The sequence below is a fragment of the Lichenostomus cassidix genome, chromosome 18 (assembly GCF_008360975.1).
Source record: "Lichenostomus cassidix isolate B80296 chromosome 18, HeHo_3.0, whole genome shotgun sequence".
Lineage (NCBI taxonomy): Eukaryota > Metazoa > Chordata > Aves > Passeriformes > Meliphagidae > Lichenostomus > Lichenostomus cassidix.
In genome coordinates this window covers 5083969-6201563 of record NC_139498.1, presented here as the reverse complement: position 1 = coordinate 6201563, position 1117595 = coordinate 5083969, and the positions used below count along the sequence as shown (strand labels likewise).

The 1117595-nt window shown below is 47.4% G+C and overlaps 45 protein-coding genes, 11 long non-coding RNA genes and 5 other non-coding genes across 122 annotated transcripts in view; 37 read left to right on the top strand and 24 right to left on the bottom strand.

Moving 5' to 3' along the window:
• Window positions 1-7392, bottom strand: part of SLC16A5 (solute carrier family 16 member 5) — a 9177-nt gene extending 1785 nt beyond the window's left edge. Inside the window, exons 1-4 of the mRNA XM_085077720.1 lie at window positions 7173-7392; window positions 3833-3976; window positions 1978-2844; window positions 1-390 (exon numbers count right to left, since the gene is read on the bottom strand). The exon at window positions 1-390 is cut by the window's left edge and continues 1785 nt beyond it. Coding sequence (XP_084933846.1) covers window positions 149-390; window positions 1978-2844; window positions 3833-3976; window positions 7173-7392 — 1473 coding nt within the window. The 3' untranslated portion in view covers window positions 1-148. The remainder of the gene's footprint in view (window positions 391-1977; window positions 2845-3832; window positions 3977-7172) is intronic.
• LOC146429565 (uncharacterized) overlaps window positions 1-19628 on the top strand; it is a 22838-nt gene extending 3210 nt beyond the window's left edge. Inside the window, exons 2-4 of the long non-coding RNA XR_014855600.1 lie at window positions 290-509; window positions 5293-9028; window positions 19375-19628. This is a non-coding gene — a long non-coding RNA (uncharacterized LOC146429565). The remainder of the gene's footprint in view (window positions 1-289; window positions 510-5292; window positions 9029-19374) is intronic.
• Window positions 15945-24997, bottom strand: KCTD2 (potassium channel tetramerization domain containing 2). The gene is made up of 6 exons (XM_085077723.1): window positions 24740-24997; window positions 23244-23352; window positions 22576-22667; window positions 21853-21948; window positions 19981-20106; window positions 15945-19287 (listed from the first exon to the last, which is right to left on the bottom strand). The coding sequence occupies exons 1-6, from the start codon at window positions 24995-24997 to the stop codon at window positions 19258-19260; spliced, it is 711 nt and encodes a 236-aa protein (XP_084933849.1). The 3' UTR covers window positions 15945-19257.
• A 25-nt stretch (window positions 24998-25022) lies between these two features.
• Window positions 25023-27615, top strand: ATP5PD (ATP synthase peripheral stalk subunit d). The gene is made up of 6 exons (XM_085077726.1): window positions 25023-25160; window positions 25600-25729; window positions 26279-26375; window positions 26852-26923; window positions 27231-27293; window positions 27408-27615. The coding sequence occupies exons 2-6, from the start codon at window positions 25608-25610 to the stop codon at window positions 27537-27539; spliced, it is 486 nt and encodes a 161-aa protein (XP_084933852.1). The 5' UTR covers window positions 25023-25160; window positions 25600-25607; the 3' UTR covers window positions 27540-27615.
• Window positions 27616-28263: 648 nt separating this feature from the next.
• LOC146429560 (5-hydroxytryptamine receptor 3A-like) lies at window positions 28264-34884 on the bottom strand. The gene is made up of 9 exons (XM_085077722.1): window positions 34576-34884; window positions 32095-32252; window positions 31587-31631; window positions 31383-31492; window positions 30566-30732; window positions 29624-29784; window positions 29253-29463; window positions 28924-29043; window positions 28264-28768 (listed from the first exon to the last, which is right to left on the bottom strand). The coding sequence occupies exons 1-9, from the start codon at window positions 34622-34624 to the stop codon at window positions 28542-28544; spliced, it is 1248 nt and encodes a 415-aa protein (XP_084933848.1). The 5' UTR covers window positions 34625-34884; the 3' UTR covers window positions 28264-28541.
• TRNAR-UCG (transfer RNA arginine (anticodon UCG)) lies at window positions 33626-33698 on the top strand. The gene has a single exon. It is a non-coding gene; the product is annotated as a tRNA-Arg (tRNA).
• On the top strand, window positions 33929-34001 carry TRNAR-CCU (transfer RNA arginine (anticodon CCU)). Its single transcript has one exon. It is a non-coding gene; the product is annotated as a tRNA-Arg (tRNA).
• An 847-nt stretch (window positions 34885-35731) lies between the features above and the next one.
• On the top strand, window positions 35732-35804 carry TRNAR-UCG (transfer RNA arginine (anticodon UCG)). Its single transcript has one exon. It is a non-coding gene; the product is annotated as a tRNA-Arg (tRNA).
• Window positions 35805-36736: 932 nt separating this feature from the next.
• On the top strand, window positions 36737-36809 carry TRNAR-CCU (transfer RNA arginine (anticodon CCU)). The gene has a single exon. It is a non-coding gene; the product is annotated as a tRNA-Arg (tRNA).
• Window positions 36810-37826: 1017 nt separating this feature from the next.
• TRNAR-UCU (transfer RNA arginine (anticodon UCU)) lies at window positions 37827-37899 on the bottom strand. The gene has a single exon. It is a non-coding gene; the product is annotated as a tRNA-Arg (tRNA).
• A 629-nt stretch (window positions 37900-38528) lies between these two features.
• Window positions 38529-40757, bottom strand: MRPL58 (mitochondrial ribosomal protein L58). The gene is made up of 6 exons (XM_085077719.1): window positions 40573-40757; window positions 40116-40152; window positions 39949-40008; window positions 39267-39349; window positions 39002-39171; window positions 38529-38766 (listed from the first exon to the last, which is right to left on the bottom strand). Exons 1-6 carry the CDS (start codon window positions 40735-40737, stop codon window positions 38682-38684), a joined length of 600 nt encoding a protein of 199 aa, XP_084933845.1. The 5' UTR covers window positions 40738-40757; the 3' UTR covers window positions 38529-38681.
• A 2898-nt stretch (window positions 40758-43655) lies between these two features.
• CDR2L (cerebellar degeneration related protein 2 like) lies at window positions 43656-63427 on the bottom strand. The gene is made up of 5 exons (XM_085077718.1): window positions 62876-63427; window positions 50507-50619; window positions 49004-49152; window positions 47965-48129; window positions 43656-46440 (listed from the first exon to the last, which is right to left on the bottom strand). Exons 1-5 carry the CDS (start codon window positions 62952-62954, stop codon window positions 45555-45557), a joined length of 1392 nt encoding a protein of 463 aa, XP_084933844.1. The 5' UTR covers window positions 62955-63427; the 3' UTR covers window positions 43656-45554.
• A 2630-nt stretch (window positions 63428-66057) lies between these two features.
• On the top strand, window positions 66058-92997 carry HID1 (HID1 domain containing). Its single transcript, XM_085077717.1, has 19 exons — window positions 66058-66271; window positions 73414-73563; window positions 75862-76032; window positions 78770-78883; window positions 80420-80526; window positions 80999-81115; window positions 81835-82057; window positions 82439-82495; window positions 82593-82733; window positions 83126-83216; window positions 83853-84004; window positions 85227-85305; window positions 85924-86088; window positions 87218-87445; window positions 87930-88063; window positions 89356-89436; window positions 89817-89908; window positions 90204-90362; window positions 90824-92997. The coding sequence occupies exons 1-19, from the start codon at window positions 66206-66208 to the stop codon at window positions 90885-90887; spliced, it is 2391 nt and encodes a 796-aa protein (XP_084933843.1). The 5' UTR covers window positions 66058-66205; the 3' UTR covers window positions 90888-92997.
• Window positions 92998-94220: 1223 nt separating this feature from the next.
• On the bottom strand, window positions 94221-101670 carry OTOP3 (otopetrin 3). Its single transcript, XM_085077716.1, has 7 exons — window positions 101500-101670; window positions 100359-101320; window positions 99176-99312; window positions 98369-98427; window positions 97680-97798; window positions 95965-96887; window positions 94221-95241 (listed from the first exon to the last, which is right to left on the bottom strand). Exons 2-7 carry the CDS (start codon window positions 100741-100743, stop codon window positions 95071-95073), a joined length of 1794 nt encoding a protein of 597 aa, XP_084933842.1. The 5' UTR covers window positions 100744-101320; window positions 101500-101670; the 3' UTR covers window positions 94221-95070.
• A 4848-nt stretch (window positions 101671-106518) lies between these two features.
• On the bottom strand, window positions 106519-131727 carry OTOP2 (otopetrin 2). 2 transcript variants are annotated; one of them, XM_085077714.1, is made up of 8 exons: window positions 131517-131727; window positions 112438-112640; window positions 111402-111827; window positions 110807-110943; window positions 110149-110207; window positions 109359-109492; window positions 108013-108899; window positions 106519-107515 (listed from the first exon to the last, which is right to left on the bottom strand). In XM_085077714.1, the coding sequence occupies exons 3-8, from the start codon at window positions 111793-111795 to the stop codon at window positions 107345-107347; spliced, it is 1782 nt and encodes a 593-aa protein (XP_084933840.1). In that variant the 5' UTR covers window positions 111796-111827; window positions 112438-112640; window positions 131517-131727; the 3' UTR covers window positions 106519-107344. The 2 variants fall into 2 exon arrangements, with proteins under 2 accessions (XP_084933840.1, XP_084933841.1); XM_085077715.1 differs by lacking the exon at window positions 131517-131727 and having other exon boundaries at window positions 112438-112650.
• Window positions 115241-125367, top strand: USH1G (USH1 protein network component sans). 2 transcript variants are annotated; one of them, XM_085077711.1, is made up of 3 exons: window positions 115241-115594; window positions 123022-124263; window positions 124969-125367. In XM_085077711.1, exons 1-3 carry the CDS (start codon window positions 115431-115433, stop codon window positions 124970-124972), a joined length of 1410 nt encoding a protein of 469 aa, XP_084933837.1. In that variant the 5' UTR covers window positions 115241-115430; the 3' UTR covers window positions 124973-125367. The 2 variants fall into 2 exon arrangements, with proteins under 2 accessions (XP_084933837.1, XP_084933838.1); XM_085077712.1 differs by having other exon boundaries at window positions 123022-125367.
• A 7958-nt stretch (window positions 131728-139685) lies between the features above and the next one.
• FADS6 (fatty acid desaturase 6) lies at window positions 139686-147068 on the top strand. Of its 2 annotated transcripts, none has more exons than XM_085077710.1 (7): window positions 139686-141864; window positions 142114-142466; window positions 143203-143369; window positions 143604-143784; window positions 144596-144783; window positions 145332-145511; window positions 146416-147068. In XM_085077710.1, the coding sequence occupies exons 1-7, from the start codon at window positions 141827-141829 to the stop codon at window positions 146563-146565; spliced, it is 1257 nt and encodes a 418-aa protein (XP_084933836.1). In that variant the 5' UTR covers window positions 139686-141826; the 3' UTR covers window positions 146566-147068. The 2 variants fall into 2 exon arrangements, with proteins under 2 accessions (XP_084933836.1, XP_084933835.1); XM_085077709.1 differs by having other exon boundaries at window positions 142111-142466.
• Window positions 147069-149580: 2512 nt separating this feature from the next.
• On the top strand, window positions 149581-159680 carry FDXR (ferredoxin reductase). Its single transcript, XM_085077708.1, has 12 exons — window positions 149581-149963; window positions 150319-150416; window positions 151546-151641; window positions 152606-152728; window positions 153225-153338; window positions 153851-153952; window positions 155232-155339; window positions 155554-155638; window positions 156259-156467; window positions 156748-156919; window positions 157364-157537; window positions 158219-159680. The coding sequence occupies exons 1-12, from the start codon at window positions 149933-149935 to the stop codon at window positions 158347-158349; spliced, it is 1443 nt and encodes a 480-aa protein (XP_084933834.1). The 5' UTR covers window positions 149581-149932; the 3' UTR covers window positions 158350-159680.
• Window positions 159681-166118: 6438 nt separating this feature from the next.
• Window positions 166119-180843, top strand: GRIN2C (glutamate ionotropic receptor NMDA type subunit 2C). The gene is made up of 13 exons (XM_085077703.1): window positions 166119-166576; window positions 170626-171049; window positions 172514-173109; window positions 173617-173731; window positions 174248-174459; window positions 174553-174721; window positions 175073-175226; window positions 176500-176625; window positions 176710-176939; window positions 177127-177287; window positions 177796-177983; window positions 178488-178720; window positions 179081-180843. The coding sequence occupies exons 2-13, from the start codon at window positions 170642-170644 to the stop codon at window positions 180488-180490; spliced, it is 4002 nt and encodes a 1333-aa protein (XP_084933829.1). The 5' UTR covers window positions 166119-166576; window positions 170626-170641; the 3' UTR covers window positions 180491-180843.
• A 3226-nt stretch (window positions 180844-184069) lies between these two features.
• Window positions 184070-228040, bottom strand: SLC38A12 (solute carrier family 38 member 12). 3 transcript variants are annotated; one of them, XM_085077706.1, is made up of 11 exons: window positions 227933-227954; window positions 226805-226911; window positions 226506-226630; window positions 224563-224684; window positions 222538-222619; window positions 221524-221626; window positions 221054-221134; window positions 216653-216752; window positions 215764-215872; window positions 199422-199515; window positions 184070-187672 (listed from the first exon to the last, which is right to left on the bottom strand). In XM_085077706.1, exons 3-11 carry the CDS (start codon window positions 226548-226550, stop codon window positions 186912-186914), a joined length of 1497 nt encoding a protein of 498 aa, XP_084933832.1. In that variant the 5' UTR covers window positions 226551-226630; window positions 226805-226911; window positions 227933-227954; the 3' UTR covers window positions 184070-186911. The 3 variants fall into 3 exon arrangements, with proteins under 3 accessions (XP_084933832.1, XP_084933831.1, XP_084933833.1); XM_085077705.1 differs by lacking the exon at window positions 226805-226911 and having other exon boundaries at window positions 227933-228040; XM_085077707.1 differs by lacking the exon at window positions 226805-226911 and having other exon boundaries at window positions 215764-215869; window positions 227933-228040.
• A 432-nt stretch (window positions 228041-228472) lies between these two features.
• NAT9 (N-acetyltransferase 9) lies at window positions 228473-234498 on the top strand. The gene is made up of 6 exons (XM_085077702.1): window positions 228473-228813; window positions 229506-229615; window positions 230564-230698; window positions 230918-230977; window positions 231154-231248; window positions 231340-234498. Exons 1-6 carry the CDS (start codon window positions 228737-228739, stop codon window positions 231484-231486), a joined length of 624 nt encoding a protein of 207 aa, XP_084933828.1. The 5' UTR covers window positions 228473-228736; the 3' UTR covers window positions 231487-234498.
• NHERF1 (NHERF family PDZ scaffold protein 1) lies at window positions 234361-244373 on the bottom strand. Its single transcript, XM_085077696.1, has 6 exons — window positions 243901-244373; window positions 237668-237829; window positions 236745-236898; window positions 236168-236208; window positions 235572-235670; window positions 234361-235454 (listed from the first exon to the last, which is right to left on the bottom strand). Exons 1-6 carry the CDS (start codon window positions 244297-244299, stop codon window positions 235290-235292), a joined length of 1020 nt encoding a protein of 339 aa, XP_084933822.1. The 5' UTR covers window positions 244300-244373; the 3' UTR covers window positions 234361-235289.
• Window positions 244374-246488: 2115 nt separating this feature from the next.
• On the bottom strand, window positions 246489-262445 carry RAB37 (RAB37, member RAS oncogene family). 4 transcript variants are annotated; one of them, XM_085077698.1, is made up of 10 exons: window positions 262224-262445; window positions 256503-256613; window positions 252194-252304; window positions 250150-250191; window positions 249944-250010; window positions 249806-249858; window positions 249218-249283; window positions 248455-248511; window positions 248109-248185; window positions 246489-247995 (listed from the first exon to the last, which is right to left on the bottom strand). In XM_085077698.1, exons 1-10 carry the CDS (start codon window positions 262281-262283, stop codon window positions 247890-247892), a joined length of 750 nt encoding a protein of 249 aa, XP_084933824.1. In that variant the 5' UTR covers window positions 262284-262445; the 3' UTR covers window positions 246489-247889. The 4 variants fall into 4 exon arrangements, with proteins under 4 accessions (XP_084933824.1, XP_084933826.1, XP_084933825.1 ...); XM_085077700.1 differs by lacking the exon at window positions 252194-252304 and having other exon boundaries at window positions 262224-262444; XM_085077699.1 differs by lacking the exons at window positions 256503-256613; window positions 262224-262445 and adding an exon at window positions 254224-254361.
• On the top strand, window positions 252300-253377 carry LOC146429544 (uncharacterized). Its single transcript, XR_014855599.1, has 2 exons — window positions 252300-252546; window positions 252947-253377. It is a non-coding gene; the product is annotated as an uncharacterized LOC146429544 (long non-coding RNA).
• LOC146429543 (uncharacterized) lies at window positions 254525-259366 on the top strand. The gene is made up of 3 exons (XR_014855598.1): window positions 254525-254614; window positions 256422-256626; window positions 258107-259366. It is a non-coding gene; the product is annotated as an uncharacterized LOC146429543 (long non-coding RNA).
• Window positions 262446-267221: 4776 nt separating the features above from the next.
• LOC146429541 (CMRF35-like molecule 5) lies at window positions 267222-269437 on the top strand. Its single transcript, XM_085077695.1, has 5 exons — window positions 267222-267273; window positions 267407-267793; window positions 268187-268522; window positions 268723-268810; window positions 269021-269437. The coding sequence occupies exons 2-5, from the start codon at window positions 267742-267744 to the stop codon at window positions 269394-269396; spliced, it is 852 nt and encodes a 283-aa protein (XP_084933821.1). The 5' UTR covers window positions 267222-267273; window positions 267407-267741; the 3' UTR covers window positions 269397-269437.
• An 837-nt stretch (window positions 269438-270274) lies between these two features.
• Window positions 270275-271563, top strand: LOC146429540 (CMRF-35-like molecule 4). Its single transcript, XM_085077694.1, has 3 exons — window positions 270275-270364; window positions 270472-270813; window positions 271154-271563. Exons 1-3 carry the CDS (start codon window positions 270325-270327, stop codon window positions 271411-271413), a joined length of 642 nt encoding a protein of 213 aa, XP_084933820.1. The 5' UTR covers window positions 270275-270324; the 3' UTR covers window positions 271414-271563.
• A 152-nt stretch (window positions 271564-271715) lies between these two features.
• LOC146429539 (CMRF35-like molecule 8) lies at window positions 271716-272457 on the top strand. Its single transcript, XM_085078050.1, has 2 exons — window positions 271716-271755; window positions 271868-272457. Exons 1-2 carry the CDS (start codon window positions 271716-271718, stop codon window positions 272455-272457), a joined length of 630 nt encoding a protein of 209 aa, XP_084934176.1.
• Window positions 272380-277529, top strand: LOC146429538 (uncharacterized). The gene is made up of 7 exons (XM_085077693.1): window positions 272380-273140; window positions 273254-273592; window positions 274295-274430; window positions 275449-275555; window positions 276080-276153; window positions 276729-276863; window positions 277136-277529. The coding sequence occupies exons 1-7, from the start codon at window positions 272615-272617 to the stop codon at window positions 277268-277270; spliced, it is 1452 nt and encodes a 483-aa protein (XP_084933819.1). The 5' UTR covers window positions 272380-272614; the 3' UTR covers window positions 277271-277529.
• Window positions 277321-293265, top strand: XYLT2 (xylosyltransferase 2). Of its 2 annotated transcripts, none has more exons than XM_085077692.1 (11): window positions 277321-277448; window positions 285627-286098; window positions 286559-286734; window positions 287044-287246; window positions 287632-287712; window positions 287873-288089; window positions 288493-288669; window positions 289499-289761; window positions 289863-290058; window positions 290459-290792; window positions 291157-293265. In XM_085077692.1, the coding sequence occupies exons 2-11, from the start codon at window positions 285759-285761 to the stop codon at window positions 291477-291479; spliced, it is 2310 nt and encodes a 769-aa protein (XP_084933818.1). In that variant the 5' UTR covers window positions 277321-277448; window positions 285627-285758; the 3' UTR covers window positions 291480-293265. The 2 variants fall into 2 exon arrangements, with proteins under 2 accessions (XP_084933818.1, XP_084933817.1); XM_085077691.1 differs by lacking the exon at window positions 277321-277448 and adding an exon at window positions 280862-281044.
• A 605-nt stretch (window positions 293266-293870) lies between these two features.
• On the top strand, window positions 293871-299657 carry LOC146429536 (uncharacterized). The gene is made up of 5 exons (XM_085077690.1): window positions 293871-294005; window positions 294601-294722; window positions 296582-296680; window positions 297138-297302; window positions 298660-299657. The coding sequence occupies exons 1-5, from the start codon at window positions 293918-293920 to the stop codon at window positions 298804-298806; spliced, it is 621 nt and encodes a 206-aa protein (XP_084933816.1). The 5' UTR covers window positions 293871-293917; the 3' UTR covers window positions 298807-299657.
• Window positions 299658-300171: 514 nt separating this feature from the next.
• On the bottom strand, window positions 300172-303700 carry MRPL27 (mitochondrial ribosomal protein L27). Of its 2 annotated transcripts, none has more exons than XM_085077687.1 (4): window positions 303568-303700; window positions 301792-301914; window positions 301003-301070; window positions 300172-300567 (listed from the first exon to the last, which is right to left on the bottom strand). In XM_085077687.1, exons 1-4 carry the CDS (start codon window positions 303587-303589, stop codon window positions 300361-300363), a joined length of 420 nt encoding a protein of 139 aa, XP_084933813.1. In that variant the 5' UTR covers window positions 303590-303700; the 3' UTR covers window positions 300172-300360. The 2 variants fall into 2 exon arrangements, with proteins under 2 accessions (XP_084933813.1, XP_084933814.1); XM_085077688.1 differs by having other exon boundaries at window positions 303552-303663.
• Window positions 303701-303732: 32 nt separating this feature from the next.
• On the top strand, window positions 303733-308578 carry EME1 (essential meiotic structure-specific endonuclease 1). Of its 2 annotated transcripts, XR_014855597.1 has the most exons (9): window positions 303733-304474; window positions 304558-304685; window positions 304864-304956; window positions 305374-305495; window positions 305685-305817; window positions 306325-306440; window positions 307460-307649; window positions 307966-308246; window positions 308302-308578. XR_014855597.1 is itself a non-coding variant. In XM_085077685.1 (8 exons), the coding sequence occupies exons 1-8, from the start codon at window positions 303790-303792 to the stop codon at window positions 308140-308142; spliced, it is 1644 nt and encodes a 547-aa protein (XP_084933811.1). In that variant the 5' UTR covers window positions 303733-303789; the 3' UTR covers window positions 308143-308578. The 2 variants fall into 2 exon arrangements, 1 of the variants encoding a protein (XP_084933811.1); XM_085077685.1 differs by having other exon boundaries at window positions 307966-308578.
• Window positions 308579-310045: 1467 nt separating this feature from the next.
• Window positions 310046-314317, bottom strand: LRRC59 (leucine rich repeat containing 59). Its single transcript, XM_085077686.1, has 7 exons — window positions 314074-314317; window positions 313679-313738; window positions 313004-313162; window positions 312597-312701; window positions 311948-312020; window positions 311379-311552; window positions 310046-310843 (listed from the first exon to the last, which is right to left on the bottom strand). Exons 1-7 carry the CDS (start codon window positions 314176-314178, stop codon window positions 310602-310604), a joined length of 918 nt encoding a protein of 305 aa, XP_084933812.1. The 5' UTR covers window positions 314179-314317; the 3' UTR covers window positions 310046-310601.
• A 3729-nt stretch (window positions 314318-318046) lies between these two features.
• ACSF2 (acyl-CoA synthetase family member 2) lies at window positions 318047-353908 on the top strand. Its single transcript, XM_085077679.1, has 16 exons — window positions 318047-318225; window positions 323511-323706; window positions 325427-325555; window positions 326547-326600; window positions 329157-329275; window positions 329502-329664; window positions 330072-330167; window positions 331064-331212; window positions 331789-331880; window positions 332995-333071; window positions 351250-351357; window positions 351465-351616; window positions 352072-352213; window positions 353261-353371; window positions 353532-353600; window positions 353691-353908. The coding sequence occupies exons 1-16, from the start codon at window positions 318137-318139 to the stop codon at window positions 353739-353741; spliced, it is 1797 nt and encodes a 598-aa protein (XP_084933805.1). The 5' UTR covers window positions 318047-318136; the 3' UTR covers window positions 353742-353908.
• Window positions 334300-342447, bottom strand: CHAD (chondroadherin). Of its 3 annotated transcripts, none has more exons than XM_085077682.1 (4): window positions 341572-342447; window positions 337774-337937; window positions 337472-337617; window positions 334300-335247 (listed from the first exon to the last, which is right to left on the bottom strand). In XM_085077682.1, exons 1-3 carry the CDS (start codon window positions 342349-342351, stop codon window positions 337476-337478), a joined length of 1086 nt encoding a protein of 361 aa, XP_084933808.1. In that variant the 5' UTR covers window positions 342352-342447; the 3' UTR covers window positions 334300-335247; window positions 337472-337475. The 3 variants fall into 3 exon arrangements, with proteins under 3 accessions (XP_084933808.1, XP_084933807.1, XP_084933810.1); XM_085077681.1 differs by having other exon boundaries at window positions 334300-335244; XM_085077684.1 differs by lacking the exon at window positions 334300-335247 and adding an exon at window positions 335444-335989.
• Window positions 353909-354316: 408 nt separating the features above from the next.
• LOC146429525 (uncharacterized) lies at window positions 354317-411447 on the bottom strand. 2 transcript variants are annotated; one of them, XR_014855595.1, is made up of 3 exons: window positions 411434-411447; window positions 355471-355658; window positions 354317-354779 (listed from the first exon to the last, which is right to left on the bottom strand). It is a non-coding gene; the product is annotated as an uncharacterized LOC146429525 (long non-coding RNA). The 2 variants fall into 2 exon arrangements; XR_014855594.1 differs by lacking the exon at window positions 411434-411447 and having other exon boundaries at window positions 355471-356071.
• Window positions 356122-358933, top strand: RSAD1 (radical S-adenosyl methionine domain containing 1). Its single transcript, XM_085077680.1, has 9 exons — window positions 356122-356363; window positions 356797-356930; window positions 357009-357213; window positions 357287-357652; window positions 357743-357806; window positions 357892-358039; window positions 358109-358163; window positions 358567-358670; window positions 358744-358933. Exons 1-9 carry the CDS (start codon window positions 356193-356195, stop codon window positions 358913-358915), a joined length of 1419 nt encoding a protein of 472 aa, XP_084933806.1. The 5' UTR covers window positions 356122-356192; the 3' UTR covers window positions 358916-358933.
• Window positions 359215-371376, top strand: MYCBPAP (MYCBP associated protein). Of its 2 annotated transcripts, XM_085077675.1 has the most exons (19): window positions 359215-359503; window positions 360172-360317; window positions 361242-361389; window positions 361491-361594; window positions 362084-362258; window positions 362583-362698; window positions 363379-363529; window positions 363697-363812; window positions 364502-364605; window positions 365236-365347; window positions 365690-365879; window positions 366660-366847; window positions 367401-367547; window positions 367722-368003; window positions 368801-368922; window positions 369658-369773; window positions 370235-370353; window positions 370543-370758; window positions 371232-371376. In XM_085077675.1, the coding sequence occupies exons 1-19, from the start codon at window positions 359302-359304 to the stop codon at window positions 371295-371297; spliced, it is 2820 nt and encodes a 939-aa protein (XP_084933801.1). In that variant the 5' UTR covers window positions 359215-359301; the 3' UTR covers window positions 371298-371376. The 2 variants fall into 2 exon arrangements, with proteins under 2 accessions (XP_084933801.1, XP_084933802.1); XM_085077676.1 differs by lacking the exons at window positions 370235-370353; window positions 371232-371376 and having other exon boundaries at window positions 359287-359503; window positions 370543-370671.
• Window positions 370103-375772, bottom strand: LOC146429528 (uncharacterized). The gene is made up of 2 exons (XR_014855596.1): window positions 375643-375772; window positions 370103-374658 (listed from the first exon to the last, which is right to left on the bottom strand). It is a non-coding gene; the product is annotated as an uncharacterized LOC146429528 (long non-coding RNA).
• EPN3 (epsin 3) lies at window positions 374924-384276 on the top strand. Of its 2 annotated transcripts, XM_085077678.1 has the most exons (10): window positions 374924-375185; window positions 377713-378369; window positions 378729-378847; window positions 380432-380515; window positions 380803-380910; window positions 381001-381085; window positions 381327-381635; window positions 382519-382620; window positions 383005-383226; window positions 383361-384276. In XM_085077678.1, exons 2-10 carry the CDS (start codon window positions 377799-377801, stop codon window positions 383678-383680), a joined length of 1920 nt encoding a protein of 639 aa, XP_084933804.1. In that variant the 5' UTR covers window positions 374924-375185; window positions 377713-377798; the 3' UTR covers window positions 383681-384276. The 2 variants fall into 2 exon arrangements, with proteins under 2 accessions (XP_084933804.1, XP_084933803.1); XM_085077677.1 differs by lacking the exons at window positions 374924-375185; window positions 380432-380515.
• SPATA20 (spermatogenesis associated 20) lies at window positions 384563-395754 on the top strand. Of its 4 annotated transcripts, none has more exons than XM_085077649.1 (16): window positions 384569-384653; window positions 385733-385870; window positions 385954-386018; window positions 386360-386514; window positions 386739-386882; window positions 387142-387343; window positions 387442-387572; window positions 387665-387769; window positions 388277-388351; window positions 388542-388754; window positions 388908-389100; window positions 389826-389994; window positions 390418-390626; window positions 390723-390922; window positions 391036-391116; window positions 394246-395754. In XM_085077649.1, the coding sequence occupies exons 1-16, from the start codon at window positions 384622-384624 to the stop codon at window positions 394414-394416; spliced, it is 2283 nt and encodes a 760-aa protein (XP_084933775.1). In that variant the 5' UTR covers window positions 384569-384621; the 3' UTR covers window positions 394417-395754. The 4 variants fall into 4 exon arrangements, with proteins under 4 accessions (XP_084933777.1, XP_084933775.1, XP_084933776.1 ...); XM_085077650.1 differs by having other exon boundaries at window positions 384630-384694; XM_085077651.1 differs by lacking the exon at window positions 385954-386018 and having other exon boundaries at window positions 384563-384653.
• CACNA1G (calcium voltage-gated channel subunit alpha1 G) lies at window positions 411138-551900 on the top strand. Of its 18 annotated transcripts, XM_085077672.1 has the most exons (40): window positions 411138-411863; window positions 454747-454858; window positions 455344-455477; window positions 464777-464874; window positions 466798-466957; window positions 468748-469039; window positions 469530-469622; window positions 471230-472040; window positions 472128-472172; window positions 473462-473826; window positions 488270-488421; window positions 488950-489135; window positions 490253-490367; window positions 491064-491219; window positions 495404-495472; window positions 496338-496364; window positions 498216-498309; window positions 498826-499013; window positions 499143-499589; window positions 505051-505151; window positions 506284-506407; window positions 509250-509318; window positions 510196-510380; window positions 516424-516550; window positions 519232-519357; window positions 519968-520057; window positions 520623-520836; window positions 523291-523341; window positions 529114-529265; window positions 531360-531469; window positions 532776-532909; window positions 534064-534134; window positions 534407-534485; window positions 534562-534683; window positions 534938-535282; window positions 537565-537705; window positions 540778-540912; window positions 543983-544172; window positions 546964-547133; window positions 550805-551900. In XM_085077672.1, the coding sequence occupies exons 1-40, from the start codon at window positions 411622-411624 to the stop codon at window positions 551651-551653; spliced, it is 7371 nt and encodes a 2456-aa protein (XP_084933798.1). In that variant the 5' UTR covers window positions 411138-411621; the 3' UTR covers window positions 551654-551900. The 18 variants fall into 18 exon arrangements, with proteins under 18 accessions (XP_084933798.1, XP_084933799.1, XP_084933796.1 ...); XM_085077673.1 differs by lacking the exon at window positions 495404-495472 and having other exon boundaries at window positions 520623-520815; XM_085077670.1 differs by lacking the exons at window positions 537565-537705; window positions 540778-540912 and having other exon boundaries at window positions 411139-411863; window positions 550805-550855; window positions 551012-551900.
• An 11254-nt stretch (window positions 551901-563154) lies between these two features.
• ABCC3 (ATP binding cassette subfamily C member 3) lies at window positions 563155-609115 on the top strand. Of its 2 annotated transcripts, XM_085077647.1 has the most exons (31): window positions 563155-563268; window positions 575185-575361; window positions 576205-576330; window positions 577206-577343; window positions 579019-579144; window positions 579996-580057; window positions 581211-581342; window positions 585272-585490; window positions 587736-587913; window positions 588686-588847; window positions 589797-589889; window positions 591223-591426; window positions 592656-592802; window positions 593203-593290; window positions 594223-594289; window positions 595441-595567; window positions 595892-596068; window positions 596931-597098; window positions 598261-598444; window positions 599060-599165; window positions 599851-600004; window positions 601420-601627; window positions 602397-602707; window positions 603429-603628; window positions 603725-603851; window positions 604114-604215; window positions 605159-605305; window positions 606224-606382; window positions 606748-606914; window positions 607849-608043; window positions 608682-609115. In XM_085077647.1, the coding sequence occupies exons 1-31, from the start codon at window positions 563239-563241 to the stop codon at window positions 608788-608790; spliced, it is 4590 nt and encodes a 1529-aa protein (XP_084933773.1). In that variant the 5' UTR covers window positions 563155-563238; the 3' UTR covers window positions 608791-609115. The 2 variants fall into 2 exon arrangements, 1 of the variants encoding a protein (XP_084933773.1); XR_014855591.1 differs by lacking the exons at window positions 607849-608043; window positions 608682-609115 and having other exon boundaries at window positions 606283-606382; window positions 606748-606884.
• Window positions 609116-610934: 1819 nt separating this feature from the next.
• Window positions 610935-619256, bottom strand: ANKRD40 (ankyrin repeat domain 40). Its single transcript, XM_085077648.1, has 5 exons — window positions 618359-619256; window positions 615792-615940; window positions 614325-614798; window positions 613318-613499; window positions 610935-612098 (listed from the first exon to the last, which is right to left on the bottom strand). Exons 1-5 carry the CDS (start codon window positions 618520-618522, stop codon window positions 611958-611960), a joined length of 1110 nt encoding a protein of 369 aa, XP_084933774.1. The 5' UTR covers window positions 618523-619256; the 3' UTR covers window positions 610935-611957.
• A 1588-nt stretch (window positions 619257-620844) lies between these two features.
• On the top strand, window positions 620845-640014 carry LUC7L3 (LUC7 like 3 pre-mRNA splicing factor). Of its 9 annotated transcripts, none has more exons than XM_085077641.1 (12): window positions 620846-621052; window positions 627567-627633; window positions 628645-628684; window positions 628914-629058; window positions 630069-630143; window positions 630232-630336; window positions 631442-631603; window positions 632058-632332; window positions 632872-633032; window positions 637880-638020; window positions 638126-638231; window positions 639565-640014. In XM_085077641.1, the coding sequence occupies exons 1-12, from the start codon at window positions 620954-620956 to the stop codon at window positions 639575-639577; spliced, it is 1389 nt and encodes a 462-aa protein (XP_084933767.1). In that variant the 5' UTR covers window positions 620846-620953; the 3' UTR covers window positions 639578-640014. The 9 variants fall into 9 exon arrangements, 8 of the variants coding, with proteins under 8 accessions (XP_084933771.1, XP_084933770.1, XP_084933768.1 ...); XM_085077640.1 differs by having other exon boundaries at window positions 638650-640014; XM_085077645.1 differs by lacking the exon at window positions 637880-638020 and having other exon boundaries at window positions 620845-621052.
• A 1447-nt stretch (window positions 640015-641461) lies between these two features.
• LOC146429520 (ankyrin repeat domain-containing protein 40-like) lies at window positions 641462-648595 on the bottom strand. Of its 2 annotated transcripts, none has more exons than XM_085077637.1 (5): window positions 648112-648595; window positions 647445-647593; window positions 645463-645951; window positions 644793-644968; window positions 641462-644066 (listed from the first exon to the last, which is right to left on the bottom strand). In XM_085077637.1, exons 1-5 carry the CDS (start codon window positions 648243-648245, stop codon window positions 643923-643925), a joined length of 1092 nt encoding a protein of 363 aa, XP_084933763.1. In that variant the 5' UTR covers window positions 648246-648595; the 3' UTR covers window positions 641462-643922. The 2 variants fall into 2 exon arrangements, with proteins under 2 accessions (XP_084933763.1, XP_084933764.1); XM_085077638.1 differs by having other exon boundaries at window positions 645463-645948; window positions 648112-648593.
• A 10549-nt stretch (window positions 648596-659144) lies between these two features.
• On the top strand, window positions 659145-667870 carry WFIKKN2 (WAP, follistatin/kazal, immunoglobulin, kunitz and netrin domain containing 2). 2 transcript variants are annotated; one of them, XM_085077635.1, is made up of 2 exons: window positions 659145-661375; window positions 665879-667870. In XM_085077635.1, exon 2 carries the CDS (start codon window positions 665948-665950, stop codon window positions 667388-667390), a length of 1443 nt encoding a protein of 480 aa, XP_084933761.1. In that variant the 5' UTR covers window positions 659145-661375; window positions 665879-665947; the 3' UTR covers window positions 667391-667870. The 2 variants fall into 2 exon arrangements, with proteins under 2 accessions (XP_084933761.1, XP_084933760.1); XM_085077634.1 differs by having other exon boundaries at window positions 659145-663722.
• A 3454-nt stretch (window positions 667871-671324) lies between these two features.
• On the top strand, window positions 671325-675421 carry LOC146429518 (uncharacterized). Its single transcript, XR_014855589.1, has 3 exons — window positions 671325-671458; window positions 671537-673516; window positions 674294-675421. It is a non-coding gene; the product is annotated as an uncharacterized LOC146429518 (long non-coding RNA).
• A 12599-nt stretch (window positions 675422-688020) lies between these two features.
• On the bottom strand, window positions 688021-692403 carry TOB1 (transducer of ERBB2, 1). Its single transcript, XM_085077633.1, has 2 exons — window positions 692195-692403; window positions 688021-689957 (listed from the first exon to the last, which is right to left on the bottom strand). Exon 2 carries the CDS (start codon window positions 689818-689820, stop codon window positions 688843-688845), a length of 978 nt encoding a protein of 325 aa, XP_084933759.1. The 5' UTR covers window positions 689821-689957; window positions 692195-692403; the 3' UTR covers window positions 688021-688842.
• Window positions 692404-694166: 1763 nt separating this feature from the next.
• LOC146429514 (uncharacterized) lies at window positions 694167-721697 on the bottom strand. Its single transcript, XR_014855587.1, has 4 exons — window positions 721575-721697; window positions 716158-716323; window positions 709727-710014; window positions 694167-701278 (listed from the first exon to the last, which is right to left on the bottom strand). It is a non-coding gene; the product is annotated as an uncharacterized LOC146429514 (long non-coding RNA).
• LOC146429516 (uncharacterized) lies at window positions 710837-712177 on the top strand. The gene is made up of 2 exons (XR_014855520.1): window positions 710837-711136; window positions 711652-712177. It is a non-coding gene; the product is annotated as an uncharacterized LOC146429516 (long non-coding RNA).
• On the top strand, window positions 715746-716442 carry LOC146429515 (uncharacterized). Its single transcript, XR_014855588.1, has 2 exons — window positions 715746-716018; window positions 716170-716442. It is a non-coding gene; the product is annotated as an uncharacterized LOC146429515 (long non-coding RNA).
• A 33615-nt stretch (window positions 721698-755312) lies between the features above and the next one.
• Window positions 755313-816115, bottom strand: SPAG9 (sperm associated antigen 9). Of its 6 annotated transcripts, XM_085077627.1 has the most exons (31): window positions 815680-816115; window positions 809330-809450; window positions 798563-798633; window positions 797226-797258; window positions 790340-790434; window positions 785551-785704; window positions 781321-781531; window positions 780734-780833; window positions 780041-780162; window positions 776908-776965; window positions 776231-776383; window positions 776090-776141; window positions 775554-775684; window positions 774316-774372; window positions 773279-773452; window positions 772486-772615; window positions 772138-772230; window positions 771733-771900; window positions 770879-771050; window positions 769791-770018; window positions 768845-769040; window positions 768290-768412; window positions 767666-767746; window positions 767134-767201; window positions 766401-766549; window positions 765147-765318; window positions 764099-764212; window positions 762319-762357; window positions 761274-761450; window positions 760785-760922; window positions 755313-758996 (listed from the first exon to the last, which is right to left on the bottom strand). In XM_085077627.1, the coding sequence occupies exons 1-31, from the start codon at window positions 815983-815985 to the stop codon at window positions 758881-758883; spliced, it is 4002 nt and encodes a 1333-aa protein (XP_084933753.1). In that variant the 5' UTR covers window positions 815986-816115; the 3' UTR covers window positions 755313-758880. The 6 variants fall into 6 exon arrangements, with proteins under 6 accessions (XP_084933753.1, XP_084933755.1, XP_084933754.1 ...); XM_085077629.1 differs by lacking the exon at window positions 762319-762357 and having other exon boundaries at window positions 815680-816114; XM_085077628.1 differs by lacking the exon at window positions 797226-797258 and having other exon boundaries at window positions 815680-816114.
• Window positions 816116-822370: 6255 nt separating this feature from the next.
• LOC146429512 (nucleoside diphosphate kinase-like) lies at window positions 822371-826272 on the top strand. The gene is made up of 5 exons (XM_085077625.1): window positions 822371-822619; window positions 823132-823264; window positions 823775-823876; window positions 824503-824615; window positions 824936-826272. The coding sequence occupies exons 2-5, from the start codon at window positions 823136-823138 to the stop codon at window positions 825051-825053; spliced, it is 462 nt and encodes a 153-aa protein (XP_084933751.1). The 5' UTR covers window positions 822371-822619; window positions 823132-823135; the 3' UTR covers window positions 825054-826272.
• Window positions 826273-827226: 954 nt separating this feature from the next.
• Window positions 827227-829826, top strand: LOC146429511 (nucleoside diphosphate kinase). Its single transcript, XM_085077626.1, has 5 exons — window positions 827227-827385; window positions 827601-827733; window positions 828246-828347; window positions 829045-829157; window positions 829590-829826. Exons 2-5 carry the CDS (start codon window positions 827605-827607, stop codon window positions 829705-829707), a joined length of 462 nt encoding a protein of 153 aa, XP_084933752.1. The 5' UTR covers window positions 827227-827385; window positions 827601-827604; the 3' UTR covers window positions 829708-829826.
• A 480-nt stretch (window positions 829827-830306) lies between these two features.
• MBTD1 (mbt domain containing 1) lies at window positions 830307-865396 on the bottom strand. Of its 8 annotated transcripts, none has more exons than XM_085077624.1 (17): window positions 865182-865396; window positions 863824-863871; window positions 857751-857952; window positions 856445-856584; window positions 855751-855865; window positions 855577-855662; window positions 850009-850126; window positions 849268-849402; window positions 848706-848794; window positions 847179-847413; window positions 845937-845992; window positions 845576-845680; window positions 844649-844796; window positions 842077-842159; window positions 841553-841787; window positions 840844-840921; window positions 830307-834206 (listed from the first exon to the last, which is right to left on the bottom strand). In XM_085077624.1, the coding sequence occupies exons 1-17, from the start codon at window positions 865200-865202 to the stop codon at window positions 834088-834090; spliced, it is 2013 nt and encodes a 670-aa protein (XP_084933750.1). In that variant the 5' UTR covers window positions 865203-865396; the 3' UTR covers window positions 830307-834087. The 8 variants fall into 8 exon arrangements, with proteins under 8 accessions (XP_084933750.1, XP_084933749.1, XP_084933742.1 ...); XM_085077623.1 differs by lacking the exon at window positions 863824-863871 and adding an exon at window positions 863279-863467 and having other exon boundaries at window positions 844643-844796; window positions 865182-865395; XM_085077616.1 differs by lacking the exon at window positions 863824-863871 and having other exon boundaries at window positions 844643-844796.
• Window positions 865397-865850: 454 nt separating this feature from the next.
• UTP18 (UTP18 small subunit processome component) lies at window positions 865851-874579 on the top strand. The gene is made up of 14 exons (XM_085077615.1): window positions 865851-866166; window positions 866271-866398; window positions 866503-866598; window positions 867344-867423; window positions 867643-867728; window positions 868304-868429; window positions 869279-869453; window positions 869778-869878; window positions 870640-870730; window positions 871046-871169; window positions 872085-872259; window positions 873017-873159; window positions 873755-873814; window positions 874431-874579. The coding sequence occupies exons 1-13, from the start codon at window positions 865873-865875 to the stop codon at window positions 873777-873779; spliced, it is 1644 nt and encodes a 547-aa protein (XP_084933741.1). The 5' UTR covers window positions 865851-865872; the 3' UTR covers window positions 873780-873814; window positions 874431-874579.
• A 5812-nt stretch (window positions 874580-880391) lies between these two features.
• Window positions 880392-885881, bottom strand: LOC146429508 (uncharacterized). The gene is made up of 3 exons (XR_014855584.1): window positions 885821-885881; window positions 884608-884726; window positions 880392-881181 (listed from the first exon to the last, which is right to left on the bottom strand). It is a non-coding gene; the product is annotated as an uncharacterized LOC146429508 (long non-coding RNA).
• LOC146429507 (uncharacterized) lies at window positions 884055-910967 on the top strand. The gene is made up of 4 exons (XR_014855583.1): window positions 884055-884137; window positions 909468-909542; window positions 909652-909745; window positions 909953-910967. It is a non-coding gene; the product is annotated as an uncharacterized LOC146429507 (long non-coding RNA).
• A 33820-nt stretch (window positions 910968-944787) lies between these two features.
• Window positions 944788-1109315, bottom strand: CA10 (carbonic anhydrase 10 (inactive)). Of its 3 annotated transcripts, none has more exons than XM_085077613.1 (10): window positions 1109080-1109315; window positions 1107950-1108456; window positions 1075506-1075580; window positions 1042339-1042481; window positions 983765-983950; window positions 957397-957492; window positions 955703-955775; window positions 950402-950556; window positions 947126-947300; window positions 944788-946009 (listed from the first exon to the last, which is right to left on the bottom strand). In XM_085077613.1, exons 2-10 carry the CDS (start codon window positions 1108008-1108010, stop codon window positions 945987-945989), a joined length of 987 nt encoding a protein of 328 aa, XP_084933739.1. In that variant the 5' UTR covers window positions 1108011-1108456; window positions 1109080-1109315; the 3' UTR covers window positions 944788-945986. The 3 variants fall into 3 exon arrangements, with proteins under 3 accessions (XP_084933739.1, XP_084933738.1, XP_084933740.1); XM_085077612.1 differs by having other exon boundaries at window positions 1107950-1108453; XM_085077614.1 differs by having other exon boundaries at window positions 1107950-1108450.
• Between the last annotated feature and the right edge of the window lie 8280 nt (window positions 1109316-1117595).

Below are 1117595 nucleotides of genomic sequence, written 5' to 3'. Positions count from 1 at the left end.
AGCCCTATGGAGTGGAAGTGCAAAAGGAAGATGACAGCTGTGGAAAGCAGACTGCTTTTATCTTGTCTGCCATCAGTGCTGGGCCATGTGTAGCTTTGTACAGACCACTTCATTGTGTTGCTCTTTTTTCCCCTTCTTTTCTTTATTTTCATATGCTCGTGATGTACTCGACTACTGGAGGGGATTGACTTTCAGCCTTTGGTTCTCTTGATGTTTCACTGTATTGATATCTGGGGGGATTGTCCAAATGTGCTTTGGAAGCCTCTCTCAATTTGTTTTTTTTTTCCAGAGCACAGAAGCTGATCCCCATAAATAATGCAGCTGATATCAGGAAGAAGCTGGAGTTGTAGAAGACATAGTGGAAATCACTAGTTATGTCCACCAGGAAACCTGAAATAGAAGCCATTGCTTAGCCAAAGAGAAGAGGCACACTAAAGGCATACATTTACATGAATGTTAAACCTGAATCATTCAGCAAACTGCCATATACACAAGAAAAGCATTCTCTGGTGAGTTAAGTTTTTAGATTCTAGGGGTTGTTTGCTTTTTTGTTTGTAGTCACCATACTACTGCTTCTGTAGAAAGTGTTTCTCAATACACAGAGAAATCAGGAAAGAAAGGAAATTGTATTCCCCAACCTGCTGCTTCATTTTGTTTGCTCAGCAGAGGACCCCTGTGCCACTCACTGGCTTTTAGAATGAGTGACCCTGTTATATCCTAGGGCAGAAAACAGAACTACTAAATAGAGAAATAGCTCAGAAATTTACATACTCAGGTCTCTAAACTGAACATTTGTCTCTAATCCTGTGTAATGAGGGATAAGGAAATTCACAGCGCAGCAAGATTATGACTAACATTAAGTAACCTCAATATAAACCATTTAGAAGCATGAGATATCAAGGGAGTCATTTAGCACTAATGTTAGAGATGGAAAAGCGATACTTTGGCCAAATACATGATGCCTTCCATAGGCTGCTCATTTACTTGAAAATACTGGAATAATATTTATTTGCTTGTATTTTTCAGTAAAGATTGGTGATGTTTCTTTCCACAGTGCACTTTTCTGTAGCAGATTTTAGGACTACAAACAGAAATGGAGCTGCCTTTACTGTGCTTTGTTTTGCCCATCTGCTGCTCCTGTCAGAGATATCAGAAAAAAAGACCTTTTTTGCACTTTGAGAAAAGTGACTGACACGTGAATGCCAGGGAGTACTATGAAATATGGTGCACGTTTCCATCACATTATTGAACCAGACATAATTTTCCTGCTGAGTAGCCACAATTCATTGTCTGGTGAAGAGACCTAAAGCCTGAACTGAGGCTGACATGCTCAGGTTGACATTTGTTGTTTGTTAGTCTTTTGAATTTGCTGCTGTACTGCAGGAGCAGGTGTGTCTTCAACAGGTCACTTAGTGGCATTTGGAGTGAACTGTGAATAATTTATTGAATTGAGGTTCATAACTAGCTCCTTTCTTGTCTCCAGAGAAAAATTAATATGCTCCAGGACTTGGAAAGAAGATTGAACAGAAGCTTTTACTATGAGGCTTTTGAATAATGTAGGGCTGGTAATAATTCTGAACACAGTTGATTTGTTTAATGGGATATTCACAATTCCTTGAGACTTCCTGGATAAAACAATGCAAACTGGCAAAATGGTGAAAGAGTTCATAGTAATTCCTGTCTGCTTCTTGCCACTCACTGGAAAAAAGCTGTCATTGCTCCCATACCTATCAGATCACTTACCAAGTGAGTAATTTTTTACTGTCTGCTCTTGATGCAGCTGCAGAAATGACATTCCAGCTATCAGAAAGGGCTGATCATTCCTTTCTGACCCTCCCTTTTACACTGCTCTCTTTGAACTCATCTACACCATAGATTTGGAAACTCCCTTATTCCTCTTCTTCATGCTCCCAAATACTTGTCACGAGTTTCCAAACCACCACCTTTCCCCCAGCCAGCTTTCACAGCCTCTCTCACCTGTGAGCGGCGGCCCGATGAGGAGGGTGATGCTCTCCAGGATGGTGAAGAGCCCTAGGGCACTGGAGAACCTGTCCATCTCCACCACATCCATCAGCACCTGGAAGGTGAGCGCCCCGATGCCACTCATGGCTATGCTGAGGATGACGCAGTAGAGGATGAGCACGTTGAACTCAGCTGAAATGACACAGATGAAATTGCTGAGCCCGCAGAGGAGTGCAGCCAGGCTGAACAGGTAGATGCGTCTCCCTGTGAAGACTCTGTGTCCCGAGAGCAGCCCTGTGAAAGGGCGGATGAAGATGTTGATGAACCCAATGACGGAGATGAGGAGGGCTGCCTTGCGTTCCTCCACCCCGTTGTGGATGGCATAAGGCACAAGGTAGACATGGGGTAGGGCAAACCCCATCATCATCCAGGTCACTCCAATAGTGTAAATCCGGTAACCTTTGTTTTGACAGAAGATGTCAAAAGCCAGGTACTTCTGCAGCACCTGGAAGCATTTTGTCCTTCTGGTGTGCTGCTGGGGCATGGGGTGGTGAGGAGATGCTCCATTGGACAGCTGTGCCTCTTCTGCTCTGCTCCCTGGCTCCTCTCCAGGCTTGGCAGACTCTGGAAGAGACCCTGATGCCAGCTGAATGGGCCTCATGATGGCTCCACAAACACAGCAGTTCAGTAGTATTCCTCCAAAGATGAGGAAGGTGTTTCTCCAGCCCATCTCATCCAGCAAGTATTGAGACAGCAGTGGCCACAGCGTGAAACCAAGGGAGATGCCGGTGGAGGCTATGGCATTGGCCAGTGTTCGCCACCGTACAAAGTAGTAGCCCAGCACAGTCACTCCTGCCTGGAAACTGAAACATGATCCCAGACCTAAAGGTGAGAATAAAAGAGTAAATGACAGCCCATGATCCCTCTGTCCTAAAGGGTGAAAAGAGCCCAAATTCAGGGTGTACCCACAGGTGACTTCTGCCATATCTGCCATTTTCTGACCTGCCAGGCCACACAGCCCCCAAGGATTGATTAATACTCAGAAACCCCACACCAGGGATGAAGGACACTGTATGTAAATTAAACTATTTGTGTTCTTGGGTATGGTAAATATACTGATCCAAAATTACATTTATCTCGGACACACTGCAATTCCCAAAGATGTTATGGAATTGTTCATTAAAAACTTGGTTTTTATACCATGTGCAATAAGCAGTGATGCTTTCCTGACACTTTCATCACGGCCTAGGGAGTTGCTTGTTTTTCTCTCTATGCAGTGGCCACTGCTTAGCTTGCAAGATCCAGCAGGATTGGTCCCAGAGTAAGGAATTAATTTCTCTGTGTTATTAAAAACCAGAGAACGTCAGTCACATAGGAGAAATATTTGGAAAGGAAAAGTTCCCATCTGTTACTTCTGTTCAAAACCAACATGGTCTTTTGTTAGAAAAAGACGTCTCCATTCTCCCCCAGATTAGGAGTGGTGAAATACAAGCCCAGGGAATCTGGGAAGGACATTATCCCAACACATTTTGTTCCAAGAATGGAAAAACAACAAAAAACCCTCCCTTCTTGAAAGACAAAAGGCTGAGAAGCTACTAAAAAGAACAGACATCCTTTTTCTCCATTTTGCCCTCTGGAGACCTGTATTTTTTTCCAGAGAGAAGCATTTCCCAGCAAGCTTGAGTGGATGAGGTGTGTGCTAAAGGGGTGTGAAGGCCAAGTCTAGTGGCTGAAGGATTCCTGCTGTGCTGGGAGGCTGTCAAGTTCTCCTGTTTCACAGATGAGTGGAAAAATGTGACCACTTAGTCGGGGCTCTCCCATTTCCCATCTTCAGCACAGCAGCTGAGTTTCCCTGCTTTCTGGTACGTACCAGTGATGAGGCCAGCAGTGAGGTACAGCTGGCTGATGGACCTGCAGAAGGAGCTGGACACCATTCCCAGCCCGCTGAGCAGCCCGCCCAGCATCACTGCAAACCTGCAGCCAAACCGCTTCACCAGGATGCTGCAGAGGGGCCCTGGAAGCAGAGAAGAAAAAGGGAAGCAATTAGGGAGGAAGGAACTATTTTGTACCTGCTGGATTGCTGCAATTATTAAATGATTTTGTCTAGACACCCTGAGGGTTGTCCCAGCAGCTTAACGTAGCGGGGGAGCCATGGAGAGAAAATATATTCCATGATCCTCCTTGTTAGCTCAGGGGAAGTCTGTCATCTGATGGGATTTTGGCCATCAAGTAGGATGTGATGGATTTTCATTAAAACCCTTGGAAATGGACTTCGGGTGAATTCAGTGAGATTGTGATAAATTACTGTTTTGTTAATGACATTTAACATCCTTCATTTCAGGGCAGGGAAAGATTAGTTCACACCTGCAGATTATCAGTGGGAATGTGCTTCTCTCTGCATGCCCTGGCAGGAGAGGATCTTAAGATAGAATTTCTTTTCCTGTTCCTTTGAGGATCCTCAAGGTTTTCTAGGTTTTATTAACTTTTTTGCCCAATTCTGAACATTTAAAGTTATGCAAGGAAATGCAAAATGACTGTAAACTGCAGAACTAGGAGTCAGTCAGAGTAGGGAACATAACCTGTGGCATATTTGTGACCTAAATCAACGTCTGGTTTGAAATAAAATCCACACAGTCAAGTGAACAGTGGAACATTATTAAAATTAGGAGTGCAGCTGTCTGTATTTTGATCTGCTTGGGAGATTTTCACCTCAGACTTCACAGGCTTTTGAAAAAGTGTCCAGCAAATGTGACTGGATTATTTTTCCTCCTGCTGAAGACATTAAGGATGGTACTGCTGTTTGACTAGCCCAAGAAGGCATAAATTGAACACGATAAAATAATGAGGTTGGCTCTAAAAACCATAAAGGTTTTTCATTATTATTTCCTGGTAACTTGTTGCCTGGGTTTCAAATGTTATTTCTCACTTGCCTGGGGCTTTTGTGCTTTCTTTAGCAAGAATAATATCAACAAAAGTGGTGCATTTGTATGAGTTAGTCCAGAGAGTCCCTTGTGCATGGATATTTAGGAGCAGGAACCTGTAAGGGCCTGAAATCCCCTTTTGGAGACAGATGTAGGACCCTGAGGCTCTCAAATTATATTGTAACAAAATAATCGTTAATGGCTTTTACCTAAGAACGTAGCACTGATAATGGGATATGTTTGTCTGAGTTATGAGCTATTGTTTGCCCTGTGCCCTTCCCTGTTTCCTGTCACAGCTCTCCTGCATGGAACCTTCTCCCAGTAATGACTGCCTCAAGAATAGGCTGCTCTGCCTATTTCCCTTTCCCTTTACCAAATTTGCAACAAATAATTTCTTTTTCCCCCTCAGTTCATCTGAATTAAAAAGAACAAAGGTGAAGAAAAGAGAGAAGAACTTCTGAGAGGTACTGGTGACAGCAGAATGCAATTTTGGGAAAGGTTTAAATGCTGAGATGATGGATGTAACCAGAGAACCTGAATCAAACAGAGCTTGGCCCCCTGCAGAGGAGGTCAGAAGTTGCAGCAAAAGCCATGCATGCTTGGCCTGAGAGGGAGGCTTTGATCTCCACTTATTTTGTTGTTTTTTCTTTCTGGTTTATGTTACTGCTGCCTTGTGCTACTGGGGGACAAGAACAAGCCCCCCTGTGCTGTAACACCCTGCAAGAGGAAGCATAACTGGCAAGCAAAGTAGAAGTCTCTGTCTGTGCCCTGACAAATTCTATTGTGAATAGCATTAACACAGGGCTATTCTTTCCTTATCTAATTTATAACTTTTGGATCTATATATTGGCTGTCTTTGTGTTACCTTTTACTGTGGTTCCAGCCTCCTACACAACAATTACTTCATTAAAGATGACAGGATAATTGACATTCTTGTGGATACTGCCAGAGTTGTCCTTCCTGGACATGGCTGGGACCAAGCTGCTTCCAAGCCCATTTCCCAGAGCCAGCAGGTCCCAGTTGGATCCTTCCCACTAATCACAGAAGGTTCACAGGGGCTGGAAGGCAGGATGGGGAATGCCCAACAGCTTCCAAATTCCAAGCCCCAAGGACACTGCCCTATTTCTGCTGACTCTCAGTGGTGATTCCTCCCCTTGTCACTACCCTTGACATCTCTTTCCATCTGCACCTTGATATTCTGGACCCAGCTGTTTCTGCTAAGGTGCAAACTCTCAATTCCATGCAGGTGGCTGCCAGCCATGTCCTGCACAGGACAGACTGAACCTGCCACAGCCTTCACATCAGCGTGACTCAGGGCTCTGGGGCTGTTTTTTTCCTTTATAATGTGTCAGCTTTCATCAGCACTGGAAGGGAGCAGGTATGAAGTCAGGGAGAAGCTCGGGTACAACACTGGGAACTTTGCTTGTGTTGCCTGGTAGGGTTTGGATTGTCTGTTTATCAAACAAGCATAAGATTTGCACATGGAGGGGTCGCAAATCACAGACCACACATTGGGAAGTCCTAGAGCTGCTGGGGGATTTGATTTTCTCTCTGCAGGAATAGAATAGGATCCCCCCATCTGTGTGTGGAATGTGGGACCACTATCCTGTACTGCTCCCACATTTTCTTTTGATGGGGAAAATCAGTGATTCACTCCACTATTCACAGAGCATAATGTTCCTTCCACCCCTGCAGCCGGAGGGTGCCGCCTGACCCACATTCTGCGCTTATCCAGCCCTGCTCACGTCCACCCCGATGCCTGCATGGGTGTGAGCTCTGTGCCACCACCCAAGGAGCTGCTTTGAAGGCTTTGCCTCAGCTGGCAGCTTGGAGGAGCTCAGCTTTTGGCATCTCTTCAGCCACAGGGAACAGAGCTGTCATGTGGCACTTGGAAGGAGATGTGCTCTTGTGGACAGAAGATGAACCAAGAAAGCACCCAGGCTCCAGCACTGCATGCTGGCTTATTCAAAGAGCTTCTGTGGGAAATAACTAAGTTCTTGCTGATCTGGAAGAGCTGGGCTGAGAAAGGGATTTGCCTTCTTTGACCAAGGGTCTTGGCTGAGTCTGAGAGTGACAAAAAGGAGCATGATGTCTGTGGATATTTAGCTTTGGACTGTGGGATCCAAGTGGCTTGGAGATGCTGTGAACTGCCAAACAGCCACTTTGCTTGGACCTCCCAGTCCCTTCCACCGCCCACCTTAATGAAATGCTAAAAGTGTCCTCATTACATCCCACCACCAGCAGCACAAGGGCAGGAGGTGGAGGAGGCCATTCCCTGCCGTCACTCACCCCCTCCATGCAGCACGGCCACCATGATGGATGGGAACCACGACGTCTGGCTGTTGCTGGCCTGGAACTCGTGCTGGAGGTCCTTGAAGAAGACACCGATGCAGCAGGGGAAGCCCAGTGTCAGCCCCTGCAGCACCACTGCAGCCAGCAGGACCATCCATGCCCATCCCCGGTCCTGGGGCTTGGCAGAACCGCGTCCTGCTGCTCCTCCTTGGGACATGATAACTCCTTTCTTCTCTAAGCCAGCCTGCTGGGGAAGGGAGTCCAGCCACCGTCCAACCCTCAGCTCAGCAAATAGGCCTTCAGGGAAGAGCTGATGGTGTTCCTGAGGCTCAGAGCACCGGTGTGTCCCACACCTTTCTCAGCTGACACTCTATTCTTGCTCTGCATTTCTTCCAGCACCTCCCTTCCTTCTCGCTACAGGATCCTGGCACCAGATTGCTTAAGAAACCACTGCCTTCTCCTTTTATATTTCACAAGACTGTGACCACAGCCAGGTAGAGGACAGGACCACACCTCCTCTGAGGTATGAATTGGCTTTACCTAGTTCCGCCCTTATTTTCCCTTTCACCCGCTTTCATCATATGGAGTCCCCTTGCTGGCAATTGCTAAGGTCACTCAGTCTCCATGCCGAGAAGAGGAAGAAAAACTACGAATGCCAAGTAAAATAGAAACCTATAAAGGTTGCGTGTCACAGCAGAGTTCAATGTAAGACTTTCAGCAAAACTACACCTACCTACAAAGTGCTGGTGGTGAAAAAACATTTTAAAAGCCATTAATTAATTAGAATCCAGTGATGGCAGATAGGCTTTTGCTTTACCTCTCTAGATCTCGAGCTGCTTCTGAGAGATTCCAGTTTGGATTTCTCTGAGATTGGCAGCATGAAATGTATAGCAATAACATTCCCCATCCTCTCCACATGAATAAACATGCATAAAATAATAACCTCTGGCAGCTGGATGAGCTCAGAAAAAGTGCCCATAAGGTCACTGCACAGCGCAATATTTACTTAGCACTCAAATAGTGTTTTTTCCCTAAACCAACAGCTGCATTTAGGTTTTGTGTGCAGCTTTATCGATGAATAAGAGTTTGATTTTGCTCATTATTTCAAATATGCCATGGTGGCAGAAAGTTAGTTTCATACCTCAGGCTGAGACCAGAATTGGCCAAATGAAGGGCAGCGCCGCGTGGCTGCGGCTCATCCCCTGTGTGCGCAGCCCGGTCAGCTCATGGCCCACGGTCAGACCCTTCTGCTTCAGTAGCGACTACAGCCTTTGATGAAGTCTTTTGCAATATTAACCTAGGCATCATTTCTGTAAACAGGGCTCTTATGCTGGCTGGCTCACAGCCAGAAAACGAGAAAAAAAAAAAGGCTGGGAGCAGAGGGGGCCCGTGGGAAGGGGCTCTGAGATGCAAATCACGGTGGTGGTGCTCAGCACACTTTAATCCTTTGTCCACTTTAGCTGGGCGCAGATAATGCAACTAATTCAAGTGCTTGTCTCTCTGGTGTGAATTAGCTGGATGACAGCCTAAAACCTCTCCCCGGCAACAGCAAACCTGGAAAAAAAGGCAGAAGCACAGCTCCTCTCTGTTCCCAGCTGCCCTGTCCAACTCTTGAGTTTGTCCAGCAGATTCCTGGCTCCCCTCACATCTCCCCGGGCGCCTGCTCACGGGGGAGGATTCTTCAGTGGGGCTGCAGACCCTATGGCTTTCATCCGCCTTCTGTCCCTGGCTGCAGGACACCTTTTCCCCTGGGCAGCCCGACCTGCGCAATCGCTGCAAGGACCCTGGGGATGTGCTGCCAGGCTCCCCACGACCTCCTCGCTGCCTCCTCGCTGCCTCCTGCCTGCACAAAGGTAAAGGAACAAGTTTGTTCCAGCGCTGGCTTAGCCGGCTGTGCCACACCGAGCAACAGCAGCGCTGCAAACCCTCGGATTAACCCTTCCAAGGTATCCAGATAGGATGGACGGTGTGAAAGTGGAGGGCTGGTGTGTGTTGTCCTGTTCCTACAGCCTTGATGCTCTCAGGAAACTGCTCCTGGTGTTGAGCAGTGAATGTGACAGACCAGGGACACCTGCAAAACACGGGCAGATTTTCACATTCACGTGATCATCCCATATTAGTAGGGTTGGGAATAGGATTGGAGTTCACTGCAATAGCCACACCTGAGTGCCTACTGCAAACAGTGTGCTTTTGTTGGGAGCAGGTGAACAGTGCAAAGGTGCTTCTCTCCACCAGCCTGTGGAGCACCTGGGGACACACTAGTGCCCTGGATGGGACACAGGGAGAAACTGCCTGTTTCAGTCTTTCTCTCTGGTCACTCTCTGCTGGTCACTGTCTGCCCTGATGAGTTATTCCTCTCTTGTTCATATCTGAATATTGTTTCTTCTTCCTCCAGTGATTCCCAAGACACCAACATTCAAACTTTGGATTTCCCTAGATGTGGAGCAGCCCTGGTAGTTGTCGTTTATGGGAGCAGACCAGGAACACTCACACAGTGATTCTCCCTACTTCTGTGCCTCAGTTTCCCTCAGCACCTATGGGGGACAAGCAGCTGCTGGCATGAGGGCTCCTGGCTGCTCCCTGCAAGGACAGGGAGCCCCTTAAGCCAAGAGACACAAGGGCCTGGGGCATTTATGTAGCTCACCTTAAAGGAAGAGGTTTATATTTCACAAGTTCAGGTTTATGTTATACAAATAATGATGATATTTATATATAGTCTTCAGTAAGGATGTGTAACTAGTGGCACCTGTGTGGGGTGATGAACAGACCACTTCTCTGAATCCACTCTGGAGGGAGACCCAGTCACAGGGTCCAGCAGAGGAGTCAGGAGTGTGGCTGGGGGGAGGCAGAACTGCTGCCCAAAGCAATGGGGCTTGGAGGCATGTTCAGAGACCAGATGATGCCTGCAGCTTGGGAGCAGGAATGGAAATGAAGGTTTCTTGCACCCTCCTTCCGGCCAGCTCAGTCCTGGTGTGTGCTGGACACATATTTTATGAATGTGTAAAATAAGCTGCGTGTGCAGAAATGAGATGTTTAATGTAAACTGAGCAGGTAGTAAACTGCTTTTTGGAGTCACTCAGTGTCTGTTGGGGGTAGGAAAGCCAAGAACTTCTCTCTTCATAAATACCTTTATAAGTGACTTTTTAAGTACCTTTTCATCCTGAGACCTTGGCTTGCTTGGTGTAACTTATATTATATCCCATCTGACTTTTCCAAGGTCATCCAGTAAGGTGACAGCAGAGAATCCAGATTTAGCTCTGATTGCAGCGTCAGCCCAAGTGGTGCAGCCTGGCCCAGTGGTATGGGCTTGTCTCTGCTGGATGTCACTTGTCATCAGGCGCTTGCAACCCTCAGGGGAGAGGCTGTGCCTGGGGCACAGTGGAGGTGGCTGCAAGTCCCCTGCTCTCTGCCTGTCCTAACCAGCATCTTACAGCTTGGTAAACCAGCCCCATGCTCAGGAGCCTCAGCAGCAGCTTTGGGGCAGGCCACATCTTAGGGACATCGTTTAGTGGTGGCCTTGGCAATGCTGGGTTAACAGTTGGACTCGATGATCTTAAAGGTATTTTCCAACCCAGATGGTTCTGTGATTCTTTGTGGCTGGAAACCAAAGCGCAAACGCCTCAGAGCTTGCAAATCACACTTGAGAAAGACCAGTTGAATTTGTTCCAGAGATCCAGATTAGCAAATCCTCTGGCAGATTGATTCTTGCAGAGGAAGTGGAGGGTGGGGGGAGGGGGGGGTTTTTTTGGTTTTGAGTTTTGTTTTTTGTCTAAAGCAACGGAAATGAAGTGACATTTTAGCTGTGGGATTGCAGAGTGCTTTGTGGCAGGGAGCTGTTCCTGCCCCAGGCTCAGTCACAAATTAAACTCCTGCTCTGGTCCACCTCTGGAACCTAGACATACCCAACAGAAACCAAGCTCTCAGAGCACCTGAAAACAGATTCCTGAGGCTGGGACAGGATCTGAAAAACTCTGGCAAAACCCCTTCAGATCAGCTCTGCTGGTACTGAGAAAATGGTGCTGTGCCAAGGATGGAGGAAGTGCAGGTTTATCCTTAGTTTCCCAAGCAGTTCCCATAGCATCACTCCCACATCCTCCCCCTGCAAAAGGTATCAGGGTCCTGCCTGCACTAATTGGTCTTAATTAGCCTGACCAGCCTCATCTGTGTCCTCCTCCCACGTCTTCTCCACCCTGTTTGTTCCCCAGCTGCATTTAAGTCCAGCTCTTTACATAGCTTGGTTTTTGCTCAGTTTCACTGCTGCTTTCAGCTCTCCTGGGCTGGCTTTGGGTCTGCCTGGCTGCTTTGTGCGCATTAATCGGTGATAATGTGGGTATAAGACCAGGTGAGAAATCCCCCTTTTGGGACCAGATTTAATGGCCATTAGCCAGTGCTGGGGATAACACGGTTTAGCCTGGAGATGGGAAATGGGAGCTGAGGAGGCAGCTGGCACCAGAGCATGCACTGACAGCTCCCATTGGCCTGCAGGAATTCAGCAAGATGTGGCTTGTCCCTGCTCTTTATCCAGGTGGTAGATCTGTGGCTGGTGGGTGACTGCAGATGGTTTGTGTGCATGCTGGCCCTTGCCCTCCTGACTGCCACCATCCCCCCTGGTCCCTGACTGTGGCTGTCCCAGAGCTTGGGCTTTGTATAGAAAGTGTGGTGCCACGAAGGGCAGCATTCCCTGAGGCAATGGCAATCAGGAGATGAGTCTGAGGTAGATATTGCATAAACTCACGCTGGAGGTGGCTTTGGAAGCGGCTCTTGTTCATGCTGTGTGACACCCTGACCTGCCACACTGCTTTGGCAGTGGGCAGAGAGAGGGACCGATGGCGGCATGCTGTACCTGAACAGATGGAGGTCCTTGATAGGAACCTGGCCGAGGTTACTGAGGAGATCTGGAAGCTGCTGGTGCTTTTCTTCCAGTAATTACCAGCATTTCTGAAGACGATGCAGGGGGTGTGTTCCTGAGAAAGTGGGGCTTTTCAAGAAATGAAGTTACCTTGTCATTAGCTGCAGGAAAACTCCTGGAGTAGGTGAGGATGTGACAGAGCATGGGGGCAATGTGATGTGTTGCAGCTAGGGGTACAATCTAATGCTACTGCAGGTCATCTCTTTCATAGATTGACATTTTAACCCTGAGCAGTGACTGAGGGTTCCCTCTAACAAGCTCTTAATTGTCATTTAAATTGCCTTTTATTAATGAGGAAAAAGGGACTCAGTGGGAGAAGGACCAAGAGAAGGGTTTCCTTGTGGCTTACTGCTTGACCTGTGTAGCAGGTGGAGGAGGTTGTGGGGGGTTGAAAGTGTTCAGCCAGAAATTTTGGAGTCTGGTTTGTAGGAAGCCAGCTGGGTTTTGGGCTCCAGCTATTCAGCTTTGGCTCTCTAGATCTCAGCAGATGCTCTGCCATCCCAGCCAGGCCCTGCTTGGATCTCCTGTCCAAGGAAGATCTGCTCTGAGGAAGGTGTAGGTGATTCTTAGAGGTCACAACAGGGTAGGAGAGAAGATATAGCAACTTAGTGCTGACACTTAGGCTCTTCCCAACTAGACCAAGAGGGCTCACAATGTTCCCTTTTGTGATTCCTGGAAAAGGAAAGGCAGATGGTCTTTATCCCACTGGGAAGCACAGGTTCCTGTGCATCTCAGCATATTGTGCATCATATTGTTGGGAGGGGGGGTTTGGAAACAGCAAAACATGGCCTTGAGCAGTTGTTTCATGGGCAAATCCCCTTTGGTTTGGCAAATAGAACCATCTTGTTCTTACTTTTTATGTGTTTCTTTGTATTCAAATTTTAGATGAAAACACACTGAACATTAGGATGAAGATGACCATTTATTAGGTGTTTTTTGTCCCTTTAGTGCCTAATCTGCCTGCTTCTTTTGGAGAAATCTTGAACTCAGTGCCTGGGTTAGTGGACTGTCTCCTTGCTTGGTTGCCCAAATGGTTTTCCTCATTTTTAGCTACTGTCATTTGAATTCATTGAGATCACTGGTGCATGTTTTCCTGGCTGTGGTAAAGGACCTGCTGCCCAGACTGCCCTGAGCTCAAGGATTTTCTTGGTGACACAGAGACCAGTGGAGCTCTCTGTTCACTGAAGGTCTGTCAGAGACACATGAAACTTGAGGACGCTGTGTACTTCCTCTGATGTACAGAGTACATCAGTAAAGACTGATGATGGACTTGGGTCACACTCCCATCTGCTGAAGTCTGGGGAACACCTAGGAGGAATGGAGGCCTCTGATAGGAAGTATTCCCAGAAGGTCAAATACCTCTTGAGATAAGCCTTTGCTCATGTTACATCACAATCTGAAGGCAATTACTAGGGCATTGCAGCTCTTTCTTTACAGTGGTTTGTAGTAACCAACGTGTTTCTCCAGCCTGGGAAGCAAGAGGGTATGTGGCAGTTATTTACCTGTGTGAAAGTTGGGTTAAACCTTCAATAACTGCCTCAAAACCAGATCTAGGTGGAAGGACATGGCCAAGGTCCTTGTTTCCCAAACAACTTAGCAAACTGGATTGAAAATATCTGCAGGCTTCCTGTCTGCAGACAGATCTGGCTTGATTACTTTGTTCCGGGTGAGGGTGGGCGGGTGAGTGACGAATTGACCTTCGTCTGTGTGCGACAGCCTGAGGCAGAACAGAAAACGTGTGGAGGGGTTGTGCAAGATGCACGTATGGCTGTGGCAGGACCGCTGCACCGCTGGGTTTCACCCTCCCATGTGTGCAGAGAGGGGAAATGCAGCCGCAGTTTCCACTGCATTTTGCTGGAGCCTCGGGCCAAGCACCTGGATGCTGGTGGGTGCCTGACAGTGCTAAAACCCTTTCCTATCTTTAATGTCAATTATGGTTTTCTCTTTGTCCACAGACACGAGCAGGCAGGCCAGAAAAACAAATTAATTAATTGCGTTCCAGGCAAAACTGTGAGGAGCATGGTGAGCTTCCAGCTGGGGTGACTAATGGGTGTTGTGGGGAGGTGAGCACCACCCCCAGGGAGCCAGGTGGGCCCTGGACACAGCCTGGGGTACAAGAGAGAGCCTGAGCCTCTCTTTTCCAGAGGAGGATGTGGAATTTTTTCAATTTCCAATGCAGAAAAGTCTGATGGTGTGATTTTCAAGTTGCTCTGCCATAGCTCAGTGCATGCACCACCTACTGACTTTATCAGAAAATCTCTGTGAAGTTTTGTTAGTCATCTTTCCCCCAAACACCTGGCAAAGCCACCTGGAGAATTTTTTCCCTCTAGTTGTTTCTGGGAGTAGGAGGGACCAAATCCTGCTATGGGCAGGTACTAAATCCCTTGGGCGTTTTTGTGGTGCCATTCACCTCCTGCCTTGGGGGTGGCACAGCAAGGAGCTGCTTGTCCCTGGGGAAGTACCTTCACTGGGCATCCCATATCTTCTTTGGGCAACAGCATTTGGAGGCAGCCTGGGGTGCTCTGACCAACCCAGACAAGAGTCAGGACCATAACCCTCTGCTGAGGCCAGTTCTGCTGCAAACCATCCCCCTTTCCCTTCTGCTGCTGCTGCAGCAGCTCTAGAGTGGCCTGGGTTTGGCAACAAGGAGAGCCAAGCTTTGGGCTGGCTCCTGGCAGCAGCAGGACCTGCACATTAAGAGCTGGTGTACAGGGTTCAGTTTTATTTTGGGTGAGTTAACACATGCTGCCAATCCCACACAACCTCTCGCTGCTTGGTAATGCTGAGGCATCACCTGTTTCCTGCAGCAAGTAAAGAAATTAATTTTTAAAGGAGTTAATGGGCTGCACAGTGTTGGATGGGAAAGTGAAGGATGGTGCAAAGACCTAGCAGCTCTAGCCTGTGGTTTCTGTAGGAACCACTGAGGGATCATTGTGTCTCCTGCGTGGTGACATGGCATTGTGTTAGAGGAACCGCCTGCCTGGCAGATCTGGAGCTGGTTAAAAGCCCTGCACAAAGGCTTTTGCAGCTTATGTGGCCTCGTAGGACAGCCCTAAGGTGGGGTAGCAGGGTGTTATGGTATTATGGAAATGCTGGCTGTAATCTGAGTTACTGCTGACAAGTCCTCCCTGGTGAACAAATATGTGTGTGGTGTCAGCAGTGCCAGCCCTGCGGTTTCCACCTCTGCCCAAGACTGCTGGCACTTTATTGTGCCTTTGCTTTGGGCCAGTTCATTGGCAGTGCAGACCTGCTGTCAAGTCTGGGATACTGAGATGGGTCAAGAGGTTTGAAAATACTCTCTAATCAACTCATGCTATGTGGTGACTTGGCTCAGTCATGGTTTCTGGTGAGCTCCCTGTGTGGGGAAGAGTCTCATCCTCTTCCACTGTGCTGGTGGTATTAAATTCTGGCACCACCAAAGCTGAAGTGGTCAGACCCCTCCTCCATGTAGTCTGGAGTTAAGTAGGGGTTTAGCAAATGACAGCTCCTCTTCTTAAGTGATTCACATTTATTCATTGTATTAATGTTCTACTTGCTTGTCATTGTCAGTGGAAATGGTAAGATAAATGCAGAATTTGAGATTATTTTATAGAAAAGCATCAGAAACAAGATTCAGTTGTACCTTTATCCCTGAAAGCAGTCTAGGAGGACTCCAGAATCTCATTAGACTCTCCTTTTGGCAAGTCATTGTTAAAAGTGAACTGAAGCCAGACACAGGTGCCCAATGTGCACATTTCCTCCCCCATAATGCAATATCAGGGTGGCGAAGGGAAAGCAGCAGGCTGCAGACTGCCCTTCAAACTTTTCAAACCCATTTCAGAATCTTTATTGGAAAAAAAAATTCATCACAGCATCTCAACTGTTATTCAAACACATTTAATAAACAAAGAGAAACAGTAGCAAAGGGCACTGACACGTGACAAACTGTACAAAACCTCCGGGTAGGAGCCCATGGCCCAGCTGCTCCAGCCCCTGCAGCCAACCAGGCCCCCTTTGCCTCAGCCCACTCAGTCACCCCTGAGAAAAATCAGTTTTTAAAAATGTGCAGAAACAAAGACACTTCAAGAGGTTATTTCCAGTCTTGCCATAATGGAACAATTTAGGCCACTGGGAAAGTTTTTTAAAAAACCAAAGTGTCATACGCTCCATTCCCAGGATTAATGCTTTAAAGTGAACCTTCCCAAGAGGCACAAGCACTCTTGGACAGTCAGTAGATCTACCCCTGCTCTCCTACTCTACTCACCACAACATGCTACTTCTTTAGAGTGAATGGGACAAACTTCATCCTAATTCAGCACTAATTTTGATATAGTTGTGACTGAGTGAAAGGCAATGGAAGGAAAAGCCCTGTTTGAGCACAGACGGGATGCAACCGGTGCATAATGCTGAGACCAGCCCTGGTCTCAGGGTAAAGGTGACCTAGCACAGTCAGGGAAGGAGAAATCCCTCACTGGGAATGTACCTGCTCTGGATGGACTTCATGCCTGGTCCTAAATATTGCCTAAAAACTTGAGCATCCAGTACCAGTGATTGGTTTTCTACCATAAACTTGCTCTGCTGAACTTCTTGAAAAGACCCTGCAATGGAACCCAAAGAGTCCATGGTCCCCTGGCACCTCCTCACTGCCAAAAGCAGCACAGAAGGGAAAACCAAGATGCAACTCTGATCTTTCTTGTGCTCATCGGTTAAACAGCTGTGCAATTCACCTGGTAATGGTCACTTTTAGGCTCTCTGTGGCTCAGAAGAGAGAGCAATGGCATCACTCCGCATCAAGCAACCCTCCAGTGGGCTTCACCGTGTGTGGTGTTTTTAGTGACACAAAAAAGCCAAGGAGGTGTTTGTTATTCTTATCTACTTGAGTGGCACTGGACAGTAAGTCTCCCTCTGCAGCCAGTGCTGCTTTGAGCTCCATGGCTGAGCAAGGTGCTCAGCTGGCATTGATGTGACAAAAGCAGCCTGACCAGTTCCCAGAAACTCCCTCCTCTGAGGAAGGGACAAGCAATAAGACAGATGAGAGTGTTAAAGGGCTTTTTAGGCTGCTAACTTGCATACATGTGCTTCTTGATTTCTTAGCTGTGAGCACAGACAGTGACTGAGGCTACAGGATACGGACAGAGGAGGGAGATCTGTACACATCACAGTGTTGTTCAGGCCCAGCCAAGGTGTGTGGTCTGATCACATCAATACCAGCTCACCACATTATAAACAGGGCAGGTGGAGGGAAGCAGAGCTGGGTTTTTCAGTGTGATGGCAAGCCAGCTGTGATTCAGCCTGTCACTGACACAATGTGAATTCAAAGACATTTGGCACGGTCTGTTGTTACCAGGACTAATCTAGCACAGACAGTTAACCAGTCTGTCTTGAGAATGAGGCAAAGGCTCCACCGGAGGAGGTACACTGGCAAAGCAGGATGGAGAGGACAGGCAAGAGGACGTGCAGAAGGACTGGAGAGAGGCAGAGCACAGCACTGCCACTGTCTTTGCTGCACGTCTTGGTTGCTGAACTGGTTGTTGGACTGTCAGTAGGACCCTGTCAGCAAGAAGTGGTAAGATGGGAAACCTGCCTAATTCTATGTTAAAACTTTCAGGAGAACACGGGTAGCTGAAGCCCTCCAGAAAGGAGCCCAACTCCTCAGTACAGGTGAGGAATCTTCTGGTAGCTTATTGAGAAACATCTGCTCTGAGCTTGTCAATGTCTGAATTCCAGCATCACTGAAGCTTTGCTGTAATGTCAGTTTGGGACTTGACTGAAAATGACCCAAGTGCCAGGACACTCGGGCTACAAAGAACAAAGCTAGGATGAAAGGGGAAAAACATGCAGCAAATTCCTGTGAAATTCCATTTACCAGACTAGGAGGGACATGCCCTTGGTTAGGGGTGGCACAGAGTAACAGAGGGGAACCAGTGACTGCAGTTTGGCTAAGATTAGAATTCAAGAGAGGCACAAACGAACATTTTGCACATCCACCCAAGGCATTCCAAAAAAAAAAAAAAAAGGGAAAGAAAAGTCACAAAAGTTGACACATCACTTTGGACAAGAAACATTACAACAGTTTGGCAACTTTTCACCAAACCCCCCCACCCCAGCTCTGTGATGTCCCTCTGTAATTTGAGGTGATCTCTTAAAGGTGGGGACATGGGGGGGGCTGCAGGTAAATCACCTGTTTGTAAATAGGGGATCTCTTCCGCAAAGGATCTCGTGGGGTAAAACAAACCTACCTGCTTGGTACAGTACAAATTAAATTCTGCCTGAAGCCCTCCCAGGTGAGAGGGAAGGAGACAGAGCCCACGCTGCTAGAGACAAACAAGGCAAAGCTGAACTTGGCAGCAGCAAGTCCCTAAACCTTGTGACTTCGCACCAGGCTAAGATATGGCCAGGCAGGGTACTGGAGGGGAAGATGTCACCACTCTTCCTCTGTGGAGAAGTGTAAAGGACAGGACTATCACTCTAGCACTATATTGGGTGAACACAGGCCTCTTTGTTTATGCATGCAAAGTAATGGACTTTGGAAAATACCAGGAGCCCACTTGTAATAGTGTTAACAGTGAGACCTGTGTCAGATGGACACACAACTCCCCTCCCCTTAGATCAAACTCAGCTCTTAAGAATTGAACAAGGAACAAATACAAAGCAAGAATGGAAAAGTCTGTGTGGGTTTTTTAGGAGTGGTTGTTTTGTTCCTCCTTTTAAAGCCCTGTTCTTCAGATCTGGGGGGAAGGGGGGAGCATTGCAAGGTCCCTGCACTTTTCTGGTGGCAGACCTGGGTGCAAGAAATGGCACAGCTCAAATATGGACCTTCCCACCCACAGCAGCCTGTGGAAGGTGGGATTGATTACAAGGGCCTGAGGACCTGAGCAACCTTCACAAAGGCTCCGACTGGGAATCCAGCCCAGCCATTGTTGGAAAAATTCAATACAGCGCTGGCCAAGAAAATAAAACAAATACTTGTGGAAAGGACTATCCAACTGGAAGAGTCTTTTCCTTCCTCAGTTTCCAGGGTAAGAGGAAAGCCTTTGGTTATGACCAGAATTATTTGCCATTGGCAGGACAGGCTCAGCTTTGCTTTGCATTAGCTTGGTTACTGTACAAGGGCTGGGCTGCTCTGCGGAGAGATGCTCTGCCCAGCTGGACTGCCCTGTGACATCTGGGAGTTTAATGGAGTGGACACTTGAACTACATCCGGGATCCTCGCTCCTGAAGAATCTGAAACAGAGGAGACCTCCTATGAACACCACACACAAGTTTAATTGCAAAAGTTCCTATTCAGAATCCTTGTGGGTTTTTTTTGAGAGAAAGGAAACATGGACTGAAGTGAGAGCAGCTTGCAGGCTTTTATGCTACCACAACTGACAGTTTGGTTAAAGCTACGTGAGCCCCTTCTCTAGAAATCCTGCTCAGCTGCTTGCCAGGAGGTAAGGATGTTGCCTTTTGTTTCTATTCTCGGAAAAAAAAGTAGATTCATAGAATGGTTTAGTTTGGAAGAGACCTTAAAGCTTATCTTGTTCCACCCCTCTGCCATGGGAAGACACCTTCCACTAGACCAGGTTGCTCAGAGCCCCATCCAACCTGGCCTTGAACACTTCCAGGGATGGGGAGAAAAAAATCTTGTTTCTCCCTGTGACATCATTCAACCACAAAACCTGACTAACTTCAAAGGTCCTTCCTACTCTATTCTCCTTTTTCAAGTTACTCCTTCTTTCAGTTTTTTTGGTCTTAATTTGAAGTGCACAAAGAGCTTAGTTCTTGTCCTACAGTAAAACATGAAATCTTCCTAGAGGGGATGATAGAGAAGGCAATGGGAAAGCTGATTCATAGAACTGCTGCTGCAGCTTGGTGCAGGAAAGGCTTTTCTTTCCTAGGGGAATTCAAGTTGATAGATCTGAGCAGGTGCCTTACCTTGGCCTTCTCACTCGGCTCCTTGACAATGCCATTGGTAGAATTGTTGAGCTCCCTGGACACAACACAGAGGAATTCTGCCTGGTCTTCATTTCCATAGTTATAGGAAGATCCGATGCTGATCAGCTGTGCAACAGGAGACAACCAAGGTAGCTATCAATAAGTCTTGATTTTGTTCCTACAGTTAGGAATATAGATAGGACTGTGAAATAGGACTATTTCCCAGGAGATCTGCTCTGGACCCAAAGTGTCCCCTGCAGCCTCCTCTGTGTGTGTGTGTAAGGCAGGGACATAGCCGAGCTCCACAGCCCTCTAGTGGCACCTGGAGCCCCGGGAAGGAATTCCAGCCTGAAACTAATGCTGAACACAGCAAAACATTGCCCAATTTCTGACGGTGGAAAAAGGGAAAACAGATTGTGCAATATACAATATCCAGCTCATTTAGACGTGGGCAGGCATTGCAAATTGCCTGGTCCTTGTTGAACTCAGCTTTCAACCTGCCTTGTGACTGATGTGGAAATGGGAATTCTTTACCCCAGGCAGATGTTGGATTAACTGGGGACATGTGGCAAACAGACACTGTCCTTTATGTGGATGTTGCCAAGATGGAGTCTGGTATCTGTGTAAACGGGATTATATTCTATTACTGTTGTGTTGAGGGGGTCTGGACTCGATCCAAGAAATCCCATCTGTCTCATTTATCATTATTACATTAAAAGGACATCCTGGAGTGCAGAGCTAATTTGTCATTTACAACTCAGTACTGCTTTCCAGAAAATAAATTCAAGTCATCTGAAGAAAGCACTGTGGCTCTTATCAACTGTGCGTACGCAGGAAACTTTAATGTGCAGCTTGCACCTTAATTTCTATGTCCTAATGATTTTAGAAAAGCCAGCTCCATATTTATATATTATAGATTTGAAAAGGAAGATTAGGAAAGATCTAAGGGTGCAGTTTCCCAGGAAAGGCACTGCCTGTAGCCTCAAAGGTTTGGGGGTGTAGATATGGATGTATGAAAGGCAGATTCTGTAAACTGTTGGACAGCAAAATCTGGGTGTTGGAGGACTGCATTTCCATGGAGCAGTGAGTGGTTATCGGTCACAGGATTTCACTGTTTCCTCACAGGGGCAGGTTTTTGGCTGCCTCTTCACTCTGAGATAGTTTTCAGGCATTACAGAACAGATTCATAGGAACAAAGGATGGGAAGTGCTGTTCCTAATCCTTTGCTTCACTTCATGTCAGCACATTCCCCGCACTATCCACTTGCACTGAAGCTGGACTAACTGGGAAGACACTGCTGTAATCCTCAGAGCCTATTCTGTAGTTTCTTAATATAACATAACACACAGGCTGGCTGGCTCCAGTTCTCCTTTCTCAGAAATAAGAGAACTGTGTTTGATTCCAGAAACCAAACCTGGAACTAATGCCATATGCAACTGCAGCGACACCAGCCCTGGAACCAGCTGCATTGCAAAGACATCTGCAGGAATTCTCATGTCATTCAGTGCCTCTTTAGAAAATGCAGCAGTTGTGGCTTTGAGGTTCCAGGAAGTCATGCTGTGTTTTTTCATGGCTCTGGTAGTTTTCCTGGATAGAACTGTTATACTGTGGCCTGGTGTATATGATGGAGGAAAATGGAAGAATTGCTCTGGGATTTGACAAGAAGACAAGTCCTGAGAGAAAATGAAATCTCTCTGGCAGCTTGAGTGACTTCTGCCCTCCCCTGTCAGAGACTGGACACAAGTGGATTGCTGCCCAGGTCAGGCTGCTTATTCAGAAGAGCAGAGCAGTGTGAAGTGCAACTGAACAGGAAACTCTGCTTATTCCATAGCCAGCTTTCAAAGAAATTCTGCCATTCTTTGGTAACAGTACCTGTTCAAATTTCCATCCGTCAGACATGGTGGACACCATCTGTGTGAGCTCTTCCTCTTGGCACTGCAGCACTCTGTACACGTGTTTCACAGGTCCCTGGAGCACAGAGAACAATTGCTGTAGTTTAGTAGTTGCTGTACTAATATCTAGAAAATTAATAAGCCTCTCCTGCTCTTGTCTTAGGAAGTCAGAGCCCCATAGGCTTTCTAAGGTTTCATCCCACTGATTCCAAACCAGATCCATATGCCTGGCACACTTCTCTTAAAAGCTTTCCAGGGGTCTAAGCAACAGTGAAAGCAAAACTTCTTTGGCTTTCAAAGCCATTTGCTGCTTTTTGAAAACATTTCTGAAATTGAATCTACTGGGTGTGCTGGTATCAGCTGAGCATCAATGGGAAAAATGCCATAGAGAGACAAAGGGAAGAAAGGATTTAGAGAAGGAAGAGTTTGAGCTGTTCTTTACCCATGCAGGATGTTTTGCTTCATAACCACCCATTTCTGCTCCTGGCCCCTCTCCTTTCCTTGTGTCCCTTGCCTTTCCCTACAGTGCTGAGATGACTCAGTGGTCTGTGCTTTATAACACCACACTGGAGACTCTTTCCTAGCCATGCCCTGGATCCACCTAACAGCAGTTACTGCTCAGCCAAAGAACTGCTTCTGCAAGTCTCTGCAGCCATGCTTGTCCTGTGCACAGAACTGACTCCATAACTCCAAAGGGCATTACTTGAGAGGTTCTGTTCTCGTTGTCCCGTATCCGCTCCTTCACCAGCCGCACAAGGGACGCGATGTTGTAAAACTCAGCCTCTTCCAGCACCCCTGAGAGAGGAACCCAAAGGAGACACAAATTCTGTTACTTTGCACAGGGCAGAATGAAGATGATTCTGCCACAAGGATGCAACACCTGCTCCTGACTCCAAATCTAGCCCAAATGTCAGAATCCCAAATGTGCCACCCACCTCTGCTCCCAGGCTGGGGGAAAATGCCTGACTAGCTGTCACCTCCTTTTGTGACTTACAGGATCTTTAAGAAAGATTATTCCCCTTTCCCTGGGATTAGCATAAATCTCATGGTTCAATGTCTATTTTTTCACCCAGCCCCATCAAGGGAAAGCCCTCAGAGCTGCCTGCTCAGGGAGAACTGTGGTCTCTGAGGGGCAGATGGGCTGTAACAGACCTTGGGCTCAGCAGATCAGTGACAGGGTGTGCTGTAAACTGCAGCCTCTGCTTTTGGGAATACACAGAATCTGATGACTTAATCCCCATTAATGAGCAATTAACAGTACTAACAGCACTCCTGGGAAACTTGCTCACACCCTCACACCAGCTTCTGGTGAGGGCTCCTGGATGTGCTATCAAACAGCACTGACAGCCTTTTTTGGTATTTTTCTGTTACCTTCCTCTGCAAGCTCTTTGTTTATGATGAGCTTCCCGTGCCGGAGGTAGTTCAGTATCGGACCGAAGTACGTCGGGTCTCTGTCGATCAGATAGGCTCCTGTCTCATCCTGAGAACACAACAGGGATGGTTCAGTGGCACCAGGAAAAAATAATTTCAATCTAACACAATAGGCTCAACAGTTTCTCTTTGAGGACCTGGATTCATTTGCCTGTGGGAGGTGTACAAATAATGCCACATTTAAACCATTTTTCTTTTTCAGTATCTGATCTACAAATGTTGCAGCCTGGTAATGCTGGCAGATGCCTCACAGGAAGCACTTATACAGTTTACAGACAAAAAGAGAAAAGCTAGGCTTAGGAGGGTTTTTCTCCACTGCAATAACAAAAGAACCAAAACCTGGCTGTTGTGTTCTGTCTAAACTTGTCCTCCAGACTACTTTAACTAGCAGGCTCTGGAGAAAAATGGGATCTCCAGTTCTACCTATGGGCACCTGACAGGCAAAATAGTTCTTTTTTTCCCTTTCCACTACTGCAAACACACATTGCAATGCTCCAGCCATGTCTCCAGCAATACAACTATTGGTATTAAATAACCAACAATTCACAGCCAAAAGCATCTCTTAGGCAGCTTTGAAGCACTGACAAACCCTCTGCAGAACTCTGTCTCTCTCTTAATGACTTTAAAGCGTTGTTTCTCCTGCTAATCTACTCTAAAGCAACCAGAAACTGTGCAAACCCGCTCTGAAATATCTCCTCTCCTCACTGATACTGCTGACTGATATTTCAATCACAACCAGGATTTATCTTGTGATTAAACTCTGAATGGAGCAGCAACCGACCTGATTAATTCTGTCTGACCCACCTACAACATATTTGCAACACCTTGTGCAGCAGATCTTATGGAAAATCTGTAATTGCAAGAATAACTGTTTGCAGAATCATTACGATAAACTGCAGTGACTTCAAAACTGTCCAGCCATGCAAGGAACGCACACTGCGATCTTTTATGACAGTGAAGTGAAATGCATCAAAAAACCAAAACAACAATCATGCTCAGCGTGAGAAATTGTAACATTCGTGTTTCTAGGAGTTTCCTTCCCTGCTGTGACCACTGTGGAAAGGTGGGCTGCTCATTCAGTGGAGTCAAGGGACAACTGGAGAGAGAGGGAGCAGAGCCTGTGGCACGTGGGTGTTACAGGCAGAGCCCCGCCCCGTTCCTGGGGATGTCACCGACTCCGTGGCCGTGGGACACGAGGGACACGGCGATGATATGTGTCAAGAGCAAAGTGCCCCGGGACTGCGGGAGATCGGCCCATCCACACGCCGGGGCCGCACAGGAGCCTCGGGGGTGCTGGCCCGGGGGACAGCGGCAGCCGGGGGTGTCACCCCGCGCGGGGGACAAGCCTGGGCACCCCGGTGACACCGGCTGCCGCGGCGGCTCAGGGAGGGGCTGTCCCGGTGCGGGGGGGGAGCCCAGCCCCGCCGCGGTCTCACCTTGTCGGAGCCGAGCTCGGGCCCGTCCTGGCAGCAGAGGCGGCACAGGAAGGACTTGGGCTCCCGGCACAGCGTCTGCCGGGTGCTCACGAAGTACGTGCCGCCCACGTTCAGCCGCACCCACTTGGAGGCGGCGGCAGGCGGGGACGGCGCCCCGGCGGACCCCGCCGCCGCTCCGGCCGCGCGGGGGCTCGGCGGCCCCGGTGCTCCCCCGGGGCCTGGGCTGGGCGTGCGGCCCCTCGGCGGCCCCTCGGCCATGGCGGAGCCTCAGCGCCCGCCCGCCGCCATCGCCGCCCGCACCGCTTCCGGCCCGCGCCGCTTCCGGGGATGATGCCTTCCGCTGGGGCCGCGTTCTGATTGGGCGGCGGGAGCAGAGGGGGCGGGGCTTCCTGCGGCGGGGCTGCGGTGTCGGTCAGTGAAGGTGAGAGCAGGGCCGGGAGGGGAGCGGGAACAGGGAACCGGGAACTGGGAACCGGGGACGGGAGGGGATGGGAGTCTGGAATCCGGAATCCGGAATCTCGGGACCGGGGGACGGAGCTGGACGGGGCCGGCCTTGGTGTTGGGAGGCCGCTGGAGAGGAGCGGAGGCGGCGTGGGGCTGAGGAGCGACCGCTGTGCCCGGATATCCCGTGTCGCGATCCGCCGTGTCCCCATCTCCAGTGTCCCCATCCCCCGCGTCCGCAGCCCCGCGTGTTGCCCCGTCCCCCCGTGTCCCTGTCCCCCCCGTGTCCCCATCCCTCACGTCCCGATCCCCCGTGTCCATCGCCCCGCTCCGTGCCGCGCTCCCGGCCCGAGCCGCCCTCCCCAGCCCCGCTGCCGCTCCCCGCCGGCGCTGTCACCCACCGCTCTCTCCGGGGCCAGGCGGCGCCATGGCGGGACGCAAAGCTGCCCTCAAGGCCGTGGACTGGGCTGCCTTCGCCGAGCGGGTGCCCCCGAACCAGCGGGCCATGTTCAACGCGCTGAAGACCCGCAACGATGCGCTGACGACCCGGTGAGTGCTCGCCCCGCTGCTGCCCAGCCGTGAGTGCTGCTGCCTGCCGCTGCCTGTGGTCCCGCAGGGCTGTCCCCACAGGTATTAAAGCAGGTCACCTTGAGGCGGCTGGCGGCTTTTTTTGGCAAATCACCTTTAGTTAATCCTCCCCAGAGTAAACCCGTAGCTGCAGTTCTGTGAGCGCACTTTGCTTTGGCACAAGCTTTGTCACTCTGTTAAATGCTCTACAAATTCATGTGCAGTTCTTGAATTCTTCAGCATCCATTGCCTGATACAAGTGCTGGCTGTTGCAGGGAATGTTGCTGATTTCCTCTGGTTCTGTGTTGTAAAACAGCCTTGTCCTTCCTTCAGGGCTGCACCCAGAGGGGCTGAGTGAAGCAGGGCAGAGCTGCAGGCTGAGCTCTGCCTGTCTGTCCAGAGGAGCCTGTTCCAAGGGCAGAGGGATTTGTAGAAATGGCTTGTTTCAAACCTGAAAACATGTAAACTAAACATAGCAGGCTGTGCTGATAGTCAGGTTGCTGCTCATGTCTGCTGTGCTCCATCCTTCAGGTTGGCTGCACTGCCAGAGAAGCCCCCGGCCATCGACTGGGCTTTCTACAAAGCTCATGTTGCCAAGGCTGGAATGGTGGATGAGTTCCAGAAGAAGGTCAGTCTCCTTGCCAGCTGAGTGTTGCTCTTTGGAGTTTTATTGGGGAATTGAGAGGAAAACACCAGGATTGGCAGAGGAGGTTGGTTTTGTCACTGTGAAAATTTGCCTCCCAAGACTGGGAGTACCCACTGAGCTGAGATGAGCCTGGGAGCTTTGTGCTGGGGACAATAACTCTGTGATAAGGTAAATCTGTGGTGTTGGACCTTCCTGCTTCCTTACAGTGCTGTGAGGAACGGGTGGTGCTGTGTGTCCTGGGGGTGGTGGGAGGACAGAGAAGATGGCTGGAAATTCCTGGGCAGGGAAGGGACTGGGGACAGCTGCACTGATCACTTTTAGCTCACTAACTTACATGGTTGTGAGCAAATCCTAGGAAGAAAGGAGGGAATGCTCCCTGCTGCTAGGGAAGATGACCTCGATGTGAAGGATTGTTTCAGTCAAACAAACCTTATAAAAAATTGTCTTCCAATTTACAGTTCAGTGCACTAAAGGTTCCTGAGCCAGTGGATACACAAACTGCCAAGATTGATGCTCAGGAGAAGGAAGCTGTAAGTGAGCCATTCCAAATGCTGGGGTTGTCCCTACCTTCTGTGGGGATGGGAAGGGGTGAAAGGGAGGGTCTGGATGTGCCAGGGCACAGCTCTGCCCTTCACACTTATCCCTGGCTTTCTGGGCAAGGGGATCCCTGCACAGGGAAGGGTTTGGCTGTTTGGGATCTGGTGGAGATTCCATCACTTGCCCAGCATAACAGTGATTGATTTTAATGCCAGTTTAAAGCATGGGTGGATGCAGGTTCACTCTGGGTCACTCTGTCTTTATCATAACCACACTCCCCACATCCTCTGCTCTCCCCAGGCCAAGAGCACTGCTGAGTACATCCAGGCTTCCAAAGCCCGGATTGCCCAGTACGAGCAACAGGTGAGGGAATATTCTCTGCACCCCACTCTGGCACACCCCTTGCTCTCACCTGAGTGTGCTTTGCTCCTTCCTGTTGACCACTGACTTGTGATGTGTCTGTCCCTGCTTCCACAGCTCCAGAAGCTCAAGAGCATGATTCCCTTTGAACAGATGACGTTTGAAGACTTGAGTGAAGCCTTCCCTGAAACTAAACTGAACAAGGAGAAATATCCATACTGGCCCAACAAGCCAATTGCTGATCTGTAAACTGGTCTGGGAGCAGTTTAACAATTGTCAGACTCCATGAGCTTATAAATAAAGAGCTTTCTCTGTCTGTGGCTTAGATCTTAGTCATGAGTTTTGAGTGGCATGGAGCAATACAGTAATGTGCAAACATCCCTCTTTTCCTGGATTTTGCCTTTTCTACCCATGAGCTTGTTTTTGTAGCAAGGACCAAGCTCCCAGCCTGACCTGCTGATCAGACTGAGTCTTGTCACATCCTCTGAAAGCAAATAATCCCTCTATCTAACCATAAGGTGCAGGGAATGGCATTCTCCTGCCCTTGCAGGCAGACATATGATCAGAAGTTGAGTGTGTGAAGCCCTTTGAGATGCTGGAGTGTATTTAGCAGCATTTGTGTGTATCAGGACGTCTACAGGCAAAAGTCTGGGGTTGTTTTCTGGGCTGATTGTGATTGCTCAAGAGTAAGCAAATGCAAAAGGAGTTGAAGGAGTGTTGATACGTTGAGATGCATTTAAAAAAAGTTGGTTTTTTAGTTATTTTTAAAAACATTTAATCCTGCTTCTCTCCTGGATTTCTGAATGCTGCATGATCTCACAGAAGCAACTGTACAGACCTCAGACTTGCATTGTTCTACTTAAGTATCTGAAGTGGAATTCTTAAACACCATTCCTCAAGATGGAAACTTGTCTAAGAGAAGGGAATCAACTCCCTTTCCTCTTGGTCATGTTTGAGGTAAGAATTACAGATGAGTAGAATGAAATCCCCAGATTTCACAATTGTTTTATTCAAATACCTTAGTAGCCCACAGAATACTTCAAGAACATCTGTATTTCTGCTGAACCAGAGTACAAAGCAGTACACATGCAGATCTCAGGTCATGTGGGTTTGGATTTTAATTTAATTTTATTTTATTCAGGCAACTGAAACATCTGCAACTCTGTGAACTGAGCAGGAGCAAATTTCAGCAGAGGGGTTGGAAGCAACAGAGTGGAGAACAACTGAGCTGGCACTGGGCAGAGCTGGCCTTCAGCTGCTCCATTTTACAGAAATCACAGTAAAAAAAAACAGGGACAGGAAAAGGTGGCTGTAGAGGAGCACCTTCTCCAGAAGTGGCAGGAACGGGTCTAGCTCCTGCAGCTGCCAGAGGCGCTTGGTTGGCTGTCCTCGTCCCTGGGCCCTCCTGGGAGGCTGCAGCAGTGGGGGATCCCCCTTGGCCAGGGGTCCTGGGGCTCTCTTGGGCAGCTCGTGTGGCTCTGCAGGGAGCAAAGGGCAGTGTCAGCACAGGAGGCCACCACGGGTCACTCTGCCTGGAGCACTGCTTCCCCTGAGGAAACCCACCCTGGCTCCAACAAACGTGCAGGAAGACACCCCAATCCCACTTTGTTAAAGATGTTATGGGTGGTTTTACCTTGCTGGAGGCTTCTGAGAACCTTGTTGAAGCGCAGGGATTTGCGCTGCTGGTACAACAGGAAGAAGGTGTCTAACACAGCCATGATCATGAGCAGGAAGGTGCCCAGGAAGAACACCACTGCAGAACAACAGGAGAACAGAGAAAGCTTGGATAATTGGCATTTTCTTACATTCCCTAGTGGGGAACAGGGAAAATAACTCCAGCAAGCTGATAAAGCTGAGCTGTTCATGACTTCAGTGTCCATAAACATGTCTATAAATACCCAAAGTCCTTCCTCAGGGCTGATACCTGTGTGAAAATCAGGGTTTATTTGATAAAGGGAGTACCTATTATGGGTGGCTTGTTGGAGGAAGTTGGGAGGCTATTGTTGAGAATCACAGCCAGCATGGAGCTGCCAAGGATGATGGCAATCTGGAAGTTGATTTTCTCCTCGAGAGAGCTGGGTCCAAACAGCACAGCCATGTCCAGCAGGTACAGGGCACACGTTGGCAGGATCAGGTTCAGAATGTACAGAGTGGGTCGTCTCTCTATGGAAATCTGTTGAAGAAGATGGGCAAAATTTAGGCGAACAGGAACTGTTTAGGTGAACTCACTGTGTTGGCAAATGCTGGTCCCCTAATGTAAAAAATAGTCTTGTTTGACACTGGGTTTTTTTGGTGGCAAATCAGTGCAATATAATATCAAAGTGCTGCCATACCACATAGGTGACCACAGAATATCCTTTGTCATCCAGCATTTCTGCGTATTCAATGATACTCAGGTTGGTGAACTTCCATTCTCCATCAGTTAGGAAGAAGCTCTGACTGTCCTCCATGATCTCAGCTGGTGTCCGTCTCGTCTTCATGACAAAGTCTGTTACTGCTTGGGCAGGAGGCAGAGTGGGGAGGGGAGTTGAAGAATTTAGGAATTTATTAGTGGTCTATTATTCCTCTCCCTTTCCCATCCAACCAAGTGTGTGTGCAGACAGGGAAGGGGAAGGTTTCATGCACTGCTTGGGTTTCTCAGCCCATGACAGAGAAATTAAAAAGGACTTTGTGAAGAGGCTTGGCTGGACCTCTGGGAATGTATCTGGAATGGATCAGAGGGAAAATGCCTGGTAAATTAGGGCAGCTGTCCTTTGTGGGTGGGACCTGTAAGATTTTGTGCCACCTCTGCTTATATTTCAGTTCTTCCTGTTGAGATGAACTCTGCAGTTTGAATCCCTGAAACTGCCCTTTTAATGGTTTGATTTGAAGCCCTTGGAAATCTTTTCCAACCTTAGAATTTTGTGAATAATTTCCTCCCATTTCCATGGCTTTCAGATGTATTTAAAGATTAGTCCTGCAAAATACTATGTGAACAAGTAGCAGTTTTGCAGGAAGCCTCTTGGTCTCTGGTCTCTAGGTTTGTAGAAACCAGTCCTGGGAGGGACTTGCCACAGAAAATCCAGATTGTTCCAGAGATGTTGCTGGGAAATGTGCCAGGACAGAATGGCAGCATTTTAACTCATTTTCCCTGGTCTCATATGACCTCAACCCCACTAACCCTGTGTGAGGCTGTGGTGCTGCTCAGGAGCCCAGGAGCTACCAGGATCCATCTCATCTATTCCTCCTTCTCCAAACCCAGCCCAGAGGAGGTAAAGCTCAGCCTGCAGCTGTACCTGGATACAGGAATGAAGCTATGCTCAAGTTGCACGTCTGGGTGTCGAAGGGGAACTTGAGGATGATCAAACTGCATGTCAGGGTGACCTGGAAGGGCCGGGTGGAGTTGAAGCTGCCATTGTGCGTGAGGACCATGTAGTTCAGCTCTGGGTTCTGCCCATTCACTCTGGAGGGAACAGAAGGGGAAAATAACTGAGCCTGAGATGCTGCCTGTGCCTCCATCCTATAAAACCAGGCTGTGAACACCCTGTTGGGGGAATTTGAGCCATCACCCAGCCAGGGGATGCAGCAGGAGGAAAGGAAACCAGAGCTGGGAGAAGGGCTCATGAGTCCCTGGGGACCAAGGTTTGCTGTAGCTCTGCACCTCCTGAGCACCTGCTGCCTCTCTGCCCTCTGCTTCCTGCCCTCACCAGGGCAGGGGCTCATTCCTGGCTCTGCCTCCCACTCCTTTCCCCTCTGGAGAGCTGGTGGAGGTGCCCATCTCTCTGCCAGACCCTCAGTGCTCTGCCCTGTATCTTTCCACACACTGCTGAAGGTCACTTTATTCCACAGCAGTGCTGGTTGCTGCTGTTTCCTTGGCTTTAGCTACAGCCCAGATGGGATATTTCGGGAGATGTTATAATCTTACAGAGCCACTAAGTGCTTTGTATAAACTGTGGTCACCATTAATCTAAATTAGGAGGCTCTTGGTTACAGAGAGCTCACCAGAACAGCTTTTAACTGTCTGAGTTTATCCCATTTCCTACAATAAAACCAACAGTTTGCATCCATTGGATTTCTCTTAAGCCAGTGGATAAAAATGAAAAGGGAACCTACCTCTCTAAGATGAAGATGGGGGGAGACCAATACGTATCCATGGGCAGAACGATTTCAGAAATGTTACAGAAGTCCTGAGGGTCCCATGTTGCAAAAGGGTTTTCCCATTCCTGAGGGAAGAAGTTGCAGGAGAGAGATGAGCTCTGGGCTGGGCAGCAGTCATCATGTCAGGCATCAGGAGGGAAATGCTCTTGAGGGACCTACCAGGTTCAGGACGAAGTAAAAACTGACTGTCTGAAGCTTTTCCACCTGGAGAAACAAAGATATTTAGCTGATTTTCTCAGATGTATCCAATGCAGAGCCCAGAAGCTCTTCCCTGAGCACAGATTGCAGGAACTCGGCATGGGAGGAGAGCTCATGGCTCTTGGTCCTACGGCTGAAGAGTGGGAGCACAGGGTCAAAAGGTTTGGAAAAAATAATAGATTATTGCTAACATTTCCATGGCAGCACCCTGCAAATGCATTGCCCACTTCAGGCAACTCTGCAGGGTGTTTTTGGAGCCTCCTACAAAGCAGGCTGCTCGTCTGGATGTGACTTCTCCTGGAAGGAGTGGGATCAAATACCCCAGGTCTTCCAAAAGTGCTTCCACACAGCAGAAAGCTGAAGTGCAAGGGGTTGATTCTCACCCCCGTGGCCTTGCTGGCAGAAGACTCAACCCCCTGGCCTAGTAATAGCCCAGTTCCCTCTATAAAGACTCATGTTGGGTTCTTACCACAGAGAGAATTGCCACCAGCATGAAATCCATCTTCACTTCCACAGGCTCCTTCGGGTTTATCTTGGGCAGAATGTACGTGTGCAGCTTGTTGTGAGAGGAGATGTTCAGGTAGTCAACAATGTCATAGTAGGTGCAGAGGTACTCTGGAGCAGCCCCTGCTAGAAAGAGAATTCCACTTGAAACACAAAATCATCAGGCAAGACCTCAACCTGTGAGAGATACACCGAAAGAGAAAGGGTGTGGAGCTGTGGATGTGAAAAACATCGTTAAAACACAAAAATTCCTTCTCACATAGATGAGAACAGAATTCCTCGAAGCTTTTCTATCCCCCTTGCACTTACCCATCCCAAGAGAAAAGGTGAGGATGGCTACAAAAACTCCCTGCATCATCTCCTGCTTCCAAATAAGGAGGAGGATGGTACTGTGCGTTTTATGAACAGGTCCAGGACACGTCATTTGTTATGGGGAAGTTGATTTGATATTTGTTAATGAGGGATGGATTTTTGTAAACAGAAGCCAAGCATTTTATGTATTTAAAAGAAGAATTTGCTAATGGTTTGATGCACTCAGCTGGCTCTTGGGAGCAGCCTTAATTGTGGTCAAGGAAAAATAAGGTCATTAAAAAAAATCCAACAATTTGAGGGAGAGGAAAAGAAAGGGCCCAACCCCACAAAGAAAAGGCAAAGAGCCAGAGCTATTCAATAGCAAATTTTGTCTCATTTTACCGGGCTGAAAGTTTGCTGCAACCCCACTGGAATGGACCAGGAATTAGTGTCTGTGTGACTGGGGACTGTGGGGGAGGTTGTTCACCTTTGAGCCCAATCCTGCTCCCCAGCAGACCACACCATGTCCTCATTTCTCAAAGCACTGAGCCTCCCATGCACCCATGGATTTTCTGGTTCTGCTTCCCTGCTGATCTCCCATGCTCCTGATGTTCTTCTCCAAGTCCTCACAGCTAAGATGAAAGGCTCAGACACTTTGGGTTTTTTTCTCTGTCTGCGTTTTCCTCTGCTGCCCTCCTCTCAATCTCTACCTTTTTTTTTTTTTTTTTCTTTTTTTCCCTGTCATTCCAGTGATTCTTGTGGGTCCCTTCCAACCCAGGATATTCCATGATTCTGTGATTCTGCAAATGGCTCTATGGCAGCAACTGCCTTCAGCAAGTCCCACACTTGATTCGCCCTCCAGCAGCAGAATTCCCCGTGGCAGCAGATGGTCCTCCCCCAGCTGTGTCCCACTGCCATCCCACGGTGTCACCTGTGTCCCCTGCCATCCTCCCTGTCCCCCTCGGACCCCTCTGTCCCCTGCAATTCCCCCATGGACCCCCGTGTCCCCCATGGACCCCTCTGTCCCCTGCCATTCCCCCGTGTCCCCCCGGACTCCCCTGTCCCCTACACGCCCCCGTGTCCCCCCACAGACCGCCGTGTCCCCCTGTCCCCGCGCGGCCGCTGCCCGAGGGCTCCGGGGGTTCCGGGACGGGCGGGGGGCGATGCCGGCGGTTGGCAGCATCACTGGGGGGCTGGAGTGTAACGACCGCGTGGCCTAATGGATAAGGCGTCTGACTTCGGATCAGAAGATTGAGGGTTCGAGTCCCTTCGTGGTCGGCCTTTTTTTTTTGTTCCCCACACTTTTACATCATCTTTTCGCCTTTCTCCCCTCGCGTCTCTCCCCCTCCGGGGGCTGGCGGGAACACGCGAGCCCAGGCTGGCTCCCGGCGCTCCCGGTGCGGCCCCGCGGGGTGGCACCGTCCCGCGGCTCCCGCGCGTGGCCCCGGGGCTCCCTCACGGCGTGGGGTCGCGGCCGTTCCCGCGGGCCGGGGCGCGCGCCCTGCGCAGCCCCAGTGGCCTAATGGATAAGGCACTGGCCTCCTAAGCCAGGGATTGTGGGTTCGAGTCCCATCTGGGGTGGATCCCCTTTTGCCTCTGCCAGCCCCGTCTCCGTGCTCTTTCTCCCCGTTGCAGTGCCGGGGGAGCCTTCTCCTCCTCCTGCCCCTGCGGCCGCTGCCCTTGGCTGCTTGGTGGGAAGACATTCTCCATGCCGGTGGGAGGTGCCAGGTGAGGAGGTTGATGCGCCGGGAGAACCCAAAAGCGTGGATAAACCAGCGCATGTGTCCCAGCGCGGCACTAGAGACGGAGCCTGAGGAGTGGAAGACCAAAGAGGGAGGTCGGTGTGGTCCATGATGCGCTTTAGGGCAGCGAGGTCCCCATGGCAGCTCCAGACTCTCTCCCTGTGCCAACAGCCACTGAAGAGGGGATGATGTTGCTGTCTGCTCCCGGCCAGTGGTCCCTGTTTGGATTTCACAGAAAAGGGAAACAACGAGGAGCAGCTACAAACTGCCCCAGGCTTTGGTGCAGAGGCGGGTGTTTCATCTGGCAAGTTGTGTGGTCCCAGTGTTCAGGTGAGGCTGTGATGGAGAGAATAACAGCCAGCTTTGCTTTTGGAACCTGTGGATAAGAAGAGAGGTGTTTATGAATGGCTGACCTTTGGAGGGATGTTGGTGAAAGGATGGCTCTGGCCAGGCCATGGACATCGTTCAAGGTGTCCCAGAAGGCACCGAGGTGGAGCAGTTGCGGTTGTTTAATCAGCTTTGTCTGGGCAGAGCTGAGTTTGTGTTGAGGTCAGGGCTGAGCAGGGAATTGCAGCTGCATTTTTCCCCCTCCAGGTGCTCCCTGTATCATCAGCTGTGTCTGAGCCCCAGCAAGAAGCCCCTTGATGCTGGGACATGTCCATCTGGCATGGGGGTGGAGCAGAACCTCTTCCCGGAGCAGGACAAGCTGGGCTGAGCAGGAAGCTTTACTCCACCAGGAACCACAGCTCCACGAGGACCTGGTCAGCAGGGTCACAGAGCTTGGCTCTGCTGCCCTGGGACCAAAGTCCTCTCCATAACTGCCTTTAGGATAATGCCCTCTCAGATTTGTTGCATTAAAAAGCTGCCTGGAGGGTCTTTTCCTGTGAAGTTAATGGATTTTAAAAGGCAGCTGTGGTCAGAGTGATGCCACACCAGTAAAACACAAAGTGAAGCTTCTTTTTAAGTAGTTTTTCTCTCTTAGGTGTGGGAGGAAATGTGTCTGCTGCCTGGAAAGCAACGAACCTGCTCAAGCCCTGGCCGCTGGACCACTGATTAAAATACCTTCCTGTGGTGAGCTTTGGGAAACTGTTTTTGGGATTAGATGAGAAACAGAGATTTTGAGGAGAGCAGCTGCAGCAGGAGAACAAACAGGAGGTTAATGAGGCCCGTGGTGTTTTTCCAGAGGTCTTACACTGTTCTGCTGTAGCAGTGCCTGTCTCTGGTGGCTCTAGTGACACTGGGACTGTCACATCTCCAGTGACCTAGTGGCACAGGGGGTCCCAGGGGAGGGGAGAACTCCATCACCAACGTTGGGTCGGGAAAACCAGCCACACTTCCAGGAGGGATGGAGGGTGGGGGATGCCCTGGGGGTGTGTGGGATGAGTGTAGGGGATGTCCAGGGGACATTGGGGGATGCCCAGGGGATACTGGGGGATGCCCAAGGGATATTGGGGGATGCCCAGGGGATATTGGGGGATGCTCAGGGGATATTGGGGGATGCCCAAGGGATGTCCGAGGCATTCCGAGACTCCCCCGTCTGTCACAGTGCCTCGGGGCACTTTTATATCTGACCACGTGGCCTAATGGATAAGGCGTCTGACTTCGGATCAGAAGATTGAGGGTTCGAGTCCCTTCGTGGTTGTTTTAAAGCCACTCGAGGTACTCCGAGGCGTTCAATTTCCCCCGGCCGGGGGTCGGCGGTGGTGAATCCTTATGGGGTGAGAGCCCCCCGAGGGGATGGGGCATCGAGCGAGGCAAACCTGCAGGGAACGTGCCAGGGCTGGGTGCACATTCAGCTTATTTAGGATGGGATTTACCCCGAGGGTCCCTGGCAGTGTGCGATGATTCACACTCAGCTAGGGTGGGGGTGACACGGAGCCCGACACCGGCCGCGGGCGGAGTCTGAGCCCAGCTGGGGCTGCTTCCCGGGAAAAGGAAAGGGCGGAGACTGGCTAGGTTGGGTTTTGCCGACTGCGGGGGGTGTTGGGTAAGTTACCTGGGGACTGCAGCCGGGGTGGGTTTGGTATGTCCTGGGGGGAAATATCAACTCCATACCCCATCTTTCTGCGGGGCGCTGCTGGATCGAGCCGGAGTGGGGGAATTTTAACTAGCTGTCACCCCAAGCGGGATTCGAACCTGCAGATATTCCCTTAGGGGACCGTTGCTCTGTCCGCTCGGCCACCGGGGCCGCGCAGGATCCGCCCCGCTCCCCAGCCCCCCCGCGCTGCCTCCGCGGGTCCGGAGCGAACGGCCCGGTCCGTTCCGGGGACACTTCGGGGCTTCACTGCACCCAAACCCGCCCCGGCAGCTCCCGGCGGGGCCGGCCGGGCGGAGGGGCTGCGCGGGGATCTCCGTACCCTGCACACATCCCCGTCTTGCGCTGCCATCTCCGAGCTGCGCCGGGCGGTGTGGGAGATGGAGGGGGCGGAGGCTCGGCGGGGGAGCGGGGCTTCGCTGTCGGGTGTTCAAACCGGGGGGAATCCCGGGAATAACGTAGGGAACCCCTATCCATGGCCATGCTCCCCTCTGGCCAGCAGAGAGTTAAGCACGGCGCCAAAATCATGCGAGTGCGCGGCCCCAGTGGCCTAATGGATAAGGCACTGGCCTCCTAAGCCAGGGATTGTGGGTTCGAGTCCCATCTGGGGTGACTCTTTTCCCTACCGGCGATCCGCGGCGGATCTCGGGGTGTCCCGGGGAATGTCCGGATCGGATCGCTCCGTTCGCTGCGGGGGGAAACGCGATGCGCCCCTCCTGCAGCCCGTGTTATCCATCGGGCACGGGCGAGACGTTTTTCCTGGTGTTAGAATCAGGTGCAGCTTCGGAATCTACTTTTAATCCCCGAAGTTCCCAGTTCCTCCACGCCCCGGTGCTCCGGCCAGGGTTTTACGCCTCAGTTTGAACCAGAATTTTGGGAATCTGAGGGAAAGGAGGCTTTGAGCAGTGGGTGATCGTGGCAGCGAAGTCTCCTGGGGATGGTAAGGCTCAGCTGAGGCTGTTGCTGTCCTGGGTGATGATGCTGTGATGACGTTTGGTGCCACAAAAACATCGGAAGCAGCGACATCCCATAATTTTTAAAGGCCAGGGCTCAGCATGGAGCTTCAGACACCTGTGCCTGTGAGTGGGGGGACAGCAGGGACCCCTGTCCCATGCCCGGGGAAGTGGTGGATTCACCATCCCCGGAAGTGTTCCAAATGTGTGTGGATGTGGCATTTGGGGACATGGTTCAGTGGGGGCAGTGCTGAGTTGGACTTGATAAATCTTAGGGATCTTTTCCCACCTGAATGGGTCAGTGATTCCATGCCGAAAAGCTGTAGGTGGGGGAAATGTGATGTCTGCTCCTGGTGCTGGGCAGGGAGTGCAGAGGTGGAGGGGGTGAGGGCAGGGCTTCCTGGGACATCAGGATGGACTGGAGTGCTCCTGCATCCTCCTGTTCATGGCAGGGATGTCAGGATGCAAGGATGTGCTTCTGCATCCCATTTTGGGGAGGATCTGGGGTTTTGAACTCTGTTTTTGCAGATCCAAACATTCTGTCAGGGGAAAGCTCAAAGCTCCCCTTCTGAAGGGGATATGACAAAGCCCCAACACCTCCCTGTGCCCCAAATAAACCCCCAGGATGACTTCCCTCTATAATTTGGGATTTTCCTAAAACAGAACCACCTCTGCCCACCCCAGGTGGGACTCGAACCCACAATCCCTGACTTAGAAGGCCAGTGCCTTATCCATTAGGCCACTGGGGCCCTGCCAGACATCAAAAAAAGGGTAATTTTGGTTTCTTTGAGCTCCCCCAGTGAACCCACTTGGTAAACTCATCACCCTACAGAGCTTCATCCTCGTTAAATAGGGTCCACTAATGAGCCTGGAGGACTCATCCAAAGGATTTTAGTGTCCCACACCTGAAAGGCCAGGAGCCTCCTGTACTCACAGAGTGGGCTCTGTCTTACAGTGCTGAGATTTCTGCCAAATTCCTGTCATGGCTTTAGTTTAACCAAATGATGTGCTTTGTTTGGCTAGATAAAAATCAGCGAAAGGAATAAAGCTGAAAGGAAGGAAATAGAAGGAAGGAAACAGTGGATACTGTAAGGGTTTGACTTGATGATCCTTGAGGTGTTTTCCAACCTTAATGCTTTAAGATTCTATTTTCTGCCTAGATTTGTTGCTGAGACTGCTTTTACTCTTCCCTTTCTTTCCCCAAAAATCTACTGTGGCTTTGTGTTCAGCAGCAGAGGGTGCTCTGATGGAGCACAGGCTGACTGAGGAACACAAAGAACATTAAAAAATCCAAAAGCTGACAAAATTCAGAATTTTTAGTTTCTCTCAGATGTGAACAGTAGTTATTCTGAAAAATGATTGACAGGCCATCACAGTGTATCACTGGCTACAAAAGAAGATGTTAAATATTTTTATTTACACTTTCAGGCTATTTTTATTCAATACAGCTCATGAGTTTAGCATCATCTACAGCTGCCAACACCACTTCTTTAGGAAGAAGGAATGCCAAGGAATTGGATCTCTGCTGTTCTCAGTCAAAATCTGCCTTCCTGCTCTGTTTTGTTGTTGAGTGTATTTTTTTCTGCCGTAGTCGTTCACGGTTCATTTTTTCCACCCTAAAACAAAAGTAAAAGATCTGTTAGTGTACAAAGAAAATAGTTAAATATTCAGTTTTTGAGATCTGATGAGCTAACAAACTCTTCCGATAGAAAACCATCAGTCCTTATTCTGGGGACGTTACCCAGGAAAGCAGTTTAAATGAGTATGAAGAAGATGGTTTAAATTTGCTGCAAATTAAATAGTGTAATGTGGTAATCTGAACCCAAATAAAGACCATTTTCATGAAGGTACCTCTCTATGAGTTTCTGTGCTGTCTCCTTGGACACCACCTTGGGTTTCTCCACGGCCTCTGTGACCATGGTCCGGATTTTTTCCAGGCAAATCGCCAGATTCCTCATTTGGTAGCGACTCTCCTCCGAGGTCACAATCAGCTCACCAGCCCGGTTTATCTTATTCCTGTGCTGAAGGGATGGCAAAATGTGATGTGATCACTGAAACCTTGGTGGAACTGTCATGGTCTGACATTGAAAGCATGGTTGGAAGGGGAGGTTGGTACCATCAGAGCCATTTTCTGCCTCACAGCTTCAGGAATCCAGTCGGCTGACTCCAGGTGGAACCGGACCTCTGCCTTGGAATTCACTGGGAGGGAAAAACAGGGTCTTTATTTCCATGTTTTTGTCTGCCTTCCTCAGATTTATGAGACAATTCAGCTTGATCTCTGTTGGCTTTGAACATGGGATGATTCCGTGATGAATTTCCTGAAAGGTCACAGTTCTTTTCCCGCTGTATTTTTTACACATCACTCGACAAGACAAACTTGCACCTGTCGTGGTATTTGCCGTTGTAGACACTACAGGATTTATTGCCAGCCACTGCCTGCTTCATTTTTAATGGCACAACAGGCAGTATTTTAAGTTTATTTGAGTTAAGCGGAGAATTTATTGCACAGTGACCTTTCAGAATCCAATTGGCTGCTATGATGTTTGATCTATGGACACAGGAGGTGTTCCATGTGGCACATGGAGCAGGAATAATCCCTGTAAGTGTTCCTGAGTGGATCAAATGTGTTACCACTGCTCTCCAGCCCTCAGAATTTGTGCTAAAATGCAGGGTGAAAAATGAGTGAAAAATGAGTGTGAGCAGCACGAAAATGCTATTTAAGTTCTCAATATTTTGCCGCGTGGTATAGAAAAACAACTGAAAATGGTGATTTTCACACGAGAGAAGCTATTCCTCACCTTTATTAACGTTCTGTCCACCAGGGCCGCTGCTGCGGCTGTAGGACACGGTGAGGCGAGCTGGAAGAGAGGGGCAGTGGCTGAGGAGGGACGGGCCGAGCTCGCAGCACGGACGCGCTGCGCGGAGCACTGCCCAGCTCCGGCACGGTGTGCGGGTGGGGACTCACCCATGGGGATGTCCAGGGCGGGCGGCTGCGGCTCCTCCTGGAACACACATCGGGGTTTGGGGGTCCCGGGGGTTTGGGAGTCCCGGGGGTTTGGGGGTCAGGAGGTTTGGGGCTCCCGGGGTTTGGGGTCCCAGGGGTTTGGGGTCCCGGGGTCACTCGGGCAGCCCCGCCCATCCCAGGGACACGGGTCCGGGTAGCCCCGCCCACCCACGGTGACCACGCCCTCCCCGACAAGCCACGCCCACATAACACAGCCATAGACGCTAAGCCCCGCCCCCACTGTGACCCCGCCCACCACCCGGCAACTCAGTGCTAAACCCGCCCTCCCCATTGGCTCCGCCCCTTGCGCTGACCACGCCCACTCACCATACCAACCTCACGCACTAAACCCACCCACTGTCAATCAACCAATAAGCCCCGCCCCAGTCCGTCTCCCTCTTCCCCCCGCCCCTCTCACCGCGGTCCGAGCGGCCGTTCCGTCCTGCCGCGGCGGGTACAGCTTGTCCAGGCTGTGGGAGCTGCGGTACTCGGTGCCGGCGGCGGCTCCCTGCGAGAAGCGGGCGCACAGAAGCGCCAGCCCGGGCCGCGGGCTGCACAGGGCCCGCAGCGTGTGCGCCGCCATCTTGGCCCCCGCGGTGCGCTCCCGCCAGGCGTCCCCGCGGAAACGGCGGCCGAGCGCCACGTTCCGGGGCGGGGCCGGCGGGAGCAGGGGGGATTTAAAGGGTTAAAGGGGCTTTTTAGGGGCTGTGGGATGGATCTGGAGCGGGTGGTGTCCGTGGGGATCTGGGATGGGGGTCTGCGGCACTAATGGGAGGTGTATGGGGGGATGTGGGGCCTGTGGGGTGCCAGGAGAGGGGATGTGGGGCGTGTGAGGGGGATGAGGGAGGTCAGGGCTGTTGTGGGGTCTGTGCACCCCAGGCCTTCGTGGTGTGCCCAGTGCTGAAAATGAAAGTACATCCAGCCGTTTTAATGTATTGTGTAGTTTTTGTACCCTGGGGTGCTTCAGTTTTCACATTTTTATCGTCTCAGGAGAGCTAAAGAATTACAAACACACACATACGTATATATACACAATTATTGCTTTGAATGCTGATAGAGCAGCACAAGATGCCGAGGTGGATGTGGGAAGCAGGGCAGTGAGGCAGTTGTGGAAATCCTTCAGCCTTTACTCCTGTTGGAGCTGTCAGGCTGGCTTGACAAGAAGGGTGTTTGTTCCAGAGGGGCAGGGATTGCTATTCCTGGCAGCAGGAAAATGCACAGGCAGGGATGGGCTGTCATCTGCTCTGCTGTTTTGACAGGAGCTGACAATCTCTCGTTTAAAACGGTGGATGGAGCCAAAGTGGGTGTTCAGAAGCTGATACAGAGACTGTGCCTGAGGATCTGAGCTGAGACCCACCCAGATAATCCATTTAAAGTCAGGGAACTCATCCCTCGGGAGGGAGCAAGTTCTGAACATGGAAGTTTCTCCGCCCTGGCTGCAGCTGAGCAGCTCAGGGCTGCAGAGAGGTCCTAACTTTGTTTTAATCGAACCTCTGAGTCCTGGGGTTCTGCTCCACTTCCCTTGTCCAAACTCAGCTGCAAACAAAATGCTTTAAGGAAAAAAACCCAGAGCTGTCAGAGGCAAACTGTGCCATCTGGTGACCTTAATTTCTAACAGGGAACAGGTAAGTGTTTGTGATTTGTAGCCAGAGGGACGGGTAAAATACTCCAAGCAGGATGACTCATTTCCCAGCTGTTGTCAAACGTGCTTGGTGGTTGTTGTGCAGGAACACCCTCCAAGGACAGTGCCACAGGGACTGGGAAAGGAGCTGGAAGGTCACACAGGTGAAGCCAGACCAGTCTAAAAAGACATTTGTCTGGTTTTGCTTCATTCCTACACTGTGTTGGTCCACAGAGCCTTGGTAAAAAGCTGGGTGATCTCTGCTTGGATGGTTGGAAATGCTCTCCCTGTCAGGCAGGCCTGGGGATGGCAAGGTCTGACTTTGCTGTGAGCCAAGGAGATCCAAACCTTTGACTTTCCAGCTGGAGAAATGAACTGCTTTGTCATTGATCCTGGCTGAGGGAGCCACCTCAGCCTGTTTGGTGGTCACTGGTGAGCAAGGGCTGTCAGGAGCCCTCCCAGAAACCCAAGGGAAAGGCAGAGGTGTCCAAGGATCTGGTTGCTCCTTGTGTGAGCCAGGCACAGGGCTGTTAATGTAGGAGCAAACAAGGCTTTGAGGGACCTTCCAGAAGGTCTCAGCTTCCATGAGGGAAGATGCTGAATCCTTCCTGTGGCAGCTTGAGCTTGTAAACCCCTTGAATTTGTGCTTCAAGTGGCCTCTCTCAGTTTATAACAACAGGTGCACTTCTGAGGGGTTATTCAGACTGGTGGTACAGTGGGAAGCCAGACCAGATCTGATGGAACTGCATGTCTAAATGCCATCTTTCAAATTCAGCGTGAAACCAGATTGTTGACAAGCTGTGCCCTTATTGATCTCAATGCTGAGAGCTGAATAGGGTAATTGATTTTGCCAAATTCTGAAATTAGGAAGTATTTCCTGTTGCATCATGCTTTTCCTCATACATTTTAATTGCATGCAGCAATTTTCCTTTCTTTCATAACCATGGGGGTGTGCTGTTAAGTAGCTGCTGCTGTCTATTACACCATTTCTCTGGCAGAGTGGTTGCTCAGCACTCTCTTGTCCCCTCTTAGTGGAGATGTGTAGCTTTCCCGGGTGTTCCAAAAACAATTGGAAAAGTTTAGATCAAAGGTGGCACCAAAGGCCAGAAGATACTTATTTTCTCCTCCTTTGATCACTAAAAGCCTCACTTAAGGCAGGACTCAAGTGACTCTGACTCACACAGTCAATCAGGACGTGTATATATGGCCACTAATATTTTTGGATGCAGAAAAAAATTGCCTTCAGCACTTTGCTGAACACGCCGCTGATACACGGCAGCTGTGCTTTTGTCAAGCCAAGTACTAATATCATGTTACTTACATCAGTCGTTTTTGGATTTGTGGTTTGCAAAAAAAGCCGAAAGAAAAATAGGATTTGAATTGGGAGCTTAGAAATTGTGTGGTTTTACAGAGACTTCCGAGCTGACAAAAGAGGGGTTTTATCGCGTGGCAAGTGTTGGCAGTCCAAGTGAACAAAAATGTGTGTTATATAAATAATGCAGCAGAATAGTTCAGCATTTTCTCTTTCCTTTCTGCAAGGGTGCCTGAAGCACTTTCTTGACCCAAATTGTACATGAAAATCAAAGAATTAACTCTTCTGCTGTTCTTAAAAGTAAAAAGAGCTGTGAGAGCTATGAGGAAACTGGTGTTTCTTTGTATTCAAGAGAAGAATAGAGCATTTAAAAATATATTTAATGTGTTGTGCACTTAACTGTGATGCTGATCCACTGGGATTGTTTAAAACAGAAAGTGAGGGTAATTCCCTTCCCACACCTTTGCAGCACCAGCTGACTGCAGGGCAAACACTGCCTGGCTTAAACCAACACTGCTACAAGTGCCAAGTTAACGGGTGGTGAACGCTCCCAGGAAATCAACAATGCTTCTCTTGCTCTTGTAGTTCATTTTTATTTATTTTATTTTATTAGACAACTGCTTTCCATTATAAATAAATAAGGCATGAAGGTTCTCCATACTGTTACAGAGCTGGTAGCCACAGCCGTGCGTGCAGCTCCTGATGTGTCTGGGGCCATGGGGCACCTGGAAATGCAGAGCGTGGAAGAGCGGAGCAGTTGGTGGTTTTGAGGAGGAGACCTCTGGAGCAGGGGTGGTTTGGGCATCCCACTCCTGCCAACTTACCTCTGTGGTACTCAGCTTAACAAAACAGGGCGTTTTGGGGGGGTATTTCTGCATTAATTCCATGGGGAGTGAAAGAAAGGTCGCTCCTTGTAGCATCAAAGCCCTGGACTCGGGGGATAATTCCATTTGAACAGTCTTCCCCTTCCAAAGCCACAATCTCATTTATTTATCTCAATGTTGCGAAAGTCGCAGCTGTTGACCCAACATTTTGGGATGTAAGCTGGTGAAAAGAGAATCCAGATGTAGCTGATGGTTTCTTCAGGCGGGTACAGAGTAGTTTGCTTACACTGAACTGCTGGGTTTTGTGGCTCAATGCTCAGGGTGTTGCCTAAGCTGTAATGAGATGCTGCTTCTCAGCCTAAAACATATCTGACCATGCAAGGTCATCATCTAGTTCATGAAAACTGGAAACTGGTGATTCCTGAGACTGCAGTGGCCTTTTGGCTGTGTGTTTGCATGTCTGTGGAAGCAAAAGTGAGGAGATTTCAGTGCTGGAAAGGGAATTGGAACATGAGAGGCGACAGTGTCTCAGCCAAGAAAGATTATTTTCAGCAGGAAGCTGAAATCTGTCCTCATGGCTGGGGAGATGTTTGGAGCAGGAGTGAGGGGTGATGTGTGATCCATGCTACTGCCAGGGCCAGACTCCTAACCGGGGAGATGCTGCATCCCCTGGCTTGCATGCACATCCCTGGGAGTCAGTTTTGTAAGCCCATGCAAGCTGTTTCTGAGGAATTTGCTACGACGGGACAATGACAACCTCTTGAAGAGCACAGCACAGAGAGCTGGTACCCAGACTGTGAGATGAAAGCGTGTCTCTGATATTGTAATAGCACTTCTTGTCTCGCTAGGGGAAGGCCCTGGGCACTGAGTTCCTACCAGGCACGGTGCTTCACCTGGGCTGAATTTCCAGGGCAGACTTAGAGCAAGCAAATCCCATATGCCTGCAAGGTCTGGAGACTGTGGACTGAAACACTGAGCGATGCTGATGGAGATGGAACAATCAGTTTTATGTTTCTCTTCAAGTTTTTCCAGTTGCAATGAGCTTGCATTGTAAAGAGCTGAAAAACCTGACTGATTAGAGAATGGCTTAAATAGCAAGACCATAGTGCCCTTTGGGGAAGGCAGAGACAGAAGTCTCTTGGGTTCAAGCGTAGGTTCTTAGCCATAAAACTGAACTGGAGGACTGAGCTGCTGTGCTGGGGCAGGCCCCAAAGTTCTGATGGCTTTTTGTTTTACTTTGAGATGCTGTGCTCCAGCTGTGGCAGGAGGCTGGAGGACATCCAGGCTTTTGCTTGCAGGTAACTGGGCTGTAGGTAGGACAAGCTGAAAAGGGGTGGAGGGGGGGAAATCGGTTTCTTTCTTTTCCATGGTGGGGTTTACATTGCTGTTGTGATGTCTGGCAGCGGCAGTAACTCATGCAGAGATCCGTCATGTGGTTTCTGAAATCCTCTAACTACAATGTACAATTGTCCCAACGAGTTGTCCAGAGCCCAAGCTTAAAAAAGTGACTTGGGTCCCTGTGACGTTCTCTCGCTTGCAGACCTCTCGAACCTTCAAAGCAGAGGGGCCACGTGGCGTTTCCTGGGGCTCAAGAGAAGACGTGGCCATTGCAATTGCACGTGGGAGCTGCGGAGAGCCAGGGCTCATTTGCTGCTCTTGTTTTTCACCTTTGTGGCGTTGATGTCCGCTTTTGTTTTCTGGATGCGGGAGAATATCTCCTTAAAAAGAGCCTTGTACTCGGGCTGGCTCTGCTCCAGCCGCTTGTCCACAGCCTCCACGTGTTTGCTGATGGTCTTCTCCATGGTTTTTCGCTCTTCCAGCTCGTGCCCCTCTCCTCGGAAGTCCCTGAAGGAGCTGTCGCGGGAGATGGGCCGGGAGGTCTGGACGCCCGTGTGGCGCACGCTGTCCTTGTGCTGCCGGCACTTGCTGAGGAGCTCCTCGTACTTCTCCAGCAGGGCGTGGTACTGCTCGTCCACCTCGCGCAGGATCGACATGCCCCGCTTGCGCACGTTGTTGGCGTGCAGCGTGTAGTTGCCCTCGTGCCGGCTCACGGCGTCCTTGGTCACGATGGCGTTCAGCGCCGTGTCGCTGCAGCTTTTCCGCACGGGGTGGTTTGGGGAAGGGGTCATGGACGTCCCGTGGCTTTTCCCTCCCTCCTCCTCGGACAGGTCGATGTAATCTGCTTCTGGGGCGTTGTTCAGCGGCTCGAGGAGGGCTTCAGACAGGTTGTCCTCTCTGCTGAGCAGGTATTTCTTGACCTGTTTCATCTGCTGCAGCTCCAGGAGCTCTGCCTCCAGCTCCTTGATGCGCAGTTTGCAGTTCTCCATCTCGCACACCCGCTGCTCCAGGTCTGAGTATTCCTGGATAACCGAGGTGTACTCACGCTCCACCCGCTCCTTCCGCTGCTTCTCCTGGTTCACCTGGGACCTCAGTGAGTTCACCATGGCTTGGAGACGCTCGTTCTCCCTCTCCAGTGGCTTCTGGTTGAATTCTGTGGAAGAGCTGTGGACCTGGAATGCGTCCTCATACCTGAAAAAGGAGAAAGATCCTTAAGAAAGTCTGACCCTTGTGTGATTTGTCCTATGACAGTCCCATGAGGGATTTGTGTTTTATTGTCATGTAAGCAATTCTACTGATGTCCAAAAAGGACATGAGCTTGTGGAGTAAGATGTGTCTCCTCCATGTGCCAGGAAACCACATGGTGTGGCTGGAGCTCTTCTGGACACAGAGACAAATTTCTGTCCAGAGAACCTGCAGTTTTATTAGACAGGAGTAACAAAAGACAGGAGGGAAATGAGACCCTAAAAGGTAAAAGACACATCAGGTTCACAGACAAGCCACCAGTGTTGCCATGGAGCAAGAATGAGCATTCAATGAGCTGAAAGTAGGTGGCTTTTGCTTTTTCCTGGTAGAGTTCATCAGCTGCTCTCTGCACCATGGACTTCACCAGTTACTCACTGCATATGGCAACAACCCCATATCCACCCAGCCAAAACCCAGAAGCACATGTGCTGCTGCCTGTGCAGCCCTGTGTCTGGGAAGTGCTCTGGAGGGAGTGGGGCAAGATTTATACAGCAAGGCGGCAGAGATTTTTGATAGAGTTGCCCCTTCTTCATTGCCTGGGAAGTAACAACAAGCACTTCCCCCTTCCCTCATGTTGCTGTCAGGAATTCGGGTTTTCCTCCTCAGTGAAGTGTCCGTGGCATCCTGTTTGTTTAGAACAGATTGGAAAAGTGCAAGCTCCATGGCTTCCCCTGGGAGGCACGGCTGTGGTGGGGGGTATTGAACAGATTTCAAGGCACTGAAGGGCAGCCTGACCTTCAGAGCCAACTGTGGAGCTGCAAGTGGACCCGAAGCCCTGTGGCATGGGGGGAGAGTGGGACTGGGGGACTGGGGGAAAAAGAACTACAGAGATATTAAGTGGATTTTGCTGGAGGTTAGGTTCTGGCCTCATAAACATCCCCACTGCTGCTGCAGTGAAAGTGTCTTTGGTTCATATCCTCTGGCAGAGGATGCTTTCAGTAACAAAGTTTATTGATTGCTTATCTATTTAAAGAAGCCTCTATTGTGGACAAAGCTGAGCAAGAAATGCCCTCACGAGGTCACTGAATTAACACAGTGGCCGTGTTTTGAGGAGGATTAAGGCTGCAGTAGGGCTGGAGGTGTTTATACAGCACTTGGCAGCACGTGGTGGATCCGGGTGTGTGACTGCTGCTCCTGGGGAGTTCTGGAGTCACACAGCACAAAATGCACCATCTCAACTGGTTGCAGTGAGCCAGAGGTGCTGGTGCTGTGCTGGAAGGCAGCTGGAAAGGGAAGATAGGCTGGGCTGGTTTGGGAAGTATCTCTGTGCTGGGACCATGAAGGCTCTGCTTTGCCAACACCACCTCAGGCAAGTGGGTTGGTGAGAGGAACATTCCCCCTTCAGCTCCAGCCGTGAGTTTCAGGCTCTGATGCCCAGCCTCGATGTCTGAGGGGTTTCTGTGCACCCCCACTGCCTCCCCTGTTTGTGGGGAGCAGCTTGGAGGGGTTGCCAAAGCCAGGGCTCCGTACCTGGGGCTGGAGCACAGCTCCTTGAGGCAGGGGAAGGTGTGGATGGTTCGGCGCCGCTCCCTCTTCTCCCGCCGGATGCGGAGCTGCTCCAAGCTCCGCATTTCCTCCACCTGCTTCTGCAGCTCCTCCACCTGGTTCTGCAGCCCCTCGATCGTTTCTGTCAAGCTGCAGAGAGAGGAGGGAGCACAGGTGAGGAGTCTGGTGCTACAGGTTCCCAAAAGGTGGTTTTTCCTACAGAGAGAGCCAGTCTAGGGAAGTGCTTCCAGTTTCTAGCACTTGCTTTTTGTTAGTCTTTCTCTGTGTGGTCACTCTCAAATGGGGATGGTTGTAAAAAAGGGACAGGGGGATTGATTTGAGTCCTTCTGTCCTCAAATCAGTTGGCTGAAACAGAAAACTCTAGGACATAAGCACTATCCTGGAATATCTCTGCACTGAAAACAAGCATCTCTTCCTCTTGTTTATCTTACAGAGAAACACAGAGACTGGGCAGAGATTTTGTTTTGTTCTGTCTGCGGATAGTTTGCTATCTGCTAAGAAATTCCTCCTCCACACAGTTGTTTGCAAACGATGCTGCATTGCAAGGACATGGCGTAGGGGGTTCTTTCTGGGGATAACCTTGATCATGGGCTTATTTTAAGAAAGAAATATTATTGATAAACTGGTTTTTCAGCATGGACTAGCCGGGGTTTCACAAGATGCTGGATCTGTGCCTGGTGTTTCTGCTGGGCTGTGTGCTGGGGATCTCCCTGATAGGATTATGTGCCTCTTCTTCAAGAAAACTCATCTGAGGAGAGGCTGCTGTGCCTCTCTCCAGGCAGCTTCAGACACTCCTTCATCCATCCCTCATCCCAGAGATGTCTGTGTTGTGGCTGACCCCTGCTAACCAACATTACTGCAACACACTTGTGTTGTGAATAGCTGCAAAACTGAGCTGATATGATAAGAGAATGGCTTAAATAGCAAGGACAGGCTGCACTTTGGGGCAGAGGAAAGGTGAGCTGAAGGCTCTTGGATCTTGAAGATCCAGAGGAGGCTGTACCACTGGATCTTCTGTTGGGAAGTCTTGCTTTCCAGCACCAGCTTCTGGTTAGCCAGTTCCAGGTCCCTTGCTGTCAGGTCCAGCTGCTCGTAGACCTTCGCGTGCTGTTCGTTCATCTGCCGCAGCATCTCCAGTTGCTTGGTCAGGTACTGCAAGGAAAAGTGAAGCATGAGCACTCCACATCAAAATCCAGGTTGTTTCACAGGCAGATATTCCTACAGCCTTTGCTTCCTCTGACAATGTGTTCTGTGGCTCTGCCTGATTGAAGCCTCTTCCACAGATGAAATACTCACCCCACCCTGTGCACTGTAAATAGTTTTGTGTCTAAAAGACTATTGAACTTCCCCTGCCCTCTGTGAAGGGCACAAACCTCAATCTCTCTCTATTCAGCTGCTTTTTTATGCCCAGTATCAAAGAAAGTTGATATCCCTGGGACTGAAAGTTGATTGAAATTGGCCACTTGGTTACTGGATCACCTGACAGATGGATTGCAGAAGCTGTGTTTCCTTGGGAATTCAGGCTGAAACTCTGAGTCTGCAAAATATGAGGAGACCTGCGGTTTCTGTGGATTTGCACACCCTTTTCTGTAAGTCTGCCACTGCAAAATCTTATCTTGGAAAGACTGGGAGAGGGGCATCTACCTAGGTGCTCATTCTCAGCTGGGACCAGATTCCAGATCCTATGGTGGATGTGCTTCTGACAGGCTGCTGGAGGGGGGATGGCTAAATCCATCCACCAGTTCCCTCAAACATCAGCTGTCTGATCCCTGCAGCATCATGTGCTGCTCTTGTGAACTTGCAGCCCTCCTCTGCCCTGTGTCCTTTTAAATCATGGGGTATCCAATCTTTTCTAACTCACAGATCCCTAGAAGGTTTCCAGTGGATGAAAACCCTCCCAGGCACAGCAGGTTTAAGCCTCTAAGATCAGTTCTGTGAGCTCTTAGAAATACTGCCCTGACCCCACAGGATGCTTGAAATGGGGGTTTAGATTGCAGCTCTTGAAGAAAGAGCTATTTTATGCGTCTAACAAAGGGGGCTGTGTTATGGGGGTGCCGAGGGGCCAGCTGGGAACAAATGCAATTCTGAATCACTGGGATCAAGAGAAAGCTGCAGCAGAGCAAAGACAAACGAGTGTGAAGGCTGGCGGATGTGCAGGGGAAGACCAAACGTGACCCAGATGCAGCCTGGCGCCAAAATCTGATGCCAAAATTTGGTGTGCACATCTGGGCAGGGAGTGAGGGTGTGAGAAGAGGGAAAATGCCAGTTATTGGGGGAAAGAGACCCTCCCCAGGGCTGGGATGAGCTTGAACAGACTTTAATCCATCCTGCTTCAGGCAGTTACAGAAGATACTTGAACTTTCATGCCCCATGGCACATCCCTGCCTCCCTGCTGGCATCTGAGCTGCTGGCACTGGTGGAAATGCCCCTTTCCCACCTTCACCCTTAGGTGACAGCAGTGGCCCAGCAGCCCCTGTCCCCACTCCTGTCCCAGCTGTGCCCCTACCTCGATCTCTTGCACTTGCTCCTCGTTGGTGGCATACATCTGCTGCAGGGAATCCTCCAGCTCTTTGTTTCGCTCCAGCAGTGTCTTCCCCAGCTCTGCAGCCAAGTGCAAGTCTGAAAAGCAGAGGGACAAAGCTGCTGCACTTCCCGTGGCTCCATGGCAGGATGTGGTGGGATCTCCCCCCTCAAAAAAGGATCCCACAGCAAGCAAAGCAGCACATTTTTCATGGCACTGGTTTTACTGGCACGTTTTGACCTGATGCACGCTCACAGGACATACAAGATCTGGCCTCTTGTCTAGCTGGGCTGCAGGAGCAAGGGGAGGCTGAGCTCAGGACTCTGCAGCTCCTCCATGCAACGAGGATTTGGTGCTTTGCTGGCTACGAAACCCTCCTGCACTCCCTGCACACTGTAACCAGGATCAGCCCAGGGTCTGGGCTGTGGCAGGTGCTCAGCACCTCCATCCCCTATCACTGAGAAGGGCTCAGCACCCTCAGAATAGAGCAAGGGTTGGTAAAGCCCTGCAGGGCCTTGGGGATGCTCTGTAAATTATGTTATTATCTCTAACGAAGGGAGTGCCTTGCCTTCCCTGTCAGCCTCCATCCATCACCTGCTAATAAACTGACAGGAGTAATAAAACCCCGCGTGGCCTGAGGGGGCTGCAGGCACCTCCCAGATGTGCCACCCTGGCAGCTCCGCAGCAGCTGAGTCTGAGGCTCTTTCCTTGGGGCAGCTCCAGGGCAAGGACAAACTGCTTTGTGTTCACTCTCTGCCACCTCTGGATGCCCTTAGGAAGCTACTGAAATAGTTGGACTTCAGGAGAAGTGCAGGGGGAAAGTAGATGTTGACAGTGTGGTCAGTTTAAAATGCTGGTTTTGCTGCTGTTGGATTAAGAAAAAGCCCCTAGGGCCTGTGAATCCTGTGTTGGCCAAAGTTTGGGCACACAGGTGATGCTATTTGTGGGGCTGGGATGTCACAGCTGGCTTTGAGAACAGCCCTTTGCTTTCACAGGAATTGGCTGTCTTATTAAAGCTTCACTATGAGCACGTGGGTTTTCTTCTCCCTAGTGCTTCTAGAGGTGAGTTAACAGCTCTTTGGATGGCAGAGTGAAAATCTGACCTTAAACCTTCCACAAGGTAAGGAGACGGGTCCTGGTGTGTGTTATTGCTCTTTCTCTCTCCAGTGTGGTTATTATGCAGCTGTAGGTAATTAAGGAGTGACAATCCTGCAGGGTGTGAGGGGACCTGGATCCTCTGTCCTGGCATTTTCTCAGCCTGTTGTAACTCTCCTCTCTGGTCTGTATCTCATGATGTGTTTTGCTAAGGCTCTGCCAGGGCTGCGAGCTGCTGTAACTTCCTCCAGTGGTTCATTTGGCCATGCAGTTGATTGGGAAAAGGAGGCTCTTGGTCACTAAAACAAGAAGAAGGGTAACCAGGACTCCTGGGATGTATTCTGAGCCTGGGGAAGCTCTGACCTCTCACATATCACAAAATGAAGCTCACACTGGCCTTGGACACGAATGCTTGCCAGGAGGTGAGCTACAGTGCTGTCAGTGCTTGGGATGGGGCTTTCCTGATGGATAATGCTGTGCTGTGGGATGTCCTGATGTGTTATTAGTTTGTGTGATGGCTGTGTTTCTTTCTGCTGGCTCCCAGATGTGGTGCTGCCAACAGCTGCTCAGTGTGTCCTCGAATCTCCCCTTTGCCATGGGAATGTGTTCTCCAGCTGTGCCCTGCATTGCAGGGTGTTATTATTAAAAGGGCTGTGACCTTTTTAATTATAATCCTCATCATTGCACAGTGACCCAGTCTGAGAGCCGCAGCTCTCCCCGCAATCAAGTTATTGGCACGTTTCCCCATGGACAGACCTCCTCCACCTCTTTGGTTTTTTTCAAGCACCAAATTTCCCTAGTTTATAAAGTGCCCTTGGGAGACCTGAGTGTTTGCTACACCAGCTGGGGCTGGGGGAACAGCCAGATGCCGGCGGAGATGAAGGATAATTTGTGCCTTTAAGCTGCTTGGGGCTGTGTTTAATGTCAGCACCACCTTGCCAGAGTCAGTGTTGTTGCTGGAGAGTGGCACCTTGGAAATCACAGCCCTGGCAGCAAGCAGGGACCTGATGTGGAGGTGTGTAGTGAGAGGGGTCAGTGATGTGCTCCAGGTAATGAGTCAAGTGTGTCCCTGTCCCTGTGGATTACACCAGTGCTCTCCCACCATATGGCATCCAATTTAATCAGCTGGGGTTGAGTTAAGTGGATTAGGCAGTGCAAGATCCTGCATTGTAATTTAAAGGGCTCTGTCAGCAATAATTTAATGGGGGAAATGGGCAGTGTTTGGGGATGAGTGGGAAAAAGGAAAGAACAGGGCTGGGCTCTGAGGAGGAAATTGAGTCTTCGTTTCCATTTTGAGCATAAGGGCCTGGGAGACTGCAGCTTGAAGGACATGGGGGAATTGATTCTTTTAGTGTCTTTTAACTGCCTCAGCTGTCGTCACACACACTCCCTCACTCTCTGCCCGCCAGCCAAAGCATCCTTGGTAATCCTGTCTTATCCACCCCCTTGTTCCCAAGTCCTCTTCCCCACCTGTTGGTCCCCCCAGGCTGTGAGACTGTGGGGAGGGAGGAGATGCTGTATGGAAGTGCTTTAATGTCATCTTTAGACCAGATCCCTCTTGATCTTTGTACTAATTGTGGCTCTGCATGGGCTGGGGAAGCACACAGCTCCCCTCCACAGAGACCTCAGAAACCTGAGGCTCAATGTGAAATTCCACCAAGTTGTTTGGGGGTAAAAAAGAACTGACTAGGAATTCAGGGATTCTTTCTGCATAGTACTATGGTTTTCCCACAATTTTTTGTATTCGTCTTTGCTTCTCCGCTGTTAGATCAGCCAGCCAGTGCTGAAGGACTTGCCCTAATTTAGCAGATATGCTGATGCCTCCCTTCCCCCTCCCCTCTGGATGCAGGAGGAGAAGTAAAGTGCTGTGTGTCCACTCGATGTGCCCCATCCCTCCACATCCTGCCTGTGCTGAAAGCATCACTGTGAAATGGCCAATGTTCAGCTTCAAAAATGGGGTCTTGATGCTGCCAGATCCTATCAAGAGAGAACTGTGGATGCAAACTGTCCCAGGCAGCACCAGCTTGGTGCCCTCTGGCTCTCTGTACTGCAAGCACTGACGTGACCCTTCTAATTAACACCAGCCAAGGAGACACCCTGTGTCCCCAAACAAAGGGCTGTGCCTATGGAGCAGTGGAGGGAGGGATGGAGGCTGCATTTCCCTGAAAGCTTCCATGGGAAAGGCATCTGAGCACGGAGGGTGGGGATGAGAAGAGAGACCATATGGTGGGAAGGGAGAGGGAGTTGAATGCAAGCAGTGCTCAGTACAGGGGAGCATGGCTGGGCAGAACATCAAGGAGACACCATCCTGGAGCTGCAGAGATCAGCAGCAGCAGCCCAGCTATAATTCTGCTACCCCTGTGCCACTGAGGAAACTTGAAAAAAACCCATCCTGATCCAAAAGCTGTAGCAGGTTGCCTTTGATGGAAAGAGGCTGAGGGACAAACTGCAGGATATTCCCTCAACGGCAGCATCCTGTGGCAGTGCTGGCACAGGCGGATGTTCCCTGCATGGGGCTGCGGCAGAGCTGGGCACTTCCCCAGCCTTGCAACGAGGCTCAAAGAGGATTTGTAGCTGTTTCTGCCTTCCCAGTGCTGGCGTGCATCTGTTTGGGCAGAGCGCTCTGCCACAGCCCCCTCTCTGGAGGGACTTTTTCCCCCCAGCACCTCCTGGTTGTGACTTTGGAAGAGCATAAGCCTGGTGCTGGGCAGGTTTTGGCTGCTCTTGGCATGATGATGATCCGGTAGCTGTTCAGATGCTCCTCGTAAATGCGGCTTTCTGGAGGAAGCCACCATCTGGCGCAGCTGCTTTGGACTTTCCCCTGTCATCTCTCTTGCAGCAAGGGATTCTCATGTTTAGTCAGTGAGAGAACACACTGGGGATGCTGCACTTGGCTCCTCACCTTTAATAAACCAGCCCTGTCCTTGTCCTGCAAGGCCAGCAGCTTGCAGGGGCACAGAAGTCCTTTGCTGTCAGATGAGCAGCGGTTTATGGATTTGCAGGTCCCTTTCCACAGAGCATCTATAAAGGAATTACTTGTGGCCTCTTCCTAAATGTGGGGCTGTGGAAAGGGCTGCTCCTGTCCCGTGCTGCACATGGTGAATGCCTCTCCTGAAGAACAGGGAGGAGGGTGTGGAGGTCTCTGGAGGAAGCTCAGGGTGCTTGTAAGCTGATGGATGGGGTACATTGAGAGTTAAGAACTGATGTTTAATGCTGTTGACGTTTAATTTAATGGCATTTGCTGTCTGCTCCATTACACACGGGTACTTAAAGTCAAGGGTGGGTGCAATTATTCCTTTCAAAGTCTAAATGAATGATGCTATGCTGGTTTACCCCGGGGTAGGGTATACTTGCTACTCATTTATTTTCCTTCTTAGTTGAAAGGGATTGTGCTGTCTGGGTATATTACAATGAAGATCAGCTTTTGTGTATCACTTACTGCTGCTCCATGGCAGGTGATGGAGGCAATCTCTCTACTTGGCCTGTATTAGGCATTGCAATGGGACTTGCTGGGGTGCAGAGAAGCAAATGCCATCTGACATTTCACAAACAGCCTGGAAAAACCTTTTCAGCGTGCTCATTCCACAGAAGATAGTGTTTCCCAAGGCCAGGCAGAGCTTACAGAGAATCACCAGTGTTACTGCTGAGATGTGGATTCCCCATCCCTTTTACACTGGCATAACTCAAACATTGCCGCTCAGTTCAGCTTTGCACTGGGTGTTCTGTGGTTTTTTGGGAGGATCTGCCATTTTGGTGTAATGGGGTGTTCCAAAAAGGCAGGGCTTGCTTTGTAAAACAGCCTCAGTGAAGCAGGTGGGGAAAAGCCTCTCAGGGCTGGGGAGAGCAAAGGGGGTGCGTGAGTCCCTGGCAGCACAGCCTCCTCCTCCTTTCAAACTGTGGCTCTCACTGGGCTGAGCTGATGTTGGTCACACTGGCATTTTTGTTACCCTAATGAGATTTGCTGGATTTCCTGCTTGGTTTTTTCCTTCCTTTTCTTTCTCTTGTGTAATCTGTTATGTGCTCTCGTGCTGCCTTTGGCTTTGCAAATGTCCCTGGTGGGGGGAGCTCAGGTGGTGGCAGAGGGGTGTTTGGCAGGGGGTCAAGGCAAGCCCAGTGCACTGAGAACAGCTCTTTCCATGCTATCTTGAGCCCCCTGAGCAAAAGTGGCACCACCAAGGAGTGGAAATCCCTGACAAGGGGCTCAGGGACACACAGTACACAGTGTGTACTGTGCTGTGCTGCAGAGAAACCCTCCAGCTCTCTCAGCCCCTGCTGCTCCCTTCCTTGCCTTCTGTATTTTTCAGCTCTATTTGGTATTTTCTTTATCAGCTGTACTTTATCCTTCTCAGATGCCCACCAGACCTTTTAGATTTGATTCCTTTTCTTTCTGCCCTCTTACCATCCTGCACCCCAAATTCTCCCCTGTATATTAATACTTGAGACCCAGGATGTTCATCTCTGCTTATGGGCTGTGTGTCTATACAAACACACAGCAGCCCATCTCTGTGCCCACAGCCATCACTGTGCTTTTTGCCAAGTTGTTAGAGCATGAGAACACAGAGGATGTTATTAGACCATGGCTGAGGCCCCATCTGCGTCTTTTCCTTTTCTCTTATCTAAGCAGTCTCGGTGCCTGTGTTTGCCTTGTAGGCTAAAAGGGTTGAAAGAGCTCGGTGACTGGTGGCTCTGATAGTGCACCTGGATCAGAATGTCCTAAATAAATATATACAAGTGGAGCTATTGAAGAGAGGGATTGAAGAAAGAGGAGAGAGAAAGGCAGCCAGAGCTTTCCTGCCTGCACTCCTCCCCCGGGCAGCAAAGCTCCAACTAATTAATTATGTTGGGCTGCAGAAAACCGTGAATAAAGGCTTCTACTCTTTTAAAGCTAAAGACACAGGCATGTGGATGGCTGCCATGCGGCAGAACTCCTCTCCTCTGTGTATTTTGGGGGCAGGAGGTTGTAAATGACCCAGGATGGACAAGGAGGATGAGCACCAGGGCATTCAGCACAGCACTGTGCACGTGCAGAGCCCCGAGCAAAGGCGCCCTGCAAAGGACAGGTCACTGTGCTCACGTGGCAGGGGACAGTGCCCACAGCGCTGGGCTGCCATGACTGTGTCAGATCTCCTGCCCTGCTCCTACAACATATTCCCCTACTCTGCTGCAGATGCCCTTGCTCCCCTCTTGCTGGGGGAGGCAGGTGGATCCTGAGTGATTTGGACACTTGTGGAGCAACCATTCCTGCCCAACTGTCACTTTGCAGCTGCAGCAGCCCCCAAGACCCCTGCCAGCACTGCCACTGCTGGTTACTCCTGTTTGCTACCTCTTATGTCCAGAGGCAAGTACGTACAGAGATGTTTCTTCCACAGCCACGTGTTCCAGCTAAATGCAGAAACAGCCTGACCCTCTGCAGCAACACCAAAAACCTGCCCACCTCTTCTCTAGCAGCTCTTTTTCTTGGCTTTGAAGAAAAGTGTATCATCTTGCAGGGTGCTGCCCCATTAGTGCTCCATTCCCATCTGTTGCTGGGGAGTTTAGGAAGCTGTCTGGGTATGTTATATTAAGTAGAGCTGTTCCTCCAGGTGCCCAGCTCACCTGGCACAGGCTGGAGATGCTGCCCATGTGGGAACAGTGATCAGTACTGTTTGTGCAGCTGCACAGGGCTGTAACCTTCCAGTCTGGGTTTGCAGGGAAGGGGAGTGATGAAATACTTGATGTACTTTCAAAATGGTGTTATGTCCATTGCTAGTCCTGAGCAGGATGCAACACAATTCTTCTTTTGGGGGCCCAACATCCAAACCAGTGCCCCTGACACAGTTCTGCTGCAAAGACTTATGCTCATGGGATGTGTTGTGCTGCTCCTTGTTCTACCTCCTCCTGCAGGGACCAGTGCTTGGCCACCTCCCAGTTCAGGTTCCTTCCCAGGACTCAACACTTGCTTGTGGACCAAGAAAACTTGGAGGATGGCGTGACCATGTCCTTGCTCCAATTGCTGTTGCTGCAGCTGCATATTTGGAAAAGGCCAGCATGAACCTGGATATGACACACTCCAAGGTCTGAATTCTTCAGGCAGGAGGCAAAGGAACTGAGCAGGGCCAGGGCAGCTGCACAGCACATGGGATAGACTACTTCCCAGAAAGCTGCAGAGGAACAGGCTGTTTGAACCATTAGAACTGTCGCTTTTTGGAGAGATGGTTTATAACTGTTTGTTAAATACACATGGAAAAAACCCAAAAAACAAACTGTAACATAAAATCCCTTTGAAATTCCCAGCAGTGCAAAGAGCAGCAGTTGTGTAACATCTGGTCTCACTCCTCTGGGGTATTTTGTATTGGAGATATTTTCCTAAATTCTTGGCCCACATACCTGTTTTTGGGCAGATTAAGTAGAAGCTTTGGAAGTCCTGAAGATCTGTTTGGTGTGAGTGCACAGATCTGTTGGAGTGAGATGAGGTGGCAATTTAGCACTGTGCTGCTCTGGGAAAGCCTTTTGGGAGAGGAGATGGAGTGTGTGAGTGCAGGAGCAAGCAAGCCCTGTGTTATCCTGAGTGCTGGCGCAGCTTTTAGCAGGAGCAGGATGGGACCCTGGTGCTGTCACAGCCCTAAGTGGTTCCTGCCTGTCACACTGAGTCAGTGCATCTGCCCTGTCACCAGCCAGCAGTGGCTGGTACAGGAGTGAAGAAAGAGGATTGGAAAATGCTGGGGTGGGGGACAGGCTCCACGTGCAGGGTGTTAGTGGCTGGTGCCTTGGCTCCCAGTCCCTCGGGCTCAGAGCTGGCTGGGGAAAAACGTCCTTCAGGATCCAGACCATAAATCCTTCATGCATGGCCTTGCCAAGGAGAATTGCCACTGTTAGCTGATTGTTTCAGGATGGGAGATATGGAAAACTCTGATTTATTTTCTTTTTGTTTCTTGTTTTTCCCTTTTCCCTTTCCCCTTTCCAGCAGTTCCTCTAATTCTGCTCCCTCCCACAGTTGGAAGTATGTGCCTGGGCTCAGCAGATGTGGAGAGGAGCTTCTGGTCTTTAACTGAAAGTTGCTGTGTGGGGCTTTTTTGTGCCCCTTTTTCTTGCTGCCTTCATGTAACAGGGGAATTTTCACTCTAGGAAAATACATCTATATATAGTCTTTTTTTTCCCCCCCATTTTTGGAACCTCTCATCCCTTCCTCAGAATAACCTAACTGTCATCTTATTTCCCTGTCTCCTGTGACTTTTCTAGTCCCTCTTGTCATTCCTAAGCAGCTCAGCAATTAGTCACTGAAAACTTTCCACTTCCATAAGCTACCTGCTGTACTGCACTGCTAAATAAATAAGTGGCTCAGCTACTGCAGGCAAAGCTCTGCCCTTCTGGCTTGCCTCTGGGGAGGGAGGGAGGGGAGTTAACTGCTGTGCTCCTGGAGGATAGGCAAGGTGTGTGCCTTGTCCCTGGACTGCATCACAAGGGACAGAATTTGGAGTTTCACCAGCTCCCCTGTGCAGTGAATCCTTAGGGGAAGCTGACAGTGGGTTACAGCTCTCTGGACCACCCCATGTAGGCTGGATGGTGCAGGCAGGGGTGCAGCACTGATCCCCTGGGCTCACCCCAGTGCCAGGATCTGGTCACTGGAGCACTGGTGACACGGTGTCTTTACATGGATGAGTTAGGAGTGGTGCAAGCTCAGCACCTTGTGTCATTTTCCTTCTTAGCACACAAGCGATCAGATGCTTGGCAAGAGGAGGAGGAATTAAAAAAGATCCTTAAATCTGGAGACCTTTAGAGGTTACAGCCACAATGTCCTAAGCCTGCATTGCAGATGGTTTGGCCCAAAAGTTCCTGTGGCTGCCCAAGAGGACAATTGGTCTCACAGTGGCAATGAGGTGATGTGCTAGTTCCTGCACTTCCTCTGGTTCTGCTGCCTATCTCAGAGCAGTGAGAGGCTGTTTATTGACATGGGAGGGATCACCCCACACTTATAGAATCCTAGAATATGCTGAGTTGGAAGGGACCCATCACGATCATCAGGCCCAACTCCTGGCCCCATGCAGGACATGCCAAGAATCCCACCATGTGCCTTAGGCTGTGGTTAGATCCAGAGATCATAAGGGTGGCTTTGAGAAGCCTTCTCTTGGGCTGCACTCTGCTCTCTGGCTGAGACCTGAATGCTGGCAGGGGCATAGGGAGGCTGGGAAGATTAGGGAATGCAGTGGGATGACTGCAAGGAGGACTCATCTTGGGAGATTGCTGCGGGGGAGATGAAGGCTGGAAGTGGCTGGCAGAGCTGCTGGGTCTGTTTGGATCCAGATGCTATTGAGTTGGCACACAGCCCTCCCAAACACAAACGCTCCTGATGAACAGGAAAGGTGCCCCCACTTATCCGCAGCTCAGACTCTCTAATTTTAGCTCTTTCATTCTCTTGGGGTCTGGCTGCACGTAGGCCCTGTGCACGGGGTGTGATGCAACTGTAGCCACATCATCAGTTCTCAAAGGCTGGAAAAAGGTTCACCAGAATTGTATTCTGCTTTTAACCCTTAGTGGCACAGACTCCTCAGCCCATGGAAGGTGGCTAGACCAAAGCAGCACTGATATCTATTCATGCTCACAAAGCAATGAGCTAAGTCATGGTACCAGGGAATTTTTACTACATTCCTCAAGTCAGAAAGCCTTCCCAGAGGGAACATCATTACAAAGGAAACCTTGCAGGACATCACTGCTGTTCTCATGTCATTGCTGAGGGTTCTGGCTGGGATTTGTGTCTCTGCTTCTATGGACTAAGGCATCTTAGTACAATGGCTTGGGCCACAGAGTGTTACAGTGTGCAAGAAACAGGTAAAGGAATCTGAAATGCATTGGCTTCATCTGAACGAGGCTAGAAGGGCCTTATGGCTGGGGACCAGATCTTGCTGCTTCCAGGGCATGTGATGGATGCAGCCAGTGGCTGTGGGCTCTTTAGGGGGAAAAAGAGTGATTGGGGTTTATTTTCTAGAAAAAATTAGTTGCTCCAGCAAGGTGAAGCTCATGGAGGATGAGGAGGAAAGTAACAGGTGCTTGGTGTGGAGCTGGAGGCATGATTTCCACTCTGGTGCTAAAATGGTTAATTAACATAATCATCACAGAGCTCCCAGTTAAGCCATCTGTTGCTTAGCAAACAGTTTTGGATGTAAATGTAATAAATATTTGATGATGCTGTGAAATGACGATAAAGGCCCAGCAACCAACTGGTTCACAGAAGAACCTACTCTGCTCTCCTGGCTGAGATTGTTTCTTGTTTCTCCCACCCCTCACTCCTAAGGAATGGTCTTTAAGCCTCTGCTTTTGTCCTCTGCCCTCCCGGCGCTGCTGCCAGGCGTGGGTTTCTGTGCGACCCTGGGCTCTTGGCATGCCAATCCTCTTAGTAACGCCTCTAATCATGCCATGCTGGATGTCTTGTGCTGCACTTCCATCCCCCATTCCCAAACCAACAGCTCCAGGGCTGTGCCTCCACCAAAGACCTCTGGGTGTCATGCAAAGGCACAGTGGATGTGGACAAAGTGTAGCACTGTCCTTCGTGATGCTTTGTGCATCATGCAAATTAATTACGGTTGTAATTACCCCGTAGGACCTTTCCACTTGGCTGATTTCAGTTAAAGCCTTCCCCCATCTCTTCTTCTGAGTTTGTGCAAGCCTGTGCAGCCCCTATTCATATACAGGAGGCTGCAAACCCACAGCTGGGCTTTGTTTTGGGTCTGTGTTTTTTTCCAGTTCTGTATGTGCACAAAAGTGGAGCCCGTCCCCAGCATCCATCCATCATTTGGAGACAGTCATTCTGCATTTAGGCTGCTGGGACAGAGCTGGGAACCTGGCCTGCAGTGGGAAGGTGCTTTTATTGTTGTGAGACAGTTGTACAGTGCCAGTGCTGACTCATGAACCTGACACCAGGGACAGCGTTAGGCTAAAAATCAATTGGTCCCACACTGTTCAACACTCCCTACATTCATCCCTAGTTCTGCTGTTCCTCAGCCTGCATCCCGCCCCTGGACCAGTGCCCAGGCCCCTTGTGAGCCATGGGAAGACGTCACCCAGAAATGTGAATTTCTGAGCATTCAAAGGCTGCACTGTTTATCCAGCTGATAGCTCCATCTCTGTGCTCTTGGCTTCGTTTGAGTGTTGTGTTTCAAAGAACAGGGCCCAGTATCCCACTGCTTCCTGTTAATTGAGAAATTGGGGTTAAAGCCCAGCTGTGACAACCCCTGGGGGACTGGTTATCATTCCTTGCTGGGCCCCTCTCCTACGGCTGAAGTTGTATAAACTTCAAATCATGACATAATGTGCTGGAGCGATGGTGGGCTGAGGCACTGCAGCTGGACTGCACATCCCTGCTGACAGTCAGCTGGGAAAAGCAAATATAAAACTGTACCTATAGTGCAGTGTGCCGGAGGGGAACTGTGTTTAGGTAGGAATGAGCTTTTGCTATGCATTGGCAAATCAGTTCAGTTCATTCCTGGGCCACTGGCCTGAAATGGGACTCCTTCCAGTTATTTACTTACTGCGTGTTGACTCAAAATATTAAGATTAAAAAAAAAAATTAAAAAAGCCCCAAATACAGGCACCAAGTGTCCAGCCTTAGGATAAACATTCCATTGAACTACGTACAGTTACTTCAAAGCAAACTACACAAGTGAACGTTTATCTTCTAACAAGGCTATTTTTGCTGTTTGAAACTTGGCCTTGATTTTTTTTTTCTTCTCCTCCCCTATTTCTCCCGGTTTTATGGCTGATTGGAAAAATCTCCAGAAGTAATTAGGTGACTAAGAAGCTGAAGATCCCTTTGGATTTGGGCTTGGATAGCAAAAGCTTTTGAGAGAGACTTTCAGCACCCTCAGCAATACATTATTTCCCATGTGCTAATTTCTAACTAATGTGCCCGGTAACTCTACCTTGGACTGCTCTGAAATAAAAGCAGTGTCATAACTATCCCTGTTCGATTCTGCCTGCAGCAAGTTTTTTGGGGAACCAGCTTCCTTGGAGATATAGCACAACAAATTATTTAACGCCCGGGTGATCAGGACAGCCTTGGGCTCCCTGCCTCTATCCATCGGCTTTAAACTTTCCTCGGCCAGGACAGTGGATTGGAGCAGCAGAGCCAGGATTTGCCGCTGCAGGACGAGGTGCTGGCTTTGCCAACCATGTAGGAGTCCAGAGAGAAGGTATCCCACCCTCCCGTCCCCGGGTTTGCCCGTTTTCTTGCCCGCGCATCCCCTGGCCCGCCATCCCTGGCAGCTTGCCGGGTACCCCCATCCTTACCCTGCTCCAGGTCCTGCTGGTCGTACCAGGGCTCCTCTTCCTCGCTCTGAAACTCCTCCATCCTGTCGGCGCTCAGCATTTAGCACCAGCGGCCCGGGGAGACGCGCAGCATCCGCCGAAGGGGACCCCGCTGCCGCCGAACCGCGGAGCGGGATGGATGCGGGGATGCGGAGAGGGATGCGGGCGGGGATGCGGCCTCGGTGCCCCGGCCGGGCCGGGAAGGAGGGGGTGGCACGACGTGGCAGCCGGTGCCTGGCCGCTGCCCCGGCTCTGCGTGCCCGGGGGGGCGGCTTCCTCCTGCCTCCAGGGCCGGGGAGGGCTCCGGAGGGGGGGATGCAGCGGGGACGTGGCGGCCGGGGCGGGGGGGCACGGCTTGCACAGGGCTGGGGGATGCACAAAGGAAGGAAGAGGGCCCGGCGCAGCCAGGCAGATCCTCGCTCCGCAGCTCGGTGGGGACCTCTAGCATGGAAATGCTGCAAGGAAAACCGGCGAGAGGGAAGGGGGAGGCGAGGCGAGGCCGGCCTCCTTCGCCTCCTCCTCTCCGCCTCCTCCTCTCGGCCCAGCCCTGCCGCGGACAGCGGGGCGGGCGCGGGGCTGCGGGAGCGGAGTGCGGGGTGCCAGGGTGGGGCTGACCCGCGCTGCGAGGAAGGGGAGCTGTCCCGCAGTCCCCCTGCTCTGTCCCTCCGGCTGAGAGGTCTGCCAGGAGCAGGGCTTGCGGCTGAGATGCCGTGTCCTGGCCTTGCCGTGGGATTCACGGTGACTTTGGGCAATTCGCGGGACCTCTCGGTGGGAGTGTCAAAGCCTGCTCTGCCTTGCTGGGTTTGTGTGGGTTGTTCTTCAAGAAGATCATCTATCCCCCCCGTAGCTGGGGTGCAGAAGGGGACACCTCATACAAACAGCCCCACAGCATCACCTCAGTGTGGTGTCCTCCTCAAACTCTATATTGTTTTGCACTCTGATGGGAAATCAGTGCCTGTGATGTGGGTTCCTCTTTTATTTTTCTTATCTCTCTGAAGGGTGGCATTAAATTCAGGGAAATGAGGATTTGTAGAGTTCTGAGGAGGGAATGTGTCTATTACATATAAGTAAATTCAGAAAATATCTTGAGATTTTGGTACTTGCTTTTCATCTTAAGGGAATAAGGATTAGAGATGGTGGTCTTTCTCCTAACTGGAGTTTGGTCCAAGGGAATTTATTTGTCCTTGTCAGCCCTGGAATCCGTCAGAGATTCTAAGGTCCAAATCAACTCCTGTGACAGTGGGTTTAGATGACGATTTTGTTTTTTGTTTTTTTTTTTTTCCCTTCTGTGTGATGGAACTCCATGGATTTATATTTGATTGCATTACCCTTGCAGTGGTGCCTACAGAAAAGGCAATATAAAGTGTCTACGCAAGAGCAGCAGACTGTGCATCCAGAAAAGATGGGATTTGTGTCAGAAAACTCTATCCAATCCAGCAGTGACAGGCAGCTGGGAGCCCCTGGATGATTAAAGCAAGGGCTAGTACTCAGCTCTTGTGTACAGCAGCAGAGGAGGGGGATAAAGCTGGGAGTAAGAGAGGAATTATAGACTATTCCTCTCCCCTTTTCTCCTCATAGACCTCTCCATCACATATACACATTCCAAAAATTCAGTGGCTGCCTGGAAAGTCATCTGCCTTAATACAGTCGCAGACCAGAATCAAGTAGTCTCTTTAACTTGGCATTTATAACTCAGCAAAAATAATCAAGCACTTCTGGTGTATCTGGGAGAAGGCCATCTCTAGCTCTTAGATCTTCTTCTAAGCAATTTTAATACAGAAATGGGAAAAATCTTAAATTTCTTATGCCCATTGAAGAGTTATTTGGATAATGCCCTTAATGACATGCTTCAACTTTTGGTCAGCCCTGAAGTGCTCAGGCAATTAGACTAAAGTTCTTCTATTATTTGTGAGAAATAAGTGCTTGTGAAAAGTATTCTGTCCTTAACAATAAATTCTTATCATTTATCTGTATATTGTAGCTGTATTGAATGCTTGGATGCAAAGCACCAGGCTGTTTGGCAGCAAAAGCCAGATTACATGATTTTGTGAAAATACTTTTTCCTGTAGGTTTTACAAGAACGTCTCAGATCTGAACTGTCACTCGATCGAATCAAACATCAATGACTCCTGTACAGGTTATATGCCAACAAATGAGAATTCCCACAGTCTGCCCCAGCTGGAGAGTCAGCACATTGCTTTCTTTTGCAGAACGATTGGAATTACCTCATTTCCTCTGAAGAAAGGAGGTTTACAGAGCTGAGCATGTGAAATGTAACTCAGGGACACCAAAAAGACCTGCTTGCAGTTCACAGAGCTGCTCGGAGCAGAAAACCGCGGCGATGGCTTCAAAGGCAACACTGAATGCCCTCAAACAGCTGCTTTGAGGTGTTCGGTGAGTGCCAAATCCTGAATTCCCAGCACCCAGGGTTATAAAACATCCTCTCCTTGTGTGTGGGTGGAATTTCATTAGGGTTAATGGGCCACCACATGCAATGAGCTCCTCCTAAGGTGCTCCAACAAGGTCTGTGTTAAAAGCCTGCTTGTTCCTGGCTCCTTCCGACCCAGGATTAGGGACAGGCTGGAGCTGGCTGTTATCCTGCTTGCACCTCTGGACCATCCGGGCTTGGGATCAGGCTCTGAGAGTGGCCAGTGGTGGCTTGACAGAGCTGTCACTGGGCTTGTGCCCGAGAGCAGCATGGCAAAAGAGCTTCAGGGGACAAAGGCTGCGGGCAGAGGAGTGGGAAAAGGGGCAAGAAAAGGGGCGAAGGGATGACATGGAGGCAGACGAACTGGATGCGGGGAGAAGGGAAAGGATAGAGCAGAAGAGAAGGGCTGTAAAGGAAAGCGAGGGGCAGAGAAGGCGGAGGGAGCATAGGCGGGAGGGGAGAGCGAAGAAGGAGAAACGAGAAAAGCCGTGCTCTGCCGACAGCGGAGATGAGGGAGAGTCTGTGGGGAGCACGGCTATGGGGAGCAAAGTGTGGGAGGAAAGTGAGGGAGCTGCGAGGAGGAGGGCGTGAAGGTAAGGGTGAGGCGGCGGAGGTATGGCAGGCGGAGGTGGGGAAGCAGGGGAGGCGGCGGGGCGGGATATAGGGATGGAGAGCTGGCGGAGGAGGAGCCGCAGGCGGAGGGAGGGAGGGATGCGGGCGGAGGGGAGGGAGGGCCGGGACCGGCGAGCCCCGGTTTGACAGGAGGAGGCAGGCAGGCAGCGGGAGCCACCGGCGCGGGGACGGGGATGGCGTCAGCGGCGGCCCGGAGAGCGGCGGCGTGAGGGGACAGCCCTGCCCGGCCCTGCCCGCAGCCGGGCCGCACCATGGGCAGCGCCGACTCCAAGCTCAACTTCAGGAAGGCGGTGATCCAGCTCACCACCAAGACCCAGGTGAGGGCCGCCATCTCGGGCGGGGGGCGAGGGGGGCCGCGCCATCTCGGGAGCCGCCGCCCTGAGGGGTTGCTCACACCCGGGCCTGCCGAGCCGCCCCCGGCGCTGCTGTGCGCGGTGCCCGAGCGGCTCCCTGCGAGCGGGGCCGGGGCTGGCGCTGCTGGGGCTGGGGCTGCTGGGGACCCGCGGGGCTGGGGCTGGGGCTGCTGGGGACCCGCGGGGCTGCGGTCACGGCCGGCCCTGGCCAGGCTCTCCGGCGAGGCCGTGCCCGCAGGCCGGTGGGGCTCGGGGCGGGCAGCGTCCATCACCGGTCAGTGCAGGGGCACCGGCCGCTCTCCAGACCTGGCCGGGCCCTGTCAGCGCCTCTGGTGACATCTTGTGCTTTGCTGAGCAGCGTCCTGTGCTAACCGAGCAGACGCTGCTGTCAGTAGGGATGTCCACAGCTCCTAATGAATTCAGCTTGCGGGTTTACATCACACGGTTTGCCGCTGCTCCCTTTTCTGTATCTTTTCCCCCACCCCCGCTCTTAATGGGTGGAGAACCTTGCTCTGTTTTTAGGTAATAGCCGATGGAAAGGGCTGTTGGCCAGCCGTGCTGTTTGCAGCAGAGGTTTCCATCTGTGGCCTGTGAAATAACGCTTTATTTCTACAGGCTGAGGAGGAGAAGGAGTTAAGTAAAAGTCAAGGCTGTGTGAAGGGAGGGTGGCTGCCTAGAGGTCTAACATATGTTGTGCCTGTCCTGGGAGCTTGCTTAATTTTTGTTTTAAGTGGAGTGCCCAGTAGCAGCAGTACGCTGGCAGAAAATTAGTAGCCTGTCCTTCTGTCTAAGGAGCAGAGGGATTTTGATCTATTGAGAAGTCACATCTTGGGTTCTTCTGAGCTACAATGGAGAGCAGCTGTTATGATCCACCTTTAATGGTGAGGAAATAACAGCTGCTAAGAAGACATGGGGATGATGGAAGAACGATAGTTAATGATGGGTAATGAATTCACAAGAAAAGGGTATGGATGCGAAGGGGTAAAGGATGATAGGAGAAAATCTGTGAAAACTCATTAGACAGGGACTGTGACTAGGAATTGAATTATAGATGGGTAAGGCTGTGGAAGAGCCTGGAAAAAAACCATGTTTATACTTTCTAAAGCAGTTTCACTTCTATCTGCATTGCTAAGGAATGGCTTTTGTGAATATATTCTCAAAAACCTCAAGGTATGGATATAGGTGAAGAAATAAGTGGGTGAATTAATGTTTTAAAGAATTCTTCCAAAGTCTCTTCTGCTCATCAGATAGTTCAGAGTGCCCTCAGCTTTGGGCTGCCCTTCCTTCATGGGGGAAATGTCCTTATAAAGTGAGATTGGGTGGGGGGTAAATCAAGCCTTTAGGGATCTGCCCAGTCTGCTGTTCACAAAGAAAATCATGTATGAGGCAATCCCTTGGATTGGCAGCCCAGGCGAGAGTGCTCCCCTCCCCTGGTTTATCGACCTGTGTAAGGGAACATTTGCTTGGGGCCCGGAAGAAAAAGGAAGGAGCAAAAGCTTCGTTCTTGGCTGGATTAATTTCATGTCTCTGTGGCCTAGGTGAGACTGACTGCATGTGGAAAAGGGTGGGGTGTTGGCGCTCCCATATTTACATTCTGTAGAAGGGCACTGGTGTTTGCTTGCGCACAACGCGTGACTGGGCTCTCCCGGAGCCTTCTGATCTCTTAGCAGCAGCAAAACCTCCTGGTCCGTGAGATCCTGGATCCAAATCCAGGCTGCAATAATGGACAGAGCCAAATCCTTCCAAGCTATTGGCTCGCAACACACTTCGCTTCCTCAGCAGCCTGTTTTGCAGCCTTCTCCTCTGACATTAGGGAGCTGGACAAAGAGATTTTCATCAAATCATTAGTAACATGAAACTCTGAGCTCAGAATGCACTGTGAGGTGTTCCTAAGGCTCTGATGGGAAGAACTGGTTGAGCAGAAGTCACTGTTCACTCACTGGTAAAGGCTTAGAGTTGGCACAGAAGCAAATTTTTTCTTAAAAATAATTTTTTGTAATCGCCAGTCTTTTGTTAATTAAGAAATGAGTGTTCCCATGTGAGCTTTTAAAAAAATGAAATAAATCTGTAAGGAAGATAACACTTGAATGCTTACAGCACACATGGAGCCCGGAACTTGAAAGTGGAACCAAGTCTGTACGCAAATGGAATTGACTTAATTGATTTTTTTAACTGCCATAGAGAAACTCTAAAGGTGTGAGAGTATTAAAAAAGAAAAATTACTTCAGAATTATTTCAGTGATTAAAAAGGGCAGTAGTACCAGAAGGAAGGAATTAACTTATGCCACAGATGCATATTTATAATCACATGGAGAAACAGGCTTTGGGATTTTATATGATATGTATATATTACATTACACTGCACACATTTATGCTGGTAGGGCCCATCCCTTTGATAATAAAACAGATGTGCTTCATAATAGAGAATGTGTGAGCCCTCCCAAATTGCCTATAAAAGTGCTGCCTATTTAACAGATGAAAGGAAACATGGATTGTGAAAATGACAGCTCGTCAGGGCTGGTCAGCTGCAGGGAACTGGGCTGGGAGCCTTAACTGCTGGGGAACCACCTTTTCTTTGCCCAGTCAGTTGGGGCTCCTGCCAGCAGCCAGCCAGAAGATCAGAAATTTTGATCTTGTGTACCAGCTTGTTAGATTTTAATGGGAGCTATGCCTTTGCTTTCAAAGAGACAGGAAGGATCAAAGAGGAGGGACAAACGTCAGTCCTTTCCTTTTCCCTGGTGTGGAAATGCAGGGAATACAACGGGCTGTTAGCTTGAGCCTGATAAAAGCACATCTTGTGTTGGAGAAAGGTTGGTCTCTGGCAGCCCATTTATGACACTGTTCAAGCTTGACTCAGCTGTCCAAGAGTCTCAGGTTGATCAAAAGCAAAGTTGTCTTAAAAGCAAAGCTGTAACTAACACTTCATATGGCTGACTTTTGTCCTGGGCTTTCTCTGCCAGACTTCTACAAATCCCATTTTCCAGTTTGCTTTGCAACACTGTCTCTGCTGTGAGAGCTGAGAACTGGTGGCAGACTTGAAGTCTCTCATTGATTCTGCACTGCTGACTGCAAAGATCCTATAGAAAAAAATATTATTGCTCTGAAGCCTATGTGAAGGTGGTGTCCTTGACAGCAGGGATGAAATCTTTCTACTAGTTATTTGTATTTAGAATAAGTCAGTCCTCAGGCTTTCCTTTTGCACGGTGGCTCACAGACAGGTGGTACAAAGGTGTGTGAATTGCCTCAAACTAATCCTTGGCCCTGCAGGGTTACCTGATCTTAAAGCTCAGTCAGGTGCTGTGTGAATGGTCATTACACACCACAGTTCTGTCACATTTGAGGCGGAAAGGAGCAACTGCTGTTACCTATCACCCGAGCTTGTGCAGTGTTGGGTGGAAACACTAGGAAGGGATGAGGGACTTGCTCTGCTGTCAAGTCCCAGGAGAAAGGAGGGCCCCACCCCCAAAGGCTTCACTTCCTTGGCTGGTGGGATACTCAGTTGTCATGTTGGCATGAAGCAAAAAGAGAACACAGAGAGCAAGACTAGTGGCTGCTTGTATCTTGGTTCTCTGCTGACAGTTTGCAGCAACTTTAGCATTAAAGGACAGTCCTCCAGTGGGGAGCGGTTGGAGTTTGGGAATGGACATTTGATCTAAGTGCAGAGAGCTCTTGACTGGGAGGAGGTGCAAACATACACACACAGGTGGAGTTTGTGAGGGACTGTGTCTGAAAGAGAAAGTAAAGGTGGTGCTGGTGTCAGGCTGAGGACATTAACGAATAGGGAATACTGTGCCTTGGGAGCTTTTCCTGTTTCTGGGACATGGTCAGCCCCTCTCTTGTTTTCCTGTTTCCTGTGAGGTATCCTGTTTGCCTGGAGATTGCCTGCTCAGGCTGTGATTCTTTGCTCAGTAACTGGCACGAGGTTTGCAAACCGTGTGTCTTCCTTTTCTAAATCCTACCGCGTGTGTGTGGTGTGCTTCAAAGAACCTGAAACACATTTACAACTAGTAGGAAACAAAGACTGGGGGTGTCCAGAAGGACTGTTTTTATTTTTGTTTGGCCAGCGTGCAGGTGGGAGGTCTTTACACCTTGCCCTGGTGAACTGAAGGCAGAAGTCTCCCGCCTTGCTCGCTCTGAGATGTCAGATCACCTTGGCTGTGCCCACTGTGTCCTCAGCAACACTCTGGGCTACAGTCACGCCTTTGTTTGGTGTGGAGCTTGGCTTGGACAGCAATCTCTCTCTGCCAGTTAGCTCTGTACCTTCAGCAGCCTCTGCTGTGAGATGTGAGTGGGTGAGGAACTTCCTTTGCTCTCCAGATGTGCCAATTGTGTTTCCAGAGTAGAGTCGAGCTACTGATCACTCAATTCTTATTCTCATTGCACTGCTGGTGCAGAGCTGGTTGTCTGCACTGTGCTGAAGGAACATGAGGTTCTTTCCTACCTGTGCTGAGGATTCCACTCCTTGTGAGCTCTCTGGCTAAAGCACTGTCAAGGCTAGCAGTGCTCTGGGATTTGTGACTGCAGCGTGTGCTGTACCAACACTTGTACCTAATCTTGACATTTCCAAATGAAGATATTCCTGGCTGGTGAACAAGGCTGTTGTAGCTGTCTGTATTTTTCTCCACTGTAAGGCTGGATACAGTCTGTTGGGTGAGCTCAGTGTGAGGAAATGGATATTTAGATCCCCAGAGATGCTGCGTGCAGAATACAATCAGCTTAAAAACAGCCAGTAATGTTCTATCGAGGAGATGAATATTACGTGGATCGAGTAGCTTCATGATGCCAGGCTGGTAATTAAAACAGGGGGGCAGTGGGGATGTGAATGACTCAGTACAGCATCCATGTCCCAGGATGGTACGCGGGATACCATCTGTTGATGAGGAGCTGATGTGCTGCAGCTATTAAAAATGTAAGGTAGCAGTGTTTTAGCGTAATCTAATTGCCAAAATGGCAGCCGAGACATGAATGCTGCTGCACGTCCTATGTTGCAGCTCAGGGAATCACCTCTGTGCTTCCCTACTCCGAGGGAGTGCAGTCAGAGCTGTGTCCCTCAACCCGTGTTGTGCTGCCATCTGTAAAACAGCGGCTGTGTTCAACCTCTGAGGAGGCCTCAGGCTAGTGGGAGGTAAAGGGATCAGTGTCTACTGGAGGGAAATGGTTTCCTGCTTCCCCTCTAGATGAGAGTGAAGGCATTATTTATGCATGATGCCCAATTAGCAGCAATTGCTGCTCGCTGTTGTCAGTGGGAGTGGCTGTGGCAGGCGGCCAGGATGTACATGTGGCAGTTCTACATGAGGTTGTGGTGTGTGGTTTGAAATGGAATTGTAGGGTGTTTCATGCATTGCATAGATCAGATTGCCAAATACTTGGCTCTTTTCGAGGAGTGCAATTAGAGATGAGATGTACAAAATAGCTTTCCTTCCATTTAAACATTTCATGCCCAGATTACAAAGAGCACAGCTCTTTCACACACTCAGGAAGCTGAAAGTCAGGCTGTGAATATTGGATTGTTCTTACACATCCCCTCTGAGGAGCTGTGATCTTGAACCATTTGGGAAAAGTTATTCTTCCGTTGGGAAGAGATTTGGTGGGATCTTGCTTTGGTGTCCAGCTGATAAAATTTGGGTTTCAGCACTATACCTGAGTTTAATAAGATGCCTGAGCACACATGGGCTTTTTTCTGGTTTTGTTTTTAAAGGCTGGAGAGTCAATTGGCCTGGTTCATTGCATGGCTGGAAGGTCCAGCACCAGCAGCACTGGAGCGTTAAGGCAGATTGCTGCAGGGCAGTAACCTGCTGTACCAGTCTTGGGCCAGCCAGCCTTTTTGGCCTTTGGTGGTAGTGACACATCACGTGCCTATGGGCTGGGGCTATTAGTTCAGGAGGTGACAGCAAGGGGGGCAATGCAGCACTTCTCTGTGTCAGAGCTGTGAATGACCTGTTCTCCCCAAGTGGCATCCGAGCTGCATTTAGACACAGCACAGAGCTGGGCAAGTTTTCTACCTGCTGCAGCAGATCTGGGAGTGGGCAGGAGTTGTTTAATTAAACACCCATTCATTCATATTTTTGCCCCTTTCCTATCTGACCTGGAAGACCCGCCCATGGAGCTAATTATGGCCTTTAGCTAGTGCTGCTGTTTGCTTTGGAGCTGGTGCTGATCGCAGGCAGGAAGCTTCTCCTTGCCCCAAGCCAAGGGCTGGGGGTGCTCAGGTGAGCAGCTCTTCTCACCTGCCAAGCATGCTCTCACCTTGACATGGCTGGGGAGACTCCTGGGAAAGCTCCCATCTTTCTGTTCTGACTGAAATAATGGATCCATCTCTTTCACACTGCTTGGCACAAGCAGGCCTGTACTTATCCCACCACTGTAGCTGGACCCTTGGGTGGGATGAGCACTCCTAGATGTGTTTGGGCAGTGCTTATCTTGGCAAGTATTAGCAGAAAATTTAATGGGAAGAGGTATTTTCCCAGGGGCTGGATGGGGGCTGGACTTCTCAGACCACAGGTTTGAAATTGATTGCTTTCTTTGGTCTCCTCCTTCCATCTCCTCTTTGAATGGCACACTTAGTGCTTTTTAAGAACAAAGCCTTGGCAGCGACCAGCTGCACTGAGTCCAGTTCCCTATAAATATTTGATTCAGAAAGATCAGTTATGTTTTATCTGTAAGTGCTTTGAGGTGGGTCTGTCAGTTGCGTGGGTCTGTTTGTGCTCTAATGTGAGATGTCTCTGATTGCTTCCTTGAGACTTTGGTTACAATAGAAGTAGTTCCAGTGCACACTGAGGGCTTCCTTGTCTTACTCTGAAGGGGGCAGAGTACACAAGGACAGCCTGGCCCATGTGCAGTGGTGAAGATCTTGGAATACTTACATCAGTTTCAGACAAACATGAAGTTTCCTGTATGTCTGAGGGAATGTTCAGTCTGAGGGAATGTCTCAGGGAGACAAATCATCCAAAGCTGTGGAAATAGAGGCTGAGTTATAAAAGCAGTACTAGTATGTTTTATTGAACCTCTTCTTGCCTCATCCCATCCCCAAGCCAGGCGTAATCACTGATGATTGGACCTTGTGGAATGGTAGTTCTCCATCTGTAACTATGCTTGTCTCTCCACAGCCTGTGGAGGCCACAGATGATGCCTTTTGGGACCAGTTTTGGGCAGACACAGCCACTTCAGTGCAGGATGTCTTTGCCCTTGTACCAGCTGCAGAGATCCGAGCTGTGAGAGAAGAATCACCTTCAAACTTGGCAACTTTGTGTTACAAGGTAAGTTTGGTGGTGTTTTGTTCCTTGGTACTGTGCTAGCAGGCAGTGTCCCCAGATAATGACACTGTGGTTTCTAAGCAATACCAGGTACCTTGTACCACACAGTGTGCTTGCTTGTCCCTGTCTCCTTCTGCAGGTAACTCTCAGCCCCTCCTCTCATGGGTTAGCACAGACCGCAGCTGGCATTTGGTCAGTTTGGAGCCTTTTTCCTCTTGTCCCCTTGCTCTGTTTCACTCTATCATCTTGTGTCTTGCCAGCTCTATAAACTGCTTCTTGCTCAGGGGACTTTGAACCAAGGCTGCATATTTGTAGTGAGGCTGATACGTCTCATTCCTTGTCTGCATGTAGTTGTACCTCACCATGTACCAGTCTAGTTTCAAGCTGAGATATCCCAGAGGGATGTGCAGACTGTCACAGCACAAGTGTCTGGATGAAGTTTGAAGAAGATCTTAAGACTTTTCTTCCTTCTACTTTGATAACAGAACATTCCTGGTGCTGCTTCTGGTGTTGCCCTGTCTTTCTGTGGAGCACAGGGACATTGAGTCGCATTTCCTACCCTGCCAGGTTTGGCAGATTGTCAAGCTGGTGAGCAGCAGCCTGAGACTTACTCTGCCTGGGAAAGTGCAGGTGTTAACAATGCTCCTGATTTGAGCCGTGCCAAGAGTAGCCTTGAATTTGTAGTTGAAAACATTTGGAATGGCATTTTTTCAGTTTTAAATAGTTGCTGCCATCCTGTTTACTTTCCTCCTCTATGATATGTGAATGAGACTTACTGAATCATAGTGAAGATACCTCTGACTGTGAATTGTGCCTCAGACAGATGCATGTAGTGGATACTTGAGGAAAAATACAAACATGATGAAATATGCAATGTTTTTTCGCCTGGTATTGGTTTCTGGCAATGAGCAGTTTGGGAGCTGAGAAGGGCTTAGGAGATCTGTAACCTGTTTGACTCTGTGTCTTTTTTCTCCCAAAACCAAGACTAAAATATTTGCTCTTCTCCCTACTGGAAACAGATGTGTTGGGAGACCTTGTGACTGCAGAATTGTTTATCCATGAGCCCTAGATCTTGGGATATCAGTGTCATAGGAGCCTGCAAGACTCCAGCAGTGCTTCTGCCAGTCTCAGGGCCCTGAACTGTGCCATGTGCAGTGTGCCACTGGACCTAGCAATGCTGTGTGTTCATGGAGAAATGTCATTCAGAGTCATGGCTGGAGACTCAGGCTGTACAGTCATAAATGTGCCTGAAGAAATTGTTCAGCTCAGTTAGAGTAGTGTGTGACAGCCCAGGACAAACAGCACTTAAATACCCATTAATGCAGTGACGCAGGCTGGCAGAGTCAGTGACCCAGGCAGTCTGCCATGAAAATAAGCAGGGGCACATGACCTCATGAATTAAAAAGCAGCAAGGTGAATCCTTGTTAAATGTTTTGGCTTTCATTTCCCCTCTGTTTCCCCTTGGGATCAGGGAGTAAGAACAAGTGGGTGCAGCCGCTGAGGGGAAGAAAGTTTCTTTTTTCTGTCTGTGGGTAAAGCCTCCTGCCTCTGCCTCCTGGCATTTGTGGTTGCTGCCTGGTGAGACCCACATCCATTCTGAAAAGCCCAGTGACTGCCACTGGATGGACTGCAGAGTCTCAGCCCAGAAACTCTTTCCAGAGCAGCAGTCCTGTTCACAGGGGCAGTGGGGAAGCCCAGGCTACCACCCTCCTCTGCAGCAGGACCTTGACAGACGCTGCTGGGAGCTGTATCCCTACTCTTAACACAGGCACCAGCTTAGCTCCCACCTCCTGAGTCAGGAGAAGTCCCTACTGTAATCACACCAGCACAGACAACTGTCAGACTCTGTGTTTCTGTGTGATCATCCTCTGCCAGCGCCTCACACGGTGCAGCACAGTGCTGCTGCCTTGGTCCTTCCTGCCTGTATCTCGGGTACTTGCTGCAGCTGATTAATCTCATCTGCCCTTTTCAGTGTGTGGTGTCATGGAGCAGTGCTGGAAGAAGCCTTCTGGTGCTCTGGCTGTCTGTCTCACGTGGTACCACACGTGTGCTGCATGGATTAGCCCTGGCTTTTGAGGTCTCTTGCACTGGAACAGCAGAAATTCAGGAAGGTCTGTTTAAAATCATTAACTCTGTTTTTGCAGTTCTAAACAGCAACAGTGCCATTAAACTGAGAGAAAATGGACTCCCAAGAACTGGTTATAACTCTGTATGAGAGTGTCACTAGCAGGACAGACCTGCCTAGCTCTTGCTAACTTGTGCCCAGACTAATGCTGCCTACCTTGGTTTTGTTTCCTTCAGGCTGTGGAGAAGCTGGTGCAGGGAGCAGAGAGCGGCTGTCATACAGAAAAGGAGAGACAAATCGTCTTGAACTGCTGTCGCCTCCTCACCCGTATCCTGCCTTACATCTTCGAGGACCCAGATTGGAGAGGTTTCTTCTGGTCAACTGTCCCTGGGGCTGGCCGAGGAGGGGTCTGTCTCTTGACACTTATTCTTCTTTTTGGAGGGTGATGGGGAGGCTGCAGTGAGGAAACACTATGTATATTTGGGGGCAACTTTATTCCAGTTATTTTTATGAGGCCAGAAATTAGTTGGCACTTTATAAATTCTTTCCCTTCCTTTGGTTCTTGCTGTTTTTCCTCACAACTTCAGCTGCTTTGTTTAGCACAGGTTGCTGTATCTTCTGAATGTTTGACTTTTGTGTATAGCTGTAGGAGAGCACGAATATGTCGGGAAAGACTTCTGCAGTACAACTGGAGGTGTGAATCTTAATGAACATGAGAGCTGTGCTGAAGGCTGTATGACCTTCTTAGACTAAAATGTCCTTGTTCCATTAATTACAGTTGATTTAAGTTTCAAGTCAAAATGCAATAGGGTGTTGTTTCCACTGATTTTACAATGTCATATTTAAAGTGAACAGTGCCAGAGAAGCTCTTGGCATCATGACTCAATGCCCTCCTTATGAGCTGAGTGATACAGTTTTAGCCAGGGGCCTGACCTGGGAAATGAAGCCCACAACTGACCAAGGGTGGTTAAAGAGTGGTTCTGTTTCTGGCTCTGACAGTGATGTGCTTAACTCTTGAGGAGTATTTCAGCCTCCCCACATTTCTCTGTCTGGAGAGCACGCACAATAGTGCTCTTTTGCATCTCTCAGAAGAACAGGCTGAAAGTGCTTTAGGATCTTCTGCAAATAGGAGGAATAGCACTGAGAACAGAGCTGAGTTATGCCAGGAGTACATATATGCTTGCTTGCTCCCTGAGCAGCTGCTTGCTCTGTGCATAGAGAGCTCTTTCTTACGAGCTTCTGATCTGCAGGTCAGTGTGGCTGTACTGAAGAGGGGTTCACCTGAGTGCTAAGTGCACTGCAGTGTCTTTGGGGACAGTTATGAAGGGTTGGCAGTGGTTGGTACAGTATAAACTGGCTCCTTGTGCTGTCTGCCTGTCAGCTCTAATCTGCTTCGCCTGAGGCCACGTAAGAAGGAAGTTCTGGGTGGTGAAAAGGGAAGTCTTTGCTAGTCCTACTCTGTGATTTGTGTGATTGGGAGGGTGGTGGTTGTCCATCCTTTCATCCCTGCAGGGGCCAGGGAGTGCTGGAGAGACTTAACAATGGAGGAACTTGTTTTGGGAAGGAACATGCAGGGTGCCTGGTGCTCTGATCCAGCCAGGCTGCTGTTACTCCTGTTTTTCCACTTTCAGCACCTAGAAGAGAGTTTCTCAGCCTCAGAGTGGTGGGGTCACCTCAAGGTGATCCAGCCCAGTCCATGTGTGCTGTGTTGGGAAACCCTCCTGCTGTGTTGAGCCTTCTGAATGTGGGTGGAGCTGCTGTGGTTCAGTGTGCTCAGTCATTTAACCGTGTGCATTTAATATGTCAGGCTGGGATAACAAATACAGCCCTGAGACGTTAGGGAAGCAGGGATCACGTCTAATCTAGGGGCATCAGCTTTGCAGTCTGGTGGCTGATTTCTGTCTGGGAACTGAATATGGTGGTATGCCCTGGACCCAGTAAATATGTCTGTGATTATCCTTCACCTACCTCCTGATGGAGTGATGGATGGCAGAGCTCCCTGGAGTCATGGATCCTCCCTCCTCTAAGGGAGTCTGTCTTGTGTTCAAATCTACTGGTTTGTTGTGTGTCACCCGTTTTGGGTGTGGTGGTACCCAGAGCCTGCAGGGACATTTTTTCTGGCAGTTGACATACTCTTAGCAAAGATCATTCTTGAAAAGAAATCCCTTTGGACCCTAATGCTTGTCATTTCACCTCTGACTTTGAACCCAAGTTGAAGCATCTTCTCTGGCTCCATCCATCATCTCTGCCTGTCCTTACATCCGGGCTCCATTTGTGGTATCCTCCCTGCTGTCACTGAGAGATTCAGAGCCACACAGAGCATTATCTCCATTGCTGCCTGCTGTGATTGAAGAGCTGTGTGGTGTTCTCAGGCTGACAGAGGCCTGGCTGAGGTAGATAAGCTCCTGCCATTCCTCCTCTCTGCCTTTCCCTCCAGCACCGGTGTGTGGTTGGAAGGCCTCCCAGGCAGGATGCTCTTTGACAGGCAGGATCTGGCAAGGTTTCCCGTGGCAACAGCTGCAGAGGAGTAGCCATGCGTGCTTGGAGAGATTGCTTTGAGCGCTGGAGATGGCACAATCCTCTCTTGCTGTCGTGCTCACTCTGCTGTGGCAGGCTGGGGCAGCCCCTTGCATGATGCACTCAGCCTTTCCAGGTTCTGTCACCTCCAGTTCTGGGCAGCCCATGCAGGACTTTGAGGGGTTTTACACCTTATTGCTGCTGATTGGCTTCTTCCTGTTGCTGTCTCTGTGCACCATCCAAATCACCCTCCGTCATGACTGTAAAACCTTCTCTCTGTCAATGCTTCCCTTTCCTTTTGTCTTCAAGAAGCCAAGCCACGTGGCAAGGTGTACCTAGTGCTACTCTTCTTTTTCCTGACATCTCCAGGCCTTTGTCTGCTCAGTTTGCTGTCATTAAAGAGCTTATTCCTGTTTAGTCATCACCACCCGGGGGGGGCAAAATTTCTTTCCTGTACTGTCTGGGATTTTTGTTCCTTTGTTCCTTTTGTTCCCTCCTGTTCCTGTGTAATGTCTTGCCTCCGTGTGTGTTTTTTGGGAGTGTATCTTCTCTTGCTATGTCATACTGGTGTTACTGTGTACTTTTGCTCACCCTGAGCTGATAATGCTCTTCTGTTTGTCACTTTAGGGAGATGAAGATGATGAAAATGCCCGGCCTCTGGCTGAGTCGTTGCTCCTCGCTGTCACAGATCTGCTCTTCTGTCCTGACTTCACTGTGCAGAGCCACCGGAGGAACACGGTGGTGAGTTGAAAATTGAATCATGAGATTTTCTGCATAGAGGCATATTAGCTGCATGGTTGGGGGAGCCCTGGGAAACCCCAGCAGCTTCCTGCAGGCAGGAAAATATGGAGTTGCTGAGCTTGAGCCCACAGTGAGTAATATTGAACATCATTTTGGATTCATTGTATGGTGTTTGTGCCTTCTAAAACAGATATTCTGAGACAGCTGGATGAGACTCAAATGGAGTGGCTGGCAACTATCCTCACACTATAGCTCACCCCTCAGGAAAAGGTGGTAGTGCTGGCAGACAATTGCTCTTTTGTTGTTGCCAGGAGAGCACAGACCTTTAGCACCTTGTTCCTTTCTCTGGCAGTTTGGTGCATTTCAGGGCAGGAAGCAGCTGTTTGCCTGCTCATGTGTGCTGTGATCTGAATGAGCAGATGATCTCTGTTGTGTCTTTCCACCTCCTCTCCCTCTCTGTATCATGACAGCAAAAGACTTTTAAATATGTTCTGATTCTTGTGGTGACTGACTGTACTTCAGAGGAGTTTCCTGAAACAGGGATCTCCTACCAGGTGTGCTAAGAACAGATTGTGGTGCATCTCCCTCCTTCTGTCTCCCCTCCAGTGACTCTTCTGTTTTTTGTAGATTCAGTCCATAAACAAAATGACAGCAAGGAGTTTTTGGGGTAGCTCTGACATGAGCTAAAAATGAGCGTGCTAAACCACTGTGTATTTGATGGCTGCAAATTTCCCTGACAAATCTGAGTACTGAACTGGTTGCTTGAGGTTTCTGAGGAGTAGAAAGAGTGTTGAAATCTGTCACCTGAGGCTGAAGGGGCAAGGCTGGATTAGAGCTACCCATGTGCTCTGAGGCTGAAGCAGATGGATTTGCTGTTTGGTGGGATAGATTGCACAAGTCAGGGTGACAATGGGTTTTCCTGGAAGAGCCTCCCTCAGCACCTGCACCTGTGATTTTTCCCTTGGCAGCAGCCAGACTGGTTTTTCAGGGCTGAGATTGTGAATGATTTATGTTCCTTGTTGTTGGCTGCTTGTGTGCTGCCTGCAGCCTCTGTAATCTTTGCTGAGCTGACTTTCCCCCTCTTGGCTTGGTCTGACTACAGCTTAAGAGCAGAGAGATGGGTGCCACCACCTCATGTTTATGGCAGAGCAGCATGTGGCCCCAGAGATACAGGTCGTGGTGGATGTTTGCTGAAGCACCACTGAGTAAAGAGGAACAACTGTGAGAGAATGGGCAAAGGAGACACAGGACTGACCCATATTCCCACTGAAGTCAGCACTAAAATTATGGCTAGAAATGTGGGCTCCCTCCATCATCCACAGTGCTTGTATCTCTGTGTTTTATCCCTTACTTGCAAAGGCTGAGCTCTTTCAGCACCTGCTTTTTCAGGCCTGGGGAGCTTCTGTACAGTCCCGCTGTCTGGATGCTTCTCTGCTGGTGTCTGCTAGAGAGAGGAGCTGAGCTGCCTTGGATACCACCAGTGCTGCCAATTCTGGCTCCTGCCTTCTGCAGTCCAACCTCTTATTTCTCCCACAGGACACAGCAGAAGATATCCACTCCATCGACAGCTGTGAGTACATCTGGGAGGCAGGCGTGGGCTTTGCTCATTCTCCACAGCCCAACTACATCCATGACTTGAATAGGTAAGAGATTCTGCAAAGGCAGAATGGAAAGAAACTGAGCTCATAAGAGGGAGGTCTGGGGGAGATGAGCTCTCTTTGCCTCCTTGAATATCCAGGATTCCCAAGGAGGTTTTCTGCTTGGTCCTTTCTGAGCTAACAGGACTGGCAACACAGAAAAATACCCAGCTGACCTTTTGAACAGCTTTTTGTAGTATGATGTGGGAGTCAGACTGTCTACTGCAGGAACTGGGTAAACATTGCTGTTCTGGAAATGCCAAGGAGCTCTATACTGGATTTCTTTCTTGTAAGGCAGCAATTGTGCTGAGCTTTGTGCCAGTGACAGCAGTGTAGCTTAGGAAATGAAATGGGCTTAGCTCTCTCTGGGAAGGACTTTCTAGATGGGACTGAGCCTTCCTTATGTGTTGTGGTGATTGTGCCTCCTGTGCCCAGTCCCTGCTCCTGAATGGCTCCAGGCCTTTACTTCTTCTTTCAGGACAGAGCTGCTGAAGCTGCTGCTGACCTGTTTCTCTGAGGCCATGTACCTGCCTCCCTCCTCTGACAGCAGCAACACCAACCCCTGGGTACAGTTTTTCTGCTCTACAGAGAACAGGTGAGGGTGAAGGGTGGGGGCCTGGGTGCCAGGGGGAGAAACACCTTCAAATCTCTTCCAGGGAGTGTGTTGGTAATGGGGAACCTCCCAACATCCCGAAGCTGTTCTTCTACTTTGTCCCTGTCTCATGTACACCCTATTAGCATTTCTGCTTAGTGAGAAGTATTCCCCAGCAGCAAAAGGAGTCTGAGCACGGTGCTCGCTGGAGTTTGCTGCAGAATTGATCCCTGCCCTGCGTGAAGTGGCAGATCCTCTTCCCTGCTGTAGACCCCGTTCCCTTGGGAAGGGGGTGTGGTGTTGGTTGGATGAATGCTGCCCTCTAGTGACATTGTACCTCTGGGACGTCAGCTCCTCAGGTGACGCTCGCTCACCATGGGGGACTACAGACCTGGCTGGGGGCTGAAGACAAGAGTTTTGTCTTTCCAGAGCCTAGAGAGCTTTGAGGTTCTTTCCCATTTTCACACTGCTTAGGATTCCTCTGGGTGTCCACGTGGCCTTTTTCACCTCCCCTCTCAGCTGCAGTGCAGGAACCCAGCTGGGAGCTGGGGTGTTGGCTCTTGTGTCTGGGCTGTTCAGTCGTGGGCACTGTCACAGATTAAAGAAGATTACTATGTTTTCTCATGGCCCCAGACTCTTGGGGAGAGACATGCCTGTCCCTCTCCAAGGCAGCACCTTTTGTTTCCTGCTTCTACCTTCTGAGAGTGTTTTCTCCTCCTCAGACATGCACTCCCACTCTTCACCTCACTCCTGAATGTCGTCTGTGCCTACGACCCTGTGGGTTATGGGATTCCTTACAATCACCTGCTTTTCTCCGACTACCGCGAGCCGCTGGTGGAGGAGGCGGCCCAGGTGCTGATTGTCACCTTGGACTATGACAGCTCCACCAGTTCCAGTCCCACTGTGGATGGCACAACCACTGGCACAGCCATGGATGATGTGGATGTGAGTGACACTGGGATCTGTATTTACTGCTCTCCTGAGCTCACTGGGGTCCTCTCACACCAGCTTGTCTTAATGTTGAGCTGTAGGGCCCAGCATAGGTCCTCTGCTTGCAGTCTGCTCTCTCTGGTCCAGTCCTGCTTCAGTCCTGTACTCACAAAACACCTATACATGACCAAAACACTAGATTTTGGTCACTGACTTGAATAAGGAGAATGGAAATGAAAAGCCTCTGACTGTAGTATTCCATGCTCTGTCTCCTTGTATTTAAAGCTGGATTATTCAGAGCAAAAAGCTGAAGTGAGAGACATTGGTGGTTACATCTTGAATTCCTGAACACAGCTTGTTTCCAGTAAGCATTTTCCTCATTTTCTTTGAATGCAGCCTCCTGGACCAGACAATCTGTTTGTGAATTACCTCTCAAGGATACACCGGGAGGAGGTAACGTGCTCCAGTCCCACACTTGTTCCCTGTCTGATTCCATGCTGATTGCATTAGCCTTGGGCCCACCACAGTCTCTTTCCTGGTCTGTTGGCAGGATTTCCAGTTTATCCTGAAAGGAGTGGCTCGCTTGTTATCAAACCCGCTGGTCCAGACCTACCTGCCAAACTCTGCCAAGAAGATACAATTCCATCAGGAACTCCTTGTCCTCTTCTGGAAACTCTGTGACTTCAACAAGGTGTGGATCTACTTCCTGCTCAGCTTCACCCCAGCTTGGCTGTTGTGGCTCTGGCTGGACTGAGCCCTGGTGAAGGGCTGTGGTGGGTAGCTGGCAGTGGCTCTGGGGTGCTGTAGTCAGTATCACTGCTCCCTGATTTAGGAGCTGGGGATCTGGGTGTGGGAACAGCCTGGGAGAGGGGCTGCAGCTCCTGAAGGTCCGTGCTGGAAGCAAGTGCTGCAGCAGGTATTATAATAACTCTACAAATAACACTGGAATTGATGAGGTAGTTCGTACACCAGCCTTTCTAATGTTCTTGAAAGATTGATTAGCTTGAGACTGCCTGTCCTGAGTCCTGTGGATGGTGCAGGGTATATGCTTATGGTTGTCTGAAATCCTTCCCTTTCTTCCAGAAATTCCTCTTCTTTGTGCTGAAGAGCAGTGACGTTCTGGACATTCTTGTCCCAATCTTGTATTTTCTCAATGATGCCAGAGCAGACCAGTGTAAGTTGGTTATTTTCAATATTTGAGATGGTTTGTGCTTGACAGTTGAGCTAGAATGTTTTTAAGATGCTTCCTCCCTAGCACTTAGATGTGACAGCATCTGGAGTGCACGTTCCGGACCTTCTGCAGACATGGAGTGGAGTGGTCCAGTAAATTAGGTGCTATAACAGGCTAGAAGTCATGAACTATTCCACAACACAAGGAAGGGAGACCCTTCTTTAGGATGTTAACACATTTTGTGTCGTTATGTTGAAAATCATGCCTTTGATCCAGTGAAGAGGGAAAAATGAGCAATCTGCTCTTGCCTTGAGAGTAAATCAGGCATAACTCCATCACTGCATAGTGAAGTAGTCAGTTCTTTCCTACTATGATGATGGGTTTACATTAAGAACATAATGAAGAAAAACATCCAAAACTTTACACTGATAAGACTTAACACAGATGTGTTTGGGAAGGACACTGAAGGACAGTGGAGGCAGCTCTGTGTGTGATGTCCCTTATCAGGATGGTTTGGTCTATGCAGTTTTATCTCAATCCCATAGTGTTTCTCCTCTCTCCTCACTGTCCCTCTGTTTTCAGGATTCCACTGGCCTCACTGTGATGTGTTTTTCTGTTGTTTTTTTTCTCTCCCTCCAGCACGAGTGGGCTTGATGCACATTGGGGTCTTTATCCTCCTGCTTCTCAGTGGGGAGCGTAACTTCGGGGTGCGACTGAACAAGCCGTATTCTGTACGAGTGCCTATGGACATCCCTGTCTTCACAGGGACACATGCAGATCTGCTCATCATAGTGAGTACAGCTTTAGCACTTCTCAGACCTTCCTAGCTCCACAAAAAATTGTTCTCCTTCAATATACTTGCCCTCCCCTAGACTGGAAGCGCACTGAATAGCTAGGGAAGTGTGTGGGATGCACACTGTTAACCTGAGGTGATGTGTCAGGCAGGGTGCATATGCATGAGATGCAATTCCATCTGCTGGAGATGATCCCAAAGAACAGGACTCCTGATGGTGCTGGGTTGGTGTCCAGAGAACTCTGGAGCTGGCATGAGTGGGGTGGGTGCATGGCCTCTATCAGACTTGATTGTAGGTGGGGAAGGCCGGAGATCTGGCTCTGTCCCATGTAACCAGGGTTGTGTGGAGCATATGTGTCAATGGGGACAATAGGGATACCAAACTCAGCCCTACATCCTCGAGTTTCTGCAAAGTTTCAGTCACCTTTCAGTCTGCCCACAACACTGCCCGTGAGCAGCTGTGTGCTTTGCAATACCAGCCTCAGGTGCTTCCCTTCTGTCATGTTCTTATTTGCCAGAGGGGAATCTCTCAGCAGCTTCTGATAAATCTCCAAAAGGAGATTCCTAGTAGAGGGAGTAGGAAGAAATCTGCCCACCTTAACTGCTCTTGACACTATTTGTTTTGCTCTTGCATTCCATTAATCTCAGATCATCTATGTTTTAATTATGCTCAGTACTTCTCTACAGACATGCCAGCTAGAGGTGGGAAGGCCAAGACTGGGAATGTCTGAACTAGTTACAAGGCAGTTGACTCTCTCCATGTGTTAGGCTATAGTTAAAAATAGGACAAACATTCGAGTTAAAAGTTCGCATTAAAATCAAATGTAAAATGATTAATTCTGTGGCATTTCAAGCAGCTATCGTAAGGGTTCAGAATCAAAATCCATTGGAGGTGAAGATGTCTCTTACTTCCTGGTGGTTTAGTTTTGTCCCAGGCTGCCTGAACATTGTGGAACAGCTCACAGTCAGTTTCTGTTTGCGGTGTTGTAGGGCCCTAATCACCTTCCCGAAGGATTCCTTGTAAATGAAAGCTTGTACTCCTGGAGCGCGAGCCTGCAGTGAGAGCAGCCTTCCCCACCTGTGTAATTGTGGAGTGTGCAGGGCCCTGCCTAGGAAGGAATGGTGTCAGGAAGCGATTAGTGTGGGGGTGGCACTGGTTTTGGTTGAGAGGGTGCTTTCAGTAAGGTGCTGCCTTGCTCAAGAGCTCCTTCCTTCCACAGGTCTTTCACAAGATCATCACCAGTGGGCACCAGCGGCTGCAGCCCCTCTTTGACTGCCTGCTCACCATCATTGTGAACGGTGAGTGAGTGCTGTGTGGAGTGAAACCACAGCCCACAGTGCTCTGACTCCCCTCTCCCTGTGCCCCTACCACTCATCAGTGTCTGCTGCTGGAAGTTAATCCCTTCCAGTCTGTGCTGGAGGGGCCAGTGCAGGTCAGACCTGCCTGCATGATCAGATGGGGCAGAGAAGGGGACAGCGGAGTCCTGGAGCTCCCCTGGGGTGGCAGTAGGGCATTTGCCAGCAGGCCTGGTGAGGGTGGTTGGCAGTGCTGTCCCTCTCTAGTAGGGAATGCCAGCTCCTCACGGTGGCAGTACTTCCCTTGGACTTGGTGAGTGGCCTGGTGCCTCCAGTTGTGAAGCTTTTGAGGAGGCACAGCAGAGGTGCTGTTAATAGTGTAAAACTAAACAAGATCCTCTAAAAGCAGCAATGCCTCCTTTTACTAGGCAATATCTCTGTTTCACTTCTTTTGTATTTGGAAATGTTTCTGTGGAACCCTGTTTGGCTCAGCTGTTCCATTAGGCTTTCTCAGAAGTGCGAGAGTGGGAAAGTCATAAAAGCAACGTTTTTAGTGGTATATTTTTGAGAATAAATACACCTTGGTTCTTTCTCTAGTTTTCTTTTGTTTGCCTTCCACAGTGTCTCCGTACCTGAAGTCTCTCTCCATGGTGGCTGCTAACAAATTACTGCATCTCTTGGAGGCTTTTTCTACCACCTGGTTCCTGTTCTCTGCTGTCCAGAATCACCATCTCGTTTTCTTCTTGCTGGAAGTTTTCAACAACATCATTCAGTACCAGTTTGATGGTAAGAGACTGACTGCTGTATTTAGTGGGTTTGCACTAGTTCAGTCCAAGGGAACATGAGATGGAAGTTCAGAGAAAGTTAATGGAGATGAGAGGAGGTGAGAAGTGTACAAATCAGCTAATTTTCTTTGGACTGAGCAGTTGGGTTAGTAGATAATCAGCATTGGGTCCTGGTGTAGGCAAATTTGGTTAGAGCAAAATGAGGTGGCAGCTAATTATCAGCATAACCTTAACCCTCCTGCAGAAGGTGAGATGCATAGAGAGGAAAAGAAACATGAAGTGAGTGTGCAGCATGTAAGTTGTGACTGGCTGGATGCAGCTGTGAAACTGCTCATGTTGCTCAGCAGTGTAGGTGATGGGACAAAACAACTTTCAAGTGCCTCTCAGTTCTGGTTTGGCAGGTCACTGGGGGCTGGAGACCTAACTGCCCCATCGAAACAAAGTTCTGACATTTACTACTTTCCAGGAAATGCCTTATGCTTTCCCTCTTAGAAGCATGACAGTCTTTTACTTCAAAGAAATAATAAACTGAAGTCCTGGGTGACCCTAAAGCTGGTCAAAATTTAGTGTTTTGCTTTAAACCTGCAAATCAAGAATGGCTGTTCTGCTTCCCTGATGGAAGTCTTGCATGTGGCAGTTGCCAAATCCAAAACCAGCCTTTGTGAGTATAGTTTGTTATATTCGAGGATGGCTTTGTTCTGTGCCATGTTACAGGCACTAAGAATTCTGGCCTTTTGGCTTTGCTATTTCAGGCTTGTTTCTCCTCAGATAGAATGCCCTGATTTGTTTTGTGAGTTCTTTTGAAGATGGAATTATGCGTAACCTTGGCTAGTAACCTTTTCTTCCAAAATAGATACTAATATATGGTTTAAAATGTCCTTTTTCTTCTCAGCTCTTTGAGTATCCCTCTCCAAGCCATTTCTTGCCAGCTTTCCAGCCTAGGAGGGATTTCACTGAATTTTCTGTGCTGCTTTGTAACGGATAAGAGGATATTGAGCTCTCCTCTTTCATCCCTGTGCCATTGCCTTTGTGGGTGGGAGCAGTCATGCTTTGTGTAGCCAGCGAGCTGTGCTGGGTTGGCAGAGCCCTTTGAGCCTTACTTCTCTGCTTGTTTCCCCTGTGATTCCCAGGGAACTCCAATTTGGTCTACGCTGTTATCCGCAAGCGGAATGTGTTTCACCAGCTGGCCAACCTGCCCACGGATGCCCAGGCCATCCAGAAGGGGCTGCAGCGCAAGAAGAAATCCCCTGAGCCCATTTCTCGCACCAACTCCCAGGATGGGGTTTCCATGGAAGGGTCACGGCCTGCTGCCCCTGCTGAACCAGGCACACTGAAGACCAGTCTGGTGGCCACTCCAGGTGAGCTTTAGTTTACCTTTGGGACAGGAGAGAGGTTTGTTTTCGCTGTTAGATATGGTGTGGACTCACCCTTTTACTGGGTGTGGAGAGATTAAGAGTTTATGTTTGTGAATAACTTAACTGCCTTTCAGTCTGAGTTTCAGATCAGTTGGCCCAAGCTGATCACAAACAAACTGCCTAAAGTTTCTGTCTTCTCAGACGTAGTGTCCACATGGCCATTTGTCCTAATCTTGACCTTTTGCCTCAGGTTAACTCTATCCATGTGAACCTGTGTTCCTCTTGCACCAGGGAGCAGTTTCCTAGAGAAAAACTCCTTTGGAGTTGTGAAATCAATGCTAAATTGTGCTTTTTCTGTTGAAAGGAGAGCTTTTCCAATACCAGCAGAGACACAGGGTATCTGTGCATAGCAGGGCAGAGAAGAACCTTCTGCTTTTAAACATATTTAATTCACTTGTGTTTCCGAATTTTCCTCTTTTGAACACAGGGATTGACAAGCTCACGGAGAAGTCCCAGGTGTCAGAGGATGGCACCATGCGTTCGCTGGAGCCTGAGTCTTCCCAGCTGTCACCAGAGGGAAACCCACCCACAGCCCTGAGTGATGGGGAGCCCTGGAGTGGGGTAAGGCCAGACACTGGTCTGCAGGGAAGGTCTAGGTGAGAAGTGAACAAAACTGAGGAGTTAGAAGAAGAGGTCTGTTGGCCCATTGAAGAAAGGCATTGTACTAAAGGCAGTGTGCACACGTGCAGGGCGCTGGGACACAGCGTGGTTCACAACGTGGCCTGTTGCATCATCTTGGGTGTTTCATGTTTGTGCTGTGACACGAGCTGGGACACGAGTGAGCTTTCTCCAACGTGAAGACTATGACAGAGCAGCAAATGCAGAATTGCAAAGGGATGTATTCCTGATCCCAGGGTTTTCAACTGAGGTTCTTACTGCTGCTTTTTTTTTCTTCTCCCTTGGGAAGGAGAGCTTTACCAGAATATTGTAGCTAGCTGGTGCTGTGAACAATGTGTTCCTATGAAGGCTGGGCTGAGGTGCTGCCCTCAGAGCGGCTTTGAATAAATTAGAACATACAGAATTTCCAAATAGCCCAGGACCAATTTTACTTACCCTTCCTGGCCTTTCCTAGTACCAGGTGAAGGCCCATGACCAGTGAGATGTCTTAAGCACACAATTAATTATGTTGTCATTAAATAAGATCTTGGCTGAGAACTTGCAGAAAAAAGGTTGGAAGGAAGTGCTGTTCCCATTTGTTTCCTAGAAAAGTCAGCTCTAGACTGTAGCACTGAATGGTCAGGGTGCTTTGCTGAAGGAAAAAGCCTCTCTGTTTTCACTTCATGCAGAGATTGATAGTGATTTTAGAATGTTATTTCCTTCCTTCCCATCATGAATATGGAAAGCCAGGTTGAGTGTGTCATTCCTCAACAGGCAAGAGTTGTTAGGTAGGAGTTACTGAGAGCCTATCCTTGGAAAAATGCTCTTTAAGATATTACAGGATGGTCACCAAAAATCCAAGAGATACTCAGTAGACAGAGGCTGGAAAAACTGTGGGCTTTAGCTAGTTAATCTCTGTGCCAAAAGAAAGAAGCATGCCTGAACAGTCTCTTGTCAGTCCTGTTTTAACTCTGCCACAGTGAATTGTTCCAGCAGAGTGTCAACAGTGGTTACTGGACCTGTGACCTTTCACAGGGTCTTCCAACTTTATTAAATACTGCCACTCACAGGGTCAGAGCATATATATTTGGTGAATGAAGGTCTGGTGGGTTTGACAGGTTCTAGGGACAGTCTTTCCCAGCAGTGGTCTGGAAAAGCTGGGGAGAATCTTAGCAGAAAATGGATTGTCTTTCTTACTTTTAAGTGTGATTTGCATTTGTTTGTTTTTATTTGTTAAAAATCATATTTATTGATAGGATGCAGCACATTCCCGGCGGGATCGAAGGCGTCTCTCTAGCGCATCCTCCAGTGGGCAGTGGACTCCAACTCCTGACTGGGTAAGGGTGTCTGGAAATAAATAATGAGGTAGAGTTGTGGCAGAAATGCCTGACACATCCCCCTTTCCCTTGCCATCAGAGACTCCCCCACAACAGCATTTCCTCACAGAGACTTGTGATGAAAGCTCTAGACCTTTAATTTACTGACATCTGCAAAGAAATATTTTGTTTTATCTGTTTCAAACAAATGCCCCACTGGTCTCACTGGGTGCCTCATAATTCCAGTACTCCAGAATTTATTGTATTGCTCCTGTGCACTCAGTTCACCCATCAGCTTTGTGAGTTTTATAAACGTCATTTGTTGCAGAGATTGCAGAGACAGCTGCAAAAAAACCAGCTAATGCAGTGCACTGATTTCCCTGCTGTTTTCCTACCTACAGGTGATGTCTTGGAAGTCAAAGCTTCCCCTGCAGACAATCATGCGGCTCTTACAGGTGCTGGTCCCTCAGGTGGAGAAGATCTGCATTGACAAGTAAGGAGATTTTTGGAGAGGAAAGTCTGTGCAGTGTGTAAGGAAGTTGGCATAGTTTGAATTTGGAGAGCCTTGTAAAGTATAATTGAAAGCATCCTGGGCTCAGCAGAGGTGTTACTTCCCTTGCCAAATGTCTTGTTTGATTCCTTCTCCACTGTTTACAGAGGAGAGGGGGTGTGTTCTCCTTGGCCACAGCTCCCTGTCTGTGTTTGTTTAGACAGATCCTTTGTGCTGCAGCACTTTTGGAGGTGTCTGTGGGACATGCTGAGGATGTTCCTGGTCTGTCTCTTGGCAGGGGTCTCACGGATGAGTCAGAGATCCTCAAGTTCCTGCAGCATGGCACCTTGGTGGGGCTGCTGCCGGTGCCTCACCCCATCCTCATCCGCAAGTACCAGGCAAACTCGGGCACTGCCATGTGGTTCCGCACCTACATGTGGGGAGTTATTTATTTGAGGTAAACCAGCTGGGTGCAGCCTGACTTGGTTTTTTCCAAACTTTTGGGAGGCCTATAGAGAGAGAATTGCATGCACTCAGCCAGCCCTGGGTTATCTCATATTTACAGGATAGAAAGATGTTGTTCCCTTGGAAGAGACTGGGGTTAATCAGCTGTTCCAGAACTTTGGGTTACATGAGGGAAGTAGTTCTGGGAGTACTACTTTTTGGGAACTGGCAGCAGCAGGGAGTAGAAAAGCTGCCTAGAGGGTCTGGTGCAGAGATTTCATGCAAAGCTCTGGCTTTGTGGGATGTTGTAGGTACTGTCATCCCTTGAAGGTACATTGTGTCTCAACCGGTGATTTCCTTTCATGCAAAGCTGAAGGCACACTGTGCAGCCAGCTCTTGTAATCTTGGCTGTGAGATTTGAATTCCATGTACCTGGCCACAGGGAGTTAAGTGGCTCTTGTCTTTCTCTGTCAGGAATGTGGATCCCCCGATCTGGTATGACACAGATGTGAAGCTGTTTGAAATTCAACGGGTCTAAAGAGAGCACTTACCTCTACTGAGAGAAATACACTGGATCTAAGGACTGCGGTGTGCTGCTTCATCACAGCTATTCCTGCATTTCATGTCCAGCTGAGAGACCAAAAGGACAATCACTTCATTTACCTCCCTGTCATTTAAAGCTTTAATTGGGACCTGCTTGGACATCCCTCCCCCCAGCTCACTTCTCTTCCCTCACCCTTCACCATGAACCTTGAGTTAAAGATATCTAAGGGATTGTCCATTGTTGTGGTTGCACTAGAAATCAGACTGTTCTTAGCTCCTCTGTTACTCTTTTGCTTCTGGATGTGGTTTGGAAACCAATCTGACCCTGTCCTTGCCCTGGTCAGAGTCAGCATTTAATTGAAAAAGACTAGCTGTAAATTGGGTGCAAGGGAGAAGCTGCTATTCCTGCAGGAGACAGGGTTTGGAAACTGCAGTTACTTCCACGTAGCTCCATAAAGTTTCCAGGGCATCCCTTCTGGCTGCAGGTGTCTCCCTGGTGTCTCAGTTGCATATAGGGAAGTCTTTCCCACCCAAATGAAAGGAGAAGATATTGAATGAAAACTTTGTGTCTCAGTACTGAATCTCTCTAGTCCTTTCCTGGAAAGCTGCTTGAGAAGTTTTGTTGGTGTGCCTCAGAAGTTTTTCCTTGGCCTGCAGGCCCAGCAGCCTGTCCTTCATGGTGGGCTGTTGCAAAGGAGCCTGTCTCACTTTGGAAAGCCCTGCTTAATCCATGTGAGCACACAGGGAGGAAAAGACTGGCTTAGTGAGAGCAAGGAGGAGAGACCTGACTGTTAAACTCTTTTAAGTCTTCTCCCACTGGCTGAAAGGACACAGTCACCTGGGTTTGAAAGGAACCATATCCTTCCATCTTTGCCTGGCAGGCTGATGCAATGCAGGGAGCAGAAAGGTCTTTTGCACACTACTGTTAAGGCAAGGGTTTGAGGGAGGCACTCAGGGAAGTTGTAGGAGGAATTTGGAAGTTGTAGGAGGAAAAGCATCTCCATGTCAGTAGGGAGTGGAGAGTGCTGAGGCAAAGTTTAATTCTTCAGGGCATTCTGCTGTTGATGAAGTTATTGGATCTTGAATATAATAGGTCCCAAGCATGTAAAATATGGGAAGCCAGAATGAGAATTGGTGGGAGATCCACAGTTGCTGGCTTGGTTCAGCATCGTGGGGTTACACATTGTAAGTAGAGACACCCTGGGGTTTGAGTCAAATTTTATGTTCTACTGGGAGAGGCTGTTGTCTTAGACCCACGAGGTCTTTAGACTGAAATGTGAGGGATCCTATTGTGTACTGAGACCTTTCCCTCTCCATCAAAGCATATCCTTGGTGCTCTTTTATTCAGGCTCTTGGGAGGATCACTGGCCATGAGCTGTTTGCCACAGGTTAGACCCAGTGGCATCACTGCATGGAAACAAGTCTGTCACGTCAAGGTACAGGGACAGTGTAACTCACACTCTGTGACTTGTAACCCTGGCCTGACCTTTGCAGTTGCAGTAATAACAACTTGACCATCCTCTCCCAGAGAGCTGTCCCAGTGTGCTGCTGGCTCCTGCTGGCCTATAGTCAGGTGGTTTCCTTTTCTGGGCACTGAAAAGGGGTGGAGTCCCAGGCCAGTAGAAAGTGAAATAAAACCAGAATGGTTTTCTGAAGGGTAAGAAATATGTGAAATAGAGAGAGGTTATTCCCCCACCTGCCTCCCATCTCCAACCCACTTTGCCACCCAGCACTACTCCCATCCTGACCCCACCTCTGTTCAGGTGTAAACAGGGTGAGGGCTCTGTTTCACTTGGAGAATCTCTCATGTATAAGAATGTGATTTGGTGGGGCCAGACTCTGATTGTATGGCACTTGCACCTCACAGCTGGAACGGGGCCTCCCGTGTCCCATGTGCTTTGCCTCTTCCCTCCCATGGATCTGCTGGTTCTCACAATCTCTTCCGTCCTCTCTTTTCTGCTTTGTTTCTTTGTGAGTTCCTCTGGAAGCCTTTTTGTTTGTTTCTTGGTGTTTGGAGTCTGATCCTTGTTCTGTGGAAATCAACTTGCACTGTAAACTCTTTGCTTACTTATGGAGAGAAAGATAAAGATTAACTGAAACATGCACTTGGTTGCTTTTTTTTTTGTATTTTTCCCCCAGAGGGAGGTTTATTATCTTGTTTGTTTTACGTTGAGGTGATTTGTGCCACTAGGGGACCATGGGCTGGCTTCCTCTGCAGTGATTTTTTTTTTTTTTTTTAATAATCAGAAATGAGGATTTGACTCTGGAAAATGAGTCTGAACTGTGTGGGTTTGGCCACTTCCATGTTTATGACATGAGACATCGTCACAGATCAAACAGGATCAAGTCTCCTGACATAGTGAACCATGTGCTAAAACCTTTGTGCAGTTGAGACCTGTAAAACAGGCACCCTGGCCCTGGGGCTTGTTAGGAAATGACATGGAGGGCCTTGGCTGTTGATCTGATCTGTGGTGGCTGTAGGTGAGAGTTGGAGCTGGTGGGCTTCATTCCTGTCCATGCTGCTCATGCCTTCAGTCATGTATTCAGGGTTCATTCCTAAGTCACCTGCTCTGTGAAAGCTCAGTGACTTAAGTTAAACCAGTGTTTTATCCATTAAATGGGATAAAATCCAGGTCATGGTTTTCCCATGAAGTGCCATCCTTCCTTGTCCCCAGGCTGTCTGTCAATCACTAGGAATAAGGTTTGAGGTCAGATCTGAGCATGTATGTCCTGTGGATCTTGTGGTAAAAACAGTGACATGAGAATAATAATTAACTTTATTGGAGCCTAATTTATCCAGCTGTTATTTCTCCTGACATATTTCTGTTGACATGGGCCCAAATACAAACACTTACTGGGCAAAGTTCATGCTCATGCTATCAGTCTCACTTAGAGGTTCACAGAAAAGTGCTATCACTGCCCAAATGCTGAATCCTCACTGTTACTGTCTTGGGAGAATTTGCTTTTCTAGGGAATCCCAAAAAAGCCTCATAAATAGGCTCTGATCCTAACCCACACTGCTCCTAGGATTGATTTGCAGAGGAACAGAAGCAATAATGAGGATGCCTTTTGTCCTTGGGTAAGAGTCATGATGGATTTTGATTGATTATAGAACAGATCTGCTCATAAATCTCATAGAATCACAGAATGGTTTGGGTTGGAAGGGACCATAAAGCTCAACAGCCATGGGCAGGGACTCCTTCCACTAGACCAGGTTGCTCAGAGCCCTATCCAACCTCTGAGTGCAAGAAGAGTTTAAGTCAGTTGATTTTGAGCCTGTTCTTTGGTGAGTGTAGAGCAGACCGAGAGATTTCACAAGACACACAGGAAAATTCAATCTCTTTATTTTCACTCCTCAGGCTCTGGATTTGGAAACCATAGTCACAAACCCCTGGCTCTACCACATGCTTTCAAAGCAAGCATCCCCTATGGAACACATCCTAATGGGTCTTTGATCAGGCACCTTGTTTTGTAGCCACCTTCCCTTGTGCATGGTGACCTCGAGAAAGGTTTGTGGATGTGTAAGGCAGCAGCACGGGCCAAAGTGTTGGGGTAGGGAGGGATTCACAGTGGATTTGGCAGTGGCTTGCCCTTGACCTAGCTCTGTGTGCAAGGCTGGGACCTTGGCTTGTCCACAGCAGTGATAACATCATCCAGCATGAGTAAAGATTACCCACAGTGTTTCACTGTTGTTTCCCACTTGAGGCTCTGGGAGTGCCTGTAGGGAGAAGTAGTATTTATTCTTAGTAAGGCAAGATCATGTTATAGCTTTTATTTTTTGATTATTTTTCATTTTCTGAACTGGTGCAAGTGTCAGTCTTTGTTACTATTGTTGAAGGCTGCCCTTGCATTCTTTTATCTGGAAGATCTCAACAGAAGCTGGTGATATCCCACTTGGTGCCAAACAGCATTCACTGGCAGACTGCTGACTGCATGCATGGTTCCTGAGAGCAGTGAGAGTTTGTTTATGGGCTTTGAGTCTATCCTCTATGGAGAAAAAGGATAATGTGAAACAACCTCCTCCTCTTCTGAAACTCACAGAGATGTGCAAGGAGAAGTCCAAGCAGAAGCCAAAGGGCAAAAATCTTAGAAGCTTCCACGTGCATATCTGCTGCTTATTGCATCTTTGTTCAGCATCACTGATTCTCCCCAGCCCCTGGGGTGGGGTCCATCTTGGCTCAGGCTGTGACATAGATTTCCAAGAGCCCCCCGACCGAGTGCATGCGGTAGAACACGCCCAAGGGGAGCCCGAAGTTCACGATCACAAACCAGGTGGAGTAGCCGTAGAATGACCTTTCCATTCCGTTCTCGAAGACAGGGTGAGCCCCAAACGTGGGCATGACCCAAAGCTGGAGAGGTGTAAGGGAAAGGAACACAAGTCAGAGGATGATAAACTATCCCCTACCTGCATCCTAATCTTAGCACTAGCTCAAGTGGTTGTAAGAATATTTCAGGAGTATAGCAGCCTCAGTGCCAGGGAGGAGAAGGAAAATCCCATAGTTATGCTGTTGACTCCCTGCTATAATTCAAACCCTACTGAATCCCTGGAAACCTAATGACAACCCCATTCCACCCCAGCCTGCTTCATCTTTCTGCAGGGTTTCACTCTTTCCTTGGGCAATGTGTTTTCACTGGATTAAGGCTGCAGTGTTGATTCAAGATCCCAAAGCACAGTGTACTTTATTGGGTGAGTTTCAAGCCTGGAGACTTATGTTTACAAAGACTTAATGCTGGTGCCTCACATTTCTCCACCTTTCTCATGAAACACCCTTAGTAAGCCTAGTGGGTTTTTTCAGAGGCTAAAATCTTGGCAAGTCAGGATTTAGTAGCTGTCTCCTCCCTTCACCCATGAAACCCAGCAATATTTGACTCTGAGTGTAGAAGAGAGACTTTCTAATTATGACAGGGGAGTATGAACAGCAAAACCAGACTTGACTTGCCTCACCAGTAGGTTGAAACTTGGTGGGCAAAGGTTTTTTGTCTGGAATACAGGAGAAAGACAAGGAGATGACATCTGTGTCACAGTTCACCATGGCTCAGCCACGTGAGAGAGAGCAGAGCAGAATACTTACTATGATGTTGCACAAAACCAAGAAGAATGAGATCTCCCTCAATACTCTTCTCTTCCAGCTCAGGTGAGAGTAAGTATGGATATAGGACAGGGAAGCTTTCCGGATCTCCTGTCCCAGCTCCAGCACGCTCACTCGTCTCTGGCTGTAGCCTTCACGATTCTGTTCTTCTTTAGCATCTTCCTCCTTGCCAGGGGGTGTCTGGGTGTGCTCCTGTTTGCTGCTTGGTGTGGTTTGCTCTTCTCCAGGCAGCTCTGCAGCCACCGTGAGCTGCCCGTTGTGTTTGGCCTCAGTCGCTGCTACAACGCGCTGCCGGTGGAGCCCATCGATGATGAAAACATTTTGGGTGATGTTCTGAAAGATGAGGAGGACGGAGTAGGACAGGATCAGGCTGTTCAGCAGCTCCCTGGGGTTAGTGGCCACAAGGGCCACAATGGAGAAGTAGGACATGCCGATTTGGCCGAGGGCTGCCCCCATCAGCAGGACCACGTCCAGGCTGCGGGTTGGGTTCTTCAGCGTGTCCAGCTCCTTTTTTTCCAAGGCGTGGATGATTGTCCCAACCACGGCACCCACACTCATCAGGGGCAGGAGCACAATGTAGTAGGAATAATAGATCACAAAGACCTGTCGGGTGGGGTCCAAGCTGGTGGCCTGGATCTGGTACATCATGAACACACAAGCCCCGACGATCACAGCAGCGGCGCCCAGCAGTGGTCCAAAGACCACTCCCTGGAGCTTGAATTTGGGCTTGGTGTGCAGCTCGTGGTGGTGGCTGATGCGCCTCCCCACGTTCTTCCACATGACATAGAGCACGGAGCAGCAGACCAGGCAGTACTCGGTGTTGAAGGGGTAGAGCAGGATGTAGCCCCTCTGGAAGACTTCGCAGATGGTGGTGTTTGGGCACATGCACAAGGTAGTCTCGTTGCCTGGAGCACGACAAGAGGAAGATGACAATTAAGAGGGACATGACCTGGATTTCATGGCTGTCTTTGGGAGTTTCTCATGTGCAGGCACAACATGTGTGTCTGTGCCTCGGAAACAGGGATCAGCAGGAAGTTAAATGGCTACTTCTCAGTCCTAAAGGATGTGAGGATTCACAATAACAGGGTTTAGCAAATGTCTTTTTCCTACTTACGGTCAACACCATAGGTGCTGGATGAGAGACACCTCTTCCTTCACAGTAAAGCCTTCTCTATCTCTACCCTTGGAATATTAGCTCCCCTTTTTCTACCCCTATATACTCAGAAAGAAGAGCACAGCAATTACATGAGCCTCTTCAAGTCTGGCAATCTTGTGTGTGCAGTTAATAGGTAAAAGTGAGTAAAAATGCTAATTTATGGTAGGCTTTTCCTTTCCCATCCCTGCCCTCCAGGTGAAGATGTTCTCTCCTTGCAGCCCATCACGTCGAGACAACATTCAATAACAGGGAAGTTGCAGCATTTGGGGGAGCTGGAGATACCTGAATCACTGAGACTCAGAGGCTCCCCAGAGAAGTGCAACCAGCACCAAGCCTGACAGAGTTCAGGAAGTGTTTGGACAATACTCTGGGGCACATGGTGAAATTCTTGGGGATTCTTGTACAGGACCAGGAATTGGACTAGATGATCCTTTTGGGTCCTTTTCAACCCAGCATATTCTTTGGTTCTATGAAATGTTGTTTCCCTAGAAGTCTCCAGTGTCAGCCTGGCACCAGTGGGGATGTTGGGAAGGAGCCTTGCCTGCGAATCGCCGCTCCACCTCGCGCAGCTGAGACTCGATCTCCATGTGCAGGGTGTCATTGGTCACAGCCAGGAGCCACAGGATGAGGTTGGTGGCTATTGTCAGCATCAGCCCACACCTGGGAGGAGACACAGGACCTGTACAATGTGTGGGGATGGTTCATGGCCAGCGTGTCCTTCTCTCGCTGGCCCACGCACAGATTTGAGCACACACTCATTGTGCCCACTCTGCCCGAGGCCTGTGGGGTGTGGCTTTGCACAAACACAGCTGAGCACATTCCCACTTGCCATTTCCAAAGGAGCAGGGCAGGCAGTGCCTGGTGAAACTGGGGTGAAACTGGCGTAAGCTGAGTCATCTCCCAGTGATAGGAATGGGGAGACAACCCCACCTCATCCTCCAGTCTATGAACTAGTCCCTCAGCCAGGCAGCAAGAAAACATTTGTGTGGAAGGAACAAGCTTTGCATCAGTCCAAGGCACAAAGGGAAAGTGAAGGGAGCTGGTGAGCCCAGGTCAGTGGAGAGAGGATGGATCTGAACAAGGCATGGCTTGGTTCTTGTATGACCCAGAATACAGAGGCTGTGTAGGATCAGAGGAACGCAGTCCTAGCAGGAATCATAAATGACATCCCAGGCAAAAAGGAAAAGTTTCTTTGGAGCAGTAGAAGGCTTTTTTGTGCCCTTTTTTTACCTGGTGAAGTTGTGCTGGACTTGAATGCAGTCCTTAGAATGATGCCAGAGAAAGTAAGCCTGCAAGTGGAGAACAATAATGACATGAGCAGAGTGAAGTTGGCAGCTGGCTGCACACGTGGTGGAAAGGGACAGCTAGGCAAGAAGGTGCAGGTCCAAGCAGGAGCAAACCTGCCTCTGTGCAAGGGTGCAGGGACATGTGTGCACCTGTACCCCAGTGCCCAAGCAGGTGTTGGAATCCCTGGGTAAGGACAGCATTTATGTGTGACTGCACTGAATGCACATCCTGGAGCCCTGTGTTCCTTTGTCCTGTCCATGTGGGTATTTGCTGCTGAGGTGGGAATTAATTTACTTTTCAAATACAGCTTTGGGTCTGCAAAGAAGAGGGCTGGTGTTGAATAACAAGGTGAAAATGGTGCAAGATATCTTTGTGTGCAAAGGATTTTGTTGGGCAGATGGATTGGCAAATACAAAGAGGGGCTGGGGCTCAGACTAGTGCAAAGACAGCTCTGGCAACACTTGGAATTTCTTCTCCTCTCTCCTTACTTTGCTTCAAAGCAAATTCCTCTGAATCCTATGGTATGCCAGGTAGTTCTAGGGTGATTTCTTTTTGAATCTTTCTCAATGTGGCACACGGGGAGTGCAGGTAGCATTTGAAGTGGCGTGTGATGCTTTATTCCTTCAATGCTCAGGAGAATGCCCCATGTTCATTCACTTCCCCAAGTCTCCCAGCTTCCCCCCAACCCTGGGGCTCCCAGGAATGGCACAGAGAAAATAAACAAGCTTCCAGAAAGGTAATGTGCAGTACCTGGGTGCAAATAAAAAGGATTCCAATGCAGGGGAACACAATTTCCACCCCGGATTTGCAGTGGATGAGGATTGTGCTGTAGCCAATCTGAAACACATTCAGGAGGATGCTGCAACTGCCAAACAGTAGCACTGACCCTGGACAAACAGCAAAGCACCAGTAAATAAACACAGACATGTCTGTGGAGCATCTGAGCATGGCTGGGGACAGGGGATGTGCTTCTTGGATTTATGTGTAGCTGGCAGTCTTTCTCCTGGAATTCTCATGGTTTTAGGAGAAGAGTTCAAAGGAGAGCCTTATTCCTGAACCTGGTTGTGTGCTTTGACTGGTTAAAGGTGTTGGGAAAATGCATAGTATTTTCTTGTGCTTGGATACCAGGTTGGAACAGGGTTTTGGGGATTTTCTGTGCCATCTGGAGTGACAGGGGTAAGTTAATGTGGGTGATGCTTTCTGCCTTGCAGAGGAAACCTGAGATGAACACAGGTCTGCTAAGGCTTGTGGCAGCCCCATCTGCAGGAGCTGGGACCTTTTGATTGTTTCTCCCTTTGCCTTGGACACCTCTCTGCAGTTTTAGATACTCAGGTACCTTGCAGATTCCTTTAATTGGTTCTCCATGCTTAATTAACAAGACAGTGCTAATTAAAAACTCCTTAATAGACCAGAGGCAGGGCTGCTAGGAGAAGGGTAATTTCTCAAAGTGGGGCAAATACTGAAGGGAAAATCTCCCAGGAAAGCCTGGGTGTCACTGGAATGTGACTCATTGGGCAAGAATCCTTCCCTGGCAACAAAGCTGTGGTGATGTTAAACAAGGGTGACGGTGACATGGGGCCACTGATGCTCTTAGAGGGAAAACAGAGTGAATCTCCTCTCACTTTTCAAAGAGGTCCTGCCCAAAACCTCTCCTATATCTTTCCCACAGTGCTCAGTTGCTGCCCTGGAGGTGGGTTGTGCCTGGATTGCTCTTTGTGAAGGGACCAGAGAGCAAAGCTGGACTGGAGGCTCAAGGCAAGCCTAGCTCCAGGCTTTCCTGGCTGCTCTGGTTCCTCTCTGTGGCACTCACAGCTCCCACCACTTCCAACAGGAACTGGGAGATTCCCATTGCCTAACTGCATATCCTAATGGCTTCTAGATCTTCCAAGCCCTTAGAAGAAGGCATGAGATAAGAAATAGAAGCAGAACTTACCCCTAATCCAGATGGCTCCGGCATGGGAGTCCCGGTAGAGCACTGCGTGTGGCTGCCGGCTGGTGCCCAGCAGGTAGTAAATAATCCAGAACAGGCACAAGACCTTGAGGATGGAGAGCAGGATCCAGACATCTGCCAGAGTGATGGCAACGTGGTTGAAGATCATGCTGCTGATGAAGGCACTGCCCAGAAACACCACGTTCAAGGCCAGCAGCCCTGAGAAGAGCTGCCCAGCCTTCTGGGCTTGCCGGTCCCTCTGCTGCACCGAGGAGCAGTGACGGTACAGCCAGAACTTCTCGTAGTGGATCTTGGAAGTGTCTGTTGGGGCTGATGCTGACCTCCTCTCGCAGTGGTGGCAGGGCCTGGAGACTTTCTTGTCAGACATGGCTCATCTGCTTGAGGGTCACTTTTCGCTGCAGTGAAAAGAGGAGAGGTTTGAAGGGGAGAGGTGCTGAGATGGGAGGTTGTGTGTTTGCTGGGAAGGCTGTTTGTGTGGTGACCTCCCTTCCTTGCTTTGCAGCTTCCCCTTCCCTCTCCAGAAGGTTGATGAAGGGAAAAAGGAGATTGGTGCTTAGCCCAGGTTAGGCATTAAAAATTTGCTGAGGGACGGAGTCATTGCAGGGCACTGGGGAAAGGCCCTTCTGCCAAAACCTGTCCAGAGACACCTGCCTTAAAGTGAGTGTTTGATGTCTCTGTCCTGCCCCACCAGGATTTGGAGCTGCTGGGACCAGAGGTGCTCAAACAGTTCCCACCCTCACCTTTCACAGCTTCTCCAGCCCTGGGTTCAGGTTTTCTCTTTTCCCTTTGTTGCCCTAAGGACTAGGTGGGAATACAGAGCAAGCTCAGACCTGCTCTAAATTCAGAGCTGTTTGATTTTCAGTTGATGGGTCCAACCTCTTCCTTGTGTTTTTGGGCTCCAAGAGTTACACGCTCCTTGAACAGTTACACAGATTGTGGCAGAGCTGCAGAGAATAAATATAGGGTCTTTAAGGTTTGGTCAAAGCTGCTGGGAGAAGATCCAACCTCCCACCCAGGTGGGCTGAGACTGGGACAAAAGTGCCCAGACAGGGCTGCACACAGAGTGACCCAAGCCCTTGACCCCATAGTTATGCTGTGAGGAGCAGCCAAACCCATCTCTTACCTGCCTGCAGCCTCCTGCTGCCCGAGGAGCCAGCACAGCCTTGGATACAGCTGATCCTAAACCAGTGGCTGGAATGCCACCAGGATGCACAGGAGACTCTGACAGCCCAAGGTGCAGACAGCAGCCGTCAGGGCTGCTCCTCACCAAATGTGGCCTCTGCTCCCGGCCCATTGATTTATTTTCCTTCCCCCTTGTTTACTTTGTGTCTATTATTGTCATTACATTAATTACTCAGTGGGAAGCTCTCAGGTCTGCCACGGGCAGCCAATGGGGAGCAGCTCCTGTATGCACCTGCTGGGTTGCCCCACGCCAACGGGCTCGGCGCAGGATGTGCCAACTGGTAAAACCACAAGCAGTGGTGACTAATTTGTGCCATGGCTCAGGCAGGTGTAGAGCTAATCTCCTGGCACAGGCTTGTGTTGGGAGTGCTTACCCACACTGCCTTGGCCAAAATCCACTTGAGCTCCCCCCTCCCTTGTTTTTAGGTAGAGCCTGAGATTTTTTTCCTCATATGTGACATTTCTTTGTGCTTTTATTCAGGGCACAAATCTGGCCCAAAAGACAAAGCTCGCAGTCCACCCCTGAACTGGTGCAGGGATGACACCACTTTGACGGATTTTTGGCAGAAAGGTGCTGCTTTTGGGGGTGATAACTACAACTTACTAATGCTGACTTCAGAGTGAGACTCAGCTGTGCCAACCCCACAGGCTTGGCTGTGTGGGGTCAGGGATGTTTCAGGTCCAAGCTGTGCTGTTTTTGATCCCTCTCCTTTTGCAAGGCAAACTGATTCTGTCTTGGGACTCTACAGTGAGCCAATGCCCCAGGTTTTGTGCCTGGCAGCAGGGATTCAGCATTTCTGAGCTGGTGAGTTTAGAGGATCCATCAGGAGAGGATGGACATCTCCATGGAAGGGGAAGACTTATTTGTGCGTCCCAGGATGAACCCCCAGGCCCTGAGGTCCTTACAGCTGGCAAACATGTGAACTGGCAGTTCAGATCCATGAAAAATTCCCAAGAAACTGATTAGGGGTAGGAGTGGGTGAGGGAGCAGAGGTTATCGTGTGTGGGGATGTGACGAAAGGGATGGAAAACAAGGGTGAAAGGGGCCCATTTCTCCTGGGTGAGAGCACCTGGGGTGTGCTGGTGCAGCCATTGTTTGATGTCTGCCAGCAAAAGGGTCATGTTTAATGTCTGACCAACCCCTTGCACCGCTGTGGTGGAGCCCAGCTGCTCCAGTCTGGGCAGGTGTTCATGAATACCCATGGCTGGATTTGTTCTGCCTTCCTCCAAAGCATCACCATCTCCAGCCTGTCTGGACAACCTGCTTGGATATCCTTGCTCCTTGCTTTCATGTGTTGAGATCCCCTGGGTGCAGCTGAGCTCTTTCAGGGGTCTGGCTCTTTTCCAGACTGTTCCAGAGATCAGCAGGGAACTGTAATATCCCAAGAGCCATTTGGTGGCCTCTGTTGACCAAAGCCAACGATTTCTGTGCAAGGCATTAACAAACCTGCTCTTTTTCAGTGCTTTGATCCTGAGCTGGGGTGGCCATGCAGAAGTAGGAAATGGAGGCCATGAGTCTGAATGTATCCTAAAGTTTGGGTGAAACTGGAGATTTTTCCTTCAAAGATAAGTCTGAAAGAAAATGCTGGTGCCTGCTGTGCCCCAGTGGTTTTGCCAACGGGACTGTGCATCTGTGTTGCAAAGATGAGGCATCCTTCCTAGCCTGACTTGCCCTATATTGGCTTTGGAGCTGAAATTGAACCCAGAGGAGTTGTAAAACCCTGGGAGACCAGTTAATCCTCCTTATTTGGTCCTTAATTTGCAGAAGAGCAGCTGTTTAACTGGAATGTATTGACACAAGTTTAACCAAGTCATTAAGTAAGCAAGCGTGCAGGAGAGGGGCAGAAAAGGAGAGGGTGAGTCCAACTCACTGAATCGATCACAGAAACCACTGGCCTGGAGAAGCTGCCTTTACTCAGAGGCTGGGAGAAAGCTGCTAAACGTTACGAGCGATGTTTGCCCCTCTGCTATCAGCAGGGTGCTTATTAATGCTGTTATCTGTGCACTTAGCATGATAACAGCCAGGCCGGGCCCGGCGGGTCTGTAAACAGCTCTCGGGAGGAACAGGTCCGTGCCCAGCCACTGTGTTTGCCCAAAGGCCACCTGAGGAACGCCGGGCTCCTCACATCTCCCCGGCCAGCCCACGCCCTTCCTTTGGCACTGATAACCATGCTGTGACGTCTCCTTGGGGCTGGGAGTGAGAGACTTTTGGGGTGACTGCAAAGAGCAGCTTCATCCAGCGTGGGTGAGGGTGAGCTGTGCTGCACTGCCCAGCTCCATCCATCCATCCATCCATCCATCCCTTCTGGATGGACTCTGTTGTCCCCACTGGCCCTTGGTGCAGGTCCTTTTGCCCTCCTGCTCCCCACTGCTAAGGACCATTGGGAAGAGCCTCCTCTGCCACCACCTCCTGACCTGGTTCTCAGCACACCCCTGGAGCTGGTCCTGCTGACAGGCACCCTGTGCTGCAATCCCATCCCTCATCGCCAGCCCTGTGACCTTCTCAATCCATCCACTTTCCATCTGCTGCCCTGACAGATAATAATTAACTTGGATTCCTCCCGTCTCGGACACACCTCAGAGCAAATCACCCAGATAAATGGTGTTTTGTTTTGTTGGGTTTTTTTTTCCCCTAATGAAACAAATCTCGCCCTCAAATAACAGATGATTGATAAGCAGAGGAGGGGATGTGAAACCTAGGTAGTGGTGGGATGATGCCTCAGGCTTGATCCTGGCTGTGCCCTTCCCTGCTTATTTCTGAACAGTGATTTCTGATCTCCTGCTCTTCATCTCTTCCCTCCTTGCTGGCTCTGGCACTGTGTCCCTCAGGCCAGGGTCTGAATTTAGACCTTTTTGAGAGTCACACAATGTCTCATGTCCTGGGACTGGAGCTCCCAAGTTCCACTAGAGCTGGGCTCTTAACCCTGCCATCCCCTGGGGAGTGATTTTTACCTGTATGGTTCCACCAAACCCCTGCAGCACAGCAGATCCCTGAGAGACCAAGGTGGATTTGGTACCAAAGTGGGTGAGTTTGGATGTCCCTGGCAAGACATAGGAGCCACAGGGCAGCCTTTGCTTTCCTGTAGCTCTTCATTTGCAGTGGCTGCCATTTAAACAGTCACCCCCAGGCACATCTCTGTCCTGGTTCCCCGTCCCTTGATGTGGTTGGGATCTCTGCTCCATAAGGATGCTCTGGCAGGAGCAGCCAGCAGGATGCTGCTGGTGGCCTTGGGGCCAGCCTTGTTCTCTGCTCTGACACAGGCTCTCTGTTCACCCAGCCCCTATGCCTCAGTTTACCTCCTTCCAGGCATGGAAGACAGAGTTACCAGCAGTGCTGTTCTGCAGGGATCTGTCATGACGATGTGAGTACAAAGGACTGAGTGGGATCCCTTCGTGTAACTCAGGTACTCTGTGTTTGTGGTGTCCTCCCCTTCCACCAAACCCTCCATCATGGAGATGCATCCTGCTCTTTAACCAGGCTGTGAGGAGCTGTGTCCCAGATCTGAGAGGAAAGGGGTATTGATGGAGCAGCTATCTCACTGGGGCAGAGGGCAGAGGGGCAGTCCCAGGGAAAGGCACAGAGCTGTGCACTTCGGATGTGGTTGATTTGGGATTATCACCTGTATCAGTGCTGCTTGGGCTGTTGGGAGGTTCTCCCAACACCCATCCTGAGTTTATTTGGCCCCAGAAGTGCCCCTACAGTTGCTGTCCAGGAGAAAAGAGCAGTTCAAAGTGTGCCCTGCTTGACCCAGTGCAGCCATTCCTGGGAACCTGGGAGCAGGCACCAGCAAGAGCACGTAGGAGGAAACCTGGTGGTTTCCTGGGAACAGACTGGGTGATTAAAAGTGTTTTCTGCCCATGAGCTCAGCAGCTTGGGTTCTAACAACGTGTGGGGCTGTACGTAGGACTGACGTCTGTGCACCCTTTGTGTCTCTTTTCTGACTTAATTTCACCTGTAGGAGCCACAGAATAATGAGGCTTTTGTTTTAGGAAAGCTAAGGTTTCTAGAGGCAGATTTTATCTCCACCAGATCAGTGGTAAAAATAGAACCAGGCCTTTGCAGGGTCAGTGGGGCTGGGAGAGGTTCCTGGGCTGGTGAGGTGAAGGATGGACCCACCTGGAGATGCTGGATGAGTGCAGCCCTCCAAGGGCAGGGGAAATTGGGGTTTCTCCCATGTTCTACCCAGCTCAGAGAAAGGCTGCTGGCAGGCAGGAACACTGGTGTCAGACCAGCCAGAGGCACTGGTCCATGCTGGTTTGGTGATCTGGGCTTGGAGGAGAAGGTGGCTGGAAACGCGTCAGCCTGGGCTGTGGGGTGGAAAATTGCATCACTCCATCTCAAGTACCATGATTTCCATTTATTATTTTTTCTTTGGCAGATGAACACACGTCCATAGGGGAAGGCTTGATGATTCCTGCCACCCCTGCAGTGTTTTTTATTGGAACGATAAACCCTGATGGAACAATAAACCCTTTATTGGAACGGTTAAACCCTGATTTCTCAGGATGCAGGCAGAGCTCAGCTGAGCCAGTTTGACACAATCCCTCCTGTCCTGGCAGCAAGGGCTTTCTGAGGCTCTGCTTGGACGCTGGGTACAGCAGGCGAGCCCAGTTCCACCTCCTGCAGCCCAGGATTCCTGCTCTGAAAGCCCCCTCAATCATTCAGTGGTTCATGGAGAGCTGCAGGCACCCCAGAAACCTCAGTCAGGGCCCCAGGCTCTGGGTGTAGGGCTGTGCTCACAGCCTCAAAACACACACAGGCTTGAGGGTGCAGCACCAGCATCCCTTCAGGGCACTGGAGATCAAATTGGCCATGGCATTGCATTGATTTCTGTGTCACAGGGTCCCTTCAGGAGTTCAGAGTTACAGTGAAAATCAATAAATAACTGCGTACAAAAATGTTCATATATTTTTTTAAAAAATCATTATCTATTAAAAAAAAAAAAAGAAAAAAAAAGAAAAAAGAAAAATCTCTTTATTATCCCTCAGACTGTATTGCCCACATCATCTTTATGATTCTTGAGCCCTGATTCAGGAAAGCTGAGGAAAAAAGTGTGCTAGAGCAATCCCATATCAGGGCCAGCCCAGGACCACAGGCACAGCTCTCCCTCCTTGGGAGGAGCAGGCTGCAGTGATGCCTCCCTGGAAAGGAAGGAAAACAGCAGGGACTGGCACAGGGAAGGGTCGAGAGGGCCCATACACACGTGCAATACAGAGAGGAAAGATCAGAAGGTTTCCCTAAGCCTTTGGTGGTCACCAGTTTGTTTTTCACATCTCTGCAGGGGAGTGATTTCTGACTGGCCATACCAGGAGATGAAGTGGTTTCCCTTTCTGTCCTTCCAGGCCTGCATCAGCGCCTTGCACTCTCCAGCTCTCTGCATGCAAGGAGGATCTGACTGCCCAAGGGTGCTGAGAACCCTCTGGAGAGCCCATCAGTGGCATGGAGTGAACAGGCTTTACAAAGGAAGGTGAGTCTCTGCATGAACCAAGGGTAATCACCATGATCCCACCCCTGGACACCTTCCTTTTTTGTTTTCATCTGTTCTCTTTTAAGCTTTAAGAACTTCAGACACACACAGGCACATCCACACACGAGTAGCAAAAATAAAATCTGGACTATGTTTGGATGATCTTCACTGACAGTTCATAAACGCCCCAACACTGCAAGGGGACATGATTCAGGCAGTGCTGGGGACCCCAGGGACATCTGGGCAGCCTCCCAGCCCTGGGGTAGGAAGGAGGTGGATTGCTTGAGGAGGATCTCATCTTCCTTGCGAGGGAGTCCTTTAGGACATGATGTAGACCTCCAGCAAACTGGCCACGGCGTGCATTCGGTAGAAGATCCCAAAGGGCAGGCAAATGTCCACGATGGCCGGCCACATGGAATCGCCATAGAAGTTCAGTTCTGTGTCATTGTCAAACTGGGGCCGAGCACCGAACGCTGGCATGATCCAGAGCTATGGGAGGAAATGGGAGAACAGCACAGTGAGAAAGGTGTGTGGTACACCAGTCACCTGCAACCTCCTGGGCCATGGGTTTTGAGATGTGCTGCCATTTCTCAAGAAAACCCGGAGTTCGCCCCGCATATTTGCACTTTACACCCTTCTTTGGGGTTGAAGGGAAAGGGTTTAATTATTTTATTGTTTTTATAAGCTATCCTACATGTCCACTAATGCACAGTAAAAATACTGAAACTCATTCTTCTCTTGCACCCACTTTTTCTGTCTGGTGATAAGTGACAGGTTTATTGATGCAGCCTAAAATATCTTAACTTCAGGGCAGTTGCCCTTTTTTTTTAAGGGACAAGGGAATCACAGCTCTGCATTTATAAATATAACTGCTGTGCTTTCTGTACAGCAGAGGCACAGAACTGACTGTTTTTCCACAGGCCACACCATTTCCTTCACAGACCCCTCTCCTTCCCCCACAAACTCCTCTCCCTGCGTGTACTCACTATGATATTGCTCAGCAGCAGGAACATGGAGATCTCCCTCAAGAACTTCCTCCTCCAGTTCATCTTCTTGGGGGCGGTGAGGGATCTCACAAGGTCAGAAGCATGCATGGCTTCCGTGCCAGAGGCAGCACCAGCAGCCAAGGTGCTGCCAGTGTCAGGGACCCGCAGGGACACCGCGTTGATGTTGACAAAGGTGAGCCCATAGAGGTCCTTCTGGTGGGACTCATGCTTGTCCTCCTTGGGGGGCTGCCGGTGGAGGCCCTCGATGATGAAGACGTTCTGGAAGGTGTGCTGGGCGATCATGAGGAGGGCGTAGGTGAGGTTGAGGGCACTGATGGTGTCCCTTGGCGTGCTGGCCACGATGGCCACGATGGAGTAGTAGGAAATGGCGTATTGCCCCAGGGCTGCCCCCATCAGCAGGGCCACGTCCAGGGTCCTGGTGGGGTTCTTGTGCCGGTCCATGTCCCTCTTGTCAAACCGGTAGATGACGGAGCCACCGATGCAGACAAGAGACATCAGGCTCAGACAAACAATGTTGAAGATGTAGTACATGGTGAGTGCTTGGCTCTTCTTGCTGGATTCGTTGCTGGAATTTACCTGCACCTCGTACAGGATGAGGACTCCCAAACCACTCACGAGGATGATGAGGCCCAACATGATGCCTACAAAGAAGGTCCTTCTGAAGAGCCTGAACTTCAGGCGCTGAACGTGGTGGGAGTGGTGGTCTATGAAGCGTCCAACGTTCTTCCACATGACATAGACCATGGCAGAGGCAAAGAGACTGTACTCAATGTTAAAGGGGTACAGCCAAAAGTAGCCGTTCTTGAAGATCTGGCAGATTTGGCTGTGGCAATTGCATTCTTGCACTGAGCTGCTTCTCATTCCCACTGAAATAAGACAAAAGCAGAGAGATGCAGAGGTGTTAAAACAAGGAGCCAACACTTATTACCAACCCTGAAGAACTGGATGTTTGGGGTCAGTGAAAATCAAGATGAAGGACAAAAGAATATGTGACCACTTTGAAAGCAAGGACACTTCACCCTCTGCTTTCTGGTACCCACCACTTTTTATTTTCTTAAAACGTTAACTGTCAGGTTAAATCATTCTTTTTCCTTCCCTTCCTCATTCCCATCCCCTTTGTACAGGGTCTTCCACCTCTCTGACTCCTCTCTGATAGAGGTCAAGAAATGAACATCCAGACTTGGCTTCTAACAAACCAGCTATGCCAAAGGAACCTCCAGCTCTAAACAGACCTTCTGAAAAGGGATAAAACCTGACTTGCTGAACAATTTCTACCTCATGGGCTCCCTCCCTGGACCAGATGGCTTTGCAAAGGGGCAGATTACCTTTCAGGAGCCACCTGAAGATTTCCTCTGTCATGTTTTTCTTCAGCTTTGAATGTGCTTTGTGGACAGACTCGTCTGTCACTGCTGACATCCACACTGCCAGGTTTGTAGTCAGCGTTAGCATCAAGCCACACCTGCAGGAGAAGGTTTGTGACATTAAAGCAGTGGCTCTTGGCCATGTTTCTCCCATCTGTGGTTTGGGTGTGCTCAGAGAGACTGTGGCATCTGCCTGAAACGGTGAGAGGATTCCAGTGGTCCATGCTAGAAATCCTGATCCTTTCTTTGCTGCCTTCACTCTCTTCCTATTTTTTTGTCCATGCTCATGAGAATTCGCAAGGCCTGATTCCCACTGTTGCTTTTGGAAGAGCTTCTCAGTAGTGAATAAATTAATAGATCTGGATTCATCTCCAGCAGATCCAATCTTGCAAGCAAGTGGACAAGATCTTAATTTAGCTTGAGGCTTGCCCACTGCATAGTTATCTCCCCCAGGGAAGAAAAGGTCAACTATGAATCATTATTTAATGATACTTATTTATTTAATACTATCTGCTTTGAGTAATGTTTGTATTCTTGAATTGAATCCCAACCCTGATAGATCCACAGGTCATTAACCACAGCTGCCTGAGCTAGGATCTAAGTCTAGCTGGAGACTGAGCAGGTTTAGTTTTGGACAGCAGTAAGGGAGGCAGGATTATCCCCTGGTTACATCTTAGCTGTGTGAGAGAGTGCAGAGAGCTTGTGGGAGCTCAGGTCTGTTGGCCAGCAGGGTTCAAGAAGCAGCAGTGCTCACCTGGTCACGTTCAGGTGCACATGGATGCAGTCTTTGGCAGACACCCACAGGAAATACGTCTGGCAGGGGAAAGGAGAGGAGTTATTTCCAGCAAAACAAGAAAGCAAAGCACATCCTCCTGAAAGATGGACTGAGCAGAGACCAAGCTGGAGCTTGATCCATCTGGGCTCAGCCTAGTTCATAATCCAGGCCCTCTGCTGGATGTTCTTTCTTTGCTCCCACTGCCATTCCTCTGTCCATGGGCACTCCTTGTTCTGTCAAAATTGTTCCTCTCTGACCTCTTCCCTCCTCTGCATTGCCCCAGAGCAGGGAGTCCTCTGTGTGGAACCTCAAACTGCAAGGCAGCCCCTGCCCTGACTGTCCTTCTCCTCCTCTGTTCTTCATGGGAAAGGAGGCCTGGCTGGCTGGGGGCTGCTCAGAGTTTGTGACAAAAGTGTCACAGGATGGGAACAAGCTTAAGTCAATGCCCTCGAGTGAGCTGAGCTGCCATAGATGGAAGCTGTTGTGGTCTGAGGGAGAAAATGTGAGCTGGGTGGGGCTGAGTTAAGCCCTTGCATTAGCTGTGGGGGCAGCTGAAGTACATCCATGAGATCAGAGCTCCTTCCACTGGTGCCTGTGCCTCTCTGCCCCTCCCCAAGACAGAGGACAACCATCTCACCTGGACAACCACAAATATTGCTTGCACGATGGGGTAGATGATTTTGATTGCAGACAGGCAGCTGTAGAAGCTTGAGTAATATCCTATTTTGAACACATCCATGACAAGGCTGAAAATGGCGAATAGGATCAAGCCTCCTGTCGAGGAACAAAAATATCTGTGGTTGGCCAGATGTGTGCACATGTGGGCTAATGCAGATGGATGAGAGGAAGAAGAGGAACTATTGTCAAGTAGAAGCTCTGCTTCTACTGCTGTTTTTCCTCTCCCAGCACCCCAAATTATCACGGCACCAACAGAATCATACAATAATTTTGGCTGTAAGTGATTTTCAACCAACCCTGCACTCTGGGGCTAACAGCTCTTGCAAAAGCAGCGGGAGAGATCCTGATGTAAGCTACCAAGAGCCTTTGTGGATACAGGGAGACCTGGCAGTGAATCCAGTGGAGGCACCAGGAGCTGACCTGAGGCAGGGCACAGTGCCATGCCCCAGTGCCTCAGCAGGAAGATGTGCCCAGATCTTTGCTGCTTCCCTTGCAACAACTGAAGCTCCCACGCACTGTCCCTCCTGCATCTCCCCTCCAGCCCCAGCACCTACCTCTCAGCCAGATGGGGCCAGCGTGGGAGTCCTTGCCTAGGATGGCACCCGGGCACCGGGAGGTGCCAGCGAGGTAGAAGATGATCCAGATGATGACAATCAACATCATGACAGTCAGCAGGAAGAAGACATCATAGTCATGCACAGCAATCTTCTCGAAAGCCCCGCTGCTCACCAGCGTGCAGGCCAGCAGGGCCAAGTGCACGGCCAGCAGGATGGAGAACATGCGGCCACCCTTCTTCCACACTTCCTTGGAGGCAGGAGTGGAGGGGGGCTGGTGGCTGAAAGATGCTATCTGGCTCGAAGCCAGGCTGGCTTTGTCATCCTTGTGTCCACAGCCCATGCTGCAGTGGTGTCCGAGCTCGCTGTCCTTCCGCCCGGGCTCCTCGGTCATGGTTCAGCCAAGGCTCTACCTGAGGGTCAGTGCTGTTGGGAGGAGAGGCCCATGAGTGAGAGGTGCTTTTGGAACAGTCCAGGACTGGGCCAAAGCAGGACACGTCATGAGGAGGACAGGACCTATCACAGGAGCGGGAAAGGCTGAGACAGCAAGTGCAAGAAGAGGGATGAGCTCATTTTCAAACTTTACTTTCCTACTTCCCTGAAGGCTTTTTTTGCTTAAGATGCTTTAGCTTGGGGAGATCCCAGGTCAGTTAATTGAAGCATGTCTAATCGGCCACACATTTACGTGTTCATTGATGCAAGATTTGGAAAAGCACCAAAGAGCTCTCAAGGTATCAAACATCCTGGGGCAAACAGCCAGTGTGGTTTGATTTCTAAATGTCAAACACTAGACATTCAGAGAAATTCTTACACTTCCTGGCTGAAGAACAGGCCACCAAATGGTAAGAAACCCCTGGGAAACTTCGGATCATCACATCATAGTTTGCAGCAGTCCCTGCAGGAAGGATGTGAACTGCCTCAGCTGTCATGTCCTCTAAAGCCCCTTTCCCTGTGCCAAATTTGGGATGTCGTTGAATCTCAATGGAAAGCCTGAAAAAAAATGAATTAATCATCCAAATGAAGCCATTCCACCAACCTGTTTTGCTGCCTGGGATCCAAATCTCTGCTCTTGCGAGGCTGAGAAGTTTCCCTGTTGCTGCAGCTTGGTCAGTTGAAGAATTTATACCCGTTGGGACAACTCTGTGATTTATACCATGTCTGGAGCTGACAGCAGGGCTCCGTTGGCTTCTCAGAGAAACTCATGTGATCCATTTTGTGCAATAGCTGATTTTGGGGAAGCTGGAGAGATGAGGAGATAAGGGTTATTTACCTATCGAGAGCATGAGTTGACAACACTGCTAAGCATGGCATGGACCGCTCGGCCACAGGGTCATGGTCACCACAGAGCAAGGCCACCCCACCAAATCCATCTCCCTACATGCAGGAGGTCTTTTCCCTTGAGAGGAGATGGTTTAGGTGACGAACTTATCCTTGGTGATAATTTTGTGCTTGGATTTCCGCTTACTGGAAGACAATAAACATTGTGCCTCACCCTGTGCTATTCAAATCAGTCCTCTCCATGCCTGGCAGGGTTCTTGAGGTAAAGGAAGAAATTTGCATTTGTACCTGTTCGGTGCCAAGGGTAACTCAATCCCTTCCCACCCATGGTGTCATCATTGAGGAAGGTTTAATACTCAAGCAGGGCAGGATTTGGGGACGGGAATTAGTGTTCTCCTTTGCTGACGCACTGCCTGGGATTTTTCAGAGTGGGATCACCTTTCTCTGGACCTTAGGACCTTAACTCCTCTCCTTCCAAAGACTGATCATGTCACAAACCACAGCACAGACGTAATTCCAGCATTTGTCTGGTTAGGGGACAGGTCTCTTTCCCCTTGCCCAAGGTCTCTTTCATGTTTTGTGGGGGAGCTACAGGGGTCCCATGACAGTTCTGGACAGATGGGGACAATTTTTAGTCCTTGAAGATGTCTCTGCCTCTTCCCCTGCCAGGGCAAGCAAAAAGCTTTTGCTGTGTGTTTCCTCAGTCCCATTCCTGCCCGCTCACCACTGCACCCCTTCTTACAGGGACAGCAGCAAACTGAATTGCGAGGGATGGGGCAGGAGAGCTCAGGATCTGCTGCAGAGCCCAGGGACAGCTCCGTGTGTCCCTCCCGTGCTGCCACCAGCCGGCTGCCACCAGCAGCACCGGCCCTGTCCTGCCTGGCCTCCGCTGATCCTTAGGGATTCCTTTCGGGATGAATCTCAGTCATCGGGATCTCTTCTCAGTCTGCAGCCCTTCCCAAGGGAAGCCCAGGCCTCCCCGAAGTAAATCCGAGCTGATAATGATGTTTTGCAGAGGCCAGAGGTCCAGAGGCCCCTCGGGCTAAACGCACTGCTTTATCATCCCCCTTTTGTCCTCACCAGCCAGCAACAGAGGAAAGAGTGTTTACCGCCTCGGGCAATTCTCCCAGTCCCCCTGGCAGCCACCGTACGGCGCAACAAACTTAATTAGTACCAGCACAATAATCATTAAAGAACGTCGGTAATGAATTGCAGGCGTTACTCTGCTGCTTTTCACCTGCAAGGATCCCAGCAGCAAATACCTCCGTGGCTACTACATCCCATCGGGACTTGCCCAGGGAGGCTGAGGTGGCAGAAACGAACCTGCTGAGGTGAGCAAACCCCGCAGGGAGCAAACCCTGGCTCTGATGCACTTCCAGGGACGGTGACGCTGTGCCGGTCACCCAGGGGTTAATCACTGCAGTTGCGTGGGTGCAGCTGGCACTGCTTTAGGGCCACCCTACTGTCGTCGGACTTCTTCTTCCTTACAAAATAAGCTGTGTTTCTTTCTGGTTTAGTTCCTGTGCTCACTGCCTTCCAAGCCTCCCTGGTGCTGTCTTAGTCTTTCCCCATTTTTCCACTCTCCTCCCATCTCTCACCCATCTGATGGCTCTGCCTTCGCCCTCTCCAAACCCTGTGCCTGTCCCAGGGCATGGTGACACACCCAGGGTCCGGCCCTGGAGATCTCCATTCCCAGAGCCAGGACATGACAGGTAAAAGGAACGAGAGAGGAAAAGGAAATTCCTCCTCCGTGACAGCATGTCCCAGGTGATACAATCCACCGATTCACCCTCGGGTGTAACACACTGGTCCAGCTTCGTGCTTCGGTCAGCATCCACGCTTGGCTCCATCCTTTCCAACAGCAGAGGGTGCCCGGATCCCGGGAATGCTGAGCTGGAGATACTGCCTGGGGCTGTCCAGCTCCGGAGGGTCTCACCCAGCCCGAATTCTGTGTCAGCATAAAAGACCCCAGAGGACACACACTGCACCCCCTGCACATCGCTGGGAAGTACCGAGTTACGGACAGAATTTGGGGTTTTTTTAGTCTCCAGAGAGGGAACGGGGGGGAGGAAGGTAATTTTTCCGGCCTTAAAGAGTTTCCTTGGTTATACATATTATATATGTATATACACATATATATATACATTTTTTTTTTTAACGGGAAAAGCTGAGCTGTGAACACCCCCGCTGTTACTTTGAAATCAGTGACCCAGCCAACCTGGATTATCCCTCCAGGTCCAGCAGGATTATCCATCCAGGTCCCAGCTCTGACAGGGCTGTCAGATGTTCGTGCTCCACTGACACACTCTTCCTCCTCTGGCTGCTGCTGCCCCTCACTTGGGATGGGAAAGCTAGGGAACAGGGGGATATTGGGCAGGAACCAATTCATGAGCCTTTCTGAGAGTCTGCTCTGCTTTGGGGACATGTAAACCGGGTGAATTGTCACTGTGTGACCCCGTGCTGAGCCGGACACGGCAATGCTGCTTAATTGGAGCTTTTAATGTGCCGTGGAGCTGCTGCGTGCTCCAAGGAGCCGGAGGATGCTTAGGACCCAGGGGAAGCGCTGTGGAGCCTGGCTGGCTGGGCTTGGAACAGCTCCTGCCTCCCCGGCCAGGACTTCTCAGGTGTCCTGCTCTGTGGAGCTGTGCGAGGCGAGCGGGGCCTTCCTGGCAGCTGCCCCTGCCCCACATCCGTGCCTATGCTCTGAACCCCCTGGGCACCCATGTGCTGGCCCGGGGACCCCTGCACACCATGAATGACCAGTACCACCGAGCCGCCCGGGATGGCTACCTGGACCTGCTGAAGGAAGCCACCAAGAAGGACCTGAACTCGCCGGACGAGGATGGCATGACCCCGACCCTCTGGGCTGCCTACCACGGCAACCTGGATGCCCTGCGCCTCATTGTCAGCAGAGGGTGAGTGTGGCAGGGCACGGAGCTGGTCTGGGGAACAGAGTAGCTGGCACCCCCTTCTTCCCCCTTCCCTGCTGGCAGATCAGTGTGCCCCAAAAAATTAGGGTCTCTGTCCATAAGACCCCTGCTTCTGTCCTCCCTGCTGTTGTTTTTCTCTGCTTGTGGTGCTTTCAATCTAACCCAACACTCCTGATAACTGCTCTGTGTTTTCCCAGCTCCTCTGACCCTATAACTGCTCCTGTCCCCAGCCCTGCTTGCAGCTCCCTAGGTGGGGATGAGTTCCTCTTTCCAAGTGCTTTGTGATCCTTTACAGGTCCTGTAAAGACAAACGCATTGTGTTGCTGACATGAAAAAAGCCCTTTTAAGTGAGGGGGCAGAGAGAATAACTGCTCCTTCTGTCCCAACAGTGCTCACAGAGGGATGTGTGCAGTGCCAGCTGGCAGTGGGTGGCACTTGTCTGTTTTACCCAAAGCAAGGTCTCAGTATGTCACCCCTGGGCAGCCTGTTCTACACTTGGAACCTGGGAAATCCAGGTTTTCCAAAAGCAGATTTCTTTAAGTCCAGTTTCCCCCACAGGGCCTGCTCCATACTGGTTTGTCTCTCTATACCTCACCTGCCAAATCTTTGGGTTTCTGGCTCCCTAAGTTTGGATGTGGTGGAGAGGTGGGAGTGGGATTTAGGGGACTTGTCAGACTGGAAGGATTTAAACTTTGGTATTGGGGGAACCACACAAGGCAGGATGTGCCATTCCTAGTTCATTCTGGGGCAGTCTGTGACTCTCCAGTTCTTACCAAGCCTCCAATGACACATCCCAGTGCTTCCTTCTGCTCTAGTAGCTTTTCTGAGCACCTCATCTAAAGCAATCCAAGGTGGAGAGGCTTCTGCCTTGTGTTGAGAGATTGATGGGGCTGGTTTTGATTTATGTCTTTCTAATGTTGAGGGATGGGACTGCTGATGTTGAGGTCAGCAGCTTGGATGGACATCACACCTCCTTGAAAGGGCTTTGCTTCTCCATATTGGGCTTGGTGGGGCTGTCAGCTCCCAGGCAGGGATTTTCTGTGTCCACCCTGGACTGTGTTAGCAGCTCTTGTACCTGATCAGCCACATCTCCACTGTGCCTTTTCCTGGGCTCTTGGCATCTCCTGAAACTCGGGTTTGCTTGTGCATAACCTTCAGCCAGCACCCCAGCTGTGCTCACAGGCAGAGCTCCTCCATCCTTTGTTGTCCTTCCCTTGTAAATCATCTCCTTTCAGACCCTGGGGTCAGAGAGGCTGTGTACAGCGTGGCTTTGAGAAGTCCTTGAGCACATGATGCAATAGGAATGTAGTCAGGAAAAGATTATTTTGGAGTCTGGAAGGGAGAGAGCAAGACAGTGCTCTGAGTGGAGCATCCTGAGATGGTCCTGGGCTGAGAGATCTGTGATACTTCCCAGGCTGGGGGCTCTGTGACTCCCTGTGCACCTCCCAGGAGAGACTGCCCAGCAAAAGCCTGTCCAGAGCTCCTGTCAGGTTGGGAATTGCCACCCAGGGCCAGAGAGACCATGGGAGGAGAGCTCAGGGGATGAGACTCTGGAGTAAAAAAATGGTTCCAAAGACTCTTTGATGGCCAAAAAGTCAATCTGGAAGGCCCAAGCAGTGGGTGAATATCCCTTGAGAAAACGGATTTACTCTGAAAAGTAAAGCCTTTCAGACTGACCTTTTAATCTCTTTATATCACTGTATCTCCTCATGTTGCCCACCTCCATCACAGGGCACCCTGCAGCACCACTGCCTGCCCTGCCAACCCCCATCCAAGACAGTAGTTTCTGCCTCTCCACAAAGCCCAAGAGCTACTTTTATAAATTCACATTGGATTAAAAGGTCCTTGTGGGCTCAATCGTGTTTGAGTGCAGCTTGGCTGCTGTTTAATTAACAACCTAATATACATTTGTTCCTGACAAGGAAAATAGCCTGGCAAAAGCCCAATGCCCTTTACATGATGGATGGTGGAGCAAGGTGTGTGGCTGTGAGACTGCAGGGTGTGTTTGCATTCGTGCATTCATCTCCATGTGTCAGATCCTTGCCCAGGGCCACACAGAGACCAGAAAACTGCTTGGTATGGAGGGAGGCACATCCCTGCTCCCTGGAGGTGGCTTTGGGTCTGGGAGAGGCTGGAAAGCCCCAGCCTGGGGACAAGGATGCCAGAGAGGTGGAATTGTGAGGGACCCAGGAGAGGCTGAGGGCAGACCCTGTAATTCTCTGCCAGTGCCCAGGATGATGTGACACACTATTTAAGCCTTGTTCAGATGAAACTTAATACTGTGTTTTATATGTTACTATTCCACCCTCACTATAACAACTGTGAGGCAAGAGGGAGGACCTCTGAGTATCCCAAAATGTCAGGCAATTGCTCTCTGGCCTCTGCAGACAAAATACTCCCCCTTTGGTACAGAAAACCCTGCACTTCGAGGCAGAGGAATGTGTAGCACGGGGCAGAGTGTGGGGAGTGGAGGCTTTGGAGCTGGGCTAGCTCTGTGCAGGGATGGGGTGGGAGGCATCTTCAGGGTCTGAGGAGGCTGCTGAGCCTCCAGCTGGGTTGCACGGGGATGTCAGGGCACAGGGGGTGATGGGGGAGTCCTGGGGCAGCAAGAAACACCAACATCTCCTTGCCAGTGGTGGGCAGTGGTAGCAGTGCCCAAACAGGCTGGGACACTGAGTGCTGGGGCCAGGCTGTTATGAAATGTCCTAGTGAGGGTGGCCAGAGGCACCCTGAGAATTCAGAGCTGTGTGAGGGGGCTGCTGGGGGCCAGAATCATGGCTCTGATGGTCGTGCCAGGCTGATGGACACTTGGGGTCGTCTAGGCTCTGTCATCATCAAAGGAGCCTCATCCATTTGTGTTCAGCTGATTGTGGTGTTGGGCTGAAATGGGGAGGGGGAAAGAAATCCTTTGGTAGATTCTTGAGGGAAGTTTGTTGCCCCACCCCACATGGAAGGGGTAATGAAGCAGGCTTATTGCTCTGCCCCTACCAGCTGGTGATGTGCCCATGCCTCTGTTCCCCCTTTGGAATGGATGGGGAGAGAGTTTGGGATGGAGGGAGCAGCAGTGGCTAATCCTTCTTGTTTGCCACACAAAAAGCCTTTTTCTTCCTCCTGGCCGGGCTCCAGCGTGGAAAACAAATTCAATTAACATGATGGCTGGGAAGAGGGAGGCGACCTGGCATTTAGCATTGCAGCTTTTCAGACACAGTAATTCTTCAGTGTGGCTCGTTAGGAGCTGCTGTGGCAGTGGCAGGCACCAGTCCAGCTCCAGTTATAGCCAGGTCTGGGGGCCTTGGCTGGGATCAGGCAGAACTTCCTTGGAGGGGACAGCAGGAGAGGTGAGGATGTGTCTGCAGGTTCTTACTCAGCTTTGTCACCCAGCAGAGCTGGTCCTCAGTTCCCCTTGTTACAAAAGCAGGGGGCACAGATGCTTTGCATGTCAGTGGCAGAGGGGACAAGTGGCTCAGCCAGGGTTTGGGGGTGACGGTGGCTCCTGACATCAGCCAGGCTGCTTGAGGGCATCACATCACCCTGACTGGGGCAGGATTGCAGCAGAGGTTGCAGCAAAGGCACGTGAAGGTGATGTGCATCCTCTGCATGCCACAGGGCCGGAGGAGCAGGGGCTGGGAGCAGTGGCCGTGTTGGTGGGGACCTTCCCTGGGTGGTGACCTGCCGGGAAGGTGAAGGAGCAGGGTGGGGCACTGGTGCAGCTTCGTGGCTTCCGGCACCTGAGCTGTCTCTGGGAGCGAGGGTGAGCCCTGGGCATGGCGAGGCGCTGAGCCAGGAGATGTGGCCCCGGGCACTGCCCAGCACAGCCACCCGGCACAGGAACTGCCAGCCTGCCTTGCTGCTGGGACAAGAGGCAGAGAGCCCTGAGGTGACCCTCATCTACAGCAGCTCTGCTGGATTTTTGGGGATATGAACTTAGAGAACTGCTGAATCCTTGGGCTACCACCACCTGGGCAAAACTTGGCATCCAAAGCTCTGCTCTGAGCCCAAAAACTCATATTTTCTGCTTTTTTCTAAGCTTTGCTTGGGTCCTTGCTGTGACTGACTATGCTGAAAGTAGTGAGGATTGTTCCTCAAAGCCATAAATTTTTTTTTTTTACTCTGCCTCTATCCCAAACCATTTTATGGGAGCCAGAGACACCCTGCACCCAGCTGGCTCCTGCCTGAGAGCCTGATTCCTCACACACACCCAGCAGCCAAGGGTGAGCCAGCCCTTTGCTATCAGAGGAACTTCACACACGCAGCCAGGGAAGAGCATATCTAAGTGCCACTGGATTCCCCAGCTAATTGGGATCCCACGGGAGAAGCAGAGGGGAAAAACCAGCAGGAAGGGAGTGAGCATGCATGTCATGGTGCAAATGCAGTGACTCAGGAGATGCACATGTCCACCTAAGGGGCCCAATTAACAGTGTTTTTAATAATGATTATTATGGGAGTTGACTCAGTGCTTGAAAACGCTTTGAAGCCGAGAAGTGCTGCACTTTACACCTGTTATTAAAATACGTTCCCACTTAGTGGACCCTGCAGTCAGCATCTCCTCATGTGCAGCACCCCGGAGGTGAAGTTTTGCTCAGACACACACCTGCCAGAGGGAGGGCCTCATGTTTATTATCTGAGTTGAATCAAACATCTCTACTTTGCAAGTCACCGTTCTTCTTTCCTTCTGATGCGTTTTTAGCGCCTGCGGCAGACATTTATAGGGCAGAGGGCCTGAGAGGTCTAATTTGGCTGTAATACTCTTGTTTCTAGACAGTGGAAATGTCCAGGGAAAGCTGGGTTTGATGCTCTTTCCCCTCACTCTCTGAGGAAAGCAGACCTTCAGGTATGAAACCCCCCAGACCTCCCTGGTTTTGCCCTCTGCTCCCTGAACTAGACAGACATGATAATAATCTCCAAAGGTACTTTATGGATTGAGCATCCACACACTTGGTTTGGGGAGCAAGGCTGTTCCCAGTGAGTCCACTATTCAGTCACTGTCCACACCATGAGTCCATGGGACACATTGGGACCCTTGTGGTGCCCTTGTAACCCTAACCCTGCCCACACTTCAGGCACACCAGTGCCCTTTCAGAGCACACAGAACAAACCAGCAGCCCTTCATGCACCAGAGTCTCTCCACCAGCACCAGCACTTCCATGTGGAACTGGTTCACTGGCTCTTTAAATCCAGCTCCATCAATAATTTACTCCTCTCTTGCAATTCATCAAATATTTATCCTCCCCATGCATTTCCCAGCCTGGACATGTCACTACGAGGGTAGAGGCAAGGGCTGGGGAGTTACTGCTCCTGGAAACTCAGCATTGCCAGAGTACTATCAGCTCCCTTATCTCCTTTTCTTGGCTTCATGGCTCCTCAACATTGTGATCTCCTGCCTTCCCCCTCCCCATCACCCATCTTTGAAACCTTTTCCTCCTTCCATAAAGGATGCCAAAGGCTCTGGCCCAGAAGTCCTGAAGGGTTTGTGGGGTTTTTTGGCCTTACAGAGTTTTGAACCTTTTGACTAACTTGCTCATTTGCCAATGAGCTCAAGGTTGTACTTACTAAGTTTCTGTAAATTTAGTGAAAACATATGCATGATGGAGTTACTGCTCATGCTTCCACAGAAAAAGCTGAGTGTACCTCGCAGCTCTCAGAGAATATGGTTAGGAAGCTCATGCTGTGGCTCCAAATAATCTTCAGCTTAAGCTCTGGACAGTCTTTACTGCTTCTGTAAAGCCTGAGGATTGCATTACAACAGCTGGGCAGCTCCTCTCTGTCTCTGCTGCTCCTTGGACAGTGTTCCAGCAGGCAGTGGGGTCCCTGTGTGGGGGTGAATGTGCTGGATGAGGCTGTTCCTGGGGTTTGTGCTTTGGCACAAAGTGAAGATGCAAAGCAGCAGGGCATCTTCTACTCCTATGAACTTCTCCTCTTTTCCTGGGGAAGGTTTTTGACTCTGAAGTGAGACAAGCCCTAGCTCAGAGCACATGGAATTTGGGAGAGCGTTCTGGGCTCTGCTGCTCCCAGGTCTTGTCAACACAGACCCTAAAGCAGCAAGGAGTTAAGTAGCCCTCACTGAAAGTCTCAAGTGTGAATTTCAGGAGCTGGACTTGACGATCCCTGTGGGTCACTTCCAACTATATACTCTATGATTTGCTTTTTGCACTGCTGGTGTCACCATGAATTGCAGCTTAGGTCTGTGTGGAGGAGGAACAACTCTGGGTTCCTCTGGAGCTCACTGAAAGGGTGATGGAGAAATGGGCAGGAGCTGTGCTGAGCCAGAGCTCTGCCAGAGCCCTGCTGCCCACAAGGAGTTGCTCCTGAGGGTGGTGGAGCTGCCCAGCCTTAATAAAAGGCTTTGCCATATCCATGTGCAGGGAGGGAGAGTGCCCTGTTGACAGATACTGCTGCTGGCTGCATATCATTAGCACACACGCTTGGGAGAGGGCTGGTGCCAGCAGGGGTGTGAACTCTCTCTTGTTTCACCTGAGCACAAATACAGAGGAATGTCAGGAGGACAGAGTTCCCTTGAACCTCAGGTTTGTGTCTGTCCTGGCACGGGAGGCAGGAGATGTGGGTGAGTGGTTGTGTCCTGCCAGCAGCTTGCTGGGGCAGGGGCTGGCACGGTGTGAGAGGAGATGCTACTGGCAATGTCCAGCTCTTGAGGAGTGCAGAAACCTAATCTCCACTTTCTCTGAAACTGGATTCTCAGGATGTGCTAATACCAATGTGCTTCCAGCCTTGCAATCGAGACCAAGCACAGTACAGCAAAATGCTCCCCAAAACCCCAATGCTGAGGCCAATGACAGAAAATCCACTCTTATTCTCTCCTGCCAACATTCCCCTTTGTGCCCCAGATTTGCCCAGGTGCCAAGGAACAGGTGGGTGGGAAGGTGCAGCAGCTGGTGGGGTTAGAGCCATTGCTGAGGATAGACATTTCATGGTGGGATCCCAAGGTGTCCCACCCAGGATATGGAGTGCAGAGAGGCATTTTGGCATGGCCCTCCACAGAGTCTGAATGAAGCCAAGATCTGAAGACAGAATCTGACTAGAATTTAATGGGATGATTGAGATTTGAAATTTTATAACAAGCTCAAGGTCTGAGCTGGGATCAGACCTGTATCTCAGTTCTGGGCTTGCCTCCCTCCAAAAGTTGGTTTGATGCAGGAACATATTTCTCCCGAGACCTAACTTTGAGTTACAGGAATTGCCACGGACTGACTTGTGGGGCACATGATTCCATGTCAGTGTTACACCCCTCTGGAAGACCCCTTAAAATTAAGTTGCAGGAACCAGATGCATATAGCTTGATATTTCAAGGAGTCAAAAGTTCACAGTGCTGATTTGCCCCTGTAGAGCTGGGAGTATCTCAGTGCAGTCTGTCCTCTATCCCTGCAGGCTAACCAGCTGTTTTTCTTGCTGTCTAGGGGCGATCCAGACAAATGTGACATCTGGGGGAACACCCCTCTCCACCTGGCAGCAGCCAACGGCCACCTGAACTGCCTCTCCTTCCTCATCTCCTTTGGGGCCAACATCTGGTGCCTGGACAATGACTACCACACCCCGCTGGACATGGCAGCCATGAAGGGCCACATGGAGTGTGTGCGGTACCTGGACTCGATTGCTGCCAAGCAGAGCAGCCTCAACCCCAAGCTGGTGAGCAAACTGAAGGACAAGGCCTTTCGGGATGCAGAGAGGAGGATTAAGGACTGCGTGAAGCTGCAGAAGAAGCACCATGAAAGGATGGAGAAACGGTACAGAAAGGAGATGTCGGATAATTCGGATACCATGAGCTTCTCCAGCTATTCAAGCAGCACCTTAAGCAAGAAGTTCCAGCACATGTCTATGGTGACTTCCCTGCCATACTCACAAGCCACCATCCACGGCACAGCCAAGGGAAAGACGAAAATACAAAAGAAGCTGGAGAAGAAGAAGCAGGTGGACGGGACATTCAAGATCTACGAGGATGGGAGGAAAAGCGTGCGCTCTCTGTCGGGTCTGCAGCTGGGCAACGACGTCATGTTTGTGAAGCAGGGCACGTACGCCAGCCCCAAGGAGTGGACTCGCCGCAATATCCGAGACATGTTCCTCACGGACGAAGACACTGTCTCCCGTGCCATAAGCGACCCGGGTTTGCACATGGACTCGGCCCACTCGGAGGTCAGCACCGACTCCGGCCACGACTCCTTGTTCAACCGGCCCGGGCTGGGCACCATGGTGTTCCGGCGCAACTACGTCAGCAGCGGGCTCTTCGGGATCGGCCGGGAGGACGGGGGAGCGCTGGGGGAGGACAGCGCCGACGGGATGGGCGTCAAACTGCGGAGCCGCCTGCAGCGCTCGCCAAGTCTCAACGACAGCATTGGCAGTGCCAACAGCCTGCAGGAGAGGAACGCGGAGGAGCTGCCCTGGGATGAGGTGGAGCTGGGCTTAGATGATGATGACGAACCAGAAACCAGCCCCTTGGAGACTTTTCTGGCTTCCCTGCACATGTTTGAGTTCATCTCCATCCTGAAGAAGGAAAAGATTGACTTGGAGGCCCTCATGCTGTGTTCAGACAATGACCTGAAGAGCATCAATATCCCATTGGGCCCCAGGAAAAAGATTGTGGATGCCATCCAGAGGAGACGACAAACGCTGGAGAAGCCAGATGTCATTATAGACACTGAACTGTAAGTAGGACATGGAGCATTGGAGAGGTTAAACTCTTCAGAAGGTGGAGATGTGGAAAATGTAAGGTCTTGTTTTCAACCTGCTTGGAAGAGTAGGAGTCCAGGTAACCTCAGCACTTCTGTGTGTGGGCAAATTCCTGCTCGTGTGGAAAGGAAGGATGAGAGTTTGGAGAGGTGGCAATAGCATTAGTTCATTACTCAACAGCCTAATGGGACTGGGCAGGACGTGAAGCCCTTGTTTCATTTCATAACCCATATGAATGCAGACTGCTCTGTGGTCTGATGCTTCTCAGTCCCTGTAGCTGAGATTTTCAACCACGCTCAGGCTTGTCCTGACTCTTCACCTTTTGAAGACATTAGGAAATCAACCGCAATTCCCAGTGGGAGCAAGCTGACGGCAGTGCCCGGTGGCATTGGGAATCCTTCCCCAAATGCTTGAGATCTTACTCAGGCCTCTGGAGATTGCGTATCTGGGTAGGAGCTATTGCTGTTTTATGGCATTTCCAGGGTTTGGTTGGGTAGGGTTGAAGGACTGTGTGCCTGTCAGAGAGGTGAAGGGAAGGCCATGTGCACTGACACCCCAATTCATTATGTTGTTTGGGCTTCCCAGCCTTCAGATATCTATGTGCTGCTTTTATAGCCTTTCAGTACAGCTCGTTCTTGGATCCTCAGGGTGCTGATAGATTTTTCTCTTTCCCTTTGCAGATAGCAGCAGCATCTTTTTTTTTTTTTTTAATGCTCAAGAAACAAACCCAGTTCTAAGTTGCCAGAAAACACAAGCCACAGACTCCCTTCCTGGGGCAGCTGAAAGCTACAGCCATCCTCACCATTCCCATGGGACTGCTCCCTTGCTCTGCCCCCTGTCTGTGCAATGCTCCTGGGTGGCTCCTGGCATGGAGGGATGGATGACAGCAGAGATTGGACCAGGCAGCTCCAACCTGCCAACCTTGAAGGGATCGTGGTCTCCCACTCTCTGCAGGAAGGAGAGAGCTGCACAGCTGGCTGGGATGCTGCTGTCACAGGCTGTGAGGCCACACTAAGCCATGAACGGAAGGAGATAACGTGATATTTTCAATGGGACCCAAAATAAATAATTACAATCCATTCTTCCCTGAGCAAGTGGTTGTTTTGGGGTTTGGGCTTGAGGAGCAGAGGGGTGGGGGATTCTGCTCTCTCTCCTGGCTCTCATTTGGTGAGAAGCAACATCTTGTGTGGTGCTGTGTTTTTGGAAGGGAGTTCTGATTACTGTGGTCTCAGTTTGAGATGTGCCAGCCCTGACTTTGGCCAGCAGGTGCCCAACAAGTCTGTGAGTCTGGTCTGTGCTGTCTTGAGGGCAAAATCCAGGATGAAGATGATGCTTTGAACATGTTAGCCATTGCCTTCCAGTGGTCAAATGGCTGTTTCACGGACGCAACATTTCTGTCCCATCTCTCCAAGGCACTGAGCTGTGTCAGCACTTTGTGTGCAAAGGACCTTGTCTCTGAAATCCAGGAAACTCCCAGGACTGAGCACAGCACCAGGCTGCAGCCCAGTTTCTCTTCTGAGCATCCCTGATGCATCAGTGTTCAAAGCACATCTCTGAACCACAGCATCAGGTATTTCCACAGACCCATCCCAGCTCCACTGCTCCATTTTACATGTGAGCTATGGATGGCTCCTGGGCAGCAAGAGATTCTGGGGTGCAGTAGCAGGATGGGCAGTGACATATCCTAATGAGGGGGAGTTGGCAGCCTGTGCCATGGGGTTTTGGCAAAGTGCCTGTTCAGCATGATGCAGAATGCCAGATCAGAAAAATGCTGCATGTTGTTACTGGTAATGCTGACCCACGTTATCTCAGGGATGCAAATGATAAGGAATGACCTGTTTGTGCTCATCCCAGGCCAGGCTGGGGTCTGGGTCATGCTAGTCCCTCTGGAGGCTATGCTGTTTGGAGGATGGGGATTTGTTTGGTGTGAAGCTGTGCTGCTCCCTGCCTGTGCTTGCCCCTGGGTGTGCAGGTGTAGGGGAGGAAAACTACGCTTTGCAAGTTAGAAACACTCAGGTGTTTCTCTGCCCTGCTGCTCCCTGAGTGACTGAATCCCCACCAGGAAAGGTGTGGGGTCCCAGCCTTGTGCCACTGCACACAGAGATGCTCTAGCACTCCCTAAACACCCCACTGAGGCTCTGAGATCTTTCACTACAGATCCAAACTGATCTGGTTTGTTTAAGCATTTTTAGACCTCATAGTGCATTTATATTTGAAATTGAAAGTTCTGCGTAACTCTTGGCCCGATTTCCAGGCAAAAGGGTGAGCGATCAGATGTGCTGAGTCAGCGAGTTCTCCACGAAGGCTGCACTGCCCCAGCCCCAGCACTGTTTTCTTTGGTCCCTCTCCAAAGCCCGGGGCTGGTGTCCCAGCAGGGAGAGCGGTGGCTTGGCTGATGTCACAGCTCCCTCTGCCGGGACAGGGTCTGGGAGAACAGGACAGGACCCACAGCCCACTGGGATCCACTGCTGCCAGCAGGACGTGCACCCTCAGGCCAATTTTCAGGTGAGGCTGTGATCACTAAATTCCCCCTCTGCCTCAGGCATGGGTATGACTGCATCCAAGCCCTCTGCCCCTTCTCTGGATTACTGTCAGAGCACCAGCTGTCCCCCAGGAACCAGTCCCCAGCCCAAATTTACCCAGGGGTGGAATGTGCCTTTGGGTCTGTGTCAGACACAGGAGGGGAGTGATTTGCAGTGGCTCACTTTGCTGTCACTACACTGCAATGGGGACCAGTTTATCCCAGTAGATGACAGAGAGAGGTGGATCTATTGGCTTGGCATCCACTGGAGCCTTTAGCAGACCAGGCACTGGGATGTGGAGAGTATTTGGGAGCTGCCAGGCACCTGGTGTGTGCATATTGCCTAACTTTTGCCTTTTTGCTTAGGAGCACCAAAGCAGTTGCTGACATTGAGCTGATGCTGACAGAGATCCTTTCTCCCAACTTGTCCTTCCTTCAAAGAGCCAGTGAAAGGTTTGGTGACATGACAGTACCCAAGTGCCACGGAACATGTCCCTGCAAAGCTAAGACCAAGCCCAAAAATGCCACTTGGGATCACCAAGCCCTGAGATCAGCATGGTTACCTCCATGATGCAGGGAGAGACCAAAACTGAGCTGTAGCATCAATGCAGCAAGGCAGAGCCCAAGAGATGGGCTCTGTGGGGTGAGGAGGGTGGTCTGTGGGCATGGGGTGGCTGGCACAGGCACCAAAAGCACCAGAACAAGCACCTGCACTTGGAGCTCATGTGTGTTCCTTGTCTTGAGGTTTGGTCCATGGTTTCCAAGCAGGTTTGTCCCACAAAGCATGAGGCCACAGCCATTGCAAGACACAGCATCCAAAGCCCTGGCCAAAGAGATGTCTCCTGCATTCCAGCTCCCCCATCCAGATAGGATGCTGCATCCCACTGGGCTCAGGATGGAGCCAGGCTCTTCTTGCCCCAGGTATGAGGAGGGCACACGGCTGTCCCCAGGTTCTCAGAGCTCAGCTTGCCCTGTCGCTGCTCTGCCCATCGGAGCTTCCATGGGGAAACCTCAACGGTGCTCATTACACTCCACAACCGAGAACAACAAGCTCCTTTTGGAGAGGGCACTTGTGAAAGCAGGGTGGAGGCCAGGGCTGGCACACCCTGGAGAACACCCTTAAATACCCTCCCAAACAGAAACCCAGCCAGGCAGCAGGTTTCCCCGACCCGCTGCTGCCAGCCAGCAAACACAGTCCCTTGTCCCTGCCTGTAGCACTGGAGCGGTGGGACACGGGGCAGGTCCTGCAGTGGATGGCAGCATGTCCCCATCAGGGAACCAGTGATCCTGGGGATGGTTGTCCTGTAACGCCCCAAGCCACAAATGCCAAACCACCCCGTGCCTGTGTTAAATGGGGCTTCCCAGCAAAACTAGTCCCCTGGGTTCAGCTTGGACACGTGTTTCCTTCTCTCTGACGGTGTAGGAGGTGATGTGCAGGGAGAGGAGAAAGGCCAGTGGGCCATGCCAGTTGTCCAGCCATGGCATGGACACTCCATCCTTGAACTGGACAGCCCCAGCTCCTGAGCTGAAGGAGCACTGCTCACAAAAGTGATGCTGATTCCCAGGCCCTGCCTTTATCCCTGCTGCAAGCAGGAGGTATGGGCACTCATAAGCACTCAGGTGCTCCAGACCACAGTCTGGAGTGGGGAGAGCAGGGGAGGTTTTTGGGGATGACCGAGGTCATACAGTGATGGTGTTGGAGGTGTGGGTTTGCAGGCACCATTGTAGTATTCCTGCTTGGCTTCTGGGTGCCACTGCTGGTCCATGGGGACATGGCTGCTGCCCCAGGCTGCTGCCCTTGGATGGCATGTGTGCTCAGCCTTGCCACGTGGGACTGACATGGGAATTGGGAAAGGACATTGACCACAGAACACCAGGTAGGTCCTGCAGGACACCAGGTAGGTCCTAAAGGCACAGAGGTTTCCTTGGGCTGGAGCACCTTGTCCTTAGCCTGGCCTGATGCTCCTCTCCGCAGGCTTGCCTGGAGTTGGTGATGGCCACAGTGCCCACACCGGAGGGTGACTCTGGGGTCCAGGACCTGCCAGGCCAGCGTGGGCCATTTCACCCCACTTGCTTAACTATTTCCTGCCCATCCCACCAGGGATTCACTTCCTGGCCAGCAGCTGAGTAATGCATGGCTGCAGGAAGGTGCATGGCCAGGATGGAGGCGAGGGGCAAGGGGGTTTTTGCAGAGCACCCCTGGCATGCTCTGGCTTTGCTGTACCTAGCATGGGGATGGATGTGGCACTGATACAGTCCTGGGAGCCTCCATGGCTATTCCCAAAGTGCCCCAAAAGGCAGAAGCATGGACACAGCTCAGCATGTTTTCCTGGTGACAAAGCTGCTGAGTGGGGTGGGAAAGAAGGAGAAGTTGAGGACCATTTTATTTTAATTCTGCCTTTAGATATTAACATGGCAAATAATTTTTTACAGTTGCAATTCATAAATTTTCTACTTAATGCAATTCGTAAATATTAACAAAATTTCAAGCAATGCCATGGGTTTTGCTACCAATTTTCTCAGGGCTGGAGTGAGCTCCCTGGTACCCATTGACCTGGTACCCATCATCCTGGCTTGCTCCCAACAAGGAAAACAGAGACACACCTGGAGATGGCACTGAGCACCCCAGGGGGAAGCCAGGCCAGAAAAAGTGTGCCCTGGGCCCACTCTGGATTCATCCTACTGGGCACTGCTGGGAAAAAGTGTGCTTGCAGCACAGGCACTGCCTGATCATCCCAGGTCACCACCCAGGTCATCATCATCCCCAGCTGCTGAACATGCCTGGTCCCCCATGCCACCAGGGCTCTGGCACAGCCCTGAAACCAGCAGTGAAGATGCGCTCATGGAAACACTGCTGCAGGGAATCTGAAACTGGGAAACTATTTTAGGAGGACTTGACTCAAGCCCAGTGATGGAGCTGGCTCAGTTCCACTCCAAGTGCTGGGGTGAGAACACTGAGCAGTTGGGCACAGCCCCAGCATCACAACATCCCCTGTGAGAACAAGGGGTCAGCTCAGCATGGACATGTGGGTCCCTGGGGTGATGGATCAGCTCAGCAGGGACACCTGGGTCCCAGGGGTGATGGCAGGTGGGAAACCCTCAGTAGCTGGGACAGTACCAACAGTGGCTCCTCAGCACTGAGTTGGTAGGTGTGACCATGCTGTGCCTGGGGCAAACACCTGCACTGCAGGATTGATGTCCTGGATGTCCTGTACATCCTGCTCTGGACACTTCAGTGGGAGAAAGCTGGCAGGGGGGAAAGGCACTGAGCAGGCTGTGTGACCCTTGGCTGATGGGTCAGTGACTGTCACTACATCTACTGTGGCACCACCTGCCCTGTGGCACTGGGGAGCCCTGCTCACAGAGCCTGAGCTCTGGAGTGGCTCTGAGGGCTGTGGTGATCCCAGCTTTCATCATTATCTCCCACTTTTTTGGAGTGACAGAGACAACCTTCCTGCTGCTCCTAATCTCTGTCTAAGCTTTAACCTTTCAGTCTCTACTGTGACAACAACTATATCTTCCCGTTGCAGGACACCAAGCTCTAACACATCAGCACTCTACAGAGCCAGAAGAGCCACCCAACCCAGAAGGTCCTGGTGGGACCAAGAGCAGCCATCACCAAAAGAGACACCCAGGTGAAGGCTGGGCCACCCAATGCCTCATGGAACTGCACTGGCTGGAGCAGCAAGTGCAGGGCTGCCAGGGTGCCAGAAATCACCTGAACCCAGACAGTAAGCAAGCATGGATGGACTTCCCAAGGATCCCATCTCCTCTCTGTTGAGGCTGCAGTTACTGCTGCCTGGGAAGAGGTAGCAGCAGGCTCAGCTCAACACTGCTCTGGCCCAAGGACGGGCTCTGCCCTCGCAGGAGGCGCCAGCAACAGTTTTGTCTGCCACAACATCCCTTTGTTCCCATCCCTTATCTCACCCCCAGGAAACAGCAAAACAGGGCTGGCATGACCATGTCCCAGCAAAACCTGGGACCCTCAGCCAAGCTCACCCAGGACACTGCCCTGGGCTCTCTGGCTGTGTTTTGGAGATGCACCCATGTGCAGGATGGCCAGGCTTCACATGTCCCTGTCCCTGGAGCGCAGTGCCATCAGCTGTGGGCAGTGCTGGTGACCAGCACAGAGGAACATGCGGGAATTCCAGAATGCTGAAAGGCCTGAACAGGGCAGGAGGCGGATTCTGGAAGCCGGCCTGGTGCTGCCTTTTACGTCTATGGTGATAAACCCACGGCTTGCCCTTCTCCACAGCCACAAACAACCCCTGAATGTGGCACCAAGGCTCAGCTGGCGTGCCAGCACCCGGGATGGCTGTGGGTCACAGCACTGGGGTCAGACAGGGATGTCACCCCCAACCCTTCCACATTGCCAGCACTGCAGACCTCCCACACCAACACCCCTTATTTCAGCACCCCAACCCCACCAGTGTTTTGGAGCAGACTTCCCAGGGCAGGGGGATCCCACCCACGAGGCCAGGGAAGGCTGAGCAGCACGGCTGCACACCCGGGGAGGGACGGGGAGCTGCACAGGGCATCCATGACCCCCTCGGAGCCGCTACCTCCGGAGGAGCAGGGAGCCCAGCCCTCGGCCCCGCTCAATAACCGAGCTAACGAGAGCCGCTGTCAACAAGTCCGCAGCTCCCCAGCCGGCGCAGGAAGGACGCCTGCTCCAGGGATCCGGGAGGAGAAACCTGTTTCACTGACCTTGCTCCATCACCGCCTTGCTGGCTGCGCCGTGGGCGTTTGGGGCTGCGGCGGGGGGCGAGCGGCTCGGCGGCCCCTCAGGGGCACGGCGAGGAGGAGGAGGAGGAGGAGGAAGAGCGGGGCAGCATCGCCGGCGGGCCGGGGGGCGCGTCGGGCGGGAGGGAGGGACGGCGAATCGCCGCTCCGTCGATGCCGAACCTCGGCGCGGCTCCTCGCCTGCCTGCGGAGCCTCGCTCCACCCCTCCGCCGCTAATAAAGCCTCCGCCGCGCCGGTCCCTCCTTTGCCACTGACTCACGAGCTGACCCAGCCCAATCCCCGAACTGCCCCGCACTTCCATTTTCTGACCTACAAAACCTGGTTCATCGCCACCACTCTCCTGCTCCTTTACATAAGAGCTCCCGGCTCCAAAGCAAACCCTGCGGCGCTGGGACACCCGCACGGGATGCCCGAGGGGTGACAGCGGCTGCTCGGCGGCGGGGTGTGGGCTCGGTCAGCCGTGCCCAGGGAAGTGGACCCCGGCTGTGGTTTGGTGGGTGCCGCACAGCCCTCGAGGGCACTCGGTGACACCCACGGACAGCATCTCCCCAGGGGCTCTGCTCGCGTTTCAGGGGTGGGAAGGGGAGGTGAGCAGCAGGTGCTGTTCTTGGCATGGCGTTCTGCCTGCCCTGGTGCCAGGGAATGCCTTCACCCCGCTGCCCTGGTGCTCTGGCACCCCTCCAGTACCCCGAAACCCGGCCAGTCGGGTTTGGAAAGCAGGCCAGGCATGGCTAGGGAGGTGGAGGCTTTATGGGCACCTGTCAGACTGTGATGGGCTGTGCTGGACTCATCTGCACTGCTGGTCAGGGAGCAGCTCTGGCCACATCCTGCCCCTTCTCCTCTCACCTGGGAAAAGGGTAAAAACATTCCTTCCCCCCCACACACCTTTTTTCCCAATTTGTTTTCACAGACAATGGCAAGAGCTTCTCCATGTGAAGCAGGACTGTTCCCCAAAAAGTCCTGATGTGGAGGATGAGCATCTTCAGGTCACAGTGGGCATCAGGTGACAGCACCTGCCAGCATCCCTGCGGGAAGGCTGCAGGGCAGTGCGTCCCCCAGGGTACTCAGAAGATGCAGTGAGAGCCCCGAGCTTTGTGTCCCAGGCCTGGATGGGTTGGGAGAGGAGCTGGCTCAGCCGTGGCCCAATGCTGCCTGACGTAAGAGGTTATACAATCCAGTGCAGGCAGAGTGCTGGGAGCAGCATCGGCATGTCTGTGACCAGAGCCCTGCTGCGGCTCCGGGATAACACCTACAGGAATGGGGACAGCCCTGCCCTGTGCTGGGCATCCCTCACGAAAACCCGGGCTGGCAGTGAGGGCTCCCTGACCCTCCCCAGGAGGCATTTTGGAGGTGCCAAGAGAGGCTCCTGGTGCCAACGGAGTACCATGGCTCCTCCCTGCTGGCACCAGGTGAGAGATCAGCCCCCGGTATTCGAGGCAGGCAGCTGAAGGTGTTACTCACCTGGCCCGGGGCTGCTCTGCTCCGCCGGGCAGAGATGCCACGTGCTCAAACTGCCTTTCCCAAGGGAGGATCAGCCAGTGCCTCCTGGGTGGCTTTCCATGCCAGGGAGGATGAGCAGGTCCCCAGCCCTCCCCAGGCATCCCACAGACACCAGGGGTTGGAGGAGGCGACATGGGATGGGTGTCTTCTTCTCTGAAGGGGACTACAGGCTCCGTTTCTCACCACCCCAGGGACAGGTGAGAAGGACCTGAAAAGGTGACAAGGACCTCATCTGTGAGAAGATGCCAAGGACTGTGCTAGCCCTGACAGCAGGAGAAGGCTGTGATGGAACTGAAGGCTAAAAGAAATACCTTTTCACACTGTTTCTTCCCCAAATTATTGTGTATGTAAAGAAGAGGGGGAGCTGACAGCTCTGACTCTCTCTCTTCAGATGTCCTTCCCACCAGCCTTGCCACTGGCAGAGCCTTCCCAAAGGACTTAGGGCCATCTACCCTGAGCTTCCATGGAAGAGAATGGGCACTGGAACCCATTCATGATATTGCTGTGGACTTGTCTTCTGGAAAGGCAGTTTTGTTGACCACAGGACTTTTTACTATGGGAAAAGGAGACCTGCTGCTAGGGGAAAGCAGAGCTTATGGGGATATTTTTTCCATGTCTGACAGCATGTTTTCTCCCACTCTGGAGAAGGTGGAGCGCATTCCTAGGTGACAGGTTGTCCCGTGGGATTGGGAAAAGCCACTGATCCGTGTGCAGGCTGAACCTGAGATTTCCCATGAGCTTCAAGGAGGCTGGTTTCACCCCCTTTTCCAACAAAACACAAGTCTTAGTCACCTCTCTTCCAGCAAATTTCCCGGCTTTTTGAGGCAACATCCTTCTTGGAAGTGGGCTCAGGGCTATTCCCAGAAGTGCCTCTGACCTCTCCAAGTAAATTCTGCTATCAGCTCCCTGCCTGGCTCCAGCTGGCCATGACCCAGCCAGGGATGTGGCCACAAGACGCCTTCTGTGTTTTCCAGTGGATCCAGCCACCCTTGGGCTCCCTGGGCTGGCAGGTGCCAGGGTGGTGCTGGTGACACCTCGTGAGCTCTCTGTGCTTTTCAGAGGAACCCTCTGAGCTGTGCCAAGGGCCCCATGACGCTCGTGGTGCCACTGCAGGCACTGCAGGAGGCCAGTCTTATCTCACCTTGGGCCAAGTTTGGCTCATTGTTGATTGTTTAATTCCCAATCAGGAAGAAAGGCAAAAATAAATCCTACTTTTTCTGTAGAAGTGCCCTCTGGGTCTCCATTCCTGATGTGTCACTGTCCACGTGTGACACTCCTGGGTCAGCAAGGACCCTTGGGAGGCACGTGGCCATCCAATGGATCAGAAGAGTCCTTGCAGGGTGAAGTGATGGCTTTAGGGCTAAACTCTTGCTCTTTTTGCACTCAGCCTCATCCCTGTTGTCCCTCTCTCCCTGTGCCCTCCAGCCCAGCAATTCCCACACTCAGAGGATGGAAAACCCTGGAAATCTGGTGAGCTTGCTAAGGATGGCCCAGAGGCCCTCAGATCCCCTGGTCTGGCAGAGCAGCCAGCTCTACCTGTCACGACAGCTTCTACACCCACAGTTTAGCCCTAACCTGGTTTCTATTATAAGCCCTATTTTTTTTTTCACAGGCCTCCTCCCTCTTTTGCTGTGCCCCACTTTGCCCTCCTGCCAGCGAGCTCCAACTGCCCCTGACCCCGATCTCAGCAGGACCTTGCTGAAGTTGGTAATAAAATGCACCAGTGAGGTGAGGTTGCTTGGGTCAGGGTGGCTCCAGATTCCCCAGGCTGGGATTAAGGAGCAGCACATTGGATTTACCTGCAATAACTTATGGTGGGAGGGGAAAAGCAGGAGGAATGGGGCCAAGGAGACTCTTCTTTCGTGGGAAAACCAGTTGGAGGATTAACAGCTTTCCTGGTGTTTGTGTTTTCTTAGGGGGCTGCAAAAATGCCAGTTTTAAGGCACTGGGGATTGAATGGAACTTCTTCACCCAGTGCTGCTGGCAGGGCCAGGTCTGAAGCCATGTGCCAGCCAGAGCTGACCCACAACCTCCTCGGGGCTCCTCCAGATATTCCCTTGGTCGACTGGGATCCAGAGCACCACTGCTCCAAAGGTATCATTAGAAGAATCGTGTTTTTCCAAGCTAACTGGTTGTATGGGTCTGGCTGTGCTGATGAAATAGCTGCCAGGCAGCATGTGAGTTATCCCTCTGGATGGCAGGGAGCATTGGGCACTTGCCTGGAAGAAGAAACAAAAACTGCCCTCTGCGAGTGCCCAGTCTGGCAGGGCCCTGGTGGGCTGCCCTTGCCCACTGGGAAGGATGTAGTGGACAAAGTGGACACACTGGGCACTGGTTGGATGTGTCCCTAAGCCTGGCAGGAAGATGGAGCTGAGACAGACCCTCTCCCCATCTCCTCAGCTCAACCATCACCTCCCGGCAGCAGCCGAAAGTGGGAAAATAGGTTACAGCTACACAAGACCGGCGAGGTGGGGATGCATTCTTGGAGCCCGGCTGGATTTGGGCAGCCCTCTGGCTCCCAACCAACTTTCCAGCCCGAACGAGTGACGCAGCACATTGGATTCCCAGCCTGGCCGGGCGGCTCGCTCCCTTCCAGCACTGCCTCCCGGGCACGGCCGGTTACATCATGGCCCTGGCTGTCCTCACCTACCCTGCGGCCGAGCAGTGTGGGATCGGGCACCTGCCCGGGGACCGTGGCACCTAATTGCTGGTTGCACCCAGGGTGGCACCTGCCGTGCCAGGGAAGAGCATGGACACATGCCCAGAGGAGGGCAGTGCCCGTCTCAGGTGCAGGGGCTGCATCGTGCAATCTCTCCTCTTGCCTATTAAAGCTTCTTAATGAGCCAGGGAGCTTTCTGTCTTGCAGGAATTCCTGGTTTCCATGAAATCAAGGCATCCTGATAGCACAAAGAACAGGAACAGAGTAAAGACAGAGGTACTGGTTGGTGCTCACCTTAGCTCTGGTTTCTTAGACTGGGCAAACGCAACAGACCTGGCAGAGCCTGTTCACAAACTCCTGGGGGAGAAAGGTAGAGGAGCTCAGCCTTGAGCCCTGTGCTCCCCCCAGCCCCTTTCCCTTCTGGCCTGTGAAGCCAGCAGTGGAAGCTGACAGGGTGACCTGTCCCCCAAAAGCAGCTGTGGGTTGTGACACTGAGCCACTGGCAAATGTCCTTGCTCAGCCACAAATCACCCCAAGGTGGCATGTGCCAGCTAATACCACCCTGGGGTCCACATCATCCCTCTGCATGCTGAGGAGGTTGGAAATGTCCCTCTTTCCTGGAGAGGGCAGAGGATGGAGCCTGGAGTTACATTGCCTGCACTGAGTGGTAAAAATTTTGTGTGGGTGTCTGATGGGCAGCTGCTGGGACATGTGTGTGTCCATGGCCTGCCTGAGGGGACATGTGTGTGGCCAGGCCTGGTGGCTCTGGCTGGGGACCAGGAGGTCACCTGGGAGCTGGGAGGGCTGGGGTTGAGCAGTACCACATTTATGAGCAAAAATATATTTAATTTTTGAGGCCTAAAAGTGTAGAGTTATGTCCAGGAACATCGTTCAAATCACTGGCACTGGAGCCACAGCCAGTTCCCTCCTCAGGGCTGATCCTTGCCAGGACAGGACAACCCAGAACTTCAGGGTTACAAAAGAGCTGCCAGGCTGGCAGGAGACACTCAGCCATCCCTTGGTGGCACCGTTGGTGGCAGGCTCAGCATTTTGGCAAGAGAGAGGGACAGAGCCCGTGGCATCTCCACTGCACACCTGCATTGGGTAACACCTGGCCAGGCGGTGACGCCAGGGACACAGGGGTGGGGGCAAGCAGTTTCGGTCGGGGCAAGAGCAGAGGCACCCAAACCAGTGATTACCTTGGCCCTGAGCTGCTAAGTGGAGGAAGTCTGTGATTAATTGACACCTCCAGCCAGGCTTTGGAAATTAAGCTGGGCTGGAGCAGGAGTGGATGACAACTGGTTTATTCACTGGTGATATATAAAACTGAAAACACAGTCTGGGTACAGTATCAGGATATGCCACTGGTGGATATGCAGTGAGGTCTTTTGAGGTGGTCATGGGGAAAGGTGGGTGTTGGTGCTGTGGCTTTGAGCCCTGGGCTGGGATGTCCAAGGGCTCAGGGCAGGACTTTGTGTGGGGTTTGGTTTTTATGTGCTTTGAATAAACCTCCCTCCACCAGCCACTGTTACAAGTCTCACACAGCCTTGGGAAGTAAAAAATTACGCCTGGTGCTTGTCCCTGAGCTTCGGGGTTCTTGTGTTTGCAGGTGCTGCTGGAAAGGGAAGAAGAGAGGTGGCTGTGTTTGTCCCCGTGGTGTAGCTGATACCAGACATGTTTGACTGCATGCAAGGAAGAATCTCCCACTCTCCAGACAGTCCCATGGGTCTGTCCTCAATTTGCAAGGGGGATGATGCTTGTGGTCAGCACAGCAGCACACTGGCCTAGCCAGGACCTAGAGAACCATTGTCCCAACCCCTAGCTGGGAGGGTTCAGGCTCTGCAATGCCATGTATCCCCTAAAGCTTGCAGGAGTTAGTTTGATGTCTCCATAGCTGGCTGCTGCTTGCAGGTAAATCCCAGCTCTCCTCATCTCAGGGTGAACATCACTGAGGTTAAGCAGAGCAACTCCCCACTTACAACCCCTCCAGCTCCCATCTTGGGGCCAAATGGATGAGAAAAATACGGCAGCAATGAAAAGGATGGTGTGAATGGGCTGCTGTGGGACCTGCAACCCCTTTCTGGGTGGACAGTGCCCTTCGTGGGGTTTTGCCATTCAGCCACTTCCACGTGGAGGTGCTGGGGCAGCACAGGGCAGCACTGGACCAACAGAGAGCCTGGACAAGACCAACCCAGAGCTTGGATAAGACCAAGCTTCTGTCCACAAAGCCTCCCCCGCAGCCAGTGCACGACCCAGGGCTCTGCCCGCCCCGTCTCGCCGTCGTCCGGTCCGTGCCGCGCAAACAGATCAGCCAGATTAGCCAGCACTGGGATCCAGTTTCTTCCCGGAGGTGCTGGGCACGAGCTGGAAGTGTTCTGTGGCCCGAAGTGGCCATTTGTGCTCTGCAAACAGTGAGACATCCCGGGAAGGAGATTTCTTTAAGGTTAAAAGCATGACCTTGCCAAGTCCCGGCAGGGCTGGGAGGACTTGGGCTAAAAACCAGCCCTGGGCAGGTCTGGCATCTCACCCTCCTGCCAGCCCCATCCCAGCCTGGCACTGCCAGAGCTCTCAGAGAGGCTGTGGCTGCACCGAAGGTCCCCTAAGAGGGGACTTTGCAACCCATGGGATGGTGCTCAGTGGCTGTGTCCCCACAGCATCCAAGGTTTTGGTCCCTGGAAGGGGACTTTGCATCCCATGGGCCAAGGCTGTGCCAGCCCTGGCATCCACTGAGGGCTTGTTGCCCTGGCACACAGATCAGGCCGGGTCTCAGATTTTGGAAGCCCATCAGCTCAGGACTAAGCATCCCTTGGGAGTCCACCAGCCTAGGGCTGAACTTCCTACACTTTTGGCTAAGTGACAGCCCGAGCAGCCGCTGCACGGAGCTGTGACTCCCTCTGGTGCCTGCCCCGTGTCTACCGACCTCGTCCTTCGCTCTTTCCTCATTCCACAGCCTCAGGGATGGAGGGTTTGGGATGCCCCAGCTGGCCTTGGAGCAGCCCCGGGGTGGGTGGATGGGTGTGTAGGGACCGGAGCTAGTCTCCCACCTTGGCAGCAGCTGTGCCATCTGCTCGGCAGTGAAACTCGGGCTATGCCAAACATTCGTGTGCCAGGGCCCGAATGTGGGGGGAGAGAGATGCTTTCGGGGTGATGGAGGCAGGGCTTTCTTTGCCTGCAGGTGGAGCTCCTCGCTCGGCCGCTGGGCTCGGGGAAAGGGGTGGAGTGAGGTGGTGAATCCGGAGAATTTCTCCTCTTGAGGACCCCGCGGCTCTGCCAGACCCCAAAAGACAAAGAGGGGAGGTGCTTTAGCTCTCCCTGCTGGGCAGGGGATGGTGGTAATTAATCCCTTATTAAGTTAATTACCCAGACGCGCTTAGTCGGAAAGAGGTGGGAAGAAGTGCCGCCCAAACCCAGCTGTTATAAAAGTGAATCTCTGTAGACCCAGCGATGGGAGGGGAAGGGGAGATGGTGGTTTTGGGGTGCCTGGCTGAGGCAGCCAGGGGATCTGGTGGTGCCCCAGTACCAGCTCCTGCAGCCTGAGCCTTCCTCCCCCGAAGAGGAGGAGGGTGTGCAAGGTGGGAGGCTGAAGGAGCTTCACCTCCTCACCACAACCCTGGGGTGCAAATACTGCAACTTTTCCAAACTCCTGGATTTGGGCTGGAAACTGCACTTCTGGGGCTGCAGCAGGTGCTGTCCCACAGCCTGGGGGGACCCTGGGAGGGCTCAGCAAGGAGGCACTTGCAGCTGCTGGGTCCTGATGGCCTGACATGCCTCTCCTTGTGCCAGGGTAAAATGGCCCATTTTCCCCTCTTTTGGGAGCAGGAGCAGGAGAGCAGCTTGCTGGGGACAAAATTTGGCCTTCCCAGGGGCTGGGCTCAGTTCTACGGGCAGAGAGGGTCAGGTGAGGACAGTGGTGGGGGTCTGATTCCCGTGGGGGGGTCTGGCAGATGCCTGGGGAGGCAGTGGGGGCTGCATGTGAGACCCTCACACTGCCCAGGGCAAGGGATGGCCACAGGGTCAGCAGCTGCTGGCCAGAGCTTGCTGCTCCAGGGATTATGTTGATCCCCTCCAGCTGCCCTGCTGTGTGCTGAAGGATTTCTGAGTCTTACACATGTTTTGCCTGCTAAATTGGAGGTGTTTGTGTCCACAGTGCAAGGACCAAGTCAGGGTTTGCTTTGATCCCTAAAATCTCAGCAGGGTCAGGGGAATTGTGTGACTTGGCCTGTGCATGGTGGGAAATCGGATGCAACTTGAGGTTTAAAAGTTTCTTTTGGAAATGGAGCTCTGTAAGGCAGCAGATATAGGGCTACAATCCTGAACCTGCTGACTGTCCTTACAGCTCTCCCTATGCTTTCTGGTCTGCTGTCAGCACTGTGACTCTGACCTTGGCTGTACACTGAAGGAAGAAACTCTGTCTGGGTTCAGCACTTTTCCTCAGAAGCCCAAACTCAGTCTCTCCCATGTGGTTTTCAACCCCCTATTTGTTCTCTTCTCCCAGGTGGTGTCTGGTCCTGGTGGCAGCACAGAACTGAGTGATGCCACATGCCTGCCTCTGCCTGTGCCAGCTGCAGTGGGATCCTGATGGACCACGATGGTCTTGGATATGTTTCTGATCCCCACACCTCCTCCTCCTCCTCAGCTGCCACCACATAACCAATTCTGCCCCATTGTGCAGTGGCAGCTCCACCACTGCTCACCCTTGGCCCTGTCAAAGCACCCTCAGAGCAGGGCTCTCTCCTGCCACCCTCCTGCCACTGTCCCTTGTGGTGACAACCAAGGTGAGACAATGAAGGTGTCTCTCAGGAGCAGCCTTGGCAGTCCCACCCGATGTGCCTTTGGGTCTGACACCCACCTCCCCTGGCCTGGCAGCACCCATGGGCTCTCTCCTGGCCGTGGGCAGGTGACAAAAGCCATGCTGCACACCAGAATGAGTCACTGGCTGGGCTTCAGATGCTGCTGTGACTCCTCAGTGCCCCTGGCTCTAGAAATGGTCTTTCCTAATGCAAGCTCTTACAGTGGAAATGAAACCTCAGCAGGTCTCTGATGCACTCTCAGCTCTGACCCTTTTGCAGGAGCTGGGATTTTTTTTTTTAATTGCTGTTAATTTTTTTCCAGAGGATGATGACAATTCCCTGGGGTTTGGTGTAACTTGGGTGTGAGGTTTGCTTCCCTACAAATTGCTGCAGTGATGAGACTTTACTGGAGGAGCTGAGCCCATCCCACTTTGGGGCTGGGATACCCCAGTGATGGGTGTTGTTTGTTGAAAATCCATAGGGATCTGATGGATGTCAGTGTTCATTGAGGTTTTAGTGGATCAGTTGAGCAGATTTGGGGTTTGGCAAGGAGAAATAACAAAGCAAGAAGAAATCCAGTGCCACAGCGAGGAACAACGGGATTTTAGTTTTCCTCCATAAAGAAACAGGGCTCAGGAGGTCCTGGTCTGTGCAGGGGCATCCCCAAAGCTTTTGGATGCCTGCGTTTGGGTGAGGAGTCAGGTGGCAATGATGGAAAATGGAGGAAATTCATACGGAATCAGGTCAGAAGGGATCTTGCGGGGGTCTCAGCTGGGTGCCAGAGCTGCTGGGGACAGATTTGGGGTGTCGGGTGTCCCTGGGCTCGGTGTCCCCCCGGCAGAGAGGAGGGTGCCAGGCAGCTCGGCGGCAGCAGCAGCTTGAGCAGGCAGGCACAGGCAGCCCCTCCTTCCCGCAGCCTTCCTTGCTGTGGAAAAGGCCGATTTTCTCCCCAAAACGCTCCCGCGTGGGACAGGCAGCGTTTGCTCCCTCTCCCTGACAGAAGCGAAACCCTATCCCTGCCCTCAGCGCTCCGCTTGGGTTTCTCAGGGCTATTCCTGGCGCTTGGCTCCTTCGCCTCCAGCGTTTCCACTGCCTCTCTCCATCTTTTTTCCACTCCTTCCCTCCTCCGCTGCCGTCGCTTCCCTGCGCCCTCGCCGAGCGTCCTCCCCACGGCCCGGCTGGCACGGCTGCTCCCTGAAATGGGCCACCAAGGCGGATTATTGCCATCGCTAATCTGCATTCGCCCTCCTCCCGGTCCTCCCCTGCTCCTCCCTTCTCCAAATCGCAGCCGCACCGGTGCGCGGAGCAGCCCGGCCAGCCTGGAATGGCCAGCGCCGGGAGAGCCACCGAGCCGGGGCTGCCGTGAGTAGGGGGCTGTGGTGGCCGGCTGGTGGCCAGGGTGTCCCCGTGGTGGGAGGCTGGGTGGCTGTCCGGCCGTCTCCGCTGGCTGCGTCCCCCTTGGATTGTTTATTTTTTTCCATCCCTGCCCTTCCCGTGTCCTTCGGCGGCAGCAGGAGCCGGGAAGCCTGTCCGCGGTGGGTCGGGGCGCTGGGTTGGTCCTCTGGGGATGAGCATCTGCGGGTGACACCCTGCGTGGCCTCTGCTCAGCAGGGAGATGTCGCTTGAGGATGGGGACCCGGCGAGGCCGAGGGGACAGCAGGTCAACGGTGAGGTCAGTGGTACCCCCCGGCTCAGGGGGATGGGGGACCGCTCGCTCCAGGGCACGACAGCACCTGGTGACAGTAGGACAGAGGCGATGGCAGAGGGCTGGAAGCCGGGGCCAGCTCTGGGTGACAGGGACGTGACCCCCGGGGAAGCCCCACAGCGAGCAGGGCAGCAGGAGGAAGCCCTGATGACCGAGCTCTCGGAGCTGGTGCAGAAGGTGGTGAAGAGCAGCAGCTGGTGGGAACGGCACGGTGTGGACATCAGCATCCTTGCCTGCAGCTTCCTCCTGCTCCCGGCAGGTAACCTGGCTCAGCACCCCCCAAACCACGGCCAGGGGAGTCCCCAGGGGTCCCACTGACTCCTCATGACTGTTTTGTGCTGGGAGCCTGTTGGCATCCATTGAAGTTGTGACAAAGCCACAATAACTCCTTCACCCCAGGACTTGGGGCACTCTGACCCCACTGGGGTGATGATGACACTTGGGGGGTACAGCCTGGGCTGAGGGGACAGTGGCACGTGGGGTACAGCCTGGGCTGAGGGCATGGTGCTCAGGCAGCACAGGGGGTGATGTGCCCCACAATGGGACAGGGAAACTCTGGTGGTTTGGGTGGCAATGGCCCTGGCTGTGGTGGGTGCAGGGGGACACGGTCAAGCGTGGGTCTAGGTGGCATGGCTGAAAAGCTGGGACCTTTCCCTTGCTTTTGAACTCCCTGGGGATGCTGAAATCCTGGCAGAGCCATGACACCAGTGGGATCCCACATCCCAGAGCTGTGGGGTGGGATCAGGCACCAGCAGCACCCCTTGCCATCCTGGCTGGAAGTGGCCAAACCTTCTGCACAATGATGAGTGTGGCTAGTCCAGTCATGGGGGTGGTGAGGAGGCAAACTCTGGCTTGGGTAGTTTAAATACCTGTAACTATGGCTGAAGAACAGGTTTAGGGCTGGTGTGTTTGGGTGTAGCAACACCTCCAGCCTGGCTCAGAGGGCTGCAGGACATGTGCATGGCCGAGCTCCTGCCCGGCTGGTTTCTCCACAGGGTTCCTGTGCCTGCGGTCAGCCCAGGCCATCCCTTTCCTGGTGGGTGTCCTCACCCTTGGTGTGGTGCATCACACCCTGACTGTCAAGGGCAGCCACCTGGCCAGCCACAATGCCTTGACCGAGTCCAAATCCTGGGGCAAAGTGTGGGCTATCTTCTTCATCGAGGTGAGTGGGGCAAAAACACCCCATCAGCACCTTACCATAGTGGGGGTGGTTGGAATGCTGGGATTGGTTTCTAGTGCTAACTCTTGGAAAGTCCATTTCCAGACTGGTTTGGGGTCTGTGGGGTGCAGAGCATCTCCCCATGGTGCTTTTTTATGGTTCCAGAGCATCTCCATGGGTTCCTCCCTCACAAACCCAACCCTGGCACCACAACTTCTCCTCTCTCTTCCCTCCTAGCTCTGCTCAGCTTTCACAGTTGAGCAGGCCACCTACAACCATGTGAAGATCCACCATGGCTACACCAATGTCATCGGCCTGGGGGACTCCAGCACCTGGAAATTGCCTTTCCTGAACCGCTATGTCTACATGTTCATCGCGCCGCTTGCAGTGCCCATCTTAACCCCTCTGGTTGCACTTGGTATGTGTTCCAGGTGCCTTGGCACAGGGTGCAGGGTGCAGGGAGCTTGGGACTGCCCAGGTCTCTTCCCACCCAAGGGTCCTGCTTAGTTTGGAGGCAGCATGTTAACTATACCAGCCTATGGTGGGACACTGAGCTGCAGGAAAGGCAGGAAATGCTGCACTTGCTTTGGATATGACATCTAATTTCTGCTGGTGCTGAGAAAACACTTCACCTTTTCCTATGCTGGATGTTGAAAGCTCTGGCAAAAGCCATCAAGAGCCTGAAGCGCCCCAAATTCACTCTGCTTTAACTCAGACCCATGGCCATAGTGGGGTTCAGTGTCACATGTGGGTCTCAGGCTGGTCAGAGCATGCTGTGGGGTGTTTGGTGGCTCTGGGTGAGGTGGAGGGGCCAGACACAAAGAGCTGGGGCAGGAAAAGTGGTGGCTCCAGGGGAATCATGGTGCCAGGAAACAATGAGGGAGAAGAGCCCAGAAAGCAGTAAGAGGCTGGGGAAGCAAAGCCCTCTGGGCAGCATGACCCAGCTCTGGGCAGTGCCAAATGCATGGACAATGACTTGGCAAATTGTAAGAAATGAAGATGCATGTGAATCCCCTAAGTGATGATGCTCAGTTGGATCTGCTGCTCTGGGGAGGCTCTCAGACCTGAAAATGAGCAGTTCTATAGAGTTTGGGCCAGCCTGGAGGATGGGGAAAGTGAGTCCATGGGCTGGGCTGGGCTGTGGGGTTATTGGCACACTGGGCAGCCTGCTGGGTCAGCAGGGAAACATCAACACCTCTCCCATGTGCTCCCTCCTCTTCCTTGTGCAGATTTATTGAGGAATGTGGAGTGGAAAGCAGCTCTCCGGACCCTCTGCTGCATGTTCTTGGGGTTTTACTGCCATTACTGGCTCCTGCTCCATGTCTCAGGCTTCCAGTCGCCGTGGTCTGCCCTGCTCTGCATGCTGCTCACCCGCTCCCTCCTGGCCCATCCCTACATCCATGTCAACATATTCCAGGTAGAGACCTGAAGCTTCAAGGTATTCCAGCAGTGCTGGAGACAGCCCAGCCACCACCCAGTGCTGGTGACAAAGCCCTGATGCTGCTGGCTGGAACTCGTGTCACCCTAAGGCGAGTGGGCTCAGTTGTCACCTCCCTTGTGTTGATGCTGTCACCAGAAGGATCAGGCTGGTGGTGCTGGGTGGGAAGTGGTGGCCCTTGGAGAATGTCAGGGCAGATGAGTGCAAAGGGCATGAGGAATATGTCCTCTGCAGTGGCTGGCAGGATGGGGAGGGCTGTTATAGGTGGTGTTACAGGCCCTGGGATGGGGAGAAGCTGGTGGCTCAAAGTGTGGATGTATTGGGGGAACAGAGCCTTGGGAGCTCCTTAGTGGCTCCATGGACAGACAAACACAAGATGGAGTAACTTTAGGGACAAACCCAGCTCTGGGGCTGGCGGGAAGACCCCAAAATGTGGCTCTTCATGCCCAGAGCTGCCATTGGCTCTGCTGGGAGGCCACTGGAGAGGTGATGGGTGCCACAGGGTGCCTACCCTGCCTCTCCCACAGCACATTGGCCTCCCCATGTTTGCTGCTGACCGCAAACCCAAGCGGATCCACCTCATGAGCCTGGGTGTCCTCAACCTGCCCCGCAACGCTCTCCTCGACTGGTCCTTCGGCCACTCGCTCATCAGCTGCCACGTGGAGCATCACCTCTTCCCCAGCCTCTCTGACAACATGTGCCTGAAGGTGAGATGACCCCTCAGGGTGGCTGGGAGGCGACGTGGGGACAAGACATCCCTCTTCCCCCCACCTCCTCTCCAAGACCTCTCTGCACTGCTCTCTGCTGTGTTGGAAACCTCTTGCTGCTTTGCAACAGCCCTTAACCCACCTCCTGCCATCCCATTCCTGTTTCTCCTGGGTTTCTGCTCCCTGCTCCTTCTCCTGGTCCCAGTTCAAGTCTGCAGCAGCCTTCCAGCAGTCCAGGATCCTCCCAGTTATTCCATTGGGAAAGTACCCCAGTGTTGCGCAGTCCAGTTTTTGGCTCAGACAGCATCCAGGCAAACCTCCTATCATTTTTGTCATGCCCTTACTTGCTGCTCTGAGGTGTGGGATGTGTTCAAAACATGGGCTCTGAGCACTGGCTGGGCTGGAGGGGATGCCAAGGCAGGTCCATACACTGCCCTTCAGCACAGGATCACCACTCAGTTAATGTTGTGCTCTTGTTTTCAGAGCCCTTTGCTCGAGCTCACCGAGCTGGCAGGATCTGCCTCCCCCAAAGGGGTGTGTTGCAGGGAAGGGGTTAATTAAGTCTGTGGCAACCTCCCAGTGCCATCATGGAGCTGGCTGTGTGGGCACATGGGGACAACGATGGGTGTGAACCATGAGCATTCCTGTCTGGCTCTCATTAGAAGCCTCATTAGGGCATCTCTCCTAAATCAGAGCCCTACAAAGGCGTTTTGCCAGGGTGAACTCCCTGCACTGCTGCAATTGGAAACCACCTTCTTCTTAATTTTCACAGCAAGGATATTACAGCTGGTGCTGCCTGCTCCAGCCCAGCTTTGCACATGTGGGATGTGTTTTCTGGGCACTTTTTGGGGATCTTGTACAAACACCAGGGCATCCTGCACAGAAGTTGCTTTTGCCTTTGCAGATCAAGCCCATTGTCTCCCAGTACCTGAAGCAGAAGAAGCTGCCCTACAACGAGGACACCTACAGCTCCAGGCTCCAGCTCTTCCTCCAGAGATACGAGGAGCTGATGGTCCATGCTCCCCCCATAACGGAGCTGGTGGGCATCCAGTGAGGACTGCAGGGGCTGCAGCACTCGGGGGGCTGTTTCCCACAGGGACCTGCAGTAGGGATGGTTTTAGCAGGACCAACACCTCCATGGAGCCATGGCATAGGAAACATCCCTCCTGAAATCTTGCTTTTGGCTAGAACACTGTGCACGGAGCCACTGAGAACTCCCCCAGACACTGCAGGGGGAGAGCCAGGTGGTGCAACACTGGGGATGGAAAAATTGAGGTCCTCCCACAGCTATTCCCAGCCAGGGCTTAGTTTTATCCACTCTGCTTTCACGCTTGGGGAGATGAAACCCCCCTGTCTGTGGGGGATGTGGCACCACATCCAGGACATCCAGGACTGAGAAGCACCAGGATCTGTAGGATGGAGCTGCAGCTGTGTGGTTGGGGTCTCAGGGAAGGGGTGGATGGTGGGGAGGGGGTTGTCACTGCTACTTGTGCTTTGCCTGACTTTGGGCTAAATCAGTCCCTTCTAGGAACAAAGATTTGGCAAATTCAGCCTTAACACTTCGGGGTGGATTTTCTTTATTTTTGGGTTTTGTTGCTGGAGGAAGACTTGCTGGTGTCCTGTGGTTATCCCAGGATAGGGCTGGGGAAAAGACCCTCACCCCATGGGGGTTGTCTGTATTGGGTGACCAGAGGTGACCCCAGACCTGGTCACTGCTATGGCAAGAATTTATCAGGGGAGTTATCTGCCATAAGCAGGCAGGTGTCCAGGGCTTGGGAGACTTTCCCCATTTAGGGAGGGTGAACTCTGCCCTCTGTGCTGCTGCCAGGGGCAGGGATGCTCACGTGGCTGGTTCCAGCCCCCTCTCTGATGCTGTATCTGGCTTTACCAGAGTGTTTTGCTGTCCCAGACCTGCAGGACTGATGACAAAGTCCAGCCCAGTGTCACAGTGGGGAGCTGGCAGCAGACAGGGTAGCTGGCCAAACTGGGACCAGTGTGGCTTTGCTCTGAGCCTGGAGTTTTGCTTTCTGATTTGACCCCTCCTTCCATCAGGGCTGGACCCCCACAGTGGGGATTTATAAGGCTCCACAGGTAAATGTGTCCCCAGGCACAGGAATGCTCTGCCCTGGTTCTGGCCCATGGCAGGGTGATGGCTGCAGCAGGCAGTCTGTGCTGTTTTCCACCCTTTTTCTTCCACCAAATCCAGGAATATCCTCAGATCCACTGGAGAAGTGTCCCTGTGTGGCTGCTGTGACATGAGGCTGGAGCTGGCTGGCCAGGGTGTGTTTCTGTGTAGATGACACAGACTCAGGACAGGGAATACTGGCCCTGGATCCATCCAGTGTGACCCTTTGGCATCACAAATGTTGAATTACTGATTTATCCTGGACTGGGGCCCAAGGGATGCTGATGCACTGATCTGGTGGCATTGTCACCTCTATCCAGGCCCATGTGGGTCATCGATCCAGGACATTATGAAACATCCAAAGGGCAAATTCTCATCCTTTGAGCATGGGTTAGACTGGGTTTGTATGTAGGGGAGCAGCTGGAGGGGTTTAGCCAGACCAAATGTCCCAAATGCTCCCCAGAACTGTCCCCCTGCCCCTCTGATTCATCTCTCTAGTTGAGCATCAGAGCTAAATTAGGCTAAAAGTGAAAAATTATCCTAATTCCCAGCTCCAGCGAGGGGTTGAGGGTGCATTAAAGGTGTATTTGGCTCAGGTAGGGTAATCTCAGCCTCATGAGGTCCTGCTTGTGAGCACAAAATGCTCTTTTCCCCTCTCCTGCTGCAAAGAGATCAGCCCCAAATATTCTGAGGTATTGGTCAGAGCAACAGCCCCTTTCCCAGCTGGGTTTCATGGATGTTGTTTAAAGCAGTGCCATCTAAAGGCAAGTGTTTGCAGGTCCCTCAGCCGGTGGGAGATGGCCAGTGATTTAGGAAACAGGTGGATTTTTCCCTATCAGAAGTGGTGGATACAGAAGTTAATGGGGGAAAGGGAGAATTCTGGGGAAAAGGAGGATTCCAATCCCTGTACTTGGAACGCCCCAAATTTAAACCAATTCCTTTTGTGGATGACATCTATGATGATATTTGTAGACTCCAGCCTTGCCTCTCTGAGCAGGGGCTCAATGATTGCTGAGCTGATCTGAGGATGAGGGTTTGGAGCTGTTGGAATTCCTGGTCCTCTCCACAACCCCCCTGAAGGAGTGAGTGCAGAGGGAGGCACAGAGCCAGCTGCCACTCTCAGTGTGCCTTTGCAGAAAGCCATCAACTCATTTCCAAGACCAGGAGTGGAAGAGTGTGGGTTTTATGACCCGTGTTACAGCCAGGAGCCGGTTGTAAACTCCTCATGGTCTTAATTGCATTTAAAAAGCCCCGTCAAATCTCGCCTGCATGTTCTGGCATCTGGCCAACTCTTAAATGTCTGCTGGGCCTGCTGAGTTGATTTTTCTGGCTGGTGTATTGTGCAGGGGCTGAACCAAGATAGGATGGGCTGCTCCTGCATGGCAGGTGTGAGCACCAGCCTTTGAAATGAGCTGAGTGATGTGGATTAAGGAGGAAATAAAGCAGAAACCATGGGGACGTTGAGGCAGGAGATCTGTCAGCAGCATTTATCCACTGCCTCTGGCATGAATGTTTTACCCTTTATCGAGGGATGCTGTGGGTTTATCCTGGCAGGAGGCGAGCGGCTGCGCATTGGATGGTTAAAATCAGTCTGAGCATCGGTTTCCCCCGGTAGACCTCGGCAGCTGGTCGCTTTTGGGCGATAAACGGACGCAGGCAATTAGCAGCATCATGATGATGCGGCGGGAGCGCGCCGGGTACCGCGGAGGTCTCACCATAGAGAGCGGCTGCGCGAACGGTCGCCACGCGGCCGCTCCTTCTCCGCCTCTCTATGGTATTACCTCGTTTCCGGTCAGCCGCGGAGGAAACGGCGAGCCACCATTGGCTGTCGGGGAGGGGGCGGGGCCAGGCAGCAGTGGAGGGGCGGGGTTATGCTAATCAAGACACCGTTCCTCCTCACGATTGGTAGGCGGAGAGGAGGGGCGGGGCCTGGCCGGCGAGGGGCGGGGCCTGGGCCAGCAGCGGGACCCGGCCCGGGGCGACACGTGCCTGGGGGGGATCGGGACAGCCGGGGGGACCGGGACTGCGGGCCCGAGGGGCTGCGGGCCGGAGGGGCTGCGACAGCCGCGCCCCGGAGGCCCGTGATCCACCCCCGGGCAGTGGGAGGCGCGGGGCCCCTCGGACCGGCACCGGAACCCCGGTGTGCGGAGCCGGGGTCTCGGTTCTGGCACTCTGGGGCAGTTGACCCCCCCCCCGGGCCGGCCGTACGCGCCAAGGCCGCTGTCCCTGACCTCGAGGCGTTTCCGTCTCCCCGGTGCGGTACATAAGCCCGGCCCCGCTGGGCTCCGCTGCGGCGATGGCCGGCGCGGGGCGACGAGCCGCGCTGGGTGGGTGCCGGGCTCCGGGCGGGGGCTGTGCCGGGCTCCGGGGAAGGGCTGTGCCGGGCTCCGGGCTGCGGGTCCGGGAAGGGCGTGCGGCTCCGGGAGGCTGTGCGGGCCGGGGAAGGGCTGTGCCGGGCTCCGGGGAAGGGCTGTGCCGGGCTCCGGGAAGGGCTGTGCCGGGCTCCGGGAGGGGCTGTGCCGGGCTCCGGGAGGGGCTGTGCCGGGCTCCGGGGGGTGTGGGGTGGGGGGGTGTGGGGTGGGGGGTGTGGGGTGGGGGGGTGTGGGGTGGGCGGGGGCTGTGCCGCCCCGGCAGGTGGCAGCTCGTGTGGCTTCACGCCCTGCCTGTCGTTCTCCCCCGCAGGTCTGCGGCGGTGGCTGTCCTCGGCTGCCCCGGCGCCTCGGGTCTGCGTGGTGGGCAGCGGCCCCGCCGGCTTCTACACGGCTCAGCACATCCTCAAGGTACCGGGTGCGCTCTGGCCGCGGCGGAGGGCAGGGAGCTGCCCAGCGAGGGAGGCATCTCTGTGCTGCCTGGCTCTCAGCTCCCTGTGGGGTGGTTTAGTGGGCTCCTGGCCCTGCTTCAGCCAGGCCTGTGTTGCTGGGGGGCTGCTTGGTCAGCCCAGACCCTACAGGGTCCTCCTAGGGCTCTTTGGTTAGGGTAGGTACTGCTGCCTTCATCCCTGCCCTGCCCCTGGGCTGTCCATTCAGGCCTCAGGTTGGTTGCTGCGAGTTCATCCCAAGTGATTTTTCTAGAATCAAATAAGCAGCAGGGATCTGTCTTGCTCAGAGCTGTTGTCACCCAGCAGAATGACATTAACTGTGTGTTAGAAGTGGATATGTGGGACCTGCTCTCCTCCATCCTTTCTGAATTAAGACACACAGGTGATGCTTTACCTTGTGTCTGCAAATTCCAGTGCTCTGGGCAGTCAGGTCTCTTGGGAAATGAGACCTGAACACGGAACTGGGCTGCTGGCACCCTCCAGAGACAGAGCAGCTTAACCCCGTCATTAAACTCGTGCTGTGTTGTCTCTGGAATGTGTTGGAAAATAGCTGTTACTAAGCCTCAGGGACGAATTTCAGGGCTGCTTAATCTCGGGAAGAGGCTGACTCAAAATACAAGATAACAAAAGCCTTGCAGCCAAACATCTGTCTCAAGCTCCGACCCTGAGGTGATTCAGCTCAGGCCATCTCAGGGCATGGGCATCTCTGCTGGGGACTGGGAGATGTCTGGCAGGTCCCCCAGCAGCCAGGGTGCTGCACTGGGAGCTTCCCAGCTGGCATGGGGGCTCTCTGGTCATTCCCCTGGGTGTTGGATACCTGCCAGGTTGGTGTGGAAGAGGAGCTGAGGGCTGGGTAGGGGGATGGAGTCACACAAGGTGCACTTGGTGGTGGTTGGGGTCACTCTGAGCTGGCAGTAGCAGGTGCAGTGTCATCCTGCTCATGGAAAAGCCTGGAAGAGGCTGTTTCTGGCTGTGGGATGTTGGTGCAGCCCTCCCTCCTGCTCTGTACTTCCCCCAGCAGCAGATGAGTGTTGCCAGGCCCCTGTGACCTTGCTGTCTTCACCCCTGACTGTGACTTTCTTCTCCAACAGCACCACGGTGGGGCCCTGGTGGACATCTATGAGAAGCTGCCTGTTCCCTTTGGGCTTGTCCGTTTTGGGGTGGCCCCAGACCACCCCGAGGTGAAGGTTGGTGCTGCCTCCTCCCTTTACCACAGTTGACAGTGGTTTCTTTGTCCCTGGGCAGTTTATGCCAGCAAGATCTTACTTCTCATTGCTGCTGCTGTTTGTCCCTCAATCCATTCTGGGAACACACAGATCTCCTGATGGGGACCATGGAGTTAGGCTGTAGGTGCTCACCTGCACAAGGAAAAGTTAAACCAAGGATTTCACCACCATTTTCCTTTGCCTTTCCTTTTTCAGGGAGTTGTACCCAGGGGTATCTGCTGTGTTTGAGCTGGGGTGGACGTGGTTGGAAGGGTAGGATACAGGAGATCCAGGCAGAGTAATATCTTGTGGATGTTTCCTCTAATCCCTTGAGATCCTAAGACCAAAATGCCTGGATCCCTTTGTGCTGAGAGAGGAGGAGTGGACATAAGAGATGTGTGCTTGGGGCCATGTCTGCAGTATGATGGTATCTGTCCTGTTCCCAGGCTGAGTCCAGCTGGAGCTGCAGGGGTGGGAGTGGTGGTTTTGCTGTGTAGCCCTGATCACTCAGAAGAAAAAGGTCTGGATGCCATCCTGCCCTGCATCCTCTCTTGAGGAGGTGGCTTTCAGGAAGGGTTGAGATGAGAGGCTGGTAGAGAGGGTCAGGTGGGCTGCAAACCTCACTTTTGGGAAGGAGTTTTCCCCTGCAGTGGGGTTTATTCCAAGGGGCTGAAGGTACTGGAAAGGTCCTCTCCTCCCCAGGTGGGTGCAAAATATGGACTTTCCATTCACAAAGGGTGGTGGAGAGAGTGCCAAGTCACAGCAGTGCTTATCTCCCTGTGAGTTATCTCCGGCTGTTGGTAGATAAGAGTCTCAGAATAACTTGACTGGGATAAGGCGGTGAAGCATCTCAAGGCTGGAGGGGACGGGAACAGGGATCTCCTGTCAGCTTAGCCCTTGGCCCTGGCTGTGGGACATAACTCCAGCTCTGTGATGTCTCTCCCAGAATGTGATCAACACCTTCACGCAGACGGCGCGCTCAGAGCGCTGCGCCTACTACGGGAATGTCACCGTGGGGAGGGACGTGACAGTGCCGGAGCTGCAGCAGGCGTACCACGCCGTGGTGCTGGTGGGTACCCATCCCCTCAGTGCCCCAGGAGTCCTGGGAAAGGTCTGCAGGGTTATTCCCCCCTGGGATCTTGGGAGGAGTGTTTGGGTGAGGCGTTTCTGGGTGCATTGTCACCATGGGAAACTCTTCCCGGCCTCAGGAGAGCTCAGATGCTCCCAGGCTTGCTCAAAGCCTTGCAGGGAGCACCTGCAGCAAGTGCAGGTCTCTGAAATCCAATCCTCTGAAATCCAATGCCTATTGCAGCCCAGCATGGATTTTTCCCTCCTGCTCAGTCATCAGCTTGTCATGCTCTGCCTTGGCCAAAGGGGGCCAAATTTGGCTCTGGAGCCCAGGGTGATGAGGTGGATGAAGCCCCTGTGCTTGGGCTGTGTTTAGCCCCTCCATTGAGTATCCCAGCCATGTAATGTCCCTGGCAGCAGCTGGAAGGGGAGATTGGCATTTTGGTGTCAAACCCTGCACATGGTGACATCTCTGGCTGTTTCTGCTCCCTCCTCAGAGTTATGGTGCTGAAGACAACCGGGTCCTGGGGATCCCAGGGGAGAACCTCCCTGGTGTTTACTCAGCCCGAACCTTCGTGGGCTGGTACAATGGGCTGCCTGAGAACCGGGATGTGAGTACAGCCCTGTGCTTCCCTCCCCTTCCTCCCATCCTTCTTCCCATCCCAATGCAGGCATTCAGCTCCAGATTAAGTCCTGAAAGGCCTGCAATTGGAAAAGATTAGCAGGAGCCATGTTAAATCCTTCTTAGATGGTAGAAATGTGAACAATTTGCACATCAGTGAGAGCGGATTAGCTGTCTCTGCACGTTGGCAGCTCATTTTGGCAGGGCCAGATGGGAACCTGTAGGGGTGATGCTCTGCTTCCTGAGGAGGCTTTTTGGTCAAAACAGATTCTGCTCCCAGGAGAGCAGGGAGAGTGGGAAGAGGGATCATCTGGGGTGCCTGGAGCGGCTCTGTTGCTGTGTCTGCCTGGGGAGGAGGCTGGTGTGGAGTTTCCCCATCTGCATTGCTTCTTTTCAGGGCAAAGAGGGGTGGAAGGGAGTTTGGGTGGCAGGAGCAGGTCTAGAGGGCTGGACATCATGAAGACCATGTGGATTCTGTCACAGCTGGGTCTCTCCCCACAGCTGAAGCCTGACCTGAGCTGTGAGACAGCACTGATTCTGGGTCATGGCAACGTGGCACTGGACATTGCCCGGATCCTCCTGTCCCCTCTGCAGCTCCTCAGGGTGAGTGATGAGTGCTCTGCACCATGAGGGCAGCCCTGGGCCCAAATTCCCTACCTGCTGGGTAGGTGCTGCTTCCCACCCTTCTCAGCCTCCTCTGTCTTTGGGATCTTCCCCAGGGAAGGCTGTTGCCTCTAGGGTGTCCCCATAGAGTCACTGTCTGCAGGGAGTGATCCAAGGCTGTGGCCATGCCACAGGGTGATGCTGCAGAGCCCTCTGGATTGCTCTGCTGGTATCCAAAAAGTTGGAAATGGAGCATCATCCCTTGCTTTCCCACGAAAAGCAAAAGAGGAGCCACTTTTCCTCTTCTGCCACCAAACCCAAAACTTCTGTTGGGGTTTATCTTTTTCTGCTGGAGCTGAGGGTAACAGCCTGGTTTCTGCTGGTGGCACTGGGCAGACTGGTGGACCTCATCCCAATGGACAGCTGGGAGCTGGTGTGTACCAGCTGCTCCATACAGCTGTTGTCCCAGATGTTGGCAGCAAAGGCTTTCCCTCTGGGAGAAATGCCATGAGGTTTGTTACAGCTGTGTGACAACTTCTGTATTAATATCTAAATTAAATTAAAAAAAAAAACTAACTTGGAGTCACTCCCAACCAGTGGCTAAAGCCAGCTGGGAGCAGTGCTGCAAAAGACATAGGACTGGAATGAGTGCCAGGGTGGGCAGGTAGTTCCCTGACAGGAATGTTGGTCTGGAATGGTTTATCCTGGTTACCTGGTGTCCCTCTGTATTTTCTCTGGGAAAAGATCTTGCAATCTAGATAAACACACACATGATTGAAACAGAGCACAGGATTCCTGTGAGGTGCCAGTGCTGAGCCCTGGCCATGCTTGTGCTTGTGCTGGAGCTGCCTGGGGCAGGCAGGTGGTGATTTGAGCTGTGGTTTGCAGCAGGTTTCATCCAGAGCCTGTATATATATCCTGATATCCTGAGCTGGGAATTCACCCAAAAGCATCTGCAGGCACCTCAGAATGGAGCTCCCTGGAAGGCTTTGCTCTGTTAGCCCCAAGGTCAACCTGCTGGGTGGATCCCCCGAGGCAGTCACGGGGTGCTGGCTCGTTACCTCTGGTGCATTATGGCCTCAGAAAGAACATTCAGTGATGAGGGACCAGCTGTGCAAATAGCTCTGTGCAAAGGGAGATGACTTGTTTCCCGTCCTCGCCTGGGCTCTCTGCATGCACAGCCAGCTTTTCTGCTGATTTTTCACCTTCAGAGGCTGTGCCTTCCTCCCAGCTCCCTCCAGATCTGCCCTCATCCCACTCTGCCGTCTCTGTTTTGCAGAAGACAGACATCACTGACAGCTCCCTGGCAGCTCTTGCCTGCAGCAAGGTGAAGCGTGTCTGGCTGGTTGGGAGGAGGGGACCTCTCCAAGTCGCTTTCACCATCAAGGTGAGGCCGGAGGTGCTGCTGTTTCCCAGAGTTGAGCCCCAAAATGCCCATCCCTGGTGGGGAGAAGAGATTTGGGAGTGAGTCTGGATCCCAGGCATCCTCCTTCCTGCACCCATTTCCTGGCTCCTAGCCTGGACTGCTGAGGAGGGGGGTCTGGGGCTGTTGGATGACCTCTCTGTGCTGGAGGTAACATCCTCCTGCCCACAATTCCCAGGAGCTGCGGGAGATGATAAACCTGCCTTGTACCAGAGCTGTCCTGGACCCTGCTGACTTCACAAGCCTCGAAAATGCTGTTAAAGGTGAGGGAAGTGTGCCTTGCTCCTCCAGACAGGGACTCACCTTGGCAGGCGAGTGTCCAGGAGTGATCTGGAGGTGCTCAGAGTGTACATCAGAGAAACTTTTGCCCTGTGCTTAATGCTTGGCTCATGAAAGCTCAGTGACCATGGTGTGTCACGTCCTCGAAGTCCTGGGAGGCACCAAGACAAGGGAACATTGTGTATCTCTGTTTGTGCAGCCGCTCAGTGCTTACACTCTGAGTGATGAGGGCAGGAGACTCAGGAGGGCTGAAGGAACCTTGCAGGGGAGATTCCAAGGCTGTTGATTTAAGAGCTTCCTGTAGACCTAAAAAGAAAACATTGAGTTCAAGGGTGTCCAGAGACCTGCTCTTCTCCACAGGCTGCTGCCTCCGAGCACCAGCAAGACAGTAAATTTCAGGCTTTGATTTGTGTGTCCCACTGGCCTCAAGCCTCAGGAGGTTCCCTGGTCACTTTGACTTGCAGTTTGTCATCTCAGAGGTGCTGGACTCCCACTGACATGACAGACTCACATACTGACACTGCCCTGACGTGGCCTTGGCCCCGTGCTGTGTCCCGAGGGGCTTTTGCTGATTCTTCTTGTGAAGATTTCTCTCTTTTCCTAGATGCTCCCAGGCCCAGGAAGCGACTGACTGAGCTGATGATCAAAACAGCCCTGGAGAAGCCTGGGGAGAAGCCAGTGGAGGTGCATTCAGCAGGGGCAGCAGCCCCCCGGGAGTGGGGGCTGAAGTTCCAGCGCAGCCCCCAGGAAGTGCTGCCCAGCCCTGATGGGAAGAGGGCGAGGGGTGTCCGCCTGGCCCTGACCCGCCTGGAGGTACCAGGGTGGCTGGTGTGGCCTTGGGGAGGCTGGGATGGAGCAGGATGCTATTGCATCCCTTGGGAATCTCTCCAAAGACAGCTTTGTGTTCTCTGTCTGGTTGGAGTGGCCTCTGGTAGGCTCTTGGGGAATCTGGTACCTCCAAGAGCTTTTCCCCTTCCAAAGGGAGCTCCTTCTTTGCCTTTAGCAAATACCCAGGGATCAAAGATGCCAAAAGGGATTGGAGGGCGCTGCTGCTCTGCAGTGGTCATCAGCAGTTTCTTCCTCCCTCTCTCAGGGCTCGGGTGACTCTGCCAAGGCCATTCCCACTGGAGATGTGGAGGAGCTGGAGTGTGGGCTGGTGGTCAGCAGCATTGGCTACCGGAGCCTGCCGCTGGACCCAGCCGTGCCCTTCGACAGCCAGCGTGGGGTGATCCCCAACAGCTCGGGCAGAGTGGAGGGTGTCCCAGGTCTGTATCCACAGGGATTTGTGTGGGGTCATCCCCAACAGCTCGGGCAGAGTGGAGGGTGTCTCAGGTCTGCACCCACAGGATTTGCATGGGGCATGTCAAACACAGCTGGTGGGTGGGTGGGAAGCTCCATTTGCCAAGGGCATGGATATTGCACACCTTGGAGAGTGGAAACTGAGGAAATGAGGTGCCTCTGTTGGGGTTAAGAGCTGGGCCATCTCCATCTCTTGCTAGGGGTGTCTGGTTTAGCATGGGAGAGTTTTACTGGATCCTGTTACTAAAGTGACACAGCCCATGCAGCTGCTTAGTGCTGGTCTGCAGGTTCACAAATTCCTGCCACAGCACCGTCCAAGGGTCTGTTCCCACTGCCAAGGTGGAGAACAGGGCAAGGACTTGTATCCAGGAGGTTCCAAGGCCACGTGCTGACCCCATGTGCTCCTGCAGGTCTGTACTGCAGCGGGTGGGTGAAGAGAGGCCCCACAGGTGTGATCATCACCACCATGAATGACAGCTTTGACACTGCCCAGTCTGTGCTGGAGGATCTGCAGGGGGGTGTGCTGGATATATCCCCCTGCAGAGAAGGCTTCAGGGCTGTGGAGAGCATCCTGCACAGCCGAGGTGAGTGTGAGGCTCTGTAGCAGCCAGCAGGAGGGTACAGTGCAGCCAGACTCCTCCTGGATCCGTGAGGGAGCAGAGTCTGAACCGTGGGAATGGGTTTTGCTGCTGTTTCGATGTTCCAAAGCCCGGGGAGAACAGGACTTGCATTCTCTCAAATATCTGTGTCATTGCTGAGGTTAATGACCACTTTCTGGGAAGGCCCATTAAAAGCAGTACAGACCTTGGGTAAAATGTCACTGTCAGCTGCCGAGACAGTGAGCTATTGCTCTTGAGTGGTTTTCCTAGTAATCCTTCCAAGCAAGTTAGGGGAAAGATTAAAATGCCCAGGAGAGTAATTTGCTGTAGCTGTGTTTAAAGACATTCAATTAAAGTGTGTGTGTGTGTTTTGCCTCTTAAACTGTCTGAGGTTTAACAGTGAACTGGAACCATTTTGTCCCCTGGGGTGGTTTGTGCTCGCCGTTGTTACGGCTCGCAAAGGTCTGACTGATCCAAACCGACTGGAACCTGCCATCCCTCTCCTCGTGGCGTTAGAAATTATTTCTCCTTTGCGAGGCTGAGCTCTGACACCGTGTCGGAAAAGGGCAGCTCTGCTGCCACATCAGGGCCCTGCCAACGGGGAGGTGAGGCTGAACTTGTTCTCACCTGGTTAAGTTCTCTCTCCCATCTCTCCCATCACCCCAGGGGTCCGTCCTGTTTCCTTCTCGGACTGGGAGAAGATCGATGCTGCTGAAGTGGCAAGAGGCAAAGCTGCTGGCAAACCCCGGGAGAAGATCGTGGATCCTGCGGAGATGCTGCAGATCATCGGTCACTAAGGCAGCAGTGGTGGGCAGGTGGCACTGCTCCAGTGGTGCCATCCTGGGGCAACACCAGTGGGTCATGAGCAGAGCCTGGGAGCACAGGGCTTGTGCCCAGGGCTGGTGGTGGCTCCAGAGGGGTGTGTGACACTGGGACCTCTCTGGTAATGATGAACTCTGAGTTCCCAAAGTGTCAAGACTTGAGGCTGCTGGCTGGCCCTACTTCCCTGCAGCCAGCTGCCATTCCTGGGGGTGATTCTTATCATGTCCTTGAAGCATTAATGAATCATGCAGTGCAGGTAAGGGGAAGTATATGTGTACCTGGAGGACTCTTGGACAGTCACTTTCCCACTGCAAATCATGTGGACAAGCTTCCCTGTGTCTTGCTGCCTCCCTTTTAAGCCACAAGCCAAATGGCTTTGTTGCCTTGTCATTTGTGCCAGATCAGGGATCTTTTAATAATGATTGTTTTTAAAAATAAACCCTTCCATGGAAGCCAAACTGGACCAGCTGCTTGAGTCTGGCTTCTTTGTCCTGCCACTGCCTTAACCTCGGAGCAGCTCCCAAGTGCTGCAGCTCCTGGGATGTCCCAAGGCAAGGCAGCTCCAGGTGCTCTCCACTTGGGAGCTCCATGCAGGCAAAAAAGGGCATTAATTTGCCTTCTGCTTCCTACAGTTAAGTTCCAGCAGAGCATGGGTTCTGTCTTACGGGGTGGATTGGGATAACAAGCATGTAATTGCCTTGTTCCGGATCATGAGGGATCCTGTGTCCATCGATACCTGCCAATGCTGACTGGTGCAAGCAGTGCCTTCAGCCCTTTCTCTCCTTTCACTGGTGGGGTTATTTTTTTGGCCTGTGTGTTTTGAAGCTTATTAAATGGTTCTCTTAGCCCAGATTGCCTACGGTGACGGTGTCAGGTTTTAAGTCAGATTACAAGCCGTGAGCTGTAATCTCCTCTTTATCCGTGGCGCAGGGGCAGCGTCAGCAGGGCCCCTTCCCTGGCTGTCCCCAACCCCCCCGTGCTCCCTGCCAGAGCACTGCAGGACTGCAACCCCTCCTCTCTGACCTGTGGAAATGGTGACAGTGGCTCTGTGATGGAGAATCGAGCCAGAGCAACCTCCACCTCAGCCCAGCCCTCTCTCATGCCAGACTTGCCCACAGGGCACTATTCTCCCACCTCATCTCTGTCTCGACTCAAGGAAGGGAGACCTCTGACTTCTCCCTATTTTTCCCTTTTTCTCTCCCATCCTTTTCTATTTAAATCTCATTTGCAAGCTCATTAAGAAACTCAGGAAATGTGATAATGGGAGCTCGTACTCAAACGAGCAATAAAGCTTTTGTGGAACAGCTGCTTGTGTGATGTGGCTCTCCTTACGTCTCGCGGCTGATGCAGTCCTAATGCTGAACTCTTGAGCAGGAGATTACATCAATGCTGGGTTCCGAGGTGAATCAGAGCTTTGGGAAGGGGGGTGTGGAGGTGAGGGGGGCTGCACCCACCGTGGGGAGCAGCAGTTCAGGTTGACAGCCCAGGCAGGAACGTGACGGCAAAGGGGTTATTGTGGCTGCGTCAAATCTGAAGGTTTTTGGGAAGAGAGGAGACGGCTCTTCCCCAGGGTTTTCTTCCACATCGCCTTGAATGTTGATGCCAGGGTGATTTTGTAGCCGTGGTAAAGGCCACTGTGCTCACACTGAGCCTGGCACACGGCTGTTCCCAAACTGAGGGTGCTTCAGGCTAGTTTTTGGGCTGTGGTAACAGATTAACGGGACTGTCTGTCCTTGCTGAGCTCAGTGACCTTGCTCAACCCTGAATTTGGCCAAGGCCCTGGGGTTCATGGTGGTCTGTGGGAAAATCGGGATGGTGAAGGTCAGTGAAGGGCAGGGACAGGGGACTGAGCCTCATGGGCTCAGAGGGAGGATGGTTAAAATCACGTAAATTCTTATTCAACACCTCCAGCTCCTCTTCCTCTGCTGCCTCCGCCCCCAAGTCCCAGCCCTGTGTCCCTCTTTCTCCTGCCTCCCCATCGGTATCCCTGCTCTCCATCCTTCTCGGGGCGCCGGGATGCAGCCAGCACCGGGAAGGTCCGTGTCCCCGGCCGCCGTGTCGTTAGGTGGCGCTGGGAGGCCGCACCGGGGAGCGGAGGGACCGGGCGCGCACGGGGGGTGACCTGGCACCCCCGGGCTGGGGGTCCCAGTGCTCCTGCCACCCGCCTGGGGTCCCTCGCAGGCTCCCGCTGGCGTTCAGGTTCTGCTTTCAGGCATGAATAATCTTGTGTTTGCTCCAGGTGTGTCCCCACCGAGGGGATGCGAGAGGACAGCCACCCGTCGCCCTCCGCTCTCCTGAGCTGCCAGAGAAGCAGCTCCAATGCCGTTTCCCGAAGCAGGTGAGGAGCTGGCACGGCGATGCTGTGAGTGACACCCAGCTGCTGTTGGAAAAAGGCCTGAAACACTGAAAGTCGACGCTGCCAGCTCTGCATGTGGATTGCCCTGCTCGGATGAGTTATGGCTCAGCTTAGCTTTAATGAGGCTGCACAAAGCTGCTGGAGGTCAGCATCTGGTGAGCGATGGCCTGGAGAGTGGCTGGACACGGCTCCCTGCTCCATGCTCTCCTTGCTGTCTGTGTGGTGCTCCTGCAGGGCAGCTGGGCTGGCTGTGGGGCACAGCTTGTCACACTGTGGGGTGGTGGCACATTCTCAGTCGGGTCTTGCCACCTCCTCTTGCTGCATTGCACTACTGTGCCTCAGTTTCCCTGTCTGAAGACTGTCCAGGCAAGCTCTTCACCGCCCATGGGCTCCTGCCTTGAGGCAGCAGGTCTGACACATCCCAGGAGCTCCTGTTGGTGCTGTGTTTTCCAATCACTCCCAGAAGACAAAGTGCAGATCTCTTGCTAGCTTTGCAAGTTGGCTGCCTGCTGAAGTTGGCCTTCTCCAATGAATTTTTGGAGCCCACAAAGTAGGAGGTTTCCTGCGCTGTGGAATAAGCGAAAAACCAGCTTGAGTTGGATCTCTGGCCTGGCAGCGAGGAGCTGTGTTGCTGTTTAAAAGCCAGCTCACACGACCAGAAAAATGGTTGAAAAGGCTTTTCCCCAGCGTGGCTAATACCCAATTTTCCAGCCCCATCCCCGGCGCTGGCGTGGCGCAGAGGCGGTGTCCGGCCGTACGCCGGCCCCTCGCCGCATGCATCACCGAATTGCGGCACCGGCTGCCGGAGCCTGGGCGAGTCCGTCTGCGCCGGGGCCTCGCCGGGAACAGATGGCTCCGGAGAGTGCTGACTTCAGCGCCTTGGCTGAGCACAGCACCGGCCCCTGCCTCAACCCACCCTCGCTGCTTGCTCTCTCACGCACATCCCTCATGGGTTCTTCCCCTCCAGATCCGTCCCCAGCCCTGGGCAGGGATGGAGAACAGGTTGAGGTACCAAACTCTGGGGTCACAGCTCAGCTATGCCCAGGGAGCTGCTTCACTCCAGGGGCAACATCATCCCTCCTCCCAGAGAATCCCAAACCCATCCTTGACTCCAGACCCACCACAGGCTCATGGTTTCCACTGCCAGTCTTACAGATCCAACCTTCCTGGGGTTCTGCACTTGCCAAAGTCTTGCTCACAGTTGAAGGGTTGTGCAGGGTCAGGTAGTGGTGCTGCAAGTCCAGATGTTTTCCCTCTGCTTGGGATGAATTACTTAGGAAATTGGGACTGCATAAGCCCATTTCCCAAGGTCAAGAGAGGAGCAGAGGTGAAGGAGATGCAAACTCCAAGCAGCTGTTTCCAGGAGTTATTTAGGGATACAACAGCGGCAAATACAGTTGTTGGAGGGTGATGGTTGGTTACGCCCCAGAAAGAAGCGATTTCCTTCCTTCCTGGGAAATTTCCATTTCCAGCAGCTTTGTCTGCCTCATCCCCAACCTCTGGGGCAGTCCTGCAGGCACACACCACCCCGGGGGAGGAATTATCTCTGCAGGGATGAAACCAGCCCTGTTTATTTTTGCTCCTTTAATTACTGTGAGGGTAGGACATGGTGGCAATGGAGAGGAGCTGTGCCAGATTGGAGCTGCTCCGGATCCGTGCCAGGCATGCACCACACACAGCACCATCCCCGTGACTTCTGTCCCACCTTTCTCCTTGTTCCACCCTCTGATTCGATTCCTTTTGTGGCTGTTGGGATCCAAGATTCAGGCCAGCTCTGTGTGGTTATTTACGCACTGAAGCCTTGAATTCCCCATGGGATGGAACAGACTGAGGAGGTGGGGAAGGAAGGGTGGCCCTGTGAGCTCAAGGTGGCACAGGGTGGGGGAAGATGATCTACACCTGTGTTTACTTCTTAAGTGAGACTCAGAGGAACAGAGACGTGGGTCCAAGAACAGGAGCACCTGGACTCTGACCTTAGTTTTTGGCCAGACTTCTTGTGAAGGGGAGGTTGGCAGCCAACAGGCAGGATTGGGATGGATGCAGGACCAGGATGTGTGCAGGGCAGGGAATGGGTGTAGGTCTATGGCCAAATCTCAGGTGTCACAAGTGTCACCTGCAAGACTCAGCTCTGGCAGAGAGACCTGTGGACATCTGATGTCAGATGCCATTAGTGGGATGCATGTGCCCATGGGGACAACCCAAGCAGGCTGCGTCACCCAGATGCCACCCTGCTTTTCCAGGGACAGCTCTGGCTTTGTGCTGGCAGTGCACAGACCCAGGTCCTCTCCTTCCTCAAGTCCTGGTTTAGGATGCACACGGGTTAAAAACCTTCCCCTGAATTTCTCCTACAAACACGAGGCTGATGCTGGCATTTGCCCAGCAGAGCTGGAGATACCAAACCCTTGGTGTGCCGTTGTCCTGGCTGTGGATGTGCCCTGGGGTGGGTGCTGTGGGTCTGGGGTGCAGGTTTATGCTGGAGTTGGGGGCTCCCATGGGCTCTGCAAGGGACCAGAACAGAAGGGGTTGGAGCAGGATGTGGGGCTTTATCTCAGCTTGGGGTACGAGAGGCCAGTGGGGTTTCCATGGACTCTGAGGAGCCTGCATGGAGCCCAGGGCACTTCTCCAACACTGGTGTTGGCCTGGATGGGTCAGTGCAAAGCTGGACAAACATCAGGGTCCCACCACGACCCTTCCACATCCTCTTTGCTCCCCTGGCCTCGCTGCCAGCGAGCTCTTCCCTGCAGGAGGTGGCTGCACACCAGGAGCTGTCGGAGCACAGTGCCTTGCATTTATCAACCTGCTTACAGAGCCTCCTGCAAGAAGAGATGCCAGGGAAAGGTAACGAGGCGATGGAGAAGCTGGCTGAGCTCCCTCTAGCTGGGACTGTGCCGTGGTTAAAGGACCAGCTGGGATGCTGGGGGTCCCACACTGGGGCACCACCACAGCAGTGGCAAGGAGGAGGGTGAAGCTGGGGAAACTCAGATTTGCACCCGTGTTGTCCCCACCCAGCCCGGAAAGCTGGGCAAAGAGTGCACAGCATTCCTAGAGAGGGTGGCACAAAGGGGCCAAGAGAGGCCCCTAAAAGTCCAGTTGTATTTCCTGGGGTTATGGGTTTCATCTTGGGGTGCCATTGGTGCTTTTGTTTCAACCTGGACCGTTGTAGCCATCAGGGCATTTTGTTTTTTTAAATGTAAGAAGGACTTTAGGTGTTTAAATGTACAAATAAATTATTTTGATGATGCTGAACAGCCTGCACAAGCTGTATTGTGTTTGATGGCCTGGACCCAGCAGTGGGCTGGATTTGGGGATTCAGTGCATATTCCCCCAGAAAAATGTTGGGTTTTTTGTTTTCTAAGTCACTGAAGGACTTTGCCAGGAAAACTGCAAACCTGGAGCTGGGCTCTCAGTGCTGCTGCTCACTGCAAGCCACTGGACCCAGTGGAGAGCAGATGTGGCAGGGGGACCACCTCGAGTCACCTCGAGAGGGTGTCACCTCGAGTCCTTGCCCTCCACTGCTTGTCCCCACTGCAGACATCCTCCAGCTGTGCCGAGCTGTGCACCAGACTTGTGTTTTTCTCTGTCTCATGTGTGAGAATTGGGCTGTGAGGGAGATTAAATGTCCCATGGGTTGGGGATGCTGGGGAGTCATGGATGTGATGGTGGAACTGGGTACTGTCCCAGGTGTGGGGTTGCTCTTGCCCCCCTCAACCCCAGGAAGCTCTGCTGGGGAATATTTGTGAGCCAAGACCCTCTGAGGGGTCCAGCCCAGGGAGCAGCCAGTCCTGGGAGGGATAAATGAAGCCACTGAGCTGCTGGAGGGGAAATAAGGGCATGGGAGCAGCTCAGTGCTTCTACACCAGTCCCAAGAGACCAGATCCCTGGCAAGCTGGTGCCCCAGGCCCTGTCATGCTGGCCCATGAAGGCAACAGAAAGGATTAAATGCAGCTGCTGCCTCCTTCAATGTTAAACCCAGTATCAGCCCTTTTGTCCTCCTGGGAGAAGAATTTGAGGCATTGAGGACCTGTTGCCAACCCTTAAACCTCCTCTCTTTGGGCAAGAGAGTGGTGGCAGTGCTGCCAGAATCAGGCAGAGATGGGGGAGCAGGACATGGCCAACAAGTATCCAGGACAGGATAGATCCTGCACCCCCATTGCCCTGAGCCCCCACACTGCAGCAGCCTCAGAGATTTGGCTGAGCTCTCCTGCAGAGACAGCGGGTGCTGCTTCATGGGGATTAAAATGTAGCCCTAGATGCATTTTTACCTCCCCTCATTTTTTTGGCATCTCTTTCACTCCCGAGGTGCCCCGAAGGCACCCACAAGCAGGTGGCCAGGCTGCCTCGGGGACCAGGGATGGTGTGGGGAGGTCCTGCATCAGACAGCTCATGGCTAAGCACAGGCAGAGGTTTTTAGGCAGGTTAAAACCTCTCTGGAAACAGCCTCTCCAAACCCAGCAGCCACAAGGACGCTGTTGCAGGTGGCTGCAGTGCCAGCCTGGTGGCAGACACCTAACAGCCCGTTTGGGTGGCCCTGTCCCCGAGCCAGGCATCTGTCCCTGGGGAAGGCAGAAGGGCAGTGCCTGGGCACGGGCACTGCTGGCACCCGGCTCTGTTGGAGAGGGCAGATGCTCTTGGGGTGATGCCCAGTGTTGTGGTGGCTCTGAGCCTGGACATGAGCAGGTTTGGGAGATTCTGCCCCCCACAGTGGGGTCTGAGCTGGGCTCTAACTCCTGCCAGGTCCTGCCAGAGCTGTAGTGCCTCAGCCCACAGCCTCTGGCTCATTTTGGGGCAGAGTGGGCACCCAGCCAGGGACAAGGGAGCCCCAGCAGGGCCCCTGCCTGTCTCCCGCTTGCCTTTACTGTATCTCCCCCCTTTCCTCCCCCCTCTGTCCCCCAGTCTGGCTCGCTCTAAACCAGTGCTGCGGGATCAGCTGATGCTTTAATACTGGCCCTGGCGACAGCTGGAGGATGCTGCTGCCTGCGGGGGCTTTGGTCTGTGTCACCCCCCCTCCCTGTAACCGATGGGGACCCTGGGGCTGCCCTGCACCGGCTGGGGGGCACTAGGGTGGGCAGCTGGCCAGTGCCCACCAGGTCAGCCAGCAAAGCGATGGAAGATACCGGCGGGAGGGAATGAGTCCAACCGCACTCCTCCAGCCCTCCCTGGGGCTGGGGACGGGCAGTGCCCAGAGACAGGGACTGTGCCATTTTGCCATGGGTTTTCCCTCCTGGAGATGGAGGAGAGGGGCAGAGGAAAGGCGGGGGGTCTCGCCCCCTTCTCTCTCCAGCGCTGGGGCCGGCCCCGGTGCCAGGAGAGGCGGGCCGCTTTCTGGAGGGAGGGCTGCCCGTCCCCCGTCCACCCCCCTTCCACCGGGGCTGGCGGCCAGCCCCGAAGTTGCGGCGAGGCGGGAGGACACACGTCCTGTCCTTCCACCGCCCCCGGGCTCCCCCCAGCCTCCATCCCCGCATCCCTCCCCCGCGCTCCTCCCGGCCGTCCCGCCCGGGCAGCCCCGCCGGTGCCGGGGCTGGGGGAGATGGCTGCCGGGGCTCGGAGGTCGCCGAGACACCTGCTGCCACCGGGCCCCCCCCCGTGCACACCCGCTCCGCTCCCGCTCCCTCCTTCCTCCGCTCCCGTCCCTGCCTCCAGCCGCCGCTGCAGAGCCGCCGCCGCCGCCGCCAAGGACGAGCCGGGACCGACGGCGGCCGCCGGAGCCCCCCGCCAGCCGCGGCGGGGGCCGACCCTGCCCCGGGGGGCTGCCCCGCAGGAGGAGAGGCTTTGGAAGAGCCGAGCCCCCGGTGGGACGAGCCCCGCCGGAGCCGCGGGGCATGTAGGCACCGAGCAGCGGCGGTCCCGTAAGTACCGGGCGGGCTGGGGGCAACCGGGGCCCGACGGGCTCTGCTGCCGCCCCGCCACCGCCGCCAGCAACTTTTAGGGATGCGGCGGTTGGTTTTTGGGGGGTGAGGGTTTTTCCTGTCCGTCTCCCCCTTCCTCAGCATCACCCCGCATCCCCAGAGCTCCTGTTCCCCATCCCGGGCACGGGACGGAAATGAGCCATACAGGGCTTAATCCTGGCCGCTGTTCTGGGGGGTTTTGGGCGCAGTGGGAAGCAGGGAAAATTGAGGAGACCTCCCTGGGTGCCACCAGCCCTGTGTCCCCCGCCGCCACCTTGCGTAACCCAGCGGCAGGCAGGACACTTGGCGTTTATTTTTGGTTAATCCATATTCGACCTTTTTAAGCTGCGTTTCGGTGCGTGCGTGTGTGGGGCCCTCGCCCTCGCCCCGACCCGCAGCCCCCGGCCCGCAACTGTTGCTGTCGGAGGTGTAGGCGAGGAAGGGGAGGGTGATGAGGAAGAGGAGGGTGATGCCGGGTGGTGACGGATGAAGGTTGAAAGGAGACGGTGCTCGCCGGGGGCTGCCCGTGCTTCTCTCTCCCGAGTCATCCCCCCTGCGTGGGGACAGGGATGGTGACGAGTTGTCTTTGGGGAGGTTTTGCTGCTTTCTCCTCTTCTGAGAGGCTTCATCGAGGTCTCCTTGCTCCACACGGGTGTCCCCATCGGGGCAATGACAAGCCCTGGCACATCCTGATGCCCTCCTCTGTGCCCCTTCTCGTCCCCGCATGGCTCCAGCCGGGTTTGGCTTCGCTCTGTCCTTTCCGTCCATCAGCAGCAGTTCCCCATCCCCTGGCGCAGGCTGCGTTTTCCCTCTGATTTCAGTGTCGGAGGCTTTCTTTTTTGGGGGATAAGGTTTCTCTTTCCTGAATGATATTTTGCGTTTCGGGATTTTATTTCTCCCTTTCCTGAGGTCAAAATATCTGCATGAGCTCTCCCTGTCTTGGAGCACGGGAGGGAGAGAGGGCAAAAAGGAGGTTTAAAATTAAGAGCAAACTTTCCCTGTTGAATTGAAATGACATTTCAGGGGCTGCTGGGAGGTAAGGGTTCTTTTGGTGCCTTTAGCAGGAGGTTTCTCTGAGTTTGGTCCACCGGGGGAAGTTGTGCCTGGGAAGGAGGTTAAATTGCCCAAAACTGCCCTAAAGCAAGAAAAAACAAGTGCCGAACCCACCAAGCAGCTTTGTGGTGTCCTCTGGTCCCTGGGGAGGCTGCCAGGAGGTGGCATTGCTTTGCCCAGGCTGCTGGCCATGGCCACCTTCCTCCTGACCCAGCCTGGCCACTGGCCCTTCACCCTGCTGGAAAATCTCCCTTTTTGGAAAGCTTTTTCCCGGGGGACCCATTCTGCAGTGCTTCCTTCAGGGGGGTGGAAAATGTGGATTTTCTTTGAAGTCGGCAGGGGCTTTGCTGTGTGGTGCTGAGCCCAAGAGCAGCCCCAGCTCTGGCAGTAGCTTAGGGATGGGCTCAGTTTCTCCTCAGCCTCCACCATTTCCCTGCAGTCTGCCATCCCCCCAAAGAACCCAAATTTTCCTGCATCCCTCTAGCTCAGTCTGAGAAAAAATAGGCTGGAGGAGCTGGCTGCCCTTTGCCTCCCAAATCCAGCCATTTTGGACCAGCCCTGTCTGCACCCCCTGCATGGAGTCCTTGCCAGCCATGGGCTCTCTGGCCTCAAATCCCTCCATCCTCTTCTGTGGCCACCGAGGGCTGTGGTGAGCCAGCCTGGCTCTGGGTGGTGGCACCAGACTCGTGGGAAGGATGGAAATTCATTGCCTGGTTGCCTCAGCACTGGCTGAATGATGGGATGAGCCCATGCCCACCTCCAGTTGTGTTCCAGCTGTGAGGGATGAGGATATTTTCCACCTGCGGCTTGGTCCGTGGGAAACCAGACTGCTCAGCCGTGTCCCCAGTCCCAGCCAGGAGCAGGGGGTGACAGAGCTTGGCATCACAGGGGGCATCCTCTGGTCTGTGCCTGGATTACTTGGTACTCGAAGAGGCTTTCAAGTTTGGGCAAGAGCTGTGTTGAGGAAGAGGAGGACAAGGGCCTGGAATAGGTGAGGTGCCAGGGCTGGCACGAGCAAACCCCATCAATCACCACAAGGGCCCAGAGTATATTTAAATGTCCTTGAGGAGGGCTCAGACGGGCAGTGCTGCTGGCAGGGCGGTTCTGTTTGTTTTGGGTGGCGTCTTGCTCCCCTTCCTCTCTGCTCGGGTAGCTGATGCCGGATTCCCAATGAATTATTTATCACAGGACTAAAAATACTTGGGAATTCGCAGTGAGGAGCAGGCAGTGCAGGCTGCCCTGCCACCGAGCTGGCCGTGCCAGAGCATGGGACGCTGCCAGCATGGCATGACTCACCTGCTGCCCTCTCTGGCCAAGGGGCCCTGGCTGCGGCCATCGGTGTGGCATTATGGCTCCTGCAGCTCCACCAGCTGTGATGTGGAGTGGGGTGGGGGATGCAGTCAGGTAGGGTGAACCCCCTGGGTGATGGTGGGTGCTGGGGGTGGATGATTCCCTGCCAAAACTCACCCGGTTGAGAGAGATGCTGCCCAGTGAGCATTAGTACCCAGACTGGTGCCCTAGCATTCCCAGTACCCATGGGGTACAGGAAGGAAATGTGTGGTTTGTGTCCCCTGTCTCCCTGCAGGTGACAGCCCTGGTGCTCAAATCTGCACCGAGCAGCTCTTGCAGGGTGCCCAGCCCACAGCCTTGGGTTTATATCCTGCATTTTCAGTCCAACGTGCTGGCAGCGTTTTTGCAGTGTGCCGAGGGGGTGTCCCTCACTGCGGCACGGAGGACTGTTGGGGTGCAGGTCACTGGGGCAGGCCAGACCCCAAAACCATCCATGACTCAGTGAGGAGCCTCTGGCTGTGCTGGAGACACGTTAAGCAACAGCAGCTTTTAATTGCAAGTGACGTTTCCGAGCACCAGCTGGCACCTTGCTGCATGAAGCGACACCGGTGCGTGGCTGGTGCCACCGTGGAGGGCTGCTTGTTCCCCTCCCTGCTGCCCAGCTTGGCACTGGGGTGACAGATCTGGGGGAAATGGGGCTCAGAGGGGCTTGGATGCCCCTGGCCATAGGTTGGTTTGGCTGGTGAGCTCCAGCACGGGGGTGCATCACTGTGGGCAGGCGTGTGTCCCCCTTCAGGGACTGTCACCCCAACTGCTGCAGCACCAGCACCCACTGGCAGTGGGGAACTGGGGATCTGTCAGGGGGAATGTGCCAAAACAGCCCCTAAGAGCCCAGATTTGGGGTGCAGCCAGCAGAGACACAGTGTGAAGGGTGTCCCAGCTGGGCAGGCAGTGCCAGCAGGGAACACACATTGGGGGTAAATACAAGAAGGAGGAAAGCTGAAGGATGCTGTGTAGGGGGGAGTCTTGGAGATAAGGAGCCAGATAGGTGCACTGGTTGGGATTTTGTGGCAGAGAAGGGGCTGAGGTAGGGTGATAGAAGGGAGACAGGCAGTGGGACAAGCAGGGGACTGACTGCTCCAGTGATTGTGATTTGCAAAATCTCAACAAGGGGGGTGCAGAGCTGAACCCTCCCTCAAGGGCAAAGCCTTTAAATATTGAAGGTGGCTGTCCACTGCAGAGAAAGGCACCGGGGAGCTGCCAGCCCCTCCTGGCACCTCTTGCAGCTGTCCCCGTCCCTGGCTGAAGGGACAATATGGACCAGTGTAGCAGTGGTGGCTTTTGGATGGGGTGGGAGGGCAGTGGGAGGGAGATGGTGGTGGTCGGATGGGGACAGGGTGGTGGTGGGAAGCAGGGACTGTCTGTGAAGGGTTAGTGGTTGATAGGACTGGAGACAAGTGACACAGCACAGAGGTGTGCAGTGGGTGGTGAGTACAACCCTGTGGTCATTCCTTCACCACATCCCGTGTCCGAGGGATGAAGGTCCCCTCATTCCTGGGGAGATGATGCCCCCGGTGATGCCCCAGGGCAGTGGGAGGGCTGGGGTGAGTGGGGCTGGGTGTCCTGGTGTGAGGCTGGATTTGAGGGGCTGTGTCCTGTGCCGGCAGGGACGCGCTGGTGGACATGGGCAGAGCGCCGGCGCACGCCCTGCTACTGTCGATGGTGCTGGGCTGCTCGGCTGCCTTCACGGACATCCTGCTGCCCGGCCCCGAGGAGCCAGTGGTCAACGTGGCCGTGGTGTTCGGGGGCACATCTTATCCCCTGCACATCCGCTCCCGCCTGAGCCCCCAGAGCTTCCTGGACATGCCCCTGGAGATCCACCCCATCACCGTCGTCGTCAACAACACCAACCCCAGCACCCTCCTCACCCAGATCTGCGACATCCTCGCCGGCCACAAGATCCACGGCATCGTCTTTGAAGATAACGTGGGCACGGAGGCTGTGGCCCAGATCCTTGACTTCATCTCCTCCCAGACCCAGGTCCCCATCATCAGCATCAGCGGTGGGTCTGCAGTGGTCCTGAGCCCAAAGGTGAGGCTCTCACTTGGGGGTATTCCCAGGGGGGATGAGAGAAATGAGGAGTTACTATAGAGGGGTAGGTAAGGAGTGTGGCATGCTGGAGAGCAGGGGAGCTGCTGGGGCTGCAGTATTTGGGATCAGGGGCAGGATTGGCTGTGGCAGTATGGCCAACTGGGGTGGTGGGACATGGTGGGGACTTCAAGGAGGGGCCCTGTTGATGGGACATGGGAAAGGACCTCAGTGCCCTGTAGAAGGACCTTCCTTGGTGTGCTGCTTCTTGTGCCCACCATGGGGTGCTGGGTTGGTGACACTGGGGCTACTGGGGCAGTGGCAGGGTTGTCATGACCTCATCCCCCTCCCACTCTGCTGGGGTTGGATCCAGCCCTGGAATGGCTGGGTGGACAGCATGGAGAAGCCTCGCTCAGCCACAGTGACAATCTCAGGTACATCACGGCCAAAAAAGGATTTCTGTCTTGTCTGGTCCTCACTGGCATCAGACACTGTCAGTTATTGTCACCTGCCTGCTGGGAAGTGGTGGTGACAGGGAGAACTGGAGCCAGGCTGGAGGGTGCTAGGCACGTGGCAATGGGCGAGGAAATTTGGGTTATCTCCTTAGAGATGCTCATCCCACCCTGCCCAGCCTGGGCACTGGAGGGGTCTCAGTTCTTGTTCTTTCCTGTGGCTGGAGATCCTGCCCTTCCTCAGGGCAGAGTTTTTATGCTTTTCTTGCATGGTGGTTTGGGGTCCAACCCCCTGGATGGCACCCCACAGCCCTGCCTGTACCTGCTGGTGGGTGTAGAGGGCTCAGATGGAGCCCAGAGCAAACGAAAAATATCCGTGGCTTTGCTGTGGTCTGGATGATTTTCTGCAGCTTTCTCCAGGGTGTTTTGGGGTCAGTGGAGGGATCTGTCGCCTGCTCCCTGTCTGGGACTTCCTGGGGTTCACCCCAAACTACTTCTCTGGAGGTGGAGGGGGTCTGGGTAGCAAAACCCTGCTGCCTGCACGTGACCTTCGGCAAATGCCATTCGCTGAATCATTTAAGACAGAATCAGATCAATTAAGGTTTGCTAATGAGAGGCCAGATGGCCAGGGAGGTGGGGCGGGAGGGAAGGAGCTGCACAGGCTCCGGCTGCAGGTAGTGAGACGGAGCAGGGATGGGATTTATGCTCCTGGCAGAGCTCTCACCCACCTCCTTCTCCTGGCTTAAGGAGAAACTGTTGATCTCGTTTGGAGGATGGATGAATTTTTGGTCAATAAACTAAGAAATGAAGGTGAGGCTTCAGGAATTGACCCTTTGCATGAAGTGAGCTTCTTTGGAGGAGGATCAGTCCCATTTTGGGTGTCTCCAGCCCACGGACCACACCAGTTCATGGCACACTCAAACTTTTCATGATGGCAAATTCAAGGAAGCTTGCAGGGGTGCAAGAGACCTGGATCATGATGCCAGAGCAGTCCTGACCCTTTTTCCTCCCGCAGGAGCCTGGATCAGCTTTCCTACAGTTGGGTGTCTCCATCGAGCAGCAAATCCAGGTGATCTTCAAGGTGCTGGAGGAATACGACTGGGGCTCCTTTGCTGTCATCACCAGCCTCTACCCAGGCTACAACATCTTCCTGGATGTCATCCGCTCCTTCACGGATGCCAGCTACTTTGGCTGGGAGCTGCAGGAGGTGCTCACCTTTGAGATGAGCCAGGAGCAGAGCAGCTCCAGGACGCAGCGGCTCCTGCGCCAGATCGATGCCCAGGTCCTCATCGTTTACTGCTCCCGAGAGGAGGCTGAGTACCTCTTCTCCATGGCAGAACAAGCTGGGCTTGTGGGGCCAGGATACGTCTGGATCGTGCCCAGCATGACAGTGGGCAACATGGAGGTGCCACCCTCCTCCTTCCCTGTGGGCCTGATCAGCGTGGTGACGGAGAGCTGGAAGCTGAGCCTGCGGCAGAAGGTGCGGGACGGGGTGGCCATCATTGCCATGGGGGCAGCCAGCTTCTTCCGTGCCCATGGCTACCTCCCAGAGGTGGGGCGGGACTGCTGGACCCCTGCCAGGGCCACTGCCACCAACACAAGCTTCTACCGGTGAGGCCTGGGGACACCCTGGGATGGGTGTGAAGTGGGAGGAGTGGGGAAATGGAGAGGGAAGGGGCAGGGGAGGAGGGGGATGGAGCTGGTGGGCAGGGGGGATGATGCTGAGGGCTGCAGCTGATGCCTCTTGGCTGGGATTCTCCTGGGGCATCTCCCCAGAGCAGCCCTTACCTTTCCCCATGTTTCTCGGCAACTTGGGAACCAAGGGGGTTTCAGGGAGGGTTTCACAGCTCTGTGGCACCTCAGGGCTGCTGTGGCAGTCTGTGCATCCCCAGCCCTGCCATGGGCCATCATCCTTGGTGTCTCCTTGCTGGAAGAGCTTCCTCCAGCTCCCCTCTGCCCCTTGCATGGGGGCTAAAGATGGTCCCTGGCTCTCAGCCCCACATCTCACATGGGATCTGTGGCAGCCTGGCTGAAGCTGGAGGAAGAAGAGGAGAAGGGTGAGGGCTGTACAGGGCAGGGCTGCACAGCCAGGGGCTTACAGGCTCTGTGTCCCACCAGGCACCTCCTCAATGTGACATGGGAGCACAGAGACTTCGCCTTCAATGAAGGTGGCTACCTGGTCAGGCCCACCATGGTGGTGATCACACTCAATCAGCATCGGCTCTGGGAGATGGTAGGACCCCCAGGGATGGGCAGCACACTGGAGGGTGGCTGGGCAGGGGGAGCCTGGGGGTCATCCTGGGGTGGGTTGTACCATGCAAAACCCAAGGCTGGTCCCAAAAGTATCCATGGTGGCATGGTGGGAGTTTGCAGCAATGATGGGCACCAAAGCTCTGTCAGTTTTCCTCTGCAATTTGGCTGATAAGTTCAAAAAAAGGCAAAAATGCAAATGCCTACCTCTGCAGAACAGCAGCCAAACATCTAGACCTGAAGCAAGCTGCATGGAAGGTTTTTTTGCTAGTTTGAAAGTATTTTGGGTGAAGTTTGGCCAGGCTTGTACTCACCCATGTGTGAAGCTTGGGGCTCAGGAGGAAACACCTCATCTGATGGTCCAGGAGTGTGTGGGGAAAGGGATGCTGAGATGGGGCTCACCTCGAATAAGCCCCAAAGACGTGAGGATGGATATGGGAACCCGTGTGACTCCCAGAGCCCCTCACTGGGCTGACTGTGTGCTCTCCCTCGGGGGCAGGTGGGCAAGTGGGAGAAGGGCATCATCCACATGAAGTACCCGGTGTGGCCCCGCTACGGCTCCTTCATGCAGCCCGTGGTCGACAACCGCCACCTGACAGTGGCCACCCTGGAGGAGAGACCCTTTGTCATCGTGGAGAACACGGACCCCAGCACAGGGGTCTGCGTGCGCAACACCGTGCCCTGCCGCAAGCAGACCAACTCCTCCCAGAGGTGAGCAGGGCCATGGAGTTCACCAGTTTTGGACACCACGGTGCTCAGAGCATCTCTGGTTGGTCCAACCCATCTTCCCCACTGTGTTTCCAGTGGCGATGGCCTCGTGGATCCCTACACCAAGCTGTGCTGCAAAGGGTTCTGCATCGACATCCTGAAGAAGCTGGCCAAGGCAGTGAAGTTCTCCTACGACCTCTACCTGGTGACCAATGGCAAACATGGCAAGATAGTCCGTGGGGTCTGGAACGGCATGATTGGTGAGGTAGGGGTGGGCATGGCTCAGACCCTGCTTTGACACTTGCTGGAGGGCTCCACTCACCCCTGACCTGGGGCTTTCCTGGTGGAGATAGGATCAGGGTGTTTCTGTGGTGAGGGGACTGTGGGCAGGGGGCAGTTTGGCATGAGCTCCTCCTTGGAGGAGGAGTCAGACAAACATTTGCAACATCACAGCAGGTTATGTTTGTGCCACTGGTCATTTAAGGGGCTATTTTATATTTTTTAAGGCAGAAATTAAGTCTGGAAATGCTGGGGATAAGAAAGTGCCTGGGGAAGGTGGTCTGGGTACCTCTCCTTGTCTCTCTGCCCATCCCAAGCAGAGTTGCCCCTTTTCCAGGTGTACTACAAGCGTGCAGACATGGCCATCGGCTCCCTCACCATCAACGAGGAGCGCTCTGAGATCGTGGATTTCTCCGTGCCCTTTGTGGAGACAGGCATCAGTGTCATGGTGGCCAGGAGCAATGGCACTGTGTCCCCCTCCGCCTTCCTGGGTGAGCCCTGTGTCCCCCTGCCTGTCTGCAGGTTCATCCCAAGTTTCCCACAAATGCATACGGAAATATTGTTCAGTTTTAATAACTTTCAAGAAAAAAAAGAGAAAAGCCTAAGTCATAAGGGAAGGAGATTGTGCTGTCAGCTTTGGGGCTTCCTCCTTCCCTGCCTGAATAATCCTTTTATTATGGAGATGGAGGCTGGAGACTGAGGCTGGGCTCAGTGGTTTTCTCTTCTTCATTTTTTGTGTGTAAGAGGGAGGATGGGGATGCGGGGGGATTTGCCAGCTCAGAGCTCTGCTTTGGGGACCCACCTCTGCCACCGTCACCAGAGCCGCTGGTTAAGCTGAGTGTAGGAAACCGCCAGTGCTAAAAGTTTTATTTAATGAGTTTCAAACCAGCAAAGCTGCAGCCTAGGAAGGGGAGGAGACTGGCCAAGGTCGTCAGGAAATTCAGCTCGGGCAGGGCTCTCGGCTCTCGGCAAGGGCACAGCAGCGATGTCCCGGCTCGGCTGGAGCTGGGCTCCTGTGTGGGGAGGGTGAGCGTGGGTGACATGGGAGGTGGGACACCACCTCATCATCTTCATCCTGTCCCCCCACACCGCAGAGCCCGACCTCCCCCAGGAGCAGGGTCACCTTCACCAGCCCCGGGGACAGACAGAGCACCCTGTCCCGGTTTGGCAGGGCCGGGGTCCGCGGTCCCTGTGTCCCCGTGTCTCCTGGCTCCGCGCTAATGAGCTGCATCCCCATCAGGGGAGGCCTCTCCTCCCTGACAGCGAAGGACGCGCTGACAAATGGACCTCGGCGGCCGCATGTTGACGGCTCAGATGCATCCCCACTGCTCCCGCTGCTCCATCCCAGATCATCCTGGGCAGGCAGGGGCTCATTGCTTGTCCCTGCTCATGGGCTGGTCCTGTGCCTGATGCAGGCACAGTCCTGTGGCCAGAGCCATCACAGGGGGAGAACCTGTGATCCCATGGGAAACCCTCCTACCAGTGACCCTGGAGATGGGCAGCATTTTGTAAACATCTCCCCGTTGATGAGAACCTGAGTTGGTCTAGGCAGGGATGCATGGCTGCATCCCCCAGCTCTGCAGCAACCCCCTTCCCTCCTGATTCCCTGTAGAGCTGCTTGGCCACAGTGCTGCCAGCCCCTGACTCCTCTCCAAGGAAGAGCAATATTCAGGATGAGCCCCATCCATCAGGGAAGGCTCCTGGGAGTCCTCAGAGGACCAGAGGTTGTCCCAGGAGGCTGATAGAGCTCCACTTGCCTTGCAGAGCCTTACAGCCCAGCCGTGTGGGTCATGATGTTTGTCATGTGCCTCACTGTGGTGGCCATCACTGTCTTTGTGTTCGAGTACTTCAGCCCCGTTGGCTACAACCAGAACCTCACCAGCGCCAAGAGTGAGTTGGGGAGGTGGGGACTGGGAGGGGGAACACATCCCTGGCTGGGCTGACAACTGTCCCCTCTGTCCCTTGTCCCCACAGGGCCGGGAGGTCCCACCTTCACCATCGGCAAGTCCGTGTGGCTGCTGTGGGCTCTGGTGTTCAACAACTCAGTGCCCATCGAGAACCCCAAGGGCACCACCAGCAAGATCATGGTGCTCATCTGGGCCTTCTTCGCCGTCATCTTCCTCGCCAGCTACACAGCCAACCTGGCTGCCTTCATGATCCAGGAGCAGTACATTGACACCGTGTCGGGGCTGAGCGACAGGAAGGTGGGGCTGAACCCTAAAAAATCCCTAAAAAGATAGCTTTTTAGGTGGGGTGTATTGCTATACATCACTGCCAGCTCGCTGGGCATAAGTGCATGGGTAGAGGGCTGGCTGTGGGGAGGGGACATGCTGGGGACATGGAAGGATATGGGCACTGTGTGATGCCACCTCCTGGGGCTCCCCACTGCAGTTCCAGAGGCCACAGGAGCAGTACCCTCCCTTCCGCTTTGGCACTGTCCCCAACGGCAGCACCGAGAGGAACATCCGCAGCAACTACCCCGACATGCACACCCACATGGTGAAGTACAACCAGCGCTCCGTGGAGGATGCTCTCACCAGCCTCAAAATGGGGTATGGCTCCCCTAGATGGGCTATGGTTCTCAGAGCTGGGGTACAGCTCCTCCAAACGGGATACAGCAGCCCCCAAATAACTCTGGCTCCCTGGAATGGGGTATAGGACCTTCCAGATGGAGCAGGGATTCCTCAGCTGGGGTACAACCCCCCACAAGTTGGATGTGGGGCCTCAGGCTGTGTACAGCTCTCCCAGGCAGGGTATGGCTCTGTGCATCTTCCAGATCCCCCCCAAACAGGGCACAACCTGCTGTAGATGGGGTGCAGCTCCCCTCAAAAGGGATGCACGTCGGGCATGGCTCCCCCAAATGGGACATACCTCCCCCCAGGGTTGGGTACTTCCCCTCCAAGTGTGGTTACAGCTCTCCAGGGACCCCAAAAGCGCATGGAACCCCCTCCAGATGAGCTACAGCTTTCTGAAAGGGGTGGAGCTCCCCCACATAGGCACAGACCCCCCAAAAACAGGCTTTCAAACCCCCCCTCACACTCCCTCCTGTCGGTGGGGCAGGAAGCTGGACGCCTTCATCTACGATGCGGCGGTGCTCAACTACATGGCGGGCAAGGACGAGGGCTGCAAGCTGGTGACCATCGGCAGTGGGAAGGTGTTTGCCACCACGGGCTATGGCATTGCCCTGCAGAAGGACTCACGCTGGAAGAGAGCCATCGACCTGGCCCTGCTGCAGTTCCTGGGAGATGGTGCGTGCCTGCATGAGCTCCTCGTTAGCCCTGTCCCCAGCCTCACCCCACCCCTGCCCTGCAGACTAAGCCAGGTGACAGGGCTTTGGTCCTCAAACCCTGTGCAGCCTTCATGGCTGACATCCTCACGGCAGGATGGCACTGAGGGACTTCACCAGCTCCTTGCAGGGGATATTAAATCCTGTGGGGGTCCTTCCCTCTGGGGTTGTAAAATCCTGGTGATGGCTGTGCACAGCATCTGAGGGCCATGAGAAGGAGCCTGGGAAGAGGACACTAAGCATGGCTGGCCTACATATGGGATGGGGACAGTCAGGAGAGGACTCTGGAGAGGGACAAGTGCCTGGTGGGATGCTCAGGCCATGGGCATCAGCAAGAACCAGGCGATTACAGCTCCAGGGGTTTGGAAGTCTCTTTCTCCTCCAGCCACAGCGGGGTGGAGATGGGCAGGGATGTGCTTGGCAAGATGATTCACAGGGTGGATTTTCACTGTTGTGCCTGTCTCAGGTGAGACCCAGAAGCTGGAGACAGTTTGGCTGTCAGGGATCTGCCAGAACGAGAAGAATGAGGTGATGAGCAGCAAGCTGGACATCGACAACATGGCTGGGGTTTTCTACATGCTGCTGGTGGCCATGGGGCTGAGCCTGCTGGTCTTTGCCTGGGAGCACCTGGTCTACTGGAAGCTGCGTCATTCTGTCCCCAAGTCCCACAAGCTTGACTTCCTCCTGGCCATCAGCAGGGTGAGTGATGCTGACAGGGGCTTTTGAGGGGCCCAAATGCCCCAAAAGGGCATTGTCCTTTGACCCACATGGGAGGGACTGGAGCTGTTTGTGTTGATGTGAGCTCTTGGGGAGAAAAGCCAGCTTTTTGGAAAAAGGCCTAGTCTTGGGAATGACCCTATTATTAGCATCCCTAATATGGGAAAGGGGTGATAGAGGATGGTGTTACCCATGCTGACACTGCTGGGGATGCTGGGAGGGGACATTGGTGCTCTGAAGCCATATCAGCCTCAGCAGCATGAACTCAGCTCAGCAGGGTGGGCTCGGGGGGCAGGACCCCACTGACCTTGCTGATGTTGGGGGGCCCATTTCTCCCCACAGGGCATCTACAGCTGCTTCAACGGGGTGCAGACCCTGTCGAGCCCCGGGCGGGCGCCCACACCCGACGTGACAGCCAGCTCAGCCCAGGCCAACGTGCTGAAGATGCTGCAGGCGGCCAAGGAGATGGTGACAACAGCCAGCGTGGGTGGCTCGCTGGAGCAGGCCACCCGCACCATCGAGGACTGGAGCAACCACAGCGAGCGCCTCCAGACCACCTTCTCCCTGAGGACACCCCAGCTCGTGGTGCAGAACAGCACCGGCGCACACCGGGGCCCCTCCTCCGGCCCGCACCCCGCCGAGAGGCTGGGGAGAGCCCACCCTGCCAAGGGTGCTCCCCTGGGGCTGCCGCTGCCCCAGCCCATCCCCCTGGACTCCCGTCTGCACGGGGAGGAGAACTGGAGAGGGGCAAACGAGCACCTTCATCTGCTACACCCCGTGAAGTTTCGGGGTGGCTGTGTAGGGGATGAAGCCTTCACGGGTTTCCCCCACTTCCTGGTGAAGACTGCCCCAGGAGGGGACTATGGGGAGCAGGTGCTGGTGGGGAACCATATTGGGGCTCCCCTCCCGCCCCCCACATCCCCCAGGGACCTCCCACCACCGGACATCTACAGGGAGCACAAGCGGCCGTCGGGGCGAGGGGAGAGGCTGCAAAACAATCCCGTGCTCCAGAGGGACGGCGCACACGGGGGCTCAGGGACCCTGCCCAGGCTGCTCTCGGCAGCGGAGAAGAAGCGGGAGGCGGGCAGCGCCTTCCCGCCTCCATCCTGCTCTCGCGGAGCCTTCCCGAAAGTCACCAGGACTTGCAGAGCCAGGGGCGAGCCGGCGCGGCCGGAGGCGGCGGCGATGGAGCGGGAGAAGCTGAGCCGGTGGGCGAGCTCGGCCAGGGCGCCCGGGGAGCGCGGCGAGAAGCGGTGGCCCGGGGGGCTGCGGCGCTGCGGGGCCGCTCGCCCTCCCGCCCGCGCCGACGTGCCCGACCTGTTTCCCGAAGCCGAGGCCGGCTACGGCTGCGGCTCCCGCTGCCCTCAGGCCGCTGGCCGGCTGCCGCCGCGCTCGCCCGTCACCAGGCTGCCGTCCTACCGGGAGGCTTGCCGGCAAAACCCCCGTGCCACCGCCACCGTGCCGGCGTGCTTGCCCCACGCCTGCATGAACTCCTACGCCAACCTGCCCCTCTACGCGGGGCACCTCTCGCGGGGGTCCCCGCCGTCCCGGGGACAGCCCGGGGCGCACCCCTGTGACAGGGGGTCCGGGCGCTGGGACGGCGCCTGCAGAGACTGCGGGAGGCGCGGGGAGCTGGCCTTGCTGCGGGCGGTGGGGACGGAGAGGAGGGACCCGCTGGTGGCCCGCGGGGTGGCGAGTCCCTTAGCCGGCGGGTCCTGGCGGCGGGTCTCCAGCCTGGAGTCGGAGGTGTGATGGGGGGACAGGGGGGTGTCCGCACCCCTCTGCCTGCCCCTTGCCCGGGTGTCCCCGTGGGGCAGCCAGCGGCTCCCGGCCGGGCTCCGGCCTGCCGGTGTCCTGCACCGCCGGCAGCGGGATGCTCCAAGCGGCTCGGCGGGTCCCGGTGCGCTCTCAGGGGGAGTCAGAGGAGCCTGGCAGGGGCTGTACGTGCTGGGTTGGGCTGTACGTGCTGGGTCGGGCTGTCCCCACAGGCAGGGCTGGCATCGGGGACGCCAAACGCATCGCCGCCGTGTCGCCGTCACGTTTTGGTTTCATTCAAAGGGACTCGAAACGCCATGTCCAGGTCATTAAAAAGACATTTTCAGCTGGCTGGGGACCCTTCTTCCATCCTCCGGGGCTACCCTCGGCATCATGGGAATATTCCTGGTCCCTTACACCCCCTCCCCATCCGTGTCCCTTTACTGCTGAGCCGCGGCACAGGCTCCTTCCACCGGCAAAGGAAAGGTGGAAAAGGAAAATGGCAACTGCGCTGGGGGTAATTAGGAGTCGTCAGCCTGGGCAGAGGCTGGAGCCGAGCACTGGAGCCGGAGTTCCTGCCCCCTGCTCTGGTTTTGGGGTGCTGGGCACTGATGGCCCTGGGCTCGGTCAGTGAGAGATGCTGTCACGGCTGCAGCCGGCAGCCTGGCAGGGATCTCCAGCTGGGCACAGCAGCCCCGGGAAGGTGTGCTGTGGGGAATGAGAAAGGGAAAAATTCCTCCCACCTTCCCAGGGCTGATGGAGCCATAAATCAGGTGTGATGGATGAGCCAGGTTTAATTCTTCTCTCCATGTACGTCTGACACAGCCCTTTCCCTGCCGGGCTGGGGCGCGGGTAGAGGCGGCCGTGACTCTCAGGCAGCGCTAGGCAGGGGAGAGGGGCTTTGGGAAGTGCGGATTGAGGCTCCGGGACCCCGGAGTGCAGCCAGGGCTTTGCCGGGAGGTTCCAGCCCCAGCCCAGAGCAGAACCAGGACTACACAGAGCTGCCCGTGGCTGGCTGGCAGGCTGTCCCAGGGAGATGCCAACCCTCAGCGCCTCTTCCCAGCTGGTTTGGCATCGCCTGCCTCCATGAACATCTCCCCAGGAAGCTGCTCTAGAGCTCCATTTATTTTTTTTCCGATTAAAACGCAGTTGTTGGGGGCTGCTGGCAGCCACCGAGCAGCCGGGGCAGGTGACAGCTAGGGGACGATGGGCAGGGACACCTCCGGGACACCCAGCCCTGCCCCGGGCACGGCTGCAAAGCCCCGAGGAGGTCCAGAAGGGCTCGGCCACGTGCGGTGCGGGCTCAAAAGCATTGGCAATGTCTGGCTGTCCATCCATCTGTCCGTCAATCCATGCACCCATCTGTCTGGGGTTAAATCCAGCCAGTCCCCCATCCCCCAGCCTGGCTGCCATCACACACTGGTGCCGGCGCTTTAATTCCCTTTACTTATTTATCATCGCAATTGTCTCTTAATTGCTTTGGCAGCCCCTCCAAGCCTCCTGGCGAGGGTGGGAGGTGCTGGTGTATAAATAAAGGGCATAAATAAATAAATCCGGTTACAGGGGAGGGGATTCATCCAGGCTGCCCCAGGTGATGGCACCCATTCACCCCGGGGCAGCTCTTCCTAGCTGAGTTCCCCAGATGTCCCCTTGGGTGACAAGCTGGTCCCCAGGAAGCTCCAGGGTGGCCTTGGGAACTTTCCCTCAAATTGTGGCTCTCTGGTCCGAGGAAACCAGCTCACACAGCTGCAGCCAAACCTGAGCTGGGGCTGGGGCTGTGACAGCAAAGGGGAGCAGAAAAGGGAAAAAAAAAAAGTATCAAAAATCCCCAACCCACGTTTTAAATTAATTAGTGATGTCCCTGGTGACTCAGCAGAGACCAAATGGAGCTGTTTCATGTTTTATTGAAGGGCTTTGCTGCAGGAGGCTGAGGACAGCGAGGGACAGGGCAAATGGGGTGCTCCCAGGGGAGGTGGCCCCAGGGTTGGGTGTCAGCACCCCATGTAAGCCAGGGCTATTCTGGGTGCCCCATGTGAATGCCCAGGTCCCCTGCCACCATGGTGGCATTTGCATAATCATCTTTACATGCTAATTGGGATGGAAAAGCACAGTTTTTCTCCCATTCCTGGTGCCAGGTGCTGGGCAATGGTGGGAAAGGAGGCATGTGGGGCATGAGCAGCCCAGAGCAGGTGGGATCTGTGACTCCCAAGGACAGGCTGAGCTGCTCCTGCAGCATTTCCCCGCTCCTGGATGCACCAGGGACAAGCCTTCAGGGAAGCAGCAGTCTGGAAGCACCCTCTGGCTAGGCTTTCCAAAGAGGGGTTGGGTAATTTAGTGTTTAACAGACGTTGAGGGATATTATTTCTTTTTGGTGAAATTGTCTAATCAATCACTTTTTAATTCAGCCTGCTCTGGCACCCGGGACACCCCGGGAGGCTGTGGGCTTCTATGCAGAGAGAAATATGTCTGGATCGCTGCTGGACACCCATCTCTGAGGGTCAGCCCCACTGGAGGGGGGCAGTGTCCCCCCAAACCCACCCCCTGCCTCTGCCAGCTCTAACATCACCATGGCAGGTCCTGTTTTCACTGCCCCACTGCTTGGCATCGTGAGACCCACCCTGATGAGGAGAGGGGGGCAAAGCAGGCCAGCACAGGTCAGCCACTGGCAAGGGGTTCCAAGGGCAAGGACATGCTGGTGCTGCTGTGGGGAGATGGTGACTCAGGTTAGGGCAGGAGGAACTGGTTAAATCACAAACCAGATACAGGGCCAGGAAGATGCTGGGGACAGCTGCCCTGCCTGTGCCCAAGGATGCCCGAGGGAGCAGCAGGTGCAGCCACCTCCTGCTCCCTGCCTCCTGCCAGGGCAAAGCCGTGGCACAAAACCTTCCCCAGCTGAGACTCTGCAGCAGGTGCCCTTCTCCAAGCCACTGACAGCTCCAGGCTGCCCAAATGTGTCCAGGGGAAAGGCTGGTGAGCACTTTCCCCAAACCTTCAAACAGCTGAATCCCCTCAGGGACACGCAGCTCCTTGGTGGTGGTCAAGCTTTGCCTAAAGCTTCTTCTCAAGTTCAAAGTTTTCCTTCCAAGTGCTGCAATAGACTGAATTCCTCTCCGATGCCAGTTTGGCCTCAGATTTACAGCCCAAGCCCCAAAATCCGCCGCTGCTTGTGAGGTCCTTCGAGAGAATCACAGCAGAAAGTGTTTATTTCCATCATAAAGATCTGCTTTAATATTTTAACATAAATCAAGCTGCGCTTTATGGTGATAATAAATTCGCTGGCAGAAACTGCCTTTGCAGCCTGAGGCAGCGGAGCAATTCAATTTGTTTGGCTTTAAGTGTAAGGAGCCGTAATTGAGAAGGGGAAAGTACAGATGTTTTAATTGAGTTTGCAGCTACCACCCAGAGTTACAGGAGGCTAATAGAGAAGAGGTGAGGGTCTCCATTAGCCTCTCTGCTTGCCATTTCTCCTTGGCCTGCAGCCCCCATCCCTCACAGCCACCCCCTCCAGGAATAGCTGCTCCGTGCCTGAGCACGAGGAAGAAAAGGATGGAAAAAGAAGTCAGACTAAACCAGATGTATAATGTGCATTTTATTGGTTTTAATCCCATTTTTTTAAAACTAATTACAGTCAGGACAAAGCATCACGTGTGAATCTGTAATAATGAATTGTTAGTGCTGATAACGGCCAAATAAAAATAGACTTATTCGTGATGAGCGAGAGGAGAGAGCTCGTGCCCTGCATTGTGGGGTCACCCAGAGTCCCCTCAGCCAGTGCTGGCTGCATTGAGCCATCCCCTTTCTGCTTTCTTCAGTAATTTTTAAGGCATTGCAATGTCATGTTTTATATGAAAAATGTTCTCTGCCGTAGAGCTTCTTTCTGTTAATCACCCCAATTCCTCGGATATATTTGTTTTGCTGCTGTGCAAGGACAGCAGGTGTCTGGGAATTCATGGTTATTTATTTGAGAAGCACTCGTGCTCCTTGGGGAGCAAAGTCCTTCCCAGTAAGGTACCACAGCAAAGGCTGGGGCAAGAACATGAGCCCTCAGCATGCCACTGCATCCAAAACCTGGATCCAAGCAGCTCTTGGAGGTGCAGCCCCTCAGAAGTCACTGTCACACACTGTGTTGAGGGGCAGAGCAGGACACATGGGCCAGGGAAGAGAAGGCACATCTTTAAATGGAAGAGATGGCAGGGCAGAGGGTGCCAGGCTGGGCTGCCTCCCTCCCCCTCAGTGGGGCAGCCCTGAGAAGGGAAGAGAGGATGAGAGGAGATGCAATAACAGAGAACAGCCCTGTTCTCTGGCTGCAGTGAAATGTGAAGGCAAGAGACTGAAACGGCATGTGGAGGGCAGGGGCTGAGCCAAGGGCCTTGCAAAGCATGGGCAACCCAGGGTAGAGAGCCCTCAGCCCCTCCATGAACCCACACCTGCACACTTGTGCACAGGAACAGCCCCCTCAGCCTCTCCAGCTTCCAAAGGCTCATTTCATCAGCATTCAATTCCTCCCTCCAGCTCTGCCCAGCTCCCAGCTGCCATGCAGATGGCTCCCAGCTCAGCTGCCCCATGAATCTACCCTCCAAACTACTGCTTCCTAAACGAGACACCAGCACCAGCTACCTGTAAAATACCTTCTTAATTTGGTACTGAAGATGCCACATCAGCTTCTCAGGAGCACTTGGGGATGTTTAAAGTCGCTAACAAGAGCTGCCAATGCCTGTTTAGGATCAAGCTGGAGAGATGAGCAGTCCCTCCAGATTCTCTCCAGGCAGCTCGGCAAGGACACAGTGGTGGTGCTCAGGCTTGAGAGGTGCAGGGTTTTGCTTTAAAAGCCATGAAGTGGTTTTATACAGCTCCAGGTACTTGCATATTCCCCCAGGAGGAGCACTTCAGGTCATATGGAAACCAGAAAGTCCTACTTGAAAACAGAGCTTGATTAAAAAGAGCTGCAGTTCAAAGCTTGCTTTAGTGAGTGATGACATTTAATACTGCAGCAAGTGCAGAGGGCAGGAGGATCTGACATGCACCTGGCTTTGAACCTGCTTTGATAACAGGGGGGTTAAAATAGTTCAGGTGAAAACTTTTAAAGTTCTTCCTTCTGTCCAGAAACCCCCTATGGTCTGTGCCCAAGGGCTTCTGAGCACAAGACCTGGGGACAAAGTGTGATGTTACAGTGACCACAGTCACCCTAAAAGCAGACTCAGAGCTGCCCAAGGTAAGAGCAGCCCAATTCCGAGAGAAGCAGAGCAGGAGCAGCACAAAGCCCACACTAACCCTGTGCAGAAAGACAAGAGGGGGGATTCAAGCCCAGTTCCAGCAGGGTTTCAGGTTTTGCTCCCTTGTTTTGGGAGCTGTGCTGCAGTAGGCAAGGCTGAGCCAGGGCACAGCCGCTTCCTCCTGGCACCAGCTCATTCCCCTGAGTTAACACCCACCTTGTTTCAAGGCTAATTACCCAGCGCGGGAGCTGGAAACGCATCAGTGTGCACAGCCGGAGCCTCTCGCGTGTCAGGACTGGGTAATTAGCACCTCCCCAGCCCACACCGATCCCGATCCCGGCCGCTGGAGTCAGGGCCTGGCTGCTTGCACCAGCCCCGGGCAAAGCTGAGACAGGGAGAAGGGCTCTGCCAGCGGAAAGCTCCAAGTCGCGTGTTGGTGCTGAGGGAAGCAAGGCTGATTTCCTCTCCAGTGGGAAGAGCTGTATCCCTGCATGCAGAGGGGCACTGCTCTGCCCAACTGGGCTGCCACAGCACAGCAGAACAGGATGGAAGTGTGAATGTAAACTCCCAGGCAGGAGAAATCCAGCTCTAAGCAAAATATCCCCAATCCCAGGCAATGGGCACAAACATGACAATGCTTCTAGAAAAAGAAAATGTAACAGCACAAAATTATTTCCTTCTGAATTAGGTCTGTTTCCACCCTAATTTTTTCCTTCAGCTGGCATAGGAGGTTGGTCTGAAGGAGTCTCAGCAGAAAGAAGAGACTCAGTTCTCCCAAACTCCTGCCGGATTCTGCATAGCATATTCCTGCCTTTGGGAGAAGGGACATTTAGTGAATAGTGAAGGGAGCAGCCAAGGCTGTCTCTCTCTTGTGTGCCGAGACCTGCAGCACATGGAAAGCCATGGAGGGACAGACAGAGAATGTGCTGCTCCTACAGAGCCAAAGGCAGGAATGGCTGGACACTGGTTAACGGTGCAGGCTGCCAAGGGCTCAGCCCCAGGGCTTTGTCTGAGAACCAGAACTGTAACAAGGCTGAGTCCACTCCATCCACACCCAAAGTGGAGTGAAGAAAGTCTGTGTCACCAAGCCAATAGCCTGGTAACTTCCCTTCACACTGCCTCTCCCCCTCACTGCACAGTTCCAGAGGGGGAGCTGAAATGCTGGAATCTCTGGAGCTCCAGCGGGAGCGTGCTACTAACCCTCATCAGAGCTTTGACTCGCTCAGGACAATGTTTGCAGTCACAAACACGAAGCAAGAGAAGCCCCAGATGAGCACAAACACAATCCAGAAGGTGTGCCGGAAAGGGGAGAGGTGCTTGTTCACCGTCCCACTGCCGAACACCAGCTGAGTGTCCTTCCGGCTGCAGTACGCGAGGAAAGCTGGGATGAGATACTGGATCCCATTCCCAGCATAGGCTCCCGTGATCCCCACCAAGGACTCCAGGTCGTGGGTGCAGAAAGCCACCAGCACAGGGGGAATCAGCGTGATGGCAGGAAAGACAATCCTATCCACCACCCACGGGTAGGTGCCCCCTTCTCTGTGGAAAAGGGTCTTCCAGTTGTTGCGCAGGGTCACCGCGATGATGGGGAAGTTGGTGCTGATGGTGAAGACAGGGAAGAGGCCCAGGAAGTACCGAATGAAGGCCACGCTGATGATCTCGCAGTTGGTGAAGTTGAGCGTGTACATGTCCATGAGGGTGTCGTTGCGGAAGCAGTAAATGGCAGTGAAGGACAGGAGGCTGTAGAAGGCCAGGATCAGGATGTAGTCGAGCAGCACGAGCTTGTTGACGTGCTTCTTCTTGGAGATGGGGGTGATGAGGGATGGCAGGGAGTGCTGGCACATGAAGGAGTAGACGCACACCCCAAACAGGTTGCGGATGCCTGACAGCTGGGCCATGGACGGGTGACCTTCAGCTTGGCCTTTGCTGATGCGGATGAGGGCCAGAATAATCATGAGGATGAAAGCTGGAGGGAGAGAAGGTCTCAGGTCAAGCTCAGGCCCACAGTCCCCATGACCCTCCTCCCATCACACTGGCAGTCTTGGCATCAGCTCTCTCCTGCTACGCAAGAACATCTTATCTCTTTGATGTACCACCTTATCTGAGGGTGCTACATCAAAGGCGAGGTGCACAGGAATAAATCGTGATTTGCTGTCTGTGCCAATCAGCAGATAAAGGAATCTCAGGCATTTCCCTCCAGTCTCCTTCCCATAGGGAGTCACCCTCCCACCCCCCAGAGCACAGGGCTGCCCCGAGCCCTTCAGAAGCAGAAGGCTCACATGGCTGGTGAACCCTAAGCCCTCAAGGGTTTCACTCCATGGATGCTTCTGCCACACACACACTGGCTAAATAACACCATTTAGAAATGGCTTAGAGATGTCTGAGCTTTGACTTGGCTCCAGTCAACCCCAGTAATATTCCTACACATTTGCAACTGGACTAATGTTTCCAAGACCTCCCCTATGTGCACAGGAGCAGCAGCTATAGTACCAAGCTTTCCTGTCCCTGGGATCTGTCAAGCATGATAAAGCAAGAACTAGCCAGCCATTTCCTGGGCAGGAGGAACAGGCTGTCTGCAGCTAATCCCAGGGTGGAAAAGCCAGTCTGGAAGGGACTAAAGCAGCACTGAAAGACTGCTATTAAAATTCATCATTTCTAGACACAAAGTCTGCTCGTCTACCCTTCACTTATGTCAGGAAAAAGCCTAACAACATTTTACAAAGCTTATTACAAATAACAACGTGCCAGGGACAAAATGAATTGAGGAGATTGGCTAATGCCCTTATTACTCTGAGGGTGGAAATTTGAGCCAGAGCAGTTACTGTGAGACTCTCATTTCTAGCATGGCATATAAAACCAGCAGAAAACCAATTCTGGTGTCACAAAAATTGCATCAACCTGGGAAAGATGATCATCAGCTGCTGGAGTTAACAAGCAATGGGGGGAAAAGGACCTGCCTGGCAGGGCAGCAAGCAGTGAGATTTACAGTCTGGTACTGCAATGGGTGGGCCACTGTGGCTTGCACAGAGCTGTCCTTGCAGCAGTCTGTGGCACAGGAACAGAGCTGTGAATTATCAGGTAATGAAAAAATCAACAAAATGCTGAGACAACCACTACAGACAACTTTGAATGTCATTAATATAAATCCAGAGGAATTAAACAGAGCAGTGCACAGTCCAAGTCCATAGGAGGCTGGCACGGGCACTGGGAGTGCCAAGGGCACCAGCTTGTGCCCAGTCCTGCTCCTCCCAACAGGCAGCTGGAGATGGGAAACCCTGATAGCCACAGGACTAGGGAAGACAGTTACAGACCAGTTAGTGAATGCTGCCTCTCTTGTGCCCAGCAAGATCAGATTAACCTCACTGAACATTGCCTCCCACACACCCCTAGCACTCTCTGAAACCCTCTCTCAGAAATCCACATCTCCCTGCAGCAAACAGCAGCTCCATGCTGAACCCTTCCCAAGCCACACACTGCATTTCTCCCCATGCTGCCTCAGGAAACCTCTCACTATTTCCCACTGACGAGGCACATCTCCCAGCCCTCCCCAGACAACTGGACTGATGACAGCAGATCCATTCTTTCACAGTACCATGAGGCTAGGTTGTTTTGGGAGTGCTGGGCTCTGTTTCCTCCCCCAAGAGCAGTCACAGCTATGGAAGGCAACAGCTCACTGCTCTGGGGGTGTGCAATTCCCCTGGCCTTCACTCAAGCCCAGCAAGTGAGGGGCACTGTGAACATGGGTACAGTTGTTGTGCCTCCCCCACTGCTCCCCAGAGGGGAGATGCTTGCCAGCCATATCTGCTCAGCAAGAGAGCCAGAAAGAGCTGTGTTCCAGGTGATGGGACATGGCTGCACTCCCTGGGGCTGCACAGGCTACAAGGAAGAGGAGAAGATGCCCTGAGTAGTAAGGCAAAGCAGGCTGGGCAGTTCTGGAAATGCACTGAGACTGTTCCTTTCCTTCTTGCCTGGGAGAGGGGGTCAGGCTCTGGGGCCCCATCCTGAGCTGGTCCTGTATCTAGGCTAGATGTGACTCAGAAGTCTCACACCTCTTCCCCTGCACACTAGACAGTGAATTTCCTCATGCTCTGCTAGACACAGTGATGAGTGACCTATTTCCATCCCCCAAACCCACTCTCACCGTTGGCTCAAAGCCCCACTTTCTGCACCCCTGCCAACAGGACCAGTTCAGGGGACTTTCAGGCAGGCACCCCATCCTTGGAGCATCTCCCATGGGCTCTCCTCTGCCCCAGCATGTGCTTTTCTGGCAGGGAACACTAAAGGAACAGAATTCTTGTGGACTCCCTAAATGATGGATGGTTTTTGGCTTAAGCAACTAGAATTCAATATATTTGTTTTTCATTAAATACACATTTCAGAAATTTATTAAAATTACAAGGAGCGAGGATCCAATACTAACATCCAAACTAGTTTTGCTTCCAACAAGGCAAACTCTGCTTCCCCTGCCTAAGCACTGGTGCTCTGCAGATGCAATATCCTTGAGACAAATGGTGCTGGGTAAACTGGAAACCTCCCCTGCAGAATTCTAGCCTCAGAGAGGAAAACAAAAGCCCTGCCCGATGGTTGTTTTCTCTCACCCCCTGCAGCAAAAGAGTTTCTCACTCCTGGAACTGGAGAGCTAAAACACTTGCATGTCAGATTTATCTCTCTGTCCCTGAGAGGAGGCAAGCCCAAAAATGAAACTCTGAAACCTAGATACGGTTTGGATGATAAGTCAAAATGAAAAGAAGATGACAGCATGACTGACAGGCAGCTTTGAGCAGAAAAGAGGCAGCACAGGATCCTCAGGCACACACAAAGCTCCCACTCACATCCCCTACCCAGGACAGCAGGCTAAAGCCAGAGTCACACAACACTATTTCATGTCACCTACAGTTGTCTCATCAGCTGTCCAACAGCATTCCTTCATCACAAGGATCCTGGTGAAGTAAGACGTGGGTTCATAAAAGAAGCCTTGATCTGTTCCCCTGCACACAGGACAGAGGACACAAGCAGTGTGTTCCAGGGAAGAAACACCTTCAGACACCATGATCAACAGCACCCAGAGCCACAAAGCAAGGTGGGCAGTGATGTCACCATGGATTGCTGGTTAGTTACATGAAAAATTTGCTTTAAGCCTTGTTTCATATAAATGCTTAAAAAGCAATCAAGGGTTTTGCTTGTCCTGGTTTTCCCAGAGTCAAACCCACTCCAAGCCCCCACACCACAGGCTTGGCAGTCAGCAAAGCACAGAGGCCACTTCTCTCATCTTTGCTCCCTAGATGTTCGAGCATCATTTTTAGTGATGGATGTAAGTGAGTGTGAGGAAAAAAAAAATTAAGAGGGGCTACACCATAAAGGAAAGCTTGTGATGAAGCTTATTCCCAACCATCCAACTGACTCTCCTGCAGACTCTCTTTGTTCCACTCACTGTTTGAGGAGCAAATGCTCTTCTCAGATAAAGCAGACCTTGTGATCAGCTCCTGCTCCCTCTCCTGCTTGACTCAGGAGTTGTTGATTCAGAGACAGGGCAGTTCTGCTCTGGTTCTTGCAGGTGAAGTAAGGATGAATATGGATGAGCAGACATCCAAGAAAGTACAGTTTGGGAAATATGGGAGTCTGGGGATATTAAGAAATACATTTTTGTGCATTTTGATAGAAACATAACAGAGCTGCAGAGAAGCAGTGAAGATAATTTAGCCATTCTGAGTTTAAGGATCGTTTTACAGAGTCAGAGAAAACACCTCTGTAAATGAAAAATGGTGTTTGTACATGAGCTTCATTTCTCTGCAGAAAGGCTATTCCAGAAAAGAAAATAAGTCCAAGGCTAAAACACATTTTTTTCCCCTGTCATGGTAGGTTCCTGCAAAAACTGATGCTTAGAATGAGCTTCTGGCTTAACCCCCACCCCTTGCATCCCTGCAAGACATGGCACTTGTGAGATGGTCACATCTTCTCCAACCCTGTCCCTACTCTCATTGCTCCTTCTACAAGGAAAGCCTGGAGAGAACATCACCACTCCTGCCTGCTGTCCCTTCCAGGGACCCAGAGAGGCAGTGATGTGCAGCCACCCCACGCCTGGCTGCTCCCCTACCCCCCAGCCATTTGTCTGAGCTGGTGCCCTGACACGTTTGTGGCAGGGCCATCCGTCACCGCCGGCTGACGGTGTGACAGAGCTTTCCTGTCCAAGCAGAGAATCAATATGCCAGGAAATAATGATAATAGATCACCCTATCCCAACACACGCCGCTTGCTTCCCTTCTCATACATTAGGCAGCATGATGGATTCCAAGAGGAAGATGTTTTCAGGAGCTTCCTAAACCCAGTCTCTTTGGAAAGGGGAAGATTTCTTCCCACCATGATCCTGTATCAAGCCAAAACAGAGCAGACCACTCTTAAACAGAGGAACAGATCTCATTTAGTTTAACATTAGGCAGCTCTTTCATGGAAAGGGCATAAAAACAGGAGCATCTGCTCTGTACACACTGAACGGCCCAGGAGCACGTTAACACAGTCCTACCTTCTGCACCCCCACCTGACATTTGTGCTGTCTACTTCCCTGCTGATGTCTTTCTAGGATGTTGATGCCCCTTCTCAGAGCCAGCTGCCTTCCAGCAGTGATGTGGGCAAGCTGAAGAGCCCACTGCAACTCTGGAACCACCAGGCATTCTGGATCCTGTGGCATTTGAAGTATTAAAGCACAGCTGGAGTTCAACATGCTGGCAGAACAAAGTATCTGAAATTAAGACATTGATTTTTAAATTTAAAACTCATTTAGCCAGTTTCTTTTGCAGAAGCTATATCCTGCCACTTGTTCATGACCTCCAGCTCTCCATAAACTCCAGAGCAACAACTGATTAATTTCTCCAACCTTCAGAGGGGGTTTCTATATGAATTGACAGTAAAGAGGTAACATGAAAACCAGGTTTGCTCCATCAGATGTGGGAGCTGGGGTAGTTAAGGATCGGATTTGACAATGACAGAGCCTAAAACACCATCTCTAGGAAGATGAAGGATTTATGAGTGCAGAGACTGTGGGGAAGCAAGATGGATATGTTCATAGAAGACAGCAATTCTCTGGAGAGAGACGTCAGAAGGAAAAGAGGAGGGAAATGACTTCCCAGAAGAAAGGTATGAGCAAAAGTTGTGGAACATCACTGTGGCTCCTTCCTCTAATGGAGAGCAGGGACTTGCAGGGGCAATGTTACCCTCCCTGCCCCAAAGCCTGAGGCAGGGTCCACATGGCAGGGGACTGGTACTCATACACAGAAGTGTGACACAGCTTACCAAAAAGGCAAGAAAAAGGCTCTCAGGCACCTCCATTCTCCCAGGCCTGGCTTGCTCCTGCTGCAGCCAACTCAGACACTGCTGCCTTGGGCGAGGTGGAGCCCCTTTCCTCCACAAAGGGAAACTCCATTAAAAAGTACTACCAGGACTTTTTGGCAGCCAAAAGGTTCAGTGGAGCTTCTCTGCTCTAAGGGCATAATTTCCCTGCTTTTCTTCATTAGGCTTGCAATACCATAACCAAGATTTACAAGCAGCTTCCCCTACTGTGGTAACAACTCCTGCCATGAAACCAGTGTGGCTGCCCCATCTCAGCCCACATCAGCTGGTCCCACAGACATCTGCACACCAGCAACAGTTCACAGGGAGAAAAACGGCCCTGCACTCGGATGTTTATCACAGATGCTTTTTCTCAACATATGGGAAGGAAAGAGCAGCCAGCGAGGCTTGTTTGCTTCTGGTGGAAAATTACCCGGGTAGTTTATGGTCCTCTCTCCGCCGGTCACCTCTGGCAGAAGCACCATAAAACCTCTGCAACCAGGGCTCTGCTCTCAGCTCTGCTGCTGGCTTGGCCTGTTAGCTCTGACAGTCACTTCTCTGTCTGTGTCAAAATTTACTCTTCTGAAGAAGGGAATAATACAGACTTTGATGTCACTGTGAGCCTGAGCTATGGCTGTACAGGCTTTGGAATGCACTGGCTGCAGAGCACCCATGTCCCATGAAATCCAGGTGCTCTGCAGACTTAGCCACATCTTGCCCATCCTGCCTTAGGCCCTACACAGCAAAGTTTTTTATAATCTTGTTCTACCAACATGCACTCTGTACAGAGAACACCTTTTCATTCCACAGCCCCACTCTGAAAATCTGTGTGGACACTGCCATCCAGACCCTTTTGCAGGGCTGAATGTGTCCTTGCATTTCCAGCTCTCAGACCCATCAGTGTCTGCTGCTGCCTGAATAAAGTGCTCTTTTCAGGAGCATCAGCTCCTCAGGCAGGATCTCAGTGGTCCTGTCCAGCACTGCAGATCACTCTCCATCTGCATCTGAAGCTCACAAAGCTCTTTCCCTCACACAGGCACTGCTTCACCCCACTGCCCCCCACAAACAGCCCTGAAATGAGCTCCTCAGCCGACAATTCCAAAAGCAGGCATGACAGAAGCACAGCATTTTAACTAACTCTTCATAAATATATTCACTTCTCTTAGTGAATTATTTACCCTGGGCTCTGGCAGCAGCTTCATCTGCTCCAAAAGGGATATAAGAACATGAAGTAACTTTGTTGAAGCAGCTTGTCAGAATGAACATGCAACAGTGTCCTGATTTACAGTCCAATTCCCTCATCCTCCTGTATGCCCTGCAGTGTGAAAGGAGAGGGGCAGAGATCACAATGATCCCTCCTTAAGCTATTTGCAGAAAGCTCCATTTCAGATGTGAAAAGAGGCCACCCACCTTGAGGACTGTGGGCACTGGCAGACTAATTTCTCAGAAGAAGACTGGAAATGCAGGACTTCAGATAACTGTCACCCCCTCCTAAATCAGCCTCCTCTGTAATCCTCAGTCTCAGCAGTTGAAGGGATGTAGCAGAGTGACTCCAGGTTTCTGCACTGAATCAACTGCAGCACAGCTGGTTCTGCTGCTAAGGATGGCAGTGACAGTTACCTGAGACTGCTCGCAAGGTGAGATGGTCTGAGACCAATTCTCTGCAGAGCAGCGCTGTAAAGAGCAGGGCTTTGGTGGGAAGAGCAGAACTACCAGAGAAACCAGCAGATACAGAAGGTCAGCCCCACCAACACACTCTGGAGAGCCCTTTCCTAGCTTCTTCCTCAGAGGCCTTCACTAGGTATCTTGGAAGGAGATGGGATGGAGAAAAAGGGGCTTAATACAGATTTCCTGGCCATTCTTGTCGGCTTTCTCTTCACCTTACTGGCCAGTGGAAAGAGCTAGGGGAGAGATTTTATTCCTGGGCATGTAATTGTGAGATCATTGTTTGGACAGGGTTGGGAAGGCTCCATCTCAAGGGCTGCATTTACTTGAATCGATGTGTTGTGATCCAACAGGGAGAGAGAACTGAGCCTGCTCAACCAAGCCCAGAAGTTTATTACTCTATAAACTATCTCTTCATTAAAATACAATACTTTCTAATAAGTACAATACAGCAACACGAGCAGCACACAGAGCACAGTCCCCACGTGGGAGCTGTCTGAGAACATTTGGCAGAGACAATTTAATAACAGCAGCGATAATCATGCTACCAATGTCTTTAAAGCCAGCAGTCCTCACCTATAGAGCTGGACATCTTGGGCTGCAACAGGCTGCAATTAATCGGGTTAGCTGCTTAATACACAATAGCCCAATGTTTGCTGCTGAGCTCCACCAAGCTCTGTCCTTTTGTTATCTTTCCTAATCCATATCCTATCCCATGACGCTGCTAGACAGTTATTATCCAATATTATCCAATAATAAAGAGGTAGGGCTGTGCCCCAGTGAGCTGTGTCCCCTCTGCTTTGAGAGCTGCACAGGACTGGCCTGGCTCAGTCCCTTTTGCTGGGCCATGCCCTTCAGGCAGCTCACCCAGAATACCACACATTGATCAGGATTGAAGAAATGAGGGGGGGGGAAAAACCCAGCTGGATAATCAAGTCTCTATAGAGAGCAATCCATTGCCACCACAGATTTAAACCCAAGAGGAAAAAAAAAAAAAAACGGCTGCAGTCCAAACAGCAAAACTGAAAATACCAACAGCTCTAATTTATTGATGGCTTAGTTGATTTAGCCTTCTGCAGGAAGCCCTGCTCCGGTAACTTTACAAGAGACCTGGAAACAGGCTCCAAAACTGGTAAAGGAATTGACCTAATAACAGCTCTCCACTTTCCCAAGGCTGAGATGGAAGGGAGCTGAAAGGAAGGAAGGAATTACACTTTGGGGAAGGACCCTCCTCACCCCATGGGAACAATTTGTACTCACCTGGCTCCAGAGCTGTGTGAGCCAACAAGGTTCTAACCACAACTCAAAACAAGGCTTCACTGTAAGCACCACTGTCAGGATTTAAACCAAATGATTTTCATGACTGGCCCTTTCTCCAGGGAAGCACAGCAGGCAGGCTCCCTGTTGCACCCTTAGAATGCCTGTGCTCCATCTCCCAAGGCAGCTTAGGTGCCAGCAAAAGGCTGACAAAGCAGCTTGAGGAGCTCCTGCATTGGGAAAAGGATGAGAACTTGGGTAGGCAAAGCCCTACACACCTGCCAGCTCCTGGGGAACAGAGATCTCTAAGCAAGGATAAGGCCAGCAGTTCAAGCACCAACTGCTGCACTGAATTTAACCATTGGCACTCACCCATGCCAAGTGACAATCAGTTCTGCAGCCAAGTGTGTAAGCTGCTACTCTTCAGAAGACTGGCAACAGCCCGATTCCTCTGGAAGCCCTGTCTGCCACCAGCCCCACTCCACCTGGAGACACAGATCCACCCTCTGTGCTCCTATCAGTCCTGGCAGGGAAGTGCCTTGCCATGCCAGCCTTCTTTCCAGATGAGCTGTCCATGATCAACAGGCCCAGACAAGGAGAGCCCATCTGTCTGGGCTCTCTAGCAGCACAACACTTGGGCTTGCAAGCTCCTCCTTCAACTTTCTCCTTTTAGAGGCTTCAGAAGTGCCTGTCCTGGCTTAGTCCCTGATCCTGGGAGGATGCCAGATGAAGGGTTGATCCCTGGAACATCTCCACATTCTTTGAACTGGCCCATTTTTAATTTCCAGCTCAGATCCCAGTGTTTAAGCCTATTTTTCAGAGAGAGAATGGATTTTTTTTTTTATCTGTGAGGTGTGGAAAGAGACTACTGTAGGCTTTGATAGTCGATGTGCTGCTTGTGATGAGCACAAGGCTCTGGAAGAGGCTGGTGACATTTGATTATCACTTAGATCAGGAGAAAGAGGGAAAGCAACTTTCAAAGGCAAGGCTGACACTGTTACAAACACCAGCAGAAATGACCTTCACACACAGCTAGCTCTCTCTGCTGCCAAGAACCATCCTCTCAGCCGCTATCATCTGAATCACCAGTACACCTGGGGCAGTGCTGCTTTACATCAGCTTCTGCTGCTCAGAAATCCAGGGACTTTCCACCGGGCTGGGGAAAAAGGGTGTGTGGTGGGTCTTGCAGTAGACACATTGCTAAGTCAGTACTGACCTCCCAAGCTCAAGGAGGCTTCATTTTTTCAAATCATGATGCAAAGGATGGGTCAGCTTCCCTTCCAGACCAAGCCACTGAGCTCAGGTGAGCTGAATCAGCCACTGTCCACATGGGAAGATTTTTTTCCCCAGCACAACAAACAGGTAGGCTAGAAGCTCCAGTGCTGCTCTGCTGCTCAGAGCTGCAGGAGAAGCACCCTCAGCACCACATGGCTGAAACCAACTCAGGGAAGGTGAAGAAAAGGCGCAGGTTATACCAGGACAAAGAGCTCACATCTGGCCATTGGCATGCAGGCAGGAAAAGCCCAGACGACCACAAAAGACTATCCAAGAGCATTCTTTAGGATCTAAGCCCTCTAAGCACCAACCTGCATTTAACTCCCAGCCCTGCATTTGGAGAAGGGGACAACAGTGATGTGAGGACATGGGAGAAACCAGCCTGACAAATCTCAGCAGTATGGGATTGATCCTTACCGCGGGATCTGCAGCAAGAGCTTTTCTCTGCTCCCTGCATCACATGGCTTTTTGATAAATCGTCTTTCCCAATAAATCTATCCCTCATTGTACACATACGGAATCCGTTCTTCTAAGTAGCCACTGAGGTGCTGTCAGGGTCATTAACTATCATTATCTGGGGCAGCTGTTCCCCAGCGTGCTGACGCAGGAATCAATCAGGCTAAAGCATGAATTTCCCCTACACTTCTCCAAACACTGCCTTTATCCCTCTCCATCAAGCGATGAAAAAGAGGAGCAGTTCTGCCATCTCGCCAAGGTTTAGCAATCTTTGTACTGGAAGGAGCTGGCTAAAGGGAAAGCAGTGGCAGATGAGGCAGGCATCAGGCTGTCACAGAGACAGGATGAGGTCTGACTGATGTCTTTACCAGGAAAGAGGAGGCAGGGTGATTGGAAACAGGCCAGTCAGCTGAGCAGAGATCATTCTCATAAAAAAAAAAAAAAGAAAAAAAAAACCCCAAAACTTCCTCATTTTCTTTAGTACCCCTTAATGAGATAACCTCTTTCTCTGAAGGATGGGGGGGCTTTCAAACCTTTCATGTGCTCAGACAACAAAGGAGAGAAACAGGCATTCAGGATTTTCACACCATCCAAAGTCAGGATTTATTAACTCAAAGTGTTCAACATCTGAGGCTTGAGAGCTTAAAATCCAACTTAATTTTCCTGAGTGTCAGCTGCTTAACCCCATCTCAGGAATTCTCTAGAACAGAGCATCTCTATTCCTCTGCAGTAACTGCCAGCCACTTCCAAACAGGATGAATTCACAGAAAAGGGACAATACCCAACTGCAGTCAGGTCAAGAGTATGCGTGTAATGGCAAATAGTTAGAGAAGTAGCTTTTCTTCTTATTCCAGTGATAGGTATAAACAGAGTTAATTCTTTGCCTGAATGGTCTGGATTCACACATCAGGAGACTGTTAACCTGCAGAAATGCTGGTTATTAACCTGCAGAAATGCTCTTTATTAGCCCTGAGTATCACCCACTCTGTCTAGTTTATATAAAAATAGACAAACCTGAACATAAACCTCCACAACCCACACACACCTCTCAGCCTTTAAGGTCACGTACACACACAAGCCAGACGTCAGGTAGCTGCATCTTTGAATGACAAAGGCATTGAAAAAAAAAAAAAAGAGGAGTGATGTCTTTTTTCTCTTAAGAGAATGATCTGTCTTCCCAGAAGTTCTTGTCAATATTTTGGAAAGAACTCATGGGAGCAGAACTTCCCAAGGACAACACACATTGGTTTAGGGGTTTCCAATGCAGCACATCCTACCATAAAGAAAGACCCAGGAAAATAAATGCAAGCAGATGATAAAACTAAGGGTGGAAAGTCTGGCAGAAATGTCTTTTGTTCTCAGATCAAAACAAAGATTGATCAAAGTTTGTTGTGCACATGCTGTGAGAATGAAAAACTTCCAGCTGGTGGGTATCACAGCTAGCACACAGACAAAAGACTTTTCCAAACATCTTATGCCCCTCACACAAACCAGACTAAAACTTAATTTACAAACCACGTCTGATTGAGAACAATTTGTTTTGTTTTAATCAGAATTTTCATCCTGGACTAAAACCTTTCTCCTCAAAGATTTATTAGGCCTGCACAATTGTCCTCAAAGAGGTTGTTTTGACAAGCACTTGCTTCCAAACAAGAAGATCTTGCCAAAGAGAAGCGTCAGTGGCGTGACTCAGGTTCCATCAATGGTAAAGAGGTGGCCAAGCCTCTGCCAAGACTCACCTATCCATCTCATGAGGGACGTCATGATTTGAAGATACTTGGTCTTCTGCACATTGAAGAAGGTGAAAGGACCCAGGAGGAGCGTGAATGCTGCCTGGAAGGACAACAAAATCACACATTAGGTTAAAAACCAGAAATTCTGCCAGCAAGATGAATTTATCAGTAGAACAAAGCCTGCATTGAAAGTTCACCTCCAGACATGTCCGTTTGTCATGAAGGTTTCTTTGTTGCTTAATTTTACAGCTAAGTTGGCTGAGACACAGGGGGTCAAGTAAGCTGTTGGGTATCAGAGAACATGCCTCGGGCAGAAGTAGAGCTCAGGATCCTCTTGGCTCTCAGCCGTTTGCTATCACTGCTACAGCACTCCTTTACTGACACATTTCAGTAAAAGCTCTCAGTGCAGCCTTACGGAACATTAAATATTGAACTGTGGCCTCTTTGCCTGAGTACATAGCAGTTTAGGTCTGAATAGCAATAGCCCTGACCAGTCTGCTCCCATCAACATTGATGGGGTGGCTTTGGGGTATCCCAGGCTCAACAGCAATGGAGCCAGGGCTGCCTGCAGCTTTTTCCCCCCATGCTTTACGTTGCTTGTGTAAAACATAGAGTTTTTTTAATAGATGTAAAAACAGATAGTGGGAAGCTACAGTGTAACAGTTCAGCTCTTGGAAGCTGAAAACTTGTGCAAAGTGAGGAAAAAAAAATCATCAAAGAGAAACTCATAAGAAAGAACTTAATTCAGTCTGGAAAGTAAAGGTTTTTTAATGAAGAAAGACCTTTTGTCACTGTCCTCTTGGATGTCTACTAAGAGACCAGTGTTTCAGAAAATCACAGAATGGTTTGGGTTGGAAGGGACCTTGAAGACCATCTAGTTCCAACCCCCTGCCATTGGCAGAGACACATTCCTCTAGAGCAGATTGCTCAAAGCCCTGTCCAACCCGGCCTTGAACACTTCCAGGGATGGGCCAGATTAAACTGGGGTACACTGCAGCACCAATTTGTTGCCTCTCTTCCAGCTGGGCTGCAAAATACATCCAAGAAAGATCCATCCTAGAAATCTGGACTATACAGCTTCCCATGAGGGTTTCTTGTAGCACCTCCTAGAGCACACAAGGCAACCCTGCCTAGAGGTGACATGTCCTACGTAGCACTGTCACCTCTGCCCGGGCACCAAGCAGCACTTGAGCCCTACTTACCTGAGACAGAAGAGAAAAGGTGTCACTGGAGGAAAAAAAGATCTTGGCTGCAGTCTGAACATAGATTGAGAGAAGCTACTTGTGACAGGGAAACAAAATGGGTGCTACAGAAGAGAGCCCTGCCTGTCCTCCGTGGGATGGCACTGGCTAGCAATACACTAACAGGTCCAAAAGCTGTAAGCAGGCAGTGCTTAGAAAGCTACAGCACACACAGCATAGGTTTGTAGAGCATCCCAAAGAGATTTTTAAAGACAAATATTCAACATTAATATTTACACATTGCTCTTTTCCGTGACTTCTTGAAGCAGTTCAAAAAAAGGTGTCACCAGAAGCGCAGAGCTGGGACTCAAAGGGGCAGGTCTGCCGAGCCTCAAGGTCTCTGTCGACCCCAACAAAGTCAGGACAGAACAGAATCCAAGCTATTTTAAGACTAGCACAACCCCAAGAAACCTTTTTTGAGACTGTTTCAGGATATCTGCAAGGCAAATTGGAAATGCCTCGCATCACAAGTATTCTCAGGTGACAAAAGTAAACCCAGAAGGGGAGCAGGGGAGAGAACCCTCGGTTTGACACATTGCTCAGTGGGGATGTATTCTGATCCGAGGCCATCACTTACACCAAATCTTGCTTTTTCTGCTCAGATGAAAAAAAAAGGACAGGAAGCATGCACAGAATTCAGATTTGTGAAGCAACTGATGGTTGTTGGAGGAAACACTGAAATCACACAGAATATAACGCCACAGGCATAACTGGCAAGATTAAGAGCCAAACCAGCTTTAACAGTTATGGGACTTGAGGTTTTAACTAGAAGCAAACCAGCCAGTTACAAGCCTTTTTTCACTCTTCTCCTTCTTGTTCCTTTTTTCTTATTGGGAGCTTAAATCCCCTCTCCTACCCAGTAGGGACTGCCACTCCATCTTAGGGCAGTGCACAAACCCCAAAGGACTAAATAAACCTTTGATCAAAGAGTGATGCAGGGCACGGACCCAGAGCAAACAAAAGTAGACACCAATTCTCTTACTGAAAAGTATTCTTGAGTTTGTGACTAATCTGTTTCAACCTCCTTTCCCAACACTGCTCAACACAGCCTCCCTTCAAATCAGTTTATAGCTCCTGCGTCAGAAGGCGCTGAAACACAGAGAGACGGACCGAGGATGGTGATAATTAAGGAACAGGTGTCTGCTGCAAATGAGAATGCTCCAGAACCAATTGGCAAAACAGCCCCTCAAACCATAGCAAGGATTGATACAAAATCACCAAGCATTGAAGCAGCTGTGTCTGAAACCCCAATTTGCCTCACCCACCGAGGCAAAGAGCCATGTTAAGGTGGATTTGGGGCTCAGTTGCTAAAAAGCATCCTTAAGTGCTGAAAAAACCTGAGTGTCCTTCACCTTTTGCAGTTATTCTCCCATTCTCAGAGCACCTTAACTGAATCCACTCAGCAAGGTTTTCAACTCTCCTCCTCTCTGGCCTTTACTTCTCAACTCGTGGGGAAGAGACAGAAGTTGTGCTTGAATAGTTGAATGCTCCTCCATCCTTTAGGATGATCAATGTCTTCTGTTCTTAACAAGATCCTGGTCCAAAGGAACCAAGCAAGAGATTAATTCTAGTGCAATAGAAATTTATTACCTTTTCCACTTGACACCCATTCGGGATCCAAGATGGATATCCATGGATCAATACAAACAATGCTAAGGCCTGCAATGAGACGAGGGTGTCCTGCTTTGCAGAGATTTGTGCCAACAAATCCCTTTAGGAAGGGAAGCTACAGAACACACTGGACTTCTTGGGAGGAGAAAGGCTGGGCAGAACAGGATATTAAACAGCCACATTAAAAGATCATTTTGAAGTGAAATTGTGTACAGCTCAACAGGACTGAGCATAGGGCAGGAAAAAGGGGCCAGTTCATCACTAATGGCCAGGACATGAGGACAAGGACTCAGTCCCTGGATTAGAGCTAATCTCACATCAACCATCAGAAGAATCCCAAGGCCAGGAACCCTATTTAAAAACACATCCCCAAAGGATGAGAAGAGGCCACAATGCTTAGCAGGAGGATGTCTACTTCCTCTACCTTGCTGTGCCAGACACCTCAGTGCTCTTCCAACCCATTAAGTTAATTAGTTTCATAACTTTTCCCTAAGGAAAAAGTAAGCCCAAATAAGCACTTCAGACATATACCCAAACTTTCTACCTGATGTTTTCCAAGCTCAAGTCTCTCCCAGAGGGAAATAATTCACAAAGTGCTTCATTACACATGTAATTCAAACAATTTAAAACATACACAGAAAACTGTACCAGTCAGCCCTGTCAGAAATCAAATATGCAGAGCCTTGGCACATGAAAAAAAACCTCCCAAGTTTGCCAGTTCACCTCTTGAGCTAGCTAAGGTATTTTCTAGGAGTTCATCATTCCCTTCCTAAGCTTCAGCAAATAAACCCACCCAAGGAAGAATGGGCATAGTCTACTTTGATTATGATTTTTCTGCTAGTGGTTTCTTATTAGAAACAAGCAGGCATATGGGGTTGATTCATTGCTAAACTGAAACAAGGCAAAAAAAAAGCTTCATTCAGCTAAGGAGGAGAACTGAATTTATTAAAAGCTGTTTAAATTCACAGGATGGTAGAGAGAAACCTTTACAGTGCTTTTTCACAGGGGTGGCTATTAAGAATGATTCCCTCATTTTCCTCCAAGCTCCTCCATTAAATAGGAAAGGCCAGGTAAATCACCAGGCTCATAGTGGAGGGTATGTGGAACCCACACACAGCAAGTAAATGCAAAATATTTTACTTTTCCTTCTTTTCTCTTGCTGAAAACCAGCATGAAAATCCAGCACAGTAATGACTGGAAAAAACAGTGTTTTTGTTGCTTTTACTGACATTTCCAGTCAAAAAACGAGAAACCAGTGAGGGCAGAAGAAAGAACAGCAACTTGTCACCCTGAATTACACTCTTCCCTGCAGGCTAGTAGAAGCCATGAGCAGCACACCAGCTTGCTCAACCCCTGGGAGGGTCTTCAATTCCATTCCATTCCTCCAACCAAGCCAAGCCACAGCAGTACAGGCACCAAGGTTTGGGATCTTCCCTGAGCTGGCAACTCAGCTGACACTACTTTCCCAGCCTCTGCACCTGTCAGCTCTCAGTATTTCAAAATGAAAAAGCAGGCTGGTCAACTCGAGTCTTCTTGCCACGGGGGAACTAGCTAGGGCTTACCGTTGCCTGGAATATATTTTTATATATATTTATATATTTCTGAAAGTATATTTTATTAAAGCTCTTATGTTAAAAGTTGGTTATGTAACCTTGTTTATTGGCTTATCTTATAAAAGCAAGAGTAAGATCAAGCGTTAATAGGACATCTGGCTGGTTTTTATCAGCTTACTTGCAGCCAAGAGGACCACCAAGAGAGCTCTCAGCCACTAAGTGATGGCCAGCTAATGCCAGGAGTCTTTCAGACCATACAAACATGCTTTAAGCCAGTCAGAGGGCTGTTGGACCAAACGGGTTCTTTATTGACCTGAAGGGTCCATCTATCACTCTGAACCAGTACAGTTCAATAGCTTTCATCTGCTTCTCAGCATGTGGCTTTTACAGAAGCAGCCAATACTGCTCAGGAAGCACAATTAGCATCCAAAACGTGGCTGATTCATGTATTAGATGCAGTAGTTACAGCATTATGGCTAGTGCCTGCATACATTTGCAAGAGGACCATCTGAAAAACCAGCCTCATTCATAACTGTCATCAGAACCTGCTTGTTTTCATGCTCCACAAACTCATCTGTAAGAATTGCATCTGTCTTTGGTGCTTGCCAAGTAGTGAATTAAAAACAGTAGCTATTGCTTCTTATTGATTCAGAGCCTGGAAACTTTCAGAAAGATTGGGTGGAAGCAGGATATGTACCTGAGCAAAGTGAGACCATGAGGATTAACCTTGTTAAGCAAGCACGCCAGGAGCAGCGCAGAAAGTTCAAGAGCTTTTGAATAAAATAATTTGTGCAGCACAGGCCTATCATACCAATGAGAAGTTACTAAGTTTCAGACAACAGAGCAAGGATCCCTCAGTTCTAAAGTGAAGATAGAGAAGAGGTGTTGTAGTGCTCACTCCTTAGATATCCATCTCCCTTTGGGCTCTCAGCCACCCTGTTTTTGCCTTTCTTTTTCCTCCTAACCTTTCACACCCTCATTCAAAACCAGCATCCACCACAAACCAGATCATTCCTTGAGGTTCTTGCTCCCATTTGATAGAATTGACAGCATCTCAGACAAACTTAACCTTAGGATGGTATCAACTCCATCTCCGCAGATACTGATGTTTGGATTTCACAGCTGTTGAGCATCAGTACCTCTGTCCCACAAGACAGAGCACAGCAAATAACCCTGCTCTAAAGAAGGGTAAGATAAGATCTGATAAAAAAAGTCACTGGTTTAACAAAATGCATCACTTTCCTTGGCAGACTTTGACACTTTTGCAGGAAAGCCAAGGGTTGAGTGCTTGATACTGGACTGTGGGTATATAACATTCCCACAGCAAAACCTGACACCAACAGAAAACACAGCCTCGACTGGATGAGCACTTCCCCAAGGAAGCTCTGCTTGACTCAGTGCTCAGATGCAAGGAAAGTCTCCTTGAGCACGGCAGGAAAAAGCAGACATTTCTTACATGCTGTCAGAAGTGGCAACTCTGACACTCGCTCTGCTTCTGCAAGATGTCCCTGAGCTCAGAGCTATTTCACAACTCAGATGAGCACTAGAAGGGACAGATGAAACAATCCAACAAAACCAGACTGCGCAAGTACAGAGAGCAAACAAGATGTCAGGGAACCAGGATATTCTGTTCCCACCTCAGGTGCTTTCCACTAGAGTGTGTCACATCTAGGGAAAGAGAAGTCCAAAAAGCAAAACTTGATTTATTGGCATGGACATAGGTCAGAGGTTCTATCCCTGACTGGAAGGTTGAGCCAGCCCTATTGTCTTCAGTAAGTCCTTAGGAACTGGTGTTATATTCACATCCTCAGGGCATTTTTATGGCTGACTTTGGAGAGAAACATTAAATGCATGGTGCCTTCCCCCCTCCTGCTTGGGTCTCCTAGATAAAGAAAACAGCTTCATGGCATTTCAGAGCTACCTGCAGCTCTACCAGCACACACCTGCAGCCTATGAAAGCTCAAGCTCCTCTGCACTCCAAGTTGTGGCTACTGCAATGCTACCCCTAGCAGGCTTTGGTCACTCCTGCCAGGGCCTTAGTGCTTTTCAGCTAAAACATCTTAAGAAAAAGGGTCTTGAGTGTGGTGTCCCCTCTGCCATCTCTCGTCCCCTTCACTGGGGTGACAAGGCCATGTTTCTGTCCTGCATGAGCTCATATCTCAAGCTAGAGAGCCAGATGGCCCATCAGCAAGGGCGGTGATCCAAGCTTTCCTTGGTAAAGCTTTACCCCTTGCAGCGGACAGTACAAATATAAATACATGGAAAGAGTCTGATTGTTCAGGAAGGAGCGTTTTAGAGAGCTGAAAAAAAGAGAAAAGCTGAAAATCCACAGCCTCTCAAGGCTGGAGGCAGGGCTGCAGCAGGGGCCATGCTGATAGGCAGCAAGTTATCAGCAGACAAGCTGTTATGAAGCTGAAAGTTGGTTGAAAAGAGATAAACCAGCCTCAGAACAAGGATTGCTCAAAAGAGTTGATAGGCAAGAGGGATTTTAACCTCCAGATCCCCTGCAGAGTCAGGAAGTCACAATGGAGGGAGGATGCAGCCACCAGACATCCCAGAAGGAATATTTATAGCTGAAGAAACAAGGGCAGTTATGCTTTGGGTACAGCAGGCAGCTGCCACAGCAGCTCCGGTAATTAACGTGCTGCTCTCGGGACACCTGGCAGAGCTTTATAATCATAACTCACACCAGGCATATTCCTGGCACTGAGGAGCCCTCACCCACCTCTCTCCCCAGTGCCTTCAGGCAGGCAGAAGGTATCCTCTAGGAATTAAGACCTCGGCTGCTGCCAGGCTGGTTTTTGCCAGCGAAGCAAAGTAGCCTTTCACCCACCATACCCTTTAAGCTGGATGCTGCCTCCCACAGTTCCTGTGCCACAGTGATCCCAATGCCTCTTCCAAAATGGAAGACCTTCTGCAAGAGATGGACAGAAGTACTTGTATCCCCAAAGATACCAACTTCAGTTCTAGAGATCTTCAAATGCTCTAGCCCAGCATCAGCTTTTGAATGTGACTGCCCACGCAGCAAAAAAGTGTAGTCATCCCAGCTCCTTACAAGCTCTGATCTTGCTGGGCATCCAACACACCAAAGACCAGCTGACAACTGGGCAGCCTCTACCTGCAGCTCTGGGAGGCCAAGGCAGAAGAAGCACAAGGACAGCAAGGAAGTACCTGAGGGTGCTGCTCACCTCTCCCCACCCTCACTCAGGGCCACAGTCTGCTTCTGGAGCTGGCCAATCTCTGAGCACCAGGAACTTTCCACTTTGGAAAGAATACCCTGAAATATCAGTTCTTTCTCCATTTAAATGGAAGGAATTCAGGCACAAAGTGTTCTCAGAAAGTCATTAGGTGCAAGGATTCTGTCCCTGGCATACCTGGGGTGTGCAGGATCACAGCCAGCGGCAAGCTTGCACTCTCTGGGGTAAATACACTTCCATTATCATTTTTCACAACAAGAGAGAGATAGAGGCCAGCAATAACCCCGAGGTGACTGGCATCTAATTTTTCATCATTGGAGTATTTATGGTACAGCCGTTTGCGGCATCTTGTAATCACTTTACCGCCTCCTTGACCCCTGGCTCCCCCTTATTCTGCATCTCCTAATTGCATCTGAACAAGCAGGAGGGAAGCAGCAAAGTGGATAGATGCAGGAGAGCTGAATGCTTGGGTTGTGATACTTGGAAGGACAGCAGAGGAGGTGCAGAGCCAAGTTTGGCTGTACCCCCCACCACCAGCTTGCTCTGATCACCCACAGCGTATAAAAGTAGAGCTCTCCTCCTTCCTGACACTGGGTGACCTTGAGGAGTTGTTCTCTGCCTCCCCAATTCATTAGCATGGTACGAGAGATTAATGAGTTTCCTCCAACTAAGTGTGAGGGCATCATCTTTATACACAGATACTGCCCCAAATTCCTGCATATTTGTAGCTTCTCCTGGCAGGGCATTGGCAACTACAACAATATTTATATTGACTACAAAAGCCCCTGGGTTAGACAGCACAAAGCAAGGGAGACGTGGACCAGCATGACACGGATGCACAGAGGGCCCTGCAAACATGTCAAGCTACAAGCTGCCAGGGTTAGGAGGTACTTGGGTTCAGCAAGGATGAATGTTCCTGAAGGCCACTAACCCCTTGTCTGCCACAACACCAACAGTGCCTTCGCTATTAAGCCGCTATTTTTCCGCGTTACTTTTTCCCCTACAAACTTTTCTCAGCTGAGTTTCACGGGATTCTCCAGCTGCTTGGAGGGTGCAGCTTCAGGGACAGCATCATCCTGCTCCCTGGGTCATGAAGGAGTCGCCTGAAGGGAAGAAAACGTCCCTCACTTTGTAACTACTTAGCACAAAAGAAGAGATAAAGCCTTGTTGCCCGGGGCTAGCGGTGTGTCTATTCACTCCCAGCCTCCTTCCCTGTACAGTGCACACCAAACTGGTGCAACAGGCTTGGGAGATCAGCTCTGCCCCAGAGCATTATACCGACTTCAACTTACAATATAAATCCCAGCTGCATTATTTGTATTTATAGTCCTGCTTACAGAAGCATGAGCTACATGTGGGATTTGCTGATGTAGTCCAAAAATCCACATTTTTGGACAAGAGCGTCAGTGATCTCACTCAGACGTACAGTGCAATTTAGGATGGTATTAAGTTGCAGGCTTATTTAGGAGTAAAAAGAGATATGGGTCTGTCCAGAGCTCTCCTCCACAGCTTCTGATAACGTTCAGAGCAGAACTGCACAGTTCTGCAGCCATTGCGCTTTCTACCTGTATATTAAGGAATTAACGGTAATTTCAGGGGATGAGAGATCAAGACTGCTGTCTTACTCGATGAAAACGCTGATGTGAATCAAGCAGGCAGCAAGGTCAGACCTCTGTTTAAAAACAAAGCTGGTGCTAAAACACTGAAACAACTACTGGAAAATATGCTGTTGAGAAAAAGGCTTATACTGCATTTCCCAGGGGATTGTTTAGCTGACTTAACAGGTCTCCAACTCTGGCTCCTAGGATGCTGTTACAATCACTGCAAAAAGTAACACTGCACAGGGGAAATGTATTTATTACTCATTTTCTACAAATGTTCTGCAAATGAAATATTTGTGGCTCTGCTGGAACAGCCTAGTCCAAGAAAGGAATTTTTAAAAGGCCCTTTTTAAACCTTTACCAGTCGATGTAGAGAGCGGGTGATCATATATATTGGTTCTGACACCTGCCCTATTCAGGAGAGATTGGTCTCCAGTATCAGGAGAGAACAGTGTCAGCTTTGGTACCTTGCTGCCCAAGTGAGCTGACTCCAAAGGACAGCTTTATTCAGGGAAAGAAGCAGCATGGCCTCTCAGCCTCGGCAGGGTGGCTGTGCTGGGCAGCAGGGCTGTGGTTTGAGCCCAACATCACCTCTGCTGAGCTCCCAACTGCACAAAGTGAACAAAAGCAAACAGAAATCTATCTAGAGCCACTGCTTCACCCAGTTTGTTTAGTTGATTTGTTTCCACAGTTCATGCCCACCATCAGACACCACAAAAGTCAAACCAAGCACTAAAGTGTGCAGAACATTCTTCTTTGGGGAAGCCAAGAGTGTCTGAGCTCACTGATGGCCTCTGCCCATCGCTTCACCACCTTGCCTCTCTGAAGGGCTGGTAGCACCTGCAGCACACCTGGCCATGCATTCAAGCAACCAGCACAGCACCCTTCCCTTCCAGACAGCCCTTGCCAGCCTGTTGGAGGTGCCAGAGGGGCAGGATTGGCCCTTTGGAAAAGCTCAGCATCCAAGTGACAAGCACAACCCAAGCTCCACTTAGGAAAAACCCACTTCTCATTGTGAAGTGAACAGACAGCTCTGTACAGAAAACACATTCCAGTCCCCTGCACTATTGATTTTCCAGTGAAAAGAGACAAGCTAATCCATTAATGTTAGTTGCTTCAAAGCTTAGTCTTGCAGTTGCTTCACTCTGGTCCCAAAGGCTGACTCTCCTACCCAGTGTTTGTCTTCTGGCTGATGTTTCTTTTACTCAAAATACCATCAGTTACAAGGAAGCAAGAAAAATCACCCATCAGAAGCTGAACTCCAGCTCTTAGGTCACTGGAACAACAAGTTTATATTTCACTTCCACAACACCACACTCATCTGCCTCTCCTCCTGACAGCTCAAGAAGAACCTCTTTTTCACAAGGCCAGTTATTATCTGAAGATCTCTTTGCATTAGGAAACACAAGGGGTGTGGGAAATTCCAGTAGAGCAAGTTTATCTGTCACAGGCCTATGATGAGCAAGCAATTGAAAGGATTTATTGATGAGCCCACAGAAGAACGGACCAGGATGAAGGAGGCAGGATTTATGCCATATTAACAAGGCTGTGTGCCAATTTCAACCTATTAGTTGCACAATAAAAAGAGCTGAGACTTGCCTTCCCATCCCACATCCAGACACCATTAATTTTAGCAGGACTTGGCTCCTATCCCTCTTCAACCACTTCAGACCAAAGCAACAACTTAACTGAACTTACTTTTTGGAGGCTGACTAGATGAGAAGCATGAGAAGACTCCAATCAGCCTCTGAGACAGGGCTTTTAGCCAAGTAAAGCTGTATTTCAGAGGCACCTGTAACAATTTAGCCTACTGATATTGATTATTAATGCAGTACTAATTCCTCTCCTGTCACAGCAATGCCTCAAAACTCAGGTAGCCTGCATACACAAAAAAGCCACAATATTCTGGACCTTTGAAAAGCTCTTCCCTATTTCGAAGCCTTTTAGAACTGCCTTTATGCACAGAAGTAGCAGCTGCCTTTTTTTGTACATTTGTTTCTATTTCTATATCAGTATTACAGTAAACCACATCAAAGCATTTGTGGTAAGGAATATAATGCAATACTTTTGGCAAGAAGGTCTTACCATGAATAACTTCTTATAGGATATGCAGGGTGACATGCTAATAGTGCCCCAGTCCTGCTGCATCCTTACTGCAAGCTGAGGTAACCTAGAACACAACAATGCTACAGTTTAAGCAATTTATTTAAACAAGATGATGGCTTCACACCATCAGGATAAACTTCCATCAGCTTTCCTTTCTTTTTACTGGCTCACTCTGGGAGCCCAGCACAAGCACCCCAAAGCTTTCTGACTGATGTGCTGTGAAATCAGCCCTCCGTGCTCCAGCTCCTGCCACTGAAGCTGGTTCCTTCCCCACCACTGGTTCTCAAGGTCTCTAGACACTGAGACCTGTAAGAATAAATATCCAGGAGACAGCAGCTGTGACCCATTTATTACCGGATGCTGCTGCAGGGCACAGCTGAGGAAGGCAGGGCAGAGGAAAAGCACTTTCTGCAAAGGGAATGGTGGAGCAAACACAGGTGCCCTTGGAAGAAGCACTCTGCTTGCAGCACTGCTCCAGCTCTGTGGCTCCAGCTCCCAGTTGGCAACAGACAGCTTAGATCAAGCATGGATGTTCAAGTACTGCCATGAGGGCTCCTCTCATATCACTGCTGGGAGGCAAAATACAAAACAAAAAACCAACCCAAAATAAAAACCTACAGAGGCCAACAATGGACTGAGAGAGGCCACAAGAGTGCTGTGTACCAAACCAGCTGATAAAACTGCCCCAGTGCAGGTAAATGCATTTGGAAAGATCCGTTCTGACAGTAAAAATCTGAGATACCTTTACCCAGAGAAATGCTGTGGAGGGAAGCAGAGCACGTACAGCAGGCACACAAAGCCTGGTGCTCCAGCCCACAGCCAGAGCAGGTTGGGAAGGCAGCACAGCACCGAGGCCAACAGGATCCCCATCAACACTTATCAGCACAGCCTTTGCATTTGCCGATGAAGTTCTGCCGGCACTGAGCGATGCTACAATGGTTCATGTGTCCTCAGCCCACCCCCTCACCCCCCTGCACAGCCTCCCGCAGCTGCAGCCCGGCCCTGCTCTGGTCACCGATCAGAGCGTCGGGCTGGGGTGACATTGTCCCCTCCTGAAGAGGGACAGTAAGCGCCTGCAAGCCCGCTCATTTTATTCACTGCACAAGCACGTTTCCAACTGGGATAATCTCCATTAAACCATCTGCGCTCCCATCCTCGCCCGGCCTGCACCCGCTGGGCTGCCTGCGATACTGCAGCATCTGTGAACCGGCGCAAGCGGATGCCGCGTCCCTTTCCCAATCAGCTAAAAAAACCAACGGAGACTCAGACAGAACAGATGCACCTGGTGGCTTTGACGCGCTACCGAGCCAGGCTACCAGAAGTACCTGTGCCAGTGCTTCTTCTGAAAGGCACACGGCTCCCCTTGAGAATTTAAGCCATTTCCTTTCCATCATGGGAAGACACCATGTCCCAGATTGCCAGGAGGGCTGAGAACAGAGTAGAGGTTTTAGCCAACGGGTTCTGCCCTGGTGCAGAACAGAAGCGTTGTTTGCCAGGTCATGAACACAGTTTGGATCAGACGTTCTGAGTGGCTGTTGATCCCCAGGATTTAATCTCTTATTTATCTCAGTATTTGCTTTCTAGAAACAGAGACTATCATGTCACATTCCTACATCACTTGGACAGAAGGACAAGAAAGTGTTACGATGAAAGATCTGAAACTTAAATCTGCTGCCCCTTCCTCATGACCTCCACAGCAGAGCTCAGCGGACCCTATAGAGAGCATGATAAAGCAGCTGCAGTGAAGTGTGAATTCAGCACTGAGAGAACGTGACCCTGTCCTCAGCATTGACAGAGACAGCCAAGGGACTTGGGAGTCACTCCAGCTGTTGAGGACATGGCAGGGTGGTGACGGGTCTGAAGCAAAGATAGAAAGCCATCGATCTGCTTTAACTGTGATCACTGCTTGCCTTCAACAAGGTCGCTGAGGCACCCAACATATGCCTTTCTTCCAGCCCTTTTGTCCTGCAGGGTCTTGCCCTCCCAGGCATGGAACAGCACAGCAAGGCTCACCCTTCAAACCTCCCAGGTTGTCTACAGTCCTAAAAGGGAGCCAAATATTGGCAGCAGTGATGGGACAGGAGCAAAAGTCTATTTACATATTTTCTGCACTTGCCTTCACTTATTTGTTTTGCAAGTCTTTATTTTCCAAAGCAATTTATAAACAAGAACTGAGACAACCATTTGTTCAGACAAAGGTTAATAGGGGCCTAGCGGTCTCTGAAGACTCTGCAGTCACACTAAGGTGTGAAATCCTGGAGCAGCAATAAAGATGCTGCACAGACAAGCAAGTCTCAAGAGAAGAATTTAATCTGTCTAAATATTCTCATTATGTACATAGTTTTAAGCTTCCATTCACAGTAATCAGAGCAGAGACAGCTTCCAGAAGCCTTTTTAGACAATAAGGCGTGAAAAAGGATTTTTAAGTCAGTCATTATTCTTCTCTCCATCCCCAGCTTGAAGAGTCAATGTTTGAAATGGTTTTTGTTGAAAAGAAGACACGGTGTTGGGAGAGAGAGTTGACAGGAGGAAGGCAGCACGGGTCTTTGGCAGACTGGTGGGACTTGGCACAAGAGAGCTCCCATTGGCACCATTTGTCCAGAAAACCTCAAATAGATTATTCCCCTGGTAGTCCAAAATAGGTTTTTTCTGTAGGATCATGCACAGAGTATGAAATAGAACACTACTTCCAGAGAACTGCTTCACTGGAATGGGCAAGAAGTTCCAGTTACATCCACCCATCTTGCACCTAAAAGTCACTTCAACCTAAATACAGAACTAAGATAAGGTAGGAAAACTGGAGGCAGGCATCTAGGACAAAAGGGCTGATCCAAAAACTCAGCTGCTTTCTTTTGGGATCACAGTGTCCATCTGTCCCCTTGCCACAGGGGAACTTGTCTGCAAAAAGAGACCTTGTTTGTCCACTGAAACGTGGAACCTGAATCATTCCAGCAGGCAAGAATTCAAAATAGAAAGTTAAGAAAACAGAATAAGTTCTTCATGGGTATCATACCCTGGGACCAAGAGAAGCTGTGCTCTTGATGCATCTCACCCCTCTTCACTTTCATGTTGCATTTTCCCCTTCAGACAGGCAGGTTTCAGCTTTTCTGGCGTGTTCAAAACTCTACTTCCATACACAAGAAACTTGGACAAAATGCGTACAGAGAATTACAATGGTTTACTACTGAAGTTTTTGAGGTCAAGAGGCTTACTTCCCCTGCCTTCCCATTTCCAGGTTTCTCTCAGGAAGTTTAAGAGCTAAAGTGGTCACTAGTTGTCCACATTGCAAACAAGACAACGGGGAAAATATTAACCAGGACAGCAGAGGAAAAATATTACCCTGCACAGCCACTTCAGAGGCAGCCCAGACTCAAAGCCAGGGTCAGTACTGCGGTCTGAGTGTTTTATAAATGATTGCATCTCTTACCCCTCTCTAAGGAGGTCACCACCCTCTGTTTTCTGGAGAATGAAACCACACAGGTCAAGCAGGGATTGGGACCAGCAGAGCTGCAGGCAGAGTAAGTCCCAGTTCACTCCCATCCTCACCCAGTAAAAAGCATTGGAGACCTTAACAGAAAAGTACAACTTGGAGGTAATGCTGACCCACCCAGCAGTCTCCTGAAAACAGTGATTGTGAGAACTGACCTACACCACTACAGACTGGTCTGCTCTCCCACAAACAATCCCACCCTCCATCTAAGAGGGCACAGAGAACAGCACTGAAGCCTCATCCCAGTTACTGAGCAGGAAAGGATTAACTACTAGCTAAGACTTTGCAGATATTTATTCTCCAAATCCACAAGACAAGCAGAGGGAAAAGCTCCTCTGAGAGTTATGTACACAGACTGCGAGTCTAATGCTTTACACAGTCTTAATTTTTTTAATTTTGCAAGTCCTAACAACAATTATCTTCATGAATTATAGACATAATATCCGAGAGATGCAGGCAGTAATTAATGCATGTCTGCCTTTTCTGACTAGCTCCTTCTGCTGGGTCAGGGAGAGTTATTGAAATTCAGGAAGGAAATCTTCAATCTTCTAGAAGTTTTAAAGAAACAGACTAAGACAGAATTTAATAAAGCAATAATATTTCTCTTAAATAATTAACTAGACTTTGACATTCACTAATATTTCTGAGGCCCATATCTCTTACTTTTGCAATAACACTGGATGTGATCCACTGCATTTCCAAAAGGTACTAATTCCAAAATTACCCCTGGATTTCTCTGCACACACACAGCCACCCTCATTCCTTTTACTTAAAATTCTCACTGAGACCCTTAACAGAAGCCACACCACACAGCACTGGCATCCTTCCCTCCTCCCATTTTGCCCTACCGACATCTGTCTCCAAATACGAGCGCTCAGCACTCCCCAAGCTCTAGAGAAGCCATGTTCATCATCCTTTGGGGAAAACCCTGGGTTCAGAGCAGAACCCCAGCACAGCATTAGATGCAATAGACAATCCTGAACTAGACAAAGCTATTACTAAGGCAGTGTATAGCACTGGATGTTGTCTAAGCCGGCTGTTTCCATCATCCTTCAAGTAGCAGATTCTCGTGCAGCATTAACAATTTTATTCACATAAAGAATGGACTCAATGATCCTTGTGGGTCCCTTCCAACTCAGGATATTTTATATTCTAAAGCACTCAAGTGAGTTTAATATACTTCAGTATCTTGACAACAATTACCCCCAAGCGAATATTACTTAGCCAGCCACTGAAAAACCCAGTGAAGAAAAACCCAGCCTTTGGCAAAAACATCTCACCTGCTTAAGCAATATAAAACTACACATCAGGATGGACAGAACTCAAACTCAAGACCATAAGGATCATTCTGGTGGCCAACAAGTTCAAACACAGCCATGTCACCAAGAATAGGGAGGGGGAATTTAGCCAAAATAGTCAGACTGAACCAAAAGCTTCATCCTCTGCTGCTCACTTGAACAGCATTATTTCTACAAGAAAAAAAAAATCCCTATGCACTACAAGCAGAGTTTAAATGGCAACCATGGTCAGCCCAGCTCCAGAAACTCACCAGATACAGCCTGTAAGCATCAATCCTTCGAATTGGCCCCCAGCACTTGTCTGTGTCATTGTACTTTGTGCCATCTCCAACACTGCAAGAATGGTTGCCAGTGACACTGCTGGGAAAGGAGGGAGAAACAAAAGACAGTAATTAACTCCTAGCAGATGTCTTCCCCTCTCCTGCATTCAAGAAAGAAGAATCAGCAGAGGCAGTTCCTCCCCTCCATCCTTGAACACACTCGCTTCCTTACATTTTCTGGACTGTGTAACACAGGAAGTCTCTGAGTACCAGAGGTTTAAAGGCAAATTCTTGAATTGCCTGCAGTTATTTGCAAGTTTGGTCACTTGATCATCAAGCTGGTGAGCTTAGGTAATTTCTGGATCACTGAGGTTTTCCATTTCTGAGATACAAGTCCAAATCCAGCCCGGATTTGATCAAACCAATCTTTTTCATTATCTGTTTCTTTGAGAAAGGCACTATTCCCAGTCCAGAGCTAAGGCCAGGTACCATCACCACTCACTGCCCTCAGGCTTAGTAAGCGTCACACCCCTCACCCCTTACCCAAAGAGACAGAGAAGGCAACATATGGCAGAGTATTGCAATCAAACTACAGAGCAACAATTCCCATGTCTGTAAGTGCTGAAGCTGGAAATACTTCACATCTGAGGACTTGTCTGGAATCAGGTCAGCTACTTTGCAGGCAGGGAGCAGGCACTCGGGTGGGGAATATAAAACAATTTCACCTCCCACCCATAAGAGATGAGCTGTCCTTGAGTCATTTCTCCACTCCATGCTTTGGAAAGTACAGCTGATCCTAGTCAGACTTATCCCCCCATCAAATCCAAAGCCTGCCCTGTTCCCTGGCAGCCCACAGCCCCTCAGCAGTAAGCACACTTACCAGGTCACCTGCATGAGAGAAACAGGCACCGCTGCTGCGTAGATTGCCAGGTCTCCATAGAGGTAGATAATTATGCAAAAGTAGAAGAGGTTGACACCCACTGCAGAAAAAGGAAATATTGTCCAGATTCAGCAGAGTATACAGAGACTCTTGTACTCTCTACTTCAAATATGCAAAATTTTTAAGATCTAAAAATCACCGTTTGCCTCCACGGTTTCTGCAGCGAATTCCACCCAAGCTCAGGGAACTTACCACAGAACAGGAACTGATGGGGCATGAGGGGTCTCATAGTTCCACTCTGCCTCCTTCAATACCTGGCACTGACACTTAACCCTCTAGTTCAAGCCCATCCTGCAGTCAAGACCAACAGGTCTCACATGAGTCACCTGCCAGACGAAGCTGTCAGCTGGGAACAGCCACAGGCAAACATCCAGGTGATGCTCTCAGACTCGGTGTGAGCACAGCCTGACAAAGTGAAATGCAGAGAGAATCTTTTTAGGCTCTGCTGATTCCAAACCCTCTGCCTGAAAATCTGCAGGACCTTCACAATATGGATTTGTAGGGATTTGGCCCTGCACAGCTCAGGTTCCACAGGGCTGAAATGGAGCTGCTTTGGGAGATTCCCTACCACTGGCAACTTGAGACAAGGTACAATCCTGCAAGGCTTTAAAACTGTTTCTGCAGCTCTCCTACAGTGCTGCCACCACACACACTCTTCCTGCCCCAAATCGGTTTTTTGACAGGTTTTTTCTCTCTTTTTTAAAATTATTTTTATTTTAAAGCTTGCCCTGCCTTCACCTATGAGATTAAAAAAAAAAAATCTTACACAAATTAATTGGGTGCACAGAACAGCTTTACTGAGGCACAACAGACACTGCTGTGAGGGTCTAAAATCTACAGGGATAAAGAAATATTTGATGAGACTCTGGGATTCTCTTCTTCCAAGCAAGTCTGTATAAATCTCACTAAGGAAAAGTAAATTGGAAGATATTTTATTCCAGAGTCAGATGAGTTACAGAATAAAAGCCTCAAATTGATTTAATTTAGGAAGCTGACATTGAAGGAAAACAGCTCAAGAAACCTGCCTGTACTTTCAAGTTGTGATGCCACCTGATGCTTAATCCCTGTGCAGCTTGAGCAAACCTCCTCACACTCACAGCTGTGACAACTATCAAACAAGGATAACACTGCTGCAGGAATGTGAACTCATTTCTACAGTGTTTGGGTGCCCCAAAGCTTTACCGTGTTTTGCCACTATACTGCCCCTGGATCTCTGGATGTCAGGAAACATTAACAGACATTCCCTTTATTTAAATAAATTATTCAATATGCTGAGTCTGCTTAGCATAAAAGGGGCTCTATCAGGAAAGCACCAAGAGAACTTCCCTGCTTCTGTACAGCAGCATACTAAGTCTGTGCTACAGAGTTGTTCCTGGAGACAAATGGACATATTACAGAGATTGTCAGATCATTCCATATAGTTCTCCCCTTGTTTTCTTTCTCTGTGATAGATTTCTTCACAGTTAGGGAGTGTCTGCATTGTTTTGGAGACAGCAACAAACTACCTACCAGTCTTCTCCAATTTCCCATTAAGAAGGGTTGAAGGCTTTAACAAATATCTGGCATAGGGCAGAAACTGCAGACACACGGAGCTCAGGACTACACAGACACAGACAGATATTCTGTTTTGGGATCTGCTGCTCATCTCAGGATTCAGCTGCCCCATACACACCAGGCTGACATGACCAACTAATATGCAGCAGCCCTACCCAGTACCCACCAGCACACACTACTATCCCCATTCCAGTGCAGACCTCTCTGTCTGCAGCAAGCCCAGGTGACACTCCTCTTCCAAACTCATCCTCTCCAAGACAGGAAGACTTTAGCATCAGTTCTTTTATAAACTGCTGCTGACCCTCCCTGATCAATACTTTCATTACTGGGCACAAAACGGGGTGAAAAAAAAATCAATGACTTCCTGTGAGGAAACAGCATGATAGATGTGCCTAGAATCTATTACGGCAATAAATGACTGCTCAGTCCCAGAAGAAAGCACCCAACATTGCACATTAAAAAAGAAAAAAATTAAATCAAGAAAAAAAGTAGTTTTGCAGAGCCAGATCTTTCAAAAGAGCACACAGGCTCTTCCCAGCCTAAACCTAAGTCAGCTCCCTTTAAGAAAGCAGACAATCTGAAATTGAGATTTATCCCCAGCTTACCTCCTAGGACTGCGGATTCAAGTCCTGTCAGATTGTTGAAAATAAAAATCAGTCAAGGGAAAGGAGCAGAGAACACACTAGAAATCAGGGGTTTTGAGGTCTACTGCACAGCTTTCATCAGCCTTCCCTCTGGAGGCTGTAAAGCTCTCCATCACCTTGGGTTTGGATCCGTGCTTTGTGTATCATGAGTAAACACCCAGATATTTGCCAGCTGTGAAACCTCACAGGTTGGTGCTTGGAGCTGGGAATTTCCCAGTGTGGCCCAGTTTCTCAGCACTAAGTGGTCACTGGGCAGCTGCCCTTGCTGAAGGCCTTTCTGTGCAGCCGTGGGGAGAGAGCACCTCAGCAGGGACCTGCAGAGGGAGGTCCTTCCCTCATCTGTCTCTGCAGCCACTTGCAGGCTGGAGGGTGTCTGTGAATCAGGACTCAGTGACAGGGATGTAGCCTCACTGCTGAGCTCAGACAGAGGGAAAGCAGCAAATGAGTTACAGCTGCCCCAGGCCCTTGGCTACCGGCACCTCGTCCTGTCTGAAGTCACAAGTTGGGTCAGGCCATGGTCTGCAAATGCTCCAGCCACCTTCCTGCAGATGGATTCATCCCTTTGCAACTGGCTGAGCAGACCCTGGGGAGGATCTCTAACACAGAAATCAGATAACTCTGGCTAAAGCAACATTAAGAAGAGGGATTAAGATTTAAGAGTACTAAGCAGTTTATTTCACTTTGCTCGGAAGCTCCATCAGTGCCGACAGAGAGAGGACACATATTCCCAGCACCCTCTACTGGCTGAGCACCAGAGAGACCCAGAACCTGCCTGGCTTTTGGGGGTCCTTTCCAGGAGAAAAGAAGGGGCTTCCTGAAACTGGATGAGAATACTGACTCCTGTGATCCCCAGCCCAATCCTCAGCAATACTGCTAAACCCTGTTACATGACTGCTCTCAAAGCACTTCTCAAATATTACTCCTCAGAGGAATGTCAAGAGAGAGGGATGTGTTCACCATGTTTTACACACAGCAAAGCAAACAAGCAAGAAAATTTGCCTAAGGTCATAACAACTCAGTGCTACAGGCAAGACCAGGAACAAGATGTTTCTGACACACTTCACTACTCTGACTACAAATGTGGTAGCCTAGTCCAAGGTGGATGATTTTGATAGTCCTAAGTGATTCAACTCTACAAAATCCCAGAAGAGGCATGCAGGAAAATTAAAAAGTTTTTTAAATTAACTTTAAAATCAAAAACTGAAGTTCAACGAATATTCACTCCTTAAACTCAGCTCTCCTTCAGAGACAACAGCCTTATGCTGGCATAACACTGATGTAATGTAGTGGAAAAAACCCAGCCTTCCATCACCTCTTTGCAAAGTAGCCAGTGAACAAGGAAAAACATCACTTTCCACAAGAAATTGGGCCTGACAGGCTCAAAACTGCACAGCCATGGTGTCTGATTATATTCTGGCTCTGCACAGCATTTCATTGTCCTGCTTTACAGTTTTCAGAATCCCCATCACTCTGGTTTGCATTTCTATCACATGCAGCAGTGGATGGGGCTTTATTACAGCAGGGTTACAAATTTGTTCCCTGGCATACAAAAGAGATTTAAAAGCAAAAAGACAGGGCAGCTGTCTATCATATCCTCAGCAGGGACCTCTTCAGCAGTTCATGTCCCAGCTCTCTTGATGATTCCCCAGATGCAGGCAATTCCTAGAAGCTCCCATCAGAAGTCTCTCTCCTTCAGATACTTACAGGACTCAAGGAAGCCTGAATGTCTTATTCTCAAATGCTAGATGGAACTGGAAAACACTGCAGCTGTGCTCTACTGCTTCAGACAGCAGAGATCACAGAGGACAGATGCAGTTCAGAGGTAGGTGAAGGGCAGTCAGAAAAGGCACTGATTTACATTTGCCTTTATCAAGAAACTGGGGCCATAACCTGAAGTGTTTTGCTAGTTCCATGCCCACCACAGCCCACTTGGTTCTGGCCCACCTGGCCCATAAATACTTTGTAGAAACACCATACAAGAGGATGAATACAGTCCACAATGAGAAGGAACAACACATTTGGGGGGAATTATCACCAACTCAGGATGCAAACCCACACTGGGAAGCATGCAAACTTACGGAACAGCCATATACATAATGTACAGGAGGACCCAAAGGGACTTTTAAAAATGTTCATCACTTACCTTTATTGAAGAACATGGAAGCCATCTGGCCCATTTCAACTCTCTCAGTGATTTCAAAGATATTAGCTGAGCCACGTCTCTCTGCAAGTTAAAGACAAGAAGTGTTTCAACCTGTCCCTGCAATAAGCCCTGAGGCCAGACTACCTGGACATTTGAGAAGCTCTAGCAGCACTTTGAAGGACAGTATGTACAACTCCACAGCTGCAGAGTCACTGGGACAATTACTCTGCTGAAGTTAGTCTAAAGTGTTTAGAAAATAAGATGTTCTCATCTTAGTGACCTAGAAGGAAAAGATCTTTATCAGGCTGCAGAAGGCAAACTGAATTCTCAATGAGTCTTATCTTGCAAGTGCTGAGGACTTTGGGATGAGAACATGTGGAATTAAGGGTAAAATGGACAGAGGGGTGCACTGGGACACTGTCTGCAGAGAAGAGGCCTCAAACCAGTGAAAGCATGAACTGGGTACTCACGAACTGACAGGATAGGCCGGGTCTCTGCTCGCTCATAGCCATCTTGGAGGAGAACATCACTGTCAGACACTCCAGAGGAAGAATCCTCATCCTCATCATCCTCCTGGATGAAAAGACCAGACCACTGCTGAGGTACCTGCTGCCCACAGGACAGGCTGTGCCACCACCAGTGTCATGGACACTTCCAGACACTCAAAGGAAGGTCCCAAACAGGGAGGGCAGGACGTGCAAGCAAAGGCAATACCAGGGAGCCCTTGGGATGCTGCAGAGGGCAGAAGAGGGCACTAGCAGAGCAGGCTGAAGTAAGTGACAGCCTCTGCTGTCCCAGCCCCAGGCTACACACACACACAGCAACACTGCCCAATTCATGGAGTGACACGTGGCACAAGGAAGTTGGAAACTTCCTTGAGATCTGCAGCACTGCAGAACTGGTAGCAAAAAAAAATAAATCCAAACATATCTAGTCTTAGCAGGCAGGTCTAGCTCCTAACTCCATTGCACTAATAACGAGGCAGGGGTCTAAATCAGTGCAAACAATTATGCCTCCCTCTGATCCAGTAAAGCCACCAGTAAGTTTTACAGCAAGGACATAATTCAGAACTGTCCACAACCTGGGATACAGCCCGAGTAACAGCAAGGACATCCCAGCCTGTCCCAGTTAAATGACCTGAGATCAGCAAGGATTTATAGTCCTCAGCACACTCCAAATAGCACCAATATATTGGCTGCCACCTCTCCACATTCACTGAGCAGTGCTTCTGGGCAAGGAGAGTGTGATCAGTAAGAAATGTGAACAGCACAAGAGATTTTTCAAAGCAGGAATAGAAAATCCTGTCTTTAATGAGCAACCCCACAGGGAACTAACAGCTATATTTTATATGGCAAAGTTAAGTACAGTAGAAATTTATTTCTTTAGAGTTAGTAACGAGGCAAAGCCAAGATGCAGGGGAATGCCAGGAAAACACTATGTGATTAAAGAACAGGAGAAAAAGGAAAATTAAACTCCACACAAACCTTGCGTTTTTCCATTCTCTTCCATCTCAGCTGGGCATTTGCAGCAGCCATGGCTTCCACCACAAAGGTCGTAGTCATATAGCTACAGAGAGAGGGATTCAATTGGTATCATCAGTAATAGTCAAGAACTGTCACTGAAGAGAGATGGAGAATAATTCCCATCTGTTTGTAGGAGCAAACAAACAAATCAAAACAATCTTTTTGCCAGCTCCCCACACACTGTTTCGATAGCGTTTCATCTCAGCTTATTGCTCCCTTCTGCTCTTGAGATTCAGGTGTTCAAGCAGACCACCATATGAAGTAAAATGTAACATGCCTTCAGGTATAAGATGACACTTTAGATACTTGGAAGTCACATTTCTGGTGTTTCTGTGGGTTGAAGGCAGCAAGAGGACTTTGCCCTTTGCTAGAAAGCAAGTTTCCTTCCTCTTTTTAGGACCTAGGACAAACCCAGTATTATTCTGAAGCTCATGGCAAAGGTACTCTGGTCCCTTAAATAATCTTACACAGGGTACCAGAAGCAAAGCAGCAATACAGGAACAAGGAGCAGATCACATGTGCAGTTAAATGCTGGAGGCAAATGAAAAAGCTGTCTAGGGAGCCAGCATGAGCCACTGATGGAAGGAATATCATTATCTCAGCTAAAACCAGTCCTATAATATTAATAAATAAATATTTTAAACCCCTTAAATCAATCTTACTTAAGGCTTTAAATTGGTTTCTCACTGCTTCAGGAACTGGACTCGCCTATCAAGCTCAAATGAGAGATTAGTTTTGCAAGAATAAAGGAAGTGCTGAGGCCTGTGTAGCAATTTCTGTGCAGGCTTTTCCTGCACTGAAGGTGCCCAGTGGGCACGAGGAAGTCACAAGTACCAGAACAAAAGTGACAGAACAACAGAGCTCCCAAGGCATGCAGCACTTTGAGCTTTGTCTTCTCAGCTTAATCCAGTGCAGTTCTGGTACACAGGTTTGGAGGTTTGTGCTCTTCTGCTGACCTTGAGGGATTGTCTGCCAGTGCTGAATTCCATACACTGAATTTCTGTTTTTAAACTAATGTAGCTAAAAGGAATTGCTGCTAAAGCTTCCAGTTACTGGTAACCCCACAGATTTCATTTTATCAAGCCTTTGCAGCACCCAGCTCTGAGTGGGTGGGTGCTCTTTGAGGTGGGGCACTCACAAGTATTTCTACAGTCAGTACTGATCATAGAGTCCCTCTGCACAGCAGCACAGAACAGATCCCAGAAGCTCTGCCTCCAAACCAAGGGAGCATTCAGGCTCGCAGAGCTGGTTACTGAAAAGGCTGGGATTTCAAGGCCATTTTTACAAATGGCAATGGGGTATTTTGTTTTATTTTATTTTAAAACCAAGCAAGAAGCAAGCAGGGATTCCCAGCTGGCCAGAAGATGCCAAATGTATCAGTAACTCCTTAGAAATCAGTGCTGTATCCACAGCCTTCAGCTCCACCTGCTGCTCCAGCAGGGAGGCACCTGGGCAGGGGCTCACAGTGAGCTAGCATGAAAAACAGGAGACCATCTCCAAGGTCTTGAGCAGCAAAGGTCTGGAGGGGTTAACACAGACTTGACTATATAGGAATTTGTGTTTGTGACACTCTTGCAGCTGTGAGGACATTGCCAGATGCCAAGAGAAAGTTTACACATCTACAAGTCACAAAGCAGAGATATGACCCAGTATCACCTGTGACCTGGATGGTGTTTGGGGAACTGATCTGTGACAGAGGCAAGCATGGGATGTATCCACAGTGAGGACAATGCCAAAAAGGAAGCTGGGAGAAAGGTCCCAGATGACTCTGGACTGGAGGAAAAGTCTTTCCAATCAGAGAGGAAATGGGATATAGCAGACACTCATGAAGTGCATTGCTCCAAACCAGGCCCACAGGCAACACCACTGCAGAAACCAATGCTCAAGGGGCAGAGGGACAGAGCACTGGAAAGCAGCAGAAGTCTTTACACTGTCCTTAACCAGCTGAACCCCCCAGTCCCCTAAAGACACCCACTCACATCCTACCTCATAAATCCCAGGAACATCAGCAGGATGAGGCTGACGAGCCACCCTGCTGTGGCAAAGGCCTTGGGCATGGTCAGGGCTCCTGTTCCAACGATGAGGTTGAACATGTAAACCAGGCCAACCTGCAATCAGCCACATGATCCAGAATCAGTGTGTGACAGTAATCATCCAAAACACCTCACATACATCCTGATTTAAACAGAAAGGGCAATCCCTGAGCTGGCAGGGTAGGAACAAGACCGTGCGAGAAGTAACTGGAGGAGGAGACTGAAATCCAAAGAGAACAATGTGAGTGTCAGCACCTTTCTGGAGAAACTGATACTCTCCTTCATTTTTCTAATTATTTTAAAGTACTTTTTTTATCTCTAGTTTGTAAAGTTAGAAAGTACATGAGCGTTTTGGGTTGGCTTTTTAAAATTTTTTTTTAGTTTTAAATCACTGCCTTCTACCAGAAGGTCTATGCTGTGGGTTGAGGTCTCTCCTTTTTTTCTGACCTGAACACAAGTAGTTATGACTATGCAACTTTCAGGATCTTTTATTCTCAGTCAAGCAGGAAATATCTAAACAGAATTCTAATTCAAAGCCTGCTTGCTATTTTACCAGTAAGAAGTTGAGCATATTCTGAAGAAGGGATTTTACTTTCTGAAGGGAAAGGATTTTATCTTCTCTGGCAATGAGCTATTTCAATGTCCAGAGACAAAAGAGAAGACTGCACTTGGACAGATCCCCCCAGGCTATGAATTTAGATGAATTCAAGATCAAAAACTGCTAAAGTTGTAGTACTTTGGTGGGGTGTTTTTTTAATATAGGTCAAAGTCCCTCCAGAGGAAAGCCAGTAAAGAGCTGTGTATGAGCAGACTTTTCTGGGTGTGGAGCAATTAACATCAGGAGAACAATTCCCCAGTGACCCTGAGAGCACTTCACTGGCATAAGCACAGCAAACTCATCTTTTGCTGAACATCCCGGAACAATGATTTTCCTTTGGTCAAGCAGAGATGAGAATGGTGCCTGTATGTTCAGCCTGGTTGGACACCTTCAGGGAAAGAGGAGAGTCCCAGCCTTTGAGATTACTCCAGGAAATTCATGCAGCACCAGCACAACAAAATAAGAGCAGGTGACACTAATCCTTGAGGGTCCAGACGTCCCAGTTACTGTCTTACTTCTCCATTTACTCAGTTGTGACCTATTTCTGCAGCCCAATATCCAATTCCCCTAATCATTAACAAGGAGATGAAACTTTTGAAGCATTTAAAATCCAACACACAGATTTCAGGGCTGGTTCTATATTTATTGAGTTCACTTAAAAAAAAATGTGTTTACAAAGTGCTGTTTTTAAAAGCTGACATTTTATGAAGACTTGTGGCTATGAAAACCAGTATTTCCAGTAATATAGGAAAGCATTAATTGGCTTTGCAGTTGCACAGGACACCACATTACAGGGAAGAAACACCTTAATTACTCGCTTCAAGGGAAGGTGGTTTAAAACAAATTACTGCAACAGCTGCAGCTAAGTAAACTTTGAGAAATTCAGGGCAAAATGTTTATATAAAACAACAAAAGGGAAGAAAGTGGGGTATTTTCAATGTTCCAGTCCTCCCTATTCATGCCAATGACAATTTGGGTTGACGAAAACACTAAAAAAACGTAAGGAAAGTGGGTAGAAGAATGGAAGAGCTGGTGTGGGACATGAAGTTCTTTTTAGCACTTTTAGATCTATACTTTAAGCAGACATCATCCCATTACTTTATGAAAAGTGATCTGTGATGTAAAAAAACCCCAATAACTACTAGCATTAAGCATTTTTAACCACCCTTTGACCTCCTTCCTCTCCCAAAATGCCGAGGTTGTGTCCATGAGGAAGTAGGATATGAAAATGCATAACGTTGAGGGAAGAGGATTTTGAAAAAAAACTTGTAACCAAACCCACAAGCAGCAGAACTTACATAAGGAGAGTAAAGCTCTCCAGTGTCAGTGATGCCTCCTGCCATGCTGGAGATGGAGGGGAGCCTCAGAGCAAAGCCAGGAGGGTATTTTTGAGAGGGTGTTTTCAACTTCTGTCACCTTTAACCTAGGGAAACATGGTAACACCGTGTTATCTTTGCTGGAAAAGGAGAGAACTCACAAATTAGCTTTTGTTAGACTTTTCTTGTATTTGAACAGATTTAAGCAGGACCTTGCCCTTCGGACAGACCCCCACTCATCATCACTACTTGGTTCAACACTATCTGAGAAGTTTTCATACCTGTTAAACTGGTTTAAAAGCAACCAGAAAGCCCTGTCTTTCACAGCATGTGATGACCAAACTTCACCTTCTCCAAACAGCCAGAGGGGTCTTTCAGACAGTAAAACCTCAAGAAGAAAAATGACTGCCTTGAGGATGATCTCGAACTGCTGCCTCTCCTACAGCTACTCCTTGCAAACACATGCCTCCTACAAATCAAACAGTAAAAAACAGCCTGCAGTCTCTCCTCCTAAATTCAAGCACAGAAATTAGCAGACAAATTAAAATACCAGACCTATTAAAGGCACGCCAAGATGCTTTTCACGCGTTAGCATTTCCAAAGCAGAAGCATTTGGGGAACTTTATATTGTTTAAAAAGCATTGCAGGTGGAAGGGAAAACCGAAGCCTTCTGAAAGGTTTCAATGCCAATAATTAACCATAACTGAATTGTTTAAGGACCTCACACTTCTACATGTGATCCTACTCAGCCACACCAGCTGGGACAAACCATCAGCACAGGCTGAGCTCCACTGAAAAACCCAAACAGTTACAAGCTTGCACTCCCACGCTGAACGACAGAAAGGAATCAGGCAGCACAGCTCACTGTGGTCATAACTGGACCACCCTCAGAAGAAGAGGCCAAAGGCCACCTTTTATAACAATCCTCAGCTCAAAACACTGAAGCCAAGCTTGGCAAACCCAGAGCGGGCAGCAGGACAGCGGACACGCCGGGATGCGGCCGGAGACAGCGCGTCCCCGTGCAGGGTCCCCACCCCAGCCGGGGGGAACCGACCCAGGGCCCGGGGCTCACCGAGAGCACCAGAGCCCCCCGGCCCTGCCCCGGCCTGCCTCCCCCCGGGCCTGTCCCAACGCTGGAACGCTGCTCGCCCCCGTGCCTTCCCCAGGGGAACTCCCCCCGCCCCACAGAGCGCCGACAGCCCCTCCGCTCCGCGCGGCCTTCTCCCAGCGCCCGGGTCCCGTCAGTCCGGTGCACCCCCGCCCCACACCGGGACCCTCCCCAGGCCTCTCCCCGGCCGCCGGGCCCCTCCGCAGCCCTCATGCCATGCTGTCCCTACACAGGGACAGCCCCAAACGCCCTCTGAGGGCAGCGTCCCGCCCGGGACCCGCGGAACCCTGCGGCCCCTCACCGGCAGCAGCAGCGGCTCGTGCCGGCGGCCCCGCCCCCGGCCGCGCGGGGGCACTCACGGCGCACGCGCCGCCCTCGCGCGGGGCCTTCCGCGCACGTGACCGGCTCGAGGGGAGGGGCGGGCCGAAGGCACCGACAGCCATTGGGTGAGGGGAAGGGGCGGGGGCGGGGTGGGGCGGGGCGGGGCCTGCAGGGGGCGTGAGCACGATGGGCGGGGCCTGGGAGAGGCGTGGCAGGGAAATTACACGGGTGGGGCCAGGGAGGGGCGGGGCCGTGACTGAAAAGGGGCGGGGCCCCCGGGGACGGGGGCGGGGCCAAGGGGAAAGGAGAGGGGCAGGGACAGGGCAGGGGCGGAGACAGGGTAAAATACCAACCGCGATTGGGTCACAGGAGGGGCGAGGACGAGGCAGAGGCGGGGCCATGGGCGGTGCAGTGAGGGGCGGGGTCAGGAGGGGGCGGGGCGTGAGTGTGACGCAAGGGGCGGGGTCACACGGGGCGGGGCGATGACGCCATTCATTCCGCTCCCGGGAGGCACGTGGGGCTGCGCGCACGCGCGGCAGGGGAGCACGGCAGGCACACGTGACCTCCCGCTGCCCGTTCCCCTCAGTGCCGAGTCCCCTCAGCTCCGGGGGTCCCTCGGGATGTTGGGGCAGGGATTGGCGCCTGTTAGTGCGGGGGGATTGGTGCCACCTGGCAGATCCGCACAGTGAGAGCCGCCGCTCGCTCCCCAAAGGCTCCGGGCCGCGCTGCCCCGTCCCTTGGAGACACGGAGTGGGGTGCTGGGTGTCTCTGTCCTGCAGAGGCCATGAAGATTAACCAGGACACGGTGCTGCGAGGACAGAAGGTGACACTGGTGCCCTACACCGCTGCACACGTGCCCCGGTACGTGCCCTGTGCTCTCCTCGGACACTCCTGCATGGTCTGATTCCACCTTTCCCTTTGAAGGCGGTGTTGGGGTCAGGAAGGTGCTGACGGCCAGCTGCAGGGCCTGCTTCCCCCTGGGAATCAGTCAGAGCACTCCTAGGAATGCAGTGAGGTGCCCTCCGTGCCCCGCAGCACCAGCCCTGGCAGGACTGTGCTCTGTGACAGGAGAATCTCACCTGTGCCGCTGGGAAAGGGAAATACCCGGCTGGGAGTGAACACAGCAGTTCTCCTGTTCGTCGGTGCCTCTCCCTGGTGACAGTGTGCAAAGCCGGGTGGATGTTTGATAGATAAGGCGTGCCAACAGTTTGTAAAGGAAATCAGCACATCTATGCCAGTGTTAGTGTTTTGTCCGTGTCCAGGAGGTGCGGTGTCAGTGTCACTCAGGATCAAATGCACCAGAACTCTAAAAACATCAGGTTTGCATTGGGCACTCCAGACAAAGCCACAGGACGGACAAACTTCCTAAATTTCCACAGAGAGCGCTTTGTTAGATAAGAGACAGAGGCTTGTCAATACTTTTTAAGTTGCCACACAAGCCAGGCTGGTGTTTCCAGAGCTGCTTTGTGATGGCCTGACCCCTGTAGCCCTGGTAGGGATGCTGCCGTGGTGTTGCAGCTGTGGCAGTGATGTGGAGCTGGGTCCCTTGCCAGGTACCACGAGTGGATGCAGTCGGAGGAGCTGCAGCGCCTGACAGCCTCGGAGCCCCTCAGCCTGGAGCAGGAGTATGAGATGCAGCGCAGCTGGCGGGATGACACCGACAGTGAGCATCTGGAGTGTTTTCTGAGGGAGGGTGGGAGTGGGGAGCAGGTCTCTTTCTTCCCAGGAAGGACCCACAGTGAGCTGGGAGTGCCCAGTGAGTGGGCTCCCCTGAGCCAGAGGGGTGTGGGATTTTCTACAGCAGCAGCTTTGAATTGATTTTCTCATTATAGCTGATATGGACTCAGTGAAATGGAGAATATCCACTTCCTCGAGATGTTTGTGTCCCTTTAATGCAGTTTTGCAGAGACTGTAGTGATTCATTTCCCGCAGCTTTTTGTGCTGAGCTAAAAATCTTTAGGCATCACTCCTGCACAGCCAGCACTCCCCATGTTTGATTGTTGCAAAAAAGTGGAGGGAGGTTGTATTTCTCCTTGATAAATTGAATGATTTTATGACCACCTGGTTGAGGTGTGTTGATTGAATTGGTTCCCTGACTCTCCTACAGGCAATGAATCACTGCCCATAAAAGCCTGGCAGAAGTTTAGTGAGCTGCAAAATACTGAAGCTGGCAAAGATCTCAGTCTGGAGCATTTGTCTTAGGTGGCATTAAAAACCTTACTCAGAGCAGCAATAACATGGACCAGGTGAATCACTCAGTCTTAGCCTCTTGTGCACCAAACAATTCTTTGCCCCAACTTGCTGCTGAGTAAGACAAGGCAGGGAGACCTCAGTCATGGGAAGGAAGTTTTCACACTCCTTCCACAGGTTGTTTCTAGTCTTGGCATCCATGTCACCCTCACAACAGGTTTTTCCAAGTATTTCTTACATTTCTGCCAGTGGGAGTAGGCACACCTGGCATGGGAAGTCAAATTATTAACTCTTCCTTGCTTTTAACATGTGGAAACCGTTGTTCCTCTGTCCATTACACACCTTTAATTTCATTCTTTGGTAATTTGTGCATAATTCTCAGCACACTCTGAAGATGCTGCCACGTTCTTGTTTTCCCCAGAGTGCACCTTCATCGTGCTGGACACGGAGCGCTGGCCTGGGCAGGCAGAGGAGGACTCCATGGTGGGGGATGTGAATCTCTTCCTCACCAACACTGAGGACCCAACTGTGGGCGAGATTGAAATCATGATTGCAGGTCAAGTTCTGCTTCATAGCTTGGGCATCTATCACTGTGGCTGCATGCTGCAGACAGATATTGATGTCCTGCATCAGCTTTTTGTACTCATGCTTTACTATGGCCGTTCAGCCCTGAGCACTCCATGGTGTGTCCAGGTCACAGCCTCTTCTCAGAAGTGTCTGGTGTGGCTGGTTTGTCTCCCCTAACTGGGTGCTGACCCTGTGCTGTCTCTTTCAGAGCCCAACTACCGTGGCAGAGGATTTGGCAAGGAGGCAACCCTGCTGATGATGGCCTATGGTAAGGGTGGCTCAGTGCACGGGAACGGGAGGGTGGTTGGGCTGGGGTCTGGGAGCACATAATTCCCAGTGATACAGGCAGGATAGTAAGGGGTGCATCTGCCCCACAGCTAGAGTCCTGTGTTTTTAACATGTGGCAGGTAATAGAAGCACCTTTCTCTCTGATTTCTTCTGCAGGAGTGAGAAACCTGGGGATCACCAAATTTGAGGCTAAGATTGGTCAGGAAAATGAAGCCAGTATCTGCATGTTCAAAAAGCTTCACTTTAAGGAGGTGCTGTAACAGCCCAGCTTCTCCCCAGAGAACATGAGCAATGTTTCCTCTGTGGCTGGGATTAAGCTGCTTTTCCCTCTGTGTACTGCAGGTTGCTGTGAACAGCATTTTCCAGGAGGTGACGCTGAGGCTGGATGTCAGTGACCAGGAGAGACGGTGGCTCCTGGAGCAGACAAACCACGTGGAGGAGAAGAGCTATGCTGAGCTGAAGCAGCCAGCTGGGGTGCTGGACACCTGACAGACACATCCAGACACTGCCTGGGTTTCCAGGGAGAAGTTGGATGTTGTTGCAAGGTCTGGGTGTGGAGGACACCAGTGAGCCAACACTGATTTCACTGGAACTGTTTTAATCTGTCTCCTTCAGCTGCTTTGTCATCTTGTCAACTTTGCACTTTGCTGTTCCAGCCGGGATTACTGACTGAAATTTGGACCTCGGGAACAGCCACTAACTCACGGGTTTGGCTAGGAATGACTATAACTTTAATGTGCTGTTCCAGCAGAGCCTGAAATCACCTGCATTTGATTCCTGGACAAGCAGAAACTTCTCCCACTGCCAGTAAATCAGGATTCATCAGAGAGGTGGTCGCACATACTGGCAGCTCAGTCTTTTTACTCTTGAATAAAAAAACAAAAAAACCACAAAGATCTGAGTGTCTGAGCACCATGTGGGGCTCAGCTGCTCACTCTGGCTCCTCAAAGAGTGGTTTAGAAGTTGTAAAGGACAGCAGAGACTCTTTGAGTGCAATTTCCTGGGGTGTGGTGGGTTGCAGAGGGGCACTGCTAGGTCCTGACAGGGAGAAGCCGAGGTGTGGGTGAGCACAACCAAAGGGCAAGTTAATGTGATGGAAATGGTTGATGCTGGCTGATCAAGACTAGAACTGAGCTCCACCATGATGAGGGAGCTGAGACCTGCAGGAAGCTCCCATGATAAACTGCCTTGAGCTCCAGGGCCATGCTCCAGATCTAGAAACCTCAGGCCAGCAGTGAAGCATGTTGCACTTCATTTTCCCTGACTGCTTTGATGAAAGCAAGAAGAAGCCACTGAAAGGAGACAGCTCCCTTCTTCCAGCATCTCAGGACTTGCTCTGATCCTGGAGGCTCTATTTGCTGCTCACCACTAAGATGAATGTGGGGGAAATATCTCTTACTGGGGCAGCTATATTTAGGGCAGGAGTTATCCAGCCTCTGCTGCAATAGATCCAAGATCCGTGGATGGAGAGGCACTTGCCTGACTCCCACTGGACAAAGTTCCCTGTGCAGTTACTCAGCCTGACCTCTCCTGCCCTACACATGCTGTCCACAGCAGGGAAGCTGCTAAGAGGAGAGGACAGAAGGTTAGAGGGATAACTGATGCTCCTGTGTGTTTTCCCACTGTAACAGCAGCTGTAATGGCTAATCCTAGAACAGAAATTATCTTTCTGTGATACAGGATCAGGTAGTAACTTTCAGATCTGCCTAGGGGTATTTTTATTGGAGACTGGCAATCTGTGGAATTTTTAGTGCTGCTGTGCCTGTATTTTTAGGGCCTGGGGGCTTTAGTTTTCCAATTTTAGCTAATTTAAATACATGATTCCTGTGACTAATATTAAAGCCAAGCATGGGAACAGTGTGTCATGGCATTTTAAACAACAAATATTTAGTGTGGATTTAGTTGTAGCAAAAGCTTTGTGTGGTAATAAAGTGAAGAGCAGCTCTACTTCCCGCTGGGATTACCACGATGAGGGCTACTAATCCTCCTGCTCCTCATCACCTGCTGCAGGCAGGAATGGATTCTGTACTCCACAACAAGATTTACAGAACCTGCTGGGCGAACTGCTGGCTCTGGTGCTCCTTCCATGGAGTGGTTTCATCCCTCTGCCAGAGGAGCAAGGCCAAACTGGCAGGAGAGACATAGCTGGGCTGGGATTTACTCCCCTAAAAACTGACCAAGGTGGGAAAAATAATTTCTTTGAACCTCTGCTGCCAGGGAGCAGGGGCAGGGTGATTCCTGTCGCAGCTCCCCATGCCCAGCCGGTTGCTCTGGAGCCAGCAAGGGCCCTGCTTGGCATCCCCGGTCCCCAGCAACGCCAGCACTGCCCTGGCTCCACGGGCGGCTGGGAACAGCCTTTCCCTGGCAACCCAAAACAAAGTTGGGTCTGTCCCCGAGCTCAGCCCGCCCCAAAGGCTGAGGGAGAGTCCCAGCAGGGCTCAGATGGGGTTCCCACAGAGAACCAGTTCCCAGCTGCTCTGAGCAAGGCCAAGAAGCTAAAGATGCTGCTGGGACCCACTGGGTGCCCCTAGCTCCTGCCCTGCATGGGCAGCCCCAGCCTGGGCCGTCCATCCCAGGTAGGGGTGTCCTGCTGCTCCAATGGAATGAGGATGGGAAAAGGGGGGACATAGGCTCACCTTCCCTCAGAGGACATGGCTTTGGAGGATGAGACAGGTTGGAATGGGCTCCCCCAGATTTCAGGGGGAAGTGTCAGCCTGCACATCTCCCATAAACGTGGTGGCACTTTGTCACCTGGGTGTCATTTGAGGTGCAGAGATCTGTGACCACTCGTGTGCTCAGGTGAAAGAGCTTCTTTAGGGATTTGGAGCATAAAACAAGAGTGTGCAGAAGGGGAAGAAGTGAAGATACCAGACAGAGGCCAAGCACAACCCTGTCTTGTCCCCAGGGCAGCCGTGGTGCCACCAGCCTGGCCCTGCTAAGCCACCCAGTTCCATCCATTTAGAGGGACAAGCACCCCTCTCCTCACTGATCCCCCCTGCCTTCCTGCCACTCAGGTTCACCCCAAAAACACCCACAGGGGCTGGGGTAACCTTTGGGCTCTGCCTGCAGCAGAGCTGCTGCCCTACAACCTGGCTGACAGACCTGGATTAGAGCTTTGCATCACACCACCAACCCCCCCTGCACTCCCCAGGGGATTAGAGCCCATTAATCACCCCGAGGCATTAACCCCCACTGGGACCAGCCGGTGCCTCCCCAACTTCCCCAGCCTGGCCCCACCAGGTGCTGAGGGGCACTCAAACCTTGCCCAGTGTCCCCCAGTTACCTGCCTCTTCCCCCAGCCCCTAGGCACAGCAAACCCCGATGAGCCTCTCAAGCTCTGGAAGGATTTAGCCTTAAACCAGATTCACGAAGTCAGGAAGGTTTATTCCAGTAAACAGAATTTTTCTTGAGCTCAACAGTACAACAACATCTGATTGCAGCACATGGAAACAAAACATCCACAGGAAGAATTTCCACAAAATACAGTTAAAAAAAAATAAATGGTGTGATTGGAAAAAACACTTGTTTCAGAAAAAAAAAAAGTCTATGAGAAGCTTTTAAATTAAACAGTGTTGGATTGAAACCCTGATCGGCTCTGTCTCCAGGAGTGTGCAGGAGCAAAGGAGACTATTATTGCTTGCTGTGCTGGCTCCAGACACCCTCTCCTCTCCCAGAATTGCCCCAGGGCAGGGTGCTGGGCAGTCCCCCGTGCTGGGCACCCAAACCCCTCCTTGAAGCTGATGAGGCAAAGGGACAGGGTCATTGTGGACGGAGCTTGCCAGGCCAGGGTCAAACACCCTGGCTGTGGTCAGTGACTGGGCAAGTGGGGTTTGGTGAAAAGTCACTAAAAGCCTCAGGTTTTGCAGTTAAAGGGTAATTTGGGGGTGTGGCTCAAATGGTGATGGGGTTTGGGGTGGGGAAAAAACCAGGGAACGGTAGAGACCAGGAGTGTTGGGCATCAGGTCACCCCAAATCCTAGATCCCTCCCATACACCTGCTTGTGCCTACCAGGGTGTGCAGGGCTTCAAGGCAGGGCTGGAGGAGCACCCTGGGGATGAGCTTTTGGGAGGGGGCACCCCCAGCACCCCTGGCTCTCTCTAGCCCAAACCCCCCCTGTCCAGGACCCCTCTGCAGGGAAGCTCGCTGGCCACCAAACCCCAGCACTCAGGTCAGGGCGGTGGGGAGCAGCCCCACATCCCCATCAGGAGCCTGTGGCAGGGAAGAGAGGAGTGCAGGAGAGGTGGGTACAAGGCTGGGGGGGGCTAGAAGACCCTCACCCTGCCCCAGGGCCTTCACAGGTTGCTGAACAGTTCATTTTTCTTGCTCCAGTCCATCTGGGGTGCCCTCTTGCTCGTGCGCTTCTGGTGCGCCCGCTCCTTGGCCACGGCCAGCGGGATGTCGAGGTCCAGGAGGGAGCTGGATGCTGAATGGCGCTTGTCACCCTCCTGCGTGTGGGGCTGGGGGTGAGAGGCAGTGTCAGCCCCACCATATCCCCACAGGACAGCCCCACGGTGGGGGCTCAGCCCAGACCCTGCTTTCCAGCCACTGCCTCCCCCCAGCATTCCCAGCCCTACCTCGCTGTGGGTCTCGCTGGAGTTGGGGGAGGCGGCCAGCGGCGAGGGGCTGGAAGGGCTCTCAGACACCGAGTTGGACTGTGGCTCTCCGCCGTTTTCCTGGGGGGAGCAGGGAGGGAGTGTGAGCTCCAGCCCCAGGGCTTGAGAACAGCCTCCAGAGTGCAAGTCCCACCCAGGGGGCCATGAAATCCAGCCTCCCCACACGTAATCCCCTGCAAGCTCCAGGCACATAAATACCTCCAGTGCTGCCCATCCAGGGCGGGGAAGGATTAAACCGCAGCCCGACTGCCCTGGCTTTAACGGGAGCGGGAGGAGGAGGGTGGCTGCAGGGCTGGGTGCTACTTCCCTGCAGCAGCACGAGGGGTCCCAGCCCTGGAGCATCAGGAAGCAAACGAGAGGAGGAAAACGGGCAATGTAGCCACCTCCATGACACTCAACACCTACTTCCTGAGGGGCTCCAGCTCTTGTGTGGCAGCCTGGGAGCACTGTGGTGTCTGGTGACATCACATACCCACAGGCAAAGGGGATGCCTGAACAGGAGGGTCCCTGCCTGGAGTTGGGTATAAATGGAATTAGAATCAAGACAAGGCTCTTACCTTCCCTATATCGCCATTGGCAACAGGTTCTGGCAAGGGACCTGTGGGATAAGGACAAGGGCACTGGGTGAGGATGTGTTTGCTTTGTCCCCTTGCCAGTGGGGGCCAAGCCAAGGCTGTACATGGCCAATGCTCACACTGCCCAGGATCTGGCCAGGTCCTGAATTTTTTAACCACCAGCTGCAGCCAGCCCCATGGCACAGAGAGGTGCTGCCAGAGAAATCTCCATGATGGCAGCCATGATGTAGAGCTCAGTGAGACCCCCTCCCCATCCTCTTGGGGACCACCATGGCAGCAGGGAGGGGAGCAAAGAGCAGCTGATGCCTGTTCGCTCCCCAGGCCATAAACCCTGCCAAAGTGCAACTCAGGGCCATAAACCTGCCCACGTCAGCCCCACCAGCCAAGCATGGGGCCCTCGGCCAGGCAGGGAGACACTAAAGCCAGGTGACTCTACTTGGCCCCAGGGTGATGAGACTTCCACCTCCCAGAGCTCAGCACCCTTAGGTTTGGTGACAAGGTGACACAGAGCCAGCAGAGGTGGCAGAAACCCCTGCCAGCAGCACAGCCCCCAACCCACCTGTCAGGTGCTGCTCTGAGGGCACCACCTTGCACTTCTTGAAGAACTCATCTGTGAGGACGTCCACCACCAGCAGCCTGGTTTCGTCACCGCTCGCCTTGATGGCTGCCACCACGTCACTGTGCTGCTTGCCCTCCATGCACACACCGTTCACCTGCAGGCACCACATCACTGCTGGAGCCAGGGGACATCCATCCCTCAGGAGCACCATGAAGGGGTCAGGTACCAGCCTTGGTACCAGTCACAGTCCCAGCACGGCCACCCCACAGCCCCCACAGGCATCGCTGCCTCACAGGGATTAGCAGTGAAGCCAGGAAAACCTCATTAAAAGCAGATTTTCCTCTGAGTGATTAGCATGGGATCGAACAGGCAAAGCTGGCAGGGAACTCCCAGCAGGGCATGGACCCAGGGTGGCACAAGAGATGGGCAAGAGACAAGCCCTCGCGCCATGCCATAGTCTCCAGAAACCCCAAAAACTTTCCTCCAGAAGAGGCAGCAGCCCCAAGCCCTGGTGAGCAGCAGGGTTGGGGCTCAGTTGGTCCTTGCCCTCATGGACCATCATCCCACCTGGCACAAATGTGAGCCTCACCCCAGTCACAGCTGACAGCAGGACTTGAGACCATCGCGCACCTTGTCCCCAGCCTGCCCCACCCCAGGGGCATCCCAGGGACAGGGGACAGTGCTACCGCTAATTAACCCCCAGCCAGCTAATTAGTGCTCAACCCCAGCCCTCCAGAGTGCTGCACCCCTGGGCGGGGACCAGCAGGCTGGTGCAGGTTGGGCAGCTGTGCTGTGAGTCACGGCTGGCTCCAGGGACACAGTGTGCCTTCCCGACCAAGGGCAGCTGTCTCCCGGGCATTGGGATGTGAGGGAGTGCCAAGCTTGCCAGGGACACCCCCAGACCTCCCCCCACCCCAGCACACCTCGATGATGCGGTCCTGGGGGGCCAGCCCTGCTGCCTCAGCTGGCGAGCCGGGGTCGACAGCGCGCACATACTGCCCTGGGCGGCTCTTGTCACTGTGCAGGTTGAAGCCATAGCCATCGGGGCCCTTCTTCATGTGGCACAGCCGAGGTCTCAGCTCCTCCTGCAGTGGGAACAATCTGTGGGTGAACTGCTCCCGGACCCCCCAGCACCCAGGGACAGCACCATGAACCCCAGACAGCTGATGGAGTGGCAGGGATACAATCCTCGGGTGGTCACCTGCAGCTACTGACACCCTGAGACAGGATGCAGGGTGCCAAACACCCTATGATCCTTGGCTCTAATTAATTAATTAGGTGCAGGGCACACTAATTGCAGTGAAACATTGAAGAAACATGTTGTTATGTGTGTTTTCCCAGACCACACTCTTCCTTTTGGAATCATGATTGCAACTGCCGTGAAGGTGGAGGAGGAAACAGCCCAGGCTGCTGGGAAGCACCCCCACTCCACCCCATCCTACTCGGAAAGCTTTGGCTACTGGAGACGTCTCAGACACTGGCACAGGTCCTCTCCATCAGCCCCTTGCCAGCTGTAGCCCCTCTCCATGGCAATCCCAGCCATGGGATCAGGGAGATCCCCCACCCCAGAGCACCCCACAGCCATTGCCAGCAGGGAAGGGGCACACAGGGCTCGGGCAGGCAGCTGGAATCCAGCTGGAGCAGCCGTAATGCCAAGACACCTCCATGCCCCGGCGTGACCTTCCAGGATTGCAAAACAGAAACCAGCTCCACCGGGGCAGCGCGACTGGGACGTTCACCTCTCCAGGAGGCAACACCCAGCTCTCCTGCGCCTGGTTGCACCTTGACCTGTGGATCCACCAGAGCTGGGGAACTGTGCTGGGGCAGCCACAGCCATGTGCTTGGCCTACCCAGAGCCCTTTGAGCTCCCCACATGGTGAGCAGCACGAAAAAGCATGAGCATCCCCAGAAGTCTGGCACACAGAACTCCTTTGCTCACCCAGCAGGGAGTGGGATGTCCAGGAAGCATCAGAGGAACAGGTGACACGAATCAGCCACCTGCACGTGGCACTGTCAGAACTGCTCTGACCCCAGTACCATTTATATAAAAAATTATTTGATCCCACCTTGACCACCAGACTCTGGGCTTTGGTCAGGCTCTCCCAGCAGCCAAGCCTCACTCAAACTACTAGAATATTCCTCACCAAGGGGGTTAGTATTTAATCTTTCATCCAAGATTAATTTTTTCTCTGTTGGTACCCATAGCATCACTGAGGACAGGCACTGCAGGAATTTGCCATCCCACACCTGCACTGTGCTGCTCTTTACTCTCTGCACAGCATTCTTGCTTCTTGCCATGAAATCCCCTCTGCCCACTGCCAGGAAAACCTGGGTCCTGGGGTGCTGACAGCCCATATCTGACAGCACTGGAGCGGCACAGGGTCCCACACGGGCCGGCGTGACGCATTTACAATTGCTAAGCTGAACACTGAGATAAAGCCCCGATAAAGCCCCATCCTCTTGCACAACGCCTTCCTTCATGACCAAGGCCGGCTGCCACCCCAGCAGCACTTGACAACGCCCCGGGAAGGGAGGTGCAGGCAGCACCTAGCACATCTGTAAGGAGTGAAGGTGATCCCAGGATGCCTCAGTGTTGGCATGCAGGACCCGCTCTCCACGTGTCTCAGCTCCACATGCCCGGTGAAACAGTCCAGCTGTGGATTCCCTGGCTGGTGGAGGATTGTGACCCCCTCGACTTCGCCCCGACCGCCCTTCGGTCCCCTCTGTGCCCGGGTGGCAGCAGGTTCACAGGGTGTGACAGCATCCTCCACCCAGGCAGCAATCCCAAGCAATGATGGGGACAGACAATACCCAAAATAAGGACAAAAGGCAGGAGCTGCTGGAGCCTGGGGAAAGGCAGCACCTCCCCGGATCCCTGCCCTGGCCCGACCCTGAGCAGGGGGTTCAGGCTCTGGAGCACCCACACTCCCGGTGCCCTTGGCAGCACCGAGGGATTGCTCCACGCCGATAGCTCGGGACAAAGCCGGAGGGAGCACCCGGCAAGTGGTGCTGGCAGCGCTCCCGGGAGAGGAGGAGGAGGAGGGAGGGCTTCTCTGCCACCCATACCAACAAAGCCCTGGCAGCCCGGGCTCCCTGAGATGCTGGTGCCATGAATTTTTCTGGGGAATGGGAAGCCCTGCAGGGTGGACAGATGTCTCAGGACACGGGGAGAGGTCACAGCAGTGAGGGAGGCTTTGATCCTGCAAAGGCAGCTGGCCAAGGCAGCAACACTCGGTGCGAGGGCAGCCCGGCTGAGCTGTGACCCAGCCCCTCAGCATCCCCCCACCAGCGGCTGGCAGCTCCTCCAGCCCAGCATGCCAGGCTGCCTGTGCCCTCCCCAAGTCTCCTGTGCCAGCAGAAATCCTGTGGGCAGGCACCATTCTGCCTCCCAGAGAGGAAAACAAATGCATCCAATCCTCCAGGAGCCGTATCCTGCCTTTCCATGAGGCAAGCACCCCATAGCAGGGCATCCTTGCAGCCCCAAAGTCCCATTTGGGCTGAGGAGCCTGAGGCAAGAGGGTTTGGGGCCAACACCCGGGAAGCGGAAAAGACCCGTGGCTATGGATCTGGGAGCTGGGCAGCAGGACAGCGGAAATGCCCCTAATTTCTCTAAGCTGCTGCATCCTCTCCTGCAAGGCCAGCAGCTCTCCCGCCGTGCTGGGACACGGATTAGCCAGCAGAGCCTCGTTACAAGCAATTACAACCTCTCTCGGGGAGGGCAGTGGGGGAAGCTGGAATCAGCCCCCAGCACAGGCATCCCATGCCACCCCTCTCCTCCACATGCAGGGCAGGCAGAAGGGCCTCTGTCTGCAGAGATGCCTGCTTGGGATGAGGAGCTCTGCAGCACTGCACTGCTATTCCTACCCTAGAACAGGATTTGGGGCACACCCAGATGCTTCTCCCTCCGCAGCACCTTCAGCCACCTGGCAGGACCAGCAATCCCAGGATTATGAGGACCCCAACTGCACAGTATGTCAGGACTTGCTCTCCACTTCCCAGCCCCGCAACAGCAATTTCAGGACAGCTTTTGAAGCCTCAAGTTCCAGGAAATTCCCTGCAGCCCTACAAGCAGCATCAAGCCCGGTGGCGGCAGCAGCACTCCCGGTTACTCAAAGAGACACACAACAGCTCTGAGGACGCCTGGGCCAGCAAATTCACACGGGTCCCAAAATCTGGCGCACACATTCGGGCTTCATACAAAGGGGATGCAAAGCAGCCTCCTCGCAGCATCCCTGTCACGTCCTGTTTGACTGGAGCTGCTTTTCATGCAGATGCCTTGAGAGGAAATTCAATTCATTTCCTAATTAAACACCAGCTACCCCCAGTGCAATGCTCCCAATGCCGGGGGAACTGCTCCCTGTTATACTCTGAAACCCAGCCCTGGGAGGCTCAGCCAGGTTTTACAAGGAGGGATGAGCCTTGCTGGCAGGAAGGGCTCTAATTTAGTGTTAAATTTGCAAGAAGGAAGCCCAGGGCTGGTAGCAAATGCCTTGCCCTGGTACCAGGGTGCTGTGCTGGCAGTGCCCGGTGCTGCCCTGGGAACAAACACTGCGTCATTTGCATGAAACTTTCTCAAGACACTCCCGAGCAGCTGAAGCCTCCGGAAATGAACGTGGGGAGAGACAAACTGTCACAGCTCTTGGTGGGGGAGACGGGGGGACACCCCCATGGCACAGGGCCCCAGGAAATGGGACTGGCCTCAGGGGTGTGAAACTGTCGCCGCGCTGGCTCAGCACCGCAGACAGGGGTGCAAGGATCAGCTCCCCAGGGAGGCTCAAAACCTCCACCACAGCATGGGGGGATTTGCACACCCAAGGGGTGATAGGAATGAAGAGGGAGCCCATGACGAGTCCCCCACAACTGCCTCAGGGATCTGTGGTGGTGTCCAAGCCCCCTGGCACAGGGAGTCCCAATCATGCAGGACCCAGCAGGGTTTGGAGAGACAATGGATTCTGCCGGGAGGTGGGAGACATTAAACACTGCTCACCACAGGCAGCTCTCCCAGCTTTTGAGCGTCTCCAGGCTTGTTAAACAAATAAAGGCAAGTCCAGCCCAACAAAGCAAACAGGACTCTGACACGTGCAAATCTCCCGCTTCCCCTGTGATCCCAGAGAATCCCACCAACCCACAGTGCGGGGATGGAGCTGCGGGGGGATGGGGCGGCCGGCACCGGCTGCTCGCCAGCAGCCCGAGAACAGGCCACCAGTGTGTTCCTGCCTCACTGGAGAGAAATCCCTTTCTGACTGCGCTGCCTGGCTCGGCATCCCGCCCGGCATCTTCCCACCCTGCTTGGTGGGTGCCTGGCCAGGGCGGTGTCTCCAAACCCACTTGCCTTTTCCACCGGGCCCTGCCCTCAACCGCAAGATTTCCTGCTGCTACCTGTTGAGAAACCGCCTGGGGCCTTGTGGCAATGTCACCCCATGTCACCTGCTTCCTGCTCTAGTGAGGAGGAGAGAAACTGCCAGTAGTAACTGTGCATGAGCTGTGCCCCGAGCCTGCTCCCCAAGACTGGGGGGAATCTCCAGCCAAGTTTGTGCCCCCAGAACCTGCAGGGCATCTCCATCTAGGGCTGTTCCGCAAAAACTTGTGGGGTATCTTCAGCTTCTCAAGCCTTTTCCATCACTCCAGCCAACACAGCGAGCAGACAGCTGTCCCACAGCATGTCAGGGCTCCATCCTCCCTGGGGACTGCACATCCTCAGTCCTGCAAACCTGGCAGGGGACTCACCCGAGCTACATTAACATCCCTTTTATTTTTCCCAGCCCACGGAGAGGTCTGGGAGCAGAAAGCAGAGCACAGACGGTCTCACTAGCCCTGAGGGAGAGCTGGCACTGTGACATACGGGAGAGCAGGCATGTTCCCCCTGCGTGGGGCAGCACCAGAGCCCGGCACGGGGCCAGACCTGAGGGACATGGGATGACACAGGGGACAGCGAGCAGGACAGACAGCACAGGGATAGAGCCTGGCTGTTTCCACCCAAATAAGCCCATCAAGGAGGTACTGGAGTGATGCTTTAGCCAGGCAGGGATGAGAGCTGTGCCTGCAGTGTGCCCAGCCAGGAGCAACAAGCACGAGGCTAAAGTCCAACAGGAGACACAGCTCAAAACCACCTGATCCTCAGCAAAACCGTATGTGACAACAGCTCAGTGAGGCACCAAGGTCTGCCTGGGGCTCAGCATCCACACTGGGAAGGCTCCACTGCACCAGCCTCTCTGGGAACAAGTCATGAGATTTCCCCAGAAGGTTCCTCACACTGGGGACACCAAGAGGCTGCTGCCCAGGAAGCCATCCACATGTCTGTTGTAACAACAAACACGTCTTTGCTGGGTAAATAAAAAGCAGTATTATCTCCCGGAGCCCAGAGCGTCTCTTAGGAACCGCTTGGGGCAGGAAAGGTCAGTTATTTCTCAATTCCTCACCTTTCTACATCACTTTGTTTGTGCAACTGCTCGCTCCCACGCGTGTTTAAGGCCAGCATTCCTGAGTTAGGAAGTGTCTGTGGGGACTGACTGCTAGGATCAAACCCCCAGCCCGGGAAGGGCTCTTCTATCTCCACTCCACAGCAAAGACTGGACACAGCGAGGAGTGACTGCCACCAATATCTGCAGTCTCAGCCCCCAAAAAAACTCCTCTGCCACGTTTTTTTTGTTGTATTTTGGGGTGAGTTAGTGCCAGCTGCCCTCGGCCCAGCCCTGGGCTCAGCTGCACGTCAAAGCTCGCCCTGTTGCTTTTATCACCCCGTTTTAGCAGCCTCGCAGCACAAGGATGGGCCGAAGGGCTTCAGGACTCAAAGGGCTCAGTTATGGGTCCAACCAGCCCGGTGTGCCCGTCTGCCCCGCCCGGCACTGACAGCCTGGGAGACAGGAGCATTAAGCAAAAAAAAAAAAAAAAAATATATATTTAAACTAAAAAAGGCAAAGCAGCCGGGCGCGGCAGAACCCGGGGCTTCTGGGGAGCCGCGTTTAAAGCAAAGAAAAAAGAGAAAGAAAGAATCGAGACCGAAACCACACAAGGCGCCCGGGACAGACGCGGCGGCCGTGGCTCCCGCTCGCTCGCCTGGAAGGCGACAACCGGGGCCGGTCGTGACCTTTCCACCCCGGACAATACCTCCTGCCCCGCAAACTTCCCAGCCCCAGTCCCCCGGTCGCTCGTTTACCCGCTGGTCGCCGCCGCTGGGCTCCCGCGCCGCGGGCTCCGCCGGCACCGGCACGGGGACCGCCTGCCCGCCGACCACCGCCGGCTCGGCACCCGCCCCGCCCCGCTTCGCCGGCTGATCCTCGGCCGTCGAGTCTACGACGAGGAGGCTAACGGCGCCGGCGGCGGCGCGGATCCGTTCCACCACCTGCTGATGGCTCTCCTTCTCCACGTTCTCGCCGTCCACCTCCACCAGCCGGTCCCCGGCGCGCAGCCCCGAGCGCTCGGCCGGCGAGCCCGCCTCCACCAGCCGGATGAACTGGCCCGGCTTGCCCTTCTCGCCGTGCAGGTGGAAGCCGTACCCGTCCGGGCCGCGCTCCAGGCGGCACAGCCGGGGGACGGGGCCCGCGCCGCTGCTCATGGCGGGGGAAACGGCTGGAGCAGCAACGGATCCGTCCCGCCACCCGCGCTCAGCGCACTGCGCGGCACCGAGCCCGCCGACGCCTTATATAGGGGGGAGGAGCGCGAGAACGCCGCCCGCCAATCGGAGAGCGGGACGGGACGGTGCCCGCCAAATAAGGACTGCAGGGGGCGTGTCTATGCAAATATGAGGGTGGGGTTATGCAAATTTACACGGAGGGTATGCAAATCTGTTCTCTCCCCTGTGTGGCCGGGCGCGGGTCCGCCGGGTCCTGGTGCCGGGACGGGACCGGACCGCTCCCCGGCGGGGTCTGACCGCTCCCTCGAGAGTCCAACCGCTCCCCCGCGGGGCTGGGCCGATCCCCGCGAGCCGGCGGCTCCCTCGTGGGGTCCTGCCGCTCCCCCGCGGTCACCTCCGCTGCTCCCTGCCAGCCACCCGAGCCTGCGGCAACCCCCGATCCTCGCTGAACTCCCCCCACCGGGGATCGGCTCTGCCACCCTCTCGGAGACAGCCCCGACTGTGGCCGGACGTCGGCGGGACGCTCCCTGCTGTCCCCGCATCCCGGGTGGCCTCTCGGGGAGCGTCGGTCCCATCCCCTCGCCCAGCTCTCGGAGGCTGCAGCTGGCCCTAGCGCTGCTCCGAGACAGAGGGCTGCAGGGTGCTCTAAGCTTCGACAGTAAAATAAAAACCCCAAACTGAAACTGCGTGGGAAAGCGGGCCGGGAAGCAGGCAGGTAACTCGCTTTGTGGCGGAAATGAGAGAGAAGCACTGCTCCCGCAGCAGCCTCTGAGCCCCGCTCAGCACCCCGGAGCTGGGAGCTCAAGGATGGGAGGATGGAGGGAACCCCAGGGGATTTGCTCTGCCCGGGCTCCGTGTTCTCTGCTCATGGACTGAGGAGCCAAGTGGCTGCAGGGGGTCCGTGAGTGTGTGAGACCCTTGGGTTTGTGCTCAGCCACGGCAGAGCAAGGCGGCAGCAAGCCTGGGCTGCTCCGGCAATGCCAATGGGCCACTGGTGCCAGGCAGAGTTGCCTCCTGGCAGCTGGGATTGTCTCAGAGAGGGTGGCACAGAGGTACCATAGGTGTCTCCCACTGCAGGGCCTGGCTGAAGTTCCTGGGCAAAGGTCCTCAGGTCAGCTGGGATCACGTTTAACCGAGCTGCAGCCAGGCAAGCAAGGAGGGAACAGCTGCATGTCGTGGGATATGTTCCTCACACCCGGCTCTGCCCTAAACCCCTGCTCAGGGACCCCAGCGGCCGAGGAACCCCCCGTGTGCTCAGGGTGGCCGTGCTCCAGCTCCTGGGACCCAGCTGGGAGCGGAGGGTGGGCTCATTTGTTTCCTCCACTCGGCTGAGCATTCGGCCGCGGCCGCTCGGCCCTGAGAAAAGCGGCGGGGAGGAATCCCACGGCGGCCGGGGACAGATGCCTGCGGAGAGGAAAACCAGGGCAAGCGTGTTGTGGTACAGCCCCAGGACGGGGGGATCTATCGCACAGCCCTCCCCTTGGCAAGGGGGTCGTGAGTGGCACAGCCCCACTTGTGAGCATGTTCGGAGAGCAGTTGGGGGGCACTTTTAGGGTACCCTGCCCTGAGTCAGGAAACAAAACCTAGCTCCAGCAGGGCTGGTTTGAGCACGGGACCGCGATAAGGAAGAAAGGCAGCAGCAAAGGAAACAGCTGGAGCTGCTTTTGGGTCGAACACTGCCTGCGGGATGGCAGGGCACAGGCAGGACCGTCGTGCCCCAGCTGCCTCCTCCTGCCCTTTGCATCTTGGAGTGACGTGAAAGGAGCTCAGGCAGGAGGGGGAAAAGAGAAAAGAGCCAACGTCTGTTTGTGTTGAAGCCATCCAGCATTTTTTTTGCAGACATCAGCCAAGCGGCAGCAGCAATGCCATTGGTGGGAAGACGGAGTTATTTGGGGAATGCTGGACTCCGCACCATGAGAACAGCAGGGGAGGAGGTTGGTTTTAATTTAACAGGCCATGTTTACTCTTCCCCTCTCACCTTTGGTCTGGCTGAAATGTGCAACAAAAGCCCCGGCAGGGAAGCAGGGAGGAAGGGGCAGTGGGTGCTTCCCCCGCCTCACGGCTGCTCCCAGGGCCCCCCAGCCCGGCTGCTCTGCAGCGCCTGTGTGCAGCAGCCTCCCACGTTGCAGACCCAGGGCAGGGATTTCTCACGCAATAAACAACCAGACAGATGCAAAGCCTCAAAAATACCCAGCTTTAATCTGTAAACTTGCAAAGAGAGACCCGGGAGCAGAGCAGAGGTGGAGGAGGCACCGGGGCAGGTGAGAGATGAGCAGTCAGGTGCAGGGTCAGGGAAGATGCTGATGGGGACAGATGTGCTGGACAGTCCCTGACTGCTATGTACAGCAGTACCATGCCCTCCACAGCTGCTCTCTGCATCAGTGCTTCAGCTACAACCAAATATTCACCGTCTGACCGCTCTGGGTAGTGCTCAGGGGAGTGGAGAGTGTGCTGGAGGGAGCAAAAGAGCTGGGCTGAGCACCAGGGATGTCCCAGTGCCCAGTGTCCAGTGCCCAGCAGAGCAGCATTTGCTGGCTGAAGGGTTTCAGGCATCTGCTCTCCAGAAAGTGGTTTCCAGGTGCTATTTGCCAGCAGAAGGAATACAAGGGCAGTGATGGGAGAGAAACCCAGCCTGACCTGGGAGTCGGCAGGGCTGGAGCATCACCCCACCATGGGCATCTCCTGCATGAGGCTGGAGATGGTTTAGTCTGAAGGGATTGAAAAGAAAAAGGCTTTTCTTGTTAAAAAAAATAAATTCTCTAATTCCTGTGGCTACAACATGGGGGAAGCAAAGTTTTTCCAAATTGCTGTGTGTAACAGAAGTGCCCCAAGCATCAGCTTGATGCTCCCAGGGGAATTTTTCTTCTCACACTAGCTGTGTGGGCAGGGAGCAGGTTTGGCTGGACCCTTCCCCATCCCAGCCCTTCCCTCGAGCAGAGCCACGATACAATGGGGACATCTCTGCCTTCATGGTGGCAGAAGGATAAGAGCCAATGGCAGCAACTGCAGCAATGAGGAGCCACAGCTGAGCGTGGGCAGCGGGGTGTGGAGCAGCCCAGGGGGGCAGAGCTGAGGTTCCTTGGGGGGAAGCCAGAGCCTGGCAGCACCAAGGACACAGGGGCTGGATCAGGCCCTTCCAGTTGGACAACAGCAGTGCTGAGAGCAGGGATGGCTGCAGGGGAGGACAGGACTGGGGGCTGCAGGGGGGCTCATCCATGGTACAGCCCCTCCAGCTGCTCCAAGGGTCCCTCAGTGAGGTGTGTGGTGTGTGGCTGTGTTCTGCACCTTGCTCATGTGATGGAGGTGATGGATCACCATGGCTCACTGGCCAGGCTGGCAGTCACCACACCATGGTGATTCCCATGGTGGCACACAGGTCATTGCTCCACAGGGCAGCATGATCTGGATCCTGGCACCAGGACAAGGGCCCTCCTTGTCCCTCTGCTCCACTGTGCTGTCCCATCCACCTTGGCTTGCCGGAGCTTGGTTCCCTCTGGCACTTGAGGGCAGGATTGGGCCCTGCTCTGCCTCCTGCCTGGGCCCCCAGGCCTGCCAGCTCCTCCGGGCCACCCTCAGGAGAAGGCACAGCAGCCGGATTTCTTCTTCTGTGACTCGATGTAGTCGTGGATCTGGAAGTGGGGCTCGTCCAGCGGCTGCATTGAGCGCTGCTTCAGCTCCCTGGAGTGGTAGGGCTGTGTTACACCCTCTCACACACTCCAGTGCCAGTGTGGGAGGTGGTGGGACTGCAGGGGACACCTCCCTTGCTCAGTCTCCTGACCCCAGGTACTCACTTGGCAATGGCCAGGAAGGCCAGCTCCACGTTCATGCCTGTCTTGGCGCTTGTCTCCATGAAAGGCACCCCGTACTCCTGCAAGGGCAGCAATACCCTCTTGCTGGCTATCCCCAAAATGCCCTCCTGGGCCTCTGAATAACCCCTGTTGCCTGGCCAAGGCTTGGGAGTCATCCATTCCCTGCCTTGGCCCAGATTTTGTGTGCAGGTGACTGCCATGCTGCCCCTGCAAGAGCCAGGCAGCTGTAGGCATCCATCACAGGGGATGGCACAGCTGCATGGGGACTCTGAGTGACATGCAGTTTTTGGGAGGCGGTGAAGTTGGGTTAGACCCTGGCACAACTCACCCTGGCCAGTGATGCTCCATCCTCTGTCCTCACAGCCCTCTCGCTGCTCACATCAGCCTGCCAAGGGAAGGAAAAGTCACCACATACAAGGCCAGTTAGCAGCGTTGGGTGCTCAGGGGGCTGACAGGGATGAGGGGCATGACAGATCCAGAAGCATCCACTGCCCAGAGAATCCTGGATCTGTGGAGTATCTGGGACCTGGTGGCATCCAGGATGGCAGGGGGAATCTGGGATCTGGGGACACTAGGGACCTGGGGCAGCATCCTGAGGGCATCCAGGACCCACGGAGGCTCCGGTACCCCGGTGGGCATCAAATACCTGACATCATCCAGGATCCAGGGGACATCTAATCCCAGGAAAAAGTCCAGTACCCAGTGGAGCACTGGGCATTCAGCAGCATCTAGGATTGCTTGAGAGAATCTGTGACCTTGCTGGGGCTCTAGAGCTTGGGGTTATCTGAGGTCCAGGGGCGCATCCAGGCCTGGGTGGCCATCCCACACACAACAGTGTCCCATACCGGGAGCATCCCGTACAGGGAGCCTCAGCCTCGTGCTGCCACCCGCTGGCTACCGGGAATACTGCCCCCTTGACCCCCCAAACCTCTGGGGTCACCTCTGGGCTTGGCTGAGCCCAGAAAGCAGCAGAGCCCGGCAGAGGGTGCAGGCAGAGCCCCATCCCTGCACAGCCATGAGATGGCAAGGGCACGGCACAGCACAACAAACCCCGGGGTGCAAGGGGATACACCTTGGAACCCTGCACGCACCTTATTGCCCAGCAACATGATGACCACGTCCTTCTGGGCATACTCATGGATCTCTGTCAGCCAGGCCTGTGGGGCAGCAGGGCTGTGTCAGGGTCAAGGGTACTCCTGTCCCTCCCAACTCAGCCCTTAACCCCTCAGTATCCCACTCCCTTCCCTCTCATCCCCATCTCCTCAATACCCCTGTCCCTGCCCTCTCAGCCCTTACATCCCCTCAGTACACCCATCTCTCCCCCACGAGGACAGGGATAATGACTTTTTGTCGGCACGGGAACTATTCAAGCATCACAGGCGAGCAGTCCTGAAAACGCCCTGTCTCCTGGCTACAGCCCAAGCCGTAGTTCACATCCTTCCCAAACCACGTTTTCTCCCTCCAGGCATTCACCGTGTCCTTAAACAAAACTCACCCAGCCATGCAGCACCCAGCCAGGTGCTCTGGGATGAGCTCCCAGCAGACTGGGTCTGGCCAGAACAGCCTGTGCTTATGGGTAAAACAGGCTGCCAATTGCCCCAAACACCCAGCCAGCCAAGCAGGGCACCCATGACCCCAATCCCTGGGGAGAAACACTCCCATCCCACGGCAGGACTCACGCGGATGTTGTCGAAGGACATCTTGCTGGTGATATCATAGAGCAGGAGCAGGGCTGGAGGGGAAGAGGCAGACATGTTCCCACATTGCAGGGATGTGCTCTGGATGGTCCCCCCGTCCCCACTGGACCCCAAACCCACCTTGGGCATCCCTGTAGTAGGCGTGGGTGACGCTGCGGAAACGCTCCTGTCCTGCCGTGTCCCAGATCTGCCGAGAAACCACCCCAGTGAGAGTGGGGAGAGGAACCTCCCCGAGCTGGGGATACTCCTGGAGCCCTGCTGGACTCCCATGCTCAGCCTGAGGTGCGTTTCCATCTGGGAGTTACTTCCCTTCTCCCAAAGCTCACCTGCAACTTCACCTTCACACCATCCACGACCACCACTTTGTTCTGCAGAAGACAAGGAGAGCAGGTTTATCAGTCCAAAGAGTGTCTTGGTGCATGTGCCAGCCAGCCCTGACACAGAGCTGGCATTTCACAGCCCCTCAGCTGCTCTCCCCGGGCTGGTGGGATGAAGCCAGGCTGCCCGTGGGGCTGGATGTTGAAGCTTCATTGCTACAAACCCTGATCCTGCTTGCTTGGCAGCTACAGGGACATCCCAGAGCAGCATCCCCTTGAGTCACAGTGGAGAAGAGCAGTATGAGCAAGATCCCAGCCTGCCTTGGGTCCGGTGCCTCGTTCATCTCCTACAGCCAGTGTCCTTGTCCTGTGGCTCCCGAGTTCCCTAATGAGTCAGTTAATGATGCTGGCTGCCCTGCAAATCCTGGGAACACCGACCCACTCTGGCTCCTGCCGGGAAACTCCGGGATTGCAGCAGCCCGTGGGAAGTTTGGCAGAACTGGGGAAGTGGGGAGGTCTGGATGAACCACACATAAATTTGCATTTATTAATAACACCTTGGTGTGCTTTTATGTTTGCTCGCCAAAATGCCCTGGTATATCTGCCAGGACTCTCCATCTCCATGTGCTGAGGAGCCACTGCTGCACTAAAATTTATCCTGTTTGCAGTAATTTCAGGGCTTTGGATGCTACAAACTGCCTGGGGACATGCGCTGGGTGAGCCTAGGTTATCACTCAAGTTTCCTTGCTGGTGGAGCCTTGCTTGGTTCTTACAGGTGGCTGTAAACACTGAGCTGGGGGGTTGTATGTAGCACAGAGCTTTATCCAGCATGGCAGGAGGAAATCTCCTGGGTCAGGATGGTTTTCAGCCAGGCAGCTGGGCTGGGACAGGGAAAGGAAGGAGGCATTTCCAACTGAGCTGGGAAGGCAGCTATTGAGGCTTAAGCAATTGCTGTTCTCATCTTGGAAGCGCAGGGGCTTCTCTCCAGAGGGCAGAAGAAAGAAAAGCAAAAGTTACTGAAAAGCTATTTTAAGACTCTTAAAGAATCATACTCAGAGGGATGAGTCTGGAAAGAGAAGACCCCTATAAATAATTCGGTCGCCTGGAATTGTTTGAAATGGAAATTCAGCCCATGTGGAGATGACAGCACTTGAGCAAATGGGTTGGATAAAACAAAAACGTGCCCTAGGAGACTCTGGAGATTACCTGGAGCAGTGAGCCGTGAGCTGCTGGAGGGGACGTTTGCACAAGGCAGAGCAGGTAGCTATGGGCTGGCAACACCTCTGGGGACACCAGCACTGAGCAGTGGGACACAGCAGATTTTCCTTCTTTCATGACTTTACCACAAGGACGGGCCTCATGGCCCCTCCAAAGAAAACCCACAGCCCTCTCTGCCCACCAGCTCACCAACCCCCAGTTCCACCACAACCTAAACGCAGCCAGGGCAGCAGAAGTGGCAGAAAACAGCAGCAGCTGCAGCTGTGGGGGCAGAGGAAGCGGCGACCGCACTCGACACGTGTCAGTGGCTGTGGGCAGAGCCCTGCCTGGGGACACCCCCATGACTTCCCGCCTGCTCTGCCCTGTGCTGCAAACAGCTGTGCCTCCCTGGACTCCCCCAGAGAGACCTGCAGCTGAAATTTGGTGAGCAGAGAGCAGTGGGGGAGTTTAAACAGGATATGGTGACCCTAACGACTCCTCGGCAGCCCATTTCAGCCTTTCAAGGAATGAAACTACAACAACCAGTGTTTGTCCCCCCCAGCTGTTGGCTTTAGCATGCATGGTGGGGCAGCTGGCTGCCCACCACGCACCCCCAGCCCACAAACACAGCAGGGATGGGCTAAATCCAGGCTGTTTGCTGATTTAAAGGCAAGAGGTGACACTGCCAGTGGGACCTTCTGTTAGGGTGGAAGGGTTCCTGCAAGCACCTGCTGCTGTTTGCGAGATTAGTGGGGGTACAGAGGCTGAAAACTCCCTGTTCCCTCTTCCCAGCACCCCGTCCTGGCCGAGGTGTGGGTTGAGGGAGGCGAGGGGTTGGCAGCCGTGGTGGTCTCACCCGGAAATCTATGCCCACGGTGGCTATGAACGTCCCGGAGAGAAAGGCCCCGTCTTTGAACTGGAGCAGGAAGCAGGTTTTCCCCACGCCTGAGTCTCCAAGCAACATCACCTGCAAGATGGGTGCAGCAAGAGGTGTCAGCAGGATGCGGAGGGAGCAGCACCCCTGACTGGTGCTGAGCCCTTCCCGGTTCCTTCTCTCCTTCCATTTCTTTCCCCTTGCAGGGCTGGTCCTGATGGGTCTGGGAAGCTCTGTGGGAGCTGGGCATGGGATGGAACCCCTGAGGGTGCAGCCAAGCAGTGCCACAGGGCAGGAGAGCAGCCCAGCCATGGAAGAGGGGGAGAGCAGAAGAGGTGGGCTGGTGTGAAGGCAGTTACTGCGGCAAGAAGAGGTATTTCCTGGCCAACCCCTGGCCATGTCCCAGGCCAGGAGGCTCCTGGAGAAACAGCTACAGGTCCAAACATGTGGAGCCACCTCCACCCACGTTTTGCCCCTGACCCGGGCGTGCCCAGCCCGAAGGCTGATGCATGGCTTGGGCAAACCCTGCGTGTCCGGGACTCTGTCCCTGCCGGTGCCTGCTGCAGACACCAAAGCAAACACGGAGCCTTTCCCCTCCTGCTAAGCAAACAGGCTCAGCCCAGGCTCTCCGGCCACTCCAGCACTGCTGGACCCAGGCAGGCAGCAGCCAGGATCGATGCTGGGCTCCATAAACACAGCATTTCCTGATGCTGTGTTCTTCTTGCTCGCCTGCAGCGACCTGTTCCTGCCCAGCAATCATTAACCTGACTGCATCTGGCCTCGGATGGAAAACGGCAGCAAGCAGGACACCAGCAGGAAGGTCCATCCCCACATTCTCACCCTGCCAGGATGCTGGAGCTTGAAAAACCTCACTGCCTCTGGGACAAGCAAACACAGCAAGCCATGGCCACCTTCCACAGGGATGGGACAGCGAATGCCAGAGCTGGGGGCTGGAAATGCCCTGCCTCCTGCCACCTCACTTTGCTGGTCAAATCCTTCCCCAGGACTAGAGGGTGGCTGGGAACAGTGCTCAGTTCTGCTTTCACCTCACTCTAGAACAACTTAAAAACTGGTTTTCTCCCTCAAACAGGAAAATCGCCCAACACAGAGAGGAGTTAGAGAGGGGAGGATAAAGGCAAAGCAATAAAAGCAGTTTGGGGAATGTGGCAATGTGCAGGACCACTTTGGAACCAGCTCAGCGAGGCAGTGGGAAGTGCCAGAGCTGACAGTGTCAGTGCCAGGCTCAGCCTGAGGCTCTATATTAAATTTTGGGGGTAAAAGGTTCATCAGCCCCGTGCCTCCCCTGGGCTGGCAGGAAGAAGAAGGTGCTTCCTGGGGCAACCCTCGCCCAAGATGGGAGGGGAAGAGGGTGGGTTCCCCCCACTCCGAGGCCTGGCAGGGGTGCAGAGACATTTGCAAGGTGGGTGCTGTGGGTGGGTAAGGGGGGACCCTGGGCTGGATCTGGGACACAAGTGCTGCTCCCACCTCAGAGCCCCTGGGGTGCTGCAATGGCCTGGATGGGGCCCTGCTCCCCCTGCCCTGTGTCAAGGGGGGCACTGCTGCCTTGCCCTGAAAAGGGCATGACGCGGTGATAAAGGCAGAGCTCGGCCATGCCCCCCTTCCCCCGGGAGGCCCCCAAAGCCCTGTTCCTGCAGCTGGTCCCTCCCATTGCCACTGCCCCGGGACACAGTCCCCCCTCGCCCCCGGGCAGGGACCCCCAGTCTCCATCTCCCTGGGAGGGAGGACCCCTACGTCCGGCTGCTGTATCGGGGGACTGTCGGGGCAGAGAAGGGCTGGGGGGATCAGCTGCGGCTGCCACCTCCATCCCCTTCTCCCCCCCCCCCGGCTCTCGGCCGCTTCCTGGGCGCGATCGCAGAAGTGGAGGAAGCGGGAGGTCCCCGGGACCCTTCCTGGACCCCTCCCTGTCTCCCCCGAGCTGGGGAGCAAACCCAAACCTTCCCCCCGGTACAGCTTGGAGGGTCCATCCCTGCTCACCCCGCGCCGCCTCCCACCTTGCCGGCCAGTTCGTAGTCCCCGGGCAGAGCCGGGGTGTCCCCGCTGCCCTTCGGGACATCCCCGCTGCCCTTCGGGGGTTCCCCGCTCCCGGCCGGGGGGGTCTCGATCCCGGCCGCCCCATCGGGGCCACCCATGGTGCGTCCGAGCGGAGCCGCCGAGTGCAGGGAGCTGCAGCCCCACCCGCCTTCCTCCTCCTCTTCCTCCTACTCCTCCCCTGCTAAAGCCACCCCCGACGCTGTGCCGCGGCCGCTTCCCTGCCCAGCCCGGACATGGGATGAGGAAAAAGAGGCTGAAGGGTGGAAAGCTGCCCGGCTGGACCCCCACACCGCAGACCCGGGACACCGGAGTGCTTGGGTTTGCCGGGGGCTCGGCGGCACTGGACGGCAGGTAGAGCCCTGGCACATCCCTCCGGACACATGGATGGGGAGGGGACGAGCTGCTCACCCCACAAATTAACAAGCCCTTCATCCCTCAGGGGGTATAGGGATGGAGACCCCGGTGCTGCCAAAATCCCACCCTGCACACCGGGACAGTGAGGATGGCAGCTCCCATTCCCACCCCACCAGCCCACCCCAGCCTGGGGGGTTTGCCCCATCTGCTGCAGCCCCGGTGGTGCTGAGCTGAGCCCCGGGTGAGCACCACAGCTCGGGGAAGCCGGGAGGGAAGCGGAGCTGGGGCCGTTAGCCGGAAGCCACGGGCTGTGTCGAGCCGGTTCAGCGGCGCCTGTGTCTCATCCGGGATGCCTGCCAGGCTTCCCTGTCCCCCTGGCAGCTCACAGCCCCCTGTGTCCTACACCAGCCATTGGGGCCAGCTCATACTGTGCTTCATTTAGGAAAAGCCCAGGCATGGGAATGTGGGAGAAATCCCTGGAGAGGGATGCTGTGTTATCCAAAAACTTGCTCCATAAAACCCCATCCGAGTCCATGCACTACAGCTGCCCAAGGTCTTCAGCCTTACAGACACCACTCCATGATCCTGAGCTCTCCCTGATCTATTTCCCCTGGGCTATCCCATTGACCCCATACCAGGGCTAATCCCAGGACCACCCCCATCCCTGCTCACTCCACTGGGATTCAGGGGTGCTGGGCTCCCGTGCAGAGCTGTGCCCCTTGCTGCTCTCCAGGCAAAGGCCACATGTGGCTGTGGGAGGCCAGATGGCAGAGATGCCCCCTGGAATGGCATCCACCCCCACACCTTCCTGGGCTGCTGGCTCCTGCACCAGCCAAGCCTTCCACTGCCCCCCGGGAAATAGAACCTGTATTTCCAGTCCTGTAACTGTGCTCAGACCCAGCTGGGGGATTTATAGTTTATATATGCTTTTTGGCCAGGAAAGTTCCCATGAGCTGCAGGCTGGAGGCACTCAGAGGTCCTGGAAGAGGCTGAGCTTTCCTGCAGCAAGATGGGGAGTGGGCTGGAAAGATATGGCAAACTGTGCTGGGGCTCATGGAGCTTCCTGGGCAGGAAAAACTCCTGGCTGAGCATCAATTCCACACGCTGGCATTTGCTTTGGGAGAAACAAGGCAGCTGGGAGCTGGCAGAGATCAGTGGTGTGGTTGAGCCTCCTCTGCCTGCCCAGGGCTGGGCACTGCCTGCAGGGGCACCCCGGTGCTGGTCCCCGAGCTTCTTGGCCTCAGATCCACCCCCACTGGTACCACATTTCCCTACTTCCCTGGCCTGGATGAAAAAGAAAATCCCTGTGGGTAATAGCACCCCATGGGTAACAGCCCCTTGCTGAGCCCCAGCCTTGCCATGATGCTGAAGGGATGTCAGTCTGTCTGGAGTGAGGTCCCAAGCACTGTCCCTGTCCCAGGCTCCCCCAGGAGAGGGGACACACACATCAGAGCCACTTGAGACCCCGCGGCAGCTCTGCAAATAGCTCTGGATGGCAGCCGAGTGCTTTTCCCCAGCACTGTCACCATCTGCCTGACTTCTTGCCAGGGCCCAGGGCAGGACACAGGCAGGACACAGGCTGGCATCTCCCTGGCAGAGCAGAGCTGATCCAAAGGCAGCTTTCCGAGTGTGAAGCAAAAGGCTGCACTCAGACACAGCCCCACTGAGGGTTTTGGGATGTGGAGCTTTATCCATCCTTCATCCCTCCCCGCAGTCCAAAGCATGCCAAGAAGCACACAGCCAAACCTAACCCATCATCCAGCAGCACCAAGGTGAACTATCCAATTATTTGTGCTTACCACAGGTTCATAGATTCTGGTTCCCCAAATAAAGCTGCTCCCCAAGGGTGAGTGCACAGCCCAGGGACCAGGGATTGGGCTCTTACCGTAAACCCAATGCCCACAGTGGCCGAGAAGGAGCCAGGAATGAACTTGCCCTGGTCAAACTGGACCAGCAGAGATGTCTTCCCCACGCCGCTGTCTCCAACCAGGATTGTCTGCAAGGACCAGGTAAAGAGATGTCAGTGCAGGTACAGGTGATGGGGGAGTTGCAGTACCAGTGTGCAGCTGGAGGCCAGACTTTTGGGTAAGGGTGCTGGGGGGATGTGGCAGTGAATGCAGCAGGATCAGGAGGGCCCAGCCCAGCCCCAGATCTGTTGGTTTTGGTCCTGCCACCTGCCCAGGGAAGAATTTCCACCCTTCTGTCCATCTCTGTAATTAATGAAATGTGTTCTGGGATGATCTTCAGGCCTGAGCCCCACTGTACCCTGTCCAAGAGAGGAGAGATGGAAGGGAAAGCAAAGCACAGCCTGTCATGGACAGTGAGCAGGAGAGATGCTCCTGCCCGGGCCTGGGAAGAACCAGCCTTGGCTCACACAGCCCTGTTGGAAAAGCTCTTTGGGAGGACTTTGGAGTAACTGGATTAGGGCCAAAACTGTTTAGTAAAGAGTGCATCTCCTGCAGTTGCTGCACACGGTTGCTGCCACAGCCACGCAGCCTCTCTGGGTCACTGGGCTGCCTTTGTGCTGCCTTAACACCAAGGACCCACAGCCCTCTTTCCTGCAAAGGGATGGGTTTGAAGTCACAGAGTCCCTCTGTTTCTCCAGCCTCCATGGGAAGCCCCAGACCCCTCCCAACCCTGAGCAGAAGGGACAAGAGAGCTGTGCAGCTCCCAGAGCTGTCACTGCCTGAGCAGCTCCCACACTGCCAGCCCATCCCCTGGTACCTACACTGCATCCCTGGGGAGCTCATCTTCCCTTCTGCTCCTGCCTGTGTCCCTCCAAATCCCTGACCTTAGGGAGAGCTGCCGTGCAAACCAAACCCCCCCCTCCCCTCTGGTATCTGGGTTTTGTTCACAGAGCCACTGGTGCAAACATTCCCATCCTTTCAGGAAACTGAGGCACTTTCAACCCTTTCACAGGACACAAGTTAAAATAAACACTCTGCTAACAGGCTTCTTGCTCAGAAGTGGTTTTGGCTCTGTCTTTCAGGACATGGGTGTTCCTGAAGCTGCAGCTCTGTCAAACACTGAGTGTCCCCTCTGTCACTGGTCCCCTGTCACCCCTGAGGCTGCAGGGATGAGCCAGTGAGGTGCTGGGGCTGAACCTCCCCACTCTCTACATCCACCTCTGCTGCACTTGGCTGGATCTGGTTTTTTCCCTGCTTGACTTGTGTTAGTGCAGCTCCAGCAGCCTTGCTCCTTCCTGGGACACCTCAGCCCTTCGTCCCCCCCTGAAGATGCTTCAGTACCTCCCCAATAAGCAGAGGAGACTCTGTGCATGTCCAGTCCCATCCCTGTTCTGTCCCAAAGTGCCCCAGGGTGTGACCAACCCTGGCACCACTTCAGGCACTGAGCATCCCCCCTTGTGAAGTGCAGGATGAGTGTGAAGGAAAGTGTTTAATTAAGTGCCTGAGCAGCCCCAGCAGATGATGATTCCATGCCCTGGATGGGATCCACAGCACCTGGAACCGTGATTCCTGCATCCCACAGCTCCCAAAGAAGTGGGCTGAAACTAAGAGCCAGGGAGCTTGAGGACCACAAACACCCCATGGGCATGGTCTGGCAGGAGATCAGCATCCTGCCTTGCACAAAGCACCACCCCACAACCTGCCTGGAACCTGCTCACTGATACGCTTCAGTGAGTGTTTCCCTCGGTGAATCAGCACTTTCCCTTGGAAAAAAAACATCCCAAACACCAAACCTCTTCTGAGAAAAGGCCGACCTGCTGAGCAGAGCTGTTGGCAGGAGGGAGCCCTGCACCTCTGCCAGATGCATGCTGCTGCACAGACCTGTGTGCTGAGAGGCAGCAAGCTGTGCCCAGATCCACAGCCAGAGATTTCTCCCTCCCCCCTGCCTGGGCTGTTTGCACGTCACTTGTACATTCAGAGCAGCCTCGTGAGCTGGGAGCCTGCAAGGGGTCTGGGGGGATGATGGGAGGCAGAAATCTCTGGGCCAGAGGATCTGGGTCACCCCTTCCCCAGGGGAAATTTCTCTGCCCAAACTCCCCCTTGGCTTTTCCCCAGGGCCCAGAACCCTTCCCTGTGCAGAGAGGATATGCCCAGAAGCAGTTGGATATGAAAACACTCCAAGAATTCATTGCCATGGAGTGTCTGCACCCCAGTGCTGCCTGTTTTGGTGTTACACACTATTTCCAGTAAAATACTGGTTCTGGGATGTGCAACAAGCCTGGGTGCACCCTGCAGCCCTGTGTTTGGGAGCAGTTAATGCAGAGAACAGCATTAATTATGGAGACAGAAGAGCTGGTTGGAATGAGCACCAGAAAGCCTCCAGAGCCCAGGGTTTACAGAGAACATGTATAAAAGGAAGATTCCTCTATTAATAATTTAAATGGGATTCATAGTAGAGACAACTCATGAATTGCTTCATGACTTAATAATAGTAGTAAAAGTTGGCCTGGATCAGCCTAGAGATATTCCTAATGACTTTAGGAAAAGCTCACAGGCTCTGTGGAGGCACAGCACAGTGGAAATCACTGTGGCCTTCCTGGTTACCAAATAAACATAAAACAAGAATAAAAACCCCACAGTGGGGAAGATGTGGCTAGCCAGCACTCAAAACCTCAGGCTGGACATGACTGAGTCATGATAGCAAGAAGTCTCCCAGTGACAAAGTTCAGACTGTTCTCCCATCCTCAGCCACAGACTGACCTCCCCTGCACCTCTCAGCCTCCCAGGTTTTCCCAGGGGTACTTTTTTGCATGGGAAACTTTAGTAAAATGTTGAAAGATTCCTTTTGGTGCTGTTATTCTTCTCTGTGTGGTGGTGTTGGGTTGGAGCAGTGCCAGGGCAAGGCACAGAGGGAAATCTTCCCAAGATCTGGAGGATCACTTGATGGCAGTCCCACATCACCATTGCTGATCCCCAGCACATTCAGAGCAATCCATTTTTCCCATTAAAGGAAATAATTTCCACTGAGTGGGCAGACGTAATCTGACATCACCACCCCACAACCCCACAGAAAAGCAGATACAGCTTTAACACCTTCCTGAGAAGACCTGTCTGCCTGCTCTGCCTTAAGAAAAGAGCAAATATCCCTCCCTGCACCTTGGATTAGTAGTTTTGTGGCTAATTCAGACAAATTTGGAGCTAGAAAGACGAATCACTTCCAGTCAAAATCACTGCTGGCTCGGCATGAGCTGCAGGAACAAGGCAAAACTATTCAAATTTCCCATACCCTTGCTGGCAGCCAGCAAGCAAAAGAGATATTTTGGTGTAACCTGCTGAGGGAAGAGAGGTTTTGCACGGCTGTCAAGGCAGCGCAGGGAGGCGACCGCTGCAATTCCGGTGCCAGCCAGGCGGGAGGAGATCTGGGACAGCGTGTGGGTTGAGGTTGTCTTCCCAGTTCATTCTCGAGATTTAACATGCAGAACCTGGACCTGAGCTAAATATAGCCAGTGGAAGCCTAACGGGGTAAAACCCCAGTCAGAGGGATGCAGGGAAGGGAGAAATGCCCTCCATGGACTATGGTGTTGCTCCCAGAGAGCTGCTGAAGCCCCAAACGCACAAGTTTTTGCCCAGGTGAGCAGGATTTATCACAAAAAATTGTAACAAATGCATACCTGCCCCCAGCACAGCTGCCTGCAGAGCTCAGTTGGGACATGGCCCTGGGAGAGGTCTGAGGGTGAAGCTGTGGTTGCTTTCAGCCCCTCAGCACCCCATTTTCATGTTCTTTCAGGGTGAGTTTCTCAGTCCCTGAGACTTATTGTTAACCTGCTCGCTATACAAAATCGTGCTGCCTCCCCCCTGCTCCAAGCAGTGTTCCAGGACAGCTTGGATGCTGCTGGATGCTGCTAGAAGCTGTCCTGTGCCTCAGGGACAGTTCAGGGCTGTCCCCACCTACCCAGGCACTATTTCACCATGGCCAAGACCCTTACACTGCCTTGAGCCAGAGCCTGGGGCTCTCTGCCAGCCCAGCTGAGCCTTTGCCCTGGCAGAGGCTGTACCTCAGCCCTGCAGACATGAGCTCTAGGGCTGTGCATCAAACAAATCTGGCTCAGGTTGTGCAGGAGATCCCTGTTTGCAGCCCCCTGCTAACACCTTGGACCAACCACAGCTGATCCACCACGTCCCTCTGCCCCTGGGTCTTGCTCCAAGTAGATGGATCCAAGAATCATGCAGGAAGATGAATAATTTGGCAATGGGTCAAACCACCTTGAAAGCAGAATTTGTCATTTTATATCAAGTGAAACTTTTCTGGAACAGCCCAGAACAAATCTGCTGTTCCTGCTTTGGTTTGCTCCTGGCCCATTTCCTGCCCATGCCTGGGTTTAATCCTTGTCTCCAGACTGCAAAGCTCTCTTGGGGTTTCTCAGTACATCTGAAATGCGATTGCTTGCTCAGACACAAGATCTAGTGAGGTATTTGCTGCCTCACTTCCCTAGACTGAGAGCAGCCTTTTTTCTGCAAGACAAGAAGCTCAGCCAGGAGCAGCAGAAAAATTCCAAGGGAAACAACAGGGATCATGGGACTGGGATGGTTATTTTCCTGGACAGATCTTCTGCCCAGAGCCTCATTTCCACCAATGATCTTCCATAACTGCAGCAGTTCATTGCTGGAGAAGAGAGAGTTAAGGCTTTGCAAAGAATCAAAGTTTCTCAAGTCATCTCTGGGGGGATGTCCTATGTATTCCATGTACAACAGAAATGAGACCTGCTAGTAATTGATGTTTTTCTGCTAATCAAGGGCTGGCATATTGCCCTGAGTACAGCAGGATACAGAACAGAGTGGGATTTGTGGAGAGGGATCCACAGAGCCTCAGCCCTTCCCTCATCTTGTCCCATCCCTGCTTTTCCCCTAGAGTGCCAGTTCCTGCACAGTCACCGGGGACTGCAGGAAAGCAGTGTGAGGACAGCAGGAAGGAGTGATGGGTGGATCTGTCATAAATCAGCATCTCCTCCATGACTCCAGGAGTTGCAGGGCAGCACCTGACTGCAGAGAGCAAACAGCCCTGCTGCTGCTGTCCCCGCAGCACAGCCTGAGCGCCCCACGCCTTGCAGGGACACCACCAGCCCCGAGCACCCTCCGAGTTACAAAACACAGTCCCACGAGTTACAAAACGCAGTCCCAGGAACGCCGCAAAGGAGAAGGATTTCAAAGCAGGAAGGGCAGGAATGGACGTGTCTGGGACAGCGCTGTTTCATGGCAGGGAAGTCGCGGCTCCTCAGGCTGCTTCTGGCAGACAGATCCCGGGTTCAGCTGCCCCCGACCCGCCCTGAGCACGCTCAGGACAGCGGGAGCGGCTGAAGGGCGGCTGCGGGCTGTGCCGCGGGGCTGGCCCCGTTCCAGCCCTCCTGGCTCCCCAAACACGCCGAACCCTGCCACCCCCTCCCCACCATCACCCGGGATGTGGCTGGGACCGGGGCCAACCCCTGCGGGCTGCCCATCCCTGCGAGGGGGACAGAACTGCAGCCGTGTCCCCGCTACCGCCGCGCCGGGATGGGGGTGACAGACGGACCCCACCGGGGGACGAGAAGCAAGGAAAGCAGAGGGACGGAATTTGTCGGGAAGTTCAAGCAGGCGCTCAGCTCGGTATCCCCGCTCTGCAGCCCTCTCCCCGGTGCCCCCTCCCATCCCATCCGCAGCCGTACCTTGTGCAGCAGCGCCTCGTTGTAGCCATCCCCCCCCGGGCCGGCGGCTCTGGCCCCCATGGCCGGGGGGGTTTGCGGGAGCTCCGGGCAGCCCCTGCAGCACCGCGGACAGCGCCCGCCCCGCTCAGCACCGCGGGCAGCTCCCGCCCGCCCGGCACCGCCCGGCCCGGTTCGGCCCGCAGCGCCCGCCCGGTGCGGCACAGCCCGCTCGGTGCCCGCAGGACGGCAGTGCCCGGTGCTCGCCGCCGCCGCTCGCAGGGCTCCCGAGGAGGAGCGGGGGGAGAGCGGGGAGAGGCCGGTCCCGCCCGGGGGCGGGCAGACGGTGGGAGCGTCCCCCGCGCCGGCAGAGCCCGCCGGACTCTCCGCACACCCGCTGGTCCCTCTCACCTCCCCATCCCCATCTCTGGGATAGAGATGAGGGTCACAGACGGATCCCCCGACGCTGTAGAGCCCGAGGGTTCCTGCTCTCGCCGCCGGGAATCGCTGCCCTTCTCTCCGCTGCGGTAGGCACGGCCAGCCCTGGCAGAGGTTTTCTGACCCAGCTCCGAGCAGTGCCGAGCTGAGAGCACCGAGCCAGGCCCGCTGTGCTGCTCCAGCCCGGCTTCACAGCGGGCTCGTTGGCGCTTAAGGAGCTTCATGCCCACATCTAAGTGCCTCCTGCTCCGTCTGACACTATCCCAGCCATCAGCCCACACAGCCCAGGGGCAGGGGTGAAGTGCAGAGCTGTGTGGTCACAGCCGTGTCACCCCGGAGAGGGGCAGCAGCTCTTGCTAACCAGGCCATTTCAGCTTCTTTACCACACTGGTGCTGAGCCTGGTTTACCCCAGCAGGTCCCTGTTGGGATCCCACTGGAATTACAGAGCCCTGTTAGGACCCTGCTTGGAGTGAAAAAAAATTGTATTTTGAAGCAGGAGGAATATGTGCTTAAACCTGAAGGTGACAGTCGATATCTCATTGAGATCCTTTTGCTTACGACTCCCTTTGGAGCAATCTGATGTTGCTGATTGCACTGTGAAAAAAAAAATTAATCTTTACTTAGAAGTTTATTTAAGAGATACTTGATTCAGTCTCCAGTTCCCTCTTCCAGATCAGCAGATGGCCCCAAGCCAGAGGAACAGACCATGCTTCCAAGGGCCATCTGCACCCATCTGATTGCTGTTTGACTGCCTGGGCCTGACATTGCTAATTATATCTGCCCCTTGTTTCCTCTGATTTCAGAGACAGATCTGCTGGGTCAGATGGTTGAACTTGGAAGCAACAGTCAGAAAAAAATTTAAAAACCAATAGGGACAGTGGGGTTCAGGCTGACCGGAGGCCAAAAAGCCTAATCCAACCTGACAGAGACCATCCTGCAGCCAGGCCATGGCCTCATGCACTAGAAGACAATCAACAGCACAAAAATAAATTATATCACGAGCTCTGGTGTCCAGATCAGGTAATTAACAAGTGGTTAATCACAATGCACAGACTTCACACCAGATAAGGCCAAGAAGAAGAGAGCAGCAAACCTCAGGGGAGCTTCAACAGGCCCAGGTCAACTCTTTAATACACCAAGAACTTGTCAAAACTCCCATGGATGTTAGCACAATCCCTTCCATGCATGTCCCATGGCTGCCATGGCCCCTTGAGGATGGAGACCCCAGCAATATTTGTTTCCTATCCTTAATCACAAAGGAGAGCAGGGAGGAGCTGCTGCTGAGCAAGAAGAGCCTCACAGAGTCAAGTTATCCATTCTCTGCAGTCACTGGTGTTGCACCAGCCACACTTGGCTCTGCAGCTTTAACCTCGCTCAGGAGGAAGACAATTTTCCTGTCTATCATGATATCTCCAATTGTAATGCAGCCTGATGAGACAACAGAGATTGCTGGCAAAACACAGGCACCAGCACAGCCTGGCCCTGCTCCAAGGGCTTTATCCCACTTTATGGCGCTGCAGGACCTGACCCATTGTAGATAAGTGATATCTGCAGCTTTATCAGAGCCCAGCAGCCCAACACCTTCATCCCTGCCTCGCCTCACACACTGAGAGATGCATTTCCCCACCATCCAGAGCAAACCACTTGCTCTGCCAGACTCCCCCAGACCCGGCAGAGGCTTCTGGCAGCCAGTGAGCAGTTTATAGCCCCGAGCAAGAGCTGACCACTTGAAATCATTGCAGAGCAATGAAATCAGAGGAAATGACCTGTAAACGGCAGGAATGATTCCAAATGAAGCTGCAATTTAGATCCATTGTTTGGTCTGTTGCTGGTAGACTGTATCCCTGGTACCTTAATTACTTGTTTATTTGCCTTGGGAAGTACAGCTCTAACAGTGGAAGATTTAAATCCAGCTCAGGACTTTCTGCTTCACTGTTCTCCTCGCCTGCCCCTGCTCGTTCTCTGCTGCCCAATCCCATTAACTGCTGTTGTATCTCCCTGGATTTGCCTGTACAACACATTTGGGGGAAACTGGAGCCCTGCTGAAGTCATTCCTTCCCCGTGAGCTAGGAAGGAATCTGAATTTCATCCTCTGATTCACCGAGAATGAATTCTTAATTTCCTTGCATTAAATAACTCCTACCTTATCCCTTTTTGGCTAAGTCCAGCCTAAGGCAAAGCCCAGAGGAAATCCTTCACCACCAGTCGGCAAGTGTTTTGTGCTGCTTTTACTGGCTTTGTTAAATCAGGAAATCTGGAAATGATCTGGACTTATCTTGGTTATCTGAGATGGCAGCGGGAAGGAGAGATCAGACAGTGCCTGCTCAATCAGCCAGCACTAAAGGAGCTACATTTGCAATTATTATACTCAGTCTTATCTCCTAAGGACAATTTCACCAAACTTGTTAATCTGCCCGTGAAGAACAGACCGAAACTACTTGATTATTTTTCAAAGGCCCTATATTAAATAACAGAATCGGGGATTGGAAATATCATTGTAGTCCAGAGCAGACAGGACTTTGGAAAGTGTCTGACCCTCTCCTCAGTTGTGGGGGTGGATAATAGGGTGGGGTGAGAGGTGGGGAAGATCTGTTCCTGCTGAGCCTTGAACTAAGGAGATGCACTGATTGAGTCAATTACAGCCTGTTCAGGAAGGCTTTAAGTCTTTTTCTTAGCCAACACCAGAGAGCAAACCCAGACCTATAATCTTGCAGGACCAGAGCAAAAGCAGTGTCTGATGGTGTCCTGTAGCTGCTGGGCAGGGACTGGGAGTGCTGCCCCGGGGCAGGCAGTGGGCAGGGGCTGCAGGGGCACAGGTGCCAGCTCATCTCACCCCCTGTGCCGTGCCCATGTCACATCACGGTGGCGCTGCCAGGGCTCTGACACACTTTGCTGGCTGGCACAGCCACCGAGCCACGCGCGAGTTCTCTCTCCAGCCCGGCGAGCGGCGCAGACGAAAAGGCAAACTGATGTGCTCCTGTCAGGCTGCATCAGCAGCATTCCTGAGAAGCGTTCCAGCAATGTTTTTGCCCTCACAGAGCAGCCTTGCCTTGTGCTTCCCGGGCCTCTTGCTGCTAAAAGAGAGAGGTCTGGTCTCACAGCCCGCCAGAGATGCTGGTGCAGAGCAGGGCATCTTCTCCAGTCCTATGCTGGGAACTGTGTTTGTTCATTCCCTCCGGGCTATCTGGACCACCCCGCGCCCCGGCTGGAGGATGTTGCAAGGGCTCTCTGCAGGGCTCTTCCTACTGAGGCAGAGTGATTCCTCCTCACACTCTGCTGCACTGGCTCTGTCAGAATTGCTCTACTTCCTGTCTGATTTCTCTTTCCGACTGACATTTTAATTGGGATAAACATCACAACCCCTCCTGTGACAGACTCCTGTGTCAGCACTCTGGGGTTCCTCATTCCTGCCTGCTCTCAACTTGACCTTCCCCTCCTGGAGCATGTTCACACGCTGCTGAGCTGCTTTGGGGCTGAGGCACTGAGCACTTTGCAAACACCTCGTTGACAGCCCCCAGTCAGTGTCCCCCTTAGCCAGGGCCCCTTCATGCAGCAGGTGAGAGGAGAAATATCAGAATAAAACCCCACGTGGGAGTCACAGTGCTGATGTTGTGTGGCTGTAAATCTCTGCAGTATCCTCAGGGGCTGGAAGGAGATCTTCCTTCAGCCACTGACACAGAGTGAGGAGCTCTCCAGGGTGTAACACATTCCTGGGAACTGCCGTGATGGGGAGGAAGTGGCCCAGTCCGTGCTGGGAGTCTCAGCCCCTGCACTGGACTGGGCAGCTGCTTTTCCTGCCCAGGAACCAAACCTGGGAATTGCGGAAATGACACCTCACATCTGACAGTGATGTGATGGTGATGTGATAGTGATGTGATAGTAGTGACACAGCATGGATGTGGCTTGAAAAATTCCCCAGCAACTTGACCAAAGTGGCTCTTTGAAGAAGTACTTCTGTCTGCTTTCAGGTAACAGAGCTGCCCTCGAAATCCTCATGCAGCAAACACCTTTGTAGGCTCCTTCCCTGTGCACATTCCATCCAGAGCCTCTATCTCTGGGCCACTTCTCCCAATCCTCCTCTCACTCTGAGGGAAGGGTGGGAAGGATGCATTGTGCCTTGCTGGACACCCCCAAGGAAGATGAGGTGGCTAGAGTGGGAAGCTTCTCAGCACAATGCAGGTTTGCCATCTCCAGAGGTTTATTGAGTTTAGATCTTGCTGTTATTTGCAGTAACTCAGCTCTCAACCAGTCAGCTGGGAATGCAGGGGTTACTTGGTGACCAAAAAAGGAAAACTCAGAGCTTCCTCTTGCCATGGTGAGGTACTGAGAGAGAAGGGGATTCTGGAGGTTTGTGCTTTCTGCTCTTTCCAAGGGGCATACTGTAAGAAAGCCATCAGCAAGGCAGCTGCTGGGGAAGCTGCTTTGCTTTTTGTGTTTGGGTTTCTGAAACTTTTAGTGGAAGCATTTGCTTCTGGGGGAGAAACGGCATTGTCACTCAAAACCCCACAGCTGTGCCAAAAAAAGTGGTTTGGGGAGGAAACGAGAGACTTGTGCTTGAGAAAACAAACAAAAGCAGCCCAGCTCAAGCTGGCAGCCCACTCGGGAGCTGGGGAGCAGCAGTGCAGGGGGATGGAGGTCTGTCCATCATCCCAGAGCATCCCAGTACCCAACCAGTCCATCCACAAGGGCTTACTTGCACTCCCTCTACCCCAATCCCTGCATCCCTGCTCTGGCCTGGCCTCTCTCAAAACTCCCCAAAATCCTTTAGGCTCTGCTCCCTGCTGGAATGGTCATCACGGCAGAGCAACCTGCTGTATTTTGGTGTTTTCCTGGGAACCCAGCAACTATTTCAGAGGAAAAGCTGTGTCTCTGTCATGGAACACCCCAGTGTGAGTCATGAGCCCTGGGTGAAGGGGAGGAAGCAACTGTCTTAAAAAGAAGACGTCCAGGGTCAGTGGGTAAGCACTGCCCAAAGAAGCAACAGGAGAAGGCAGCTTGGAAAACTCCTGGGACGTCCATGTGAATGTGAGCCAGGCTCCATACTGAAGGATTCTTTGTGAAAACCACGGGGAAAATTCCACCTTGGGAGCAAGAAGCTGGAAAATGAGGATTTTCTTGGTTTGGACCCTTTTCCTCCTGAGAGCCACGAGCGCAGGTCAGGAAATTCCACCTCAGGGGTTCTGACAGAGCTGTGGAGAGGCTGGGGTCAATCCAGACCAGGAAGCTCACTGTGGTCCTGGCAAGAGCCCAGCTGATCCCAGACTTTTCCTCTGGCATTTACAGGGTGTAATCTCTGAGATTTTCTTGTTCACTGACTTGTGAACCCTGGGGAAAAGGCTTTTCACTTTTTTAATGACACACAAGCTTGGTGGGGTCTCTTTTTTTAATGACTGGGGACATCTCACCTCAGCACTGCTCGCCAGGATAGTGGGTTCACAGGCACAGCCTCCCTCAGGCTGTGCCCCCAAGAAACCTGGGCTCAGATCCTTCCTGGCTCCCTGAGGCAATGCCAGGATGGGTTTACAGCCCCTGTCTCTGTCCTCTGCAGGTGGCCAGGCAGTGACAGGCCCCAAGCAGGTGACAGTGGAGCAGGGCAGCTCCCTGGCAGTGTCCTGCAGCTACAAGCCACGCTATGAGCTCAGCTCCAAGTATTGGTGCCGCAAAAACTCCCTCCGGTTTTGCTTGACCCACATCATCCAAACCGATGGCTCGGAGGTGACAGTGACACGGGACAGGGTGTCCATCAGGGACAACCACACGGCACACTCATTCACAGTGACGCTGAGCAGTGTCACACTGGGGGATGCAGGCCGGTACTCCTGCGGGGTGAAGAGGAAACTGGGGATCAGCCGGTGGCACAGCACCAAGGTGATGGTCTCTGCAGGTAAAACGGGGCTGGGAGCAAAGCTGGCAGTAAACTTCCCCCTTTTTCCTCTTCTTCCTCCCCAGTGCTCAGGGCATTGCCTGGATACCTCCATCTCCACCCCCTGCAGCTTCATGGCTGAAGTCTCAGAGCAGAGAATGCTGTGCAGAGTGCAGCACAGGGGGTGTGGGGGTCTCCACTTTGCTCTGTTTCCTTTACAGCTGTTTCAAACACAACTGAGGACAGTGATGTGAGCCTACTGACCAGCAACCCTCTGTGTCCAAGAGGCTGTGGGGAGCCTCCAGTGCTGTGAGTCAGGGCTTGGGATCTGGGCAAGCACCCGACATCATCCCCTGGCCAAAAACATCCTTTCCTCTGCATGCATCTCCCAGCTTTGGTTCCCCAAGGGGCATCCTGGGGGAAAGCAGGGCAGTTGGCAAACGTGCAAGTGCCCCAGTCCCCATCCTCATCCCCTAGACCCTACTAAAGCTCTAACATAACCTCCTTTCTCCTACACAGGTCTGAGCTCAGCGTCATCCACTTGCTGCTTCTCCTCAGCATCAAGGTGCCCATAGCACTGGCCGTGCTTTGTGGGGCAGAATGGGTGAGGAGTCGATGCAGGAGCCATGACCAGGAAAACCTGCAACTCTTGCAGGCGTCCAGCAGCACCAGAGCACAGAGCTGCCCGCCCATCCCAACCCCCTCAGAGCCGCAGGGACACCTTCCTGTCCCCCAGCCTCGCATCCTGCAGGGGCCATGCCACCCATCAAGGCCACCCCGTGCTGGGAGGTGCTCAGCTCTGGGTACTTCTGCCCCTGGGAAACCTCGGTCCCTCTTGGCAACCCCTGTGCTGCACAGAGAAGGGTTTGGGGTGCAGAGATCCTGTGTCTGCTGAGCTGGAGCTGCCAAGTGAAGACAACTTTGCAATAAAGGCTGGGTATCTGCAGGTCCTTCTCTGCCTGTCTGTCTGTCCCTCTGCTCCATCCTTGGGATGCCAGCACTGCCCAGTGCCTGTAGCAGCTGCTGCTGATGCACATCTGTGTAGGGACACGCTGCATTGTGGCTGGGGGGGACATGGGGACACAACGGGCATGGGGGCACCTGCGCCACCACAGCCTCACTGAGCCTCATCATGGGGAGGGGAACCCTCAGCCACAGGAGCCTCAGCTCTGCCACCTCTGCCTGATCCACCAAAAACCTATCTGTAGCTGAGCAAGAGCCATGGAAGAGTGTCCTTCCACAACTGTGCCCCTCAATATAGCAACTGCAGGGACTGGGGACACAGGAGGAGGTCTGGAGGGACCTGATCAGGGCATGGGGATCCTGACCACCGAGGGGCTGTGCTGGGAACAGCCTGGGGGTTGTGCTGGTGAGAGGAGTGGGTGCTCATACCCATGTACAGTGGGACGGGAGGCTGGGGCTCCCCCTTTGCATTCCCATGGCATGGACAGGGTGTCCATGCAGGAGCACTGACCAGCCTGGGGGATTGTCTGGGGTTCAGGGGGTCCCTGTGCCATGCTGAGCCACCTACCCCACTGGGTGCCCTGCCTGTCCAGAGGGGCTGAGCAGGGTAGCAGTAAGAGGCAGGCTGTCCCACCGTAGAGGCCATGCTGGGGGCAGAAAGGGAAACCCCTGGGTCAGGGCTCAGGGGACAGTGCCCAGCAAGTGCTCTCAGTGACCAGGAAGAGCTGAGATTGGAGGGAACAGGAAATGCCATGAACTTGCTGAATCTCCAGCAGTTACAGAGGTGGTACCAGAGGCACAAGAGGAAGTGAAGCCCCGGAGACACAACGAAGAACAGCGAGGGCTGCCCCAAAACGTCCATGTGGCTCCTGCTGGTGCTGGCCTGGGCACTGCTGCCAGGTAAGACTGAGTGGAACCGGGGCTGGAGCTCTGTACTGGATCTGCCAGAAGGGTAGGAAGGTGTCGGTGACGCAGCAGCACTCCCGAGGCTTCCTGTGTCTCCACAGGCTGCGGGGCAGTGAAGGGGCCCCGTACGGTGCAGGGACTCCTGGGGGAATCCCTGTCTGTCACCTGCACGTACCGGCCTGGCCAGGAGAATTTGCCGAAATTCTGGTGTGAACCGGCAACACTGATTGTCTTCTGCGCTGAGGACCTCGTCATCACCTCGGAGTCAGAGCCCGAGGTGCGGCGGGGCCGGTTCTCCATCCGGGACAACCGCACACGCCGGGCATTCACGGTGACTGTGGAGCCGCTGTACAGACGGGATGCGGGCTTCTTCCGCTGTGGGGTGCGAATGGGAAAATTCGAGCTTGATGAGGTTGCTAATGTGGAGGTGATCGTGTACCCAGGTCAGTCCCTGCATATTCCCTGGACAGCAACAGTGACTACAGGGTCGGGGGGCGGGGTCCAGCCTCAGGGAGGAGGTGTCACCCTGGCCTTGGGGAGATGGAGAGGGACGAGGTGCCCATCTGGCACTTCCTGCATCCATCCCTCCTTCCCATCTGCAACCCCGATTTTCCAGCCGGGACAATCACACTCCTGTTCTCCACAGTGACTGTGGAGGGTCTGGCCAAGGAGGACAAGGGCACTTTCTGCTGCGGGGTGTGAATGGGAATGTGCTTGTTTGATGCCAGTGCTGCTCTGAAGGGGGTCGTGTTCTTGTGTCAGACTCTGCACGTTCCCCCACAGCACCAGTGACCACCACGCTGGGGGGCTGGGGACACACTACGGCAGGAGGTGTCACCCTGAGCGTGACAGGGACACGATGCCCGCCTGGCAGCCGCTGCTTCCATCCTTCCTTCCTATCTGCAACCCCGACGCTCCCGCCGGACGCTCCGAACGGGACCCGCGGCACTTTCCTCTACTTCCCGGTGCTGGCCGGGCTGCAGCTGCTGGCGCTGCTGGCCATGATCGCGGCCGTGCTCTGGGTCAGCCTGCGGGGCCGCTGAGCCCCCGCCGGGACCCCACGGCTCCACTCGGCTCCGCTCGGCCCGGGACAGCCCCGATCCCGACGGCGCGGGCGGGGGCGGCAGCACCGGAGCCCCGCGGGGCCCTTCCTGCCACCCCCGTCCGCTCCAATGAAGTCTCCTCGCTCTGCACCCCCGCCTCATCTCTCTGGCAATCCCCACGGTCCGGCAGTCCCGGGGGTCCCCGCGCTCCGCCCCAACGGGGCGGCCCCGGGGCCGGGCGGGGCTTTGCGGAGGGGAAGCGGGAACGGCAGCGCTCCGATCCCCGGTGTGCCCGAGCGGCCATGCAGCTCCTGCCTCTGCTCGCCTGGGTGCTGCTGCCAGGTAAGGTTGCTCTGGAGCCCCCGACTCCCGGAGCTGTCCCGGGCTGCGGCCCCGACGGGCGGGAGGTGTCGGTGCGGCGGCAGCACTGCCGAGGCTTCCTGTGTCTCCACAGGCTGCGGGGCAGTGAAGGGACCCGGCACGGTGCGGGGATTGCTGGGGGAATCCCTGTCGGTCACCTGCACGTACCGGCCTGGCCAGGAGAATTTGCCGAAATTCTGGTGCAAACCGGCAACACTGATTGTTACCTGTGCTGAGGTCCTCGTCATCACCTCGGAGTCAGAGCCCGAGGTGCGGCGGGGCCGGTTCTCCATCCGGGACAACCGCACACGCCGGGCATTCACGGTGACTGTGGAGCCGCTGTACAGACGGGATGCAGGCATGTTCCGCTGTGGGGTGCGAATGGTAAAACTCCTGCCTGATGAGAGTGCTTATGTGGAGGTGATCGTGGACCCAGGTCAGTCCCTGCACAGCAACAGTGACTACAGGGTTGGGGGACTGGGGCCAGCCTCAGGGAAGAGGTGTCACCCTGGCCGTGGTGAGATACAGAGGGACGAGGTGCCCATCTGGCACTTCCTGCATCCATCCCTCCTTCCCATCTGCAACCCCGATTTTCCAGCCGGGACAATCACACTCCTGCTGTCCATAGTGACTGTGGAGGGTCTGGCCAAGGAGGACAAGGGCACTTTCTGCTGCGGGATGTGAATGGGAATGTGCTTGCTTGATGCCAGTGCTGCTCTGAAGGGGGTCGTGTTCTTGTGTCAGGCTCTGCACGTTCCTCCACAGCACCAGTGACCACCACGCTGGGGGGCTGGGAACTGACTACGGCAGGAGGTGTCACCCTGAGCGTGACAGGGACACGATGCCCGCCTGGCAGCCGCTGCTTCCATCCTTCCTTCCTATCTGCAACCCCGACGCTCCCGCCGGACGCTCCGAACGGGACCCGCGGCACTTTCCGCTACTTCCCGGTGCTGGCCGGGCTGCAGCTGCTGGCGCTGCTGGCCATGATCGCGGCCGTGCTCTGGGTCAGCCTGCGGGGCCGCTGAGCCCCCGCCGGGACCCCACGGCTCCACTCGGCTCCGCTCGGCCCGGGACAGCCCCGATCCCGACGGCGCGGGCGGGGGCGGCAGCACCGGAGCCCCGCGGGGCCCTTCCTGCCATCCCCGTCCGCTCCAATAAAGTCTACTCGCTCTGCACCCCCGCCTCATCTCTCCGGTGGTCCCCATGGTCCGGCAGCCCTGGGGGTCCCCGCGCTCCGCCCCAACGGGGCGGCCCCGGGGCCGGGCGGGGCTTCGCGGAGGGGAAGCGGGAACGGCAGCACTCCGATCCCCGGTGTGCCCGAGCGGCCATGCAGCTCCTGCCTCTGCTCGCCTGGGCGCTGCTGCCAGGTAAGGTTGCTCTGGAGCCCACGACTCCCGGAGCTGCCCCGGGGCTGCGGCCCCGACGGGCGGGAGGTGTCGGTGCGGCGGCAGCACTGCCGAGGCTTCCTGTGTCTCCACAGGCTGCGGGGCAGTGAAGGGGCCCGGCACGGTGCGGGGATTGCTGGGGGAATCCCTGTCGATCACCTGCACGTACCGGCGTGGCCAGGAGACTTTGCCGAAATTCTGGTGCAAACCGGCAGCTCTTCTTACCTGTGCTGAGGACATCGTCATCACCTCGGAGTCGGAGCCCGAGGTGCAACGGGGCCGGTTCTCCATCCGGGACAACCGCACACGCCGGGCATTCACGGTGACTGTGGAGCCGCTGTACAAGCGGGACGCGGGCTTCTTCCGCTGTGGGGTGCGAAAGGGAAAACTCCTGCCTGATGAGAGTGCTGATGTGGAGGTGATCGTGTACCCAGGTCAGTACGTGTGGGTTGTGGGTCCCGCAGGTCCAGCCCTGATGTGTCCCTCCCCCGGTGCTTGGAGCAGGGGCTGCAGTGGGGGCATCCTGGCGGCGGTGGGTGCCCTTGAAGTTGGGGCAGCCCCAGGATGTGTCACCAGAGTGCAGCAGGTGCCACCATCGCTTATTCCCCTGCCCAGTTCTCCCTCCTCGGCACCCGAGGATCACCCACTTCCATTACTGGGGTACACTGTCCTCTCTGTGTCCCATTGTCTTCCTCATTAGCTCTTGCTGGCCCTGTCTTTGCTCTCCTTGCCTTACTGTATAACACTGGGGAGTTCCTCACCCCACTGTGCTGCCCCATTTCCCACTTGGGAGAGGCAGTGCCTGTGAGCACCAGGCCCTGGGCTGATAGACTAGCTCTCTCTGTTGCCTTGCCAGGGATCAGTCCCCATGGCAGGACAAGATATATGTGGGATTGTTGTGTTAGTCCTAAACTGGGCATGGGGTGCCCAGACCCCCTTTCTTTAGCATGAATCTGTTTTGTGCATGTTTTGGGGGGAACTGAGACTGTGAAAAGCCTTGTGGTCAGGGGAAGGGTCTTACAACCCTCCTACCTCGAGATGTGGCAGAGGGGACCCAGCTTCTCCTGCTGTGACAGTAAATGGGTCACTTCTGACTCACTGCAAAAACCCACAAGCCTCTCCTCCTTTTGTTACAGCTGCTGCACCCTCCACATCTGCAACCTCCACCACAAAAAAGCTCCCTGATCTCACTAGCTCTGTAACACACCCCACACAGACAATTCACCACGGGGAAACTGAGCAATCAACGTCAAATCCCTCCACCCCTCAACCGTGAGTAGCAGCTCCTGCTTACAGAAGCCGCTTCCCTGCATGAGCTCTCTTTGGTGCAGCTGAAGCCCTGCAACCATCAGGCTCTTCACAGCTCCTTTAAGTATCCAAACCTCCTGCTTTTCCCTTTAGAGACCACTCCACATGGAAAAATTCTTGCCTCTGAGGGTGGTGAGGCTCTGGCACAGGTTGCCCAGAGAAATTGTGGATGCCCATCCCTGGGAGTGTTCAAGGTCAGGCTGGATGGGTCTCAGAGCAACCTGGCCTAGTGGAAGGTATCCCTCCCCATGGCAGAGGGTTGGCACTGGATGATGGTTAAGGTCCCTTCTGACCCAAACCATTCTCTGATTCAATGACAGTAATTCCAGTGCTTCTGGTCACATGGCCTCGGCAAAGCCCTGCTTGTCCCCCATCCATCTTGCAGCTTAAGCAAGACATGAATTATGGCCATGGGAGAAGTGGTTTCTGCATGCAACACCGACCCCATTTCCTTCCCCAAAACTCAGAGGGACTGTTTGTGGGAAGCCAAGTGCTGCCCAGTGTCCTGTTTGTAGTCACACACAGCCCAGCAGAGACAGTTGATGAAATGTGAAACCTGAGTGTTAAATCTTGTCCCCTTCTTTCCTGCATGTGGGAGCTGGTGCCAGCAGCAGATGAAGCTGAGGCTCCCCACCATCACACTCAGGGGTGTGCTGGCTCACTGACCTTGCCTGCTTTCCCATGACAAACAAGGTTAACAAAAAGTGGAGTTAAACCAGAGCAAATGCAGGAACCTATCCTAAACCCACTGAAGACACAGCAGCTCTCAGATCTGAACATCATTTTGCCTCTGCAGTTTTTGGTTTGCTTTGCTCCATGCCCAGCTGGCAGCCTGACCACCCCACACCTGCTGTCCTTCTCCCAGGACAAACCCTGCCATGCACAATTGCTCCCTGTGTCATCCACAGCTGCTTCCTGCAACCGTGCTCCATGCTGGTTCATCCTGAGAAGTGTGACAGCATAAACTCTATTTTTCTTGCAGCTTGAACGTAGTTGAGCATGTCCTCACTCCAGCCATCGTTGTGGTTCTTCTTTTGCTTGCAGTGGCTGCTGGTGTTCTGGTAATACTGTCCAGAAAGAGGAAGAAGGGTGAGTGAAGTTGTCAGTGCCACACACATCCTGTTTCTGTACCAGAGCCTGCTCTGCTTCACTTACTTTTCACTCTGTATTTCTTTTTTCTCCTTCATTCCCTTCCCGATCCATCCATTTCATTAGTCTGTCATTGAGACCTCTACTAAGGAGGACTCCTTCCCCTGAAGGATCAGTGGGACCATACCATGTTTCTTGTCCCCATGGGAGCAGGGAATGACAGCCTTTGGGCTGGATGCTGCCTGGCACAGCACCTGCTTGAGTTTGGGCACCATCAGCTTTTCCAGAAAGGCTCACTTGCATGGGCCAGGCTTGATGCAAAGTTTAAGGCTAGTGTGAAGGGTGAGGAGGGACAGGAATGGGACACTGCCAGCTGGCAGGAGGGATCTGGCTTTTCTTGAAGAACTGCTCCAGTTTAGATGGCTCATGGAACATCAGGTTCCTGTCCTGCTTTATGGCAAGATTTGCAATGGCAGTGAAGTTTCTCAGTATGTTTCCTTTTCTTTGTTTTCACTCATGTCCAGCTGCATCCATGCTTCGTCCAGCCCTCTCCAGAACAACCATAGAGATGGACAGGACTCGCAGTGTGTCACCTACAGTAAGGAAAACCTCATGAGGTCTTGGGATCCCATGTCCCAGCTTCATGAGGAGAGGGGAAGTGTTGTACCCTGAGCTGCCAGAGCTGCTGCTTTCAGCCAGGCTCATGGCATTTTAGGCTGGGAGGGATCTTTTGGCTTCGGTTTGCCAACAGAAAGACACAGCCAGGGACTTTGTGTGAGTATCACAGAGTGTTCCTGGGAAGGGAATTTAGGATTGAGCTGAGAGGTTTCTTCCCAAGCCTCTCCAAGCATGAGAGCTGCTTCTCTGGGTGAAACAGCAATGGGAACTTGCAGTAAAACACACCTGAGGTGGCTGCAGGGTAGCTGCTCTTTGCTCAGTGCTTAGAAAGTGTTTTCTGATGTTTTCTGCCAGCTTTCAAGGAGGGGCTGGTGTCACTAACTAGAATTCCCCTGGGGAATGTTGAACCAGCCCTTGCTTTAGCTTTTTTTCACCCAGTGCTCCTGCAGCCGTCTCAGCACCCATCAGGACAGGCAGCAGGGTGGGAGATATTCCTACCCCTGTGGATGCAGGCAGGGAGCTGCAGCAGGGTAAGAGCTCATCCTTCTCCATCAGGGAGCAGATGCTGTGAACTATGCAGACATTGACCATGACCCGGGCACAACTGAGAGTGAGTACAGCAATGCCAAGGCTTTCCATCACCAGGAAACCCCCAGAACAGAGTACATGGAGGTCAGGCAGAGTGCTCAGGTAGGAGAATGCCAAGCATTGCCAAGCTGGAGGTGGTGGGGGGAAAGCGGGGTGGGTGACAGCATGGGCAGTGATATGGGCTGGGTGGAGAAGGAGAGAACTTCAAAGGGATGTGCCAAACTGGGGTGCAAGTGACCCTGCTAATGTGGGTTCCCTCTCTGGTCCATGTGGCTGCTCCTGGGTGTTTAAGCAGCCCAGAGAGATTCCAGCAGAGTGTTTCCCCGGAGCAGCCCCACAAAGGATGTTTTTTGTTTATCCCACTTCTTTCCCAGCCTTCAGCAGAGGAAACAGAGCCGTTATATGCCAAGGTGCAGAAGCCTGTGCGGCAGCAGGAGCAGATCTATGCCAACGTGCCATCAGCTCCACCACCCAGTGAAGAGCTCTACAGCACAGTGTGGGGGAGATGAGCCAGCAGAGAGCCCCACGGGCTGCTCCTGCCACCAGCAGGACCTGCACAGAGGACATGGGGTTGGTGTTCTGCTCAGCAGGGACTGGCTTGACAGCAGAGCTGCTGCTCTCCCAGGCTTGGATGTTACTTTGAAGCAGCATCGGAGAGGATGAAGTTGTGCTGAGGCACAGAGCAGGGTGAGGATAAAATCATCCCTTTGCATTTGGAGTCCTCATCCATACGGCAATGGTGCTGGGAATAAAACTCTCCCGCTCGAAGTGGGGTAGTCCAGGCCAGAGACCTGCCAGGCAGGGCTTGGGGGAGGTGGGCAGGGGGGTGAGGCTGGGCTGGGGGCTGTGGGTGTCTGGCTCCCTGTGCCCACCACCCATCCCTTTGCTCCTCGGGCTGCACTATTCATGTGGGTTGATGCTCCCAAACCCACTGATCACCTCAGACTGACATTTTTCTGTGCTGATGCCAGCTGGCAGCTACTGGGAGCCAGAACAGTAGGAAATGTTGCATCCAAGTGCATTTGCATGGGGTGCCTGGGTGGAGAGTGAGGTGCAGCAGGCTCTTGGTGCAGAAATGGCATCTCCCCCCAGCCTCTGGTCCCACAGGTCCTTAAGCAGGGTTTGCTTCTGCTTTTTGTCTCCCACCACCCCTAAGGACCCCCTGACTTGGGAACACATGGATGGGCTGTGCTTTGCTGATAACTTTGTTTCTTGCATCCACTAAATACTTTCTGTGGGAAGTGTCTCTGCTTTATCAGGGACACCGAGAATCTGATAGCATTGACTGTGGTGCGTGACTGTGTTTGTGCATCAGGTTCCCACCTGCTAAAGGTGCCACCCTGCAAAGTGTGCCAAATTGCAGAGGGTCACTCTGAAAGCAGGTCCAGACCTTCACTGGTGCCCAGCTGGGCTGCAGCAGTGTGAGAACTCATTTAAGGACTCTTGTGGCTCCAGCACAAACCCACAGCCCCACTGCTGGTTGCTGCAGCATCACTCCCTGCTGGGACATCCCATGGGGCTTTGCCCCTGGTGTGCTGGTGCCCTTCCCATGGGTGTTCACTCTGCTTCTGCCCAGTGCCAGGCAATTCATCCATCCACTCCCACAAAAAACAGGCCATGGGGATGGGTATCTATTTATGATGGGCTGGGAGCAGAAAACCTGAGCTCTCACATAGACATGGTCCCATGCAAGTGGTTTTGCACAGAGAGGTGAATCTTCCCTTGCCTTGGGAATTTGGGCACTGTAGCTCTTTGCAGCCAGGCTGGTTTCAGAGCAGGGATGCTGATTTACAGGAAGAGGCTGAGGTGGGAGCTTCTTATTCTCTACAAATACCTGAGAGGAGGTTGTAGTCAGGTAGGAATCAGACTCTTCATCCAGGTAACAAGTGACAGGACAAGGGGAAACAGCCTCAAGTTGTGCCAGTTGAAGTTTAGATTGGATATTAGTGAAAATTTCTTCACCAGAAGGGCTGTGAAGCCCTGGAACAGGCTGAGGGAAATGGTGGTCACAATCCCTGGAGGGGTCTAAAAGATATAGATGTGGCACTTGGGGATATGGTTGAGTGGTGGCCTTGGCAGTTAATGGATCGACTTGACATTCTTAGAGGTCTTTTGCAACCCAAAGGATTCTACGTAGGGAGCCTTTTCCTGCTGGTGTGGAGTTGCTGAGGCAATCTTGCAGGTCTCAGCTCTTCAGGCAGGGACCAAATAGCTCCTGTACAAGGGTAAGCTCTCCCAGAGTTCACCAAGCTGCTCAGAGTCCTTCCACAGCCTGGGGAGTCCCTTTACCAAAACCTCTTCTTCTTAAAACCCCCAGGGCCCTGAGGCTGCAGTGTTCCCTTGATTTTATCAGCAGAATCTGCCCACATAGCTCACAGGAGGCCATGGAACTCCCGAGAAATGCTATCGCCACCCAGCCACTGCTTCCTATTTCCTCTGCTGAATGCTTCCCCCCCCAGTAGCTTTCACAGGGGAAAGGCTGAGAGAGCTGGGGGTGTTCAGCCTGGAGAAGGGAAGGCTCCAGGGAGACCTCAGAGTCCCTTCCAGTGCCTAAAGGGGCTCCAAGAGAACTGGAGGGGAACTTTGGACAGGGGTCTGGAGCTCTAAATCAAGGGGAATGACTTCCCACTGCCAGAGGGCAGGGCTAGATTGGGAAGGAATTGTTCCCTGTTAGGGTGCTGAGGACCTGGCACAGGTTTCCCAGAGCAGCTGTGGCTGCCCCATCTCTGGAAGTGTCCAAGGCCAGGTTGGACAGGGCTTGGAGGAACGTGGTCTGGTGGAAAATGTCCCTGTCCATGGCAGGGGGGTTGGCAGCAGTGGTCACAGGCACACACTGCGGTGCACAGGTGGCCACACAAACGCTTATGTGCACCCCAGTGCACACTCACATCCCAGTCCACACTCACACACACATCCCTGTGCAAACGCACATTCACTCAAACTCACATCTCGAGGTGCACACACACACTCTCACATTCACTGACTCACTCACTCACTCCTGTGTTCACGTACACCCTCACATTCACATTTATTCACCCTTAGTGACTCCCACTCACATTCATTCACACACACTCACATATCCATTCTCTTTTACACTCACCTTCATTCACACACACTCACATTCATTCACTCTCACTCTCACATTCATTCACTCTCTCACATTCACACTCACACTCACTTCATTCCCTCTCCATCCATTCATTACTCTCACTCACATTCACTTAAACGCTCACACTCACATTCATTTACTCATGTTCATTACACTCACTCCCACATTGACTTACACGCTCACATTGACTTACATGCTCACACATTCACACTCACATTCAGTCACTTATATTCATGACACTCACACATTTATTTACACGCTCACACTCACATTCATTTACTTGCATTCATTACTCTCACATTCACTTACGCTCACACTCACATTCATTTACTCACATTCATTATGCTCACTCTCACTATCACGCCCTCACACTCATTCATTTACTCACATTCATTACTCTCACTCTCACTTACACGCTCACTCTCCCATTCATTACGCTCATGCTCACACGCTCACAATTCATTCACACACATTCATTACTCTCGCTATCACATGCTCACACTCATTCATTCACTCCCATTCATTACGCTCACTCTCACTCTCACTGACACGCTCACACACACATTCATTACACTCACACACTCACATGCTCACATTCATTCACTCCCATTCATTACGCTCACTCTCACTGACACACTCACACACACATTCATTAGGCTCTCACACTCACACACACATTCCTTAGGCTCTCACGCTCACTCACACATTCCTTAGGCTCTCACGCTCACACACACATTCATTAGGCTTTCACGCTCACACACACATTCATTAGGCTCTCACGCTCACTCACACATTCATTAGGCTCTCACGCTCACACACACATTCATTAGGCTCTCACGCTCACACACACATTCATTAGGCTCACACGCTCACACACACATTCATTAGGCTCTCACGCTCACATTCATTCACGCTCACTGTCACACCCATTCACTCCTGGCCCCGCCCCCATCCCCGCCCCCGCGCCAAGCCCCGCCCCATCTGTGCCCGCGCATGCGCGGCGGCGGCGGCGCGGCGGGCGATGGTGGCCGGCGGGGCGATGGTGGCCGGCGGGCGGGCGCGGAAGCTGGTGCGGCGCTACCGGCTGGCGGCCGCCACGGCCCTCGCCATTCTCCTGCTCCAGGGGCTCGTCCTCTGGAGCTCCGCCGGCCTCGACGAGGAGGGCCCGGCCGAGGTGCGCCGCGGGAGGGAAGGGGGGCGGCCCGGGGCCTGCCGGGGTGACGGTGAGGGGAGGGGGGCGGTGAAGGGGGTGGCGAGCGGTGCTGGAGGAGGGCGGTAAAGGGGCTGCGGGGGCCGTCAGGGGGCTGTGGGCGACGCGGGAGACAGGGGAGGCCTGGGGGTCTCGAGGTGGGCTGAGGGCCTGGGGGGTCCGGGAGGGCGGTGGGTGCTGAGAGTGGGCTTTTGAGGGGCAGCCCTTGGGAGGGACAGTGCCCTGGGGGAGCTGGAGTGTCCCCTTGCGCAGCAGCTGGTGAGGGGACAAAGAGGGTGGGCTCTGTGGGGTTGGCAAGGCCCCAGGATGGGTTTTCTGGGGTGGGGGGTCCTGCAGCCCCAGGCTGCTGGAGGTGTTCGCAGTGGGATGTCGCCTGGGGTGCCTCTGGCTGCAGCAGTGCAGGCTCACAGCACCTGAGAATGGGGCTTTGTGCCGCAAGGAGGTTCGTTGGGGTCTGGTATGGAACGAGGAGTGTGGAGGCTTGATGAGGGTCTTGCACTTCTCTGTGGTTTGGGGGAAGTTGTGGGAAGCTGGCGCTGGGGACGCTCAAACCAGAAAATACAGAATTTAGAGAGCTGGGAAGTTTGTGTCAGCTCCTGTGTAGCTGTTCAAGGCTACAGGGATATCCCTATGAAGCGGAAGAGTACAAGGACCTTTTGGAGTCATGGATGTCTTTATACCAGCACACTCTGCTGAGGCCAAATGTGTCACTTCTTTCTTGTGAGTGTGGGGAAACCAAGGCGCAGGCTGGTGAAGGAGTTTGCCAACCCATCACCAACACAGAACCAGGGAATGAACGTGGCAAGGAGAGGGGACATGGAGTTGCTCATGATCTGGAGGCACTGGAAGTGTGAGAGCAGACTGATCTGGCACCAAGGTGTCCCACTGTTCCTTCCCCTGTTCTGTGACCTTGATCAAATTACTTCACCCATCCCAGCTTCTCCTTCCCTCTGCACCATCCTGCACTGCTTGTCTGCTTTTCTCTGCTCCTGCCCTTCACAGCCTCCTGGGTTGGCTCATTCTGCCTCAGTGCTTGCCTGGCTTGCCCACATCTCATCCCAAAACTGAGCTGGGCAGCTGAACAGGTTTGGCCATGGGTCCCCTTTTCTGGAGAGGGGTTGGTTCACCACCAGCAGTCCTGAGAATTGACAAGCATCTTTGGAGAAGACAAGAACCATGCTTAACTTCACGGACAGTCCAAACCAATTAGCAAGCTGGGAAAAGTCCAATTAGCTTTTATTTCTTATAAAATGCAAAGCTCTTGGTTTCTGTGCCCTCCTGCAGCTTCTGATTTTGGCCAGACCTAGAGGAGACACCATTCCCCTAAGGGCATTTCTGGTAAAGCCAGAGGAACACTCCCAGGAGAGTCTGACCTTGCCTGGAAGGATTTGTGGAAGTTTGGAATTTCTTAATTGCTAAAGTAAATAGCTCCTTCCCACTAATGGACACAGCTGATTCCTACCACGAATGGGCTGTGACTGGCTGTGGAGAGAGAAAGAGACTCAAGTCCTGGAATCTCTGTGGAGCCAGCTGTGCCTGTTGGATCCATCAGTTCTCTTCCCAAGCCTGATTTTGGGGTCCTGCAGGCTCACTGTATTCACCAAGCAGATGCTTTGTGGCGTGCAGACCAGGAGCAGCTGGATCTGTCTCCATTCACCTAAGTCAACAATGAGTTTCCTACCACCTGGAAATGAAATTACCTTGGTCTACTGGGATCAAACAACACAATCCCTGTCCAGACTGATGGATGGGAGAGAAAATTCCCATTCCTGCTGTGGACAGTGTGAATGTCTCCCCACAGAAGCGGCAGCCCGGGGGACCAGAGTGATCCTGCCTCTGTCATTGTGACACTGACAGCTCCTGCATGAGCACATGAGTTTCCTGAAGCTCTTGGTTCATGGTGGAGCTGGCACCAGGAAAACCCAAACCACAAAGTTTCCTTGTGGGGGGAGAAGAGGATCTGTCACTGCAGTTGAAGTGTTTTAGCCACTTAGTCTCCTGTTTTAGTCTTTCCAGGCAGGAGGTGGCACCTTGCTGGGGTCTGTGTATTGGTGTCCTCTGTGTGCTATGGGTGCCAGAGAAGCTTCCTATGGAATGTCTTTTCTTCCAGAGAAGAGATTCCTTGATTGTTACTCTTCCTGCCAGAGAGCTTGGTTTTAGGGGGCTGATTCCAGCCATTTTAGTTCTGGATTCCTCTGGTGACTTTGGAATGTTTTGGTGCCTGTTTTGCCTGATGGGTGCTGGTATGTGGCAGACACCAGAGTCAGATAGGCAGAGAGGCAATCCTGCAGAACAGCAGGTGCTATTAGCTCTGCTCCTCCCAGTGGCACAGTGGGACCTGTACTGGGGATAGGGTGCAGCTAGATACCCAACCCACAGCTCTGTGTCACTCTGGGGTGGCAGTGTCACATTGGAACAGGACAAATCTCTCGAGTAATGAGTGACAGGACAAGAGGAAATAGCCTCAGGTTGTACCAGGGGAGGTTTAGGTTGGATATTAGTGAAAATCTCTTCACCAAAAGGACTGTCAAACCCTTGAACAGGCTGGGTGAGGAAGTGGTAAAGTCACAGTCTCTAGAGGTATCTATAGACATGTAGATGTGGCACTTGGGGATGTGATTTAGTGGTGGCCTTGACAGTGGTTTAACAGTTGGGTGATCTTAGCAAGTCTTTCTAACCTAAATGATTCTGTGATGCTGTTCTGTGATTTGAAGCGAGCTCTGCCTCGAACCTGGAGTCATCTGTATGTGTAAGGAGGGGATGGGGTTGGGGAGCCTCACTGACTGTCCCACACAGGTCTTAAATACAGCAGAACAACGTGGCCAGAGCCATTCCATGCCAGGCTGGGGTGGAGGGATCATCCTGTTGTGGTGCAGTAATTAGAAACCCTTGAGTTCGTTAGCTGGCAGCTCCGGAAAGGCTGGCGATGCTTCTAACAACTTCCCCACTGGGAAAGGCAGCCAGGCATGCTCCTGAGCTGGGAACAGGGCTCCTTCCAGGGGGATGAGCAGGACTGTAACCAAGTGTGGGCATCAACTGGGGGGTGTCCCCAGAGTCAGGTGTGTTGGGGAGTGCAGGATTTCAGTGGGATCAGTGAGTCTTATCCTGGAGGAATGGGGCTGAGCCCACGGAAGAGACTCTCTCCTCACTTGTGGCTTCCTGGCTGCCCTCTCCTGTGATGCTCTGTGGGGAAAACAGGTTTATAGCTCTGGAACAGATGGTGCTGCGCGGTGACTAATGAAGGTTCACTGCCTGTCTCGGGCTGCCCGTGACGCCTGTCTGGGTGGAAACAGACTTGGCTGATCCCCACTGAACCAACCCCTCGGGATTCAAGCAGTGGTTTGAATGTGGTTTGCAGCACAACATGGGTAGTTTGGGAACTCTGGAATGGGCAGACCATGCCAACTGGTCTCCAGCCTTTTCACTGTGTGCTTTCTCCTACCTGTGACCTTCCCAGCAGCTACATCCGTGGGGAGTCTTGTGCCGGGAGCTAGTTCAGTCGTGCTGTCCTTGTGAGGCATCTGTCCATCCTTGTGAGATTTCACTGCTCAGGAATTCCCCTGGATGTTCCTTATAGCTCCTCGTTGTGCCTGGCACAGCCGCTGGGCAGTCAGGATTTGGGGATGCTTTGAGAGAGCCCTGGGAGGCTGGGCTGGAGCAGGCTTCCAGCCTGTCATCCGGGAGTGCCTGCAGTGGGCTGGGGGCACATGGCTCCCACAGCTACCACTCACTGGGAAAGTTCTTTCCCACGAGTGTGGCATCCAAACTTCCCAGCTCCCTTCTCTCCCCAAGGCAGTCTGTTTCTGCTGGTCAGCCAGCCTGGCAGAGGTAACAAAGCGTAATTAACTGCTCCCTTTACACATCCGCTTGGCTCCACAGGAGAGTTTGTGACTGGATTTCTAGGGAAGGTGGTGATGGCAGTGCCTGCCCAACCACAATGTGGGGAGCCATGGTCCAGGGAAGGGAGCCTCTGTCAATTCCTGTCTGGTGCTTTCAGCCCAGAGAGCACAGCTCAGCCACCTGGGACTCTTGCTGTGCTGGGCTTGGGCTCACAGTGTGGTCATGGCAGGGAAGAGCTGGTCCAGTTACCTCCTGGTGAAATAACCACCGCCTGCCAGTACAGCCCAGTGCTCATCTCCAGCTTCAGGGATGTCCCTGTGTGGGCAGGACCTTGTAGGGTGACTGGTGTGGACATGACCCACTGTGGCCATTTAGTCTGCAGCTAAACCACAGAGAGTGAGACCCTCTGGGTGTGTCAGAGTGTTGTGATGATGGCGTGCTGGCATACAGGGGCCTATCCCCGTGATGGGGCATAGGCAGGGGGATGCTGTAGGGTCTTAGCTTGGGGTTTCAGGTACTGAAGGGGCTGTGTAATGCCCTTTGCTGCACAGTGGTTGCTCCTGGAGCACCTGCCAAGCTGCAGCATTGAGCTCTGTGGGGACTGGGAACATGGGTGCTCCAAGGAGCGTGTTGGCAGAGCCAGGGGAAGCAGGCCTGAGTTAATGCTGTCTCTCTTGTCTTCTGCATCCACATGGATCTGCACCAGGAGCGGCAGAAAAAGGCTGGATTTCCTGAGAGCAGCGATGGCTCCAAGGACTCGGACAGCTCTGCCGGGCGCCGGAGCAGTGCCAGCCGGAAGCACGGCCGATGGCGGGGCCGGCCGGACAGCCCTGGGGCCATGGTGTCCAAGGTGGTGAGAGCCGTGACGGCCAGGCACAAACCAGGCTGGAGGCTGCCGGCCGCACCGGACTCCTCCAGCCGCAGGAACTTGACAGAGCTGCGTGGGGAGGCCCAGCTGGCCATCTTCCAGCAGGGTGACACGGGCAGTGTGGAGGGGGCTCCCCAGCCCACCGAGAACAGCTTCACCCCCAAGTGCGAAATCACGGGCAAGGATGCCCTGTCGGCTCTGGCCCGAGCCAGCAGCAAGCAGTGCCAACAGGAGATAGCCAACGTGGTGTGTCTGCACCGGGCTGGCAGCCTCATGCCCCAGTCCGTGCCTCGCCACTGCCAGCTCTCAGGTGAGTCCTGCTGGGGTGCTCCTGGTCACCCTGGGCATGGGGAGTATCCCAGCAGGTCACGTAGGCTACCTTCCTTATGTCATCGAGCTGTCCCACCTGGCAAACAGCGGCCTCAATCTGTCACTGATTCCCAGATTACTGCTGCCTCTGTAATCCAATCAAAGCTGTGCCAGCCTACTTAAGTTGGGCTGTTCATCCCAGCCTGCAGTGCTGCAGGGGTCAGAGCCAAGTCCAGCTGCATTTTCTGATTTGAGGCACCAGAGAAGAATACCCCCTTTCCCAAAGCCCCCTGTAAATATAACACAAGGGGCTAAGTGTGCCACTGTGCCCTGACACTGCAGCCAGTTTGGGATTTTTCTGAGGCTGAGTGCTTCCCTGTTGTCCCCTGCCTTGCTCAGGAGCTCTGGGTGGAGGGTGCCAAGGCCAGGGGTGGCTGACAGCCCTCTCCCTCCCCGTGCAGGCAAGGTCAGCCCTGTGATCCAGTGGGACGAGAGCCGGCTGCAGCAGGGACCCCCCAGCAAGCCTGTGCGCATTGCCTACATGCTGGTGGTGCACGGCAGGGCCATCCGCCAGCTGAAGCGGCTCATCAAGGCTGTGTACCACCAGCAGCACTTCTTCTACATCCATGTCGACAAGGTGTGTGGCAGGGGTGAGGGGGTGGGTGCTAATTGCTCCATCCGTCACTGGGAGAGGGAACAGAGCTGGGGCACGGGTGGTGGTGAGTGGGGAAAGTGGCTGGATAGCGTTAGTTCTCTCTGCTGTGGAGCTGTGACCCTCCCACCCCTGTTTCTGCAACCCCATGGAAGCAGACTATTCCCCCTACCCAGCTTGCTGCTTCCCTCACTGTGGAGGCTGCTGCAAGGGCTGACCCTGAGCTGGTGGCAATGAAGGCAGGACCCCGGGAGGATGAACTCCTTGCTAAAAGTGAGCCATGTTTCCTGGCAGCGTTCCAACTACCTCCATCGTGAGGCCGTGGAGCTGGCCCGGCATTACCCCAACATCCGTGTGACTCCCTGGCGCATGGTGACCATCTGGGGAGGTGCCAGCCTGCTGAAGATGTACCTGCGTAGCATGAAGGACCTGCTGGAACTGTCCGAGTGGCCCTGGGACTTCTTCATCAACCTGAGTGCCACTGACTACCCCACAAGGTGGGGACCTTGCTGGGACAGGAGAGGGTGCTGGAGGTGTTGGGGCTGCGTAATGTTGCAGCAGCGCTGGAAGGGGCAGGGAGATGGGGTTGGAGATTGCACCCACGTGCTGGTGATGATGCTTCGGGGCCAGGCTGATCCCATGCGTGCAGAGGAGCCCAGCCAGTACCTCGGAGGCTGTTCTTTCCTGCGGCCTGGGTGTTGCAGGGGAACATGCATGTGAGGCGCCAGACAGCAAAGAGGCTGCGTCTGTGTCTGCCCAGTGATGGGACAAGCATTTGAGTCAGCAGCTGTGGGCTCCTTGTGTCTAATGGCTCTTGCAGAATAAATGTTTACTGGGCTGGTTTGCCCCACGGGCATTAATGATTCTTAATTTGCACCTCAGGACCAATGATGAGCTGGTGATGTTCCTGTCCAAATACCGAGATAAGAACTTCCTGAAGTCCCATGGCCGAGACAACGCCAGGTAATCTTAGCTAGAGGCAGAGCTGAACTAGAAGAACAGAAAAAGAGGAATTTTAGAAAAGAACTGAAACAGCTATGGCAGGGAGAGGATGTTCTGCATGTAGCTGCACGTAGCAAAGCGGTTGTCACTTCTAACACCTCATCCTCATCCCCCTGCCCAGGTTTATCAAGAAGCAGGGCCTGGACCGTTTGTTCCACGAGTGTGACTCCCACATGTGGCGTTTGGGCGAACGCCACATTCCCGAGGGCATTGTGGTGGACGGGGGCTCCGACTGGTTCTCGCTGACACGCAGCTTTGTGGAATATGTGGTCTATTCTGATGACCAGCTGGTGTCCCAGCTGCGCCAGTTCTACACCTACACGCTCCTGCCAGCTGAGGTAGGTGCTGGCTGTGGGCCACGGGTCAGATTTTCTTCCCATTGTACTTAACATCTCTGTTCCACTTCATCCCTGCTCTGGGGAGCTGCAAAGAGTGTTGCTTGTTCTGCTCAGGCAGCTTAGTGCCTCCCGTTTTCCTGACTTGAGTATGAAAGAGGGAAGAGAGGAGCAGACAGGTCAGGGGTCATGTTTACATACTGCCCAGATTTAGGTCCAGTCACCCTGTCGGCCAGGTAAGGACTGGTGCAAGCCTGGTCCCTTAAGTGTGGCCCTGTGCTCGGAGCAGGGATAAGTTTCTGTTTAGGAGCAGTTGAAGTCTGTGCTTTTCCTCTGTGGGTGGGATCTCCATCAGCCACCTGTCCTCCATCCCACTGGGTGCCTGTCCCTTCTCTGCCCTGCACAGTCCTTCTTCCACACGGTCCTGGAGAACAGCCATGCCTGCGAGACGCTGGTCGATAACAACCTCCGAGTGACCAACTGGAACCGGAAGCTGGGCTGTAAGTGCCAATATAAACACATAGTCGACTGGTGCGGGTGCTCCCCAAATGACTTCAAACCCCAGGACTTCCTTCGGCTACAGGTGAAAAAGATCCTCCTTTCTCTTCCCGCTCTCTCCCCTCCCTGTCTTCTCCTCTTTGAGCTACCCTGTGGGCACCCCAGGCTGCAGTACCAGCGGCTGTGCATGTCCCCATAAGGGACTGGAGCAGGGTCAGGTCCCCAGCTGCTGTGGGGCTCAGTGTAGATGTGTCTGTAAACAGGCACTGGGATTATCCTGACTGTCCTGCCCTGCAGCCAGGCTTCTGCTTGCAGCATGGCTCCTATTCCCAGACTTTCTCTCCTGTCTTCTTGCTCTTTTCCTGCAAATGTATCACTTGGGGCAAATACCTTTTAGTGAAACCCCTTCAGAGTGCTATTTCTTTGGCAGGTCAAAATACCTTGTGACAAAACATCTCGCATGCTCTTGGTGCATGGAGATGTGGACTGAATACAGGAGATTTGGGGGACATAGAGCCAGCCCTGAAAAGAGCAGTTGTGGCAGGATTTTCCAGCAGTCCCAGGCTTGCAGCGCCCAAGGCTGTGCTGCATGGCCAGGGCTAATGCAGGGCTCAGCAGTGGCTCTGCAGGGTGGGGTCTTGCAGAACAGAGATTGCAGTGAAGGAGCCAGATGATACATGGCTGCTTCTGGGCATGGAAAGGGGGAGGCAGTGGGAGACATGGGAACCCATCTGCATTACCAGTAACTGTTGGTGTGCTCCCACTGATCCTGTCATAGAGGATCCCACATTCAGGCTGGCTGTGCTGTGCTGCTCCTGAGCCTGTGCCCTCAAAGTGGGCAGGATGGATCCTGCTGGAGTGGGAGGGCAGAGTGGGTGCAGCCAACACTGCTAGAAATGCCTGTGCTCTTCCAGCAACTGTCCAGACCCACCTTCTTTGCCCGCAAGTTTGAGTCGACGGTGAATCAGGAGGTGCTGGAGATCCTGGACACACACCTGTATGGCAGCTACCCCCCCAACACCCCAGCCCTCAAGGCCTACTGGGAGAACGTCTATGACCGTGTTGATGGGCTCAGTGGCCTCAGCGATGTCACCCTCACCTTCTACACAGCCTTCTCCAGGCTGGGGCTCCACAAAGCTGCATCCACGCCAGCAGCCAAGGCTGACAAGCTCTGCAGGTGGGGTATTTGCCATGGTCTCAATGCAGGCTCCAAGTGGTGGCCTTCTGCTGGGTGGATTCTGATGCTCAGATGTTCAACCTCTCTTTTTATCTCTCCAGATTTGAACCTCGAGGCTTCCCCTCCAGTGTGCACTTATATTTCTATGACGACCGTTTCCAGGGTTACCTGGTGATGCAGGAAGTGCAGAATTTGGCAACTGGGCAGGCAGAGTCCTTGGAGGTGTGGATGATGCCCCAAGGAGCTCTAAAGCTGTCAGGTCATGGAGGACAGGCAAACCGCTTGCAAAACCTTGAGGTAAATGGTGTGCTTTCCTCCCTGGCATTCCCACACCTTGCTGCCCTTCCTCCTCTCCCCGACCTGCATGCCATGGGAACAGAGGGATGCAGTGCTGTGGTTGTGTCTGAGAACGAGCCTTTGTCTGGAATTTTGGTTCTTTGTGGTGAGCTGATCATTGGAGAACAGGCCTGCAGGGTATCTTTCAGGGGCAGCTGAGGCTGCAGTGCCCAGTGCCTGCAGCTGCACGAGACCTTGCACAGCTGAATTAGTGCTGGCATATGATCCATGGAGGGTGGGGTGTCCATTGCTTGGACTCCAAGGTTTATGTGCTCTGTTTTGGGGAGGTGAAACACAAAACCTCAGTTGATAGTGTCTCCTTGCCCAGTATCCTCACTGCTCGTGCCTCCTGTCCCTCTAGGTTGGCACGGAGTGGGACCCCAAGGAAAGACTCTTCCGCAATTTTGGAGGCTTGATGGGGCCTTTTGACGAGCCAGTGGCTATGCAGAAGTGGTCCCGGGGCCCCAACCTGACCGCCACAGTGGTGTGGATCGACCCCACCTATGTCATTGCCACCTCCTACGACATCACGGTGGATGCTGAGGCAGAGTTCACCCAGTACAAGCCCCCCCTCAATCACCCCCTGCGCCCCGGCATCTGGACCATCCGTCTCCTCCAGTTCTGGGAGCTTCTGGGGGAGAACCAGTTCCTGGTGGTGCCCCAGACCTTCAACCGCAAGCAGCCTCTCAGGAAAGGTGAGGACGCTCTGGAGTTTGGGGCTGGACGGGAGGGTCTCCTGGTGGGCAGTCCAAATCACATCCCCCTGTGCTGGCCCCTGGGCTGCAGCTGGTGACCAGGCAGGAGCCCTCCTTCCACTGGTGCCCCCTTGCCCATATGAATCCTTAGACTGGGCTGTTCCCTGGGCACATGTGGAGGACCTGTTGGCAGGTCAGTCAGGTCCTTCCTGCAGCAACATCCTTTTGCCTTGTGCTGGAGGGGAGCTGGGGTTGCAAAGGGGTGGAGTGCTGTGCCTCAGTGGAGTCAGGATAGGACCTGCAAGGGTGCCAGAATGTTGCTGCGCCACTCATCCCCTCTCTCTTCTCTCTCTGTCCTGCCCAGATGACAGCAACTGGCTGCATGGTGGCCCCCCCCACAACGAGTACATGGACCAGAACTTCCAGGGCCTGGGGGGCATCCTCAACCTGCCACGCTCCGAGGCGGCGGAGGAGGATGCAGCGCGGAAGGCACGGCTGACGGGCAAGGAGCTGGAGGACTGGGCAGACGCTGCCATCGGCACCTTCTGGTCTGCGGTGAATGTCTGTGTCAGCAGCCCCTCCGCCTGTGCTTCCCTGGAGACCTGCAGCAAAACCTCATGGAGCTCCCTCTCCCCGGACCCCAAATCAGAACTGGGGCCCGTCAAACCCGACGGGCGGCTGAGGTAGCAGGAGCAGCCGGAGGGCGGCCTTGGGAGCAAGGAGCATCCTCCATTTCTGGTGTGGGGGGTGTCTCTGGACTACATCACCCTGTGCCATTTGCACCGTAGTCACTCGAGGAAGACAAAGGAACCTCCAGGCAGTGGGAAACCTCCCGTGGGGTATTTTGGGTGGAGGGAGAGGCATGAGGTGGGTCTTGCCCATCTCCCCAGGAATGAGTCCTTGTTGGCCAGGGAGAGCGTGCTGGAGTGCCCATCTCTGTGGGGGCACGGCTGGTGCCTGGGAAGAGCTGTGTGTATGTTACTCCAGGCCTTGGAGCCTCAGGAAAGGGTGATGTGGGAGGGAGGGATGGCTGGCAGGCAGGCAGGCTCTGGACCAGCTCAGCGCCCTACCCAGCCCCTGGCTAGAACTTGGCAGGATGAGCCCTTGTTGCTGGCTGCTGCCCTGGTGGGCTGAGGAGGGACTGGGGACAGGCAGAAGCAGAATGGGTCAAATCCGGCCATGTGCACGGAGCTGCTGCTGGCCCAGGGCTTGCATCTCATCTCTTCCACCCCAGTCCTTTAGTTTGTATTTTTATAAATATATATATAGAAATATATATGATGCAAAGTGCAATAGAGACGAGACCCCGCATTGGCCGGGAAGTCCTTGTGTCTCCATCTCCCCTATGACTGTAACATACCTTGTTCTCTTGGATGTCCTGGTGCTACAGGACAGGGTGCTGGGTCGTTTACATTTTTTTTTTATTATTATTAATTTTTGTTTTGCCGTTTGCCCATTTCCTGCTGGGGGCTGCTGGCGACCTGTAGCCTGCTGGCCTGGGGCAGGGTTGCCCACACGTTGTGGGGCAGCTGCCTGACTGTGCCAAATGTCTGGAGCCCCTGGTGTGTTGTGTGACAGCGAGCAGGGAGTGCTCAGTGTGTGATTCAAGTCCGACAAGCCGCTGTAGACCCCTCCACTTCTGTCTCCACTTCAGCAAAAGGACGCCCTGATCCCCAGCCAAAATATCATCCACGGGGCCGACGTCCTGCTGCGGATGAGCTGTGCCTGGAGGGCTGCCCCGTGCCACAGCTTCCTGGCCCGACCTTTTCCTTTCTCCTGCATCGGCAGAAGCTCTTGAGACCTGCTGTGCTTCCCTGGCCAAAAAGCAAAGAGGCGAGACAAGGTCCGGCCGGCTCCATCCGCTCTCTGCTGTTTCTGATTCCCACTGCTCCAGAGGGCAGAGGCGCCACCTCCTCTTGGGAAGGGTTGCAGTGGAACATCCCCCTTCCCCACAGTCTCCCCAGGATGTCCTTGGAGTCTGCCTCCAAGATTCTTCTCTCCAAGACTGATGCTGCCTGGAGAAGTCTGGGTTTTGTTTCACCCTGGCAAGACACTTCACAGCTGTGGACAATCTGGAGCCTGTCTAGCCCAACCCTCTGCTCAATTCAGGGTCTTGGGAGCTGGTGGGGTTTTGCTGTCTCCATGGATCTGTGCCATCCTCACTTTTCTCCCATGCCCCAGCTCTCCCTGCCTGGCAGGTCTGAGAGTCCCAGTCTCCAAATTTAAGGATGTGGGTGCTGCAAGATGTGTACTGTGAAACGGAGGGGGCTGAGACCTCGGTATGAGGGCAGGTACCTGCTGGCACTCAGCCCCCCGTCCTGCACCCACTCCTGCCTGGGGTGCTTCGGGGCTGTGGAGGAATGTGGGAGAGAGGGGCCACACAGGGGAGGACGCCAAAACTCTGTGTCAGAAGCATTATGTAAAGTTGTCTTAAATATGCAACATCTCCACAAATATATCTATATCTCTACAATGTGGTGTGTCGGGTTTTTGTGGTGTTCTGGAAGGGGTGAAGGGTTGGGGAAGAAGCTTGGCATCACACGGTGAGATTGTAAATTTCTCCTGGGCACCGGGGCAGGAGCTGAGGGTATTGGGGCAGGGTCACCTTCCTGAGATGCCTGATGTGTGACCCAAAACCAGCCTCGGGCTTTTCAAAGTCTGTGGCTGGAGAGTGAGAGCCCGGGAACGACGCGGAGCCACGGCCTGAGTCCGGTTACACCCCAGCAGCGGGTGCCCTGAAGGTATCCGCATACTTAACCTTGACATGGCTCTTAATTAAGGTGTTAATCAGCTAATGAGCGGCCACCTCCTGGTGCCTGCGGGGCCGGGAGCCGCCCGGGAACAGCCCAGCTTTCCCTCCGCAGGAGCGGGGCAGCGCTGCGGTTGTCCCGTGCCCCTGACCCCGGCTGTGACACGCGGCCTGGCTGTCGCTCGGCGGGGACCGCGAGGCTCCGGTAACCCCGGGGCACGGAGGCCGGTGCACCCGGGGCCGAGCCGGGCTGGCCGTGCCGTGTGTCCGGAGGGGGAGCCCCGGCAGCCCCGCGGCTGAGCCCGCCCGCCCCGAGCCCCGCCCCGGGCCCGTCCCGCCCCTCGCGGGCTGTGGGGCTGCCGGCGGCGGGGTCGGGATGGCGCAGCCCGGGGAGGCCTCGGGCAGCACGGCGACCACCAGCGCCAGCATGGACAGCAACGTCCTGGCCATCGTCATCGCCGCCAGTGAGTGGCGGGCGGGGGCTCCGGCGGGGCCGGGAGCGGAGCGGGGGCGGCCGCCGGGCGGGATCGGCCTCTGCCGGTGCCTCCCGGGCTGTGCCGGTGAGGCGATACACGGGGCGGGAGGGGAGCGGTGGCTGCAGCGGCCGGTCCTGATCCGGGGGAGTGGGGCCCGAGCGGAGCGGCGGCGGGGCTGGCGGTGTCGGCGGGGCTGGCGGTGCCGGTGGGCTCCGCAGAGCCACGCGTGGGCTGGTGGGGAGCCGCGGGTTCCCGGGAGACTGGAGAGCTGGCGAACCGGCGACCTGCCGTGGTGCTGAGGGAGCCGAGAGCATGGGGCTCTGGGTGCCGGTGCGGGTCCCCGCAGGTCGGTCCCTGCCGCCGCGGTTCGGGATGGGGTAAGCCCCTCCCGGCTCTGCAGGTTGTTCCCAGTCTCGTAGGGAGAGAGAGACGTTGGGCACAAAGGGGCTCTAGCGCTCCTGGGACGGGCAGCAGGTGGAACTGGCTTCTCCGAGCGGCAGCCGGGGGGCGGGAGCGGGCGGCCGGAGGAGGCCCGCGGGCCCGTCGGGCCACCGGCTCACTCGCCTCTCCCTTGTCTTGCCAGCGGTGTCCACCTCCGTCTTCATCGTGGCGATCCTCATCCTGCTGCTGCTCCTGTACCACCGGGACCCCATGTGCTGCCAGTTCCTCTGCTCCTGCCGCCTGTTCCAGACCCCCAGTCAGTATGTGAGTGTCCTCTGAGTCCTCCCTCTCTTCCTCCTGCCCCCGAGCTCCTGTCTGCCCCCCGAGTTCCTGTTCCCTTGTGCTGGGTGTGTGGGGCTGCACTCCCCTCCTGCAGCCTGGCTGGGGTTGCTGATGGACATGGGACCTCCAAGCAGAGCTGGCCTCTGCTGCCTCCTTGCTCCCACTCTATCCCAGAGATTCATCCATCCATCTACCCACCCACCCAGTCCTGCCTGGCTGTGCCACTGGGGTTTATCTTCAAGGCCCAATACTAATAGGCTTCCCTGCTCCCCACACAGCTCAGAGGGGGAGGTCCTCCTCCCCTGCACAGTCATGTGTGGGGTCGGGCTCTGCTTTATAGGGAAGGGGCCCAGCGGGGACGGGGGCTGGAAGCTGAGGGCAAAGGCAGACAAAGCCGCTTGCATCCCTGACAACTGGCTCTCTTGTGCACAGCTCCTGGGGAAGGAGCAGTGAGACACAAAGCCCTTTCGCTCTCATCTGTAATTTCCTGGGGCTGGCTTTCAACTAGGGAAGCTGATGGAAAAAGAGCAGCGTGTGCAGCCGGCACTGCTTTTGTGGTGGTGACTGCCTGGGGAACGCTCAGCCTCCAGAGCTACAGGGATAGCTCTTGAGGGGAGGACTGCAGGTACCACTCTGCAGTCCCCGGGACAAGAGGGATATGCAGCCTTGCTAGCAAGGGATGGAGAGACTTGTGCTGTGAAAGGCAAATCTATTAGTCCAGCACAGGCTGGGAAGTCCCCAGCAGAAATCACAATGAAAATGGGCTGTGTTGTTGGTGTCCCTGTCTGATTCATTGCATCCACTCCTTTCCATGTCTTCCCTCCTGTAGCCTGCCCATGGCACACGTTTAAGTGTGTAGCCTGCCCATGGCACACGTTAGGTGCTTGGGATTAGCCCTGCTGCCATGCTCCTGGCCTTGCAGAGAAGTTCCCTGAGGCAATGCAGGGTGCACTCTGGGGTGGGAAGTTTAGCAACATGTAGAACAAATACAGGGTGTATCTCCACCAGAAAAAGTGAAGCAGTTGTAGTGTGTGAGGCAGCTTTCAAGCAGGTGGAGTTTGCGCTGGCTTTGCTCATCAGTTACTGAACCAACAGTTGGGTGCTGTTTTCCTGCACCCTCTGTAGGGCCAAGACAAACAGTTCCTTGGTTGTTAAAAGCAAAAGTAAATCTGTCATTTGTAATCCTCCCTGTGCACCCCTGGTTGCCCTGGAAGTCTCTGGGCTGGTTTCTGCTGGCAGAGATGGGGTTTTCTGAGAGCAAGGAACAGACATGGCTCAAGTCCTGGCCCTGGCTCGAGGGGCTGTTCTCTGTGAACAGGATTTCTGCTCACTGTTGCTCAACACCTTGACAGGGAATCCAGTTTAACTGGAGTGAGACAGCTTGGGAGCAGCCCAGCTATTGCCCTGCAGATTTGCTTGCTGCATTATCCTGAAATGACAGCCTCAGTAGATAAGAGCTTACAAATTCTGTAACCCTGAGCATGTGATGGAGCTCTTATCTACACCAGTGGAATAGTTGGGTTGGTTTTTTTGTCCCCCAAAAAGAGATGGTTCTGCTGATTCTCAATGAAACCCTGCCCCAGGGCCCAGGTTGTCCCTCCAGCTGTGCTATGGTCCAGCTGGCTCCAGCCCTTGGGAGGAGGAAGGATATCCCAGAGTGTTGGTGTCACTGAACAGGCAGGGGCTGCTGCCAGCAGCGAGAGCTGCAGGAACCACATGGGCAGAAGGAACAGCTCTTCCTCTGCCAGGGTCCCACTATCCCATGTGAGCTGGCTAAGCTCTGCTCTTTGCTGGGCAGGACGTGAGGGATTTTGGCTTTGCTCATGTCCTCCTCATTGCAGGACCGCCCCCCGCCCTACTTCAGCAGCAGCCAGCGGCTGGTGGGACCCCAGCATGGAGCCTCACGGATGGAGAGCGCTGCTGAGAACCCTGGCATGCAGGTGATGGCAGGATCCATGCTGGGAGCTGGGCAGGGATGGTAGCAAGGGTGCTCATAGCTTGCAAAGAGACTCTGTTTATGGGGTTCACCTGGGGCAGAAGTGCTGGACAGCATCTTCTGGTGCTGTCCCACAACTTTGGGAAGTGCTGCCAGTATGTAAAAACCCTGAGGGGAGGCAGGGTGTGGAGGGCAGGAATATTGCAGAGGACACCACAGTGCCCTGAGGTGTTTGGGCATGAAGTACCAGTGGTAGATCCTGGGGGTTTTGGATCCTGCAAAGCTGGTTGAGGTGTAACTGCCTCCTGGAGGGAGAATTTCCTCTCTGGGGGTTGAAGAAAAGACTCATAAAACTTTGAACCCTGAATTAACTCTCGGTGGCACCAGGCCATAAACTTCTAATGAAGAGAGCCACCATCACGTCCCACTGACCCTTCTTTTCTGGGGATGGGCATTTCTAGGGAGATGAGCTCTTCTGTGTCGGACCCCCCAGCACATACCAGCTTCCATCCTGGGAACAGCCCCGCCTGCCCAGCTACGAGAGCGTACGGAAGAAAGATCGCCAACGGGAAATCCACCAGATGATTGCTGACAGATTTGGGCTGTGGGCAGAGCCATCCCAGGAGGTGAGCTCCCCTCCCTGCACTGGGGGTCTGGCAGAAGCCCATGGCAGTCCCCACTGTGGTCTGTATTTGTGTCCTGCTTCAGCAGGTAGCTGAGGACTCTGTGCTCTGATTGCCTTTCCCTGATAGCTTTTATCTCTGGGAAAGCACAAAGTGTATCGGGAGGCTCCTTTGGTGTACATCTGTGCTGGTTAATGATCCATCTCCCCTCCCCCAGTGCATTTGCAGAAATGCCTGTACCAGGAGGCAGGACAGAGCCCCAGGGAGAAAGGGCAGGCTCTTCAGATCACCTGCTCCATACAAGTCCAGGCTGGGAGTGTTATTTTTGGATCTCTAAGGCTTTCATGGGTTCTTGGTCCCTTCTCCCTGCAGGACACTCCTGGGATGCCCCTTGCTCTTACCCTGAAGTGTTTATGGCTTATTTATGAGCAGAAGGCTTTGCTTGTTATGATATTTAAGATTTGCACTCCCACAATAGAACAGGGAAAAGTGAGTGCATCTGCCAAGTAGGTCCTGTGGCAGCGTCCTGAAAGGCTCCTGTTCACAAAAACCTCATTGTCTAAAGCAGAACAGAAACATCTGAAACCCTGAACAAAGATTGACTGATTTACCTGGATTTTGATTTCTTAAAGCTGTACGATAAAGTCTGGCAGAGTCAGCACCTGCCACTCAGTGTTTGGACCTGTATCTAATGATACCTGCCCCAAAAGTACCAGCCTGGTACAGTGGAAGGTGTCCCTGCCCTTGGCAGGGGTTGGAACTGGATGGTTTTTAAGGTGGGACAGTGAGGGCACAGGAGAGTAAAGCCCCAAAGACAAGTAGTTGGGAAACTGCAATGGAAGCTCTTCCACAACATCCTCATGCCACTTCCTGTCACTTGTGGGAAGAAAGCTAGCCCAGCTCTGCCAAAATAAATGTGACAAGGTTTGGAGGTTCCTCTCTGCTTGCTGTGCAGTGAGACTCACTGCCAAAAGCTATGTAGAAAGCCTGTTTTGCAGGTGCCTGTGTAAATCCCAGTAATTTTTTTTTAGTCAAGGGACAGTGAATGACAGCCCTGTCTTAACAAAAGTCAAGTCTGTTCTGGCCTTGTGCCAAGTCCTTGAATGGGAACAGGGAAGAGCAGGAACCTGGCACAGAGTGTGAGGGAGGAATGTGTCTCTCAGCAGGTTTGTGCCATGTTCCAGACTGATGCTCTCATCTCCAGGTGTTCCCCAGCCAACAGCCGGCGGTGCTGGGGGACTGCGGGGGTTTAATTTCAGGCTGGTGGTGGTTGTGAGCCTTTTCATCCGCTCTGTAAGAAGAGGTGGGATAATCTCCTGGTTATTTCTGATCCGCTGTAATGCTCTTCCTCTCTCAATAGATGCCGCCTCCCTACGAGCATGCTCTGAGGCATCCTCCAGCTTTCCCAGAAACAGGAATAAGCTCAGAGACCTTGGACAGACGTGGTGTTCCAGACCCTTTCCACGCCCCTCTCAGCTACCCAACTCAGCGAAACACTGCGGTGTAAGGCCTTGGCCTCAGCATACTCAGCAACAGAAGTGCCTGGGACACTGTTCTCCTCGGCAGGGAATGGACAAACCTTCACCCAGATCAGCCAGGACACAGCCAAGCCCGACCCAGCCATCAGTGACATCCCTCCTACAGCACAAAGACAACCACAAAGCCATTGCTGGGTACCGTGCTGAGCTGAGTAACCACAGACATCTGCTCTCTTCTCTGGCAAACACCAAAGGCAAAGGTGCAGCTGCTGGAGCTGCATGGGGCAAAGCCAAGGGGAAGGTGTGCTGGGCCAGAGCTCCTCAGGAGCAGCATTTCATACCTCTGTGAGGCAGCACTGCTGGCTGTACCAAGGACCAGACCTCAGGCACTGGTGGTGTCATGCTGCTTCACTTGTTTCTAATGTTATCAAGTGTTTTACTGTATCTGGATTGGCAGCCAGGTGGGAATCCTCACCTGTGAACGGCAGAATGGGATGTGTGGCAGAGCATTGCTGTGTGCTCTGGCATCAACAGCCTGTGACCAACAGTGGTTCTGTACAGATCTGAGAGACACATTTGGAGGAGCTCCAAGGGGTTATACCCAAATACTGACCACTGAGATGAACCATGGGACTGGATTTGCAGGCTGGGAAAGGACAGACATGTGGACTGAACAGCTGGTGGTCTCCACTGAGGCTGTGAAGCACAGGTGGACATGTGTGGCTGACCCAGTTCACCTGGTCTTCTGCAGAGCAGAAGAATTGTCTAATAATGTCAACACTGGTGTCCTTACACCAATTTTGATAACCTGTTTTCTACTGCAGAGTCAATGTTTGAAATTGTTTACAAACCTGTAGATAAAGTGAGATTGGTTTGGCCACGAGGCATTGGGGCTCCTTTATTTTGAGCAATTTTAGCTCAAAAATGTCTTGTAATGACTCAGAGATAAAACAATGAGTATCCTGATTAATGCTTTATCATAGACCTCCAGCTGCTGAGCTTCAAATACCAGCCCAGACTTGGGCATTTTACCAGGCCCTCAGAACTTAGTCATGAGTTAGTTAGGCCTGTGAACTTGCTTCACGTTGCCAGTGAATGGAGCACTGAGATATTTGAGTTAATCATTGAGGTGAGTGAGGTAAAGGGGAAAATCCAGCTTCCTGGGACACAGCATTAGCTCAATGTGGACAAGGATCTGTTCTGCAGTACTGTAAATTAAGGTACAAACAGAATAGTAATGACTAAAAATGAGTAAAAATAGAGGGAATTATTAGTGGGACAAGTACTGACAAAAGAGTCATTGTAGAGGGAACTCATCCAGTACCACAATGGAATAAACAGGCTCTCCAGATACTAAATGACCATAGTAACACATTCCATGAGCAGCCAAGTCCTTCAGCTGCCCCACAGCATTTATTACACACTCTTAAAAATGCCAGCAGGTGATCCCAGTGCCTGAACACAAGTGCTTCAGGAGCAAAACCAAGTCCTAAACTGATATCTTCAGAGCCATTCTTGTCCTCAGATGCCAGTACAGCTGCATGGTCTGTCCTTCCCATCCGTGCCCATGTGACACAGCAGGCTCACAGCATGGTGACCAGTTTGAAGCTTCCTACCTCCGTGGTAGGGACGACACTGATAAATGTTTTATAAAGGATTGCTCCTTTGGGCAGCTGACAGATCACATCCCTGCTCTCACTGCTGCGGGGTGGGGGCACGTAGACCTCTTTGGTGTATCTTACAATCCCATCCTCCAGGGCGTAGAGTGTCTTGTTACGGCCCATCCCCACCTGGGAGAGGAGGAGGAGTGTTAGAAAGGAGAGGCTGGACATCCACAGCTAAAGCAGATCTGATCATCGGTCTGCCTCTCATATTTGCTGGTTTGCATTTTAAAATAAAACCACACAACTTGCTTCCAGCGACCAGTCTGCAATGGTGCTCAGTATGAGACACAAGACACCCACTCCCCACTGAAGCACAAGTGCCCAGTGAGATCACAAAGTGTTTTGGGATATCCATAACTTGGAGACTTTCCCTGAGTCCCATGGACACAGGTGTGGCTCTGAGCAGGCTCTGTGACTAGTATCAGGTCATGAAACCCAATGTTGGAATATACAGAACACAGAGATGAGCATTAAGAATGAGACTGAAAGAGGGGAGGCAGTGAATGTGGGACGCTGGGGGGCTGCTGTTCTCTGAGAAAGAAGAGAAACAAAAGGCCTTACATGAGCGCCAGGATGCCAGCGAATCAACCGCTGTGTAGCCAAAATGTTTCCTGCATGGACAAAGGCACCTGCAACAGAGGGACACAGTCAGACTGCAGAGAAACAGCTCCCCAGAGTCCTGGCAGAACACAAATGATGGCAGGACTTACAAATCCTAGCTTTCTGTAGGCATTTTCTAAGGAAAAATTACTTCAAATGCTAAAAGCATCTGAACAAATTGCTGTTAAGCCGGAAATAAAAGGGCAGCTGATAGACAATGGCAAAAAGTCAAATCTCTGCACAGATTGCTACAAGGCATTTTCTGGCTGCTGAAGGTATTTGCTGTATTACATTTACATCAACATGTTTCCATCAGCAAAGCTAATAATTATTAAGCACTCAACTGCAAGAATCTGCACTTTGGCTTCTGCTAAGCCTCGTAATTCTCTCCTTTGTAAACACTGGAAATGCTCAGTTTTTCCACCCGGCGTGGGGGGAAAGTGCAGTGCAGTTATGAGGTGTCCCACAGCGTTCCCTCCTCCCGGGCTCTGGAGAGGCAAACTTAGAACCAAAGTACATTTTCTGTAGGCAATTTTGGCTGAGGGCCGGCAGACTCGTGCGGGGGGAGCTGACTCACCCTGCCCTCCCACCAGCGACCCTTGATCATGAGGTTTTACTGATCCTCCCCTTCCCTTTCTCCTGGAAAAGTGCCCTGCCCACCTCCTCCCAAAACACTCACCAACTGACACGTACCAGGGGAGAGAAGCTGTGAAGAACCCAGTGAAACGCAAATAAAATACTCAGACCTACCTTCGACTTTTTTATACCCGTAGCGTTTCCCAGGGCTGCGGCCACCTAGGTTTTTTGAGCTGCCCCCACTTTTCTTAGAAGCCCATCTGACAGCAACCAGGCTTGTCTGGGGAGTGGTTAGAACTAGGTTGGGAGAAAGAACAACACCAGTTGGAAAAACTATACGCATAATTTCTTCTATCAGATGTAAAGGATATCAGTTAAGACAGGCTTTAAAACTAAAAGCAAAAGGAAAGCCTGGGAGAAAAAAAAAAGTACTTCCAAGATAAATTAGACCACCATGGCCTAAGTTCCCTGAAAAGAGGCCACACCTCAAGTGCTGCTGCTGCCCAGGTAATAATGAAACTCTCAGCAATGATGTTAAAGGACCTGCACAAATTCCTGTTTCATTCTTTTAAAATGTTGCACAGATACCACTAGTTTCTGTGGATTTCTCTTACAGTGCTTTGAAAAAAGATGAGTTGTGATCTGTTTCAGTTATCCCTTTGGCCAAATGGCATTTATTCACAGTTACATCCTGAAATCTTACAAATGAGAAGACTCCAATTCTGGACAATATATAAGCATCTATCACCAGCCAGGAGCAGTCTGAGGAGTATCCAGAAGGAGCATGGACTTGCTGATATTGGAGGTCTTTTTCAAACGCAGTGATTCTGTGATTCTATGATTAATGGCTCTAAGAAGGATTGCAGAGCCCTGGGAGTGGCAACAAGGGAGTCAGCACGGTTTTTTCATGAATCCTCCCAGTTTAAGGGAAGTGTTCAAGGCCAGGCTGGACAGGGCTTGGAGCAACCTGGTCTAGTGGAAGTGTCCCTGCCCATGGCAGGAGGTTTGACTAGGTCATCTTCAAGGTCCCTCCCAATCCAAATCATGATAATCTTAAAAATCTCTTCAGTACCTCCTTTCATGCAGTGAGGAGAAAAACCTAATTTTTCTGAATCCCTCTATTCAGTCTCTTAAGCAGCAGGTTAATGCACAACAGTGGTTATCTTATTTCCTTAACCTGAGTAAAACCACTGGTTTAATTTAATTAAATTTTCAGATACTCAGTGAGCTAGAAACATGTTCTACCCCTGGAAGTGTCCAAGGCCAGGTTGGATGGGGTTTGGTGCAACCTGGGCTAGTGGAAGGTGTTCCTGCCCATGGCAGGGAGTTGGAACAAGATGATCTTAAAGGTTCCTTCCAATCCAAACCTGTCCATAATTCTATAAAATACTGTTGAGGAAAGGGTACAAAACCCCATTAATTTCAGGAGATCACATTTTAAGTAAATTAAAACCTCCGAAACTTGACAAACTACAAGAAATTAGGCAATGACGAGTTATAGCTCCAGTTTCACGCACACAAACCCGCCCATTTCACCACAGTTCCGTCACAGCTCCAGGCCAAGGCGAAAGGTTCGGCCCCGCGCTACGGGCGGTGACATCCCACCGGGGACACGACATTCCGCGGGGTGGCTTCCCTGGGCACCCCCTCCCAAGCTCCTCCCTCCCGCCCGGAGGCCAGCGTCCCGCTTCCCACCCCTTTGAGGGCAAACAGCAGACACAGCCCCGCACTCACACCGCCCCGCACTCACTCACACAGCCCCGCACTCACACAGCGCCTCACCGACACAGCCCCGCACTCACTCACACAGCCCCGCACTCACACCGCCCCGCACTCACACAGCCCCGCACTCACTCACACAGCCCCGCACTCACTCACACAGCCCCGCACTCACACAGCCCCGCACTCACTCACACAGCCCCGCACTCACTCACACCGCCCCGCACTCACACAGCCGCCCCAGCGCCGCCATCTTGATGGCGCCGCTTCCCCTTCCTCTGCCCGCTGGGAAGGCGGTGCGCGCGCGCGCATTGGGCGGCGATTGGTCCGAGCGCGCGCGACGGCACCCGTTCGGACCAATCACCGCCCGCCGCACGCGCCTCCGGGCCAACCAGAGGCCGGCGCGGGCTTTCTCCTCAGGCGGGCGCGGGTGGCCCTGAAGGGACGGCCGGGATGGCGGAGAGCGAGTCGGGATCGGAGAGCAGCGACGAGGAGGAGAACCTGCCCTCCTTGGCCTCCCTGCTGCACCGGTCCCGATGCCTCGGCGAGCCGAGCCGCCCGCGGCCGCCATCTCCCGATCCTGAAGCAGCGGAGGATGTGGAGATGGTGAGCAGCGAGAGCGAAGAGGTGGATGAGAAGGCGACGGACGTCATCCCTTTGCGTGCGAGGTTAAAGATGAAGGTGGGAGCGGAGCCTGAGTCTTTCAACCCGGGCGGTGGCGATGCAGGAGAGACATCTGGGCTTTGTGCTGGTGGCAGCCTGATGGCTGCTGGCAGTGAAGGCCTGCGGGAAGACCTGTCGTCATCTTCTTCTCCAGAAGTGGCGTGTGACAGTGACAACGATACCCGCGGTGCTGAGACACCCTCCTTGTGCTCGCTGCCAGTCGACTCAGACAGGCCTAGCAGCCCCCCGGTAAGCAGAGAAAGGCCAGAAACATCGCTCCCTCTCAAGAAGCGACAATATAGTCAGAAGGAAGGGGAGGCAATCTGCCAGAATGCGTGGCAGAGAAGGAAAGAACAAGAAGCAAAAAAAAGGGAGCAGGAGGAGGAGAAAGAGAGGAAGAGAGCCGTTGCCAAGATGCTGAAAGCTCAGCGTCCAGGAGAGTGCCAGAAATATATAACAGTGGTGCTAGATCCAGGTAGTTGTCCTCACAGCCTGCACCTGCCTTGTATTGACTGTTGTCTCCTACCAGTGGAGACCTGACCCATGCATCGATTTCAGTCATCTTACAGGTAGAAGGTGGTGAGCAGATCCTTAGTGCTTTACAGGCTGCCAATTATTCCTGTGTGTTGGAGAATCACGCTGTTCCTTGCAGCATCACGTGGAGGAGAAAGACAGTGTCATCACAGGTATGCAAGCAAAATCTTGATAATCTTGCCCTTTTCTTCATGTGTTATTTGCAGTCGTTAGTAACTGTATTTAGCAACCCAAGTAAACACCCTCTAATCTCCCTGCTCAGAGCTCTGAGTGGGAGTCTGAGTGAATTTTAAACAGACTGTTGGCCTGTTTGTTTTCATATCTGAACAGATGGGAGGAGGAGATGAATGGACAGAAGAACCAAATGTCCTGGTTCTGCTTGGCTTGAAGGAATTTTTGTCTATGGTGCACAGCTACAAACAAGTGAGAACGCTTATGACTTTTGTGCTCCTGAACGTGCCTTGATGCAAACCTGGTGTTTTGTCATCCCTCTTAGTGGCTGGAAGGGTTTGGTGTGGGATGAATGTAGGGTTTCAGTAAAACAGAAGTCTGGGTTTAGGAACCATTAATGGGTTGTATAATGTAAAGTTCTGACAAGCTTTCTTTCCTAGTTAAAATTTTTCACACATTTCTGAGGAATCACATTACTGCATCAAGTGGGATTGTTTTTTTCTTTCTTTCTGCTATAATTTTACATGGGGTCAAGTATTCCTGCTTGCCCTGAAGAGCAAGGTTGAACAGACTCATCTGGAAACCTACAACCAAGGCCATAGTTTGCTGTGCTTCTTTGTGTACCTCAAAATGGTTTAACTCCTTTTTTTCCCCCATTCATCTTTGTAGAATGCTGATGGCTGTGCAGAGAGGCAGAAGGACACCCTGCAGAGCTACGTAGCTCATGTGATGGAGCAAATACCTGGGAGAACTCTGGCTCTGGCAGTAGTTGGAGTAGAAAATTATTTCAGGTCAGACTGCTTTCCCTCCAAACGTTTCTGTTTTCTCTGGCTTTGAAAAATGCTGTAGGTGTTTGTATTAATTCTTTCTAGCAAAGACTGGGGTATGAGATGTATTCCTGGAATTGCTCCACTTTTTTTAGTACAGAAACAGAGGTAAAGGTCCATTCAGTCACCTCAGTCTTAATTTACTCTTTTTAGGTCTCTCCGAGGTCAGCCAAAACAAAGACTGCGACAGACAGCAGCGAGTGGGAATAAAGAGAAACGGGGGGAAAGGAGAAAAAAGGAGGTGAAGGATTCTGGCCTGGACTTAACCAGAATGGATGTGGAAGAAGTGAGTGCCTTTAAAACAGATATGCAGCCATCATCTGTTGTTTGCCCGTTTTTGAACATTTGACCCAGTCACACAATTTTTTGGATGGGAGTATGCATCCTTCATTATTTCTTAGTCCATCAGTCTGTGGACAGATCTCTTTGGGGTCAGCTCCCCACCTGCACCCACACAGACTGATGAGTCTCGTTCACTTGGATACTGATGTCAGTCTCAGCACCTCTTGCCCTTCATGGCACATTGGCAAAACCCACTGGTGGTGGCCTGTGCATAACAAGAGCCATGGAGGAAATGAGGCAGCTCAGAGGACTATTAACAGAGGAATATTAACTGTTGGGAGACAGACGGTCCCTAAATACTTCACTGCCTTAAATTAACTGTTCCCAAAATGGGGAGAGAGCGAATGTTCTTGTCCTACAGCAAGATGTTTTTGATCCTCTTCTGCTTCAGACAAAAGTGGGGTTTGATGCAACATGACTGTCCCATTTGCTGTTCCCTATGGTGATACAGGCACTGGTGGATCTGCAGCTGAGCACACAAGTCCAAGTCAGCATTTTTGAGAGCAGTGAGGAGCTTGGAGAATATGCCACTATGTTCACAAAAGCTGTGGCCGAGGCACCGTACAAGTGAGTAAGAAGAGGAGCTTTGGTCCTACCTTTGGAGAGGCTGGACTTTAAGTTACTGGGAGGAAATAGCAGGTACCACACAGGGTATAATGGTTTTTAAAGGAGCAGGCGACAGAGCAGCTGCTAATGCAGCTCCTTCAACACAGGACTTGTTCTTGAAACTGATGTCCTGCCCACAGAGGGGTGAGGACAGACCCTAGTTTCATGGTCACAGGCTGATTTGGGTTGAAAGTGACTTTAAAGATCATCTAATCCAATCCCCTGCCATGGGCAGGGACACCTTCCACTAGACCAGATTGCTCAGAGCTCCATCCAAGCTGGCATTGAGCACTTCCAGGAATGGGGTATCCACAACTTCTTTGGGCAATTTGTTCTGGTGCCTCATCACCCTCAGGTTTCACACTGGAGCTTGAGAACGAATAGAGCTCTTGTTCTCAGTCAGATTTTTGGAGTGGGAAGGGAATGCAAGCAGAGTTGGGTTCTTAAAGTGCTAGCTTTTCTTCAGTGTGTAACCAAGAGATGTGCCTGAGAATGAACCCTTTGGCTCTTTCTGTTGATAAAGGAGGACAGCAGTTTGTTGCACAGTGACAGCTAAGAAAGCCATCTTGTGCAGTCTCACACAATCCTGGCATTCCTGTCACAGCAGCTGCTGGATTTTCCATGTCAGCCATGAGAAGAGACAAGATGTCATTGAAAATGACATCTAGAAGTGTTTTATTATGGTTGACAGCCAGAAGGTGAATTCTTGTTTACCACTTTGTCTGCATGTTGGCTTGTGTCAGGATTGCTGCCGAGTACAGGATTGTTTATTTTTCAGTAGCAGTCTGGGTCTTAAAGAAATTGGTAATGCATGTAAAGAAAACAGGGTCAAATTGTTCACATTTCCTTTGATGCCAGCGGTGTCTCTGACAGCTCAAGTGAGGGATGGCGCTCTGGCTCTGTGACAACAGATGGCAGGGGTAGGATTTTCTTCACAGCCTCATTGTCTCATTTGTTTCCTCATTCCTTGTTCTCCCCAGGCGAGAGCGAGAGAACACAGGGTTCTCTTTCTACTTGGAGAAGGGCCCTTGTGGAGCAGTGAAGGTGGATCCTTCTGGAAAGGGTCTCTTGAAAGTTTGGAAGAGGCAGATACAGCAATTTAACCGTGTCAGCTCTGAGATGGCTGAGGCTATTGTGTCTGCCTACCCTTCTCCTCAGCTTCTGATCCAGGTGAGGATGCCTCAGGAATACCCAGCACTGTGTGCAGGCAGCCAGTTCATGCCAGGGGTGGAAGAAGTAATTTAATCAGCATTAAATCAGACACAGTGATTCTGTATGAGTGGTTCAGTAAATTAGTGAAGGAACTGATTCCTTGGCATCCACTGTTCTGGCTTCCCACTGAGGGAGCAGCATTGGTTCGACTGGCAGCGATCAGGTGAAAAATGAGTGGACATTATGGAAGGGCAAAGCAGTCACACGTCCATAGCTTTGACTGTTTTTTTGGATGCAAATGGGTGATCCTGTTGTTCCTTTGTGTTGCTTTTAGGCCTATGAGAGATGCTCCTCGGACCAGGAGCGGGAGAACATGCTGGCCAACATCCCCGTGCACCGTGGGGAGGGGGTGACAGCCACCTCCCGGCGCATCGGGCCGGAGCTGTCCCGACGCATCTATCTGCACATGACTTCCCACGATCCTGACCTCTGCCTGGATTTCACTGGGTAGCTCCAGGGAATAAGGGTTTTACTGTTTGTCTGGTTGAAGTGTTCACTTTTGGATTTCACTGGGTAGCTCCAGCGAATAAGGGTTTTACTGTTTATCTGGTTGAAGTGTTCACTTTTGGATTTCACTGGGGATAAGGGTTTTACCGTTTGTCTGGTCAAGTGTTCAGTTTTCTTCTGTGAAGAAGTGCTTAGATGACACTCACTGATCCTTGTTTAAAGACTTGAAGCCATTTAGATTTTAGCTAAAGCTAAAGTCATTTGGCTAAAGCTAAAGACATTTAGACTTTATTGCAGCAGTTGCTGAATGGCAGGAGTTCACACAAGATGGTGAAGGTCTTCCCTAAGCGCACAAGTTGCATGTAGCTTATAGTACTGAGGTTGTTTTATTTGTCTTTCTATAAAAGAAATAATTTTAAAGAATAATTTTTGCTTCTTAATGTGTTGTCTTGAATATAGACAGGCATGTCCTCTATGAAAGTACTTCCTGCTGCTTCCCTGAACTGCAAGGATTTATCTTCCTCCTTTGGCACAAATCCTGATGCTAGAGCAACATGGTGCTGCCCCCCCAGTACCTGCTCTAGCGAGGTGAAAGAACTTTACCTCACAAAACAGCCTCTCATTGTTCCACTGTGGCAGATGGGAATGAGTAAGACTTATTTCCAGATATAAATTTAGAGTGCCCTGATTCAGTCTCGAGACGGCTTAATCTAGAGAGGGTCTTGAAATCTGATTATATGTGCTGGAATTATGAGGTCTAAACAGTTGGCAGAAAAAGCCTCCTTTTAATTAGATTGGGGAATGTGGCCTGTCTGTGCAACCATCAGCACTTGTGTGCACACAGGGACAGTTCAGGGCTTTTGTGACAGCAGCACTTACCTAGATGAGTGCTCAGAGAATTAAACTGCATCCCATGTATGGAATTTAACTCTTTGGAACCCTGCTGCCTCCAAGAGAAAAATCCCCACCTGCCCTGCTGGTTCCAGGCATCCAGCAGGAGCCCTGGTCTGGCCAGCAGTGCTGCTGACCTGAATGTATAAATTGTATAAGCTTGGCACTCACCAACCTATGCAACACTTGCATGGATGCTGGCAGGAAAGGCTGCATGGAGGAAACAGTGCTGTGGATGTTGTTTTGCTGTTTTCCTGAGTATTTCTGGACAGGGAGCAAGGATCTTTTAAAGAATGGGATGAACTAGACACCAAAAGCAAAGCTTAAAGCTGTTTGAAGGAAGCTTTGAAAATATGCACCCTGCTAAGGCAGAGACAGCCCTTCCTTCCTTTTATCTGATACTTTTGCTGCTGGTCTCTCCTGTGTCACACTCAGGGAACCACAGTCTTATTGTCAGGTTACAGAAAGGTGAAGGTTTACTGCCGTGATAGTGACCTTGGTGTGAACTACTATGGATGATTTTCCCTTGGCACTGCTCCTGGCAGCAATAATCCCAGGTATGAGAAGAGGGAGTGGTCCTGGAAACCAGTGTAGGATGTCTCAGTGGAGGCTGTAGCACAGATATTCTCTGAAACCTGCACTTAACTTCATTTTAGTACTCACAGAGCCCTTAAGGATATGAAAAACTTCTGCTTGGTGGGTTTTTTTTAAAGGAAAAAATTAAAATTAATTAATTTAAAATAACCTTTAAGGGAATTATAAATAGTTCAAAGACCATGGCAGAGGCAAGTTTTCCTCTTGAGGTGTAAACCACCAAACCTCCCAGCCCTCCCCCAGCCCCGAGGCTTCCCCTTTCCTGCCAGCAGTGCTCCCACAGTGCCACCCAGTGCTGCCTCCGTGGCTGCAGCAGGCAGGAATTACTCCCACACCTACTCAGAAATCGTTTGTGGCTGTTCCTAAAACACCTAATTTAAGTTCAGACCGTGTTAACAATATAAACACCCAGCTCAGACAAATTGCTGTGAAAACTGTTGTATTGAAAATTTTCAGCTCCTTTCAATAGCCCATCAGCCTCTTCGCTCCAACATGGGGATGCACAGCCATCCTACACGCCTGTAATTGGTCCTGGAGTGGGGCCTTAGTGTATTATTCCCATACAGCCATACCACCAATTTTAGCACAAACAGAAATGAGAGCAAGGAATGGATATGTATTAAAAACCTTCCACCTCCAGCTCAGAGCTACAGGTACCCAGGTGACGTGAGGGTTGCTTGTTCCCACTCTTCTAGACTGGCAGCTTCCTGTACCTCACGATCCTGGTGGACACCACTCGGAGGCAAGGAGTGGTAACAAGTTTAGGTTAATATGCACAAATAATGGGAGTTGCAGGCCGACTGCGAGACATGCACAACAAAGATGGTTTGAACAATAGCTCTGCTCTGCGGAGTGGACCAGCAAACCAACGCTGACTGGTTCAAAGCAGTTTCATCAGAACACAATTCCATAGGAATTCTGGCTGTGTAGATGGTGGAAGGAGATGCTGACGAAGCAAGTGCCCGTCCGGGACAATCACTACTGCGAGTTGTGCTGTAGCATGTTCTGCAGGGTTTTGTGGTTCTGCAGAGCAGCCACCACATCCTCGTAGAGGGTGTTCACGCTGACGCACAGAGGTTGACGCTGCAGCTCTGTCAGCTTGCAGGCAGCCAGAGTACAGAGGATGCAGAACAACACGAAGAGCAGGACTCTCAGCACTGACCGCGACCACGACGGCTTGTGCCGGGCGGGCTGAGGGGGACGGGAGCTGGAGGCTGGCTCTGTAGTGAGAACATGAACAGGACAGAATGTGAGGAATTAATCAAATATCTTTAATAGGCTATGCTCACAAACAAACTGTTCAGGTAAGATAGTTAATCCTCTCTTGTAGCTGGCTTTTGTCAAGAATTTTCATCACTTAGCTCTGATAAATAAGTAGATGTGCAGGATTTAAATGCTTAGGATGAAAAGTTTCAGATCCAGTTTCACGGGAAGCAGTGAAGAGGGTGTAAAGCACCCCTGTGTTGCACGAGATCTGATTGTGCAAATGTAGTTCAGTAGACTTAAGAGAAAATGAGTGAAGTTCTCATTAGGAACAGCTGGAGAACTTCCTGACTTGCAGCTCCACAGTTCATGGGAACACAGGCAAAGGGGAAAAGGGCACAGCAGCTGAGTTTATCAGAACTCCTACAGGTTCCCCCCTACCCTCTCCCACTGTCTCCCAGTACCTGGGCTGAAAGAAAATAATTCTGGCAGCATCAAAATCTGATTAAGATGAAACCTGACACAATCCCACCCAAAATGGACACTACTTACTTCGGGTGTGCACTGTTTCTTTCTTGGTTTTCTTTTCCATCTCCTGTTTTGCAGCTTTCTGAGCATCATACTCCCGCCTTCTGCGCTCCTTTTCCTCTGCCTTCTCTCGCTTCCGCAGTTCTCTCTCCTGAGCCTCCTTTGCTCGCTGTTCTGCTTCACGCTTCTTCTCCATTTCTGGGGATTAACAGCAAGATTTTCCCTTTTATGTAAAGGTTATCATTGCCATTTCCTTATTACCTGCTTATCTGATCCCATCTGGAATAAGGAAACCAATTAAATAACTATCCTCTTTTTTATAGTTTTATTTAGTATTATGCACCTTAGATTTTGCTGTGCTTTTCCTTCTTGTTTTTATAGGTAACCTATAGTACATTCCATTTAGAGTTTTACCTATTCCTCAGGCCAAGAAATCACATAGTTACCCCCCTGCTATCTTTCTTCCTCTAGCCCTTTTACCCTACTACTCCCTGAGTATTTGTGAGATGGCAATTTGTTAGATCAGAATGTTTGGGGGTGTTAGAGCAAGGGCAGTCCTCAGCAGACAGCACGTCGGGGCTCTTTGTGCCTACCTCTCTCTGCCTGGAGTTTCCGCTGCCGTTGTCGATCCTGCTCGGACTGGATGGCTTTCATGTGCTGCAGTACCTTCAAGGGCCAAGAAAACAACCTGAGGGCTGTGCAGAAGGCTCATGGCACAGGCAGTTCAGAACAGAACAGCTCGAGTGTGGCTGAGGACAGTCAACTGGGGCTGACCCCTATCCCTGACCTACCCCTACAGCTACAGCTCTGAAGAGCTCACAACTTCCTTTGCAAGTCTTTGCCATTAAGAAATAGATCTTCCTGCTAAAAACAAATGTGGCAAACTGGTGCTTGATGATACAGAGGATCACAGAATGTTCCCATTTATGTTTGCCAGAACTTCCCCAGAGGTTTTTGTACTATCGGCACAGGCATGGGTTATTACGTCTGATTATGCCACTTTCTTGGCAGCCACCATTAAATCCTCTCTAAACTAATGGAGAAGCATCCTCCTCAGTAATGTGTTTGCTCTCCACAGGCATAGCAGCAGTGGAGTCAGTGCAGTGGACCTGCACCTCACTGCCTGAAGAAACTTCATGCTGTTGCAGCATCTGCCCAGCTTGCTAAGCAGAGGGAGAATCACTGGCAAGGCCATGAAAGAAAAAAAAAAAAAAAAAAAGAGAATAAAAGTAGATTCCTTACCTTGACAGCAGCCTGCTTACACTGCTTCTCATCCAGACAGTCTCCTGCCACTTTAGCCAGGACAGGATCCAGGGGATTGTCCTTCAGATCCAGCCACTTCAGGTTCTGCAGAAAGGCACAACAAAGGGGAGGCTGTAAGAGCACAGCAGTCTTGGAATTATTTAAGACATTCAGAGCAGAAGCAAAGAACTTAGTTGTTGCATGAATGAAACAGATACAGAAGATGAGCAGAGATGTTTTCAATAGATTGAGAGGATTCTCACTGAGCTGCAGTGCAGAGCCAGCTGAATTTTGGAATGGGTAGTCAGCAGGATGGATGCTTTACCAGAGAAATCAACTTGAGCAGGATCACAAGACCCTGGGCTGCATCCCAAAGCTTTACGTAACTGCCCAGCAAACAGTTTTACCTTGAGCTGTGCAAAGCTGACTGGCAGGGTGACCAAACGGTTGTTCAGAAGGTCCAGGTGCTGCAGATTGACCAGGCGGCCAAAATCCACGGGCAGCTGTTGAAGCCGATTTTTACTCAAATCCAGTTTCACCAGATGCATCAAACTGCAGAAGTCTGACTAAAACCCAAAGAAAGAAAACTCAGAGAGAGCTGGTCAGCACATTTATGGAAGAACCTCAGTGGGAAGTATGTAGAGATCCTAAACCTCACATCAGCCACTGATCTTTAACTTACTCCAGGATGTGATGGAGGAAAATCGCTGTCCTCCTTTGCTTTGGAAGATGGAGGTGGGACACAGCGGGACAGATAAGACAGACTGACAAGGTGATGGATGGCAATACGACAGGAACAAACCCAAGTCTCCACTGCTGATGAAGCTCCTCTGTATTCACCTGGGGATGCTCTGGCAGGAATGCACTACAATCTTCACACAGTTCAACCCTTTGCTCTCTCTTGCCTCAGTCAAACCCACTGACAGCACTGACCCATCACTGACAACAGAGTCATTCAGCCACACCACGGCAGGGAAAATGCCAGTTCCACAGCTCCTGGTGAGCTGCTACTGAAGCACCAGCTATCTTTCCAAATATTTTCCCAGCAGACTCATCCCCACTGAGGCTCTTTAGCACCTTACCGGCAAGGAAATGAGGTTGTTACAGGACAAATCCAACACAGTAGCTTTTGGAAGAGCGGCCTGAAAGAGAAATAAGGCACTGAATGAACACGGAGGTTGCCCCGAGCCGCTCTGACACCTGCTAGTTCTGCTTCGGCCTCTGCGGTTTCTCCCGCGTCAGTCTGTCCATCCCCCGCGGCTGCTCGGAGGTCACGTCATCTCCGGATCCATCTCTGGCTCCAAAGGCGGTTCTGATCCCGGGATAGCAGCGAGCAGCGGCTGCCGGGCCCGCGGGACACAGAACCCCGGGGTTTAAACGCCTGCAAACCCCCACCACATCTGGCTCCCCTCCGCTGCCCCTTCCCGGGGACCGGCAGCCGCTCCCCGCACCCACCGGGCGGCCTGCGGAGACTCACCAGCTCCCGCACCGGCACCTCGTTCAGGTCGCAGAGGCTCAGGTCCAGCTCGTTCCCATCCAGCTTGTCCTTCAGGCTCAGCCCCTTCCCGCTGCCCCGCGACATGGCTCCGCGGGCGGCCGCGCACGGGGGATGCGGCTCGGTTCAGCGCGGCTCGGTTCAGCGCGGCTCAGCCCAGCCCGTCCCGTCCCGGCGTGGCACAGCCCGGCCCCGCCACCCACTTCCGCGGCCACGTCTGCGCGGGCCCCGCCAGCCTTCCCCGCGGAGCCCAGCGCGCCCGCTGCCGGCCCGGAGCAGGGCAGCACTGCACCGCACCGCGCCGCAAAACACCTGCAAACTGTCCTAAGAACGGACCTTATCTGATGTTTGATCTCTGCATACTTTCAAGCCTAAGCAACAAGAAAGGAGATTTAATCCCCCGAAGCAGGGTGCAGCCAATAAGGTCTAAGCGCTGAGAGATGAATTACTTGTTGGTGGAATTGCTTTGTTAAGGTTTAAGGCTTGATCCAATGGTCTCAGACTTAGTGGGAGGTTAACAAAGCTTGCGGAGAAGGATGTACTGCTGATAGTGGGTACAAGGAATGCAGGATTTATGGGCTACAAGGATGTTTGGCAGAATCCCCAAGATAAGGAAGAAACTAATAAAGCCAGCTCAGCAATGGGGTTGAATCTGCTCTGAGTGGGTTAAAGGTAATTTTGTCAGGGGCAGATTGTGATCACTCATGGCCACAGACCCAAGAAACCCACCAACCCAAAAGAAGAGAAAGATCAAGCATGTGGACTAATTAGTATGAGAAGCGAGAGAGTCATTAAACAATGGAAGATAGAATATTCATTAATATGAGAACTAGGTAACTTGTAGCTAACGAACATTAATGCCCTTGTTTGCAAAAACATACAAATAGTGAAAAGTTTTGACAGTCGTCATGCTGCCTTTGTGGATTTGCCATCCAACCCCCCTTTCTGTGCAGAACTGTAAATAAATCAAACACCTCGACTCTGGGTATGGATTGGACTCTTGCACACTGGGTGAAAGGACCTATTTTGGGACACACTGGCAGAGCTCGGGGCATCCCCGTAGCTGTCCCACTAGCCCTGGGCCCCTGGCCAGGCTGGCAGCAGTTCAGATCTGGGCTAAATGAAACAACCCTGCAGAAGGAAGGAGAACTCCCAGTCCAGCCCCATGGATGGGTGAGGTTTGCATCCAGTCACATCACCTGTCACACACCACCCCTCTGAAAAATAACCAGCTAATGGCCAATAATACCGACAGAAACCCGGTGATCTACACCTCATTTTACAATATCTGATACAGCTGCTTCAATCTCCACAGTCTCCCTAATCCAAGAGGTGAATTCCCCCTCAGTTGGGCTGTTATCCCACAGCTTCTCTTCACAGGAAGAACACTTAATGGATATTCCTTCTTTACTCCCAAGGCTCTGGTGCTGCAGGAGCAGAGCACTCTCCTAATCCTCTGTGGAGAAAGTCAGTGAAAGAGAAAAGAGCCTGGGGCAGAGCCAAATTAGTGTTACCTGTAATGGGATTACAGCAAGGACTAACCTTGAATTTCCTGACCCCTGTGCTATTTGTGATGTACAGGACGTTACAAAGATGTTTTCACTGCTGCAGCACATCTACCCCGTGGATGCATTAATTATTTTTTAAGCTGCCAGTGAATCTCTTCCAACATCCAGAAAGCAGCATTAGCTCAGCGCTGAGGTAACTGAGCCCACAGGAGTCTCTGAGCAAAGGCACCCCAAAACAGCACACAAGGATTTGCCTCATAGAAAGTACAACAAAGTCTGCCCAAAGTTGAGGTGCTCTCATCCAGGAGACTATGAAAGTTTTTTGGAGCATGTTATTGTTCCTCCAAAGATGACCAGAAATTACAGAGCCCTTATTTGAGAAGAGCAAGGTCTACTTACCCAAGAACCTCTCCCATCCCTCAGCTTTTCACAGCAGTGTTTTTGGAGGGAAGGGCCAGAGAAGACTTGCTCCAGGGAGTGGTGGAGAAACTTCTCATCACCAGATCTCCAAGGGAGGCAGCTGATTGCTGAGGCCCTCATTACCCTGAGGGAGTGAGGGACTCACTGAGGTGCTGTGCAGTTCCCTTCCATGGCTGGGAGGCACCAAATACAGTCCTGCTCTAGAGGGCAAAGGCCTGACCAAGACCCTCTGCATCTCTGAGAAAGATCTTTGTCTGTGCAGTGCTACAGAGACTGAAATCTGTGTTTGCAAAGATCCAAGAACCTTTAGCTCTTCTTTAGAACAAATGGGTGTAGATGGGCTACACCACCTACCTTCTTGTTTGTGATTAAAATTAAGGCAGATTTTAAAATCTTAATTAGAAGGAAATGATACCTTATGCAATGGTGTATGAAATACTACTGCTTCAGGTGTCCTTTGTTTTGATCTCAAACAAAGATACCCAAATGTCAAGGTCACATTAATTTCTGCATAATTATTAGTTTAATTCTTTCTTTAATGAGGATTCACCCTGCGGGCTAATGATCCTAATGTCAAAAGTAATCTTTATTTTAATTTATTGACGGTGGGAGGTTTGCATCTCAGACATCAATTTTTTTTTCTCCTGTGGTTATACAACACCAAGCACTCTGATGCTCCATCAGCACAAAGATAATTGTTCTGTGCTGTGCTGAAACGGTGGAAGGACAGCTTCTGGCCACGAATGTCACACAGCCTTACATCACCTCTGGGAATCCGTAAACTCGCCTCACTGCTGAGTTCAGCGGGGCTGACTTGAAGAGGTATCTGTGCATGTAGGCTAGAAAGACTTTGCAGCTCCACAAGACAGACAAACCACAGCACAGGGCACAGCTGTGCACTCTGCTAGGGGCTGCAAGAACATTAGAAGGAGAAGGGAGCAGGAACTGCTGAGGGAAGCGGGATGAACACTTGATGTAATTGTGATCTAATGATCCTTACTGTGGCTCTGGGGCTCTGAGCTGGCCATGCCAGCCTGGGGCCGAAGATCATTCCCAGACCCTCTGCAGATCTCTGTGTCCTTTCTGCAGCCAAGGCCAATTTTTTATTTCACATAAATGAAAGCTCCCTTTCCCTACCAAAGAAGACACTGTCACTGCTTCCACCAAACAAATTCCTTGTGAACTAGATGCACATTGGGGAAAATCCTCCCTGCTTCTAGAAGCAAGTGTCAGACACCCGAGGTCTGGTGGCAGTTGGTATTTCACTCTGTTACAAGCATATTTATGGCTTTGATGTCTAAGATTCACCATTCTGAGGTTGCCCTTGTTCATCAGCACCATTGTGCTTGATGTGATACAGATATACTGTGTCACCTCTTCAGCATAAGTGCTGCTGCAGAGCTCAGCACCACCATGCTACTTAGCTGGTGCATGCCCACACCTCCACCCTTAGGTGAGGGGATCTCAGCCTGTGCAGCTCTGGAGCAGCTCTGGAATCCCCAGCTGATCTCTTCTCCTCCACAGGGAGTGCCTAAAGCTATTAGGGGCTGGTAACTGGTAACTCATTGAGGGGAAAGGGCTGCACACCAGCTGGTGACTCACAGGGCTCAGGCACCAAGTGGTACAGGAGGAGATAAGTGGAAGGAAATGATGGTGGTTGTCTTGCACCTACGTCCATCTCCACTCATTTGGCTGGAGGGGCTTATTTGGGATGTAGCAGTGTGTGGGTCAGGCTGATGGAACAGGCTGGGAAGAAGAGATAATGGAGTGGGACTGTACAGGGAGTGAATTGTAGTGCAGGGCTTGGGCTGGGGACCGGCAGAGGAAAGCGCAGCTGCCCGGCGGGACTCTGGGGGTTCCCTCTGAGCCTCCAGTCCCTCTCGCGAACCGGGCAGGGCGGGCACTTTCTCTGCTCCCCGTCCCACCGGAGCTCCCCCGGCCGGCGCAGGGTCCTGGGGCCGCGGGGAGCCGCAGGCGGGGCGGAGCGGAGCGGGACCGGGGCGGGCCATGGAGCGCACCGCCCCCCAGCACCGGGACGGACCGGGACGGACCGGGCCGGGACAAAACGGATCGGGTCGGGTTCCGCTGGGTGTTGGGGTGCTGCCGCCGCTGAAGGAATGGCCACAGCCCGTCTGGCAGCGCTGCCCCGGCATGGGCTGCGGCTCCTGCGCCGGGCGGGCGGGCGGCAGGGAGCCCCGCCGGGCAGGTAGGGATGGGCTGGGGAGCGGGACGGAGTGAGGGACGGGGGGTGTGGGCTGTAGAGAGTGGAGGGCTGTGGGGCTATAGGGGATGGGTAGCTATAGGGGACAGGGGGGCTGTGGATGAGAAGGTAGGGGGCTATAGGGCGTGGAGGGCACTGGGCATGGGGAGCTGTAGGGCACAGAGGCTGCGGAGGATGGAGACCATGTGTGATGGGGACAGAGGCTATCGGGCAGCTGCAGAGTGCTGTGGGTGTCCAGCCAGGCCGGTGGCTGCATGCAGGGAGGGCATGTTCATGTCGCTGTATAACTGTCCCTTGGCTCCCCTAAAGCCCCTCCAAAGTGGCAGAAGGCAGGCTGCATGCCCTGGATCTGCTCTCCCTCCAGCTTGGAGTGGGCCAGGGGCAGGGACGAGCCCTGCGCAGCGTGCAGAGGGATGTGAACGCATGGCGAGGGCTGAACTTTGTGCAGCAGCTCCATCCTGATTGCAGCAACGTGAAATGGATCAAATGGTTTCCCCATCCTCCTTCAGGGCTCTGACTTGTAGGCAGTGTCCCTGTCCCCCTGCCGACCCCCAGAGCGGTGGGTGACACAGCAGGTCCAGGGCACCAAGGAGCTTTGGGGCTTGGGGGATTCAGGCCAATTCTTTGCCTTGCTTTTCTTCGGTGCTGCCTCTTGGAGCAAGTTTGTGTGAAGAAACAGCAACGAGAAGGCACCTGGCTTTGGGAAAGGCTCTGAAAGATTAGCTGATATTCAGAGTAATAATTACTGGGACAAATGACTTCCAGAGAGAATTCCAAGAACCAAGTGGGGTGTTACTTGTTTTTCATAGAAAGGGTTTGGGTGTTTCCTTTCAGCTGGTTTGACATTCGGGATGAGGTGGTTGAAGCCACTTCACTACAGGTGTGCCAAGATTGCTTTCTCAAAATCTGTTCTTAGGAAAGAGGATCAGAAGAGATGCATGACAGAGAGTTTATTGCAGTTCATTCCAGCCCAGAACTGAAACTGAGGGACAGGAACACAAAGCCCTTGGAGAAAGAGAGCATGTATTTAGACAGTAAACCCTTTCTAGTAATGTTATTAAAAAGTTTATTAAATTCTACTTCTAGGCTTGTTTATCCTTTTGGTAGGAAGAGTGCAGAGGGCAGAGAGGCACAGTGGAAAGCATAACCAGAAAGTTGCTGCAGGAAGAGTCTGAAAACCCTGGGAACTTCATCTCTCTTTAAACGAAAATAAACAAAAAAAAGTAGTAAGAATCCGGTTAACTCCTTAGTCAGCAGATTAGAAAGGAAGTGAGGACAGAGCGGGGTTAACTTTCACCACCCTTTTATTGCAGTCATATTACACAAAAGACCTGAAAGCTCTTGCTTTGGGGCGAGAAGCTCCTGGTAGATATCCATAAGCAAATGAACTGCCAGAAGGGTCTGTGAACCTCTCTGAGTATGAACTCTGTAGCTGGGACTGTTCCCAAGTCCTGGGAGGGCAGGGAACCTTTCCCAGAGGTGCAGAGGTGATGGCACCATGAGCAGGTCAATGTCCTTTGCACTGCAAAGGGGACATGAGGTTACACTGCCTTGTGCTCCTCTCTCACCCCTTTGGATAATTTCTGTAGAGACTGATTAAGAGTTAAAGGTGAAAACAGAGCTGGTTATCTTATATCAACAACTGCAGACTGTTGATTGGGGCTGTTCAGAGAAAAATACAAACAACTCCAAGGATTAGTCCAGAGTGCTTGCTTCAGTCTGATAATTTCTACTTCCTGCCATCAGGCAGGAGTGCTCTGGGATTGCTGGATTTGGCTGCTCTCCTGCCTTTTGCAGGGAAGAGGAGGATGAGGATGCATTTTTCTTGGATCTCTGCTGTCTCTCTGTTCAGGTGTGCTGCTGAACTTCAGGATTTCAGAGTTTTGCAGGAGCAGCCTGTGGATGAAGCTGCCTTATTTGCAGCCTGTCTTGCTGCTGAAACGTGCTGCTAACAAAAGGCATGTGCTCTCCAAAAGTCGTGGTTTGCAGTCTGTGCTGACACCCAAGAGCAAGCAGAGTTTTATTTGCTCTCTTCCAACTGAGTCAGGGAAATGAGAACTGGTGTAATATCGGACCGTTGGTCTTGTTTTATCTCCAGCAGCACCAGATGCTTTGTAGGAAGAGGTGAAGGGTGAATTACTTGTTTTCTGTAACAAAGATGAACACAGAGATTATTTCTAAATCCTTTGGACTCTTTCTTTGTAGAAGTCTCTTGGTACATTCTCTCAGATCAGATACATGCATTTGCTCCTGGCTGTAGGCAGGAGGGAGACCAGCCCTATGTGATTTCCAGCATGATGCTGCTGATAATGAACCTATCTTGTGTCTGCCTCCCTCATTCCATTCCTGACCCCCAGTGCTTCCAACAGCCTGCTGTGTTTTATCTCACACTTTTCACTTCTGTCAGTCTCGATGTGATACAGAAATGCTGAAGCACATGTGCATGTCAGACCAGAATTTGGGGAGCTGAGACTTGAGGGCAGCTGTGAATTTTGCTTTAATACATTTTAAGAAATGATGTGAGTTAGTGCTTTGAGATGGGTCAGTGACTGAGTTATGAGCATGAGATATCTTATCCTTCTTCGCCTCTAATTTCAGTGCTGGTGATGCTTTAATTTGAAAATGTGAATGCTTGGCACCTCTGAGAGCAAGCTGGGTTCAGACAGTGAAATACAGCAGTATTTGCTCAGTATTTTGGAGCATGTGGAGTATGCACTTTCATCCTCATGCCTGGGGGTAGGGAGGAAGCCAAGCCATGAAACCTGGAGCTTTGTGCCTTCTTGTATTTAGTGTAAAAGTGTGGTTCTGAAAAGTCAGTAAAATCTTTTGGCTTTTCAGGTCTGGAAAATATTGAAATAGTAAGCCCAGAGAGCCTGACCTGTGTAATGTTTTGCCAAGATATGACAATATAAGATATTCTCCTTTTCATTGGCAATGCAGGGTTGTGCAAGTACCTCTTTGACTGCAGAAAATTCAATCAGAATCCAAAGTATGCAGCTGAAACAATCTGAATTTTGTAATATTTCTTCCCCTCTCCAGTCTCTTTTTGTGATGGTCTTTTGTTGTTCCTTTTTCCCAGTGCCCCTTGAGACCATGCTGGGGAGAAGAGCTCTTGCGCAACCAGGTCAGCAGCTGCTCCCTGCCTGCTCCAGCCCTTCCCGGGCAGGGAATTTAGGGACAAGCTCTGCTGACACTGGAGACGACTTGTCCTGAGGGAAATGTCAGTGTGGCTGACCCCACTAAACGTTTTAAAAAACAGCCTGAGGGTTCCTCATCTGCCCTCGTGAGCTATGACAAGGGACAGGGACTTCTCCGGTCACTGTTGCAGCCAGCAGTGGCTTTTACTGCTCTCGCAGTAGTGTTCATCCTCCCCTTGGGTTAGGGAAGAGTTTTTTTAGCCATTTATTTTACAGAACCTATATTCGTAAAGGCTTTTCTTCTTCAGAGCGTTCTTTCATCTCCTTGTTTATCAACATGCTTTGCCCGAGAGTTTTCAAACAGTAGAAGGTAGTTCAGTTTAGCACTTGTCCTGCCTCCTCCTGGGCAGCCCTACAGTCTTGATGTGAGTTGCCCAAGAGCTCTGTGAGGAGGGATGTCTGAACAGAGCCCATGGGAATTGCACAATCTCCATCTGCAGAAAAGCAGTGGGGCAAAGAGGGTCAGGTCATTTGCTTGGCTCTTGGAGCAGAACTCCCCTGAAGGTAAAAATCTAGGTTTTTGTTCTCTTGACACTGAATTTCACTCCACAGAGGACGCAACTCCGTGCTCAGGCTTGTTTCTTGTGGGCAGGAAAACAAATCTTTTGTGGTAATAACACCAAGTCTTGTCAAAATACTGATCCTGTACTGCATGGGCATTTAGGCTGAGCTGTTTTTCCTCTTTAGGGCAGGGATTTCCCCATTATACACTGAATTACACACAGCCTCTGAGCTATGCACCCCACAAGTGTCCCTTAGCCCTGTTCCTCCTGGTTGTCTCCTAAGCTGGGAAGGGAGGAGCTGAGGTTATGGAGGGGGACAGGGAGGAAATGAGGAGGGACAGAGATTCTGGGTGGCTGCCTGGGGAGGAGGGCAGCATGAGGAGGTGGCTGCTGGAGCAGAGGGAGGCCATGTAGGAGACGGAGAGAGAAACCAAGGTAGGAACTGCAGTGCTCAAATGGTCAGGAGCTGCAGTTTGAGGGGAGATTGCAGTTTGAGGGGAGATTGAGACTGATGATCAGACCTCAGGGAAAGCCTTAATGATTTTTAAATTATTTTCCTGACCACATCTTCTCATTGCTGCCTCTGTTGACTCATTGTTCCCTCTTGACCTCCAGCACAATGTCTCAGTGCTCCTGCCCTGCCTGGGGCTGCTCTGCTCAAATCCAGCCCTGCTCTCTTCTTCCCCTCCTGTCCCAAGTTTGCAGTGGGGACCTTCTCCTCCCTGATGGGAACCTGCTGTGGTATTGCCTCTGCACTGCTCCCCCCTCATCTTGCTGATAGCTCCTCGTTTTATTGATGCTGTTTCAGTCCCATAAACTCTTTGCATTCCAGCTGTCAGAGAGAGAACATGTCTAGAGATGAAACAGCTGCTTGCTGTTGTGTACTCAGACCATTCCTTTGCAGATGCCTCAGTTACAGCTAAACTTCTCTGAACTCTTCTAAACAGTTTTTATTCTGCAGGATTAGACTCTCCTCTGCTGATCATTTTGGAGACTGTTCTCTGACTTTAATTTTAATTTTCTTCATTGTCTGCTCTTTTCAGACATTTGGGAGGATTTATTTACAAACTGGTTTGATTGTGTTACTTCCCAGCTGTTCACAATTTTTAATGTTGCAGAAAGACCAAACCCAGTTGCCATCTCAGTAAACTGCAGAGCCCATGGTCTGTGCAGATATCCCAACGTGTCCATGTAGTTTTCACTGCAGGTGAATGATGGTAGGACCAGGCTGTGCCTGTTATGCAGGGCTGCTGCAGGCTCCTTTCCCACCAGGGAGCAGCATCCTGGTTTCCCATGGAGGGATGGAGGCTCTGCCCATTCTGCCTGTTTTTGTGGACACCCATTTGGGTGCCCTGGGGGTACCAAGGTTGTCCATGTGCCCCATGCCACTGCACAAGCTTTCCAAGTCCTCTTGAAAGTCTTCCTATTTTTGACCCAGTGAAGCAGATGCCTGTGGTTCCCACTGGTGCAGGAATGTGCATCAGGTACTCCTGGCAGGCTGGTAATCCCTCCACATGGGGAGAACTGGATTGACAGATTACATTAAATAGCCTCTTCTTCTCCTTCTCAGTGCCCTGCACACAAGGATGCCCTCTGCATCTCCCAAGGTGACCAACAGCTACATCCAGGGGCCCTCAGACATTCCCCTTCTGGACAAAACCACGGGCCAGTGCCTGGAGGAGACTGTGGAACGCTTTCCTGACCGTGAGGCTTTGGTGTTCTGCCGGGATGGCGTTCGGAAGACGTTTGCTCAGTTCAAAGAGGAGGTGAGTGCCTGGGTCACCCCTCAGGTGGGTGGATGAGAGCAGCAGGTGTGATGGAGAGATGGAAAACAGGTTCATTGCTGCACTCAGGACTGAGGTGAGTTGCGTGTGGACCTGCATCCTGGCACAGAGGGAGCAGCATGTTCCTTGATGTTGCCTCATCCTTCTCAGAAACTTGGGCTGAAAGGGAGGAGGCAGCATGTGCAAAATGCTTGTTGAATATCCCACAATGAACGTTTGTACTTTAAAATTGTCACGCTTATCTGATGGGTTATGGGCTGAGTCACTGTGGTTTTCTCTACTGGAGTAAACTCCACCTTCTGTATTACTCACTCTGACTATCAGATGTCCTAAATGGGGGGAAGATTTTTATCCAAGCATGAAGGCAGTGGAGGAAAGTCAAGGACTAGAGCTCTCTATCACTTGCACAGATGTGTGAGGATGTATCTCTGTGTATGTAAGTGTGAATATACAAATATGTGTTTATCTGGTTTTGGAAAGGAGGGACTCACTGCCTGGAAAGTTTCTAGTAAATGTATGATATGATCTCGGGTGGCAAAGAATTGTTTGGTCTTTTTCTAGTCTTACTATTGTTTTGGTCACATCCATTCAGATAATCAAGATTAGCTATGTTCACTGTGATTTTAAGAAGTAGGCTGTCATTCAGAGCTAAATCAAATTGTTCCTCAAATTCATATCTCCTAAAAGGTAGATTTCATAAATTCATTTGAGAACAGAGTATTTATACATATATTTGTGCACCTGTAACACGCTTACCATCTTGTAAAATAAAGTAGTTGTTAATATTGTGGCTGAGTGTGAGTTAATGAATCACAGAATCACAGAATCATTAATGTTGGAAGGTACATCCAAATCTGAGTCCAACCTTTGGCCGATCACCACCCTCTCAAGTAGATCAGAGCACCGAGTGCCACTTCTAGTTGTTTCTTCAATGCCTACAGAGATAGTGACTCCAACACCTCCTTGGGAAGCCCTTTCCAGTATTTAATAACCTTTTTGATGAAGAAATTCCTCCTGATGTCCAGCTTGACCCTCCCATGGTGCAGCTTGCAGCCACTTCCTCTCATCCTGTCAGTTGTTCCCTGGGAGCAGAGCCTGAGTCCCCATCTCGCTGTCCCCTCCTGTCAGGGAGTTGTGGAGAGCCAGAAGGTCCCCCTGAGCCTCCTTTTCTCCAGGCTGAGACCCCCCCCAGCTCCCTCAGATGTCCCTCAAAGGACTTTAGAGGACAGGAACCCAAAACTGGTCAAAAATCACTTGATAGGATTTTCTTCACCCGAGTCCTTTTTGAAGTAAGTGGTATCCCGAAAGGGAGGCAGATCCAACAGTGTGGCTGGGCCCAGCCTATGGGTAAGGCTTGGTCCTAAGTGGAACTGATGAGGAACTTGGCAATAAATACTCTTTGGGCAAGAAGTAACTTGCAACAACATAATTGCCTATTTTGATTTCCTTCCTGCTGGGTTGTATTGTTCCAGGCTTGTTATTTTTATGCTTTCAATCAGCCTGATGAGCAGGGGTTGCTCTGTGCTCCAGGCTCAGAAGCTGCTCCAGCCATGGGCTGATGGACTCTTCTGGGGAGGTACATTTTCTCCCATTTCAGTTACAAAGATGATGCTTTTTTTTCCCCAGAAAGCAGTGCCTGGAGACCAATATCCCCCACTGCATCATGTGTGTGACCCTCAGGCTCTTGTGTTGTATTTTCCAGGTGGACCAAGCAGCAGCTGGACTTCTGGCCCTTGGCCTCAAGAAGGGAGACCGGCTGGGGATGTGGGGACCCAATAAATATGAGTGGGCTCTCATGCAGTTTGCAACTGCCCAGGCAGGAATCATCCTGGTAAGGAGTTTGCTGTGTCTGGACTTTTAGCAGTCTGTTTAGAAAGGAAATGGAGACAAAGGAGCAGGAAATACTGGATAATAAAGTTTGTTGTCTCCTTTTTCCATGCTTTTACCTGGCATGTCATCTATAACTGAATCAAGTATTTAGGGAAGGTCTGTGCAGATCTCTGTATCTTTGTCCTTCACTCTCTAGGGAAGCAGACTGCAGAGGGAGTAGCAGCGAAAAAGTGCTTGCAAGAGCTGTTAATAGGGGGAGATGTGCTTTTCTCTACAGAACCATATTTATGGGGGATGCTGCTGTCCTAACCAGCTACCAGCTGGTTAGATCCCTTCCAAATGTATTGCTCCATGGAACAAATGCTCGCTTAAAAATCTAGTCTGATCTGCATGTCCCTAAAAGCTAATTTTTATTTGATAGTGTGACCAAAATGCACCTTATTTAGGCAGTGCATGTGTTAAGGTCTGTACCCTGCCTTCTGCTCCATTTTCTTCATCCTGGTTCATTCCAGTGTCTGCAGGAATAGGGTGGGGGAATGTGGCTCAGGAGGAAGCTGGGGGTGAACTCAGCTTCAGTGGCCAATACTGCTTGTGTGGAGGGCTGGGTAGAAAAAGGTGTTATCATGGTTGTCCATCAAGAAACCTGACTTGCACAAGAGTTTCGATCTAGTTTATTTGATTGGATTAACTGGATCAACTCCTGTAAGACAAGAAGTCTGGTTTCTGTTCCTGAAACTCTGTTTTGAATGTGTGGCCCCACATAAATCTCTCCTGCAATTGTTTTCTTTCACACAAACACAGAATTAAGTTTTTTTTTTTTTTTTTCTGTGAATGTGGAATCCCTGTGGTGATGAGCTCTTAGTTCTGTGGTGGAGGAGAAGCTCTGAGCGTGGCTTATCCCTGGAAGAACTTCTCTGTTGGAATCTGTGCTGGGAGAAGGGTTTTCAAGGCAAGGGCAACTCTGATCTGATGTTTTGTTTCTCCCTCTTCAGGTAGCTGTGAACCCAGCCTACCAGGCATCTGAGCTGGAGTTTGTGCTCAGGAAGGTTTGTATGGCACAAACACTCTGTTAGAGGGGATGGTGGGGACATGGTGCAGATGAGCTGTTTAAGGTTTGGGTGTATGGGGAGAGCTGGCTGGAGAGCAGGGCTGGTGGTGGAGGTATAGAGGGGATGAAGCTGCACTTCAGTGGTCACATTTCTTACTGTTCCCTGTCTGATGGAGACTCCTGCATCCTTCTCATCCCTCTCTCTCTGCTAACAGCCATGTACTGCCAGAACTACCCCAATCTGAGCATCCCTGTCAGAAATCATTTACCAGGCAATGAGAGAAAAAATGCAAGACTAGATATCTTCTCTTTGCCCTTTGTGCTCAGGGCAAAAATCACCATCTGGGATCTCAACTTTGAAAGTAGAACCTCTGAAAGGACCTCATTTTAACCTCAGGAAGGACTATTGGTAGGCTGATTTCTCCTCCCCAGGTTTGTCTGAGGCCTGGCTAGCCTTGGATTTAAGCTGGTTTAAGTCCTAGGTATTGCCAGTGTTTAACATCTCTCTGCTGTGTGATCCTGGCTACCTTGGCTGCCCTTGAATACCTGCCTGGGTTTGAGTTTTCAGTGTGCAGAGCACTGATCAATTTAAACTGTTCAGGCTCCCTGGCTCAAATAATGAGGAATTCAGGTTATTAAACAATTGATGGCAAAAAATTAAGATTGAGCAGCTAATTTTTTCACTGTGGTTTGTTCAGCTATAAATCAAAGGCTGATATTAGAAGAGAGGGAGTCACATCTGAGTGTTCCCAGCACCATTCAAATTATTGTTTTACCTATAAAAGTGCATAATTCTTAGCAACTTTTCTCTTGTATTGGTACCTCTGTAATTGGGTTGTTGGGCTGCAATTTGAATTCTTGTTTCATCCTTCATTTAATCCTCTCAGCAGTCTCCTGGTCACTCCTATTCTCATGCATTGGGGTTTAACCCAGTGCTGCAGCAGAACACCATCTTTTCCAGGGTGGATGTCCTTGGGCTTCTCTCTCCTGCTGGAATGTGTAACTCAGGGCTTCCCTTTTTCCCCAGAAAAGCTTTTGTTTTCCTTTCCACCTCTCTGTTAGTCTCCTCTGATTTTTCTCCTCTGCTGTAATCTGGATTGTCCATGGGGTAAGAGCAGAAATGTGCTTCAGCTCCGTGGGGAATTGCTCCTGTCTTGCCTTTCCAGGTTTGCCAGCATTCCCAGCTTTTACATGCACCTTTGACACTGGGATCTCTGGAGTTCCTCACCACCCTAAGGATTCGTTTGTATTTGTTTACTTGCATTAAAAAAATTCCTGAAGTCTTTAGGGCTTTTCCTGTTGGATCCTGTCTGTCTGTGCAGTCCCATTGGGATATACGGAAATCTGTGTGGAATAACCATTCCTTGCATTCCTATGCTATTTCCAGGGCTTTGTTAAAGCAAACTGAAGACAAGTTTTCATCTTTTAGGTTATTTGAAGACAATTCTGCTGCCATTCAGGTTAAGACCAAGTGGGAGATACCCAACCAGAGACTCTTATCTCATACAGCATCAGCCCTGCAAGCTCCTCTCCCCACATAGCATCTGTTTTTCAGAGCTGGTTCAACCAGAATTGTAGTTTGAAGGAATTAATAGTAAAAAGTTACAGAGGCCCAAAACAGCCTGAGTCCCCTGGGTTCTGGGCAGCCTGTTCCAGAAAACAGAGCAAATGTTTATCTTCCTTTCTGACAAAGCCCAGAGGGTACTTACAAATAATTTATTGGCATAGCCTTGGTCTCCTTATTTCTCAGACTTTGGGAAAATAATGAGAACAGCTGAGTAAATCATTTATGTAAATAGTTTATTCGATGTGAATGCATTTTTTGGAAGATGAAAGCACTTTGCAAATCTGGGTCAAATTCGGCAAATCTCCTCTGCTGAAAAAGAAATGAAAATTCTTGGAGTAATTAAGGCACTTTGTTTTGGGATTATGTAAATATAAGGGTTGAATGAAAAATGTTTTAATTTTCAAAATAGCTAATGCTTTAAAAAAGGGTGGGAAAATCTTAGGAAAAGGAACACCTCAAAAAAAATCCACAATAAAAATCTTGGCTTGATCTTAGTGGCAGATTTTATATTTCCTTGTTTTCCCAAATTTCCTCAAAAACCCTCATTCCAGATCAACATAGATTAATTTGTTTTAACTTTATTTATTTATTCATACTTTGGGACTGGGCTTTTTGTTAGTGTTGAGACTCATAATCCGAAAAAAATCACTTGTTTGCCTTGTGCTCACAGCAAGAAGTGTTGATCCTGGGCAAAGAGGGAGGCTCAGGCTGCAGCTCTGCTTTCTTGACCAGCAAAAATCATCCTAAATCTATCACTGGGGAGGAGCAAAAGCACTATCTGCACAGCTGGATCTTGGGGTGCTGGATGTGCAGTGACAGCACAGCCCTGCTCTTGGAGGGTTTTAGGAATGCACAGCTGTAAAGGCTTATTTGTTTTTGTCCTTGGAGAACCTGCCTGTGGCTCCTGTGATGGTGGTGGCTGCTCTTTGTCATGTTCTGACCATCAACCCAACGTGACTTTTCATGAGTTTCTGTCTCCCTTCACAGGTTGGCTGTAAGGCACTGGTGTTCCCCACTCAATTTAAAACACAGAAATACTATGATATTCTAAAGCAGTCATGTCCTGAGCTAGAAAAATCCAGTCCAGGGGGAATAAAGAGCAAAAGGTGAGTTAGGAACATCTGGTGTCTTTGCACTGACCTCACAGCCATGTCCTGCCTCATGTCCCTCAGCTGCACAACACAGGCTTTGCTGAAGGAAAGACCCACAGGGGTCTCATCTGAGCAGAACAAGCTAGGCTGCCCCAGAGGTTTGCCCTGACCAGTGTGTGTGCCTGTCTGGGCACTTTTCTCCTTGTTTTGTCATTGTTGATGGTATTTTTCTCTCCACCAGGCTCCCTGACTTATCCATTGTCATCATGTGTGACTCCAAGCTGCCTGGCACGTTCCACATGGATGAAGTGCTGCAGGCTGGGGACAGCAGCCATGTGAAGCAGCTCAGGGCTGTGCAGCAGACCCTGTCCTGCAACGATCCCATCAACATCCAGTTCACTTCAGTAGGTGCCCTGTTTACTCCAGGCCTGGGCTTGGATTCCTCACTGGGGATGTAGGGAAAGATGTGTGCAAAGCCAAGCTTCCCATTTCCTTCCCATTTCCCTCTGAGACCAAAATTCCAGCTTCTGCAGCAGGATGGAAGAAGTGTTCTAGCATTTCCCCTTCTTCCATTTTTCCTGCTCAGCCCTTTGTGAAGGGCTGATGGATGAGAGTGTGCCAGGCGAATTCTGTTCAGCTGAAGTTGGGTTATTTTTTTGGTGTGGTTAGGGATTCAGGTGCTGTTAATGAAGTAAAAACAGTTCTCCAGGTCTCACTGGAGAATGAAATGCATCATCACCCCAGAGTCTGCCTAGGAAGTCTCCTAGAGCTCATCCTCAGGTGTCATTGCATGATGCCCTGTGTCTTCCAGGGGACAACAGGAAGTCCCAAAGGAGCCACCCTGTCCCACAGGAACATTGTGAATAATGCCAAGCTGATTGGGCTGAGGCTGGGAATCACAGACCAGGTGGGTCTTGGTGGGAACAGGGTTTGGGGAGGACTGCACTGCAACACGATCACGTGTGTGGGGAATTCTGGTGTTTTCTCAATGGAAGGGCAGGATGTTTTGCTGCAAATGACATTGAGGGATATTAATGCATAACATTTTGCATTTCAATGGAGTTCATTGATGTTTCATTTTAGCTTCATGTGAAGCTTTTTTGTTTTAGGCAAAAAAAGCTATCTTTTTGTGGGGGAAAAACATGAAATTAATCACTTTTCATTTTGGTGAATACTCATTTCAAATAATTACAAGACTCTGGATGTTCACTTTGAATTCTGTTGAATGAGGTTTTAATTTGATTTACATGACTTTCATTTTGTGTTATGTTTACAGTCTTATAACTCTTATCAGGGTACGACCTCTCTATGTGTGGTTTCTTTTAAAAATCGTTAAAGACAAATATTTTCTTTTGAAGTTCTGAAGTACTTATTTCTAACATATCAGCTTTGATCCAAAGAATAGATGAGTTGTTTCACTCAGTCTTCAGAACCTTTGGTTTTTCAAAAAACAAAGTAAAATGAATAGCATGTGCCAAGTCCTGCATATTTCATGTCTCTCACAGCACTCCTACTCCTCTCTCTTGGCATGTAATGTATAAGCAATACCAGACCAAAGAGTCCAGCAAAGAAGAGACATTGCAAAATTACAGGATGAAATATTTACATTAAAATCTTCCCAAACTGATTTTTATTAAAGGCAGGACGTGCCAGTTACGTTTTCTCCTAACAGGAACACAGCGCAATGTCAGATTTCCAGCCAAGGAAAAATGTCTCTGCTCAGATCTTTGCTCTTCATCAGGGAGATGGGCTGGACATGCCCTGGGAGGTCTGATCTCCTCACTATTGTCTGGTTGATCCCAGGAGAGTCGCTGTGGGCTCCCTGCGCCCCTCTACCACTGCCTGGCGTCGGTGGGAGGCTGCATGGTGATGGCTCTGCACGGCACCTCCTGCATCTTCTCCTCGCCCAGCTTCGAGGGCAAGGCTGCGCTGGAGGCTGTGGCTCGAGAGAAGTGAGGTCTTGTTTTGTACACAGCAGCTCTTGGCCTCCTGGCTCTGCTTCTTGCCTTGCCTCACCTGCCAGGACCTTGCTTGTGCTCTTCCTTCCCACGATGGGAGAGGCAGGTTTGCTGCTGCACTCAATTGCATAGGCACTTCAGGAGCCAAAATCTGCCTTTTCAGCTGTGCTTGGGGGTGTGTTACCCTTCTCCTGAAATTAAGGGATCCTTCAGGTCACCATAGAGCTTTGGCTGGGAAACGCAGTGTTTTTCACATCTGAACACCTCTCCAAGCCCAGCTCTGCTGCTGATTGATGTAGTTGTGTTTCCAGATTGTTCCTCAAGTGTAGCTTGGGAAACAAAAGACCTGTTGCTGTGTCTGCATCATACATGTACATATGTCTGATGTCTATATATTTTTATGTATATGTATATCTATGCGTGCTGATGAAGAGCACATCTGCTGTGCCTGCCTTTGTGCTGCTGCTCTGCGGGATGGGATGGGATGGGATGGGATGGGATGGGTGCTGAGCTGGGGCTGCCTCTGGTTCCACCTCTGCAGCTTTCCCTTTTTTCCCCTTCTTCCCCAAGATGCTCCTACCTCCTCGGCACGCCCACCATGTTCATAGACATGCTCTCCCAGCCAGACTTTGACTCCTATGACCTGTCCACTCTCCGGGGAGGTAAGTCTAGGAACTCAAATAGAAAAATCCTGAGAAACAGGATACTCCTGGTTCCCTGCTGGGAGGCTGTATTAAGTTTTGTGAGCAAACAGCTCTCCTGGTGGGAAGAATTTGGTTGCATGAGCCTTGTGTTTCCCCTGTTAATTTGATGCTACATTTCCTTTCCTTGGGAATCCTTCCATCATTGTGTATTTTTGGACTCGTTCATCTTGAGGCAGTCTAGGGAAAGACCTTTCTATTTTAGCTGCAAGGGGAGGTGTCAGGAATAGCCTGATTTTCCTCAACTCCCATCTCTCCAGCCACCACCGTGTGGCAGCAGATGCTTTCTGTGCCTCAGGCTGGTGCAGCCCCTAAAGCAGAGCCATGCTCAGATTTCTCTCTCTGACCTGAAGTTTCCTGCTTGTTTCTGAAGTCATTAATTCCAGTACTGCAGGTTATGATCCCATGTGCTGGAGCTTCTTCTCTTGTCACAGCCCACTGTAGAAACAGCTGAGCTGAAACAGGGAGACCACCAGCCCTTTTGAGGCCAGAACAGCAGGGAGAGAAGGTGTTGCTGAGGCATAAGGAAATATTTTAGCAGGTTACCTAATCATCTCTGCTATGTGCAAAATGATCCTGTCTCATCCTGTTCCCCAGCAAAGCACATATATTACCCTGCTCTGTTGCTCTGTCATCCTAGGTTGGAACAGGTGGCAATGGGATTTTACCTTCCCCCAAAAAGGCTGCTGTATGCAAGGCAGGAGGAAAGAATTTTTGGTTTATGGTGGTGATCGATGGGAGTGTTTGTCCCACTAAAAATTTGTGCCTCTTTCTGCTCTGAATCTTTCTTTTTTTTTTTTTTTTTTTTTTTTTGTGGGGGGGAGGAACTGCAGGTTTGACTATGTTTGTGCTACGGAGTTTATTTTCCCATTGAGAAAGGCAAATTAGCTTTGCTGGAGCCTTTGCTTCTAGAACAACTAGGGCCTGTATCCAAAAATTTAGGAAGTATTTTGACAGGAACCAGTGTATCCCACAGGGTCTTGCCAGCATTGAAATCTGGGAGTGCAGAGCCATTTGAGGGACCACTCCTGGCAATAAATAGCTGGTTTCCAAGGTCTTTTTCTCTTTCTTCCAGGAATCATTGGAGGTTCTTCTGTTCCCCCTGAGATCATGAGGAAAATTATGACCAAGATGCACATGCCAGAGATTGTGGTGAGTCGTGGTTGCTGTGACCAGAGCTGCAAGGGATGTTTGTCACGGTGAGACCCCAAGTCTGGGAGTCTCTGGAACACAGTGATACCTGGTGGTGCTGGAGCTGCTGGGATCAGGCTGGAGAGGGAAGGTGCAGAGGAGCTGGAAGGCAGAAGAGGAGGTTCTGCCTGGTTGCTGCTGGGGTGTCTGGGGAGGAAGCTTTGGAAGAAGACAAGACATCCCATTCTATGTCGTTAAGTGAAATTCTGCTGCTCATTTCCGAACTTTCAGCAACATTCAGTTGTACACACTGCCAGGATGGTGATGGCAGAGGCAGTGCTGGCTTGTATCAGTGTGGGTGGGTGCTCGTATTCCTCTTGCTGTGGAACTGTCAAGTTTCTTTCCCCATCCTGGATTTCTTGTGGATGTAAAGCCTCGTTGTGTGGTTTTTGTTGTGTCTGAGTTGGGTGGTGGAAATGGTGCCATCCACATGTGCAGCACCAAATGTTGCCTTGCCAGAAGGGCAGAACGTGCTGAGCCACGTTTTCTGCTGCTCCACCACATGTGCCACCACCCTGTGCTGCACGTGGAGGGACAGGCCACCAGTGAGGGGCTCAGTGTCCCTCTAGGTGACACATTTCCCAGGCACGTCCTGCCATCTGTGTGCAAATGGCTGAGCCAAAAAGGATATTTTGTTTTACCCCAAAGGAAATTAATTTGGTGCCACTCTGCTTCCCAAGGCTGAGGAAGCAGCCAGTAGTGATGGATGAACACGTGGGGCTGGGAGTCAGATTAGGCTGTTGTTGTTGGCAGACCCTGACTGCACCAACACCAGGGTTTTGCAGGGACAACTGTGTGCTCTGCCACGGACCAGGGGAATCCAGGGCATCTGTCCTGGAGCTGCCTTGGATGCAGCCAGGGTTTTTTTCCTGGATATGATGCTCTTAATGCCGAGCTGAAAACACCAGGGACAGCCCTGGTACCGCTGCTTGAACTCTGTCAGGTGACAGCTACCTATTTTTATAGTAAGCATGAGTTTGGCCTCACAAAATATTTTCAAGCATTACTGTGAGATCTCAGGACTCATTAGGTGTCACATGTTCCTGTTTTGTAGAGAGAGAAATAATAAAACCCTCCCAAACAGTTGCTCTGCCCATGGGATAAAGAGGATTAAGTCTATATTTGTGCCACTGGTCTCATGTTACTCCTGATCCCTCCAGCCCTCAGACAGACACAGAGACTTGTTGAATTCATCTTTGCAGCAAGAGCTTTATACAGAAGATGTACATAAGAAAATATACAATTTGATTTCTATATAGGAGGCAGAGGAGCTTTCACCCTCTTAAAGGTCATTTACACTCAGTTACAGAGGAATAAATATACATATATTTATATAACTCTTTAGGATTAAAAAACGTAGTTGAATTGCAACTGTGGCATTGGAATAGCTGTGACAATAAACCACAGTCAGCCTGGTGTCCTGCTAGATCCTGGAGTGTGGACAGAAGAGGAGGAGTGCCTGAGCCAGCTGCACCATGCACACCTTCTCCTCTGGCACGTCTTGGTGACCCCACAGAGTGGGAGTGAATCCAGACTTCAGGTGGCTCCAGCTCTGGGGGTTCCCAGTACTGCTGCCCTTAAAGGATTTCTGGCTGATTTTGGGACATTGCTGCCTCGGGGCCACCAGCTCTTGGTCGCTGCTTCACCTCTCCCCTCAGCCCTGGCCTGCAGGGATCCCCTCCGTGGGAAGGCAGAGGAGTCTCTTTGCATGGGTTGAGACCAATTTTCCTTATCAAGCAGCTGGGGGAGGGATGCTCCTACCTTCCTGCTTGCTCCCACTCCTCTGGAATGGGAGAGACAGCAACCAGCTGGTTGATCAGGGATGTGGGTTATGTTTCTTCTGGGAAAGGTGAGTGTGTTTTACCAGCAGGATCTAGCTTAGCTTGTCTTAGTATGGTCATGCATAGTTTAGTTTTTAAAAAGGCCTCTTTTAAAAGACATAGATGTCGGAAAAGATTGAAAAGGTGGATTCCATCCTTGTGATCAGCAGAGAAGCAGGGCTTTGGAGGAGGCTGGATGTGTTCAGATATATCAGAAGTGTTTCCTGACGGGTAGAAGCTCAAGGAAGGACTCGGAAGTCAGTAGTTTTCTGATGGTTGGAGTGACCAGTCACCAGGACGGGCCATAGCAGAGCCTGCTAGGGTTAAAAAAGAGAGAAGGCCACATCTTTAAGGGGATTTTTCAAGCAGAGCAGTAAACTTGTAGAATTTGTTTATTTTTAAATTAGTGGATGAAGTCATACTTGAAAGTGAAGAGTTTGGAGTCAAGGAGCTGTTACAAGTTCCCACAGCAGAGGAGGTGGGTTAGTCCTGTCTCTGAGCTACTCTGACAACTCAGGGACTCCTGAGTATCTTACCTAAAGTGCTGATGGTCAGGGAGCACTATCTTGGTCAAGGAAGCAAACCCAGACCAAAATTTTTCAAGAGTAGTGAATTATTTTGATGCCCTGGTTCTGAAAACCCAGGGCAGGTAGAGTTTTAAAAACTACCAAGCAGGTTTTCATCGTAAATGTAGTCAGTGACCCAAGTCAGTGGTATCCCTGAGATCCAGACCCCTGTAGCTGACAGCTGCCTGGCTCTCAAGAGGTGCCTGATGAAGTCAGATGTACTTTCACAGAATTCATGCTCACCACACTGGAGTGGGTTTGTGTGCCTGCACTTTGGCACTGACACCTGAATGCACCGAGCTTTGTCTTCTGCAAGACTAGAAAAAATAGTTTTCTATTTCATTAGCACTTGTAAGCTTGCTTGAGGGAGCTGGATGGAAAGTGCTAGAGAGAAAAACAGATATTGTTGTCATGGTTTTCTTACTCTCACCATGGAGGAGTGAACTGGGATTGAGTTCAGGCAGGGAGAGAAGAGGATTAAGAAGGGTCAGACCTGTAAATGAAATATGTTTAAGTACTGTGGTTTAGAAAACTGAAGTTTTGCCATGCTTAGAGCAGAACTTTTCCTGCCCTATATGGAATGACTGGTATTTCCATCTCTAATCCATAAAACCCTCTGGCACTACAAGAGAAATAACCACTTTAGAAAGGCACAGAGCAGCTGGCATAATCCCTGACATTTTGGTCATAAGTTTCCTTTCTCCATCCTGTTGTGCATATCCTTTGTGAAGTGGGGACCAAATGGCCAAACATGGCACAATGACACCCCCTGTTCACAGAATGCAGTGTAGGATCACTGAACTTTCCTTAAAAAATGAGCAAAAGTCCCTTTCCGAAGAGCTTACAAACTTGCAGGCTCGTTCGAAGTCGTCTGGAATCCGTACAAACTCCAGACCTATTTCTGGGATGGGAAAAAGTAAAATGTTTGGGGTGGAGTGATGACAGTTGTGGCTTTTTTGCTCCTCTGTGGGCTGAATTTAATACCCTTGGTAGTTTCCAGCTGTGGAAGGTGTTTGTGTGATCAGTTTACACAGTTGGTGTTTGCCTTGGTCGCTGTCAGCAAAAGCTCATTGCTGGAGGGAAAGGCAGCCCTGTCTGAATCACCTCCTGGCCCAGGATACCTTTCCCAAAGAATATTTGCTGTCCTGAGCCTCCCTCTTCTGGGATACTCATTTGAAGGCATCAGCCCTTGTTTTTAAATACCTGACAGTCTTGGATGGGAGTTGTAGTTGTGGAAAAGGCAAGTGCTGGAGCAAGAGCTGCTCCTGATGGAAGATACCTATTTTCCTATGGGCTCAGCTGCCTGGGGCTGGACTTCCCAGCAATGTCCTGCCCTGGATTTCACACCAGACCTGGAGGACCTTTACAGGGTAAAGGGCTGAGCATCTCCATCTGGTTGGAAAAGTAAAGCCTGTGTGGTCCCAGCTCAGGGTAAGAGTGGGCTGAATCCACCCTTGTTTTGATATATGGTGTTTATCCCTTTTGCATAACAATTACACCTTGACTTGATATGGGGCTTTGTTGACAGGACAGGGTGCATATCACCACGGTGCCTGAACTGATGCTTAAACCCTGTTACAGTGTAGAGCTTCTGATTTTATTCCTAATGTACAATAATTGCTGCAAAAAGAGATGGAATTTTCCCCACATTGCAATAGGAGCTCTGAAGATTTCAAAGCTGATTGCTATTCTGTCTATATTTTCAGGGTCCTTGCATCTCTGTTTCATATTTATTTACATGTTTTGCCCTTACTCTCTGCCCCAGACCTGCCTTTAGCCCCATATTTTACAGAGCTGACCCCATCCCCGATGCTCCAAGCAGGCTCTCTGCCCTGGGAGCTCCTGCAGCCAGGAGATGAAGCAGCTCTGAGTGGAGACATCAGTGGGTGCATGGATGAGCTGCTGTGAGCCAAACCCTGGTGACATTTCAAACTATTCTGGGGCTTCTGGTATGCCTAAAAGTGACCCATCTTACGTGTTTAATGGCGGCTCCCCTTCCTGGACCTCTTGGTGGGCAGCTTGCAGGAGCGGAGGGCCGCGGTGTCCCTGATGGGCTGTCCCCGGTACTGGGCTGGCGTGGAGCAGCTGTCCTCAGCACGGGTGCGGTTGCCCTTCAGCCACCTGTGACACGGGGAGGAAGGAAAACAGGAGTTAAAAAAAGGCAGAACCCATGGATATCAGAGGGTAGGAGCTGCTGAGTGTGGCAGCAGTGTTCTGGCACAACTCGGGGGTCCAAGGAGCCCCAGGGAGCAGGGGACAGGGGGAGCAGGGCCGTACTTGCGCAGAGGTGCCAGCTGGCAGTTGCAGTGCCAGGGGTTTCGGGAGATGGTCAGCGTCTCCAGTTTGTCAAAAGGGAAGTTTCTGGGCAGCTGGGTGAGCCGGTTGTTCTCCAGGTGGGCAGTTTTCAGCCCAGTCACCCCGGTGAATGCGTTGTCTGCAAACTGAAGCACAATGGTTTCCCGTGAGGAACGTTTAGCTGGAAAATTAGGACTTCAAACCTGAGGGTCTCTGTTGCAGGCTTTGAGGGGTGTAAGCACAAGGCACTGGGACATGCTGCCCAGAGAAGCTGTGTCACCCCTGGGAGTGTTCAAGGCCAGGTTGGACAGGACTTGTAGCAACTTGGTGTCCTTGCCCATGGCAGGGGGTTTTGGAAAGGGATGATCTTTAATGCCCCTTCACACCCAAGCCATTCTATTATTCTGTGAAGCATGGAGAGAGCAAGAGAAGGAACTGTGAGCAAAGTCCTGACTTGCTGGAAGCTTTGTACACTTGAGAGGCAACAGGCTGACGGGTGATGGAGTCTCCTACAAGGAGAGCTATGTCCCAAATCCGCATGGGATTGTCTTTGCAGCCACATCCCTAAATAAATTGAAGTCTGGCAGCCCTTTTTATTTTTGAGCCATACTTCTCCATCCTAAATGAAGATATTTTCTGGTGTGTTTCTTTCCAAGGCTGGAAATCCTCCCAAGGCCTGCTGCCTTGCCTGTCCTGGAGCGACTGAAGGAGGGAGTGTTTGTGGCGTCTGAAGGGGCTGTAGACTTTGGCACTGCCTGGGGGCTCTGGGTGGAAAGTTACACTTGGCATCTGAGTAATGCAGAAATACAGGCAGGTTTCCAGCACCTCAACCACCTCCATTTTTTTTCTCATTTCCAGCGGTTTTTTTTCAAGGGATGCTGCAAAATTTGTCTTTTCTTGGTTGACGGGGAGGCTTTAAGGTAGAGCCTCCCCTAAGAAAGCTGCCAAAAAGCAGAGAGAAGCTGTAGACCTGGCTCTGCAGCCCTCTCCTCTCTTCCCTGAGGCCTCATCCCTGCCATTTTTCAGCCCATGGTTACTCATGTTGGAAAGATGTTGAAAGCAAACCCCTCAACACAAACTTCCTTGGCAGTGATGGATTGGAGAGGGGCTCACTGACAAAGCACAGAGCTCCTCTTGGCTATGACAAACCATTTCTCCCACCTCTCAAAGTGGAGGGGAAAGCTTTCTCTGAAGGTTGGAGATTCACTAGGTCTTCCCAAAGCCCCTCAGCCCAGGACCTGAGCTCCCATTTCTGAGAAGAACCTTGCTTTTCACACAGACCATCAGGGCGTGTTCACGCTCTCTAAGCTGAAAAGCTCGACAGAGGAAACACACTATTTTAAGCTGTGAACTTTTGTCATCTTCCAAATTAAGCGTTGCTGGATGGGATTAGAGCTTAGCTAGGAGACTCCCAGATCCCTGTAGCTGTTGGACAGTCAGCATTGCTGGCCTTCTCTGTCCAAAGCTGACCTTGGGAGGTTGGCTGTGCTGATAGTGGAGCTGCTCTGAGGGATGCTGGCACGCTGTGCACGGGGCGGGAGGGTTGGACAGTGGTGTTACTGTCTCAGCTGCTCATTCCTCTCCCAGCCCCATGAGAAGAGTTCACATCTGCTGCTAACAGCTGCCGAGCCGCCTGCCAGAGCGTGTCTTTGGGAAGAAAAGGGTGATTTTTATCCCATATTTAGATGGAGGGTTGCTGCTGTTAATTTATTTTACGCTGAATACGCAGACAGGGGTGCCTGTCTCGTGTTGAGGTACAAGGAGAGTCCTGGCTTGTGCAGCACAGCCTGTGGGGTCTGGTGTACGTCTGTGATGTTGGGGGAGGTAAGGGGAGATCTGTGCTGGAGCCTGAGGTCTGTCCTTCCTTCTGCTCAAGTGCCAGCTAGGCTGGCACAGAATTGCGTGGGTTTACACTTGATCAGCTCAAAAATCTCGCAGCCATGCGGGGAACAGCTAAGGACAACATGCTTGTGAAGGGGAAGGAGCTGCAGTCAAGGTGCCAGCAGCACTTAGAGCATTTGGTGGTGATTTCCTGCATCACGCGGCCTCTGTGATTAGATGTCTCTCAGCAGTGCAAAGTTCACATGTGGGCTGTTGGGTATGAGGCCTTGGAGGATTTGAAGGGAAAATGCTGAGCTGGGAGCTTTGTATTTGCAAGCCCTAAAGCTGCAGAAGCCACCCCTGTTAGTGCTGATCCCATAAACTAGTGTCCTGTTGGGCTGCTGGGGAGGAAAAGAGGCACTGGCTGCACAGGAGTTTCTAAAGATCGTGTCCACAGGTGGTCACTGTGAAAAACTAAGTCCTTTTTTCTGGCTAGAATTGTTAACCATTGCTTCTTGGCCAAACCAAGGATGCTTGTTTCCCTGGAACATCCCAGAGTCTAATTTCTTCAACATGTAACTTGGGACTCTGACATCTCTAGCTGGTATAACCTTATGTGGCAATATCTGACTGAAAGTACCTTGAAACTAAGTCTACAAGAGTGCTGTGACAGCACATCTAAGGTCTTGCCTAATGAGGTCAGTAGATTCTTTTCCAGTGCTGAGTTTGCTCAGTCCCATCCTGGAGAGGTTATGCTCAGAGTGGACAAGGGCTTCAATACTGAAGTATTACTGATTTAGTTAGTATTGTTCTGCACCTGGACAAGCTGTAATGCCAGTTTTTGTGCTTTTTGGGATGCTATATCCCCTTTAAAACTCTGATGTGATGCATTTCTTGTAGCTTTCATGTGATCTGCTCATCTCTGTGACACCCTCTGAGTTGCCCTTTGCTGTGAAGAAGTTCTCTTTTCCATTACATCTTCCTGTGTGTGTGGTGGGTGTTGCTTTACTGTGAAGTCCCAGCCTGCCTCACCTGGATGCTCTTTGTCTCAGTACTTCCTGGAAAGGCATTATCCCAGGTGGAACTGTTCTGCTCTGCCTGCAGCACCCTCCCTCTCCAGCCAGGGGGGTTCCACCCAGCACATCAGGCTGCATCAGCGTGCTGTGCTGGGCTCTGTAGCACTGCCTGGCTTTCCAGAGGCCCTAACACAAGTGATTCCCTGAGTGTGACGCTCCTGCTTATGGATCCTCCTCACAGAAAAAGGAGGGGGTTGTTTTGCCCTTCGGGATACCTGCATGTCCCTCCTCCCCTTTAGTGGGAACAGGGCGCCTTTGTAAGATGCTGCGAGAGTTCCTTTCGAGAGAGCATCAATAAACAAACCTTTCTTTGTAACGTGTCAGGTTGGGAGGCAGCAGGGAGGTGAAGGTCTGTATCCCTACCTGTCTGCAAGGCAGTGGTAAGAAACCAGGACTATTCACAGCCCCTCTGAGGAGTCTCCCTCTCCCAGCCTACAGCAGGGCTGAGCAAAGGAGGCAGAGCAGCTCTGCAAGGTGGAAGTGCCCTCCAGTATGAGGGACATGCTCACCTCCCATCCCTCACCTTGTTTCTGGGAGGATGGAAGGTTCCTGATTGTCCTGGAGCATCCCAGATACCTTTCTCAGTGTCTGGTGTCATCTCCAGCTTGGGAGGGAATGCACTGCCTTGCATCCATCCAGGGGGTTTAATCAGCTCCAGATAAATTGGTTTTGCATAAATAACAGGAGGGTGGGGTTCTCTCTCTCATCCCTCGATTGAGCCATGTCAGGGTGTTGTCAGTGCCTTGCTGCCTGCAGATCCTGCAGACCTGCATCTCCTCTCTCCCCTGCAAGGCAGGGACAGCAGACCAAGGGCTTTCTAAAGGGGAAGAAAACCAAGCCCCATGCTTCTGATCTGGAGCAAGGGGAAAGAGAAAGAACTCACCTTCTTCAGTTTCATGTTGTCCAGGTGGAGTGTCTGCAGGTATCGCCCAAAGGACTGGAAGGCGTTGTCAGGGATCACCTCAATTGGGTTATGGGAAAGTTTCAGTTCCTCCAGCACTCTCAGCTTACTCATTGCATTCACGGGGTAGCTGCTGAGCTGGTTCTTGTCCAGGTGGAGGACAGCAAGGTTTTCTACATCCTCCATGGTCCCAGGTAGGAGGTTGGTGAGGGAGTTGTCAGAGAGGAAGAGCCAGCGCAGGTCTTTAGCCCCATTGAAGACCCCTGGTTTCAGCTCTCGGATTTTATTTCTGCCCAAGTGCAGGATGAAGAGGTTGACAAGAGGGGAGAGGAGTCCTTTGGGTAGGTCTGGGATCTTGTTCTTGTCCAGGTACAGGTAGGTGAGATCAGAGAGGTCCTCGAAGGCTCCTGGCTTTATGACATTGATCTGGTTGTCGGTGAGATAGAGGTAGACCAGGCTCTTGAGCCCACGGAAGGCACCAGTGGAGATCTCCTTGATCCGGGAGCTCTGGAGGTGCAGGGACACCAGCTTTTTCATGTCACGGAAGCCGTTGGTCGGCAGGACAGGGAAGTTGTTCTTCTGCAGGTTGAGAAGCCGTGTCTGCTCAGGCACCTTGGGGATCTTCTTCAGCCCCGCGTTGTCACAGATGACGTGCTGCAGGTCGCCGCCGTGGCAGTGGCAGCTGGGGGGACATGCCTGTATGGTGGAGATCAGACATGCCAGCAGGCTGAGGACACCGAGCAAGAAGCCTGACCCATTCATGGTCAGATCTGGAATTAAGTGTGGTGGGAAGGGAAGCGGGAGGAGGAGAGAGATGGGTGGGAGAGAGAGAGAGTAACTGGGTTTGCAGCATACTGAACACAGCCCTATTTATAATGTTATTAAAAAGCAAAATCCCTTCCCACAAACCGCAGGCAGCAGCCAGTTGGAAACAACTGGCTTTGGGAACTTACTGTGAGCTTAACCCCTTGGCACCAGGCAGAGGAGTGTCCATGGCCCTGCCTGGCCCTGCTGCTGAGCGATGTGCAGAGGTAGCTTTCCTCTCAGGAGGAAAAGGGGAGGCAAATAATCAGGAAGAACCCCTGCAGACCTACTCTGTGGGGACCCTCCCTGGTGCCTGCTGAGCTGAGCAGGGCCCAGATTCTCTAGGAGGGAAACAGCCTGTATTGGTTGAACAGCATAGCAGGGAGCACTGCTAAGCACAGCCACCTTGTGCTGGAGCTTCTATTTATCCTCAGCTGGTTTGGGGAGAAACACCTAGTCCTGTTCTCACAGAGGAAGGTCCTGGTGTGGGAGGGGTCTTGTTTCACTGATTCAAGAGGAGTTTGCCTTAACAGGGATTGGAGAAGGTGGGAGTGATGTGGGGTCACGCCAAAGGCCAACAGTGCTGCAATTGCTCTTGTAACTCAAAATTTTGGTTGAAGACATCCAGATCTAGGCAGCACTGAGGAGCTGGCTGAGAAAGGGAGTGCAAAGAGTCTTAATTTCTGCTGTGTCTTTTCTTATGAGCAGTTGAGGATAGCATGGTCACGGTCAGGACACCTGTGCCTTCCAACAAGGGATGGGGCAGCATCAGAGCCTGCAGGGAAGTGGTGGGATGTAGGGTGGTGGATATGAAATGCCAGGCAGTGGTGTAGAGGTTGGTGGCAATGCCTGTGGTTCTTGAGACAGAGCTGTGGATAGGGAAAGGCATTGGTAAAGGGATGGAGAGGTAGCAGAGCGAAGAAATCACTGCTGGAGCTGGGATTAGGATCTGCCTTGGCTCCTGTCTTGGGGTAGCAGTGGCAAGGGTGAATTAACACCACAGGGGATGTTCCCTGCTCTCCCAATAAAGAAGGCTAAAGCAAAGCAGTTAAAAGCTCCAGTGCCTGCTTCTGTGAGTGTGAAGAGAGAGATCCAGGGGTTGTGGGGTGGGGTTTGGAACTGGAACATTTTGAACTGATTTCCAGCCAGTTCCTGGCTGCAGCAAGCAGCAGAGAGCCGAGCACATAACTGTGAGCTTGTTGAGATCTCTGCTCCTGAGGCTGGCTGCAGAGCCCCAGTGGAGCCTGTGCAGAGGCGAGACGGGCTCAAGAAAGGGAGGAAATCCAAGGGCTGACTTAGGACACAGACTGGCTTATTCACTGAGATTTCTGGGTTTTTCCATTGTTGCAGTGAGGAATGAGCCGGCACTGCCGAGCGTGCTCCGGACCGTGTTATGCAAACAGCCTGGCAGCCCTGCTCTGGTCAGCAGCTGTCAGCCTGAGCACTGTTTGCACTGCAGGACTAATTTGGGGGAGAAAATAGGTTTCTGGGGTGGGAATGTGGTTCTGGTGAGCCTGTGGCCGAACGATGATGTAATGTGGGTGCAAACCAGGCCATGTCAAGCTCCCAGTGTTTGCCAGCCCTGAGGTGTGGTGCCGTGATGTTGGGCAGCTCACCTCAGCACCAAGAGCTTTTCACCTTTAGAGAGATGCTCTGACCTTGAGAGCTCCAGGCTCCTGCTGGAGGGACCTCCTAGTTACTGTCAGATTTAAAATTTGTTGATCAAAACAATGGTGCTTTGGCTTGTGCCTGGTTCAGGAGGCACCACAATGCTCTTGCACATGCTTTGCTCTCTGGAGGAGCTCTTTGAGCGTCTTGGTCAGGACCTTTGAGACAGAAAAACAGCAGGTGGACAGAACCTTCTGTGTTTTCCTTCTTGCCTTCTCCAGTTTGCTGTTCCATGATCCTCTGACTGAGAGTGCCCCTGAGTGTGCACTGCTCATAAAGCTGAGGCAGGCAGCTGGGTGAATGATTGGGAAAGAAAGAAAATCACCTTTAAAGCATCATCTTCTATTCACGGATTGATTTCATTTTTTTTCCTCTGAGGAGGTTCAACCACTCTTGTTTTTACTGTAATCATTTGATGAACAATTCCTGCAGCTATGTACCAGTTATTCCGTGCAAGAGCAACTCGTGGGTGAAATTTAAAACCCAACCTGTTTCTGCTGGGCACAGAATCTGGGGACTGTATCTGTGTTCCTTCCCTGAGTGTCTGGTACTTGGATTTCCTGTCCCCTTGCAAAAAATATCATCTAACAGCTTACTGCTTCTGCAGAGATTTCAGCCAGTGTGGGTCGGGTTGGAGCAAAAAGTTGGTGAGGTCTATGCAAACCCCATCCATAAATACATTCTACCCACGTGTATTTCTGGAACAAGACCCTTTTCAGAGGTTAGACTGCTCAAACATCCTTCTCTTTCTTCCTCTGAGGATAAAATTCCCTTTCTTCCACCCTTTATCTGTTTGCTGGCTGAGGCTGCAGATTCTGGGGGACAGGGACACTCTCTCCCTGCAGGGATGTGTGTGCTGTGGCTGTGGACACCAGGGAGACCTGTAGCTTCCTTGTGAAAATGCTGGGATGTAGCTGCCATGATGCTGGTGGGAGGTGGGAAGCTATCCCTGCTCCAGGACTCCCACCAGTCCCAAGCCTGGAGAATTTAGGTGGATGCTGGGTTGGTTTTGGGGCCACAGTGGGGTGGCAGCAGGGAAAAGGTGTCTGCTCCTCAGATCCATTTCTCCAGGCACAAATGGTGGATAAAAGGAAGTTCTTTCCCCATAATATTTTTTGATTTCCATGCCTCGGTGAGCACATTCCTGTGGTGGGAGCTGCTTGGCATCTGCCACAGCTGGCACTTTGCCCCTGGGCTCCTGGCTGTTTGTGTTTTGAGCTGCTCTCTGGACGGCTCTGCTCTTCCCACACCGGGTTTTGCAGACCTCAACCGGCCAGCAAATGTCCAGCCATCCTCAAAAGCCCGCTCGTGGGTGGTTTGCAGTCTCGAGGTGACAATGGAGCAGTGTCAGTGTCCCTGTGCTGTGGTCACAGGGTCCTGGCCAGCTCCTACCTCGCACATCCCCTGGGACCAGTGCTGCAAGGACATTGCAGAAGAGGTAGGATTATCCTGTCACCCTCTCTTTCTTAATTGATTAACAGTTCTGCAAACATTCCCAGTGATTTGCAGATGCCAGGCTCCCCTCCTCTCCTTCTTGGAGGCATTGTGAGCTAAGCAAATACAGTTTTTGAAGCAGTATAAATATAGATTTGGGGTGTTTCTTTGATGCTGCAGGTCTGAACTGCTTTGGTACAATATTGGAGATGGTCTTTCCCATGTTTAATCTTTATTTTTGTTAGTATGAACAGTTCTGGTACATCAAGACAGCTCCATGTTCAAATATTCCATTGCCTTTAGGGGTTCCAGGTCTGGTTTCATGTGTCAGTGCAGACTTACAATCACCTTCTTGAAGTGGCACCAGTGCAGCTGGCCTTGGGTTGCAGCCCTCCTCCTTTTGGCTGGAGTTGAGGGCTCAGGCAGTTTCTGGGGGTGTCCTGGGGTTCCCCAGACCTTGTGAAGCTGAGCCCCTGCCTGGCACTGGGGTGGGAGCAGAGCTGGGAGAAGGTGGAACCTCCCGGGATTTGTCCCAAGGGCAGAGTGCACTCCAGGCAGAGTTCAAGGAGCAGTGGTGGGTGGGCAAAGGGGAGTCCCAGAAGCTTTCCTGGGTTCCCCCCTCTTCCAGGCAGCACCTGAGGGTCCCAGCAGTGGCATCCAGGGCTCTGAGTTCAGGCCTGAATTGCCATTTTTATTTGAAATGCTTGAAGAATCCCCATCACTGCAGTGTGGGGGCTGCTTGTTGAGCTGGAGGAGGTGGTGGTGCATCCACCTCCTTCCTTCTGATGGTTTTCTTCCACTGTAGCATGGCCTCCACCCACTGATCTGCTGCCAGTTTGGCTCCCTGTTGATGTCCACCCACCCTTCCCTTCTGCTGATTCCAGCAGCTGCTGGATGATGCTCTTGGCCTCTCCTGTGAAGTTCACCCAGCCCTTGCAGCCTCTCCCAGCCCTGCCGTATCCTGTAAGGCACCAGACGTTCCCTAGCATCCCAGTGCTCTGGCCAGGGCTCTTGTCCTGGATTTTGGAGCCTTCTTCCCTTGTGGAGCACCACTGATCTGTGCAAGACTTCTGACTTTCCCACATGCTCCCCAGCCATGAGTCCCCTCTGTTCCCAAAATGGAAAATGGGCTCCATGTGGTGACAACTTCTCCACTTGTCCTTGGCCTCCCCCATCCCACCCTACCTTGTTTTTGGGGAGAACCTGATGAGAAGGTGGTTTCAGTAGCTGCAGAAGCTTTGGGAATGGGCTGTGAGAACATTTAAAATGAAGCATGGAAACAAGAAGATCCTTGACTTCCTGGAGCTGAGCCGAGCTCTCCAAATCCATAGGGATGTTACCTTTGCCCCTAGATTTTTACTGAGTTTCCTTCTCCAGCTCTGAGCATCCAGTGGTTTTCTGTCTTCACATAACACTTTGTACATTTCCTCTCCCTTTCTACTTTAAATTCCACTTTTCCCAGATCCATTGGCACCACCAGTAGGGAGGATGGAGTTAACTGCCCAGCAAAGACCTTTTATCACACTGTGGCTAAACCAGTCAGGAACTGCCCATGCCTTTGCTGGTTGCCAGTGGGCAACACTTCTGCACTGCTGGCAGGATGGGGGAAATGCTTCCAAGCCTCAAGGCTTCTGCTTGGCCTGGAGAGAAGAGAGGCAGCTTTAACTGCAGACCACGAGGAGCAGCAATAACAGGAGGTTCATTCCCAGATCAGTCTCAGCCTGGGCACACTGGGTTGTCCTTTTGGTCTCCTCCCGAGGCAAAGCCATTGCGTGCCACAGCACAAAGAAGGTGCTTTGGGCACCTAATATTTTTGGGATCTTTTTTAAGCCCCATCCAAACTGGGATTGCCTGGCAGCTCTCTTGGTGGGGATAGATGCCAAGAGGGTGGCCACCCTTGGAGATTTGTCCTACAAGACCCGTTTGTTTGTGTCCTGACGTTTTTGACACAAAGATGGTACTGTTGCTGGGGAAGGAAATGAGATCTCAGTGTGACACAGGCTGGATGTGATAGAAGTTGTTTTTTTGCAGCGGCAAAGTTGACCTAAAGGTTCAGGAATATTCCAATTCAATTTGGGGTAATGGGATATCTCCAAAGCGAGGAGACACATGTCGTCAGAAAAGTTTAGGGTGATCTTGGCAGTGAGCAGCTAGTGAGGGAAGGTTGTTGCTCAGTTGAGAATGATTTGGGGCTGGCTGTGATGGGAAGGGCTGGGGTTGACTTTGGGGATATCCGAGACAGACACACTCGGCACGGGTTTAGGGATAATTAGATCCATCCAGCATGTTACACTGAGAGGGGTTCAAAGGGCCTCTTAGAGGTCCCTGAGCACATCTCTTGGGTTGCCAGTCTGTTTTCTGTTGTTCATTACGCCCTCTTTGAAGTCTGAAAATCCCTATTATTTCACGGTCAATTTGCTGCTTTTTTTCGAGGCCAATATTGTCTCCAGCTAAGCTCAATTTCTGTAGGCTTTAGTTTGGCAGTTCAAGCCCTGCCATCATCATCCTGCAGCGTGGCACAACCAGAGGGTGGTGACAAGGGACGTAAAGATCCTCCCCGAGCAGTGCTCAGGCCTGGGGCTGGGTGTCCTCCAAGGACCTCATGCCCTCCTGCAGCCCTGACCTTCTACCCCAGTCCCACCTAGTATAACCCCTCTTGGGGTACTGGTGGTACAAATTCCAGCCTTTTCATCACAGCTTTTCAGCAGCAGTTGAATTTGGAGGGTGCTGGGTGTTTTTATTGCTGTTGAATGCAGGGGAAAACCAAGGAGCAGAGAGCTGATGTGGCTTGCTCCAAGTTATGCAGTAAATAAGTGGCACAGCTGGGAAAAACCCAGGGTCTTCAGAGTCCCCACTGTCCCCACCAGATCAGCCTGCCTCCCAAATGTTTACTAAAGAGACTGGAGTCTGATTGTTTTTACTTTATTTTTAATTTTTAGACGCTTCCCTCTTGGGGCTGTTTTGCCTGTCCCACAGTGACCAGTATTTGAACAGCACTAGCAGGAAATGTTTGGGAAATGTGCTTTAAAAAACACAGTCCTGCTAAGATGCTCTTTTTATTCCTGGTTTATACAGAGGCTTAGGATTCACAAAGAATGAATCTCTTGTTGGTAGGAGCAAGTTAGGCAGTGGTTTGTTTTGGAGCTGTCCTTGTCATCACTGAGGGCAGGACTGATCTGGGTGTTGGGAGGTCACTTGTGGTCCTACAATAAAAAAAAAAGGTTTTACAGTTAATTATATTCTGTATTCTTGTAGCTCCTCTCAAAGCCAAGGGTCCAAGCTGGAAAAGCTCTGCTTTGACACCAGATACAGCTCCAGTGGAAATTATGGAGCTGATGCTGAAATTATTGGGTGAGGTTTTCTGGACTGAATTACACCAGATGACAAGGCTGAACGATGCTAAGTGTCCCTTTGGGTCGTGAAAGCTAGGAATCTTCACGGTTATCTCCAAGTTCAAATTGGTGTGTGGTGTTTTGTGGAAGTGTTGTTTTCATCTGCTGCTGACACTGGAGATGTTGGATGCTCCACGTGTCAGATAAGGGCTGGGAAGGACAGCACTGCTGGCACAAGGATTTCCTCCATCCCCTGCCTCCATCCTGGGAATACAGCTGGGGAAAACCATCCCAAAACGGAAATAACATCTTGGAAAGATCTGGAGCAGCATCCCTGTGTCTGGCTGCAGAGTGATGTGCTGGTGCAGGCAGGGGAAGGCAGTGAGTGGGAAGCAGACCAGGGGCTGGAGGGTCAGAGCTGTGTTGCCCTCTGGGCTGGTCAGGAAGCCCATTCCTGAGGGTGTGAGGGTGTTTATGGGGACAAGCCTCGGGCCAAGGCAGCAATAGCTGGTGTTTGGGGTACAGGGCTCAGTGCCAGGCATCTGGAGGAGCCTGGTGAGCCATGGCACTCACAGCATCATCCTGCCAGGGAGCTGCCTGTCCTGCATCCAATTAAACCGCTGGAGCGACCCGGAGAGGCAGCAAGGATTGACTCAGGGCTTGGCTGGGATCCTGGGACCAACACTGCAATTCATCCAGCAGAATGAAACAAAAACACAAAGGCGCTGGGATTTTTAATCAGTGTTTAAGGTCTTGGATTTGGGTCTGGTCAGTCATTTGATCCAGCCACAGGACTCCTATTAGTGGGTGGGAGAGAAATGCAGTCTGAGCATGAGACGCTGTGGGTTTGCACCCGGCTGGGAAGCTGTCCTTGTGTCTGGGAGCAGAAGCTCTGTTCACAGTCTCTCCCTGGGGGCTGCCAGGCTCTGAGCAGAGCAGTTTGCACCAGATGGTCCCTGCAGCATCCTGGAGAAGTTCTCCTCCAGATTCCTGGGTAATAGCAGGCTCCAGCTTGGATTCATGCTGACCCTGGTGCAGTCAACAAGAGCATCAGCCGTTGTGACAGACTGTGCCCAACATGAGATCCTCCAGCAGCTCCAAGCAGTGGAAAGCGCCAAGCGCTCCAGTGTTGTTACACAGTGTTGTACATCATAGCAGTGTTGTGTTCAGCTTATTCAGGATATTTTCATGCTTGTTCAGATGCTTCACCGTAGTCCTTTGCAAAGCCCCATGTACATTTGGGGCACAGTGCCTGGAGTTGGGTGAGCACCATGCAGAAGCCATGGCCATGCAGGCTTGCCCAGATATTTGCTGAAGGAACTGCCCAGATCTGTGTGCCAGGGCAGTTTGGAGGGTCAGAGCTGCTCACATGTCAGTCTGGAGAAGTGGAGGAGAAATGGGGAAATACTCCCCACATCAGCCCTTTGACAGCTGTGCTCCCCCAGCAAAGCAGCCACCGGTGACATTACTGGGGTGACATTACTGTGAGTGGGTTAAAGACACCAGAGCAGTGTGCCAGCAGCTCCCACTGCTGAAACACAGCTCCCAAGAGCTGGAGATGTAGCAGCAATCCCAGCAATGGTGCTGTTGGTGCAGCTCAGAGCTGCTCAGAGCACCTCCTGGGCAGCTTCTGCTTCCTCAGTGGGGCCAGTGAGCTGGGCATAAAGAGTTGGAATTTTCCTCTGAGGAGGAGTGACCTTCAGCTGAGGTGGCTCAGAGCCTGCCGTCGGGATTAGCGGTGAGGGAGGTTTTGAGAAGCTTTTGTCCCGCTGTGAGGCTTTGGGTCTGTGAGGGCAGCTGTGCCGAGTGCTGAGCAGCCTCGTGATGCCCTTACGAGGGTTACAGGGGCTGATGTCTGCACAAAAGGATCTGCAGCAAGCAGCCACGCTGCAGGACATGCTGTCTCCCCCAGGAGCTTACTGCTGCCTCCAGGGTTTTCCAAAGTAATGCCCTGTGTTCCCTGAGCTGTTAGAGACACAAGGTGAACTCAGCACCTTGGCTGCAAGGGCATTAAGGCAAAGTCAGTGTCTGTAAGAGGTGGTGTGGAGGCAGCAGGATGGGGCTTGGAGAAACAAGGGTTAAAAGGGAGGATGGTGAACCCTTGGGTCCTCTAGGGATAGTAGTTTGGGAGTCAAAATATGTGAGAACCCAAGTGCTGTGGGTGAGGGAGGTGAGGAAGGCCATGGCAGGCAGTGCTGTGCTGCTTTAGCTCCTGTTTCTCCAGGACTCCCTGGCAGGAGTGTCTGGAGAGCACCATCCATAGCCAGGACAGCAGGGCTTCCCTGTGACCTGAGCAGCTTGGGAGAACATCCTCCTCCCTCCCCACTCTTCTCTGCAGTTGTCACCAGCTTCATCTTTCCCATGCCTGGAGCTGTGTGGTCCCCTTTCCCCTTGAGACACGTTTCCTCTCCTGTGTTTGCAGGTTGCCTATGGGACCACAGAGAACAGCCCTGTCACCTTCATGGGGTTCCCCAATGACAGCATTGACCGGAAAACCCAGACAGTGGGATACATCTTTCCCCACACAGAGGTGACTGTGACCCTCCCCACCTGCTCCAGGTCCTCTGCCAGCAGCACACCTTAGTCTATACTCCCTATCTGGTGCTGGGCTCTGACTGAGCCCTTCTTCACTTTCAGGCAAAAATTGAGGATCCAGAAACAGGGCAATCTGTGCCTCTGAACGCTCCTGGGGAGCTTCTGATCCGTGGCTACTGTGTTATGCTGGGCTACTGGAATGACCCTGCCAAGACAAGTGAAGTGATCTCTGCTGAGGGGTGGTACAGGACAGGGTGAGTGTGGGAACAGCCCTGCTCCTCCCAGACCATCCCATGGGGTGGCACTGGATGGGGACGCATGGGTGTGTCTAGGAGTGCTTGGCTGGGATTTCCAAAGTAGGGAAAACTCTCCTAATTTATCCCTCTGATCTGCCTGTGACACTTCAGAACAGCTTTTAGCACAGAGCCCTTGGTGCTGAGTGTCCCTGGAGAGGGGGATTGTCACTGACCACTGCTGGATGGAGGGATAGTGGGGGTACAGGGCAGGGGCAGGAATTGCCTCCTCCCTAAACCCTGGTGCTTGTGTGGATGCTTCCAATTTCTGCAGCAGGAGCTCTTTGACCTCTTCCATGTGTTCAGGTGGCATCTCAGCCATTACCCTCTGGATACCCTGGCTGGGTGGGAGCAGGGTGAGGTGTCCAGGTTTAGTGTCCAGCTGGGACAGGACTAGGAGGGCATTGTCATTTCAGGGACCTCGCGAGCCTGGATGAGCATGGCTACTGCAGAATTATAGGGCGTTGCAAGGACATGATCATTCGGGGAGGAGAGAACATCTACCCAGCAGAACTGGAGCAGTTCCTCCACACCCATCCCAAGGTTGAGGAAGTCCAGGTGAGTGGGAGGAGGTGGGGTGGGTGAGCAGCTGCCTTTGGGGATCCTGTACATAAAGCCTCTGGGATTGCTGCTTGGAACCTGGTTGTCATTCCCTGTTTTCAGCATCTGGGTATTCTGGGTAATATTGGTTGTGAAGGAGGAGGGAGGGTCTTATGGGATGGAAGGGGTAGGCAGAGCTCCTGGCATGGGGCATATGGATTGGGGCAATCTCCTTGAGTTCCAGCTGCACATCTGCAAAATGCCTGTCATTCTTCAGTTTTAAACTGCCTGTCCACTTTCATATTTCCCTCTGAAATTCTTACTCAGAAAGCAGTCTGGAAGGACAGATTTTACTGATAATTGCTCAATTCAGGCTCTTTCAACAAGTCCCTGGAGATGAGGAGTCAGACTTTGTTTCACCTCTTCCCATGACAGCAAAGATTTCCAGGACTGAGCAGCTGCTCCCAGTCTGCTGGGATTGTTCTCCTCCAGTTTTTTTTGCCAGACAAGTTTCCCCATAAATAAACTGGTTATTTAGTCAGAGTTCTGCCTGTGCCAGGCGAGCATCTCTCCTTGGAACAGTCCCAGTGCAGATGGGTTGCAAACCAGCCCTGTTTATGTGGTTTCTAGGGCTTTATGTCACTGCTCTGGACTCAAAAGGATCGACGTGTCTCTAGGATTTTGAGATACTGGTTCAAGGCAGGGAATGACAGAAGGATTCTTGTGGAATAGTAGGAGCAAACTTTGGAGAGAGCTCAGGCTTGGGACGCTCATCTCCTGGTGTCATGGGCAGTGGTCAACCAAGATCTGTGATTATAAGGGTTTCAAATAATCCTTTAATTCGACCTCATCCCTCCTCTGCCATTCCATCTGGAGATCCCAATGCATTCGTGGCAGCCTACAAAGTCTCCCTGCTGTTTGAAAACCTCTTGCTCCATTTTTTTGGGAAGCAGAGGGATGACAGGTCCATGTTGCACCCATGATGCTCCAGCAACCTGTGATATGGGGTCAGGGAACATGACAGGGATGTCCCCATGGGTCACACTGTCCATCTGTCCTAACCAGGTGGTTGGTGTGAAGGATTCAAGGATGGGAGAAGAGATCTGTGCCTGCATCCGACTGAGGGCTGGGCAGGACTGCACTGAGGAAGAGATTAAATCTTTCTGTAAAGGAAAGGTGAGTCCCCAGTCCTCAGTTCCCTTCCAGACCAGTACACCCAGTGGCTGCTGAGGACTGGTGGATGAAAGCCCATGGGTTTAAAGCACTGGGGGACCCAGCCCTGACATTACCAGGCTGTTCCTGGTGGGTTGTGTAGCCATTGCTTTTCTCTTCACAGATCTCTCATTTCAAGATCCCACGTTATGTTGTGTTTGTGGGCCAGTACCCACTCACTGTCTCAGGCAAGGTAAGAGGGGCTGGGGCAGGGCAGGAACATTGGTGTCCTGTCCCAGATCCTGCCTGAATCTCTCTCCCTCCTCTCTGCACTTCATTCCAGATTCAGAAATACAAGTTGAGGGAGCAGATGGAGAAGCACCTTCAGCTCTGAGATTGGGAAGGCAGAGCAAAATCTGGGATAAATCAGCCCCATTTCAGTCAGCTCTGAGTCTTCCTTTCACCTGTGCCTTGGGCTAAGCAGTGAAGACTTTTTCCCTCCCTGACATCAGGGCTGATGGCACTTTTAGTCAATAAAACAGAGCGCCTTTTTTTCCCGGCTGGGTTTGTGTCTTTGCCAACAGAAATATTGTGGTGTGAGGAAGGGATGCTTATTTCTGGAATTCTGTCAGGTTACCAAAAGACCTTATGAAGGTTTAAAAATCTTGTGTGTCTGAGCAGTTTGGCTGCAGCCATTTCAGAGGAGTTGAACAGATGCTGGTGGGTATTTTACTGATATTTTGAAGTCCAAACACCCTGGCCTGGCTTCCCAGGGTAGGTGATGCCTTTTCTCCATGGATGTTGTGAGATTCCTGGGTCATATAACAGTGACTGAACTTGAAATTAAGGGCAGGGGGTTCAGAGAATGAGACTTTGCATTGGAAGGGACTCCCTAAACTGGCTGGAAAAGCTCACTCTGTTCCCACACTTCCCCCAGCTGTTTCCCCAAAAAAAAAAACTTCTCCGAGGTAGACTTGGCTTTGTTTATTTTGTTGCTTTGGACAAGACAGACAATAAGGTTGTTGCAGAAATACCAAAATTCCTGTCCCATCGGCAGTGTGAAGCACAGCAGACCTGGGACAGCATTTTACGGGAGTTATTTGGTACCTCCCAACCATGAACCACTCCTGTGAGCAGGGGGAGAGCAGAGCTCCTCTTTGCCAGCAGAAGTGTCCCACCCCAGCTGGAAAGCAGATAATGTTGCTGCCAACTCTCGCCGACCTCCCGCTGTCTCTCTCCTGCTTCCTTCCCGAGCAGGGCTAAGGCTGAGCCCCTTCCATGCTGCAGCTTCCTCTGGTGAGTGGAGGGAAATGGTGTGATGGGGAGAGAGGGGAAGATCAGCGAGGTCTCAGTGCTTCATCTCGCAGCTGGACGGTGGGTTCTACCCATGGAAGCAGATGGCAGGGGCAAGCTCCCTGTTCCCATCTGCTCTCTGAAGGAAAAAACATGGATGGTTTGTGTCAGAGTTTTTCTATACAGTGCCTTTCCAGTAAGTTCCTCCCCTGTTCCCAAACTGCTCTTGGGGCTGGTGGCAGCATTGATCCTTCCACATTTCACTCAGGTCTCCTCCCTGCCTGAGTTTTAGGACCCCTGTAGCCTTCCTGAGGGAAGAACTGTTACCCGCATGACAGTGGCCTTGGGGACACAGTGGACCTCCATGACTGATACCTAGGGAAGGAGTTTACCTTCTTTTGCTTCCTTCAGTACTAACCCAGGTGCAGGACAGGCCTGCACTGAGAGGAGCTTCTCCTCCCATCCCTGTTCAGTACCTCCACCCTTGGCACAACCCCTGCTCTGGCCACAGGTGCCCCACGCACTCACTGTAGCTGGGGGGCAGGGGGTAAGAAATGAAGGGGATGTCAGCTCTGACTGTGAGGACAGTCACACTGCTGAGAAACCCAGCGAGTCCTGGTCACAACCAGCACAGAAGTGACAGCCCCTGTCATTCCAACCCTGCTTAGTGGGTCTGAGCCCTGGCAGAGCCTGGTCCTAAAGCAGCTTTCCCTACCATCCCATGCCTTCCCTGGGGCATAGCCAGCCCTCACCAGCCAGGACACCTCCCGAGTTGCCCCATGCCCCTTCCAAACCCCTGGGATGATGCAGCCCCGGCTGTAAACACTCACCGTAAATGAAAAGCTGGCCGGGCCTGGCTGTGCAGTCTCAGCGTCTGCAGTGCTCCAGAATCCATCCATGGCTTCTGCCCTGCCCGTGCCTGAGTCCCACTATTATAGTCCTTGCTGCCCGCTCGGAAACTCCCCAGACTGGGAAGGTGACATCAGGGGTGGAGTACTCTGAACTACGTGTTTCTGGCCTGGAAACGGGAACCTGCAGTCACAGCTTTTGTCATGGGCATTTCGGAGTTCCCCGTGGCTATTAATAGAGACAGCTAATAACGTCGGGGTTTTTGCACGGCCCTGTGTGGCGACAGACCACCTCCCTCTGCCGAAAGGCTGGAAAACCCTTCCTGGCTTCGGGGAGCAGCGGGGGAAGGATGCGGGGGCCGGTCGCGGAGTGCCTAAACTTCCTTGGCACCGTGTGTCCGCGGAGGACACCGGGAGAGGACACTGACCCCGGCACCGGGGGAGAACACCAGCCCCGGCATCCCCGGCACCGGGAGAGAACACTGACCCCGGCACCGGGGAAAGACATCGGCTCTTGGAAAGGACATTGACCCCGGCATCCCCGTCACTCACAGCGAGAATCCCCCGCCCAGCCCCGTTGGGAGCGGAGGGTTTTGTCCCCGGTCCCTCCCCCGTTCCCCGCGCCCCGCCCCTGTTCCGCTCACGCCGGGGCGGCCCCGCTCGGTGTCCGCCCGGTGCGGGCGGTGCTGCGCTCCGCGGGCCCCATGGCGGCGGCTCGGGGCTGGCGGCGGACCCTGGCGGCTGTCGCTGCGGCGCGGCCCCGCGGGGGCGGCTCGGGACAGGCAGCGGCCCCGGGAGCGGGTCCTGCCGCGGAACCGCCCCCGAAGCCGGCCCCGGAACCGACCGCCCCCGCCACAGCCGCGCTCTACGTGCACGTGAGCGGGGACACGGGGGGACACCGGGGCTTGTGTATGTGCGGGGTGCACGGGGACCCCCGGGTCTGCACACCTGGGGGGACACGGGGACCTCGGCTTGACACACGGGGGTGCACGGGGACCCCGGGGCTAGCACAGGCGGGAGGTGAATGTGGCTGCTCGGGGCTCGTACACACGTGGGGGCATGTGGGACCCCCGGGGCTGGCACACGTGGGGGACAGGCCAGCCTGGCAGTGTCACCGGCACACGGGGCTCCCCTGAGCTGAGGGGCTCCCCGAGCCGTGCACATCAAGGGCCGCACCCGTGGGTTGTGTGCCTTGTGGGGCGGTTGGGGGACACTGGGCTCCGTGCACCAGCCTGGGGCTGTTCTCCCTCAACATGGGGTGGCAGGGGGTGAGGGCATGGCCGTCCCCCACACACCCCGTACCCACAGTGGCCCTACTGCCGCAAGCGCTGCTCCTACTGCAACTTCAACACGTACGTGGTGCCCGCGGTGGACGAGGCGGCAGTGCGCGCCTGCCTGGTGCGGGAGGCACAGACACTGCTCCGCCTCAGCCAGGTGCACAGGTGAGTGCCCACGGGGAGCTCGGGGGCAGTGCTGTGCCCTCCAGTGCCCCCCTGCAACTTCCCACCCTCTGCTTACAGCGTCACCTCCGTGTTTTTCGGCGGGGGCACCCCCAGCCTGGCCAGCCCCCACACTGTCGGGGCGGTGCTGGAGGCTGTGGCGGGCGCTGCCCATCTCCCTGCTGGCGCTGAGGTCACTCTGGAGGCCAACCCCAGCTCCACCAGCACATCGCGCCTGGCTGGCTTCAGGGCGGCCGGGGTCAACCGCCTCTCCATTGGCGTCCAGGTGAGCGGGGCTCGTCCCCACCGCAGCCTGCGCAGCCCCCCGTGACCCCATTGTCACCGTGCTCCCTCCACAGTCGCTGGATGACGCTGAGCTGCGGCTGCTGGGCCGGGAGCACACGGCGGAGGAGGCACGGAAGGCTGTGGAAGGGGCTCGGGGGCTCTTCCCCGGCCGAACCTCCATCGACCTCCTGTTCGGGCTGCCGGGACAGAGCCAGGATGCCTGGGCGCAGCGGCTGGAGGCGGCGCTGGGGCTCTGTGACGACCACATCTCCCTGTACCAGCTGACGCTGGAGCGGGGCACGGCGCTGGCGGCACAGGTCCGGGGGGGAGCCCTGCCCGCACCCCCGCAGGACCTGCTGGCTGACATGTACCACACTGCCCGCACTGTGCTGGTTGCCGCCGGCTTCCGGCACTACGAGGTCTCCAATTTTGCACGGAAGGTGGGATGGCCCTGATGCTGTGCCCCCTCATGTCATGCTGCCCCCCAGCAGGCTCAGCCCCCTCTCACTCCATGCCATGCTCTTCCCCAGGGTGCAATCAGCACACACAACCTCTCATACTGGCGGGCTGACCAGTACATTGGTGTGGGGCCAGGTAAGGCGGCGATGCAGGGCTGAGGAGTGGGCTTGTGTGGCCTTGTGCCCCCTGAACTCCATTGTCCCCTCCCTGGCTGCTGCAGGGGCACACGGGCGCTTTGTGCCGCGGGGCGAGGGTGGCCACAGCCGGGAAGCTCGTGTCCAGACCCTGGAGCCTGTCGCCTGGATGCGGGAGGTGCAGAGCCAGGGACACGGCACCAGGAGTCGGGCAGTGCTGAGCCCGCTGGAGCAGTGAGTACTGGGGTCTGCCCCATGCCCCCCCCTGTCCGTGCTGCTCCACAGCTCTCCGTGTCCCCACAGGCTGGAGGAGCTGCTCAGCCTGGGACTGCGCACGGATGAAGGTGTCACACACGAGGTGAGGAGCACCCGTGGGGACATCCCCATCGATCTGATGCTAATCGTAGAATGGTTTGGACTGGGTGGGACCTTAAAGCCCATCTCGTTCACCCCCTGCCATGGGCAGGGACACTTTCTGCTAGATCAGGTTGCTCCAAGCCCCATCCAACCGGGCTTTGAACACTCCCAGGGGTGGGACATCCACAGCTTTTCTGGGCAACGTGTGGCAGGGCCTCACGACCCTCACGGAGGAGAATTTCTTCCCAGTATCTAATCCAAATCTGCCCTTTGTCATCCATTCCTCCCTAGTCCTGTCACTCCATTCCCTTGTCCAAAGCCCCTCTCCAGCTCTCCTGCAGCCCCTTTGGGCACTGGGATGCTGATGCCCCATCACTAACATCCTTCTCCCTCCCTGGGCACAGCGCTGGGAGCGTTTCTCCCCTCAGCTCAGCCTGCAGGACGTGTTCGGGGCGCCGGGGGAGGCTCGGGCACTGCAGCAGCAGGGCTGGCTCGTCCTGGACAGCGGGTGAGCCCGGGGAGCGGTGCGCAGGGCCGGGGCTGTCCCCGGGGCACCGGGGCTCACTGTCGCCTTTCCCCAGTGGCCTGCGGTGCACCTGGGCTGGCCTGGCCGTGCTGGACTCGCTGCTGCCCGACCTGCTCTGGCAGCTGCAGAGGGTGCTGGGCGCTGCCCGCCGCCCACCGAGGGGGACACCGGCGGGGGACGGAGCCTGTGGCCGGGAGGCGAGGGCTGTAAGCGGTGACAATGGATAATAAACCACGAGAACCGTGCGCTGGCTGAGCGGTGTTGGAGCGGGGACACTGGCCGAGGAGAAGGGCAGGACTGTCCTGCAGGACAGGTCCCTGTAGCCTGGTGTCCCCGGTGTCCGAAAGCTCTGGTGTCCCTGTGTCCCTGGTGTCCCGGCGCCCTAGTGTTCCTAGACGCCCAGTGTCCCAGTGCCCGGTGTCCCGAAGCCCCGGTGTCCCAATGTCCCCACTATCCCGGTGTCTCCGGTATCCCAGTGCCACGGAATCCCAGTGTCTCGGCACCCTGGTGTGCCCAGTCGCCCGGTGTCCCTCAGCCCCAGTGTCCCAATGTCCCGCTCTCCCGGGCTGTCCCTCCATCCCGCTGTCCCCACCGTGTCACAGCCTCACGGCGCATGCCTACGGACAGTGGCGCATGCGCGCGGCGCGCCCCGCCCGGCGGCGCAGTACCGCGGAGCTCCAGGAGGAGGCGCTGCTCCGCCGGAGCCGCTCGGTGCCGGGGCGCTCTATCGCGACATATCGCCACCGGCGGCGGGGCTGGCGGCCGGGACATGGCGGCGCTGCGGGGGAGTCGCCCCCGGAACCAGATCTCCGCGGGTACGGCCCGGAGCAGAGCAGAGCAGAGCAGAGCGCGGCTGGGCGGCAGGGCAGGGCCGGGCCTGAGGCCTCGTTGGGGCCGCGGTTGAAGCGGCCGGAGCCAGCCCCTTGCCCAGCCAGTCCCCCCTGGCATTGTTGCATAATTTATTTAAAAGGAGAAGGTCCCAGCGGGAGGGATGCGCATTGAAGGGGGAAACAGCCCCCGGTGGGATGCCCTGAGCTTGGCCCGGCCCGCAGCGCCCGGGGTTTGGCTATTTCAGAGCTTTCTGCCACCGAGCAGCTCAATCCAGTGGTTTGTTGTCCGAGTCGTGCTGGGTGAGCACAGGGAATCTGAGCGATTGCACCTGCAGCTGGAGCAGGAAACTTCCCGGGAATGTGGTGTTCCACCTGCAGGGAGCTGTGTTTATTTGCATTTATCTTACCCATTGTCTCTTATCTAGAATAAAGTGTGAGACAATTCACTCCTGCTTGACCCACTTTGGTCTTTGCAGCCTCTCAGAGGTTGATTTTTTCCAATTATAAGAGATGCTGAATTTATTTGTTCTGTGCAACCTTAAAGAGAAATTATCCCAAAATGTAGTTCAGCTGGAAATCATTAACCAGGCTGAAAGAGGAAGATGGTGTTTCCTTGGGAGACTGAAGAAGAAGTCTCTTCATCTGTTTTTTAGGCAAGAAGGAAAAGACCTTGACCTTTGAACAGCCTCCAACAATTGCAGAAGAGTCCGAGCCCGAGCCTGAGCCCGAGCCTGGTCCATATGTTCTGCAAGGAGAGGACATCCAGGCACTTGCAATTAAGTTGGAGGACCTGGAGAAAGTATGTATGAGTATTTTTACTGGTAGAAACAGCTGCCTTAACTGACACTCTCCTTTTGTGTGTTTAACAGAGGGTGCTACCCATTTGCTTAAGCCAAAACTCACTCTTGCAGCTGAGTTCTGATTCCATTTTGTCTGTCCTGCTTTTTATCGTGATAAAATATCAGCTCATCAGGTTCAGTTGCTAAAAGTAAAGGATTATAAGTCCCTATACAGTCCTTTCAAATTGTAAGATAAATCATCTGCCTCTTCAAAATTACATCTTCAGCTTTCTGGTCTAATAAGACCTGTAAGTTGTTTAGTTCATGGCTTTCCTTCCAAAACTCAGGTCACAGTGTGTGAGTGGAAGCATTTGAGTGACAGAGCAGCAGAAATCTCTTGGGAAAGTGATTTAAAACTCTCCTTTTTGTGCCCCTGTTATAAACCAGGATCCAGAGGACTAAGACACTAACTGAGTTGGTATCTGCCCAGCTGCACAGCTGTGTCATTCCTCTTTTAGGGGAGGAATCATTGAAGATTGGGCTTGGAGAGGACCTTAAAACTCATCTGTTTCCACCCCCTGCCATGGGCAGGGACATCTTCCACTATCCCAGGTTGTTCCAAGCTCCATCCGACCTGGCCTTGGACACTTCCAGGGATGGCACAGCCAGAGCTTCTCTGGGCAACCTGTGCCAACCTGGGCCTCACCACCCTCACAGGGAACAATTCTTTCTTAATATCTAATCTAAACTGACTCTTCTAGTTTGAATCCATTCCTCCCTTGCCCTGTTGTTACATGTCCACGTGAAAAGTCCATCTCCAGGACTCGCGGGACTCTTATAGGAACTGTACTGATATGACCTCTGTGCATATCCTAAGAGGATCAGATGGAATAAAGGTGAGTCAGTATGTACCTAACTGCACTGTGACTGTTTATTTCCTGCAGCTTCATGCTCCACGCCTTCCCCATGATGCTGGGAGAATTCTAGTTACCAAGAGTTACCTTGTCCGAAAATACCAACCCAAGGAGGTGGCACATGTTGTAGCACATCCTGTGCCCCGCAAGGCACCCAGGGGACCACTGACTTTTGCTGGTAGGGCTCAACTTTACATCTTATCTCTGGGTTTTGGTTTTGCTAAGCCAAACTTTAGTGACCTGGCTCTGGGGTTGGGTATTTTTATGTGTGTGTTGTAGGACCAAGACAGTTTGATGATGGCTCTGAAGAGATCCTCCCTCACCACATTTTGGGAAGTGTTGAGGAGTTAAGGGTGGAAGCCTTGGCCAGAGGAAACACTCAGGTTGGTTTGTAGAGTCAGGAAAATGCTGCTGCGTGGCACTTTTCCAGAGGTGGAGTGTGGTGCCTGCAGTACCTTTCGATGCTTTCCAGCACCTATCAGGAGCAGGGCAGGCCTGAGGTGTGGTTTTCCCAGTCTCGTCACACTCTGGGGGAGGGTTTGCCTACAGAGAAACTGCACCAGCAGGTTTTGGAGTCCTGTGTGCAGGACCAGGTCATGGAGGGAACAATTACACAGGCTTCCTCTTCTCTCTGTGCCCTGCTGATGGTGTCAGGGAAGAGCTGGTGTTGCAGCAATGCTGTTGCTGGAGTCTAATTACTCAGATAAATACTTCTGTTGTTTCCGACTGTGTCCCTACCTGCCCTGGTTTCCTTCCTCTCAGAGTGCTAATGTAAAAATCCTGTCAATCTGAAGAATTCTTCTCTCCTCCCCTCTCCCATTGCTGTTTTGGTGTGCATGGAGAGGTTTATTTCACGTTTCCTTTCTCATCAGCTAGCAGAGGCTATTAAAGTTCCTTGTCCAGATGTTACTGTGGCAGCTTTAAAAGAGGAGCATGAAGGAGAGAAGGAAGAAAAGGCACGTCAGGTCCAAATAACAGAGCACAAAGCTTTCCAGAACTGGAACCATCATATGGCAATGAGGAAAAAGCAGGAGAAACACCTAGGAGGTGAGAAAAGCAGAGGAGGACTCATTCTGTGAAATTCTGTGTGCAGGTAGGGGAGTTTGATGTCCCCACACCAAACTGCAGTGGTCACTGCCCACCAGGATTAATTCTATTGCCACTGCAGTTTATTTCCATGTTCTCAGAGCTCCCACACTGCTTGTGCTGGTGGCTCTGGCTGTGGTGGGAAGGTGAACTGGTGGCTCTGGCTGGGGGAAGAACAGTGGATTGGGCAGGAGACAGTGTAAGTGGGTTACAGGTGAACACTAACAGTGGCAAAGGGTGTGCCCAGGAGTGCAACAGCAATGATGTGACGTTTTGTATTTATAGAAATTCTTCACAAGCCAGAGAATGAATTGCTGATGAACAAGTCAGACGATTACAGGCAAATCCAGGAAGAACGTGACCTCATTGACCGGAGTCTCCCTGCCCTGTTTCCTGGAAAGGTGAGAGCCCCACTTCCTGTGTGTCCTGATTGTGCTGCTCTTGCAAAACAGCACAGACACCGCTCTGAGTAACTCTCTGAAGAGCTGTCAGGAGATGTTTATCAAAGCCACTCTGAGTTCCTCAGCTTGGTGTGTGAGCAGAGCTTTCAGGGACATGAAAAATAAAAACCTGAACTGTGCTATCTGTACTAGTCAGGGGAAAGTGGTGATGAGCAAGTGGTGTTTCCTGATTCTCCCCTAAGACTGTTGTGCCCTGGGAAGTGGCATGGGAACGGGTCACAACTGCTGTTCCAGGGACAGAAAGATCTGATAGCTTCAGGCTTGGATTTTAGTGATTGCCATGGAGAAAAAGGCATGGGGAAGGCAGGAGGGTTATGGGAGTATCATGTTAATTTTTTTTTTTTTTTTACATTTATGCACCATCAAAGAATTGGCATTTGTGTGAGGCTTTATTTTAATATCATTCAACCTTCACATGCACTAGATAGAAGAAAGTTCTTTTGCCTTTGACAGCAGCCTGATAGAAATTTTGGCTTGCTCTGCAGGAAAGGATAATTCATAGAGTTTTAAAATCTTCATATTGGCAGTGTTAGACCTCTTCATTTTAGCTTCTCATGCCTGTGAAAACAGCATGTAGCTGCATGACTCTGTATCAGTGGAAGCCTTGTTTCCCACCCTAGGGATACCGAGTGGGAAGTGAATTCTGGAGCCTTCCTGACCAAATTGGGGATGAACTCACCGGGCTGAGAACCACCCTGACCCGGACAGAATGTGGGAACCCAGAGCCACTCATTCATGTGGGGAAACCCCGCACTATCCAGTGGGAAACAGGTAAGGGAGCACTGCAGAGAGGTGATTCCAAAGAAATGGGGCACGAGTGTGGAGGGAGCAGCTCCTTCCCTGTTGAGCCTTCTCTTTAAAACACCACTAAGCCAAAGTTTGGCAGAGAGTGAAATCTGATAGGCCTGTGGTGAGCTCTTGTATGGGTATTTCCACAGGTGTGAAGCCTCCAAAGAGGATTCCTTGCCACCTCTACTGGGATAAGAGTCCTTACCTGAAACATCGACGGCAGGAGCTGAAGCCTGTCCTAGAGGAGATGGAGTTTCATAAGCCAGTAAGACCAGAGGAGCAAGAATGTTTTTTGTATCTCGTCTGGTGCTTTAGAGTAACAAAGTTGCCAAGAGCTGAATCTGAAAAAAACATTAGAAAACTAAAACTTGGTCCCACAACAATTTCCCTGGAAGTTTCCACATTTCCAAAGGGCCACGCCTGTGAATGAGTTGTCTGGCCTCCTGAAGTGTTGCATGGGGTGGTCTAGGGGGCTCAGAAAAGGACCCCAAACCAGCAGCATGCAGCTGCCAGGACCTAGGCAAAGAAAAACCTGCCAAATACTAGTGTAGGACTTTGATTTAGTGTCCTGGAGCAGAGGGAAGAGACCTTTACCCATGTGGAAGACTCACATCTGAAATAATCTCCTGAAGGCAGGTGGCTTCTCCTTCTAAAAACAAAACAAACCTGACTTTTTTCTCTTTGAAACCTGTCTCTGGGGATGAGAAACGTGTGCGAAGAAGACTTTTTCCATGCCTCATTGATAGTGAGGAATGCAGTCATCTAGGATTCTTGGGAATCTCAGAATTGGTTCCTTCCCTTGTTCCTTGAACATTCTTCGGATACCTCTACAAACAATTGTAGGAGCAAGATAACTTCACTTTCCTTGACTGAGTTGATGCATTTATCTGTTATTTTAATGCCCTTTCTATAGTAAAGAGCAACTGTGAGCTGGTTATTGTTGTGTATGTCTAGGAGCTGGAAGAGCTGGAGGTGATTGGGAAAGGGGAGCCTGTCACATCTGCCTCAGCCAAGGCTTTTCGACAGTCCACCATTTTCTCTGAAGATATTGAAACCCTGTAAGTTTTACTTTGTGGCAGAAAGAAAGAATTTTGGGCTTGCACCAGCAGTTTGTGAGGGTATCCTTGGCTGTCCTTATCCAGAATGGAGAGGGGTTTCCACTGGGACACAATAAAAGGCATATTCTTATAGTATAATCACCAGATTTAGGAATCTTTGTTCTCTGGGGCCTTGTGTCTAAGGAGCAAGAATCAGAGAAAAGTTTTGTTGAGGCTCTTCCTCCAGTCTTCTCTCTGTGTGGTTCCAGAGCTTACATCAGGCAGGGTGGGATCCTACTCTCAATTGCCTCCATTTGGTTGTCTTTCTCTAGCCTTCCATCACTAATTTCCTGGTTTTCCCTGTCCTGTCCATCTGAAATGAGCACAACCTGAGGGCCTCTTGTCCTTTTTCAGTCATGTACCTCAGACAGATCTCATTTTTTAATATTCTGGCTATCCTGTCCTCTTTGACAGTGACATATAGCCAGCTGGAGTTCACCACATCTGCAAGGCGCTGTCCCTGAAGAGATGACTGTGTGGAAAAGCATTAATTTGGTTTATTTCTTACAGGGTCTTGTAAATCACTCTTGGCTCTCCCCTCTCGGGAAGTGAATTTCACTCCATGAAAATGCCTTTTTTTGTTTTCATTAGCAGTGACCCCTTAGATGACTCCTTCACTGTGGTTACAGAAACTGAAAGGGTCCCATCTTTAGTTTTCTGTGGCCAGCCTGCTCGTTGGATCAAGGGTGTCACTGCTAGCAAGGTAATTGCTGGATTTTAATTGTTTAGTCAAGCTAAGCCTATTTGAGTTCCCAAGTCACTGCTGTACACTGAGTGTCACTCCCAGGCCACAGAATGGGGGACTTATTCTGAACATAATCAAGTTTCCCTATGTTTGCTCCAGAGAGATCTAGGAACAGAAGGGCTCTGGTTGTGGTGTGAGGTTCAGGTTGCCAGGCTCTCTCTGTATAATAGCCACTTCTCTGGACCTGCCTTACAAGTTCTCCTACCAAGGCTCAACCCCTTATTTGAGCTATGAGTTCATTGCAGGATAAATCCTTCCAGATAGAGTAGAAATTGTTATCTTTTATCCTCTTCCTTGTAGGATGAAATTGGCATTGCTGCCCGGCTCACCTTTCAGGCTCTGGTTAGTCAGAAGGCTGAGAGCTTCCTGACAGTGACCAATGATGGCAGAGCTGCCATCTGGTACAACTGGATGAGGCTTCCCCTGCAGATCCCCTCCAGAGAAGCCAAGGGGGGAAAGATGCCCTGTTTTTACTTTGATACCAGACCAGGTATGAGACCTGCTGGTCTCTAAGACCTTTGTACTGTCGCTGTTGAGCAGCTAGCAGAGTAATGAATGCATCAGTTCTCAGTGGCAAGAAGGAATGACCTTTATTGTTTTGATTTCATCACATATATAGAGTTCTCAAAAGTCACCCAGATTGGTCAGTCAGAAGCCTTCCCCCAGGCCTGATTGGCCAGGCCTGCACTGCCCAAGTTCTGGGACACTGTTCCAACAACATCCAAACTTTATCTTTATTTACAAAACACAAGAAAATTTCTCATGAGAAAAACCTGTGCTAGCCACATTGTACCTTGAGCAGGGAGCAGGAATTTGGGAGTTACCTGGGAGTCTGACTAATGGCAGAGCACTGCTGGGTGATTCTCCTGAGGAAGCCACCTGGGCTGCCAGAGCTGACTCACCCAAAGGAGCTGTGCAAGGCAGATCACTCTCAGGGAGTGTAAAGGAAAGGAGGTTGCTCCTACTCTGAGTGTAAATGTGTGGAATATTGAGAAGTGAATCATTTTCTGATGGCAAATGGGGTGTAATCTACTGGAGAGAGAACTGAGCTTGCTGTAGAAGGAGACTGCAATGAGAATAACACCAGTACAGGAACATAGGGACTGGGAGTGAATCTGGAAGGAGAAAAATAACTGGATGAAGTGTGATAACCAGCTAAACTATGGGGAAAGTCTCTTACAGAGATAAGGACACTCGAGGTGGAGTTGGAAAAGGGTCAGGTTAGCGAGGTGGTTTCTTGCAGACCAATGCATTTTCTCATTTATTTCAGGTGTCATTTTGCCTGGAGAAACTCGGAAGTTTTCCTTTATTTTCAAGTCAGAGAGAGCAGGCGTTTTCAGCGAGCCCTGGGAATTTAGGACACATCCTCTGTTATTAGGAGGAGCTCTGCTTCAGGTGACCCTTTGGGGAGTTGCTGTGTATGAGGATAAATTGGCTGACTTCAGAGAGAAACTGGAGGTAACCAAGCATGTAACTGGGTAACTGAGCTTTGAACTTTATATGCAAATAGAGGATAAGGGTGGGAGTGGACAACATGGTATTTTTATTGCTGTGCAATTACTGCTGAGAGTGAGATTTACAGAACGTCTGCATATATTTGAGCAGGTTTGCTAAATAACGTAAGGAACTCTGCAGTCTATTGTAATGTTGTTACTAAAGACGTAACTGTGTTTCCTAAAGTGTTCACACTGGTCCTTTAAAGAGTGAAATTTCTGTTGGTAATTAATTTCATTAGTTACTTAGTGGGAAGGGGATTGACTGTTGTACACTATGTTAGCAGTTAAGGTATAAATTGAGAATTACCCTGTGATTTGAAAAGTATAGTTTGGGGGAGGATTTGTAGGGTTTATTTGAAAAGCTGTTGGAAGTCTTGCTCTGCTCGGTGGGGTTTGCAGTTGTTCATGTCCTTGTAACTCTGCATAATGAATACTTGGTTACAAGAGGGACTGAATTTGTTTGTTTGTAACTGGAATGGGGACTCACACATGTTGCTCTTGTTGTGGTGCCTCAGAGTGAGCTGGCTATTCGAGAAGGTGCTGCTATAGTGCAGGAGAGCCTGAATGAACTTCTTGACCAAGTTCGGACCCCCGAGCGCAGCCCATCTCCTGTGGATTCCTGTGTCACAGAGGAAGAGCTGTTCTACAGGAAAAATCCTCAGGTGATGCCTGCTATTGGATGGGCTGCACAAATGAAATAAGTGGGGAGGGCAGACCCACAGGGCTGCTGCATCCCTGGGATTCTGGAGCTGGCAGAATCTGCCATGGAGGCTTTAACAGTTGGGTTTGAAGAGGGAAGGTGCAGCTGATGTTTACTTTTCCCCCCGTTATCACAGTTGCATTATCATCATCAAGTGGTAAAGCAGCTGCATAAACTGTGGAGACAGCACATGGCTGTGCCTTCAGTCTTGGAGGAAGAGGTGCCCTTGGACCAGAGGAGCACTGTGGAGGACACAGAGTACCAGGAGAGCACCTTGGAGCCTCTCTCTGCCCGGAGCAGCACCACAGAGCTCCCAGGTGGAAAGTACACATTAGAGGAGGCTCCAGGGGAAAAGAGCATTGAGGAGGAAGAAGCAGGACCTTCAGGATGGAACCTTTCCCTCGAGGACTTGAAACAGGTGGTCACCTCCGTTCCCACTGGTGCTGTGACAAGCTGATGGTGTGTGAATTCCCCTAGAAACAGCCCAGTCTGCCCCAGTGTGAGCCCACCCAAAGAACAGCTGCCAATGTGCTGGGAGTTAGAGAGATTTATGATGTGTGTTGCCTCTGCTGACCACACCCTCAGTGCTCTTGTAAAGAGATTCCCAAGAGAGACTTTGTGGGCTGTTGTGTGAAGAAGAAAAGAGAACCACACAATATAATAGATATTTTAAGCTCTTACCCCGTTAGCTTTCTGTCATCCCAGGACTGAATGCGGGGGGCAGGCTGGGCTTACAGCCTCCTGTGGCTCCCCCAAGGGCTCCTCTCCTTGGAGAGTCCTTCCTATTCATCAGAGAGCTAAGGGGGCACTCATGACAGGCTGTGGATAAAGTACAGACCTCCCTAGATTAAAGCAAGAGTGGTTTGGACTCTGTCAGCGGTTTTTCTGTTGTGCTCTCTTGGAAATCTCTCTGCTGCTTTTGTAATTAAGCTTTACTAGGGAGCCTTCTAGCTCAATAGAATCCCTGTTCCCCAGCACACCTCAGGTTGCAAAGGGACTTAATGTCAGTCTGATGGGGGAATTTGGGATTGTTCCCCAGGTTTTGGGTACCTTGGCCAAATCCCAGCTGTGTAGGAAGCCATATGTGGGTGTGTAAGTGCCCAGTGCAGCCTGGCTTCAGACTGGTGTCTGGGAAGAGAGCTGCTCCACTGAGCTCAGGAACTGGGAATGAAGACTGAGAAGTGCTCCACAGCCCCTGTGTGTTCTCTCTCACAGGCTATAATGTCAATCCCCAGGGAGGAGCAGCAGGAAGAAGCACTGACCCAGCTCAATAAGGCAGCTCTGGAGCTGTGTGTTGAACAGAGGCCAATTCAGTCAGACCTTCTGTATCCACTCTGGTGGGTTACCTTAGCATGGAAAACCTTGTGAAAACATTGTGTGATCAACTGCCTCAGCGAGCTCTGTTGCAAGTGTTGTGATTCAGAGTGCACATAATTGTATGAGGTCTAGAAGTCATCTTTACACTCCGGTTTTTTATAGCTTAATTGTAGCAGCTGTCTAGGACCCAAATGCCTTTTTTTTTTTCTGGAGATAAGTTTAGAATATTAAATGCATGTAATTTTGGAGAGTGTACAAGATTATTTCTGGCAAGATAATTCCAGTCTGTATTTATGAAACCTTTGGGTATTTTCTGTACCCTTTTACTCAGATAACTGTCTCCTCCCTCATACAGTCTCTCTGTTCTTTGCTCAGGCTTTCAGACTGTAAACATATCAACAGCTTCGAGTTGCTTCTAAATTAGAAGGATGCAGGTTCCTCTTGGTAAACACAGAGCAGGTTGATGCTGATTTACCAACGTGTGTCATGTTGAAGAGCAGACCTAGTTTCACAGTAATATTTATGGGTCCCTGGGAGCCTGTTGATTTGCAAACCACTGAGACCTCCGAGGGATCTAACACGAGGAAAGCAATTTAGCATCCCCCTGCACAGATATTTAGACAGTGGGTGCTGTTTTGTTGGTTTAATGGCACAGGGCAGCTCTCAGCTATGAGTGGCCTTCATTTCTGGGCACAGGGTAAAACAAGGTGGCAGCTGCTGCACTGTCTCCCTTCTGATCCTGTTCCTTTTCTCAGCCTCCAGCTGTGGCGTGGAGCAATTAATGACCTGGTGAGTCACTCTGTGAGGCTGAAATCCCTGCTTGGTTTGATTGAGGAAGACACTGATGTAGAAGCTGTTCCAGAGGAAACAGGTAAATGGTGGTTTTAGCACAGCAACTGCTTTCTGTGGGCTGTTTGAAATACAGAAAACATGATGAATTTGAGCTGAAATGTCAATTTCAGCATGTCCCCCTGAGGAAAATGCATTTCGAAAAAACTGGCAGATTGTGTGACAGTCACAATACTAATTGGGATCTGTGGTTTGGCATCAGTAAAAAAACCACCCCCACAAAAAAAGCCTTTTAATTCAGCTAGGTGTAGCCATGGTTTTCACATAGATTGACCTAGCAAACACTGCCTCAGTGAGAGTTCCTAATTCCTTATTTAAACAAAGAACTCTTCAAGGTATTGTTTTTCAGTGCAGTGCAGTGCAGCTCAGATGAATAAAAAGAGGAAAACACATTGCAAAAACATTCCCACTGTGTTAGTGCAGTGGGCTGGTCTTTCTGGATGTGTGGATGCTTTTGAGTAATTGAAATCCTTTCTTTTGTAGAGGAAATAAAGCAAGGAGAAGCAAAAAAAGGAGGAAAGGAAGACAAAACAGCCAGTAAGAAAGAAGAGAAAAAAGATAAAGAAGGCAAAAGAAGTGGAGTGTCAGGGAAAGAGAAAGTGGTAGGTGTTGGGATGCCTGGTGAGCCCTGAGTGCTGGGGATAGTGTGATCCATCCTGAGGTTTTGTATCCTGAGTTTGAGCTCATTTCCAACCCAGTGAAAGAGGTGCTGCTGCTGGGAGGTGCACCTTACAGCGGTCTGAGCAGTGTCCTGACCTGTGTCCCTTTTTTCTTGGTCTGTCCCTGATTAGGATCATTCAAGCAGCAGACACCTGAAAGGAAAAGATGAGAAGCGACTACTTTCCGTTTCAGGGCAGGACGTGAGAGGAAGAGCAGAGTCCAGCAAAGGAAGAGATGAGAAGCAGCAGGTGAAGGGGGAAGCTGCAACTCCAGATGGGGCAGAAGCTGCTCAGGAGCAAGTGGACCGTATTTTACTTGATACATACCGGGAAAAGCTCTGCCTTGAAGTGAGTCTGACCAAAGCTTGTATTCTTGGTTTTGTGCTTTGCTTGTAAGGCACACTGAGGCTCAGGGGGAGAGGTAAGCATTTTGTTCAGCTCAGAAAACTGGCAGACATATGTCCCTCGTGCTGCAGCAAGGTAAGTGTGAAATCCAAATTAATTTATTTCAGCTTGGAATCTCTTAGCAGAAATCCAGCCATCACATAGCCACATGCGGCACTTCTATCTGGGATGTCTTTAGCATTGCTTGCAGACTCTGGAGGGATCACCTGAATTAATTGTACCTCGGATAATGTTAAACACACTTCATAGCCAGGGAAGTTATTACTAGAGCTGTGTTAGCAGCAGGCTGCCACTTCTGTGTGGTTGTGTGTGTGCCCATATGATAATGTACCTCAGAAACCATCTCTGTCAGTCTCAGCCTCAGGATTTCTTCATGTGTTCTCACTGCAACTGTCTTCTCTGAATTTCTGCTGCAGGTTTACAGACTGCTGGGTTCAATGGTGAGTGAAATGGTGTCTTTATTTGAGGATCTAAAGCAGTAACGTGCTCTGAAGTGGGAGAGTGGAGGCCTTTGTGTGTAGAAATAGACTTGCTTTTAAAAAATAAATAACTGTATTTACACAGATGAAGTGGAGATTCTTCTTTCTGAAGTGATTCAGTGATTACAAATACTGGGCTGCCTCTTTTCTGACACACTGTGATGTGAGACTATTGCTAGATCATCTGTTACTGCTACAGATGATGCTTGCCAAGAAGAGACAAGGCAAGAAATATCACCACCTCAGAAAACGTTAAGACTGGAAAATACTGGCATTTCTGCTAAAGGAGAATTCAAAAGTGTCAGTCAACATGAGGTGTGTTTTTTGTGTCTCGATCATGCTTGGCTAGCAGGTGAGTGAGCAGGGTGTTCCTTGTACTCAGGAACACTGGTACCAAGACAGTAGACAAATCCATCCTGGTTTTGATTATATTTTTGGCTGCTTGTCCAGTCTCCCCTCGGGACTTGCTGACAGGAGGTTTCTCTGAGGCATTCTGGATCCCAGTAAAAGCACCATCCCAAGGGGTGTGCCACCCTGTCTGGTTTTGCACTCACGAATTTCCTTCTTGTGCTGATCTTGCCATCTCTTTCTATTCAGCTCCAGGTACCCATGCCCCATTCTCAGACAAGTCTTACGTTGTTTTCTGCCAAGACTAATCACTCTTGAATTACATGAGTGAAATTTGTGGAATAAATATTGTGAGCATGGTAAGGCCTTGAATTGGAGCCACCCCTCCTGCCTGTCCATCTGCCTTTGTGCCTGGGCTCATCACCATCTTCCATCTGTGTGCATCACAGCTGGAATGGGGCTTTTTGTGGGGACATCCCAGCCCTCCACGTGGCACACTGGGCTTCCCTTGGAGCAGGTTCCCAAGGCAGAGGGAGCTGGGCACAGGGTCTGTCTTGGCCTGCTGTCAGTGAAGTGCCACCTTCCTGCTAAAGCAGCTGGACAGCATTCCCCAGAAAGGCTTTGGCCCTGCAGAGCAGTGACATCAGTGTAGATCACTAATTGGGGATGGTGATCCCAATGGAGCTCTTAGGCAGCAGATGTCTATCCGTGCTGAGCGTCGCTGTCACGAGTTCAGTGGCTCCAGGTGTGTCCCTCAGGCACATGCTGCTGTCCCTGGGCTGGCACACGGCTTGGAGCTGCACACGTAGCATGAAATGACTGCTCCTTCTGCTGAATTGGTGTCTTCTGCTTTCTCATTTTAACTCCTGTGCTGTCCCTGGGGAGAGGATCTGTTCCTCCCCTTGGTTCCCAGCAGCACCATAGCAAAGCACAGCTTGTTTTTTTCACTGGCCAGGTGAGACCCCTCATGTTTTGAGATGTTTTCTCTTAGTGGGGTGTGGGGAAGCATTTTGGCTTCTGTGGCAGCAGGAGTCTCCTCTGGCTTAGTGGGCACAGACCCACAAAGGGAATGTCTCTGCTCAGCATTCCTGGAGTGAGAATTTCAGCAAGATTTTGAGAATTAGGAGGAAAAAGGCCTGAAGTTGGGGTGTGTCTCACAGGCTCTGACAATAGCTCCTGCCTCCCTGGAGATGATTATCAGCTTGTGAATCTGCCCAACTCAAACTGCTCAAGCCATCTGTTTCTAGGAGAGAGGGAGTCTGCACGTTCTGGAGGCAACGTGATTGTCTCGAAGGCAAGAATCCTTTCATTTGGTGGCTTTACCTTAAAGGATGGCAAAGCCCATCCATGTCTCCATGGATCCATGCCTCCAATCCAGCCTATGGAAACCAGGCTCCATTGTTCATCTACCCACAGGAAAATCTGTTAATGCAACACCAGGTAGATGAAGGTTTTACATCAGTCATATAAAAGGGAAGAATGTCCTGTGCTGGCATTTTCCTTTCCAAAGGAGGAGGCTGGTGGCACAGGGCAGGTGGGTGGCATAAGAGTTGTGCAAAGGAGAACAAACCTGGGAATAGTCTAATTTCGTGGCATAATTTTTTGTCATCAGTATTGCCAGTGCCTCTTCCAGCCTTGGACAAGAGTGTCCTCAGGGACAAGGTACAAGCAGCATGCAGGAAGGGATGTGCTGGGCCAACAACTGTGATACTCTGCTGTCTGGCTGCTGCAGCTTTTTCTGAGCCAGCTGCTTTTTTTTTTTTTTTTTCCCTTTTGCATTGATTTGTGGAAGTTACACGACGGGAACTGCAGTGGAATTAGAGCCAGCTTCCACAGAGCAGCTTTAGAAACATGTACCTCTCATTTACAGGCCCAGTGTGAGATGTGGGCTCTGTCCTCAGCACAGAGACCCTCAGGGCTGTCAGCCCTGCACTCTGCAGGACCCTGAAAGGCCCAGTCCTTGCAGCCAGGCAAGGAAATTATTCCTTCTCCTCTCCCATTATTTGTATTAGTGTTAATAATTTGTGTTGTGTTTGCTAAATAACCAAGGTGAGCGACCTTCCTGGCCTTGGGAGTTGCATTCCAAATCCATCACGTGAGTGAGGCCTGAAGACACCATCATCACCAGAGAGGATGGGAAGAGGGGGAATTGCAGGAAAATGCTGCAAGCAGAAGGTGACAGTGCATTTCCAGAGGTTTCTCAATGGTACAGGGGGTCTGGGTGAGCAGCCAGGCTCTGCTGAGGGCAAGCAAAAGGGTCCCATTTCCACAGTGGGGTTGTGGGCCACACAGCAAAGAAAACCCACATTTGTACAGCTCCAAAAATACCTTGTGGGGTGAGAGGTTCACTTTGCTTATAAAAAAACTCACTGCCTGAAGAAAGGCAAGCTGTCTGCCTCACCATCTGACACAGTGAAGCAGCAGCATTGGGAATGGAGGACGAGGAAAGCCTGAATCCTGGGCAGCCATGGAGAATGCCTGCCACTTGCCGAGCTGGGATGTTCTCCGGGCTGACCTGCGGAGGGTTGGGATGCTGGAAATGCTCTTTTCCCACACTGCAGCTGGGAGTGGGACTAGATGCTTATTCAGCTTGCATGGCTAGAGCTGGTTGGGAATGCCAGGCTGCTGAGATCTGCAAAGCCCCTGGAGGCACATGGCTTCCCCTGAGACCCAAGGTAGGACCCTCGGGTGAGATGGATCTCAGCTGTGTGCTTTGTGTGGCGGGAGCAGTGGCAGGAAGGCACGACCTCCCCCCTCCCAGAATGTCTCAGCACCCCCGAGATGCTTTCCATCGTGGAAAATGTCAGCGATATTAAATAGATTATATATATCCATAATACTTGAAGGGCTGTCAGTGATTAAAATGGAAGGCAGAGGCCGGGAGAGAGGGGGAGGCATTGAAATGATCGAGAGACATGACTTATTTTGTCATGTCATCTGATGCCTCCCTCTCTCCCCCCAGCCAGGCTCCGGGAGCTGTTCAGAGCAGGGGAAGAATCCGCTCCAAATTTAGATCCTAGCAAAAAAAAAAAAAAAAGAATAATAATTTAAAGAATCCAAATTGCGAGCACGGCCATGGGTAGCAGAGAGGGAGCTGCGTGGTGGGGAGGGTCGACATCCCTCAGAGCTTCTTCCGCGCCCGGGGACGTGGATTTCTGTCTAAAAATAATGGGGGGGAGGAGGGAAAAAAAAAAAAAAGAAATACAGGCGCGCAGGCAGCAGCGAGCGCCTGGCTGGCTGCCAGAGAAGGGGCAGTGACTGAGCATTTATACAGCATCCCCGCCTCCCGCATGCGGCGGGGCAGGGGCTCGGCGCCGCATCCCCCGCGGCCGGTACCGCACCGCGCTGCGCCGCACCGCACCGGGGGGGGCTGAGCGCCTCTGCCGGTGCCCGGGCGGCCCCGAAGGGGTTAATCCGAGCTCTGCCGCCGGGACCTGCCCAGCCAGCCCGGCAACTCGGCGGCGCGCAGCAGGAGCGGGCGGCTGCGGCCGCCTCCAGCCCGCGCTCACCGGCGGCGGCGGCACCGGCGGCGGCACCGCGCAGGTAAGCGGGGCTGCGCGCCCCCGGCACCGGGCTGCGGGGGGAGGCTGGGGAGGAGGAGGAAGGTTCTGGACGGCGGAGCATCGCGGGCTGCGGGGGATGCCGGGTCCCGGCGGGCAGCTCGGTGCCGTGACGCCTCCCGTGCCGGGCTCGGGGCCCCGCGGCGGCTGCGGGAGCGGCATTGCGGCCGAGAGCGCTGCGGGGGCTGTTCCCCGCTGCTCCCCCCATGGCGGGGCTGCTCCTCCCAGCCCTGCACCTGATTAGGGATGGAGCTGTAATCTCCCCCCGGGCCCCCCCTCGCTGGACCCTTCTGCCCCCCCGCAGCCCCCCCATTCCTCCCGCTCCCCCTCCAGGCCGTTCCTCCTCGCCCCACCGCCGCCCCCGCGTCGCTCCCGCAGTTCCCCGCACCGGGCCGCGGGCGATGGGGACCTGGCCCCGCAGCCGTGTGTCCTTCTCCCACCTGGCCACCTCTTGGTCAAGGTCACTGCAGTAATTCCATATGAGCTGCTGGGTGCTGCCGCCTTATCTCCCACACGGCTTCTGTTTCACTGCCTTTATATTCCAGAGGAGGGGGGGATGATACTGTGTTTGATAAACCCGCAGCTCTTAACCCCGCTGGCAGCTCCAGCCCTGATTACGTTCCTCTCATCCCTGCCCCAGCCCATGCGTCCCATCTCTTCCCATTCAGACTTCCCAAGCCACCTCATGGCAGGCAAAGCCCAGCTGGGGTCAGGTTTCTGGCCGGGATGAGCAATGCTGGGAGCCCGTCACCGGACCTGGGGTTTGTCCAGCTAGGAAACCTGTTGGAGGCAGAAGGAACCATCCTGCCTCCTCCTCGGACTGCCAGCGTGTTTGCCGGTGCTTTCCAGGCTGGTGGCACCTTTGGAAAACGCGACTTTATCTCCACCTGGGTGTTGGTGGAAAGCAGAGCGTGGAGCCGAGTCCTGGAGGACTTTGCTGCGTTGCTGCCCTTGTCCCGGAGGCATTTCCGTGCCAGGCGGGCAGCGGCGTGGCCGGCTGCACCATGGGCTCTCCCGGCGGGATCCAAAGGCCGCGCCGGCAGGCTGCATTGCGAAAGGGAATCGGTGCAGGGAAGCGTCTCGAGAGAAACTTCGTCCGCCCGCGAGCGTGGCGGTGCCAGGCTCCTCTCTGACTCACGGGAGATGTTGCCGGCGGAGCCGTGGGGCGCCTGGCCGCTGGCCCACGGGAGCAGGAGGTGCTGGACTGGTCGCACGGGTTGTGTGGGAGCATGGTGGGCGCTGTGTATGGCTTGTGGGGACATCAGCACGGCCCTGGCCCAGCTCCGGTGGGATGGAGTGCTGTCCCGAGCTGGGAGAGGGCTGGAAATGGCATGGCAGCTGCGGTCCAGGGAGGTACTGACACTCGAGGTGGGTGGTGGGATGGACGCTGCTAACCGCTGTCTGCAGACACTGCTACGTGGGAGAGATGTTCCTCTGCTCACACGTGTTATCTTAGATGGGGGAAAAATTGCCACCAAGTTTTGTCACAGCTGCAGTGGGGCTCTGGGAGCTCCCCAGCCCCATGGTGCAGCCCTGCAGCAAGGCAGCTCCAGGCAGCCTCTGCCTTGGCTTGGCCCTCTGACAAAATGAGGGTGAACAGTGTCTTCTCACTGTGCAGGGAGAAGGTGAGGGTTTAGGACAGCATGCAGCAGGGCACAGGGGTTGTGATGGGGTCATGTGAAGACAGGTCCAGACTGCCCCATGTCACTGCATCCGTGTCAGTGTCGTGCATCCCAAGGACAGGCATTGCCCATGGGGAGGTACCAGGGCAGCTCCCAGCCATGCCAGCCCTGTGTCTGGGCACAGAGGAGGCTCAGATAACTTGGGGTTTTGGAGAGAGGAGCATTGCATTATCCATCCTGCTGGCTGACCTGGTGCTGGTTGTTAGCACCCTGTATTTGCCAGCCTCTCGCAGGAGCAAAATTGTTGAATTTGCTGGGAAAACCCACCTGACGAGCTGCCAGCACTAGTGAGTCGCGACAGGCTCTGACTCATGGCAGGGTTTTGGGTTTGCACGACGCAGCCTTGGCAGCACTGAGAGCCTTGGGCTGACAACTGGGACAAGCAGGGCTGTGTGCAGCTGCAGGTAGTGCATCTGGGGGTACAGGGGAGCTGCTGGCTGCACAAGGGCTGGGAGGGTCTGAAATCAGCTTTGCCAGGACAGTGGAGCTGAGGCAGACGGGATCTGGAGGAGGGAGCTGCCATTTTCAGATGGTTACTTTTAGAAGCAGAAATGCAGGGTAAAATCTCCAAATGTTGCTGAATCCAGAGTCAAACCTCGTGGTGGCTCTGCAGTGCTGGTTATCACTTGCCATGAGAGGATTTTTCCCCTTGAGCATCCTTTGTATCCAAGTTACTGAGCGGTGGCATCCCGGCAGGGTGTACCTGATGCTCTGATGATGGGCACGTCCACCTTGAGAAGTGTCCCTGGTGCCAGCTGAGGGCTCTGGGGATGGCTCTCCATGGTTGGGGTGATGCTGAGGTCTCTGTGTCACTGTTCCCTGCTGCAGGCGCCGGTGAGGCTCGTGGCCGTGCTCACTCAGCCCTTCTCCACTGTTCCCGCCTGCCACTGGCAGGTCTCCGGCACCACACAGCCATGACGACCTCGGCGCTGCGCCGGCAGGTGAAGAACATCGTGCACAACTACTCAGAGGCAGAGATCAAGGTGCGAGAGGCCACCTCCAATGATCCCTGGGGACCTCCCAGCTCCCTGATGTCGGAGATCGCCGACCTCACCTTCAACACGGTGGCCTTCGCCGAGGTCATGGGCATGATCTGGCGGCGGCTGAATGACAGCGGCAAGAACTGGCGACACGTCTACAAAGCCCTCACCCTCCTGGACTACCTCATCAAAACTGGATCCGAGAAGGTCACCCACCAGTGCCGGGAGAACCTCTACACCATCCAGACGCTGAAGGACTTCCAGTATGTGGACCGTGATGGCAAGGACCAGGGCATCAACATCCGGGAGAAGGTGAAGCAGGTGATGGCGCTGCTGAAGGACGAGGAGCGGCTGAAGCAGGAGCGAGCGCACGCGCTGCAGACCAAGGAGCGCATGGCCCTGGAGGGCATGGGCAGTGGCAGCCACCAGGTCAACTACGGCCGCCGGGCATCGCCCTACGGGGAAGATTATGGCCGGGCACGGGGATCACCCTCTTCATTCAACTGTGAGTGTTGGTGGTGGCTCACTCGGGCTCACTCGGGGGAGGCAGATGTCGCATTTGGTTTGCATCTGCTGGCATCTGCCATTCTTCAGCATCTTTTGGGATGGTGGTGGTGGTTAAGCCCATCCTGCACCACTGGGCAGAGATTTGGCTGGGCCAGTGGTGAACCCCAGCAGCAATGGCAGCTGGTGGTGCCTCCAGCCTTAAACTCATGGCTTGTTTGAGGTGGGGAGCTCTAATGTGGGGCTACATTCCCTGGGGAGGCTGGGCATTGGGACAGAGGCCTGGAAACTGCTGATGTTCTCCCCAGAATACCTCAGTCCTGATGCCACTCCTTACTCTTTTCCTCTTTTATCTCCCAGCATCATCCTCATCCCCACGGTTCGCCTCTGACCTGGAGCAAGCGCGGCCCCAGACAACAGGCGAGGAGGAGCTGCAGCTGCAGCTGGCGCTGGCCATGAGTCGGGAGGAGGCAGAGAAGGTAGAGTGGCCCTGCCTGTTCTGGGGCGTGAGGCATCTCCCTGCGCCTTGCCTTGTCTGTGGATACAGTGGGTCAGTTCCCTGGGAGTAGGCAGGATTTTGGGGGCTGCCTGAGGCTGGTGCATGCACCTGCAACCCCAGCAGGCTGTTTGCGTTGTGCCTGGCATCCAAAATTGCCAGGGGCCAGATTGAGGCATGGGCTACCCCTGCTCCCTGTCCTCATAGCAGAGAGGACAGCACCAGGCTGGGATCTGTCCAGCCTCCCAGACCCCAGGGTGAACATGGGGGGTCTTCTGGATTTACCCCAATGCCCAACCCCCAACCTGGCTGCCCTCTTCTGCTGAGGAATTCTGATCTAAGCTCCCCCATTTTTCCTTCCCACAGAGGTTTTAGGAGGCAAAGTCTTGCCCAGCGCTTTGTGTGGATGTGGGGTGAGCAGCTTTCCCAGAGCTGAGGGCTCACTGCAGGCAGGTGCTCCTTCCCACTGTCTGGTCCTTTCAAACTGGGCTAGAAGGAGCACTGGGAAACAGCCCCAGGAGGAGCCAAGCAGGGATGCAGGCAGCAAGACTGTCCCCTCTCCTATCTGCTGGCCCCTTTTCCACCCGGGATGGATTATTTGCTCACCGGCCAGGATTGCCACCAGCTGGGATGGCCTGCATGAGCCTGTGGGTACAGCCAGTACACAAAGTCAGAGGGATGTGGGGACCAAGGGGCTGTGTGCCTGGGCTGGTGGGCATCCCCTGGAGCTGGCTCCAGCACCATGAGCCCAGTCCTGCCAGGGCAGGGTATGCGCTCCAGAGATGGTGCTTGCTGCTGCCAGTCTTCCCTGCCTGATGGAGGCTCTTTTGGAGGCAGAGCAGGGTGTATATCCCTATTTTTGTCCTGGAATTGGAGTATTTTTAGCTTCCTCATGCTGCTCTGATGAGCACTGTAGAAACATGCTCTGGAAAGTGTTGCCTGTTTGTTGGAGTCTGTCTGGGCTGCACATGTGTGTGCACACGTGTACAGGCATGAACACATGCACACCCCCACCGGGGTTACCATTCCCAGCCCCACTGAGTTCCCCACACTGCTGGAAAAGTGTCACAATGGAGTGATCAGGGCCACCATGGTGGCACAGGGACAGCCTCTCCCCAAAATCTGCTCAGGTCTAGGTGTGGGGCTGGCAGGAATCCTAAACTGTGACCAGTCGATGTCACAAACCCTCCTCCCCAGCAGGCTGCCAGGGCAAGGAGATGCCTAATTCATCTCCTCTCCTCCACTGACTGCATCAGGGTCTGCAAAAAATCTCCCAGGGGAGATGCTGGCTGCCTAATTTAGGGTCATCCCAGTCTTAATCCAGCAGCAGTGATGGGATAAGGAAAGGAACTGGGCAGGGGCTGCAGGGAACCTGAGCAGGAGCTGGTTAGAGAGCACAGGGACATTGGGCTGGGGGTCTGCAGGCAAGGCCAGCTGGATGGGCACACATGCTGTGCAGGCAGGCAAGGGGCCGCAGGAATGGCGGTGGCAAGGAGAGGGACGACCTCCAAGCAGTCCTGCAAGCTGAGGACAAGCTGAAATATCACCCAATTTCCTCTGTTGCCAGAAGCCACTTCCTCCACTTTCCAGTACAGACGAAGAAAGGCAATTGCAGCTCGCGCTCGCGCTGAGCAAAGAGGAGCACGAGAAGGTACCTGTGTCCTGCAGCCTTGGCGCTCCGCTCTCCTTGCACTTGGCCTTCTCTCTGTGGCACTGGAGCCCAAAACATCATCTTGCTCCGGTGCCCGCTTTGCTTTCGCTGCTCCGGGCTGTCTGCTGAGTGCTCTTCTGGGGAACCTGGCCCTGGAGGAGCCATCTGCTCGGATGCTGGGACTTTTCGGGGATGCGGTGGCAGCTCCTGTGCTGGGTGTGTTTCCTGGAGAAGGTGCTGGCTGAAGGGTTGCTGAGCTCACAGGCCCTGTCCCTTGTCCCCCACAGGAGGTGAGAACTTGGCAAGGGGAGAACTCCCTGCAGCAGAGACCTGTGGAGGAGACTGCCCCAGGCAGGGAGGAAGAGCAAGAAGAAGATAAGATGAAGAAAAGCCAGGTACAGCACTGGAGGCTGTGTGGCCACACGGGTGATCCCGCAGGTCTGCCCCAGGCTTCTCTCACTTCTTTATTCCCTTTTTGTTTGCAGTCATCTATTCTGGAGCTGGCAGATATATTCGGGCCGGCACCAGCCCCCTCCAGCCACACGTCTGCTGACCCGTGGGATATGCCAGGTGAGGACAACTTGCAGGCTGCCAAAACTGGGGACAGTGGGAGGAAGCTGTCTCTTGCCTCTGTTCCTCCCCAGTCCCTAGATCAACAGTGAGGACCTCTGGTTTCTCCCTCTTCTGCCCACTCTGTTGCACTCCAGGTGGTACTGCTGGAAGCCATGATCTCCTGGGCACATTCCCTCCACTCAGCATCCCTCTGTGCCCTGCATCGTTCCTCTCTCCCACAGCTTCCCTTCTCTTCCAGATATGAAACCCAAAGTGGAGCCAGCCTCCGCCTGGACCGGTGCAGCAGATCCCTGGGTGCCAGTCCCGGACCCTGGTGGCGAGCCCCTCTCCCAGGCGAGCGCCTCAGCCCAGCAAACCTCTGCTGGGCCCTGGGATTTTGCCCCCAGCACCACTGCAGCCTCAGACCCCTGGGGGAAGGCGCCCGTGTCTTCTGGCTTCCCTCCTGCAGACCCCTGGGGTACAGCATCCCCCCCAGCCCCCCAGGGCTCCGGTTCTACACCAGCTCCCGACCCTTGGGCTGCTGTGCCTGAGCAGCCTCCGACCCCTGGTAAGAGGCTCGATGGACCTTTTGGCTTTGCTGAGGATTGAGGACAGCCTTGACCATCACTACCCTCCTGCAAGTGGGCATCTCCGGGTTCTCCCCCACTTCCTCCTTCAACCAGCTCCCCAAACAACCCCTCCCCACTCTCCTGCCCCACACCAGAACCTCTCCTCACCCCTCGGCATCCCATAGATTTTCAAGGAACTTTTAGGCTTTTATCTCTGTACAGAATAGGCTGCTTTAATTAACATGGCAGTTAACGGAGCCCTCCTGTGGGAGCAGATGGCAGCCCCACAGCCCTCCAGCAGCACGGTGACGCTGTGTCCCTTTAGTGATACCTGTTTGCTCACCCCAAGTGACCCCTGTACACCCTGCCAGGACCAGACGGGACCGTTGCTGGTCACAGGTGCCACGTTGCAGATGGGGAAGCAGTTGTAGGAGCAGCCTGTGTTTCAAAGCTCAGTGCCACTCTCAGTTCCTCCTTGGTGTTTCCTCCAGCCCCGTGCAGGTCCCGTGTGTGCTGCTCCCAGTTTTGGTCCCCTGGTGAAGGGCGCAGAACCTGGTCTGGGGGCCAGTGCTGGTTGCTAAAGCATTCCTGCAGACCTGTCCCCTCCACCTGTCCCTGCTGGGGATGGGAAAGTGACCTGCTTGGTGTGGGGGAATGGCTTGGCGAGCAGTGGGGGTGTCTTGGTCTGCAATGATCCCATGACCTGGCTCATCTAAGCCTTCCCCAGTGCACATTCCTGACCCCCAACCCCACACCCCACACTGCACCCGCTTTTCTCTGTCTCCTTGCAGGCAGCCACCCCTCCCTCTCTCCTGCCTTTCCATCTCCTGCCTCCCACCTCCCCGCTTGCTCCCCTCCTTGAGTGTCCCCTCTTCCCCCCAGCTCCAGGGGGGAACGCTTTCGACCCGTTTGCAAAGCCGCCTGAGCCGCCGGAGCAGGAGCCCTCGCAGCCACCCTCCTCGGCCAAGTCCAGCAGCCCCGTGGGTAAGAGCTGGGAGTGGGCAGGTGGGGACGGTGCCCTGTCCCTGCCTGTGGCAGGGAGGCATTTCCAGGGCTGGCTGGGCTGTGTGTAGCTGCTTGCTGGCGTGGCCAAAGCTTGTTTCCACATGCACGTGCTGTGGCCTCAGTCTGCCCCACAGCTGAGGGAGCAGCACCAGTCTGTGTGTGTGTACCTGTGTCCCCAACTCTGCTGTCCCCCGCGGTGGCTTGGGGGATACTTGGGCAGGCCATGCCACAGGCTCTGCCCCACTGCATCACGCTGTGACCTGGGTGAGATGTGCCACCCCATGTGGTGACAAGGGAGGGTGCTGTGACTCTCAGTGTCTCCCACCTCGCTCATGTGTCTCATCTCCCTTCCCTCCATCCCAGAGCCCGACCCCTTTGGCGACCTGTTCCCCAGCACCAGGCAGGACGGGGCAAAGAGCTTTGACCTCGCCAACCTGGCTGACTCCCTGCCTGAATCCGGCAAGGAGCGGAAGGACTGTAAAACCCCCGAGGCCTTTCTTGGCCCTGCCGCCTCCTCCCTGGTCAACCTGGACTCCCTGGTCGCACCTACTCCAGCCTCCAAGACCCGCAACCCCTTTCTCTCGGGTAGGTGCCGCAGGGCTGCTAGCCAGGGGCTTCCTTGGGCTGGGCAGGTAGTGGGCAGGGGAGGAGGAGGGGGAGGAGGAGAAGGGCTGAGGATGGTCTGTCTGCCCTGACGTGTCCCATCCTCTCCTTGCTAGGTCTGAGCACGCCGTCCCCCACCAACCCCTTCAGCCTCTCTGAGCAGCCCAAGCCGACGCTGAACCAGATGCGGACCAGCTCGCCGGTGCCCGGCCTGCCCGCCGGCCACCCCGCCAACTCCATGACCTACAGCGCGTCCCTGCCGCTGCCCCTCAGCAGCGTCCCCGCTGCCACCGCTGCCCTCCCCGTCTCCGCCAGTGCCTTCCCGCAGGCTGGCACCTTCCCCGAACTCCCCAGCACCTTGCCGCAGCCTTTACTGCCGCTGAGCGGCCCCCCGGCCCCGCCGTCCGCGCCCGGGGGGCTCAACCCCTTCCTCTGAACCCTCTGGACATGTGGACTCTCGCCCCTTCCCCGGCTGTTACAATCCCCCCCGATCTTTCCTCCCACCGAGACTTGGGGGTTTGCTAAGCTGCACGGGAGGGTGCCCCCCACCCAGCCCCCTCTCCGTGCCCACTGCGGGGGGCAGCCAGCATGAGCCCCCGTGCTTGACGGGCAACAGGGGACCCCTTCCCCTGCGAGGGACAGCGTGGGGGGCCGCGGTGGGGCTGGCCGGGGGGCAGCCAGCATGAGCCCCGGTGCTTGACGGGCAGGAGGGGAGCCCTTCCCCTGTGAGGGGCCACGGCGGAGCCCTCGCGAAGGGCTGTGGTGTGGGGCTCCGCTCAGCGGGCCAGCGGGCTGCGCGGGGTCGGGCTGCTGGGTGGGCCCCGGCGTGGAGCTGGGGCAGCGCGGGGCCGGGGTGGGAGCTGGGGGTCCTCCCACCCCGCGTGGTTCGCGCTCCTCTGGCTGCTCCCCCTCGCCCCCGACCCGCCGCCCGCTGCTGGGCGCCGCTCCGGGTGCGGGGGGCGGCGGTGCTTGGGCGCTGCGACGGCGGCGGCGGCTGCGGGTGCCCGTGCGACAATAAACTGCGCTGAGCGACCCCGGTGTGCGGCTGTGGGTGCCCCGTGCGGCAATGAACTGCGCTGCGCCATCCAGTGTGCGGTGCGGGGAGGGACCGGGGCTGGGCCGGGACCGGGCTGTGAGGGGAGGGGCGGGGCTCAAGGGCAGGGGCGGGGCTGGAGGTAGGAGGCGTGGCCAGGGGAGCGGCGGGGTCGGTGATTGGAGCGGCGGCTGGTTGGGGGCGGGGCCAGGCTGTGACAAATGACGGCGGTGGCCCCGAGGGCGGGACTGTGGGCGGGCCCGTGGGCGGGGCCGGGCCGGTACAGGGGCGCGGCTGTGGGCGGGGCCTGGCCGGTACCGGGGCGGGGCTCGGGAGTGGCCGCCATGTTGGCGGCGCCGCTGCGCTGCGCCCGCAGGTACCGGAGGGGCCCGGGGGGCGGGTCTGGCCCCGGGCGAGGTGGCTGCGCACCCCGCCAGCCCCGCTGCGCCATCACCGCGTCCCCGCCACCCCCGGAATCCTCCCCGCACCCGTCCCGTGCCCCCCGCGCCATCGCTGCACTGCCTGCATCCCCCGAATTCTCCTGCAGCGCCCTGTGCCCCTCCTGCATCTCCAAATCCTCCCTGCGCCTTCCTGAATCCTTCCTAAAGCTTTTCCGCACCCGTACATCTCTCTTGCTTTCGCCGACATCCTCCCCGCATCCTTCTGCACGCCCTGTATCCTCCCTAAATCTTGCTCGCACTCCTGCACCCCTGCACGATTTTACATACTCTGTACTCCCGTTCTGCACCCCTTTCCCACCTCCTGCATCCCAGACCTGCATCCCTCCATCCCTGACCGGCATCCCTTCATCCCTCCTGGATCCCTCCACCCCAGACCTGCATCCCTCCATCCCTCCATCCCAGACCCGCATCCCTGCATCCCTCCTGCATCCTTCCATCCCTGACCGGCATCCCTGCATCCCTCCTGCATCCCCACACCCCAGCAGCACGGGAGTCTCCCTGGTCCCCTCCTGCCCCTAGCTCCCCTCACCATGAAGAGCTTGTGCAGCTCCTGCCCACACCCACCCCACGGGAGGGGATTTTCCTCTCTGAGGGAATGTTCTCCCTGAGGACACGCAGGTCAAGTCCCACTGGTGCTTCTCCTGCACCCCCAGCTGTTGGGTGTGTCCCCAAAGTGTGCTGGAGTTGGTAGCAGCCCTGGGGGATGGCTTTCACCCCACCATGGTTGTGCCAGACTGGAGGAGAACAACCAACCTCCTCTGAGCTTCCAGAGAGTGGGAAGGACTTGTAAGGTCCTGGGGGGAATGGGGTGGACTGAGAGTGATTCCCTTGGCTTGGGGAGCGAATAGTGGGGAGCAGCACCCTGTCCTGGGGCACCATGTCCATCACCGGACATGGGGTGGTGATGCTACTGCTCTGGGCTGTCATGGCTCTGTCTGGAAGCTGAGCTTTGCTGTGCTGAGCAGGGAACCCCTGGGCCTGTTTGGTGTCACAGGTGCACGTTTCTAACGGGGATTGTAGCCATGGCCACGGGGGGGACACCCGGACCCCCCAGCGTCCCTCGTCACACCAACCACCTGATTAACGAGAAGTCCCCATACCTCCTGCAGCATGCCCACAACCCTGTGGATTGGTAAGAGCAACGAGAGCCTTTCCCCTTCTCCTCCTCTCCTTGTGCCCATGAGGCTGAGGGACTCTTGTCTTCCCCCCCCACAGGTACCCTTGGGGTCAGGAAGCCTTTGATAAAGCAAAGAGAGAAAACAAGCTGATATTCCTGTCAGGTAACCAGAAACAAGGCATATTTCACATCCCCACATGTTGTTCAGTAGACAATCAGATGAGTTGGGCTGCATCTCATGGTATGTGGATGGCCACCAAGCAAGGGAGGGCCAAGTGCTGGAATAGCTCTCTCTGAAAATGGGCTACATCCTGGACCAGAGTCCTTGGCCAGATTTTAGGAGCAAGAGCTGGAAAACCCAGGAGATTTTTCTCCTCCATCTCTTCTCCAGGGAGGCAGCAGCTGTGGTCCAAAGCAGGGCTCCCCATCTCTGAGTGTTCTCCCCATCACACACTTCCTGCTCCTTGCAACAACCATTCCTCACTCACCTGAGCTTGTTTGCAGTTGGCTATTCTACCTGCCACTGGTGCCACGTCATGGAGGAGGAGTCCTTCAAGAGCAAGGAGATCGGGGAGATCATGAATGAGCACTTTGTGTGCATCAAAGTGGACCGTGAGGAGCGGCCAGATGTGGACAAAGTGTACATGACCTTCGTGCAGGTGAGGGAGGCACAGGCAGGGCCCAGGAGGCTTTGAGTGGCTCCCTCAGGGTGTGGTTCATTGTCATGTTCCTCTGACAAGAGGAACAAGTATGTGGGGTGGTCTGGATGGGTCACAAGGGTGGAGAGAAGCACACATCTCTCTTGGAGTGAAGCTCTTGGGTGTGCTGGAAGCTGCATCTTGTCACATATGTGACCTTGGTGCACCCATGATTTGTCTTTCAGGCCACCAGCGGTGGAGGTGGTTGGCCCATGAGTGTCTGGCTGACCCCAGACCTCAAGCCCTTTGCTGGGGGGACATATTTCCCTCCTGAGGATGGAGTTCATCGTGTTGGCTTTCGGACTGTGCTGCTCCGGATCGCAGAGCAGGTGCGGGGCAGGAATGGTGTAGCAGGCAGGGCTGAACCAAAGGGGCACAGGGAAATTGGTATGGGCTTGAAGGGTGACTGAGGTAGGAGATACGACTGGGAGAAGGAGTAGCCCAGAGAACAAGCCAGAGCTTTGGCTGATTTAGAGGTGGATTTGAACTGATCTGGGAAGGGTGATGGAGAACTGGAGGCGTGGTTTGGACTGATGCAAGAAGAAGAAAGTTCTTCCCTGTTTTTATCCTTTCCCCTTTGCATCTTAGTGGCAGGAGAACAAGGATGCCCTGTTGCAGAGCAGCCAGAGGATACTGGAAGCATTGAGGCACACATCTGAGATCCGTGTGCAGGGCCAGGAGTCATCCCCGCCCCCCAAAGAGGTGATGGATGTCTGTTACCAGCAGCTCTCCAGATCCTATGATGAGGACTATGGTGGCTTTTCCAAATCCCCCAAGTTCCCCACGCCAGGTCAGTCTGGTCTCTGCTGCTGACACCTGCTGTGGGGCAGGCAGCATCATGGGGGCAGAGCCCATCCCACAGCCTCCTGCTTTCTCCCTGTGTTTCAGTGAATTTGAATTTCCTGTTCACATACTGGGCCCTGCACCAAACCACTCCAGAAGGTGCCCGGGCACTGCAGATGGCTCTGCACACCCTCAAGATGATGGCCCATGGGGGAATCCATGACCACATTGGTCAGGTAGGAGAAAATCCTTGAGGGTAACCTCTGGCATGCCCTGGAGGTGTGGGGTGGAGATGTGGGATGGAGATGTGTCCACATGGTCTCTGCAGGGGTTTCACCGCTACTCCACCGACCAGCACTGGCACGTCCCTCACTTTGAGAAGATGCTCTACGACCAGGGGCAGCTGGCAGTCATGTACAGCAGAGCCTTCCAGGTACAGCTCTGGCATCCCTCTGTGGTGCTCCCTCTCCTGCAGGCTGGGGAGGACTGGTCTGGTTTAGGGACCACCTTCATAGCCTGTTCCCCAAGATACTGCCCATCCCACGGGCTTGGAACAATCCAGTGCTCTCCTGCATCTCCTGGTGTTTATCCAGAAGTGCTGCACAAACCCGTGACCATGTAGCCCCAGGGTTTTGAGCATAATGGGGGAGGGAACAGCCTTTGAGCTGGTCTTTGCAAGTCAGCAAACAAATTCTGCTGCCTCTGACCTCTGTGTAACTCCAGCATTGCTTTCCACTGCCCTTTGTAGATAAGCAGTACTCAGTGATGGTAGATTATTGTTGGTGATCTTACTCTGAATCCATCCCATATTTAAAATCCCTGGACTTTCAAATGCTCCTTTGCCAGCTCTTTAAATTGAAATCTCTGACCATACCTTGATGTATCGCTTGCCTCACCCTTGCCCCTTGTGACACTGATGTCCCCCTTGTGCCTCCTGCAGATCTCTGGTGATGAATTCTTTGCTGATGTTGTCCGAGACATTCTGCTGTATGTCTCAAGGGACCTGAGTGACCCGGTAAGTTGTTCCCTGAGCTGAGCCAAAAGGAGCCACTTACCCTGCCCTGGGATGTGGCTCAAGGCTGTTCTTCCCTCCCTTCCCTCCCAGCTGAGGCTCATTAGCCAGACTGCCAGCATAGCAGTGATGGCGAGATGGCTGAAAGTGCTGTCCTGGTAGCTGGAGGGTCTCTGTGTTGCTCTTTGCCCAGGCAGGAGGTTTCTATAGTGCAGAAGATGCAGATTCCTACCCGACTAGCACATCTGGAGAGAAGCGAGAGGGAGCTTTCTGTGTGTGGACAGCCGAGGAGCTCCGGGCTCTCCTCCCTGACCCTGTGGAGGGAGCCACAGAGGGGACAACCTTGGGGGATGTCTTCATGCACCACTACGGAGTGGAGGAGACTGGCAACGTGGACCCCATGAAGGTGAGGGAGAGCAAAGACTTGCCTGGTATCAGAAGCATTGGTGGGGGATCTTCATCCCACATGGAGGGATGGCAGAGCAGCCCCAAAACACTCAGAGTCTGACACCTCCCCAGCCTGGTGGCATTCACAGAACGTGTCTCCCTCTCCCTTCAGGACCCCCATCAGGAGCTGAAGGGCAAGAACGTGCTCATTGCCCGCTGCTCCCCAGAGCTGACGGCTGCCCGGTTTGGGCTGGAGCCGGGCCGGCTGAGTGCCCTGCTGCAGGAGTGCCAAAAGAGGCTGGCCACAGCCCGGGCACAGCGGCCACGGCCACACCTGGACACCAAGATGCTGGCAGCATGGAATGGTGAGAGGCAGCTCAGCTCTGGAGGCACATACCTTGGCTGGAGCCCCACCAGGGCCTGGTAGCAGCGAGTCCTGCTGGCACTGGAGAGCTCCCACAGAGGCAGGGATCCCAGGGTGGGCTGGGATCAGGGGCTGTGGGGAAGCAGCTCCACACCCGCAAACTTTGGGAGCATCAGGATACTGTTCTGGCTTTATTTCACTCCCCAGCTGCCAGCAGAGAGCAGCAAAACTCCTCTCCTGGCTCAGTCCAGCTCCTCTGGCTGGGCTGTGGGGAAGGGGACTGAGGTGGGGACCCAGGACCCTGGTGGGCACAGATCCCACCTGCATGAGTGGGGGGATCACAGTTCTGTGTCCATCTCTCTGGGGGTCCTGCAGCTGGGTATAACTGCAGAACCCCAGGCATTGTTCCCAGCAGTAACCCACTAGGTATTTGTATCTGGAGCTGGCATGGACTGGACTTACCCTGCAAACTGGAATACTCCTGAGCCCTGTATCTGCCTGTGAGCAAGGGTTCAGCTCTTGCTGGCCTTGCAGCACTCTGCCTGTTTCTTTGGTGACAGCAAATGACTTGATTAGTGATTTAAACTGAGCAGAAGAGCTGAGCCCTGACCTGCTGGCATCAGGGAGGATGAGCTTCACGTTGAGCATCCTTCAAAGGACTGACAGTAAACCCCTCACCAGTTCCGTGTGCCCCTCTGACCTGTCCCCGTTTCTCTGGCTCCACAGGACTGATGATCTCGGGCTTTGCCCAGGCTGGAGCTGCCCTGGCTGAGCAGAAATATGTGAGCAGGGCTGCACAGGCAGCTGCCTTCCTGAGGACACACCTTTTCGACCCCAACAGTGGGAGGCTGCTGCGGAGCTGCTACCGGGGCAAGGACAACTCAGTGGAGCAGAGGTGAGGGTCAGAGAGTCCACAGACTTGGCAGGCCACCTGCAGGTGCTGCCCAGACCCCCAGTAGCAGTCTCTTTCCTCCTCTCTTCCAGGCAGCACTGAACTGGGGGTGAGGGAGGGAGGCTGTTTGTTTTGTACTGAGCTCTGGTGCAATTTAGGAAGGATTAGTGTCCTCTAGCCCGTGAGGAGCAATTCAGGTCAAAACTTTTCCTGTGCCTCATCTTTCATGCTGGCAAGTGTCTTCCCCTACCTTACCCTCCTGTACAGAGCCCAGGGGCTGAGTTGTGTGATGGCACAGCCACTGCTTTGCTTGGTGGCATCTCCTTCAGTAACAGAGACCAGTAAGCAGGGCTTTGCTGGGTTGGAGAACATTTCCAGCCTCTCAGTGTGGAGATTCTAATTGTCCTTCCCTGTCTGCCACTGCAGCGCTGTGCCCATCCAGGGCTTCCTGGAGGACTATGTCTTTGTCATCCAGGCACTCTTTGACCTGTATGAAGCCTCGCTGGAGCAGGGCTGGCTGGAGTGGGCCCTGCATCTCCAGCACATGCAAGACAAGCTCTTCTGGGACCCCAAAGGCTTTGCTTATTTCTCCACTGAGGCTGGCGATCCCTCCCTGCTCCTGCGCCTGAAGGATGGTGAGCTGGCCCTGCTTTCCCTGGGCTGTGGTGTGGGGAGGACAGGGCTGTGGGGTGGTGAGGCACTGGGCTGATGGCAGCTGTTGTCCCTTGCAGACCAAGATGGAGCTGAGCCCACTCCCAACTCTGTCACTGTCACAAACCTGCTCCGAGCAGCTTGTTACTCTGGTCATACGGACTGGGTGGAAAAAGCTGGGCAGATCTTGGCTGCCTTCTCAGAGAGGCTGCAGAAGATCCCAATAACCCTGCCAGAGATGACCCGGGCCACTGCTGTGTTCCATCAGACCCTCAAACAGGTATGGGCTCAGTGTCCCGTGCAGGACCTGCAGCAGGGAGCTGGGCTGGCAGTGGTATGGTGCACTCACAGCTCTCTTTTCTCCCTCCTGACACCCACCCTCCCCATGGACAGGTTGTCATCTGTGGGGACCCCCAAGGAGAAGACACCAAAGAGATGCTGCACTGTGTCCGCTCTGTCTTCAGCCCAAACAAGGTAGAGGTGCCCCTGTGCCTGCCAGCCCTCCCCTGGCCTCTGCTGCCTGCACTGCTGGTGCTTCATCCTTCCTCCCAGTGCAGCTGTTGCTGCTCCTCTCTCTCTCCTGCTTTTTTTCTGGGAAGCATCCTGTCCTTTCCGTATTGAAGCACAGCCAGCGGAACCACGGCTGAGCCCCTGCACCCCTCTCCCTGCACAGAGCATGGGCAGCTCTGCCCAGGAGTGGCTGCAGCAGTGGTTATTGCTGCTGGCTGTTTATGCTGCTCTCAGCCTGAGCCCAGTGCTTTCCCAAGGGAAAACCTTTCATTCCGGTGTGGATGTGTCATGATCCAGCCAGTGTCTGGGTCACCTGGAGACATCCTTGCATCCTTGGAAGGGGTGAGGCAGTACCTCACTCTAGCTGTGGGTGCCACCAGTCAGGAGAGGCTTTTCCCAAAGCTTTGCCCCCAGACAGCAGCTGCTGCTGTGCACTGGGGTTTGTGCCTTGCTCTGCTTGTCCTCATCCCTGCTTTGAGATGTGTCACTCTGTGAATCCCACAGAAGAGCTGGAGCTGTTGGCTGCGTCTGGAGCTGGCAGGGAAGGGCAGCAAGGCAGCTGATGTCCATCAGGTTTGGTGGGCAGTGTCCTTGTCCTGGGGATGATGGCTTTGACCTCAGCAAAGCTGTGGAGCCAAGGGAAATAGAACTGGGCTGCGAGTGAGTGGCTCAGTGTTTGGACTGCATTCATCCCTGCCTGTTGGGTCCTGCTGCCAGGGACTGGTGTGTTCAATCTCAGTTGTGGGGAGCTGGCTCTGAGGCCAAAGCACCACTTTTCTTCTGTAACCCCACCTAGGATGGACTGGGGAGGGCTGAGCCATCAGCATGAGATCCTCTGGTCTGTCCTCACATTAGCTCAGGCCACAGGGCTGTCACCCCTGACCCTCTGCCTGTGTGCCCAGTGGTGTTTAATGCCAGTGCTGGAGAAGGGATACAACTTACTCCCAGGAGCATGAGTGGGGCACATAGCTCTCTGTCCTTCCTCTGCCATGATCTGTCCAACAGCCTATACTTGGCCCATACTGGTCCATCTCTTCTCCCACACTCTTCCTCTGTCCTTTGAAGGATTACATTGGGTGACCCAGTTTGCAGGGACAGGAAGTGTCGTGGTGAGCCCAGCACTGCTGTTAATAACCCACTCCCTCTGCCCACAGCTGGTTCAGCCTCACGTTGGCTCTAGGGGGTCCAGCCAGCAGCTCTGGGATCTTGAGGAGAACAAATAGCACGACCACATCCTCTCCTTCCTGCAGTCTGGCTCCTCACCTTGCAGAGGTGATGGGAGGAAGGGGAAGAGAATCCCACTGCTCAGAGGGTTGCACTGCCTTTGGGAGCAGCCCACTGCCTCCTGACAGCCATCCCTCTTCCCATCCCTCATCAGGCACCTCGGGAAGCTGCTTGGAGCAGAGCAGCCTTGGGTCACCTGCTCCAGGGACATGGCAGCTTTGGGAATTGCCTTTGCCACAGAGTTGGGGGAACATCGCTGTGTCCCCTGCTCCCCACTCCCTGTGTGCCAGCAGGGTGCTGGGGGCCAGGCTTGTGTGCAGGAACACAATTAATTAGGTCGTTCCAGTAATTAATTCCTTACAAACCTCACACTGAAAAGCTTGCTGTAACGAGATGATGATGATAAAATGGCATTGAGGTCGTGATTTTAAATGGACCCTGAGCCTGGAGGAGCCCTTTGCTGCAGGCAGCTCTGTGGGGATGTGAGTGCTCTGGGGGGTGATGCTGATAGCTGTTCCCATGGGTGTCCTGGTGCTGGCAGCAGAGAGGGTTGGGTCCCTGCTCTGGGGCTGGATCCCAGCTCCTGGTATAGATCCCTGCCCTGTTAATGGTCTTTAGGGTAATTATGAGGGATCCCATTATCTCCTCGGCTGCAGAGCGCTCGCCTGCCGCTCGCCTTCATCTTGGCCCCGTGAGAGGACCTTGGGGAGCTTGTGAGAAAAATGAATAATGAATTTCAGATTGGACATGAATTGGTAATTAATCACTCCTGGAATTAATTCCAGACAAAGGCGAAGGGGGAGGAGGTTGGGGGGAGCAGGAGGCAGGCAGGGAGACAGGCTGAGCCAGAGCTGGGTCAAGCAGACGTGGGGTGATGTGGTGGGGGCAGGGACTTGGGGATGTGGTGGCCCTGTAGGGACACAGGGGTGTGGGCAGCCCCTGCCAGCCATGAGTGAGGTTGTGTGGGTGTCCCTGGGTGTTAGTGCTGGGTCTTCTGCTGGCCCTGCTGTAGAGGATGCTGGGTGCCAGGTGAGCTGTGCCATTGTGGGAGATGTGTGTGCTATGAGAGGTGGCAGCATTTGGTATCAGCATCCCTTGGTGGCATTAGCGTGAGTAGCAGGGACATGTGGTGAGTGTGTCTGTGCTCTGCAGCCACAGGCAGGGCTGGGATTGGGGCAGGCAAGGGAGAGCTGTGTGCTCCAGATGCAGCAGGATGTTCCCTCCGTGCCTTGGGAAGGGCCAGCCTTTTGCTCAGCCTTTTGCATCTGTGTCGGCATGAGGCTCACTGCCAGCTCCTGGCCTTTCTCCTGATTAGCCTGCAAGCCCTGAGGCTTTAACAAACATTTTCCCTTTCAGAAAAGCTAATTATCCTGGCAGCCCGGTCATCACCCGTGGCTGGTGCTGCCGTGTCAGCTGGAAGAGCCCCTGACCCACTGATCATTGCTGCCTGCGTTTTTTTGGGAAGTGTGGGGAGGGCAGGAGGAGCTGGGCTGCAGGTGGGATGGGGTGATGCTGCAGCTGCTTCTGGGGCTGTCCCTGGGCTGGGCAGGTGTCCCCAAGGAGCTGGCTGGCTCTGTCAGCCCTGTCTGGGCTGGGATGTGCTGATCCCAGTGCTTCATCCTGGCTGCCAATGGGGGCAAAGCTGCCACATCTCCATCACACTCCCTCCAGCACAGGCATTACAGGGATGTGACCACCACGGGGCCCTGGCAGAGGGCTGGAGTGAGTCCCTTCAGCTCTCTGTCCCCTCCCCATTATGGGAGAGCATGGTGGGGACACTGGCAGCTCTTGGCTTGTCAGGGGGTGGGAAGGACCAGCTGGCTGGCACTGGCTGCATTCTCTAGCTCTCACAGCTCTTTCTCTGGGCAGGTGCTGATGGTCGCAGATGGAGACAGCGCTGGGTTCCTCTACCGCCAGTTGCCTTTCCTCGCATCCCTGGAGAGGAAGGATGGCAAAGCCACTGCCTATGTCTGCAGCAACTTCACCTGCTCCCTGCCTGTCACCTCAGTCCAGGAGCTGCGTGGGATGCTCAGCCCATGAGCCCCTCAGTCCTGCTGCCTGCAGGAAGGCCAGAGGGGGACAGATTGGATTGGGACCACTGGAGAACCCCATAGCAGAGCCACCCTGAGCGCCATCCCAGATGGTTCCTGGCAGTGCATCAGGGCTGTGCCCTTCTCTTGGCATCTCCAAGTCAAGGTCTGCTTGCACTGTTGCTCCAGCAGCATCTCAGCACAGCTGCCTGTGGTCCTGGGTGCTGTTTTTGGCACAGCCAGGAGTCACCCACTGAGGAGCATCTCCTGTCCCTGCACTCACGCTTGCTCCTCGCCTCTTCTTGCTGAGGAAAAGGAAAACAAATTAAATATAAATCCCAGTGTTAATGGAGAAGTCAGACGGGAAAACTATTAGGGTTCCTATAGCAACCCAGGGTAACACTGTCAAAAGCACCTGGATGACTTGGGAGTCAAGTGTTCTTGAGAGTGTTACTGGCTATGACAGCTGTGGTATTTTTCCATTACAGAGGAGATTGTAACATACATTAAGTTAATATATAGTGCATGAAAAAGACCTGCTGATTACAACTGATGAAAACTTTATTCTCCCTTCCCCTCCTACCCTCCTTGTCCTCCCTGCTTACAAATGGGTGAGTACCAGATTTTTGGCATCTCTCTGACACCCTGGGCTCCCCCAGCATAGCACCCCACACCCTGGCTGGCTGGGTGCCATCATCTGGCAGCAAAATGGCACTGCCCACTGGCTTTCCAGTGGGTTGTGCCAGGATTTGGGGGTAACTAGCCAGGAGAAATGCCTTTGAAGTCAAATTGGAATTTTGCACTTCATCTGAATGCTTTCTATGCTTGTGGAAGAGGAGGGGTTTTGTTTTCTCTCCTCTCTTGGTTTTAAAAGCTGAAGTGTTTCTGGAAATCCAGCTGAAAATTGCTGGTATGGCAGATGGCTGCCTGCTTTCCTCTGGGTTTTTTTGCCTTTTTCTTCTTTTTTTTTTTTTTTTTTAACTTGGCATCTCTGCTGCAGGGATTGATTTGACACCCGTCCTCAGGAGTGCTCAGAGCGGGTTGGTTTGTGCCTGCTGGGAGAGCATCCTTGGGGAGCTGGGCTGGTGCTGAGTGCCTGTGGGGAAGCCCACGTGTCTCAGATGCCACAGTGGCAGCTGTCCCCGAGGTGGCACGGGGCTGGGGGTGACATGCTGAGCCCATTTTGGTGCCCACCAGCCCCCTGTGGCACAGACACAGGGCGCCTTCCTCCCACGCTGTGTTGCTTTTTGGTGTGTCTGTGAGCAGCCCCTGGGCAGAGCTGTGCTGTGAACCTCTGTCAGGATGAATTGGGCTCACCTCTCAGTAAAAAAACAACAACAAAAAACAATGAGACGTTCTCTGTGATGAATAACTGCTGTTGTGGCATCTCTGTCCTCCTGGCATCCCTGGGTGCCCATGTGCCCATGGCCCTGTTCTGTGCTTCCCACGTGTCCCTGGAGCCACCCAGCTGTGTCACCCCTTTGGCTTTATGGCCTTAGCAAGGGCTGGTTTTGCTCAAGCTCTACTGCAGCCACCCTTGCTGGACACCTCAGTACCCCCTGGCCAGGCTGGGTGCTGGGGCACCCAGGGGTGCTGCTCCTCCTTGGTGGCCACAGGGGTCAAACCCTCCCAGAGGTGCTTCCTGTCCTATCCTCCTCCCTTTCCTGTCACCAACCCCAAGATTTCACAGCAAATGCTGTTGTTTTCTGGGGCAGTTACCAGGAGACAGGGCTGGTGGGTGCTGCCTAGCCTCTTGGGAGGGTGATGCAGTGGGAGCTCCAGGCTCAGGGATCCCTTGCCACTTCCCAGTGTCTGTTTCCCTGATCTCCTCCTGCATTCCCTTGGGTGGAAGATGTGGGGGTTGCTGGGTGTTATCCCTGGGCAGCATGGGATCCCCTTTTCCCAGCAGTGGCTCAGGGTGGCTGGAGGGAGCGCCCTGCACTCCCCCTGCTCCTTTCCAGCTACAAAGCTCTCAAAAAAGCTCTCCAAAAACACATCAAATAACTGATGTGCTGCTTTTTGCCCACAACCACTTGGGTTTGCCATCAGGGCACAGGGGGCTTCTTCCTGCCTGGGGCTCTGGGCTCACCTGGGAGCCCCAGCAGACATGGATGGGGAAAAACATGTTTTTGCTTGGCTTCCTTTTAATATTAGCACCTCCTTTAACATTCAACACTTGCTCTGGGGGATGTGCAGGGCACCTCATTGCTTGGCCCACCAAGGTTGATGGGAGGCCTGACACCCAGCATGCCCCTCTGGGGGGTCTGGGACACACAGGGTGGGGGGGAGGCAGCTCCAGCAGCCACCCTTGCTGCACTAATGAGGCTTTCCCTCTAATTAATATTCCCTGGAAAAGCCAGCACTGGTTCTGGATCTCTCAGCTTTTATCTCCTGTGGCATTGATGTGACATCAATGGGAGAGAGGCTTTGAAAGCTGTTTGTTGTGGGGGATGTTTTATCTGGGGGAGAGGAGGATGGAGAGGAGTGTCCCAAGCCTGGATCAAACCCTGCTCCAGTGTCAATATCCCCATCCAAAACACGTGTGGGGCTGCAATTTGGGCATGCCAGCCTTGAAGAAGGTACATTTGGCAAAATAATGAGGTTTCTTAACCCAGGCACGTGGTTCATTCACACATGAGCACCCAGGTCTGGCACGGCTGAGCTCCTCATTGCCCTACGCTTGGGTGGCCAAATAGGCAACACCTGAGCACTGCTCATGCCTGAGTGGCTGATTAGCTCCTGCCTGAGGGTTATTTTGGGCATAAACAGGCAGGTTTTGATAGCTGGGGGCTGCTGCAGGAGAAGGTTGGGAAGTGCTGCTCTGAAACTGATGGAGAGGCTCCAGAATGCCCCAAAATATTAGGGGAGCCTATGACAGGCAGGTGCAGGGGGGCAGGAGATGTGGGGTGCTGTGAGGAGTCCCTCCATGCCAGTCCTGTGCCGTTGAGCCCAGTTGCTCCAGTATCCACCCAGAGGGAATTTGCAGCCAGCAAGCTGCCGTGGTGAGCCCCTGAGTCCCAGCCTCCAGTCCTGGGTAATTTGGGATGCTTTCAGGGCTCCCCTTGCACCAGGGGGTGGATGGGGGTACATGTTGGGTTGCACCAACCCTCTCTGGCATCCCATGGAGCATCTGCAGGCAGTGGAGGGGGCTGGGGGCTCAGCAGCTCCTGCTGCCCCTCCCTGCCCCAGTGCTTGCCTCGCACAGATGTTCACTCCATCCAGCTCCGAGTCATTCCAATATTCCTGACAAGTGAATTTGCAGCTGAGGCTGGCTGACACTTGCTCAAAATGTGCTTTTTTTTTCTTTTTAAACTGATTTTCCGTGCAGGTGGGTGCCAGGGAGCAAGAGGACACAGCCAGGCGGCGGTGTGGGGACTCTGTGGGGGTGTCCCACTTGGCTCAGCTGCTGCTTTAGTTTCCCCTCCCAGCAGTGTGTCCTGGCCATTCCTGTCCAAACCCTGCATGGCCCTGGAGGATGTGCCCTGTCTGGCCTCTCCCAGAGCCCCTGTGTGCTCCAGAGCTGTGCAGGGGAGCTCACAGCTCTCCCCAAGCTGGCTGCCTTTGCCAGCTGCACTGGCCAAGGTATTTTGGGGACCATCACCCCCACCCGATGTTCAGCTGCTCCAAACAGGCTCTGTACCCACGGGCTGATGCTTATAACCAGTTTAACACTTGGAGGTCTCCCATTCCTGCCTGGCAGCTGCAGCAATCCCATCAATTTCTCCAGGGACTGCCAACCTCGGCCACGGCTGGGGAGGCAGGGAGGGATGGCCTGAGGCCCTGTGGCACCGATTAAGGGTTATGCAATGGACACTTGGCCATTACAGGGCCATTAATCCTCCTCTAATATAGTTTTGGTATTTACTGACTGTGGTAACTGTTGCATTAAATCGAAATTAAATGTTTATTTTGGAGGCTTCACAGAAGGGTGGAGGAGGATGTGCAGCGAGGAAGGTGCAGGTTGGTGGGTGCCTGGGTGGGAGGGGGATTTTGGGGGTGTACAGAGGGATCAGGACTGCAGTGGAGGGATGGCCTTGTCATCAGCGTGGGGATGTCCCCAGGTGCTGTGCCAGGCTGTCAGTCCAGGTGAGGTGACAGTGGCATCTCCACTGCCTTCAGCGCTTTGTGAGCTGCTAAATGAGAGGCGAGAGATGCTGAGGGCTCCCAGGGAGCCTGGGCTGCTAATCAAAGGGGAACAGGCTCTGCTTTCCATCTGGGGTTTGATCCAAGGCTCCAGGAGGGCTCAGGCTGCTCTTCTCCCCATGGCTGGATGGAATTTGGAGTTAACTCCTTGTGTGCTGCTCCTGGCTGGAGCAGCAATATTTCATTTTATCAGCTGAGGCTGAAACCCACATCAGGAATGCTGAGGCTTGGGGAAAGCTGGAGCTGGGAGGCAATGCCCAGGTTTTGGGGCCAAACCTCCTGCTGGAATAGCAGCTCCCAGCCATAGGAGCCAGAATTTCTGGCTGCAGCATGGATGTCCTGAGGCAACTTCGCTGATGTCTGCTGGCTTGTTTGGGGTTTTTAGCCACAGAGGAGAAACCTGACTGTCCCTGGGTGACCCAGCACTCTCCTCCCCGTCCCTGACACCCATGAATCTGGGACAGACAGAGCTGGGCTCGCTGCAATTATCCATGGATTAACGGCAGCTAATTTAGTTTGAGTCACAGAGGCTAAATTGGATCGATACAGGGTGAAGAGTATAAAGGAGGAATCAATAGGTATTCAGAAATGCAGAAATCGGGCTGCACATCCCCGTGGGATGATGCTTTTGGGGCAGTGCTGCTGCCTGAGCGCTGCGGGGCTGGCAGGGAGCGCTGGGGACGGGGAGAGGGTGGCAGGCGATCCCCGGGGCGATGCACGGCAGAACTGCAACTCAGCACAAGGCTTTCGGTGGGTTTGTGCAGCTCAGCAGAGCCCAGGCTGCCGTGACAGGCGGGATCTGCGGCTCTGCGGGCTCCGAGGAGCGGGTGTGACAGCCGGGAGGGCTGGTGAGCTCACCCCCGCTCTCCCGGGGACATCACGGCCGCCAGGAAAGCAGTTTGATGTTCAGCCACAGTTTGGATACGAGCTGGCTTGGGACACCTGCAAGGTGTGCACCGAGCGGGCATCCTCACAGCAGGATGGAAACTGGGGATGTCCCAGTGGCCTCGGGGGTTTCTGTGCTGCTGTGGCCACCAGCAGGGCTTGGTCTGTGTCCCTCCTGGCAGGGCAGCAGGGCAGGAGGCAGGGTCCTTTTTCATAGCTGACAGCCCATGAATATTTATGGCAGCATATTAAAAATGGCCACTGCATCCCAAATTAGTGCTCTGGCCTTGGTTAGAGGCAGGGAGCTGGGTACAGTGGCACTGATGTCACCCCTGGCTCTGTGGTCAGGTGGCAGTGGCATGGCCCCTCAGCTGGGATGGGATGGGATGGGATAGGATGGAGCAAGGGCTCCCTGTCCCTCTGGGGCTGCATGAGAAGCTCTCAGCTCTCTTTCTACACCTCTTGGTTCCTCTTCCTCACCATCTTATGCTTAAAAACTCTTTTTTTTTTGGCTGTGAATGAAGTCTCCATCAGCTGCTGAGGGCTGTGGGAGCTGCTACCCCCACCAGGTGCTGGGGATGTGCTGCCTCTGGGATGTGCAGTGCAGCCACTGCAGGTGTGTTTATCTCCCAGAAAAGCAAACAAGAAAGGGAATCCGTGTTTTGGTGAACAAGTGGAAATTAAAGGGGAAAAAGATGGAGATAAAGCTATTTCCCAACTCCTAAGGGGTTGGCAGGGATAATAAAAAGCAGAATGTAATTTAGAAGGAGACTACAAAGACAGAAGTGCTGGAGGGGTGCTGGTTGTAGTGTGGAGCTGCAGCCTGAGCATTGATGGAGCAAACCCATGGGGACTGGATGTGCCTGGGCAAAAGTGGGTGTCCCATAATGTTTGGAAACCCTTCAGCCCATGGGCAGGCTTGGCCAGGGGCTAAACTCTGGCAGGGGAAGAGTTCTTGGTCTGCTTTTTTGGTCAGTGCTGGCGAAGGGCTCAGGAAAGGCCCAGCCTGGGAGGAGGGATGAGGAGAATCCTGTGCTGGGAGCAGGCAGGCAGGGGCAGTGAGGCAGAGCAAAAGGAGGCAGCAGACAAAATGAGGAGGTAATCAGGCTGGAAACATACCCTGGGGAGGGAAAGCACTGAGCATGGCTGGGTTAACCCAGGTCGATGCAGGGCAGAGGGTCAGTGTCACCATCGCTGTGACTGCAGAGCACCCTGAAGGGGTGGAGGGGACAGCAAGGGCCGGGTGTCCTTTGAGACTTGCACATCTGAGCAGCACAGGTGAAAATGCCTCCAGGAAGGTGCTGTTCTTCCTCCCCACCACCTCCCCATCCTCCTGTCTGCCCTGCTGCTCTGGGCTCCCTCTCCACATGCTAATGATGGTCCTGGATGCTGCCACTAATGAAGGGCCTTGGCTTTGATCGCCAGCACAGATCCTGTGCTCATCTCTGGCTGAGATCCTTGTGGCACTAATGAAGTCCCCAAATCCCTTTTATCTCCCAGGACAGCCAAGGGGAAGGGCTGTGGTGCAGTGGGGGTCCTGCAGCCCCCCCAGAGGAGAGTAGCACCCAGGCTGCTCCTGAACCCTATCTCCATGGCAACGCTGGGGATGCTGCTGCTGGATGCTCCTGCTGGATGCTCTAGCAAGGCCACCGAGGGGAATCCCAGCAGCCTGGGGACTTTGGCAGTGCTAGGGAGAAGATGCCTGTCTGGTTTAAGAGCATGCCTGCCTGCCTGTGTGCTCTGTCCACCCACAGCAATGTCCCTGTAGATTTTGCTCTGAGGCTCTGCTTGATCCCAGCAGCAGCCACTTATAACTCACATCCACGCAGCCTTGCCAGTGATGACGAGCATCTCCCAGAACAAACAATTACAGAATTAACCCCAAAGGCCTTTCAGTGCCTAATTTTCCATCCCTGACCATGTCCTTAGCTTGGCTTTGATGAGCCAAGGGATACAAAATTCCAGCATTTCCGTTGCATGGCACCAGTGCAGAATTTGGCCCTTGATATATATGTCTCTTTAACATCTGTCTTTCTTTTTTATTGTGGTTTTTATTACCAGGCACAGTCAGATTTAAGCAAACACAGCCCAGGCATGGGAGGCTCAGGAGTTCTTGTGCCCTGGGAGGGGGAAGTCTGAGGCAGTTTCAGGTGAATGCACCATCTGGTTTGCTGTGAAATGGGATCCATCCTGCCTCCCTGAGGGTCACCTTCAGGATGTCTTAGGGCAAAAATCAGCCTTGCAGAGGAAACACATCACTGTGTTGTTGCTTGCTGGCTGGGATGGAGGTGTCTTTGGGGGGCTGCCCTTTTCTCTCACAGTTGTCCCCCTTGTTCCCCCAGGCTGTGCACTGGGGAGCTCAGGCTGCTCCCCTTCATTAGTTGTCATTTATCTATAATTTAGAGCGGGGTTTAGTTATATTCTAATTGAGTTTCATGTGTCACAGCGTGTCTCAAACAGAAAATAAAATATTTAACAACCTCCACTGGTAATAAAGATTCACATTTGCCTCGTTCTGGTTCACAGTACATGAATATTCTGCACCGCACTCCGCAGGTATTAACTTCATTCAGATTTCTCCCTGGTTATGCAATATAACAGCAATGACAGATAGAAGCCAGAGCTTAAAAAAATTATAATCAAAACCAAAACCAACAACCCAGTTTGATGTCATTAACTCCCCTCTCTTGGTTAGGGGAGCATTAATATGTTCCTTTCCATTGCTGGATCCTCTGTGTGTGCAAGAGCTCTGTGTCTGCTCACACCATTATGGGCAAGGACTGGGGCAGGAGGAGGGCAGGAGAAGCTCCAGGGGTGGGAAAAATCTGGTCTTGGAGAGCCAGGAGTGAATTGGGCTGAAATAAAGCTGGGATTGTGTCCCCACTATGCTGCTGCTCAAGTGGAGATGCAGATGGGGCTGGATGTGGATGTGCTGAGGGTGACTAAGTGCCACAGCCAGGTGTGGTGTGCTGGGGGAGATGTGCTTGCCCAGGGCTGTGCTGGGGGAGACGAAGCCACTTGGGACACAGCCAGGTCCAGGCTTTCCACTGCAGCACCTCCCAGGAGGCAGGGACAGGGTTTGATCCTGTTGATGTCCTGTGCTTGGCTGTGGAGCTGCTGGGAGGATGGTGTGGGGCACCTGCCGGTTGTTTTCCCAATCCTTGGGTGGTCTGAGGACTTGGGCTGCTCGTCGGAGAGCTCCCATGGGAAAGGCTGGGGCTGTGATGCAGTGGAATCTCCAAACCCACTCATTACCCCAAGAAAAGGGAGGGTGATGTGACACACTGGGCTGATATCAGAGTCCAGAGCATGAGAAGCTGCCTGGGGCTGGCCCTGGTGTTGTGGGGCTTTGCAGCACCACACTCCCTCATCCCTCGTGCTCCCTGCATCCCACAGGGCAGCCAGATCCCTGTCACCTCTGCCCTTCTCCCACTGACAGCCCTGACCCACCAGATCCAGCACCTCCCGCACCTCAGCATCTCATTTTGTCCGTGCTGGCTCTGTTCCTGTGTGCTCACAAAGGGCTGGGCAGCCCCAAACCGAGCGCTGCCCCTCACAGCCACCACACGGGTTAATCCCAGCAGCAAATCTTATGGATTCGCTAAGGTAATGATGATTCACGCCGGGGAAAGGCCACACACGGGCGGTGTGATCCAGCTGAAATGTGTGGAGCTGCCTAAAAGCGCCCCGGGTGTCAGCAGCACCTCCCCGCTGGCACGGAGGAGAGACCACACGGAGCTGCAGTGGTTCACACCCGGAGCTTGCCTGGGTCACCCTGCTGCTCTGCCGCCTCTCACAGCACACCCCTCACTCTCTTCTTGCACATCCCCTCGCCTGGCATGGCTCTGGGGCACTGCCTCTGCTGCTTGGGTTCCTGTGCATCCTGAAGGTGCTGCGAGCTGCTGAAAATTCAAAGTGCTGTTTTAATTATGTGCCGTGAGGAGAGCAGCCTCGATCTTGGAAGGAGGTTAATGATGGGACTGCCAGGATATTTTCGGTGGCAGAAACCCAGAATCCGTCTTTAAAATGTGTCTTTAAAAGGGAAAAATGTCATTTTTGCCTGTGAAATAACAACTAATAACTTATAAACAATGACATCACCGTGCACCTCGCTGCTGGGGAAGTGATTTAGAGATGCCTTGCCGATGGGAAGCGAGAACATCTGCTCTCTGCTGGAAGGAGGAGGAAGATCTCCTCATCAGCATTAAATTTAAATGAGCTAGTCCTCATTTCCACACTTCTGCAGCCCTCAGCTCCTGCAAGAGGATGACTGGGGAGCAAAGGCTTCAGTGGGGTTTCAACAAGCCATTTCTCCCTGCCTGGCTTTCTAGGAGTGTCAAAATCAGACTTTTCTATCCAGGAAGGCTCCCTAGGTCTGTAGGGACCCATTGCAGGGTGGGATTTGGTCTCCCCTTGCCCCAGAACTTTGTTCAACATCTTGTCCCAGCAGAGCCACCCCATCTGCCATGGGAGGGTGATGAGATGAACCCCAATGTCCCCACAGGTGGGACAGGGATGTCCAAGTGCTCTTGGTGATGTAGAAATTGTTTTAGGGTGAAGAGAGAGCAGGATGAGCCCAGCCCAGCATATTGCAGGGGGTACCCCAACACCCCAACCTGGGCATCCCTGTCTGCAGCCACCCAGCTGTGCTGCTCCTCATCAGCCACCCCCACTGCCAGCTGCTGGCTGGCTTTGTCGTGCTCCACATTATTTTTAATTATATTTTACTTTAAAGGGCTATTAATTACAAAGATTTCCCAGCAGAGGCCTTACATGAAAAAAAAAAAAGGAAGGAAAGGTGTAAAAAACACAACCCTTTCCACATCAAGGGTTCTTGTGGGTGAACTGGAATGTGAATAGTATCAAGAGGGGTTAAGCAGTGAAGGAGCAAAGTTTGGGGTGTGTAAGGGCCAGTGGCACCCAGGGGTGCACCAAGTTCATGGTCAAGATAATTTGTGGGTGCAGAGCTTCTTCCCTGGAGGAAATGCCTGCCATCCCAGCCCTTCCATCCTGCAGGTGCCAGCTTGGGGATGAGATGCTCAGTGGGGTGGAGGGCACAAGCTCCTGCTCGTGACCCAGCATCCTGCTGGCTTGGCCCCTGCTGGCCCTTGACCTCCACAGGCCCTGGGTCAAAGCCCCACTGTCCCTCCTGCTCTGACCCCTCTCCTCCTGCTCCCCCCAGGGACAAGTTTCTCCATCCCCCTGTCCTTGCTGCTCTCTGCTCCTCGGAGAACCAGAGACATTTGTGCCATGTCAGTCGGTCACTGCTATCAGTGCCACGTGCTCGTTTAATATTCATTTATTTTAAAGCCATTTGGGTCACTTTCTCCCCAGCTGGAGGGGGTAGCTGCTGTTTCAGGACAGGGGAAGAGGCATGGAGGGTGCAGTGCTCTCCTGACCTGCCATCAAGGGCTGGCAGTTTGGGGACAGAGTTGGCCTCATTGGGGAGGGACTGTGATCCCCTTCCCCACAGCAGCACAGCCCTTGCATGGAGGTTTAACGAGTTTGACCTACACAAAATGGGGCTCAGCTGCTCTGTGGTGGAAGAGGTGGCAGGAAAAAAACTTTAATAGGGAAATCTTAATTTTTATTTTTTTTTAATATGGGCCAAGATCTGTTTTGCTCATGCCTGGCTACCAACACTAAGAGGTACTGATCTCTTCTTACCCTCTCCCCCTCCCAAGTCCACCTTTTCTCAATTAGCAATTTGCTCAATTGCTCACAGGTGCCATAAAGCTCCAGCTCCTCCCTTCCCCTCACCAGACCTGGGGCAGGAGGATGTTTGGTGCAGTTCTGTGGTGAAGCTGTTCTCTGGCTGGAGCTCCTGAGCACTCAGGTAAGAGCCCAAGCAAAATTGTTGTGCTGAATTGCTCTTTGTCTTGTGCCCATTGTGCTATAGGAGAGAGGTCAGTGATGACCTTGGGTACCTCTGGCTGCTGTGGGATCTCAGATGGAGACAACGGGTTTGCTTTTCTTGTGCCTGGAGCCACAGTGAAGGCAGGGCAGTAACTTGTGGGTGTGCTGCTGCTGTTTGGAAGGTTTCTTTTCTTGCCAGCCTGTGTGTGCTGGGAGAGGCCTCAGTGTCCTGAGCCCTGCTGAGCCCAAGGCTGAACTCCCCAGCTTGTCCTTAGCCATTCCCCTGGCTTTACCCTTTCACTTGCCTGACTCTCTTTTACCTTCCTGGCACCTTACACCTTTCCTTCCTGAGGATTCCCATCTCTGGGGATACATTCCCAAGCTTCCTGGGGTGCTGGAAGTGCTTTCAGCAGTGCTGGGGCCAAGGCTGGTGCTCTCTGCAGCACCATGTGGTGCTCACCAGCATCCCAGAGCTCGGCAGAGCTGGCAGCAGCAGAGCTCGGGGATCCAGGGCCTGGCAATAAGCATCTCATTTCCCTCCTGTCTCTTCCTGTCAGAAAGATTTGAAGATTCAATTAGAGGGGGAGTCGCTGATAGCGGCAGGGCTGGTGTGCCTCTTGTGCCCTGTGCTCCTGCTTTGTGGGAACTCGGTGAAAGCCAAAGAACTTTGGGAGAAAAAAGCAAGAAATGCAGATTTGAGGGGGTTGAGAGATGGTTTAGAGCAAAATCTTATGAGGAGCAGCTGAGGGAGCTGGGGGTGTTTATGCAGGAGAAAAGGAGGCTCAGGCAGGACCTTGTTACTCTCTACAGCTGAAAGGAGGTTGGAGCCAGGTGGGGGTTGTTTGCTTCTCCCAGGTGACAGCAAGAGGGTAAAAGGAAATAGCCTTAAGTTGTGCCAGGAGAGGTTTAGATTGGCTATTAGGAAAAATTTCTTCACTGAAAGAAAGGGTGGTCAGGCACTGCAACAGGCTGGCCAGGGAAGTGGTGGAATCACCATGCCTGGGGGGATTTAAAAGATACGTGCATGTGGTGCTTGCAGATATAATTCTGTGGTAGGCTTGGCAGTGCTGAGTTAATGGTTGGACTTGATGGTCCTAGAGGGCTTTTCCAGTCTAAATGGCTCTATGATTCTATGGTTGGAGGCTGTCTTTGTGAGTGTGATGGACCTTTGTGCCTTTTGAGGGTTGGAGACAGGATGTGGCCACTAAAATACATGATCTGCCCAACCAGAACAGCCTTGAAAGGGTGCTTCCCCCTCCTCTCCATGTTTCTTGGAGGTAATAGAGGTTGTAAAGGGAAATGTAAATTTTTTAAAGACAGCAGGGGCAGACAGATTTTTATTAGAAATTATATTTTTACTATAAACGATATTCTGAGCCCCAGAGCTGAAACTTGGGCTCGGCTCAGTTCTTGCCAAGTCAGGAGAATGAGCCACACTGGAGCTACAGCCTCAAGCAGCTCAGCCCTTGCAGACATAACAATTCCCAAAACTCAGGCCATGCTCAGGCATGGATTGATTGTGTACCAAAAAGTCAAGGTGCAAGCATTGATCATGCAGAAAAGTGCTGGTCATCAGCCAACAATAATCATTCCCCAGCCTAAATTATTAATTCCTTCATGCACACCAAGTGGATTGTGCTGGTCCTGTATGTCCCCTTGCACAGTGGTTGTGCTTCATGCCATAGTATATTTTCCCTCCAACTACTTGTCTGGCTCTTCACTTAATAAAGATTGAGAGAGACAATAAAAACATTCATTAAAGAGGAAAAAAAAAAGAAAGATGAAGTCCTGTTTGTAGCCTCTAGCTGTTGGTTTCATTAAGATTCTCCCAAACCCTCCACGGTGATTCCCAGTGCCTGGGGATTTGTGGATGCAGCACCTGACTGGGAAACCCTGGGATGTTTGGGGTGAAGGCCATGGCATTGAGGGAATAACTGGGAGGAGCAAGGAAGCATCTGGATGATGACAGGGAATTAGCAAAAGGAGCTCTTGGGGGGAAAGCAGCTGTCTGGATGGGGTTATGCAGGGTTAAGATGCTGTTTTGTGCTGTGTGGAAGGTGGGGCTGTTCTGCAGATCCTCCACTGCTGTCCAGAGAGGGGAAAATATTCTTTCTGCTGTGGGTACTGAGGATGGGAGCATCCCAGCAGGGCTGTGCTGGGACTGGGAAGAGCAGCCAGGGCACTGGAGGTGGCAGGGCAAGGGAGCTGGGTGTGCATGGGCTGGCTTGGGCTGTGTCTCTGCTGTAGCTGTGCCAGCTGAAATACAGCAAATGGTGATTCTCAGGGGGTCAATTCACTGCTGAGACAGCCAGGAGCTCCTTTGCTCCATCCCACAGCACTGACAGCCACTGGTGGGCTGGGGCAGCAGGGGCAGAGCAGATTTGCTGCTGTCAAAGTGCTCTTCCACAGCACTAGAGTCTGAATCGGTCGTGGGAGGCTTGCTCTGCCCCCAGACTGTGACATCCGAAACAAAATGTGTGTTTTCCCTCCAGTTCCAAGGCATGAGAAGAGCTTTGGACCTTGCTGCGGTTAATCACTCAGCCCCGAGCCAGATACTATATGGGTTCCATCTATAGCTCCCAGAACTGATAGAAATATTATCCTGCCTTATTAAAATCACCCACAGCTACTGCAGCTGTATGTCAACAGCAAAACAAATAGCGACTGGTTCCCATCGGGTTGGAGCCTCTCTGCTGAGGCTGTCTTCAATCCTCCTCCTGCCAAAGTGGTTACAGATGTAGGATTTTCCCATTGCAGCTCCTGTATGGCTGAGTCCAAATCCCATTACCACGCTGGAGATGTCTTTGGTGAGCACCAGCTTGGCTAAACCTCCACCCTGATGTGAAATGTTGCTCACAATGCTTTTCCTAGAAGGACAGCTAAGGAAGAGAGTGCAGGGCTGTGCTCTTCCATAAAAACCCTAAAAGGGGTGGTAGAGCAGAGCAAGAGGGCTGTGCTGGGATGAAATCAGGGCTGCTTCCTCTTCTTCCTCTTCCTCAGGTGTCCCTGCTGGGGGTCTGCTGAGTAACTTGGGGCTCATCTCAACTGCTCTTGAGGGCATAACTGATGTTGCAGTGCACGAGTCTCCTTCCTCTTGCCCCTCCAAAACCACCACAGCCCTAAAATTCCTGCCAGAACTTAAGCTGTCCCTGGCTCACCCTCACCCCTCTCTCCTGTGCTATCTTCGGTCTAATTAGAAGGCCAGGACTATGCATGTGAGGTGACTGTGACCTCGTTAGTTTCTTATGCTGTATTGAAATCTCTACTCATTTACATCCCAAATCCCTAAATGTGCAGCTCTGGTCTCCGGGGTCACTTTTTGCTGCTTTCTAGCCTTCTCCTGGGCTGCAGCTCTGTTCCCTCTCCTCGACAGATTGCTCCACTTCTGTCTGGAAGCTGAGCCCCCCTCAAATGAACCCCCTTGGTTGAGGAAGACAAATTCCTGGTCTAACCTGGGTGTGTGGGAAGAGCTCCCTGGGAAGATGCCATGGGCTGGGGCAGTGCTGGGTGGGGCTCCTGGTTTAATTTCTCTGCCCACCCAGGACAGGGGGTTAAAAACAAATATCCTGGCTCTGTGTCCTCATCCCTCTGAGATCCACAACCAAGATCACTCTTCCCCTAGCAAGAATACCTTTTTAGTTTAGTGTTTGCTGCTGCCAAACTCCTGTTAGGCTGGTGGTGCTGGCTTGATCCTCCTTCGGTGCTTCACTTTAAATTTAGGCTTGACAGAGCCATATATCCTCTTCCTTTTTTCCTGTCCTAGTTGAAGGGAGAATGCTATTGGAGATGGGAAGGTTTGCACCGTCTCTCCTGTGTGATGTTGGATCCCTTTATAGGGCAGGTATCTTCTAAAGCAAAATGCTTTCAATTCTCACGGCGAGCATAATTCTTGAAAATGTATGCAATAAACAAAACGAGCCAAATGTAATTAAAATGGAGACAGCATATAATCTGGTAACCCACTTAGAGGCTCAAAGCTTCGGCTTTTAAAAAATGTTTGCTCCAAATCCATTTAAATAAACAGACCGACACACAAAGGCTCTCTGTACATTATCAGGATACAAAGAGAATCGGATCAAAAGCAGCTGTGACCAGGCTGTACATATGTAGTGAGGAAATTGCTTGATCTAAGGCTGCACCTTGTACATGCAAATGTGTTTGTGGACTTTCCCTGGAATTGCTTTTGTGCCACAGCCGAGCTGTTGGGCTGTGCTCTGCCAGGGAGCAAGGGCTGCTGAGTGCCCCACTGCGGGAGGGTTGGCTGGGGCTGAGGGAGCTCTTGGCGTGCTCGGGTGTCTGCTCTGTGCTTTGGCTGTGGCACAGAGAGGCCAAAGACAGCTGAGCTCTGCCCTTTCTGTGCACACACTGCATCCAGAGGGGGGAATTGCTCAGGAACCAGGGAAAGAAATGGGACTCCCCATCCTTAGCACCCGTGCTGCGGGCTCTCCACCCTGCAGGTGTCACACATGCCATGTGCTGTCACACTCGTGTTCCTCTGGGCTTGCAGGAGGGTCTCCTGGCCCTGCATGGGGGGTTCTGGTGTTTGCATCTCCTCCTCTGCCTGGACACTGTCGCTCACGGCTCTGCAGCAGAGCCTGGCTGGCCTTGAAGTTTTGCCAATAGCCATGTGATTTGTATCGGGTTGGACAGCACAGGCTGTGAATCCAAGATCAAGTGTGCTCCCAGGCCAGCAGGATTTGGCCAAGAGAAGGCATTTTGGGTCAGACAGGAGCATCTGCCTGTTGTTCTCGCAGGTGTTTTTGGACTAGCGGGAGCTCTTGGGAAGGACATACTCATATTTTTATAAATATGATGCAGGGGCTATTGGGGAGAAAGCTGTTTCTAAAGTGGAAAAAATCCTAAGCATTAAGAAGCAGCGTTCTGGCTCAGCCTGAGGATGCCTGCATTCAAAATAGGGGGTGCCGGCAGAAAATCCTTTACTCTGGCTCCGCTGGATGAAGGTCTGTCTCGGCCGTGGCCGGGAGCGCCCAGCGGGCTGTGTGTCCCCCGCCTGTCCCCCGGGGCGCTGGCGGCTCGGTCCCCGCCGTCGGGCCGGCTCCCGCCGCGGCCGGGACTCGCACCGGCAGAGGGAGCTCCGGCCGCGTCCTCCGAGCCGGGGGGACCGGGGGGGACCGGCTGCTCCCACCGTTAGGGCACAGCGGGTCCCCTTCCCCTCCTCGGGGCCGGACCCCCTGCGAGCTGCTGTCCGGGCTCGTGTCCCCAGCCAGCCCGGGGTGACCGGCTGGGGACGCGGTGACCACTCTCGGGGTGGCGAGGGGGAGCACCGGGCGGTGACCCACATGCGCCGAGCCCGGTGGCACGGTCTGCGCTCTAAGGCGGTGGGGACGGGGCAGGGGGCAACCCCGGGGACCAGCAGCAGGGCTCGGATCTCGTGCAGGGCTCAGGCAGCGCTCAGTACCGGCTCCTGCAGCCCTCGGCACTCTGGCCCGGCTGGCCTTGCTCTCCTGGCGCTCTGCCCTCCCGCAGGAGAGACGCGCGGGGTGATCTCTCCGTGCTCCATCTCTCCCCCTTGCCTCCCCCCCGGCTTCCCCTTCTCCCGGTGCTGCAGTGTCCCACCGGGGGCTGCCTGCTCCTAACGCGCCGCGGGGCTTCCCCGCTCCTCCCCGCCCCCAGCGCTCGGCTCTTCACGCCCCCGTTGTCCCCCCGCAGGGCAGAGGGTACCCTGCCCCGGTGCCCGGGCGGGTGCGCCCCGTCCAGCCCCGGCGGGGACCGCGCTGCCCGTCCAGCTGTGCCCCCGGACGGACACGGGCGGCAGCCAATGGAGAGGCGCTGGGGGGCCGCGGGTGAGCCCCAATTGGCGGCGGGGGGAGGAGGAGCCGGGACTTGAAGTTGGAGTGAGGGATCCAGCTGTGCGGAGCGCTCGGCTCGGCGCGGCCGCCGCGGGAGCATCCTCCTCCGCCGCCCGTCCCCGGGGCGCCGGGCAGCACCCCCCGCCCCGGGCAGATGTTGGGGCGCGGAGGGGGCAGGCAGAGCCGCTAAGGGCGGCCCGCCCCGCGGGTGGGGGCCAGCACTGGCAGCGGGGGCCGCCCCGCCGCCGCCTCCCTGCCCGCGGCTCGGCCGGCTTGGGCCCCCGGAGGCACGGCGAGGAGGAGCTACGGAGCCCGCAGACGGCAGGGCAGGACGAGGGGGGCGGCCCGGCCCCGGCCCCGGCGGGGGGCGAGGCAGCGGCTCGCCCGGCCATGCCACCCCGGCGCTGAAGCCGCCCCGCCGCAGCCCCCAGTCCCCCGGCCCCGCCATGGCCGCGCCACTCTAGGCGTCCCACCGGCTCGCCCCGCGTCGCCCCGGCTCCCCCGGGGCCGCCGGCCGGAGGATGGACGAAGATGGACCGCGAGCGGCCGAGGAGGATCCGGAGCCGGGCAGAGCCAAGACTTTCATCCGCCTTAATGACCTGTCCGGGGCCGGGGGCCGCCCGGGGCCGGGGGACAGGGAGGCGGGCAGCGGCGACTCGGAGGCGGAGGCGCTGCCCTACCCGGCGCTGGCCCCCGTCGTCTTTTTCTACCTGAGCCAGGAGAGCCGGCCGCGGAGCTGGTGCCTCCGGCTGGTCTGTAACCCGTATCCTTTGCAGGTGTTCGGCGGCGAGGTAAGCCCCGCGGGGCCCCCACGCCCCCGGAGCGGCCGGCAGAGCGGGGGACACCTCCCGTCTGGAGCCCGCCGGGCGATGGGGAAGGAGCCGGGGTTTGGGAGGACTCGTCACCCGGGGGTAGCGGGGGGCACCCGGCCATGCTCGCCCCCTCCCCGGTACTCTCCCGGGAAGTTTCCCGGGCTGTTGCAGGGTGCCTGTCGGGGTGCGGGGCTCCCCTCCTGCAGGGCTCCCCTCCCCTGGCCGCGATGCCGCGGCTCCCGCGGGTTTCAGCGCTCCGTTCTACGGGGAGTCGCAGAGGGAGCAACGGGCGGGTCATCCTTCCCCGGGGATCGACGCTCTCCGGTCCCGCTCCCCTGACACACCGAGGGACCCTAACCCCGGCCTCTCGTCTTGCGGACCGGTTCTTCCTCCCTGACCCCGTTTATTGCCCATTTTAGGCTCCCTGGTCCCTTCCCCGAGGGTTTGAGGGGGGGTGCAGTCGGGAGGGAGGCGGAGGTGTTGGGGGGTTGGGTTGCTGCCCAGCTCCAGGGTCCCTGAATAATTCAGGGTGCTCGAGGCCCGTTCTCTGCTGCTCCCCGGGGGATGCTCCTTGCTTGGAGGGGTCGGGGCAGGGTGGGGGTCACGGTCCCCTGCGTGTGCATCGGCCAAGGGCAGCTGTTTGTCACATCCTGGGGTGAGCCACGACCCCCCAAAGCCTTCTGGTCTCCTTCCAAGCTCCCTATCTGCTCTGGCACAGGCCGAGCCCCTTTAGTCAAGTTTAAGCTTTCAAAAGAAGGGAGGGAAAAAAAAAAGAAATAGAGGAGACAATAGAAAAATTTCTTCTTGCCACAGTCTTGGTGTCTTTAAAGCTTCCCTTTGGAGTTGAGTTGCAACCAGCACACGGCTTGTAGCATTCCAAGTATTTTACCATCCCCAAACTCCGGTCCCATTTATTATTTGCAGAAACAAAACCCCGAAATGAAATAAAACGAAGCGATGTGGCTTCCAGCAGGGGCTGGTGCAGGAGAGGCAGCCGCTTCCCGGGAACTTCCCGGGTCCGTGCTGCGCTGCCGGCGCAAGAGGCAGGCGAGTAGGTCTGGGCAGCAGCCCCACATCTGGAGGGGGAGAGGCTGTGCAGCAGCAGGGAGGACATGTTACATGGTACAGAGGGCCAGAATACCCTGTGCGAGTCCTCCTCCACTCCTGGTGTGAGGGAACTGTTAGGAATTACATCTCAGCTGAGGTCGGTGTGCTTGGGAAGAGCAGCGAGGGTCTGCTGGAGTTGTGAATATTGGCTTACTTGAGCTTCAGCGGTGATTTCTCTGATAAACAGGCTGCCTTCTCTCCTAAAATGTCCCCCAGGAGGGAAAAATCTGAGATTTCTCTTCCCAGTCATGAATACTCCCAGCAGCTTCTCCCCAGATCTCTTTCAGACCAGCAAAGCAGTTCAAAGCTGCCTTTATTTAAACATCTTAGGAAATCTTGCAACTTTGTGAAGCCTTCTGTTTTGGAAAGAAATATTAACGAAGGCTGCAAGTCAGTGTGTTCTTGTTGCCTACTATGACTAATATTATTTATGATTGCTGGTTTAAATATGTTTCCAAGTCTCTCTGTTCCTTTTTTTTTTTTTAAATTTTAATCTTTGAAATGATGTTTTGAATCTGGTGTTACCACCTGCATGGTTTTAGTGTTTTCAGTGAAATTCCTCACCCCAGTCATGGTTTGAAATGTGTTTCCTCCTCTGTGGCTGCAAAACCAAGCTGATTAACTTTTGTCCTTGGAAAATTAGTGGTATTGTGGGCACCTGCAAGCACCGCTGCGAGCCAGGGATGAGCATTAAGTGCAGTCCCGCGAGCTGGGATTTTTCTTGTCGCCAATTTTTCACTTGTTACCGACAGAGAAAGGCTCTTGCCGGGAGCCCTGGGGCCATGAGAGCGATGCTGTGGGTCTTTGAGTCGTGTGGCTGCATGCAGCTGTTTGTTTTCAGGGTCACTGACCGAGAATTGGGGGAGTTTATTTAAAAACAACACACAAAAAAAAGCAGCTCAGCCTACAGTTGAGAGGAAGGCAGTGGCTACCTTGGTACCCACACTGTGTCCCATCACTTGCTGGGCTGTTCAGCAGAGCATTGTCTTGCTCATCCCTTCGCCTTTCAGCCGCTCCAGTGCTGGAGCTGAGCCTGTCCTTGTTTATATTTATTACTTTTATTGTTTTTCTTTAGTGTGGTGGCCCTTCTCAGGCTGTAATCTTCTAGGAATGGTGCCCCGGCATTAAAACCATGTAATCACATTGCTGGAAAGTCTTTGTTGCCACCAGCTGCCCTGCAGAGGAGTGACAGTGCTTTGGCTGACATGGCTGGTGAATCCTGCCCCAGCTCTGGGGGTTTGCAGATTTCACTGCCTTCTGCCACTCTCCCGGGTGGCTTTTACCTTTCTGCATCTGCTCCTGCAGAAACTGGATGGGAGTGCTCTGGTTTGAGCCATGCTTGGGAGGATGAACAGCTTGGGGCTTGGCCAGGCGGGTCTGTGGTGCTGTAATCTCACTGATAAACTTTGATGGGGTGTTGGGAGGAGGTGCAGGACGAACTCTTGCCTGGGAAGGACAGTTTGTACCCTCGAGGTGCAGCTAGAGCTGCTGGGATTCTGCTCTCTATCCCCGTCCAGGCAGTTTGTGTGGTTGTGGTACCTGAAGCTGGCTCAGGGGAGGGTGATGGTTGAGGTGCTGAGTATCCAGCAAGGATGCAAAGTCCTTGTCGAGGTGGTTTGTTGGGATTTTCTGCCATGATTCTGTTCAGAGCATCCTCTGCCTGGGGCAGGGAGCTTTATCTCTTGCTGTCTGGAGCAGAGATGTGGGGTACTGTGCTGCTCTCCTGCTCCTCCTCTCCCTTAGGGCTAGAAAGAGGTTATGAAGTTTGTCCTGATCCAGAAATTTCCCAGAGCCTGAAACCTTGGGCTTTTTAAACATGCACCAGATGGCCAACCTGTTCTCCCGCTCTGTTCCATCCTGGTCTTTGAGTGAAAATCCCTCTGGGTGCCACAAGGACCTGTGAGGATGAGCCTGCTTGCCCCACCTGCATATTCCTGGTGGCTCTGGGATGGAGAACTGCCTGGACCAAAAGGAAAGAAAGAGCAGGGACAGGTTGAATGGTCACAGCGCTGCACCCAGAGGCTCACAGTGGGAAGGGCTGTGGCTCATGCCAGGTGTCCTGGTGTGCTGGAGAGGTGGTGAGAGGACAGGCAGGAGTCTCTGAGGGGGAGAAGAGAGGAGGCAAGCTGGTTACTTGACTTTCACTTGTAAAATAAAAGCTCCACGAAGGCTGGGAAGATGAAAGGCTGAATCAGGGTCTGTGCCAGGCTGCTCCTCTGATCAGAGACAAGAAACGAGGCTATTTCTTGAGAGTTGTGGAGTGATTGAAGAGCGGGCACAGGGAAAGTGGGGAGGATGCTACCTCTCGGCGTTAAGAGCTCTGAATAGAGAAATAACAGTGTAGCTGAAAGGGCCTGTGATATCTATTGTAGTACTGAGCGCTGCCTCGTCCCCCGCGCCCGCCTGCCTGCAGAGCGCTGCTGCCTGGAGAGCAGCACGCGGCAACGGGAGCTGCAGAAACCTGCTGGAAGGTGCCATTCCCGGGGAAACGTCCCCAAATTGGCTGAAATCCCATTTTTTCCTCCTGGTTTGGAGGGCGAAGGGCAGCCCTGAGGATTCCCTAGCTGGGAAGGGGAGGTTTGGGTGGTGATGGGAGGAGTGCTCCCATCCCGCCTGGCTGCTCTGCAGTACAGTCCCTGGGATTTGGGGTTTGGGGATGGCTTTGGGAAAGAAATATATCTTGATAGGGTCACGGAAACCTGCCCTGCCTTCTGTCTGCAATAAAAGAGTGAGGACTCTTCCAGCAGCCTCCTCACATGGCTCTGCTAGCCCCCAGTAGGGAGAGGTGGGTGACCAAAGCTAGGTCCTGGGGAGGTGCTGAGTGACCCCAAATCCTGTTGGAAGTTGCGGATGCCCAGGCACATCCAGGATCCAGGAGGGTGTCTGGAACCCCCATGGCCTCATGGCAAGGTGAAGCTGAGGTCTGCACCAGGCTGGCTCCCAGGGTGGCTGGAGCTGCCATGCCAGAGCTTGGTGCTTCATGGAAAGCAGTGCTGGCCATGCCAAGGGCACCATCAACCTCTGCTGAGCTCACCCCGAGCCCTGGTCTGTGTTGGGACCATTCTGTGCTGGCCTGGCCACATCCAGCTCCTCAGGAGAGGCATGTCCATGTGTCCAACTGCCCCAGAGCCAGGACCCTCCTGCCTGGTGGGGTGAGAGCTGAGGCTGCTGAGTTGAGTTGTGTTTTGGGCTCTGCACCCCCAGCAGTGCCCCAGCAGGACCCTATCCCATGAGAATGCCTTGTGATGAGGACAATGGGTGAATGGAGCTCCTGTCACCTTGTGGGACATTGGGGTCCTCATCCCCTCCTCAGCCATGCCAGCTCATGGGGACAGCCAGGCACTGCTTGTGCTGCTCTTTGAAGAGTTCAGTGCGGCGCAGGGTTAAAAATATAATTTTTTTTTTTGTTGTTATCAAACGGGTGTGTTTTTTGGGGCGAGCGCACGTGGTGTCCTTTACACTTCTATACATTTGTTCCAGCCTCACTTCTGAGTTTAACAAAGCAAAACGCTTTGATTTGACAGGTCAGACCTGAAATGGATCTTATTTTCATTTAAAAACCCCACAAAGGAGGCAGAATCCATTTGCTTCACCTGTGTCTGATCCATCCCAGGGCACCTGAGCTTGTTTCTCTCCCATGACCCAGTTCACTGCTGGTGCTTCCTGCCCCTCCCTGGACAGATGGAATTTCTCCCACTGTGGCTGAGCCTCTGCTGTCTCTGTGCCACTTCCCTGGCTCCTGGGGAGAATGAAACATGCCTTGTCTCGCTGATACCAGGCCGAGAGAGCTCCCACAGCCCCTTGGCCCTCCTGGCTGGGATGGAGCATCCTGCTGCTCCCAGGGCAGGTGCGGAGCATCCCTGGGCTCACTCCAGCTCCTGTGCGAGGATCTCGTGGAGAAACAGGACCCATCACCTTTTAGCAAGGGCAGCACAGGGGTGCCGTGGTTATTTCCCTCCTCCCAGGAGACAAATAGCTGCAAATCCTCTTCCCTGCTGTTGGCAAAGCCTTCGGGAGCTCAGCAGGAGCGGCAGACGGTGTTAGCTTCCCAGAGCTGGGCGCATCCCTCTCATTCCTGCCTCCCTGGCCGAGCCAGGAGCAGCTCGATCCTAATCTCGGTGACACACCTCATGTCGCCAAGGATCCCTGGACCCATCCATCGCCTCGCCGTGCCGGCAGCCAGGCGCTTCCTTTGCTCCCTGCGTGTGATTGTGTTTAAGGAGATCCTTCTGCGAATTCCCTCTTCCAGGCTGTTGTGTCACATCTGGAAGTTTGTGTAGGAGTTTATCCAAGCGCTGGAGTACAGCGCAGCTTTTTCTCATTTAAAAATCATAGGCTGGCATTTTGAAGCGGGCTGGGGTGGGGGGAGGAGGGAAGGGGAGAGGGAAGCTGTCTGCCAAAAAGGAGACTGGAGCAGTGGAATCGTAATGACTTCCAGAAGTTTTCTTTCTTTCTTCCTCTCTTGCTTTCCCTCCCTCTCTCCCGGCGCGCAGACAAAAGGCTCGGCCTCATGCAGTTCGTGGTTATGTCATCTCGGCGCGGGGAGCCCCAGCCAGGAGGGGTGGCCCCGTCCTGCCCGGGGACCCCGCGCTGCTCGGGGACAGATCTCCTGTAGGAAATCCGGAGCAGGGGCTGGGGGAGCATCTCTGGAGACCTGTGTGGTGTCAGCTCACAGAATATTCTGAGCTGGAAGGGACACACAGGGATCATGGAGTCCAGCTCTTAAGTGGATGGCCTTATGGGGTTGCTTTTCATCTGGGGCCAGGAGATCCCAGCTCTCCCCCAGCCCCTCATGCCCAGCACAGGGTGGGTGGTGATTTGGGATGGGGCTGGACCACCCCAGCCACTCATCCATGGGGCTGATGTGTCTCCCATCAGACTCCCTGCTCTCGATTTGATCGGCTTTTGTGTTCTCTGCGCTGTTCAGTAGCGCGGGCTGCTGGAGCCAGTCTGGAAATGCCCGGGATTTTATGATGCACAGGAAATTTTCTGCTTTCTTCTCCCCCCTCACCCCCTGCAGAAGCTTTGCCGTCATGCTGAAAAGCACTGCTTTCTCTTTTTTATTTTAAACTCTTTCACTTTGGTTTTTTCCCCATGCAGAAAAGACCAAGTTTTGGATTACCCCACATTCCCTGCCCAGGTTTCTCTCAGCTCTCCTTTTTTTTTTCCTACTGTTTTGCTGGAAGGGAGCAAAACCTTTGGCCAAAATGAACCTCCCTGATGGCTTTTTCACTTGGATCATGAAATCATTTTCCCTTGGCAGAGGACCCATGGGGAGCCTTTGCCCCCGGCAGCTTTGCTGGCTGGGAGGAGGGTCTGAGGGAACGGGGCCGTCCTTGGGGAACTGGGGAAGGAGCATCCGGAGTCAGGTTGGGAGGGCTTTGAAGCTTCGCTGTGGTTTGGAAGGGGTTGAATTTCCTAGTTAATTAGGAGGCCTAAGTGTTTCTGGGTTTGTTACGAGGCCAGATCGTGGCTTTCCCTTCCCCGGCGCTTTGGCTCTCCGCTGAGCGACCTAGATGTGAAATGTTCCCTTTGGATGGTGATGCACGCAGAGGTTTCCCCCAACCTGGGTTCATTTGGCTTTGGCTTTCGCCAGCCTTGGCCTCTCACCCAGGAATCTGGCCTGGTGCTAAGAAATAAAACAACAAAAAAAAACCACCCAAAAAACAAGGGAGGAAATTCTCATGGTTTTATATAACGGAGTGAGTAACGACTGGTCGTGCTTTGGGATGCTCTCACATCTGCTTCCTACCAAAGCCCCAGCAAAGAAGCTTCGAGCAGATGGAAAAAACACATTTTTCAGCCTGAATATTTGCTGAGAGAAGCTTTGAGGCTCTCTCCCCGTGCTGGCTGCCGTGGTGCTGGTTACTGCCTTACGGGAAAGGGGCTGTTGGGGTGCCAGGAGCAGCATCCCATGCCCGAGGTGTGGCACTGCCAGGCAGGTCCTGGATGGAGCCACGGCCACTCACACGTGCGTGGGACCGGGATGTGCCTGTGACTCAGCCCTCAGAAGTTCACCGGTTTAGTCACAAGTAGATGGAAATTGTCTTTTGGTTTGGCTCCCGTGCCTGAAATGTTGTTTTGGTTGGGATTTTTAGCGTGTTTCCTAGGCGCAAGGGACTGGTGGCTGTTTGGTGTTGGTTTTTGTTTTTTTTTTTTGTCACCCATGTCATCCCAGTTTTCTCTCTCTCTCTGCCGGGATGCTAAATCCAAGGGCGAGGGCAGGAGAGGGCTGAAAATGGGAACAAAATGCTAAAGCAGGTGATGACTGAGAGCTGGGATCTTGGCACAGATGAGCTTATAAAGAAAAAGACATTTATTTACTGTAATCCAGGCGCTAGCCCCACACTTACAGAGTTCCTGGTGCAAAGCATCCTTATATTTATCTCTAATTTGGTTCTCTTCCAAGAGGTTTCCCCCAGTGCATCCACCACCGTACCAGCCTCGAGATGCTCCCTAACCCTTGGAGCTGAAAGCAAACCCACAGCCAGCAGCAGTGGAGCTGGGCAAGGGAATTCACAGGGATTTACCCACCTCGGCAGCCCAACCACCCCGGGGGGCTTTATGCCTGCGGGATTTCCTGTGATTCATAACTTAATCAGGTCAGGTTTCTCACTCCCTCCTCCGGAGTTATTGACCGCCTCTGCACTCCCTCCCGAGATGCTGGTGGCCAGAGCAGCCCAAGGCAGAGCCCTCCCCTGCCCAGATGGCGAACAGGGCTTGCTAATGATTTGTTAATTCAATTAGAAAGTGCTCGTTAACCCACGGCGAGGCTGAAGCTCCGTTCTGGAGGGCAGGGCTCACCCCCATGCCTGCGACTCCTGCTGCCAAAACATTTATTTGGTGTTAAGCTGCCAGCCACGCTATGCAAATAGAGATGTTAATCATGAATAAGGTTCATTTTTAACTCCGGGTTGAGACTAGACTTTGCAAGAACCCTGCTCCAGGGAGGGGAGAAGGTGGTGGGAGCTCTGCTGTGGCGGATGTGCAACTCCCAGGGCCGGGTTGGCTGGATCCTGTGGAAAGGAACAAATGTCTCTGCTCCTGCTTGGCCCCAGGGTCTGCAGGAATAAAATGTTCCTTCTGCTGTGCGTTGAACGAGGTTTCTAAGTGTGTTTGATGGGCTACACTTTAACCAGCCTTCTCTGCATCGGTGTGAGCTGCTAATAACACGAATCCCAGGTCTGGGCTGGTGGTCCCCGTGCCTGTGTTGGATGCAAAATGTCTTTAATTTGGGAACCATCATGTCTAGATAGCCTGGCTGTAGCAATTCTGCCTTAATGGGAGAAAACAAACTCCAGTAAGAATGATAAATAATGGAGCCCTCTGATGCTCCATTGAATTAATGCTTATTTGGGCAGATAGGGAGGAAAGGAATTAAATTAATATCTGACTTGTAACTGCTACTGTATGTGGTTATTGACTTATCTTGCTTTGGAGGGCCATAAATATGTCTCAGGATATACCCCTGAGACCGTAATCTGCTCAGGGTCACGGTGCAGGTCTGTCTCTGATGGTCCTTCAGAGATTTGTCATGACTTCTAGGGTCAAAAATCCAAATTCCTCTGACAAAGGACCCAGCCACGTGTGGAGGGGAACGTGTCTGCACTTTATGGCAAGCATACAGCATAAATCTCGAAGGTCTCTGCCTCATATAAATTGCTTTATTGTTTGTGATCCATGGCTGGCTCAGCATTGGAGGGTGTGGAGCCCAATTAGACTCAGAGGAGAGGTGCAGGTGAAGCTTCTTGGCTCTGGAATTGGGATGGATCAGAGCTGGAGCCTCATGCTCTTTTCCTCTCCCTTTTCCCCTGTGCCTGGGATTTTTTGCCCCTTAGGCAGTGGTTTGGGGGTTGAGGATGGCCTGGTAAGATGAGCTGAGGGGTCTGAGCCTGCCCCTCAGTAGCCCTGGCCAAGGATTTGGGTATCTATGAGCCTGGAGAGAGGAGTAGGGTCTTCCCTTTGAGCCCTCGATGCAGTGTGGATGCTCTGGCTAGATGATGCAGTGGAAGTGATGCTGACCCTGGGCACTCCAAACCGTGCTGAACATGGGGCTAGCACAGGGCAGTCTCCAGGCCAGGGATAGTGCTCTGAGCCCCCAAACCTCCTCTTCCCCTCACCCATTGCTTCAGGCCCTGTTGCATCCCCTTGCTTGGGTGAGGCATTGCTGTGGTGAAGGTATTTTTTAGGATGCTTCTGTTTTATCCCTCCATCCTGTCCCTTAGTATGGTGCACATCCTGCCCCACAGCAGCTCCCTCCAGACACCAACATGCTGTTCCCATGGGAGCAATTTCCCCTCAACTGTGGGCAAATCACAGCCCCTTCAGAAACTGCTCATGGCAGCAGCACAGGGGAATCCTGTCTTTTTCCAGGAAAAAAGAGCAGAGGAGCCCAAGGCCAGCGCGGGGTACCCACAGTGAGGGTGGAGACACTTCAGCCTTCATCTCAGTAAATGGGCTCTGGCTCCTCCAGCAGCGGATGTTCACATCTCAGCTGGGTTCTGGGCTTGGCTTTGTGCTGGGTTTTGTTTTCTCTTTTCTCGTAGCCCCAGGAAGCTGGGCTGTCTCAGCTGTGGGAGCTCAGAGGGTTGGGCAAGTGAGGGTCAAGCTGCAGATCTCATGGTGAACTGGGGGACAAAAGGAAAGTGCTTTGCTGTGCCTCCCACTTTCCCCCCTGCTATCTCCCCTTTTCATCTTCTGAACACCTTGATTTTTTTCACCTCTGGTTATTTTTTTTTTTTTTTACTATTGCCTGTGTTTTGCATGGGGGGCAGGCTGGAGGTTGGGGGGGAGATGTGTGTGTGCTGAATCTATTCGAGGAGTTGTGATCTCTGCATTTCATTTTGCAGTTCAGCTGGAAAGATCTCGTTTCCAAATACACCCACACACAGGCACAGCGGAGAGGAGAGCGCAGGGGAGGGAGGGAGCTGCTCAGGGGGGATGGGGCAGCATGGGGAGGACTGGGGGGCCATGGCTTGGGCACTGGGAGCCTTGGCAAGTCTGACTGGGAGTGTCCACAGCCTTTATCCGAGGACAGGAGATGTCTCTGCCCTGTATCTCAAGGCCATGCAGGTGCTTGGCTGCCCTGTGGGTGCTTTAGTTCAGAGCAAAGAGGGGCTGGGAGGAGTGAGGGTCCCTGAGCAGAGCCCCTGCCCTGAGCCTGGCAGTGGCCCTAAGAGCATCCAGGAGACTCCAGGGCAGTTTTAGGGTAGCACACACTGTGTGTTCATACTCATGTCCCCACTGTGGGCTGAACTGAGCTTGGGACATGGCTGTACCACGGTGAGACCTCTTTTGCAATGGAAGAAGAGCAAAGGCACAAAAGGGACTCACAAAACTACTCTTGCAGTGATCTTCAAGCCAAAATCATCTTGTTTCCAAAGACAAACGAGTGCTAGAGTGGTTCCTTTAGCCTCTCTAAACTCCCCATCCATACAGTCTCCCTCCAGTGCCTTCCTTGCCAGTTCTCTGACTCCAGCTCTTGGTTTCTGGAGGAGCTGGCAGTAGGGTGGATGCATCCTGCATCTCCCACTGCTGTCAGGGATGGGGATAGCAGAAAGCTAATAAACCATCACCCTGGTGGGCATCTAGATGTGCAGCATAGGGTGAGAGTGAGGAGCAGAGCAGATAGGGACTTGGTGGTGGTGGAAGGTTTTGGAGAGACACCTCAGCCTGCCTGGGCTGGGAGCTGACAGTGACCTTGCCTTTATACCAACATGGCAGGGCAATGTGGGGCAGTTACCTGAGCCCCCAAATCTGGGTCCTTCCCCAGCTTCAGGGCTATGGAGCAGCTTGGGGTGCTAGGGTGTTGCCACAGGTACCTGCACCCCCACCCAGCTCCCCTTGGGCCCCTTGGGTGGATGCTGGTGGCACATCTCAAGCTCAGCCCCTGCACACCAAGTCCTCCCGCCACCCCTTCGGGTCACTGCATGATTTTTTCCATGGCTCTGAAGCGGCTGAGCTCATACAACAATATTCCCTGGGCCAACACCGCTCCTTTTTGAAGTTCCTTGTTTTGGTATTCCTCAAGCTCCGTATCCTCAGGCATGAAACACAACACCCCTTGGCGCTGGAGGCTTTTCCCCCGACGCCGTGGCTTTGGTTATCCCCAGCATCCTGCTGCCAGGTGAAACCACTGCCCCGTCCCCGAGCTGCTGCTGGATGCCATCACCTCCCAAACTCACCACAAGGCTTAAAAGGTGGTAAAACAGGATCCTTTGGCCACCTTGGCCTGCCGCAGCGTGCTGCCAGTGGAAAGGCAGCCACTGGAGCGTGCTTGGAGCTGTGTTTGTCTTAGCCAGCGGCCACGGCTGCAGCCGGGGCTCTGCCAGGCAGTGAAAATGCCAGAGCAGTGAGTTTATCCCACGGTGTTTGATTTGTGGTCACGGTGGAAGCCGGGTCAGGAGCGAACGCGGAGGATGCGGCAGAAAAGAGCAATTCCGAGACAGTCGCGAAAACATCTCGTGGTGCTAAAAGTTGGGATTTTCTCCTTTGTTTTTCCTCCCCCGCTGCTGGCCGCGCTGGCGGCGAGGTGAAGTTTATGGGAGAAATAGCGCGGTTCTGGGAAATATTTTGCCTCACTTGTATTGTTGAATTTTATTTTCTTTTTCTGGCAGCTGATGAAGGAAACGGGAACACAAACAGCTTGGCCGGTGGGGTATTGGTCCAGAATCAGCCTGGGCAGAGAGAGGCTGCTTTGCTGGGGACAGAAAATACTCGAAAGCGGACGGGGTTTTCGTTGTTGTCATTCCTCTCCCTTTCTGTCCCTGCTCTCAGCTGGCTCTTAGGATGCTGTTAAACGAGGGGTGAACACATCTTGCTGTTAAGGCAAGGATGTGCATTGATGCTCCTGGCCTCCCGTGTGCTCTCACTGATTAAAATCTTAAATTCTTCCATTTTTTACAAGATTTTGGGTTTCTGTGCCGAGCTGGAGAGTCTCTATGGCAACAGCTACAGGCAACTTTTATCTGTAACCCTTTTTGGGTTTTTTTGGCAGAGGGGGGAAGAGGGATGAGTGCATGATGCTGGAGCATCGATAACTATTTGGATACCCCAAATATTTGGGATGGTGACTGCTGGGAGAGAAATGGGATTGAAATACAGAATTGCTTCATGCCTATGAAGCCAAGGGGCTGGGCACTGACTGGACCCCTCTCCCCTCTGCTAATTTTGGTATTTTTTGACTGTGGAGAGTGCAGGGTTCCATCCATCTTCACACCCATCTCACCCCAAAGCCAGTGGTTTCCCACTTGGGTTTGTCATTTCGGGAGGAGTTTACAGCTATTCTTGGAGTGTGATTGCAGCAGCATTTCAAGGCACAATTAAAACCTGAGCATTTTAGGAAAAGTTGCAGCATGTAATAGAAAGGAAACCAGCTGGGCTAGATTGAGGCATAATAGGTTTTGGGAGTAATTTTTAGAATCCTATACTGTAGGTCTTTCTAGAAAGATACTATACAATTTAATAACACGTTATATTCCTATATGTTATATTTAAATCATCCTATAGTATCATGTGGGAGGAATCTAATTTTCCACTACAGTGTAATATACCTTTCTATAGGTTTTTAGTTGTGTTTTTTTTCTTTTTATTTTGGTCCATTGGAGCTAAATGAAAAATTATATCCTTCCTAGAAAATCGAACAGAATGATGAGAAAATAATACCCTTAATTTATTTAATAGAGCATGTGAGCATAAACCCCTATTTTCCATAAGGGTTTATATGGCTGCATAAAACCCAGTTAGGGCCTGTTGGGGAGGTGATTTGAGATGGGTTTGGATGCTGTCCAGGCCAAGCACCCTGCTTTTTGGGGTCAGTGTCAGCTGTAACCCCACCAGTAAGTGCCTGTGGCTGGGATGCTCTGCTCACTCATGGAGAAAGCACTCCCTGGGCTGGGGCACGTGTGGCTCTCCTGGAAAAATGCAGGACTGGGTTCCCTCTTCAGCGTAGGTGGAGTTGCCCATCCCTGTGGTGACAGAACCTGTCAGCCAGGTCCCCACCGGGATCCCAGGGAGCTGCTGCCATCCCAGAGAGAGAGGAGGGGAAGGTGGTGGCCTTGGTCCTTCCAGGTCCCCAGAGGACAAGCGCCTTTTAATAGCCATGGCAACTAATAAGCCCTGCGTGGTGACAGCCCTGCTGTCGCCATGGAAACGGACCGAGTATCACATAGCAACATGTGCCTCACGTACCCATGGAAACGGCCCGGTAGCTTTTTAGCATCCTCTGTTAAATCTCCGCTCTGGGAGGTGGTGGTGGGGTTTATCCCGAGGTGAACCCACCGCTGTGGGGAGGGGGGCAGGGGTCAGACTGGGAGGGTCTCAGGGGCTGCAGGAAATTGGGGGATTTGTGGGAATCAGGCTTGTAAGATGTCCCAAGGGAAGGCCAGTGGGGTGTTCCCAGGCTGAGGAAGATGTGGAAGGTGCTTGCTATCCAGTTTTTGTCTTCCTCATGACAGCAGCAGGTCCTGGGGTGGGGGGGAGGCGCAGAATAATTTGAATTTGAGTCTGATGGGCTTTGGGTTGCTGAAGGAGGAGAAAAAGAAAAGATGCTCGAGGCTGGAGGGCTGGAAATCACCTCACCACAGGCAGAATGATGTCACAGTAGGATAATCACAGGTGGGTTTTCTTTGTGGTTTCTGGAGTCACCTCATCCTCAAGCTGGGGTTTTCCAAGCCATTGAAATGAGGTGGAGAGGCTGGGAATGCCCCTCCTTGGTGGGCAGCACTCAGCAAGGGGGAGGCAGCAGGACATGTGCTGTCACTCAGTGCAGTCTCTGCCATTTCTTGCTCATCAGCTCGTTAACCAGCCTGAGCTGTTACGGGTTAATTAGGATTTGCAGCCAGTGAGTGAGGGGTTTGTTGGGGTCACACTGTGCTGAGGTTCTTGTAAAACACTCTGGATGTCAAGATGGGTGCAGCAATCACTCTGAACCTCTGCAGCAAACTCAGCCTTCCCCGAATTTACCCATTAAGAGCCTGAAAATGTTAGGAATTTATTTATTTGGAGCTGTTGAAGCGTTTCTTGCAAATGCATTTCAGCCCTTTCTTCCCCCGTTGTCGCAATGTGTTTTTAATGGGAAGCCTGCATGGACACTTAGGAGTATCCCTGGTTTCTGTAAACATCCATGTGAAAAAATGTGATGGCTTTGGGAAGGTTTTACAGGTTTGGGTTTTTAAAGGCTGTGAGCTGAGATGGTTAATATATATATATTTATTTTTTTGTGAGCTTTCAGACCAGCCTTTTGTCTCTTACATTTTTTTCTCACAGCTTTTGCTTGGTCTGTGGGAGGCTGGGAGACACCTTTAGGTGACACCTTCAGCAGTGTCCAAATCCCACTGTTTTTTGGGGGAACTTGAGCACTGACTTTGCTCAAGTGCTTTTTGAGTGGGTCAGGGGAGCTTTGAAACTTCTAGAATTTTCCGTGTGGTTTGTGTGCTATGGGAAGATAAATGTGAGTTGAGGGCAGGTGCTGTGGGAGAGGTGTTTGCTGTGGGAGAGGTGTTTTCTGTGGGAAAGTTTGGGGTTGTGGGTCCGTCCTGGCCAGACATGAAATTGGCCACGATGGATGAATACTAAAACTGGAAAATCTGTGCTGAAGCTCTTCTGGCTCTTGGGGCTGGCAGCAAAGGAGCACCTCTGCATTTGTGGTGTGCTTAACTGATGATCTCAGGGCTCCATTTGGTTAAATAAATAAATAGGTAATAGTGATAAAATTTCCAGCTATCGGGTTTCTTACCCTGACAAGTGTTTGCTTCTGGTATGGGAGTTAGCCCTGGGGTCAGAAGTGGGCTGGATTTGCCTTCTCTGGGCAGGATTTGGCCTCTCTGGCTCCCCAGTGCTGGAATGGGCTCATCCTGCTGCATGCAGGAGGTTCAGTGATAACAGCAGCAGTGCTGGCCTCTGAGGAAGGCTGCAGCCTGCTCAACGAGGTTTAATTAAATCTGAAATCCCGGCTGTTTTCTCCTGGGCTTTGGCTTGGGATGCCACGGGTAGGGAATCAGTGGAAGGAAATAAAGAGAATTAGAGCAACTTCAAGGGCTGTTGCGCTCCTGGTGAGCAGGGGGCTGGAGCTGGGTGGGCTGCAGTGAGACAGAGCTGTGGTGCTCCTTTGGGATGTGCAGGGATGGATGGGATCACTCCTGGGGAAAGGCTGAGCTGTCACACCAGCTGAGTGCTGTCCAAATCAGGGATTTGCTCAGACCCAGAGCTCAGAGCTGGCACTGCCATCTCTGAATCCCCCTGAATGACTGAGAGGCTCCAAGCTGGCAGTGGGTGTCTTTTCCCCCCAATTTTTTTAGGGACCTGCTTATTTAGGTTGTGAAGAGCCTGGCTATAAATGAGATACAAATGTACAGTTATCACCACATCTCCCTGAGGCCAGTGTAGGTATTCTGGTATTTAAACTAGCAGAGCCAAGGGGAAGCAGCCAGCAAAGGGGGAAAAAAGAGGAAAAAAGGAAAAGTGGCTCTAATTGAGGTCGGTATTTGAACAGTGAAGACCAATTAATGCTCCTGAATCAATAGGTCTGCGTGACTGAGCTAACATATCCCCACCAAAGGCTGGCACAGGCTGAGAGCTGGCCTGGGGTGAGCTGCTGCTGTGGTGGAGGTTTCAGTGCTGGCAGAGACTTCACTGTTGACAGAGGTTCTGGTGTTGGCAGAGGTGTCATTGTTGGCAGCCCTGAAGGACGCTGTGGGCTGGAGCTCTTGGTTGGCTGCTGAGGGCATGGGTGGGCAGCTCCTTCTGCCTCCAGCCTTGCAGGAACCTGTGAAAATCCACATATACCCCCAAACTGTGGTCTCTTACCTGCTACTTTTATCACCCTGTACTTCAGGCTAGAGTAGATGGAACTGGGGGAGGGAAAGGGGGTGTGCAGCCACAGTGCTGAGCAGTGCTTCCCCCCAGGTCCCCATCAGGATGGACAGGAGCTGTGAACATCCCTCCCCTCAATTTTTGGCTGCGTGAGCCTTTCCGGGGCGGTGGCTTAGCAGACGTCCAGCATTCCCAGACTCAAAAAATCTTTTCTCCTTTATTGCTCTTCCAAGAAAACACGTGTGTGCGTGGGGAGAGGAGATTATCACGTTAGTGTTAAATACCCCGAGGGAAGGTGGGGAGGGTGGGTTGTTTTTCCTGGTCTATCTCCCAAGGACAGCCGGGCTGAGCAGCAGCACGTGCTTGTGGAATGTGGCACCCATGGGTGCAGCCGTGCTGGGCAACACGGTGTGCAGGCAGCCAATGCCTTCCCGGGGAGCCTGCACTCCCAGCAGGCAGCAGAGAGCAGCAGGGAGGAGGGAAAAAAAAAAATCCTCGTTGTTATTATTCCACGAATTTTATACACTGAACTGATGCATATGGCAGATGAGATGATTTGCCTCCAGGCATACAGGAAAAGCGACGTGAGGCAGGATCTTTTTGGCAATCCTGCGTCTTAAACGTGAGATGAAATTTTTCTGGGATGGCAAGGGGGTGGAGGAGCTGTGGTTTGGGTCCTCTGGGGTCACTCTGTCCCTGCACCACAGAGCCGGGTGGTGCAGCTCGCCCCAATGGGGCTGCTTTCCTCCCCATCCCTTCAGACGAGGGGAGAAAGTCGCTGCTATTTCTCACTCCATTTCCAGGTTAGGAATCCAGGACGCTCTCAGGTTTGCCGGAGGAAGGTGGGGGAAAGGCTGTAAAACCTGGCTGTGCTCAGGAGATTATTTATGGCCGGGTTCGGTGCCACGTTCGATGCTTTTCGCTGCCTCGTTCCCACCTCCCACGGCCCCTCGCTGCAGCTGGGCTGGAGGAGGGGGAAGGGGAAAACGCCGTCGGCAGCTCCCACAGGGTCTGATCCTGCCCTGCTTGGGCAATGAGGAGATGAGCACATCAGCTCTCTGCAGGGTGCTCAAACAGCGGCTCTCACCTGGCGCCTCACCTGGCCTGGCTGGAGGAACAGAAGGGACGGGAGGCTGGTGTCAGTGTCCCCATGCCAGCTCCCTGCAGGTGACACAGATCCCGGGGACCCCCCAGCCCCTCCCGCTGTGGCAGCCGAGGACGCGTGGGCAGCCGGGATGAATGAGCGGTGCCTTCGGAGACGCTCCCGGCAGGTGCTAACGAGCGTGCCTTGAAATACCTCATCGCCGCTAAACAGGAGGGGTTTACTTTGTGTATGAAAAGGTAGAAAAAAGCCTGTTTGCTGGCCGACAGTGTCAGTGGGAGCTTCCTCCCCCTCTTCCTCCTCCTCCCTCGCCACCTGCAGTGCCCTGTGAGCAGCATGAGGCTGAGGATGCTGCAGGTTGCGAGGCCGTTGAGGTACCAGGGCGGGTGGAAAATGCTGCGGCTGCAGCAGCATGGGCAGGCTGCGGTGCTGGAGGGGTGTCAGGGCTCCAGAGCTGGTGTGACTGTGCTCCAGCTGTGTCCCTTGGAGCCAAGCACAGCTCCTGAAAGTGCCCGTGGTCTCGGTGCTTCAGCCCCTGCCCTTGGCTGTCGTTTCCCTCCATGCTGGTAGGGAGTCAGTGAACCCAGCACCGACACAACGAGTTTAAAATGGGCACAAACGGCGGCTTCCTTTGCCTCCAGCCTCATCCCGAGCTGCGGATGAGAAGTATGATTTATGTTTTCATGCTTTTCTAGCGATTTCTGGTGTGTTCCCACGACTCCAGCTGCCGGGACAGCCGGGGAAGCAGCTGGCTGGGCGAGCTGGCATCGCCGGGCACTCCTCGCTCCTCGTGGCTGGCCCACGCCTGCCCAAATAAAAGCTGGGGAGAACACGGAGCTTGCAGGCTGCTGCTGGAGGTGCGGAGGGTGCTTCAGCAAAACTGGCTTGTTCTAAAATTACCGAGGCTGGCTCCCTGCTGGGGAAACTGCTCGCAGGGTGCTGTGTGCCCCATTTCCTCGGCAGCTCCTCGCTGCTGGAGAGGCTGATGGCACAGCATCTTCCGTGGATAGACGGGCACCAGGATCAGATCGGGGCAGCTGGCGCTGGGTGGGCTGTGGGGACCCACGGCACGCATGTTTTTGGGGAGTGGAGGGTAAATCCTGTCGTTTTGTGTCCCCGCTCTCTGTCTCTGCTGGCGCTGCCTTGCGCCCACCCTGCTGGCAACCTGAGCCCGAGCGGCCACGGCCAAGGGCAAGCGCTGGCCAAACCCGAGAGGCTCCGCCGTCCGCACGGTGCGGAGAAGCTCCATTGATCAAGAAATTGTTGCATAACCCTGAACGAGGCTCCTCTCCTCTTTGCAGCCACTTTCCTCTCTCCCCTCTAATGAAGCTGGCGTGCGATTCCCGCTGGGTTTGCTTTCCAAGGAGGGCTGCTGAGTGGGTAACGGGGCTGGGGCTGCTGCTCGCCACCTCGCCTGCCCCGGATTAGAGTGGTTTTTTAAATGCTGGCTCAGTGGTGGGGTTGGGGACAGGGACACTTGGGATCTTGCCCAAGGCATCAATGAGCACGGCCGCCGCACTGGGCGCGGGGTGAAGCGGCTGCTGCTCACCCGCTGGAAATACGCAGAGGCGCTGCTGCCTGGAAGGAGGAAAAAGCTGAAATATTTTTCTTGGAGAGAGGAGAGAGGCAGGACGGGAGGGCAGGGAGGCACCGCAGCGTGCCGGCAGCAGCCGAGGGGGATGGCTCCTCTCTGCCGTGACCCCGAGGGCTGGGCACGGTCCTGCTGGCCCGAGCTCGCTCTTGCTGTCACGGACCATTGGCAGCAGCCGCCGGAGCTGGGGATGCTGCGGGGAAACCCGAGAGGCTTTGGCTTTGCTGGAAATGAAATGAGGAGAGGGCAGGGGCCCCCGTTTGGCGGGGGGGGGTGGGTTCTGGCTCTCCCGCTTGGGGCTGAGGGAACAAAAGAGGAACCCACAGTGACATTTCGAGTGTTGCACAACTTGGCACAGTTGACAGCCAACCAACAGGGTTGGTTTTCTCATGCTGTTCTCTCTGTGCATGGCCTTCTTCTTCCCTAGCCCCAGCTCTCCCCTTCCTCCCTAGGGGAGCAGCTGGTGCTGGAAGCTCCTCTTGGATGCCAGCTCCAGGGAGGATGTGCCCCATGAGCCCCTTTGCCACCCAGGGAGGGAAGGACGTGATGGAAACCCCTGGCCAGAAGGCTGATGGTCCTGCTTTGCCTCCTGGGGGTTACAGAGGGGCAGTGCTGAGCCCCACGGGGTGCTTGCTCCTGCCTGGAGGTGGTAGCAGGGAGAGGGGGACATCCCTGGGGTGGTTCCTTTGAGATTGAGCCAGCTCTGTGATCCCGCTCCCGTGGGGTGGGTGTTGGGTGGCTCTGTGTTCCCATCCTGCTGTCAGGGTGTCCCCAAAGGTCCCTGCAGCTCAGCTGGGGGAGCCCCATGAAAGCAGCCTGGTTTGTCCCTCTGCTGCAGTCCCCCTGGAATGCCTCCCTGCATGCCAGTAGCATTAGGGGCTGGGATCTCATGGGATCTGGCTCTGCAGTGGCAGCTCCTGGGCACTTGGGATCACAGGGGGCTCAGGAAGTCCCAAAGTCTGTCCTGCCTCGGTGTCCACACCAGCAATGCAGGAATTGCAGGGAGAGTGTCATCCCAAAGTAGAGAAGTGAAGTGAGTATTTGGGAACTGGCAGCTTTCTGGCTTTTCTCCCACCACTCCCGACCTTCCTCTTGCTCACGCAGACAATTTTTGTATTTTACTTCTTAAAATACATATACGTGCATATAAATACTGTATCTTGGCAGCCACTGTTCCTCAGCACCTGCTATTTCCCCGGGAAAATGCGGATTTGGTAATGGAACTGCCTCCCTGCTCCCTGGGGCCTCACAAACCCGGCTGTTGTTTATGGCACCGTGCAGCAGCTTTCCTGCTGCTGTTCTGCTCTCCTCCTCTGAGCATCTCCCTGGCTGGATCCTGCCACGGAGGGATGAGCTCCTCAGGGGTCACCTTCCCCTGCTCCCCACTCGGGTTTGCTGGGGGCTCTTTGTGGTGGTTGAGTTGTTTGAAGGTGCAGGGCAGAGCTGCTCCTGGATCAGAGCTGGAGCATCCCCTTGCTGAGATTACCCAGTGGGTCCCTGAGCATGGAGCTGCTGCTTTGGGTTTAGATTCTCATTATTTGCTGGCTTCTAATTAAAATAACTTGAGTGGGCTCGTGGTCTGTCCATGGACTGGCCAAGGGCACTGCTCTGGGTTTCAGTAAAGGTGGGGCAAAGGCATTTTGCACCCTCGCAGGGGCTTTGCAGCTTGTCCCCACACCAGCCATGCTCTGCCTTTTGCCGTGCCTTTGGGACCATCATCCTCCTGCCAGCACCCGTGGAGCTGGCAGCACCCTGCCATTGTCACTTGTCCCTTTGCCGCTGTGACGGAGGCACAGGACATCACCACCTCCCTCCTCTTCCTCTCCATCACTGCTGGGGTGAAAGGCTCGTGGGGATGCTGGGCCCTGACAGAGGGAGCTCCTGCCCTTTGCTCCCTGCTGCCGGATTCCCAGCATGGCCCCGTGGAGGGAAAACCCAGCCTGGGGGCGGCTGCGGGGTTTTACAACCCTGAGAATGAATCCCAGCGCCGTCCCTGCCTCTCGGGGGAGCAGGGTCATGTCACTGCCCAGGAAACCACTCCCTGGGAGCGACAGCTTGTTAAAAAGGAAAGAAACCTGAGGGGGCCGGGTTGGCGCTGGCTAGGAGAGGGGGCTAGGGAAGGCTGGCGGTGGATGTGCTTCCTGCACGCTCCTCACAGCTCTCAGCACATGTTCGAGGTTTTTCCCCAGTTCAGGTGTGAGACCGTGGCGTTTTGGGGGGGATTTCTTTGCACATGGAGCACAGATATCCTGCTCTGTTCCTGCAGAGTCTTGGGCTTTGTTGTTCACCCCCATATGGGATGGCTCTGGTTTGAGGGAGCCTGAAAAGTGACGAGCTGTGGGGTGATGGGGTATGTGAGACCCAGATTCCCCTCTCCCTCCATGGACACACCAGTCTGGGGGTTAATTTCTGTATGGTGCCTCAGGGGATACTCGGTGAATCCAAGTGTCACCAGCAGGGATGGCCCCACTTTTGGGGGAGCAGCAGTGGGACAGCAGCTATGGCCTCAGGGGCTGAGTGCAGAGTGCTCTGCCCACCCTGGCCATACCTGCTGTGATGCTGCAGCACCAGTGACCCAAAGGAGCTGTGCCCTCCTCTGTCACCCATCACGAGAACATGTGTGAGGTCCCTGGCACTTGCCACATCTCCTGCCATGACATCCCCAGCCTCTGTTGTTCCCCACTCTGTCCATCACCAGGGTGAAAACTGCCCAAATGCTGGCCCTGCCTGGAAGCATTGGCAGCAAATGTCCCACCTGGCTCTCTGTCACCCATTGGGGTCCCTGGCCCTTGCCTGGTCCCTGCTGCACGCTCAGCACCTCCTCAGGGCGATGGAAAACCAGGCGAATAATTCACCCTGAATTATTCAGCTCGCTAATTTATTAGCTGGACAGACGTCACTGCATTCCTTCCCTGGGCTGCCCACCAGCAGATCCCAACCTTCTGAAAGCGGAGAGCATTCCTTCCCCTGCCGTTTCCGCTGGCTCGCTCTGTTTATTTGCAAATCGCCCATTTGCGTGTTACTTGGATCCCTCTGATTGCGCCTGCCTTTGATTCGGGCACGTAGCTCGCCCCGGGGGTGGCTGACCCCCCGGCAGGGTGGGATGCTGCTCTGAGAACCGGGGCTTTGCCACGAGCAGCTGCAGCCTTTTTTAATTCAGGATTTGTTTTCTGCAGCCGATCCCTGATTTTTCTCACCGCTGCTGCTCCCGCAGCCGGGAGGATCCCGTGGGAAGCAAGGGGAGAGCAGGCAGAGGGGACAGAGTGGAGTGCAGGCTTCTGGTTTTGGTCGTGGTTGCTGCTCTCCTGTTCTCAGCGCTGTGAGATGGGGCAGGAGCTGCTTTTCTCCAGACCTCTATAAACCTCTCACTTGGCCCAGCTGTGCTGTGTTGGGGTACAAACCACCCCAGGCACCCCACGCTTGACTCCTTTTCCAGCATTTGGGTTTAGGTCCATCCTCTCCAGTGCCTGTGGGATTTGCTCAAGTGATTTCCCAGAGAATGACCAAGGCCAGCTGGAGTCCTGTTCCTCTTGGCCCCACCTGGGTACAATGTCTGGGCAGTGCAGAATTCTGGACCTTTCCCCTGAGTTATTTAGGGCTGCGTTGCAGGGCAGAGTCTCTGTGCAAGTATGGGGGTTGCAGGCTGAGCAGAGGGTCCAGCAGAAGAGATAACCCAGGAGATGCTAGATCCCAACTCTCAGGTTAGAGTCCATCCTCAAAAATCCCTGCTGAGAGCACAGGTTTCTGTAGAGAGCAGCAGCCTCCTCCATCCCGTGGGAAGTGCAAGCTGTCCTGTCACCTCCAGAGACATCTCTGGGAACAGAGTGTGGAAGGGAAAGGTGCCAGAGTCAGGGAAAACCCCCTGAAAACTGGGAGTGAAGCAGCCAAGCTGCTTCCTGAGCTCTGGCATGGGCACTGTCACCTTGTGGCAGGGGAGGAAGGGCTGGAGGAGGATGGGATGGCTGGGGGGTTGTTATCCCACAGCACCTCTTCTGACCCCCATCTTCCCACTGCAAGGAAGCATCTGGAAGGAATGGGAGGCTGTTCCCTCTGCCAGGATGGCTCTGGGATGTGCATCTGGCATTGGCAGTGGGAGTCTGTTCCCCACAAGCATTTCCCTGGCAGCTCTTGGCCTTGGCCATCACCCCTGTGCAAAGAGGAGGTGCAGGGCAGAGCCCTTTGTGTCTGTGGGGTTTTAGGGCAGGTGTTTTCCCCAGGCAGAGGGTCCCGGTGTGCCTGTGCTGGGCTCTGGCAAGTGAATGGCAGTGGCTCTAATTGTGCCTGAATTCCTCTGAACCACAAGTGAAATCTGCAAAAATACAGAAAATAAACAGCTCGGGGCCGAAATTCCCGGCGCTTTGGGGAACCTTCCACTAGGAAAAGTTTCCAAGCTGCTAACAAAAGGTCTGCCTCTCCTCCAGCCTGCCTGTGTGGGGACCCCCTGGACTGGGAGGGATGCAGCCACAGTGCCATGGGGACTGTGCTGGGAGCCAGGCTGACTTTATGCCTTGGAGCAGCTTGAATTTTTCTTCTTGTTGTTGTTTTTTCTTTTTTTTTTTTCCTTTTTTATTATTCCTTTGCTGCTCTTGTCTGCCAAACAGGGAGGTTTTAATCTCCTTCTTGCAGACTGTGAGAACAATTGCCCAGGATGCTGCGGTGACCTTTGCTGCACAAATAGGGAATGGGAAGATGGCAGTGGGAAGCAGCCCCCTGCTGCAACCTCGCTGGCCTGCCCTGGGGAGCTCTGCTCTCCTCCAGCTGCAGGTGCTGCAAGGGGAAGAGGCTGTGACAAAAGGGCTGAGCTGGCAGGGTCTGGGAAAGCTGCTGTGCCCTGGAGGGGGTGGGACTGTCCCCGATGGTGAGCATCTTGCATGCTACCCCCATCCTCCCTGCTCTGGTGCCCAGCCCCTGGGTCACACTGACCCCGAGGAGCCCTGCTTGGGGCTGTGACAGTGACAGAGACCCACAAATGTCTGGAGCTCCAGCTGCACCCATGCTATTCCCTGTCAGCTCCATCCCCATGAGGCTGGGTGGCTGACAGAACATGAAAGGTGGTAAATTTGGGCGAGGAAAACCAAATTATGCAAGGGTTTGCATCACGATGTTTTTGGGATGATCTACACAGGAGAAGCCTGGCTTTCCTGGGAAACATCCCCTGGCTGGACCCACTCTCCCACCCACACACAGATAATTCCCAGTGACCCCTTCCCCTCCTACTAGGGATGGTCCCAGCACCTCCTGACCCTGCAGCTCTGCAGGGCAGCTCTGGTTCCCTTGGCCTCTCCCTGCAGGTCAGGCTTTTCTCTGGCTCTCCTCCAAGTGTTTGGATCAGCTCTTGGAAAAGTAAAGCCATAAAGTTCGCCCCAGCTGGAGCAGCAACCAGCAGTGGCTGGCTTGGGAGGCAAGCACTGGGCCTGGTGGATATTTATAATGCAGCAGTGAGGTTAAAAATAACAGAAATTTAAGCTCGGGAAGTTGTTTTGGAGGATAAGAAACTTTTGCTTTGGTATTCACATGCCAGGGCTAGTGCTGGCCATCCTCTGTCCTCATGCTGTGTCCCTTGGGAGTCTGCAGTCCCTTCCTTCCTCCCAATGCTTTGGGTCCTGTTTTGTGTCTGCGGGAATAACCTCCATTCCCAGAAGGAGTGAGGGCACCGTGGGAAACCCCAAAAACTGTGCTGTGCCAGCTGGTGGTGCAGGGGTGAGCCGGGTGGGGCTCTGCTCAGGGGTCCTGGTGGCTGTGGGGAGGGGACAGTGTGTGGTCACAGCTCCTGTGCATCCCCCTGGTCACGGTTATTGTCACTACAGCTGTTTGTTCCCTTGCCAGGGGTCACAGGGGCTCTCACCCCCCTGCTCATGGTGTCTCTGCTGCTGACAGGCACATCTGGACCCACTGGCTGCCCCATTCCTGGCAGCTGGAGCCCCTTCAAAGCCTTCCTGGGGGCATCTCTGGCATTTCCAGTCACAGGTGGGATGTAGGGTGGGAGTCTGATGCTCCCCTGGGCTCTGCCATGTTCCTGGCACAGCCAAAGGGTTTTGCCATCTACAGCTGGTTGGTGACAGTGTCCCCTGTGACCCCCCCTTCCAGCCCACTGCTGACCCTTCCCAAAGCCCAGTGCAGGCACGTTTCTTGGCATCAATGTTTTATTTTGCTCCAGCTCAAACCTTTTCCCTGTTGACACAGTGGCGGTTTTGCTCCAGCTCGCTGGGCTGAGCAGGGGTGACCTTTGCTGTGTTTGCTGTCTGGCCTTGGGATCCATCTGTGCTCTGCAGCCCCAGTGAAGCCAGCGGGCCATGGGGAGCACCTGGCAGGAATTTCTCCCTGGCAGGTCTGCTGCCACTTCCCTCTTTTCATTTCTGTCCTCCTGGCTTTGGGCCTATCTCCCTGGTCCCAGCTGTGTCTGGCTTTCCTGATGCAGAGCAGTGTGGGGAGCCAGGCTCCCCCTCACCTGTGCCTCAGAGCCAGGGAGTGTGTCCCCAGCCAGCCTCCCTACAGGGAATGAATTTCCCAGTGGAGAACCAAACAGAAAGGGCTGTTCTATCCCATCTCTGCACCACCACCAGCAGCACAACCCTCTTCTTGCAGGGGAAAAAATCCCATTTAGGGGGGAATTTCAAGTTTTATCCTCAGGGTCACATCCTCACATCCTGGATCCAGGGCTAGGGACACCCAGTCCTGCCCTGCTGAGTGAGGAGAGCATTCCCTCTCTGGCCTGGGGAGCAGCCTGGGACCCACCACAGGTTATTCTACCAGGGTGCTCATTTTGGGGAGTGGAGCCAGCGGCCACACAGCCACTTTGGCAGCATTTCCAGCCGAGCAAAACAAGGCAGGGATGGAAACTGGAGATGAGCTGGAGGCTCTGCTTGTGACAGCAGTTCCTGTGGGATTCATGTGGACTCGCCTGTCTGGTTCTGGGTAGCAAAAGCGATGTGCTAAACCCTTTGGGGGCTGTCCCAGAGCATCCCCAGCCCCTTTCTTCCCACCAAGCCCCAACAGCACATGAGGCCAAACTTTGCCATTTGTGATCTGCGAGGAAGAGAACTCGCTAATGTTACTTTTTGGCAAAGTCTTGCTGAGAACTCCTCGAGGGTGAAATGAAAACGGGGTCACAGAAGGGTTTAATTCGGTACGTTGTCCTTCAAGGGAAGGAAAAGTCAGACGAGAAGTTTTAAACATTTTATAAAAATATCCACATGTGCTCAGCGCAAAACTCACCGTCTTTACCTAATTTAGAAAATGACTTTATATGGAGAAAGATTTAACACTGCTCCATGGAGGGGAAGAATAATGAATACGTCTGCACCAAATCGCACTGTCATCTGAAGATCTCCAAGTGCTTTCGAAAGGCTTGGAGAGAAATAATTGTTCTTCTCTTCCCTGGTTTTAGAAACTGAGGCATGGGATGAGAAAGCCTGAAAAGTGCAACTTTCCTGACTAATTTTAGCTATTTGAAGTCCGGATCTAAGTACCTAAATAAATGACCTGATTTTAATAGACTGCTGGTCAAGTCTCCAGGGTGAAACCTGGAACGAGTCAGGCTCCATAGGTCTGCAAAGGTGGCCTGGGTCTGGAGAGGGAGCCTCCTTCCTTTAATTTGGCACTGTCACCACAAGCCTTGCTCAGATTTAGGGTAAGATGGAGCTAATGAGAAGGAATTTATCTGAATTTCTTTCAACTTAAGAGACAAATAGAGACTTTCTGCTTGGGCCAGCCTTGTTGTAGCCAGGTGGGTTCAGTGCCTTTGGTGGCTCTTGGGGACAGGGACTGGGTCCCTCTGGGTCTGGGAAGGAAAAGCAATCCAGGCTTTTCGCCCAGTTATCACACATCAACCTCTGAAATTTATTTAATCATAAATAGTGCAGATGGTAGAGGAAAAGAGGGAAGAGAATGAAGCACCTGCATTATCCTGAGCAGCTGAGCTGCTCCTGGGCTGGGGAATTGCACAAGGATTCTCTCACGGACCATTTCCCACCTCTGCAGCCGTGGGGAGGCTGAGGCTGCTGCTCTCAGCTCCCATCCTGCTCCTGCTGCCCAAACATAACCCCAAATCCCTTGAAAGGAAAACACCATCTCTCTTGCCCAGCTGAGCAGTCTGCCAGGTCTCTGGGGTCAATCTCACTAGGAATGAGCAGTGAAATACCTGCAGAAGTGGAGCTTTGAATTAGGTGGGCTCAGCTGGGATCCTAAAGCTGAACAAGTTGAACCTGGGGGCAGAGGGGGCTGGTGGGTCATGCTGGGAAGTGAGACTTGTTCCCAAAATGCCTGCCCAGGGTGGGAAATGCTTCCCAGAGCTTGTGGTGCAGAGGCAGCAGGGATCTGTGGGGAGATGCTGGCTGGGTGGCAATATAAGAAGAGGGCAAAATACCTGTATTTGTGCTTTGCATCCTTGGACAGACCTGTGCTCACTTGTGTTCTCTGCATGCAAGAGCAAATTGCAGTTTAATTATGTGTCTACACCACCAACCCCTTTTTTTTGTTTTTTGATCAGGGTCTGTCTGATGAGTGAGAATTGTAATTAATGAATATTTCCTGTGACCAAGGGCTGGCCCCAGCCTTGGCACCTGCATCTTCTGCATCCTCTGCATGCCACAGCTTGCTTTGTTTTGGTTTTGTGCCTGGCTTGTCCTCCTGCAAAACCACCTCCCTCTGGGGAGGGATAGCTGGGCTGGGCATGTCCAGAGCTGCAAGGTGCCTCTGAGACTCCTCCATCTCAAATCTGCATTGCTTCAGGATGGAGCTCACAGTGTGACAGGCAGGGCTGGCATTAATCTGGCTCCTCTGGTCACTTCTGGTGCTGGCAGATTCCTGCCTGAATGTCCCTGACAGAGCCCTGGGGACCCTCAATGCAGAGCAATATTTGCCCCCAGCAGGGGCAGGGTGCTGAGCACCCAGCAGTACTGGCAAGGAAAAGGCACCTAGGCTTTGGCATTTTGCTTTCCACTTGCTTGCCCGATGGCTCTGTGCCTGATTTTTTGCTCTCTCCCTATTTTGTTCGGTCTGGACATGATCCTTGGTGCTGCAGGACCTTGGGCATTGCCAGCAGGGCTGCCTTGTCCTTTTGGTGCTCAGTGGGAAGCAATTCCTCTTGCAGGTGGCTGCTCTTGTGGGAAACCCACCTGCCTTTGCTTTTTTGTCATTTAGGGATGTCTCCTGCTCAGAGTGCCTGAAATGCACCTGCTGGCACTGAGGGCAGGAGGAACTGTGGCCATGGCACAGATGGGATGGGAAGGACCAGATCAGGGGAAAATAGATTAGGACACACAGAAGTCCCCTTGATGGGGACAGTAACCTCTAATCCGGCTCAGTTCTCCTTATTTACGGTTGCTGGGAGGGAAGGCAGGAGAAAAGGAGCCTGGCAAGATGCACAGAGCTGATCTGCTTCCCCCCCAGCTGCTTTGCTCTCACTAATGTATCTGCTGGCAGTGCTCTCTGTCCCCAGAGCGCTTTGAGCTCGGTCGGAGCAACTGTTCACAGCCAAAGCCAGGAGTGTGGGAGCAGACACAGCCCTGGGAACGGCTAGGGGGGTGATGGGAGCCCCCAGCCCCTCAGGACAGGATGGTCGTGAGGAAATGAAGTGCTGAGCCCTTCTGTGTCCCCTCAGCTGGCAGGGATGGAGATGCAGCAGGGAAACCTTGCAGCCCCTGACTACTGCAGAGCTCCTCAGCACCCACAGGGTGCTCCTGCTGAGGGAAGGGGCTAAGTGCTGGGGTGGTTCCCCTGGGTCATCCTGCTTGGAAATATTCCCTGAGAAGCCCCAGGGCTGCTTTTCTCTAGCTCAGCACTCAGTAAGAAGAGCAGAGACACCTGAGAGTGCTGCCCTGTACCGGGACACGAGGAAGGACAGAGTCCTGAGCGAATCGATTTGGTTGCACTTTGCAGCATTGCAGAGGAGATCAAAATCTCCCCCAAAATCTCCTACACCATAAAATGAGGCATTTGATACCCCGGGTTGCAAGCACGTGCTCCTCTCCTGAGCATCCCCAGACCTGAGCCGTGCTGGGCCAGCGGCATTCCGGCGCCCGCTGTGGACTATTCTGGCATTTTCAGTACGGCTTGGTGCGGTCACTGCGCTTGTTCCAGGCAAAAGCAATGAGAATTTTATGAGGTGTAAATGGATTGTGCCTGAAAGCATCCATGTCCCACTCAGCTCCATACATGCACATGCTTCTTCCGCACCTCCTCTCCTCAGCCAAAATATCTTGTCTCCTTGCAGGCTCAGAAGAAAGATAAATATTAGCACTGTGAGATGCTCTGATTTGGGTTTCTGTCCATGTTGCTGTTGTTGTGGTTAAAAAAACCCTTTTTCTGGCTGCAAAATTCATTAGGGTCCAGTCTCCGGGGTTCAGAGGGAAACCAGAGCAGCTGTTAATGAGGGAGCAATAATATCTAGAGCTCGTTTCAAAGCAATAATGGGATTAGAAAGGAGACAAACATACATCGGTCCCGTGCTTGATGGCTTTATTTTCGGCTTCTTTGTTGCTTTTCACTTTATTAGTTAGAATTAGAACATCCATTTTGCATTAGAGGGCAGATGATGCAATCACATGTGATCAGAGAGAGGTACCAGCGATGGGCTGAGATGGGGAAGTTTGAGCTTTCTTGGCCGTTTCTAAGAGTTTTCACCACAGAGAGCAGGAGTGAGAAGTGCACAGGGAGCAGGATGGGATGATGAGGCTGTGATGGAGAGGGAGACAGGACAGCGAAGGGCAGGAGCCTGGAGCCTGCAGCCTCTTTGGCGAGGCTTGTAATATCTTATTAATGGAAGAGAAACTGCAATTTTTATTTTGTGGAAATTCTTTTGTTCCACATTAAATTTTAAAGCGCTTTGCTCCCATTACACCCTCCTGCCGGCGCGCGCTGCTGGCTGGGAGGAGCTGCCCTTTGAAAGGTTTTGGGAGAGCCCAAGTTTTGTCCAGGCTGGGGGAGCAGGGCAGGGGGGCAGAGTCCTTCCCTGGGGCTGTCACCCCAACCCCAGCACTCCTGTCACACCCGCTGAGCGTCACCCAGGGTCTGGGGCAGGGCTGTGGAAGGTGCCAGGGGTGGGCTGCATGCCCTCGGTAGGTGCTGGGGCTTGAGGAAGGTTTGCCTACACCCGGAGCTCTTTTTTAATTAACTCCATGTGTGGGGATAAGCGGGTCCTGGAACGGGAACAAGGCACCCTTATTCCCCAATAAGCTTGTCCGCACATGGAGTGAATCAATAGCAGCTCATCAGGAGCTGTGTGCTGGCTGGAGATGCTGCCTAAGGATGAGTCACATGCAGAGAGGGGGGCAAAAATGTTAAAAAAAAGGAAAAAAATCTGAGTTTGAGGCCAGACCTGGACTTAGGAATGCCCATGGTGTTTCTGGAGTGCCAAACCAGAGGGCTGGCCTTTGTACTCTGTCCTTTCTCCTGCCTGCTAATCCTTGTGGGTGGTTGGAGCAGAATTTTTCACCTTGAGCCCATAATTATATGCTGGGCTGTGAGTGCCTGACTATCAGGACCCTTTGTGGCTTTGACCTGGTTGTGGGTTGGTCCCCACTGAGCTCCAAACTAGTGGTGCTGGCCTTGGGCTCCCAGAGAGGAGGCGACTGAATGGGCTGGGACTGAACAGCTCCAAGGGTATTTTGGAATAACAAAGGTTGTTGATGTTGCTTTTCCTAACTGAAGTGAGTGGAGCTTGGATGAGGTGCAGAAGATTGGAAACCTGGGGAGCTGGGTACATTTTTCATGAAGCTTTTTGGGAGATCAAAAGCATTAGAAATCATTCTGTTTAAGGTTCCTGAGGTGACCAAATGCCTTGAGTGAGGCTTCTTCAGGGCAGCCTGGGGCTGTTCCAGAACACAGCAGTGTGCAGGGCCAGATCCAGCTGCAGGAGCAGGGTCTAGGAAAGGTTTTGGAGAGAAAAGTATTGCTTCTTACTAGGGGCTGAGTGCCAAGAACGTTTCCCATCTCCATCCCAGTACTGCAGTTGCTGATGGTGAGGAGCAGGATGTCCAGACTGAAGGTGCCCAGTCCCTTGGCAGGGCTCACAGCAAGATAAAAACCCCCAAAGTGACAATTTCGACCCAAATGTGCTCAAACCAACCTTGTTCCCATCTCTCTCAGTAAAGATGAGATGTGGAAAGGATATGGAAATGGAGCCTCTGCAGCTGCCAGGGTCTCTCTGCCTGATTTTTCTCCAACACTGAGCAGCTCCCAGGGCAGTGGGCACCCAGCAGGCTCTGGGGCTTATTCTGCAGGAATGAATGAATGGAACAAATCCATTTTAAATGCCAGGTTTTGACACAGGTGACAGGCTGTAGGAGGTGGCAGTGGCTCAGTCCCTGCTCTGCCTTTGTAGAGGTTTGGCTCGGTGACACCACACTGTCAGTGCTGCCAGCACAGGAGGAGCTGCAGGGGTCAGAGCTGATCCCTGGCTGCTGCCCGAGCCTCTCCAAGGCATTATGGATGACGTGCCATCCTCTTGCTGAGCTTCCTGGCTATTGTCAGCTGCTGTTGATGCCTGACGCTAATTAAATGGGGTGTTTTGTGTTTAATAAATTCCCACTTGAGTCATGCCAGTGGGAGGGCACTGGCCAGATCCCTGCCAGTGCCACTGTGGGGTGGCAGCACTGGAATGGTTCCCCCTGAGAGTCTCCTGCACCCCTCAGCCCTGGGGCTGCTACTCCACATGGGTGAACATCCCTTCACCCTGGCAAGCTGATCTACCTGATCCTTGGGAAGAAATCCCCCTTGCTGTGGTAGCAGCACCTTGGGGTACCCAGAAAGGTCTTCAAATGCTGGGAGCAGGATGAGCACCCCGTGTCCCCTCTTGTCCCCTTTCCTGCCACCCCAGGCAGCCAGCCCTGCGCTCACCCCACTCCCTGTCTGTTCCCACTTCCCATCTTTGCAGGGAGACGTCAACGGGCTGTCAGGAAGCTGAAAGCATCAAACTGGTGTGATGCCCCAAACCCCCGGGAAGCTCTGCAGCGCTGCCTGCATCTTGCCTGCTGGGGAGGTGGGAAGCTGCCCTTGCTGCCAGCCAGGCCTCCTCCTTCTCCTCCTCCTCCTCCTCGGCTTTCCATGCCTGGAGGGAAGGCTGGACTGGTCTGTTTCCCCTGGGAATGCCAGGATCACAAGGAGCACAAATTGGGCTACCACCAGCAGCAAGCAGGTTGCTGGGAGGGAATTACAGGAGTAGAAGACATGATTAATTCTGTGTCCTTCTCTGGCTGCTGTCCTTACCTGGGGAGAGGAAACCAGGGCCAGTGCCATCCCTGCAAGCAGATTCCATAGGATGCATCTTAACTTTTACAAAAGAGCTGCTTTTGTCATCTTTTCTAAGACTTGAGGTATTCCACCTAACATCCATCATGCAAACCCTGCAGAGGAGCCCCTGCTGTTTCTCGGGGCTGTACACCTTCCCTCCGTGTGTACCTTTGGTTTTTTGGGCAATGGGGTGTATAGGACATCACATCTGAGTGCAGGCCAAGGTTTGGGCTGGAGCACAAGGCTGCTGTGAATCCTGCTTTTAAGCTGCTCTTGCCCTGTTTGCCCTGGCCGCAGCTGTGTGAGACTGGAAGGTGTTTTGGGGTGTTCCTGTTCTTCCTCCCTCTACCACCTCCCCCCTCCTCCTCTGCCAGAGATATGCCAATCTGTGAGTTCTGGCCATGGATTTGCCTGCAGGGTTTGATTAAACCAACCACCCACCCCTGCTGAGCCCCCTAAGCTGCTCCAGCTCCTGTTGCCCACGATGGCCCAGCCCTGGGGAGAGCAGTTTCCTGCTCCCTGTCTCTCCACATAAGCCTGGGATGGATTTTAGTCACTGTGGGATTCTGACATGGTGTCAGGATGTTTCCATTCTTGCAGACGAGCGTTCCTTGCAGAGACCTCAAGAACTGAGTCAGGCTCACCAGCATCTCCCAGTGCAGTCACAGACTGGGTGCAGCCTCTTCCATGCAGGGAAAAAGGCAGGGATTGTGGGCTGGGGTAGCCTTGACCTCCATTTCCTCACTTGCAGAACGACCTCCTTTGCCACTCATCCTCCTTGTAAAAGCTCTGTGTTGCTTTCACTGAAAACCACTATTTTTCTTATTTTTATTGATCGTAGACTTTGAAACCCAAAGTGTGTAAGATGGTTCCAGTCTAATTAGTACTTAACCTGCAACAAAATATTGTATTTTACATCGATTTTTTTTTTTTTTAGAAACGAAACATTGGCTCGGTTTCCAAATGAAACACTTTAGCAGGCCATTTGGAAAATCATCATCATGTTCAGACTTTGTAAACATAATTTCTTTAATATTCCTTTTCCCTCAGCTTGCAGCTGGGTAAGAAAACATACACAAAAATTGATGGGTGGTTTGAGTCGCCCCAAAGCTGTATTTCCCCAGCAAAACTCTGAAAGGAAGGTTGTACCCAAAGCTGTATTTCTCCAACAAAACTCTGAATGGAAAGTTGTATGCAGCATTGGATAATGCCAACCAGTAAGTGGGAAGGGCTTGGCTCTCCAGAGGACAAGTGCAGTTCCCAGGGAAGGATTTCCTCAAAGGAGGCTCTTTGATCACAGCAACTCAGGCATCACCCTCCGTAACTCCTGGGGACACCCCTGGCCAGTGTCCCCAGGTCAGGGCAGCAGTGAGTGGGAAAGGAGGAGGTATGGGGACATGGGGTCTGTGTCCCCCAGCCCTGCTTTAAGCCATTTGGACACTGCAGAAGTGGTGATAAGGGGCTCTCCAGCCCTTCTGGCCTGGCTTGTTCCATGGGGTTAAAATGATTCTGGGTTTGTCCTTGGATTTGTCCTCTGAGCTTTTCGTGAGGCTTGGCCAGGTTTCCTCAGGGACTTTGAGCTCGTGCCCTTCTGCAATCAAAATATTGTGCTGGGGACACAGGAAGGGCACAGCTGCAGCAGATGTGGCTGAGAGCTGGATGCTTTTGGCTCCTCTTGGAGCCACTGCAGCCAGGACTCTGCATCTCCTCGTGCCTCACTTTTTCCTCCCCAAGCTCCATGCTGCCCATTTGGGGAGTGCAAATGGAAAAACCCCAGAGCCTGGGCTTCTCTAGAGGCCTTGGGAGGTGTTTGCCTGGGTAAGGTGGACACTGTTTGGGGAAATAGGGCGGATGGAAGGTGCTGTGGAATGTCCCCATGTCTCCCTGCCCTTTGGGACATCTCAGTGGTGACTGTGAGTCTGGCAGTGTGGGGTCTGCTGGCAAGGCCTGTGCTGTGCTGCCTCTCCAGGAGGATTCCCTCCAGGGCATTTCTCCTGCCCCAGGCTGTGATTTCCCTGCCTCTCACATTCTGCCCACGAGCATCCCTTGCCCAGTGTCTGTGGATGAACAGGAATGGGCTGAGTAGAGGGCCAGGGGGGTAGGAACAGGTCACACATCTGGGGTGGAAATGGGGTTGTTTGTTTAGCTTGCTCACCAACAGCTCTTCCTTCGAGGTTTCCCCTGGCCCTCAGTCAGCACAGGGAATTCCCTCTCCCTCTGCCCAAGCTCCAGCTGGGATTGCTGCAGGGAACATGCAGACCAGCTGTGATTTCTGTCTCTCCCTGTGTTCACCAGGTTTTGTGGTCCTCCCTCGGTGCCATCCTGCCATCCACATGTTTGGGTGATCAGGGCTGTGCTGGATTCATCAGCAGAGGTGGCAGTGACCCTGCAGGGCTGTGCTGCCCCTGCCGACACCCCCTGACCTGGATGAATCTTTCATGCACTCGCCTTGTGTATATTTAACGGGCTGGGATTGGATTTGAGCTCATGTGGGAGTTTGGGGGGCTCAGGGGGGGCTGCATCCTCCTGTGGGATGTGGCTGGGAGGGAGAGAGTGGTGCCAGGGGAGAGATCTGTGGAGTGAGGGGAGGCAGAGAGCCTGTTTCACTTGTGCCAGGCAGGGTGCTGATCCTCACAGGGAATATTTTGGCTCCACAAGGAATATTTTGGCTCTGCAGGGAGGGGCACAGAGTTTTCCTGGCCAAGGAGGGTTAACCCAGCGCTGGTGGGAGCAGAGAGTGAGCTTGTCAGGCATCGTAAGGGAAGCGGAGGAGCTGCCAGGACAATTAGCACAGGCTTGTTCTCCCCGGCACGTCCCTGGGATGCAGTGGGACTGTAATCAGCCTGTCGCTTCCCTGGCTTTATTAATACATTGATTTTTGGAGGTTTTGGCTCCGTGCAGCGTGGTGCCTGCCAGCCAAGCCTCTGCGGGAAGCGGGGGTTCAAGGTGGCACGTCTCCGGGCATGGCAATGCCTCGTTTTGGAAGCTGTTCGGGCTTCTTCCTTGGGGACTGATGGCGGAGGAGGAGGAGGAGGAGAGACATCCCCTCCATCTGTGCGCTGCCCTAGGAAGGGATTTAAATCACAGGTTTGCAGAAAAGAGGAAATGTGCCTGATTTGCTCAGGCTTTGAAGCCTGCTGGAGCCTCCCGGCGATGCTCCCCTTGCTGCTTCAGGCAGGGCTGGCTCGGAGGGGATCTGTTTCCCTGGCCATGGAGCCTCCAGTGCCTCCATCCTGGGGCTGGGGCAGCAGCAAGGACCAGGCTGGCATCCTGCAGCTCCCATTAGGGCAGAGAGGAGAGTTTGTGCTCCCAGGATCAGTGCCCTGGACCTCATCTACCCTCCAGCAACAGAGGGTGAGAGATGCTCTTCAAGGAAAGACATCAATATTAAAATATAAATAAATAAACATAGATAAAAAATTTATATAGATATGTATGCCTAGGGCAAGTTTTATCCTAATCCATCTTTGCATGAGTCTGGGATCTCCTCCTCCCTGTCCTGTCATTCTTTCCCACTCCGGTGTGAACTTGCCTGACCAGCACAACCTCCTTGGCACAGCAGCCCTGATGCCACATGTGTGGCCATGCAGAGCCATCCCTTCAGCTCCTTCATTTCACCAACTGTTACATAAATCCGCTTTTATACTGAACTTGTGGACGTCACTGGAGCTCTGTCCATACCCATAACATCACTGTTTCCATGGGAACCAGCGTACTTCCAAGGGGGAAAAAGTAGAAGGAGACTAAAAAAAGGACAAAGAAGGAACAAAATAAGACAAATATGTGACATATCCCAACTATGTGTCGGTGTAGGATGTTACAAAGATTTCAGTGCAACTTGTTTAGGCAGCCTTGCATAACAGTTTTTGTCTTGAGTGTAGCAGCAAGCAGAATCGGGGATGGCAGAAACTTAATAGTATCCCAAATATCCGGAGTCTCTCAGCGAGGGAGAGGTGTCTCTGGCAGCTCTGCACGAGGTGCTCCTCTGTGTGAGCAGCAGGGGAAGATGCATCTGCCAGTGCTGCAGTATTTTCTTGGGTTTCCATGGGTTTTCCTCTGTCCTGGAGCCTGACTGGGGCTGTGCATGGGGAGGGGGTGGCACTGCTGGATGTTGTGGATGTGTCCTGGAGAGCAACTGGCACTGCTGGGCTTTAGGGGCAGGGGCTTTAAGGGACAATTTACAGTGAGTGAGTTAAAAAATAGATATATTTGGGGGTTTTGTGCCCATCCACTGCACACTTTGTAAGGCGTGGTGGGAGAAAAGGTCTTAAATAAGTTATTGAGCCTCAGCAACAGCTTTGGCATATTTGAAAGTATCTTAACTGCTAGCCCTGGTCCCCCTGTGGAAGAGCTGGCCATTAGGAAGGATTTTACTGTTCATGACAACACTGTTAATGCCATGTGTGAGCTGCTGGGAGGGAACCCATCCCCTGGCTCTGTCACAGGAGGTGATGGCTGTGCGGAGGCTGAGCTGGGAGCTGGGAGGGACAGGTCTGGGAGGAGGATGGGACAAGCTGCCACCTCTGCAGCACCGCTCTGCTGGGGTGGGTGGGAGGAGAGCCCATCCCTGAGCCACCCAAATGTCAGCTGAAGGTGTCAAACTGTTGTGAGAGGGAGTTTGGGGGAAGTTGAAGCTTCTGCAGAGCTTGGTTTGGGAGAGTGAGGCTTCACCTGCTTCTTCTCTGCTCTTTCCTCCAGGAGAGGAAGGGCAGTGGGAGTTGGGGTCCCAGCAAATGGCATCTGCTGGTGAAAGAGCTGGTGAGCTCCGTGAGGCTCCCCCCTGACCCATCCTGCTGGCCACCCACTGACCCTTTGCACCAGGTCATTCTGGGCTGTTCTTTTGGTCACTTCTCTTGGTGCTGAGACAGGCGTGAGGAGGAGGCAAGGATTGGGATGAGAAGCCAGAATAAATTCAGCCTAAAGTGCTCTTGCTTGACATTTTATTACTTTAAATTATATTTATTTTATTTTATTTTATTAAAGCACCTATCCTTGCAGATGCTGGTCCCAGGGCTGGGCTGCCAGCAGCAGAGCCCTCCCAGCTCAGGAGTTAATTGCAAGCGATATGTAGGGCTTTTCTTGAAAGCTCCAGCTCCTGAAGTTTGGAGATTATGCAAGTCACTCAGCTTGCAGGATTTTTTTATCTTCATTTTTTTTCTCTCTCTCTTTAAGCAATAAGATTTTAAACCCTTTTGGTTGCTGGGAAAAAAACCCTTGAAGTAGAAATCTAAAAGGTTACAAGGAAACAATTGTGAAAATGTAAGACAAATAAGAACCTCATCAGGTATTGATTTTATTTTTTTGACCAAACGACTTTTTTTGTCGCTCTTCATCCCCTCTAATATGGCATCACTCTCTGCCTCATCACCTGGGTGGCTGAGCAGGGCTCCTCCACACTGCTGAGCAAATCCTGCCTCTTCCTTCTGCATTTCACAGGCACAGGAGAGCCTCTCTGCTTGCAGCTGACTGTGCTGTTTCTGAGTCCTTGGGAGAAGAATGATAGGATGATTGCTCCCTGAATTCCCCCTTTGCCTCCACTTTTGGGCTTTGCAATCCCTGTTATGTGTCACAGGGCCACCGGGGACTCCATGGTCCCTCCGGGATGGGAGCAGAGTGCTGCTTTTCATGGCAAGGGAAGCAACCAGCGGTGCATCCCTTTGAACATCTGCAAGACAAAATGAATTAGAGATGACATTTCCAAAAAACACTGCCATGAATAATCGCGCTGTTTTGGTTTCCCAGGTTTAATTGTGAAGCTGCATGAATTAAAAGAACCTCCTGGGTCTGTCTGTGCCGGGAGGGAAGCGGTTTTGAAGAGCTGCAGAGCAGTGACGAGGCAGGGATGCTCCTGCCTGGCTTTTTCCCGGCTCAGAGCCTGTGGATGGGGAGGTGCCAGGCTCGGTGGGGTCGTGCCAGCTCCTGGCAGTGTGTCCTCAGCCTGCCAGCTGTGGTGACCCAGCATGGGGTGTGTGGTGGAAATGGAAACGCTCTCTGAGCAGCGCTTGAATTTTTAAACCCCTTTGTGCAGCCCCACTGGAGGAGCCTCTCGGCTTTGCTTTCCAGGAATGCCCTGGCGATGGGACTCGCCTGGCAGCAGTCCCTGCAGACCGCAGGGCAGGAGGCACACTCTCCATCACACATGTGCCATGAGGCTGCCCTGCCTGCAGCAGCTTTTCCATCCTGCCAGGGGAAAGCAGCTCTGCTGCTGCTGTGGTGCTGTGATGCTGCAAACCTGCGGCATCTCCCCTGCTTCATCCTCCCTGCTTCATCCTCTCTGCTTCATCCTCCCTGCTTCATCCTCCCTGCTTCATCCTGTGCTCGCATTCCAGGCCTGGAAAAGCATCTGGGAAGGACAAATCTGTGGGGTAGAGACCTTGCTCAGTGCTCAGCTGCAGGTCAAGGTGGATTCACTGGGTGGATTGCTGCATCCACAGAGATGGAAATGCTTCCCCCAAATGCTGAAAGCAAAATAGAGGCCAGTCTTGCTTTTGAAGGAATGTGGTAGGGAAAAAAAGTAAATCTAATTAAATGTCCAGGGTTGTGATGGGAATCCTATAACCTTTAACTGGGCATGACATGAAGAGCCTTTTCCTTTTGGCCTGGTGCAGTCAGAGGCAAAGCTGGGAAGGGGTTATTATTTCCATCTGTGAGGCAGATTAATTCTGAGGACTTTTAACTTCCCTTGCAAACGGCCTAAATTAATGTTTTAGGATTTTAGTCCCTGCCTCCTCCCACCCCCACAAAGGCCAGGCCCTGGAAGTGCCATTATGCTCCTGTCAAAGGGGCTATTTCTGGAATTGATGATATGAATGAAGCCTAAAACTCCGCTCTCATTAACGTCTGCAGCTTATCCCGGTGTCACTCCTAAGCTGGTGGGACTTGGTGACACTGCAGGGGAAGGCTGTCATTTCAACCCAATTTTCACATCACATTTGCACAAAAATTTCCAGGCCTTGCCAGCGCTTTCCACACATTTGTCAAATCCCAGCCGCTGTCCCAGTGAGTGAAGGCTTCTCCTGGCACAGAAGAGATGGCTGTGGGTGCTGATGGAGGACTTGGTCCTGGATGTGGCTTTGATTTCTGGGTCTGAACAACCACTCCTTGCCCTAAAAAACGGGCAGCAGAGAGAGCCCAGTGTCACCTGGGCAGATCCAGGGGGTTTGATGCCTTCCTAGGGTTGAGTTTCACTGCGTGACATAAACCTGCCAGGGTCAGGGAAGGAGAGGAAGGGATGTAGGGAAGGAGAGGGGAAATGGTGGGAACTACCTGGGAGTAGCAAGCAACAAGGGAAGAAATCAATATTAATCCCATGGAAGGGTGTGTGTCCCTGTAGAGCAGCACCAAATGCTCCCTCTGTGCTCAGCTCAGGCAGTGGCACTTTCCCCCATCTCTGGGGCACAGAGGTGCCTCTCTCCTCATCCCCAAGCCAAAGAGCCCTCCAGGAGCAGTGACAGTATTCCAGCTCCTTGGAGAGAACCTGGGATGCAGATGGACAGAGCATCTCACCTGGGCACTGCTGTCCTCAGGCAACAGCACCCGGTTTAATTCACGCTGGTGAATTTGATCCAAACTTCTGCAACCAAATCATAGCGAGTGTAATGCAATATCTTTCTCTTTTAATTATATTAGGCTGGGTAGTGCTGGCTAATTGAATCTGGGGCTCTTGCCTCTTAATTATGAAAGGTCAGGTGCTGTGGAGCACAGGCAGGTGGCACTGGGAGTGCTGGTGGTGGGAAGGGGCTGAGGGCTCTTGCTCTGTGAAAGAGCTCCTTTCCTAACAAGTGAGTGGCTTCTGGACATTTTTCTTCTTTTTTTTTTTTCTTCTGTTCTCTTTGTCTTGTGAATTTTAAGAGTCAGGTTACAACAGAAGTGTTACTGCAAATTTCTGTGTGGCAGAAACAGATTTTTTTTTAGTTGAAAGGAATCTGCGAGGATTTTGGCTGCCTGCCTTGAGCGCATTGATGGTAAAAATGTAGATTTTTAAGAATACGCTGGGATGAGTGGCTGAACCTGAAAAGTAGTGACTTTCTGACACCCATGGGGTGGAGTGGATGGGGTGATCACCTGCTGTGTGGGCATAAACCCCATTATTAATCCTTTTTCTTTTAAACATCAGCCCTGCTTAGCATGAGGAGGGAGCAGGAGCCTCAGGGAGAGCTCTGCTTTCAGTAAATATTTATCTCATACAGCGAGGGCTGTGGGCTGGGGTGACACTAGGGTGGTGGCAGTGCCACCACTGCCCCTCCCTTCAAGTGTTCTCCTCCTCCTCCTCACCTGAACTGCTGGCCAGGGACCAACACTTGTCTCTGGTGCTTCCCAAAGCCCCTTTGCCCCTTGCCTGCCTGCGCTGCAGCAGTGAGAGGCATTCAAAGAGGCACCTTCTGCTTTTGCTAATTGAAGAGTTTCCCTTTGTCAGCCTCTCGGCTCAAAGGAGGGTCGGTACAAAGCCATAGCCAGCAGCACTTTGTGTGCCTCAGAAAATCCCATTAGCAGAAGAAAGAGCTTGAAGTTTCATTCAGCTGGAAAAAAAAAAGAGGGCAAAAAAAAATTAAAATAACACCCCCCCCAGCCTTCTGATCTATCAGCTGCACATTAACATACTGCCCTTGGCACTGCCGGGGTGCCTGTCCTGGGAATATTTAATCAGGGTGAAGTGTTATATTGGACTGAAATGTATGTGCTCCTGGGAGCGATGTGCTGCTAAGTGGGTCTGCAGTTAAATTTGGGGAAAAAAAAACTCTGCTGTCAGCAAATAAACATCCCTCACAGTCCCTGGGTCCCCCTCCCTCCCCAGGCTTTTTTCCTGCCTGCAGATGTTTGTTCCTGCAAGGGGAGCTGGGGTGTGGGGAGGGGGAGGGCAGGATGGGATTGGGGGACCTTCCCCATTGCCAGGGTGGGCAGCATGGGCAGCCAAGGCTGGGCCAAGATAGGGGTGCTGACTTAAGGTACTGTGTCTTTGGGCAGCTGGGGACCCTCTGGGGAGTGCAGATGTGGTGCTGGTCCCCAGATCTCCCACCTGGCCACATCTGGTGCTGTGTGTGGCAGGCTGTGGCATCTTGGGGGCTGTGCATTCCTGGCTTCCCTCCACTTGCAACCAGTCCCTGGTGGCAGTGCCAGCACTCCAATGAGCACTGAGGGGCACCTGAGGCTTTGCAGACTGTGGCTTGCCAGGGAAGGACAGGGAGGATGTCTTTGGTGCCATCCTGGGCTCCTCCATTCCAGCCCCTGCTCATCCCTCTGTGCCAGACATGGGCTGTGGTGGGCTTGGCTCTGCTCAGCTGCCCTGGATGAGCATTAGGGCTGTGCTGGGTCCTGGACAGGGAGGAGATGAGATCAGAGTGGCTCCAAGCTGATGCCCACCATGGCTGTCTGCCCATCCCTGGTTGCCCAGGACTTTGCAGTCCCCAGACAGCATTGGGGTAAAAGCATCCCCAGCTGGGATGGAGTGTGTGGAGGAGATTCACACCCAGTGCAGGCTCTTGTCCACTACCATGGAAGAATTTGAATAGATCTTTACCCATCTGGGCAACTGTCCATCTGTCTCTGCAGGTTTTGACCCAACCAACCCGGCTGCCCTGGGACCTCCTTGCTTCCCTGCTGCATATTTGCACAGCCCATGCAGGAACACCCTCCTTCTGCCGCCTGTTTGGGATCTTACAGGGCGTTTTTTAATTCTTTATGTTCCCAAGGGCTTTGCAGGTCCTTGCTGGCAGAGCCCTGGTTCTGCTGAGGGATCTTCCCAGCCCCACAATTTGGGAAACACCTATGGATCCCCCCCAGCATCTACCCCCTGCGCTGGCTTCACGTCTGCCCTCACAGGACTATATTTAGGCTCAATATACCAGCCCATATCCCCAGCCTGACCCTTGGAATGTCTGTCCCCATATCCTGTCAACATTCCTCCCGATTAAAAGATCCAGATTGCCGAGGACCAAACCGTGACTCAGCCCCATGCGATTTCCCAGGAATTCGCCCAGGAAGGGTGGCAGGAGCTGGCAGCCCCAGCCCCGTGTGCCTGGCTGGGGAGGCACCTGCTGATTCATCCTCACCTTCCCCTTCCCCAGGCAGATAACGCTACAGCACAGGCTCCCCAACACCACCCGCTGCCGCGTTGCAGTGAAAGCCCTCGTCTGACAAGGGCCACGCTTATTTTCCTGGAGCATGGAAGCTGCTGCTGGCACCCCGGCAGGAGCATGGCCCTGCTGCCTGTGGGTTCTGGCAGTCGGCAGGGTGTTTTTCATGCTAGGCTGGAAGGTAACCCTAGCACCACAATGAACCAGTTCCTGGGTTTCCCATCTCTGTGCTCCAGGCAGCCTGGAAATGTCCCCAGAAGGATGCAGGAACTGGGTACCAGGTTTGAACCATCCCTGTGGGGATGTGCTGCAGCAGCACACTTTATTCTGCCCCAAAAGTGCATCCAACATCTGTCCCAGCAGCTCAGCTCTGTAGAAATTGTTCTGAGAGGCAGCAGGCAGGGTAGGTAATGGGCTCTGCTGGCCCTCACTTAAAAGCTTTTAGGCAGTTCATTAATGGTTTTGGCGGTCTTAATTTGGATTGGGAATGAAAGTTCAAGCAGTGGCTTCAGGGAAACGCCCCTGGGATAAGCTGTGACATGGTTGATAGAAATTGTAATGTTGTTAAAGTGCTTTTCTGTAAAACGCCAGGAGAGGAAATTAATGGTGTGGAGTTTTTCAGTTTTTTCCTAAAAGTTGATATTGCTCATTTAATTTAATGTTTTAATCCATCACATCAGCACTCAGCACTCTTGCCATGCAAACTTCCATTTTAGAGTGGTTTTCACATCAGCTGTAGCCACTGAAGGCAGCATGGGGAGAACACGTGCAGATATCTAAACATGCAAACCCAGACAGCACCTAATGTAGGGAAGCTGGCCTGCTCCTGCCCTTAAAGCCCAGGCAAACCTTTCCAGTTCAGCAGTGGCTACTTGTGGATGCTCCTCTGGGTCCGTTGCCTCCTTGACAGCTGTGTGCAGGTGGTTTGAGAGGGTCAGCATGCTGGTGATCCTGCTCAACTGCGTGACGCTGGGCATGTTCCACCCCTGCGAGGACATCGCCTGCGACTCGCCGCGCTGCAGGATCCTCCAGGTATGGCTCTGGTGCTGCTGGGGGCTCAACAGCAGCCTCTGGTTGATGTGGAGAGGGAAGGACTGAGCTGGCTCCAGCCGTGGTGGCCTTGTGTCCCAGGATGGCAGTGCTGTCTGTGCTGTCAGCACTTGGAAAATACTGATTTGGTGCTCGGATGAGAACACTCAGCACCATCAGGCAAAGCCCTTGCCAGGCTGTTCCAGCTCCAGCATAGCTCAGCCTTTCTTGGTGTGCCTGGGGAGGGTCAACCAACTAGTGGACAGTGAAAGCAGAGCCCAAAATATACTTATCCCATTATCTTGGCACTGTGGGTGCTGTTGGGCCATCCGGGGTGGGAAGACACAGGGCTGCTCCCAGTGCAGCTTCTTCCCAGGGATTTAGCTCTTGGCGGTGCAAGAGGAGACCATGCTGGACTCAGGTCTCCTAATTCCCTCCCCTGGTGCAAGTGTGCAGGAGCATCCCTCCTCCCTCCCTTTCTTTTGCAGAGCTTTGACGACTTTATCTTTGCCTTCTTTGCTGTGGAAATGATCGTCAAAATGATTGCGCTGGGGATTTTTGGCAAGAAATGCTACCTGGGAGACACGTGGAACCGCCTGGACTTCTTCATCGTCATTGCAGGGTGAGTCTGGGGTGGCAGTGCCCCTCTTCCTGTGTCTCTCTGCTGTTATTGATGGCTCAGCTGGCCAAGCACTGGGTTTGGGAGAGCAGCTGAAGGCTGGGGGCTGGCGGGGTGTTGGTGCCACTGCTGGTGTCCATCCCAGCTTCCCAGCAGGAATCATTCCCGAGCTGCAGCCACCCTTCTGGTGCTCTCAGCAGCCTGAAGGAGATGCTCAGCTCACGGAGGGAGCAGGGCAGGGTGACAAAAGCTGTTTGTGGTGGATTTTGACCAGCCCATGCCCTGGGGCTCCTGGCTGGGTGCTGGGCTTGGCTCTCCTCCCTCCAGCCCAGCAGAGGTTTCAGTTTCCATGGCTGGAGTGGGCTGTAGGGAGCACGAGGGCTGTGCCAGGAAGGATCATTGACTGAAACATGCACGATTGCCCTCATTATGGTACCTTTTCTTCTGGAGGGAAAGCGACCAAGTTCGCCTTTCTGAGTGTTTTCCTTTCAGAGGCACCTGGTTTGAATTAAGGGCTCTTCCAGCACCCGAGAGTCTCCTGGCTGAGGCTGGAAATCCACATGAAAAGTCCTTGGCCACCAGCCAGTGAGCTGAATTTCTTTGACACACGAATCTCTTGCTGGCCCTCACCTCCCCTCCCTGCCTCAGGAGCCCCAAGACCTTTGGGAAAACAATGGGTTTTTTCCTCCTTTGATAGAGCTAGGGATCAAATTTACTAGATTTTCCTGGAAAGAAACAGGGCCCCCTCCCAGCTTGTTTGCCTGGCATGGGTTTGCTGTGCCCCAAGAAGGGGCAACACCTTGGTGAGTTTTGCTTGGCCCCATTGCTGGCCCCATTGCTGGCCTCACAGGGACATGGCACACACCTCTGCTAGTCAGTTGAGACATGCAAAAAAGAGCTGCCAGCTCTCCCAGGGCATCCTTGGCTTGAAAAAATCATTGCTGCAGAGATGAAAAAAAGCAGTGAGCTTCAGGCCCAGACTGGGGGTGGAGATGGAGGGTAGAAAGGCCAGGAGCTGTAATTGTCCCCATCAGCCTGTTTTCTGCAGGAGATCACAATGTCCTGCTTTCCAGCCCCACCAGCCTCTAGCTCCTCAGTTTAGGAGAAGGCTCAGCTGAAGTCTGAGCAATGTCAGGGACAGCAGTGATGGGATGTTGGACAAGAGGGGACCGCAGGTCCAGTCAGGTCTGGTAGGGTTGTAGACACCTGCAGCACAGCCAAGGGCTGGAGCATGCTAAGCCACCTTTATTTCTTCTAGTTTATTATGTCTTAAAAGCCTTTGGAGCCAGACTTATCCCTGATATGCTTCTGTGGGGACCACACTGTGATAGGACCTCCCTCCAGAGGGATGTCAGCAGCGACCATCCTCATTCCTATGAGGAAAATATCACTTCTCTTTGCTTAAACTAACAAATCTCTGCCCACCTGCTGTACCTGGCCTGGTGTTTGGGTGTGTGAGAGCTGCCTCCTTCCTGAAAAGAGCCAGATCAGGGCACAGATCCTCCCCTGCAGCAGCTGCCCTCCCATCCCTGACGTGCAGAGACTTTTTTTTTGCTGCAGAGGTTTTTTGCAGCCTGGCAGCCTGACCCTCTCGTGCCTCCTGCCAGCTCAGCTTTGCCTCTTGCTAAGTGATGGCTCTTTCCTTCATGTGCATGAACTGCTCCCATCTGGGTCCCGTCAAAACCAATTCGGCTGGCGAAGGATCGAACTGGATTGAAACACAAAGCAGAGCCTCTCCTCCCCCAGAGCTAGCTTTCTCTGCTCCCTTTTGTGCCCTTGTGCTCTCCTCCAATCCTAGCCCATCCATCCTGGAGTGCTGCATCCTGCTCAGAGAGTTGCTGTGATCTTGGAAAGCCAGGGAAAGCCAAAGGGGCTGCAGGAATGGGCAGGAATGGGCTACTGGTGGAGCTGAGGAAAAAATAAGGACTCAAGCCCCAAGTAGACTTAAGATATAGGTAAAAACACTGTAAGGGATAAGGGATAAAAGTGTTTCAGGGTCAAACCCTAACCAGACAGAGGGAAATTCCTCAGGTTGCTCTTAGTGTAGCTCTTTGGTTCCCAGACAGGGCAAATTACCTGACAGTGCTCACAGCAGAGCACAGGAGCAAGGGATGAGCTGAGCTCTCTGTGGAGGAGTCCTGCATCTGATCAGGTGTCAGGAAAGAGGCCAGAGCCAAACTGGGGCCCTGGAGAGTGTGTGCCAGGGCAATCCTCAAAACCCAGCTGTGTTTGCTTAGATACCAGATAAAGCAAGTAATGTTTTTATGTCAGTCTCATGTAAGGGCCTCAACCAGGTTCCCCTGTGAAATGCCAGGGGAGGAGGCTGAGGTTTCCTTGTGGCCCTGCTGACCACAATGAAGCAACTCTGTTTCTGCCTTCACATTTTTTCTCTTCCCTTTATGCACAAGGCATGGGAGGAGGGAAGCAGCAGCAGAGTGTGAGCTCCTCAGAGCCCAGCAGGATTCTGGGCTGCTGCTCTCCTGATTTTCCTGCCACTTCCCTTCCCATGGGCTGCTGAAAGTGATGTCAGGGGAGAGAATAAGCAGCAAACCATGTCTGTGGGGCATCAGGTGGGGAAAGCAAGCCATGCTGGGGCTGTACACTCCCATGGGCACAGAATCCACAGAAATCCTTCCCAGCCACCAGTCTAGAACAAACTTCAATATGCCTCCCAAAAAAACCTGTAGCATTTCATCCTCCCCATTCTTTGAGAACTTTCTAGACCTGACAGAGGTTATCATTGTGGAGAAGCCTTTTTGTGTGTTTTTGCCCCAAATCTGCCTCTTGGAGGGCTGGGAGAGCCTCTTGGATGCTGTCCTTGCTCCTGCTGGCCACTTCCTTGGGATGCCATTAAGTGCTTCTCAGCTCTGTTAAACTGTCCAGACCAATCTCATGAGCTCATGGAGAGTAAATGACTTCTTTGTGACAATGTAATGCAATTAGTGCTAATTGTAGAGTGTGTAATGTCTGCAACACATCTCTGTAATTACAGTAAAACTTGCCGGAGATGAGAATAGTGCTGTATTATCAAAACTCTGCTTGGTGAAACACGGCTTTGGCTGTAGGTTACGGAGCTGCGTGGGGAAAAAGGGGAGGAAAAAGAAAGTGATGAATGGCATAATTATGTTGCATTATTTTTAGAGGAGGGGATTTGGGGAGTTTGCCTGCAGGAGAACACTTTGAAGGTTAGCAGACATTGCAATCAGCTCTTGCCCTCCAAAGTGGATTCGATATGATTTCGACCTCTCCCAGCATAAGACACAGCTGTACTGAGGATGGATGCTTGTTTACATCCCAAAATATGTGGAGTGGTTTCAGTTTAATGCTGACTGCCAGAGCTGTGGGATGGAGATGTGGCCTGACTTGGTGTCTCCCTGGCCACTGCAGCATCTGCTCTCCTCCCTGTAGGGCGCAGGGACTCTTTGCTAAGTCCATGGGAAGAGCCACAGATTTGAGATCTCCCTCCTGCTCAGCTGGACCAGCAGCAGCCCCACACTTTACTGCAGTCCCAGCAGCTTGCAGGACAACAACTCGTTCTGTCTTTGTTCAGATAAGGACTTCCCTGAACCTCCACATCCATGTGGATTGGATTGGGCTTTAAGCCATCCTCATCAAAAAACCCCATGGTGTGATTTGGAGTTATCCTGCACAGGGCCAGGAGCAAGACTTTGATCTTCGTGGTTCCCTTCCAGCTCAGGAGATTTTATGTTTCTATTGTATGATTCTAACCCCAAAACAACAAAAATCCCTGATGGTTTATTGTTTTCCCGTGAGAGAGCTTTACACCAGGGGATAATTTGGTGCTGTAAGAGCTCACAGGGTTCCTCTCTGCCTTCCCATGCCCACGTTGTGCTTCCCACCGAGCAGGGCTGTGCATCATCCCCTGCTTGAGCTGGGTGGGTCTGTGGTTACTCCGGGCTCAGTCAGTTCTTTGGCCAAGGCTGCAGAATCCTGTTTTGTGATTTGCTCATTGTAATGGTAACAAGCCTCTTCAAAGACTTTGCAGGAAAGTGAAACACTTCTGGAATATTTTGCTTGCTATTGAAGAGGAGCTGGGGCTGGAGGTGGTTGGCAGGCTGCTTTATTCAGGAACAGACACCACTTCTCTCTCTCTTTGCTTCCTGAACGTTTCTAATGTTTGTTATGATTTTTTTCTCCCTCCGTTGAAGGCTGTATTAAACAGCGAGCTCCGCTGAAGCCTTCATAAACAACCTTTAGGGATGTCTTTCTCCCTCCCGGTTTTGAGGGCTGAATTTCAGGGATGAAACAGCCTGCAGGAAGGCCTGTCGTGTTCACAGGTGACAGGAGAGAAAGGGATGCTGCAGCCCCCACTCCATCCCTGCTCCATCTAAACCTTGACGGGGCCTGGAAAGCTCTTTAGCTCAGAAATTAGAATGAGGGCTATGGTGCCAGAAGGGTGTCTGAGGGGAGCTGTGATCCCATGGCTGCAGCAGGCAGAGCAAGATTCCTGCTGGGTGCTCTGGGTGAAGCTTCCAGCATGTGGCCTTCACCCCACAGTGCCAGATTGCTCACAGGCAGGCAGGATTCCTCTGAAGGGCATTTTAGCTGCACGAGGCTGATCAAGGGCTGTTTCACCCCCTGGTTCAGACACAGAGAAGAAAGAGCTGCTGTGGGATTGCCTACAGGAGCCCCTGCTGCAGCCTCCTGCTGCTCTTCCCCCATATATTAATCTCTTCATCCCTTAAAAACATAAAGCTAACAGGGAGACAGGATGAATGTTGCTTTTTCATCCCCTCTCACCCGAGCAGCAGCACGTGGGGATGTGACAGCAGTGCCCTCTGTGCTGCCTGGGCACCCCGAGTGAGCACAGGGGGTAATTGCCCGTGTAAGAGGCTGATTTGCACACACAATTACCCAATGTGCAGCCACAGCCACAGCTCCTGTGGGCCGCAGGGAAAGCTGCACCAAACCTGCTCCTAGGAGCCTGGCCCTCTCCTGGGCTTTCCAGGTTGTGTGTGAGTGTCCTGGAAACTGGGAGCCTCCTCCACGGCCCCGCTGCCTCCTGACTAATCCCAAATTAGGTGCTTTGTGCTCTGAGCAGAGGTGCCAGAACAACATCAAGCCAATTCTTGTCATCACAAACCTCCAGAAATTCGATATCTGGGGCTGAGCTGTGCAATTTAATGTTTTAAGATACTTTTGGGTGGTTAAAGGGCTGCCAAGACCTGGGCACTGACGAAATCCGTGGCTGTAGATGCTCTGTGCTGCCTTCCCACAGCATTCAGAGCAGAGCATCCCGAGCAAGCTGCATCCCTGACTCACAGGAACCTGCTGGGTAAAAGAAAGCCCTCAGCACTCTCCCTCGCAGATGAGCTGACTCAAATCCACCTGTGAAAAGCCTGGGGTTTTGGGTTTTTTTGGGTTTTTTTAAGTTTCAGGAATTTAAAAAAGGTAATTCTTTAGTTTCTTTCAGTTCTTCAGCTGAACTTGCTGCTGCTTCAAAAGCCTCATTAGTCAAGTGTCCTGGCTGGGACACACGGTGCAGCCAGCTCCAGCAGGCTGCAGGGATCATGCTCTCCGTGTACCATTCTTTTTCTTCTGTTCAGCTTGATTGAAATGAGTATTTTTAAAATTAAGCAACACCCACGAATGCAGTGAGACTCGCGAGGCTCCAAACGCAGCCCCTGAGTGAAAGCAGAGCACAGCCAAGCTGGCGAGAGCTGGGGGGAAATTTCATTCCAGCTTTCTGAACATACAACACCGCCTAAATAATTTCCCCTTGTCTTTTCCAGCACCGATGGCTTAATATCACCCACTGATGGCTGTGCTTTGTAGATAAAGGGTGTCTCTGTGCCCAGTTTTGGAAGCATTTTTAATGCTGAATAAATCTCAGCCTATCTCTCGCCGGCAGTGCAGGGCTCTGAGTGTGCAGGGGGTGGGCAGCTCTCGGGGGTGGCCCTGCCTGCAGCCACTGCTGCTTTGTCACCGGTTCCTCGTGTGACCTCGGCACATCCCCTGGCTGTGTAGCATCCCCAGCACTCAGCTGTGCAAGGGGAGAGCTCAAGCTTTCCTCAGCACAAACTCCCTGGGTGGGAGTTTTCACACCATCTCCTGCTTCCCGAGCAGGAGTGATCCTGGGGATGGGAGCAGAATCAGGGTGCTTCAGAGAAGAGATGCTGGCTAAGTGTGGGAAGGACTTTGCTGGAATTTCTGAGCTCTGTTGGAGGCTCTCTGCGTAAGCAGAGCCCCTTGAATTCTTCCTGTGATGCCCTGAGCATCACTTCTGAAAGTCCTTTGCCTCAGGGTTGCTGCCTGGCACATTGCACTCAGGAAATCCTTCCCGGTGCTTTGGGTTTCACATGAGACAAACCACAGCATGCTCCAGCTCACTGTCTCCAGGCAGAATAGGAATGAATTTCACCTGCCTGGTCCATCCTGAGCCATCCCTTGTGCCTGTCTGCTGAGCCCTGGGAGTTTTCTTGCTTGGAGAAGCATTTGCCAAAGGTTTGCATCAGCTCCTTCTCTACATCCCACCACCAGCCCGTTGTACGTCTGGCTTTGCAGATGCTCCACTTTTATTCTTAGAAATTCCTAAATATTTCCGCTTTCCTTCTGAATAACTCCAGCGATCGGGGGCTGCTGATCACTCTGACGAGCTGTGAATCCATCCTATTTAATGCTGAGTTTCTCTCTGAGCCTCTAACTTGGCTGGGCACCAGGTCGGTGGCAGTGGCGCTGACAGGCATCGCGCCTTCCCCTCTGAGCAGAGATGACATTTGAATTGAAGCTTCATCAGGAGCCTTTTACACTGCAGATTTCCTATGCATAAATGCTATATATGCTGGTAAATGTACCTGTCACCTCACCAGCTGGTGACATCCTGACATTTGCTCTCCCTGGGTATCTTCCCTTGCCAGGGATGTGGATTGATTCTTCCCGTGCTTCCCCTTGCCTTGGGAAGTGACCTTAGAGCTGGGGACTCGTGGTGTTCTCACTGGACTTGCTCTTTAGTGGCTGAGCTTTACTGACATTTTTTCTCCAATACTGGGTTCTCTCAAGACACTTGAGCTGTTGGTTACCAGCAAGGTGTGGACGCTGTAGTTTCTGTGTCTGGGGCTGAGCTTGGCAGTGCTGTAACACTGCAGTGTCCAGCAACAGAGGCAGGAGAGCACCTTCTTGACCTTGGTCTTGGTGTTCAAGTGTTTGCTCAAGTCTCTGGGTTGCTGTTTGGCTTGTTCCTTTAAATCTGGCATGATAATTGTTCTTTAATAAGTTAAATCAAAATGCATTTTGCAGCACGTCCTTTACAGCTTACAAGCACTCGCATCTCTGGGAGTGCGTCTGGAGCTGTCATTAATCAGAAAATGATTTGTCTTGGTGCAAGTAACCATGTGCTGCTCTGAATTTTGCTGGCAGCCTCTGTTTTAATAATGGATGAAAGAAAAGCTGTATGTTTGATATGGGCTTTTTACCTGAATATTGCCAACCATACAGAAATGTTTTTGAATGGTGAGTGAAACTTGGAAACTGTGGAAGGCAGGGAAATCACTGCTCCTCTCCTCACCTTAGCCAAGGCTTGCCCAATGCAGGGAGTCCTCTGAACTGAGGAAGGGGCTGGTTTTCTACCCCCAGGCCAGGTGGGATTTCATGGAAATGCTGCCTTCCTCTCTGGTCAGAGGCTGACAACAAACCCCTACCATCCACATGTGCCTGTCCAACCTCCATCTGCTCAGACTGTCCCATGGCTGTGGGGTCAGCTAAACAGAGAGGGATATGCTGAGATTATTTTAATCTTAGACATGGTTTGTCATCATTTTTCTCATTAGAGTCTATCAGGTAAAGTCTCACTATGCTACACATGGAGTCATTTACATGGGGGCTGAAAGGGAAGTCTTCTCACCTGCTGGAGGCCAGGAGGGAGGAGAGTGGGTTTGGCTGATCCAGCAAGAGCAAAAGCCTCCAGAGTGCTGCAGCCATGAGAAACCCAGCACAGGGTTTGGATCCTGTGGGATTTGCAGCAGGGAGGGAGGGGACAGCACTGATGCCTTCATGCAAGGAGCCACCAAAGCCTCCTCCAGAATCTTGATGCCTAATCAGGTGAGATTAATTCAGGCCAGGGCAAGAGGGAGGAAGGTTGTGACTGAGAAACAGAGAGCCTGTCTGTGAGATGGGGCTGGAAGAACTTGATTTGTTTGACTTTGCAAAATCAAGGCTGAGAGGAGATGTGATTTGTCCTCTGTAAATACATGGGTGGGTAAACATCAGGGACAAATAACAGCTAGAGAAGCTACTTAAAAAGACGGTGCTGCCATAAGAACGAATGGATATGAGCTTGTCCTGAATAAATTCAGGCTGGAAGTTAGGCTTCTAGCCATTGGAGTCGGAGGGAGGGAACCACCCAGCTTGTTTGGAGATGGAACTTGATAATTTTCGGAAGAGATTAATATCCTGTGGTTGCCGGTGGCAGTGGGAGCCTGGCTGTGTGGGGAGCCTTGGGCTTGTCTTCCTTTCCTTTCCTTGGCTCTGCCTCCTCAAGAATATTCTGGGCAGAGCTCTTGGATCTTCCCACAGCCAGAGAGCAAAGTCCTGGAGGTGTCATGACTGATGGCTCTGCTGTGCTTGAACAAAGGATGAGGAGAGTGAGAGGTGCTGGGGTACCCCAGGGACTTGCAGCCTCCAGGTGCATCCTAAGCCCTGTGAAGGTTCCCCTCCATGTCCTGAGCTGTGAAATAACCATGTCACACACTGGGGGAACTGGGAGGTTCCTTGGTCCATGTTTGCCCCATTTTTTTCCTACAAGTGTCACCAGTTTTGGTCCCACCTGCTGAGGATCTGTGCTGGGCAGAGGTAGCAGAGCTCAGACAAGTGCTCCTTGTCCTCAGTGTCCTGTGCTGCTCATCTCCTGTGCCCCATGGAATGGTCTGCACCAGGAGATGCTCTACTTTCTTTCAGGATTGTGGTGGTGCTCAGCACAACAAACTCAGATTCATCAGAGTATCCCTAAAATTGTTAAAATGAGGGCTGTGTCTGGAAATTTCCCCTCTGGAACTTGCAGGGACTTTCAGAAGCTTCTGCCTGGCCCTGTGCAAAAACAGTAACCAAAGCAGATGAGAGATCTGTGGCTGTGTGAGCTGGTGGATCACATTCCCCCTCATTGACTTTATCCTGATACGCAAACAACCCTTAATTAATTCCTCTGGCAAACTTTCCTGATGGGAGAGATGCAGTAACAAGTCCCTCTGCGAGTGGTTGGCATTTAATGTTTGCTTTATAATGTTTGATAATCTAACATTTCTCCACCGGATCCGTGACGCTGCTCCCTGTTTTTGTGTCTTTCTCAGGATGCTGGAGTATTCCCTGGACCTGCAGAACGTCAGCTTCTCAGCCGTCCGCACTGTCCGAGTCCTGCGGCCACTCAGGGCCATTAACAGGGTCCCCAGTAAGTCAGATCCGAATTTCTCCCTGTTGGGGTTAGTTCTCTGGATCTGTGCCCCAGAGATGGAAGGGCAAACACAAATGGCTCAGTCTGACATGGCAGCTCAAAGGTTCACCCAAGCCTGGCAGTGCTGGGTGCTGCCACCACTCTCTGGGTTCCTTTTGATGGCTGTGGCATCAGAGATGAGGCACTAAGTTATCCAGGGCTGTCTGCAGACCCTTTCCTTTCTCATCTGGGGAGGCTGCTGAAGGGATGCAGGTGATAGGGACTGACTGAGCCAACAGCCTTTGCCAGGCTGTGCAGGCAGAGGGGTCTGAGCCGTGCTGCTCCCACCCTCCCTGGGATACTCCATCCTCCCCTGGAGGGATTGGGGTGAGGAGATCTCATTGTGCCTGGAGAGAGCCCCTGGGAGGTGCTGAGCACCCCAGATCTGATCCACACAGCTCAAACCCCCAGCATCTCCAAAGCAGACCTGGGTGGGATGGCTGGTGGCTCTTAAGCCCTGATTTATTAGGACCTCAGCCTCCCTTTAAGCAGCAGTGAGTGGCATTGCCTGCTCCTGAGGCAGCCCAGCCCCAGATGGCACTGGGCATCACAAACCCTCCCTCTGCCCCATGCTGGGCAAATCCCAGTGCTCTGTGAGAGACACCAAGCTTCATCCCACTCGGAGGCTGTAGGGATCAGATATGTTAACTGCAAGTACAACTGCACCAGAAGCATCCTTTTCCTGGTCCTACAATCCTGGTCATCAAATCCAGTATTGTTTTAGCCAAATTAAATCCAAGTCTGCATTCCGCTATCTGAACTGGCCCAATGCCTTGATGAGAACTAATCAGCTTCAGTTCTCTCTGCTGATGCTGGAAGTGCCTGGGATCTATTTATTTTCCTGCTCCTGACTCTTGAACTTAATCTGGCTTTGCTGCTGATGTTTCAATCATTACAGAAGCTTCAGAATCCTGTTTGCAATGCGTTTTTTTTTTTTTATCCCCAGTGCTGAACTGGTGGATAGCTGAATTTATCCACCACTGTCTAACTGGGGATGTAATTCACTTAATGTGTTTTGAAATCCTGGGTAATTTATCTTTTCTCTGCAGCGTAGTTACAGTGGGATAGAAATGCAAGGTGGGAAAAATAAAAAATGAGCTTTGTATGATGATCAATGCAATAACCACAGAAAGTAATTTTAGTTAATTAGGAGTTGACAGAAGGTGGTTGTTCCCCCGTAAAGGAGTAGAAGAAAACCTCTGATAGAGGAGATGACAGCATCAAGATAAAAGAAAAAATCTTCCTGAAGTATCAAAGTAAAGGGTGCAACAGTAAAGCTTTCTTTACATAAAAGTCAATATAAGCAAGTGAGAGAATGCAGAACATGGGGAAAGATGGAGAGTGAGAGATGAGCAGAATATCACACAGATGTCAGATGAAATCAATTTTTTGTGTGTAAATGTCAAGTTGAAGTCACCATCAATTTGTCTTTGTTACAGAACTGGTTGTTCCTGAACTTGTGAGAATTAACTGCCAGAGAGAGTCCTGTATTTTAAAGAAGAGAGGGCATTTAGGGTAGATGAGGGGAGATAGGGAGGGAAGGGAATTTTGAAATACACTGAGTGGAAAAAGAAATACAATTGAGCAAACAAGGATGCCAGAATTTAGTCTCAGGGAAGAAAGGAAACAACTGCTAGAAAACTTTGTAGAAGAGGACTTGAGAAGCAGGGAAGGTAGATCTGGTGTCCAGGAGCAAGGCACAGATGGAGGGGGCTGTTCCAGGGGCTTTGGGGGGAAGCCAAAGGGGATGGGAAGCTGTGAGTGTTCACAAGCCACATGTGGGTGATGAGGATAGAAGGAAAAGTATCAGTGGGAGGAAAAGGTCAGGAGGACATGGCTGGAATAAGAAGATTCAACATGAACTCTTCCTCTTTGCCTCAGGTATGCGCATCCTGGTGACGCTGCTTTTGGACACGCTGCCCATGCTGGGGAACGTCCTCCTCCTCTGCTTCTTTGTCTTCTTCATCTTTGGCATTGTGGGAGTCCAGCTGTGGGCAGGTTTGCTCAGGAACCGCTGCTTCCTCCCTGAGAACTTCAGCATGTGAGTCTGTGTGGGCAGCACTGGTGTCACCCCAGCCTGGGGGAGTCTGTCCCTCCAGGAGACAAGGATGTCCTCCAGGAAAAAGCCCTTCTCTTCTGCTCCCTGCTCCTAAATGCCACCACAGCCCCTGCTTGGGCACACACAGTGGGAACAGCGAGCTGTGACAATTTGCATTTGCATTTGCAGGCTGTCCTTAATGCTCAGCTGGCACTTGGGAACCTGTCTGATTGATAAACACCTCCAAAAAAACCCACTGAGAATGGGAGTTCAGGCTTTCTAAATTCAGCATATCATTAATGTGTGACCTTTTCCATGTGGAGATGCTCAGGTCTGCATCTCCTTCAGTGGCTGCAGGTGTTTATTGACAAAACTTTTGTAGTCCCACCTAAGCCCCAGGGAAAGCTGGTGGAACTACCATGCACTTTTGATGCTAGGTGCTTTTCAGCCTCAGAGCAAGAGATAGCCCCTATCCCAAAGCATTAATTTTCACAGATCTCTGGATTTTAAGGCCAAAAGGACTATTGTGATCAGTTTTCTGGCCAGATGTAGCACTGTCTGGACAGTGGTTGAAATATCTGGTAGCTGACAGCCTCTTTCAGGTTTCCATGTCTGTTCTACCTGCCTGCTTTTCCCCACCACCTCCATCCCTTAAAATGCTTGGAGAAGGGCAGGTGACAGCAAACCCTTGATGGCTCTGCCAAGCTCTGGCATCCTCATCACCTTTCAGTGGATTGCTGACTCTCCAGGGTTGATCTGGCTGGATTCACACCTGGGTGGAGGAATCCTACAAGCCCAAAGCCTCTTTCCTGCACACAGCAGGACCACATTGCTGCTGCTGCTGTGGCCAAGCTGGCATGAGGCACCTTCCAGCCTCTCCCACCCAGCTCCTAATCAACTCCCACCGCTCTTTAGGGAGTGCCCTCCAAGGGTGGTCACAAGAGTCATTACCAGGACAAGTCCCTGTTAAATAAATGTCAGCAGAGCAGGGGGACAGCTTCACCACGGAGCAAATCCAATAGAGCCACAGGTTTGGGTGCTGTTTAATTGAGCCAGAATTCCAGGGGTTTAGATAGGCTTTGAAGGGTATTACAGGCAATTCTGCAGGAATTAACCGGGCTGAACTAGGCTTAAAAATATCTTTGCAAGCTTTAGTGGGAGTCCTGGCAGCATTAAGGAGATAGTGTGTGCAGAGCAAGGAGCCAGTTTCTGGCTGGCCATGGGTTGTTTCATCACCCTGAAGAGTATTTTTGCCTGGTTTGCTGTGGTAAGGCCACCCTCGGAGGGAATTTAGAGCTTATCTGTGGGCTGAACTGACACGGTGAAATGCAGATGAAGGCCCTGTCTCTGATTTTTAGGAATTTTGGGAGGTCCTTGTAGATAGAATCTTCCTAAACAATTCTCAGCATCTCCAGAAGGACAGGAGATACAGAAGCTTAAACTGACTGATTTCCATCTTACTGCAGCAAAGACATTTCAGAGAAGCCTTGTCAGGCTCAATCCTGCTCTTAGTCTCCTAAAGTCAAAGCCAGACTCCTTCCAGGTGGAGTAACTCTTAACGATGCCATCAGAGGGGTTACCAAGGGGCTGAGTGCACTGCCTCAGTTTCTCAGAACCCAGTTAGGGACACCACCTCCCACTGTGGGGCTGCAGAAACTCCAGGGTGATTCCTTCTTTAAAATACATCTTTAAGATCTAGCAAAGTAGATATCAGACTGTGCTGCTACAGCTGTCTCCTTGCCAGATTGCCTTCAATCAGTGTGCAAACCCCAGCCCTGTGTGGACTCTTTCAGCCCCTACACGGTGGATTTGGAGAGGTACTACCAGACAGAGAATGAGGATGAAAACCCCTTTATCTGCTCCCAGCCCCGGGAGAACGGCATGCGCTACTGCAGGAGCATCCCGACACGGAGGGAGGAGGGTCTGGAGTGCACCCTGGATTATTATTCCTACAATGACACCACCAACACATCCTGTGTGAACTGGAACCAGTACTACACCAACTGCTCTGCTGGGGAGCACAACCCCTTCAAGGGAGCCATCAACTTCGACAACATTGGCTACGCCTGGATTGCCATATTCCAGGTGAGCCCTGTGTGCCACACAGACACCTTGTGACAACAAGGTGGGCAAACAGCAGGTCCTGCCCCCAGCATGTTCCCAGGGGCTTTGTGATTGCACACCTGGGGGCTGTTTTGCACCAGTGAGCACTTCTATAGTAGAGCTCAAACTGTTAGGGATACAGTTTGATGCCTGTTTTGAGAATGTCTCTGTGGACAAAACCCTGTGTGTGTGCAGTCAGACGATGCTGGTGTGGGGCAGAGCCTATAGACTGCTCTTCTCTCTGCAAAATGCAGTGGTGGTCCTTAATTCCAGGTGGAAAAGGGCTGGATTCAGCCTGGGCAGCTGTAAATGTGGCTGTTGGCATTGGGAGGAGCAGGATTTGGCTCCTCATCTTCTTGCACCAAGACCAATTGTGGGGTGTCAGAAATGACCCAGCCAGAAGAAACACTGCCTGTGCACTTTGTTGGAACTGAGCCTTGAGGGGTTTGTTTTCCCTTCCTGTCTCCACCAGGTCATCACACTGGAAGGCTGGGTGGACATCATGTACTTCGTCATGGATGCACACTCCTTCTACAACTTCATCTACTTCATCCTCCTGATCATTGTGAGTGGCCTTAGGGGAGCAGGGGGCTTCCTCCTGGCATTTGGAGAGAGCAGAGTGGAGTGACCCAGAGGAACAGGGCAGAGGATGTAGTGATTATAAAAGCTGTGGTAGCAACCAGCCTGCTGGGAAAACGCAGCTTCCCTACGGAATTGTGCTGCAGCTGCATTTTGCTGCAGACATGAGGAAGGGAAGAAAGATGTGCTCAAGCTGTGGTACATACACTTCTGTTGCTGCTGCTGCTTCCACTACGTCTCTCCTTGTGCTCCAAGCTTCTCTCTTACTTACCACCTTGAATTTAGGTTTAAAAGTAGGCAAATCACACCTGGTCAGTTTTTGAGCACTGGAAGATGAAGGGACTGCCCAAAAGTTCCCCCATATTGAAGAATCCATCTGGCTGGGTCCTTGGTGCAGTGGGGATGTTTTGGGAAAACAGTCCCAAACTTCAGAGAGCACATTAAGAAAGGAGGGAAGAGATTACTGCCCACAGCCCACCCACACTTCACGGCATCATCTGAGACCACCCACAAAGGAGCCAACAAAGAGTTTCTGTGGGGTGGGCTCCATGATGGGCTTGATCTATGCAAGCAGAATTGTCTCCAGTGACTGGCTGAGCTCGTTGTCTAGACTCCCTTTATCGTCAAGGGAGAAAAATAGGTGCTTTAAGGGGGTGATTCATCTCCTCCGAAGGTAGACATCCAAAATAAATTAGATGCATTGCAGACTTGATGCGCCTATTTCTCTCTTGACTCTAAAGGATCATTAGGTGCCTCACTCAGATGTAGCTAAGTGAGATGAGTCCCTTTCTTGCTGTGCAATTGGTCTAAGTCCAGAAAAATAGCTGCACCTTGTCAGTTAGGTCATTGTGGGGATTTCTGCTCCTCATCACACCAGGACTCAAACCCTGACGAGAAAGTAGATGGTTGTTTAGTCCATGATGCTGTTTTCTTCTATTAGCTTCCCCAAGAGAGAAACAAACCCTTGCTCTCAGCATCCCCGAGATGACGAAGAGGAAGAGCAAGCAGTACTTTTCCAGATGCCGTGCGAGTGCCGTTAGCAGTGTGTGATAGCCCGTTAGCACGTCAGTAATTCCCTGTGATCCAGGCTGGGCTCTGCACAAGGCAGAACCTCATGAAACCCTGGTTGGAAAGAAAATCTCCAAGCTGTGGGTACAGGCTGCTGATGCCCTTGCGTAACAGTCACCCGCAAATCCCGTTAGCAGGGGAAAGGGATCTGCTCACAAGCTGCCCACACACTGCCAGAAAAAAAACCCGCTGCTATCAGGAAGGCTCAGTGCATTCATCGTAATGCCACTAATTGTGATAATTACAACCACTGTCTGCGAGAGAGAAAAACACCATCTTAAAAGAGCAAGAGCTTTTTGTCAAAATAATCTTCTCTCATCTTTGATCTCTGACGTCCTCCACGGAGGGCTGGTGTGGGAGTCCCTGGGGCGGGAGATGGTGGGGTGAGTCAGCCCGGCCAGTGGTCCCCACTGGGTGACACAGGGGGTGGGGCTGGCTGGGGTTTGCCCCCCATTCTTTGTGCGTTGCACATCTGCCGGATGGGCACAGCCACCCCGAGGTGGCTGACATCTCCTGTCCCCTCAGGTGGGCTCCTTCTTCATGATCAACCTGTGCCTGGTGGTGATAGCGACGCAGTTCTCCGAGACGAAGCAGCGCGAGAGCCAGCTGATGAAGGAGCAGCGTGTGCGCTACCTGTCCAACGCCAGCACCCTCGCCAGCTTCTCGGAGCCGGGCAGCTGCTACGACGAGCTCCTCAAGTACCTGGTTTACATCGCCCGGAAAGGCAGCAAGCAGCTGGTGAAGGCTTACAGGGCGGCAGGAGTGAGGATGGGCTTCCTCAGCAGCCCCACAAACAAGGCAGGGGCAGAGCAGCACGGCAGGAAGCGCCGGAGCAGGAAGAGATCCTCCGTGCACCACCTCATCCACCACCATCACCACCACCACCACCACTACCACCTGGGGAATGGCAACCTGCGGGCTCCCCGTGCCAGCCCAGAGATCAGCGATGTGGAGACCAGCTCGCTGCACAACGGGACCAACCGGCTGATGCTCCCTCCCTCGGCCCCCAACTCCCTGGGGGCTCCCAGTGCCTCTCCCAGCAACACTGAGTCGGTGCACAGCATCTACCACGCTGACTGCCACTTCGAGCCGGTGCGCTGCCGCTCGTCCCTGCCGCAGCCGAGCCTCGGCTTGCCCAGCCCAGAGGGGATCCCCAAGAACATTGTGGGCAGCAAGGTGTACCCCACAGTGCACTCCAGCACCTCCCATGAGATGCTGAAGGAGAAGAACCTGGGGGAGGCGGCGGTGGGTGCTGGGAGCAGCACCTTGACCAGTCTCAACATCCCGCCTGGGCCGTACAGCACCATGCACAAGCTGCTGGAGACACAGAGCACTGGTGAGCCGGGGCTGGATCTGCCTCTGGGGTTGCTTTGCAGAAATGTGAGCCATGCCCTAATTGTTTTCTCTTTCTGAATTTTTGCAGGGTTCTTTTCAGTCCATGTTACAGAGAAAGGTGATGGCTTTCCAGGTGAGATGAACAGGAGTCTGCTGACCTACCTAATGTCTCTTATAGCCAGATTTAGAAGAGAGGCTTCAACATCCTAGACTTCATACCTGTAATAATCCAAGGCATATGAGGGTTTTCAGTGAATCCATTTTCTTTGCAATCCCCATCTTGTAGATTAAACAAGTACAAGAGAGCTGGAGAGGGATTTAGACAAGGACATACAGTGATAGGAAAGGGGGAATGGCTTTAGACTTGCAGAGGATGGTTTAGATTAAATGTTAGGACAAAATTGTATGATTTCCCCCCACTCCCAAACCAGTTACAGGGAACACTTCCTAAATCCTGTACTCCCAAAATCAGCTAGAGCTTGCAGATGGACACCTTCCGGATCTGAGTCCTATCACACCCCTGAGCACTGCATAGCTCTGCTCCCGTGGGACACGAGGCTCAGGGAGATTGAGTGTCTGCTTTGTGTGAGAATTCAAGGGCAATCACAGATGCTGAGTATTAAAAATATGTGATTTGCTCAGGAAGCCTGTAAGAGTCAGACACTGAATGCATCTTTCTTGGATCAGGGGTTTCATATCCTCACTGCAAGATGCTCTTTCCCCTCCACATCTTCAGATTTGGGAATTTGGGCCAGCCTAATCCAAACACTCTCAGCCTTCAAGAAGTGTTTCTGGCAAAGTTTTCCCAGGCAGTCAGTGCCTTTTCCACCCCACTGCAGTGGCATTGACCTTTCTATCCAGGAGCTGTGCAGGGAAGAGACCAAATCCTGCCCCCAGCCCAGCACTGCCCAGAGACTAAACCCACAGAGCTGGGCTTGGAGTTGGTTTAGCACAGGGTTTGCATTCTCACTGCTGGATGCTGCCATGCAGTAGTCAGGTGCATGCATTGCCTCTCTCCTCACAGCCAGCTGGTGTGAAATTTGGGGAATATCCTGCTGGTGTTTTCACCCAAGAGACACCTGGCAGCTGCCATTGAGGGCAGCGTGTGGAGAGGGAAGCTGGTGGTTTTGGAGCATCAGCAGAGGGAGCAGGAAAGGAGGCTGCTAACAGTGCTCCTGATAATTACACCCTGCCGGGGCTGGGGGAGCCAATTACTTCCTCCTTCCTGTAATGGCCAGAGGTGGAACGAGATAGGCTCGGGGTCCAGGGCTGGGGTTTTAACCCAGCAGGAGCCCTTTTCCCATTAGGAAATGTCATGTCAGAGCCAATGTCTCAGTGCCAACAGGGACTGGGGGTTGCTCCCGTGGCTGCCCCCTGTCCCAGCTAACAAACTGCCCTTTCCCTGCCCTGCTGGCATTTCAGGTCCCTGCCAAAGCTCTTGCAAGATCTCCAGCCCCTGCACCAAGCTGGATGGTGGCTCCTGCAGCCCCGAGAGCTGCCCTTACTGCCTCACGGCGCTGGCAGGTGAGGCTGAGCTGTCGGACAACGAGACGGCTGACTCGGACAGCGAGGGGGTCTATGAGTTCACACAGGATGCCCACTACAGTGACCAGCGGGACCCTCAGAGGGGCAGAGCCCGGGCCAAGAAAGCCAGCCGGGTGTTGGCCTTCTGGCACGTGGTGTGTGAGACTTTCCGGAAGATTGTGGACAGCAAATATTTCGGCCGTGGGATCATGGTGGCCATTCTCATCAACACTCTCAGCATGGGGATCGAGTACCACGAGCAGGTGAGTGCTGTCCTGGCAGCTCCTGGTGCAGAGGGGCTGTGGGTGGGTTTATGAGTCCGAATCTGGCTGCTGGTGGGATGGTTTGGGGTGGGAGGTGCTGGAATGCTCTGGGAAGGGTCCCAGGATAAAACAAGGCATGATTTTTTCTCTGAGCCTGCTTCCAGTTTGCAGCAATCACCTTAACTGGTACTTGGTTTTGTGAGCCCTGCCAGGGATGCTCAATGCTGTGCTGAGACCACCTGGACAGCCCCAGGAGGAGCTGGGGTTTGTGCTGAGGGGACCAAGGACAGGGAGCAGCCCTTTGCCACTGGATCAGAGCAAGCCTGGCAGTTCTTGAGGTGCTGCTGGGCTCTGTGGGTTCTGGTGTTGGTGCAGCTGCAGGCAGGGAACTCTATTGAATTTGCACTCCCTGGAGAGGAGGTAACAAATGGCTTTGCCTCCTCAGTGAACGCTCCAGCAGCAGCATGATGAGTCCAAAATAGACTCATTGCTGGCTATTCCTCCTCTCGATTATCTGAGTCCTCGCAGGCAAGAGGCTGCCTCTGCTCCAGCCTCTCACCGCTTGTCACCTAGCAGAGCTTTCCCTATATATAGTCATTAAGGAAAGGAGTTGCCACGTTCCTCTTGAAACGTCTCCATGAGGATGACAAGAACTCTGCTTTCAAAGAGGCTTTGCATGCTCTGGCCTCACGTGGGTTTTGTGGCTTGCCATGGTGCCCTCGATCCTGCCTCAGGCACAACGTGTCTTGGGGCTGCAGGTGCATGCTTCCTTTGGGGTGAGCAGTTTATTAGTGGGGATGCAGAGATGCTGCAAAACCCCGTTAGACCCCTTCCATTCTTGAGAGCTCCCAGAACTGTGCTTCTCCCGGGATGCCAGAGCTCCATGCTCCCAGAAAGACACAGCCACCCCTGTGCCAGTGCCAGTCTTGGCTGGGAGCTCGTTGCATCTCGAGTCGTGACTTCACTTTTCTCCCTTCCTGGCGTGTGCCATGTTTGCTGAGTTGCTCATGGCTGCACGCAGAGGTGTCTCTCCCACAGCTCCCGGTGGAAGCGGTGGTGGCTGTGGATCAACTCGCGGTTCCCCTGTCGTCCTGTGGCATTAATGCCTCAGTGACCGAGTACCAGGGAGACGTGGCTGTGCTCAATGTGTCCCTTCCAGCCAGCGCCTTCCCCCTGACGCCCTGATGCAGTCTGGCTGGCTAAGTGTTGTTTTCAGTACACATTAAACAGCGCCAAGCTCCAAAGTCCTGCTGGTTTCACCTTCATTTGCTGCCCTTGGTGGGAGCTCTGCGGGGAAGCTTGAGTGATTCCACCTTTATTTAATAATCTCGGGAAGATCATCTCTGAAGAAGCAGGGGGGAGGTGGCTCACAGAAACCAATAAACACTTTCATTCCTCCTTTGGCTGAAGGGTGAAAGCAGATCCACGGTGTCTTTCCTGCCTGAGGGGTGGATTGTCAAACTTGTTGCCCTTTACCAGGAGCACCTTTCAGAGATGCTGGTGTGGGGTCCCACCAGAGATGGGTGGCTGAGCAAACTCCCATCATCAAACACCCTAAAGGCATCACAGATCCTTAATTCTTTGCCTTGGGAGAAATAGGGCAGGGGGTTTCTGGTTTGTGCCTTGGCCAGTGGTGAGTGCCAGCAAACATCTGGATGGGAAGAGGCAGATTTTTGTGTGGTTTTCGGGTAACAAGGGTGAAGGAAGCTGATAAGCGTGGGGGGACTCCAGACGCGGTGGGTGGTTGCTTTCTTTAACGGTATTTTGAATCTACTACTGTTCCAGATTCCTTTCTCCCAGGCATTTGGAGGCAATAGCAGAGCTTGTTTTTATTAGTTCATCTGCTCACAGTGGCGGCAGAGAACAGAGAGGTGTTTCTTTGTAACCTCGGAAGGCTTAGAGTCGGCAATTTCATAATCTGACAGTTATGAGAGCAGGAATTAGAGGGGTGAAATGCTGGACCAGGCCTTCCTGCAGAGATTATAAACACTGAAACATGATTTTTTTCTTTTAGAAGAGCCTTTCCTAAAAGTGCAAGTGATCAACGTCGTCAAATTTATCTTTACTGGCTGATGTTTGCAAAGACGTGAAGGGGCTTGAACAGTACTTGACTCCATGACTTTCTATATTAAGCTGTCTGCTTATTTAGACAATATTTACCTCTTGGGCTTTCCACATGCTGCCCTGGGCACAGTGGGCTATATTAGGGTAAATATTTTGAGGGCCTATTTTAAGGTGTCATGTCAAAACCTTGTGTTATTTAGCAGCCCCTTGGCAGAGGGGAGAGGAAGGATGGGTTGGAAGGTAGTCAAAAAGGAAGAGGCTTCTGCCTACCCATCTGTTCCCAGCAATTCTGGGTGGGATTCAGCCCCTCTGGGACCACCAGAATCTCCTGGACTTCAAGACAGAGCTGAGATCATCATTATAGCAGGGAGAAAAGTTTGCTGTTCTAGAGGTTTGACATCTCTCCTCAGGCCAGGCAGCCTGGAGGGACCCAGAACAGTCTTTCAGCCACTTGCTTAACACTCAGCCACCAGAGAAGGCCAGGTTGGGATATCCAGGATGAGAGTGGTTCTCTGAAGGCACATAAAAATGAGTGGCAATTGAGATTGTGTTGGACACACTGGCCCTCACCTCCTGCTGTTTATTTGTATTCACCCGTCAGCCAACCTGGCCAGACTGAGCACCAGGGCTGCTGGATGAAGCTCCTCCTCCACCCAAAGCTCTTTTCCACAGGCCACCTTCCACAGTAGATTGCCAACACACATTTTACCATCACACAGCCAGGGCTGGGTTTCCTCTAAACTCCTTCTGACCTGAGCTCACTGACTTTCTCACTCCACACCAGGTTGTTTCCACGTGGTTTGTGCACGTGGCTGAGCTGTAGGTACACCTGACAGAGTCCAATTCTGCATTTCCTCCCCACCCCACCCATCCAGACCCACCTCCTGCTGTTCTCCTGGCTCTGGGTGCAGTGGGAGGCAGGCAGAGGTGCTCGCAGCACTCGCCACGTCGCGGCTGCTGGGCAGCAGTGTGAAATTTTCCATCAGGGAAATGACAACCAGATTGCCACGGATTATTAATGTGGCTGCTAAGTAGCTTGTTTTTCTACAGAGATGAAGCAAAATGCAGGTAGAAACTATTAGCTTTGGGTAGAGGAATATAAAGGTGATTTAAAGGTAGACTCGGGGGGATTTTAAATACACTGTTGAACCAATTGACTGATTCGCCTTAGGGAAGCTGAGCCTCTGCAGCACTGCGGGTTCAAACAGCTGGGGCTTTGCAAAAGATTGTTCTGCCATAGAGCAGGAGTAAAATGTGCTGCTAAACCAGAGGGTTTCTGTGCTGCTTTCCCCCCAGCCCTGGCTGTAAGCCAGGCTCTGTTCCATAATGTGCTGCTTTTATTTTCCTTTTTTTCCTCCAAGTCCTTTCTTGGAGTGAAATGCAAAGGCTTTAGTACAAGGCGTGATGTTGGACTCCTCAGCAGGGGAAAGAATTCGGCAAGGGCTTCCTTGAGGAAGGGCTTTGGGGTTTTGTTTTTGTTTTTAAAATCTGGTTCATATTGAGCTTCCTGGCTGTTCTGAGTTTCCTTGTCTGAACTCGCATTGTATGAACTATACCCTACATATTCATTTGTTTAAATAGCACTTGAATTTCAGCCGCCGTCTCTGCGGTGTTTTGCCATTGTTAACATAACAAGAAAGAGACTGGAGAGTCCTTCACTGGCCTCCCCAAAGCTGCAGTGGGTTGAAATCCCTGCCTGGATCTGGTGTGGACTTGGATCTAGATTGATCTAAAAACCCTGCTGTCTCTGAAAGAAGGAAGGAGAAATCAGTTCAGACCTGTGGGGAGCCTTTTGTTCATTTTTAAGGGCAAATTGGAGAGGTGACGGGGTGAATGACTCCCTGGGACAACACCCAAGGAAAAAAGCTCATTATCCATGGGAGGCAGTTCTTGAAGGAAGTGGGATGAGGCAATGCCTGACATTCCCCCATCATGATGGAGGACCCATGGAGGTCCAGTGGAGGACCCCCAGCTCCAGCAGGGTGTTTTAGGGATCCACAAATCTCTAGTGCCATGACCCAAAGGTGTACAAACCCCTTCTGCAGGAGACAGGAGCAGCCTCAGCCCATGGCAGCATCTAAAGCTGAATTCCTGGTGCATCCTGCTGCAGGGGAGAGAGCAGGGTACAGATGATGTAGAGTTGTCACTGGTAACATTACGATCTAATAGCTCCTACAGCACAGAAATATCAACCATCTGTGCCAAGGAGTCAAAGGAAACCTTGCTGGCAAAATGCATTAAAATGTCTTTTTATGTAAACAGTCAGGGCTCGAGAACATGAGGGTTGTCTTAATCAGCATCAGAGAATGCAAAATTTTTAGGTATCCAGGATGATGGAGAGGGGAGGTGAAGGGTTAGAAAACCTGCCTGCGTGGAGCAACCATTAGGCTGCAGGTTCAAGCATTAATAATAGTCACCCAAATGGTATTTATGTACTCCTGCTTCTGCCTGAATTCAGTGTGCAGGGAAGAAGGTAACTGGAAATTATTAGCTGTCATGACACCCACTGATTAATTTCTCCATGTGGGAGGAAAATTGGATTGTTCCATGGAGAAGAGGTGTAAGGGAGCTGGGCAGTGGCATTGGGCAGGGCTGTGCCCCAGGTCTTTGGGTGTTGGTGTGTTCAGAGTTCTGGGCAGACTGGAGAGCAGCAGGTCTGGATCCCTGTATGAACACTGCCTCCAAACACAAGGGCATCTTTGGGATCAGAAGGACTTTGCTCCCAGAACTTGGTGGTCAAGAGCATCCCAATTCCCACCAGTTTCAAGCCCAGCTGAACGTTTTGCTGCTGGTAGAAGGCAGCTGCAGATTTGTCAGGTGGGAGGAGGCTGCTCCTTTGACCACCCCTATGTGCCAAAATGAGATCTTGCCTCCTGAGGAGGCTGTGGGAGATTTGAGATCAGCTGCAGCTCAGCCTTGTGTGGCTGCACAGGGCGGTCATGGACAACACCATGTCCCTTCCAGCCTCTGTGGCTCCATGCCAGCTCAATCCAGGACATGCATATTTTGGCTCCTTTTATGTTCATGGATTTGTGTCAGGTCTCCAGGTCAGGAAGGAAGGGAATCCTTTTGTTTTGTAAAATAATTTTGGTATCTCTTGCACTGTTTCTGAGTTGTTTGCTGTGAGTGCAGGGACTCGAGCTGTCCCACATCCAGGCAGCAGCTGGTGCTGCACCCCTTAACCCTCACTCCAACTGAATGGTACAGCCCAGCTTTGAGGTGAAATTTCTGATTTTATGTTTCCCTGGGAGTCTGATTCACCAGGCTTCATTTCAGAAGGGCACTTAGAGAGGTGTGTGCATCCCTGAATCAATGAGACAGCCTTTTCCTGGACAACCTCCATCTGCCCTGGGCTCTTCCCAGGAGCTCACAAGGCCTCACGTTCATGCACTTCCTAGAGGTATCTCCACTTCCACTCGGGTGCACATCCCACATCTCTATTTAACTCCATTACACATCTCTCCAGCCCCGTGCCAGCTGCTCTTAGCCAAGCAATCAAAGCCTTGGCAGCTCAGTGAGGCTTTTCCCTCCCTCGGCGCCTGCTGGCTTTGCCCAACGTAGGGCTTGGAGCTACTGTCAGCTCAATTCCTCGGCACTCCAGCTGCAAAGGGCACTCCCACGGCAGGAAAATGAGGTGCCCTATAGGTTTGCAGGCACTGTGTTCAATTAGCTCCTGCTTATGGAGAAATTACTCTTATTAATGGCTTGTTGTTGGAGACTGGAGGAGTCAATGCTAATGGAAGTCATTGGAGCTGTTAATCGCTAGGATCACTGACTTCAAAACCAGCTCTCTGTTTGTTATTGGGGGTAATTCTTTTTATGGACCTTTGGGGTTCTTCTGCTTCTCAGGGATTTGAAGGGTTTATGAGGTCTTGTAGGAACTTGTGTGTTTTAATTGACTCCCTCGTGAAGCTCTTCCAGGGGTAAAAAATACAGGGATGCCATGGCCCTCTTAGTCACTAAAACATGGGCTGTGCCTACAAAGCAGACCTTATCCTGGTTCTGGAGACTGCATGATTTGAAAATTAAATGAGATTTCATCCAACTGGAATTTTTTTTTTTAATCAGATAAATCAGTTTTCTGCCTGCTTTAAGGATGAGCCTGTATAGATTCCTTGACACCTGCTAAAGTTTCCTTCAGCTCCCTGGTTGGGGAACCATAAGTGTCAATCCTTTCCTGTTAATTTAGTTCAGGGGCTGGAAATACTCGGGCTGCATTAGATCCTATCATTACAGCTGTTGTTTCAGCTGCCATCCATACCCTCGTGTTATCTCTGCTCAGGCAGCGTTGAGAAGAGACTCCAGCTCGGTGAAATGGGAAAATGATGTGAGCTTTCAAAACTCGCTTCATCCCTGCATGGATGAAAAATCGCTGCTCTCTGCAGATAGCCAGGCATTTCTCTCTGTTCCTTCTCTGATTATTGTGGTTGTTCCCCTTGGGTGAGAGCCAGGAAATTCAGCTAGAGCATCTGGAGCACCCTCAGCTTGCACCAGCAAATGCTTTCATCCATAAGCACTTCTGGTTGTTGGTGTTTTCCCAGGGATCAGTCCACATTTTTCCCTGGCTCTCCTTGTAGAGGTTTGTCCCAATGCTGTTGGCACCCACGACTCTGCCCTTCTGTCACCTGTGTCCTCACAAAGCCCCTTCCCACCCTGCTCAGCCCCCAGAGGAATCAGGGACAGGAGCTGAGCACTTTTCCCCTCATCTCTGCTGGATTTCAGCTCTTTGTTATAATTGGTTTTTTGCTGATGTTAGGAAACGAGCAGCTTTTCCCCCATGGACGTCTGTCAGCATTAGAGATAGTGTTACCAGCATCAGAAACCCAGGTTCAGCAGAACTGTGCAGGAGCCCTACAGTGACAGCGTTTTTCTTTCCCTCTTTTTATTTCCTCCCTCCCCCTGGTCCCTTCTCAAGTACTAATGGGGAGATAAGTTTCAAACTTGGTTTAGATTAACCAGAAATAGAGGGCTTTAAATCTCGAGTACTTACAAGGTGTGACCAAGTGGAAATGCAGCTTTTGTTCAGCTTAAGCTCCTTCGAAACCTGGGCAGAGGGATGAGCCAGTTCATGTTTTTCTTGCATTTTCTGGGATAATATTCATCCAAAAATCTCAAGCGGAGAGAGATAAGGAGCTCAGGCAAGGATAGCTGCTGTGCCTCCAGAAACTGATAAAGAGAACCCAGCTGGTGAAGGAGGGTGTGGTCTGGAGGTCCTGTTTATGGGCCTGGGCATGGTCACTTCAGGTGGGTTGATGAGGTTCCTCATCAAATTTTGGGCTCATCCCCTCATTTGCACCCCAGTCTCAAGGCAGACAGGGTGTGCATGGGGACACAGCCCCAGATGGACTATCTGGAATGGGGAATTTAATTTTTGGTCATGGTTCCTCAACAAAGATGTGCTGGAGAGGAAGGTCTTGCACCAGAAGGTGCCATGTCCACAGGACTCAACTCCTTCCCTCTGCAGATGTGGGGTGGAAGGGACATTTGTTGACTGGAATGGGGAAGGCTGGGTGGAAGAGAAGGAGATTAGCAGAGGTGGTGGAAAGGGGAATCCCTCCTGTGCAGACAGCTCTGATTTCTCTAAAATGAAAGCTTCTTTCCTCCCTTTCTTACAGCATTACTTGCCGTGGCATGAAATATTCAGCCTCCATTCAGCCTGTAAGAAAATCCTTCTTTCCCATGCAGTGAAGGGATGTAACTGGACTTGTTCACTTGTCTGTCAAAGTCATTTCCTTATAATAAATGCCTGTAAATCCTGAACATCCCAGCAGTCCTTCTCCAGCCCACTGAGCAGTGAGCACGCTGCCCTTTTCCATGTCTCCAGCCCCAGGAGGAGCAGAGCAAACCTGCTGCAATCCTGCTACTTTCTGAATTGTTTTATTCAAGCAATTTGGCAAAGGATGAGTAGAGGAAGCCTATCAGACCCCGATTAAGCACTGCTCAGGTTTGCACTGCTGGACTCAGGACAATAGTTAAAGCCTGATACCTTTTAAGGAGCCCCAAAGACAATGAATGTCATTGCTGGAAATATGCGTGGATTGGGTTTCTATTTATAAAGTCGCAAGCAGCTCTGGAGCCAACAGGAGCTGTATTTACTGAAGGGAACCAAAGTGGTGTTTTGGATGGTCGTGGCTCGGTGGGTGCACTGATTCAGGGGGATTAACGTGGATGAGATGAGGGCAGCACATGGAGAAGGCTTGTGGGTCGACTGAGGACACAGCTATGAGCTATCCGTGATGGGGAACTCAGCGTGGGAGAGGGCAAAGAAAGGGCACCTCATTTTGTTAATTAAGAGCTGCTTCTGTTTGTCAGAATTTCTTGCATTTTGCCCCAGGGCTTGTGGTCTGGCTCCTGTTTCGAGGTGGACCTGCTGTGCGTCTGCACCCACGTGGAGAGGATCTTAGCAGAGCAGTGTCAGGTTGAAAATCCTATCTTTGTGTGACCCATTTGATTTTTTTTTCTTATGTATATATATTAGAAATCTGCAAGTGATGAGTCAGTAAAACGTTGCTGGTGTTTCCTGTGAAATAGCTGAGGTCGCTATTTTCTTTCTGTGTTATTTTTCCCAGTTGCCATGGTAATGATTTCAGAAAGGTTTTATTCTTGCAGCAGTTTGAATGGGTTAGAAGTTTTCACGTCTTTTGGATCCGCTCAGAAGCAGAGCGATATCCCAAAGATAACCCTTGGGATCAGGAGGGATCTGCCTCCTGCCTGGTCATCCCATCCCTCCCTCTGTGCTGTGGCGAGACAGAGCTGTTTTTTCTGTTTTATTTTATTGTTAGCAAGATAGAGAGGAAAGACCCTGGGGTGCTTCTGCTCTTTTGTGTTGGCATCCCAGGGGCAGGGGCTGGGCAAGGTCAGGGCTACAGCCTGGGGCTTATTATTTGGGCAAGGGGAATTTGGGATGGATGGATCTGTGCCAGCCATGCCCACGGCGCTGGGCGAAGGTCTGATGATGATGATGAAGAGCCTGTGCCCTAAATGGGTCACAGCTGGAGGAAGGCAGGAGTTGGAAGATGTGGGCATCGTCTGCTGGGGTACTTCATCCAGCAGCTGGGCTTGTTTTTCAGGAATTGGGGATCATAGGCCCCAGGGTTTGCACTTTTCATGGCCCCAGCCCCTATCCTCACCTTGCCCCTCACTCAGAGGACACCTTTGAGCTCCATGCAGGGAGGAGTGGCATGTGCCCACACAGAAATGGAGACATGTCCCTTCTGCCATCAGAAACCTCACTCATGAGCTTCTACTCCGTTTTAAAATAGGGGGAAAAGGAGAAAGAAATGTGTTACAGCCTATTTCTGAATGCTGACAAAGGGCAAGGTGCTGGTCCAGCTTTGAGATGTCCCCAGAGTGCCTCGAGAGATATCTTCTCTTGCCTCCCCCTGTCCCCCCCGGCAGTGCCCTGCTTGGTGCCAGACATCCCTGCCCAAATCCTCGGGGCAGGGGGCAGAGATCTTGCCCTCCTGGCTGCCCCCCTTTCCCCCTGGCAGGCAGGGGCAGCTCTGGGTTTGTTCCCAGGGCTCGTATCCTCCTGCTGCCCCTGTACTGCGCGGTGTCTTGCGAGCGACGCTGCCCTGTCTGCTCCGATTTCATGTGCTGCCACAACTTGTCAATGTGCTGTTTGGTGCATCAACAAATCGACACTACACAAACAGAAGGCTAACAGGGAATGATTTATCCAGGACAACACGTCTGTGTGTCCAGCAAGGCGAGATGTCCTGGAAACAAAATTCAGTATTTACCGAGGACTCATTGGCAGAGCTGGTGTTTTGTGCCACAGCTGAATCGCGCTTGGATCTTGCTCTTTCTGGGTGTTGCTCGTTTAATCATAGGATGCTTTCCTTTTAATTAGGCACTGCTGCTACTGATGAGAGAATTAGCAGACTCTTCTTTTAATGGAGAAGCTGAGGCTGTGGCAGCTGTGCTGTAATGGGGGTGTTGGGCAGAAGCTTTGTGCTGCATAGAAACCCTGGGCTCTGCACCTCAGGTTCTGCTTCCTGAAAAATGTCCTTTTTAGGGTGGTCCTGGAGGGTTTTTTTCCCCCCACAATATATAATTTAGTCAAAGGAAGGATGTTACTTCCCGCAGCTGCTGTGTTGTGGCCCTCAGAGAGAAAATCTGAGTGATTTTGGCAGCTTTTTTCCTCCCAGCCCAGTGAGGATCTGTGGAGCTGGTTGTGTGCCAGGAGTCAGTGACTCTCTCAGGTACATCATGTCTCAAGCTGGTCGATAGTGTTTTGATTAGACAGTTATTGTCAGAAAATGGCAGTTTATCACATTTGAAGCTCTTCGTGGGAGAGGAGCAGTTCCAGTGAACTGGCCTCAAAAAACCCTCCAACTTTATTGGAATATGTTGTCTGAGGTGTTTGAAATGTCCATTTGGACAGTTGGGGGACAAAAAGTTCCATGTTCTTATTCAATCTCACTTTTCTTTATGTTTTTTAATTTTGGTTGATGTGCAGTACAGAGCAAAGGGATAAAGGAATGGGGACTGAAACAGAGGGAAGAACCTGCAAGATTTTCTGCAGTGTTTTAGTTTGCCAAGTCTGAAACCCTGAATTCCTGTTTGGGATGGGATGACAATTTCAATTCCCATGGGAGAGAAAATCACATTCCTGCTGTACTGTAATGATGTCTCAGGAAAGAGGTCTCAGACATATTTGTGATTTCTCTAGAGTAGGAGCATCTTATAAATAATCTTATTATCTATATACATGTGTGGCTGAATGAAAATCCCATAGCTGGCATTCTCAGAAGGGTCTGAATCCCCACTGCCTGGCTGGGATTCCCTGGGGCAGGATCATGATCACAGCCCCCCTCTGTTGGTACAAATAAATCCCAGTGTTGCCCATGGCAGGGATGCCCCATGGACCAGCTGCAGCTCTGTGTCCCTTGAAAGGGATGTTGAGCTGCTTCAGGGGACTCATGAGCTGCCCTGGGGACCCCTGAGTGGGACTGAGGGTCTTGGGGAGCTGTCCTGCTCCACAGATGGCTGTGAAATCCCCAAGCAATTTGCATCACCCCATCTCAACTCTTTAGGGATGTGTTGTTTCCAGAAGTAAAATAACTCGGCTGATTTCAGCCAGGTCTGACTGGGGTGCGCTTCCAGTAGATGCTCAGCTTGGCCTCCCCAGCAGAGCTCCAGGCTGTTCTGGAGATTCTTCTCTTCTCCTGGATGGATAAAAGGGAAGTTTTCCCTTTCTCTTTCAACCCACTTTGGCCATTAATCTTAGATTTTTTGATATTAATTCTCACCTCTGGTTCAGGAGTTCCCACTCTTCATTTTTATTATGTCTGCCCAGTGTCTCAGATATTAAAAACTGTTTCCTGCAAGAGGAGTGGAAAAGAGTGTGTGGAGGAGGAGCGGGGGGTCAGGCAGCTTTTTTGAGGTGAAGCAGGGGCAGGCAGATAGATTTGGTGCTGCTGTGGGTGCTGAGCATCACCTCATTGCAAGGGCTGACTGATAGCCCTCACAAGCCAGTGCCAGGGGTATTTGGGTATTGGATGATGGGAATTGGGTGGTCTGGGAGGAAAATTTCATGGGCCTGAGGGGTCATGGCCCTTCCAGTGGGTGCTGGGGGTCCTGGCAGAGCTGCAGTGTAAATTCTGCTTCTCCTCTGCCTCCCCACATCACCCAGCTGTGCCCTGCCAGCATCTCCCATCCAGATTTGCACATCCCATCAACACCTCTGACCAGAAGGTGCTCATGAAATCCAAATTTTCATTAATCCATGCTATTAGCATGTCATCCCTTCCAGGGCTGTTGGATTTTCCATGTCAGCCCCACGAGGAAGGGATGCTGTGGCTCCAGGAGATGTTGGGCAAGGGGTTTAGCCCTGTGTGCCCAGATAGATTTGACAGGGCCACAGCACAGAGGGTGGAAATCAGCCTTCAGGGCCAGCTCAGTGGTGCTGATGGATGAGAAGGAAAGCTTCCAGGAACACATCTCCTTCCCAGCCGTGTCACTGACGTACTGATAACAGCACAGCCTGCCTCGGCACTGGGGCACTCATGAATGAGTTGGCATTTTTTTGTGAGTAATGTAGACTTTCAGCGATTTCAAATTGTCCTGAGGTGCAGCTTGACATATAAGTTCTTGGCCTATTTATTACCCAGTGTCTGAGTGCTCCCATAGGTATTACGGCTTTAAACCACAGCTGAATTTAATATCAGGAGCTGCAGCATTTGTATTTTAGCTGTAGATCAGCAAGCAGGTGACTTGGGCTGTGTGCATGGTGTGTTTGGCAAGCTCTAGCCAAGGGATCTGTTCCTCAGCGGGGATGTTTGAGGTATAAGTTGTGTTCTTTTTTATTACATTTTCTTTTAAATGCTGCTGTTTCCCCTTCGCTATCCTGTGTCATCACAAGCTCCCACCAATATCAGCGCAAGTCCACAGGGATTCACTGCCAAGCTGAGACAACATCACACCAATTTGGATCCCTATCTACCCTCACACAGGGCTGGAGGAAGTTGCAAAGGCTGGGGCTGGGTGGTTTAACTCTTGGAAACAAAGAGTTGAATGTCTGCATGGATTTATCTGTTCATTTGTCAGTGTGTATCTATGAAGCCTTTGGTCACTGCAGGTTTTGGGGCTCCAAAATGCAGATCAAGTGTTAATCCTGCCCCTGAGCCTTCTGGTCTCATGGTGTTGGGGTCACCTCAAGTCAAACCCCACAGTCCATGCCGTGGTGTGGCAGCTGCTGGTCTGTCACAAGAGGTTTTTGGCCAGCCTTGAAGGTGTTTCATGTCAGTGACAGGCACAGTCACCAACATGTGCCACTCATTGTCCCCTGCTTGTGGTATGGCTGCTGTGAATGGGCACCTCTGGCCATAACCCACCGTGGTGTTGATACCTTAAGGATTTTTAGCTTCTCTTCTTCATGTGTCTGTAGGTTTGGCATGTAGTTCTAGGCTTCAAAGAAAATGCTAAAAACCTCTGTTCCCAGCACCTTTAGCCAAAACAATTCCTCTGAGTGGAAATCCAAGGACACTTTTGCTGCCTCAGAGCCCCAAAATATGTAAACAACAGTAAATTGGGGAGAGCAAGCTTGGGGTAATTGACATCATCACCTGAAGGTATAATTGGAGAATTAAGGCCCAACATGTTAATAGACAGAAGTTATAAAATGTGGAGACCTCGTGACTTGGTGTCCATTTTTGGGTGTAGCCTCACGAGTGAGCTCTGTCTGCCCTAAATGTACCTAAAGGCCTTTAATAAATTTGTCCTCTTTTTATTCTCCCAACCTCATCTGGCCTCTGTTCCAGGTAAGCCCAGCTAAGCCATCAGTGCCCAGGCCCATAAAACCACTCACAGGTGGTTAAGTGCCAAACCAGCCCAGGGTAGCCCAGCAGGCGCTGTGTGTGAGGTGTTTGGTGAGCTGTGCCAGCCCACTGCTAGCCCTGCACTGCTGACGTGACCCCAGAGCCATCTGCCAGCGGGATGTCAGTCAGGTTTTAATGAAGCCTCTCGGCCCAAACACGCAGCCATGTGCTGAGGTTAAACGGGGAGAAGGGATCTGAGATGTGGATTCTGTCTTTGAGTGATCCTACACAGACTACACCACCGGGTTTTGTCTGCTGCCATATGTTTTCCGATAATGCTCGCCCACCCGTCGGGGAAAGCGCAGCGCTGGGCATCTGCAGGCATTGTTGGGAACCCTCTGTGAAACATGCTAAAAAAACATAAAAGGTATTAATTTAGGTCCAGGACTACCGGGAGTCTGTTTGTTAAGGGTGTTTTATTTTTTCTTTTTTTTTTCTTTTTTTTTTCTTTTTTTTTTCTTTTTTTTTTCTTCCATATTTTTTCATACCTCTGATATTTTCAGATTGCCAGTCTGGAGCACCAGGATCAGGTCCTTCCTCAGTTGCAGATTTGGGACCTCCTGATAATGAGATTTCTTTTTGTTTGAGCCATTCCGGTTAAATCACCTCAGATCTCTGCTTTTGAAAAATCTTAGCTCAAATCTTTTGATGAGCTAATAAAGAAAAAGACAGGCCCTAAAGGGATATTTATGTGAGAAAATGGTCTGACTTTCCCTTCTGCATAAGGAGAGCTGGTGTGGGGGATGTCAAAGCATTAAGCCTCAGTACATGCCACTCCTGCCTAAACCTCCTGAGGTGGTACTAAAGCTCTGATTAATGTGAGGTCCATGTCTGGATTTACCTGCTGAATTTACAATGGATTTCTAAACCCTAAGCACTCTGATAGTATTTTTCTTCCATCTCCTGGGCTTTGAGCGAGTTTTTACCATTTTCTCACCACACCATTAGCATCAGTATTCTCACACTTGCGGTATTGGGGCTTGTTGTGTTTCCATGTGTGGTTTTGGATATGGAGCTGTGCTGTTTATTTTCTCTATTTCCTCCTCTTCTTTCCCCAGCCAGAGGAACTTACCAATGCCCTGGAGATCAGCAACATCGTCTTCACAAGCCTCTTTGCCCTGGAGATGCTGTTGAAAGTCCTTGTTTATGGTCCTTTTGGCTACATTAAGAATCCATACAACATCTTTGATGGGATCATTGTGGTGATTAGGTACAAACCTTGAGCTTTCTTTATGTGTGTTTCTCCTCATTTGGCTGTTTAATTAAACAGAAAGTAATGGAGAGTTGGCATAAATACCTTCCCGTGACACTTTACACTTCTCTCTATAATTAATGCATTTAGACATGATTGCTAATACATATCTTGGGATTATTTTATGGTCATTTTAGAGAGAGGCCGAAGCAGAAAGCTATCAGTCCCGATGTCCTGGGACAGTCTGGGATCCAAATGGCAGAACCAGTGCCTGATTAAATATCTCTCTGTTTTTTTGGCACATGCAAAGGCTATAATTGCCCCTGCAGCTGCAGTCACTGATTTCCAGGCATATTTTTGACACTCAAGTGGGGCTCTGCTCTTTGCAAGCCTGGACAGACTCCAGATGGCCACGGGCACTGGCAGCACATCTCTGCCCACTTCCCATCGCTCTTCTCTCCAAATTCACCTTCCCTTCGCTCCCTCACCTCCAGACCTTTGCATTAGGCTTTTTCCTGTCACCCTGACCCTTTTTGTCCTCCTCAGTGTGTGGGAGATCGTGGGCCAGCAGGGCGGGGGGCTCTCGGTCCTGCGCACCTTCCGGCTCATGCGGGTGCTGAAGCTGGTCCGCTTCATGCCAGCCCTGCAACGCCAGCTCGTCGTCCTCATGAAGACCATGGACAACGTGGCCACCTTCTGCATGTTGCTGATGCTCTTCATCTTCATCTTTAGGTGAGAATTTCCAGTTCTCCCTCCTGAGGTGCTGTGGGTTTTTAGGTGGATTACCATGGTGGGATGAGGAGGTGACAGAGTCCATCCAGGACATGGTTGAGATGGTCAGTCCCAGCATTGCTGGCCAATGCAGGCAGTGGTTTGCTGCCCTAAATTCTCTCAGTTGGCCAAATGGGAGGTTTGTCCTTGCAAAGTGGTTTACAAAGAAAATCTTCAAGGCTGGATGATTCCTTGACATCACCCCATGACAGCAATCCCATTCCTTACAAAATATCAGAAAGCCTGGTGCTAAAAATGTTGTCAAGGAGAGGATGATGTTCCTAAAAAAATGTCAGACGTGGTGGTGCTCGTGCTTTTGCATGGCCTCGTCTTCAGACAAGTAGAAATGTTAGAAACAGGGTTGGCGTAGCCCCGTATTTTTAGATTTTGGTCTAGATTTTGAGAAGAGCCTTTCTCCTTCTACAGCCAACTGTGGTGTTTGAGCAATGCAGGCACTGGGAAAATTGAAGAAAGTCAATCTCTTCCAGGGAATAATGTTCCTTCTTCCAGTAAGACTCCAAAATTGCCATTTGCAGCTGTGGTGCTCAGTAGAGCTGTAAATAATTTGATTATTCAGGTTACTAGCAGAGAGCAGGGAAAAGCAGATTATTCTTTTAGTATCTATCCATAATGAAAGGTATTCTGTACTCCTGTCAAAATTGAAAAAGATGTTTCGAGTCCCCTGATATGTCTTATTCAGGCATTTCACAGAAACCCTTTTTGTCTTCCTAATTCAATTGAAGCATATTTTCCTGAAAATGTGTCATTGCAAAACAGAAAGTCAAAACATTTTGTTTAGAAAATGTTGAAAGACAATGTTTTGACTTACAAAAAATGAAGCAGAAGAAAAACAAGGAGCAGACATACTTTTTTGGTTGAAACTCCTTGACAGATTTGACCTAAATTCACAGCTGGTTTGCGTGATCTCAAGGCATGTTTTTCGGCGAACAAACGATCTGTCTTTTTAAAAAAAAAACATAAAAAGCATTGCCCAGGTGAAATCAGGAGACAATCAGCCCTTCTGATTGCTGATTTGTGTGGTGGTCCCATTGCTGAGCCCCTGTCCTGTCCTCTGCAGCATCCTGGGGATGCACCTCTTTGGCTGCAAGTTTGCTTCAGAGCGAGATGGTGACACACTGCCCGACAGGAAGAACTTCGACTCCTTGCTCTGGGCCATTGTCACTGTTTTCCAGGTACAAAATGGCAAATGTCACAACTGATGGGCATTTTGGGGTTGCAAAGACTGGGGTTGTTGTCCAAAGCATCCAACAAGGCTTAGCCATTTCCATGGCTCCATGTCGTGGAAAGGAGATGACCCAAAACCACAAGTTCAGGTCTATGGGGGTTTCCAGACTCTTTTCCAGGTTAAATCAGAGCCCTGGTGAGATGGGGCTGCTTAGGCAGAAGGTTCTTGTGTTTGCAGGGCATGAACTGGGTGGATGAAGGTAAATGTAAAGGGAAAGGATGGAAAGAGGAGATCAGGACCATTTGCAGTGGTGTTTTGACCAATAATGGAATCTGGTTTGTAGCTGATATGTGCAGTTTTTGTTTTAGCAGCTCTGGGCCCTGTAACCTTGGGACTGTGAAGGGCTTTTGGTCATTGTGGCTGGCCAAAGGAAAGGTCTGAGTAGTGTGAGGTTACCCTCCCTTATGGCTGTCCCTGGACATGGGGGACAGTCAGGGCAATGTGCACAGGGTCCTTGCTGGTGGTTGGGAATCACAATCCCTCTGGTCCTGTCTCTTCCCAGCTCAGAAGGGATTTATCCTCCTGTGGTTACAGCTACCATGGATACCCTAAAAGCAGGGTGCTTGTGTGGCCTATCCAGAGCATGGATATGGAACATGCTATCCTCCAGCATCCCCATATTCCTCATACCTTTCCTCTGCAGATTTTGACCCAGGAAGACTGGAACAAGGTCCTTTACAATGGCATGGCATCCACCTCATCCTGGGCTGCTCTCTACTTCATCGCTCTCATGACGTTTGGGAATTACGTTCTCTTTAACCTGCTGGTGGCCATCCTGGTAGAGGGTTTCCAGACAGAGGTAATGTCCTCATGCTCGTGCCTTTGCTTTCTTCTCAAGTTTCAGGGCCTCCAGATCCTGGAATTTGATTTCTGAGGCAGACAGCAGTACCTTGACAAAAGTGGTATGGGAAAAAAGTGGGGTAAAATATTAGGTCTTCTTCTTTTTATTTTTTTTCCCTCTTTTTTCTTTTCTGTAGCCATGGTGCAATTTAATACAGCAAACCCTCTAAATGAAGGGCTTAAATGAAAAGCATTGTTAGCATTAATGCAGGAGTGGGAATTGAGTGGTGAGTCAGGCACTGCGGATGGGATCGCTGCTATGACAATCTCTTTGAAACAGTTTCCACCGTGTTTGTCAGCCAGATTAAAGGCCCCTCCTGAAAACTTACACAGGCTGGTAAGAGATTAGTGACACGATTATCTTTTTTCATGGTATGCATTCATGGAGCTCTTCCAGTTTCCAGCCCTGCAATGCTCTGCATATTTTAAAGAACATGATTCCTGGGCTTTGCCATCTGCTTCCTCCCAATGGGAGCTTCCATGAGATATCCTGGGTTGCTGGAGGCTTTGAGGGGCATGTAGGTTTGAGCTCAACCCTTTTTGGCATCCTACTGCCAATCCAACTGTCCAGCTTGGAGTGGGTGTGCATGTCACCTAGTCCCCCTCAGAATGGAGGACTTGTGGTGCCTACCTGCTCCCTGCAAAAATTGTCCAGCTGTTCAAGAACATCCATACCAGGAGGAGACCCTTGCACCCTGCCCAGGGGGTTGGTTGGAGAGGTAAATATAACCTAAAACTCCTCACTGGGATCTGCTTGTATGGGCTGTGCTTCTACACACTACCTCTGATTTTTATAAGCATTCTGGGGTGACTAAATATTATTTAAGATTTGTTGCATGTGTATTATAATATCCTGTCACACTATGAACAGAACTGTTTTTACTATCTTTACCGTTTTTGAAGTTTGGAGTTAAATTAATGGAGTCATACCAGGACATAGCAAGAAGAAATTTTTTTTTGTATCGTCTCTCTCTCTCCATGTTGGTGCTTTTCTTTTGTAATTGTTATTGTTGTAGCTGTTTCTGTCTGTAAATTCCCCCACCATTCAGCCACAGGGACAATCACCACCGGGTTCTCTTGCAGAGCAAAATGTTCCCTTGCCCAGTTCTCTCGAATAGCAAAAATGTTCCCTTGCCTGAGTGAGAAGAGGTACAAAGCTCCTTGTCTGCTCCTGGTGACAGCTTGGAAACCCAACCTTTGTTCAGTCTGGCAAATTGATCTTTGAAGGTCACCAGCGCAGGAGATCACCTGGTGGCCCTGCTGTGCAGAGGAAAGGATGCAGCCTTTAAATGCAGCAGCCCCTTTGCCAGCCCCATCCCTCGAGGGAGGCTGGCACCTCTGCTCCTTGCCTCAGCCCAGTTTTCCATGCTCTGCTGCAGGGAGCCTCTTCCCTGGGCAGCAAATTATCCTTGGCCTTGTGGCCAGCTGTGCCACGGTGCAGCTCCCTGTAAAGTCATGTCCTGGCTCAATGTGTTGTGGTTTTATTGCAGTAATAATCTCCTCGAGGGTATGGCTGCCCTGGAGTCAGGGAAGTGCCTGCAGCACTCCTCAGATTTGCTCTTGGCTGTTTCCTGCAGCAGGGCTGCCCCATCAGCTGCTCTCACATCTCCTCTGCCAGGGCAGTGCTGGGCTGGTCTAAGCCACCTCCAGGGTATCTGTGTGAGCTGAAATGTGCTTTAAGTGCTGTGTAAATCAGGGAGATTTGGGGCAGCACTGGGGCAGCCTGAAGCCAGCGTTGCTCACACCAGTGTTGAGGTGAGCACAGGGACCAGGAGCAGAGCAGCTCCCGAAAATCAAACCCTGCCTGCCAGCCCTGCCCAGCCATGGACATTCTAACAAACTCACACATAACTCTGTAATTTGTGACTCTAATTGTAGTGCTGTTTTATATCTCAGCCTTTGATGATAGCTTTTTAATAATAATCCTCCTTCCACATCCTCATTATTCTGAGTTCCCTACATTCTTCCAGTCAAGTGCAATGGCACCAAGAGATCCCTCAGCTCAACCCAGGTTTCCTGCAGCAGACAGGGAGCAAATATCTCTGGAGGTCAGGCCCCGGGTCTGGCCTTGCTGGTTTATGTTTGTTCAGCTTTGCTGGTGTGTAGCTTTGTGAACAGATCACGTTCTGGTTTTTGCAAGCCAGCACACAGAGGATCCTCTCCTAAGCAGAATTAATAGAGAGATCATCTCTCGCTGTAAACAAACCCCGGCGTCTCCTGCCTGTGACTGCACTTGACTCTTCTGAGTTGAATTTGTTGGTTTGGTAGTTTTGGTTTGGGTTTTTTTTCCATTCTCCTTCAGATTTCTGGGCTGAAACATAATCCTGGGGCTGCTGCCTTTATCTCCCAGGTCCTTGAGTGCCTTTCCTCAATCCACAAGCACCTCGTTAATTTTAGTGCATGGCTTTGCAGCCCCAGTTGCCAGGCAGCAGATGACTGTAAGCAGCTGAAAAACTAAAAGGGCCTCTTCCAAACTTTAAATAGGGAGCAATATATTTTGCAGGATTGAGTTTATTTTTTTTCCCCTGTTTTGTCCTTTTATTTGGTAACCAGCTTCTCTCATGCAAGAGGCACAGGCAGGACTTTTTACCACGTGGTTATTTTTGACTGCACATTCCCTGATTGAACTGGAACTTGGTGTTGGTGTGGGGAAGATGAGCAGGGGACTCTGTTTGATCGAGCTGCTAACTGGAAATTGCTGCCTGACCTCTCAGGTCCCTGCCTTGGAGACTTCTCTCTGAAGCAAGGAATGACTCCTCTTAGTCAGGCATAAAGCTCCTCTCCCCAGGGAACTCCTAATAGTATTATCTCCAAGGCATATTCTTCCATTGGTAATCCTCCCAGTTGGTGTCCCGTTGTCCCCATCTGTCCTGGTTTGTGGGTTTTATCCTTCCCCTCCTTTGTTCCCCCCTCCCTCCCTGGCACCCCAGGTCCTCCAGCCTCTCCATCCTTTTCTCTACAGGTCATTACCTGCTCTCTGGAGGTAGAGTCCTTGGGGAAATATGGACATTCAGCTTCTGGGCTTTCACCAGAGGGAACAGTCCCTCCTCCTGCAGTAGACATTTTGGATGGTTTTTCTTGCATCCCTTGCCTGTTGCATTCCTATCGGCTTCAGTGGGATTTTCCTTGTGAAAGGAAAAGTTTCCATCTTTTCCCTTTCGATGGCTTTTCCATGTCTCTCTCTGTTACAAGCAAAGTCTTTAAGTTAAGTGTCCATCACATAGCTGGCAAGTCCTTAAACTCTTCACCCCAGCTTTGGCTGGGATGAGTTTTGTAACCATTTAGCAACCAGAGGAAAGATCCATTGCCCTGTAGGCAAGAAATAAGGCTGGTGGGACCATCTGTGCCCTCCTGCTTCAGCATGGAACCTCCTCTGGCCCCATGGGGTGGGACCAGGCACTGCCACACTGCTGGAAAGTGCTGAGGAATGTCGGGAGAGCTGCCCCTGAGCGAGGGGAAGCACAGCAAGGTGAAAAAGGATGTGTGCTTTCCAAGTGGGCAAGGAAAGACTACCTTCTGGTGCTGTGAAATGATGTGTGGCAAAGCTTCCCAGGATGGGGCTGTGCTCCCCTGCCTGCAGAGCCCTGGTTTAAACTGCTGGTTTAAGTGGGTGTCTCCACTAACAGGGCTGAGAAGGGATCTGAACTCACAGCAGATTGTCTCTCTTTAAGTTAGGTATTTCACCTGCAAGAGCGCTGATATTGTGTTAATCAAACATTCATTAAAAGCCTCCATTGCTGCTTAATGAAGGCATAATAAATAAAGATGCTATTATACAGCTGCCAAAAAAAAAAAAAAAGGAAATCATGTTTTCAATAATTAGCTGGTGTTTCATTAGCACAATTATCACTTAAGAGCTGAAGCAAGCTCTGTTCGAAACACTTAATTTAAAGGTAAGGCTGGTCCCTTCAAAGGGCTTCTCTCTACCTGAGATCTCCCACTCCTTCCTTGTGCTGAGAGGAGAAGAGCCACTGCCTGGCTCTCCATCACAGCCACACACTGCCCTCCTCTCCCTCGCCCTCTCCATCCCTGCCTCTTCTCGTGTGTTTTTTGATTCCCCACTCGGTCCTGCTGTTGAAACTGTGAAAATTGAACCCCACCTTCCCCTTCCTTCCCCCCTCCCTCCCCCCATTTCTCCTTCAGGAGATCTCCAAGCGAGAAGAAGCGAGTGGGCAGTTAAGCTGTATTCAGCTGCCTGTCGACTCGTCGGGGGTACGTACAGCACATCCCACCGCCACCGTGCTTGTCTCTCTCGTGGTGCCTGGTCACACACCGTGCTGCTGTCCTCATCGTAGTAGCTGTCATCCTTTTGGGGTTTATTTGGGTGTTTTGGACGTGTTTTTTGCCTTTTCTTTCCTTCTTGTCACCCTCATTGTCGAGTCAGCCCTGATTTTAAGTCCCTTCCTTCTCAGAGGGGGCCAGGTAAATTAAGGTGGGCGCTTCTAAGTGGCTGATGTGGCTCCTTTCTGGATGCCTGCCCTGGGGAAGGCTCCCCAGGGGGCTGCCACAGCCCCATGACACTGTCACATCCTGGGGAGCTCCCTGGGGATGTGGATGGTGATGCTGATTGCTGGGCGTGCCTGCCAAGGCTCCCTCAGCAGGCAGGGGAGGATGCCCAGGAGTGAAGGGACCTGGAATCAAACCTGTTTTGATAGGTGTGTGTGTGTTGACGTGTGTGTGGGAGCCCTGTGCTCTGCAGGACAGGGTAGGATGGCAGCAGCTGCACCGTGTTGTGTCCCAGAAAGGCTGGTGGGAATGCTGGAATGCCACCTTACAGGATGTGAAATGGTCCCACTCAGGTCCGAGGAAGCCGTGGATCTCCGAAGCACAGCACACCCCAAACCTCACCCTCCTGCCAACCTCATCTCTCTCTTCACCACTCCCTTCCCCTCCTGTCCTTTCCAAGGAGCCTGGCTTTCCCCTCAGCCCAAAAGCCCTTTCCCCTCATATCCTGGTGTTTCAGTCCCTTTGGGCACAGGCTGCTTTAGCCATGGTGCCGTCTGGTCCAGCTTGTGGTACCCTCGTATCCCAAAAGGATTTTAACTCCCTGTTCTCTCATAACCCCTTTTCTATCCAGAAAGGCAAACTGGGAGTGCAAGAACAGGTAACGGGCAGCAGCGCCAGCTGCGAGATGTTTGCCTGCAGCGTCCTGAGTCTGGCACGTGGTGTTTGGGAGGGAATGCTCACTGCCCTCCAGACGTGGGGTTTGGTGCTGGGGAAGGGGGTGGGAAATCCCCACAAAACTCTGCCTTTCCCTCTCGGCACATGTTGCATTGTGCCCCCTTAAAACTTTCCTTGGGGCTGCTGACAAGCACTCCAGGAATACAAATCACGTAAAATTCTTCCCATTATTTATTTCTTTTTAATAACCCATTAGGGAGGATGAGTAATTCCTGGCAGGCCCGCTGACAGGCTGAGCTGGGAGCCTCTGTGGGGAGCATACCTGGAGCCAGCTGGAGCCCCTGGTCACACAGAGACTGTGTCTGACTCCAGCAAAGCTCAGGCCAGCCTGGCTTTACTGCTCCCCCTTGCAAGGTGCATTCCTGACCTTCTCAGACTGTGTCCTGCAGGAGGAGCTTCCCTGAATAGCACAGAAGTCCTGGATCCTCAGGAGGGGAAGTTTTGAGCCAACACTTCACGTCACATTCTCTTTTGCCTTGAAAATATCTCTGAGTGTCCAGCCTGCCTGGAAAAAATATCTTTAACAGTTTAGTGACCCTGCACTAAATAGGAGGGGAGCATTGGAGCTCATCCCTCTGGGGTTTTCTTAACGATGGGGTGCAGGGCACTGACCTGTGCTAGATCCATCTCTTCCTCCTGTCCCATACTGGGGTCCTTCTGGGATTTTAAAATCAACAGGTACCCCAGCACCAAACCTCAGCAGTGCTGGCCAGGGCTCCTGGGGACGCAGCTTAGCCTTGGTGGGGTTTTTTGGGGCTCCTGGGCTCTCACTGCTAAAGAGAGGGTCTGCTTGGCTTCTCCCATCCCAGCATCTTCCCCCCCTCCCACCTTTCCTCCATTGTGACAGGGCTTGGTGCCCTTTGCCAGAGCAGTGGTTTCAGCCATGAATCCTCCTCTTTTTGGATGGGTATCGATCGTTCTGGCGAGCACCTCCGCCCCTCTTAGGTGTATCCTGACTATACCACACCCTAAGCGCCTTTCTGCAGTGCCAATGGACAGAATCAGGGTCTGTGCCACAGGACTGAGCAAGAGCCTGGGCACCACACTGAGCAATGGTCAACATCATCTTCCTCTGCCCAAGGATGGGCACCTGTCAGAGCAGGCAGGTCTGGCTCAACCCCTGACGTTCGAAACGATACAGCAGAATTTAAACCCTCCCAAATGATCCAGCGTAAATCCCCAAAACTCCTGCTCCTCTTGTGTGTGGCAGCTGGGAGGGAAAGGGCCCCTCGTGGCAGTTGATGTTGGGTTCTGCCACCTGGATCCTCTCTGTGCTGATGGGGTGTCCATGGACATGTGCACATTTGTCACACTGGAAATTCGGGGTCTGTTGTGCCCTTCCTGAACCCTGGATTGCTCCATCAAAGCACCTCTAGAAACAGCCACACCTGGGGAGTTTTAGGTGCATAAATTCAGAGAGATTAGTAGGATCATCTTTTGTCCTCAAATTGCTCATCGATATCTGTCCTTCCCTAACATCTGCCACATATGCAATTCCAGCAGCAAAAATTAGGCAATAGTTTGGTTTCTTTCCTGATCCCTTTCTGGGACCGTGTTTGGAGCCAGAGGCAATCCATCTTCCTGGTAGGAGGTTAATTAGTCTGTGGTATAAACCTGTGCATGCATCATTTTGTGGAAGGTGATGTTGCATCGTGGTACCAAGTTCAGTGGATCCGTAGGTGTGGTGTTGGACACGGGAATCCATTTTTGGAGAGGGCTGTCCGTGCTCTGTGGCCCCTCAGCCTCCTTGCTGAAGCCTTCTGTTTTGCTCCAGGGTGATGCTTCCAAGTCTGATTCCGAGGGGGATCTCTTCCCCCGCAGCCTGGAAGAGGAGGGAGGACTTAAGAAAAACTTGTCAAATCCAGCCTGTGAGTAATAACCCCAGGAGGATGGGCCCTTCCACAGAAACCTTGCTCTGCTGTGAAAACAGTGTGTCCAAAAGGAAAAAAACCCTCCTAGAGGGGATGCTGTAGTCCCCATTGTGTCATGCTTGGCTTTGCAGCAGGCTTGGGGTGGGATTGTGGGATGCAGGCAGGGAGACATGATTGCATTTGAGCTGTAATTTCCCCACCAAGCCTGAAGTCTGGGCTTTTGGGGTTTCTCTGCTGGGGGAGTTTGGAGGAGGATGGAGGAAGCGGACAGCAGGTTCCTAGGGTTGGAGGTTGAGGGGCAGCAGGTGACACTTTGGGTGTGCTGTCCTCTACCATTGACACCTGATCCCATTGATATTCCCGTTGGACATGCCCTGGTGGGCTGAACAGCCACATTCTCCAGAAGGGCTTTCTGACCCACATCCCCCTGACTGACCCTCCCAGCACAGCTTTGCCCACCCGTAGATGTTCCCCCTTACGGTATGACACCCCAAACCCTCCTGTCTCTCGCAGTGATGGCCCTGAGCGAGCACCCGGAGCTGAAGAAGAGCCTGACCCCTCCGCTCATCATCCACACGGCCGCCACACCCATGCCCATGCCCAAGAGCGCCGTGTTCGGGGACACCGCGCAGGGCTACGAGTCCCGCCGGGCCAGCGGCGTCTCCGTGGAGCCCGTGGCCACCTACGAGCTCAAGTCCCCGGTACTCTCATCACCACCTCCTGCGGATGTTCAGTGCGTCCGTGGGGCTGTCCGTCCACGCAGCCGCCCCCGCCGGCCCGGGGCGGGTGGCACGGGGCTGATGCGCTCCCTGTCGCTGTCCTTCCCGCAGCCCAGCGCCCGCAGCTCCCCGCACAGCCCCTGGAGAGCCAGCAGCTCCTGGAACAGCCGCCGCTCCAGCTGGAACAGCATCGGCAGAGCGCCCAGCCTGAAGCGGAGGGCGCAGAGCGGCGAGCGCAGGTCGCTCCTGTCCGGGGAGGGGAAGGAGAGCTCGGAGGAAGGGGACAGCTCGGATGAGGAGCACTCCAGCCGGGCTGGCAGCTTCAATGGCTCTTTGCCTCACCGCATGGAGTCGCTGGAAACAAAAGGGTCCTTTGACCTCCAGGATACCCTGCAGGTGCCTTCGCTGTACAGGACCAGCAGCATGCACAGCACCAGAACCACTGCCTCCGAGCACCAGGACTGCAATGGGAAAACCTCTCCGGGTCTGCTGCTGCACCAGCTCCACCTGGATGAGCCCCACCCGGAGGGTGATGATGGCGATGACGAAGGCAACATGGTAAGGAAGGGCCACGTGCTCATTTTGGGCTTTTTGACTTGTCATAACGAAGGTTGTCCCCATCTCAGGAGTGCACAAGTGGGTGTAAAAGGGATTAGATCTCACTGTCACCACCAGATAAGACTGAGAGTCACGCAGGAGGTGTCTGGGCAGTGGGTGCTCTCAGAAATGGGGCTGGGATCATATTAAGTATTACAGTGCAGTATCAGATGGCTCATGATGGAGAGATAAGGGTAAAACTCCCCAGGTTGCACTAAACCATGCAGAGTGAAGGCTATCTGTTGGAAATATATGCTTTTCTGGGTTCATTTTTCCATTGTTTTTTGGTTTTTTTGGTTGGTTTTTTAAGTGAAATAACTAATTCTCCCTGCTTTCCAACAATTATTCAGTTTTCTGCCCCTGCACAAGCAGCAGAAAATTTCTATAGGCAAGGAAAGGGCAGGGCTTGGCCCTCCATTCCCATGGCACTGATAGTCCTGTGGAGAAGGTGGTAATTTCAAAGGCTCTGCATTAATTTCCATCTGAAGAGGCATTTCACCGATGAGTGTCTCTTTCACGAGCCTGAAAAGTGCCATTTAGGAAATATTAGCTAAAAAGGCTGGAAGTGCAGGGAAGGGATGAGGGTTCCTGGTCCTTTTTTCACATGGATGTTTGTATCTTAAGGGGAAAAATGGGAACCTGGCTGCTTTTCCAGAGTTGTTTGCATGACTGGCAGAGTGGGGCTTGAGTTGGGCACAAGGGTGTCGCAGTTCCGGCTGTCACGTGTACTTTGGGGCCACTTTTGGAGTGATTCCTGCTCTCCCCAGGTTATTTCTTTGATTAAACCCTGTCCTCAGGCTTAAAAATGTGATGGTTTGATGTGTCATCCCCAGGGGTGACTCTGTTTCTGTTGGGGTGGAGATGGGGTTTGGGTAGCACCATGTTATGGTAACAGGGGCTGTTCTGAGAACAGGGAAGCTGCAGCTTGTGGGCATGATTTTACTCTTTTTCTCTGAGTTTATTGAATGAAAATGGAATTGGGATCATGTGAAGGGATGTGAAAGGCAGGGTTGACTCCAGAGTCCTCTGCTCCTTATGGGAGGAGAAGAGAGTTAGTGCTGGCAGAATGGAGTCACTCAGCCATGAACTGCCTTTGCAAAAAGCCATTATCCCATTACATCTCCAGCATGGATCCTCAGCCTGGGATTTTTACTGATTGTCTTAACCTGCTTTTTTAACTTCCATAAAATAAATTGAATTTTTAAGAAAAGGAGCAGTAATTATTTTTGAAAAAAAAATATCCACTATTAAAAGTGTTAAAGAGACCATGCTCTTTATTGCTAGCTAGGGATTTTTTTCTCATGCTCCAACATCTGCTGCTTTTCCAGATCACCTGGTCCAATCATCCCACAGGATCAAAAACCAGCAGTCCCCCTTGTGCTGGGCATGGTGAGATGGGATGTGTCCTTCCTCTCCCAGCCCCCAGCCAGTGCTGGCAATGAGCTGTTGAATAAGATTTTTAATCCACATTATGGCAGCTGCTTTTAGCATAAACCAACCATCATCCTCTGTGTGCTGGGGTCTGGCCATGGGGGGTGTGATCACCTCATTCCCCTCATGGAATGGTCAAAAGCAAATGCCAAGGGGAAGAATTGACAGGATACGGGAAATAAATTGTGTCCCAGCCCATGGGATAGCCACAGCTAGGACACCTGCAGCTGGCTGTGCCTTTCCCCATGCTCTGGAATGTGTCTTCACTGCAAATCACTAAACCAGATGGATCAGAAAATATTGCTCAGATTAGCAAAATGGGACCCCAGGATGCAGAGCTTCCCTTTGGGATTCCCTCCTGACATTTAGGGGGAAGCTTTGCTCCTAAATTAGCCTTGACAAAGGCTATGAAAAAAATTGCATTTTAAATGGGAAAAAAATGAAATACAAAACTCCCCATCAACAAAAGAAGAGGAGAACTTGACTGTTACTCAGATCAAAGTAATCCTCAATATGCCCTTCTGCATCAAAGCTTCACATCCCTCCTTGCTGCCTGGATTTGATTGTCTCTGGGCAGAAATTAAAGGAAGTGCAAAGGCTTCGTCTGGATTTCCCAGGCTCCCCCTATATTAGTGCTGCTCTGCTGCCTTCAGTGAATTTATTCTGAATTTCCATCCCTCCGAGGGGCCAAAATCAGACCCCTGACAGCTCCTCTCCCCAGAAGTGTGAAATCAGGGGGCTGAAATCTGTTCTTCATTGCATCACTGCAGGCAAGGAGTCTCTCACAGAGAAAGCAATCCACAGCCTGCTTGGGTTCATGTGGCTGTGACTGGGATCAGAGACCTGCTGCCAGCTCTTTGTTGTTTCCAACCACTGGATTTTAGGTGCTTTTGGTTGTTTTCTACCCAAATTGCTGAGTACTCAGAGCAGAAAGTAAGGGAAATATTGAATATGCAACCAACGTGTCCCCTCCTCCCCAAAACCTCACTGCATTTCGCAATTTCAGCTCCTTTCCCTTTGCCTACTCCACTTTTTCTCCATGGCGTGCAGTCCAGCCACTCCCAAACCCTCTCAGCCTGTCCCTGTTGCATATTAAAATTAAATAATCAGGTCCCGAGCGCCTCTGTGCAGCTTCCAGCTTGCCTGGAGGTCCTCTGCTGCTCACAGAGCGTTTTTCAGCAGTTCCCCCATCCTTATAATAAATCTTTAATAAATTGAAGCCTCTCCCTTACTCTGAGGAGTGCATCAGTCATCTTTTATTGCCAACTGCCTTTCATCCTACCCTCAGAAGTGCATAAATATCTGAAATTCCTTTATAAAAAAAAAAAAGAAAAAAGCTATTTATCAGCAGCTCTCCTTGCTGTGGGATTGAGAGGCTCTTTTTTAGCACCCAGAACCATCCCACATCCTGGCTCCTGCTGCCTCTGGATGGGCTTACCCAGGGAGATTTTGTCCAAGTCACTGGCAACTGAATTAAAGAGTAGTTTCCTTCTCCCCCCACATCTTTATTCATCCTGCCCAGGTGTGTTTTATGAACAAATAGATGTGATTTATATAATTGATCTCTCACTTTGAACATAATGCAGGCTTGAGCAGCAATCAGCCCCATTGTCAGCACACAGAGCCTGCCTGGACCTCGCTGGGAAAGCCTTGGATGGGGCTGGGGTTGGAAACTCTCAGGGTTTATTTCACAAATACCTTACATTTGGCTCAAATTAACTGAACTGTGCTGTTCCACTGGTGGAAATATGGAGTAATTCCTTGGAGTTTGGATTTCTGGGGATGTACTTGGCTCTGCTCAGAGCAGCCCCGGTGCTCACCCTCACTGTAACCCACTGAATAGAGACATGATGGAAGATCACTTTTTGCCTTTGTTATCTGATTTAGCCCATGAACTGCAAGCTGCAACAATTAGCCAAACCCCAAAATATCTTTGGCATTAAAACTGGACAAAAGGAATATGAAGAAGCATTCTGTGCTGCTGACGCATTACCATTCACTACAAATCCCCTTGATAAATACCAGAACTGCTTTGAATAATAGATACTCCTGGAAACCTTCCAGCTCACAAAAATGAACTGGACTGAGTTGTAGCTATTACTCCATGTCCAGAGGCTGGGGTAGCAATCACTGCTCTCACCACAGCTTTGAGCAGGAACCCAATTTTTATCCATTTATTTACCTTCGTTAAGACGATGGATAATTGGGCTAACCAGGCTGCTCAAAGGGATAACACAACCCCAAGGATGCATGCTCTATTAAATACAGTTTAGAGAGAAGGGAGCAGTTCTTACTCCTTGCCTGAAGCTGGAAAAGGGATGTGAGAACATCCAAGACAACCGAAACCCCACTGGTGTGCTGTGCATGGTCTGTGTGTAGAAGTTGAGGGAAGAAGGGATGGCTGAAGGAGCAGGGTAGAAAGCTCTAACTTTTCTTTTTGTTACTTAAACTTTTCTTGTTATTTGCCCAAGGCGATTTTCATTTTCTGAAGGGTTCAGGTTGTCACCAAGAGCTTTCATTAAAACAGGTACTACACCAATTATTCTCCATCACTAATGAGACTCCTGGCTGGGTGTCTATAGGAAGAGAAAGCACTTCCTCCATTCTGCTCAATTACCCTAACAAATCCCATTTTTACAGTCTAGAGTCCTCCAAATGCTGAGAGTTTGCCTCAAAATGAATCCCCCTCTCTGTTTCCACGATGAAACAAATAAAAGTGCCTCAGTCCTGGAGTGTGGGTGCTCCTGGGCTGTGAGGGTGATTCCTGCACTGTTCTTCACACCCCTCTGTGTCCTCACAGCCCTGAACATCTCTAGAAGAAGCTTCAAAGAGCTCACACAGGCACATTCCCAGGCCTGCCCTTCCCAATCCAGGTGGTGGCAGAGAAATAGGAGTGATGAAAGAGCAAGAATTGGTTTTTATTTGTCTGCAGACTGCTGTGGTGACAGCAGGCACACTGCTCTGTGGGTTTATCTCCTGGTGCTTTGCTGTGGAAGGGTTGGGGAAGCTCTGGTGTGGTGGACAAGATGTTGACCTGGCTTTTAATGGTTGTGCATGCACAGGGTGCTAATACTGCTTTGCCAGTGTGGTTAAAGATCCTGACTTTCCTTTGGAGGTCTGTGGCTGAGAAGGTGATAAACATAAGTCAGAAGCCGTTGCAGCCAGGATGAGGCTTCCCCTCGGTGTCCAGTTTTTGATGTCTTCAGTTGACTTCTTGGCTCAGGCTTTTGCTTGTGCCCTCCTGACCTGAAATGACCTTGCAGACAGTCTATAACCCAAGTCTGTGTGGCTGAGGATGTGCTGTGGTTTCAAGTGGGAATTAATTTGCAGGAATTGGACAGCCCATGTTCATGCAGGTCAGGCTGACCACGATGCTCCCTTCTGCCTTTATAATCTCCCATCTAATCTGTTCTTGCTGAATGAGGGGCAGACACTCACCATTGTGCTCCTGGACCAAAACTTGGGTCTCAAATTATTTCTTCAGCTTTCCAGTGGTGCATGGACACGCAGCCAGCTGCAGGAAACCCTCCCTCTGCTCCCTTTATAACCTCTGACACAAGCGTTCTATATTGTTAAAAAAAACAAGAAAAAAAAACCCCCAAAAATTCCCCAAAACACCTTACAAGATTCAGGCAAGCATCTGATGAGTATTTGGAGGGACTAAGTGGGTTATCATTCCTCTGGGCAAAGGTTTTATTTATCATATTTGTCCTCTTGAATAACTGTGTGCCAGGCACAGTCACCCTGCAGAAGAAGAAGCAGGACCAAGCCCTGTGAGCTCACAGGGTTGGCACAGCCCTCATCCAGCTGCCAGAGCTCCTACCCCTGCCCAGCAGGGTCTTTTTTGGGGATATTATTTTCTTTCAGCTTTACTGAGCCCTTGGAGATACATGCTTAGTGAAAAGCTGCCCCAAGTCCTTCACTTGGAAGTTTTGGGGGTTTGCTGTTTTAACAGTTCTGTTTTCCTCCCGCTCTGTCTGTTTCCCCCCAGAGCAAAAGGGATCGCATGAAGGCCTGGCTGAGGGCTCGGCTCCCCACCTGCTGCAAGGAGAGAGACTCCTGGTCCATCTACATCTTTGCCCCTCATTCCAGGTAAGGCAGGGCACTGGGACAGTGGTGGTGTGATAGGATGGATGGGAGCAATGGAAGCTTTCATTACAATGGCTCACCTGCCTGTTTATCCTGGATGGGTCTCTGTTTGTCAGTCCCCAAAACTCCCAGCCCTTCCCCTGCCCCAGCAGGACATCAGGGTCACACAGCAAGCAGGCTGCAGAGAGCACAGGAGTGTCCAGTCAACACCCATGGCCAGGGCATGGTTGCAGCTTCATCAGGTTCCCTATTTACTTTGCAGTTTACTGCTCTGCAGGATTTTCACTTGGTGGAGCCTGGTGGGTTTGGAGCAAGGGGGAGGTGCTGCACCACACAGAAAAATCTGAATTTGCCCCACAGCACACTTACAGCACAGCAAAGGACCCCCTGACCTCCTCAACCTGCCTCTCAAAGGGACTTCTCCATCCTCCCCTTCCCTTTTTCTCAGAGAGCACCCTCTCCTTGCTCGAGGGCTCTGCCCTTCCCAAATCCTGGCCATGTGGAGCCAGCTGGGCTCCGTGCTGACCGACGCGTTCCTCTGGACACTCACCGAGGGTTTCCCGTGCTGCAACCGAGCGCCCTGGACAGCGTTCAGGTTCATTCATACAAAGATTAGAGAGATTTTCAGAAACAGACTTTGGGAAATGTAATACGGTATTATAAATCCTGGGTCAGTGTACAGCCATCTGTCACAATAAATAGCTTCTGTCCCTTTGTTCCACGTGTGCTCAACCCTTACAGGCTCACTGGGAATTTTTCTTCCTTAATTTAAGCTAAACCTGAGCACTAGGAACCAGGTAGGGGGGCAGATCCAAACCTGGCTGTGTGTCCAAGTCGTGGAAGCAGCTTCCCCCTTCCCAGTGAGCAAAACCCCCTATGAACATTCCCAGGGCTTGAAATTTGTGGCTCAATCCCATAGCTCAGATCCCTTTCTGTTCATACCCCAATCTGCCCTCAGCATGAGGCTCTGCCAGGGAGGGGATTGGGGGATTGGAGCTCATCTGCTTTGCAAGCAGAGCGCTCGATTTCCCTGCCATGCGCCGAGCTGCTGCGTGTCTCCCCAGCCAGTCGAGCATTAATAGCTAGTCTGTGTCTACTCTTCTTATTTTTTTTTTTCCCCTCTCTCTCTCGGCAGATTCCGTCTGATGTGCAATAAAATCATCACTCACAAGATGTTTGATCACGTTGTCTTGGTGATCATTTTCCTGAACTGCATCACCATTGCCATGGAACGGCCCAAGATTGAGCCTCACAGCGCTGTGAGTTTCGGAGGTTAAGGTTTTCCTGTGCTCCTCGTGGAGCAAACACCTGTGGCTGGGACCTCACTGCTGTTCACTTGGTCTTGTTTTCTTTCTCTTTTTAAAATGGGAAGGTGCCAGCACCCCTGAGTATCCCTTGAATTAGGTGCAGCAACTCTCCTGGCCCCCACCCAGTCTCCTTTCAAAGCACAAAAGCAGAGATCGTGACCTGCAATATATCCAATATCCCATTTCTGCAAGTACGATCAAGGTTTTAGCACATGACATAGCATGACATCTGTCTCAGTTTCCTTCTCTGAGAAACCTTCAAACACTTCTCCTCTCTCAACACAATGTTCACTTCTTCCATCTGTTCCCCACGGGCACGTATGTGTGGTGCGAAGGGAATGGGGGAAACTGTTCATTTCATACTCTGCTCTCCCCTTTGTGTACCAGCTTTGTTGTGACACCAGAAAAACTGAATTAATGCAGGCACTGCAATGCCAGTTCTCGTAATGGCTTTGTTTTAATACATAATAATAAGGATTCCTCAAACTAGACCCTCACAGCACCAACATCTGGCAATCAGAGGGGCAGAATCACCCTATTGCTCTTTTATTTTAGCGTAGATTGGGGTGAGATGCACTGGGCTCTTGCTGATTTATCGCCCAAGACTGCTCATATCACAATCGTATAGAATCCTGTTTTGTTGATGTAGGCGTGTCAGGCTGTTCATTTTTGTGGATTTTCAATGTAAGACCTTAAAACTGGAGTCTAGGCTGCTCTGTGCCTATTTTAAGCATTCCCTAGTAGTCCTCCTTACTGTAACAGTTTGCCCAGCAGTCCCTCCCCTAAATCAATTTTTTTCTTTCAGTTCCCATGCAGTCGTGCACCAACTCCCAACTGAAAGAGAGCAGGGCTCCCTGCCAGCTGATCTAGCAGGAGATCACCCTGCTGCTCCCCAAATGGGGCACCCTGAGAACATCCCTTAAAACCCTAAATGCTTCTTTGCAGCCCCATGCTGTGTCCTGTGAGAGTCACCCCTCACCAAGGCTGGCTCTGAAAGGAGCTGCAGTTACACAGATGAAAGGAAATAGGGGACATGTGTGAGCTGGAGCAATCCAAAGCAAAGAGCTGTAGCACACAGACCCAGTGCTTCACCCAGGAGAGGAGCAGCTGTGGTGTCCCCTGGCTTTGGGAGAGTGCAGAGAGAAGAGGAGACAGAGACTGGTGTGAGGTTCAGGGGGATGGACCATGGCCTGGGAGCTGCAGAGGAGAATGGGATGCAGAGCAGTGGGGCAGGGGAGCCAGGGGGAGTTCACAGGCCCTGCCTGTGCTGATGGAGCTCTCATCTGGAAACCGAGAGTTAGTTTAGGTTGAGTTGTTTAAAATAATTGTTCTTTGCTTCCCTGAGCTGTGGATTTTCGAGCTGCTCCAAGCGAGTTCTCTGTCCCTGTCCCAGTTTCAGCTGGCTTATCAGAACAGGGGCTGCTGTTGCAAGCCAGCATGTGCTCCCCACTGCAGAGTGCACGACATGGGCCGGGGAGATTATCCTTCAAAATAGCCTCATGCTTGCCAGGCAGGAATGCAATATCCTCAGCCTCACCTCCACGCTGTTGCTGTTTTATCTCCAGCTGCACAAGCAGGTCCCTACCCTGTCCCTCCTGCCCACTGCCTGCCCCCCTACAGCAGCCTTTGTGTGGCAGTCAGCTAACAACGGAGATGTTTCCTATCACAGCTCACGCAATCACAGCACAGGTCTAGGACCTAATTAATTATGGACCCAGTATGGAAACAAGCTACTGTGTGGTTCCTGAGTCACTTCCAGTAAATCATGATCTGGCAAGCGAGAGAGTTGCCAAGGTGTTTTGTCTTGTTTAAATTGCATCTCATTTTGAGCGAGAGATCTGCATCTCTTAGGGGACTGCTCTGTAGGGAGAGGCAGAAATAAATCCAAAATTGTTACTAGCAGGACTGGGGCCAATTGTATGTGCTCATACATACGTGAGCACACATCATCATTTCTCCAGCCCCTGCCTTCTGCTGCCCATTTCTCAGTGCAGGGAATCAGAGGCTGTCCGGGGATTAGGGAAAAGTGTAATTTATTTAATAATCATCATTAAAATAAAGGTTTCTGCTAACTATAGATAGGGAAGCAGTTCATGGGCTCATCTGTAATCACTAGAAGCTCTTGCTGAGCGGTGGCACTGAGGAGGGTATGGTCTGGTGGGTAGTGCAGGGGACTGGGAAATGAGGCTGTTGGGCTTCATGCCAGGTGTAGCCTGTGGCTTTTGGCAAGAGAATCGACCTTTTGGGGGCAGATCTCAGCTGGCACAAACCCCCAGAGCTTTGCTGGCTTCACTGGAGCAGTGACAACTCAGGCCAGCTGCGCTTCAGCATCTCATGGGTCCTGCAGCTCTGTCACTCTAATATTGACTTAATTTCTAGGAGAATTGGGAGCTCAGTGATATTTACACTGTGCAGTGGTGTCGGCAGGTGAGCGACAGGTAGAGATTTGTCAAGCATGTTTCAAGGAGGGCACATCACCCTGTTTCTGCTCTGCGGGGAGGGGAATTTGGGGGGAATCAGGGAGGATTTGGAGGCAAAGGGGGGATTTTGGGGGTAGGTGCCGGCGGCTGTCCCTGTCCATGGTGCTGACACAGAGCCGGGTACTGGCAGGACTGGAACGTGCAGTGTTATTGTCTAAATATTTGGATTTTTCCCTCTTTGCAAGCAAACAGTCCAAGGCTTGTTTCAGCACAGAATCTGTAGAGCATTTATCAACCACCCAAATATGCACGGGGGGATGTACAACTGCAGAGACCAGGCTATAAAACATTGTCTCTCATTTTCTCTTTCATAGGAACGGATTTTCCTAACACTCTCCAACTACATCTTTACAGTCATCTTCCTGACTGAGATGACAGTTAAGGTAAATGAAGGTGGAGGATAAGTGTGCCTGTATTATATTAGTGCTTTTTTATTACAGTGGACTCACAAAACCCCTGGGTCTACCAGCTGTGAGTGAGGTGTACATTTTCCGCTTCTGAATCACATTCAAATGCCCACCACACGCCTTATTCCAAGCACGTTTTACATCAGAACAATTTCACTGAAGTTGCTCTTGATTTACACCATTATAGGAGCAACGGGATCCTTCAATTCAGCAATCCTGCCCTATTCAGCAAAGCTCTTGAGCACATGCTTAACTTCAGCCATGCATGTAAGTCCCATTGTCTTCAACAACCAGTTGTCCTCAACAACCTAAGCTGCTGTGTGCATTCCTGAGGAGGGAGAGACTTAAGCACGTTGAAACACTTTGCTGGATTTGAGGCAGGAGGCTCAGAAACCCATGGCTGTAAATCTCTCTTGTGTAATTCATAATCATCGCACTGAACAATTGCTCTTTCTTTGGAAAGTTTTTCTAGTTTCTTTATTTGCAAAGCTTGTACATGATTGCTTTGGGTCAGCCACTCTGAACCTTCTCTCCAGCAGTCCATAAGAATAAAATATAATCAAAATTTTTTATGCCGGAGCTAAACACGTTAGGAAGAGTTTTGTGCAGGGAGGTTTATCTGCATTAAAAGTACATCAGCTGTAAGGGACGACCCAGGATGTTTCTGCACTGGTATTTTCATAATTCTTCCAGCAGAACACTTTGCTGGTTTGTCTAATTAGGCTTCTGTACTGGGAAGCAAATGGACTCACAGACTGGTGTCTGTAAATAACATGTTCTCAGCAGGCTGCTAACTGCAACAAACACCTTGGATGCCACAGTCATAATTTGTTGTAACTTGGTGTCCGGGCAGGTGGTGGCACTAGGCTTGTGTTTTGGGGAGAAAGCCTACCTGAAGAGCAGCTGGAACGTGCTGGATGGGGTGCTGGTGCTCATCTCCGTCATCGACATCCTGGTCTCGATGGTGTCAGACAGCGGCACGAAAATCCTGGGGATGCTGAGGGTTCTGAGGCTACTGAGGACTCTGAGGCCCCTGAGGTAAGTACAGGCAGGGGAAGTCTGAGGGGTGTAGGGTGTGTGTGCCAAAGGTGTCATCCCAGCCTCCCGTGGCTCTGAAGACAATGAGACCCCGCAGGTCCTGCCGAGCTGCGAGAGCTCTGGGACCTCGCTGTGTTTTGGGATCAACCCCAAGTGCAATAGGAAACTGATCAATACCTCTTCTGCTCATTAAAACACACATCCCCTGCTATTTGTGTGCTCATTTGCGCTGTGTAAAGTGCAGCTTAACAGCTTCTTCTCCCCCTTTCCTTCAGGCAGTCAGTGGCTTTTGTAACAAAGAAGGAAATTAGTAGCAGGTGGCAGATTATTTTTAAGGAAGCAGAGACTCAAGTGTTGCTTAACCTGGAATGCAAAGAAGCCTTTTTTCCCCAGCTCGCCATTAATTTTAGAGAGACATTTATTTTGAAAATGACCCAGACAAGAGGAAAACAATTGTGCTGCTAACTTGGCCCCCCCAACTGTGCCAGCAGGCAGTATCCCATGCTCCAGGGACAGCTTCCACTCCGATAAGAACCTGCCCAAGGACCAACCTCCTCTAAACAGGCATCTGTTTGTGACCTGTACCCCAAGGCATGAAGGTTTCTCTCCATGCTAAATGCAGTTCCTCTTTAATACCATTGTTGCTGCTCCTGTTAGCAGCAGCTAATAAACCTTCCTGCTCAAAGCATCTTTGTGTGCCTGTCATATCTTACCGCTGCTTCCTCCATAAAAGGTTCACTTTGAGTCAGGATTTTTCTCTTTCAGAACAGAAAAATAGGGCCCTGCTTCTGACAGAAGATGTTGTTTTACTACCCCTGTGTGAATAATAAGTCTAAATAACAATGGCCATGCCTATACATATATCTTTCAAATATTCTCATCAGCTATAAAGGACGTTCTGTTCAATTGGTCTGTATGTGTGTGTTGCACCTGGTGAGTTTTAGGACGTGAGCTGCTTTTAATCATTTTTATCTGGACAGCTGGCACCACTGGGGTAGTTCAGCTCCCTCACCATGTAAGTAGACTATATTCCTATGTGACTCCAATTCAGACTCTTCTCTCTTTGTGTGTCCCCTGGTATCTCACGTCAGCTGCAGTTTCTGGGATAGTTTCTGCCCAGTTGCTGGTTGGGTGGATTTGTTCTGCTCCTATGCTTCTGCTGATTTTTGACCCATGTTGAGAAAGCCTATAAAATAATCTAGATGGCTCTGTGTAAAAGAAGGATTGATTTCTCATCTCTGAACTGTGGCATGCAAGCTTCTCTTTTGATGGTTAAATCAGGTTTAAAGGGAGATATTTGGGTTGTGCTGAGCTCTGCTGGAGTCACCTGTGTGACCTGGTCAAAGCCATGTGTGCTACTTTGTCGATCTGTAGGGCTGCCTGGCCAGGACCTGGGTCTTTTTTAACTGGAGCCTTTCTCTGTAGTCACCTGTGTCCATGAATAATCTGCAGTTAGGGAGAATAATCCACTCAGTAACTGCAGGCTGGAGGAAGAGCTGCTATCTGAAGCATGTGTGGGATTAGGCTATTCCATTGCTATTTGATATTTGATTTGTTTTCTCAAGAGACTACGTGAATGTTTTCAGCCAACACACTGCCTTCTACTACAAAGGAAACGTAAAAAAAAAGACAGCAGCAAGCCCATTCCCTAAATATGTTCAGAATCAGTTAAGTTCCCCCGTAATTAGATTTGTAGGAAATGAAAAAGCAGCCATCAAACTGGGGGCTTTCCAGTAAGTCATAAATCTCTGCCTGTGGACTCCCATCTGCCTCTGTGCTGCACATCTGGGCTGCTCCGAGCAGCCTCTGCCCACAGCTGCCCACAGCTGCCCACAGCTGCCCACAGCTGCCCGTGCTGCCTTTGCTGCAGGCTCAGTGTGGCTCAGGGATTCCTTCCTTGCCACACAGCCGGGATGTGCAGCTGCACAACGCGGGGTGACAGCTGGGACAGGTGACCTGAGGTCTTCCTGCGCCACAGCTCTGGCTCCCGTGTCTGGGTGAAGTCTCCCGTGGAGGCTGAGACAGATTTCTTTCCTGGGGAAGTGTGAGGCAGAGAGCAAAGCAAGTGCTCCACTGACACCACAGAGGAGCAAGCCTGGCTCCTTCTGTCCTCCCTTTCTGGGGACACTCGGGGACACCCTCACAGAGCAGCCAAGCCACAGCTGTCTGTGTCACACAGCTCCAGAGCAGGGACAGCCCTTGTCATCTCTGCATTGGCTTTCCCACTGGATGGCCTGGAAGGGGGATCCTTGCAAAAGATCTCCCTCGTTCTGTCTCTGATTTTCTCCTGTGGCAACCACCCCGTTGCTTTATGCAGCCCACAAAACCCCACATGCTTCTGCCTTCTACCCAGGCCTTAAAAAAACCTGGCCTGCGTGCCAATCACGGGGTTTTGATTGCATGATTGATTATCAGCCTCCAAATTGAATCCATGCGGATTCAAGCCCAGCTTTATGACCAGAATTCCAAAAATAAATTCAAAAAGGAGTGACATTTAAAGATGTTTCCATGACCCTCTGATGTTTCAGCCAGTAAAGGGATTGCTTATACAATAACATTCCTTCCTAATGCGTTCAACCTGCTGTTGTTGGGATCAAGCGGTGTAGCTTAAGATACAAGAGAAATCAAAATTGAAAATGTATTCAGATTTAATGTGTGTGGAGTTCAGGACTGTTTTACTCGCTACATAGCCTGGACTTTGACTTCCAAAGCACACAGATAAATTATTCACTTTTATACCATTGTGGTCTAATAGTAATTTCATAACTCTCTTCCATCTGTCATATCATCACCTTTGCTAATTTTTTTTTAATCGGTGGAGGAAGGTCTTCATTAACATTGATCTGTTGCTTCATCTAAGTGCTGCTACTTCTGAGAGCTCTCATCAGGCTGTAAGGCTTAATGTTGGTAATGAATCCAACTGGGATGAGGTTAACAGTGGGTTTGGAGCATCTCACACCAGGGGTTTAACAGCATTGGGAATGCTCAGACCAGCAGGACCAGGGGGAATTAAGATTTCTTCTCACCAAAACAAAGAAGAAAGAAGGTCTCATTTCAATTTCCCTGTTTGTCATATGCCTAATGCAGACTGGAATTGTGCTGAATGGAACCTCATCACGTCTCCATCTCTGGCACAGCTGCAGGGCTCCAAATCAGTTGCATCCTTCAGCCATAAATTGCAGGGGTGTGGGTCAGATAATCAGATTTTACAAGCCTGATAGCAGCAGGACCTTGGCAATGCTGATGAAGTGTGGGGATGCTGTATGTTGACATATTGGATGTGATATTAATAATCTGGAAAAGCTGAGAATTTCATTGACACCTCTTAGAGAATTATCAGACTCTCAGGAGAGTATCAGGAATCTTTGCACGGATTTGCCTCAATGTTGGATCAGATCCTTACTCTGAGGCAGCTCCAAGGTCTGAAGGTTTCCATTAGTAAGAACTATTATTTTTCAAAATCTTTTCAGAGTCTTTTCTCCCTGTAGTGCTGAAAACAGCACTGGCATGGAGCTAAACTGGTGGCAGCTTTTACCCTAATGCATTCTCATTTGAGGAATTCCCAGGTTGATCAAAACGCTTAAAGCAGCCAAACGCTGCAGTTTTTCAGCCCTTTTTTTCTTCAACACACACATGACTTTGCAAAGTCAGACAAGTAACCTCCTATTTTCTCTCTCAGCTGGATACCAAATAGTATCTCACAGGGGAAATCACTTTATTATTTCTAGAACAGCATTTCTTAATAACTGTTGGAGAAAATCATCAACTTTAAACTCTGGAGACTAAATTCTTTCCTCGTCCCCCAAAATTTAAGGATGCTCCAGTAGTTTAGACCACAGACCTTCCATTCAGAAGACTTGAGTTTAGTTCTGTCCCACTTGACAATGGGTGGAAGTTCAGGATCCCTAAAGACAGGATCCCTAAAGCCACCAAAGAGCCTAATTTACATCTAAATCATTGGAACTGAATTGCCTGTCACCCTCTGAGAACATGGCTTGCTCTCCTCCCCTGCCTCAGTTTCCCACCTGTAGGCTGGCAGGTGTAGCATTTCCCCTAGGACTGTGTGAGGGATGTGAGGGGTGTGGAGGTCTTTAGTCCATCTGAAGAGCTGGAAGAGATGTTCAACCTGAGCCTGGGCTGATCCCACAGTGACCAGTCCCCATGCTGCTCATGGGCCACTGCATCCTTCATCTCCCTCAGCCATCTGCCCCTCCAGCTCCTTCCCTAAAACACACAGAGGTGTCAGAAATAGGGATTCACAGCACCCACCTGGCAGAGATGCCCACCGTCAGGAACTGCAGCATCTGCTCTTTGTGTTTCACTGGTAAGGGAGTGGATGAAAATACCACCATCTGTTTCTTTCTGAAGGTGATAACTGATGAGTTACCCTTGACATTTCGAGTAAATATTTAACCAGGAAAAAAGGGAAATAAGCTTTAGCTTTTCCGGATACTGTTTAAAGCCAAGGTTTTGGTAAGAGCTGGTGGGTGTGCACTGGACACTGCAGGTCACTCCACCTGCAGGCTCTGGGGCAGGGGAGGGCTGGTGCAGGTTGGCTGTGGTCCCAGCTGAAGCCACATGTGATGGGTGTGTGGATGTGTCCGTGGGGACATCTGCTGGGAGCACCATGGCTGGGAGAGGGAGAGGAGGAGAGCTTGGACCCTGTCCAGGCAGCAAAACTCAAACAGTGCTTCAGGTGGTGGAGCCAGACTTGGGAGGGAATGGGAGAGGTGGTGAGAAGACTCCCATGGCTAAAGAGACCCAGGGAGAAGCTAGAAGGTGAGAGATTTTGGGGCACATTGGAGTGCTGAGTGTTGAGAGGAGTCACCAGCAGCACCCAGAAACACACAGGCATTTCCCTTCCCTGACTTTCACAGCGTTTAACTGCTTCTGACTCATGAAAGCACAGTTTCTATGGCATCAGTACAAACTGATTTACAGCGCTAGTGAAATGCTTAATTCCGGTTGGCATCAAGAGGAGGGAGGCATGTAACCTCTTCAGATGCCTCTCTTGGTCTCCACCTTCAGGTCAGTGAGACTGAATACCTCATTCATCTTGCCCAGCATGGTGAGATGGCTTCTCTAAATCACACAGGACTTGTCCTTTCTTTGCAACACTGTCCTTGAGAGTATAGGTACAGTTTCTGGTTTATTTTTTTCCTTCAGTCATGAAGTCCACATTTTTCTTCTTCAGCTTTCTGGTATGATCTAATCTCCCGTTATGAAATTCTGTGTGATACCAGACAGAGAGGAGCTGCAGAAATTAGGTTAGATGCTTCTGGTCCTGCCAGTGAGGCTTCACCTGGATGACAGCACTGGTTCAGAGCTGAGGCTGTACCGTGGGTGTAAAGCAGAAATGGTGATGATCTGAGGGGTAGCTCAGGTCTCTGTATACAGCAGCACTGTAAGTACAAGTACAGATTATTTTTTAAGATGAGAGTGGTGAAAAAAAAGGGCACAGGTTGCCCAGAGAGGTGAGAGATGCCTCATCCCTGGAAATATCAGGGGCTCTGAGCAACCTGATCTGGTGGAAGGTGCCCCTGCTCATTGCAGAGGGTTGGATTAAATGACCTTTAAAGTTCCTTCCAACCCAAACCACTTTATGATTCTGTAATTGCTACAGATGTGCAGGCAGATGTGTAAGAGTGGCAGCTTCATTTCATGGACTGAGACAGGAATATCAGGAGTCTTGCCTAAATCTGTGCAGGAAGGGACAGTGGGAGGCCCTCTCTTTGCAGCCCTGAAAGCCTGTGTCTGTGGATGGCCCAAAGAAAGCAGCTGAATTTTCTGGCCTCGTATGTTTTCTCCTCCTCCTCTTTAATTTATGCAAAGCTGTGCATGTTAGGCAGAGACCTTTCCCCTCCAAGACCTCTATAACTTCACAGGTCAATCTTCCAGAAGTGCTTTTTACATAATTATTTTTGAGTTACTCATCATTCTAAAAATTTTTCCAATGCTCTATTCTTCATATCTTCTGTCTTGATAGGGGGCAAAACTGGGCAGGAGCAGGACTGACAACTTTTGTGCTTATTTGCCCCTACAGAGTCATTAGTCGAGCCCAAGGACTGAAGCTGGTGGTGGAGACTCTCATGTCATCCCTGAAGCCCATTGGGAACATTGTGGTCATCTGCTGTGCCTTTTTCATAATCTTTGGGATCCTGGGAGTTCAGGTGAGTCCTCTGTAAGCCTCAGCACTTAACCTGAAAGCTGAACGAGCCCCAGATGGCCTCACATCTGGGTCTGTGTGCCCATGGCACAGGAAACCTTTCTGAAACTGAGGTCAGCATGGGTGGGGTGTCCCTGGTCACTGTGGGGAGCTGGACTAGGTGACCTATAAACATCCCTTTCAATCCAACCCATTCCATGATTCTGTGATCTCCACCTTTTTTGTAGTTACAAACTGATGGGGAAATAGAAACTCAGAGCTGAAATTGTTGGCTTGTAAACTCCAGAGAGACCTTGCCTTGGAGATTCATTCAGATTCTGACAGTTAGTGTGACGGAAAGCTTGCAGAAAAAGAGATTTCTGAGTCTGTTTCCTGCCGGCTCTGCTGGCAATATCCTCAGTCTCAGGAGTGCAGCAGCCCAGGGGAAAAGTGGCAGTTTCCAGTGCAGTTGGTTTCTCATTACCTGGGAAGAAGAGATTACTTCATATAAATATTCCGACATAACACTTACTTCTTTCTGAAGTTTATCTGATCTGTCACAGCCATCTTTTGGAAAGCAATTCCATTTTGCTTTGTTTCGGAAAGGCGTCTTATATAATGATTTACACTAACATACTGTTTAAATAATAAATACAGCATTGGAAATAAACAGGGAAGAAAATCATGCCATCCATAACCACCTCAGCAGCTAGATTGGTTTAGCATTACAGCATAACAACATCCATCCATTATATTAAACCGATTCATAAAACTAAGCATATCCCGTAAAACAATCTAACACTCAGACATGGGAAAATTTATGCCAGACAACAAAACTTGCAGTATGCTCTTTGAATTTCATCCCTGCTAATTGCAGTGCTTTCCCTGGTGACTTGCAGCCTTACGTTAAATTGTCATGACTATTGATGTGATTCGGTGGTAGATACAAGCAAGACTGATCCTGTATTCAGGATGCAAAATTCTCAGTTAATATTTATGTCTAATTAGGTGTAAGATGAGGCCGGAGGTATTTTCTATAAAAAGATGATCTCTCAAAGTTGCAGTTAGTTTTTCCATTTAAATGTAAGCTGGGGATCAAACTAGAGGTTTGTAAGGCTGTTAAAATCCAGACATTGACATTTCTAACAGCACATCCTGTTAGCAAGACTGTTTTGGTTGTAGAGCTGCCCATGGGTGAATAGTCATTAATAAGACACAAGAAATAGGTGGATAAAACAAGTCCAGTAAGAAACACTGGATTTTCTCCTTTTGTAAGTGCTAAACTGTGAAGCACTGACAGGGACCAGCGTTTTTGCAAATTGGACTTTGTATTTCCAAACCCTGTTACTGCTCCCACCTGAGTGACTTTACAGTGCAGCTCCTGGAGAAGTCATATTTACAGACAATATACTGAAACCAGTTATTTACCTTCCTGCTTAATTAAAACTTTCCTCTGTGAAGACTATATCTCCCTAGTCTGCCTTACCACAGATAGTGTTTCTCCATGGAAAGATCAGGGAATACTTCTTGCATCCAAAAATTCTGTGATTGCGTTGAGCAGTGATTAATTTTGCATGCCTAGAGACCATCATCCTGCTGTTGATTTGTGAAGGAAACCCATGGAGTAATGCGTGGGTTTATCTTGTTCACTATTATTTCTACTGATATTTGTCTAGAACAACAGATCAAACCCCACCAGCGTCTCTTCTCTGTATACCCAGGTGGTGTTTTAAGGAGCCTGGAGAGCAGGTTGCCATTTCCCCCCCTTTCCCAACAGTAATGTCAATAGCTTCTGTCAGCAAATAAAACTAGATTTGTGGCTGTCTCCTGGGCTTTGATACCATCCATCCTGCTAGCATCAATCACCCTGTCTGAAGCAGTAATCATCCCCTGCCACTCTCTCTTCCAAGCGTGGGAAGCACCAGGTCTAGAATTAAGCACGTGGAGGCTCCTGTTCCTCGTGCAGGTATAAATCAGGGGCTGACTCTCCAGGAGTGGCATCTCCCCAGGCTTAAACCAAAGAAAATAAGCTCAGGATCAGGTGCCCAGCGCTGGCTGGGCTTGGCTCCTTAAGCTGTGCACAGGGAATATTTTCAGTGGCCCTGCACAGACTGCAGAGCCTTGTGACAGCTGGGGCTCAGCACCCAGGATCAGAGAGCAGAGCAGGACTGACAGCAGCCTTGATCCAACAAGAACATCACCCCCAGGGGCTTGTCTCCCCTCTGAAGTGTCCCCTTGTGACCTCTAAGAGCAGAGATTAGTCCATCACTGGGCCTCTTCGCTGCCACCTTCTCTCTGCTGACAGAGGGCTCCTGTTACACTCCATTTGTCGTTAGCCAGGCTGAGACTCACCACAGTTGTTCCACGTGTGGTTAGAAGCCATTAGCTGCTCTGGGCTGTTGGCTGGGGCTGCACTTGAGCTGGCAACCCAGGAGCAAAGGCCTTTATGGCAGTCTCAGATCACTGAACCAGACAGCCTAATGCATGAGGTGGGTGTCCTAAACGATGTGGAATCATGCATTTGCTCATTAGGTGTGTATTACAGAGGCTGCTTACTCTTAATAACCTGCATGAATGAGGTCAGTTCCCTCAACAGCTCTGGCTGGCGTGGGCTGTGCAGAGAACCCTGGAGAAATGCCCATCACCTGTGGAGAAACCCTGCGGACTGACCCCTGACACATCCTCTCTTCTTTGTGTGTTTTGCAGCTTTTCAAAGGCAAGTTTTTTGTCTGCCAGGGGGAGGACACCAGAAACATCACAAATAAATCGGATTGCACAGAAGCAAGCTACAAATGGGTCCGGCACAAGTATAATTTTGATAATCTCGGCCAGGTATTAATAGAACGGTAATCTGCTTCTTTGCTCCTTTACCTCCTTGACTTAAAACCTGTGCATTATTATCCCATGGGATTTTCTTACAGGGCACTGCCAGCCTCAGTAAATATTCAGTTCACATGCACAGCATTCTGTCTCTGTAAATCCCAAAGGTAGTGTTTCCGAGCAGGCATACACTTCTTTTCGGAACAGAACAAGCACATGTGGCTTCGTGGAGCACTTAATTGCTTCACTGCTACATAACAAACCAAATATATCTTGCAGAAGGGCTTGTCTAATAGAGCCGGACATTTTCAGCCATCTCTGCCACGCAGCCTTATTTTAGCAGTGTGGTAAGAACTAATTAGTTGGGAGCAGTAGAGACCCGGAGGGTGGAAATGAAGCTGCTTTTGTCTTCAGCACTGTGGTTTCCGAATTACGGTTCATTGCTGAGCCAGGCGTTGGCATTGATAGGTTTTGCTGCCGAGAGAAATCTTGGTCATCAAAGTGTCCCATTATCAGACAGGTAATGACATTCCTCAGGCAGGAAAGGGCAAAGAGGAGTAAGATGTTACAAGTAAGAGCTTTAGTGCAGCTGTGCCTAACTTTTTTTCCATGCATTTTCTAGGCCCTGATGTCTCTCTTTGTGCTGGCCTCCAAGGACGGCTGGGTGGATATCATGTACGATGGCCTGGATGCTGTGGGAGTCGACCAGCAGGTAGGAGCTGCAGCAGAGCTCTAACAAATGACTTGTCAAAGGTCACACTTTTCAGCTCTCATTTTGTGAAGTACTGTGGTCTTCCACAGTCAAAGGGGTTATGGGGTTAGGATCCAGGGTGGCGTTTAATCCAAGCTGTGGGATGTGATGAGGAGTTCACTGAAAGGTCTGGGTTTGTACTCAGCCTTTTCCCTACAGATTTTGTGACATGTCTGGTGTAACTCGTGTCAGGAGAAGTGCACCTATCAAAGGATGGTTTGACTTTCTAAGCAGTTTGGTCCTTTCAGGAGAAAAGAAGTGCTTTGTGTAGGTGCAGGTTTTCAGTGAGGGACTTACAGAGCTGCTGTCCTGTTGGCAGAGCAGAAGTGGTGCTTCTGTCCTCAAAGCACTTTTTGGTTTGAGAGCAGTCAGTTAGCTCTCAGAAAGCTCTAATTTTCAGGAGGACCAGAGCAGCCTGAGCTGCCTGAAAGGGCCACAGGTTATGTGGATGACACAGCTGTATCAATTTGCTCTCATTCCTTTTCTTTTGACGCCCAGCTGAAATTTGCCTTCCTCTACTTTGCAGCCAGTCATGAACTACAACCCGTGGATGCTCCTCTACTTCATCTCCTTCCTGCTGATCGTGGCCTTCTTTGTCCTCAACATGTTTGTGGGGGTGGTGGTGGAGAACTTCCACAAGTGTCGGCAGCACCAGGAGGAAGAAGAAGCCAAGAGGCGCGAGGAGAAGAGGCTCCGCCGCCTGGAGAAAAAGAGAAGGAGTAAGGAGAAACAGATGGCTGGTCGGTAGTCTTTCCACATCTTTCTGAGTCCTGCTTGACCTTCCACACAATCCCCTCCTCCATCCCCTCCCTGCCTCGCGTCTGGTGATCATTCTTCTCCCAAAAGCATGTCCAGCTATAAAATTTGCATGAAGGAAATAGTGTTGTTTTAGGCTGAGCAAGGAGCCATGGAAGCCTTTTTAATGGCTGCATGATTTGCAATGACCTTTCCATTGGAGGTTATTTAAATTAAAAAATAATGATAATCAGACCCGGAGCTTCTTGGATAGCAGAGCTCAGTGTTACACAAATAGTGACAACTGCAAAGATCAGCAGTGCTGGATGGCATCATAAATCTGAGTCATGAGCACTGCAGCTGATAACTGGATTCACTATTTGGTTTATTACAGTCTTGTAATGCCACAGTGATGTTACCTGTCCCATTTATCAAGCAGGTTTATTTATTGGCACAGTAGCACCACTGCTATTCAAGAACGTAATAAAATAATGGAGCCATCTCGTTCTAGTAATGCTTTAAAACTCCTTAGAGAAACATATCAATGCATTTGCTTGAGAAATACAGATTAGAAGAAAAAATAAACAGATGAGGGGAGTGACTAACTAGACAAAATAGTGCTGGTGCAAATGGAACCAACTCCCAACTGGATGTGCAAGTGTGCAGCCCTGCCTAGAGGAGGCTCTACAGGTGAAAGGAGGAAAGACCCCACTCTGCCAAAAGTCTTCAACCTGACGTTTGTTTATTAGTCTCTTTTTGTTTTAATGCAGTTGAATGAGTCAGAATAAGTTAGCCAGAGGCCACAGGTCAGAGGTGCTCTTCTTGTTGCATGCTCTCTCTTCTGACTGAACTTTCCCCATTGCCCTTCCTGTCCATGGCCTCGCACTTTCCCTCCCTGGTCAGTCTGCCTGCTGCTCTCTCCCTGTCCCCTTTCACTTCTCTATCCTTGACAGGCTTCAGGACTGTTTAAGAGGCTGCCTGATCAGGTGCTTGTTCCCAAAGCTGGTGATACTAAGTCTGTTTTATTTTTTAATAGCCTGAGAGGTGTTTAATAGCTGTGACAGGCTTAATCACAGAACCACGTTACCACAGCGCTGCCTCGGCCTCTCTCAGCTCAGCACTCACCCAACCATTTCCTTTGGTCACATCTTTCAGCCCCACGAGCTTCACAGGTTTTGTAACCACTAGGATGTGTCACATCAGCCTCTGGACATCAAGGTTGGGCTTATGCTGAGAGCTGGCTCCCTCACTGGCCAGTGGAAAGATGGAGGCTTCCCTCAAGAGCACTGGAGGACACATTAGACTGTTCTCAGTTAAGTGGGATACAGATGGAAAGAGTCTTTTTTGTGTTGTTGGGTTTTTTTGAGGTTTTATTCCCCCTCAAGAAAATGCCTAGAAAGCTCTTTTGCTCAGTCCAAGTTCCCAAGTACAGTTTCAGGCTGATGAGCTGGAAAAGGATTTTAAAGGCTGGATAGAAAGATCGCTATTTAAAGTTGCAGTTTTGGAATGCAGACATTTCTGTAGAAGAAAAATAGATGTTTAGTTATTATTAATTACCTTATTTATAATGCTAGAGGAACTAGATGAAGAAAAGACGTAAGTCTGGGCAATTTCCCAGCGGGAAGGAATCACAAACCATCCTTGGAGATACAGTTATTCATTCAGTGCTATGAAATGCCTAATTAAAGAGGCAATAAACAGCTATTTTACTGAGGATCAAATATTGCTGAGTATTCAATCGCCATAAAAACCTTTCAAGAGCAAAGTACGAAGTCCTCCAAATCGCTTCAGAACAGTTTTCCCAATCCGTGCTCAGCGAAACATTAGTTTTAATTGACCGTGTCCAGCTTTGCCCTCGGAGGCAACAGATGTCATTGCTTAACTTGGTTCTGCACAGTGGGAACTTGCAGATGAAACCAAGACTAGGGCTGGGATTGTGCCAGCAGCTGCATGGGGGTTCCTTTCAGCTGGGCTTCCTGAGTGACCTCAGATGCCCAAACCAGCACAGGGATGTCAGATCCAGATGCAGACACCTGACTGGTGGCACGGTGATTTTTGGTTGTAGGCTCTTCCAGCGCGTTTATCCAACCAGGTCTCTGAAAAGCAGGGAAGCATGTGAGACCCAAGATGTGGGCAGGTGCAGCAGTGGTCACTGTGAGGTGTTGCTGTCCCAGCAGGAAGTGTCCCAGACCGTCCTTCAGCAGTGCCACCTTCTCCATCATCAGCTGAGGAGGTCCTCGGGGATCTCTTGGGCTTCCACCCGTGCCCGTGGGAGAAGCACAAGAGCCCTTCCTTTTTCACCTGTGCCTGAGCCCACCCTCCACGAGGCACAAGGATCCTGCAAGGAAACCCTCCTGGCAGAGGCAACGGAGAGCCTGAGAGCCATAGGGACTCCGAAGGGGCTGGGGAAGTCGTGCCGTGTGTCCTGCCGGGTGATTAATGCCGTTTCGTTCTTTTAGATCTAATGCTGGATGATGTATTAATGGAGAGCTCAGCCAGTGCAGTGCAAGGTACTGGGAAGCCGGCACGTCTCGTCCCCTGAATGGCAGTGCTGTGTCACTAACGGTTGGCCACCGCGCCTGAGGCATCCCACTAAACCGTGTGTGTGGTGCAAAGCTCGTTTGCTTCCTTCATGGCACACGCATCTCAACCTGGGCTGCAGGTCTGCAGACCTGCCTCAGCACTGACACTTGCAAATCCTTAATTTACTCCTCGATCATCTTATGTTATTCAGCATATTTTTTTTTTCCCCCCTCTGGTTTTCATTAAGGCACTGTCAGACTTTTCATGGCTTTTTTTTTTCTCCTTTTTTTGGTTCTTTTAGTTTTTTTTTTTCCTAAGAGAATAATGACTGGACTGTGAAATGGGTCCTCTACTGTTGACTTTAGCTTTGCAGCCACCAGCTTAGGAGTCTGGATAATTTGCAGGCGTGTCTTTTGAAAGCTTAGGGAGGATATTTCATTATTTCTTCAGCCCTTGCTCATTGCTCCACAAACACTGTGCTCCAGGGAGTATTTTTTCCAGCAGGGTAAAATTCAGTATAGGGCAGAGCCTCAGTGCTTTGACAGGGAGCTCAGTCCCACACCAACCCTCACTGTGGACATGAGGTTTAGTCACTGTGCTGCCCAGCTTGTAAATTCTGTGTGTTGATTAACAGTCGCTCGACTGATGAGGAATCTTGTAAATTAAAAGAAATCAAGATGCCACCTTAAAGCCTTTCCAGGTCCTAGTGGGGATGGACCAGCTGGGCTGAACACTAATGGGGTCTGAGCTGCCCACCACTCTCTCAAAAACTCCCTTTCCCTGCCCCCTTCCCAGGATGATGCTCAGGGCTGCAAATCTGTCCCTTGCTCTTTTTATTTTTAGGAGGAGCTTTGATCTGGCAAGCATTTTGTTTAATTCATAACTTAAGAATATTAGCCTGAATAATTAAAGAGGCACCAACATAGAAACAAATATAGCTGTAATTTTTGACAAAAATAATACAGTAGGAAAATTGTGCCATTAAAACTCTCACCTGTGCACAGGCTCCCACTGCTTGAGATGGGAGCAGGGCTCCATCCATCTCTCTTAGATTGCAGGGAGTTCTGATTAAATAAAAATTGGCTTTCACTGCAGAGATAACTCAAGGAGACAGAGGTTCTACCTTATATTTCTAAGGCCTTATTGGAAGTTATCACAACATGCTTTAATAAATCCTGAATCTCCTTCCCATTGCCATTCCTGATATTTATATTTCTTTGCTGTCTTTCTTGCTGCTCTTGCTGGGCCTCCTGGCCTCTCCTGTGACATGGGGGCAGCACGAGGGAGGGGCTCTCACTGGGTTTGGTGATCTGGTTATTTTTTCTTCTTTTTACTTGATTGTGACTCCTCTCCTGGTCCTGCAGAGTTGCATCAAGGCTGTCTTACTTTATGCTATTTTTAAGGCACTGAACTCATTCCAAACCCCTCCGTTATCCCGTGCAGGCTCAGAAAGTCTCTTAGAGTTTGCCCTTAAAATGTGTGCAATTGTCAGGTCTGTGCTTTGTGTTCCCTTTTGTCGTCTTTTCTTTGGATCCAGTGGTAGTGAATGTGCCATGCTGCTCTTCAGGCACCAGCGTGAGGAAATAGAAAGGTTTTATTTCTGAACCTGACTGTTGGGAATTTAGGGAATCAGTCCCAGGTGCTGTAGCCGAACCTCCTGTGGTTCAATGAGGAATCTGGAGCTGTGACCCAAAACTCTCCCACATCTCTGCACTTCCAGAGGGCTTATTTTCTCTTTCTGTGAGGCCAAGATGGAATATTTTGAGTGTGTGTGTGTGTGTGTGTGTGCATTGCTGCCTGGTGCCTAGTGAGATATTTTATAATTTTATTTTTTCCTTCTTTTTTTTTTTTCTCCAAGTCTACATTCTATCACAACTGGAATCTTCACAGTGGAAATAATTTATCATTTTTCCATTTCACTTTTCTTTTTTTTTTATTTTAATAAATCCATTCAGTACAATAAAAGCCAAGTAAAACTCTGTGTTTAAATAAAACAAGTTCCTTCAGTGCAAACTACTTTTTAACCTAATAATATTCTTGATACAGTTTGTAAATCCAGCTGCCTCACGGGCTCATTGCTCACTGGTTTTCCGCTGTCCTCTAGATATACTCAAACCTGCAAAGGAGTTAATTCCCTTATTACAGGAGAAGGAAGAAGCTGAAGGAGACAGTAATGGAATTGTCCCACTCTCGTGAATTCCAATTTCCCGTGCCCACGCACCTCCGGCTCGAAGTCACCTCGGGGAAAGTGGCAATTTCTCTCTTGACAGGGCTATATTCGGAGGCAGATGCTCCTCGGAGATATTTTGGACTCGGCCCAACTCCCTCCCAAAAAAATGCACTTAATGGGAAGAAAGCTGCCCAAGTGCCACTCCCTGCTGTGCTGGCAGAGAGTGGCCAAGCCTTGGGAGCTGTGAGTGGCACTGCCCAGCAGGAACAGGGGTGTCCCCAGGGCTGCTGGTGGTGTGTCACAGGTGACATCCCACAGCCAGCAGACAAATGCAGCACAGGGTTTAGCACCCCATACCCAGTCTGGGATCACTGAACACCAAGGGCACCTGGTTTGGGAGAAGTTAGACAGGGATTAGGAGTGGGAAATGTTTATTCTGCAACAGCAATGGTTATTTCTGAGCAAACAGGAGAGAACAGCGGTGAGTTCCCAGCCCTTGTCAGGGGGATCAGTTATAATCCTGCAGAATGATGCCAGGAGTCGAGTACTTGGGCTTGGGATACAACCTGAGTTGAGAGCTCACAGAAATGATGAGCTAAAGCCGAGTCCCCCCTGGTCCAGGCACTGCTTCTTTGGCCAGCATGGTTGGTCCCCTTGTCACCCAGGATGGAGAGGCAGGTGGGATGAAGGGACACGTAGGATGAAGAGGTAGGTGGGACTTGCTCAGACCAGCTCCCAGCCATCTGCAACATCCCCTTCCTGCCTGGGTTAGGAGGAGATTTCTCAGGATCCCCTGTCTGAGCCAAGTTTATCCTGTGTAATGATCTCCAGATCTGACCCACTTCTCCCTCTCTCTTGGCTTTCAGCCCCAGTGAAGCAGCTTGATTTACACCCTGTTTACCAGCCTGATGTCTCGTAGTGGGCTTTTGCTGTATTTCCTCATCTTTTCTCATTCTGCCAATTCTTCTTTGTTGGTTTGCTCTCCTCCTCCTTTCTTTAACACCATGTGTGCCGGGAAGCCACATTAACCTTTCCAGTAATAACCAAGACTAACCCAGAGCTCTTGTTGTTCTTGACACAGTGTATTGTAACAGTACAGTAATGTGGTGTTGTGTTAGTTGTGAAGTTCAGCACCCGGAGTTTAACAGATGTCTGTATTTCCCAAGATGTTGGTATTGTTAAGCTCTTTATTTGCAATAATTACAAATGGCACTGTGATAGGGGGCACGGGCTTTGGGCTGGGGGAATCACACTGGAGCTGTCCCCAAATTTTAACTCAAGGTAAAAAAATGGTATTTTTAAATAGATTAAAAGTGGTTTATCTGTTCAGAAAGTTCCCTGCCCACCTAGACACAGTGGGGATTGATCTATCCCTGGCCCTCAGGCAGCACGTTAGCCTGTGTGGGGTCATCCCACGGGAGCATCAGTATGGCACCAAGATGCATGGCCAGCATGGGGACACTGGGGAAGTGAGTGATAGCATGATTTATAAACAGGGTTGCCAAATCCCCTCTTAGCAAAGGTAACAGGGGAGGATGGAACATTTATCACTGGGAATATTCGAAGGGCATCTGCGGGAGCAGCATCCAGAGAGGTCTGGCTGAGGAAATCTGGGTGCTGGGAAAGGTGAACAGGAGGTTTGGGAGAGGGGAAAAGCCTTTGCAGATATCTGAACAATTAGCAACCCTGCTTATAAGGTCATGCACTGGCTAATCCAGGTGCAGGAACCCTGCACAGGGAACATTTACAACCTCTCTCTAAATCCTCTCTCTGTTCTAACAGCATCGGTGATATTCTGTAGGATTTGGAATTACCTGTCAGTCAAAGCTGAGAAAAAAAATTGAATTCCAGTGTAATTATTCATAAGTAAATCCGTTGCAGGAAAAGGTAGAAACATTGACATTTTTCTTTTTGAATGTGAATTATACATAAATGTGGAAAAAGTAAGTGATCCAATTATGATGGTGTTTCTTTCCGAGATGATAAGTTGGTTCATAAAAATAGGTCCTGTTCCTAACCTAATTGTATTCAAACATTTTAGTTAATTTGCTACTCATAATTTAGCATAATGTGATCGAGATATCTTGACTTTATGGAGATTTATGCAGATTCTGAGATATCTGACAAAGTCTTATGAGTGAGTCAGCAACTACCAGTCTGCTTTTTTTCATAAGCACTCAATAGATTCAGCATGAAAATTAATTTTATAGACCTTTTCATCAATACTGTGCTTTAGCACTCAGGTGCAGATCACCTAAAGCCCACTGCAGATCAAAAAGTGAATATTAATACTGCCTTTCATTTGATGACACTGAAACAGAATTTTCGGCCTTCCAAACCCTACAGAATAAAACTGCTGAGTGTTTTTTCCCTTTGGTCCCTGGGCTGGAAGGGAAAGGTCTGTCTCTATGGAAAAAACCAAAACTCTAATTTTTCAGGATCCTGTTATGAAGCAGGGAGCACAAAAAACCATTAAATCTGTGGATTTGATTGCAATGTCATTGGCTATTGACAAAGTGAACTCTATTTCCAGGAAAAATACAGTCTTCTAAAGTTAGTTATCCCATAGGACAACCCAAACCTTTGCTTCCTGGCATCATTCTCGCCCAACTTTTTTTCTTGGGCTAATGTATCAAGCTGTACATTTGCTCTGGAGCACTAAGCATCAACCGCAGAATTCTTACAGCTCAATAATTTTCATAACCAGTTGATCATCTAATTATGAGGGTAATATTACACTCTGACATCTTCAAGACAGCCCTTTCCACTTCAATCTGCATTATAATGCCTCCTTGAAAATTGTACTGAATTATATACTCAGCCTTGGCATTCCCTCATTAGAGATTAGGTGAGTAAATGAGTTTATCTCTAGGAACACTCGGGTCTACAGACCATGTGTCACCCCTGAGGCAGCCAAACACAGGAATGAGCTGGACAGCGAAATCTGCACTTTGATAGTCTCATCTAAATGGAGGATCATCATTTTCTGATCACTAAGGCTCATTGATCAGTTTTCCTTGGTACTTTTATGGACCATTTTTCAGGGCTCTGGCAGCCAAAAGTGTTGAATTCTGTTCTCTCTACAGTTTATTGCAAAGAACATAATATCCCTGAACACTTTCTCTTTCAAAGGCCACCACAAACTCAATAACCTGTATTTTTAGGCCATTGTTAGTAAAATCTGATCACAGCATCTGATCATTAATTGGATTTTCAGATGCTTTGGGGACTTTTAAGATCAGCAGAAACAAAAATTGTTGTTTTAATTTAAATTTAACTAAAATTTCCCCACTGAGAAAAATGATCTTTAGCAGCACACTAGTCCCAGCTCACCTCATCCCTGATGTCACAAGGCTGAGTATAGAGCATGTCCCACTGAAGATATTTAATGGATGTAAGATGACGGGAGCCCTGCTGAGTATTAAAAATGGTAACATGCCAGCAAGGAAAAAAAGGGAATAAAAAAGACAGCATGTTGCTCTGATTGGTCTAGAATTTATCACCCCAGGAGTTGGAGAGTGAGGGTGCATTGAGAAAGATGCAGAGAAATCCCTTGATTTGCCTCTTGCTCTCCTCCTCCCCACTGCAGAAGCTCAGTGCAAACCCTACTACTCGGATTACTCGCGCTTTCGCCTCCTGATCCACCAGATGTGCACCAGCCACTACCTGGACCTGTTCATCACTGGTGTCATTGGCCTCAACGTCATCACCATGGCCATGGAGCACTACCAGCAGCCAAAGGTATGGGACAGCCAGTGGTTTGCTTTGCTAGACAACATCATCACTGATATCGTCCATTTTACTTAGGTTTCCCCCACCCTGCCAATAAAAAAAGAAGAAAGGATAGAAGAATTCTTGAAATGGGGTTTTTTTTGCAAAGTTTCATCTAAATCCCCAGTGTCTCATAGGACCCAGTTTTCACAGCCATTGGATTCCAGCTGGTCTTTAAAATGCATTTTAATGTATTAGTGTGCTTAAGTTCCTGGGTCTTTGTCATACTGTGAAAATAAAAACAGCCTGTCCTGGGATGTCAAGTCTTTTGTGCATAAGAATGAAATGGAAATAGCTGCCTCTGCCATATAACTTGTACTTACTTTTATTAGCCACTTTCAGAATGAATAAATGTAACACACAATAGGAGGAAATACTCTTTAAGACTAGACAGGACTTGAATACTTAATATAAAAAACCCCCAAACAACTAAAACATGCAAACGACAGGGGGGAAATATCCTCCAGCATCTCATAAGCCAAAAGTGAAAGGGAACAAGCCTAATTTATTTTTTTCTGTCCAGGTCACCTTTAAATACCCTGGAAGGCTCACTGCATGAGTCAGTCATTTGGTGATGAAAAAGGTTGTTGGCGAAGGAGCCTGAGCTGGAGTCGCTCTAGTGCGTGCGCCTTACCGCAGTCGCTTTGCAGCTCCATTTTCTCTCTTCTTATGAAAACGTTGGACAGGCTTTTGTTTTTAATTTTCTTTAGGAAAATAGCATTTTGTGTCTAAGCCTCTGGTTTGCAGTGTCTGGGTAGTAAGTGCAAGCTGGGGTTGTGTTGGGATGACAGAACAGTCAGAGCTGTGCACAAGCTTGAGTCCTGCTGAACTGGCGCCTGGAAATCCCTCTGGTCTGGGTGATGGATGGCTGGGATCCTGGAGATATTTGAAGGCTAAATGTACCAAAGAGATTTCCATCCAAACTAGTGATTGCTTGATGCCTGGGTGCTGAAAGGGGTTGGTTGTGGGATGTGCCAGGACACCCTGGGGATGAGACCCCAGCTGGAGATGCTGCAGCTCCTGCCGAGGTGGGGATGCTGCAGAGTGCGGAGAGGGCTTTGAGTAAAGAGCTGCTGGACAAAATCTGCTTCTGCCAGCTAAATGTGCTCATTTGCTGCAGAGCCCAAGTGCCCTGCAGGATGGCAGGGAGGGTTGCTCAGAGCTATGGCTTCCTTTGGCAGCTGGGCTTGTGCTTCTCAGTCAGCTGAGGTGATTTTTGTCCGTGGGTGCTTGAAACTAAACTGTAGCACAAAGGCAGAGTGCGTGACTTAAACTCCTTCTGCTATGATTTCTCCCACTCAAGGATCAGTAAATGTTGGTTTTGGTCTGTGGGCACATCTTGCCTGTTCCCTAACAGTGCCCTGGACATTGTTATTACCATCCTGATTGCCAGCAGCGAGAAATTCAATTCACATTACTTAAGAGGCCATGCAGGATGCTGCTACCACAGTGCTCCTTCATAAGTGAGGCTTTTGGGGATGAAATCACCTCTGATGTAGCTTAATGCCTGGCTGTGCAAGAGTTGTCCCAGCCAGGATGCACTTGGATTAAAGACCAGACTGACTTCTGCAGAGGGAAGGGGGGCAGAGGAAAATGCAAGGCACTCTCTTCTCCTGGCATGCCATCCCTCTGTCCCGCTCCTTGCCAAAAGCTCAAGGTGAGGAGTAATGGCAGGCTGTCACCAGGAGCCATTTGGCCAGCATTTGCACAAACGAGCAAGTGGGATGAAATTCAGTTCTCTGACGAAAGCACAAGAGGTCTTGTGCTGCTGAGACCAGCAAATGCAGCAGCTCTGACTGCTCACCCCAGCAATCCCAGCTGCTGCTGGGGAGGTGAGCTGTGCCTTGGGCCTGTGTCACCCCCTCCTGGGATTCTGTCACCAGGCAGCAAGTGCACTCCCTGAAGCCCTGGGACTTTTTCCTGGGACATTTTTCATCAGAGACAGCCCATGTTTGATGACTTTTATCTGTAATGACTAACTGATGACACAAGAGTCAGGTTTGGAGGCAGAAAATCCCCTCTGAAGAGCTGACATCTAACCCCAGTCCTGTGTCTACATCCCAGGTTCTTGACGAAGCCCTGAAGATTTGCAATTACATCTTCACCGTTATCTTTGTCCTGGAGTCTGTTTTCAAGCTTATTGCCTTCGGGTTTCGCCGCTTCTTCCAAGACAGGTAACAAAATCTCCGTTGTGACCACAGGGACAGCAGCAGGCTCTGGAGACACCTGCCCACATTCCATATCCTGAATTCCCATGCTCTTCCCAGTGGTGTCAGTCTGGATGCTTTTTGGTGTGACTGGTTGAGAGCTGGGTGGGTGGAGGCTTGGGGTGTGAGCTGGAAAAGGGATCATGGGTGCCAAGAGTGGGATTGCAGCACTTTGGCCCTTGGGAGCAGGTGAAACAGGGACAGGTCTCACATCAAGCCAGTCCTCTTCTCTCACCAGTTGCATGTCCATATAATCAAGAGGACCTGGTGAAGTGACAAAATCTATGTCAAGAGAGAGAATCTGGCCCTGAGTGAAAATGGAAATGAAAGGGACCTCTTTTGATGCAGATGAGGAGCAGTGGATGACATTGTGTCTTCATTTAGATTTTCACTCTTATCTCACAAACACAAATTTTATGTCCTTGCTGGATCTTTCTCCCATTTTTGCCTTCTTCAGTGTTAATTCCAAGAACAGGGCACTGAGCAGGACTTCACATGAGCCCTTCACATCCAGTGGATGGTTCCACCCCTGTCCCCACATTTTTGTGTGCCTGTGCTGGAATTACCACTCTCTCCAGCCTGGCCCAAACCCTTGGAGTCTTCCCTTCACCTGTGGCTAGCACAGTTTTTCCCATGGGAAGTTTTCTTGTGTTTTTGTAAATAAAGATAAAGTTTGGATGTTTTGGAACAGTGTCCCAGAACTTAGATAGTGCAGGCCTGGCCAATCAGGCCTGGGAAAAAACTTCTAACTAACCAATCTGAGTAACTTTTGAGAACTCTATAAATGTGATGAAATCAAAACAATAAAAATCATTCCTTCTTGCCACTGAGACCCGATGCATTCATTACTCTGCAAGCTGCTCAACAGCAACATTCACCCAACACAATTTTTTTTGCAAGGACTGGACATAGGGTCCTGTTCTCTCTGGGGCAGATCTCACACTGAGGTCCACGAGTGTCATGTCTGGAAGTGGCTGGACAGACACCACAGTGTCTCTCCTGGGGTCTGCAGCCTCTGGGTAGAACACTGACCAGCTTTTGTTTCTCTTTCCCCTCAGTCAAGGATATCTTTGGAACTGGCTGGTTTTCTAATGAGATGCATTAGTTATAATGATTTCATAACATCACTGCTTTTGTATAATACCCTCAGAAAAATGCTGCAGATTCATTTGAGCGCTCAAACCATTGAAATGACTGGAATTCATGTGAAACAAGCTGCCTCCCCTTGCCAGCTTCTTGGTAGATGTTAAACTTCACTTTGTGTTGTCTCCAGATGGAACCAATTAGATCTGGCAATTGTTCTGCTGTCTATCATGGGCATCACTTTGGAAGAGATCGAGGTGAATGCTTCACTACCAATTAACCCCACGATTATCCGCATCATGAGGGTTCTCAGGATCGCTCGAGGTGAGAGGGATAAAGCACAACTGACTCGTGTCTGGGGTACAGAGTCCCCACCAGGAGAGAGTTAAGCATTGGGAAACAGTCCCGGGGCACATCCCCATCATGATGTGCATAGTTCTGGCATCAACAGGCTGTAAACAAATAAAAGAACAATGGGGGAAAATACTTGCAAGGAGCCAAAAAGCTGAGCCAGCTGACCATGTGTTTCTGCCTTAAGAGGACTTGGAGGCTGAGAGCTTAGAAATAAAGAAGTAGCTGTGGCAGTAACTCCCAGAGATGTACCTGGGAAAATCACTCCAGTCAAATCAAAGTCATCTCTAACAGGGATTAGAGAACACAAGCTTGGGTACATTGGCTTTAAAAGACAAGCATCTAATAAATTTGAATTCCCACGAGGCTTTACATCACACCACTTGGTGACAAAGCATACCTCGTCACTCTGCATCCATCTGTCCCCTCAGACACGTTCCCGAGTCAGGGAGCCAGCTTCTTCAGGGCCTGATTTTTCAGAACAGGGAGGTGCCAGGGCCAAATGATGAAGATGTAAAATGTGAGTGCTCAGGCCCTTAATGAAGTACTGCCAGGCCCTCCTGAAGGGTATTGTGCTCTGAGGAATAATTGTTTTGATTACAGCCCTCATCTAAGCAGAGAAGGAGCTGGAGGAGAAATTAAATGCTGCTGCGTCTCGAGAGGGTGAAAAAGTGGCTTTTCTGTGCATTGGATCCCTTTCAGAATTAAAAATACATGTGGCTTCCAATTGGAAAGGCAACCTTCTGGAAGAGATGTGTAAATCAGTTCCTCAGTGAATCATGGACAAAAGTGGGTAGCCTATGGAAGTGGGAAAGTAGCCCCAGGGCTGGGGAAGTAACTGCTCATGATAACCAGAGGAAGGAGATGAGTCCAACACAGATAAAGTGGGGAAGGAAGAGCCAGGCAGAGTGATAAGGCTTTCTCCAAGTCTCAGGGTAGGTGATGCTGCTATTCACAGGATTTTGATAGTATCCAGGCAACGAGGAGAGATGTAAAAAGGCCAGGGACTGTAGCAGCTAATGGAGAACACTTGACACGATTTCATGTTTCTCTCCCTATAATCTGTGGCTCCTGGGAGAGGGACTGAGTTTGTACTGGTTGCCACATTGCAAACTTGTTTTCCACAGTGCTGAAGTTGCTGAAGATGGCTGTGGGGATGAGGGCTCTCCTGGACACCGTGATGCAAGCTCTGCCGCAGGTAACCCACTGCCATATCAACCCAGAGCTCCTCTGGCCCACAGCTCATTTCCTATTGCAGAGGAATGCTAATCATTTTATCTTTGCTGTCATTAGAGAATCACATTTCCCTCCCGAAGCACTGAGATACAGTCCTCACATTGAGGTCATTTTTGCCCCGAAGCAATTTAAGTTTTGGATTAAAGAATACAGCAAGAAACAGGTCTGGAACAAAAAAATCAATGAATGTTCTTTTTTTGTGTTTTTTCCCCCCATTTCTTTTTCTCTTTTCAGGTGGGGAATCTGGGTCTTCTCTTCATGTTGTTGTTTTTCATATTTGCAGCTCTTGGGGTGGAGCTGTTTGGAGACCTTGGTGAGTGTTCCTGTGCCGGTGGGAGGGGTGGGAATGGTGTGGGAGTGAGGGTCTCATGGTCTGCTTGGTCCCACAGAGTGTGATGACACACACCCCTGCGAGGGGCTGGGACGGCACGCCACGTTCAGGAACTTTGGGATGGCCTTCCTGACCCTCTTCCGAGTATCCACAGGAGACAACTGGAATGGGATAATGAAGGTAATTTTAAAGTTTTTATCAGCATGTTGCTGTTCTAGATGTGAAGTTTGCCAAATTTTCTCAGTGTTCTTCATGAAAGGAGAGTCCATTGCAGACTGAGGTTCATGCTGGAGTCTCTTCATGTCTCTCCATTACTCAGTGCCATGGTTTAGTTGATAAGTTGGTGTTAGGTCATAGGTTGGGCTTGATGATCTCCAAGGTTTTTCCAACCTGGTTGACCCTGTTATTCTGTGATAATTCCTGCCTGTTTCCAGGACACTCTGCGTGACTGTGACCAGGAGTCCACCTGCTACAACACAGTCATTTCCCCCATCTACTTCGTCTCCTTTGTGCTCACGGCGCAGTTCGTGCTGGTGAACGTGGTGATCGCAGTGCTCATGAAGCACTTGGAGGAGAGCAACAAGGAGGCAAAGGAGGAGGCAGAGCTGGAGGCAGAACTGGAGATGGAGATGAAGACAATCAGCCCTGGCCAGCACAGCCCCTCGGACATCTTTGCCTGGACAGGCAGCACTGGTGCAGAGAGACCCGAGAGCCCCCGTGGATTTACCAACCCCATGCAAATCGAGGTGGATTCTCAGCTCTCTCTAGCTTATCATATGGTGAGGATCTCGGTTGGAGGGTGAGGAGGGCTTGACATGCATTTTTGCTGGGGGAAGACTTGCACGAGTTGGTAATGAAAGAGACATGTACCAGATGTCCTGGGCTTGCATTCCCCGCTGTCTGCTGCTGACTGGTGTGTGGTTTGGGAGCCAATGCTGCAGGGAAGAGACCCCAGGCAGCTCTCCAGACCACCTTGATGCATCTGTTTGTGAGGTAGAGTGTTTTGCAATTTACTCTGGAGGTGAGCTCAAGCCACCAAGTTCAGAGCTAGCTCCAAATTTGATCTAATTCAGAGTTTTGACTGGTCCTTTGTGATAGCAAAATCATGAGCGTAATGTGTTTGCTTTTCTAATACAGACCATGAACCACAACATAAAAGAGGAATAAAACTTGGCTAATCTTTGCTTCAGTATTAAATTTGTTTTATGTAACCTCAATTTAAAATCCATCCCCACAGTCAGGCTTGTTAGACAAGATTCTTTTAACAATGGAATAATCCAGAGGAGACTCAAACCTGAGCTCACCAGAGCTGGTGGCAGAACTCCCACCAGCAGGAGCAGGGCTGTAATGTGGGAGCTGCTATGAGCTGCACCACATCTCCCCAAAGCACAGTTTTTGGATGAAGATTCAGTTTGAGGAATGAGAGGTGAGGTCAAGCCCCAGACAAGTTCTTTGGGAGGTCACTGAACTGAAATTACTCAAGAAATACTGTCCAGCCTTTTTTTAGTCTTAGCTGATTGCAAATTGGGTTAAACTCTACGCAGACCTCATTAACTTTTATTACATCATGATTTCACAACAGCATATCTTGGCCTCAGCCTGGGGTGGACTAATGAGTATTCTAATGCATGAAAACCTCATTTATGCTCTTTAGTCCAAGGGTGAAAGAGAGTAAATCCCTGTTTAAGCTTTGTTTGAGTTCCTAAACTACTGGAAATTTCTGGTGCCATTAGAGCCTCTCCTGTCTGAGATGGAGTCCAAAGCTGCTCTTTGGCACAGGAAAAAGGAGTTCAGGGCACTGTGGGGAAATCCAGATTTACTACGTCCTCTAGGAAGAAACAGCACATCCCAACTGTTGTAGTATGTGTTGAGCAGAGTTCTGGCAAACTGTCCTCAGCTGTGCTGTCCTGCACAAGGACTGACGCTGGCAAAAGAAGAGAAATTGCAAAACTGTGCGGCAAATCAGTTGGAATGACACCCTCCCCCTGCAGCCTGCTAAACCTGCCCTCTCTGAAGGTGGCCTGGGAAGGGACTTATTCCAGTCATAACCTCCAGAGTGTGTTTCTTGCTCTTTCCCTCAAACAGAAGCCTCAAAAAACTCCAGGGGATTTTATTCTGACTATTTATTCTCCCAACCAAAATCTTCAGCACAAATCTGATGCTTGGGCATGACAGCAGAGGAATACAATTCCCAGGACAGCACCCTGCAAGGACAGCATGCTCTTTTGCTTGCCTGTCTCCCGGGATTTTTGCACCGTGTGCTGTTTGACTGTAGTGCCAGTCCTCATCTCATTGTACACACTGGGCATTCCCTACATGGAAGAGTCACCCTGAAATTGCTCCCCTGCTGCCTGCAAAAGCCAGACTCTGCTTGGTACAACCCCTGTGCTCTGGTCAGCTGGTTTGACCTTGGCCACAACACCAGGGGCACCCCAGCCCATGTCTGGCACATGAATTGGTGACCTGACACGTGTCCATCCCACTCTGCTGCAGCTTCCATGGACAGGACGCTCAGCTTCCCTCCAGTCCGATTATTTTAATTTCTGTGCCCTCTGGATATGGATTTAGGTGTCAAGGATGAGGTCCTGTGGCTCAAAAGTGGTGACTCTGTGTGTGTAGAAGCCTTGCAGCAAGTAGTGTCCTGTAGAAGGTGAGACCACTGATGGGAAGATGCTGCTCAGCCCCAGGAGGGATGAGCTGTGTTTGCTGAGAGGGAGATTGTCCCCAAGGAGGGCCCTGGATGGGAACAGCCACAGTCCTGGGGCAGCTGCTGTGGCCCCATCTCTTGTAATGTCTGGGAAAGCTGTCTCTGCTCACTGTGATATTACTGCACTGTTCTCTCTCCTCTTCTCCTGTCCTGTTGTTCCTGTTACTGCTGTTCTCCCTGAACGTTTCCACCTTTTTCCCCCCCTTCTCTTCCATTTTTCCTCCCTTTGTTCGTTGGGTTTGATACACTGTCCTTTTTTTTTCTCTCTGTCTCTGTCCCTCACCTTTTTCCTCCTCTCCTTTTGGCTTGCTCTCTCTCTCTCTCTCTCTGCATGCTACACACCCACCCTCCTAGGAAAGGCACTTGTTTGATACCATATCACTGCTGATCCAGGAATCTCTGGAAGGAGAGCTGAAGCTGATGGACAACCTGTCAGGCTCTGTGTGCCATCATTATGCCCTCCCAGCTCCCGAATATTACAACTCTGAGAACCAGGTTAATATTCCTAATTTCCTGCAAAGTCTCCATCCAAACTCAATTTGACTGAGACATTTAATAGCAAGTTAAAGTTCTTTATGTAATGCAGTCACAGGGATTTTGAAGCATAAGTCACTTTGGCTTTTTCTGTGGGAGTTGATGATGTTGTATGTCAATGCAAGAGGAAGAGATCAGGCTTGGAGTTTCCCTCATCAACACAATAAGAAGTTTTTCATTGGGATTTACAGGGTGTTTGAGGGGAAATGCACAAAATTCCATCTCCATCCTTCAGTGGGGTTCTTGTCTTTGGCTTCCTGCTCCTAAGCAGGGCTCCACAGCAATGTCAGGGCAGAGCCTGGAGCATGGCGTGAGGTTTGCCCAGAGCAGAGCCTGAGCTGCTGGGATCATCAAATGATCTCTGTGTTCCATGCCTACTTGGACTGTGTGAAAATCCAGTTTGAAGGGTTTTCCTAAAGAGGCTTCTTGCAAATGGGTCACTGTAAACTAGATCCTCATGCTGATCTAGTGAATTTAGAAGGGGAGGCAGGCCTTAATGATGCACAAAAGTAACCCTGGGCTCCAGTGCTTTCTCAAACAGGCAACACTTGTTTAAAATTAGTTCATTTTCTTCCTAAAATAAAATACCTATTTTTTAAAGTGCGTTATTCTTTAGAGCAAATATTTTCCCTAAAACACAGCAGTGACCATAATAATAATTCAAGCACACCTATTTTTTTTCTGCAGTTGAAATTGAGCAAATTCCATATGTCTTGATCTATTTCCCCCCCTTCTTTCTGGCTAAAAATAGCAGAAGTTTTCTTGTTAAATCAGTGTGCTTATTTATGAGCTCACTGACACTCTAAATTACCCAACTCTCGGTGGTTCATTAGAGAAAAGGAACAAGCTTAGGTAAAATGAAACCCTACTGCAGATCTTTATATAGCAGGGTAACATGTCTCCCTCTGATTGCTCCATATTGCATCCCAGAGTCTATTAAGCTATAGGAAGTGGTTGCCTCGAAGAATTGCCAGAGGAATAGAGACAGTAGCTTTGGCAGGGAAGGCAGAGGGTCAGTAGGAAACTCAGGGAGAGCTGGTTGAAAATTTTTTGTCACAACATTTTTCATCGGAAAGTGCTGCTGCAGCAAAAAAAAAATGGGTTTGTTTTGACATTTCCATAATGAAAAAATATAGCATTCCGGTCTGCAATGGCTTTTTCTGTTAAAATTTAAGCTTTTTTTCTTTTTTTCTTTTTTTTAATCCTCTCTCTATAATTAAAACTGGTCTAAATCAGTTGGATGTCTCCAACAAAATGTTTTGACGGCTTCAAACTCAATTCCAGGTTTGGGAAGGCTGAAGGGGGCTGAGGTTTTGTTTACATTTCGGCTTTTCTGTTCACACCATTTATCATGTTCTCAGGCGAGTCAGGAATTCAGAGCAGATCTGGGACTTGCTGAAAGCAACCTGATTAATAGCAGCTCCCAGCGGGGCAGGAGCTGCTGGTGTCCACCTCGCTCCTGCACAGCCTTTCCTGGCTCCAGCCATTGGTCCCTGATTGGGATTCCTGTCCTGGCAGCCTTTGCAGTGATGCCTTTTTGGGGAGCCTCATATGAAATCAGGAGCTCCGAGCATCTCTCTCATCCCCTGCCAGCAGATGGCTGTGCTGGAGGAGATATCAAAGCCAAGGTTAGATGAGAGGAGCCCGACCCTCTTACTTATCTCGGCTGCATTTTGAGCCTCTCCAGACTCACTCATCGCTGGGTTTGTTCCACCCGGCGGCTGCCATTTCTGAGAGTGAGAAAACCCAGTCCTTTGACAACTTCAAGGCAAGAGATCTGGGCCTCTGTGTTTTCTCTTGGAAGATTTGCTGCTGCTGAAAGACTTTTTAAGCACGGAGGATGGCAAAAAAAAAGAAAAAAAAAAGAAACCGCACAGTGAGAAGTGGAAGCAGCAGGGCAGATGGCCCCTGTGGGTGTGAGCCAGGTGTGGAGGTTACCTGATGAAATGCCATTCCTGGTGCCATCAGCACCATCCAGTCAGGAAATTTGGGAAGGGTTGATGCCACTACAGGGCAAACACCTCCTCTTAAATGCCTGGCAGCAGAGCTGCTGCCCTGGGGGAGACGCTGCAGTCACATTTCCTCCTCTTTTTTCCTCTAAAATCCGAAGTGACATTTTCACATTTCTTATAAAAAGACCTCCGTGTCTAGGGAGAGAGCTTCATCAATGTTTTGATAAGGATTTTTATCGATTGTTTGAATGCCTTCAGTGGGGATCCATTTGTGCAAGACGTGTGGGAACAGAGGGAGTGTGGCTATTCAGCACCAATTCCCAGCTTGGGATTTCTCAGTGCTGGAGGACACAGCTGGGGCCAGGGCTGGGGGACATTTGGGGGCTGAAAAATGCAGGTGGCTATTTTAGCAGGACAGTTATTGGTGGCACTGGAGTCTCTTTAGCCAGCCAGAACACGCTGAAAGCACCATGGAGGTTTTTGCTGACCAAAATCAAGCTTTAAGTTTCTTTTAGCCATGAGGAAATGAATTATGGTCCCACCTGCAGCCTCCCTGGGGCATAGGGAAAGGCACACTCCATACCCCACCTGGAAATAGGCTTTGTTGTTGGGGGATCTTTGCAGACTCAACAAATTTAGCTTAGAAACCAACATGGTTATTTGGGGGGAACAGCTTCAGAGATATCAGATCGTGGAGCCTCTAGGATTTGATCACAGCCAAAAGGATAAATCTCTCCAGTATGAAAGTAATGTTACTTTTGCTTCTTTATGTAGACAGGAGAACAACAAAGCACAATGCTAGCATTAGTGTATGGTTTTAAACCCCTTCCCAGATCACTGGTAAGCATTTAAATATTAATATCCCACTCTTTTTTAATTTCTTTGTTATATTTCATTTCTTTAATGTTCTGTCCCTGGTAACAATGTGCATGATGTAGCTTCTCCCACTGCAAGGATATTGCTTTAGTGTCTAGGAGTATTTAGATTATGATAATTTCTTTTTTTTCTTTTCTTTTTTTTAATTTTCTTTTCCGAAAGATTTGTGTCCTGGTTTCTTATGTTTAATCATCTCTCCCTTTAGATACCTCTAGCTGAGATGGAGGCTCTGTCTCTGACGTCAGATATTCTCTCTGAAAAGTCCTGGTCCTTAGCTCTGACGGATGACTCTTTTCCTGATGACATTAACACACACTTACTTAATGCTCTGGAAAGCAATGTACATACACTGGTCGCTGTGTAGTCTGATGTTTACAGGGTTCGAAATACTGCTTTCACCTCCCTGCACCTGCCTAATGGCATTTCCAGCTCCAGCCCTTCCCAAACAGCACCAGCCTCTTCCCATTGATGCCATTAGGTCCTGGGTTTTGTCACTTTTGCCCACAATCTTGGCTCCTTGCGAGGAACGAGTGGTTATTTCAATTTTTCTTCTGGTGTCTTATGTATAAACAAAGTGTTTTCTACAAGTAAAATGAGTACTAAAAAAAAAACGCTTTGGAAAGCGTCAAGGTTGAAATTTCCTCCCCATCTGAAACAAATCAGTGATGCTGCACAAAGAGACACCCTTGAGCTAATGGCTCGTGTCCTCTGCTGAGGGGTCAGCCCCAACCCCTCGGTTTGGAGTGGATTTTTGTCTTTATGAGCACAGGCACCACAAGGCTTCTTGCATGATTGGTGCCAGACTGTTTATTTTACAAATATCAGATGGGGATCTCTCCGAGATGATGCTTGTTTTGGGAATTCTTTCTAGCAGTCACCATACTGGAAAAAAAAAAAATACTTTTTGGACTATTCAGTGTCTTTTTGACTGACATAACCAGTATTTTGAACCCTGCCTTAACCATCTCCTCTTTGAAACATTAGACATTTTTAGCTGTGTAGCAGTCGAGTGCTTTCTTTCTGCTGTACTACAGACATAACTCCTTTCCCAACATTTTTAGATCATTCTTGTTTTCTTTGTTGTTGTTCATGTACCTGCCTTTGGATGTTTGTGTTGTTCATAAATTTTCTGCCATATTAGCTGACTGTCACCCTAATTAGCACTTATTTGGGAAACATCTCTTAAACCGTGACAATATTTCCCATCATGCTTCACGGCATCCTGTGCAAAAGATTTTGTAAACTCAGTGTTTAACTTTTTGTATGAGGCTTTTTGTTTCAAAATTAGTCTGGAGAGTTGGACAGAGGCGAAACCCTTCTGGTTTCGAATCAGATTAGACAACCTTGTTTGACAGCATTGCAAAGTCTCAAGGGTATAGCCAGGAAAGATGGTTTTTCTCCCTGCTCCAAAAAAAGCAAAACTATGTGGAACAAAAGATTCTGTGAATTTTTGTCAATACCTACCAAGTGTTTGGTCACAACAGTTGCCCAGACTCCTGAAAAACTGCAAGCTTTCATTGAAATCTCTTCTAAATGCAATATTTTTACACTTCGTTTAGACGTGGCTTCAGTTGAAAAATATCTCCCAATGTTTTGTTTGACTCAAAATAGATTTGGATTCGGATTTTTTTTTCTTTTTCCTTTTTTTTTTCTTTTTTTTTTTTTTGGTTCAAGGAAAACTTGGACTTGATTTTCAGTCAAGCCAAAACAACATGTTTTTCAAAAGGTGGTTTTTCAAAAGTACCACTGAACCAAAAAGTCACGTGCTCCCACTGCTCTGTGGGCTGGACTGGGAAGATAATTTTACAGCCATTTTCAGTGGTTTTCATGAATTTCACTCATGAGATTTCCCTCACGATAATCCAAAATTGGAAACAAGCCCACTGTGGTATTGGATCCTGTCAATGAACCTAAAGGTTCACTGAAGGTTGGATTGGATGGGATTTTGGCTCCAAGTTCTCGTGTTCAGATCCAAACAGGGCTGAGTTGGACATCTCAGGTTTCAGGTCACCTTTTCTGCTTTAGGCTCAGTAATAAGATGGCTAAACAGCCTGAATTGGGCAGAAGGGGAAGGCAGGGAGGAATCCCAAACCCAGAGAGGTTCCCAAACCCAAAGTCTCAGCTTTACCAGCACAGGTTTTGCTCTCCTTCCCTGAGCTGTACCAGGAGACTGCAATCTCCCTTTTCTAGGCTCTATCCAAGCTCTATCCAAACCAGCAGTTTCACAAGGACTGAAACAAATGCTGCATGGCAGTGCAGACCTGTTTTGTTCATTAAATTTGCAACAGTGGTATTTTTTTTTCTTCCCTGTCTTTTCTTCTTTTTTTTCCCCCTCATTTGTTTTTCCTTTTTGCAAATTCCTTTTAATCTCATCATGTTTCTTGTGCAAATGAAATGCCGTAGTGAAATTTTGGTTTTATGACTGAAGGATAAAATTGGGATAAAAAAAAATCTCAGTGTTGATTCCGGAAAACCTATAATGCCCTGAGTGAAAGGAAAATTTGTCGGAAAATAAGATTTAAAGTCTTCTAAAAATGATCAGCCAAATATCAGCCTACAGTGGCACAAACTTATTTCTGTGCTTTTCAATTGAGACATTTTAATGATTAAAAAACTGTTTCATTAGAAATACACTGGGAAGATGACTTTGCTTCCGTTTTTGCTAATACTCTCCAAGACAATAACACCCAAGAACATTTCTGGGATGGAGATGTTTTGTTATGAAATCAGACCTGAATCCACTCAATATTGCCTCTGGCTCTGCCCACTCCAAGAGTCTCTTTGGCTGTAAAAATTCCACAGTCAACATATATACAATAACCCTCGCTTGCATTAGATCCCTTCTAATTAGAGAATGACTTTCACCCTGAAGCAGTAGGTTTAGATATCCTTTTCAATAAAATAGGTTTAGTTATTCATTACGTGAGAAGAAAATCCAATAAAATTGTGCTGCGAGCCAGAACGGGAAATATTTTTGGTAAACTCGTTTTTGCATTCGGGTTGTGGGGTTTTTTTGTTTGTTTTTTTCCCTTTCTTTTATCGTCAGAAGAGGAAACGACTCACCCTTCCAAAGCCTGCCTTGCTGATGAGGGCACCTAGGGAGCAGAGGGTCAAAGCTCTGCCAAGCATGTGACCTTTGCTGGCCTTGAGGCATGATGCCTTCTTTGCATATCCCTGAAATAGTCATGGTTTATCCCTATGGTGTGGCTTCCTCTGTTTCTGTGGTCCATCGTGTGAGAGTTTCTTGACAACCCCAGTGGAGGGGATGGCTCCCTGGTAGCTCCATTCGTGCACCCTGTGCATGCCCATCGTGCCATCCTGGTTGCAATGGCTGTCGCTCGCCTTTCTGGGCACTTCTCCTCTTTCCCACCCTCCCAATCCTGCTCTCCTCACGTTTTTCTTCCCCCCAGGCTGATCTCCGCTCCAAGGACGACGTGCTGGCCCTGTCCCCCAGCAAGGACCTGCTGAGTGTGAGGAAGCCCTCGGTGGGACGCACCCACTCCTTGCCCAACGACAGCTACATGTTCCAGCCGCCCTACTCCAGCCCCTGCCCAGCCTCCCTGGGCGACAGGAAGCCACCACATCACAAATCTCAGTCAGGTACATGTCGCTGTTGAACCGCTAGCAGAGAGAAGAAGTCCAGGTTCTCAGTGTGGCATAAAGATGATATTTTATTAATTAATTCCAACTTATATAGACTTTCAAAGGTCACCCGGATTGGGCCAATTCAAAACCTCCCCTCAGGTTGATTGGCCAGGCTTGAATCATTCATATCTTGAGACACTGTTCCAACAACATCCAAACTTTATCTTTGTTTATAAAACACAGAAAGAAGAGAGAAAGATTTCTCACGGGAAAGGTCTGTGCTAGCCACAGGTACACATCTCCCAGCTGGGGCAGGAGCAGGGTTTTCCCAAGTTCTTCAGTAGAAGGGGAAAATTGCCACTGGTTTCCAGTTGTGTGTCTAGAGCTGTGGGATGGCTTTGAAAAGACACTCCACAACTTGAAAAGTCCCATCACAACTTGCAAATTCCCTCCACCATTTACAAAGTCCAGTTAAAGATAGAAAGATAACTGTTAAAGATAACTCCTTTCCTCAGAACCTTTTGGCAATGTGGCAGTGGCCTGGCTCAACACTAATTGTCCCCTGCCTGGTGCCCTAAGGTAACTGTCCCTACAGCCTGGGCTTCATCTGTCCCACCTGGTGAAATCCCAGTAGAGAAATATTTCCTCCTGTTCCTTCCTTCCTGCTGTTTTTTGCAGCAGCCCCTGTTCTGGCAGGTTTTGGAAGCTCTATCTGGGAGCATCTGTGAAGGATGGGAAGATGGTGTCTCTAAATGCCTGTAAAATGAACATAAATGTGCTGAATTGGGAGACATCTCGGTGTGAGATGAATGGGAAAATGAGAGAGTGTGGAATTGTTCTTCCCAGTGTGCGTGGTTGGGATATACATCTCGGAGCTGAATTCAGAGATATTCTTGGGTACAGGGAGAGCTCTCCCTGCCTGAACCTCAGTCCCTGTCCTTGCAGCTACCTCCCAGGGCTTTTCCCTGTGCCCCCATTTTTTCTACCTGCCAGGGGTTACCTGGGGCTGGGAAGGGAACAGAGACACCTTTAATTCGTCTGTATGTGCCATCATTTTAGACATTTGTCACAGATAAGACAGGGAGGTTTTTACAAGCATTGCCATTTGAAAGCCTCTAAGCAGAACATCATTTCGGCACTGTTCAGAATGGTAGGAGATTTGAACAGATTAGAAATAAGATGTTGAAATTTGCATAGTAATAAGAATTTGGATGAATAGCTACTGTTGAACAGAAGCAAAAAAAAAAAAGATATGGGCACAAGGGAGGAAGATGAATCTGGTGTTGTGAGAAATCTCTGCCACAATACACAATTTTCAAGGTCAAGAGTGGTGCTTTGAAGAAACCTGTTTGCACATAATGCTAATGGTGCAGCTAAAATCCCATTGAAATCAATAGCAAATCTCCCATTACCTTCAACTGAGCCAGAATTTATGGGTCTCTGTAACAGTCAAGAAATTCCTGACCACACAAGAGAATCATGTTTGCTTCAAAGGGAATTTCCAGTGCTTTATTGTTGACCCTTAATTTGGATGTATTTGTACTGTCTTGAACAAAAACTATGTCAACAAGGGACTGGGGAATTTCTGAGTCCCTTCTTTTTTAAGATTTCACTTCCCAGTTTCAGCTTGGAGAATTGAATATCCCTGTCTAACAACCCTGGCTTGCTGGGAACAAGCATTGCACCCTTGTAAATCCACAGGAAAAGCTGTTCCACTGAGGTGTAGCAAAATTACTTTAGAGAGGTAAAGCTGGCGTCTTATAACCACATTAAGCAATTAAACCTTTTGTGTTTTTCTCCTGCTGGTGAAATTCCAGTCCTCTTAGCAGGCCAGAGTGCCAGGAGGTGGGTAAGGTGCCCAAATTCTGACGTATCACTGTCCTCTTCCACCTCCAATGTCACTGCTTTTCAGGGTGGGGGAAGTCACCCCCACCTGTTTACAGTTTGTAATATTATAGAGTGCAGTGAAGACAGCAAGAGGTGCCAGGCGCCTCTAATAAATCACCACAGCCAAGCCATAATATTTCAAGCTGAGAAGGTTTTGTTGTCAGAAACATTGGCGCTTGCAGGAGGTATTTGTTTGAATACTCCTTCGTAATGGGGCTGTTGTTCTGGGAAGGATTCCAGGACAAATGAGATTCTCTGGGATGCAGTCCAGGTTAAATGAATTGTTTTGAAAAACGTTGAGCCTGTGTGTGGGGGGAGCACGCAGTGTTTCAAACCTCTCAGAAGAAGTAGCCAGCAACCACAAAGGGTCAGGAAGAGGCTGGAGAGTATGTGTTTTCTTCTCCTGGGAGGCTTTGTAAAACCAGCCTTGAAAGCTGCCAGGTGCTGTTCCCTTCCACTTCATTGCCAGTGTGTGTCCATGCTGGTTTGGAGATCCCAGTTGGGCTCCATGCAGGCTCAGGCATGGAGACATGTCCAGGAGCCTTTCAAAGTGAGATGCATGTGGTGTTCAGAGGTGAGGCTGCCTGCAAAGTTGTTGGCCTGAAAGCAGGGATGCAGGAATTGCCAGTTCAGATGAACTTGTAGTTCCTAGCCTTCTGTTCTCAACAGGAGCTAGTCCCAGTTGTATCAGGGGGAAATGCCAAGAAAAATGAAATAATAGACAATGCTGGAGTAATTTATTAGACGATGGGAGTTTTTTTTCCCAGTTGTGGAGAGCCAGCTGCTGAATTCAGTGGTTTTGCTGTGCGTGTCAGATCCAAGGTGCAGCAGAGCAGTTTTCCCTGGGAGGTCACCGAGGTTAGGACACAACCTCTGGGTGAACATGTCCCATTTTTCTGCCTCTTCTCCCCCTCCCAAGGTTCCAAGGCGTCGGTGCAGTCGCAGCCAGCAGACACCAGCTCTCTCCTGCAAATCCCAAAGGACCATTTCCACCACATAAGAGCTCACGACCGTTTGGTGGGGGACAGCAAACCCCAGGTCTCCCAGCAGGCTCACTCTCCTTCTGCTGAAAGGCTGCTCCGCAGACAGGTAAGCAGAGTTATGATCACAAACCTGCTGAGCTTTTATATTGATGCATTTCCTGGTTAACTGCGCTTTAAATTCAAGGAGGGATTCGCAGAGAAACCTCCGGAGAACTGTAATTCTCCTGCAGAAATAACAAAAAGGTTGATGGTTTTTGATCTGAAAGCCATCCAGGAGTCTCCAAAGAATGTGCGTGATGAGTATCATGTCCTTTGGCAACATGCCTAAATGTTCTCCACATTGTTAGCACTTTATTTTTTTCAATCCTCTTCATAAATGCAGCCAAATGCTCCCCAGGGGCTCGTTGGGGTTGAGGAACTAATTCTTAACTGCTGTGATTTTTCGGTGCTTGAAAGGACACAGGGATTGCAGGCTCCATCCCAGGCCACCCCTTCTCTGACTCCTCTGGTTTCCCAAAAGAGGAGAAGTGTTTCATGGAAATTTGTTATCTCTTATGCAAAGCCATCATGGGAAGCATACTGGTGTTAGAGTGAGAATTGAAAATTAAAATCTTTTTCCATCAGCTGTGAGCTTTTAAAAAGTTTGACTATATGCAAAGCAGAACACATTTTGTTTTGCAACTGGTTTTATCTCTGGTTTTTGCCTGGCATTGATTTAAATCCTGATTCAATCAAAGATCTAAGAGATCTAATCAAAGATTCCAGTCTGGTTGATTGGAAGCATAAGTTTAGACTTATCTTTTTTTAGCAAAATACTGAAACTTGTGCTTCACTCTCACATTTTTAAGCATATTTCAATGATTGTGCAGCTGGACCAGGACCAGAAGCACGTCTGATTCAAAAACTCTGCTTTCTTCAGTAGTTCCATGCCTGATTTTACATACACAAAGGGGATCGGTTCTATTTTTTCAAAAGCAATTTCTTCCCCCTATAAAAGTATTCTTATTTCTTTCATCTTTTAATCAACATTGACAAATTAGACAGTTGATTCATTAAGCTCTAAAAATGGATGTGAAGTACCAAGGTTAACAATTACATTAGTCTGTAATGCTAAATTGACATAAGAAATTCCTTGCATGTATTCGTTTGCACGGGGCTGGCCAGCTACCCCAATCACCACTAATGGGGAAACTAATTGATGTCATGATTCCAGTTCATAACCACTCTCTCTTGCTTTCTAATGAATAACAGACCCATCCTTTTGAACCGATCTAGCTGGAATAAATTACCATGTTAGCCATCTTCTCCAGTCTAATTTTGTTCATATCTTTGATGGCTTCTTTCTCTAGACCTTTTCATATGTTTAAGTCAATTTATTGCCCTCCCTCCCTCTCCCTGATCATGCAGTGACTTGAAAATGCTCTTGGAGTGGCAGTTCAGAGAGCAAAGAGCCTTGTGGCAGTGAGCAGATCAGTCCATGGGCAAACCCAGGAAGGTTGGCTGCCTTGGGCAAACTCCTGAGCCACAAGGAGCTCCCAGTCTGGCTAATGGGAGCAGTGAGGTTTTTCCTGGTGATATTGCTGTTACTGTTAATTGCAGTCTTGATGGCCAGACACTGGGAATCTTGGTCCTTTAAGAGGCCAAATTCCCTTTACAGCCCCAGCACTTCTGCTTGCTCAGGTGCTCTATGCTTGGCTCCTTTTTATTGCTACCACTAATTTCTCACTAGCACATCAAAGAGCCCAAACTGGCAAAGCAGTTTGGTTTTCAGCACCCATTTCTCCTTATCATTACAAATACTGCATGCGATTCTGATTTGTTTTTTCTTTTTCTTTTCTTTTCCTTTCCTTCCCTTCCCGCTCGTGCCTTTTCCTCTCCCAAATCCGTAACAGATAAACCTTGTCCACCACATACCTGGTCCTTGCACTTTCCCTGAGCACTAAAACCTGTGTGTTTAACCTCCCTTTCCCTCCAGAGTGCTGGAGAGCGAGCACAGCCCCCACAGTAACGTCCAGTTTAGACTGCGGGATGTTTGACAATTAGCGATGCACTCGCAGAGGAAGATGAGTGGATCGGATGCTTTGGGAGAACATTCCTGCTGAGGACTGCGCTCCTCGGCAGTGCATGGCACTTTTCACCAGAGGAATTCTACCTGAAATTAAACCTATATTGATTTTGTAGTTCCAGGACTGTGTATCCAAGGTGTAGCCCACACCAAGCTGTGGCTGCTACAGGTGTACACCCCACTGGGATGGCAGAGGGTCCTTTTATTTTCAAACAAACCAGTAAAACATTTGTACAGTTACTGCTCACAACAACCACAGATGCCTGTATCATAGGCAAAGAAAGAGCTGGTGGTGACTAATACTGTCGTGGTGTGCAACACAGGTTGGTGTGCAAGCAAAAGTAATGATAAGAATTACTTTTTGCTTCTGAATTCGACTTCTGTGTGGTCTGTGTCTCTTTTCAGGATATGAACATGATTTCTTCTCCCAAACACTCACTAAAACTACTGGTGCTGAGGAGACCAGAATAACTTCACTCCTGACTGATTAGTTGCCAGTGTTTTGCTGTGAAATTTTAACTAGAAAGGATTCACCAGCACTGGATGAAATTGTTTGCCATATTAAACATTCTCTGAGCTGTCCCCGTTGACAAAGGGAGCGCGATGTGCAGATGCAGCAATAGACTCTGGTGCTTCTGTGCACACATGGACACACTGCAGCTGACGAGAGCTTTGCTGAATAGAGATCATTTGGCTCAAACGATCCTTGCGGGACAATATTTATATAAAGCGTATGATCATTTCGGGGTGATTTGTCACAAAAGTATTCCTTAGCATGAGGAATTTCATCATTTCATCTCCTTACACTTTTCTAAAGGACTGGGACCAGCTGTATGCGTTTCCTCCAGATTTCCCTGTGAAGATTTTTATCTTTAAGATCATTTAAGAGTCCTCTCAAACGGAGACTCTGCCTTTAAGGCCAGTTAACGTGGCTGATTTATAAAGCCTTTTGACAAGGAGCGCAGTGCAGTGAAAAGGCAAAGCCTTCAAAACATGCCCGAGGTTCCCTCTGCCAGCAGGCACTGATGCTGCGTAAGGCTCCAGACAGCCAAGGCAAAATGTGCCTTAGGAAGCCTGAACTTCAGCATCAGAATGAATTGAAATAATTACAGATTATTATTAGTCCAGCTTTGGATTCCAGCGTTTCACCACAGGATGGTGCAGAGTGGTGGCTCCAGCCTGGGGACCACAGCCAGGGACAGGCTGTCGCCTTGAGGCTGGCACAGAGCGGGGTTGCTCTGGTGTTGCTGTCTCTGGGGATCCTGTTCCAGGTCCTCAGCACCACCTGAGCTAGAGAAGGGAATGCACAGCCTCACCTGCACATCCTCCCTCTCCTGCTCACACCTGGGCTGCTGAAATTCTCGAGGGCTTTGCTGCAGACTCTCACATTTTGCAAAACGAGAACACATATAATTTTGGGTGGGGGCATTGTGGTTTTGCAGCCCTCCATCCTCAGAGGAGAAAGCTGAAGGTCAGCCATTGAGAAGGGTGGAGGGCTGTCACACAGGGACAAACCCACAGATCCCTGGTGATGGGAAGTGGGAGAACCCACAACTCAGGTCATTCTAGGAGTCAGTGGGTCTGTGCTGAGGGATCTCAGCAGAGCTGAGTGCCCTGTAAGTTCTGTGCCTTGCCTGTACTAACCTTTGTTTGGTCTGTCTTTCTCACCTGGCAACTCCTCTCCTCCCCAACCCCTCTGCGCTCCGATACAGATGGCGATAAGGAACGACTCTCTGGATAGCAAGGAGAATCTCCACACCGAGGTGAGTGAACTCTCTGACCCAAATGTCCCCACTGTGCCCAAGGAGGAGTCACCAGTGGCTCTGACGCCCTCAGAAGCGAATGAGTTGGCTGCCTGGAGTCGGGCGAGCGTCCACACGCAGCAGCATTCCCACAATCAGTATAATATTTCAAAGCAGGCACCAGCATCCTGTGCTTGTGCAGACTCGTATCAGGAGACCCCTGGAGATTCAATGGACCAAGAAGTATCTGAAATAAACAGCTCCTCGGAGCCTTTCACTTCAGAAACTTGCACAGCCTCGAGTGCCTGTTCAGAGGGTCTCACTCCTAAGAGGAACGTGGGCAATGCCGGCAACGTGACGCTGAAGGACCTGAAGAAATACCACAGTGTAGACACCCAGGGTCTGCTAAAAAAGCCACCCTCGTGGTTGGACGATCAAAGGAGACATTCAATAGAGATTTGTTCCATGGAAAACAGCCCTCAGCACCATTCCACGTCCAGCTCCTCTGGCTTCATAAGTCAGGTGGTCAGTGAAATGGAAGGCTTGCAAGGAACGCGGCAGAAGAAAAAACTGAGCCCTCCCTGTATATCTATAGATCCACCTGACGGGCAGAGTTTGGGACCTAGGGGACCTCACAGCATCTCACCTGCCAGTGGAGACGTTTGCTTGAGGCGGCGTGCTCCGTCCTGTGAGTCCAAGGATTCGATGGATATAGGGGATTCGCTGCTTCCAGACAGTATGTCAACATCTCCCACCCCAAAGAAAGACTTGTTGACACTTCCTAGCTTTTCCTTTGATCAAACGGAAATGGACCCCTGAGTTACTTTTCTGTTGGTGCCAAATGTTTTCTTCCTTTCATGTAATAGGGAAAAAAAAAATTATAAAAACTCTGTACTCCACAATGGCACTGGGTAAAAAATTTCCAAAGAAAGATTAAAGAACCAGCTGGTTAAAAGAGTGGTTAACCTATATCACGCTTACTTAAGCATATGTTCTGCTTAGGTAAAAGCAATACAATGTGCAGAATCTATATGTATATTATATTTTATTAAATTAATTGAATCTAGTATTGCGGGATGTAGTACATTTTGTGACTAAAGACTCATTTAATTTTCTTCTATTTTATGTATCTCAGAATATTTCTGAGATAAAGTTGGTTTTTATGAATATTTTAACCTAAAAAAATATATATTTAATCCCTTCTCTTTTTTTTTTTTTTGTTTTGTTTTGTTTGGGTTTCATTTTGTTTTGCAAAGCACAAAATGTAGCCAATTAGTGCATTACAGAGGAAATGTATCCCACAGTCAGCAGTGAATAAGGATTATTTAATGTAATTTATTTTTCCCCTCGGACTTCAATGACATTCTGGGAAAACTATTGTTTGCATAGTAGAGAAACACAGTGGCAATTTTTAAACAGAGTATTCCAATCTTGCATAAAATTGACATCCAGGGTGTGAAAGCAAGTGCTCAGACCCAGGAAGGTCCAACATGCTGACAGATGTCTGAGGATGGTGAAGGCAGAGCCATTTGACAGTACGAGATATATTGAATATATTGAATATTGAGAGGATGTTATAGATCATCCACTGTTAATCACATCAATGGTTCATTTTCATACGTGCCTAGGAAACAGGCAGCAAAGGCCTGTGGTCACTTCTGAGATGTTTTTCCAGTGTCTCCAGGATGGACTGTTTATTTTGCTGAGTTTCACACCTCCATCATCCCTCTGTTTGCAGCAGAGCTCCTCCTCTCTGCTCTGTGGAAAGGAGATGAGGTCACATTTAGGACTCACAGTGGGTGAATTCGGGGCAGACATGGCACAGCACTGGGCTTAAGCACACGCCTAAAGCTAAGCTCTTGCCTAAAATGCCTGGAGGTTGATCATATTGAAGTAATTATTGAAAATTAAAATTGTATGCTCAAGTTCTACAGAATCCATGCCCTTCTGTGAGTTATTTTACAGGTTACATGGAAGGAAATCTGCAGGTACTGAAATGACTGCTGATTTTCAGAAAAACTGCCAGGTATTTCGCTATCACTGCTAGAGTTAATTTCCATGACCCTAACTGCAGTTTTATTTCCAATCTATCAATAGCCTTAAGCAGCAACATGATGATACAAAGCGGATAAACCCAGAATTCATGTCCTTACTTTATAGCATCAGTCATCTCAGAAATTACCTGTTTACTCCTGTGCTAACGCCCTCTGCCAAAAGCAATCTGTAAAACAGGACAGCACAGCCCGAAAACCACAAGAGGTTGGCTCTGTTCGACACATCCCCCTCCTCACATGACTGATGGAAATCAGGCATTAACTCCACTCCACTTCCATAAAATCCCATTAAGATGGAGACTAAATTAGACTGCAGGCATGCTTTGAAGTGTGCCAATAGTCACAGGTTTGAAGCCACGTCCGTGGATCGTGCCTCTGAACCAGCACAGGCAGGAGGAGGATTTGTGCTAATTCTGTCAGTCGGGAGTTTGTAACTTCTTGAGATCTTTTCAAATCACTACAACATGCTGATGCACAGCCTTTTATCCATTCAGAGATTAGGCTGTTTCCACCACGTGTATCTGCATTAGTTTGGAGTGCACACATGAGGAGAAGGTGCTGTTTGTACCCCACAGCCTATGTGAGGTCCTAAGCCCCTTTATTTTCACTCAAGGACCTTTACTCCATAAACAATCCCTATTGATTTCCATGTCCTGGAGAAACGTAAGGGCTTTCAGCAGGAAGTCAGGCAATCGGTGTATTTGAAGTAGGAGGATTAACATTCTGTACTATTTACTGCAGTTAGATTAATTCTTGTCTGGGACATTTTTCCCCTCTTCACCACGGGCCCATACAGAGCCCACTCTCTTTGATATGCCAGCCCAAATCCAGAGTTAAGCCTGTCTAAAGCAATGATTTCAAACAAACCTTTCATCAGCTCTTCCCCCAGATCATATTTAAGGAAATAATAAAATTACAGTGCATTAAGCCTGAGAAATAATCCCTTTTTTGGTTTTACACTCATAATGAGCCCTAGCTTTTCCTTTCACATGTGCTAAATAATTTGGGAAACTAGCTAGGCCACTAAAATTGCCATCTCTAGCTCCTTAATGATTAGGATTGTGTTCACATAGTTGGAATGACACTACTCTACAGATCCTTCCTTACAAAAAACCCACTGAACATTCTAGCTAGAAATCATGGCACAAAACAGTGATGTGAAGTTAATCCAAATGCTCAACCCCAAATGTAACAGAAAGCCTAAAGGCTCTTCTATTTTCACGCTTGGGGTTTTGCCCACTGACAAGGTTTGTGGAAGTAACAAAAAGTTTACATCATACGTGAATATTCCGTAAAGAGCAGCCAATAAAAGGTACTCTATGGTGATGCATTCAGGAAAAGAAATCCATGTAAAATAGGTTGTTTTCTAAACCAGATAAGTTTTTTCTAGATGCCCTTTTGAAAGTCAAATACAAATGTACTGCAGCGCGTGCAATAATACTCAAACCATTTTAAATACCTTCGGGGGGGTTTTATAGAATTTGACTTTTTTAAACCGAGTGTACAAAATCCACAGGAATTCTGTAGAATGGTTATGTTGATAGAATTTTTTATATTTTTGTAGAAATCTATAGAGAAATTGTTAAAAGTCTGCGTAGCATCTTGGCAACAGAAGCAGCTCTTATTATCTACGAGTTTCTTTTCCTAAACCTGGAGCCAAGCCTGCTGTGTTACACCCTGCAGAGCATCCAGGTCGTGTTCAGGAGGCAGCAGCTAAGCTCAAGTCGCACGATATTGCAGTGCTATTACTGTCCTAGAACTGTACCCACAAAAAAACACCTCCCCCAGAGCTCAGCCCCTGTCCATGGTGAAGTAGTCGCATGGCTCTCCAGCTCATTCAAGCACACCAGCACTTTATACTGTGGATTTACTGTATGCAGGTGGGAGGAGGATGTTTTGTTATTGCCAGTCTTGACACAGTGGGGGAAAAGGAGATTGCAGACGTGTCTGGAAAAATGTAAATTCCATTCTTGCAGCCCCTCGCACATAGAAGTGATTTTTCATAACTCGGTTACAGGTTTGTACTGTAGATATTTTAGAGGAGGGCAAAGAAAACACTGTTTTTGACTTCTGTGGATTGCACTCAGCACTAGGTGTGTTCAAGGAGAAAAAAAAAAACAAGAAAAAAAAAAGAAAACAAAAGCATTAGCACTGTAAATTAGGCTATGCCCCAGTCTCCCCTTTTCTGCCCCTTTGGCTATAATAACCCATGTACACTATTACACGAGGTGACTAGAGTAGGCACAGTACCATTGCAATGTCCGTAACAACCTAGTATATATGATAGAACTTTGTATTTAATAGTTAATATATTGTTATACTGTATCAGGTATATAGGCCAAAACGAGGTCTTTTGGTCAGGGCAACAAAAGGTGGTACTCATGGGGAAAATTGGATTAAAATGTTCCTTTTTAAAAAAAAAAAGAAAAAAAAAAGAAGACAAAAAACGAGTGTAAATCTTTACAAATGACAAAAACAAATGTGTCCTATTAAAAGCTTTTGAAAAGAAAAACAACTGTGTGTTTCCCTTTTTTTGTTGCTGTTGCTGATGATAATCTGTATCACCCTGAGCGGTCAAGCCTTTGGTCGTGTTTTAATTGCAAACAGTTGGAGGAGGAATCAGATAGCAGCAGCGGCTGGGAGGCTGGGAGGAAGATTGGGAAACGCTGGCCCTTTGTGGAGCAATTTGGTGTGACCACGAGCAGATCTGGCCCTGGACACTGCCCAGGGTGTGCAGAGTGACCAGCAGGACCATGGGCTGTGTCCCTGTGGATCCTTCTGCAGGAACAGCTCTGCATGAGGCTGAGGATGTCAGGACTGCAACAGAGAGAGCTGCAGTAAAGGAGGAAAGGATGGAGGAGAAGGGGCAGATCTGATCTGTCTGTGAAGAGGAAGATGCTGGACTTTTCCACTCATTCACATCTTTGGGGTTTCCAGCCTGAAGTCCAGCAGCGTCTCCTGCTGTCATTTAGCTCCCTGCAAAGCAGAGCTGGTGGGGATAGCACTGCCTGGGGGCTGAAGGGCAGCAGGGGCTCAGAGCCCAGGGGCTGCTTAGGTGCCACCAGAAACATTTCACAGAATCATAGAACGGTTTGGGTTGGGAGGGACCTTAAAGCTCATTTCATTCCATTTCCCTGCCATGGGCAGGGACACCTTCCACTATCCCAGGTTGCTCCAAGCCCTGTCCAGCCTGGCCTTGGACACTGCCAGGGATCCAGGAGCAGCTACAGCTTCTCTGAGCAACCTGTGCCAGGGCCTCCCCACCCTCACAGGGAAGGATTTCTCCCTACTGTCTAACCCAAACCTGCCCTCCTTCTGTTTGAAGCCATTCCCCTTTTGTTCTGTCACTACAGCACTTTGTTAAAAGGCTCTTCAGGGTTTTTAGTGGATGACCTGTGTAGCTCCTGGCATGAAATCTTCTCTCCCCTGGGGAAAAGCCACTGGAGGGAGGAACAAGGCATTGGGCACTCTGCAGCCCTGCTCCTCACTGCCTGCAATGAGCTGATTGCTCTGCAGCAGAAGGAACCCTAAATTGACAACCAGAGCAGTTCTGTTGTCTGGAGGATGATTTGATAAAGTCATCTCTTAGCAGAAACAGCAGGAAGGGCGCTAGTCCTTAAACAGAGGGGAAATGTGGATCTGTTTAAAATCCCCTGCAAATGCACCCAGAGCAGGGCTCCAGGTGAGCTCTGTGATCCAGGCTGTGGGGCCAACCCCACCAGGCTGGAACCACTGGAATGCCTCCCCACCCCTCCCAGGCTTCAGGATCCTCAGGGCATTAAGGCAGCTGGGCTGAGCCAAGGAAGCTGAGAACCTCACAGTCCTGGAGCACTTCACACCTCTCTGCTCTCAGAGTTCAGCTCCTCATGGGCAACAGCAAATCACTCCCTTTCCAACCCTGGGTTTCAGAGGAGCTTGGCAAAGGGCTTGTTTCTCTGCTCTGCTTTGTGTATTCCTGGATGAAGCTCTCCTGCTGAGTTTTGCTGTGGTTTTTCAAAGGCTCCAACCCAGGCTGCTGCTTGTGGATGTGCTCAATTTCCTGAGCTTGGGCACGGCACTTTGTTATCCCTTTGTGGAGAAACTGGGATGCCACATGGAACCAGGCTGCTTTCTATGGAAAGGAAGCCATGCCTAGGGAAGCAGCAGCTCGAATTTAATTTATTTCTTTGTTCAGACGGGTGAACATGGGTCCTGCTCCCTCCAGGAGAGCAGTGTCCCATTGTGTGCTCAACATCCCTCAGCCAGAGCTCTGCTAAGCCCTTCGAGATGATAAATAGGAAAGGCCTGTTTGTACCTTCTGTATTTCAGGTGTTCCAGAGTGACAAACCGAGACGCAGAAACACATCATAGGTGCGACCTGCACTAGAACCCCCCGAAACAAGGTAGGAAAAAGCAATATAGAGATGTGCCTGGCTCCCTTTATCACTCCCAGCACTCACGCTGACAGGAGTGAGGATCCTGCAGATTAAAGGGTTAAGGCCAGGGAGGTTTTGGGGGCCAAGCCCCGCTGGCTGGAGGTGGACAGGGTGTGATGTCGGCGGTGTCCCCCGGGCACAGCGCATCCCGAGCCGCCCCGAGCGCGGAGTTCTGCTCCCACCTAGTGGGCGTGGGGCGAGGGGTCTGGCGAGCTACCCCCCTTGCCGGGCTCTGAGCCCCCCATTCCCGGGGAGAAGGCTCAGCAGGGCGTTGTGCTGCCTGCCAGGTGGTTTGTCCCGAGAAACAGCGCGGGATTGGTGTGTCTGTGGTGGGAATCACAGAACTGGTCAGGTTGGAAAAGCTCTCTAACATCACTGACCTGACCCGCCACCACTAAACCGTGTCCCCAAGTGCCATATCTGCGTGTCTTTCAGATGGCTCCAGGAATGGTGACTCCACCACTTTCCCAATTCCAGTCTCTGAGCACCTTTTCAGTGAAAATATCTTACTTAAGGTCCAATCTAAACCTCCCTGGCACTACTTGAGGCCATTTTTTCTTGTTCTATTTCTTGTTAGCTGGAGAAGAGACTGGTCCCCGCCTGGATCCTCCCTCCTGTCAGGGAGCTGTGGAGAGTGAAAATGTCCCTCCTGAGTCTCCTTTTCTCCAGGCTGAGCCCCCCAGCTCCTTCAGCCACTCCTGGTGCTCCAGACCCTTCCCCAGCTCCATTTTCCTTCTCTGGACATCCTCCAGCACCCCAATGTCTTTCATGCAGTGAAGACCCCAAAACTGACCCCAGGATTCAAGGTGTGGCCTCACCAGTGCTCAGGTCACTGCCCTGCTGGTCCCACTATTGCTCACACAAGCCAGATTTGACCTTCTTGGCCAAGCAGTTTCTACTTCTAGCGGATTTTCAACCACTGAATTTATAAAAATCCCAGTAATGAGAGGAGGAGAGGAAGGCTGAACGCCTGTCACTAGATGGCAATGCCGCGAAGTGGGAAGTTCCGCTGGGAGATTTGTGAGCTCAGGCTGCACCTGAGGTCCCTGAAACCTGCTGGTCCTGTTTGCTTTGGTGTGGTCAGCAGAGAAAGCCTGGCATTTTCACCTTTGAGGGTGATTGGACTTTAAGTTGGTTTTTACATGTTGTATTCGATGCTTTAGTTGTGTTTACAACTCACTATTATAATCCTGCAGCATCCTCTGGCGTTTTCCATTATTGTTTGGGTCCCTGGATGCTATCATTGGCAAGCTTTCAGAGGTCCTGAATAGATTATCTTTCCATATCTATTTAATGCTCTAAATAATGCAGCCAAAGACCCCTGCAGCTCCAGCTGGGAAATGGAAAGGATGGTTAAACCACTTAATTACTTACTGAGCTAACAGTTATTTTGTGGAAACAGAAAGCAGAATCCAGCTGTTTTGGGGGAAACCAGGAAGAAGTGAGCATGAGTCATTCTCCAAAGAATACACACTGAAGTGGGCAGCATGTGCTGTGCTGACACCTGCAAAGGCAGCACAGAGCTGCTCTGCCATGTGCCACCAGCTCAGGGCTGGTGACAACCCCATGTTTGTTCAGACAAAGCAGGACCAGGTGTTTGCATTCATGCAATCACTTTGTGCCCGTTTTGTGCTGAAATCCCCAACAGCTTCAGCCCATTAAAAGTAGGAGGGGTTGGTTGGGTGGGAGAGTTGGCAGGGGGAGAGGATAAGCCTTCTCCTGCCAATTGTGTGATGGGCAGGGAGGGATATTTTAGGGCTTAGCTCCAGAAGGTCAAGTGCTGCTTGTCTGTGGCTGTTTGTCCATCAGCCTGAGCTCCACCTGCAGCCAAGCCACCCATGAGCCAGGGTGTGTTACACCTGCCATGGCTTCTGCCAGCCTCTGCAGGCACCTGAGGGATTATCCAGCAGGTGACAGAGACACCCAGTGCATTTAGAGTTCAGCTGCTTGCAGCTGGAGCAGCTCTAGGATGACTTTGGGGTGATCTCGGCAGCTCTCAGCATGTCTGGATCCTTCTCCTGCTCACTGCTCTCCGTGTGAAGTGCAGGAGCACTCCTGGAACGGGGGAGGCTGGTATTACACACGGTGTCCTGGAGGAGTCACACAAACACCATTTTCTCCTTTCACAGAGACTGGATGCACTAAGTGGACCCCACCTCACCCTGAACATCCTTACAGTGCAGCTCCAGGCCATATTCATGGTGCTCCCAACCCCCCCGTGCTGGCTTCTCAGGGAACTGCCACCTCTGTTCTTCCAGTCAGGGAATCTTACCTTCCACTCCTTCCCTACAAAGCCATGGAGCTGAAATGTGCCCAAAAGCAGTGAGTAAAAACTGGGCCTGCAAATTCTCAGCCTGCTCCCTCATCTGTTTCATCGTGGGACTTCTAAACTTCTCACTGCACATTCCAGAAATGAGGAAACTAAATTCTTTCCTGCAAGAAGGGAGATGCACACATTTGCCACAGCAGTGAGAAGAAAGCCCAAGTCTGCTGCTACTCATTCGGCGCTAACTTGAAGCAGAGTTTGTTACAAATTCCCATCTTATGTGTGTTAAAACAAGGTGTCTCCCCCTTTTTTATGAAGTAAATGTATAGGGCCTTGCTGTAAATGCACCCTCTTTGGCAGGCTCTTCTTCTTACCATCTGTAAAATGTGACACCTCTGTGGGTCTTGGAAAGGAAGCTGAGCCTCTGCTGTTCCAAGCAGAGAGTGAAGGTGATATTTATAGTCAACTAACCACAAAACTGCGCCTTCCAGAGCTGCACATGCCCAAGACATCCCCAACCCTCAGCTCTGAATGTGCTTCTTTATCCAGATCTCCTCAGCAGCCAGCCACACTCCATCCTGCTGCTAATGCCCTGGGAATTAGCATGAGGTGTGATGTGGAAAGCAGCCTGCCTCATAGCTGGCACTATGCTTACACAAACAGCTTCTCCCTCACGTTCCCTTCCTGTCCTGCCCCAGTCAGAGGCTCCAGCTGATATCCAGGCTGTGCTGCACAGCCCGGGTGTGCCTGGAGGTGCTTCCTGATTGCTCTGGCTTGACCTGCTCGAGGTGTTAGCAGGTGAAAAGTCCCTCGCTGTGCAGCTGGCGTGAAAAAGAAGATTTGAATACATTATTGCTGAACGGATCCAGATCAGATCTTGCCACTCCCCGGAATGAAGGATAAACGTCCAGTGAGAGAAGGTGAGTTTGTGACTCCCTGACATTTGCACCAAAGGTGCCATTTCGTTTTCCTGCAGAGCCAGCCTGCTTTTGGGGAAACATCACAGGATTAATGACATGTTCTAGGTACCTCCATCTCCATTCCCATCATTAAAAGGAAGCAGGACCAAAGTGAGCTGCCTAAGATAGTGCTCCAGGCTCTGCTTTGCACCAGTTTCAGCAGAATCCTTTACCATGGCCCTTCCCAGGACCTTTTAAGCTTCCCCTCCATCTTGTCTGTCTGAGAAGTTAATATTTCCTTAATTCCTGCCTTTGATTTTTCCCTCTCTGCTTGTCTGCTTTGCCAGACACCACATGGAAGTCAGTAATTAGAGCATAAAGCCAGTGCAAGTCACAGTGTCTGCTGTGAGGTCCAGGCTGCCCAGTGGCTCTCCTCGAGCTCAGGAGGGGTGCAGGGGAAGCTGACACCCCAGCTGGCACCCACTGATCACTACCATCCCTCTTTAATGGCACGAACTGCTACTGACAGCAGAAGTTGCACATGATTAATTAGGAACTTGAAACAAATAGAATTATTTAGGGCTCCTTACTTTAGAGTCTTGTGAGACCAAGGGAAATACCCTAATTCAGGACTTTCCTCTGTGGATATGGTGGAAAAAAACTGAGGTTCAATAGAACCACCAAAGTCAATACTTTAATTGGGAATTAATCCACATGTCAATTGGAGTGTGCAGCACACATTGATAAAATAAACCTCTCCCCTCCTGTACACACAGCCCACAGCAGCTGTTTGTGAGGTGCCTCTGTACCTGTGACATCTCATAATGTCAGAGCTGGTCTGAATTTTGGGCACATTCTCAAACTGCACCAAATCCTGCTCCTTGGTGCAAGAAACCCAGCGGAGCATGTCTGTGTGTCAGGAGACATCAAATTCTCTACACTTCTCTCGGAGCAGCTGCTCTCACAGGTTGTTGCAGGAGAGGAGGTTTTAAGAGCCATAAAGGGGTAACTCCCACCTATTACTAAGTTTTCTTAGAACTTTTATTGCAGTGCAATTCCACGGAACAGAAGTTTCGCTGTAAGACTTGCAAAGCCACCCAACCCACTGTGTCCTTAGGAGATCTCGTTCACCCAGTTGGCTAGGGCTTCTCTGGGGTTTCCTCCAGAGGCTTGCAATGGCATTGTGTTGATTAGTCTGGCTCAGTCTGACAGTTCAGACCTTGTAGGCAATCACCTGAGAGCCTTATCTTGGGCAAGAGCTTATCTTCCCACACTAATGAGAACAGCACACCTTTAGCCAGGTTCTAGTAAATGTCTAAAGCATGTTCTTAGCAATGCTCACGGCTTCCTCTGATAGTTCTTTGGGTGGGAAACAATCCCAGCGTCTCCACAAAAGATTAGCAGAATATTTTTTATTCAGGGATGACATATTTTTGGGACACAGCAGCACTGCCCTTCTCTGAGGCACTGAAGTTGCCCAGAGAAGTTGTGGATGGCAATCCCTGGAAGTGTTCAAATCAAGGGGCCCTGAGTAACCTGATCAAGGGGGTGGAATTCCTGCCCATGGCAGGAGTTTGGAACTAGATGAGCTTTAAGGTCCTTTCCAACCCAAATCATTCTGTGATTCGCTGATTTATGTTTCTATGATTCTCTGATTTATGATTCTATTCTTCTCCTTTTCGTTCCAGTGAACATTTCTGACCACACCCTTCTCCCTGAGGGCTCCTCACCTTACAGCAAGGAGAGAAACTCAACCCCTTAAAATATTGAAGCAGGGCTGCTTTGCGTGAGATGATGTTAATTGAATCAGATGCTGCAGCAAGTGGGTGAACAAACAGCACGTGTTGGGAGGTCAGTAATACTGCAGAAGTCCTAATAAAGAGGAAAGCAAACAGTGTTTCTACATCTCGGGGAGGTGAAATCCAGATTGTGTCCAAGGTGCTACACTATAAAACCTATTAGTTACATATAATCATGGAAATTTATTGACTGAAGGCTTTTGAGAACGGATGTGTGCCACGGGTTTAGCCATGGGTCTACAGCAGAAGCAATCAGCATCAAGAGAGGGGCTGGAAACGGATGGAGAGGCGATATGATGCTCACCTGGGGCAATCACGCTCCACACTGCTGTGCAGGGCAGACAAGAAGCCTCTTCAGGATGAGAGGAGCTCCACTCAGCATGAGCCTGAGTGGTCTGGATGGACAGACACGGTCAGCCCAAACTCAGTGGGTGCCCCAGCTCTGCACAGCCACCTGGGTGACCACCCCTGAGCACACCCTCCACTTGAACCACAGAATGATTTGGGTTAATAGGGACCTTAAAATCGCATCATCCAGACCCCTGCCATGGGCAGAGATGCCACTCATCGCACCACGTTGCTCAGGGCGCCATCCAACCTGGCCTTGAACACATCCAGGGATGGGACATCCACAACTTCTCCTTAACACGTGTGTCCCACCGAAGCCCTCCCTTCCACCAGCAGGGCTGTGGCTGTCCCGGCAGCTCACCCACGGTGTGCGGAGCACAGCAAGGGCAGCCCCCCATCGCAGCCCGCTCGGCCACCGCCCAGAGCAGCCCCCAGCCCGTGTCCAGCCCCTCCCGGCCCGAGGGGTGCGGCAGGGCGGTGCGGCTCCTCCCGCCGCCCGCGGGGAGGGTGGGACAGGGCGCACCGCCCGTCGCCCCCGCCCGCCGCCCGCCCAGCGGGGCACGATCCGCCCGCTGCCCCGTGTCCGCCCGCTGTCCGCCGCAGCTCCGCGCCCTGCCGCGGCCATGGAGGCTTTCTGCGGCTCCCGCTTCTGGGTAAGCTTCTCCTGCGCTCCCCGCCCCGCGGAAGGACCGGGGCAGCGCCGTGCTCGCTCCGCCGGAGCTTCCCTGCCGGCTGTGCTGCTCTCCCCGCTGCTGCGGCTGCCCGGGGCTCGGCGGGGCTGTCCTGGAGCCCTGGAGCTGAAGGGCCGCTCCGTGCTGTTGGCCCTTCAGCATCTCCAGGACCACCCCAGAGCATCCCACGGGGGATGCAGCTCTCCCGGCGTGGTCTGCATGGACCGCACAGCGCTGAGCGCTTTCTGTCCTTTCTGTTCCCTTCTGTTCCTTTCTGTTTCTGCTCTTCGGAGTCACTCCCATGACTGGCGAAGCGCTCCCCGTTCGGTTCTTTGTTACTGCTAAAAGAGGGATGGGTCCTTGGCAGCCAAGGTGGTCACCAGTTTCGGAGGGTTGCGGTGACTTCTGTCAGCATTTGGGGCTCTCAGCCCCTGGGGAAGGCTGATTGCAGCGGGCTCTGGGTTTGTAAGCACAAAAGTTTGGAAATTGCTGCCGTGCTCTGCTCTGATGGTGAGAGTGTGTAAGTGCTGTTCCTGGGTTTCCCCAAGGTGCAGAAGCTCTCTGCCTCTCTGCTGGGCAGGCAGACACTCGGGCCGTGAGAAGCCGTGGGGAATTGAGCATGCAGGGTGAATCTGGAACTGCCCCCGATGAATCAGGTTTTGTGTGTCACTTTCATTTACACTGCTTTAGCTCAAGGGAGATTTTTTTCAAATGAGGAGCTGGAATGAAAAGGAATGTCTGAAGTTGCATCACTGCTGGAAAGCTGCTACAGGACAGCACAAGCAGTTGGCTCCGAGCACTTTATGCTGAGTTCCATCCTCAGATAACTAATTATCTTTCTATATCTGTCCCAACATTACTATTTAAAAGAGGAGTTTGGCTCCTAAGCCCCTTGGTTATATTTCTTTGTTTGTATTTCATTTCCAAGCACTCTGCACTCTCTCTGCCACAACAGTTGGCGGATAAGCTTGCTCAAACAAGTATTTTCGTGTATTATTTCTACTATAAACACTTCTAGAGCAGGAACAAGCACAAACAGATCGACCCTGGTCTGTTGGCTGCCTCCAGAAGCAGATCTCAGCTTCCCAATGAAGGCTAGTAGTGCAACAACTCTTGCAGCAGTTTATTGAGACATTAATGCAAATATCCAGGCAGTTTTCCTGGTTTGAAATATGAAGTAAGTGCATCGTTCTGTACTTTATGCTGTGCTGTTACACTCCAGCACCAGCACAGTGCCCTCTGTGCTGCTCTCTGGGGTATCTGTGCTCTCTGTGGACCTGTTTTGTTTCTTCTTCCAGAGTTGTTTGGAGTCAGAACAACTTTCCACCTGTTTAATTGTTTTAAAAAATGGCACTCAACAACTCTGTGAAATGTAACACTGTGACTCCATGACCAGCAGGTTGAACTCAGTGACCACCCTATTTTTGGCAGTATTTTCTCTTAGCAGGACTGTACACAGTGCACTGATTTTATGAGTGATGACCAGGTAGATGACAGCCACCTTGAAATTATTTTCTGTGCAAATAAGTTGTTCCATAAGAAAATATAGGTAGAGGCTTCTATTTGAAATCTGCCCACAAAAGTTGGAGTTTCTTCTGCTGTATTTGAAGAAGGGAGAATGAGGTGAAAGGCAATTTCCAGCCTGTGCACCAAACTAATGAATGGTGCCCAGCTTTAGGGTTCAAAACAAGAACTTGATAAAATGTGAACCAGTACTAATGTTCAGTTTTTCACAGCTGATGAACTTAGACTCCCCATTTTTTGTCAAAGAAAATCTAGACATTTTTGGAAGCTGAATGTCATATTGGTGTCAGTTTTAAGACTGTTTAGAGTGAAAGGAAACATGCTGTTCCAATTTAAACAGTTCTTTGTTTTGGAGTTTAAACCAGCTACAATACTTTTCTGTTAGAAGGGGATCAGAATAAAAACAAAATAGTTCAGGATTGGCTAATGAAAATGTTTACATTGAAATATATCAGCTTTAACAGATGATTGATTTATCTTGGGGTTTTTTGGCTTTTTTAAAGTGTTAAGGTTTCAACTCCTCACCCTGATTCAGAGTGGGGGAATTTTGCTGGTTGCATTTTTTTGTGGTTTTTTGCAGAGACAAAATAATTTCCTGTTCAACCCATTTCAGAAATAAGAAATGAAAGGGAACACTGTAGATCACATTAGAAATCTATAAAAGCTTTTGGCTTCAAGCTACTGCTTCACCTGCAGAACATGGAACCAGCAAATTGCTAATACAAATGTAGGTTATTTATATATAAAAGAGGAACAACTGGAATATTATGTTTCCATAATGCAGTGTGAACAATCTCTTCATCTGAACACTTGGAATCCTACTGTCTGCTTCAGCTGTTAATGTCTCCTAGCTGTGTTCCCATGCTGGATGCCTTTGGGGAGGAGATGGATGTGATAGCACATACCCACACGAGGCAGTGCCCCTAATTACCTCCAATTTATTGTGCCACATATTTGCTGTGTGATAGTAAGAGTGCTAACTAGGTGTGCCAATTAACGTGACCCACAATCTCTGTTTTGAGAAGCAGATACCAGTGTGTTTTCTCTTTTTTTGTTATCCTTTTTTTGTTGGTTGTGTCCTCTGCAGCAGTAAAATGTGAGCAGGGTGATCTCCTGGGGAGTGTTTTGGCCTGCTGATTGAAGAGCACAAACTTGGAAACCCAAATTCTGTTCAGGGGAAAGACACCTTGTCTTCCTGCAGCTCAGCCTCTCTGGGGAAGAACTGGCACAGTGGCTGCTGTGAGATGGAAACTCTGGGTGCTCAGCAGTGCTGCTGGGATGAGGAGCAAACAAACACCTTGGTCTGTAGACAGGCAAAGTGCCTGTGGCCTTAACCAGCACCTTGTGTTTCGGGTGGTGTGGGTTTTTTAACAGCATAAATGGGAAATGAGAGAACAAGTGATTTTAAAGGGGAGAACACAACCTCTCAGTTCCTTTTGATCCTGCTCAGCTGACAGCTCGGTCTCCTTGCTCACTCTCTGTCTTGGTATCCTGACAGATGTCTTGTTTTTCCCCATCCCACGTGGAGTGCTGGCTCGTTCTCCATCCAGCAGCTCTTGAGTAATCCAGCAGGAAGTTGCAGCAACTCTCAAGAGTAAACAATACCTCAGTCTGGGCTTTGGGATAGTCCTGAGCAAAACACCCTTTTAGCCTTTAGGTTTGTGGGTATTCCTTCACCTTGAGTCATCCTGTCAAATTTTGGTAAATTGGGCTAAAAGTCATGCTGCTCCCTGGAAATGCATTTTCCTGCTCTGCTGGTTCAGAGTGCCACAAGTTTCCCCTCTGCATAACTTCCCCTTTTGCTGCATCATGCTTAGTTTTTGTAGTTGAAGATGACTCAGGATAGCTGTAGTAAGGCTTTGTATTTCTTTCAAGAAAGATGACAGTGTACTACTTGTGACGTGTGTACAAGTTTATTTAAACCCCCCACAGCTTATGTGCTTTGGCTCTAAATTAATAATAAAACATCTAATTTTAATGATTCCATTATATTTTCAGCTGAGTCTGTTCCAGCAGAGGATGAGTGAAGCAGAAGGTGGTAGGAGATCACTGCCAAGGAAGGATCCTGCAGTAGGGTGGTATGGTCCAGACTGGCTGTTGTTTATATTTTAGCTTCCCCTTCTGCCACCCTGTGCTAAACACAGAATGTTCAGTGTTTATAGATATTTAAACACAATACAGATCTCCACATAATCTTTGTTAACTGTGTCCAACTTCAGCTGAGTCCCACTCCTGTAAATCTCTTCACAAATAACTGCATCAGGTATCTGTGTTCTTTCTCATGTCAGGTGGGAGATCACACTAAGTGACTTTACAGTCCCTTCAGACATCAGATCTATGAATTTATGTTCTCTCAAAGGGTAGCTGGGTTGGCAGCATCCTGAACTTAGAAGCAATTAAGTACTCAAGCTCAGATTCTCTGAGATTTTCAGATTCTTGACATGAGCTGAATGGAAGCTGTTGCTAATGGATTTGGGCCACAGATTCTCAATGTCAGGAGCAGTATAAATATAAATATTTAGTGTTGGATTTGCAGTATTAGCCAGGACCTGTCACCATTCATCTGTGTGTAAATGGCATGGACTGTGTAGTCAAATAGCCTGGATTTGATGCTCTTTGGGAAAGATAAAGTCTGGATTTGTGAGCTGTGAGCAAAACTTGATACCAGTGAAAGCTGCCAGCGCCAAGTGAGTCCTTTGGTGATGGTGTCAATTAATGAAACTCTTCAGCTTTCAACACAACTGTTCCTCCCTGGGCTGTTTAGCTGTGGTGTCTGGGACTTTGGAATTTGGGGAATTCTGGGCTGTAAAGTTTGCCTCCTGAAAAGAAATGATACTGGAACTAAATCCGAGCGGCATGAGGAGCTCCTTAAAATGAAGCTAAAATTTAATGGCTGTACTTAGGGATATAAAGAGTTCTGAGATGGGCCTCACCTACCTGGTAGGCAAATTGCTGTGTCACGGGAGAGATAATCCTTTCCTTTCAACATGTGCAAATTTGTAATGTATTAAAATGAGGAGACTATTAGCGTTTAAAATTTAATTCTAGAAAAATTCTTTTGAAAAACCCATTAAATGAGATCTTTGATTTTTTTCCCAGTAAGCTCATGCTCGATTTGTCTCCTGATCCCACCGTGACTGTGATGGGCCATTATCCAGTGGCAAGTTCCTTGGCTGAGCTGGAGGAGAGCTGAAGGTGGCAAGCAGCCAGAGATCTTCCCAGGAATGTGGCCAGGCTTTTGTAAAGCCACCAGCCCTGATTCTGTGCTGGGTCTGTGAGCTGGCACCTTGTCCCTGCACTAATCTCTAACGTGGCAGCGGGAGAGGTGAAGTCAATGCAATGAAATTCAGGTCATTTACAGTAATCTCACGTGCCCTGAATTAGAACAGAATGAGGAATGAAGGAGAGAGATGGAGAAGAGAAAGTGTTTCACGGGAGTTGTTCCAAAAGTCAAAAGTAATTTGCTTTCGGAAGTAATAATTTCTTTTTTCTCTCTCGAACTTTCTGAGAATGCATTTGACTTTTATGCAATTAAAAGAAAAAAATCTCTCCTTTTTCCCCCAGTTGAATGATTTTTATTCTAGAATCTCCTCCAGCTGCTCTCAGAGCAGCACTGATGGCACAATTTTTTTTTTGTGACAATCCCTTTTATTAGAAGTATACAGCAGCCTCACTGGATGGGCTGGCTTAAAATGGAGTTACAGTGAGGCTGTCTCACTTGCAGCTGTTTGAGCTGTTCCTGTCTCTTCTTAATTGAGCTCCATTTATGATGATCCTTGAATCAACCCAATTTCTTTAAATAAAAGGGAATGGGATAGCTCAAATCAAGGATATTCTCCCTACAGCCATTATCCCACTGGTCTGCAGCAGGGCACCTCACTCCTCTATTTGCACTTGCACAAAGCCGTAGGAAAAACCTTTGATGATGCCATTAATAGGAAGTTTTCTACACAGTATATAGCTTAGGTCAGTTTTAAAAGATAGCTGAGAACTTTCTTATGAAGGAACGAGCCTTTTTTACATTTTCCTCTCAACCCTGCTTTTGATTCTTGATCATTTGTACCTCTATGGTTGTACTGTGCCTTCCCCTCTGCAAGTCAAAAAACGTCCCTCTGTCCAAGCAAAAGGACTGAGTGTTACTAAAACAGCTGAAGTAGATGGATTTTATTTTTACTTTAGGTGTATGTTGTCTTAGATCCATATATTTAGTGTGGTCTCCTTCCCTGAAGCTAAAGGTGTTTTTCTGAAAGCCCCATGGCCTGGGCTCCTGTGGCTGTGGTGGATATGAACCTGCCTTTTTTCATCTTGTCTGATTTTTTTACCTGACAGCAAAGAAGCTCTGAACTTCTAATCTTAAAACTCAAAAACTAAAAGCAGTATAAAAAAGGAAATTACTGTCTAGTACTGATGTCTAGCCTGCAGTTCTCAAGTGCATGGTGTGATTGGTACCATTTGTATCACGAAACTCAAGCAAAAACCTGTGACTGGTTACTCCACAGTCATAAACTAACTCAAACAGGCTCTGGCTTTGTGCCAAATCTGTTTGATTCCCCGAAAATAAGCAACTAAAGATCCTTTTACTGCTGGGAAAGAAAGTTGAGCATCCAGCACATTGTCCTTCACTTATGTAGAGAACTGGGGCAGTGTGGTTTGTAAAACAGAAAAACACAATTTCTGGTTATAAATTAAGAGCTATAAATGCTTCTGTTCCTCAACCCCACCTTTTTTCTGTGCAGTGTTGCTGCAATGAAGAATGTTGTTACCTCTTGCCCTTACCAGGTGGGGGAAAGGTTGTTCTGTAATCATGAGAAGGAACTGAGTTGTGCAGCAGCCACTGGGGATTAATGAAGCATCCAACTCCTTCTGGAAGGGTGACATTGTTCCTCTGGAAATGTAAATGGATGATGGTGCTCTGAAAAGCCCATTGGAAGCTGGCAGCCTCCTGGAGCTGTGCTTGCTGGCATTTATATTCTAAAATGGTTACTAGAGCTGGTCCCAGAGAGTTTATTATCAGGGACCAAGCAGAGCAGATGGACAACAGGTAGAAGTGGGAGGTGAGCCATGGAGAGGCTGAGGTGAAGCCTGTGCTGGAGCTAAGACTGAGCCCTGCTAGTTTTTAGTGTTGCTGCTCAGAGCACCACTGCAGAGTCATCCTCATTCCTGGGAGGAGGCATTTGGGTAGAGCCAAGAGAAAGACAGCCTTTTTATTTCTTTCCTTTCCTTTTTTTTTCCCCAGGCTGTGCAAGTGAAACTCCCTGGCAAAGTATCGACCAGACCTAAGGGCAAAAGAAGGGCAGGAAGAGTTTGCTTTGCATTTTAATCCCCACTAACGATCTGTTCTCCACGAGAAACCATTCCCATGTTTATGTACCACAGGGAAGCATTGTTGCTTTCAGCCATTCACTTCCCTATCTTTCATTCTGGATGTGTACCTTCCTGGCCAGCCTTCCAGTTTGATTGTTAATCTTACATAACATGCAAAGCAGTGATAGCTGACTCAGTGAATCACTGATAGGGTTTGTGTTAGCCTTGGGTAGGGTGTGAGTGACGTGAGCCCAGTGGCCTTCACCTTCCAGCAGATAAAGGTTGGATTTGTGTTTCCTGTGCTTTTCCCCATCCTTTTGGAGCTGGAATTGAGAGAGCAGCATGTATTAATGTATCCCTTTAAGGGAGATAACTGCTTGGCACTGCAGAGGTGCTGTAACTTCTCCAGGGGTCTGGATGCTCTCTGTTGCTGTTTGAGGAGCATTACTGCAGCATCAGCAATTATTTTTAATGCTGGGTAAAGCCAATGTGGGGCAGCTTTATTTTAAGCTTCTGTAGTGGAGTAGGAGTTGATTTAGACAATAACTCAAGACCAGAAACCCAGCTGGTCCTTTTCAGCAGGCTCATCTGGGGATTTTGGGAAAGGGACAGACAGGAATTTCCCTGTTCCTGTTTCTCAGCCTAGCTTTAGGTTTTCTGTTTGTTTCCCCTGTTCTTTCAAAGCTGCAAGGGATGATGCCAAGCCCAAGATGCATGGCACTGAACTTGTATTTCTTTTAAAGGCATTATCAGTTTTAAGGATGGCTTTTTCAATAGCAATGTTCTTTTCCAGAGGGGAAAGCATAATAAAAAGTATTAAGTATTAGAGCAGATTTAATGCTGCTCAGAGCTTCCCCTGTCAAATACTTCCCCTTAAATGAAGACGATGTATTTTAAACTGGCAATTTAAATGCAAGTCCTGCTGCCCAGATGGCCTTTAATGCAAAGATTGTGTTTATGCAGAGCCTGACTGGAGTGATGGGTGTGAGTGAAAGCTGTGCAAAGGACCCTGCCAATGATATCCTTGACTGATCAGCAGAAAACCCCACTAATTTGTAAGTTTTAGACTCCAAGGGACCCCTTCTCTGCTGGGAAGCTGTAACAAGCATCTCTAATCTCTTCCCGTGGGTGTTGGCATTGTGTTTCAGTACTGGAGGATTAAATTGTATTCCCAGGGAGTTCAGTACGGTGGGCTGGTGATTCGTGCAGTGCTGTGTCTCACCAGCAGAGCCTCCAGCATCCCAGCATCCTTCATGCAAGGGAATGCTGCTGTGCTTGGCAGTCAGAAGAAGCCACAGAGCATGGTGGGAGGCTGGATTAATAACAGGTCCCAGGTTGTTGTTCTTTAGACTTACCTGTGGGGAAGCAGGATGACAGTGATGCTGGCTGGGATGGACATGCTGGCTCTTGCGGTTTCCCTGGGATGAGTTTCATGGAGAAAGTTGTGTTTCCCAACATTTGCTGCTGAGTTCTTCCCCTTGAGAGGTGCCTGTGGATGGTTCAGCACAGCCCAGGGTCACTGAGCTGCCTGCAGAGGGTTTGCTGTGGGCTCTCACTGAAGGGCACAGCTGGGATGTGCAGGGGAAGGTGAGCAGCTCTCGGGAGCCAAGGGACAGGGGTGCTCCCCAAAATCAGTGTGTGAGACCTCTGTTAACAGTAAATCCAAAGAAAACCATCACTCCCAGACAGCCCAAGGTGGGTATTTTCACCCTCAACCTGAACAGGACACAAGAACCATTTCAGCTTGCTCTGCTTCCCAGGATGGAGTTCAGAATGTGGAAAGGCAGATTAAAGCAGGAGCCCTAAAGACAAGAGGCCAAGGGCTGATGTGTCCCTCCAGCTATTGCTTCTTGTGTTTGTTCTCCAGGGTGGAGTTCTGTGATTTTACTGCTGCATTGAAGGGTATTTAGCAATATTAACAAAGTTGGCTTAGTCACGAGAGATTGTACTGAGCCTTTGTGTCATATTCTGACTCAAAATGGGTTGTTTAGGGTTGGAGTGGATATTGGAATATGTGCTGGGAGTGTGGTGATTATAAAGCCATAAAGTGGAACTTCCAGCTCTGTGAAAACAGATCCAGCTTGGTAAGAAACGCAACTTGTGGATTCGTGGATTTAAAAGTAATAATAATTCATAGTATAGTCCCTGCAGCACGGCACATGGAATCATGCATGGTTTAACCCCAGCCAGCTGCTGCTCACTCATCCCCTCCACTTCCCTGGTAGCCTGGGAAGAGACTTGGAAAACAGGTAAATCCCATGGGTTGAGACAAGAATAGTTTAATAATTGAAATAAAGTATAATAATAACTTAATTGTAATGCAAAGAGAGATGACAAAAAAGAGAGAGACAAAGCACTGTGTCAGCTACTAGGGAGAAAATAAAAATAAATTAAAAAGAACAAATACTTAAGAACTCAATCCCAGGACACATAGCAACATTAGTCCACTCTGGTCTGGTCTTAGGTAGGCCAAATTATTAGTGTGGAATTCCACTACTTAAATGTTTTAGGCACTGTGTCTTCTAATAGGGACTCCTCTCCTATGCAGGATGGGAACAGTCTGCTCTCAGAGCAGAAACAGATCTTTTCCAGAAAAGCTTATTTATCTGGTCTGGAATGGAACTGGACCTGGAAAAACGTCACTGAGAAGGCACTAGTCATTCCTGTCACCTTGGCCATAGATCTCTCCTTCAGCCCACATCCCTTTTCCCATGTGCCATGGCAGTCGTAGGCTCTTGTTGGCCATCATGTGGGTGCTGCTTCTGGTAGTTTCACATAATTTTGGACAGGTTCCACTTTTATGCTCAGGGATAATTCAACTGAATCTCAAAATCTTACTCTTTTTTTTTTTTTTTTTTTTTAAGCACAGAATTTTTGTTTTCTGGCCAGCTGCATTTTTACGTTCAGAAATGCAAACCCTTGTTTAAATAAGAGTTAATGAAAACCTTCCAAAGGCTTGGCAGCCCTGCAGTCTGTGTCTTGGATACAATAGGCAGCTTGTGTTCAGTTCAGAAGTTAATGGACATCTGGGGCAGTTTCTAGGTTGCTGTCAGACAGAAACCCATTCCCGGACATTTTGGTCTTACAGGAAAGGTTTAAATTAAAAGTGGGGTTTTATTCCTCCCCTCAATAACTTGTCCCTTAAACAGAGCCTTTGTTTCATTCTGTGCTTCAGTTATTGCTATTCTTCTGCTGCTTTCCTTTTCTAGGATTTTTTCCAGCAAGCGAAAGGAATACAATTGCAAACACGCTCAAGACATCGCTAAACCACATGTAATTTAAAGAGGAAATTAGTATTTTGTTGAATAAAGGAGAGTAGATAAGCTCCTACTTGGGAACTAAAGAGCTCCAAACTTCTGGAGGGCATCTCCTGCCCCAGGCAGGGTAGCTGCTGGAGGAGCTTTTTATGTTAGAGATGCTGAAACGTTTTGATGATGAGCCAAGAAATGGGTGCTCTTTAAATGTTATCATCCAGTCTGGTGCCAGAGACCTGCTCGCTGGAGGAAAACACAGAAATAGTTTGAATGTGGGGCTGGAGTTTGGTTTTGATCTTGTGTTTGAATTGCTGTGTAATTGCCCCTGTGTTGTTGATTTGTGGCTGAAGTTTGCCCGAGGTCTGGACAAACCTGTTGAGGTAATTGGGGCTGTTTTTATCCCTCTGGCCCACGCCGGGTGCCTCAGTGCCTCCAAAAAAAGCCATTTCTTGGCTGGAGAGGCCCCAGCTGCGCACAGGGCGCAGTTCAGATGTGGAGCTGGTGGATCTGTGCCAACCTGCACCGCTGCCAAAGCTGAAGCACCGAGTGACAAATGTGTCACAGTTCAGCCAAAGCATCCTGCGTGCGGCCAAGGCTTTGTAGCCTCGTTACACTGAACGAGCTCAGTGGTGTTTGTGGACAGGTTCAGTGATGCACGTCCCTTCTGACAGATCATCACTGACATGCAGAGATTCTCTGCAGATTTGGCTCTTCAGTCCTCCTGAAATCAACCACTGCTTTCAGCGTTCGATCTCTTTTTGTGTTGGTAAATAAAGGAAGGGCTGGAAATACTTTTGAGGAATTGGTTTGCAGAGTAGTCTGTCACTTACATGGGATGAGAAGTGGCTCAGTGTAACTGAAACACTTCTGTTGAGAGCTCACACCCAAAAATAATTACATAAATTGTTCTAGCACAGAGATAAGGTATATTTGAACCAGAGATATCTTAGTTTTCTCATCATCTTGTTAATGGCGGTACAACAAAGTCATTTTACATTCCCTGCAAGTAGGTATTTATCTACCACAGTTAAGATGACACATCAGATGGCGAAATCCAAGTTGTGAATTTCCAGTAGGTTTGATCAAAACCAGTTCCCTGTCACCACACTGAAGGCTCTATTTTAGTCTGAACTTGTGTAACTGTGTTTGCATGTGGTGCATTCAAATCCTTAGGTCCAAGTGGATATGTGGATTGTGGTGGCCAGGGGCACAGAGGGAAAGCATTGCTTGAAAGGTTTCCAAGAAAACCTGATTCCTACCTGCATGTTCAGTACATTCCTCTTGCCTTTGTTTAGAATAGGGAAGTAATTAAAGTTGGAAGCAAATGAGTAAGAAGGACAAAGTGTTAGTCATAAATGGAGGGGATTTTCCCAGGTCAGTGTAAGGTTGATCTAAATCTGATCATTTTCTCCAGTGCTGGACGAGTTCTTAAGTGGAGGGTTTTGCCTCAAGGGTGTTATTTAGCAGAGGCACTCCAGGCTGGGAATGCCTGAGGAGCATCATGTTATCATCTGTAACTGAGCCTTGGCAAAGACACAAACACAAGGAGTTTGTCTGCTGCAAAATGTATGTCCAGCTCTGAAACACAGGAGGGCAAAAATCATTATTTGTTAGATTCTGCCCAGTATTTATAGCTGCACTTAGCCCTTTTCAGTGCAGCAGATTAACCACAAGTGCTTGGGATAAGTATTTTGGGGAGGCTCTTGGGCCATGTGCTACCTCCAGCAGGGTCTGGACGCAACTTCATTCAAGCAGATGTTCCTCTTGGCAGCACTTCTGCCTCTCTGTTAATAAATGTGTCTCGTCCTTCTTCCAGGACTCAAACCTCACGATCCACACGGATAATCCAGACCTGACCCCGTGCTTCCAGAACACCATCCTGGCATGGATCCCCAGCATTTACCTGTGGAGTGCTTTGCCCTTCTACCTTCTCTACCTGAAGCGCCACAAGCGGGGCTACATCGTGCTGTCTGTGCTCAGCAGGTTCAAGACGGTGAGAGCTCTTTTAGGGTTCCTTTTTACTAGTTCAGCATCCAAGGAAGTGCTGCAGGAGGGTTTAGACAAATTTCCCTCTGATTTGTTTTGTTCAGGAGCTTGCTCATAGGAATAAGCAGTGTACATATGGATTTCTGAGGAAGGAAATCCATCCAAGCTCACCTTTCTGGGTAGAGGGAGGAATTGATTGCTCTGCCCTGAGCAAACCTGCTTTGTAAGCCAAAATGATGCTTCTTCACCCTTGCTTAAGATTTAAACCACTGAAAGCTGAAAAAAAAAAAAAAAGACCTTAAGGTAGGTCTGGTGGGAATTTTATCTCATTGTGAAAGTGAGCAAGAGAAGGTTTTTTTCAAGCCACTCTCCCCACCCAATAGCAACGTGATTTCATCTGCACCTTGTGCTTAAGAGGTTCCTGGTATCAGCAGCCCCTCAGGTCTGTAAGTGGCTGAGTCTAAGAAAAGAAAGGAAGTCACTTTCCCTAGGCCATTAGAGAGCTGGGATTATTCCTGGAGAAAAATACCAAGCTTTTGCTTCAGGGCATGTCTGCCTTTACTCTGGATGCTGCCTGTGTTTCCAGTCAAAACGGAATAGAGGGAAAAACCTGTCAAGTACATTAATGTTTCTACTGGTTGTGATTGCAAATGGCTCAAAAAGCAGTTGAGATGAGATCTGGTTTGAGTGCAGTGGGACAGTTCATCAGACTGCAGCTGATCAGGGCTGTTATTGTGTTTACACAGCTTTGTTTTGCTGGGAATTTGTGAATCAGAATGGGTTTTTTTTGCTCTCCGACTGCCCCTGGAGAGGAGTTTACCAAATGCTGTTTCTGTTTGCCTCCTGTCAGCTGTTTGGTGTGCTGCTGTGGTGTGTGAGCTGGGCAGATCTCTTCTACTCCTTCCATGAGCTCCTGCAGAACAGAACTCCTCCACCAGTGTATTTTATAACTCCTCTGGTCATTGGCATCACTGTGGTTCGTAGCTGTTTCTGTTCATTGTGACTGATATGAATAATTTTTGTTTTAGACAGATGAAGGATGAAAAGTCCCTTTGCATTTGCTGCCTTACTCTGACCTCTTTTAACTGAATTATTGGTATTTGTGTTACTGAAGCAAATTTTGCCACCGAAAATAGAGTCACAAATACCTCTCTTGAGTAGGTTCAGCTGTGCAAATTAAAATATTTATAATGGAGAGGTTGTTCTGCCTCCCTACTTGCTTTCACCTATTTCTCCAGGCTTGTGATCCACATTTGGAGAGAATTTGGATATGACTTTGCCTAAACAGGGAAATACAATGGAGCATTGCTTGTGCATTGTTCAGTATTGTATTGGACTTTGTAAAGCTGTGTCTATTGTCTGGTGCTTGTTCCTCCATTAAACAAAACAAGTTGGCTTTGCCTAGGATGGCAAACAGCCTTGTGGTTGTTCTTTGAAAAATAAAGCAGTAAAATTTGCCCATTAAGTTTTTTAATTCCCTTGGTTAATTTTTTTTTAATCTCATTTTCTAGACAAATCATGCTGGTCCATCTGGACTGGAGAAACAGCAGCTCCTACATTTGTTTAAAATGTTTGCAGCTTGTAATATTTAGTTGTTCCTAGTGCTAGGTGCAAAGGTTTGGAAATGGAATTGTGGAGATGAGGGTCTGAAAACAGCAAAACAAATTATTTCACAGTTATTCACTGCTGTCCTAAGATGAGAGAGGTTTTGCCATTGACCTCTGAAGTCCTGGTGGAGCTCAGCTCAGAGATGTCCTGCTGTCCTTCCAGTCCATGGTGGCTCTGAGAGTGCAGAGAGGGGGAGAAGTGGGATGGAGTTGTGTTCATGTATTCCTGTTCTTCCTTTCACAGCTCCTAGCCACACTGCTGATCCAGTACGAGAGGCTGAGAGGAATTCAGTCCTCTGGAGTGCTCATTATCTTCTGGTTCCTGTCTGTGCTCTGTGCCGTGGGGCCTTTCCGGTCAAAGATCATCACCACAGCAGCACAGGTAACGAGCCAGCCTTGTTAGCACTCGGAGAACAGGAAAGGTAGCATCCACATCTCTGTGAGAAGAGTGAATCACCCGAGTTTGGAGGCAGATCTGAGCCCAGGTGTTGCCAGAGAGAAAGAGGAGTTGGGTTCTGTTGCCTTGACGCAGATCTGTGTAACTAGAAGGGAACTGGGTTTCTCAGGCAGTGTCAAAAAGCAGATTTTGCTTAGCCCAGGGCTTTACTGGAAACCTGAGAGACATGAGAGAGCAATACCAACACTCTGGATATGTGAACAGACTCCTGCCTTTTTTTTTTTTTTATCTCTTCCCCTTTTGCAGCCTTTTGCTTAAATAGGCATGAGAAGTAATTGGAGAGGACACAATATATAAAGTTCCTTTTTTTTTGCTTAGGCAGCTTGGCCACATTAGACAGCTCCATGAGCTTCCTTGTGCCAATGCCTGATGTGCTGAGGGCAGCGTTTGGACTCCACTGGGGCTGCAAATAGAGAACAGAAAGTTGGAGGGAGAGGAAAGAAGCCTGGGCTGTTATGACTCCTGTTTGAAAACATAGCAGCTTCTCCCACAGCAAGAAACTTGTTAAGTTTTTCACAGAAACAAATTTCACTAAGTAGGGCAAGGCAGATTGCTCCAGTGATTAGATCATCAAAGGCTGGGAGAGAAAAAGAGTGCTTGGAAAACATTAAGGTGATTGCTTCCCCTCAGTGAAATCAGAGTTGATTCTGTTTGGTGATTTCTTGGTTTTATTCTTGCTTTTTTTGTAATACTAGCAGCATTACCCTGTTAACAAGGATTTTCCTGTACCAGGCTGTTGTAAATATTCCAGCGGAGATTGAATTAAACCTTAAATGAGAGTCTGGGCAGAACTTTGTCAGATAATAGCTGCAATCTACTGAGACCAATTCAAACACCACTTAGAGGCAGTTTTAATAAGTAAAAATATTGGGCTATCAATGTTTGAATCCGTAATCATCTTGAAACTCTGTGTGCAGAGCCTTAGAACAAGCCTGGGTAACATTTCTCCTCCTGTGACTGCCCAGAACCAAATATTCCTTCTCTGGCACTCGAGGCTTAAACATTTCAAGTGAACAACGAGAACGTTCAAAATTACATTAGGGCATGAAAAACCTGTATAAAGGGCATACCCTCACAGCAGGAAGTTTTAGCTAAACTGCAGACTCATGATTAGGAAAGGAAGTATCTCCAGAGCAGATGGAACTCTTGTTATGCAATGCAGTGGTTTTTCTGCTGCTTCTCCTGAAAGTGTTTAACACTCACTGCTTGTCAGTGACAAGATGTTAAAGTGAAAGGATGTTCTCTGATCTGGGTTGACAATTCCTGTGCTTAAGACATGATCTTGTGAGAACCCCCAGAGGTAATTTAAAAGGATGTTATGTAGACCTGATTCCAGAGGGTGTCTGCATGCAGTGAGGATGTATAAGCACTTTGAACTTGACATAATTTAATGAAAAGCTTGGAGATAAGCATGTTCTTAGGCACTTGTCAGAGCAGAGCATACTTTTGTGAGATTATTCCTGCTAGGAGCTACTTTGCAGTATTCAACTGTAGAGGAAGAAAGGAATTGCCAAAAGAAGCTGTGAAAAAGGAGAGAGAGTATTGGGGAGCTTGGAAGTACAATAAAAACAATCATTTACAGTGTTTCTTTTCCCTCTAGGGCCATGTAAATGAAAGGTTCAGGTTTACCACGTTTTACATCTACTTTGCTTTGATAATCATTGAGTTGATACTTTCATGCTTTAAAGAGAAGCCTCCGTTTTTTTCCCCTGCTAGTACAGATGCTGTAAGTATTTTTCACTTTGCTTTATTTGAATTTTACAGACTATATGGTGTTTTGAGAGTTCCACTGAGAGTACTTGTCATTGAAAGCAGCTTTGGATTGTCATAGGGATGGCAGCACTTAGTGACCCTCTTACAAAACTCTGGGTATGGAGAGTAATTTTGGGGTTTGGAGCTTTTTCCCATTATCTGTGCCATCAGAAATGGTTGGAAGCTCTGTGGTAAAAGCAGCTCTCCTGCTTGCTGCCTCACAGCAGTGTAAATTATATTTATGAGCATTGAAGTGTAATATTAATTATTTCAAGAGGGGTTTTCTGAGGAGATGGTGGTCTGCTTGCTTAACATTCATCTTGAGTTAGTGATAAGCCATGAGGTTTGTCTTAATAAATGAGTTCTATGTGTGTAGAGAATAGATATGGAAAAACATTAATAACAGAAGATATTAGTGGTGTCACAGGTTAAATTTCATCTCCAATTCATAAAATAGTCTCTGTAATTGGATTTGTGATTGAACCAAGGTGAGAGAGAAGTTGAGTTCATGTCTTAAAATGAACAACTCAGAAACTGTAGAATGACATTTCACTTTATAGATGTGATTTACAGGCAGTATATGAAGCAATTTTTAGGGATAAAAGGAGTTCAGTGTGACATGGGAAATGAAAGAAATCCATTTTATGTCTTATGTCTCATTAGGACATAGGTACAGACATATAATATACCCTATAATGTGCCAAAACTGATCAAAGTAAATTGTTGTTGTATTTAAGTAATGGTAAATGTCTTGCTTTATTTATTTTATTTATTTTATTTATTTATTTATTTATTTGGTTTTTCCCCCCTGTAACTTCATTATAGAATCCATGTCCAGAGTTAAATTCAGGCTTCCTGTCAAGACTGACATTTTGGTGGTTCACCAGGTGAGTTTCTCTCCTCAAGCTATCAGGCAGTTAACAAACCCAAGCCCTGCCTGTGATCTGTGCTGCACAGAGTGAGCAGTGCAGAGATTTTCCCTCTGCGAGGAGCTGATGTTGGATGCTCTTTCATCCCCAGTGGTGTCAGCACTTTGAGCATTTGCTTTGTTAGGAACACAGAGCCCCAACTTTTTCTCTGCAGAGCAGTGGCAGTGACTGTGGCATGACAAATAGGATGTGCAGCCTGGTTGTGCTCAGCACATGCTGGAATATAACCTGAACCAGGGTGCAGCTCTGTGCTCCACAAGATTAATCGTGGCAGCCTTTCACCCAGCTGAGGGTGCATTTTGTTTCCTGCTGAGGTTCATGGGTGAATGCTTTTTATAAGGCTATTTTCTGTGCAGAAGGGAAGGTAAACTAGGTTGTGTATACAAATGACTGCCACCAGCTGAGGCTGCTGACAGAAGGTGTGTGTATTAAAGATGCAAATTTGGGACTGGGCTGCTGCTCCATGATAAAGAAGACCTTACCACTCAAAGGTGGTGGTAAGACTCAGTTTTTCCAAGTGGTTGGGATCTTCATTCTTCTATCCATGTAACTCTATCGTCCTGGTAACATCCCTGTAAAGTTCTTTTTAGTGAGAGGGTGAGATCTTTCTAAACTTCCAAAATGCTCAGCTTCCCCATTGAGATTCTTGGCAGCTATGATGTTTGTATCCCTTGACAAAACTCCTCTTACAGCTGAAGAACTGAAGTTTTCAGTGAAATCCCATTTTCCTTTAACTCCGGTGAGCTCCATTTTTGCATTTTGTTCACCTCTGACAGTTATTCCAGATAGACTTTATTATTTTCACTTCTAAAGCTTGACTGTTTCCATTTAACACCACAATTTCATCCAAATGCTTCTGGTAGTTGGTTTTTATTGTCCCTTCTTTTTTTCTGAAGTGTTTTCAATAAAATACATGTAATCAGAAATACGTCATGTCCTGTCCTTAATTGCAAACATCAATAAAAGGAACAAAGGGTGATAATTATTCTCCCATCTCCCTTTTTGTGGAGCATCTTCTCGCTTTTGTTAGCTTAATAGTCCTAGAGTTACTGGCAATGCTTTAAGTACTGTTTTCCAAACTGAATTGGACTGTTTTTCTCCATATGTGCAGCATGGCAATCCATGGGTACAAAAGGCCCCTGGAAGACAAAGATCTGTGGTCGCTGAACGAAGATGACACTTCCAAAACCATCGTGCAACAGCTGAGTAGAGAGTGGGACAGAGAAAAAGCAGAGTGCAAGCAGTGAGTACACGAACAAGTCTGCAAACACAGATTGATCTGATTCATCACTTGCTCATCCGTGAAAACGAGACAGCTAGAAATGCACCCACTTCTTCAACCTTTCTGTTCTTAATAGCCAGATTTGCTTGTTTTAATACGTCGAGGCAGAGGCAGGCAGGAGCCCTGGGGGGCTTGTGTGCCACCAACACGCTTTTTGGGTGCTTAAAATCTCCGTGGGCAGGTGGTGCCACTTCCCATGTGGAGAAGGGCTGGAGATGTGTGAGGAGAAGCTGTTGAGTTGGTTGGGTGGTGGAAAATGAACAACTTTTCGCCACTGAGCTGCTAGTTGTCTAACTGCGTAATTGCATCCCTCCCAGGCATGTTGGAGCACAACTTCTGGGCACATAAAGCAAAAGGAATTCCTCATCAGCTCCATCAGGAGTTTTTTGGCCTGGCAGTATTTTTAGCCTCGAGGCTCTCAGCAGTGAGCAAGTCTTCACTTCCCAGCAGTAACGATGGGAAACTCAAAACATGTGAAAGGCAGGAGGGGAAGAGATATCTCACTTTATTGCTGAGACCCTATTCCTGTTGCCTAGGAAATTAGCAGCAAAATGCTCCTAATCTCTGATGGGAATGGGATGAGGGTCAGAACTTGCATGTAGTTGTATCCCTGCTGGAGAGGATTTCCTTCTTATTGCATGTTCTGCCCTAATCTGATCTAATCTTCAGAAATTATCTATTGTGCAACTCTATTTCCTTCTCCCACTGGTTGGTGTCCAAAATGTTTCCAAGCAAATAGATGTGATAATAGTGTGTTTCAAATGAAAAATGTCAATAAGGAGGAGGCCTGTGCTTCCATTTCCTTTCATTGTGGACATTTCTTCTCTATGTGGAGGCTTTCCTCTGTTCTCTTCTGTGCAGGTCCTTGCCAAATTGGAAAGACCCTATTATGTGATAATATTAGGAGAGAGTTCTAATTTTCTTGGCAAGGCTAAATATGATGTGGAGAGTTCCACTTCGCAGCTGAAATTTGAAATATCTCCAGCAGCTGTCCACCAGTGCTGTGTGTGGATGGGTTATGGTTCTACTTCAGGGTTTACTTGTGGAGTTTTTTGGGGTTTTTTTTCATTTTCTCAATGTCTCTGTTTTTATGGTGTGGAATAACATGCATTGTCTGGGTTCTGGTCTTTTTGCACAGACATAAATCTCATTCCCCCAGGCTATTTTACAGTAAGAGTGCAGGAGTGCTTGGGGTCCAGGAAAACTTTTGCTAGGAAACCAGAAACCGTGCCTGGAGTTTTGTCAGGGGATTCATTGCATTTTGGAAATTATTCATACAAACTGGGGCCAGTTGGCAATGGATTCAGCTGTAAATTATGACTCGTATTTAGCTCAGGTAAAAATTTGTGTCAACTGTATTAATGATTCTAAGATGGGGAAAAGAGTAAAAACAAAGCAAATCACCGTGCTACAGATTGCTGGGTTTCACAGAACTCTAAAACTCTGCTTATTCTTCAGTTATAAGTAGGTATTCTCTATTACTTCATGTCAAATAACATTAGTGGTAGTTGCTTGTGCACCATTAATACCTTTTTTTCCCTTTTAACTCACATTAAATCTGCTCTGAGCAAGCTTTTGTGACATTAAAAATGCTGTGTCAAGTTGTGCACATATTGAAAGTGTCATGAAAACTATTTGCAGTGTACATAGTAGTAATTTATCTTTAAAAACTTAATCAGTTGCAGCTCTGACATAGCTAAAGCTTTACACTTGTTTTGTGGTAATGATTATCACATTTCTGTTGTTCCCAAACCTTTTTCTGCTTCACAGCTGTCTTGTGAGTTACTGTTAAATAATTGCTAAAAATGAATTTGTTTCTAATGAGTTGCGGGAGAGACCAGCATGGATTTAAACTGTTATTAGAGATAATAAAGCACACAAAGAGTATTTTTCCTTTCTTTTCCTCTCCTTGCTTGTATGGCTGAACTTTGTTCTGAGAGAATTAGACATGTGCTGGATGGAGAGGAGAGAGCTGGAATGCATTTTCCCTCATTTTGAGTTAACTTCTGATTTTGGAGACTTCTTATGAAGACATATTGAAGATGCAGAGCCTTGTCACCATGGAGTGTTTTCCCATGAGATAAATCAGTACCTATTATCTGCCCTACTATAAATAATGGCAACCAGACCCATGCTCTTTGCTGTGATAAAAAGCTGGGTGTGAGCAGTCCCACACACTGCTGAAAACCTGACCTCACCTAACTACGAGTAGTAAACACTAAAAGTGCATTTTCTCCCTTTGGGACTCTTAGCTGCAAAAGAGAACCATTGCTTTGCTGTTAGCTCAGTGTAATAAACATTTTTTAATAGCACAAAGCCAGGGGCAAGTAGTCTTGTTTCTTCAAATCCTTCAATGGGTTTAACAGTCTGGTTGCCAGAAAAACAAGGCTTTGCTCATAAACTCTCCAGGTTTGATCTGGGAGACAAAGACAACGCTGTTTGTTCTTGTCTGGGGGGAAAAAATTAAATTGTCTGGTTTAGGTTCTCCCCCTGCCCTTAAACTTTATTGCAAAGACATTGGGATTTGCAAATGGCTTTTTCTGAAAGGATGTGGACAAGTTTCTACATGTGGACTGTTAGCCACAGTGATCACAGGCTGCTGGAATTATTTGCTTCTGCAGCCAGCCAGCCTCAAAAAATCTGCACAGTCTTTATGAAAAATCATAAATTCAACCTCACTTGGTAGTACTTACAAGTTATTTTTCAAATGCCTTCTGGTAAGTCTTCACTCTTTCTAGGGTGTCTTTTCCATCTGTTTTTTCTTGTAAAGCTTATGTGCCCCAGACTAATTTCCTTCTCCCTGCTCCACCTGGACTTAACTTTCCTGTCTGACATTCAGGAAATTGTTCTCTAGTCCCATAGCCCCCAGGAAACAGCAGCAATTTGATATTTGCAGGCGGAAAAGTTGCCAGGCTGATGTTTGAGAGCAATTCATGGCGGAAATAATTTCCCAGAGCACACCCTTTGTTGATGGGCAGTAGAAATCAGGCACCTAAACCCCAAAGGGGCTTCTGCAAAACCCACCTGGAGCCCCAGAGAGCAGTTTGGGCATGCTGGGCCCATTTTTCTTCCATCAGTCTAAAAGAGTATGTGGAAGAATCGCTTTTGTTAGCTTTTTTGGCAAGAGGGAGAGAGGCAAAAAGTACAAAAGGATTCACAGAATCCTGGAATCATTAAGATTGGAAAAACTGCCTAGGGTTATTGAGTCCAATGGTTAAAGAAATGGATGCAGACAAACAGGGTTTAAATGCTTAAATTGTCAACTGAGTAAAATTTAGGCACCTAAAGCCAAGGTTTCTGTCCTGGCAGAATCTCAGCTGTGGTTCAGATCTCAGAGATCAGCTTTGGAGGTGCTGTGGTCTGTACTCTATTTCAGGTCTCCAGGAATGCAAAACTTTGTATTTTGAGAGGGTTTCAGTGCCTGTCTTCCCAGAGGGGTTCATTCTGTTTCTCTGGCAGCAGCTGTGAGATCAATAAGGGTAAAGGTAGCACAGCCCTGACTGAACAATGAGCAAAGGCTCAGGAGGAGCAGGTGAGGGTGCCTTGTGTGGGATGTTCATAGCAGCTGTTAGAGGATTCCTGTACAAGAAATTGGAGATCAAGGTCAGCTCTGTCCTCTAAGGAAGTCGAGCCTTCCTCTCCTCCTTTGGGCCACTTTCTCATCCCGTGGTGATTGATTTTCTGGCCATAAGTACTGCAGAAAAAAGGAAACAAGACTCAATTGCAGGAGAGTGGCTGATCCTGAGCACACCTGGCTGGTGTTGACAGTCTTGCTGTAGGTCAGGAGCAGAGGAGGGAGCAGATTTTTGGGTGTTGCCACAGTACTGCTCACACAGGGCAGTGCCATCCTTGCTGTCACTTGTCTCCAGTGACTGTTTTTGTTTCCCTAGGAAAGAGGATGTGTCATACATGAAGAAATCCAACCATGTGCTGAATCATGTTGCTGACGGCCCGGAGGAAGCAGAAGTTCTGATCAAAGACAAAAAGCACAACAGGAAACCTTCCTTTCTCAAGGCTTTGTTAAGGACCTTTGGGCCATACTTCTTAATTGGCTCCTTCTTCAAGCTGATACAAGACCTACTCTCTTTCGTCAACCCCCAGCTGCTAAGGTTGGTTTACTCTGGGAGTAGTTTCTATGTGCAATCCCTGTGGAGGCTTGGCTTTGGCACGAGGTGTTTGTTTTTGAAATGCAGAGCTAATTTCCCCCACAGTGCCACATGTGTGTGCTCCCTCACCTTCCCCCTGCAATGCCTGAGACAGGAGCTCTTTGTTGTGGACTCAGCTGCGAATTGGACAAGCTTCACCCAAATGCAGCATTTGCAAATCACCCATCACCAGTGGGCAGCTTTGAATTACAAATTACCTGTTGCTCATGCTGGAGTCCAAAGCAATTTTTCCCCATTTCTAAAGGATTAGCTGTGAAATCCCAGCAAAGCAGTGCTGGCTGGATCCAGTGGTCTCTGGACATCTGATACCCTCGTGTGAGGATGGTGAGCAGATGAAGTGTGATGCTTGAGTTTGTGGTGCTCTGGCCACGCTGCTGTCACCTGGGAAAGGTTTAGGACCATTGAGATGAGTCCATGTGCTCTTAGCTGTGCTCAGCAAGGAGAATGGGAGAAGTGCAGTTGCAGTGAATTTCTGTGTGGAAGAAAATTATTATTCTATTTAAAAAAAAACAAAGCAGAGTAAGAGGTCATGACAGAAGTGGTGCTGTCCTCAAATTCTCTTTGTATGAGGAACACCTCTACCTCCCATCCCCAGGGGGGCCATTTGCTCAGCCTGGTCCATGAAGGAATTTGCACAATCCCCGCATTTTTTCTCTATTACTATTATTCTTAAAGCGAGGAATTCACCAGATAATCATTAACTTGGAAGAAAACAATAGTGGAATAACCAGCATTTCTGTCAAACAATTATTGATGGAAAAGCACACAGTCCTGTTAAGGCACGAGAGAAGAATGGAGCTTGGATGGAGGCCACAGGTGGATGTAGGCAAAGGAAGAAGAGAAGGCTCTGCTCCTGTTTGAGTATCTCTTAAAATAACCAGAGCTCTGAGATCATGTTGTTCTGTGGGTGGTTTGTGACATACCCAGAAATTTGCTAAAAAGAGGGTCTGACCCAGTATGGTGACATTTAATAGCTGACAGTCTGTCTTCTCCCTGAGCCCCTGGTGCAGAGGAGGCTGCTGGCTGCTGAGAACACATTAACTACAACCTATTCTGGGAATTTCTCAAATTTGCATAAATTCCTGAATACGTTGTCAGTGATATCTCAAGGCGTATTATGGGGAGTTTCTTCTCAAGTCTGAATTCCTGCAGGCTGGGAAAATGCCCTGCTCATGGTAAGGGGAAGATGAAAAAGCCATGGCTGTCTGGCAGGCTGGATGTAAGATAGTTCTGTGTTTCTAAAAAGATTGGTGAATCCTTGGGACTGAGAGGAAGAGGTTTTCCTGAAGCTGTTCACTTGCAGAGTGAATGAATGGAGCAGTGCAGAAATAAGGTCTCTCTGGAAGAAGGAAGATGTAGCAACCTCCTGCTTTTACCACAAGGTTTTTGCCTGACTCGTAGTTTCCAGGTGCATTTTTCTCCTGCTGGTTGTTTGAACCATGGAGCCAAATCTCTGTGCCTCCCGTATTTTGAAAATGCCATGCTCTGGTCGGTAGGCTGAGATCACAAATGTAATTTTTGAGAGCACTGGACACTGCCATGTGTCACTCTGCCTGTTTACTGTGTCACTGTGCAGCTCTGGCAGCCAGAGCAGCTGTGAGGAGCTTGTCAATAAAAGATGCTCTAGCCAGCTTAATGGTACCATTTTACAAAAAAAACTAGGAGTGAAGAACTCTTTATGCATCCATCCAGGAGGATGTCTTTTAATTTAGCTTTTTTTTTGTGGGAAAGCACCCCAGGCAGAAGCACTCAGGCTGCTTGAAGAGGATTTGGGTAAGAAGCTGGTTTTGCCTGCTCTGCTGCACTGCCCTACTCTGTCCTATCATTCACCTCCTGCCCTGGGGGGCTGCCTAGCAGAGCTCAGACAGTGAGCTGTGTGTTTAAACCCTGAATCTCAGGGGGAACCAAGAGTTTCTCTTCATATTTCATTTTCAGGCTCATTTACAAATGGACTCTCTCAGTGGCAGAGCTGAAGGTTTTGCAGTTGGATCTTTGCAATGTTGTTCAACTGAAATCATAACTCAGCCTGTGTCCTGGAGAGCTGTTTGCTTTTTGTGGTTAGGGAGAGGATGTGGCAGGATGCTGTAGCTGGGACAAGCTGTGTTATGTCCCATTAAATTTGCTGGATTTTTTTTTTTTTAATTCTTGTTTCTTTTTCCTTTTCCTTCCCTAATCTGCTGACAAACAGTGTATTAATCGCCTTCATTAAGAACAAAGACGCCCCAGCCTGGTGGGGATTTCTGATTGCAGCTCTGATGTTTGTGTGTGCTGTGCTGCAGACACTCATCCTTCACCAGCACTTCCAGTACTGCTTTGTCACTGGGATGAGGCTGAGGACTGGGATCACTGGGGTGATATACAGAAAGGTAAGGCTGGAAGCACTTTGTGGGCTGGCACAGCAGTGTACAGCCAGGGAAATGGCCTCAGTTCTCACATTTCAGGGAGATAAGGTGTATTGGACAGTAGTAGCCCTTGGAATGTAAAAGATTGGGGTTTTAGTGTGTTTTTAGGAGTACCTCTGTCATACTTTACAGAATGTTCCAGTGATCAGTGCCTTGATGTGGGTGTACTGGTTACCAGACATACTGCAGGCAGATACTGGGTGACTTTAAATGCTGAAAGAGGAGAGATTTAGGTTAGATGTAAGGAAGAAATTCCTCCCTGTGAGGGTGGGAAGGCCCTGGCACAGGGTGGCAGAGGCTGCCCAGAGAAGCTATGTCTGCCCCTGGATCTCTGGAAGTGTCCAAGGCCAGGGTGGACAGGGTTTGGAACAAACTGGGATAGTGGAAAGTGTCTCTGCCCATGGCAGGGGAGTGGAGCTGGATGATCTTTAAGTTTCCCCCCATCCCAAACCATTCCATGATTTGGAAGAGGAATCTAGAGCATGTTTATGCTGTGAGTGGATTAGACCCAGCAAAGTTTTCTTCAGGGTGCTGCACACTGCTGGAGCTGGAGATGCTCATGAGGAAAACCATCTCAGGAAGTCTTGTTATTTGGAGATTATGAACTGGTGTAGGTGAATTCTTTTATCCTTGTTGGAGAAGCACAGTCTTGGGGAGTGTGGTTTTGCTAATAACCAAAGGGTTTGTCCTCCATGTGTCTCAAGATTGTGAAGGCACTGAACTCTGTCCTTGTCAGTCCTTAGCCATCACCAACTCGGCCAAGCGCTCATCTACTGTTGGAGAAATTGTCAACCTGATGTCAGTGGATGCCCAGCGTTTCATGGACCTGATGACTTTCCTGAACATGCTGTGGTCTGCACCACTCCAGATATTTCTGGCTTTGTATTTCCTCTGGCAGGTACAGACATTGTCACGTGGGTTTTTTTCACAATATATCTAAATTATGTGCAAGCTTTTTCTTTTTCCCTTTTTTTTTTTATTTGTCAGTTTGACCCTCCACTGTGTTTTTACAAACTTCATGTTACAGTTCTGTGCTATAGTAAAATAGCTTTTACTGCTGTACACACTCAGTGTTTTAATTATTTTGTTCAGCTGATAGGCAGTATTTGAAACAGAACATTTCCTTTGTCTTTCCTCTGTCCTTACTATACTTTGATGTGCTCAGTCTTGGACTCTTGTTCCTAGCAGCTGATACAAATGAGAGCTTGAGGGAAATGGTTTAGAGACCAAACCAAACACAAACCAAACAAACCATTTCCTGGACATAGGAAATGCCATGTGAAGAGATTATATCCTGCTACATAAAGGAGTTCTGTGCAAGTCAGTGTGAAACAAATCTCATGTGGAATAACCATAATTTTTCCTTTGCTGCAGTGACATTGCTTCAGGTTTATTCCAGGTTCAATTTGATCACTGCCTTTCAGACTTAAAATGTTTCTGTGCAATTAATGTCTTTTACTGCATAAAGCAGTAGCACCAACTTAACCATATTGATTTAGACTCAGAAGCCATTAAATGGCAGCAGCTTTGAGTTACTGCTCTGCTGGAAGCTGAGCTCTGGCAGCCAGCAGTTTGTATGTTTGTATTCACACCGAAGGTGCTGTGTTAATTCAGTAATTACAGTTCCCCTGGTTAGACAAAAATCACCAGTACTGGCATGATAATTCCAACTGGTTCCTGTCCTGTTTTTCTGTCTCCTCTTCACAGTTTTTTGTGGGATCATAGCACCTCACTGGGAGAACTCAACTTGTCATCATTGATTTCTGTTTCCATCACCTCCTGTTGTTTTAATTTTGACTATAGGGAGCACTTGGGTACAACAACTTTCTCTTTCTTTCTATATCAAGACTTTAGGGCCTTCTGTGCTGGCTGGAGTGGCTGTGATGGTCTTACTTATCCCATTCAACTCTGCAATAGCAATAAAAACCAGAGCATTCCAGGTAAGGATCCCAGCATCCCAGCAGAGGAGGTTATTTGAATTGGCAGCTGTGCTGTGAGAAATGAAGACATCAGGGGTTGTTAATAAGATGCCATTTGCAACAATTTACTTATGAGTAAGAATGTACTGATATATTTAATAACTGTATCCTCTTAGATAGTTTTTCCATAGTGAATTGAATGCTGTTCAAGGGGAAGGTGTGGCACCGAGCCAGTGGTTTCTTCATATCCCTGGAGCAGCTTTTGGGATTAGCAGGAGATTTCTTTCTCTCCCTATCCCTTCACCTGGTATCTCCCTCTAGGAGTATCAAGAGAAAAGGCAAATGAATGCTGTTCTTTAAGCTGCAAATGAATGTTTTCAGAGGTGGCAGCTAAAACCTGGCAGTTTGAGTTTTATGCTAATAGCCAGTGTTGATGTTCACTGCTACTGAGCTGGGCCAAATTTCATTTATTATCTTAAGGTAAAATGATCCTTGCTTCCTTTTTTTGTAGTCTGAGTTGTTTCTAGTCAGGGAAAGCTGAAAAAATACCAATATAACAGTGCCCTCTGGCTTTGTGCTAGAAAAAAATCTAATAAGTGGTTTGTGCTGTGCAGCCTGTGAGACTGTTAGGAAGATTTAAATTTAAAAAAAAAAAATTAAAAGTCAATCTGCTGGTGTAAAAAAAAAGGTAAGAGCTGGGAAATGAATATAAATTATGACATTTAAACACAGCCTTAGTAACAGAGTGCTATTATTATATGCCTTAAAGAGACATACAGGCTTTCCTTTAAATCTCTTGGATGCTGACATGTTAGTAGTAACATTCCTTTTTTCCCTAGCCCATTATGTGGTGCTCAGAGCTGCATAACTTGCTGTGCATGTGTGTGTGAATTTTGTCTGTAAATCTAAGCAGGGATGTTTTTATTTTTATAACCGAATGAAGCACTGTATTCTAATACATAGGGAAAAACCCTCTGGGAGCAGCCACAATTTTCAAGGGATAAGAAATACAACTGTGCAAACAAGGGGGAAAAAAAAAATCTGAAGAAATCAAAGGAAGTGGTAGGGTAGTATTTTTGTGAAGTGCCTGAATCTTTCTTTAAGATGCTTTAAAAATGCATCCCGTAAGAGTGAGGATGAGTGGAAATCTTTTGTACTCCTCTTCCCAGGCATTCCCTTTGATTTCTGCTGCCTTTGGAGGTATTGCCTTGCACAATAAGCTGATAACAGTCTGGCTTTCTGTAATTACCTTTCTCATCCTCTTCAGAAACAGCCCGAGGGGAGCACAGCTGTGAGCCATGTGTTGGAAGCTCTCCTCTCGTCCCGGCTGTGACTCTCTGTGTTTACAACCCAGGTGGAGCAAATGCGCTACAAAGACTCTCGGATCAAGCTGATGAACGAGATCCTGGGTGGCATCAAGGTGCTGAAGCTCTACGCCTGGGAGCCTTCCTTTTCAGAGAAGGTGCTGGAGATACGGAAGAACGAGCTGAGGGTTTTGAAAAAATCTGCCTATCTCAACTCCTTGTCCACCTTTGCCTGGATCAGCGCCCCGTTCCTGGTAAATTGAATTTTCATGGCTCTCTAAGCTGTACAAGTGCACCCTTGGAGGATAAGGCTGAGGCTTTCTGCTTGCTCATGTACATAGGAATAGAATGTAAATACTTTTTGAGGAAATTATTCGCATGCTTTGAATCAGAGTTCCCTGTTCTCGAGAGCCCGTTTGTTAATCGGTATTAAAGTGTTTCGTGATAAAGCCTGCCAGTGGAAGCTGGGAATAGCTGTCACAGGAGAATTTCCAACCACTTCAAAGTACTTCCCATAACAAATTGAAACTAGAATTTGAAACCTCAGAGAGATCTGTGAATAGCAGAAATAGCAAAAGAAACTTTAATTGAGTCAGTCAGGACAACGTCTGTCTTTAGCTCTCATTTCTACCTTCATGTTACAGTGCTCTGCTTGTTTTACTGAGAGAGGGAGTTGTTAAATGATTCTACATCCTAAAAAAGTGATTGATTTAATGTGAAAACTAAAGCCCAAATGATACATTGCCATCTCTAAAACGCTTTTTCTTCAATTTTGTCCTTTCCTCTATTTTCCGCTTCATTGCACTGTGATCCCTTTTGCAGAAAGGGTTTCAGTGAATAAAACCATTCAGGTAAGTCCTTGGTCAAAACTATTCCCAGCCAGCTTTTCTTGAGATCAGAGGCCCAGCCCTGCAGGAATGATATGAACAGGCTCCAGGTCCTGCCCCTTCCCTGGTTCCTTAAAGTCACTGCAGTTCTTTTAATGCAAATTCCAGTTTCTGCTCACCTGAGTTGGCTGCACAGGATGCTCCTCGCACACTGCCTGGCCCCTGGCATACAGCATGCCAGCAAATACCTTGGATTGCACTCCCTTTTCTATTGATTAGTGAATCTTGTTTGCCTAGCCTGCAGTTTACAAAGGGAAAATTTGCTTGGGTGGAGCTGGAAGAAACCACAGCCTGATAACTGCTTTTCCTTTTTATTTACCCAAGCCCTGTAGTTCAACCTCTGGAACCTCTTAGTTCAACTGAATGTAGCCATTAGGAACCTGAAAGTTATTTTATTCTGTGTGCCCTTTTTCTTTGTAGCAACTTGTCCACAGGATTTGTCATTCTTGAAGCATGTTGAAAAGGTCAGAAACAAGGAATTTTCCCTGTTTGGGGGTTGATACTTTTATTTCCAAGATGCCTATCAGGCCTGAGTGCTTTTTAAAATGTCAGATTGTACCACACAGCTTGCAGTAAACTCCCTTTCTGGCTTTCAGGTAGCACTGACAACATTTGCTGTGTATGTCTCTGTGGATGAGAAGAATATTCTGGATGCAGAAAAGGCTTTTGTTTCCCTCTCCTTGTTCAATATCTTGAAGTTTCCCCTCAATATGCTTCCACAAGTCATTAGCAACATCGCACAGGTAAGGAGGGCCTGGAGCACAGGTTGTTCTGAAAAACCAGATCAGAAAGGACATATCCTTGATTTCTGGAATGCAGAGATCCCTTGCATCTGCTTGTTAGCTGCTTTTCCTTTTCATATCCTTTCTTTCCTGCTGCCCTGCACTGGAAAGCCTGACATCTTCTCAGTGAGCCTGTCTGTGTGAATTTTGCTTCGCTCAGACAAACCCAGCTTGGTGTGAGAAATTTCACAGTTAAAAGCTTGAATTTCAGCATAAGACTCATTGCAGGGAAAGAATGACTCACTGCTCAGGAAGCCCATGGGGGGAAGCTCAAGGCATTGTGCATGCTTGCTTCTGCAGTAGTAAGAGCACCAAGTCCTCATTAAAAGAATGATGAAATAATGCCACATTCTTTTCTTAGACAAGTGTTTCCCTAAAGAGAATTCAGCAGTTCCTGAGTCACGATGAGCTTGATCCAAATTGTGTGGAAACTAAAGTGATTGCACCAGGTAAAGATGTTGATATTTTTCTAAACTATGCTGATGCAAAAGACATATCTGTTTTGGACTGGTTGAGTTATGAAAAAAGGCAAAACGAAAATAACAATGGTAATGTTGGGTTAAAAAGAAAGGAAAAGGCTGCTGCTCTGAAAAGTATGTGGTGTTCAGGCTGTGTGGAAATCAGAAAAGTTTCTGACAATATTTTTGAGCTTGCTGGGCCTGAGTTTGCATCTGCAATGTGCTGGATGCTGACAGCACTGAGTGTGGAGTGCATCCAGTGACTGCAGACAGCAAAGCTTGTTCAGACCTTTCACACTGCACAAATGCTCAGGAACTTTCTGACCTGTTTTGATTTCTTCTGTTCAGAGCAATATTCCAAAACAACTGATCAAGCCTCAAAAAAGTGTATTTTATCAAGTAACTGTGGCTTGAGACTTGTGTGTGATGCTGTAGACAGAGGAGGAGGGATGGCTGTGTGGCTGTCATGCAATTTCTGTTCCACTCCACCCCACCAGGAGGCAAAGAAAACCTGTGGATCTCTAACTTGTTAAGTGTGGCAAGCAAAAAGCTGCAGAGAGTCAAATTTAATCTGATACATGAAACTCAACAGCATGCAGTGATCTCCTGCTGACTTGAAAGGAGTTTGTGAAGCAAAGTTGTGCTGATGCTGAGCAGCACACCAGGGCAGGGTGAAGCAGGGCAGCTTTTCAGCTCCCCAGCTCTGTCAGCTCACAGTCTATAGCTTAAATTGCAATCAGTTATTTTCCCTCTGAACAAGCCTGTCTTGTGACCCACAGGCAGCAGCCTGTGCTTCCCATGCCAGCAGAAAAGGGAAGTGCAGTGTGTGTGTAAATAAAGATCCCTCTGTCAGCCTGTTCTCAGTTGTGCTGTTGTGTGTAACACATTTCCTGCCTCTCTCTTGTTGTGTTTTTGCCACACAGGCAATGCCATCAGCGTGAGAAACGCCACGTTCAGCTGGGGAAAGGAGCTCAAGCCAACCTTGAAAGAGTAAGATTTCCTTGTGCTCTTGCAGTACAACCTCTGCCTGGTTTCTGGCTGCTGGCAGGTCTGTTTGGAAGGTGTCTGGTGAAAAAACATGCATCACATGTCTGCATCTCTTCTGCCTTTGAAACATGGAGCTAATCCTCGTGCATTGTGGTATTGAGGCTTTATGAAATGGGGCTGTGAGGCTTTAGCTCCACAGCAACCAGCATAAAATAGTTACCTATTGAAAGACAGAAAGGCTACATAAATTCCTTAAACAGACTTTTTTTTAACTGAAGGATTGGACAAATCAAATGAATCTGATGGACTTTGAGGACAGTTTAGAGGTCTGGGTTTGGAGCTGGGTGTGCCAGCAGTGGGCTGTTCTTTGAAGAGTTGTGGCAAAGTCATCCCTGTGGCAGGGCTGTCTCCAGACTGTGGGGGTGAATGTTTTGCTCATTTGCCTATTTGAATGAATACAAACAAAATTCGCCTGGAAGAATATATTCCTTCTGTTATGCACCAGGATCTGTGTAAACAGATTTTTGGCTTGATTCCATTAGTGAAAGCCACTTTGATGGCAAAGAGACTGTGTCTTTCAGTCATTGCTGTATCAGTTCACCTTCAGGACCTAAAGCAGCACCTTGAAGAACACAGTGGGGAAAACAGTAAAGGATTTTAATTGGTGAAGTCTTGATTTTCTTGTGCCATTGTGAACCCTATTTACCAGCACTGGGAATACAGTTCTAAAGTGGTTTGAATATTTTTAGATGTATTCACTCGCTGCTTCTATACAATTGCTCTTGGGGTTTAAAATTAAAACCCCAAAATACTTCTGCAAGATTGTCTGCTTTCAAAATGCTTATTAACCCAGTTTGACTTGCTGATTGGATTGATACAACACAGCAGAGAGTCTTAGAAGGCTTCTTACCAATCCTGCAGCTTTAGCAACCACCAAGATAAATTAATGCTAAGTTTCCATTTGCTCTTCAACTTCTGGTTACAGCTGATTGTATGCAAGAAAGGGAGGAGAAAACCAGTGAGAAAACCAGTGACCAAGCTTTGCTTACTGTATCCAGTCAGGCTGTGACTGTGAATTTCAGCCCTGGATTGAAGACCCCTGATGTCTTTAGTAAACTAATGTTTAATTAATTTCCAGCCTGTTTCCTCCACAGTATAAATATGTTGGTCCCCAGTGGTTCTTTGGTTGCCATTGTTGGCCACGTTGGCTGTGGAAAGTCTTCTCTGGTGTCTGCTCTCCTGGGTGAGATGGAAAAGCTGGAAGGAGAAGTGGCTGTGAAGGTTGGTGTTGTTTATGAAACCATTTAATGATGGTAGGGAAATGTGCTGCTTGTGCCTTTCCTTGCTTAGAATGCACCTCAGGCTCCAGAGGGAGTTCTGCTTGCTCCTCTGGCAGTTTGTCTGTATGTTTGAGTTTTGTCCACTTTTATATTAAATTACTCCCGTGATTTGATCAATGATACATTACCAATGAGCACACATGTGCATGGTGTGGATGTATAGGAACCAGGAGCTCTATATGTGCTGAAGATCTTACTCAGAGCTGTAAGCATGAATTGCTGCTTGTTTCAAGTCAGAGGTTTTCTCCCTCCCTCCATTTTCTAGGGTTCTGTCGCTTATGTGCCTCAACAAGCCTGGATCCAGAACGCCACGCTGAAAGATAACATTTTGTTTGGCCAAGCTCCTAATGAGGAAAAATACCAAAATGCCCTGGAGGCCTGTGCTTTAAAAACTGACCTGGAAGTGCTGCCAGGAGGAGATCAAACTGAGATAGGAGAGAAGGTAATTTTTTTAGGTAATTTTTTTTTTCCCAAGTCAGACCTGCCTGGTGATTGCTGCTCTGGCTAAAGAGAGAATACTGTAAAGTCAGCACTTGATTTGATTTGATTTGATTTGATCTTCACAATGGCATCCCTCTTACAATCAACACCTAAACATGCAGGACAGTTCTGTGGAAGGCAGCTGTGCTTAAACTTTTTCCTAACTTCAGGGTTGTGTGTATATTGTGCTGCAATATTGCACATCCAGCCCTGGAAGATCAGAGCACCCTCTGTTTGTCATGAATTGTAAAGGTAAAAAAATCTGTCCAGAATCAGTGAAAGCCTTCCTTTTCCTGTAGGGATAAAAAGGGAGGGAACATATGCTTGTGCTTCAAGTGGAAAAAAAAATTAGATTATATCCCTTAACACATTTTAATGAGAAACATTTACATCTGTGATTACCAACAAATACATTCTTTTCTCATAGGCCACTAAGTTTGAGCTAGATTTCATGAAATGGGGTGGAGATGTGGATTTGTGTGTGAGATGAAAGACGTGGAAGATGTTCCAGGTGCCGCAGCCCCTCTTTGAAATTTACATTTTTACATCCCGGTTGACAGTTCTGCTTTTTATAGTTTTGTGTTTTAACAGCTCCCTTTAGGAGCTTATTAAAAAGAGCTTTACTCCATCTCCAGACTGCTGGGTGAGGGGAAAGCTTAGCAGCCAACAGGCAGATCTCGAGGCGTTCCCTGCCTGTCTCTGGGTGGGTTATTCTCTCCAGCATCTCATATTTCAATTTAGCACCCGACTGCTGGGCTGGGTGAGAGCCAGGAGGAGTCAGAGCTGGTGTGTGACACGTTTTGTCCCCTGCTGTGTCCCTGCAGGGCATCAACCTGTCGGGGGGTCAGCGGCAGCGCGTCAGCCTGGCCAGGGCAGTGTACAGCAGCTCGGACATCTTCCTGCTGGACGATCCCCTGTCTGCTGTGGACTCACATGTGGCCAAACACATCTTCGACAAAGTCATCGGCCCCGATGGGCTCCTCAAGGGAAAAGTAAGCTGGGGGTTGGATCCTCTTAAAAACACACACAACCTCAGCTGTTTCATCACCCTAATGATTTTTGCCTTTTTTATATATCCTTTTACATATTTTCTGTACCCTTTATACATTCTTTATACCCTTAGCCTACATGCTTGTAGTTTTTGCAGTCTGATATTCTAATTCAGTTTTGGGGTTCTGCAAGGCAGAAAGGCCAAACATTCATAGTAGGAGGATGGAGAGTCCTGTGCTATCAAAAGCTTGAGGTTTTAACCTTGGTTGAAACCTCCTCTCTGCAACATATTTTGTAAACTGAGCTCTGGCCACAACTGGGGGTGTTTCTGCAGAATAGAAAGACATTACTTCATTTGTTAAGTTTCTTATTGGGGGATTCTAGACAGATATGCTAATTTTCAAGGTCCATAAAATTGTATATGTGTTATAAGTGTGTGCATCCTGGCGTGTTCCACCTTTGAAGATATGTGCATCTCAAATCCTATTGAAACACCAAGATAAAACCCTTCTACCCCTTTAACCATGTCTGCCTCATAATTCTAAGACCAACCAAAAGGCAGCAACCCAGGCCTGAGTTGCTGAATTTCCGTGTGTAGCTGGCATTGCCCAGGCTGGGTGAAGCGCTGTGGTTTGGTCAGAACGTGTAGAGGCAGAAACCTGCTCTGTCTGTAAAATCCCTGCCGTGAGATCTCCCAGAAACAAGGCATGTGCTGGGACTTGCTCAGGCTGGTGGTGTTAATTGCTGTTATTGAGAGGCAGCACAGCCAGGAAGCTGCACCAGATGAGGATGTTGCAGAGGATTTTGGCAACAACAACCAACCTGCAGTGGCTTTGCTGCACCTTCCACTGCTGCTGCCATCTTCCCAGAGCAGCTCAGGGCTCAAAAGGGAAAGGGGGGATGATAATTCCCTTTTAGGGAATTATTATTAGGGGTTATGTTCCTATACATTTATTTCAGCAGTAGGAGTATAGTGAGTTCTGTACACAATTCCAAGCTCATTTGGCTAACAAGGACAGTGTTATTTCACTGGGCATTTCGCCCTGATACATTAATTCACTCACTGTCTCAAAAATGTGGTAATATTTAGCTTGCTGAGTATTTTCAGTCCCAACAGTGCAACTCAGGGATTGGTGGGATTTTTTTTTCCTTTTCCCTATCCAGACCCGAATTCTGGTGACCCATGGCATCAGCTTCCTACCTCAGGTGGACCACATAATTGTCCTGGTGGATGGCAAAATCTCTGAAATGGGATCTTACCAAGACCTTCTGAAACAAAACAAGGCCTTTGCAGAATTCCTGAGGAATTATGCACTGGATGAAGACATTGAAGAGGACGAACCAACAAGTACAGTGTTGCTTTTTCTTAAAACATGTCTTTTTCTGTCAACAAGATTACAGATATTTTCTCTGTAAAGTGTCCCCTGGCTCTTCAGGGCAACCTGGCATTTGCCTTTCCATACTACCGTGAAAATTATTGTCTTTGGCCAGGTCTGTATTACTGAGAAATGTTTTCACAAATTTCTTTCAAATTTTCATGTGGTTTGTTGTGGAAAAAAAAAGAATTCTTGTCTTAGAAATTATTTTAAACTTGGGAATTTATTTTACAATTAGCAAGGTCAAGCTCAGCAGAAAGACAGAGTAGCCAAGAACATACTGGTCTTGCTATCAAAGGGGCTACCCAGAGTCTGGTGTGTTTTCTCTTTAGCCTCACATTCTGATGGGATAAAGGGGTGGGATATAAATGCATTTGTTAGCCAGCTTGCCTCACAAGATCTTTGCAATTTCATTAGGAGAACTGATGCACATAAGGAAAGTAAGAAAAACTTGGGGGGAGTTTATGCACTGTGATTTTCCTGCTGGGGTTTTGTTTCTCATGACTCTTGCTTTGTACAGCCACCTTTCCCCGTGCTCTCTGTGCTTTTCTGTGGCAGAAAAGCTGAGGTGTGATCTTGTCTTGCAGTGCTGGAGGAGGAAGAAGTGCTGCTGGCTGAAGACACCCTCAGCATCCACACAGACCTGGCTGATAACGAGCCTGTGACAAACGAGGTCCGCAAGCAGTTCCTGAGGTAAACACGAGGTCCATGCATTTCTAGTCTGTGTCTGGGATGAAAAACATCTTTCAGATGTCAGTCACATGCTGCTTCTCCATCTGGGCTTTGGTTTTCTCAGCTTCGTCTCATAAATAAGTTGGTTTATTGTCCTTTTGAAAACAAACATGAAAGAACACACGAAGAAGGTAATTTATCTGATCAAACATCTATTCCTGCAATCCTCTTTTTAATCTGGACTGAACCAATGTCTTAAAGCAGCTCTCTGGTTCTCAGGTAGCACCACTGCATGTATTTACCCACTCAACACTGAACTGCTGCCAGGTGTGGGATAAATAAACCCTTTGCATTGCACTTTTCCACTGGGAATTTGGGAATCTTTAAATTTTATAACCATATCCCTAGGTGCTGTCCAACTAGTCTGATATGAAAACAGAGAAGCTCAGGGTTTGGTTTAAAATATCTGCCTTGCCATGAAGCCTCAAAAGGCCTTTCCCAAAGAGCTCAGGCTCTGCCACAACCTTTCTTAGATCCTGTATTTCTGGCATCACTGAACACGCAGAGCACCCACAGCTGTGAGTGAGGCTGGCATGGGAACTCGGGGGAAGAGCTGGGAATAAATCCAATTCACTGCATCCTAGCCTTGCCTCAGCACTGCCACAATATGCCCTTTTTCTCCTAATGACTCTTTTGTTTTAACTAGGCAACTTAGTGTGGTGTCTTCTGAGGGAGGAGAATGTCCCAACAAAATGTCAACGAAACGAAGAGTCTGTGAGAAGAAGCCAGCAGAGCCTCCTCTGCCAAGAAAAAATGCTAACGAGAAACTTACTCAGGCTGAAACCACTGAAACAGGCACGGTATGGTTTGATTCCCCCCTCCCCTTTTCTACCTTTTTTTTTTGTGTTTGGAAAAAAATGTCGTTTTTATTTTAACATTTGATCCAGTTCTGTTAAATGTGTTGTATAAATCACAACTGCAGGCTTTAGGCATCGATCTGGTGGCCATTGATCGTTCAGATTAGGGATTTTGGCAGAGGTTTTGGCACCTAGCTAGAGCTATATACTTCGGGGGAAGAAGAAAAAAAGAAAAAAGAAAAAATCTCTTCCAGCTCCCTCCACAGTCACCCGATACTGCAGAGCCCTGCACTCCATCAGCATTGCCTTTGCCTCCCAGAGCTTTCAGCACTGTTTTTAAACTCTTTGGCTGCTGCTGAGTCCAGCTGCAGCTCTGGGTTCCTCAAGCCAGCTGCCTCTGGGTGCCAGCAGGGCTGTTGTGCCTCAATACCTGCCACCCCAACTGAGGGCATTGTGTCCTTGTTGGGCACAAAGGGGCTGTGTTCCTCCTGAGCGAAAGAAGAGAGAAATGGGAACAGGGAAAAAGAGATGAGAACACAAAAGTAGAAGAAAGGGGCCAAAAGGAGCAGCAGATGGAAGAGGAGCAGGGAGGGTTGATTAAAAAAAGCCCCTTTCCTCCACTTCAGAAGGTTCACAGTGTCCTGTTTAGTCTGATGTATATGGTCCATGGCACAGACATGCAGTTAACTTTTTCTGTGGATTATTTTAGCCTTCAAAGTCCCTAATCAACAACACTTGTTCTTTTAATTATTCCATCTTATGCTTTTTTCTAAGGGCTGAGTTTTGTCCTGGGTCTCTTGTCTCTTTTTGCTTCTCTGCCTTTTTGCACTGCCTTAGAGACAGCACCTTTACTTATTGCCATAAACATCATCTGTTTATGTTCCTGTTGGGGTGCATTAGCATTTGGTACCTCATTTAAGTTGCTGTGAAGACACAGAATGGAGGCACATTCAACACTTTTCCTTAAATAGGCCATTTCAAGTAGTCTTGAGTACGATACACTGCCAAGTTGCTTCTTCTGCCTGAAAATCTTGGCTCCTATTCTTGTTACCCATCTTTTGCTGCTATTTGATCAGCCTCTTTCTTTCCTTTTTTTTTTTTCCTCCCCCTGCGGCATAGTCTTAAAAACTAAAACCCCACAAAACTAATGAAATACAGATCCTCAACGTGGAGGAGAAGAGTATTTCAGAGAAGTTTCTGACTTGTTTTGAAAGCTGTCACCCTGACAGGGAGCTCAGGCAGATGAACCTTTTTCTGTGGTGTGTTAGAGTTTGGGCAGTTTTGAGTTAGAGTGGAGTCAGAGGGTGTTGAAGTTCTGTCAGCAGTTCCTCTGACAAAGAATTTTTCTTTCTCCTAATTCTCTCTAAACTCCTGCTTGTGTGAGTTGCACAAAGCAGCTTTGCTGTGTGATTTTGCAGGTGAAGCTGGCGGTGTTCTGGCAGTACATGAAGGCTGTTGGCCCTGTCATTTCCCTGGTGATCTGTTTCCTGTACTGCTGCCAAAATGCTGCTGCCATCGGGGCCAACGTGTGGCTCAGTGACTGGACCAACGAGCCCGTGGTGAATGGGACTCAGCACAACACAGCCATGAGGATTGGGGTCTATGCTGCCCTGGGCCTCTTGCAAGGTGAGGGCAGATAAAACCATCGTGTCCAGCTGTCTAGGAAAGATGTATTAGGTCAGAAAGCCGTGGCACCAGTTGCCAGTGGTGCAAAAGGATGGTGGGGTTGGATTATATATTAGAAAGGAATTATTTACTGTGCTGGTGGTGAGACCCTGGCACAGGGTGCCCAGAGAAGCTGTGGCTGCTCCATCCTTGGAAGTGTCCAAGGCCAGGTTGGATGGAGCTTTGAGCAACTGGGTGAAGTTCCAACCCAGTGGGATTGGAACTGGGTGGTTTTAAGGTCCCTTCTGACCCAAACCATTCTGTCACTGTATGAAAATTGCCCCCCAGCTCCCATCCTAAGCACGGGAACTCACATAACTTGGAGCTAGAAAGTCTGAGCTCATCCCAACCCTTTCAATTTTGTTGTGAAGCCCTTGGAGGGGGTTGGATAGGTGACATGGAAGCTTGAGACAGGCAAGTTAGAAAGAAAATACAAGAACTTCAGTGCAGAAGGGGATGAAGGGTTGGGGTGAAGTTGTGAGCATTAGGACTTGTAGGAAACAGAGGGAAGATGGCTGTGTGTGTGTTTTCCATGGACAAGATGGTGAATCCTGCAGATATTCCTGTGCCTTAGGCAGGAGTGGATGCAATGCTGGCATGCACAGGAAGAGAAGTGTGGGCAGGGAATAAAGTGAAGCAAAACAAGCATGGAGCACAACAGGTGCTGCCAACAGGGTCAGGGAGCTGTGACTCGTGGCCACCACGGGGTGACACATCTCCTCACTGCCAGGGCTCATGGTGCTGATCTGCTCCTTCACCCTGGCCATGGGTGGCATCAACGCTGCCCGCACCCTGCACGCTGCACTGCTGGAGAACAAATTCCACACCCCACAGTCCTTCTACGACACAACCCCCACCGGCCGCATCATCAACCGCTTCTCCAAGGACATCTACGTCATCGACGAGGTCATCCCACCCACCATCCTCATGTTCCTGGGGACCTTCTTCACCTCCCTGTCCACCATGATCGTCATCATCGCCAGCACCCCGCTCTTCGCCGTGGTTATAGTGCCCCTGGCCATTCTCTACTTCTTTGTTCAGGTAACTGGGAAAATATCTGACTGCTGTCGCAATTATTTCATTCCTTCTCTATTTAGGAGAAGCAGCATTGATTTGGGGGGAAATGAGAATATCTGAAGTAGCTGTGTGTTTATGTAAACAAAACGTTACTTGCTTTTCTCAGAAATGTCCTGTGAGATGTGGCCATGAAATAAATAGACATAACCTTTTTCAGCTTTTAAGTAATGAGGAATAAATCTACTGCTAAGGTCAGAGCTGCAGTGCATGTCAATATATTAAAGTGTGTATACATTTGACATACTGATAAGTTTTTAAGGTAGTGAGAAACTAAAATGTTGCAAATACAAAGCATCTATTTTATTGATTTCTGAGCAACAATCAAGCTTTTTTTACAGACTGTAAATAGATCCACGATAATGGAGGTGCAAATGCACATTTTGTTTTCTTGGAAAATGAGGCTCCTACAAATGGATCCATTCTCCTAGGTTACATTAACTAAATTTAAAGGGACACAGATAAATTCAACTTACAGTCCATAGAAATTTCAGTTACCCAGTGCTCTTTTGCAGAATGATAAAAAGGTAACTTTCAACGATATTCTTCTTAATTACAGACAATATTTCAGAGGGTTGAAGTGCATTAGCAGCAATCTCCTTTAAACCCTTAACCTAAGAAATTCCTGACTGTTAATTAAAAGTGGAAGTATTTAATGAACCTTTCAATTTTCCGTGAAAAATGGCAGCGGTTCTACGTCGCGACCTCCCGCCAGCTGAAGCGCCTGGAGTCGGTGAGCAGATCCCCCATCTACTCCCACTTTTCAGAGACTGTGTCAGGGGCCAGTGTCATCAGAGCCTACAGGAGGGTGAAGGCTTTCGTGGACATCAGTGACATGAAGGTGGATGAAAATCAGAAGAGTTACTACCCCGGCATAGTGTCAAACAGGTAAAGCGTGAGTTCTTCTTTCCACGTAGATAACTGTTTGCAAAATTGGTCCCAAGCAACATTTTTTCACTCTGCTTACACCTGCCTTCTTCCCAGGTGGCTGGGCATCCGAGTCGAGTTTGTGGGGAACTGCATTGTCCTTTTTGCTGCCCTTTTTGCTGTGATTGGGAGGAACAGCCTGAATGCTGGCCTGGTGGGACTGTCAGTGTCCTATGCATTACAGGTACGTGTTACAGCTTCATTGGTGGGTTTGTATTTTTGCAGACGATGTGGATATACTAGCAATCATTTAAGTGCTTGCTAAAGCTGGAGTTAATAAGGAAATAATTAAAATGAGTTGTGGGATGTCTGGAAAATAGAGATTTATGCTGAGTACTGAAACCATAAGCAAGCTCACATGAAGTGTCTGCTGCTGTTGTTGTTATTATTTTTATCATAACTGTTGTGCCTCTGGGGGTGACATTTTGTTCCTTGTCTTCCCCAAGGTGACCTTGTCTCTGAATTGGATGGTCCGAATGACTTCTGAACTTGAAACCAACATAGTGGCTGTGGAAAGAATAAAAGAGTATTCAGAAACTGAAACAGAGGTCAGCTGCCACGAGTCCAGCATGCTCAGCAACAAGCTGAAAATTTTAATGCACACATTTACATGGTCTTTCTTCAGGCTCTTGAGAGATGGCTCCTGCTCTGAGAGTTATCGTTTAACCTGAACAAATGTCACGCTCTGAACTGTAATTTATGCTATCACAGCTCCAAATTATTATTGCCATCATGCAGCCTGTGCTCAGCATCTCATTTTCTGCTGCTGCGAGTGGCTGTAGCACAGGGGATGAGTTTCACATCAGAATATTGGTCCCTTTGGGTCTGAGGTGTTTGAGGCACAGTCTTACCTGCATGGCTGGTGCCATGGTGCTGCTCGTGAGCAGAGCTGCAGTACAATTATCAGGCCTTGCACATGTTTTCAATAGTATTTCTGTTTAATCAGCTTAATCAGTCCTCACCTCCCCTGAGGGAACATCTCTAGGAACACTGTGCTGCTAATCCAGGAAAATCATCCAGTTGCCTACCTTTGCTGGCAAAGACTTTTGAAGGTGGCAGGTGCCAGGAAAGCTGCTGCTCTCTGGACATTCTGCTTTGTTAGCCCTGTGTACATACTCAGAATTAGGAAATGGAGGAGAGCTGCAGTGAACAGTTCTGGAGATCAAATATTTAACCTGGAAGGAGAAAAGTAGCCTAGACACAATGTGTGATATGTGTTATAAAGCAGAGCTTGGGCTGGCAGGAAATTGGCAGTGTTCTAATAAAGCTGATGGAAAAATATTCATATCCATTGAGGATTTCTCTCTCTGTGCTCAGTTTTTTTTCTTTAAACTTCACAACAAATGCAAATGCATGGATACTTAGGAAGCCATGTTTTTCCCCCATTATTATAAATTTATTTGATCATGGTGATTTGGTTTATCAGCTAAAAATCTGAATTTTTTTTTTTCCTAACCTCTATGACACATTTCTAACTTGTGTTTTCCTCAGGCTCCCTGGACCATTGAGGGCAAGAGTCCCCCAGAAGATTGGCCATCCAAGGGAGAGCTGGAGTTTGTGAATTACTCCGTGAGGTACAGGAAGGGCCTGGATCTGGTGCTGAAGGGTCTAAACCTCCAGGTGCACGGTGGGGAAAAGGTGAGTTAGCAGCTCAATGTTTTGACCAGAACTGTGCTGTGGGCCAGCTGTGGAGTGGAGGAGAGGGTCTAACAGAGACACTGACCCCAGGGCAGGAGCTAGCAGTGACAGCTGGGCTGTACCTGTGCCAGCATCCTCCTGGCTGGAAGCAGTAGGGTGAATTTCATGGGATTTTCTGGACTTCCCCAGTTCATTTGGCTCCTGTACACCTCATAGGAAGCGCCAGCACAAGTGACAAAAATTCAGTGACAAGAATGCTTTTCTGAAGCACTGCAGATGGGAGAAAGAATTCCAGCTTTTTCTGCTTTCTGACTTTCCCTGTGAAATTTTTGGCATGGAAGGAAATGACATTCTTTGCTTCCTTAATCAGGAAATTGTCTTTATTCTGGGAAGTTCATTTCTTCATGCTTCGTTGGAAAGTTCTGGGGTTTGCCTGCTGGTGACACAACAATTAGCATGGGAAGGTCCTTCCCTGAACAGGCTGTTGCTAAAAAAGAGAGTTATTCTTGTTCTTAGCAGACAGGATACCAGCATCCTTCTGGCATGGAGATACATGTGCTTACCAAGAAGTAGGAATTACCCTAAAAAGCCTTTATTTCTTGGTCCTGGAGTGACTGGACCTACCATGGGTGTTCCAAATCACCCAAACTTATGTAGGATGGCTCTAGGCCTGTGATATTTAATGGAATAATAATAATAATGTGATATTAATATGGAATATCTTTCCAATTACAGCAATAAGTACATTACAGTGTTTGACCCAGGGTTTCCAGTGAAGGCTGGTAAATTCTTTCTTAGATTCAGATCTTGTGTCAAACCTCTTAGAGGAATCTGGGAGGGTTGTTTGGGAGGTTTTTTGTTGTTTTTTTTTTTCTTCTTAACTACATGCTTTGCTGTTAAACCTGCAATTTGTTGTAGATTGGAATTGTTGGCAGAACTGGAGCAGGGAAGTCCTCCATGACGCTCTGTCTCTTTAGGATCCTGGAAGCTGTAAAAGGAGAAATTAAAATTGATGGCGTGAAAATTTCAGAAATTGGTCTCCATGACCTTCGGTCAAGGCTAACAATTATTCCTCAGGTACTGTTTCTGTGTGTCACGATGAAGGAAGGACCTCTAGCAGCTTAACAAACCATAAATAATGGTTTATCCAAAGAGGAAAATGTTTTGTTACACTCAGGAAATTGTTTCAGAAAAACAAACTATTTATGCTTTAACTGGTCCCATCCTGCCACCTTATAAACTGGGTGATGAAACAGGATTTAGGATAAACCATCTTTAGAGCTGGAAGTTGAGTTTGAATTGTGTATAATGTGTTTTCAGAGAAGGTGCAACTGGGAAGTGAGCTAACTGCAGTGCAAGGGAGAGCTCAAAGCAGCAGCTCATAGTATCTGTGCTTAAAACAGCTAAAGCACTTGCCTAATGGAAATTGGGTTTCTATCCAGGATCCTGTTCTCTTTTCTGGAACACTGAGGATGAACCTGGATCCATTTAATAAGTATTCAGATGAAGAAATATGGAAAGCCCTTGAACTGTCTCATTTGAAGAGGTTTGTCAGCAGTCAGCCATCCATGCTGGACTACGAGTGCTCTGAGGGTGGAGAGAATCTCAGGTAAGGAGTGGTTGGAGTGGAACATCCACTGAGCTGTCATTCAGCTGTGGCAGTGGGTGACACCTGAGCACAGGCTGACCCTGGTCTGTCATGTCTGAAATGATTCAGCCACTTATTTCTGTTCTAAGAGAGCCACAAAGGTTCAAACACTTGCCTCCTGTTCTGCTTCTGCCACAAATGATCTGATTCTTCTCCCAAACCCAAATCCCATCATGTCAGAAAGAAGTTTCAGGATGACAGGGTATTGGAGACAGGCAGTCCCTTTAAGCACATTTTGGTAGGAAGGGAAATGCCATGATAACATAACTTCTGTGCTGAGTAAGAGTCCTCTGCCTAACAAGCCACTTTAGCAATGTTTATTTTCCATTATTATTTGGAAGACCCATGAAGACATGACTGGGGATGATAAAATGCCATGTTTTGATATGCTTCATTGCCTTCTGAGGCTGTGGTGTCAGCAGATTATGTTTGTGATGGATGTTTGGCTCCTTCCTCATCCCACAGACACTCTGGCACTGAGTCTGGGCTGTGCTTGTGGCAGGGGAGGAAGTCTGGGTTGCCCTGATAGATGTATATATTTTATTTTTTTATGGTAGAAAGGACTTGAAGGCTCATAACATAACCTTTTTATTTTTTTCCCCCCTAAGTTTGCATATACTCAGTGCTGTCAGAGCTGTGAGTGTTTCTGAAAGCTGGGGCAGAAACGTTGTCACCATTAGCTGCCCTGGCTTTTGTCACAGTGCTAGAAGGCACATTTGGTGGCTCTGCCAGCACAGGGTCAGGCAGTAAGTGATGCTGTCACCGTCAGTGTTGGCATGCTGCAGCCTGTGTGTGTGTGTGAGCTGGGCTGACAGAACAGGCAGCTTGGGAAATATTCCGAGGTTTTTTGGGAAACTCCGGCTGAGCAGGAGTGACAAGCTGTCTGTGCTTGCAGCGTTGGCCAGAGGCAGCTGGTGTGCCTGGCCAGAGCTCTCCTGCGCAAGAGCAGGGTCCTGATCCTGGACGAGGCCACGGCTGCCATCGACCTGGAGACAGACGATCTGATCCAGATGACCATCCGGACACAGTTCGAGGACTGCACGGTGCTGACCATCGCACACAGGCTCAACACCATCATGGATTACACCAGGTAAAAGCTCTGAGTGCTGCCTGGGGGGCTCCGTGGGTTTGCTGGGGTTGTGAAGCAGCACCTGGAGGGATCTGGTTTGTCTCCAGACATGAACACTGATGCTCCTGTGGGGCAGTATGTAAGCAGTGATGTTTAAACCATATAATCCCAGCATATCCAGCCCTGCCTTTGCCTCTGCTGGCATAAGAAATAGGTTCTGTATGCAGTAGCCAGAGCTGTGCAGGGGACACTGCCATGGGGCACTCTTGGCACTGTCAGGAAGCTCATGGAGCCTTGTCAAACCAGCAGCTGCTGTAACTTCTTCACTAACAGCATGTCATATTAATTACTTGAAAATATATTAGTATTCTTCATGAGCTTTTATCTCCTTGGCTTTCTGGAACTATAGTTTGAATTCCAGATGCTTTTTCCCCCTCTTTTACAGGGCACAGTGACTGCCCTGTACCGTTTTTTAGTCAAGCAGCAGCTCAGGGAGAATGTTTATCATCTGTTGTGTTTTAACATGAGAAAATAATTGAGGAAAACAAAGGCAAGGCAAAGATGAGAGCAGTTTGCTTTGTGACACAAACAGGTACTACGTTCCTTTCAGGGATTCTCTGACACATCTTCCCCCCACCACCATCTTTTGTTTTGCACAGGGTTCTTGTTCTAGACAACGGGACCATAGCTGAATTTGACACACCTGCAAACCTTATAGCAGCAAAGGGTATTTTCTACAGTATGGCCAAAGATGCTGGACTGGCATGAAGAGAAGACCCCTTGGGGTTTTGGTTTGGTGTTTTTTTTAATATTACTGACTTGCCACAAAAGTGACTTGTGAATGTACTGTAATTTACAAAAACAGTTTTTGTAGTAGACTCAACTTGTGATATGTGAACATAGTATTTTGCAATTACAAGGACCAGAAAGTGAATTTTATATTTTTAAATATTTTCTATATACATAAAGTATTTTATTACATGCTTTTTTCCCAAAGAATGACAAACATTCTGCCAAGAAAATGTATGTCACACAGGGCAATTATGTACTGCATTCAGGTTTGTAATTAGTAAATTATATTAATGGTACAAAATACACCTGGTTTGTGTCTTTTCTCCATAAGGATTCATAGGATTTGAAGTGGAAAGACAGGCCCAGCTAAGCTGTGACTCAGCTGGATAATAGTGAAACACTGTAATCTCTGAGTGGTTCCAACCTGTTCTTTTCATTTTTTCCCCAGGACAAAGGAGTCCTGGAACCTTTGGGATCCCTGCAACTTTGGCATTATAAAAATCCTCTTCAGCATAAGAAATAACATGTATTTAAAGCTAAACCTACAAATGGTTTCACATAAAACATTAACTACACAGGTTTTTTTTCCAATTCAGTAGATGCCACACAAACACAGGGACATGACTGGCACAGAAGATTCAGAATTTTGCTGAATGTCTTTGGGTAGGAAGTCAGTCTGAGTAAGTCTCCACTCAAGCTGGGAATGCATGGTGAGCAGGTGTGTATTTGGTTTATCTTGTCCAACAATTCATCACCTGAAATAATGGGTGATTTGTTTTGCAGAAATAACTATATTGTTTATTACTTATAACCAGGCCTCCTCAGATAAAAGGAGTTTTCAAATAGCATTTGCAGCTGGAATCTGCTAGAAACTACTTTTAGTTGTTTGCTTCTTACATGAAGCACTCCAGAAAACCACCCAGCAAGCAAAAGTTCCTGTGTTTTACCAGAAGGAAAGCGCAGAAAAACTTTGAGAAGACAAAAATAATCATTTATTAATTTTTACAAATTATGCTTCTTAAATAGAAACACGAATCTCCAGCCAAGCATTTATTAGGCATTAACATTTCATGTGGCAGAGCACAAAGTAATGAATTATTTATCACACACAGAATGTAGTGGTTATACACTGATGGGATTGGGGAGTGTTAATAGTATCTTCCTGGTATAAACTGCACAAGGTATAAAAATATTCCTGGGAATGCACGGATAGGGATCAGTATCTGTGCAAGGCTGCTGCCCCAAGAGCTGAGCTTTTCTCTAGGGGGGTCTGACTGGTCAACCCTGTATCCTCCTGCATTCAGCCAATGCCTGAAGCATCCTGTGCTGTGTGCTGGGGAGAAGGCAGCAGCAGGGGTGATGTGAGGAACCATGATTTTATTATTCCATTACACAGAGCTTAACATTCCACCAGCAATCTGCTATAAAAACTAGACATTGCCAATGACTGGGACTATGCTTGACCTCGGGCACTTTGCAGAAGAGGCTCTTTGAGTGTGACAAACCCTTCTGTACTCACCTGGGGAGACTGAGGCTCAGTGTGGTGACTCTGCACAGAGAAATTCGAGTTTGCAGGGATCTGTGTGACAGCTCAGCCCTGGCTCTGCCCGACGGTGGGTTGGGAGCTCCCTCTGCTGAGCTCAGTCCCTGCGCTCTGAGCGCTTCCAGAGCTGAGAGCAGCGAGCCCAGGGCACCCTGGGGACAGTTCCTGTGCACTGACGGTGACACGGGTGGTGACACAGGCAGGGACACAGGTGGCTGCTGTCCCTCACCTGCTGCAGCCCCAGGACAGGTGGAGGCTGTGCTTGGTGCCCAGCTCCAGGCACAGGACTCAGCCCAGGACTGCCCCACGGACACTGCTCAGGCTCTGAACTCTCACACAAGACAAATCCCTGTGGCAGCTGCAGTTTGCAAAGAAACTGGGGAGAAGGAGGGGGGAGATGAAACAGGAAAATTCAGCCCAGTTTGGTACCTTCTGTTTGTCTGTTATGTTTTACACTTTAGTTCATCTAATCCACAGTATCTGCTTTTCAGTTGGGCTACCAGAGCAGAACTCCCTCCAAATGCAAGTGACTAAATACTAAAATCAAAACAAACCCAGATAAAATCCAGCTCTTAAATACTTTTCAATTTCTTTATTCCAGAATTTCACAGCAAAGTAGTCAAATGCTGAATTTTAAGTAACTGTGATTTTTTTTTACAGTAAACAACATGGGTAAACACAAGTCACAGGGGAAAAAAGGAAAATACATTGCATAGGAACATCAAGATTGGGTATCAGCCCAGAAAACACTGGGCACTTCACTAGTTTCTTTTTACCCAGGCAACTTTATAGGTTCAAGATGCAATTTTTCTCAGGAATGTAGAGGTCAAAGAAAAATAAAATTACACTTTTTGTGCTTTTAAAAGGGGAAATTAAAGCAGCATTGAAGAGATGTCAATACAGTAACAAAAATAGTATTTTAAATTGCACATGTCAATACATGTCAATTGCACATGTATATACTGACAGACAACAATAAAAGGGGTTTTGGTTGAGAGCATATTTATTATTTGGATAATTACTATCACTTTTATTTTCAACCTGAGAAATAGGGAAAAGTGTAAACAGGGATTAAGAAACCACAGGTAATAAGTCACTTGATAGGATTTAAACTTGACATATTTTTGTGCTTCCACAGATTTAAACCCTTCTGGTTTTTTCGTTCTAACTAAGGTAGGACTTAATAAACACGATCTAAAAAGAGAACATTAATGGTAATGGACTCAGTACAAATATTAAATGGGCTTCATGGCAGGTTCTTTAGCTTGAGTATCTGCTATTTTATAGCAAACAAATTATTAGAACAGCTTAAGGTAAGCCTTTCCCTGAGAGCTGCTAACTCTGCAGTATTTCAAGATTATCTTTTTGTAAGGAAGTGTTGCATTAACAGATAGTTCTACCCATACTTCCTGTGCATTGAGCTACTTTTATACCAGACTCACTATTCTTAGATTAACTAGAAGCTGTAACTGTGCATAACCACTTTAGTTTATTTCAAGGTTAACAAAATAGATTTTATCACATCATTAGCCCTTATAGATACTGTATTTCAACTGTAATTGTATAACCAGAGACACAAATCTTTTGTTTTATTCCTTAACTAGTATGTAAGTTCTGATGCCTTCTTGTTATATCCACTGTGTTCAGAAAGTGTTGGGACTCTGAAAAGTAAGTTTTTGTCGCTTACTGTTAGAACAAGCTCCAGTTCTTGGAAATCCTGTAGCCTTGCAACATCCTTGTCCTTTAAACAAATACAATAAGGAGTTAGGTGATAGTGTCTGCAAATTTTGCAGAAGTTAAAATAGTAAGCTCATACTAGCATAACGTATGTGTCTAGTCATAAATATGACAGTTCTTTACAGGGAACTGGAAAGCAGATATCCTGTTGCACCTTGTATTAATTCTGAGATCTAATTCAGCTACTCCCTTAAGTCTATTTTTGGAAGGAATGCAACATTGAGGGTGAGTGCAAGTGATTAGTGGAATTATACTTGTCAAGATCTACTGCATGCCACCCAAATCCTCTTTTTTTTTTTTCCCCCTTGCTAATTCTTGGAAGTTGATGAATTGATTCTTGCACCTACCCAAGAAGGTTCTCCATGCTCCTCCAGAGTGACCCAGCAAGGCCAGCTCCAAGCCCTACAGCAGTGCTCTGCTGCCAACAGCAGCACACAGAATCAGGTTTGTGTCACTGCAGGAACAACAGGGTTCCTGCACTCCTACCAGAGAGCCTGAAGTGGTTGGAGACTAAAATAAAAAGTCTTTTCAACCATAACCAAAGTTGGAAAGTGACAGAATTGCATATGTCTTTTTTTTTCTCCACTTCTTGACTAACGCAGAGTCAGTCATCATGAAGTCAGTGAAGATGCAGCAGAGTGAAGTCTATTAATCTATTCCTAATCAGATTTGCCCCACAAGTGACGCCAACAATGCTCTGCAAGGATTTGAGGGTGAAAGAAAGGTCAGTGGTGAGTTGGTGAAACAGGTCAGCAGGTCCCTTGTATGTTGGCTGCAGGGTAATTGTCCCTGAAGGAAGGACAGTTATGCTCAGTCCTGCACTCAGAGAAACCCTAAAACACCTCTGTTTGTGCAAGGACTGCAGCCAGGCCTTGCTGAACTCCCAGAACTTGAGTTCTGCAGGACTTTTAAATGCTGATGGCAGCTCACAGTAGTGTTGTGTTGCACTATATTTTACAATGGAGTCATAAAATCAGGTATTAACTGGGTTCAGCACCAAATAGTTATGAAAGGGCATGATTAAAAATGTGAGAGCCTTTTTACTTAATAAATCCCAAACAATTGTTGAATGTTGCAAGTTGAAGGGAGGTTTTTCACTTTTGTTTTTTTTGTATTTTTAGGTTTTTTTCCCAACACGGGCCTCTGCAGGTGACCAACACATTATTCCTTTTCAACAGTAACCTAGGAATCTCTTATTGCACTTCAAAATGTAGAGTTCTTACCTTTCTTAACATCGTATTTGGTAATTTTCTGATCTTCTGGACGTGCTCGGGGTTCACACCCAGCTCACGGCAACTCACTCGGAGCAGCTCCTTGTAGGTTAGTTCTTGTCTGTCCAGTTCAATTTCAATGAAGTCATTTTCTCTAAGATTAGGGTTTTGTATTCTCACTTTAAGCACCAGTTCTATTAGAAATAAAAAGGCACATTAATAGGCAGAGGTATAAAGCAATTGGAAACAATATCTGTATAACAACTTCTAAGTATTTCTATGTTCTATTAACCTTGTTTGTGTCACTGGTAACAATACTTGAATCCCCAGAAAGCAAAACCTGGAGTTGTATGACCACAGTTTTCACTAGGTTGATTTTCATCAACCTATATGAAAAAATCATAGCAAATGTAATACAGTATATGTGTGCATGTCTGAACCACTGCATGAATACTCACTTTAATTGATTTAAGCTGATTTAACAGTAGCTAATACTGGTTATTCATTTCCTGAGCAATCCAAGATTGCTTTTATTGGTATTTCTGACTCTCATCAGTTCACTTCTCATTGCTAGGCCATGGTATCAGAATGCCTTTTATTTAAAAAATGAAATTCTGAATGGAAACTGGAATTCCAGGTTTCCCTCTGGGTAGGCAAAGTTTCCCTGCAGAACTGGAGATCCTGGAACAGCTCAGTGCAGACTGAGCCATATGAGGCTCTGTTGAGCTCACTGGCTGCTTGCTCATGATCTGTACTTGCAGCCTGGACTATGCTATTTAGAGAATTAGATTACCCTGGTGTGTGTATGCTTTTATAGCAATTGAGACAAACAGCAAATGTTTACATCAATATTTTAATAACAGTTCCAGCAGAAACAGTGTATCTGCCTACTTCCTTCCCTTCAAATGTTTCCTGAATGCCTAAGCATGGGAACCTGAAAGTATCTGGAAACACATGATTAGTCTGCACTGCCCAAGGTGACAGAAGAGCAAAACAAAGCCAGAGATTTTTGGTGTTACCTTGCATGTTGAGTGGAAAAGCTCCTGTGAAGAAAACAGGCTGAAAGGCTGGCACAGGACCCATGCAGGAGCCATTCCCTTGCTGGGATAGAGACTGGTTGGATCCTGCTGGTGAAGAGGGGCTTCTGCCCCAGGACACTGAGGCCTGGTAAACAGGAGCTCTCTGGAGGACGGGATTTGGGTGTGGTGGCCCCGCAGAGCCTCGGAGCAGGGCTGGGATGTCCCCGTTGGGAGCTGCCTCGGGAGCAGCGCTCCCGGGATGGAATGGTGCTCGTCTGGAGCTGTCCGAGTCAGGTACAGGTGGAGAATTGGTGTCTTGTGGTTCCAAGTGGGAGAGATTCCCATTCAGGGTGGGATCTGGGATACTGCTACTCGAGGTGTTGTAAACATATGGGAAAGGTGGGTTAGCCAGGTAATTGGGGATGATGGGCAGATCTGAATCTTGCTTTAAGTCTGGGAGCTCATCATCTTCCACTGTAAAACAAACAAAACAACATTCTCCAAGGCTGATTTTGGGTTTCTTTCCTTTTTTTTTCTTCTATTTTTTACACAGAGGGAATGGTGTTAAAAGCATCACAGGTTAGAAGATACATCAGGAAGCACTGTGTCCTTTTTTTTTTCTACAATAAACAACTCAGGTGTTGCCATACGAACACAAGCTGAGTCTGATTCTAGTAATTCTGGGGGTGCTAATTCCTTCTAAACACTGCACTACTTCTGTTTTGGTTTGTTTTAACCTGTAACAGCACATTGTAACACAATCTCTGGTGGAATAATGCTGTCATCTTCATAATGTATGAACGAAAAACAAAGGGTCGTATGTTTCTTGATATAGGGGATAAATGGAAGGGAACATGCAGTACTGGGAGAGCTGCAGCATTACCCATTCAACAGCTGGGAGAGACAACAATGAGAACAAAACCAGACATGGGAGTACAAAGGAGAGACAAGAGGTTGTTAATCAACCACATTTCAAATTACTTATCACCTCCAGCAGCAAAGCCTGCTCTGCTCCAGCGGTTACAAAGCACGATAGAGATGCTCTACCAACATCCTTTAACGAGCTGTTTATCTGGGCTGCTAATTTTCAATTTAGCCAACACAGAACATCAGGAAAATTAGGTGTTGCTCATACAAGAGCTTCCTACAAATTCGAGAGATTTCTCTCCTGCTGTCCTTCTGAAAAGTGGATGCTGCATCTTCCTGGCACATGGCATTCCTCAAAATACAGTTTTTCTAAATTTTTAGTGTTTAGAAAAATGTTTGGTTAGCTGAGTGTGGAATTTATTGGTAATCCCCTTTACTTAAACTTCGTTTTCTTACCAAGTGAACACTCTAGAAATCAAGTCCTAACACTAAAATCCAAACACAGTATCTGCACATGCAAAACAAAGAGTGGAGCACACATGCTTTGAACACCCTTTTACCAATCTTTGATGATCATATGGCACAGTCACTATAGGTTACCTCCCAACATCTTCCTGATCTCTCTCTTGGATGTTAACTGGGCTGGCCTCTCCCCTTTCTTGGTCAGGATGTCCTTGTCAGCCCCGGCGTGCAGCAGATAAGCCACGACTGCCGTGTGGTTCCTCTTGCAGGCCCAGTGCAAACAGGTCCTGCACAGGAAAACATGAACTCTGTCAAATCCTGAGTTATGGCAGATTCATCTCCACTCCTTGCTGCCTATGAGAAGAACACTCTATGCATGAGTGAAATAGGTTTGAGTTACAAACTTCCTTGGAAATTCACCCTGGATTTGGAGCCCACAATGGCATCTGCTGATGTCATTGTCTCTTCGCTCTAATGCTCTTTTACCACAGAAGTATTTTAAAGTTCAAGATTTTTTAATTTATGATTTCTTAGACTACATAATTTTCTGGAAAAATACAAAAAGGTTTGTTTGTGTATGATATTTTAATCTTTGAAAGAATCAGCTGTACTTGAAATACTTGTGTGTGTGTGTGTGTGTGTGTGTGTATATATGTGATCTATTACTGGTATCTCTCTAGGATGCTATTTGTACTCTTTAATGAATGCTGCCAGCACAAGGACTTACACTTTTTGCCAAGTAAATTATGTTTAAAATATTTTAAGTATAGTTTCTAAGCACAATTCTTTGCCCACTTGCTATTTGCTGCATCAGTAATTTCCCAGCTTTGATCAGCAGACAACTAATTTTCTGCAATCTGTAAGTGATGCACAGAACTAATCACTTTTCTGTCTTTTAAAGTATTATTTGTAGTTGCTAACTAGAGAGACATTATAAGGAAACAGCCTAAAAGCTGCTTAGTGCTTAAGTCTTATTTATTGTGTGTATTAAGGACTTAAGACTCACAGATGTAGCTTCCTATACAGTTGTACCATTCTTTCCTATCCCATGTTCTACTGGTTTTTGATCTTTCTCTTGCTTTTATATTTTAATTCTCTAGCTCCAGCTGTAGGAATCTTCAAAAAAATGAACATGCTCAAGCCTTAAATTTAAGAATTATGTAAAATAAAGCAGAGGTAAATAAACTTAGAAAATACTTTCAGTTGAAAGTTCAGCTCCAAAAAGCTTTTTCCACTTTGGGTTTTTTGGTTTGGTTTGGTGGTGGTTTTTTTTTTACAGAAAGAGACTGCAAAGTCAGACACACAGGGTGGTATTTGCTCTGAGCACAAAATTTGCTGGTGTAGTTTACAGAGAAGATAGGTAAGGCTCCACAGCTCAGCCTCATTTTGGGATTCATCTTGGCCATTTCACATAGGCTGCACAGCGAAGTACCATCTACCCACAGACCTGATATGCATAAAAAATGTAAGTACTTAGCACCTCTAAGAATCAGACACATTAAGAAGGTCACTGAAAAAATTTTAATTGTACAAACAAACTTAATTAACAGTGAAGATCCATTTATTGCCATGGTTAAAAATTACCAGATAATTATTTTAAAAGTAATTATATTTTATGACAAGCCTTATTTCATTAATTCCTGTTTTAGACACACTCATTTTGATGACAGACTGCTGTTTATCTCACTTACTGAGATAATTCAATGTCCTACGAATCAGTTATTTTAAATTTTTACAAGCTTTAATTTTCATCACAATTTAAAGCTCAAGTTATTAAGTGTTCCACGCTTCTCAAAATTGCTGATTGAACTTTCATCTTTAAAAGTCTTGTTCCTTTCCTAATTTTATCTTGCCTATTTTAAATTATAATGTCACAGAATGCCAGGATGGTTTGGATTTGAAGGAACCTTAAAGTTTATCTCGCTCCACCCCCTGCCATGGGCAAAGAGACCTTCCACCAAACCAGACTGGATTGCTCCAAGCCCCATCCAACCTGGCCTTGAACATTTCCAGGGATGGCACAGTCACAGCTTCTCTGGGCAACCTGTGCCAGGGCCTCCCCACCCTCACAGGGAAGAATTTCTTCCTTATATCTAATCCAAGTCTCTCCTCTTTTAATTTAAAACTGCTTCTCCTGGTCTTGTCACTATCTGCCTGTGTAAAAAGTTGTTCTCCCTCTTTTTTATAATTTCAAGCACAAAACAGCACAGTAAATACAGGCTGAAATGAACTTGCAGAAAATGCCAGAGCATTTCCTGTAAATCCTCCTTCCAATAATATTATGTGTGTGTTCATGTATAGAGTGCTACTTGTACAAGTATCTATTACAGAACAGCCTTGGCTTTAACGTCCTCAGGTGAATCTGAACGAGATGCCAAATCCCAAGTGTTTGTATACATTGCTGGAACACGAGCCCTGATTGAAAGAGAAAGTTCTGACACGCCACGCTGTCTCAGACTGAAAAATAAACAAAAATCAAACCAAAGAGTATAAAGTAAGCGCACAGTGACCTCGAGAAGGGGCAAACAGGCCAGGAGGTGGGATGGGAACGCTTGTTTGTGACCGCGGTTATCCTCTCTGGAACCGGCACAGCTCCATAGCGGAGCGCTCGGCGGCGGATCGACCTTTTCCTCCCGCGGAGCTCACCCCGCCGGGGCTCTCACGTGCGGAGCGAACCGGCCGGGCAGAGCTCCCGAGGCCCTTACCATCCGTTGACTTCGTTCTGCGAGTTGAGGCCGACCCCCAGCTCCACCAGCCGCCGCACCTCCTCCGTGTCGCCGAGCGCCGCCGCCTCCCGCAGCCGCTCCTGCCGCTCCCGCTCCGCCATGTCCCCGCAGCCGCCGCCCGCCTCCCGCATCGCCTCCCGCATCGTCCCCGCTCCTCCGCGCCGAGCCTCCGCCGCCACCCCCGCGGGGCTCCGGCACGGGGGACGCTATTGCCGGTGACAACCCGGCCCCGACAGCCGGTTCCGGGGCGCGGCCGCTGCCCGCGGCGGTCCCGGGAAGATGTTGTTTAATGGACAAAAAAATGTGTGATACGCGCTGTCTTCTGCTCTGCTGATTGTTTTTGCGGGCTCTCGATTTGTCATACAGTGAGTTTTGGAATTATGGTAAGGGTTGGGAGGGACCTTAAAGATCATCTTGTTCCACCCCGCTAGTTCCACTTTTCACTAGACCAGGTTACTCTCAGCTTCATCCAACCTGGAATTGGACACTGCCAGGGATGGGACGTATTTCTAGCTCACGGAGTGTCTGTGGTAGTTTAACTATGATTAAAATAATCAGTGGTTTGACTCAGGTTAAGGAAGGAAGGACTTTGTGATAACCACTGTTCTGCAATAACCTTCTCCTAAGGAGGCTAAATAGAGGGATTCAGAAAAAATTGTTTTGCCTTGTGGCTGCATGAAAGGAGGTACTGAAGTGATTTTTGTGATTATGACGATTTGGGTTGGGAGGGACCATAAAGATCATCCAGTTCCAAGTCCCTGCCTTGGGCAGGGACACCTTCCACTGAACCAAGTTGCGCCAAGCCCCATCCAACCTGGCCTTGGACACTTTCAGGATGTTCCAAATTATTTTGCTTAGGAAACTCATCATCTTTGTGCATTCTCAGTAGAATCAACTAAGCCCTAAAAAACAAAATATATAAAACAAAGATCAATATCTGTCTGCAAATCAGTTAGAAATATTGTAGATAATTCCTGCAATTTGCATGGTTTGGTTTGAAAAGCTGGTTTTGATTGTTGTGGATTTGTCCTAAACCAAGTTATAGAACAGGCAGTAAAAATGTTACTACTACAAAAAGTCAAAATAATAATTTCAAACTCCAGTCAGACTTTTGTATTCCAGCTTTCTCTGTGCAGCCACAGCAGCATGCCAAGGAATTCTGCAGTAGTCAGGCATCAGCATATCTGTTTTCTTCCTCAATGCAATCAGAGCATTACAAAGAAACAGAAACAGCCCAGTTCTGCCCCAATTCCCAGCACTAACACCTGCCTTCCCTACCTCCCCCGAGCCCAGACTGCACAATATTGGCTGAAAATTCATATCACTTATGTTACATTGATTTCAATTACACTCTTTGAACAGTTGCTGAGGGTTTTTAAATCATTACAAAATTGCAAAGCTTGAAAGAAGTTCCCGGTGCCTCACAGTGCTGCATAAGGAAGAGATTTCCAAAAGAAAACTCCTCAGGTAACAACTGGTGCATGCATGAAGCCCTCAGTGATGCTGAACAAAGTTGCTGTGAGTCCAAGTGGGTTTTACAGGATCAGGAGGAATATTGGCTTCAAGCTTTTTAAAAAATATAATTAAAATTTTAATTAATTGTATGGACTTAGGACGTTCAAAATTATATTGAGATACTTGGGAAATAGTTGACCATTGCTGTGTGAAATTCAGTATATAGCGTACAAAGTCACATCTGGAAAGGAAAACAAAATGGGCTGGTTCCAAGGTTGAAGGGTAAGATTTATGTTACATATGAAGGACTTGTACTCTCCCTTAACGTGTCAAGCATGAGGACAGGCTTCTCAGGGAAGTGGTGGAGTCATCATAGCTGGAAGTGCTCAAAAAACGTGTGGATATGGCACTTGAGTACATGGTTGAGTGGTGAGTGTGGTGATGGTTGGCCTGGATGATCTTAGAAGACTTTTCCAACCATAACGCTCCTACAATTCCATGAATTCCTAAGGGAATCCCTTAGGGAATACCTAAGAGAATCCACAGCACGAAGGACCGGAATTCAGTAGCTGTGCGCCAGGAGTGGTTTGGGTGACTTTCTCCCTGTCAGGACGTGCAGGGAATCATGACAGCCCTGTCCCCTCAGCCTCCAGCCATGGCCAGCAAGGCCACCAGTACTGTGTGCCCTGATACCGCACTGGGCTGGACACCATCTGTCCTGACAGGTCACCGTCTGCCATGACACCACAGCGAGCTGGGCATTGTCATGACACCTCGCTGGACTGGACATGGTTTGCCATGATAACTCCTTGAGCAGGACACTTGTGAGGCACCCACCGCCCCTCACGCGCGGCCACACGCGGCTGCGGTGGGTCCCGGTTGCGGTGTTCGCCGGGACTCGCAGCTCAGCCCGCGGCTACCCGGCTGGGCCGCGCGGCGGGGCCGTGAGGGAGCGGAGAGGCCGTGAGGGAGCGGAGCGCGGCGGGCCCGGCCCGCGCGGTGCATTGTGGGCAGGGCCAGCGGCCGCCGCCATTTTGTCTCTGTCAGGCGCGGTGCGGGCGGTCGGGGCGAGGCGGCCGAGCTGGTGTCTGGAGAGGGGGATTCGGTCCGCAGCTCACGATGATATCGGCCGCCCAGCTCCTCGATGAGCTCATGGGCCGGGACAGGAACCTGGCCCCGGATGAAAAGCGCAGCAACGTGCGGTGGGACCACGAGAGCGTGAGTGCAGCGGGGCCGCCTCTCCTCCCTCCTTCGCTGCTCTCCCACACTGCGCGGGGCCGGGGTTCGTCGGAGCGACATGGGCGGCTTCTCTCGGCCGGGGACAGCCGCGGGGAAGGGGGAAAGGGGAAGGGGTGAGGTGCCGGCCAGGGCGGGGGGCTCCGCGTGGCTTGTCGGTGCGAGTCGGGCCCTCCGCGCTGGGCCTGCATGGCGGCCTGGGGCGGGCTGCGCTCGGCCGAGCGCGGGAACCGCGCCGAGCCCTCACCGAGCAGCAGGAGGAGGATCCCGACCCAGCCGGGCTGTTGCTGGGCTGCAGGAGGGACAGCCCCGCTGTTTGCATGTCGGCGGGGTCGGGCTGTGCCCAACGGGAACGGGGGTTTCCAGAGGGCCGGTGGTGGTGGAGATCTCCCGCAGGGAAACACAGAAACAAGGCGGGGGGGTTGTTAAAGGAATTCGGCGCTTCTGAGTAGAAGCTGCTGGCTTGCGCGGAGGGGTATGAGACATGTTCTAGTTTGGAAGATAAATGTCTCTGGGTCTCCTTCTGAGGGTGGTGTTGGGGGAGGAAACAGAAGGGCACGCGCGTACCGACTGTAATGTCTGGAGGTTGTACTACAAGGGAAAAACCGCAACAGTTTGGAAAGTGAGGATTTGGTTAAGAAGAGCTTCGTTCTTTTCGTATTTCCTCAGTCAGACGAATCTCCTGGCGGGGGGGGGGGAGGATAGTAACGTAAATAAGACTGTTATTTAGGAGTCTTACGTGCTTTTCTTAATGTGGTGTTTATTCATTCTCTGCAATGAGTAGCCCAAACAAGACTTATTTATTATTATTATTATTATTATTATTATTATTATTATTATTGTTATTTTGAAGTGGGGTTTCTCCACTGGTTGATCTTTATGATGACTTAGTTTTGGCCATCATAGTCGAATTGTAAGTTATTTCATGAGAACTCAGTGGTAGCTACAAAGTTCCTATAGCTGCTGCTTCGGGAGAGATGAATACTGATGAATTTTTTTTGTTTTATTTTCTCTTTGTTCATGAGTTTGAGTTAAGCCATATGTTAAAGTGTCACAGTTACAATAATACAACACCTGTGTGATAGGAAGTTTTGTGGTTTAAGCTGTAAAAAGCATTTAGGTCCTCCCTCTTTAGCATTTGCTTGGGGTGTTAAATTGGGAGGAGGGAGAAAGGCTTGGGATTTGTCTGTTATAAATTGCATCTTTATCAAAGAGGTGATTTCACATTTTTATATGGGACTTTGGTCATCATAAAGGAGGATAATATGTGTTTTAATTGGTTAAATTTGCATGAAGTAAGAACCAGTGCCTTGCTTTAGATTTTACAAGTGTGAGAACAATTCCCTCCCATGAAAAATGCTGCTCTCTAGGTAAGCAGCGCTTGTCAGGATGAAGTTGTGACTTCAGGAAGTTTTCATTACCTTCTTCATGTATTTCTAGACTTATTTTATTAAGAAAAGACCATTATTCAGTTAGATGTTCAGTTAGATACTGTTCTTTGATTGTGAACTCAAAATAAGGAGGAGTTACATGAAATCTATGAAATACAAAGTGAATGGTATGAGCCTTGTTGGTCCATGTAGAGCAGATAAGGGGATTGGTTTGGTTTATTCATTCAGGTGAGAAAGACCTTTTTTCGGTTGCTTTTTCCCCCCCCCATCATTCACTTTTAATGAATTAATGAATTCACGTTTAAGTTCAGATTGCTTTCTTCATCTTCAAATGAGCAAATCACGGAATATTTTTAGGTTTTTTTTCACTTCCAACTTTAGGCTGAGGAGTTTGACTGTGACCAAAGGACTCTGTCTCTAAGCTGTTCAGTTTTGTTTCAGAAACAGGGTCTTGTCTCTCCTTCCCAGTCCTCTACAGTTCAGAAGGTGAGAGCTGTCCTGTGTCTGAGAGCAGTGTGAAAATTACAGGCTTAGGGTTGAGCCTTCAGTCCTGCAGGAGCTGCTGCTGTTTGTGTCTGCTTTTATTTACGATCAAACACAATTCTTCTGCAAGGAATGTTTTCCTAGGTTCCTGTAGTCAACTGATAAAACCCAACAATTACTGGTGTTAAACACGTGTTTCAGTTCGACTTTCTTCATCACCCAGAGATTAAATTTGCAATGCTGGCATGTTTTAAAAGACAGGAAATGCAGATAATATGCAGATAGTCACATTAATTCCTCTGGCTGAGTGCTGTCCTGCTTTTCAGGTGAAATACGTGTGATAATGTAATTTCTTCTGAGATTAGACATAGATCAACACACAGCCTGTTCCATTTGAGCATGTTGTATTGATCCCAAAGTTTAGGATTTTGTGTCACATTTCATTAGTTTTGGATGAGGAAGATGATCACAAGAAGCTCATTTGTGTTTTATCATTTGGAAATTGCATGCATGTGTCAGAAACTGGAAGGTGCAGTGAAATACAGGATAGGAGTGGAAGGTGTGGAAGCAGAGTGTGTGATAGTTCTGTGTCTGATTTCCAATGAAACATGTTGATCATATATTGTAAAACTTTCTGTAGAGCCTAAATTCTTACTTTGAAACTTTGACATGATTAAAGCCTTTAATATTTAAAAATTGGAATCTCACTTGTATATTTCAGCATAATGGCATGTCCTTAGGTGATCAGTCCTGGTTTTGGCATAAAGGCTTTGTTTTGTGTGCAGGAGGAAATTATTAGTATCATATATTTTAGTCGTTCTACTTAGTGTCATATCTGCAGACGAAGTTATTCCTGGAACAGTCCCTTATTGATTCACACCTTCCTGCTTTAATATGCCACCTGCACAAAGCAAGTTCTTACGGAAACAGTGATTGCATAAGAATTCTGAGGCTGTTCTGTAGCACAAGACAGCCCAGCATGAGCTGCCTGTGCTCCTGTAAGGTTTGAAATTATGATGCTTCTTCAGGGCAAATTCAGGGTTTTCAGAAAGCGGAGAGAGGTGAAGAGCTGTAGAGACAAATGACTGTTAGCAATTGTCTCTGATAATGCAGTTGCTCAAAATGTAGGCTCTGTATTCAGACTATGATGTGGTGGTTGTAGCTATTTATGATGTGTTACACTTTTATTTTTATAATGCCAGCGACCTAAATTGCTTTGCATCTAGGTAGAATTTAAGGACTTAATCCTCCAGGGCATGGAGGAAGAGGACTTAACTTTGCATTATTAATACTCTTCCAAAAAAAAAAAAAACATTTATCTTTAAGAGTGGGTTTGGGAGAAGGGCTGATGTTTGTTTGGGTTTGGGTGGGCGGGCACTGCTCATAAAATGTCTGCTGCATGTGAGCTTTAGTGGATTCAAAGAACTCAGCTATGAGAAGGAATTTACGAGTTTTTGATGTGTAAGCCACAATCTGCTGGATTTTATTCTCAGCCTTTTTGCTAGGAATAGTCTGCCTAGAGGAATTTGCTTACGTAATTGTTTATTACTGTTAGATACTTCTCCATCAGTAAATAAGTTTCTTGCAGAAGAGAAACATGTTAATGTAGAAACATTAGCAATATGGAGCTGTCCATAGCATCTTTATAAGGGAAAGCTTTGAGCTTCCTCCCAGACTCCAGAAGAGCTTGCAATTCTTGCTGTTAACTTAGTGGACTTGGATGTAAAGGATGCTTTCCCACCTCCAAGAGATTTCAAGGATTAGTAGATTTGTGATGAAGAGGTGGGAAGTTCCAAGCATCTCTGTTTGTTCTAGTGTCTTATGCAAATGAGACCTCAGGGGCTTTGAGACCCAAGCTGTGGCTGATCCTGCAGCAGCAGTTTGACAGTTGTACCTTTTCAGTAGCAGAGTTGTCAGAATAGTTCTGCAAAGAGGAGTAAATGCTCGTTACCTGCATAGGGAGTTATCCCTGCACATATAGAATGTGCTTCCATATTATTTGTGGTTAGTGCAGTGGCTTGATAAGCCGTGGGTGAGTGATGCCAGTTGAAGCTTATCAGTCACCTCTGGTTCACTCCTTTAATGGCTCTGTGATGCTTCAGCCATTCCTTGGCTCTTTCTGTTCTCACCATTGATTGCTTCAGATTGACTGGAAGTGCAGTTGATGTTCAGCTTGGGCAGGCAGATGTTGCACTCAGTGAAGCTGAGCTGGAATGATACCTGCGAGATTCTGCAGGATTCCAGCAAGTTGTGTTTTCCTGTTGAAGCAATCTCTGTTGATGAACATCATGAAGTAGGTATGAGAGGGGAAGAAAATTGCTTAAGCCACAGTGGTCTGAATCCATCTGAAGTGAGTGTTTTTCTGCAGGCTGCTTCCTAGGGAGAAAATGTCAGGTAATTCACTGGGTGCCATCCTAGTGCCAGAGTGGCAGCATCTAGAGCTGGCAGGAGAAAATTATGGCAGCTTGTTGGTGTGAGGAGGTTTTGTCATAATTTTGGTCTATTTGTTTGATTGATTTGGCTTGCTGGGGGGTTTTAATACACAAATAATTGATACAATGTGTGATGTGTTTAAACCTCATATTTTAGTATTGGTTACTACAACTTTTGGCTGTAACCATCAGTTCCTAAGACGAGGATTTTCCTAGTAGTGCTGTTTCATAATACTTGTCATTATTTCTGGGTTTCAGTGAAGTTGTGCTTTTTTGTTTAGTTTATCATCCTTCTAATTACTTTTCCCTTGCATCTATTGTTACTACTAGTTTCTAAACTGTTACAAGCCAGTTTGCTCTCTCTGTCTTAGAAAATTGTCTAATCCATCTCTGAGTTTTTTGGGAAGGGTGTTTTCACTAATCCTAATAACCTGGATGTGAGTATGAGAAAATGGAAGAAGAGAATGTATAGAGAAATTACATTTCTATGGACTAGTACAGGAGTCCATCCCAGAAACTGCTCCTTTGAAACAGCTTCATAGAAAAACAAGGAATATTGCAGCTTGCAGAGAAGAGCAGATTCTGAAACCAGATTTTGTCCAGTAACCTTCTCCTTGCTTCCGAGAAGAAAAAAAAAAAATTGTCATTTCACATGTTTTCTTAACTATTCTTGGTAGATTGCTTCAGATAGGTGCCAGTATCCAAACGTGGCTCATGGGAGAAGTATTCAAATTACATAATAAGAGATTTGTTTGTTTGTGTTTCTTGTTCATGGCTTGTTAAGAGAAAGCCTGATTGTTTTTCTGAGTAATCTGTAAAGCAGTCAGTGGAGTTTTAACTTCCGTAGTCTGCTTTGCAGTCTGGCAGTTAGCTTGGAAAAATAAATCAGGCTGATCTAATTTGATCAACGGCTGTCCCAGGCAGTTCCATGAGGTGGTGGTGGTCAGGGTCTCTCTCCTCACCCCCATTTGTTAAAATACTTCAGGTTGTGTCTTGGGAGATAAGATCCTGCAAGTCTTTGTCCACAGGATGTGTGAGAGGGTTAGAACCAAGCTGTAATGCAGTCACAGTGACTAGATTTGCCAAAAATTACAAACTGGTGTAATAAAAAGGGATTGCTGGAAGAGTGTCCAGGCTAGTTTTGGATTTAGACCTTAATTAATGGCAGTCACATCTGTGGGAAGGGTCTAGTGAAAAGATAATTGTTTAAGATTGTTTATGAAGTTAGGGGGGAAAGTGTTTCTGATTTTATCTCTTTGGCTGTTCTGATGGATAGACAGGAGATATTTTTGTATTACAGGCTTCAGGAACTGACCAACTTGACTACCTAAGCCCATGCTCATGGGTGAGGGTGCATAATCTTTTCAACAAAAGCAGCTTTTATCCCATCATATCTTAAGTATTTACTGACTAGAGTAACAGGTTGGTGGTTTTTTGAGCTTTCTGGTGGTCTATTTCTGTTACCAGAAAAAGAACTTGACTCGATAATGTAAAACCAGACTGCAGAAACAAAGCAAACTCTTTAGCTGGCAGGAAACCAGGTTAAAATTAATGTCTTCTCTGCCTGAAGAGCTATATAATGTCTCTTTGCCTGTCTTTCTTAAAGTAGGGAACTTTAAAAGCATTGGAGTGGGAAAGTGTCTGTATAGTTCTCAATCTTTCAATTGCCATCAAAATCCTTGGGGCAGAACCTGATGTTTGAGTGCAGGTGGCTCCTGTTTCTCTGGGCCAGGAGCTCTGAGGAAGTGAAGGCTGAAGACACAGTTGTTCTAGGCAAGCAGAGGAACTTGCTCCATGCTTCCATGGCAGTTGTTTTCACCTCTTGTAGCTTTTTGCAGTTAAAGAATTACATTGAAACGTACTAAATAGCCCAATCTGATTTCATTCCTTTGGAAATACAAAATACTTGCATTTATAAATTGATGATGGTGTATTGTAATCTAAATATTTAGTGGTAAAATTAAGAAATATTACTATTGCAATGACAAGTAAGATTTTTAGTGTTTTGTCATCAAAATGCACCTTGCAGCATGGACTGCTGCCAAGAAACGTAGAGGGTGTGGAAAATTTTTGGAAATTTTACCGTGTTCAAAGGAAATTTTAACACTGTATTTTAGAAATAGAAGCGATAACATAAAATTTTCAATTCAAGAGACAAAAAATGATGCCTATCTCTTTCTTCTCTGTCAGGTTTGCAAATACTATCTTTGTGGCTTTTGCCCAGCTGAATTATTTACAAATACCCGTTCTGATTTAGGTAAGTTTATAAGTCTTGACATTTTTATTCACTTCTAAGTAAATACAGTTGAGTTTCTGTTTGCAAACTGCATTTTTATTGTTAATTGCTCTGTCAAAACACTTTGAAAGTATTTTATCTTTTTCACTTCAAGCGTTGCCAGTGATACAGTATGCTAAGAGTAATATTTATTCCAGATCCTATTTAGTCTTAAGTGAAAAAACTTAATTTTTTTTTCTTACAGTATAAGCTAAACTACTAAACATGGGGTGTTTTTTTCCTGCTTGAGTTTTGGCTTCTAGTTTGGGTTATTCTACCTGGGCAGGGTTTTAACCTATTTTCATGTGAATATGCATTATTGAGCTACTTTACTTTAGAGACTCACAGTAATAGTTACTCTGAAGAGCAGCTCTAAATTGCTGGTACCTTTCAAGGGCGGGTACATGGACAGCATGCGGTTTGGAGATGATAACTTAGCAAAACCAGACTTTTTGTCATAGTGTTAATTTCTAAGTCTGTTGAAGAGTTTGAAAGTCTGGGGAGGGTGGGAAATTTTAACACAGCCACCTTCATGAACTCAGGGTAAGTACCTCCTAATTTTACTCTGAAGATCAGTGTTTTAAGTAGCCAGTGTGTTGCAAAGAACACTGGAAATTGGAAAGTGCCTGATGAAATTACCCTTTATATATAAATTTTCTTTTTATTTTTCCTTTTCTTTAAGGCCCCGGGTGCTTGAGATACTACATTTTGTTTAGATTTACTGATGTAAAAACTTGATCTGGAAATTCTGTTTTGTATGAAGACTTTGTATGTAGAGTCTCTTTTGGTTTTATAATTACTAAATTCTGTTGGCATTCTTTTTCTTTAATGTGTCTGTCAAGCTCCTAGCAAAGGGAGCAGAAAAGCAGAAGCATAAAAGTCCTTGTGAAATGTTTATAGCCCTGTTCTATCATGGTGCCCAAACAAATGCTGGTGGAATATGAATGCAACGTTTGGGAATACAAACTTAAACTATTTGTGTTGTTCTCTTAGGTCCTTGTGAAAAAATCCATGATGAAAATCTACGCAAACAGTAAGTTTGTTGTTTGATATGTTAAAGCAAATTGAGTTTCTGGAATCTTTGGAATTTGTTAATAGTAACCCAAACACTGCAAATTAGTTGTTTTATTTACATAAACACTTACTTAAATGCATAATGTTCTCTTATTGTGAGCAAGAATTTATAATATTGTGTGTTTTGTTACATACTTCTCATCTATTTCGGACTGATGTGAACTTCCATTTTTAAAATCTTTTCTCAGGTATGAGAAGAGCTCTCGGTTTATGAAGGTGGGCTATGAGAGAGACTTCCTGCGCTACTTGCAGAGCTTGCTTGCAGAGGTGGAGCGCAGGATCCGGAGGGGCCATGCTCGTTTGGCACTGTCACAGAACCAACAGTCTTCTGGGGTGAGTGCAAGAGTCATGGAGGTAGCTTTTCCTGTAGATGGCATCTTCAGGGTCTTTTGACCTTATCTATTCAGGTAAAACTTCGCTGTTATCCAGAAGATTCCTGTTAAATAAGATTTTTCATCTGTTAGCCAGCAGATTGCATCTGGCACTAAGGGACAAGCCAAGTGGCTCTGCAGTCAGCCAGAGCCCTCTCTGTTCTCACCATCTCTGTTTCCTCAGAATCAGCATCTGTTCTCTGCCTGTCAGGTGTTGTCTTTACCCTGACAACTTCAGTTTACCTTCTCTCCATTAGTTTCATATTCCTCCCTCCCTGTACTAGCAAGCTGTATCTTGTCCCCTGATGGATTTGGAGCAGTGACTATGGCCTGTGCTCTGGGAGTTTTGTGACTGCTAGGACAGCCTTGCTCCTTTCTGCTGCCCCACCTCACTGCTGTGTGCAAAGTCCAGTTGATTCAGAAAGAGCTATGGACAGTATCCAGTCAAGAGAGAGATATCACTTGTGGAGCAAAGGTGGGAGGGAGGCAATCAGTCTGTTCTGGCTAGACAGAGAGACTGAGAAGACAGTGCTAACAAATACATCTTTGAACCAAGATTCTTTTTGGATTTTATGCTCAGAAGTTGAATTTCAAAGCCCACAGAACTTCTAAGTCATACTTGAATGTCTGCAAAGATATGTAATAGCTTCACGGGAGTGTCAGAGTTTAAATTTAGCACTTTGAATTCAGTTCTCTTACCTTTTATGGGCCAGGACCTTGAACATTTTTGTTGATTTGGGAAGAAATCACTGTGACTAGACTCAGCAAGGGTGGAGTAAATTGTGTTGAGGAGTGTTTTATGTTCGACTAGACTACTATCAGTAGCTTCTCGTGGGAGAACAAGCAGTGGAAGGTTATTCCCAGAGCGTCTCTGGCATGTGAGAAGGCATACCTTTGTGTGTTTAAACTATTTTAACAAAAGAAAAAAGAAACAAAGGAAAAAAACCCAACTCACTCTTGTACTGTTTGCAGGGAGCAGGACCTACCGGTAAAAATGAAGAGAAGATTCAGGTGTTAACTGACAAAATTGATGTACTACTTCAACAGGTGAGGGTTTTTAACCACTGTAAGAGAGATCTCTTGCTTTTTTTACCTGATTAAAAATAAAACTTCCATTTTTTAAATTGTCTTCTAGATTGAAGAACTAGGTTCAGAAGGAAAGGTGGAAGAGGCACAAGGAATGATGAAACTTGTTGAACAGTTAAAGGAAGAGAGAGAATTACTGAGGTCTACAACTTCAGTAAGTAATGTGTTTGTAGTTCTGTGAGACATATGAAAATCTGGTGCACTGTACATTCTGAATAACCTTGTCCTTCCATTGAAGGCATGCAAGGTCTGTGCAGAATTTATTAGATAGTAACTGAACATTGGAATGTCCAATTGTGTGTGGATTCAGCATTCTACCTTGGGAGTGGGCTTCCTGCACACGAATTACGAGATTATTTACCCAGCAGTCCTAGAGGAGAGCTTGCACCTTACTCTAGTTCGAGTCTCAGTTAAACTTTGCCCTGTAGCCTCTGCAATATAATTTTACTGAATTAGAATGTGACTATTACAGAAAGCCTTTGAGTCAGGGCTGTGACTAGGGACAGGCATCTGTCTGACTCTGAGAGCTGCCTAAGCCAGAGGGAATGTGTTAAGTAGCAAGTTCCTGCCAATAAAAAGGAGCTTAAGTTTAAACATTTTTATTTTGGTGTTCAATGAAATGCTCAAATTGAGATTCTTGTTTTATGTTTTAGGAGGTTTTAAATGTTGCAGGCAGTGTGTTCATGTCCATACTGTATGATTCATGGACATTACACAGCAATAATCACCTGGGATTATGTTGAAATTTCAGTGTATTTGTCATAAGTGTGTTGAAACACTGGTTTAATTTGACCACCATACTTTTAAATAGAAGCTAGCATTTCTTTTTGTTTTTCTTTGTGGAATATTCTAGCCTTTTGATTTCTTGAGATATATTCTGTGGTTATTCTGCAGCTCCTGACATTTCAGTTTATGCCAAAGAAATCATCTTAAAACTGAAAAAGAAAGCTTTCAAAGAAAAACTTTTTAATTTTTCTAATATTGCAAGGAAGCTGCAGATATGACTGTGTGCATGTTATGCAGTGAGGAATGATTCTGTGGTTCTCATGGATTCCTTCCTTGTGGGAATTCACATAGGTGGCCTCTCTTTTCCCTGTTTACCTGGTGGGTGCAATGCGTCAAAGACAAAGCAGGCAGATGTGATTTCAGCTTTCAGTAGCACCTGGGATTTGACAACCGAAACATACAGTTCTAAACCTCTTCACTGGCTTCTGGCTAAAACTTTTCTTTTGCCTTACCAAATATTTTTCTTTTTTCAGACAATTGAGAGCTTTGCAGCCCAAGAAAAGCAAATGGAAGTTTGCGAAGTTTGTGGAGCCTTTTTAATTGTAGGAGATGCACAGTCCAGGGTAGATGACCACTTGATGGGAAAGCAGCACATGGGTTATGCCAAAATAAAAGCTACTGTAGAAGATTTAAAAGTAAGTACTTCTTCGAGTTACTGAACATGATAAATTTTCTTGGAGGCTTCCTATAGTGCAGATAAGCTGTCCAGTGAATTTTCTCAAGAGGGTGAAACACTGCAAAGAATGGAATCCTGCACTGTACATTGAGCACTGTGCTTTCACTGATGTGCTTTGTTGTGGTTACATTAGATACAAGCAAAGATGTCAATTCAGGTAGGAATTTCTAGGGCCTTTATAAAGAACTGTAGTGTGGCCTCTGTTCTTGTGAAAGTGTCAAGCAAAAAAAAGTTATGCATGACAAAGGATTTTTGTTTTGGGGATTTTAGGAAGTGCCATCCTTTGTTTGGAAAATAACACCAAAATATTTTAAAAGCTTGGGCTTTTACGTCCTCAGAATCCATAAGCTGAAGTATGTGTAATGATTTATCTTGAGTAATCTTAATTTCTTCCTGTAAACTTGTTTTTTAAGGAAAAGTTACGAAAAAGAACAGAAGAGCCTGACCGCGATGAAAGGTTGAAAAAAGAGAAGCTAGAACGGGAAGAGAGAGAGAAAGAGAGGGAACGGGAAAGAGAAGAGCGGGAAAGGAAGAGACGGCGTGAAGAGGAGGAAAAGGAAAAAGAGAGGGCTCGTGACAGAGAGAGGCGTAAAAGGAGCCGCTCACGGAGCAGGCACTCGAGCAGGACATCTGACAGGAGGTCACGAGACCACAAAAGGTCAAGAAGCAGAGAAAGGAGGCGAAGCAGGTATGTGTGTGTCTGTCTGCCTATGTGCGTCTTATGAGTATTTTCATGTAACTTCCAAAAGATAAGAATCTCGTGGGGACTTGATCTGTCAGCCTGAGTCACATCACTGATTTGTTAGCTTCACTTAGATATTACCTCTTAAGCAAAGACACTTCATAGGTTCTAAGGATAAGCAAGTTTTTGCTGTGTTCACTGTCTTCTCTCTGTTTTTGGAAGATGACACCATTGTTGGTGGAAGTGGCTTAATGAGGGAGCTTTAGTAGGCAAATGCTCCCAAAGAATAAGGTCTTGTTTCTTCCTTCAGGTGGTCTTTATTTCATGGTGGTAGATGCTTTTAAGCTGCATGTTAAATGTTTGAATAAAGAGGGCGTTATGAAGCCAGATCTTATGTACTGGTAAATATTTATACACAATATGTTAAGATTTGTTTTCTGCGGATTATCAGTGTATTAGAAAGGGCTATGCTTTACTCTTTTATATTCTGAGTTAGAAAATAGCAGCTGAAATGCACATTTTTGAAATCTTCTCTGAATGTTAAGGAGTCGTGAGCGGAGAAGAAGCAGAAGCCACGATAGATCAGAAAGGAAACACAGATCTCGCAGTAGGGACAGGAGACGGTCAAAAAGCCGGGATCGGAAATCCTACAAGCACAGAAGCAAAAGCAGAGAGAGAGAACAAGACAGGAAGTCAAAAGAAAAAGGTATGTTTGTGTAAAGACTTGAGTTCTTAGCAAGTTCTGAAACCCTCTTTCCTTAGAGTCTCAAAAGCTCTTAGCCTTTCAGTGAGTGAAAGTTCTTAGTACCAAATCAGGCTTGGTTTTATGAGCTGTGTGTGTTACTGTAACCAATTTGAAGCATTTTGTTCTTTCCAGTTACCATTAGTGCACTGTGTGCATATGTACACCCAGTGTCCTTCTCTTACCTGTTGCACTTTTCTGCAAGTGATGTGGGCAAGGATTTTTATATATCTTAAGACCTGTTTACCTTTAGAAAAGCATAAGCCTGTAATCATCGTTTCCTGAAAGTGAATGTCTTACATTCCTACCCTTGGTGGATATATGCAACTACTCTTTGCAGGTACATGTTTTGTGGGAGATTAGTACCTGGATTCTCACCTGTGCTGTCTATTACTTCTCAAGACTGTAATGTTCCCTATGTTACCCTTTTAACAGTGCTTTTAAATTTTTTGCCCCAATCTGTAAATGCAGTCCAAGATAAATATTGCAGAATCTTTGTAATGCTCTAAATGACAATTCGTGCCTTCTCCCCAATCTCCTGCTCTTTTCCCTCGCCTTTCTCCCTTATTTTTTGGTTGTTTTGGGGTTTTTTTGGTTTTTTTAAAATTTATTGTTTAAATGAAATGAGTTTTGCTTTGTCAGGATTCAGGTGAGTCTCAACAGAAAGCTGTGTTAGTCCTTGGAATGCTTTTATAGCCATAGCTGCCATGTACCACAGCACTGATGGTGATTCACTGCTTCACCAGAGGCTGGAGCTCAGAAGCTTTACTTTAAGTAGGATTACAGAGAGCTACAATGAGAACACTGCAGATTCACATTTTATGAGAAGATACTAATTCACTGTTATTGCTAAATCTCCCCCTTTAAAAGTCTTTTGAAACTTCTGGAGGAACGTAATACTTCTGGCTCTGGTGGGGAGCTGACTAATGTCCAGTCCGAAACAGCCACCCCACTTCATGGGCTGATCATCAGTAATGGATGAAACAATTGTGTTTCTAAGGTACTTTTGAGGTTCTCTGGAATGAAAGGTTCTCTGTGCATGTTTCTGGGTTGCATAGGCCTGTCTGCTTGACCCTTCTTTGTATTTATTCAGCAGATTGGTTGCCACAATGTGGGTAATGCTTCATGTATTTCTCCTCCATGACTTTCTTGGACTGTTTCAATTATTCTGGTTTATATTGTGGGGCACCTTTAGTATTGATTCTTCTCTCATTTTCCTTTACCCTGTAAGAGAGTGGGTTTTGCTGCTTGCTCGTTGGTAGTGGAACTGATGTGCAGGCTTTAAACTCAGATCCAGTGTTGTAGCCTATATCTGCCCATTTGTTACTATTCCTACCCGATACTGTGCCTTTTTTGCCTGCTTTATGAACAGATTTCTGGTACTTGGTTAAGAATGTCCTGTTCTTCTGAATGTGTGTATCTATGTATATAAATAACTGTTTTCTTATTTATTCAAATTGGTCTGGTTTTGAGCTTTTCAGTTCTTTCCTTAATCTTCCCATAGACAGAGGAGCTAGTGAGCTTTCTTCAGCATCTCAAGTATTTTTAGTTCAAACTTGACTGATTTCCTTGCTGGCTGTTTTATTTGCTGCTTGCTACTTTCTTCCACCAGAAATGGGAACAGTAAGGTGATGCTATGAGCTGCGATGAAAATCCCACCTGGGAAAATCAATTACTTTTTTTGACTGTGCAATCCTAACAGTTGTAAAAACACAAATAGGCCTTAGAGCAGGACTGTAATGCTGAAGAAGTTTGTGGTTTTCCCTTTGTTGGGAAAATCTTTAACGGAAAAAAATACAAAAGAGGAGGGGGAGCAGGAAAAACCAAACCTAGTAGTAGTTAATAAGCAAATATTGAATTTCTGTGCTGAAGCTATAAGCACCATTGCATCGTCATACTTGCAATGTGGCACTGGAGGTAGGGAGCTCAGTAGAGAGCTTTAGAGATTCATATATTTGAAGTGTGTGGCTTTTGCACAGTAGTAACTTGGAAGTTAAGATTTAACTTAATGCATTGGGAATCTTGGCTTCAGAATCTCCTTGTCTTTATAGCCACCACTGATCTGCAGTAAAGGCCTGGCTGTAACTGCTCATGGTAGTGCCTTTCATGTGGAAGTCTCAGACTGCTTTACAAGCGTGAATATTAACCCAAAAAACCCTGAGTTGCCCAAGACTTGCATACAATTACGTGTTAAATTAGTGCCACACTGAAAATTCAGGAGTCCTGGCTTCTTGTTCACTAAAATACAGTAGAAGACAGCAACCAAGGTTGTAAGAAAAAAGTATGTGTAGAAATAGGGGCATTTAATTTGTAACTAAAGTTTCAGGGACAGAGATACTTTTGCTAAAGGGAGGAGCCACCTGCCACAAACACCAGCTGAGCATTAGCTTAATACAAACCAGTAGAATGCATTACTGTTCAAGTAAACAAACTTGAGAGCAGATGGAATAAATAGGGGATTTTAATAAAAGGAAAATTGTTCTCCAAGGACCTTCATTTTATGAAGGGTTAATACTGGAGTGGGCCTCTAGACCACTTTAACTTGGCTCTCTACCTTCCCTAATCTGGATTCCGATACTTACATAAAAATAATTATGATCATGTTTTAATGTTAGTGATTAAACCTCAGCAAGTAATGCCAGAACACCTCAGTAATACTGGATATTATGTTTGACCGATTTTGCATTTTCTGAACAGTAAAACTACTCACTTTGTCGTGGTAAGAATTCTCACAAAATACATCTCAGTTGCCCACGCAAGCTCAATCAGAAAAATGTGCATGTGTTTAATCAGGAAGCAAAGTCAATATTATGTGATTATACCTAATAGATCACAGCTGAAATAATACACCCAGTTTCAACAGCAAACTAATTGTATGTGCTTTTTAAGAGAGAACTCTTACTGATTAAAAATACAGTGGAGGATCATAATTTCTTGCAGATACTCCAGGGGTTGCAAAGTTCAGTAATTGGACTATTTGTTGAATACACTTTTTCAGTTCTGCTTGGCAAACTGGAGGTTTGCTATGGTAAACCTATTTTATTATTCAAATTTTTACAAGAGTTTGATCTTTCATACCACAGTTTAATAGTAATTTTTTTAACCTTAAACAAAATTATCCTTCCTGACCACATTCAAGACACAAACAAGACAGAACAAAACCCTGCACACTGCACATCCATAGGGCTATTAAGATCTACCATATCTACATAGGACAGAAGATAAGATTATTGGACTGACTACTAGTCCTCTGCGGGGAAACAAGACTACTATTCCTCAGTGGATCCACGTGTGCACCGGAGATACCTTTAAGACACAAAAAGAAGACTTTTTAACAAGGTTAGTTAGAGTGCAATCTACCTGCGGAGTTGCCAAACCGAGGGCAGACAGACCCAGACTGACTTAGCCCTTCAGTGAGCTGGGTGATGTTGCCATGTGCTTTTTCCAGGCACCCTGCACTGGATGTGCTGCTGCAGGTGAATCCTCACTACTGGTGGTCATTAGGCAGTTGCCCTCGTTTCTCTGTGTGGGGGCTTTACCCCATCCTTTGGTAGTGTGTTTTAAAACAAAGAAGTTGGGATGTTGCTGCTCTTTTAAAGCTTAATTTCTTGCTTTGTCTCCTGGAATATGAAAGTGTGTTATGCCAGTCTAGGTGATAATGTTATTTAAAATAGCTTTTTCAGAGTGTTCGATCTGTGTTCTGCTGTGTTGGGGATATATCTGTCTATTTATATAATTTATTTTGATTGCCCGGATAGCAGGGAATAATCAGAAAAAAGAGCATGAATGTTGTTCTGTATGATGACATCTGAGAGGTTGGTTTTTTGGATTTTTTTTTTCTCTCCAAAGTGTCTTTACTGATCAAGGGTTGAATATTATGGTATGAAATAATACAGCAAGAATTGGTATTTTTATTAAATTTGCAAATACTGAATTTACAGATGAGGCACGCAGCTCTAATACTGAATGTTTTTCTTCCCATGGAAATATTTTTACTTCTGGCTTCCTTCCGTCTTTGAAGATTATTGAGTTTTTAGTGTAGCAAATGCTTCAGTGAGCTTCCCAATTCATGATGAAATTGTGGGCTTCTTCCCCCACATCTTGCTGTTTCTTTGCCTTTGAAAAAAGTGCTTTTTATATCTTCCAAGCTGTCTCCCCAATCCCTTTTAATGCGTTGTTTGTAAATGACTGCTGTTTTTATAAAATTGAGAATTAACAGTGCTGACAAATGTGCAGCTTCAAATTTGATTTTGATTGTCACTGTGATCCCCACCTTCAAAGCTGTCAGTGCATAATATTGTTTCCCCAAGTATTTGATAGTTTGGGATTGCTAGTTTTTAATTGGCAAGTATCAGTTTCTTTGATAATGCACTCAAGCATTTTCCCACCACTCCTTTCTGATTTTTTCAAGAACCATGATTAATGAGAGTGTAAACCAAAGCAGGCCATATGCATCAGAAATCAAAACTTGGGGACCAGAAGAGTCCCATAATAAGTAAGGAAGCCATGCACCATAATTACACACTTGCCTAACCTCTTTACCCCCAGTTTGTATATTTTAACAGAGAGCTGCCTCTGTTAGGAGGTCTGACCTTTCTCCTCTTCCCCCACCCTGTACTGTCCCCATTTACCTTTATTTTGTCCCCTCTCCATTCCAGCATGGTAGTCTGAAGCCTATTTCTGTAACTTTTTGAGAGTTGCTGTTTTTGCTATATAAAATAATTATCCCATGTTTTATGCAATATATATCTCACATGTGCAATGTTTGTTTTTACTTTGAAATCCATGGTCAATGTCTTCTTTCATGGCAGAAAAGAGGGGATCTGATGATAAAAAAAGTAGTATGAAGTCCAGTAGTCGAGAAAAACAGAGTGAAGACACAAATACAGACTCGAAGGAGAGTGAGACTAAGAATGAGGTCAATGGGACCAATGAAGACATTAAATCTGAAGGTGACACTCAGTCCAATTAAAACTGATCTGATATGACCTCAGATCAGACAGAGGTAAGTGCATTATTTCAAACTTTGATTAGGGCTTTTTGTTACTGTTTAACAGTGCAGCGTAAGTATGCACAGATGAAGATGGAACTAAGTCAAGTAAGAAGACAAACTAAAGCACCTTCTGAAGGAAATGACAGTGTAGTCCTGCAAAACATTTTGAGGTACATTGTTTTGTCTCAGCTATTTTGTAGCAGACTCGTGCCCCCATTAGTGTGCCTCTTTGGGACATATTTGTAATATAGTCACCATAGAAAAATTAATTATTCTTTTTTTTATTTTTAGGGATTTTGTTATCGTTTTTTTTAAAAAAAGTTGAACTGTTTTTGTATTTAAGTCCATATTGTGTTGGTACATCAGCAGAAACTTTTGCTTAAATACTTAATATTTGAGGCACATGTTGGACTACTTTGTTTTCATATAAACTGCTAGTATTTCTTTGTCAAGGATGTTTCTAGTTTTTTTGCTTTATTGCCTTGCATTCTAATGCAGTTTGTTCTGTAACTCGAGAGCCAGTAGCATTGGATTGATGGAAGTGTAGGGTTTATGAATTATTGCAGCTGACTACCATACCTCACACAGCGTTGGTGTTGTGAGCGGCCCATGAAAAGCCAAATTAAAAATCAAGGATTCAGTCAAACTAAGCAGGTACTCATGCCAGGTACTCCTTTCTCTACCCACATCCATGTTTGAATGCTGTTGCCTGTAATCTTTAAGCTTACTGTTGTGTTTTTGATTTTGAAGCTAGTGAAAAGGACTTTTTGTGTATTGTGTGAATACTGTAAAACTGATGTTAACAGAATGGAATTTTCTTTCAACTGTGTGTAGGGATGCAGTGCTGCCCAGAATTAGATATCTTTAAAGAGTTTAAAATGCAATAAACACTACATAATATTCGCCTTGTTACTTTCAATGCAATTCAAGTCTTTAAGAGGTATGTGCTTAATATTTCCTACTGTGTAGGAGACTTTGCAGTCAGCCATAGCACAGAGCAGTGGAATGGCTGGTAACAGGCTTGTAAGGCAGATGTAAATGCAGAGACAGATGCCACCAAATGATGGCAGTGTTGATGGCAGGAATGTATGCTGGAAACTGTTTGTGGGAAATGAAACAGCTAAACAATAGGCAGTACAATACTGTACTGAAAGGAAAACTTGGAAGTTTTTTCCCCACTCTTGACATAGCTTTCTTACAGAAGGTCTTTAGTTGTATTCTTGAAATAAGGAACTAACAGTGGAGAGGACAGCTGATAAATGAGCTTCTTGCAACATAATTTGTTAATGTAGTTGCATTATGTATGCTAGGAACTTTTAAACATTTAATGTTGATATTAAATCATTAATGCTACATCATTGCTTCTAAAGCCAGTCATGTTCAATGGTGATGTTTTTGTAGGGTTAAGATGACAGCTAACAACTGGGCCAATGTATAGGAATGGTAAACAAAATGCTCCTAATGCTGTCTAATCGTCTGTTCTCCCAAAATTTTGCATTATAGGACTACTACGTGAAGAGTCTGCGAAGACAGCGGAAGACAGCTTAAACTGAAGATCTGCTTTAAAATGAGGTGAAAGAAAGCTGTAGTGGCGTAGAAAAATATAAAGTTGAGTTAGAATTTTTTTTTTATAAAATTTAATTCAGGACTGGTGTTTCCTCCCAGAGTTCAGAAAGATGTGTTGATAATAGCACATATGCTACTGAGAATATAAGTCCTGTATCCTTTTTTTTCTTTAAGACTTTTTAAGATAAGAATCCAACATAACCTGAACACATGGCTTGCTCAGTGTTTAATTGCAAGTTTTCATTCTTGGACTTTAAAACACAAGAATAAATGTTTAGTATTTGTGTGAATCGAACTAAAATGAATCCCATTTTTACAACTAAGCTATTCCTAGCTTCTTGATATACGAGAAATGGAAATAAAGTATCTTTGAATTTCTGTTACAAATTTGATTGTCTCTGTCATTGAACATTTAATATTAAATAAGTTTCTTTCCTAATAAATTACTCATGTCTTCAAGCTTAGTCCATTAATTTGGATGCTTAGTTATTCTGTGCTGTTTGTGGGTTTGGGTTTTTTTGGTGCCATCAGGATTTAATTTCAAGCTCACTTTTTCAGCAGTTAGATGCTGTTGCGTTCAACGTCCCCGAAAAAGTGGCTTTTGCTGCCATTGGTTAAGAAATTACAGAAATCTTGCAATAAAAATGTAGGTATTAAAGTCTTTATAAAACAGTTCAACTTTGACAGCATTATCAGAGAGATGCCAGTGCTGAGAGTGGCAGACTGCCTCATATGTGCATTGCAGTATTGGTTTGGGATATTGATTAATAACCCTATGCAGTTGGTCAGAACAGCCACAGGCAGGGAGTTGCACCTTACGCTTCCCTGTGAAGCTGTAGTGCTATCAGGAGTGGTTCTTGTTGGAAGAGAACTGCAGTGTGTACTAGTCAGTCTGTAAGGCAGTGAACTTACATTCTTCAGAAAGAGCATTATCCTTCCCATTAGTATTCAGGCCTTGACTGTACATGTTACCAAAGTCAGACATGGACAGAGCACCATTGTAAGTTGTGCTGATTTGTGAGGCCTGTGCGTGGTCTGCGTGTGGAAGTGCACTCAGGAATCTGCACCTTGCTCCCTCTAGTGCTTCGTGCTGGGTTTTGATACCACATGCAGACAGCCATGTTCCCTTTATGACTTGTATTGTTCTAAAGCAAACATGTCTGCAGGGGCATAGGGGATTGAGAGTGGGTGTGGTGTTGCTAATTGCAGACATCGGATAAACACCTCTTCCTTTTGAAAGCTGTGAGACAGGACTCAGGCTCTGCCTGGGTGTGTTACTTCTTTCAGCAGTGAAAATGTTTGTCTTGCACCTTCCACTGAACATATTTGTTACAGGAATTGCATTTCCCCTTACTTTGCAAAAGTAAAAATGATAAAACGAGGTACCTTGTAGTAGATTAGCCTGGGCCTCATATTCTGACATGTCTCATAGTGGAGTCTTTAATGCTTTGAAGATTAAGGAAAATTCTGTTTTGCAGAGCCTAGGAAACACTGTGCCTTTCTAGTAACTGTGTCCAGATTTGACTGTATGAACATCTCCACAGAGATTCATCTTCACGAGAAGTATCATCTTCAGAGCTCGAGCCCAGGATAAACACCATCCCAGATTTTCTAGGAATGCTAGGCAAAAGGCAAGTAGCTGATTTCAGTGAACACCTCTTAACATGCTTTCTCCCTACTGGTTTTGACAGCCTGACAGTCTTTCATTAGGTGTTAAAAAGGTACTGGCCTATGATTTTTTCAAAGTTGCATTAAAAATTTAAGTGTCTTGTCTACTCCAGAGTCATCTCCCCACATCTTACTCGCACCCTGAGAAAGGAAGAGATCAAGGTACTTGAAACAACTGATACTTTAATATAAGTGAAGAGTAGCAATGTTGGTTCAGTACAAGTTTGTAGTGCAAACAAAAGTCGTCCTTGGAAGAACAGTAAGTTTTGTAAACTTAGTCTCAGTTGTCATTCCAACAGTTTATTGTTCAAAGAAAAAACCCAACAAGAACAGTTAACATAACTAGTGTGCCTTAGAGTTTATCAAACTGCATAAAACATACAAAAATATTTCTCTGAATGCATAGACTTACTGTTAATACAGTCAGATCATGAGTAAAGGTTAAGTCTTAACATATTAACAGTTATTTGTGGTGGAAACTAGAGCAAATAAAGCTTTTTAAACCAGCTGCCCTATAGCAGAATGTTCAGTTATTAGTGGAGACAGTCCTTACACTGACTTCCTAAAGAAAGGAACGGGAAAGAAATTAGACACTCTTATTAATTTTGAGCCATTTAACCACTACTGTTTTTCAAACAGTTATTGCACATAATCTGAGCTAGCCTCCAAGCTATGCTGGGAAGATAAATACACAATTGTTAAAATAAAACCTCCTTTCCTGTCCTACAAGAAAAACAAAGCAGGAACCTTAGTTAAGAAATTTTACTTCATACTGTGTCACAGTCTTGAGCTTCCCTGGAGTTCAGTCTGGCATTAAAGTAGCTCAGCTCCTAGCTGGAGAAAAGCCAGGCTTGAGAACAGGGAGTTAGCAAGGTTGAGGTGATGTGTATGGAACATGGGGGAAAGGATGAAAATTATTTTGACTGCAGTAAGCAAGCATTTCAAGCCTAAGTAACTTGGTGAAATCCTGAGCCCAGAGTCAAGCATCTCTGCTGGCAGAAGGGGTTTTTGTGTTCTCTTGGCATGCAGCAGCTTGAAGGAGTCTTCCAAGGTAAAGAAGGACATGGGGAAGGTGGCAGCCATGCTGCTCTTACCAAAACATGGTGCTGCACTATTTATAGTGTGACTGTCAACATTGCAGTCCAGATCAACAACAAACACAGCACCAGCTGTGCAGAAACTCTGCTCTAGTGCAGCTTCATAAAGCAGAGCTGGAAGAAAAATCAATACAATTAGGGAGGGGGAAAGAAAGAGCAGCTCATGCAAAAAAAGTAACTCACTCACCCCTCCACCTGCCTCAGGGCCCAGTTAAGGTTCTTGGTGCAAAGGTCAGCATAATTTTTTTTGGTACAAAAGAAAACAAAAAGCCTCCAAAGGTGTAGCTTTGCAGTTTGCCATGGTATCAGGAAAAGCTTCAGGCTGTTAATACTCCAGCAATGTTGTGGCAAATACTTTAACTCATAGGTGGATGATGTTTTCATTACTGACTTGCTTAAATGCAAGTTAAACAGTCTGTAGCTTAATCAGAGTTGTTTTTTTCAAACCCCCCCCCCAAAAAAAAAGAAAAAGTTGAAAGCACCTGGAGATGCTGAGCCCTTTCAGTACTCACATGGCTAAAACAATGCTATGTGACAACAGACTGTGCATCACACAAAGTTACAGGTTAGTTGCTTGTGGTGTGTTTCCCATCTAGTGATTCACAAAAGCACATGTTCCTTCCAGCTGTGACCCCTCAGGAGGACACTGCTGTGCTTCTCCTCACACAGCAGTAACCACCACACCCCTGTAACTTCGTATGAGGGTGGGCCACAAAGAGCTTTCCTGCACTGGTACGTGGTGTGAGTAATGCATAGGCTCACATTGGACAGAAAGTAAATAAATAAAACCACAGACACAGACGGGATCCCCTCCCCATCTGAAACACGGGCTTTTTCTTGAAAGGGCACTTCAGCTTGATTGGGGCTTAATTAAGGAACATTTAAGAGAGGCTTTTGTATTTTTTGGTGGAGGAGTTATTTAAGGTATAATATTCTCACATGGGAAATAAACATTTAAATGTCCATATGCTTATTCCACTTATTTTCAGCCCAGTAAAAGTGTTTCTCCTGCCACTTCTGAGCTTTAAGTATCTCTAGACAACCCATCATGGTGTTTGTGAGGGGCAAAAGATTAAGGACTTGCACATTTACATTTTTAGAGAGCAACTTTTCATTGTGTGCCTCTTTCATTTAACTTAATGAAGAAATTTAAAATACATATATATGCACAGAGGCAATTTCCTGAATAATTCCATGAGTCTTACTTGGTCAGAGTGGGTGTACTTAACATAATTCTCATAAATAATTACGTCTTTTGTGCCCCTGCTGCCAAATACAACCAGTAAACTTCCTTGAAAATCTTAGATTGGAAGCATGTGATTTTAGTATACAAATGAGGTATCCCTTGGCTGAATACAGTATCAAGTAAAAAAATAAAAGCAAAGGGGATATTAAATATAAAATATAAACTATTAGTTAAAATAGTAACCCTAACAATAACTTAAGGTTTTACACACACTTAACTCTCTGCCTTCCAAAGGCAGCACATGTCCCTGCCAGGTGTCCACATTGCAGCTGCAGCTCCCAGGGTCAGTAGGTCAGCTTGGATGCTCTGCTGTTGTAGCACGGCCGTTCCGTCAGCGCGGCTGCAGCGTTCCAGAAAGGAGAGCTGTCACTCCTCACAAGGACCAACTCCAGCTCCTGGAAGTCCTGGAGTCTGGCAACATCCTTGTCCTTGTAAGGAACAGACACAGCGATCGACATGTTACTCCTAAACATAACTGGGTGTTGCTATTATTTATAAAATAGCTAAAGAAAGAAAAAACTAAAATTCCAGGGCCCTCACACCCAATGACAGCAATAAATAATGAAAAAAGAAATCCTACCAGCATGATTAAAAGTGTAGCAGGTTTGCTTGTTTAGTTTTTCTCCTCAAACTTTTTTTTCTCAAATCTCATTATGATTTGGCTGTATTTGTGCACATCACTCAACCAAGAGCTGTGACCACTTTCACTTACAGATCTCCAGAATATATCTTTTTGGAACAGAAGAGCAGGTTCATTTGTTAACAGCATATCTTTAAATTATTCATATGTCAATTTGTGGAGGTTTTTTTTCCCTTACTGTCTGCTCTTTTTAGGCAAGCAGACAGTGAAGCAGTAGTTGGCAATTATGTTAAAAGCACCCTAATGCATGGTTTCTGATACATTTTAAATGAGTCAAGCTGTAATAGTTCCATATGCTTTAGGAGCCGAAATACTCTGCCTCTTTTGACAAGAATATTTTTAACCAAGTTACAATGAAGTTTTAAGAAAAGTCCAACATCCCTTTGAATTTGCCATCTTAAATTGGTTTTGGTTTTTTTAACAAAGGTGACATTTTCCCAATCTTTTTACGAAAATACCTTCTCTGATGTCTGCAAAGTGCAAAGTCAAGTTAATCTCTGGTTTCTATTCTTACCTTTCTCACTAGTGTATTGGGTAGTTTCCTGATCTTCTCTACTTGCTCTGGATTAACACCCAGTTCACAGCAGCTCACTCTGAGCAGATCTTGGTAGGTCAGTTCTTGTCTGTCCAGTTCAATTTCAATGAAGTCATTGTCTCTCAGGTTCTGGACTCTCACCTTGAGCACAAGTTCTGAGCGAAAGGATTAAAAGATTAACAACACAGAAGACAACTGACCCAAACCTAACACTACAGATTTTACCATTCTGAATTCAGGTTTGATAATACAATCCCTATGATCTGACTGAGAAATACTGTGCAGTTAACAGAAGCTTCCAGCAAAAATAGAGGGGAACCATGTTAACACTGTTGGAACTCTGTGACTGGATGGATCAAAGCTGAGTTGCTACCAAACTACCAGAGCTTCATTAGATGCAAATGCATTGCAGATTTTAATTTTTCATGTTACTTGGACTGATCTTTCCATTGTTTTGCAAAATATTGCCATGGTTAAAATACAGTGTAACAGACATTTTACTTAACTGAGCAGGAAAAAGTTCAGGGCACTTTTGGCCACAGAATTGAACATTTCTTCCTCTATTCTACTTGAGTCTGAAGTGGAATGATTTTTTAACTTCATTGTTCACCCAGCAGCTGTAATAGGACAGGACAGGGCACCTCTTTACCTTGCACGTTATATGGGAACGTTCCAGGGAAGAAGAAGGGCTGGAAGGCAGGCATGGGGCCGCTGGGGGAGGTGTCAGGCTGCAGAGGCACAGCCTGGCCAGACACTCGTGGGGAGCAGAGCCCCGGGCTGGGGGGCACAGCCGGGGGGCAGACGGGGCCGTTGGGCACCCCTGGGCTGGCACATGCCGGGGCTGCAGGGACGGCGGGCACAGGGGGTGGCACAGCCGCAGCGTCCGGTGCCGGGAAAGCGTCGTCGCTGCTGCATGACGTGGGCGTGCAGATGCTTTCGGCCTGAGTTGCTGATGGACAAGGGCTGGTTTCACTCTGGGAAGCAGAAGAGATGGAAGCACTTTCATTCTGGGATTCTGCCAAGCTGCCTGGAATGCTTTCTTCGGTGTAAACATAAGGGAATGGTGGGTTGGCCAAGTAGTTGGCAACAATTGGCAAATTTAAATCCTTTACTCCTTGACATTCAGTTTCTTCCTCTACTGGTGAAGTTCAAAAACGAGGGGTAGGGGATGGAGAGAGAAAACAAACCATCATGTTATTGGATAGATCTTTCTCATTTTGAATATAGTTAGTTTTCCTGTTGTGTCTTGAAACTACATAATTCCAGGCTCATCAAAGAACAACACTAATGTTCCACAAGCATGTTACACCTGGAGGCCAGCAGCTGTAAAGTGAAAGAAAAACCTAGAAATGTCTTCAGTATATTCTGGTTTTTAAAAACAAAATGGAGGAAAAATAGCCTTTGAAAGATATAATTTCTAGCAGTGCTATTCCAGTGCTTTCAAATTAATTGGATGACCAGTAGTCCTTTATTAAATCTCATTTTAAAATGCTTTTAATAGCACTGCTGTAAATACTTTATTATGACCCAGGCCAGCGAATTCAGCCCAGTATTTCTTCAGGCAAGTGACTACTTGTTGTAATACCCAAACAAACTCTTCTCTTGCATAAAAGCGCTGCAGTAAGTGACATTGCTGCCTGACTGAGAATTACAGAACATTTAATAGTGATGTCAAAGCTGTTCAGAAAGCTCTGCTCGATGGCACCACACTACCAGAATAAAAACTACAAGGGAGTGTAAGTGATATGTGTTTATTCCCCAGGAAACACATGAAAGCTTAACAGATAGAAAAATAAGACAACTATGAACAGGGTTCATCTCCATGTGCTTGACAGTTTAGATGTTAAAAACAGGTGAGTCATTTGCTACAAACTGAGCCCAAGAGATGAGCACCTTGCCCAAAAGACAACAAAAGTAATGTGCAAGAAAACACCATTCCTTCAGGGGTGACTGTTGAAACCTGAGTCATGATTTAGCTGCAACCTTGTTAAGGATAACCCATAACAGTTGATGTAACAGCAGATCATTGTAGAGAGCAATTTAAGTGCAATTAGCAGAAGACAGCACATCAACATTCCCAAAGATAAAGCACTTAAAAATTTTCATCTGGAGCACAGTACCTAGGTGCTGATGGCACTTGTGTTCAGGAGTGTCACACACATCTGAGTTTGCTGTGCTCATGAAAAGTGTAAGATGGCAGAATTAGGGGGCAAAAAAAGCCATGCTGACAAGGTGTTCAGAAGCCATAATTTCTTGAGTGATACAGTTGTTTTGAAAGGATTTGTAATGCTGTCAGACCACAGAAAATGGTACAATTGTGAAAGCCCCCATTTGCAGCCTGCATGCCAGCTTTAGCTTAATAACAGCCAACAGGACTGCAGCAGCACAATTCCCAAAGCATACAGCTCTTCCATCTCTTGGTGACACAGCTCGTAACAAAAGGCCTTCCTACCTGGAATCCTCACATCTATTTGCCCAAGTATGAATTCCAGTTATAAATCAGAGCTATCTAATGAGATACAATGGTCGTAGCCAAGGTTTTACCAATTACTTCCTCAGATAAAAGCACTAAAAACACTTTATAGTGTTTAGACCAAGAATTCTAGATGACTTTTAAGACAGGACCAGTACCTCCCAAAATTTTGCGGATGTCCGGTTTCGACGTTAGCTGTGCCGCCAGCTCTCCCTTAGCAGTGAGGATGTGTTTGTCTGCGCCAGCCTCCAGCAGGTAGGACACCACCTGGGCATGGTTCCGCTTACAGGCCCAGTGCAGGCAGGTCCTGCGGGGAGGAAGCACAAAGCTTGGGATGCATCCTCACCACCTCCTCACCAGCCCCGTCCTACTGCACCCGAGTTACACGTGAAGGGATAACTGGGAATAAAGTTTCCTTCGCTGCGGCACTTTTTGAAGTTCTGAATGTATAAGTTGTGCAGGGCAAGGCCCTCCTTTGCCTTGCAGGGTGACTCCCGCTGCTGTCCCACACAAGGGACGAGGACCTTGAGCAAACACGCAGTGACAGGTGGAAGGAGGGCGACCTGCTTTTAGCGTGATCCTCTTTAGCAGTAAATCTCCGAGCCTCCCGAGATTAGCTTTTCCGTTTTTGTAAATGGAGAAACTAAGAAACACAAGAGCTGCGTCCCCGGAGCAGCTCTCCCCCACCCCGCGCCCGACGATGAGGTGCGGAAGCCCCGAGCCCAACCACCCCGACACCGCCGCAGGGAAGAGCAGCGGGGGAAGAGCCCGGCCTCGCAGCGCCCCGGGCCCGCCCCGCGTCCCCCGCAGCGCCAGGACCCTCACCAGCCGTTGATCTCGTTGCGGGAGTCGATGTCCGCCCCCGCGCCCAGCAGCCGCCGCACCTCCGCCACGTCCCCCAGCGCCGCCGCCTCCCGCAGCCGCTCCTCCAGCTCCCGCGCCTCCGCCGTGCCGCTCATGGCCGGGGCCGCGGACAGCGGGCAGGGCTGCGCCCCCGCTCGGCCCGGCCGCGGCCCCTCCCCGCCGCTCCGGAGCCCGTCGGGAGGGGCCGGGCGGCCTCAGCGCGGCGGAGCCGGCCCTGCCCGCCCCGGGGCCCCGCTAGGCCCTCACGGCGCCGCCATCTTGAGCCGGCCCGGCGGGAGCTGGCGCTGCCTGGGCCGGCACGGCTCCTGCCTGGAGTGCTGTGGCCGTTCTGGGCTCCTCAGCTCACGGAAACAGGGAGCTGCTGGAGAGCGTCCAGCGGAGGCCACAAATGAGGGGTCTGGAGCATCCCTGTGATGCAGAGGCGCTGCGGGAGCTGGGCCTGTTTGCGCTGAAGACTGAAAGGGGATCCCATCAATGCATATAAATTATATCTAAGGGGTGTCACAGGATGGTGTCAGACTCTTTTCATTGGTGCCCAGCGACAGGACGAGGGACAATGACCATAAACTAAAACAAAAAAAAGTTCCACCTCAGCATTAGGAAGAACTCCTTTACACTGAAGGTGACAGAGCCCTGGAACAGCTGCCCAGGCAGGGTGTGGAGTGTCATTCTGGAGACATTCCAAACCCACCTGGACACTTTCCTCTGCCACCTGCTCCAGGTGACCCTGCCTTGATGCAGAATTGGACTGGGTGATCTCCAGAGGTCCTTCCAACCCCACTGATCCTGTGATTCTGTAGGACCCCCTCCCAGGTGCTGGGTTTGGGGCCTGGACAAGGTGAAAACCCCAAAAGTGGTGCATGTCCTCTGACGGGTTCATCCCACCCTCACCTGGCATCCTCAGCCCTGTGGGGGGGCTTGAGGGGAGACGGCTCCTGGGAAGAGGGGGAAAGTTGCAGGTAGAAACTGGCTGGCTGGCAAAGGCACATCATAGAATTGTTTAGGTTGGAAAAGACCTCCAAGGTCATCAAGTCCAATCCTTCATCCATCACAGTGGCCTTGCCCTTTTCAGTGTGTTTTTAACTGGCAGCCTGGCCCCTGCCTTCAAGCTGTGAGGCTGCTCTGGGCTGGGAAGGTACCACAAGGCTGGGTTCAAATCCATGGGCTGGGAGTGAAACCCACCACGGGTTTCCCCAGACACTTCCAGGCCTGGCACCCCAGTTCCCAGTCCATCCCTCTCCAGTCTGTTACTCACACTCGTAATTAAATCACAGCAGCATGTGTCGGGGAGCTTGTTCAACTCCAGGCACTGTATTTTGGCATCAGAGTCTGCCACCAAGGAGAAATTTGCACTAAGCCCTTTTTTTTATTTCATTGCCTCTCTTTTATTGCTTACTTGTCTTATTAGCGACATTATTTTTAACCTACTGTTTAATTTAGGACTTGGGTTGCTGTTGCTTTGCTCTGCTGTTCCTGCTCTGGCAGTTGTGGCAATTAGGTGAAGACGATGCCTGCAGCATTACCATCCGAACAGTTCCTGAATATCTATCCATATAAATGAAGCTTCAAAGCACAAACAGTCATATTCCTTTTAATCAGCCAGGAGAGGCAGAGGCCCACAGGCCAGACATTTCTGTTTCTCCAAGAGAGAAGCAGCCCTGCAAACCACCCTCATGGAGGCAGGAGGGACAAGCAAGCAGTGACATTTTTAACTACTATGGCAAAGGTTACACAGTGACTCAGTGGCAAGTTCTTCACACCAGATCACATGCTTTTGATCCCATGCAACAGGCTGAGCAAAGATTTTGCCCAGCTGCTACCAAAAGACTCATCAAACCGTATGAGAAACAGCTGGATTTGGAGAATGGTTTGCAAACAAGATTTACCTGGTGAAAACTGCAAATTCAAACCTCAGAGACCCGGAAGACCAGCCTTCAACTGGACACCGCTGTGACCTGAATATTTTCATTTTAACTCACTTGCTTTTTCAGTAAAGCATCTTAAATGATCACTCTTTAATGCACCAATCCCGTTTGTCTATTTTCAGCCACAAAGCAATAAAACAAAGACAAGGCACACAGAAGTGGAGACCTGATAATACATTCTAGGAAACAGGATGCTCTCTTGCACCCTGTGAAATCTTTAAATCCTGGTTTTTTACATCTGTAAAAATCCAACGGGATTCGCAGCAAAAGGGCTTCTTCCTAAATCATCCAAGGTAACTCTTGGATGGATGGGGAAAAGCTGCTCAGGAGGCGAGTGCAGGGATAGGCCTAAAACCAGGAACACCATTCCTTATTCTCCAGTGCTGCTGCCACTAGATGTCATGGTGGAACAGCGAGAGGAGCCCAGAGTGTGGCTTTGTGCTTCTTGCTGAAACGCCTTTCAATTTGTCTCGGCACATCCATGGTGTCTCCATACAGCTTTGATCCTGCGGATTTCAAAGCTCCGTGTGGTGCAAAGGGACATTATGCAACATTTCCACATAAGCACAGGGAAGCCCAGTGCAGGGAGCTGCTTTCTGGGGGGTTATGGGCTTTTGTCTTTTTTTTTTTCCCCCTCTGCTTGAGCTCCTCTCCCAAAGCCACACAGGTCTTTTAAGGACTCAAAGCCAGCGGGTGATGCACTGAGATGCTCTCTCTCACGCTCTCTTGGGATGAGTATCCTACTCTGGTGCTCCTGTGCCAAACCCTGTTAAATGGAGCTCGGGTTCACCATTGCTTAGTTACACAATGTACTTCTCCCTGGAGTCATGAGGTCTCCTCCCTGAAGGAAGGCTGTGTGGAAGAGGATTAGCAGCAAATTCACTTGACTTGAGCCTCCCCACCGCCGCCATGAGCCCTCCTGCTCGTGTCTTGCGCGTGGAGCCTCAGACCCTCTCGCACTCCTGTGCCCCCTCCCCGTTTATTGGCACTGGTGTCACACTCACCAGCTCCCAGCAGAGCCAAGAACTTGTCCTTTCCCTGCTCCTTTCCCATATGGCAGCTGGGTTTGTGCCTTTACCTGTAGCAGTGCAGGGCACACACTCACACAGCTCCCTGCCAGGAGCAGCAGGGCCTGCAGGATTCGGATGCACACAGGGCAGGTGCTGGCTGAGTGCTGGCTATGGCCTTTGGAAGTGCTGGGAATTGCACCCGGTGCTCATGGCTGCAGCACCCACTTTGCCTCCCAAATGTTAAATGCCCTTGGCCTTCGGTGGGAACAGGCTGAGCTCTGTGTGTGGAGCCCAGATAGGTGATGTTCTGTTTTATTTGTGATTTCCAGGTGCTCAGTGCTCCTTGTCCACCAGCCCTGGGTACAGCCCTGAGCCCGCAGCATCACCTGGCAGAGCCAGCATCTTGCTGTCACAGCCTTCGAGTAACCACAGGGGCAGCTTGGGTCATTCTTTGTCTCCACAGCAAGTGTTTCAGATTTTATTGGTTAAGTGTTAATATCTGTCTTTATGCAAGCTTCCAACTGTGCCTGAATCCAACCTCTGGATTGCTTCTTTTCTCCTTTTTTGGAGAAACCATGGTCCGTCTGTTTGCTATTTGTTCCTAGTATTTTTAAGGCTTATGAAGTTTTTCATTCCCTTTGCATTTCAGGTTTCATTCCCCAAGTAACTCCATTCCTCCCCATTAAACCAACTTCTCAGTTACTGAAAGTTATGATTAAACATCTTTTTAAAGGCTTAATTCCCAGTTACACAGTGATATGGACAGCTGTACAATCTTATTTGAAACACTCAGTCCTCACCCAACACACCAAAATAATATTTCTGGCAATTTAAACCAACAATGCACTTGTGGACTTGCTAGAAATAAGATTTAGGGATAGTCAGAAATCTTAAATATGATACTTAATGCACACACACAGATTTAAAGCTTTTATGGGATTAAGGCTCAGGAAAATGGAAGGACTGGTGGAGAATAAAGATGGAATTGAAAGTCAAGCCCAATATTCACTTAGATTTAAACTAATCTGTGCTGCTCGCTTTGGGCCTTTTAATGGGAGTTTGAAGGCAGAGGAGACAATTTCAAAGGAGGAAGTCAAAGTCACGTGGGAGAAGCAGTTATTGTTCCACCAGTTTTTGTGCTGACCCCATGTGAGAATTTATAGGTGGATTAGGTTAAATACAAAGCTCCACATTATCAAGTCTGAGCCTGTGTCACCCAACACTCACTTCATGTCCATGGGAGGAAATACGCAGCAGAGAGGCTGATTCATCTCCTCCCAGGGCAGGGGTCTAAAATAGCAGAGCCAAATCATCCTCTGCAGATGTCCCTTGTGTCTACCCACTGCCATAGGATCCAAAGGGAGCAAGCTTTGAACCCAAAAATTTCCGGCTGCCTACTGCCAGGCAAGATGAGCACCTGAAGAAGGGTGGATGGGGCTCTTCTCAAGAATAGTTCCTCTATTTTTGATGAGATTTAAAAAATCCTTCCACTGAATTCCAGAAGTTTGCAATTCACTTTTCCAGTTAATTGCAGGGAACTCATTTACCATCTTTCTTTTGGCCATTAATGACAGCTTTTACACCAAATCATCAGGCAGGAATTGCAGTGCTGATAGTGACTGTACAGAGGAGTGGGATTCAGGACAGATCTTAGCCTCCTGGAGCATCCCTGAATTACAGTGCAGCCAGCTATCTCATGGATTTTCAGCCCTGCTGAGCATCCTGCAGAGGCTCAAGGGGAGTTGAGTGCCTAGAGAGGGATATTTTAGCAGGTGTGAGCACACACTCACTCACACAGCTGCACACACCTGCATAACAGAGTGAAATCTGATAGGAAAGGTTTGGAAAATGGCACTGATATTGGGGGGAGTGGTGATCTACGAGGGAAATATCTGCTCGGGCAGCCAAATCCCTTTAGAAATCAGGCATGGTGTGCAGCTGATTTTTTTTTCCCAGTTGTTTCTATTTGTAGAACAAATAAATAATAAATAGAACAAACATGCCCGGGGGCTGGAACCTGAGGGGGGTGGTACATCAGCTCAGGGACTCGTGGTTAAGAAGTCCAATAGATTTTGATCACAACTGGAAATTGTTCAGCGGATTAGTGTGTAAAGCCAATTTGGCTTCAAGTAATGACAAGCCTGAGCTGCAGTGCTGTGGATCCAAACTTCTTCCTCTGAGGGTGGCTGTTGCTTGTGTTGGGGTGGTGGCAGGGTCCCCAGGTGTCAGCCAGTCCCCTCTGAGCTCAGAGACATCCTAACCCAGAAAACTGTGCACACAAGGCACTGCCTTTGCTTTTTTCCAGACTTTTGGCTTCATTCCTCTCTGCCCATGTCTGTAGTCCCTCCTTTGCTCTCATAATCCATGAAACAGGCTCATCCTGGGGATAAGGGGCAAATATAAGTAGTTGCCTGAATCCTGTACAGAGGCATGTCCTGCCTATGCATTTGGAGTCAAAAGGCTTCTGTGGATCTTGTCCCAGTTCCTCTCCTGCAGGAGCTGACTCCTGTGGGAAGTTCACAGGATGGCAGAGATGTTTCATTTGCATGCCTGAGAAAAAAATTGTTTTTCTAAGACAGGATCTACATTTATTTCTACAGAACTCTTTACTTTAGAAGAAGCTGTCCTCATGCAGAAGATCAGCTCATGGTGTTGGGATTCTCCTTAGGCTGTTTTTTGGCCATCAAGGAGAAAGCCCCCAATCTAAATCATAACTGGTTACCCCGAGGGACTGTGTCCTGTGCGTCCCTCGTGGCACTGAGACACAGCCAGTCAATTTGGAACTCTCCATTGCCTTGGCCAGGCTTTCAACCAGCCACTATACAATTCATCAGAGTAATTAGCAAAGCTGTAACTAAAGAGGTCTCCATGGAGATTGACAGCATCACCTCCCAGCTGGTACATTCTCTGCCTCCTATTCTAAATTTGTTCTCGCTGTTTCCCTGGCTCTAGTCCATAAGGTTAGTGAAATCTTCCAACATTTGTGACACATTACAGCAGTGGAAAGAAGGACAAAGGTGGCTGGGAGGGGGCTGAGAAACAAAGAACCTGGTTGGTGCCTCAAGCAAAGCAGCAGAAACTGTTCAGACATATATAGCCAGAGTTTTGAGAATGGGATTAGGCAGAACAGCACCTCTGCCTGCCTGTCACTTGCAAATTCTTGCTAATACTTTAGGAGCTTATTGGAGGTCAGCACCAAACACCCAAACAGACTAATCTGTATTATAGACACATAATCAAAGTCACAAGGTTTTACATAATATATATTGGTGACACAAGAAGTGTTTGTTCAAATAATTTTGTCATCGAGATTAGTGGCCATGAAAGCCTCTACTGTGCACTAACCTGTTTTTTTATGGCTCTGGTGGGTATGCCAGATTCCTCAGACAAATCAAAAAAGAGCTGAGAAAGTATATGTCCTGAAATAGTTACAGTATTGGTTTCTGACCATGGCAAAGTTAAAAAAAAAAAAAGTGTGTGTGTATGTGTGTGTGTTTGTGTGTGTGAATTAGAAAGGGCTGTGCTTAAACTGCAGCTTAAGAGATGTGAACAAATGGCTGGAGATACAATTTTTGCATTTGTCATTTTTTCCCAACAGTTTTGCAATTGCAGCAAATCACACCTCACACTCACACATGGCTCTGTGGCAATGGCAAGAAGTTGGGATTTCAAAGATAAACTGATGTCACTTGACCCACTTGTGGGCTTTATAGTCCCCTTCAGGGAGGTGGAAGCTGTGGAGCAGAGTGCAAGTGGTCTGGGCTCAAAAAGTCAATGGCAAAGACAGGAATGATTCCTGTGGAGATAACAATTCCAAACTGACAAATATGATTGACTTCAAAAGGAAATTAGTTAATGGAAATGCTTGGAAATGTATAGAAAAGTCTGATTTCCCACTCTGCATAGAGCTTTTAAAGTATGGTGTTACAGAAACACAAAAGAAAATGTGTAAAATTATGAAAGATCCCCCCCCCAAAAAAAAAAAAAAAAACAAAACCTCAAGACCATTTTCTCTGTGCTGGGAAGAGACAAAGCCACAGCTCATGTCATGATGTAAAGATTTTCCAGGCACATTGACCAGCTTGTTCTCCTGGCTGATGCACAGCAAAGCCAAAGGTCTTGTGAGGGTACCCCGAATTCTCTGCCCCACTGCAGGAGCTCACCCCACCAAACTGAAGTGACTCTGTGGGAATCCCATTACCCTAAATTCACCCCCAGTCAATGAGGAGAGAGCAAGAGTGATGCCAGCCAGACATCTGCAGAAGTGGAGTCAGAACCTGGGAGGGCTGAATCGTCCTCTAGATTTGCCGCAATTCACATGCTGCTACCATGTGAACCCAGGGCTAAAAGCACTCCAGCGGCTTTTCCAGGACTCCTGAAAGCTCCTTTGTGGAAGCAGAGCTGACTGAACTGCCGTTCAGGTCAAGAAAAATCAAGCACTGGGTGGGATTTCCAAGAGTACTTGGCCGTAACCTCACCCCGCTCCCCTTTGAAGTCGGCAGAATATTTACATCGACTTCAACTGGAGAAAAATCAGGCCATTACAGGGTGTTTGAAACACTCACCGCTAATGATGCTCCGGTTCCTTTGTACCCCCCAGCTCAAAGGCCGTCTGCTGTGTCTGTCATTAAACACAATCCCAGCAATTGCTGAGACAGAGTGCTGAGCCCAACCTGCTGGCCCTAAAGGCACGGGGAAATTGAAATTATTAAACCACGTGAATCTCTTAAACGTTGCCTACAATCGCACTGCTGGCCACCATTGTGTCAGGCAGGACCTGTTATCTCCAAAACTGCCGTGGAAAGAAAGTGCTGCATCTCACCAAATCCTATACTGTGGGCTGCAGGTGGCCTCTGCAAAAAATAAAAGATCAAAATAAAAGTGGATGTCGAATTAACTGGAATCACAGAGAGCAGCAGTGGGAAAAGGCTGTTAAATACAGAAAAACATCCCAATACCAGGGCAGGAAGGATGGGCTTGCTGCTCAACAGATCAATGGAAGTGGGTCATCCCTGGTTTGCAGACATCACTCACACCTCCAGCCTGTGTTCAGATGTGCTGCTGAATAAATGCCAGGAGAGGAGCACCTTTACAGACCAGACTTGCACTTTGGCTCCTTTGGGCACTTCCAGTAAGGGTGTTAGTGGCCCAGAAGAGCTGCTCTAACTCCTGTTGGCCATGGTCTGGCTCTGAACAGTGCAGACATGCCTCACATGTGGTGGCACAGGGCGCAGTAAAACAAAATAGTTCACCTCTTGGAAAGACTCTTGATGTGCCCCACTCAGCAGGCAGGGACTGCTCCTGGCAGAGGTCACCCTCTGGGCACAGGCAGAGGATGTGCTGTGTGACAGCCAGGACTGCTAACAGCCAGCAAAGGCAAACCAGGGCAATAACTCTTCGGTTAAAAAGGAGTTTTGTCCTAATTTAGATTTAAATTCCGAGAAGACGGAATTGACGCTAAAAGGATTTCATGGTATCTGCAGAAATGGAAATAGTTCCATTTTGTGAAAATTAACTTGTTTATAGTGAAGTTTTGGATACCAAACCCTCAGAGGAGCTGTGGAACTTCCAGGTTGTCTGGAGAAGCCAACACTCATTGCCTGATGAAAAGCCCAGTCACTGGGAGCTGCTCTGCATCTCCTGGAGAGGCTCCCAGCCACAATGAGGGTTCCAAACTTCCACAGATTCAGTGGTTTGGTAAAGTCTCACAATGGAGACAAAATCATGCAAATCTGCAGTAGTTCACAACTCTCCACTGAAAGGTTCATAATAGTTCTAAAAAAAGATCAGCCCCAAGTAATGGTGAGATGGTTCCTTCATGCTGAAGTCACAGGGAATTGAGGCTTGGGGTTAAATTAAATTAGTAGAGCAGGTTAAAACCTTACTGTTTATATAAATCAAATCACATCACAAACAAAAGCAATGTGACTTTTCTACATTGAACCTGCTTTTAGAGAAGGAAATGGTGCCTGTGCTGGGAAATGCTGCCTGGAAGCAGGGTCTTGAGACTCCAACCTTTCATGACTGTTGCTGTGTGATACTCAGCAAGTGATTTCCTCCCAGCTTTAAATTCCTAAAAGTAAATAAGGGAGGTTAAATTAGGGTCATTTGCAGACAGAAGTGAATCTGTGCTATGGGTTCAATAATATTCATTAGTTCTACACGGGAAACTAAATTAACTCACGTTCCTGGAGAAACACCACTGGCTCTGGTGAAAGATGTGCTGAGTGCTCAGCCTGAGCTTATGCCAGCTCTGCACCTCATTTTTATTCTGAGCTTTGATTCAAACCGAGTTGGAACCGAGCAGAACAACTGAAAGTCATAAAGAACAACAAATGTAGCAGTTCATTCCTGAGGGGTTTATGCTATGGCTCACACAGCCACAGCAGTGCTGCAAGCCATGGGAACATCTCCATTTGCACACCATGGGTTTGCTGCCACTTTCCTAAAGTGCTGTTATTCAAGCTTGCCATAAAACTAACTATGAATTCCTAAAACCTGCAACAAACCAAGGTTCTCAAGCCTCTGTGCTGCAGCCATATGTTCATGGTGTCTGTGTTTGCCATGCTCAGCAGGTGACAGGACCTGGTCCAGTCTGTGCAGCAGGGAGCTGAGAGGGCCTAACACAGAAAATGCTGGCCCTGCCCTGATGCCACTGTGGCTGGGATTTCTGTTTCTTGGCATTCCATGTTGCATTCCAGACCTCAGATTTCCCTAATTCAAAGCTCAATTGATGGAGCAGGTCTTGCTCAGCATTGAGAGTGACAGAGAACAGAGCTGGAAGGGACTTTAGGACGTGATTTAGATCCTTCTGCTGTAAGGCAGGATGGACCCATTCCCAGCATTTCATCTTTGCAATCTTGGCAATCCAAAGATACCAACATGGCCTCCCTGAATTATCTAAGGGAGAATTATCTATCTTAGGCTTTGTCTCTGAAACAGAGACAGAAAGAGATGGGCTGGTGAAAGACAAGCTTCTGAGCTCAGCTTTTCCCCATATCTCACTGATAACGGGTTGATTATCTTCCTTTGTACCCTTGGTGCCTCTTGCTGTGCTGTTTCAGACAGAATAAACCAAACAATAATGAACCATCATCAAACTGGCAATTGCTTCCTGCCCAGCTTACGTTAGCAGAGAAAGAGAAAGCAAATGATGATTAGTCGTATGTCTGCACTCAAAGATAAAACCCCTGAGCAGAAGCCATCTGCCGAGGCATAAAATAATAATTCTGGCGCTAGCCCTGTCTGAGTGCAGTGCCATCAGCTCTCCCCGAAACACAACGCAGAGCAGGCCTAATGCTGAGTTCTAGCAGGTGGCCCATAACCCTGTAATAAACTCCCTGACATTATTGATTTTCCCCCCCAAACTGAGCCCTTTTGTCTGAGCACATTAACTCCTGCTTACCGAGCAGCTGCACATGAGGCAGCATTGCACATCAGCAGCAGCTCCTTTCGGTGAGCAATCACCGTGCCAAATGTGCCCCCTGAGCCTTCCCTGCGCTCTGGGATCAGCTCAGATGGGTTATTTCAGGAGTTAAAGCCAGCACTTGTTAGTTCTGGGTGCTTACAGGGAGAATTCTATCCTAATTTGGGGAAAACTGAAATATGCCTCCACTGCTAATTATGCATATGAAGAGCACTGAAATAGGACCCAGGCAGGCTGTTCCCATCTACACCTTCAGCCCAAATCTGCCTGGCCCATGTGTGTGTGCTCCCAAAGCATGTGGCCAGCACAGCAGCCTTTGCCTGAGCTTTGATGTTCAGAGGTACATCTCACGCTGCCAAAAATCCTCCTCACTCAGCCAACCAGGCAGCCAGCAGGAGACGTGTGGTCTTCTATGGAGAGGCAACCGAACTGGGATCCCTGGCCATGCCCTGAGCAGCTCCTGATGGTGTTTGGGGTGTTGCTTGAAAGGGAAGGTTTGACTCTTTGCAGCCCAAAGCAGGACAAAGCTGAGGTCCCAAGGAATTATCTGCATTTCTCCATGAGTATGGAAACAATGTTCCTGCTTTTGAGACAAGCAGTTGGCAGCTGTGCTCCAAAAGGGAGCTGGCAGTGATGTTCCCTCTCGAATGGCTGGCTATCAGCTTTAAGTGCAATAAGCTTTATATATGGCCTGGAATGTCCTTACTGTCTAAATGAAATAGGGTTTTTTAGAGTACTTTTCTGTTCAGCCATCACATTTGCAGCTGTGCATGGACAAGGAGCCACCTAGGCCGGGTGAATGATGATGGTGGGTCTGAAGAAGAGCATGTCCTTGGGGCTGCCTGCATGACATGGGTCCCTGTGGGCAGGGAGGTCTGGGTGCTGACCACTGCTGTGGGCAGCGCAGGGAGGTGGCACCAGGCCCTGCTGTCCCCAGCTGTCCTGTCAGAGGAGGAGGAGGGCAGCCTCAAGGAGCAGAGCCTTTGTTTTATGGGACTCTCAGAGGCAGAGAAGGTTCAGCATCCAACCTTCACCCCAGCCTTGCTCTGGGTGGCTGCTGGGGCACCCATGGCACCTCTGCTCCAGCCGGGAGCCCTCGGTAGGGTCTGCACGCCGCAGGCAGCAAAGTGCCACCAGCAGCCATGAGTCACAGCCTGTCTGGAGAGGGGGTGGCTCGTGTTTGTGTTGGCAAACTCAGCTGCCAGTGGCTGCAGGCCCAGGGAGCACGAGAGGCTGGGGCTGGAAGGGCCCCTGTGCCGAGGAAGAGATCAATGGGAGTCGGAGTTTTAACATCGCAGGGTGAAGATTCCTGCCAAGAGCCTTCCACAATAAAACCAGCAAATCAATCCACCCTCCGCTGAGTAACTCCAGATGAGGACTGCTGGCCTAGTAAATATGATCAACAGCTCGCTGCTCCTTTAACAGTGGCTTAAGGAAGAAAACCCAAACAAAATTATACTTTCTGTGCACCAGAGAATCCTGTTTCCCTTCTCATTTAAAAGGTGTCACAGCACTCACTGGGTCAACACTTGGCACAGAAGAAGAGGGCAGGAAAAAGGGCAAAAAAATTATAATTTACAAAAAACCCAACAACAGTTAAACCAATTCTAGATTAACAGCCCTAACTGGAACTCTCAGCATCTTTGGAGGACTTTTCAGGACTGGGGTGTAGCGTTGGATGGACATCTGTGGAGCACAAGCTGGTCACACACTGATGACCCACTGCTGGCAGCAGACCCAGGATGTTGCTTTTTGTGCCACCAGGGCTCAGGTTTGTCCATCTGAGATCCAGAGCAGTTTGTCCCAGTTCCCCATCTAGCAGACTGTTCAATATCTAGATCAGAAAGGGGGATTTTGGGGTAGAAGTAGGGTTGCTTCTAAGGCTTGATCTCTTTTGGGAAGATCTTTATCACATCAGTGTCTGACATGGATGAGATAAAATAAGCCATAAAATCAGGTTTCATAATGGATTTGTTCACAGAAATGGAGAATGGGGGTTACTTTATTGCTTATATTAAAGAAAAAATGCACAGTGCTTTATACACAAGGGAGGAAGAGAAAAACTGGGCCCAGTGATCTTGACAGAGTCCCCAGTTCACAACTGGCTTTAACTGGTGATGTTCTGGAGTCTCCAGTCAGATCCACTAAGGTCAGTGGAGTTAAATTCACTTAAACCAGGCAAGAAACCAGCCCTCAGTGCAACCCAGGAGACAGTGAGTGCATTAGTCAGAGCTTGGCTGTCCATGCTGGGACAATCAGGGTCCCCCCTGTCCCTGAGCCAACCCAGGGCAGCCCTGCAGTGGTTTCCCTGCTGGATGTGCTCTTCAGGCTGGGTGAGAGCATCTCTGGGATGTGCTGGCAGGGATGGGGCATATGTGGAGGGTTGTTCAGAGCCCTCACTGCCTTCCCTGCCCGCTGGAGCTGCCTGCCTGCATTCGCAGGGAGATTTATGGCAATGTTTTCCTCTCTCCCAGCTGAGCTCAAGGGGCCAAGGGACTGATCCAGGAACTTGATACCTCGGAGCCAAAAGCAGAAATCTGCAATGGGACTTACCTGTCCCTGGAGAATATCCCTATGGGAGAAGGAGGACATAGCAAGGCAGAAGGCTGCTCTGCCTGTCTGATGCAAACCAGTGTCTGAGCCCCACTTTACTCCCCCACAGCTGAAATGTGTCTCTGGGCAAAGGATCCCTGATCAGGGAGGGTTAAAAATAAGATAGTGCTGTTTTTTTCCTGTTTGGAACAGAGTTCCACCCACGGTGGCCCACATTAGTGTGTCTCTCACTCCTCAAAGCTAGCAAGGACCTGGCTGTCTGGCATCAGAAGAGGAGATGGAGGCTGCAAGATCCACCTCTAGCCCAGCAGGTAAGGGGGGTAAAACAACCACAGAAGACTAAAGCTGGCAGGGAAAAACCACATCTATGGCTACTCCGTGGCAATGCCATGGATTGAGGGGAAGTTGTCTGCATGTGCAGTGGCTGTTGAGGTCACCAAGGCAGCTTCCCCAGCACCCAGGATACCTGCACTCCTCAAGACCCACATACAGCTGCTTTCAAAGCTTATCTGTAGTCAGTTTTACAATATAAAGTGTCTTTGTTTAGTCAACAGAACCACTAATACATGTGATTTTGTTGTTAATAGAGCTGTAAGAATTTTAAGTACCTCTTGGGAATGTGTCATTTTTGGTTGGCTTTTTTAGGCATCACAGGGTGCTGCGTTTGTCTTTGTAAACAAGTACTGAATAAAACATTTAGCACACAGCCGCACTTTGTACAAGTGTCATGCAGGTTTCTAAAGTTTCAGAGTGAATAAATCAACTGCAAACTGCTGCCTGGCAGTTGACTTCGCTCCTTATAAATAGCTAATTTGGACAACTTCGCTCTGCACGTCCCATGAAATTCAAACACGGTGCATATGGCTAATGCAGGCACACAAATCAGAGCTGCAACAGCCCCTTTTATAAGCCACAGAAATGCCACAGCCCAGGGCAGGTCGGCTCCAGGGCACTGGAGGAGGTGATGCTGGGAAACACCAGCAGGTCACTGTGTTCTGCTGCCTAACCCCAGGGGAGGAGCAGGAGCCCCATGGTGGCCCAGTTCACCACTGGTTGTACTGGTTGGCAGCCGTCATCACTCAGGGGAGAATTAGGTCCAAACTCAGCCATGGAAAACAACTCTGGATTAATGAACCCAGTGGAAAAAAGTCAGGGCTGGCCGTGCCTGGGTCTGTGGGCTTTGCAGCTCTCAGCCCTGGGCACGGGGTGGATGCACAACTTTCCTCCTCCCCAGGCACAGCATTGCTGCTCCAGCCCTGCAGAACCTCCACGTGGGATGCAAACTTACCTGACCCTCCCAGGAGGCTCTTAGCAGCAGCCAGGGTCCACCCAAGCTAGCCCAGAACTCAGCCCAGAGACCCTAATCCTGGAAGGTGCTGAGCAACTCAGACTTCTGCCACTCATCTCTGGATTTTGGCACGTGTTCAGCACGAACAGGATCAGCCCCTTGCTGTAATAATCAGGGAATGAAGAACTCAGCTTGACTGAGTTTCCTTCCCACCCCCCAATGCAAAAATGCTGTACATTCCTTTATGCAGGTTTCCATAGAGTTGAACTTCTACTATTTTTTTGTTGTTGCTGTTAAAGGGGTCAGCAATGCACTGTACAATGGGATCTGGCTGTCAGGAAATGTGGAGGAATTCAGGGACACTTTTAACATCTTCCTGGTGGGACTGGAGGGCAGCATTAAATCAGACATCATGGAAATCTCCCCACCAAATAGAAGAAAAAAGCCCGGAGGAGCCCTGGGAGAAGTTTCGAAGACATTCTGCTTTGTCGATCCTGAGTTTAAATAAGTTATTTCTTCCCCACTTCCTTTGTTAAAATATGATATTCTGGCTTTAATTGCTTCAATCCTATTATTTGTTCCTTTTAGCAAGTGATTGTGCAGCCCCTTGCCGTGGGGAAATCCCCTGACTGCGAGTCCGTGTTCCTTAGACAAGTCCCCTTTCAGAAGTAAATGCCATTCTTAGCATAGGGAAGTACTTTAGGTCTAAAGGGGTTAAGAAGGCCTCCCTGCATTCAGAAACATGCAGGGGTCCCACCATGCCAGTTCCAGCCTTTTGAACTCTTTCCAGCTTTTTTTTCTTGCAACAAATCTGTCTGACTGCCACCAGGACATAGGAAGCGTGTGCCTGTCAAAGAAATCAAGTTTACTTTTTCTGACTTGTTAACAGAGGCAGGGTATAAATAGAGCTAACTCTGCTCAGACAAGTAGCGTTTCTCTTAAAATAAGGGGGTGACTTCCTAGGACCTTTAATCCAATGAGGTCCAGACCAAACTGCACTATCGACAGAGGCAGCAGAGGAGCTTGCTGAAGTTTTTACCGAAGTCAGGTGCATCTAGGTTCCTCCAAAAAATTTAAGGCTTACCAAAAAAAAAAAAAAAAGAGCTACCCCAAGCAAACAAGAACTGCTTCCAGCTCGGACACTGCCACTGCCCTGGAGAAGTTCTGAGATGTTGTTGGTGCTGTTCACTCGGTGGATGTGGATCTTGCTGGGGAAGAGCAGTGTCCTCTTGCTTCTGGAGGTGTCTCTGAAAGGCAGAGCCCTACCTCCAATCCGCTACTCTCACGCTGGGATTTGCCCCAATGACATGAACCCCAACCTGTGGGTCGACGCGCAGAGCACTTGCAAGAGGGAGTGCGACGCCGACCTGGTGAGTGATGCTCATTTCTGTGTCTCTGCATCACGGGGGCTGCTGGGGCTGCTGGGGGGCTCGGGGGGAGCCTTCTGTCCCAGCTGGAAGGGTGCTGGCACCGGGCAGGACCCACTGCAGACAGCGCATGCATTGAACTGACCCGTGACCTGTATAGCATAGGGAAGGTTTGATGAGTTATCAGCTAGGAGGGGAGGTGTGTGCCAGCTGTCACTTTTGCTGGGGTGGGTGCAGCGCTCGCTCTGTTTGATCCTTTTCCTTGTTTTCAAGTCAAAAGAAATGTCTGAATTTGATACTCCAGAGCTCAGCATGCCCTGGGGCCAATCTGTAGTATTTTAACAGTGTCATCGTGCTCTTTGTTGTTGGTGGCCATCATCAGTGTTTTATATTCCTGGAAGGAATCCTGTATGAAATACTTTAATTTAACATGTAAATCATCAGCCTTTGCTGCATTTGAAGTGCAAAGCTTGCTTGGGGTGCAGAACAGGGCATGGCTAAAATGACCAGGCAGATGTTCTGTGGGATGCTCCCAGCTCAAAATGTGTTTAGCTTACAACCCTAAAATTCATTTTTCAACCTGTCAGCACTGCCAGCTCAAGCTGGCATCTGAAAATACCTGCTTGTCCTGCCTCTTACATCATGTCCCACGACAAAGCTTCTGCAGCCCAAACCTGGCTGACAGGAACATTTACTGTGCTGAAAAAAAAGTGTTTGGGTTTGTGCTCTGTAGCCAGGTTGTTTCTGTAATGCTAAAAAGGGGGAAAAAACAGACAAAAATTCTGGCCATAAGTAAACAAAGACATTTGCTCAGATGGATCCCATGTGTTAGGAATGAAGGTGCTCTTTTTACTTTTGCCATTCCCAAAAAAGCCTCCTCTGTTCCAACTACCAGGTGCAGCAATGAACACTAAAACACTTTCAAAGCCCCAGCAGCAGCAGCAGACAACAATGTTTTAATAATTTACTGGTCAAAAAGTGCAAGCCAGAAGCCACTGGCTACAAATACTCCCTTTTGCCTTGTGGCAGCAGAGTCCTGGGACCTTGGATGGAGTGAGTGGTCTGCAGGCAGCCAAGGGCTCTGCCAAGCCACACTCCTTATCCCCAGCTGAAAAACCTCACCCATCCTGGTTTCTAGCTTTGCTTCTGAAACCTAGTAATGTGCAGCTGGAAATGGGGAAAGAGTTTTGGTATTAGGTCATCTTTTTCCCAATAAGGAAAGGATACTGGGCTCAGGGGAAGCTCTTTAGCTTGGTAGCTTAAAAACCATTTTGTTCTCACTTATGGAGAAAGCTGATGGATTTTAGGGGGCTTGTGGAGGTTTAACACACGGTGGAATTGTGCTCTGTTGGGCACATGGTAGCAGAGTTCCTGGTCCTTTGAAGTAATCCATAACCAGCCAGCAGCCCTGATCACACGTATCAAATACCTTTTCTGCATAGAAGATGAAAATTCTGCTAAAATTAACCACAATTTAGAGCTGACTGTAGCCGAGGCGGGGTGTAATAAATCACTAGAAGAGCGATGCTGCATTTGAAAATAGGACTAAAATAGGACAGAGAAGCCATAATGAGCTGTTTGGGGTTTGTTTTTCTAAATACCATAGAAAAATTATTTTTGGAGCAAGAATTACCTTACTTTTGAGATATTCTATTATTTCCTCCACAATGTGAACAATTACAAATCCTTGGCAGTTTCACCTCCAAGAGCAGGCTGTTAGTCTCAGGGAATTCAAATAATACTTTACATACTTATGTGGAAAATAAGAAGGATTACTGCCTACAGCCATATGATAAGACTTTCCATCCGCTCTTGTTTCTCAGGGCTTGTCCTCAGGCATTTCAGAGAGCACAGAAGGGGGATGGTTGGTTCATAGTCAAGCAGTCCATGTGACTCTGGGGCAAAGACTTAGGATGAGATTTGTGTTTAAGAAACAGAATTAAATTTTCCTTCCCAAGAGTCTTCTCCTGAAGCACTTCAGAACCCCCTGGGAGATGCTGAGAGGATGTTTTTACTCACTGACAGTGGGGACACTGAGTTTCAGACCACGGATATCTGTGGCTGAGCTGAATTTCTGGGGTCTCTGCTTGCTGGGTCTCCAAAAAGGCCTAAATTCACTCTGTCCTCAGTAAAGATTGGATTCTTTTCCTTCCCCACAGGAGTGTGAGACCTTTGAGAAGTGCTGCCCCAATGTCTGTGGGACCAAGAGCTGTGTGGCTGCTCGGTACATGGACGTCAAGGGGAAGAAGGGGCCTGTGGGGATGCCCAAAGAGGCAACCTGTGACCGCTTCATGTGCATCCAGCAAGGCTCAGAGTGTGACATCTGGGACGGACAGCCTGTCTGCAAGTGCAAGGACAGGTGTGAGAAGGAGCCGAGCTTCACCTGTGCCTCCGACGGGCTCACCTACTACAACAAGTGCTACATGGATGCCGAGGCCTGCATCAAAGGCATCACCCTGAACGTGGTCACCTGCAGGTACCATCTCACCTGGCCAAACACGAGCCCTATCCCCCCAGAAACGACAGCTCGCCCCACCACTGCCTACTCGGAGACAACAGTGGTTGATATCCTTCCTCCTGCGCTGGTGAACAACCCTGTCCATCAGTCTGTCTACGTGGGAGAGACTGTCAGCTTCCTCTGCGATGTCACAGGGAGACCCAAGCCAGAAATCACCTGGGAGAAGCAGGTCGAGGGCAAGGACAAAGTCATCATGAAGCCAAACCACGTCAGGGGGAACGTCGTGGTCACCAACATCGCCCAGCTGGTCATCTACAACACGCAGCTGCAGGACGCAGGGATCTACACCTGCACTGCCCAGAACAGCGGCGGCCTCCTGCGGGCAGATTTCCCTCTGTCAGTCATCAGAGGAGAGCCCACATCCAAGGAAACCTCCCAGAACAAAACACATTTCCCAACCGACGAGTGCCTGAAGCAGCCGGACAGCGAAGACTGCGGGGAAGAGCAGACCAGGTGGTACTACGACGCCAAGAAAAACAACTGCTTTACTTTCATCTACGGGAACTGCAACAGCAACCTCAACCACTTTGAGACCTACGAGAGCTGCATGCTGACGTGCATGAACGGCCCCATCAACATCTGCAACCTGCCAGCCCTCCAGGGCCACTGCAAAGCCTATGAGCCCAGGTGGGCTTACAACAGCTTGACCAAGCAGTGCCAGTCCTTCATCTACGGCGGCTGTGGAGGCAACGAGAACAACTTTGAGAGCCGGGAGGCATGTGAGGAGATGTGTCCCTTCCCGAAGAACACGCACTGCAAGGCCTGCAAGCCCCGCCAGAAGCTGGTGACCAGCTTCTGCAAAAGCGACTTTGTCATCCTGGGCCGCATCACGGAGCTCACCGAAGACCAAGACTCGGGACACGCCCTGGTGACGGTGGAGGAGATCCTCAAGGATGAAAAAATGGGATTAAAATTCCTGGGGAAGGAGCCACTAGAAATCACGCTTTTGAACATGGACTGGAGCTGCCCATGCCCCAACATGACCACAGTGGACGGCCAGCTCATCATCATGGGGGATGTCCACAACGGCATGGCCGTGCTGCAGCCAGACAGCTTTGTGGGCACCTCCAGCATCCGGCGCGTGCGCAAGCTGCGCGAGGTCATCCACAAGAAAACCTGTGAGCTTTTGAAAGAGTTCCTGGGATTGCATTAACCTCCCTCCCACGTGCGAGCCGTGTGTTAGTAGGGCTAACAAGTGCTAGGCTAGTGCCAAACTAAACACGCTGCTTGAAGATCCACTGTAGGAATGATGCAGAACCCCTATTTTAATCCATTAATGATGCTTAGCAACAACGTAGTTTGGGCTTTGGCAGGCACGTAAACCAGCAGCAAAAGGCCATTAATCTTGCATTGAAATCAATTCGTCCATAGAGGAGTGCCATTTAACTAGGTGACTCACTGCAGTAATTATACAATTTTTATGTAGCTTCCATCATAAATGACGGAATTCGTAGCATTTGTCTGGCTAGTTGGTACACAGCTAAGTAATATATAATGTCAATTTAATCTGTCTCATTTTCAGTCTGGTTTGTTGTTGTAAGTCACATGCTTGGCTCCTTATAGCAGCACTAATACTTCAAGAGCAAAGCCTGTAAATTATTGTCTGTATTTACAATTGTGCACATTTAACCAACCTATGCGTTATGAGTTTGCTTCTTTTAATTGCAATATTCCTTTTGTTTTCCTTTTAAAACCCTCATTTTTAAATGGCAACTACTACCTATCTTGCAATCCTTACTGGAGGAAAAACTCCCTTGATCCTATGCCCAGGACAACAGGTCCCTGTAAAAGCTTGAGGCACAGTCTCACCCTGAAATGACTTTTCTGTCACCAGAGCAAGGTCAGCAAACACCCTCATTCCCTATTTAAGTTTCAGTCAATATATTGTCTATCACAAAAAGTCCAAGCCAGAAGGACAGCAGTGTGCTGCCAGCTGTCTTGCTTTTGAAAAGCCTTTACACCTGAGCATACACAGCTATTTATTGCTTATTTTCAGTAGCAATCCTGCTTTTACAGATGGGAAAGCAAAGTGAGAGGAATCAGAACAACATTCAGCCTAGGAAAGTGCAATTCACAGTCTGCAAACTGCATTAGGCAGACACAAAGCTCCTGAATCTGAACTGTACAAGCACAAGCAGACAAAGTGGATACTCTCAAGGCTTTTATCAGTGTCACCCTTTTAGAGCCTTTTTAGAGTCTTTCAAACCCCAGAAAACACTTTCCACCAGGCCACTGTACATAGGTGTATGAATTCCCTAAGAGAGCCAGCACGGGCTGTGGGTGGGAGCAGGTGAGTACACATAGGATCAATCATTTTAACATTTGTCTGTCCAAAAACTGTAACTTTTGCCTCTCCAAAATCCTTCAATAAAGAAAAGGCTGATCCTGGAAACATCCTGCCTCGCTGAGGACTGTGATTGCAGGGAAGAGGGGCGAGGTGGCACAGTGAGCCTTGTCCCTGCTCCTCGTCCTGTGGGCGCAGCCAAGTGACTGTGGCAGAGCTCAGAGCTTGCTGCCCTGCACAAAGGGCCAGCTCAGGGCTCGAGCAGTGTCAGGACACGTCTGGGTGAGAAGAAGGAAGGGAGAAGGAAGGGAGGAAGGTGCAGGCAGTGCTGGCCCATGGTGCCATCTAACGGGCTCGCTGTGGGGTGGCCGAGGCTGGCAGTGGGCACAGTGTGCTGCTGCAGGCCTGTGTTGGGGCTGGGCATGGCAAGGGCTGGGGAAGGAGGTTAAACAGGCAGATGTTGGACATCTGGATCCCCCAAAGCCTGTGCACGTTGGGTATTTGGTTGTTGCAGGGAGGGAAACAGCGTTGGATGTGAGTGTAGCTCTGGTTCCCCTGATTCCACACTCTGCACAAGCTGTGGGCAGAAACCACTGCAGGATGGAGAACTGAGGTCCTCTCCCAGTGGTTTGGGCTTGAGATATTCCTGCAACGTTCCTGCAATAGGAATGGATCTAAATCTCCAGTAATTTGGATAACTTCAGACGAAGCTGTGTGGGAGGGAGAGAGAGGAGTCTGAACCAGGCTTTGCTGACCAAGAAAATACCTGCTGGGTTTTCTGTTGTACCTTTCCTGAGTATATGTGAAAAAAACTCCAATTAAAGGCCCCTAATGTTTGTGTATATTCTTGTGGAGACCATTTTCTGCAGATGGGAGATGCTGGCCCTGCTGCCCTCTGAAGCACCTGCATGGCATCTCCACCAGCTCATCCCTGGCCATGGCAGCCACCACTGTCCCATGGCTCACCTGGCATTTTTGAGCAAGCTGTAGGAAGTGACACGTTCTTACCACACCCACACAGAGGTTTTGGAGGATGAAGACAGGGTTTGTATTTGGAGGATGAAGCTTTAATAAAGACAGGGTTGGTATGGTTCTTTTTTCCCAAAAGCTAAAGGATTTTGCAAGTGTGGGAGTGTTGGAGTGGCTCAGAAGACACAGAGCTGGTTGTTCCAGAAGAACTGGGAGCAGAGAGCAGAGGGTTCCTTGCTGCTCCAGCCATGCAGGGCTGTGCTGAAGCCTCAGCTCTGAAGTGCTTTCTTGCCTTTCCTTCCTGGTGAATCTCCTGGGAAGGCAGCAGGCACTTAAAACACACAGGTTCAAGTGCTCTGAGGCACTGAGAGCCAGGGCTGGGCAAGGTGTAGGGTGTCTGCAGCCCCTGAGGGCATGCAGGGCTGCTGTTGGAGAGTTTGCCTGCTCAGGGAATCCCAGGGGACATTCTGGGTCAGTTTTCCAGCGTGCTGGGGTGAGATGGACACTGAACAGACCAGCCCAGCTCCCTGACACAGCACAGCCACACCCGTGTGGCTCCTGCCCAAACCTACAGACATGCCCAGGTCTTGTGAGCCCCTCGGGGTGGCCTTGGCTGTGCCCCACTGCACAGAACCAGCACTGGTACCCCGAGGCAGGAGGAGCAGTGCCACAGGCATCCCTCACCTGCTCACCAGGGGAAAAAAACGTTCCTGGCAGCTATGGGAGAACCACACCTCCCTGTGGCACGGGACTGACCCCAACCCCAAGCCTCTCCACCTTCTGACCTTGAAGAATTCAGCTCTCCACTCAAAGCTAGTATTTTAGTTCAGCCTCTTATTAAACCCTTAAGAAGCCTAAAATTCGAGCCTGACCAGTCCAGCAGCCCAGGGTGCTGCTGCATGGGGCCAGTGCTGGAGGATGGTGCTCCACCTTTCAGGACTAATGGGCACCTGGATGTAGCTCCTGAGCAGGAAATCCCTTTTGTGTTCCTCACTAGCTCAGGTTCCATCCTGCTCTGTGGGTCCCTCTCTTAGGCTCTCAGAAAGCTGGAAGGAAATGCCAGTATTTAAAGTTTGTATAAAATGTATGAGAGGAGAGAGGGAAAGGGAAAAGCCCTGCTTGAGTCCTCTCCCATGTGGCTGTGGGCTCAGAGGAGCACCAGTGCCTGTGTGAGGCTCCAGGGAAGAGCTGGGGGATTGGTGCCACCTCCAAAGCCAGGTGGCCATGGCCAGGGCTGATGGCAAAGCTTCCCTCCACATGCAGACAGCAGGGAAGCAGCATTTCCCACAGACACCAGCTCAGGAAGCAACACAGAATCATTAAAGTTAGAAAATACCTGCTAAGGTCATTGAGGCCAACCGAGAAGATGGGAACAGACCCACACTGGCTGGGTGTGAGACCTGCAGGAGCTCCCCAGGGCTCAGGGGTGGATCTGATGGACACCTGACAGCCCTGAACCAGTGTGAGGTGCCCACCTCACAGTCTGGAGGAAGCATGAGATGTGCAAACCTGAATTTGCAAACTCTGCAGCTGGACTGACCCTGTGCAGCTCCTGGATCCCAACAGGATCACAGCTGGTTGTGTCTCACTCTGAACAGAGCACAGACAGCAGCAGCAGCAAAGTGACAGACTGCACGTGGGGCTGGTGGCACTGGGCTGCTGTCACACAGGCTGGTGGCACTGGGCTGGTAGCACTGGGCTGGTGACACTGGACTGGTGGCACTTAGCTGGTGGCACTCAGCTGTTGTCATGGGCTGGTGTCGCACAGGCTGGTGGCACTGGGCTGGTGTCACTGGGCTGGTGTCACTCAGCTGGTGTCATGGGCTGCTGTCACTGGGCTGGTGGCACACAGGCTGGTGGCACACAGGGCTGCTGTCACTGGGCTGGTGGCACTGGGCTGCTGTCACTCAGCTGGCACGGGGCACAGGAGCTGCACGCACGCAGAGCTGGCTGGGTGATTACTCAGAGGTAGATCCTGCATCACCCACAGTGCCCAGAGCTGCTGAGCTCAAAGGAAAGAGGCAATTGAGTGTGTTCTCATTGCAGGGGCTCCACATGAGGTCAGGCAGAAGATTTAATGGGCAACCAGCTCCAGAATGAGGAGCAAACAGCGGTGATGATGCCACTGAAATATGATTCAGGCAGCAAAGGTATTTAAGAGCTTAGTTTCTGCTTGTTTTAAAGGGAATTAGGGACCCCTGCAAGAATTCCCCCCTGGCCATGGGTCTCAGCTCCTGAGGGAGGTGGTTGTGATGAAGGTCATGCTCAGCTTCAGCCAACACTTAATGATTTCCTGCAAAAAAAGGAGGATTAATTCAGCTGGCACCAAATGAGCACCTTGCACCACAGGACCCACTTCCTCCACCTGAAGCACCTCGTGCCCTGGTTTGCTGTAATTCATGTGTGTGCACGTGCTGGGAAATTCTCCCTGTGGATAATTACCAGGAAAAGATCATGGCCAGGCTGGTAGCTCCACCAAGGCAGGATGGAGCTAGCTTTCAAAGGCATGGCTGTGAAAATGTCAGCCTGAGCAAGAACATCCAGTTTAGAGCCTGTTTTAATACCAAATATTTAGTGTTTTCCCCTCCACCAGCACTGGTTACTGATTGACTACAAGTGACCTCCAGCTGCTGTATTGATTTACAGCAGCTGTCAAAGGGCAAAAATGAGCCCCATGCCCAGGACCTGAGAACCTCTGAATGGAGGTTGCACAACTGAATGAATGTTCTGCCAGCTCTTTAAATCTTGGGAAAAAAAAAATCAGCTTGAGGTCCTGATCTCCAATGCAAACAGCAGTGGGATATGAAGATAAGGCTGCAGCACTAGAGGACATATCTATTAGCCAAAAATCAGCACAGTCTGTTTAATTCACAGCTATTTATGGCTGGGCAAATGATATGGCATTCAGGTCTGAGAGTTCAGAAAGCAAATGGAAAGTCTTCCAGAGGCTGATAGGTTGGTCAGGTTTTGTTGAGGAAACTGTCCAACTCTGGTGTTTTTCTCTATCCCTACATCCACTTTTTTTCCCAACCAGCCCTCCCTGGTGCCAACCCAGCCAAAAGGTGTTGGGAGTCCCTCCAGGTGGACACAGACCTGTACATGCCAGGGAGCAGCTCTGGCAAAGGCAATGGGAGCTGAATGTCCATGTTTTGGAATTAGGGACACTTTGGACTGCTAAAGTCCCCTGGGGTGTGAGACTGTTGCTCACAGGATGGAAAGGGCTATTGGGATTGTCCCACATGGCAATTCCTAACCCCTCTCATGTGTCCTGGACATGCAGGAGGGAAGGAGAAGGCTGAAGAAAAGAGGAAGAGGGAAAGATTCCTCCAGAAGAGGAAGAGGGAGCATTTTCCTCCCTTAAACTGCTCCTAAAACATCAGCAAAATTGGATTAATTGGCATAAAAAGGAACTACCCATGAAGGGTTTTGTGTCTTCTCTTCCTCCTTCACTCTGCTCCTCACCCCTGAGCCAAGGGGGGACTACAACACGTGGGAAGGACACTGCTTCCTCTGCTGCTTGAAATAAACAGGAAAACAACAGCAATAAATCTCCAGGTTCAGATGGTTTTCACCCAAGGGTAAAAGTACTTGCATAAAACATTGCTTAACCATTAACTGCAGCAGATAACCTTTGCTTCAGTCCATGGCAGGACCAGAGCATGGAAGGTGGCAAACATGGGGCTAATTTTAGAGGAGAGCTCCCAAGGGTTGGGGATGAACACTCACCAAGTCTGGGAGAAACTGTAAGAGAGGAGAAAACTCACAGCTGAGTGGTAAATAGGATGTGAGGAGGAAGAGTCTGTGCACTTCAACAGAGGGAAGTGAAGCCCTTTGACACTCTCTTTGAAGCAATCACAGGGATAGGGATGGTCCAGCTGAGGGAGTTGACTTGGATCAAGGTCTCAGAGCTCCAACTTCCTCTCCCAAGGCTTTTAAAGTCATTTAACTGTCCTGCAGGGAGAGGTGGGAGAGCCTCATGAGCTTAGAACTGTTTGAAACATCATAAAGAAAGGGTGAGACTGAAAGGTCAGCGTTCAGTGTGCAGGAAGTCAGGGAAGCTGTGAGAGGACCTGGTGGAGATGGGATGGGATGGGATGGGATGGGATGGGATGGGATGGGATGGGATGGGATGGGATGGGATGGGAGAGGTGGGATATGAAGGCTGTTGTTGAGATCAGCTTATTTAGGGCTGCAGAACCACGAGCTGAGCAGTAATACCAAGTGACAGGATGATAAAACAGCAGATGAGATGTGATATTGGTTAATATACATGGGGGGAGAAAGAGAGTTCTGGCTGTGCATTCCTGTGACAACTTCAAACCAGCTGCTCCCAAGGCAGACCTGGGAGCCAGGCTGTCCCTCCAGCACTGCCCAGTGCACGGCTCAGTGACAGAGCCACAGCCAGCACTGCCACCCACCAGTGTCACCACCCAGTGCCACCCACCAGTGTCAGCCCCCCAGTGTCACCAACCAGTGCTACCTCCCCAGCATCACCAACCAGTGTCACCCCCAGTGTCATGCACCATTGTCACCACCAGTGTTGCCCACCAGTGTCACCCATCAGTGTCACCAACCAGTATCACCCACCATTGTCACCCTGTAGTGTCACCCCCAGTGTCACCCCCCAGAATCACCCTGTAGTGTCCCCCCACAGTGTCACCATCCAGTGTCACCCATCACTGCACCCACCAGTGTCACCCCCCAGTGTCACCCCCAGTGTCACCCCACAATGTCACCCATCACCGCACCCACCACGGTGACCCAGGGCCTCCCTCTCACGGTCACAACTTCCTATTCTGGCAGCATTTGGAGAGCAAATTTCCAAAAAGCCCTTATCCCTCACACTGCCATTACGTCAGGCTGGAAATGGGGACAGCAGGCTCCAGCCGCTGCCGGCGCCCGACACGAGGTGGCATCGCGACATCGGCGGCGACAGCGGCGGGGACACAGCGTGGGGACACCGCGTGGGGACAGCATGCAGCCCCTGCTTCTCCGTCTGCAAGAAAAGCATCCCCCGCCTCGCCCTGCTTCATTAAACTGTTCGCAGGCACCCGGCTGTGTAATTTGTATTACTCATTAATGAAATTATTATTTTTTCTAAGTGGGAAGCAACACTTAGAAAAATTAATAGTTTTATAACGCCGCCCTGCCGGGCTGGGCAGCTGGGTCCTGCTTCACTGATTTCATCCTTGTCTTGTTAGGAGAACAGGAGGAGAGATTTTAAGTTTATCGGGGGGGAAAAAAAGATCTGGTAGGGAATGTGATAAGGCAATCAAATCCATTTCCAGAGCTGCAGGGGAAAGCCACAATGTATAATTTATTTGAGAATTTCTCTGTCCCTGTTTGCAAATTGCACGGTTTCTAAATATATTGGTCCAGTTATTTAAAATTATTCATGAATCTCTTCTGTGGATAATACTCGACCTGCAGATCATCCAAAAAGTGAATATTGCAGTAGCACCACAACCAAATTCTCCATTTCTGCTGTAATTTGTTGTCACTAACAGATGTGTACGACTCAGGTAATTAACCCGGGATGAAATTCAAATTGTGTGTTTGATTATAATATTTGCAGTCCTCAGTTTTTACTGTGCTAGCCAGCTCCAAAGGTCACCTCATCAGGAGGTGGGTGAAAGTACCTGATCTCTGACGTAATGGAATTGCTGCTTTTATTGGGAGGTTTGGGTTTTGGTGACAGAGACACAACTCCTGAGCTCACAGGGAGGGCTGGAAGGGCTGTGTGCAGGTGGGCACAGAGTCAGCAGAGAATAAACATGGATTAAAAGGGAAAAAGCTTCTAAGATTTACTCATCTGACAGGTGTGATCAGCAGGACTCACTCCAAAATCTCTTTTTCTGTTGGGTCTCTGATGGTGCTTTTCCCCTGGAATACTGGGAGTGTGTGGCAACCCAAACATTTAGGAATCCGAGCGTCACAAAATTGGCTTTAAATTCTTGTTATTTCTTTTAAATAAATAAATAAATAAATTGTCGGGGTTTTTTGTCATTCTTTCAGTTTGCCTTCAGGTGGCAGAGCCTTCCAGCCATCACAGGTTTGTACTTTACCACCACCAGCATTAAACAAATACTCACTTTTCTTGGTGGATGGAAGTTTAAGGTGTCTCCCAGCCCCAGAACCTCCAGAGCAGGAGTTTTCTGTGCTCTCCCAGCCACGACAAAGCTCCCGGGAGGCTCTGGAGGAGCAGTGTTGCCACCTAGGGACTCCTGAGAGCTCTAAAAGAGTTTTCCCCAAGCTGGGATGCTCTGACGCCTTTCCCTCAGCTCATGGCTGTTTACCTGCTCGCTGTCGCTGTCCTGGGAGAGGAGCAGGATTTGGAGATGATCTTTTAGCCCTGGCTTTAGTTTTCCTGCACAATTACTAGCCCTGGTGTCTCTGCACCGTGTGCCAGCCAGAAATCCTCCACCAGCTGCCTTGCCAGGCTGTCCCAGCCCTGCACCACAGCCTCCAGGAGCACATTCATCCCCAAAGTGCACCTCTACACCTGGGACTTACCGATCCCATTTCTCACTTTGAGCTGGAGAAGTTTTTCAGCAGCCAACAACCGGAGGAGGATTTGCTGCTCCCGCCCTGGCAGGAAGATTTACACACGGGCAAATGATTTGTAACAAACCCCGTGTAAGATAGATGGAGCTGCTCCTCTTGTTCACGAATTATTCACAGACCATGGGCTTGAAGAGGAAGAAGTTTTTTCTTTGGTTTGTAAAGTACACACAGATGCATTTCTTTATTATTATTTATGGCCACTTTCAGGGTAAAAAACACTCCTGAGAGCATCTTTTGCAGAATGGTCGCAGCTCACAGGTTATTTAGCTGGCAATCTGGACAGAGGACAGGTTTGGTTGGTTGGGTTTTTTTTTCCTTTCCCCCTTTTTTTAGTAATTGCCATGACCAGCAAGATTTTTGTCACGGGTTTGAGCCTCTGGGCATTACAAGGTCACACAGCTGAAGTTCCTGGCCTCCACTTTTCTCACCACTCTGCTCAGGGGACAGTATTGCCAAATCAGCCCCTGGGTTTTGCTGGGTGAGCACAGGGCTTTAAATCTCTGGGGCAAATGCTCTGCCCGACCCTCAGAGCTGGAGCTCTGCAAGTGCTGCCCAGCAGGATGGGGAAAGTGCTGCTTCCACAAGTGTGTCTGCAAAGTTTCTGGAGCCTCAGGTAACCAGAAACAGGGAGCACAGGCACCCTGAGGGGCTCAGAAAGGTGTTTCTAGGTACAGCCTTGGGGCTGTGCATCCATTTCATATTTCCCATGTAAAGAAGTAGTTTTTTCTTTGTGGATAAAGGTTTCTTTTCCCTACTTCCACAGCCAGAATTAAAATGCATGGCCATGTCATTGGCAGTGCTGTGAGCAGGGGCAGATCCTTGACCCAGTGTTGTGATCCTTGTCCTGTGCTGCATTCACAGGGAATTTGGAGTTTTCCTGCTTGGCCAGCCATGGGGAGGGAAGCAGCTCCCAAGCTTGCTGTGGGGTAGAGCTGCACCCTGCAGGGAAATGGGCATTGCCCCCGTGAGCCTCAGAGATCTAAAATAAACAAATAAAAATACATCTTTTTGCCCAGAAATCCAGGCACTCTCAGGTGCTAACAAGGTCACTATTCAGCCCCTGCCTCCGTGGCTGGTGTGTTCCAGATGTGAGCACATCTGCCCACGTTCTGTGTGGGTTGGTGCAAACCATGGGACATATGTAGGACCTGCCGGCCTGCGAGCTGAGCAAACACCCAATTGCTCTGTGAATCCATTACTGCCAGCAGCAGATGGGTTCCTCGCCTAAATAAATGCATTTCAAACTCCTCTAGGTCTGCTTTCAAAACCACCACTTTGTTTATGTAACACGGAGCAGCCAGGCTCCTACACCCTGTGCTCACCAAACCCTCCCTGCCCTGCTGCTCGGGTGCTTTCATTTCTGCATGAAGAAAATCACAACGTGAATACGTTTTTGCAAACATAACTAATTAAAAAAAAAGAGATCTCTTTTGATTTGTGAATAGGAGTAAAGCATTGTTTACATTCAGGCACTGTTAACTGGAAGCATCCACAACACGTCATTCTCAGGCACAGCAAAACAGGCACAGAATAAAAATATCTCCAAAGACCTGGACCTGCAAATGCTGAGTAACTTTACGCTCTGGAGCAGAAGTGCCTCGAAACACAATAATTTTATCCCTTCCTGCTGGAGCTGCACATAGGGGGATGGCCAGAGTCAGAAATAGAAATCTGCTTTCCCTTATCCTGCAGCTGACAAAAAAAAAAAAAGAAAAAGAAAAGAAAAAGAAAAAAAGAACAACAACAACAAAACAAAACAGTCAATGAGGTGGGGAAAAGCACATTTTTGTTTGGTTTTTGGGTGCTTGGGTGGGTGCTGCTCATTCACCCGGGGAGCCCAGAGGTGCTCAGACCCTGGAGAGGTTGTGCAGAGAGGAGGATGAGGATGAGGATGAGGATGAGGATGAGGATGAGGATGAGGATGAGGATGAGGATGAGGATGAGGATGAGATGCTCACGGGGCTCACCAGCCGCGCTGTCGCAGCCCCGGCGGTGGCACACGGTGGCTCTCAGTGGCCACCTTTGCTGGTGACAGGAGCTGACGTGGCACTCGCCGTGTCACCTTGTGCTGTCCCCTGTGCCAGGCCTTCCGCAAGGGGCGCAGGCTACCTCCTGCCTAATTTTTTGTGGCTTAAAAAGAAAACGAAACGAAGGAAAGAGCCCGGCGCGGCAGGGAGGTGGAGGCATTTCCCCTTCCATAGGTTTTTCTTATTTCTTCATTTCCTTGTTTTCCCCCTTGCACTCTCTTCCCCGACCTGTTGAAACGAGGGGAAAAGCTGCAATTTTAACGTGTGAAGCTGTTAGGATTTTAAATAATTGCTTTTAAGCATTTTTTTTTGTTTGTTTTTAAGGCAGCGTTTGCCCCCCTGCGCTCTGCCACCCTCAGCCGCTGGCCATCCGTGGCACCTCTCTGCACACTCCCTCCCACCCTGGCAAAAGTCAATGTTTACTCTTGTCACTTGTATTTTTAGTGCATCCCAGCCGTGCCTCGGCACAGCCTCGTGGGCCAAGAGCCACGGGGAGAGGCAGCTCCCAGCAAATGTTACTTCATTTCGGGAAGGACGGAGGAGAGCACAGTCCCGGGTGAGTGCTGGCAGGAGGTGGCTGCAGGTTCATTGCACCAGTCCTGCAGGTTCTGCCAGTTCACGGGGACAAGGTGCACGGCAAAGGCATTTGTTCCACAAGTGGCCTCCCAGCTCCTGCCCTCTGTGAGGACAAACAGTGCTTAGAGCAGCAAAATGCCACACAGACCCCTCAGCCTGGGCTGGATGAACCAGAGGGACCAGCAGGGGAAAGCCTTTGGGGTTTGGTGGCTTTTTAGGGTCTGTTTGTAGAAGGACCTCAAAGAGTTACAAGTAACTGTGATCACAATTTCCCATTTCCCTTCATTTTTGTCCCAGATAGTTTGTCCCCATGCTGCTGGGATGCCACTGAGCGTTGGACACCCTTTAACACCCTCCCTGTGGGCACAGCCAGAGTGGATTTGTGCTCCTGCCTGCAGTGCCAGTCCCTGCTGCTCAGTCCCATCCACATCAGCTCCCCTGAAAACACCCCAGAACCAGCTGTCCCCACTTCGAACTCATCCCCACCAAGCACAGGGTGTGGAATGGATGGGAAGCAAATCCTGCTTTCTCTTTCCCCTGCTGTGGGAAGGCTCTGCATTCCACGGGAGGAAAGGGCCAACCTTGGTAATGCTAAAGTTCAGGGCTCACCTGGGCAGGGCACGGCTGGCTCTGCTCCATCCCACCTCAGTGCTGGGGACAACGATGCCACAGGGGGATAAAAGCCTGTGGGTGATTAGGAGATGATTTAAAACAGCAGTGCTATCACAGCCCAGCATCAGCCAGAGCTCTCAGGTGAGAAGGAAACCTCAGAGCTCCTCTGCAAGGTGCAGAAATGGGGTTACACCTCGTGCTGATGGGGAATGGGGACTCCAGCCCAGAACTGCTGCTGGAAGGCAGGAGCAGCAGAGCAGATCATGTGCTCTCATTCCCAGCTCTCCGTGGCATGATTTATCAAGTGGTTATGAAAAAAAAACCAAGGAAAAACAAGTAAAGAAAGAAATAACTGGATAGAGGTTGTACAGCTTGGGGTCCTCTTTGTCTTCCAGCCTGCCTGGATAAATGTTGTTCTGGGAAAGGCTGGAGGTCAAATCCGCCCTCAAGTTCAGGAGCTCTAACAGGGAGTGAAAGAAGAGGCTCTGGATGAAGATAACTGCAGCAGTTACATGACTAATCCCAACATCTTCAGACGTTTTCCCCTCTGCCTGTAAGAGTTATGTGATCCCAAACATCCTCAAGGGAAACAAACCCATTCTGGCTAGCAGATGACTAACTGCTTGCAAATAAAGCAGATATCTTATTATACACGACAAAAGACCAAAATATCCGAGATGACAGTGCCCCACAGGGGAGCTCAGGCTGGGCACTCCAGCACTGCTCTATCCAAAAAGCAACTGGGAGCTGGGCAGAGCAGAGCCTGGCCACAGCCAGAATGAGCCTTTTGTTCCAGCAAATGCAAATGTCAGGAGAGGGAATGGGCCACTTGCCACCCTGCAGCAATGCCCCCGGCAGCAGGGTTGGGCTGGACAGCCCCAGAACCCTCTGGAAAAAAGGCAAAGTCAAAATCATCTCTCTGTAACCACTCTGGTCTTTGGAGGGAGGCATCTCCACATCGGGCTCAAGGATGATCCTTGTCTCCTCTCACACAGCACTCATTCTCTGATTCCATCAGGAAGATGTTTAAGGGTGCTGAGTCCATTTGTGCAGGCAGCAAAAAGCCAAACTCACTGGAGATCCCAGGCCAAAATGCATTTTAAACTGCATTATTAGCCATGCATTAAGCCCAGCACATGTGCAGAGGGAGGTTCCAGTGATGGCTGAAGGCAGAAGTCTGTCCTGCATGGTTGAGGTTTCACTCCCCACCTTTACCTCTGTGAGCAGAGTCATCCTGCTCCTCATCCATCCTCCTTTTCTGGTCCTCCCACAGCAGGAGAGCCAAGTGAGTGGGACTCTTCCAACAGCAGCAGGAGAGGCCAAGGAAATCAGCCTTGGAAGGGATGCTTCAGAGAAGAAAAGGGATAAAATAAAGATACTACTACAGCAGGACTGGTTAAAGGGTTTTAGTTCTGTGTTGCCATTGACAATTAACTATAGATCAGCAGAAGAACATTGTTCTCTGCCATAAGCACTTGTATTTTTAGATAAATACATTCCACAAATGTTTTGTAAAGGAGGTTTCTTTGCCTAAAGGATCTACTTCTTCCCAAGCCTCAGCGTACAGAATAAACCACATTACTAATAACAATTGTTCCTGCATTTGTTTCTGGAACACAGATCACAAAACACAGTTTATTTGGGAGTGTCTGTGTACTCTTCTATTTCTGTCCTTCGTATTCAGCCTCCTAGAGTAAAACAGGCAACTGTGAGTCGGGGTAGGACACAGCCCTGCCCTGGAGAGATTACAGTCTCCATCAGATAACACACTGCAAATTATACATGGTGAAGCACAGACCTCAGACAAGCAGGAGGGGAGAACAGCTTGGTTTGGGAAGGAAACTAAGAAAAGTGAGTTTTAAGGGAGACCTTGAAGGAAAACAGAAAACTCGGGGTGGGGAAACCTAAGAATTTCAAGGGCTAAACAAGGTGGGAGAGAGGTTGTACAGCAGGACACTGGAAAAATATGATATGGAGAGATGAGATACCCATGCTGAATTTAATCAGATCTTCTGCTATCTGACTTTGGGCAAGTCAGAGACTCCAAACACTGAATTCTTAAAACCACAGAGACACCACCAAGAAGAAATGAAAGACAACTTCACTGACCTCCAGAAGCTCATCACCCCCAAATGAGCGCTGTGTGTTGAGATGATCACCCAGCCAGCCTTGCTCCCAGCTCTCCAGTGACACCAGCAGCTTCTCTTACCTGTCCCCAGCCCTGCCAGGCAGAGGAGGTGGGATGGGATGGGATGGGATGGGATGGGATGGGATGGGATGGGATGGGATGGGATGGGGTGGGGTGGGATGGGATGGGATGGGATGGGATGGGATGGGATGGGATGGGATGGGGTGGGATGGGATGGGCAGAGCAGCTCCTGCACACAATGGCTTTGCTTCCCCCTCAAACTGGGCCAGTGCAGCACCTCCCAGAGCAGCTCAAGGCTGTGCCTTCCTCGGCAGGCTCAGCCCAGCAGGAACAAAGCCCAGAGGTGCAGCAGAGGTGTTGGAGCAGGGACAGGGTGAGATAGAAGCAAGGCAAGGGCAGGGACAGGGGACATCGTTTATTAGGTCAGCAGGCACACTCAGAAAAACTACACATGATTGCAGCACATCAGGCTGCTTCAGATCTGAAATAGAAGCAATAACCTTAGAGCTAAATACAGGTTGAGAATAATTGTTCTGTGTTAAACTTCATTATATTAATGAATTAGGCAATTTGAGAGAAAGGGTGATTGGTTCCTGTTGATCAAAGGGAGGATGCTAGCCAGAAGAGAGCTGATAATGTCATTTATGGCACAAAGAGAGGGTAAGAGAGATAGGAATAATTATTGCCTAGGGATGTCTGGTGGCAGCAAAAACCATAACGTAATATGCAATCAATATCTATGTGATTTTCTGTCCTGGAGTCAGGAATTTTAGTGCTTGGATTGCCTTTTGAAGCAGCTCTGGAGACCTTCCTTGCAGGTCAGGAGTGAGAGGTTGGAGATGCAGTGGTTGATCTCTTCCCAAGTGTTTCTGTCCCTTATCAGTTTGTACAAGTTAATTTGAGGTGGTTGCCTGCAGCTGTTGCCACCAGCCTGTCAAATCTGTCATGCAAAGCACACGGGCAGGAGGGTGGTGGCAGGTCTCGGTCCTTCTGTGTCACTTAGAAATCTGATTCCATTAAGCAGCTGTGGTTAATTGCCAGCACTTCTGAGCTCATCACTATCCCTTCGGTAGTGTTTCCTGTGCAGTGACAGTTCCAGGGAAACTACGACTTCCTAAAGACCTAAATTTTCACATAAATTTAAGTTCTTAGTGGACTTGCGGAGAAAAGCTGGAAAACTCTGAGATCTATTTGACTCTACACCCAGAAGATAAATTAATATGGTGTGAGGTGGATTATTATTTATCATGACCTCATCATTTCTAAAATATTCTTGGAAGACTGAATCACAATTTCTCAAGTGATTTGGCTTGGCAATGCTGAAATGAATCTTTAAGGACAGCACTGTAACAGTCTAAAGGCACAAGAGCAGAACATCCGTTCGTGTGACTCAAAAATGAAATAGCAATTTTCTCAAGTAAAATATGAGCTATGTCTCAAAGCAGTTAATAAATACAACATGAGATTCAATATGTAGTATTCATATACCTGCAAAGCAGGTAGTTGCCCCAGGTGTTAATATTTTCAGCAGTAATTGGGAATTTTGCACTCTTGCACTCAGCTGCAGAGGTGCTGTGTGTTCCTGGTTAACCCCGAGAGACACAGACCCCTGGGCTTCAAACACACACTGCAGCTACCTACAACATCTGAGACTCAGCATGGAGTTAAAGGCTCAAATGTGAGCTCAAAACCACCAAAATTGCTCTTGATCAGTTGATCTGTGGAAGATTCCCAGCTCAGAGCATGGCTGTGGCAGAGCCCAGCTGCCCTGTCTGTGCTGGCACATGGGATGTTTAACACCAGGGTCTAACAAAAATCAAAGGGGAATTTGTTTTAGTTTGTAAAATCTGTCTGCAAATCTAATTTTGGCCAGCAGTAATTTCAGTGAGTAGGCTGCTACAAAATTTTCACATGATTTGTACTGGAGGAATATATACTTTCATATCTATAGAAACACCCACAGACATTCTTTTAGAGAATCACAATAGTCAGTATGTGAGATTTCACTGCTCCAGAGGCCTTCAGCTCCAACGGGATGAATCAGACTCCACATTCCATGGACAATGAGAACCCAGTGCCTCACTTTTATAGGCATTCCTTGTTTCAAAACACAAAGGTCACCTAATCCAGGTTAGCAGAACTGTACCATGGAGGAGATGCTCCAAGGCCACAGAGACTAAAGGCAATAAAAGGAGGGAATGGCAGGTCAGCCTCAGAGGATGTTCCTGTGGCACAGAGAATCTGGATGGAGTTCCTTATTGACAGTAAAAGTCTGATGCTTGCCAAGTGGATTTCAGTGGTGACAGAGGAGAAAAAAACACAGAAAAGGGCAGTGGCTTGCCCAGTCAGATCTGGGCTGTGAGGTGCCTGAGGTGTCATCTATGACACCATGCTCCTCCCTAACCTGCCACCTCTGGGTTCCATCAGCCTGACTGAAAACTCCTGGGCTGTTGCATTTCTGACTGAGGCTGCCCAAGCAGCAAATTCACCCCATTCCCTGGGACTGAGAGCACCTCCTGCAACCCTCCCCTGTGCTCTGACATTCCCGAGCTCTTTACACTGCATCTTTGAAGGGAAGCCAAGCACAGCCTGAGCCCAGGAGGTGCTGGGAGAGGGTGTGAGGAGTCTCCCCTGGCACAGCAGCTCCAGCCCCACACAGCTCAGGTCAGGCAGGAGTGGAGTCTGGTGGAGAGAGGAGCAGCAGGAAAGCCTGGAGCAGCACAGCAAGGCAAGAGGTGGTGAACAAAGGCAGCAATACAGAGCTCAGTCCTGCTCAGGGTGCTGTGGGAGGCAGAAAAGCCATGGGAAGGGGTTATGGGTGTAGCAGGGAATGAATACCTTCTGCCAAGGAAAGAAGGTGGATTTCCAAGGCTGGTTTTAAATGCACTAGCCAGCTGATAAAAATTTCTCAGAGAAGCTCACAGGGGCACTAAACAATAATTAAGGCTCTACATTCCCAGAGTCCTCTTTTGTTTGATGCTTTTGGTAATCCTGAAGCCAGGGGGACAAGGGGATGCAGCACAATGAGCTCTGTGGCTGACAGACTCTCTAAACAGAATGATGTCTAAAGTGCTAAATCACCACATGAAAACTACAGCAAGTCCCACCAAAAGTGCAGCCATCGATCCTACAGGTTGTTTTTAACAAACTGAAGCTGACAGAATAAAGGATGGGAGCTGAGGGATGTCTGCACTGCACGCCAAGGTTTTTCTAAAAATATTTTACACCTGCCATTTGTTCCACACACTGATCATATTTTGTCTATGAGGTAGAGAACTCGTAGTGCCAAAGGGAATGTGGTTTATGTTCCTGAGTCTTAATGCTTTTTCCCTTCTGTAAGGCAAAACTCCTTACTACTGTCACTAAAATAAAGCCAAGAGGACAAAAGTCACAGAAGCACTGCCACGGTAACAGTTCCTCTCGCTGATCTTTGGAAACAGTCCCTTCAGCAGGATTTTACAGCTCTGGCACTTCGATTTAGCAAACTTTTTATGCAACTCATGAGGGGAATGCAGCCAACTTTGTACACTCAATTTAAATCAACTTGCTGATGATATAAAAAAGAGTGCTGAACCACCGGTTTGCTTCATCTGCTCCAAAACTACCAACACAAACCCGGAGGTATTTATTCCTGAAACGTTAATAGAACAGTCTGGGGCGTCAGATCAGTACATGAACTCTGCTTTGATCCCATGTCGGTCCAAAGAGCTGATTTAACAACTCGTTGTTTGGTTACTTGATAGTTCAGAATGCAGCTGGGCTGTTTGCAGGCTGGGATGTGGTGGGAGTGGAGGGTGCAGCACTGCGGGATCACCAGCCCTGGCTGTGCAGCAGGAGATTGTACAAACAAGGTTTAGCAGCTTTCTAACTTTGCATCTGAAGCAAAGATGATCTGTCAGTGGTGTATAGAATCATAGAGTTGTTTGGGTTGTGAGGGACCATGGCAGCTCACCTAGTCCAACTCCCTGCAAGGAGCAGAGGCAGAATTACCTGAGCTGATTGAGAAGGGCAGGACTTGTGCCTGCCCTGTGCCCTCTGGACTCAGCTCCAGGGCCACCCGGGATCCAGCTTCCCCTGGCAGAAATAACCAGACCAGTTCAATTTTGGTGGCTGCTACCAGAGTCCTGATCAAGAGGGAGGTCTGTTCCCTGCCCTGTTCCCTACCCACAGAACCAGCACAGCACAGACTGTAGCTGTCCCCTGAACCCTCTGCACCGCCAGGCTGGAGACTCTGAGCAGTTTCAGAGATCTTAGACTGCAATTTTCAAAAGTTATTGACTTGTGCTGAGTGAGCCCTACAGACCAAAGTGCCTTGAACTTGTGCTTGGGTGGGGACCTGGGGTGAGGTGGCAGGAGGCACTAAGCAGCATTAAGAAGAGCACACAGTCGTATTTCTGCCCTTTCCTTCACTGTACATTAAAGGTTTCACTGTATCTTCCAAGGTTTAACTCACGTTGGCAGTTCTAAGGAAGCAAGCTGCATGTTCACATGAGAAAATACAAAAGAACATGCATGACTGAGCAAAAGCTTCCTTTTCCCCCTTTTGATGTGCTTTCTATCCAAGCAAGTACACTTACCTGACAGCTGAATACTGGGTGTGCACAAATGACCCCAGCCACTGACCTGGCGCTCGCTGAGAACAGAATGTTGCAATGTAAATGTTTGATCTCAGAAATTCAGCACCAAAGTTTAGTAGATGATAAACAACTGGGTGGAGCAGACTGAACACAAAACACTCATCTCTCATTCCTGTAAGATTAAAAACATAATTCTCGCTTAAATGTTAAAAATCATTAAAACATTAAAAATCTCTATACTTGTGTTGAGTGAACTTGAACCTCTTTCTGACTTGTCTCCTTGCAAAGCACCAGAACCAAACCCTGCTGGTCAAACCTTTATATTGAAAGGTGCTGCAAAAACCCTGTGTTCCAAAAGATTTTTCCTTGCACGGCCCTTCAGACACAGAGCTGGTTACAGTGGAAGGGAATAAATCAGCCTGGGAAGAGGATAAGCTCGCTGACCTTTAAAACAAATGATCTCAGTTTAAATCACAGGAATAGAAATATTACAGAACACATGGAAGAGTCTCCTCTGTCAGAGTTGCTCAACTTCTTGGGCAGTTTAGGTATTAGTATCGTGCTGTAAATAGCAAAACAGTAGTAAATCTTAAAAGTCTAGGCATTCAAATAGGAATAATACACAGAGCTGGCATTCTCTGTTTTCCAGCACTGATCTAGCATTTTTCATAAAAGCAAAATCATCCATTTAAAATGAGGTACCAAAAGATGCACTTTTAGGGCCGGTGCTGTCTGTGGCTGTGCCGTGAGAGGAAAGATAAAGCAGATGGCAAACTCAATAAAAGGGAGCCAGTTAAACAGAGACAGATGAACGCCGAGGAAAACCCTTCGCTCCATTATTGCTTTTGAACTGGTTGTCATGGCGCTGGAAATGGATACCACTGTCAGCCTCCCACCTCCGCCCTGCCAGCTCTTCCCAGCCTCTGCCCAAAGCAGGGAGCTCACACTGGGGTGAAAAGCTCCTCTCCCAGCACCAGGCTGCTGCCACCACGGCTCCACTCCCACCAAACAGGGGACTGCGCCTGGAAGTCGCACCTTGTGTCACATCCAGTGCATCCAACAGGAGAAGACTGACCTTTGGTCTCGAATTCCAGTGTCAGAACACTGAAGTTCAGCTCACTCTAATCCTGAGCTCTGTGTGTAGCTCACAACTCGCTGCCAAGAGCCAAGGACTATCCACTTAGCACTGGGACTCTGTAGGGCTGGGGCTGCCGTGGAACATAAGCTGACCTTTGTCAGATTTACATATTAAAGCAGTTTCTCTTCCCCTTGACAATGTCCATTAGCAAGGAACACTATTTGCTGAGCAGATGGAAAAGAGTAAGGGATGCAACTTCAAAATAGCCCTGGAAAAGCTGAGTTGTTCTGTCAGCCTCTGAATTCTTTCCCCTCCCACTCCCTTTTGATTCGGAGAATCTATTTAAAATCGGTAAAATCCGCTAAAATAAAAACCTTAGGATGTCTCAGTGCAGTTGCATTACATTTCTCTTTTCGATAGAGCATATAAAATGCGAGTTTACAATGGGTTCAGTAAGCTGTAAATCAGCACTTTTATTCAGTTTCGTTTCTGAGCTATTAATCCCTAATACAGAGGCAGAACGCTGATGTGCTGGTCTAGGACCTCCCGAGAGAATAGTCCCAATAATCCCGATGACATGGAAAGGGAATGTCACTGAATCACCTGAGTCCCTGCTAGACACATCCCATCACCCCATAACTCAGCGTTCACAGAGCTCACTCTTAATTATCAAGGAAGAAAAAAATATAAAATTTCCTTTTGGCTCCAGTGAGCTGCAGTTACAGAAAACAAGAGGAATTTGCTCAAATAATTGTAGGTAAATCCTCAGTGGGGCTCTGTGCTTTGTCAGGGGTATTTTGGGTAAGGAACCCCCATGAGGTGCAGCCAGAGCCACCCTTTTGCTCCCCTGGGTCAGACTCTGGTGCATCCCTGGCAGTGCCACACGAGGAACGCAGCGTTCGGATTGTCAGCGGGACACGAAGAACACAAACACCACCACAGCCGAGTAATTTTAAAGAATTTTAATACAAACTTAATATAAACTATTTCAGTCCCTCTTAACATGTAAGACACTGACTCAAAATACTTTTATACCTTTTTTCAAGTATTGCACAATGTAGGTACAAAATTAATATTTACGATTACATTTTCTTCCATAATATATAGCAAAAATCTTTAAACTTTTAACAGAAAATACAATTTGTGTTTCTTTTGAAAAAAGCAAATATTTCGTACATTTTAATTCCACCACTAAGGAATATTCTGTACACAACTTTTTTACTTTTTTTAGAATTGATGTCTTTAAGATGGATATCTTACAATTTCAGTAAAAAAAATACAACATGAAGCTGCTGCAGCTGTCACAGATCACTGTAGTAAAAAGATATAAATGCAATACCATGTTGTAGAAACAATATATATACTCTGATATTTTACAAACTTTGTACTAAATTAAATTATACAATTAGAAAAAGACCAATAAACCCACCTATTAGTGCCAATTTTTTAATATATATACATATATGTCCGAGTACATATATATATATACACATGAAAAATTAGCCACTTCCTTGCTATATCTTAAATACTGTAAGAGGCCATATTTTTGAGAGTATATTTTTGTAATGTACAGTCAGTATAAAATAATTTTGTGCTTGGTTGGCAAATGAAAAAATGATGCATGTCGTATTTATCTAACCAAGCCTGAATGTATTCATACTACAAGCCTTAAAAAAAATCTCAAGAGGTGGAAAAAAAGATACACCCTTGGGTACGTGCATTTTAACTTGTACAATAGTATTTACTTGGATTTCACTTTCGGTTTATTTTTAGTTAGCCATAACTGGCTGGAATTGCTGGTTAGAATACTGCATGTTGTTTAAACTAAAATTCAAGCCATCCACAAAAGACTTCTCATTTAGACCTCCATAGGCTGCAAACATATCAAAGGCATTACTGTACTGGAGAGGACTGAGGTTAAGGGGGCTGTCACCAGGAAAGATGCTACTGGTACTACCTTGACCCTGCATGTTGGGGAAAATGAACTCCTTTGCGTTAGGAGACAGGGCAGAAGTCTTCTGCTGTTGCTGTTGCTGCTGCTGACTGCCTAGGCCAAGCCCGTAGAGAGAGTGCATGGAGGAGGAGAGGGATTTCTGCTTCAACAGGTCATTGACATTCAAGCCAAGGTTGGTGGGAGAGGTGCGGGCGACCTTGTTGCCACGGCCGCTATTCTTCATTTTGGTCGAGCCAAACTTGGTGGCAGCAAATGTGGCAGTGGTGAAGGTTAAAGGCTGAGTGGAGCGGGGCATGAAAGTCGGGCTCACAGCAGCTGAGTGACCAAAGGGAGGAGAAGGAGAACTAGACACTGAAGATGCTGGGTCACTAATTGGCATGAACACCTGGGCCTCTGGGTTAAAGCTGTTCTTGATTTCCTTATCCAACTCACATCCATTTTCATTATCATCCACATAAAGCACTTTCACTGGTCCCTTTTCACCGATTTGGTACGAAACCTCAAACGGGTCAATCCAAACACTAAGATCCTGAGGCAAGTTGCCACGAACATCATCAATGTCCAAACCACTCTCTTTGGATGCTTGTTCTATGACTGGGTCCACTTTCTCCCCTATATGAATACATCTAAACCCTGATCCTTTGTATGGCTTTTCTGGATACCAGTGCCCTTCATACTTCTTCTTCAGAAGTCTTTCAAGCTCTTCACCAAAAATGTTGACACGTCGTCTGGGAAGCTTATTGTACAAATATGAAATAATAAAATTGAGTGCTACTTGGATTTCAAGCTGCATAGCTGCTATGCCACAGAGTTATAAGTCTGTTTCAAAACCCGAAGAAGAAAGAGTTCAAGATGCCACAGGGAAACAAAATTTCATTCAAAGTGCTGATTCGAGTTGATTATTATCCTTCACCTTGAGTGCTCTTGTTCCTTTAAGAAAAAACAAAAGCAAACACATCCAAGTAAGAACAGCATAAGATCAAGCTCCAAGGCCTATTCTTTTAGCTTCACTTTCTGCACAAAATAGGTTACTTTTTAAGTGAAAAAATGTGCATCGAACTATTTCTGTTCCTGCCTGCGGAAGGTGAGGATGTCAGCTCCATTCAGCGTGACTTACAAACAACACTGCAGAGGATGGGCTTGTGTTTACATATACAGCATGGGGCACTTCCAAATCACATGAGCTGGGTGTTTAGTTATTCACAAAGCAGCAAGGATAATTTTTAAGACATCACAGAACTGCCAAGGCTGTCAAGGGTTCAATTACCAACCCGTATTTGGATGATTTATAGTACTCAGCTGCAAAATTTAGCACCAGACCATTAGTTCAGCCTGAAAGGTCTTAGTCCAAGGGTCATTTATCACTTTAAAGTTTGGAAACATATTGACTGCAACTGTAGGCTGCAGAATTATAAAAATGTTAACAATTGTTTTAGAGGGTTTCACACAAATAGCTCAAATGATGCAACATTTATTTTAAGTCCAAGCAAATCTTCTCCATAAACTGTGCGCGGGTGAAACGATGCAAACTGAGGAGAAAATGTCCGCTGTGCACATCCAACAGTTCACACTGAAATGCAGTCAGCACATACAGAATAGCTGCACGTATGTTCTGGCAGAAGGGTGGCCAAGACCGATAAATTAATTCACAATTTTTTTTTTTTTTATAAATTATCCCCTATTTTCAGATGCAAGATGGAATTATATACTCGATTATTGTATTGCACGGTCTGTAGCTCAGATTTAAAAAAGTTCCAGGGCTAACAGGGCTTTTGACAGCCTCAAAGCCGATTGCCTTTTTCCTTCTCCACGACTCCATTTTATATTTAATGTAAGATATGGTTGCCACTCCTTCACAAAGGACAAAAGAGAAATTAGCTGTCTAAAGTTAGAGAAGGGACAAGAATCGGGTATTAGCACACGTACTGCTAATACAAATCCTGCAGTCCCTCGGTATGAAAGTACACACACAGCACACACCTTTGTCAAAAAGTTCCAATGAAACAAAATACGGGGATTTTTTTTTTTTTTTGGCTCAAGTTAAAAGCCCAAAAAGAATTTCAATTAACAGTGGGCTTTTCTGCACTGCATCACTAGGAAAAAAATTTAGCATAGCTGTCACTAAAGATTAGAGAAATCAAAGTTAAAGGATTTTGATATTAACAACGCGACTACGCTGCTTTTTTATTTCTTGCTCCAAATGATCTCCTTTTAAAGTCTGGAACCCTATTTCCAAGGCACTCGTGTTCTCCCCAACATGGTATGGGAATAGTTTGAAAGGCTGTATGATAAGGCGACCTTTAAACGTTTGCTGGATCAGCACCGGGTGGGGATAAGGAAAAGATCAAGGGCAAACAGAAGATATTTACAAAAGGGGCACAATCAGTACAGAAAAGCTGATTGGGTAGTTAAACGGGACATTTAAAAATGATTTATTAATCCATCTGTTTCGTTTCCCTTCCCCCATGTCCTTTAAGAAAGAAATGGTCCTTTCAGGGCGCACCGGGCTGACGCTGTAAATTTTTCTAAGCGAAACTGATCCACGGCACAAAAAAGCAGCTGATCAAACAGATCGGCTTGATCATTTCGAACTTGTTCTTTTTATGTATTTCTGGGAAGAGGACAGCATTTCTGGGGGATCCGAGCCCATCCGTGGCCCGGCAGCAGCGCCCTGGCAGGAGCCTTAAGCAGTGGGAGTTACATAACCAGGCAGTCGGGTCTCATTAGATTTCTGCTCACAGCCCTGGAGCTCCGGCGGCAGCGGGAGGAGGAGGAAGAGCGTTTTGTGAGCCCGTAAGAAAGCGAAGGAGGAAGAGGAAGGGGGATGGCTGCAGGGCGGCGGGGCTGCAGGGCCCCTCTCCGGCCGGGCAGGTCCCGCAGGGCGCTGCCGGCGCTCCCGGAGCGGCCCAGCGCCGATTACTCAGCCGGCACCGCTCCCTCCTCCCCGCCCGAGCGCGGTCGGCGCGGCCCCGGGGGGAGCGACCCCGCACAGCCCGGCCGTGCCCTCTCGCCCAGCCCCGTCCTTGAGGGGCTCCTGCAGCCGCCGGTCCCCCCGGCACCGCGGGGTCGTGACCGCCCGGCACCCCCGCCCAGGGGCCGCTGCTGGGCCGGGCGGTGCTGCCTCAGCCCCCTGCCCGCACCCGCCGCGCCTCACGGCCGGTACTCACCCGGGGTGTGCGGGGGTAGTGCAAACAGTCCCGGCGGGGGTGTGAGGGCGTGGGGGGGGCGGCTCAGCACCCGACCCCCATCTCCGAGCGCCGGCTCCCTCGGCGAGGATGGGAGGGGAAAGGAAAGAGAAGAAAAAAAAAAAAAAAGGGAGGGGGAAGGGTCGGAAAAAAAAAGGGGGGGGAGGGAAGGGGGGGAGGGCAGCGCTGCTCACACCCCCACGACGGGCGCGCTCGGCCGCCGCAGCTGCGCTACCTCTGCTTCTGCCCCGCCGCCCGCCGCGCCCCTACTTATACCCTCCCTTGCCCCGCCCGCCTCCCCGCCCCGGGGCCACGCCCCCCTCGTCCCCGCCCACCAATCCCCACCCTCTACTGAGCAGCGTCCGGCTGGCCCCGCCCCCTCCACCCAGGCTCCGCCCCCCGCTCGGGGCCCTCCGCCACCTCCCCTCCCCCCCGGCGCGGCGCGCGGGGCCGCTCTGACGTCAGCGCGCTGCTCGCCTCGCAGCCCCGTTGCGTCACTGCCGACGTCAAACCCTGCCCTCTCGCCCCTCAGCCCCGCGGGGAAGGGGAGGGAAGGGGAGGGAGCGCTGAACTACATCTCCCATGACCGCCGCGGCCCGCGGGGGCCTCGGCAGCGGCGATGGCGGGGCTGGCAGGGGCCGCCTGCACGGCGGGCAGCCTCAGGCTGTGGGGTGACCCGGGCGGGCCCCGCGCTGAGGGGACACGGCACAGCCCCTCACACCCGCACCCCCCCGCCCCCGGCGGCTAAAAATACTCCCCACAGGTAGCAACGCACGGCCATTGGCTGCCTGCCCGAGCCGCCGCCGCTGATTGGCCGGCGCGGCCGGGGGGGCGGAGTCAGGCCGGGTCTGAGGGGACAGGAGTGACCGGTGGGGGGGTGGCTGCCCTCAGCGCCGCGGGGCCGCGGAGCTCTGGGGGAGGTCTGGGGAGGTCTGGGAGAGCTCTGGGGGCTTCGGGGACATCTGGGATGGCGTAGAATGGGCGCGTTTGGGACGGGACCCACCCCGGAATCCCTTAAAACATCCCCGGGTTTGCTCTTCAAACGCCCCTCGGGGTGTTCAGGCTTGGCGCTGGGGCGGTTTCCCTCACACCGCCAGCAGGACCCGGTTCTGGAGGACAAATTGTGAAGGGTTGTTCTTTTGGTTTTTTTTTTTTAAATTCTCCGCCTCTTGCTCTGTTTGTATAATAATAAAGCATTTTGGCATGAGCGCTGCATGGGCCCCGGGAGAGATTTGGAAATGCCAGTCGGAAGAAATGCCAGGACTTTAACCCTTTGGAGCTGAGGATATGTGTGAGAATGGGAGGCAGTAAGCAAAAAGCTGAAATATTAAGGGAGAAAAGAGGGTAATATTTGGGATTTTCCACAGCTTAACATTTCTGCTGGAAGGCTTAATTCATTGTAAAACATACAGTTTTTATTCAGATGTATCAATGTTGATGCTACTGGGATTGCAGTATTGCAAACAACTTAAATCTTGATTAAGACTCAAAATATTTACAAATTCCCCCCGTATTTGTCACCTATTTTTAAATCTAGAGGGTTGCACATGCCTTCAGTGAAAACTGGGTCACTTGTCATCACTGTGCACCCCAAATGGAAAATAAAGTACGAAGATTATCACATTACAAGCACTGGCAACTGGGAGACTACTGGGAACTGCTGTAGCATCTCCAGGGATCTGAAAGAGAGCCCTGGGTATTTGTTTTGATCAAAAAGAGACAAAATGAAACAAGTCCCTAAACAGAGAAGGTGAAAAGACGAATAGAGGTGGTTGTTTTGTTTTGGTTTTGTTTTGACATTAGAGCTCAGGAGTCTCCCTGGAACAACAAACACACATTGACAGGTGACATCAGCCACCGGTGACAGGTCAGCTCTCACCGTGCTCAGCTCTGGGGTGGCAGCAGCAGATTTCCCTTTGAAGTGGGAAAAACTGCACAGCGCCGCAGATCAGTGTTTTCAGGTGAGATTTCATAAGGAGCTTTACAAACCCAGTAACTGCTGCTGAGCTGCTAAAAAAAGCCAGGTTGTAAAAGCAGAGACTTTCTTTTAAATGGCTTTAGCGCTACATGAGAGGCTTTAGGAGCTGAATCAAATGTACAGGGCTAGGACATTGGTAATCAAGGCAGCCATGGGATCCTTTAAAGCTGTAAAAACAGGGATGTGCTTTTCTGGGGCATATGGAAAGGAAGCTTCTTTTGCAGTCCATGCTGTAAAAAAATCTGGTGTTAAATGCAACTAGACCATCTTTTAGGTCCCTTCCACCCCAAACAATTCTATAATTCTTAAGTGTTAAAGACAGGTCACTAGCCCAGGAATAACCTTTTCAGGGCTGCGAGGATCAACCCCACTTCTAGTGTTCCAGAAAATTTCAATTTATCCTTGTTTGTCTAAAAAAATTGCTTTTAAACTGCAGTGATCATAGCGTGGTCCACATACAGCATGTTGGAGGCAGGTGGCCAAACTGTAGTAGTGTTAAATTGTTAACACCTAAACCCAGAGTTTAATCCAGGATCATTTGTATTCTTAAAACCTCAACTGGCTTTTTGATCCACAAGGGTCAGAGTAGGGCCTGCAGTGTTTTGCAGCCCTTTTGATTAATACACAGCAATAACAAAATGTCTGCCTCTCCCTGCTAGAAAAATCTTTAAAAATGCAATCAATACAAAATAACTCCAGCAGCAAAATTTTACTCATGTTGCCAATTCTATTCAGCTGGAAGATTAATCTTAAAAGAAAAGAAAAACTATATATTCTCATCTCTCCCGACAGACCTTGACAAGTCTTCTCCCCAGCAGAGCAAATCAACACAAGTATTTCAGAGCAGGGCAGGAGGCAGGAGTGAGATTAGAAATAAGAAGACTTTCTTAATCTATATTAAACGAGATGGGTTTGATCTCATGCCCTGCTCATAGCCAGATCCTGTAATGCTGGCCAGCAGACAGCCATCAGCAACTGAGCTACAATTTCCAGTCTGGGTCTCTGCAGAATAATCTCTAGATCCAAGATCTCTGCATTGTAAAACAACTACATTACCACAAAACCTTGTAGAGACTGCAGAGACTCGGCAGAGGGACCTTCTTTTCTGCTAAAGGGATCTAAATTTGCTTCCTCAAATAACAACTAGCACTGTTTTAATGTCTAAATTAGTATTATTTATTGATCAACACGATGTCCAAACCCAAAATACAGTTTGTTAATCTTAAAAGTTCTTTAAAGGAATTAGATATAACCAAGAAAATTTTTACTAATTATGTCAACGAGGACAAGAATCTTAAAGCTGCAGGAAGAAAGGCTAAGAATTTCCACCACCCATCTTTGTTCTTTGATAGAATTCTCTTCTCTGCTAAATGAATATTGCTGTACAGAAAATATAAGACTTATCCTGATGGTGGACATGAAGCTTTGTATCATATATTCCCGAATATAGTACAGCCTCTTTTTTAACATTTTCCTATTTAGGAACACAATTCTTCTTTTAGCGTGGGAGCCTGGGCTTTGATATTGAAAAAATGGAAAGCTTTCCCTATTGTATTCATCCCTCTCTAGCCCAATTTTATCCATTTGCTGATTTTAACGCATGTTCCTTTTCCCTACCATCTATCAGTGTGAGCAACCAGGCCTGGCTGCTCTCCAGCAGATATCTTAGCACTGAGTTGGAAATGGAGTGTAGATTTTCTTACATTTCACTTCACCAGCAGGGATTTTTCCATAAATACAGATTAGAGGGGGGTCTGGACCTATCAAGTGTTGCCCAGCACCAGGAGCCCTCTGACCACAAAGGTTTTTTGAGGTGGGAAACCACAAAATCACCTTGTAAGGGATGATGTTCTAACGGAGAAAAGACTTACCAGGTGGAGAATTCAGACAGAACTGCCAGGTCACCTTCTAGGAGAGCCCCAAGCTCGTCTCTAATCCTGTCAAGGGCACATGTTGGTTCCCAGCGCTGGAGAGCAGCTGGCAGGCAGGGGCTGGCACAGCTCGAGCTGCAGGCAGTGCACATGGCAGGATGTGTGCCATGACTGTGCAGCCTCCTGCCCCCGGGGCAGACAGCCCAGGCTGTGCCCAGGCTTGGCCCTCTGCAGCTCAGGGGGCTGAGGAATGGGATTAGTGGCCTGGGAACATGCAGGGAAGGGATGGAGGCAGGAGGACCTGGCAGGGTCTGTCAGACTGGACAGAGGGACAGTTGTGACAGAGGGGCAGGAACAGCCCTTGAAGTGGAAGGAGGGAAAAACTGCTTTAAAAGGGGAGAATGGAGGACAGAAGGTACAGTAGTGATGGGCTGTGACCCTGAGAACAGCCCAGCATCGAGCACCCCATCTTGGAAACCCTGAAAGTTTGGGTACCAATTCCCGTGGGATGCTCTGGCTCTGGCCTGCCCCACAGCTCAGCAAATCCAAACAGGAATTGTTCTGCTGTTGCAGTGTGTGAAGTTAGCAGCTCCAGTAATGCCAAGATTTTAGAAAGTTGGCTACCAAGAGCTGGAGCTTGAATGCCACAGATTGAAAGGCAGGTTCCAGATCTGGGTATATCCAGCTTTGTGCAGAGAGTACATTGAAAAAAACCTTCTAAGCTGGTATTTTCTTAGATATTAGTGACTCTTCTTAATTAAAAAAAAAAATAAAATCTCTCTCTCTCTCTCTCTCTATATATATATATATATATATAGTGTTTTGCTGGGCCAACATCAGTAAAAGGAACTGAGCTGCAGAAGATTAGAGCTCAGAGCTCACAAGGACATCATTCTCTCCTATAGTGGAATGCTACCAATATTACAGCTTACCTGGAAAAAGTTGATGGAGTTGTGAGCCAGACAAAGAAACCAGGAGAAATAAAGATTTTTCACCAAATCTGTGTTCTTCCCAAAGTTTCATCTACCTTCAAGGATGAAGTAAAAATGTGTTTTGCTTTGTTTTTTTTTCCTGAAAATGGTGTGAGGCAGGATCTGTTCTTGAAGAGGAGCCTGATAAGTGATATTTTCAGCATGGGGTACAGAGAAGGTAAAAAGAGTGAAATGAGGAGTAAGGAATCTAAAACTGCTGTGAAAAGTAATGGTCACAGGTAGATAGACACTGTAATAAGAGGGGGAGGAAATGGGAAATATTTTATAACCATCAGAATTTCCTATATCTGTGAATAAATGGGCTGAAGAAGGAGGAAGGAAGATTGATTTCATACCTTAGAGAGGTTGACCTTTGGAGAAAGTTGTATTAAAATCCAATATAATTTTTTCCTCGAGTTCACCTTTGCGCTGGGTTCCTGCCAGTTTAATGTCAGTTAGCTGGGCAGTATCTGTTAATAGATAAAATTATGAGGTGAGGACTGTCCTAGCTGATAGCCATGGAACTTCTAAGTTAATCAGCTTCAAGTGCTTTACTACGCTCATTCCAAACAATGATTCATAAACAGTTTTAAAGACACAGAAAGCTGCTTTTTAAACGGTGAGGTCTTTTATGGGGATCAAAAATAAACGCTGAAGATGAAGGGCTGATCTCTTGCCCTTTCAATTTCTGATAGATGAAGGTAGCTTGAAAATGTCTCGCTAGGAATTTATTTAAGAATTTTGTGTACTTAGCGTTTTCCAGGAAGACAAGTAAATCTTTTCTTCTTGAAAAGGGAATTCCAGGAAAACTGTTCAGTCTTTTTCAAGAGATACTAAATGTGAAAAAATGGATAGTAAATGGGGAAAAAAACAGATTATGAAGAAATAGCTTTCATTCAGTCAGCTTAAACTGAAAGAAGGAGCAATGGAGGGGTGACTGTGAACCAAAACTGTCTGAGAAACACAGAGATTCTGCTATTTTTTTTTTTTTTTACATTCTGATTATCACCAGCTAGGGTAAAAAAAATATAATCTGAGAATTACTGGGGTGTCTTTTTGAAATAAATGGAAACTCAACTTTTATTTAGGCAAAGATCCAGCCAATTCTACCTTTTCTGACTCACCACAATGTCCTCTAAGCCAAATCTTCACCCTTTGGCCCTCCCAGCAATATTTTTTTGTTTTCTTAGGAAGGATCAGATGAAGCCTTCACTGTTTTCTAGTTCTTCAAGAAAATGATGTAGACACACCTTGAATGAGAAGGGGAGGAAGGATGTTTCCTACACTGTCAATTTACCATCAAAGAAGCAGTTGGGAGACGCCTCAATTTTTTGCAATAAAATCCAGAATAAAATACAATTTTAACATCCCCAGAAGATCTCATGTAGTTCTTGCCTGAGAATTTAGAGCATCCAAGAACAGTACAGCTCAGTAAGAATTCATCCATATTTTAAGCTTTCAGGTGAGAAGCAATCTCTTTTTTGAGGGCCATGTGGCTGTTGACTGGGTTTCTTATGCCTTTCTGCAATCCTATTCCTATCAGTAACAGTGTTTTATTCTGAGCCCAGGACTTGGAGAGTTTAATTAGTGACTACCAGGTGACAGGCAGAATATCACCTTCAGGAGAGGCACAGGTTACAGCTGTTGATATTGGGTCTGAAGGCATTGATTTGAGAAGTGCTGAGTTAACCTGCTGTGCTGTCACGCTGTGACAGTGTGAGTGACGGTGACTTCAGAGTAAATGAGTTCAAATGTCTGTGTCTCGATAAATACAGGCTGAAAATCCTCCTCATGAGAAGATCATGAAAACTTTCTTCATTTAAAAAAAATTAAAAAAAAAAATTCCAACCAACAAGGGTGTTTCTTTTCAGCTGCACAGAAACCTAGTACTTGTACAGACATGAAAAGTTTGTTGAGTGGAAAGATGCCAGGATATGACAGCTGAAGGTTTGACCCTGAATCTTTAAGGGTATTATCCATGGGGGAAAAAAAAAGCCAATGGAAATTTCTCTTTGAGCTTGCTGTGCTCCAGATCTGGCCCTTACTCAGCTCCTATTAAAGTCCATCGAGTCATGGAGACAGAAATAATGGAAGGGAATGAAGATTCAAGCTGTGTGTTGGCTCCCGAGACATACAAAGTGGATTTTACACAGTGCGTGCATCCTGTTTCTAACACAGCTCGTGTAAGGAGTGGTTCATGGGAGACTCAATCTGTCACTGGCATTGAAATGATCACTCGGTTTAAACAGTAAATCACTCATTTCCTTTCCAACTTGTGATTCCTAAAGGTATAATTGCCAAAATAATATAATAAGTGCCTTAAAAGATTAAGCAAAAGGTCAGATTAGCATAACATCTTTCCTGAACTGTTGTCAAAATGCTGCATAAACCTGGAGCCACACCTTGAACCCCCCAAGGACAGTACCTGTGGGACTTGCCAATAACAAAATTTCACAGAGATTCTTCTGTTTCACAGGTCACAGCTCTTTACCCTGTGATGGACAGGCTGAGCCACCCTCGTGTAGCTCCATATACATGACCCACTTCATTAGAACAGAATGTTGTCTCTGGAACACACAACCCAGTAGGAGCCATTATCTCATGCGCTATTATTAATGCAAAGGCTTCAGACAGCCCCTGCACACAGCAGTGGATCTGTGTAGTCTCAAGAGTAGCCGTAACTAAGATCTTCAGAAGCAGGGATAAAACAGCCATGTCACACAATTACATTGAGTTTGGCAATGGGAGGAAGAGATTTCTTCTTGATCCCACATGATGATTATCTTCCACGCTGGGAAATGAGCACTCGGAGTGACATACTTTTTATTGTAGCTAATGGAACTCAGATTTGTAAAGAAGGTGATTCTGCTGTGTGACCATATTATCTAAATTGCTTTGTCGCCAACGCATAAAAAACTGAATATAAAATTGCCTGAGCATAATTGAGTGCTGACTCACCCCCCGATTAGGGTAAATGGTGCAGCGTTCCAGGGCGTCTTGGAGCTTTCTATAGTCTCACAATCCTATGTGAAATCTCCTGATTGATTTTTTTTTCCTCCTCCAAGCAAACTTATGTTTCATACTCCTATTTGAGGCTAGATGCTACAAATCCAGCTGCTGTCACAAGACATCTTCCCCCTGCTTCGTTATCTTGATCAATTTTCTGCTGAAACTCTCATCTTTCATCCTGGCTGGTGCAGTTGCCTCCCTTGTGATTATTCCAACTCCTGGCTCTCCATATTCATAGCCATTTTCCGAGCTCCAACTCCAACTCTCTAGTTTCTAAGGCTACATAGCTGAGGATGTTTTCTCACAAAAAGCTTTTCCATAAATTCTCACAATTTCATTTCAGTCTAATCCAAGGCTGCATACACACATGACACTTCTCAGAGTAGACTTTTGTTAAAAGTACCTGCATACATGAGCAAGAAAATACAGAGCCAAGTATTTTAAATTGATTGTTTTTTTTTTTTTAATCTTGAAAATGGCCCTCATACACATTTGGAGGTGTAACTGTGTGACTATCCTTACAACCAGAACAATTCTCAGGTTTTGAAATGTAAGTAGAAGAAGGGCAATTGGAAGAAGCAATGCCAGAGACCTGAGGTGAACTGAGCCATGGATACTGGGCAGAGAGCTCAGATTTAGCTGACTGTGGCAATAAGTCAAACCAGCACTTGTGCCTTGGGTGAGCTCTGTTTCAGCTTTCCCTCAGGTAGTGAAAAGAAGGAGCAGAAGAAGGGTTATGACCTAAATGAATTAAAGCAATTATTAACCAGCAATCCCACCTATAAGATTTGCAGAAGACACCTGAGCTGGAGGATCTGGGAGTGAAACCAGAAATGGAAGTGACAGAAATTGGTTTAGTTTCCAGCTATCTGTGAGCCTCTCCTTTGTGGCTGGCTGAGCTATTGCATGAGCAGCTGTTGAAAATCAGGTAGGGAAGAGGCTGAAATTTGTTTTCTTTCTGTGTGGGACTGGTTTAATATCAGAAAATAAAGAGTAACTTCAGCACACCCGTCAGGCTTAGATTCCCCAGAAGCACTTGTTGCTGCACAGCCGAACCTTGTTCCTTACCAGAAATTTTAACTTTTGTTGTCTGGTAAATGCTTTGCCCCAAAGAGGATAAATCTCATTTATCTCCAGCTCCAGAGAGATAATAATGCAATTGTTCCTTCACACCAGGAGATCTGCTCCCTGGAAGTTCTCTTCTGAGTTGGATCATTTTTTCTCCAAGTACTTTCTTCTGCAGAATAAAGAGAAATTTAGTTGAAATGTGTTGCCAGAGATGAACCCCTAAGAATAAAACTGATAGTAAAAAAGACACCATAAATACGGTAAGGAGGAGTAAATCTAAAATTCAGAGCTGATCAAAATCTGAGTCAGAATCCAGACAGAATTAAGGATCTGGTCTCTTCTGGTTGATCAGCACAAAGACTGTACCTTTGCAAAATAAAGGCACATTTAAAAGATGTAATATTAAAAAAAAAAAAAAAAGAATCTCTAATGGTGAAGAAAGCAACACATTCTGAGATTAAGAAAAGGCTGTCTGAAGCCTTCAAAGATACATAAAAACATCCATGGCTTCCCCAGACAGGTTAGTGTTGGTTGTTACACCTAGCCTGGGCTGTGTTTCACAGCTCTCTCTCACTTACATTGCCAGAAGTGTTTCCAAAGCCCAATATTCCTATCCAGATTGTTCTTGCTCAATGTTTGACAGCAGCCTGCCCAAGTGACATCCAAATGGGGACAATTAATTGTTAATGTCCCCGATTCAGCTGAATCAGGGAAGTGCCTAGATGACAAGCAAGAACATCACTGGGAGGACTCAAGGGAGGCACCAGGGGATTTGCAGAGGCAACGATGGATTTGATGTCTGCAGCCACTCCAACATTTAACCCCTTCATCTGCAGCAGCTGGTGGGTCACTCAGCTGCCATTTAATGTTCTCCTGCTGGGAGGAGTGTGGGCAGAGCAGGGAGCAGAGCACCCTTGGCTGGCAGTCCCAGCTCATTCTGCAGCACAGATAAACCCTTGGATGGAAATCCTTCACAGGGATGACACTGGGCTGTCACCATGGGTGTCTTAGAGCAGGCACTCAGTCCTCCCTTTAATAAATAGATATACAAGATGGTCAGGGAAGAGCACACTTCTTAAATGTGTTGGAAAAACGAGGCTGGAGCACCTATCATCCCTGACCCACAAAGCCATGGAGGTTCCTGGAGAAGCAGCAACGCCTGTGCAATCAAACAGGAGCAACTCTGCTGGTCCTGCCCTGAGGCTTGTGCTCCAAACTATAACTAATGAGTGCAAAGGCCCTGACAAAAAAGGCTTCCACAGAATGCTTTTTCTAAGGCCTTTGATTTTACTGGAACATGCACAGCAGTAAAATTCATATAGCCAACGGGAAAGCCATGTCCTGGCCTGACCCTGCCACAGAGAACAGCAAAACAAAGGGGCAGGGATTTGGGGTCACGTTTGGGGAGGATCCATGATTCAGCATGTGTGTTTACTAAATCTCCTCTAATTTGTCACGTTGTGAGGGAGTGGGGCAAACACCTGCAGCCCCAGGCTGCTGCTTCATTGTGAAAAAGTACGAGCCGGGCAGGGACGAGCGTCTGAGGAATAAATGACTCTCAATTAGGACAGTAGGTCAGAAAGAGCAAGATGATTCACATCCAGGACATACTCCAACCCTCCACAATAACACTCAGCAATTCTGTTCAGCTTTGCTCCTTCAAAGCACCCACAAACACTCGTCCTTTCCGTGGCACTGGCAGGTAACAGGCAGCGAAGCTTGGGTGTGCACTGAGACCTGCTGATCCTTGGAATAATTGAGCTAAGCTGGGAAGAAATGCCTTCCACAGCAACAGGAAGGAATGAGACAGCTCTGGCCTGGTCACAGCATGCCACTGTTTGTCTGGAAATCAGGGGACATAAAGATTCACACCCCAAAATTAATAAATTAATAGCCTCTTTTAGGGAGCTGGCTGCATGCAGTTTTCCCAGGAATAAGCAACAGGTTGTGACAGATGGGGTTTAGGAGTGCTTGGCTCCTAGGTTAGCACCCTGACAATGCCTCTGCTCAGCTGTGCAAATCGTATTTTACTTGCTTGACTGTGAGTTGCTGGGCAGTGGGATGTAATTTTCCATGCTTGCACTTGGCACTGGGTTTTACCTTGACTTGCATCTGACAGTGCAAGCTCTGTCAACATTGTTTCACCTCCTGGAAAATAATAATTAAGAAGCCTGGATGATAGGCGTGTATTAATACCCAAGAATTCATGGCCAGCTCCACTTTAACCTAGTCACCACAGTTTACTATTCTGCAACAAAATGTCTTTTTCAGGTGTACCTGAAGGCTGGGATATCAGAAAACCTTAGGGGTGCCAGACATGCATTGGGTTGACTTTGATCTCTCTGAAGACAAATCTTTTAAAGTTTAGATCAAGGAATCTTTTAATGAAACAAAGAAATCGTGCCACTTATATCAGTTCCAGATATAAATAAATCAGCTAGAAATAAACAGGAGCAAGGCAAAAAGGAGACAGCTACGCTCTGCAATGTCAGTCCAAAGTGACTGTCTGATGGATGATGATATGGCTGGCTGGGAAAAAAAGCCAGTTTAAAAGTCTTGCTGCCAGCCATCTGGCAAATCTTCCAAAAAGGATATTGCTGTACAGCAGCACCGAATTGGTACCTGCTTTGCATCTCCTGCTACCAAGATAGGCTATTTACTCCTTTAATGTAGTGAGGATTTTGAAATCTCTACTATGGCTCTCACCTAGGGACTCACTCTAGCCCTCCCCACAGCCAGTTCTCTGTTCCTTCCCCCACCAGTCTGGCATGGATGTGGAATCTTATCCCTGGATCCCTTAGGGTAGAAAAGTTCTCTAAGATGGAGTCCAGCTGTAATCCAGCACTGCCAAGCCCACCACTAAACCATGTCCCCAAGGGCCACATCTACAATACTTCTAGATACCTCCAGGGATGGTGACTCCACCACTGCCCTGGGCAGCCTGTTCCAATTCTTGGCAGCCCTTTAGGTGGAGAAATTTTTCCTAATATCATCACAGGATCACAGAATGGTTGGGGTTGGAAGAGACCTCTGGAGATGTCTGATCTAACACTCTGCTAATGCTGGTTTACCCTGAGCTGCTTGCACAAAGTAAAGATGATTTTTAAAAGATCTTCCCCAAGTAAAGATGCTCTTGGACATTTAAGAGGTCACTAAGACACAGAGCAAACCTGTCTGCATTCAGGCTGCTGCAGGCTCTGCCTGTTCACAGCTCAGGGTGCTGTTCCCTTGTCCTGCAGGGGAGGCAGAAGTTCACAGCACCAGGATTTGTAGCACATCCATCCTCCTGCTCCAGAAGCGCCATCACTTCATGCTTGGAGCTGAAGGGCAGCATTTCATACTTCAAAAAGGTACAAGGCTGATTTTCATAGCTGAGTCATGTGGACTCTGTACCCCAGAAGGCATCAATAAATATCACCACTGGCCATTTCCTAAGAGATAACAACTTAACTTCACTTCAAAAAGCCCTAAAAAACATTCAATGAAAACTAAAAATCTCTTTGAAGAACAGGCTGTCTGGCTGAATGTTAATGATTTTTTCCCCCCTGTTTCTTCAGCTCCTCCCATGTGGTCCATAATCAGCTGCAATTGAGTCCACAACCCTCCTGAGCTGGGATGAAGCTCAGTGGCTTGAGGCCATGGAACTGGGAGTTCTGGCACAGGGATAACCCCGACTGAGGGGCAGCTGGAGATCCTATCTGGTGACCAGACACTCCTGGGTCGTAACATGGGCCCAGCAAAAGCTATTTTCAGCCTAAATGATCTTTGATACTGAAACCAGAGTTAACCTGGATGGTGAGTGGAGGAGATCATCTGCTCTGAGAAATAAACCAAGGGAGAAGGGGGTGGGAGAAGAGTGGGAAGGTAACAAAGGAGGGGGACTCTTTAGGGAGAGGAATTAATTTGGAAACATGCACTGATGGAAAAAGGAGCACAGGAAAAACTGATGTTGCATCTCCCCAGCATTACTGCTCAGGTCCCTGTCCCTCCTCAACTGCCATTTGTCATTTGTAGTTCTCAGCCTTCTGAGATAGATGGGGCTAAGCAGCAAAAGCTGTCTCAGAGCAGCTCCTCTCACCTTTGCTACTGCCAGTTCTAGTCATTTTTAGTCAATTTGGTTTGGTTGCTAATAAGGACTTGATTCTAATTTCACCATGGGCTGCAGTAACTTGTTAACAAGCTGCTCCAGGAGATCTTTATAGGACAGTGGAAACCAGGGAGAGGAAATAATTACAGCATTTCCACCTATGGTAGTCTGCTTCAGGGCAGGTATAAATAGATCCATAAGTGTTTGTTCACTTAAAAGTTCAGCCCAACTGCTTTCTCAATTGCCAGCAGCAGAATTAATGGATGGGGTTTTTTTTTCCTTCAAAAATGAGGGCAAAGATCATCTACTAAATATCACCCTCCCTTCCTCTAGACTGCAAGTAGCTTTTAAAAAGTTACAGAATTTTTACCAAAACCAGATGTTGGGTGTATAAAAGTACAGGCAGTTTTTCAAAGACATTCTATTTGTTTGGAAAGGGAAGCACAATTAGATCAGAAAACTCAATTCAGCTTCAGAACAGAGGAAATTGATGGGGAAAAGAAAGAAGAAATTCGCATTTCATTCACTTGGTGCATCCAAAAAGCTCTGGACTGGTGCATGCAAAGAGTAACTCCCTTTGGAGCACCACCCTAGGCTTTGAGAAAGCAATTGCTAGAGCGTCTGAAAATGCCTTGATTCTTGTCCTCTGCTCTCTGAGAAGCAGAGGGGACACAACACAATGCCCAGCTGGGGTGGAACTGGGGTCCCAGCAGGTTCTGGGGGGATTGATCTGTGAGCTGGGCAGTGGGACTCTTGCATCCACCTTGGGCATCCTGGAAATAACCTGCTTGACTCCAACAAGTTTTGCAAGCTTCTCCTCAGGGTCCAGCACACCTTGGTGCAGGAGGAAGAGGAGCCCAGCGTGGGTGGCCTGGGCCTCTCTGATGGAGCAGCACTCCCACAGCTCCATCTACCCGTGGCTGGGACCCAAAGCCCTGCCAACATCCGCTTTTCCCTGCACCAAATCGTTTAAACAAACTGCCCCAGTGTGGGCTCGCAGCAATGCAATAAACATCGTTTGTGTGGCTCCTCAGGAGCTCAGCTAATGGGCCGCCTGGAAGGACATTTCCAGGGCTTTCCAGGCAAATGTGCTGCTTTCTGCTCTGCCTCCTGCCCTGCAGCCTCACCTTGCATCCAGAACAGCCCATCAGTGCAGTGCCTGCCTGTTGCTCACTCTGCAGGTACCACATTTAACCAAACAATCGCTAAGAAACAAAAGACATTTTAAATGGCTTGTGGTGGCTGCTGAGCACCGGCTGCCCTTTTTGTGTTCTGTTCTGTCTTCTCGGGTCTCCTGGGTCCCATTCAGCTGCAAAAGCCCAAAGCTACAGTGAGAGGAACAGTCTAATCTGGTAGGGAAATAAAACAATTGATGGTTCATAAAAGCAAAAGGGACAGACAGTTGAAAAGGGAAATAGCAGAACAGATTCAAATGCAATTGTGAGTCCTACCACAGGAGTGCCTGGAGAAGGAGTGAGTTCTGCCTTGTTCTTCCTTCCACTTGTGCCCCAGCCAGCTGCAGTGGAGCCAGGACTCAAACCTGTGGTTCCAGGTAGCCTTAGACCTGAATTAAACCACTCTTCTGCATGCCTGGTGGTGTGTGGCAGCCTTGGCTGCTTCGGGCTGCACTGGAGCACCTGAAGGAGCACAGCCAAAGCAGTGGGACTGAGCTGTGTGCAGCCACAGCAGCTGGGCTCTGCTGGAGGCTGAGGCAGCCCGAGGGAGAAGGAGCTGCTCCCAGGTTTTATGGGGAGCTGATTCCAAAATCAACTCCTTTGAAGACAACAAAAGCACAAGCCCCTGGGCAGCACAGGGATCCGTGTGTGTCTCTGGGAGAGAAGGGTGGGAGGCTGAGCCCACTGTCCTCAACACCCACCTTCCCCTGGAGGGGCAGCAGGAGCAGGCAGTGGCTGCTCTTGAGGGGAAGAAGGACCCCCAGACTGGCTCAGACACCCCTGTGATGGGCAGAGGGGTGGGGTATCCCCCTGGGGCTGGTGGGATCCCCTCCTATCCCAGCTCTGGGGCTTGGGGCTGTCACCTCCACGGTCACCCCTCTCTCCCCAGGGCAGCATAACGAGGCCAGTGGAAATCTGAAGAAGAGAGATTTCCTTTACTCAAGGATTCCTATTCAAAGCTCCAGCTATTGACAGATTTTTCTATTCCTACGCTGGGTGGAAGCTGATAGTGTTTATTAAGCTGATCTCAGGCAGCAGAGCTGGATCCTGACTCCCGATACGCAGGCAATCATCAGAGCCTGTTGTGTTTGCATGAATGTACTAATCCTGCCTCTGCTCCCTGAATGCAAAAAGCAATGTGCAGGACCACTCAGCTCTGACAGACTTGGAGATGGCTGCAGAGGGCGAGACAGTATTTTTAATATGGAGAACTCCAAGGCAAGCTATTTTGGTACCTCAGGATCATTAACATTTTTGAATGTCTGAGAAGCTGCTAACATTTATAAGACATTACAACCAAGATTCATTCTCCCAAATGGAGAAAGAGCTCATATTTTTCACATACACTCTAGATATTGATAATTTTCTCATTTTCTGATATGACAGGGCTTGGGGATTTTTTCCCCACTGAGACAAGATGACTGACAGACGGAGATGAGAAATTCTCATAAAGAGAAGCAATGCATTTTTACACAGCTGAGGCTGGAAGAAAGCAATAATTGTCCTAATAGAGAGGCACAGCCCTCCAGAATGGCTGATGATTTATTTCAAGAGTCAGTCACCGCTGACCAGAATGCCAGGCATGTCTTCCCAAGCCAAGATGTGAACTGAGATCAGTTCAAAGAAATCCTCACCCTTGGCCCACCTGTTGTTGGGTGGCAAAGGCCAGTCCTGGGTGGTGATGCCAGCCTGAGATACCTCAACCATGGTGGGCCAGACCAGCAGAGCTGCACCAACACCTCTGCCATGGTGAGCCCAAATCACTGTCACAGAGGTGGCACTTGGCACACACTGAGTTCAGTTTTGGGGTCATTCTCAGCAAATGCTGGGGTGCTTGGAGTGCCCAGGGAGCTTGGGGCAGCAGTTAGAGCTGCCACTGCAGAACCCAAGGGGATTCTGCCTTCAAAATAACAACAAAAATCCCACCCCCCCTCAAAACAACAACAACAATAAAAAGAAAAATCAAATCAAAACAAACAAACAAAAAACTCACCAAAATATCCAAAACAAAGCCAGAGAAACTGCCTCTACCTCTTGGGCCAGGACAAAGCCTTGGAGCAGCCTGTTCTCAGGGCCACCACCACTTCTGTCCCCATGGAGCAGTTGAGCAGCTTTGCTCCCTGCAGGGATCCTCTGGAACCATCCAGCCTTCCCCATGCCTGGCCACATCTTGCAGGGTTCTTGTTTCCCTGGTGCACACAAGTCAAAACTGATACCCCTCTACCTGCTTTACTCCCGGCCTCCTCTTCCAGCTGTTCTCCCCTCTCACTATCTGCATATTCTGTTCTTCTCTGCCCTTCCTAAGAGCTTCTGTCTATGCCAAGTCCCATCCTACTCAGCCCTCTTTAAACCCCAGACCTTGTGCAGAGCTTTTCTGCATTGATCTCCCAGCCAGCTTTTGTCTCTTTGACGTCTTGGTTCTCTTTGTTTGTGCTTTTCTCTCTGGATCTGGGAATTATTCTGCTTCTGTTGATGCATGGATCCAGGCCCTGATACCTTTTTGAAGTCCAGGGGATCTCTCCTGCTTGGCAGGGGCAGTGGTGGGTATGACTGCTCCCTGCCATCAGCAGCACCCAGGGTGCTGCAAAGGCCTCGAGAGGTATCACAAGCAGTAGGTAACTTATCCTGTGCTAGATACTGGCTAGAGAGAGACATTATCCCTGGCAGATACCAGCTCCAGAGAGACATTTTCCATGGCATCCCTGCCCAGGAATAGATCCTGACTTCATCTAAGAGAGGAGCTGATTGTACAGGACTGTGCTGCTCGCTGGAGGATGGCATGGCCAGAGCGAGTGGCCAGGAGTGACCACTGCCATATCCAGGGTCCTCTCCCTGCTCCTGCTCGCTTCCTGATAAATATTTTGTTCTCCTGATGCCTCAGATCAGTAGCTCGATGAAAAGCTGTGGATCTGAGCAGCCCCTGCCGGCAGCAAGTGCTCCCCCTGGAGCATGAGGGGTCCCTGAATGCCTGAGCCAAGCAGATCTTTTATTTGGGAAACAAATGGTATTGACTATTTATAAACCTCGGTTTAGAGCAAGGCAAGGCCAGCAGGAAAAAATGCCACCATGGGTGAGTGAAGGTGCTCAGTGAGGAGTAGGGCATTGGGGGGTTTCAGCCCCGAATTACAGGGCAGCAGTGAGCAAGTGGCTTTGCCCTTTTTTGCCTCCTACTGCTTTAATCTGGAAGCATTTCAGAGGGCACTTTCTCCTGTTATGTGGTGATAAAACCCTGGGCTCAATAGCTGAGATCTGCTGTCTGGCATCAGAGCAATACAAATAACAATAAAAGAAACAAAATAGTGGTGAGTCAGGCTGGTTTTGACTTGGAAAAACATCAGTTATCCTTATTACTCACCAGCTCTGTCATCTCCTCCGGGGGAACTCTGCTGGCCACTGTTGAGGCTGCAGTTGCAGGGAGGCTGCATTTTGCTCAGGTGCTCCTAAAAATGGTTCTTCCTGGGGTTTTGGAGGGTTGGTGGTTGCATGTCCACATCACCAGGACCATGAGTACCTGCAGTCTTTTTGCACAGCAAAAGCCTTTTAGCTGCTGAGCCAATAGAACCACAAGGCTGAAGACACGACATGGCATGGGGAGATCACAGCCCACGGTGAGATGGACAATCCTGGAGGCCCAGGTCTTCATCTGGGTGCAAAAAACAGAGGAGGGAGCCTGGAGTGGGGCCACCATGTCCCCAAGGCTGGCTGGGGTCACCCACAGGCTCCTGAGCCTTGGCTCTCTCGTGCCCCACAGAGCATCATCACAACACCCTGATGCATCTGAAACACAGACAAGGGGCCAAGTCCAGCTGGCAGTCCAAGCTTTGGAAGCTGATTTCTTCTACTGAGATTTGTATTTATTAATTTCTAGCCCATTCACTTTCTTTTGGCACCATTTTTCTCTGCAAGTGAAAAATTTCCCCTGAATCACTGCGTGTTATTTCCACTTGTCAAGATAAAGGTTAATGAAATACCAGTAACTGCATCACAAATCCAGCTCCGTATCTATCCAGGATTTTATATGGCAAGTTGTACTGCACAGCCTGTTCTTAGAAAAGGCTGTGATTAAAAAAGCCAAAACTGTCAGGGGTCAAGAAATTCACGGTTAGAGCAGCATAGCCTCTGCCCTTCACTCCTCACTTCTCGCCTGCAGGACAAGGAATAAAAAACCTCCTGGAACTGACACAAACAAATGTGGGATGAGATTTCCTCCAACACACAAAATTCTGCAGGACTGTGGTGTTTAAACAGCATTTTCCTTTGCAAATGTTGCCTGCATCTGGATAATGGTTACTGGGATATTTATACACTATGTAAATAATATATAAATACACAAAATCCATAGAATCATAGGGTATCTTGAGTTGGAAAAGACCATCAAGCCTATAAATATATATAGAATTTAGAAGCAACGTATTGCTATAATTGACATATAGCTGTCTTCAAAGAGATTTGCACCAGAGGCAAGAGGAGAATCTGACATGCTGCAAAGAGGTTTTCACGCCCTGAACGTGAAACCACCAGGACTGACTGAAGGACAGTCTGTGCCCAAGGACTGGGGAGCTGAGACCAATTTTACTGCTGCAAACACCTTCAAGATGCACTGGCACAGCCTCGCTGCCCAAACAAACCACTTGGACATACAGAAGATGCCCCAGTCCAGCAGCAGTTGGGGCACGTGAGGTTTCAGGAAGGAAGGGAGGAGCTGCTTTGTTTTCTTCCCAGGGAAGGGCAGCGATGGGATGAGTGTCGGGAGCTGCCGTTTGGGGTGAGTCAGGAGATTGGCATGGGGCGGTTTGCATTCATACCGGCTTGAACACATGCCAGAGAGGATTTCCAAAATTCACAGCCAGTTATTTCTTGTCACAGAGTTAAGAGATCCTATAGCCTGTTCTTCCACTCGGAGGCATGCGATCAAAAGCCTGCGGAGATTATTCTGAGAAGGTTTGTTTGTTCTGTAAATATGTTTTTAAAATCTTGAATGCAGATGACTAAGTTTGAAGGGAAAAAAAAAGCCAAAACTTCTAACAGAGCAAACCCTCTCACAGACAATCTTATCCTTCCTTGGAGGTGGATTAAAAAGCATTGTTATGAAATCCCAGTGCAGATTTTATTATGGGCTAAATCAAAATGCTTTGGAGTTTTTGGAATTCAGATCTGAAGTTCAGCGTTTCAGCCCATATGCTCCATATAAAAGTAAGATAAAGAAAAGGATGTACTTTTTCTTCCTTTTGATATGCAAAGATTCAGATGAAATGCTTACTTCCCAATTTGCTTTTTCAGTAGAAATTCACTGGAGATCCTATCAACATGAAATACCCTGTGAAGCCCAAGGAGCTCCTGAAATGATGGATGACATCAAGAGCCAAAAGAACATGTACAAAGCGTCTGCAGAAAGAGATCCTTAATCACTCTGTGAAGCCTGTTGATTTGTTGCCAACTACTTAACTTAAAGCTTGTGTTGTCATATATCTAACTTTAAAATTTAATGAACCGGTTGGAGAAAGGAAATCTCTGTTAAAAACTCAGTCCTGTCCCTTCAGCTGCAGTGTGAGCAATAACACACTTCGTTGGGTACTCTCAGCAAGTCCCTCATTAAAACAGTAGCACCAGATGAGATCTAATTTTCCTAATATTTGTTGACTACAATGCAAGAAGGAAAATATTTGAGATTTTATGTATTCCTGAAGAATAGGCAAAACAAAAACCCCAAAACAGTGAAAGCTGCTCCCCAGGTTATGTGCTAGAACTCTTTCATTTACAGCTATCTTACTGTTGAAATTGAATATCAATATTATTTTTATTTTTTTTTTAAATTTTGCCCACTAGATGGCTGTAATTGTTATGGCCATGCTTAATTTTTGGTATCAAATTCCTATCTTTAAAAAAATCTGTTCTTCCTTTTTGTTATTCTTCAACACATGCTCTCACTCTCCAAGGCAATGTTTGAAGTGATGTGATCCTCAATTTGGAAATTTCAGCTGTTTATAGGAAATTTAGGTGTTCAACATGGCCACTGCAATGGGCTTGTATCACATCTAAGGCACAGAAATCCACCACCACCATTTTGAAGGATAAAGTGGGAATTTGCTTTTCATTCTTGAAAGAAATACTTTGTTTTCTGCCATTCCAAGGAGCGATCAAAGACTCGGAGCCCTTCGGAAAGACTTTCCAATAGTGTGGCATTTAATGTGAGCAGCTTGTGATTACTGCTGGAGCACAAAAACATTGTAAATCTGATGAAGGAGAGCCCAGAAGGCAGGATTGAGCATCTTCTGTGTCCTAGATTCAGCAGAGGAGCTGATGTGAAAAAGGAGCAGGATCTGCTGGAAGGAAAGCTCAAACCATGTATCACAGGGAACACAATTTCCCTGCTGTTTGCACAGGCTCTAGTCCAGGAGCAGCAGTGGGGCTGGGGAGTGGATTTGCAAAGTGTTTGCTGGCTGTGGCTCCTCGTGGCTGCAGTTTTCCAGAAGATCCACCCAAAGGGAATGACCACACAGGCTCAGGGGCAGAGGAAGACTTTCCTGATTCAGCCAGCTAGCAGGGCACTGATGCTTCCACTGAACAGAAATGCCTGAATATAAACATCTACATGTCTTTGACAGCTCTTGACTGCAAGATATGGAAAGGGAACTGCCTGTCTTCTTTTTTAAGCCAAACACGAGTTGTGAGCAGCATGAAGAGATATTTGTAGGAATTCTCCACCAAGCATGAGGCAGTATGGAATCACCGAGGCGTCGCTGCAGCCTCTCGGGCCCAGAGCATGGTTCTGCCAGCAGCACATAAATCTGCCCTTAATGGGAATTACTTCATTCTCAATAAGGAGTTTGCCCCCCAGTTCACCACTGCACCAAAAGAGTGATCAGGGGCCACCAGGTTTCATAAAACTTAAGTGCAACTTCTTCATTAAGTGTCTCTGAAGAGGGTTTGGTCAGCTGGAGAGAGAGCAGCTCTGTCAGGGCAGTGCCTGTGCCTCACCTAAAATCACCCCCCAGCACAGCACTGAGCTCTGAGGATCATCTGGAAGAGAAGAAAGAGCACCTCTGGCAGAGGAAGTGCTGTGATAAGATTTGATTCAGAGAAATGCAGGACTGCTGTAGTGTGCCAGTTTCATACCAGTCAAGTAGATAATTTCACTTATTGCTCACTCTTCCAGAAATACCACACCGAGGTGCTCGGAGGGCCCAGCTGCAGTCAGACCAGAGCATCCCCCTGCTCTACCTGGACTTCTCCCTGATTCAGGAGAGCTGAGCACTCTCTGTGTGGGCACAAGTAGGTCCATGTCAGCACGTGAGTCCCGTGAGCTGTGGGTTGGTCACCAGAGGTTGGGCACTGTCCCTGCCCCTCCGGATCAGCCCCAGGCGTTGTCCCCAGCCCCACCTTGACCCAGCTGCCTTATCGTGCTGGGTGTGGGGTCTGGTTTGCCTTCAGTCTTTTCCTGGCACATGCAAATCCAGCCTACCTGGATATTTAAATCAGGTTCATTGTCATGCTAGCTGAACACCTTATAAAGGGATGTTAATCAAGAAAGAATAATGAGCCTTCAAATTCCCCTATGTTGTAACTAAGGACAAAGAGCTCAAGTAAAACATCTCTCATTCTAAATGGGTCCTTATTTCTGAGTCTTCTGCATCCACCAAACAGGATAAAGTAAACACTCTGACACAAATGGATGAAAAAAGCTAAGTGCTCCTCAGGAAGATGGACATCCATTTTACCCTCTCTTCCTATTCCCTTCAAAGCAATTCCTGCCATCATCCTTTAAAACAATCTGAATGTCCCCAATACTCAAGACACTTCTTTGAGATCCTCTGACTTGCCAACTTTCCTGTTTTTCTGTGTCTACAGCAAATCTTGCTGAACAGGTTGAACCAAAATGATCTCCTTGCAAACATTCTGCAAATAGATCAATGCCATATCCTGTATCAAACGTCCTACCTGGAGCCCACTGAATAATGGGATGTCATTGCTATCAAATTATAAACCAGAACTTCGTGTGGCATCATACCCATATAGATTTGAAATAATTTAGCTTTCAGCAAAGAGTTTCCAGCATTGCAATAAGAGCAGTATAAATAGCCACAGTCTGTGAGCATTGCAAAGGACAGGGATTAAGGTCAGCAGCCACACTGCAGTGGTTTGCCTTTGAAGACTGTCTGGAGCAGGCTGTGCAAGGCACAGGGTACCCAGGGCTCCCATTCCACTGTCATGGGGTTGGGGATGCTTTGTATTCCCTGGTAATCACTCTGGAGGGATTTGAACGAGAAACAGATGTGTGGAAACCTGCAAGATACTTGTGAATAACAGGAGCTCTTTTGCAGAGAGGACAGGGCTGGTTCAAGACCACAGCACCTGCTCCTGCATGGAGCAAAGTTCCTTCCTCGCTCTGCATTGTCCTGGTAGAGCTCAGCTTCCCAGCAGCTCACCTGCTCAAAGGAAACCCCACAGCACAGGGCTTTGCAGGGTAAACAACGAGTCACCCCTGAGGTATCAGCGCTGGAGAGAAATAGAGGAAGAGCTGCAATGGGTGCTCCTCACCTCATGTGACTCACCCCAAGAAGATGTTTGCGTATTGGGTATTTTTAAAGCTGACAGAGGGAAGGTTTAGATTTGGTACAAGGAAATTCTTCCTTGGGAGGGTGGTGAGGCCCTGGCATGGATTGCCCAGAGAAGCTGTGGCTGCCCCATCCCTGCAAGTGTTCCAGGCCAGGTTGGATGAGGCTTGGGGCAACTTGGTCTGCTGGAAGGTGTCCCTGCCATGGAACTGGATTGAGTGTTAAGGTGCCTCCCAGCCCCAGCCATACTTTAAGTCTGTTTGGGAGACATAAGGCCCTGAATTGCACTCAGCTACCCCAAAGTGAATTGTGCTAGAGGTGTCCAGCTCAGAGTCAGAGCTGGAGGAGGCCGTGAAGGCTGAGAGCAACCCCGTTGGGTCGGGTGGCTCTCGCTTTCTCCGGCTGAGATGCACTCACCCCAGGTGAGGAGCAGAACCCCCACAGCCCTGGGGAGGCTCCAGCTGAAATCCCTGGCATCGGCCAGGCCTTGGGATGGGTCACAGCCTTTCCGAGAAGGGACTGTCACCTTCATTAGTCTTATCAGGGAATTGCTCTGAAACAAAGCATTCTGTGAGCCCGAACGAAAACACTGGGGAGCGCTCGGCGGCGAATTCTTTTGCATGCTCCCTTTTTGTTTTGTATGATTTCCAACGTTTCTGGCAAAAACATTTCCTCTGACTGTTTTCCTTCTAGAAACAGCCTCTTCCAGACAGGGCTGCTCTGCCACTATTTAGCTGGGTAGACACGAGGCTATTTAAAACACAGAGCTGGAACATTAGCAAAACACTTGTCTCATTCCAAGAGAAGCAGGGAAGGGGAGGGTGCGCATCGCCGGGTGCAACCTTGCTCGTCCCCGGGAGCTTTGTGCCTGCGTCATGCCGATTTGTGCTGAATTTAAGGCTTCTGGGGATGAAGCCTGTGACAAAACCTGACAAGATTTTTTAGAAGCTGCTAGTTCACAGCCTTGAGTATTTATGATTTTTGGCTGGCAGCTCTCGCACGCGTTGCGGTCAGCAGTTTAATTATTTACCAGGCTCTGTACAGCACCGCTCAAGCAGCAACCATCAAATCCGACGTTCTGATAATGCGAGGGTAATTGGGTTATTTTTTTTTTCCTCTCTCTCTCCTCCCCTCCCACCAGCTCCTACCCCCTATTCTGCTGGGACATGCAGAGTCATAGCTCTGCTGGCTTGGCTTCCCGCCACCTCGCTGCTCCTTTAAAACCCCATACCTCCCATTGAAGGAACTCGGTGTCCTGTTCGCCAGGAGGACGTCAATGTTTCTATGGAAACTCTTCCCAAAGATTCTCGCTCCGCGCTGCCGCTGCTGCGTATTGTATGACCGGCTTTGTACGCTGCAATTCATTATCCAGGCTGTGACGAAAAGGGAGCAGCTTTCTGCCCAAAGGGAAAAAGCATTACAAAAAAAAAAAAAAGATCCAAAACACTAACACCCCCCCTCCGCCACTGCCACCTTAATATTAATAAAATAAGCCACTAAAACCAAAGGTGCTAAAGCTGTTTGGCATTTGAGCTATGAATGGAATCTGCTCGCCTGTGCTCCTTGCAGTGAAAAATACCCTTTCCTGAATAATTAGCTCAGCTGAAGAAGCTTATAAATTCTTCCTAAGGTCCTTTTTCCTTCCGAGTAGCGAGGAGAAAATTTTCCACCTCTCGCCGTTACGATCCAGATGATGGATGAGTGTCACGTAGGTAACAAATGTGCCTGAGCAGGAGCCCTGTGCATGAACTGCGTGGAGAACAGGGGAGGCTCAAACCCAGGCTCAGATTTTGCATTTGAATTAACGTCTGCAAAGGGGACACGGAATTAATAGGCTGAAGGACGATTCACATTAATTTCTCATGTGCCTCAGTAACAGGAAATCTCTGGGACCAGTGGTGAACGTGGTGATGGCATTTATGGACATGTCCCTTACTGATGATGATGTCCAAAGGCGGCCAAATCCTTCACCCCTCTGCAGATGAGCTCCAGGTGTCACATACTGGAGAGGCAAAAGAGTGTAGATTTCATTCCCACCTCTATCACAGTTTTGCTGTTATTTTGCAATCACGCATCACTGTCAACTTTGAAAATCTGAATTTCTAGCTGCTGCTCAGAAGGAGCCCAGAACCTGATTTTCTTCTGCATTTTCTTCTGGACTTCCACTGGATCACTGATGGGCTCTTGGCACATCAGGCCATCAGATTTACAGGTGTCCCAAAGCAGCTACCTCAAACCCAAGGTACTCAACTCGTGACTTGGAGAAAGACAACTCCTTAACCCAGCAGAACTTGGAGATCTGAAGAAAAACATTACGTTCATCTACTATGCTGGGAACCAGCACTGAGTAAAAATCTGAGTAAAGATGAGGATGAGAGGAGACAAGTATTTTATTTTTAAACCTTATGAATTTCTGAGTAGTTCTGCTTTGTCACTTTCCTAGGGAGGAAGGCAGGGTTGGGAAGATGAGAATTTCAAACTCTGCTCGCTCCCTGATACCACGCTGAAGACTTGTATTACCTTTAATTGATGTTTCTGAGTGCATCCTCATTGATTTACTCCAGCCGTGCTCTTTATGCAGGGAACATTCTATTCTCAGAGCGTAATCTAGACCCATGCAAACAATATAGATGTTTCCTGATAACATAATTTAGAAAGAGGAGATGTAATTACTGCCTGTGCTGAATGCACAGCATCTCTGCGCTTGCCAGAGCACTGCAAACCCATGACCCCTTTTGGAATCCATACAGGGAGAAAACTCCCAAATCCTTCAATGTGGTTCTCATTTTGCCATTTCCATCTTATTAAATATGCTGGTCCTTGTGCCTTTGATTTTAACTTCCTAAGGATAGCTCATGCTGAAATTATTTAGAAGGCTCTCAGAGGCTCTTAGATGAAATTCAGGGATCATTCCTGCGGAAATGTGTCTATTTGTGGAAGAGGGAGCAGCAGCAACTTGGGCATCTGCTGCAGAGAAATGGGGAGGGGACCCAGCAAGTTCTCCCTGGGGTAAGTTGTTCTATTAAGAAGTGTAGCAAGGCAGGTTCTTGTTGTTAAGGACTTCCTTTTAGTACTTGAAGAGGAGGTTGGAACTCATCTGACCTGCTCCAAAACCAGTCAGCTTGGCTGTGCAAAGTCCAATTGCTGTGATTTAAAATGAGTAGTTGGAGTGCTTTTGTCTCCTAAATCATCCCATGAGCACTGTGCTCCATTGTCTTCTCTCTGATGGAAGGATATCCATGACAAGATGCTAAAATCAGAATTTTCATCTCTAGGGTCAAATCTGTCTCAGTTCAGTAGTGCCTGGAAAGCTCTGCCCTGCAGTGGGGTTTGATGTGAAATAAGCTCAAGTCCCTCCATGGCACAGTCAATCGAGATCCACAGCCCAGAAAAATCACCACTCTAATTGCTCCCTGTATCAGCTGCCTCGGGACAAAATAAAATAAAATAATAAATAACTAAAAATCAGTGACTGGACAGGCCCTGGAGACTGAGTCACTCTCCTCTCATTTAGAGAGTGGTCCCTCCTGAACACTTTTCCACATTGCAAAGCCACCACATAATGGAACAATTCAGCTCAACTGACAGCCCTGGCTAAAATAGCCCTGCAGCGAGATAGGGAAGGTGTTGTAGGTCACTGCTGAGGTGCTTGGCAGAGCTGGCAGTGGGAACTGTGCCCACACTGAGAGAGTTTTCCAAATTACTTCAGCGAGACCAGAATTAGCTCGCAAGCCTGATGCAATGAGAGAGAAGCCCTTTTGTATTTTGAGTTTTCCTTGTCAAGTATTGGCTTCTCCCTGTGTTGTGCAGCAGCAGATTCCCCATTTATTACTAACAGATAATGGTCAGGTGCAGGTTGGCTCTGGGACTTCCTATCAGAGGAAAAGACACAACTCTCCAGCCTGTTTCTTTCCTGGGATCTGATGGAGCCTGAATTTAACTTGCCCTGTGATCCTGGGTGAAGTCCAGCTACAGATAAAAAGCATTCACTGCTTAAAACTCTTAAAGCATGGCCCTCAATAGGTCTTAAGAGCCAAAAATACCCATTATAATTGTTTATCTTTATCTGAATTGGACATGAGGGGAGCAGGAGTTGAGTTCAGCAACCATTGGGATTGAGAGAGAACGAGGAGATCACCTTTGAGGAAAATAACAGCAACCAAACACATTGTGAGTGAGCAGAAAACACAATCAAAGAGGGACCCAGTGACAAAAATGAGGCTAAACATCACTGGTATTTGTCATTAACCTTTTTGTCTTTGTCTTGCTGTGCATTCTCCCAAATCTCATGCTTGGTGGGACTGGAGAACCCAGAGAGTTTGGCTTAAAACCAGATCAGGGTGATTCTGCAGAATGAGCAGGAGTGAGACTTAACCACAGAGCTCATGACATAACAACATCACCCAGTTCATGATAAAGAACCAAACTGAAGTTCTTTTTGTTCATAAAAGCACCATTTCTAAGGCAGAAGAGCAGCCAAATCAATGACTGAGAGGAACTAGAGGTGAAAGCTGAGAAAAAGAGATATAAATACATTTATTTTTAAACATTTTAATTTCAAGTCACAGGAAAACCATTCAATGAGTGTCCTGGGGTTTCTTTAAACAGGGAAAGAAGATTAAAATACTAATCTCTGCCGATTTCCCTGTGCAGCAGCAAAAATGAGCGTGGCTCCAAAGACTGACCTATGAGAAAAGATTAGGAGAAGCTAAATTTGTATAGCTTGGCTAAGCAACAACCACGGGGGATACACTGGCAGGGTGCAAACACAGAGAAAATGGAGTATTATTTGGAAAGACAACCGAGTCAGGGGATGAAAATTAAGGGAAGGTCAGGCAGAATGGTGGAGGAAAGTCCACTAAGGCTCTGGCCTGTGTTTTAAGGAGTGAAAGCCACGAAACTCCAAGGATAAAAGTACTGGGATGAACTAGGCACTGGTGTGAGGATCGTTGGATGCAACCAGTGACTTTAAGCACTTCCATTCCCGAGTTTCCAAAGAAAAGCACCTTTAGAAAAGTGACAGCTCAGCTCATACTATAAATCATTTCTTCTCAAGCTCAGCATCCAGCAGCCACCAATCAGTTCTTCAAATCTTGTGCAGAAAATAAACCACAAGGAACAATCCTGCTCTCCGAGGGGATGGACAAGCTAATCTAATACATCTTTGTCATCTCTGGTTTCCATGACAGTTGCATAATCAGACATTTATGTAAGTAGAGGTTTCCTCCTTAAATAGCAGCCTATGATCTCATCTGCACCTACGGTATAACCCATTTGAATGGAAATGATGTGCCAGTCATGTGTACAACTAATTTTTTTAATGCTTCTCTCTTATTTTTAGTTATTTATTGTGGCACATCAGCCTGCAGAGTGTTGCTCACACAGGGCTAACTCTTCTTGTTGTGGTCTTCTTGTGGACCATAAACCACCACAGTCCCCAGGTCCCATTAATGGTTGAGCTCATGCTTGCTCAGCAATTCAGTGTGAAAAGTGATGGTTTATCCACAAACCCCAGCGCAGCACCTGAGCCTTCCTAGGATCACAGAAGGGTTTGAGTTGCAAGGGACCTTGAAGACAATCCAGTTCTACCCCCTGGCCATGGCAGGGATGCCTTCGTCCACACCAGGTAGCTCAGAGCCCCATCCAGCCTGGTCTGGAACACTTGCAGGGATGGGACAGCCACAGCTTCTCTGGGCAACCTGTGCCAGGGTCTCACCACCCTCCCAGGGAAAAATTTCCTCTTTGTTCCTAAGCTAAACCAAATTTCTTTCTGATATCTAAACGAAACCTTCTCTGTGTCAGTTTGAAGTCATTCTCCCTTGTCCTATCCCTCCATCCCTTGTTCAAAGTCCCTCTCCAGCTCTGCTGGAGCCCCTTTAGGCACTGGAAGGGGTTTTAAGGTCTCCCTGGAGCCTTCTTTTCTCCAGGTGAACACCCCCAGCTCTCCCAGCCTGGCCCCAGAGCAGAGGGGCTCAGCCCTGACCATCCCTGTAGCCTCCTCTGGATCTGCTCCAGCAGGTCCACATCCTCCTTACATTAGGGACCCCAGGGACAAAATATTTCAAGGGGGTGTTTCAAAAGCATCCCCTTCCTCAGCCTCCTGGTGAAGCTTCTTTTGATGCAGCCCAAGATGTGGTTGGCTTTTGGGGCTGCCAGGGCACATTTAGGGTCATGTCCAGCCTCTCATCCTCCAGCACCCCAAGTTCTCCTCACAGCAGCTCAAACCTGCAGAGGTTATGGGCTGCCCTCAAACCATTTCAGATTCTCGAGGGAGTTGGGATTTCCTCACTGTACTCTTCCCCAAAGGGTCAGGGTGAGAACCACAGAGGGAGAGCTCCAGGGGTTTGTCTTGGCCAGTTTGGGATTTCTCAGAATGGGAGGAAAGCTCCCAGGACAGCTCTATACCTGCTGCAGAGACTTCTGGAGACTCCTCTGAGCTCATGCAGAGTATCATAAAGCAAAGCCAAAAATACAGATCTCTTCCTATATGCCATATTAATTGAAGAAAAGCAGACCCAGTGCATGAAATCTCACTCCTACTCCCATCTAAGTTCTTGTAATAAGAGTGAGAGGCAAGCAAAAGTAACTGCAGTTAAATCTGCATGAAGAAATTCCCAAAAACATCTCAAGGAAAAAAAAATCAGCTACCTGGAAGGAGTGGCTTTTATCTAAAGGCTGCAGACATCAGCAGTCTAGGGAGCTGATCCCAGTAGGCAAATAGTTCTTAATATGGATGTTCTGGGGTATCAGACACTCTTCAAAACCTGTTCCCAAGCCGTGTCCACTGAGTTGATCCTGAAATGTAAGTGGTCCTATTTAGACCATCCTCTTAGTGCTTTTTTTCATCATTCTGCATCAACCACTGTGCACAAAAATATCCCCCGAGCAGAGGAAAACAGGCAGGAACAGAAATCTAATCCAATCTGCCAGCCTTTGCAGCCTCAAATTTGCAGGACTCTTGCCAGCCTTTGGATGTTGCAGTGCCTCCTCTCAAAGATCCCACTATTAGAACAACACAAAGTATATTATGGACTATTGTTCCCAACGTCAAACAATCAGCAAAAATATCTCTGCTCGCTCCTCAGCCTAATCTCCCTTCTCCCACTGAAGCTGATTTAGTGACAAAGAGAAATAGGGTGGACTGGGGTTTGTGAGTGATTGCCAATTGGATTTTGTGAGCCCAGCAGTGTCTCGGAGCAGACTTCAATTTTCCCTGAGCCCCCTGCAGCTCCTATTAGCCTCCAAAACGGCTTCTAATTTTGGCCAGGATGTTTGCCCAGGTTTTTGCAGGAGGGAGGGGTCTTTCCCTGGTGCAGAGAGACTCCCACCACCATGCAGGGACCCTGGGCTGGTAATGGTTTAATTACAGTGAGAATTCCTGCCCCGTCCAGCCGGGCTCTGACGCACATTACGTAACTGGATTGTTAATGCTTTTTATATGTTGGCGGAACTGAAATTAAAAGAGGAAATTATTCTCCTGATGCTCAACTCTAATCCCCATCTGTCTGTGTTTTTACTTTTCTGCACTTGCAAAGCTCCCTGATCAAAAGGTCTTGAATAGATTCCAGATTTCCAATTTAGTTTGCTTATGCAACCCAAAATATTATGGCAGCCTTTCCTGGGGGCGATTAAGCATATATTTTCAGTTCCTCCAATTCTCTCTGTTCCAAGAGTGCTAAAAATGGCATAAAGCTTTAGCTCATTCCATACCGTTAGCACCACAAACAACTTTTTTTTTTTTAAGGCTTTTTAAGAAGATAGGAATAGCCAAGAGCTTTGCAGGGAAGGAATATATTCTGGGGGGGGAAAAAAAAAAAAGGATTTGTTAAATGTCCCCTGTGCCTTGGCAAAAACAAGCAGGGAGTCTATACTGATAAAGCTTTGCAAGGCAAACAGAGGGGGATCAGGCAGGCAAGGAGGGAGCTGCATCTTCAACCAGGGCAGATCCCTAAATCCAAAAAAATTCAAGAGCTCTTTGGATCCAGACTTTTGCTTTGTCCCATCCAAAGGATGAGCTTCAGCTGGACAGCTGGGAATGGATCTGATCTTTCTTGTGGTACTCGGATCATCCCCATCTGAAAACTGTCACCAATTTTTTTAATCCATTTGCTCTTCTTTCCCAGTCCTTCCCCTGGTGCTGGAGCTACACAATCAGCAGCTGGTTTTCTTTGCGGCAACAAGGAGGCTCCTCAAGTTGGAAAATGAAACTTCCACCCAAATCACCAGCAAATAAACCCAAAGTGCTGCTGTGACAGTTGTGTTTCATCATCCCTTTGGTTTCCAAGTGCAGGATGGGAAGCAGCAGCTCAGTGCTCACCTGGATCCCAATCACTGCAATGCTGCAGCACCGGAGTGAGTGGCAGGGAGAACACTTGGGACCATTGGTGTTGGGCTCACTGTTCTTAAAGAGATTTTTAAATTTGAAATACAGAAGGAATTATTTACCAAGTACTGATGAGTGCCTGCTCACATGGACCAGGCAGAAGCCCACAGGATGGGGTCAGCCCTTCTGGCCACTGGTCCTGAGTTTGTGGCAGCTATGGAACCACAGCATCGAGGTGCAGCTCTGGATCAAAAACCTGGATGGCACTTTTTCCAAATTTGGATTAGGGAAGCTGTGATTTAAGGCAGTTGCTGAGTCCCAGAAAATACTGTGTTGTGGCTCAGCCAAGGCTCGGAGCCTTTCTGCTTTCCAGGATAATTTGATTTGAGCATCCAAGGGCTGTCAATCTCCCAGGTTCCAGAGACACTCAGCACAGGAACCAAGCAGGAGCTGCTGGGGGAAGCCCTGCTGATCCCAACCCGCCTGGTTTTGCTGGACTCAGTGTCAGACCATCTCTGCTGACTATTCTGACAAAGTGCCAAACCCTCCCCTGAACATCTCCAGGCTGAGCTTTCCCTTCAGTCAGGTCCACTCTCAAACACAGTGACACTCCTGAAGCCTCAGAGCAGAAAGGGTTTTGGAGAAACCCCATGGCAGCAACGGCAGCAGGCCTGGGATGTACCCAGCAAAGTGGCTCCTGTCACATCACACCAGCCATTTATTATCTGTATTTCAGCAACACCCACAGGCTTCAGGCAGGGACCTGCACTGTGCCTGTACAACAAAATCCAAATATAGAGCAAGACGACAGCACAGCCAGAGCTTCACTCACTCACTCCAGAGCATCGCTCCCTTCCCTGCCCTGGCAGAAGTCCCTCCAGCCCCAAACTGGTGTGGAGCTGCTCTTGCTTTTACCAGAAATACCATATTATAAAGTGGTTTTGGGTTTTTAAAAATGTTTTTAGCAGTGTGACAGCTCCACCAGTTCTAGAAAGGCAGGAGGGTAATCATCTGCCAGAGCTGCTCAGGTTCCAGGTCTGAGGAATATTTAAATATATGCTCAACTCCCCTGTCTCTGGTTAAAGGGAAGCACGTGTTTAAACGCTTTGCTGAGCAGAGGTGGACTTAAGGACATACCTTGCTGTAGGCATGTGCTTAACTACTTTGTAAAATTAAACTGAAGATAATCAAGTGCTTTTGCTGAATCAGGCCCGAGTGCTCTGCAAACCCCCATCCTCTTAAGCAAGGCAGCTTTCAGCAACATTTAATTTGAGAACATGCTCAGAAAATACCATTAAAAAAATGTTAAAGAGCCAGGAGCCTTTAGAGAGTGGAAATAAATAACTGAAAAGATATCTGAGGAAATCATTAAACTGCACAAACCAGCACTGGGCTTTTAAAAAAGAAACTTTGCCTTGTGCCAGTTCAGCATTTGCACATAGATGAGAGATGCTTCAGCTGCAGGGACCTGATTTCCATGGATTTTCCCCCCAGCTCATGCCATCCGTGCTGCTCCCAGGTCAGGCAGGTTCAGCATCACAGGTTTGCCCTTCAACCCAGCCCTGAGGGGGGTTATTTTGGAGAGCAGGGTGGGAGGAAGCCCGTGGGAACAGACACATGATGGGCCAGGCTGTGTGTGCCCCTGGGTGCTGTTGGGGTTCCATCCAGGAGATCAAACATTGCTGCTCTCAGCCACCAGCACCCCATGGATAAATAGCCCCACATTCCCTTTCTCCCTGACCTTCACATCTCAGCTCGGTGCAAATCCAGCTTATCACAGTCACACCTCTGTCCCCGTGGGTTTTGGGCTCCCATCCCAGCTCGGGGTGATGGTGATGTCCCCCACATAGGGAGCCAGCCCTCCCCAAAAATGGTCACATGGCACAGTCGTCCCCAGATGACCACAGCTCAACTGGATTTGGCATCAGTGCCTTCGGGGTGGTTTGCCAGGAGATCTTCATGGAAAAACAAGGAGTTTCATGGAAAAGGTTTGGTAAAGGGGGTTGCTCATTCTCAGATGTCCTAATACAAACAACACATTATAGGTAGGAATGGAATGGTAGGTAGAAATTTAGGTAGAAATTAAATGGAGCTGTGCTGTGCAAACCTTTACCTTTTGTTTTTATGTGCCTTTTGGATTGCAAAACTCCCTGCAGATAAAATTGTTGAAGCTCATATAACACAGAGATCACAACCTCTCCCCCTCCCCAGACTTTCATCAAGAGGAGATTTCCTGGTTAGACTCAGACTTGCAAATCTTAGGCCAGACTGGCAGCGTTTCAAGTCAACTTGGGCTGATTTGGAGTTTGGGTACACAAACTCAGTGACTTGAAATGCAAGGAAACGTGGCTGTTCCTGCCTTGGTCCCAACCTAAAGCTACTGACCTGGCCATGGAGCTTCAGCCCAAACTCACCCTGAACGTGCAGCCAGGGCATCCCAAAATCCAGCCCTGCAGCCAAATGCCTTCCTGAACACACACTCAGCCTTATTGTCATTTAAGGCTCATGCAGCATTCCTCGATGGCTCAAAAATAAAATGACATTTCTTTAGGAGAGTTGTATTTCCTATTAACCCTAACAGCCCAAATAGAACTCAGGTGCTTGCAGAGCTGATCTGAGCTTTTTCCTTGCCTCTCAAGACTGGAGGAAGAGCAGGTGCTAGCTTTCTCCCTGTCAGCAGTTCTTGGAGGCTTAAAAGCTTTGCTTTGGTTTTAAAATGCTTCTTTCAGCACTGGCAATGCCCAGGGATGTTTTTAAATTTAAACAAATTTTAAATGCTTTTAAATTTAAACAAATAAATATATTTTAAAAGTTAGGGCATAAATTCCCTTCCCTCATGCACAATTTTAAAAAAAGATTTACCCTGGTATTTTATTTTATTTTTTATTTTGAATGGAATGCTCTAAGCACACCAAAATTTTCAGAGGCTGTTTGCTCACAGCCAGGGCTTTAGGGCTGGGCCTGTTTAAGAAACCAGAGCATTTGGATGAAGCCTGGGTTACTCACTATTTATTTGGACAAGCAGGTTTCAAAAACAGGAATTTTGCAATCCTTTGTCCCCATTTTGCCGTGCAAGGAGCACCAGCCGGATCTGGGCAAACTCCAATGGGATTTTAAGCTCAAACTCATCCTTGTGGGGCTCTGAATTTATTTCCTTATCATTGACAAAACCTTTGATCCTGATAGCTCTGAGCTGCAGGGCTGAATGGGGTTGTGCTCTACAGTGTCAAAGTAATTTTAGATAGCACCACTGGCTGTGCTATTTGGGATCTCAGAGGGAATCCCAGCTCATCCCAAAAATATTTCCATCATTGGCTCGTCCTCACCACCCTGTGAAGCCACGGGATCTGGCAGGTCCAGAGGGGTTTGTGTTGGAGCCAAAGCAGAGCCAGCTCAGCTCAGTGATACCTGCATGGAGATCGAGTGTCAGGCAGGGAGATTTAGGAAAATATTCTCCTTTTTTTTTCCCTCCCTAGGTAGATAATGAAAGATCTGCTAAATTGGAAGCTGTGACCATGCTTGCTGGCTCAACTGTTCTGGTTTTAAAACAGCAGCCTCATATTAATAATATTTCAAAAACCAGACAAACAGAATAATTGAATCCAAACCTCTATTCAGCACAACACTCACTTTAGGCGTTTTTCACCATTTCTAAAAACAGCAAAACAGTGATGTCTCAGGTCAGCCTGTGACTGCTGGAAATACTGTGCACCTGCATTTCAGGTAATTTAAAAATGCCTCCAAAAATCTATATGTAGGATACTGAAGCAAGCCATGAAGCTTCCTATCAGCAAACTTCCTTTGTTTTCCTTCTGTCCTCGGTGCCAGCAGTGTCCCAAAACCACAGCAAGGACAAACCCAATGTGCCATGGGCACCTCTGTGTTCCCAGGAAGGGAAATCTCATCACATCCCCCCAGGGAGCTGCCTTGGGAATGCTCTGTTGGAAACAGAGCCCTAAAGCAGTGCAACCCCTTGGGGAAATACAGCTGTGTAAAGCAGTTTATTCCTCTCCAGAGTAAGTGAAGCTCCAGCTGCCCTGGGGACTTTTCATGGATTTCAGCTCTGGATGAGCTCTGAGGATCTGGTTGGATGCAACAGCCCTTCAGTGCTTGGGGAAAATCTGTTATTTCCCACTGGAAAAGCACTGATCCCTCTAGAAGAACCTGATCTGCTTCACACACCTTTTATATCAGCAGCAACCATCAGAGCTGGACATGAGATATTTGTCACTGGTTACGTTACAGACCCTCCCATGCAGATAGAAAAAATTCCACAATGCCCTTCCCTGCTGCAAAATAAATATGTTGTACAAACCTCCCCATTTTCTCCCCATGCCCACTGCCCTTTGCACACAAGGGTTAGCAAGAATTGCCAGCATGGAAGAACAACAATCTTTTCCCTTCCTTTCTTCCGGAATTAATTCCCAATGAATTGGCATTTTAAATTTCTTGATAGCAAAGCCTAAAAGAAATATGTCTCCAGTATGGCCTCGGTGCAATCGAATGGCATTGTAAATCTATCCAAAAAACCACATAAACTGTCACTTGTAATCTTCTGTGTTCACAGGAAAAAAAAATTATATACTAAGATAAACTGAGCCATTCTCTTTGAACTTCCCCTTTGTTTGAGTTAAACACTCTGGAAGCAGCCAAGTTAATCGCACTGCAAAGCCCATCAGGTTTGCAAGCTTAGATTATTTTTTTTTTAATGAGCAAGTGTTCCTTGTGATAACTTGAATTATACTTTCTGAATGGTGGGAAAATACACAATTATGTCACATCCCCCCAAACTAAACACACTATTCAGGAAACACAATTAAAATTAAAAAACAAATAATTCTTTTTCTTTGCTTCTGTACTGGAGAACTTCATTTGGGGATTATAAATCCTTTTGAAATGTTCCTTTATAACGATGTCGCTCCTATTCATGTTCCTTTTACAGCATTTTCTGAATTGTTTTCAGCGTTTGGATCTGATTACTTGACTTGAAAAATGCATTTTCCCCCTTCTAGAGTAGCACTATATCTAAAACCCTTTCTGTTCTGATGTTATGAAGTAGGTACACTTGAGCTTGCAGCTTGTGGGGCAATTAATCACCTTGTTGCATTTCCAAGGATAATTGCCATTTCTGATCCAGCAAATCACTCATTTCCATTGACTGGCAATTCTCTGGGGAGCTGGAGGTCTCTGCTCTCCACTCCTGCCTGCACAAAGCCAACCTCACATCCCCTGAGACCAGAACAGCGAGTCCAACCTCTCCCAGTGCCTTTGCCTTTTGGTTTGTGCCCTTCAGGCCATTTCCTGCACAACTTTTTCCTCCATAAAAGCCTGAGGAACAATGCAGCACAACCTGATAATTGGCAACAGGGCTCGACTGGGGCTGTGGGAAAGAGCTGAGCATCTTCTGCAGCGCCTTTGTTCAGCTTTGAACCTCTCGGATTAAACTTTCCAGCAAAATTTATTTTGATGGGGATTTTTCCTGTTGCAACAAAAAGCCATGCCAGCTTCAGGAGAAGCCAGCCTGCTCCAATTGGAGGAGAAAAAAAAAAAGTGCAAATTGCAAAACATGGCAAGTTTTTCAGGATGGAACGAGCCCAGATGGATTCTCCCATTGCCTTTGCCAGAAGCAGGAGTGACTCAGAGCTCGTGTGTTTTGTGGTGGAGGCTCAGCACCCTCCACTGCCCCAGGGACAAGCCTGGGACTAGGGAGTGAAGGCAGCTTCAAAACTCAGCCCCTTTCCAGTGACAGGGGACCAAAGAACAGACCCCAACCACCCCAGCTGAAGGACAAACAGTGTTCTCTGCTCATTACGAACGTCTGCGTTTTTCCCAGAAATTCATCTCCCTGTTTCCTTAGTAACCCCTCTTGGTGGAAATAGATGCACCTGAGCACGGTTCAGCGATGGGAACATCCTCCATCCATGTCTGCATCCCTTCCCACCCCACACAGCATCTCCAGGAGCAGCCCTGTCAGCCCTGCCACGAGGAGCTCGGGCTGAGCGCCGCAGGAGGAGCTCAGGAAAACGAGGAGCCTGCTAACCAAAAAGTCCTGGCAAAGAACAAAAATAAACCCTCACCAGGCACTTCTCACAAATGCTGCTCCCAAGGGATGGGGGGGGGAAAGGAAAAAAATTGTACTCGGAGATGTACAGGCAGGAGCTGCCTACGCTGCTGTGTGGGAAGGGGTTTAATGGGGAGCCGAGAAAGAGCCTGCGCGTAGGAGGAGAACAGAGCAGATGTTAGCAGTGCCTTTTTGTTTTCCTGGATGGCATGGCAGGCAGGCAAGATGGAAAGAAAAGCTCCCCTTCTGCAGAAATAGAAGCTGAGGATAGGCTTTTTCCACTCGGCCAGGTTGGGCTCAGAGGTGGTTGTGACATCTGTGGGACAGGGAAGGAGCTGGGGCTCTCTGCCAGCACCACACTCTGACCATCCCGGGGCACCATGGACACAGAGAGCCTTGTTGGGAGCCAGCAGGCTTGGAAATTACTCTTCCCTGTGTTTGTGGAGGCTGGAACAGATCCCCTTCAGCCTCCTCCAGGGACTCTGGGCACAGTCAGGCTGCCAGGGGCATATCCCATCAGGAACCACTGTCAGGGTTCTCAATACACCAACGGTTCCAGCTCCACTACAAAAACATCAGTGACTTTCCAAAGAATCATCTCTCTCCCCAAAATAGCCCTGTGGGATGGGAGTACATGGAATGTGATGTGTAACATGCCAGGCAGGAGAGGGCTGGGCAATTCACCACATCAGCCATGCACATTCTGTGCCGGGGTTGTTATTGAGTTTATTATCTTGAATTTTATACCAGGCTGTTTGTTCATCTTCAATACAAATTCCAGGTGGACAACAATGCCTAGGGAGCCACAGGGCACACACAAATCCTGCTCCTCCTGTGAGCAGGGAGGTTCCTTCTCAGGAGAAAGGACTTGCAGGTGCAAAATTAGACCAGAAGAGGGGCAAGCTGTGCCCATGGGTACACAGGACTGGAGGTTAGGAGGACCAAATGTCTGGACGTACCTCAAATACCCTCTGTTATTTAGTTTGCACTGTCATAGCTTTTAGAAGCCCTGAAGTTAACCTCTGGCACTGCACTGCACAGAAAATACCTGCCTGGAAGACCTTTGACTCAAATATTTCACAGAATTTGTTTTTCTGCACCTCTGTAACTCAGAGAAGGGCTGGGGCTGCATGGATCCTGCAGGAGTGCCTGGGCTCTGTGTGCAGAGGCCATTCCAGAGTCCAGCTGACTGCCCTGGATGTGTTTTTATATAGCTTTGTGCAGTGGCAGAGGCTGCACAGGCTGCTCACCCCATCTGAGCAGGACACAGAAACAGGGGCCCTTTAAACCCTGCATGAATGAGGCTCTCATAAATTCCATATTTGAGAAACTCTGGCTGTATCCTTCGGTCATAAAAAGAAATTAAAGCTGCATATAACATTCAGTACCCTGTAATCCCGCTGCACAGCCCTGTGCCTGCATAAATCAGCCTCTCATGAATATTGCACTGTACCTGTGCCTGCCTGACCCGGGGCTTTAAAAAGGATAAATCAAAGGGAAACAAAGCCACAGTCACGGAAGGGCTGCACAAACAGCACCTGCTTTCTGCGAGCCTGAAAGGTCACCAGCAGCAATCTGAGAAGTGCACAGATTTCAGGGACCTGAGCAAAGCTGTAAAAGGAGGAGAGAGAAGATATTTTTCCTCCTCTCTTGCCACAGTGGAGCAAGCCCTGGAGTACACAGCAAAGCCTCTGGCAGGAGTTTTGTGGTCAGGGAGAGGGACGAGCTGTGGAACACCCTGAGCGTGGCAAGGAACAGGGAAGAAAAGCTATTTTATAAACCTTGGAGGGGGAGGAGGGCCTTGAGCTTCAACACTGAAATGCTTTTCTACCAGAAATAACTCAAAAAAACTTAGGATTGGAAATTCTGTCTTGGTTAAATATAATGATCTACTCCATGTATTTTTTTTTTTAATTCAAAAACTTTAAATAAGAAAAAGTCTATCTTGTCCAGCACCAAAACCAGAGAGCAGGAATAGCTTTTATTAACAACTTCCCCAGAGACCTAGAAAACACATCATAGTGCTCAGGGGGAGTTTTTTATTGCAGAAATCTTCAGTAATGGGCAACAAAAAATTCAGCCAAGACATCCCCCTCTGTCCCCTCCACCTTTGCCAGTTTATTTGCAGCCCAGCAGGTCACCCCTCACAGAATCTGTGCACAGGGACAGCACAGTGGCAGGTAAGGGACAGTGACACACACAGTGTGAATCCTCCTCCTCTGAATGGATCAGAGGCCATGGGCCAAGAGTGTCACTCTCTGGCCTTTGCAACCTTTGCCAAGCTAAACACCTCAGTTTCCCACTAGGGAATAGTAAAGTTTTGTATTTTGAACTCCTTGATGTCCACCAAGCACCTCATGAGAACCACCTGAGCTTTGACCTGGAGAATTTCACACAGTGAATTTACACAGATTTGCCTTCTGCCACCTTCCCCCCAAACTGTGGATTTTCTCTCTCACATCAACACCCCTCTTTCAGCTCCTCAGTGCTACTCACTCCAGCCAGAAACACAACACACCTTGTGCTCCCTGTTCCCCTGTTTCAAAATCCTACATCTCGAGACATTAAGCAAAGGTTTGTATTGTGGCCAACAAACCCTGTTAAAGGGTATTGAAAGCTTCTTCCTTTGCCATTAATTGAGTGAAGAGAAAACAGACTCTGCTGCTGTCATAGCACATCAAAATAATTAGCCTGGCTATAAATAGCTCAGCTTACTCACTTTTTGCTTTTCCTCTTTTTTAAGGTCAAGGCTGAAGCCAAAAGGAGTAGCAGCACATCCCAGAGGATCATCCCTCTCTTCTGCTTGGATTCAGGCAAAACAAGGAGTGCAGCTGTAATCAATGATCCCAAGGCCACATGATTACATCATAATTAGAGAAATAATTAGTCCCATTTAGGTGGGAAGGGGGGGGGGACAGAGTGTTAGCAAGCCCACATCTATGCAAATTTACCTTGGCTTAATTAATGAGCATTTTCAAACCAATTTTAGCTAAACTGCCTTTGTTTTTGTTGGATGATTCTTCTGTATCGACTTGGCTCATTCTTTAATCACTTCAGCATTAGGCAGAGCTCCTACACGAGAAAAGCCAGTGGAACAAGCTGTGACACCAAGGCATTTCCTTCACCCTAATTAAGGGCTTTCAAACCCCACCTTGGGGGAGCCCTGCCCTTGCGTTTGCTGCACTGACCCTGTCCCATCTGCCCCTTGTTGGAGGTGATATCCTGAATATCCAGGCACTCCTAATGGCACTGGATCAGGATACTATAAAGATCAATAAAAGTAAGCAGTTACAGCAGCACTGAGCCCAGTGCAAACTCTTTTACTCTGCTCCTGGATGTATGAAATAGACATTATTTTAGAAAGATGTGCATTGCTTGACCCAAACAGCAGCCACACCATGTCCTTTCACCTTTCCTGCTGGATTAGCTTCACCATCATTTTGGAATTGTCACTGTATTCCAGCAATTAACATCTTCAGTAGCCAACAAATCAAATCCACACTACCTTAATGTATTTTATAGCTGCATTAATTAGAAGAGGTCCCTGGATTTCTGTGAGAATGCTCTAATAGAGCTGATTGTGTGAGGTTATTGAACATCCCCCTGAGGCTCATGGGAGCACTCAGGTATTAAGCAGCTTTTGGGTGATGTTTATTTTGTGCAATGCACAGCCTCCCTTCCAGACCCTGAGCTGCACCAGGGTGTATTTAGATCCATCCCCTGCCACTGCATGAGACCAAAAATATTCCTTTTCTTCCTTCCCAACTTCCCAACTCTTTGCAACATCATCAATCACAGAAGCCTCCCTCCCCATGCTGGCTCAGGGCTGTGCAAGTGGGGACTGGAGCCTCCCTCCACTGTTCAAAGCAAAAGAAGATTTTCTGCAATCTTCGAATTTTCACGGGAGCCAGTGGGAGTTACACATCCAGCTTGAAAAATGTATTTGCACTCAGGCAGGTCTGGCAGGTCTTCAAGTGGATCCTGACCTCCTGGCAGGTATTTTTTCCTGCCTGGTCTCGCATGCAGCCATATTTTCCAGGTACACTTATCTACCTGTCACACACCATGATGTAGAGCCCTGAAGAAAGCAAAGCAGGTGATTACCTTTCCCCAGTCAAGTGCAGCGGAAAGGTCAGATTTAATATGAAGCTGAGGGGCGATGAAATGACACAGAAAATGTCCAGAAATAGAGCGTGGCCAGGCTGGGAGGGGAGCAGGGCTGCTCGTCCCTGTGGAGCAGCACAGACACACCATTCATCTCACACAGCCTCCTCATTGCTCTCTGCTCTTACTTTCGGGACTTGGCTGCACTTTCATGGGAGATGCATTTTTGGGAAGGTGTGAATTAGGCAGGTGAATCATTTCTCTCTGTATGGCCTTCAGCCCCAGGCTCTGCACAGAACCTCTGGCACCCAGCACCCACCCTGAGTCCCCCAGAGGAATGGAATTATTCCAGGCTTTTATGATGGAAAAGCTATTTTCCCTCAGTCCCTCCCTTCCAATGGCTGGGGAGCTGCCACATGTTGTGTCCACAGTGCTGCAGTTACTTATTTTAATCTTGGTGGTGTGTTTGAGCACTGCTGGACTCCTGCAAAATCAGCACCTCAAGGGAAATAAATGCACAATCCTGCAGCTCCCTGCATTCAGAGGCATTCCGTGCAGTCCCTCCCCTGAATGCAGTCGGGTATTTCACAACCTCTGTATCTAAATCAGGTTTTTCCATGCACTTTTTTTTTTTCTCTGAGTCCTGCCTAAACCCCAGAGCAAATTCCAAGGAGGAATTCTGACCCCTCACTAGGGCTTGAGCCCCTGATCCAGAGCATGAAGATCCCAGATCAGCTGCAGAAAACAGAAGCTCCTTTTAAAATAGTTCCACAGCTGAAAACAAGCTCCTGCTTTTGCTCTCCCACGTAATTTCTGAGTTCAGGATTCAAAGTGCCTTTCTGCACTCAGGGCCAGGCAGACACGTTTGGATGCATGAATGCCTTGGAGGTTATGGGTAAGACCTCAAACCTGGAAGTGGTTATTCTCCAAGCTGAGAAAGGAAAGTTCCTGAAGCTCTCCGTGATAAGTTGATAAGAAATAATGGAGAATTGTTTCATTTAAGCACAAAGGATAATTCAGCCATAGCATGACTCGTGATAGAGACGTTGTGAAAGTTATCAGATGGAAGTCTGAATGCTAAATCTTGTTAATATTGAAGAGAAATGTAACAATTGACTGTCCATGATGGGATCTGGGCTTCCTGGAAGGATACCCACCCTGCCCTGCTGCTGCTCTGTGTTCCCCATGTCTGCCTCTGCCTTTCAGATGAGTGCCATGAATCACAGCCTGATAGCAACGTTGTGAAGAGCTACTTCTTTCCTAGGGAGTCAGATCAATCCCACTTAAAAGTGAACTCTGTGAATGTGCCAAATATTTAGAGAATAAATCTCAAACCCAGGAGTGATCTGCTTCCTTTATCTCCAGATCCAGGTACCAGCACTGCCAGCATCTCCTGCAGGCCCACAGTGTGAGCTCAAGGCGGGAATTAACAAAAATTATATATAGAATCAAAAATATATGCAGAAAAGCCCACCAACAGCTAATTCTGGCCAGCTGAAAAAATCAGTCTATGATCTAAACCAGTCACCTAGACCTTTCCTATTGGAACTTTGCTTTCTCACAGGGCCCCTTTGAGCCACCCCCTCCATCTGAAACGCAGCACCACCGCCTGAAGAGCTGGCTTCAAACCTCTTTAAGACCCATATGAAGAGTCTGTGCCCTGCAGCAAGTTTGGCAGTCAGCACTTTGAAAAATAAACTCAGCTCCAGAACGATGATTTGCATAGTGCATGGTGCCTAAAATTAGCCTGCCTCGACTCCATCGCGGGAGGAAGTCTGAGTTGCCGCTGCAGTTTCAGGTTTCTTGGCTTTCAGAGAAATTCTCAGCATCCCAGGAACACAGACGTGGCTTCTGTGCAGCTCTGCTCCTCTTGGCTGGCACAGGCTGCATCTCAAAGCTGTCCTCCAGCACCAGCAAGAGCCTCCTTCTCCCTCATATGGGAAACCAGAGCGTGCTGAAACCTGTGAAAGCCTTGTTTTCAGGATGAGAATGTTTGGGAGTATTGTTGGTAATTATTTGGAATGTTTTGGAATTAGTAAGGAGAGAAGGCGCTGCAGGTCACAAATGGTCTGTGCTGGGTGTAGGAAGGGTAAAAGCTCCTTGAGGTTTATTTACCCCATGAGACAGAGGCTGCTCAAAGCAGAGGGGTGCTGGGAGGAGCTCTGCAGGACACAAACAGCATCAAAGTTGGGTCAGGATTGGTGGTTTAACCTTCAGTAGCTGCTGGATGAAGGTGAGATCCCCAAACTGGTTCTCAGCTCTGTCCCCCAACATCATTGCCTGAGAGCTCCTGTTCCCCTGCCATGGTTTAATATTGTGATTTGGCTGCCCAGAGAGCTCACATGCTCCCTTGCTCTCATTTAATTCTGCAGATGAACAGATGTCCATAGGAGGTCATGCTAGTCCACCATGGATGTCCCTGTCGAATTTAAATTATTCAAAAAGTCAGTCATCAGCTAAGTGCTAAGCTGTTGGGGCTTTTTTGTGGCTCCTTTTTTTTTTTTTTTTTAATTTCAGCTCGAGATGTGGCTATAGCTTCTCTTCCCAAGATGCATAAATAATTCATGCAGCTGTGAAGTGGGATCACTCAAGACCTGTGTGCAGAGTGCTGCTGGCTCAGATCCTCCTCTCACCTCCTGCACAAACCCAGCTCAGCTCCCATCCTTCCTCCTCCCTCTGCCAGGGTCAGGCCATGAGCCCTCAGGCCACATTTCTCAGGGTTTTGGTTCCTCCATCCCCCTGAGGTCCCAGATACCTTTGAATTCAAGATCACAGCTACCAGAGGCTCGTAGCTTAACGTTTGTATCAAATTTGTGCAAAATAAACTTGCTGCAGCCACAATCCAGCAGAGCACTGGTTTTCATATTTTACATGAATGCAAGCCAGCGACTAATTTCATTTTCTGCTGCGTTGTAGAACTGAAAGGTAATGATTCACCCTTAAAAATACATTTTAAATGATTTAGTTACTAGTCTGACTACAGTATATATCTCATGGAAGGGGCCCAGAGTGAAAGCTCAGTGATGTGCAGAGTCCTGGCTGGATGCAATTAGGAGCAGAGCAGCCCCATGACATGAAATCCGATGATACATTGAACTTCTGACCTATAGGAGAAATCTGATCGTCACCACCCAGCTTCTTCTTCATTTCAGCTCTGCTCAGGAAAACAAAAGTCTTCATTCAGCATTCAATTTTCTCCACCCTTCACCACTGGAATTTTTATATGAGCTGAATTAAACATGCCAGACTTTGAAGGTAGAAGTCCTGAGTGGCTCAGAGGAATCCATGGTGTCTTTTTGTTTCTTTAGCTATTGTCATGAAGCCTCATTCTCTTCTGATGGGGATCCACAGGAAAACAAGGTGCTGCTGTGTCCAGCTTCACTGTGGTTTGAGCAGAATAAAATACTGGATTATTTTTTGTCTGAACCAGAGGCAGTCATTGGGTTTTGCCTGCTTTAACCACATTCTCTGCTCTGAAGTTACTAAACACTAACCCTGAAGTCCTCATTCAGGATTCCAAATATCCAAGGCAAGGTCTGACCAGGCACAGACTGCCCTGAGTTCAATGCCCACACAGAGGTGGTGATTTGGGGTGGAAGAGCCCCATAACCTGCAGGGTGTCACCTCCACAGGGCCAACACCTCTGCAGCATGGTGTGGAGATAATCAGACCTTAAAAGCCCTGTCCCCATGGCTGGCTGAAGGCCAGCTCAGCAGTCCTGCTTATCTGAGCTGCTGCTCAGCCTCAGGCACGTTGCTCTTCACTCATCCACAACTGAGCCAGGCGTGTGTGAGAGGACCAGGACTCTACCCAGCCCTGCTCTGATAAGCTAAAAACAGACTGAAGGTCTAAGTCAACTGCACTTGAGCATGTGATAAAATTCTTTGCTAAACTGGGGCCGAAGTCAGTGTGCTCTTGGGGTGGAACTCAAATAGCTGCTCTTGGAGGAGGAAGAGCAGGCACGAGAAGGGAGCCAAAGGTTCTCCTGGGGTGAGTGGCCAGAGCCTGAGCAAATGGGGAAATGGCCTGATCCAAGGGGAGGAAGGATTGTGTGGCTGGCTCTGTGGCCATGGCTTGGGAGGAGGAATTTCCTCGTGGGAGCATTGCCAGGAGGGTGGGGAAATCACTGGCTTTTCCAAGCTGAAGCAACTCATGAAGGAGGGGAGAGAACAAAGGTTCTGTGCTGTGGGCACTGAGACACTGAGGGGTGATTTGGGGTGTGGGGCCCAAAATAGCACACTGGCTTCAGACCTTGAGAGCTCTGAAAGGGTAAAGTTATAGAGCTCATCTCTCATAAATATCTGTGGTCACCACTCAGGTCTATGGCAATGGCTTGTGTGGTCAAGGATAAAAATAAATCTGGTCTAGGATACCAGCCCCAGATTTCATCCAAAGTTCTGGAGAACAAGTGTTAGCTGAGTCCCTGGAGTTGCTGCTGCAGGACTGCCTGTTCTCTCTGTTTGTGCTTCTTTTGGAGATTTTGGTCTCCTCACCCTTCCTGGTTCTGAAACTTCCTCATCGTGAAATAGGGGAGAACTTCTGTCCTTCTGAAAGGATTTGTGGGAAAGGCTTGGAAGGACTAGAAAGAAATGGCTCAGGCTTTTGTCCCTTTTTGGAAAATAAGTAAATTGCAATCTGGACAGGGGGGACCTTAACTTCCCAGGAAAACACCTCAGTACATCAGGAACAACACTCTGAAATGGGTAGAGCTGTGTTTGCAAGCACCCAGCTTCCCCACTCCCAAAGACACTTCAGCTAGAGCCAAAAAAATCTGTGAAACACAGAACCAACCAACCTCCCCAAACATGCATTCCCTCCTAAGGGGGCTTCTGGGCACCGTGCTGGCTGACAAGAGGCTCAGAGCCGTGCAGAAAAGCTGTTTCTGGAGATATTCCTACTACACAGAGGGAAAGAAGATTTCATGCCTGAAGGATCTCCTTGATTACATCTCCGTTTCGTAGGCGCCATCTACAACTGGTTAGAGCCTAAAAATGGCAATTTCTTCTGCTCAGAAGAGACAGCAGCCTCTTTTCTCTCCTTATACCAGAAAAAAGAAAAGTTGTTTTGAACTGACTCTTCCAGATAAATAGCACTTAGAAGTAAGTGTAGTGCTCATGATGAGTCTCGTGTAGGGATTTGCAGTCACTTTTCATGCCATAGATCACAAATTAATTAAGAAAATCTTGTCTCCTGGAAACTCTTCTATTCACAGTTGCATCAAATCACTGTAGCAGTAACTTGCATGGAAAAATAACATTAGGGATATTTTTATTTTTAGCTGTCTTAATGAAATATAGCAGATGGAAATAAAGAGGAGAAGCCCGTCCTATGTGACTAGCCATCTGTCTGGGGATCAGCAACAAGTGTTTCATGGATCACAGCTAGAAAATTAGTGGGTAATTAACGTCAGTCTTCAAGCTACCTTACAATTCTTCACACTCATTATTCTGCTCCACAGAGTGGCTTTCAAATGCCACTCAGAGCTTACCCAGCCGTGAGAGATGTGCTCCTAGCACCACCCCTGGCTTTAGAGCCTAAACCTGGGGCTGAGCACCAGCATTCCCTGCTGATGCCTAAAACAGAGCTTTCCAAAACAGAGGCTAGGCAAAGTTAGAAGAATAAAAATCAGAGTAATTTATTAAAGGCCTTTAGGTACATTTAGGGCAGACAGAGCCTACTCGAGAGGCCACACCCAAAATGGACACTGAGTCACGAGTTCTTCACATTTTATAAGTTCTGTCTATTAACATATTGGGCCTTAATCCTCCAATTACACCTTCATCTGATGATGCCAATTACCCCAAGCTTGCTCCCCACAATCCACTGCTGTTTACATATTTTGGGGCTCTGAGGCAGCGAAGTGTCTTTGGATTTTCCAACTGAGAGCAATTGTTTTGTCTAAAATGCCAGGAACAGAGGTTTCTTACACTTTATATAGGGCCTAGAGCTACACACCAAAACTACACATACATGAAAGATAGAAGCTAAAAATCCTTAAGGCATCACTGCCAGCCCTTTCTCCTTCCCTCTCACACAAAGCTCTCAGTGATTGTGGAGAATCCACTTTCCCAACTATCAAGATTCCCAGGACTATTCCAGTCGATCTAAATTTGCATTAAGGATATTCCCATCCCACCCTCAGTTCTCCAACACACCAAGCCCTGGGATTTGCACTGGGCATGCCATGGAAACCAGGTTCCCAACTGGAGCACTGAGTGAAGAGCTAATATCCCAAACCAGTTCCTAGTGCTGGGTTCATTCCTGGCGTGTGGCTTTTCCAGGTCCGTTGAGTAGCCGCTCTGGAATCTCCAAACCCTCTCTGATGGCTTCCACTGCCCTGCTGGAGGAAGCCTGCCTTGTTTAATGACATCCTAAACAGACACACAATCCTGAGCACTGCAAAGGTCAGGCAGCCCGAGCTTTTGGAGAGGAGATGCTTGCCCAGTGTTGTCATCGCTATACCCTGGCGGTGCCACACATGCTGCATTACAGCTCCAGGCTGCTCTCCCCTTCCTTTTTGGGAAAATCAATGCCTTCTCGCAAGAAAGGTTTTGTATTTCACCGTCACAGAGTGGTGCTTATTCTTCTCTGGTAACGGGATATTGTTATCAGGCTGTTTTAACTTTGTTTATTACCTCCATTCCTCCAGCTGCTACAATTCACTTGATACTGGTTTGGTTATTTTTGTGCTTTGATTTAAGAACAATGTGCTCCAAGGCTGCACTTAAAGAAATGCCCAAGGAGTGGAGCCAGGGGAGTCATCAGCTTATTTACTGGGCTGAGCTGAGCCCTACACGATGCCTTAGGAAATAACCTCTCTTCCTGGAAATCCATGGATAACTGTTAAACTCCACTGTATGGCATAAACATAATTAATCCTCACAAAACCCTGGGCACGCAACATCTGAACGTGACAGAGCAGGTGGAAATTGAGTTATTCTTCATACAAGAAAAGTGGCCCCACTGACAGAGCTTAAATCTAGGAAATCCTCTTTGTAGACCTGCTCGGGTTTTGCCTGTGTCTATTGCTTTTATGGCCCTTTTTCCCTCCCTTCTGAATGAGTAAGCAATCACAGTTTGCTGACAAATGCCAAATATTTGCAAACATGTTTCAGTCTGCCCTTTCCAAGCTTGAAGGTAGATTTAAAAGTCATGGAAATGTTCATTCTGCATCCACGCCTTCACCATCTCCCCCCTCCTCCTTCCAGCCCTCCTCAGGACAGCTGAAGGCATTGATGGTGGAGCCACTGGTTCTTCCCAGCACTTCACCCACCGAGGGAATCAGGGCTGGGCTGGGATTGGGATGTCAGCCACAGGGATGCCATCCATCAGCCCGTCCCTTCCTGCTTTACTCTGAAAAAGGAGGAAATTCCCTGGCCTTACCTTTGCTTACCCACTGATCTCACCCTGCTCACCGACTGAGGTGTAAACTATCGGGGCAGATGTGGGGCTGGGTGTGTCCTGCCTTCCCAGGTGAGCCATCCCCTGAGCTGTGTCCCCGTGGGATGGTCAGGCTCACCCTCCTGTGCTCCTGGCTGGTTGGACACGTGTCTGAGGGGGTTTGCTTTGGTGGAGCTGATCTGCCTCAAAAACTGGGCTTGTGCAGCTTCCCCTTCCCATAAAAACCATGATGATGATCCAATTAACACACCAAGGGCTGCTAGAGACCTGCCAAGGGAGAGCTCAGGAAACACAAAATTCCATTTGCTTTTTAATTAAAAAAAAAAAAAATAAAGAGATGATCCTGAAGACAAACACAGACTCAGTGTCATGTGCCTTCTGTGCATCCTTTGCCTTGGCCCAGTTTCTGTTTCAGTTCCTGGGCACATCTGGGCGAGCACATCTGGAGGGGAGAGTGAGCATCTCCTGCTTTTTCACGGCCTGGAAGCTGAGCAGACACAGGAATGAGTGTGCAGAGGTGCTGCTGCCCAGAGAAGGGTGATCCCCACTTGGCTGCACTCTGAGAACATGTACAGCCAGAAGATTGACTTCCCTGGTATTTTATACCCAAATTAAGGTAGTAAAGCCAGCAGGGTGGCTCCAGATGTCTCCCTCATTTCTTCTTCTAAAGTTTCAAGCAGCCAGAAGGTTGCACAGAGACCGAGAGGAGGGGAGTTTCTTCATGAGCTTTACCTAAGCCAAACTCCCCCACAGCGAACCCAAAAGTCATTTTGGAAGAGCTCTTGGCTCTTTGCTGTGGTTTCTGTCTCAAGCCCAGGAACAAGGCTGAGCCTTTTACAAGGCAGACAGCTCCCTCCTGCCAAAAGGGCTCCAACAATGAGGCCAAGCTCAGAGCTGGCCACAAACCCTGTCCATGTGCTGGGGTGGCCACACCAGGGCAGAAGCCTGAACCCACTGGTTTGAAGCTATCTGGGGGTTTGGGCACACGCTTGTGGTGTGCACAGCCCCAGTCTGCCTCCCAAGGACCACAAGAATCCTTTGCCAGGTCTCACTCTATTTCTTTTCCCCACTGTTCCAGCCTGGTGTCAGTACTTGCAGCAGCAGTCAGAGGACACACAGAGCTCATTTCAAAATCCCCCTCTGCTCTGATGGTTGAATTAACCTCCCAGCTATCCAGGAACTGAGAACCAAACCTGCTGTCTCCTGACATGCAGCACCACCATCCTCCCTCTGCTCACTGCCATCCCACACAGGGAAACCCAAGCCTTTCCAGGGTGTGTTTAACCTGCAGCTCTGTCTCCCTGTAGGGAGAGGGCTGGGATTTTTCAAACGACACCACAGGGAATTGGTTGCTCAATTCTAGTTGTGTTTCAGGGGATTTGGTGAATAACTCACAGCCTTTTTTAAGGCTCGCTCAGAGAATGGCAATGGAGATGAATTTGCAGGTTGTCCACAGAGGCAGACGGCTGAGGTTCATTACAGCACCAGTTGAATGTTATTTATCTCATTCATTGTCTCATTCCAGTTACTCATTTCCCCTGGAAACCCAAAGAGTTGGACACACGAGTTGGCTGGACAAGGTTCTTCTTTCAACTGTCGTTCTCTGTTTAGGAATAATACCTAGAAATATCTTTTCCTGCAGAGCCTTAAGCCTCCAGCCAGGGCAAACAACTGCTTATTACAGGAGCTTGGATCCAAGGTTTACCACCATTCATGGCGAGCTGGATCCAAGGCTTTGGTTTGGCTGATGATAAGAAAGGCGAGCAAAGCTGAGTAAACCCAGATCCGAACCCCTCCCAGTGTCCATGGCCAGGGACTGGGCTGCTTCCAGCTTATCTCTACAGAAACCCACGGCCTGAGCTGCAAAATCAGCTCTGGAGCACCAGAAGGGTTTGAGTCAAAATACATTGGTGTTACTCACACTAAATAAATACGTGAAGCAAGACCTGCTGGGCTGAAGAAAGCTGCACCTGAGTGGTGACATGGAATTGCTGAGCTGCTCCCTTGGGATTTGCACCCTGGGCTTGCTGGGTGCTGCTCCCAGGGGATCCCAGCTCCTTTCCGGGCTCCTTGGAGAGCTGCGAGTGTTCCCCAGGCTGTCACACAGCCCTCTCCCAGCTCGGGGTGACAAACAGCACAGCTGGGACAGCCGGCAGGGATGTGCCGGCAAGGACAGTGCCATCTGATCCCAGGAATCCCAGCCGAGCAAGCCCCGGCAGGATGGCTCAGCGGGCTGCAAAGGGCAGGGAGAGGCGCTGGGATGCAGGAGGTGACCCGGCGGCTGGCGGGATGCTCCCGCAGTGACAGCACAGCTGACCCTGCTGCCACCCCAAATCGTCCCCCCGATCCCTCATCTCGCCGCTCGGCACAAACACAAACTGCCCTTTGCGGCTGAAGGAAAAGGGCAACCACGTTTCTTGTCTCTCTCGACCCCACCCTGACCTTCCCGGCGTCGGGAACTCAAAACCCCCCGTGTTTTGTGAAGCCTGAGGTGGAATTTCTTCCCTGCCTCGGCCTTTTAATGTTAACGTTTGAGGACTGTTGTCACTGCAGCAACGGTAAGAACCTGTGGAAGAAAAACAATGAAAGCCAACCCCCAGGATTTCAGTCACAAATGGAAGGAGGCAGATGTAGAAAAATGACTGCAAGCCCTCGCACAGATCAAATTACAGCGCAGAAAGCTCCATCCTACTCTTCAGCACTGAAAGTCTCTTCTCCAGCAAAAGGCACCTCCTGAGCTGGGGTGTTTCCCAAACGAAAGCAAGCTCCTGAGCCATGTTTTTGGATGCCATTCCAATGGGCACATGCATGAATGCTCTCCTGAACCTCTGCCTCCCAAAGTAGCCCTCAGCTAAATACCTGGCAGCTGCTGGAGCTGACAGCTCTGGGGATCCTTAAGGAACAGATCTTTCATAACCCCCTGGAAAATCAAAATATAAGCAAACCAGTTCCTCCTGATGTTGGTTTTACTAAAATACCACCTTCAGTTGCCAAACTTGCCACCCTCTTTCTTAGGACCGGGATGATCATTAGGCTCATTGGGCTGGAGGATCAGGAAGTCCAGGCTCTTATCCCTCTTCCTCAGTATTTGGGAATTTACTCCATGGTCTGGTTTAGCCATACACTAAATAAAACCACATGAAAAAGGGAATATCCTTATCCAAGTGCCCTGGGGAATACAGGCAGAAAGACCTTGCTGCTGCCACCCAAATTAACAAGGGGGAGGCACAGTGTGTGTATTAAATAACACTTAGCAGCCCAAAGGGTTAATTGCCCTGTTAATTTATTGCCCTGCTCATGCAAGGGAAAGAAAAAAGGAAAAGTGCAGAAAAAGGAGCTTTCTAAAAGCTTAAATTTGGGGCCCATGCCTTTGCTGAGCAGCTGGGCCTCCCACACTGTCTGGTTTGCAGTGAATCTCACCCAGGGACTCGGTGTGCTCAGAGCCCCCACTGTGCCCAGCAGATCTGTGAGTGTGAGAGTGTGAGTGCTGCACACCAGCAGCCCACGAGCTGCAGATAATTAGCAGAAACACCCTGCCATCACATTTGATCAGGAGAACCCCATGCTGATGGGATGTTCATCCTGATGTTCATCCCAGCACTGCAGTCACCCTCTGGCTGCTGCTAAAATCTGAGTCCCTAAAATCCCATGGGAGCACCCAGCTGGGAACACCTCACAGCAGAGCCCTGGGCTTGGGCTCAGCCCTGGCTGCAGCACAAACCAGCAGCAGGGGAGCTACAGCAGAAAAAACAGCACTAAATAAACCCAATCTCAGCGCCGAGGCTGATACAAAAAGCCATAAAAACCTGCGACAATAAAAAAAGAAAAAAAAAAACCCACATGGCAACAACAAATTGCAGACGCTGACGTGAAGGGGGTTTGTTTGGAAGAGGCTGCCGAAAATTCCCTCTCCTGGAGGCTGTCACATGTCCCGTCCTGGCAGGATTATGGCTTGCACACACAAGCACACGTCAGCTTGTATTCATAGCCCTGAAATGTTCCTGTCAGTTGTGCACTCCACACGCCAGCGAGCTCCAGGATGCTGCTTCCCCCTGCCCTGCCCACCCCTGCTGCTCCTCACCTGCCTGCTCCATCCATCTCCATCCCCTCCCCAGCCCCACCTCGGCTGATGCCGCAGGGGGAGAGATAGAATTCAGTCCAGAAAGCTCACTTTGAGGTACTCAGGTGTCTTGCAGCACCCTGGATGTGTTTCCCACCCCTCAATTAGCAAGGGGGAGTGGCAGCACTGATGGGAGGGTCTGGCAGCCCCTGTGTCACCAAAACTGGGAAAAACAAAAACTCCCCAACACTGTGGCACGTCCTGGCCAGAACAACATCCTGGCCAGAAAATAAAGTAATGCCTTGACTCTCTAACATTAAAAATATTGGAGAGTTTTTGTTTCCCCCACAGTTTCGGTGGCACCTGTTTCTCTGCAGAGCAGACAGGATTCACAATGACACAGGGAAGCATCTCTCCAGGAACATCCTGCAAAGGCTCCTGGAGTTCTGTGGATTTGGAGAGGACTCAGCTCCTGGTGCTCTTCACCTGCTCACATCCTGCTTGGCTGTACACAGGATTAAGCTGTGACATCCCTTCGTTTAGCTTCAGGGCTGCAGGCTTGGTTTATGATGGTCAAACCAGTGTAATTATCTGTTCCTACCCCAAATCCAGGCTGTGAGTCAGTGCTGACACCTCTGGGAGGGGCACGTGGTGGTGGCAGTGCCACCTGTGCTGGGGCAATGTGGGCACAAGGTCAGGATTAGCTGAGTGCCCACAGCACAGAGATCCACCAGCCCTGGCAGTGGCATTTCCAGACGGCTGTTCTACAGGAAATGCCTCGTTATTCCATAGGATAACAGCCCAGGACACCCAGCCTGTCAGTCAGGCCAGACTCACACCGAGCAGCAGGGCTGCTTTAGCTCTCTCCAAAACCCCTTCACTCCTCTGCTGAAAGCTTCAATCCCTCTGATATCCTTCAGGGGAGCTCCTGGCCTGCAGAGAGGGCAGGATGGTGCAGAGGGCTGGGGTGATGCTGGAGAAGCAGCAGGAGGAGCAGCAGGGATGGGAGGATGAAGGCACTGCCCAGGTCGCTGCTCCAGGGAGGGTTTCCCTATGGATGCCATGCTGTGTGCCTGTTCTCCAGGCAGCTGGGCATGGCTATTTCTGTCCCCTGTCAGCAGCCAGGAGCCCCGGGGTGTTCCTCTCCCTGCCCTGCTGTGCCCCCAGGGTCAGGTGTCCTCCCTGTGTCCCATCCAGCTCGCTGGGCCCCTGCCAGAGCCCTGGTGCCAAGGGAGGGGTGACACAGCACCCAAATGTGTCCCTGAATGGAGCTGAGAGGGACAGGGGAGGGCACAGAGTTATCTGACTCGTGCCCTTGTCACCCTGCTGCTCCCTGCCCTCCCCCTGGACAGTCCCACTGGGCTGGGAGGACCTCACTGGTGGGGGATGTGCAGCAGGGATGTGTCCTGCCTTGCTGAGAGCTCCCACCTCAGCCCTGCAAACCCCAAAACAAAACCCCCAAACCTACACAACCCCTCATTTCTGTATCCCCAGCTGTGTTTGGAAACAGAGACAGCCCCACCCTGGGCTGGGTTTCCAGCAGGAGTGGCTGTGCCTGCAGTGGAGGGGCTGTGCTGGGATGGGGCTCTGATTTGGGACTCAGATCAGCCCAGTGTCAGCTGCTGGACTAGCAAAACTGTGACTGTCCCCCACACCAGCAGGGTTTGTCCCCTCGGGGCATCTCCTTGTGCTGCCTGGAGACAAAAATACATCCCCAGCTGCTGCCCACCTGGTGCTGGAGATGGGTTTAGGAAATAGCGATAAGAAACTGAAAAAAAAAAAGGCTGAAAAGAGAGAGACAGGGGGCTCAGACCAGAAGTGAGAGCACTAAAAATAGCGGTGATCTGATCTGTCAGAGCTATAGGTCATAATTAAGCACTTGAGTGTCTTTGGGCATCGAGCAAGTGCCTCTCCAGCAATCGGAAACTCACGGGGGTTTAACAGGAGAGACGGAGTGTCCTGGGATCCTGGAATGTCCTGGGATCCTGGAATGTCCTGGGCTCCCCTCTGGACACTGCCAGCAAGAGGGGATGTGTGGTCAGAGCTCTGAGGGGCTGGAGCCAGGCACTGGTGGGCACTGCCCCACTGCCCTGTCACCCCTGTGGAGCTGTGGGGTTTGCCAGGGGATAGAAGAGTCTCTCCTGCAGGGAGAGGAAAGGACAGGGAGGAGCAGGAAGGCATCATCACCCTGTGGGGCACCAACCCCACTGCTGTGCCCCAGCAGCTGCTGGAGATGGATGCACAGACCCTGCAGGAAGGCTGTGTGAGGCACAGGCACAGCAGCATTGCCTTGGTGGAGGTTTGGAGAGGAGAAGCCACAGCTCTGAGACTCTCCCAGGCTGGAGATCATCCATGCCTGCTGGGCTGCTCCATCCCAGGCAGCTGCACCTTCCATGAGGAGTTCCCAGCCCCTGGGAGTCTGGTTGGTTTGCAATCCAAGCTTTATCCAAACCGTGCTTGGTGCTCAGGTGATGGAAATGATCAAGGCAAGAGCCCTGGATGTGCTCATCCCTCCCTGATGGAGCCCCTGCTGCACCCTCCCAATCCCAGCAGGAATTGCCCATTCCTGGGTTGCCCCATGGCCCAGGAAAAGGTGTTTTTATCACCAGGGGATGTGCAGGAGGGGCCATCAGCTTTGGTTCCCATCCTGTTTGGTTCCCACTGGATTTGGTTCCCAGCCCTGCTGCTCTGCCCACCCCAGTGCCCACACCAGTGACATCATGCTCAGCTAAAAGGTGCCTCTCAAGCCAACTTCTGCTGCTCTCTATTTTCTGTAAGCACAGAATATTGTGCCTGAGATTGAGTGGAAAGTTTCTTCTTCAACTCCTCCAGAAGGAGGATTATTTAGCTGAGCTGCTATTCCCTGGGAACCTTTGACTCAAGCGTTATGACATCGTGATAGAGGAGAAATTCAACACCACAACAGCCCTCAGCTAATCCCTTTTCTCTGCTGGGACCAGGAAAGCTCAGACTGGAATAAGGAAATTTAAAACCAGTTCAGCTCTAAGAATGAGTGGTAGTTAAAACCAGCATGAAACAGGCGAGGATTTTGGAAACAAACACACGACTTAATCAAACATGATCCTAAAAGAAGTTAAAGCAGCTACAGCCCCAGTGCTGGTGCTGCTTGGAGTGAGAGCAGGCTGAAGGACACAGCAGCCAGTGATGCCTAAAGCAGGGTTACCTGAAACAGAGCATAGACAAAGTTAGGAGAATAAAAAGCAGAAAAAATCATTAAAGGCCTTTAGGTGCATTCAGGGTAGACAGAGCCTACTCAAGAGGCTACACCCAAAATGGACACTGAATCACGAGAACTTCACATTTTATAAGTTCAGTCTATTAACATATTGAGCCTCAATTCTCCAATTACACCTTCAGGTGATGATGTCAATTACCCCAAACTTGCTCCCCTCAATTCACTGCTGTTCACATATTTTGGGGCTATGAGGCAGTGAAGTGTCCTTGGATTTTCCAACTGAGAGCAATTGTTTTGTCTCAAATGCTGGGAACAGAGGTTTTTAGCACTTTGTATGAAGCCCACAACTACACACCAAGGCTACAGGTACATGAAGAATAGAAGCTAAAAAATTCTTAAGGCATCACCAGCAGGGGCTGAGCCTTAGGAGAACTTCATGGCACAGTCCTGAGCAGCAGGAGCACAGCACTGGGGCTGGGAGGAGAATATTGCTGTCCACTCTGTGGCCATGGCTAAGGGTGATTCCCCCAAGGGTGCCCCAGGCTGCACAGCTAGACTGGGTTTGAGTCAGAAGAGCTGGAAAGTCATCATTTTATTTTCTCTCATTCTCCCCTATTTTTGGCTTCGGATTCTTGGATGTCTCCTGCCTACTCCCCAAATATGTGACAAGGAGTAGGTTTGAGATAGTAACAATATTAAAATGAGTCAAAGCGCAGCTCGAGCTGAAAGTTAGCAAAATGCAGGATAAAAACCCCTCAGCAGAAAATAACAGTCAGGTAGGCAGGAGATCCTCAGGAAAAGACTGGGAGCAAGGGAATACTGCAGGCTCAGCAGGGTCCCCTGTGCCACATGGTTTGGGAAACCTCCAGGGACAGTCACACCTCAGACACTCCTGCTCTGCACTGCTCAGGCTGAACCAAAACCCAGAGAGGGATGGGAATGATCCCAAAATACAGGCTGTGAGGAGAGGGAGGGAGACAGCAAATAAACAAACTCCAAGCTATTAAAGGCTAGTAAGATCTTGCACCTTCCACAGCCATCAAACCTGCAGAAATAAAGATGCTGGCACTGTTGAAAGGGAGGGGACAAGGCTGTGTCACCATCAGGGGATGTGGCACTGGCCAAGTCCCTCCATCACAGCACACACATACCTGGCAATGCCTCATTTTTTGTTTATGCCCATCCTTGCTCTGGGGACATCCCTGGGCTTCCTGTGGGGTTCACCTCCTGCTCAGGGGGTGAGGAGCTTTCCCCAGCACAGAATTTATGTCAAGAGATGATCAACTGGCTTATTCCAATCACAAAGTATTTTTATGTTTTTAACCAGAAGCTATAAAAATCCAGGAAATGTGGATTTATGGCCTATAAAAGGTTTAGCTTGAGCTATGACCTACGGATTTATGTAATTCACTACTGGCCTTAGAGAGGTCTCCAATCCCAGCGCCCCAGTGAGCTCCTTTTGGGGCATTTCTTGATTTGGGCTCTGTTAAAGCCCAGCTGGGCAGTCAGGTGGTCACTGATGGGAGCTTGGAGGGTGGGTGGCATTTGCCCCATGGCACAGGAGAGCCAGAAAGTGTCACCCATCAGTTTCTCATGAGGGCTGTGGCTGTGCCAAGTGTGAAAAACCCACCCCAGTGCTGACCTTTGAGGTTTGTCCTGCACAGGAGGTGTTTGCTGGTGAGATTGCTCCTTTCCTAGCCCTCTCCTCCCCTCCAGCTGGCAGCCAGTCAGAATCTGAGGAGATGAATGGAGCAGGGGGATGTATCCAGGTCTTGCAGCAGGATCTGCCCCAGGGCTTGGTAGTGCTTCTGCTGCCATGCCAGAGCTGTGGGGAGACTCTGGAGCTTCTCTGCACCACAACCACTCTGATGCCATCACCACCTTGGAGGCTTCCCTGCAGGTTCTCTCCTCCTCCAGACCTGACATTTTGTTCCATGAAGGAGTGACACAGAATTATGGAATGTGCTGGGTTTAAGGGACCCACAAGGATCATCCAGTCCAGCCCCTGGCCCTGCACAGACACCCCAACAATCCCACCCTGTGCATCCCTGAGAACATTGTCCAAGTGCCCCTGGAGCTCTGACAGCCTCGGGGCTGTGCCCATTCCCTGGAGTCCTTTCACATCCCTGGGAGCATCTCAGGGTGATCCATGTCCAGAGGGAAGGCAGGGTCTGCAGCAGCAGAGATTTATTTAGTTTGTGACAAGAAGTGATGAGAGCTGCCCGAGCAGAGTGTGAGATACACCTGAAAAGTGGAATCTGTACAAACCAGAAAGGGAATTGCTGCAGCTGTTGAGTTTAGCAAAACCTCCTGTGTCTCTTGGCCAAACACCAGAGCTTCCCTGGAGAAAGGTGTGCTGCACAGTGTGCCCTGAGGCCAACATTTGGGTGTGGAGAAGCTGAAGGACCAAACACCACCAGTCCTGAAGGACCTCCAGACTGCCTGTCTGACCTGCAGCTCCCCTGAACCAGGACCATTTTGCTTTGATTTTCTCTTTCAGGGATCAGCCTGAGAACAGACCTGCATTTGATCATGTTTAGACAGCAGCCCAAAGCAGCACTGAGCACTGAGCAGCACAGTCCAGCCTGGGATCAGGCAGTGCAGCTGCTCAAGGCACAGAGAGCCCAGCAGAGTCTGCTTGAACCATGAGAGGAGCATGGAAACTGCCACTTCATCAGCAGATAAAGCCCTGCCAGTGCTGCCTCCTCCTCAAAACACTCCTTGGGACCTTTTCTCATTTCCTTCACCTTCCTAGGTCTGATTTCAGATCACACCTCATGCTGCTGGCAAAGCTCTGTTCACAAAAAAGGAACACATCAACACCCGAGTGCTGCTGTCAGCCCAGAGCACTGCTGGTGGCTCAGCAAAGCTTTGGTAAAGTCTGCATTTCTCCAAAAATTCCCCTCCATGCTTCCTTGGGAAGATTTCTGACCCCTTGGGGTGATTTCCAGGCTGAGTGAAGTGATGAAGCCTCTCTCCTGCCCCTTCACCTGCTGTCACCCCAGAGGGGCTCCTGTGCCTCCAGCCCCTCTGATGGACCCACAGCAGTTCCAGCTCCTCCTTCCCAGGAGAACAGAGCAGTTGCAGACATTTCAAAGAGCTCCTGAGCTTCCTGCAGAGCAGGAGGGCAGCAGAGCCTGGACTGCAGGGTGTGAGGAGCTGTGAGCTCCAGGATGAGCCCCCAGGGATCGTGGTGTGAACTCCACCTCACCTGTGCCCTGTGCACAGCCTCCCCTCTGCTCCCAGCTCCTGCAGTCCAGTCCAGCCTTGGCCCACAGGTGACGTTGGCTTTATTGCAGATGCAGGTTGCTATGGTGAAATGACCTCCCAAGCACCCTGGAAAGTTCAGAAAATGATTAAAAATTCTTGCAAAAAGCCAGTCCTCAGCTTGCTGTGCCCAGCTGGTGGCAGGTCGTCACCCAAAGAGCAGCAAAGCTGTTTCCTCACCCCGTTTCCAGGAAACCTTTACTCTCTCCTGGTGCTCTGCAGTGCTGGCACAGCCAGTCAGGCTGTGCTGGGATGTTCCTGGTGCCTTCCTTCCCTCTGGAAATGTCCTTCCTCACTTTCTCTTCCCACACGTGGCAATCTGCAAGGAAGGGTACCTTGTGTCTGGAGCTGTGCCGAGGAGGGGAAATGGTCCTGTACCCCTGAGCATCCATCCTGCCTCCCTCCCTTCCTTCCTTCTCAGGGGGAATGAGACACAGGCACATCTGCAAAGGGCAGAAGAGCTTTTTTAGCTCCTGAGCACCCACACAGTGTTTATTTGCAAGTGACTCAACCGGACTCTAATGGGTTTGTGGATGCTGCACAATTCACCTCTCTCTTATCTTGGGGATTTTCATTACCTTTTGGGCAATTTTGACAAGGATTCAATTTTCCCCACCCACACGCACATCCTGCTGTTCTCTCATTGAGCACATCAATTAGCAGCCAAAAAAGTCCTCAGCACCTTCTCTCCCCTGGATTCAGCCTCCCCCACCAGCCTTGAGCAACATTTCCTTGTGAGTTGCCCATCCCAAACCAGGTCTGGCTTGAAGGACTGGAACTCTTCACACCTGATCCCTGTGCTGTTCATCCCACAGAGATCTCTGGGCCATCCCAGGAGCAGAATCCAAATGCCCCAAGCAGGGACAGAGCCATGTGTGGCACCTGAATCCCTGCAACAGCATCTGCCAGGAGCAGCCCTGCAGTGGTGGAACGAGAGTAAAGTTTTCTGTCATTCTCATCCAGAGAAGTTTCCAGAGTTATTCCAGCTGCCTTTACAAACCAACAAGCTCTCTGATTTCCTGCTTTTTATTCCTGCTGGGATGCAGACAGCAGCACCATTTTCCACCAGTCCTGTTGTTTCCACGAGGTAGAAGCTGATTCTTCCATCCTGGAGACCCAGCAGGATCCAGGGTGACCTGTGGGACACCAACCCTCACTGCAGGTGCTGCTCAGCCCCAGCAGCCAGGATGGCAGGAGCTGTGCTCTGAGCCAGGGCAGCACCATCAGTGCTTTCTTCTTGAGCTCACAGCAAGTGTCAGCCTAATATAAAGGGAGACCCTGAGCCTACAGAGCAGGCTTTGGGAAAGCCTAAGGATGACACCAGTTTGAGTTCTGTCATTGTCACCACAAGGAGCCTGGCTGGTGGCTGCTCCATCCCTGAGCCCTGCCAGCCCTGAGCCCCAGGGACATTGGGATCCTGATCCCATCTCAGTCCTGTGAGCCAAAAGGTAGAAGTGAAAAGCAGATGTGATGTCTGGGAAGGTTTCCAGCACCGTTTTTTTTTGTTGTTTTGTTTTTTCTTTTTCTTCATTTAAGCTCCAAACCTTACCGTTTGGAGACAGTGTGGACATAGCAGCATTCAGAGCAGGAGATGGCAGAACCCCCAGCATGTCCCAAATCCCTGGGCATTGGAGGAGGGCAGGGGAAGGTCTGGGGTGGATGTGAGGAGCATCAGCACTCAGCTCTGCCACCAGACCTGCTGCTGGCTGATGGATTTGGAACTGCTGTTCTCAGGCAGGGGATGAGTGAAGGAAGCTCTTCCCATCCCACCTGCAAAGTGGCACAGAACTGCCCTGGAGGCTGGGGGAGCAGCAGCAAGGGCAGTGCTGGGGAGCAGCTGCTCAGCCCTTGAAGTGCCAGGAAGCCTCATCTCCCCCTGGATCCATCCAGTGCCCAGCAGAACCTTTGTCTAAGGAAAGAAAAGCTTTCCGTTTCCAAGAGTTGGGTGAATTGTCCTGGAGATCCCAGCTCCACAGCCAGAGGGAAATCCCACCTGGAACAGCCACAGGGGGGAGGGCAGGGGAGCAGCTCCTGAACCCAGAGTGACCAAGAGCTTGGCTTCTCCTGTCCTTCCTTGGACACCACAGCTTCACCTGGGACAGCTGAGCTTGGCTGCTGCAGAAAGGCTGGGAGAAGGGAATGAATGCTCCAGCAGGATGAATTTTCTCTCTGCAGGAAGGCCAGGAGAAGGGAAAGCTCCAGCAGGATGAGTTTTCTCTCATTGTCTGAATTGTAAGAGCACCATCTTGTGTCACAGCTCTGGAGCTTCTGCTCCTGACCAGAAGCTCCTAACAAGCACCAATCCACATCTCTTCCCATCAGCTCCCTTCCCACCATGGCCCTGAAGTGTTTCAAAAAGCAGGAAGCAATTTACACTCAAAATAGGGTTTTTTAAAGAAGTGTGACCACACAGAATCCCAGCGAGTCCTGCAGACCCTGCTGTGGTCCCTGGCCAGAGATCCCTCACAGCTCATTCCAGGGCAGAATTAAGGTGCACTTGTGCATCAGAGATCACCAGGATATTCAGCACCAGTTCCAGACTGGATTGCTCAGACAGGAGGCTGGAAATGGGAGGTGATGGCAAAAAGAATACCAGATTTTTAGTCACTGTTTTTTCCATTGTAGAAAAAGGGAAATAGTCTCTCTCAGTCAGTCTGAGATTTAACTTCCAGCAAAAAAAAAGTATTTTTCAATAAAACCCTTCACACTAAAAAAAATTCCCTTTTCATTATTAAGTGAATGTATTCTGCCCTGAACACCTCTTTGACCTCTTTGGGTAGGAGAATGATACAACTGAGGGAACTTTTTTAAAATCTGCCTCAGAAACAGTGAGTGCTTTTCCCATGATCCATGTCCAGTGCAGCAGGGTTTGGTGTTTCCAATGGCTCCAAACCTCAGTCTCCAAACATCATTTATAGCACTTTAACCCAGTTCCCAGCTCTGTTCTCATGTTTCTCTCAAAGCAGGATCTGAAAAATTCAATTACACCTAGACCTGAGGGGCTTCAGGGCTGCTGGAAGAGCTGAAACATTTCCAGAGTGAAGATTTATGATGCTTCTTCCCACTTAATATATACACTCAGCCTGAGCACAGTGCAGTGTGTGAGCTGCCTGGGAATGGACATAGCCCCAGAACCTTCACTGTGAGGACAGGGAAATGCAGCAGTAAATCTGCTCTGAAGAGGCCAAAATCCTGCAGGAAAAATCCACTAAGTGAGCAAAAATTATGGGGTTTTTTTGTTGGTTTTTTTTGTTGGTTTTTTTAAGCACCAGATTGATAAAGTTTCAGGTTGGGACAACAGTGGTAACAGGACATTGGGTGTTCTCTGTGGTGTTTGCACATCCAAGGCTGAATGGTTTTTGTTCTGGAGGTTTTGAACAACTTCACATGGAGCCTTCAGCAGTGCCAGCTGCAGTGACAGTCACAGGGAGGGCAGGGGGCTCTGTGTCCCCAGCAGAGCTGGGAAAGGTCTCTCTGCACCAAGAGAGGATCCCCAAGCCCTGGGAACAGCCAGGGGCTCTCAGGGACACTGCCCAGGACACAGCTGGGACAAACGTGCTGAGAAAGGGGCAGAGGAGCTGGGAACACGTGAAACCCTGGCTCAAGTCCTCATTCTTCTGCCTTAAAAATGCAACATTTCCTTTGCTGAGCAGGAAATAACCACCATTTGAGCTCTGATGAATCTGTGCTAAATCCCAGTGTCAGCATCTACTCCATCCAAGCTGCATTAAGCAGATCTCCAGATCTGTATCCTCAGAGAGGCACAGACATCACAGCTTTTCTTCAGAGCTTTTGTTTGGGACCAGTTGAGAGAACAGGATAATACCACTCCTGGACTGACTCAAATACATCATTACCTACATTGATAATAAGAATATTTGGCTGTTAGTGTGAAATCCTCAATTACTGAGCCTTCTATAGCATCAAACTCTGCAAAATCAACGTGAGACTACAAAGAACACACTGACCCAATGCATGTTTCATATACATATTTATATATATTTCATGTACAAAGTTACATTCTGAACCCCATGGATTCAATAATAGAAATAAATACTGAAATAACTACACTGCTATATGAGCTCTTCTGCTCACAGAAAAGAAGCCTCAAGTTTTAACAGACAGCAAGTTTAACGCTGTAGAATCCATCTCAGATTACAGAGGCAAGTAAAATTCAGCGTAAAGTGTCCAACAGACAAAACTTTCAAAAATTACAGACCATAAAATGTTTAAAATATATGTTTAAAAGATTGAGAAATGTGCATCAACGAAATTAATAAAGGAAACTTAATCTTGTTAGAGGGCGGGAGAGACATTTAGTGTATAGAAAAATGCTTTGAGGTGCAACATAGGTTGTTACAATATGGCATAACCCTGTTAGAAAAGAACATTTAATTTCCCTACAGAAGAACTGCATTTGAGTTTACCGTGTCTCGTTTTCCAGAGCGAAGCCTTCACAAGACCTCACCTCAACAGGGCCACTTACAGAGTGCTAAGTCAGGTTTAATCCTTTGGTAACTTTTATAATACTCACATGGAAATAAATATTCAGTTACACAGCGTTTTTTTTTTTTTTTTAAAAGACACACGTTCTTTAGAACAGTTAGTAGAATAAAACAGATTTAACATTTGTTTGTTACTAAGGCAGCCTATGATAAAGTGTCTACGCTCTGTCAGCTCGATCCCGTCGGGCGCAGGAAGACCTTCCCAAGGAATGGACGATGCAGCCTCACCCTCACCATGCAAACACCCCTACCAGGCAAGTCATGTGCTGCAGATTTTGTGCTCGAAATGTTTCCAAACTATTAACAAGCTGTAGCTATCAAGAGATTAGCTCCTATTTATATGATGCTTTAATCACGAGTGTAATGCATAAACACATTCTTGAGACGGAGTCCAGGGTGTATTGTCAGCCCAGTGCCTGGGCTCTGCGTGCTTCATTCACCCTTCCAAGTGACCTTAAGGGGAGTTTATACAGCCCAGAACACTGTGATGGCAACAGGGACCCAGTTATCTACTGTACCTTAGGACAGGGGATAAAGTTCTTAAATGAGAAATACAGAGAAGTGCACATGCCTTTATCTACACCCACAGTGGAACACAGTTCAACTCGACTGTCTGCTTTAAAACCCTTCCCCTTTTTGGACAGAAACAATCAACCATTCTCTGAAATATTTGCAAGGGCTGGCCCACTGAGGTGGCTACCATGGCATGGTGGGCCAGCTGCATTTGGCAGGACACCAGGAACACACTCGCCAGGTTGCACAGCTCCGGCGCTCAGAGCAAACAGCTCGTCTCTAATAACAACTCAAACCCTACACAGAACCCAGGAAACACAATTGTGCGCTTTTTTTGTCTGAGAACATGAGAATGTGACAATCAACCAGTGAGTAAAAAAACTTTGGAGGTCATGTTTTCCAAAGGGAAAAAAAAAATTAAAAAAAAAAAATTTGAGGAAATGGCAGGAAAAGCAATGCAACTGCACCACTCACAGTGAAGATTCTGCACAACAGTAAAAGTTTAGACAGCGTTTTTCTTAAGACATCCAATCCCATAAGTTAATTCAGATGTGCTTCATGTTCAGCATACATGCCTATAAGTTTAAAATAGGTCTAAGAGTGTTGACTCAGGTTATTTTCTGTATTTGTATAATTTTTAATAAGCTTCCAGACTTTATATTGAAGCCAAAGTACTTTAAGAGTGACGTTCGAGATGAATTTGGAAAGCAAATTATGAACAACATGCTCTCATCACTTTTGGCATTCTGAAGAGAAAAATACTACCAAGATATTAGACATCTTTAATAAGGATTTTTACTACATAGTTCATGTCCTAAATACATATTTACGAGAGGAACAGCTGTGTACAAAATATGTCGCTTAAAAAGTATTTATACATATAAATCTAACCAATAGACCTGAATGGAGATTTTCTGGTTTATCAGCTATGATATGCATTTGAAAAAGCTGCCTAAATATATATTTACACAATAGACCTCAGCTAAATGTGTTCATTTAAAAAATTAAGAAAATATATAAACACATGTTTGCCTGATAGACCAGAACTGCTCCTATTGCATAAAAATGTTTAGGCAGTTTTAAAAAAGTGTTTCTATATTTACTCCTCTGAAACTGTTCAGTTCTCTCACATAATCAAGTTACTAAATTTCTCTGCTCATCTGAACAGCTCCAGCCTTTTGGGGGCAAATGCTGGATGTTTATTAGAACCCCTCAAAACTTTTACTTTCCAGAGACTAAATGAAAGAGCAAATCTGGGTTTTTGAACATTCTGAAGTACAGAAATCATGAAGTGTTTAACTTAGGTCTGATACTAATGCAGAAATTTCAATGTAAAAAGGAAGACAGTCTTCAACTCACATTTATGGTTAAAAAAATAGATGGTGAGTAGACAGAATGTCAGCCTAATATTAGAGTCTCCTGACTTTCAATAATTTTCTCAATCTTTGTGTTACCTGATAATATTGTTGCTAAATCCTTTTTTTGTTTTTCCTATATTGGGGTATGGAGCTACAAAAAAATACATTTTGTACCTAATTATCTGGCACCACAGTTCCTTTACAATCTCACTTGGGTAGAATGTGGTTTTTTTTTTTTCCTGTACACTCTCAGTCTTTTCTCATGCTCTAATTGAGGTCTCCAACCTTCACACACGTAGTGCCTCATGAGTTTGACCAGCTAGGCAGAGAAGATCATTCTAGTGCTTAGGACAGAAGGAGTTTAAGACAAGAAAAGAACAAAACATATCCCCTGTTCCAGAATTTTAAAGTTATTTTTCCAATTTAAATCACCCTAAGAATACCCTTTGGAAACAGAGTTGTTCCATGTCAGGGAGATGGGAAAACATTTGCTCCAAATTGCTCGTTACTGAGGGCAGCAGTTCTCAAACTTTAAGGTTCCATAGTGAAAACATGGTTTTATTTAAATATTTTCATCTTAATTCCTATACAACCTCCTCTTTCCCCCTCAAATTCTGATGAATGCAACAAATTAAACCATGTACACTGGGTGAGCAAGATGTTCCAGGTTTGAAAACAAAGGCTGAAATACACAGTTTCCTTTAGCCCTCACTGAATATTCGGATGAGTCTTAATAATCCATCCTTATAATTTGTCCATTTTTTAAAAATACTCTGGGAATAACTTTGCTGTTTTACCCAATCCATTACAGAGGGAAATGAAGCTCAGTTAGAACAAAGCTGAACTCAAGTGAGACTACCAAAGAAGTGAACACATTAGATTGCTGTGGTACAGTAAAACTGTCTCAGCTGCTCACTGTGGTGTGCACACCAGCTGGAGAAACATCTGATTTCCTCACGCTGTTCCATGGAACAAGGGTGCAGTAAAACAGCACAAGCTAATTCCTGTATAGGTAAAGGGATGACAGGTTTGCAATATAAAGTTAAACAGCAAAGAAATGCTTCAACATCGTGTAGTGAAACAGGTTCACAAAATAAAAAAAAACATGCAGAAGCTTTTTTTTTTTTCTTTTTCGTTTGTAAGGTCTCCAGCTGCATCCTACAGGCTCACTCACTGCCACACATGACTTGCCACACTATCAAGTGACTCCTCTCAGCTTTGGCTACAGAAGGTTCAAGTGGTAGAGCTTCTCCCAGGAGTTCAGATTCTCCTCCTTCATCACCTGGGGAAAAAACAGCTTTGGTTGAGGCAGCCAGTAACCAGAACAGCATCAATACCACATGCAGCAAGACACGGAAAAACACTAAAAACACAGTGTTTTGCCATATGCTGATATAAAAACATATTAAAGTCTGTGAATGTAAACAGAGCATGTTGCATAATTATCTCAGAGCCCAGTGTTCTGCTGGCCATTTTCTCCAGTTCTAGCCACGAAAAATGATGGCAGTTTTGTAAGTATCTATATTCTACAAGTTTCATTATTTTAAGGTAGAGAAACCTCCTAATCTGCAAACTCCCAGGCAGACACAGAGATGGTTTTGCCACTAGAAATTGCTCTGGGATAAACACAAACATATAAATGCTCTGGAACAAGAGCTGTGATCAAGCAAAAGTGAGACAATGCAACATCAGTGTTTGTGATGAACCTTCCCCCTTTTTCCCTCTTGTTCCAGTTATCCCAGTTTGTCACAACTCTGCCCACAGTGGCAAAGACAGCCTTGAGCATATTCTCCATTATAGCTCTTCAAAAGAGAAGAGCAGTTTTGTAGCTGCATCTGAACTGGAGATGACAGGAGCCAGCTGGGACCACAGGTGACAGACCAAGCACTGAACTGCACATGGACAGCCAGAACCATTAACCCAGGAGAATGTCACCTGAATCAGAGGAAACAGGAACTGACCTACACCTTCAGGAAGGTGCCAAATCCCACTCTGCCTGGTGTTCTGGTTAGACTCCTTTGGAAGGCTGAGGGATCTAAACACAGAGTGGCCCCAAATGGCTCTTGACCAGTTTGCTGGGCTAAGGCAGCACTGAGCTCATGGCTTTGCCTCCTGCCACAGGGACAGCAAAATGATCATTTGGAATGTGGCTGTTCCAGCTGCCCTGCAGTGATGCAGAGCTTGAGCTCTCACTGCAGTGTGGCACACAACTGCCTCCCACAGAAATCCAGCAGGGTCACCCCAGGAACCTGCTTGGCACTGACTAGAGGGATGACAGGATTTGGGATGGCCTTCCTGGGTTCTCCTTTGTAGTGGTTTCTGTGGGTTGTTTTGCTCTCTGGTTGGTTTTGAAAGACTACAGACAGATTTAGGCAAAAGGTCAAATCCAGGCCTAAGAGTTGTGACACCTTTTGATGTAAGTTTTGTCAAGTGCAGACACCTTTTTATGCTTTTTGTCAAGGTCTCCAGCTCCAGATTACAAGCACAGAAACACAACAGCTCTCAGTTTATTTCCCCAAAAAGTTCAATTAAAAGGAAGAGAAATGTTTGCACAAGAACTCTTTTATGGGCTAGCTCATGCAAAAGTGCTATCCAAGAAAAGCAGTGATCAAATAAGATGGGCATGCAGAGATAAGTGATCTACTTTATTCCTCCTCACTAAAAAATGAGTGAATTTTACATTGAGCATTCCTCACTTAACATGACTTGTTTTTATAGTCAGTCTGCATATTTGAGTAACTAAGGACATGTTTTCCAGCAGTTTGAGACAGAAGATTAACCTGCCACAGACAGACTGAAAGCATAAACAGGAAGGTGGTACATGACTCCAAAGCAGGGTTTCAAATAAACCTTCGCACCCAGTCATCCCAGAGGTCATGGTTTACTGGGAGGAGGAGGAGGAGAAGCTGAAGGTGTGTGTCAGGATAAAAATTATGACTCTATCCCTGCAGTGTAAAGGCTGTATATACTGACCACACAAAGGCACTCGCTGCAATTACAGCAGCAGTTATTATGTGGTTAATAACCTTGCAGGATGAAGTGTGACTCATTTAAAGCTCAGATTTCTTACCCATTCTGAAGTCAATGTATCCTTCTCCACCACTTATCACCAACATTGATTTTAAGGGACTCTGGTTGAAGGACTCTTGGGCTTGTTTATCAGCTGTTAGCTCTGTTCCACCACTACTCTGAGGGCAAACAACCTGACCTGGGGGAAAAACAGAACACATTTTTATGCCTGATATCTCAGAGTCAAACCCTCTGTGCTTGATCATTGGGTGACAATGATTAAAGCAGTTGAGTGCCTTCTTAACAAGTGTTCACTCAGCACAGAACCTTTTTCACAGAAGGAAGCAAAGTCCTTGTTTGTGACCAAGCCCTCTTCCTCCCATTTACCAGGGCTGCACTTAGCTATCAGACAAGTCTGGTAATAAAATATAAATCGTTTCTCAATGCACGAATTCATACTCTTGCTACCTTTGCCTAGGCACTGTAATTAACTAAGCAAAAGAAGGCAAAAAAAGAGAGAAACTTTTGAAGAAGGGTAACAAAACCTCACCTGGAACTGCAACAAAGAATTTGACAGCATCCCTGTGGCCGTGGAAGCAGAGCTGTGCGTGTGCCATGGAGCAGTAGGGGATGAATGTCCCTGGAGTCACTTTGTCACTGTTCTCATCTCCATACACACGGATCACACTCCCCGGACGGTTTCCAGAGCCTGCTGCTGCTTTGTTGGCTGTGAAAGAAGAGGAGTTTTTTTCCACTTCCAAACACAAATTGCTGAAGTGGTTATTGGTTAAGAAACCTTATGGTACCATCTAAAAGCTAAAGCCAACTTAGATAAAAATGAAACAGGAGGGCAGCAATGCCAATTCAAGACAGAGCTGGAAAGAAAAAGATTGCATGCTTCGTTATTTTAAGTACATCAGAAAATGGAGCAGGATTCTTATTAGTCTAGCATAAACACCAGATTTTCAATGTCCTACTTTTGGGAAAAAATAATTTGTGAAAGGACTGTATCTTTCATAGAAAATAAGTACCTCTAATGTGTTTCAGTATGAGCAAATTCCATGTACTTAAACATGTAATTAAAGACAGTTTCATTCCAACTAATCATAGGGTACCCCCTTGCCAGCAAAAATTCTCTACAAGTAGCCACCTGTGGGCACGAAGGAGCTACCCTATTATCATTCTACAGCTAGATTTTACTGAGAAGTTTTAAAATCCATTAAACCAGAGAAGTACTCATGCTAGACATACAAGCCATCTCCATTCCAAAGACTATCAAAGTAGTGAAAGAAACAGTGATTTGTAACAAGACAGCAAATGATGTGGATTAATGACAAAGTTATAAGATGTGGTATCACATTGGCTGGAAGAAAAACAAAGTCTGTATGAGAGTTCAGCTGCAACACAGGATGATATGCTAAACTGCTGAGCAGATTGGTGGCCATTTAGCAAACATAAAACTGCTGCAATGCAGTAACTGCAAGTGGAAAAACATTTAGGAACATACAAAGGGTAAATCTATAAGGAGTGGGAAACAGCCTCGAAGTGGCTATTAGAAGCCTGAAAATAGGTTTTGGTTCAGGATCTGCACTTACCCCGCAGCCCCAGTAAACGTCCCTGGTGGAGGATTACAGCTAGTGAGAAAGGAGGAAAGGGGAAATGGATAGGTATGACAGTAGAGGAGAAGGATTAATGAGAACCCACCACTCATATTTTGGTTTTTGATAAGGTAGAGCTTAAAATTTTAGCTCCTAAAAAAAACAATAGATATTTAATTACAGCAGATTCGATCAAAAGTCACAAAGAACAGCATCTTGTTATAGAAGTTTCAGTACAAAATGGACCATGAAAGCACTGCCACTGTCATGTGCTTTAAAGTTTATTATTGATTATCAACGTTTCCCCTTTCTCTCTTTCCTTGGCAGGAGGCTCCAGAATAATATAGAACTCATGTTTTCAAGTGCCTTTTTGGAACATCATCTGCTGCCCTGCTACTGAGACTCAGGGGTTTGAGAGATGCCACTGCTCATGCAAGGATCTGACTGCTTTTAAAAACCATCAATATTTCTCACCAGGGTTCTCCACCCCACTATCAGGCTAACCCCCAAAAGGCTGTTCTGACCCACAACCAACCAATAGAACTGAAATGAAACTGAACAGCTTTAATAGGGATTTCTTCATGTTCACTCCTGGTTTCAAACAAACTCCTCTGGAAACATTAAATTAAGCTTGACGCAAATGAAGAGCTATAATTTTTGAAAGCATGATTAAAGTGTCTCAAATTCATGACAGGAAGTTTGTCCTTCCTTAGTACATTCATGCAAGGCAAAAAAAAAAATAAAAGACATTTACTGAATGGATGGACAATGCAATGGAACAATATGAGAAACAATGCATGTGTGTGCTGTTCAACAAAGCAGATACAACATGAAGAGTTTTCACTATTAAATCACCCTAAAACTCCACCTGTCAGGCTGCACTATTTTCTAGGTACCAACAGGACAATTAGGACTATCAAAGGTCTGCATTTTATTTGCTGAAACTTCTGTCCATCTGTTTTAACAGTCTCAGGCACAAGTGTTGAGGCTTTTTTCTTGTTTAAATGCAATCAATTGACACAGAGATTCATCCCAAATTTTACCTATTTAAGATTTGTTTTGCCCTTCAGCTGGATTGTTCTTTTCTCCTGAGGTTCAACTGGCCATGTCTGAATGCTTTCTCTCCCACCCTCCTCAAGTAGTTTCTGCCTTTGGTAAGAGTTTGGGGTCTGTTATTCAGCAAATACCTGGATTTACAGGGTTGGAATTTGACCTGGAAGTTAGTGTCCTGTTTGCAGAATGTGCTTACAGCTCCTGTAACTCTGAATGTGTCCTTCAAAGCAGACTGTGCTACTCCTGTTCAGTCCTTTATACCCAATTTGTGACGAATTCTCAAGAACTTAAGCCTATCAAATTGTATTAGCAACAACACCAGCGTGCTCAAATCTAACAAAAATCTACTTTCTGATCACATGGCACTCAAAAATAACAGTAATTAGAAAACTAACAATGCCTTTTATAAGCAATAAACTTCTATCAATGCTGCTAATGCTCAGAACACCTCCAAGGCTTCGAAGTGTCCCTTTGATTTCAGCCAGCTCTGCTCAAACTGCAGCACAGGAGATTCTGGAGATGTGTTATTTTCTCAGTCATTGTAACCACAATCACAGATTTAGGTGCTGAACATCCCACAGGCCTGACCTGTTACAAACCTGAGAGAGTCAGACCTGGCAGTGAAGCTTTCTATCCATTAGCAAGCATCTGAATGGTGTTAAATACTCTTTTTTTGTGTGTCTACAGCATATTGCACAGTGCTATTCATTGAGATTTTACTTACTTTCTGTTAATGGAATGGAGATGATGACACCATTTCCTGTTCCTACCCATAAACGATTACAAGACACCATAAGAGCTGTGATTCTCACAAATGAGAATCCCAGTTTACCAGTACCTAAAAACAAAAGATGCTTTTCATCAAAAATTATGAGCAAGAAGAACTTTAGTTCTACAACAGAGAATCTTAAATCCAACTCCCAAATCACACAGACAAGCAACTCCCTCCCACTTCAGACAGAAACAAAAGGGGAGCACATTTAAGTTGTAAAGATAACCTAAAAGGCTACAATGCTGTGATTAAGGTGAGAATCTATATTGTAAAAATCTAAATTAACTATAAGAAAGCAAAAAAGCTATAACAGCTCCATAATGCTGCACAGTAAAATCTTCTGGAGCTTACCAGTTTTTAAAACAAGCAAAAAAAGTGAGTTTACAGATACTTTAAGATAATGAGTTCTCATCCATTAAAATTAATTTCTCGTTCATTAGCACAATGAGGGGGGCAGAAGGCTGACCAGCCACGTGCAATGCACAGCAGTGACTTGGGAAGGATTTCCCAGGGCCCAATTATCCATATTTGTTGTGTAATGTAGGTGGTCAAACTGCTCTTATATAGATATTAAAGCAAAAAAATCAGCTTATTAGGTTCCATAGCAATAAGAATTTGATATTTTGTGGGAGTTTTTTGAAAAAAGATACATTTTTTCCAGGCAAGTAATGGATTCTTCCCATTTTTAGCTTCCCGTTTATACTGATATAGATCAGCATAGAAAAAGAGAAAGACTATAGTGTCTCTGCTGGTGCCTGCCCAACCCAGCCATCATTTTCCTCCTTAGTCTGGAGTTTTTCAGGACACTTTACACACCAGGTAAGATCAACAGACTAACAGATGACTGCAGCAGATGACCCATCATGCTTTACAGACTGACTTAGATTTGCACCAACTGATTTAACTTCCCTTCCAACCCAGCCCTGCCCCAACTGCCTGATCCCTAGCAGGAAAAGGAGGCAGCAGCCAGCAAGGAGACACCATTTTTGGGTGAACTTACCAAGCATTTTGCTTACATAGGGCTCAATGTCCACGTCCTGCAGGTGCTGGTAGGTGTGGGCGTGGTAGAGGCGCAGGGTGGAGTCCAGGCGGATGGACACCCAAACACCATCACCCACCCACGCCAGCTGCCTCACTTGGCTCTCCCTCCTGGGGTGGGCATCAAAGGACTTCTAGGAAACATTGGGGGTCAAATCAGAAGGTGGAATAAAGGGAAGGGGAAGGAAGGTAGTTTTAAGTTGAGCATGACACTCTGATTTGCGAGATCACACAGGGAGTGTTGAGCTTAGTTACAAAAACCATGTGATGCTGTAAAATTGCTGATTCCCCTCCCTAAGTTGGGTCTCAAAGCTGTAGTTTCCTACTCTGTCTTCATTTACACATCTCATCCCAGCCTGCTAAAGCTTCTGTCTCCCTTGAACCTGGAGCCTTTTTGGTCTGAGATGCTGCTCAAGGTCCACATATCCAAAAAGTGCTTTTATTCCTCGTTCTGCCATGACTGATTCTCACAAACAAACCCACCTGTGTAAAACACACACTGTCCACCAGCAAAACAACCCATCTCACTTTCGTATCAACTTCATTTCAGTTTTCCCATATATATATATATTTAGAGTCTTCTTCACAGAAACAGGTTATTAACTGGGTGATTGATCTTTTCAGAAGAGCTGAGCAGTCACTCTCAAAGGCCTGGCCCATGTCTCAGGCCAATTAGCAGGAGCTGAAGCACTGCTATTGCTCAAGGCTTGCAGAAACCTCAGCCACTTTGTGCCCTTGAGATGACAGATTAAACACTGCAGATAAAACACAGATAAAAGCTCACACATCTTGCATGAACTACTCTCTAACTGGAGGGTGCATTCAAGATTAACACTCACAAACCTCTAAAGTGTGCAAAGACAGATTACAGAGGAGTTTACAAGTGGGTGGAGAACAAAATGAGGCACACAGAGAATAAGATGGGGTCTGACCCTACAAGCTTGGCACAAGGACACTTTGCAGTTTCTGGCCAGCTAAAAGTGGAGCACTAAACCCTCCAAAAACTGGTTTCAGTAAGTAAAAACTGTCTTATCATGGCTTAAAATCTTCCCAAACAATGATAACATCTCAAGAAAATGTAATACTAACTAAAACAAATTTGCTTGGTTACCTGTTTCTGTACTGATAAAAACAGGTGTTTCTGGAGTTACTCTGGAGTCTGAGCTGCAGCATTAAAGCATAACACTGAATTATTTTAATCACCATTTGAACTTACCTCTATTTTCATGGCCTTTGGTTGAACAACATAGATTTTGTTCCTGTAGCCACACCAGACCTTGTCATGCACCACTGTCATGCACCGGATGGAGTGGTGTGGCCGGCCAAGGTCCAGGAGGTGATAGTTTGTCAAATCCCACTGACCATCTGCAAAAACAGGAGGAAAACAAAAAGCAGATCTAAACACAGGCTCCTGGGAATTGAAGGAAAATTTAGAAGTACAAGCAGCTATCTTTAGTCTGATTTTTTTTTTAAGCATTGCAAGAATCTGGGTAAGTTAATACAAGTTTCTAGCTAGGCTCCTCATTAAAAAAACCCCAGCAATTAATATTCCAAATGCTACTTTTTCTAAAAAATAAAAGTTGTACAATGATCCAGGTTAAAACCCCAGCAAAACATTTTTAAATCAGCAAGTTACCCAGTGCTAAATGCTCTGCTTGGCTAGGACCAGTATATGTGAAAACAAACAGCTTCCCACACAGCAGCAGGCACTTGCTGCTTGGCTGAACATAGAAACGTTGGGCAGCAAAGATTTTTTTTTAAATATGCTACAAGATCTTAACAAAGGCACCTGAAACCTAAAAAGTAAAGTTAACTTGAAATCTTTCCCATGACAACCTGTAAAATGGCCACTGGGGAATATATGATCAAAATATGACTTTAAAATAGCACATTTCTTTCCTGAATGCTGTTAAAAAACCCCAGGTTTGCAGGTGTAGGAGAATCCTTACCAACTCCCCGGTGGAAGATGGCGAGTGTCCCATCAGCCAGTGCAACCAAAACGATTCCTTTGACATGTCTGGGGAAAAAGGAAACACAGCAACACACACTGTTAGACTGCTCTGCTCCAAAGGCAGCTTTAAAGCAAGGTAGAAACATTTCAGCATTTTTTTTACAGTCTGTTAGCCCTAGTGTTTTGATTTCTACAATGCAGCTCAAGAGAAGGGATGTAACAAAGGTGTCAAAATCCAGGTCAGAGAGCTTGAAATCTATCTGGCTACAGTGCCTGAAGGAAACAGCAAGGATAACAACCTATAACTGTTTTGAGTAGCTACAGCTCATCATTTGGGCTATGTATTTCCAACAGGTAGATTCCTTTTATTTTCCTTACTCCCCAAACGTTTTCCATTGTCCCTCAAAGAGCATGCAGGCAGTTATGGCAACTGACATTCCCAATATCTGAGGAGGAAATCTAAAGCTAAACTTTGAATGTATTTTAACGGAAATTCATTATGATTTACATGACATTCTTTCAGGACTTACACAATACTGAGAATAGAATCTTTAAGTTTAATGGCATGAACACATTTCCTCCACTGGGCCACTGACGAATGAACATACAGGCTGCAAAGACAAATCAGGAGGCATTAAAAGCACTACCAGGCAAAAACAACCACAAGAAAAACCCTTATCAACTAAAATCCACAATCAAAGGGAAAATAAGTTTTCATCTCCCACTGGAAACTATGTATAGACTGAAAGGAAGAACTACACGAGCAACAGAATGGCTTTTCAGAGACCTAAAGCATTACAAACTCCTTTACAGATCCATCTGCAGTAAAAACGACAATATATTTTTTCTAGCATATTAAAATATTGAAAGTTATGGAATTATCAGACCATGACAATTTCTTTCAGTACAAAAAAACCCCCAGAACTTTTCTGCAGATGAAGCATTATCCACCAAAAAGGCCTTGCTAATCACCTACAATACTTCCTTTGAATTCTATAAGGCCTAAAAATGCAGCAAAGCATTCATGGTTTTGGCTCTCTTGAGATCTTCCTGCACTTAATCCTGGCTCGAGACAGTTATCAGGCCTGCAGGCACAAGAAGCAAGTTTAAAGTAATTATTTCAACTAAATGTACCAAGATTAGCAGTTCCTTACCATCCATTCTGTGCTCCAAGCCACATGGTGGGTAAAAGGCTACTCATTTTCTGTGCTTCTTCTCTCACTAGATCTTGCTCATTGGGCAGAACTGCAACATCTTTATATAACTCTGACTCAGTACTAGAAAAAAACACCAGTTAAAATACATTTAATGGACTGCACAGAGTACTCAGGCTACAACCCAGCCACTTACTTCACTGCTGGGAGCTCCTACACTGCCTTTTGAAGTACATGAGGTGTTTAAAAACACACTAACCACACAGGAAAGTGCACTATGGATGAAAACCCCAATAACAATGACTTTCTTCAAGTGGACATTTGCTTTTACAAGGAAAATTAGGTTCCATTCAAGCCTGTCAGTATTGCTGGTATCTCTGGGGAAAGGCAGAAGAGAGTCACAAAGCACAGTCTTGTACCAAGACTACTTATGTAAACCTCAACACACCTCAGAAAAAAAAAAGGTAGTGATCTTATCTCCATGCTAACTTCCTACATACACTATATTTCTCTCTTTAAATACATTCAAGAGGTACAAGGACTGAGACTATGTACTTAGGCTGGTACACTGGGGATGCCTCTGTTGTGTGCTGCACTCCCAAGGGATCTGTGAAGACATGCTCTGTGTAGACTCCAGTTTGTGCAATATCAGCTGTGTCTTCTCCTGTCCCTGCATTGACTTCTGTTGCTTCTGTTGCCTCCTCTGCTGTTGGAATGTTCTCATCTACTGAATTATTTTCAGTTGCAATATCTATGAAACAAACAAATTTGAAAACCTTTTAACAACTGCAACAGAATCTATTCTTTAAAACAGCCAGAACCTTATACTTTGTATAGATGTGATAGCCAGGCAGTTACAATCTAGATCTTTTCATCTAAAAAAAAAAAAAAATCACACAGAAATGCCCAAACTTTAGCAGGTTGCACTGTATAAATCAATGTCCAGTCACTTTAAGTACCAACCCAGTAACTGAAGGCCCAGATTGGCCTTTAAGTGACTAATTAGGACAGCAGTGAGCAAGTCCAACCACCACATATCTATTGCCAATTGTATCACCACACAGTTCTGCAGGGCATGTGACAGAAAAAAATGTTTATAAAATAATCAGCTTCACTTAAATCTCTATGAAGACTCAACAAAATCCAAGGCATTTATTCTAGTCGCTCTCTGGCAAGATCTGCATTCAAATATTAACTTAAAATCTCTCTTTAGAGCATGCACAAGAATTCTCTCAAAACTACCTATTTCCATGCCACCTCCACCAAGTTTTTAGCTACAATTACACAGATTTAGTGTTTGTGTCACCATAGCTCACACACTATTACACTCATTTCCAGCTGCACCTGCACTGTGTGTCACACACCTGGCCCTGTGTCACACCTGCAGTGTGTGTGTCACACACCTGGCCCTGTGTCACACCTGCAGTGTGTCACACACCTAGCCTGACACATCTGTACTGTGTGTCACACACCTGCCTGACACACCTGCAGTGTCACACACCTGACTGTTTCTCTGCCACAGGTGAGGCCCCATTGGTGTCATGAGTGCCAGGAGGTGCTGTGAGCCCCTCAGCAGTGCAGCCCACCACGGTGATGCCCCCCAGCAGGCTGTCAGTCTCTGCAGAGCTGTTGCTGGTCATGCTGCCACACAGGGAGGACTTGTCCACTTGGCTGGAATCTGCTTCTTGGGACCCTTCTTCTCCTGCAGGGTAGTCTGTTTCCCTTGCCCCTGCAAGAGATGAAACTCAGAATCACAGAATACCCAGACCTGGAATAAGAAAGCTTTAAAGTGAATGAGCTCTCCAGCAACTCAGATTAAACATGCAGATAACCCCTGTCAACAAGGTTATTTTAAGGTGATCAGCAAATGTGGAAGATGCGGTTACACAGCTCACAAAACAAAACCAAGATTTACATATGCTGCACAACAATGTCATTCACTGTGTTTCAATCTGCAGTTTTCCAAATGGCTTATTCCTATTTTAATTACCTATTCCCATTTTATTATTGATTAATTAATATTAATTCCTATTTAATTTTCCTCTAAAATCAGATTTCATAACAGTGCATGGTATGCAGGGACACCTATCTACATCTCTAAAAAGAATTTAGCTGCAATAGATCCTTCGTTCTGGAAGAAAAACTGGTTTTCTCATGTTCAACTCTCATAATTTTAAAAGGCACTCAAATGCAACAAGGATTCCCTCTGCAGGAAGCTCCAAGACTTGCTGCTTATCTTCAAGAGGCTGAAGAAGTCAAAAAAGCAACCAACATATTGTTCTTTTGGTGATGCTCACAGTTCCATGAAATCCTGACACTATTGCACAATTTATAATACATCAAACAAAACAGTTCCCCTCGGCTGCTGACAGCTCTCCGATTTTCTGTTAATTTAGGTCAGGAGGCAACTAAAGAGTGGAACAGGAGGGAAGAAATGCCGCAGTTTCTATGCAACTAAAAACTTTCTTATTGCTGTGCTACAGTAACATTTGATCACACTAAGTAACAAATCTGTGGGTTTTCATTGCACAAGGAAAGCTGAAGAGAAACAGTTAAAAAAGCAGGAGCTGAAACAGTGCAAGTGCTTACCTGGCACACTGGCAATGCAAAGCACATGAGAATTGCAAACAATGAAACTGTCCAGGATATTTCCTGGTTGATTTGCATCAATGATGATAACTTTTGTAGCAGAATGTGTGCTAGTACAGATCCAAACTAGACTGGATAATTCTTCCTGATGTTTCAGTTCCTTCTGCTGATCCTGAAGGAGAATAAAGGCAGAAGTGAACAACAAGAAGGGGGACAAGGATAGAATTATTACCTGTGATCTTTTATGGTCTTAGATTTTCACCTACAGAAATACACATAAATATGTGGGAAGTTAAATATCTTCAATGCCATTGTAAAATTCCATGTAGTTACTTGTTCTTTGTGTATTTGAAGTATAAAGCTCCCCCATTTCATACTTCTATTAAAAATATAGAAAATATTATAATTATACTGCATAATTATATAGGTAGACCAGTACAAAATAAGAATACTATTGACATGCCAGCTGCCATACTCAGTATCACCACAGGTTAATGTGATATCCCAAAGCACTTCAAAATGAAGCCTCTGTTTTTATGTCCTTCATATGAATTCCATTCATGGCAGAACATAAACACTTCTGTCACAAATGGGTTTTAAAGGAGGCAGCACTGATATAAGCAGTACATCATTTTGATGTAAAATTGATTTGCTCCTGAGATTTGCCAGCAAGTGAAGAATCAAAGCATTTTTGTAGCTGGATTCAATAACCTAAATATCCTGGGCTGATGCCTACCCAAGAAAAAGCTATTTGTTACCAATAAGCCAATTACAAAATACTTTATTACTCTACAGTTACACAGTAAAGATGTTTGCCTTTATAATTTATTAAATGTGCCTTGCAGTGCCCTTACCTTCAGCTCCTGGTCTAGTTTATCTAAGCTGCTCTGGGATCCTGTTTGCTGCTTGTTGCCATCTGCATCCACAGCAGTCACGTCATTGTAGAACACACTGGCACCAACCACAGAGCCTCCATCTCGTGTCTTCCCTCCTGACAGGTTCACCCCTACAGCACACCACAGCTTGGGAGAAAAAGAAATGTTTCACTTAAATGGCAAAATGAAAAAGGAAACACAACCATTCATCAATATGCTAAGTAATATCAACATTACTATATATCCACAGTCCATTTTAAGTTATTCGTTACAATTAAAGTCTATTAAAGCTTAAATTTTTCTTCACTGTGTTTCAAAAAGAACATAATTGAGTCCAAAATAAAAATATTTAAGCTATAGGTATCATCACTGGAAATATCCTACCTTCATAGAGGTATCCTTCTCATCTAAAGGTCTCAGGTAAACAGGCACAGGCAAGTTCTTCATCTTATTTTCACCCTGTCCACCATTTGCCACCTAGGCAAAAAAAGCCAAAAAAACAAAATGGAAAAGCTCTCCCCTTTAAAAGAGGTTTACAATCTGTGGAATCAGTTGCTCAGACTTTACTAAATGCAATTAAGAGTTTTGCATTGATGTTTTCCTTAGAAAGATTCTCCACTGCCAAGTCCACCCCAAAAAGCTGGAATCACTCAAACACGAGCTGTGAAATCACAGCCCATCCAGATGTGACAAAACATGAAGCTGCTCCCATTCCACCTGAAACCACAATACCTGTTTGTACTTCTGAGGTAGACTCCAGCCAAAAGCCTGCACTCTGCCATCCTCCTTCTGCACGTGAGCTTTCACCTGGCGGTACTGCTCCCTCTTCTGCTCCCGGCGCGAGGCTAAACTGGCTTCAGTTCTGGGCAAGAAGCACCATTGAGGAATCTGTTATTCGTGCTCTTTGGAGTTCTTTGTGCAATGAGAGTTGCTGTTAAACTCAATAATCAAGATCTCTGTGGAAGCAGTGGGTTATCAAGGATTACCCCTGCTTTTTTCACCTATTGAAACACCAGGTTTCCTGTGTTTCTAAGGGACTGGTGAAAAACAGGCAAAGCCAGAAAGTTTATTGCCAGTGTCCTTCAAGGAAATTAACTTGGGTTATGTACCTCTACTAGGGGCTTTAAAAGCTGTAAATAAAAAGGATATATTGCCAAAACAAAGCACAGGAGAAAAGAAAAATGGCAGATACTTGTTAGCCTCTTAAGTGAACCTGAAGTACCTGTACAGTTACAGCTCAGCTACAATATTTGCATATAGAAGTGTACCAAGTGCTGCCTCCTGTGCCTAAATGCACTTTTGTGGAAGACAGTGGGATTTACCAAGTAGAATATTTCAGCCAGGTGCTCAGAGCATTCACCCATTGCTGCACAATTCACTCTGCACTATCTTGAATTCTTACATGTCAACACTCACTTCAGGAGAACATTATACTCCACTTAGCAGCATGCTAGTACTCTCAGAGGACTGCAAGAGTAAACACTTGCTACAGCATATCTAGTAGCATAAAACCAAGATGTCTTACTCTTCACTGAGGAATTCAAAGGCTTTAGATTTGTCACTGGGTAATTGAGATAAGGTGCTGCTTCTTTTCTTGACTGACGGAGTAATGTGCGAGGTTGGAGCATTATATTTAACATTGACAGGAGGTTCTGGTTTCTTTGCTGTATTGCTGGATGAACTGAAGAGCCTGCTAAAACTAGAAGAGAAAAAGACAAGAATCAAGATTTGTCAGATACATCCAAATTTGCCTGTGCAGGCAAAACACAGCATATGCCAGCCTGCTCAAGACAGTTAAACTAAGAAACTGGAGCCCAACATAGCAGCAGCCACCACACACTCAGTAACACTCTCAAAGCACAAAACCTCATGTCAGTCAGAAGAATTCTTAAAGAGTTATCATCCCATTTGTTCATCAAATGCAATGGGAACTTCGTTTTGAATTAACATCCACAGGGTACCAACAAAATGAGGATGTGAACATCACACCAGGAAGACAGTTTTATGAAGCACATTAGTTCAAGCAGAGAGCACTTAAAAAAACCCTCCGTTTTCTAGGCAAAAAGCTAGAACAGTTATCAGCAAACCACAACATCAAAAGGATTATTTGACAAATATCTTCTTGTGAAAAACACTGGTTTAGATTTAAAGAGCTCAAAGTCAGCAAGGAGAATGTGACAATCAGTAAGCTGCACTTCACAGAGGAAAAGGAAGCTGAAATAAATGCAATCCACACATGCTACTCAGGTTTCTACTTTCCATCATAAAAAATGAACCCAGAAAAATGTTCAGAACAAGAATCCTGGTGCATATTCAGGTAGTAAAAAACTCCAGCACTTTGGCATTTAACTTCACAAAGTGCACAGGCACTCACTACGTGCTGCAGCTTACGACACATTTTGTCTTCCAGACCAGTCTTACCGAGCTGGCATGCTGGGCAACAAGAGGAGAAGGGTTAAGACTTCTTCATCTGCCAAAAAACAATTAGCTAACATACACCAATGTGCCAGCTAATTGGTTAGGGTCTTTATTTCTGCCAGTGAGTTGTGTTTCTATACTTACAACTGCCAAATGCTTGATCTCTTCTTCTCTTGCATGGCTGGATTTTCTCTTGATGCTCTACAAGAAATGAATTCCAAGTTTACTGAGTAAGCAACAACCAAAAAAGGAACAGGAAAGGAACAGTGTGTAACTCCTATTTTTTAAAAAAAGGGTAATATCTTGAAAGTAACAAAGCCTGTTTTTTCACAGTGCTACTTCTTTTCTGATCAGAGCACAATATTAAAATTCCCACTAAAGGAACTGAAGTTACATAATAAACTTCATCCACATGTCTTTGCATCCCAAACAATTGGCAACTACTTTTCACACAGAAGAGACAAATCTGCATAACACTTTGCAATGAAAACAGCTCAAAGAAAGCAACAAACCATTTTAAATTATTCTGCCCCCTATTTAATATTTTAACCATTGCTTTTTGTTTTAAAGCCTCTTATCCTTGAACACATCAGTAAATAATTGATAAAGTGAGTGTTCCCATAGCCATAGATAAGAGATAGGAGAGGATTTCTGCAGCAGACAATAGCTATAGAAAACAAGCCATGGCTGTTGGGATATTTCCTCCCAAAGGCTCACAGGCAGGAGGACAATGGGAACAATTACATGTCACTGCTGTCTGTGGCCAGCAGGCAGCACCACAGCCTGTGGTACCTGTGCTCAGGACAAGGATGAGCTGGGCTGAGCTCTGAGGCAGAACACTTATGTTTTTAAACCACACCTTCCAAACAAGTCAATATTCAGAATTGAAATTAGACCAAATCACCATCTTTATTGCTTAGATTTAACAAACCTTGCACAGCTTTAAATTGGGCTTTCCTCTGAAAACTCAAGTCCTTCCAAAAGGATTATGCTCAATCTGAAGTCTACATTATCTCTATTTTGACATCACAAGGTATGTGCACACACAGTAATTTTTACTGCCCACCAAATTAACATTATTTAAAATTACCAACTTTTCTAACTACTCCAAAATAAGCATCCCTTGAAAAAATGCATGTATTTCACATATGTACTTCATGAAGAAGTAACACATCTTCACAGAGTTCTCACCAGGAATATTTTGACAAGTTCCATGCCCATAATTTAAAAACAATTACACATGGGCATGAGGAAAACGAGCAGAAAGGAATTCAGCTACCACCCAGATCACTCTAAAAAAAAAAAAAAAAAAATCACAAAGAGGTCTAAAAAAAAAAAAAAATCACAAAGAGGTCTGTCAAAGACTGTAGAAGAGAATTCACCTGATCATCTCAGTCCATCGCACAGCCTCCTGCAGCTCCATCAGCCTCTCCTTGTACTGGTTCCTCTCCATCAGCACCCGCGCCATCTCCACGCGGGTGAAACGTTTCCGCTGCGCCGTGGGGACATCGCTCTGGGCACAGGAAACACCATGGCAGGGACAGAGCAGCACCACAGGGCCCTGCAGAGCCACCCTCTGCCTCCTGAGAGCTCAGTCTAAGGCACAAGGCCAGGTTCCAAATTGTTTGTAAGTCTTGAGTTTTACCTTCCTCTCCTCCCGTCCTTTGTATGCAAAATAATCGGAATTAAAACAGTTCTTCAGAAAGGAGTGTGATAATAGTGGACAGAGAGGAAAGAAAGCAAACTAATCACTGTCATTTTAAGTTTACTTGTGCTCTTTAGATCTTCTGTCTTTTCTATACATGGAGGAACTTTACCACTGCATTGTAAGCAGTAAAGTTTAGCAGCACTCAAACACAAGGACTTCTACTGTCCCACAGAATGACATCCCCAAAACCACACACATACATCCACCTACATCATCATCCTCTTTAGCTTTCTGTCTTGCTTCCTCTGCTTCTGCACGAGCTCTAAATACAAAATGAAAAACAGCTGCATTAAATACCACAGTAGTTTTTTTTCTTCTTTTTCTTTTTTACAACCACAGAATTAAACTTACTTTCTCAGCTCTTCTTCCAGTTCTTTATTCTTCTCTTCAAGCTTCTGTTTTGCTTGTTTCACAGCCTCTAATTCACCTTGTAGTACATCCTTCTCACAGGTCAATTCATCCACCTTTGCTATTAAATCGTTCTTCACTACATTCAGTGCATTTCTACACAAATATTGAAAACACATGGTTAAAGGATGGCCAGGGTCTCACAGCTCATCTTCAGCCTGGTTTTGTTTTTGAATAGCTACACATTTCTTACACAGAGTTGCTGTAAAAAGACACAGCTTTCTTGGAGGTCAAACTATCTCCCCCCAGATCTCCAATGTTCAAACACATTCACATCTCTGCATTAGAAAAAAGTACTGATAAATCAGTTTGCTTAGAATAAACTCCTCAAGAGTGCTCCAGTGGATTTGCCTCTGCACTTACAGCTGTGTTTCTGACAGGGAGTTATCTCATCAGGACACAGCACTGCATTTCTTGGAGCCTTACAAGGATAAAAGCAGCTTTTGCTTCTTAGGTCCTTAATTTCTAGAAGAATACTGACTTAGCCAAATACATCTACAAATTCAAAATACTCATATCACTACTACTCTTAGAACTGAAAGCCATTTGTATAGTTTCTGTAAGAAGATATTAAGAAATAACAGAAAGTCAGTATTTTTTATACAAACATTCTCACTTACTTTGTCTCGAGCAGCTGAGTGTTTTCCAAAATCAGGTTTTCAACCTCACGCCCCATTCCTTTCCAAAGGAAACAAACACATGAAATTAGCAAATAAAAATGGATGTTTTTACAAAACTTACACTTTGCCATTGCCTAAAGCCAACTGAATTTTAAGTATGACCAACTTGTCAGAAGAACTGTGAGCTATCTGAAGTTTCAGGTCCAACCTACCTTCTACAATAAGCTTTCCCCTCCACCTTCTCCCAGTCTGACTTCAATTAAAACCCAAAGGCATCCCTGGCTAAGCACAGGCCAGTGCTGCCTCCACCTACTCTTTATTTAGAAGATGTTACAGTACTAAGCCAAAAACCAAACACAGCATATGCTGCACCAGTATTAGGCCACAAAATAGAAGTTTAAAATGCTCAGCTGTCTTTTATACCATGTTAGATACCAAAGTATATATCAGTTCTAGACACAAGACATGCTGAATAAAGCTGAGATTGTGAAAGCCCTGCAGATTTCCCCCGAGCAAATGATACCTTACCAAAGAAATTATGGTCTTTAAAGCCCATGCATTCCATGTAGAGCAAAAACAAGAACAAGAAACATTTCATGTGAGGTGTAGTATGAGCGAGGAGCAATAAAAGATTTAGACTTAGGAAGTAAGAGCGAATTAAAACAAAGCCACCACCAAAAATCTGAAGTGGGATGTGATGTGATTAGAAGCAGGATTTATAGAGAAGACAGATGTTGAAGAATTTAAGTTTGTCACAACCATTTCCATTGGTTAAACCTCTTAAAAAAAAAAATCAGTAATTTAACAGAAGTCTCTCATTTTCTGTGAAATAATTTAGAAGCACAGTACATGGAAGAAATGCTAAGCCATTCAGAAGTTTCCAATTAATATGTTATTATGGCAAAAAGTGAACATAACTTTTCATGTAAATACTTCAATGTTACTTAAATTTCTGGAAATTCATTTCTCACCCTACTGTTTCCATACCTAATTTTGAAAATATTAAAGGATTTTAAAACTATAATTTGGGGAAAGAATAATTATTTTGCACAGCAAAATAATTGCCACACAGATAACAGAAGAAATTATGTTAATTCAAGATTAACATAACTAATGAAAGAGGTATCTTAATGGTGGAGGCCTTTTAAAATACTTTAGGAACACAATCTTCTAAGCAACTTTGGCAGCAGAAGACTTAAAAAATATTTGGATAACAAAGAAAAAAGGTATCTATAAATAGACATGCAAATCAAAGTTCCCTCTTTTGACATTTCCCTCTCTGGGTTTTGGATTAAAAATAAATGAGATTTAATAGTGAAGCAACTTAGATCAGCCATTGTTAATTTATCAATATCTGGAGAAATCCCCTATGCTGCAGCCATCAAGAGATCTTATTCACGTAGCTATTGCTTTTTAAGCATTTTCAGTATTCACAGATAAAGGGATATAGGATCATGTCCAACAGGTGTCAAGATCTTTTATAATGCAAGAACAAAAACTAGAAAGCCAGAGTGCAACAGCAAAAAAAAAAAAAAATAGTTACCAAGCAGGGAAAAAAATGCAGAGAATGTATTTTATGAGAGCAGCAGCCAAGAACGCCTAACTGGAGAAGCAACAAATTTCAAAGATTTTTTGAAAAAAGAAGCATACACACCAGAATATTCCCCTGGGTATGCAGCCCAAGAGAAAACAGATTAGAGAATCCCAATTAACTACTTTTACACAACTCCAAACTGAGTTTAATGCTCACTTAGAACAGATCCAAATGCTTGAAACACACAGACTATCCTGGATGCAGGTTTGGCTTTGCAGGTTTTGGACTATGGTTGTCCTCAAAGTGAAATTACAATTCTAAAATAAAATTTTCAGATGAACACATTCTGCATAACAAATGCAGGTATAACCCTGGGCTTAGTTTGCACACACTGGTGTTGCCAGCAGTAAATTTACAGAAAATGTTAATAAATTCACTGACAAACCTTCAGTAAGTAATACTAAAAAGTACGTTATTTTTTGCCCATGGAAAACAAAGCATTGGAATCAGGACATCCTGACACATGTTTGATTTCTTTAAGCAGTTTATCACAGCTAAGGGATGGAAGCTGCTCCATGTTAATACTTCTCCAGGATCTGTATTTTTGCATGCAGAATGTGTGATTAAGTTGTCCCTGTAACAATGGAGTGACATCCAGGAGTTTTGGATTGAGGATGTTGCAGTAAGGATGTGGAGATCCTCACTGCTCAGAGTGACACAAAGAAAAACCATCTCAGACTGGGGACAGGCCCATTACTCCTGCTGAGTAATACCTGCAGAAACGTCACCTGGTGGATGTAAAATAAGTTTCTGATGGAACACTGAGCAACCAGAAATCCAGATTGCACACAGGAGTTTTAACAGTCCTAACAATCTGTATTTTTGCTGGGTCAGAGGACAGAAGCAAACAAGCTGCTGATTGTCTGCATACAACCCATTCCTCAAGCAAGAGTGGCATCTGCATTTTATACATTCCATAGTACCAGCTTGCATTATTTCAAAATGAGCCCTGAACTATATGGCCAAAAATATGTTGTTTATAGAAAGATTATTTCTTCTAATGACCTTTTTGATCTTGGTCAACTCATATTCCCAAAACTTACATTTTGTTCAGTCAGCACAGAAGTAGCAGAAAGCTGCTTTGGAGAAAGAGAAAAGTGGGTTTCCCCTCCCCTATCAATTAACAGTTTGATTCTCAAATTACCACCACTGCATTTTGCTGCAATTCTCTTTCAAGTTAAAATCCCTGAAGAGGTGATAAAGCCAGGCCACTACAGATCAGGCATAACCTGAATAAAACTACTGAAACTAGTTCAAGACAAAAATCCTGCCTTGAGATAAAAATCCTTATGTAAGAGAACATACAGGGAGAAATGAATTAGAGAATAGTGTAAGGAGTGCCCCAAAAGATTCAGGCTGACTTCATTATAGGAAAGAACAAACACTTTCTCCTGGTTTTGCATTCCAATGACTACCTTAGGATGCTACTCAAACAATTTTAATGCAAATGAAGCCTAACAATAAATCCAGCAAGAATAATTAAGCACTTCCTAAAAAGGAAAATTGCTGTATACAGCATCTTGAAATAACCTTTCTTACCCAGTAAATCTGCACCTTCATCCACATCTCCAATTAGGCCAGAACCAGCAGATGACAGCTCTTCAAAGAGTGACTCTGTGTTACGGTCAAACGCTTTGTTCTCGATGCCTTTGGTGGGAGTGCTGGGCAGAGAATTAAACAAGACATGAAAAAGCAGGGAGAGAACATTCCCACAATGAAGAAAAGTTTTCTCTGTATTTTTTTACCAGTAGTTCATTTCTTCCTCCCAAAAAACTCCAGAAGTTTTCAGCTGGCTTAAAAGTTCTAGATTCTATTTTCAAATAGTGCTTTGCCATCAAGATCCCAAACTTGAAGCAGTTGCTGATATTGAGTTGGACAGGATTTTAATACATTAAAGCATATCAGGTTTTGGCCTATAGAAATTCAGTTGTGTCAGGACTTAGTCAGCCCAAATGCCTGAAGAACAGACAGCTCAGCTAAACTGGAAGTCATTTCATATAATAAGAATGCGAGAGAACTGAATAGTAAGAGGTCAAAATATTCCTCTGGTCAGAGAAGCAGCTCTGTTCACACAAAGCTCTTAGACCCTTAAGATTCACCATACTGAGCAATTTTATCCATCTCACCATAAGAATGAAATAAAGACAGGAAAAAGGAAAATTCCTGCACACAGCATCTTTATATAATCTTCTAAAAATTGTCTTTTTCCTCAAATCACAACACAGAACTTACCTGGAACCCTTATATCCACTGAGATCTTTATCCATATCCAACTCTGGAGTTGACTCAATGATTGCCTGAACTTCAGATTTTTCTTCATTTTCATTTCCCCCTGGGGCAAAGCAAGTGATATATGTCCATAAACAAAATCATCATGACCCATTAACTACATGTAGGAGTTATCAATCAATCACCAACTTAGGATACCTCTATTCAAAGGTAATTAAAAGAAAAGACCCAGAAATTTTGACACTGTAGTGCAGAAACTGAATTTCTGCATCTCTCCTGAATTTAACAAAAGTCATCCAACAGTAGTTATTTCCTACTATTTCTGCAGTTGAAACCAAGCAGTCCAACCCTTCATGACTCTGTGCCTTTTCTATTGTCAAGGAAAAGTCATAAATAATTCTGATTCTAAAGAAAAAAGGACTAAAGCCACCAATAAACAACAGACTTATCTCTGACCCATATTCTGAACTCCTTAAAATACTGAGTAAAAAACCTAAGTATCTCTTATTTGTGGCACCACAGATGATAATTAATAATTGATCAAATACAAGGTCCATAGTAACCTACATGAAGAAGTTAAAGCAGCTCACCAGTGCACACATTTCTTGTCTCTTGAGCTGCCTGTACTTCAATATTCTTGCTTACATCCAGCTTCTCATTTGACATCTCTGTGTCCTTTGCAAGCCCTTCAGCATTTTCCTTTTGAGGGGTTTCAGCAGGCAGCACAGGAACATCTGAAGCAGCTGTGGATGCTGGAGTAGTACATTTGGAGCCTGCTTGGCTAACATCAGACAGCTCATCCTAAAATTGCACCATTACCAGTGAAAAATGAACACAAATTAAAGTGTTATTAGAGTTGGGCATATAAACTAAAGAATAGACACCAAAATCACTGTATTTTACTGAAAATTGTGGAAATGAAAAGAAACAGGAAGAAAAAGACTACTTTAAGCCAGTACATCTTTAGCCTCTGGGTGTTCTACCCTTGTTAAAGCAGTTATAGCTACATAAAACTTCCTTTATTTTTAACAGTAATGTTTGATCTCAGCTGGTAATTTTAGTCACAACTTCAGGGTGTTTTTCTGTTAAGTCTTCCAGACAACAACTTCCCTTCTCATTCTAACAGTATTTCTAGCTTCACAATGAACTGCTCAATCTTCCCAAAGCTGATATAAAATTAATTGTTCAAAAAGTACATGGTACCTTAAAAAGCAGACCTTGAAGCACTGGTGCAAACATGGATTTAACTGATACAAAAGTGCAGTATTTCATAGAATCATAATCACAGAATGGTTTGGGTTGGGAGGAACCTTAACCCAAACTAGACCAGGTTGCTCCAAGCTTTGTCCAACTTGGCTTTGAGCAGCTCCAGGTATATTTGTAAGCACTTCACTCAGTATTTCTGTGCTTTCCAGTCTGAGCTGTGAGCCCTGGCTGGCACTGGGAATGAGACATGGAACTGCAGTCACTGCTTGTCCAGCTGGATTTCAGACCCACTGTGGAACACCAGCAAACAGCTCTTCTTAGGGAGATGATTCCTGGCAACAATTTACAGTGATGCTGTGTCAATACCCATAAATATGGCATTAATCATGGAATTAATCCAGCTGCTGGACTCCAGACTGGGACCATTGCTCAGACAGAGCTGCATCAGGCACTGGGTAGGAGGGCAGGGTGGACTGTAGGTGACACAACCAGAGGTCACTACGTGGACATAGCAACAGCCTTTTTGTGCCTCTACTCTCCACTCACATTCTACCCCCATTCACATTTTCCCCCTCATTCATGCCCAGACCCACACCAGATGTCTGATCTGTGACTTAAGCAGCACATGACAGTAAACAACAGCTCACTGCAGAGAGAAAAACAAGTCTGTCTGTTTAGGCCAAGAGTTTCTAGCACACACCATTAGAGGAATCTTGCTGGGGAAAATAAAGATGAAACTTGAGGCTGCTGTGTGCAAAATGAAGGATGGTAAGTTTTGATGAAAAGTTATTGTAGGGTTTGTTTAGGAATCAAGAGGTGAAAGCAAAGCCCCTGGACAAGTCTGTGACATTTCAAGAGAATGTATCTGTTAATACAGGAAAGCTGAACTTGTCAAAAGTGAAACAATTCTAGATTTTGCAAAGCAAAAATTCATTATACTGCCAGCATCCCCTTTTGAGGAGGAAGTAAAATTGGATTTTAAGGTTATTAAAAAAAAACACAGGAGAGACCTGCATGTAGACACACACTCTCTCACTGGTACTCAGCATAAGATTATTAAGAACTTCTAGATTTCTACTTTTGGAACTTAAGGTTTTTATTTGTGTGGGGCTAGGCAGCAATACACATTTATGTGTATCAGCATAAATGAAAGCTTGCATCCTATAGCAACATCCCCACATTGAATTTGCTACCCCTAGAAACAAAATTCAGCACTTTCAAGACTTGCCTATCAATTACTGACAGCTCTCATAACTTCACAGTAAATCACAGAACCACCAATTATTAATATTTGATTTGCTGTCAAAAGTTGTCAGAAAATACAGACCCCTCCAAAGCAATAAAAGAAAAAAAAAACTACTCTGCAATTTACCCAATTGCCTTTTGAATGGGGGAAGTTGAGGCCCTGGCTAATGGTTCATACTTGAGCGAGCAGATACAGAAGGGAGGAAGTGGTGCCCCTTACCAAGGAATAAAACCTCAGCAGAGCTGCTGGCTCTGCTCAGACATTTCTACATCTTTGTATTCCAACAGCATCCACTAACTGATGCAGCACAAACTGATCACTGACTTTCACACGCAAAGCTCAAGGAAAATAGCTTGATAGCACAAGGAAAGATGGTGAATAGAATGGTCCTTTCCCTAAGGGAATTTCAAATCATCCCATCTATTTTATATTTCTGACTTTATTGTTTGTGGTATTTACTTAGCTTACTTTTGGAGCTACACAGATTAAACTGTTATGGATGTTTGTTCTAGAACTAAAGAAAATGAAAAGCAATTTCATTAAGTGACACAATTAATCAGAATATCTCAAATCCTAAACATCTGAAAGTCACCACTGTGTTGACTTAGCAAAATAGACTTTTTTGGTCATGCTGCCAAAAGACTTATCCTGAAAAAAAAAAAAGAAAAAAATAGTTTAAAAACTCAATAATTAAATCTGAAGGAGTAACTAATCTGCAATGCTGTGCAGAAATGAGTAGAAAAGAATGACTGGTACATAATTGTGTGTCATCTTACAATGATATCCAGCAATGTCACTACTGCACAAACTACAAAACACCCAGATTTTTTTCATCTCTGCCACCTCCTTTTTGTGATGCTTCTGGAGGAAACACTGCCCATTAATGAAATGCTCAGACATGAATGGAAAACACAGGAAAAAACAGCAGAATCTTGTTTGTGCCTTGTACTGCATGTTTAAAGTATTTGGGGGAGAAGAATTAGAAACAAAAGTTTCAAATGCTGGTTTTGACTTCAATGTACCATATTATTCAACAGGTTCACTTCAGAAGTACTTTACATTCACAGCTACAAAGTAAAGATGCTGCTTTGGACCCAAGAAACTTACCCTGAATAAACAGATTTGAAAAACTACAGTTTGTGCTATTTTGTAACTTCTCATTTTAGCAGTGCATTATTTTTAGAAGAATTACACCAAGAAGCCTCTTTTGACAATATGAAGTAGCCAATATCATTTTCTACAGGGAAAGGATGGAATCAGAGCTTCCCTTCCCACCTCATCTCCACCTACTCATAGTCATAACTTTAATCTGTATTTCAGTCAGCTTTCCTAAAATCTGCCAATTCACTGATGTTAATCACCACAAAACAAAGGGAATTGGATGAATTCAAGACCCTGGCTAGCATAATTTTTAAATGACAAATTTTTATAACCCAACTCACACTGTCACTTTGATATGTTTATAATTAACTACTACTTACTCTTCCCATTATCTCCATATGACCTCTAGGAAAAAAAAGGTTCCTATTACTTCCAAATAGCTCTTTTAGCTCTTATCAGTTAATACTCCCATGCTAGGTAGGTATAAAGTTCATTTAAGAGGAAACTCCTCTCAGCTGTGTGCCTTTCCAGAAATAACACTACATCCACAGTCTTCCAAAAAACCTCATCAAGAAATATATATTGGGAGGATTTACACATTCTGGAGTTTTCTCACCCTGCAGATCCTCCTCCTGCTGTGCTGTGAGGGCACCCTAGGCCTGACTGCCAGACTCATCACACTCTGACACCACTCCCCCATTCCTCCACTCCTGCAGATTGTTCTGCTCCATCCTCTCACTGCTGGAGCACAGAACAATTGCAGGAATTACAGCCAAGCTACATGTAAGGGAAATCATAACCACAGGCTAATTCTGGAAAGTTAGGTCACTCTCAGCTCTGTGGTCCACCTGCACCACACACCTGGCTGCATGAAGAGCACTGCCCATGTAGAAACCAAAGCTTTCCCTCTAAAGCAGCATTAATGAAGCCAATTAGACTGTTTACACTACCTAGTAAAATATCTAGTCAGGAAAAACAAGTTGGAACTTTTGAAAAAGGTCCTTAGAAAGAAAAGACCCACTGCTGAGAATAAGAGAACTAACCTGTATTATCACTCCTTTGGAAAATGCCCCCAAAAACTTTGTTTCTTGCAGTAAGAAAGTTCCCTCAAAGCTCACTGGAGTAAGCAACACACTTGGCTTATACAGAGATGTTTTAGGGGTTTCCCTCCTCTCTTTCAATTTGGTTTTTTTTTCCCCATCCTCCCAAAGATCTCCCACCTGTCCTGGGAGCTCCTGCTGCCCCAGAGGCACCATGCTGTGCTCACCTTGAGGCTGGTGTGGGACCTGGGCTGGCTCAGCTCGGGGAATTTCCACTGCTCCGCCGCGGGCGTTTCCGCCGCCTCCCTCTGAGCCTCGGGCGTGAGCAGAGCATCTCCTGCGGGTAACGGGAAGATGCCCAGCGATATGGGACGCTCCTTCCTGTTGGAGAGACAGGCAGGGTTCATCAGCCATCTCAGGTGTCACACGGTTTGTTTTCAGGCCTCTGAAACCAGCAGGGAAGTGGTGAAATTCCAGGTGAAATTCAAACATCCAGACGCTGCTCCGTTAAATGCACAGTGCAGCACAGCCAGACTGTGCCACGGCACCCAATAATTCCTCATTTCACATGATTGCCAACAGGCAATTCCATGGCTTTAAACAGCAGTTATTGATTTACACTGCAGCTAATCTGTAGCAAACAGAAGTTTTACAGAAATGAAGCACCAACAGAAGTATAAGACAAAAAGTGTTTCCTCAGATTACAGTTTTCAGCAGCCACTATTAAAAATACCATTTTGCACCTTTTTCTCCTAAGATATAGTACCACGTAAATTCTACAACAGCAAACAGCTAAATCATCAACTGAAGCATTTGCAAAACTGTAAACAGTAAGCCTCAAGCAACTCTTCTCAAATCATTGGGTATTTTATTCCTGAAGATCACAGCAATTACATGGATTTGTGTAGGAGAAAGGAACTGGGTCAGGGAATTACCAATGTTACAAACGTCTCAGCCAAAAATTGTGTAGTTTTACCCAAGATCAGCTCAACACTACTTCACCCTAAAGCTGCACAAAAACTTGTACCAGCAAAGCAAATTACTTCACCCCAACTCTTCACTTCTTCACTCTTTTCACTTCCCTATGGCAAACAGCATTTGGAAATTCCAAAGGTTGATGTATTAACCCCCAAAAGAAACAAAAAATCCCCAGGTCAGTAGTGTGCTCAGTGAACAAAAGGATTCATTCTTCCTGTTAGCAAGAGACAAAACCATTGTGTGCAATGCCATTCAGAGGATGCTATGGCCAGCCCTGAAAAGGAAAAATATCAGCCAGGCCTAGGACTGAGATAAGCAAAGTGTTTGTTCAGGCAGAACAATGTCATGCAGGAAAAAAGGGCTGTAATCAACTAGCACAGCTTTAAGTATAGTAGAGGCAGAAGATAAAACTGGGCACAAGTGATGGCATAGCTTTCACATTTAAGCATTATAAAAAGTCAAGTCACAACCACGTGTGCTTTCCATCACAAAGCCTTTCACAAATTAAACATACCAGGCATAATTAGTGTCTGCATATAAAATATATGCAAATATATAGCTGAGAGTGCTGGAAAGCAAAAGCTAAGCATTTTTTGAAATGTTTTTGATTTTATTTACTTTGAAAAATGTTAGTGAAGAAGGGATTTTATTTATCAATTAATCAGTAATGCAGTTTTACATTAAAATTTACCCCTTTAGTAAATTCTACATTATCAAAACCACAATGTTCAAACAGCAAACAATTCTAACTAGCATGAACCTTTCCAGTCCAGGTGTACAAAGATGCTCCTTGTCACAAAAACCTTTGCACCTAATTTTCACATTGGAGCTATCTTGGCCTTTCAGAAATATTATTCCAAGTTATGACATTAATTGTGAAGTAGCTCAGCACAACAAAGCAGGCAGCAAAGTGAGTAAAGCCAAATCAGTCTGGGTTACAAAATTCAAAATGTCAGATAACGTTCCAGCATCTGCAAACTGCTGGAATGAGAAACCCCCAGTGGATTCCAAGGATTCCCACTATTGTAACAGGTCCTGCTTTGCTTTAGAATTCCCAGAGCTCTCAGGCGTGTGGGGAACAAAAGACACGCCACAGAAGCTGAGATTATGTCAAAAGAGGGGCTGAGACCGTTTCGTTGGATAAGAAGTGAGGGAACAAAAAGGAGGAAGAAAAGCTGCTGATAAAGCTGCATTGTGAGGAGTCTGCCTTAGGCAGAGCAGCACATTTCCTTCTTGCAGGACATGCCACAAAGCTGAGCTGCTCTGCAGTCTGCAAAGGAGAGAATATTAAATGGATACCTAAAGAGTTTGCACCTGGCATCACTTTTTTCTACGTATTAGTTTTAAAGGAATTTTATAGTAAACGTATTTTGATGTGTTAGAACAGAGATCAGGTGCATTGCAGGGCTGTACAGTAAATGAAGTTCGCAAAAGAGGCTGATTTTGGAAATAAGTGTCTCCATTAAAAGAAATTAGCTGATTAGACCGAAGCAATTTCAATTTATTTCACTGCTTGTTGACCAAAAAAGAAAAGAACCTCTTCTGCTTTCCCAGTGCCTAAAAAATAACTGAAAATGCCACAGAGAGCAGAATGGAAACACGTCTTTTAAAAGCCTAAACTAATATTCTGAAGTGATGCACTGAAGCATTTAGAGGAACCTTTAGGATAAACAACCAGATGCTCAGTTCTAAAATCCGACTGGTGTTAAAAAATAGAAACAATTCTTCTACAATTAGATTCCTTCGTCCTATAGTTTGGTTTTTTTTTAAATTTTTTTGTTAATGAATACAAACTAAGGATGTGAATTCTAATTCCTGTAATTCCTAAAGCAAATTACTAGGGGCAGGAAAAGGCATAGCTTCCCCAAACCCTTCAAATCCATTAAATATTCCAGGGGAGCAAAAAAAAAAACCCAAAACAACAAAAAAAAAAAAAAAAACCCAAAACAAAAAATCCATCTATTTCTTAAATGATCAGTTTAAAATTAAAAAATGTCTTATAAGTTATTGAATACGAAGTTCTGCTTTGGTTTGGTTTGTTTTTGGAGTTGGGGATTATTTGTCCTGGGTTTAGGTTATTTCCCCCTCTTTCAAACAAGCATAGCCTTACTAACTAGAACAGTCTTTAGAGTTGCACTTCAAATTTATTTTATTTCTTCATATTTAAGTACTCAAGTTTTTTATCAGATATTGCTATAAATTGGTATTTCTTTTATCTGTAGGTTGCCTTTAAACCTTTGGAACAACTCTTCTGTGCTCACAGACCCAAGTTAAAAGCATACTACCATACAAAGTCTACATGCACCAAGTATTAAGGAGTAAAAAGTCACATAGCTGTTCCAGAGAACACTAATTCCCAGCATTTTTCCCATTTTAAATAAAATTTACTATAAAATTTACAACCACAGGTAAAATAAGCCACATTTTCAGACCAGAAAGCTGCATTTTAAAACTTTTCCAGCTGTTTTCCATCTGTAATTACAGTACTAAAACATGTCAAGACTACTTTTGGCCACAATATTCTAATGCATCTCTGTCTGCTACTGCTCCAGGCACATAGGACAAACAGAACATAACCTGAGGGGGGGACAGACAGCTGGCAACTTGCCATGCAAGTACAGAAAGAGAGGAGAGGATAACATTTGGCTGAACAATAGTGAATAGGCTTTAAGAGCTCTAATGCTTAAATAATGAAAGATTTTTTTTCCTCCCCCAACCAATAATCAGATTTTTCGAAAATAACGCAATCAACTAATTACTGTGGTTTTAGCATCAATTAGCTGATCTTACATAAGCCTTTTGATTGGAACAGGTGCAGTTTAATGGTACAAAGCCTCGGACTGCATACATTTATGCTCCACGAGATCAGCCAAGCACCTGACAACACACTGAAGGTGAGCTTTACCCCTGGCATTTACAGGAACCTTTAGGATAAGCAGCAGGTTACAATAAACCGATGTTGAGAGCTTTCTATGGAAAATACAGACATAAACTGACCTTAAATAAAAGGCAACGAAGAGAACAGATTGCATCTCTGTACACAGCTACGCTCACAACAAAACCTGCCATTCCTACGTAATTCCCATCGCTCATTCATCCCCGTTTGCCCAAGCAGGAGAGCAGAGAGCAGGGGAGCAGCGAGAGCACACCCAAAGGCAGGGTTCAGTGGGTCAGAGTACCTGAGGATCCTCGGCAGGTTCTGCGTCAGCGCCGGCACCCCGGTGGAGATGGAAAAGTGCACGAGCAGCAGAACGGAGAGCGACACCAGGATGGCCGAGTTAATGACCACCGCCCCGCCAACGAAGCCAAACACAAACAGCAGCATGCAGCCCGGATTCATGGCGCTGCGCTGGCATGGTGGAACGCCGGCTCCGAGAAGGCTACGCAGGGGCCGAGGGGGGATCTTTGTGGGCACAGTCTGTCATTCGGCCGCCGCCACAAAAACAATGCCATCAGCAGCAGCAGCGGCGGCGTTCCACTCTCCTGCAGCAGCTCCAGAGCAATGACATCACCGCCCTCCTCCCCCTCGCTGCTCCTCGCAGCATCGATGCAGCAGCAGCGGCGCAGAGGCACGGCCAGCCCGGGAGTGCTTCTCCCTCCTTCCACCTCTCCCTCCTTCCACGCAGGGTCAGAGGCTGCAAAGCTCCCCGATGATCTGCATCATCTATTCCCGGCGAGCCCCGAGCACAGGCGGGTACCACGCGCGCTGCTCCGGCGCCCCGCGCACAAAGCCGCGGACAGAGCGCGGGACAGCCGCTGACATTTCCCCTGCCTGCCCCAAAGCTAACACCCCAAAAAGCTGAAATTGTTTAAGGCTAATTAATGCACAAAGTATATCTCAACGCTCAGCGGCACAACGGCAAAAGCCTCTTTCTACGGATTTCTACGCTGTTCTCTTACCGCATTCCAATCATACAACAAATCTTTCCGATTCAGCCGAACCGTTGTTGCGGGATTAAAGAACAAAGTCTTGCAAACACAAATGAATGGATTTTTTTTTTCTCTCATTTCAGGGTGAGAGAGCAATAAATAGCTTACCTAATTCTACTGTGTGTTGTGGATTCTAGCTGATCACCCCCTGTTAGCTGATGAAGTTTGGTTCTTTCCAAGTGCTCCATGTAATTGTGAATCATCTGTTTAAAAGGACAGAAATGGCAAGAAATATTTAGTAACATTTACTTGTACTACAACTGCATAGTTCTTGACCAATTTATTCTCCCCCTGTGATGCTAAATAGTAAAAGCATTTAGAGACATTAAAGAAATAAAGAAAGAAGCAAAATTATACAGTGTGTAAAACCACAAACCAGAAGAGAAGTCCATAATGAATTAAAAATATTGGAGAACTTCCTTGTGCATTCATGCACAGGAAACATCCTAAGGGTAAAAAAAGCGCATGCAATACTTCAAATGTGAGTTTGGAACAGAAGTACCATGTTCAAATTAATTTTGGAGTCTGAGACCTCTATGTCCAGCAGACATTAGCATTTTTAATGTGATACTTAATAGGCATTACAGGCTGAATTGCAAAGTATTGTGAAGGTCAGACAACATGCACCTCAAATATTAAACACTGTGAATCCACAAGCTAATCATCAAATTATTTCTGTAGGCAGAAATATGAAGCCTTCATTTCTTCTTTTTTCTTCTAAAATTCAAAATAACTTAAGCTTTCTGTATTTTCTACAAGGGAAGTTTGGTTTTAAATTACCTAGGCTGACATCTCATTAAAAGGCTGGAGTGGCTGTGGGTTTTTAGCACTCAAGAAGAGCTCTGCTTGCTCTCTCTTTCTCACAAGAGACAAGCACAGGCCAACACAGTGACTCTGAAGCCATGACTTATTTAATGAGCCCCGACTCCTGTGGCCAAAGGATGCTGCTCTCAGCATGTAACTGATCCAGGACATGCACAGGGAGAAGCACCAGGTAGCACTGCATCACTCCAAGGGCTTCATTTGGACACACATCCTGAATTTAAAACTCAGAAAGCCTGAGGAGAAGCCTCTGTGCAATTTGGTATTTTTAGCATTTCTACACTCACGTTCACTGATGAATAGGGCTCTAGGAACAATAAAGGAAGAAAGAAAGAAATCACAGGTGTACTGCAGAGGAATTTAACGTATTTTTTTTCTCTCTGAGACATATTCAGGTCACATCTTAACAGCTTCCTCTAGGAAAAAAAACCACCCTATTCTTTAATACATTAATTTCTTCTGCTATTCTACAAAGGGTATACAAACACTTCAGAACAGTGACATTACCAGGCATTTGTACAACAAGTGTTACATAACCTTTTGTTTTGGGGGCAGCTGCACACATGAGGACTGAACTCAGCAGGACCTGGAAACCCACATCTAGGTGTTACTCCCAAGTCAGGTCTGATGTATCTGAGTTTGACCTTCAGATGCCACCAAGCTCAGTCAGTGCCAGCTTCTCAAATGCTGCTTGCCAGTATTAGCTACACAGGAATATATCCTTTGTCTCAGATTTTTCTGACTGAGCCAACCAGCTTAAGACATCCTGACTGATGGATATTCTACAAATCAGTAACTTACATTAAGTGCTTGTTACGTACAGATGTTGGTTTTCCCAGCATTCACCTGAACTAATAAATATAATTCAGACCAGAAAAAAAAATCATGCTATTTTTAGAGAAACATTATATAATACCTTGAACTGCTGTCAAAAGCTTACAACATTTATCCTCCAACAAAACGCAGTGTTTCACCAGACCAGCCCATTTGTTTTCTGATTTTTAATGCTTGCTCACACACAGAGGCAAACAAAAGAATTGAAAGCTCCACCTTCAACTACCCACATTTATTGGTTTTTTTGCATTTCCACCAAGCAGCCAGAACTAGGTGTTCCAATTGTTCCTTTGCATAGTTTTACCCACATTTACTTTAATGCAAATTAATTTAGAAATTCCAGCGGGGGAAAAAACCCCCAAGAGTGCATAACTTTAAAATGCACATTAGACCATTCTGTATCCTGTTCATGCACTCCCTCATCACGGGAGGAACACATTGCTGACCTACCTGCAAACACTTCCATTTGCAGCACAACAATTGGTTACTCAAAGTAAAATTTTAAACAGAACAACTGTTGTGTTTTCAGCCACTGAACAGAAGCTGAGTGACTGTTACCTCTCCAGGGAACTACTAATATATGGGAAAAAAGAATAGGGTCAGTAAAACCCACACAGCTTTCATGTTTTGCAAAGGACTTGGTTTTAACCTACTCTCTTCTCTCCTCTCAGTCTGTTCTTTTGTTTACTGCAATGTCTCATCACATTTATTACCCAGAGACTGGAGGCTGCAGGGCAGGTCAATTTAAAGGACTGTGCAGTTTAATATTGTACTGCAGCTGAAAACGACACTGACAATAAAATAAGCCAAACTGTAGATCACATACTTCAGCACAATGCATGTAAGCTATAGGAACCCAAAAATAAAATGAAAAGCAAAACGTGCAGTGCTGCATGGCAACTTAAGATTGATAAAATCATAAGGTCCTAGGTGCATGTGCAGTGCTGCATGGGAATTTCCCCACAGATCCAGGCTGTATGTGCCTGTGGTGTCCAGAAAGTCAGAATAGTGGTACCACCATGTAAAGCCCACTCAGCATCAACCCAGGGTCCCAAAGATAAAAGCTGACAAAACTGGAATAGCCTCCACAAGGAAAGGAGTTCCTCCCCTCCCTCCCTATGGGATGGGGAGATCAACAGCTGATGCTGTAGAGCCATAAGAAATGGTGTGTGAATTCTGAACTTCTGCAAACTTAATTTGAAGGTTAAAGTAATAAATTAAATACTGCAGCTTCTTGGGAAGTAAGTCCACTCCAACTACTCATCTGCAATAAAACTTTGAAGACTCACTCCTAAACCAATGGGATTTGAACCAGATGACATCCAAGGATCTTTTCAATCTAAATGACCCTCAAGTCTTGGCATACCCATGAAGTGCCATCCTGATCCAAAAACGTGTAATGAATTAATGCACCAGAATTCTGAGTGCTCCAAATCTGATTAGAAGTTCTGCTGTTTAGAGATTATCCAGCTATTGAAAGAAAAAGGCTTTAATATTACTGACAATTTAAAAATAGACTTAAATGGATTGAATTGCTCTCTCTTCACTCAGCACAATTTCTACTGAAGTTATGCTAGAGGACAGATGATAAATAATTGACTATGTCTACCCACCTTCCCTTCAATAAAAGCTGCAGTCAATATTTAATCATCCATGACCTTTCACTACTGACAGCTCGCTCTGCTGCCCATGAAGTCCACAAGTATTTTGAACACAACCAGTTGTTCCAAGAAACACACATCACAAACACAGAGCACTTCAGCATTGTTGTAATTAAACACATTGCTCGATTACCATTAGCTGAGGGGATTAAAGATAAACTCAGAACTTGGAAGAATTACCTTAGTTAACAGCATTTCACAGTTCGGGTGTTAATCATTTTAGGGCACATATACAAACTGACTACAATAAGCTTTTGAGCACATTACAGCATGAACACGAAAGCCATTCCTCTTGAATTTAATGTCTTTCCACCTCAAAAAAACACTCAGATTAGTTTCCTCATGGCATGTGACAAGTTTGACAACTTCAGAAGTGTTACAAGATTTTTCTACATCTTAAACTGCAGCACTCAGTAAAAGACAATGAACATCCTGACACTCATTTCAGTTTCTACCCTTACAAATACAACCACAACCAGTGTACACAAGCCTGGCACTTTCCTTGTCACAAACAAATGTGGATATGCCATGCTGGGGATATTATTACCTGCACCTTTGCCTTAACCAGGTTGAGAGCATCTCCTTTATACCTTCCTTGCTCTTTCGCTCCTCCTTCCTTTTTGTGTCACTGCTTTAGCTCCCCCCGGACAGGTTTTAGCAATTCTTTGGCTGTCACACCAGGCTCAGTGCTACAGCCCTGGCTGCTCATCCTGCAGATCCAATCAGGCTGGGCACCAGCAGCTCCTCCCTTTGGGAATGTGCACCAACTGTGTATATATAGATCTTTCTCTGTCCCCTATAATCTAGATTTATTGAGGTAACAGATATTTCTAGAATCTCCTTGATTCAGTACCAAAGTCCTGAACATATTTCCATTTAAGTACCTATTTTCCTTTCAGGATTTGTGGTGAGTTTCTCACCTAAGTATAAGCACCATTCCCACTGGAGAGCTTGATGCATCTTTATCCACACACAAGATGGTGTTGCTGGCAGATACAGTAATGTGGAAAGATGTTAAATCCAGGTTTTATAGATCAAGCTGTTAATGCTCAGCATAAGGCTTTAGAAAAACTATTTGCTTGAACAGATCTCCAAAGTCTAATCTCACAGACACTGAGACAGGTGCCCATGCTTAGCTATAATTGTAAAGAGACACTTCCAGTAGCCTTCTCTTCCTGTCCCCTGCCCAGGGACCTGCTGGGGATATGTTTATCCAAATGAACCTGACAAAGTCCATTCCCAATGCCAGAGCCAGGCTCAGTGCTCTGTCATGTTGTATCAGTGCAGAACACTGAGAAACTTCCATGGCCCAATTATGCTTCATTAAACTAAGCCCATATTCTGTGTGTCAGGGAAAGAAATATCGAACCACCTCAGCCTGGTGTTTCCCAAAGGAGAAAAAGAATAACTTCCCTTAATAGAGTAGAGAAAAAAAAACTTTTCTTTTGGAAACCTGTACAGACAGGGGCCATAGGTATCAGTTGATTCTCCAGCAGTTGCTCAAGTATTGCTTTGCCTCAGTTTCCCAACTGAGTAATAAACACAAAGCAGCCTAAGCCAAGCCTTTAAAAAGCCAGTGCCATAGTTATGAAGTTCTGACCTTTAGCTCTGCAGAAGAAAGACAGACCCTTTACTTCCTACTCAGGAGGTAAAACCACCCTGAATGGTTTGCTCTGAAAGAGGCAGCAGTGCATCATCTCAGCAGCAAAGGCAAAAAAGCCCCCATAGGTACATATAGCAGACAGGCCTGCTTTTATCCAGCCAATACAACAAGCCAGATTCTATTAAACAGACTAGTATTTGAGATACAAGGGGCAATTGAGTGGCAGAATTCCCTTCTAAGTCTGCAGAGCAAAGAGCTGAAGATTTTTGTGTTAGACCACTGTCAACCACTCTGCTTTCCAGCACACTGCCCTTGGCTGTAGGGTTACTTCCTGCATCTGGTCCTTTCCAGTCAGAGAAAGATGTAAACAAGACTTTGCACAGTTAGGTTCCAGAAATTCCAATTCAGGAATTCCAGCACACTGCTTTGTCACCCAACTCATCTGAGTGTTAGCACAGAGGATGATCAGCACAAGATCAAAATCCACTGCAAGCACGGGAAAGACAAGCAACCAGAGCACGGATGTCAGAACATGTTCAGGCTGTTCCATCCATTCAGTTCTGCCTGAACATTTATCCTCCTCACTACCAGCCACACCCCACCTTCCCATCTGCCATCTCAACTCTCATGCCCTAATCCATTTAATATCAAGTCAGTTAGCCCAAGTACAGGGTTAGTGGGAAGGAGGCTTAATGGGATATGCTGCACTCACACCAGCCCAGCTCCCTCTGCAGAGAGCAGCCAGACAGAGGCTGATTTACCAGAAGGGTGATGGAGGGTAAAGCCTCTCCCCAGAGCTCTCCCCAGGCAGGGCAGCCCTGCTGGCTCTGCAGCTGCACACACCTCCTTGCTGGAGCTGCAATGCAGAGCCCTGTCTCTGGCAGGCTGAGCTCCAAGGAGAACTCGCAGCTCCCACCACAACACACACACACTGCAGAGAGGGATTGATTCAGCTCTCTGCTTCACAGCCCTGCTGGAACTCCCCAAGGTGACTCTGTTTCAGCAGGTCTTGGTCCACTGGGACTGCAAATGGGTGATGTTATCCCAGGGTGCTGAGCCAGCAGCTGTGCTGGGCACTGAACTCCAGCAAGGGCTGCCATGGACAGGTAGGGAGGGCTGAAAGGACACGGATACAGGGGTTCAGTCAGGTCAAGAGTTGGAAAACAAAGACATCCAACTCTGAAATACTCAGCTGTGAAAGAAGGAATGAGGGGGAGTGGGAGGCAAAGGGAAACAAATATTGAAGCAGAATAGGGAAAAATTGCTAGAAATTAAGACTGCACAAAATGCAGTCATGTTGCATCTTTAACATGACATCTGTCAAAGTAAGCACTGCCAACATCTAAGAGCTAAATTTAAAAAAAAAGCCAAACCACATTTCTAATGGTCTGTTCATTATTTGGCCAATTGAAAGAAAACCAATTGCCATTTCAGTAAGTACCAAAGATGGATTACTTGTAAAGACAACAATAAAGCTGACTCAGAAGGAAAGAAGTATCCCTTCCCAATAACACATGGAAGAAAGAAGTTTCAGAAACAAGTATTTGATAGAAATGTTTGATCCAACACACCTGATAAACCTAAATGCTGAAAGGAGGTTGGATATCTGCCAAAATACCTTAAATTAAAAAAGTTACTACACAGACCTAAAGTGTTAGAATTTGTTGGCAGAAAGGGAAGCAGGAAATTACACAGGGAATGGGGAGATGGGCACTATTATCAGCCAGTCCTTTCTAGTTCCAAGGGATTTCAGTCCCTGAGTCTCCAACACACAGCAGATACAGCATTAAAATGCTGAGATGCTCTGTCCTTAGAGGAGGTGCATCTTTGCAAGATTCACAATGGTCTGGAAAACAAAGAAAGAAGCAATCATATTTAAAGGGAGGAGTACAGAAAATAGGAGACCTGGTTTTAGGAGCACAGAAGTATGGATATACCATGGTGCACTACAAATTATTTCTTCATGAAGAAAGGACAGTCACCCCAGTAACAGTGCAGCCCAAGGAAACACCTCTCCCTACACCAGAGAAAGTGACTTGAAGATGTAAAAGCATTGAATAAATTGGAATCAAACCAGCAGAGGCTGTTGTCCATTTTGGAGCAAAACCTACGTAAAAAGATATTCAGAACATGTGATTAGCATTTAATTGAATTAATGGTACCCAATACATTTAAGTTTAAACTATGTCAAATGGGATTCAGTAAAAACCTGCCAGTTGTATCGTGACAGAACCCACAGGTTCTAACTACAATAACCAGAATTCTGCAATCACTCAGTACTCTGAAGGACTTCCAGTTCAAAAGGATGTCAAACGTCAATGGGCAGCATTAAGATTTGCTACTTCTCATTTTACTTAAATGTCCATTTTTCAACAGAAGCACCATTCTAAAGCAACTATCTAACAACAAATGTGATCTTAGATATGCTATGATTTCACTAAACAGAATTTTTTATTTAAGAGTTGCAGGAGTCATCACACAACACTCAAGCACTACAGACTGGTTGTGGTTCCAAGCCCCTTTCAGCTGCTGTCAGTATAAAACACTTAAGTTTGCTAAAAGTATTCAAGATAATCCAACATCTGTAGCTGCTTCCTGCTTCCCCACATGGGTCTCTGGGACTGGGAACACTCAGTATGGCATTGCCCTCTTTGGTAGCAATGCTCTAAAAACAGCTCTCTGACCTTCCAATGCAAAGCAAGGAGATGGAGGAGAACTGTGCTCAGTATTGGGACTCCAGATTAATCAGAGTAATTCAAAGGACTTAGTGACTTTCTCTCTCAAATATGTACGTGACTTAGGTAGTAAAACATCATTCCCTGCATGGGAAGGACAATCTGCTACTGAAAATTGAAGCACTGCAAGTCCTGTTTTTATGCTTTAAAACCAACTTGAACCATGTGTCTCTTACTTATTTGAATTAAATTCAAACTTGTTCCATCTTCATCAGCAAATCTCATTTTCAATAGCTATCAGTAAAGTATGGCAGGGAGCCCTTTTAACAACAAATCTCAGTAGGCCAGGTTTTGAAAGTATTTGTTCCTTCAATGGTACAAATAAAACCAACATAGAAAATTGATGGAAAGAGCATGAAAATGCAATTTCATTTCTATGTCTTTGAAGCTTATTAGTGTGCTTTGAAGAATTGCCTTTGAAATATGGAAACGCAAATTCCTTTTTAAAACTTCTGAATATCTGACAAAGCTATAAAATTGACAAATGTGTAATCAAACATTGAGAAATGGACACTTAGATGTAAATGAGGAAAACTACATCACTGAAACAAGCCTCGTTACAACTCAGTGTACAAACCAAAACATCCAATAATTTTCCCAATTGCTCACAAAACAAGTTTTCCATAGATCTGTATTTTTACAGATGCCCCAAAATTATGTTGGTGCAACAACCTACCTCTGTATGTCTTGAATGAAGTGCATTGTATTCCTTCTTGAGTTCTGCCTCCCGCTCCTCAAGTCTGCTAACTGGAAGAAGAAAAATAATAAAAGAATTAAAACTAAATTCAGAGTTCTAGTAAGTGAGATTGACTGGCCTGGGACTAAGCAAGTAGATCAGAGTATTCCTAGTAGTGAATAGCAAAAAGCAGGATAAAAAGTATGTCACTGTTTGTGTTTTTAAGCTCTCATCCCTGAGCTTCCTAAGTCCATCAACAGCAGCACAATCTTGCAATTTGCATTCCTCTAAAGAGCCCAAGTCCTATTTTCCCCTGCTGATTGCCAGGCCAGTGAGAGGGGATTTCTGTGTTCAAGGCCAGCTTACTGCTCACCCCAATCCAGATTGTTTCATATGCAAACCACAGGAAGCAGCAGAGGCCACATCACTCAATCCTGGATGAAGCCATGAGCTCCAGCTCAGGCCCTACATCGTTCCCTAAAACACATCCACAAGCTCCAGAGGTGTTTAACCAGGACAAACACAGCAAAGGTATTTGTTCAAACAGGTTCAAGCCTTACGTGATACAGAAATTAAGGCTTCACTCACACTTCACTGAGAATTAAGGCAGTAGCTTTACAGAGAGAAAGAATTTGAATATTTCTGTAGGTATTCCAAGAAATTAAAAATACATCTAGCAGATTTAGAACTTTAGACAGTAAGTTCCTGTTAGAGGCAGATGAGCTGAAACAAACTGGGATATCCCAATGCAATTCATCTGCAGAAAAATTAACAGAATTCAGAACTTTCTACACACAACTTATTCTTTCATTCAAACACAAAACATTTTTGCTGCTTAGATGTGAATTCCATCTTTTTTATTCAGGTATTTTTGAACACGCTATTTACGTGACATAAGCATGTGTATCAAGCTGTGTAACTGAGCTTCTCTTATTCTACTTGCCTTGTTTAAATACCCCTGGGAAAGTTCAAGTTTATAGTTCCATGTTTTCAGAGTCATTGCCAGACACACATTAGCTGAAGACAAATGCCAAGATCTTCTTTGCCATTTGCATATTTTCATGTTGCCAACTGGGTCTTCTGAAAATTAGTTCTCAATATACCATTTCTTTTTGCTCAATATATCTGTATTTTGGCACAGTGTTTTATCATAAGTATGTTCAATGAAAAAAAGTCTTTGCCCGAGTCAAATACTGGAACCAAAATACATAACTCTTTACTCACTCAAATCTGTGTAAACATTCTGAACTCCTAATCTAATCTTGCTTTTATAAGGACATCAAGTTCCTTGACACAACCTTTTGCAGTCCACCTATAAATATCTGACCAAAATATTACATCCAATGTTATTTATACCAATGCAAGATCGAACATTTCCATTCCTGCCCTGCTATTGAATCCCCAAAGCTCCTTGGATCAAATAGCAGCAAGTAAGGCACAAGTATCTATAACACAACATATAGAAAAATGTATTTTACAGCACAATATATGCATCTAAAAATACATATTTACGTGATGCAGAACACCACTGAATGGAAGATTTTAGTTGATTATTTTGAGGTACAAGTTGTTTTAAGTCTTCTCACACATTTGAAGGGCAGTTCTATGGAAGCCTTCGATAAGACACCACAGAAACAAGAGTGAGAACCTAGAGTTAACAAAGCTGTGATGTGACAAACCACATCTGATCCACTGTTTTAGCCTGACTGCCACCCTATTGTGAGTTTTGAGATGTTAAACAGCTGCCCATCAGAGACAGCTGAGCAGCAACCATTCAGCAGCTCCCAGGTGAGCACAGCATGCCCAGGCTCTGCACCACAGCACCCAGAGCATCTCCCTGGTAACCTTTCCACTCTGCTACACCTGCTCTGGGAAAACAGGAGATCAGAAGGTGCAAATTGCACGACTGATGGGCCTGGTGTTTGGTGAGACCAGCTCCCTCTCCTACACACAGTGGCCAAGGAGCCTCCCTGCTGCTTTGTGCTGGGTGCTGAAATCATGGCTCAGCTCAGCCTGGCCAGGACTCCCACCCAAAGCAGGCTGATGCACCCAGCATTGCTCAGGGAGCTCGTGCCTACACAGTGCAGCCAACTCCAGGGATGAATTCTGCCCGTGGATCCTGGGAAAGTACTCAACAGTGCATTTAACAAAGATAACATCACAGCAGGTGTTATCAACACCCCTCTTTGCAGCTGCCCATAACCAGCCTTCAGGAAATCCACAAAAGCACTTCCCACTCTTACAGATACAACACACTTGCACAGGGGTTGAGGTGCCATAAAGGAGCACATCACTTCCTCCATCTGTAGAGAAAGTAATGCTTTAAAATGCTTTAAAATTTTAATGGCCCAGTTATAATAAATAGTTCCTTGAATCAAGTTATTGAAGACAAATGTACATCGATAGTGATTATGCACAGTCAAGGGGGATAGCTCCATTAGATCTCACCACTGTTTTTATTAGGTACAAAGGTTAAAAAGATTAAGGGCTCAGAAGATTATATAATTGACACTCAGCATTTTCTTCTGAAGCCACTTCTAGCTGTGCAACACGTTACAGTCCTAGAGCTGGAAGTTTCAGTCAGAAGAGGATGTACACTGAGTTACACACCCTCAACAGACACCACATTCACAGTCCTCACAACTGGTTTTTCCAATGCCAGCAGAAAGAGACACCACTGGAAATCTGTTCTACCCAAAATATGCTTCCCATCAAGATACCACCTTGACAAAACCACCGACAGAATACACTTTGTTTTTCCAGTTAAACACTGTGCAAGAGATCAGCTATTCCCCGAGGATCAGAGATCACCACTGACCTGAGCACACAGAATAATTTTGAGGAAGACCACCAGATTCTTGCCCCAAAACCTTGGAGAACTTAAATCACTGCTAAAGGAACATTCTCACCAGAAGTAACAGGAAACTAAATAGGAGGGGAAAAATGCCTTTCACTGGCACCCAGAAGCACATTTTAAACCAAATTGTCGCCAACTCCATTTTATTACATACAAAGGAGTGGAAGTCTGGCCCTGATAACACCCCAAGAGGAATGGAGCTGAGTGCTGGCACTGCCAATTCCCACCAGCTGTAGCTCCTATCAGTTTGACTTAAAACAACAATACAAAAAGTTCCTCTGATATTTCAGTCTCAAACTTTTTTCCACCAAGATGTCAAATTCTTACTGGGTGGATGATAAAATTGGTTTGATAATCTACATCCTAAAAGCAAAAGTATCCATTGTCTCTGTTGCAATGTGTCTTTACAAAGCCATTATAACCTTGTTATATCAAGGAAGATCTTACATTGCAAGATTACATTGTTTAAGATAATACATGTGCAAAATGTTACACACATTCAAAAAAGTTGCACTACTCACTGCTAGAAGCTTATGTGGAAAAAAAATATAAAGGTCTTCAAGCATCATAAACATGAGCATAAAATGCAAATATGCTAGTGCTTTTAGGCTGATGAGAAAGCATCCCCTAGAACATCAGGAACAAGCTCAGAGCCAAGACCTACCTGCAAACCTCTCAGCTCCAACACCTTCAGTGACCTGAGATACTAATCCTGATCAAAGTTCCCTCAAAGAAAACCAACTAGGTCTAAAAATGGGAGATTAAATATTATAGCAAACTAGAGAAACTGGAGTTTCTGTCTCCTGAAAGCATGATGAGGAATCAGGCAGCCAAGCTGCCCACCCTGCCTGTTCAAAAGTCAGAGCTTACCTCCCAAGTCTGATGGCTTTTACCAAGTTTGGAACACCCTTCATCTGTATGTTGTCCTCTGCCTCAAACTCCTGATAAGCCTGAGGGGGAGAAAGAGAAACAGACCTGCTAGAATGGCAAATCCAACCAGTGTGATGCCTTCAAGAGGAATTACAAGTTCCTCCTACACAAGCCAGGACAGAGATGTAGCTCATCAAGGAGCCTTTCCTGGCACCAGCACTGTCTGAAGATTCTCCCTGGACAGCTTTCATCCAGCTCCATCCTTTAATGCAGGTCCCACACCAAAGTTAAGATGTAGATCCAGAAGGACCTTATGACCTCCTAAGTAGTTGCTAAAGAGCACACACATCCCTTGTGGGCTGAAAAGGGGAATGAGCTATCAAACAAGTGCTTCACCTGGAGGTGGTAAGACCTGCAAATCAAACCAGCACAGAAAACTGATTTGTAAAACAAGCAAAAATTCAACCTCTTGGCAAGACTAACATCTTCAAGTAGCTCTTATGCTGTGAACTACAGGTCTAGATCTCAGTTGAGTAAGTAGGGCACTTGAAATTATGAAGATAATTTTGCTGTCAAGAATTCTCTGTTGATAGCAAATATCAACAGATGCAGCAGCAATGGTCTTATCCCTGACACTTCTGGACTGTTCAAGTTTGCACCGTGTCTTAGGCACACAAAATCCCTGAAATTTGTTACCAAAAACCAGCCATAAAACTTTAAAAAAAACCTCTTTAAACATTCTGCTACAACATTTAATATAAAGACAACCACATGCCAGGACAGCTCTCACATAGGTTTAAACTCAAACAATCAAGAATACACACAAGCAACTTCTACACAAAATCAAGTCAAAAATCCAACTTCTTGCCCAGTCTCTGCACAAAGAAGTGTTTCACTGAGAAAACTTTTGATTGACTGCTTTGCAAACAGTGAGATGCTCCATTTATACACATGGCTATTGAAGCAAGCCCCGGTCTGAGAAAATCCACATGAAGTCAGTGTGGACACAGAAGCTACAGCAGACTGCATTTGTTTTTAAAGCTACTGACAACTCAGGAATGCAAGACTCTAAGAGACATTTAAAGCCATTTTCTTAATTACTGCAACATTTTGAGCAACAGAATCATTATAACAAACCCCAGCACGTAAACCACAATATTCCCTTCATTCAAACAGGCACACGAGCAGTTAATTAATTATACACCAGTGGATTTCAAGCTCCTCTCACCACTTTTGCTCAGGTATATTAATAGCCAAGTTTAAAACAGGCCAATCACTGCTCCAATTTCCTACTCCATTTTATTTTAGCCTTGAGTCCTGCAGCTCAGCTCAGTGCAGGCTCTGGAGGCAGCTGTACCCCCTACTCCATCTAGTGGGCTGCTGGCTCCCAAATCCACACAGACAGCAGGTGTTTGGGAACTGCATCAGGCAGCAGGAAAGGCACTGGGAAATGCAGAGTTAAGAGGAAAGCCTCCCTTTCCAGCACATCCTGATGCTCACACTTCTCCTCACAGAAGGATTTTTCAGGTGTAGTGACTGATACCTGAGGCACAGCATAGGGAAAGGCAGATAAACCTGAGATGAGGAACTGCCACGCTAAGGACACACTGCCAGACAGCTCAGTTCCACTTCTGCTAATCAAGAAATACAAGAACTCAAGCCATTCTGTTCCTCCTTTGCTGGAAATCAGATTAGTTCTGATGTTCTCAGTCTGTGAAAATGAAGTAGGAACAACCCAGACCATCACTGGACAAACCTGAACTTTTCAACTTCTTTCCAGGATCTATCGAAAAACTTCCTTGTATTCCCTGACATAAACACTACTTGAGGCATCCCTAGAAACAGCATTTACTGACAGAGGTGTTTCATACCAGTTTAGTTATTCACATCACCATCTGTGCAGATACACAACTCAAATCATATCTCAAAATAATGTTCTGGGAAGTTTCTGTTAAACTTCACAGCTGAAGGTTCACATCAGAGTGTCCCTTTTAACTACAGATCCACATGAATTTCTGCTGTACCCATGAGCAGGGATATCTCAGATATTGGATACTTTCAGATAATCCATGAGAGTCTCTCTGCCTGGGTGTACATTACAGCAATGCTGGTGTCCTGAGAGATCAGAGGAAAATCAAATATCAAATGACATCTGCAGAACATTCACAACAAAACCTGGTCTTGTATTTTCTCTTGAAGCCAATGGAAGCAATAGTTCTGTTTAACTTCTGAGGAAAACAAATGGTTTTAGGTCAGCTGCCAAAGCGTTTGTCTCACATCCCAAATAAAACCTTCAGCGAGCAATAGCTGCACAGTGTCACCTGACAGGGGAAATACCATCATCCCAACAGTTGTGTCACAACATTTACAGCTCTGAAACCCAAGAGCTGCTCCTTGGGATTATACTTGTTTGGGGTTTGTTTGTTGTGCTGGGTTTCTCTTACAAATGCAGTTTTCTCCAAATGTAATCTCTCCTAAACAGAAAACTCAGGTTTGATAAACTGAGTTATGTAGATCTGTTGTCTTGTCAAATGCAGTTTGTTATCTTGGTTGTACTTTAGCACTAAGCAGATCTAGAAAAGGAAGCAAATCTTTCAACTCCCACAGCCTACCACCTCCATCAGAAAGCACTTCAGCCATGCAGACATTGTGTTTTTCGGATCCTCTAATAAATAAGTTACTCCAAGAACGATTCCTCCAGAAAGCTTATGCCAAAGCTGTTCCTTTCCTGTAATAAGTCAAAATAAACTACAGTCATCTTTTACTCCCAAAAACTTTAACTTACAGCCTGTAATACATTAAGAAAACTGACATTCCCAGAAAGAGAGGCAAGGAAGGAAACTAAAATAAACCTCTGTAGCCCCCCCAGAACCCAGTGGAACATCACGTGAGCTCTGAGAAGATCTTATCCCTTCCTGTAACTGGAGCCTGAGCACTGTCCCAGCAGTATCATGTGCTTCACAGAGCACTGATGGACAAATGAGCTGTGTATTGCTATTACAAGTTTTTAGCAGCTCTCTAGGCCTATTTTCCAGGTTCAAGGTTGACATTTCAAACATTTTTATGCTGCAAACAAATTACAAGTAGAACTAGGGGGTCTGACCAAATAATGTGGAAGACAGATACATTCAAGCCCTTGTAAGAAATGTTTAAGATTATACTGAAGACTGGCACTGCTCTCACACACACCACTGCAGAACAGAAGAATGTCAGTGTTAAACTTGTATTTGCTGAACTCCTGGCATTGCCATGTTCAGTGCACCTCCACAATATTCACAGCTGCCCTCTGCTGCCAACAACAAGGAAAAAATTACATGAATTCTAGATAAGTCGTAAGCTTTAAAAAAAGACATTTGCTGACACTTTTGTAAAAGTCTATTAAAGACTCACAGCAAGAACTTCTAAAAACTCTGCCTGTGCCAGCATCATCCCTAAACAAATCCCCAGGAACTCTGTGCTATTTAACTTGCTTTACCTTCCGCACAGCACAGACCCTGAGAGCACAGGGACATTCCCCCCTCCCTGAACAGGTACTGCTGGGAGCCAGAGCACCCAGGGGCAACCCAGGGGAAGTTGCAGCCAAGAGCTGCAGTGCAAAACCAGATGAGGAGCTGCATCACAAGCCAAGGTGCACACTCAGCACTGCACATTCCTGCGCTCAATAGAAGCCGCAAGTCCTTACGCCTCTGCTCTTCTTTAAGTAGTTGGAAAGTTTAACAAATTATCCCAGGGTGCCACATATTGCACCATTTCTGGCAGCAAACTTGACTTAGGCAACCACCACAGCCCAGGAGCGAGTGCTGCACATCATGCAGGAGTCGTAAGTGCAGAGCATCAGCTCCCACCACTGGGGATTTCATCATCTGCTGGGCTCAGCCCTCCCAGCAGTGCCACCAGGTCACCTGCCCCTCTCTCCACTTCCCCCTAGGAAAGAACACAGCACTTCCAGGTAGTTCACTCATCTGGCAGCGACTGTTTCCATTTCTAATGCAGGGAAAAGAAGTCAGGGAACCACAGGAACGTAGCAGCTGGCTGACACAAAATAACCTTGTGATTTCACTTCTGTAATTTCAAACGGCAGATTTATTCCAACCTAACTGGTTGAACACACAGCTACAGATGCAATCCCACAGGGTAAAGTTAAGTGCAGAGAAATTATTATTTATTTCTTTTGACTTAGTGTGACAATCACTTAGACTGCACAAACAAGCACCTATAATTCAGGACATAACAACCATAACTTCTTGAGCAATTTGAACTGGCGCATCCTCAAGCACATACAACCAAGCTGAATTCGACCATGTAACTTAAGAGCTGCCCCAGCTGACAAGTCTTCACTAAATGTTCAGCACAGACAGCGTTCAAGAGAATGAGTCAAAACTTTTTAATGGACAAAACTTGTTCTCACAGGCTCTGCTTATCTGAGGAAAAACCCAGAGCACAGGCAGTGTACAAGAAGCAAAAAGTCTGGCTGTTAAAGTGTGACACGGGACCACGTTTTACCTGTTTTTCATTCTAATCATTAATCATGTCACCAGCTGGTGTTGTGATCTCAGACTCTGCACTCCAAAGCCAGGTTTTATTTGCTTACTTGCTCTGTGCCAGGCATTTGCAACTCTCATTACCAGTGATAACACTGCCCATGTTTTGAATGTCGACGTGGTAACACAGCTGGCAATACCAGGGCCTAATTTAGATGCACAGGCAGTACTATAGGAAGTAGAAGAGAAAAAGAAGTATAGCTAAAAGAGTTGGAGCTGAATTAAAGTGACACATTGGTGATTGGGATTGAACAACATGCCAGTTGCCTGGTCTATAAAACAAAACAAAGTAATGCAGTAAGGTTAGGCTGCTTCAAGAATATAGACACTAGGGTGGTTTTCATACCTTAGAAATTTAGAGCACTAAAAAAACCAGTTCACTTGCATAATATTCGTTAGATGTTCAACAAATGTGCTTATGGCCCCTTTGATCTTGCTCTGCATCAGCAGCATGTCAAATCTTCCCAGCAGCCTTTCATGTTGCCCCAGACAGCTTATCAACCCCAAGCATAAGCAAAACTCAATGTTCAATCCAGCCCTATTGTTTCTCCAAAGATACAATTTTGCCATCACAGAAGGTTTTCCTCCAATGAAAAGTTTTTTTCCCCAATAAATGGAACTGTTTAAAAGTCACTGCTCTATCACCAGAGCTTTATGTAGTTATGATAACTGTTTTTAACAATACTACTTATTACAAAAATAGTAGTTCTAGCAATCCTTAGTGGTTCTACTGGAATGATTGAGTTTCTTGTGCAAATATTTTCATTATTATTATATATACATATATATACACACATACATATACACACAATACAAAATTAAAACTTTTAAATCATACACATATTTGAAGGTTTCAAAGCAAAAAGAGAATTTCACACAAACAGATCACAGAGCAATATAAAATGGGGTTATCAATACATGGTCAGTGACACTTCTATTAGAGAAACTCCAGGTATGCTGCCACAGAAATCCAACTGATTTTTCTTTTTTGTGCAACCAGTTTGTACTTTGGATTGCATTAACAGAATAAAGCCCTGGCCTATAGGACAGGATGCAATCTGGTTGTTGTCAGAGAGCAGGGCTGTGGGTTTAGGGCACAGAGCTTCTGGAAACAATGCCTTTGTTACCAAAACAGACCACTTAACTGCTGCTACAATGTTTTCTTTTCCCCTCTTGTGAGCTCTTAAACACACACACAACCCCATTCACAGCAATCACAGCCTTTCTGAGACAAGTCTCCACAATCTGCTTTACAATTATCCATTTTAGCCTGACTTCATCTACAAAGAGACAATCCCAGGAAATAATCAGCCTGGTCTGCCCTAGGAATGATTGGCTGAAGTGTTCCTTCATCCCTGCCTGGACAGAATCTGGGAATATTTGAACAGTGGATGGGAAGCAGTTCATGCCTCTAAGATCTGCCAACACTGTTCTAAACCATTCCAATTTCAGTGAAATTCTGCCCCAGATGCCACCTACATTCATCTCAATACTCCTGCCCTGCTATAGACTCAGTCATGCCACTGAAAATTGAACTTTACAGCAACAGTATTGCAGTTTAAGCTGGAAAAGAGCTGTAACTTGCTGTGTTAGGGGCAGGAAACGTAGCTGAGCAGAAATAAAGGAAGAAAGGATAGTGAAAAAGAGGCTTTTTGACGACTGGCACTGCTTTTAGAAACTGATCTTATCTCAACCTTGTCACAGTCTCACTTTACATTCCTGCAGGGCCCAGCAATAAAAGCTATATATTAACTGATGAACACTCCAGTCTCACACCAACAGAAGTTAGCTTAGAAGCTCCAAGTAGAAAAGTAGAAAAACTGGTGATGGAGTTTCATTCAGTGACTGTGTGGCTGGGTAAGAAGCAGCCCAGCAGAATGTTTAAACTACAATATATTCACATTATAACTTTGAGTATTTTGGGAAAATTGATCACTCATCTTTTTCCAAAGCTTCTGTAAGTTTTTTTAAATTACATAAAACATCTCTAAAAGGGGAAGTGTTCTTCCTATATTCTTTCTCTGTAAAAACTAAATGCCTCAGAGAAATAAATCATTCAGCAAAAATTATATAGAAGTTAATGAGAATCACCATCAATGCTCTTCTCATCCCAGCTGTGCTTCTAAACCTGATGATTACCTTTATTTTAGTGCAGACAACAGTTTAATAGAAAGAAAACAGCTTACTTTGGCATCACTAAAAAGGAAATAAATACTAATAATCTCCTGAAAAAGTTGCTAAACATGAAAATAGCACAGACTAAAAGGCAAACAAAACAAGCAGGATACCAGAAGAATCAGATTACAAGTCACAAGCTCATATCTGATTTGTTTGCCTTAATTCTAAAGAAAACAGACTTGCACAAGAATTAAACCCAGTTACCTGCCCAAGTACAGGAATCAGAGGGCACAGATATTCAGTATATGTATTATCACTTTACAGAACAAAATTCAAAATGCACCAATATCACTTACAGGGAGTTCACCATGTTTTACTTACTTTGATCAGCATAGTTTTTTGCTTTTAGTTCAAGTTGTCGAGTTTGTGACTCTAATGCTTCCACTCTGGTCTGTAAGTCCTTTTTCTCTTGCTCTTGAGAATCTTCAAATTCAATGAATTTCTAAACAACAATAAAATAGTTACGTTAGACTAAACAACTAATTATAGCTTTTACAGCACCTATAATTAGGTGTTATATAATAGGAATATAATAATATATTATTATTATATATATAGGAATATCTATAATAGGAAGCAACACAGCAGCCTTTCACAGCCAGGAAGGTGTAAGAAGGTTTCCAAAACTGAACAGATCCACGTTTAAACCCAAAGAACCATTTCAATCCAGGTTCAGCAGTCAGGCAACCAACCTAGGATGCCCTGTGTAATAATTATCAACTCAGTGCCAACTACTCCAGAGAACTGCTTGGGATTAACATAAATATGAATTATTTAATTATTGTCTAACTTAATGTACAACAACTGCCAACAGTGCATGTGAACACAGGGTGTCTTGGCATCCTTAGTTTGATTGATCATTAGTGAAGTGATTTTCACCCAAAAGCCACAGAGGTACAGACACTGCAACAGGGACACACCAGCAGCAGTGCCAACCAAACTTAGATATCTTTTCCATTCCCACCCAATTCTCCTAAAAATTCTCATAGTCTTCATCAAATCCTTAATAACTGTCTACAATCTGTCAACTGCACAGAAAACTGCAACTGTGATGATCAGCATCACCTTCTGCTACCTTGATTTACCACCTTTGTGTCACACCATATTCTGGAGTTCACTGATAAATATATCAGTGTTTACATTGCCTAACATTAAAATTACCAACACAACATTACAGCAGCTTTAAAAGCACTTTTTTTGCTATTTATGTTATCCCAAAATTTAAGAAATTCAGTGTGTATTGCTGGCATAATGAACACTTGTAATTAGAAGCAGAGATGTTTCAGGTCATGCAGTGCTCTGTGCTCTGCATTGCAAGGAGACAAGGCCACCAACACAAGTTATGCAGAAAACTCATGGAACAGGGAGAAAAAGTGAACCAGAAATCTCTGCAGATAGAAACATCAAACACCCAAGACAGCTGAAGGGTCAGAAATGCAGCTGGGGACCACATGGAAGAAGAGAGACAGTGGAGGCAGCAACTTTAAAATAGTAATGTGAGTTGAATTTTTTTTTTCCTATATATCGCTAGGAAAATTTAGTGGGAAAAATATTTCAAATGCTCACACATCAACTGTCAATAAACTCCTACTGCATTTAACCACTCCACTGTGTTTTAGAGCTTTTACAAAAGCAGAAATTCGTACCCTTATGAAAAGGGCTTCAGTTTAACAGGGTCATCAGAAGAAGTTCTGACTAAAAAGTACTTCAGATGTAGAAATGGAGCAAAATCTATGAAGTGGAACAAGAGTTCCTTTCAGACCAGCTCTGCCCAGCTATCACAGGACTGGGCATGGTGCTCATATGACTGTGCTTGAAGCTAAACCACGACACAGTTGGGGAACAGCTGACACAGCCCAGGTAGCAAAGTTTGGTGCTGCCATCAAAAATCCCTCTTCAAAGACAGATGTGCAGAAACCTTCCTACCTCCTCCACACAAAGTTTGGGAACGTTAATTAGTCAACATAATATTGAAGAACTCGATGTTTAAGCTCGTTTCATGTCTTTGTAGTAACTGATTCAAGACTTTTGCCCCTTTTACATGCAAGTCATGTCTGGCCTATTCTTAGCAGACTCCCTTTTCAAAAAGGGCTTCAAAGTTTGACGCAAATTTGGCACTGGGGCAAAAGACCAACACAGTTTGTTACCCTAAACATGGGAAAACATGAAAGAAGAATTATAAAACTGTAACATCTTTGTTTAGTTGTTTCTCTGATGATTTCTCAAAAAGTCAGACATGTCTCATAGCTTGCAAAAGGCCAGGGACAATTATACTCATGAATAACAAAAAGCCATTCAGAGTCATTAATGTCATTGTTAGTCACGAAACTAAAGATAGACATAATTTTGTATTTCCTCCCAAGTTCTTCAACTGCAAGTGATGAAACTGGTTTTGTCTAGAACAGTTTTGTTACCTTCCACTAGTTTACCCTCATTTTGCTGAAGTTCAAATCTACATTACTATGCTTTAAAGCATTTCTGTAATCACAGCTGAGTATTTTTCCCTCCCCTGCTGTAAACGATATCTGATCAAATCCTGGGATTGAGAACTTTGGACTTTGAATATTTTTATTTGGTTTCATTTCTCCTTCTGGTGATAGTATAAATCACAGACACAGCCCCAGCAGATTGATCATCACATCCTGACTAAGCCTGCACAAGTATGACAGAAGAACTAGTCAGATAAACCACCACAGCAGCCAAGCACAGGCTGAGCACCCTTGTTAAAAGACTTTTTTTTTTTATTTACATGGACAATATACTCAAATCCTGCATGTCTCCTGCATTGTTTAATGTAAATCCAACAGCATATGTTAGCCACTCAATGACATCCTCTTATTTCAACCCCAGCTACTGGTTGTACAACACACTGAGGCAGAGAAAAATCTAGTTTTCCTCATTTTAAATGATATCCTGTTTGGGCCACAAAGATGAGCCTTATAACTCTGAGAAGTGAGATTTTTTTGCTGCCTTTTTTTTTCTTCAGAACAAGCTGAAGGACATCAACCTGTCTTAAAAACAATCAGACCAAATTATATAAGATGACAGAAAATACAGCTGGAATGATCCTTAAAAGGTCATCTTGTTACCAGGTTCAGATGCTCAGTGTTGATGTCTGGACCTTAATTTTGATTAGGCTATGATGAGGTGTAACACAGGATGTGAATCACAGATCCTCCTGCATGTGCTGCTGCTGAACCCCAACCTGTGCTCCCTTCATCAGCTATGTTTGGCAACTCCCCTTTAATCCGTCCCATTTTCTCCAGGCAGGATCAACTCTGTCATTTCAGACCTTTGTCCAACCTGTTCTTAAAGACCTCACATAAAAAGTGGGAAAAAGTCCTTGGCAAACTGAACTCATAAGCCTTTATGTCATCAATTTTAAATCTACCTGGAAGTTTGCAGCAATCATTGCCACAAATACGAACTCAGACTACACAACACAAGCACATCTGGAGCCCTGTCCTGCACACAGCCACTGAAACACTCAGTAGCACATTATTAGCCAAATGAAATACTTCTTCCTATATTTCTGTCATGTTCTGTCCCTTTCTCTCTTGACTTGTTTTCCTGTCACAGGAGCCAGGTGCAATGCTGAGCGTATCTGATGTCAGGTCCCACCCACTTGGCAATCTTTATTACTCCATGACATGTCCTTTTGCAATGTGTATTGCAACCATGCCAGATTCCCAGCCAATGGCAAGTTCTTCCTGGAGCAGAGAGAAAAAAAATCATCTAAAAAGCCAGCTCAGATGGACTTGGGACACAGAAAAACACAAGAAATTGAAAACAACCTGATAGCTGTAAAACAGTGTGGAAGTTTTCTATAAAATGGATTTTGGTTTTGTTCTCTCAAATGAAAAATACTTCAATTCTTACTGCAGGGTGTTTATTAACATACAATCCTAAGGAAGAAAGTTACCTCTGGGAACAGTAAGAAAAAGCAGACATCAAATTCACGCTGTAACTTAAACCAATTTTAGCAGTGGTAAATCCTTTTTCATGGTCGCAGAAGATTTCAAAAACAGCTTAATCCCACCAACAGCAGAAAAGCTAAAAGATACACTAACTTAGCATGGCTAAAAGGAGTAGATTTTATCCTGTTTCCAAGTGCACACAAAACACCTGCCAGCCACAAGCACAGGTCTGGAGCAGCACATTGCTGCAGAAGTAACTCTTATCAGGGTACAAAACAGCAGAAGCCCAGATGCTGGTTCCTCTGCCACTTCTTTGTGGCAGGAATTGCTGTCTCACAGTCACCAAGTGGGAAGGTAAGTTATGCAGAACTGGAAGCAGAACAGCAGAGCAGCTGGTTCCTCCATTCCTGCAGCCATATCACAAAACCTACCACGTTAAAAGGCAGACAAGTGACTTCACAGCAACTGCAGAGATCATGACTGTTACCCAGAGGGTTGAGAAGTAGGCCCAGAACTTCTGTCAAGGTGACTTTAGAAAAAATTATTTCAGAAATACACAAACAACAACTTTCAGGATGTTTCTTTAGTAATACTTTTTAAGCACAGGAAATGAAGAAGGCAAATTAGGACAATGGGGTAAGGAGACCTCTATTTAAATAGTAAACTATTAATGTTCATTAAAATAGTGCTGAAAAAAAAATTCCTAGAACAGCAAGCAGAAAGTGAAAGAAAGTGTGTTAATTGGCCATGTGGCTGCCCCTGGATCCCTGGAAGTGTCCAAGGCCATGCTGGACCAGGCTAGGAGCAATTTGGGACAGTGGAAGGTGTCCCTGCCCATGGAATGAGATGAACTTTAAGCTCCCTTCCAACCCAAACCATTGTGCAATTCTATGAACAGATGATAATAAATATTGAGCTCAGGAGCTCAAAATTCTCCATTTTGCACCAGACAACACAAGCAACCTCCACAACAAAAGAAAAGAAACACGCGAAGCCAGCAACTTCTTGTCTGAGAAAAAGTGTTAAATTTCTGTTCCCTCCTTTTATTTCGACCATACTGCACCCATCAGGTTATCTCAGCATCAAAAAAAATATTCAACAACCATGCCTGACTAACACATGTGCCTCTCCTGAACATGCCAGGCTGTACCTGACAGACACTTTCACACCTGTACAACACAATGACCTCAGCACATCACAAAAATGACCTTTGTGCTTACCGTGAACACATGGTCTTTGGTCTAACTGCATTTTGGAAAGCATCAGTCAGCTGTCTTGCAGCAGGAGCAGTGGTTCTGAGACTGCACAATGCCTGTCTCCTCAAGTTAATTTATCATGACACACAGAAATGGAGATGGCAGTGAAGCACAGTCCCAGCACAGACACATACAGCTCCTGAAGAGCCACAACGTAATGAACCCCATGCTCTGTTTGATCATACTGGTACTGTTTCTGTCCTGCTGCCCAAGGCCTGCTTTTTCCAATCTGGCAAATGCTGCCTGTGCTTCAAGCCTGATGCATTTTCTCATGAATTAATTCAGAAAATTCAGTCCCTTCCTATTACTCTCAACAGAAACATGTTTTCTGAAAAAGCCCTTCTCATGCAGCTTGTGTCAGAAATAGTGTGGCAAGAATCCCCTGCCAGGAGTCCATAAGGCATCACAAAACCACCACAGGTCTGACAAGGAGGATGAATGGTCTGTCAGCCCAAGAATTGGGGGGACACCATTAACAACACAGCACTTCAGAACAACCTAAGTGCTGGAACAACCTGCAGACAACATTTTGCACTCACTCATAATGGAAACAAATATTTGTATAAGGTTAATGTTTTTCAAATTAAGCTTTCACTGTCAATATTGTCTTCACCCTCAGTGTGGTTATCCTTCCAATTTTTGCAAAATTTAGAAGGCAAGCACACCCAGAGAGATAAGCACGGGACAAGGAGTCTGGAAATAGACTTGTAAGATGGTTTGTTCTATTACAGATAATGCTGCCAATCCAATTTCCTACAGGAGTTTGGCAAGACAATGAGCTGGAGGAAGTTATCCTGCACAGCTGCTTCCTATTGTATTGCTTTATAATCTCACAGCAGCTAATGCCTTGCAAGCTTATTTATGCTGAAGTGATTCTCGGTCAAAAACTGACATAAAAACATCCAACATCCCAAGCCACAGTCGATGTCACTGGAGAGTCCACGCCACCTGTTGCTGCTTACAGCTCGCTGTACCAACTCTGCAGAGGCTCAGCCCAGCCGCTGTGCATTCGCACGGTTTCTGCAGGGCGCTGTGGCTGGTTTTTGCACAAATGGACATCGGCGCGGGGAGCACGGCGGGCAGCGCAGCGCAGAGCGCACGGTGCCGTCATGTTCGCTCCCTGCCGGAGCGCAGCGCTCCGCGCGGCTCACCGGGGATCACCGAGCCGCACGGACCGAGGCACTCCCCGCCCTCCTCCTCCTCCTCCCGAGCCGCGGCGCGACCTCAACTCGCCACCGGCGGCTTCAACCCTCTGCCGGCCGGGCAGCCCGGCTGTGGTTCCCCGGCTGCGGCTCCCCGGCTGTGGATCCCCGGCTGTGGATCCCCGGCTGTGGATCCCCGGCTGTGGATCCCCGGCTGCGGCTCCCCGGCTGCGGCTCCCCGGCTGTGGATCCCCGGCAGGGCTCCCGCCGCCGCCCGCAGCGCCCCGGGCAGACCCAGCGCCGGAGGAGCAGCCGCCCCCGCGGAGCCGCCCGGCCCGGCCCGGCGCCGCGCTCACCTCCTCGGCCTGCTTGCGCAGCGCCTTCTCCCGCTCGTACTGCGTGAGCAGCTGCTCGTTGTCGTCCCGCAGCAGCTCCAGCTCCACGCTGGTCTCCTGGCTGTGCGCGCACACCGAGTCCAGGTTCTCCAGCACGGCCACCACCAGCGGCATCAGCTCGGCCACCACCTCCTCGTCGTAGCGCCCGATGAGCCGCTCGAACTCGCGGTAGATGGAGCCCGCCAGCCCCGACACCCGCTCCGACATCATGGCGGGGCCGGGCCCGCCGGGGTCCTCCTGGTACACCACGCCGTCCGCCAGCTCCATGGCGGCGGCGGGAGGCTGCGCGGGGCCTGGCGGGGCCCGGCCGGTCTGCTCGGAGCTGCTCCCGCTGCGGCGGAACCTCGGCGGGGCCGGGCGGGGAGCGGCGCGCGCCTCTGACCTCACCCGCCGCGCCGGGCGGGGCCTGCCGGGACGGCGGCGCGGGGCGGGGCTTGCGGCGTGACGTCAGCGACGGGGGTGGGGTCTGAGCGGTGATGTCATCGAGGGGCAGTGTTGGGTGTGATGTCATCGAGGGGCGGGTCTGTGTGACGTCACGGCAAGGTGGTGTCGCGGCTCGGGCGGGAGCGGGGTGGCACCGGGAAGGGTGGCACCGGGCAGGGTGGCACCGGGCAGGCTGGCACTGGGAAGGGTGGCACCGGGAAGGGTGAGGAATCCCGGGAAGGGTCACAGCATCACCGGATCGTCCAGGCTGCGAGAGATCTTTAGAAGGGCAGCAGGGCAGGGAAGGGTGTGCAGCACGATTGCTGTGAGGAGCAGCTGGGGGAGCTGGGAGTGTTGATCCTGCAGAACAGGAGGCTCAGAGCTCACTGCTCTCTGCAGCTCCCTGGCAGGAGGGTGCAGCCAGCTGGCTCAGATCTGCTCCCAGGGAACAGAACAAGAGCTCATGGCTTCAGCTGCACCAAAGGAGGTTCAGGTTGGACAGCAGGAGGAAATTCTCCCCATTAAGGGTGGTTGGGAGCTGGAATTGGCTGCCCAGGGAGGTGTCACTGTCCCTGGAGGGGTTTAAGGACAGACTGGATGTGGCACTCAAGTGCCATGGTCTGGGTGACAAACTGCTGTTGGGTCATAGCTTGGACTGGATGATCCAACCTCATTCATTCTGTGATTCATTCATTTTCCAGCCTCGTTCATTCTGTGGTTCTCTGATTCTGTCATTCAGTCTGACCATCCGTCCAGCACTGCCACTGTAACCCCTAAAGCACATCACCCAGCCCCAGATGCCTCCAGGGGTGGTGACTCCACCACACCCCTGGGCAGCTCCTCCCAAAGCCTGGCAACACCAGCACTGAAAATCTGTAATATCTGATCTGAATCTCCCCTGTCTCAGCCTAAGGCCGTTTCCTCTGGTCCTCTCACAGCAGGCATGGTGGAAAAGCACAATCCCTACCTCACTACACCCTCCTGTCAGCAGCTCTAGAGAGCCATGAGTTCACCCCCAGCCTCCTCTTCTCCAGACTGAACAAACCCAGCCTCATGAAACATATTTTCTACTCCCTTTATGAGCCTTGTTCCCCTCCTCTGGACACTCTCCAGCCCCTCAATAATGTCATTTTTAAAGTGAGGGGCCCAAAACTGAGCACAGCAGTGCCAAGAATGGAGGGACAATCACTGCCCTGGTGCTGCTGGCCTCACTATTCCTGATCCAGACCGAGATATTCCAGGTCACCAGAGTGAACACCAAAGCCCTGGCACTGGGGCTGGAGCCTCTGGGGGCTCCTGACAGTGGGAGGTTCAGTCCCTTTAGCCCTTTAGTGTGGGATTGGGGTAGGGATCCCCATTGTGGGGTGGGGATCCCCAGTGTGGGGTGGGGATCCCCAGTGTGGGGTGGGGGTGCCCCATGGGCAGCTGGCTCTGTGCATGGCAGGGGTGAGGCTGTGCAGTCTGACAGCTCCCAGGGTGTTTGTTTATCACACCCACGGAGGCATAAATAGACCAAGTGATTCACTGAGGGATGACTGGAGGAGTTGGGAGTTTAGCTCCTGGATTTCAGGACTCTGCAGCTCCCAAACTGTGCCTGGGGCTCTGTGTTGGCTGGTGTCTGGCAGCAAAAAGGCCTTTCCTTTCTAATAAGGTCTCCAGATAATATCAGAAATCCTGTTTTCTTAGCAATAATACAGCTTCGAAGGCGTCTTGCACTTGCTAAGAGAGATTGATTTTCCTAGGATTTGGAGCAGTGAGTTCCATTCTGGATCATGTGTTCTGTCATGGGAACAATGGCAGCTGCTGTGGACATTTAGGGTAAACTTGAAAATACCTACTGAGATGGAAAATGTTCTGAGTTGCTTCACATCCCTCGTTTTTATCATGCAGTTGTTGAGGTTGGAAAAACCCCTTAAGACCATCAAGCCCATCCATTGACCCAGCACTGCCAAGGCCACCACTCAGCCATGTCCCCAAGTGCCATATCTGCTCATCCTTCAGATGCCTCCAAGGATAGTGACTCGACTACAACCCTGGACAGCTTCTTCCAGGGCTTGACAGCCCTTTCAGTGACAAAATTTTTCCTAATATCCGATCTAAATCTCCTCTGGTGCAACTTCTATCATACAAACTTGGGGACATCAGTATTTTTCCTTAGGTAAAATCACACACACAGCTGAGGAGCCTGGTGGCCCAGCAGCAGTCCAGGAAGAAAGAAATGACTGCTTTAAAAAAAGGCAGAAAGCTTGAGAAGGGGTGGAATTTTACTGTGGTGATTGCATTCAGCTCCACTGGAGAGCAGCAGAGCCTTGCACTGTTATTTTCTCTCATTTGGACTGGTTTGAGGCAGGAGCTGTGCTCTAAATGCATGTGCTGCCTTGTCTCTTCATGTCCTGAGCCAGTGAGTCTGCGCAGGAATGACAAAGAAGAAAAGACTTCAGCCCTGTATATTGGATTTCTCGTGAGTTCTGCTCAGATATCATCATCCTCCCAAGCTAATATTTAACATGGTGTGGCCAGGGCACAGGCAGCTGAAATACAAATTTATTTATAAGCATGGCAAAAGGAAAGAAAATGTGTTTGCCTTTTAATTATGGCCAAAAAATGACATCATTCTAGCTAAAAAATATTTTTTTTTAAAGACACAATGTGTACTCTCATACACCTCAAGTGGAATTGTCCTTTAAATCATTGGAAATGATTGCTATGAAGGGATTATTTTTTCCTGTTTCTCTTTAGCACTTGGCCACTGAGAAAAACAGCAACCCCTCCATGTTTTGCCTGCTGTGTGCCACAGATTAGAGCCTTTTACCTGAAGCAGGAGTGCTGAGGGAATCTGTGTGTCTGGATTTCTCTCTCCCTTTTGGTTATACATAGTTCCCCATTCTCCTCAGTGGTTTGGGTTGCAGAAGGCACTGAAAGCCTTTGGGGTAAAGGGTTTTTGATGGACATTTTTTATTTTCTGAGCCTGAAGAGGCCTTGCAGGAAGGCTTGGAACAGCTCCAGTGAGGAGGTAACTCCATGCTGCTCCCAGACAAGGCTGGCAGCACACAGCTCATTGCCAAGGGTTTTTAAGCTCACCAGGCTCATGCACACTCTGTATGGTGTGAGGACAGCTCTGAGCAACCCCAGATAGCTCTGAGCAACCCAGATAGCTCTGAACAACCCCAGATTGCTGTGAGGACAGAAGTGCCAGTCCCCTTGAATCTTGCAGAGCTGCTGCTCCCTGGGCAGGGTTTGCAGCCAGTGCCACCCTCCCTGGCAAAAGGCACAAAGCAGCAGCTCAAAGAGGTGTGTTCTGGCAGACGGCAGAAATGGGTCAAGGTGTCTGCTGGCAGCCTGTGGCATAGGGGTCTCTGAGGATGTGCTATTTTTATCCTGTTTCCATCAGCAAAATGGGGAGAGGTGGTTTTCCTTCCCGGACAGAGCAGGAGCATCCCTGAACAGGCTGGCTGCTGCCACTAGTGCTGCAGTCAGAGTGACAAGTGCAGGTAAAGAGGCTGCTTGTGCTTGTGTTTTATTTCCAGCCATCTGGGGGTTCTCTAACCTGGAGAAATGAGGTGTTTTAAAAGATGAACAATAGAAAAATTACCTGGGAGACAAGTTTAAGAGGGGGAGAAATGGATCTTATTGACAGTCTTATTTTAAAATGATCACATTTCATGTGTATCTCATAGTCTGTGAGGTCAGAAACTCAGGGGTGGATTAAAAATAGAAGCAGGTATGGAATAATATTCTACTTTCTTGCCAGGAGATTAAGGGACCTCGATGAGCTGTCAATGTAGCACACTAGTCAAGCATGTGAAACAGCACAAAGAAACCTGATAGTACTGCCTTTGTAGCTCGAAAGTAGTGGCTCTATTTGGTAACTAGTAGAGTACAATGCCAGCAAATTCTAGTGGGAAGAACTGGCTCACAAAAAGAAAAGTTGTTTTCTGGGTAATAAGAGTAATTACATTACTCATCCCTAGAAACAACAGTTAATTTGAAATTTAATTGATTTGCAATTTACCAGGGAAGAAAATCAGCCCTCAGATCACTCTGGGGTTAGAAGAATTTAACTAGGACTTTACCCAGAGGAAGAAATGTTTGTAAAAGCTTAATTCTGTGGTGCTTTACACCTTAAAGAGCAACAGAAATCAAGGTAAAGACTGATGAGTGATAGCAGCACTCAGCTAAATGAAGAGCAGGATATCCTGGAGCAACAAAACATGTCAGAGTGAGGAGTCTGGTTACAAGGAGCAAGAGGGGCTGAGCAAAAAATGTGAGTTTTGATGAGAACCCCAAATATTCTGGGTGGTACAGACTGAGGCTGTGAGCTGAGGTCAGTGTAAAGCTGGGGCCGAACCAGCAAGGCTGGAGCTGTGGTAAATTCTCCTGAAGTTTGGACACATTCACAGTCAGTCTTTTGCCTCAGGCCTGATTTAAAAATCTCTGCTGGTTTTAAGTAATGTGGAAATGGTTTGAGCTCAGCAGTTGTGGTTCACTCACTGAGGACTTTGAAGGTGTTTCCTTCTCTCCCATGATCAGTCCATTTTTTGGAAATCATTTGTCTAGACTCTCTGCTTCTTCACATTTTAGATAAACGTGTTGTTTTCAATGTAATTAAGTGATCTTGGTAGAATTTGCAGCCAGCAAAAGCTCATTTATACAGTAAAAATAACATGAAGCCTTCTGTGGTGTTTTGTGGACCACGTGATGCTCAACTTGCTCTGCTAATCGTGGATTAATCCCAAAAGTGACAAAGTTGACCCTTATTTAATGAGGTTAAAAGACTTGGCAAAGATCTCAGAGCAGACCTATAGTAAAGCTGGAAGTCATGTTTGCCCACCTTAGGGCAACTCCTAAGCTTTAATCATTAAATGACGTAGACTTAACAAGGCTGTAAATAGATGTCCTATGGCTGCTTTTAAATCAATATTTTTCTAAACATTCTGTTTCTAGAATGTTTAAACATTTTTCTAAACATTCTTTCTTCTTCTAAACATTCTTTCTTCTATTTTAGATGTTATTTTGCCACAGTGAGGGTTATTACAGCATTAGAGGTTTTTTTCACTAGTATGAAACATCTTAAATAAATGTGTATTGAAGCAACAGAATCAATTGGATTTGTGTTGAGAGGAGAATACTCAGAAAATCTAATTCCAAAACAACCTCAAGGGGGACTTGCTAGAATGTATGATGCTGTGGTTTTTCAAACAGCATTTTTTAAAACAGAGATCTTGAAAAATGAGCACATCATAATGAGATGGAGAAAGAGCCTGAATTCAAGAAAACAAGTTGTTTGAATAGATGCTGAGGCCAGATCTGGAGGCTCACAGCAGAACTCAGAGTACCACATGGCCGTGTGATGGATTGTGGGGAAGAGAAGGAATCCCAAGGAAGGAAATCCATGTTATCAAAAAGCTGTCAAGCAGCAAAGTCCTGCCCAGAGGGAAGTGAAATCTGCATTATTTTGCTTTCAAGAACAGGCAGAGAGTGAAGCCCAGGAAGTTCATCCCAGTTTGAGAAACAAAAACAGGACAAGCACGGATTTCCGTCCAGATGCTTTATCCTCGGTTCTCTCAAAGGCAATAAAATGCTCAAGGCAAAGCAGCTCAGTGGTAAATGCTTGAAGGGTCTTTTGACTCAGACAGCTAATACAGTATAACCACAAAAAGCAAACAAAATTAATGACCTTCTTTAAAGAGGAAATGCAAGCAGAACAGTACGATAAAGAGATTTTTATTAAAATAACGTCATGTGCCTTTTGTTAAATAAAAACCAGCATCCAGCAGCCAAGACTGAAATGCTGGGAGGGCTCAGCCTGACACCCTCGCCCTAAGGGGAAGAGGCCTCTGTGGGTGTGACCCGGGAGGGCTGGGGACTGCCCTGGGTGATGCCGGTGTGACCCGGAGGGGTTGGGGACTGCCCTGGGTGATGCCGGTGTGACCCGGAGGGGTTGGGGACTGCCCTGGGTGGGTGTGACCTGGGGGGGTTGGGGACCTGCTCTGGGTGGGTGTGACCCGGAGGGGTTGGGGACTGCCCTGGGTGATGCCGGTGTGACCCAGGAGGGTTTGGGGACTGCCCTGGGTGGGTGTGACCCGGGAGGGTTGGGGACAGCCCTGGGTGATGCCGGTGTGACCCAGGAGGGGTTGGGGACCGGCTCCGGGTGGGTGTGACCTGGGGGGGTTGGGGACAGCCCCGGTGTCGCCCAACAGGGATCGAACCCTCAACCCCGGGTGGGAATGGCGCCCCCTGCGGGCGGGAGGCCGCGCTGTCCCCACGGCGGGGGGGCACGGCTAAGCCGGGCGGGGACCCGAGGTGACACGGCTTGACTGAGCCGCCGGGCGGGACACGGGCTGCCAGAGCCGCCGGGGCACCAGCGGGGGACACGGGCTGTGAGACTCACCGGGGAAACAGCGGGAGACACCCTCTGCCAGAGGCACCGGGCCACCGGCGGGGACAAGGTTTGCCGGAGGCACCGGGACACCAGCGGGTGAGGCGGGGCGCGGGGCAGCGGGGAGGGTCCCCTTGTCCCCGGGCAGTGTCACCGCATCCCCGCGGAGCCTCCCCGCAGCTCCGCGCCGCTCACCTGCCCGCTCAGGTGAGCACGGACACATCCCTGCAGCGCCGCGGGGCTCGGAGCCCCTCCGCTCCTGCCGCTTCCAGGGGAAAACTCTGCCTGTGGATTCATTTTTTCATTCATTTATTTATTGCACGGCGCTGGGAGATGGATCCGTGGCGGTCATTACCTTCCGTGCTATTCCATTCAGAGCTTTCCTGATTTTAGTATTTTCCGTTTCTACACCTGGCGCGCTGCCACCGCTTCAAACTCTCTCCCGCAGCGCTTGGGAAGAGCCGTGTGCGGACAGCGGCTCATCCAAACGCTGCACGCCGCGAATTACTGACCCTCAGACGCAGCCAGTCTAATCCCACAGACAGCAGACGAGGCTGGGGTGGCACAGTCCTGGAATAACAGCTTTTATTCCCTCCTGTTCCTTCCCCCAGGACGATGGCTGCCATCGACGAGCGCACCTTCATCGCCATCAAACCCGACGGGGTCCAGCGCGGGCTGGTGGGGGAGATCATCAAACGCTTCGAGCAGAAAGGATTCAAACTGGTGGCCATGAAATTAGTACATGTAAGCTCTCCTAAATTGCCGTGTTTGCTTTTTCATATCCACTGCAGCAGCACAGGATAACAAGAATTGTGGCCTCTGTAACATTTAAAACTGAAATTTTGAGAGGTCTTACTTGGGATGATTTTGGAAAAGTTCCAATTCCCAGCTCTAGCTAAATGCTTTAGACATGCTAAGCACGCTAATTTTAGTAACCTGATGTCCTTAGTCTGAAGAGAATATTCTTTCAGGTGCATCCTAGGCCTAATACATATCTTTGAGTATCTTCCACAAATCCCAGGTCACATAAACCATCTGTATTGGCAACAGAAACTTCTCTAAGCTCAGTTGTGGCAAACAATTCAAGTTCATATCAACCTAAAGTGCTCCTAGGAAGATGCTAGAAATGCTGAATTTTGAAGTGCGTGCAAGTTTCAGGATTACCAGTGCTCTGTGGCTAATCTCTGTGATTTCACTATGCTCTTAAGTTCTTACAGTAAGCTTTTTTCTCTGTCTGGCTGGTTTTTAACCCAGGCCTCTGAGGACCTTCTGAGGGAGCACTACATCGACCTCAAGGACCGGCCGTTCTACGATGGCCTGGTGCAGTACATGCATTCGGGACCTGTTGTAGCCATGGTGAGTTCCTGGCCAGGAAAACCTCACTGCACTGAGACTGTGTCACCTGTGGGTTCTAGTTTACTTTTAAAAATCTGGATATAAATGCTGTAATTAGGAAGATGTGCTAAGTCATTTTTCTTTAATCTTTTTCCATAATGTTTCTCTCCTTTGAGTCAGTTTGTTGAGGAAGAGGGCAGGGGCAAAAGGGAATCAAAGCTGGGACCTTGCTAAACAGTAAATCTGAGCAAAAGCCCCGCTAGGAAATGCCATGTAGTAAACATGCTGAATGAGATTATGGAATGTTTTTAATGTATTTCTCTTTTTCTCCTTGATAATCTGTTTGTAAAATAGATGAGGTCCAGCTCTTCCATGAGCAGACAGCTTTGTGAGGCTGCTTGACACACTGAGATGGAAAATTGTTCTCTCCCCATCCTGAGTGAGGAGGGGGATTGTACAGAAGGGGTGCATGTCAGCAGGTGCTTCAAAAATCTGGCAGAAAAACTGAAGATAAAATATGTCTCACTATTACAAATATTCAGATGGTGATTTGTGCCATGATGGACAACCCTGTGTTGTTGTGGATGGCATAATTTATCTACTGCTAAAATTTAATAATGTCAGTGGAAATTTTTTTTCCCTTTAAGGTGTGGGAAGGTCTTAATGTGATCAAGACTGGAAGAGTGATGCTGGGGGAAACCAATCCATTCGATTCCAAGCCTGGCACTATTCGTGGTGACTTCTGTGTTCAAGTTGGAAGGTAAATATTTCAACTCTTGGTATCATCCAAAGGCACTAAACACCAAGTGTTACGTCATGATATCTGCAGGAACTGTGGAACATGGAGCTGCCATTCCCTGTGCCCATGCATCATTAGGATCTAAGGATGGAAATCATATCATTGTTGTCTCTGCTGATAAAAATGAGGAGCAAAGCTGGCACTGCCTGTGCTGTGTCTTTTCCTACTTTACTGTTACCAAAAGCTCCTGTCCATGATGGGAACCACCTCAAAACAAGAAGCTTGCTTTGCTTTAAGTTTAAGAATTCTCTTGTTCTTATATTCATCTTTTCTTCTCCTAGGAACATCATTCATGGCAGTGACTCCGTGGAAAGTGCAGAGACAGAGATCAATTTATGGTTCACTCCTGAAGAACTGGTTGATTACAGAAGCTGTGCTCATGAGTGGATCTATGATTAACCCAGCCTGGATCTTCTGATATCCCCACTCTCCGTGAGCAGCTGCCAGCCTCTAGCTATTCCAAAGAATTCCCTGGTAGAAACTGTGAGATTGCTCTGTTGTGAATGTTAAATAGAGCCAGTGCTTGCTGCTGCTTTGATTTAAAAGCTGTCAAGTTATAGGTGAAATTGCACTTTTTAAAACCTGCTTCTGTGGTTGAGAGATATGAGGTGAAAACCCAGAGCAGATAAGAGATATATTTTTCTGAAGCACTTTATAGTCATAGAGGATATTTTGGTAAACAGGAAAAAAAAGGATAAAAATTTATTTGGTAAATAAATATGCAAATGGCTCAGAGTCAGAGGTTAACTTTGCTGAAACATTAGAGGACAACTGGTGGTGTTTAAATGCATTGCTAATATGCCCAAATGTTGAGGATTTATTTAATATCAAGTCAAGTGCATCCCCATTCCTAAAAGAGCTGCAGAAAAAAGCCCATTTCTCCCCCCAGAACATGCTATGCCCATTCAGAGCTCAGCTCTGGCTAAAATGACAACTGGCCTCCGCACTGACACTGTTTCAATTTGCTTTTTATTCCTTTTACATGGGATTTATGTAGCATTTTAAGGAAAGATTAATGGGCTGGGCTTATGAAATGCCCTTTTATGTGAAAAGAAGATTAATGTGAGGATGGATGAGGGAGATTCTACCTTCAGCTACTTCGGTGCAGCAGCCCTCTGACATTGCACAGAGCAATAAGTGGTGTTTGCTCTGCCAGCTGAAGAGCTGATAATTTAGTTTTGTTCTCATTTGTGTCCTTTCCTTAGTAGTTGGAGCTACAAAGCAAACTGTCCATGGATAAATTGTTTCAGAAGTGACTTTAGCACTATTGTTTTGTATTTATTTAATGATGTAAAGAAGCAGGGTCAAAATAATGCGGAAGGTGTTTCACTTTCAATGGCAAAAGTGGTAAGGGATGAGGAAATTGGGATTGATATTATGTATTTATTTCCCTGCAACATTTTATTCACGAAGAGCAAGAGTTTCACGGAATTAGTTGCTCAAAGGCCAGGATGTTTTTCCCCCCACAGTGAGCTCTTGTATCAAATACTGAACTATGCAATGAATGTTGAATTAAATGCTTGTGGTACCTTATGGTAATATAGAGCTCCTAAAGAGATGGTACAAAATAAAACAACATTTGCTGTTTCTTAACCGAAATAAAAGGAAATTTTAAGTATATTGTCTTATATCTAATTAATGAGTATAAGGAAAGGGAACAAATGAAGCTGTAGGCGAGGCTGTGAGCTTCTCTTCTGAAAATATTCAGTGTTATAGAAGATAAATAATGAAGTTAAAGGTAGTTGGAGGAAAGGGAACATGTGACAAACCTGGGCACGAGATGAGTAGTCTCCAGTTTAATCTTTGCTTGAAGGGTTACTTGAGATTTCTTGATTCTACAAAAGAGAGAAATGTGGGTTATCTGGGGATGTGGGGGCTGTCAGGAAGCTGCTGATTAGTGTTTCTAATGTGATGAGGCTGGGAGGAGGTGGAGATCAGCACTCCTGCATGGCTGAAGTGTCTGAGAAGGTCCAGCAGTGTCATTCAGTGTGAAAAAATGAGTTGGCGCCTCAATAAGAGACAAGTACTGTGCGAGGACTGCAGAGGTGATTTCATTAATATCCCAGCTGCAGTGATGGTGTGTGATTATAAATTGCTGGGGAAAACAAAAGGGGTTTTATAAACTAGTGAAGGGCTAAGTAGGAAACACCATAAAAAGGTGAAAACGGGTTCAGGGACTGTGAGGTTTTGACAATTGGCAGCTTCATCTTCCCAATAAAATTATGAATAACCTTCCTGGGTTACGGATCCCACATCTTGCCATATCCCGATAAAATGACCAACACTTTTCCCGATCCCACACCAATTTTCTGTCAGAAATACGCTTTCGAGGAGCTGCAGCCGGGCTGGCAGGACCAACCCTCCGACCGCAGCAACACCTGCAAACAACGACTAATAGACTATTTCCTTCTGTTAAACACCCGCCGTCGCTTCAGCGCCTTAAAGGCTTAACCCGCAGTTGCCGCGGCTGTAAATTAAGAACCCTCGTGGCGACAGGTGCGGCCGGGCCTGGCCAAGAGCCACCCCGGCAGCGGCCGCTGTCCCGCCGGTGCCATCCCGTCCCTGCCGTCCCTCCGGCCCGGTCCCGCTCGGCGCTGGCAGTGCCACCCCCGAAGCGCCGCCGGCCCGGCGGCTCCTCCTCTGCGCGGGGCGGGGGATCCGCCGCCTGCCCGCCTCCTCCTCCGCCTCTTCCTGCGGCGGCAGCGGCGCGGGCGGCGGCAGCTCCGGACAGGTGAGGCCGGGCCGGGCCCGGGGCCGCTCGGGTTGCGGGGAGGCGGGCGGAGGGGCCCGGCGGAGGGGCTGCAGGGGCTCGGTGGGGCCGGGCCGGGCTCGGGGAGCGGGGCCGCTGGGCTCTCGGCGGTGCCGCGTGGCGGGGCGGTGCCGCCATGGCCGCCGACCTTGAGGCCTCGAGCGCGGCGTCCCCTCACGGCTCGCTCCCGCCCGCAGCGCCATGGCGGGGAACGGCGAGCGCACCTTCATCGCCATCAAGCCCGACGGCGTGCAGCGCGGCCTGGTCGGGGAGATCATCAAGCGCTTCGAGCAGAAGGGCTTCCGGCTGGTGGCCATGAAGTTCTTGCACGTGAGTGCCGCGCCGTGTCCCCAAACCCCGTGCTGTCCCGCCTGTCCCTGCCCCAGGGGCTCACCGCTCACCCCACACGAGATGATCTCCGCTGGCGTTTCCCCGGGCTGAGGGATGGCGGATGGCCGCAGCACGAGGCAGGCCCGCCCGCCCGCCCGCCACGCGGCTGCTCTCCGCCACACAAAAGCGAATTCTGCTCCGGTTTAATGCAGCCCGACTGAGAGCTGGAGTGAGCTTGGCTGGAAGGCTGTGCTGGGTAACGTCACCCAGTACTCTGCTTATCGCTGAGGGTCACTGCAGTGCAAAGAAATCGTGTTGGCAATTCCCAGCGCTGCCACAAAGAGCTCCTTTCATGTCGCAGCAGCAGCTCCCGGTGGTACCCACAGTAGCCCTGTCGGTACCATCAATGATAAGTGAATCTGATTGCTAATGCCATAGTCTCACACCTGTAACACCTTTTGTTTAGTGAAATTCAGAAAATTATGTTTAAAGTTGCATCTACCCTTTTAAAGGCCTCTGAAGATCTCCTCAAACAGCATTACATTGACCTGAAAGACCGCCCCTTCTTCCCTGGTTTGGTGAAATACATGAACTCTGGACCTATTGTGGCCATGGTAAGCGGCTTGATTTTAGTTAAGGATGTCTTCCTTGAATATATTTGTGTTGCTCTGTTTATTGTTTAGAATATTCAGAGATAGTGTTGCAGAAACATTTTTTTAAACTACCCACTTCTTACAGTGGCAAAAGAAAAAATTTAAATTAAGACAATGAAATTTCTGTATACTAAGGAAGGTGCACATATAAAATGGGTATTAAAATGCTTAATATATAAATGTATAAAACAAAATTCCTGAAAGCAAATCTTCTGCACTGTTTTGGGCAAAAAAGGGTCAGGCTGACTGACACAGAAACCCAGTTTGTGTGTCATTCTTTACTAATTCCCCCGAAACAAGGTCCTTGCTCTAACAGCATCTCCTGGTGTGATTATGAACTAGGAGAGAACACTTAGCAGGGTGTCCCTATCCCACCACAACACAAAGGGTTGGAGTTTGCCTTGTACATTAAGTCTGAGGCTTGGTAAAGTATCTCCTTCACTGCAGTAACAATATTGATGGTCCTTCTTAAAATCACTTCCAGTTCATAATTTTTTTTCCCTCATCACCTTTAGAAGTGCCTAAGAGAGAATTTAGGCAAGGTTAATTTCTTTAGTGGTAGAACTGTTTTGCAAAGTATGGTATCAACAAAGATGAATTGTTGGTATTTTGTATAAGCATGGATTAATAGGATTTTTTTTGTGTTTTCTACTTTCAGGTGTGGGAAGGACTCAATGTGGTTAAAACTGGGAGAGTAATGCTGGGGGAAACCAACCCTGCAGACTCCAAGCCTGGCACCATCCGTGGTGACTTCTGCATTCAAGTGGGAAGGTTTGTGCTCAGTCTATTAATTAACACTAAAAACTCAGCAACTCCTACTCCCCGTTTAACTACCAACACCAAAACTGTTGGTATTCTTTTATTCCAGAAAGCCAGAATTGTTGCTAGATACCTTAGTGTGATGGAATTTCATTTGCAGGTCACAGGCCATAGCTGCTGTTTAGGAAAATGGCACAAAGCTGACTTTGTTTGCAAGGCAGCTCCTCCCCAGAGCAGCACGTAAGCTCAGGCAGGGGCTGGGGTAGAACAGTAGCTCCATAGTGACCCTGATAGGCATAACTAGCTCTAGGTGGGGGTTGGAACCCTGTACCTGAAATAACAGTCATCTCCCAGCTCTAGATGCTTCAGCCAAGTTTTTGCCAATTGAGAACAAGGTTGTTGAAGGTGTATTTTATAGGGATCCATGTTTTCCTCCTTCCCCAGGAACATCATCCATGGCAGTGACTCAGTGGAGAGTGCACAGAAGGAGATCAACCTGTGGTTCAAACCTGCAGAGCTCATCGACTACAAGCCCTGTGCACACGACTGGATCTATGAGTGATGGGTTCCCACAGTGCTCGGTGCCTTCCAACACCTCCTCTCATTCCAGCTGCTGCCCTGGGAGCAACCACGGTTATCTTAGTGCTGAAAGTGACTGTCAAATAAATGGGTGTGAACGAATTCCTTGTGGTGCATTCACTTAAAACAGACCTGGCTTCAAACAGTCATGAAAGTCATTTTAGTCATTCAGGAGCCCATGACATGTGGCCCTGGCACAGCTGCTGGACTCAAGCAGTGGCAAATTTGCAGAGGGAGAGCTAAAGAGAAGCTGGCTGGAGGTGCTGCCAATGCAGCTAGAGGAAAAATTGGATACAACAAAATTTCCCTCCTCACACAAATATCGATACTAAATGAAATAAAACCAAGTGCCAAGCTTGCTCTTTGAAATGCTTATCTAATTCACCTTCCCTTATCAGACACCTTACCTTGTGCTCAGGGCCCCACATGGTTTATTTGTTGTCAGACCAACATACCCAGTTACGTAAAATACAGTTTTTATAGATTGTGAGTATTTTTAATATGCATTGTCTTGAGAGAAACAAGCTGAAGTGCATTTAGGGCAAAGGGTCTTTGAAACAAAACAATCACTAGTCAGAAAAATACTTTTTCTCGTTTTTATTTTGTGTAAAAAAGGCAAATTTAGTGAATTATTTTCATCTTGTACACAAAGTTATAATTTTAATGCTTTTCACATCCATGCTGAAAATCTGCAGTCTCGTAAAAATGAAAGTAACATTAATTTCTCCAAAAGCATTTTTTCACTGAGTTATGTACATTGCATGAGAAAGCTTTAAATACTCTCTCACCGACCACACAAATTACCAAGAAAATAAAAGATTAAATTTGTACAGATATTGATCTATATATCAAATACATACAGAAATGATGTAAAAACCCCATTTGTTTAATCTTGATTCCCGCCCCAACATTTTCCCAGGGGCCAAAGCTGATGCCTTTTTTTTGTATAAATGGCTGTGGCTTTTCATTTTAAATATGAAAAAAATCAAAAGGAAGAAAAATTCAGCTGAAATCACAGTTTTTTAAAATCCCTTCCCAATAAAGGATTGTTACCAAATATATTAGCACCATCATACAAAGATTGAGGGAGGGTATTCACATCACAGAAAACAACAATAAAAAACCAAACAAACACTGAAACCCGTGTTAGTATCCGTAGAACAAGGAATCAATAGCTGCTGTAGCTTTCCTCAGACGCAGCAAGGAACAGGTTAAGAGTTATACTGAAAATAACGTAACAATCAAAGATCAGCAGAGAGATTTGGAGCAAGAAAAGAGGGGCAGCAGCCAAGTCAGGGACAGGGCTTGGGCTGCCTCGTGGTCAGAAAAACCTGCTGTGCCAAATGCCAAAACGAGTCCGACCCCATTGAAGGTTTCAGGTGTCCAACATTTGCTGCTCTCTCAGCCAGGTACCTCGGCTGGAAGCCAAGAGAAGCATCCCAGAGCCACGGGAATGCTTTGCAGCACCAGGGAGCTGCCCCAGGGCCACCCCAGGGCTCTGCACATGTCACACCCTGCTAGCACCTTGCTCAGGCTTTGCTTTCCTTGAGCTTCTCCTCAGCGAGTGACTTCCAGCAGCTCCTCCCGTGGTTCGCTTAGCACAGATGTCACTGCACTTGACAATTACACAACTGAGGCAATCAGAAACACAAAAAGACATTTCACCAACTGCTGAAGTCACCACGGGTACCCCAGAACGTACATCACCTCACAGACCTTAGTGTTTGATGAATGACAGAATATTATAAAGACTGACAGACTTTAGAACAGAGTCTTACATTTCTCCAGCACAGGAAGTAAGTTCAGGGCTAATTTTCCCTCTTGACATTTGAAGGCTAACTTGGAAATCAGGGATGAGCCTGGGCGACAGGCAGGAGCCCAAGTTTAGTGACCTGGCAATGCACCTCACTCATTACTAGCCCGACCTTCCACATTATGAAACACAAATTAACGCAACAGTTTTTCTGCTCAAGTCAGAAGCTGTTGATGAGAGAAGAAAACAAGACTGTGAGAACCTTATTCCAGCTGGCTGGGACAACCTGCAAGTTGTTGCATTAAAAAGAATAAATAAATCAACAATGCTGTACTTACCAAACCAAATCAATGCTTGCAGAGCTGGATTTTACAGCAGATTAAATTGAGAACACAGGAAAAAATAACAAATCAAGGCTCAAAGTGTCACTACAATGGTCTCTAATCCTACTTCTCCAATCTAGGCTGTTCAAAATAAACATCATGGGTGGGTCAGAATCTGAGATAAGGTATTTGAAGTCTACCAGGTCCAACAAAGTCCTTTTTATGGCTATTTTAGAGAGCTAAAATGTCTTTACCACCTGAAGTTACAGATTCTTGTAATCTGATGAACAGATTCTGTCAATAGACGAAGCTGTTGTTAAAAGGGGTCATTATTTAAGAAATTTTACCAGTAAGGGAGAAAAGAATTCCAGACATTCCTACACTATACAGGACATGTTTTACTTCCAGTAGTAAATACAAAACTACATAATTAACCCCTCTTGCATAGAATGAGGTAAACCTGTGCATATCACCAATACTATGTACCCAAAGTTAGAGCAATATTTTAGAAAATAATCAAATTGCTGGTTTTCAACTTTCTATGCACTTTTTTTTTTTTAAGCTCAAACAACAACATACAAAAATGGTCTCCTGGGGCTCTGTGGGTTGACATCCTTAAAGCATTTCTTAGGCTGTAGGAATACAGATGTTAATAATTTTGATGGATTTTTTTTTTAAGCCCTAATTTATGGTCTAGAGTCAGATGATCATTGTACTGCTCTGAAGGGGACCTGTGAAGACCCAGAAGCACTTACAGAACTTATGAGATAATTCCTGAGAGTTTAGTTAATGAACCTTACTGGTAAAAGCTAAAGCTCTTGATGCACATTTTTTCAGTCACAGCTCTGCAGGGCTGATCAACCACCTCACTCATCAACTCCATTTACAAAAATGTTCAATGGCTAAAAATAAGAAAAGATAAAATCCAAATTATTAAGAGCTCCTGCAAAAACACTTTGTGTCTAACTGGTTGTCATTTTCACCCTCTTATGTGACTTTTGCCTTATAAAAATCTGGAAGCTGACCAGGTGAGGCTAATGGGATATTGACATGAGACAAGAATTCCAGGCAAGAGGCAAATCCAGTTTCTGCATATTATACTAAAACCAGGTGATTTTTACACTGTTCTCAAGTCTCAACTCCCATGTTACACTATTGCAGCAAGACATGAATACTGCAGGACTGAACTAATTTTTAATCCAAGCACAGGGCTCCTTTCAGCTCACCTGAAACCAAGTGGCACATGAGTTCTGAATGGTCACACATAAGTATTTAAAATGGTAAGGAAACATTTAGGGCTTTCTGAATGGGAAAAAAAAAAAAAAAAAAAATCAGAATAATACTCACAAGTTCCTTCCCACTACCAAGGGAGTCCTTAGTGACTGTCCATCTAAGCTGCTTCTTCAGTCAAAATTCAGAGCTACAACTAATCTTCCAATGAGGGAATTTTCTGAAGTTCCAGTTTGGCATAGGGCTCTGTAAACATTTGCTGAAGCATTCCAAGAATACAGACATTCATGTACAGACAAGAGCTTTGTAGATCCAATCCAATGCCCACTGCAGTTGACGGAGACAAGGCTACTGATAGTAATGGGCACTGAATCAGACCCTAAGGAACATTAAAAAGAACCAAAATCTTGTATAAAAAAAGGTATTTTAAACTAAATGAAAACACCTTGAAAAGTTAAAATCTTCCTCAGGTGATGGCTCTGTTGCACTTGGGGCTACTCACTGAGTAGAGCTTTACAGAACTATCTTCCACATACAATTTATGCCTCTAAATCAGGGCGTAAAAGCCTTATTTTCACAATTAAAAAAACAGAAGCGTGACCAGTGCAGTTCACAAGAGTCTAAAAGTCTCCCAACTTGTACCAAAAAGGTTCATTTATGACAGTTCATTTGTATTTGCAACTACATCTTCCTCCAACTGCTTCCCACAACCATGCTAATTAAACTTTAATCTTACCAAAAAATTAGAATTTCAGTTCTTGTTAACAATGCACAATAAATCTGAACTTGAAAATATTACAAAATTCTTTCAAAAGCTTCAAATACAACACAAAAGTGTCCATTTTTTTTTTGTTGTTTTTAATAAATTGAAAAATCTTTTTCACTAAAATAGTTTCCCCGCCCTTCCAAAAAATTCTGAACTGAGTCTAATTCATCTACAGTTAGCAAAGTGCCCCAGGCACAGTCACCCAAACTGCACCATCCAAGTGGGAACAGAATCAGTGTTGGAGAAAGGTTCATTTCCTATCACCAATCTGTGCTCCTCCCAGGAGCTGCCTCAGGGTTCCTGTTTGATGTAGTAGCTGGCAGAGCCGTTGCTCTCCTGGTCAGATGCTCCCTGCAGGAAGCTGTACTCCTCCCCATCCAGCAACTCCTCCTTCAGCTGCAACGAAGTCACTACAAATCAAAAATTCACATTTAACAGCTAGCAAATTTAAGGTGTGACTTTTTCCTTGATTTTACTTAGTATTATTGATTTTGGGAGCACCCCAGATTTGTCGTTGTCTGCATTTTAGTGATTCTTTAACACTCAGGATGCCACAGAGAGCAGATGGAACCTTAACTTATGCTCTAATAGCAACAGATTTCAGTTGACTTAAAATAATCTATTCTCTACAAGGTTTTCTCAAGAATGCAGGATTTTAAACCAGTTTAACTTTTAAACCACTTAGCTTTCTATTGAGCCTTTATGCAAGTGAAAATGAGATTGAAAATGGCCAACAGCTCATCTACAATTCACACTACTTGGCTCAGTTACTGCAAACAATGTAAGACAACAAAATGTATTGACAAAAATTTCTCAATCCATCATTAAACTTTTAAGATCCCGGAAGGTAAGTTTCACTCAAGCAAAACATTCTTATTGTAGTTTTAATCTTCTCTCTCCTTTTGGCAAAATTAAAGAGAAATGAGATCTAAGACATAAAAAAGATGTTATGAATAGCAATAATGTCACAGTTTGTTTCCCAGTTTCATTAATGAATAGAGGTGATTATCAAAATATGAGCACAATGAAAAGAACACTGAAAACAAAACATGTAAATGTTCATTAAAGGTGCAGTACCCACATTAAAGGGTTGATTATACGAAAATAAATGATTCTCTATGACCAAATGAATGAGTATCAAAGTTTATAATTATTGAATATAAAGTTTATATACACTGTCAATGTGTCTTGAAATGCAGAAATATGCAGTGAAAGAAAAAAAATCCAACCCATAACCTGCTGCTGCTGATAGCCCTGCAGTAACTTACAAGCTGTTTGATTATTCTTTTATAAATATTCTATGTCATCTTCTATGTTGAAACAAGCTCTTGTGCTAAATAAAAATAAAATTTGAAAATTAGGATAGGAAAAGATGTCAAAAGTTGCAGCATAATGCAAGCTCTCCTCATCTTTCTTTAATAGATGCCTCCTCCCACCTACACAGCCCACAATCCATTCCTTATTTTTTTCTCCCAAATACTTTGCCCTGCATCATGCCCAACTCTGATCAAGTTTCCTGATCTTTGGGGGAAAACAAAGTGCTTTCTAAATGATAAGATACATAATTGGCTACTTAGCTTTGCTGCAATGCCTTTAGCAAAGTCTACAGAGAGGTCAGGGATCCGAACCAACCCACCAGGCATGTTGTTTTCCTTCTCTTTCCCGGCAGGAAGCTCCTGCAGGTCCAGGAGTAACAGCAGCTGCCATGATTTGGATTGGCTCTGGCTCTTTCCAACCAAAGTCCTGACATTTTAGAAACTTAGCAATACTTTACTTAATTTGTCCCTATTATACAGCTTTTAACTACAATCCTCCATATGAAAAGCTTTGTTACAGCTACATGCCAAGTTATTTGAAAGAAGAATAAAGACAGACTATGGAAGTCATCCAGCTGAAGGAAAAGGGATGCAGATGGGCCAGGTACTCCCTTTTTACATTGTCTCAGTGATCTGCCTGCACACAGACTGTGCCTGATGACACTCAAACCTCCCAGAACCCACAGGAATGGAGCAATGTGCTGCAGAGCTGGGTGAGTCTCTGGAACAGTCTCCTCTGCCAGGCTGGCTGTAGGTTCTTTAAAAAGCAAAGCAGTCCAACAGTTGAATTTCAGTGCTTAGAAGACTTAGATGACTGGAAGATGTAAAGTACTCATGTACACTAAAGCAGCACCAGGAATCTGCTAGAGAGCAAAACCACTCCATACAAACAAGGTGAAGAAGTGCTGAACCCTTCTCCTGTGCTCATGACAATTCAAAAGGGGAAAGAATTAGGTTAGAACCTTACTGAGATCTCCCATGGACAAGAAGTTTCAGAGCAGATGCTGTTTTGTTACTAATCTTACACTGACTCCATTCAAAGCCATGCAAACATCCCCTGCACTGTGCCTGCACGTGTCCTACAGCTACTGCAACATCAGGCAATGAATATGGTGAGGAATAGACATATAATTAATGAATTCTGGCCCATCTCAAATGTTCTCTAAACTGATTAGATGGTATCAGGGTCATGCCTCCTCCCTAGAGACTGAAAAGGTGTGTTCTTGCTGGTTTCAATTTAATCACAAACACCTTTGGACAATGACAAGGCCACATCACAAACAACACTAATTCTGCCCAGCCTTACCAAAACTCAATGTTGCAAAGTCCCCCTCAGTTGATCACAGAAAGCACTGAGTATCAGCAACCAAAGAACACAGGTGTTTCACAGGAATTGTGATCTAATGACACAGAAATCCAGACTGTGCATGTCTTTGCACTATAGAAATGCAGTGCAGGTGTAGATTTGCAGTAAGAGAAGAAGGACACACCAGTAACAAGCTGAAGTGACACTAAAGGGGTCCTTGAGAAGGGCTGAGAGGTGTGCAGAAGAGAGTAAAGGTTTTCCCCAGGGTCTAAAGGTGTCCCAGTCTGTTAATGGATAACACATGGACAGGAGAAACTGTTCTGGATGTATTCCAGAGCCAGCAGAGAGTGCTGACAGGGCAGCCTGTGCAGACTAAGGCAAGCTTAAGGGAGTAATCAAGCAAATCTGAAGCTAAATCTATCAACCTGGCAACTGTCCTGCAGGCAGAGCATCATCCAGCCTGTCTGACAGCTCCTCCTGCCACGACATATTTGTTAGCAATAATTTGCTGCATTATGTTGCCAGAGGTATTAGGAAAAAAAAAAAAAAGCGACCAGATCCTTGCAGTGAACTTGTATAACTGGAGCTTGATTACCTTATGTGAACTATACTTAAATAAGCTCAGAATTTCAACCTACTTCAATATTACTGATTAATTTTTAAGAGTTTTTCCCTGCTCACTCATACAAATGCAAAATTACACTGTTTCCAATTTTCTTAGAAAACCAACAAAATTTCAAATGACACATTCCAAAGACATTTTCCCAGGTAACTACCTTTTTCTGATACAAAGATGTTTATTTACTGTGTATTGCTACTTTTTCTGCAAAGGATAATTCACACTAATGACCTACTTACATCCAATGTTCCCAAATCCACATTACCATTCAGTTTTAGAGTGCATTTTTGTATTTTAACACTCTGCAGAGCCCCTGTGGGATTCTCAGTAACCCACACCAAAATCTCCTTCCTCTGAAGTTCTAAACCAGCTGCAACCCTCTGCTATGATTCATTCAGTGACGTGGTGCATCAGTGAGAATGAAAAGCTCTCTAACAGAAAAAATAAAACCAACTAAAATTCAAAGGAAAAAAAAAAAGGCAGAAAGAAAGATTGGATGAGTCAGCAGATGACACAGTGGAGCACAGCTCCCCACTCTGCAGTGACACACTGCTGAGAGCAGTTACCTGTTTGGAGGCTGGGACTGAACTCCTGGCTATTCCTGGGAGGCTGGAAGGCCTCGGGGGCTGTCTGTGCTGGAAGGGCTCGGTATGGAGGAGGAGCCAACTCGTCATCCCCAGAGAAGCTCCTCCGCACCTCACCTGCCAGGGGTGGGCTGGACAAACTGACAGGTTTCTTCCCCACTGGTATCTTCCTCTCTAAACATCAAGTCAAACTAAAATAAACGCTCGGGTTAAAGTGCATCAGGCAACTCTGACTGTTCACTGAGAAATGGCTCTGATTGATATTCACCCATTGTGGAAAACCAGGGCCTGTACAATGGCACCATTCAGTTATTGCTGGGAATATTGTTCAACAACCACACTGTAGTCCCTGAATTCTAGAGGTTGCTGGTGGCACTTCAAGGGCATTGCTTAATAGCATGACCTACTTATTATGTGCTCTATCAATGAAATATAAATGCTGTGAATTGCTCCTGCTGCAGCTACACTGCACAGTCACACACTCCTCTGCCTGGGCACCAAGACATCTTGGCTCAGTCTGAGGCTGCAGTTGTTTCAGCGTGTGTGTCTAAGAGACAGAAGGATGCTTCTGGAAAAAATAATCCTCTCCAGACAAAGTTTATCACTTCTAAAAATGCATACTCTTAATTGCATTAGAATGGAATGGTATTTCCCATTTTTACAGTGCCTTACAAACATAAGCAACCATTTAAGTGTGTAGAAAATAAACGTCTAAAATGCCTCCAAATTATTAAACAAATTATTTTGCATCCATGCAAAAATGCTATTTAAACATTTCCCATGCAAATTAACACCATGCTCCTCCTTTATCACTAAGATACTCCCATTCTGTGCCCAAGGCAAGTTCTCTGTGGCATTGGGGTACAAGATCTGTAACACAAATCAGTGCTTTCAGCTATATCAAAACTGGCTGCTGCTGCTTCAGTCCTATCAGCACTGTCAGCCAGACAAACAAAAGCCCAGCCCTGAAGACAAAAGGCAACTGATTATGCACATGCTAAAGACACCACCCTGCTTAAATATTCTTCTTACAAGACAAGTTCAGGATGAGCCTTTTAGAGAGAATAATGAGGCAGAATGGTGTCTACAGAATCCCAGCCTTGAAAACATGGAGGTCAGATTATCATTTCAGTAACCTTATTCTGATACACACCCCCAGGAGGAAGCAGACAATACCAGCAGATATTACATCCATTATTAATTAATTCTCCAGGCATGCTGGCAAGTTACCCTTCAAGAATTCACCTGCACAGCCTTCTGAGCAGCACACACACAGTGCAAAACCCTACTCCCTGAAACAAACACTACTGGAAAGGGAACTGGGGGAGATTCTCAAGTATCCCCAAAAGCATTCCCAAATTGTTTATGATGCAATCAGTTCTGCTTCCCAGTGAACATGTACACTCCCAGCGCTCCCAGGAAGGAGGGGACACTGCAGCAGAAATCTGCACAATGACTCAACGACTTCCTGGGCTGAGAAAAATGTGTGGATTAACCCTGTCCTGCTAAAAATAACCTAATTTAACATATACACAGAATTTCTTGTTAATCATCTGCGGTGACTTTACACAGTACCATAAAAACATCACTGCTGCATTGGATGGTTTTGTGACTGAAATACTTGACAAAACAACTTGCTATCTTATTTACGAGTCCTGAACATGAAAAAGCTTCAGAAGACATTTTTGGTGTTATTTCTTGTGACTCAGCACTTCCGTTGCCATAACCTACTTAGAAAAAAACCCATGTTAGAGTTGGCTGCCTCCTACTGTTCATGACCTTGTTCTCTCATCTTCTGATGATTACGAGGATTTCTTAGCACTGAGTAAACAGTCCAGAACACTATCAGGAGTTTTCCTTGCTTCCACAGCCAGCATTTACCTCAGGTTAGTGAGAAATGAAGAATAAATTTCCCTAGACTAAATCTCCTTCCTATGGCATTAGATAAGAGGAATTCACTTTCCAGGTTTGTGTCACACCACTGTAAGAGGGATAGCAAGAAACCAGCAGAGGTATTAGGAAAGGGCTAAGGTAAGCAGCAGGATGGTCCAGCACAGCTTGCTAAACAAAATCTGCTCAGACAGTGCAGAATTATCCCAAAACAGGCCCTGTGCAAAAGCCACTAACAAAAGAGCCTTATTTCCCTGCCTTAAGGCAGCTCAAGCACTCACAGCTTTCCCTGGATATTCTCAAATCAGTTTTCCAATACCTGAATTCTACTCAAAAAATACTGCTGCAAGATTCTGAAAAAGTATCTGGATTTTACTGTTTATTTTACTGTTTATTTCCTCCAATAGCAGAAAGGAAAAACAGTGCAATGTTTGAGGCACTTAACAAGAGCTTCTAAGAACTTCCCAGGCACCTGGTTTAGCTGTGGCACTCACCAATCAACTGCTTCTCACATCCAAAGATCAACAACCCAGCAAAGATTGTATTCTCAGTGACTGGGGAAGAAGGATCCAATTTGCCTTAATAGATCCATTTGTAAATTTACCAGGAAGACAAGGCCTTAATTCCTTATTTAGTTCTACACAACAACAAAACATTCTGGAAACATTTCTGAATTAATCAAGCTAATTTGATATTTTGACAATTTGATTCCAAGGGAATCAGTTACTGTGGAAAGAACCTGAACACTTCAGATTCTTTAAAATGTCACTACTGTGTTTTACTGTGGCAAGAACAGCCACATACAGCAATGCTGTTTATTGCTTCTGGAAGTAATTATATAAAAGCTTAATTGACATCGATGCCTAAACCAAAAAATCTGGGAAATAAGTAGCTTTTTTGTTTCAAAAGGAGCCAGTTAGATGATAATTTAAATTTTCTACACCTCATTCTTTCTGATCCCAGTAACTTGGTTCTTAATCCTCCACCTGTGTTACAAAGAACAGAGGGAAAACTGTGTTGATACCTGAATATTTTGTACAAGGCAGTACAACCACACAGCCAATATATTATTTAACTGAAATTATGTCAGAATACAAAAATATTTTAGCCATTGTCTATCTACAATTCCAAGATTATTATTATTAGCAACATCTACCCTATTACAAGTTATAAAAAAGGTTATTCTCAATGAAAAAGTTCCTTTTATGGCATACTGCACCTTTAAGCATAACATCTGTTAGACACAAACATTTCCAAATAGAACAGGGACTTAGGCAGAGACCACAAACTTTAAAATAACAGCAAAAGTGCAAACACTGTTTTGTCACCCACTTTTCTTATGTCCTTTGTACTGTTGCGATTTAGCTTTTTTCTTCTGTTTGGATGAACTTGACTGGCTATCTCTTGATGCTGCAAAAAATGAAGATTTCAAAATTTATGCTTATTATTAAAAAAAACAAAACCAACACTTCAGAATGTGTCAAAGCTGCAACACAGTTAGAGAATTTTTCCTTAGTGATTGGACAAAGGCAGAAATTTATTGTGAAAACCAGCTTTTATTTAACTACTTAACATGAACTCTCTTATTGCTCTTATTAAACAACAGATTTTGAAATGCAGTTATCAATTATTAGCACTTGATCTGACAGGACAAGTTGTGATGTAATAAATAAGACACAGCTTCTGCACAGGCTGAGTTCCATCAAATTCAGAAGGTGAAACAGATACGTTGGCAGTCTTAAAACAATATAAATTCTCAGTGATATCCTCCAGAACTGGCAAGTAAGAGGCTTTTTCTCTGCATCAAATCAGATTTTTTTGGCATTGAAAAATAGTAAGGAACATTGAAAAATAGTAAGGAACACGAAATAACAGAACTATTTAGAAGTCAAAGTGGGAGAGATTAGAACTGTGAATTAGAACTTCCAGGCATTAGCAAGAATTTGTCCTGTATTTGTTATGCCTGGGGACCCAGCTGGAAAACCTTGGGAAAATGAGCCCCCATGGAATATATTCACATTATTGCCAAAGCAGGACTCACACTGCGGTGCTGGAGGCTGCAGTTGGTACCCAGTGAGCTGACACCATCCTACAGGATACAGGTCTGGGGACTCACAGTCCACCCACTGGTCATACTCATCCTCCCAGCCGTCGAAGTGGATCCTCAGCAGGCGGTGGATGATGCGCGTCACTGTGGCCACACACACCAGCCGAGGCTCCATCAGATCCACAGCCTCCAGCTTCATGCCAACGTGAAACCCATGGTTTGGGACTTCCTGGGGAAGCACACGAGGCAAACAGCACTTAACAGACTTGGTCATTAGGATAGTTTATGCAGTGTTGAAACAGGGATTTCAAATAATACAGAAAAAGGCCATGTATCGTGGATGAAGTTTCATGTACCTCAGAGATATTCAAACTTCATTTACTCAAATGGTTCTTATCTCTAAAGGTCTGTGTCTCAGTTTTTCAAAACTGTATTTAATGAAATGGGTCCGTCCCATGCGCTGTGCAAAAAATAAAGAAAATACTAATTCCAATACAAATAGGTATGATTTTTATTACCTTATTGAAGAGCTTTACTGGTGCTGCTATTGAGTCAGTTTCCCTGAGGTAGTCAAACCATTTAAAAGGGAGTTTTGCATAACCTGTGAATTTTAAACAACATTTTCATACATCAACTGCAAACTTCATGTGTAAGAACAGCAGCAAATATAGCACATTGGGAGTGTGTTACAGCTAAGAAGACAACAAAGAAGTCAAACATTAACATCAGAAACTTCCTCTCTCTGAGCTTTGGTCTAAGGGACAAACAGGCACCTGGACATTGCCCATTTGCAACAAACAAGAATGAAGCACTGGGTAACACAGAAGGTATCATTTAATGGTAAGATTAACCATTTCAACTGGAAGGTTTTTGTCCACACAGATCCTTCATCTCTACAAATGCCCTACACAAATGACTCAAAACAGATCATGGATTTAAGCACATCCAGTGGGGAAATATTGTACATTTTTGGGGGGAAACAGTTCCACTATTGAAACACTTGAATTGTCAGGAACAGAATGGTAAGAATAAACATGGATATTAAAAAAAGTTTAACAAGAGTAAAAATTGCAGTAATATGGAAAATCATAATGGCTTTTAAAAAATCTTCTAAAGGGAAGAAAATAATCTCTCAAAAATATGTAGCTGCTCCTGAATATGCATAAAACACAGGAATATTTTTTCCTCTGGGCAACTTCGACAGCTGCTTAAACTAATAATTCTCTAATTCTAGCTGGAGCAAGAACAGCTCGGAAGATTTCTCTGTAGTAGTGTGCAGTGATAGACATCCTAAAAATCTGCAGTGCAGTGGGCATTGTGTGGGAGCTGCAGGAAAGGCCTGGATCTCACCTCTGTGGGGGCACAGGGCTGCAGCTCAGGGCTGCCACACTCTGCACTCACTGCCCAAAATCCAATCTCACCCCTCAAAATGCCGAAGCACCTTCATCTCCTACTGATTTTAGCAGGGGATGAAACAGTTTGGGAGGAATGAGCTTTGTAAAGCCCAATAATTTCACAGCAACTGAAGTTATCCACAAAGCTAAGTGCAACTTGGATGAGAGTGTTCACATTCAGTATGGAATATCTCTGAACAGATGCAGCTGGAGAGTTAATTAGTAAGGGCAATCACAATGATGTATCAGTTCTGCATATTAATACTTTTCTTAATGTAACATTCCTCTGCTACATCAATATAGTTGTACTCAAGTTCGTTACACACAAGAAGTCTGCATGTGAGCATTGTCAGCCCAGGCAGAATTAAGAAACTGTCTATTTTCCAGCCCATAATTTGGAAAGCAAAATACCCCCCTTGTTAGAGCTAAGGAGCTTTGATCACTTTGATCCTATTAAAAATGCTAATGCGCATTATGCTCTGTATTTTACTGCTGGTAATTCCTCTTCCAAATGACTTTTAGATTTTTGCACGTGTGATTTATAATCATCCCTCACTGATGACACAAGATTTAGGAAAAATTGCAGTAAAAGGGAAAATGTACATGGAGGTAAAGAATTAGGTTGCCATGATACCAGGAACATTAAGTACCATAAATGTGCTAACAACAAAATCCACATTCTGTAAATAGTGTTTGAAGAGTGAAGAGGTAAAATCTCATCAAAGGCAGGTTTTTCTCCTGTCTCATCAGTTTCATATATTTATTTCTAAACTAATTGATGTGTGTTGATATACAAGCATTTTCCTCCCGTAAAAACTGCTATTGCAAGAGTCTCTGCACCTCAGATTTTTGAGGGATGCTGGTGCCCATGAATTTTAGGCAATAAAGTTCACTAAATGACCTGACTGAAAAAGAAAAGTAAATCTGTATTAACTGCACTTTCCACACACTCAAGGGTGACAGAATCATCAGTGTACAATGAAAAAGTAATTTGCTATCCATGAATATCCAGGTAATTTCATATTGCACTACACTGCCTTTGCAGTTATTACCTATAAAAATAATTCATTAAATACAAGTAGAAGTCTGCAAGAATGAGAATGAAGGGGAAAAATCCATAGAAAATCATTGTCATCTGCTCTTATACAGCTGGTTATGATCCTCTTAAAAAGTGCCAGACCAAGACAATAAAATAAAATGGGAAAGGAAAGGCAAAGTCTTCCGTAGGCACATGTGCTTGTGGACAGACAGCTTTTCCTCTCAGAAGGGTTTATTCAGTGTGCAGCCCTAATGGCTGCTTCCTCAAAGCTCAGCTTGGTCTGTAGTCTTCCAAAAATTAACTGGTATTGCTGTGAATTAGGTAAAGTCTGAGATTCTTTACAGTGTTCATGAATTGTTTTGGTGGTCAGGAGTTCCCAAGCAGTGACCCTTTCTGACCAGGCCTTTTCTGGAACTCAATTTCTGACAGCAAATACAAATTATTTCAGCCAATTATCAAGTTAACTTTTTCTAAATGAAGAGTTGGCTATCTCTGGTTTAGTTACTTCAAAGTAATGCTGTTGTATTTGTTTCAGACTTGAGGAAGTCCTAAAAAGTGACCTGATTTCTGTCAGCTGAGTTAAGAAACAAAGCATATGGTATATACAATATCACTGAGCAATATTCACAAGAAAATGTGTCAGAATGCTACCTGTACCTCTGGGTGGAGTTAGTTCAATCATGTTAATTTCACAGAAACCAACAGGGAAAATAGAAGGGGAAGTGGCATGGTAACAAAACCAATCAGACCCATCTGCTGCTTCTGAGCCATCAATCCCAATCATAAGATAGCCATCTGCTAACACCTTGGTAAAGAGAAACAAAATTCCACATTAAATACCTTCAGCTGGGTGAGAAAGCCATGTTTCACAAGAGTAAAAGTAACTCAGTCATAATGGAAGCACAGTTAGAAGGACATCCAGTTATAACAAAACCCCAGATCATACCTGTTTCCAGGACTGGGAGTACAGCTGTCACATGTTTTGATAACTGCAAGGTTATGAGATCAACATTTTCTCTTTCTGATCTCTAGTTTATTTTTCTTGTGAACATCAGTTCCACATCTAAAGCTTTATAAATCAGTCTATTCTTTATTTTGCAAGGATATTCAGCACATCATTACTCAAAATCATAACCACACTCCTCCTCACTGGAAAGGTTAAACAATTCAGCTAAGCTGCTTTTTACATTTTCTCTTTTAAAACAGATTTCCCATGGATTGGCTCCTTTTCCATCAAGCTAGGAAAGGAGGACAGCTTTAAAATATCTTCATAGACTTCTGCAAGTCAGCAAGATGAGGTTTGGCTTAAAACAGTTGCAAAACATTTGGTATAATTAGCAGAAGACTGTCCTGCAAATTCATCTCACAAATAGATTCCAATTAAAGGTAAGGCTGAATTTCCAGACATTAAAGTCAAACTGACATGAGCACATTTTCATAGCAGCTGTACATAAACAATTAACAGACACACCCTATTCACTGCATGAATGATTTTGATTTTAAGCTTTTTTTTCCAAGCCTGAATAAAGGCTAGTGACAAAGCATTCCTCTCTGCCTCCCCAAAATGCACATTTGTCTCCTTACCTTTCTGATAGTTGCCACACATATTGCTGAAAGGTTTAAGGGGTCTATAGCTTCCAACTTCATTCCTTCTTTAAACCACTCTCCAGCTGCATCAACCTCTTTTACCTACAGAATCACAGAACAGCAGCAAAAGCAGAGAATTTAGTGAGCCTGGAACAAATCATAACCCCACACTGCCAAAGGAACAGACTGAAATACCTGTTCTACCACCTCTGCTTATACCAAGGAGGTCAGATTTGGTCATAAAAGCAGAGATGCTTGTGCTGGGCCAGGAGGTAAACAGAGTTTCAGGTCTGGTTTATACACAACAGGAACTAAGGGTTCTCAATCAGCTCAGCAGTGTTCTTGCTACTGAACTCACCTTCATAAATAAATGTGGGGGTGCATCAAAATGTCCATCCTGTTTCTTTGTAATATCTACAAGGAATAATAGTATCATAATATTATTCAGAAGTTTTGTTCACAGAGCAAACAATACATATTTCTGAATGTGTTAACCAATATTGTGCAATATCATGGGTGTGTGAAGCCCACAGTTTATAGTAAGAATACCACAAAAATCTAGAGGATATAATCCACCCATTCTCCTTGTTGACTTCTACCTGAGCTGCCTCTGTAACACAATCTCATTTATGAAAAACACCCAAAATCCAGTATTTACAAGACCATTTGTTTATGTCACAAAATCGATGAAAGAACACATAGAAGCTTTTGCAAAAAATTGGCAGGTAAACCGTGTTGTACTGTGCTTTGCCAAAAAATTACATCTCTATATATTTTTATATAATGACACATAATCACTCTCAATGTTTATAAATGGCTTCAGTGAAAGCTGAAGCATTAGGAAAACTGAAGGCCTTTCCCTGAAGGGAAGCCCTGTGGAATGTTCTACAGGAATTCTGTTTCTGACAAGGGATACCATCTCAAAGGAGGAGAGACATAATAAAAAAAACCAAAAAAACAGAAAACCTTGTTTTCTGTTTAGAAACCTTAACTATTTCAAATTACAAGTGATTTTGTATTTTATGTAATAAGGGGCTTAATTGTGCTCCTTCTATTAGACTGTCACTTCACCTTCCCTGCCCATAGCCTAACAGCCTATAAATCACATAAACACTGCAATATAAAATATGAGACAGTCTCTAGATTTGCAAGTAAATAGGAATTCTCTAATAGGATACTTGTCCACATTGTACTGTACAAAAAAAGGAGCCAGATATGAAGAAACTAGGAGCACGTGCAGCAGGATTGCAATTCCAGGTATCAGCATGAAAAATTAAGTTTACCATGCTTGAATTCTGCACTTCAAGGTTTTTCTGTCTACAGTTTGCAAACCTCTGTTTATCATTGAATCTTCTAAACATCAACGTACTACAAATCAACCTAGAAGTTATGGTGGCTTTTTCCACTGCTATATAATCCATTAATTATAATTTTAAATTAAATCCCTGCATGTAAAATAATCGGTAAAACCAATATAACATAACAGACATTTTTAAATATCAGTATTCAAGGCAGTTTGATAAATTGCATAAAGCAACAAAACTGCTCAAATCAGACTTGTCCCAGCCAACACAAAACACCTCTAACCCCAAATACTAACCAGATCTCTTGAACCTGTGCCCTATACTTCGAGACCAGCCGATATGATGGATGAGGGGGCTGTACATATGGCACCAGAAGTCATCAGTTTTGTCCTCACTCTCCTCATACACCAGCCTCAGGCGGCCCCCGATGACACTTTCCACCACGGCCACCCTTGTCCGGCACAGGTGTGTCTTGTCCACCACTTCTACCCTCATGGAAGTTTTGAATGGGTACTGCATACTCTCAGACACCTTCAAGCAACAGAAAAGAAACTTTCTGTAAGAATACGCTTTGCTTTTCCATCTTCCTCTGGCTCTTAGAGCACAATATTAATGCATTTATTTAATTCAAGTGCTTGTTAATCAAGCTGGAGAAATGACACAAATTATTTCTCTTCTATTTCATTGTAACAAAATGTTTGGGAAAACTAAGAATGGAGCCCACAATGCTTTAATTGTTTCAAGGTCATTCCTTAAGATGAGATACAATTCTCACATAAGTGAAAGGAATTTTCCACTGACACAATCAAAGTTTGTTCAGTTGTTAACTGATAATAGATGAAGTTACCTTGAGCAACAATTTTAACAAGAAAAACCTCAAGATTTTTTGCTCTTGCTTTGTCATCCACTCAAAACACAGCATTTTAAAACCAGGAATAAAATACTTCATTATAAAAGACATGGAAAACAAACCTTCAACATAATTAAAGCTGGCCACTCACAAAAGTATTTCTTCATAATACACAAAAGAAAGGAAGAGAATGGAAATAGATGTTAATCTGCTTTGTGAAAATAGATTGTGTTTAAAAATCAGTATCTGTCACTTGCCATTTTCCTTATCAACTCCCCAATGGATTGAGATCTTGCCAATTTAATTTGGCTTCTAACTGAGCCGATTTTTAAATAAAAATTAAGAACTGCAGAAAGGCTTTTTGAACATTAGATGCAGTATAAAGCAACAAATCTCATATTCCTACTAAGAACTATATGCACCATCATCTCACAATATCGATAAGTAAACTTACAGCACACTACACAGCAACTGCCACACCTAAAGATGACTTAAAGACAGAAAAAACCTATTCCAGAGCACGAGAAAAATATTAACATTTAAAAGTATGACCTTTATACCCTCTAGATCCATGCTATATTAATATATTTCATTCAGTTTCTTGAAATAGTGCATGATAAAAATCACTCCTGAATTAGAAAAAACAGTTTTTATTTTTCTTACATATCACAGGGTAGCTCATGAGCACAACTGGGTTTTCTGTGGGTTTTTTAAATGAGGTATTTTAAAATTAAAATAGACTAACTAGTTTTTAAAGAAAGCTATTTTTTTCTAGAGCAGTTTTCCAAATACACACTGACAAGTGTGACATAACTGGAGAAGGGATTCCAGGGAAAACTGTATCTAAGGGAAGAACCTACTGTATCACCTTCACTGCAAGGGGAGCTAAATGTGCCATGGTAAAATATTTCAGTTCTTCACATTGTGCTGCAATTTTCTTTACAGAACATCATTGATATTGCATCAGCCTTACCTTCTGAGAAAAGTCAGGAGGAAGTGTTTTGGCACCAGTAAGTCGTTTCACTAGAAAAGCTTTCCAGTTTGTGTATTTGTGTTGGATGGCTGTTGCAAATGAAGGGGAAAAAATAAGCCACTGATTTTTAATTGTGTCCGTTAGAGACAATATTAGAGTCTGGAATGTGTAAAGAAGAAATCCCAGATGACTGTTAAAAGGCCTGGATGACAATAATGACAAAAAGCCTCTTTAGAGAATGAATGCTACCCAAAATTAAGCTTATGGGTCAGGGTAAAGAATTTAATAATGAAGTATAAATAAAAATCAGTGCATGTCCCATGACTGATGAGCCAACTGCTGCCACCCTGATCTTTAAAAGCTTTGAGTCACATCAGATGGGCTACTCCAAGAAACACTTTCAGCATCAGTCAAGCTTTTATTTTTCCAAAAATTAAAATTATTAATTCATAACTGTTGAAAGAGTTGTTATGGTGAAAGAATACTTTGATATCTGGACCATGAGCGAATTTAGTTTAATAAGAGACTTTGACATCAGTCAGTAAGGCGACTCTTTACATACTTCGAGGAGGAACTAAGGGCTTCCCACTGGTTGCACACCAACCAACTGGGTGGATGTCAGACCCACAAATGTTGCACCAGAAGTCAAGACTTGAATCATTTTCAAAGCCTTCATATCTCAGCAAAGCATTGTAGCCTGAAAGAGAGCATTAAAAAAAAAAACAACCAAGAACTAAACAAGATTATAAGAATACATATGAATATCTCCTGATCAATCATCATGTACATTACATTGGTTTTCTAGATTAACTTTTATATAGCAAGCTTTTTTATGGCACATTTCTGGATGTTATTAATGCACAGAATGGATTACTTTGATAAATGTGCATGTGTTATCAGGTAAGTCAATTTAATTAAAATTCTTGATCTATAAACCTTTAGAAGTTGTACGTAGGAGGACAAAATTAATTATGCACAGCCTCTGCTTTTTCATACCTTAGATCTGTAACCTTGAATTTCTAACTTTGTACCAAGACAAGTGATTTGTAAAACAAAGCTTCTTGCCAGCTCTTTTAGAGTCTCCTATCTGCTCTGCACTGCTCCTACTGCACTCTGAGGCAATATGAAAAAACCAAACCAATGACATTCTCAAGCATCACTGCAGCCACTGTAGAACAGTGACAGCACTACAGTGTGTCACCTACTGACACAGCTCTGCCAGCCTGGCCAGTGTCAGCATTGCACTCACCAGCCCTTCACACAGTTCTTTTGGTTATTTCAATTCCAACTAGAACACATTTACCTGCTAATTTTACAATCCCAGCTATCCAGAAGACTTTGGTAGGTAGGCTGCAGTCAGTGTTTGGAACCTCCACTCGCACACCTTCTGCAATATCACCCCAGCAAGTCCCCATGGGTGCCTGTCAAGGTTGGGGGTAAAAAGTCACCAGCTCACCACATGACAATAATTGTTTTTTGTTATCTCAGTGTTTTATGAGCAACTTAAAGACAAAACATTCAATATACATACAATAAACATATGGTTAGAAACCACTGTTTCTATGAAAACCTACTTTGATTTGAAGCTTATGTGTCATACTGTAATTGTATCCAATTATTACGGTGCATTTACTGAAAAAAACCTAGAGCATTCCAAGTTTAAATATCTGTTAAGCACAAGCAGAAATTGTACATTCTCACAGGTCAGTTTTACTTTATTATGGTTCAACTATTGGTATTAGTGAGAATGATGGAATTCCTATGCAATTCTACTTGCAAGAAAATTATGCTATCTATAACACAGACATCAAAACCTTTACATTCTGTAAATGAGAAATGTTGCTGAAAGAATGCCTAGAAGTTATTTCTTGAAGCTATTCTGATGATTTATTACGGTGGGGTTCATCACCCACTGGTTCACATCCTCTCAGAGGAACAGGCTTTCACATCACCTGCAAGTGATCACTCCACAGAGCATGCAAAAAGAGCAGAAGGCTCTGAGTGGCACCTTTTTAATGAGCAACAGAAGGAAAGGCACAGCAAGATCCCTCACACTGTCCTGTGTGAGAAATGTGTTAGCAACAAGAAGGAATACCTGATGAACTCGTAAGGGTTTGCAGAAGCTGGTGATAGAAATTACATTTAGTTTGCTATCTCCAGAAGAACATTTTGTTGAACAAAGCATCATGAAAAGTCAGTCAAAGATGGTAGTGTAGAGATACCAGAAATGCACAGTGCTGAAGAACCTAAATTCTTAACAGTTACTCATCTGAAGTCATACCGTAACAAGCTAGAAAATTACTCAGTCTGTATCAAACCTGAGACCACCCAGAAGACAGAAATTTGTATTTGGGTGTTTTATAATGACAGTTATATCAATTCTGAGAAAAATAAATTTTTATTGGTTCAGAGATTACCCAGCTATCTCTGGGACAACTGAAGGAAGGATCCTCTGGCTCTGCACCGTGTCTCACTCATAAAGCTCTTTGCAAACCCAGAGAACTGAACCACTCAGTGGGAATAGGCTCCAACTGCACCATTTTTGGTGAGAGCTACAAGTGAAGAAATCTGAATTAATCCTGAATGATTGGAAGTGACAATATTGGAATTTTGCAGCAATAGCCACTAGCTGCATTAAAAGCTGAACTTATCTGAAAAAAGGGAAACCCTTCACTACTTCAAGTACTTGAGGCAATGCAAAACTTATAACTAATTTTAACTCTTAAAGGAAATGTAAGTATGCCTGTTTTTATTCTTGGAGCCTGGTCTCTTCATGTTCTGCTATGTCCCATCTACACCAGTCTGGACCTCAGAGCTCTCTTCTGCCAACTGGCAGCCAGAGAAAAATCCAACTGAAAAGATGATGGCTTGTTTTCACACACAAAATATGCAGCTACAACTTCTCAAGTCCCATCCCATATTCACTATCATCTCTAAATTGACATGTGTACATTTTTGAACTGAATTGGGGAAATAAACTTTTCAAACTGCATATTTTAGCAAATCTTGTTGCCTTGTATAGAGATACAGACGAGGCCAAACAATCAAGAATAGCAGTACTGAATAATTTCATAATCCAGCTGCACTCAATTGAAATACATTTATTGCCTGCTCATCTATTCAGTTGATTCAGAGAGAAAAGTATATCAAAACACTTCTGACACCAACCTATGATGGAAATTTCATTTCTAGAACGTGGATTGGTATAGAGGGAAATAGCAGAAAGTTAAATTTGTCCTTGTCTGTGAAAATATTGGTTCTGCTAGTTCTCCTACACCAATCCATATGGCTCACCCTTTCAAGAAGGAAGCCATCCTGTGCAGCATCACTGCTGAAATGCCAGACAATGCTATTTTCCCAGGGATGGTTTACAGCACTCCTGCTACACTGAACCATCTCAGCCTCCTTCACTCATTAGAAATATTCTTAAGGCAGGAAGACCTGGATAAACCAGGGCTGTGACAGCCATCTCTCCTTCTGTCTCATCTGATTAATCAATGTTAGAATAGTGCTTTTTCAAACTCAAAAAGCACTAGAGAAGTGATAAGTCTTATCTATCTGCTGGCTGGAAGGTAACTGCAGTCTGGATTGGCATAGTGTGAACTAGCAGAACCATCATTTACAGGTAAGAACAAATTTACCTTTCAGACTCATGACGAAGAGATCCACTTCACTCCCAAACAAGAGCTGGGTCCTGGCTGCTGCTCCGGGACATGACCTGGGAGGGTCTAGCTGTGAGCACCAGGAGCCTTCTCTGCAAGGTAAGGTGCAGTCAGGAAGGGCCTGGTTGACAGGAGCACCTAAAGGCCAAGTATCCCCACATAGAGAGCTGAACAAAGAGCTCACATGGCTTAAATGAGTGACTTCTAAAGGTTTTGGTTGGCACCAACACTGCCATGATTTCAGACTTTAAATTCAATCAGGATTTTAATGGCAAAGCTATGCTACCAATTCCTGAAGTGTAAGGGATGTTGAAACCTGGTGTGTGAGCAGTGCCCCAACAACAGGTAATGCCAGAGGAGACAATGTGCAAAAGGGTTTAAACAAAAACCTTCAAAGCAATGCACTGCCACCCAGTGCAGCATCCTGGAAATGCTCCCTTCAATCACACTGCATATAGTCTAAAAACACAAGAAAGCAAGAGAATGAAAATATTTCGGCTCAGAATAATATTCAGCTGCAAGAAGGAACTTCAGGAAATGTGCCTCTCACTAGCTACAGAGTGAAAAGAAATAAATACTCAGTTGTGCATGAAGTTGTCCAGTAAGTAGTACTGGAAAACAACTCAAAGCACTGCATTTGCTTTCAGTTGTAGCAATGGTTTGAACTAATAAAAGCAACTACAGAAAAGAGTAAAAAGTGTTTAGAGGAGAATGAAAGTGGAATGCAGGTCAGCAACGAGCTCACTGTATGTGACTAAGCTATAACACAATATTAAAAACATTAAATTGAGTTTTTCTCCTTGCAGCAGCTACTGCTGTGTGTCTGATTAATGCAATTTGACCAAAAAAGCAGCTGCAAGGTGCACAAATGGGAATTCTGGCTTTGCCACGGGCTTCCTGTGGGACATAAACCAAAGCAATTCTCAACTTCAGTTTGCTGAACTCTGAAGCCATTGGGCATGGCCATACTATTGCTACTGAATTTCATTAATGTTACTCAACACTGAAGTCTGGTACAATGTAAAATGGAAGCACAAAAAGCACATCAAAATACTTTGAAAAAAATTCTTCTCATAAAGAGAAAGAAAGAACTTCCAAGATTTAGACACTTTAATTCTAAAATGTTTTATATTGAAGAAATAATCCCTCAGGAAAAAAAAACCCACAACAGAAAAACTGACGCAGGAAATCTACATCATACCTGAGATCCTGAAGTATGCCAGGTTATTTTAAAAATAATCAACCAAATCTCACATCTCATAATTCCCTCATTTTCTTTAATATTGATCTCAATATTCCCTACCAAATATCCACACAGATATACCCAGTATAACCAGTAAATTCAATATATTTTATTGAATAATGAATTTAGGGTAGATATGTCATGATTTTACCGTCAATTCAAAACTTTGGTCTTGAACAGAATAAGCTTGATATGTTCCATCACATACATACAAGTATATGGAATCCATAAAATGGATGGTAAACAAACATCAGTCAAGACAAACTTTTATAAATCCAAGCAATACAGTACACAGAAAACAGCAATAATCTTTCCAGACAGGCAAAAAGAATACTGTTTAATTGTGAGAGTGTGACAGAAAGAAGGATCTAACAAGAGAACACTGAGGTGTTTTCAGATTCTGATTGGTTTAAATAATGTATTTTTCAAATAAACAATTACAGTAAAGTTAAATGCAAATCATACTCTTATAACATGAACTCATATCCACCAAAGCAGTGGAAATCTCCAAAGGAAACTGCAGGATTTGCATTTTACATGTACGATAAAAGAAAATGAGGACAGAAAAGAAACAACTTTCAGGCTACTTAGTAGCACTGCTGCCATTACCCTGTGAAAATTTCCAAGGTACAGTGTGACCATGAGTGTAGTCTTGGTTCCCATTACTGGGGCATTGTACAGATGAGTGAATGAAGCAGCGAGAAAGGAAGATACAACTCCTTTTAAGGTCAGAAGTTGTAACATAATTCACAAGTGACCTGACAATAGTAGCTGTCCCTAATTCAGGGTGTCACCCATCCTGAGGCATTTGTTGCTACAACAGCACAGCCCTTGTTATCAAAGAATACCTTTTGATATGAGCTTAGGAAATCATTTATTCCGTGTCGATAGCTGTGAAAGCAAAGTGCAAACATGCTGACCTGAGCACGTGGAATTCGATACAAATTCCCCAAGTTCTCCTAAGGCAGAGCTCTGTTCTGGGCAGTAGCTGAGGCCTCTGAGCATAAAGGGTGCCATTCACAAAGTGCCAACTGCCAGGAGCCCTCAACTCCCACTGCTTTATGAGCTGACAGGGCTCAGCAGGAACTCCAGGGCTGGACAGAAAATACGTTTCTTCTCCCTCATGGACAACTTCCATGAAACAAAATGTTTGTTTTGATTGCAACTTTCATCACGTAATTTTCAGCAAAACAAAAATTTTGTAACAGGGAACAGTTCAGCTTCTCAAATTAAAAAATATGGTGTGAAAGCACCTTCTGTCAAAGTTTTTACTTCAGAGACAAAGTACTGACAATACTTTAAACAATGTCTAATTATTGGAATTTAACAAACCCATTGAAGACAGATGATGCTAAATATTTTCCCTATCCTCTAATTTCCTCAGTCATTAAGGAATGTCTGTTTGGAATTTTTGTAACTCTAATACAAAGAAAATGAACTTTATTTCAGATTCCTAAACAGCCTTTATTTTCCTCTATTCTAGGCTACCTGTCAGCCCAACTGACAGGAAGAATCTGACTAAAAAGTAAGAAAGAAAACCCCAAATCCAAGTTTGCAATGAAAAGAACAGTCCAACACAATGGAACAAGCCTGACTTAATCTAAAAAGTCTTTTGTAACTTTTTCCAGTACAGCGCAGCTTGGTTGGTTTGTTACTCTGCAGTACATGGAATGATTTTGTGCCTTGAACAGGAGAAAAATAATTGACAAGTGTTTTTAAGAGTCCTCCTTTTACTTTTTGTTTATGAGAGTATATGGGATGAAAGTAACTGATAGAGTTCAGAATGGTTTTAAAGGACAGAAGAAATTATCTCAAAAGTAGTTCTACTAATATAGTTTATAATACAATTTTCATAGGTCACATAATGTACGTGGATATGAATGGTTTGGAAAAATGAATTCAGGAACTCCCATGGACTCACTCACTCACAAACAAAGAAGGGAAGCACAAACTGAGAAATACTCACGTGTTTAAAGCAGGTAACAGGAGCTGCTGTAAAGCTATTGCTATTGATGTAGTTACCCCAGCTGAAACCTTCCACAGGGACAGCTGCTAAGGGAAAGGTATTTTAGTTAGGAAGCTGCTGAGGAGGCACAAATCTTTCAGTATTTTTGTCTCAGCTCTGCTTATATGCTGTTACCTGCTTTTGTCTTTGCCTGGTTTTGTAAAGTTGCTTGGTACTGGGCATATGCTGCTAATTTAGCCACTAAGGGCTGTTTTTGTAGAACTTTAGCCTTCTTTGTCGGAGGTTTACCCTAAAAAAAAAAAAAAAAAGCCAAGTAAATAACATCTTTCCAGACTCTCATCAGGAAATTTCCACAGCTCTGTAGCTATCTTTGGTAGATTTAACTCAAATTAAAAGCACACAGAGACTAAATATCACACAACTACACGTAATAAAAAAATTTAAAAACCAGTAGCAAAGAATGTCCAAAAGACGACTTTTGTACTACTATTCCAACTTGAACAGCATTATAGATTCACTGTTGTTTACCTGAAAAAAAGATATCTTTTAAAAGCAGGTCAAAAGGAAGAACTTTTAATCTAACTTATAGCCATGCAATTTTTTGGCATTTGTTGCAATGAACTAGAGACAAGCTATAATGATATTTCCTGACATTTCTGTATCTTTTCTTGAACATTACAAATGTGCCTGGATGATTATTTGATTAATGTTCGAAGCAAACGAACAAACCCCTGTTTTGCAGCTCTATTAAAAAAAAAACAACCCTCAAACCCAAGCAACTTATCTTACAACATGCAGCCATCTGCCCAAATGGCCAATTTCAGCACCACAGACGACAGAAAGGATGTAAAGAAAACGGTGTCTGTACCGCTACCTGAAGCCTGGCCAGAATGCTGGCCTTCTTGGAGTTGGAGGAGTAGCTTCTGGAGCACGACACGCTGCAGAAGCGCTTGGTTTTAGAGTAAAAAGCGTCCCGGACACCAACCATCCCACACATCTCACATGTAGCTGAGCAGAGGAGAGAAAAAAACCCTAAATGTTAGGAGCGGAGGTAAAACCGCAGGAAAAATTCTGAATGAACAGGACAGAGTGAAGGTCCTGGAGGTGGCATCAAATAGATTGTGAGTGTTTGATACTGAAGAGAATTCCATAGGTAAATTTATGATTTAAAACACCACCAGTTATGTCAGGGAAACACCAAGAACCTCAAGTTCACTGGTGAAACAGTGCCTCTTTCTGCTCCCTATTAATTTCACCCCCCCATGCAAGTGAACAACCCAGCTAAATCAGCTCAAGCTGATTTCTGTTTTTTCATGGTTCTTAAGGAAACATCTGCTTTGAATCTGGGCCTGCCAATCTTCATTTCCTCTAAATATTTAATACTTCCAACCTGAAATAAAACCTGATCTCTTTTCTTGGTTCATAAATTAGTATATCCCAAATATCCCAGCCCACCAATGTTCTCTTCTGGCTGGAATCATGTTTCAGAGGTGGACAGCATCACCCACAGTGTTCCATGATGAATAACCACTTGGAGACCAACTAATGCCAGTGAGACAATACCAAAATTCTACCCAGAGACAGCTCTATTAATCACTAAGATTTCAGATAAAATATTTTTCCCCAATAACAAAAGAAATCTCCCCTTTTAAATTAGTTTTCCTGGTATACTCCAGCTCACAGCTAGTGAGGAGTGAACAGCTGTACACTAACAGGATTTACAGAAGAGCAGAACTAAGGTTTTTCTAGTATATGAAGTAACATATTTAAATATATTGTATATGTATATATATATATATCATAGGCAGAGAAAAGGCATGCCCTGGCATAGAGACACACTGACATTGCTCACAAATGTCAGTGAATAACTCCAAGAATAAAAGCAATGCACCTGAGAACACACAGATGCATGTGCAGATACACACAACACATCTGACAGGAGGGAAGATGTTCCCACACTATTTCTTCCCTGTCAGCAGGATTCAAATCCTCTCCTATTTCAGTTTAGCAGAACCCAAACAACTCCCCCTCCCTAAACCAACCAACCCCAACCCTTCAGCTGCTTTGGTCCCTTTTCAGTTGGGACCAACATTTGGGATTGGACCCACCCAACCCAGCAGAGGCTAAAACCCATCAAATACCCAAATCTTTGTGTTCATGCAGCACATACTTACCCATGCCAGATTTGCCATCTGGATAAGTATAAACTTGCCCATTGTTCTTGATAATTGGGAGACTGGATGGCAAAGGAGCAACCTCCTCCTCACTCTCATCTGAACTGGAGCTGCTGCTGGTGTCCTCACTACAACTATCATAACCGTCAAACATCCCGAACGAGTCTCGGCGTTTCCTTTCCACTTGGGAACTACGCTCTGTCTAAAAATTAAAAACAGCCAAACAACAAAAAAACCCAAAGAATAGCAGAATGTTCTGAATGCAAAGATTTTAAAGTCAAGCTTAAAAAGTTTCACAGGTCAGTCCTCAAAAGCTGATATTCTAAGGCACTGCTGTATCAGCACAGACATGAGCCATGTATTGCCAATTACATGAGCATTGGTATAATCAAAACTGGCTAATTTTTGGTATTGTGATATACAGGAAGAATCAAAAAAAAATCTCTCTCATGATCCACTGAGAATACACAGGAGCCATCCATACATTTCATTTCCTTGGTATCTTCAGAGTTCATTAAGCCTGATGTGCTGAACACTGACAGCCACACAGATCTTATATGCAAATGAGCACATTCCAGATGGCTGCAGCCAATTCCACTAAAATTCATTCATTTGAGAAAGCTGGGCAGAGAAACGGCAGCTCAAGCAAGAGGGCACTTCTAGCACAGGAACAGCAATGAGAGGCTCTGTGCTCTCATTGGCTTGTGGGGTTATCCATAAATCACTCAGCTCCCCTATGAGTCTGTGACTCCCGAGTGAAGCAGGAACACCTCTCCACCTCACAGGGCTGTGCTGAGGATTAATACATTAACCATTATGAAGAGCTCAGTTACTATGGCAATAGGGTCTGTACAAATGCTGAAAGATAGAAAGGTGACTAATTTGCCACTGTCATATACAAAAAACTTGTTACATAATAGCTTTTCTATAACCAAAAAATCTGAAGTAGGATAAAACCACACAATTTTGAAGAAGGCATGACAGTTAAGCAGTTTCCAGCAAAGACATTAAAGAAGTAAGAGATTAACTGATGTACTTTTTCTGAGGCACATCCACCACATGCATTTTGATATAGTGACAATTTTCACTTTATTAATAACCTTACAAAGCTCTGCTGAAACAAGGCTGAGCCTATGTGAGCTGCCCTCATTAAGCTAAAAAAAAAATTTATGTTTCAAATTATTTTTATAATCTTAAATAGTATCTACTAAGTTTGAGAAGAAATATCAAATAAAGAGAAAACAAAGAAATTCTACAGTAGAAGCACAAGATAGGGGAATGATGTACAGACAAGAAAACAGAAGAAAAACTAAGAAAGCCTTTGCCTCTGCTTCCTTTTCCAAGAGCTAATTTTATTTAAAAGTCAGTGTAGGCAGAAAAATAATGTGATTGGGCTCTTCCTTCTTAAATTACATTTGGATTCATAGCTTCAAGATTTCATCACAATTCCCCAAATCCCTTTCCTAGAGTGCATGCCTGAACATCTTTATTGTTGGATCTCATTCGAGCCTTTTTCTGCCATGCTATCCCTTTATTATAATATATTCTCCTTTGCAATCTAAATAAATCCTATTATGGAAGGATTTCCTAATAGTTACAAGGGAAAACTGATTTCCACACTGACCCAATCTTAGCATGCAATTATTAAAAAGAAAATATTTCCCAAAACACCCAGTAAGCATGAAAGATTACGCAATAAGGTAAATACATTTAACACACAGTAGCTCTGAAACAAAAAAAAGGTCAGTGTAATGTTAATTATGCATATAATCCTCAGCCAAAAAAAAATTTGTATTAAACCAAATCAAATTTAGGATAGGGCATAACCTGAACTTCCTGAAGGCACTGATACCAGCAATCAGGGTGTCCATGGGGTTGTTAGAGGAAACACTGAGCCATGGCAGACAAAGCCCAGCCCTGGCTGTGCTGGCAGCAGTGTCACCTGCCCTGTGTCACCTGTCCCATCTGGCAGCACCATGCACCAGCAGTGCCTTGTTTGTGTGTGCACGTGTGCAGCTCCAGGCAGAAGTTGAGCACAACGTTGCCATGGATACAGTATCCTGCCAACACTGCCAGCAATTTTCAGTGCAGAAGATGCAAACTAGTCATCTTCCTCAAGGTTTCAGAGCTCCTTACCATCTCCCAGTGTTTAAGTTCCCTTGACCAAAGTCTCTGCCAAGCTATCAAATGTGATTCCATCTGAGGCATTCCCAGCAGTACCACCAGAGCACTAGGATGCCCACAGGGTTTTATGGACAGACACTCGTGGTGTCTCAGAGCCCAGGGAAGGATCTCCTTCCTCACACCCTCATCCTCTCTAAGTCAGCTCATCTGATTTCACTAAGAGATTAGGGCCTCATCCCATCCCAAGGTGTGATTCTATGGCTTCAGCCCTCTTATGGAAGCTGCAGCACAAGCCAGTCTCAGGCTATCCCTTTTCTATTCCAGACTGCAGAGCTCTGGACCCACGGGGCAGTTGCTTTGCTCAGTACTCTGCTGGCAGAGGTCAGAAAGGCTGTGGCAGCCCAGAAGGAACTGAAGAGCAGCCCATTCCCAGTCTCTCCAACTCCCACTGACAGGGAAGGTGTTAGAAGAACCAGGAAGCTGGGGGCAAGGTGAAGGACCAGAGGCTGAGGCATGGGGCAAGGTGACAATCACAGATACCACAGCGGTGCACTTGGCTCTTTTTTTGTTGTGCTTTTGCATCACTTCCATTTAGAACCTAAATATCACTGCTAAGATCTCTTTGCCAAAATATCCACAGATGAGAAGGAAAATAGCTTCTCTTTGTAAATGGAAAGTTGGGCTCTCAATTAGGAAAAAATCATTTTCCAGCATTATACAAGTTCCAAAATAGCAATCATCAAGTTTTTGAGTTTAACTACACTGTCAAAACAAATCTCACGTATCACCTTTCCATTACTTAATATTCATCCAAATCGTTCCAATTCAGAATTTTTGAACATCAAATTTGCAATTCAAAACTAGTAGCTTTGCTTACCATTTTAAAATAATACTGTAGTTTTTATAAAACGTTTATATCCCAGCTTTTGCCAGAAGTTGAACACATTTTCCAGATAATTTATGCAGGACATTCTTAGTATTAATTTATAGTTTAAAATAACCTGGATTGCAATGGGGGAAACTCTTCAAAATGGTTTGTGATATGTCAAAAAAAAGAGTTCGCAGGAAAAAAAAGCCCAACAAGCAATTTGTACACAACAGTAGGTGAAAGTTAGGGAAGATGATATGCAAATACCCATGCTGGAATTCTGTTAGCGTAAATGAAAACATTTCTATTTTGATATTAAACACCATTAAGGTTCTTTTTAACCCATGTTGAAACACAGTATTTGTAGAAATAGGTGAACAACATGTGGAAGCTTTGATAACCCTTCCTGCAGAATTTGGATGGACAAAAGAATAGGAGCTCTAACATCTGAAAATGAAAAAAATTGGGGTATAGCCCCGAATCCAGAGGCATATCCTTACAAAAAGGACAATGAATGCCTCAAACAGAATTATAAACAAGATAAGGCAGCTGCTTTGGTATAGCAGCAGCCTGCAATTCCTGCCTAGTTCTTGCTGAGTGGTTCCATCTTTTCCTTTCAAAAGTTAAGTACAAAATTTGCCCATTCTCAATTTTCTAGAGCCTCAATGTTTTTCCAGAAGCTCTCAACCACATCACCAACAGCTCCTGAAGTGCTGGTGGCCTCTAAATACACTATGGAGCTTCATCAAAGGTATGGGGAACTTGGAATCATCTACCCTATGTACACATTCTCTGTCCCTCTGTTTTTATTCCTCCGATCTTTGAAAAAGGCAAAAGGAAGACCCAGGAAATGACAGGTCAGAGTGCCTCATCTCATCCCTGGGGAGGTGATGGATCAGAACTAGATCAGTGTTTTTTAACTTCAAACAAAGCAGGGAACAGCCTCCTGCCTATGCACAGAAACTGCTTGGAGCAGCAGCCTGGCTTGCTATAAACCAGAACCTTGCAGCTGGTTAATGCCAAAAAAGCAGCAGCTTGAGGAACTCCTCCACTAAGAGAGTCTAGCTGTACATTAAGCAGAAGCACAAAAGCACAAAAAAAAAGAACAGGACAAACTTTCAGGCGTTCTGGCTGAGGCTTATTTTCCTAATAAGATTACTGGTTCCTCAACAGAGGTTTTCAGTCAGAACACCGTGAAGTGTAGGGTGAGCAGCACTGGCAAACAACCCTGTACTATTTGCTCGGGGGGTTTCTTGCATACTTTTCTTTATTGAAGGGATGGGTGGGGAAAGGAACTCTTAAGAACTGCTTTCTTATTCTGCCCAACTTCCCATTTCCCTGTTCTTCCTCTCCTCCCTCTGAATACTTGGCAACAGAGTATTTTTAAGAAATACTCTTAATTAAGCATTACATAAGGCAAATGGTATGATAAAAGAATATAGTTAAGGAAACCGGTTTTCCTAAGAGCAGGACAGCAACTCTAAACAAATATGAAAATAACCCATTTCTCACTCTTAAAACACAGTTTTTTTACATATATATACATTAAATTTGATCAACACATTATAGCATACATTCTTTGACAGTAATAACAACTCTTACAGCACAAAAATTGGGCACAAAGGGTGAGCAATCCATGGCCAAAACAAAAACTATTTCACATTAATTAGACATCAAACACTTAATCAGGAAATGGCTTTAGTGTCTTGATGGAGGACTACGCTCAAGCATTGGCAAAATTTATGCAAAAGAGTTTTGAAGGTAAAAACTTGCAAGAAAAGCACTCCATTATTATGTAACCAAACCTCTTCCCCAGGTAAATGCATCTGGCCGCAGGAGGTTGATCCAAAACAGCCACAGAAAGGTTTTAAACCACTCCAAATGGTTGTTGAATTCAATCTGGGGCTTGAATTCAGAATGGCAGCAATTTGGAGCCTGGAGTGCAAGAGCTGTAGCTCAACAAAGACCCTGTTCAGCAGCACCTGAACAGAGGCATCACCTCCTACATTCAGCTCCAACCCCTCAGATGGGACAGAAGTATGGGCAGATGGGATCTGAGGCCAAGCTCAACAATGAGGTCACCACAACCTTCAAGCCAAGGGTCTGTGATAAGACAGATTTACTTTAATCACATACCCTCAATAAATCCAAGGGTGTTTCCAAGTTAGACTTAAATGTGATGCACAGCTTTCGTTATCAAAAGTTAGTTGATGCTTTATGCTACAAACTTAGTTTCAGCTGTGGATGTTGGCATTAAAGAAACATGAGGATGGAGCTAATTTATTACAACTCTTCTGAATGCAAGTTGGCCAAAATAATTTACAGTAGAATAGTAGCTTGTCCCTGTGGAACTGAAGGCTAATTGTGCCTCAGAACACGACCAAAAAGGAAAATTCAAACATGGTACCAAATTAAAGAAAACACACTTTCAGCTTTCATTAAAAACAAACAAACAAAAAACCCCCAAAGCTAAACATCTTGGGATTCCTGGAAATCAGAACCAACCAAACTTACTTTTTTTATATAAGCAACTCACCTCTATCTGGAAATGTGCCTTCCACTCTTATTATAAGTAAAATCTCTGCTGGAAAATTACAGAAATGTTTTTTCCTGTCTCTTCATTTGCTATGTATGACAGCATTTTGTCTGAAGCCAGTTTCTGCTGTTTGCCAATGGTTTTGTCCATAGCCTCTTCCCCAGGGGGTTTCACACAAGAGGGGAGACTCTTTCATAAAAAAATATATCACATTAGCAGGCAATTTTGGAGGGGGGGTGTGATGATTAATACGTGAAATATCTGAGTTTTGAGAAAACTGAAAATCTGTTACAAACTCCATTATGTTTCTATAAAGCCCTTACAGGAGTATCTGGAAGAGGCAAATATTTCACTTTAAACACTGTGTTACCATTTAAAAAAAAAAAAAACAAAACAAACCCAAACAAAATAACAAATTTAAACGTAGAAAAACCCCCAAAACCACCACCAACCCAAAACCAAAGTCTTCAACACCTGAATTCATTCCACGTGCTCAGAGCCAGATTCAGCAAATGATCCCACATGCCCAGAGTGCACCAACTCACCTGAGAAATGAAGGAATGCAGTAGTGGTTTGCAGAAGGTATCAAAAGCCTTGCAAAATTAAATCAAATTTTAGAAGGTAAGAGAAATGAAAGCCAATGAGAGGGAACTTTTGTGCATGTTATCACTGCTGCCAGAGGCACCTCGCTCTTTGGGGAACAATGAGGAGAATTCTTATTTCCAGTTTGCAGTCTTTCTGCACATGCACAAGCTGACTTGCTCTCAAGAAACACCTAAACTAGTCCTGGGAGAGAGGATCCCTCTGCATAGTTTCCTCCAGCCACATTACACACTTCCTCAAAACGATGCCTAGGCTGAAGGAATGAGTAAAGACAATCGACCTGCCAAATTTTATTGCCTTTTTAAGGGAATATATTGCTTTAGTTCCCATTAAATGCTCCAGATTAGACTCTCATAGCTTTATTTCATTCCTTTTAAGTCAAAATCAAGCGGTTAAATACAATAACTAAATGCAGGTCCTCAAACGTGCAAAATAATTTTAATTTAAAATACAGGAGATTGCCCTGCAGCTTTCAGTATTAAGTGGCTTTAGATGTGAAAAATCACAACGATTGCCAGCCACATTTTAAAATAAATTGCTTTTTCACACAAAGAACTTTTTACCCTAATCAGCATACGCTTTGTAGTAGGACTTTTAATTTTTAAAGCCACGCCGGGCAGAAATTGCTACACTTTCAAACATTTCCAGCAACAACCTGAAAGTGAAACTGGTTTCACGAGTTTGGTGCTCCTCACACAGAGAACAAAGTCACAATATCAGAAGTCATAAAAACTGCACGGGGAGGGGGGAAGTGGCCGCAAAGAACCCAAAACTTTTGAAGCGCTAATATTGAAGAAAACTCTCCAGCGCTTAACGCGAGCACGCTGGAAAAACTGAACTTTAAAGGCTGGAAGTAGAGGAGGAAGTTGCTGTTGCCCGGCTCTGGAGCGGAGCAGGGGGACAAGAGGATCCCAGCGCCCGGGAGAAGCTCAAACTTTCCTGCGAGGCAGGAGGAGGAAAGGACAAAACCCGAGCCCGCCCGGCCGGCTCACAACAAAGGGGTCCCGCCGCGCTGCCCCCACGTGCCCCGGCCGGACCCCGCGGCCCCTGGCGAGCAGCACTGCCGGCCAGCCCCGAGCCCCGCCGGGCGAGCACAGCCCCCCGCGCCCTCGGGCCGCCCCCGCACCGCCGCCTGCTCCCCGCTCCCTCCCACCCGCCGCGGGGCCGCCTCTCCCCGCACCGCACCGCACCCGGGGGTCGCTCAGCTCCCGCCCCCGCTCAGCCCGCGCCGCTCCGCCCTCAGGCGCCGGGGGTCCCGCGGGGCTGCCGAGCCGCGCCTCCCGCGGGCTCCGGTACTCACCAGCTCCTTTGTGTTTTCCATCAGGCCCTCATGGGCAGGAGCCGCCCGCTGCCTCTGCGCGCTCGCCCCGCGGGCTCGGGCGCTGCGGGTGCCCGCGGTCGGGGGAGGGCCCGGCGGGGCGGGGGCGGCCCGGGCGGTTCAGCCGCTCCGAGTGCCGGGGACCGACCGGGACCGACCGCGGCCGCCGGGACATCAACAACACGAGCGCGCGGTGCGCAGGCGCGGACACGCCCCCGCGGGGACCGGGCTGCGCGGGGCGGAGCCACCGCCACATCACCCCTCCTCCGGGCGGAACCATGCCTTACCGGGGGGGGCGCTCCGCGCCAACAGGGGGCCGGCGGGGGTAAGAACAGCCGTGTCCGCCGGTGAGCGGATATTCCGGTGAGGATATCCCAGCGAGACGTCGGTCAGCAGCCGGTGAGGGGCCCGTGCTGCCTCACGCTGATGGGATTCCCCCCCCGATGGCTCGCAATGGGGCTGCCCAGCGTGGCGCGTCACGTGGAGCGCGGGGTGGGCGGGGGGTGGGGGCAAAGGGAGGCAAAGAAAGGAGTCACGTGACCCAGGCCTGAGCCCGGGGCGGGGCTTGGATCACGTGGGGTGGGCGTGGTGGCGGTGTGAGCCTATCGCGGGCAGGGGCGGGGCCGGGCGGTATCACGTGATCCGCACGTGTTCCGGTTCCGGTCCGTTCGCTATGGCGGGCCCCATGGCGGCCGCGGCGCGGGAGCGGCGAGCGGGGAGAGCGCCCGCAATGAGAGCGGCCAGGAAAGCGCCCAAAGCGCCCAAAGCGGCCACCATGACCAAAGCCAAGCGGAAGGCCAAGCGGCTCCCGGCCGGGGCGGATCAGGAGGCGGCGCGGCGCGCGCGGCACCTGAGGGCGCTGAGCAGCGCGTCGGGCGCGGAGCGGGAGCTGGAGGAGCTGGTGTTCGGCGACAGCCTCAACGTGGAGGAGGACGAGCTGCTGCGGCGCCTGGCGGGGCCCGGGCGGGTACGGCACAGCCAGCCCCGGCGGGGATCGGTGCTCGCTGCGGGCCGCAGCTCCAGGCCCGCCCGAGCCCTGTCCCCTCACCCCGCCCGTTCCCTTGTTTGCAGGGTGCTGCCGCCGAGGGGAAAGCACTGCAGGATGAGTCCAGCGATTCGGAGGTGGAGAATGAAGCCAAAGGGGACTTGCTGCCCAGAAAGCCGGCCTGGGTGGATGAGGATGATGAAGCTGAGGAAAGGTGAGTTCAGGCTGGCTGATGGTGTTACGTGTCGCGCTTAGCAGGGGCTGCAGGTGGCCTTGGTTTGAACGAGCTGTGTGTTCTGTGTGGTTTTCCCCCTCTAGCGTTGATATGACCCACAAGTACAGGAAAGATTTCATGAAAAGCGATGCTGAGACGACGCTGACTAAGAAAAAACTGAAGAGGAGACTTGAGGAACAGTGAGTTTCACTAATGTTTTTGTGGCTAGCTTTATGGAGGTGAGATCATTAAACTCCACGATGGGTGCCAAATGGTGTCAGACTCTTTTCATTGGTGCCCAGCACAGGACGAGGGGCAATGACCATAAACTAAAACACAGGAAGTTCCACTTCAACATGAGGAAGAACTCCTTTACTCTCAGAGAACTGGAGCACTGGAACAGCTGCCCAGGCAGGGTGTGGAGTGTCACTCTGGAGACATTCCAAACCCACCTGGACACTTTCCTCTGCCACCTGCTCCAGGTGACCCTGCCTTGGCAGGGGGTTGGACTGGGTGATCTCTGGAGGGTTGATCTCCCTTCCAACCCATCAGTTTTGTGAGATAGAATGCATTTATGTGACATTCAAAGTTGCTTTCCTCTTCATACACTGTGCTTATGTGGCCTCTTAAAGCCAGAGCTTCCTGCAGTCTTTTTAAACCATAAATATTACTAAGAATAGTAAACAAACTATGTGCTAGCATTGTCTAGCCTAATTTATTTAATAGTTGTGTTTGTCAAAGTGCACAAACTAATTTGTCTTCTAGGGAGTTTTACCAGAAATGGTGAAATCTTAAGAATTTAAAAAAAAATTAAAAACTTGCTTGTGTTCCAAGTAATCTTGCAAAATTGCAACTGTGTATCTTGTAAGTATTTAACTCCTAGAAGAGAATTACTTTCTCACAAAAATTGTTACTTTTTTTTTCTCTTTCCCCTTCTCCTGCAAGGTTTCAGCAAGCCATGGGAGGAGTTCCTGCCTGGGCTGACTTAGAAAACATGAAGAAATCCAAAAGGACTTCCAGTGATAGTAAATATATCCAATACTATTCTGAGAAGTGTTTCTGTGATTCTCTGTTCAACTTGCTAGAAAATAACTACTCAGTTTCAGTAGTGTGATGATATGCTGGATAAGCCAGCTTTTTTCCTTCAGAGTGCTTCAATTTAGTTTGTTTCACTGAGGAATGTGCAGGTTTTGCTGTGGCTAATTTGTGCAATTAGCTGTTTCCTTGTGCTTTGCTTTAATGAGGTGACAGTGATGAAGATGATGATTTGCTACGCAGGACTGGCAATTTCATAACGAGCTCAGAGTCACTGCCAAGAGGCATTTTGAAGGTAAAGACACACCTTATCTTTCCATTTCAGTAGAACTAAAGTGCACACTTTGACTCTTGTTGTATATTAAATTCATGGTTCTGTGGATTTGTTCCTGTAACTAGAAGCTCTAGAGGATAAACAAATTGAATGGTTCATGAGAAAGCATGAAACAATAATTTGAGGTGCATTGTTTGACATTAGAATTCTCTGCACTCTAAATAGCATCTTGTATTAGGATTTTAATTTCTGCAGAGGGAGGATGGGATCTTCCCACAACTCTGGAGCTTCTGAAATGATCCTTGAGAAGTGACAGCCTTAAGCAAGTGCTTCTCACAGTGTCTCTTCTGCAGCTGTCTCAGATGAGTCAGAATGCAGCTGGTTTTACACTCAGAGTTGGCTTTAAAGCCAGTAGAAAGGCTGCTGAGTTCAGCCTGTCTTTGCACTGGGGCAGAACTGAACTGGCTCTGTGTGCTCTGCTCACCTCATGCTGCCCAAACCTTCACCACAGGGCTTGAGCTCTGATAGCACAAACTGGCTTTTCATCAGCAGAAGTGAGTGTTGGTTTTATTGTAACTGCCTGATCTGTGTTGTAGATGAGCACCTGCATTCCTGCAAACCAGGAACGTTTTGCCAATGGAAAACTGGTGACAGTGCAGTTCCATCCCTCAGCTCAGGTGGTGATGACAGCTGGGCATGATCGCTCTGTGTCCCTCTTCCAGGTGAAGAACTTCAGTCTGTACTCTGCAAATGGGCAGTCTAACACAATTTTTTTTTTTTTTTTTTAATGAGTGTATATGAAATAGCCTGGAGTGGTAGATTTTGTTTGCTCTCTTCCTCTGCACACAGGGGTGTAATGTCTGTGGTCACAATGGAAATTCCTTGGTTAAGGGCAACTTGAAAGAAATTTCCAGCTGTGATTTCACACCAAGGCAGACTTAGTTGTGTTGTCAGAGTTTTTGGCAGAAGATTTGTGTTTAAAAATGTTTGGTTTTAAGGTTTGCAGTGATGAGGACTAACAAGGTTTTTTGTTCCTAAGTTGTTTGGAAAGCCTGTAGTAGGGGCAGCAGCCCACTTTGCTTTGAGACTGTAAACTTGCTATGAAATCATGCTGGGGATGGAGAGGCTGTGCTGCATCCTGGGATGCTGCCCTGCTCCTCTGAAACTAAAGATCCTAGTGTTATCTGGAAACTTCCAGCGTGGCCCAGAATCAGTGAAATGGTCAGACACAAGTGCAATGTGATACTTCCACAGGGCTGCAAGGAAAAAAAACCCCAAAAGGTACCCCAAATCAAACCAGATATTTCCATTTAGAAAAAGCACAGTAGATGTGATTATTTGAACAAAGCATGAGCAAAATGAGGAAGGGCAAGAGGTGCATCAGAAAGTGCTTGTTAGATGGGGTGAGGAGCCACAAACCATGTCATTTGTAGGAGAGGGGAAGAGTTTAATGCTTCACAGTGGTGTACCTCTTACTGCTTGAGTCTCAGCTGGGTAGTTGATGCAATTTTTAATATCAAAGTGTTAAGTATATTCCTCACTATGACAACAATTTGTTTGATTTTTTGAAGGTGGACGGCATAAGGAACCCAAAAATCCAGAGCATCTATTTGGAGAGCTTTCCAATTTATAAGGCTCGTTTCAGTGCGGATGGAGAGCAAGTTATAGCCACTGGTACTCACCACAGGATGTTCTTTGTGTATGACATGATGGCTGGGAGCATCATCCCTATCCCAAAAGTACGAGGTATGTTTTACAGCTCTGAGTGGCTGGGCACGGTTGGATCTGTCCCAAATAGGGATGCCACATGAATTTGCTTTAAAAGGAAGTAAAATGGCTCGTTGGAAGTTGTATTTTTAACTTGTCTTCAGGGAACTAGAGTAACTTTAGTGTTAATTTGTCTGGGATATTAATTACCATACATGAGCAAGGTTGAGTTCAGCTTCGCTATGACAGCATCTTGCAGAAGTGAAAAGCTGGAGTCAGGTCTTAGTCATATTCATCCTACCTCTGAATGTTGAGGCCAAAGAATAAATTACACCAATTTCAATTTCAAATTTCTTTTTAAAGGTGTGGAGGAAAAATTTCTCAGAAACTTCGAACTCTCTCCAGATGGATCATTTATGCTGCTAATTGGAACCTCAGGTTACCTTCACTTGCTCTCCATGAAGGTACTTTCTCTGCAGGATTCATGTAGCTTCACTTCCTTGGTGCCTTTTCCCTTTTGAATCTGCTTTTATCTCATCTGCAAGGCAATCTAACTTCCAGCTGAAGCCAAAGTATGACACATACTGTGACAGCCCTCAAAAAGCGCTGCTGAATCAACCCACTGCAGTTTTAGGGAATTATTTTGGGCTCTCTGAGACTTTCTTCTGCAGCTCCTTGGGGCTGGTGGAGCTCAGGGCAGTTCCATGGGGTTTCCAGCTGGAAAAAGTCGTGTGTCAGTGTTGTATTTCAGCTGCTAGCATGAGCACTGTGCTGGCAACAGGAGGGGAAACAGCGTGGGAACAGGCTGGGGGTGGGAGAGAAAGAGGATTGCTTTTCTGGGAGTCGTGCTAGTGCTTGCTGCTCTACCCTGCTCATGAATCATGCCAAATCCTGATTCATAATGCATGGAGCAACCTTGCAGTTGAATTTTAAAATGCCATACGATGGCAGCTGGATTTGTTATAAACTTCTACAGGGAAAAATACTTTCACAGAGAAAGTTCAGCTCTGTTGTATAACTCAGGCCCTTCAGTGAGGGAGCAAATGAGTGTTTGTTGATCCAGCTGTGCTTGGACTCAGCTTGTGCTGTGCTCTGCAGGCACTGAAAATGTTGGTGCTGTTCTCTGCATGTCAGGGTAGCTAACTTCAGATTTTTGTGGGACAGGAGACAACTTTCCTACAGGTTTTTGGTAGAATCACTGTCACCATTGTTCTTCGTCCTACAGACAAAGGAACTGATCAGCAGCATGAAGGTGAATGGAAGGTGCACTGCCTCTGCTTTCACCCCAGACAGCAGTAAAATATACAGCTATTCCAGTGAGTATTCCAATGGCTCTGATCATAACTCCATCTGAATTGCATAATCTCTTAGAGGTCACTTATTGTTTTAGAAAGCTAATTAAAAATTATGCCAGTATATCTCCTGAAAATACAACCAAGTGATCAATTGTTAAATAATGGAGTTAACTATTTTAGTATGCCTTTAATTGTTGGGTTTTTTTAAAAATACCCTGTGTTTGATAGTTACAAATGAGCTAATAGTTGTCATCTAAGTAAATTTATTTTAGCAAAATAGACAAACAAAAGGTTGTGTATATGTGATTTCTCTCATCTCCTTCATTCTGCAACCAGAGGAAGGCGAAGTTTTCATTTGGGATGTGAGGAGCAGAAAGTGCCTACACAAATTTGAGGATGAAGGTTCTTTGGAAGGAAAGTGCATTGCTGTTTCAAAAAACAACCAGTATGTGGCATGTGGGTAAGTGACTGGGCTTGGACAGCTGCTTCTGATCCCTTTTGGAAGCTCTGCAGTGGTGCCTGCTGAGAGTTAGGAACATGGTTTGGTTCTAATTAACTTAGGGTGGACATGAATAGGTGAATATTCCCTATTTGATGATAAAAATTTACTTTTCTTCTGTGTAAATACGAAATACCACAGTACACCTGAAAAAATAGGAGTGATATTGGTATTACTATTGCCATATATGGGTTCAGCAGTTAATTTTGAAATAACAGTGACTGAAAGCACAAAATCTCTAGTAGGAATGTTGATTCAGGGTCTTCTCCCTTTTGTAGTTCTTTCTTGGACTCAGAATTTGGCTCCTGCAAGGCAGCTTGTTAGCCTTTAAAAAAAGGCCTCAGAGCCACAAGCTAGAAGTGTTTCTCCAAATCTATTTACTGAGATGCAATTTCAGTCAGTGTCTGAATCCTTATAAATGATTCTTATAAATGAGAATAGCAAATAAATACTGAAGTACAATACATATTTTCTGAGGCTACTGTAGAAGAGGATTTTAAAGTGAGCTTATCCTACTGTTATAAAAAAGAAAAACCACAATAAACTCCTTGAAATTATTTCAGAATCTTTTGATAGCAAGCTCTCAATGCTTTGAATTCATGCTGGTGAGAGATGGACTCATCAAGGCTCTCCATGGCTAAGTGAGTCTCTTAATATATAAGTGAAAAGAAAACCCAAACCAGCAAAAACCTAAACCCCTCCACTAAATACTGTTATAAACTCCACAGGAAAATCAAGTTCCAAACAAAACATTGTTACAGACCCTAGTAAATAATTGGAAATTTCATTTTCAGCTGAGTGGTGGGTATAGCTAACAAGGCAATATGTACTGCAATGTGACTTTTTGGTATAATCTTCGTTCATTTCTTTCTCTAGTTCATCTTCTGGAGTTGTAAATTTATACACTACTGATGTCTGCCTCAAAGAAAACCGTCCCAAACCAGTCAAAGCGATCATGAACCTTGTCACTTCTGCCACCTGTGTCACCTTCAATCCCACCACGGAGATTTTGGCAGTGGCTTCCCGTGACACGGATGAGGCTGTCAAATTGGTATGTTCAGCTTTTTTCTTGCAATATTTCTTTTATATCTTGATAAAAATACTGCTGGTGGCAGAATAAAACTGGTATGGAGCAGATACAGATCCTGCAAAAGGTGCTGGACCAACCAGATCAGGACATGGCCAAGAGACTCTGCATTTACAAGAATATAATTTTATTTTCTTAAGTAAACTTGCTCTGAAAATAACATTTTGTGGTTTGCTTTACCTTTTTACCTTTTTAAAATGCCCTCTAAAATGTCTGGAAGTGTTCAAAGCAAGGTTGGATGGAACTTGGAGCAACCTGATCTAGTGGAAGGTGTTCCTGCCCATGGCAGAGGTTGGAACTGGATAAAAATTTAATTGTCCCTTCCAACCAAACCAGTCTGTGATTCTGTCAGTGCTGTAAATAGAACTCAGCAACAAATGGGAATTTTCAGCAGCTAGTAACTGTAACCATCTTACTATGAGGGTTTTTTTGCCAGCCTTGTCAGAATTCTGGCCAACAGTGGAACTGTTGAATTAATCTGAGGATTTGTGGGCCTGAGAATTGCAATAATTGGTTCCCTGCTCCTTTTCTCCAGTAGAATTCTTTATATAGAGTAGGAATACCCTATATGTAGGGTATTCCCTATACAATACCCTATATATATGGTAGGAATATACCTGAGCATTTGAACTTAACATTGACCCTCAATTATAAATTTGTAGTTTAATTTTATTTTTAGTGTTTTTTTCCTAATTTTATCTTCTGACCTATTTCCCAATAGGTGCACCTTCCTTCATACACTGTATTCTCAAACTTCCCAGTGTTCAGAAGAAAACAGATTTATCTTACTCAGTCTATGGATTTCTCTCCCAGGAGTGGCTATTTCTCTGTAGCAAATAACAAAGGCAAAGCTTTGTTATTTAGGTAGGTACTAAGTTAGTTATCCATCCCAGATAACATCTTTATGTTCTGTAAGATGTAAGATGGCTGTGAATGATGAGGTTTGACTTCCTGATCTGAATTTCACCTGGTGAGTTACTGGAGTGTGGAGTTGGCTTTCCCTGCTGGAGAACAGCCCTTGTTTATTGTCTAATTATGAAATACATCCTGTTTCCATAGTTTTTTTGTTTCCTGGTGTGGTCAGGGATGAGGAGCAGTGTTAATTCTAAGCAGGAATATTTGGGGTTTTTTTTTCAACTCACAACTTCATGATATTTGAAAAACTTCTTATTTTTAAGATGAGATTTTAATGATTTACCAAGTCTGACATGGGAAATATATTGGCAGATTCCTGAATTTGAATAAAAGTTTTTATTTGTCCTTTATTTAAACTTGAACTGCATATTATAATGGCACTGTAAGTAATTCTAGCAGGTGGATAGTTGTTATCTTTTACTCTATCCATGTTTCAGATTAGCTGAGGATACTCAGTGACACTGCTGAAGAGCTCTTGTTTCTCTGTGTTGTTCCCTCAAATGGTTATTGAGAAGTTTTAAATCTCAATTTTTTTTTTCTTTAGGCTGAAACATTATTCATCCTTCTAAAAGAAGATACAGGAGAAAATGAACCAGTAACTGAGGTGAAAACAGCACTAGAACTGGTGACAACATTGCCTTGAGGAGCCTCCAGATTTTCATTTTGCTGCCTCTACTTCTTTACAGAGGGCAGGAAGAATTTCTTAGCCCTGTGAGCTGCAGGAGGATGGGCTGGAGTAGGGCTGGCCTTGTCACTCTCATCTTTTCTGATAATGCAGCAAGTTGAGATCATTCAGCTAAAAACTGCTGTCAGCAGGACTGAGCAGAAGTTTAAAATCTGATCATATTGAAATCAAACTGAGCAATGTTGATAAACAGCTGCAGGCTGGCAGCTCCTTGCCTTCATCCTGTTCTGTCCTCTCGTGAGCCCAAACCAGTGCTCATCATTTCAAATTCTCATTACATGAATTGCTGAAGTTTGAAGCATAGTTTGTGTTCAGATAGGATTTTATTGTGCACTTGAACATCTTATTGGGAAACTGGATAAATCTGTAGCCTTGAGAGTAGTTCTGATTGATAAAAACTGTGTTAATGAGGGGAGGCTGAACTTGCTCAGACTGGGAGCAGCTCTGACTGCTGCATGTTAAGCTTGCATAGAATTTTGTGATGGCTCAGTGTTTGAGGATACTAACAAAATTCTCTTTACTGGTCTTTCCCCAGGTGTTGTAACCTGCAGATATGAGGATGCTGGAAAAATCAAACTTTTTTTTTTTTTTAATTTTATATGGAAGTTACAAGATACTAATAGAACATATGTATTTAAAAAAAAAATTAAAATAAATATACCTGGTAAGTTTCCAGGCAACTCATTTCAACTTATTCCAGTGCTTTGTGAAAGCTTACAAGTAAGATTTTATTGCTTGGTACTCAAGCTGGTGTCTTCCAGAAATGCTTAGATGTCCTAATTATTATAAGCATGGGCTGAAACAGAAATTCTGTGTGAACAGACCTCTGCTCTATGCATTTAGCAGGAGCTTTTCCTTCAGCCTGCTTCACTTGAGGCTGGGTTGCAAACAGCATTTTTTGCTGCCTGCAGGAGCCCTTAGCCCCTGGTGATGTTGGTGTTGCAGCTCAGCCCAACTTCCCACCTGTAACTTCAAAGTGCCAAATCCTGCACCTCTTCTGTCACCCTCATTCTGCTTAAATTCATGAGCAAAAAGGTGGTTAGGAGCTTCCTCCAATAAAACCCTGCTTTGAGAATAAATTGTGACTCATGGCTGACCAGTTCCCACAAGGCAGCTTTTTGAGCAGTAACAGCACAAGTCAAGGTGCTCCAGTAACCAGCAGTGAAGTCAGGAAGCCTTCAGTGAGAGTGGCATCCCAGAAAATGTGCTCCGAGCATGAGACAAATTTAATTCTGTAACCACGTCACAAATTTTCAGTATAGGAGCCTATTGGTGAATTCTTGTCATGCTGTCTTAAAAAATAAAATAGTGTGTGTTCAGATATAATAGGTTTTGGAAATGGCTTTGCCAGTGATTCATCGTGAGATGAGAATTTGAGTTCACAAATCTTGGAAAAAGCAGAATATGCTCTGGAGGTGTGAAATTGAGTAGAGTGTTTAATCTAAACCTCAAGACCCTAGGATGGAAGAGTAAAATTAAATCATAAGCACACTGCATTAAGATGCTAGCTGTAGGATTCTTCTGTTATAAACAAATCTGGCTAGAATCTGTCTGGGACTGAGACTTGAATTTCAGAAATCCAAGTGCTGGAAGTTTTTTCTGCCTTCACTAGAGGGCAGCTCAGCATCACTTATGGAACATTTGGCTGCTGGGTTTTACCAGTTTGTCCCAAGACAGCTCTGCTGAGGGGAGAGGGTTTGTGGTTACCAAAAAATTCACTTCTTCTCATCATCCCTGTATTTTATCATTAAGTAAAATGAAGTTTAATTTTAAGTAGTGTGACTTCATCCACAAAATTATTAAATTATTTCAAAGGAAAGGTTTCTAAAAGGGTACATTTTGTCTGTTACCAAATCTCGCTGCAGTAGCTGTGAAGGGTTTTAATGCCATTTAATCTACTTGTCCTCAGACTGTTCCACTCTTTCCCCAGTTTATGCTTACCCATTTGAAAACAAAGTGCCCAAATCGACTGATTCACAGCCATCCAGCAAGTCATTGGCAGATCTGGAATTAGAATTTGGGAATTACTGGGTCCTGGAATTATTTTCCAGACAGATTTCTGCTGTTTTTCGTTGCTCAGCTGGCTGACCTCTGGCTGCAAGAAGTCCAGGTTGGATGGAGCAGGGGAGTAAAGGGAACGGTGTCATAAATCTGAGGTTCTGATTACTCTTGTATCACTGCAAATGGCTTCAAACATTTGCAGGAAGAAAGGAGAGATTAAACATTTATTTTTTGTGAATTCTGTGATAAAAGTTGGAAATTCTAAGCACTACAGGAAAGTCTGAGCTTTGTACTAAACAAGTTAATTCTTGCTGCTTCATTCTTGCCTTCTGGGAAACATAACTTATTGCCCCATCCAAAATATAAACCAGAGAAGACTTTTGCTCTGAGGAGTAAAGGAAACCTCGAGGTACCTGTTGCATTCTGTAATGGGTTTTGAGCAATGGCACTTCCATGCGCTGAGGAGTTCTTCAAAGTTGGATGACAGGCAAGAAGCTGAAACTGCTACTTGTGTGTCTGGGGATGTTTATTTGGAAAGGGGTGAATTACTATTAAGTACACACTCTGCAGTACTCTCATTCTGAACAGCTCAGCTCTTTGTCAGTTTGCCATGTGTTAAGAGTACTTAAGCTTCTGACCTATTTAAAACCTCTCTGTTTAATTCCTTTTTTCCTAGCGTGGCTTTTTCCCCCAGCACTTCTAAGCTCAAGTTCTTTTAATGAATTATTTCTCTGCTTTTCCTCTCCTTCCATTCTCCTTGGCAAAATAAATTTTATTGATGTAGCCCATGAAATATTTATCACGGCAGCCTTTCCCCTCCAGGCTGTGATCTTGTCCGATTTTGCAAGCTAAAGAGAATTAGGCTGGTTGGTGCTTAGAAAGGAAACCTCCAAGAACAAAAAACCTGTCTAGATGTTAGAATAACACTGGCTTTTCATAGAATTATTGGGTTTGCAACTTAGTCTGTCTTGAATTTGCTATTTGACCCTGCACCTGTCCAAGAGCTCTGTTTGTGGTGCAGGTTTAGCAAACTCTTGGAGGACTGAATGATTATTTTTTCCCTCCTGTGCCTCATTCAGTATCCAAGATTGCAGCTCTCCAAATTATTTGGGAAGTTATGGTTCTGTAAATCTCTTCCACGTGGAACTGTTTCAACTGCTACATGATTTTCCCAGCTGCTGGCTGATCAGACAGCAAATTGGATTCTCTCTCTGTGGATATGCTGAACCCACCCAGGGGCTGTGACAGGCAGGGCACACCTTGGCAAGGAGCTGCTTTCTTGCCTAGGGGTGCTTCTCAAAGTCTTGCAAGGCCTTTGGTCATCCTCTGAATTCCTATTTTTGCTGTGATTTGTTAGGTCTCTGGGGAGGATGCAGAATTCCTCTGGAGAGTGTCTGAAATCAGTCTGTGCAGTCCCTCTGGGCTCTCATGGGTGCCCAAACTCCAGCACTGCCTCTCCCTCTGAATCCTGCTGTGTTTGTGCTGCATTTCCTTTGGACCAGCAGCAGCAGCACTTAATGACACAATTCTTTCTTTTTTTGGATTTCCTCTGTTGAAACTATGGAACAGTGATGGTTTTATTCTGGAACAAAGCACCTCTTGGGCACTTGGACGTTTCTGTCCCCTGTTGTGTCACAGTGAGGTGGCAATACAGTCAAACCCATCCTGGAGCACTAACAGGCAGTTGCTCCTGTGTTTTGTCTTCCAGTTATTAAAACCAAGCAAGTTATACATCTGATTAAATTGCTTTGAGATCCCTTAACCTGAATGAAATCTTACAAGCTGATCAGGCACTTGGAAGTGGCTGCAATAGGATTTGGTTTTCAAAACACAGATTGAAATTGTGATGGAGATCTGAGTCTGCAGAGTGTTGTATTTTGCACATAAGATTTCCTGCCATGGGAGACTCATTTGGTGTGTTCAGGGTTGAATGTCTTACTAGGCTTAAACAGCTGGGAGGAAGGGTTGAAGCAGAGGGGAGGTGGGAAAGGTGAGCCTTGACTTTGGTTCCTCCCTCTTGATCTCCCTCTGCCTTGCCAGAAATCAGGGATCTGTATTTATCATGGGGTGGTTTTTTTGCATTTTCTTGTATTTTCAGTCAGTTTTGCCTGAATTAAGACTAACTTAAGCAATTCAGCCCACTGAGATGTTTTTAACAGATGTCCATGGCTGGAAGCTGGTGGGGAGTGGAACTTCAATTGAGGACCTTTGAAGACACATCCATTCTGTGAAGGATGAGTTACTTCTGTCTGCAAATCCTGACGCAGTATAGTGTTTAACACTGGGATGTTAAGCATCTCTACATCTCTATCTGCTTAAGCACAACGGCTTTGTGTTCCTCTTTAATCTTTCTTTTAAGCTTTAGATAGGTATTTCAAAGTTAGGGAAGAGACAAGGTGTTTTGAGTATTTCCAATTCAAAAATAATTGTTCAAAATCTTGCATAGTCACTCAAAACTCAGGAACCTGCTGTCCATAAGATTGCTTCAGTTACTCAGTGAAAAACTATTAGCCCTGCTGCAGTGGGAGGAATTGCATTAAGAATTAATTAATTAAGCCATGTTTTGGTGGTTTTTTCCCTCTGTAGCTTCTGTAATGAATGCAGTGCAGCAGCAAGAGATTGTTGTGACTCTCTCTGTACTTTGTGGCTGCATTTTCCTGCCTTGGAGAATGTTCTTTATTTGTACAAACGTGTTCCACATGACAGTGATACCTTAAGGATTTTTAGCTTCTATTTTTCATGTATCTGTAGCTTTGGTGTAGTTCTGGGCTTCATATAAAATGCTAAAAACCTCTGTTCCCAGCACCTTTAGCCAAAACAATTCCTCTGAGTGGAAATCCAGGGACACTTTGCTGCCTCAGAGCCCCAAAATATGTAAACAACAGTGAACTGGGGAGAGCAAGCTTGGGGTGATTGACATCATCAGCTGAAGGTGTAATTGGAGAATTAAGGCTCAATATGTTAATAGACAGAACTTATAAAATGTGAAGAACTCGTGACTCAGTGTCCATTTTTGGTTGTAGCCTCTTGAATGGGCTTTGTTTGCCCTAAATGTACCTAAAGGCCTTTCATAAATTTGTCTGCTTTTTATTCTCCTATCCTTTTCTAGCCTCTATTTCAGGTAAGCCTGGCTAAGGTGTCACCAGCAGTCACAGCCATGCCTGTGCTCCAGCAGGCTGGGCTACAACACAAACTACCTTTTTCTGCACACAGGGAGCAGATTCTGCAGAAACCCAGCTCAATTTGTGGAAGAAGCAGTTTCTTCCCAGATTGGAAGCCATGAACTGGATTGGAGAAATAAAAATTATGCCCCCTGTGAGCAGATTCCTCGTGTGACTTCTGCAGAATATTGAATTTGTGCTGCCAAGAGTAATTCATAACAAAACCCAAGTATCTGTTACCCTGTGGGATGGTTGTTACCATGCTGTCCTGGCTGCATAATGCTTCAGTTCAATAAGGGAAGGCTGGAGGGAAGAGCACTACACAGTGAGATGAAGTGATTGCAATTTGAAAATGAATGGGAAGGCCTTTGATGAGAGGAAATTCAAGGTTACATTTAATTGAGGACACCCGAGAAGTGGTCAGGTACGTGTCACAGCAAAATGACACAGGATCCATGGATATGAGACCAATTCCTGGGAGTTAATTTTGTATGGAACAGCCATTATTGCTCATAAAAATATTTATGTCTATATTAACACAAACCAGTCTTCCATCTGCATAAATTTGTCTAGTGGAGCCAGCCCCCCGAGCAGTTTGTAATAACTGCACTGGAATTCATGGGCTGTCAGTTCTCAGCCCAGGTTGTGCTGGAGAATTTCTGCTGGTTTACATTGCACTGAGGTGAAGCCACACAGTAAAGTGCTCTGTGCCAATTAGCATTAATTACTGTAAAAGTTGGAGTATTATGGACAGATACTTGGCAAAATTTAAGCAAATTTCCAATAAAATTTTCTCTCCTGAAAAAGAAAAGAAAGGAACATTGTTTGACGGAACCATGCTGATTTTCTAGCCCCAAATTTGTCTTGGCCTGTTATAAGTGGATGAAATTACTTATTCAAGCATAATTGTGGGAAAGAATAGAGGCTGTTCTTGGGATCCCTCAAGTGTGCAGGTTTCACTTACAGAAAAAGCCAAGATTAAATGCTGTTTCCATCTGAGTGGAAAAGCCCTTTTTTTTGGGGACTCTCATTCCTGGTTTAAGTGATGTGTGACATCAGCCCTGATAGCAAATGCATTACTCTAAAGATACTGAGGAATTCAGCAATGCACAGATTTTAATGGAGGTCAATCAAAAGTTTTACATTTTGCACTTAAACTTCCCAAACAGACATATGTAACTTTGGGGTTACTCTAAGCTCTTGGAGATTTTAAAACCTGTTTGAAATTCAGGACTATAAACCAAGCTACTGCAGGATGGGGATTATGTATTTTACTTACTTTTTCGAAAAAAAAAAAATGCTGCAGCTTCAAACTTCTCCCCTCAGATGGTTGTGAAGCTGAATCCGTGCTGCTCACATTCCTCAAGGTGTTGGCACAAAACTCAGGATAGGCACAGACAAACAAAGGCACAGATGGCTGTGATCTGAGAAGTGCTTTGCTTAAAACTCGAAAAAACTTTCAATGTCCACGAATGCAATGGCCATTTGGTAGCCTTCAGGTGAAGGCTGTACCTAAATCCAGTCAGGGTCCTGGAGCCCAGCAGGGCAAAGTGAAAGTGGTCCTGTGCTGTTGGATTTTATCATCTGTACCTGCAGAAGGGCTTTGCTATAAAGCAAGGATGTAATTTAATTATGGTACATAGTAAGTAATACTAGGCTCATCTCAAAGGTGGAATGAATTACCTGAAATGAGCCAGAAATGGGAATTTCAGCTTATTTTCTTGATTTCCTGTCACTTTTTTTAAAAAGAACCACTAGATTGGCTTGTCTCTCTGAAGGCTGTGCCTTGTTCTGCTCTTGCATGCACGCCTGCTATTTCCTTCTCCCCTGATTTGCAGTTCTTGGATGATACTGAAGTTATTTCATTGATTCTCCAATCTGTTCTTCTTCCCCAGATACTTAAAAGTGACTGTGCTGATGAGATTTTTGTGAAGAATGCTGGTTCTGTGGGAACTGACATCTGTATCGGTATTTCCTACTAATCTGTCAGCTCTGGCAGGTTTCTGCAAAGATGCTCATCTCACAAAAGTTCAGTTTGCTGCAGAAAATTCAGTCTCAAAGGAAGATTCGTAGGTTCTTTGTGGGTGCAAATAAAATTGCAAGCCAGGAACGGGGAGGAGAGTCCTGTGGGGAAAAGGAATGCAACAAAATCGTCTAAAATTTTACATAGTAAGGGCCGTGTAGAAATAGCTACCTTTGTTTTGAACTAAATAAATATTCTGCTCTCTGCCTGTCTAACAATGCTGAGCTGCTTTGAACTGAGCTTTTTTCTAAGGTCCTAAACACTTTGTAACCATCTGTCTTCACTCTGTATGAGACACATTAAATAAAGCCTTTGAGAGAAGGAAGAAACTTCTCCCCAAATCTCTGAGCAGCAAATTTGTACACAAAGCCTGAAGGAGACTATCTTTTATATTATCTGTCTGGTTCCCTGTCAATGAAGTGAATTCCAGTGATCTGAGGGGTAGGTCTGATAATTAGGGGCTGTGACATTCACAAGAGTAGAAAGATCACCCAGCAGCTGGCAAAAAAAAAAAGTCTAGAAGAAACCATCTAAGGGAATTTTAATCTGATTTCTGCAGGCTGCAAGACTCAGATGATAATTTGAATAAAAAAATGTAACATGCAGTCTGCATTGGAGCTATTGCTAAAATAATTAATTAATGGTGGATTGCTTCCCTGAATTTGGGATGTGGAGGCAAATAAGTGTCTCATTACAGTCCCAGCTCCATCCAGGAAGAAGCTCAGTGATACCTCTGGAACTTGCACTTAAAATTAGCCATTGTCACTCCCTGATTTGTTTGAACATATCCTCCAGCAAGCTGATCCTCCAGCAAAGCATGTCTTCACCTCAGAGCAATTAAACCAGTGGAACAGGACTTCACTTGAATGCGTTTACTGCTCTGCTCCTGCCTTTGCCATATGCTGATTTCCCCCAGAGGGAGAAAGTCTGAGTGCCATGCAAGATTTTCCAAATAGAATAATAAATGAGTGGGTGTTTGAGCTGTGAAGGGATGTGAAGCTCTGAAGCTGGCGTAGCTGATTTGGTATTTTACTTGCATAGAGTAAACCCAACATTTTCCAGCGTGTTTTCAGCTCAGAAACCTGTGTGTGCTTATGCAAAACATCGCCAAGAACAAATGAAGGTGAAGCACTCATGATAAATTAATGAACAGGTGAAGCCTCTGCTATCCCACTTCCCCAGCTCTGGAAGGTTTTACCAGCTTTAAATTCCAGTAATGAACAGGTTTGTGCTGGAGGGCTCTGCAGGAAGGGGAAGCCCTGCTAGCCCCTCTCTGCTGCTGGCAGTCAGGTCAGGCTCTCCTCATGAGGACACACAGCCCTGCTGCTGCTGTGACACAGCTTCTTCATCCTGCTCACATGCAGGGGATGGTATTTGGATGCTTTTCTGTGCAAGGAGGCTGCAGGAGGACTGGCAAAAGGCTGTGGGCAAGGAGAAGGTTAATGCTCCACTGGTGATGCACCTCAGGGTTGCAGTTCAGTGTGGGGAAGATGCTCAAGGAGAGGGGAAACCTCATTTTTCTTCTCCTGCTCATAGACAGCAAGATTTCCAGGCACTGGCTGTGTCTGAACATCATTATATCAGGGATATATTCAGTATATAACTGTGATAATCAGTGAGAGCTGCTCCCACAGGTCAGGGGTGGTCCTGGGGGTGTCCAGCTCCTGTTTCAGTAAAAGCAGCATGACCTAAGGCTGCTCCAGGCTGGTGCTTTAAGGAACTCCCAAAATCATAAGTTTTCCTGCCCTTTCCCTAGTCTGTCCTCTGGGAACCTCTTCTGGGCTTTCAGGCAGACTCAGAGAAGGCTGCAGGAAGTCTCCAGCTCAGCCAGCTCCCTTAATCCAAAAACACCAGGCAGGTAATTGCTGTTACCACTCCTAACAGCCTTAAAGCTGTGCAGAGCTAAGCAGTGGCTTTAATGGGGCTTCTCTCCAGTTAGGTGATGTTCCTGATGAGGATGGCATTGCTTCATTAATTTACTGCCTTCATCGTTTTCCTGCACTTTGATAGCAAATGATCCTTTGCTCTCAAGGACACAGAGCACACGTTTTCTGTGCAGTATGTGACAATCCCACTCACAGACACAATTTGCTTTAGGAGTGGCCATGCCAGCTCCAGAGATCAGCCTAGTAAGGAGAGCTAGAGACAAAAAGCTTGCAAAAATTGAGTTTAGTAAATTTTTATGGCAATGAATTGATATATGTTGTGATGGAAGGGAAGAGATTGATGTGCTCCAGCTAGCAGAATATACTTCATTAACTTTATTAGGCAAAATTACTTGAGACTTCATCAATATCAAGTGCTAGTCCCTGCACAGAGTAGTACCACAGCACTTAAAAACATCATTAATTGCCAGAGCATATGCTTGCACACATGCAGTAGAAGTGAGATCACTCTGAAGAATTCAGATCTATATGTTCATTTACATCATTCAATTTCATGAATACATGGGAGTATTAATAGCACTTTAAGGAGTTCTGCATTTCATTAATCATATGTACTTATTACTTATTCTGAAGATTTTGCCCAACAAAATATATCAGCTGGCTATGTCAGGTGCTTCTGGTTGGGTGAAAGTTTATGGGGTCAGACTGCAGAAACCCTTGATTTTGGAGATGCTGAACACCTGTGCTCTGGCTGGAGTGAATCTGAATCACATGTGCTAACAGAGGGCCTGGGCTTCATTCCTTCTGTCTCCCTGAGTGGGGTATCCATGGACTTAAACACTTCAGACCTTCATAACACCAATTATTCACCTCCAAGCCTTGCAAATGAAGCATTGACTCAGCAAGCCCTTTAAAAAAATACAGGAAGGGATTTTGGAAATGGCCACACAGCTGGATTTGTGCTGGAGCAAGGCTGGTGGAGCTGGTTAGGGCTGGCAAGGTCCCAGGTTAACAGGACACAGCTGGGGCAGCAGGTGTGGGATGGAATAAGAGGGGATAAGAGGGGATAGGATGGAGTAGCTTTGCTGCAGGGACCTCCAGCAGGCTCAGAGCAGAGCTAGAGGCTCCACAGTCATCTCAGGCCAAGCTGTGGCTGGATTTGTGAGGGCAGGTAAGAGTTTCCCTACAATTTATTAGTTTTCCTGGAGGTCGAAGCTCTGCCTGTTGGTCTGTGTTGATGTTGATCATGTGCTTTGGTGCAGCTCAGAGCTGAAGTTCCAGCTAACTCTGAGCAGTTGTTTCTCTAGAAGTTTTGGTGTTCTGATAACTTAGTTCTGGAGAAGGGCATTCCCCAAGGGAATTTAAATGGCTTTCCTTGAAGCCTTAAGGATGCAAGAGTTCAGATGAACATGGTGAATTTTCTGGAGTACAATATTATTGCTGCTATCACAAGAACTGGCTGCTCAGGCATGGAGTGAGGCAGGAGCCCTTTCCTGGGAGCTATGTTTGCATTCCCAGATTTCCAACAGGAAAGTTTTGGGTTTCTAGGCCAAAAGGAGCTCCTGCCAGGACGGGAGTCTGCCTACCTGTTTTGTTCTGTTTTCCTTAATTCTTGTTTCCCCACTCATGGTTTTGAGTCACTAGGACACTGTGGGCTTCAGTTTGGGAGGGAGCAGCTGCTGAGCTTCTGTGCCACCTCCTCTGTGCCCTGAGCAGCTTTCCACAGGCTCTGACAAAACCCTTGTTTGCTCATCATTAATCTGTGCTCACAAAAGTAAAAAAAAAAAAAATCTGAAAAACAAAACAACCTTCATATATTGCTGTGACCATGAAGTTTATGAGTCCTCAATGCTGAATATTCAAAACCCCTGAAATCAGTTTCCTGATTAGTCCTGCTCTGAGTTCATGTGTGCCAGGGATTTTTGGGGTGCTCCAAGTGTTGAATTTGGACTCTCTGCATGCACCCAGCTATCCTGGAACCTGCTTTTAGCCCTGCTGCCTCTCCAGTTTAGGATTGCACCCAACTGCAATTCTCCCTGGTAATACTTTTGCTGAGGTGGTTCCTCTAAACCTAAAAGAGCAGGGGATGGTTTGTAAGCATGAAAAAAAGGCCTCTTACTTTGTCAGAGGAAAGCTTGTCATAGCTCTGTGAAAGAGCATTGTGGTTTTATGTGTAAATGTCTGATAAAATTTCAGCTGAAAAGAAAAAAAGGCAGAATTTTTATAAAAAGAGCCTTCTGGTGCTCTTACTCAGAAGAGCCATATGCAGAGTAGTTGGTGTGGGGAAGTGTTCTCTGTGCTGAACTCTGCTACCCCAGAGAACAAGATGTTCTAGGAGGTTCAGATCAAAATTTAAATGCTTCATATGTTCTCCTTGTCTAATAATATGTAAAAACACACAGCTCTGATATGGGACATTTATTTATTGTTTTCCCTTTCCTGTTTTCCTGCTCAAGCAGAAGGATTCTCATTCTAATAAATCTTTATCCAGCTGAATGAAAATATGGATTTTAAAAAAAGTGGGGAGGGGGATGTAGTTGTTAGACAGAATTTTGCTCCTGTCTGCAGCTCCTGTGGAATTGGGCTGTTGGGATTTCCTGGTCCAGCAGCCCAGCCCAGGGGAGCTACCTCTGCCATTCCTGAGAGCTGCTGCAGAAAACTCATTTGCAGGGCTAAAGCCTTTTCAGCGTGATAAATTCTATATTTTCCCCCCTACATCTTTACTTTCCAACCTCCCTTCTTCCTTTTTAATTTAACTAGGCCAAGTGGGATAAAGCAAGGAGTAGGTTTCTGCACCCCAGGTAAAATTTATAGCTTTTGAGAAGCTCGTAGGGCTCAGGATGTTAATTGTAACCTGGGACTGGAGCTAGAAGTGGTAAATCTTTAATAACCTCATGTGCTGCTGCTGGGAAAGAGGGAAAGACTGAACAGTCTGTTCCCCTGAACACACCCCTGTGATGTCCCTTGGCGTTGGTTTTTGTGATGGCACAGAGCTTGGAATGTTTTTAGAAATCCTAAAAGTAAACCGTGGCATGCACATATGAACAAGGGCTGTGTCCAGGTCTTTCCAGTGTTCAGGCAAAATTTGATTTTGTCATGGTGCTGCAGGTGGGAGGGCAGAAGTGATGGATCCTTCCAGGAAGGGGTGGGAGAGCTCAGCTGGGGAAAGGAGCTTCCCCAAGGACTGTTCCATGGCTGCATTTCACCCTTTTGTGTTTCACCTGGGGCTTCTCTTGTTGGGATGCACAGAGACCTAAATCCATTTGCAGTTTCTCCCCTGAATTCCTCTCCCCTGTATAATTTTACTGTGTATGAAGAGGGAATCCACGAGTCCAGCCCCAGACCAGAGCCCCCTTGCTGCAGGCAATCACAAAGCAAAACCATGTCTGCCAAAAAAAAGTTTGCAAGGTTACATTTTTCTAAAAATAAACCCATTTTCTTCAACTTTGTTTTTCATTCTGAGGTGGCAAATGAATCTATTCTCCTGTTTAGCCTTGAGTGAGAGGCTAGAGTCATCTGAAGAGTATGAAAGAGGGTTAAAAAACTGTAACAATCTTCTAAAAACTTAAAATGAGCAGGTTTCATGACCCAGCAGATTAATTCAGAGAGAATCAAGTGCTACATGGCAGAGGTAAGACATCTGATGAACGGCTCCAGCACAGGAGGGCAGATGATGTCAGCTTCATTTGCAAGTAATTGTTTTTGTACATGGCTGGCATAAAATCTGCAGCAGCCTGGCATTTCAGAGTGCTCCTGGAACAAATGGGCAGCAAAGGCAGGTGTTTCATATTCAACCAGCAGCACCTCGACTGTACCTAATTAATTTATATAAAACATCTATCTACCTGAGAGGGAAAGCCACTGTAAAGCTGGAATATTGCTATAAGCACTGATCTGCAATTTTTCCTGGCTTGCCAAGTGTGGGTTTAGTGCTGGGCTGGGCGCATCAAGGTGGGGCAAGTAGTCCAAACCTGGCTCAGGAGGTAAAGCAAGGCATGGGCAATGAATATTTTTAGTTCTCTGAGGCAGTTTGTGGTTCATGGACAGAAAACAATCACCACCTGATGGCTGCTCATTCTTCTCTGCAAAATAAGCTGTTGGTCTCATTTTGTTCTTTATAGACAGGTATGCTCATCATCCAGAAATTGCCCACCAGATTTAGCGCTAATTAGCTGCAGTGCTGGCTGTCTTTGCCCAGAGATGTAAATGAGAGAGGAACACAGATGTTAAAATATCCATTTATCCTCAGATTTTGCTCCTTTTCTTTTTTTTTTTTCTGTCCCTGGTACTTTCTCTTGCACTTTGTTGTCATTTACGTCTGTGCGCTGTGAAGGTCAAGGAATGTGGCCCTTTGTCTTTTGGAAAAGTGATTTTTGCAAGCACTCGGTATTTTTATGAAGCCTTGAGAGCAGCCAGTGCCCCTCAGTGGTTTGGCATGAGGCACTTTGGGGTGAAGGTGTAGGTAGGGATGAGTCAAGCTCTGTTGAAGAGACTTTTATGCAGAAGAACTCTGTGAAAGAGGGAAAAATAAAATTATCTTCCCCAAGCTTGTTTGTCATCCTGCTGCCAGGTGCAAATGATTTCCACTGAAAGGACCTGTTAGCAAATCCTTGGGTTCTCTAGTTCTCCTTGAGCCTTGTGAGTCCACAAACATCTGGTTGATATTTTTTTCTTTTGGGTCTCACTTTCCCTATGTTGTCCCAAGTGTTGGGGACATGTGGGGCACTGTGGGCTCCAGGGGTTGGATGAACTGTGATGCAGAACATACATCATTTTAGGATTTGGTTGTTGCTGATGTGACTTGGCCACGTCTGAATAATGTGCTGTTGGCTCAGTAGATGTTTCAAAGCAAGCTATTTCTGTGAAGGCTAACACTGCTGACTATTTGACTGCCTGAATGAAGAGCCTGAGAGTTCAAACCTCTGTCTCTTTTTACGTTTTCTCTGGCTGCTAAATGATTTTTATTGTATTTCATTTCACTCAATAACCTTATCACAGACTTGAAATGAATTTATCCCCCGCTTTCCCTCCTCAGACAGAAGCTGATGAGGTCTCAATTTTCCAAATAGGCTTCACTTACAGTTGCAGAAACCTCTGAAAATTGAAGCTGCTTTCCTTCCCCCACTTGCAGTTCCAGAGAGTAAATGCTATGCAGTGGTGTGAGGAGCACAGCCCAGAGCTTTGCAATTAAAAGTTCCTATTTCCAGAGCTGGGAGAAAGTCCCTTGTCAATGGAACAAGTGCAGGGCAAAGCAATGGCTTTTCATTTCCTGTGAGCCAATAATCCCAGGTTCAGTCCCAAGCAATAGCCTTGCTCTGCTTGTGTTGTGGTTCAGACTTGCTCCAGCTCCTCCCAACCTGCATGGAACTGGAATTAATAACACACAATGGGGAAAAAATCACATTTCTGGCTGCTGGGGGGATATATCCTACTTTATACAGCTCTTCTGAAATGATTAAAAATGAAGAAGGCCATGAGTTTTAATTATGCACTTTTTGGCAGGATATGGACTGAGTCTGTTTTCTTTAGTGGGCTGTGGCTGTGGATCCATGTGTTTCTCTGCTGCTACTTGGAAAGAGTCATATTTTTACAGGAACATAACCCATTTTCCCTTTATTGTAATTGTTTTGGAATAAGAAGTAATCATCCAGGACTGAACAACTTGCTCTACCAAACGTTCTGTTCTCAATCCTAGTAAATTGCTTTGAGAATTGAACAAAGCTCTGCTCAATCATGCAAGATATCCATTCTGAAGAACTCCAGGAAAGTAAACCTGCCTTAGCCCATTGCAATCATCTTTTTTACTCCTCGAAGATAAAACTGTAAGAGAATGATTCCAAGTGCACAGGAATCCACACTCAATGAAGAAATTAGTTTGATGAAACAACTTCATGTTCCTCATCTAAATCCCCTGACCTGGCAAGTGTTTAACTTCTAATTTATTACTAATAGAGCAATTCTGCTCTGATAGAACCTTCCATCTGTGGGTATTAGTTTTGCAGTTAGGAATGGAGGCGTTGAGCTCTTCTGGAGGGATCTGCATGGGCAGGCAGAGAGTGGAGGGAATGGGGTGTAAAACAGGGGTAATTCACCTGTGTTTTTATGGATAATTGGTCTGCAGGCACTGCCTGTACCCCCTGGGCTCCAGACCAAACCCCCCAGGGAACAGCTGTCCAGATAACATCATTTGCTGGGGTTTTTTGGGTTGTTTTTGTTTTTACCCTGTAAGTACTAAGTAGATATTTGTATGGTTGGGAAAGTCTCCTTTGAAGTCTTTATTTCTTATGTGCAAGCACAGTACCTCTCAAATTGGGATTTAAATCTTTAAACTTTTTTTCTTCCCCCCCTTCCCATGCCATTTGTTGGCTTTATTAGTTGGTTAAGTCAGAAATTGAGTGTACAGCCTCCAGTGCCACCCCATGGTCATGCACTGGTCACAGCCTGTGGCACATGAGCTTTCCCATCTTCTTAGGGAGAGAAAAAAGGTAATAAAAGTTTTTATGGAATAAGAAAAGTGATATTGGAGGTGGTTATTGTTCACAGAAATGCTGCATTTTTCAAAGAGTTGTGTGAAGGTTTCTTGTACTTTATCATTTCTATTTGTAGCTATGGGAGGTTGGTAGGGAATGTTTGGAAGAAACCATCTGCCTATTGAGTAAATAATATTTTATAGGTTGGTGCAGAGTTCCTTTCCTTTTTCTTTTAAAGATCATAAACTAGTGAATATGACAGGAACAAAAAGTTAGGGTTTTGAAACCACTGGGGTGTAACAAACTAATAATGATAAAGCCTTGGAAAAGGGCAGTGCACCTGGGCATTTTCAGAGCCTGTGTAAATACAGGTTGGTGGAACAGCTAAATAATGTCATTTATTTTATCACTACAAGTGTCTTCCAATGCTGGGCAAAGTGCTGCAATGTCTTCAGCCTCCTGCTCCACAAGGCTAGGAATACAAAGCTGATCTGGAGCAGTAGAGGTAAAAAACCCTGAAAATAAATTTGTAACGTGGTTGTTTTTTTAACTTGGGAAAATACAGTGTTGAATTTGCATCATTTGAAGTCTGTTCAGAGTTAGAATTGCTCATAGTTATGCACATAATCAACTTGGGCTTTTTGTATCTAGAGAGACACCTGTTCAACACTGCTGCTGGATTGTTGTCCTTTTGGATAAAAATCTTCAGGGAGAAGATAGCCCTTTATGCTGAAACATTCTGGTGATAGAGTGGGATTACATTACATTTCTGTAATGTTTCTCATCCAGCATGTCTCAGCTTCCCAAACTGAACCCGAGAGAAGCTGGGGAGGCTTATTTAAAGTATTTCTGTGAGAGGCAGAAGGAGAAGTAGGAACTGCAAATCCCTATTTCTTATGTTTATATGGAGTAATCTTGTTGGAAATGCCACATGTTGCCCACAAAAGCAGCTGGGGGTTCATTCCCAGTTCAGGCTCTGGGTTCCTGCTGCTTCTGAGGGGAGTTGGTGTTTTCAGATTATCCATCTCCAGAGCCACAGGAAACTCTCCATAGTTATTTTCAGCATTTCTCTAATTCTCACAGAACACAAATCTGTGGGTCTGGCGCTGGAGGTGCTGGGGATGCACAGGATAGGGATGAATTTGGGAGAAAACCAAGGGAATTCCCCATTGCCACAGGGCCAGGCTCTGCTGCTGCTGTGCACCTGCCTGGGGCTGGAGGAGCTGATTGGAGATGAGCATTAGCAGGGCCAAGATGTTGAATTTTGAAGTGATAGTTTTCCCTTGAGTTTTGGTTTTTTTTTTTTTTTAATAAGCAATATGATACAAGGCACAGTGGGTGCTATCAGCTGGTAAGAAATGGCTGGTGATTAAACAAAATATTCTATTTTTTTTTAGAAAAATTAGATTTAGATTTAGAAAAATGTAGATTTTAGGGGGTTGATAACTACATTTAAAGTAGTTATTAGTGTGTGTGGGCAGCACTGATGGAAATTAATTTTTTTTTCTAGTGAGGCACATCCTAGTCCTGCAAAGAGCCAATTTGACCCTGTAACCTTCCTCATTATGCTCATTAAACAGGAAGAACCTCCTCCTGCAGGTTTGAGGAGTCTTGGGATATAAAAGCTGATAAAACCCTGGTAGACTTTTTTTTTTCCCCCCCCTTCTGTATAATATTTTCAGCTTTCATGTTTAATAAAGTGATTTTGAGGCATCTCCCTTGATTGACATCTCCCATCAGAACTTTGGATTCTTCTCTCAAGCAGCATCCCCTCATGTTTTGTGGGCATAGAATTGTGATGCACTTCAGTTGTTATTATTTTATTTTCAGTGCTGCACAGCTGACCAGTGAAGCAGTTTCTCTTTGAGTACAGGTTACTCCTTCTCCATTCAGATTGTCCCCACACAGTTGGTTTTATTCCTTCCAGTCATCAATTTCATTTTTCCTTCCTAATTCATGTACCTTTCATGAGCTGTTAATATTTTTCATTAAATAATGATGCATCAGAAATTCTCAGTTGTGTCTCTTTATCTTTAATGTAGTATTATTTAAAGAGGGTTACACTGAATTAATTGGGGGCTGATGCTTCTGAAATTTGATTGACTTTGTAAGTTCAAAGGATTTCTGGTAGATACAGATTTTTTTAATTATAAGCTTTTTCTGCTATGTGTATGCATTTAATAATGCAATGCATTTAGAGAAAATAAACACTAATTTTACACTCTTTGGTGCCACATGATGGCACTCGTCTTTTTCCTGCTCATCTGAATGAAATTTAGAAAACCACTTGTTTTTCCTTTGAAAAATATTCTGGTGGCAGTCAGGATATTGCATGATGTAAAAACAGGAAAAAAAAAAAGAACCCAAACCCAACCATTTCCCTTTCCCCATTATGTGGTTTGTGGGTTTGGTTCTTGTGCTGTTGTTTTGGGTTTATTTTCCTCCTCAGACCAAAGGGAAGCTATTATACCCTTTTAGAGAAATTTTGGTGAAGCCTTTTTTGGTTTTGTTTGTTGGGAGTTTTTGTTTTCATTTGGCATTAAGGAATAATGATCCTTTTGTGGCTCTTTGGAGTATCTGAGATAATATTGTGCCACCAGGAGTAATCCCATAATGAAAAATCCACCCAGACCCCTTTGCACATTGATCACCATTTAGCAAATGCTGTTTGAGGCAGTGCCAGGGATGGGGTGAGGGATGTGGTGCCCCAAACTCAGGTCTGTCAGGGCAAAAAAAAAAAAGAGGTGGGGACTAGAAACTGAGCCTGATTATAGAGGAAGTTCATTATTTTTCTTCTATTTCTTTTTCATGTCACTTTTATTTCTTATTTCTGCTGGCATTTCTGATTGCACTGTTTGTTCTTTCTCATTTTGCCTGCTGTATCACAGCTTCACAGTTCTGTGCTCTGAATTTTTAACTCTGGTGGAAAATACATGTAATGTTTTATTTTCACCATGTTAGACATTGATCAGCCATGCCTCTGAGAACATGTAAGCTCCAGGTGTGCTGATTTGTATTTTAAAAATAGTGTTTATTCTTTTTATAAAGAGATTTATATCTGAGATGAAAAACGTTTTAATTACTGCTGGGCTCTGTAAGTGAAGTAGGTACCAGCCCTGTTCTTTGAAACTTAATACAGTTTATTTAAACTAGGCAACCAAATTCAGCATAAACTTTATCTTACACCAATACTGAGTTTGAACTGAGATGAACTTGTGGCAGTCAAAGAGCTGATCAAAGAGAATGCTGTCAGGTGGTATTACAGGTTCTGTAATCAGGAGGAAAAAAGTAATTTAAGTAATTTCATGAAAACATTGTCACTTTTGGCAATTTCCAGTAACATGGCTTTCAGGCATTGCAGTTTTTGTCTCACGTGGATGTGTCAGAGATCTGCAGAAACAAACTGATCACACACATAAGGAGCCAATTAAAATAAATGTTTTGTTTGATGGGATGTGTTATCAGTAACAGCAGCAAACATCACTGACAGAACACTGGAAGTTCATTAGGAAAGGTGTTTAACTTCTGTTTCCTCTTCAAACTAAATTAATAATAAATAATTGTCTTGCTTTGGTTCTCTCTGCAGCTGGGGTGGGTGGGAATGTGCAGTTCTTGAATAACCACCTCAGTGGTCAGCCTTGCAGGATGAACAGCTTGTCCTGCATCCCAATAATCCCTGGAATTGTGCTGAGCTGCTGGTTTGACTTCTACAAGAAGGGAATAAAACTTCCAAGGAAATCATACACAAAATGGAATTAACTCTTTCTAATGCCTCAAAGGTCAGACCTGGGGGATGGATCTAGAAGGAAAGTCTCTCTCCTTCTGTTTCTGGACCTCTGGAAATGAAAGGAAAAACTGGACCAGAGTATTCAGGATTTCTTTTACTATTCCTGCTGCTCATGTTGATTTTGGATCACATCACATGTCAAAGCTCTTGTTAATCCCACTCTAGTGCTTGTCCTTCTTCAATACAAGTTTTGTTGTTGCGTTTTGAATGTCCTTGAGAGCCAGTTTGTGATTTGTGTGGTTCCCCCAGAGGGAGATCTTTGTATTATCTCTTTTAAACAATGTTCATTGTTGGAATTATTAATGTCCATCACTCCTATGGGGTAAATCCTCTGTCCCTGTTGGTTTTGGGGCTGAGGATTGGCCAAGGTGTCTCTGTGCCATTGCCCCCTTGATGTTTGAGTGACAAAAGGCTGAGATATCATTCCAAGATCTCCATTCCTTGGGGAGAAAACAAGTGTGAGGTTTGAGGCTGTGTGCTCTGATTCCAGCCACCCACAGCCTCCAAGGCTTGGTTTTAATTATGATTTTTAACCTGGAGCCCTCGGTTTTCTTGAACCTGAGGGAACCTTTCTGAATAGGGCTTTGATGGAAGAGATCAGCTTGATTTGCTCTGTGGTTTGTGGATTTGTGTTCCCTTAGGGGAGGGAGGGACTGGGCAGAGGAGGGGAAGATTTCCTTTGCCTTCTCTTGTTAGTGCATCCCAATGCTGGGAGAGGAGCAGGAATTGCTGCTGTTGGGCTGGGGAGCTGCTCAGCCTCTCAGGGAACTTTTAGGATTGTTTTCCTGAAGAACTAGAGCTAGAACAAGAACTAGAGAACTTGAGGGAAGAAGCTCCAGTCTGGAGGGAAGAGACTACTCTGCAAGGATGTGTGGAAGGTGTTTATAGCCCACCCTTGCTGCCACTCTTTTGGCCAGTGGATCTGAGTCCTGGCTGCTGTAAGAAGTTCTATGCTTTAGCTGGGACAAAATCAAGCTTTAGGGGATGAAACAGCCTCCCCAGGTTGTTTTTCAAGGAATTCCTTAATCAGAGACTTGGCTGCTGTGCAGGGAGCTAGCTGGGGCTCAGGATGGTTCTGGGCTCCCCTCTGCCCTGTGCTGCTTTGCCCCTGGATTTCTGAGGCACAGCTGCAGGCAGATGTGGTGTGGAACTGGGAGTGGCTTTCTCCATTACATCTGTTGCCATTGCCTCTCTTGCTACAGCTTTGCTTCACTTCTCTATAATTTAATGTAAAGCTTTATTTTTCTTACAGCCAAAGTTCCCTTTTCTCAATGAGGCAAATCCACACCTGATGTTCTTCTGCCTCTTCTTTTTTTTTTCCTGTTTTTTTAATTTTCTTTTTTTTTTTTTTTTCCCTGCAAGCAAATTGAGTGTGATCTGAGCATTCTGGAGTATTTGTGCTGCAGGAGGGAGCTGCACTAATTGGGTGGGCTTGGCTGGGTGTCAGAGCTCTGAGTGTCACAAGGAAGATGAACACAGAGCAGCTGGGATTGCAACCCAAGCTGGATGCTCTCACTGCCTGCAGAGGAGCTTTAGAAAAGGATGGGAAAAAACTGCCAGGCTGGAGCTTTGTGCTGCTCCTGTGTGAACTTGGTATTGATTGTTGTTCTCCAGAGGGGCACAGAGGAGAGGAGGAGGGAGCCTGAGGTGTTTGTGTTCTCTGCTCAGCCCAGGGGGAGCAGGATGGCTCAGGGATGGGAGGCTGGGGAGAGGCAGCTCCTCAGGGGAGGAGAAAAGTGGTGTTTGCTTGTCTACATGTGTCGTTTTCTCTATAATTCTCCTTATTTTTAATTTGCAACAGGTTTAGCTGCAGGTTTTGCTCCCTTCAGGCTGTGGAGCAGGAAAAGGAGTGCCTGAAGCACCACCATCCTCTTGGGTTGGTGCTGATCTCAGGAGAAAGCTCCACCTGATGCAGTGGGTTTTGGGGTTTTTTTTTTTTCTTTTTCAAACAAATAACTGGTCTCCCCCCAAATAATTAAACCAAGAAGTCTGTTCTTTGTGTGTGAGCCTTGGGTGGAATAATTAAGTTGTTTTTGTTCTGAGGGATTGATCTGAATTGATCTGTGCTGGGAGATTGCAAATGCCATTCCCTGGCTGAAAGGGTTTGGTACCATGAGCAGATGTTTGTTTCTCCAGTCAGCTCTTTGGAAAGGGGAGGTAAAAGAAGTTGTCTGGAGGCTATTCATCCCAGAATAGGGATGAAACAGGGAAAATAATCTTGTAGGATTTTGTTCTGGGCACAGAAGGGGTGAGATGGGTGGGTTTTGTGATTTATTGCAAGAACTGGAGTAGTTGAAAGTTCCAGAGGACACAAGAGCTGGGGTAGAGCAGATCTCAGGAGAGCCAAGGAAGAAAGAAAACAGGGATCTGTTATCTGCATTTGCCATGGTCATAGAGTGACTCCTTAAGATGATTTTTTAAAGTTATTCTTTCCATAGAGCACCTACCAGCACCTGTTAAAATAGGAATTCTTAGAATAAAAATCCCTCGTGGGTGGGTATGGTGGATGCTGTCAGAAAATACCAGAACACACCAAAGGGATCAGCAGGCTTTGGGATCTAGAATGGCGCCCAATTTAGAGGGAAACTTCTAAGGGAGAAGTTGCTGTTGGGTTTGTGTGGGTTTTTTTATTTGTTTATTTAACCTTTCAACTTTTCCTTAGGAAGCCTTAAGGCTCCTTTTCTGTTGGAACCTGTTAGGGAAACTTAAGACTGAATTACATTTGTCCCTTTAATGAGCATTTAAGGGTTTGGGCGATTTCTCTCCCTCCCAGCTCTTGCTGGGAATCCTTCCAAGCTCCTGCCTCTGGGTTTTGTGGTTGTTGGAATTACAATGTATTCATATTTCATGCTGGAGATGTGCTAAACTACACAATGAGTCTGAGAGCAAGGATCAAAATACTCAGTTGGTGGCATGGATAAAATGATGTTTTGCATGATAAATTTTATAACCACAGCAGAAAAGTCTCATTTGCCTTCAGATTTGTGGTGTCTCACTCTATGAAATACCCTAAGCTCGTGGCAAGACACTCTGTGGGTGGTAATTTTAATAATTTATTTTTTTGTGCTGATGCTGTGTAGCAGTGTGTGAATCCTAGCCAATATATTCTGTAATGTATATATTTGAAGGGATGTGTTTTTTAAAGTGTGCTCTAGATACTCATCAAAAATAGTATTTGGTGTTTGTTTGATCAACAGATGATAAATTCCACCTAAACCAACATTTGTTCACTTTCCCAGGTGGGATGAAATGAGGATAAAAGGTGCTCTTGCCAGAATTGCTGAATTCTTTCCTTGCAGTGACTAGCTGTATGACCTCAGCTGTATTTCATTAGTCACCAAATGATGATTTAACGATGTAATTAATGATGGAGATTAGCATTAACAACCCGAGGCAGTTCCCATGCTCTTGGGGAAGCAGAATCAGCTGCTCCTGCAGTGCTGAAGCCATGCAGCCCCTGGGAGCTTCTCACCTTCACCTTTCCCACCAATATTTAGGTGCACAGGGCTGGGGCTTTGGCTGAGCTGCTCTCAAGGACACCACAACTTCTCTTGTTGTCAGCCAGAGCTCTAAATTATCCCTTCCAGCCCAAGCAATGGCCCAAAGGTTGCCTCTCCCAAGATGGATTTGTTTGGGAGCAGCAAACCCAGAGCAGGAGAGGTTTCTGCAGCCACAAGATGGCAATCACAGAGCAAACATCCACCCTCTGCAGGCTGCAGCTCCTAAATTAACACCAGGCTCCTTGGGCTGCAGAGACTCCCATAAAACAGAAATGGTGCAGCAGGTAGAGAGAAGTGCTGTGCAGTGTGTATGTGAAATGTTCATGTGCTTGTTGAAATGGCATTTCTTCCCTAAACCCCACAAATGCCCAGTGCACTATGTAAATACCCTGCTCACTGCCTCAGGCAATTGCTGGGATAACTTTTTCTGGTTTATCTTTATCACTTTAGGGCTGAGGCAAGTGGAAGGCAGCAGTATTATATTAATATATGTATGATGATTCCAGCCTACTGTAGTTACTATAAAGCTGTTTAATAGCGGCCTTTTTATTTCATCTCTTTTACCAGAAGCTGCACAAATTGTATGGTTACTTTTATATTTCAGTCCTGAGGGCAAAAAAATAACTGTAAAAATCGGCTTGGAATGTTCCCTGTTAAACTACTTTCACGGGTCAGAGGCATGACATGAAATATTTCTACAGAGAAAATAAGTTCTGCAGTACGTCACCGCTACAGGCTCCATTTTCACATCCTGCAAAATAGCTCCTCTCCATTCTCCCCATTTCTCTTGCTGTGTGAATGGATATGGAAGTGTTATCAGAGTTGGCTGCGCCGCTGTGTGCTGATTTTGATGGAACTATTTCGGAAACAACAGTCAGTGTGAGTCTCTCCTGCAGGGATGGGAGCCCACACAGTGTGAGCGCTGCATTCAAACGCCTCTCTCTCCACCTGGCTCTGCCTCTCCTCATCTGCAGGGGTCAGACACCCCTCGATGGGGCTGCAGCACTGAGGGGAACTCGAGGATGGGCTGCAGAGGGTGATGTCCTCAGGAGAACAGCAAACTGATCCGGGATGGGCAGAATTTTGGGAGAGTTTGGCTGGAAATTCTTCCTGCAGCTGCCAGAGTTCAGCTGTGTGCAGAGTGCCCTGCTGTGCCGTTCTTTGGAAGGCTCTGCTCAGGATCACAGGGTTGTTGCTCCTCCAGACATGGGGTTCAGTCTTCTCTAAGTGTCTTCTCCAGCCACTCTGTCCCCAAAATAGGGGTGAGTGGTGTGTCTGACACTCAGTGGTTGCCCTGGGTCATCTGCAGGAGAAATAGTTGCAAAAGAAGTTTGGGAAAGCACAAAGAAGCACAGGAAGAACATGTTGTGCTTTCCTTTATGATGCCTTGGGAGAAGATAATGGTATGAGAGAGTGATTTGGGTCAGGATTGACTTTATTGACAGGAATCTCTGGGGTCCTGATACACCTCTGAGTGTTTGGTAGCACAACTTGTTGATCCCTCCTGATCCACTGACATTATTATAATATTACTGGGTTATTGGGTGGCTTTTTAACCTCAGAAATAGCCTGAGCTCCCTGTGGTGCTGTTAAACCCCAAATCACCCAGCAGGGTGTGTGGTTTGATGTTGGATGGAGCTGACACAGGGCTGGTGAGGATGTGACCAAGAAAGGACAATTGGCTGGACTGGGTGTGTTTTGGGCAGCTGCACTTCCCTCAGAATCAGAGCAGGGAGTGAGTGCTCTCTGCTCTCCAGCACCATGTTTGTGATCATCCTCATCCCCTTTTGAGGCTGGGACAACAATTAATTACAAATAAACAGCAGCAAGAGACAGTCCAGCTTCTTCCTCTGGTATCTCTCCTGGCCTGAGCTTGTGCTGCAGTGTAACAACACAAGAGGCTTTCTAGATCCTTTCCTCTAGCTGTTGTCATGGCATTGTTATTTCTGGGCTGATCAATTTGTGCAAGTTTAGGCTCATGCCAGACTGAAATCAAAAAGAATGACATTTTCTGGTTCTGTGTGGAGCCTGTGTGATATTAGTAGGCTAAATATATGCATGTTTTAATGAATAGCTGGAAAAAAGAATCAATTGCTGTGGTTGCTGGATTTTTATTCCCCATGTGGGTTTTTTCTTCCTCTGTGCAGCCAGGAACTTGCAGTGCTGTTCCCTTTTCTGGACCCAAATGGATGGAGCCAAGATGTTCTGGTTCAGGTGGGAGTGGAGAGTGGCCAGGAGGAGCCTGGGGTGGAGTAGGGAGGCAGAGGTGGCCCTGTGGCAAGGCAGGTGGTTAATGGAGAGAATTAGAGGGAGAAATCAGAACCCAAGAGGTCAGATGAGAGGGTTGGATGGCAAAGCAGCACCTCTGGGCCCAGTGGAAAAGTTGAATCTAACAATAAACCAAAAATGTATAGCAAACTACTAATATATAATAAACTTTGACCAAGTAAGTGTTAGATCTAAATATGTTGGTTTTGTTTTTTTTAATCCCAGTAAAAACATCCTCTAAACTCTGCAAAACTTAAATATGAATGGTAACAGTTCCAGCATCTCCATTTTGTTTTCTAAAAGTCTCAGGTTTAGTCCTGGAGAACAGGAGTCAAGGCAAAGCAGACATGAAAGCCTTGAAAGAATCAGCTTTCCCTTGGTTGGAGTACAGCAGGTGTGAACGGATTAGTTTTAAAGAACCAGTCTTTTGTTTCATTTCTTTGATTAAAAGGAATTACAAGAAGAAGATATTTCATTAAATCCCCTTGATTTTGTGGGATCCAAACCGTCACCAAGGCAGGGGAAGCGAGAAGCTGGGATTCAAAGCTGAATGCAGAACACTTTATCTCTGCCATAGCTGCTGCCCAGAGCACATCTCAATTCTGTTCTTTTTCAGCACTGGATGCAGTGTGGTTTGTGCTCCCTGATGGAGCTGGCACGATTTCAGGCTGTCCTGGCAGTGTCAAGTCTATCTCAAGCCATCAAGGCACCGTGGCTCGTTACATCCTCATTTTTCTCACCTCCTGCCTCACTCTGCTGGAGGCTTGGAGCAGAGGTTAAAAACATCTCCTGCCCTGGGACTCCTCTGCAGCTGCTCAGGGCCCATTTCATCTCTGACCCTTCCAGGCACCAAAGCCAGGCTGCTTCAGCTGTCACTGCCTTGAAAGGAAGGTGTCCCTTGGTGTGCTGCATCTCTTATTCCTGTTTGCCTTTCTGATCCTGGGGACTTGAAATCCACCCCACCTCCCATTAATTAGGGTTCTGCACACAGAGGGTGGGAGATCTTCTGTAAACAGCAGAACGTCAGGATTTTTTTGGTCATGTGTAATGACATTGATGATTTGAAAATGATCTGCAGCTTTGTGATGCAAATCCATCAGCTTAGGTGTTTTTGGGAACTGGGAGAGTTGCTTATTAGCTCTGTTGGGTTGGCTTTTAATGGGCTGTGCTGGGAGCATTCTGTATTTAGGGCTGCTTGCAGTTAGCACTGTTCTGAGTGTGCTTCTTTTTTCTTTTTTTTTTGGGCAAAAGCCACACTTATTTCTGTAATAAATTCCCTGTTTGAAGTTGATGGGGAGAGAGGCCTGAGGCTCATGCAGCAGAGCAAGCCTAGACATTACAATAAGAATGGCAGTAAATGTAGCCATAAAAGGGATTTTAAATCAGCAGTCACATTTTTTTCCCCCCTGCCCTGAAAACATTTTAAGTGTTTTCTCAGTATTCTGCCAGAACTGCTGTTTAGGTGCAGTTAAGGACTTTACCTATTCTGCAGCTTGTCCATTTAAAATATAAATATTAAATTTTCTCTGAGAGGTCTGTTGGAGCTCATTGCTTCACCACAAGGACTTTGTTTGCAACAGCAATGAGAGTTATCCCGAGGACCCTTAAAAAGCTTTTTTAAGTAGGAAAATTGGCCCAAATTGGATGCTGCACCTGTTTTTCTGTGTTAGCTTCCTTTCTTCTCTCCTTGTCCATCACAGAACCTGGGCTCCTGTGGGGCTCAGCTGAGCACAGCTTCTTTAATTTCATGTGTATTTTGCTCACTGGAGCCAGTGGGATACAGCTGGGCTTCAGTTCCAGAAATACAAATATGCTTTCAAGTGGTATTTGGTGCCAGGAGCAGAGCTTTAGTCAGAAGCTAAATAAGGTACAAATCTCCACTGAAATAAAATGGGATTAAATATCTGGAAGATCTGGTTTGCTTCCCAAATGTTATACTCTAGGTGATGAGCTCCCAGGTGGACTCCCCTTGGTCTGTGGTCTGGGCCAGACTCTTGAAAAGTGGTTTTTATTTGTGTGTAGAGGGAAGCTGAAGAAAAATGAACATTTTTTACAGAAGACATTGGTTTTTCCATGTGAGAAACTGATCTCCTTAAGACCACAAAACCAACTGTTCAACCACTGTCAAGCTTGCCCTGTGACAATGAGCACAAATAAATGGGTGTTGGAGCTTCTTTTTTTTGCTCAGGCTTTGCTGAAATGTAAATTCAGAGCATTCCTGACTGAATGAACTGAACTCAGCCTGGCACTGCAGGGCTGCACGTTCCTTGGCGCTGAAGCTGATTGCAGGCATGGCAGTCTAGCAGTGCTCACTGTTTTTACTGAAATCAGAGCTCCTGGAACCATGGGGATCTCAGCTTTAAATAAAAGGGGGAAGAGAAAGTAATCTAATCTTCATGGCTTTGCTCATGGTTTATAAATGCAGAGCTGGCTGGATTGGATTTGGTGTAGCAGTGTGTTCTCTTGTGAAAATGTATTAAACAAAATTTGCTTATCTCTTGCTAACTCTCCTGTGTTGTCATAGCATTGGGATATTTTTTTTAATGTGCATGGGATTAAAGTTATTTTGGGATGCTAAACTGTGAGTTCCTTCTTAAAAACTGTCACAAAAACGTAGGCAGCCTTTCTTTCTGTGCTGCCAGCTGAGAAGAGCTGGGTTTTTTGATAGTTTTGATAATTTCATGGAAAATATCCCCTTTCTCTCTCGATAGTATTGTCTGGCTTCTCTCAGGGGTGGAGAAATGGTAGAGCAAGGGTTTGAAATCCCACCAGTTTGACCAGTCAGACTGAGCTTTTCTACTAATGGGAGGTGTGTGCTGGGAGGAAGCTCATGGATTGTTTTCTTTTGCATATCTCAGAAGTTAGAGAGTAGTGGCACTTCCCTTGTTGGCTTAAATTCCGTAAGGACTTTCCCAACAGAATCAGTTCTTCCTCTCCTCCCAGCAACAGGGAGAAGGGAAAATAGCTCAGGAACTCTGAGGGATGGAGAATGGAGCTGCTCCAGGAGGGCTCTGGGTCTGTTTCTTCAGGAACCTGGTGGATCAGGGCTGGGCAAGGGATGCCAGCAGGCTGGAAAATGCTGCTGAATTACAGCAGCTTTTGGTCCTCTGCACTGTGTCATGAGGTGAAGTGAAATAAGTGAAAATTTGTGGGGCCTGAGTGCTCTTGAATTTGGACAAAACTCAGAACCAGCAAATACATGTTTAAGAAAGCATTCAACAAACCACAAAAAAACAAGCAAACATGCAGCAGCAAGAGCTGCACCTGTGCTGTGTTTTCAGTGGGGAATTGGACTCAAATCCTGTGAGGGTGACCTGGGGCACAATTCTGTCCTTCTGCACCAACAATTCCCTGCCTCCTTGCTGGGATCAGGCAAGCCAGCACTAGGAATCCTGTCCTGCTGTCCAGGTGGCTTTGGAGCTGCAAAACCTGAGGGATCCCATCCTGATAGACATCAGTGACACAGGGACTGCTGAGAATTCTGCTGCTATTGGGCAAAGAATTGTACAGTTTGTATTTCCTTGCAGTGCCTTGCTGGGGGGATCTCAATGCCTTGATCAGGGCTTTGTCCCCATCGTGGTTCTGAAGTTAGGGAGGATTAGGAATTGTTAGAAACCTGATTTTACAAGCAAGAGAGACCCAAAGTGACTCAGAGATTTAACCAGTGGTGCACAGAAAATCCCCTGAGCCATGAAAATGACTCTCCAGTTCTTGATCCCATTTCTCTCCTCTAATCCAAAGACCACGTTTGGGTTGGAAAAACAAATCCAACAACCTGCAAGCACAGAGATCTCATCTCTTTTACTTGTTGAGGTTGCTGCTCAGCCCTGGAGATAAAAGTGGATGGGAAAATAATTTTCTTGTGTGCAATAGAGGGGCATTTTATCAATGGAATGAAGGCAGCTTCTTATTGTGACCACTTGCTCAAAAAAATTGAAAGGGTGACTGGTATGTGAAATCTGAATGTAGAAAGATTTTAATTGGGAGTAGAGAGTAATTTTCCCTGAATAACCACAAATTCTGGGAAAGGCAGTGACACTGTTCTCTGTCTTTCTCCTCACTGGTCTGTTTGTTCTCCTGGGGGAGCTGTGGGTGACGCTGGGGAGAGAATTTTTGGGAGAGCAAGTTCTGCAGCAAAGGCTTCTGAAGAGCTTGAGGAGCACAGTTCCATATTTACTCCTTGCATTTCTCCCTCCCTCCACCTTCTAACCAATAAGGATTGCCCAGAGCCATGTTATTATAATTTATATATGTATTTAATATATTTATTATATCTCTACACATATATACATATATGCACATGAGCTGTGACAATTTTTTAAAGCAGTTAGGGACTGTTAGTAGTGGTGATCTCAGCTTCTACCCATCGTTGCTCTGTCCCCTGAGCACAACAAACATCAATATGAAAACCAAAAAATATCCAACTGGGAATTGTCTGCATGGCTTCACTCATGAGAGGAATTTCTCCTTCCAAATTTGTGAGTTTTAATGTGTCCAATTCTGCTGGGCTAACCATAAAGGAAAGCTTCGTAAGAGCTCAATGTTCTGTGTTTGTATTTGTTTGCTTAATAGATTTGTTGTGATGAATGCAGCAATAATTACAAGCCAGGCATGGATCTGAGCCTCTTTTAAGGGGCTGTTTTAGTGGTTGCTGCTGTTTTGCTAAGCTTTTATAAAAGGTATCATCACATAATAAAAATTGAGTGTTTCACGAGCTTTTATAACACTGGGAAATGAGTTGGCTGCATTTCACTGAAAGGACTTCCATTAGAGGTCTGGAATAGAAACACAAAATTATTTCAAGGATTTGTATAAATTAGTAAACTCCTGGAAAGATGAATAATGTCCCCATTTGAAATTAGGATTGCCTAATGCCATGGCTGTTGGGAACCCTCAATTAAGTGAGTTTTTGCTTTCTTCTTGCCCTCCTGGGGGCAGAGCCAGCAGGGCTGTGGGATGGGAGCTGCACAAGGTCCTGTTTGTCCCTAAACTGCACGTTTTGGCAAAGAGGGGGAATTGATGACCCTTTGAGCCAGGGGAGGTGACTGATAATGCAGCTCTCTGTATCTCAAAACACACACCTTTGTTCTGCTCCAAATTTATAAGCACTGATGCACAATCCCTCCATGCTGTGCCTGCAATGTGACTTTTGCTGTGACATGAGGGAGCTGCCCAGGCAGAGCTGAGCTCTCTGCAATCCCCTGTGTCACCAGGGCAGGAATGTGGATGGTGAACCACAAGTTGTGCTGTCCTAACCCATCCCAGCAGAGCTCTGAGTGACCACCCAGGTCTCACAGATAAAACCACTGACGTTTGTCTCCATGGAGAAGGTATAAAACATCTTGAATAGACTTTTCTTCTGTGAGATCAGCCCCTTCACCCTCCCCGTGCTGCTCTGTGGAGTTGTGTGCCTTGGGGGCAATGCTTTTCATGATTCCTGACTCCAAATCGACTCTCTCAAAAAGAAAAAAATAATCCTACTTACAAGCTTTCAGCTGACAATTCTTGGTATTAAGAAGATACTCAGAATTTCTTTCTTGCTGCCCTCCCCACATCCCCATCCTTTCATGCTGGTATCAACAGCCCAGACACATCTGATCTTCTGTGAACAATGCTTCTGATGTGATTTCTTTCCTCTTTTAAACCTCATTTCTTTCAATTCTTATCATCCTGTCTGTTTTTCTCCAGACATTACTGTGTATTGACATGTGGTACACTTTAATAGAGATGATTCATAGGAGGTTAAATGTTTTTGTGATGTTTTACTGGTTGTTGGTTTCTGATCAAGAGTTTGCTTTGACATGAGACCAGGAAGGGTTTTTATACTCAAATTGAAGGGCAGAAAATAAAGGATGCTTAAATGAGAGTACAGCTCTGAAAATCAGTGCACAGAACTTGTCTTCTGTATTTATAACCTCCAATTGCCCTGGAGGGATTGATTAAAATTCAAAGCATGCTGATATGAAATTGGGGACTGATTTTGTTTGTTTTCTATATAAAATATATGTTTATAAACAAATAAAACTCAAAGCATTGCAGTGTGAGTGAATCCTCATTCACTCACACTGAACCCAGCAGAGAAAGACTTGCATTGATACAGAATCATAAATCTGGAGGATTAATATAGACCAAGCAGTTTTTAAATTCTGAGTTTCTTCAGAGTTTTTCGGAGCTGTTGCAAAACACACAGAGATTATTTTCTGCAGGTGTAATAGAATGTGGCGAGTGGAGCCCTCCTTCTCCTGATAGCTGCAAATGTGCCATGAATTGATGGAGCATGAAAAGCTATCCCCTTTCTGGGAAAAACAGGCTCAGGAGATATGCTGAATAGAAATCCAGACTTCCAGAATTCAATATTTACCAGTGGTGCTGATAAAGGTTTGTTTCCATCTATCTGTAAGCCCAAGAGAAGACTTAGCTGAAAACTCTAACATGGTCTTCTGTTGCTTCTCTACACTGAATTCTTCCAAGCGTGCTCAGACATGTTCCAGGAAGAGATTGAATCTCAATCTGCTTTTAAATGGTAGATTGAAAAGGGGAAAAAAAGTGTTTAAAAGGCCCCACGTGTTGAGTAAACCAGAGAACATGAAATAACACTGGTGATGTTCTCTTTCTTGCTGGTGCAAAAGTTGTTTAATGAATCCTGATCACATTCTGAAAGTTGTGATTCCAATCTGTGGTAGAAGAGAGCTGACAGTTCAATTCATTTGTATTTGGGTGTCAATACATTCCAGCTGCCCTCTGTTTTTTCCATTTGAAACAATATATTTTAGACTAGTGACATTGAAAGGAAACCTTAATGGAATTATGCATTTTAAAAATAATTAAAAGGAAGACTAATTTTCTCCCATAAATTCAAGAGGTATTAACAAAGTTCTGTTTGCTTGTGTTTTTTCCATGTATCTTCCTGAGCAGGTTCAGCAGTTCAGGACAATCTGTAGTACTCAAAGTTTGCAGTGCAGGTAAGAAATTCCTACCACACCTCCGGTGACAGAGGTGTGTAAAACTCATGTTATATATACATATTTTTTAAATTGACATTAAAGATGTAGCTGAATTTAAAGCTCTGACTCTGAACAAGAAACTGTAAACTGGGTCACAGTTGTCTGACTGTAGTTAAAATATGTTTACAGCTGGAAAAGTAAAAGGCAAAAGTTTGTGTGGCTCTAGGTGGTGTCCATGTATTTATGGATATTATATTTACCCCACCTTAACTAAAAAGATTGGGAAGGCATTCAATTATTCTGATCCTAATGTAGCATTTGGTTTTGTTTCCTACTTTTTAAAAATTCAACTTGGGAGGAACCTTTTCAAGACAGGGTTATGCAGCCCCTTTTTATGATAATTGAGAAATATTGGTGAAAAGCATTTTGTGCCCGAGGGATCTGCTCCTTGCAAGAGGCTGTACAGATCAAACAAGTTGGTATTAAAAACAGATTTTTGGCTGATAATATCCACCATCTGGGAGCAGTGATTGCAGATACAAAATTGGATTCACCAGGGGAGGTGGCTGGTGCTGCTTGATGTTGAAATAGCCTTTGATAGAATAGGAAGAAGAGCTGTTTACAGGGGATAGACTTCCACAAATTTCTTGCATGAATCCATTAAAACTCTGTTTATATCCTGGGGCAGTGGGTGATAACTGAGTATTTTCTAATATCATTTCACATTGAAAATGAGGGAGGGAGTTCATATAAAGATGTATTTCCTTTTTTTAATGACATTTCTTTGTTTTTTTTCTCAAATCCCAGCAGAGGAGGTTAGAACAACTGCCAGATTAATGACACTTAAATAGATTTTTGTAGACAAAATCTGATTTTTTTTTTTTTTTTTTGAACACTGACTACTTAGAGCAATCAACAGATGCTGAGCAAATCTTTGTGTGACTTATCCTTATTTACTGAGGATGCAGAAAGACTTTGTAAAAGAGGATGAGAGCTGAGGATTTTAGCATTCCTCTGCTGGCACTGCCAGCCCTGAAAGCAATACCTTTCTCCTACTGCAGGCTGTTAAACTTGCATTGGCATGACAAACCTCATTGCTGGGAAAACTGGGAATACTTTGGATTGTGTTTCTTTGGGTGTATTTTTATAACTTGTGCAGTTTCAGTCAAACTTTTGCACTGAGAAAACTTTTTCACAGGCAAAAGGGTAATAAAACCTCCTCTGGGAGAGGCTGAACTGGAGCTGCCAAGTAAAAGCATTAAATCCCTTTGTATGCAGAACTTTATTTTGTCAAATTACTCAGTGTTTTCCACCCCTGAACTCATGGAAAATGAAATTTTTGGACTTTATGATGTGTTTGATTTCTACACAATTTCCTGGTCCATATTCTGATGATATTTTAGCTCTTCTAAGGCAAACTAATCTGAACTAACACATCACCAAAACACCCCTTGACTTGGAAGGTGCTGATTGTGAGTGAGGTTGGTAGAAATCCAAACTCTTTGGGACTGGAAAAAGGGGTTGGAGGGGTGCATTAAAAAGGAGATCCTATTTAAAGATGATTTTGCTTCATTAAGCATTCAAAACTGCTGTGCAGGACTTCTGCAGGAGAGCTGTAACTCGGAAATATCAAAGTATTTTCTGCACACCAATGAGAAAAAAAGAATTGATAATCACTGCTTCACCTGCAGATTGGATGATAGCTGTCACCTCACATAGACTGGAGTTTTCTGACAACTCAGGGCTCTTCAAGAATGAAGTTTTCTATATAAAGAGATTTATAAAGAACTTGCTATTTCCAGTGAGGGGTTTTTGTTGTGATTTCATTCCTTCCTTTCATAACTATAACCATATATATGTATATTTCTTTCTTTTCATAACTGTCACAGTATTAAAGGCTAGGAAGGAGAGCCTGCAGCTGACAGGGGATTTGCAATACCTGGATTTGACTTTTGCTGAGCCACAGAGCTCCTGGATTTTCTTAAGCAAATCAGCTGGATTAGATCAGACAGACATTGCTGAGGATATTCCCCAGCAGTACCTGGTGTTTAGCCATCCTTCTCCCTGCCTTGGGGTCTTGGCTCTCTTGGGCAGTGTGTGGGAATGTCACCTCCTTTGGGTGATATCCTCTGCTGCTCTGCTTTTCAGAATGGCAAATAAAATCTGCAGCTGGGGACAGTGACAAAACAAAGGGGGATCAATGTCCTCGGTGGGGATGTGAGTGAAAATAAGGTTTAACACCCAAACTGATGAAGATTTGCTGAAAGCACAGTGATTTAAGAAGGATGATTCTGTTAATTGCATAATCAGTAGCATATTTGCAATGCAGCAGATTTCCCATGCTGCATGGATTTGATGAGAAATCTCTGTAGTTCTTCACCCCATTAACAGCAGCCTTTGCTGAGCTGGTAGCATGATGATCATTTGATGTTTTGTGGGGAAAACAAATCAATCACAGTTTACTATTCATGAGCTGCGCCTTGCGAAGCCCCAAACCATGATACAACATTCTAAAGCAAAATGTGTTATAATAATTCATGTTTTATTGGTTTTTGAGGCTAGCAAGGTGCCCATGTCTCCCTTCCACATAGAAACCTCTGATCTCATGGAAATGGAGTTGGTTGGTTTGGGGTCCCTGAGCAGATCAAATCTGCCAAGTGCTTGATTGTGGTGCCAAATTCAGATTTCCTGTCAGCTCTGCTGTGCATAGCGAGGCTGAGAGGGGCAGATTTGGGGGAAATGTTGGGAGAGGATGTGTCTGGGCTGAGTGCAGCAGCCCTGCATGGTCACAGCAAATTTAGGTGTCATTTTCAGGTGGCTCTGGAGCCCTGATTTGCAAAAAGGCATTGATGTTAAATATATTTGGGGTTTTTTTGGTCATGGTACATCAGGCTGAGCAGCTTCTTGCTCAGCAGCATTTATCAACAATATCCATACTCTTTTGAATAATAATATACTCTAGTTCTTGGTGGAATTATTTTATGCACTTGTAGTGAGGAGACAACATGGAGCTGAGTTGTGTGGCTGCCTGAAGTTGGGTTTGCAGCTTTGATTAATATTTGGAGTAATAACAGGTGATGTAACAAACACCAGAGGATGGAAGTGGAGGAGGTATATTTCTGACTCTCCCCTGGCTAAAATGTTTATATGTTTTCCAAAGATTTGATTTTTCTGCATGCAGGACAACCTTTAGCTTGAAAACATTGTGACACAGGGTTGTGTTCCTTGGATATTTATAATTTCAAAATAACCATGCAGGTACAGAGTCCAAAGCAGTTTCATCAGTAATTTCTTGTTATAATGCTATCCAAGAGAACCCTTTCTAAAAAAAAATTGCTAAAAATTTAAATATTGGAGTTTTTCCCCTGAAAATTCAAGGCTGGTTTAGAAAATATGAAAAAAAAAAAGTAGTTAAACCCATAAACACAATGGTTTTTAAGGCTAATCTTCCCAATGGTTATTAAGGCTAATATTTGGTAGATATTTACCTGGAAAGACCACTGTTAAAAGGTTGGAATTTCTATGCCTTTAGAGAGTACCAATGAAGTGGTGACAAGCTGAAAGCTTCCCTAACAGCAACTATATTCAGACAGGAAAATCTAGGCTGGTAAGTAAATAAAACTGTCCCATATTCTGCTGAATACCCTGAAGGTTTTGCACTGGGAGAAGAGGTTTTACCTGAGATGAAGTTATCAATTATTCCATTAAACTTGCAGGAAATTAATATCTTTAAGGCTGCTCCCCTGTGCTGACTTTATTAAGACTAGACAACAAGTGAAGTTGTTATTACAAGGCCTGATGGACACCCAGGTACAGTAATTGCTTAATCCTCATTTCATTAGTGAATTAGGCCAAAAATAGAATGGAAAAGCCTCTGCCTGGTGAGACCTGCAGAGCTGGAGTTTTAATTTTCCACAACAAGGCCTCTTAGAAACAAACTGAATATATCAGTGACTGCCTTTCCTTCTAGATGTACTGGAAAATGCAGTTTCCAGTCCTGTTCTTTGTCCTTCCTAGCTCTAAATACACAGGATTTATGGGCACCAGAGGATGGAATGGACTGGGGCTGAGCTGTTTTGCTGTGCTGCTAATGAAGGTACATTGGAACTGCCCACAGATGTTCAGCCCTGCATTATTCCCCTTCCTTTGTCAGGAGGTTTCCTGTGGTAATATGATAAACCTCCAGAAGGGCAAAATATTTAGCATTAATTGCTGCTGCAGATCAGCATCTGCAGTCTGATCCAGCTCAGCTCTTGTCATTAAAAATGGTAATAGTCAAGGACTGTGCTTGTCAAAATATCAATGCAAAAAAAAGATCACGTTGTGGAAATGCAGATGTTGTGTGGTTTTAGAGTATTCCTCACTCCAACTTTACATATGAATGAAGGTAAAAAATATCTTGTGATTGCTTTGTGTCTGTGCTTTCTTTTGGAATGAGTTGCCAAAGCCATGAAGCTCCATTTAAAATGAAGTTATTTGCTTAAAATTCTGCTGTGGGTAGGAGTGAAGTGATTGGAATCAGCAGTGTGACTCTTCACAGAGCGTTTGTTGTTGCACTGGACAGGTAGTTAGTGCTGTTCTAATTCCCATTATTATGTAAATGCTGGAAATGACAGCTGGAGTAGAATAATGCTTTGTTTTAAAGGCAGTCGGGCAAGTTTAGAAACCTCCTTATTTAAAATTTCCATTTTCTGTGGCTGGTTTAACAAAACCTGTCTATTTCTAAATGTTCTGAGAGGGTGGAGTGACAGGAAAGGGATTTTGGTCATCATTTTTCCTCTGAACCAGCTATGATAAATAAGCTGAAAGATTTGCAGTCTATGGTTTTGAAATTTCCAGCAATCCTTACTGTTGAGTGAGTTGGAAAGACCTTGAAAATATTTTACTATTCCTGCTTCTGATTTGCTTGAGGCTGAAGGGATGTAGATGTGCCTAAACAAGGTGAAAGAATGGGAACTTCTTCAAGAGCAGTGATATCATCAATGTAGAGATTTGTTTTGTGCCTAGGCTGGTCTTTATAGTTCATGGTCTGCTGTTGTGAGGAAATAACTGATTAACTTGTTTTTGGTACAAATAAATTGGTGTAATAGTGTAAGGTCTTTGATTTAAAAATAAATATTTTTCATAGCTTTCAATACTAAGACAACCAGCAGTGAAAAAGCATCACATAGGAGCTGTCAAGTTGTGATACAAAGATTTCCTAACTCTCACTAGACTCTCAATGTTCCCTCATTGCCATTGAGTTACACCATGAGAGATTTTTCCCCTCCTAAAATTCAAAGCCTGCACTTTGCCACTCCCCCAAAAATTCCTGTTCAGGGGAAGGGGAGGCTTGTGAGGATGATGTGACCCTATTTCACCAAAAATTTGTTTATTTGAGGAGAGATGCTGCCAGGGCTTCCCTTGGGGTTCCAGGTTCTGCTCCCTGCCCTGCCCAGCTCCCTGCTTGCCTGCAATCTGAGCCTGTACCTCATACAGACACTAAACTCCACCTAAATCTTGTTCATTTTCTAATATATGGGGGAAAATACCCTTGTGGCTGTTGCCTGGCAACTGGTGAAGCTCAGGTGGAGCCAGGAAGGGTCTGTGTGTGAATATTGCAACCTCCTCTCCCTGCTCCTGCTGCATCCACCTGGGGGAGAATCCCTCCTTGGAGAGCTGGGAATTAAAAACCTCTGTGCACCTTCTGGCCCTGTCTGGGACAGAGTGCTCGTTATTTCCATGCTCTGAAGGAACAAAGCTCTGCTTTCCTGCCCCCCTTTGATGCAGAACGGTGGCTCTGTGCAGGGCTGCCCTGTCTGTCTGTGCCAGGGACAGGGGGAGGTTTGGCTTTTCAGATTATCTCCATGTGGAGCACCAACCCCTGCAGCTGGGCTCGCTAAAAATAGGCCTGGAGAGAATTCAGGGAGGGAAAAGTCAAACTGTAGAGAAGGGTTTTATTTATTTTTAAGGGCTGAACTGCTGTTAAGCTCCAGCCCCCTGTCAGTGAGGTGCAGCAGTGAGTGCTCTGTGTAATTCTGCTGATAGCAGGATTGCTCTGGGTGCTATCAGCTGGTGATTCCCACCCTGCTGAGTGTCAGAGCAGGAGGGATGGGATATTTACTGAAGTGCAAGAAAAAAATCCCAAGACAATAGAGAAAAATTGCCGTGAGAGGATCATTGCTGCATCCTTGAGTTTAGAGTCAGACCTTTCCCCACTTTGGGGCTCCCTTTGCTGTCTCCTTGTCCCTGTGCACTGAGCAGGTGAGTTCTGCTCCTCTGCCCATCCCCACAGTGTGCAATCAGCAGAAACATCCCCTTGGAAAGCTCTGCTGCTGCGTGGCATAGAGAGAATTTCAATAATATCTGGTTTTTTTGAACAGGAATCGCCTGGAAGATGAGTAGGTAGAATCTATGCTTTCCCCCCAATCCCCAGTTTTTTCTAGCTGCTGTTAGACAGCTTTTCATTAGCTGTTGGTGATGGGATTCAGGAGGTTCAGCACCCAATAAATTATTTTGTTTGGGAAATGGGAGATTTCAACAGTAACTCAAGATGTGAGCACTCACAGCCTCTTCTAATATGATGCATTCAGGACAAATAATTTGGAGGGAAATGGTTTAGAATTTGTGATATTTCCAAGTGTGCCAATCCTCCTGCTTTCCTCCTGTGGGAAATCCACATTCCAGCCCTAATGCTGACTAAAACAAGCTGCAGGCACAGCCCATGCTCTTTAATTCCAGGGCAATGGCTCAGAGTCAGACTACAAACACCATGATTGGGTCTCTCGTGCTAAATCCTCCCTGGATCAATTGCATTGATTTCATTAAACCCCAAGTCTGCCTGTTCAGTACAATATCCATTTGATTATGTGTTTTGTTGCTGCAGCATACACTTGTTTATCGAATATTCAGACATTTCCTCAACAGCTAATGCCTATCCTCATCTTCTGTTTGATCCAAATCACTGCAGCATGTGAGTTATAATTGCATGAAACATTCAGGAGGATTGCTTTACCTGAAGAGGCCTCACAAGTGCCCAGTGACTCTTTTCCTTTTGTCCTTTGATGAAATAGCAATTTATTTATTTGGGTGTCTGAGGGATTGATTTAGAAGCGGAAAGCAGAGAAGAAAGAGCATACATTTCCCTCTTGACTTTTGAGGAGAATTGGTGTAAATGAGTGAGCTGGGGAGTCTCTCAGGGTTTGTTGGGCTGTGGAATGCAAAGGCAGGGCTGTGCATTGAGCAGAGAGAAGGTTTTATGCTCATTATGTGAGAAATGCAGGATAAAGCTCAGCTTTGGGCCATAATGAGGTTCTTACTCTTGATTGCATTGGGCAGACAGAGGCCAACAGGACTCTTGATTTCAGTGGGAGCAGAACTTGACATATAAATTACATTTTTCAGCTCGAAGGACCTAATTCTTGAAGGAGTTGAGAAGCTGAGGTGAGAGCAGAACCATTCATTACAAAGGTCTGTTTCTGTGGAGTCCATTAGCACAGTTGGAAGACAATGATAATGCTATTAAATGAGTAGACTTGAAAAATGCTTGGGAAAATTGTCTTGTTAACAGGAACCAATGAGCTGGTAACCTGAAATTAGACCAGTGGGACTTATTACACTTCAGATATACTTGGTGTTAGAGGCAGAAGACTCAAGATTTTAAGCATGGAAAATATATCTTTTTAAATTCCAGGTTCAACTGAGAAAGCACGATTGCATGTGTCATTTAATAGATCCTAACTTGTAAAAATTATCACTGTCTCCATAAGACTTTTTTTTTGCCAAAATGAGAATAAAAATTCTGACCTCAAATATTTTGTAGCCAAGCATAAAGGAACTTTGACACTGGGTGATGTTTATGTGAGATTATTGCAGGAATTTCCTGATTTTTGTTTTTTTAATTTTTTTTTTTGTCTATCCTTTTAACTGTTGAAGGCTTTGCAGAAATGGTACCTCCATAAATGCTGTTTCCAGGAAGAACCTGCTCTTTGCTGGTGGAATATTCTGCCAGTTGGTTTGTTTAAAAAAAAATTCACAATTACATAAGATCTAGAAGTTGTCACTAATCTATTGCACATTAGGGCAATTTAGTGCTTTAGAATGGCACAGAAATCCTGAGATATATACTGGTTTTATATAAATGTTTCATGAAGAGAAAACCTAATAAATCTGATTTAGCTGAAACTTTTATTTTTTTTTTATGAACTGCATTTCATAAATGAGTGAATGTGGCCTCAGACAACTGGGGAAAAAGCCAGCAAACCAGCAATAAATAAATTATTGTACCATTTGTAGGGCTGGGTGTGTTTAGCACTATGTTTCAGCACTGGTTTTCTGGGCAAAAATAAACAAATCTCTTAATCACAGAGAATGTTTGATGTTAGATGAAAATTTCAAAGAAAAGGGACACAGATAATCTGCATGGTTATAGTGATATTGTTATGACATGCTTGAATAATAAGCGTGTGATGCCACATGCTTCTAGCTAATTAATATTAGCTTAATTGCCTTAATGAGACTTGATCTCATTGGCTTAATGAGACTTGATCTTAAATAGATAAGACCTCAACATAATTTAACAATATTTTAATAACTCGGCCATGAGAAACAATATTTTAATGATTTAAATAGGATTTATTTAGATTTAAATATGATTTAAATTTAGTTTTCAATAAATTTAGATTTATTTAGAAGAGAAGTTGTAAACTGTGCTGTTTCAGGCACAGTAAAAAGTAGACAAGGAGCACAAGATTTCAGGGTGAGTGTTTTACACTCAACTCTGCCCTGGCTGCTCAGCTGAGCCACAAAAGCAATTCTTGCACCACCTTGGCACACATTGCACTCACAGCTTTGGCACAATGAGCTATTTTGGGGCTATTTTGAGCTATTTTGCCCCCTGGAAGGAAGCAGGAATGTAATTTCTTCTCCCAGAGTTGCCTCACACCTACTGCTCCAGGAATTACTGGTGTTTTTCCCAAATCTCACCAGATAAAGCTGTAACTCAGCTCCCAGAGCAGTTTCAGACTTTCATCTAATAATGCATGCAGCAAGTCTGTAATTTAATTGATGTACCTGTGGAGGTTGTTTAGCAAGATAAACCCTCCCCACATTAAAATCATAATGGGATTTATGCAAATCCCATTTCCCACCTGAAACAGTGGGCACTATTTGTCAAAACACTTTTTCTTTCCTTGACACATCTCCTTGCTGCTGCTGCTTTTCGTTTTGTTGTTCTAAACCAAAGTGGGAATCAAAAATTATTTCAAACTGATTTGGTGTTTAATTTTTCATGTTAAAAACCCACAACAACAACAACAAGCAGCCCTGATGGTATGAGAACAGCAATTCTCGAAGCAGCAGCCTGAGCCTCTACCTGAATTTCCAGACTTTAAATCTGATCTGTGCACTCTGGTCAAGTTCTGGTTTAAAATTTTATGGTGTTTTTTATATTAATAAAAGAATAATGAAGTTTTGGCTGGGGAAATACTATATGGCTTTATCCCAGAATTTGCATCCTTCCCTTCTCTTTGCTTACACACATTTTAAAACTTGGTGGTTTTTTTTTTTTCCTTTTTGGGAAGAGGGGAGAAAAACCTCTTTCTCTGAAGTTGTTTCCCTGGACATTTTGATAGGAGTGACTTTCCAATTACCTTTTTTTTTTCCCTACCAAAATGAAAATTCAGATAGTGACCCCAAGTGCTGTGTCAAGCTGAGATCCTTCTCCCAAGGTCCCAGATCCTGGTAGTTACTGGGAAGAAATATTTGCTGTTTTTTAGAAAGAGGGAAAGCATGGAAGTGCTTTATTTGCTGTTTCCTTGCTGTGTCCTGTAGTTCTGCTCTGTGGTTATCAGTCATGGCTTGTGTGAAGGCAATTTCTCACATTTGATTTGTGAGCTGTGGGCTCCTTAATCATGGCTAATGTCAGATATTCCCTTTTGTAGCATGAGCTCTAAAATAATATTTTCACTCTAGAGATTATCTAATTCATTTTTTTCTCTGTGGCCAGGATGTTGTGGGAGCTTGCTTTGGGTTTTGCTTTACAGTTCTGCACTAAATTGGCTGAGGTGTTTATTTTTTTTTTTCCCCTGCATTTATAATCTTCCAGTCTTTGACAACTCCTGTTATATTTACCAAACTTTGAAGGGCTCAGTTTCCTGTGAAGGTAGAGGAGTTAAGTTAATCTTTGCTGTACTTTGTATTTCCAGCAGTTTATAACTGGGAAATGCCCTCTGGAGTGCAGCTCTGCCTGCTTTGTTCTGGAAAAACTGGAACTGCTTTAGGGATTCTGTAAGCTTCTGTTTTAATTCCTGGATTTTCATTGTAAGTGAGGGATGACCAAAACAAAAACCAGGTCAAGCTTTGGGGAAATTCAGACCTAGATTTGTGGAAGGAAATTCTGATTTGCTCTGTGCATAGTTCCTGCTGATGTGCCCAGGATTTCTGCCCATGTGAAGAGTGGGGTGGAATTGATTCTCTGAAGTTTTTGAGGTTTTCCTCTATTTCCATAGAGCATTTCTGGTGCTCAGCCCACCTTAGAGTCAAGCCTGAAATGTCAAGGGTTTATTTTAATTTTTTTTTTTGGATCACATTTTAAAAGGTGACCCATTGTGAATGCTTTTATTGTCTGTTGGGCTGGGAAGGACAGATAATGGACTTTTGATAACAAAATATCAGGAAGTAGAAGAGATCTCATTATTGCAGGAGTTGGAAAGTTAACATATTTATTAAAGTTCTGACAACTGTGACAGTCATCCTCGCCTGGAAATGTCAGTGCATTCTAAACTTCCAGAGCTTCCTCCTTGTTTCTCAGACTCTTGTCAATCACTGCAATTATCTCATAAATCAAAAGTCACAACATAAACTTTCTTTACTTCCCTGCTGCATCCTTTTTAAGCTCAACATATGATGGAAGCTGTGACTTGTTTTTCTGGAATATTTGACAGCTGCCTGCTATTAATAGGATTTTTTTGGGAAGCTCTACCTGCACTCTGCTCTGAATATTCAGCCACAGCAGGGGAACCTTTGGCTTGGGTTTATTGCTCTCCTTGCACCTGGATTTGAATAAATATTGCAAACAGGACTGTGCAAAATCTTACATAACTGACCCAAAGTGGGAGATGTAAAAAGGGAAAAATCTGCATGAAGGGGAGGAGTTAGATGATGAAAGCTTAGAGAAGGGGGGAAAATGTTTAATGTAAAGACAAGCAAGTTGCCTTTTGGTAAAAAGTTGGACATGACAGAATTGGACACATTTATCTCAGTGCATCCAGGGCACCTCAGTCTGTTTTAAAGACAAATCTTTTGTGCATCATGTTCTGATTGCATTTTTCTACTCCATGTGCAAAATGCCAAACCAGAGATCTGGGGTTTTTTACAGCTTTTGCAGCAGCATGTTCCAAAATAAATCCTTTGCAGCAGAGTTGAGATGGTAAAGACAAAACATGCTGAGGATTTCCCAGCAGCTTCCAGCTGTGGCAAGAGAGTTCCAAGTTCTCCATCAGAGTGTGTTCCTACTGAAAAGACATGTTTGGGGTTTTTTTTTTTTTTACTCCTCCCCTCACTTTTAAACTGCCTTTTCTACCTGTGGTGAATGATGCATCTAGAAATCTGAAATAAATGGGTTACAACAGCTGAGTTTTTAAATTCCTCATGGTGCATGACTGAAGTCAGTGGGGACTCAGCTATTTATCTCCATGAGTGCAAGATAAACCCTCAAGGAGGCTCTTGCTGCTGAAACAATTCCATGGGTTGTATCTCTTTCAAAAATGCATATATATATGTAGAGAGAGAGACTTAGTTGTGCCTTTAATGGCTTTTCTGTTGTTTAATACAATCTCTGATGTGTTTGCACCAATAGCTCTCAGATTTAATTCTTTGCAGTTCCTTGTTTATGATTTCTAAGCTTTAAAACAAACATAAACATTCAGGACAGTAATTAACAAGTCATTAAGTTACTGTTTCATTTTACTGTTTGTTTAGGGTATGAAAGGTTTTATGCTTCTCATAAATTGGTTTCCCAGGAAATGAGTCCTTCATTGCTATTCTGGCAAAATCCAACTGGCAGGGATATCTTGAATTGGCACTGCATCCTTCTGTTCAGAGCTCTAGCTATATTTGTATCCAAAAAGGAAATGATAATCAGACTTGTTACAAATCACCTGGATAAAGGCTCCACAGACAAATCCTGTCACTGCTTTGGGTCTCTCAGGATCTCAGTGGTGTGGAGCTCTTTAGAGCAATTTCCTGCTTTGTTTCATGTAAAGTTGGTTTCACTCTGCCTGCAAGCAAATGAAGTGGTGGGGATATTATTTGTGTGTTTGGTTGTTTTTTAAATTTCAAACTCACACATCTTGTAATCTTAAATGTATGCAATAAAGACTAATTGTCATGTAACAGCCAAAGTGATTAATCATTTGATCAGGTGTACAACTTGATTAAGGAAAGATGATTCTTTTCATCTTGAACTTGGATTATAAAAAGACTGAGATGTCTTTTCTGAAAATAGGTAGCCTGAATAACTGATGTGGTGGTGTGTTGTTGGTTTTCCCCTTTTATAGGATTTGAATTATTTTTTGGGCAGTGCTCTGGTAGACAGTCTTCTCCCGTTAACAAGAAAATCTATCACAATATCTCAGACTTCTCATTATTCCCTCATTCAACATGTTATTCTGGGTGACATGGATGCTTCCCTTGCTTCTTACAGTTTGGCAACCTTTCAACTTCTGGTTTTCTTGTTTTGAATTTTCCCTGTATCTTTTTGGGTTGAAGCATAATATATCACAAAATAACTTTATGTGGACAATAAATATCTATCAAAATGCAGATCACTAAAATATTGAGCATATTGCATCTAAAATAAATAAAGTAACTACTGTAACCAAAGTAAATAACACAGTTCAATAGGGAAGTGTTATTTTGGCAAAATCATGTACTTTTTGAAGTGTAATTTTCAGTTTATTATCTTTGTCAATGTACCCAGCAGCCAGAGTTGCTAGTTTGTCATTCACCTGTGAAATAAAAAAGAGTTTTTCACGTCCAGTCAGTGTCAACTAACTTAAATGTTTTACTGAAGACCTATTGGTCCAAACCACTCTTATAATACAAGTTTAGTTAGTACTAATCTAGAAAATGATGGGTGGAGGCTTTGACTTACTAATGACAAAATGAAGCAATTTCTACATAAAGTGAAAAACTGAACTATGCTGGTGTGATCTTCAAGCTTTGAGGAGAAATAACTGAAGTGACTCAGACCAAGTTACAGAAAAGTGGATTTTCCCACAGCCAACCCCATCCTCACAGCTCCTTCTGTCCTTGCAGAGGCAAATCTGTAGTTGATGGAAATAATTTCTTAGGTGGCATTTATTATTTATCCTTTTTGCTTGATAATCAGCTATTGACACACATGACTGCAGCTTGCAAAACCAACTCAGTCAACTTTTTTGTTGTGTTGTTTGATTGGAAATTTCTGGCTTTTTTATTGAAGTTCTAAACCAGAGCAGTAATATCTGTGACTCCTGAAAAATCTAGGTTTGCTTTATCAGAGTCTCCTAGCTATCCTAAAGGCCCTGCTTTGCTTGCTTTGCTTTTATTCTGTGTACAAACCTGAGCAGATCTGTGCTCTCTGTGCTCCTGATGAACCATCTGGAAACTGGGAAGTTTGGAGAATCTGGAAACATTGGAAAAATTGTCTGTAATAGATCATCCTGCTAAAGTTTATGCCACTGTGCCACTGATTAAGGACCCTTTGAATCAGGTTGTTCCTGTGTAATCCTGGATTATTTACACCTAAAATAACAAACTGGTGTTTTATGAGGCTCAGGTGATTCCCAGGCAGTGGCATCACCTGACTCACCAGAAATGGGGATTTATTGATGAGCCAGATGGGACAAAGATATTCTCAAATGCTTCCAACATAAAGACTTAAATCTGTCTTTCATGTTTTCTCTCATCTTCTCTTACGGATGGAGTTTTTGATTCTTTGCTTTCTGTGTGCAGCTGAATGAACTGAAGTCAGATTTCCTATTTACAGAATATTGAACAATCCTGTTCACGCTCAGGCTCTTCTAAACCAATACACAACATTTTTTTTTCTGCCTGAATTTTTTTTTTTCGTCTGTAAGTTAAAAAAAAGTTAAGTGCTTCAAGAGCATGATTCAACAGACCATTTTGGTAAATGACTCTGACCTTGCAGTTTACTTTAAAATCAGGTTTTACATCCAGACCATATTCTTGTTCCATTTCACTGAGGATGTTCTCAATTTGCAGCCTGTGCATATGTTTGTTTTAAGATTTTCCAGCAATTTGAAAGCTATATGTAAATAGCTGCCTGTGGAGGAAAAAGATTTAAAAAAAAAAATTTTAAAAAGGCTGTGAATACTTTTGGGCAGGTGGATCTTTGCCATTGATGTATGTTGTAATAGCAGTGACAGTTGTGTGATTCTTTCCCACAATTTTTAAAAATTTGATTTTATTATTTTTATTCCTAAATCAGAATTGCTGCTGTAGAGGAAGATCAAATGTGCCTGCTTTGTAATTTCTGCAAACTGACCACACTCTGAAGGCTGAGCTGCTTTTCTTTATAAAGAGCTGCAACTGAACTTTAAATTTACTAATTGTCTTTTGGCTGGAGGTAGACTGACACAATTCCAGAACACACCATTTCCATAACTGCACAAACAATTGGTTTTTTCTAGCCCATTTCCAGTGGGATTTACCATCCCATCCACCACCTGTCAATATGGCAGTGACAGCATTAAGTAAAGAACAGCAAAGGGGTAAAAGTTTTAGGCTTTCTAGAATTTCCCACTGTTACATCTTTTCTTTTTTTCTTTTCTTTTTTTGTATGTGTGTTTGTGTTTTGTTTTCATTTTTATTTTCCTCTTGGACTTACCACAACCATTAGATCATTTTGTGCTGAAGGGTTTGCTCATTCCTCTGGGCTCTGCTCTCTCTTGGTGTTTGCCCAACACGTTTTATTTATTTTCCTCCGACTTGAAGTACTTTCTGTGCTATTCAATAGTTGTCTAATACAGTAGGGGCTGATTGATGGAGGAGGAGCTGCCTAGGAGATCCTAGTCCTAAAGACTGTCTTTGGTGATTTAAAGGGTACTTAAAACTTGGAACAAGTCTTAAATATGTGTTCTGGGGCCTTATGCAATTGATAAGAACAAGCAGTGGTGCTTGGCAAAGATGTAACATTATTAAACTTTGGCATTTATGTTTTTTTTTTTTTCCAGTCCATATCTGCCCTCATCTTTGCATCCCAAAATTTGGATTTTGCAGTAAAATGGATTTTCATACAAACCAAAAGCACGTGATACAGCTGTTCTTTTTTTTTTCCCCTTTTTTCCTGTAATTGCTACTACTTCTGCATGAAAATGTTCTGTCTGTAAATCAACTGGTGCTGGAATGGCCATAGTTCCCTATCTCTGCAGCCTTTGTAACAGTCAGAAAATAAAAGAAATGCATGTAAAATTAATGAAATTCTTTGAACAACAGCATAATGCATTTTTAGCCTAAAACATTTGAAATCATGAGGTGGCATCTATGTGTAGTTAATGCCATGAGGAAGACTGAAATGATGCCATAAGAAGCATTGTAACTTCATAAAAACTTTTTTCCCCTGGAATTTATATATTTAAAATATTCTTTTTGAGATAGTTTTTTGTTGTTAATGTAGTCTTTATTATGCTGGCAGCTTATTTCACCTTAAAATCTGCACTGTAGATGAACATTGTACACTCAGCAAGTGTAAAGATAATTAATTCCCTGTTTGTGAAGCACAGAGCTGAGCAGGATTCTGGTGAATCACCACGTGCAGAGCAGTCAGCAAGGTGAGATTTCCACAGGTATTTTTCACCTTTTCCCTGTTCTCAGCTGATCAGAGCAGAGCCAGGAGGGTTTGAGAGGCTCAGGAATGACCCCCAAAGCTGCCCTTATCCCCTGCTGCTGGGAGCCCTGGCAGTGGGGAGGAGAAATTACACTTCTTGGAGGAAAATTTACATTTCCTAAAGAGCTTTTTGGCTCAGGAGCTTAAAGCAGAGACTCTGACTCCTCAGAAGGCACAGGAGTGCTGGTGGTGCTGCCACTGGCAGGCAAAGTGACAAATGTCCCACAGTGACTCTCGTCTGGGTGCTGCAGGACTTGCCCTCTGCCCTGTCTGCATTTTCATTAATGTGTCAAACTGACTGGAATGTTAAAGAGAGCAGAAGTCCTCATTTGAATGAACAAGTGTCCGTTTTAATTCGCCCTTTATTTTGTTTGGAAAGCACTGGTTGCAATTAGGGATGCTCCAACCAGCTAAATTAAATCATCTGGCTGGAAGTTCAGAGGCAATTACCACTGCTGTTCATTAGTTTTCAAACTCCCTTCATCAATTTCTTAAAATAGAATTTATTTTTTGTGAGGGGCACTGATTTCTTCAACAAGTAAACATATTGTGGAAGCCTTTTGAATAAATAGTTTAATATTTAGAGCTCCATGGCTGCTTTTCATGTTGCTTGCTGACCACTTCAGTTAAAAGGAATGAGAATTTCTTCCTGAGCCTAGAAATCCCAAGTGTCTTTTTGTATCCAGGTTTTGGTAACATTTTGTTCTACAGCTAAATTATAATTTAAGTTCCTATTATAATTAGCATTCTCTGATTTTTAAGAAAGTTGAACCATTAGAAATGCTCCAACAGCTTAGAAGATTATGTAGTGCATAAGCCAGCTGGCAAACCCTAAAAATGGAATATCTGTTGTGATGGTCTTGGAAACAGCAGAGTCCCTCTCTTGTATTTGGGTGCATTTTTAGGATTCTGATTCCTCCACAATAAAGTGCACAAGTCATTTTAATTGGAGCATTTTTCAAAAATTTGGAAATATTTTTATTTTTCCATCTCGGCGTTTGGAATATTTGAGATGTGGAAAGCCTTCAGCAATTGGCCTGCATTGCTGGTTTGGGCTTTTTCTTTTTCCTGAAGGTACCTCTGCCTGTCCTACACTGAGCTCCCTGCTGTGCTGCTGTCTGCTCAGGTTTTTCCTGCTGGACAAACCTGGCAGAGGCAGCATGAAAGAGGCTCAGTGGAATTTGTGAATGAAAGGATATTTCCTATCACCAACCCCCAGCCAAGCTAGGTTAGTTACCCTGTTCAGCTCCATGCAGGCTCTTGGCAGGTGCATTTTGCTCACTGCTTCTTGCTGTTCAGGTTTTGCTCATGGCCTCAGCTCCTCATTCACAAAATAATTCCTCTGAACTCAGAGCCACTGCTAGTCCTGAGTGTTCCCTCATTGTGTGGAGAGATAAATTCTGACTTCAATCCACCGCAAGAATAAAACCTTTGCTTATTTATGCGGCAGTGTTGACTGTGTGTTTATTTGATCCACTTGAATTCCTCTGTAACTCCTATGTGTGAGTCTGATTATTTGTCAGTTGTGATCCAGGCAGGTCAGGAGCTGCTTTTGTCTCACAGTCATGCACGATCAATAATGGAGCGAGCAGCTCCTGACAAATATTAAATGAATTTTGGCATCTTTCTGCTGGCAAATTGCTTGTGAACAGATGGCAAAACTTTAAGATTTAGTCAAACATCAAAGTTTTTCCTATTACACCACCTGAAACAATCAGATCTGAAGCCGGTTGAGTAAGTGTAAATTTACTGCCAATGTGTGGTGGAATAATTTATGCTCTTCAGTCTTGTAGATGACTTGAATGCAAAAATAGCAACTTCTCAGCAAAGGAAGATTTTAGGAGAGTGAGAGTTTTGTATCAGTGTGGCTGCTGTGTTGGTTAGCTCAACCTGTGGTTTCATGAACTTTGGTTCTTATTCAAGTCTGATCTAACTCCCACTGAATTCAAAAGTTGTTATTTTTAATGGAAAACACATTTATTTGTGTTCTCTAGTGTGTTTACTCTCTGTGATGACACATTCCAAATCTGAGGAGCATTTCACAGGCTGAGTGTGATGGAGGAGTGAAGCTCCCTGTGCCCTGCAAGTCCTGTCATGAACTGAGATCTATTTTTTTAATGGCAAAATTTTTACTCAAATGAAACACACATCAAATAGATACAATTTATATATATTTAGATAGAAATGTTTTATGAATGGAACAAAAATAACAAAGATTTTTATGTAAAGTTAAGCATTTTACCCTGGTTCTTCTGTAAATAAGAGCATTTTAACCTTTTTCTTTATCAGTGTATTTCTAGGGCATCACTTCAGACCTTCATTTCCTCCCTCACAGTGCAAATGGTGCTCAGGGTGCAGATGGAGATCCACTGCTATGGGATATTTTGATGAGAATTTTTGCTGTTTTGATGAGAATTTTTGAATGAGAAGAGAAACAGTTCAGGTTGAGAAGCAAACAAAACCTTGGCAGGGCTGGTGTGTTGCATGACAGCATTCCAAGGTGTTGAGGGGGAATTGGCAGCAGGACTTGGGTTCTGCCTGAGCTCTTTCACTCACAGCTTTGCCCAAGACAATGTTCAGAAAAAAAACTCTTCAGTGAGATGATTTTAATTGCTAACTATCTACTTGTGTTTTTCGGTGCGTGGGATTTTTGTTTGAACTTTCCTTTTTGTTTAATTAGTCAAGAGAGTAGGAAACTTGCAAGAAATACGTTATTGTATAGTCAAGAGCAGGACTGAATTTAAAACCAACCAGCTCTTTGTACATTTTTGCATTAACGTGGGGTTTTAGCCAGGATCATTGTCTCCACTGCTGATTTATCACTGAGTAGGGAGTAATTGCAAACTAAATGTAGTCACTGAGGTAAAAGTAATGTACATGGCAGGTGGATTTAGATGAGATCAGACTTCAATCTAGAAGCTGCCTTGGTAAATTCAGACACTGCTTCAGTGCTGAGGGAAAAACCAAGGTGGAGATGTCGAGGGAGAATTGCACAAAGCAACTAATGATGTGCATTTCCATTCCCTCCTGTTCTTCTGGGGACTTTGAAGAATCTCAGTCTTTTAAAATTCCAAGATACATCTCTGACTGTGCATGATAAATTTGTGATTATCTAATCCAATTTATATGGTAAGAGGGTAATTTCTTTATCCTCTGCATTACAATTTGTGTCCATGATTTGGTAGTTCCCTGTGGAGGACAGGTTTTTTTATAGGGTGCTTAAATCTGATTCTAATTTAACATAAAATTTAAAAGAATAGGGAAGCTTATAAAATAATGCTTGATCACTGGCAATAACCACATGGATTGTTTTTAAGGGAATTGTAAATAAATTATTTTCTGCAACACCACAACATAATGAAGATATGATAATGAAGTAATGATAAATTTTAATTTATCAAGCCTTGATGATCATTCCAGGTGAGCTGCACTGTGCACAGGAGGGTTGTGAGAGAGAGGGGAGTTGTGTGTTCTGCACCACTCTGGAACAGACCTGGGATCTGTTTTCACAAGGAAAATTATGAAATAAGGACAGGGAGTTGGGAGGCTGAGAAAACACAAACATGTCCTGAGAGTTTCATCATTCATCCTCTTGGATCATCTGAAGGTGGGGAATGTGGGTTTGGAGAGAGAAAGAGGCAATAAGGAGGAACAACATGAGGTGAATGTGGATTGTACAGGATTTATGTACAGGATTTTTGTACAGGTTCTGTATGATAGCATAGAAAATCTAGAGGGAATAAAGGGATAATGCTGCTCTGCCCTTTGAGAACTCTACAGGTGATCAGCATGGTCATAACCAGCTCCATGCACCTGGTGGATCTTGTGGAGTTTTACAAAGCTCCCATTATGTGGGTTTTAAAAATTATTACATAAAACAAATGAAGCCATGGAGCAAAAATGGAGAAAATAACTCTATTCAGTTTTTAACACAAATTCAGAGCCCACACTGAAAACTGCAGTTATTTCCTGAAACTCCCCATCTGGCTCTCAAAAACCACAAGGGCTTTCAGAGTGGGCACTGCTCTTCCTGCTGGGATTCTGACTTATGGAGGAAGAAAGAGCCATTCTAGCACTTAATTTTTTTGGGCAGGATTATGCTTTCAACTGTTTAAAAGCTCTTTAGAAGGAGTTGTGGGGTAGAAAGGCAACTGGAGTTTAATCATGTTGCAGATGTCTCTGTACCTATAACCAGAACATTTCCCTGTCCTGCTGTAGCTCCTCATGCTGTTGGACTCTTCAGCTGGGTGCAGCTGGTTATTTATGTTATTTTTGCTGTTGTTATAATGCTTAGTTATTTCTTTCTCAAAATACCCTCAGTGTAGTAGCAGAGTGAGTTTGCTCCTCTGTAACCTAAACACACTCAGCACACAATTTTCTGCTTCCTCCCCATTTCTAGGTGTGTTCCAAATGGGAATGAGAAATGGGAAGTTCTTCATAAGTTTTGATGTTTTCCAAGAAGTCTCTTTATTTTAATCTATTTTTAAATCTATTTTTACCTTACACCCTCCCCCAGTATGTTCTATAGGCAGTCTAGTGGTCTTTGGGATTAGGGAAGAGTCATGTAATATTTAAAACATGCTATCACTTCCATTTGTTTCAGGGTGCCAAGAAGCACTAAAAAGCCCCCCAAATGGCCCTTTGAGCACCTCTAGTATTTATTGAAGGAAATGTAATGACACCCTGAAGGACATAATAGATTAGGTTTTAATAGCTTTTTTTTTTCCCCTTTTTTTCCCAGCATTTGTGGATCTAAAACTTTCCACCATTGGGGATTCCTTACAGCTCTTAAGCATCTTCATATTTTATTTAGGTCACATTGCTCAGCCTTCCTTATTTTTGTCTGTTGATGTCATTGCAGACTCTGCTATTTGTCTGAATACCTGAGCAAGAACTAAATGCTTAGGAGGAGTCCAGAATGAGTACTGTGCTCCATTCAATCCCATCACAACTGGAAAAACAAGTGTATGTGATATTCCTGTCAAATCCACGCAGCTGTAGTTTCACTCATGCTGTGAGTGCTCAAGGAGGCACTTCTGGGCTCATTTTGCCCCATCCCTTGTGCAAGCAGAGGCTTTTCCTTGGGGAGCCAGGTGAAATATGTATTTTTGATTATGTTTTTGAAATATATATTTTAGTTTGGTTCCCAGATCTAACTCGTTTGTCATAAATGCTTCTTCAGATATGATAGTCTGGAGCAAGACTGAACAGTCTGGGGAGGGGTAACAGGATAAAGGCTGTGATTAAAGTTAAAGGGTGCTTCTAAATTCAAATTTGTTCATGCAGTTTAAGGTGTTTGGCTTTCAAAATCATTGCCTTAAAACCAGAGGAGCTGGAAAGGGTCAGGTCTGTCCTGTAGCTATAGTGATGCTTGATTAAGGAGTGGAATAAAAATATTTAAGTGAGAAAAAAAGAAAAAAGAAGCCAAGTGTTCTTTGTAAAGAGCTTGAAATGCATTCCTTGATCATTGACACTCATTGACATGAGTTCCTCTTTCCTTCACATTTTTTGCTGTGGTAAGAAAATTTAAATTTCTTGCACTATCAAATAAATGCACACATATACTGACTTGAAATCTATCTGTTCTTTGTAAAACAACACTGAAAATTCTTACTGCATACAATAGAACACCAGACTTTGAATTATACCTAAACACTTACATTTCCCTGTGCATCGATATATTTGAACTTCCCTTGTTGTACAATCTACTTTATAAATTAATTGCCTTATTAAAGCTTGCAGATTTATGTAGGTTTATTGTCTTGTTGTACCTGGCTTTGCTCATAAACCACAGCAAGCACTCTGATTTACAGGTGCTGTGGACAACTCATCAAGTACAAATGCAGATGTGTTGTTGTGTGACCTGATAGGATGGAAGCAGGGAAATAGTTCATTTGAATACATTGCTGCAGTGCCATCAAATTCATGCTGTGGTTGTGGGATTTTTTTGCTGCTTATGTCTCTTTTTGTCTTCTTCTTTATGTGCTCCATGTGACCTCTGGCTGTTTTAGAAATGCATAAGAACATACATTAGATGATGATTACAGAAAATACTTTGGCAATCTATTGTCCTGAAGCCATCAAAAATCCCAGCAAACTGTAACATTTACTGGTCTGGGAGATTTATTTGCTGGAAACTGAACAAGCTGCATATTTAAAAATTGAAAAAATGTTGTAGATGTGCACGTGTACCTTGGTTTGGTTGGAGAGAGGCTGTGTGGAGAGCTCTCAGTGTCCCTGGGGCAGCAGATGGAGGTGTAGCTCCTCACCCAGCTGACCATGGGGATTTCTGGGGTCCTGCTCAGTGCTCTCAGCTCCTTTCAGGTACCCCAGAACATCATCCAGGCTGAGTTTGCACTGCTGAAAAGAGCTTTGTGCAGATGTCAGGGCACACAGGTTTTGTTTTTCTGTCCTGTGGTTCTGGGTACAATCACACTTGGGAGGTACAGTCACTTCTTGTCAAGTAGTTGCTTCTTAATATGGAGATTTTCCCTCTCTAGTAGTTAAAGAAGTAATATTGCACAGTGTGATACTGTGAATATAGAGTATTTCCTAAAATTGCTTATTTTGAATACCAAATAAATCTATTTTCTGCGTGGGTCACCCTTGGTTTGATCTCTCTGGCCAGGACAATTTCTACAAAATAAAACCAGTGGGATGGTGCACATGAAATTTCAATTTCTGAGAGCATTTGCTCAGTGACTCATTCACCCTCTCTCCAGAAATACAGTCCAATGCCACTATGCTCTGACCAGAGTGATGACCTGGGCATTGGGTATGTTAATTTTTGGCCATGTTTTTAATAAGAGACTTTCTTAAATCTCTTGCCATACTGAACACAGTTCTGGTTACTGTTGGCTCTTGCAAAATTCAGAGTTGTTAAAGCTGTCACCATTAACATTCAGTTTTGACTGCAGTGGGAAAAATATTTATACTTCTTGTTTACCCAGCAGTCAGTGTTTTAACAGATACCAAAACAGCAGCCACCTTCTGCCTCTTCCAGGTCACTACTCATCTAAACATTGTGTGACAGTAGGGTTGTTTTTCCTAGAGTTCTAACTCTTAAAAAACCCCTAAACCTGCTGGGTATTTTCCCATTACATTCTCCTTGAAGTAACTGATATATTTATATATATCAGCACATGTTATGTATATTTATATATATTTATATTATCTATATGTATATAATTATCTATACTTTTTATATATATTTATTAATAGTTATATAAGTAACATATACGTTTGTTTTAGTTACAAAAAAATGGAGATTTTTATGTTCAATGGAAACTTTAAGAGGGTGATCTCCCCTGTTTTAACTCAAAGAAATAAGGATGGAAATTTTTTAGTATCTTGTGGGCTCCAAGCTCTTAAAAACCTCAAACATGAAAGAAACTCGATGTGTAGAGCTGAGCACCTTTACCCTCCCCAGCATAAATGTGAGGCAGAGTGAGCTCTGGGTACCACAGTGCTCCCAGCAGGATGGTTGATGTTTTAGCATCCTCCAGGTGTGTGCAGATGTGAAGAAGCTGCTGGAAGGGTAGCTTGGTCCTCCCAGCTTTGCTGGGGCTGCTCTGGTTTGTTTAAATGAAGAGATAAACCATGTGGAGGCAGTGATTTATAGCAGGGGGAGTCCAGCAGGGTGGTTGTATCTAGCACTTGAGGGAAGCAGAGGGTATGGAAAGAAATGTGTCAGAAATATAATTAAATGGTTTGTGCTGCTGCTGGTAGATGTATAATTATAAATGCCACCAGCATCACATTCCTACAGGGAGAGAACCATGAATGAGGCTGTATTTGTGAACTCCTTGCTCTGTAGGAATTCCCCAGCTTTTCTCTTCCCTCATGATCCTGCTGTTTTTCTTTTTAATTAAAGGGAATAATAAAAGGTTTTCTCTATCACAAAGTCAATTAATTCAAAACTATATGTGTTTTTGTCACAAAATAATAAAAAAAGTGAAAAGACCACCAACATGAACTCAAGCTGTCAGCTGTGGTGAAGATGCACCTCCCTGTCTGTTATTTGCTGTGGGATTATTTGCCATGGCTGTAACCTGAGCAGTGAATTTGGATATTAACACAAAAAGTTCTCCTTGCTGAATGCAGATAAGAAGAGGTTCTGCCCTTTTGACCACTGAGTTAGACAACAAACTGACCAATGACCCAAAACCCTGAAGGTCCTGTCCTTTGGCTCACAAATACTTGAATGATCTTTTTCCAAGGTCTTTGCCTGAACCACTGAACTACCAAAAAACAATTTTATTCCGAGTATAGTAGAGACAGCCACAGTCAATACTGCAAGTGAAGACAAGATTTAGGCTTTTGGGAATGTCAGTGTGTCTGTCTTTCTATTCACTGTCCATCATCTGTGCTTGAAATCAGCAGCCACCCAAATCTGCTTTTTGCAATGTTTTTTCTGTTCTTTATTTGGGTTTTCCAATGTGGTGTAGTAAACTGTAATTGTGGCAAATTCAAATGCAGCCTTTGTGTAACCTAAGCTCATCCATACCCAGGATCCATCATGCTTGTTCAAACACCTTTTTGGGGTGAGTGTGGATAAGCACAACCAGCAGGGTTTGGAAGGAGCCTTTCCATGAATCAGAGTTGGGATCCTGGTGAATTAGCCAGACACCCTTTGCCTCTGGTATTTGCAGAACTGCCTGAATCTTCTGTGATATCACTTTGCCATTGTCCTTGAAATCAAGATTTGTGATTATCCACTGTTAATGTTTGCCCAAAATATATGGTTTATACTTTTTTTTTTAATTTTGCTGAATGAGGTCTTCACTGAAATTGGGATCTGATCAGTGCTTTGAAGATTTTCAAAGAAGTATTATTTTTGCTGTTCTTAATTGCTGAAGAAGTGACTACTTTAGGGAATGCTGAAACAATCTTTCAGTAGTTATATCCAAAACAAAACAAGGATGCAGAGCACACAACCTTGATATTTAAATTATAATTTATGGTATGGCACCTTGAGTTCTGCATGAACAGAGATTGATTATATTTGAGATTATGGTTAATTTAAGACCTAAATATAAGGGGAAGCATATATATGGATTTTATATATTAAGTGTTTTAGTGCCTCATAGCAGAGGATTTAAACTTTAGTTTGAAAATTGGGCAGGTCATGAGGTCCTGTGCTGAAATTTCTGTGCTTTGAGGTAGAACAGGAAGGTTGGTGCTTATCCAGTGTGGGTTTTTTTTCTGAAAAGTGTTTGCCACCTTGTCCTGTCTGAAAGAGAGCACAGGTGGGATAAAGAAGGTGTTTCAGGTAGCACTACATTGGTCATGATATCTCTGTTTTACCTGCTGGCTTACCTGTGAGGACACATGGTTATTTTACCGATTAAAGAGCACTTCTGGAAGGGTGCAGAGACACCCTAAGCTCCCCTCCTCCATCCCCTTCTAACCAGATCCCTGCAAACTGTGTTTTATTTTCCCCAGCAATCATTTGTAGCAATACCTAGCTCTTTCAAAATAGGCTTTTAAGGTGTCAGTTTTGCTGCAGCACCTTTTGATTCACTCTCAGCTGAATTTACTGACTCCTTCAGTGCCCAAGAAATGCTGCCTTCACTATTAATTGTGTTATTGAGTATTACCCTGCACACTTACTGCTATCTTAAGCATAACATCACTATATCATACAGTCAGATAGACTTATTGTGCTAATAAAAAATACATTGAAGTTGTGGTGTGCTTCAGATCCTTTAGTCACAAGAGGCATTGCATTCAGAATGTGGAAATTAATATCCAACCCTCATACCTTATTTATAACCTATGTTTTCAGGTATTAATACTTAATCATTAATTTTTAATAATGTATACACCATTGGAATTGACTTGGAAGGAGATGGCATTCCCTTTACCATTCCTATAACAAAAATATTTGTAGAAATAAATACCCTACAGATTTAATGGTTAAATGTGCTGTCTGTGCTCAGCTGATCTGCTTGGTGAGCAGAACATGGGACAGGAATTGTTTGATTTTCTTCCTTACATATGGAATTACCCAACCTAGCTGGTTTAAATCACTCATTTGTAGCATTCATTACAGCAAGCCTGTGACAGGAATTGTGCAGCTGCTGAATTAAGGCCACGAAATTAGGTGATGCTTAATGCCTGAGAACCTAACCCTCCTTTAGAAAAACCTGTGTCCCCCACCCTGTCTGTGTTTTTAAAAGAGATAATATGAATCATCTCCTATAGTGATCATCCCCACTCATTCCCTGAATGCCTTTTATACTTTTATATTTGTTCCTCTAATGGAAAAGTGATTCTTAGTTCAGTAAGATGAAATCAATCAATAGACTCTGCTTCTTGGAGAAATTATATGACCCACTCTTCTAAAAACAAACAAAACTAAGTGTTTACCTTGGAACAAATGGAGGAGAGCTGTTCCTTGATCCTCCAGGTTTTTTTCCTGGGCAATCAAGGTTGTGTCCCATGGTGCTCAAACCTTAACATTAAAAAGATTACGGGCATCAAATCACTGGGGGAAATTGAGGACATGAACCATTCTGAAAGGGAATAGACACAGAGCCACAAGCAGAAAAAGGAGATAAGTGCAGAAAACACAGAAAATTGAAGGTCAGCCTCATCACGCTTTCAGAGTATGTAAAGGAAAAGATATTAGTGGTGGAGATTTGAACTTTTCTGCAGACATAAGATTTAAAGGCCTTAATGGGAACATCAGTTCTTTGCTGTGCATGGAGAGTATGGAAATCTTTCTCATGGATGTGCATAATGTCATCAAGAAGGAGAGATTTAGGCAGCAGCAGCTGTAACTTTAAAGAAACCTTTTCACTTGCTGTTTAAAGACACACTGGGGATGGCTTAGTCCAGGGGGGTTTTAATCAAAAAGAAGAGATTCAGGCAGATGTTGATCCCAGCAGACTGCTCAGCCTGGATCCTGTGCCCTTCCCTAATGGTATCAACTGCTGCTTTGCCTCAAAATGCTCCCATGGATGTCACAGCTGCCACCAGACTCAGGCCTTTAGGATGGATTTTTGCTGTTGTTTTGAGGAAACAATTTCAGTTTTCAGCAATATGTTCAACATCCTCGGACCAGAATGCATGCTTGCTGCACTTTGGGGCAGTTCCAGCCATTTCAGCTCTTGTTATGTCTTGTTTAGCTCAAGCTGTCTGGGTTATTAATAACAATACAGCCAACCTGAGGTGCTTTTCCAGGTAAAACTTACACGAAGCACTTTTATTCAAGCTGAAAAATCAGGACTTTAGGAGTGTGCCAGAGGTGACATTTCAGTGCTGGGCTGGGGCCAGCATGTGAGTGGAATCATTCCCAGTGAATTTAATGCATTTAGTCTGAAGGAACTCACAAAGAGGTGTCCACAGAAACAGAAAAACAACAAATGGTTGTCACCATGGGGTTATGGTGACCTGGAAAATTCTTCATAAATATCAGCAGCTGTTAATGACAAACACAGACATCTGCAGCAGAATCTGCTTTGCATGTATGTTCAAGGCTGCAGTGGTTGGTGGTTGTGTGGTCAGAAATGATCCACAGTGATTACAAATTTCTTTTAGCAGAGAGAGATGGGGACTGTTGAAGTCACCAGGAGGTGGTGAAAGTTCTTTAGAGCTGGTGGTTTTTGTGGTCACTGGAAAGCAAGATCACCTTTCAAGAAGCACTTGTTGAGTTTATTCTGTAATTGAGAAAAGGCTATTTCATAGAAATTGCTTCACTTCTGGAAAGCTCTACCCACCCCTTAGTAAATGAATGAAAAGGAAAGATTTGATTATGTGTGGAAGCTCACCTTACAGACCTTTAATATTGCTAAACAATCAGCTTGATTAGACATTAAGATTACTAACAAATTATGAGTGTTTAGTGATTGTCTTGACAAGTTTGGTTTCAACTGAACCCCTATTTTGTTACTGAATTATTGCTGTTATTTTTGAGGACTTGCCTGACTCCTTCTGACTGATTATCTTGCACTAACACCTCCTTCTCCTGCCTGCACATGCTATTGATGAGGTTTTTCACCTCTGGTAAATCTGGTATTTGGACTCTGGTTGCATGTAGTAGTCATTCTTAGCCTGAGGAGCTGGTTTGAGGAAATATCACTTAAATTTCTGTTTATTTACTGCTCTTTCTCTAGAAATTCACACATAATATCATTTTGTCATGGTGACATCTACAATGAGGAGTAGTAAACTAAGAGTGTTAAGATACAATATTTATAATACATAATTATGATTTTTCTATATCATGGAATTACATAGAAACTTATTTAATAAAATCATCCAGTGAGTTCTAAGTCCTGGACCAAAAAAGCTGGATATTAGTTAAATGACAATTGGACATATGAAAAATAAAGCTCCATTTTACAGGAACAACTAATTGTACTACAAGAGAAATAGATTTAAATGCATTGTCTCAATTGGATTTATTTACACCTTAGAGGATAAATTATCTTCCTTATAATTTGAAAATCTTTGGATTAACTGAGGGAGAGAAAATAAATGCAGAAAAGGCAACTTCTTGACAGTCTTGTCAATACACGCTTGGAACTGACAACATGAGAAATTATGGTATCAGCCTAAAAAATGGAACTCCTCAGGCTCTGAAAGCATGAGATGAAGATGATAACATCAGCATGCCAGAGCTGTGATATATGAATCCCCCAACCATCATGGAATAATCAATGGCTGCCACATGTATGACACTTTGTGTGTGTGTATAAAAAAGCGTAAATAAGTGTTACACGGCTCTGAGCAGCAGGGGAGAGAAGAATTGATGTATTTATTAACACTGTGCCTTGGCAAATGAGCACAAAGGTGGATACAGGAAACTCTCCCAGAGTTCAGAGAATTCTGTGGTCAGTTTTAACTTGGGTAATACCGTAAGAGCAAGGTGATAATTTAATGAGCTTTTTACAAGCATGTTCAACTTGTACTTGAGAATATCAGGCAAAATTGTGGAGAGGAACTTCAGATTGGTGGAATTAAGAAAAAAATTGGAATATTCAAGGGGAAGAAAATTTGCTATTAAAGAAATGAGTAGATGTGACTCTGCTTGCAGTGCCCAGATAAACTTCAGCTGTTCTGGGGCTTTTTGTGGGGATACAACACTGCTCTGGCTCTGCTGCTGTTTTTCCTAAACTGGACTGTTTTGGGGTTTATGTATTGTATTGTAGACACCCTGATAGGAACCTTCTGTTTCACTAAGTCTCTGAATCTTCACACAGATTCTGCACAGTTTGTAGGTTCTTGGGGTTTTCTCTTCAGCCAAGTGTGTTGAAATAGGTTTTGGCTGAGTCAGTAAGGTGGAGAAAGAAAAGTGTTTCTGACCTCTATTCATTTTTGGTTTCTGCCTTTAGGATTTGGCCTCTGGCTCATCTGCTTTGCATGACAGATCTTCAAAAAGCTGAGGAGAACCTTCCTTGTGTCCAGACAACGTGGATTGAGGATCCCATGCTGAGTGATCAGGATTCAGCTCCCTGCAGGTACCATTGCTCCTTCCAGCAGTTTTGGGATTCGTGAGGCTCTGGGATCAGACCAGGATCCTCATGCTGGGGATGGCACAGTGCTCTGAATGGTGATGGTGATGTTGTCATGGCTTTGCTCTTTAATCCCTTCCAAAAGGAAGGCCTGGCCTGGGATTTTCCATGGACAAGAACAGATATCCCATGGAAATCTGTGGGGATAAAGTGGCATCAGGATTGAGGCATTGCCTGTATCCCAGTCACTGGGAACACTGGCTGGTGTTGGCTTAGCAGGGTTTTTGTGTTTTACTCCTAAACTCAGCAAGCTCCTTCATCATCTGCCCATCTCTGACACTTTATAAATGAATATGAGCATCGTGCTGGCTTCTGCTCTGGTTCCAAATGTCAAACGAATGAACTTGAATGAAAATCTTGCCCGAATTGTTTCCCTTGTGTTTGACATTAGCAGAGAAGGTGAACCCAGGACATCAGTGTCCTTTTCCAGGTCTGTGGGTGTTTGTGAGAAGAGGGATGTTTATGTGGCTCTGCAAAGCCCCAGGGATCACCTGCTGAGCTTTGGGTGGTGCAGGATACACCTGTGATAAGGCTCTGGGTTATTTGTCATTTAACAGGAGTGGCAGCAGCTCATGATAGCAGAGGCATTAATTTTAGCTTGTTTCTCATGCATTTTCAGGCACACAGAGGTTTGTGTGCAGTGTCTGGGGCCCTGCTGACAGTTTTTGTCATTGCTGTTTGCAGGTGGGCTGGGAGGTTCTCTCATTTCTGTATCACCTTCCCTTTTTAAGAAGCACAAAATGGTTGCTAATTAGAAAGGATTCATTCCCAGTGGGATCAGTGCAGATATTCCTGGGATGCATTTGGGAAAGAGGAGCATTTAATTCCTCTTCTTCCTGTGTAAGAAGAGGAATTGAAATGTTAGGACATGAATTTCAGCCTTGAGCAGCAACAGCCACTGCACAGCTACTGACAGGAAATAAACCCAAAAACCAATTATGACAGTTTGTGAGAGAAAGCTTTCTTAGCCTTGTCCAGGTAAAGGATGCAATAAATCCCAAAGAAAGGAAAATAGAAATAATTCTTAGGGATTTGGGGAGGGGTGCTGCTCTATCCAGTAGGATATCTCTGTTTTAGGATGACATCATGCCATGCTGGAGAGCATTAGTTAAGCAATTGTTCACGCTGAGGCATTCTAACGAGTGTGGTGCTTCACACTTTGCTTTCCCCAGCAAGCATTGCTCTGTAATTTGTTTTTGCACTCCCATATTGTGTGGTCTCTGTAAAGTCACCATCAAAAATCGATCAGTGCTGAACTTGGGCTTCCAAATGCGTGCAAAAAAAGAAAAAAAAAAATCTGGCAACATTTGTCTCATGGCAACGGCTCTTGAGCACAGTGAAGGATGATGCAGGGGGCTGGAGAGGAGATTTCTTTGTTTCACATACACAGGGCATTCATTTTTCCGTGTTCCTCAGGTAAATCACCTTCCACCTCCAAAACTTGTGTGGAGATTCAATATTTCCTAGAAGTATTATTAATTAGGCTGAGTCATGTCACTTGTAGTGGTCTTCTTGTTACAAGCACTGAATTTGGGTTCATTTTCTGTTTGCTGTCAGACATTGCTAGCTCTGCCCTCTCCATGCTTTGCCAGGGTAAAGCAGCATCCTGAAAGGCCAGGATTCAGTGCTGATAGAAACATTTGCTGCCGTCTCACTTCACTTATTCTGATCCACGTGACAAAAGAACTGTTCCTACTGTTTTCATTTTCCCCTTGTTTCATTTCTTTATTCTCTCTCTTTTTTAAAAAATAGTTAACCTTATATTTCTGCTTTTAAAGTAACATTTTATTTTTTTCTTGTAATATTTTGGTTATCTTGCTCTTTGTGGAGTTTATGTGAGTTTGTTCTGAGCGTTGATGAAACAGACCTTAGGTATCCTTTTTTTTTTTAATATGTATATTTTTTTACATTATCTGATCCTGCTCAGCAAGGTTTTCAGTGTGTTTGTGTTCACTCTGGGGAGTGGGAAGACACAGAGAAAAATACACAAGGAGTGAAATGGGTTGGAATTGAAAAATGGCAATTTGAAGGTGCAGCCTGGGCACAGAACTTGGCATTTTGGGTGGAATTACATTGTTTTGTGTAGCCCTGTAACAGCCACTGAAGTCCACAGTGGTTACTCCTCTAGAAAGGGTGGTGTGTCTGTTTGAAGGCATCAGGAAAATCCATGTAATTATCTAAATGTTGTTATCAAATACTGCTGGCTGAGGTTTGATATTCAGCTCAGTTCCTGCTGGGCAGGCAGAGCTGACAATTCCTCATGGCAGGGCATGGGGATTGGGTTTCTCTCTCCCTGTGCCAGCAGGGAGCATTAAAAAAACCCCAAACCACCAGCCATGGGAAATATTGCACAGCTCTGGCTGTGCCTGTGCTGCAAATACATCCCAAACTTTATAAGGGTTTCCTTATGGCGTCTGGATTGTTTCTGGGGTGGTTCCTGCAGCAGCCCTTCCCGGGTGTGCCAAGGCTTTGTTGTGTTACTGTAGGTGTGAACAGAGCCCTGAGAGGGGACAGTGATTTGTCACACATTCCAAGAGCTGTTCTTCCTCTGGAGGAACGGATGTCTCCCAGGCTGGGGCGAAATCCCAAAAAGCTGATTGCTGCTTCCCTGGAATGACCATATTTCCTAGTGCAGTTCTTGTCAGCTTCTCATCCTGCAAAGTTCACACTATGAATAACACTGCAAATGTGGAATATTTAAAAGATGGCCTCCCCTGAATAATCCTGATGACTATTGAGACAAGTCAGCTCTTTCAGTTCATTTCTTTTGCATGGGTTCTTTTTTTCCCCTGGATTTTTCTTTCATCAATATTCCTTTTCCTAAAATATTAATCATATTTGATCTTTCTGTAGCTTGTAAGTTACTTTAAAGTTAAGAGGAAAATGGTGAGTATTTTCATGAGTGAATGCCTTGAATTAATGTTCTTATCATTAAGAAGGGTGACAGAGGTTTAGGTTAATGTATTTATTTGTGCATTAATGTAGCCTCAGCACTTATTTTGTCTGCCCGTGTTTCTAAGCATCAATTAGAAAATATATTCAAAGTGAACTTGATTTCCAGTGACTGTGCATAATAAATGGACATATGCTAAACATAATTACATATTTAAATGCATTAAACTGCAAGAATGATTTGGGATATTTCAGCAAAGCTCAGTGAAGAACTATGGCAACTATCTGCAGTAATTGCTCTAGATTTAATTGTACCATTAAAGGCATGAGTGTTTATATTGTAGCAATATAATCTGACTTAGGGAGAACTTGCAAAAACATGGCAAGTAATTGTAAGTTTTCTGTAACCAGTGCTATTTGTGTAGCAGCACAGTGATATCCCTATTCTCGTGGCAAGAGAAGTTCCAGTAAGATATCATTTATATTTATAAAGAACTCATTTTCTGGTGGCATAACATGCTTTAGATAGAATGGATTAGATTTTCAGATCTTCACATAAGCAAAATATCCTTGGGGGCTTTTGTTAAAATCACATAGGGGAAGATGGTCACAGAAGGAAAGCTCTACCTGACAAAAAAGTATTGCCAAATAATCTTTGTGTGAAATTAGTGCTTTCAGAAGGTAAAATATAGATGAAAGGACGCAGAGAGCTCCAGCCTTAGCCCTGGGAGTCAGAGGCACTCAAACCCCAGCCCATGGCTGCCTGAAGTATTTCAAAATGCCCTTTTCTGAGCACATGGTGCTCTCAATGTGCAAACAGGCTCAGGAAATAGGAGTTGCCACCACTTCTTTTTCTAAAATAACTTCCATCACTATTTTTTTTTTATTAGATACAAAACTGGAAAGCAAAGCAAACAAAAAGACAATTTGACATAATTTTGAATTTCAGTACTATGCCACCGAGCCATCAAATAAGCAACAGGGGCTTTGTTTCTGTTCTCTTTCTTGTTTTAAAAACCTATTCAAGGTCATGGTTTGAACAGAAAAGTAATTGGATTTGAGACACCATATGTTGTGGGATGCTTATGACATCCCTAATGAATGTTACAGGGTACTACTTCCAAAAAAAATGTTGACATTAGCACTGGAATGACTGTTGACATGAAAACTTTCATTAAGAGAAACATCTTGAAGTCAATCTCCTCTGTTTTTTCTTTTTTTTTTTTGCTTTCTCTCATCCACCCATCACAATAAGATGCCCAATCCTGAGACACAAAGGGCTTTGCTTGCCTTGCCTGCCACAATCACTCACCAGACTTTACTGCCCTCTCCCAGCACCTCCTGATTCACAGTGACAAATTCTGCACTATAAAAGCCACCAGGTTCCCTTGCTGAGTGTCTCTTGTTAGTCATTTCCCAGTATTTATGGTGCTGCTTGCACAGAGCATTATTCCTGTGCTCTCTTTTGTAAATCAGCTACAGGCAAATTCTGTTAAAAGAAAATATAGTTTTTTAGGCTGTGAAGTTTGGAGAAGTTTCTGTGTTTGTCTCTTTTGGTGTTTTTGTTTGAGAAGTGTGAAGGTGATCTCAATTTTTTCCCTTCTCCCTCTGCAGTGTAACTTTGAAGAGTCCTTTATGTAAAGAACCTCAATATCATTTTTTGTAGGGTTTGTTCTTCTCCTAAATGCCCCAAACAAGCAACTTTCTCGTTAATTTGTGAAAATTAATCCTACAACTGCAAATAAAGAGCAAATGTAGGAAAAGGATCTTGATGCTATTATTGTGAGGTGTTAACATTGCAGAGGTAATAAAACATAAAAAAATTCCCAGTAACCATGCAAACAAATACTATAAAGAAGCAAGCAGGTACAGTCCAACCACCTAACCTCATTGCTGTTTGAGATCTTTCTTCTCTGATCCATTTCATGTGGGTAGCAAGATCACAGCCTTTCCCATGTGCATGGAACCCAGGCAGTGCTGGCACTGCTTTATCAGCCAACCTCCTTTGTCTAGCTCAGAATTTGATTTCTTTCTTGAAAAAGTAGGACTAATTGATGCTCATACCATGAGAGAATGGTGCCAAAATGGTTGGTGGGAAAATCCACCTCTGCCCTGCTGGGGATTGTTTTGCTGTGCATGGGAAGTACCTGGGAACAGGACAATCTAAAAGACGCACTAATAATTCAACTAAATTAAAATGAATTTGAAATTAAACTAAAGAGCTGGCTGAGCTGCCAGAGCAAGAATGACCCAGGGAGGAAGGAGGTGGGTAAGCTCTGAGCTGAAAGCACCAGGGCTGTGCATCCTCAGTGCAATCTGGGGAAAAACCAGACAGTGCTTGAATAATAGATCTTTAGTAGAAATCAGCTGTTTATTAGAAGACTTGGTGAATTCTACCTGTTTTAGGTTGGGTTTTTGCTTGTTTTTGGTTTTTTGGCGTCTGTTTTATTTCCTTGGCTGTATCAGCCTTCCAAAAGGCAGAGCTGTGATATTTCAGTTGAGATTGTTAGACTCCCTGCAGAAACTTCACATGGGATAACAACTACATCCTCTGACATTTCCCATGCTGACAGCAAAGTCTTTCCCCTACGAGGAAGTTCTCTCTCTTTGTAAGACAAACAACAATAAGGAGGAGGGGGAACACCCAGTTTCTGAAAGCTGAAATTATTCCACAAATCTTCATCCTCTGTATTCTGAATTATGCAGGGATTCATCAAGACTTTAAAAAAGTCCAAGTCCTGTTGGTTTGGAGTTTGGGCTACACAATTGAGGATCTCAGGAGGTGATGTTTGCTTTTGATAGCTCACAGGATTTCAGGTGAAGCCACTGCTTGCAGGAGGGCAGAGTTGCAGTGATTTGGTTTTAGTTTCAGTGATTTATTTTCATTGTCTCAGCTGCCCAGCTGTGTGGATGGAGCATGGGCAGCACTTGGGTGAGATGTTTGTCAATGGAGTTCCATTCTTGTATTTTTTTTCTGCAGCTCGAGGAACACAGCTAGAAATAAATGTTTAATGAGTGAGGCCTCCAGTATTGCAAAACTTTGGCATGAATGTCTGAAAATGTCAGTATTGCTCCTATTGCTGTCAAATTTAAATGATGTCTGAAAGGAGGCAGCAAGCTGAAATCAGATTGCTGCTATGTTGCTGCATCATTAAGGGGAAAACTCAGGACAGAGGGAAAAGATAAATCTTTTCCATTTCTGATTCTCTCAAATTCTGTTTTCTGCTTATGACTCTCTATGTTTTAACTTTCCTGCATAAGATTTTTATCACATATTTGAATAGTAATATAATATTTCCTCATCATGTTGACATATTCTCACCTCTTTACCATGTGAGGTTTACCATCCCTTTCCCATCCAGCACTTTAAATATGAAATTTCTCCAGGAGTCCTTTGGGGCAGCTTTGCAGGGATGAACTTGCAGGGAGTTTGACTAAAATGGAGATTGTGCAAGTGAAGAAATGCATGAGGCATTTCTGGGGGTTTATTGACAGAACCCTTCAGGAGGGTTCACAAAATCCCTGAGAGTTCACAAAATCCTTGAGGAGGCACATCCAGAATGGTCCTTTAGGAATTGGGAAGTTCATTCTGACCTTCACTCAGCAACTCCCTTGACCAACCCAACCATTTTCCTGGTGCATTTGAATCACCTAAAGTGGAATTTCACAGCCTGGACTTTCCTTCTGGGACAAATCTAGCAATTTCCAGCTGTAATTCTGCTCCCCTTGGATTTACTTGTGGCTCCAGCTCTTTCTCCCCTCACAGGTTAGGAGCATCTGCTTTAAATTCATAAACTGTGTCAATATTTTCACTGTTTTTCTAATACTTCTAAGGACTTCCCCCCCACCCCATTAAAATACTAAGTGTTGCTTTGCTGTCCTTAGAAGATTTATTATGCTGTTTTTCATTTTCTGTTCAGAGTCTGTGTTTGACACATCTTTACTTATTAGAATAGAAGCCTGACACTGTGGGAAACAGAAAATGTTTGCCTGAATTACATTTCACATTATAAATGGAGCTTGTTCTTTGCCATACAAACAGGCTCCTGGAATAATTTCACGGTGTGCTGTTGAGAACTGTGCTGAGCCATTTGCCAGTAAATCAGCATCTCTTACAGTAAACTATCCCTGCTTTGTCAGCCACACAATCTGGGTAAGAAAATATAAAAAAAAAATAAAAATCCAAACATGGAGAAGTTGTAGTTTATCTCCCTGAAAAATTAGGAGTGTTTTAAGTTTAGGAACAAAATATCTGGAATAAATTTTGGGGCAGAGTCTGGAAATGTCCTGGCCCATTGCAATCCCTGCATCCTTCTGACAGGGAAAACCCAGGTAGTGGGTTGGGGTAATTAACTAGGGGTAGGGTTAGGATTGAGAAATCTATGGGGCCTGGAGATGTACTGTAGAACATGCAAACCATCTGCCTTTTTATTGTAAATCTGGTATTTGCATTGAAATACATTGGCCGTTTAAAATTTTCTGTTAACTCATGGATTTTAGGGATGGTTAGCTCCTGAAAACAGCAAAATTTTAGCTGTTTTTTCAGACTGGAAATTGGAAGTTTGGTATTTTTTACTCTGAACACTTTAAGAAGTAAAAAGATGGTACACTCTCCTCAATTTATATTAATGGTCGTGAGGAATACCCTGAATTTTGGAGGGGTTATATTTTCCTTTTGGTCTTTGCATTTAGGGCACAATCACATCCTGCTTTCCACCTTGTCTTCACCTGTTAATGGATATACCAACTCATTTCATATGATGTAATTTTTTGATGGCAGCTGAAATGTGCTGATTGCAGCAATAGTGTGTGTGAAGAAACTTCCCAATTCTCATATATTCATCACAGCATGGTGATTCTGTGTGATAAACACTGCTCAGAGCTGCTTTTGTAAAAGAAGGCTGCTGTTGCAAGTAACCTGGAGTGAAACCCCCAGAAAATGAAAATAGGGAGAGCAAAGGCAGGGTCTTTCAGAAGCAAGAAGGATTCTGAAGTACTATCATGGCTTTTTCCTTTGTTTTATAATAAATATTTTGAAATATCTTACTGCTTGACATAAAAACCACTTTAAAATGATTCCCACCAGCCCCCAATGTCTCTGGCTCCTGACAAATTAATGTCACACAAGCACCAATTAGTGCTGGCATTTCTTAAGGCCAAGATGTGCAACACTCAGAGCAAGCAGTGCTATTGATAAAAACAAGAATTAGGCTGATTTTAAAGCTGTTCTGATCTTTACAAACCAACTTCTTTTGCCTGAGTTCTTGAGCTGAGTGTTTGGATCAGCACAGGGAATACAACCTTGCACACCTTCACGTGTCTTTGTGATCTCAGCAGAGCACAATTTCTCTCTTCCTTCAGAGTATCTACTTGATAGAAATGTGAGAGGTTTCAAATGGTGAAAAAGGATGGGTTTTGTTTTATAGGAGTCTGTTTTATAATAAAATATCCAAGCTTCCAGGCACATCCTTGAGGTGTTTGCCTGCTGGTTCAGCCTTCAAGGCTGAACAGGAAGGTGGAAGGACAGATGTGTGTGATATCTACAGGTACAGTTTTGCTAAAGGTCTTTGCTTTCTGCTGTCATCCCAGAGATCTCTTCTAGTTCTGATTTTCTGCATAGGAATATTTTTCTTTTTGATTGAATTAAAGGAAAAACTGGGCTTTTAAAACCTGGCTGTTACATTGTTTTGAATGCTTCTTGAAACAGAGGGGTTTTTAGAGCATTGTAGATTTGAATTTTCTCATGATTTTTTAGCATCAGATGAGCTTGATAGTTTGGTACCTGTTTTGATATCATGTTCTTCACTGTGAGTGGACAAATCTGAGCATTTCTTCCCATTATTAGGTTCCAAATATCTGTTCCTGATCTGAATAACTGGTTCTGGACATCTAAGCAAGAGCACTGCTAAGCAGGAAAAACCCTTAATTCTAAGCTTCAGTTTTGTCCATTTCGACTGTAATCTTTGATTAAAACAAAAACCTAAGCAATTCTCAGCAAGAAATGGAGTTTCTTGGCTTGCAAAATGGAGTTGGACATGTTGGCAAATATATTTGTGGTGTCCCAGGGTGATTTCTCTCTCTCTCAATTTGCAGAGCTCCTACTCTGCAGCCTAATCCAAGGCACAGCAGGATTCCTTCCTAGGACCAGTCCTTCCTGTATCTCTCCTGCCCTTAAATCCCTTCAATCAGCCCTCAGTTAAACAGAAAATAGGGTTTATTACTTATTAAAAGTTTTAGAATGGAGGCCTGGCTTATCTTCCTTACCTTCTGCCACCGACAAACTTGGAGCAACAACTGCTGGATATTTGTCCAAAAATACAGATTGATGCATTGTGGAGTTTTATGCTCTCAGTAACTTTACTCTGCAGCCTAGGAGAAGTGAAAAGACCCCAAACAAGTGGGGGAAACAAGTTTATAAGTTATAGATCACTCCAGTGAGCTTCAACATGTTCCATGGTGCAAAGGGAGCATTAGGGATGGGAATTCATGGGGTCTCACCCCTCTGCAGGTTGGAAAAAACCCCCAAACCTGAAAAATCCCTCAATGTGCAAGAAGGTCAAACATGCGCTGTGTGAACTTGTTAAACACATTTATTGAGTTCTTGACAGTAACCAAACACAGTGAATGACCATTATAAACAAGAGAAAAGGCATTTGCTTTTACTTGGTCAGCTCCTGCTTTATCTGTAAAGAAAAAAATATCCCTTTCACCACCAATTTACAGGATTGAATGTTTGTCCCAATAATGGCTTCAGCAAGGAAAATGGCAATTTTAATGCTTCCACTGCTTTCTGCTTCTGAGCCCAGCTCCTGTTAATGATGGACCATAAAGTGGAGTTTAAGGTTATCCTCCTCTAAGTGCATTCCCAATTGTCATTAACTCACTTCAATGGGCTGCAAACAAAGAAATGAAGTAAAAAAAGGAGGGGAGGAAAAAGAAGGAAAAAAAAAAAAAGAAAAACACAAATAATGCAGCCACAAGTAGTAGAGGCTTATTATTTCAGAAAGGAAATGAGAAATCAAAGCAACTTTACTAAATTAATTTGTTAAACACATTTATTGAGTTGTTAATAGTAACCAACACAACGTATGACCTGTTGTAAAACAAGAAACAGAAAATGGATCAATTCTGATTTTGGCAAATCCTACTACAGATATGTGACAGAGGGAAATATTTCAATTTCCTTTATATTCTGCAGTGATATATTTACAATACTTATCTCTCAAAGTCTGTCTCTTTTTTAAAATGAAATTAACAGAAAGATCATAACCTAGAAATAAGTTTCCTTTACAGTAGTCTTGTTCTGTCTCGTCAGTATCCATGAATGATAGTGAAATAATGAGAGCTTTCCAAGGATTACTTGGCACACAGAACACAACTCCACTTTGATGCTGTACCGAGCCACCTTTTTTCTTTCTTTTTTTTTTTAATTTTTTTTTTTCAGTAGAGGGAGAAGGGGGGGAGAAGAGGAAGAATTTCATATGTACAAAGGCTGAAAAGTCTTTCTTTGTGACTCTAAATTAGTTCAGGAAAATCGTAATCACATTTACTGTAATACTGTCTTTTTATTTTTATATTTTTAATTTTTTTTTTAGTTTTTTTAAAATGGCCACCGATCATATGAATGAATTTGGAGGAGTTTCCAGCACGGCAGCTCTTTCCCCACAGCACGTGGTGAGCCCAGAGAGGGAGCTTGGGTGCATTGGAGATGATGTCAGTTCCCAGCAGGAGCATTCCACTGAGCATTTGGGTTCTGCCTGCTCTGTCTCACTCACTTGAGGAGCCATTCATTTACTGCAAGAGAAACAAACAGAAACAATTATGCTTTAATAAACTCCACACAGGAAACTGGTTTAACACTGGGAATCAAACTGATTAAACACTTAGACAAAATGTCTTAACAAAGCCAGGAGGTTCAGTTTCTTTCTGGTAAAGAATTATGTCTGAAAACACTGTTTTTTGTAAAGTATTGCAACTCAGTCATGAAAATGTCCTTTCTTTCCCAACCTTTCAGTGCTACTCTTTCATAATGGTGATATTCTGTGGCTAGCACAGACCTTTCTCATGGGAACTTTTCTCTTTTCTTTCTGTGTTTTATAAACAAAGATAAAGTTTGGATGTTATTCAAAACAGTTTCTTGGATGTGGACAGTTCAAGTCTGGCCAATCAGGCCTAGGGGGAAGCTTCGAACTGACCAATCCAGGTGACCTCTGAAAAATCTATATAAATTGGAATTAAATAATAAAATCACTCTTTTTATGCCACACTGAGAATCCAGGTCTGCTTTGTCTGCTAGTGGCTCAACAGCGACAATCCTCCTGCTGGGAGGGCTCTCCAACCCCATGATTTCAGGCACTACAGTTGTGTTCTTCAGCTCAGAGATGCAGGAGTGACACCAGAGCTCAGCTGTGAGCCACAGCCTGGCAGGGCAGGGCTCTCTCTACCTGCAGCTGACTGAGCTCCTTCCTTGGCTAATATCCTTCTTGACACAACACTTCCCAGTGGAGGTGCTTGTGATGCTGGTGCACCTTGAGATTGAAATTCAACCTTATCGATTATTAATTTTGTTTGAGATCAACTGTCATCAAGGTCAGCTCATCCCCCTTTGTGGGAGAGCAAACCAGAGCAAAATGCACTCTGCAAGGTGAGAAAACTTTTAAGTGAAGCTAGAAAATCAAGAGCCTGTCCTACTTACTTCTAAAAACATATCAGGTGTCCCAGGCTGGTTTTTTGTCATGCTTTTCCTGTGCATTCCCTCATCTATTCCAAATGTGTGACATTTGTCACTGTTATTCCCCAGATCTGGAGTTTTATGTGGTTTTATTTTTGTGCTTCATTGTGCCCTTGGATTTCTTGAAGAAAAGAGCTCAGTGCAAGCACAGAAAGGATTATCCTGGAGGTGGAACTTACCTCTATACTGTAGTTTCTGTGCTCTATTGTTTGGACAATCTTTTCCCTGTAAACTAAAGTTGATGTTGGTTCGGATACATCGATTGTTGAGAGGCTGGACTGGTCTGAAATTGTCACTCATGCTCAGAAATATCTGTGATGGCTGATTCTGGCTTAGCAGTCGTAAAGAATGCATCTATAAACACCAAAAAAAAAAGGGGGTTTTAGTACTGGGCTTTCCTGTAAGTAAACAACACACAACGCTGTTAAATTGATTAGTTATTAAATGGAAGTTTTTAATAAACACACACAAAAAAGGGTTTCTTTTAGTACTTACTTGCCTTTAAGTAAACAATATACAACACTATTAAATTGATTAGTTAATAAACGCAAGTAAAGGCTCTTCTGGTGACTGTGCAACTCTTAATAACTCAAGTCAACCAAAACCAGAGAGGGGAAAGAAAGTTGTAAATTACAAACCAGAAGTACTCAATACTTAAGTTAAAATTATAACAAGAAAGTATTTTCCATGTCAGTGTACAGTTTAAAAGGTTTGTTTATGACATTTTATGGGGAAATCGAGTAGCTGGGTTTTATGTACTAGAAGTCTTTCACAGCTTCCAGGGAAAACTTGAAACTTTTAGTACAGGACTTTCCTGTAAGTAAACAACACACAAGACTGTTAAATGGATTAGTTAATAAATGGAAGTAAACCAGAATTTCAGTGGTTTGTAGGCAGAAAGAGTTAACTTAAAACCCTTCCTTGTCTGAGCCCCACTTTAAATGAGAATAACCAGTTTTTTGGGGAGCAAATGGAAACAGCACTGAGGTGGTGCTACCTTTTTTAGCCTAGAAATGAAACTCCAGATGATTTTAGTAAAGGAGGTAACACAAAAGTGGATCTTCCTTGGAGCTCCAGGGGCAGTTCTGGAAGAATATCCACAAAAGCCAAACCCCCAGAGGGGTGAATACAGTTGGATAGGTTTGAGGAAATCAGCATAATTGATTTTTTTATCAATTTGGTGGACAAGTGGTGATGCAATTCCCCCCAGGTCAAGCCCCTTCTCTGGAGCCTCCCAGCCCTGTTACTAGTTGGACTTGTTGATGACAGTTTGTCTTGAAGATTTTGTTCTCCACCTTGGTTCCCAGGAAGAACCAAGACAGGAGAGGAGCCTTGTGCTTCCCAGGGCTTGGAGCTCTGCAATGGCTTTGGTTTTTCTAGCTGGGGGAAAGGTAGGGAAAAGTACTGGGAAGGTTACAAATACATATAAAAGAAAAAGAGGCAAAAAAAACCCCATCCAGCAGCAGAGTCCTTGGCTGAGCAGGGACCAAGTGGGATCTGCAGCACTGCATGGCAGCAGCTGGTGCCAAGCAAATGAACTTGATGAGTGACAAGAGCTAATTTCCTGAGCTTTGTAGCCATCAGTGCAGCTCTCAGTGAGGAGCCACAGCTCTGGGTGGTGCTGCTCCAGCAGCAGGCAGGGCAGGCAGGATGGGAAGGCAAAGTGACAGTGATGCTGCTGGAGCTGTGAAATGAATGCTGTTCCAAAGGGAGAGGCTCTCCCTGCTGACAGGGCTGTCAGGATCCTGCCTGGGCTGTGCCTGTGAGTGTTCCTACAGCAGGCTCTGGCCTCCTTTTGGGATGGTTTCCCAGCACAGAGGGAATTACTGGATGGTCCTGTGCAGCCAGCACTGCTTGGCAGAAGTGGCTCTTGTGGTGACACTGTGACTCTTAATGATCCAAGTCAACCAAAACCAGAGAGGGGAAAGAAAGTTGCAAATTACAAACCAGAAATCCTCAACAGGTCAGTTTAAAATGATAAAAAGAATGTATTTTCTGTGTCAGTGTACAGTTTTAAAAGGTTTGTTTATGGTATTTTATGGGGAAACCAGCAGCTGAGTTTTATCTACTGGGAATCTTTAACAGCTTCCAGGGAAAACTTGAGCTAGGCATTGCTTTTTCAGTCTGATACACAATGTAATTAGTAAGTATTCCTCAAAATCCATTAGCAGCACTAATAATGGAGGATATAACTAACTAACAATGAAGGATGTGAGTAACCATCAAAGCATGACAAGGAGTAAGTATCATGAGCTTATAGCCCATATGTAGTAGCACAGAGTCCAGAAATATTCTAATCCTTGTTTTGTACATTACTGTTGTCCCTAAAAATGTTGCTTGTAGGAAAATATTCAGGTCCTGTGTTTGAAAAGTTCCCAATATTCAGCACGTTTGCCCATGCTCAGCTGTGTCATTCTCCCAAATCACCCATTTAGAAAAGAAACAAATTGCTTTCTCTGCCCCCAGACTAAACTGGACAGAAGGAATATCACAAAAATAAAACATCTCAGGCTTTTTAAAGTCATCTTATTTACAATGTTAATATGATTTTAAATCCCAGAGCGATATTTAGGGTTGTTTTATTGTTCCTCATTTCATTTCTCAGGCCAGATTGCTCCTGCTGCCTGCTTGGGGCAGGCAGATGGTGGTTCAAGTATTCCTTGGGGTTCCACACACAGGAGAGGAGGGTTTAGTTCAGCTCACAGCTCACTGATGGAAACTCTGGAGAAGAGGGCAATTGGTGTTAAATTTTCTCTTTTCTGATGCCAGGCCTAGGACTGTGAGTTGTACAGAAATGTGGTTTTTGAGACTTTTCCCATTCTTTCCTCAGCAGCTTCATTTTGACTGTGAGATTGTGTTTTCTCTTGCCTAATTTGTCCTCCTTCTCTCTAAGAGGGGCTTCAAAATGTCAAACTGATCTTTTCCAAAGGTATTTGTGGTGTGTATCCTGTAATTTTGTTCTATGCCAGAAAGCACCAGCTAATTTTATTTCCAGAGGGCTGCAGATACTGTATCTCTGTCACATTAATGTGCTATCAACACATATTTATTATTATTTAAGACCTAGGAATAGCCTCTGTTATCCTTAATAACCTCAGTTACGTTTGTACAACACTGCTGGACTTGTTTTAGAGTCCCCAAATAACTGTTCACGGCATCACAGAAAAATTCAGCTTTGAAGAGACTGCTGGAAACCACTTGGTTCAAACCCCCCTAAAAAAAGGGTTCCCCTCAAAGAGTGTGTGATTAGATACTGATGGAGCTCTAAACAGCTAATATTTTTATTTTGACAAAAAAAAAACCCCTTCAGTGCTTTTGCAAACTGTATAAATTGCATGCAGAGATCCCCACATCAAAAGAGCTGAATCTGATTTTTTTATATCAAGCTATAAATATTGCATTTAAAATATTATTTTGTACCTCTCCTAGCTTGAGCAAGTTGTAAATTCTTTTACCTGCATCCTTGTTATGTAGACAGGTTTGTTCATTATTATCCAGCTTGCTGTTTCATAGCAGGGTGGGATTGTCATTGACCCATCATATGTAATGAAACTAGATGTCTCTGGATAAAGTTCCTCAATATTAAGCCCCTGTAGTAAGTATGCATCATCTGGAGAAGAAAGGAGGAAAACAAATCAGGTAAAAAAAAAAATTAAAATAAGTATGTAAATACACCACCCTTTTTATGTCTTCCAATTCCAGAACATGGTGTTCAGTTCTACCAAAGAATGAAGTTTAACAAATGCACATTTTTGGATGCCCCAGCAGTTTAGACAAGAACAAGCAACACAAACCATCCCTGACCCTGCTGGGTGGAACTGCTCTGAGCTTCCCATTCCCACCCTGAGAGCTGAGCAACCCAGGGAAACTCTGAACCTCCTTTAGGAACTGCAGCCAAAAGCTCTTTGGTGCTGCAGTTACTGATGGAGATGCAGCAGAGAATGCTGACTTCCCATCTTTTGGAGTGATGAACAATTTTTGCTCAACAAAGCCTCGGGAATGCCAAGAGAATTAAAACTTCACTGCACAGGAGGAAGCTGCAGTTAATGGATGGTAATAAAGCTGCTCCATGAGACTCCTGGCTCTTCATGTGCTCAGCAGGGTGGGTGCAGTGCCAGGGTGGGTGCAGTGCCAGCTCCCCCAGAAATCTGAACCCGGGGTGGAAAGCAGCACCAGGGTCTCTGTCTTTATTGTGAGCTCCCTGGGAATTAATGAGGTGTATTCCTCTGAGAAAAATTCACTCTGTGCATATGGACCAATGCATAATGAGATGTGGTTATGTCTTTCAAAATTCATCAGAATTCATCAGAATTCCTCAGCCTGCTCTGTGTTACCTGAACTATTTCCCTTAGGTAATGCTGGCCCTGCAGTACTTTTGGCAGTGCTGTAGGAACTAAAACTCAGCTTTTCCTGCCAAATCTTGGGCTGTAGGAGTTCATCCACTCAGGGATAAACATGTTTTATTACTGATACACTGCTGCCCGTGTGTGTCTCAGAGGAAGCTGGGGTGGTTCTGAGCTGTGATGTTGTGAGATCTCTTTGCCACCCTTCCCCTCTCCAGTTTGCAGGGGGAATATTAAAATGCAGGCAAGGCAAAGTGCACATCGAGCTGTGCTCTCCCTTTCAGTGCTCAACACGAGCTGGCCTTGATTGGCAGAGACATCCAAATGATCAAGGAAGTGTGTAAGAGCTAAAAAAGAAAGGAGTAATTTAACTTGAATTTAACATATTGTAGCTGAAGGACAAAACTTAGATGAGCAAAAGACTTGTCTCATACAATCTAGTGGGGAAAAAAAAAGAAGGGCTGCAGACTATTGTCTTGGGCAAGAGAAAATCAAAGAACACATGCAGAGCAAATGTGACCTTGTTTTTTATTTGAACAGAGCACAACCAACACGGTACAGGGTTTGGGGCAGAAATGTTGGCAGCTACAGCATCAGTTAAAGTGTCAAGGTGAGAGTGTAATGTTCACGCCTCATTGACCAGGGCCTTGCTGCTATTTCAGATTTTAAATGTGTTTGTTGTTTTACAAAATCAAATCTTGGCAGGTCCTCTCGAGTTTGTCAGAAACAGAGCCCTGTGCCCTGTTCCTGCAGCTGGAGCCAGGGAGGTTGTCCTGCTGGAGGATCCTCAAGCAGAGGGCAAAGTGCCATCAGTGTCTGGTGGTGGCTGACTGTCACCTTTTTGAACATGCCCAGCCTTCAGTGGCCCCTGGCCTGTGACAGCCTCCTTCTAAACCCAAATTTTCCAGACAGAAGTGTGAAAACAGAGTCAAAACGCAGTTAAATTTGAACAGGTAGAGATGACTGAATACACCTCTGTCCTATTCATTAAAAACATGATTTGCAGTGCACTGGTAATTTTGCTAGAATTGCATCAGAGGAGAGAGCTAATGCATTTTTTTTTCATGCCAGTGCCTGTTTTCAATGAGTCACCACACACTCCTCCCTTTCCCCCATGAACATTCTGCTCATTATTTATGAGCCATGGAGAGTGGTGTGTTTAGCTCCAAGTGGCACAGAGTCAGGCAGAGGAGATCCCTAAGGACCAAATCTGCTTTCTCACAGCCATATTGGCTGCAGCTGGGCTGAAATGATTTCAACCAGGTAGAATTTGCCCTGAAATGTTTGCTAGGAGATGGGAAGCTAGCTGAGGATTAATACAGATGGGGGATATTGATATGGGAAGCTGGAGGAAAATATCACTTCAGGAAAAGTGGAAGATAGGAGTGAATGGAGTAAGACTTTGTCCAAGAAAAAACAGTATTTATTAATGCCTATATATGGGTTATATTCCCATGGGCAGTCAGATGACTCCATGAGAAAAGACTACTCAATAAAGATTTGGTTATCCACATTTTCCCCACAAACAGCTCTGCCCTTTCCCCACATCTTGATGAATTTCCCATTCTGGAGCTGAAGCAGCCCTGGTGTGTTGGCATTAATACCAAACTGCAAAGTCTGGCCTTGCATTTCCTGCAAACATGGCATTTAAAATGCTCAAAAGCACCACGTGTGATCTCCTGCCAGGGACAAACTTCCTTTCCTAAAGCCATCCAGCCCTTCCTGGATCCTCAGCATCATTCCCATCCACATTTATTCCTTCCACAATCTGTTTCTCTCGAGCTGCTGGTGCCTTAGGGTGATTTCTGAACTCGTGAACTCTTCTCTCTACAAATTAGATTTCATTAGATTTCGCATTCATTTACATAAAGGCCTCGACTCTGACAATTGACTTAGGAAATGATGGAAATCTTTTTATCCCTAGGTTTGTAATAGACGTGTGGGGTCAGCTTTCCCAATGAATTGTTTATGTTCTCTTTATAATAATGCTTTTATGGTGAATATTGTTTGCTGAGTGAAGGAAGGTATCTTTGATTTTAAAGTTCATATCATGATAATCCAGAAAAGGATCCAGGTTAGATTCACAGAGTAAGGAACACAGAAATTCTCAGTTCCTCTGCTCACCAGACAGTGATAAGACCAACTTTTCATGTGGAATTTTGTGACTCTAGAAAGTTACCTTTTCTCCAGTGTTAAGCAAACACTGAGTGAAAGCTCATGTAGCATGGCTGTTTTGAAAGAAAACTGACTTCTCCCCTCAAATGGCACACTTGAAGAGGAATAATAAAGCAGTTTTTCTTTCAAGATACCCACACAGCTTCTGACTAAAGCCTGCTTGAAAGAACCCTTGTTTCAACTTGCTCACAGTCGATTCTTTGGGCTGTGATAACAGAATAAAATAAGCATTTAAAATCTCCTTAAAAATTCCTTGGGGTCCACTTTACTCCACTGCAGCCATTAATATCTAAGAGTAGAAATTTCCCTTTTAATGCATTTTGCCCGTGGAAATTTCACGCAGCGGCAGAGACAGCTCTTAATTTTCTTTCTGTTCTTTAAAAAAAAAATAAAATTATTTATGTTTTGAACTGTCCAGACTCTGAACCAGTGCTTCATTTATCATTCCCTCCACTCTCCTCTTGAGCACTCTGGGCTTGGGCATTTTGTCAGCACCGTGCTGAGTATTGACTTCAGGAGTGGAGCCTAAAGCAGAGGCTGAAAAACTCCAGCTGCTAAAGGCACACCAGAAATGCTCGCAGTGTAAGAGGTAAAATTAGTTTTCAGCAATGATGCTATAATCCATCATGCAAGACAACTGCAAAATTACTTTCAATAACACTTTCACGTTCCCAATTTACACTAAAAATTCCCAGTCAATACTTGTTACTACAGTAAGTAGCCCAGTGCCCTGTGGAATATTATGTGCATTGTGTCTGCCAGGGGTTTAATTTGAACAGATAAACTTAGGGAAAAGAGTGGTTACAAATTAAAGAAATTCTGTTAATCACTGCTTTTGCAGCCTGTGTTTTGTGCTTTCATTTTCATGGGAAATTTCATTTAGTGAGCCCAAATGAGGTGTGATTGGAATTGGGTTTCCATTCTAAGGAGACAAAACAAGCAGTGGAGGTTGTGGGATGCTGACAGCTCCAGAGAGGAGAGTTCCCACGGTAAATGCAGCATAAAAATGAAATATTTGGTATTGGGAAGGTGTGGCTCCGTGGGAGAACACCTGGCTGGTCCCCAGACAGGAGCTAGGAACATGGAATTTGTGGGTAAAAGAGCTGGAAAAAGCAAACACAACCTTTACATGAATTTCCCTTCTCCAGGGTGCTGCAGCAGCAGGGGCAGGCAGGAAGTTCTTACAGAATTTTTGCAAGGCATCAGGACAAGCAGTTTAAAAATGGGGCTGATCTGCTTCTTCCACACAGAGAAGGTGGCATTTAATACCTATAGAATTATGTGGAAAAGATGTTCTGAGGAGAACTCTCTGTCACCTCCTGTTCCATAGGTATTGTAGAGAACTGAGTTTTATCATTCTGGAAGCCTCTAATTACAAAGATGTAATGAGATTTGTTAACTGTCAGGTAAAATCAGAGAAACATCAGTGGGGTGGAAGGTGTGTGTGTTGCAGGAGAGGAGAAGGAACTATTTGGTTTTTGTTTGCTGTGTACTTTCTGGAAGTTAAATTCTGGTGTTGAACTTAGAACTTCAAGGCAGCTTGGAATATTTGAAAAAGGAAACGAGTTCTCAGGTGAAGAGGTTTAATTTGTTATATATTTTAGGTGAAGAGGTTTAATTTGTTATATATTTTTTTCATTACTTTATCTGCATCATCTTAATTAAGCGGCAGTTTTCCACAAGGTCAATAAACAAACATGGAATTACTGAGGATCATCAGTTCAAGGCTTTCCAAATGTCAATGCAACAAACACACTAGCTGTGTTAATGACCTCTTTCTGTATCTGTTAAATGCAGCAATAGTTGAATAGGAATTCTGTAACTTTTCTGTACCAAAAGAAAACAGTGATGAATACTAAATCCAGTGAATGGTGCAGCATCCTGACACACACTGATCTGATCTAATCCAGCCTGCTCCACATGTCCCTTTCATTGCTAACAATAGGCACTTTCTCCTGAGCATTCTGTGTGACTACAGTATATACATGTGTCAAATACAATTTCATTAATCTGTTGCACCTTCAGACATAAAACAGACTTTGAAGTTTAAAATTCATTTGATAAAGTGATGACCTAAGGAGATTTTTCACCTCCCTGGATTTATCCTGCAGAGTTGCTGGTGATGCAAACCTGGAATTTCTGCCCCTAACGAGGTGCCTCTTGTTTCAGGATCCCTAAATGTGTTGTTTGACACTGAAAGCACACAGCTGTTACCAGAGGAAATGAAAAGAAACTTACTCTTATACGTTATTCTCGTTATGGTGTCTCTGTTAAGCATACGATTTAGAAATGGATTTGATGACTCAGATACCTACAGAAGAGAAAATGCACAAGGTCAGAATCTTCTCACAAACATTTCCTTGCCAGAACTGCAGCTCCTCCACGTGTGCACACACACGCTCCCTCTCTCTCCTGATACTCCTCCAACTGGGTTCTGCCTTTTTTTCACTGTTGTGGGAGAAGGAAATGATTACTTAGTTTTTTTTCTAATGAAGCTTGATAGAAACTTGGTAAAATAAATATAAAACAGGGAATGGGAGAGGAGGGTGAGCATAAATTAATGCCTGAACAAAATAGTGAGCACAGGTTTCTTCTCCAACAGCTGTGATGGGATTTGCAGGTGGTTGATATAACTAGGCAGGATTTTCATTAGTATCCTATTATTTTATTTATTGACAATTTCCTGGAAGCAGGGTATTTTAATTGCAAATAGAAGTTCTCTTCCTCTGGTTTAAGTCTGGGTAACACAGGAGGTAACACCTCATGTCCAGGTGGAACTTCCCATGTTTCAGTTTCTGCCCCCTTGTTGCCTCTTTCCTGTTGCTCAGCAGCACCTGGTCCAGCCTTTGACACCTCCATGCAGGTATTTCTAAATATACTGACAATATCCCCTCTGTCTGCTCTTAATTTTTCCCTTTTTCATGAATTCTAGTCAGATTGTTGGGTCATAATGCAATAATTTTTGGTTGGGGAACAAAAAAAAAAGGTAGCCTAAAAGCCTAAATATCTTTCTTTAATATTAGACCTGTGTGAAAAGTGCCCTTTTATATCTAATTATTCACTATGCTCTGTGAAGTGCATATTTTAATTCTGAGGTTAATGCTGTGTTAGGAGCTTTATGAAATGGGATTAGACTACTAAGGGGAACTAGAAGATCTCCCATACCTAAGGTATGATGAGGTGAATTTTCAGCACTGCTCAGAAATACACACTTTTTAAACTGATAAAACAGAGATACATAATGGCAGAATATTGACAACATTTAAAGGGGAGAAATACATACAATTTCTCTCATACAAAATGAGAGAAAAGGTTTCTCCACTGTAGTTAAAGGCTTGAGAAAACCATGAAATCTTGAGTTCAGTGCTGCATCACTATAAATTATAGACCTAACTATGCACCTGGACTGCAACAGGATAAAGACTAAATAAAATATTCACATGTCTTTGCAGCTCTGGGAAATGGAAGGTATTAGAAGTTATACTTTTAATGATCTTTCAGTTTTGATAGTTCAGGATGTTTTAAATAACACTGTGAGCAAAACGGATTTTGCTGCCTTTGACACATCAGCATGACATGCCCTCTTTCCCAGGGCCTCAACCCACCAGGAGAGACTGAATGGATAAATTTAATGAAGAAACACTAAATCTGCAAGGCTAGTAACTTCTGTCACAGCCATTAATGTGTTACAAGTGATGTTTCTGACATTAGTTTTTTTTTTCCACCCTCCCTTATCCCTTTTAGCTTCCCTTCTCTTGTAAAAGCTTTGGAGCAGAGATGCTGTGCTCAGGTCAGGATGAAGCTATCTCTGGATTCCACATCAGAGCCTCTGGGCATTGCTGGAACATCATGAGGAGCCCAACTCCTCCATTTACAGCTCAGGGAAAAGTTTGCTGTCTGCATATTAGGAATGTGTAGTGCTGAATACTTACTTTCATAAATATGGAAACTACCACCAACCCATTAGGACTCTTTGCAGCTTCTGTGACATTTGTGTACAGCTCGTGGTTATAGTGGATCAGCTGAACCTGGAAAAGAGTGGAGGGAAGGATTACAACTGATGCCTTAGGATTTTAGCTTCTGTATTTTACAAGTATCTGTAATTTTAGTGTACAACTCTGGACTCCATATAAGGTGCTAAAGCTCCTGTTCTCAGCATTTTTAGACAAAACAATTCCTCTAAGCTCAAAATCCAAGGGCACCTTATTGTCTCAGGCCCCTAGATATGTAATTGTAATAATATGTAAGTGAATTTTTGGGAGGCAAACAGTGAATTTTTGAGAGGCAAACTTGGAGTAATTGACTTCATTACCTGAAGCTGTAATTGGAAGATTAAAGCTCGATATGCAAACAGAGAGAACTTACAAAGTATGGAAAACTCATGACCTGTTGTCCATTATGGGTGTATCCCCTCGAGTGGGCTTTCTCTGCCCTAAATGCACCTGGAAGGCCCTTCAATAACTGCTTATTAACCATGGCTATCAACAGCTGAACTGGGAAAAGGGTGAAGGAAGGATTACAATTAACCAGGGGCAAATCCCTCCCCACACACCCCCAGTTTGGATCAGGATCCCACCTCTGCTTTGGGCACTTTGGAGCAGGGCTGTGGTTTTAATAACTTCAGTCCCTATCTGACTCCAGCTGGCACAGCCCCAGCGTGTTTTCCCCTGAATTTCCAGGCAGTGAATTCCCCCCATCCAGCAGGGATTGCACTGCAGGGCTGACATCCTTTCCCTGCTCCAGCAGCCCTTGCCATGGGCACCAAGTGATCTGCACTCTGCAGCCTCCAGCCAAGCACAGAGCAGGCAGGGGTTGAAATAGATGCAGAAACATATGGGATATGGGTTTGGAGCTGTTAGAACCAGCACTGGCACCATTCAAGATACTGCTATTCCCTGGCCCCAGGTTCTGCAAACTTGGTTACAAAGGCTCCTGCAGTCACTGTAGTAACACAGCACTTAGTGTATTACTGTTAGCCAGGCTCTCCTTAGCTCCTGCAGCTTCCCTTCTGCTTTTTAGCTTTAGGAGTTGCTGGAACTTTTAAATTATGAAGGCACAGTTCTTCTCTCTCCTTGCCTATATAAATGTCTTACCCACAAGCTTGATATTTGATTTGTCTTCAATCACTAGACACTGTTACCATTTACATTGCAATTTGTAGCTTTTTTTTTTTAAAAGAAAAGATGAACAAAGTTAATGAACTGCTGTGGCACTTAAGTACTTCTGAACAGATGAAAGGCTAGTCAGCTTTATTTAGCCTGAAGATCTTTCTTAGTTTTCAGATGTCAATTAGGAAAGGAAGGTTTTTGTTCTGGCATTGTCAGAATTGCAGCAGCCTGATGTTCACATTTAAAAATCAGCTCTGTCTTTCACGTGCTGATAATTCTAAAGGCTGTCCAGATAAATTTCTGAACTTGCTGTGAATGAGATCAGTATTAACTTGGTTTATACCTGGTAATCTCTGTAACTATACAAATGGTCCAAGACTAAGATTGCCAGTAGGGAAATGTTGTTTTAATGTGCTGTCCAAGTTGATAATAAGGGAAAAAAACCAAAAACCTAAACCTCTCTAAAACAGGATTTAGTGCCTGCATTGGTGACTTTGTCTTTAGGATGAATGTGAGCTCTGGTTATTCAGCAGTGAAGCACAGTTGGGAGGATTTTTCTGCAGGAATGATGTCCCTACAGGATCTGCAGTGCACAACTGAGTCACACAGAGCAAACCTCACTTTGCCACCCATGCTCACCAATCCATGTGCTGCTCTGAACTGTAACAGCATCCCAAGTTATGTGTGACCCACACCATTATTATCTCAGACCGTGATAAGGAGAGAAATAAATGATCTCTTCCAACAGTTCTATTTCCCACACTCTGCTCCGACTGCAAAATGTATTCTTCTTGTAAGTAAATTACTCAGAATCTGATCTTGGAAGCTTTGTATAAAAGTCCCCCGAGCATTGTCCTCTCACCACTCCCCAAATCCCTTTGTGATGCTGTTTTAGTCCAATGCTTGGACATTGATGTAAAAAGGGGTACTGGAAATTCTGAAAGAGAACATTTGCATTAGTAAGATTGGAAGATTTTTGGTGTTTGGTGATTTTTACTATTTGCAGCCAACAGTTCACAGACCAACAAAATAAGGTGGTGGTCAGAAGTACTCCCATGATGTGTTAATTTCAATTTTTTTTGTCCTGTCTCAATTGGGAACTATTGGTTGGGTATTTTTGCAGTCCACCCAGCTGGCAGTTTTCAAGGCAAGCAAACAAACTGAACTGCAGTGAAAAAGTAAAAATGTCAAAGGAGCCAATGGAGTCCTCCACCAAATTCTGCCAGGCAGAAAGTAGAACAAATGAAGGTCTTGTAAAGAATTAATGAGAGCATTTACTGCACAGCACACCGAGGCTGTAATGCTCATTACTCATCACTTTGTGGTACCACTGAGCTCTGATAACATCACAGGTCTGGGGACTCTGAACTCACTGAAATTTTTAGGCTTAGTCACATATTTTTCTTTTTATGTCCAACTCTTCACTCTGGCAGCCCAACCAACTTGTGAATTATCAAGGAAATAAGTGATGAAATCTGCTTTAGACTAGACCTCCTTCTGTACAGAGTCCCAGAATAACAAGGAATTAGATAAACTCATTTTATATAACAAAGCAAGATGCTGAGTGCAGGAATGGGGAAAAGCAAGGGCCAAATTCTCCTCCCAGCCATGGGAGCCCTGAATGAACACCAAATCTTGTTCTGACTGATGTGACTTATGGAAATAAAACCTCTAAAGTATATACAGCCACATACAGGATATTTGTCCCAAACAAAGATCTCAGTGCTGAATGAAGAGATTTCTTTTTTTCTTCTCAAACCTGCTGTTTTTTCTGTGTTGGGGTTGTATCCTTCCTTCCTGCACCCAAATTAATTTTAAAGCTGTTTCCATGGTACCATGGTGAAATTAATTTTATTCAGGTTTATCTTTTTTTAAAGAAAAGGTTGACCATCTAAGGAGACATCATTTTCAAAGCTTCTCATATGACACAGACTAATTTAGCAAGACACAAGTGAATAAAAGTGTCTTAAACACAGAATACAACAGGATTAAAAATTTAATCCCTTATTAAATTCCCTATTAAATTCCCTTTGAGAATAATTTCTTTAAGTTGCCTGAAGTACCTGTGAATTTATGGTCTATATATAATATTACTGGAATCTTCCATGAAGGTGAAGCCACACCTAACTAAAATCACTCATATGTGAAAATCTCACTTTTCAAATGATGACACTGAATTCAAAGCAAATCACAAGAGCAGATTTACAATGCTGAAAGCACCCTTTGAGTCTAGTTTGGGTTTCAGGGCTCAAACACAACACAGAAACTTGTTATAAATCATTGATTTTCTCTGAAAGATTCCCCCTTTTAAGATTAATTTTCCACAGAACAACTGATAGCCCTTTGTTTTCCTCCAGCTACAGAAGTTCCATTCTGCAGGAAGAAGAAGAGAATTAAAATTAATTACTCTCTTTTAGCTGTTGAAAAAGCAAAATGTGGCCTTATTCTATCACCCAAGAATGTACATTAGACCACAACCAGAACTTTAAGCCTCTCCAGACTGTCCATTGCAGAACTTCTTTTTCCATAAACCTCTTGGGAGTAATAGAATCCCCTTTATTCTCACTTGAAGAGTTGTAATTGAGTGCATAAACATTTCTGATTTGTAAATGACAAGGGAGCTAAAGCATGAAGGAAATGGCAGCAGGGAACAGCCCATCTGTAAGCAGAATATTTGGATTACGTTGGGATATCTCATGGAGAGCAAGCACAAAGTAGGTTTGCAGCACAGCAGGCAACAAAAGCAAATGAAATGGCTCAGGAAGACAGGTTAAATGGTTGTTTTGATTCAGAGCTCCTGCAAGAAGTGTCTAAGATATCATTAAGAGAAAAAAATTAGGCGTTTTTGTTTTTCCAAAGTTTAATAAAAACAGCAAAAGAAATGCAGTTTCTGCATGGTTGTGCCCAGTGAGGAAAATAATTTTACTGAGTTAAAAGCTATTAATAAAAAGAGTTATTTCAGTGTTAAAATATAGTTGCTCTTACAGGTCTTGTAAAACCCTTTGGAAAGAGCAGAGATGTCTCATCACCCAAGAGTTATTTATGGCATTAATTTTGTGGGTATGAACAGGTATGAGATTGCTGTGCTATTGGTGTGACAAAACTATTCTAAAATCTGTCCTAAATGAAATTAAATGTACCTCCTGCTTTGAGGAAAGGTGTGAGAACGTGGAGCAGCTCCTCAGAACCTGTGCTCCTGATTTCTCTTGTTTTCCTGGACCAATCCCTGGCACTGGCACAGGGAAATTTTCTTCCCTTTGAAGAACAAACCCATATTCTCACACCCAGGGTACTCTACCGCACAATGTTAGGGTGGTTTTATCCACATCCTGATTAATTAATCCACAGATTTCCCTGGTTTTCTTTACATTATGAGCCCACAGCATGAGGTGCTCTTGCTTTGGTAATAAATTGGTGACATGAATTGTACATGACCACCTGTACTCCCTGCAGTTTGCTTTGCATTTGAGCAAACTATTGCAGTTCCAAGATTAAAATCAGTTAAAAAAATTAACTTTGCTATGTTAAACTTAGGAGAAATGCAAAAAAACCAGTTGCTTGAAATAATTTTTTACCTCTGACTCTTTTGATGTTCTCTTTATTAAAACCGAGGTTATTTAGGCTGCTGCTGACAAATGTGGTTTGTGCTTTTTTTTGTGTTTTTACTGGTTTTGACAGTTATTTTCTGATTCAAAAGAAATGTCTATAAACTACTGGTTTAATAGAAAGGCTTGTCATCCACATTTATAGCAACACGCCAGCAATTGTATCCTAGATAAATAAACAACATTAAAATCCTTTTTTACTTAGAAGAATAAGACTAGGAATGCATGAGAGGAGCTCATTTTTCTCCTGCTTCTGAGCAGACAGCTGTGCAGAGAAATGCAATAATCACGCAGCAAAGTGGAAAGGCAGTTGGGTTAACTACACTTGGCTGCAAAAATCTCCTTTATTAGCAATAATGGCAGGTCTGGAATTAGCACTGTAGCCATGATTGGTGTCTAACACTCCATTAGAGCAGTTGGTAACAAGAACTAACTTGCAATAAAAGGTGTTCAATAGTGAGCCTTGCCCAGGCTTCCCTGGTAGCTCAGTAACACTGGGTGTTATTTTCAGCATGAATTGTGGCTCCTAAAAAAGAATAAATAATATATATATATATAGAAAAGGATCTGCCTGAACCTGCTTTAGGATTGAAGAAGTTATCTCTAGTTATTTCTAGATGCCTTTTGGGCTGCTGATCTGGGATCTCACACTGCTGAGGCTGACAGAGCCCTACTCCTTGTTTATATGCAACCACTGCAGCTAGAAAATATATTAAAAAAAATTATCCTAATGAAATGTAGAAGATGAAGTCTTTCTCTTCAATATTTATATATATTCTGATTTCCTTCCTAAGTCTTTAATTTATTTGCAAGTAGGAAACAAGAGTAATTTAGATAATGTTTAAAACTTGATGTTTCTCTTAAGCATCCCCAGGACTACAGTAAAAAGTATAAATTACTGGCAAAAGAGACCAGATTGGCTGTGAATACCTCAGAATTTACTCTCAGGACTTTCACCTTTGTGCCAGCACCAAAATAAATGAAGTAAGTGATAGGCTGGAAAACCACAAGTGAGAGGTGATGGATTCCTGCCATCCAAATGCTGCTGGAAGTGCTGCCAGTGTCACAACCATTTCAGCTCCTCTGCACCCAGCAGGAAATGCAAGGAAGGAGAAATCCCAACTGAGCCCCAGAGGTGCAGAGAAGCTCCTGGGCTGCTGGTGGCTCAGGGTTTGTGACAGGGCAGCTCTTGCTGAGCCATCTGCTCCAAAGGTGGGGATTTTTGGCTGCCCTGCCACTCACCCACTCCTGTCACTCACTGTTAGAGGATGAGAGAGAGCTGGGTAAATACAAATAAATGGCACTGCTGTGCCACTCGCTCTGTGTGAGGATCAAACTGAAGTCTGAGGCTCACATGCTCAATGCTGATGATGTCTTGGCTGATGCAGAGTTTCACTGTGAGCTGTAATTTGGCTCTGACCCAATCCATCATCCACAAAAGTTGTGTCTTAAGAGAGAATAGGGGTAATGTAGGAATAAAAGCCCACTATTAGATGAGTCTATCATCATTTCTGGATTCGTGCAGGATTCTCTGCCTGAGCACTGCATTTAAATTGTTTTCTCATTTTAAATACAACAGATGCTCAGACACCACGATGATGAACTCAGTATAAACGCTCCATTTGGTGATTCAGTTACATAATGGAGCTCTGAATTTCTGCAAGAATTCTCTGTTTCTTCAGCAATCAGCCCAGGGAGCAGCAGAAAAATGGTTGCTGCAAGTCAAAAACGAGGGGAGGCAGTGATTGATGCTATTTCTGTTGTTCCCTGCCTTGCCCTGAGAGTCCAAAGGACACCAGAGCAGGTCACTGAGAGAGGAATTAGCAGCTCAAGCCTTCCCCAAAACCCACCACAGCTCTCAGTGCTCTTTGCCAAAGAACCATCTGGATCTCCAGTTCTGTTCAGGGGTTGGGCATGACGGGCAAGGGCAGACAGAGACACATCACAGACTGAAGAATCAAAGGATGAGCAAAAAAAAAAGAGAATTTGGTCTAGTGCAAATCTAGATCTTTGCCCTTTTGTCCTCATTTCATCATCCAGTAGGAAAAAATAAAGTTTAATATACCCAGTGTTAACCAACAAGTAAAAGTTGGTGTTAGGATTGCAAACCAGAAGGAGAAATAAGGGAATCAGCCGTTTAATCTGCTCTCTGGAGCATAGAAGTATATTGTTAAATTCAGAATGTTATTTTTCTGGGACTAAATGAAGCAGAGGATTTTATATTCTTAAAAGGCCAGGAATGTGTGTATGTGAGGAAAGCACAGAATAAAATTGAGGATGTATTTTAAGAATCTGTTGGTTTTGTCCATTGGAGAGGCTGTTGTAGCCAGGAGGGGGCTGATCCCTTCTCCCAGGTAAGAAGCATCTCCATAATGAATGTTATGTTATGTTATGTTTGTTATGTTATGTTATGGAGCTCAGTCTGTGTCACTGAGCCACCACAATGGCAATCTGTGACACGTCGCCCAGAAAAGGTGCAAAAAGATCAGAATACAAACAGTTCTGGCAGGAGACTCTGGAATTTCCACCTGATTTCCAGCACCTCGAAATATGGCAACAGGAAAACTTTTAAAGCCTGATAGGAGAGGAGGAAAAAAACCTAAATGGATGTAATTGCTAACAGTTGTTAAGTTCCTGTTTGAATGTAAATTGAGAGTTCAAACACAGAAGAGTTTGAGAAAGTGCAGCTTGATTCAAAATAGCCAAAAGCATTTCTGGAATGATGCTTTATTGAATTGTCAGAGGACCTTTAGGATATTAATGCTGTGGTAGATGGGATGATAAATGAGAGTCAAGTTTTTAGAAATGGTTCTGAGAAATCGAACACCTGTCAGAGGTGCAGAGTCAAAGACTCACAAAAAGTTGGCACAGATCTGCCCTGCAGGCAGAAGTGTTGTTTTTTTTTTTTTAGTTTTTATGTAAGAATATCCTGGAAGCTTGTTTTAAAGCTAAGGGAAGTGCAAGTGCCTTTTGCTGTTTATGTAAATTGCATAAGAGGCAGTTCCATGTTTGCAATTTAATAGGTAAATTTGAAGTTGAGAAATAGCAAGCAGGAAGAAAACAAGAGGACATGGATTATCTAAGAGCATGAGACAGCACAGCTCAAGGCAGACAACTATAAAATTATCTTGTTTCTGAATGACTTGAGTGGTGTTAAACTCAGCGGGGAAGATAAGTGACCCTTAGGAAGCAGAACTAAGCCAGTTATCTTTGTACAGTAAGCCCTTCAGCTTCCTCTGAAGGCTTTGGGGAGAGAAGCAGGGTGTTGGCAAACCCTGCTGAACGATGCAGGACAGGGATGTGATGGTGCTGGAAGGGGCAGCAGGAAACTCACATCTGCATTTCTATCAAATCCAACTTCCTCCATCAGACAACAGAAGTCGAAACTTTTTTTTTTTCCCATATTAGACAACAGAGTCTGTGTTCATTTTGCAGGTTAATTTATACGGCTGAAATGCTGGAAATGCTGGAATGGAAATACCTGAAATGCCAAAGAGATCTTTTCCCTTAATGAAACAAGATCAGGGAACATGCCATGCTCTAAAATGCTCAATTCTTGAAGCAACTCTAAGTTTTTTGGACTTTCTGCAGTTAGAAAAGGAGAATTTGGGCAGTGATTCAACTAGAAATCTTTGACATTTGTTTTGTCCATGCAGTAAACTCTTTTCTGCCCCTGCTCTGCCCAGGCTGGGTGCTCCCAGTGTGCCTGGAGTGCTGGGCTGTGGTAAAAACCCTGTTCCCTTGGGATTGATGCCAATCCCAGAAAATCGTGCCAATATTCCTGGCTGGAGGTGCACAGGGATGGAATGGCATTGCTTTTGTGCTGCTTGTTGTCAGGTGTGCAATGATGGCTTCACTCAAGCAATGTCTCCTGTGAGTTTTGTCTGTTCTTCCCTCATGCAATTACCATTCCCAAATTCTCCCAGCTGCACTTCCTCCAGTCAGTCCTAGTGCTGTGCCTGCCACCTCTTCCTTTATTTAATTCCTTTGTTATGTACCACATCCTCTGGTATGGCTTTTGCACAGCAGAAAAAACAAACCACCAACCAAACCCTTTCTCTTAGCACACGGATGAAATGGAGCTGAAAATTACTGCAGATAAAAATCCAGCTCTTTGAACTGTAATGCTCAGAATTCCTCAACCAAAGGAGGCACCTAATTGGAGATAATGTTGACTCTCTCTATGACTTTATTGCTTTGTCAAGCTTACATCATTAAGCATGTATTTCATTTCATTATCCTGCAGTAAACAGTTTGTTGTGCAGGGGAGATAGGCTGGGCTGTGGTGTCTGCAGGCAGAGCTGTGCTGTGCTCTAAATTCAGGCAGTGCTGTCTTGAACTTTTGAGTTGTGGAGCAACAGGGTAATTATCCTATTACCTTGCTAAAACATCTAATTATCTGCCAATGATGTGAAAAGCTGAGAACTTAAATGGGAGAAATTCAAATGGGAATGGAGCTGTTGATTTCTCTCATTGGCACTTGAACAATATCAATTTTCCAGGTTGTTGTGAGGGAAGGATTCCATGTGAAACTGTCAGTGGGGGGCTGCATATCACTGACAGGATTCCTTTTAAAAGATTGATTTCTGATTTTTATAAGCTTAATATATATGCAAAGGAAGTGTTTAGCTGTATAATTCATTTAAATATATATATATAATATTTAGTTTTACTGCATAACAAACGATGTGCTCCTGTTTCTGTAGCCTTTGCAAAGCTCATTATGTCAAGTTTAAAGGGAAACACACAGAAAGAAGGCAAAGAAAAAAAACTGGTTCTTCCTACTTTAAAAAAAATGTTGTTGACGTGTGAGCCCAGTAGAAATTCAGAATTCTGTCTCCAGTGTTCCCTGATCTCCTCAAGAAGTCCCTGAATTCTATTAAAAATTGCTGGTTTCTCAGCAAACTGCATGAAGAGTTTTTCCTGGGAGAAAGGTTTTAATAATTAAAATTAGTCAATACTGAAGCGCAGAAGGTTATTTGATCTTGCTCAGAAACTGACACTTTCCAGAAGGGGAAAAAAAAAAATGCAATCTCTCTGATAAATCACTTTGTGCAGAACTGGGAGTCAAGTAGAAGAAATTTGCTGCAGAAGAAAAGAGGGCAACTCACCAGGGGAATAGGTTTGCTCAAAACAATTGTGAGTCTGAACATCAAGGTTGAGATTTTTAGGACATTTCCAGAGAAAAAATCTCTAAGACTCTCAGGATGAGATGTAAAAATGCATTTGTTAGTATTTCAGGGCATTACAGCTCTCAACCACACGATATGAAGTTGCTGTTGGCTCTGGTGCTCCAGTCCAAATTTCAATTTGTCTGCTTTGCCCCTGTAGTTCCAACTCAGCTCAGCTGTTTTATCAAGTCAGGCTGGATTGCTGAGGCTGTCCACCTTCATTGGACAGACTGAAATGTGGCTCCTGTTGCCCCTGTCAGCCCTGGTCAGTGTCAGCAGGTGAGAAGATGGAACCAAAGCCATGTCTGTGCCCAGCAGGGCTGGCTTCCCTCTGAGCTCTGCTCCTTTCCAGCCTTCCCCTTCATGCTGCCTGTGCCACCCCAGCTGTGCTCCTTGCCAAATTCACACCCAAATATTCCCATTTTTGACCACCAAACCTCTCCCCTGTCCTTTTCTCACCCGTTTTTCCCTGTTCCTCAAAACCTGACATCCTTCCAAGGTCAGCACTGCCATCCAGCTGCTCCATCCCCCCCGGGCACCTCCTAGAGAGGCAAAATGCTCCTTAAATACACCCTGGCTCCTGTCTCAGTGGGTTCAGGGCTTGGGGGATATCTGAGGCCAGGCCACTGCTTTTCCAGGAGCTGTCCCAGTGGAAAGGGTAGTGCTGCTGCTCTGCCACCTGAACCACTCTGGGGATGCCACAGGTGGCTCTTGCAAGTGTTCTGGAAGCACAGAAGGATCAATTCAGGTGCTCTGGCAGTTTGCAGTTCCTCACCTTTTCTTTGTGTTAACTGCGTCTTTGCATTCTGATTTTTTAGCTCTGTTGTTGCATAATTAGAATCAACACATTTCAGGAAAAAAAATAAAAGATCCCAAATATTTCATTAACTGTGTTATAAAAATATTATTCTATTTTATCATCCAAGGAGGGCAGCATTAATGCACAACCTAAATGTACAGAATGATGCTGCAATTCAGCAGAACTGATGTTGTGGCTGAGCAAAAGCCCCAACCTCCTGAATTACTTTGACTTGTTTGATTCAGCCTGTTTGATCTCTCTCTGTGGCAGATCAGACGAGACAGCAGAGAGGGAGGCAAGAAAAGACTGTAGGGGCAAACAAGCTGAGAGAAGCACAACCAGCTTTTCTGCTCCCACTTCCCAACTTTAGAGCACTGAACTTGTGCATTCTGTGATTTTTGAGAAAAGTTTCTTCTGTGTTTTTAGAAGCACCACAAAGTACATACAGTATTTTGGAAAAAAAAATATTTAAAAAACCCCAGAAGAACTGAGTTTAACATAGAGGATGATTGGTAGAACAGGCACAGGCTTAATCTGCTCATACTCTGTGAGTGGGGAGGTGAAAGTTCTATATTTGTACTCTTGATTAATGATTTGATGTTCTTATCATATTTTCTGGAACTTCTAATTTTTTAGTAAGGAACACTAGAGCGGAACAGATTTTTTTAGCATCTTTCATTCTTATACTGTACTTTATAGCGAAGTATTCAAAATTCAGTAAGAGAAGAATTTATACTGAAGAATTTAGTGCAACCTATCTAAAGCAGGAGCAGCTCACATTGCTTCAGAATAGGAGGAGGAGGAAAATTTTTCATGAATCAAAACACCAAAGACAGCTTCTTACTAAACAAAGGAAAATATTTTCACCTAACCAACTATTAATGGTGGATTTTTCATCCAAACCAACTCAGCATTCACCTGCTGCTGGCTTATCTCACATTTATATTCATATGCACACACACACATGGTTTGGACTTCCAACTGTGCTGAGCATTTGAGAAAATTTGGCCCAAAAACTTGAAGGCTGATACACCACAGCAGGTCACAGCCTGCAGACCCCAAAGGCTGTGCTGTTTTTCCCCATATTGTTGGCAATAGTTTCACTGTCTGCAGCTGGAGGTGTTCACACAGCCACGTGTGGCTCTTTCACACACAGTGCTACTGCTGTAAATTACATTTCCAATCAGTTCAAATTGCAAAGGAAGCACCTCATGGTTATCCCAGTGCAGTTTGTACAAACTGCTGCAGCTCCACTCCCCCAGGAATGGTGTGAGCAAGGTGTGCAGGTGAATTGTGTGCATGTTCAGAGTGCTTTCCATGCTTCATTAACAGCAATTCATAAACACTTGTTCAGTCACAGCTCTCCTGATTAGTATCAATCTGCATCTCCAAGTGTGAAGACTGTCAAAATAATTAAATGGTTCAATAAGTCTGAGGCTATACACCCAAAATAAAATTACTATACATTCAGAAACATTTTAAAGAGGTATTTACCCCATCAGCATTCCATGAACTTCGAAGGCACATCTTGTAAATTATTTTTCACTGCTTCATTGATTTTTAATATTGTCAAATGCTCATGGCCTTACTGCAATTCAGAAGCACTTTGAAATCTACTTAGCTTGGCATATTCATTATTACAATATCAGGCATTGTTTTCATCTGCCTCTATCTCCAGATTTGCAAGTTTGGAGCTTTAAAAAGCAGCTGGTGAGAGGCAGGTTCAGGTAGAGAAGATAAAAGGCTTTCTGGGTGGCAGAATGGGTGGCAGAATATTTTGTATGATATGATATGGATTTTATATTTATTATAGTATATTCTGTATGGTGGGAGGTTCATGACTGTCCTTTCTTGCAGTTGGAGTTGCAGCTTGCACAGAGCACTGTCTTGGGGAGATGAATTCATGGTTTAAGGTGTCCATCAAAGACGTGAATGGAATGGAACCAAGGGATGAATTTTGAGCAATCAGGTGGCCCAAATTCTTGGCTCTTTGAGCACACCACGAGCTCTCATGTCCTGGTCTCCCCCCTGCCCTGCTGCTCCCCTGGCTGCAGTTCCCTCAGCCTGTCTCAGCCCACCCATTTGTAAAACAGCACATTAATTACCCTGCGAGCTAATTGATGGTTAATGGGGAACGTGCTGATTGCTCTGGAGCCAAAAGCACTGCCAAGGCTGTCATTAGTGTCTGCTGGGAGCAGCCAGCAGTCCCAGTGTCCAAGGGGACCATGACACCACTGGACATCCCCAAATCAGGATTTGGGCTCAAGCCCAGCTCAAAACAAAACAAGGAACTCAAAGGAGACAGATGGTTCCTTCCAGCTCCTCGTTGCACTTTTATTTTCCTCTTCATAAACATTAAAGGACAGATTTTCAGCTGATATAGGAGGATGCAGCTCAGTAATTCTGTTGGTTTTCTAGAATGCTACTTTTTCTCATTATTTCATTTTAAATGACATACATCTTTAGATTTAATAATGGTCATTCACTCTGAGTTATAAGCTGCCACTTTCAGAGCACGAAATAAGGAATACTATCTAGCAGTACACAGATAAAATTGATCTACTCCAAGCTGCCCAGAGATTGTTTGATGATCACAACCAAAATATTGATGAGTTTACAAGATCATTTGAAAGATGGATGGCATCAGAGAACTGATGTGGTATTCTTTGCTAGGAAAGGAGCCTGTGTCTCAAAAATTCTCTTTTCACCCTAATCTTTTGGTAACTTCTACACTATTAGCAATTTCTAGGTGCTTTATTATTTGGTAATACCTTGTGTACAGAAGAAAAAATTGCTATATATATATATTTGTGTATAAATGTATATATATATATATCTATGTTCATATATAAGCTCACAGTGGAGTTTGTATTTTACATTTAGATGGATTTAAATATTTTAAATCCTAGGGATTGCATCCTGTTTTTCTTGCACTGTGACCCACAATATTTGTTCTCCTGACATTAAAAACTGCACTGTGACCACACATCCCAACTTTACATCTGTCATCATCCCCATGGTTTCACTCATTTCCAGGGGGTTGTTAATGCAGATGAAGATTTGTGGGGATAAACCCCGAATATGCTGCCTGACAGCTCAAAATTCCAACAAAAGATTTCCAACTTTCTTTGAAGTACTCATCTTCAGTACTGAGTATATCTAAAAAATAGTGAGGTATTTTCAAATAGGCCACAGGAAAAAGGCTTTTGGAACAGTTTTTTTTTTTTTTTTTTTCTTTTTTTTTTGCCCTGCCATTTTTTCCTTTTATCATTTTCCTGGATTTCTAAAAGAAAATCCTGTGAGAACAGAACAGACTGACATTCATTAAAAATCTGGAAGAATAAGGGTGATTTTTTTTTTTTTTCCCTTTCTAATTAACTGCCCCAGGGAATGGCTCTACCAGTCAGGAGGAAGAACAGTTCCTCTATTGTGCCTTTTGTGACTGAGGAACAGTAGATGGGGAGGCTCTAAGCTATAAATCAAACACTGAAAATCCTCTTAACTGAACACACCCTTGGGCTTCACACAGAATAAGGCCTTGCACTAATCATAAGCAGAACTAGTTGGGATTTTTTTTTTTTTTTTTTGCTGAAACAGGGTTTTGCTGGAAAATGCTTATGTGTCAAAACCAAAGGACCTTGTGGAGGGAACTTGATTTCAAAGAGATTTTTTTTTTTTTCTGAAAGACAAGCAGAGACTATCAGAAAGCTCCCTGATTTCCAGCCAGTTTGGTTTGTGATTTATCCAGGAGCCTGCAGACCTGATGCCTCCAGGAGCTGGCTGGTTTTCCTGGGATGTCCCTGCCTGAGAAAGGGACAATAATGAGTGACAATAAAATGATGTTTGTGGGTCCAGACAGACTCCCAGAAGGACAACCTGGGTGCCAAGAGCATGGGGGCTTGGAGGCTCCTGTAGACAACTAGGCCTTACACCACAATTCCTGGGGCTGGGCTGGGAATTTCAGCCTTGGATGCACATGGAAATATTCCTGCCTGATGCTTCTTCCACAACAATCATTATTCCCAAAGCAGGAGGCTCAGGGCTGGGTTGAAACCACAGCAGCACCAAACCCCAGGCTTGTCCAAGAGCCACCTCACTGGGAATATCTAACTGCTCTGAAGGGAAAAACCGAGCAAAATGTGCCAAAACCTGCAGTAACTGGAGTATCTTTCTGTACTAATTTGTATTTTGAGTAAAACTGGCTCCACAACACTTTTTCTAACAGCCCACAAGCCCTTAAAGCCACAATACTCACAAGTGGGACTAGAGCTCTGTCTGGCCCTTTGATTATCAGATTTTGTCTCTGAAGTACAGGCATGTCCTGCTAAAGGAATGTGAGGTAAAGAGCACTTCAGGTTCTGCCCATGGTGGATTGTTCTGCAAATGCTTTATGTATTTTTAATGATGTTTTCATTGGTAGCATATTTTTGTGATATTTTATTGACCCTTCCCTGTTTTTTTATGTGAAGACAGCAAGCAATGAACCTGTCTTCTAAAGCACTTGACAGTGGCACACTTAGTAGTACTAATATGTCTTTTATCCTTTTCTGAATCAGAATTCTTTTTTTCAGGCAATTATGTTAATTCATCATTTATGCAAACTACCGTAAGCTTTTCTGTTCTCTCAAAAATAAATTAAAAAAAGAGGATAAAGGTTTTCTTCTTCTGCAGAATCTTGTAGAACCCCAAATTGAAAGCCACGCTCATGTAATGTTTTATTTGATGAATTTTAGTGCAGTGCAAGTGCTGCATTGAGAGTTGGGTGGGTTAGAGCAGGAGGAAGAAAGTTGGGTCTGCACAACCTCCTCAGGGTATTTCAGCCTTCAGGGAGGCAAAAAAGCAGCAGGGGATGAGAGCTGAGTGGCTGAGCTCCTGCAGCCATGGATGGTGCTGTTAATTCAGATTAATTCCTGTGCCAGCATGGGAAGGGATGGGAGCATCCCCACCTGCTGGGCTGGGGACATGGATGGAAATCATCAGCCTGGGCTGGAGGTGCTGGATGGGACTGATAGCTCAGCCCTGATCACTCTGTGCTTTGACTGCCACAGGAAATGGGGAGGGAGTTGCTAAAAGGGAGAAGAGCAAAAATTCCCTTAAAAAAATACACCAGATATATCCTGTTCTCATTGAACACGCCTTGGAAAATAAATTTTTAAAAAATCTGTTTTCTTTATTCATAAGTTTTGCATCTGGGAAGCTGTGACTGCTGTTTCTGGCCAGTCCTACACTGAAGGTTAAGCAGATTAAGGCTGTGTTGCCAACTGGTTCTGTTCTTAGCAGAATTTCCAGGGACTGCATGGCAGTGGCATGTTCATACCTCGATAAGGAAAAATGAATAAAATTCGAGATGATGGGAAGAGATGGACAGTAATGGACTTGCCTTTTCTAGTTAAAATCCAGAGCTCTCTTTGCCTTTGATAGGACTTTCAGAGTAATAACTTGGGGATGGTGCTTTTCTAATGTGCCTATGGCAAATCTTCAGTGACAAAATGTTTTCACGGCAGGTGGATTAAAAAACCCCAACCAAACCACTGAGAAGTAGCTGATCATAATGAATTAATTCCTACTGAATTTTAAACCACCAAATCTTGGGAGGTGTGTGCTGTAACATCCAGTCGAGTTTATACAGAGATAAGGATGCAGACAGATAAAGGTGAGATATTAAAAGATAAATGGAAAGAAAATGGACTTGGAATAAATGTGGTTTAACCTTGTCAATTCCAATTCTTCACAGCGTTAGCACTGATGCCACTGTGGCTGCTATCACCTGCATGGGATTTTAAAAGTAGGTATGCCTGAGAAACTGGTCTAACTGTAATAATTTTAGAAAGACATGCTTCTGAAATGATAACAAAACTGAATTTTGCTTCCCCTTGTTGTTTGTAAAATATCCCAATCCATTATCTGTCACAAATTTGTCTAAAGACAACAATATTTGGAAGTATTTCCTCCTCAGTTTTTATTGAAATTACAGAGATGGCTACAATGAAATACCTCCAATTGGAAGTATTTTGACTTTCTGGGAGGCAGTGCATGCCAGGAAAGGTCTACACTGCTGGAGGAAGGTCAAGTCAGTACTCTAAATGAAAACTGTAACTCTGCCACCTCCCAGCAATCCCTGAAATTGTAATGAAAAGGCAGCCAGAAACAACATGATTTAGTTGGCTTTTTACTAAGATATTAAAATGCCCTATAAGAAAGTGTTAAACCTGAAGTAAGGGACAAAGAGCCAGCAAAGAGTGGCTGAAGCCCCAGAAATAATCTGAAGGTCAGAGGCTGCCAGGGAGAGTTCCCAGGTTGTTAGTCTGATTCCTCTTCTCTGGAATGCTGCATTAAATACATTTGGGGAAAAAGTTAAAACTTCCAAACAGTGTGATGAGAATCTGATTACCAAGAGGCATAAAACATAAAACCCATTTCAAAATGCACAGAGTTCTTTGCCTGCAGAGGTAAATGACTCTTTAACTAATTAAAGAAGAGTCACCCTGTAGCTAGTGAAGTCACCCCAAGCAAATGATAATAATTTGGAATGAGGCAAAGTGAATACTTCAGAAGTGACACTGGAGGTTTAGAGTGCTGAATGTTTTCATGTCCCAGTGGGTTAAAAAAGCAAATCCTACAGCTGCTACTCTAAGCAGAAAAACTCCACCTTACTGCTTTGTGATGCTGGATTTTAAAATTGAGGCACCAGAGGGATTTAGACTGCAGTCAGTGACAGACTGTGCTCTCAGTACTCTGACACTCCCTTCCACTTCTCCCTCCCCCCAAAAAACAGAACAGTTGGTAACCAAAAAGTAAACATGTGCAAAAATAGATTTATTACCAAAGGAATCTGTTTCACTCTGTATCTGAGAAATTCAACATTTATTATTCCACGCAGCAGATATTTTGCTGTGTCCCATGCTACATTAATGAGCTGACATTGTCCTAGAGCTTGGACTTTGTTTGGACAACTCCTGCAGCTCTGCTAATGGATGGAGAGTTCATGAGATTCAGAAAAGTATTTCCAGCAAAAGGGAAGTTTTCTGGCAAGGAACACCCACATATGTGTAGATAATGAAATACAGCCCCTCTGAAAATCTGCCTGTATGGTTTCTTGAAATTCAGTGCAGGGAGTATCCATGGGGATTGTATCCCAAAATCCCCACAATGCAAGAGATGGAAACAAAATATTCCAGCCCCCAGAAATGGAGCTCCTCATATCAAGAACCTGGAATTTCCTATGCATAATCCAGGAATTTATGCTTTAGTAAAACATGGAGAAATCCAGGGAATGTGGATGCTTTCAGGCTTGGATGAGCAAACAGAGAAACATTTCTGGTTCTTGCTAGAACTGATTTGGGAGTGAATGTCCTGCTGCACGTCAGTGAAAATGACAGAGAGGATGTCACTGCTGGGAGCAGCTGGTACCCAAATTTGGTACCCAAATTCAACAGCCTGGCACTCACTGCTTGAGGAGAAACTCCCTTAGATAGCACACACAACATTTTCAAGGATTTAAAGATGCTTTTAGGAATCAGTTAATAATCTACAGAAATCAGGTGGCTTCTGTATTGTTTTTTGTCTGAAATCAATGTATTCAGTTATTGTAGAAAGTCTTACTGCAATTTTACCATGACTAAATCATCCAAATTATGACTTACTAAAAGACTGCTGTAAAAGTTCTTCATTTATTTATGTGAAATGGAACTTTTCACCTCCAGTGGCCACTCAAATGCCTCAGTAATCTGAGAAAATGAAAGCCTAAAGCAAAGATCCAAATCCTGCTTGGGTACCTGAACTTCAGTCTCAAATTTTAGAAGGGGTTAACCACTTGTTCTCAAGCACATTCCATCTCCAGATGGTATCTAATGGTTGGTTGGGATTATAAAATTAAATGCTTGTTCCTTTCAATTGTACGTTATAGTCAGTCTTTCTGCTAAAATACATAAATACAGAATTCTGCTCCTGTTTCTCTTAATTTGTATCCATGGAGAGCCACAGCTGCATCAGGTTGGGTCAGTAATTGAACTTCTGGGGTTTATCTGCCAAGAGAAACACCCTATTACAACCTGCTACAAATAAAACCATTTGACTTTTCCTTTTTTGCCTAAACTATCCTAAAATGCAGAGTTAGGCCTAGAATATGAACTGTAACTTCTTCCCCTTGAAAAAATAAAAAAAGAAGTCAAAAGCCTTATTTGTATTTCCATTGCTAATCAACTTTTAGAAAGGTGGAAATAATCCAGGAATGGTATTTATGAGAGGAGAAGCTGATTATACATGAAGTAAAATTCTTTATTGCTGTTATAAAGTTTGGTCATCATATAACTTGATTTGTGTAATTAAGGGTTTTTCCTAAGGGAGGGATAAACCAGGCTATTTCTGGAATCTAATTTTCCTTTAAAAATGGCAGTATGGCTACAGCAGCACGAATAGGAAAGCTGGGACTGCAGGAGTACCCTGGTGCTGCCTGGCAATGTGGCAATTCCTATAAAAATGAGTTGTACCGGCTGGGTATTTTTTTCTGTTTATGTATTTATGACCAATGATTTATGGTTGCTACACCTTCGGTGGATTTTATAACTTCTCCTGGCTATTGAAGTTTGGGATTTTTATTTAACAAGCATATATTACCCATGGCTTGAAGAAGACTGTCTAGCCAAAAAAATTACAGGAAGGAACATAAGTTAAAAGTCAACTACTCCACTTCAACAAAGTTAAAGATGAAACTGCTTTTGAAGGTCACTAAGGATTAAGATGTATTTTTAGCACGTAGCCAGTGCAGGAAGTTTACTGCCTTTTGATGTAAAATACACCACGAAAATTTCTGTTCCCTGTTCCTGGAAAGTAATCTTTCTTGTGGGCTCCAATAGAGTAGTTCAGAAGGAGAGGCTTTCCTTGGTGAGAAACACCAACTGCATTTTAAATGTTGCCTGTTTGCTGCTTACAGCACGTTATTCTGCCTGGTACTTTGACATTCCTATTTCTGCCACACAGCCATGGATGTTTAGATGTTTCTGCCTGGATCTGCACCCATTCCCAGCTTTTTGTTTGAAGGGATCACTCTGGCACTTTGTCTCCCCACAATTCTGTCTGTAAATCATGGAAATGTGTATGTAATAGTGAAAATCTTCCACAAAAAGAAAAAAATCTACAAAACTCGACTGGAACATGAACCCAAGCCAGTGGAATTGGGTGCAGCAGTTTGTTTGCATTTTTATTTGCACCCCTGCTCCTTATCCACCCACAGTTTAATGTGCAGAGATCGTGTGCTTTGAATTAAGAAATAGAACTACATAAGGGACAGAACGAAATAACATCAGAAATCTGGGATTTAAAAGGCCCTAGAATTCAGATTTTGGGAAAAATACTTTCAGGATGGTGCTGGGAGCTGGCAGGAGTGTGTCTGTCCTCCCACAGCCCAGAGCCAGGAGATCTCTCCTGGCAGAGCAGGGGGCAGTGCCATGGGGGATTTGTCTTTGAGTTTCTTTGGATGTTCCACTGGCACAGGGAGCAGAAGGGATGCTCAGATTTCTACTTTTCCTGGAGCATCCTGATGTGCCCCTCTGGCTTCTGGTGTCCCTGAAAGTTTGATCTAAATCAGGTGTTTGTCCCAACAGCCTTTGGTTAATTATTGCACATTGCTGCATGCAGTGCTGCTGGAATGATCCATTCTGTGCCAGACAGGAGAATACACAGTAAATTAAACCAAGCAAGCATTTCCTTTCATCGTCCTGTGCCACTGTGGTGTCCCATTGTCACCTGCTACTTTATTGCTGGGTTCAGGTGCAGACAGTGGATAATCCTCAGTAAGAACAGTAAGTGTATAAACCCATAAGCCTGAGCACCTTCAGGACTTGTCGACAAAACCTTTGCTTAGAGTCTTGATTTATCATCTTACTGCATTTTGAGAAGTATTTTGGGAATGTTTGGAAATGGTGTTGGTTAAGTTTTACTTTATGAAATAACAGAGGTCGCCAAGTCTGCCTCCTGCAAGCTCTGCTGTCCTTGGACCACACTTTTGAGTTTTTTTCCTAATGATGATGTTTTTAAACCCAAAGGGCTCTGCTGTGCAGAGGGAGAGGTGTCCATTCCATCCCTCTAATTTGGGAGGGGAGACAGAGCAGGCAGGCTGCTGCTAAAACTGATCTCCTTTAAAGAGCCTCATTTCCTTAAAAAGCCAGTGGAGGGTGGAAAGGAATTTCCATTGGATGATTCAGAGCTCTTGAATCACCACGGTCAGGTGTGAATGTTCCTGAGTCTGTGCTGACACATGGCTCAGCTCTATCTCCTGTTATATTCACAAGCAGTAAAAGCCCATTTAACTTTAAACATAAAATTCAGTTTGGTTTAGAAAAACACAATAACCCTGCATGGGCCATTCACTTATGAGCTGGACTCGATGATCCTTGTGGGTTCCTTCAGCTCAGAGTATTCTGGGATGAGTAAGTGTCTTTTTGGACTTCAACCCTGCTTTTTATGGATATTGTATAAAATTTTGGGTGAAGCCATCTGTAATCTTTAGTGAGGACAGAGATGCATTCCTACAAGTGAAGCACATATCCATCTCCCAGTGATTTTGAATTACTCAGGGGAGCAGTCTCCCTACACTTTAGTGATGACAATACTACCACCTCTCCCTGATTTATATTCTGTTCCTAGAGCAATTTAATTCGTTACCCTATTGACTTTCTCCTTTGAAGCTCAACATTAATCTGAAGGTTATACAGATTTTTACAGAGATTTTACTAAACCTCCCTTCCATCAGACACATGTTCCCTCAGCTGGTATTTCTTTCAGAGGCTTATTTTTCAACATTAACAAGCACTGGGGTACACTAAACTTATCTTCTGGCTGATATACTTAAAAATGACCTGCACCACTTCCAAAGTGTAATACCAGTGGTCTGTGGCAACTGAAAAATATGGATTTTGAGCTTCCTCCTGTGAGCTGTGGGCAGCAGGGCAGAGGTTATTGGCTCTGTGAGCACCTGGAGGAGTGGGGTTGGGAACAAGGAGGAGATTCCTGTCCTCCCTCCTCACTGGCATCACTGATTTAATCCTCCTTCCCTGAGGATGAGGTGTTAGCACAATCTGATTTCAAATGACCCCACCTTGAGGTGTTTTGGGGAGGCTGGTGGGAACCTCACAGGCAAGTCAGGGGTGTACACAAGGTCTCAGTGTACAGACAAAGCCTCTGTTTGTGATTTAACAATTCCAAGTACTCTAACTCTGCTGCAGGCTGGATTAAAGTATTTCAGCTGTTCTCATAGGCTGTCTGTCTGACAGTCCTGCTTCTAAAAATATCCCAAGTTGGATTTATGACACTGATCTCCCTGATAAGTAATCCTTTACTATCAGTGGAAGTCCCCCACTCACACAGAACACACCTGCAGTTCAAGAAATTGCAGTTAAAGAGGAGGTTGGTGATCCAGAATTTCCAGCTTCTCCCTTCAATTCCCATTTTCTTGTATTTTTGTTTTGGTTTTCTCAGCGGCTTTTAGTAGCAGCGAAAGTAAATCTCAGTTCCAAACTATGTGTACAGCAAGAGGTGTCCATTTATTCAGATCCTGTTCTCACTGCCATTTTAATTCTTCTCTAGCAGCTGAAATCATTGTGTGTTTTTAATGGGTCCATGGGTTTTTGGAAGGGTGGGCAGAGAAGAAATATATTTTTTTTTCGTGTGTTGTGGACTCTGGGCTCTTGTTTTAAACTCTCCAGGCACTAAGTCTGTGAGAAGTGCATAACCCCAAATAATTAAGCTCCTTGACTTTGTGCCTTGGCACTGATAAGGCTGCCAGGATGCACAGCCCCAGAGTGATTGGAGGTCTCCTGCAGCACATTTTTAATTTTTATGCTCAGGAAAAAAAATGGACCATAAAAATTTTTTATGCCTTTGCCACATGGTAAAGTTAAAGGGTCCCATTTTCACCATGAACCTTTTGGAAGTTGTTACCTTTTTTATTTTAACAAGGCAGACAGTGCCTGAACCACTGCACTCAGGGCAATTCTGCTGCTTTGTAGTGCTGCTGTGTGAATGGAAAATGGTCTTTTTCACTAAATGCTACAGACTCCGAAGCATTAAAACCTGTTTTGCATAGAGGCATTAGGCAGCAGCCACAAATGATTGGTGTCTTAGTTGGAGACTTTGCCTAAGCCAAGATTTTCTTTTAATCATTATAATACAGTAGGATGCTCCTGCAAAGAACAGGGAATTAAACCCACTCAAGTCTGCATCACAGGGACAAGTAAACGCTCCATTTATTTATTTAAGAATCCCAAAGCCTGCCTGCCTTTCCGTGTGACCAGTGCCAAACATATTGATAAGCTGATACACAGTTTTAAAGCCCTTAAACTATTTAAACATTAGCTCAATTATTCTGTCTGCTAAAGTGATAATTGGGGGCTAGAAGGTAACCAGATTATTGTCGGGATCTCTCTTGGCAGCCTTTAACACCTAGTTATAAGCTAAAGCCTGGAAATTACAAGCCTCTCAGTATCACTCAGTCTACAGCACATTTTGAAGCAATTTGCTATTTCTAGGCTGTTTTTCATGCCATGGTACCACTGCAGTGCTCTCCAGCTTGCTCTGAGTGCCTGTCCAAATGCAGAACCAGGCAATAAAGATCCCTAAAATAAATAGTGTGGATGTCAGGTGGGATTTCCAGGTGTGCAAAGGACATTGCAGCTGGTTCAAGGTGTATTGGGGCTGTTTAAGGCTTCTGCTTTGTCTGGACTAGGATTTAATTTGGGTCTGGGCCAGTTTAAGTCTGGCAGTGCTGGGAGGGAGAGGAGCAGCCCTGTCCCCTGCCCTCCCCCTGTCTCTCTGATATCCTGACTCTAACATGTCTTGGAGTGAAAACGAGGGGAGAGACGTGGATGGGAATGGAGGAAAGGAGCAGCAGGACTAATCTGATTGTGATCTGCTGGAATGGCTCACCCTTCCTGGGTCACTTCACACTTGGGAACTGTTTCCCCAGCAAAGCAGAGGTTTCTGCAAAGCCCACAGACGGTTTGTCCAACAGAGCTGGACCAGCAGTGCCCTGGCAGCTCAGGGTGCAATCAGCACTCACTCTGTGCACTCCTGCAATGATTTCTCCCTGCTTGCTAAAGCCCAGGCCAGCAAATATTCATTGCTTTTCTTACCTGCACCAGCTGAATTACACTGATGAACCCAGGCAGGTATTCTTCTTTATCCCATCCCCTCTGACAGCATTATCCAAGGCAGGGGTGAATAGGAATTAGCAGCAAGGCTTGGGAGCACCAGTTCCATCACAGAGACTCTCCCAGGAAGTCACCTGGCTTGGTTACAGCTTTCCCCCTCCACTGCTGGGAGATGCTGCATCCCCCAGTGCTGAGAGCTCATGGAAGATCATTCATTTCTCCAGGCAGCACTGCTTGGGTGGCTGTGCCTTATCAGTGCCAAGGAGCCTCATTATTTGGGGTTAGGCACTTCTCACAAGCTCAGTGGCTGGAGACTTTGAAAGAAGAGCCCAGAGTCCACAACACATGAAAAAAAAAAATTATTCCTTTCCCATCCTTCCAAAACCTTATGGAGCAATTATAAACACACATTGATTTCATCTGCTGCAGAATTAAAATGAAAGGGAGAACAGGCTCTAAATAAATGGACACTTGAATAACTCCATCAGCTGCTGCCCTTCCCTGGAAACCTGCAGCCATTCAGCACCATGGGTTTGCACAAGCAGCTGGGCTTGTACTTTGGAACAGTGCTCTGCAAATAAGAGTTAATTGTGCAAGTGTAGGTTTGATTAGGAATTAATGCTTGAGCTTATTGGAGCTCACCTGCCCACCTGCCCAAACCAGCTTCTGGAACCTTGAAAAACACACCCTGAAGGGACAGAATTCAGCTCAGCATCTGGAAAGGAGTCTGCACTCTGCCTGCTGTCTGTCTGGGCTCTGTTTCAAGGGAGATGCATCTCTACAGAGTGATTTGTCTGCTCTGACAGTCCCACCTCTGGCTACCAGGACTGATCATCTCCTGCAGGTGCTGAGCTCTTTCTGTTCCCTGCAGGAGGAATTCAGGTGAATTCTGCACACTCTGCAGATCCAGCTGGGCCTGACTGACTGGCAGCAGCTTCCACTTAGCTCAGTTTTCTGCTTTTATTAAGAAAAACTTGAGGTCTCTTTTAGAAAACACCAAATATTAACAGTACTCCAGAACTCCTTTCAAAACCAGCAGAGTCTAGTTAAGTATTTACATTAGGTATTGCCAAACAATGCTCTACATGTTTACATTTTATCCCAGGAATGATGAATAAAAAACCCTAAAAACTCATAAAACCATCTGAAATTATGGTGATACATCACAAGTGCAATGCTATGTTTCAACCAGATTTTTGCTTTCTTGTTCAACTTTTTTTTTTTGTTTGAATATTGCTCTTGTGTAAGTCTGAGCAGCAAAGCAAAGCCCTTGTTTACTACAGCATCCTTTACTTTCAGCCTTTAAAGGAGCAGCTCTCACTTAGAGAATTTTAACAAAGGGAACCAAAATCAGTTGTGTAAGACATGAGTAATTTCACAAAAAAAAGCTGCCACTGGCTATATGTAGCTTATAAAACAAAGCCAATGATTACCATCAATTATAACACCATCATTTGACAACTCTGCAATTAATTTCTTACTCTTAAATAACTGCTGTTGCTCAGTGCCAAAGAAAATGCCACACATTAACTGACTCATCACCAGTCTGTGATGCATGGTACAGATGTTAATTTGATTACTCATCTCTGAGAAAATAAGGGCTTTATGATTAAAAAGCTGTTCTTTTTTTGGTATTCTGGAAGAATGCTAACAGAGTGTCTTTAAAAATAATCCCTACAGTAGCACAGAGTCGCTGTGAAGCTTTATTTTGAGTTGTAGAGTTGGATGCTGGGTAGCTCAGAGCCATGACCCAAGCTGCAGGAGGATGGGTACTACAAATCTTGTGCATTTCCTCTGGGTGAAAATATTCCTATGGAAGGAAAATGGGAAAATCCCACTTTGTTTGTCCCAGAAAGTCTGCAAACTCTATTGTACATCTTGGAAAAGTGCTCCATCTAAGACACTAAGATATTTATCCAGCAAGGAGAATGGGCCATTCTGGACCAGGTATCAGGATCATGAAATTATGGTATTTCCTGGGACACTTACAGACATGTATTTAACGCACACCATGAGTGTTCTGCCAGGGACTGCATGTCCAGTTAACTTTATTTCTTGAGCAGAGTCGTACGGAATCATCTCCAAAATCAAGCATCACCTTATTTTTGCATGAATCCAAGAATGGTGCTCAATGCAAAGTGTTACACACCAGTGAGGAGCAAAAGTAGCACTTCTGTAGAATTTGAAGCACTTCCAGCATTACTTTGTGGTTAATGTCATATTTACCTTTACAAGAGAGATAACCAATGAGACCTGAGTACTTCATGAGCAGCACAGATGAGGACAGAGGGTGTCTCTGCATACAATAAACACAGGAGTGTCACTTGTAGATATGAGTCACAACATTTCCAGTGCACGGGCACCAAAACAAGGCAATGCCCCGATTTTCAGAATGGCTACAGGGCAACAACTTTTAGAGAGGAACTTGCAAACACCTTCAGGCAGAAAAAGGAGGGTAATTCCCAGACATACCTCCCCAGAGAAGGCCTGGCCGTTGAGGAGGTGCTCTGAGCCCTGGCTGTCCTCACTGCCGAAGTGTAACCGGATCTCCTCCAGCCGGTGGCTGTAGGTCATGGGGCCTCCCGAGATGTTCACCAGGTGCTCCTTGTCCAGCCTGAGGGACACGTGTCTGCCCGTGTTGTACATCGTCCCACTCACCTGAAAAACAAGAAAACAATCGTTTATTCAAAATAATTTGCAAATCTCAGGAATTCTTTGCGCGCGTTTGGAGATTTTCCTCCTTACGCTCTGTCGCGTCTCGTGCTGGTGAGATATAACACCCAACCTCGGGTCACACTGCAATTTCTGCTTCCAACCCTGCTCTGTGTGCTCAAATATTTTGTTAAAAGCCTATGTACACATCTTAGCCCTGGGCTGACGTGGTGAATGGGATTGTTGCACTCCTAATTAAGCAGGTTTTTAGAGTACTTTTCATGCCAGAGCTGAAGAATGGCTTCATTTCAAAATTTCTGCACTGGAAATGGGAACATTTCAGCTGACATAAATTATTTAAGTACACTTGAACAAATCTGGAATTTAACTCCTTTTTCCTTCTTTCAATATTTATAACGAAGTTACCCAAAAGTAAAGGTGCTGCAAAAAGCAGAGATGCAATTATTCATTACTAGGGAACTCTACTCCTCCTGGAGCTGAAGGTAAAAACTTTCACTGTCTTCCCACACAAATCTCTTTGTTTTGTTATTAATATTTTATGTGTACAATTGCCAGATCTCTTAGCCAGAGAAGCACAGAATTAATTCCAATTTGATCATATATGTCTAGTTCCTACTACACACCAAATAGCTCCCTGAGATTCATCTTTATTTTTAAAAAGGCTGAATGTTGTGCTTCATTTGCAAACTGATTTACAGCTGCTGTAATGAAAAAGAAAATGATTGTGGAAATTTTTCATACGGAATATAGCTCTGTCATGATTTCCACTGTCATAGAAAAAGTTTCTAGATCAAGAAGTTCTTTAATTTATGCCATTAGAAAGTAAAAGACACCAGTTTGAGTGAAAGCAGAATTATGATTTATTTAAAAACATTCTGCATGGATCCAAATGTACACTTGAATAACATTCATTTAATTTAAGAAGTAGAAGTAGCAATAATATGCTTTGTTGCACTTCAATTTAAAATTAAAGACATGACTATTATGTATTATATCCTCTACTACATCAGTACTATGGTAATTAACATTGCTGCAGTGTCATTTTATCTGTAATACTAATTACTGAGTCTAAATGACCTGTTTTCTTGCACAGTACGTTGTAAAAAGTTACACTGAACAGACTGTGCACTACAACTAAATGGATGAGATTAAACAGCTTTTGATTGTTGTGGTTCTTTACACTTTGATACAGATGTTCTATTTTTTTCTATGTTTATTCCAATTCAAAATCAGCAGTAATAAATATCTTATGAAAAGTCATCAAGACAGATATTCCTGTTCACTGCAAACAAGCCACAATGATTTTATTTATAAATCCTCCTTAGTTTGTCTACTTTGCATGCATAATAATTAAATACCAAGTTTAGCTTAATAGGTGGAAGAAGGTCAATTTATTGAACTCAGTTTCAGAATCTGCATATAAATGACACAAAATTGCTAATCATGAGTAACAAATGTAGTTTAAAAACAAACAGGGGAAAATGGTGAAAGCCTCTTACATTTGGAAGCTCATGCTTCACTGAACTCTCAGTTAAATTTAGCAGCTATGCAAAATATTCAGAACCCATTTTCTTCCTCAAATTGGCATAAATCTCAAATGAGGTTACCATTATTTTCTCTCTCGAAGTAGAAGTGACCCAAATAATCCCTAATATGAATCAAATCACTCTCCCCAGAGCAGAGAGGGGATGTGATAAGAGGCAAATTCATGAACAGGAGTAACGTCTGTCCTTCTCATTTCCCCCTTCAGAAAAATGCAGTGCCCACAATGACATGGCATGGACTGCTTGGAACCACAATTTCCCTGCAGAGCTGCATTTTTTTAATTTTTTTTTTTTGTCAGGAGACTGTGTGACTTGCCCAGGCTCTATAGCTGGCTTGAATTATGGGAAAAACCACCATAACTCTATCCATCTATTCATAACTGACTTTCTTTCTTGCAGTTCAGGATATTTTCTGGTTTATACAACCCCCAAATCTTACCACCTCTACAGGTGCACATTTCCAGTATAACCATTCACAGTTAGGACATAAAATCACTTCAATGTGTTCACCCTGTCTCTGCAAGCTCAACATCCACACATGCCTTTTGCACAGCAAATAATGCATTTTCTTTTCCCTGTGTGCAGTTTTAACTGCAGGAAAATGAGGTTCTGATTTGTTCACTACTGATAAGACAAGGATTTTCCATGTTTATGGTAGTGAGCCTTTAAAGTGATGGTGACTCTCATTTTAGAACATCAAACTGAGTTGGTTTTGGGGAAAGCAAAGCTGCATGTGGTCTTTTAAAACGTTGCAGGTACAGATGATAAAAAGGAAGTATTTTCTGCATTTTGTACATTTTCCTACAAAATAATCAATATGGAGCATGGACATCTTATGGGAAAGATGTTGCCTTTTCCTGGGACAGCCACCAGCACCTGCTACCCCAGAAAGTGTTTATTTTTTATATGTGGACTGGATAAAATGTTATAGGGTAGTTTAAAAGGCTCATAAAAGACCTGTTAAGATCTATATAACTATTTCTGTTGAGATCTATATAACTATTTCCTTAATTTGTCAGACTGATCTCAGGTGCTTCAGCCTCATGGCCTTTGTGCTGCTCCTTGCTCTGCTTTGTCCTCTGTGTGTTTGACTTGGAATTTATACAAAAATGAAAACCCAGCAAACAAACGTGGGGAAGAAAGGAACACGAAATCCTGACCTCCTCTTTAAGAAAGATCAATATTCACATTTATCTTATGCATAAAAAATAGAGCTGCAGTAAAGGGAACATATTAAATCATCAATAAAGCTGGTCTGAGAAAACAGAGAAGTCCAAAATCGTCACAGTTAATGATCAGGCCACATTCTCAGTTGACCCCATTTTCCTCACAGCTTTAGAAACATTTCCAAACAGGTAATTTTACCTGTGGCAAAATCTCCAAGTAGAAGAGAGCTCTCTCATGGGCTTCAATCTTAATTATGGAACACTTCAACTTTGGTAGGCTTTAATTAATTTATTAACATATTCCTGATGTAGTTATTTTCTATTTAATCTCATTACTTTTAATTCTTGCTTCACAGGGCTTTGTGCACGTAATTCCCCAGCAGCATTTTTCTCTCTCTTTATCTTGATGCAAGACATCCACACAGGCACAGGCTGCTGATATATTCCATAGCTCATTTCTCAGTAAGATCTGAATACTCCTGTGGTAATTCTGTGTAACTTTACCCTGGGACCACAAAAAAAATCCCAATTCTGCTCTTTGAAAGGTGGAATGCAAGCAAAGTCAATAAAAATGCACACCCAAGAAACACAAACTCTTTGATGCATGTTGATCTTGAAATCTTAAAGACTTTTATAACCATTAGGAAAAAACCCCAGTAACAACCAAAAAAACCAGCAAAAAACCCAAACCAAACAAAAAAAGCCACATAAAAACCAGTCCAGAAACAAATTTTTTCCCCAGTGGTGTTCCAGGGGCAGCACAGGCTGTCTGCTTCCTTTGCCTTTACAAATAGTGAAAGAGTACACTTTGGATTTATTCAAGTTAAAAGTGGGCTGAAGATTAGCTCCAAGAACATTTTTAAACTTGTCTCAGTACCTGCCAGTGGAGCAGCACTGAATGAGGGGGAGCAGGAAAATCAATTGTGTGTGGCTGCCTGCTCTGGTGTCCTTGGATCTTATCTGCAATATTAGATGTTCCTTTCTTTGGGATGAAAACAGACACAGCCCAGAGCAGTCCCGGTGCCTTGGAGGGAAACAAATCACCGAGCCTGGAGCTGTTTGGAAGGAGCTGCAGCACCCTGGTTTGATGTCCTGCAATAACCAGTTTTCCATCATCTGCTGCCTGGCTTTTCCACCCTTTCCCCCTTGGAGTCCTGTGTGCCAGAAGAATGGGAAAAGAGCTCTGGGAGGGATGGATTGGTGGGATTTCCTTCTCTGTGAGAAACACCTGAAGAAGTTGGCCATCACCTTTGGTTTCTGCCCCTCAGCAGAATCCCACCTGGGGATCCCAAGGGACCTCTGAGGTGCCACTGGATTTCTGGGGCACAACTCCTCTCCCTGAGAGCTCCATGGAGGGACAGGTGCTCCACGAGACATTGCAGCATTAATGCTAATATTAAATTGCTCAGAGCATCCTCCAACTGTGGATCTCCAAGGGAAAAACTGCAAAAATAACAGTGCAATTGGGTTTTTGTCTCCCTGGAGTATGTCAGCATCATGGCCAGCTTGGTTCATTTTCTCCCTGACACTTAGGCAAGATTTTCCTGTGGAAAATTTCACTCTCTGGCTAAAGTCACCTGAACTTGAGTTTCCACTTGCAGTTATAAACTCCATCATGTTTTTCTGAGTGCCTCAAGCAATGTCCTTTCTCTAAATGTTTTGTTATTTGTTTTTGAGGTTTTTTTTGGTGGTTGCTCACAGTATCTTGACCAGCCCATATCCTAGGATATAAAATTTTTTCCTCCTTCATCTAAATTGACTGACCTGCAGCAAGAACCTTCACCTCCCTGTGCAAAGCACAGGCTGCTCCAGGGTCTGAAAGCAGAGTTCCCCCAGACTTCAGGGCAACTCTGTGATCTGAAATCTGACTTTAGGGACACCAAAGCAGAATTTCAGAGGTAACCTGCCAGGGCAGCCTGCTCTGCTCTCTGCAGCAGGATTATATTCCTTTATTTCTCAGCAGAGGCTCCACAAGAACATCCATTCTCTCAAAACTGTGCTTATGGCCTCCAGTTAGTTTTAGGAGTAGTTTTATGGTGTTGATTCCTCTGGCTGCTGTTGGAGGGGCCCAAGCTGGAGAATAAAATGGTTTTATAGAGTTGTTATTCTAAGTTATTTAATAGTTATTTAAAGGGTGTTTTTGTGTTTTAAAGTATTCTCTTCAAGAGGAGATTGCCATATTCAAACAGGAGGCAGTTTTTCTATGGATTTTCCAAACTTTTGGGAACTTTTTCCTTGTCCTGAGATATTCTCTGTGGGTATGGGGATACACACACATACAAGAACTTTAAAATTGGATTGAAGCAGTTATTTTCTACAAAAGAAAATTTTACTTAGGTGCTTTCAATGAATATTTGTACATTTGAAGAGTTATTTTATCTATTACCTTTCCCCTCCCTTTATGCTCAACCGCTGTATGCAACAATATGTAAATAAATTGCAGAAATACTTTATTTTTGAAGGTAATTTTAGGGGAAATTCCCTGTTTCCTGCACACTTCCCTTGCTGCCAGCAGAGAGCAGCGTCCACCCATCCCACACAGCCTTACCTGCATCCCACAGGGACCGCCACAGCCTGCAAGGAAAGGAAAACTCAGCTTTTGGCTTTAATTCAGGAGTGGTGGATTCAACCGTGGGACACAACTGTGGTTGATGTCCCTCTGCTCAAGCAGGGTTTGGGGCATTCAGCCTGGTTGCTTGGCCATCAGAGCAGCAAAACATCCAGAGTGCCTTTTCTGGCAAGAATTCAATGGACCTTATGTTGTGTTTATGAAAAAAAAAAATGCGGATGGAAGGAAAATAAAGATAAGAAAATACCACTTACTGGGAGGGAGCTGCAGTCTAATTGCTGGGCTTTGAAGAACAACAGGCATCATCATCAATATTTGATTAAAAAAGGCCCGTGTGAAAAATGTAAAATGTAAGAGAGAAGTGTAAAGATTAACATAATCTTTTCATCTTCCCAGTTGAAAAGTTTTAAGAAGGAAATGATGTTAATGAGTCCAATTAACCCATTTACCTGCCTAATGTAATGTGTCACCTGCCAGCATATGGCATGGCACACTTTTTTCTGCTTTTAAAACCCCATTTTCAGCAAGATCTTTTCCCATTCACTCCTCTGCAGTTTTGCCTGTTTACTTCCCACAAGTGACTGATCTGTAAAAAAACACGGAGTTAACCTCATAAATTAAATATTCAGGCTCACTGGCTAATGAGCACAATATGTCAAATTTCGGTGATCAAAATAACGCGCTTCAATAATGTATATTCCATTCTGTAACAAAATCTAATTTTAATGGAGGACCCGCAGGGTCATGGTTAGTCTGAGATAATTGCATGCCACGGGATGTGGTGGAATGAAACTGCTCCAAGGACACTGGGAACACCCCACAGAGCCCATGTGCCACACGCTGCCTTTCAGGGATAATAAAGTGCTCCTGTGTGTTTCCACTAGTCCATTAATGCACTGATTTCTGCTTGTTAGCAACGATGGAGCCTAAAGCAGATGCAGCCAAATTTATGGTGTCTTGGATTAATAATTGCTGGGCATGCTGACACCAGCTTTGCAGTGAGTTTGTGCTCTCCTTAATCTAAAATATTCCATTTTGAGTCCAAAAAATGGTATTTTGGGGCATTCTAAGCCAGACTTTGACAGCAGAGCTCAGCTGTGTGTCCACAGCCACTTTTGTACCACTGGTGACAACCCTCATCCTGTGCTGTGACAGTCACAAGCATGATGGGAAGGAGGGAAAAATTACAATTTGCATGCTCTTCTTAGTTTATTAACCTCAGTTTAGCAATAGGCTAAGTCAATAAGTAATTAAAGGAATAACTGGGGTTTGGAGAACTCATTACCCTAATTTAGTCTTGCAATCTATAAAGAGATTTTTAGTTTGGTTTTGTTTGAAGAACCTGCATTAAAAAACTGCATTAAGGATAATTTTGGCCTCTGCTAAAGGGATGTCAAAAGAGCTGCCTTTTCAAAATCTGAAGGCTTACATAAATATTCAAAGGGCTGTAAATGGCAGAGAAGCCAACAAACTTGTGAGAAATCCAGATCAATGAAACATTGCTCTTTCCATTTTTTTATGTGGGTTCAAAAGGTAAAATTGAATATGTTAAAATCCAGAGGGCCTGAGCTCCTTTTTAGTGAGTTACACTGAGATGCACTGACCTTTGGAGCTGCCTCATTTCAGAGCTCTTCTTCCAGAGAGGTCTTTGCTTGAAACGCCAGAGGTTTTCCAAAGGAATCCAGATCAGACAGAAATTTATAGGATGTACATTGAAATTAGTGTGTTTTAATTTCCTTATGTTTTCCATACAGCAAGGCAGACTTTAGATATTCAATGCTTAAATCTCATTTGATCAACTGCATATTAATGCAGTTCCAGCTTTCTAAGATCTTGGTTTTGCTTCTACATTTTCTCCAGTACTTTCATCCCTAACACATCCTTCCCTGCTGAGCAGATGAGATAGAGCAGCTGATTGATTTAAATTCTCTTTTCAACTGTTGGTGCATCTCCTACTTCACTATTTGTGTGCAGCCTTAGCAAAAAGGCTGTGCTGAATTAGCCTGGGAAGTCTCTTTCAGGCTAAGTAATTAACACTGCAGCGTGGTGTAGGTTATTAATGAACTCACTGCTTTATTTACCTCAATTTATGTATCTTTACATGCATTTATCTCTGCACACACACCTACAGAAGGGAAATATTTTAGTTTTTACTAACTTTGTTAACAGAAAGGAGGAGAAAAATGTCCTCACACACGGATTAATAAAGAACTCTTCTTGCTGCTGTGCATCTGAGCATCCCAGAGCTCCCAGCCAGGGTAAGGGATGTGCCCTCCAAGCTCCTCTGTTTCCCACCACCCTCAAACCACACCATTATTAAGGCTAATGATTCAGTTTTACTAGAGCTAGAAAACACCACCTGTTGCAGTTATTTATTTCTCCAGCTCCTTTGCTGCCAGGATGTTCTAATTTCTACGCCTATTAAGTTTTCATGGACTTTCTAAAATAATGAAAGGACTGCTGCTGGTTTTTGTCATCCTGTGCCAAATCCAGCCATGGAATTCCTAAGGAAAATTGCAATGTCTGAGCTGAGGTGTAGCCAAAGCAGCTCAATAATGCTTTACTGAAATTATAAATAAGTGGAAATGAAGAGTTTATAAGCTCAGCTCTTTAGTCCTGAAAGGGACAAAAGTTTTATCAGCTTTTTCAGCACTGTTATTCACAATATCCAGCTGCTTCTCAAATCAGTGCCAAGGAAAAAAATGCATAGTTATTGCAAAACAATTTCCCAAGTCCTGCATCTCTGGAGGTAAACTACTATTTAGATAACTTGAAATTTGACCTCAATAAAAATCATGATGTGTCAAGGCAAATCCTTTGTGGCATGCAAAAATCATGAGCTATTCTGCCTAGTAGCATATTTCACTGGGATTTTTTTTTCTATTTTTGAGCAGAAGAGAGCTGTTTTGTCCTGGCCTGCTTTTTCTATTTCTTTCAAGAAGGTGAATAAATTTGCCTTTCCAGCTCCAAATATTACTGCTCCAGTTTAACAGTTTTACTGTTCTTATTTTATCTTCCTCAAAAGCATCTGTGTACTTTTTATGTTGAGAAAACAGTGGAACTGCAGAAGAGCTGGAAATAAAAGAAAAACCAACAACCAACCCCTCTCCTGAACCTACCTCTGCTTTTCCTGACACTTCCCTCTATGCCAAAACTCTGTCTTTTTTCCCTGACAATGCAAAATGCAAGGTGGATGGAAGGGCAGGAAATTTGGGGTAAAACATGAATTTGAGCTCCAGGTTCACTCAGGAGCATCCCTCTGCTTAATTTGGTCAAGAGGGTTTGTGTTTATTATTTTTGGGGGTTTTTGTTTGTTTCTTTGGTTTGTTTTTGGGGTTTTGGACTTGTTTTGGGTTTTTTTTGTTTGGTTTTTGTTTGTGGTTTTTTTTTGGTTGGGTGGTTTTTCCCCATTCCCTGCAGTGTTTATGGATTGCACAGCCATGGGGGAAGAGCCATTCCTTTGTTCCACATTCTGATCTCCTGTACAGCTCCAGGGATGCTGCAGTTGTGTAAATTAATATTTTTTAAAGTGACCAAAACCAAGGCTCTGGACACCAAGAAGCACCCCAGTCCTCTTACATCATTCCCATACATGTCTTACTCCATGCAGAGTGAAAGGCACGTTTCCATCAGCTCAAATCCTAAAGAAAGGGTGAGAAACTATTCTGAAAAAGGCTATTAGAAAATCAATTTTTCTACTGTGCCAATTTGCCATCAATTCCCCTCTGTTTTCTTTGCTTACAAAGTACAGATTTCTCTGGCTTTGCAAAAGAATCCCCAAGGAAAAGAGAAAGGTGTTATGGGATAAAGTTACCCAGAAATCAGCCTATGAAAATGCTTTTCCAACAGGGATACAATTTAGACTACAGAGAATCTCAGCTTTCCACAGAGAAAAGTTCATTTTTAAGAAGTGTTTTATCTTGAATAGTCTAAGAGTTTCAGGAATGTTTCAATTGTTGAAACAATGCTGACAAGTTCACCTCTAATATCTTCCCAGGCAGACTCTTTGAACATTGTCCATACTCAGCTATGGATCCACAATCCTATTTATCAGCAATTGCTTTTCCTCCTGGTTTTTATACCTTTTTTCCTTCTTTGTGGCCAACTGGGGCCATCAAATGCCCATATAGGGAGATCCTCCCCAGCTCTGGGGGTTTGTGAGTTCTCAGCCCTGTTTGGGGTTAATTACAGCTGAGGAGTTAAGAGGTGCTGAAATCCTATTGATAGTGTCTAAAGACAAAGAGAAGCCTTCCTCTCTTTATCCCTGATGAAAGTGAGTTTTAGAGTTCATTCCCACACTCAGGCTTGCTGTTCCTGCCTGCAGAAGAGGAAAATACTTTAAATGTGTTTATGTTCTTACTAATTAGACAGTGCTTGACTGCAGCTTTCAGAAATTAACTCTTGCAGATCAGAATAAATATTCCTCACAAAAGTCCAATGAAAATTTCAGCATGTTTGGTATTTTTAATGATTTTAAATGCCCAGGTTCTGCTGCCCCTGAGCCACTGGAATCTGTGAGCAGCACCAGGTTTTAGAATGTAACTGGTGACTAATACAGGCTGAAGTAAAGAAAGGAAATGCTTCCAGCCCTTCACTTAGAGAAAAACGTCCATTCCCTGATGTAATTGAAAGATTTCTAAGTCTAATGTGCCTTATGTCTTATTATTTTCATACCAACTATTTCTAAAGCCTAGCTGATGCCTAATAAACAAGCCCTTTAATCATCTTTAAAACGACAAACCTGTTGATGAATTGAATTTGCTCCAAGAAGATATTGCTCTATTGATTTCAGCACTCTGTGTTTAATAAATAGACAGTGTCCAGAACTGCTTGCTATGACAGTCTAGAAAGTAGGGCATCAAGAGGCTTGGCAAAGGGCTGGATTTATCAGGGAACTTTTTGCTGGAGCTCTAATCCATTATCCCTCCATTTGCAATGAGGACAATGGGCCAAAATGCCCAATATTTCCAGAGGACATTGGGTGAGAAGCCCAGGGCTGGGTCAGCACTGGAACATTTGAAAAGTTGCCTCTGGTTGCAGAAATATTTTTCAGCACTGCTGGAATTTACTTTTCTCTGAGCACAGGAAACATCTGCCCATGATGAGGAGTGTCAGGGTGTTGTCTGTGAGTTTTCCTTACACAGCTCAGTGACTGTGGGTTCCTCTGGGCACAAAGTTCATGTGCAGATGGCACTGCTGTCACCAAAGCAAGGAAATTCAATGGGAAAAACAGAAAATTCACCTCAGACTATAACAAAACCCATGTAGGGGCAAGTGTCCTCAAATGTGCCTGTTAGAATATCAAAATGATTTTTCTGTTTCAAAGTTGCACCTCGAGAGTGAGTGCAGCTGGTGGATTGAAGCTGTGGGTTTGTGGCTGTATGGATCCATCAGGGGACTAAAAGCATCTCTGTAATTATCCAAATACATAGGTGGCTATTTGCATGTCATGGCAGAGATATGTATTCAGGGTATAATTCCAGCTCTTTTACAAAAACATTTTTTTCTGTTTTTTTTCTATTTTCCACACCAGCTTATGCTTTCACAGCATAAAAAAACCCCAACATGAAACATAAATTTGTAGAGGATAAAGCACAACAGAAGCACTGAGGGATTACTGAATAAAATGTGATACACACAGGATGACAACTGACAACTCAGAAATAGGTATTGAGTGAAAACCTGAATACAAACATTATGGCCAAATCACCTTTGAGGGATTTCAGATTGGTTTAAATACTGTTGCTTGTTGTCTTTTTCATTTATGTATTAAAAAATAAATTTAAAAAAAGGTTAATACCCCTAAATCCCTGCCTTTCCCTGCACATCCTGTCACACAAAAGCAAAGCAAAATCAGACCAGCAGCCTCCAAGATGAAATATCCACACTTGAGGTCAGTGTCCCTCCAACTCTGGCCACCCCACTGGAATGAGGCAAAGGGGACAGATGTCAGTGACTCAATTCCCACTGCCCCACAGCTGCCTCCAGCAGCTGCCAGAGGATCCATCCCTGCCTGGAAGCACCAGGAGTGCTCCACAAATGCTCCAAGGCAGAGAAATCCTGAGAAATCCTCATCTAGGCCAACTTTTTCCCTATCCAGGCACCTTAGCTGACATGACCTCCTTCTCTGAAGTGCTAAGTAAACAGAATTCTGTAAGTCATAACATTCTAGGTTTCTAATAATCCTCACAAACTCCTAAATACGTCCCTTAGGCTATTAGGAAAATGTGAATCCTGGTGTTTTTTATCTGTAATTGTGCAAAGGGATTTTTCTTTTCCTTCATCTTCCAGTGGTTTGGTTAGTTTGATCTCTTTTTTCCCTGTCCTATACATGTGGGACAGTTGTAATTTTAGGTCTGCTTGTCCTGCAGTACCTGTCCTGTGTTCCTCAGGAATTCAGACTCACAAGGGGAGACCCCAAGGGTCTGCTGCTCTTCTGGGTAAACTCTTTGTCTCTTCTGTCTCTATTCATGGTGTTTGCTGAAAAAACTGAATACTTTTTGCAATTTGCTGTCTGAAAAACAACTAAATCCTGACAAAAACCAAAGCAATTGTGTTCTACCCAAGGGGAAATGCTCAGTGCACACCCAGCCTTTATTCCCACAGCACAGAGCTCCATCCCAGCTACCTCAACACATTTTTCTCCCCACCGAGGCAGTGGGACAGATAATAAATTCTTATCTAAATGTGGATCTGGTGGTGCTGCAGGAGCATCTGAGGCAGGAACAATTTAAAACACATTGTCAGCACTGACCTACCTTCACTCCTGAGTTTGGAGGGATGAACATTCCGTTCTCTACTGTGGTTACAGCCTGGAAATCTCCTATTGGAAGTGTCACAAGCAACATCAGGTGACAGCTGTCCAGATAGTTGTTAAATTTGACTAACTCCTTATTAAAAAAACCTCCTTGTCTCTGTGGAAAATTTCTGCTTAACCATAGGGAAGTCTAGAAGCTTCTGTAGAAGCACAGAAAAAAGACAATTATGGTATTTCTCTAGGATCCTGAAACTCTTCTGTTACAGGATTTTATTGGGCTGTTCCTTGCATCTAGATTTCTTAGGGTGGTACAAGAGGCCTCTCCACTCACTTTATGCATTCACAAAATAAATTAGAAAACACTTTTTGCTACTGAGGGGAAAAAAAAAAAACCAAACCCACCTCTTGATTATAACAACATGCACTCAAAATATTTGCAGGATTTTTGTTCTTATTCTTGCCACAAGGTATTCCCTCAGCACCCTCCTGCCCCCCATCCCAGCACTGCTATTTGTGAGTCTAATTCTGGAAAAAAAGCACAAATAAAACAGCCTCAGCTACGGCAAAGAGATTTCACAAACCCTCGTGAAACGCAGAACAAAGCACGGATTAAAATCCTGGATGACTTCACATACTTTTAATGAATATTTTAGCTGAATATATCAGCCCACAGAGAATAATCCTGGGCATTCCAGCACTGCAGGAAGAGCTAACCTCCCTAACATGCTGCTCCCAGCAAATCAGAGAGCCAAGGCTTAATCTACATCATCTAGGAAGCATGTGTGCAGAAAATGTGTAATGCCAGATCTTACTATGAGAAAGGAGATTAAGGCTGAAAAAGGATTAGAAATTAATTAAGGAGCTTCTTCATGTTTCCTGATATCCTTCTGATCTGTGACCAGCCTATCTTCAGGGTCTGTGCTGCTGATGCAGTTGTTAGTGATAGTTCAAATCACAAACACTACAAAGGATTACCATCAGGCTTTGGGAAGAGCTGCAGCTCAGCAGTTTGGGGTTTATTTTCCAGTTCCACACCGGCAGATCTGTTGCAGGGATCAGGGGAGGGCTGCAGGCTGGGAACTCAATTCTCTAGGCTGGGAACTCATCTCTCCAGGCTGGGAACTCAATTCTCCAGGCTGGGAACTCAGCTCTCCAGGCTGGGAACTCAACTCTCCAGGCTGGGAAGTCATCTCTCTAGGCTGGGAACTCAGCTCTCCAGGCTGGGAAGTCATCTCTCTAGGCTGGGAACTCAATTCTCTAGGCTGGGAACTGAACTCTCCAGGCTCACAGTGCCACCAGCAGCAGCTCTTTGGTGGTGGCAGAGATGGGATGACAAGAGGGAGCTGATAAAGTCCTTCCAGAGAGAAGCAGAGCCCTGAGACAGCCCCAGATTGGGAAAGGGACCAAGAGAACCCCAGAGAGGGTTCAGCCCCTCTCTGATCCATCTCCTCTGTTCCCCAAGGTTAAGCAAAATAATCCTGGGCTCAGTTTTGTAAGGGGCTGGCTGTGGCTGGTTTTGCAGACTCTGGTGCAGACACACTGATGCCTGATGGTTTTTGCCTTTTCTGTTATATACCCTTTTATACATTTTTATACCTCTTTCCTATTTTCTGTACCCTTTGCCCACTCTTTGTACCCTTAGCCTGCATGCTTGTTATTTTTGTAGTTTGATATTTTAGCTTAGTTTTGGGGTTCTGCAAGGCAGAAAGACCAAACATTCACAGCAGGAGGACAGAGAGCTCTGTGCTATCAAAAACTTGAAGTTTTAACCTTGGTTGAAACCTTCTCTCTGCAACATATTTTGTAAACTGGGCTCTAGCCTCATTTAGGGGGGAATTCTTAGAATAGGGGGACAATTACCTAACTTATTAAATTCTTACCGGGGAATTCTAGACAGATGTGCTAATTTGCAAGGTCCATAAAATTGCATACATGATGTACAGCGTGGGTACATCTCGGCATGTTCCACCTTTGCAGAGCTGTGCACCTCAGAGCCTATTAAAATATTAAGGTAAAACCCTTCTACCCCTTTTTAACTGTGTCTTTGTCATATTTCTACCAACTGAAAGGCAACAACACCACACAACAAGTTAGACACTGATGAGAAAAGCTACACCTGAGGAATTTCAACTCAAGCTCTGCAGAGGTCTCACTGAAAGCTTAAACTGCAGGTACTCCACTTACAGGTTAGGAGTATGCAGCAGGGAAGAATTAATTGTGATCTTAATTAATTCTAGTAATATTAATCACTTTTTCAATTACGGTATTTACTATGCAGACAGTTCCTCACTCATGACATGGGGTGTTTCCATTTTCTGGAACTTTATTATACTCCAAGATTCAACCTTCACCCTGGCTGGACAGAATGATTATTATTTTGTTTGGAATTCCCAGCTTAACTTCCACTAAATGGAATTAATTTGGCTGTAAGAGATATTCCACAAACAGGGCCTGCAAACTTGTTTCTCTGGAAATCAGATATATTTTTTCACAAAAGTGAATACACAGCTGTAAGCAGGTTCTGAAGTAGAGAGGGTATCATGTGCACTGACAGCATTTATGAAAGCAAGGGGTGATAAAAGAGCAGTAAACAATTCTTGGAGCAAGATTAGACAGTTTGGTTTCAAATGAAAACTCTAGAAGTGAGCAGGGAGGAGCTGGCTTGTCAAGCAAAAAGGTTTTTCCTGATTGTGTGCATTCCAGCACAAACAAACATCACCCCTGCTGCTCCCCCAAACTCATGATGCTGATAAATTAGACAACAAAGCAGCTTGAATATTAAACAGTTGCTTCAATAAATGTTAATGGTAGCTGAAAATTACTGTTATTACTGTGAGATGCAACATGATTCAACATGAGACAGAAATCAAAGCACTGATTTCTTTGTGCAAAATGTTAATACATGAGTAATTCCAAAGAGCTGTCATGCTCAACTCTGGAATTTACTGCATTCCCTTCTCCAGGATAAATTCAGAGGTGGAGCCTCTCCTTTCTTGCAAACTTCTCAGGGGTTGCTTAAGTTCCCATTTTCAGCTGCAGGTTCCCACATTTCCATACTGCAGGCCTGAAAAATTCCTCTGTTTTAACCCTTGTTGTTGCAGTGTTTGGGGGGATAAAGGACACTTTCTGCATCCCCACTGACACATCCATCAGATCCCAAAGGCCTCTGTCCCTTCTGCCCTGTTATTGTCCCCAAGGTGTGCAGGACATTAGCCTGGCTGCTGGAACTCTGTGTCCCCATGGGATGTCAGTGCCAAACCAGCTGTGCTCCCCCTGAAACATCCCAGGGGACTGTCGCTGTTGAGCCGCTAGCAGAGAAAAAGACCCGGATTCTCAGTGTGGCAAGAAAAGAGAGCTTTATATTTTGAATCCAACCTATATAGACTTTTCAGAGCTCACCCAGATTGGTCAGCCAGAAACCTCCCCCTAGGCCTGACTGGCCAGGCCTGAACTGTCCAAATCTCGAGACACTGTTTTTAATAACATCCAAACTTTATCTTTGTTTATAAAACACAGGAGAAAGTTCTCATGGGAAAGACCTGTGCTAGCCACAGGGTTCCCACATGTCTCTGCTCTCAAACTGCTGTCCCAGGCTGTGAGTTCTGCCAGGAGCCCCAAAATCTGCAGTGTGGTGCATTGCTAACTGGGGAATTGCCTCTTTATTGCTCTGAAGCAAAACTCTATTTACAGCAAAAGCTGTCACTTCACAGAATCCACAGACTTCTGAAGAGAAGAACTTTTGCTTACTGCTAACAAAAAAAAGTGGAAAGTATAACTTCAGGGAATATTTAACAATACCTGCAACACACAGGAGGGGATTCAAATCTTTGCCATATTTAAATTCCTATGATTTTTTTTTTATTATGGGAAATACAGCTAGCAGCTGTTCCTCCCTTCTGACACCAAATTAGTGACTATTGTGTGGCATGTGTGTGCAAATATTTATTTACCATCAGCTTTATGATTCCCTTTCTCTTTTTTACCACTCCAGCTATTCAGCTCCTCTAAGTCTTCAAACAATTATGTAAAGATGCCATTTGGGAACCCTAAATTGTAAATTTTCTCCATATGTGGCACATCCAACCTCCTGTTCTCACATATACATATAGATGGCTGCATCAAAGGATGTTATATTTCACGCAGTAAACCAGTTCCTGAGCATTACCATATAAACATCAGGTGAAATGGAACACAGCCTAAGCAGGCCTCATTAAAATGGATTTATCAAATAACTTCTGTCAAGTGCAATGGACTCAAGGAAGCCTCTTGCCATTTATTTATAAGGAGCCTGGGGCTCTTTTTATCGATGCCAATGGGAAATTGAGTGATTCTCTTCTCATGCTGGAAATACTGCAATAAATTGCAGTAGAAATTCCCTGAGCTACTTCTGATTTACACTGCGGTGAGAGGAGAATCCAACCTGGAGTTTACAGCTGGGGATTTGTACAGATAAAGCACTCAGAATGCACAGGGAGGAGCTCTTTGTGAAGATCAGTGGTCATTCTTTATGTACAGATTATTGGTTTCCTGCTTTGAATATTCATTTATAGCAGAGCAGGCATCAATCAGCCTTGTGGGGTATTAAATCAGATTTAGGGTAAATTTTCAACTTGCCCTACACTCCATGACTGAGAAATGGTGGTATTTACTTGTACAGGTCAAGAGGTCTCTCACCCATTGCCAGCACACAGCAGGGATGGATTTAGGCAAATGCATTTGCCTAAAAGCTATGGAGGTCACATGGAGATTTAGTCCACATACCTGGAGTTTGATTTGAAATATTTCATTATGTCAGAACATTTTTTGTTCTTTATGATTCAAAATTCCTTGGTAATTTTTTTTTTTTTTAATGGAATGTCTCCTGGCAGTACAGGAGATTTGGGGATTACTGGAAAATACAGAGTTTTGGAGATCTGTGCATTTACAACAAGCTAATTAACACACAGGTTTTCTTGTAAAAAAAACCAAACCAGGTTTTGGAGTCAAAGATCAGCTGGAATTAGGCTATTATTTTTACTGAGGAAAGAGGCACCACCCTACCTCAGTTTCTTGTGTTTCTTCCTTGTGGGGCTTCCACCATTTTTGCATTCCTAATATATAACATCCAAGTGTGTGTGTGAGAGAGAGACCTGGTTATTTCCAGATCAATTCCCTTTAATTACCTCAAGTCTTTATCTGGGAACTGTGTAACAGTTTACATGGATTTAATTTTAATTGATAGAGAAACTAAATACAAGACATGGTTTAAGAGGGGCTTTATCTATGGAACAAAGCTGATTTATTGTTAATTTAACTGACACAAACTGCAGTATGGACAGGACCCTTGGATTTGGAGCTCTGCAAGCATCACTGGGAGCTGGGGAACTTTCAAACTAGGTCTTTTCCACTCAAATGATGGCAGCACAGGCATTTATCATTTATTTCATGTATCAAGGGAGATTTTAAGAGGCCAAATCACTCAGAAAATGCAGACTCCATGGGGGAAAGGGGCAGGGGACACAGGAGACCATCAGGCACAACAATGACTCTATCACTTCCTTCCCCCCTTGTAAAATTATACTGGAGAAGAAAAGATGCTTGGTAGATTATTTACCACTGAAATGAATATATGCTTTTAGATTATTTACCACTGAAAAGAATCTGTGCTTTTAGATTATTTACCACTGAAATCTGACTCTATGCTTTTAGATTATTTACTACTGAAACCTGAACCTAATGCTTTTCATGCTACAGAACTTTCACAGAACACTCAGGTACACCTGGCAGTTTATAAAGATATCATTTTTTGCTTATGCATTCCCTTGGCAACAAACTGTAATAATCTAGAAAATACTCTGGAAGTATCTAAGCAACAGAAGACAACTTGAAAGCATTTACTATATGACTAACTGCATCACAGTAATTGAATTTCCCTAAATCAAGAGGAAGAATTAAATTAATGGAGCAATAGTTTGACAAGTTTGGCTGCAGTTAATAGACATAAGCAAAATCATTACTTAAGCATATTGTTAATTACGTTTGAATCAAGAATAAATTGAGTGATAGCTGTTAATTAGGCCTGTGTGCACAAGAAAATAAGCAATAGCAGTGCAGCAGGCTATAAATATGTGTTTGCAGGATGCTGGATGCAGGGGAGGTGGGGAGGAGAGAACGTGGTGGTGAGGCTGGAGCAGCTGCCTTGCCTGCTTGGTTCCAGGTCAGAGTTATTTTATTTAACACAGATGAATGAGCAGAGGCTGGGATTCTGCTGCCAGTTCACTCCAGGCCACTGATTTCCCCATTTTTCCATTAAACCTGCCAGTGAGAACACCCTGAGAAGATTCAGGATCCTGGTGAAGTGTAGTCCTCACACACATTTAGAGAACCAAGGAGCTCAGTGCCATGGAGCAGGGCTGGGTCAGGAGGGCTAAACCTGCTAAATCCCTTGGAGCCTTCAGTATCTGCATCCTACAGACTGTAGTGAAAAGCCATGCAGGTGTTCTGGTGGCTTCAGAGCCACTGAGGAAGGAAAACACTTGGTTCTGAAGCAGATCAAGTCTATGAAGGGTCTGCAGCTCTCTAAGTCACTTGTCCACATCCAGATGTGTTCATGAGCAGCCCAGGAAATGAAGTTTCCTGAAGTTCCCTGAAGTTTCCTGAAGTTTTCTGAAGTTTTCTTAAGTTTCTTGAAGTTACAGGTTCCTAAGACTCTCTGCTATCAGCTGCCACAATCCAGTAACACAGAAAAACTGCACCAAGGGGAAGAAAAGAAACCTATGGCAAGCCACAATAAAGAATGATTTGTTTTTGAAGCATGCAAACAATTTTAGAGAAATGGAATCCAAAGCACTTGTCCTAGTATTTCAAGCAGCAGATACTTAATAAATTCTCCAGAATGCTTTTTCCACCACATTATCGAACTAAGAGAGCCAGAAGCCTCATGGCATCACACACACTAATGGAAATAACCCAAAATAAACAATGATAGAGCTTTTTTTGTGTGTGTGGACAGCCCAAATGGGGAAATGGGCACTTGTAACCAGTTTGTCTTATACAGAAAAACTCAGAAACTTCAGTTCCTAGTGAATTGGTCAGTTGGACACGAAAACCCTTAATGTTTCTAAAAACTAGGTCTCCAGTCTAGGGCAGAAGAGATCTTCCATTATATAATAATAACGATATTAATCACTCACAAAGTAGTGCCAAACAGCAGTTATTATAGGAAAGAAAATGTTGAAAGCCATCTAAATTTCCCACACATTACAGGGCCTGAATGCACTATTTTACCTTCTTCTGACAGGAAGTATTTCTAATGTCTGCAATTTAGTTCTTACTATTTTTGTTGCTTTCCCATTCCACGGGCAGATGAAAATTAAAGGTTATCATTAAATTGCACAAGTTACAATTTAAAGGAAATGCCAGTCAGTATTAAAGTAGTTTAAAAACTGAACAGACGCTGATAGCTAAATTATTATATGGAAAAAGCTTGTCTGTGGAGAAAAGACAGCTTCCTCCTGCCTGGTGTCACCAGAGCTCCTGGCAGCCTGGAGCTCTTTCCTAAGCCAGGAGAAGTGAGGAGATCTGATCTGTCCTGATCCCTGAACAGGGCTGACCTCAGACAGAGGACTGGGCAAATTTCTCCAGAAAAGAGGGCTTAAGGTTAAAATAAAAATCTGAAGAAGGATGTGAATAATCCTTAGTATTTAAAGTACAACTTCCAGAATTAGAATTGGTAAGGTGAGGGAAAAGCATTCAACCCCAAGCACACATCTCCCTTTTCCCAAAACCCAACCAAGCTCAAAACAACTGAATTAACTACACATGAGAAAATAAAGTAATATAAAGACTGAAGGAAAAAGTAGTAATAAGATATACTTAAAGTCAAATATAAGGAAACAAAATCGTGGTTTGAAAACATTCAATGAAAAAGCTTTCAAAGAAATCAGAGGGAAAATAGGATCCTGATTAAGTGGTGTTAATTAATGCTAATGGGTAGGTCTCTTCAGGAGGAAAACATCCTACAGTTAAACAATGACGTTCAATTAGTAATTACAATCCAGTGTTTACAAATACCATGCTGCCTTGGAAATGCAGATTCATGGATTCTGATCCCTGATACCCCGAGGTAAACACACAGTAACTGCAGCAAAATGATGTGGACTCAGCCAGCCATAGCTGAAAGCAGAATTTGGCTGTAATCTATGGCTGGTAATTCCCACTGAGTTGATTATGCTATTTCAGGCTCAATCAATGATGTGCTAAAAGAAGAGCCCCTATAAAAATGTCAGTGCAAACAAAAGGGAAGATTAGGATGATTTCCCCAGTGCTGCTGGAGTTCCTGGTGCTCCAGATGCTCCTGTGCTAAAGAGCTAAAGGCTTTTCCCTGCTACCTATAAAGGGATTTCTGGAGAACAAATAGTTATTTGCTGCAAATGGCATTAAATTGCCCAGGACTGCAGGTATTTTGGAGGCACTTTCCAGGGTGGTCTCTCACTCTGTATAACAAACTCCAGCTTAGCTCAGAAACCCCCAAAGGTGCCTTGTGAAAACTGACCAGCCACAGCAGCATCTCCATGGGAGGGAAATTTTAAATATTTTCTCCCCGTTTATATTTGATCTGCAGCATAAAGTTAAAATTCAAAGTGAGGCACCAACTTCACCAACCCAGGCAGAACGTCAGCAATGGAATAATGATGGCCAAAAAAGAGAAATTCAAAAATGATTCTGCCTCTGAAACTCCTCTCTAGCTGTGGGGAACCTCTTCCTGACTAGAAAACCATGGGTGAGATGACACACTGCTCTAAATATCAGAAGTTTTGGGTTGCTGGATGAGGATCTTGCTGTGAGAAGTGTGTTTTTGAGATGTCTTTGAAATCCCCTGCACATCCCCAGCCACACACACAGTGATGTCAGGTTTTTCCACCTCTGCTCTCAGTTTGGGTGATTCCCCAGGTCTGAACTGAATCTCAGCAAGTGGGGATGAGGAATTGGCTTTGAAAGCACACTCAGGAGCTGAACTGACCCTCTGAAGTGGAAGCACATTTTGAGAAGTGCAGATGGTTTTACAGGACTGGGCTCTGAGCACATGTGCATATTTTGCTGGAAGTATTGACTTGCTGCTCACAGCCATTAGGAAGTCTAACCAGTGCTATCATGGCAGCTGCAGGTGATTATACAGCTACCAATGGGTTATTAAATCTCCTCAAAATCAATGACTGATCTCCTGGAAATGGATTTAAAAAGCTGGGGAGGTGCATAAACACCCAGGGGAATTATACAGAAAGCCATCCGATATTATTTTTTAAATCTAATTAACTGTAAAGTAATTTCACCCCACTGAGGCCATAATAGGAGGGACATCAGAGAAGGAGCAGTAATTTACTTCCCTCCCTATTGATTTCTGGAATGTAACTGGGAGAGGCAGGTATTTTTAGTCCATCTTGAAAAAATAGTTTATAAGGAAAGCTTTTTCGGTGCTCGGGGAGGAGAATCTAAGCAACATTTTAATGCCTTGTTTTGCTGCACTCTCTATTCACATGTTTCAGCAGTAAGTAGATGGTTAATAGCAGTAAAGATGGGCCAGGCTGGGCTGTGTTTTCCCAGGCTATACTGAATTTTACCTGTGATGTCAATACAGCACAGAACCATTCTGGAGCTCCTCAGAGACATAAATCAGCCAGACATCATCATTTGCTGCAGCAGGAATATTTTGTCTGGTATTAACTGCACTCTGCTCCTGTTTCTGCCCTGCTGGCTTTGCTTTCAGAACATTTCAGGCAGGTTGTTGTTGCTGGGTCTGGTTCTGCTCTCACTAATAGGGCAGCAGCATTAATTTAAATTAAACCACAGTGTTCTGCTTCTCTTAATGGCTGAGGACACAGGCAAGAGCTGGAAGTGCAAAGAATGGAATCCCAGCTTCCAAATAAATGTAAAATCCTAATGATGTCATTCTGGGATTTTAAAGCTACAAGGAAGATGGGATGGTAAAGCTGGGATGGTAAAGCACAACATGAGAAATGGCTTAATTTTGCCTGGGTGCATCTTTTCCAGGACTTGAACCAGAAACCTGTTGTATTTTTGGTGTCTTTGTGAGATCAATGACAGAATGATACCTGAACTGGTAAAAAGTGAGAAATGGTTTGGCTCAGCTGCCAGGTTGGTTCTCAGACAAAAATGTTGTGAGGGACAATGAAAGTATTTAATTGAAAATATATTGTGCAGAAACCAGGAAAACTACCTCTGATCTTACCTGAATCATTTACACAATTAAATTAGAAGATCTCACCAAGTTTCAGCTCTCTGTCCTTTGGGTTGGTCACATCCAGTAATCCATCAGGTGAGCACTTTATCTTGGAACAAAATGAGCTTTCCAACTCGCTGTCACAGTACCCTTGCTTGTGCTCTAGCCCTCCCTCCAGAAGAAAAATTTGGGTTTGGTGTTTTAAAAGTCACCTTCTCTCCATTGCATCAATCTGCCCAAGTTGGACAGCTGCAGCTGAACTCACTCCCACAATTTATCACACACACACCAAACCACAGAGGTTTATCTCTCTGTCTCTTTCTCCCTCTCACTACTCCAGCTGGCTTATTTCTGGCAAGTAACTGGTTTTCCTTTACATTTAAATCTGTGTTTTAATTGTGGTTCTCTCTCTCTCTCAAAAGCACAAGCCTACAGTCTCCCTAGCCCCAATTTTTGTTCCATTTGCCTCTAAACTGCAGGGCAGAGATTCAGTGCTATGATAAAGTGAAGCACTTAAGGAAGAATTCCTATCAAAAGCCTTGTTTCTCAGAAGTAAAAGCTAATATGCAGTTTGGAGAGAAACACTGCAGTTGCAATCCTGTGCACATAATGCAACTATTTATCATTGTTGGGCACTTTTGACTGGATGATTCAAGATTTACTTCATCGTTTCGAGACGTTCCCAAGAAGATAAAGGAGAAAACATTTGATAAAAGATGATCCCATAGGTTATAAATAATGACTTCTCTGGTGTCACCATAAAATATCTTCTAATAATGAAGCAAGGTGAATAATTCACACTATTTTCTATCGGCTTGAAAAATCGGATTATTTTTTTTTGTGAGCTAAGTGAACAATAAATTTCAGTCCCAAATGAGCAGCACTGCAGAAAGTCTCCAACCTTTACTCAAACACCTCCATGAGAAAGGGAAATAAGAGCCAACCCTAGGGAATGTTGCCATCCTCTGCTCACACACACCAAACCAGTCACTGGGCAGCTGTGCTCCACCAATTTAATAATTTTTAAAGTCTCCATAAGTTATTTCAAACCCCACTAAAGTGGTTTATCAGTTCTGTTAGAATTATAAGAACCATTCCAATGGCAACTGAAGTATTAGAGCAGCAATCAAGCAGTTTGCTGACACATTCTAAACCTGTGCTTTGTTTTTCCACAGAGAGTTTCTTTCCTCAGGGAGTGGTGGCTGCCCTAAATTCTTCAATGAATTTGTAGATTTGCTACTGCATCCAGCACCAAATAAATTTCTTGTAAAAGAAATTGAAATAAAAAGAAATACATTTATAATAAATAAATTTAAATAAAAATAAATACACTGTGGGTTCAACTAAATAAAGGTAGAGGCTGAATCTCTGCCTTTTCCTTGTCAGCAAGGATGACAGGGTGGATGGAAAGCTCAGAGGTTAACACTCTAATAAATTGAAGTCAACCCCAGAGATTTGGTCTGATGCATTGTCTATCAGGTCTGGGTAACTCTATCCAGGAATAAATAGGCTATTTGTTGGAATAATGAGTGTTCATATCAGTGTCCTTGTGAATTGTTACATACAGGCATGAAACTGCATGGGAAAGGCAAAGCAGGAGCCTAAGGAAGGAAAATTCACGCCTATTTTAATAATCTTAATGTTTTCAGGGTTAAAACCTAAACAGGGAAAAGTAGCCTATTTACAATAAAGTGATAGTCTACAAATTTAAAATTCAAACATAGGTATTAAAATATTTATTACTCTTTTAACCCCTTCCAGTAGCCTAGGGATGACTTCTTCCCCAATTGAAACAACTAAAAGATGGAATTAGGAAAAAAACCTCTCAGATTTTAAACTTGCACAACAACAACTCTTGTACAATTGAACCATTTGTAGAATTCTGTACAAACAGCAGCCTGGCAAGTGCCAGCAGTGAAATCCTGGCTCTGCTGAGGAAAATACTCCTGCCATGGATTTCAGTGCAGCCAGATTTCCTTTCCAGGCCATTTGAGTCCCTGTCTCACAGCTGCTTGCCCAGCTCCAGGAGCAGCGTGGAATGGGGTCTGGCAGTGGGAGGCTGCTGGAATCCCAGAATCCTGGAATCCCCATGGGTTCTGGCAGTGGGATGCTGCTGGAATCCCAGAATCCTGGAATCCCCATGGGTTCTGGCAGGGGGATGCTGCTGGAATCCTGGAATCCTGGAATCCCCATGGTTCTGGCAGGGGGATGCTGCTGGAATCCTGCTGGGCTCATTTCTCAGTTCTCATTAGCCCTCCCTGACTCCAGTCCAGCTATCCAGTGGGATTTGCTGCTGGGCTGCCAAGGGATTTCCATCAGGGTTGTCCCCACAGCCCACAGCTGTGCCTGGGCTGCTCTGGGCTCCTCTTTGCATCCTCAGCTCCATGTCCATGTTCTCCCTCCCTGGCCCTGTGCAGATGCAGAATGAGCTGCTTTATTGCCCTGCTCCCTGGAGGAATTTGGGAATGAACTGCAGTCAGGAGCTGCTGATGCCTTGTGGGAAATCTGTGGAACACATTTGGTTTGGAATCGATTCTCTGTGTGCCCTGCAGCATATTTTCCCTGTCTCTTTTCTTTTCAACTGGAATCCTTATGAGAGAAGTTGTTGCCTTTTTTTTGGGGCAAGATTTCCTTTAGTGTCTCATCTCAGAGTGAATTTCCATGTTTAAGTATATGCTGTTTGAAGCAGCAATTAATGCAAACTCTATTCCCCAGAAAGAAGAGGTTGGGATTCTTTTTCTCAGGGAGGATGAATGAAAAATAAGGGAGAGGTATTTGCTCAAAAATTCTGTTAACTTGACTGGTGAGGGTGCAAGAGAGGAGAATGAGGAGAAATCTTTTCCCCTCCTTCTATCCCAGCTGGAAATTTTCTAGGCAGGTCTTTTGTTATTGCTCAGGATGACCTGAGGAATATTATAATATTTTGAAACCCAGGCCATGTTCTGTCATGTTCTCACTATGAAGTCTGACAGGAGAAGGGGCATTATTTAATTTATTTTAATTTTGATTTAATATTTTTTATAACACTGATAGCACAGCACAGTAAGTGCATTGGATGTTTTGGGATTCCACCATCACCCATTTCCCTGTTGTCATCTCAGTTTGCTAGCAAAATAGTATTTTAGTAAGAGCCAAGACTATTGGTTGGATCCAGGACAATACCTGAATCTATCTGTGGTTCTATGAACTCTTTCACATGACTGCAAACTCGACAGCTATGGTCAGACAAGCTCTGTCTCTGATTACACACAAACAAGTGTATTTTCCACGATTATACTTTGAATTATATATATGAATTTTTGCCAGGAAAGTTGATGTGTTGTCAGAACTGTGGGGTTGGGACAGTGGTTTGACAGGCACGGGCCTGGTGAGGAAAATTAAATCAGTGATGGAATTAAATGACAGAATCAGTAAAATACATTTAAATCTGGATTAAATCCTCACCACTTAACTTGCATTTCAGAGGTGAAACTCTGCTGGTCCTTTCCAACCCAAGCCATTCTATAATTCTATGATAATGACTACAGAGTGACACAGAGAACTGGAACTTCTTAAACATTTGGTTAACAGTGACCACAGGCTGAAATAACAGCAATTGCATGGATTTGTGAAAATGAAATTTCAATGCTGAAGGAGAATCTTCCCTTGCCTAAAATACACAAAAAATAATGATATTTTTTTAATGATGGACATTATATTTTAGGATTACATCTCAGTCCTAAATACTGGATAATGCCACTGATTTGTGTGCAATTAAAAGGCAGAAGATCTTCTTGGCCTCCTCTGCTGGTTATTAGAGCAAATCCCAGGTGGGAGCAGCAGTAACAGCACTTGGCTCTTTGTAACTGAGCAGTCTAATAAAGAACTGCTTTATCCTGTATTTGTACTGAGTTTCATGGAGCTGAACTGAAATCTGGAGTAGCTTTATGTTTGTTCAAAAATATTTAAAGATATTTTACCAGGACTAAGCTGCCTCTGTTGCTAATGCTGTGCAATAGCTCCCGTTGGAGCTACTGCTGAAATCAGAGCTTTTCCTAAAATAAATGAAGAAAGAAATGCATAAAAGGCATTAAAGCATATGAAGCTAAACAGTTTGTTATTGTTGGAGAATTACCTGTATATAGGTGATTGCCCAGGATTGCCACTTAAGGATTTATTCCTTCATTTGGAGGATGCTCAGTACCCTAAGTGTTCTTTTGTGTTTAATGACAAATGCCTAAAGCCACTGGGGGACCCATTTGCTGAGTTACTGCAGTGATTTTCACCCCATCCTGGTTTATATAAAGATGCTGTTCAGATAAAGCATAGCAGTGCCAAATTCAGAAAACTCTCATTCTCCAAAAGTTACATAAAAACCCACTGATTTCAGTTTTCACTGAGTGCTTCTGCTAAAAATATTTACAGTTTCCAAACCATTACACTGCGAAAGTGTAAATGACAATTTGGAGCCATTAATTTGCAATTAATTCCAGCTTTTAATTTAATTTTTTTAAAAAAAGGTTAAGAGGCTCCAGTGACCAGAAATAATAATTTTATTCATATATACATGGCAGAGCCTTTCCAGACACATGGTGAGTGCAAGGACCTCATCCCCTAAAATCAACACTCAGGAGTGGTACTGAGAATATACCATAATTTGATATTTTGAAAAGTTATTCATTAACAGGCGGATTGTAGGAACAAAAATAGGGATGCAATATTAGTGTATCATTAAAAAAAAGGACTGTCAGAGAAAATTTCAGAGTGCAGAGGGGAGGAGGAGGGTGAGTGAGGGCAGAGTGGCAGCAGGAGTGACTCTTCTCTCTGGAATCACCAGAGAATTCCCTTGGGACAAACAGCAGGTGCTTCACACTCATTATTTGATTTTCACATCATTCTTTTCAAGCAATATTAGCTCTCCTACCATGTGACACTGCATTCTCCTTATTGGTTTCACTACAGAATTTTGCTCAGAATTGAAGTGGGGAATTTTCAGGACTATTTTAACGACTCTGAACCCAAGGGAATTTCTCCAAACCCCGAGGGTTTTGCAGCTGGGCTGCACCATTTCCCAAACCTTCCAAAGGTTTTCCTGCTCCTGTGTTGCCTCCAAAGCACACCAGGCTGTTTGTTCCAAAGCACATCCTCCAGAATCCTCATTTTCTCTTGGCTCCCAGCTGTCCCCAAAGCACAGCAGATTCCACCCCAGAGCACTGAACCCAGAAAAATCACCCAGCAGTTGTTTCTCTGCTTTCATTCTGCTTTTTTACTGCCTCTGGATGTGATTCATGTTTTTATTTTGGTTTTACGTCTTCAGGTGTTTTCTTTGGCATGGCTGCCTTAGTTGCTATTTTAGAAAAATATAAAGGTAACACCATTTTTAAGGTTACCCAAAACCACAGACTGGGGGAAGGCAGAAGTAGGAGGTCAGAAAAAAACAAATTACTATCTCATTTTAGAGTCTTGAATATTACCTTCAGCCAGAAGCACCAAGGCAAGAAACCAGCAGCTTATATATGTCAAATTAAGTGGTTTGGAGCAGGTCTTCACAGAAGAATAGTTTACAAATTTTCACTGATTATTTATGATAAATGTGAAGTGTTTTTGTTCCTCAGCAGGAAAGTCACTCTAACAGTTACTGTAGCACAATGTAAAATAATATTACAGTTTGCTGACATTAATTTATCTCGATTATTCTAATGATTTTATATTTTTATTGGTACGCTGAATAGCAAAAAATGCAGTATAATTTAATTTTTACCATCATATGTGCAGGAATCACTGGAGGCATTAAAATGATGAAAGAAGAGTTATGCTAATACCACAAAAAAGGATGCAAAAATGATTTATGTTACTTTCTTCTCCTATTTGCAGTTCATTAAGTCACTGTCTTCTTGTAATGACCAAGTGAAAATTAAAGTACTTCAGAGAAGAACTTTAGGTTCAAGCATCATTAGAGGAAGAGAAATGGGTTCTTTGATGAACTTGACTGCAGAAATCTATAGAGCACAACTTAATCAGAATGCACATTGATCTCTGATGCTAGAAGGCAGACCTATGATTGAACAAATCTTTTTAATGCATATTTTTTCCTTTAAAAAGTAGCATATGATGCATGAGAATGATTTATTTTTAATATACTTCCAGTTTATAATGTACTGTGGTCCACTGCACTTGTTTTTTTACTCACTGGAAACTGAAATCTAGAGAAAAAAAATAGGTACCCCTGAGGTTTTGTAGGGTTTTACTCTCTGTGTTTTGTAGGATCTGTGACTCTGGGAAATGGCAGATTGTTTCCAACTAATGAACTCCCAATTCACTCCAAAAGCTTAATTTACATTCCTTTGAAACACAAACCAGGAGTTACAGTGAGTAGATAACTGTAGATGGTAAAAATATCTCCAACCTATTTGTTGTCTCTTCTCCAAGTAATAACTTAATGAAATGCTAGGTTGAGTTCCACTCATTTTTGAAATGCCTCTGATTTTGTAAGGTTACTGCAAGGCTGTAATTCACAGAATCTAATTCACAAAATCTGATCCTCTGGAAAGAATAACATGGCCTTGCATGCAACACTTTGGTGTAGCAGTGATTCTGCTCCAACAACTTCCATCAGTGTTCAGGGGGAAAAAACACCTAAATCTGAATTCCAAAAGGAATACAGAAGCTTAGAATGGGAATCTAAAAGGTTTAAAGGGATTTTTCCCCCTCTCCTATTGAAATAATGAATAATATCACTTCTCTACTTAAAATTTTCTGTGCTCATAAGTCATAACTTCTGCCTCATATTAAACACAAGGTAGCAGCTCACAGGTTTTTCTACACTTTGATTCCAGAAGGAATCCCTTTCCATCCCTTTCTGAATCAGTGGAATTCTAGAGCTGAATTCCACAACTTCCACTTGTTTGCTCCACTCACAAACCCACGATGTGCTAAAACAGCACTTTGGATTTTATCATGTTTCCCTTCCTTTTGGAGTTCAGGGCTCAGCCCTCCTGGAAAATCCTGGCACTACTCCAGTTCACTTTTTTTTGGGTTGTATCCCAAAGCATCCCCAGAAATATCACTGTAAAAAGGCTGTTCCAGGACAGGATGGAACTTTCTGAGCCTCCAGGAGTTTGCTGATCTCCCTGTCATCCGTGAGGAAAAACCCTGCAGCACCCCCAGCTATTTCTGATATTCTCCCTTTTCACCCATGAAACTCTTCCTGCTGGTCAAATAAACCCTCAGGGAACGAAACAACCACTTCTAAAATTACCAACTTCTTTTTCACTTCCAGCTTCTCCAGTTTCCCCTGTTTTATCCTCTGCTCACCACAGCAATCCCTTCTCAGCGTAAACCAACCCTGCCTGGGCAGCAGAGCTGCTGGGTATTAAATACAGGATGATGGAGATCATTTTTAATCAGGTTAATGTGCTTTAATTACTGCAAATTAGATTTTATTTCTCTAAGCAAGCGAACGGAATTATTTGGGCTATTTAAAACAGGAACTCTTTAAACACCCAAGTCACTTAGAAAGCAGATAAGCATTTTCATCTTTGTTCTGCTGTGACAGTAACTCTGTGCCTGGAGAAGCATTTTTTTCCTGAGAAAATAATTCTCACAAACACCATGAAATTGAATTTAATGCTCATTGATACCAGACCTCAACAAATCATAAAGAAACAAAGATTAAGCATGAAAAAGAAAAGGCAGAAGTGACCTACTCAGAGAACAACTCAGTTCTTAAAACAATAAATCCTGCCTGGCAACCCCTCTGCCACCTTCTCAGGAGATCAAGCACTGCAAGCAGAACTTTCTCCTCACATCTCACACTGAAGGTTCCCCTGACTGCATCTCTGCACCTCTTGAATCCCACCTGAGGTCAGGAAATGCTCTCCCAGGACATGTTTTTGTGCCACCAAGGCACGTTTAATGAGCAAAGTGGTTTTCTCTGGGCTCATCTCGAGAGCTGCAATTTCAGACAATGTGAAAACACTTTGCAAAAGGCACTGCTGATCTGCCAGTGACATATTTTACCCAGAAATATCTTCCACTTAAGCTTTTTTTTGTCCAAATTAGATGTTGAAAAGATTTTTTTTTCCTCCCTTCAAATGGTTATCCAAAGCTTGCCTAAATGTAAGCCTAACAAAGCCTCCCCCTTAATTTCCAGCTACATAATGGACATGACAAACAAATGTGTGATGGGTTTGTGTGACAGAATGTTATTTGTGGGTTTGGTATTGGGAACTTTTTATTTTTGCTCTGTTTAGTTTAGTTGTTCTTTTGGGGGTTTGTGTTGTTGTAGGCAAAAATTGTATGTTGAATGTGGATTTTAATGGTTATTAAGATGATGATAATGATTATTAGGCACGACAAACACCTTGTCACAGCTTCACACAGAAATCAGATGGAAAGGTTGTACATCTGGATAAGGGGAAATCTTGATCTGTGACAAGCCAGGCTTTGTCTTCCACCTAAAATAACCCTAAATCTCAGTTTCATGCCCTCTGTTTTGTTTTTTAAATAAAATCAACAGATAACACCCTGAAGGCAGAGAAATTACAGAAAGAGAAAACAAGATGCCCCAGCAGCCTTCTTAATTGCTCAAGACTGTTGTGGACTCACATTCATTTGGCACAGTGCATTGTTAACTTTGGAATATGAACAGGATGGGAGCAGAGAGGACTTTCAAACTTCATTCAAACCAAACCAAAGAAAAACGGGGTGATGGAGACAAAGAAATTTATAAACTGAGAAATGACTCTTCAGCTGTTTAATTCTTGCCTGGATTCTGATAATCAGGAGTGCTGCCCTTGATTCCCTTCTTCAGCCCCTTTGGTTTTTGGGAATGAGTGAAGCTCTCTCTGTGCTCCTGGAGTTCCATTTCAAAGCTTTCCTCTCTCCTTCCCCTCCTTCCATCCTCGTGCTGTGTTTGGAGCGTTCTGTTCCATTCCTGGCCAACGTTTTGTTAACAGGTTTTCTGAATGTTACTCATGATCAACTGAATTTGAAAGAATACAATATTTGTATTGCATAATAAAAGAGAGGATAATTTTTATAGGTTTTATATGTTAGGTAATCAGCTTCACAGATGATCAAAGATTAACTTTAAATGGATGCTGCTAAGAAAGATCTTCAGTCTTAAATCAGCTTTTCTGCTTTAAACCTTTCTCTTTAATCCTCAGCTTCAAGTAATTTTATAAATAGATAAAATTGGAAAATCTTTTAAACTACGGAAGTATAACATGATCAGATGAGCCTCAGTGCTATCTTTTCTTTTCTTGAGATAACTGTTAAGAAAGCATGAATACTTTGTCTTCTTCTGAGCTGCACTGCACATCAGCAACGCCACAATATTATTAATAAACAAAATCTGGATCATTTTAAAAACCCGAACTAAATCAACCTAAGGCCTTTTTTCTCAGTTACATAACATTTCAGAGCCATTTCTGTGTCAGGATTGAAGGGCAGGCTGTGCAGTCCCAGCACAGGTTTGGGCTGCAGTGACCACATCCTGCCCTGAGCTCATGGAGGCACCTGGGCTGGAATGGGGGAGCCAAGAAAACCAATTCCACCAGTTCCACCAGTTCCCCTGTCTGCAGCAGAAACACCTCTGCAGTTTCAGAAATATCACCCAAATGAAGGCCAGCAGATTTTTTTCTGAGCAGAGGGTTTCTGTTGCCTGCTTTGTCCTGAGTAATCTTATTTTTGCTGTTTAATACCTAATTATCTTGCTTTGAACTAATAGTCTTCTCTACCACGATGCTTAAGGGGAGCAGTGTGAGATTTGTTCACATCTCTGCAGGGTGAGATTTGTTCCCATCTCTGCAGGGTGAGATTTGTTCACCCATTGTTTCTGACTGATGAATTACTGGTGGAAATTCCCCTCTCTCTGCACTGATGCAGCCTCAGTGAAACTCTACACTTACAATCCCCAGAGATGAATCCCAGTTTAGGAAGCAGATCATTAACTCAGCTGCACTGGGGCAGATCTGGAGAGCTCTGAGCTGCAGTGCTCAGTTCCTGCTGAGTGACCCAACTTCAATCAACTCCAAACAGCCAGCTTAGGAGGGAAACTTTCAAACCAGATTTGGTATGAAAACATTCCCTGATATCCTTGCAATTGGTGCACCATCATGTCCACAATAATGAAAAATAAATCCAATGACAGTAAAATGCTATCACTACTGAAAAAAAAAAATCTGCATAAAATGAGAGAAACTGATTGGAACAAGTGTAGTGAAAGGAAAGAAAGTAAACCAGGATTTGGAAGATAATTTATGCCAATTTTCATTAGTTTTAGCCTTGCTGACAGCAAGTAAAAGGTAAAAAGTTTTCAAATTAAACTGTCATCTTTAAAACCTCAGTATTCTCATGTATCAGACTGGGAGATCTGATTTTACTGGTATTTAAATTGGGTTTGCAGAGATATCACCCCACTGTTTCCAAAGCAGTTCCTCCTGATTTGTAGAGTGCAAAAGAGAATACAATCCCACACTCTTTGTTTTGACACTGTGCATATTTTTCCATGCAATTTAAATAATCAAATCCCTTTTCCTCCTTCAGCATCAGTCACATCTCATGAAGTTGGTAAATACTTCACAACTCCAGTAAACAGCAGAAGAGGCATTTGGAAAGAAAAACTACTCATAATCATTAAAAAGACAGAGCATAAAAAACCAGCAGAGCTGCAGGGCAGCAGTGATGTTCCCAGGCAAACTCTACATTTGTATTCAGCAATAAAAATAAAACCAGATAGAAACTGTCACACCCTGTGCCATGGAGGCTCGACCCAAAAAAAATCAAACTGGAAAGAAATGCATAGAGATGGTGATAAACTGCTTCTGGAATGTCATTAATAACAACAACAATTGCTCTGAAAAATGCTATAGGGCTCACTTAGGTTATTTAAACTTAGGTTAAAACATTTAAGATGAATGTTACAAGCTCTGTGTTTCTAGGAAGAATAAATAAAACGGGGCTGAGAGAAATTCCTGATTGGAGAATAAATGCCCTGAGTGGTGCAGATCAGACACTGACAGGTCCCAAGGTGCTGATGAAGACTCAATATATTGAGTGAGAGAGCAGCTACATCTTTTAACTCAGTGTTTTCAATCTCATTGAATCTCAAACTTAAGGAGCAGCACTGACAAGGAAAGCAGGGGAACAGGAGCTTCCTCTCAAGGCCATAATGCCTTGGGTACATGAGGGGAAAAAATCAGTTCCTAAGACTTCTTCAGGATGTTCCTCACTTTGTCCAGCTCACTTTTGAGCCTCTCAATACCATCAACTGTTCCACGTGGGAGATTCCTTCAGAGTCTCCAGGCTCTCGCTGTTGGAAAGTTTTTCCTGCTATTCAGCCCCAATTTTCTATTTATTTCTTCCCATAATTCTAGTTATATGGTTCTTATGGCTCAGCAGTGTAATCCAGATCACAGTCTTAGTCTTCCCTTTCACAATTTTACAGCCTCCTCGTAATTTACAGCCTGCAGAATTCTCTAAGGAGATCCTCAAGTGGCCTCTTGGAAGAGAAGAGGCATTTCCATGCCTTGGGACTGTTACCTGAGGAGAGATAACCTGTGATAAATTACTCCTCTGAGTAAGGCTGCAGTGACAGACTCAGGATCTGCCATGCTGCCTCTATAACCCTGCCCATGGGTAGCATGATTTTTTTTTTTTGTTATAAAACACTTCTAGGGCTAAAATTGGACTCTGGATTCCCTTTTCTGAGCCATGGGTGAGCAGCCTAAGAACAAAACCACACAGCAGCAGTACCTGGAGCTATTGGCATGGCTCAGAAGCAACACTTGAGTTAAATTTGAATTGGCATTGGAAAGAAACTGAGGTGCTCAGAACGTTTTAAATCCCTCTCATAGCTTTTAGTGTGGGAATTTTTATTTATTCATTTATTCATGTATTTTTGTCCCACCCATCCAGTGTCAGATGGGTGATAAAATCACAGAAACAATACAAATGCCAGGGCAGCTGCTTTCATTTACTGGTGGAGTTTGAATCCCAGAAATACCAACAAAAGCAGAATGGTAGGAATTATTCATTCTGCTGGCAAGGTATAGAAATCAGGCATTAAAAGCAAGGAGCTCTAAGGATTCTTGTGCAGAACTTGTTTGTTTTTCTGAAGTTTGCACTGTCACATGAGCTGGTGACTAAGCAAATCTGCTCTAAAGCACATTGTCACTGACCCTCTGCAAGCTGTTTTTATCCCTTCCTTCAACAACAAAATCTTCCTTAATAGAAACCCAGATTAATTATTAATGTTATGGGAGTAAATAAAAATGGAAACCTGGACTCCTCTTTTCAGACCTAACATTTTTAGCAGAGCACTAAACCTCTGGTACTCCAGCACTTTATTGATTAAAGTTTAATGTGGTTCCAGTGCATGTTCCTTCCAAGCTTTCTGTACTCAGCCATACTTAAAAAGCAAATAAGATAACAAAGTTAAAAACAGTCCCATGAAACTCCAGCTCCTCTTAAACAAAGAGCAAAGAAAGTGAAGATGAGCTACACTTTTTTGCTTATTAAAGCCAGATTCGATTTTAACCTGTTTGACCTGGACTTTGGACTGGGGCCAATTTCTAACTGAAAAAAACCCTACAGATCCATCCAGACAACCCCCTGTCAGTCCCTCTCCCAGCCCCAGAGCTGTGTGCTCCATCAGCAGTTTATCTCTGCTCAATCTCCCCAGCACTGCTGCTTTCTGCACTCTCACACTCACCTGCCAGCTCTGAGGATGTCAGCCCTGAGCAAAGCTCCCTCCCTGCCTTCCACCCCCTTCCCATCCCTTTATCCCCCCAAAAAAGCTTTGCCATCAGGCATCCCTGCTCTTCAGGGCAATAAAAGCAGCATTATTGCCTGGCTGCCTGGGTTTTACAGCCCTGTGGAGCAGGTGCAGCCTGGCAATGATGCTGCTGCATCCTGGGAAGTGGTGCTGCTCACTCCTCAGCTGCAGTATCTGCACTAATCTGATCCGAGGGTGAAGGAGGAGACAGAAGGAGCAGGCTGAGCTGAGAAATATTTGCTTCTATTTTAACCCTCCTGAGAAGGTATGTTTTTCGCCAGCTGAGGAATTTCTGAGCATCTCAGAAGGTCCTCCTATCAAAAAACCAAAATATTGGTAAAGCTTCAGGTTCAAAACAGATGGAAGGACAAGCCCTGTGCTCCTCACTTGTCAGAGGAAATGGGAAAATTATGTGAGAACACTTTTGGACAGCTTTTGCTCATGTATTTCCCTCTTTCTGTCCTGACCCCAGAAGAGATAATGTAACCCTTAGATTTTATTCAGCCTTCCCAGGGTATTTTTGTGTTGTTTCTGGATGAGAACCCTCCCAGCATATCAAACTAAAATTTTCAGGAGTTTTGCTTTGCCCCGAGAGAAGCTATAGGACTCAAATCAGGACATTGGCAGCCTATCTAAGGAGCCTGGCTGCACAGGAGGGCTGTAAAAACTGCCCAAATATTGCTGCTAGCTCTGCACATCTCCATTATACAACCCCGGAACCCTGCTTTAATTTTTGATGATGTGTTTGTGGCCTCCACAAAGCAGCTGCTCACTATTTGTGTTTCTCCAGTGCCTGGGGACTGCTAACATGGATTGGGCAGCAATGCTATTAAGCCAGGTGCTATGAAATATGTAAAGCTATTTCCCAAAGAGGCTTCCTTCCATCATCCTTTTTATTTATTTTTTTTAAACAACTGTTAAAATCCTTCCTGTAGCTGTCTGCCATCTCAGCTCACTCTGGAAATGCATTTCTCGAGCTGATGCTCCACACAGCTTTAAGGGATGTCAGCAGCCTGCAGGTGAGTATGGTGGGCAGAGGTCACAGAATTGAAAATTTTACTTTTTCTTCTGTTATTATAAATCTGGAATAATCTTAATGACCACAGTGCACAGCATTTCACCCTCTAATGCTCAGCTCTGCTCCCCTCTTCTTGCACACACTGGGCAGCAATGCTGCTAGGGAGACTATTGTGACTACAGCACTGCTAAAACCAAGATCATGACTAAAATCAACTTCTTAAATTTTTTTTCTCTCTTTTTTTTTTAATCTGCCACCATCACACCTACTGTGGCAGCTGCGTTGTGTGTAAACTCATGGCTTTATTTCTGATTTTCACATGGGGCTGTCAGGACAAATCTGCTCAGGAGGGCAGTGATTTGCCACTGGGGTCTCAGGGCATGCCCTGGGCTTTGAAATCATTGCAGTATCTCCAGTTTCCCTTATAAATGTGAGAAGCTCTGTCGGTTTGGTTGGGTTATGAGGAGCTGATCATGCAGGTGAGAAGGGATCAGGTTATTTCCTTGTGCCTGTGGTGCTCTGCTCAGGCAGTGGGAATTGTCCTGCCCTCAGGTGGCTGAGCATGGGGAGAAATCAGCATTGTTTTCCAGCTCTCAGAAGGTCTCGAGATGTAAACTGTTGGTGCTGAGTCTGTAAAGAGTGGGTGAAATGAGGGAAAAAGGACAATCATGCTGCAGATGGTTTTCCATTGAGCTTCTCCTGCTGTTTCTTCACACAGCAGACAAAGATGCAGCCCCAATAAACCTGAATGCTCCCTTTCCCCAATCTATCACTGCCCTTCCTTAACTTCCCTTCTGTTTCACAAGATCTCCTTCATACTGTTCTGCTTCCAAGCCCAGAGCTCTAAAAGCTGACTTGCTGATTTTAGGGCTTGATTTGCCTTTTGCAGATCTGCACTGTGTTCCTAACCTGAGAGACAAAGCCAGGCAGGATCAGCCTCTGCAGCAAGTGTCCAAAGTGCCCCTGGGGTTTGGGATTTGGGGTTTGGGATTTGGGATTCCATCCTGCCAGGCTCTGCCAGGTGCAGCAGGACACACTTGATATAAACATTTTACACAAGGCCACTCTGCTGGTCCTGCCTTGAGGAACAATTCCAAGTGCTCAGTGCAGTAATTCTCAGAACATTTCCACGGGCACTTCTGTCAGCATGTCTGAATTTTAATTCTGAAATAGCTCTGTCTGGAGTTATCTGAAGAGCCATACTGCCTTTCCTGTTTGTCTGCATTTCCCTGCACTGCATCTGTTCTCCAGATTTCTTTACAGCCTTCTCACATGAAATATAAACACGAGGAGTGTGAAATACAAACACTGCCTTGACATCCTCCCCTCTCTTCCATGGCCCCACTTTCTCTAGTCTGGAAAATGTCTCTTCCAGAATAACATATTTATTGCTGACACAGCTTTCCCCAAATTTAATATAGAAAACTCCAAATCTGTCCTGTTGGGGCTCACAGTATCAGCGTGGCTATTTTTAAATGGGATAAAGTGGGTTGGTGGCAACATGCATCAGGTTTGCCAATTTTAGACTGGAATATTAGGGAAAAGTGTAAGAAGGGCAGAATATGCTGCTCTAGAAGTGCCTGCATTTCCAAGAAGACACATTTCCCAGTGCCTCTCTGCTCAGCAGATCAGTCAGTTGTCTACCCAGGAGAAGCTGAGCATAAAACAATGCATTCAGTGCTAGGATGAACAGAGAAGGGGAACAGCATCTTATGGGAATACTCCAAAAACACAGATTTCTGGCATCCCAGACAGCTGTGGGAAAATAGGTTTGGGTTGTGAATGTTCAACAAAGCTGAAGGCTGTCAGCTCAGTAATGTGACATGTTTAACCCAAACACTTCTAAAGGGATCTGCACTGGGGATTTTTTAGCATTGTATTAATTCAGTGAACAATGTAAACTTGTGGTGTCAGAGTAAAGCTGGAGCTATATATCCATGGATTTACAGCAGTGCATGCTTATACTGCAGGGATTTAAATAGGCTTAACTCATATCATGGGTTGGTTTATTTTCTTTTCCCCCTAATTAGTCATGAACAATCTGTACTTTAACAGTTCTTCCCTGAATTTCAGAGATGGGAAATGGTTCCAACTCACTGTGAGCATCCAGAGCAGTCAGACACTTCTCATTTCTGAATGGAACACTGGGCAGAAATATCCCACAGCATCTTTGGCAACATTTACATTCTCCTGACAGCACAACTATTGATTTCTTAATCCTGTTAACAAGAGGTTAGTGGCACAAAAGGCACAGTCCGTGGAAATGTCTTGTTTCACAAGTCAGCAAAGATGTTTAGTTTATGTCAAATTATCTGTGGATACATTACAGGAAGATTTCAGTCCTACTCAAGCCTGTAATACTGAGAAAGCACTTTACTCATAGATAACCATAAGATATTTCTGGGTCGTGTCCTGGTATTTCATTATTCATTTGAAAAATGCATTGAAATGAATGCAATAATCTGTATAAAGGAGGAAAAAAGGTGGTTTAGGTCCTATATACACCATTAATCTTCTGCAAATCAAAATATGCTATAGCTAATGGAGTTTATATTAGTGCTGGACCCACCCTTTCAAAATCCACCCAGAGGATGAGCTCTCCTAACAGATATTGCCAGTGGGGGAACCACAGGCAAAGCAGAGCAGAGTATGAAAATATTTTCCAGAAATTTCAAGAGCATGCAGACATTGCTGCCCTGACCATCCAAAGCTGCTTGTTCTTTCTATCCCCTAGTGAACAAACTGCCATTTTCAGGAGTGCTGACTCTTCAGCAAGATCCATTGCTCTGAAACCATAGGTGTTTAGAAGAATATTTTCCAGTCATGTCCCAAATGCAGGGCCCAGTCCCACAGACACAGGGAGGGCTGTGGACTCAGTCACATATGCAAATTCAAAGCAGCTCCACTGGCCAACTAATTATTTTTCCCAGCATGAGCCGAGTGCATTTTGAAAGGTGCAAACGTCCACCTCAGCCAGGTGGGAGAGGGGGATGAGGCCATCAGAGAAATGCTGCCTTGCAGGGAACAGGGAATAACTGCATTCCAAAGGAATATCTCTCCTGACACAACGAGGAGTGACAAGGTTTCCTTGCAGAACTTCCCAGAAGTCAATCCTAATGCAGAACTGTAAGAAAAGGTTTCTGCCATTTACCCCCTGCAGGATGTAAATTAACTCGAAATCCTCTCCAAGTGTTTGGGCTGGGAAGGGAAGAAAGGAAGGGAGAGGAAACAAAAGAGAGGAGCAGCTTGGCTCCCGCAGTGAGGCACCAACACTGCTCCAACTAAGCTCTGCTCTCTGGATTTATTTCTGTGCCAGCCCATGGAGCTGCTCTGGGCTTCACAGGGATGTGTGTGACAAGCTGGGAGCCACACAGGCACCTCCCCATCCCCAGCCCTGCCATGAGTATGGACACAGAACAGATAAAATCAGTGTTTATCCCATAAAGGATGCCAACCTCACCCATCCTGGGCTCCTGCTGTGGATGCCTGGCTTGTCCATCCCTCTGAGCTCCACCTGTGTGCAGCTCCATCCTTCCCCAGCCCATGCCAGCAGGGATCATCCTACAGCTATGCTGCCCTTTGGTTGGTCTTAGAATTATGAGGCAGACCTGGTTAAAGGGGTAGAAGGGTTTTACCTCGGTGTTTCAATAGGATCTGAGGTGCACAGCTCTGCAAAGGTGGAACACACTGAGATGCACACACACTGTATATCACATGTACAATTTTATGGACTTTGTAAATTAGTATGTCTGTCTAAAATCCCACAGTAAGAAACTTAATAAATGAAGTAATGTCCTCCTATTCTAAGAATTCCACCCCCAAATGAGGCTAGAGCCCAGTTTACAAAATATGTTGCAGAGAGGAGGTTTCAACCAAGGTTAAAACCTCAAGCTTTTGATAGCACAGGACTCTCCGTCCTCCTACTATGAATGTTTGGTCTTTCTGCCTTGCAGAACCCCAAAACTGAGTTAGAATACCAGACTGCAAAAACTACAAGCATGTAGGCTAAGGGTACAAAGGATGTATAAAGGGTACAGAAAATATATCAAAGGGTCCATAAAAAGGAAAAGGCAAAAATCATCAGGCATCAGCTACATCCCATCCCCACCAGCTGCCTCCCCAGGCAGCTTTCACTTGGAACACTCTGATGGTGACAATTCTGCTAGCATGGGGCTGACATTTCTCCACGCAGGAGATTTCCATTTGGAAGCTGCAAAGCCCCACTTGGTGCATTTTTAAATCTATCCTAGAATTAATTAGTCCTTCATCACCATGATCTGCTTGTAAAATAGGTAAATAGTGTCATTTGCACCTCCCATAAGCCATCCTGAAACACTTCAGTGCCTTTGGGTGCCACTGGGCTGAGTCTGGGAGAGAGAATTCCTCCAAGGGGAACAGACTCTTCACCTCCAGGTCTCCAATTTCAAAACACTTTGAAATTGGTACTCTCAGGCCAGGCTAAGTACCAAATAAACACTTTGATGTGCACTGTGCTTGCTCCCTCTGTCTCCCAAATACAGTGGAGGAAAATCTGGGTCAAATCAGATGTAAAATGCACTTTTCCAAATTGCACACCAGATAAACGAGGGAGACTCCCACTTGCATCAAAAGCAGTTATGTTCACCTAAGCAAAGCTGTAATTTGGTTTCTCTGTTCCCAGATACTCATTTCTTAAGTAGCATCTTTCTAGAGAAAAATATTGGTTTGGAAAGCTGACAAAATAATAAAAATGCATGGGGAGCTCAGAGACAACATCAAGTGTATTTGAAAATATTGATTTCTCTCTAGTTCACAATCAGGCAGCTTATTTACATAAAAAGCGTAAACCAAGCAATGGACAAATACAGGTTAAACAAAAACCAGAATAAAACCCGATTTAAATCACAGAGAACATTGCTAACAACTTGAAAATCATATAAAGTAGAACTGCATGACGAATTACCACCAAATTCCTGTTTAGAAGAATGGACTTCTTCCCAAGAAACTCTTGACTTTTTTCATCTGAAAGTGCTTTAATGAGCTCTATAAACTATTTGCTGGGGAGAAAACTCTATAAATGAATCTCCAATGCTACAGAAAGGGGAAAAGACAATTTTAACAGGTGCAAAAACAGCAGAATGAACAAACTCAAACAGAATACACCCAGAGAGAGGAGAGCTGCTGGCGGTGGGAAGCTCTGCATGCACAGCCTGGTGTCCCCAGTCTGTCCTGAAGGAGCACAGAGCAGCCCTGGGGACACTGGGACACGTTTCTGAGACATTCCCTGGACCAGGAGCTCTTTGGGATATTCTTCTCACAATTAGCACAGAACAGCAGCAATGGACTGACCAAAGAAGTTCAGGGAATGGAAATTCAAAACACAACAAGCCCAGGTGCTACACTGACCAAAACACATTGTTTTAAAGGTATTTATTCCATGATCCAAGTTTCCAAGAAAGAGGAAAATATCCAGGGGACAAAGGCTTGCTTTTCATCGATGGCCTTGAATGTCACTGCTGGTTCCCCCTGGCAACAGCCAGGAAACAGCTGGGTTTGAGTCAAAGGAAAATGCAAGGCAGAGCAGGACCAGTGCTGCCAGGGAGTGTAATTACCAACTTTCATGTTTGTATTAGCAGTGGTTTCTGGGCTGCTGGGCTTTTTTATTGAATCCATGGGGATGGCACCACCCTGTGCTGCTGCTGATCCTAATGCAGGGCTGAGTGGCTTTTTTAGGGGCTTTTTCAGAGGTTCTGGCAGTCCCTGCCCTGCCCCACTCCTGGTGCCAACCCCTGCTGCCTCCTCTCCTCTCCTCTCCTCTCCTCTCCTCTCCTCTCCTCTCCTCTCCTCTCCTCTCCTCTCCTCTCCTCTCCTCTCCTCTCCTCTCCTCTCCTCTCCTCTCCTCTCCAACCCCACAGTGCCATGGATTTGCCTTCTCTCTGCAGCAGTGGCTGATGTTTTCCATCAGAACAGAGCAAAACATCCTGAATTTCAGGGCAATAACCAGGAATATTTATCAGGAGACCCAGGCAGGGGTTGATACCTGGCTCAGTAAGCAGGTACTGTGCTTTCCTTTCTCACCCTCAAGAAATAGTCAAATTAATGATCCCATTTCCTGGCAAACCCAGAAACTCTATTAATTTTACTGATGAATCCTAATACAGTGATCACTGCCAAGAATTTATTTCAGTGTTTGATGTGCGGTGGAGCTAATGTAATTTGAAAATTATAACATTGTAAGATACGTAGCGACATAGGATTGATTTAAAAACGCAATTTAAATGAATCACATGCTCAGTTCCCTGGAAAGATTAGTTGTGGCCAGTCAAAAAGGAAGAGATGAGACTGGAAACAACAGGGTTGGAGGCAGCTGGGCTTCCCCATACTGGTTGTCACTGCTTATCCAGCCTGGAGCACACACTTCAAATCACTTTTCCATGTTGGGGTGAAGACATTTTTCTTGGCTATGAGCACAGCAACATCTAAAGAAGGTGTTCAACCCATCTGTAGTAAAATCTACTCAATAAAATCACCAACTCCACCGAGTCACCATCCCACAGGCATCCTGGCGAGCTGCAATCTCCAAATTAATCAGCTTTGAGGCCAAGCTGGAATTGTTTGTCCTCAACAATTCAGTCATGTGATGGAAAGGAAAACAGGTGTAAGATGCAAGAGTCAGGGAAGAGATCCTACTCTGGGCTTTTGTTTGATCTGAAAAGCCAACCACCTCATCTGTTGCACTCATTCTCCTTTAGGAAACACTAATCTGCACAGATGGTGGAACCCAGTAATCTCTGCCGCCAGCTGCAGAGTGGAATTTTTAATGAAATGGGAATCTGAAGGTTTGCACAGAAAGCACCAGAATCACTCCTGTTATTTCCCGTGATGCCCAAATTACTCTGACTGCTATCTGACATCTGTAAATACAACAGCCACGTGTCTCCAGCCACAGCAGCCCAAACACAACCATTCCTAAATGGCCTTTGTTGAAAGCTTTCCAGTCAAAGAGAAATAACTCATCCCCTTCTAAGCTGTTATTTGGACACTTTATTTTGCCTTTCTCCAGGATTTAAAGCAGTCTCGCCACTCCAGTTTGTAAACTGAAGTGAAGCTAGAGGATGGAACATGAAATAGGATTTGTAAAGAAAGGTGACACTTAAAAGCCACACAGTCACTGCCAGTTTTTCATCCTTGCGTTGTAAAGATTTTGGCTGAGGCATGGATGCCAGCACATAGATTTTTGGATAAAAAAAAACCACACCAAAAGACAGAAATGAGCATAAAAAAGAAACTTGAAAGAGAATTAAAAAGTAACAATTTGGAGTAGGGTTCCTTGCCGATACTAAGTCAACCTAAAAGAAAGTATGTGAATTAACAGTTTGAAAATCATAAAAACAGAGAGAGATAAATTTTATCTCGAAATTTAGGTTAATAATGTGATTTCTTATTAGCTGATGACACCTTTGAGAAAAGCAGTAACTCCTATCAGAGAATTCCTCCAGCACTTCTTTTTCCAGGACATTAGAATTCCCATGCAGTGAATCAGATTCACTGAGCAGGATTCACACGTGCAGGGCAGCTGTTTTTCTCCCTAATGAAAGCTGATGGATTTGCCTTTTTGATGTTGTTTTGATGTTATTTTGATGTTATTTCTCTGCAGCTCTGCCATTTAGCAAGTTTTGCTCCAGGGGTTGTAGTGCCACAACCTACAACAGGAATATGTTTAGACAGAGTTTTGTATTTGTACTGGAATCACAGATTGCATGGATGGGAGAAACCACAAACATCAATTTAGTGTATATGTAGAGAAAGTTCTGAACAAGCTGTAATTCCAATTCAAACACAGTCACAACTGTGGAAGCAGCAGGAAGTTTATTGCCAGAAGGACCAAATCCTGTGATAATCCCCAGGTAAAACAAAACTCTCTGCATTGGTGAGATGTAGGAACATGGAGAACAGAAAACAAAACAGACAAAAGGAAAGGAATTATAAAATATACCTAGAGTTCGTTATTTTTTTCTAAAAATAGTTTAAACACTGGTTTGTTTGGTTTTTTTAAATGAATTGGTATCTATGCCCCATTTCCAAGTAGTTTATTAAGGACTTCTCACTGATCAGTGCAGTAGAGTTCTGAATAGATTCACACTGAGGCAGGAAAATGCAGAATGCCTTACTGCAGGAGCAGAAATTCAGGCTCTGCTTTGGTCTCACCATCACAGTTACCTCAGATACTGCAGGAAAACCAATGTTTTGGGGAATAAATACTTGTCTTGCCTTCCTGTGTCACAAAATGGGCAAATTCAGATGGGGTGAGAGTCAATATTGTTGATTCCACTTCACTGAGGATGAAACCATTTGTGGTTTCACCCAGAGCTGATTTGTTCCTGGCAGTCCAGACAGAAAAACACAAGGAGCAGGAGGTGCTCTGGAAATTACACCAATTCAGGCCTCAATCCTGAAGTCTTTGCTGCATTGGAATGAAAACAATTGTATTGTACAACGCTAAAAATATGAATATATCAGTGAATAACCAAGGATTTTACCCCTGGGGGCTTCTGTTTGACCTGCATTTGTCTGCTGGTTAATCTGGTCAGAACCAAAAGGCCAGAAGTTCACAAAATAACCCAAGGGTAAGGTAAACAGTTTTGAAAAGAATCAAGTAAATGATTTGTGTTGTGTGTGTGCAGCCTCCATGGCAAAGGTGCCATCAAAGTGTTGGGTCAAATCAAATCCATCAGTTAAAGTGCTATAAAATATGAATGCAGAGGGAATAGATGAGATCTTGATGTGAATAATAAAACAGTCTATAAAGCACCTGAAATAAATCAATCTTCCTTTCATGCAGCAAATACAAAATGCAGTGTATTTCATATTAACTCTGGCTGAAAAGGAAATCTATTCAGATGAAGATACAATATTAGAAGTCTATTTAATCCAGTGGAGGACAACACTGCCCTAAGTGATCATTTACTTCACAGAAGTTTAAGAGTCAGAGTTTTGAAACTAATTCAGTCCTTGAGATGTAAATAAACACTTGAAGTGATTTTGAAAGGCAAAGACATATTCTGGCACTAAGTTCTGTTGATGAAAATGGGATTTAGAGCCTTTGTGAATCTCCATTAGGTATGGAATTATGTTGAAAATATGGTCCTAGGAGTCTTGCAAAGGTTCCTCTGAAAATTCTGTAATGGGAATGGCTTTATATTTCAGACAAAAAAACCAACAAACCCCAAACAAACAAACAAAAAAAACCCCAGCTTTGTTTCTCTTCAAATAGTCTTTACAGTGACATTTATCCCTACAGTGCAGAAAACAATAGAATTTATGTTTTTAATTACAATGAGCAACAAACATTTTGATGGAAAGTACAACAAGGGGAAAAAGCCCCACCAAATCTATTTCAACCCAAGAACTCCCACTGAAAGCATTTGTTTTTACTGACTGCTCATCTGAAAAACATTCCTTTAGTTATATATAATCCACAGGTGAAATCCATGGATGAAAAATGTAACATATTTGGCCACAAAAGGGAGAAAATCTACTTATAAAACCAGTCTTGCTTAATTCAAAAAGACTGGAAAAATTATAAGAATAAACATCCTATTTCTTCAGATCTATTCTATTATTCTGACTACATTTGAAAGCACACAATAAATTTCAAAAGCTACCTAAGGATGTTGTTTGCTTCATATTCATTCTGACAAGAGAAGAGTAAATGCAGAACAGAGTTTGGGGATTAACCTTTGTGAGAAACAATCCAAATCAGTCTCTGGGAGTTCCTTTCATAACCTGCAATGGGAACAAGCAGCTCATCCCCCTTTTAGAGACAAATGAGATCCTTAAATGTGTTTTCCATCACTAACTCCCGTTCTGAACGTGACAGCTGAAATCCCTGTCCTGTTTTCAAGGGACACCTGAGGATTTTCTGCCTCCCCAGGAAGGTGCCAGTTGTGCAGAATGCCCCTCTCCCCATTCAGCCCTGATTTCAGTGGTGCAGGATTTGCCCTAGATAAACTTAACAGGGCACAATGGATAAAGATATTCAAGGGTAGATTTGTGCTCCAGTAATACTGGTGCAAATCCAGAATTATGCTGGATTTGTGTTTATCTGAGACAAGAATGTAATGTACACAGGGGTTTTTCACAATGCTGCTGGGATGTTTTTCCATGTGTAAAGGAGTAAATATCAGTTTCCCTAAAACACTGAAATTTAGTAATTTCTTGTAGAAATTATTAAAGGACAAGATGAAAGAAAAAAAAAAATCCCTCAGCCAACTCCTACCTGGAAATGTCAACGAGATTTTTTTACTGATCATTTTATCTGGGAATTCTGTTTCACAGCACACAGCTTCAAACTCAGCTGCTTACCAAACCTCCACTATTCCTTTCATATTTTGCTTTCACAGAAGATACTGCCTCAAGGTCTCATTTATAAATGAGAAAGGCTGTGCTGCAATTCTCAGCAATAAACAGCAAATATATTAGCTTTGGGAACCACTGCAAAATATTAAATATTCTTTCGTTAGACTGTAAGTTTCCTTCCACTGATTCCCATAGAAAATTATAGTTTTCTGTGAGGGTTATTGACCTGTGACATATTTATCTGTCATGCAGTTTGTGCCAGCAGTGAACTGAAGTCTGACTTGCACAAATAGCCATGGAGGTATCTAACTACTGTTGTAATTGCCAGGAAATTGGGGCTGGGAAATAGCAAATACAGTTTTATTCACTGCATTTGATAGGAAGCCCCACAGAAATCTGCATGAGTTTATCAAATGTCCTTCTCTCATCGTGTTTTAAAGAAAATATCACATCAATATCAGATCAATATCACATGATCTGGTAAACTGTAATTGCTAAAAAAGGTGGTTTGGTTTTTAGACAGCTCATCTTCACCAAAGCAGTGCTATTTGTGGAGCAGAGATTCCCTGGCACTACAAATGCTGTGACTCACAGTACTCTGCTCTAACCTGCTCCTTCAAGTGGCTGAAAGTTCCAGCCTGAGGCATTCTTGTTAGGAAAACTCTGTGAAGTGCTGGGGAAAGTGAAGACACCGTGGAATAGAAAAAAACCAAACAAAACAAAATAAGAAGCAAAGCAAGAAATGAAACGATGGAACGGATGACAGAATTAGAAGCAAGAGGGGAAAAGGAAGCTGGGAATAAAGGGGATTCTTGTGGGGTGGGAGAGTAGGAAAGGACCATCATCAAGAACCTCCACAGTGATTTGAAAAAACACATTTTGCTGCTTCTACCGCAAGCAATTACTCGGGACCCATCTCCTGTTAAACCATTTGTGACTCAAAGAAAGCCACCCACACCATTAAAAACGAGAAGGAAACATCTCTTTGGTGGACAAAACTCCCCAGCCCTCGCAAGACGAGGCAGAAGCCTTTTATTTAATGTTGTGGCTTGTTGAGCACAGCTGACAGTGGTGCTGTGCTTACCACAAACAGCTTTTGGGGTTTTCAAATGCCTCAGCTTTGCTTCAGCGTGTTTAATCACCTGCAAAAGCTGTTTATTGCCTTGTATACTTCCCCCATCCTGCCCATTATCCTTTAAGTATGAGGCTTTCTGGGGACTCTAAGCAGGGCAGGGCACGAGGCACCATCAAAGCAGAATGAAATAAATCCATATGAGGACCACAGACCATGAAAGCAGGAAGATAAGCTGTAATAATGCAGTGCAATGGTTTCACAGGCACTCTGCTGATCCTTCCAAATGCACCCTTGTTTGCTGAGAGCCACTCTGGCTGCCCCATCTGCAACTGCCAGAGGAAGATGTTCCTGCATTCCGAGGAAATTATTAGGGATGGAGAGAGACAAAGCCAGGAAGGCTCATAAAGGGCTTTTGTGGGTATTTTACTGCAGAAGGCTTCGGCTAAGGTGCTCTAAAACAGCTGTAAACATAAAAGAGCAGAATGTGGAGAAAGTATTTAAATGAGAAAATGGGATATTTCAGAGAGCACTGCCTGCACTTGCAAGGAGCCTTTGCTAAAAGGATGCCAAGGCCAGGAGAAGGTAATCAAGGCTTTATGGGATAAAAGAGGAGTTTTCCTTCCTGCAACAGGCAGAGACAGAGAGATGGTGTGTTCAATGAAAATGTGTATTCAATGCAAATTGAAGTTATTCTGCAGGGGATTTTACTTTGGGCAATGCCAAGGTGTGCTGCAGGTGGGTTTGGGAACAAAACACAAAGTGGTGTCCAGCAGAAGATGGAACAGAGCAGGGACAGGCACAGCTCACTGCTGCACAAAATCTCTTTGCCCACTCCAAGCCTCCTCTGGGTCCTGAAGTCACCCAAAATCCCAGCAGCAATTCCATTTCCCCCAGCTAACTGGGACTGCAATGCACCCACCAGACTCACCCTACAGATGACAACTCAGTGACACCTTTCAGTCACAACTGCCCTACTTGAGGTGCAAACGTTTCTCCTGCAATTTCAAATCCACGAGCAGGAAGTGCTGCAAAGCAACCAGAGAGTGCTCAGCCAGTTCAGACTCTCTGGGCAGCTACAACTGCCTCTCCTCTCCTCAGAGCAGCACTGGCAGTGCCATATTTGTTCCTAGATCTTGCTGGAGAATGAATTAAATTTACGACTTAACCAAGCATGAAATTATGTTTTCAATAATAATTCAATAAAAGCTGCATAAGCTGGGAACAATTACATATCTCATTGAGGAAGCCAGCATCACCAAAGGTGTCCATCTGAGTCATTAAATAACGTGTGATTGCCCATCTATAGTGCACCAGGACAGAAAGCTGATAGCCCAGGCAGCTCCAATGAGCCAACAGAGGATGCAGGTCGTAAAGCTTATTGATTGGGCTCAAAATACCATAAAAAGCCAATGAAATGTAACTTTCATTTTGCGAAAAAATTGCAAAATATATCTCCTTAATGCTTTGTGGACTCTTGCTGCCATGGCAGATCCTGAGATGAGAACTATCCTTCTCATTCTGGGAGTGCTGTTGCAGTTCCCTTCTCGTTTGCAGCCACTTTCTGTCTGCTCTAATTGGGACCTGGTTCTCCTCCTCTCCACTGCAGCATCATTCTTTTCCACAGCCCTTGATGTGCACAACTCCCCTCCCTATCTGTCTCCTCATGCTATTAAAAAATGATTGCAGTCAGACTAACAGCAATATTTACAAAGTTTGTTGTAATAACTTGACACACTCGATACTTCACCCAGCACAGCTGGTTGATTCTCCCATTACATCCACCAGATGCTGTAATATTGCTCCTAATTTCTGTGTGGAGTGTTCAATTCAAGGATGCTGTGTGTTCCTACACCAGCTCTGTCTCTGCAGCAATCTCCTCCACAGGAGTCCCAAACCTTCTGAAGGTAACAGATGGGATCTGGCAGAGGCAGGAAGAAAAGTTCAAGTTTTTCACTCTTCCCAGTGGTTCCTCTTTTTAGGAATCTCTGCAGTTCACTGCACATCCCTTTGCTGGTGATGCAGGGCACAGTGGGGCATTGAAAAAGGAGCAACATTACTAGAAAAGGACTTTAGATGTTGAAACAGTATTTGGGGTTTTACAGCCAAAGGGCTTTCAGGAAAAGACAAGGCTAAGTGGAGGAGAGGATACAAGACACCCACTGGTCAAAATAATACATAATCTTTTAAATGAAATAACCAGAGTGCCCAGAGCTAGCTGACAAAACATATTGGACTGGAAATAAAAATGACACTGAAATGGTGAATACCTCCTTATTAGCAGCACTGTCAGACATCTGGGAATGAAACAGGATTTTACCCAAGGAATGGTGGAGGTGCAAGTGAAACACTCCCTGACTTGTGATGATTTCTGGGTTCTGACCTAGTGCCTCTAACCTAGAGGTTTTCATCAGCACATCCTTCAATGGACAAACACATTTTGGAGTTTGTGTTGAAGAAGATATTCCTAAGTGTGTTTCTGATTTTCTATTTCTGGCTTATTTATTAGGGGATGGAGGATAACCATCAGCAGTCCAGGCAGCCATACACAAAACACCCCAGGGATGGTCCTTTCATGAGGATATTGTGCCTTCACTTGCAGAGGTGAGAATGCAGCAGGAAAATGCTTTCAGACTTCTTCCTGCTAAATAATTCCTCCTCTTTCCTTGCACTGTGTTGGGAGAGCAGGAAAAGGATGTGAGGAAGCAGCTGGACACATATCAACATCTTGGTGATATTTGCAGAGCTATTCTAAGGGGAGCTGAGCAAACCTGCCACTTCAAACAGCATTTAAAGAACATGACATTTGGAAAAAAACACCAGTCCAGGCAAATATCCTGCTGTTTGGGCAGAGGTGTCCCCAAGCCATGGACACAGAGATGGCCATTGTGGCTGGCTGAGCTCCAGAGCAGCCCCAGTGCCAGCAAACACATAAAGAGCAGCAAACACACCCTGTTCTCATTATTGATTCCTCTGCTGCTTCTCTGAGCTGGCTTCGGGACTTGGGAGCAGATTCCCTCAAGCCCCTCTGGCCTGTGAGCCTTGAGCACAGGGCTGGGCAGGATTTTTGTCACTGTTGAGCCGCTAGCAGAGAAAAGGACCCAAGTTCTCAGTGTGGCAAGAAAAAAGAGCTTTATTATTTTGATTCCAACTTATATAGACTTTTCAGAGGTCACCCAGATTGGTCAGCCAGAAACCTCCCCCTAGGCCTGATTGGCCAGGCCTGAACTGTCCAAAGCTCGAGACACTGTTTTCATAACATCCAAACTTTATCTTTGTTAATAAAACACAGAGGAAAGTTCTCATGGGAAAGACCTGTGCTAGCCACAGATTTTGGCTGTGCCCTTGCTCAGGGTGAGTCCCACAGTCCTTACACTGCAGTTTGCAGTGGCTCTCAGGAGGTTTTGTGCTGCTTCACCTCCCTGGCTGACATTCATCCCAGCAGATCATTCATGAGCAAATGCTGCAGCATCTTCTAAAGCAAGAAGGGAAACTCCTTAGGGTGAGAGACTCCTTGTTGAGATTTTTATCCAAGCAATGTTACGTTCTTATTAATTTATTAACCTCATTTGGCTTATGATGATGAGTCCTCACTGCTGTGCTCCCTGAAAGATACTGAAAATTAGCATTTCTGCTGGAGAAAACAGCAGCCTAACACTGGTGTGGTGATGTGACTGGTGGCAATCTGCAGGATATGAAATTTCTTCCTTTAATATACATCTACCTGTGAAATTCCCTGTTTGTCACTTTATTCCTTAGCTCCTATCTTCACAGGCACTGCTTGTAGTGCCTAGGAGGAAATACACTGCAAATAATTAATTATAATACTAACAAACTGTTTTGGGAAGCTTCCTGCTTTCCCCACACAAACTCCATTACCTCCTGGCCAGTTGCATCCAGCTTTGACAAAGAAGAAATCTCAGCATTTTGTGAAAATTGGCTAGAAGAGCAAAAAAAATCAACTTTGTGCTGAGGACCAGGCAGGTAAAACTCCACATGCAGAGTATTACAGAACTCCTGTTAGCAGCAGTCAAGTGGGCAATCAGCAGGAGCAGCCACTGGCACAAAGGGCTTGGAAATAGCCACAGCATCTTCTGCCTTTGTATTGTAATGAAGGGATCTGAGGAGTAGTGGGGAAGTGAAAATGGGAGGCAGAGGCTCTAAAGAAGCTAAAATGAGATTCCGGAGAAAACCAGGCTGCATTATTTCTTCTGCTTGTGCAACACTGTGTGTTAACACAAGGCTGGTCACAAAGAGGCTTCAAAGAATCAAACAAGATACAAAAATCACATGTAGCTACTTCAAAGGCTTGGGACATTTGGGTTGAGACAAATGGATAAGCAGTTGGCACAAAACTGTGCATGATAAGAGAAATATTCCATCTAAAGCTGGAATACATCCCTGTTCTTCCAAGCAATATTATTCTGTAAATATATGAAAACTGTGAAAAACCTGGATGCAACATCCACCTGGTCATGGGCAGTCAGAGGTTTACTTACACTGAGAAGGTTTCTGGGGGACAAGATAAAGTTTCAAAGTTTTCAGCCTGGAGCTGAGATTTGGAGGCATGGATTTGCTGTGGTGGCTGAGGAACCCAAGGATCCCCAGGATCACTGCCTTCTGCCCATGCCAAACCCATCCTGGCAGGGAGGTGCTGAGGGCAGTTTCTGTCTCCAGCATTCAACATCCCTGGGCAACATCAGACCAGGAGAGCTCTTTAACTGAGTTTCTGTGCCTCTAATTGAGCAATTCCCAGTAAACAACCCCAAATCTGTCCAACAGGGATTTACATCCCAACCCATCTTCAGGCTGTGCAAAGCACAGCAGCCCTGTGGTTTGCAGTACCACACTGACAGAAGAGATCACAAGTGTGGATCTGCATCACTTGAGTCACTCAAAAGTAGCTATTCATGTCCATCACATAAATAATATCCTTTACCAAACTAAACACACAAATGCAGTTATTTGGAAGGGCTGTGGCAACATCATAAGTACATCTGTATGATTAAAACCAATTCACATTTCAATCCTTTTTCCTTTTTTTCCCCCAAAGGCTCCTTTGGCTCAGTACATTTCAGCACTATTTTGGGTAGAGGTCTTAAATAGTCCTCCCTGACACAGGACTAGATTAAATTCATAGTTAAGGCTAAATACCTAGTGAAGGCAAAGGATCTTCAAAGGAGCTTTCAAGTGCCACCTCAGCACAGCTGTGCTGCCACTGGCATAGCCCTGGCAGCTGCTGTGATTTAAAGTCCTGCCTGTGACAGGTTTCTCTGCACTCTCTGCAGAGTGGCAGGAAAAGGGGCACTGCAGAAATGGAGAGCACAGATTTAATGCCATCAGCAGCAAATTACAATGCTGACGTGCTGCCTCCAGCTGCTGGCTGGGGCACAGGAGAAAGGGTAGAGGAATAAAGGGTGAAGCCATTCCTTTTTTCCTTTTTAATCATTTCTTTTTAAACGTCCACAGAGAGCAAAGAGACACAATTTGTCCTTATTAGCCTTTGCCCAGGCTGCTCCTTCCCCTTCCTCCCCATGGCAGTGTATATCCCAAATGTCTCTGTGGCTGCATGGCACATTCCTGTGCTCTGTGAAACATCCTCTGCTGCTCAGCAGCCTCCCTGAGACAGCTGGCACTGAGCTGTACAGGAATAACAATGCAACACACACTCCTTCTATGCAAGCTTACAAGAGAAAATGTTTATTTTCATCATCTTCTTCGCATTTTCCAGTGAAAACGAACTCCCCAGTGATTTCTGGCAGTCAAGTTAAACTTTCTTCTCTTTTTTCCCCCCAGCTTAAAAGCTACAATTTCCACTGTGAGCCCTACCCTGGTGGTTTGGGTCTGTTTGTTGCTCAGGGACACAAGCAAGGACTTGGTCAAAAAGCTGCAGGTGAAAGTGTTCATTTCTAGTGGATTCAGCTGGAAGTTCCATAACACAGCTAGGAGCTCCTGATGCCAACACCTCCCTCAGTGACACAGAGCTGCCACCCCAGCAGCACCCTCTGAGTCCCTGCCACGTTCTGTGCAGAACAGCACATCCCAAACAGAAACAGGTACATGCAGAAGGATCATTTCATCTTCACACTTTTCTTTCTATAAGCCCCTGTGACTCACACTGGCCCTTACAGTCAGAACAGCTCCTCACCCCCAGTTTATGTACATTTTCCTTGTTTCTTATCCCCAATTTCTGTACATTTTCCTCCTCTGATGGTCTCCCCAGCCTGCTGGATTGCACAGTTTAAATGCTGCCACTGCTCCACCACCCAGATCCCAGTGAGATGAGGAGCTGCTGAGCCACAGATTTGCTTTTGATTATTAGATACAGTCCATTGACGACAGGTTTTCAGTTTTTCCCCTTAAGCTCCTTTCTGGCATCTAATCCTAAAATACGTTGTTTAATTCTTCCATCTATAAGCAAACTGCTTCAGTCTCCAACACCACAGATTACCAGCTCTGGGTGGAGAAACAATGAACTTGCACTTCTCTCCAGCCCCAAAGTGCTGCTCAGAACTGGCAGTGGCACATTTGTCACCCTGGCAGCAGTGTCACCCATCTCCCAGCAGCACTGACGTGTGTCTGTCACACAGCAGCTCACCTGCTCCAGCTGCAAGGCAGAAATCCCTGCTGGATTTAGTCTAAATCCCTGCTGGAGATCTGCTGATTTCATGATTTTACCATTTTGGATGAAAGTGAGATAAAAAAAATGAAAGAACCTTTTCCCTCAGTTCTTTAATGGCTGCATCCAATTTGTCAGGAGTTGAGTCCCTGACAGCTCCTAGTTCAGCAATTGCTGTGCCTGGGGATTGCAGAGCTCTGGGAGAGCTGAGCAGCACCTTGCAGCCACCAACAGCCTCAGCCACACAGTGCCACCTGCCCAGGTGGGCAGCAGAACCTCACACACATGATCAATCCCCTCTCATGTCCTAACCCACATTTACAGGATTCCACAGCAATTTCAATTGTCTGCAGGTACAGCTGAAATAAAACTCAGCATTTTTTTCCTGTTCTAGACTCAGTGAAGGTAAATAAACAAGTTACTTTAACCTGCTGGTTCCATTTCAAATTCACTTACTAACACATCCCAGAACTGTAGAAGCACCAAAAACATTAAACAATTACTTAAGCAGCAATACCACATTTCATTTTTTATTCATTAAAGTTTTTGATGTTTGCATCAGACTTTTGACTTTCCAAAGCCACTCTAAATCAAAAATCATATTATTAAGCCCTCTAAAAATTTATCACAAGTCAGTTTACAGATGACATTGATGTCTTATTGCTATCCATTCCTCCTGGACCATTTCTAACAATTCATTTTTTATATTCCTGCAGCGCTGAAATATGGTTCATACCAGTATCTGTCCTTTTAGTAATCACCAAAGCAAAGCTTGGTAGTTGTCATATATTGCACTCTTGAGAAAAATGCTAGTAATACTCTGAATTGATTGAACAGCATGGAATCAGAACTAGCTGGCAGAGAAACCATTTAACTGATCTCAATCCATAAATCTCCTCTCTCCTGCCCTGTTTTAGTTTAGAAGCTGCTAAATGTCGCCATTATCTCGTGATGCATCGAACGAACCAATTATTTATAAAGATATTAATTTAAATAATATAGGATTGCATTCATTAGTGCTCCATCTGAGCAGGCAGATGTGTGGATCTTGCTGAGTAACTTCCACACTGAACTACAGAATAACAGTCCTTGGCCAGCAGACATCAATTCCTTTTATTTCCCCAGAGGTCAACATCAGGTATTAATGTCCTTGCTTGCCTTGAAAATGAAGTGATTTTAAACAGAACTTCACCTGCTTTAGGCAACAATTTCAGTCCTTGAGTGACCTGAAATGACTCACAGGACATAAGGTCACTGATGGGAAAAGGTTTCATTAATTGGCAGGGTTTTGTCTAAAGCAAATGCTGCTGCTTAACGTGCTTTTAGGAGGGAAAAGAAATAAAAAGTATGGCCAAGAACTGTAGTTCAGTCTTAGAGAGTCTTAGAAATAGGGCTCTTGACATTAAGTCCACAGAGAACCAGGAGACAGAAGGCAGATGAGCTACAGAAAGGCAGGGGACAAAATTTTGGGAGACAAAATTTTGGGGGACAAAGGGCAGAGGTGAATGGAGAAAGGAATCCCAGCAAAGGAAAAAGTCAGAGGGTGATTTGTTCAACCCACAGTCATCCTTGACAGGCTGGAAATCCCTGCTTTGGAGACTGAAACCCTCAGTGCTTCCTGCATAAATATAAATTATTCTTGTTGAGCTGATTGCTGTGGTGCTTAAGTGGATCCAAGGCAAAAAAAGCAGAGAAAGTGAAAACGATGCCATTCTTTGTGCCATGGAGGAGTGAGATTTGCACATGAATCAGGGCTGGCATTGTTTATCAGAAAGGGCTGTTTATCTGAAATGGGCTGCTTGCTGAATTCACTGAAATGGATAATGGAGAGACAAAGCTGGCCCTGAGAGGGAACTGCAACCTGGGGAGTTTCCTCAAAAGCAGCATTTCTTCTGGGGAATTGATCTGCATGTAAACTCATTAAATACCTTGTGCTGAGATTCTGGATCTTGGAATCCAATTATCTGTATCAATGACACTCAAGATTTCAGGACCTGAAAAGCCACTTTCCCAGGAAATGGAGAATCACATCTACAGAACAACCCAGAACAACATCTGATGGATGTTGAACAACAGCTGGAATTGTAAATGCATGACCTGAGACTGCCCTGCAATCTTTGGGCAGCACAAAAAGCAATAGATTTCTTGCTTATTGCAAAAAACTGGATCACAGAGGTATCAATATTTGGCAAAATACTGTCATATCTACCCTGTCAATCCCTTCTCTTCAGGAGAAAGAAAAATACTGTTTTATTTCCAAGCTAAAAAATTGTAGGCAAGTCTCCATCTGGTATATTAAAAGGCTTTCCCTGCTGACACTGAAATAAAATAAACTGTCTAAAGGAACTAGAAAGGGATGTGCCTAAGGTGGAAACTTTAGGCATAAATTCTGTAGTGGAGTGGAACAGTTTTGGTCTGCCAAGGTGGAAAGGGGGAACTAAACAGGTAACTGATTTACAGAAATTAAGCAATGCTTAATTGCATTGCTAAGTGCAATTGCTCAAAACAAAGCCCAGGGGAAATGAGTGGCAAGGAATGAAAGGGTAAGAGGAAGTGTGAAGTCAGTGATCATAGATTGGTTTGGATTCTGTTCCTTTGGGTGAACAACTTCCATTCCCTCTTCAGCTGATTCCCAAAGGGAAGCACACACAAGTAGAAGCGTGGCTTTCAAAATGAAAGAATTATTTTTCAAACTCTGATAAAACTGAATTTCTAAATTAACAGCAAAAAAAAAATGGTTAAGAATTTTAATTTCCTCCCATCTTGCACTCTCTTACAGCCTGAGTCTCCTCCCAGCCCCCTTTCCCAAAGAGCTTTATAATTGTGACTCTGTGTGCAAAAAATGCCTCTCTTGTTCCCTCTGCATGTAAGCTAGCTTATTAGAACTTTGATTTGAAACCACATCAAATCCCCTTTTTATTTATTCATCGTTTTCCTTAGGATCACTTCCCTAAAATCCTTTCATGTACTGCATAATCACAGTTAAGTCTTGTCTAAGAAATTCCCTGGCTGCCACAGCAATTGGTTCAGAGAGCTGAAGTGCTTCAGCCCATGTGAAATGCACCTCTATTTTTAACAGATAAAAAACATTCCCGAGGAAGGGAACACAAATATTCCACCTGCCAAATCAAATCCTCACTGAGGCCTTAACTATGAACAGAGAATTTTTATTAAGGCATCAAAATTGCATTTTTTTTTTCTCAAAGGAGAATTTTGATTTAACTGTTTTGGAGAACTCTTTAGGGTAAATCACAAGCAGAATAAATCCTGTTTTTGTAAGGTGATAGAAGGTCATCAGTGGCAGTGACTGTGAGCCTGGTAAGAACCTCAGCATTGATAGAACACTGTGTCAGTGCCTCCAAATTTTATCAACAACCAGACATTTGCTTCACTCTGACCTGGTAAAAAACCACAGCTAATTCTTAGAATTGCTAAAGACATTGAATATTCTGAACCTCCTACATTCAACTCACAGAAAACTTCCATGTTCTTGACTTCCCCGATTTGTCACTCTGTAGTTTATAAATAATGTGAAATATGGAAGCCTTTAAATAAACAGCAGAGTCAATAAAACTCTGCATTTTGGTTTTTTGAGGTTTTTTTTGTATCAAAACTAAAAACCTCCACACATTTCTATTTAAAAAGCAAAATGTGTATATTACCCTGAAATTTGGGCCACAGTTGGGCCACATTGCTGTCCCCCAGGAATAACACCACCACCATTTCATTATTTCACCATTTCTGTGAAACCCTCATCGATTCTGATGGATTTGCACACCAGACCCTCCCTGGGAAGCACAGAGCAAACTGCTGGAATGTCACACTGCTTCAGCAGACATCTCGTTTGTCATGACAACAAGGCATGAGAAATCATTCCCAAATAACCTTCTGTTGGAGTCTCTGCTTGCTCTGATATTGTAACTCATGGTGCCTTTTCACCTGCATTGTTCTGAGCTGCAGATTGGAAAAGAGACAACTGGAACAAGCAATAAATGCTTTAAAATACCCTTTTAGGCAGCCCAGCATAAGGGAAACAACACAAAAACATTATGAACTCATAATGACTATTGCCAAGACTGCTAACAGGTTCAAGATGTTTTATTTATAAAATGATTTAGAATTAAAATACCAACCCTTCAGCTGGAGAAACAGAATTCATTAATTCAGTTATTTGAGGAGTACCTTTAAAACACACTACACTGTTATTTTGACTGATAACAGTAAATGCTTTTAGAAATATAAAATATAGCAAATATTTTTTTAAATCCACCAACTTCACAGGTTTTGTACACCAGAACAGCACAGAGCACCTACCTTTCTTCCCCCTGTGTTCAGGCGGAGAGGAGTTAGGAAGGGATCAAAAATCATATGGCTGGTTTCAATATTGACAGGGGACTGTCTCTTCCCAACAGAGCAAAGGTTCCAGGCTGAGTTCACCAAACCCCAAAAGGAGGGCACTGCAAAATATAAGAAAGAGCAAGTTTAAAGCAAGTCTGGAGCAGTTTGTGCCAGGTAATGAAACCTTTTAGATTGCCAGTATGGTCTTCAGAATTTATCTGGCTCCTCTGTTTGCCCTCCCAGGCAGTTCCCACTTCCACTGTGGACTTACAAGCTCAGAGAAGTTCATAGAATATATTAAACAATAGTACCAATGCTCTGAAATGGAATAAAATAAGTGTAGTGTAATTAAAACCAAACCATCACGTAATTATCTGTGCTTTCTCTGAAGAGAAATACCACAGCAGCTCACTGCAGCTTTTGTAAGAGAGAAAATCCCCTTTTTACAGAGGTCTTAAATAAAAGTTTAGGTTAATTGAGAGAGCCTAGCTTCCCTTGATAAATTCCCCTGTGGTGTTATTGGTGCTGTTATTTTTAAAAAAGGAATTAATTAATGAAACTGTAGAGCTGCAGAATCAAGAGGGAAAATATTACAAGGGGAATTTGTTGCTTCAATGGTTTCTAGTTTTGTTTAAAAATCCCCAAACCCATTCTGGTACTGGTAAAAAACAAGTCTTCAGCAAGTTTTTAAAATAAATAAAAACCATGGTAGGTGCAACACAACAGCAAACCAAACAGGTCAGCCCATTATCTTCAAGCTGATAGCAGTTAAACAATTTCTGATGTAACTGGGATTGACCCAGAAAAGCTGCACTGGGCAAGAGCTGCTGGGAGAGGATGTTTTATAAAGTTATTGCTGTTTCTGACAGAGAACTCCAGAGCTGTGGTGCAGCCCTGCAAAAGTCACAGCTGTCCCCAGACATGTAAATCTGAGCTAAAATCTTTATTTCCTCCCTAAACACCCCAAACTGGAGCTCCAGGGGCTCTCCAGTGCTGCTGCTGTTTCTGGGCTCACATGGAGAAATGTTGTCACCTCCTGGTCAGAGTGACTCTGCCTGTGCTTCAGCCCAAGGTTAATGGAGGATGACTGACTCAGGACTGCTCACCTAAGTTAACCAGAGGATGGGGATATTAAGCAATATTAATGTCTGATTACATTTAATTAAAGTAATTAGGGCTGCTGCTTAGATGCCCAAAGTAATCTGAAAGCATTCAGAACTGTAATAGAAAAATCTAAGGAGGTTCATGTAGGAAACTGAGGCTTAAATTAAATTAAACACAAGTACTGAATTAACTGTTTACTCCGAAGGAATTAAGTATATGAATGTAGGAAAACATATAAGATATTATTTTTTTATTCCAGGTTAGCTAGCAGACAAGGGGTCAAGTCATTAATGAAACACCATCTCCTTCCGCACAATGATGTTGCATTTCCATAAAAAACTACTCGTGTGTGGAATATGCTGCTTTTTGGTGTGTGGACCTCTGAAGCATTTTAGACAGCTCCTGTGACTCTCTAGTTTGCATGCAGGCCACACAGCAGCTCAAAATCTCATTTAACAAGGTGCTCCAGCTCCTGGTTATTGTACCCAAAGCCTGAATACAGCGATTGTGTCATCTCTGCTTCCTCTATAAATCCCCAAAACTCGCCCTGCTCGGGAGCTGAGCTGCTGCAAACACATTACACAACCATCAGGTGATAACTTTGTGTCTGATCAATGCCTTCAGCCTCCTCATAACAGAAAATTCCGAGTTTATTTCCCCTGTATGCTGCACACTGAGGACAACAGACTTTTGTGTGTGTGTGTGTGTTACATGGTGAGGTGGATTACTGATATTTTATAGCCGTGCAGGAATCTCTGACATCTTCATTCAGTCTGTACCTCATTGCAGCTGCTCTCTTTTCAATTTACTGGGGACAATTTACATTGAGATGGATGAAGATGCTGGAGCATCAGCACTGCAGTGATAGGATGAGGGATTCTGATGGCTTTTGCCAAACCTGTGCATAACAGCAGCAAAACAACAGCAGAGAGAACAATAAAGCAAGGGCTGGGAGCTATTGTGGTGATGAGCACCAAGGATTTGCTGGAATAAATATGAACCCCTCCTCTCCAGAGGACAGCAAAGGGAATTGTGTCCCAGCAGGATGTCCTTCCTTAGGGACAGAGAACTTGCAGGAAAGCAGAATGGTGCTGCCTGCAGGGAACAGTTTGCATCTGTGCTGAGAGCAGCCAGGCTTTTCCCAGGATGGGAAAAGGGCTGTGCTGTGAATGACATCTGAATTGCTTGATTTTCACAAAAAATGATGCTGGACTCAAGTCTGGGTCCTGGAAGGGCAGTGGAGAGGTTTGCAGTGGGAACTGACTGGGTCTGAGCAAGGCAAGGACTCTGCTTTAGCAGCAGCTAGAGAAGCAACATTTTTTATCAAAAAATGTGTAAATTTGGTGCTTGGGGTTATTGGTGGACCTGGGTGTTGGGTTAAGAGTTGGACTCAAAGAGCTCAGAGGATTTTCCAACCCTGGTGATTCTAGGATTGTGTAACACTGCACTGAATTCAGCATCCCTGCAGGAAGGAAAAGCCTTGTGCAGCTGGCTTTTGTGTAACCCAGGGAAGAACTAGATAGGAATGAAGAACCTTATTTAAATAGACACCAGAATTAAAATGTTCTGGGTTGCTCTGAGCCTTTGTTTAAACAGGGCTGAGAAGCCAGAAAACTTCAACAGGGAGATAAAGGAGGTGGCTGGAAGTAAAGGAGCATCTTTCCAAAAATGCTGTCCACATAAGAAAAATGGAAAAGGTGGTAAGCTCTGACCAGTTACATATAAAACTAAAGTAAGACATGCCAGAAGAAGATATCAAAGAACAATTTTCTAAGGTCTTAAAAGGCACCAATAACTTTTTTAGGGGCATGAGAAGCAAGGGCACTGGCTGAGTGAGCAGGAGCAGCTGGTGATCAAGTTGTAAGAGCAGCACAGGGAAGATTCTGTGGCAGTAAAACTGTGTCAGTTCTTTTCCTTACTGCTCACAAAAAGGTGCCAAGGGATGCTCCCACTCAGGAGCTGCTTTATGGGGAACGAATCTGAGAAACAGATCACAATCAGGCATCAGGAAAGTGCCTTTTAGTATCAACAGATAAAATGAACAAATTCATTCAGGTCAGACAGAACTCTGGGATGAACACCGCAGTGATGTGAACTGCCAAAATCCTCAGATCAAATCTGCACCAGGCTTGGAGAGACAAAGAGTAGGAAATGTGATCCAATTTTTATGGAGTTTATTTTTATTGATGCTTGTTTTTCTTCAAGGTATCTGTTACTGATCCTTGTCAATGACACGAGATGGAGTCTAGGCAAGACAGCCAATTATATATTAAATATTCAATTTAATATAACAGCCAATTATTATATTCAAAACAACTATTTCCCTTTTACTGTGCCAAGACTGCAACTTCCTCTTTGAAGTCTGCTCAACTTCCAAGAGCACAGATTCTCTGAATTTAAGTTTCTCCAGAGTTCATGAGTTTAAATGAAAGGCATCAACCCATCCATGCAGCTCATCTTTGTTTATATTTTTAAGCCTCAGCAGTGGCCCTGGCAATGCCCAAACCACCATCAGATTGTATTTGTGCAGCCATTATTCTTGCCCTGTGTAATTATTGGTCCCTCAGATAAAATCTCAAGCTCCTTTATTGAGGCTGGGAATTGGAACCACAGAGAGAATCAGCTATCTATGTACATCAATAAAGCAGTCCATTAATTATTTCCACCTACTCAGCTTGAAGAAAATTATCATACTAATGCCTCTGGATAACCACATGACCCTGCTCTGCCTCCACATAAAAGCCAAACGAAAAGTCATAAAGGCTTTGAGAGATAAATCAGGGACACCAAAGAAATGGCAGAGGATAGAATGGCATTCATCTCAGTAATTGGGCACAGAAATCTCCAGACTGCAGTAATATTAGACAGTATCACAATGGCTTCAAATTGGAGAACTGAGAGTATTCTGATTTCTTTTGAAGCAGCAAAGAGTTGATAGCTGAAATGGATCCTCCAGAGTAAGGCAGTGTTGTCATTTTTCAGAAGATAGTAAAAAAAAATTTAAAATTTTCATCAATAAATCTTGAGATATATAAAAAATTTAAAATTTTAAGAACTCCAGCAGCATCATATTACATACTGCTAATTCCATTCTCATCATTCCATACTGGTCTACTGAATTGCCACCTTCCCTCTGCATGAAGGATTCTCAATGACAGGAAAAGTTCAACCACTGCACTGGTTAAATGAGAGAGAACAGCAAACCTGAAGGGGAAAACGAGGATTTAAAATTTGGGAATAATGGGAATATATTTTCTTTTAAAAGGTGGCAATTTCCTGCCATGGCTTTAATAGAGACATCATGCAATGCCCTCTTCAATTCACCCTTTAAATTACAGCTGCTTATTTATGCCCAATTAAACATTTTCTTAAATTAAGAGTATTACCTGGAAAAAAAAGCATTTAGCAATCACAATTAGTGACCTCTGGCCCTGCAGAGCTTTTACTTGTTTTTATCTCCACACTGGGGATCCCGGGGTGGAACACAGCACCACTCCTTTCGTTACAGTGATTAAACCAGACTAATTCACTTCTATAAATTATGCTAATCTTGGGGTAAAGAGTAGTTATACAACAGGGTGTAATTAGATTTTTCTCTGCCACACTGTGGAGTTCACACGTACTGAAGCTATACAATCAAACACTGCTTTGATGCTTCTGAAAAATATAGGTTAGCTGAGTATAAAGGTATTTACAGATGCTTTTCATGTTGTCTTTTTTGCATTATTGACATGGCAGGAGGAGGAAGGGGCAGACATAGGGAGAGGTATGTCCAGGTCCAAAATGAAACAGGGAACACTCTTCTAGGGCCAGGGTTACTACTGCTCTGAAAATAGAGTGTGCTTCTCTCTCCTAGTCAAAAAGACACTCCAGTCTTGGGGGAAATGGGTCTTTCTGTGCTCTGTGAGTGAAGCTGCTGCTGCTGCTGAAAGATTTAGCACAACCATGGCAAAAAATGGGAATGAAACCAGCTGAAAGAACAGTTTGGTTTGAAGGTTCAAAAGCAACTGGGATGTTTAGTGGAGCTGGCACAGATTGCTCATTACAGTGGCAGTCTTGGGTGAGGGAAATCCTTGCTGGGAAAAGAGCTAAAAATGAGAAATTCTACCCCAATCCCTGTGGGTCTGAGCTGTGCTGCCTTTCAGTGGCACTTGGGCTCCCTTCCTCTGCCTGCCAGTGCCCTGGGCTTGATTAACGAGCTGCAGCAATTAGTGACACCCTGCTGGTCATTTCTGACCTGCTCTGGTCAGCTCCTCAGCCATCCATCCCTGAACCAGGCACAGGCACAACTGAGAGCATGCACTGTAATTTGGGGGGTGGAAAAGGGGAGAGTTTGCCCTGGGGTTGAAGAGAGACTGAAAGGGAAAAAGATGAAATGCAAAAAAGAAAAGCTGTGATGGCTGTTCTGGACTTGAAATGCAGGAAACCCAGATTTTGAGCTATGGTCTGATCTCTAATCTTTCCCCTTCACGTTCCTCATCTTTGGGTTTTCTGTAGCTCATGCTGTAAAAGTGGGGACTGTGGCTGTTAAAAACAGTGACTGTTCTCAGGCAGGATGAGTGAGATGTAAGACTTGAAAGAAGATCCAGAAGAGAGGTGAAGAAAGCCTCAAACAGATGAAATTGAACAGAGAAAGTTGTTCAGAGAAAAGTAATTTGGAACTCATTGTTTCAAGGAAAGAGAAAAGAGTGCTTATCCAGCAGATACCTTGAGCTCTGTTCTGTAGATTCAGCTTTATTTTAATGTCTTTGGGATACTATCGATCCTTCTGCTGAAAAATATAAATGAGAGTAGGAACACAAAAAATAACAGAAGACAGCATATTTATTCTATCAAAAGTGCTTTTCCTGGGTATCCCAGTGCCTTGCAGTGTACTATTACTAAAACAAACATAACCCTCAGGAAGCAAGTTGGAATTTAACTATTTATTGCCAAATGCAGTGCATGCCTTTGTCAGGATGGATTTAATGGGCATCCCAGACTGGAACTGCATTAGGGGATGCAGTTTGGAGAAGGAGGTGTGAGGAGCTCTCAGGAAGGGTTAACCACTGCCATTTAGGGCATTTGTGAGTGTTGAACTCTCAACCCCTCGAGAATTCCTCGTAGCTCTGCACATTTTGTTTTCCCACAAGTTAATGCCAGCCAGGGAGGCAGCAATGCCCAGACTGCTGACTTGCAGAGACAAGTGAGGAGCCAGCCCTGAGCTCAGCCCTGAGTGCTGCACTTGGGATCTGTAATGACAGCTCAAGACAGGAACAGTGATGTTCTCTGCTCTGCTGTTTTCTGGAGTAATCAGATTTCCCTGACCCCATTCCAAAGGGCTCTGGCTCTGCCTGGGGATGCAGCTTCTGCAGGGAGACTTCCAAAAACTTTCTAACTTTGATTATTCTTGGAAAGGCCAGAAGTGAGCACAGCTGACTTGATGCACTTACTCACAGGCTGGAAAAAATGTTGTCTGGGCAATCCTGATATTTTACAACTCTGACCTGGTGCTGCCAAGCCACAGCTCTGAGCAGAGCAATTACTACAAAATATTGTGGGATGGAAACAAACCTTGGCTTCCCTCAGCAGCCACATCCAACTATTCAGCTAATTGCTGTCCAGTGATTGATTTCTCACTGAGTGATCCATTTTCCTCTGTGTGCTGAGGACTCTGAAGGTCTGATGCTCCTGCTGGGGAAGAATCCAGCCCCTGCTTCCCTAAAAACCTGCTGCACACACAGCATGTGGCACCCAGCCCTGCAGGCAGGCTGCCAGCTTCATCCTGATTGAGGAAAACCTTTCTGCTCATGGAGAATCCAAATCTCTGGTGCCAAAAGATTCGTTTGAAACACTTTTCTGGGTTTCTCTGGGTGCAACAGGCAGAAGCACAGAAGGATTTGTGGTTCCTCTGACTTGGGATGAAGCTAATTTTGTGGGAATCCCAGTGACTGAGAAGCTTGTAGGGAAGTTTCACTTCTGCTCTCCTTTCCTCCTGGGCAATGTCCGTCTCTTGGAGGTTCCTACAACACCTGATAAACTCTTTACACAGGAATTACTCTCTGGGATGAGGGGAGAGCTGAGTGCAAGGTTGTCTGAATTCTCAGAAATCAGGTGGAAATAAGGGAAGATAGGAAAGAATGCACTTTTTCTTGAAAAACCAGGCCACTTACATAATCTAAACAGTCTATCAGTGTGGTGTCTAGTTCAGAAAAGTCCTTTATAAACAACATAAACACTGAATGACTTCTTAAAGAAGAAAGAAACTGCACTGGTACAAAACTATCTGTAAATCCCCTGCAACCTAGAGGAAAAATGAAATTATTCACCTTCACCAAGTAGCTAAAATGGGACAAATAGATGGCAAGACATCTTCCATTATACATAAAGCTACTCTTTAAATTCCAAACCTGCTTCTGCTTATTAGAGCTGTTCAGGTGGGTCTGTCCATTGGCTCTTCTAGAAAATGCAAGGCAAATAGTACATCCTTACTCGTGTTTTACCTTCTGTTTAAATAAGTGTTCTGGTTTTAATCCTTTATGAACTTGCCAACATTAGAAAATCCTCTACCACTGGACTAACTGCCATATGTGATGCTCAAGTAAACAGCAGGGCTTTTATGGACAAGGTCACATTTCAAACCTTTATGCCCATTAATGCGTTCAGTTTTGAATTGTGCTGTGAATCTGAACTCCCAAACAACCTTGCTGATCTTGCTGAGGCTGCTTTTGGACAGGGATAACAGCAAATGACACCGCTGAGTTCTGCTGCCACTGAGGAAACGTTCTGAAAATATATTTGTTTTCACAAGGCTGTGAAGGGTCTTTAATACTCACCTAGATGTGTATTTAGTAGTAAGAGTTAATGTTAGTACTAAGAGTTTTTTCATTTACTTTGGATTTTGTCTTGGCAGGTGAATACAAAGTAAGTTCTGGAGCTCTTCCATCAGACAGGAGAAATGGAAAAATTCTCAAGCTGTTTCTGTCTGAGAACAAACCAAACCCTTCCAAAATCCCTCCAACCCCCAAAAACTAGAATAGAGGTGGGGAAGGAAGGAAACAAATACTCTAGGCATGGTTTGGGAGTGGAGAAAGGGAGGAGAGTGCTGGATGTGATGGGGCAGTGCAGGAGGGCAGTGAGAGGTGAGGAGGATGAGACTGAGCCACTGCCAGCTCACCCTTGGGCAAAAACCATCACCTGTCAATTTCAGACTGCAGAGCTGAAATTCATCTTCAACTTAGCACAGAACACCGATTTTCATCTCTACTCTCACATCATTTTCTGTCTAAATTTTAAAACCCACTCTCTGCAAAAAATAGGTAAAAGTGTCCATGTCTCTATCTACCTTTAGTTTCATTACAGAAATAGATCTTGAGTGCTAAGCAATCACAGTAGTGAAGACCAGGACATGAATGATTTTTTTATTTTCTTTTTCACACTCAAATTTCAGAAAAAAAGCCTTTCCAAGTGCTCCTATTACATCAGAAGTGCTGAGTTAAACCCCACCAAGGTATTCCCCTAACTATTCCACCCAAAATCACCCAGGAGAGGGCAGATCCTGTGCTCTGCAAGGTTTGTGCTGTGCCAAATGGGCAGGACCTGCTTTGTGCTCCAGCAGCTCAAACAGCACTGGGAGCAGAACCCTCTATTATCCCCAGCCAGCAGCCCCACAAACGCTGCCTGGAAAGCTGTTTAGCACAGCAGTGATCTCTGCAGAGCCCTCCTTTCCCAGCTGCTGCCCTGACCCGGGGCTGTCTGTGTGCCTCACTGGCAATCACAGCAACACTGCTGCTCTGACCAGCGCTGGCAGGGGGGCTGCCTTTGTAAGGGAATAACCACGGAAATAAAAGAGTTTTCTTTCTGTGGCTTGTAGGGACTTTATTCCAGCTTGTGAGAAGTGCCAGGAGCCTGCAGAGTGTTGGTGTGAGGAGTACAGGGGGACAGGAGCATCCCCTGAGCTGCACCTTGGGCATCTCAGCAGCACAGAGGGAGACTGCAATGCCAGCATGGGGAATCCCAAAACCTCACCAAGAGCAGAATCTGCTCCCCAGTGTGTCCCAGAGCTCTGGAACATCCCCACAGCCCATCCCTGCCAGAGCCTGGAGCAGCTCAGAGCAATGAGCAGCAATTGCTTCCAAGGGAGATGTGGGAAGGATAATGGCTGTTGCCTTCTGGCAGCCAGGATTGCCTGGAAATGGGGCCTTGGGGGCTTTGTTACTTGTGACCTTCACACAGAACTGAATACATCTTATTCTGTGCTGCATTTGATTGGCTTTCCAGCAGCAGGAAGGATAAAATCACACCTGGCTTAGTAAAGAGGTTTAGGAAGGAAAGTGTTAAATAGTTGGATTGATTAGGAAATGTGTAACTATGCACATGGACAAGACTGCAAAGATGTCTAGAATTACTTTCTTACAGACCCAAGCTCCTAAATCAACTCCAATTTATTATGAATATCAAATACACCAGGTAATAAAAAATATTGCCTAGAGGCAAAACCTGTAGCTTCATAATCACTGAAAATATAAATTTCAGTTGACCTTTGTGTCACAGGCTAGTATTTTTAGAAATCAAAATATGAGCACAATAATCCTGAAAACAGAACTAACTGAACTAGTTCATAGTAATTCCTCAGACTTTGGAACTACCAACTCTTAATTACGCCTACATATTTTTTTAGGAAGGAAAAAATTCTTCTGACTTCAGTTCACACTTCAGTTTCAATTTGAATTAGCTGAATAAACCTACATTTCCTCTGCACCTGCCAAGGGCTGTTCAGAACAAACTGGTCTATACACTGACATGATTTTAGTTTGTGCTCTCAGTGAAAAAGAGAACACAGACTTATATTCATGGCCATAATGTTTGTTTTTCTGTAAGAGCCTTGGGTGTTTCAGGTATCTGGCAATGGGATTTAGTAGTAGTACTATCCAGGAGGTTTAATGAGTACAGATTAGCTCTATTTAGTGTTCTTCTGTTTAAACTTCTAACACAAAGCTACCAAGGTAATCACAAATCCTGTAAAATTGCCAAATGCCAATTCACTACAGGTGTTTACTATCAAGAGGTTTTTTTAGTATGATCTGTCCAAACAAAGAAATGTAAACATCAGTCTTGCAACCAAGATTGTATTTTTCTGGTTTATTCAGCCAAGTTTCAGCACTGTCCCAGGCATATAGAAATTGAATGAATTTTTGAGATTTTTGGGAGAAAAAGAACTTTTTAAAAGCTTTGCACCTCGATCTCTCACAATACACACAATGACTTTGGGGTCTGAGCTTTAGGAAAGGTATTTTAAGAAGTTCCCACCCTGCTTTTCAAACAGCTGCAGAAATGATGCTGAACTGGACTGGCACACATGGAAATAAAATCCCTCCTGGCCTGAAGTCATCTCAGCAGAAGAGCAGCAGTGGTTCAGCAGCTACAAAACACATGCAGTGACTAAACTTGCTCCACTCTGCTTTACTTCTTTAACAGAAATGACTGAACACGTCAACAGGAGCACGGAATGTGCTGATTGCAGAAATATTTTCAGGGCAGAAAGTTGAGTGTGCATCACAAAACCTCAGCAAAACAAATATTTTCAGGGCTGTTGTTAGCTGCATTATTTTCCTGAAGTCTGGGCTGCACCACCCAAAGTTTCCTTGGCAATTTAAGTGTTGTGCAAGAGGAACAGGGCAAAGTCTGGGTCTCCCAGGCAGGCAATTGTCATTGGAAGCTTCACCTCCATCAATAGTGCTGCCTTTTCTTTGTTCTGCACAATTTGCTGCTGGCAGCTGAGGTAACAGATATATCTATTATGCTGCCAAAGGAAACCAGCAGAGTAATGGAATGACAATTCCTGGGCCACTTACAACCAGCCTGCTACAAGAGGAGCATCAATTTAGGTTCTGTAGCATTAACTGTGGCCAATTTAATAGAAAAAATGGTCTTTATACATCATTTCTTGGGATTTGGCCCAGTGATTTGCTCCTCACTCTTATGATGTGAAATAATACTTTTTGCTGTATCTGTGTGTGAGTTTTTTCAGAAACTTCACAAGGCTTGGTGTTCTTGTTACTCCACTGATTTGCTATGATTGGGATTTTCAGTAATAATCACTCCTTTGAAACCTTCAGCATCAGCAGATCATAAGTTTGAAAATCTTAACAGCTTCAGAAGGAAACAATACAATTTTAGTGCTTAGAGTTAAATGCTTCCCTGAACCACAGACACATTCTGAATACACAGCACTTGCCAAAAATACTGAATAAACTAACCACATCCAAGTTCAAATTTATGCCTCACATCTCTTACAATCCCTGAGATTCCCCTTTAACTTCTACATGGTTCATGCATGTTCTGGTTTTGCTGTGTGCCATAGAATAAAATCCAAGTGGGCACAGCCTTTTAAACTGGGGATATTTTCAGGTGTCTGAGGGACAATCTCTGTTTTTGCTCACACAATTGACTTTGCCTGTTTTCCCTTTCTCTCCCTTCAAAAAACACACTCCCAATTTGTGGGAGATAAAACTCCATAAAACTGCAACCTCTGGGAAATTTCTTCTCTGGTACCATCTGCAGCTGCCTCTGCTGGTGGAAGGATTTTTGTGATGCATTTTAAATCAAAAAGTGCTTGTGGGATGCAGGGTGGATGGAGCAGTTCAGATGGACTGACTAATGCTGCTCTGAGCACAGCCCTGCCTGGCTGAATCTCCACTGATCCCAGTGATTAGGAACTCTCCAGCTCTAGAAATTTCTTTGAAAAAGCAGGAAGCAGAGTTCTTGCAGCCTGGTGAGGTTTCTTTAAGGTCTCTTTCTCCCCACTTCTGACAACTCCTCAAAAGTCTGAACACACTCTGTAAGTCATTCAGCAGATGAGAATCATTCTGTGCTCTCCAAACAAACAGATCAGCTTCCAAGGCTCTCCTCAAATCTTCTCCTGGAAGTTTTGTTCACACTCATGTAGAACCACCTGGATGGTAAATTCTAGACTTTGAGGTCCTTGAAAGCTTACTTGGGGACAGCAAAGTCTGTGGACACTCAATCAGTGAGAAAATCACCTAATGAGGAATCCAAAATGACAACTTAATTGTCATTTCCCACCAGATGTCTGTCCCAAAGTGCTTTTAGTTACACTTAAGATTTAGGATGATTACTGCCACTTGCTTGCATGAACACCAAACCCCTCCTTGACCTGAGATACACAGCAGATTCTCATTTTAAAACTGACTATTCTATTTTTAACTTCTTTTTGTACTTTGAGGTGCATGAAAGTTTGATTGTAGAAAAACATCTATCAGATGAGTTGCATTACCTTGATGTCAGATGACATAATATTTCCATACTCACCTCTTTCCTAACTCAGCTGTGGGAAGGAGGATCTCTCACAGGATGCTCTGTGGCTCACATTTAATAACTCACAAGTTAAAAATCCCTCACTATACAGAAGTTTGCAAACTCAGAAATACATTCAGCTTCTTAATCTGCCACACACACATCCTATTTTGTCATGAATGAAGTTTAATTAAATCCATTGGAATGCCTGAGTTTGTCAGAAGTTTTTCCTCCTTTTTCCTAGTTCTTGTTATCCCTTGTACATTAGCGTTCCTAAATTGTTTAGAATTCTTATTAAATTTGGCATTAGAAAACCAACTCTTGAACCTGGCAGTACTTGTTGTGGCCACTGACAGTACAGGAGCAGGTGGCAGTGTGCACAATAAATAGGTTTAAAATTAAGTTAGCTTCTTTCCACTCTTCCATGAGCTGATACCCACATTTTGGACTTAGACTCAACAATAAATAAGATGCAAGTTTAAGGCAGCTTCCCTGAAATTCTGCTATGAGATGAAAGCACCTCAGAGCCAAACACCTACCACAGCTTTTAAGAAAGCAAAATATGCCAAGCTTCACAAGCATCTTTCAAATTATCAATTTCACCATTTGCCTTGACTTTTCCAGAAGGAACAGAAATTGCCATTTCTAGTTCTTCTTTTTCTAATCCCTGAATCTGGGCATCTCTGAATGTGGCCCTCTGCATGCAGCAAGGCAGGCTTGTTCAAATGTTTTCTTTATCACCAGGGTGCTCATCCCCTCTCAGAGGCTGACAGAATCCATCATTTTCATCTGCCTGTCCTTCCCTGTGCACATCCTGCGTGCCAAAATCAACACCAGCACTGCCTCGTCCTTTTAACACTTACATGCAAACCTGTCACTTCTCCACATTAAGATACATTTGCTCTTTCCAAAACACCTTCAAGCTGACTACTAATTCTCCAGTCCTTGACTTCACAGGCAATATAAACTTTTAAATGGTAATTGAGTCATCTTTTGATGGGCTGAAAGGCAGAGCAGAGGGTGATGTTGCCAGCAGTGTGCTGTTTGCTCAGCAGTAAAGTTTATGGAGTACTGCTTTATTCAGACAAATTATTAGGCTCAGTACAGGTGGTAGCTGGATGACACACAGGCATGATGTACAGAAAATCCATACCCATTATCTGGCAGCATCTTCTGGCCGTGAGAGCTGGGAATTTACAGCTGCCTTTGGAGCTCTGGCCGACAGTGACACTCAGCATGGAGCTTGTGGCACTCCCTGTGTGCAGGGGACAGAGCTCACAGCCAGAAAACGTTCTCAGGATCATCTATTCCTCTTCTATTTTTTTTTTTTTAATTAAAAGCTGGAACACTGTTTTTGGTTTATTTTCTGATAATTACTACCAGGACTACAAATTTTTTCTCATGTTCCCTCACTGCAAGCACCATATTCTCTGTTGCTACAGTGATTTGCATGAGCTCCTTATTCTGCTTTTTTAAAACTGAGTCTATCCAGATCACTCAGAAGTCAATATTCCTATATATGCTGCCAAAAACTGATTATTTTTTGTCTCATTGACAAGCAGAGCCACTGCACAGGAACATCCTGGTGCAGTCCACTCATAACTGAGTCTTCTGTTCCCATTTTGCAGCACTCCTTGCACCAACACCTTCACATCATGTGCTCTCTGCTGATTTTACAGATCAAGCCTTTATTTCCAATGTCACCAGAAGTGCCTGAACCTTAAAAACTGATTCAAAAAGTGGTTCTGTTTCTTCTGTTAAATGGCTGAAAGCCTGAGTGCCTCTAGTGAGTCTAAACCAGATTTGCAGTAGAGACTGTACTTTTTCCTTTAGGTGATCTTTATTTCCTGTATGTTAAATAGAAGGCAAAAGGACAAAGTAGGATTTCAACTTTATCAGCAGATTTCTCCACAGTGGACATAGCTCATTTTATGCTCCTTGAAGAGAGGAATTTCCACTATCTGCAAGGCATTTGCACAGTGCTGAACCCCTGAAAATCTGCCACACATATATAGGTTCTGGTAATGGCACTGGGTCAGTAAATACTTGTTGTCAACTTACAATTCCATCTTCTGCTGCTAAAACTCCTATCAAACACATGGTGAAGGACAAATATTTACTGTAAGGAAAAGTTCCAAACTGGTGAATCTCTGGTTAAATTAATGGAGTTATACTGACTTTATTAAGAGGAGAGCATTTGATTCTCCACGATTTTGTGTCTTTAAAATATATCCAACTCAGCCTTAACCTCTAATATTTTTTGGATGAATTGCTAAATCCTCAGATGGCACTGCTTGCTGAACATACAGCACAAATAGCATTCCTCCTCCCGTCGTTCTTGACTGACCCACTTTCTCTGTTCTTCTGAGGAATTCTGGCTGCTGCCTCTTGCTTTCATGTATTGTGCTGCATTCTCTAATCCTCCCCTGTCCTCAGGAGACTCGATGCCAAGCACAGAGCCACAGCTCCCAAAAGGATGACACCACTTCCAGTTCAGCCTTCCCTGGTGTCACCTCGCGGATGGAGGAGCTGGATGGTTATGACACCTTGGATTTCCTTGGATTTCACATATTTCAGGTGATAGAAACAGTATGAAAAAGCCAAGGTGAAAGGGACAATCTGTTCAGGTGGAATATGGTCAAGTGTGACTTGCACATGCCTTCCTGTCCCTCCCAAAACAGGTTTCTGAATTTTCTACAATTTTTAAATTACTTTCCAACAAAATCTCCCTCAGACTCATGCTGTGGACTCCTGAACTCTCAGGCCCTTGGCTGCACCCAAAACCTGTAACTGCCTGACATCTTCATTCCTCTTCTTCTGATAAGACAAAAAAGAAATATATAAAAAAGCATGCTCTTCTGCCTTTTCTCTGTACTGTCATTTGTCTTGCTGTGATTCTTATGACAGCCTGTAATGCTTCCAGAACTTGTATTTCAAAGCACTTTTCAAGCCTCCTTTTGGGTGCCAGGGTCTGGCCTCAATTCACCCAGCTGAAACCTAGCCAAGGGTTCTGAGGAGCAGCAGAGGCTTATTTCAGAAGAGTTAAGGGTGGAATGAGCAGTGCCAGGCTGCCTCCCTTCCCCTTCAGCAGCTCCAAGGTTGGGCTTAGCTCTTCTGGAGTTTCCTGGGTGAGGCTGGCCACAGGTAGGACAGGATGGGATGTAATGGGAAAGCATCATTTTGGAATGGAAAAGGTCAGTACAGTCAGGGCTGGCCATGGGGAGTGAGGGGGAGATCTGTGTCATGCTAGAAAAACACAGACCACAACAGAAATGCTCTTCAGAACCAAAACAGGAATTAATTCAGCAGCTATCCTTTTCAGGCTAATAGAAATTCTGCTGTGGCAATCCATGTATGTGATTAAAGTCATTATTTAAAAAAGAACTGGGGGGCTGAAAGCACGTGGATACACCATGTATAGCTATTGCTCAGTAGCTTGGATGATACTAAAGACATCATCAAGCAAGGGATAAGAAATTTAACTTGTTCTACCACTGTACACTAATTAAACTGTTTAGTGCAGAGATCAGCATAAATAAGGAATTAGCAAACAATGCTGGGAGTAGAGGATGATTTGTAATATCAGCACATTGATACTGTGATTTGACTGGCAGCACTTTATTAAGTTTTGGCAGCATTTAAGCAGGCTGGGAGTGCTGTGATGACGCTCTAGCACATTAATCCAAGCTCCAGCTCTCGTTAATACCGATGAGTGAAGGCAGTTAATTGAATTATGTATGAAGTACTGCTGATTAAATATTTCACTCCTTGCTATAGAATTAACTCTGCTTTATTAACAGCCACTGTTGTCTCTAATAGTGAATGTCAGACGGACCTTTTCTAGCCATCCACTTTCATTTTTTCTAACCATCTGCTCAGGTTTCTTATCTCTGTACCCATCTATTCCTGCCTGGACTGGCCTTTGAAAGAACCACTTTTGTTTCCCCCAAAGGGTTGTGTGATAGTGTAAAAGTTTTATTTCCTTACAGAACAGGTTTCAATGAAACTTTAAAATTAATTTTTCTCATTGACAACAGAATAGGATTCTACAAATTACACAAACACAGACTTTTGACTGATGCCATCTCAAGAATGAAATACAGCATTAATGGACAAATTTCATTTTGCTTCATTGCTGATTGCCACTTCCAGCTTTTACAGCATTAAAAAAAATTGTACCTAAACCCTCTGTTAATGAGGAACAGAAAAGAAAAATCCAGACACACAATCTCAAGTCACAAAGACATTGTAAAGCAGGGCTTTCCAAAATAAATAAACCAGTGTCCTTTCAGGAACTCTGCTGAACAACTACAAGAATTACTGTCCTCACCAGCTGGCACATGTTTACAATCAATCTCCAAGACAAGACAGCTGAAAGAGACCTCAGTTATTTAGCTGTTCGAAGGCAAACACGACAACAGCTAATTAGGACAGTGGCAGTGGTTTAGCAACACATCAACCAAAGCCTGGACATTCTGCAGGCACCAGGGCTGCTGCTGGCCATTGCTCACAAAGCCACTCATCCTCTGCTGAGATGTGTGAAGAGCTGGCAAAACACAGCGATATTTGGTACTCACATTTGTATTAAAGAATATGGAGTATGGCAAGTGTAGAAAGCCATGAGTTTCTGCTGTTAAAAATAACGATGAGCATTTTTTAAATGATGCCTTGTTGGAGGTCTGACAAAGAGCTGCTCTGTTATTTGGAACACAGAGCCCTTTCAGATCAGCCTTGAAATACTCTAAAAATAAGCTTTCCGGTGAGTCCTTATTCCTGGCCATATGTAAGAGGTTTTCAGCGAAATGAAATGAAACAGTGGTGCACAAGTGACAGAATATAGAAAATATATTTCAATAGCAGCAGGGATCAAGGATGGTTACGTTTTAATACCTAGCAAAACACAGAAATGCTGCATGCCCACTATTTCATGTTACTCTGTAATGCATTTATTTAATAAAGATAACTGAGTAACAGTCATTTTAAAGTGTGTTTGGACAACACAAAGCCCAGAGAAACTTCCTTTTTATAGATGTTTTGGGACTTCGGTTTTTGTTTTCACTGGTCACATGTCTGTGTCCCCAGTAAAGTAGTATTTTATAATTAAGTTGATGTAATAACATCAATCAGTGATGGAAATGCCTATAAAATGTTGTTTAATGAAAGTGAATCAGATACTTCTTAATTTGAACTGCAAGAATACCTTTGCTTTGGATCTGAGGGTACTGTAAGGCTACTTTGACATGACTTTTCCCCTGGTATTCTTACAGTTATGATGTTTTAAAACTTTGGTTTTAAAGTGTGCAAATACTGTGTCTGAAACCCAGTTTTATGATAAAAGTGACAAGACAGGATTAAGCTTGATTTTTCATCCACTCAAATATGATGGTGCCCAACTAAAATCCTGTGAAAGACCAAGGATGTTCATCAACAGAAACTAGGAGGTCTCTCTCTGAAAGCACTGATTCTGTATTTATTTTGAAGGATGTGTTCAAGGAACTCAGAACAAAGGCCAAGGGCAAACACAGAAACCAGAGCTAGAAAGTTATTTGTTCTTCAAGCTGAGCTTTGTTGCCATTGCAAAGGTAATTTGTTTTGCTCTGGTTGATGTTCAGAGGAGAGCAGGGTTCCCTGAAGATAAGATAAAGGGGATGATGCCATCACTTCCTTTGGGAAGTGCAGTCCCTGCTGATGGGGAGTTCACACTCTGAACACCACAAACCACTGGCTAAATCCATGTGAAAATGGCAGAACTGGTTCCAGCAGAGGCTGCAGGAGATCACACCACAGAAGGTCCAGCTGGGATTTTGGAATGCCGATGAAAATATTGATCTGGGAGTGCCGGGCTGCAGAGGGGATGAGGAGGAGGCTGAGAGCCATCTGTGGAGGAAGCTCTGCTGGTTCCTCAGGGCTTCCAGAGACCACGGAGTGCTGCTGAGGGTGCCAGCTGGCCTGCTGCCACCAGGCTGCTCCGTGCCACCAAACAATCTCCGGGAAGGCTGCCCGTGGAATCAGAGCACAGGTTCCAAAACAAGAGCCGCTCGGTATTGCTTCACTCCCAAAGCCCATGAGCAGCAGCTTTTCTTCCAGAGCTCAGACCTCCAGGGCTTCTCCTGACTGGTTGTGTCGGGGGCATGGCTGTGTGAGACTCAGCTGAAATGGAAATGTTTGCTTAGGACTTTTGGCTTTTCTCCAAGCTTTTTGTCTTTTCTCCAATATTTTCTGCTTGCCCACATGAACTCTTCCCATGATTTATCCCACAGACCATGGAAGAATATCTGATTTACATCACTTTCCATATTCTTGAATCTCTTCAGTTCCTTGAGGACAGGTGATGGTTTCTCATGTTACCTCCCTGTTCTCTCAGTCAGACAAGACTTTATGTAGTAGAGAGAAACAGAAGTCTTTTTCCTGAAGCAAGAAGCCTTGAGGCTCCTTATAAATTGTTTTTAGTCCCATTTAACACTCTGAGTGGCACAGATTAGGAACAAAACCCTCACACATGCAGGATGCTGGTTACTGCTTTGTGATTGACATGCTTTGGGAAGCTTTATAACATGGAAATCTTAATTTTATTCAGTTCGCTACAATCAGCTTGGAAATGGAGATTAGAACAGGAGCTACATAGCAGTTTTACATAATTACACATAATGTGCACCTACAAACACATGGGTTGTAATTCTTCCTGAACAAATTTTAACTCTGTACCTCATTAGGGTAATTTTGGTTGTGGTAGAATCCAAAAGCACTTCCCCATACCCAGATTGTTCCCCACACCCTTCACACTGGGGCAAATCTGAGGTAAAAATGGGGAGAAGAGGCTCAGTCCTGCAGATCCTAAATTTAGACCAAGAAATACCTACAGAACACGGTGAACTCAGCAGGTGATTCATTTCCTGTTGAAGATGATTCCTAAAAGCTCAAGTATCTCCAGAAGGTCACTCCCACCTTCAGAAAACACACACAACAACTTATTTTTAGACTCCTGCAGAAATGCCTTGCCCACACAGTAAATTGGACATATGTTCTCGGATTTAGCTGCCAGCTTTGTGAAAGTTAAAAGAAATCTGGGCTCGCTGTTTTTGCTAAATAAAATTTTGCATTTATTTTGGTGAGAGCAAGAACCAACCCTGCACAAAACCATTGCTCAGGGACCTTGCAGTGAGAGCTCAGCCTGCTGTTGATATCCCGGTGTTGGCTGTGGGTTGCTGCTCCTCCTCCAAGCACATTCCCAGCTTTAGGCACAGCAACTGGGAAGGATGCTGGATGGAGCACATGCTAAACTGCACTGCTAAATCCGAGTGGAAGTGGGAACTCTCTTCCTTTCTGCTGCACAGGATGGAAATGATGCTCCTGCATCCCAAACATCCTCCAGCAGCTCCCTGTGTTTGCACCCACCAGGACATAAATGAGGGAATCCAACACCCAAACTCCTGTCATCTTTTATCAAATTTGTCACCTGCAGCAGATTCCACACTAGAAATATTGCCCATGCGTTAAATTGGGATGTTTTTATAGGTGAAAATAGAATCAGGCTGATTTGAGGGTTCAGTGATTCATGTTGTATTTGAAATTTAAAGTAAGCCCAAATCCCCAGTTCAGCTATCACTGAAAACATTGGTTTGGATAAAACACTCTGTGTTATTTGCAAATGATAGGGTAGAAGCTATTTAAAATAATAATAAGAGTATTTTGAAGGTGCATAAAGAAACTAGAGCTGAGTATTGCATACAGTGTGGTAGCTGGGGTGGTGAAATTACAAAAAAGAAAGAACAGAGTAAAAATTCTTTAGAAATAATAAGAAAGGGGGTAAAAGTGACACAGAGATGTTAGAAGTTTCTCAGATGATTCACCTTTTGCATCTACAGATAAAGCAATAGGCTTTTCCCCATACTGGTTGGCTGATACTAATTTAGAATTATATATTATTATTCTGATTTCCTGTGGCTTATTTCTAGAAACTTGATTTTTTAAAGCCCAAATCTTATCAGCAAAATATTCCCAAAAAGTGTTCCATGTTAAAAACCATAGAAGAATGCAAAATGAAGGGGACACACTCTTGAAAAGACAATGCTAGGAGAAAAAGGCTGTGCATCCCAATTGTTTCAACTCTTGAAAGCCATTAAAAAAAAAAAATCCAGCATGAAATTATTTATGCATCTTCATGGAAAGACCTTGGCATTCAAGGAACACTTTACTCACCTCCACACATCATAAAATTCCACTAATTAAGTTCTCTCTTGCAAAATAATTTATATCTCCTGTTCTTCAACCACCAGATTAATTTTTACCATGCACGTATTGAGTCCTGGAATTACAGAAGGAATGCTGCAGATAAACACTTTGTACATCAAACATTTGAATCTCAAATGTGAAAAATCTCTATAGGTGTAGGTGTATATACAAATATAAATGTGCCTGCATGAAGCTCAGCTGGAGAGCCACGTGGGAACAAGATGGTTCTAAAAAAGATGCTTGGAAAAAAACCCAAAGCCATTAACAGTATGAATAGAACAATGGGCTAGAGGTGTTACAGGCTGGTGAAATGCAATATTGTGATCTTCTCTGGCCCTTGGTGGTTTGGTTTGCATTACACAATAGCTGGCTCTGTGTGGAGGTTTTGGTTGTAAATACATGGAGCAGAATTTGATCATTTATTAGTGCAGTGCCTAAAATACAGGAATTTCTGCTTGGTCTTAGGAGCTCCCCTTGTGGCTGAATGTCTCTGTGGGGTTTAAGGGATGAAATACCCAACTGAACTCAAGAAAAGGCTGAAGTTTGATCATTTCTCTTAAGCTGATAGTGAATTCAGACTCTGATAATGAACAAATTTGGGTATTAGCTCAGCCAGCCAGCGGGGAGATGTAAATACAGCTGGGATTATGTCCATCCATCATGTGAAATTCTCTATATATCTGGGATTCTGTCCATTCATAGTACAAAATTCTCTGCATATTTACTTCCATGCAAAGTATGGCAGGCAGAGAACAGAAAATCATGTTGTGCTATGACAAGATTACCCACAGCTATTTGGAGGTGAGGCACAGTATCATCTTGGCTTTTCTTAAAATATCTGTCACGAAGTGAAGAGGCAAGTTAGGGAGTGAAAACACACACCAAATTTAGAGAGCCTCTGAATAAGGACACTTGAATCTGGTTCTACTTGTCAGGCTACTGCTGAAAAAGGAAAGCACTTCCCTAAAATATGAATTTCCTGCATGTTTAACACTACATTATGGAGGAGCCCTGTGCAATTCCAGAGGATGATATTGTGCAGTTTGTTAGAATTTAGGAAAACTGTAGCTCTGGGATGGGTAAGCAAAACCACATCTTTAAAACACTTATGCAAACATTTTCTTATTAAAGCCAGCTGGGATTATTCCAAGAACTCTGCATTTCAGGACCTGCACCTCAGAATCCTCTCTCCTCCAATTAGGATCAGCATGCTCCACAAAATCCTGGCTGTAAATACATGGCCCAGCAACACCACCATGGACTGAGGAGCTGAAGGTGTCTTTATGTACATTACGCCTGGAAACCAAAGCAAACTCATGTTGCAGAACAAGGTCAGGCAGGAAATTGAAAATTAAATGCCAGCATCTCAGTAATGGCTTCCTGAAGGACACATTAGAAACAGTTTACCAGAAATCTTTCCAGAAGCAGGCAAGAAACAAGAACGTCTTTCTCTTGAACCTTTTTCTCCTGCCCATACTGCTTTAAAGTCATTTAACTCCCCCTGGATTTTCATTTAATATGATGCAAGGTTTAGAAGATTGGGACTTCACTGATTCTTCAGTAATTTACCCCACTTTCACCCCCTAAGAGAACAGAGGATATTCATCCAGGCACTAAATTTTTTACCTAAAGATGATGTAAGTCCTTTGCAATGCTACAGACAGAATTATGAGGGTCTTCAGGCTCTAAATGACACAGTAGGTGCCTCCTGGGATCTTCTGATCTTCTGGCTGGAAGAGCTGGATCCCAGCTCCAGAGCCCTTTGGGACAAGCTGTACAGTTCAGGTACTTTCCTTCCTTTCCTTGCCCAGTCATTTGCATTTTAAAGCACTTAAATAAAGTTTGCAGATCTGGCCATCAATCTTAAAAAGCCACTGGGACTTAGACTGCTAAGCCAGTTCTGAGAGTGAAAACCGTTAGAAGAAATATTCTGTATTTCAGTCTGGACTTTCTATGTCAAAAAGTGTTGTCTGTGAAACCAAGAAACTTTCTTTTTCTCCTGTATTTCCTATTATTCACTTTCTTGAGCTCCTTCACAATCTAATGGTATTCTAGGCAGAGTTTTAATGCAAAAACTATGCAAATGTAAAGCGTTTGTTATGAGAAATGGATACCAATAACCATAAATACTCATGACTTGATGTAACAAGCTGGGAGAGTTTCTGTGTCATCTACTACAGTGAGTGCTTGGAGCTTTGTATCATTCCTTAGGCAAGTATCAGTGCCTGCCCAAATGTAATTAAAAAATTTATTAATTGAGAGAAGAAGGCTGTGAAAGGAGTAGTTACAGAATCAGCAACAAAGGACAAATAATGGCAAGGCAGGCAGAAACCTGAGCATCATTAACACAGGAGAAGAGCTTCATATCTGTTAAAGAAATGCAATTTTTGCCACTTTAATTAGTACTTTTCCTCTGGCCCTTTTCAGAATTTCATTGTGGTTGCACTGAGAGGTGTAGGAATTGAGTCATATCCCTGCACACAACTCTTACCTCATGTCACATCTCAACAAATACATCATTTTTCCCTGTTAGTTACATTTTTTTTACTAAACCAGCCATAGGAGTTGCATGAAGAATCACGTAAAATGAGTTGGGATGAAGTATTTAAAATTCTATGGAAAAATTAATTTTTTCTGGAAAGTGTTCTTAACTGGGACAGTAAATCCCAGGCTTTGGCAGTGAGGATGATGAGACAGAGAAATGGAAGGAGTTCCATAGGTTTCCCCAGGCTCTGGGTGAGGCACCACCTTCTCCCTACTGCACTAAAACTCAACCACCACAAGTCCTGCCCACAGAGCAGCGAGCCCATAAACATAAAACTACAATGAGCAATAAAATCTTGAGAGACTAGCTTCGCTATTGCTTTAATTTATACTCCTGTTAACCAATTTTAAATGCACATTAAAATACCAAGTCATTCTGAAGATGTCAGTGTGTGGATAATAGAGCCTGCCAAGGCCGTGCAGTGCAAGTGTTTCAGCCATATCCTATTAGACTTCAGTCATTTATTCCTTTTTTCTATTAAGAGAGCCTAATTTGAAGGGAGAAGAGCCATTTGAAGGTGGCCAAAATGCTGGAGAGGGAAGGCAAGATGGGATGGGAGCTCCCTCCTGGGAAATGTCCTGCCATGCACCCGTGGAAGGGAATTCTGCAGCTCAGCTTGGGAATTCAGCAAGGCTGACTCCATAATCTGAGATGTTCCCTCCTCTGTCACATGCTGTGTTCTGAGTCACACAGAACAGCTAAATCCTGCAGTTCTAAATCGGGGCTAAAGCTGGGAATTAGCCATGGCTCCCAGCTGCACCCTGAGATGGCTTTAGCTGCACCTGACTGGGATTTGGAGGGGCAGCTCCTGGCAGAGCTGAGAATCCTCTTCATCCTGTACCTGTAGGTAACTCCAGCACGATCCCAGGGCACAGGTTTAATCCTCCCATCCAGCTCCTCTCCTCCACCAGAAGCAAAGGATGCAGAATTAAAATGTGATTTCCTCAAAAAGCACGTTATTAATGTAATCACAGTGTGAGTGCTCTAGAACAAAAGAGGTGCAGGCTACACTGCACAGCTGTGGAAATAAGTAATTTCACTGCACTTAAAGAACTTGGAAAGAGGTGGTTTTAAATAAAACCATTGTAAAGGGAATATAATCTTCTAAATATTGATTTTTAATTTTTTTTTAAAAAAGGAATCAGCTTCTCATGGCTTTTATTCAAGGGATGTAGCATTTGTCTCAGCAAGCAAATCCCACTGTTTCCAGTGTGACCTATTTTCAGACAAAAGTAATAACCTAGGATTTTCCAAACTGGCAGCAGCTTGCTTTTGTAGGGACTACTTCAGCCAGACTTGCTTCCTAGTTATTCTAGAGCAGAACAATGTGATGCCTGGATGTCAGACACATAAGTAAACCCAACTCGACCCAAGTATTTCTCGTCAGGAAGGAGGAAAACTCCCATCTCTTCACCATTCCATTGAAATGTCATTGTTTTACTGCAGGTGCTCCCAGGCTCTGGGTTTGATTTCCAACTGGAACAAGTGGCTCTGGAGTTCTAGTGTGAGCCAGAGCCAAAATGTCACTGCAATAATCACTTTCAGCCTTACTCAGCCCCCTGATGGGAGGTTGTGCAGTGGTGATGCCCCTGAGGAGCTGCCAAGCCCATGGTGCTGCTCTGCACTGCTCTGCCAGCCAAAGCACAGGGCTGAGCCAGAGGAGCTGCAGGAACAGCTTTTTTGTCTTTAATCAAGAGCACAGGGACACCAGGCAGACCAGAACTGGCTGCTTGATTCTCTCCCAGCCTCCAGCTGTTGCCTTGATCTCAGCTTATCCATCTCTTCCATACCTCCATCTCATTTAATATTTGTAAAATGACCTCTCTGAGTAAAGACCTTCATTCTTCACCAACCCCCCCACAACAGCAAACTCACAGATACTAAAGCCACAGGAAGAATAAATTAGAGGAGGTCATAAAAGGGTGCCAAAGAACCACCTCTGTGTTGGGGTGGAACATCTGTCAGCTCCGTGCTCTGGTGGCAAGGGAACAACTTCCAGCATGACCTGGTTATTCCGTGCTCCATCCCTGAGGATTTTTCTCTGTCCTGCAGGCTCAGGAAGGCTGCAGGCTGGGCTGCTGTCTACAAGCACTTGTGAATTACAGCAGTGCCATTTGCACCGCTGTAGTTAACGACCTGTCAGCTCTCCCATTATGATGTTATGCTGTTATTTTCAGGGTTTATGTCCTGACTGTAAAGTTGGTGACTGCTCGGTCTGGAAACACTAATGCGGTTTTTTTGCTATGTTTTATAAATATAAAATGAAAAAGCGCCCTAATATAAAATCACTCTCTATTCAGAAAGGCAAAAGGTGACAATTTTAAGTAGTATTTTCAATGCTAGAAAGAAACAATCAATAAGATTCAGGAAGGCTCCTTTTTTGGGCAGAGTCATTAACCATAATACTGCGATTTACAGCTCAGCAGGGGCAGCAGCTACCCGGAAATGCATTAAGTAGGTGACTGTATTTTATGGTGAGTTCTGTTGTTAGAGAGGATAAATCTCTCCCTGACCACAAATAGCATGTGCCCAGAAATGCTGTGATGGGGTGATGGCATAGGATAGCTGTGTTTTAATCTAACAGCAGCAAAACTTCTCCAAATAATAATTCCAAGTCCTCCTAGGCAGGTGAGCATGGATTTTGCTCCTGAATGTGCTCAATGCATTCCTGGGTCAGTGAATTCACAAGTGACCTTCTCAGAGAGGTGTTCTGAGAGGAGGAACTTTTCCCTGAGTGCAAATGGGTGGTTTCAGACCATCAAGTCTCCACCAATCCTCTGGTTCAGGAGCCTAAGGAATCCTGCAAATGGACTTTCAGAAGTGAAGCCAGCTTAGCAGGTTACTGAATAAATGCTAGGATCAAACAACCCCCTGAATCCATATTTACAAGCTAAATCATAGCTGCCTGCAAGGAAAGCACGTGCCTGCCATAGGATGTATCCACCTTCAGGTGACAGTCTCATTTCCTTTCCTTTTTGATCTCTTTATGAGGCAGGGGACAGGATTTACAGGGAGGACTTCCTCACTGGTGCTGGGTTCATCACCAGCATGACAGGAATCACCTTCCTGAAGTCACTGGAATATCCTGATGTGAACACCCTCAGTGAAACAGGGAGGTGAATTCCCACCTGACAATCACAACTGTAAATGTAGTACTCTTGAAATGTAATCCTTCATCAAAGTATTTTACAAGAGTAATTTTTGCAAGTGGGATAATGACAGGAGGAGTAGTGAGGCAACATTTAATGCCACTGATTATCCCCATTTCCATGCTATACTGCAATCCCTTCCAGTTCCATCCCATCCTACACAGATTTATGGCAGAAGTACCTAAGCAAATATAAGCTGGAGCATTGTACTCCTTCTCTGATTAAGTCCAATTACATTCCACTGGGGAAGAACATTATTAGCACAGAAAAACACTATTCCTTATTATTCTCAGTGACTTCTTTCTCCACAGGACACTGACTTATTTTACACTACACCATGAAAATCTATAAAGAGGGTGTTTTATGTAGGAAGTGATGATTGCTGCTGTTTTGTACAAAAACACATGCACACCCACAACAAAACTACTACTACTATTAAGGTAATTAATAGCCAGAACTCCAAGTCCCTCCTTAAATAAAGCACCCATGGCAGATATCATTACTCACTTTCAGCTTGGATTATTAGCTTAAAAAAAGCTCCTTGAGTCTCTGAGCAGCAACTCATTCTCCCAGATTTCTGTGTGCTTCAATCCTGCTCCTCTAAGCCATGGATACCACCAAAATGTCCAGTGCCAAAGGGAGTAAGAACTGCTTAGAGACACCCTGTGAATATCAGCCTGGCAAGGCATAAGGTAAGATAAAACCTTGTGAGAATACACCAGTACAGGCAGCAGCATCACGCTTGCTTCTGAGCCTTGGAATTCCCTGAATAATCCTTCCAAGAAGGAGTTATGAGCTTTGAGTTATCCATGATTTAGACCACTGCTCCAAGAGCTTTTATACTCTTCTTACCATGAATATCACAGAATGCCATGGGTTGGAAATGACCTTAAAGATCATCCTAAAGCCTTTCCTGTGTGTGCCACCATCTATCCTTGGAATTCCTTCTTTTGCTTTTAACTCACAGCCATGAACCTAAGAAAAGAAAGATTCCTAATACTAGTCTTCTTTGTCCCATCCCTCAGTTTTTGATGGTCCAGCTAAGGTGGTGCACAGGGATGATCCTCTTTTTTTAAACTAAAGCTTAAGAGGATGTGCTCATCATGGAATGGTGAACTCTTGTGAGATCACAGAACTGGCTTGCTGGCTTTTCACTTTTAACCAGTTAAAAGTAGATTTGGATAACATTAAAAATAAAATAAATCACATTTGCAGAAAGGGCAGAAATTACTTTCCCAACAGCACAGGTCTGCAAGGTTCTCTAGTGATTGTAAACACACAGTGTAGGACAGCAGATGTTTCTGGAAACTGCTCTCTGAGGATATAACTGCCCAAATGGTATTAAATCTCTTCAACTTCCTCCAGGCCAGCAGCCATCATTCATGCAGCTTTTGGTAGCTACAGTTGTCTCAAAAATTCCTGGTACTTAATTGTTCTTTGTCCTAAGGACAAAGAATATTTAGTGTCACAGCAAGGTGAACAGCACTTGCTTCAGGATAGTGGGAAAAGGATCTTCAACTCCACCAGGAAGTATCTGGAGTGCTCCTGTCCCCAAACTGTTATCTAAGCTAGCAGCAAAGTGTGAGGGACAATAACTGATAAGGATCTGCAGATCACTGTCTCCAAGAGCCCCTTTATTTGCCCATTGCTGAAGGAGCACAGTGACACTGCTCGTGTCCTGGCAGGGCAGCAGGACAGCTCCTGGCCAGCTGGTGGCACAGCAAGGTCCAGCCTGCCACTCCATGGGCTGGTTAAAAAGGGAAGGCTTGACCTTTGCAGAGCCTGGTGGGACCAGGAACAGGCAGGAAGACAACTGAATCACTGGGTCACGTCAGGATAACAAGCAAAGGCCAGGATAGATCTGCTACGTGCAATTTTTCCTTTGTGGATACCAATCATAGTTGAGGAGGGAAAGCCACAGGTAAGAAAGACAATTAGGCTGTTAAAAGAAAAGAGATCTGAGACCACGATGGCAAAAATTGTGGTTCAGTCACAGGTTTGTCAGGGTTTCAAATTTTAGGTTTTCAGAGTGCTTTACCACAAGTATTTCCCAGTGCTGGTCTTCAAAGGACTGAATTAGAGGAAAAAAGAGCATTCAGAGCTGTGTTTGCAAAATGGTTGCAGTTACAGGCTGTATGTAAGACAGGGACTTCATTAAAAAAGTTATTTGTAAAAAGGACTCCACAGATGGGTGTTCAAAGGAGTGGGAAGGACCTGAAGACAGCAACTTTTTGATGTCTTGGTGGTAACAAAAGCACCTGTAAAGGGTGATTCCCAGTCCTGAGCTCCTGGGTCAAGTGAGAAGGGAGCTGTGAGAACCAAATCACGGTGCCACCAGGTGTTGTGACAGGGAAAAAGCCCATGTTGTATTTTATTTAACTCCCATGTAAAAAAAAAAATCTAGTTTCCTTTCCAGTTACATGATTTGTAAACACTCAATTTCTGCAGAAACAGCAAAGGAAGTGACAAACCAAGAAAATATCTGATATGAAATACATTTCCTTCAAGCTCTCTTTAACTGACAAGCAAAGCTGAAATATTACATATACCAACCTAAGTTCAAATCAATAAGTGAATGATTTCCAGAATCTATGCTCTATCACCCTGAAGAAATGAACTGTTCCAATATACTGCTTTCTAAAAGAAAAACTGCTATCATTGTTCCAATAAATAATTATCCATGGCTGGTTAATTCCTCAGAGTCAGCAGCAGACTGCCTGATTTTGGAGGGTGTGTGCAGACTGTTGAAAGCACTGCTGCAGCTCAGACAGCACCACTGTTTGCACTGACAAGCAGAATGCACCAGATGGTGAGTGATGCTGCAGCCTCCTGGAGCTCCAAAATCAGACCAGGAGAGATGTTATAGATGAATGCATGAGAAGTCAGCAGTGCAGGTTTGGATTTTGCTGGTCAGGCAGCCACATGAAGAGATCACCCTCCCAGAGTATGAAACAGAACCCTCTGACTGCAGTGTGGCACAAACTGAGAGCTGTGAGGATTTGAGGTTTTGCATCTCTCAGTTTCCAGCCATGGAGAAATGGTGCACAGTCCTTACAGTGACCTGCCTGGTAGAGGTTATTTTTATGCTCATAAAGAAATTCCTAGTTTAAAGAAAGAATGTCCAAGTTGTAATAAAAGAAATCTTGAAGCCCAGACAGGAGGAACTAGGGGCACTTGAACTCCAGCAGCCTTTTTTTCCCCTTTTGGAGTAAAGTAAGTTGTGGAAGAACCATGAACAGGGCATTTCTCATCTCAGAACCTCAGGGAAACAGGGAAACTGGTGATCTGAGGTCAGTTATGGATCCTGGATTCATCTGGATTTAGAGCTGATTTGGAACTTTTATTACAAGGAAGGAGAACATCACCTGCTCCTTCAGCAGTGTTCACTCATTATTTGATGGGCTTCCTCCTGTCAGCTGAAGTTGGCACCAGCACCCTGTAAAATAACTAAATTGGGTCTAATTCAGTAGGGATCCTGAAGCACAGTGTCTTCCCCAGGAAAGAAACACTCATCTGCTTGAACTGTCACACAGTTCAGAGTTTCTGCAGCAGGATGGAGCTTTGGCAAGTCAATTCTGTGATCACAAATTAGATTTAACCACCTTTATATCCCATGCCTACCAAAGCCCACTTCCATAATGCTGTGAAACAACAAGGATCAGTACGAAAAGATTATCACAAAGATTATCAAAGGTTATGCACATCTACTTGAAGTAACAGTGGTACAAATGAATTTGGAATGTGATTGGCTTGGCCACCCGGAAATTGCTTGCACTACTTCAGTGACACAACATGTTCACAGTCACAGCCAAAGGAAAGACATGAAAAAGGTTATTCAAATGTATTTTAACCCATCAAGAACTACTTTGATATTTCATACCAGAAAAAGTCTATGTAGTGAAAGTTTGTATTAATATAAATTATTTGATTATTATGCAAATCACCTGCAGAAAGGAAAGTATTCCTTCTCCATCCTTGAACATTCCCTGAAGTTTAATTTGGAACCTAATTTGCATTCAATTAACATTTTAAAGCTGTACTTACTTTCTACTTTGTTTGCCTACATGATTTAAACCGTAAGAGCAATTCTTTGCCTGTAGAACAGGTGAGGGATGAGTGGTTTTTGCACCAGCAGCAGATACACAAATCCAGCCTTGATGAACTTTTCCTCCTGCACTTGACAACTCTACACCTCTCTGACAAAGCTGAGCCCCAGCACAGACCTGAGCCACACTCACTGTGCTGAGAGAACCTGGTAATTCCTAATGCTGCCTTCTCTTGGAGCAAGAAGGGAATTTGGGAGAGACACTGTTAGAGGTCTTGTACCTCACCTCTGCCTCAATCCTCCCCTCCTGGGAGATTCACATCACTGACTGCAGCTCAGTGAAGGAAAAAAACTGTCCAGATGATCATTAGAAAGGCATTTAAAATATTTTTCTTAAATTCTACCCCAGAATATGGGGAGTCTGGGATTTGGGGAATGTAGAGATGTATGGTTTGATTTTATGAACTGCTCAATGGAAAAATTGGACAGGATCCCAAGCATTTTTTAGGACTTGACTTAGATGCTTCCAAAACAGATTATTAAGCAGAAAAACTTATGAATGGCACATCCTAACCCAGGCACGTTGTGTTACACTCCTGACTGCATTCCTACACAGCTCTACATGAAAGAAGTGAGAGTTCAAAGAGAGGCACTGACTTTCCTTTGAAGTAGGCGAAAAGCACTCACCCAGCTGAAGCTGTGACAGACAAACTCCAGCAGCTCCTCCTGGAGTGTTCCACAGTGCTGCTGCCCCTAATTAATCATCTCTGTGCTCGTGGCTGCTCCCCCAAGCAGCTCCAGAGCTGGATTGCTGTCAATCACACCAGCTGAGCTGCCAGTTTTGAACAGCAGCGACGAGCTCTTGGACCAACACTCCTTTAAACATCTTTGGGGGAGTTCCCTTCCAGCCCTGGGTCAGGACAAACAGCTGTGGGGAGAAAACACGCTGGCAGATGGCTGTGGCTGTTTGCTTCAGTGCACATCAGTCAGCAGCTCCTCGGGCTGCCTGGCAGCTCTCACCTCTCAGGTGCTAATTAGCATCTCGTGTAGATGTGAAACGTGACTGCCACCAGCATGGATAAACTTCCTATAGCACAGATAGACTTCAGCAGATCCTGGGTGAGGTGTTAGTCGCAGAGCACGGCCACAAACACAGCCTTGAAATGCTTTAAATGTGGTTTTCAAAGGCTCCAAAGTCTCTAGGTGCTGCTGGGGAATGAAAAAAGGAATGAGTTGTTTGCTCTGTGAAGTCTCATGGGATTTCTCTCTCCGGCTGAGGCTGGCAGGTTGCAGAGCTGAGTTTGAAAGGAAGGTGCCCAAAAATTCCCTTTGCTTTCTTCATGGCTGCTTCAGGGAGATGTTCATTACTGATTTTCTGGGCCAGTTCTTGAGGATGTGTGCTGGGTTAGCTGGATATTAAACATGTCTGGATAACTCAGAAAGGAAGTGTCTCAGAAAGGAGGTGTCTCTCCACACCACTCTGAAATTCCTTCTTCCTAGAAATTTTTGAGTCATCACAGTTTCCTCACCCATCTTCCAAGGATGTTCCCAAGCCTAAATTTCTCACAGTATTAAGACTAGACCACCACAAGCATCACTTGATCACAGCTTTCTTTACATCCTGACAATTACATTATTTTTTTTCCAGTAAATTTAAACTTAGCAAACCTTTTCTCATTCATTTTCTGCTGGGCATTTACCTGAGTTGTGCAACTCAGGAAGGCTGAAATATCTTGAAGCAGGTGATTATATTCTCCAGATTTCCTCCCCTGCTGTCAACATTAGGAACTAAACATCCACAACAATACACTGGAGTGCCTCTGACAGGACAAACCAACCTCAAGGAAATCTGAAAAGCTACTTTGTGCTACATCAATATGTAATTAAGCTCCAGGCCTGTAGATTTTCACAACCATTTCAGTGCCAGAAACGTGTGGGCTGCAATATTTCATCTCATTTGCACTAGAATTCTTAACAAGACAATCAGCATTTTGGGAATTCAGGATGACTGTCAGGTTGTAGCAGTTCTCACAGCAGTGGAAGTAGCTGATGAGAGGTCAAATCTACAGATCCTCAGGAATAGCTCACACAACAGCCAAACAATATTTTCTAGTATTATGAGGAAATAAGGATCATGTAGGAGTTTTTTTGGTGCATTCATGACAGAACTTGAAGCACTACTTCACCTTATAAAATATAGCTAATATACACAAATTAATACATATTCATCTCAACAGCACTGAAAATATATTGAACAGAATCCTTTTAGCTGCCTCTTATTTATTTATTAAATCTCAATGAAGCCCAGTTTTGATTTCATTTTTTCACTCACAGTTTCTTGTTTACTAAACAAAAATCGGTGAAACTTGCATGCAGTGGGTTCCTGTCTTAATCTATCCATAAAATTGTAGCAGTACAATTACCTGGAAGTGCTGCACCAGATAAATAAATTCATCCAGTTAACAGTACCTCTCAGTCCCTTTCCCTTTTCCATACACAGAACACAGAGATTGACAAAGCAGCATCCTGTTGGTTTTACTGAGAGAAACCAGGAATGTCATCAAAGGGATTTCTTCCCTGGAAAACAGCCATGGTCTTTGGATGATGTACTAACAGCAACCTTTCTGTGCTTCACTATAATGTGATGTTGAGCACTGCTCAACTACTAATCTTTACAATGAGTAAAACAACAAATCTTCCTCGAATCCAACTATACTAATTCCAGTGGGAAAAAAATATGTAAGAAAGGCTAAAATTTTAAAATTACACTTACCTGGAACAAAGCTTCCCTGGACCACCTCCTTATAAGCCCACCAGCCTTCATGGATTTTTGGTGAATTTTGTTGAGCTAGAAGGAAATAATTGAAGAAACCATGAAATTAGGGCAAAGCATAGGATTTAATTAGCTAAACTTTAGGAACTCTAAAACCCTAAACAGGGTACTTTCCTCTACAGAAGAGTCACTCCTCAAGTTCCCAAGTGATCTTTGTTCAATGTACAGAATCATACTACACATCTGTATCTTGGAGAACCTTGTCCCTGTCCATCACACAGCAAAATACACTCTGCTTTGGAAGAACTGATCACTAAACTTTACAATTCAGGTAGAAAATGAGGATTTAGAGAACTGTCAATGGATTCTGTGCCACCTATAAGCTCAATATGGGATAAAACTGCAGAGGGAAAGAGTAAGAGGAAAAGAGGGAAAGTGCTCAGCAGTCAGTATCTGAGTCCAAGCTGTCTGACTGAAAAGCTGTTTCTCTCCTTCCTTTCCTGAGTTTTTCCAATAATATCTGACTTTGAGTGGGAAGAAGTGGCTGAGTGAACCAAAGTCAATAAAATCTGTGTCTCCTCACCCCATGTGCTCTGAGCTCCAAAACCAGGCCAGAAGCTTCCCCAACACTGGCTCATGCTCCAGTGCTGAGGCAGGAATTTGGCTTTTCCATCTTTTCTCTCTCTCTGCAATGGAGCATCCATTCCTGGTCTCCCCCCAGCACCTTGGCAAAAACCTGCTTGTGTCTGGAGTCTCTGACATGCAGCTCTTTCACAGCTGAAGAGTATTTGGGAGCACAAGAAAAGGTTTTTTTATCAATATACCGAAGGTTGTAGCAGCAAAAAGTCCAAGATTTGGATAAAGTTTGCCCCTGATGGGAACTGTTGCCTAAATGACTTCTCTGAAGTCCTGAAAAGCCAAGAAGTGTCTTGCTTGGTCAGTTTGGTGCTCTTTGTCATTACTTCTCTTTGTGCTGAAGGAAGATGGAATTGGAGCAAATTTTGTGGTCAGAATGGAAAATCTCTGTTAATTGGAAGTATTTGCAAAGGGCACACAGCCACACAGCAAGACAAACGGGCAGCTGATCTCCCTGAGAGAGCAGAGCTGATATGCAAGTATGTTCTGCTTTCACTCATATTTTGCTTGAATTGTTCCTGTTCAGAGCAACTCTCCCTGAGTTGCAGAAAGTTCAGTTACTTTATGCATTTTTGGGGCTTAAATTTTGGGGCTGTCTTCTTTTTAAGACACTTTCAATCTCTTACACTAGGGCCAAGATCTTTTTTTACATAAATATGCAGCTGCAGAAGATGCTGGATTTAGCAGCTTTTTGCTGCAGTTTCATTTCTAAATCACATATTATTTACAAAAAAACCACAACTACCCTGGGAAATGTTCCAGCAATATAATCAAAATTGTTGCTGTCATTAAAAATCACAAAGAGGATGTGAAATTCAGGCTAAAAGGGATCCAAGATGAGCACCATTACATACTGTCCTATCAAGTTACAAAACAGTATTTATGATTTAACTGACTGTAAATTGCAGACACAAAAGCAGAGCTGCAGTTAATTAAATGTACTGACAGAAGGACCAACACTGTGCTTTTCCAAGCTCCAGCCCTGCCAGTGGGATGGGTGCATGTGGTGCAGAATTCTCCTTGCAGGGCTGATGTTGTTCCATCAGCTGAGTGGGGATGTGTTGAACTGCAGGGATTGCTCCCCTGTGCTCCCTTTGCAGTCTGCACATGACACTGCCTTCATTATTTTGGTTTTTATGGCATTGCTGCAGAACTCCAACTGCTCGGCTGTGCTGGACTGCACTGCACAAACATTTGGAAAATGGCAAATCCCAACTCACCAGCAAAACAGCTGAGCAGAAAATTGCTCCTGTCCAGCCTGAACTGCCGTGTTTTGGATCTCAGCACTTGCTTTTATGTCCTCAGCAAGAGAAGTTCTTAAAGATTTCAGGATGGCAATAGGAAAGTGAGTCCCAACAAAGCACAGCTGTAATTCTACTTAAAAATTTCCCAGGAAAATCTATTGCATTATAGTGCATCTTGTACTGATATATACAGCTAAAGCTCGTTCAGCCAGGCAGAGGCAGATGCATTGTAGAAGTGGGTGAAAAAATAATATATATACAGATAAAAGAAAGTTAAGACTTTGGGTAGGATGGGTATTTCCAAATTCAGTTGCTTAATGTCAGCATTCATCGAAATGTATAGCATTGAAAAATATATTGCTTTTCCCACTCTGGGGCCAATCTGAATGATACATGCCAGGTCCAGAAGTATAATCCATTATTTGGAGTTTAAATTAAACCAAAATCAAAAGATGCTGGCTCTGCAGCTCGGCTTCAGTGTGTTACCCCAATACTTAGTATAGCTAATTCCAAGAGGAATAGCAGGAAAAATACAATTTTGATGACATTTTTTCAAATCTGCTGCATTAGTGTGGAACAGACTGCGTGAGATGAGCAAGAAAACTAGATTATCAAAGCTCTGTACTAAATAATTGGATGCTGGTGCAGTCGCTTCAGCTATCAGAGAGGAGCATGACCTGGCATCACTCTGCACATTCCACAGATACCAGACCCTCACCTCCTCAATTCTCATGAAAATGAAACGCAGAAAGCACAACAACAAACTAAGATGTTGTCCCCCAGCCCTGTCTGAGGGAGAGGAGGCAATGCTGATGTTCAGGGAGCTGAGGGAACCAGGAGGCAAAGGCAGGTGTGGTTGTGAGGGGCAGCTGGGGTGACAATCCCCAGTGCTGTGCTCCTTCCTGAACCCTGATACCTCAATGTTTTATACCAGCCCGGGCAAAACATCCTGCAAAGCAGTGCACAGAGTGACTGAACACAGATTTCCACTCTGCTGTGCATGTGAAATCCAGCTTGGTGCCACAGATTTACTCGGATGGAGCCTACAGGGACTTTACTTAAAAAGGGGAGAAGATTTATAAAGCTCTTGTTTCTCTGAATGCAGAAGGAAGAGGTCTGGTAAGGGCAGGGAGGAAAGTTTGTCCTCCAAAAGCTTCTCCTAAACCATTATTCCAATCTGTGTTATGCAAGTGGGCAAGAGGACTTATGAAAGGAGGAAAAAGCTGTTCCCTATTTTTGAAACATAATCAGACCCATACCTGGATTAGCAATGGAACAAGGGAATACAAAATTAGAACGAGCAGCCATATGGCCAATCCTTGCTGGGAATCCTATCTGGGACACTCACACCTGATGCACACCCAGCGCAGGCTCTCTGCAATGGGTGTGTTGATGCCCATCTGACACTATGGCTCCGTGCCTGAGTAAACAGGTTCAACCTTCTGCCTCAGGGGTTGCTGCCAAGGAAAAGGATTCTTCACATGTGCAGCCTCACCACAAATGAGAACAGCAACATTCTGTCAGCATCCTTCTGATTTCAGTTCAGCCATTGTAGCTCCTCCTGCCATTCTTGAGGAGAATACAAAGAGACATGTGGGCTCTCTGTGTGGCCTCTGACCCTCCTCTGGTCCTACCAGAACACAGCAGCTCCTAGCTGGCAAAAGGTCTAGAAAGCAATCCTGTATTCCTGAAGAGGGTTAAATACCTTTAAACAACCCAACTCCCATCTGTGACACCTCCCAGGCTCCTGCTTTTACCTCTAAAACCCAGTGTGGCTTTTGCTTCCTAGAAGCATCAGTGGTTCTGCAAGGCATGGAACAAAACCAGCCCCTCTGAACAGACACTGCAGGTTACCTGCACAAGGAGCTCTGCAACAGCAATTTTTAGCAGCAGCACTGCATTCTGCCATCAGCAGGGACAGCCCAAAATGCCACACTTGTCCAAGTGCTCGAGGATATTGAATGACCTCCATTTGTGCAGTGTTTTCTCCCCCAGCACTGAAATCTCTGGTATCAGAGATTAGTAGCTCTGCTGATATAACACCATTATGTCAGATCTCTTTCAGTGCAGCTGCTGCAGAGGAGACAAGATATTTATTTGGAGCTGATATGACACGTGTTGCTTTCATCCTGTCAGATTATTGCAGGTAGGTCTCATTGTGGGGCGTAAAATTACAGACTAAATTTGGCAAGTTGTTGTGCATTCTCGCACAGGGGAACAGCATCTTACAGGATCAGAAAAATGCACAGGAAATGCAAACAGCAGAGATGCCAATGCCCCATGAAGTCAGCAGTTAACTCTCTCTAGCTTAGAGGCTCCAATGAGTAGCTCATGTTTCAAAAAGAGAGCTACTGCTGGGTCAGTAAATCTATTTTAAAATGCTCAGATAACACTGTATTGGACAGCAGGTGCCACGGTGCAATGCTGGAACACCTGCACAGCATTTGCAGTGCTAAGGAGTCTTCATCCTGCTGGAATGCTGATAGTGCCATGACAGAAAATGCTGCAGCTCACACAGAACGCCCCTCAGTAAATGTGTTTATTTGTAAGACATACACAGTCCATTCTACAATTACTTATTTACTTTCTGTGCTTAAATGGAACACAGGAAGGCTTGGATCTGATGCCATTGCTGATGTCATTCACATCTGGGCATCAGCCAAGAGTAGAATCCTGCCAGATCAGAATTCTCCATTCACTCTACTGCCATTTCACACAGATGAAAAATGCTAGACTGGGGAGAATCAGGATTACAGCAGTTAGGGAAAAGATCTTTTTTCACCTGGATTTTATTGATCTGAGCTCTTCTGACTGCTGTATTAATTACTCTGCATGTTTATCCCTACTTAACTTACATCCTGGAAGTCTTGCCTGTGATAACCTGACTGCTATTGCCCTGGCAATAAACACATGACAACATTTTTATCAGTTACCCCCTTTGGATAGTTATGAAATTAAAAAAAAACCAGCTGCAACTATGAGCCATTAGTTTCATACTAAACTCAGTGTGAGGCATTAAGAAACTCATAGGAAAATGGCAGAAGGTCTTTTAAAAGAAAAGTAAATCCTCAAATCTGTGATTACAGTGGTGAACACTGCAAGTGCAAGATATATTTACAAGGTATTAGATGCTGGGGTGATCTTCACTGAGAGACCTTATCCTGGTTCTCTCCCAGTCAGCATAAGCCTATTGCTTAGCTATTTAATGCTACTTGATTTTCCATCAGAGCTCCACAGCTCACCCTGAGCAGCTTCATCACTCTCAAGGTGTCTCACTCAGTCACTGACAAGTAATCCAAGGCAGCTGAGCCTAATGGCAGAAATTAAAATTAGAGGAATTTCCCTGCAGTGTTTCAGAAGATCAAGAATTCTAAAAGAAATTGAGCCCTGCAGAAAGCAGTACAGGGTGGTTTAAAACAAAATAAAAGCAAAAGAAAAGTTTTAATCATTTTTGCTACAATCCATTTCCACTCTCTCAGGTAACATTCCTGCATTGTAATTATTTTAAATAGTTGTGATTAGTGAACTTTATATGGATATTTTGTGCACTGTTAACCCCAAGGCTGGGTTCCCTACAATTTGGAGGGAAGACAGACTTACTCAATCAAAAACATAAGTTTCAGCACCTTCAGCCATACAAGTACCAACTTTTGGCTCACACCAACAAATGCCTCTTAGAACAAACAGGACACACAGGTACAAAGTGGACCTGACAGCAGGGGAACTAAGCAGATGCAATTAGCTGAAGATTCAGCCTGTAATTAAAATTTAGTTTGTTTAAAACAAGTCAGTACATAATTGCAGCTGTATTTAAAATGCTTTTATGCAGCCTTTTTACATTAAAAGACCCCAACAACAGACACTTCAGGCACTAAATACAGCATCATTTATAGATGAGTAGCTACAGGACAAGAGAGGCTGGCCTGCTTATGAATCCCACAGCCTACATTGTGAGCATCAGCATCAGGAAAAACAAAACAAAGGATTAGAAAGGGATCAATAAATAAAATGCTTTCATCAGCTAGGCCAGATTTTTTTTTTCTTTCTTTCTTTTCCTGGATAACGTTTTGCTCAGAAAACATGCAAATGCTCTTTCATTAAGTTAATACTTTCCAATTCCATAAATCCCTCTTCCTCCATCCCTGTGTGTAAAAGCTCTCAGTGCTGCTGTGAATTCCAGGCAGTATTCAACACAAGCAAAGCGGATGTGACCTGATTTTATCACATCTGAGGGCAAAAGGAAGGCACTGCCACGGGAAAGCTGCTCTGGCACAGGGATGTGACTGTTCTGTCTACTTTCTGTTTATTGTGATTTTGTTTTCTGATAAGGTTCCAATTGTAAACCTTGGCCGTGGATGCAGGGAGCAGTGACAATGTGGTGTCACACCTCAACAAAACAAACTGCTGCACCTAGTGCCCCCGTGGAGCTGGCTTTTGGGGAGGGGAGGAATACAATTATTGAACAAATCCTTTGTCTTCTGACCCCTGAATATATCAGAAGTGTTGAAATAAGCTTGTGTGTAAGCAGGAATCATTGCCAATGGTGTTTATGAAGAACAAGCAACTGGACATTAAACTCTCCACTACTAACTAAATATTAAATATCCCTATAAAGCTGCTTTCCTTTTACTGTGACTAACACACATGTCCACGAGTTTGACCCCATAGTGTAAAAGATGCTGTGTTTGCCCTCCCAAGGACTTTCTGGAATACTAAGGCAGCATTACACTTAATGTTATTTGCTTCAGTTTTTAAAATAATACTTTCTTCTGTAATTTCTTCTTTGGCAAAATTTCACTCCTGAAACAACTGAGAGACAGGGAACTTCTGCATGGCTCTCTCTGCTACCTGGGAAAGCTGAGGAGCTCTGAGTGAAAGAATACTGAAGGTTTAACCTACAAATTACTGTCAACTAGGGATTCAAGCCTTTGCTTCTTCAGGTCCCATTCAGATCTATGGGGGTCAATCACTTTTGAAGGAATTAGTGTTCTCTTTCTTTCCTGGCACAAGAGTCAAAATTTCACCAAAGCTAAAGCACTGCAAGGAATAAAAGTGATTAAATTATTCCTGGGAAAAATAATAGAGCTGTAGAGCAGTAATTGGAACACAACAGTGATTGCAAGGAGTGTGGGGAATTCAAAGGGGGATGGCAGAGACTCAGCACCTTTCAGCTCAGTCCCTGAGCACCCTTGGGGCTCCAGGAACCCTAATTAATGCCATTTGATTGTGTTGGTGTTTCCCTGAATCTCTGCTGGGAGCATCAGCACACCCAGCAGCCCACCCTGTGCTGGGTTAGATGGGGTAGTAGTTACTCCCCCTTGAGTTGTTTGATTATGTCTAGATATAAAATCTGAAGGACTCTATAAAATAATGCAATAAGGAGCAGCAAAAAGTCTTGTGGTATCAACTTCAGAGCAGCTCTTACTCTCCATTGCACTGCACTCCCATCAATTATCAATTTCATTGTGGTTTGGGGACACTCAGCAACTTCAAAGAAATGGCCTCAATATCCTTGAGCCTTTCAAGTTCAATACATTATTAATGCTAAATTAATAGGGTTTCCTCTCAAAGGAAACCACAAAGTTCCTTCCTGAGCAGCACACCCCATATCGACGTCTCATCGGGTTTCTGACCCCAGCTGCTCTCTGCACTCTCCAAACACAAAGTCACTCCTCAGAGCAGCACAAACAGCTGTGCCACAGGCACATCTCTTTATTTCCTGTCCCAAATCTCTTCCTTCAGGAAAGAGAAATTATTTCTTTGTCAGTCTTCCCATAAAGGAGCTCTGCCCAGAATTTAAGTGTTCACCACTGTTATGGCAAACTCAAGGGGTACACATCAAAGTGTTCCAATGAACCTCAAGAATAATGGTATGGCATCAATATCAGGTGCTTGATCCTAGAAAACACACACAACCTCAAATCCCATGGAATCCTACAGAACAAGTAGGACAGGCAGTCCAGGACATGATATGGAAACATTTTAAAGATCTTCACCCTATGCAGAGAATTCAAAATGCATAAGCAATACTATTGTGAGCATTTTCCACGGTTTTGACAAAGTGGCATAACTGAAAAAGAGGAAAGGGTGTCCCCTGGGGACTCAGCAGAAGTAGGACTGGCAGTTTGTGGGTCTTGCACAAACTTTACTCCAACTTGAGTCAACACAAAACAATTCCTGTTTCTAAGAGAGGCAGAGTCCTTTTCTCCTGGCTGACACAGAAACAAAAGCCATGTGACAAACAACACCATCCTTCAAAAGCTAATGGCAAAGGGGAGGCAAAACTGTTCTGATTACACTGAACTGGATTGTGAGTCCCACATTTCCAGTCATGCTGGGGCTGACAGTCAGAGCACTAATCCATATCATCTCACAGCTCACTGGACAGCCTAAATCCTCAGCACTTAAACTTGATGTTCTGGAGTTTGCTGAGATCACCAAGTAAAAAAAAAAATGCTTTTCTGCCCATATAATAACTGCTTTTCTAGCATCAAGAAGGAATCTAATATCAGAGGATAAGCCAAGATATGGATCCACTGAGGCAGTGGCATTGTGACAGAAAACTGAACCAATGGCTTTATTGCAATTGCTCTTCACCATCTGCAGTTTATCACTTTCTAGCAAGAGCTGGTTCTTGGTTACCAAACATTTCTTAACAGAAAGGGGGGGAAAATCCAACTTTGTAGTTAATTTTTCTGACTTGCTAAGTGACAGCCTTTCTTCCAGTGCTTTCAGTGGTGTTAACAAGACTGTGATGTGTTTTTCAACATGAAGTATTGTTTCAGACTAAAGCAGATCGTGACTTGCTCAAAATAATGTCAGTACATTGTGCACATTTTCAAGAGGGCCCAGTTTATGCTTATTCCCATTTCTATATGTATAGAAGAGTCTTGAATAGCAACGAACTCACTAAATTTATTTTAAACTGCCCCAAAGGGTCAACACCATCGGGTTTGTTTCTGTGTGCCAACAAACAATGAGGTGCCACAGACTAGAAAAGAATTCCAAGGTCCATGTTAACAATACAGGGGGTTTATATAAGTTTCCTTCACTCACAGTCCTGGAAAAACTGTGAAAAATAAGTGTTTATGGCTGGAGGCAAGAAAAAGGACTAAGGAAGGAGATTTGCTTCTGAGATGGTTGGGGGAAGTTGGAGCACCAAGCAATGATTCTTAGAGTCCTCAAAAAGCCAGCAGATACTCTGGCCCTGTGTCATCCAAAGCTATGCCAGCTTGTAAAGTGCTATTATACTTCACCACCACATCATTAATGAACGCAAAATCATTTAATAAAACAAAGAGCAACCCCAGAATGCCATTTATATTAAACTGGCCACAAGACAAACTTGAACGCTCTATCACCAGCAGTAACTTACTTGCTTAATTCAAATTTACAACACAACATGCAGGTTGGGAGAGTAAAGAAGAAAATTAAGTAATCTTATCAACACCTCAATCCCCTCATCATCCTGTACCCCAAATGAAGAGTAACCTTGATGGATAAAATGGAGGGTAAAACTCATTTCACTACTAAATGTTTACCCCACGGAACCAACAATGTTAGGGTGAGAAATTATCCAAACCTGGAAAAAGGGAAAAGCAGGTTTTTTTAAGACCTCCAAAATCAGACATGGGAAATCATTATGGGAAAACTGAACTGCAGTGGAGGAACTGAAATGCAGCAAGGGGGAAAAGCCATTCCAGTCAGAACAGCTGCCAGGGTAAGACAAGACAGATAAGAAAAGAACATGTTTTGCTCATCTCAGTTGCCAGCCATGTTGTGTTATATCGACATTCCAATTCATTAATTACTGCTTAGATATTACAGTGATGACATCCATACCAATTACCTGAACATACAGCTTTTAGTGGTTTATTTGGGACTATTTTCAAAAGACATCCCTAAAAATTGTACCAGCACTGTTTGTTTATCCCACTTGTCAGATGAAGATGGGAAAGAACATTTTTTAATTTTTTTTTTTTCCTTTTGTCATATTCCCAACCTTGCCAAGAGACAAATCACTCTCCATACCTCCCCCCACCATTTTTGCTTCCCTGCAGTTCTGTGGACTATTCCCCAGAGATTACTTCTACCATCCATCTGTCCTCAGTTTTGTTTATCCACTGATCCTGGAAGAAATCATTCCCTTCCCCCTCACTGGGCAGCAGTGCTGCTCTGGCACTCAGATGCAGCTATTCTGTTATCCCTATCCCAACCAACAATATTCCTGACTGGAAACAGTGCATTTTGGGTGATTTAGAGTGCAGTTCATCCTTCTGAACCCAACTGCATTTCTTGGCTTCCTGGCCCTTGCCAAGGTCTCCCCTATCCATCCTTCTCAGCCCCTTTAGCCACAAGTCCAAAGCAGTGACTTGGATTTGCTTCTTTTCTCTCCCCAGTTTAGTTCTGGAAGGTGTTTCATGCTGGCTGTGATGAACCTGCCTGCTTCATTTTGCTGGTCTGGAATTCTAATCACTTTCTAAGTTATTGATGCAGAAATCCCAGGTAGAAAAAAAAAGACTTTCAAATAGGTATCTATTGTTTCATTGCTTTCTCTCCCAGTCTTTTGAGATATGAGACTTTGGATACAGATAAAAGAAAAAAATTTAAAAGCCGCCAAAGGTAGGAATTTTTAAAAAAATATCTATTTTGAGGGAACTGTAAGGAGAAATATGCCACGGCAGAGATTTCATCAACTGTTTCCGAGTTGGGGTTTTTTTGTTCTCCCTTTGGTATAAACTCTTGCTGAGCTGTTCATGAAACTCTACACTGACCACCCGAGAAACCCAGCGAGGGCTGATGAATCACAAAGCCAAGTCCACTCTCTCTGGCAGGGTGACCAGACAATCATCCTATGAACAATACCCCTTGATCTGAAAATTTCATTTTGAGACCTGCTAGGCAGCTGCTTAGGGTCAAAACCGGATGACAGAACTGGAAAGAATCTCCCCTAGGATCATTTATCCAGTGTTTAACCTCACACCAGGCCAGTTTCACAGCGGCATGAAGCTAAGCCAGGTTCTCCCTCAGCTACGCAAAAACTCAGCTCAGCCCCAGAAGATGCCAAGTGACTTTACACCACCCAGACTCATCCCCACCCTTCCACACAGGCTTGGAGCTGATCCAGCCACGTACCTAAAAGGAATCATGTGTTTTCTGAAATCCTTATGGCACTGTGTACGCAGCATCTGTTTGTTTCTTCCCCAACACAACTTTGCGCAGCAATATGTTGATAAGACTGCTCTTATTTTTTTTTATTATTTTTTAAAAATTTTTTGCAGCTCCCCAAAAAGTTGTTGAGGTTGTATGCTAGAAACAGTGCAAAATGCAGGTCATTTGGGAGACCCCATGATTTCACTGGAGAACAAACAGTCCAACTAAGGCTTTGCCTGCTTTAAACCATTCCGACCGTCAGACTTTTGGTGAAATCCTTTCTGTCCTCCTTTCACCCCATGGTTCTCCAGCTCCTGAGTGTTTCTGGTCTCCTTACAGGCACAGCACGAGGAGCTGTAAGTCTGAGCAATGCCAGCAGCCCGTGTAACTCCCAGAGTTTCCTTGTCGGGGTGATGATTAATCAGATTTAAGACTGACGCAGCTCTGAGCAGAACACGGCACTTTGATAAATGGGGCTCTCACAGCAGCTTACAGCAGCCACATTCCAGAGCACTCACCCTGAGAGGAATTCTCCTGGTGACTTCAAATGTGCACCGAGTTACCATTGCAGAACAAACACAAGGGGGTTTTTTGGGAATCAGAATCTTGCTTTCTGAGGAGGGATTTCTTTAACTGGGATTTTCCCAACTCTGTGGGGTTGAAGAAGATACAAAGAGCGTGGCACTGGATTAGTGTTGTTGGATACAGGGCTATGCCAGCAGCATGTTCACACAGTGGTGATGATATTTCCTTTATCTTGGTATTTTCTGCCTTCAGAAAGCAGCCTGAGTGTGTGGGAGATGTCAGGACAGGGCACAAAGCAACCTCTGATCATAATGAAATAAGTTGTAGCTGTTTACTCCCAAAGAAGTAGGAGACTACTCAAAAATAATAAATTTTGGGTTCAGGCTTTCTTAAAGCAAGCTTTTCTTCAATGGCAATCCATTCATTCTCAATATTTATTCCTAGAAGTTGTAAGGCAATATTTATTCTAACAGTCTTTGCAGGGATAACAGTGGATTGATTGAGTGGAAAGGAGGAGATCTACACTCTTTCTTCTCCCCCATCCCAGAAACAGCTCATAGGAAAAGAACAATTTTTCTCCTTTGGGTGATATTTTAATTAATTCAATTGCAGAACTTTTTGGTGAATTTGGCATGAGTAAAATAATACTTTGGCATGACTGGCATTTAGCAAACTCTACCACATAAGGATGTCACTATATTCTTTCAATTCTTTAAGTAGCTATTTTATACCTAAGATTAAAAAAAAGAGAAAAAAGAAAAAAAAAAAAAGTAAGGTTTTGTGGGCCATCAAGCTACATTACTGAGTATTAAAACAAACAAAGCCTCAAAGACTAGACTTTCCATTTTGGAAATGAAGTCGATAATCTAAAAGTGATCGCTAATCACTTTCCATCAGACATCTTTAAAGAATTTTCAATACACAATTATAGACCTGTCACAGATCAGAGGCTAAGCACACATTAAAATGTTAGGCATTCCCCATCCTGTTGCTATTAAACACAGCAGGAATCCACAGATAACTCTGCTGGAACCTGAGTAAATGTCAAGGTGATCTGGCAGCTCGGCAAATTTCAACTGTCTCAAAGAGCACAACAATTCTGAAATCCTGCCACCACCCATCTCCGGTGCCAATCTTTCTCCTCTCCCCTGAACAACTTTTCCTTCACCCCAGCTGTAAAAAAAGTGACAAGAAGTGCTCAAGACAGACTAACTAAGGAAATTAAATTAACCCTAGACTCCAAAATCTGCTTAAACAAAAGCACCACTTTCCTTCCAGCTGCATTCAGCCACACTCTTAAATTTAGTGTGGCATCATCTGCACTGGTGAAATGTGGCTGACAGTAGTAAATGACATGAGGGACATAAAATGGCCTATTTCCTTGGGATAATTATCATCCTGAACAGACATTTTGTATTATTCATCACATATTCATCATCATCCTTCTCCCTGGCACTGTTTCCCAGTGAAGTCAGAGTGTTGTCTGCACACCCAGAGGGGCTCCATCAATCCAAGGGAAGTCAACAGAAACCAGTACAGTGCTAGCAGGGTTGGTGTCACAGCTCTAAACACCATTCCAACCATAAATCAGCACAAATGAGGTCAAAATCCACTTAAAATGCTAACAGAGACATTTGTGTTGGGTTTAAGTAACGTAATAAAACCAGGCATAATTTACCCTGTTTTGAGTATCAACGAGCAGCAAGCTGCCCTGCCTGCCATAAATCTGCATTAAGGATGATACAAGATTTGGACCTGGAAGCCTCCAGACCCTCAAGGCAGCTTTTTCATTACCTTATAGTTTGTCTAGGCAATTATGTCTGGGAAATGCAGTGCAAAGCACAACCATTCTGATTTGGCAGTGAACTGCGAGCCAATGGTCTCTGACCTACCCAGAGAGGTTCACACACACTGAGCAGCATCTCTTTATTTCTGCATAACGAGCAGTGGAAAATATTTTGAGCTCTTGGGCGAACAGGTATTGTAAAAGTACAAAGTACTGCTTTAATAGCTTACATTTCTCCAGGCTCTGAATTAAGAACCACAGTCACTCCTAATGGATTAGAACAGCACATGTTTTACTTACCTCCTACCCATGCTGGGATGCTTTTATAAAAGGCTAATACAGAAATTTGTTAATACTCTCCCATGCATTAGAAGAGCTGGATGGTGTATGATCCTCAATACACAGATTAAGCAGCACTTCAGGGGCTGGATGAAGCCCTAAATTACATCTGGCCCATAGTCACATGAGCATTATCCTATGGTAACATGACAAAAATAAAGATGAATTTTAGCGTTTGCTCTTTCCCTTCAAGAAGATATCAGAAAGACCTGTCTGGACTGAGGGAAGGCAAAGGTTTCCAACCCTCATTCTAAGGCACAGTGAACAAGAGGACTGCTGTCCTTACAAGGCTGTGATATCTCTGCTGAGCAGGTGACAAAAGCTCTCTTGTTAAGAGTCTGATCTGCTTTCTCCTCTGCTGCAGTCTGGTAAACCCACAATGACTCCAACAGAACATGATCTGAGCCCAGATCTGCACCCAACAATTATGGAAAAACCTACTGGTCCCTAGGTCAGATGAGCTGTTAGAAATTCAGCTGAAGCTGCTACTTGGAAGTAGAAAAACTGGTTAAAAGGAGGGGACTGGCTTTGTTTTATGCTTTCCTTAAGATGGCAGTTTGAGAAGGTTTTTCCTCACCCTGTCACTCAGGACTGAGCTAGAAAGAGCTGCTGCTGAGATGCTCAGTGCAGAAGAAAACCCTCAAAGGCTCATTAATTGAAGCCAACCAGGCAGTGCCATGAAAGGCCACATCAGCCAGACTTCTGGCACTTTCAAGGTAGAAATATTGTGGATTTTTAGCACACGAATCAAACTCCTGAAATGTTTCATTCCCTGAGTGTTCCTGGGGAGGTGGTGTCCCTTCTCTTCAAATGTGCAAATGAATGCCAGAGCCAGAGAAAGATATTCTCCATTTTATTAGCCAATAGATGTACGTTTTTACAGGATTTAGACTTGCAGATCATTTGACACATATAAAGGATTTCTCCTATTTTTTCTCCTAGACTTGTTTTAGCTGTAAATGCTCAGCAGTTCTCCAGATCAGGCCTTGGAGGAAACCAGAACACACAATTAGTGACCACCCTCGAAAAGTTTGATTAAAGTGAGTTGCCAAGCAACACAAATTCTGCCAGAGACAGTGATGAAATTCTATTCTCTAGATAAGCCTTAAATTCCTTTGTGACTCTCTTTTCCTCTTCCTGCAATCCCTTGCTTTATTCACTGCATCCCACAACCTCTGCAATAAACCCAGAATGTGCTAAATTAGTCTCTTTTCCCACACAACCCTTGCACTGGAATTTCTGAAGTGTTAGGATAACTTTAGTTGTGAAGATGAGCAAGTTCTTCACTTACTTCTCTCGTTTTTAAGGAAAACAACTTCAACAACAACAACAAAAAAACATTTACCAAACAGCATAATTTAGTACCTGCCAAGGTGGTTAGAAAACTAAGTCTTTCCACTCTTTCTCCCTCACCTCACTGCTCTCAGCCTAATTTTCTCCCCTTTTCTCTCTCCCTGCACCATTCCAGCTCCACACTGTCTGCTCATCTGCCCACCCCAGCACAGCTATCCTCACCCAGCCATTTCCAGCTACAGCAGATCCCAAAATCCAGCCCAGAGCCCTTCACTCGCTCAGACGTAGGCTTGGGGACTTATTTTGAGCTTCCCAAGGAAATCTGTTTCCCTCAGATGCCGACTCCGTTTTTATCACCCTGATAGATGCAAATCTATGCCTGTGTGTGATGTGGTGTGCATCTGTGGGCACATTTGCAATTATAAAAAATGGGAATGTGATTTGTATGAAAGAACAAGCGGCAGATTAGCTTGAGAAACCTGGGAAGAACCCAGCAGAGGAGACATGAAGTGCTCCTTGAAGGGTGGGTTAGTGAAGAGCTCCTGGGAGCAGGAGGGGGATGTGCCTGGGGCAGTGAGTCCCCAGAGCTGTGAAAGGACACTTGAAGGCAGGGACAGGACCAGGGGATACAGGTGTTGAGCTGAGCACCTGCTTTTTCAGCTTTTTTCTCCCCCAAGCTGCTCCATCTCCCGTTATCCCATGCCCTGAATGCAGGTGGAGACAAGTGTGGGAACTGCTGATCTGCAGCACTAGCAAGCAGCAAAAAGAACGGTAAAAGTGGGGGAAAAGAACACAAAAATAGGCAGCAAAGAGAGATTTCATTTAAAATCTTCCTGCCATTACAGCTGGAGGTTCAGGAATCTCCTGAGCCGGAGGTTCCACTGCATTAACCCAGGAATAACTGAGAATAATAATCCTCACAGCTCTCACCTCCAGGAAGAGGCAGCCTCCAGCCAGGCCACCTCAGATGGATATTTAGCAAGATCAGTGGAGCTGTGCTGACTTACTGTGCAGAGTATCATTCAGGCTTTAGCAGCATCCAAAAGCTCCAATTAGGAGGAGAGCTCCATCCTGTCAGGCACCAGCTGAACACCCACAGCCAGCCTTGCCCTAGTCCAGGGAGACAGGCCAGGCTGCCTTCATCTGCTTCTAATTGGGCTCTCCTTGAAGCTCATCCTGACTCTGCAGCATTTGCAGAATGCAGCTGTTTGTTTACTCCACTGGACTGGAACATGAGAATTGCTTTAGAGCATCCCTTGTGGAATGCAGGCCTTGCCAGCAGGCTAAAGGATGGAACTCAGAGCCTAATGATAAGTTATAAAACCTACCTTCGTCCTCCAGGCTCCAAGTATTTGACAGGATCATCAATTTCTGTCTATCATTAAAAAAAAAATAAAATCTGATCTCAGCCCTGTAGGCTCAATAAATAGGACATTCATGGTTCAGACATCTTTAACTGTCCATGGGAAGGTGATAGCTCCATCCAGATCTTTCAGGTGACATTGTGACCTTCCTCTCCTTTTGGGGACAAAACCAGGGAGAGAAGAGATCAATCTCCCTCATTTTTCATTCTGCATCTGAAATGAATTGATATCAGCCCTTCCTGAAAAAACCTTTCCTGGTGCTTTATTCATTGGGATATTCACATGTTATTTTAGACACCTTGTCTAAGTGACTTCAACAATGCAGAAATGCTGAGCCCCTAAATATGACATCAGGTCCATACTGTCACTTAGAACTAAACAACTCTGTGAGAGGAATCATCAAGCTCATCATAGACATCTTAAAAACAAACCAACAAAAAAAACCAACCAAAAACCCCAACCTGTTTTGAGGCTGATAACAAATGCAAAGTCAGGGTCCCAGGTTCAAATGAATTCCACCCTGTAGGTAAGAAGTAGAAGATTCCCCTGGGAACTACAACTGTTGCCCTCCTCCAGGAACAGGGATGTTAGGTAAGGCACAAGGGAAAGGAGGCCACATAAAACCCTTGTAATATTTCAGCATCACCAGAGTTTAACCTGGGAAGGCTTTTCCTGGCAAGCTTTCAGCTCTGCCAGCTCTTTGTTACATAGTGGATTTGATTCCACAGCTGAAGACCTTCAAAATAACAAAACCATGCAAAGGAAAAGCAGATTGACTTTTTGGCAGGAAGTCAATGTGCAAATACTAATGAAATAATCTCAGTAAGCAGTCAGACTCTTCAAAGGTCAACAGTAACACAGCAGAGAACTTCAGCATTTAAGTTATTAACAATTCTGTCTTCAAGGATTCTGGCAGCTTCTGTGCTCTAAGTTAAAGGTTTTTAAAAAATAATCAAGATTTGGTGACTGACCTGTCAAGGTCTCTACATCTGTATCTCTGTTATTCTTCAGACAAAGACATTGTCTTGTTTCTGTGGGAGTTACCAATCCAATTCCTAACTATTTAGGACCAGAACCAAAAAGAGTTAGACAGTGCACTGTCGTCAATGCCCTTTCTCATTTGTTTCTGGCAAAGGCACACAATTTCTATTAACTGTATATGAATGAACACTTTGTCCCACTCTTGATTTTCCCACTCTTTGTTTTCCTATGTTGGAAACTTAAACTTATTTTCTTATTGCTGCTTTAGATAGCTCCTCCATCTTGCAATTCTCCCTGAGTATATTGTGAATTGCCAGGAAAAGATGTGCCTGTAAGGTAGACAATCCTCTTGTCTATACTCAGACAATGTACTGGATAGATTTAGATTGGGTTTATTTGATTCACTTCAGCATCTTCCAAATCAACAAACGAAATTAATACAAACCAGGCTAATTTCATCCTAGGAGTGCCTATGCAGCATTTTGTAGCCCTTTATTCAAACTGATTAATTTAAAATACCTTTTCATTTAGACTTTGCTTTCAGAACATGAGAAAACATAAACAACTGTCCTAGGTTGCAATATTGATGTAGTTAAGTATTCTATTACCACCAGCTGTGGGCCATTAGCTGCTATCACCCACTCCGGATGACAGGCAATGGGCCATCCGTTAGCTATTATCACTTGCTAACGACCCACCCCGCATGACAGGCAATGGGCCATCAGGGACCCACCGTGTGACTCATGGACTTGTCTCATCCCATTGTGAGATGCTCTGCCGAGGAGGGAGGAGCCAGGTGTTCCCACCTGGATATAACCTGGCCTTGGAACTGCCTGAGCTAGCCCTGTCTACTGGGTTCTTGGGGGACGAGAGCTACCACTGGATCTTCAGCTGGAGACTAGACCTTCACAGGATCACCGCTTGAACTGAACTACTTCAGTTGGACTGCTACCACCACCCTAACAGGGTGTTAGGTTGTATCTGACTTTGTCAGTGCTTTTCCTTGTATTATTTCACTTATTTTTAATTTCAATCTTGACTTGTGATCTCCCACTGGTTTGTTTTCAAACCAAGACAACAACAAATAAACTCTAAGAGAGATTACTGAATTTTTTTACTCCTTCTTGTGCCTAGTTCAAACACAGAAGGGTTGTTTTATTTCTGTAAAAATGGTAGGGCTAGATCTCATTTCCACTAAATGCAGTATCCAGTTTTTAGCTTCCTTATCCCTAACACAGGTCAGTTATGAAATGAATGTGAACTAAATCCCAACTTCCCATGAACCATGGAATCAACAATAACTTAACCTTTCTGATCCAGCACTTTACTAAAGAAAAGCAAAGCTTAAGAGGAACAAGCAGGGTGCACCCTATTTCTGGTTATATTGATGTGTTTGGGATTGCCAGTCAGACCCCATCAGTCCCAACTCAGAGCAATCAGGAGGCTGAAATGAGAATTCTTATCTGCTGGTTGAGTTTCTGCATCTCCCCACCAATTTAGAATCACAGGGAAAGTGAATTCCACCCTGGTGTGAAGCCCTTTGGACTTGCACAGCAGAGCCTTTTCAGCAAACACACATCCAGGGTGAGACAGCCTGCAAATAAATCTCTGTATCAGGGGACAGGAGAGCCAGAAGAGCTCAGCATTACAGCCAAAGTGACCTTGAGGGAAAGGAAAGGAACTGAGGTGACACATGGAAATGGAGGTGGGGCACTAAGGGTTACAGATTTATAGGTTCTGTGTCCAGCATGAGGTCATTCATGACTTGTCATAGTCACACAAGGGGAGAGCTGTTGACTGTGACACTGCCAAACACAAATGCAGCAAGCATGGAAGAAACACAGACATTTTCCCCAATCGGTGAGAATTTGTTTCTGTTCTTGTATCAGCCTCAAAAGAGGTTTTTTCTTAAAGATGTCTATGATGAGTTTAACAATTCCTCTCACAGAGTTGTTTAGTTCTAAGTGACAGTATGGACCTGATGTCATATTTAGGTGCTCAGCATTTCTGCACTGTTGAAGTCACTTAGACAAGGTGTCTAAAATACCATGTGAATATCCCAATGAATAAAGCACCAGGAAAGGCTGTTTCAGAAAGGGCTGATTTCAGAGCAGATTCACGACTAGCAGCCACTAGGAAAATGTCAATTCATTTCAGATGCAGAATGGAAAATGAGGGATGTGGATGTACATACCTGGAATTGGCTAAATTAGAATTATTTCAGCAATGTATTTATACTCTGCAGCAACATCTCAAAACCCATGGATAGTGATAACTGCTTAGGAATAGCACAGTTAAGTTCCAGGTTTCTGAGCACTCACTGCAGTACCATGGGCTGTTTCCCAACATCTTTGCAGTCCTTGGAGAGGTGTAGATGCAGATTTAATGAGCAATGCCTACCATCTGTTAATATTGCCTCTAAGAGCAACAGAAAAAAACCAGCAGCACCAAAAGTGCAAGGCATGGCAGAAGCTTTAGAAAAATGGACCATCAGTAATGGGGTTCTCTGTGTATGACCACTGGAAAAACGAATCCCCAGAAATGAGCAGACTGCAAATTCATTTTGCAAGAGTTACAGTATTTAAGTCAGTCTCTAACCTGGATTAGAGCCAGGCAATAAATGTTCAGGTTAGCAGAGCTATGAGCATACCCTGATCCCTCACCAACATGGCACAGCCCCTGAACCTGCAGGATCCAAGCTCTGGGCTCACTCCTTGCTCTCTTAACAAACTACAATAACTCTTTTGAGTTATGCTGCTCTACATAAAGTATTTCCTATACAAGGAAGTAGGACAGTATTTCCTAATAGCTGATAGGACAAAAACTTCATTTTCTCCATCCAGTCATATCCATTGCAGTCTTTCATTACTAATTTTTCCTTCCTCAAGAAAGCTTGCCAAAAGTTAATTTAAGTGCTTTGGGTTTACTTCCATGGTTCCAGATTTATTTGAGCACAGTATTAAATCTGGAGGGGAAGACCTAACTAGAGGTCCATGGCTTGCACACTGAGGTATCTTTGGCCTAATTTATTCTGCAAAGGTTTGTGACAAGAACAGATATAAAAGCTCCTTGAGGTCCTTAATCAAGGCACATTATTACTGAGATAACCAGAAGGCAAAAGAATAAGCCAACTCACCAGAGCTCAGAAACAGAGATGGCTGCATGAAATAAAGGGTTTATTTTAATCACAGGAATTCCCTGGCAGAGTTTAAGTAAATTATAATGTTAAAGCCACATTACCTTGCTGTATGCTAGTATAAACATGAAAAATACATTGGTAGTAATTTAATAATCATCAAATTTTATGACATACTGACCCTTTGAATCAGAAATGCATTATTTTTCAATGACTTTAATGGGTTATTACTTTACACAAATTACCAACAGAGATTACTCCCCTTTCCCAACCAGATTAATACAAGTGCATTTAAAATGCAAAACTATACTTTCTTCTGATTGTTTCACAATTTCTGCAGTGAACACAAAGGCAAAAAAATTCTGCTTGTTTTCATCACAGAAAGGCAAGAATCCAAACCACATTCAGAGCAAGATATAATTAGGTGATAATTCAACCATGCTTCCTATTAAAGAGACAGTCACCTTGCAGTTTAAATAAACACTGCAAACATAAACTAACAAAACCTAGTTATTTAGAGCTAGAATGTCATTATTTATTCAATCAAAACAAAAATTCAACAGTTAGGGACAGTGGCACCATGAAGTAAACCCAACATTTAATTTCTCTAGTTCTTACTTTAGCTTCAACTAATGCCAGCTCATATATAAACACAGTAAAGCTTTCTTCATCCACATTAATTAGAAATGGCACATACCTCTAGTGTGCTACAGAATAGGGGAAATAAAAAAGTATAAATTTCACTTCAAGAACAGCCAAGATCAGTCTCCCAGTGCAATAAATAACGATACTGCTAACACCAAACATGAAAAAAGACAGTTAAAACCATTACAAATCCATATCTCTCAGTTGCTTAACAATCTATAGGTTCAGTCAATTTAAAAGATCTAGGAGCAGGGGTTTAGTGGATTAGTAACAACAGACCATTAACCTCTGCAGCCTCCATTTTAATCCAGCAATAACCACAGGGATTGAAAACCATTCTGACACGTGAGCAGTAAGCTCCTGAGCACAGATCTCTCCCACACCTGAATCCCCTGGCAGAGGTCACAGCACCTCTCTAATGGGACTCTAATTTACCAAGAGAACTCTGCTTCAGGCTTAAATAAACTCCAGGCCAGCATTTTTGGCTGAGTAATTCCACTGCACACCACCTCCCCCAACTAACAGCTGACTTGAAGGTTTTATTTTGCACTTTATTTCAGCTTTTATTAGCAAAGCTTGCTTTCTTTCCTGGCAAAATGTCCAAAACGAAGTTGTCTAAAACAAATACTTTTTGTTTCTACACAGGAGTTTAAATAAACGTGTAGGAATTGATGACTGTCATCCCAAGCAAATGCCAGGAGATTATTTCTGTACAGTTTATATAATATCAGTGAAAGGTCTATCCAAAAAACTTGGGTTTTAAAAATAATGCAATATTATTACATCACATACTCTGGTTTTCTAGATAAGAATGCTTTCTTTCAAAGATATTAAGTTCTGGAGTATTCAGTGACTAGAATCAATTCTTAAACGACCATTATGGGATGATATTATGTGATCAAGACACATTTAATTAGTTGGTCCTCTACAACAGTTATCAGAATATCAGCAAGGAAGCCATTGAAAGAGAGACCTTGCAAAAAGGATTTTAATTCAGCTTTTACTACCTGTGCTCTGAAATCTGAGCCACAGGTTCCTTCTCAGGAGCATTACAGGGAAGGTGCTGACTACCTGGCAGGCAGAAACACTCTTTTATCACAGCAAAATAAATAAATATTTAAAAGCATAAAACCAGAGTGGACACAGAAGGTCCCAGTTTACACAGAGAAGGGAAATAAAAATGGGAGAGTTTTGAGAGTTACTTGCTGCTGTTTGTGAAGAATTCAGCAGAGCCAAAGCAGGACAAAGGCTGGAGGAGAGAAAGGAGAAAGGAGAAAGTTTGCAAGCTCTTTGCCCTTTGGTAGATATAATCCAAATACATAAATATGATGTAAATGTATTGCAGAGATGTCCAGCTGTTTTTATAAATAGTGCAAAACTTTCCTGCTCATGGTAGCAATTGGTTCATAATATTACAAATGAGCCTTACCTCATGGAAACATGAGGAGCTTTTCTGCTGCCACACTGAAAATGCCACCAGCAGCAGAGAGGACATGTTTGCCTTGCTTGGTCCCACACAGTGGGACAGACAGATCCTCAAATATGTTTATATTTCCCCCACAAACAGTTTTCTCTCTCAGTCTGACTAAACTCTGCTTATCCACTCTCAACTCTGCCAGCTGCTAGCCCAAACTGGCATGAGGTGTCCCAAACAGCCCTGTAGGTCCCACCTGGTCACAGGTGTGTCCCCACTGGATGTCCTCTTTAGATCAGGACTTGAGGTCTGATCAAGAGCAAATTAAAATTTGTGCTGGGAAGAAAGTGGGACAGACATTCCCACATGAAAAGCGTTGTGCACTCACCCCTTGCAATTTCACTTTTTATTCTTTTGGTTGTGTTTACTGTGGTGGAAGATGGTGTTTGGTTCATTCAGGGCATCCATACAGTGAGAATTAACAAAATACAATCCAGGTTAGATGAATTCTGATTGTAGAGTTTCTCTTGCTATGCTAATCATCCTAGGAAAGTCTGCATCTTTGCTTTACCACACAAAGGACTGAGATGATTTTACCCAGATAAAAAGCTATTTTCTATATAACTGTATAATTTAAAGAGAGATGATGAAAATTTCTGCTCATCTTAGCTGGGCTTTTCCAAAAAATTTGTATTATTCATGTATAATACCAGTGCTACTCCTTGCTTCAGCAAAGCACTTCAGCACATCCTTAATCTAAGTTGTTTCATACAATTACATCTTAAGACTCAGATTCAGCAGAACACTTAAACATCTTTTAAATTTTGCATTCTGCTGAATCTGGCTGTTAATATATCAAAATAAAATGTAAAGAGGATGACTCGGTTTTTAACTCTCAAGTATGGAAACATACTTATGCTACCTAATAAAACAAATCGTATTATTTATTACTCTATTTTCCATCCTGTTTCACAGTGAGCTAAATACCTGTGACTCTAGAGCAAAGGCACAATTACAGACTGGCAAAGATGAATTGTTAACAACTTGGAGAGAGTGCCAGGGGGGCTACTGAAGATAAAAAATTATGCATCTGCAGGTAACTTTAAATCCCCCTTGGAATTACTGCCACACAGTGCCCTCAGGATCATCTGGGCAAGAGAGAGACTGTGGAGTCCTTGCAGATCACTTTGGTTTCCAGCAGGCACAAAAAGCAATGTGACAGTAGGAAAATGCTTATAAATATGAATGTGAACACAAAAACCCCCAAACACCACAAATGGTGAAGCCACATAAATAGTATGGAAAATAAATGGAAAATAAAAAATGGGAGGAGTTCAGACATGAATGCCCTGGGGGTGAGAATTTCACCCCTCAAAAAAATTCACGTATGTGTTCACAGCATATCCAGGAACTCCAGCAGTACAGAAAGGAACCTGTAGGGCTGCTGAGAGCAAGTTTGAAGAAGAAAATTTAGGGCCAAAATCTGTGGTGCCCTTTAGTGCGTGTTGTCACCTTCCCCCACAGTGAGGGGACGTGAAACACGAGGCAGGGAAGTGCTGCACTTGCAGGAACCCACTCGTTACTCACAGCCACAATAGAACCAGCAAAAGGCCAACCCAGTGAATGTTAATAATTCAAACAGAATTCCAATGACGCGTATTTATGGAGGAACCTTGTCTGGATCTGAGTTTTACCTTAATATCATACTAACTCCTGGAACCAATTTCAGTTAAATTCTAATTGATTTCATTAGTATGTATACCATAATCATTCCTCACCATAACTTCACTGTGGGTACCATGAGGAGAACAAACACCTTGTAGTAGAGGCAGAGGGAGAAGGAGGGGATCCAGCCCCACATCTGAGCAGGAACACGGGCCAAGGGCAATCCTGGTGTTACAAGGCAGAAATCAGGGTGAAAATGGACTGCAATTACCTAAAGCCTTGCTGGCTGACTTTCCATATTGACATTTTACCTCAGCTTCTCCATCTGTGAAAGTGTGGCCAACACTGTGTGCCCTGCAAACTGCTCCAACTTCTGACACTGAAATTCTTTTTTTCTTTTTAAAACTGAAGTATGACGCAAAGCTCTTCTCATTCATACCTTTCATTGTTAGAAAAACCCAGACAAGCAGTCCCATTCAGAGAACTCTCCTGTCAGCCACTGTTTACACACTCCCCAGCAGTGGGATTAGGACCAGAACAGGGTTGATCAAACACCATTCCCTTCCAGCAGTGGGACTGGGATCAGCATGGGGTCAAACACCTTTCCCTTCCAGCAGTGGGATTAAGACCAGAACAGGGTTGATCAAACACCTTTCCCCTCCAGCAGTGGCACTGGGATCAGCACAGGGTCAAACACCTTACCCTTCCAGCAGCAGCCTTTCCATAACTGCAGCTTCCCACATGGGAAATAGCAGCCCTCAACTCCAAATTGTGTGGCATTCCACTGATGTACAAATAGTTCATTCTCCATAAAATTTCACTCCCAGGAACACTACTGAAGTACTGTTATCCTTTTCCACCAGCAGGTATAAATCTTCAGCACCACCTTCCTCCTAGAATTTTCTCTGCCATGATGGCAAATGCAAGTTAATTGCATTAAATGCTCGTTCTAGCAGCCCAAGAATGTCACCTTGCCAAAACAAACTGAGCTGGGGCAGCAGGAACCCTTCCTGACCCAAACCCCATCCTACTGGCAATGGCAGGGTTTGCTGGAGGACACAGCCACTTCAGCATCACTTCAAACACTTGTTTGCCACAGTCACACATAGCAAAGACTCTTCTCTAGTACTCATTATCTTTTTCTTTCAGCAGTAATAGTTTAATTCCATAGGAGTCCTGCTGGGCTAGTTTTTCTACCCATGGCAAAGCAAAAAAAAAAAGCCCCAAAAAACTCTTAGGATTATTCCTGCAGCAGAGCAGGGCCCCATAGTAGTTAGCAGCAGGAAAGAACTTAAATTGGAAACAACCCACAAAAATGACAAGAGGATGATTTTTCAAGAAACCACGTTTCCCTCTAAATTCATCTACTCAAATGCTACTTCCAAAACACGGAGATGTCAACACATTTAGAGGGGGGAAAAAAAAAGATAACGTTGCTTAGCTGCCTCCTCCATGCATGTGCTTAGAAGCCACTTTGGTCGAGTCAGTGCACGATTCTTTCCATTCCATACTTAAAACCCAGAATCACAGGATATTCTAAGCCTGACCAAGTTAAGCACTGGTGATAGAGGGAGGAAAAAAGACTGTCCAAATTAACAAGTGACACCATGGATTTAATCGTAGCTCCATGCTGATTTTAGTGTCTTGCTATAAAGTACATCCTAATTAGTTATTTGTGGATTACAGCTGCTGTGGTATTTTTATGGCATCAGTATCAGGAAAGAGAAAAGTGTGGGGCATTTAAGTTCAATACTATTTTTACTATAGAAATACAAATGTTACAGATTCCTATTTTCTTTAGTTCTGACTGCTGATTTCAGACCACAACATATGTGGAAACTGATCACCTTCCATTTTTCAAGATGAGCAGAAGTAAATTAAGTATTTTAGGGCAGTGATCTTGGACAGGCTGTACCTGGCACTCCACAGGAGCACAGACATCTGCCACCTAAAGCTTTCCTCGTTGCCAAGAGCTCAATTTTTCCAATTATAAGGCCCAAGTCTCATAAACACTAAAGCCCTTTACAACATTTTTGGGAGTCCCAAGGACTTTTAGGGTGGGTGTAAATCTAGGTTACCTTTACCTCAACTGTCAGCTGCTAAGCACTGCATGATGAATTTTGCCATATTGGTAAATTGGGAGTTTGCACCTGAACAGCCATGTGCATGAATGAGGCATTACAGGATGTAGATCCACAGTGCTTCAGTCCTCTGTTTTCATGACAATAATAACTTGCTATTTTATCTACAAGAAATTCCAGTAAAAGACCCTTTGGCAGCTTTTTAACTATCAGTGGTTAAACCAGCAATAAAATACTCTACTACTTTAAATTCAACTGTAAATAGGTTTGGCTGCAAATTCTCCCCTCTCTCAAATGCCAGATTATTATCCTTTAAAAAAATTATTTCCTATTTATTTACCATAAGTGTTTCAATTTATCTACCACACTGCAATTTTTTTTTTGCTGATATGTCCTCTGTACAGACAGGCACTTCTGTACTTCCTGATGGCATTACAATGGAAATGCAGTCCCACTGTACAGTGCTGCCTCTAAAAAAGTCAATTAAAATTTGATCCCTGTTTCCTATTCCTTCCAACATGGTGCACAGAGGAGAAAAAAAGACAGGAGCAAAATAACACTTAGCACAGTATTTCAGTGCTGTCCATAACTAACTGTCATGCAGTTTTGTCTGCTGCTTGAGCTGGTAATGAGATAATGATGGAACAGTTTTATATAGTCCTCTATTAACAGCCCAGATGGGCCAATCATCCACTTCAGGCTTTGCCATGTTAAGTTTAGCCATAAACAATCAGTAACAATGAAAACAGCAACTTCCTCCTCAGCTAAATTACCACCTTTCAACCAAGAAAGAAAGACAGTGATTCTCTGACCAATAGCAACAGAGGAAAAAACCAATCTTTCAGTCTAAGCAGGAATTCCTTGTTCATTCATATACAAGGAATATTCACGATGCAAATGGAATCCATTTCAATCCTGGCTATATTTAAATCTAGCTGTTGTAGAATTAAAAACTGAGAACTTTCCAAGAATTGCAAGGGCAAAACTTCTCTGTAACACCAGCTACAGCTTAAAGAACACCCTTAAATTGAGAGTGCTTATTTAGGTTGGGTTTTATTCCTGATTTTAATCATTTTGTGTTGGAGGTTTGGTATCTAGCTCAGTTGGATTCCAATGAGGCAACACAACCAGGTGGAGAGGTTTGAACACTGGGTATCTACATCACTGAGAATTGCAAAAGAATAGCAGCAATAACCAGTTTCTTTCCACCAGTTTATTGGATGGAAAATAGCTCAGCATAATATGTGCAAAAACGATTCATAAACGTTCCCTTCTATTACCTTTACACATAAGCTTAAAAAATGTGTGTTGTTTCAGCGCTCTGGCACCTATCTGGTCACGCTCTGGCTGTAAAACTAACAATAAAAATAAAAAAAATGATGAAAAATACAAGACACGCACAAAAAATAAAGAGTAAAAGCAGACATTTACAAGAGACTACAAGGCTATTTCCATACAATTTTCAAGCAGAAACATCTTCACACCTTTTGAGAAGGTGGAAAAAAAATCTCTGAAGTGAGAAAGCATTCCAGAGCTGAGGAACTGAGAGTCTCTGGATGCAGCCTATGGTCCCTCCATTCCAGGAATGTGAGCAGGAAGACAGAATCCACGTGGATAACCAGTAACATCAACAAACTCCATGCAGGCAGGAAGGGTTTTCCACAGACATGAAGCTCTGGAGATGGGATTAAAGCAGGAAAAAATACTGTAATGGGTAAAGTTCTTAGTCAGCAGAAACGTGCTGGATGTTACATCTTCCTGCATGCCTAGTGCTCACTTCCATATATATATATAAATAAATATGTGCTATGAATAATTCCTTCCCCTAGAATACTACATATCTTACTTAAAAGTGACAGAAAAAGCTGTTTCTGTGACACTGTTTAAGGATAATTAACACGGTTTCAACATTTTTGTCCTAACATAATGAACCATTCACTGTCCTAATGTTGAACATTAGAGCCTTGATATTCTTCTCTTCTACAAGACTGCTTTAGCTTGAATTATCCCAGATTGTGTGAAGCTCTGAGAGGAAGAGTTATCAGACCTCACAGACCATCATTCAGCAGGTAATTCCAGCCCTGGCATAATTTAAAGTTCCTATAGGACAGCTCTGTGTTATGCCAGGCAATAAGAGCTCAGAGACTGCAGAAGCAGCAGGACAGAAAATGAAGTGCAGATGTGCTCCAAATCCACCTCTGGTCCTCAGTGCCAGGAGATGCCACAGCAGATGCTCAGGACACAGTGGAATTCCTGGATAGATGAGGGTTTCTTTGCACCATCTCAGTTGTTCATCATACATCATTTATAGCACTTGTGTGCTGCCAAACAGGCCACAGGAGCTGCATCATAAAAGGGATTTGGCCCCATGTGCCTTGAGGACATGGCAAAAGATGAAAATACTTCCCAAGAACAAGCCAGCTTTCATCCATGTTAGTTCCCAGATTAGAAGCCAAACTGGGATGGGCAGGGTATCAATTCACAGGAAGGCACAAAGATGTTGACCATGCAGGTTTTACAAATCATTTTTGTTGATGGATTAACAGAAAATGTCCATGGAAACCTTCTTAATCAATACCCACGACAGCTTCATTTTCTTATTTAAATCAAGTATCCTTCAAAGGTTTGAAAACAGCCTATCTTTCTTCCTTGGAATTGATAGTTAATATCTAAAAACACACAAAAAATTCCTCATGGTTCATACAAATGACTGTGTGAGCAAAGGTGGCAGCCATTATGGGATCAACAACAGCCTACCTGAGAACACTGATGCTAATTAATCCTTGGTGGTTAATTCCTTACTCAGGAAGGAAATTCTGGACATCATATAAGAGCTATTATCCTCTTTGTATACAAACAGCATAATCCCTGTACCAGGAGTATGTGCATCTCCAAAGGAACAACATCCAGTGAGGAATTATCCCAACATTCTGTCTACAGGACATCTTCACTTCCCCTGCCCTGTGCTCCTTCTATGCTAAACAGCATCATTAAAAGGACAAAACCTCAACAGTCGTAACAAGTCATGACTATTTTTCCTCAGAGACAACAATTCAAAGAAATAAATATGACTTTGAAGGCAAGCAAGGGCTTTCATTTCTTTCTAAAGGACACAAATGGTTTTCATGGTCCTTCAACCTGTTCTTATTTCTCATTTGCATCTGCACAAGGAAACTAGATTCTCTTTCCCAAAAAACAATTCCGAGTAGCAAAAGCCCTAATTGAGTATGCCAAGAAAACAGAAATACTCAGTTCAAAATTTCACAGATAGATTATTTCCCAAACACACTGAAAAGCCAGTAATTAAAACAAAAAAAAAATCAATTTCTAAATCTCAGTATCATTTCTTCCAAAACAATCAATCCCTCATACACACAGGTAGCTGACTGATAAAAAAATATTAGGTATAAAACATTTTGAAAATATATATAATCTCTTTTTAATAAATTAAACTACTTTCCATATACCAAGTCTCTAAGTAATTCATGTGAGACACCAAAAGGTCAATTGTATAACTTCACTACTTATTTTAAATAAGAAACACAGCCTAAGTGCTACATTCAGCATAGTTTACACTTAAATGTTATGTAAATACATAGTAAAAGAGATAACATTGAACCTGTATTTAGTAAGTTTATTACTAATAATTAAATAACTTAATAGTCTGTTCAACCCAGTGACTGACATCATCCCTTTGAACAGCAGCCCCTAATAGGCCCTAATCCAAATAACCTATTAGCAGGAGGAAGATCACAGGTTTAAACAGACACTCAATAAAGCGTTTGCTAATGTTCAGGAAAGATCCATGTACCAAAGACCTGTCTTGAGTCTTCACTGCTGAAACAACTTGAATGAATACAGCAGAAAAAAAATACTGCCACACTCCTTAATTCTGGTAATTTGCAGCACTAGTGCTCAACTAGTGGGTTTTTAAAGTAACGTGTTGAATGAATGACCAGTGCTGAAGTGCTAAAAATACATAGTGTCTGCAATCCAGCGCTGAGACAATCCCTTAACAGGCTTCATTACACCTTCTCTTCCTTGCACTGTTATCCAGACATCCCAGCTAGATAATGTGCTACAAAACCCACTGTAAAAAGGATGGCAGAGGCGAGATACAGAGCGTTAGTGCCACTCAGATATCTACAGATCTTAATCCTTTTTACTAAGACGACAGATAGTGAGGATTCCTGAAAAAAAAAATCCCCAGGAAGAAGGAAAAAAGGAAACAAGACTGAAGCATGCACACATCCTCTGTGTGGTCAAAATTATTTGAAAGCACAGATTTAACCATGCAGCAGAAGCATCCCACCGTTCACTTATTCACTTTATTCCCCCAAAGAAAAGAATAAAAAGAGAGGAAAAGCAAGCAGAGATGGTGTGAGTGTGTACAGTATCCGGTATTAGTGCTAGAGGGAGATGGAGAGCGATGGGAGCCCCTGCAGGACTGATCCCACTGGTTCAGAAGCCGTGTCTGAAGAGCAGGAGAGGAGGGAGGGAGCTCAGGGAGCACTGACAGCTAAATGCATGGCATAAGGAGCTGCACAGAATGGGACAGCTTCTTTCTGTCTCAGGATATTACTGTCACAATGGCCAAGAGAGCGAGGAGCCGCAGTGTGCCATTCTCACTGTGGTACTTTCAGAAGTGCCTCATTTGAGGAGCACTGGACAGGTGGCACATCCCGCTGAGCTAAAGAGATAAGTGTGAGATTTCAATGACAAGAGGCAGCAGGTTTCGCTGCTCTAAAAAGCCAGAGAGCCAATTTTTCCGATGGTCCCCATGGGCACGAGTGGAAGGTCAGCCTGGGGTGCTGGCAGTGCCACCCGGGTGCCCGGTGGCAGATGGTGCCGGTCTGCAGGGATAAGAGCAGGGCTGACGCACACCGTGGGCCGGCAGCGACGCTGTTTGCCCAGGAATAAAGGAGCTTTGGGCAGGTGCAGGCAGGACACGCGAACAGGGATGCTGAGCCTCCCAGTGCTCGCGTGTGCCCAGCCCAGGCTGCAGGGTGGGTAAAGGGAGGTGCTGCAGGAAGCGCAGCGGGGCTCACTCTGCCAGGGGAGATGCTGCAGGTGCTGCTGCTGCTGCTGCTGGGGGCTGCGGCTCGGACAGAGCCCAGGCCAACCTCTGCATGGTCCCAGGAGAGCTTTGGAGCTGCCCCTGCCTACCCACATCCAGGCTGGACACTGAGCTGCCCACCAGCAGCCTGGATGTCCCCCTGGCAGTGCCCTGCCTGTGCTGCTCGTGTTCCCATTTCTGCACTTATGCAATGGCTGGAGGGCAGAGCAGGCTGCAGGGAAGTGGAGCACAGGGAGCTGCGGGCAGCCTGCATCCCCATGGGGCTCCCTGGAGTGTCCCAAAGTGGAAAACTGGCCACCTCCCCGCTCCTGCCTCCTGCAACGTAATTATTCCAGCATGACCAACATGACAAATTAACAAGGGAGCCAGGGCTTCTGCAGTCAAAGGGAGTGTTTTCCCCCAGAATAAATTGTTCCAATCCTTTACGCTAGACACCCGGCCGTGCCTATTCATTAATTGGACAAGCTCTGGTGACAACCGAAATTACCTGACTTCTACATACTGGAGGGGAGAGAGATCTTTGCAAGCTTAAAATAAAGCTGGAAATCCCAGCCAGCACAAAGCTCTCTCAATGGGGCTTTTTTTTTAAAGGAAAACAGAAATAATTTTCACAGCACAGCCACAGTAAAGCTCATTTTAAAAGCAGAGGCACAGTCTTCACTGTTATTCCTCCCTTTGCAGACCCTGAACTGTGGCACCAGAACATGACAACTCCATCAACGAACCACAAACCCTTCAAGATCTGCACATCAGCCGAGTTTAAGAACTTCAGTAGCAACGAAATTCAGGGATCACGGCAGTGTTGCAAATAATTATCACAATCAGGTACATTCGGAATTATAAGCATCTCCCTTACCAGTACACCGTGGTTGTTTATTGCAACCAATGCATCATAATTAAGACACGTATTGGAATGAAGGGGGAGAGGGAAGTGATGTTGGTCGATTTCTGTCACAACCCACTCACAGTACATCATTCATGGATTTTCCAGCTACAATTTTGATCTGGGTTTAACTGTACCTCTTGTCCCTTAATAAGGGAAAGCCTGGGAATCCTGTACGGTATTTCCCCCCCATCCCTCGCCCTTTCCGTGCTTGCTGCGTACCTGAAATGCAGACGATGAAATTCGCTTGCAGAAGAAAAAGCACCTCCCAAACAATTTCCATCCTCCGATTCTCATGCCAAGTGCATCCCTCGGCGAAAAAAAATAACAAAGATCAATATCGCAGTTTGAACGATCCCAGCAAATTTCCTTTCGGACTTGCAGACTGTATTCCCCAGATGTGCTGACAACACATGTCCGAGCTCTCTCTCCGCACGGCTCAAGCGAGATCCCTTCCCTTCCTTCGCCCTCCAAAAAACACCACGAAGCCAACTGCCGGCACCGGGCTCTTCCTCCACGAGCGAGAAAAAAATCCACCAGATTTCCCAACACGACATAAGACAACAAACCCCAACCGATCCGATATCCGGAGAGTCTCTATTCCAGGGGCGGCCAGGCGCGAGTTAACCCCAAAACTCTCCGCACGTCTCAGCGGGGCAGTGCCGGCGTGCCGGGCAGGGAGGCGGCGGAGGGAGGGGGATTCCCCTCCTGCTGCTGCTGCTGCTGCTGCTACAGAATGAGCGGAAAGAGATTAATCCCCGCTGCAAGCCCCGCCACCCCCGGCGCGCTCGGAGCGCGCAGCCCCGGCTCCCGGCCCCGCCGCAATCCCGGCGCGCCGCGGCGGCTCCGACGCGCGACTGCAGGGGTCGGGCTTGCCCCGCGCACCGAGCGCGCTGCCCGGGATGCGCCCGGCAGGGACCCGGCATGCACCCCCGCGGCCCCCCAGGGGAGAACGGGGGTGTCTGGCAGCGGAGGAGGGCTGGGAGGTGTGGGTGATGCCCCCAGTGCGAGCGGCACGAGTGCGGAGTCTGCATCAAGCGCGGCTTGTGCACATCGCCCGTCGGCTTGGCTGAGGACGCCGGTATTTTAAAACTTATTTAAACAAGGAGAAGAGATTCAGACCCGAACTTCTGTCGGGTTGGTGGCGGAAGGGCAGCGGGAGGCTCCAGCCCAGAGTTAGCGAAGTACCTACGCTGCAGTGCACGTCTGATGGCATCCCCCGGGCACAACAGTTCTGCATAGCTTCCCCCCCACCCCGCCAAAACAAAAAGGAAAAAAAAAGAAAAAAAGAAAAATAAATGAAAAAATAAATGAAAAAAGCACGGCCAGTTTTGGGGCAATCCCTTACTTACCCCCAAATCCTGCTGCTTTTATCTCTCCCAGCTCCTCAGCCGTGCCGCCCCAGCCCGCAGTCCCAAAAACAAATCGAGGTCACGCCGCGAGCCGCCGGCTGCCGCCGCCCGCCTGCCCCTCAGCTGCCGGGAGCGACCATCGCCGCCGGGGCTGCCCCGCTGCCCGCACCGCGCCTACTCCGCCATGTCCCCGGGCTGCGGCCGCTGCTGCGGGGCTGGGGCGGCGGGCACGGCGGGGCTGCGCGGCGGCGCGCACGGGCGCGGGCCGGCGGGCGCGCTCCAACGCGGAGGCGGTGCCTGCGCGGGCGGCGGGGCCGCTCTGCGCCGGGACCGGGCCGGCCGGAGCGGGGGCAGCGCGGGCGGAGGGGGCGGCACGCCACACCGACCTCCCTCGGGCTCGCCGGGCTGTCTTCGCGGGTGCATTCCAGAAGATGCTGCTCGCTCGGGTTCAAATGTGCGGCCAGTTTGGTTTTGCTCTCCCCCGCCACTCTAAAAGGAAAAAAAAAAAAAAAAAAAAAAAAAAAAAGAGGCGCACCTGGCGCGGGGACAGGCTGGCTCCCTGGCTGCTGCGGGGGGAGCTGGGCGCAGCGAGCGGCGCTGGCAGAGGCAGGGGCCGTGGGCTGGGATGCTGCGCGGCGCGGGGAGGTGCGCGGGCGCTGCCCCGGGCCGCGGCGCCCGGCGGGGTGATGCTCGGGCTGTCGTGCGAGAAGGGAGGGGACAGGGGCTCGGGGCTGTGAAAATCCCGGCTCAGGGCAGGTGTGAGAAGGTGCAAGCGCTTGGGGTGCGGATGCCTTCATTGATCACGGCAAGGCACAGGGAAGGGGGAGGGAGGGAGATGCTTTGGGTATCAAACTGATATCCCAGCTCTTGGCAGGTGTGCAGAGGTCATGTTACAGACACTCCAGCGGGGGATGCATGCAGAATAGGTTGAAAACAGATTGGTTTATAAACAGTTTTCAAACCTACTTGTAAAATGCACCTTTGTATGGATTCTAGCAGAATGAGGATGCCTGGATCTCTGAATGGGGAAGGAGAGCATCTTGAAGGGAAGAAACTAGAGGGCTACGTTGTTATTTCCATCGTCTCTGAGAAATGTGTAGAACTCAGAGGTTTCAGATGTACCTGATGGTGTTTAATTGTGGCAGATCAGATTTCCTGAGTGCTTCAAAGCAACCGAATGGGACAAAATCATCACTGTTTTGAAAGGAAGATTTGGACTGCAGGCAATTAATAGTCAGGGTGGTGCTTGTGTTCATTTCGCTGGTTCCCAGGGTAGTGCAAGTGCTCTTTGCACTGCAGCAGTCTCTGCTGATGTTTACTCCATTTCTGCTTCTGGCTTATAAAGAGACTCAGGATTTTAATAAATTAATTGCCATCATCTGCCCAGTGAGAACAGTGAGGCTGGACATGAGGCGCTGTCATTTAAGGCTTAGGGACAAGAATTCCTATAGATATTGATGGATTTCTGTTAAACAGTGGGGCTGTGCAGCAAGAGGGAATCCTTTCCCTGGCAGGTTTGCAGAATGCTGAGTATCATTTTGATCCTTCAGTTTTATCTACTCTGCAATTCTCTTCTTTATGCCTTATTAAAATCCAGGTGCCATTATCTGTGTCTAGTCTTGATGTACTTAAGCTCATCTTATGAAATGCTCAGTAAAGATTTCCACTGATGTTTGCTAAACCCCTTTACTCAAACAGATTAACGTTTTCCATGGATTTGCCTGTAAATTCTATCTTTGGCTTTCCCAAATAATTTCTTACCAGAATGTGATAAATCCCTGAAGAGACCTTGTAGTTCATATCTACACAGTCATCCTTGTTCCCAAACTAGTCTCCTTGAAATTATGGCATTACATGTGGAGAAATAAATGTCTCAAGCACGTGAGATGATGTCTTGTGGAAGGGTGTGGTGACCACTAGGTCAGCAAATAACTGAGCTGGTGATGAGAGAATGCCAAATCCTGAGGACAAGTTTATGTTTAATTCCTACTGATGATCAGTGGGACTTTAATATGAGTTTAATGGCAGGAAAAACTTAGGTAGCTGATGTTGGCTGCTAGCAGATAGCCAAAACTCCTAAATGTACTGAATTTTATGCATTTTTTTAGTGTGGTAAGCTTATCATCCTCATGTAAACCTCACAGTTATTTCAGTGGTCTGTGATAAATAGGTAGTTTGTGACTCAGACTGAAAAATCTGTGAGGGATCAAAGGCATCTTGAAAGTTTCCTTCACCTGGAAAACACAGCAGTGAGCTTGGAAACTTGAGGTTTTTAAAATCTAGATAAATAATAATGAGTTCATTCTGCTGTCATTTCCTCGCTGTGATGTGATTTGACTGGCAGTGGCCTTCACGCTTGGTTTTGAACTCATTATGACCATATTGGCTCCTGCAGCTCCCCAGGAAAACCTGGGTCAATAAAGTTGAATGGATGTCAATATGGGCCTGTTCCAAAGCCCTGTGAAATCAATTGGAATATTTCTGCAGACTGGGATGATGTTTGGATCAGGCTTTCAGTGCAGAATTTGGCACAGTCTGTTTGATCCCAAGGGAAAAGGTTTAATATAGACAGGTGTGTTTGAGGCAGGAGCAGAACATCACTCTGCTGTGTACATTGCTGGGACATCCCAAACAGACAAAAATCCTGGCTGCAGCACCCATTTGTTATTGTAGGAGTTTCCATTCAAATCTCCTGTAGCTCACTAAAATGAAGGGGGCTTGCTGCAGTTATTTGAATTCCATTCATGTTCATACAGTTGGCTAAACTTAAACTAAATCTTGGCAGCCTTTAAGCTGGAGTCATTGGCCTCCTCATGTGTCTAGAGGTTAAAATGACTGAAAAGGGGATTCAGGCAGGTCTCCAAAGCATGTTTATGTAGTTCAGTTGTGAGGACTTTACCATCTCAAAGCTGCGGCTGGGACTTCTGGCAGCTTGGAAGCACCCAATGTATTAATTTCTAGATGAACACCCAAGTTTCTTCAGGCCAGATTTACACAGAAACACCTTTTCAGCTCTGTGAACAGAGTGCAAAAGGTACTTACTAACTCCATATGCCTGAAGGTTTTTCTACCAACATAACACAGGTTTGTACCTGCTCAGAAGAGCCAGCATAAGACTCAGTTGGCTCAAAATTAGCTTGGATCAGGAAAGATCAGTTGTAGAAATTGTTCTGAGCTGGGCAACTTCTGAGCAAAATGGGTTGAACTGTGGCTTCCCCTGTGTGCTGGAAGAGGTTGCTGCCATTCCCCATTCCTGCTGAGCTGCCTGTATCTCATTATGTTCCATTTATAAAATGGGCTACAATTCAAATTACAAAGGTGCTTAAGTAACTTCTTGGTTCAGGGGTTAAGAAAGTCACCATTGAAAAGCCACTGGTGAATTGCTGAGGATGGAGCTATAAATACTCAGTGGTAATGTTGCCACATCATTTCCAGTGCTCCTGCTCCACATTTTGTTACTGCCATGCTTGTGTTTTCTGATGTCTTCAGTGCTTATAAATAATGCTGATCTCACTAGGAAAACTGATAAAAAATTTAACGTATCATTATAAAAATACAGCCCCCTAATAACCCATCTGTGCAATGGGCATTAAGGTAATTCTTTTCTGGAATTGATGGTCCTTATCAAAACGGAGATGGAATTTCCATTTTACTGGTAAAGATAATGATGCAATTTATTTGAAGTTAAAAACACCATCAAGAAAGGAAGGAGGAGGATGACTGACACTTAAGTATGAAGTCAATCAATTTGTTTTTCCGGTGAGTCAGTCTATTCGCTATCATAGAATTCTTTTCAGTCCAACCTCCCTTTTTCTTGTCTGCACTCCAGCAAGCAGTGTTAAGACATCAACTATTTGTGAAATACCATTCTTCTAATTCAAAAACACATGTATAAAATGCAGTGATTTTGTTTTCCTAGATGTTGAGAAGTCAGTCACAGAAGTGTTTAAAACGTCACGTGATCCTACAGTTCCTCAACAAACCCCTGTAGGTTCCCTGGGATTCTTATCAGTTTTACAACCACAGAATTTGGGGTTTCTGATTAGGCACATAGAGTGAAAAAACTGATTTCATTTTATTTATTTTTATTTTGCCATTGTCAAAGCCACCAGATAAAATTGACTTCAGGTGGTGCAGTGATTACAGTCCTTGCAATATTCATATTTCCCACAGCTGGGAAGTAGATCAGGGAACTTGCTTGTTAAAAATAATGAAAAAGATGAAAAAACAGGATTTAGGGGACAGGTTGGTTTTGCAACTTGCCCCAGACCTAAGCATGTGCATGGAGTTCCTGTCCTGACATTGCTGCAATCCTAGGTGGAGGGAGCTCTACATGTGTTTTTCTAAACCTCTTCTCTCCTTTTGTTTTCCTCTGTGCCTCTCTTTCCTTTTGTACATCTCTTTGCCTGGAACGTTTGGAGAAAATAACATTTTGAAAGTCTCAAGGCTTTTCCTGGTTGGGCTATGTTTATGCTAGGTAAATGCTAAATTAGCACAGGGTACTGCTCTGATAAGTGGTAGAATGTTGAATTCTGTGTTCTATTTCATTCTTTGCCAAAGATGGTTGATTTTGAGCTTCTGCTTTTGCTATTCTTGCCAGTAAGCATTAGTGTGATTTTCACCTCTTGCCTAGGTCTGATGGGGATTTCTCCTTTGCACTGAGAGAGAGGGAAATACAGCCTTGAGTTAAACCCTTGGATCTGAGTGTCCAGGGCTAAACAAGAGCCTCCATTGTCAACTGCACGCATTTTAAGCTGTGTCCCAAAGGTGATGGGGCTCTGTGGCCCAGTGCAAGCTGCCATCAGGGACCTGGGTCATGCTGCAAAGATCTAAAGAGCCTGGAGCTGCAGGCACAGTGGGGCTGGAAAGGGCCTGCAGGGGCCATGGTGGCAGGGTGCTAACATTGCTGCTCCTGCATCTTTCTGATAGGGAAAACCCAGCTGGTGTGCTGGGGTAATTAACTAGGGTTAGGGTTAGGGTTACGCCTAGGGTTAGGGTTGAGAAATCTGAAGGGCCTGGAGCTCCCGGGACAGTGGGGCTGGAAAGGGCCTGCCAAGGCAAACGCGGCAAGGTCCCAACCTTGCTGCTCCCACAGCTTTCTGGTCTGGACCTGCCACAGGCGTGAGCACCTCGGCCCAGCCAGAACCTGACCTGCGGCTGGGCTTGGGCTTCAGAAAGATGTGGATCCTACACTGCAGGGACACTGGCTCTGGACAGGGCATTGCAAGGGTATCTATCATGGCACGCTGCTGTCTGTGACTCGATGTTGCCTGTCTCAGAACATCTTGGAACGGCACTGCCTGGCTCTGCTGGGAGGGGCTGGCCGGCTGGGCTTTGCTGAAGGTGAGGCCTTTAGCACCTGCTGTGCCCCAGAGCTGCCCCAAGGCCTGGCTGAGCAGTCACTCCTGGACTCTGGGGTGTCCAAGGTGCTCACCTGGGCTCTGACTGGCCAAGGCACCATCAGTCCCAGCTGAGGAGCAGCACATGAAGGTCGTGGGGCGTAAAGGGTGAAGCACGAGGTCAGCACATGGGCACTGCCTAGATCCCTGCATGGAGTTCCTGTCCTGACCCTGCTGCAGTCCTAGGCAGTGCGAGCTCTACATGTGCTTTTTTAGCTCTCTTCTTTCTCTCTTTTTGTCTTCTTCTGTGCCTCTCTTTCTACTTCTCCTTTCCTGGAACTTTTGGGGAAAATAGCTTTTCGTAATTTTCAAGTTTTTTCCTGGTTGTGCATCTGTCACATTCGGGCAATACTATTGGGGTGAGGGAGGCTTGTGGCTAGCACAGGTCTTTCTCGTGAGAACATTCCGCTGTGTTTTATAAACAAAGATGAAGTCTGGATGTTTTTTAAACAGTGTCTCGAGATTTGGACAGTTCAGGCCTGGCCAATCAGGCCTAGGGGGAGGTTTCTGGCTGACCAATCTGGGCGACCTCTGAAAAGTCTATATATATTGAAATCAAAATAATAAACTTCCTCTTTCTTGCCACACTGAGAACTTGGGTCCTTTTCTCTGCTAGCGGCTCAACAGCGACCTCGGCTCTTTCTACAACCCCTTGCTGTAGGTAGAAAGCAGGAAAGATAACTTCTTGCTTTATTTTTTTCCTGCCTCCATGCTTGTCTCTTGCAAGCTCGAACTAATTAAAAGATCAAAAGCAATATGTATTTTTTGATATTGAGAATTCTTTGTCATCTCACTATAAAAGAAAAGAACAGACATCTTGAAAAATTTTCTGAAATGGGTCTCACTGGTTTATAATTACAGACTTTGACAGCCAATTGTCGCCTGGTGCCTGTTTGATATAATTTCTTAGAGAAATGATGATTGCAATATCATGATAATACTGTGGATGTGCGAGTCAAGGTAGTTAAGCTGGAAATTTTAAGTTCCTGTTGCTTTTGGGGTTGCTTCAGTTGCATACTCAATTTCCCACTTGGATGTGAGAGATATCTTGCCACTTTTCCCACTGTGCTAAGATTTGCCACCAGGACATTTGGCAGGAAAAAGGTAAACTCTGAGCACACATTGATTCCTGAGTGACTGCCCAGGACAAGGTGCATGAACTCATCAGAAGTTGCTCCCTCCTGAGCTTGCACTAGAGAACCTAAAGGAGGAATATCTAGGAAAAAAATCACATTCCTTGTCTTCTCTCTGTGTGGATATTGGTTAGGTTTGTGCACCTGTGGAGTATGAATAACCATCTTACTAAAATTGCCTGGTTTATGTCACTATTATTATGTATTAATGCATTAACTATTTTGTTTTTTCTGGGAAATACCTTGTCTTTTTCTGCAGTTAGGAATAACAATTAAGGAAGAGAAGCATGCTTAGGAACTAGTATCCTTCTTGTCTCTCTATATTTTTAACATTTTGTAGTGTTTCTTTAAAAAGATCATTATTCTGTAAGAAAATACCTTATTTACTTCTCCAGTATTTTTAAGGCAAAATCAGTTAATATGAGTATTATGAAACCAGAGATTAATATGCTCAGCTTAACATTAAATGTAGTTCCCTGCAACATCTCACATGTTGCAAATGTCCATAAAGCAGCAATTATGGGCCTGAGCTTCTGCCCATTAAAGTGAATGGGAGTTTCACCCTTTGATTTTTGACACATTTCCTTTGAAATTAAACCTCAATTCAGCCTTTTGCCAGCTGGATAACGTTCATCACCAAAGCAGTTGGGCAAATGGAATTATTCATGTGCTTAAAAGAGACCATGCAGTAGGGTTTTGGGGTTTTTTGCTAAGTCTTGCAGAGATTCAGTGTTTCATATAACTGGAATAGCTGCAGCTGGAATGGTACTTCCTCAGCCTCTGTATGAACTGAACTTTTGTGTTCATTTGCAGAAGAAAACAGCTTTCTGCTAACTCCTTCCTCTAAATCTTCCAAGCTCTTGGATGAATTGCTTATTCTGCTGCCTGGTTCTAAATTTCCTCTCCCTCACTTTTCCTCTGTAAAATGGGGCTACTCCTCACATAGATGTAAAAATACAGCAGTTAATGCTCGCAGTAAGCTCTGGTGATAAATACCATGTGAGTCCAAAGAAAAGCTGTTATTTGAAAGAAGTCCATGATGACTGAGCTGTAGGTGCTGCCAGTGGATTTATGGGACGTGTGAAACTTGTGCTTTGTATTTTTCTAGAAGGAGAGTGGAGGAACTGGCATCTAACACAATTCAAAAGGATGAGAACAAGCCCACAAAAAGAAAAGAAGACTCTTCTGACTTTTAGAAATCTTTACAAACGTCATTTAATGTCATTTTCAAATACCTTGAAGGGATCATAAAACTTTGCTCTTCTCTGATCATTGTACCACTTAGAAGTGGAAAGGTATGAGCAGCCATAACCCTGGCACATTTTTAACAATACTCAGGACCAAAGGGGATTGTAAGATGGAAGCTTTGATAACAAAAACATAAAGATGTCATTGTCAACTATCTCAAAATATACACGCTTGTTGTAAATGTCACATAAGCCCACAGCTAAGTGATGGATCAGAATTTCCTGGGTTTTCAAAGTGCTCCTTTTGATGAACACTTTTAACTCCTTCCTGAGCAAGTTATTTTGTGCCTCACGATTTGCTTTTTTTCCTTGTGCCTTGAATCACTGGAACAAGAAAACTTATTTAATGTGAGTAAGCTACACATATGGGCTAGAATTTCAGTTGTACTCCACATCAAGGAAAAAAAAAAACTTGGAAAGTGTTTGGAACTAATGTGCACAATATTGTAAATCACTTTATTACTAGTAGTATGAATCTTTTCCTCTTCATTAAAATAATAGGAGTGGTAAACTAAACTAACTATTGGAGATGTAAGGACTAACTTAGAAGTCTTAATTCAGTGAAGTACTTAAGCATGTGATTAAGATGAAGCATTTAATTGTGTCTTGGATCAGCTCAGAGCACTTTGCTGAGAGGAGAAGAGGCAAATGACACTATTGAGAACTTCAGGTATGTCAGGACAGATTTTGGCCCCTTAGGTTCTGCCCCTGTGGTCACTCATGAGGACAGGACAGTC

Excerpts from the sequence above, each read along its gene's own strand:
- KCTD2 (XM_085077723.1), bottom strand. The coding sequence starts at position 24,997 with ATGGCCGAGGGGCCGCCGAGGGGCCGCACGCCCAGCCCAGGCCCCGGG. Across the intron at positions 20,107-21,852 it reads ACGGATGGAAATTTGAACAG|CTGATCAGCATCGGATCTTC; the intron begins GTACTGTTACCA and ends CCTGTTGCACAG. Across the intron at positions 19,288-19,980 it reads AGCCGAGTGAGAAGGCCAAG|ATTCTTCAGGAGCGAGGATC; the intron begins GTAAGGCACCTG and ends CCTCTGTTTCAG.
- ATP5PD (XM_085077726.1), top strand. The coding sequence starts at position 25,608 with ATGGCGGGACGCAAAGCTGCCCTCAAGGCCGTGGACTGGGCTGCCTTC. Across the intron at positions 25,730-26,278 it reads AACGATGCGCTGACGACCCG|GTTGGCTGCACTGCCAGAGA; the intron begins GTGAGTGCTCGC and ends TCCATCCTTCAG. Across the intron at positions 27,294-27,407 it reads TTGCCCAGTACGAGCAACAG|CTCCAGAAGCTCAAGAGCAT; the intron begins GTGAGGGAATAT and ends CTGCTTCCACAG.
- LOC146429560 (XM_085077722.1), bottom strand. The coding sequence starts at position 34,624 with ATGTCCATGGCCTGGCCAGAGCCATCCTTTCACCAACATCCCTCCAAA. Across the intron at positions 29,785-30,565 it reads AGCTTCATTCCTGTATCCAG|TAACAGACTTTGTCATGAAG; the intron begins GTACAGCTGCAG and ends CTGCCCAAGCAG. Across the intron at positions 29,044-29,252 it reads CAACAAGCCACCCATAATAG|TGGTGTTCTTCCTGGGCACC; the intron begins GTACTCCCTTTA and ends GTTGTTCTGCAG.
- MRPL58 (XM_085077719.1), bottom strand. The coding sequence starts at position 40,737 with ATGGCGGCGCACACGCTGCGGGCCCTGTGCAGCCCGCGGCCCGGGCTG. Across the intron at positions 40,009-40,115 it reads CGCCCTGGACATCCCCATGG|CTCGCCTCACCGTGTCCTAC; the intron begins GTGAGTCCCCAC and ends CCTCTCTTCCAG. Across the intron at positions 38,767-39,001 it reads GCACAGAAACTCATAGAGAG|GGTGGAAAAAATGAACCGTG; the intron begins GTACCTTCATGA and ends CTTTTGTTTTAG.
- CDR2L (XM_085077718.1), bottom strand. The coding sequence starts at position 62,954 with ATGCTGAGCGCCGACAGGATGGAGGAGTTTCAGAGCGAGGAAGAGGAG. Across the intron at positions 48,130-49,003 it reads TCCCAACAGAAGATCCAGTG|CTTGACAGAAACGATCGAGG; the intron begins GTACAGCCTCCT and ends CTCTCTCTGCAG. Across the intron at positions 46,441-47,964 it reads GAGCTGTGCTCCAGCCCCAG|GTATGAGGACGCATTCCAGG; the intron begins GTACGGAGCCCT and ends CTCCTTTTTCAG.
- HID1 (XM_085077717.1), top strand. The coding sequence starts at position 66,206 with ATGGGCAGCGCCGACTCCAAGCTCAACTTCAGGAAGGCGGTGATCCAG. Across the intron at positions 80,527-80,998 it reads TACATCCATGACTTGAATAG|GACAGAGCTGCTGAAGCTGC; the intron begins GTAAGAGATTCT and ends TTCTTCTTTCAG. Across the intron at positions 89,437-89,816 it reads GGACTCCAACTCCTGACTGG|GTGATGTCTTGGAAGTCAAA; the intron begins GTAAGGGTGTCT and ends TCCTACCTACAG.
- OTOP3 (XM_085077716.1), bottom strand. The coding sequence starts at position 100,743 with ATGTCTGACAAGAAAGTCTCCAGGCCCTGCCACCACTGCGAGAGGAGG. Across the intron at positions 97,799-98,368 it reads GTCCAGCACAACTTCACCAG|GTGTGGGCTGATGCTGACAA; the intron begins GTAAAAAAAGGG and ends GTCTCCTCCCAG. Across the intron at positions 95,242-95,964 it reads TGGTTTTGTGCAACATCATA|CTTTGGGTCATGCCCACGTT; the intron begins GTAAGTATTCTG and ends ACACCTCTCCAG.
- OTOP2 (XM_085077714.1), bottom strand. The coding sequence starts at position 111,795 with ATGACCGAGGAGCCCGGGCGGAAGGACAGCGAGCTCGGACACCACTGC. Across the intron at positions 110,208-110,806 it reads CAATATTTGTGGTTGTCCAG|ACGTATTTCCTGTGGGTGTC; the intron begins GTGAGATGGTTG and ends TTCCCCTGCCAG. Across the intron at positions 109,493-110,148 it reads GTGCACCTGAACGTGACCAG|GTGTGGCTTGATGCTAACGC; the intron begins GTGAGCACTGCT and ends CTTCTCCTGCAG.
- USH1G (XM_085077711.1), top strand. The coding sequence starts at position 115,431 with ATGAATGACCAGTACCACCGAGCCGCCCGGGATGGCTACCTGGACCTG. Across the intron at positions 115,595-123,021 it reads CGCCTCATTGTCAGCAGAGG|GGGCGATCCAGACAAATGTG; the intron begins GTGAGTGTGGCA and ends CTTGCTGTCTAG.
- FADS6 (XM_085077709.1), top strand. The coding sequence starts at position 141,827 with ATGGCCAGCGCCGGGAGAGCCACCGAGCCGGGGCTGCC. Across the intron at positions 142,467-143,202 it reads CTTCCTCCTGCTCCCGGCAG|GGTTCCTGTGCCTGCGGTCA; the intron begins GTAACCTGGCTC and ends GTTTCTCCACAG. Across the intron at positions 145,512-146,415 it reads CTGACAACATGTGCCTGAAG|ATCAAGCCCATTGTCTCCCA; the intron begins GTGAGATGACCC and ends TTGCCTTTGCAG.
- FDXR (XM_085077708.1), top strand. The coding sequence starts at position 149,933 with ATGGCCGGCGCGGGGCGACGAGCCGCGCTGG. Across the intron at positions 150,417-151,545 it reads CGGCTCAGCACATCCTCAAG|CACCACGGTGGGGCCCTGGT; the intron begins GTACCGGGTGCG and ends CTTCTCCAACAG. Across the intron at positions 156,468-156,747 it reads TGGCCCTGACCCGCCTGGAG|GGCTCGGGTGACTCTGCCAA; the intron begins GTACCAGGGTGG and ends TCCCTCTCTCAG.
- GRIN2C (XM_085077703.1), top strand. The coding sequence starts at position 170,642 with ATGGGCAGAGCGCCGGCGCACGCCCTGCTACTGTCGATGGTGCTGGGC. Across the intron at positions 171,050-172,513 it reads CAGTGGTCCTGAGCCCAAAG|GAGCCTGGATCAGCTTTCCT; the intron begins GTGAGGCTCTCA and ends TTCCTCCCGCAG. Across the intron at positions 176,940-177,126 it reads CGGGGCTGAGCGACAGGAAG|TTCCAGAGGCCACAGGAGCA; the intron begins GTGGGGCTGAAC and ends TCCCCACTGCAG.
- SLC38A12 (XM_085077705.1), bottom strand. The coding sequence starts at position 226,550 with ATGGCAGGAGGCATCACTGACACTGGAGAGCTTTACTCTCCTTAT. Across the intron at positions 221,135-221,523 it reads CCGGCCTATCCTGTCAGTTC|AGAGACGTGGCTCAGCTAAT; the intron begins GTGAGTACCCAG and ends TTTAACTTGCAG. Across the intron at positions 187,673-199,421 it reads GTCCCTCATGAGATGGATAG|CTTTCATCCTCATGATTATT; the intron begins GTGAGTCTTGGC and ends CTCTCCCTCCAG.
- NAT9 (XM_085077702.1), top strand. The coding sequence starts at position 228,737 with ATGAAGATTAACCAGGACACGGTGCTGCGAGGACAGAAGGTGACACTG. Across the intron at positions 229,616-230,563 it reads CTGGCGGGATGACACCGACA|AGTGCACCTTCATCGTGCTG; the intron begins GTGAGCATCTGG and ends TGTTTTCCCCAG. Across the intron at positions 230,699-230,917 it reads GATTGAAATCATGATTGCAG|AGCCCAACTACCGTGGCAGA; the intron begins GTCAAGTTCTGC and ends TGTCTCTTTCAG.
- NHERF1 (XM_085077696.1), bottom strand. The coding sequence starts at position 244,299 with ATGAGCAGCGGCGCGGGCCCCGTCCCCCGGCTGTGCCGCCTGGAGCGC. Across the intron at positions 236,899-237,667 it reads CCCAGGACCGCATCATCGAG|GTGAACGGTGTGTGCATGGA; the intron begins GTGTGCTGGGGT and ends TGGTGCCTGCAG. Across the intron at positions 235,455-235,571 it reads CCAGCGAGACCCACAGCGAG|CCCCACACGCAGGAGGGTGA; the intron begins GTAGGGCTGGGA and ends TCTCACCCCCAG.
- RAB37 (XM_085077698.1), bottom strand. The coding sequence starts at position 262,283 with ATGGGGGCCAGAGCCGCCGGCCCGGGGGGGGATGGCTACAACGAGGCG. Across the intron at positions 248,186-248,454 it reads ATGGAGCATCACTGGCCAGG|GAGTACGGGGTGCCTTTCAT; the intron begins GTGAGTTGTGCC and ends CTGCCCTTGCAG. Across the intron at positions 247,996-248,108 it reads GCCTTCCTGGCCATTGCCAA|GGAGCTGAAGCAGCGCTCAA; the intron begins GTGAGTACCTGG and ends CTACCACTCCAG.
- LOC146429541 (XM_085077695.1), top strand. The coding sequence starts at position 267,742 with ATGAGGATTTTCTTGGTTTGGACCCTTTTCCTCCTGAGAGCCACGAGC. Across the intron at positions 267,794-268,186 it reads CCTGAGAGCCACGAGCGCAG|GTGGCCAGGCAGTGACAGGC; the intron begins GTCAGGAAATTC and ends TGTCCTCTGCAG. Across the intron at positions 268,811-269,020 it reads TGTGGGGAGCCTCCAGTGCT|GTCTGAGCTCAGCGTCATCC; the intron begins GTGAGTCAGGGC and ends TCTCCTACACAG.
- LOC146429540 (XM_085077694.1), top strand. The coding sequence starts at position 270,325 with ATGTGGCTCCTGCTGGTGCTGGCCTGGGCACTGCTGCCAG. Across the intron at positions 270,365-270,471 it reads GGCCTGGGCACTGCTGCCAG|GCTGCGGGGCAGTGAAGGGG; the intron begins GTAAGACTGAGT and ends GTGTCTCCACAG. Across the intron at positions 270,814-271,153 it reads GGAGGTGATCGTGTACCCAG|CACCAGTGACCACCACGCTG; the intron begins GTCAGTCCCTGC and ends GTTCCCCCACAG.
- LOC146429539 (XM_085078050.1), top strand. The coding sequence starts at position 271,716 with ATGCAGCTCCTGCCTCTGCTCGCCTGGGTGCTGCTGCCAG. Across the intron at positions 271,756-271,867 it reads CGCCTGGGTGCTGCTGCCAG|GCTGCGGGGCAGTGAAGGGA; the intron begins GTAAGGTTGCTC and ends GTGTCTCCACAG.
- LOC146429538 (XM_085077693.1), top strand. The coding sequence starts at position 272,615 with ATGCCCGCCTGGCAGCCGCTGCTTCCATCCTTCCTTCCTATCTGCAAC. Across the intron at positions 273,593-274,294 it reads GGAGGTGATCGTGTACCCAG|CTGCTGCACCCTCCACATCT; the intron begins GTCAGTACGTGT and ends CTTTTGTTACAG. Across the intron at positions 276,154-276,728 it reads CTCGCAGTGTGTCACCTACA|GGAGCAGATGCTGTGAACTA; the intron begins GTAAGGAAAACC and ends CTTCTCCATCAG.
- XYLT2 (XM_085077691.1), top strand. The coding sequence starts at position 280,892 with ATGGTGGCCGGCGGGGCGATGGTGGCCGGCGGGCGGGCGCGGAAGCTG. Across the intron at positions 288,090-288,492 it reads ACACGCTCCTGCCAGCTGAG|TCCTTCTTCCACACGGTCCT; the intron begins GTAGGTGCTGGC and ends TGCCCTGCACAG. Across the intron at positions 290,793-291,156 it reads CAAGCAGCCTCTCAGGAAAG|ATGACAGCAACTGGCTGCAT; the intron begins GTGAGGACGCTC and ends TGTCCTGCCCAG.
- LOC146429536 (XM_085077690.1), top strand. The coding sequence starts at position 293,918 with ATGGCGCAGCCCGGGGAGGCCTCGGGCAGCACGGCGACCACCAGCGCC. Across the intron at positions 296,681-297,137 it reads CTGAGAACCCTGGCATGCAG|GGAGATGAGCTCTTCTGTGT; the intron begins GTGATGGCAGGA and ends GGGCATTTCTAG. Across the intron at positions 297,303-298,659 it reads GGGCAGAGCCATCCCAGGAG|ATGCCGCCTCCCTACGAGCA; the intron begins GTGAGCTCCCCT and ends CTCTCTCAATAG.
- MRPL27 (XM_085077688.1), bottom strand. The coding sequence starts at position 303,648 with ATGCGCGCGCGCGCACCGCCTTCCCAGCGGGCAGAGGAAGGGGAAGCG. Across the intron at positions 301,915-303,551 it reads CTGTGTGAGTGCGGGGCGGT|TTCTAACCACTCCCCAGACA; the intron begins GTGAGTGAGTGC and ends CTCCCAACCTAG. Across the intron at positions 301,071-301,791 it reads CGGGTATAAAAAAGTCGAAG|GTGCCTTTGTCCATGCAGGA; the intron begins GTAGGTCTGAGT and ends CCTCTGTTGCAG.
- EME1 (XM_085077685.1), top strand. The coding sequence starts at position 303,790 with ATGGCGGAGAGCGAGTCGGGATCGGAGAGCAGCGACGAGGAGGAGAAC. Across the intron at positions 305,818-306,324 it reads CCAGAATGGATGTGGAAGAA|GCACTGGTGGATCTGCAGCT; the intron begins GTGAGTGCCTTT and ends ATGGTGATACAG. Across the intron at positions 307,650-307,965 it reads CTCCTCAGCTTCTGATCCAG|GCCTATGAGAGATGCTCCTC; the intron begins GTGAGGATGCCT and ends TGTTGCTTTTAG.
- LRRC59 (XM_085077686.1), bottom strand. The coding sequence starts at position 314,178 with ATGTCGCGGGGCAGCGGGAAGGGGCTGAGCCTGAAGGACAAGCTGGAT. Across the intron at positions 313,163-313,678 it reads ACAACCTCATTTCCTTGCCG|TCAGACTTCTGCAGTTTGAT; the intron begins GTAAGGTGCTAA and ends TTTGGGTTTTAG. Across the intron at positions 312,702-313,003 it reads TCAGCTTTGCACAGCTCAAG|AACCTGAAGTGGCTGGATCT; the intron begins GTAAAACTGTTT and ends GCCTTTCTGCAG.
- ACSF2 (XM_085077679.1), top strand. The coding sequence starts at position 318,137 with ATGGCCACAGCCCGTCTGGCAGCGCTGCCCCGGCATGGGCTGCGGCTC. Across the intron at positions 326,601-329,156 it reads TGGAGTTTGTGCTCAGGAAG|GTTGGCTGTAAGGCACTGGT; the intron begins GTTTGTATGGCA and ends CTCCCTTCACAG. Across the intron at positions 329,276-329,501 it reads GGGGGAATAAAGAGCAAAAG|GCTCCCTGACTTATCCATTG; the intron begins GTGAGTTAGGAA and ends TCTCTCCACCAG.
- CHAD (XM_085077682.1), bottom strand. The coding sequence starts at position 342,351 with ATGAATGGGTCAGGCTTCTTGCTCGGTGTCCTCAGCCTGCTGGCATGT. Across the intron at positions 337,938-341,571 it reads ACAACATGAAACTGAAGAAG|TTTGCAGACAACGCATTCAC; the intron begins GTGAGTTCTTTC and ends ATTGTGCTTCAG. Across the intron at positions 337,618-337,773 it reads CAGCTGGCACCTCTGCGCAA|GTGGCTGAAGGGCAACCGCA; the intron begins GTACGGCCCTGC and ends CCCGTGTCACAG.
- RSAD1 (XM_085077680.1), top strand. The coding sequence starts at position 356,193 with ATGGCGGCGGCTCGGGGCTGGCGGCGGACCCTGGCGGCTGTCGCTGCG. Across the intron at positions 357,653-357,742 it reads TCTCCAATTTTGCACGGAAG|GGTGCAATCAGCACACACAA; the intron begins GTGGGATGGCCC and ends GCTCTTCCCCAG. Across the intron at positions 358,671-358,743 it reads TGGCTCGTCCTGGACAGCGG|TGGCCTGCGGTGCACCTGGG; the intron begins GTGAGCCCGGGG and ends GCCTTTCCCCAG.
- MYCBPAP (XM_085077675.1), top strand. The coding sequence starts at position 359,302 with ATGCCTACGGACAGTGGCGCATGCGCGCGGCGCGCCCCGCCCGGCGGC. Across the intron at positions 363,530-363,696 it reads CACTATCCAGTGGGAAACAG|GTGTGAAGCCTCCAAAGAGG; the intron begins GTAAGGGAGCAC and ends GTATTTCCACAG. Across the intron at positions 370,354-370,542 it reads TGTCAGGGAAAGAGAAAGTG|GATCATTCAAGCAGCAGACA; the intron begins GTAGGTGTTGGG and ends GTCCCTGATTAG.
- EPN3 (XM_085077678.1), top strand. The coding sequence starts at position 377,799 with ATGACGACCTCGGCGCTGCGCCGGCAGGTGAAGAACATCGTGCACAAC. Across the intron at positions 378,370-378,728 it reads ATCACCCTCTTCATTCAACT|CATCATCCTCATCCCCACGG; the intron begins GTGAGTGTTGGT and ends TTTATCTCCCAG. Across the intron at positions 382,621-383,004 it reads CAAGTCCAGCAGCCCCGTGG|AGCCCGACCCCTTTGGCGAC; the intron begins GTAAGAGCTGGG and ends CCTCCATCCCAG.
- SPATA20 (XM_085077649.1), top strand. The coding sequence starts at position 384,622 with ATGTTGGCGGCGCCGCTGCGCTGCGCCCGCAG. Across the intron at positions 384,654-385,732 it reads CCGCTGCGCTGCGCCCGCAG|GTGCACGTTTCTAACGGGGA; the intron begins GTACCGGAGGGG and ends TTGGTGTCACAG. Across the intron at positions 387,344-387,441 it reads CCCCAAGTTCCCCACGCCAG|TGAATTTGAATTTCCTGTTC; the intron begins GTCAGTCTGGTC and ends CCTGTGTTTCAG.
- CACNA1G (XM_085077672.1), top strand. The coding sequence starts at position 411,622 with ATGGACGAAGATGGACCGCGAGCGGCCGAGGAGGATCCGGAGCCGGGC. Across the intron at positions 491,220-495,403 it reads TAGAGGGTTTCCAGACAGAG|GAGATCTCCAAGCGAGAAGA; the intron begins GTAATGTCCTCA and ends TTTCTCCTTCAG. Across the intron at positions 498,310-498,825 it reads AAACTTGTCAAATCCAGCCT|TGATGGCCCTGAGCGAGCAC; the intron begins GTGAGTAATAAC and ends TGTCTCTCGCAG.
- ABCC3 (XM_085077647.1), top strand. The coding sequence starts at position 563,239 with ATGGAGGCTTTCTGCGGCTCCCGCTTCTGG. Across the intron at positions 592,803-593,202 it reads TCATTAGCAACATCGCACAG|ACAAGTGTTTCCCTAAAGAG; the intron begins GTAAGGAGGGCC and ends TTCTTTTCTTAG. Across the intron at positions 595,568-595,891 it reads AAGGAGAAGTGGCTGTGAAG|GGTTCTGTCGCTTATGTGCC; the intron begins GTTGGTGTTGTT and ends TCCATTTTCTAG.
- ANKRD40 (XM_085077648.1), bottom strand. The coding sequence starts at position 618,522 with ATGCGGGAGGCGATGCGGGAGGCGGGCGGCGGCTGCGGGGACATGGCG. Across the intron at positions 615,941-618,358 it reads CAGAACGAAGTCAACGGATG|GACCTGTTTGCACTGGGCCT; the intron begins GTAAGGGCCTCG and ends TTTCCTGTGCAG. Across the intron at positions 612,099-613,317 it reads CAAATACGATGTTAAGAAAG|GACAAGGATGTTGCAAGGCT; the intron begins GTAAGAACTCTA and ends ATTTGTTTAAAG.
- LUC7L3 (XM_085077639.1), top strand. The coding sequence starts at position 620,954 with ATGATATCGGCCGCCCAGCTCCTCGATGAGCTCATGGGCCGGGACAGG. Across the intron at positions 629,059-630,068 it reads AGAACCAACAGTCTTCTGGG|GGAGCAGGACCTACCGGTAA; the intron begins GTGAGTGCAAGA and ends TACTGTTTGCAG. Across the intron at positions 630,144-630,231 it reads TTGATGTACTACTTCAACAG|ATTGAAGAACTAGGTTCAGA; the intron begins GTGAGGGTTTTT and ends ATTGTCTTCTAG.
- LOC146429520 (XM_085077637.1), bottom strand. The coding sequence starts at position 648,245 with ATGAGCGGCACGGCGGAGGCGCGGGAGCTGGAGGAGCGGCTGCGGGAG. Across the intron at positions 644,969-645,462 it reads GTTCCCATATAACGTGCAAG|AACTTGTGCTCAAGGTGAGA; the intron begins GTAAAGAGGTGC and ends CCTTTCGCTCAG. Across the intron at positions 644,067-644,792 it reads CCAATACACTAGTGAGAAAG|GACAAGGATGTTGCCAGACT; the intron begins GTAAGAATAGAA and ends GTTCCTTACAAG.
- WFIKKN2 (XM_085077634.1), top strand. The coding sequence starts at position 663,522 with ATGTTGTTGGTGCTGTTCACTCGGTGGATGTGGATCTTGCTGGGGAAG. Across the intron at positions 663,723-665,878 it reads GGGAGTGCGACGCCGACCTG|GAGTGTGAGACCTTTGAGAA; the intron begins GTGAGTGATGCT and ends CCTTCCCCACAG.
- TOB1 (XM_085077633.1), bottom strand. The coding sequence starts at position 689,820 with ATGCAGCTTGAAATCCAAGTAGCACTCAATTTTATTATTTCATATTTG.
- SPAG9 (XM_085077627.1), bottom strand. The coding sequence starts at position 815,985 with ATGGAGCTGGCGGACGGCGTGGTGTACCAGGAGGACCCCGGCGGGCCC. Across the intron at positions 781,532-785,550 it reads GGTCCCACACCAGCCTCAAG|GATGAGCTGTCTGATGTTAG; the intron begins GTGAGCACAGCA and ends GTGCAATTTTAG. Across the intron at positions 764,213-765,146 it reads CTATGTAAGCAAAATGCTTG|GTACTGGTAAACTGGGATTC; the intron begins GTAAGTTCACCC and ends TTTTGTTTTTAG.
- LOC146429512 (XM_085077625.1), top strand. The coding sequence starts at position 823,136 with ATGGCTGCCATCGACGAGCGCACCTTCATCGCCATCAAACCCGACGGG. Across the intron at positions 823,265-823,774 it reads TGGCCATGAAATTAGTACAT|GCCTCTGAGGACCTTCTGAG; the intron begins GTAAGCTCTCCT and ends TTTTTAACCCAG. Across the intron at positions 824,616-824,935 it reads TTCTGTGTTCAAGTTGGAAG|GAACATCATTCATGGCAGTG; the intron begins GTAAATATTTCA and ends TTCTTCTCCTAG.
- LOC146429511 (XM_085077626.1), top strand. The coding sequence starts at position 827,605 with ATGGCGGGGAACGGCGAGCGCACCTTCATCGCCATCAAGCCCGACGGC. Across the intron at positions 828,348-829,044 it reads CTGGACCTATTGTGGCCATG|GTGTGGGAAGGACTCAATGT; the intron begins GTAAGCGGCTTG and ends TTCTACTTTCAG. Across the intron at positions 829,158-829,589 it reads TTCTGCATTCAAGTGGGAAG|GAACATCATCCATGGCAGTG; the intron begins GTTTGTGCTCAG and ends CTCCTTCCCCAG.
- MBTD1 (XM_085077624.1), bottom strand. The coding sequence starts at position 865,202 with ATGGAAAACACAAAGGAGCTG. Across the intron at positions 855,663-855,750 it reads CCAGGCAAAGACAAAAGCAG|CAGCTGTCCCTGTGGAAGGT; the intron begins GTAACAGCATAT and ends CCTTTCCCTTAG. Across the intron at positions 847,414-848,705 it reads CTCCTGACTTTTCTCAGAAG|GTGTCTGAGAGTATGCAGTA; the intron begins GTAAGGCTGATG and ends TGTTGCTTGAAG.
- UTP18 (XM_085077615.1), top strand. The coding sequence starts at position 865,873 with ATGGCGGGCCCCATGGCGGCCGCGGCGCGGGAGCGGCGAGCGGGGAGA. Across the intron at positions 866,599-867,343 it reads AAGAGGAGACTTGAGGAACA|GTTTCAGCAAGCCATGGGAG; the intron begins GTGAGTTTCACT and ends TTCTCCTGCAAG. Across the intron at positions 872,260-873,016 it reads CGGATGAGGCTGTCAAATTG|GTGCACCTTCCTTCATACAC; the intron begins GTATGTTCAGCT and ends ATTTCCCAATAG.
- CA10 (XM_085077613.1), bottom strand. The coding sequence starts at position 1,108,010 with ATGGAAATTGTTTGGGAGGTGCTTTTTCTTCTGCAAGCGAATTTCATC. Across the intron at positions 957,493-983,764 it reads GCCAGGCCTTCTCTGGGGAG|GTTCAGCTGATCCACTATAA; the intron begins GTATGTCTGGGA and ends ACTCTTTTCCAG. Across the intron at positions 947,301-950,401 it reads TCTACATAACAAGGATGCAG|ATGCATTCTTTACGACTGCT; the intron begins GTAAAAGAATTT and ends TGGTGTTTATAG.